General features: G+C 36.8%; 5 protein-coding genes and 1 pseudogene across 6 annotated transcripts; 4 read left to right on the forward strand and 2 right to left on the reverse strand.

Annotated features, from left to right (window-relative positions):
- The first annotated feature begins 144236 nt into the window (after positions 1-144236).
- Positions 144237-147637, forward strand: PRDM8 (PR/SET domain 8). The gene is made up of 3 exons (XM_063107249.1): positions 144237-144455; positions 145439-145670; positions 146040-147637. The coding sequence occupies exons 1-3, from the start codon at positions 144237-144239 to the stop codon at positions 147635-147637; spliced, it is 2049 nt and encodes a 682-aa protein (XP_062963319.1).
- Positions 147638-205487: 57850 nt separating this feature from the next.
- On the forward strand, positions 205488-224366 carry FGF5 (fibroblast growth factor 5). Its single transcript, XM_063108642.1, has 3 exons — positions 205488-205845; positions 213301-213404; positions 224019-224366. The coding sequence occupies exons 1-3, from the start codon at positions 205488-205490 to the stop codon at positions 224364-224366; spliced, it is 810 nt and encodes a 269-aa protein (XP_062964712.1).
- A 51331-nt stretch (positions 224367-275697) lies between these two features.
- On the forward strand, positions 275698-879520 carry CFAP299 (cilia and flagella associated protein 299). Its single transcript, XM_063107460.1, has 6 exons — positions 275698-275808; positions 290948-291078; positions 502939-503029; positions 780115-780257; positions 861404-861533; positions 879410-879520. The coding sequence occupies exons 1-6, from the start codon at positions 275698-275700 to the stop codon at positions 879518-879520; spliced, it is 717 nt and encodes a 238-aa protein (XP_062963530.1).
- On the reverse strand, positions 476082-479710 carry LOC134386321 (small ribosomal subunit protein uS5-like; annotated as a pseudogene).
- A 69260-nt stretch (positions 879521-948780) lies between the features above and the next one.
- On the forward strand, positions 948781-971233 carry BMP3 (bone morphogenetic protein 3). The gene is made up of 3 exons (XM_063107227.1): positions 948781-949111; positions 963709-964619; positions 971042-971233. The coding sequence occupies exons 1-3, from the start codon at positions 948781-948783 to the stop codon at positions 971231-971233; spliced, it is 1434 nt and encodes a 477-aa protein (XP_062963297.1).
- A 35748-nt stretch (positions 971234-1006981) lies between these two features.
- On the reverse strand, positions 1006982-1093887 carry PRKG2 (protein kinase cGMP-dependent 2). Of its 2 annotated transcripts, none has more exons than XM_063108361.1 (18): positions 1093427-1093887; positions 1077462-1077628; positions 1073324-1073437; positions 1071774-1071879; positions 1068197-1068260; positions 1060952-1061029; positions 1059268-1059362; positions 1056170-1056238; positions 1052202-1052300; positions 1050528-1050594; positions 1048442-1048578; positions 1046446-1046535; positions 1044169-1044310; positions 1026906-1027069; positions 1023355-1023477; positions 1022472-1022534; positions 1009443-1009509; positions 1006982-1007077 (listed from the first exon to the last, which is right to left on the reverse strand). In XM_063108361.1, exons 1-18 carry the CDS (start codon positions 1093885-1093887, stop codon positions 1006982-1006984), a joined length of 2202 nt encoding a protein of 733 aa, XP_062964431.1. The 2 variants fall into 2 exon arrangements, with proteins under 2 accessions (XP_062964431.1, XP_062964430.1); XM_063108360.1 differs by having other exon boundaries at positions 1050441-1050594.
- Positions 1093888-1153433: the final 59546 nt, after the last annotated feature.

Here is a 1153433-nt window from a genome sequence, read left to right on the forward strand (position 1 = left end):
CTACCCCCACTACCACAAACACACATGCTTTTTCTGAAGTTCTTTTTTAGGAAACCTACTTTGCAGCTTCATCTCACCAAGCCAAGAAAAGGAAGGGGGTGGGGGTGGAGGACCTCTTTAGGAGTGGAAAATTGTACTTCGAAATATTTCATCCCACTGTCATTCACCTCAAGCTCCAGCTCTCAAGAATTCCATCTTGGGGCAAGTAGGCTGTCCTTGCAGATTGTGTGCAGGGGCTGAAGTTTCCATGCAAATTCTCTGCTTACTCATTCTGCAGTCTCTTCCACCTCTCTTGCCCCCACCAACACCTGTGACCTCAGCCCTCCCTTTGTCAAAACTGGCTTTTAGAGCTTGCAATCTCACTAATATACCAGTGATTGACCTCCTTTTCATTAAAAAAAAAAAAATCAATGCTTTATGATAAAAGTTCCTCGCATTTTGCCTTTTACCATCTCCTATTTGTTGCCATTTGTGTTTAACTTTTTATTTACATTTTCTTACAACCAGATATGTCAGCTCTTTGATGATAGAAACCAGTCACTTTAACAAAGATGTATTGTGCTAGGCACTGTTCCAGGAGTTACAGTTAATGCACAGAACAAGATGACAAGCCCCTGCTTTTATAAAACTTGGAGTCTGGTTGAGGAGAAAAAGATAGACAGAAAATAAAGAAATAAACACTTAAACAAGAAAAATGTTCATATTGAAAGGTGGCTTGCGGAGATTTATAATATGGTGATATGATAGAGAATGACTGACTAGGTGACTAACCAAAAGGACCCAGCCATTCTAAGAGCTAGGAGAGGAAACATTCTAAGCTACCACAATGGTCCCTTGAAAAGGCACATTCAAGAAACAGAAAGAAAAGCGTTGTGGCTTGAGCTTTGTGGGTAACATGATGTAAGAGAGATAGGCAGAAGCCAGATTGTGTAATACTTTATAAACTGTGTGACAGGATTACATTAGAGGAGTTTAAGCCCAGGGGTGGGATGGGAGATAAAATGATATGATCAATGTTTTTCAAAGATCATTATGGCTGCTATGAGACAATGAATTTGGAGGTAGCAAGAATGATATCAAGGAGAGCAGTTAGGACACTGTTGCAGTATCAAGGCAAGATAAAATAGTGTCTTGTATCATCATTCCTATAGCAGCTGAACTGAGAGATATATATGGATGAAAACTTCAGTCGTTATAGGCATACACCCAGCTTGAAAATATTTGCATTACAAATGTCAAGGACTGAAATGGAGGATGGCTAGCATCCCTTCTAACTCTTTGAAAACTGTCTGCTTGGAGACGGAAATTCTACCAACATCCACTGGATCCACCATTTCTTTACTAATGGGATGGGGAAGGTACTGATAGGCCAAAGGGATGATTAGATGGAAGATAACTTTCACTTCTGTTGGAAAGAAACATAAATCCCCTTCATCATTTTCCCATAATTGAGCACTAGAAGAAAGTCCAAGAGTGAGCCTAGGCTATGTTGTAAGCATCCTAATTCTGTCCTTTCACTCAGTTCTTCTTTCCTGACTACAAGGCCAGCAGAGGAGATTGACATACTAAAGCATATCACCATTCTTTTGTTTATTTTTTGGTCTGGGTAATGAATTCAGCCCAGTCCTAGAGCTTTTTGCATTTTATTCACTTGCTCATATGAGATCTAATGCAAAGCAGAAAATGGCCTCCTCTAGCATGGACCAATAATTTACCAAATCACTTTCATCTAATAAAAGTTCATGGGAAGATCATTAATTACTAGGGCAACCAACTGTCCTAATTTGCTACAGACTGAGGGGACTTGCAGTGCTAAAACTGAAACAGTCCCTGGGATAGTCCCCGGCAAACAAGACTGTTGGTCACCCTTTCCCCAGGCAGTCAGGAGGGAAGTTGAAAGCAAGAACAGACTTGGAAATCTCTCCAAGCCATGAAGGAGTGGTAGCAACAGCTAGACTTTCCCTTCTCCACCAGTGAGAGGACTCTGAGCATTGTGTCAGCTGGATACTGGTAAGGTTTCAAACTGACTTTTGTATCATGACAGTCATGAAGGGACCATGTTTAAGTTTTCCTTTTAAATCAAGAATGGAAGAGCAAATGCAGGTTTTTAAGAAAAGAAAGAGAAAGAAACTTTAGACCGAATTATTTAGACAAGTAAATCTAAAATATTTCTCTTCTATCGAATAATTTGATTTCCACTGAAATATTTTGCTTCACAATCTGTACATGCCTCCATTCTTTAAAATTATTCTTTATATCAAAGCAAATTTCTAACACAATGTTAGAATGTACCATCTTATACACAAAAAACTAATACAAAAACATTTTAAACTCAGTTTAATGTGCTTAGAATAGTTTGAGATTGCTCCTGATTAAGTCTTCACTAGGCCCCCTATCGTTGTTCATTTTTTCTACCTCCAGAGCTCCTATGGACTTCATGTTAAATTTTATTTCACTATTTACTTACTGATTTTTATTTCTTTGTGGGGTTTTCTCATGTGTTTTTTATATATCTTCTTACTGATTTTTGTTTAACAAGTGTTTACTGATACCTACTATGTATGTATCTGGTAATGGTCTAAGGACAAATGTTAGACTCCCTGCTCTCAAGCAGTTTCTGTTTCCAATCTCCTATCACTAATTTATTTCAATCTCCCCCTTCCCCAACAACAAACAAAAAAGGAAAACTAATAGCAGCAATAAACATAAGAAAATAAAATTAATGTGGGGTTTTTTATGTGTAAAAAGTTGTATAATCTATATTACTTACAAGTAGACATCTTTGGTGTCTGCAATGACAGACGTGACTCTACTGGAAGTCAAGTACCACACTGCAAGTGATTCATATTCATATCACATGGGAAGTGACTCATTCCATGGTGTCCACAGTGATTCAGAGGGAGCAAATAAACCTTTGTACCTATAAGTGATAAATCTTATTTCAACTTTTGTCAGGTATAATCATTCAAAAACTGGATTTCCCCAACGTCTGAACTAGTTCCTGAGAGTGAATAAATGATTTTGGAAAGCACAATTCCTTCTAAATTAATAAGTCTAAGTTTGACAACAGGGAATGTCAACCAGTATCAGAGAATGATTACCAACATCTGCATTTGGGACTTGAGACTTTGAGATTTGCATGCAGGATCTATATGGGGTATGCTCCCAGGAGCAAAGCCTGTGAGGAAGGAGAGAGACAGGAATAGCCAGAGGGAAAGTTGAACCATGATGCAATTGCACAGGAGGCAGCCTCAGGCAACCCCAAGGGCAGCTGTGGAGTTGGAAAGGCCTTTCATAGTTGTCCTGAGTTGAGTGAGGCAAGAGGCCAGGGTTTTGTGTCCTCTTATGGAGCAGTCATTAAATGTGGGCTGCTCCATTACAGGGTGCATAACCTTGGGCAAAACAGCTTCCTTTGGTTCAGGGCAATTTTGAGGAGGGACTAAGCAAACTCTTGGCTGTGGGAGAGTGAGTGTCTCAGTCCTGAAGGAGGAATCTAGGTGATGTAACTACAGCATCCACCACCACAGCATCCAGAGCATCCACAAAGAGCAAAGATACCTGACGGCTAGCTTGATGGAAGTCCTAGCTGGTGTGCAGTGTTGGGCCTTCACAGACCAGCTCAGGCTTGGATTGGCATCCCGGAATGATAAAGCTGTGTAACTGCTTCCATTCTTTCATGCTCTCTATTGTAGTTCTGTTGCAGGTCAGTTTCTCAATTCTCAGTGGAATTACTCTAACAGATTTCTGTCTTCCCACACCTTCTACACACCTCAATGTGATTAACTTTTTGAAATGTAAAAGTGATTCTATTCATCACCTACCTAATTACTGCCAATGAAATATCATTTCTAACAATTCAAGACCCTCCGCAAAGGCATCATAATTTAACTCTGTATCCTCACCTCTAACAAGTCTTGCTTCCTCATGTCTTCTATTTCCAGAGAAACCATGATAGTCTATTTCCCACATATGCACAATTATACCTTTGGGTCTAATCTCATTTTGCACCCCCACTTCTCTAACACCATATTTCAGGTGTCAAATGCTATCTTGTCTTTCTCTTTCCTTCTATTCCCTTACTGAACAATTCTGGCCCAAAGCTAGGAGGTAGGCCAAGAAAATGTGTGTCAGGGTGGAAAGGAGCTATAGCAGTCCAGAACAGGGTGTCAGAGGCTGAGAAGAGTGGGGAGACTATACTCATGGTGCAGGGAGGGAAAGCCCAGTATTGGGTATGGGGCCCGAGAAGGGTGCGGAAGGTGTCCACATGAGAAGGCGGTAACCCAGCAGGAGGACTCAAAGAATGATCCAGGTGAGGTTACCTAGCGGGGGAGGGTGGGTGCACTGAAGCTTCTGAGCCTTAGTGAGATGAGGAGGACTTCTGTACAAGACTGAGGCCCATTTTGTAGTACTTAGAGGTGGAACATGGACTTCCATGCAGGAGTTCATCCCACTGCAGGGTGTCAGAGTATGAGCAGGGAGAGAAGCAAGTCCACACTGGAAGACAAGCTGTCTCAGACTGTCAGACCATGAGGGAGGTAAGCAGGGGACGGGGCAACAGAGTGTAGGCTACATGTGTCCAAGTGTTTTGAAGAGAAATTCTTTGCAGGGGAGACAGTCCAGTGTGGGGTGTATGAACCAAAGCAGGGTAAGGAGAGCTTCAGAACAGGGAGAAGTAGGTCATGGGAGTGAGTGACACTCAGCATAGGGTGTCATAGCCCAGGTGGGTAGAAAGTGCTCAGGCAGTATGGTAGCCAAGCACAGTATCAGAGCCTTGGAGGTGGTGAAAAGGCTTCCACATGGAGAAGGAGGTTTGGGAAGCCTGATGTAGCATGTAGGGATTCAAGCAAGTGAGGAGGTAGGTAGGAGGGTGGTAGGAGGAGGTGGCTCAGCACCAGTGTCAGAGCCTCAGTAGGGTGCAGGGTGGTGGAAATGTCAGAACTCAGGCAGGATGAGGGAATCCTTGTTGAGGAGAGGGTAACAGTGGTGATGAGAAATTGATTCATTCAGGGAGTGTCTTAGTTCATTTGGGATGCTATAACAAAATACCGTAAATTGGGTAGCTCATAAACAACAGAAATTTATTTCCCTGCAAGTCCTAGATCAAGGCACCAGCAAATTTGGTATCTGGGGACATAGATGTCTTTTTGCTGTGTCTTCGCATGGCAGAGGGACAAGGCAGCATTCAGGGGCCACCCTTATAAGCTAATCACCTCCCCACCCTCAAATGCCATGATGTTGGGGGTTAGGTTTCAACATGTGAATATTGGCGGTATACAAACTTCCAAATCGTAGTAGGTGGATTGATCTGTTAAGGCAAAATATCAGAGAAGGAAGCTACAGATAAGGAAATAGAAAGAGCTAGAATGAATCCTGTGATGCTTGCTTGCAATTGGAGATATTAGCATGAATTCATATGTATAACAACAGATATATATGTAAGTATATATACATAGACATAGTACTTCTCCCTTATCCTGGAGATACATTCCAAGATCCCCAGTGTATTCCTGTAACTGTGGATAGTACTGAATTCTATATATACTATGCTTTTTCCTGCACATACATACCTATAATAAAGTTTAATTTATAAGTTAGACACCATAAGAGATTAACAGCAATAGCTAATGATAAAAAAGTCAGATTGAAGAGGCTTCCATCAGACAAATCAAGGATAATTTGACCATCAAAATGAAACAATCCAATTAGAAAATGAACAAAAGATATGAACATATGTTTTACCAAAGAGGATTTTCAAGGTGACATGATTTAGCAAACAAACACATGAAAGACTTTCAACATCATTAGCCATTAAGAAAATGCAAATTAAGAACACAATGAGATATTACTATACATCCATGAGAATGGATAAAAATAGTAATAAGAGCAAATGCTGGTGAGGATGTAGAGAAACTGGATATCTTATACATTGTTGGTGGGAATACAAAGTGGTACAGTCACACTGGAAAATAGTTTGGTAGTTCCTTTTAAAACTAAAAACACACTCACCATATGATTCAGCAACTGCATTAGTGGATATTGTAAAGAAATGAAATGAAAACTTACGTTCACACAAAACCTGTAAACAATGTTCATAACAGCTTTATTTGTAATACCTGCAAACTGAAAACAATCCAATGCCCTTTGGTGAATGTCTTAGTCCATTTGTGCTGCTATAACAAAATACTTGAATGGGTAATTTACAAAGAACATAACACTTTATTTCTCATAGTTTTGGAAGCTGGGAAGTCCAAGCTCAAGGCACCTACAGATTTGGAGTCTGGTGAGGGAACCCTGCTTCAAAAAGGTACCTCTTGCTTTATCCCCACATGACAAAAGACAGAAAAGCAAAAAAAAAAAAAGGCCAAACTCACTCTCTCAAACCCTTTCATAAGGGCACTGATCCCATCCATGAGGACAGACTGCTCATGACCTAATAAACTCCTGAAGGCCCCACCTCTTAATACCATCACATTAGGGTTTGAATTCCAACATACAACTTTTAGAGGGACACATACATTCAAACCATAGCAGTGGGTAATGGTTAAACAAACTGCTATATCCATACTATATATTATTACTCAACAATAGAAATGAACAAGTTATTTTTTTTAATGGATGGAGTTTTTATTATTTATTTATTGAATCATAATTGATTATACATATTTTGGGGGTTCAGTGTTGACCTATGTCAATCAAATCAATATTACTAGCATATATATTATTATGAATCATACTTATTCTTTATGACCCTTATCCAATCTCTCCCCATCCCCCTCTCCTTCCTCCTCCCACCTCTGATAACCCTAGATTTCTTTTCTCCTGAAAGAGTAACGGTTATTCTGTTGATTTGTTGCCTAGATGATCTGTCCAGTGCTGAGAGACGTGTGTTCAGGTCCCCCACTATTGTCGTAGAGTAGATGCTTCTTCTATCACTCTGGAATGGGCTTTGTGGAGAGAGACATCCTCTTCTTTTCTCTGGTCTCCACTGGTGACTCTAATTGTGTCAATGCACTCGAGTGGCTGGTGGGTCATCTGCATGGTGGCTGTGGTGTCTAGCTGCTCTTGTGGCAGCCGTGGCTGTGGTGGGCCACCCACGAGGAAGTGGTGTTTTTGGCATGCTCCTTGCCTCAGGACCCTGAAATGAACAAATTATTGATATGTACAACAACTTGAATCCCTCTCAGAGGAAGTATGCTGAATAGAAAAATCAATCTTACAAGCTGTACTATTCCATTTTTGTGTTGCTATAACAGAATAACTGAAACTGGATAATTTATAAAGAACAGAGGTTTATTTGGCTTATGATTCTGGCACAGCTGCATCTTGTGCAGGCCTCAGGCTGCTTCTACCCATGGCAGAGGTGGAAAGTGGCAGGCAGCCAGCAGGTACAAGCAGATCACATCGCGGGAGGAAGCAAGAGACAGAGAAAGGGGAGGTCCCAGCATCTTTTAAATAGAGTGAGATCTCACTCACTACCTTCCTCCGCCACCCCACCCAGGGAGAGCATTAATCAATTCATGAGGGATCTGTCCCCATGACTCAAACAGCTCCCAACAGTGCCACACTGGGGATCAGATTTCCACATCAACTTTGGGGGGGACAAAACGTCCAAACTCTATCAAAAGGTTACTTCCTTTATTATTCCATTTATATAACACTTTTGAAATTACAAAATTATAGAAATTGAGATCAGATTAGTGACTGCCAGTGGTTTGGGATTGCATGAAAGTGGGTATGGATGTGGTTATAAAGGGGTAATTCAGGGAGTCTAGTGCTAATGAAACAGTTTTGAATCTTGATTATTGTTGACTCTATGAATATACACAAGTTATAAAATTTCAGAGAACTATACACACATGTAAAATCAGTGAAATTTGAATGAGCTTTATAGATTGTACCAATATCAATTTCCTGTTTTTGATATTGTGCTATAGTTATGTGAGATATTACCATTGGGGGAAACTTGGTGAAAGATATATAGGAACTCGCTGTACTTTATATTTTTTGCAATTTCCTATAAATCTGAAATTAATTTAAATTTAAAAATTTTTAAAAATAAGTGATGATGGAAAGATTATAACCTATTGGGTAAAATAGGAAACCGTGAGTCCTTACTGATATAAATAAATATATGAATATATTCAAAGTTTGCTAAGAAACAGAATATTACATAACTGACCCCCACAAAATATTTATACATAACAAAGAAAAAAGTAATAACTTCACATTGAGTAACCCTTTCAGACACTAATTTAAACAAGTTATCAAAGTTAGCATCACCAGTAATGGCACAAAACTAGATCAAGTTCTATTTGATTGGATGCAATGAAAAGAATATGAGTTCACTTCAGTAATATTCCTGCCATAGATGTATGAAAAGCCATCATGCATACCCAAATTGATAAACATTCTACAAAATAACTGGTCTGTATTCTTCAAATGCATCAAGGAAAGACTGAAAAACTGTTGCATATTAAAGAAGTCTAAAAAGACATGGCAACTACATGTAATACATGATTTTGGACTGGAAGGTTTTTCTCTAGAGACTTAATTGGGACAATTGGAAAAATATTGGGGTTATGTAGGAGAATAGCCTTCTTTGAGAGGAAATAATACTGAAGTACTTGGATATGACGGGTCATCATGTCAACAACTCACTCTCTAAAATGTTACAGGAAAAGCATTTTTTTGTACTTTGCTTGCAACTTTTCTGTAAATTTAAGATTATTTCAAAATTTGTATAGGAGTAGAAACTAAGGAGCCATGATAAAATGTAATGTGGTATCCTGAATTTGATCCTGGAACAGAAAAAGGCTATTAGTGGGAAGATTAGTAAAATTGTAATAAAGTGGTTTTGTTAATAGTATTAACTAATACTAATACTATAAGTATTAATAGCATTGTAACAATGTTAATTTCTTAGTTTTGACAAATGTGCCATAGTTATGTCATAAGTTAATAACAAAAGGTTATACAGGAACTCTCTATTGCATATTTGAAAGTCCTTTAAAACTACAATTATTTCTAAATAACAAGTCTTTCTTAAATTTAAATACTATTCATGCTTCAAGTTCTACTCAATATAGTCAAAATTCTGTTTACCCCCTAGGCCTATATCATATGATCTTCCTTTGTAAAACTTTTCCAACTCACCATTACTGTTGGTCAGTTTATTTCTTCTTCAACACCCCCAGTTTCAGCAATAACAGTTTTTGTTTCTTTTGTATTATTTTTGGATATTTATGTCAATCCCTTACTAATTTCTTAAGAATAAGAACTGTGATTCACTGTAAGGATACACTAGAGGCTTTAATGAACATTTGCTGAGTTGTGTTATTATGGAAGGCTGGAATACTTTTTGAGTATTCTAATTCTACCGAAGATTCTGAAGAGGTCAAAATTCTTCATTAAACCTTATCTAACTGTTTCAGTTCACACTGGTCTCTCTCCTTTATATTTCAATGTATCTTACAGTTATTCCTCTTATAAGTCTTTGATGCATCTCAACACAACTGGATTCATAATCCAGTTTTCAAATTCGAATCATTTTTCTGCTCATAAACATCCCAATAGAGGGAGAGGCAGGTATCAAAGAAAATAGAAAACAAATGTTAACTGAAATGGTAGATACCATGCGTAAACTCGTTCAACACTGATCCAACCCCCTCTAGCATGCTTTTCTGCATGCCAGAGAAAGCTTAAAAATGGACATTTCCTAGACTTACCTACAGGTATGTTAGCCCTGTTTTAAAATCCTCCCATATATACTCATGCCAGACTTTGAATCAGAACCAAGGTACATGAGGAGAGAGGTAGGGTATGGAGTGTGTTTTTTTGTTTGTTTGTTTGTTTGTTGTGTTTTGTTCCACTTTTTTCTGGCTCAATTCATGGCAGAGTGGGCAGCTCCCTTGCAGCCCAGTGCTACAGTGTAATTTGGGAAATCTCCTTCTTCACCAATGCAAATGACTTCAGAGTTATTTGTCTCTTTTGATACATTCTTTTCATTTAAACTAGCTAGAATAGATTTTGTTTTCAAAGACATTGACAAATTCTAACCTTCTATACTCTCTATGAACCTTAAGGTAGTCATTTTTCTGGCATTTATAATTATGATAAATAATTCTAAATGGATAAAAAGAGATAAGCAATTGTGAATTTTAATATTATCCATTGTGAGGCAAGGCCAGCAGCGAGCATGCCTGGGGTCCCAGGCAGGAGCTAAAGGCAGCACATCCCATGGGACCACGGTGAAAACACCACTACCATGCAGATGGCCTAGCACAGCCTCCGCCACAGCCATGGCTGCTGCAAAATCATCTTGCCACCACAGTAGTAGCAACAGCCACCACGCAGGTGGCCTGGCAGATATTCAACTGCATTGATATAAGGAAAGTCATCAGTGGAGACTGGAAAAAGAAAGCTCTTTCCTCAAAGCCCGCTGCAGAAAATAGAAGAAGCAAGTTATCTATCAGATGACCATATATCACTCGAAATAAGAAAATCCAAAAAAAATGTAGCACAACCAAGAGAATATAGCAATTCTCAAATACCAGACCTTATAGAGTGGGAAAACCCTTGAAATGATTGAAAAGGAATTCTGAGCAACAATCTTAAGGAAACTCAGTGAGATACAAGAAGACTGAGGTAGACTACGTAATGAAATGAGAAAAAAAAAATCTAGGATATGAAGGAGGAAATTTATAAAGAGATTAATACCTTAAAAAAGAATGTAGCAGAACTCATGCAACTGAAAGACTCATTCAATAAAATAAAAAACACAAATGAGAGCTTAAGCAGCAGGCTAGAACAAGCCAAAGAAAGAAATTTTAGATCTTGACGACTGTCTTTTCAAAAAAATCCCAGATGGACAAAAAAAGGAAAAAAAGAATTTTTAAAAATGAAGAAAATCTAAGAGAGCTAGCAGAGAACCTTAAGCAAACAAACATCTGAGTCAAGGGGAGGAGAAAGGGAGAAGGCATGGAAAACCCATTCAATGAAATAATAATGGAAAATTTCCCAGGTATAGGGAGAGACACAGAATTTCAGATACAGGAGACTCAAGGATCCCCAAACAAAGTCTACCCAAAAAGATCCTGTCTAAGAATATTATAGTGAAACTGACAAAGCCCAAAGACAAAGAGAGAATCTTAAAAGCAGCAGGAGAAAAGCATCAAGTCACCTATACTAGATCCCCTAACAGCAGATCAACAGAAACTCTTGACAGAAACTTCTTGAGAAAAACTCTACTGGCCACAAGAAAATGGGATGATATGTTCAAAATGCTAAAAGAAAAAAACTGCCAGCCAAAAATACTATACTCAGCAAGGCTATCCTTCAGAAATGAGGGAGAAATAGTGTATTTTCCAGACAAACAAAAACTGTAGGATTTCACCACCACACAACCAGCCCTGTAAGAAATCCTCAAGGGAGTCCTACACCTTGAACCTGAAAAATGATAATTGCTATCATCAATGCACAAGAAAGAATAAAATCCACTGATAGAACCAAAATGCAAATGAGAAAGAAAAAGAAACTAAATCTTAACCATCACAAAAAAAATAAAACAAACAAAGACAAACAAAAAAGGGGAAGAAAGGAAAAAAAGATGATTAAAACATGCAAGTAAAAATCAATACAATGCCAGGAAGAAGATGCTATCTTTCAATAACAACCCTAAATGTAAATGGATTAAACTCCCCACTCAAAAGACACAGACTAACTGATTGGATTTAAAAGCTAGACCCAACTGTATGCTGACCTCCAGAGACTCACCTCACCAGTAAAGACACACACAGACTAATAGTGAAGGGATGGAAAAGGATATACCATGCAAATGGAATCCAAAATGAACAGGCATAGCTATTCTTATATCAGATAAAATAGACTTTAAACCAAAAACCTTAAAAAGTGACAAAGAAGGCCACTATATGATGATAAAGGGATCTATCTAGCAAGAAGACATAATAACCATCAATATACGTGCACCGAACACTGGAACACCCAGATACGTAAACCAAATACTATTAGACCTAAAGAAAGAAATAGACCCCAATATGATATTAGTAGAGGACCTGAACACCCATCTGTCAGCAATGGACAGACCATCTAGGCAACAAATCAACAGAGAAACACAGGATTTAAACTATACTTTAGACCCACTAGCAGATATTTGCAGAACATTTCATCCAACAACTACGGACTATACATTCATCTCATCAGGACATGGAACATTCTCCAGGATAGACCATGTGTTAGGTCAGAAATCAAGACTCAACAAATTTTTAAAAATTGAAATCATTTCAAGTATCTTTTCAGACTGCAATGGACTGAGACTATAAATCAATAACAAGCAAAACTCAGGAAACTATACAAACACATAGAAATGAAACAAAATGCTCCTGAATGAAATATAGGCTCAAGAAGAAATTAAACAGGCAATTCTTGAAACAAATGAAAATAAAGGCACATCATACCAAAACCTGTGGGATACTGCAAAAGTAATAATAAGAGGGAAGTTTACTGCAACAAAAGCTTATATCAAAGAATAGAAAAATTGCAAGTAAACAACCTAATGCTATGCCTCAAAGAACTAAAAAAACAAGAACAATCCAAAGACAAACTTAGTAGATGGAAAGAAATTAAGATCAGAGCAGAACTGAAAGAAAGAGAGAGAGAGGGAAGGAGGGAGGGAGGGAGGGAGGGAGGGAGAGAGAGAGAGAGAGAGAGAGAGAGAGAGAGAAAGAAAATGAGAAAACCCAAATAAAATTAGAAATGAAAAAGGAGACATTACAACTGATACCACAGAAATACAAAAAATAATTAGAGACTATTATAAACAACTGTACATCAACAAACTTGAAAACCTTGAGGAAATGGATAAATTTTTGAACACAGAATACCAAGACTGAATGAAGTAGAAAACCTGAACAGACCAATAACAATCAACAAGATTGAAGCAGTAATCAGCAGTCTCCCAATAAAGAAAAGTCCAGGACTGGATGGCTTTACTGCTGAATTCCACCAGACCTTTAAAGAGAAATTAATGCCAATTTTCTTCAAATTATTCCAAAAAATTAAAACAGAGGCCATTCTCCCAAATTCATTGTAAGAGGCCAGCATCACCTTGATACCCAAATCAGACAAAGATACAATAAAAAAAGAAAATTCTCAGGAAAATGTGAGTGATGAACATAGGTGCAAAAATCCTCAACAAAATATTAGCAACGAGAATACAGCAATACATCAAAAAATTATACACCATGATCAAGTGGGATGCATCCCAGGGATGTAAAGATGGTTTAACATAATGCAAGTCAATAAATGTGATATACCACATCAACAAAATCAAGAACAAAAACCATATGATTATCTCAATAGACTCAGAAAAAGCATTTGATAAAATTTAGCATCACTTCATGATAAAGACTCAGAAAATCAGGTACAGAAGGAAAGTATCTCAACACAATAAAAACCGTACATGACAAATCCACTGCCAACATCATCCTGAATGGGGGAAAGCTGAAAGCTTTTCCCTTAAGAACAGGAACAAGACAAGGATGCCCACTCTCACCACTCCTATTTAACATAGTATTGGAAGGACTAGCCAGAGCAATCAGGCAAAAGAAAGAAGTAAAGGGAATTCAGATTGGAAAAGACAAAGTCAAACTGTCCCTGTTTGCAGGTGACATGATCTTATATATGGAAAAACCTAAAGATTCTACCAGAAAATTCTTAGAGCTGATAAACAATTTCTATAAAATTGCAGAATACAAAATCAACATGCAAAAATCAGTAGTTTTTTTTTTATACTTCAACAATGAACTAGCAGAAAAAGAAATCAAGAAAGCAAACCCATTTGCAATAGTCACCAACAAAATAAAATACCTAGGAATCAATTTCATCATAAAGGTGACAGATCTCTACAATAAAATCCACAAATCTATGCTGAAAGAAATTAAACAGGACATACGATGCTCTTGGATGGGAAGAACATTGTGAAAATGTCCATACTACTCAAAGCAATCTACAGATTCAACACCATCCCTATCAAAATACCAATGGCATTCTTCACAGAAATAGACAAACAATCCTAACATTCATATGGAACAACAAAAGACCTTGATAGCCAAAGCAATACTGAGCAAAACAAACAAACAAACAAACAACAACAAAAAAACCAGAACAACAACAACATAAAAAACAAAATCTGGAGGCATAACATTTCCTGTCTTCAAATTATACTCCATAGCTATAGTAACCAAAACAGCATGATACTGGCATAAAAACACTCAGACCAATGGAATAGAACAGAGAACCCGGAAATCAGGCCACATACTTGCAGCCAACTGAAATCTGAAAAGGGAAACAGTAGCATACATTGGGGAAAGGACTGCCTCTTCAATAAATGGTGCTGGGAAAACTGGACATCTATATGAAGAAGAATGAAACTAGACCTATACTTCTCACCATATACCAAAATCAACTCTAAATGGATCAAAGACATATATAAGACCCCAAACTACAAAGCTACTAAAAGAAAACACAGGTGAAATACTTCAGGATTTCATGACTGGGCAAAGATTTTATGCATATGACCCCCAAAGCACAGGAAACAAAAGGAAAAATAAACAAATGGGATGATATCAAACTAAAAAGCTTCTGTGCAGCAAAAGGAAGAGTTATCAGAGAGAAAAGACAACCTACAGAGTGGGAGAAAATATTCTCAAACTATGCATCTGACAATGGATTAATATCCAGAATATACCAGGAACTCAAACAACTTAACAGTAAAAAAAACAATTAACTCAATTAGAAAATGGGCAAATGAGCTGAATAGGCATTTCTCAAAGGAAGATATACAAATGGCCAACAGACACATGAAAAATGCTCAACATCACTAAGCATCAGGGAAATGCAAATCAAAACCACATTGAGATATCATCTCACCCCAGTTAGATTGGCCAGTATCAAAAAGACAGAGAATAAGAAATGCTGGCTAGGAGAGGGAGAAAGGGGAACTCTCCTACACTGTTGGTGGTACTGTAAATTAGTGCAGCCATTATGGAAAATGGTATGGAGTTTCCTCAAACAACTACAGATAGAACTGTCATACTGTCCAGCAATCCCACTGCTGAGTAGATACCCAAAGGAATGAAATCATCATGTTGAAGAGATGCCTGCACTCCCATGTTTATCATAGCTCTATTCACAATAGCTAAGCATTTGATCCAACATAAATGTTGATGGCCAGACAACTGGATAAGGAAAATGTGATACACACACACACACACACACACACACAATGGAATACTACTCTGCCATAAAAAGGTATGAAATTCTGCCATTCTCAGCAACATGGATGAGCTTAGAGAAAATTATGTTAAGTGAAATAAACCAGGCACAGAAAGAGAAATATCACACATCCTCATTCATAAGGGGGAGCTGGAAAAAAAAAAAGAAAAAAGAAAGAAAGAAAGATACAACAATTGCGATAATTCCTTGAACTCTCACAAGGAGAGAACAGATCTGAGGACACCAAAAGTGGGAAAGTGGGAGGGAGAGGGGGGTTAGGGAGAAATTCGTAAAGGGCCACAAAAAATGTTTACATTATGTAATGATAAAATTGTAAAAAATGATAAAATAAAATTAAAATTAAAAAAATAAAAATAAAAAATGAAATTATCCATTGCATTTGTTTGATATTATTCCTCTTTTTGGTAAACTCATATGTCTGTGGGGAAGAAGCAAAATTTGATTTTAAAAGAGGAAGGATAACAACTGGGAGAGTGTATTGCTGACAACACCAAGGTCAAGGGTTCAGGTTCCCCTACTGGCCAGCCACTGAACACACACACACACACACACACACACACACACACACACACACACACACACACACACACACACAAAAGGATGAGGAGGAAATCCAATATATTTAATATACTTCTTTGAGAATTTTGCAAGACAAGTAACAATCTTTCCAGCTGTCTAAACATGTAACATAAAAGTAGGGATTTTAAATAACAAAATTTAAAGAATGAGATTGATATGGATAGAAACAGACAGCTTAGAAGAAAGATGGAACAAGTTACAGCTAGGAATGATTAAAATAGCAAAGGATATAAGTAATCTTCCAATCTGCCATTCCCAGGTTAAGCAAACAAGTTACATATTAATACCTAGTCTAAGAGGTTACAATAGAGAATAATTTACAAGAATTTAAAATATAATAGTGATATTTATTTTATTACATGTCATGACAATAATATAAAACTTGGAAAAATAATAATAGAAACAAATTTGGATAAAAACTTATAGTTTTCAAGGTGCTTCTATACACACTGTCTTTTTGACAAACACATTTCCAGTTTTCAACGAGATGTTTTTGGTGCTGGGTACATTAAAAATTTACAGTGTTTAATACTAATTTCTCCTATACCATCACCTTTCTTAAAAAACACAAATAAAAAAGACTGGGTTATCTTACCTAATGCATTTAGTTTGGGGAATTCAGGGTTGGCTATGCTCATTCCCTTGCCTGCAATCTGCAGTGGGAGCAGAGCACACTGTAACCATGTTTCCACCATTAAAAGAAAAGAAAAGAAAAAAGCTCTCTTCTAGGCTGAGTACTAATTTAAAGACTTTGTAGGCAACAAGAAAGAGATAAAAACTTTTTGCTTATTTCTAACTTGTTTATATAATATTTTTAACAGTCACAGTGTTTCTGCTCCAAGATATTTAAGCTTTGGCTATTTAACTCCTTTTTTAAAATTAAAGAAAAAATGTTTGAAATGTAATTTTGCTTTTTGAAGTGACTACCATAAGTACTACAATTAAAAAGACTTTTCATACTTTGGAGGCCTTGTGTTTCTCATGGAAACCACTTGATTAGTGCATATCCAACTCTATTTTAACAGCACATATGGCGCATAGATTATCTATCCCAGTTTTCTGGGGTAGTTCTCTGCAAGGAGCAGTAGGAAAATTGTCAATCCCCAAATGGCCAATGGCTTTCATATGTAGCAAGTTTAGCTAGCAAAAATACTAACAAAAGTTCACAAATACTGGACTACAAGTGCCTGAGGATATTTTTAAAAGATTATTAAATCAGAGGTTTGTTTTTGACCCTGATCTTTATACAGAGTTAACACTTCATCAAATAAAGGGAGTTTAATCTGAAAAAAAAATTCTTACAAATTGAAAAAATTTATTAATCAAATAATCTTTTAATGCCCACCGTCTTCAAAGTAGACATACTTTTCAGAATATACAAAGTCTATTAAAGAGATACCTTAGTTATATATTCTGGTTATTGAGCTAAGATACATAACAAACAACTGTAATACCAAGATTAAAATGATATGATACAGCACAATAAAAGTTCCGAAGAGGGAGAGATTACTTATATTTAAAGAGATCAGTTCAGGGTTTATGAGGGACACATAATTTAATCTGCATTTTGAAGGATGGATAATGCTTTTAAGATTTGTACAAATGAAGGGGAGAGAAACTCCATAGAAATAAAAAGCATAACCACTTCTATCTGAGGTTGGGGTGGTGAAAGCATGGCATCATTAATTGGGATGGTAGAAGGGAAAGCATATTTTTAAAAAGGGCACAATACTTTGACTATTTTCTTACTTGTTTCATAGTATTACTTGCCTTGTAATATTCCCTATATCATAGCCTTAGAATTATTGTTTTAGTCATTTATTTTATTATGCTTTCTCAGTATATCCTCATCATACTCTTAACAAGCAGAATGACACATACTACCTTAAAGTGTCAAGGCACTTCTTGCAGAAAATGTGCTCAGAGAAACAGCAGTCTCCCTATATCTCACTCCAGCCCCCATCCAAGGGAACAGAAGCATAGAGTAGTGAATGTAGAGTACCTAATGGGCACAGAAACAATTTTAGTGGAGCCCTGGGTGTCAGAAGGGATGGAGTAGAACACAAAGTTTCCAGAACTGGGTAAAGCCCAAGCCTCTGGCTTTAGGTCAGTCCTGCCTACCACCTACTTTTGCAAATGGGGTTTTACTGGACACAGCTATGCCCATTAGTATATGTATCATCTGTGGCTACTTTCATGCTACCATAACAGAGTTGAATAGGTGAGTCAGAGACCATATCGCACACAAGCCTAAAATATTTGCTATTGAGCCTTTAATAAAAAAGTTTGCCAAATTCTGCCTTAGGTAAAAACCTTTTAGTATATGAACATTTTTGTATAGACAAAAGAGAGACAGTAGTAAAATTTAAACATCAGAGGGGTTTGAACAGAGCTATCCTTTCAGAAGGATAATCAGGTTGCTGTGGCAAGACAATTAGAGAGGAGACAAGGAAGAGCTCAGAGCACTTAAAACTATTTTCAAAGTAGATAAAATTTAGTATTATTTTATTGCTTTTTAGCTTGTGTTCAATAAAATATGAAATCCCATATTGATTTGAAACTGTAAATTTAAAGTAAAATCAGAAGAATGACACTTTTAAGCATAGAAAGGCAAGGGGATTTCTATGCCTTGGAGAAATAGCTGTACTCTAGAGGTACACTATGCCTGGCATAAAGTTGGAGACTGGGCAGTTGTGCATGAGATGAGACTGTGGGTAGGAAGGCTGAGAGGAAACAACACATTGTTGGAAATTTCACTGTTGGAGCAGTGCTCCAGAAGGTTGTGACAGTAAATAGTGAACCTTCCATTTCTAAACCAAAGTTTTCAATTCAATCCACAGGTTTTACCCCCAAGGAAGAAATGAACCTGGTTTTAGTATTAAATACCAGTGTGAACTAGGTAAACTAAAGAAAACATATTCTTAAACTACAAAGTGTCTCATGGAAACTAAGAAGAGAACCATCAAGGCACTTGCAGATGGGACTAAAGTCTAATCTGGAAAGTCCTGGTCAAGATTTCAAATCCCTGAGAAAGAAGATTCATTGTATTGATCTTATTTGGATCAGCTCTCCATCCTTGATTTCAGCTTAAGTTCAAAGGCATGATCACATCACCAAAATATGGCAGACAGGGCCCCGCCCCTGGCAGTGAGAGGACATTTCCTAGAGATGAGAGGCTAGGAGGATACTTCAAAAGGTGTCCTCAATAAGAAGTGTAGCCTCTCTTTTATAAACAGAGCCATTAGGGGAGCAAGAGTCACTTTACAAAAATTCTACTTACAGCCAAGTTCTTTGGGACACCTCAGTTCCATAGAATACAATGTGTGTGTTGTTGATACTGATCATATTCCCATCTCCTCTCTGTCCAAAAGATTTTTCTCTCACATTCAGCTCAGTTAGGCAAAGAAGAGACTGAAAAATGACTTTTATAATTCAAAAATATTATAGTGAACATTTTGATTGATAATCTTACAAACTATTAAAGAGAAATGAAATGCTGTGCATGGCTCAACCAACAAGCTTCTGTTTTTGAAATTCTGACCTTGACAAATTTGCATTTAAAGGTGCTCATTAATGATTTCTCTTCTGTGACATAAATACTGAATATAAACCAAGGGAGCAGGCACAAACATTAACATGTAAAAGATATTGCAGATAACTCAGTGCACCTTGAGGTGATTAGTTTAAAACTCATTGAATTTTTGGTCTTTGAATTAATGCCTTTTTTTGTTCATACATGATATAGAACAAGAAAAATCATTTGGCAGTCAAGAAAAATAAGCAAACTGAGTTGATATCTTCACCATGCATCATTTCCTTGACACTTCTCTCAAAAAGGTTTTCCACCCTGAATTGACAGTCAAAACAGAGGGACTTCACATAGAATTTTAAACTGCATTCGTGTTAGATGTTATCACTACACATATTAAACTCATGAGATCAAACAAATAATTTCTCTTTTCCCTGATGCAGATTTAAGATGTGTATCATCCTTTTTAACTAGTAATTTTTCTTACAAGAGTCACTTGTAGGAGATAAAGTGCATTGACATTCTTCATACATTACTATATGCTGGGATTTAAACTGAAAGCTAGCTCCACAGGGAAACAAGGCAAAAATAGTATTTTCAAGTCTCCTTGTTATGCCTTAATAAGAAATCTAACAGTGCAGACTAAAAATGTATGTGTGAGTATGAAATAAATTTCTGAAGAAATATGACAAAATATTTGCAATCACCCTCTTACTAAAAGCTATGAGTTGTTCCATTCGCAGCAAATGAGGGGAATAGACCCTGCGATGTGTCTACATTTAATATTCTTCATCCTAATTATTCAGGAAAAAGTTTTGGGGGTTTTTTTGTTTGTTTTTTTGTTTTTTTTGTTTTTTGTTTTTTTGGTATCTCTCCTCTCCCTCTCTGTCCCCCCTCTTCCTAACTTTGCAGATTTATTGATAACAGATTTATACACATGTGCCTCTAAAACAGTCTGTGAGCACGTTTGTGCAGATTCATCAACTCCCCTGCATCAGCCTTAGGACCTGTCTCAGGAAAATAAAGCCCTTTCCCTTTCCCTGTGCCTTGAATTTTTTGTATCCTCTTTAGATTAAACATTTCTTCAGCCTTCCTCTCTCTAGGGCTCTGTGTTTATTTAAATGATGTCATCTGATTCTCAAAATCCCTTTCTGAAAAAAGGTATTTTTTTTTTTTTTCTGTATGAGAAAACTGAGTCCCAGAGAATCAAATGACTTGCACAAGACTTAGCTAGTGCATTGCAGAGCAGGGATTTAAGTGCAAGTCTTTTAATTCCACTCTGTCTTCCTCGGCCCTTGCTGATTAGGATCTTCCCAGGCTGGTTGTCACATCCCTCCCTAATAGAGAGCACAGCTTCTAGCAGATGACCCTCTCTACTCAGCTCTCTGCTTCTAGAATCTGTTCCTTCCTGACCTATTCCTACCTCATCCTTTATAAATCACCTCTCCATTAAATTATCCAGTGTGAATATTTTCCCACTGTTTCCTGCTGGGAACCTGATTGGTATAGCCCACCCCAGAACAACAATATTCAGCTTTCTCTGTTAACTACCAATCCCACTTTGTACTTCTTCCATGTTCCTTCTCAACTCCTCTCTCCCTTGCTCCTATTAAAATACCCATTCCTACATTTCTTGCTCTAGACAACAAGCTCTTCAAGATTTTCTCATAAAGAGAAAACAATCTGACTAAAAACTATATTCACACTAATAAATGCATGACATAAATATTTAACATATTACCTTTCCTTTTACCCCATCCCTAAACTAACCAACAGTATTTGCATATTTGTCTTAATCTCAAAGAGGAAATATCTAATGGCAGAATGCCAGGCATCTGTTGCAGGTGACTTAAGGTCAGATATTTTTGACTGTGTGGGCTCAAAGGTCTATAGTTAAGAGGAAGGAGTGTTGGCTATGGCTTAATTTCAAACCTCCTCTTATAGCACTTAACTCTCTCCCTACTTTAAATCTTATTGGTGATAAAAGCATGTAATAGATACGTATGGATAGGTAATATATTTATATTAAACAAGAGTAAACGGGCATGCTTTAGATAGAGAACTCCAAGAGGGCAGCACTTTCTACACAGAATGCTGAGGTATGGTCTCCAGCTCTAAGCACATGGAAGTTTGCCTAATAAAATCTTCAATAAGATACTATAGTCAAATATTTTTCAAAAACGTGTTCTTTGTTACTCAATATATTTATTTTCTTCCTATTTAATATAGATGAAGTCTTATGTATACTTCAACTAAACAAAATAGGAATTTAAAAAATATAACCATATGAAAAACTTCCCATGGGCTTTTTTTTTTTTAATAGACACATTAGAGAATTGAAGACTGGATTGTCTGTACATTATCAAATAATAACCCAAATAAAAATATGCTTCCAGACATGTACAGATGGCTGTTTTATATTCATTGAAACTTAAGAAATGAAGAAATATGGCTGGCCTTTAGGTTTCCTGGATGAAGTCTATTACAGGATGATTTAGCATCTGAGGATTCAGAGGATGTATAACAAGTGTTATCACCAAAATCATGTTGGATAAAGTCTTCAGCCGAGCAGAAGTAAGAAAGCAGCCTGGGGCCTTGGGAACCTTCTGTCTGGCCTGTGGCACCGTTATCTGCCACAGTATCTAGTCTGTACAGAAACCTTATTTTAATTTCACTTGGGATCCATATGTTTCTGCTGACCTTTCCTTGCAAAGATGACTTTTTTCCCACATTTTGCTATTTTCTTCTTTCTAAGCATGTGGATTTTTAAAAATTCTTTTGGTTTTGTTGAAGTGACATTTCACTAGCTAAGACAAACAAAGCTTCTAACATAAGGATAGTGATTAAAAGAGTTTGATAGTCTTAAATGTACACACAATAACATAAAGAATATCACAGACTGTGCATTCTATATTCTGACACTAGTACCTATGCTTCTAATGCCGTATTTGTTTAATCCAATAGATTAACCATCTTTAGCTTCATTCTTATCAAAATGAAATCAAGTTCATTTTAGTCAATTATTGGAGTTTTTTAATACACTTAGAAGAATATTAGAAAACCATATGGATACATTACTCATTTTTAATCCCTGCAGAAACTGAGTTTTCAGGTTTTCATTTAAAATATGTAATACTTATAAAGAAGGCATGTGTGGAAAGTGATTTGATATGAAAAAGCTTTCATCTAGCCAAATGTATTAAAATATAGCTGAAGAATAAGTGTCAGCAGATGGTCTGCATGAAGTCAAAGAACACACTTCTCTCAGTGCAGTCTCTGCAACACTCAGGGCTAAAGGTCCCTTAACCAGTTGACATGAGCATTCTGGTTGGTTGGCAATATAGCCTTAGAGTGTGTTAGGGGACATCATGGTCCATAATTTAATGATATTGGCCATTAAGTTCATCTCATGATGATCTTACCAATTTTAATTTAATTTTTCTAGAAACTTTTTTTTTGCAGGGAGAGAATGTGCAAATCAGGTGACATCAGTACTTCAGTTTATCTGGCAGTTATACTTCTCAATGAAAAGTAACAAAAAATTCTCATACTGAGTTATGAAAATATCTACCTATGACCGAATTATTGTCCTTGTCCTGCTTCCATAGCAATGACAATGCTTAGGCAACTTCTACAATTTCTTTTTCTTTTTTACCACTCTTCCCCATTTCTTACCTTCTATCAAAATCAACTGTAAAGTGCTATCCATCTTAAAATGGTCAATTATAAAAATCAAGTGAAAGGATATAAGTGAAAGTCCTTTTATTAAATATAACAACCATGTAATTCTACAATTGTAAGTAGTACCTAACCAAGGTTTTGCATGTTGTAGAAACTCAACAAATCCTTTGGATTTATTTATATGACACTTTATTCTACAAAGGAGTTAAGGTAAGTCAGCAAAGAATTATTTAGTAATTTTATCTCTCTTTTTCTTTCTCACTGGAATTGGCATTATTTATTTTAATCTGTTTCTTTTCACTTAAGCATAAAGAACAAATGTAACTGTCCCTTGGGAGTTTTACTCTGCTTACCCCTCAATTATCTCCCCTTCTATTAATATACCATGTGTGTGTGCTCAAAGCCAAATATTTATTCCTCTCCTTAATCTGAGTTGGGTTTTCTTCCCATTTTTAAAAGTATTTTCATAATAATACTAGTTAAGCTTTATTGAGTACTATTCTAAGTACTTAAATACATTATCTCATTTAATATTCAAAATAATCCTAGGATGTAGATATTATTTACTGGGTGCTTTAATAAAATACTGTGTGTTTGATTCTACTTTTTCATTTACCAAGGAAAGAACAGAAATTCAGAAAATTTATGCAACATGACCGAGGTCACAAAGATTACAGGTGGAGAAGCTGAACTTTGAACCTATATATGTTTGACTCCATGGTGCTGTAACTAATCACCCTTATTTTCAGATTTTTTAATAAAGTAACACATGTTTATTATTTTTCGTCTCCACTCCTAAACGTTGATAGGAGGAGGAAAATGGATAAACCCATTTTTAAACACTTTAGCAACATCTTCTGCTTAAATTCCTCCTTATAACACTGTCAATTCCATGCTCCTGCTTTTAGCCTCACCCTGCATTCTCACCTTCAGAAGCCCCTGGAGCTTTCCATTTGTGAGCATTTCTAGCACTCAGCAGTTTTAATTAGCTTATTGGTATGGTAGGCTTAGGTTTCGGCTTTCCTAGATTTGCTAAGTCAGTTATAATTCACCCATCTGCTTGACAGCTTCCAAAATTATCAGTTGTTCCCAAAATGTACTGGAATGTTAAATGAGTAATTGAGAGGTGAGGTCTTATACTTTGAATTAGTAAACCAGATCAACTGATCAGTACACACTTGCTCACAGTGTTCTGAGTATGCTGGCCCTCTGCAAAACTATTTAGGGAATGAGAATGTTGGTGGAGAGAGGAAATTACAGATTATCCAATTTCCACTTGTCTATATTTAAATATCTTTATGTAAACATCACTTGTAAGAGCTACTCTACCATCACGGTTATTTCACATAGAATTTTAGTTTGTCTTCTCGCAAACAATCTCTCTCCCTAGACCAAATATGCTTCTTGTCAGTATATCCCCAGTGCCAGGCATGCGGCCATAATTGGGGCTCAGTAGATGTTTACTGGATGAATGAACACAAAGTTCTATCCCTCTGTTAGAGGTTTAGCTCAGTTCAGCAAGAAAGATTTAGGGTGTATTGTCACTATTGTTTCCAAATGGAGATATGTTGCATCAATATAGGCAGCATGATTGTAAAGATCAGCAGTGAAATCCTCATGAGAAACCTCTTTGTACTTCCTTATTCATAAGAAACACTAAACATGAATCTTTCTTAATATATTCTACATAATTTCTACTTTGGAGAGTGTCTTCGTCTGTTTGGGGTGCTCTAAGAGAATATCATAGACCGATCAGCTTGTAAACAAGAGAAATTTATTTCTTACAGTTTGGGAGGCGGAGAAATCCAAGAACAAGGATTACTAGCAGATTCGGTGTCTGGTGAGAACCCATTTTCTGATTCATAAGTGGCCGTCTTCTTGCTGTGTCCTTACCTGGTGGAAGGAGTGAGGGTGCTTTGTGGGGTCTCTTTTATAAAAGCACTATCCCATTCATGATGGTTCATAACTTAATCACCCAAATGCCCCACCTCCAAATACCATCACCTTGGGGGTTAGGATTTTAACCAGTGAATTTTAAGGGACACAAGCATTCAGTCTAAGCAGATAAAATCTGGAAATTCAAGACAAGAGAAAAAAATATGTGTATATGTTTTATATTTGAATCTTATCCTCAAACTTAGATATTCAAGAATTTAAATTATTTGCATATTTTGCTCTAACTCTACAAAATTTCTACTGGGTTTGAAAGTCCCTACAATGATAAAATAATTTTAGTCAATCCTGTAAACTCCTGAATTCCCTTTTCTAGGATGCATCTACAATTAGAGGGAATTCTTCAGCAACAAGATGTGTACATATGGGGAAGGAGTAGAGAAAGGATAGGTAGAATCCGGTCTTCAGTGTCATCTGTCCAGATGGCATGTGCCAATCAGCTTCAGTCTGCAAGAGGGTGGGAAGTGAAGGATGAATTTAGAAAGAAAGATGTTGGAAACAGAAAGTGCCAAGAAAACTTGATGAATATCTCAAAAATATCCCACCTTTTCTACCTGAAATCCCATATTCCAGTTTTTATCACATCTTTACTCAAACTTCTTCCTTTTTTGTGTGTGTTATTCCACAAGCTCTCTGCACCCCTTCCCACATTCCCCAGGGGCTTATTTCACCTGGCCTACACTATTTGTTTCTGTCCCACAGTTGTCCTGCTGTCAATAGGGTGGGATGACCAGGCTGAGTCAAATTATCTGGATCATGTCATTCCTGGCAGGAAGAGAGAGTTACAACAGCAACAAGCGTTGATCCTTTCTCACATTCTGGACACTCCCAGGAATCATGTGGGGACGACTTATAGAAATTTGGCTCTCTGCTTCATTCATCTGGCAGCCAAGACCCATAAACTACATCTGGTTTCCAGCAACAGCAGTGGTAACATCAATATCAAAACTGGTTTAGTCCAGTCTACAAGTGTAAAAATTTGCTTTTTATTTGCTTTGACAAGTGCTCTTGCAAGCAGTATTTCTGGAGACCACCTCCAACCATGATTTTTACTGAGAATTTAACTTTTAATGAATCAAGACAGTTATAACAACTGATATACAGTGAGCACTTTTCTAGGCTTAGGCTGAATATTTACATATTCATCTCTCTAAATCATCATTACAACCTCATCATCATTTTACATATAAAGAAATGAGATTATAGAGAGTAGTTAAATTACTTGCCTAAGGTCACATAACTTGAAAATACTAAGTTCAGAATTAACCAAGAATTATGCCAAACTCTGTACTCTTAGCCACTTCATATTCAGAAAAATAAATACCACTAGGAAAAAGAGAAATTTAGATTCATGTTAACTGTTCTGGATTAAAATAGTATTTATTTCTCAGTTAAAATACTAGCACAGGTATTTAATTAACACCAAAAAGTGTCCCAAAGAAAGCAATAGTGAAGAGATTCATTTTTTTTTTTTTTTGGACCGGTAAGGGGATCATAACGCCTGGCTTGGTGTTGTCCACACCACAATCAGCCAGGGAGTGCACCGGCCATCCCCATATAGGATCCGAACCTGCGGCCTCGGAGCTACCAGCACCGCACTCTCCCGAGTGAGCCACAGGGCCAGCCCAGAGATTCATTTTTTAACTTTAGAAACACATTCATAACCATCATAACAGTGAAACCACTAACCATAGAACCAAAAAAAAAAAAAAAAGAAAGAAAGAAAGAAAGAGCCTATCTCATTCCATTTCCACACTAACTCTTTTTTATAATTTTCTTCTCCTTGTACTTGGATATAAAATTCTATGGAAATGTGCATTTATTTATCCAAATGTTATGAAAAGACTTAGATAGCTGAACCAACACTAAACCAGGAATCAGAAACTACATTTAGTGCAAACACCATCACTGATGAGCTATGAGGAGAACTTAGTAGACACATTGCTTAATCTCTCGTAATTAAAAAAAAAAAAAAATCTGCAAAATAAGAGGGCCAGGCTGAACAAACTTGAATGTTCTTTCCAGCTTGAAAATTCCATTACTTGAATTATGTAGCTCAAATTACCAATACTGCTTTTCTGAACTAACAGGCTCAGAGGGAGATCTTGAAAAAGAAAAACATACCAGAAAATTAAAGGTGATTAAGAATCTATCATTACAAATCAAGCCCGAAATTTCACATTTCTAAAAGATAAGTAAACCTATTCCTTCTACTATTTATATTATATAAATGCAGTTGAAATTGCCCAATAATAGAATTTTTGTACCATAAGGGAACTTCTATCTTAAATACTTCTCTACTCCTTTGTCTTATTATTTGCTGCTTATTATTCTCTGTTTTCATCATAAACATAATTTACTCCAAGAAGTTTTCCCTGACTTGCCCTGGGGAAAAATAAACACTTCCCATGCACCCTAGCATTCTGTGCATTTCCTAGTAGAGACCTTTTAAACTTTATTGTAATTGTTTATGAATTGACTCTTCTTCCAATAATATCATAAGATCCAACTGAGAAAATGTCTGTTTTTCTCACCAACACCTACAACAGTTCCTGGTACATAATTTTTCAATAAATTTTAACTGAAATTTTCTGTAGTCAAATGTCCTTACTTTACGGACGAGAAACTGGGGCTCCTGGACACAAACACTAAATACCCAGTAAAGAGCTCTTTCTACCACACAACATTGCCTCTCAGATTTTGAAGAATGCATATATTTTCAGACTTTAAGTAGAGATAGACAGGATAATAATTATAAGATGCAAACATGACACAACATGTGAACTTAAAAACAATCATTCCCTAGATAAACGCAAGCAGAAAAAATTTTGAATTCCTGTCTTATTGTGAGGTATAGATACAATCAAAGAAGTTGCTGACACTTGCTCAGTTTTTAAATAAGATCACAACCATGACCAATTAAGGACCTAAAATGTTTACTCCCATGAAATGGTAAAAAGATGAGGAAAAACTCAGAGTTATCAGACTTAGAAGGAAAGAGAAAGTTTGAAATTTTTACTATCTAGTTAATAGATGGGCAAAATGATTTGCAAATACACACATGCATGACAGCACATCACATAAATGTAAGGGTCTTAAAAATATCCACATGTGTACATGTGCATCATGCAAAAATAATCTGTCTAAAGTCTAATGCTATAAAAGATTGATTGAGTCATCAGTACAGGATGACTATGAGTCCAACACTGTACACATGGTTTAATTTTCAAATCTGACTCTGACTATTAGACCATTTTGAGTCCTTAAGTTCCCAGAGTCCTCCACAGGCAAAATAAAAGAATCCAGTGATCTTGTGTACTGACACAGAGCCATCATCAGCTCATCTCAAAAACTGAAGGAAGCAGAATTCTGCAGTGGGAGTGAAAAGGGTAAGGAAGATGTCAAGAGAAAGGAGAATAAAAGAGAGCAGAAATGGGACCTCAGCAAAGGGGCTGTCAAACACAGCCTAATTCTCACCCATTGCCTTGCATGTCATGATTTTTGGAGCCACAGCAGCCACCAAGGGACAGTGAGGAAACAACATGAGAACAAAAGCCAATGTTCTAAGGATGGCAGACTGAAAAGGAAAAAGCCTTCTTAATATTATTTGAAGAGATTCTTATGATTCAATGTGGTTTACTAGAACAGAAGAATTCACTGAAAAGAAGTAATTTACAATTTGAAATAAAACTATGTAAAGTTCACTAAAAAGTTTAAGATAAGTACCTTACACAGATAACCCACTTACAAACTAGCATTCATCTATACATATAACTAACAACATACAATTGGCAACCACCAAATACTTCATAATTTGTATATTAATGAAAGTCAGAGTGGGGGGTAGGAACAAGAGAGATTTCTTGCATGTTTCCTTTTAGAATACTTTGTCTTTTCTTATTTGCAAATCATTAAGAAGTTGTCTCTAACGCCTTTGGAAGTAAAAATGAACATACATTTCCCCATGTAAACCATCCAATTATTTTTTCATAAAAATATATTCCACACTGTCCTGAAATGCACAAATCTCAAGGTCCCTAGAATATGTCACCAAAAGTCTGCATCAAAAGCAAAAGGTTGATATTAAGATTGAAAAATATACCTTCCACATTGGAGATTCCTCTTAATTATTTAGAATATTATCAAATATTTTATCTGTTGTGATTTAGATATTATTAATCAAACATACAATAATAAAAATAGGACACATATGCACTTTTGTAAGCAAAACAGTGCTTAGAAAATAAAGATGATAGTTTTTTTAATCAGATATTTTAAAGTATAAAATGTGTATGACTTTAAGATATGTTATAGCTTTGTAGCTGCCCAGAAAGCAATATGCCAAAGGGAAGTCCTCAGAAGCTGTCTCAAAAGCAATGTTTTCCTCTGACCTTCTCCTGCCTTCCTGTCTCTCAGCCTCATTTTTCCCTGAGGCAAGCCTTGGAAACTAGAATCCCTCTTTCTTGAAGCAAGTCATAGATATACCTTCATCTACCCACCTGCATTTCTATCTCGGAGCTATGTGTAAAGAAATTCTTTGACCTACCTTGTCTGATGGTTGGTCATAAGACCCCATTCCAAAAAGTGTCTTTCCCACACTCTGGAGGAATGAATGCGACACAGAGAGGCCAAGAATAATCTGAACAGACAGGTCTTGCTGGGTTTCCTCACTCAGACTATTAACATTAGACCATGCTTTTCTTGTCAAATAACATTTCTAGATGGCTATGCTTGCTTCACAGAACCTAAGCACAAATATAGACAATTGTCCTTATATCTTTGGGTTTTCTTCTGAAGGCTCCCATGTCACATAAAACTATGATAGAAGAAAATTTGTTTGGAGTGACAGGAGGAGGTAGCAGTGTTGCTCATGTACTTTGGAGAAGCCAAAACCTGGGCCAACCCCATGGGTCAGGTGTGCCAGTCAGCTTGCTACAGAGAGCTACAGAGCTACCAGGACCTGCAGCACCAGTGTACACACTTGACCAACTGCAGATTGGGCCAGGGCTGTGACCCTTTAAGGCAGGCCCCTATATTTCTGCTGGGCCTGGCTGCATTCTTGGAGGCTTGTTTCGGGCTCAACGGCTGAATCAGTGGCCCTCCACAGAGCTGCCAGGCCCTGCTCTACCAGTGTACACATCCTCCCAGACCAACAGCAGATTGGTTGCAGTGTTTCCCTCTCACAACAGGCCTCTACAGAGTTTCTGGGTTCTGTGGCATCCTTGAAGGCTTGCTCAGGCTCAACAGCACAACTAGTGGCCTTCTACAAAGCTGCCAGGATCTGCTGCACCAGTGTACACTTGCTTCCTGAGCTGCTGGGCCCACAGTCACAATAATTGTGGCCAATGTTACCCATCCCAACAAAAACCACCAAGGGCCCCACTGCATAGAACACAAAAGTACCCACAGACAACTCCAAAATTAAACACAGTAGAAGTTGCCCTAGGACTGCACTATTGTGCTCACCCAAAATCAAACCTAAAACACTCAACGGACTATAAATTTAGAACACTTCTACAGGAAAGAGTTTCTCTCTTCAAAAATTACACTGAAAATAAGAAGTGACTGCCCTACCAGATGTCCAGACATCAATGAAGAGGTGCAAGAAGCATGAAAAAAACAAGGAAACATGACACCCCAAAGGAAGACAATAATTCTCCAGTACTAGACCCCACACAACAAGAAATCAAGGAAACACCAGAAAAGGAATTAAACAATAATCTTAGGGAAACAGAACATGACACAAGAAAATATAGATGGAAATCACAATGAAGTTAAAAAACATAAAAACAGAAAATGAAGGAGCAATTCAATAAAGAGATAGATTTCTTTAAAAAGAACCAAGCAGAAATGAAATCCTGGAGCTGGAGAATTCATTCAGTGAAATAAAAAATACAACTAAGAACTTATGCAACAGGCTAGAGCTAATGGAAGAAAGAATTTCTGAACTTGACTATGGGCTTTTTGAATTAACATAGTTGGACCAATAAATAAATAAATAAATAAATAAACAAAAAATAAAAGAAAAAAATTTAAATAATAAATTTAAAAAAATAAAGAATGCCTATGCGAGCTATGGGACAACCTTAAGTGTACAAACATGAGTGTCCCAGAAGAGGAAGAAAAAGGAAAAGCCATCAAAAACCTATTCTATGAAATAATAACTGAAAACTTCCCAAGTATTCAGAAAGACACAATCTTCCAGGTGAAGGAGGCTCAAAGGTCCCAAAATGATTGAACCCAAAAATGTCCTCCTTGAGACACACTACAGTTAAATTGTCAAAAGTCAAAAACAAAGACAGAATACTAAAAACCACAAGAGAAAAGTGTCAAGTCACCTATAAGTGTATCCCCATCAGACTAACAGCAGACTTCTCAACAGAAATCATACAGGTGAGGAGAGAGTAGGATAATATGTTCAAAGTGATAAAAGAAGGAAAATTCCAGCCAAAAGTACTATACCCAGCAAAACTATCCTTTGGAAATGAAGGAGAAATAGTGTTTTTTTAGACAAACAAAAACTTCAGGAATTCACCACCACAAGGGCAGCCATGGAAAAATTCTCAAAGAAGTACTATATCTGTAATCAAAAGAGTGATAACTACCACTACAAACACATGAGAAAGAATAAAACCCACACATTAAAAAAAAGAAAGAAACTGTCTTATCACTACAAAAAACACGAAACGGCAAAGAATAAAACAATAAAAGGGGAAGAAAGGAGCAAAAGAAACATAAAACAACCATAAAAAACAAAGACAATGGCAGGAGTAAGGCAATATCTTTCAATAACAATCCTGAACATAAATGGATTAAATTCTCCACTTAAAAGATATAGATAGGCTGAACTGATTAAAAAACTAGACCCAACTGTATGCTGCCTGCAAGAAAATCACTTCACCATTAAAGACACACATAGAGTAATAGTGAAGGGATGGAAAATGATGGTCTATGCAAGTGGAAACCAAAAACAAGCAGGAACAGTTATATGTATATTAGATAAAATAGACTTTAAACCAAAAACTTTAAAAGATAAAGCAGGACATTATATAATGATAAAGGAATCAACTCAACAAGAGAATATAGCAATCATAAATATGTATGCACTCAACATCAGAGCACCCAGATATATAAGGGAATTATTAACAGATCTAAAGGGAGAGACAGACCCCAATACAATAATAGTTGTTGATTTCAACACCCCTCTGTCAGAACTGGACAGATCATCCAAGCAACATATTAGCAGAGAATCATTGGATTAAAACTGCACTATGTACCAAATGGACTTGACAGACATTTACATAATATTTCATCCAACTGCAGAATATACCTTCTTCTCATGAGTATATGGATCATTCTCCAGGACAGAGCACATGTTACCCCACAAATAAAGTCTCAACAAATTTTTTAAAAATTGAAACCATATGAAGTATCTTTGCAGACCACCATGGAATAGAACTATAAATCAACAAATGAAACTCTGGAAACTACAGATACATGGAAAGTAAATGACATGCTCCTGAATGACTAATGGGCTAAAGACAAAATAAAGCAGGAAATCAAAAAACTTCTTGAAACAAATGAAAATAGAAACACATTGTACCAAAATCTATGGGATACTGCAAAAGCAGTACTAAGAAGGAAATTTATTCCAATCAGTACTTACATCAAAAACGTTGAAAAAGTCTCAAAAAAGCAACCTAACGTTACACCTCAGGGAACTAGAAAAACAGGAACAATCCAACCCCAAAATTAGTAAATAAAAAGAAATAATAAAGATTAGAGCAGAACTAAATGAAATAGACACACACAAAAATGGTACAAAAGATTGATGAAATGAAAAGTTGTTTTTTTGAGAAGATAAACAAAAGTGACAAACCATTGGCTATGCTAACCAAAAAGAGAGAAGAGCCAATAAGAAAAAATCAGAAATGAAAAAGGAGACATTACAACTGATTCCACAGAAACACAAAGACTCATTATGAACAAATATATGTCAACAAATTTGAAAATCTAGAGAAAATGGATAAAATTCTGGACACATACAACCTACCAAGACTGAAATAAGAAGACATAGAAAGTCTGAAGAGACCAATAATGAGCAACGTGATTGATTCAATGATAAAAAGTCTCCTAACAAAGTAAAGCCCAGCACCAGACGGTTCCACTGCTGAATTCTACCAAACATTTCAATAAGATGTAATACCAGTCCTTCTCAATCTATTCCAAAAAATCAAAGAAGAGGTATTCTCCTAAACTCATTCTATGAGACCAGCATTACAATGATATCCAAACCAGACAAAGACACAACATAAAAAGAAATCTACAGGCCAATATCCTTGATAAACTTAGATGCAAAAATTCTCAACAAAGTACTAGCAACAGAATCCAAAAGCATATCAAAAAGATTATATACCATGATCAAGTGGGATTCATCCCAGGAATGCAAGGATGACTCAACTTGCACAAATCAATAAATGTAATACACCACATCAACCAAATGAAAGACAAAAAACATATGATCATTTCAATAGATGCAGAAGAAGCTTTTGTAAAATTCAATATCCCTTCATGATAAAAACTTTCAACAAAATAGGTTTAGAGGGAAGGTATCTCAATATAATAAAAACCATATATGACAAAACCACAGCTTACATCATTCTGAATGGGGAAAAGCTCAAAGCTTTTCCTTTAAGAACAGAAACAAGACAAGGATGCCCATTCTCACCACTGCTATGTAACGTAGTACTGGAAGTTCTAGCCAGAGCAATTAGGCAAAAGAAAGGAATAAAGGGCATCCAAATTGGAAAAGAGGAAGTCATATTGTTCCTATTTGCAGAAGACATGATCTTATATATAGAAAACTTGAGGACTAAACCAAAAAATTCTTAGAACTGATCAACAATTTCAGTAAAGTTGTGGGGCACAAAATTATTACACAAAAAACAGTAGTGTTTCTATATACAAACAATGAACTCGCAGAAAAAGAAATCAAGAAAGCAATCCTGTGTACAATAGCTACCAAAAAAGCAATAAAATACCTTGAAATAAATTTAACCAATGAGATATATGTTCTCTATAATGGAAACTACAAAACACTGATGAAATAAATTAAAGAGTACACACAAAAATTGGAAAGATATTCCATCCTCATGGATTGGTAGAATATTGTGAAAATGACCATACTACTCAAAGCAATCTACAGATTCAACACAGTCGCTATACCAATGACATTCTTTGCAGAAATAGAAAACACAGTCCTGCCATTCATATGGAGCAACAAGAGACCCTAAATAGCCAAAGCAATCCTGAGCAAAAAGAATAAAGCCAGAAGCATTACACTTCCAGACTTCAAATTATACTGCAAAGTGATAGTAACCAAAACATCATGGTACTGGCATAAAAACAGACACATGGACAAATGTAACAAAATAGAGAACCCAGAAATAAATCCATCTACTTACAGGCAACTGATCTTGGACAAAGGCGCCAAAAACATACTTTGGGGAAAGGACAGTTTATTCAATAAACAGTGCTGGGACAACTGGATATACGTGTGTACAAGAATAAAACTAGGCCCTTATCTCTCACAATATACAAAACCAACTCAAAGTGGATTAAAGACTTAAATGTAACAACTGAAACTACAAAAATGCCAGATGAAAACACAGAGGAAACACTCCAAGATGTAGAACTGGGTACAGATTTTATGAATAATACCCCAAAAGCACAGGCAACAGAACAAAAATGAATATATAGGATTTTATCAAAGTTAAAGTCTTCTGCACAGCAAAGGAAACAATCAACAGAGCAAAGAGAAAACTTGCAGAATGGGAATAAATATTTGCAAACTACACATCTGACAAGGGACTAATAATGAGAATATACAAAGAACTGAAGTAGCTCAATAGTCATAATAATAAAACACAATTTATAAAAGGACAAGAGAGCTGAATAAAGATTTTTCAAAAGAAGACATACAAAGGCCAACAAGTGTATGAAAAAATGCTCAACATTACTAATCATCAGGGAAATGCAAATCAATACCACACTGAGAAATCAGCTCCCTCCAGTTAGACTGGCTTTTATCAAAAAGACAGAAAGTGACAAGTGCTGGTGAGGATGCAGAGAAAGTGGAACCCTTACACATTGGAGGTGGGGTTGTAAATTAGAACATCCATTATGGAAAACACTATGGGGTTTCTCAAACAACTACCAATAGAACTACAATAAGATCCAAAAATCCCACTACTGGGTATGTAACCAAAGAAAAGGAAGTCATAATGTCAAAGGGATACCTGCATTCCCATGTTTCTCAAGAGCTCTATTCACAATAGCCAAAATATGGTACTGACCTAATTGTACATCAACAGATAATTAGATAACTGGAAGTGTGGTACATATCCACAATGGAATATTACTCAACCGTAAAAAAGAATGAAATTCTTCCATTCACAGCAGCATGGATGAAATTGGAGAAAATTATGTTAAATAAAATAAGGAGAGTCTAAGGCCTGGAGGGAAGTGCCCACACCCCAGCAGCTGCTGAGGTGAGCCAAGACCTGTGTAATACCAGGGCTCAGTTAGGCCCCTGCCAGAAGGGAAGTGGACACAGCCCAGCAGCCACTGAGGTGAGCTGAGGCCAGACCCTTGTGGCACCAGGGTCCAGTCTAAGGCCCTGGTGGGGGAAGGGAAGTGCACACGCACAGTAGATGGTGAGGTGAGCCGAGACCTGCACAGCAGCAGGGGTTCAGTCTACAGCTGTGGAAAGCTAGAACAGGAGCCAAGGTGGTGTGATATAGATACTGCCACACCTTCCGTCACCAAAAGGACAGTTCAACACCACAGTAGCAGACAGGGCCACCCTACAGGCAACCTGCCACTCACTTGACTACACTGATATAAGAAGAGTCACCAGTAGAACCTGCAAATAAAGGAAGAAATCTTTAACCTCATAGTCAACCCTGGAGTAATGGAAGAAGCAAGTCCTCTACCAAATGACCAAATATCAACAAAAAAATACTAGAACTACAAACAAACAAGAAGGTGTGGCACCACAAAAGAAATACAGTAATGCTTAAATTCCAGACCCCACAGAACAGGGAATCTTTGAAATGTCTGAAAAAGAATTCCAAGCAATGGTCTTAAGAAAGCTTGAAGAAATAAAAGAAGACTCAACTAGAGAACACAAGGAAACAAGAAAAAATATCCAAAATATGAAGGAGGAAATTTACAAAGAGATTAATACCTTAAAAAAGAAATAGCAGAACTCCTAGAAATGGAAGATTCACTCACTGAAATAAAAGACACAATAGATAGCTTAAGCAACAGGCTACAGCAAGCAGAAAAAAAAATTCAGATCTCAAAGATGGTCTTTTCGAAATAACCCAGACAGACAAAAAAAAAAAAAAAAAAAGGAAGGAAGAGTTCAAATAATGAGGAGAAACTAAGAGAGATAGCAGACAACCTCAAGCACTCTAACATTCAAATTCTGGGTATTCCAGAAGGGGAGGAGAAAGGAAAAAGTATTGAAAACCTATTCAAGGAAATAATAACAGAAAACTTCCCAGGGTAGGGAGTGACGCAGACCTTCAATGCAGGAAGCTCAAAGGTCTCCAAACAAATTCAATCCAAAAAGATCACCTCCAAGACACATTATAGTCAAATTTGCAAAGCTCAAAGACAAAGAGAGAATTCTAAAAGCAGCAAGAGAAAAGTATCAAGTCACCTATAAGCGAACCTCTATCAGACTAACAGCAGACTTCTCAACTGAAACCCTACAGGCCAGAAGAAAGTGGAATGATATATTCAAAACACAAAAAGAAAAAAATTGCCAGCCAAGAATTCTTTACCCAGAAAGACTCTCCTTCAGAAATGAGGGAGAAATAGTGTATTTCCCAAACAAACAAAAATTGTGGGAGTTCATCACCACATGACCAGCTCTGCAAAAAATTCTCAAGGGAGTCCTGTATCTGGAATCTGAATAATGAATGTCACTACCCTGGATATACAAGAAAGAGTATAAAAACCTGCTATTAAAACAAAAATGCTAGCTTGAAAGAGCAAGAAGCTAAATCATGCCACTTCAAATATCCAACTAACATTGAAGAAGAGAAATAAAAGGGGAAGTAAGGATCAAAGATACTTAAAACATCTAAACAAAAAGCAATTAAATGACAGGAATTAAACTGTATCTATCAATAACCACTCTAAATGTGAATGGATTAAACCCCCTATTCAAAAGGCACAGATTGACTGATTGTATTAAAAAGCTAGACCCAAGTATATAGGGTCTTCAAAAGACCCATCTCACAGATAGATACACACACAGACTAAAAGTGAAGGGATGGAAAAAGATATACCATGCAAATGGAAATAAAAAATGAACAGGAGTACCTATTCTTATATTGGATCAAATAGACTTTAAACCAAAGAACATAAAAAGAGAAAAGGAAGGCCTCTATATAATGACAAAAGAATCTATCCAGCTAGAAGACATAACAATCATAAATATATATACACCCAATACTGGTGCACCCAGGTATATAAAGCAAACACTCTTAGACATAAAGAAAGAAATAGGCCCTAATACATTAACAGTGGGTGACCTGAACACCACTCTCTCAATATGGGACAGATCTTCCAGGCAACAAATCAACAAAGAGACACAGGATTTAAACTACACTTTAGACCAACTGGACCTGGCAGATATATACAGAACATTTCACCCAGCAACTAAAGAACATACTTTCTTCTCTTCAGCACATGAAACATTCTCCAGGATAGATCATATATTAGGTTACAAATCTAGTCTTAGCAAATTTAAAAAATATTGAAATCATTCTAAGCATCTTTTCAGACCATAATGGACTAAAACTGAAAATCAATAACAAGCAAAATCCTGGAAACTATACAAATATATGGAAATTAAACAATAGGCTCCTGAATGACCTATGGGTCCAAAAAGAAATTAAACAGCATGGTACTGGCATAAAAAAGATAGTCAGACCAGTGGAGCAGAATAGAGAATCCAGAAGCCACCCCTCAGGCTTACAGCCATCTGATATTTGACAAAGGGAACAAAAAAATACATTGGGTAAAGACTGCCTCTTCAATAAATGCTGCTGGGAAACTTGGATATCCATATGGAAAAGGATGAAACTAGACATGCACCTCCCACCATATACTAAAATCAACTCAAAATGGATTAAAGACTTAAGTATAAGACCTGAAACTGTAAAATTACTGAGGGAAAATATAGGTGAAACACTTCAGGAACTAGGTCTGGACACAGATTTTACGAACATGAGCTCGAAAGCACAAGCAACAAAAGAAAAAATAAACAAATGGGATTACATCAAACTAAAAAGCTTCTGCACAGCAAAGGAAACAGTCAAAAGAGTGAAATCATAACCTACAGAGTGGGAGAAAATTTTTGCTAACTATGCATCTGACAAGGGATTAATATCCACAATATGCAAGGAACTCAAGCAATTAAACAGTAAAAATCCCAAATAACCCAATTAAAAAATGGGCAAAGGAACTGAACAGACATTTTTCAAAAGAAGACATACAAATGGCCAAGAGGTACATGAAAAAATTTTCAACATCACTAGCCATCAGGAAAATGCAAATCAAAATCACACTGAGATAGCATCTCACTCCAGTTAGACTGGCTATAATCAAGAAGAATGAGAATGACAAATGCTGGTGAGGAAGCAGAGAGAAGGGAACACGCCTACATTGTTGGTGGGACTGTACATTAGTACAACCACTATGGAAAACAGTATGGAGGTTTCCCAAACAACTACAGATAGATCCTCCACAGGATCCAGCAATCCCACTTCTGGGTATATATCCAGAGGAATGGAAATCATCATGTCGAAGAGCTACCTGCACTCCCATGTTCATCGCAGCTCTGTTCACAATAGCCAAGATACGGAACCAACCTAAATGTCCATTGATGTCAGATTGGATAATGAAACTATGGTATATATATACACCATGGAATACTACTCTGCCATAAAAAAGAATGAACTTCTCCCATTTGCAACAACATGGATGAGCTTGGATGAACTCATGTTGAGTGAAATAAGCAAAGCACAGAGGGATAACTACCATATGTACTCTCTCATAAGTGGGAGCTAAGAGATAAAGAAGAAAGGAAAGAAAGATCCCAGTTGTGCATTGGACTTGCAGAGGAGAGAACATACCTAGGGATACAAAGTGGAGTGGGGAAAAGGGGATGGGAGGGAGGTCGGGGATAATTGATGGGATAATTGGGTAGGGGACATGGAGTATAATCACAATTTGTGGTAATGGACATGCTGCCAGTATGGATCTGGCCATCACATTTTAGGCATGAGTGGTGACAATTTGTTTTGTACCCCACGAATACTCAAAACCAATTATATACATATATATATATAAAGGCAAGCACAGAAAGAGAAATACCTCATATTCTCATTCATATGTGGGAGCTAAAACAAGCAAACAAATAAACAAACAACAACAAAAATACAAATTAGTAATGATAAGTTGAACTGATCATTAGTAATTACTAAACTTATTAGTAATGTTGAGTTAAAAGGAGAGAGAAGAGCTGTGGTTACTAGAGGCAGGAAAAGGGGAGAGAGGAGGCAGGATACTGAGAGGCTCGTTAAAATTAGACCCCAAATTACAAGTAGATATAAAAAATAAATTCTACTGGTGTACAATCAATCCAGAAATCTATACTTAACATTGATTTACTACATGTTACCAAATGACTAGAAGAGAGGAGATCAAATGTGCACATCACAAAGTAATGATTAAGGTATACAAGAATGAATGTGCTAATTGCCCTAATTAGATCATCACGCATTGCATACATGCATTGAAATAGAACTCTGTACCCCATAAAAATGTATAATCAAGTTTCAATAAAAATTAATTTAAAAAAATTATTATGCCTTTTCTTCAAATTAATGTTTATCAGGTGATTTTTCAAAGAACATTCATGGGGTCAAAGGGGATGTCTTACTTTGGCCCCTACAGTTTTCATGCTATGAGCAGGGTACCAAAGTTGCCTTGCTCTTCTGGCAGCTGTAGCTGAGGAAGACCAGAGCTTGAAAACCAGCAAAACAGCAAACTTTTCTTACCTGTCATACTCCCGCTTTCTCTCTTTGTGGAATCTGGTTGAGCAGATGGTAAAAATTATTCACTGTTTGCCTCTTTTTCCCAAATTTTTGAATAGGAAAAAGAGGATTTATATGACTAATCTCAGGTGTAGTGACTCTGGTATTTGTTTTTCCTTTGTCTTTGTCTTTTCGTGTTATTTTGTCATAAAGAGGGGTACCATAGAGTAGAACACAGGTCTAGAACAGGTCCCATAAGACTGTTCGAACCTGCAGACTAGTAAGCTTTCTGTTTATTATCAGATCAGCATCTATTTAGAAAAATTTTGTGTGGGTCCCTGAAACAAAAACTGGATAAGGTTCCTCTCTCATCTTGTTTTCATGTTCTGGAGCATTCTCTCCTGGCCTGCACCATCTGTGGGGTATGAATGCTGGCTCATGTCTAGTGGCCAGTTTGATTTAACTGGAAAACCTGAGCACACTCTTTGTTCCAAATGTACCAAACTCCCAGGGGAGACTTTCTCAACCTTGTTGACTTGTTTGTGCTGGGAGACTGTTCCAATGTCACCTCTCCAGGGTACCAGATTAGCAGGTCTGTGACTGGAGGCACTTCACATTTTCTGGGGGACCAAAGACTTTGTCTTAACTCCCTGTGGCAACAGGAGTCTTTTTGCTTATCACTGTAAGTGAATTTTGGGTGATCTTGGGGGTTTCCTCTTTTATGCCCTCTTTAAGCCTGAAAACTAACTCCTGGTTGGGCGAGTTGCTATTGCAACTGGGGGCACCATGGGAGGATCCAGAATTGTCTATGGCCAATGCTTCCTTTGAATTTGCTATTTTCAAAAAAGAAATTTTTAGATATCTTTTGTCTTACACAGCTGTCTTATAGGTATTCCTTGACAAGATAAAAAAGAAAACAAAAACCACAAAAATTAGATTTAAAACAGTTAAAGTTCTTTCAATCCATGACAAGACTCCTTTAAGTCCAAACAAAAATATTTGTAAAAAATAATTTAAATTATTTGAATGATCGATCTTTTCAGGTACATATTTGTAATTCTTCCACCCCTACAGACAGCCTTTGCTTTCTTTAAGCTGTCATTGGGGACGGTCTGGAAATTGGTGGGAAGGACACATTTTTGCTCTCTCTTTGGAGACTTTAGTCTCGTAAGTGCTTATTTGTTCAGATCTTGAGTCACTTCTTCAGATACACTTTTTACTTAAATTTTTGGTTTATATTCAAAGTGTGTTAGAAACTGTGTTGTTGTTCTGTTTGCCTCCTAAATTAACTGAATAGGTCCATTTGCAATTAGCATACTGCCTGCTGCCGGCTCTCATGGCATTGCCTTTAAGAGTGGCCCTAAATGAGAGTTTCTTTGCACCTCTTTATTTTTGTTTGAGTATATTTTATTTTAGGCCTCTATTTCATTCTGTAGATTTTTGCTTCCCCCTAAAGAAACTATTTAGTTGGCTAAAACCCTTTTTCTTGAACCTCTATTCTCTTGTTGGTGTTTTCGACAGACTCTTGAGTCCTCATGAGAAGCGCAGCCATTGAGAAGTGAGTCCTCATGAGATGTGCACCAAACAGGTGCACCAATGACCTATTTTGGGGTCTGCTGCCTTCCTCTCAGAGCCCCAAGAGTTGAATGGCTCTGGCCCTATTTGTCAAATGCCTCAGCCCTTAGCTCAAAAACCCAGTTAAGGGACAGAAACTAGATTGAAAGCAGCTACCTAACTAGATGATCTTCGAAATATGACTTCCTGGCATTGAAGTGGTTATTTTGAACAGACTTCTGAATTTTCTTTTAGCTCATCTATGTGTCTCTTTGTAAAACCCTATGATGAAATTCTATGATTTTATTTTATCTTGGCATCCATTTTTAAAAATCTTTCTCTGTGTCTCCTCTGACACACCCAAACTCCTTCTTGGAAAAGCCTGCATTCTTTTTCTGTGCTTTGAGATGTAAATTTGCTATCTTGGTTTCTCTAAAATTCTGTGAGGGCTTCTGCCACATAGGCTTTAACTTGTTTCATTTAGAGACATGATTTAAATCCAACTGTCCTTTTTAGTGAGTTTTATATTATATCTTTATCTGTTCCTGTGTTTTTTATGTATGTATATGTAAGCTGTACGTTGTGTCTGTTTGTCTATATATGTGTTTGCATATTGTCTACATGGTACCAAATTGGCTTATAAATAATGTGCACTCACAAGTAAATAAGCATGAGTGCTTTTCAAGTTCATGTGACTTTAATTTTTGGCAAATAAAGCTAGTTTTTAAAATTGTTAGTAAAATACATATGTTTTCAGAATTCAATTTAGACATTTTTGCCTAGGTCTGTCTATTGGTCATACAGACAAACTGTCTCTGATAGGTGTTTTAGGTTATAAAATTTTTATTTCTGTGATATTTTTAATACTTGCTTAATCTGTCCATGGGCCAAAAGCTGCAAGGACAGGCTGCTGGACTTCCTTGGGCTTGCACACATCTTGTTAGCTTGCCTTTGGTTCTGAGACTCTGAATTCTGGGATCTAGACAGGTGGCCATTGTGAGGCCTGGGGATATATGTGGCCATAGCACATAGGCCACCAGTGGCAATAACACATAGGCCACCAGTGGCAATGCAAAGCCAAGCCCAGTATGATCTCCTCCCTATCTCAGCTCTGCCTCCTGGCCATGCTAGTAGGGGCGATATCCTTTAGACATTATCTTTGTAGCCTCTGTTCTGTCTTGGGATCTGCATGGCCATCTTGGTTGCCATGTAGGTACTTGAGATACAGGATGGCTAGGGGAAGGATACCTAAGAGCCGATAAAGATTTAGCTCGGTTTTGGTTTTTTCAAAAGAAAAATAATAACTTAAATAAATAGCTTTATTCAATTATAATTGTTAAAATTAAATAAATTTGAAAATTGCCAATAGGATAAATGTTTATAAGTAAACTTGCTATCACTTCAAAAGTTATTTTCAATACTTTAAATCTAAAAGTTATGCTATATTAAATTAAGGGATAGGTAACCATAAATGTCTCAGTAATTTCTAAGCTAAAATACTGAAATTAGTTATCATACATAAGTTTAAGTTTATATACTTTGATGTTTTGTTTGTATGCACTATTTTAAAAAGCTAAATATATTTAGATCTGTTAAAAAATTGAAAACATGTCTCTTCAAAAATTGGGAAATGATTTTCATCCGCAAATATTGATATAAAACAGTTCAAAATTGCTTGCATCCTCGATTTTTCACTGGGAATTAGGGTCACTAAGAGTTAAAATTATAATTGTAATATGCTAACATTATAGTTGTATATATGTAATTAAAACTGCTAGGTATAAAAAAATACAATTCTATATACAAATTTTAAAAAGTAGTAGGTCCACAAACATCAGTATAAAATTTATGTAAGAGACAGTCATACAACATTTTTAGTTCAATATTTAGTTTATTTCACTAAAAAAAATTTTTTTTACATTTAAAAGTAGGATTTTTTTTTGATAAAAGATTAAACAAAGACATGAGGATGTACTTTTTGTTTTTAAAATTGTCTAGTTTAAAAGGTATTAATTTAAAGGTTATTTCAAGTTAAAAAATGTTAGAGACAAAACCAAATAAATATATTTTAAAAATTGTAAGAGGTTATACAAAGTTTATAAAAATTTTGTCTTATGCTGTCAAAAATGACTAAAATGGAATAGATTGTTTAAGGTTTTGTTAAAATTGGCTTTAGTATTAATAGCATACTGGTATAAAAGTAGTATTTAGTTTTCTCTTTTAAACAAGATTTTCATGTACTATTGATAAAATTAGTAAAAAATGCGTGTTCACCTTTCGAGTAAACTACACAAAACAAAAGAATGAAGAGAGAGAGTGAGAAACAGATTCTGCGTCTGTATTAGGTCTTTTAGTTACTTAAGGAGACTGAGCTAAAGATTTAAACTTCCTTTCAAAAATATGTAACTTCATATTTATATGTTGTTAATACATGCTCCAAAATTTTATGAAATTCCTAAAATTCTGATATGTCTGGGTATATGTCATCAGTCATAATTATGACTATTATGCAAATTTTTGTAGGCCATAGATATAACCAAATTTCCATGTCAATTGTGTCTTGATCATTCGCAGTAAATTGCTTTATTTTGGTGTTTTTCTTTCTGAAAACTCTTTGCAAATCTTAAATTGTCATGTCTTCAAGAGGTTCCTGAAAAGAAGAAAAAGACTCTTAACAGGTATTTTGCAATTCATACCACTGCTGATAACTTTGAGATTATTTAATTGGACTGTATATAAAAAAAAACAAAAACCTCTCCAGAACTGAAAAAAACAGACTTACTGGACTTATATAATGACTAACCAAACATCAAGAAGAACAAGAATTAATTACATGGGAATGAACTAAAGAAGGATTAAAACAATTTTTTTGACTTTTTGTTTAAAACACTGCTGATTCTTTTATGTTTCCCCCCCAATTTTAAGAACATTTTTGTTCTTTTGGGGCTATATATAGCTTTACAACAACTTGGTAAAAGATATTTTTGTGAGCAAAATTGAAACACTTTTCTCTCTATCCTCCAGGATTTTGAAACAATTCATGAGTACTCTAATTTTATGGCAAAATAGTTATTTGCATGAGTTCAATAAGATCTGTTCTTGTAACAGGACACAATTGGAAACACTGGTTGTTTCACCAAGGCTTTGATTAGAATGTCATATTTTCAGATATGACCAAACTGCTTTAAGGAATTATGGTTGACTTTTATGGAGAAATAAAAAGCCCCTTGAAAAGACTGGTCTTATGCCTTGCTTACACAATTACAGGGTTCCCTGCCTTGTGGTAAGTAAAGAATGTTCCTTACTGACACGTTTAAGAACCAAGATATTTTGGGGAACTCCAGAAAAGAGGAATTCACATAATTTGTACAGGCAACAGTTTGAGAGTGAGTAAAATCCTTGGCTTGGCTTCCTAAGCCTTGAGAGGCTTTTAAGAGTCTAATCTGAGATTCTTTATAAAGTCCCAGCAAAGCCAATTTAAAAAGAGCCTATATGATAAACCACTCTTCTTGCTGTACTTTATGCAATTAATTCAGCCAGAGACTAAACTTATTTTGCAAATGAGTTTGTCTTGTTGTAAACATCTTTGGTAAAAATGGGAAACGAGAGAGAAAATTATGTTTCAGAAAACAAACAAACAAACAAACAAACAAACAAAACTATAGTACACCCATTATTAGATTCTAGCCCTGTCCATCCTTTTTGAATTTTTTATTACCTGGACTGAATCCTGAATTTTTAATTCCTTCAATATCTGGCTGCAGCTCTCCAGACTAATGTTTTAACTTAAACGTAAACAACTTTTGTGCCTGTTACTTTATGGTCGATTCAGAAAATTCACTGAGACACCTCATACAAACTACAAACAAGAAAAATCTGTCAGATTGCCGCCGTCTGCTTTTGCTCCAACCGAAGATACTTCAAGCCCGACATCTAAAATCTTCTTGACTGAGTGCCCTCTGGACTCAAAAACTGAGTGTATAGTTTATTCTAACCATTAACATTTGTTCTCTTTTGTTTCCATAGAAACACTTCTTACTAAATACCTGACTGCTCTCATGATATAGAGGCCTGACTTTATGGAAGCCCATCTGTGACAGCACTGCCTAAAATGAGACACAGGTTTTAAATGTTTAACTGGGCTGGCCTTTCATGGAGCTGAGAGACTGATTCAATGCTTATGAAACAATTTACCACCCCAATTTCTGATTTCCAGTTTCTGGATTGTGAAACTTCTTGGAGAAGTTTCAGAGCTAAGAATGTTGGGCCTGGAAAGTGATACCTTAAAGTGAAGGCCTCAGATGCAGCCTCAAAAGCAATGTTTTTCTCTGACCACTGGCTCTTCTATCTTTCAGCCTCATTCACCCCTCAGACAAGTCTAGAAATTAGAATCCCTCTTCCCCAAGGCAGGACACAGATATTCTCTAATCTTCCCCTCTGCCCTCTGTCTTGGAGCTGGCCATAAAGAAATTCTCTGACCTACCTTGTCTGATTGTAGGTCATAGGACCCCCATTCCAGACAGGGCTCTGCTCCATACACTGGAGGAACAAATGCTACACGGAGAGGCCAAGAACCTGAACAGACAGGCCTTGCTGAGTTTCCCCACTGAGTCTGTTAGCATTAGGCCACACTTGTCTTGTCCAATCACATTTCTACGTGGCTGTGCCTGCTTCACAGAACCTAAGCATAAATATGAACAATTTTCCCTGCATTTTTAGGTCTTCATTCTGAAGGCCACCGGGTTATGTAAAACTATGATATAATAAAATTTGTTACATCTTTTCTTCAAATTGATCTGTGTTTATCAGGTGATTTTTCAAAGAATCTTCAGGGTATTGAAGGGGATGTCTTCCTTTGCCCCTTATAGTTTCAAAAATGTAAAATGGAACATCAAAACTGGAAAGATCCTTTAAATCATTTTAAGAAAAAGGAAATTAGCAGAATTAAGTGACAAAAAGCAAACAAACTCCTCAACCAATGCTTCTGTAAAAGACTTTTTAAACCTTTAATAACTAAAGGAGAAGTGGCAGGTGGGGGGGGGTGCTAATCACTTCTTAGGGCCGTGCTATTCCACCTCACCTCATTTAACTTTCTATATCAGTCTCAAGCCTTGAGTGGATTCTCTCTCCAAACTCTCCCTCTCTGTCTGCTTTGCCTACCGCACAGCTCAGTTGCTGGGCTGGATGTATTTTTCTTTTTTTTATAGTTTAGAAAAATATGCCAAATGAAAATAGTGCTTCCATTTCATTGCCATTTTATACAATTCCCAAGTTCCAAGATTTTCCTCTAAACTTTACTTAAAAAAAGAGAAAACCTTAGAATAACAAGTGATCACTCCTTCACCAGGAGTAGAGATCGAAAGAAGTAATAACCCAAGGGAGAAAAAATGATAAAAAACAACTGCTTATAGTGGTGTTTGGAGAAAATTACGTAAATATTTATGCAAAGACAGCTTTGCAGAAAACATCGAGCTGTATCAGAACTGCTCGTGCCAGTGTGCACAGGCAGCCTCACAGTTGGATCAACAGCCTGAAAAGCAGATGTGCCAATTTCCTGTATTTGATTATGATGATTCCTAATTATACCAAAGCTGTGGCAATGTCCTTCCCTAGAATGACTCTTAATTTTGTTTTGCTAAACCACACACACAACCTGTTTTGGACATGTAATTCATTGTCACGTTAAGTCTATGAAATACTCATTTGTTTGCTTAATAGTTCTGAGGACAATGACTCACATGGATGCTGTTTTCTTTTTTAATTTGGTATTCTCAAGCACACAGGGGAAAAACGAAAGAAAATATGCACAGTGATACACTCATGCTGTTTAACATCAGTGAGGTGTAAGCTTTCCCACTAAATTAAAAGAATCAAAAGAATACAAATTAGAAGAATACTGTTAAATGGTGGTTGTTGAAAGGCCAGTTCTCTTGTTTTACTTGTGTTTACATTTACAACACATTATCAGCAAGAAACTCAGGACCATGTATCATTAGGCAGGGACTGGTAAACCATAGAAAACTGGTAAAACCCATATCAGATCTCAAAATTAACAAATAGCTGAGATCTTAATTGTATGATAGTTGGAGGGGGAAAAGCAAAACATGACCGATTTTATAGAGTCATTGAACTTTCCGTCTAAGCTACACACCTGAAGGAGCATTTGCTCCTTGAGACAAGTACTATTATTATCCTTATTAAGAGATATAAAAATGAATACAAAGAGGTTAAATTGCATGTTCGAAATAAGCAGTAGAAACAGGACTTAAACTCCAACCTGTACATAGTTGAACAATTATTTAAGTGTCTATTTATTAACTAGGCTTGATCCTTATGCAAAATAGTGACAGAGGTAACCCTTGAGTTTGACCCCCTCCCATCTCAAACTTATAAAAACTTATAAATGTGTCTTTCTTCCTTTTGGGATCCCCATGGGTTCCTGCTGCTCTCTGTACCAATTTAGGCCCCTCTGTCTTAGGGAGTGACCCATGCTCTAGATCTTTCTCTCCAGTCTTCTCCCCAACCCTACCTACTCTGCCTCTTCACAAGCCTAATCCAGATGCCCTCATAATGAAAAACTCTGAGGACTTGATTATGACTTGCACTACAATGTAACCTTGATGAAGGGAGCACCTTTGCCTGTTTTCTTCATTCCTACATTTCCAGCAGAACCTCAAATGTAGGCCTATACACATTTGCTAATGAATTTAGTTGTAGCCCATCCTTAAATTCACAAAGCAACTGCTTACCTTAATTTGGGTTCTCTGAAAGCTGAGCCTGAGACAAGGAATTAGACTGAGGTAGATTATATGGAAGATGATCTCTGAAAGCAGAAATGAGGGAGCATGAGGAGGAAAAACAACCAATATAAGGTGTTACAATCAAGGTTGCTGTTGCGGGCGATAAGAGCTCAACTCCCCCAGAACTTCTTAGCAGTGTACAGAACACATCACAGAAGTGTCCGCCTGAAGAACAGGAAGCTAATACATTTATCTGTGGGTTCCATTGATGGAGGGCCTCCCTGGAGGTGTTCATATCCCTACACTTCCAGGAAACACAAGCAGGTTCCCATAGCTTTGTAGAAGGCCCTAAGGAAGAGAGTAGAAAGCCACAGGATAGTGGGTGATATCAACATGAGATGAGTGTGAGCTTACATGGAACTAAACATGGTAGCAGCAGTTAAAATTAAAGGTTGGCAGAGAGGATGTGACACATAGAAACAAAGGCATCTCTTCCACCAACACTAAAGAAAATCAACAGACATTAGTGTTATGATTCTTCCAGTTACTGAACCTAGAAGAATTTCTAGAATTCTGAAATTCAGGAAGATCACTGAATTAATCAAATGTCTCAAGCATGTAACTTCTCTTTCCACAAATTCAACAAAGTGGAATGGCACCAAAAATCAATTTAAACTTATAGAAATGCTACAGCTTAATTATAGGATTCTTAAACCATATGCTCAGATGAAAAAGAGAATGAACTCTTTTTCCAGGGTATAAACTTCCACCTGAAGACTGAATCAGAAATTTAGGAATAATTAAGATGTTAACTCTAACTTAGTATTTTGTGAGCATGCAATCAACTATAGCTTTTTATGAAGCACAGAGTGTGTGTGACATTTTGATACTATAGGAACAAGTCAGTAAGTATTACTCAAGCTGAATCTGTAGACTGGAATTCTCAAAGTCTGATGACATTTTACTGGAGATTCACAGGTTTGAAGTGTGTATATATATATTCTAGAAATAGTTAATATAAATAAGTAAATTCTGGATAATCATGGTGACCTCTTTCTGATACAGAGTGCCCAGGACATAGAATTTTCTTTCGTATCTGTATTAGTCAGACTTGTCCAGAGAAACAGAATCAGTAGGATATATATTTATAGATATAGATATAGATATAGAAATAGATATAGATAGATAGATATAGATATAGATACAGATACAGATACAGATATAGATAGATAGATAGATAGATATATACGAGGAGAATTATTATGGGAATTGGCTCATGTAATTACAGAGTTTAAGAAGTCCCACAATATGCTGTCTGCAAGCTGGAGAAGGAGGAAAACTGGTTATGTAATTTAGACCAAGTCCAAAGACGTGAGAACTAGAAGAGCCAATGGTGTAAGTCCTAGAGTATAAAAGTTGGAGAATCAGGAACTTCAATGTCTGATAGCGAGAGAGGAAACATAGTCCAGCTCAAGAAAACATAGAGTGAATCCACCCTTCCTCTGCCTATTTGTTCTGCTGAGGCCCAACAGATTGGATGATGCCCACCCACACTGGTGAGGGCAGATCTTCTTTACTCAGTCTACTGATTCAAATCTCTGGCAAACACACCCTCACAGGAACACCCAGAAGTAATGTTTGAAAAGTAATCTGGGCATCACCAAACCCAGTCAAGTGGACACATAAAATTAGCCATCGCAATATTTAAAACTGACTTTGTGCAAATTCTATTATGATAAATATAAGACTAACAAGAAGATAGGAGACCTTAATATTTTTGACAAGTGAAAATCATGTTACGTCATGGAATGCTCTAAAGAGTTTGTGGTGTTTGAAACAGAGAAAAGTGATGAATATAGTTGAGTCATCCCAAATACACTGTAGTATAAGCACTGTGATTTCCAAAACACCTGCTTCACAGAAATCTGTATGAAAGAGTAAGACTTAGAGAAACAACATCATCTATTATGTTAAATTAATGTTATTAGTTTTCCAATTTTGTTCATATTTGATGGGCAAATTTGCTTTTCAAAATGTAAGACTATAAGTAGAGAATTTATTCTCAGCATTTTTGTTTTAATTAGTTAAGAATCATTATAGTAAAATAATTTAATTCATCCCTCATCGTCCATAAAACATTTTTCCTTTAAAAGGAGACCCCATATTACTCAAATCTGTGAGAGGTTTACTTAGGCTCTAATATGCACCTCAAATATAGGCCTGTACATACTGTAGGCTCAGTACATATTTCTTAGATGAACATGGTCCTACCAGCTTTTAAGAAAAACAAAAAGGCTTCAAATATATTTGCATTGTTTAAGTAACTATTACATATGAAAATATTATATATAAAATTTATAGATGCTGCAGAAATTATGAGGTGAATGAGTCAAAGTACCTGCTATAAGGAAAACTACACCTAGCTGGAAAAGTAAATCACTTGCTGTCATACTAACAGTGAATGCATTATACTTGCTACGTAAAAGATGAGAGAATAACCTAAAAGAAGGAGACAATACTATGAACTTGGTTGTAAAATGTGGCTTCATAAACAAGATGAAATTTGGACTAGACCTAGAAGGATGAAAAAAATGATGATTTGGAAGACAGAGAAGAACTTTCCAGGCAGAAGAATGCTGGCACAGAAATAAGAAAGTGGAACTGCTGGAGTGCAGAAGACCAAAGTCACATAGGGACCTAAAACCTCATAGGTCCTAAAAGATTTTAAAAGGACACAGATTTTCTCTTGGCATGCATATCTCTGAGTTCCCTCATTTCCCATGATTATTTGACATCTTGAACCTTGGCAATGATGCAAGATGACATTATTCACATAAATGTAAAGTTGTTTTCCAGCCTGCCTGAAGCTGCAGACTTGCAATGAGGCCCATACTATCTAACAGGACCCTGAGATAAGGACAGGAGCAGAAACCAGAGAGGGTCTTGGAGAGGCTTGGCACCTAAGACCTTGCATGAAGCCCTCATGACTCACATTAACCTCCCTCCTAATTTTCATTTCCCTTGTTCCATTTCCACCAACCCCTCTTAAAAAAACCCATAGTAAATCCAAGTCTTTGAGATGGATTTAGTCTGGAGAAATGAGTTACCCAACATCTCTCCTCAGGCCACTGGTATTCCGGGATAAAATCTGATTTCCATTTTCGCCAACATTTGACTTTTCAGTTGTTTATTTTTGAAAGGGGGCAGGCAGCTGGACCTGTGTGTTCAGTATCAGAAGTGCATGTGTGAATTACTAAATAAATTTTTTTCATAAAATGAAAGTATATTTTGAGAAATAATGGAATATAAGATTAGAAAGGTAGATAGAAATCATATTTAAGAAAATTGTGAATACCAACACTAGAATTTAAATTTTAAGTTCTGGACAATAAACAGTCATTGAAAATGTAGAGAAGGTAGTGGAGTGAGGGTAAAAGCATTTCTTCCAGAACATTGGAACAATGTCAGTGATGACTGAGGAGAAAATGAGCCTTTCAGAGTTCAGCTTCAAATTATTCCAATCCCTGACTCAATTAAAGGCACAGAAGAATGCCCCTAAATTTGAGAAACAAATGAAAATCCTAGAGAAAGATATTCTCTTTCAGACCTCAAATTATTTCTATAATGTTTCATATACAATGTCAGAAGTGTCATCCAAATTAAAGAGGAATAAGAGGAGACAAAACAACAACTTGATCAAAACCAAGAAAAATGTGAGAAAATAAAAAGAGAGCCACAGAATGCCAACAGTAACTTTAATATAGCTATGTTTGATAAGTTAAAAGAAACAAAAGTATTTTGACCGAGAACTAAAATTTAATTTTAAACAAAGTAGATTTTAGAAGGAAAAAATACAAAAATCAAAATTAAGAACTCAGTGGAGGGGTTTAGAGCAGATTACGTAAGGTGAAAAGAAAATTAATGAACTGAAATTTGGCTCAGAAGAAAAGATTCAGACAAAGTATAGAGCAATAAAAGGACAGAATATTTTCTCTACAAAATATTCCTCTATTTTGAGAGAAACATGTTAAAGACATAGAAGATCCACTGAAAAATAAGATATGTATAATTGGAGAACAAGAAGGAGAGAAGAGAGAGAATTGGGAAGCACAAACAGAAATGATGGAAACCAGAAAACCATAGGATAGCTCCAAACTACTGAAAGAAAATGATTTCCCACTTGGAATTTGATACTAAGGAAAAATATCTTCCAGAGGCTAAGGAGAAATGAAATTATTTTAAGACAAATGCAAACAGAGAATTTGTTGATTTTAAACTTACACTGAAGGAAATTCTAAAGGATATTCTTCAAGCTAGAGGAATATCCCAAACAGAAACTAATAGATGCAAGAAGGAATTAAGAATATAAAATGATAAATATGTGGATAATCCTAAATAAATATTAACTGTTTAAACAATAATAATGTTAAATAAAGTTTAAAATTTACCAATAATTAAAATAGATGGCAACAACACCATAAAAACCATGAGGGGGATAAATGAAGTTAAGGTGTTCTAAAGTCTTTGTATATCCAAAAAAAGAAAAGAGTACTAACGTACATTATTTTGGTAATTTAAAAATTCACACTTTAATCTCCAGGATAACCACCAAAAGAATAATAAAATGATGCATGACTTCTAAGATAATAGAGAAGAAAATATCGAAACAATTAATCCAAAGAACAAAATAAGAGAGATAAAAAAGAAAAAATAGGCCAGTTGGTATAAAAAGAAATCACATAGCAATATGGCAGACTTAAACACAAATTTATCAGTAATGCCTTAAGTATGAATGGCTTTGTTGGGAAAATATAAGGAAAATGGTCAGGGACCTTCAGATGTTTGGGGTCTTGCCGAGCATCTGAGGTGCGTATGCACATGAGCACGAGTGTTCCTTGTTATTTGTCTAATGTGATTGCACATGTGCATTCAGGGTTTTTTTGTTTTTTGGTTTTTTTTGGATTATGGACTTGAGTAAAAAGGACTAATGGCACAGATGTGCAAAGCTAATAGAGGACGCTCCGGGAAGCCATATTAGGTAGACTGCTCCTAGTTCTTAATAAAGCCTATTGTTTCTTCACCCATGGCTCCAAGGACCTTTGCCTACTACCTAGCTCATAGACCTGCATGTGAAGGGTTTGTGACCCAGTCTGGACAATGGGCTCAAGGGGTCTGTAATACCTAACCCTAGCTCTACAATTGGCGTAGCTGGCAGCAGGATTCTGAGTAGGTACGGGAGCCAAAAGTCCCTTGGGAGAAGGAGGAAATGTGACTACTCTTGAATATGTTGTGCCCTATGGCCACTTTCCTGTTGACCAGGATAGGATCTGGTTGCTGCTCACTATACTGCAAGCCAGCATAGACCAGGCCTGGAGAATGATTGTAGATTATTGAGAACTGAACAAAGTAGTGCCTCCTTTGCATGCAGCTGTGCCTTCAGTTCACGACTTGATGGATCAGCTGAAGACTCATCTGGGAACTTACCATTATGTATTGGACCTTGCAAATTCGTTTTCCTCTATTCCAATCTTGGCTGGTAGCCAAGATCAGTTTGCCTTCACCTGGGAAGGGAGGCAGTGGACCTTTCAAGTATTGCCCCAAGGTTATCTGCATAGCCTAATCATTGGTCATGGTTTAGTGGCTGGGGACCTAGACAAGTGGACTAGGCCCAGCACGGTTACAATGTTTCCCTACATTGATGACATGTTACTAACCTCTGATTCTCTTGCAGATTTAACCCAGGCAGCTCCAATGCTGTTAAGTCATTTGGAACAATGTGGGTGGGCCGTGAACACAGTCAAAGTGCAAGGACCTGGGCTGTCAGTCAAATTCCTGGGAGTGGTCTGGTCGGGTAAGACAAGAGTCATCCCAGAGGCTATTATAGATAAGATACAGGCATTCCCTAGACCCACACCTGTAGCTCAGCTACAGACATATTTGGGACTTCTGGGGTATTGGAGAGCTTTTATATCCCATATTGCCCAAATGGCAAGACCACTGTATACATTAACAAAGAAAGCAGCCCCCTGGGATTGGACTGACAAAGTAGAACAGGCTTACTGGGCTACAAAAAGGGCAATACAGCAAGTAAAGTCTTTATAAGTGGCTGATCCCACTTGTAAGCCTTTCGAATTAGATGTACATGTAACCCAAGAAGGGTTAGGATGGGGTTTGTGGCAGAGACAAGATCGATTCCAAACACGTGTAGGATTCTAGTTTCAGCTCTGGAAGGGTGCTGAAGTGCATTATTCTTTAACAGACAAATAGTTAGCCGCTGTGTATTCTGCCTTGATGGCCACTGAAGCTATCACTGAAACTGCCAAAGTCCTAGTAAGGATGACATACCCCATAATAGGTTGGCTGTACACAAGGGCAACCAATTCTAAAATGGATGTAGCTCAGATTCCCACTTTGTCTAAATGGGGAGCATATATAGAACAAAGAAGCACTGTGTCAATGAGTCCTCTGTCCAAAGAGTTGCAAACTGTGTTAGGCCCAGTAGAGGTTGTGGAGGAAACTGTGGCACAACCCTTACCCATGGAGATGGAGGCTACACCTTTCCATGAGGGACAGGGACCTATCACAGAACAAGCTTGGTATACAGATGGCTCTAGCATGAGACCCTCAGCATCATGGAAAGCTGTTGCTGTCCAGCCCTTAATAGATACCATGTGGTATGAAAATGGCACAGGGCAAAGGAGTCAATGGGCTGAATTCAGAGAAGTATGGACGGTGATAAAATAAATCAGCCTGGGCCATTAACCATCTGTACTGACAGCTGGGCTCTGTTCAAAGGTTTAACCCTTTGGATCTCTACTCAGAAGTATCAACAGTGGATGGTAGGACACCAGCCTCTGTGGGGACAAGCCATGTGGCAAGAGTTATGGGAATTGGGACATGAGAAAGAAGTAACTCTTTTCCATGTCACAGGACACTTTCCCTTAGCCAGTCCAGGAAATGATGAGGCTGATTCAGCCTTGGCTAAGGTAAGATGGCTGCAGAGAGCTCCAGCTACTGATGTAGCCCAGTGGTTACATCGACGAATGCAGTATGCTGGCAGCTAAACCATGTGGATGGAAGCTCAAAGATGGGCCTTGCCTATAAAATGGGAAGATGTAGTGAACGCCTGTCGTGCTTGTCCAGTGTGTGCTCAAGAAAGTCCACACCCCCGGTCGGTGCCCCATACAGATGGGCAAATAACTTGAGGAAGGGTGCCCCTGACTCGATGGCAAGTGGACTTCGTCAGACCACTGCCAAGGTCAGAGAATTTCAGATACGTCCTCACCACTGTTGATATGGCTACTGGTCTTCTGTTTGTATGGCCTTGTAAGGCTCCAGACCAGGTAAACACTGTGAAGGCACTGAATAGCCTTACAGCTATGTATGATCGGCCTGTGGTTATAGACAGTGATAATGGAAACCACTTTACTGGACATGGGGTTCAGAGGTGGGCCTCTCAGTTGTCTATTCAATGGAAGTTACATGTGCCATATCATCCCCAGGCAGCAGGAATGATTGAATGGTACAATGGTCTTTTAAAAAAGGGACTAAGGCTATCTGCCCAACCCCCATTCTTGAAGGGGTGAACATGGTAGTTATGGCTGACAGTCAGGATTCTAAATGAGAGACTCCGCAATGGCAGGTCCTTTCCAGTGGAAGCTCTGTTGCATAGGGCTGCAGCACCTATATAACTGCAAGTCACTACTAAAGATAAGCTTTTGAAGCCAGGATATGGCAAGAATGGAAATATTCTCTTACTGGCTCCAACCTGTTTACAACAGGGACAGACAGTACAGTGGGAATGGCTTTGGAGAATAGAAGCCCCGCATATATGCTGGGTAGGCTTAATAGGGCCTTGGGGGAAAGGATTAGAAGAAGACTTGCAAGTGTCACCCTGGGTGACAAGTACCTGGCCTCCTCGGGTAAAGGTAACATGGACTGGAGCAGATAAGTGCTCTGTTCCAAAGGGCACATTTGTATTATCATTATGGCCAATTATGAGTTCCCCTATACTGTTACATATAGAACCTACAGATCCAACAGTGTTAGCAGATAATATATGGTGTCATAAACCAGGTAAGACACCTATTCCTGCAACCATCCTTTCTCAGGATGGCAAACTGGCATGTATCTTGACAGAGGGGTGAGAACTGCTCCTATTGGTACCAATAACCCTTCTGTCTTTTTGCCCATAGTATTCTGGCTGCAGGCACTGCACCTGAGTCGCGTGATCAATGTGTTGGCCTACTGAATATGCATTGAACTTCCCATCAATATGACTACAGGATTCCCATGGAAAATTACACCAACGATGACTACTAACCAGACATGAGTGGCTAATAGTTGAAAGGACGAGCCTTGAACAGACAGTAGGTTATATGAATGTAAGGGTCATGTATCCTGGCTAAGAGAATATCACAGAAGACTCTGAGCATGTAGATTATAAGGTGAAGGACCCTGAAGGGGTGGATTGTTGGGAAAATATAAGGAAAATGGTCAGCGACCCTCGGATGTTCAGAGTCTTGCCGAGCATCTGAGCTGGCTATGCACATGCACATGGTGTTCCTTGTTATTGTCTAATGTGATTGTGCATGTGCATCTGGTTTTCTTTCTTTCTTTTTTTTCTCCCAGATTATGGACTTGAGTAAAAAGGACTAATGGTGCAGATGTGCAAAGCTTCTTCATGTTAGGTTGACTGCTCCTAGCTCTGAATAAAGCCTATTATTTCTTCACCCATGGTTCCAAGGATCTTTTCCTATTACCTAACTCATAGACCTGCGTGTGAAGGTTTTGTGACCCAGTCTGGACAACGGGCTCGAGGGGTCTGTGAACCCTAGCCCTAGCTCTCCAGGCTTGTATTTTCTAATTAAAAGACAAAGATTATTATAATGGAATTTTTTTTTAAAAAAGCCCTCAACAACTTGCCTCTGACAAAAGACACAAGCAAATATAAGGATAGAGATAAAATTGAAAGGAGAAGGATAAAAAATGGTATATATTCCAAATACAAACCAAAAGAAAGCTGGTACGGCTACATTCATATCAACCCAAGTAGATTTTAATGTAAAAAAACAGCACTAAGTCTCAAAAAAACATTTCATAATGATTAAAAAAAAGAAAAGAAAAAAAGCTTAATTCACCAGGAAAATACAATTTTAAACATGAAAAGCAAAAATTGAGAGAACTGAAAGAAGGAATAAATAAATCTACAATTATAATGGCATATTATAAAATACCTCTCTCAGAAACTGATAGAATAAGCTAGCAGATGATGAATAAAGATATGGAAGATTTATCTACATGGTTTACAAATATAATCTAATCGTCGTGTAGCAGACACTGCATCCAGCAATTATAAACTACACGTTCTTTTCAGATGCCCAGAAAAAAATCAACAAAAATTGAACACATGTTGGGCTACAAAAAGACATTGTGTACAATGTTTTTTGTCCACAATGGAAAAAGCTAAAAACCTATAATAAAAAAAGATTACTGAAAAATTTTCCATGTGTTTGAAAATTAATAAATATACCGCTTAAATGATCAACGGGTCAAAGAAAAAAATTACTTCTTAAAATCAGAATTTTTTTTTTCTCGTGGCTGGCTAGTATGGGGATCTGAACCATTGACATCAGTATTATAACACCACGCTCGAACCAATTGAGTTAACCGACCAGCTCAGAAAATATTTTAAAATGAATATTAGTGAAAATACTGCTTGTCAAAATTGTGAGATGTAGCAAAAGCTGTTTATGACCTTAAATGAATATTCAAAAGAAAACAAAGTTGAGATTCAATGATCTAAGCATTCATCTCAATAAAGAAAAAGAATATCCCAAAGAAAATAGGAAAAAAAGGGGGGAAACAGTGTAAAATTAATGAAATAGCAAACAAACATACCATAATGAGGATTATCCAAGACAAAAGTTGGTTCTTTAAAAATAAGGCACAGATTTGGCTGACAGCAAAATTCGAAAATTGGGTACAAATGTTTTATCTTTAAGTGACCCATAATGCTGATAAAAACAAAGATCCCTATTCACGTTTTTAATCTTGAAAGCTGGTCCTCTTGCTTTGGGTCCAACCTTCTTCAGTCTGTCTCTCCATTTCATTGCTGTCAGTGTGATCATTTGAAATTCCTCAGTGATCCACATGGCCTGAGCATGGCTTAGGAAGCCCTGAACAGTGTGGTACTTACCAATCCAGTATCGTTTCCTACTATCCTCCACCCTGCACTTTATACCTTAGAAATAACTACTAGTAGCTCCTCAAACACACTCATGCTCCTTTTCACTTGCGATTCCATCTGATATTAACGGGGAATTAACGATTTCTCCATTTTTTCATTTGGCCAATTTGTAGCTCCTTCAAGAATATATTCAAGTATTCCCCCCTTTTCAGGCCTTTTCTGATGTCTCATCCACACAGAATTAAATGCTCCTTCCTTTGTGTTCCCACCTCTCCTTATTCACACTTCAATAATAATACTCATTCTACCATTTTACAATTATTTAAACTTTGGTTCCCGCAAGTATATGTGAGCAGCCTCAAATTTTAAAACTTTATTTTTAGTTCTTTAATAAATGTGAACACACAAATAAGCAAAAAAAAAAAAAAAAAAAAAAAAAAAATTAAGATTGATTTGAAGACTAAAATTGATATAAAATATAAGAATCTGCTTGTTAATAAAACAAACATACTTGTAAGTATCTCTGCCAGATTTAGCATTTTAATATACTTTTATTATTTCAAGTTAGGAAGTGTCATAGGTTGAGGCTGGTAAAAGAATTTCTTACAAAAGAGAGACCTCTGCCCTCTTATGTGATCTGTCACAGGATTCACAATCCTTTTGCTATTACTACTATGTAAGCAGTTTTTATTTTTTTTAATTAGAGGCCATTACTTAATGACCCATCTGCCAGTGCTATTTTTTAAAATCAATTTATCACTTTCTTTCATCATGTTTGATCTAATGTCCACCATCCACAGCTTATCAAAGCACTCAAGTAAACTTGACCAGAGTTTTCCATTATTTACTAAGTGGCAACCATGTTGTCATGCTAGGTTCTGAGGACATAACTCCACAGAGAAGTATTCTTCAAATTACTTAAAGTCTAGTGTGAAGGTGCCATGGCACAATCCACACCAATTACTAGATCATGTATCAACAGGACTTGCTTGGGTTTTGGGGGGATAGTCTTGACTTCAGTTAGTCTCTCCTATTTCCCCCATAAGTACAAAACTAGGTGTTAGACTATGTCTTTCTTCTTTTATCTTTTTTTTTTTTTTTTTTTTTTTTTTGTGACCGGTAAGGGGATCGTAACCCTTGGCTTGGTGTCGCCCACACTGCGCTCAGCCAGTGAACGCACCAGCCATCCCTATATAGGATCCGAACCCGCAGCCTCGGCACTACCAAGCACCGCTGCGCTCCCAGTGCTGCACTCTCCCGAGTGAGCCATGGGGTCGGCCCTTTTTATCTTATTTTTAAAAGTACATACAGTTCTTATCTATCTGTCACCTGTATATCCTTCCCCAAATGTTCTTCCCAAGAAGTTAAGAGATAATGAAAATAAACACAAAATCTTTTCAACAAAAAGTGCTTAAACAGCTGGACATCCACATTAAAAGAAAAGGAATCCAGACATAGACCCTATACCCTTCACAAAAACTAACTCAGAATGGATCACAGACTTAAATGCAAAACACAAAACTATGAAACTCCTAGAAGATAAATAGGAGAAAATCTAGATGACCCTAGGTTGGGCAATGACTTTTTAGATACAACACCAAACGCATGATCCATGAAAGAAAGAACTGAAAAGTTGGACTTCATTAAAATAAAAGATACCTTTTCTGCAAAAGACACTGATTGGCAAGAGTATGAAAAGAAAAATCACATACTGGGACTTGCAAAAGGCATAACTGATAAAAGACTGTTATTAAAAATATGTGAAGAACTCTTAAATGTCAATAATAAGAAAACAATCCAATTAAAAAATGGGACAAAGACCTTAAAAGACACCTCACCAAAGAAGATATACAGTTGACAACTAAGCATTTGGACAGATGTGCCACGTTATATATCATCAGAGAAATGCAAATGAAAGCAATGAGATACCACTACGTATCTATTAGAATGGCCAAAGTCCAGAATACTAATGCCACCAAATGCTGTCAAGGACGTAGAGCAATAAGAACTCTATTCCATGGCTGGTGGGAAGGCAAAATATTACAGACACTTCGGAAAACAGTTTGGCAGTTTCTTACAAAACTAAACATACTCTTACCATGTAATCCACCAAACATGCTCCTTAGTATTTTTCCAAAGGAGTTGAAAACATATGCCCACACAAAAACCTGTATGCAGATATTTATACTCGCTTTGTTCATAATTGTCAAAGCATGGAAGCAACCAAGATGTCCTTCAGTAGGGAAATGGAGGAATAAATTGTGGTACATCCAGACAGAAGAACACTACTCAACACTCAAAAAGAACTGAAGTATCAAGTCATGAAAAGAATTGGAGGAAACTTAAGTGCATATGACTAGGTGAAAAAAAATTCCAACTGTACGACATTCTGGAAAAGGAAAAACTATCAATGGTTGCCAGGGGTCAGGAGGGAGGGGGGATGAAAAGGAGGAACACAGAGGATTTGTAGGGCAGTAAAAGTACTTTGCAAGATCTTGTAATGATGGATATAAGTCATTATAAATTTGTCCAAACCCATAGAATATACACCGCCAAGAGTTTTCTGTGAACCTAAAACCGCTCTAAAAAAATTATCTTTTAAAAATTTAATGAATTATTTAAATGTAATACAAAAGGGTAAAATTTTAAACTAAATTTAACTACAGACAGCTGAGTTAAATTTTTTTAGAAACAAGGAATAAAAAAAAATGGATGAAAAATCTGTAGCAATAATAATACATTTTCAAATGATTTGTAAATAAAATGAAGTATTGTAGAATTACTTCATTGGGAAAATTTGTTTCCAAGTCTTTTAGACATGGACAAAATAAAGACATACAACCTGTTAGAAGAATGATGATAAGGTACTTAGAAAAAGCCTGTTCCCAAAATATGTATTTAATTAGTTCACCTTTCCCCATCCTCACAGCTTCTAACCTGGAACAAGCCATCACTGTCTCTCACCTGGAAATTGAAATAGCTTCCTATCTGGTTTCTCTCTCTCCACTCTTGGTAGTCTTTAATACCCATTTTACACAGTGGCTAGATTGATTTTGTAAAACTACAAACCTGATAATGTCAGTCCCCTGCCTAAAACTCTCCAATAGATTCCTACTGGACTTAAGATGAAACCCAGATCTTTAGCACACTGGCCCCTGTCAACATTCGCAGCCATATCTTGGACGACTCTCCTCTCATGTTTTACGATGCAAGCATATTGTCCTTTTTCCCACTCTTTCCTTCCTGGATGTCTTTGAACATGCTACCACTTCCTCCTTGCATGCTCTTCCCCTCACCTGGGTAATTCTCAAACATTGCTTTCTCAAGGTAAACTTCCATGGGCTCTTCCTCCACAAATTTAGATAAAGTCTGTTGCAGGTTGGGTTCTCTGGGGACCAGAAGTTGAGAAGCAGTTAGGAGAGCAAATGTTTTTGGAGACAGCAACACCAGTGCAGTGAAGCTGAGGAAGCAGGACTGGGCAAGGGCAACCTTTAGACTGTGATGCTGACTTGACAGGATTCTGCCAGCTCAGCCAAGAGAACTGGAGTAGAGGCTGCCCATTAGAAAGATCTCACACTGGATAGCGATGGCTAGGTCCTTGTACCACTGCCTTTGTTAGTTACTGACTGGAGTCCCCCTCTCCTAAGCTGAAGCTAACTAGTATGAAGCTAAAAGCTAAAGACTATGACCTAGCCACCTGCCTTGCATCTGGGCAGCACATTCTTTCTTGAAGAGAGATCTGAGCAGCTCATCTCCATGTCCAGCACAGCATCCCCCTCTCTTCTCAAAGCACCCCTTACCTTTCCTTCATTTCTCTACAGTTTGAAACTCTTTCTTGTGTGCACTTCTCTGTTCAATTGCCACCCTCTCTACCAGATGGCTAACTCTGTGAAAGCAGAGGTTATGCTTGTTTAGTTGTCCATTATGTACCCAGGACCTAGCACAATAGCTGGCACATTGCAAGAATGCAAATGTTCGGTGGATGAATGAAAGAATGCTGCTGACACTTGAGGATAACTTCTCTTGCGAGCATTTGTAACAGGGATCCTGAATGGTCAACAGATGCAAACCACTCCACATGACCCAAGGCCTGGCAAGGATTCAGAGGATTCTGCTGTCCTTGCCAGGGGTATTGCTCTTTCAACTGAAAGGCCTTAGTCTAAATTTTGAAGCTGAATCACAGACTCTTCTTCTCTGATCCATCTTGTTTCTACATCCAGCTAAGTATAACATGTCGCCTTTGGCCTCTAATCCGCTGGGCCTTTGGGAATCTAAAGTCCTTTTATCTTTGGCACTAGATAAAGCCATGGAGAGCTAACTTGGGTAGAAGTCGTGGTGATGCCATAAGCACATCCACTAATAGCTACTGTTTCCTGCCCCCCTAAATCCAGATTTTTTCTTTCTCTAGGTCTTGAAGCTGTTGTGTTTCTTAACATCTCTTCTCTACAAAAAGTCCTTCAGTATTCTGTCATGTTATGCTGAGTCATGTTGCCCACTTTCCAACTGAGCAGTCCTCCTGATTGTTAACTCATAGTCCTCATTCAGGCATTTATACCACGTGTTCATGGGGCAGGCGGGAGGGGAAACCAACCATTAAGGCTGTCAAGATATTACAAATTTTAGGATCCCACTGTTGAAATTTTAACATAGCTAATTCCCATACTACCTCCTAAACTAGACTTGACCTTGTGATTCTCAATAACAATTTTTGGGAGAGGTACAGTTCAGTTAGACTGCAATTATTAGGTGGCAAGTAAAAGTTTGGAGATCCCAAAAGATGATCAATTTAATCATTACAAGGTTTTTTTCAATACCCTTGGTAAGGTGGTTGTGGAAAAGGATCTCTGGTCCTGAGTTCAGACCTCAGCTCTTCCATATACTGGCTGCATAATGTTTGACAAGGTGCTTGACTTCTTCGTGCCTACATCCTCATGCATGAATACATCAAATAAAAGTAGCCACCTGTAAGGCATTTTTGAGGATTTAATAAGGTACTATATGCAAGTTTCCTGACAAAATTCCCACACAGAAGAAACACTCTAGAAATGTTATTATCAATTATTGTGATTTTTAATTTTTTTTAGTAATAGAAAAAATTGAGTAAGACATTTTTAATGTGCTGCAACATGATGTTTTTACAATATACAGCCATTCTGATACATTTGGACAATATTGCGACTTTTTCTTCTGTTCAGCTGTCACTATTTGTCATCTTCCCTTCTCTTTCTTTCTTATCACTCTCTCTCATTCTTTCTTATCACTCTCTCTCTCATTCTTTCTCAGATCTCTTCTATGAGCAGGAAAAAAAAGATTCTTATCTACTCATGCCTTCACTAAGCAACTAGTCATTTGTTGATAATGAGAGGCAATATTGCAATGTGGTTGAGCTCTAGAGCCTGGTGACCTGTTTATTACTGGCTCTGTCATACCCTTGCTGTGTGTTCTTGGGCAAGATACTTCTCAGTTTTCTTATATGAAAAATTAGATAATATTAGTGTTTGCTTTGTGAGATTATTATGAAGATAAAATAATTCATATAAAGTGCCTGGTGCATAACATGCTCTGGATGAATATTAACTATTTCTTATAGCTTATTTTTATTTTAAAATAGGTATGAGAGTTACTAATAAAAAAACTTCATGAATGAACGAGAGAGCTATTTGGGAGCAGATAGACTCTACTTGTTATGCCCAAATCAAACTTCCAAGGTACTATGTCAGTGGGAAATCTTATTTTAACAACTTTTCCAATGGCCAACTGTCTTTTACTAAACTTTTCCTTCTCTCATGGGAGATTTTTTCCTGGATTGCCTGTCAGCGAGTCACTTCCTACTCCCAGTCTTGTTCACATTTTAAACCTCCAGTGGTTAGTGAATCACCTCTATATCCTCCCTTGCCATTTGCTTCTCTGCCCAATTCTCCTGGAGAAACAAAACGGGAGAAAAAAGACAATTTGGCAGCAGAACAGGGATACCCATGGAAACTCAATGCCTTAAACAATTTTGGATGACGTCTCAACTCAGATGTTGGTAAAAATATCTCCCCCCTCACATCTCTCAATGTTAGAACCCACAATTCTAACCTGTTCTTTTCTTCAAAGTTTCTAATCAAAACCTTGGGTACAAACACTTAATGTTTGTTTGGTGATGCATCTTCTACATTGAGACTACTTTTGAAAGTGTAACCTTAGACAGGAGAGGCAGAGTGAAGAGAAGGGAATCGAGGAAGAGAAGGGGAGGATGAAAAGCAAAAAGGAAGAAAAAGGATGGTGATGGTATAGTTTATGAGAAAGAGAATTCAGGGAGACTAACGGAAAGAAAAAGAAAACAAAAAATAAAGACTAAAGAAAGTGAATATAATTAGCCCAGTGATTAAGAGTACTGGTTGTGGAGCTAGATTGACTCTATTCACATTACAACTTTACCACTCATTAGCTGTGTAACCTAGATCAAAGTGATTAGTCTCTAGGTGACTCAGGTTCCTCATCTTTAAAATGGGGATAATAGTAGTACTTACCTCACAGCATTGTTGCAATCAGTGAGATAACACATGCAAAGCATTGTGAACGATGGCTGGAATATAGTAAGCGTTCAATAAGTGTAGCTGTGGAATATTTATTTTTATAATTAGGGTCATCACAGTAATTGCTGCATTTCTTAAATTAACAGTATTTACAGTTTCTCACAATTCCTGAATATCTACGAATCCAATAATTAGAAAACTCTTACTAGAGATACCCAATATATTTGTCAGTGATATTGCATGTTACTATTTCACTAAGAAAGTGCTAAAGAAAATTCAACAAAACAAGTTTTTTAACAACTTGTACAAATGTGCTGCAAACACCCGGAAAAAAACCTAACTGCATTATGTACTGAATTTAGTATATCTATTTTAGAATATCTAGGCACCATCCTAGAGTCAGGACCTTCTGTTATCAAATGCTAGGGTCTTGGAGAAGACTCAAAAGCCCCTGCATTAAATGTTTCTACACGATGGTTAGGAGGAGTTTCAAGATGGCGGCGGCTGCGGCGGCTGGCGCGGAGTAGCTGAGGTGGAAAAGGTGGCCACTGGGCCTCAGGCAGCCGGGAAACTTGTGGACCTTCCTCTGGCCATCTCTTAAGGGAGGACTGCTGCTGCTGGCCGGTCGTAGGGGCTCAACGCCACTTTGCCCCCGGCAGGAGAGGCTGCCTCATTTACAGGCAACAGCTTTGAAGTGTGGAGCAGGAAAAGAACTGATTCTTAGCTGCAAAAGTGAGTCTTGAAACAGGGAACACGGCGCCAGGGCTGCTGTGGATGCAGCCAGGTTCCCGGAGGCTGGGGCCGCGCTGAAGGCGGCCAGCTGCCCTATTCAGGATTCGAGGTTTCAGGCCGGCATTAAAGAAGATTCCTGGGAGCGCCCGAGCGGCGCCGCGACTGAACAGCACGAGGCGGCAGCGCCGAGAACACGGAAGGCAACAAACCAGAGACAGAGCGAGCGCCCGACCTGGCACAGCACTGTGAGTGATCCCTGGCACAGCTCTGTTCGGGGGGTGGATGCCCACGCGGCTCCCGCCTGCACCACCAGGCCACTCATTGCCACGGTGCTGCCTCCATTTTCCCAGGTGCGGGCAGCTCCGCCCTGCTCGGCCATCACTGAGCCCATTTGCTTGGCCTGGCGCGGGGCTTTCCGGACCCTGCGGGCCGACCTCCTCTCCCACTCCCTCCGCGGTTCTCTGGCAGGGCTGGGGGTGTGGGGCGTCCTGACCAGTTTTGGGAGGGCTAGGAAGTACGGGCGGGCGGACTGTCACTCCACCACACCCTGGACTCCGGCCCCGGTAAACTTCCTGTTACTGGGAGGCAGATACCATCTCTGCGACCACCAGTTTGGAAAAAAGCCTAACGAATTTCTGGTTGGGAATAGTGTGGTAGGAGAGTTCCCAGGTCCGCTTGAACCTGCCGGAGAGCAGGCTGCAGGCGGGCACTAGACTCGGTTTATACCGGGGGGATACAAAGGTGAACAAGACCCGAGAAAGATCTACACAGTGCTACAAAGGCACCCAGAGAGACCGGTCGTCTGTGCCTAGCAGAAACCTGGTAGACTTCCTGGGCGAGGCGGTGCTGAGCAGGGTCTTGAAGGCCCAGCTGATAGACGAGGGGTGCAGAAGACACGCCCCAGCCCAGCACAGTGTGCACAGAGGGGGGAGACGTGCGGCCAGGGAGGCGGAGACTCGACAGAAACCACACACCCTGTGGGGTCGCCACTGCACGATCTAACAGCCTGGGCCAGAGCACACGGAACGGGGAGAAGTACTGTACAGAAAGTGAAAGCTCAACAGAGATCACACACCCTGTGGTACGTGATCCACCAGCCCAGCAGAGTACAAGCTGACTAGAAAGGTGGATCCCCGGAGAAGCCCAAGACCCGAGGCAACCACACACACAAGACACTAGAGGCCAACTGAGCAGTCACGGAGGGAGCCATACCAAATTGGCAACCACAGCAACATCCTAGTTAGTCATTAGTCTTAAACCGGTGGACTGTGAAACCCCCTGCCACAATGAATAAACACCAAAAAAAAGACACCAGAAATACAAAAAATCAAGAAAGTACACCACCAAAAGTTAATAAATCTCATACTCTAGATCCTATAGAACAAGAAGACCTTGAAATAACTGACAAGGAATTTCGAGTGATAATTCTAAGGAAACTGAATGAGATACAAGAAAACTCAGCTAGACATCATGATGAAATGAGGAAAAGTATACAGGATCTGAAAGAGGAAATATACAAGGAAATCAATGTCCTGAAAAAAAATGTAGCAGAACTTGCTGAACTGAAGAAGTTATTCAGCTAAATAAAAAACACAACGGAGAGTTTAACCAGCAGGCTTGTCGAAGTTGAAGAGAGAACCTCTGAACTTGAAGATGGGCTGTTTGAAATAACACACGCAGACAAAAAGAAAGAAAAAAGAATCAAGGACATGGAAGAAAATCTGAGAGAGATATCAGACAACCTCAAGCGCTCAAATATCCGAGTCATGGGTATTCCAGAAGGGGAGGAAAATGGAGATTCCATTGAAAACATATTCAACAAAATAGTGGCAGAAAACTTCCCAGGTATAGGAAAAATCACAGATCTTCAGATCCAGGAAGCTCAACGATCTCCAAACGTATTCAACCCAAAAAGGCCTTCTCCAAGACATGTCATAGTCAAATTGGCAAAACTCAGAGACAAAGAGAGAATCTTAAAAGCTGCAAGAGAGAAGCGTCAAATCACCTATAAGGGAGCCCCAATCAGGTTAACATCAGACTTTTCATCACAAACCCTAAAAGCTAGAAAGGAATGGGATGATATTTTCAAAATACTAAAAGACAAAGATTGCCAGCCAAGAATACTCTACCCTGCAAGGCTATCCTTCCGAAATGAGGGGCAAATAGTATATTTCTCAGACAAACAAAAACTGCGGGAGTTCACTACCACAAGACCACCCTTACAAGAAATCCTCAAGGGAGTACTGGGTTTGGTTCCTGAAAAATAACTACCACTGCCATAAAAACCTAAGAAAAATCTAAACCCGCTAGTACAATAAAAATGGCATTCGTGAAGAGAAAACAAGCTAACAAAAACACTATCTACAACCTAAGGAACCAACAAACAAAGAAACCAAACAGTAAATCAGAAAGCAAGGAACAAAAGACACCTAAGACAACCAAACAACCAATAAAATGCTAGGAATAAATCAACACCTTTCAATAACAACTCTTAATGTTAAAGGCTTAAATTCCCCAATTAAAAGACACAGACTGGCTGACTGGATCAAAAAGCAGGACCCAACTATATGCTGCCTACAAGAGACCCACCTCACCCATAAAGATTCACACAGACTAAGAGTGAAAGGATGGAAAAAGATTTACCATGCAAACAGAAAAGAAAAACGAGCTGGAGTGGCTATTCTTATATCTGACAAAATAGACTTTAAACTAAAAACCATAAAAAGAGACAATGAGGGACACTACTTAATGATAAAAGGACTGATCCATCAAGAAGACATAACAATCATAAATATGTACGCACCCAATGTTGGAGCAGCCAGATTTATAAAACAAACTATTAGACCTAAAGAAGGAAATAGACACTAATACCATAATAGCAGGGGACCTGAACACTCCACTGTCAATATTAGACAGATCATCTAGGCAAAGAATCAGTAGAGAAACACAAGATCTAAACAAGACTCTAGACCAATTGGAATTGGCAGATATCTACAGAACATTCCACCCAACAACCTCAGAATATTCATTCTTCTCAGCAGCACATGGATCATTCTCCAGGATAGATCACATATTAGGTCACAAATCAAGTCTCAATAAATTCAAAAAAATTGGAATTATCCCATGTATCTTCTCAGACCACAATGGATTAAAACTAGAAATTAATAACAAACGAAACTCTGGAAACTATACAAACACATGGAAATTAAACAGCATTCTACTTAATGACATATGGGTCCAAGAAGAAATCAAGCAGGAAATCAAAAAGTTTATTGAAACTAATGAAAACAATGATACATCATACCAAAACCTGTGGGATACTGCAAAAGCAGTATTGAGGGGAAAATTTATTGCATTAAATGCTCACTTCAGAAGAATGGAAAGATGGCAAGTGAACAACCTAACACTTCACCTTAAAGAACTAGAAAAACAAGAACAATCCAATCCTAAAGTTAGCAGACGGAAAGAAATCATTAAGATCAGAGCAGAACTGAATGAAATTGAAAACCAAAAAACAATTCAAAAGATCAACGAATCAAAAAGTTGGTTTTTTGAAAAGATAAATAAAATTGACAAACCATTAGCATGGCTAACAAAAAAAAGAAGAGAGAAGACTCAAATAACAAAAATTAGAAATGAAAAAGGCGATATTACAACTGATTCATCTGAAATACAAAGAATCATTCAAGACTACTATAAACAACTATACGCCAACAAATTTGAAAATCTGGAGGAAATGGATAAATTTCTGGACACACACAAGCTCCCAAAACTGAACCGTGAAGACGTAGAAAATTTGAACAGACCAATAACAATAAAGGAGATTGAAGCTGTTATCAGAAGGCTCCCAACAAAGAAAAGCCCAGGACCAGATGGATTCATAGCAGAATTTTACCAAACATTCAAAGAGGAATTGACACCGATTCTTTACAAACTATTCCAAAAGATTGAAACGGACGCAAATCTCCCAAACTCATTCTATGAAGCAAACATCATCCTGATACCAAAACCAGGTAAAGATATAACCAAAAAAGAAAACTACAGGCCGATATCCTTGATGAATATAGATGCAAAAATCCTCACTAAAATACTAGCAAACAGAATACAGCAACACATACGTAAAATTATTCATCACGATCAAGTGGGATTCATCCCAGGGATGCAAGGTTGGTTCAACATACGCAAATCAATAAATGTGATACACCATACTAATAAACTCAAACACAAGGACCATATGATCATCTCTATAGATGCTGAAAAAGCATTTGATAAAGTTCAGCACTCATTCATGACAAAGACCCTCTATAAGTTAGGTATAGAGGGAAAGTATCTCAACATAATTAAAGCCATATATGACAAACCCACTGCCAATATCATCCTGAATGGGGAAAAGCTGAAAGCTTTTCCTTTAAGAACAGGCACTAGACAAGGATGCCCACTCTCACCACTCTTATTCAACATAGTGTTGGAAGTACTAGCCAGAGCAATCAGAGAAGAGAAGGAAATAAAGGGCATCCAGATTGGAAAAGATGAAGTCAAACTGTCCCTGTTTGCAGATGACATGATCCTATATATCGAACAGCCTAAAACCTCTACAAAAAAACTCTTGGAATTGATAAATGATTTCAGCACAGTAGCAGGATACAAAATCAACACACAAAAATCAGTAGCATTTCTTTTCTCCAATAGTGAACATGCAGAAGGAGAAATCAAGAAAGCCTGCCCATTTACAATAGCCACCAAAAAAATAAAATACTTAGGAATTGAGTTAACCAAGGAGGTGAAAAATCTCTATAATGAGAACTACAAACCACTGCTGAGAGAAATTAGAGAGGATACAAGAAGATGGAAAGATATTCCATGCTCTGGGATTGGAAGAATCAACATAGTGAAAATGTCCATACTACCCAAAGTGATATACAAATTCAATGCAATCCCCATCAAAATTCCAAAGACATTTTTCTCAGAAATGGAAAAAACTATTCAGACATTTATATGGAACAATAAAAGACCACGAATAGCCAAAGCAATGCTGAGCAAAAAAAATAAAGCTGGAGGCATAACACTACCTGACTTTAAGCTATACTACAAAGCTATAATAACCAAAACAGTATGGTACTGGCATAAAAACAGACACACTGACCAATGGAATAGAATAGAGAATCCAGAAATCAACCCACACACTTACTGCCATCTGATCTTTGACAAAGGCACCAAGCCTATTCACTGGGGAAGGGACTGCCTCTTCAGCAAGTGGTGCTGGGATAACTGGATATCGATATGCAGGAGAATGAAACTAGATCCATACCTCTCACCGTATACTAAAATCAACTCAAAATGGATTAAGGATTTAAATATACACCCTGAGACAATAAAACTTCTTAAAGAAAACATAGGGGAAACACTTCAGGAAATAGGACTGGGCACAGACTTCATGAATACGACCCCAAAAGCACGGGCAACCAAAGGAAAAATAAACAAATGGGATTATATCAAACTAAAAAGCTTCTGCACAGCAAAAGAAACAATTAAAAGAGTTAAAAGACAACCAACAGAGTGGGAGAAAATATTTGCAAAATATACATCTGACAAAGGATTAATATCCAGAATATATAAGGAACTCAAACAACTTTACAAGAAGAAAACAAGCAACCCAATTAAAAAATGGGCAAAAGAGCTAAGTAGGCATTTCTCTAAGGAAGATATACAAATGGCCAACAGACATATGAAAAAATGCTCAACATCACTCAGCATCCGGGAAATGCAAATCAAAACCACATTGAGATACCATCTAACCCCAGTTAGGATGGCTAAAATCCAAAAGACTATGAACGATAAATGCTGGCGAGGCTGCGGAGAAAAAGGAACTCTCATACATTGTTGGTGGGATTGCAAAATGGTGCAGCCTCTATGGAAAATGGTATGGAGGTTCCTTAAACAATTGCACATAGATCTACCATACGACCCAGCTATCCCACTGTTGGGAATATACCCAGAGGAATGGAAATCATCAAGTCGAAGGTATACCTGTTCCCCAATGTTCATCGCAGCACTCTTTACAATAGCCAAGAGTTGGAACCAGCCCAAATGCCCATCATCAGATGAGTGGATACGGAAAATGTGGTACATCTACACAATGGAATACTACTCAGCTATAAAAACGAATGAAATACTGCCATTTGCAACAACATGGATGGACCTCGAGAGAATTATATTAAGTGAAACAAGTCAGGCACAGAAAGAGAAATACCACATGTTCTCACTTATTGGAGGGAGCTAAAAATTAATATATAAATTCACACACACATACACACATACACACACAAACCGGGGGGGGGGGGGAAGAAGATATAACAACCACAATTATTTGAAGTTGATACAACAAACAAACAGAAAGGACATGGTTGGGGGGGAGAGGGGGAGGGAGAAGGGAGGGAGGTTTTGGTGATGGGGAGCATTAATCAGCTACAATGTATATCGACAAAATAAAATTAAAAAAAAAAAAAATGTTTCTACACATTTCACAGGGAGCTGACACCAAATCCCAGCATATGTGTAAAACTGTCTCATATACCTGAAAGTAAACAAAGTGGATAACTAGTTCTGTCTATTGAACCAACATAAAAGTTCTGATCAAAAAGATCTTCTCATCAGATATTCACATACTCAAGTTTACCACATCCCGTAATGTGTTGACATGTTTACCATGATTTGCTAAGAGGCAGGAGAAACTTTTTTCCACTTAACAGGAAGCTTCCGCAATCAGGCTCCTGAAGGGTTTCAGCATTTCAAGCAGGTGAGTGACAAATGTGATCACAATCAACAGGAAATGGAAGCTAGATCTTCTGCATCTTCTCCTACCCACCCCTCCCCTATAAAATATCTCACATTAAACTGCCAAAATGATGAACTTCCGAAAACACTCACAACCCAGTGACACTCATATATTCAATCTGTTATTAACAACTAGTCAGACACCTAATATCGCCTTGCTTTGTGTGACTTGAAGACTGAAAAACCTGAGTGCTTTCCTTTACTCACCATCTGATACTGTCATTTTATAATAGTTGGGGAAGAAAAGCAGAATTTATCCCAGTGAAATGGAAGACAATGTGTGTGTATCACATTGTAGAAAAGAAAATGAACTGCATTTTAGAGACCTTGGTTTTGACAATAACCATAGATTTGCCACATAAAAAGTAAAAACAATGGTCTTTTACATGCAAGTAGTACTTTCCAGTAACCTTTCACACATGCTAGGCTTAAAATTTTCTCAATGACCTTCAGGACACTTAACCTCTAAGATTAACCTCTATGAAATATCCTACGGCCAACCTTCCTGATCCTGAGAATAAGAAATCTAAAATCTTGAGGAACAAATATTTATGGCCAAATAATCTTCTTCAAGCCTCGTAATTGTGTCACATTTGTTATTGTGTTTTTATTTTCCTTATCTCTTTATAAGGGGTATGAAGCTCTCAAGCAATTAAAGTCAGCTTTCCTAAAATGTAATTTTTTTTTGTTTTTCTATAAATGGTTTTCACTTAGCTCTCAAATTTGTTCTAATGGAAAACATAATCTTGTTAATTCAAGATGGCTCAGTCAATTCCAGATATACCTCAATCTCTTTTGGTTTAAAAATCTATAATTTTGTTCTTTTCCCTTTTCCCCACTCCCCAAGGACGATCTAAATTCTGGGAGGCTCACTGTGTGTCTCCAGGTTCAGGCCAGGAACATCTATGAAGTATGACATCCTCAGTCCACACTGGCCAATGCTGAGTGTTTTGTTCACTCAAGACTTGGATACCATTTGTGCCTTGATGCCTGTCCTGACTTGGAAGCCATATCCTGTCAGCCTGCAGTCATCAGTACATAAACCACCAGCTCCCTTTGGGATTACTGGCCTACATTTAGCTTTTGGCACTAGGGTGCATGGGGCTCTAAGAGGCTGTCTTAGACCGATTATCAGACACCTCCTTCAGCCATGGTCTGTCTGCCACTCAAGTATGATGTTGGACTTGGGACTTCTCTATACTATGCAGTCTGGAGGCTGCACCCTGTGGAGCTCCACTGTGGTCTCATCTGCTCTGGACAACTACACACTTAACCTGGCTTTCTTTTGTCCTCCCTCTGAGCTTTAGTCTTCATAGAATGAAGGTGCCTTTCTGGCACCTACTAAAGCTTCCTTAGGGCCTTCTTAGATTTTTCTCTTCCCACCAGCTGGTCAGACTCTCACCCTCTTTAAGTGACCAGAAAAAGACCCTGATTCTACAGTTTTGCATTTTTGTATTTTTGCCCACTGTATAATTCACAAAACAAATTGCATATGTTGCATCCTCTTTCTGTTCAAAACCCACCTTTTAAAATTTCAAGAAAAAACATATTGTCTCTCAAAAAGGTTCATGAAAATCAACAATCAACAGTACCAATTTTTGGACTACTTAACCATTTCTGATGTAGATGAATGACAGACCACTTAGTCTACTCTTAAAATCAGTAGTATGTAATATGATTAGGCACTTGATCTCAAGAGCCAGAATGCTCAGATTCAAGTCCCAGTGTAAATACTTACTAGCTACCTGATGTTACCTACATCAACATCTCTGTCTAGTCTCTTCATCTGGAAAAATGGGCATAATGAAGGTTCTAGTCTCAAAGAGTTGTTGTAATTAAATAAATTAAGTACTCAGTATAGTGTCTGGCATGTACACGTTGCTCAGGACTGTATCTGGCATGTAGTACACATAGTAAGCAGTTATTTTTACTATCAAAATCATTAAAATTATTATTACTTAGGAGGTAAAGAGTCAAGAATTTGATTTAGGTCCTGCTCTTGTGTTTCTCGTCTTAGGGCAATAATCTACAGCTCACATAGGAAAATATTTAAACATATCCTGCTATAAAGAATGAAATCTAGTAACTTTCTAACACTTAGATTATACTGAACATAAACCAAGTTGTTGTGATAGCTAAGCTGAACCCAGTAACAGAGAGCAGGCCACACCCTTTTCAAGTGTATCTAGATTTAGATTCAGTGAATCTAAAAAAAATTCATCTCAAAATTGGATCTACTTTGTGAGACCTTTCGTGATCAGCACCCTGTGCCTTCCCATAGATTCCCAATACACCTCCACCAACAGTCCCAAGTAAAACTAAATGTGATCTCTCTCCTTTGAAGTCTCACAACTCTCCTTCTGTCTCTAACGTGGTAATTATTTTACTGAGTATTATTGCATTGTTGTGATTTTTATACTTGTGTACTCTCCCCACCTAGATTATTTACCCCAATTCATTTATCTTCCCAACAGTGTCCACTGTAATGCTTTGTACTAAGGAGATTACAAGTAAGTACTATTGAATTAAGCTTAGAAACCATCTCTGAGATGTAGCTAAGTTGTTCAGGAAAAGATTGTAAGAAACACTGAACACGATAATTGCAATGAAGTGCAGTGGTTAAAACAGCATGGACTGTGAGTATAACTACGACAGGTTTAAATCCTAGCTCTGCCATGCTGTGATGTGCAAAAGTCTGAAAGTATTTTCCTCTTAAGGTGAAGACATTTAAATTATGTGATGGGGTACTTGTGAAGATTAAAGAAATGTTCAAAGTGCTCAGCACAGTATTTGCCACATGGTAACCACCAATAAATAGCAGGCATTAAGCCTGGGAAGGTGATGCAAAAAACTTTGTATGCACCTTAAAGTTCTGGCTAAATGAGTAATTCTGGTTGAAATTATTTGATTAGAAGGTTAGAGGCTGTGGTAGGCTGAAAAATGACCCACCAAGATATCTACATCCTAATCCCCAGTACCTGTGACTGGTACCTTATGTGTCAAAAGGGACTTTGTTGTTGATTTGCCTTTCACGGATTTGTCACCCCCTTATCCTGGGTGACAGAACCACAAAGGATTACTCAAAACCCATCTCTTCTGAGCAGTGAGAAGCCCCAAAGCGGTTAATCTCCCAGAACCCTCAAGAGAGAGGCATTCCTTTCATTTGGGAAATTAACCACAAATTGGGGTTCTCTTCCCACATTTATTCTCCAGACCAGGAAGTTACAGGAAGAGAATGTAGGTGGGGTTATAATTTAACAATATAGGCCAGTAACATTCAGTAAAACAAGCAAAGTGACATTCTGTAATATAATTTGCAAGAAGTTAAGTGATCCACCAACAAAATCTTGATCTTAGTAAACATTCCTTCTGCCTACAAGATCCCAGTATCTTTACATATCAATCAGTAACTTGTCTGTCTTTGAACCAGCAACCTTGCTGTGTTACAATTTTTTATCTTACAACAGAGACTATAGCCAGGGGAAAATTTCCTGTCCTTTGCAAGGTCAACATTTTATATGTACTTTTAAGAATATAGACTAAACCTGAAACTACAAGAAACTAGGCCTTGTCAAATATACTCATTTTATAGTACAATCCACACTTTGTAGATGCTATTAAGGTAAGGATCTTGACTAGAGCGCATCAGACTTATCACACTTTGTAGATGCTATTAAGGTAAGGATCTTGACTAGAGCGCATCAGCCTTATAACCCCATGGTCACAGGTTTGTCCTGTCCTGTAGTACCAGCCAGCAACCAAAAAAAAAAAAAAAAAAAAAAATGATACAGTTTTTGAGATAAGAGACTATCCTGGATTATATGGGTAGATCTAAAGTAATCACAGGGGTCCTCATAAGAAGGAGGCAGGAGATCAAGGAGATGATAGGAGATGTGAACACAGAAGCAACAAGTTATAGTGACCATGAGTCAGGTCATGCAGGCAGCCATTAGAAACTGAAAAAGGCAAGGAAATGAATTCTCCCTTCAGAGCCATGGGGAGGAACCTGCCCTACCAACACCTCAACTTTAGCCCCAGAAGACTCATTTTGTACTTCTGACCTCCAGAACTGTAAGATAATAAATACGTGCTGTTTTAAACCACTAAATTTATAGTAATTTGTCACCTTAGCAGTGATAAAATTAATACAGCTTCTATGAAACAAAAATCAAGGTACTAGTATTCTGAAAAACAATTCAGTAATTTGTTATAAAGTTAAACACGCATTTACTACATGACGAAGAAATTCCATTCCTAGATATATACCCAAGAGAAGTGAAAACATGGAGTCTTGCATGTAAATATGCATGGTAGCTTTATTCATAATAATCCAAAACTGGTAACAACTGACATCTACCTATAGGTGAACGAATAAACATATTACAATATATTTATGTGATGGGATACTACTACACAGTAATTAAAAGAAACTACTGATACAATAACATGGATGAATATGTAAAATATTATGCTGGTTGAAGTAAAAAAAATGTACATACTATATCGTTCCATTTTTATATGTCCTAGGCAAGGTGAAATTAATCTATAGTGATGAAAATCAGATAAGTGGTTTCCTAAGGGTACGGTTGTAAAGGAACATAAGGTGGGGTGAAGGAAATATTTTACATTTTGATTGTACTGGTGGATATGAGGGTGAATAAATGTCAGAAAACTCACAAATTGTTCTTGCAAACCAATGCTATATTCAAGAACTTAAAAATGTTGAGGATGTTAGTCTAGACTGGAGCCTTAAACCCATATAGATTCCAAATGTTTCCACCTGATTTCCAGAAAACAACACTGAAAAATGCATGAACAAATATTTATTTTACAAATTACAAGTGGCATACTAAAAAGCTTAATATGCTATTGAAATTATATAAAACATAAAAGAGTTGCTATTTTTAAAATTATTCTTTTTGGAGAGAATAGAACTGAGGCTTTAGAGGTGGGAAAGGGAGTAGGTAGTGAGAAACTAGTTAAGGGCCATAAAGATTGATTATGTTTTGTAAAAATGAGTATACTAATTATCCTGATTTGATCACCACATATTGTACACATGTATTGCTATTCGATTCTGCACCCCACAAATATATATAATCAATAAAAAATAAAATAAATAAAAATATTTTTTAAAAAGTATTCATTTTGGGAGGAGATGTTTGAGAAAGCAGTATGTTTTAGATTGAAGTGAGTAAAATTATTCTCCGTGTAGATTTTTTAAAAATCAAATATCAGTAATTTTGTATGATTTGACCTAATGAAAAGTTGATTTTTCAATTAGCTGCACTTCATAGCCAAGTATTAAAACATAACTAAGATACTCACTCTTTTCTTACAAAGGAAAAAAAATATATCTTTGAGTGAATATCTTCTTCCAATGAACACTTAAAAAATTAGAATAGAATGATTGCTATTGTTTTATTCTGTCAATTGAATTCCAAAGATAGTATATATTTTTAAAAGTATTTTTACATACAAAATGCTGTCGGTTTAAAACACTCTGAATATATTTACATTCCAAATCAGTGTCACTTTCATCATATGTTACCATAGTAGAATGTTTCTTCTGTAGTGAATTTTAAAAAAGAGCAAAAACGGTATTCTTAAGCAAGCAGACTTTGACAAGCTGCTCTGCAAAGCATAAGTGCAGAAGTTTTTGACTAATTCAGGTGTCTATAATTATCTAAAAAGCAATCTAGGTATAACCAATTTCAATCCAGTTCAGGTCATTCTTTCAAGTCTTCATGCCTCTAGTTAATGATTAAAATACATATCTTGGTATGTTTGGAAACTACATCCTATGAGTGAGTTGGGGTAATAGAGATAAGATAAGAACCTATTGTGAAAATAAAATAAGCAGGTCAAAGCATATATCTGTGCTATTGGTGGTAGCAATCATAAGTGACCTGAGGAGAAGAGAGTTCTTGGAGAAACCTGTAACACTTATTTCTTTTTTCTTGCTTTTTCTCTCAATTGGGTTAAAAATAAAGGAACTTAAGTGGACTATTTCATTCCTTTTGGAAGTATACATAGTGAAAGCATAGTCTTAGAATTCTTTTTTTTTTTTTTTTTTTGGCTAGAATGGACTTATGTAAATTTGAATTCAGAGAAAGTTAGAAGTTGTGTGTGTGTGTGTGTGTGTGTGTGTGTGTGTATATATATATATATATATATAAAAGAATACAGAGTGATTTACCTTAAGATGAGATATTTGCAGCCTAGAAAAAGTGCCTAACAAATTCTGCATTTTATTATAGAATAATACCTGGACAGTTGAAAATAAAGCAAAGAGAGATATTTACTTCCACCAGAAAATGTATTTTTCCCCTGGATATTTAGGAAGTATTCAAAACACATTCTCTTCCATTCTTAAAATCAGAAAGTAGAATATATATAAATGTCATTAATATTTCAGTCTTAAAATTTTTTCTGAAAAGATGCTCTCCCTTTGGGGGCTGTAGAAAGTATTTCATAGAATTTTCAACGTGTTTCTTTTCAAAGCAACCAATTTCTTTCTCTTACCAAATCACTCCCCTTTCTACTTGTTCCCAAGATCTAATTGTCCCTCCCTTCCAAGTAAATTCAAACTTTCAAATCCAGTAAAATTGCAAATTAACAAAGGACTCGATTCTAAAGTGTGTTTTTCATTTTTGCTAGTATGGCTAAGTCCACATATAATCCAGTGACTGAAAATAACTGTGCGAGTAGAGAAACATATTTTATATGCTTTCTTTCTGAGATGAAAATAAAACCCTCTTGTTTGTTTCTCCTGAAACAATCACACTTTTAACCTTCTGTTTGTCAGATGGTGGAAGTGAATATCCACTTAACACGAATGTGGTACCTGGGTAGGATAGTATAAGTCTTAACAAAAAGAAAAATAGGAATGTTCCTTCTGTAGGACTTTTTTTAAGTAGGCTTTTTATTTTCTCCTCATTTGTCTGACTCTGAAGCAGTGAATACTGATTATAACAGACACATTGGTGCACCCAACTTCAGTCCGTTTTATCCATCTGGGTAGAGAAAGTTTGACAGGCGTGCGTGGGTGTGGATGTGTGTTGTGAGAATGTATAAGCAGGAACACAGGCTTGAGAGAGCGAGAAAGTGAGAGTGAGAAAATGGACTGTGAAAATTTAAGTCTACCCCAAATCCTGATTAACAAGTCTGTTATTTAATCTTCATTTATCTTAACTCATTTTGTAGTCAGGGCACACGGGCGTCATCTTTTTCAAGAAAGTGTTCTCTGACTAGAAATGCAGAACCAATAGAAATGAGCACTTTTATCTGAAATGCTTCCCTAGCCCCTGTCTTTGGATGTCTGTCAGTAAATGTGGATACAAATGGGAAGGTCTTGAGTATAATAACTAAAGCAAAATGTAGGAGGTAAAATGGTCACACCGGGAATGGAGACGGATAAACCGAGACCTGCAAGATTCCTATTCAGTGCATTGCCTGTAGGCTGTGATTCTTACCCTAAACTGCACCTACTTTCATCAATTTTGCCTCATTATTTTCCCTCCTAAACTCCCACTGTTGGTTCTGTTTTGGTTTTGCCCCTTGACTTATCTTTCATCTTCTACTTCTTTTATTTTCTCTAACTTCTCACCTTTTTCTTAAATTCCTATTATCATTTATGTCAGCTACACAACTTCTCTTATTTTTTTGCGTATTTTAAGATTTTTTTCCCTCCATAAATGTGCATTTCTTAAAATCTTATGATTAATGTGTGATTAAATTCTTTTAGTGAAGTAGATTATCTTGTGGGTCCTCCTTATTTTAATTTACTTCTCATTTAGAGGAAGTGCATGGAGCTAATTAGCCTCTAAAGATGTTCACAGAGAGGAAAATGGCCTGTGTTAACCGATGACCCAGAGTAGTGATAGCAGTAACTAGGATATATAGGTAATTTTTACAAAATCCTTCTCATTAGTATTCTTTAATTTTCACAAGTAATCATTATTATAGTCCCATTTTCTGAAGAAAGAACCAAGACTTAGAAAAGTTAAGCCTTTTGCTCAAGATCACAGAGTCAACAAATGGAAGAACAGGACATAATCCCAGGCCCTCTGATTGCAAATATTATTTTTTTAACATACAGCTCTGGGCAGAAAAGAACAGGCTTACCGTATACACAAGTTGGACTAAAGGGTATTCCTGTGAAATATAAGCTTCAATTTAATGTCTTTACTTTGGAAAGTTTATGTAAGTTATGTTTCATTCATATCAGCTCTCCCTTAGATTAGATGCTGGCTGGCCTGTAGGCCAAATCAGGCCTGGTGCCTGATTTTTTAAATAAAGTTTTATTGGAACAAATAGCCACACCTATTTGTTTATGTATTGTCTCTGGCTGCTTTCACACTATGATGGTAGAGTTGAGTAGCTGCAACAGGGACCATATGGTACAGAAAACCTAAAATATTTATTATTTGAATCCTTTCAAAATATATTTGCTGACCCCTACCTGAGATGATTTTTCACTACTGTTCATCCCTAAAAATTCAGTAGACAAGTGATAAAAGATTATAACTAGCAAAGTATAATTTTCTTAGAAGTGCACTATGCATGACTGCCAAATCAACCATCCTAAGATTATTTTGAATAACATCAAGGGCCAGTCACACTATAGTTGATGGATTCTAACTTGGGGCACTCCAAACTAGTTATTGAAAATCGATAGTACTGAAACAGTTAGGTTGTAGTCCAGTTATTTTAAACACATAAACTCAAATCATAAAGACATTCCTGAGTTTCCAAGTTGTTTTCCTCAAGGATTTTGCTGATATTGGCTAGTCTCCACTAGAATGAGATTTAATTGAGTTGCTCAAGAAAGAAAAATATTGAGAAATGTTTCTGTGTTTTATAGAGATTAAATCTGTTGGATGTTCACTGTCTTGTCTCAATAGTAACTAAACAATATGATGTGACAGATGTTTGAGAAACTCATGTACTAATTATATAACTCCATTTTTAACTTCTCAGCTCATGAAATTAGTGGTCCTGAGGAGCTCCTTGTTTTTTCCTATCTCTGATGGACACCAAATGATAGGTAATAAGAATGCATATATATTTTCATTCACTGATATCCAGCTTAAAAAGCTACAAATAAATCTACAAACATTATTTCCCCTTAAAAAACAGTTTAAGTGCATACTACAACAGTTTATTAAATTCTTTTTGGAAATTCTACTTTTATCAAGGACCCTTTCTCCAGGAAATGAGTTTCATGAATCCATTCCATGTTGAATCCATCAATTAAAAATTTCTTTGATTTGGTCTTTGTTTTGCCTCTTTTAAGAGAATTACCTAGTTTTTACATACAAAACAAAATCTTTAATGATTTTAAAGGTTTGGGCTCTATTCCTCTCAAACTCTGCCATTCCATATTGAGATTTAAATCTTTTTCATCTACACTTATGTGGCAGAGTTGTCATTCTTGGTTGTTTCATATGTTTTACCCTTTAGTGCTTTCTTTTTCATTATATTCTTGAATACAGTTATCGAAACTGTAAATAACAGGTACATCTGTACCACAATTTTCTGTAAGAGGATATTGTGTTTTATTTTGATTTTTCTTCCTTTCTGGTGATTGTCAGAATTTGATCAACTTTTAATGGATTCATCATTGTCCTGGTAGAAGAGTCCACAGTGATCCCTAAATTGCAATGAACAGCTCCAAACCTATTGCTCTGCAGGTATGGTTTGAGTTATTTTCTTTCTAAATACATAAGTTCATTATCCTATCCTTTTCCTCTCTGATGTTAATATATGTCCACTGCCACACCTTCATGAGATCTTCCTGCAGTTTATCCTTATCAGCATGACATTTCATTAACCAAAAGAGCTTAGGGTCATTGGCAAACTTGGGAATTTCATTGTGAACACTTTTTTTTTCCATGTAGTTTATAAAGATGTTAGTAAGATCAGCCTCTGAACCAATCCCTGATAAAGAAATGATTGAGTAGATCACTAAAATAAAATAATTTATGATGAAGAATTAAACCTTACATTTGTTATTTCAGTGCATAACACTGTTTTGAATCAATGTGATTTAGAAAATGGATGAATTAAATCAATTAATGAAGCAGATGAAGCGGTAGTTAAAGAGACCCTTAACACAGTAAGACCTTTTAGGAAACTGCTACCTTTCTTAACAAACGGTGAAGAAAGGAAAATCTTCCCAGTGGGAATCTGAGATTCCTCTTGAAGATTCCTTTACTGAAAAAACACTACCAGGATGGACCATGTGGGTGCTATTGTCCTGTAACACTAAGGGCCAACCTTGAGCAACAAATCTTTTACTTAATATCCATGAATATGATACAGAATAGACTAGAATATTTCAGCAAAGTTTTTTTTTTTTAATGCTGGAGGATAACAAAAGAAAAATATGCACAGAAAGAAATCTGAACTTAGAGAATCTGTCCTATAAATTACGACATTTTTTTTTTCCTGAAGCTTAAGTTGCTCATCCCATCCAGACCCTGGCTGGCCTCCAAGAAAGAGGTTCTCTTAGGCATCACCACTCAGTACCATAAGCTTTCACATTCCCTTTCCTCCCCGGGGACTGCCCTCAAAGATAGTGTAATGTAGAAGAAATCTTGACTGAAGCAATGAAGAGATAGATAGATACATACATACAACATAGATACATAGATAGATACATATATACATAGATAAGTAGAGGCACAGGTATAGCTGAATATGAAGATATAGATACATGGATATATCTGACAACTCTGGAATTTGGAAGAATTCTCAGCAATTTAATTTGTTGGAGTGAGTAGGACTGAAGCCATGTCGAACCTAATACCTGCTGTGCAGCAGCAGGGGCAGAGTGGGGCAGCAGTCAAAATAGGACAGGTTTTTTTTTTTTCTCTCCACTCTTTCTTCTCACCTCTGACTTTCATATCTTGCTTGCTAAACATGAAAACAAGGCTGAGAAGCTATTCAGTACTTTGCAAACCTAATAGTTCTTTCTTTGAGACTTGTAGAGTTTTGAGAAGTGATCAAGGCCAAATGTCTGCAAGCTAACCTCTGGCACCAGCCAAGCCAGCCGGAGCTCTGCAAAGTGAAACTACGCAAAAGACTTTGTAGAAGAGTCGATTCTACTCCAGAACAAATCAAAATCTTGCAGGGTCCTGAGATAACAGCAAAGATGAGAGCAGAAACCAGACGAGGCCTTGGTGAGATCTTGTACCTGACTCATAGACAAGGACTCCTCACAGCTCACATGCCCTCCTTCCTGCTTTTCATTTCCCACGTTCCATTCCCTCAACCCCCTCTTTAAAAACCCCTCAGTAAACCTGAGTCTGTGAGATGGCCTCGGCCTGGCCATTCTCTTTCAGGTTTACAGGAGAGATGGGCTAGCTTAACATCTCTCCTCAGGTCACCAGTATTCCTGAATAAAAGTTGACTTCCATTTTCACCAACACTTGACTTTTGAATGGTTTGCTTTTGTCCAGGAGCAGGCAGCCCAACCTGTGAGTTTGGTATCAATTTTAGGGAGGCTCAGCCAGGAGCTGAGTGTGCCCCACAACAAGTTCATGAAAAAGCAAGTAATTGATTAGCCATACCAGGTCATCAGTTGTGGCACTTATTGATGGGATGAATCTAGCAAATGGTCATTGTCTTTTGAATATTTTCTGGATCATACTTCAAGCAGTTGCTTTTATTTATTTATTTATTTTGTAAAAAGATGACCGGTAAGGGGATCTTAACCTTGACTTGGTGTTGTCAGCACCACGTTCTCCCAAGTGAGCTAACCAGCCATCCCTATATAGGGATCCGAACCTGTGGCCTTGGTGTTACTAGCACTGCACTCTCCCGAGTGAGCCATGGGCCAGCTCGAAGCAGTTGCTTTCTGAGCCCTTTGCCACATCCCCTTAGTTCACCCTGGGTTTTGGCTGTGGCTGTGGTGGGCAGATCCTGTGCAAGCTGTAAGCAGCCTCACCTCTTACAAGCCCCTGCTGTATCACACCACCCCGCCTTTCTGCTTCCAAAAGGGGCAGTTGAGAAGTTGGGGGGATTCAACTCCCCCAAGAGCAACCCTCCATAGTTGAAAATTGTCAGTAGACAAATGACCTGTCCTCCTGTCCCCCTGTCCTCCCAGTCTCCTGGTCCTTTGGGATAATTCTGAGTGTATTCTACATGGCTCCTTGGAAGATCTTCAGTAGGACTGAGCTCCAGTTGCACATACCTCAATAACACACCATTTGTAGACTTTCCATCCTTCGCTGTCAGTCTCTCCTCATTTTTAACCAGAACACCCCTCCCCCTCACTACCACCAAATAAACTAATGTAACCCCAAATTCTTGTCTCAGGCTCTGCTTTAAGGGAACCCAAACTAGCACAGTACCTGTATATCAGATTTAACAACACACTTGTCATTGAGCAGTCCATCTTACTACTTGAAAAAAATGGCAAAAAGTATTGTAATATTTGGCAATGGTAACCATGAGCAGCATAAATGATATGAATAAATAAAAGAAAACCAACTTTTGCTCATTAAGAATGACTTTGTCTGCATATCATTGGAAACGCCTTCCAGAGTAACTCTGTGGTTTTATTTCACTCACAGGATTATTTATTAGATCTGTGGGAGGGAACTACAAGCCAGTTGGGGGGGGGGGCAAAGCAAAAAAAAGAGAGAGCAATTTTGTGAGGAACTGAAATTACAGAAGAATGACAAAAAGTACGTCATGGTTCTACCAAAATTGCGAAAATAAGTGCCTGATGTGGCAATAAACACAAATCTAATCGTAAATGGGAAAGTTGTGGAAGAGGAACTACATTCATGACAAGAAGTTACATAACATTACAATAGTGAGTAATTATATTCAAAAAGGAAAAGTGTCAGATTACAAATTACACTCCTGTTATTTGAAGGGAGATCAGTGCTGGGTTGGAAATCATAAGTCATAACTCTCCTTTTGTAACCTCACTTTGGTCTAATTAAGAGGAAAACAGAGGAATTAAACAGACAGAAGTTAAAATATCACCTTTATTGCTTAGACTGGCTTCCAGGCCAGGGGCTTTCCTCATGCTTACTCATTCAGTCACAGGGAACAACAGACAACCACAAGCGTCCCTGAGTGGAGCACTGGCCCCTATAAAACTGATGGCAGGAGGAGCCAAACTGCATGTGTGTTTTCTTTTTCTTTTTAAAATTTTTTCTTTTTTATTTATTAAGAATATTCATGAGATACAAAACTAATTGTCACCCCTCCTGCCCATAATGTGAGGGTCAGATTCATGCTGGGGGCATACCCATTACCAGAAATTACTTTTGTACCCCATGTTCCCAGCCAATTATCCCACAACCTCCCTCCCCCTATCCCCCCCTCCCCACTCCACTTTGTAGCCCTAGGAATATTCCCTCCCTCTGTAAGACCACGGCACTACTGTGGTCTTTCCTTCCTTCCTTCCTTCCTTTCTCTTTTAGCTCCCACATATGAGTGAGCAAATGTTGTATTTAATCGTCTGTACTTTGCTTATTTCACTCAACAAAAGTTTCTCCAGGTTCATCCATGTTGTTGCAAATGGGAGTATTTCATTCTTTTTTATGGCACAGTATTATTCCACAGCATATACACACACACACACACACACACACACACACACACACACACACACACACACACACACACACACACACATATATACACACACACACATATATATACATACACAGTTTCCTTATCCAATCGTCCATCGATGGACATTTAGGTTGATTCCATATCTTGGCTACTGTAAACAGAGCTGCGATGAACTAGGAGTGCAGTTAGCTCTTCGACATGATGATTTCCGTTCCTCTGGATATATACCCAGAAGAGAGATTGCTGGATCATATGGAAGATTTACCTGTAGTTGTTTGAGAAACCTCCATACTCCATGCAGCTAGATCCCCCAAAAAATGGGAGATGAGAGGACTAAAGTACACCCACCTAGTTTCTTCCTCCAAACTCAACTATCGAATAAGTTACTCTTTCCTCTCTAGGAGAGGAGGAAGAGGATGGGCAGAGGCCGTGAATGTAACACTTGTAAAATAGCCTGCATGGGGAATGAGACTCAAACGTAGGAAAAAAGCAAGCTGTCTATCCCCAACAGATTGGGCAGAGAAGTTCTGTGGATCTCTCATTATCTGAAATATCACACAATCTCCTAACTCCTACCATTTCCTACTTGTTTTTGTGAGGAATAGAAAGTATTTGTGTTAAAGTGGATTTGAACACGACATGGGGGAGATTACAAAGTAGGTATAGACCACTATTATCTACCTGAAAAACACTCAAGAATAAGTTATTCTGCATTATTTCACTTGAAATAGCATTTCTTGCACACAGAGAAGCCCAGAAGTGCATGGACTCCTAAGGGCAATCTCTGACTAATAGGAGAGAGTCCCTGGATAAAAGCCTTGGCTTCCTATCCTCTGGAAGGAAAAGTATGAGTTCTTTCTGCATGATTCTGCAGAAGATCTGCAGTGAGGTTGGGCTTCAGTCACCCATGGCAATAACCAGTTCAATAGTACACCCAATATCCAAGAAACTTATCTTTAAGTTTTGACCAATAGTTAATATCATCTAGTTTCAATAATTACTACTAAAAGATAATTTTGGTGTCCTCACCACGCACACAAACACACAAAGGGTACTATATGTGTGATGAATGTATTCATTAATTTGACTGGAGTAATCATTACACATGTATACATATACCAAATCATCACATTGTACAAATTGAAGATATTTAATTTTTATCTCAATAAAGCTGTAAAAAATAAATAAAAAAAGATAATTCTAGTGTTATCTTAGAATCTGGGTTACTATTAGGAAATGAAAGTGTAACACTGAAAGTTATTAGCAGTCATTCTTATGTATAATGCTGGAAGAAAGTCATAGGACACATGGACAGTTCAGAGGCCTTTAAAATTTTAGAAGGCCTTCAGAGTTAATAGCCAGTGTTGATAGATTCTCTAACGTCCAAGGAGCTAAAGTGTATCAAGAAGAATATCTCTAATGTCAAATTTATTTACCTAAACATATAATAGTCCTTCAAGCATTAAAATGAACATTCCTGTAAACACCACACTGGACTTACACAATTAATAAATCAACATTTCCCCAAGCATTTAAACACTGACTACAAACTTATTTATTCAAATTATTCTAAAATAAAATTAAATCACAAATCCACTACATCATGCCATCTTAACGCTCTAATGCTTTAAACTCCTTAAGAAATAGAAAAATAACACATGCACAAAATAACAATAATTTGAATTTATTATTCCACTTCCACTGAAAAGAGTTAAATTTGTCTGGAATTTAAAATTTACTTATTTACATTTTTTTCATTAGCTCTCTTCTTATCCTATTTCCTATTTTTATTCTTATGTATGGGTTACAGAGAGTTTAGCAGTCATATCTTTCTATAAGAAATCTTAACAGGCAAAAATGAAAAAGAGTTCTAGCTCTAGCCTAGGTAGCAAATTCTGGATTGTTTGCCAATAGGTTTCTGATTGAGACATGGGAAAAGGATACACCTAAACTTCATTTCTCTGACATTATTATTACTGGTGTACTACTTACAATTGCTGCATAACAAATTTCTCTGAAACTTGGCTTAAAATAAAACTATTCATTATCTCACAGTTTCTGTGGGTCAGGAATCTGGACACAGCTTAGCTTGGTCCTATGCCTCAGGATCTCTCACAGATCTACAATCGAATTTCCCTCCAGGGATGCAGTCACCACAGGGCTCACTTGAGCCCAGTTGGTAGAATCCAGTTCCTCCTGGGCTGTAAAATAGAGAATCTCAGTTCTTCACTGGCTGTTGGCTAGAGGCCACCCTTGAACCCTTACCACATGGGCTTCTCCACAGGGCAGCTCACAACATGGCAGCTGGCTTCATTAGAGCAAGCAAGGCAATAAAGTCAGAAAGAGAGAGTGAAGGATGGAAGTTACAGACTTTTCATAACCTAATCTTAGGAAATAATATCTCATCACTTTTACTATATTTTACTCATTAGGCGTTAGAGACTAGATCTGGTCCTCACTCAAGGGAAGGGGATTTCATAAGGATGTTTGTGTGTCTGTTTAATTCGTTTGTTTGTTTTTGGTGGCTGGCTGGTACAGGGATCAAACCCTGGACCTTGGTGTTATCAACACCATGCTCTAACCAGCTGAGTTAATCGCCAGCCCTGTACACAAGGATGTGAACACTAGGAAGTAAGGATCATCTTAGAAGACTGTCTACAATTGGAAATGTATTGATATTTTGTTTGTATCTCATTATAATTAGTAGAGCCATCTAGAAGTTTCATCTTTTAGGAGATAAAGAGTAAATTATGCGGAGGTAAATCTTCTTTCTAAGACACTTGGCTAATCTGTTATCTGAGTATATGTAGTTGAACCCTCTTTCTACTTGGTTATTGTATATGACCAGTGGTACTGATTATGGGTAATCACTGATACTGATTAATTTTTTTTTATCTCTTTGTTTATCCCTACTTTTTCAGGAACCATTTCTTTTACTCACTGTTCTCTGTATTACTCTTCTCTGTTTACCCAGAGATAAACAAATATAGATATAATTTGAAAAATCATGCTTAATTTAAGGAGCAAAACTTTTCTCTACTTATTAAAATAATTTAAAAAAAAATAATCTTATTCTGGTACATTCTCTTCCTTCTTTGTTTTCAAACTTTTCACTCTTACAACTTTTTCTTTTTGATGTGACATTATGAATTCATAGGCTTTCACATATTCGATTTATGTCAATTAATAATTATTATTGTGTTGTGATGCTCAAATTTTTGCATCTTAAACAGTGCATTCTCCATTAGATAGCTTTTTCATCTTTTCAGTCTTTACCCACTTCCATTCTTAAAAACATCTTTTCTCTTTGGCAAAAACTGTATGTTTCAGACCTGTTTTTTCAAATCCTAACTTTTGTCTGCTTCAAGACATTGAAACATCTACCCTCTAAGGAGTCATGATTCGCTTCAGTGGAAAATAGTATCAGAAGAAGAATCTGGGCATTAGGGGTACACACATTTGTGCTATAGGGGAGCACTACATCACAGAATACACACATTTGTGTTGTAGGGGAGTAATGATAATTGTTAAATTCTAAAGAAGGATACAGAAAATGTTTCTCTTTTTAGGGTCAAGTTACAAATTGATTTTCCAAATTTAACATTATGTTTTTTTATCCTGCTTTTCTTTAAAACAAGATTTTGTAGCACTAACAGTTTCTACTATATGAAAGGTAACCAGGTGAGTAAATGCCACCATTCGTCATTCATAGTTTCCTAAAGAGGAAATGAAGAGCTTCCTGCTTCCTGTCCAAGCAACTCATGCCAACAGAATTGTAAAATTCACGTCAGGTCAATAAACATTATTGAGCAATCCTTATGTGCACCCTCTCTTTTTTTCAAAATGTTGTGCATTTGTGTGATTTAGCAGCTTTTCAGTGATCTACTGCACAAAGGCTGTGCACCTTGCTGTGGTGTGAATGTCCTCCCAAGCTCATGTTGAAACTTAACCCCCAGTATGGTGGTGGAAGGCGGGACCTTTAAGATGTGATTGGATTGCAAGGTCCGTGACTTTCTGAGTGGATTATCTATTCATGGAGTAATGGGTTGATGGTTTAATGGGTGGTCATGGATGTGGTTCTTATGGCTTTATAAGGAGAGCAGTGAGAAGGTTAGCCCTGTCTTGCTCATGCCATTTCTCACCATATGACACCCTGCATCACTGTAGAGTCGCCACCAAGAAGGCCCTCACCAGATGTGCTGCCTACATCTTGGATTTCCCAGCCTCAAATGGTAAGAAATAAATTTCATTTCATTATAAATTACCCACTTTCAGGTATTCTGTTATAAGCAACAGAAATGGACTAATATACACCCTAAACCCTTGTCTGTTTAGAATTGCTTTTGAGTGAAGAGAAAAAAGTCTATATGGAACTTCTCCAACCCCATCAATCATTGTTGGGGTTGAGGAAGCACATCCACCATCTACAACTCTTCTCCTAAATACAAATATTCTCACTTCTATAATTTCTACCATTTCCTCTACCAATTGCCATTTCACAAAAGTAACTATACTACCTGTTTATTGTTATCGGTTACTATCCTGGCTGATATGAGAAGTATGTCGGGAGAAGCACCTCTTGGAGCCTACATCCCTCATGGTAATCACAAATGGAAAATTATAGAAACCTCAGCTAGACAAAGGCACAGTAACTAAGGGCTCAGATCCCTCAGGGTGAAGGTTTAGGATACTTGAGTAAGCAACCTAGACAAGCAGAACTACTGGCCACTGGAGAGGAGAAACTAGAATGTGTAATAGAGGAAGGAACAATTCAGTTCAGTTACAACCTCAGCATCAACTGCAGAAGTGGATCTTTCACTTTTCCCATTAACCTTCTTGCATTAAATGGTTTATTTGGGGTTTTAGTATTGTTGTGTTTTTTTGAAGCTGTGACCAGCCACAAATTTGAAGAATCAGTGACAGAACAGTAAACTCACCATGGACCATGAGTGTATTTGAGTGGTGCCGGGAGTAGACTGTAGCAGACACTGCTAATGCCCCAGCTATATTTCCTTAGCCCTTACCATCTGTTCATACCAGCCTGATTTCCAGCTGCAGCAGCTTTATCTCTTTGCCTGATGGCTTTCTCTGGCCACCGAAGCCTGCTCTGCCTCCACATAGGGCACATAGGGAGTTTTAAAAACTGAATGCTCTACAAGATCAACCCTTAACCCATGACTGGTGGATATGGTATATAAACTCCCCATCTCCCTCCCACCTTGGGGCTTATGTTCTACTCTGGTTCATCCCAGTTTCATGAGTTGCTTGGTAATGCACTCTTTATTGGCTCTCTTCCTTTCCTGATCTCACTTCTCCACTCCTCTACCAGTGTTTTCAAAGATCATCTCCCAGATAAGCTATTTGCATTCAAATGTTTGTTTCTGGGGAGGAATGCATATTAAGATACACACATAAGCAGAAAGGGAAGTAAAAAGTTTCTTTTCTTTCTCATTTAGGGTTCTGACAGATCATTCCCTAAGTTGCCCACTGTCAACAAAGAATATATAATTGGAGACTACAATCTGTCATGTGCCCATTAGGCACACAGAAAAGGGCAAGAATTGCACCCTCTGAGTCTTCCTTTTGTGAGGTTCATAAAAGATTTAAATATTCTCATGTGAAATAAATGAGTTGAGAGCCACAAGTTCTGCTAGGTGGAACGAAAAAAGAGATAGCATCATTGTTGAGGCTGCTGAGGACTCACAATTCCACCAAGACTTGAGGTGGAGCCAGTTCTGTAAAGTAGAGGTTCACTGTGCCCTGGCCAGGTCAAGAGACCTGATCACAAGTTTTACCAGATTCAGACTTCTGTAGGTGATTCCAGAAGGATGCCTAGTGATTATGAGAGACAATGAACATTGCGCAGAAGCCAGAGAGAACCTAAAGTTCCATACAGATCAATCCTCACTTCTCCCATGACCATGAGGACACATAAGTCCCCTTTAATCTAGATGCCATTTTTCAAGCAGGATAGAAGGAATCCTCATAGAAAGCTGAACTTTGAAATGTCTGAATAGCTCTATCAAATGAGACTGTTTTAAACCAGAAGAGACTGAGATAATTTCTACTGGCAAGTTTAAATTCTGGCACTGTACAATCCACACTATCCAGCAAAGGGGGCTCAAGAGGAAGTTTTCTTATGTAAATGTCTCCCCCACTATATACAGATTTAATGTCTTCAAAGAATAACTGAATCCACACTTCCCCTCACTTCTTAAGGGAAGAATGCTTCTGATATCTATTTTTTTTTTTTTAAACACAGCCCAAGAGTACATCAAGAATTATACTATGGTACTTCAAAAGGTTTATGGAAAAATGAAATTAAAAGATTATAGGAATCTTTCCATGAACTTTTGAGGACTCCTTGTATGTATACAACTACACTTTCCAGAGATGTAGAGAATGAGCAAGGCAAGTGCATCAGCACAGCAAGCTGCATAGATATTAGAGTCCCTGGCATGCAGTAAGCGCTGACCTGAGACCAGGAAAGAGGTGGGGCTACAGGCTAGAGGATTCCAGACCCCGGGTGACCCAAAAGCAGTCAGCAGGCCAAAAAGCAAATAACAACCATCCCTGTCCCTTCTCTCTGGAAACCACTTCTTCTATATTTGTCCTATGTCTTCTTTTAGCAATTCAGCCACTCTGAACCAAAACGCTATTAAGAGATTCCCACATAAAGGGAGTCTCTAGATACCTTGGATCTGAAAAAGTTTATTCAGAGGTAAAAAGCACTTGGATATTGAAATCATAAAAAACAAAACAAAAAACCCAACTATGAAATGGGTTCCAACACAGAAACCAGAAAAAGAAGTTAACTTGCCCACATAACTGTTATCCTGAGCTTCAAATCCATGTCAGTGTTAAACAAGATACCTTAAATCACAACTCTACAGAGTACTTTGCAAAGTGCTATATAAACAAGGGCACTGTTATTGGAAATCTAAAACAGAAAAGACAATACCACATATAAAATTTCCTTTACAGACTCAACCTGATAATTAGGATGGGGAAAGGAAAAAGAGAGGATAAGGCCTTCCATATGGCTGGGAAGTAGAGGAAAAGTTGGTGATGAGGGAATCAGGAGTATCACTAAACCCTCTGTTGAGGAAAGTAGCAAAGTAAAGTAATTAAAGCCCAGCTGTGATACCAGATGGGCTTGAATTTTAATCCTAGCTCCGCCACCTGCTACCTGTGCGAACTTGAGCAACTTATTTTACCTTTCTGAGAATTAACTAAATGTTGTACAGATTAACAGATCATATAAAGTTTCAGGAACATCATAGAAGCCCCATAATTATTAATCTTCTTACCCCATTCAAACCCACTTCCCACATCTGGGAGAAGGAGGAGTGGAACCTAAGGTAAACAAGACTAAATATACAGAAACAAAGGTAGAGGTCCAGGGAAAAGTGCAGAAAAGAGAATGAAAGGCAAAACACTTTGCAGAAGGCTCCATGATTTTCTAGCATGTGTCTTCTGATAAATGACAATAAACTTTTATGTCTAGTCTGAGCAACTAAGTATTTACATCATTATGACACCTACTAGGTCCTATTTAGCCTCCTCAAAATCCTCTGGAGTCCTTCTCAGATCATGTGCAAACTGGGAAATCTGCTAAAAGATTATTTCCAGGCCTCTTGCCTGGAGTTTCTGATTCAAAATATCCTACTTCATTTTCACAAAAGAGGCTAATATTATGAGATAGCAGGTTTCTCTCCTAATTTCTCGCCCCATTACTAAATTTTTTTGTTGATCTTCTCCTATTCAGTCTGAAGCAGCATTACTTCAGGACAAAATAACAAGAACAAGAACCTAATTATTAGTTTTCAACAGACTTTTAAATTCTACAGAGCCCAGAGCTTTGAAAGGGAGTAAAAAGGCTTATTTTGAACATCAAAACCAAAGATTAAGTACAAGCAATAGATGTTGGGAAGAGCCAGATAATCTCCATTCTCCACCTACCCCCAGCCCTGAAAATAGATGAAGCTTGCCCAAGAAGAGGAAATGGAGACTTGCAGAGGGAGAATAGAATTCTGTGTGAAGGTGGAATTCCTGGCCAGCAAACATCAAGAATCCTGACGACAGTCTAAACACCTGATGACATAGAACCACCAAAACATAACTCTGGAACTTAGATACAACCTCAAGAAGTGGAGGAAGAGTAGAATTCTGAATCCGAATAAATTTAAACCGACAATGACAGAATAATCGATCAATTTCTGGGTTTAACTGAATGTCAGATTAATTTGTCTGCCATCGATTGGGATCAGTGGCTCTAGTCAGAAATTAAATTCAATTACAGTATATTGCAACTTTAAAAGTTATACTTTTTCCACATATTTTGGAAATCGTACTACGTACTACAGCTAAAAAGCTGCCTAGGTACTTCTGCTGCAGGTGGCCAGCAGGCCACACTCTCAGAAATACCATGAACTCTACTGAATAGTTCTAGATCCTCCTTAGTGCAGACCTTAAGCTCTCCTGTAAAATAAGGATATATGTATGGTACATACTCCATAGGATTAAGGTAAAGATTTAATGAGATAGTGCATGTCACTTGGCACATAGTAAGTTATCAATAACTGTTACTTGCTATTAGCAGGGAAATATTTCTTATCCTTTCCTGATGTTTTCTTACATATTGAGAGATCTTAATTAGTGTAACTGCTGGCATCTTTTACACAACTTTACCCTATCTACTCCAGGAAGTGAAATGACTCATATGATTGGTAAATTTTAGAAGAATAAATGGGAGTTGTCTACTCAGCTCCTTCCTACTTCCTCCTGGAAAACTACTGCCATGGGCCTTCACTGGTAGTATCCATTACTCTTCCAGAGACAGACTCGGTCCCTGTTTTGAGGCTTCCCTGGTCTAGCATTATCTGTGCTCACACAATTCTACCCACTCTTTGTTCAGGTAGCCAGCTTATTTAGCCCTCCTACCATTCAACTTACCTTCTCTAGGCAACAAAGCCATTATTTTGGCCTAAACTTACCATTAATTTTTTTATCAGGTATTAGTTTGTTAAAAAATTAGGTAGTTAAGAAGACTGCTATTTAGTTAATTTCTGAAGAATTCCCATCAGTTACTTTAGATGACATAAAATAATATCTATAAAATTTACAAAAAAATCATGATTTTTATATACTCTTTGACCCAGAAATTTTGTAGAAAGAAATATTTAAAGTATAGAAATTATGTGTGCACAATATTTTTATAATATTTATACATAACTATTTTCATGATTGGAAAGTTATTAATATCTAGAAATAGGCAACTACTTAAATTATGGTACATCCATAAAAGGGAACACTACGCAGACATTAAAAATAATATTGTTACTTTTAAAAAATATTTTAAAAATAACTTTAAATTCTGACCAGGTGAAATAACACAGACCAGATTTACCCTCCCACTCAAGCAATTAAAAACATTGATATAATATATGAAGAAAACTTCAGACATAGGACAATAGGCAGAGCAAAAGTGTGATCCTTGAAAGATGAGAAACAAATAATTTGAGGCCTACATTTTCACTTACGTTTATACCAGCTTACTGCTTGGAGACAGTTTCCACTCCATAGGACAGGAAGGAAGAATCCCAACAGAGACCAGTTAGTATTACTGAATCGAGGAAACAGAGATTGGAGTTCAAGGCAGTTATAATTTGCATGGCAGAGCTCTTATGAAATAGAGGAAGCTCTAAAGAGGGACAGCTCCATAGATCTGCAGATGGAACCCACTGAGTCTTTGGTTGATGTAGTGGATTGAATTATGTCCCCCAAAACTCCCTGAAGCTTGAGTTGTGTCCCCCAAGTTTTATGTATTAGGAACTTAGCCCTCACTGTGACTGTTAAGAGGGTGGTAAATCCTATTACGGTAATTGTAAGGTGGGGCCTTGAAGAGGGATTGGGTTGTAGTATCATGCAGTAGTGAATGGATTAAAAATGGTGGTCGGGGCGTGGTTCTGAGGGCTTTAAAAGAAGAGGAGAGTCTGTCTTTCTCTCTCTCTCTCTCTGCTCTCTCTGCTTTCACCATCTTGCAATGTGAGACCTCTGGGTGACAGTTGCCACCACCAGATGGACTTTGGACTTCCCAGCTGCAGAAACTGTAAGCAATAAATTTCATTTTCTTATAAATTACCCAGTTCCAAGTATTTTGTTATAAGCACCACAAATGGACTAATACAGCTGACTATCGGTCTGCACATGCGTAAGAGAAAATTATGTAAGGCCAGGAAATAAAATCACCAAAGAGAAACAGTCGAAACAGTTCTGGATCTCACAAGTCTGGGAATAGTTTATCTTCCCATCAGGCAAAGTGTAATGATCTCATAATACATGGTTATCAGATGGAATTCCCAGAAGCATATAACCTTAGTGGTGAGACTAATTAGTCTTAGACTAAAGGGTTCTTCATACCTACAAACAAAGATAAAAACCATCAAAGGATCCAACTGATTAATTGTGTACCTGGACAAAATTTAGCATTACTTAAAAGAATAAATCAAAATCCATAAACCAACAACATAAATTCACAATGTCTGGCATATAATCAAAAATTACAAGGCATACACATAAAATATAAAATATATTTAGAGGCAATATATAGGAAATATATATATTTTTATATATAAATATAAATGTATATAATATATATTTTGCCCCCCCCCGAGGGGACATCTAGCAATGTCTGGATATAATTTTGATTGTCACAACTGGGTGGGATTGGGGGGTTGGTGGGGAGTGCTATTGGCATCTAGTGGATAAAGGCCACAAATACTGCTGAACACCTTTCAATGCACAGAATAGCTTCCCACAACAAGAATTATTCAGCCCAAAATGTTGATAGCATTGAGATTGTGAAATACTGAGCTAAAGTAATTTAATGAATAGAAGGTAGTCTTTTGACATATACTGCTGTAACAACTGAATATTTTTATACAAAAAAAAAATCTTAACCTATGTGTCTTACTATATAATTAACTTGAAATGGATAATAGACTGAAAAATGAGTTAAAACTACAAAACTTCTAGAAAAAAACATGGAAAAAATATTTGTGAGTTTGGTTAGGCACATTTATTAGATATAACACAAAAAGGACAAACAAAAATGATAAATTAAGCATCAATATTAAAATACTTTATAGAAATGATATTTCTTTGGATGTTATTCTGTGAATGTGAGGTTTAGAGTTTCTTCAGCCACATTCTCTTCCTGAGAATGAAGTGATCTAAAACTGAAAAAATATCACAGAAAAATTGAACAAGAGATATTGTATCATGTGTTACCTCTAAATTTCCTATTATGTAAACAAATAAATTTGTTGATGGTTTAAGTCAGTTCATGATGTGTTTTCTGTTGCCTGCAACCAAAATCTTTCTAACTGACAGATATAAATGAAAATGTTAGCAGTATTTCTCTATGGGTAATAAGATAACTAACAGGTTCTAATTTTCTTTTTGTTTTTTAATGATGCACATGTTCTACAACAATGAAAACAATAATGGTAATAGTTGACATTTTGAATTTTTACCATGAGCAATGCACATTTCAATATCTCATTTTAGTTGCCTCAACAACCCTATGACATAAATGTCATCATATTGCCCATTTTATAGATGAAGAAACCAGGCATTAGTGAATAATTTGATTGAGGTTAAGAACAATTTGTCCAAGTAGATAATAAAAGTAGAATTTAATCCCAGACAATCCGACTCCAGATCCTGTTCTCATAATCATAATGCTATGCACTAAATGTGAATTCTCTCATAATAAAAATATATGATTTGAAAAATTTTGAGTACATGTTAGCAAGATTAAGAAATTCTTATAAAATGAACAAACTAAACATTAGTTTCAAGTATTAGCATTTCTGATCAAGCCAGTATCAATAGTCAGCTATGCATTTTCTGGATTAGTATGCTTTACTTACAATGAGTAATCACTGAATGGAACTTTCAGACATTGTCAGATGTTTCTTGCCCAGGTCCTTACCAAGTCTTGTGGAACGTACTTTGTCTCTGCTATTTAGTTGTTTTTTTTTCTTTTAACATTTGCTTCTAAGTGCAATTCAAAAAGTTGGTGCTGAGCTTTTTTGCTTCCTCTTGCCATGCAATCTGCTTGTACCCACTGGCTGTCTGCCACTTTCTGCCATGAATAGAAGCAGCCTGAGGTCCACACCAGATGCAGCTGTCCCAGTATCACGATGCAGCAGCAGCGGCCGCAGACTGAGGAGACCTACCTGCAAGGGGAGCGGCGCGGTGGACCAGGAAATTCCATTCTCCCTGATGAAGATCTGGCTTCCTTTCATTTGGGTTTACTTGGTCCAGAACATCCACTAGCCTCAATCAAGAATGACCAATTCACAACTGTTAAGAAACAATGACAGAAGACTAGAGATCTGCGCTGGAACAGGCAGGAAATGCACACCACGGGACCTTACTTCAGGTTGCTCCTCTCTCTGTAGAGACTTTAGAGCTTCTAGCCACACACACCCCAGAAAAAGCAGGCAGGGCAGGACTTCCAGTCCAGGCCAATCCCCACTGCCAGGAGAGACTTAAGCCCGACATGCTGGAGAAGACAGGCAGGGCTGGATCTCTGGCCCAGGCCAACCCCTGCCACCAGGAGAGTCTTAAAAGCCTCAGGGCTCTCACACCCCACACCTGCCATCCCAGAGAAGGCAGGTGGGGTGAGACTTCCAGCCCAGGCCAGTCCCTGCCACCAGGAGAGACTTAAGAGGCTTAGGGCTCTCACACCACAAGCCAGCCATCCCAGAGAAAGCAGGCAGAATGAGACTTCTGCCTGTGAGGAATATCTTAACAGGCGTGGGGCCCCCACACCCCAAGCCAGCTGTCCCAGAAGAGTCAGGCACAGTGGGAACCCCAGCCAGGCTAGTTCCTGGTGACCAGAAGTGGCAGTCCTTTCAGGACCCAAGCCAGACATCAGGGTGAAACGAGTGGACTGTGATATCCCTGGCCACAATGACAAAACAACAAAGGAAAGACACCAGAAATATAAAAATCAAGAAAGCACATCACCACCAAAGGAAAATAATAACTCTCAAGCACTAGATCCTATGGAACAGGAAGTCTTTGAAATGACAGACAAGGAATTTAGAGTAACAAATCTAAGGAAACTAAATGAAATACAAGAAAACTCAGACAACACAATGAAATGAGAAAAAAATATACAGGATCTGAAAGAAGAAATGTACAAAGAAATCAAAGCCTTGAAAAAGAATGTAGCTGAGCTTGTGGAGCTGAAGGATTCATTCAATAAAATAAAAAAACACAGCAGAGAGTTTAATAAGCAGACTGGAACAAGCAGAAGAGAGAATTTCTGACCTTGAAGATAGGCTGTTTGAATTAACACAGTCAGACCAGAAAAAAGAAAAAAGAATCAAAAAAATTGAAGAAAATCTAAGAGAGACTACAGACAACTTTAAGCACTCAAATATCCAAATCATGGGTATTCGAGAAGGGGAGGAAAAAGGAAATGGCATTGAAAACATATTCAATGAAATAATAGCAGAAAACTTCCCAGGTATAAGGAAAGTCATAGATCTACAGATTTAGGAAGCCCAAAGATCCCCAAACATGATCAACCCAAAAATATCCTCTCCAAGACATGTGATAATCAAACTGGCAAAACTCAAAGACAAAGAGAGAATCTTAAAAGCTGCAAGAGAGAAGTGGCAAGTCATCTGCAGGCGTGCCCCTATCAGGATAATATCAGACTTTTCATTAGAAACCCTAAATGCCAGAAAAGAATGGAATGATATATTCAAAACACTAAGGGACAAAAATTGCCAGCCAAGAATGCTTTACCCAGCAAGGCTATCCTTCCAAAATGAAGGACAAATACTATATCTCTTAGACAAACAAAAACTGTGGTAGTTCACTCACACACAACCAGCCATACAAGAAATTCTCAAGGAACTACCAGGTTTGATACCACAAAAACAGCCAATACTGCCATGAAAATGCAAGAAAGAACAATACCTACCAGCAAAATAAAAATGCTAACAAAAGAGAAAAAAAAGTTTATCTATCACCCCAAGAAACCAACAAATACAGAAGACAAACAGAAAATTAGAAAGAAAGGAACAAACGATACTTAAGACATCTAAACAAAAATCAGTAAAATGCTAGGTATAAGTCAACACCTTTCACTAAGAACTCTAAATGTAAAGGGATTATATTCCCTATTCAAAAGACACAGATTGACTGACTGGATTAAAAGGATGGACCCAACAATAAGCTGTCTTCAGGAGACTCACTTGACCTGTAAAGACATACATCAACTAAGAGTGAAAGTTTGGATAAAGATATATCATGCAAATAGAAATGAAAAATGAGCTGGAGTAGCTTTTCTTCTATCAGATAAAATAGACTTTAAAGCAAAAAACCATAAAAAGAGATAAAGAAGGCCACTATATAATGATCTATCCATCAAGAAGACATAATAATCATAAATATATGGGCACCCAAGTCGGAACAGCCAGATTTACAAAGCAAACACTATTAGATCTAAAGAAAAAGATAGACACTAACACCATAATAGTGGGGGACCTGAACACCATTCTCTCCATTGGACAGATCACCTAGGCAAAAAATCAATAGAGAAACACAAGATCTAAACAATACTTTAGACCAATTGGACTTGGCAGATATCTACAGAACATTCCATCCAATAACCTCAGAATATTCGTTTTTCTCATCAGCACATGGAACATTCTCCAGGACAGACTACATGATAAGTCACAAAGCAAGTCTTAACAAATTCAAAAAAATTGGAATTATTCCATGTATTTTTTCTGATCACAATGGATTAGAATTAGAAATCAATAATAAATGAAACTCTGGAAACTACACAAACACATGGAAAGTATACAACCTTCTACTTAATGATGCATGGGTCCAAGAAGAAATTAAATAGGAAATCAAAAAAATTTCTTGAAACTAATGAAAATAATGACACATCATACCAAAATCTGTGGGACACTGCAAAAGCAGTATTAAGTGGGAAATTTATCACATTAAATACTTACTTCAGAAGAATGGAAAGATGGCATATAAACAACCTAACACTTCGCCTTAAAGATCTAGAAAAACAACAACAATCCAAACTTAAAGTTAGTAGATGGAAAGAAATAATTAAGATTGGAGCAGAATTAAATGAGATAGAAACCCCCAAAACAATACAAAAGATCAATGAAACAAAAAGTTGGTTTTTTGAAAAGATAACAAGATAGCAAGATTAACTAAAAAGAGAGAAGACCCAAATAACAAAAATTAGAAATGAAAAAGGTTGATATTACAACTGACACCTCAGAAATACAAGGAATGACTAGAGACTACTATAAACAACTATATGCCAACAAATTTGAAAATCTGGAGGAAATGGATAAATTTCTGGATGCATACAAATTACCAAAACTGAGTGAAGATACAGAAAATCTGAACAGACCAATAGCAATAAAAGAGATTGAAGCTGTTACCAGAAGGCTCCCAACAAAGAAAAGCCCAGGACCAGATGGGTTCACTGCAGAGTTCTACCAAACCTTTAAAGAGGAACTGATACCAATTCTCTATGGCAAACATCACCCTGATACCAAAAATAGACAAAGATGCATCAAAAATAGAAAACTACAGGCCAATATTCTTGATGAATATAGATGCAAAACTCTTCAATAAAATACTAGCTAACAGAATACAGCAACACATACAAAAGATTATACACCACGATCAAGTGGGATTCATCCCAGGGATGTAAGATTGATTCAACATACACAAATCCATAAATGTGATATACCACATCAAGAAAAGAAAAACAAAAACCATATGATCATCTCTACAGACACTGAAAAAGCATTCGACAAAGTTCAACATTCTTTCATGATAAAGATTCTCTACAAGTTAGGCATAGATGGAAAGTATCTCAACATAATTAAAGCCATATATGATAATCCCACTGCCTATATCATCCTGAATGGGGAAAAGCTGAAAGCTTTTCCCTTAAAAACAGTAACTAGACAAGGATGCCCACTCTCACCACTCCTACTCAACATAGTGTTGGAAGTACTAGCCAGAGCAATCAGAGAAGAGAAGGAAATAAAGGGCATCCAGATTGGAAAGGATGAAGTCAAGCTGTCCCTTTCTGCAGATGATATGATCCTATATCTTGAACAGCCTAAAGCCTCTATAAAAAAACTCCTAGAGTTGGTAAATGATTTCAGCAAAGTTACAGGATACAAAATCAACACATGAAAATCAGTAGCATTTCTATAGTCTAACAGTGAACAGGCAGAAAAAGAAATCAAGAAAGCCAGCCCATTTACAATAGCCACCAAAAAAATAAAATACTTAGGAATAAAGCTGACCAAGGATGTGAAAAATCTCTACAAAGAGAGCTGCAAACCACTGTTGAGAGAAGTTAAAGAGGACACAAGAAGATAGAAAGATATCCCTTGCTCTTGGACTGGAAGAATTAACATTGTGAAAATGTCAATATTATCCAAAGTGATCTACAGATTCAATGCAATCCCCATCAAAAGTACAATAACATTTTTCTCAGAAATGGAAAAAGCTAACAAGACATTTATATGGAACAACAAAAGACTATGCATAGCCAAAGCAATCCTGAGCAAAAAAAATAAAGCTGGAGGCATAACAATACCTGACTTTAAACTATATTACAAAGCTATAATAACCAAAACAGCATGGTACTGGCATAAAAATAGACACATGTATCAATAGAATAGAATAGAGAACCCAGAAATCAATCCATATGCCTACAGCCATCTGATCTTTGACAAAGGTAGCAAATCTACATACTGGGGAAGAGATTGCCTTTTCAAGAAGTGGTGCTGGGAAAATTGGATACTCATGTAGGAGAATGAAACTAGACCCATACTTTTCACCATATACCAAAATCAACTAAGAATGGGTTAAAGAATTAAATGTACATCCTTAAAACAATAAAACTCCTTAAAGAAAACATCGGGGAAACACTCCAGGAAGTAGGAGTGGGTACAGACTTCATGAATAGGACCCAAAAAAGCACAGGCAACTATAGGAAAAATAAACAAATGGGATTTTATGAAACTAAAAAGCTTCTGCACAGCAAAAGAAACAATCAACAGAGTTAAAAGACAAACAACAGAGTGGGAGAAAATATATGCAAAACATATATCTGACAAAGGATGAATATCCAGAATATATAAGGATCTCAAACAACTTTACAGCAAAAACCCAAATAACCCAATTTAAAAATGGGCAAAGGAGCTGAATAGGCATTTCTCAAAGGAAGATATACAAATGGCCAACAGGCACATGAAAAAATGCTCAACTTCACTCAGCATCCAGGAAATGCAAATCAAGACCCCTTTGAGATACCATCTCATTTCAGTAAGGATGGCTAACATCCAAGAGACTGAGAATGATATATGCTGGGGAGGTTGTGGAGAAAAAGGAACTCTCATCCACTGTTGGTGGGCTACAAAATGGTGCAACCTTTATGGAAAATGGTATGGAGGTTCCTAAACAATTACAGATAGATCTACCATATGACCCAGCTATTCTACTGTTGGGAATATACACAGAGGAATGGAAATCATCATACCAAAGGGATACCTGTATTCCAATGTTTATTACAGCTCTATTTATAATAGCCAAGAGTTGGAACCAGACCAAATATCCATCATCTGATGACTGGATAAGGAAACTGTGGTATATCTACATAGTGGAATACTACTCCACTATAAAAAAAGAATGAAATACTACCATTCACAACAACATGGATGGATTTAAAGAAAATTATGTTAAATGAAACAAGTCAGGCACAGAAAGAGAAATACCACATGTTCTCACTTATTTGTGGGAGGTAAAAATAAATAAATAAATAAATAAACACACAAACAAATCAAGGGTGTTGGGGGGGTGGGGACAGAAAAACCACAAAAATTCTTTGAACTGTTTAAGTCAAGTGAACAGATATGATGGGGGGGGTGGATAGGGAAGGGGCTGGAGAGGAACAGGTAAAGGGGCATGAAAATTAACTACAATATATATTGAGAAGTAACATAAAATTTTAAAATGGTATTAGAAATTTTAAAATAAAAATATACAATAATTTTATAATGTGTATTTTGACTGTATCAGTTTAAAAGCATTTTGATTATTGTGCAGTATTAAATATCATTTTATTGAAAAAAAAGTTGGTGTTGATCTATAAAAGCTTTTAATTGAAGCTTTTTATTTTTCAAAACCAACTTCTTTCTTTTTAAAACTCAGACTCAGAAGTGAACCAAAGAATATTTAGTGTCAGCCATGAAATTTCCTGAGGATATTTTACTGAGTTGGAAAGCTTGAGCTAAGAGTTTGCCCCTTATGAACACATCTCATAAATATGGCTCATTGCCTTGTATTAGTTAAGACAGTGGAAGCTTCTCTAACAGATAAACCTAACATCTCAATGGACTAACACAAATTAAATTTATTTTCAACTCACATGAAGAATAATCAGGGCAGACAGGACTTTCTATGTGCAATCTATCAGGGACCAGATGGGCAGGATCTCTGCAATCTTCCACCTATGCCTTCATAGACTTTCCTCAATCATGACACCCAGACAGTAAGCCAGTGAAGAGAAAGAGCAGAAGATAATATGGGATAATTTTATGGTCTAGAAAACTTCTATGCATTGTCCATTGGGCAAAAACTCAGTCACATAGGCCCACTTTGATAACGAGAGAACGGCAAATGATAGCCTATGGATGGACAGCCTCTTCTCAGCAACAATTCTACACCATGGAAAGTGTATTAGTCAAGGCCAAGTCATAGAAACGAAACTCATGCCAGATTATCCGATAGAGAGAATTTAATACAGGTAATTAATTATTCACAAAGGAGTTAGAAAAGATGAAAGAAAAGGTAAAGATGAGGCAACTCTGAAATTAACAACCACATGTAAGGGCCACCACTTTTGAAGCCCTGAAGCTGAAGGAACGAACCAAGGAGGCAGTGTTACTGGTGCCCAGGAGTTAGAGCCACCTGTAAATGCTGAAGTCATATTTGATCTACTCAGCAGATGCTGGAGTCCTGGGAGAGACCATAAGTCCTGGTGATACCACCCATAGAAAATAGAGAGAGGAGGAAATATCTTGCCTTTTCCTTCTTGGAAACTTTTATGCCCTGCCTACAGCCTGTGCCTCCCCTTAGTCAAGCTTAGCCAGAAATCAGTTGGCAAGGAATTCTCCCCACTGCATTACAGATCAGAACAGTGGAAGGGCAAATAGGCAAATAATCAGCACTAAAGAGAAACTGGAACTTTAGTGAACAGCTAGCCATCTTGGCCACACTCCTTATATGAGATTAATGAAATAGATAATAATTATGTGAACCTTAGTAAATATAGACTCTTTCCTGCCACAACAGGAAAAAGATAGTTCAGTTGAGTATTCATATAATGAGTTATACCCGAATACGATAAATGAATGAATGGTCCTTTTCTAAGTCTAACAAATGCAGGAGTGAATTTGCCACCTTCAAGACCCCTCACTTGCATGAGCCCCTTCCAAAGACCTGGAAGGGGCATTAAAAATACATTCATATGGTTATATATTTTTGTTAAAATTGTGAAGAAGATATTTTAAGTGCAATTGATTAAGTCTTCTGCATCTTTCCACTTCAAACCTTCTGTGAAACCTTACTGGTTGATATTGTCCATGGTGTTTAGGGGATCTCACTAGGAAAGTTGAGTAAGGATAGATTTAGTTTATCTTTAGTGAGATTTATTCATATCCACAATCACTTCCATGTTTAGTTAAGTTATTATTAGCCATACAATTGTAGGAATGTCTTCCAGTAATACCATCTTTCTTTCAATGTGCTGACTTACCCAGGGTTGCGACATGAAAGCACAGAACCAGAATTTGTAGCATGAAATGATAATGTCTTGTGGTATTTGGAACCACAAGAAAGAAGACAGCAGAAAAAAAAGTTCAAAATGTATTGAGCAAGAAGCTAATCTGTGGAGAACTCTACTAAATGTCAGATATGTAAAATTGTAAGAAGAGGATTCAGTTCTCATCAATAATCAAAATGGAAATTATCCCCGTTCAGAAATATATTTAATGATGCAACTTATACAACTATAAACCATCATATCTCTTTTTTTTCTTTTTAATGAAATTGTACTTCATAAAATCTGTAAGAATTCATGTACTTGAAGGGCAAAAATCTCTAGCAGTACTACGAATAGCAAGTATGACTATATGAAATCATAAATGATATTCCATGCATCTAACTTGTCAATAATAAAAAATAAACTTCAATTAGATATGCTAAAAAGCATATTTTTTGTCATAAGAGAGGCGATCAAAGTGTATGCAACAAAAAAGGAAGAAGATATTACAGAAATTTCAGCCATTGATTAAAAAATCATGTTATTTATATTTTTCTGGATTTTGTGATGTTTGTTAACTTTTAAAATTTTTTAGTTTTTGCAATGTCTTTTCTCCTTCTAAATAAATATTCACTATTGTACCTAATTTTCTATGCATCATTTTGCATTCTTGTTTTTTTTTTTTGAAGTTTAAGAAATAAAAATTTAATTTTCATGCAAATGTTATTGATAAAATGTGACAACTTATTAAAATCATTGTCATTTTTTTAATCAGGTGTCAGTCAAGACACTAAAGTTTTGTACTATTTAGGTCTTACAGGGTTATTAAATTTTAAAACCGGTAGTGTGTTCCCAAGCTAAAATAAAGAAAGAAGGAATGAATAAAAGGAAGAAAGTAAAATCACAATAATACATTAAACTTACAAAAAGAAAAAAGAGAACAAAACTGTGGTTATTAGAACTGGGAAAGAGGAAGAGGGAGGGGGGCTAGTGAGAAATTAGTTAAGGTCACAAAGATTGATTACATTTTATAAACATAAGTATTAATAATAATTCATAACTATCCTGATTTGATCACCACATGTTGTACACATGTATTGATATTCAATTCTGTACCCCACAAATATATATAACCAATGATGTTTCAATAAAAAACTGTCAAAAAATTCTATTCCAAAAAACCCATGATTTTATAAAAAATTGTCAATATATTTTTTCAATGCTTAAATTTAAATAGCTTAAGATACAAGTTTTCACTCAGTGACTCTACTCCCATTAAGTTTCTACTGGCGTTACAAGAACAATGTATTCTTATTCTTAAAGAAGTTCTCAAAAATTCTATAAGCTCAGGTCCCACAAAACCTGGATCCTCCCCAAACACAAATTTTAGGGTCTACTTAAATAATGTCTTATTGTGTACCATTGAAATGTGAAGCACACTTAGGGGATAATTAAATTTATTAATGTAGCATGCTGTATGCTTCCTTCCAACAGAATAGTTCTGAATTATCGATGAGATCATTGACGAGAAAGCATTCTGAGAAGCAATAAGTGCTATACCAATGCAAACTATTATCTTTATTATCCCCTTAAATACAAGCATCTGGAGCTCTCAACATTTGTTTGATAACTATGTAGTGATCTTCCACTAAGTGCACAGCACTCCTGGGGCTTTGAAATACATCCAATACTTGCCTTCAGGGAGTTCACAGTCTCCGGAATAAGAATACCATGCTGAACACATAAGGGATAAACCCTATGTCAGTGAATTTCCAGCTCTTTTTTATTACAACGCACATTTTAGAGTAGAGATTATGGTCCAATGCATGCACACGTACACGTTCATAGACACACTAGAACAAAGGTTTTCCAAAAAACACTACTGATGTTTACTACACGTTATACTCGCTGGTAGTTTTCTATTCTATTCTACTTCATTTTGTAAAATGCTATTCACAGCCCTCTAAATTGATTTCATAACCTCCTAGTGGATCAAAACCTACCATTTGAAAAATACTGTTGTATGTGATTATTTTGTCCTATAGGGTGTGGATTTAAAAATCCATGAATATAATCTGAAGTTAAATCTCCATTAAATCTAATAAAATTTGAACTCTATTGGATGAAAAAAAAAAAAGACATTGAAATCCTAACAGACCCCTTCTGCCAATTATTCATATATATTTTATAAGATCAAACACATCAGCTGTCCTTCTTTATACATACATATATGTGTGTGAGAGTACACACACACACATATGCTCTCACATGCCTTTACTCCCTGTATCTTCTACATATTAAATTTGATTGCTTTTCAACAGTGACAACTGCAGTAAAAGCTCCCTGCAGGGAATCACAGGAGTCTGAGTGAAGGGGTTATTTTAGTGGTTCTTCACCATCTGAAAACTGTATTGAGCCTCAAGAGCTTTCTGACAGGGCTTGGCAAGCTTTGGATTATAGTGAAGATTGTTTATTCTTTTGGCAAATTTGTCATAAAGGTGGTTCTTTTCTAAAGTATATTGTGTGTGTATATGTGTGCACACGCACACACATATATATATATTTATAAATGTTTTATAGAATGTATAGATATAGACAGATGTATAGAAATATTTTCTTAAGTCTTTACTGGCAACATTTGTACTTGAGTTTTTATGTGCATGCCATTACAGTGATAAATAATAATTTACTTAGAAAATGCATCATGTTGATGGAATAATGTTGGGATCCTACCTCCTCACCATAGAACTTATCTATACTTAAAATTTACATTCCAAGGGCCGGCCCGTGGCTCACCTGGGAGAGTGTGGTGCTGATAGCACCAAGGCCACAGGTTCGGATCCCTATATAGGGATGGCCGGTTAGCTCACTTGGGAGAGCGTGGTGCTGACGACACCAAGTCAAAGGTTAAGATCCCTCTACCGGTCATCTTTTAAAAAAGAAAAATTACCCTCCATTATGAACTCTACATGTCTGATAAGAAAATGATCGACAAGAATAGGTACAGTCATAGTGAAAAAAGAAAATATGTTTAAAATACAAGAATATTAATAACTTTCTATTCAAGTTGATGAACAAAAGGTTTACTCAATTTTTCTCTTTGCATCTGAGGGAGAAATGATACCGCATCCTTCTTCACTGACCGGAATTCACCAGCAGATTCACTCCCTTTGGCCTTTTCAAGAATGGGCAATATCAGGCTGTAGAGGACATGACCCAGACACTTAGAGGCTTCCAAGAAATGTGCCTGGTAATTCCCAAAATCATGCACAGTAGTTTGGGATAAAGTTAGTTGCTCTTAAATCCCTACTGGTTTAACCATGCTATAATGCCATGTAGACTAGCTACAGAAATATTTAGAGAGATAGGGATTGAGGGATGAAGAAATAAGGAACTAGGCAAAGTCCAGAATTACAGATATATGACTACCTGTTGTTACTTGGAAGTGTGCCCACTTTTTGCTTTTAAGCCAATTTATCTTTGTACCTACTAGCTGACTGAGCACAAGAATTGAAACCCCCAATGTTTTTATTGTTCTTCAAATTAGTAATAAAATTTAGTAACTGCATTTCCCAGTCTCTAAAATGTCTACTTTTTTAGGTCATCTCCCAATTTCATCTTTGTTGTAGTCCATTCTTTCCACAAATCACAATTTTTATATTCTGATCTTTCCAATATGACTCTTTCAGGCATTCTAAACCTGCTAAATGCTGTTCCCTCTGACTGTAATGTCTTCCCTCCCTTTCCAAACTGACAGGCTCCTGTTCATCTCTCAGTATCAAGCTTAGATCATTCTCCTTCTGTGAACCCTTTTCTGACCAAAGTAGGGTGAGTCACTCTTTCATGCTGTGACTAAAATGAGTCTTGCACAGTATTTTGGTCTTTCTCTTCTTCCTCTTCCATTAAACTATAAGCTTCTTGAGAGTTGAAACTGTGTCACATTTATATTCTATCATCAGTGCCTCTCATAGAAGCTGGTTCTGAGATATTGAATTGATTAATTGATTTATTGACCCATTGATTAATGTGTCCGTCCTGGATTCTCTACTGAAAAAGCCCTGCTTTTTTTCTAAAGCACTTTCCACTGTCTTTTCTGAATTTTTCAAAATGTATTTATTAGAAGTTTACAGGAGTATTTTATACTTCTTTTGAAATCTGTCTTCTTTACCTAAGATTTAATCAAGCATCATGACCTAGTGTCACTGAGAGTTGTTGTCATCCGTGGTGGATGACACCACTCTCTGGAGTATGTCTGCATTATTTTGGTTCCTCCTAATGATCAGAGACAAGCTATTTTGAAAGCTTTTGTCACTACTATTACTTCTTTTCCTTACCTAAGGGCTTCTCTAGTAGAGCAAATAATCTAAGGAGACCTGTGTCAATAATAAAATCAGTACAGCAATTTATTACTGCTTTTGCCAAATTTGGAGATATTTCCTCTCTAAGCCAGACAACTCTATCTGAAGATAAAAAATTGTAATTGTTAATGGTCTCAGAGTTGACATGGTTTCTTCGTAATTGGGAACCAATGATAGAGTGATTGTTCATTCCTAATTGCTGATTTTGTACAGTTTTGTTCAATCTACCATATCTAGAAGAGAGAAAGTGTTCTTACATGTATTATGTTTTATTATGTTTTCCAGGCAGCATTTGGAACTATTTTACTTGTGGTGAAACTCAATTACTACTTCACTTTGTCTTGCTTGGAATTCAGAGACAAGTTTGTTTTTCTTTCTTTTTTTTTTCCCCTCTGTTTTATATGTGGATCTAAATATATCACAATACTAATGAAATATAATCCTGAAAAAGATGGGCTTTTATAAAGGGTTGCTATTCATTTTTTTCTTTCAATTCCATGACAGAAATTTACAGAAATCAGCTCAACAAACTTGGGCCTCCTTCTTTAAAGAAATTAGTCAGAATTTATCAGTCTTATCTGTACCACGGGGGAAAAAAATTATTATTACATGGTAGCAATCCAGAGATCTCGGGCTCCATCTGGGAATTTTTCCATAGGGTCCCTTATAGTGTGCCTTCATCTACTTTTCCTGTACAAAGACCAAGCCTTCAAGTGTGCCAGAGAATCAATCCTTCCAGACAATTTTTGCTTATATATAAGAGGGTTATCCCACAGCACCAGCGACTTGACAATAAGACTACAGGGTGGGCAATTTTAATAGGAAGTTCCATTACATTATACTAGAGCTCCCTGATTCTTAATCTTATCTTTTTCTTTGGAATAGCTCTTAGTACCTTCTTCCTAAGTATCCATTTTCTCCTCCCAACCTTCTGTTAATGAGTTTAACATCTGTTCATCTTTATATCTCAGATCTCAGACTAAAGCTGGACATAGTTTGCTGACCCTGCAGACCTTTTTCCCATTTCCCTTCTTGATGCCCCTGATTACCAGTGCTGCTGCCATAGAGAATTACTAGGTTCAATATTAGATAAGGAATATTTTAATAATGTTAGCAAGAAATGAATGTTTGGGCCGAGTCAGTGGCAGTAAAAATGAAAAGTTCACATTGAGAAACATTTCAGAGTTACAATCAAAATAATCTGGTCACCAGATGGGGCAATGTAAAGGGAAGAAGCAGAAATGGAAATCACGCTGATGTTCTAGTTACTAGTTTAATGCAGTAACTTGAAAAAAAAAGAATATGATCGTGATATAATGGGGACTACATTAAAACAGCTAAGGAGAAACAATGAATTTTCTTATATTAGATCATGTTTGATATATAAAAATGGCAATTTTATTTGATTTGATCTAAAAAAATTAAATTCAGAAGGAGTCATTGTTATTTACGACTACCTCATTGGCACATTCACAATTTTTCATTTCTAATATTCCTGCTAGGTTTTTCTTTGTACAGAAAGATACTGAGTGGTAAGTAGTACAAGCCTCCTTAGGTCTCTAAACTACCAGAAAATCTACAGATGCTTTCTTTTTAATAATAATAATGCTAGATAAGTGCACTTTCACAAGCTTATAGCATATTATCCTCACAGTAATATCCACAGGGAAGATATTATCCTCATCATACATTTGGAAACAAGCTCAAAGAGGTTAAACAGATTGTCTGATGACAAGTGGAAAATAATGACCTCTAAGTACTCTAGCTGTTCTCTCCACTTTGTGTGAACTGCCCATCTATGAAGAAGAAAGGAGGAGCTTAGTATATTTCCCAACAGCTATGTCCAAAGTAGCAGAGAAAACAAAACAAGACAAGGCCAACTTTTATTCCTTAAATTGTGATTATCGAAAAATTGTGATTATTATACTTGGTTTGAATGCTTGTAGCAGCTTAAAAATTATTAAAATTATCATTATTTCCCTTTTTCAAAGTAAGTATATTCTCGAATCACCTCTCACATTACATCCTATAGAACTTCAGTGTTGGGAAGACCACTGGACAGCATTACAGTAAAGAAACTTATTTTGTTCTTCTGCCCAAATTTGCCTTTCCTGGTGTTATCTGCTTTCGCCTCATGACTGTGTGTTGTCTAGAGAACATGCCCAGAGCATTTTCTTTGTTTCACAGAAAAGGCCTGCAAAGGCTTTAGATTTTAATTTGAAAAATAAATGCCCGTGAAAAAGGGTAAATATATTCCCCTAGGCCTCTTTCATTAATATGAGCTTCATGAAATACAGAGTTCAGTAGTGGGTTCAAGGTTAAAGGCTGAAGATCACACGAACTTGGAAAAGCTTTAAAAAATAAGAGAGGAAAATGTGGTTTATTAGTTACACTAGTTACAGAATGAACAGCATATTGTATGTGCTGTGTTAGAGGTATGTTATGAATAACAAAAGCCCTGGAGCATTTACATATTTGTTTTCAGCAATCCTGGCAGTTGGATTTCACCATTCTATGCCTCTTTGCCAGAATCACTAAACACTGGTACATATGGCATCTGAAGTACCATATGCCATAGAAAATGTTAGCTGATGCCTATACTTCTATATTATATTTTTATTTCAGATTTTTGCAGTTTGAACAAAGAATAGTAGAAAAAACAAAATATTGGACAAGCAGTAAACAGTAAAGTGAAAAAAATGCTTTCAGAGAAAGCAAATAAAAGAAACGAATCTACCATGAGTTAACATGGCTATATGGTAATGAATCAGATATGGGAAGTAATTGTTTTGCATGAACAAATTTACATAGCTAGCCTTTCATTCTATTATTTTGGAGCTAAAGGCTGCAACATGAAGAGTGAAGGTTGAAATATTTTTCTTACCTTATTCTTTCTGACATTTCTTTCTAGAATCATAGTCTCCATTTGTTCAAGTTAATTGGCATCAAGGGTACAGTCAGAGACATCTAAAATCCAGGTTAAAACAGAAAAATTCAAATATCAAGAATTATTTTTACAATATGTATTCAGGTTTTTAAACAAGATTTTCAGTTACCGTCTAGGTTTTTTGTTTTTGTTCTTAGACACAGAAAGACTCTAAAATTAAAATCAACATATTTGAATAGCTAGCTTTCTCAAAACAGGAAAACAAACAAAAATGCCGACGCCAATTTCTTACCAATAAGAAAAACATCAAAGTAACTGGATAGCTCTGGTATGTAACAGATAAATGATAGAACTTTTGGAAGGACTTAGTGACTATATTAATTCAAGAAAAAAACTGCTTATTCATGATTTTCAACAGTTTACTTTTTTTAATAGTCCTAAAATTTGAACACAAACTTCTTAGCCTGAATTTTAATAACACCTGAAATAGGCAAGTAATCTGAAATTGTGGAAACTGATAAGATGTTAGAATACCTGATTCAGTGGCTGAATGAATGAGTCTAATGAAGTAAGGAGTGAGGGGAAAAAATGTTAATGTAGAAGAATATAAGTTGTAATATATCAGCATAAAATCATCTAACAATATTAATAGTTTTAGAGTACATTTGCATAGTGCTTTATAGCTTAAAAAATATTTTCCCATTCTTTCTTATACAAAATAAACAATTTCGCAAGTTGGATATTAGTGCTTTCCCGTTTCATATTGAGAGAACCAGGTCAGAAAGGTTGCCCTCTTGTCTTTATGTCCTAACTACATGCCAGAATTACAGCACATTGTAGAACTAATCCCACTATGAGCTGGGAGATTAAAAACAAGATACATCTTTTTAGAGGAATTGTATATTGTCTAATAAGATGCAAAATTATATGTAATGTAGAATCTTAAGCTTTTCCCAATTGTTTTCTCTTCATATGGGCTTTGAAGAGTCTGTATGAATTTAGGGGGATGCATTTTCCATGTCAGTGATTCCAGAGCCAAGAATCTCAAGCTCCTGAATTTACACAAAGAAACCAAATGTATATGAGGCCTCTTCTATAATGCTAGGGTAATCTTCCCTTGACAGAGCTCTAAATCTAAAAAAACTAACAGGGTAGAGGTATTTGTTTCCTAGGGCTGCCATATAATAACTCACCACAGACTTTGTGACTTAAACCAACAGAAATGAGTTATCTTGTAGTCCTGAACACCAGAAGCCCAAAATAAAGGTGTCACTCTGTCCAAAGTTTCTAGAAGAAAGTTTTTCCTTTCCTCTTCTCTGATAGTTACAGGTATTCCTTGGCTTGCAGCTACAAAACTCCACTCTCTGCCTTTATCTTCCCATGGCCTTCTCCTCACCTCCTATGTGTTGCTCTTCTGTGTGTCTCTTATAAGGACACTTGTCATTAGATTTGGCATCCATTTAGTTAATCCAGGATGATCTCATTTTGAGATCCTTAACTAAATTGCATCAGCAAATACTCTTTTTCTAAATAAGGTCACATTCTTATGTTCTGGGGATTAGGATGTGAACATACCTTTCAGGCATGGCACCATTCAACCCACTATAATACAATCTCTGGCCCCTGAAATTCACAGCTGTCCTACATGTAAAACGGATTCACACCATCCCCAAATCCCCCAAAGTCTCAGCCCATCACAGCATCAACTCTAACTACAAGGTCTCATCCAAATATCATCAGCTCAGAAGTCCCAATTTCATCATCTAAATCAGGAATGAGTTAGACTCCAGGAATGATCTAACCTGGGACAAAACTGTTCTCCATCTGTGAACATGTAAAACAAGAAAACAGATTATCTGCTTTTAAAGTGCAACGGTGAGACAAGCAGAGCCAGTAGATATAGACAGAACGGACATTTCCATTCCAAAAGGGACAAATTGAAAGGAATAATAGGATCACCAGTTCCAACTAAGTTTGAAATATACAGGGAAATTTTTCGTTAGGTTTTGAGGCCTGTGAATAATGCTCTGTGTCTTGATGCTATGCCGTCTGAGACTGTGGCAGCTCCCTAGGCTCTTCTCCCCACTTGCAGTGGCTCTTGGATTCATTACCCCACCCCCCCTTTTGTTTTCCTGAAGGGTGACAAATGTTTGTAGTTGCAATTTCCTGTCTGTGTAATTTTGGAAGCCCAACATCTTCCCCTCATTTTGTTCTTTCTCTATTTCTTTCAGTCCAAGCTAGCAATGTTCCTGCTGATATAACATCCTCAAAAACCTTGTGGGTCTCCTGTGTATGTCACAAGGATCCATGACATTAGACAAGAGAGTCCTCTACGCATCTTTCCTGAATAATCCCATCTCTATTTCTGTATTCTGCTAAGATGATTGAATGAATATATTACTCACATGCCTAATTGCCTCAGCAAAACTTTATCCAGCCATACTCTTGGACTTCTCCCCAAAGCACACTTTCCTGACAGTGAATCTCCTCATTTTAGCATGCTTTACAATCTGGATAGGCCAAGAACCTCTCAAATCATCAAGTGATGATTTCTTTTTGCTTAATAGTTTGTTCTTTTATTGCCTTCCTACTGCATTTTACTAAATAAAAAACAAACAAACAAACAAAAAAAACAGGCTATACCTTCAATGCATTACTCGAAAATCTCTTCAGCTATGTATCCAATTTCATCACTTACAATTTCTTCTTTTCCCACAACTGTAGAACACAAGTCAGCTAAGTTTTCTGCCACTGTATAACAATTCTTCAGTTATGTATAAAATACCTTCAGTTTCCAATAGCATGTTCCTTCTGAGTCCTTACCAGAATTGCCTTTAACATTCCTATTTCTACCCACAGTTTCTTCAAGGCAATCTAGGCTTTTCTTGTCATGTGCTCAGATTTCTTCTAGCCTCTATCCATTACCCAATTGTTATATAAACCAGCCAGAGATGGTCTCTGCATTTTGGTCCCTAGGTTGTTTACTTCTTTACTGCAGGCTAAGACCCATTAACTCAAAAGCCTGCCAGCACTAAAGTCATCCAATTGTTTCAAACATACCCCAAACAAGCAGATTTTTAGTCATTTAGAACCTGCCTGCTTTGCACTCCACAAAATTGCACACAACATGTGCTATCCATAGATAAGATAAACTCCAGATACATAAAGATCCCCAAACTACTGCTGCTTTCTGGAACCCTCTGACCTAGAGAATACTCACTGGGCTGCTAATTGACATCATCTGGACACATAAGTTTCCTCTTCTAAGCCCTCTCCCCAAGGAGTTTACTTGTCCTTCTCCCTTTCTGAGTAGTGACCCCCAAACCATAGCCTCTGGACAGTCTGTCTCATGCTGTGAGAAACTTCCCTTAGTATGCAAATCTGTCAAAGCATTGTCCTAATAAAGCCTGTGTCTGCTACTGCCACCTTATGGTCATGTCTTTTTTTTTGATCAGCTCCTCAATACCTCAGACCCCTCCCTACAAGTGGTAATGAGGATGGGATAGCCACTTTCATATTTTTAGGTATTTGTTATAGCAGCACTCACTATAAAGTATTACAGTTTTGTCTTTTTGAGAGTGTCATATAAATAAAAACAGCACGTAATTTTTTTACATTTTCTTTTTCAGAAAGGCTTTTTTAAAACTATGAATTCAATTTTTTAGTAGTTACAGAATTGTTCAGGATATCTATAATTTGTGGTTTTCAAAAAATTTGAATTTCATCTAATTTGTCAGATCTGTCAAATTTTTTATAGTATTAACATAGTATCCTTTTAATGTCTGTAAAGTCTATAGTGATATCTCCTCTTTCATGTTTGATATTTGAAATTTGTGTTTTCTCTCTCTTTTCCTTGTAAGTCTCACTGGAGATTTGTCAATTTTATGAATCTTTTTAGAGAATCAGCTTGCGTTTTATTTATTTTGTGTGTGTGTTTCTGATTTTATTTGATTTCTATTCTTACTTCATTACTTCTTTTCTTTTGCTTCTTCGGGGTTTATTTTTTTCTTCTTTTTTTAGTTTAAAGAAAAAGCTTAGATTTTTGATTTGAGATCTTTCTTCTTTTCTAATATAAGTATCTAATGTAAATTTCCATCTAAGCAGTGCCTTGATGGCATCCAAAATTTTGTTACATTTTTTACATTTTTCTTCATTTCAAAACATTTTCCAATTTGTCTTGCGATTTCCTCTTTGATACATTGGCTATTTAGATGTGTGTTGTCTGAATATCAAGTGTCTGGATATTTTTCTGTTAACTTTGGTATTTGTTTCTTATTTAATATTCATTATGGTCAGAGAACGTACTTCGTATTCCAATTATTTTAAATTTGTTAGCTTTGTTTTATGTTTCAGGATATGATGTATCTTGGCAAGTGTTCCATTTGCGTGTTTGAAGAATGTATATTCTGCTGTTGTTTGGTGGAGTGTTTATAAATGATGATTAAATCCAGTTTGATGGTGATGCTCCGTTCTATATCGGTGTTGATTTTCTGTCTACTAGTTCTATTACTGAAAGAGAAGTATTTGAGCCACCAATTATAACTGCATAGCAATCTATTTCTCCATTTACTTCTGTCAGTTTTTGATTTGTGTAATTTACAGCATTGTTACTGGGTGTTATTCAATTTAAAATGGTTATATATTATTGATAATTTGATATATTATATATTGATAATTTTTTGTCTTTGTATACTGATCCTTTTTATCCCCAGTGGTTTTGTTTATTTGTTTCTATAAAGTACGTGTTTGCTATTAATAAAGCCACTACAACTATCTGTTGATTAATGTTTTCAGGTATCCATTTTTATCTTTCTACTATTCCATTATATCTAAAATTTCTGTTTTGTAGACAGCATAGTTTTGATTTGTGGTGGTTTTTTGCGTGGTATTTTGGGGTTTTTTTTTCTTTCTTTTTCTTCGTTAATTCATTCTGACCCTCTCTGTCTTTTCCACTGGTGTGTTTAGGACATTTGCATTTAATGTAATTATTAATATATTTGCATTTAGAGCTACCATTTTATTATTTGTTTTGTGGTTCAGTGTATCTGATTTTTACTGTTCTGCTTTCCCTTTTCTAGCTTATTTGGGGTTATTTAAAAGTCTTTGAGTATCATGGATCATATGGTAACTTTGTGCTTAACTTTTTGAAAAACTGCCACATCCTTGCCAACACTTGTTATTCTCCATCTTTTTTATTATAACTATCCTAGTATGTGTGAAGTAGTGTGGTTTTGATTTGCATTTCCCTAATGACTATAATGTTAAGTATCTTTTCATGTGCCTATTGGCCATTTTTTATCTTTAGAAAAATGTCCATTCAAATCCTTTGCTCATTCTTTAATTGGGTTGTCTCTTTATTATTGAGTAGTAGGAATTCTTTCTAAATTCTACATACAAGAGGCTTATCAAATATATGATTTGCAAATTCCTGATGTATTTTTTTCTTTTGTTCCTCATGACTTTAGTTTTATATCATAGAACTTTTTACAAAATCCAAAGTCATGAAGATTTTACCTCTAAGTTTCCTTCTAAGAATGTTACAGTGTTTATGTCTTTGATTTTTGTGTATGGTGTGAGGTAAGGGTCCAACTTCATTCTTTAGCTTGTGGCAATCCAGTTGTCTTAGCACCATTTGTGGGGAAGACTATTCTTTCCTCATTGAATGGTCTGAACACTCTTGGAGAAAAATAGTTGACCACAGATGTTTGAGTTCCTTTCTGGACTCTTAATGCTATTGCATTGCATTATGGCCTGAATTGTGTCCTGCCCCCTAAATCTATATGTTGAAGCCCTAATCTCCAATATGACTGTATTTAGAGTTAGGGCCTCCAAGGAAGTAATTAAGGTTAAATGAGGTAATTGTGATGAGACCCTAATCCAATAGGCCTGGTGTCCTTATAAGAAGAGGAAGAGATACCAGGAGTACATGCATGTACAGAAAAGGACATGTGAGGACACAGTAAGAAGGTGGCCACCTCTAAGCAGGAAGAGAGTCTGTACCAGAAACTATTCCTGATGGCACCTTGATCTTGCACTCCCAGCTTCATAAATGTGAGAAAGTAAATTTCTGTTACTTAAACCACCACCAAGTCCATGATATTCTATTAAAGTATCCAGAGCAGACTAATAGCATTAATGTATGTCTATCTTGTGCCAGTAACACTCTTTGTTGATTATAATCACCTTGTAGTAAGTTCTGAAATCAGGAGGTATGAGCCCTTATAATTATTTTTTTCAGGTTTATTTTTAGTATTTTAGGTTACTTGCAATTTCACATGAATTTTACAATCAGCTGTCAATTTCTACAAAGTAGTAAGCCGGAATTCTGACATTGATGATATTGAATCTGTAGATCAGATGGGGGTGTATTGCCAACTTAACAATGTTAAGTCTTACAATCTATGAACATGAAATGTTTTGCTATTTATTTAGTTTTTTGTGATTTCTTTCAACAATATTTTATAGTTTGCTGAGTATAAATTTTGTACTTCTTTTATTATTTTTCTTAAGTATTTTATTCTTTTTGATGCTATTATGAATGGAATTGTTTTCTCAATTCATTTTCAGATTGTTTATTCCAAGTTTATAGAAATAAATTTATTCTTGCTTAATGATTTTTTTATCCTGCAAATTGTTAAGTTTAGTTATTAGTTATAGTAGTATTTCAGGGGCTTCCTTAAATTTTTATACCTACAAAATCATGTCTTCTGCAAATATAAATAGTTTAGCTTCTTTCTTTCCAATCTGGACGCCTTTTTTTTTTTTTTTTTTTTTTTTTCTATTTTTTTGCCTCATGTCTCTAGCTAGAATCTCCAGTACAACATTGAATAGAAGTGGCAAGAGAAGACATACTTGCCCTGTTTCTAATCTTAGGGGTAAAGCATCCAGTCTTTTATCATTAAGTATGATGTTATGTCTTTTTGTAGATATCCTTTATAAAAATGAGGAAGCTTCCTTCTATCCCCAGTTTGTTGAGTGTTTTTGTCATGAAAAGATGTTGGCTTTGTCAAGTGTTGTTTATGTATCTATTGAGATGACCATGTCATATATGTTTTATTCTATTGATATGATGGCTTACCTTAATTGATTTTAAACCAATCCAACATTCCTGGGATAAAATCCACTTCATCATAGTGTATAATTCTTTTTATGTTCTGAATTTCTTTTGCTAATCTTTTGTTGAGGATTTTCACGTTTATATTAATAAGCAATACTAGTCTACTTTTCTTGTGATGCTTTTATCTGGTTTGGGTATCAGGGTAAAACTGGCCTTCTAAGATGAGTCAGAAATTATTCCCTGTTCTTCTATTCTTTGAAAGAGTTTGTGAAGAATTGGTATTAACTCTTTTATGAATGGTTGGTAGAATTCAGTAAGAAAGCCATCTGCACCTGAGCTTTTCTTCATGGATAATTTCTATTTTTCCCATTTTTAATTAACAAATAAAAATTGTATATATTTATGATGGAAAATGATGTTTTGATACATGTATACATTGTGGAATGGCTAGATCAAGCTAATCAACATATCCATTACCTCACAGAATTATAATTTTTTGGTAGTTTCCTGATTATTGACTCAGTCTGTTCACCTGTTATAGGTTTATTTAGATTGTTTCTTCTTTAGTCAGTTTTGGTAATTTGTGTCTTTTGAGGAATATGTCCATTTTATCTAAATTATCTAATGGTATACAATCATTCATAGTATTCTTTTATAATTCTTTTCCTTTCTGAAAGGTGAATAGTAATATCCCCTCTTTCATTTCTGTTTCTAGTAATTTGAGACTTCTTTCTCTTTTTTTCTCAGTCAAACTAGCTAAATGTTTGCCAATTTTGTTGATCTTTGTGAAAGTCAGTTTTTATTTTATTAATTTTTATGGTTTTTTTATTCTCTCTTTCATATGTTCTTCTCAAATCCTTATTTCCTTTCTTCTGCTTGTTTTTTGCTTAGTTGACTTTTTTTTCAGTGTCTTAGGTCTAAGATTAGGTTATTGATCTGAGATCTTTCTTCTCTCTTAATATAGGCATTTCTTGCTATGCATTTCCCTGTAAGCACTGTATAGCTGCAATCCATAAGTTTTGGTATGTTATAGCTTCATTTTCATTCACCACAATTTTATAATTTCCTTTGTAATTTCTTCTTTGGCCCATTGGCTATTTAGGATTATGTTGTTTAAGTTCCATATATTTTTGAGTTTCCTAAATTTTTCCTGTTATTTTCTAATTTTTTTCCATGTGATTGGAGAGCATTCTTTGTATTATTTCTATCCTTTTCAACTTAATGTTTTATGAACTGGCATTTAGTCTATCCTGGAGAATGTTGCATGTACACTTGAAAAGAATGTGTATTCTATTGTTGTTGAGTGGAGTGTTCTATAGATGTCTGTTAGGTCTAGTTGGTTTATAGTATTGTTCAAATCTTCCATTTCCTTATTGGTCTTCTGCTTAGTTGTTCTGTCCATTATTTAAATTGAGATATTGAAGTATCCAACTATTATTGTTGAATTGTCTTTTTCTCCTTTCATTTCTCTCAGTTTTTGCTTCATGTATTTTGGTGCTCCATTATTAGGTATATATATATATATTATATATATATATTATTATATATTATATATCTATTATCTATTATATAATATATATTATTATATATCTATTATCTATTATTAGGTATATATATATATGTTTACCATTTTTATATCTTCCTGAAGAATTGACCCATTTATCATTATAAAATTCCCTTCTTTATCTCTATAACATTTTCTGTTTTAACACTATTTTGTCTGACATTTGCATAGCCACTCCAGCTTTCTCATGGTTACTGTTTGCTTAATATTCTTTCCATTCTTCTAGTTTCAATCTATTTGTGTCTTTAAATTTAAAGTGTTTCTTCTGCAGACAGCATATAGTTAGATCATTTTTTTTTTTTATTGAATCTGACAGTCTCTGCTTTTTCACGTAATTGTTTAATTCACTCTCACAGGTTTCTGTTGCCTGATTTCTACACAACATATGGGTCATACTTTCCTACTCCTATGCATGCTGTAATTTTTTGTTGTAAACTGGACATTTTAGATAATATATTGTAGCAACTCTCAACTTGTTCCCCTCCTCTTCCCCAGGATTGTTATTATTATTTTCTTATTTATTTGTTTAGTGACTGCTGGGTTATTTTAGTGAAGTCTATTTTCCCCCTTCCAACCTCTTACTCCTCCCTCTTTCCCCAACACACACACAGTGTTAAGCTTCTTATGCTCTCTGACCAGGGAGGCACACCTTTGGGTTTATTCGATAGTCACCCAGGAATGACAGTGGTACTGGTAAAACTCTCTTCCCTTCCCTGACTACACCAGCTCTTAAACTCTACTAATTTTTGGCCTATTGTTCTACTGTTTTCAATGCTGCTCTGAAGCATAAATTCCTCCACAACTAATCCAAACATATTGTGGCTCTTTGGATGAAATCATTTCTGAGATCAGTGTTTAATATTTGTATTAACCCCAGGAGGGCTCCTCCCAGCTATTTCAGTCTCTGCTTCTCTCCTACAAACATGCTGGCTTACAGTCTAAGTTGTATCTTCATCAGATCCCCAAATCTCTTCCCAGTTGCCTCTCACAACAAACTCTACTGTTCTTTAGCATGCCTTTAGGTTCAAACTTCTCTACCTTCACTTTTTTTTTTTTTTTTTTTTGTCGTTTTTTCGTGACCGGCACGTGAGTGCTCCGGTCAGTCCTATATAGGATCCGAACCCGCGGCGGGAGCGTCGCCGCGCTCCCAGCGCAGCACTCTACCAAGTGCGCCACGTACCTTCACTTTTAAATGAAATTTCTTTGGGAAGAAATTAGCAACTGTCCGCCTTTGTGGCCTGGTTCTCCCTCCAGGCAAAATTTCTGAGAGCTCTGGTGCTGGTGGTGGAAACAATGATAAGCTTCTCTCTGACTGATATCTCTGTTCTGGAAAGTGAGTGCTTGGTAGATGGGTGAGAGTGTTTACAGACGGGCAGCAGCCTGCACTCCTCTCAGCTTCCCTGTCAGGGTGTGGAAGCTTCAGAAGGTCCAAGGGAATTTTTTCAGGGCCCCAGTATTCTTAATGCACCACACCCAATATAAAACCTCCATTCTACAAGTAAATGTTGGGTAGAATAAGGAAACTTTCACCTCCCGACTGTACTCACTTGAGTCTTAGCTTTAGCAACAGGCAGCTCGAGGAAGAATGAGAAAAGCTGAAGTCTTGCTCCTATTGCAAAGAAAGCCCTCCAGCTGAGGCCTGGGGGACAGAGAGTGCCTGTTCTTGGCTATAGCAGTCTGGAGTGGAATCTCTTCCTCCTTGAGGAAGGGAACTGGTTCAAATACTACAGACTCAACTTTCTTTCCAAATTTTCATAGATTTCCTTGAATAGGTATTTCTTCATTTGCTTTTTGCCCTTAGGACCATTGCCAGAGGATTTAAATGGTTGTTTCTTAATATATAATTTTTACCAGTTTCACTGGGGAGTGAGTACACAGAGCTACCCACACTGTCATTCCAGAATTCAATCTAGAATCTACCAAACAATATTTTTTAGTTGTATAGGGCACTTTCAGAAGGACTCATCTTTGCTTTTCACTCTTAATTTTCAATTTTTCTATGGTTAAAATGTTTCTCTCCATTAAAAGTGACTGCCAACTTTACACTGTATCACTCTTTTCCAAATTTTAAACTCTTAGTTTCTAGGAGATTCAGCAATGATTTTTGCGTGTACATGTGTACTAAAGTCTAGAGTGATTATTCAAGACTCTGATATTGGTGATAATTTTTATCTAACATTTCAGGGAAGACAACATGTTTCTCTAACACTGTCCTCTTTCATCATTTTGTCTATGAGTTAGTTCAGGTTCAGGAGGAAAGGATGGAGATGGCAAAGTTGGAAAGAGAAAAATTCTTCCACCTGAAGTCCACACAGACTCTAAACTTAAGGGAAGCCATTAGTAGGATTTCTATTGCTGTGGGATCGATCCGTTATGAGGTAGTCACCTTTTGCTGAAGTCTAGCTAGCTTCCTTGAAAACAACAGTCAGCAAGTGACTAACCAGGCATATTGTAAGACTGGTCCTGAGACAGGAAACCACAAAATGAGAGACCTGGGGATGTCCAGAGGAAGTGAATAAGGATGTACTCTCAAATTCCAGGTCTTGGCTTGCAAAGACTTCCAAGACTTCTGAAAATCTCATGAGTGCTAGTAGAAAAATCTTTCAGCCAAAGGGCTCTGAGAGATGCTTCTTAAAAACTTGGATGCAAAAGTCTACAAAGCCCTTTAAGTTTTTAGTTCCAGTTGGAATTGTGCATCAAAAACATGTTTACAGGTAGGATTCTCAGAGAATTTTATTTGTAAATAATAATAGTAGTGTGCTGGTTGTACTCCATTTGTCTCCCTGAGATCCATTCTCCATTCTTCTCTGCCTGGCTCTGTATGCCCAGAAGCTGACCCATGCAGATTCATTACCATGCTCTAGCACCTTCCTGGCTACTTTCCAGTTGGCTTTGGCCAATGAAAGACATTGGATGGTGTGAGACAAGAAAGGTTGGAGTGCATGTTTCCTACTTCCTCCTTGCTGTACCACTGCCTCTTTAGCAGTAGCTGTGTTTCTATGGCTTTCACTGGGCCCCTCCTTCCAGGTTGCAGTCCTTACTGGACTCTAGAAACACTAAATCCTCTCCTAAGAGCTTCTTGCTGTACTAGTTTCTGTGTGCCTCATCAGCTCATTCATTCTTATAACCCTGCCCACATCTTTGTAAGTAGTCTCTTAATATAATCCTTTGGGCTGATTTTGTTTCCTGCTGGATCTCTGAGAATTACCATATTTTAAAATCTTCTACGTGTGTCATAATCGCTAAGCCTCACAATAACCCTACAAGGCATTAACCTTAACTCATTTTACACATGAGGAAAAATGACTTAGGAAAGTAAAATCCTAAAGTCACACACCTAATAAGACACAGAATTGGGATTCAAACTCCAGTCCTTCTGACAACAAGAGCCCTTTTCTTTGTTTTATTCAAATTTATAAAAAAGTTTAATTTATACTTTTCTTGCAAGCACTAATGATATTTAAATATGTCAGATTTTATGTCAGCTGTCTCATGAATATATTGATTAAGTCCAAGCCCTTATTTTGAAATAGAATTTGATAAAATTTGCAAATTGCTAAATTCAAGTACAGTATTTCATTAGTGACTGTAATGAAAACAGAAGACTTTTATTTAAAACAGTAATAAAACTTGATAATCTGTTCTTGCTTGGTGCTACCATCAACTCTTCTTTGTCCTTCAGTTTTTTGGTAGACACCCCTTGGTTGCAACCCAACAACCATTCCCAATTTCCTTATCCTTATCTTTTTATGCCTTAAAGGCTAGTTTTCCCAGACTCCTTTGTAGGTATCTATGACCAGATGACCCAGGTCTTGTTAACAAAAAGTGAAAGTATTTCCTTCACTGATAAAGGAAAACAACTGCAGCTCTTTGCCCCTGTCGCCTTCTTCATGCTTACAGCAAGGGTGTTATGCCTGAAATTATAGCAGTTATTTTGTAACCATGAGCCAACATACCCAAGGTAGCTAAATTTAGCAAATAAATACATAGAATGCCAGTTAAATTTGAATTTTAGATAAGCCATGAATAAATATGTAGTATAGGTAAGTCCCAAACATTTTAAAATATATACTTATACCAAAAAGAGTATTATAATTTTATGGATAATACACACATATATATGAACATGTACACATACATAAAAAGAGCTATTAGATTAGACTCAAATTAAACACTGTGTTCCACAAATTCTTAAAACCCTGAGTTTTGACATTGTTGGTGTTTTATTAAATATTGAATGGATAAAAAGCATATTTATAAAGTGTATGTATGGCATAAAGAAAAGCAATACACTAAACACCTAGTTAACCACCACTAGCCTAAGAAAAAGAACAACCTCAGAGGCTTTCCTTTGTTCATCTTTATCCCCTTCGAAAGGCTAGAAATTGAAACAAGACCTTTGCCTTTTAAGTGCAGTAAAGATAGCCTGACACCCTACCTCCCTCACTACCGCCCCCCGAAAAATCACAAAGCTAAGAGAATGATGCAAAATTTAAAAAGGAAAGTGCTCTTGATCTTGGTCATCAGAAAGCTATGTCAAAGGCAGAGAAGTTGATCTTTTCTGAGATAGTTTGGCTTCTAGATAAACAGGGGGTACAAATGGCAAACCATAAAGTGAAGGAAGTCTTACATTTAGAGGTGTGGAGTTTGGGTCTTTTTGTGCTTTTTAGAGAAGCAGCCTCAACTTCCAGGTTTCTGAAGGGACTTCCCTGCCCCTCCTTCAGCTCAGCCCTAGGAAGGCAGACCCCTGCCCAAGCTTCCCTCCTGAGATCCTGCATATGCTCTCTTGCTAAGTGACTCTTCGCGCCGTTATCTCCTCACGGGATACATCTGTTGGATGCCTCGCATCCTCAGCTCCACTTTCATCTCTTCGAATCTCAGCACATTGTTTCCTGCAGTCCTGGTGCCAGAGTGGAAGGGAGCCATCCCGCCCGGCCGCGCTCTGGGATTGGCAGCGAATGAATGATTGGCAGCGGGTATCTCTGTCAGGGCTTTGGCATGCTGCAGAGTAGAAGCCCCGTGCTAATGAATGCCATCTACACCTACCAGATGTGCCACTGGGTGACATGCCAGATCTTTTACATAATGCCATTCTGCCGGACACGAGACAGCTTGGAGTGGGGGGGCGGAGTGGGGGGGTGGGGTGGGGGGGGAGGTCTTTTAATGCCTTGGGTTGGGAGTGGGTGTCTTTCCTTTTATTAGTTTTATTTTTAACTGAGACCACCCGCCACCACCCATACGGTTATTCAACCCCCTTCCACCGGGCTAAAACCTCTGGCTGAAGGCGTCTGTCTTCGAGAGAGCGCCCACGCTGGAGAGCTCGAGGTCCCAGAACATCGCACACTCATCACCTCTTCTCCCCTTCCTTGGGTTTGCTCCCGCCCCCATCCCGACGCCGGGAAGGGAAATGGTTTTCAGTGTTAGAGAAATAAAAACACTGAAAGGCTCTGACGTGAAAGGCGGGAAGGGGAGAACCATCCCCCCTTCTCTTCTTCCCTACGCTGAAAGTGCGGTCGAGCTTCCCACACCCCATCCCTTTGGCAGCCTTTCTCGCTCTTTCCTCTTCCACCGTCCACCGGAAACTGGAGAGTATTTGTCCCCAAGGGTGATATCCTGTCAGCGCTTGTCCCACGTGCTGGCTGAAGTAGTTGTCTTAGGGTGGGGGTGTCCAAAACTCCATGCCGTTAGGAGAGAAATGTTTCCTGGAGTGGGATGGACAATGTGGGAGGAGAGGGAAATGAGAACACCACTTTTGACGGGCAGCGGGGGTGTAAGCATTAGGGCCGTTTTGGTTCCCCTCTCCCATCTCTCCACCCCCACTGGGAGCATGGGAGGCGGGGAAGGGGAGACGACTGCTGCCAGGCTGCTCCCGCCATGCTGGTCCCCTGCTTTCCCCCTAAACCTGCCCGTCGGGGCTGCTCCGGAATCTGAGGCACCGGAGAGAAGCAGGCCTGTGCTCCTCCTCCCCAGGGGCCACAGCCCGACACACCCCCTCCCACGCCGCACACGCAGGAGTCGGCCGCCCGCGCCGCTCCCCGGCGCAGACCCCTGCCCCTCGCCCACCGGGGGCTGAGCGGCCGGGCCCTTCCCTGGCACCCCCACCCCCGCCCGCCGCCGAGGCTCCAGATGGCGGCGCCTCGCGCTCGGCTCGCGGCCCCCAGACGCCGCCCGGCAGCAGCCGGCGGTCGCTCCCTCCCTCCCAGCTGCTACGGCAGAGACCGGGGCCGTTTTGCGAGGCGGGCGGGCTCCTCGGCAGGTTCCGGTTGGGGCGCGAGCGCGGCCGCGGGAGGCGCCAGGCCGCCGAAGGGCCTGCAGGAGCCGCGCTTGCGGGACAGCAGCCCTGCAGCCCGCAGGTAAGAAAGCTACGGGGAGTACGCAAGGAGGGCAGGGGACAGCTGACCGCCCCGGGACCACCGCCCCTCTCTCCCCTGACCTTCCTCCCTTCGGCCCCCTCATTCTGAGTGCGGCTGGCGGAGCAGTCACTGCACCAGAGCACCCGCGGGACAGCGGGGAGCGGCCGCGCAGCTGCCAGGAGGGGGCGCTCGGCACCCCCGGAGCCGGGGCTGGAGGGCGGGCTCTCCTTCTGGGCGTCCCGGCCCAGCCCAGGGGAAGGCTGTCTCCGCCGGAAAGGTGCCCCCTTCTGCCGGAGAGCGGTAATGCCCACCGCCGGCTGCGACCTCCCTTGCTATGCTTCTCTCTTCTCACTACCCTCCTGACTCTCGTTTCTTATTTTGCTTCCCTTTTTTTCTTCCCTTACCGGGTTCCCTTCTTTTCCTCACCTCTCCCCTTGCGTCCTGGAACTTTCCCCTTCTTCTCTTATCCTTTCACCAGCTCGGGGAGGGTTTGTGTGCCCGCTGGGAGGTGGTATGGAGGGGATGTGTTTCACGCTCGGGCTCTGGCTCCTCTCCACAGGTGCCTCCGGGATGCCCGCGAAAGCATCCCTGAGCATGGCAGCGGGCGGGGTTGGGGACATTCTCTTCCTGGGACGGGGGACAGCGACTGTTTGATTTAGGGGTGAGTGATGTGTTTGGGAGCAGCTCTTCCCCGGAAGGCGGAGCTCGGGATTCCCCTTGCTGGATCGATTCATGAAGTTCAGTGGCTTGGTACCGAGCCCCTTCCTCCCACTGAAAAGTCAGTACACTCGAGACTATCCTCCCTTTACACCCCCCCCCCCCAAAGACCTAAAGTCAGCCTCCGGGGACAGTCCTCGCTGTTTTCCTCTGAAACAGTTGCTCTGGGGGTGGGAAAGGGAAGGGAAGGGGCACTGAAAGGCCGCGGTGCCTCGCATCTCCGCTCCCGTCTGACGTCCCCTCTAATCCCCAGTATTCTGGCGCTTGCCCACAGTGTTCTCAGACCCTCCGCACGCCCCTGCGCCGCGGCCATCGGGCTTTAGACCCCGAGAGCACGTTTCGTAAGCTCCGGCACAAATCCCCTCGGAAACATTAATCACAAGGACCAGCGAATGCAAAATGTGTGCCCGTGCTGTGTCTGCCTTTTAATCCCGAACATAATTCTGGAAAGCAGCATCAGACAAGGGCTCTATTAATCCCTTACACGAGCAAATGCGATCTCTGACCTACTAGACTGGTTTTCCTGCAATTTCACGAAAGAGCTAGCTTCGCTAGAGGAATGTGCAAGGACAGAAGGGAAACAGTGAGAGGAGGCCGGCGGCGCATTAGCGCAATAATGGGGTGCACATCAATCAAGAGGCGCTCCTGATGCGGAGTGGACGCACTGACCAGAAGCCCGGAAATCAGGGGCTGCGGCGGCGCATGGGGGGCGCTGTGGGGGGGAGGGCGAGCTGGGCCGCGGGCGCCGGCTCTTCCGTAGGCTTGGAACCCAAGCGACCTAATTTGAGGACTGTCCCCTTGCGTTGGCGCTAGCGTAGGCGGGGGGTCCCACTCTCAACATGGATGAGTCAGAGGTTGACCGCCTGGGGCCTGTTCCTCGCACTTGAGATTTCACAATCTTGTTCAATTCATCATGTTTCCCTTCTCCCATTTTATTGAAAACCGTCTTCAAGTTCCCTCATAATCGTAATTTGCGCCATTGCCTTTTATCTTTGATTAATTAGGAAGCTGAAAATGATAATGGAGGGTCGGGCCAATAAATTAGCTTTGGGAACAGACGGACGTCCGGGGCTGCGGCGTGGGTGGGCACTGCCCACAGAGGCTGGCGCGGGCGCCGCCCGCGGAGCAGGAAGGGGTTAAGGAGAAGCGCGCGGGGCCGGCGCAGGGAGATCTCCGCGCTGAAGTGAGCCAGCGGGCTCGGAGTGCACAGACTCCTGCGATAGTTAGCTTTTCCTGTCTGAGTCTAGGAGAGAGAAGGGAGGACTAGGGTAAGGCGAGGGCGGCACCCCTGTTTCTTCCATAGAGGTCTCCGTATTAGCGGGTAAACAGGTGGAAAATCTGGACCTTACTGAGGTCCGGGTCTACTCCTCCCGGAGCTGGGAACTTAGATTTACTTTTGCATTCTTTCCTCCCCCTTCTCTCCACTCGCCTACTGGTTTGAAGGAGGGAGGGAGGAAAGAAGAAAAAGAGAGAGATGGGGAGAGGGACAGATTGGGAGCTTCTGTTAAGATCACGTCAGTAACTCCCTGGCCAAGGAGGGAAGCTTCTAAGCCGAGTCTCTCCCTGCTCTGGCAGCGGGGCCGGGCGGCTGTGGGGCTTCTCTTTTCTCCCTCCATGAAATCGATCACGCCTCCAGACGGCTGAAGGAGAGCACTTTGCCACTCTTCACAGCTTCTCCCCGGCCTCTTTAGCTTTCAATTGAAAACCAATTAAAGGTTTCTATAAATCTGTTAGCGCCCCTTTTATCTGGGGACCCCTGATGCATGCGATATTGCCCTTTAGATGCCTCTTCCGTGTTTTGTTTTACAATTGTTGTATCAATATAATGCAGCCTTTCTTCTCCTGTCTCTATAGATACAGATACACAAGGAAAACCAAAGCTATTCAGGCTCCTCATTTGTCCAGCAGCCTAACAGTGGTGCCCTTTCTCTGCTGCTGCTTTCCCTGCTTCGGGAGCAGCAGTTATGGTAGAAGCAGATGGCTACTGATTGGGGGAGCTTTGTGGCTCTAATACTGAATACTTTATGGAAAAGGACTTTATCATGCTTCGTTGGGCAGAGGAACAAGGGGATGAGATTTATGACCAGGAAAAATAAATCTTTTTCCAAGTTGTGGCTCCTTTTCACCAGTGTCTCCTTTGCCCCAGGGGTTGAACACTGAGAAACTGGTTTTATTTTATTCTCCAGTCTGCTGACAGCACTTTTTAGTCGGAGTCTGAGGGGAGAGAAGACTAAGAGCCAGAAGTTTGTGAAATACCCAGTTTATTGTTGCTGCATCAGTGTTATCTGCCCTCAGTAAAAAAGCAGAAGGGTATGTCTCGAATGATGTTCGGGGCCATGTTTTCCTGGATGTCCTGTTAGTTGCTGGGTAAAACATCAACATTCATTATCCTATTATCTATTAAAAACAAAAAAGGGATGTTAAATGCTCCCTTTGGAAAAGTCAGGGGGATGTTGATATTGAAAGAGACTGAGGAGAGGGAAATGATGAGGCGTGTGGTGATGCAGGTATGCTGCTGTGCATCCCTGCTTGAAAGGGTCTGAGCTGTGACAATAGACGGTCAAGGGATGTCTGTGAATGTAAGGTTCTGGACTTTGGATTGAATTTTCAAGCTTTGGGGAATATAAAGAGTCTGACCCTCTACTGGAGGCCTAATTTACCCCAAGATAGGTCCCCATCTTTTCTTTTTTCTCACTCTCACTTAAGTTTTACTTATCTTAAGTATGCTCTGTGTCTGCTGCTAGGATATGCATATGAAGGGGGGTGCACTCCATATGCTCCATATGAAGGGGGTGCACTTCCCTGCTCCTCCTGCCCTAAGAATCTGTTCTCCTAGAGCAGTGCCACCCCCGTCCCTGAGATATTCTTCTCCCAGGGACCTAACATAAAGTCTTCCCAAAAGGCTTCCAGCGTATAGAGGCCCACATGCCTACTGACAGCCTGGCACCAAGAGATGGCAGCCAATCCCAACTCTGGGTTTCCCTTCCCACTTCAGACAGATTTCTTGTTTCCCTGATTTTTGAAATGCCATTTCTGAGTCAAGAAACATTTGTTGAGCATCTTCCATTTTTCAAGACCCTTTTCCCTGCCTTTCCAATTCTTTTATCTTGTCCCTAGAAACTGAAGAGGAAAGGCCAGAAGGACAGGCGTTCAGCTTCCTGAAGTGTCAACTAACTTTCTGCCACAAGCTACTTTGTCTCAACTCTCAGAGCACTACCACCCCAACATGCACCTTTACATCTTGTTTTTCTCTAAAGAGGAGAAAAAGTGTAGTAGGAGAGCTAAGATTAAAAGTTATATTTACCCAATATCTCAAAGTGGCAGGCACTGAGATGCTTTAAATTACTGATTAACTTTTGGTTTCTTCCTATGTGCTAGGCTGAATGCTCCGCCAGCTTCATCGCACTTAATTATTATGACAACCCTTTGAGCTAAGTATTATTATCATCTCTATTTCAAAGATCCCCTTTTTCACAGGAAACAAGCACAGAGATGCTAACTAACCCAAGCCAGTGGCCCAGCTGGGATCTGAACCCAGGCTTGCCCTTGCAATATTCATAGCCACTCTACGAGATGTTGTTTTTACTATTTTACAAACGCAGAAACTAAAGTTCAGAGAGGTTAAGTGCTTTGCTCAAAGACACACAGCGGACCCGAGTTCAAACCTAAGTGTTTCGAGATTTTAACCACTGCATCTTGGATCCGTCAGAAGGAAGAGCAACTGGAGTCCACACCTGGCTGTTACGGTCCCTAGACCGGGCTACAAGTTTCACCGAGCGTGGGACGGTGGGCGCAGAGCCAAGGCCAGGCGCCCGCTCAGGGTGCGCCTGCGCGGAAACATTGTGGGGGGTCGGAGGAGGAAGAGGCTCCACCGGCGTTTCGGTCCGACCCGGGCTCGTGGGCTGTGCGGCCCACAGTGCTCCGCGCGCAGTCCTCGTGCCGTGGGTGGGGCCTGAGGGAGGGAACCGAGAGAGCTCTACGTGCTTGAGGCTGCTGTGCAGACAGTGTGGCTGCAGCCTCCGGCGCCACCTGACCGTCCCGTCACACTCCCTGGGAAGGGCGTGTAGGGGAGGACCGGGGCCGCCCCCCCGGCGGTCAGGGCCCGTCCGCTTCGCCGCGCGCGCCCTCTCGGAGGCCCTGAGTACTGGTCGGCGCGGGCGGCCCGGACCCCAGGTTTCTCTGCCCACCTTCATCCACGGGGTCGCCCTGCATTAGCCCTCGCCACTCTGCCTTCCCCGCATTCCTCATGAGGCGCCTCTACCAGCCTAAAGATGGATTCCTGGCTGGCGGGGGTGGGGGGATACAAACCCAATCTCAGTTTAGCAGCCAGGCCTCCCGTAGTAAACCTGTCGCTCTTCCATTATACTGGGCGGAGGGGAGACGGGGAATTACTGCCTGTGGTTGGAACTTTTGGCTCCTTCAGCGGCAGCGGGGGTTCCTGAACACATTCCTCCTTCCTACTTTGTCCTCCAGTACCTCCTTCCGGTCACTCTAGAAACACGAAGGAGTCCTAAGCCTCACCGAATCACTTGGAAAGCTGGTGCACAATGCAGTCCCCCAATGTCCTAATGAGGAAATGTTAGTAACAATAGGTAGCACTGAAATGGGTATTTACTGTGTACCAGGCGTTGTTCCATGTGCTTGCTAAGTATCAACTCAGACCTGACGATAACTTTACGAAAAGAGTTCCCTTATTGCCTCCAGTTCACAGATGAAGGCCTGAAGCACAGTCTCGTTAAACTACCTGTAGGGGGCCGGATTCAAACCGTCTAGGTCCCCTGTGGAGTCGTGGGCTTGTCTGAGCCTGAGTTGTCGGTCCTTCTTCTTGGGTCAGGTCTCCAGTTCTAACTAAGGAGAATGTTCGTTGATGAAAGCATGGAGACCTCTCTGGAATGTCCAAGACTGGAATGAAACTAGCTCCGGCTCTTGGAAGTAATCCCTTACCATCTGCTCAGCAACTGGCTTTCCAAAGTGCGCCCGCCCTCATTCCCTCGGAGTCCTCAGCGCGATCCGGGAGGCAGCTCTCGCCAGCGTTAGTCAACTGGAGGAAACCCAAGGCTGAGCTAGGTCACCCGCAGCCCGGCTAGGAAGACACGGGGCACAGGCCGTGCTCGGGGGAAGGTGGAGGGTTGTGGTGGCGAAAGGAGCGTTACTGTTCCCGCAAGTCCCGCCCGTGGCACTCCTTTCCGTGAGGATCGCCTGACAGAAGGCGAGTGTTGACACTAATTCTAAAGAGGCAATAGGCGGCTAGAGAAGAGACGTGGGAGACGTGGCGAGCCCCTGGTAAACTGCGCTTTGTCCCATTTTCGCCCAGGAAGCGTCTGGAGCGCATCGAGAGCGCTGCGTAGCCATCTCCTGCCTCATGTTCACGGTTTGCACTTGCTGCTTCTATGAGGGCGACCTTTACATAAGGGCGCTGATGGTGGCATGTCTTGTTTTGCCCGGCTAGCGTCCCGTGTCAGGGCTCTGCACTCTTTGGTGAATCAACTCACACGTAGTGGGAGCGATGTCTGCCCTCCTTGGGTCTCTCACAGAGAACTCTGTTTTGCTCTCATTGAATCCCCTCATTTGGCCTTCTCTGCGCTCTTAGCTAAGCCTTTTACTGAGATATGCGCACGGGAGAAGCCAGGAATGAGCAATTGTCCAAGTCTAGCAGACACTTCGGGGCCTTGCCTTCTCGCCAAAACTTTGGGATCAAACTCAGCAGCTAATTCAGTCCTTCAGGTGAGAAAAGGAACCCGCTGCACTCTCAGTGCATTGGCTGCCTCCAGGATATGCTCACAAGTTCAGGGGAACCCCACTTGCCTTAAACCTTAACTTCCTAGAACCTCAGGTAAAGTGACTCTAGAATATAGATAATGCTTGTGTGTGCTGATCACACACACGAGGTATTAGACAGTAAAATTATACTCAGAAAATACATTCTTTATAAAGCTTCTCCACCACCAGCTGCTCTCCTATATGACTGCACAAACTATTTTCTCAAAATCATTTTACATGAAAACATGCAACAAGGAGTGCTGGCTACTTTATGGACATGCAGCCAAAGAAACTGACAGTCCTGAAATTTATTTTTTTAAATTGCTGCCCTTGAGAACATTTACTCCACCTTTAGCACACAAACACAGGACCATGTTTGAGCAGGTATGAAGTTGTTCAGACTTCAGTTGAATTCTAGGCCTAGGAAATCTCAACATCCAGGTCATTATATATAATATATTTATTCTTAGAAGTTTATGAATGATTTATCTGGCAATTCTAGATATTCATTTTAGAAATATGGGTTTTCCTTAAAACTTTAGAGGAGGTTATGAATGATATGTTGGTTTTTTATTACATTACCAGAGACTACCAAATCAGTCCGGGAAGTAGCTTTTCATTCAGCAAGTTCAAGAGAACTTGTCTATTATTTCCTTCATTTAATAATGTATATCCAGTATTGTTTTTAGTAGTCATGATGTTACTATTGTTTGTGACAAGCTGATCTTTGAATTCTTTAGGATACCACTTTTCCAAGTATTAGCATTGAAAAAAGACTTCACTGGTAGTTATTAAGCACTTTTGAAAATCTATTGAAAACTATAGGCTTTCCATATAATGTTTAAGGACACATTCTCCATTGTTCCTAAATTAATACCCTGGATTAAATCATGAAGCGCCTGTGATTAACTTGAATTGAAATCAAGAAAGATGGTTTTCATTCAAATAGTTCAATTGGCAATATGAGCAGGGGAGCAGTTTATCTGGTCCCTAAGTCCATCCCTCCTTCCTGTCTTTCTTTCTTTTTTTATTCTTTTTTCCCCCCTCTCCTTTTCTTAGAGAAAATCTGATGTCTGTCTTTTCTCAGGCCTCAGGAAAGTATACCATGGGTGGATTCCAAGCTAGAAAGTCCTGGACAGGATTCTGCCTAGATCCCTTTCCCAGGAGAGCATTGCTTTCTGCTGTTCAGCCCCCAGGAGCCCAACTTCTCACAGTCTAAGTCCATACCTCAGAAGTCTAGCTGGTATCAGGTGCCAGGGAATCTTATCTGCCCAGGATGTGTACACTGTGTGTCAATCAATGCCTCCCTGTTTAACTCAGGTATTACATACGACCTAAAACAGAGAGGAAAGGGGGTGGGACTTGGTTACTAAATCTTGAGATAATGTCTCTCTCCTGGCTGTGTGTGAAGAAGTGTAATGTAGAGCCTCTTAATTTGATGACATTCCGAAGGCCTGGAGTCAGTCTTCTGAAAATCTCATTTGAGACTTCTAGGCACCCATTTGTGACTGCTGGGCACCCTCTGGTCCCCAGTCTGCCTGGAAAGCCTGGCCCAGAGGGTGAGAAGTCTTTGCATGGCTGACTATAATCTGCTATGTTTCCTTCCTTCACCCCAACACCCCTCCCCCACCATACTGAGATATGTTCAAGGGCTGTGGTGTCTGAGTCTGAGAGGAACTTCGGAGCAGGGAGATTTGACAGAAAACCAGGCTGTTCCTGTCCAGATCTTTAGACATTTATCTGGCAAAGGGTATAAAGTCTGGGGTATCCAAAAGTCAGGATACTGGATTTAGATTTGGTTCACAGGACACACTCACACAGGTGAGCATGAGCCATTGACTTCAGATCCATGCTAGTTGCCCCCAATATCACTTCAGTTTGCTAATCTTGCTAGAAGTCATACTCGGAGCCATTAAACGAGATGACTACAACCCAGATCCAGGAGATGAAATGGCTAACACAAAGCTCTCAAAGACTATCCAGCTCCCAGATGAACTCCAACAGAAGTATAAGTGGAACTTGGGATCCCTCAGAAAGAAAGTTTTAAACTTCAGGAAGATAATCACAATGATAATGATAATGATGATAGTAGTAGTAGTAGTAGTAGTAGTAGTAGTAGTAGTAGTAGCAGCAGCAGCATTAAAAACAGTACAATTTATTGAGAAAGAGGAAAAGCCAAAGAGAAAACTGTTAGTCAAGAGTAATAATCCCTACACTAAGAAGCCTTAAGTCCCTCCTGACAGGCTACAAAATTATCTACTCACGAGTCTCTGGCCTGGGAAACATGCTCACTTACCACTCAATGAACCAACTACTTAGGGTAAGAACAGACCCAAACTGAGCTTGCCATGTATATTTATAGAAAACAAAGTGCCACCCATCTCTGTATATCTTCATCCAGCTCAGCAAATATGCCTCTTCTTGACTCACCAAGATGAAAAACTTAAATTCATTTAAATAAATTATTGGATTAAGATAACCTCCCTGTCTCTCTTTTAAACCCCACCAAGCATTATTCTTCTGATAAAGGCAAAGCGGTAGGAAATGAGTTAATCCTCTGAACAACATTTTTGGCACAAAACTGATGCTTTCCCCTACCCACTAACCCATCACTTCTGTTTCTCTTTCATGTAAAAGTAGTCAGTCAAATTTATTGCTTAGAAAGTTCCTTATTCTAGATGGTGAGGCTAGGTAATGCAATACTGCTCCTTGAAGTACCATTCGCTGCCTCCTCCAATCCTCGCAGTCCCTTCCAGAGGCCTCCCTGTGGGAAGTTAATAAGCTTAGGAAAGAGTCGCCACTGCCTGCTTTGTTGGCCTCCTCTTGTTTCCAGCGTGTTTTTCCTTTCACCATGAATTGCCATACTCTTTTGACAACCAAGCCTTTGCTGGTGTAGTGCTTTGAAAATAGGTCTAGAGGGGGATAAACCAGGACCTATAAAGACATAGAAAAACTGTGTTTTCGTTCTTATAGGGTAATAATCTTTGAGTGATTCTTAGAGACGTCACCTACCTCCTATCACAGAAATTTAGATATTTTGGATCTCATCTCTCCACCCTGGGAGGAGAAGGGCACTGCCATTCTAATACTCTCTAAGAATCAGATTTCCCTTTTTACTCTTTCTCCACCCTATCACTTAGGTCATAAAAAGCACCACGTCAGGAATCATTCATCAACCTCTCTCCAGCCATCTCTTCCAAAACAGCACTGCAGTTGTCTACACGTGTATTTTTACCATGACTGCAAGGAGCCTTGCTGAAGTGAAGCATGGTGAGCATACCCACTCTTCGTTGTCATTTTTCTAATTGTTTAGTTGGAAATAAAATCTCAGAGAAAGAGCTCCAAATATATGCATAAACCCATTGTTCCGTGTGAATTACATAAGACTATTGATTGAGGTACATTTTTATAGTACTGTCTGAGGCTGAATAAATGCCTCCACCCTTCATTTAGTATCAGTGAATTCCAGTAACTAATAATACAGAGTGATTTTGAAGTAGTTTATGCACCATTTTAGCCTGTAAATTTCTAGAGAAATACAAATAATTTATAGGTTTTCTTTATCTCCCATTAATGATTGTCATTTAGACCATTCATATTACCAAGCAAAATGTGTACAACTTAAAATACTGGAATTTCAAGTTACTCTTACTCATACTTGTTTTATTGTTATGTCGGTTACTTAATCCATAAGAAAAAGAGTTGTTTGGATTAATGAAATGTAAGAAATTCTTTTATTTAGGGATCTTTGCCTGAAAGCAGAGGGAAAATCTAATTAGAGGGCAAATAAAACATCTGATGGCCAGATTCCCAATAAATCTCTCACATCTCTGACGTAAAGAATTGTAGCTATTTTTTATCTTAAGATTTGGAAGGTAAAGCTTCCATCCCCAACTTAAGTACCAGAAACATTATTTCGTACAAACAAGTCAAGGTTAGAGTACCTCAAAGGAGACACAGCCTAAGTGTTTTCTGTATTTAAGAAGAGAAAGGCCATGCACAAGAAAAATGCCTTCCACTTAGAGTTTGTTTTCTAAATGCATACATTCTGGAGTGGATGCTTTTATATTTACAATATGTAAAGGGATTTTTTTAAGTGACTTGCATGGCTAAATGACTTTCCTGGGAAAGACAAACTTCCTATTCCCTAAACAACAGCAAAAGAAGGCACTAAGGATTATTCTGTTCAACAGCTTAATGGAATTAAATTCCAGAACACCATACTCCCCCCTCCCCAGTGCACACAATTATGTGTACCAGGCTGTAGTTTCTAAGGGACCACAACTCTCTTACAGCTACTTCTCTATCTTAAGTTGCTGTTGCTTATATATGTGCCTTTCCTGTCCTTAGTTTTCCTTCTGTTTTCTTCTCTAAATTCACTTAAGTATATGTGGTCACTGTTTTTCAACCCTGAGGTTTATTTTCAGATGTTTGAGATAATTCTTTCGAAATTTCTAATTCCTCCACCCTTCCTTTAAAGAAGTGGCTAGGGAAAATGCTTTCCTTGGTGTGCATGCCTCTCTGTGTGTGTGTGTGTGTGTGTTTATGTGTGTGTGTGTGTGTGTGTGAGAGAGAGAGAGAGAGAGAGAGAGAGAGAGAGACAGAGAGAGAGAGAGAGACAGAGAGAGAGAGAGACAGAGAAATGAATCTGGTATTAAATGGAGCAGCCAGTCATAAGACAATTGGTGGCTAAATACAGCTGCAAATTCTTATATATGAATGTGTGACACATGAGAGGACTCATTGCACTGACCCTTGGCTATTAGGAGTCATCCTTAGCCAAACCTTAATTTAAAACCACACATAGTTTCATAAGAGAAGTGACATCCTAAGATGAAAGAAAAATGCAGTTCAAGAAGCTTCCTTTGAAAAGTAGTAGTGAACCTGGAAATTAGGGGAGAATTTCTCCCTTTTTCCCAACATATGAGTCTTTCACAGCACTTCCTTCCTGAGTCCCAGCTTTAATCCTAGTCAGTGGCTCTGTGTGATAGGAAGGAATCAGAACTTGCGTGGGGTGCTGACCTGAGAAGGGAAGGGAGGGGGGTCGGGGGGGGAGGCAGAGAGAGAGAGAGAGAGAGCACCAAAGAGAATCCACTTAGAGAGAAATTACCCGCCCTTCTTTATTTCTCCTTACAAACACTTTCCCAGGCCTCCCTGGACTATAGGCAACCGCAAAGAAAGGCGTTCAGTGCTTCCCTGCCCCACTGGGTTTAGAGAGGTTTTAGAGCTTTAAGAGGATCAAACCAACACGGTAACCTGCTCTTTGCCAATCCCCAATATACTCACCTTATTTCAACAGCGGGAAAAAAACGAGTTTTTCTCTTCCTCAAGTCGTGGTTCTGCCTCGTCCACTTTAGTCGGCTACACAATCCGATTAATCCTAAAGCTGACAGATTGCCCACTTCAATGTAGTTGCGATGTGGGTGGGGCTGAGGGAGTTAAGGGAACGTCTACACCACTCAAAGACCTTTCTTTCCTTAGGAGTAGAGAGCTGGACAGCGAAAAAGAACCAGCGAAATTGTGTTGCGGCCCCTGCTGAAGGAGTCAACTTTCAGGCTGTGAAAAGACCTCAAGGCACTGGCATCAGCTGCTGCACCGAAGGGGCGAGCCAGCGCCTCTAAGTGGCTTAGCGCGCAAACGAGGCTCCTGAGACGGCCTCGCCAACTCCATCACTGCTCCACCACCGGCTGGCCGTGAGAAGCTCCCCGGAGCCCATCTCGGTAATAATTTCTACTTTGAATCACCCTTCCCCCCACCCTGAGGTCTTAGAGTACCGGCTGCCCGCATTATGCGGTTCCCCCACCCCTCCCCCCGGACTACGGAGATCGTCCCATGCGGAGGATGAAGGAGCAGGAGGAACAGCTTGAGTCCAGTAACCAGGGCTCTTTCCACCACCACCACCCCCAGCCCAGGAACCCGTGTCCTGGGACCCCATAGGTCCCCTTCCGAGGTCTGCTGGCGTGCCTACTCTATCCCCTTACCCCATCTCCTGGGCCACGGGAAGGCTGAGCCAAGTTCTCACCCAAGCGCATCCTCTCTGAATTTTGCACGGAAGGATTTGGTAGTGTGAGCGCTGCTGAAGAGAGCTGGCGGCTGTTCATCACCCCCGGGCAAAGAGCTGCGCAAATCAGTGGCGGCTCAATGGCCAGAGAATCCCTCAGGGCTAATCCGCATCCCTCTCCCCTCACACAACTCAGACTCTGGGGAAATACGCGCGGCGTCCGCGCGCGGGGTGTCCAGTTCTCCGTCCTAGGTTCTCCAAGTGCTTAACGAAACGAGAGTAGGCCCTCTCCGGTCCTTTGGTACCTTCCTTTCCGATCCCGAAACTGATTTTCCCCTCCTAGAAGTCCCACAGGGCCCAAGCGTTAGGAGGCGGGCCGGGCCGCTCTCAGAGAGGCGGCACCACTCCGGAAAGGCGCTGAGGATGTGCGGGCGCGGCAGGCCAGGGAGAAGGCTGAAAGGCAGGCGGCGCCGCGGGGAGCGCCCAGCCCAGCAAAGAGTTAAAGGGAGGGGACGTGGGCTGTCACGCGTCATTGGGCAGATTATGTGCAGCAAACAAAAAGTGTGTGTCTGCGTGCCAGTCAGTCACTGCATCGGGTCCATCTGTACAACTCTCTCCGTTTCTCTCTCTCTCTCCGTTTCTCTCTCTCTCTCTCTCTCTCCGTTTCTCTCTCTCTCTCTCTCCGTTTCTCTCTCTCTCTCTCTCTCCGTTTCTCTCTCTCTCTCTCTCTCCGTTTCTCTCTCTCTCCGTTTCTCTCTCTCTCTCTCTCTCTCTCTCTCTCTCACTCTCTGCTCATCTGTCTCTACCCATCTTTACATCTCTTTCCTCTCTTTAGGCAGAGCCTGCAAACAGCTACACCAACACCTCTTGACATGGAAATACACTGCCACTGATACAATAGGCAAAAAGAAACACTCAATTGCATCTTCCCAGTTCCAGGTGGCCTTATTTGGGCGACTCAATCGTGACCTTATTCTTGGTAAGTCTATTTGCATTGATATGGGAGGGGGATGGGAGGAAGGCAGGTTTGGGGGGAAGCGTGGAAAATTTTGTCTTCATCTCCTCATTATCCATTAGAGAGGAGAAAATAATTGTTGGGGGGATCTGCACTGCCAATAAGATCATACAAAGGGAGGAGCGGGAGAGGAACACTTTGCCAGAGAAGCTGGGGACCAGGGAGCGCGCGGCCGCCAGACAATGCCTGCCTAGAGGGGAGGGCGAGCGGCCGGCAGCCGGCAGCAGCGACGGGCTTTCAGCGAGCTCCGTCGGCTCTGGGGAGGATCCCCCGGGCAGATGAGAACCCGGGCCTAGAGCAAGACGCAGAGCAGTGAAAGGCTGGGTGGCAAAGACGACCGCGCACGGGCAGGCGAGCCCGGGCTCTTGCCCGGCGGTTATTGTGACCGGCTTGAGGCTCGTGGCGGCCGCCGCGGCGACGCAGACCGCTATTAGCGCGGCGTAGCGAGGACCTTTTCACCGTATTGTTAGGTAGAACTGCATTTTAATGACTGCGTCCCTGCTGTTGTTGCCCGAAGTGACGGGGCGACCTCCCGGCACAATGAAACGCTTGTGTGAAAGAGACTTTTAAAAGGAAGAGAAAAATTGGGCATAAAACACTGAATTGGAAGAAATTGAAAAGAGGAGAATAGGATTCCCTTGAAAAGGAGATGAGTGGTTCTGGGTTTTTGTTTTTTTGGTTTTTTTGTTTGTTTGTTTTTTGTTTTGTTTTGTTTTAAAATGTATCTTAATTTGCAATTGGAAATGATAAAGACTACTGTGGGAGATAAAAATGCCTAGGGATAGATAGTATAGCATAATAAAGTTTCTACTTTATGGATATTTTTCCTTATTTCTGCTGTCTGGCAGTTACAGCCCAACACTTGACATTTGGGGGATCCAGGAGAATGAATGAAAAAAAGAGGCTGACCAAAGTTTCAGGCTGTTGGCCATAAAGAAAAAAAAAGAAAAGAAAAAAAGAAAGAAAGAAAAAGAAAAAGCATTACCTTATAATCAAATTTGTAAGATTAATTGGCTAGTAGACGTTAAGATAAAAATGGATGTTGCTAATATTATTCCATGATGAACAGCTTTGCAGAAAAGAATTAGTTCTACTTTTCCCTGCTACTTAAATTACACAAAACATACATTTACTGACAGTGGTAACATTACTAGGGAAAAACCAACTTGGATAAGTTTTTTCATCAGTTAGAAAGAGTAAATAATATAGCTAGTTCAAAGCTTGTTTAAAATTTTAAATACCTGTTTTGTTTTCTCAAACGATGTCATGTAGGGGGTGTCCAGTGGCAGAGGAAGGGAACAGTCCCTTTATGACAGCTTAATAGAGATCCCTCCATTGGGGCATTACTTTCTAAATTGCTGTGGATTAAACAGCTGGAGGGCCCACTGAGGACTACTCAAGCAGGGCTGCCCCCTCTTGCTCAAACAGGGTCATATATAGGGGAGCGAGAATTCATCAGTCATTACACTTGGTATTTCAGACAGGGGACACTTCAGGCTTGCCCTGTACCTGTTCACTACATAAGCCACATGCAACTCAATCCACCCCCTTGTATAACAAGGTAACTGGGATGCACCTTCATCCATAAATAAGCATGTCGAGAAAAAAAATAATTACCTCTGCTTGCTGCTTTTAATTAAAGCCTCAGAGGGACAGTGTTGGATTATGGTAATGAGCATACATACATCCCTTCTTGTAGGCTGCAGAGAAAGGTTAGCTGACACGGAATTAGTGGCCCTGACACTCCACTTGAAATCCATTCGCCATGCTCCACTGTCTCCGCCTGCTCACTAACGCTACTCCCCTCTTTGGAAGGAAAAAAAAAAAAAAAAAAAAATCAGCTCCCAGGCACCCAGTTCAATACAGAGCAGGAGAAGCGCTTTCTCCCAAGGGTTAGAAGTTTCTTATAGAAAAGTCTGATTTTTTAAAAAATATGGCATTATTGTCTTCCCACCTTCACCCCAAAAGCCTACCCCATCCAAAACCAAGGTAATCCAAAGTAATGTAATCTTTCCTAGCCCTTTCTTTTCTTTCACCCAGTCAGCTCCCACTATTCCTATTATTATTTTCTTTTAGGGAAAAAAAAAAAAAGTACTTCTTTCTTAGTTGGCATCTTTAAAATACACCAGTCTGCTTTATTTTTGAAATAAGAGCTATGTAAAAATCAGGCAAGTTCAAGAACAGTCTGTCCAGTAGTTGAAATGTTCTGCCTGGGTTCACAGCAGTAAAGGCAGTAATGTAACTTGCTTCCTTGTCCTGTGTGTCTGTCTCCAGTGATGGAAGATTCGGGCATCCAGCGAGGCATCTGGGATGGAGATGCCAAGGCTGTCCAACAATGTCTGACAGATATTTTTACCAGTGTTTACACCACCTGTGACATTCCTGAGAATGCTATATTTGGTCCCTGTGTCCTGAGCCATACTTCCCTGTATGACAGCATAGCTTTCATAGCTCTCAAGTCTACTGACAAGAGAACAGTACCTTACATCTTCCGGGTAAGTTTTGGCTGGTGCTGTGTAGGCATATGAGGGTAATATCCTGTTGAAAATGGACTAAGAATCATTCTAATGACAAGTGAAGACAGGTTTTGAATATAGAAAATGCAATAAATCAAACAATCCTGTTTTGCACACCAAAAATTAGAAAAGGAAAATTAAACTCAAATTATTGTCAACTGGTTTTCCTGAATAAATGACAAAATTTGATTTGGAATGCCAGAAATGTCAAAATCAGTGCCTCAGTTCTGGATTATCCTAGTGATGAATATGACTTCCTAAACTCTTTGGGAGATTTCACTGGGGCTGAGACTATTTGCATACTAAGTTCTCTCTGTAAGTACTTTGACAAGTACTGGGTACATTTGCCTTCCAACCTAGGAGGCATCCTTATCCCCTAAATATTAGTTTGTTTGGTAACATCAGCTAGTGCCCAGAGTTTGTATTTAAACAAACATGCTGATGATTTTGACAGTAAAACATTAAATCCATATGTTTGAGTTTGGAGATAAAAGGCTTCTCACTTGCTATTCTTTCTTCACCAAGAAAAGCTATTAATTGTGTAAGCCAAAGTTAGGAAGATGGGTTCCACAGAATAGTTTCTGAGATCTAAGCTTGCTTTTTACTTCCGAAATAAACAAAATTCCCTATATTTTTATAATGTGGGATAATTTAGAAGTAAATTCCCAAGGGGTTAAAACTAATTTAATCTGTAAGAAGAAATTTCCTCATTTGGTGTTCAACCATTATATTAAAACGATGACTTAAATAATGTCTGATTGATGTAAAATTTCAAAGGATGGTTATCTTGCCTGCTGTTTACAAACATGAGGCTGCGTCCCAACTTGGATCAAGTTTTTGGAAGCTTGATTTCAGATAACTCTTTGGAAAAGACTAACATAGAGGAAATGGTCCTGGTTCCTCTGGTTCACTCTCTCACATAGATCTCCCTCTCCCCTTCCTTCTTCTATTTTAAACTATAGGTAGACACCTCAGCGGCAAATGGCTCCTCAGAAGGTCTCATGTGGCTTCGGTTGGTCCAATCAGCCAGAGATAAAGAAGAGCAGAACCTCGAAGCCTATATCAAAAACGGACAGCTCTTTTACCGCTCTCTCCGCAGGATCGCCAAAGACGAGGAGTTACTAGTTTGGTACGGGAAAGAACTGACTGAGTTACTCTTGCTCTGCCCCTCTAGATCCCACAACAAAATGAATGGTAGGTTGGCTCGCGACCTGCGTGTGGGCCCTTCACTAGCTGGGAAGGGATGCAGAGAGTGGCGGGGGCTCACCCGGCGCCTTGGCGCGCCTTTCTTCCTTTTGGGTGCCTCATAGGAAGCTTCTGAGATGTAGTTGGAATGAAGCTGGGACAGATAGGTGAGGATAAATCAGTGGGCACTTGTCTTTATTACTGTATTCCCTCCAAATCAGGAGGGAAAGTTAGATCAGGTGGAACAATATATTCTTTTCTCGGGCACTCAGGCCCTGAGAATTTGTGAAGGGGATGGTGGCAAACCGGCCTGGGGCGATGCTGAGTAATCATGTGGTGTGTGTGCGTGTGTGTGTATGGTGTTTGCTCACTAAGCAGGGTCGTCCCCTTACACATGCCTGGAATGCAGCCAGCGTTTCCAGTTTGAGTTCCCCTATGTGGCGCATCTGCGTTTCCGCTGCCCCAAGAGACTTCACAGCGCTGATCTCAGTCCCCAAGACGAGCAAGGCGGCGGCGTGGGCACCAAAGACCACGGGGGCGGCGGCGGCAAAGACCAGCAGCCGCAGCAGCAGCAGCATCAGGAGGTGCCCTTGGGCCTGGGCCCCAAGTTCTGCAAAGCCGGCCCCATCCACCACTACCCGGCCGCCTCCCCCGAGAGCAACAACCCACCCGTCGCCGCCGGCGGCAGCAGCGCGAAGCCATCCACGGACTTTCACAACCTGGCCCGCGAGCTGGAAAACTCCCGGGGAGGCAGCAGCTGTTCCCCAGCCCAGAGCCTCAGCAGCGGCGGCGGCCACCAGGAGGCGGAACTGAGTCCCGAAGGCATCGCCACCGGCGGCGGCAGAGGGAAGAGGAAATTCCCGGAGGAGGCGGCGGAGGGCGGCGGCGGCCCAGGGCTGCTGGGGGGCCGAGGCCGCTTCGCTGAGCGGCCCCTGCCGGCCTCCAAGGAGGATCTGGTGTGCACGCCGCAGCAGTACCGCGCCTCGGGCAGCTACTACAGCCTGGAAGAGAACGGCCGCCTCTTCGCGCCGCCCAGCCCCGAGACTGGAGAGGCGAAGCGCAGCGCCTTCGTGGAGGTGAAGAAGGCGGCCCGCGCGGCCGGCCTGCAGGAGGAAGCGACTGCCGACGGCGGGGGCGCCGCCACCGAGGACCAGGATGCGGGCGGCGGCGGCTCCTCCACGCCCGCGGCTGCCTCGCCCGCGGGAGCCGACAAACTGCTGGCCCCGCGGCCCGGCGGCGGCCCGCTGCCCGGCCGGCTGGAGAGTGGCAGCCCCGCGCGGGGCAGCGCCTTCACCTCGGTGCCGCAGCTGGGCGGCGCGGGCGGCAACGGCGCAGCGGGCGGCGCGGGCGCGGCGACGGCGGGCGGCGCGGGCGGTGGTCAGGGTGCCGCGTCGGACGAGCGGAAAAGCGCCTTCTCACAGCCGGCGCGCTCCTTCTCACAGCTGTCCCCGCTGGTGCTGGGCCAGAAGCTCGGCGCGCTCGAGCCCTGCCACCCCGGCGACGGCGTGGGTCCCAACAGACTCTACCCCGCCGCGGCCGACCCTCTGGCCGTGAAGCTCCAGGGGACCGCGGACTTGAACGGGGGTTGCGGGGCCCTGCCCAGCGGCGGCAGCGGCCTGCCCAAGCAGAGCCCCTTCCTCTACGCCACCGCCTTCTGGCCCAAGAGCTCGGCGGCGGCCGCAGCGGCGGCGGCGGCCGCGGGGCCCCTGCAGCTGCAGCTGCCATCGGCGCTCACGCTGCTGCCGCCCTCCTTCACCTCGCTGTGTCTGCCGGCGCAGAACTGGTGCGCCAAGTGCAACGCCTCCTTCCGCATGACCTCCGACCTCGTGTACCACATGAGGTCGCATCACAAAAAGGAGTATGCAATGGAGCCCTTGGTGAAGCGACGGCGGGAGGAGAAACTCAAGTGCCCCATTTGCAACGAGTCCTTCAGGGAGCGCCACCACCTCTCCAGGCACATGACCTCGCATAATTGACGCTGAAAGGACCCCGGCTTTCCACGCTCGCGCACGCACAGTCAAGCCACCTGCAGGAACAAACACTCGAGGACATCCCCCACCAGTTTGCGCACTGCAATACTGCACCCAGAAATACATACGCACTCACCCACAAAATTAAACACACACACACACACACACACACACACACACACACACGCACGCACGCACACACGAGACAGGATGGTGGATTTTTGATTGGGCGGGTTGTTTGAGGGGGTTTTCTTTTGAATGCACGCATTTTCACTTTCCCAAAAACAAAGGTACATTTTTAAAAATGTCATATATTGCAACATATTGATGCATTTGTCATACGTTTCTACTTAAATTATTAAGCACTTAAGGTTTAGACATAATAATTAAATGTAAGGGCAAAATTTATTTTAGATATAAAGTAAATGAGGAGGGTGAGATGCTTTCTGCATTTCTTGAGGACAGTTTGTGTTCTTACAAAAATAAACAAAACGAATAAAAAGGGGAGTCTTCATTCAATTTAAGATTCCAGGGGGAAGTGCATGTATCATGAAATGATTATGGACTTCAATGAAGAATGTCATCAATTATGTAAATATGTATTTCCTTTTAATACAAAGTGTAATTTTGTGCCAGTGAAATGGAGTCTGAATAGTTATGTGTTTCTTTTATCCCTGGAAAGATTTATTAAACTTTATAGTTTATCTGGGTATGTTGGATGCTTTGACAATAAATGACTATTTTCTTCAAAGCAACTATTTGGAAAGTTTTTAATTTTTGTGTGTGTGGTGTGTGTGGCTAAGGGCTATACATTGAGTAGATACCATTTATGTTCATTGAATCTCTGAAAAGAAGGGAAGAAATAGCAGAAGAGAAAAATGATAAAGCTTGTCCCATTTGCAATCAGCCAATTTTGAGCCTAAAAGTGAGAAAATGTTTTGATTGTCACTTGGAAAATCTTTAACTGAAAAGTGTTGTTGTGTTGTTGTTTTGATCAAAGACAAATCATTCAGAAAAAGATGCTGGCCATGCAGCTAACCTGTCACTAGGATGCTAGCAGTCTTTTCAGCAGCAGGATAAATTAGCACCTTTACAAAAGGCCAGACACAAGTAACTTTCAGGCCTGGATCTGGGAGACCAGATGAAAGCCCATTTTAGGTTCTACTAGTGATGCCTACACTACATGGAAGAGTATCCTGTATTCTAGAACCCTGTAGCATTCTGTCATTACCTATTAAGAGACCCTGCAGAGAGTTTCTCTAGATACCAGGGTGAAATGTCTGTGGTTTGAAGGTAGTCTATGTACTGCAGGGCGTTGCTTTTCTTCTAACGGCTTCGACAGCTACACAGCCTCTGGACAAAACTAGTCCTGAAACATTATAATACAGAAAAACCTGACATCTTTCCTCCTCTCTCCAACATTCCCTTAATGAAAAGTCCCTCTGTACTCTTCATCTGCTGACAACAGTTCTTAGTTAAATGTACTATACATGTGTAGGTGTATGTCGTATGCCCAGCAACCATTAGGCATAAAAGGAAATGCTGATCCTTTAGGTCTTAGGGTAGTATGCACTTAATCTGTGGGCATCTCCATAGTCACTCTGTAAATGCTCTTGAAACATTTCCTACACTAGTTTAGCTGTCATTGGTAGTTTTCTACTTTTTCTCCTCTTTCCTTCACATTCTGCCAGTCCTCCCTATTTCTCAAGGAGGACACTTGTGACAGGTCTGAAATGGGAAACTTACACAAGGTCTCATTACAGGATTTTCAGTCGCTTTCCCTAAAAGGATTTTAAAGTCTTCATTATCTTAAGACTACTACAAAATAAGTTATAATTAGAGCAAGGAGAAGTAAAGACTCGGTGTAAGGGAAGTGTGACCCAGGTTGGTGAAAAAACAAGTTGTCTTCCTTATGATCATCCAAATGCTTTTTCATGCTACATTTCTTTGAGGCCTGCTCTCAGTTTTCTTAGGCAATAGTTGGATGATATTATACTCTCTTCCCCAACAAAGTGTGGTGAGAATAAGAGTCCAAAATTCCAGTCCTGCCTCAGCTATTCATGACAAATATGACCCTACATTATTGTTGACATCATTTGATTTACCTGCAGCTTGGTTTTCTCATCTGCAAAATTATTGAGGCAGGTTCTACTATTTGGCAGGTTCTACTATTTTAAAATTACTTCTAGCACTGGGGAGTTTTTTTTTTTTTTTTTTTTCTTCTTCTGATGAGTTGATGAGGCTCCAATTGAAGTTAAAGGAGGCTTTCTACAGAAAGCCCAAGATTGGTTGTGAAGAAAATTTGGTGGCAAGAAGTGAGGAAGCTATTTGGGGGCAAATGGGAGATGCATCTCTACAGATTCTTAAAGCACAATATCTGACAGGCAGACTAAATTGTTCACACCTGAGATGCTAGTGGATCTCTGGAGCAAAAATCTCTGGAAAACAATCAAACAAACAAACTCTTACAGGTTGTCCTGGGGCCTAACTTTCAAAAAACAAACAAAAACCCAAAAGCTTGAATGCCCTTTTGCTCCCTACAGCATCCTTCTGGAATCTCCTTTTTACTAATGCAGCTTCATTATCTGTCGGGGATTCAGACATGGGTAAACTAAGGTTTAGGAAAAGGTGAACAAACATTGCTTTTTGAGAAGGGCTTCCTTATAGTCTGGAATCATATCTTCTGGGGGATGCATGTATACACTCTGCAAGCCTCCCCTGTGTTTTCTTTTGTATGGTCATTAACTTAATCACACGATCAGGAAGAAAGCCGAGCCCTGGCTGAGCTACTGCCCAGGTGATCCAGGTAGGTGTGTTCGTGGCAGACAGTTTAGGGATGGGTACTATGCTGAGCAATCTGCCTACAAGACCGTTTTGGCGAGAAGCAGTAGGGGACGGATGCCCAAAGCTAATTTTGCCCTCGGCCAAGGCAAACTCAGAAATGTCTTATTTTAATGCTGCATCTGCAAGCTTTCAGATGTATTGTAACCCTCTCCTGTGTCTGAACCTTCTCAGAGGTGAGTTTCTAGGATTCCATAATAACGCCCATCTGCTGAGCTAGCTGAGGTCGCCTGCTGTGGCCATGGCGTAAACGTCAGCTGCCAAGGAAACAAGGTCACAGGGCCATGCAGGTATCAAGCCAAACTGGTCTGATGAAGTCCGGGCAGGTGGCCCGAACTTCAAGTGCCGGAACCACAGGTCCTAAAGGCCGGATAAAAGGATAGCCAACCGGTTGCCGCACCCGCTTTTGTGGTGTTCCAAGCAGTGGAAGAATGCCTTGATTGAAACGGCGCCTAGGGCCTGCTCTCGGATTGGTCTCTGAATCCTCCTCATTTTTCTCTTTTCTTCTCCAGGGCGGGGGTGGGTGGGTGCTTGTATTTCCCAGGCAGTGCTTGCGGGGTACAGCCTACTCCCCATAGGCCTGCGGGAACCAGAGGGCCCGAGAGGGACGCGGACACTTCTCTGCGCGAGTCGCAGGCGCTGGAGAGCCGAGACCGAAATCGGCCTCTTCCCCGGGGAAGTTCTCAAGGTCCCGGCGGCCCACTCCTGCGCTCTGCGGCCCTCCGATGTCCAGAGCTCGGCGTGCTGCAGCACAGGCGCGCGGCCGCCGTCGCGCGCCCGGGTTCCGCACCGCTGGCCCTCCGAACCGCGCTGCCTGTTCTCCATCAATTTTCCCTCCCCTGCCCAGCAAGCGCGATCCAGGACCGGAAAACCTTGAGCACCCAGGACCGGTCACGCCCAGAACCAGTGACATACAGAAAAGAGGCCGGCAAGTGCCGTCCTCTCCTCGCCCCTGTCGACCCCATTCCTAGGGCCAAAGTCCCAGAGCGGCCTCGGGGGTCTGGCGCTTCCCGTTCCTCCCTCCACCCGCAGTCGGCCAGCACTCCCCTCCGCCGGCCCGGGGCGGTGCAGCCTGGTCAGGTGGAGGAGACGGTGCGGCCGCTTCCAGCTCCGGGGTCCGGAGCAGAGATGAGGTCGGCTCGCGGCGCAACGCGGGCGCACGGAGCGCGAGCAAGCGGCCGCCGGGAGTTGTTAGGTTTTTTTTTTTCTTTCCTCTCCCTTTGCCCAGTCCCAAGTTCTGGAATCAATTTGGCTTGTTCTATGATATCTCTCCTCTTCCCTTCCCTCAACTCCTCCTCACCTCCACACACTTTTCTGCCTCTTAAGCACTTCTGGAGCTCTTCGTTCCTTCCCGCAGTTGTATGAATTAAGTGTCCTTGGTGACTCTCCGCCATCCAGGCAGCAAAACTCCCACAGTGGCCGCACGAGCCCAGCGGGCGACTGCACTGTAAGTTCACTGGGCACTGAGGGCTCCGCCAGCACCCAGGGATTGGAGGAGGTGATGGGCAAGTGCCAATCCCCCCCCCCCCCACACACACACCCCGTCCCCTCCTGCACAGTTTCTCCTAGTTTGGAAATTTCATTGTCTTCCTTTGAAGGTGAAAAACGACCTTCAGGGGGTGTAGAAAATTTGACCTGCCCAACACCTGAACTGGGAGTGGGTTGTGAAACTGGGACACGTCCTTTTCCTCCTCCAAATGCATTTTAGTTGACAGGAGGGCCGTGAGGCCCATAATATTGAGGCAGAAACATATGCCTTAGACTGGTGTACCTGAATGAATGCCTTCTGGTTTTGTGATCCGGCTGAGCAAGGAGCAGGGGAGTTCTTTGCCTCTCTGCCTCACAGATCATATGCTTAAGGCAAGTTCTGCTTTTCCGACTATAGATCTGGGATTTAGAAGTTTTTAGAAACATGTCTATTACCCAAAACTAGTGGATGCAGAAACTGAAGAAAAGCTTAAAAAAAAAAAAAAAAAAAAACTTAAAAAAAAATTTCTAGAGTTAGAGGTCTGGTATAGTGGTCCTATCTGAATAGCCAACATGGTTATATTAATTATTGTTTACTTATCCCTTTTCAAGTTGTACGTGTGTGTGCTGGAATATATATCTATGCATGTTAGCACACATGTGCATATATATGCACACATATTTACATATACAAACATATGCATATATATGCACACATATTTCCACATACAAACATACCCAGTATACACATTTTAATACATGCACACACACACACAGGCACATAACTGACAGGCATTATTCTAAGTACTTTTCATGTGTTGACTTGCTTTACTTGTCACAACCTACCCAAGAGGAGGGCTACTAAGGATTCCACTCTGCCATGTTTTAGCATTGGTGATTAGTATGGCTGTCATGCTAAAACAGAAAAATGAGAATATAATACAGTGTAATGGAGAAAGTAGTGCTTTTTAAGTCAGGGGACCTGCTCCAAATTTTGTGGCTTTTCTGTCTATCTGTTTCCTTTATTTGAACATAAGAATAATACCACCTGTGTGATTATCACATAGTAATGTCTTGAAAAGCAAATAAAGTCAGGCATATAGAAGTTTTTATAGTATTGTATATGATTGCCTTTTCTGTTGTTGAAAGAGATATGCTATTAGCCTCAACTTATTTTCCTCAGGTGGCCAAGATACTCTAACCCCTCTACAAGAAATCGTTTTCGGCCTTGACTTCCTTTAACAATCTTTGCTGTTTTTTAACCAGAGATGAGAGTAATAGCTGGTAGGATTTTGTGGATGTTTATGTAACTACTCAGGATTTTTCTTTGTGTCTGAAATTTACAGGAGAGTCACTGAAAAAAATATCTGAGCTATAAAAGCCTATAGGTCTACTCATGTATATGTAATTTTAATTGGCTTGCTGTAATAATCCTAAATTACAAGTACAGTATTTCCAGTACTTAAAAATTTTATACCAGCATAATGCCAAGTATGAAAAAGGCTATAAGAAGAGTCCTACCTGGAATATGCCATGCTGTAGAAAGGATGGTCAAAATGCAGAAGAGTAGCCCATTTCTATTCCTGGTCACTGTGTGACAAATGGCACCTTGCTTAGAAAGCTATGCTGTGCCCAGTGCTTAATGAAGACAATACTGCTTTTGCAGATGATGGTGGTCAATGATTGATACTCGTCCATCAGTTGATATTATCAAAAGAGACCTCTTACTCCAGCTCAAGTTTTTTAGTGTTTTTAAATGGACCTTGAGCTATGATGCATTATTTTATCACAAATAACTCTATTACTCCGTTAAAATGGAGATTTGAAGAATACATACAACATCTTTCCCTCTTTCCCAAATTCTGCAGGGAATAAATTCTTGGGGAGAAATAAGATCCTTTGTAAAACAAAACAAAATAAAAGAAAACAACAACAACAAAAAGGGTGAGAGATTTGGAAGAAAAAAATTATGTGATGTGATAAAAGTAACTATTAGTTCTTTGTCCCTTTACTTCTCTTCCCAGAAATGTCTAGCCACAAATTCCAAATTCCTTCTGTCCCTTTTTTATGTGTTCTCTGGACAAAAGCATGACTGTGATCTTCAGGGGAGAAATCCAGAAATCAGTCCCAGCCTTGACCATGATCCTTGTACACACCTGCTTCCGGGGCTGAAAGGTGAACAAATGTACCATGACTTCACTTTTCTCTGAGGATTCATCTTGGTGGGTGTGTGTGGTGTTACACCACTGCTTGTGCCACTAAAAGTAGCTTTTTGTGTGTTTTGTTACTTTTTTTTGTGAAGTGTGAAACTTTTTTTATTTAAAAAGCATTTGATGACTTCTTTTCTCCCAATCAAATTAATTAAGTTCTGTTGTCCCCTCTGGCAAGATTTCATTGGATCTTTGAGAAAGACAAACATAGCCAAACAGCGACACCCAGCCCAGAAATTGATGCAAATCATGTAATTAGAAAAATCTTAGTATCCATACTGTTCATTCCTTCTCTAGGCTCAGGGGTCCAGCATAAGAGACAAATGAGGGTGAAAGGAAGAAAACGAAGGGAATATTAATGCAGGGATCCTCCTAGAAAGATAAAAGTCATGTTTAGGGAGAAGTAAATTAACTTTTCCATTAAAGTGCTTTCAGAAACAGTGCAAGTTCAACTACTTGCTTTAGCAAGGCCGGGTAGAGATAAATGGTGAATGTCATGAAACTTATCTCAGTTTCATTTAATCTGCCTCTGAATTCCATTTAGAACCTCCCGTCTTGTCTTCAGTTGCCTCCTACCTTTAGGCTTTCTTAGATCTCCCTTAATCCTTTTCCCTCCAGCAAATAGGTGGTATTCAAAATTTCCACCTGCGTAAATTAACAGCAAGAAACATGATTTGAATTTACATTAACGTGTTTTCTCCCCCATTTGCTTTTGGGGGGCTTAATTTCTAATTTTGGAACAGTTTAAGTAAAGATGAAGCAATGGTATGCAGAGGTACTTGTCCACCCAGGGTGATAATGCCTAAAACTGCTTCCAAATCAGAGGTATTTAATTTTGAAGCAGCATTTGAAAGTGTTTATTAAGCCTCCAAACATGCCTAAACTTAAAACCAGGGAGATATTTAAAAAACCTAGCTTTCAAAAATCTAATTCCATGCATAGTAAAGATAATAACATGGTAAAACAAGTCTCATCAAGTTACATGATTGCCAACAACTCACATCTGAATTTCTTAAATCCTTTAAGTATTCAAAATGCATTTATTTATAACAACTCAGAAATAGAAACTTGGGATTTCAGATAGATATAGATAGATTCATCTTACAAATTTCTCTCTTCTCTGGGATGGGGACTTTCCTTTGAGCACATTTTAGGAGAGATATTTGAAGCTTAATATGTACAGTTTCTGAGTACCTGTCATATTAGCTCTCCTCAGGGACTCAGGAACAAGGCTAACTAGAAAATCAGGTAAAGATGCTATAAAGAGGTGATCTCTGATAATGACTTCACAGTCTCATTGGCTCAGTAAGGAAAAGACTCAAAAAGAAGATAATTTCCCTTAGATTCCCATTCTCAGAAATTTTCATTATAAATGATAAATATTAACAGCTCACAAGAAAAAGTAATAATACCTTTTGGACATTATAGAGGTTTTAGAGGAAGAAATCTCTCTACATCATATAGATAGCTTTTAAACCTGTAGCTTCCCATAGGCACTGTCAGAGATTTGATGAATTTTATGTGTGGGCCTAGAATTTTACATTTTCAGCAGTAATCCTCAGATGTTTCTAGGGATAATTCTTGATCTACATTTTGAGAAAAACTGAGAAGAGGTTAGAACCAGCCCTATAAAGACTTAAATCAAAATGTAGGAGTTCATCAGTCTAGAAAACTGTGTTACTGCAATATTGAAGGTAAATTAGATTTATTTCTTATAAATATAGCTTTTTTTTTTTAACGTTTCAGTGATGTTCTATCTTTGCTTCAGAGTGCTTTTTCACATTTTCTCTTCCTTTCCCACTCAAGTCTTAGTCACTATTATGAACAAAAAAATTGTAAATGCAGGAGGAAACTCCTGTTTAAGAAAACAGTTAATGGCATTCTGTGCACTTTGGGGGAAAAATACAAATAAATAAAAATACATAAAAACATTAGAGCTAAATCTTTATGAAAAAAATTTAAGTATTCATATATCATCACCTTCTGAGGAGGGTTTTTTTTTTTCTTTTTTTTTTTGGACTTTAACACATTTAGTTTTCAAAAGTTGTCTGACAACTTGACCAACATACACCAAGCTCTCAAGACACTGCTTTCCCCCACTAGCCATGTTTTTTGAATGGATAATAGAAGCAGAATTGAAAATCTCTTGAACTACCAGTTTGCTCTCAGCTCCAGCCCACCAATCAACCACTGCGGCTTCTCTGCCAGCCGTTGCCTGCACAGAGGCTTCCACTTTCTGATGGTAAGTGATTCTAAGCCTCTATGGATTCAGAAGCCGCTGACTCTTGCTGCAGAAGCTACTGGTGCCAGGGAAACAGCCTCCTCCATTCACTTCCTATCACTTAATTTATCGTTCACTGCAGTCTCCCTCCAGCCGGGACTCAGGCCTGAGTCTGAGGAGGCAGGCAAGAAGAGCCTGGCAGCACCAGATATAAAACAGTATTCACAGTCAACCATCAATTCTGATGTTGCCCATTATCCCTGAACACAATCTGGGCTTCTAGAAGGCATCTTTATGTAAACATAGCTCTGACAATCCTGCCTTACTAGGCTTGTGGATATGTATGTCATGACACGTCTGAACAAAAGGTTAGGTGCAATCTAATACTGGGGCCATTAGCAACAAGATTATTTTAAAGTTCACCTAGTTCTTTATAAGCACAGAGAATCCTGGTAAAAAATTAGATTAGATGTCAGGAGATCTAACACCTAATCTCCTTCTGACTCAACTGTTCCCTAACTGTGTGACCTTGGATAATCTAACTTTTCTAAGCTTCAGTCTTCTCACCTGTACGATGAGAGAGTTATATGAGATCAGAGCTTCCCAGACTTTAGGGTTCATAATAATTACTAGGGAACATGATGAATAGGTTCGGCTCTATCTATGGAGATTCAGAATGAGGACGGCAGTGGCCAGGTATTGGGGTTTGCATATTAATAAACCCTCTGGGTAATTCCCTAACCACCTTTGAGAAATATTTGTCTATATCAGTAGTTTTCCATTGTGGTCTCGTATTAGAAACATCTGGAAAGTTAAAAAAATAAAAAGTGCTCATGACTGGTCCTATTCCAAATTAATTCATCACAATAGGTGGGTGTGGAGTACAGGCATTGGTGTGTTTCAAAAGTTCTTTTGTGTAGCAATGCTTGAGAATCAGTGGACTAAAAACTCTTCTTAGCTCTTGAACTCCAAATTTCAATCCAGAGTTCTTGATTCTGTAACACAATGCCTCCATTTATAAATATGAGGTGTGCTATGCATGCATATTCCTAGTTGTTATGGGCTGAATCATGTGTTCTCTTCCACCAATTCACATGTTGAAGTCTTAACCCAGTACCTCAGAATGTGACTATGTTTGAAGATAGGGCCCTTAAAGGGCTGACTGAGGTAAAATGAGGTCATTGGGGTGGGTTCTAATCCAGTATAACTGATGTACTTATAAGAATAGGAGATTTGAACAATATAACACAGAAAGAGTGGTGACTATGTGAGGATACAGAGAGAAGGTGGCCATCTGTGAGACAAGGAGAGAGGCCTCTGGAGAAACCAAACCTGCCAGCACCTTGGTCTTGGACATCTAGTCTACAGAATCATGAGAAAATATATTTCTTACAATACTAAGCCACATAGTCTGTGGTATCTTGTTATGGCAGCCCTAACAAACTAACACACTGTTTGAATATTTTACTGAAACCTATCTGACTTTAAAGAAAATAGTGTTCATCTTAGTTCAGAAACAACATATCTCCAAGTATGGACACAAATAAACAAACAAAAAAAGCCTTAACTGTACAATGATAAGGAATGCAATTTAATGGGCTTTTTTTTCTTCCCAAAATTCATGATTGATATAGGCTACGGAAATAAGTAATGCATTTTAAAATACTGTAATCTAATCTTGAGGATGTTGTTTTAAGTAACAGGACTAGAAAGAGCAGGACTAAGAAAATTTTCTTCACTTTTTGCTATTAATAATGAGTTACAAATCGTATTTCAATTGAAATAACAGATCACTACCAAATTTTAATGTGATCATGTAAGATTAACGTAAATAGTAATTATGAGCATATGTGAAGCAGAATTATTATTTTAATTTTCGATGGGGCGTTTCATAAGGACAACACTGTACCCTCTCCTTGTACATCTCTAATGTCCCATGTCTCTTTCTTAAGTTTTCCTTAATCTTTATTTTCAGTTGGGTCTACCCTGGAAAAAACATTTAGACTGTAAAGAAAAAGATATATTGCCACCTAGTGGAAAACAGGCAGAATCATCTGATTATAATTCAAGATTTTTTTTTTTAACCACAAAATGGATAGTACAAGAAACGTTCTAAATGTTTTTGATCATGAATAATTATGCTTTGTTAATTAAAGGCTGTCTTTCATGTTTAGCTGATACATCACTTTTAACTTTTGAGTCATATATTTTTATTTTTATTTAGCAATCACTTAAATGCATATGCTACTGCTGTATGGTGAGGATAAAGCTGGACATAGTTTTCTCAAAAACATTTAGCTAAAATGATAAAAAAAAATACAGGTAAATATAAAAATATTTACCACCCTCAAAAGGTCAGTAGTAGCCAATGTAAATATAGCTGACTGAATTTGGGCAAGTCACCTCTCTGGACCTGTTTCCTCACCTGAAAAAATGGTGTTGGACTACATGATTTATAGTATATTTGCAATTCTAATATGATCAGATTATATATTTTTAATGAACACTTTTATATATTAAACTCAGGATCTTTTTAATAATTAGATGAGTGTGAAAACTTAGCTTAGGAAGTAGAGTTGGTGAGTTAATAGGGTGTGTATCTTTGGAATAACATTTCAGCATAGAACTAAAAGAAGCTTATTAATGGGAAGGAAGTTCCTATCTATTTATTTGGTTGCCAGGTTCCCAGAGGGTTTTTTTTTCCATAAGAGTAAGGTGACCTGGCTAATTTTAACTTCAGCAATTGCATTCTATCCAGCTAAGTTATCCTTGCAACTTCTATTTGAACATAGCATCCTTTATTGTTTCCTGTCCTCAACTTTTAGGAAGTTGTTATTAACTAACTAACTGTTGCTGACCTTTAACAAGTATGGAAGATAATATTAACTCTGTGGTAATTCTGTAAGAGCCTTTGTTACTATAGACCAAGAAAGAAAAGGGAAGTTTAAAGATACTTCCTTTTAGTAGCCCTTGGTATGTTCCAAGAATGTCACAATCCTTAATTAGTTAACCATACTACGTGCATGTCCTCTGAAAAGGTTCTATTTCAGATGATGTAACACAGGGAGCTTAAGTTATCAAATTGTTTTGGCTCAATTTGTTGGACACAGCTTCCTTCAGTACAGCATTAAGATAGACGTTTCAGTGAAAGGCTTCCCTTTCAAATAGAATGGGCTTAATGTGAAAATCTCAGCAAGTCTATAGGAAATAAGGACGTATATAGGTGTCATAAAATACTACGGATAGATAGTTTTCTATAATCACTCAACTTTTAAATAATTAGTTGTGAGAAGCTGCATATTACATGGGCATTCATAAAATAGGGGACTTAGAAAAGATTGATATCAAACTTCTGTTTGAACCTTTGTCCAGAGACAAGACACACAAGAAGGCTGATTATTATATTTCTAGTAACTTCTTTTACATCTCCCTTCTTCTATCCCATCTCCAGGAAAAAGACCAGAAAGGAAAAGGAAAAGAGAGAAAACTGGTTAATTTTTCAGATTACTTTTATTCTGAAAAATGTCTGGGAATATTGTTTCTGATAGCTGAGGAGAACAGAGAAAATACCCAGGATTTCATTTTTTTTTTTCCTAAAAACTATTTTTGTGTGTTCTCTTTTGTAACAATTGATTTTTAGATGCATTTTGTAGTAGTCGATGCCGTTTTACCTATTCTCTTTTTGAACAAGCAAAACAGCAGGAAAGTATAGTTATAAGTTCCAAATATGAAGCTGAAACCATCTGCCTTCTCAGTATATATAATTGCTTCTTCCTTATTGCATTTTTTGTACAAACAATTTAGTAACCAGGATCATCTAGTTTCAGAGGTAAAAATTTCAGTTTGTAATGTGAGTACATTCTACTAGCTTATATGGTTGCTTCACATCACTTTCATTATCAATATCACCAGCCTATAGTATATATTTTCTAATTCCTCAGTTGGGTAAGTAGCTTCAGCAATAATATATGGGAGAAGGGTACTACATTCTTGAAACAATGGTTGTATGTGACAAGGACAAATTAAAGGTCATGACATATGTCATTAGGGAAACAATTTCTATGGGTTTGAAAAAAACTCTCAGATTGATTTATGTCTTAAATTTTAACATATTTTGATGTATTTGTTCCTTTGAACACATACATCTGTCAACTGATTATCATTATTATTTTCCTTAAGATAGCATTTCTTCCCTGAATTATAGTGAAGCAGTTCTAAATAACGTGCCTAATAATGAGACGATACCCTACCTAGTAACTTACAGTTAAAATATTTCATTTCGGTCAGAGAAAGTATCCTAAGTGCAGACTCACAGAATGGGTATTTTAAAAGATAACTTTATTCTGACTGTGTTATTATTATTACTTTTTATTACCCAAATGCACACTCATTTGCTACACATTCCAGGGAAGCTGAGTGTAGAAATGTAGAGATCTTTGTCATAATGAATGAGAAGAGATTTCTGAAGTCATACATGTTAAATTCCAGGCATTTTCTATGGCTCTTAATAGAAAGAAGTTGTAGTATAATTAAGTACTTTGGAAATGCTGCTGCTACATTCAGAGAGTGTTAAGAAGGAAAAATGTCTGAGAAGTACAGGCAAACTGCAAATGGTTCCTTCTGTTAAAATATCAGACTGCTTAGCTATAAAATGTTTTATTAACTCTCCATCTTATTGTACATATTTATACATATGCATGATGATAAGCTTATTAATATTCAACCAAACATCATTTGGCAAGCAGCCTAGAATATTCTAGTGTTCTAAGAGTCTAACAAATGCCTCAGAGATTCAAAGTCTTTGTTTATTTTTCAATACCTCAAAGCATAAGAATTCTTTGTACTCTTGTTGCATTCTAAAAGGTATGTTGACAGCTACAAGAGTTGCCTAAATGCTTTCTATACCTACCTTAAAGGTAGAGCCTTCGTTTGAGAATTATGTCTGATATCTTTAATTCCTTTGTGTACTTGAGTGGATGTATTTGGCTTCTAGGTAGTGTGAGAAAAGTCACAAGTTTTTGTTTTGTTTTGTTTTGTTTTTGCCTTTTTTTCTTTCTAGTACATTGGTAGGACAGAACTTAAATCAGGGTTTAGAATTATTGGTTAAGCAGCTAATAAGAATGATCGTTGAGATATTGAGATTCCCGATAACTTAAGGAGTGACCATTGCCCTTCCTTGACCTTCTAGGCTGTGTTGGGAGGTCAAGCAAAAACAGATATTGGAGATTTTGGTGCTACCACTCAGTGGTTGTGTTCTGTTACAATGTGTCCTATTGGCAAGTCACCTTACTTTTCTGAACCTCAGTTTTCTCCCCTATAAACTGGAATATTGAAAATGATATAGGGTTTAGTAAAGACTGGAAATAAAGTATGGAAGTCCAAGTCATATAGTAGGCACTAGACACATAAAAATTACTGTTTTCATAGTCCTCCTTTGTAGGTGTTTATAAAGTTTCCACTATATTGTGGTTCAATTTCAGGGCTATAAAGACTCTCCTTCCTTTTGCATTTCCTGTGCCCTTTCTGTATAAGGAAGAGGATGTCTTTGGGAAACTATGAAAGGAGATTTCCAGCAATACAGACTGCTCCTTTTCTTGAGAAAGGTTAATGGGAAATTAACTAAGACAAATAAAGTCAGGGTCTGAACTACGACTCCTCTAATCCTCAGATTCCTTATCTTCTCTAAACATCTTGCATAAAAATTCATTCCCCCAGACTCATTTGGAAGCTCCACACTCCTGCACTCTGGAGCTCCCTTCCCTGGTGGTCTGGTGTACCCAGGAATGCTGGCCTTTAGGGCACACCGCCAGACCTGTTTGCTCACTCAGGCTTGGAGTGAACGGCATGGGAGGTCCTGATAAGCTGGCTACTCACTTAAGGGTGTAAGATGCATTCTGAACATTTGTATACACTGGTGAGACAAGTTGTCAAATGGTCACTAAGGAGACTTTATTCTAAAGAAATAAAAACATGAATTTCATTACCATATTATCCTTTTAAAGCCCTAAGAATGATTGTATATAGAATATTTTCAGATATCTATGTGACTTTGTGAAATAATTAACCAGTCCCTTAAAGTAGCCCTTCAGATATCCTCTTTTCTAAATTACCTGTGTGCTAGAAGAATCTGACTAAAGTAGCTATTCGTAATGAGGAAAAACTCGTGGTTTTGTAGTTTCCATTTGAAAAGATAGTCTAGTAAAAAGGAAAAACAAAACAAAAGAAAAAAACTCCACCACAGAAGACAGGGTAAAATTCAATCCTTGTTTAATTCAGTCTCAGCCTGAATGAAGTTTGAAGTGTATATAAAAAGTAAATGAAAAAAATACTAACACACACCCCTGTTCCATGTTCATACTTCTCTGAATAGGAGTAGGATTGAACCAACAGAGGTTTTCAAGTTACTGAAGTCTCATCAGTCCTATGCAATATCACATCAGTTGGGGAAGATCTATAAAATTTTGCTTCTAAAAATCCCCTAACCTCAAGATGATTACTGATTTGACAATTTTCCTAGACAAGAAAGAGTAAAATGATTATTATGTGTATATGCTCTTTGGAACTTACACAGAATTTCTGTTTACATGGAAACATAGTTTCTGTATTCATTTCCCTTTTTATTCAATAAATTTCATCTTAATTTTCTTTATTCTCCGGAAAGCTGGCTATCCTTTATGTGTGTGTGTGTGTGTGTGTGTGTGTGTGTGTGTGTGTGTGTGTGTGTGTGTGTGTGTGTGTGTGTGTGTGTGTGTGTATTCTATGGTGCTTTTTAAGATAAATCACATCTTTAACTTGGTGCAGATCTCTTCTTTTACTGTTTGTTTACCCTACCATTAATCGACACCTTGTTTTCAACGTATACTTTTTAAATGAATTTCCTTCAATATCCTGGAGTCAGGAAACAACTGGTGCTGGCTTATGTCACTTGATCAACAGAGGGTCTGGGCTGTTGCAGAGGATTGGCCTCATGTTAGAATTCAAGAAACCAGCATGTGCTGTTTGGTCAGTCTTGGAAAGGTGTACCACAGACAAGCTACGTGGGAGGGAAAGAAATGGAACAATCAGGCCCAGAAATGCATGTGCCAATGAGATCCCATCACTCATTTCTCACGAGTCTAAATTCTGTTTGCTGCAAGCTGATCAGAAATGCATTTTTGACTGAAAAACGCCAAGCTGTGTATAAAAGGTATTTTTTAGTGTTTACCTTATTTTAAACAGATTAAATCAGGAGAATTTGTGAAATCCTTTTGAGTTAATGATTTAAAAAATTTGAGAACAGTCAAAATAAATGCATTATGTTACTGTGTTTTAAAATATGTTATCCAGATTCTATACCCTCAACAAGTTATATTTATAATAAAAAGATTTATTTTTTCCAAAATAAAAAGAGCCAACTTTATGAGTGAAGCTAAGAGCCCACTAGAGGTCACTTTTTCAACTTACTTCCCTTAATAACTGAAAAATTCAGCCTTGATTCCTGTCATTAAATCTTGTGCCCAATGTTAGAAGTCTTGTTTCCTCCCAGAAAAATATTTGCTTTCGTTTTTTGATGGCTGGCCAGAATGGGAATCAGAACCCTTGACCTTGGTATTATAACACCACGCTCTAACTAACTGAGCTAACAAGCCAGCCCCTGTTTGCTATTTTCAAGCCTTTTTTTTTTTTTTTCTAAAATCTTTCTGATACTGCTCCTAAGAAGTCTCAGTTATATCTTGGAGTCATAAATTTTTATTTTTCAAGCATACTTTTTATTGTGACCTTCTTGGGTACCTAATTAAGTCTATATTATTTTTGATTCCTTAAATGTCACTATTTGAACACTAGCAACGTGTGTCTATTATTTCCTAAAGTTTTAACAGACTTGCAGGGCTCCATTAGTGTGAAAGAACCAGAGGATGGACAGCCTTCTTAAGACTTAGAAGCATCCATTCAATTTCTCTGCTTCTTGCTACAAATACCAGTTCTGCTGAAAAATGTCCAGCATCAACACTTGTTGAGTTGAATGTCTGAAATTCATCATTCTTGATTTAATTTCCCTAGTGACCCATTAGAGCTATGTTTGAACCACTGTTAAAAAAAGCAATGACTCTAAAATGTGAATGCCTGTTGTACTTTCTCTAACTAAAGGTCATTTTATCATTTTTCCCCTTGCTCTTGAGGTTTTGACTAGCATGAAGATGTTCACAAGCTGCTATTACGTTGTCAGTTTCACTACTTGTCCATAAAAAGCAGCGTTACAAACATAGTCTTGTGTATTTTCTTTTAGGCCATTTGGTATAACGTTACAATTTCCTGGCTTTTCAAATGCTCACTATATCTCTTCTATATCCATAACTGTATTTATTTTTAAACATTTTGTCAGCTATTTTTTAACTCAGCCCAAATTGGCAGTTTTTAAACTGAGAATAGTATATCTCACTTCTTTATGAAACGAAGGTAATAGCAGAAAAATTAGAGACCTATCATTCATCTACCACTCACCTATCTAAATATCCTGTAGCAGAGGCCACTTTAACATAATTTCTACCATTTTTGGAGAGAAAATATTTAATATCTGAAAAAAATAAGAGAGTTAAAACATCAGGTGTGCTTTAAATAATTGTACATATAAAGCCTATTTTTAACAGTATTATTTATTAAAATTATTTTCATGCATGAATACTTTCTCCATGGAAAATATTGAAATATTACAGTTAGGCTGCAGCCTCCCTTGTCTATTAGCCTTAAACTGCAAACCTTCCCAAAGGTAACTCCTCTCGTGTATTGTTCCAAATCTTGTGATAAGCATTTACATTTAAACATGTGTACACCTAGAATATATACCATAGTATTTGGTCATTTTGCGGATACATGTTTTAAATAAGTGTTATGTATCACTGAACAAAGTCTTCTATCTATGTCTTTGAATTTTATTCAACAATAGATGTTGGAGATGTTTACATGTTGGTTCCTATAAAACCCTTTCATTCTTTTGAACTGCATATAGTATCTATGAGAACGGATGTACCCATACTTTAATTACCCATTTTCCTAATGAAGAACACTTTGTTCATTTCTATTTTTCCCTCTTGCAAACAATGTGGCTGTGCATATCCTTCTATACATGATCAGGCATTCCTTTACAATACATATTGTGATATAATTGCTAGATCATAGGGAAAAAGCAATTTACATTTTAACAGATACCCCCAGATAGCTCTCCCAAGTGGCTGCACCAAGGTCTTCTCAACTAACAGTGCTTGAAGGACACCAGGTTTCCCACACTTGCCGGCATTCAGTATCAAACTTTAAACTTTTGTCATTTCTATGGTATCTCATATTTGAAATTTTATTTTCCCAGTTATTAGTACCATTTCGGTTAATTATCTTTTCATACATTTATTGGGTATTTGCATTTCTTCTGAAAATTGCTTATTCATATATTTGCTCATTTTTTCTATTGCATCATTTGCTTTTTTCTTACTAATCTTTGTTTTAACATATTTTGAATATCAAGTACTTATTTTTAAATATATTTTGCAAATATATTCCACAAATATATTTTCCAGTTTATCTCTTGATTTTTAACTTTGTTTATGATTTCTCTGATATAAAGAAGTTTTTATTTTGATGCTGTCAAATATATCAATTTTTTCTTGTATGATTTTTGTTTTGATGTCTTGCTAAAAAAGAGCATCTCTGCCCTCAAAAGAAATATACATCTTATATTTTCTTCTAATTCTCTTGTAGTTTTATTGTTATTATTGTGTCTTCAGATTTTCTGAGGATTAGTTTCATGTGTTAGTATGAATCTAATCTTTTTTCCCCAAATGGATAACAAATATTTCTGATGCCATTTGATGAACCGTTCATATTTTTTACTGATTTAAAATTCTACTTTTATTATAATGTAAATTTCCTTATGCTCACAGGGTCATTTCTGGGCATTTTACTACTAATTTGTTATTATTATTATTATTACTATCGTCATTCATGTATTCCTGTGTAACACCACATCTAAAAGTTAGTACATCTTTTGGTAACTAGTATATCAAACTCTTTCTTCTGAACTTTTGTCAAAATTATCTTTGCTATTCTTGCTCGTTTACTTTTTTATACTAATTTTATATTCAGCTTGTTAAGTTTAATGAAAAAATCTATTGAAAGTGAGAATTCACTGAATTCACATATTATAATCCAGGGGAGAAATGGCATATCGAATCTTCTCACCAATAAATATCATGTTTCTCTGAATTTACATGTCATATATGTTCTTCAGTTAACATGTTTTTCTAATAGAGTGGACTCATAAAGTTTGTTTACATTCATGCTACAGTTTTTGTTATTGTAAATGGAATCTTTTATCTTTTTTCCACTTCTGGTGATTGCTGGTGTAAAGGAAAGCTACAGATTAAATACCGATCTTGTATATATCCACCTGAACAGATTAATTCTAATTATTAATTCCAATAGTTTGTCAGATGATATTCTTGGGTGGTTTTTATGTTGGCCATTATATCATCATCAAATTATGACAGTTTTGTTTCTTTCTTCCCGAGATATTAGGAAGTAATATCTTCTTCCTAAGATAAACTCTTATTTGTTTTCCTGATTTATTGTATAAATTAGGACCTTAAAAATGTTGAATAAAGGAGTATTGGGCACCTATGTCTTTTATTGACTTTAATGGGAAAAATTTTAATATTTCATAATTATGATTTTGCTGAAGTTTTTTGACGACCACCCTTTATTTAGCCAGAGAACGCTGTATTAATTTTTAATTTGCACATAATAATGAAATGTCATTCTTGGCAAATGGAATAATTGCTATTTTGAAAATGTTGAGCTATAATGGATTATTTTGTTGCCCAGTACTTCAAATAAATCTTGTACAATATGAGTTAGTCTATTAGACATCTAACGTGAGTGAAGCTGGGGCTAACCTTAGAAAAATATTCAGGGATAGCTGAAAGAGCTGACCTTTAGATCCTCTCTTAATGGGAATTCTTTTTTCTAAGGCTGCTTGTCAGTGAAATTTGTTGAAAGATATAAAGAAATACCACTACTGTTAATTAAAATACCAAATAAAACACACTTAAAAGCGACATAATACTTTGTCTAATTTTTTCTGAGAACACTAATGCTTAAGATTTACCAACTAATAGGTAGTCCAATATTGATCTTGATGTTGCTGTAATGAATAATTCTAACCAATGACGACATAGGGAGTGTGTAATTTATTCAACAAACATTTAAAGAATGCATATTTTGTGCCAAGCATAGAAAATCAATATTGGAAGTTGGAGGAAAATTATGCCTCTGAAAAGAGAAGGAATTGATTTAATTGTCATTCCCATATTCCAGGAGAAATAGACATTTGTTAAATCCAGTTCTCACATTTTACATGCCAGCACATACACAACCAAACATGGTAGGCAAAAGGATACACAACCATGCTGACTGATCTCACTTTGACTTCAGGACCATTAATCTCCTGTGGCCTAAGTGCTGCCCAGCAATCCTGTATGTGTCTGTGGTTCATGCATATGAACATTGTCTTAGGTAAACTACCTGCCTCTGTGGTCAAATAAACAGTCCTGTAGCTGTTTCTTTTGGTGAACTATCCATACATCTATCTTTTTTCATTTTTTATTTTTGTCTCTATTTTTATAGCAGTTTCAGTTTTACAAAGAAATTGAGCAGAAAGTACAGATCATTCCCATACCCTCCCCACACATATACACAGTTTCACCTATTATTGACGTGTTACATTAGTGTGGTACATTCGTTACAGTTATAAATCAGTATTGACATATTATTAACTTATTTCCACATTAGGGATTCCTCTTTGTGTTGTACAGTTCTATGAGTTTTGCCAAATGCATAATGTCATGTTTTCACCATTATAATATAAAGAATAGTTTTGCTGCCCTGAAAATCCTCTGTGTTTCAACTATTCATTCCTCCCTCCTTCACTCCCTCCCTCTTCCCCTGAAACTTTGGCAACCACTGATTACTTTTTTCCGCTACCTCAAATGTTCATCATTTCTTTGTATTGGAACCATTCAAGATCCTCTCTTCCAGCTAATTTAAACTATGCAATATATGCATCAGTCTTAGTACACACTCTCTAGATATGTCCTGGGCCTCATTGCTACTGAACTTGTCCTATTGCTCTCTCATCATCAAAATTTCTCTCACTCCTGGACTGTTCTCCTCAGCAAAGAAAAATGTCATGATATCTCCCTTCAAAAGTAAAAATTAAAAAACACTTTTCCTTGGTCCCTATTCCCGTTTAAACACTGCCCCATATCTGCTCTCTTTTACAACAAAACTCCTTGAAATGCCGGTCTTTATTCACTCCGTCTCCTCACATGCTTTCTTGACTCCATTCCATAAGGCTTTCTTCCACACCACTTCCCTGACACAGCTCTTGGCAAGGACTCTAATGAACACCACATTGCAAAATCCAATGGTTATTTCTCAGTTTTTAATTAACTTAAGCTACTGACACTATTTATACTTCTTCATAAAACTTTTTCTTTCTGTTTTTCAATTTATTTTTAGTGACAGATAATTTTTAAAAGTCTGTTTCTGCGACATAAATGAACAAATTCACAAGGCATTAAAACCTTCTTGCTATTTTCTTAGGTCAAATTGTGAGCAGGACATGGGTGCCCATCATGAGTGGCTCTTGAAAGGTCTTTTCCCATATATGAATTGTGTTTCCTCTTCTGTTCAAGAAAGAATCCCTCATGAAACATTTTTTTAAAATTTGTCTTCTGGAACACTGCTCTCTGAGTATGTCCTTAAATTCACTGGTTGTAACCTTTTATCTTCTTTTGTTGTCTTCTTTTTATCTCCCTGAACTCTCTGCAGTATTCCAGGGCTCCACCTTTGGACCACATTTTTCTTTATCTCCATTTACTCTTCTAGTCCCATGTTTTAAAACATCATCCACAGGCTGATAACTCCCAAATGGATAAATCCAGCCTGGATTTCTTTCCTCAAGTCCACACATGAATATATCCAACTCTTATTTGACATCTCATTTGGTTGTCTAATAGATAACAAAAATTTAACATGATCCAAACATAATTCTTAATTTGTAGCCCTTGTGTCCAAGCTTACTTTACTAGTAGTTTTCCTTATCAAAATAAATATAAATTCTATTCTCAAAATTTCTTATGCTATAAACTTTAGAGTTACCCTTGATTCTTCTATTTCTCTCCCACTCCATGTGCAATCCATCAATAAATCCTGTTGGTTCTATATCAAAAATATATCAGAATATGATCTGTCTCTCATCATCTTTGCCATTACCAACTTGTCTGGTCCGTGCCATGATGACCTCAAGCCTGCATTATTATAATAAACTTTCTGATGTTTCTCTCTGCTGCCACCCTTCTCAGCAAATGGTCCAAACTGAAATGATTGTCTCCGCAGAGCAGAAAGAAAGAGATTGGTGGTGCAGCTGAGGCAATGCGTTTTCAGGTTACAGTTGCATAAAGAAGTTCTAAGTAACGGCCAGAATAGAAGGTAGAGTAAGATGTTATGAGGTGGTACAAAAAAACCGTGTATAAAAAGAAATTTTTCCCAGTTAACTATGTGATAATCTCAAGGTGCAGGAAAGGCAAACTGATTCTACCCCCTTATTTTTACTAGTTTTCAAAATAATGTGTTGTTCCCTAGCATCGTTTAAAGATGATTGACCAAGAAGTGTCAGTGTGTGTGTGTGTGTGTGTGTGTGTGTGTGTGTGTGTGTGTGCTTTTTTTGAAGTCTCATAATGAACTGATAATATAAGCATGTTATATAGGTTTACATTCATTGTGTGTGTAATTCTTATTGATGAGAAATTGCTGTTTAAGTTTTGCCAATAATTACATCCTCAAGTTGGCTTCTGAATCTTTGATAGTCTTTGAAATCTTCCTTGTACTCTGATTTAAGAAGATAGCAGGATTTCTGCTCCAGACCTACAATCAGCCTTGTTTTTAAGGAGTGCTAGTTCTTCTAATAAGAAATGGCATTTAGAGATTACTTTTTGGATACTAGGGATGAATATATTTTGAAGACAGATGCAACAGTCTTTCCTGATAAGTTGCATGTGGAACATGAACAAAAAGGAGTGTAATAAAAGATAGCTTCAAAGGTTTTGGTTTGTTTAACTGGAAAGTTGAAGCTGCCATCAAGTGAGATGGGAAGGTTTACAGGTCAAGCAGGTCTGGGGAGTAAAGCTAAAGCTAAGATTTGAACATGCCAAATTTGTAATTCTATTAAAAACTCAAATGTGGATATGAAATTGTATGTAGGAGCCTGAATTGGATTCATGTGCATAAATAGTATTTGGAACCATGAGAATTGTTGAACTCATCAACAAAGAAAATGTAATTAGAGAAAAGAAGAGGACCAACTGAGCCCCAAAGACAGTTCTTACCCCAAAATTAAGAGGTCGGTGAAAGGAGCTAAAACCAGAAAAGATGAGAAGTAGTGTCCAGTGACTTAGGAAGCAAAGCAGTGTGGTATCCTGGAAGACAAGTGAAGAAGGCGTTTCCATGTGGAGGTCATGATCAATGTGTTAAGAGCTGCTGAAAAGATGAGAATGATCAGGCTTAGGAATTGTTCTGTACCTTTAGCAACTTGACATCATTAGTGATCTGAAGAGAAATTTCAGTGTTGTGTTGAAAATGCAAGTAGAATTGAATTGAGTACAAGCTATATATGCATACATGCTTCCAGCTCTGTATTCTTTCATTTATCTATGCCTGGGCCAGTACCACATGGTCTTAATTACTATAACTTGATACTAAATTTTGCTATCTAGTAGAGCTAATTCCTCTTCACTCTTCTGAAGTGTCTTGACTATTCTTGGTCCTTTACTCAACCATAGACATTTATATAAAAAATCCAAAAGGCCACAGATAACTTACTAGAATTTATAAGAGAGTTTAGCAAAATGGCTAGATTTCAGAACGATATGTAGAAAGTCAATAGTATTCCTACAAGCTTATACCAGTGACAAAAAGCTAGAAAATCTAATTAACTAAAAGACACTTTATAAGAATCCAAGTGAATATCAAATATCTGAAAACAAAAAAATTTGTGGAAGACCTCTAAAAGAAAAATTATAAAATTTTACTGAGAAATATGAGAAAACCTAAAGAAATGAAGAAATATAGCAAGTTATCAGATAGGAAGATTTGCTGTTATGAAGAAGTCAATTCTTCTCACTGTGTTATACTATAATTAATGAAGGAGAGAAAAGGACTGCGGTAGAGCCTCAAAGAACATTTATCCTTGGAAGGGGGAAAAAGCAGAGAGGTCAAAAAAGAAATCTTAAAAGATGCTGAGTTTTCTATAAGACTGTCATGTGAGAGTACATCTATAAGACTGTCATGTGAGAGTACATTGGCAAACAAGGCTGAAGAGCATTTCCAGAAGGATTGAATAGCCAATGTAACCTGATAATACCAATGCTGGATTAAAAAAAAAAAAAAAAGTTCAAATTTGGCAATTAGAAAGTCATCATATAATCGCTGAGTTTTGAGAGGAGAGTTGCCAAGAAAGAAGAAGTGAATGGGTATCAGGGAAGCAGAGACAGTAGATTCAGAATATGAAAGCAAGGAGAGGCAAAAGAGATGTTACCTCCAGGAGATAAAATAGTTAATAATAAGGAGAAAAAATAGTCAATATAATGAAATTATTTATTTCTTGATGGGGAGATTTTAGCCTAAATACAAACAGAGAGCAAGAACATAGCAGAGTAAGAGAGACTATTTGGTAATCAAAGGAAATAGTACAATTGGATGTTTATCCAAGTTTATTTTTCTGAAAACTGTCAGAAAATACCAAATTCACTTTATTCTATAAACCAATGAAATACAGAAACTTTATAGTTCCTAGTAGTCTCATAATGTCAAATGTGACTGTAAGCTTTGCAATTTTGTTGATTTTTCATGACATTATTTTGCGTTGAAATGTTCCTTCCAGAGTTTACAAATCTCTTCCTCACATATCTCATTCAAACCTCAGAACAACACGGTGAGGTAGTCTGGTTAAGTAGCATTGCTCTAAATTACAAACGATGAAACCAAAAATATTTTTCTTTAATAGTTTTAAAAAATTAACTGTGATAAAGTAGCAATAAACTAAGGCTGTTTGATTTAGCTATAAATAATTATTGCATGGTCAGTGTTCACAGTTGTGTTGCTGTGGACACAGGAATGGAAGAGTCAAAGGATCTGTATGCACCGTACCACTTAATCATTGCTAATTTGGCTCACCTAATATTCTGAATGTCAACTAGCCAGGATTGGGCCACAGGATATATAACTGAGGTAGGAATGAGCAAGCAGAAACAATTTTCAGACTGTAATACAGAAAGCATAAAACTTAGAAGTCTGTTCCTGACTTGATTTGAGAATTTAGGAAAGCAGGTCCCTCTTTCGTTTTCCTACTGGATCCTCCTTCATTTTCCTACTGGACCATGAATGAAGAAATTATGAATGTTTTTTAAAATGGAGCTTTAATTTTTTCAGTTATATCTTACATTGATTATAGGATTGAAAGGCTAGAAGGAGACCCAATTAACCATTGTTCTAAAGAAACTAACTTAGGAAATTAGTATAATTAGTTTGGGCTGGTTTAGAAAGAACAGATTTTAGAAATAACATAAATGAAAGAATTATAGGATTAGAGAACTTTAATTTTAGAAAAGAGTAACAACACAATCATGATATTTTAATATCATTTAATGTGTTCAAAATGATCATAGCTGTTATTCTAATTAACTCTAAGTTTTAAAACATTTTCTAAGGTAACATGAATACACACCCAAAATGAGTATTGTAAAATATCCAAAAACATATACAGATTTTACATTTTCTTTTGACTCTAATTTTTATGTATTTTCATTTCAATTGTTATTCAAAACATTAAAAATTATATAATTGTATTACAGATGCAGTTAATATTCCCTAGTCCTTTGATTACAATTTATCACCTAAGAAGTCTAACGATCATGAGTTTCCTACTTCGTGTTACTTGCACACTTAACTTTTGAACTTTTTTATTTCCTGTAATTTCATTCAGTCTATCCAAAAATCTTTTTTTTTTTCTATTACAGTAGAAAAGAGTATGGTCCATATATGTGTGTGTGTGTGTGTGTGTGTGTGTGTGTGTGTGTGTGTGTGTGTGTGTGTGTGTGTGTGTGTGTGTGTGTGTGTGTGTGTAATTTTTTTCTTCCCGGGAGGGTATTCTAATGATTTAACATAGTGTTAACAGTGATTGTTTAAAGTAAGTGAGATTATGTATACTTTAACACTTCTTTTTTACTTGTCTATATTGTCTGATTTTTCTGTAGTGAGCAGTGGTGCTTTATAATAAGAAAAAGCAATAAAAGAAACTTTATTTAAAAAAAGAAAAAGAAAAAGAATATGGTCTTTGCTGGCACCCAAACCTAGATTTTAAATCCTACCACTTTACTAACAGTGTGGCTGCAGAAAATTTACTTAACCTCTGAGCCTCATTTTCTTATTCTTAAAATGACAATTTTATCATGCATTTCATGGGCTTGTTGTGAGATACTAGAGGAATAATATGAAAAGTGCCTAGCACTCAGCAGGTGTTTATTACTCGATATTGTTTTCTATTCTCTGATTATTTTTTCCTTGATCTTCTACTTGAGGTTTTTATTCAGAGAACTGGTCCTGCAAAAAGTGAAGCAGTTCATCTCTTGCAGCTGTAATTCTTTCCCCTTTCAGGTATCAAGAGCCCATTTTCTCAAATAATCCCCAAATCTGTACAGAGTTCTGTAATTTCTCCATTTGCACATGCTTAACATGAATTTAATTACAGATTTCTTTAAGCTTGAAGTGGATTTACAGATAGACAATCTAGCCCACTTTAGTTGAGAAAATTAAGGGCCTGAAAACGTAAGTAATTTCCCCAAATACACGTGGTAACAGTGCTGGGACACAATCCCTCCTTTAAAATCAAGTCCATTGCTCTCTGTATTACACCTCTTTAAGTATTTTAAGCTTCCTTGTAATTGTTGAATGGCAACTTTGTGTTATCTGAACAGAATTTGAGTAAGTGGAAGGGGGTTTTTGGTTACAATTGGGAGGTGGGGCAGACAGGTCTGACTACATAATTTGCAGAGCCCGTTTCAAAATGAAAGTGAATCCTCTTGTTAAAAAAGCAGAAAAAGTGCTATTAAGGGACCCAAGTATGAAGGTTTTTCATTTCTTCTTCTCTCTCTCAACTTACACTGTTTTCCATTAGCTATTTAATGTTGTTCTAAGTAAAAATTTTAAACTGCTAGCACAAATTTTACTGTTTATCTTCATATTACGCAATGACAGTTTTGGATGTAAATGTTAAGAACACTTAACTCATATGCAGAATCACCAAAATTACAGTTATCTGAAAGTATTTTGTTTTTTCCAGAACAATGGAAATCAGCACAAAAACTAACTTAATTGTTTTTCTGTTTTCTTCAAAGCCACGCATTCTACCAATACCTTCTACTTTTGGCTTACTGAAAAGAAGAAAGGAAAGAAAAAGTAATTGTGGATTGTCCTATCTTTCCCTTTCCTTCTATGTCATTATTTTTGGCATAAGTGGTTGGCTGATACAGAAAAGTAGCACAACACCATTGCCTTTTTTTCCTGTATTCAAAGCAAGTTCTAGTTCAGACTGACGGCCTCCCAGGACTGTCGTCAAGTTCCCCTCACTTCTTCCCCTACTCAGCCTGAGATGTAACAAACTGATCTTGTACTGGCTTTGAGTCTCACTGAACTCCCACATATTGTGGGTCCACTGGATTCTACGCTCATGGGGCATCACAAATACATGAATGGGGCCACAGAGAACAGTGGTAGACATTCGTAGTGAGCATATCTCCTCTGCTCACTCATATGCTCCATTGTCCCATTAGACTTCACTTTCAAAACATAATTTTGAAGATAAAATTATTTCAAGATGACAACAACAGAGCATTAAACTAAGCATGGGGTCTCTCGGAGCCTAGGACCCTGTGCAACTGCTCGGGTCATGTGTTCGTGAAACTGACCCTACCTCAAATGTTTCTGAAATCACACAGTCAGGCACAAGCCTGGCTAGCCTATGCAGTAAGCAAAACCTGCTCTGCTTTATGTCACCTCTTCTTCCCTCATTCTTTCAAGGATCTATTTTTTATCCAGAAACTCTTCCTTTTCTCCTTACATTCATCGCTACAGTGTTTTCACTGCTTACTGATCTTTTACTTTATTTTATATGTTGTCTTAATTTAATTTATCTTTACATTGTCATTCACCAGTCATCTAAGTTATCTGAAACATGTCTCTTTACCAAACTTCCCCATCTTTTCAAAATCATTTATTATTAACATTGCACATTATAACGAAACTATTGTTTGTCTATTTTTTCTTATTCTTTCTTAATATGCAGTTGAAGACATAATGGATTTTTCTCATGATGAAACATGATTTCCAGATGGCACAGTGGAAAACGTTTGAGAGGGAAGAAGGAAAAAAATGGTTAGATGGCGGAAATATGCATAGTTATGTGGCGATCAGAGGCTTCTTATGGTAATGCAGTAAACTGGAACATAGTTTATGATGACATTAGTCCTAATGGTCTCTTGAAACAGTGTCTTTAAAACATTTTGTTTTAAGCAATACATTATATGTGGCTTTCAATACACACTTTCAATATGGAATACTTAAGTTAACTATGTGTGATACATTTAATGTATTCTGTTTTCTTTTTCTCATCTGAACTATTCCTTTAAAAATTTTATAACTTACTAATTTGACTTCACAACCCACTAATAGACCATGTTTAGCTGGTTGAAAAATGCTATCTTAAACAGATTGTGTAGAGGTAAGGTTGTATATGGTTGGGGAGAGCAGCTTTTTCTTAAACACTTTTCTGTAGTGGAGAACTAAGTACAACTTTCTTATAATGGATATGAATTTCCAAATTCATAGGTGCAAGAAATTTAACTTTTATAATTTTATGTAACAATTGAGTTTATTTCTCTGAGTCCTTATTTTGTCATATTGGCAAAATATTGGTGAGCCATTTTTGGGCTTTCCATTCTTCTCTCTATGTTTGGAACAAGGTTGAGATAACCTAGGGGATGTTGATTATTAGCCATTTGTTAATATAGGTTGCCACTGAAATGACCATTGTTCCCCTGAAATATCTCTTCACAATTACTAAACCTCTGCTATGTGTATATTGTATCTGTAGCATAAATCCACCAGACACTTTTCTCCAAGGTGTTCTTCCTCCCCGACAGTGCTACCTGAGCCTCACAACCCCAGGATATACCTCTTTTCAAATATCTGCTTCCAACATCGGGTGTTGTTCTTTTAGTTTGTGAATGGGAAAGGCCTACTTCTACCCTTGAGTCTCTAAGACACTGCTGATACCTGAGAATCCCGTTGTCTCTTCATCTTTATCCACAAACCCTCTAAGTTCTCCTAAGTGTTTGGGTTTCTAGTACCCCAAAATATTGTATGTTGTTTCTGTTTCTACCCAACCATATAGTTCCTCTAACTCAGAGTCAGCCACTTGCTTGAATGGAGATCAGAGAAAGAGGAAATACAGAGCTAAAGAAATTTAGTTAACAGCTCAAACAATTATACAGCCATAACAAGAAGCTATTTGTGACTATTTCTAATAGTGAGACACTTCCAACAAGGATCGTATTTTAAAAATTGTAAATATACTTTTCTCCTTCATCTTTCTGAGAACTTATACTAAGTTTGCCCAAAATATTCAACTGCCTGAGAAGGAAAAGTGATTGTAAGGATTTGATAGAAAACATGAAGACAGAGAATGAAGTAATATTTGGCTTCTAACATGCAAAAATAGAATTAGGTAGCAGAACTAATTAAGATCAGCTTTGCAAACCAGTCTGTTGTCTTGATAGAGCAGAGTTTCTCATCTTCAGCACTGTTGACAATTTTGAAGGAATAATTCTGTGCCATGGGGGACTGTCCGTGCATTGCAGGATGTTCAGCAGTATCTTTGGCTTCTGCCTAGTAACACCCCTCCCCAAATTATGACAACCGAAAATGTTTCCAGATGCTGCCAAATATCTCACAGAGAACAAAATCACCCCTAGTGTAGAATCATAGTGATAGATGATTTAATAATTTTAAAAAGACTTTATTTAGTATATTAAACCAGGTCTGAAGGACATGTTTGATAGAATCTCCCATTGGATGGAGAAAGTACTTATTTCATATAGAACAGCTAAGCCACATAAAAAAGATACAGTCTGAATAGAGGGGGAAATGTGATAGGCAAAAAGTAAGCAACGAAACTTCCTCACTTTCTTTATAGCACTAAAAATATTCTCCTACTTTTGGTCTAATTACTATCCCCTGGAAATAAATTTAATTATTTATTTAATTGCTATTCCATTTAATAGCTCTTCAGCTATTTGAAGAAAGTTATTATATCCTTCTAGTTCTTAATCTTTTTGAGTTAATCATCCCCAATTACATGCTGGTGGATTTTTGTGTGTGTGTGAACCACTTTTATGCCAGCTCTAGAGAATAAAGTATAAGGTGTCTTTGTCTCTGTGAATCAAAGCAAAAATGTACACCCTCAAGTCTTCTTTGGGTACTCCATAGGCATGCTTCTTCAGACACTGATAATATCCACAGGTATTGGAGAGAACAGAAGAAAAATTCTGTTTCTTCTGTGGTGTATAATTATCTTATACATGATTAGCTTCACACCAAAAGCAGTGCAGTCCCTTCTAATATGAATTTTGGCAGTGGCAAGCCGGGACCCACTAGAATGACTCATAACACTCAAGAAGTACGAGAATCCTGGAACTGCCTGGGTGAGATTGCCAATCTTCAGCCCAAGCTCTGATATTAACCGGTGGTGTGACTCTTGCTCAGTGACCACAACATCTGAAGTTTCTTCTTTTTAATGATAATTGTATCTTTTTATGTTTATCCTTAAGCTGTAACATGATGACTACTACTACAGGGAAGGATCAGGAGAAGTAATGATTAAAGAATTCCCAGTAGCATTTACAAGAAATTACCAAAGAAGGGAAGAATAGAGAGAATTGTTGAAAAAGGAGTTAACAGCCACAGAGAAGAGGGTGGGAGGTTATGGAGTTGGAAAGGAGGTTGGGTTGCAGAGGTGGGAGAAGTAGAGGACAAGCAACAGCAGGAAAGTAACCGAAAAGTATGGGATATGAACATGCCTTCTCCTCCTGCTTTTTGGGATCTGAGGACTCCCACTCAGACACACCAACCAGAAGGAAGGAGCAGGGAGGGGAGGGTCTGGAAGGACCTGTGAGTAGAGAAACTGAACACCTGAGAAAGGAAAAGGAAGGAAAGTGAAACCACAGAGAGAGGAAGTATGGCTGTTAAAAGGTATTCCAAGTATTGGTGTGTCGCAGCTAAAGTCATGGAAAGTTAGCAGAAGGAAAAGAAATCTGAATTTAAAATAGGAATTGGTCATTGGAATACAATTTAAAGAAGGCAGCCTGCAATGAGACCTTTGTTAAAATGTACTTAAGACAGATAACTAAGAGGCTCTATCAAGTTATTTTAAATATAATTATAAGACATATTTATAATTATATATTACATAATTATAAATATTATACATTATATAAAAATAATTCCCAGGAGAGTTAAGCAGAATAAGACTGTGTTGAGGGTTCCACTAACTCTGCTTCTGTGTAAACAGGGAATGTTGATTCACTTGACCAGAAGTTAAAGTTGAATGGTTCTCTAAATTCTACTTGGATGTTGCCATAGTAAGAAAGAATATTTTGCAGCAATTATCATTTCAAGAACGAATATACATAATTTGTGTTTGGGAGAAGACAACATATGAAACATTTTCAAGAAAATTGGGGGCTTGGTCTTGGTTTTATGATATTTTTGTGCCCATGTTTTGTAACAATAAAATACTGAGTACTGCTTAACATCAGAAGGTTCTACAATAGGCCTGGGTCTTATTACTCAGTTCCCTCTTACTACGCTACATTCTACATTTGACCTAGGAAACAACACAGGGAAAGTTAAAAATGTACTGGAATAATTTATTTTAAAGTTGCAGTCTTCCCTTGGTATCATGGGGGATTGGTTCCAGGACCCCCCATGGATATCAAAATGCCTTACATAACCTAGGCGTATCCTCCTGGATACTTTAAATCATCTCTAGATTACTTATAATCCCTAGTACAATGTAAATGCTATGTAAACAGTTGTTATACTGTATTTTTAAATTTTGTATTATTTTTATTGTTGTATTGTTATTTTTTGGTCCAAATACTTTCCATCCACTATTGATTGAATCTGCAAATATAGAATCTATGTATACAGAGGACTCGACTGTACTCGATTGTGGTTGTAGACTGTGACTGACTGCAGTGGGCTGCCAGCCGAACTGGCTGTAACAAACCTAGAATGACTATTTTATTTGTGTACCACAAAGGCCTGATATTTTTCTGCATCTTCTTGCTCTGACTTAATCTTCACTGTCCCCTGATGACCTTGCTTCTCCTACAGTTTTCCCAACTCACAGCTGTTTTTCTCATGCTCCTTCTACCATTTAGGCCAGAAGTGGACCAAGTGTTCTTCCAGACCATTGCTACTCATTCCTTTTTAAAACCCCCAGTTTTGGAGCTCATGCCATCAGATTATACCTCTTGCTACCCTCCTTATGGAAGACATCTACAGATGCCGAGATCTCCTTATTTCTTGAAGATGTTATCTCCTGGTTCTCTCTCTCTCTCATTATTTCTGTCTTTCTCTTAGTAATTATTTCCATATCTGTATTTTATATCCTTCATCACTTTTGCTTCTCAGTTCCTTGATCTCCTTTCCTCTAATGATCTTGTTCTTTACCCACAGCCATAGTCATAGTGCCTCAACCACTCTGACTGGTTTTACTTTATAACCACTACCTCCCTAGATTATTTTCCTTCTCACTTTCCTAGATACTGTTCCTCTCTTCTCCAGTCTCCAATGCATGTTTCCCCCTTCTTACTCTCAGATGAAACAGAATCAATCAGAAATGATTCCATACACTCCCATTATAACATCTTCAAGATTATCTATATCCATGACATTTACTCTGCCTTTCCTTCTGTTACAGTAGATGAACTGTCTGTACTTTTACCTAAAACCAAGTCCTGCACAAATTATTCTAAACCAGGAGTGATTTTGTCCCTCAGGGGCATTTGACAAAGTCTAGAGATATTTTTGGTTGTCACAACTCAACTTTGCGGAGAAGGTGCTTCTCATATCTGGTAGGTAGAGGCCAGGATAATGTAAAACATCCTACAATATACAGGAGATCCCCCACAGCAAAGAATTATCTGACCCAGGATGTCAGCAGAGCCCAGATTGAGAAACACTGTCCTATGCTAATGCACTGAATCTGCATTCCCCCCAGCATTTCCCCCTCTCTTCACATCATCAAGTTTTTCTTTTTACCTGATCATTCCTTTCTTCATACAAACATACTGTCATACTGTCAATATCTCCTATTTTTAAAAACTTTTTTCTCAATCCCATGTTCTCTCTAGTCACCTCCCCATTTCTCTGATCTCCTTAAACAACAAAATGCATGAATGAGTGAGAGTTTTCTGCTTTACATATCTCCAAATCTTTTCTAGCTCTCTCTTGAGCCCATTGCAATCAAGCTTTGCTTCTCACTGTACACAATAATAGTGTATTAGGTTGTCAAATTTAATGGTCAATTTTTAGTTCTCATCTGACTTTACAGTTAATTATCATTTGACATGATTAATCACTTCCTGTTTCTTGAAATAATTTCTTCTTTTAGTTTTTGGCCACCTCTCCCAATTTATCTCTTACCTCCCTGGCTAGGATTTATCCAGTCTCTCTTTTTTTCATGTTATTCATAGCATAGCTTCGATGTCATTAGATCTCTCTTCTAACTGCACTAGTTTCCTGGGTGACTTCACCTAGTATCATGGTTTTAAACGTCATCTATATGCTGGTGGCTTCTGAATTTATATCTTTAGAACCAAATTCTCCTGACCTCCAGATTTTTATAATCAACACCTATTTAACATCCTCACATGGTTACCTAACAGATAACCAAAACAATTCCCAATTTTCTTCTCAAAAACTACTCTTCCAGCAGTCTTTTCTATCTAAGTTAATGGCATACCCATTCTGCCAGGTTTCCTAGTTCAAAAAACTTGGTATCATTTTTGGTTTCTTCTGTTTCCCTTGTACTCCACACATTTTGTCCATCAGCTACTTCTGTTGCTCCATCTTCAAAATGTATCCAACATCCAACTCCTTCAATTCTCTGCAATGCAAGTACATTAGTCCAAGCCACATCATCTTAGGACTGGATTAGTTCAATAATCTCCTAATAAAATTTCCAGTTTTGGGTCCCTTATGGTATATCCTCCACCCAACACCAGAGTGATTCTTCTGAAAATGAAGTCAGATGAGGTAATTTCGCTCAGAACCCTTCAATGGTTTCTTTTACCTCTTACAATAAAATTCACAGTCCTTGCCATCATCTATAAAGTCACACATGAGGAGCACTCCCCTGCCCTTTGACCTCTTCTCCTACCACTCACATTCCCTCTCACTTTTTATTTCAATCATATTGGCCTTGTTGTTCTTCCTGGATTGCACTGAGCATGTTTTTTTCCAGAGTGTTCTTCCTCTCCTTAACTACACAGACTGTTTCCTCACTTTTAATGTCTCTGTCCAATGGCAACTTGTCAAAAAGGCTGCCCTTGAACACGCTTTGTAAAATAGCAACATTTCCTCCTCCAACCTGATACCTTCATCCTGCTTACTATGTATAATATTTTATTTTTTTTAGTGTTTTATTTATTTATCATTTGCCTTCCTCTATTGGAATGAAAGTTTCATAAAAGTCTTGGTTGTTTTGTTATTGTTTATTATTATATCTCCAGCACCCAAAATATCACCTGGTGCAAAGTAAACACTAAAGAAAACATTTTTAATGAATAAAAAAATTTCGTCATTACTACAAGTTGACTTTTTTTAAACCATCACCTTTAAAATTATTATTAAGTGTATCAGAAAACATAATATATTGTAAGGTACTGAAACTAAGCCCTGCTTTGCAACTTAGCTCTCCCCTGAGCAGGATTGACACTTTTGGAATACTATCCTCCTAGAGGACTACTTTCTTGTGTGAGACAATTTGTAAAAGTAAACATAATAAAATATTGATGGAATTCTATCACACTGAATTAAAATGTCTTCACACCGTATTGTTACATAGTATCAAGGCAGTATCCAAAACCAGCATAGCAGCAGTCCTCAGTGACTCACTATTTTATAGAAATGTTATGCAGCAATCTGGCATCAGTAAATATTTACTTAACTGAATCATAGGAGAGAAGTATTTTACTACCATCTATGGTTAACCATCTTGATATATGGTCTTAGCACGGCTATAGAGAAGCTAGAATTGGGGCTCTAAAATTATGTTCAATCTCTGATTCCCAGTCTAAGAAACTCTGGGTTCCTAGAGTATTTGGGGATGCCTAAGAGCTCCTCTCAGATTATAGTTCTTTGAGTGGAAGAAAAGGAAAGCATCAACAATAAATGAAAAGTAAAATATTACTAAGGTTCATTTCTCTTTGTTTTCCTCTCTCCACGGTGGCTGCAGTGTATCCTCTGCCTTCTGGTGTGTGAGCTCTGGGTGACTCTCAGGTCTGCTGGAGTACCACAGGCTTCCCTGTCATCATGGTGTGATCCTCCCAAGCCAGTTTGGGGCTGCAGACCGCCACTTCCACTCTCATCATGTTCCGTTTGTGCTTGTTCAGGGGGTACCTGTCATCCTGCTATGACAGTCTGTTCTGCCCTGCTCCTCTATCCTCATGCCACCATCTCTGCAATTTCTCTGCTATCAGTAGTTCCTGAACTCTGGTTACTGACAGCTTGCCAACAGCACACTCTGTGCCCTTGTCATCTCTAGCCTATCACACCTGCTGCTGCCACCTGTTCCGGTACCTTGCCAACATCTCCCCTACTGCCTTCAGTGCTGGCCATGGTCCTTCAGGAGAAGGAAGGACTTTTTTCTAATCAGTAGCTGCTGCTGGACAGTGACACAACTAAACAGTGACATCTGGGAAATATCAAGTCATCTGTCCTTGAGATGGTGTGCTTCTCTCATTGTTGCCAAGATATTTAACCACCAAATCCCGGGGTCTGTGGTGTTTACTGCTCTAAGAATACTTTCTTTTCCTGGCTTTCTAAGAACTGTGACCTCTACCAAAATAAATTCTAACTGTTAGTTAAAACTACTCCTTTAAGTCTTGTTTTTAATGTCTTCTCCTTTGATTCTCAGATCAAAATTTAGTTATGGGGGAGAAAGGGAAGGCTATGCAAAAGTGGTTAAAGTTTATTTACAACATCACTGACATTAGCTTGGATCATAGAAATAAGTCTAAAACAAAGAGCCTTATTATGTTTTCAAGTAGATCTGAATTCAGCATTTAGATTTTAAGGTGAATATTAAGTTGGTAAATAATCTGTAAAAGATAACTAATTAGGATATTGGTAACTATACCACATACTCTGGATGAATCATATGTTCATAATATTCCATTTTTCCAAAGTGCCAATGGGAAGACAAGGGGTGAGAGAAAGAGAGAGAAGAAGGGAAAGAGAGAGAAAATAAGAGGAAAATATATTTGGGATTAATACACATCTTAATTTATATCAATATAAATTAGAGAAAGATTGTTTTTAAAATGTATATCTATAGAATAATAGATTAATAAATATTCAAAGATAAATGAAAAGATATGCATGTGCTATGTAAACAATAAATTATGCCAATAAGAGGATTATTTTTAGGAAGGCTATTTCCAAAGCCAGCTTACAGAAACAATAAACTGACCTCGTAAAAAGGCAGTCTATTCTGTTTATTAGTAGCTATAATTGCTAGAAAAATTACACCAAACCAAAAGCTACTTTCATTTATAGCAGTTCTGTGCTCTCAATGACACAAAATAGTCTAATCCTATTTGTAGAGCCCTTTAAATAATTGAAGACAACTTTACAAAAATGTAAATTTCAGAATAGCTTAGTTTCTGTAGGACTAGGGAGTCAAGAGTTTTATGCATTGCTCGAGGGGTCTGTGGAAAGCTACCCAAGTTTTTCAAAAGTAATCTGGCAATTTTTCAGTGAAATACAAGATACACATAAGCTTTGACCCAGCTATCCCAGTTTTGGGAATCTGTGTCACAGAAATAAAATCATTGGTACATTAGAATGTTTATTAATGCATTGTAAGTAAATGTTTAACAAAATTGGAAACAATTTGAATAACTATAAAATAATATATATTTATCATACATTATCCTATGGAACATAAAGCAAATATTTAAGTAAGGGAATTAGGTATATATGAATTGAGATAGTCAAAAGGGTATTTTTGTTTGTGTGAGGAAAGTACAACCACATTTATTAAAACTAACATTTCTTAAAACTAATAAAAACCAGCCCAAATACATACATGGAGATAAGTGTCTGTAAGAGCATAGAAAAAGGCATGGTAGAACATGCTACACACTGTAAACATTGAGTAAGTTTTTAAAAATATACATCTTTTTTTGTTTGAATAAGTTTTCATTTCTTTTAAAATTAAATTATCTAATACCTAAAAACGTGAAACATTTTTAAAAGTAAAGTTCAATCTATGCTGTTTTACAACTGTGCACGAAATTGTAGTTGCTTCTAGGATTTCTTCTGGTTTGGAAATTGTGTGCTCATTTTCCCAGTTACAGTGACAAACTTATGTCCAAGGGATGCTTGATTTTCATACATCAGTCCTTAGGGATCCTGTTAATAGTTAACAAAGTTATGGTAATAAGATCTTTGTCATTTTTGAAGTACACATTTTTACATTTTAGTTGAAATTAGAAATGCATCCAAGTAAATGTTGTCAAAAAGTTACAACACCAAAAACAAGCTATAGTCTCCTCAATTCTTCTATTTTCTATACTAAACATCTCCAGATTTTTCAACCAAATGATAGTATTCTCAGATCTTTTACACCATGTTTTATATCATTTTCTGGTTCTATTTTAAGACGTTATTCTGCTTTGGAGACACTTATTTATACCTTTCTTAAAGTATTCCAATATTGCAATTGACTTTTAAAAGGTTTATCTAAATAGAGAGTTACACAGAAATTGTAGCAAATGTATACACAAATGTTGTATTTGTGAATACTTTAACACAAACTACCTTGGGTTCTCTATTACCTACCTTTTATTTGAGCAACTTATATTTTTCAGCTTAATGAAGAACTTTACCAATATCTATTTTCAATTTGATTATGTTCACCTTGTTAAAATAAAAAAAAAGAAACTGTATTGTATATACTGTATGGTTACAACTATGTGAAAAATACACCTACTTGTTAAAATAAATAAAAAAGAAAATAAACAGACCAAAATTATGTACTGTGAGTATGGTTAGATGTTAGAATCAGAGGTAATTTGCTTTTGGTACTTTTCTTATTTTCTTTAATGGTATTTAAATTAAAAGTCACACTATTTTTAATAAAAATACTTTTAATACAAAACCTTCATCTTCTTTATTTTCAAGTTGTTGATTCTTTAGACTTAATAAGTATGCTTTAATAATTATGGTTAACTATTCTTTCAAGCTCTGGGTCATCCAGAAATGTTGTAAGTATGGCATTGTGCAATTAATAAAGCAATTGCTGCAATGTTGAGTGGTGTAGAGCCAAGCGCAGAGACGTATTTTTTTTCATATCCTGGCTACAGACATATTATGAAAAGCTTTGATAAATATCTTGTTGCACTCAAGATAAGTTTTATCCAACAGAATCTCTACAAATACGGTCCTAGGCATCTGTATTAGAATTCCTGGGTGTTACCCAAAGTCACCTTTTTTTCAAGGAGTGTATTATCTCCAGAGGAAAACATACAATAAATACATGATTACCAGACAGTGTGACAGTGTGAGAGACAGTGGAGTGGCACAACTAGGAAGAGGACTAGAAAATGTTTCTGGAGAAAAAGATAAATGTTAGGAATCTTGAAAGATGAGACAGAATAATGAGGCAAAAGGGATTGAGAAAGGTGTTGTAGGCAAAGAGACAGTCAATGCAAAGTTAAAGAGATGAGAGAGAATGTGACCGGGATTTCATGAAAGTAAAATTAGTTTATTATGAATGAAGCAATGAGATTGGAGAGGTAAATGAGCAAGGACCAGTTCATGAAGGGCTTTTTATTCTACATCTATGAGAAGTGTTGGACTACATTCTGAAGGCTATGGGGAATCATTGAAAGACTTTAAGTAGAGAAATGACATGATCAGATTTGTAGTTTGGTCTCCCTGACAGCATTGTGGCAAATGAACTGGATGTGAACAAACTGGAAGTGGGAGAATAATTTGGAGCAATTAGGTTGAATGGAGAAACAATAAGTCTGTAGCAGCAGGAAGGGAGAGGGGCTATGGAGCTATTACAAGGGTAGAAGGATCATACGGTAGTTCTGTCTTTAATTTTTTGAGAAACCTCCACACTGTTTCCCATAGTTGTTGCACCCTTTTACAATCCAGCAATCACAATTCTGTGTCATATTGCATACCCATGTTCATAGTGGTACTCTTCCCAACAGCCAAGAGGTGGAAGCAATCCAAATGGCCATTGATGGATGAAGGGATAAATGAAATATGGTATATACACATACAGTGGACTATTATTAAATTTTAGATAGGAAGAAAATCTTGTTACCTGCATGGCTGCTTTTCTACCTCAGTGCTTTCTCCAGGATGCAGCCTGGAAGTGGGATGAAGAGAAATTAGTGATCAGTTGCTCCAACTTCCACATCCTTCTGTGAGACAATTTTGAGGCAGATTCTGCAGGGTGTCCAGTATGTTCCCAGTGGGTCTGAACCCCAGTCGCTGATGTTGGTAACCAGTTCTATAATGCACCTGCCCCCTTTTCTGCCTTTTTTTCACATTTGTGATTTTATTCTTTTCTGATTCTTAGGATCATCTTTTAAATAAACTATTTATACCCAATCCTTGTCTCAGGTTCTGATTAAAGCCGAGACAAAGACATTGAGTGATATTTAGGACATGTAAAGTGTTAGGAGTCTTTGGGAGATTTAGTTGAAGATGTTCATTAGAAAGTTAGAGATTAGTGTCACCTGAAAAGTAACAGTCTTTTCCATTGTCTTGATCCATTCTGTTTTTGATCTTTGTTGTCCCTATTGAGTTTCTGGCCATAGGGGCATAATTCTTTCTCAATCTAATTGCTCTGAGTAATAGTATGTTTCCTAGCTTCTCTGCACCTTATTTCATCAAATGCAAAATAGTGTCTTTTAAATAGAATGTGAAAGAACCAAGTGAATGATATTTTGACCTGACTGATCTTGTGAGTCTGAGGGAAGTTTACCCTTGTAACAAAGAGGTGGGTTTTCTTTTCTTTCTTTTTAAAAAAATACCTCCAGGAACCTACTCAATCCATGTGTCATATCTTATTTGATGCACTGTGTCAGAAATGTGGTTGAAATCTGGAGAAATCCTGGATCTTTGGCAATTGTCCAAAGGCTTAAAAAAAAAAAAAAATCCTTGCAGAAATAAAAGCTGTCTGTATCCTGGGAGAGGTAAAATTGTTCTGCTTGAATCAAAAGTGTTGCCTCAAAGAGAACAAAAATAAAAAGTTTGGAAGATGAAATGATGATTAATATACTCTTGTAAGTCAAAGTACTCCTCCTTTTTTTGTGGCAAGGGAAGTTGTGATCATATTTCCTAATACTAATCCTTCTGCAAGCACAATGATCCCCATCTCCTGGGATATCATTTTCCCCCTATACTTTGTTTCTCCCAACTTTATACCTACTGTATTGTCTTTTTTAGAAAGAACTTCTTTCCATAAATTTTATCTTCTTTATAAAGTTTAGAAGACTTACTAATTTAACTTAAGTTTAAAGAGGATCATTGGAAACTGACATTTAAAAGATGTTAATTTAAGGATTTTCACAAAAAAGCACAACTTTAAATAAAACATATAAAATAAGCTAGATTATCCAATGGTGCTGAAAAAGATCAGAAATATCTTAATTATTCTCCTAAGTTTATATATGAGAAAATGAGGGTTCATGCAGTTTAAGTGATATGTCCAATGCCACATACCAATAATCAGCATTCACCAGAATTAAAACATGCTCTTTCTGTCATTTCATGCAGTTTTAGTGAAATAAGCTGTAATATACTCAACAAAGCCTGAGATTGACTAGACATAAGTGACTTTTTCTTTATGATTCTATGTCTATGGCATCTGTCTAATTTTTAAAAGTACCTTAGTGATCATCTAATCTAAATTGCTTTTACAGATTTTACCTTTTACTGATGAGAAGAGATTGACACATGGAGAAGATAAGTAACTTGCCCAGCCACATGGTTAGTAATGGCAGTGCCACAAGCAGAACTGATTAATTCATCCATTTTTTTGTTTCTGCAATAATGAGTGCATTCTCTGTTACAAGCATCGTGCTAGGTAATGGGGATTCTATTCAATAGGGACCAAAATAGACAGCTTCCCCATTCTCATGAAGTTCATGGTAGGCCAAGGCTGGGCTTTTATATATCTGATGATAATGTAAACAAGAGAACTTTGGAACATTTAATTGTAAAGTAGCAAGAATTTCTAGTTTATAGAACCTTGAGTGCTGCTGTGGCCTATTCTCCTAGCCTAAAAGAATAAATGGTGATGGACTTATGGTTTTTTGGCTCCTTTTAGCTGGTTGTTTTTTTTTAAAGGACTGACTAAATCAATACACTTTGCACACACTAACATGAGGAACTAGGAAGAAGTGAGCAGCCATGTACTTTCCCTTGTAAACTCTCATGGTGCATACCTTTTACTCTATTTGTTTGCTGGTTCTATAGTGATAGAATTTGGATGTGTTGTACCCCCAAAACTCATGCGGAAATCTGATCCCCAATGTGGCAGTGCTGGAAGCTGTTTGAGTCATGGGGGCAGATCCCTCATGAATGGATTAAATGCTCTCTCTGGAGGGTGGGGGTTCTGAGTAAGATCTTGCTTTATTAGTTCCCATGAGAGCTGGTTGTCTAAAAGACCCTGGCACCTACCCTCTTTTTCTTTCTCTTTCTTCCTCTTGCCATGTGATCTGCTTGTACCCACCGGCTGCCTGCTGCTTTCTGCCATGAGTTGAAGCAGCCTGAGGCCTGTGCCAGATGCAGCTGTCCCAGAATTGTAAGCCAAATAAACCTCTGTTCTTTATAAATTACCCAGTCTCAGGTATTTCTCTTATAGCAGCACAAATGGACTAATACATACAGTAAAGCAGAGTGCAAGAAACCTTTGCCAGTGTCTGGCTTGCCTTTCTTGCCAGTTTTCAAACTTAGACAAACCTAGCTTAGAGCTTATTGTGTGGTGAAAGCTGCTGTACTCAAAAGTGTAGCTAACTTTAGAGTCTGAGCCCAGGGGAGTGAGACTGGAGGCAGGTCTTGTGTCATTCATTGGTTGGGAAATAAGTTCATACAAAACAGTTTCCACATTTAACATCATTTATGGACTTTATAAATCACACTGCCAATTTTCACTTGTATACACTGACCCTTCGCACAGCTTTTATCTAATCATTAGAAGAGGGCTGGGTAGTGTAATTTAGAATTTGATGAAAAAAATAGGTTTATTTTAACACAATGCCTGGAAAAAAAGTGTTGAAACAAATGCTCTTTTTTAGAGAGACTAGCAAGAACAATCACATACTCAACTCCGTTTTTAGCTTAGACAGCGTGGGAGACAGACAGTAGACAAATTATCCAATAACAAGCTATGTAGACAAAAAGCTACATAGATACAATTGTGGTAAGTGAAGATACTTTTAAAAGAATGAGATACTTTGAAAACACATCATGAGAAGACATAATCTAGATTTGGGGTAAAGGATGAATCAGGGAAGGCTCTTGTGAGAAAATAGTTTTTAAGTAGAAATATTAGAAAAATTAAAAAAAATGAAGAAATTAGTCATGGAAAATTGTGGGAAGTGGAGATTTCATTTCAGAAGTTCATTTCAGAGGGTACACAAGTATCCTTCCACTAACATTTTCACCCATTCTTCATGTTTTCCATTTGGAGGACTGAGTCACGTACACTTTGCCCTTTAAATGGCATTGCTTATTTCTTAGGGCCAATTAAAAGCAAATTAAGATCTTGATTGTGGTGATGGTTACATGACTAAGCGTTTGTCAAAACTCCTATCAGTACACCCAAAAGAATGAGTTTTACTGCACATAAATTTAAAAATAAATAAAATCAAAATAAAACAAAATATAAGGATATTTCAAAAGGTTCATGGAAAAACAGAATTAAAGAGAGTACGAATCTTTCTGAAGACCCCTTGTACAAATGAAGTATAGCATTGCCTACTGTCGACCAGTTGCTCTTTTAGCTTCATGTTGAAAAGTGACAAGTGACATGTAAGCATGCTCTTGATTATGTGTGCTTCCTGGAAACAATAATTTTCCCTTTGGGAATGGAATGTTTGCTCTTGTTTTTATTTGTCTGATTGTTTTACATTTCTAACACCAGAAGAAATCTTTAATATGACTTTAATATGTAGACAGGCTACAGAAATCCCTAGAAGAAAAATATGTTTTGTAACATGCTGATTTGACAAATGGAGTGTCATTTTAAGGCTTTATTCTAGCACTACATGGCAGGTGACTTTATTATCTAGAAGAGATATGGCTACACTCACTGATAGAACACATAATACAAGTGCATGAGAGTCATCATGCAGTAATGGGAACACATAAGATCATTATTTCATAGCCTGAAAAACTTGTGTACCTTTGTTAAATTGGAGGCCTGTCATTTCTCTTCATGTCATCTGATGACATTACATAATGCCATTATTAATGACAAAGGAAACCCCTTGTGATTTTTAGGACTCAGGTTAAATAGCATTTTTTTTATAAACTTTCACTGGATCAAAGAAATCTGACTTAGAAAAAGAAAGTTTATTTAGATGCATTCAAATTCAAATTTCATCAAAATATAAATTCCCCTCTCCGCCTAAATGATTTCCTCCAAAATCTATGAGGAGGAAGAAGAGGAATTGCATTTTGGTGGTTAATGGTATTGAGGCTTACAATGTGCCAACAACTGACAGCACTGATTTGTTGATGTGCATTAGCTTCTTAATTTTCACAACAGTAATTAAAACAGTACTCTGAGGCAGAGGTTACTGCTGCTATCTCCATTTTATGAATGAGAAAATTAAGGCCCAGACAGGTTAAGAAACCTGCTCCAGTTTGCAGACCCAGAAAGTGTTCCAAGACTTGTGCTTGTCACAGAATTGCGTACTTTATGTTTCCAGGTGAGGTGTGCTGGTAGAGCAGAATAATGATGGATAGCTCACCCCAGCAGCCTCTAATGCTGATGTTTAGATGTATGCTGGTTTCTTCCTGTTGGATCCCTCAATTTTGTGTCCACTCACCTTAGGAGCTTACTACTTCCTGGTTCCCAGCATTTATACACACAGCAGCTTCCTATGATTACGTTGAAGAAGCCATAACCAGAGATGCCTGAGTTTTGCTTAGTTAATAATCCTTCTTTCAAAGGCAGTGTAGTAGGGGTGAGACAATTGCAAAGGAACAGTGTAAGAGTTTCCCTCTTCCTCATTAAAAAATAAAATGGTAATAACGATTCTTAATAATAATTTCAAATGTTAGTAACAAGCCACTGTTGTGATCTTTAACATTAAAATAGACAATTCCTTTATGATTCTTCTTTTCCTTAAAACACATTGGTCTTTAAAATTTTTAATCTCAGATGTGCTAAAAACTTTCACTAAAATGACTTGTTATATTAAACATACAGTCCTGTTGCTTATCTTTCTTCAAACAAATAAAGCACATTACAGACAAAACAATGCAGTTAAGAGACCCTAACACACTTTTTAAAAACTTTAAAAATTAATCATACAGGAGGAAAACTGTTAAAGTTGATAAGTTTGTATTTCAGTTTTACTAATGGAGAAACAGATGAAAGTGGGTTAGTTTGTTCCAAGCAATCTTCTCTAGCAACTTAGCCACTGTGAGTTTATTCAGCTAACTCAGTTTGAAGGTATTTGTTTTATTTTAAGACACATAGCTTTAACCACCATGGTATGAAGGTGGCTGCTGCAAAGGTATTCAGACAGAAATCTGAAGCGAAATCCCTTTCTTTTAAGGAGTGGACAAGTTATTTCCACAGATCCACACATCATGAAAACTGCTGCACCTGCTGGAGGCCTCAGAATTAGAAAAGATGGCACACCAGTGATACTTGGTGCCTCTATATAGTTCTGGCAACAGAAAGGATTGATATTTGAAGAAGATAGTTGAAAATGCAGATGGGCTTCTTTACTTCAATTATCTTCCTTCCCTTTAGTGTTGTTCTTCAGAATGAGGCAGATGAATCTCATTCATTCTATAATCCACAAATGGTTACTGGATTGTCTTTCAGCTGCTCAAATACCTGTAGGGAATCATAATCCAATCTTGTGAAAAGCTACTAGACCAAGCTCTTCTTCCATGAATTATGACATACAAGGTTATTAGTTTCATTTGTTTTATTGTCTGCATTTCTCCAAGGCAAGATAAACTGATCAAAACACTTTAAAACACACATTAGACTTTTTTGGTATGTTAAAGTGCATTATTTTCACACATTTAATGTACAACTTATATTTGTATAATGATTACACATTCATAGTCACACCTGTGTTTTATTTTCTTCTCAAAACAAAGGACATCAGAACAGAAATTGTTGCCCCCATTTTTACAAAGAACAAAAGCCGGCCTCTGAAGTTTGACCAGGGCTACACAATTTGTGTGTGGGTATGTGTTTGTGTTTCTACGTGGGAGTGGGCCATGGAGTTAGAATTCAGTTTTTATTGGAAATCTTTTCTACCACTCCCTCTGCTGTCTTTACAAAAAGAACTAAGTTTTGAGGCACTGCAGGCTTCTATTCTGCTCTGTTGGAATTTAAGGAGATCTGGATGTACGAGGTTTTCTTTGTTTTGTTTTCATGTGGGTATACTACAAAGAACTGGCAACATTTCTCACACACAGTCCTCATCTTCTGGTTCCAGATCTCTCTGTCTGTGTGTTGCTGTTACTATAAAATTTATACCGGAAGTAAGGTTTAAAAGGCTAAGTGGTGTTTGGTATGTTTATGTAAGAACAGGAATGAACACCCTACTACTTCTTTCCTTCCCGAGTTTCTCTCACACTTCCCGAGTTACTCCACTTATGGAGTAGAGAGGAGTTGGTGGAGTTGTAAAGGAAACTTAACAAAAGCAGAGGAAAATAAAAGCAGCATCTCAAAAGCACTTTCACAAATTCAAAAGTTATAATGTAAAGTAAAATGTCTGAATTAGAATGCTGTTTCACCTTGCTCTACTCTGCCTGAGGACTCATAGAGTCTAAACTGAGATGCCTGAGAAGGGGATGTGTTGGCAATGAGCCTGAAATAATGTATCTCAAGCCAGGAAGCAGACTCTTAGTCATCAAGTTTATTTATTCATGCCACAAAAAAATTATTGGGTACCAACAATGTGTTAAGCATCATTCTAGATGTTTGGGAAATATTTGTGAACCGAAGAAAGATTCTTACCCTCACGGAGCTCACATGCTAGCAGGATGAAACAGACAATAAACTATAAATACAATATGGAAATACATCCAATAGTAGTTTAGAAGATAAGTTATAAGAGCATTACTCCTGGAACCAGACTGTCTGAGTTTCAACCTCAGCTCCACCACTTTTTAACTGTGTGACTTGGGTAAGTTACTTACCCTCTCTGTGCCTCATTTTCCTATGACCTATAAAACAGACAAGACAATAATGCCTATTCCCTCAGGTTGTTGTGAGCATTAGATGAATTAATACCTGGCCAGAATGTCTGGCTCATAGTAAGAGTACTGTAACTGTTTATTAAAATATAAGTGCTGTGGAAAAAAATTTAGAAGAAAAGCAACATGGATGTTAAGGAGTGTGTGGAGGGTTTAGTTTTATGTAGGGTGGTCAGGTGACATTTGAGAAGAAAACATGAGCAAAGATTTGAAGGAGAGAAAGAAGTTGGCCAGACAGACATATTGACGATGAGCACTCCCAGCAGAGGAAGTGGCCTTGTGATCGTTCAAAGATGAAAGTGTGGCTGCTGAGTTGGGAGAACCGCAAGGAAGCCAGCATGGCTTGACTGGAGTGAGCCCAGGGATCAGGCCAGGGCTGGACGGTCACTGGGAGGACATTAACTTTCATTCTGAGTAAAATGAGAAGTGATTGATGGCTTTAAGAAGATGAGTGGCACAAACTGACTTCTATCTTTAAAAAGATTACTTTGATTACTGCATTGAGAACAAATTGTAAGGGGCCAAGGCCAGAAGCAGGGAGACCAGTAATTGCTGTCAGCCATGTGAGAGGTAATGATGGTTGGTAATGATGGTTGCAGTGGAGATGAAAAGCATTTGGATTCTGGAGATATTTGAAAGATAAAGCCCAAAGGGGCTTCTGATGGATTGCAAATAGGTAGTGCAGAAAAGAGAATAACCAAGGATAAATCCAAAATTAAAATTCTCTTAATGATTTCTTCTGCTTGCTCTCCTTTCTTCCACAATTTTTTTCATTCACCTCCTTTTTCCATTTGTATGTAATGCCAAGAGAACCCCTCCTCCCACGAATAGGAAAAATCATACCATAAGGAAAAAGAGGGTGGTTTGATGAGAGACAGTGGGGCAGAAGAGAGAAGCAACATCCATCTGGAGGAAGAGTTCAGGCTGGCATCTCCTCCCACAGAATATCGTGGAGAATAGTTCCAACTGGAGAGAGATACAGATGGAGAGGGTCAGCTGCCCAGTCCTGGTAATACCTGGCTCTGTGGGTCATCTTTCACAGGATGAGGTTCAAGAAATTTCCCTGAGCCAGTATGGATTTCCATACATCTCGAGCATGTGGAATGCAAAGGACATCTAAAAATAAATATTGGTATTAAAATCCATCTTTGAAAAAATGTGAGATTTTTGTTTCCTCTCTTTCCCAAACCTTTTTTTGTTTGTTTGTTTGTTTCCATTTTGTGCTCTTTCTTTTCTGTGTGGAGATAAGCCATGTCTAAATACCTAGGCTGTCAAAGAAAGATTGACTACTTCAGGAATTGATACTAACTTTTCCAGTGATGTCTGTTAGATTGGATCTACCTATTTCAATAGATAGAACCAGCCCAATACCACAGATGCAATCAATATGTTCATTTTCAGAGGGAAATTATCACATAGAAAAAATTTCCTTTGTCCCATTTTTTGTGTCAATATTTCTTTGCTTCCTCTTCCTTTTCTTCTTACTTCCCCTCCCCCACTCTTATCAGTCAGGTATTCTATTTGCCCATAAAAGCCATTTAGAGTTGGATGTCTCAAAGTCCTCACATCCGTTAAACTGCAGTCTCCTTTAAAAAGGAATTTTCCTCACATCTGACCACATTCATCCACTCATTAACAGATGTTGAGGCCCCAGGCTACATTTCTCAGGAGTAGGCAGAGGAAGGGAAACGGATTCATTGATGTCTTCTGTCAGAAGTCAATAAGCTGTCATTGGCTCTCTTGGGCCCTAAGCTGGTGCTCCTTCCTTTTTTCTGACAATAGCAAAGGTTCCCAAGACCCCCATGACAGCCCCTACGTTAGCACTTAGTGGCTCCACTGACAGGTGTTTCTCTGTATAACCAGACAACAGGTGTTTGCCCAGTGCTGCCTGCCAAAAGCCAGGGATGCGGATCAGAAAACAAAGCCCATTTGCGAAAATGATTACTGTAATTAAGAGCTATGGTAATGCAGCTGATGAAAACACCTACGCACACATGCTCACACTCTCCCCAATCCTCAGTCCCCTTCATAGAGGAGATGACAGACAACAAATCACACAGCATTACAATAAATTTTTAAGTGCTAAAGTTCTCACTTCTTTTGGGGAGAAATATAAACAATTGTTAAATCATCTTTTGAAGCCATTCCTCATTAGAATCCTCATTTAGGATTTACATTATTGTGCATTTGGGGAAATTCAAGGAGGCAGTACATGTTAAAAGGAGATTCCCTAGGAGGAGCTTATGATTTACTTGCGACTATACATATACCCATAAGAAAAGTGAACTGGCTAAGCAATAATCAAATCACAATACATTTGGTGGTGACCCTCATTACAGAAATGACTTCCATTGTGTGCCCTTCAGGTTCCCAGCAGGAAACTGCCTCATTTACAACCAAGAAAAGTCTTGATTGTAATATGCTGTATGCTCCTCAACCCCTCCTTTAAGGATTATAAAAGAGCTTCAAGGATAGGACAGACAGCAGAGTGGTTTGCATAAGGTAAATATTGTTTTTTTTTTTTTTTTTAATTTGTGAACATGGACTAGGCACTCACTTTTCAGGAGCTAAGGTAGGATCCTCCCATTGTTCTGATCTGAGCCAACCACTGGAATGAAAAAACACATGGGCTGAGGGAATGGACACATCAGATACATCAGTAGTTGTCATGAACTTTATCAATATGATTTTTATGTTGTGTATATATGATCACAATATTAAAAAAAAATTAGGTGTTAGGTCTCTTCCATTTTTAATCTTATTTTGTATACTTGTGCACGGGAGCTGGGGTGTGGGCATGTGGAAAATTCAATTGTAGTTGTTACATACTGTGATCATCAGATGCTTTTATACTGTGATTACTGAGTGAAAAGTCCAAGATTTTTGAGTGAAAAAAATTGTAAGAAATGAAAAGAGTGATTTACAAATAATTCTTTTTCTAGAGGCTGAAATAAAGGAATGTTTTTCTTTTATTTATTTAACAGCTTTTGGTTAAGACAAAATTACTTTTTTGAGTTCCCAGAAAGTGCCTGATTTTAAAAAAAATATGCAAAGAATATTTTTCTAGGATGTGATGCCTAAATTTTTCCTAGAACAAGAAACCAAAACTGAAGTAAAACATGCACTTGCTAGTGTTGAAGACATCTCTCAAATTTTGAGCACTCCCCATCCCAACAGTTGCATCTCCAACTTTTGTTTTCTCTACCCTGTAACACTGAAGAAAAATAATCATTTTATTATAGAAAAAAATAAAACATAGTATGTGTATACTGGCTGTCAGTCTAAGTCTGAGAGGTCAGCTTTGATCAAATTACTTTCTGAACAAATGGCCTTTAAATGGGTTGGTGGGTAGATAGCACATGCATTGTGGTTTCAGCAGCTTCGTATCTGTTTCTTGCTGGTACCAGCCTTGGTCTCACTTCTGTTCTCTTCCCACCTTTTCCATTTGGCACAAGAAGGATATCCTAGAAGAGGACATTGTGCTTCCTTTCTCTCTATACTCTGTCGACCTTTTTCTTAAATAGGTGCCCATTTGCTTATGACCTATCTCTCTGGGTAACCAAACAGCCAGAATGCTAGACCTATTCTAATAGCAGCTACTCTAATTCATCTTTAAATTTTTTTTATTGAAACATATTGATCACACATATTTATGGGGTGCAGTTATATTTCAATACATGTATACAACCTGTGATGATCTATTGAGGGTAATTAGCATATTCATCATCACATAACTTAATCATTTCTTTGTGGTGTGTCCATTTGATCTCCTCTCTTCCAGTTGTTTGGTAACATGCAGTAAGTCCTTGTTAATTATAGATGTCTGGGTCAGCTGTACACCAGTAGGACTTGTTTTTCTATCCAGCTGTAATTCTGTGTCCATTTACCAGCCTCTCTCTATCACGCTCCCCAGTCCCATTTCCCACCTCTAGTAGCCACGGTTCTTCTCTCTCCTTTTAACAGTTTAACTTATTATTATTATTTATTTGTTTTATTTTGTATTGTTCTCCTTTTAGCTCCCACATATAAGCAAGAACATGCAATATTTCTCTTTCTGTGCCTGGTTTATTTCCCTAAAAGTTTTCTCCAAGCTCATCAGTGTTGCTGCAAATGGCAGAATTTCATTCTTTTTTATGGGTGAGTAGTATTCCATTGTGTATATATACCACATTTTCTTTATCCAATCTTCTGTTGATGAACATTTAGGTTGGTTCCATATCTTGGCTATTGTGAACAGAGTTGCGATAAACATGGTAGTGTAGGTATCTCTTTGGCATGATGATCTCTATTCCTTTGGGTATATACCTAGCAGTGAGATTGCTAGGTCATACGGCATTTCTATCTGTAGTTGTTTGAGAAACCTCCATACTGTTTTCCATAATGGCTGTACTTATTTCAATCCCACCAACAATGTATAAGTGTTCTTCTTTCATCAGCTTTTTAAATTTTTTTTGTCTTTTTGATAATAACCAGTTTAACTGAGGAGATATGATATCTCAGTGTGGTTTTGATTTGCATTTCCCTGATGATTAGTGATGTGGAGCATTTTTTTACATACGTGTTGGCAATTTGTATGTCTTCTTTTGAAAAATGTCTATTCAGCTCCCTTGTCCATTTTTTAATTAGGTGTTGTTTTTTTTTTACTATTGAGCTGTTCAAGTTCCTTGTATATTTTGCATATTAGCCCCTTGTGGGAACCATAGTTTGCAAATATGTTCTTCCATTTTGTAGTTTGTCTCTTAGCTTTGTTGATTGTTTCCTTTGCCATACAGAAGGTTGCAGTTTGGTAAAATCCCATTTGTTTATTTTCACTGTTGTTGCCTATGCTTTTGAGGACTTATTTATAAAATCTTTGCCTAGTCCTGTATCCTAGAGTGTTTTCCCCTCAAAGTTTTATAGTTTCAGGTCCTACATTTAAGTCCTTAATCCATTTTGAGTTGATTTTGTATATGGTGAGAGATAGGGATCTAGTTGCATTCTTCTGAACAGGGATATTCAGTTTTCCTAGTACCTTTTATTTGAACAGACTGTTTTCCCCAATGTATATTTTTAACACCTCTGTCAAAGATCAGTTGGCTCTAAGTATGCGGGTTTATTTCTGGGTTTTCTATCCTGTTCCATTGGTCTAAGTTTCTGTGTTTATGCCAGTACCATGCTGCTTTGTACTATAGCTTTGTAGTATAATTTGAAGTCAGGAAGTGTAATGCCTCCTGCTTTACTCTTTTTGCTCAGGATGGCTTTAGCTGTTCAGAGTTTTTTGTTGTTCAAAACGAATCTTAGGATTGTTTTTTTCTATTTCTGTGTAGAATTTCATTGGTATTTTGATAGGGATTGTGTTGAATCTGTAGATCTCTTTGTATAGTATGGAAATTTCAAAACATTAATTCTACCAATCCATGAGCATGGAATGTTTCTCCATTTTTTTTGTATCCTCTTTATTTTCTTTCATCAGTGTCTTATAGTTTTTAATTGTAGAGATCTTTCATCTCCTTGTTTAGATTTATTTTTAAGGTTTTTTTTTTTTGGTAGCTATTGTAAATGGGCTTGCTTTCTTGATTTCTTTTTCTGTTAGTTCATTGTTGGTGTATAGAAATACTACTGACTTTGTATATTGGTATTATATCCTGCAACTTTACGGAATTTGTTTTTCAGCTCTAAGAGATTTTTCATGGCATCTTTAGGTTTTTCTATATATAAGGCCATGTCATCTGCATATAGGAACAATTTGGCTTCCTCTTTTCCAATCTGGATTCCCTTTATTTCTTTCTCTTCCCTGATTGCTCTGGCTAGTACCTCCAATACTACGTTAAATAGGAGTGGTGAGAGTGAGCATCCTTGTTTTGTTCCTGTTCTTAGAGGAAAAGCTTTCAACTTTTTCCTGTATGGGATGATGCTGGGTTTTTTTGTTTGTTTGTTTGTTTGTTTTTCTTTTTTTCCTGTAGATGAGAAATGAGAAAGTCTCTGATACTCCAGCCAGCGCACTTCATAGGGAGAATTAGGACTGGAAGTACTGCAACTTGCCACGTATACTCAAAATGTCCTCTTTGACATCATGACATTACTAGATACAGACTGTGCAAGCAATCAGACCTATTAGAAAGGGCTGAGTGGGCTCTGTTTGGTAGGAGGGATGATGCCATAATCTTAAATTATAATTTTTGAACCCATGTGCAATCAGAACAGTTACTTCTTGCAACTGGATTTTGTGTGCTGAGATAACTGGGACCCTGTAGTGCTTTGAGACTCAGTGCATGAATGTACCAGAAGCTGAAACAAAAATAGTCACTAGGTTAGTTGCAAAACACAGGAATTGAGCTTTGTGAGAAAAAGTAACTGATTTCATTGAGTCAATTCAATTCACAAGAGACCTCTTTTTAGTAGCAAAGTCTGTTTTTCTTTCCAACTGCATAGATGTATAGACCAGTTGCTGGTAGCCATTTCCCAACAGCTCCATCCTCAGAGGGAAGTAGTGGTCCCAAGAGGAAGGGAAGAGGTCTAACCTCTTCCTGTGGAGTTTCTAGCTGCACTATCAGCACCCTGCATGTTTATTCTTCTGCCCCCTTAATCTTTGTTTCCTTCTCACACAGCCGGCCCTTCCCACTCTTCTCAGCCTGCTCAGTGCTCCTTTAGCCACAGGCCATTTGTTGCTACAGTTGCTGCCAACTTAGCTGGTAAGAAGCCAGGACTGGAGGAAACAGCGGGTTCTGGCAAGAGCGTGGACTGAGGCCCCAACCCAGTCAGCTCCTGACTCCTCCCATAACGCAACTGAGCTTCTGTCTTAGTCTGGGCTGCTATAATAAGAATACCATAGACTGGGTGGCTTAAGTAACAAACATATTTCTCACAGGTCTGGAGACAGGGAAGTCTGAGATTAGGGTGCCAGCATGGACGGACCTCTTCCATGTTTCCTCACTTGGGGGAAGAGACAGTGCTGAGAGGAAGCAAGCTCTCTCCTGTCTCTTCTTATAAGGGCACTAATCCCATCATGAAGACTCCACCCTCATGACCTAATTACCTCCTAAAGCCCCATCTCCAAATACCATCACATTGGAGATTCGAGTTTCATATGTATTTTGGGAGGCCACAAACATTTAGTCCATAGAAGGCTCCATTAAAAATTGTATGGGATTAGAGGCCACTGTGGGGTCACCAGGGACCTGGCTAGCAAAAAGCAGTACTGTTGTCTGGATATAGCCTCTGAATGTGTGGAAGGGAAGTAGGAATACAGAGGGAAGGCCACACAGTCTTTACGGAACAGGTTCGAAGTAGCTCTCCCAGGCAAACATTCTGCTTGGATCAAGCAAAGAAAACAAGCCTTTGTCTTCTAATTGTATGGCATAAAAAACTTCAGAAAGGCAAATCTCAGAGTGCTTGCACCTGCAGGAACAGAGGTTTGGCAGCGACTGAGGCTCTTGGACCAAAAGCCTGTGCAAGGCCCGCCTGTCACAGCAGCAGCCAGGTTTGCAGGTTGAAGAGCCTCCCAGGACTCTGGCCTGCGCTGCCCAGGGTGCTCACCCTATCACACTATCTACCTCTTGCTCCTCTCTCCATCCCAGCATGAGGCACTGTAGGATGCACAGGCCCTGGCCTTACCTTCAGAGCATTGCTCTCAGTGAGGCCTGGCCTCGATTTACTACCTGATGAAGTTTTCCCCTTGGGTGAAAATCCTGGGCACTAACTTCTATACTATTACCCTGACCTCTCTCTCCTTACACTTTTGAGCTCCAGCCTGAGGATACAGGTAATTGTGTCTTCCTTTGAATTGATTCTTGTCGCTAGTAACAGGATCTCAGCTGCAGCTACAAAAGAGGCAAGGGAAATCTACCAACTGGCTTTCCAGAGAACTAGAGGAGGCCTGGAACGAAAGCTCACGTGCTGGGAGAGAGGAAAGGTGAGCCTGAGGTGTGTGGTGGGGTCGGGGGGGGGGGGGGGGGGGGGGTCGGGCTACAGAATGTGAAGCCTAGGGGATGAGGAGCTTCGAAAGGTGGGCCCCAGGGGATGGAGGGAGGCTGTTTGCAGAAGACGGGAGCTGACTTCCGCCTAGATGACTGGTGGAATCTATAGTTTTCTGCCCCCTGTCAACTGGCGATGAGTGGAAACTAGTCTTCGAGGACCATTTGCTTTATCTCTACAGAGAGTCAGGCGCATGCACCTTCTACCCGGCCCCGCTTCCGGGGCTGGGCGAACGCGGGAATTAGGCGCTGCGCACGGGCTGTGGGAGTGTGTCTGCGCACGCCCTGGGGACCTTGACCAGGCCCCGCGGCTTGAAAGCGGATGGTGGGAACGTCCGCAGTAGGGGGTCTCTGGTGATTCGCTTTTCAGAAAATCGCCAGAGAAAATGTGGTACAGCCTTGAGTTCTCTTTTGGGTGGAGTTTAAGGGAGTAGAGCCCGGAGTAGCGAAGACAGTGAAATGAGATATTTTTCCGACCGCTGTGAGCACAGGCTCTCGGAGACCCGCCCCTCGGCGGGGTAGGCAGGACGCAGGCCGGGGCGGGCAGCAGCCCGGGAGCGTGGGGCGACCCGCTTCTGTCTTAGAGGAGCTGTGCGGGCTCAGCTCACGGGACAGGCGCAGTGTTGTGTTCTCAGTTTCCCTGTTCTGTTTTTGCAGTTTTTTTTCTTTTAAATGACCCTTATAAACGTGTTCAACCCTCTTGTCCTAAGTTTTAAAAGTTTAAGGGCATCCACCCTACTTTCTTACGCACACCGATGGGGATTCAGTTCTAAGCACGTGCGTGTGCGCGCATTTTTTCCCCTTAGTATGGAAGAGAGTTGAAGTCTGGTTTGCACAGTCAATCACTGCCTGCAACAGCTGGTTTCTTGTTTCCTCTTACTGAACCTGCGGCTCTTCCTAAACTCTCGAACCCCAGAAGAGTGGTGCATCTTGCCATCCTCCAGGATGAAGGAGACTAAAGCCCAAATAGGTGTCTTGGCCTTCCTGGGTAGTCCCTAGACAAGGATTTGATCTCCAAGTAGGTTTGTGCATGGGACCAGACAGATATAAGGGACGTCGTTTCAGTGCAGGTGGGCTTGAGAAACTGAAAGAAAGGAGAAAAGATTAGAGGCCGAATCTCAGCCTCAGAAACCGACCCCGGAGTCCAGGTTTGGAGATTCCCAGATCTGGAGAGGGAGCTAACAGTGCGTCTGGGCCAGGAGCCCCTCTCCTGCTCTTCCAGCAGACTGCTTGGAAGGAGGAGAGGAGCAACAAGCAACCGGATTTACTTTGGAAAATCTTTGTCATTTTAGGCGTGCACAGTAGGCTTTGTGACAGACAGGAATTTACTGGTAGCGTCCAGCAGCACCAACTGGCTTAAACCCTGACAGCTTTGTCACAGAACACAGGGCATTACCTGAAGAAGACACAGCACCCAGGTTCAGCATCCTACAATCATTCACCCCAGAAAGAGGTGACTTCAGTCAAGTGGACCATTCTGAGGGACTCTGTGACTGTTCTCCACATCCACTTTCAGGATTGCCTTGTAAGGATCTGCCTATCCACCCTAGTTAAGCCAGAATCACAGAGTTTAAGCTTAGAATAGCAGAAAGAGAAGGGTGGTTAGCACGGGGCAGTGTGTCAGGGGCATCGTGCCCCACGTTATGCACGTGTGTGTATGATGTGCTCTTTCTTACTCACAGAGGCTTCCCTAGGTTGTCCAGGTGATTTTCTATTTTACAGCTACGTGGATGTTACGTATTCTGGCCATGGAAGATTTCCGATCCTGAAAAAATGTACATGAGTTTATGTGCTTTTCATTATTGAGATAGGAAACCTTAAGCAGGTACTCAATAATGGATAAGGCCATATCTTAGCATCATCCTTGGTTTATGTGAATTGACCTTAAAGGTCAATATCACAGCCTTTTCATTAAAGTGACCAATGAATAATGAATCAGAGTTTAGTTTAAAGCTTCAAATATGTTTCAGGCAGAAATATTCCAAGAATGCAAGTCAGGTATATATCTCAGATAAATAACAGTCGGGGCATTGCGTACAGGGAAATTCTCCGTTCTCAGGTTTCCTGAGGTTGAAATCTAGAGCGCGTCATAAATCATTCACTGGGGTCGGTCCTTCAGTCAATGGCAGCTCTGAGTAAGCTGAAACAAGCCGTTAGCTAATCCTTCCTGCCAAAGGGATCCTGGGGCGAGAAGACAACTGGGCAGTCAGTCACGTGTGCTGGTGCCCAGTCCCAGCCCCTCTTGGCCGGTCGGAGCGCGGGTGTTCGTGCGCGCTCACCTTCGCAAACACAGAACGAGAGCTTCCCAGGAGGAAAAACAAATCCAACATGAGGTTCAGCGTGACTGGGAGTTTCCAACAGGAAAGCAGCCTGTCGTGGCATAATGGCTCAGGGTGGCTTTCTAAACTCTGAAAAAACCCATTTCAAGCTCTTTAATAAATCAATAACAACTACGAAAACAGCCTTTTCCCCTAGCCGAGCCACACCAAAGCCTTCCCAAGTTGGGCTACGACTCTCCGTTGGGTTCCCCGCCGAAAGCACTTGAAGCTGTGGGATCTGCTGGCTGGACGCGGTCCCCGAAGGATTCCTGGGGGAGGGGATGAGATAGCGGTAAAGGGAAGAGAACCTGGAAATCAGGCCCTGGATGAGCAAGAGTGCGTTGCTGGGACGCAAGTGTGCGGTAGAGGTAGGAGAGGACTAGAACCCATTTCCACGTTTCAATCCCCCTTTCCCGTCGCCGCCCCTGAAGGATTCAACTGCTCGCTCGGAGCTGAATTCCGCACGGCGTTGGCCCGAGTTTGGGGGGGGGGGGGGCGGTTGCCTGTGGCGCGTGAGAACTGCTAGGGTGCCTGGCCCTGGGGAGGGCGCACCCAGCGTCCGGGGTGCAGCGTCTCGCAGCCCGGCTCCTCCTCCCGCTCTCTCTCTCCCATCTCCTCCCTCCTTCACAGCCCCCGCCCCCGGGACCGCGAGGCTCCCACCCCGCACCGGCCAGTGAGTACACAAAGCGGCGGGTGAGGGGAAGCTTCGCAGGCGTGCACCGAGCAGTGAGATCACTGACGTTATAAATATCCCGGTGCCAGCGCCGAGATCCGCTCGAGTGGCCTCTCTCTCTCCTCCTTTCCCTCTGTCTTCCCCGAGGCTATGTCCACCTGGTGCGGCGAGGGGGGCAGCGCCAGAGGCACGCAGCCGCGCGGGGGCTACAGAGCCCAGAACCAGCTCTGCAAGATGCGCTTAGGACCCCCGCGGCTGGAAGAATGAGCTTGTCCTTCCTCCTCCTCTTCCTCAGCCACCTGATCCTCAGCGCCTGGGCTCACGGGGAGAAGCGCCTCGCACCCAAAGGGCAACCCGGACCCGCTGCCACTGATAGGACCCCCCCGAGAGGCTCCAGCAGCAGCCAGGTCAGCAATAGCACAACGTCTTCCTCTTCTTCTGCCTCCTCCTCTCCCTCAGCTTCTCTGGGCAGCCAAGGAAGCGGCTTGGAGCAGGGCAGTTTCCAGTGGAGCCCCTCGGGGCGCCGGACCGGCAGCCTCTACTGCAGAGTGGGCATCGGTTTCCATCTGCAGATCTACCCGGATGGCAAAGTCAATGGCTCCCACGAAGCCAATATGTTAAGTAAGTTGCTCGCTCTCCTACGAAATCCGTCCTAGGCCGTCGGCGGTAGATTCGGGAGGGACAGACAGCCTGTATTCCCTGGGCCACAGGCGCACCTTCCGGAGCCCCTGCCACTGGGACCCAGCTGGTCCTCGAAACAGCTGGGCTGGTTAGGCGGAGATGCGCACACGCGCACCCCTCTCGTGGGCATGAGGAATGGCGATTCCTGAGGTGTAGGGTTACCCAGGGGTTGGCCAGACAGGCACCTTGTTTCCACTTGGCCCTGGCCCCAAAGCTTCCAGCCATGCCTGGAGAAAAAAATAAAAATCTCTTTCCTTCTCCTTGTCCAATTTCTGTTTACCTTCTGCTCATGAACTAGGCTGACATCTTCATTAGCCGTCAAAGTGAATCCCTTTCTCTGTCCATAACTGAAGTTATTTTTTAGAAGAATCAAATCTCAAACACTTTCCCCTTTCCACCGCTACCATAAACCCCAAATTAATATTGTATATGTACATATACCTATATGTGTGTATATATGTATATTGTGCACATAGCTATGTATACATATACAAACATCATATACATATAGAATATACATGTATTTCTGGGAGGAGCCAGACATTTCTGCTTGGAAGAAGACAGTGATCTGGAAAACTGTGCACGTTTATAGAGGGAGACGTGATGAACATTGGTATTATTAACTCCAGAGCTGGGTTTAGCAACGTTTAATTTCTTGAGACAATCCCTTGTTTAAGCGTTTGTTCCCCAAGGACAGTTAGGGGAAATTCATTTTAGAAGAGACGCAGAGGAGTTTCAATTCCGTACAGGTGCAAATTGTGTAGGATTTTTTTAAAAAGCAAGTTCTCAATTTTCTCCCTCCCTGAGTTTTCTCTTTAGCGTGCTCTCTCTTCCTGCTTTCTCGCTCCTTTTCCCTTCCACCCATCTGCGTTTCCAGACCATCACAGCCGCTCCTCTGGTTCCTCTCACCTTTTCTGGGCAGCTGAGGGGAGAGATGACTTGGTGCTGTGTGCGGTCCTGGGGCGATCTCTGCGGGACTTTTCTTCAGTAGGGCCAGATCGCTCAATCAGCGAGGGTTAGTTACTCCACCAGGTAGAGCCACAGCGCAGGCCTCTGAGATGCCCTGAGAGAGCGGAAACGTGGCCAGAAGACAGCGGGGCGCATAGTCGCCGGCCCTCGAGCATCAGCCTGGTAGCTCCCAGGTCTACCTAACTTGCTCCGTTTCAGCCTAACGACCCCACGGGCCCTTTGGCTTCTGACACACGCTCCGGAGGAGCGTGGGCGCCACCGCCGTCTGACAGTCTGGCAGCTGCCTCCGGAGCCGGGCTGGAGGTGCGCACTTTGGTGAGGTGGTCGCCTGGCAAACCTCTTCCCGGGGGTTCAGGGGGCCTGGTGTGGAAGACCCGCTGGTTCGCGCTGGGAGAGGAGCAGGTCCACGGCCGCCCCCTGCGCCTGTCTTGCCGGCCGTGCGGCTTCAGCAGGCTGCGGCGCACGCGGCGAGGTGGTCGGGGCACCCAACGCAAGAGGGCCCTCCGCACAAACCCCGCAAGTCCCAGGACCTCCCGCAAGCTCCTTAGAGGAGCCTTTTCATGTTTTAGAGTTAATTTCACTCTTATCAAATAACTGCCCACCTTTGGGATAAAGGGCAAGGTCTTTTGGGGTGAAGGGAAATTTTCTAAGATTGCAGGAACACCAAGAGTTACATCTATTTAAAGTATTTCCAATTGTCCATATTTTGTCCCATCCAATTCTACTCCATCAAACATCAGGGCGTATTCCCCACTTCCAGCAATCTTTCCTTCTCGGTCTTACAGGAGACCTTTCTCTATTCTGTAAGCTTATCCAGAAAATCAGCACCAACAGACCATAACTTCTGTGTGCCCAAGGGAAGACCCCAAATTAGCAGGCCGTAGGTTGGAGCCCAGAGGGCTAAAGGAATGTGTCTGGGATGGTTTTTGGTGTTCTGGGAATATCTGAAAGGAAGGCTCACTTCCTAGGTATTCACCCTCTTCTCTGCAAAGACACCTTAAGAGACAAAGAGTTTTGCAGCATAGGCCTTGCTAGAGGGGAAGTGGTAGAAAAGCAAATGAAGGAAAGTGAGAACAGATCAAAAGAGAAAACATTCAGCTAAAGAGGACATTGACCACTCTCCCTTATTTCCAAGGTACATTTTATTTTAAAATCCACGTTGAAAGATAGCTACAAGAGAATGGAGACGTTTCCTAAACAGTGCCTAAATAAAACTTAATTTCACTAACTTCTAATTTATTCGTGTTTAGAGCAGCCCTTCAGTTTGGTCTCTGTGTCTTTTACATGACTTGCTTTTGTTCCCTTATTCATTCATGCACCCAATAGAGAATACCTCCCTCACTAAGTGTAATGTTTTGGTTACTTTGTGTTAGTTTATTTTTTCCCTTCCTTTTTTGACTTCCATAGATTTTTCTCACAGAGGAAACAATCATATTCAAATCATAGCGCTTTTCTGCTTTGTGATGTCTGGAGTGTTCAATACTACTTCATAAAATTTTGCTACTATTGATGGATGAAGAATTTATAGAATGACTTATGTTTAGTAGAATAATATGTAATTTGGAAATTTAAAATGGGTTTGTGCCTTTATGTCGCTGTGAAAAAGAAACAGTAGGCTATTTTCAGTCGTCATTTACTTGTTTGAAGGCAGCACTTGAAGGTTTCCTAACATTTATGTAAACTAAGGTGTTGTTCACAGGTTGTTGCTTAGAGTATATGGGGAAGCATTTGTCTATCACACAAGAGGGTTGAATCAAGGGCCATGGAGGATACATCAGTTCTATCTCACTGTCTACTTCTACTGTCTGTGAAATAGCAATAACAGAAAACTAATATTTTTTGTTACGAGCCTGCCACTTCAGAAAGCTTTCAGTTTCAAAACTTTGCCATGAAACTGCATTCTAACAGGTTCTTTAAAACCCAATAATAGTCTAATATTCGTTAGATAGAACAGACAAATATATTTTTCACAACTATTATTTGACATTAAATATTTTTGCAATTGTTAATATTTTTTAGTTTCACCATCAGACACTCCAGCCACAGATTTTGAAACATAATTTGTTTAGTTTAGATGCACCTATTAATATACTCTTAGCTTCTCTTATATAATAGTTATCCTAAGTTTTGAAGACAGGAAATGAAATCAAGCTCATTGCAAATAAACCCTTATTGTGAAGAAATACTGTGGACTGATGAAAAATGGACAAGACCAATGATAAGATTCAACTGTTGCATAGAAACAAAGGGTTTACTTAAATTTATATGCTTGCAAATTTAGTTTCAATATACTGCTTCTGTCTACTTATGTTGGGCCATTGAAGAATGGGAAATCAGGTAATTGTCAATTTCAGATGGAAAAGTTTAAGGCTATGGATACACAAGGCAGAAGTGTTCACATACAATGTGAAAATTTCAATCACATATTTTGACTAACAGAACCCTCAGTTTTACTAATTTAAAAAAAAAAAAAACTGAGTTCACTATCAATTTTGGTGTTATGTAAAGTCATTAGACAATCCCTCAAGCCTAGATATCTGTATCTACTCTGAAGAAAAACTCAAATGGAAAATTTCTGTCACTAATTTAATCAACAAAGACTGTTAAACTGTATATTTCAAGACTCACATTTGATAACTTGGCACAGCATGGCTGTTGCTGTGTGGATGCAAGTAGATAAACTTCAGTTTTAAAATATTTTTCTTTGGGGATTTTTAGATGGGTTGTTGAAAGCTTCTGAATACTTGTGGAACACTTGGAATATCTGTATTTTAATCACTAAGAAAAGGGAGAAAAAGGAGATGTTGATATCATTGTATCAACCACTATCAATAGGGCCCTTGTATACTAAAAAATCTGGAGAGGACTAAGTAAAAAATCTAGATATATGTTCTCTTACTGAAGTAACTTACTTCATAATGCATAACTATCCTTGTAAGTGGATTAAGCAGACTGTGTATAATCTGAGAGACATCAAGAAATTCTTGACTCCTTCAATTTAGATGCTAAGCTTGAAATTCCACCAAGAGAGAATAATTAATTTTGTTAAGCATTGCCCTCTTCTTTCAGTTCTCTTAAACATGAACATCTTAGGAAAGATAACACAGTCACCAGCACTTTACTGTGAATAAATTTATACTGACCCTCCTTCCCTTACTTCCCAAGCAGGAGGGGGCCACAATAGCAGAAGAGTAGTAAAACATGTGTCCATACATGTGTACACGTGTTTTAGTACACATGTTTTCCTGACAAGGCAAAAGAGAGGGAGTGAGAGGATCAAAGAAAATCCAATTTAGCAAAGTCATTGGCTATGATCTGTGAGACAAACTTGGCCTTCCACAGTTTTGCTTAAAGATATCATCTTGGCATCCATAAGGTTAATTGTAAGTTCCCATCAAATTTATTATCACTGACTTCTAATGATAAGGGTCAGGAAATTACTGAAATTAAAAAAAAATAGTGTTAGAGAAATGATTTTTGGAATTTTATAAATGTGTAGTTAATGCACATGGGTTTAAAATATTATGTGGAATTCTCTGATGAGTTACTGAGATTTGGCATAGTAAAATCCATAGGCCTGTGATTGAGGGTTCTGGGGGGGGAAGGCAGGGAGGTGAATTTTGAAGTTTGTAGAATCTGCTCCATTACTCTAGAAAACAAGACATTGTGAAATCACTGCTAACATTACTTTGAAAATTATGATCTTAACAGCATTCCCAATATTAAGCCATACTTACATTATAATGAAGAAGATCAATACCAAAGTTGCCTATGTGTAAAATATTTCTTTCATCTAATCTCATCTTTTCTCTCTCTTGCACTCTTCAAAATATTAATAGAATGATATATGTAAAAATGTATTTTTAAGCTTTCAATTAAATATAATTTTCTTAAAAGTATAAAATCCTTTCTTTCTCAGGCAATACAACATTTTTATGTTGAAACTTACAAGAGAAGAAACCATGCAGTATGTAATAAAATAATAACACTTCAACATATACTACTTCATCTTCCCATATTTAAAACTCATTTAAATGCAAATTGTACATAACATATGCACACATAATGTACACTGTGTTGAAATACAAGTTAAATGAATCAAATGGGTCTTTCTTAAATAATCGAACATGTTAGTTGTCAGAAACCAATAGTTCACTTTGGCAAAGCACTAATATTTCCATTAAACAAATATTTATGAAACCCTTTTATCTTGATGTCTTACAAGTTAACCTGCAAAACGCATATGCTTATGAGAATTTTATCTGTTACACTACCATTTTTTTTCATTAATGTACAATAGATTTCCATTTACACCCGGTATTTTTTCAGAGAATAGAATAAAACACCTCTAGCAATCTGGAACCATGAGTAAATTGGGGGAAACATACAACCAAGTCTCCTCTTCTACCAACTACATATTATCTCTTTTATGTCTATTATTCCACACATACACAATTTGTCATGTTCTCCCTTTCTTGTTTTTGAACACACATGCTTACACAATATTTAAAATCACATCCTCCATCTCCCAAGTATCTAAAATCATTAATGCTGTTCTCGATATCATTCTGTAATTCTGATAGAAGTATAATTTTGTATTCAGGTATTCTAGTCATGCTTTAGTAATAATATTGACATAGCATAGTTTATCTGTGTAGTATATTGAACTTTACAAATCATTCTGTGTGCTTTGCTACTATTTGATAAAACAATAATGCTTCTAAACCTTTGTTTGGGTGTATATCACCATCAAATAATTCTTATAGTAAAGTCTATTGTAAACAGCATTTTGAAAACATTTTGAAGGAAAAGGCTTATGGGACACCAGTTTCTTTAGCAGTTTCTTCCTAAAAGTAAAAGTAATTCATTTACTGAGAGTTTTTAGTCTTTTCCTTGTTTTCTTTATTTTTATTTTTTTGTTTTTGTTTTAAAGAAAACTTCATTAATGAATTAGTAGCTGCAGTTTCCCTGAGATGTGTTTTATTTATTCTGGGCTAAGAATATTTATAACAAAAAAATAGTTGTTCAGCTATCCCTTTTCCCCATGAATTTCTGATCAAGTATTTTTATGAAACAAAGTTGAATAAGCAGCCTGTTTGCTGCAATTGTAAATGTTAGCTTACATTGTGCAATGAAAGTGCTCTAAAAAGTTGCTCATATATATGTACTTATCCGTATTTATAATATACTTCTTTTTTTGTAAATTAAGTAATTTTATATGTACTTTTCTTGGGGGGGGAGATTGGTATTTTAAGGAAATCTGGTGAATTTCTCTATTCAGCAGTTCTATTGAGTATCCTAATTAGTATATATACTCAGAATATTATAGATTGGAATATTGAGATGTTCTTTTTTCCTCCCTTCTTCCCTCCCTTTCTTCCTTTCTGCTTCCTTCTTTCCTTCTTTTCTTCCTTCTTTTGTTTCTTTCTAGAACAGGTCCCTTTCTAGCTCTACTGAACTGTATTATTGTGGTTTTTTTTTTCAGTTTGATAATTTAGTCAAGTAACAAAAAACATTATGCTTTCCTCATGTTCATACAAAAAATATATGTGAGTTTATGATAAACAGGCAAGCTTTCCAATTATATGTGGACTATGAGTTTCATCTACTTAAAATACTCCGTGAACTGCGGCATGTGGTCCCCTTGATGCAGTGGATGTGGACTTTGAAATTATTGTGGGAGGGACATGGACTTAATGATAACTATGAAATACAAAATATAAACATTAAGACAATAAAGTATCTCATTAATTTTTTTTCAGGAAATGATTCAAAATGGAAGATGTCTAAAAGCATAATCCATTAAACACTTCATTGAGTCAATAATCCCAAGTTATGTATAATACTTTTTGTATCTTGTTATGTTTAGTTTTAAATAAGCCACACAATAAATGATTGAGTACAGTATATACTTATTTGTGCTCTTATAATTGTGGTGATTACAGAAGGATTTATTTTACATAAATGAGTACCATTTTCCAAGCTTTTGAAAGATTTATATAGTCTTGAGTACAGACTTTATGTGCTTTAATATTCAAAGTAGTGTATTATCTTTGATGGAAAAACAATGGATGAAAATTATTTTGAAAAACACTCAGAAAAAATATCTTTTCAATTCCTTCAGAATTAGAAATGATTTTACTGTCAAACATTGTTTACTAAAAGCAATTTATTTGTCAAAACAAATAAGAATTACTGATGAAGCAGAATCAAATTTTTAAAACTTGAAATTAATCATTTTAAATGTACACTTGAATACTAGCCTTTTGTAACATAGTGAATATCACAAAAAACAAAGATGTTAAATACTAAGTTCTTTTTTTAATTGCAGTAATAAAGAATGGAAAGAATCTATGCAGAAATTTAATTCTTCACAATGATATATAGAAGAGTCTGTGTTTTATTTTGGGATTTCTGTCATCCTAGGTGTTTTGGAAATATTTGCTGTGTCTCAGGGGATTGTAGGAATACGAGGAGTTTTCAGCAACAAATTTTTAGCGATGTCAAAAAAAGGAAAACTCCATGCAAGTGTAAGTAGAATTACTTTATATTTGTTAAAGGTGTTATAGAGATTTTACATTTGTAAAACAGAATGAAGTGATTTTCCAAATTGTTGATAGGTAAGACAATTTACTTAGAATTTAATTTTTTGGTAAGATTGTATGTACATTTAACAAAGAGAATTGTGTATGTTTTTGTAGGTAATCATTTAATTATTTTATTTACTTGGAAAGATATTATGGAGTCTACAAAAAGTTTTAAGGGTAAGTGTATTTGAAAATAGCATTCTCAAAGTGGTTGTCATCATTTATTTCTTAGAAGTGGCCCAAGTAAGGAGAAATATTATGGCAATAATATTTTACATGACAATTTAAATTTACATGTTTATGGTGATTATGTGTATTTAGTAGATGAAATTCTTATTTAATTTTATAAGCTATTCACAATGTCATGAATTGGGCCTAGGTAATTTAACATATTTTCATATTACCAAGTAGGGAAGGACGACATTAATAATGAGAAGACTTTGACCTTCCATAGAGAAATTTTATTTGACAAATTTGAGGAGCTTTCACATTAAAAATAATTACTTCTTAATACAAGGAAGACTAATTTTGCGCTCAATTTTTTTCAGACTGTTTACACATTTTGTAAGTTAATTCTTTGCTTTGTTATGCAAATGCTCATTACCTGTGAATTATTAAGGCATTTTAAAGATAGTGAAATATGTTTAGTAGTTTTCCCACTCACAAATTCTGTTTATTTGTGTTCGTATGTATGTACAGCACTTAAAAATGATTTATGCTTTTTCGGTGGTATACTAAGTTTCTTCACATTAAATCATTTAAAAAAGCAATTATTCTATAAAGTTTTTTTTTAAATCCTTAATCTCTTTAGTTCTTATGAAAAGAATAGTTGAAATATCATTTCTCCAATTTTCAAAGTATACAGGAGTTTTTAATCAAAAGCGCAAATAACTGAAACTTACTATTTGTGATCTTTACTTTATAAACCTTTAAAAAAATTCAGTGAGAATATCACTTGGTTCAATGTGTAAGACTTTCACAATTTTCCTTTCCTTTTTAACATCTAAAGGTGACTTGTTAATATCCTTTGGAGGAGACAGTAGAATTCAAGCAATTTCCATAGTTATTTGAGGATGAAATGAGATAATACATGTAAAATGTTTAGAACAGTATTTGGTATATTGTAAGTGCTCAGTAATAATCTAAATATATTATAAATATAATAAACTACTAAATTCTTATTTTATTAAGATAAACAGAAATCTTTGTTAAACTCTTCAATTACCCATTGCAAGAATTATAAAACAATCTGCCTGTTTCATTTTCTGAGCTGGTTATTGTACTCTAGCAAGCTATAATATACTATTCATAAAATAACTGCTCTTTGATTTTTTATTAAATAATAAATTATTTTTTAAAATAAATAATTTTAAGGAACAAAATTCTGCATCATCCTACAAAAGTAGAACATTTCATTTTATTAAAAATTGACTTAAAAATCTGCATACAGGATAGAAAACAATGATTAAACATATCTGAACAGAATAACTTTTCCTCATTCTACCTTAAGGTTGTAAACAATTGAAGCACCTTTGAAATCTAAGCTTCTTAATAATACACAATGCATATAAAGAAACTTTCTCTTATTGGTTTGTTTGTCTTCAGTGAAAAATCTTAGCTTTTTAAATATTCTGATTTATGCCCTAGTACACAGAAAAAAGAGACTAAACTTGGACCAGCTTAAGGATAATTGCCACAGAAAGCCAAGTATTACAAATGGATGCCAATTAGAAAGGTCAAGCTAAGAGGTTAGGATACATGATTCCTCTGTCAAATGCAAGTAACAAATTTCTAGAAATTTGACCCAAATGTCTAAGGAGGGCTGGTTGAAATAATGCAGATAATGCAAAAACAGCATCTGTTATTCTTTCTCATCTTGGCAGGCTAAAGTTATTTCATGGAATAATGACTTTTAAACAGTACAAAGCAAGTCTTGCTCTTGTCACTCACTGAAGCTCTTTGATTTAAAAGTCATTCTGATGACTTTGAGCTGAATTGTAGATAAAAAAAAAAAAAATTAAGCCCCACGATTATGTGGATTCTTTCTAAACCAATTGTCCAAGCCAGCTTTTTCTTATTTGAGCTTTTATTAGCACCTTTTTCTCTAGATGAAAACCTAATTAAATTATAAAGTGATTTATTTTGAAGAAGTTGAATTTAGAAATAGTATTAATCCTAGCAATTATCAGTTTTATGCCCGGCTGGTTTCTTTCCTCTTTTGTTTCTAGTTAGACATGTTGAAATATTGTTCTTGTAACTTTAAATATGATGATTTGATTTTGTTTGGATTTTTACAAAATTACATTATCATCAAAAAGTCTAAAAACTCTTATACTTTAAGGATGAGATATGTAATTTGTGAGTTGTTTTAAATTAATAATTGTGCAGAGGAATTTAAAGAGTACCATTATACCATTAGGGTTATATCTGCAAAGTAATATGAACTAAAAATGTAAAGAATTCATATAATTCTGGGGAAAGCAATCCCCCATTGCACTGAGAAATATCCGTGGATAATTGTAGATTTTTCAACTCAGTTTTTATGGTAACAATCAGAGTATTAAAAATTAGTTACTAGGCAGAGATAATGTACTTTCATAGTTCTTTGAAAGCTCTTTTACTCATATTATCTCATTAGATAATGAGGTGAGGAAAGAGTCTCAGAGATGTTAAATTATTTTCCTTAAGTTAAATAGTTAACAAGTGATTTGAACCAGAACTATATCCTCTTAAAATTTGCTTTCTCTCTTTCTCTTTAAATACTATAATGCTTGGTAGAGAAAAGCTTGAAAGAAGATTTGTTTAGTGCCAATTACATTGTTTTTACCTATTATTTTATAGAAATTAATGAACATGATTTAATAATATTTTCATTAATTATTACATGTAAAAAATGAATACTGTGGCATATCCTTAGAATATTTACAGCACTCTAATAGCTAAATAAACAGACACATTTAGATTTGTAGTTAAAATTGCTAATTTCCTCCTTTATTTTCTTTCTAGTTGCTTCTCTCTCTGTCTCTCTCTCCCTCTCTCTCTGATTCAAAGTAGTTTTTGGACTTTTTCCCCCATTTACTTGTGTCTTTAGTGCTTGATTTTAGAATCTAAAGAGGAGGGGATGTATCCATCAGAACTTTCAAAAGAGAAGAGAGATAGGTTCTGTTTACAGAAATCTTTTTTTTTTCTTTCTTTCTTTCTTTTATGTGACCAGTAAGGGGATCACAGCCCTTGGCTTGGTGTCGTCCGCACCGCACTCAGCCAGTGAGCACACTGGCCATCCCTATATAGGATCCGAACCCACAGCGGGAGCGCTGCTGCGCTCCCAGCGCCGCACTCTCCCAGTGAGCCATGGGGTCGGCCAAGAAATCTTTATTTAATAAATGTTTCATCATCAGTGGACACAGAGAGGGCAAACAAATGGCAGCACAGAGCAGTTAGATTTGGGTAGCATTGATGCCAAGTTCATCTTTGTGCTAAGATTGTTAATTCCATAAGAGATGTTTTATTTGAACTTCAACCATCTAAATGTGTGGAGCTTTCTGCATGCATTCAAGCCTCTAATCTACATGCAGCTCTCCTTAAAGTCTTTGCCAGTTTAAAAATACAGTGCAGCCAGATTTCTACCATGCAGCCTTTTTTAACATTCTGTACAAGGATGAAGGTGTATGGTTTTCTCCTGTCAAAATGTGTCAGGAATCAAGGAGAGCAGGAGACAATCGCTTCCCCAAGAATCATGAGGGTTAGACAGCCATCGCTGTGGCCTCCACTCTTTCTCTTGACCTTTCCCTGCTGAGGTACTTTCTGAGACTGAGTGCCCTTCTCTTTCTGTCTCTACCTCTCTGTCTCTTCATCTTTGCTCCTCTGGTGTGGTGACCTTATTGAAAGCCTCTTTCTGGATTCATCTAAGTTGGCCCAGAGCAGGAGCGAAAGGCCCTGAGTATGCTGGGGAAGAGTGCGGTTAGATTGCCCATGGCCGAATCTTCTCCATCGCTTGCTGACTGTGTCATTGTGCTCACTTTTCTATTCCTTGGTTTGATCGACTAAAAAAGGAGGAAAAATAAAGTAGCACTCTGCTGTAATACTGAAGTGTTTTAAAGAGATAATACATATAAAACAGAGTAGTGCTTCGAAAGTATTCAGCACTTAATGTTTATACATCTTCCTAAATTTGCTCTCCGGCAGCTGTTTGATGATCCTCAGCCTCCTTCTTTCTGATTTTGGGGTCAGGCAGCTGTGACCCTTCAGTTATGTAGACCAGCCCCCAATCCTATTTATCATTGACCTTTTTTCCTTGGGTCCAAACTTTTCGTGCATACAGTAGCCCCTTATGTACTGGGTTTTCCTTTGTCCAAGGAACTTAATTTAAAAGCAAAATTCTCAGGCTTAGGCTCTTAAAGAGTCAAGGATTTCCTATGGCCATGATCCTGTAATTTTTTTCTGAGCCTTATTGTCCGTTATTTCCTTTAAAAATGTAAATCTTGGAAAAGGTGGCTATCCTGTATTCTACAGTCTTTTCATAAAGTATGCGTGATAGCTTATTGTCCATTGGGGAAAAATACAGAAGCTTATTTTAAAGAACCAGAGAGAGGCATGTGGTGGAATTATTTTTGTTTCTCAGGGTTTTAGAGGATCATGTTTGGAAGGAAAGCTAATTGCACAGTTTACGAAACAGGCATGGAATGTGTGCTTGATCAGCCCTAAGCAAGGACGAGAACGTCCTCCTTTGCTGGTTTTGGAGGGTGCCAGCTGGCTTGCCTGGGATGAGAATCTGGACTGGACTTCCTGCGCTGGGGGCAGAGTGAAGAGGAGTCGGCAGCCCCTCGAGCTGGGCCTGTTTACTGAAAGGGGAAATGGAGGCTTGAGCAATACTTATCATCATTAAAAAATAGCTTATTAAGCACCCCACTCTGCCAGTCAAGACCATGAGCTATATCCAGGCATTTGAGTAGAAACTTCCCTTGCCCTCTAAGAGCTTTCAATTTACATAGTAAAGTTGAATGTAGGCCCCCAAATGGGTTTAGGCTCTGCCTTTGCAGCAAATGCCAGTTTTCCCTTAATTTTGCACTATGGATGCCTGGCGAAAGGGCCTATTTTATTGAGCAAATCTGAGTTTGGTGAACTGACTTGTTGCTTCAGAGATGCATTTGGGCCTACAGGGAGAGATAGTGTTACATTTCTCTGATCGTTTAGGGAGTGGAACTTGTTCATCAGTGTTTTAACGTGGAACAACTTTAAAGCAAGTAAGACTATATAAAAGCCTGTGAGACAGCCTTTGTTTGTATAGTGTTATAGAAAGAGCTTTAGTCTAGGAATCAGCAAATGAGATTTAAACCATAGGCCTATCCTGGTAATTGGTATATATGGGGCTTTAGATAAGTTATTTTCTCTACTTCTCTGACTAAAAAATTAGATAATAGTACCCTCAAAAGTAGTCATGGAATTATTGTGAGAATTGTATAATATATGAAAACCACCTGACATATAGTAGCCTTCAATAGCTCAGCTTTTCAGGGTTATTGCAGGCATCAGAAAGAAAGCTCCTATCTTATACCATGTTTCTCCTAGTGTGGTCCTTACCTAACCTGCATCAAAATCACACAGGATGCTGGTTAACAATACAAGTCTGGAGTCTCAATTGCTGGAGATGTGGCCTGGGGAATCTGCCTGTTGAGCTGGCTTCCTGAGTAATTTTAAGGCAATTCATGAAGTTAGGAGACAGCCTGTAGTTGGTATTCCTTAATAATTTACCTCATATTTCTTTGCTTGCTCAATATGAAGAACTGAGATATAGAATGGAGAAATGTCCAGCACCAAGTAGGATATGTGGCCATGCCCTGGAGATAGCATGGCAGGGCTAAAACTGACCCACATGGGGCTTATATGGTAAATAGTAAAAATGGCAGCCCTCTGGCTGCATACTACCCTACATCAGGGCACAATCATACAATATGGCCTAGGCTTAGGACACCTGTGCCAGGCAGCGCTATTGGTGGGAGCAGGAATGGGAACCAAGTAGCACTAAGAGAAGGTAGGAGACCCAAAAGGGATGCATGCAGCAAGGAAACGTTGCTTAGAGCACAATGTGGTCTATAATTGTTTACGTTACCATCCATAACATTTTAATGATTTAGTAATATTATAGTCTGTATTACTTTAATTTTCAGATTTGCTGCATTATTTCTTAATTTTATAAAGTTTCTCAGGAGAAAAAGGCAAATCAAAGAAAACAAAGTGAAATAAAGAATTAATATTGATTAAATAAAAGACTTCAAGGTGTACACCGGTATCACTCCAAATTTACTTCTGTCTCTATACCTCATATACTGCATATTTACTTCTGTAGTTGCACATAAAGAGAATTGGTATTTGCATAGCTGAGCTCATTCACTACAGGATCCTCAGTCATCGTAGAACATGATATTTACTAAGAAAAAAACTATGCTAAGAGACTTTAGAGTTTTTCAAACAAAATCATTCCAGAAAGAATTTTCTATTTGGTTTAATTGACCCTCTATTTAATTTCAATTTGGCAGAATTAGTCTTTTCATGGAATGTTCTAGTTAACTAGTTTTGCTTCCTGTAAGCTGAACTCGACCTTCTTTTAAGCATCCATTGTTTAAAACGGATCCTTCTCTGTGGGAAGAGATGAGTAGAGAACCAAGACAGCGTCCTTCTAATGAAAAAGTCTGTGTTTCCCCATCTCTGAATAATTTAAATATTTGAGCAAAAATAGTTCAACTCATTTAAGTTTTATTCGTTTTGTCAATTAGGAGTACTCTCAACTATATAGAATTAGATGATTTAAACATTTCATTCAAATTTTGCAATTATGGCTGGTTGAATAGAACTTGTTTTTACGCTTGCAAGATCAAGGAGAAATTAAAGAGAAAAACACAAATAATTTAAGTCAACAAAGAACATCAGCGGGCCATGTCTGAATTGTTCTCCTCTGTAAAAGTGGCAACTATCATAATGCCTGGCATGTAATATGTAGTCAATAAACATCTGTTGGATAAATTAGTGAAAAAATGAATTTGAAACAAAGATAGGGATTTTTTACAAACATTTTAATGATTGCTTTTGTTGTAGTTACTGAAGGCAGGGCATTGAAATGATGAGGGTCTTTATTTCAATAGCTTATTTGAAATTTGATTCTCTTCTCTAGTTCACACCTGAACTGCAGAAAAAGTCTATACGTCAACTTTATGTTTTCTAGGGAAATAATGCAGTTCTCTTATTTAAAAAAGTATATATTTTATTAAAAGACTTCTCATAATTCAAAGGAAATTTTAAAAATGAAAACTTATTTAGGAAAACTTATTATCCCAAATTGTTTAATGTAAGTGTATATATTTATTTTAGCACCTGTAGCTAAGACCTATGCTGCTCAGTGACTCTGCTATAAAAAGTCTCCATACATGACGTTACCTACAGAGACGTACTTCTTAGGGTCACCACCCTGTCTGAGCAAGGCTGTGAATACTGACAGGAACAGTCGATCCTTCGTGAAGAAACTAGATCTCCTGATGAGAAAATTCACTGAAATGTTTGTTTCAAATGGTTCTATTTCATCATAGCTGGAAGAATTTTTCAGACAAAACATTAAGTTAGAAGTCAATTAAGAAAGCCAAAACAGTCTGATTGCCTTTACTCCTGTTTTAACGTAGGATTTGGAATGATTAAAGAGCTACATGTAGTGTGAGGGTCCTCAGCACTCTGGACATTTCTACCCTATGTGACAGTTAGATGACCCTTAAAAAATCCAGAGCCTGAAGAGCCCTCTCCTTAAAAGGCTCTTTTAAAAAACTTTTGAATATGAATCTTGAGAACGGGAGGCAGTTTTTAGATAGAATAATTTTAGGGAATTAGGTAGGTGGGTTTTCATTCATATGAAAGATCCTAAGATGGAATTGCTATAGGTTTTTCAATATGCTGTAGAGTGTGTGTGTGTGTGTGTTTGTGTATGTGTGTGTCCCTGGGAACACAGGTTTTTCAGCAACATCAATTAAAAAATGTCATGTTCTTTCTTTGTTTTCTTGGACACTATCAGGAAAAAAAAGATTAAATAATGCAGTACATTTAAAAAGCTTGCCTGTCAAAATTGAGTAAAGCAATCACTGCTATTTTTGTGAAACCGAGGTAGAAGTCAGGTCACGGTATAATGTATTATATATATATTTTTAAATGTATTATATATATCTTTAAATGCTATTCAACTACGTTTTTTAAAAAAATCCAAGGCAGAGTGAGTATACTCACTATCCTTTTTAATGAAATGCTCCACACCTTTCTAAAATGCTTATACTTTTATGGAGCCAGAAACATCCCAGATGGCTGTAGCATCTATATTAAAATAAAACTTTGGGATTATCTAATTAAATGGAAGAATGCTTTAAAGAGCTAATCAGCTGTAGACAAATCCACATTTAACTTGTAAGAAAGTCCTTTTAATTAAAAAATAGGAACAATAAATGTATGATCTTCTGAAGTGATGTCAGCATGGCACTCTTGGTCTAGACATAGGCTGGCAGGTTGTAAGTCAAGATGGAGAGGAATGGCAGGCACAGGTAGTGGTTCTTTAACATACCTGCCTCCAGCTCTCTCAAGATCAAATCCAGAGATTCACCAGTAGACTTGTGGAAGATCTAGATCTTTGAGGGTACCTCAAAAAGTTCATAGGAAAATACAATTAAAAGATAATATGAATCTTTCCATGAATTTTTTGAAGCACCCCTCTTAAAACTTCATAGCCCCCAAATAAAGAGCTTTATTGATCAAACTACACTTAAATGTAAATAACTCAGGTGAACTATTGTACATAGGATAAATATGCAGCTAGAAATGTTCTGATACTTGTTGTCTTCTGATATTGTCTGTACTTTGCACAAGTCCAAAACTCCGTGTGGACTTCAACAGTGGATCTATGTAGATTGTCTTGCAGTATTCAGACTTTCAAAGCAAGGAAAAAAGGCCTTTATTCCAGTATAGAACCTATTGGCCTGACAGAAATTTACAGCTTTTAGTGTTTTTTTTTTTTTTTTTTAATTTAAAATGGGATAAAATATTTGGTATTCCCAAGAATAGGAATTCTAGGCAAATGGTGCTCTCTGAAATTATGAAACCTGGTGGTCTGGACTAGTATAGGAATTCTCAGTTCTTTGAGCCTTATGAACTCTTTTGAGTGTGATGAAAGTGACAGATCCCTCCCCTGGAAAGATATTTTGATTCTCACAAGAGCCCTGTCTGTGGAAGGCTTGTGGATATAAAGCCTAAGGCTAAGAGCTCAACTGGCAGAACTGGTATCTGATCGCAGCAGTCCGACTCCACACTCATGCTCTCCCGCCATACTACACTCCTTCAAATTCCTCACCTTGGCAGACTGAGCCCTTTCAGAGCTGGTACTGGCCTACTTTGTCAGCTTCATCTCTTGTTACTTCCCCCATGCATCCTAAGTGGAAGTGACACTGAACTTCTTACAGGTATTCAAAAGTGTCATGCTGATCTTTGAACACACTGTTCCTGCTCCTTGAAAATCCTTTCTCATTTCTCCTGCCTCCCTAACGTCTAATTGTACTTGAAGACTCACCTCAAATATACCTTTCCTAGGAAGACTTTCTTCCCCCTTCCCCGCCACCCCAAACCTCTCAGATGCCCTTATTCTGTGCTGTTATCGTACCCTCTGCAAGCTGCTGCCGTATTTCCATTTATCAAGCTGCACTATGATGCATGTCTGCTGGTCTGCTTTTCCACTATTCTGAGAGCATTTCAAAGGCAGATATTTGGTGTGTGTGTGTGTGTGTGTTTGTGTGCGTGTGTGCGTGTGTGTGTGTAAGATCTGGCTGAAGTGTTGTTAGTGACTCCAATGACCTTTTTCTTCTTGGCATCCAATGTACTCTATCATATATCTATATTTTTTTTTCCTGAAGAATTTTAACACATGCAATATTAATAGGGCTATATGCTACCCTTCTCTCAGCAGTGTAAATCACACTGATAACATTGACACATGCATGCTTTCAAAGGAATAATTTGACTCCATTTCTCCAAACACAAACTCATGTTTTACCAGGCAGCTGTTTCTTAGTACTACAGTTCAATTTATTTTCTTGGTGACTTAGGAGGAAAAAAATCTTTTGTTAAAAGGAGGAAAAATTTATTTTGTTAAAAGACTTTTTAACTACAAATTTCAAAGTATTTAAAAAACAGTAGCAGTATTCAAGTGTACTAAGAGTTCTGGTTATCATTTTTATATTCACTGACATTATGTTACCAAGTACATAGTGAACAAAAATCAGTGATACAAAGATGAATAAAGTAGGAATATGGAAACAAAGGTGGTCATTTTTTATTTTTTATTTTTATTTTTTTTACACACACCAAAGGTGGTAATTTTAAAGCAACACTAAAGGAAGCAAATATAGCGTTATAAAAGAAAATGAAAAGAGCATAGGGAATCGATAGAATTCTTGGTTTTTCTTTTTGGTATAAGATTTCGTATTTTGCTACATGGTGAAAATATTACCACAACTTAAATTTTCTCTTTTTTCCCCGTAGGCAAAATTTACCGATGACTGCAAATTCAGGGAGCGATTTCAAGAAAACAGCTATAATACCTATGCCTCAGCAATACACAGAACTGAAAAAACAGGGCGAGAGTGGTATGTGGCCCTGAATAAAAGAGGGAAAGCTAAACGAGGGTGCAGCCCACGAGTTAAACCTCAGCACGTCTCTACCCACTTCCTACCAAGATTCAAGCAGTTGGAGCAGCCAGAACTATCCTTCACAGTTACTGTTCCTGAAAAGAAAAAGCCACCTAATCCTATCAAGCCAAAGGTTCCCCTTTCTGCACCTCGGAAAAGTCCCAATACAGTAAAATACAGACTCAAGTTTCGCTTTGGATAATATTTACCTTGGTCTTGTGAGAAACCATTCATTCCCCTCAGGAGTTTCTATAGAGGTCTTCAGGGTTCTGAAGAAAATTTTCGGATACAGCTTCAGTTATATGTACACTGGATTGAAGTCAGGTCACTTGTTTCAATTTGACTGAAACAAAAATGTTTTTTGATATGAATGGAACTGGAATTCTTTGTACCAATACAGGCAGTACAGTGCTTCAGTTCCATAAGACATAAAGCCTTTTGCTTTATGCTTAGGGGTTATTTAGAACTCTGTATTTTCAGAAAGTTACACAGCATGGACGATGTATTTTTCTGACTTTTACAGATCAATGTAAAAAAACATACATGACACATTTTATTTTTGATTTCCAAAGAATATTTTGATGCAGATAAAATATTTTATTAACTTTTGTGGGTTTTTTTTTAAGTACCTCTGCATTGAGCATATTTTCTTACTTTTACTATTTTAATTAATATGACACAAGCAATCATTTTAATGCTGTTTATGAATTATAAATGTGTTTATAGCCCATTTGTAACATGTGGATTTCTTTAACATTTTTCTTATTCACTGCACTTTTAAAAATTGTTTTGTCTTTAGCCATACCTCAGATAATAAAAGTTTAGTCCTACATTTTAAAATGTTTAAATTCTCTTCCACAGCAACAAAGGCTCACCTTGGATTTGTGTGTATGTGTGTGTAAATTTATGGCAGTATGTGGAATCCTACTCCTTTGGTGCCTGGGCTATAAAGGGTTAGAAGTAAGAAGAAAATATGAGGACTTTTTGATGGAATTAAAATTGAAGGTAAGGAAAAGAACTAGAGGTAAAAGTACACTGAGTTCGCAGCATTTGAGATCTAATTCTGTCTTGCTTTCATTTCTCTTTTTATCTACCCCCTGCCCTCATTCTTGAACAGCTGGAGGAATACATTTTATTCTGTCCGTCAAACATACACTATGAAATTGGAGTGCTTAAAAATACTTTCATGACCCTCTGCTATCACCACTGTATAGATCCATATGAAGCAACCCCTTGTAGGGAAAAGGTGAAGAACTGAAGGAGATGAATCCTTTAACAGTTATCCCTGTCAAGTTCCATTGTCAAAAATATTCTTATTACTCAGTCAAACACCCTTTGAACTTCCTGTCCTGAGGGCAGCCATTGCAGTGAATAGATCTGCTCTTTTGTAAGGAAACTTTCTGATGTTTATTTTAAAAAGCTAGCCTTGTGATATGAGAAACTTAATTTGGGAATCTGGTGAGTTGAAAATCGCACTTAATTCTCAACCCAAATACTGAATGCTGGACATAAATTATAGAAAATTTAACTTGATGAAATTTACAAAATTTATTTTCTTGGGTAATCATTTTTATAGATTTCTGTGAAATATGAATATTTATCTTATATTCAGAAATGTGGCAATAAAAAAGATATAGCTATAGCTAAAAGTATGTCTTTTATAGTAAGAGCAAAAGAGTTCATAAAAGGTTTGTGGTTTACATTTAAACATGTTTAAAGAATACTTACAAACTCTTTCTTAAAACATAGTATGATTTACTTTGGTGCACAAATGCAAAGTGGAAACTTATCAAAATTGAACTTACTACCACATTAGCAGATTCCTTTTTTTTAATGGGAACAAAATATAAAAATATATAATACACACAAAAAAACCCCATCCATCAACTAAAGCATCATGTGTATACTCTAGTATTTGTTCTAAAAGCAATAATCTGAGTAAACATTGTACTTAATGCATAACAAAAAACATAATGAAATGTTACAAAAATTTTAATTAATTTATACTTTAAAATACTGCTGGGTTAAATGAAACAGTGACATTTTGCAAACAAAGATATGTCAAACTCTTACCCACCAAGAATATCACCTTGTATACATAGTATAAAAGTACATCAAAAAGTTCATGGAAAAATTAAATTAAAAGGTAATACAAATCCTTCCATGAACTTCTTGAAGTCTTGTCATATAAAGCTGAAAATATTCCTCATTTATTCTAATTTATTTGTTAAGAATTTTGCAGTGTATATCAAGTTCTTAATATACATGAAAAATTTGAATTATAAAATAGGAGACTAGTAAACATGTTTCTAAATGGGCAAAGAAAAGATGATAATGATGGTTAACAACAAAATAAGTTAATGCATATATTGTATAGGCTAAATGCTGCTTGTAGTTTACATCAAATTAAAAAGTAATAGTTTATCTTATACTCCTAGTTTGATTTGATTGAAATATGAAAGCTAACATAAGATAGCTACCAAATATTATGAAAGTCGAGACTTGTTAATTTCAAAATTTAAAGCCACACTAGAATAGAAATTATTAATAACACTTATCTTTAGTTTACTGGCCATATGCAGTTATGCTTATTATTGCCCAGTGAATCATAAAGTTACCTGAATTAAAGAATTAAATGATCTCATGTGCAGAAAACATGTATAAATATAACTCTTTACCTATACTTACAACTTTCTAAGAGGGTTCTTTCTTATGAAGATTTTTATTATTTTTAAGTAACTAGACCCATCTTACATCAAGTAAAGTTGTTTGTTTATGATTCTGTTAATTGAAAAATGTTAATAAATTTTACATTAATACCTAGAAATCTAATTTGCCTAAAATATAGATGACACACATCTTCAGACTGACATTTTAGTTTTATTAATTGTATTATGTTTAATTTAAGATATTCATTATTTGAAACATCTATAGAGACAAATATAGGTTTCCAATAAAATATAATAATATTGTGGTTTTTACTTCACAAAGTTTACCATTACTTTTTTCTAAAGAAACTAATTTGAGAGTATGGTGTATATAAATTACCTTAGTTCTTTTAGCTGAGTCACAGTGGTCCAGCAGGTCAAAATTGTGTCACAATAATAAGGGATACTGATAAAAGTTATTTCCAAATTACAAATGTCTACATACACACACACATACATATATACACACATATACACACATATATGTGTATATATATCACTTATATATATATACACAGATATATATATTTATCATTTTTTACCTTTTTTAAAGGAGGCAGGGACTAAGTCATGACTCCTCACGTTTTAGATAACAAAATGAAAGTATTGCACTAACCAAAAACTTGAATTCTGGGACCATTTTTACAGTTGCAGCAAATTGCCTATAGGGCTAATTTTAAAAATAGAAACAGTATTGTACACATTGCTGCAATGGGAGGCAAACAAAAATAACTTGTTGAAGGAATTCTCCACCTCCGTTAAGATTTACTTCATTGCTGCATGTAAATTCTGATCATGTGAAATCTATTTTTAAGCCAAGTATCATTTTTAAAAGCTTTGAAAGAAAAAAACTTTAAGACAAATGAACATGCTGATTTAGTTTTCTTTTGGTAGTCAGTTCAATTGTACTGACCAGTTTTTGAAATAAGATTATTATATGATTAGGTATTAGCAGAGAAAAAGAGTTAACCTCCTTCGTCTTGCTCTTTGCCCTATTGGAAGGTCTCATGGGAGAGAAAGGACAAGAACCCAACCTGAGCCAAGTCAGCAGAGGCATTTTTACATGTAAGAATTACACACAATATTAAATCAGCCAATTGAGCTATAAATCATCAATCATTATTTAAGCAATTTTATGTGATAGAAATAATATTAGATTATAAATCAGGTGCTCTTATATACTTTTAGCTTATTAAATTGTTTTTTATGACTCTGCCATAGGTATTACATGTCACTCTCTAGCCCTTGTTCTGTGCTTCACCATTTGATCTCTAACATCATTTCCAGCTTTATTATCAATGATTGTATGAGTCTTCATTTTGTTTTTTTTGTTTGGCGGCTGGCTGGTATAAGGATCTGAACTTATGACTTTGGTGTGTATGAGTCTTAAAATGTTGAAAGTTCTATGAAGACCAAAAAAGGAACATGGTTTCTCCTTGAATGAAATTAAAAATTTATGTCCAGATGAAACTAGACAACCACATGAAATAACTGTCAATGAAGTAATAAACAGATATTTTTAAAAGCTCTTAGTTAAAAAACAAAACAAAACAAAACAAAACTAAGTGTGAGATTGGATCAAGAGATTTACAAAATGGGGATCAACCCTGGGTTTTACAGTTTACAAGGGTTGTAAAAAATTTGAATTAATGCAGAGGAATAGTCAAAGTAGTAACTTTGTTAATAATAAATAGTTCTAGGATGTTAATACAACATGTAATTTTTGAAGACCTCTTTTGTGATTAAAATTCCACATTATCCATTCAGCCCTCTAGAAATTCATGATGAGATAGAGCAATCTCTCCTTGACATCATCACTCCAAATAAGGAGAGCCCATGACCAAACTTTTTTATCACTGTCCTCTTACTTTCCCAGTCATTCAGGAAGTATTTTATGAGGTCCCACCTTGCTCTAAGATGATAGTAGTGATGTGCTTGAATGATGTGTCTGTCTGACTTAAACAGATTGTAGAGGCTATTGGATATTCTACTTATTCACAGAACTTAGGCTATAATTATATTTATAGGCCCCTGGCATATGTCAATTGCTCAGAAATGCTTTTAGGATGGGTATAGGTGCTGAATAAGATGTACTTGATGAAGAAGATGATGATTGGTAAGAGAATTCCATATTTGATATGAAATAGCTCCTACAATAAGAGTAAAAACACCCCCTACCCCTTCACTGTACTTGACTTCTTAATTTTGAGATCAAACTGAAAATATTTGCCACTTGCAAGCTGCATTTAAATATCAATACATTAGAAATCATAAGACACTTAGATTTCATTGGCAATCTTAAAAAATAGTTTACTATGTAAATCCTGATGGTTTTGTTATTTGTAGGCCAAACAATCAGTTCAGTGGGATGTCAGTAGGTATCAGTGGGAGAGTGAAGACATTTCTTTTTGGTAATTTATTTCTAAATGCATTTTTTTTCCCTTTCCTCAGATAAATTCTCTCACAGAAGACTGACTTTTTCTGTACCCTACAGAGAGATTAGTGAATGCATAATCACACAGTGACAGGTCCTGTTCCAATGTGTTTCTTATTAAATTCTCTGTCGTTCCCTCTGTGGGAAATGGGAAAATTTATCAGATTTTTATACAGAAAGGTGAATTTCCACTGAGGAAGCAACACAATGTCTTTTACTCTCCGGAGTGCAGTTATGGCTGTGCCTCCACAGCAGACCTTCGTTTTATAACAGGGTTCTCTTTGTTGGGTGTGTGCATTCTACAGCCTGTTTACATAACACAGGTTATATATTTACATTTTTTAAAGTTTGTTATTTGTCCTACATTTGTCTCAATAAAGGACCCTTGAGAGTAAGTGTACCTGTATATTAGAATATTAAATGTACAAGGAGAATATACAAAGACTTCTATACCAGTCACCATCTTAGTAAGGCATGTGAGTGAATGAGTTTAAATTTTGGAAACAAAAAGTAGCATAAAAGTAGTATGTTCTCAGTCAATTCTTGTTCTGCATAAAGGATATGTTACAAAGGGGTGAAAACATGTTTTCTGTTTAAGTAATGAAAGAATAACAGTCATCACAATGACTACTATAAATCCCCCTCCTAGGCCTGGAGTTCCTCTAAATTATGATTAGGAAGGAAAGTCATGCCCTCTAATGTTACAACATTAGTTGTATCACTGTGTAATAAAATTGGGTCAGCTCTGAGAAACAGTTTGTCTTTACCTTAGGAGTCATATTGCCTAGGATTCTCAGCGTTTGCTACCTAGCAAGCAAGAGACCAAATGAGAGAAGTACACACACATCCCCGCTTGCTGGTGCAAAGCACAGACCACAAGATCTCTCTACTAGTTGAGGCAGTTTAATGTTTAATGATGCAAAAGCAATTTGGTCTAGCAAAATTCCGAGGTCCAAAGGAGCCAACTCAAACTAAAAGAATAATGATTTCTTGATCACTAATAACTTATAGCAGAAACCACTAATAACTTTCTAATAAAAGCATTCAATGTTAATTTAGCCCCTTATAATATACCTGGTATTGTGCTGGGGTTCTGGGAATAGAATTAAACACAGCACCTGTTTTGAGGAAAACTTAGATTCTTGCTCATATTACCAGGAAAGTGAGTCACATCTTTTTGACTGTTATATCCAGTTCTCAGTAAGTTAAGAATGACACTTACTCTTGCCAAAGGAATTTAATATGTTAGGACATTGTTTACCACAATGGACCCAAAAGCTTAAGCTGTAGGTTACATTATATATTTTAGAAGTAATTCACAAGCTTCTTTGACACAACCTTTGAAAACATATAGTATGTTATTAATTGTTATTGACCTACAGGATGTTGTCAAAGATGCAAGATTTTTCTATGCTCATTTAAAATAATTAAGAATCCAATAGAGCATAGGAAAATGGTATGTAGGCTTTTCCAGGCAACCCTCAAATTCCATCTGTTATAATCAACATTGACCTTAAGCTGGAATTGGAAAATCAATGACCATATGACTTCAGGATAGTGCAGAAACTGGAAAAACTGACCTGTGTTTTCCCAGAGTCTAATTTATTTCTCAAGAGAAGGATGACCGCAGCATAGAAACAATTGTGTGAATTAAAAAATCAAGATGTAAATGTGGCCCTGAGTCCTGCTTAACAAAATTTTCAGCTCTTTTTCTACCTTGTTTGCTGGAAGCAAGAAAATTGTTAACAGCTTAGCACATTTTTTAATAAAACATCAGCTCCCACTGTTGGTCATAAACAAAGGATTATATATATATCAGACTCCCTTTGAGAACAGCTGCTGCTGTTTGGACTGCTAGAATTAGTGCAAACGAATCTCCCCCAGGACCTTTGAGAGGGTTGGTAAGTGTTGCTGTGTCTACCTTGGGTGTTACAGAGGCACCTTTGCAGTGGTTGCAGCCAGTGTTCCAGTAATGTTGGCCTGCAGTCAATAAATATATCATTTCTCTTTCCCCGAGGGTGTGCTAAGAGGACCACCCTGCAAGTGTCTGCATCTGTGGTCACAGCTTCACGCCGTGGGCGGAAAGGTGGGTGCGGAGCCAGAGGCAGGATGTGCAGACAGGATCCAATGTGGTTAAAATTTGGGATCACTAGTCTAGCTTTAGGGAATCTGGAGACTACTTCATGTCAACACTCATTCTGAGAGGAGAAGCATGTCCACTAGAGGATTATCACTAAGCATCAGTGTGACTCACTCAAGGGTTATTGGAAATAAGCATTCATAAGAGGTGAGGTTGCAGGTTAAGAGAGAAATAGAGGCCTCTTGTACTCTCACCAGGCAATGTAGAATGTTGTCCTCCCTTTAAGAAGGAGACTTTCAAAGTTTCCAAAAGGTTCCAAAAATTCCAAAAGGTACCCAAGTGAAAAAGGGCCCACATCTCCTTAAATCTTTAACACATGTCATGAGTCATGTATTGAAACAATAATACATTAAGTGAACATCTATTGAATTGAATGATTCAGGGATTGGTCAAGGGTGTAATTGCTTAATAAAGCGACTCAAAGGCCAGGGAAAATAGAGCCAGTTTTGTATCGCTTATGGAAATAGGAGGAAAATGAAAATGATGTCTCACATTGATTTGGGGTCCTAATGTCCAGCTTCCCTCTAAGCTAACGAGGTGAGCCTAGCTGTTGTAAATTGTAATTTGGATGGCTTTTTATTTCCTCTTTGTTTTCCATAGGTATTGGTTGAGACCCTACTATATGTCAGATGTGGTACTAAGTATTTGGTACAATAAGACATGGTTTCTTCCCGCAAGAAGCTTATGACCAAGATGGGAAGTTGGACAATTAAACAAATAAGCTCCACACATGCTAAGGTGGCTCAACCTGTACTACCTTACATTTCAATGGCCCTTTTTAGTTTTAGTTTAGTGCTTTAGGTTTCAGAATACATTTAGTTACCTTGTCTAATTTAGATATAAAGGAAGACCACCTAAAAGGAAATGAATAGCTTCTAAGGCATTGGCATTTAAACCTTGGATACTTTGGTGCTTGGTTTAGATTCACTCTTCAGTGCTGTAACACTCATCCCCCTGCTGCTGGAAATGCAACTGCTCATAGAAGTGCCCCTTGGCTTAGGGAACTTCCTTGACCAAGACCAAGGTTACACCCATTTCCAGGGGCACCCTGAGACCATGACTAGCTGATTCAGAAATACAGTGGCCTGGTCCCCTTGCTACAATTTTCAATAAATATGAAGGGCCATACCAGCTTCGATGTACCACTAGGATCAGCTGAGGCCTCAGTTGTAATCATATGGAAGATCACCTTCTCCCTCTACCCTGCCTTTTTCACTTCCTTACAGGTAGGACACAGATAAAATAAACACGAGTTAAATTTGAATTCCAGATAAACACCTAATAATTTTTAGTAAAAGTACATTCTAAATATTGTCTGAGCATCCTATATTTTTATTTGCTAAATCTGATCATGCTATCTGCAAGAATAACTCTCAAGAGCAGACTCCAGTATACCTTCCGTGTATTAAATACTCTTAGCCTCAGAGTGTTTCTGGCAACCCATTCTCTAGGAAAAGGTAGTATGGTCAGTAAACACAAGGGAATACCCTGGACTGCCTAATAAAACTGCAAGGAGGATTCAAAGAGGATCTAGAAGTGGATCCAAAGTGCGATCTTGAGGAATTAACTCCACTTCTGAAAACATTAGCTGTGAGTGTATGTTCTTATGTATTATACTAAAGCACATGGACTGCTTATCACCAACATTTATGAAAGTCTCTCAAAGAGTTGATCACTTCCTCCTTTGTGAAACACTTATTTTCTTGTTTTTCAAAGTGCCACATGCTCCTGGTCTTTCTGCTACTTCAGTGGCTGCTCCTTCCTTGTCTTTTTGGCTAGCCCCTCTTCTATCTGACCTCTAAACCTTGATGGACCAGTTGTTACTCCTTTTCTATTCTCTCTGTAAACTCACTCCCCACATGATCTCACTTCTGCTTTAAATGCCTTCTGTGTGCTGATAATTTCCAAGTTTAAATTCCCAGCCTCAACCTTTCCCAGAGCTCCAGGTTTACATAATCAACTGCCTACTCTATATTGCTACTTGGATGTCTAACAGGAATCTCAAACCTAGCATGTCCAAAACTCAACTCTTGTTCCTAAACCGGTTGAGCTTCCAAACTTCCACAGTTTAATAAACAACCTGATGATTTATTCAGTAACTCAAGCCAAAAAATCTAGGAATCATTCTTGTGCCTTCTCTTTCTCTCATAACCCTCATTCAATCTATCAGCAACTCATTTTGGCTAAATCCTCATAATAAATCCTGAGTCCTATCACTTCTCCCTATCTCTACTTGATACCTCATCTTTAGCTTCATCTATTGCTACAGCCTCCTCACTGGTTTCCTTTTTTCTCGCTCCTATAGATTTTACAGAGAAGTCAGAGTGAAGATTTTAAAACAGAAATACGTCACTTTCCTGTTCGGAACTCTTCAGTGGTTTCCCAGCCCACTAGAATGGGTCTGATCCTTTCTCTACTCTCCCGATAGATCTATTACTCTCTTCTACTTCAGCAACTCTGCTTTAACCACAACTGCCCAGAATGACTTTCCTCCAGTTATTCACCAACTCCACTCTTTCTCTCCTCAGAGAAGCCTTCCCCCAGTTACTCCATCTCATCCCCTCCTTATTTTCATCCACAGCATATTTTACATTAAATTATCCTGTATACTTTGTGTTTACTGGCTTTCCCAGGGGCATGTAAGTAGTCTGTCTCCCCCCAGTAGAATGTAAGCATCTTGAGGGAAGACACTTTGTTTGGCTTGTTCACTGCAATATCTCTGGTCCCCAGCAATGTGCCTGCCACAAGGCAGGCACCCAATATTCATTGACTGAATGAATGAGTACAGACAGTTCTTCCACAACACTTGTTTTGAAAACACTAATTTGTTCTAACTCAATTGATATATTAGGGAACAATTTGAGCATAATGTGAATTTTGTGTTGGCTTTTGTGCAAACATGACCAAAAACCAAGGCAAAGATAGAAATGTACACACGAAGACATAGGAAGTTATACTAAATTGCTACTGAGGCACTATCTATCTAAATTGAAACTTTAAAATAATACATAAAACTTACTCACTAGAGGTAAACATGTTGCTTGGTCAGCTGCTACATTAATTATAATTTAAGTCATTTGATCAAAAGCTCGCTAAAGTGGACGATCATGGTAATAGTCTTTATAAGAACTGACCTTAAGCTGTGCTTAAATATTTCAGTGACAAACCACACGTTTGGTAGTAAAGTACTCATTCAGAAAGCTTATGACTTTGTCTCTAAGAGGTTTTATAAGATTAATTTTCCACCTATCTTGAGTGGGAGAAATGAGAACTCTATTGTTATCAAAAACAATAACAAAATGATCAGACTGCTGAATTCTACAAAAGATGGTTTGTTTTGTCTTCAAAATACAGTTGGGGGCAAAGGAAAGGGCACTTGAAAAATGACATGCATATTTTTAGCAGAAGTTATGACCACTGTATGATTCAATATAAAATATGTCACATCTCCATAAAAGCTTCATACTTGCTATTGTGCTAATTGAACTATGTACTTGTGATGCATTCCCTATTCATGTAAAAGTGTGGGTAACAAATGATAGAAGTGAACAGTCATGGCAATTGGACACACTGGATATCTTTCTTCTATGAGCCTGAGTCAGTCTCCTCAGTGGATTACTAAACACATTCCAGAAATCTCATAAGTTACTACTGGTCTAAAAATGGATATAATTAAAGATGAGCAAACCTACCGCAGAGCTTGATGTAATATTTAGGCTAATTAACACAAACTATTTACAACAGACTTTATTCCACTTGTCTAAAGATTGAATATGTGTTACTACAAGTTCATAGACCTTACCATCACAAACACAACCACTTCTCCAACATATTCATACAAAGAAAGGAGAGATCTACATAGTAACAGGTCTAGAGGAGGTAGATTTGGTAACTATTGTTGTTAACTTTGACCAGAGTCAGCCTAAGATCTGGGAATCCTTTATAAATTCCATTATTTTAAGGATTTACCAGTAGATACCTCTGGGTTTACTACTACTGTGATTTGGAGCAATAACTTCCGATGCCTAAGTTGTTTTTATTGCTATGTTACCAGCTGCTTTCCATGGTGGGGGGAGAGCTGATTCATTCCTAAAATTCTTCTCTATTTCAGGTCTGACATGGTGTTATTAAATTCTAGAAAATAAGACTTCTTTTCTTGCTGTCTCCTAACTTGTTCTTAATTCAGACACTAACTTTCCATAGTAAGGCTTTCAATCTCTAAGAGGGTACTTCAAAACGTTTATGGAAATATTGAGTTAAAAGATAATACAAATCCTTCTATGAACTTTTTGAAGACCCATTGTATGTGGGCTTACTAAAGGACCTATGAAATAGGATAGGGCATCCCTAGATAATTTGTTCTACCTTTGTGTTCATGTTCAACCATTACTCCTTATATGCCAAGTACTGTGCTGAGTACTTTCACCTGCTCTCTCATATCCTCACAAGAACTGCATGTGTATGAGTAATTTCCCCTTTTTAGGTTGAAGAAACTGAGGCTGAGGGATTATATAAATCTCCCAGGATCATAAGGCAAAGCTGAATATCAAATCATTGATTTTTTCCTCTCTACTAATTCAATGCCAGAATAAAAGTTATTAAAGATTAAACTTAGTTTGTACAGTATATTCAAGCTTGTTATTCTATAATATATTACATAGTTCAAAAGTTTTCTTCCTCTATTGGGACAGCTTTGGGGATGATCTAGGTTTCAAAAAGAAGAGCAAATGTTCAGATGTAAATTTGGTTTGCTGAGCTTGAACATGGAAAGTGCATGCATTTGTGTACTGGTATACATGAGAGATACATGAGGCACCGAGAAATAATGTGACCAAATGAGAGATTGGTTATGCATGGCAGACATTGAGTTTGACCTGCTTTAGTCACTCTGTACTTCCAGAGGTGCCCACTGGTCTTTTGATATATTAAATTCTTTTTACTTGTCTATTCTGATCTCTGAAAAATAAAACAGAATTTTTCTTTCCATTGTTACACTTAGCGTTATACCTAGATGTGCTTTTATATCAGGGACTAAAATCACCTGTTCTTTTCTTTACTTTTTCATCAGAGAACCAAAAAACAAATTGCAGGAATTAATCATCACAAAACCCAGGACCCAAATCCTGTCTTTGAGATACCTTAGTCTCATTATAATTTGACCCAATTTTACTTTAGTAGTAGTTGAGAATATTTCCCTTTTTCTTAGCTGTCAAGATTCAGTTGATACATCACAGATCCCTAAAGCTATGTAGGGAACTCTCCCCTTAATTCCATCGGCTTCATTTCTAAGCATAGTCACTGCTGGGTTCAGTGAGAGTTCTGCTTGCTCTGAGCATGAGATCATGCCCTAAGTAATTACAGTGAGCGTGCAGTGAAAATATGTGGTGAATATAATGTCAGGAAATCATGCAAATTTTATTATCCTCAGTGAAGTGGTGGCTGGTGGAGAACTTGTCAGTATTTGCAACTTGAAGCCTCTAATTACCTTGATTTACTTGTAGTACCATTCATAACCTTGCTGCAGTGCTGTTCCTGACAGCACTTTTGCATTTTACAAGAAAGGAATAATGCCATGTAAATAATTTTAAAACAATAAATCATTTAGAGTGGCTTTAAACCAAAACCTAATGCAGTAGCTGGCTGAGTACTTGCTACACTTGACAGGTAGCTGGCATGCAGAATTCATCCATGTCTAAGAGATATTTACTTTTAAAATTTACAAATCCAAAACAGGCAGATTGAAGAAAAATGAGACCTAAACCTCCTCTATCCTGAGTAGTCCCTTTCACCTTTTTTGAGGTGAAAATAGGAAATAGGGAAATTCTATATAGGACGTTTCTGCTTCAAACACAGATTTGCTGAGTTATGCTAGGTAAATGACTAATTCAGTCTGATCCTCCAGGCAGCTCTGGCTGGCAGAGTGTTGGAAAGTACATCAACTTGCCTGGGGCGGCACCCCAACACCCATGCCCACCCCCGTCCACACAGGAGCTGGAGGGAAAAGACGAAAGGTTGAGAAGCAGGATGAGAGAACGGGGCTGCCACATAACCAGTTCTGGGAGGGCGAAGCTCCTTTCTCTCTGCTCATTTCTATTCACACAAGACAAAGCAGACAATGAAAAGCAAAAACCCGTCAAAAAAGCTTCTACTTAAGAAAAAAGGTAGGAAGATTTCCATTAGCCGGAGGGAGAGCCGGGGCTGCCAGCTGCTTTGAACAATTGCGTTCCTACTGGGTGCCAAGCGTGTGATTATCTCTTTTAATCCTCACAACAATTCTCTGAGGTAGGTATGATTATCTCCTTTCATAGATAAGGACAAAACCTGAGTTAAATTAAGTAATTTGCCTGAGATCACCAGCTAGGAAGTGACTAGTAGGATGGTCTAGATCTGACTCAGGCAGCACTCTCTCTCCATCCATTGCTTTGCTTTTCCCTTTCTCACAAACCTGATTTCTTTCTGAACTCTAGCTATAAAGTGACTTATTTTTGACATGTACGAGCATTCAAAACGGTGGAATCCCTGGGGTGAAAAGGATCCTGAAAGTCACTTAGTCAGGCTATGTCTAAAACATCCTCCCTCTACCTCCCAGGAAGGATGTCCCAGGTTATTGTGCCTGGACATGGCCACAACAGGGCAGGAGGCACACAAACAGAATGCCTGATACAGGTGATCGCTCTGTTTCTTCTTCGACATTACTACCACCCCCTTGGATTATTCTCCCCAAGTTTCCAGACACCCTGTTTCTCTTTTCAGGGGGGACCTCACCAGGTCTGTTAAAACTCCGAAATGGTTGTTCATTTTTTCCTTCTGAAATACCAACATTCAAATGTTTGTTTCCTTTGGTATGTGGTTCTCAAACTTCAGTCTGCATAAGAATCACCTGGAGGGCTTGCTGAAACACAGACTGCTGTGTTGTGGCTTAAAATTTTCTCACAATGTAATGCTTTAGCTCATAATAGTCATTCAGAAAATGCTAGTTCCTTTTTCATTCTAAATTCTTAATGATTCTTATATTTTCCTGATTTAACTTTATCCTGGTATTCCCTGGACTTTGGACTTCAGTTTCCATTTACCAGCAGCAGTTTCCTTGAATTAATGAACTCAGAAGGAGGAAAATCAGGGGAGGTTTTTACTCATTTGTTTGTACCACACGAAGAAGCAAAATGTAACATACTTGTGCTGACCCATGTCTCCATGGCATAAACAAGAGACACTGTAGTGTAACCACAGTTGAATTACATTTATGGACTAATAGTATTGTCTTTAGAAAATGACTCTGTTCAAACATATTTGAAATTCTTGAGCAGAGAAAAACTTATTCTTTAAGAACTAAAAGCAAATGGCAGAGTCCAGCCAGTAAAATCTACTAGAGATTTACTAATACTATTGAGAGGCTGATACATTTGCTACAGGTTAGGCACTGATGAAAAGCGAAATAGTTGGGGACTTGGGAGAGTTCGTTGTCAAAGAAAATATCATCACAGAGAAAGAAAACTTGTGGGCTTTTATCAACTGGCCAGAGTTCTCACAGTATGATCCCAGGGCCAGCAGCAACAGCATCACCTGGGATCTTGTTAAAAATGCAAATTCTCCGATCTCACCCCAAACCTATGAATCAGAAACTTTGGGCTTGGGGCCCAGAAATCTGTTTTAGCAAGTCTTCCAGGGGATTCTGATGAACAGCAAAGTGTAAGAACACTGTCTTACAGCAACTTTTCTAAGAAAAATAACAAAAAGGTTAGAAAGTGCATTGACCTAAGATTTTAGTTGTGACTTTGGTCTACCAGCCCCAGTAGAGTCTTTCCTGAGGACAACTAAAACTTGCAGAAGAGCAAGAAGAAAGTTCCCGGTGAAAGGTTTGGAATGAATTGGTAACGAGATGAGAAATCAAGCTAGAGGAGTTTATGGGCTCAGGCCGCGTGACAGAGGCACAGAGACAGACCCTAGCCTCCCCTCCACTCCAAGGGTTGGACTTATATTTCTTCGTGTGGTGAGTTGTGTTGTTCTGATTGGCCATAGCTTATGTTAATGAGGAGTTAAATGAAATATCTGATGGGAGTTATTGAGGCCTTATGTTAATTAGGTGATTTTTAGGTTTGTGATTATTGGTTCCCTTAGTATGGTAAAGTAGGGCTTCAAAGGGGACCCATGTCATGGAGTTCTGTTGCAGTTATGAGTTCCTCTGTCTTTTTATTTTACAGGGAAGTCCCATAGGGTGGAACTGCCATTTTGAGTATCTTTGGGTAGCGTCATCTTAAGTAGTCCTTCCAGAATCTACTACCAGGTAGCTTTCCTCTGGAGAGTGGTGATTCTCATCCCTGACTGCACATTAGAATAACTTGGGGGCACTTTAAAAAAATATATCGTTCCGATATGTTTTTACAATAATAACAATAATAATAATAATAATAATAATAATAATAATAATAATAATAATACCATTCCAGGACACCTTCTAGTGATTCTCATTTCACTGTCCTAAAGCAGTGCCCCAGGCTTTCACAGTTTTAAGAGTTCCTCAGCTGACTCTACTATGGTGGCCTGGGTTGCGAATCACTGTTGGGAGACTTGAGTCTTGAAACATCACAAAACTACCATGAGAGAAAGTTAGTAATATTTTCTTAAAGCCCATCCAGTATTTAATTTAATTTAATTTAATTTAATTTAATATAATACTGGATGACAACAGCTAGTATAGCTGAGTTATCAGAGCTCCTGTCACACTGAGAAGACTCTGATTCAGACTGTAAGGTCACTGTCATTGTTCACAGTATGACCTGTTATGCAGCCTTTATAGGGCTGTTGGGCCCATGTATAAGTAGAGACATCCACCCTTAAACCAGGCCCATTGCCTCTTTGGCAATGATTCTCTGTGTAAGGGGAATATAGTAAAGTTCATGGAAAGAATTTTGGCTTCAGAGTGAGAAAATCTGCATTGAGCACCTGTTTTGTCATTAATAAGCTCCACCATTGGGTCAAATAAATGCTCTGCACCTGTTTCATTATCTCTACAGATGCTTTTTGACTCAGGCCTGATAAACCTATCAAAAGTTGAAAATACCTTAAGTTAAAAATGCATTTAATATATCTAAAGCACCAAACATCATAGCTTAGCCTACTCTACCTTATGTGTGCTCAGAACATCTACATTAGCCTACAGTTGGGCAAAATCATCTAACATAAAGCTTACTTTATAATGAAGTGTTGAATATATCATACAATTTATTGAATACTGTACTGAAAATGAAAAACTTATTGTGTAGGTACTCGACATATGGTTTCTGCTGAATGCATCTCACTTTCTCACCATTGTAAAGCTGAAAAATTAAGTCGAGAATTGTCTGTACATTAAGCCTCTCCCCACCTGTGAAATAAAATCTTTGCTCGTAGTTTCTTTTGTTTCATGCAAAGTGGCTATTTGTACACTTATATATTATCAAGAGACCATGTAGTCCACTTCATTACAGATCTCGATCCCTGAGTCCTATTCCTTTGACTTTTTTTATTTATTAAAGTTTTCACTTTTCAGTAAATAAGACTGATTCTTTAAAGGAAATGCAGAAATTGCCAGAATTATGTTCACACTGTGAACTGAGAGGATCCACTTTATCTCTTCCAACTGTAAAATCACAAAAGCCACTTGGAACAACCCACTAAATTACCTATAAAATCAGGTTTTCATGAGAGAAATGAAGTTGTCCACAGAAAGTAAGAAGCTTCTCAGGCTGCATTTTTAAAAACTATTGTTATATGTGCTTACATTTAATTACATGATTGCTTTTTATTATGAAGCCAGCTTATGTGCTAAAACTGAGAAGGGCTTGGCTGCAGCACATTCCTTTTCTCTCATAAATGCTGCTTCAGATAGTATAAGATTCTGAAAGGTACCATATGAAGCGTATCACATAATTATTACGCTCCATTCATCATGGTTTGTTTTAACTGCTGGGTTTGGAAACCATGCAAGGATCAGATTCTAAATGGAGTACTTAGGAAGGAGACAGATACCGTCTCTATCTTTATTACTCCTGTGCTTACTTTTATGTTTAATGTTGTAAATATCTCTTCTGCTGTAGTATAAAAGATATTTTTCCCCATCTCTCTCTCCCTCCTTTTTCCTCTTTCTTTCTCACTCTAATGTACCTCTAACTATTAAGCCAGAAGAGCTCATTTAAGAGTTTCATGTAAACTTCTATTTTTGTTGAAGCACAGGCTAATCAATAAATGTCAATTTCCATTAATGTGATTTTGACAAACTTTGATATGCACATGTATGTGTATAGATATTTGCAGCCTCCTTAGCAAAACTATTTCCTTCTCTTTAATGAAAACATGGTCTTGGAGGCCGTGACATGTCCCAGTACTAGAGGGTGAACTACAAAGTACTGGACTCGGGAAATGAGACCTCCACTAGATAAAAATGCACAGTACCGTACCTTCTAATTAGCATGAAAGATTAACTGATGTTATCAGGGAAGACAGAAATCTATTTGCTGGCTTTCAACGAAAATTCTTTACATATTGGCAGATGGGACTGAAAAATTGTATTGTGATTCAGTAAGCAGAGCCTACAGTATACCTCTCATTTGGATCTATAGCTTGTGAAGAACATTTTTTTATAACAGCCTCTTGAAACCACATAGTAAAACATACTGAACTTAGAAACATAGCTTTCAATTATTGTACCACCAAGAGTTAAACCAAGATTTTTAAAAATAGCAAAACATTCAATCATATTGCTCTCAAAATAAATTTAAAGTGTTTCATTAATATCAATAATAGGCATTATCAATGAATATGTTATAAATGAGGAATTTATAGTATATTCCTAGTAGGTCTCAATTATAATGAAAATAGGAGCATAGTACATATAAATTATTGGTTAATATTTCAGGTAAGTAGGCAAAGAACAGAAATGGAACTCAAAATCTGTCTGAGAACTTACAATGTGCCAAGCACTGTGCTAAATTTTTCTACATGCATTTTCTCATTTAGCTCTCTACAACATCTCAAGCTAGGTACTTCTACTACTCCCAGCTTACAAATAAGACAACAGGTTTAGGAGGGATTGAGTGATTTCCCCAGTATGACATAGCCACAGAAGGATCTTGAAGATCCAAGATCCGAATCCATATCATCCTGGTTAATAGCTAAGTCTCTGTAGTTAATTCTTGATTGATTTTCCTACCTCTTTACTAATATGAATGCTCCAGTGCTTCACTGAGATGAAATCAACAGTATTTTAATACCGTTTATGGGGGCATGTTCGGATAAGTCACTTGTAAATAAGCATTCTTGTGGTTTGCTTTATTATGAATTAACGATAACTTCAGCTATCAACTCTGCCAAATTTTAATAGACATTTGATAACTATTTTTATAACAGTCAAAGCTTGATCTTAAAAAAATATGTGAGTGGGTAATGAAACACAACCAACCAGGCTGCAAGACTAATTGCTTAAACCTTCCCTGAGATCACATATACTTTCTTTATAGAAGTACATCATGCAAGCTATCTAAGAACAGAGCTGAAAGTGTATTACTGATTAATATATTCCTTCTGGTGACAGATTTTATTATTACGCTAAGTTAAGTATCTCTCTCTATCTCTCTCTGTCTCTCAGTTTCTCTTTCTTTGTCAGTGTCTCTCTCTCCTAACTTCCAGATAAAACTCCTTAAAAGGAAAAATATTTTCAGGAGAAACTTTATGGCCATACTACTTGTAGCATGCCCTGGGTTCTGGAGGCCACAGCCTTGGATCAAGAGGTTGCTCCTGAACTCAGTCCTCTCTGTGGTAAAACACTAACCCATCAGCTGAACTACTTAGAGAGTGCCTCAAAAACATAATTCTTTTTTTTTTTTTTTTTTTTTTGGAAGCTGGCCAGTATGGGAATCTGAACTCTTAACCTTGGTATTACAAGGCTGTGCTCTGACCAACTTAGCTATTTGGCCAGGCCCTCAAAAACATAATTCTAATGAACACATCAAATATAGATGATAGATGGATTCTTCTGGACAGAAACAGAGACATGTTGAAACTTCATAGTGTTCCAGAATCTGTTATATAATTCTTAACTAATTATTATTATTTTGTTGTCAGATGCTGATAGTTTTTTTTTTTTTTTTTAATTTTTATTTTTTAACTTTTTAAATTCAATGTGTTGCAAAGTGACTACAGGAGCAGTTTTCTATGGAGAGGAGAAAAGTAGCTATAGGTGGCAAGTATTACATTTTATGTGGAGGATATGTACATTAAGAATTTAATTGGCCATTTGTAGAGAGATGTTCTATTTTATTTATATTGCTACAAACTTACTGTCACAGTGATGTGCCAATGCTCTTCTGTACCTTTGATTGCCATGTAAATCATTTTATAAAGAAAATTGTCTTATTTTACTGAATCAAAGACTACTGATCCTGCAATAGGTTAGGTAATAGAATCCTTTCAGAATAAAAAATAACATCTTTATTTTAGCAGAGAAGTCATGGTTTCATTATGCGGAAGTAAAGTAGTTAAAAAGGAAACAACTTCGCAAGCAATTTATATTATAGAGCAGAAAACAAAGAAGAGAAAGGAATGTTTTATCACAGAGAATTGCATATTAGTAAAAACTAGGTTTTCACCAAGACAAAAAATCCAGATAACTAAGTTCTTACATCTGGATAGAGTACATTCAACTGTTTCATTTAAGGCTAAAGCATTGTAAATGATCATTTTAAAAAGCATTATTAAGAAGTAAAATTATCTCTCTTTGAGATGACATAGTTGTGTGTATAGAAAATCCTAAGGAATCCACTAGAAAACTACTATGACTAATGAACAACTTTAGCAAGGTTGTGGCATACGAGATCAATATATTAAAATCAATTATATTTCTATGCTTTTGCAATGAACAATCTGAAAATAATTTCATTCATAGTAACAGCAAAAAAGAATAAAATGCTTAGGAAAAAACTTAACAAAAGAAGTGGAAAATGAATACTTTGAAAACTACAAAATATTGTTGAAAGAAACTAGAGACCTAAGTACACAGAAATGCATCCTGTGTTCATGGATTGAAAGACTTAATGTTGTTAAGATGGCAATATTCCTAAATTGATTTATAGATTCAACACGAGTCCTATCAGAATCTCAGCTGGTTTCTTTGTAGAAACTGATCCTAAAATGCATATGAAAACTCAAAGGACCCCGAATAGCCAAAGCAATTTTTAAAAAGAACAAAGTTGGAGGACTTGTACTTCTCAATTTTAAAACTTACCACAAGCAATAGTAATCAAGACAATATAGTATTGGCATAAGAAATATGCCAGTATTCCAGAAATAAACCCATGTGCCTATGATCAATTGATTTTTCAATAAGAGTGTTAAGACCATTCAATAAGGAAAGAAGAGTCTTTTCAATAGTGATGGAATAACCACAAAGCCACACAGAAGAGAATAAAGTTGGACCCTACCTCATACTTCACATGAAAATTAACTCAAAATGTATCAAAGAATTAAATATAAAAGCTAAAACTGTAAAACTCTTAGAAGAAAACAAAAGGATAAATCTTCATAACCTTGGATTTGGCAATGGTTTCTTAGATAAATTACCAAAAGCATGAGCACAAAAGAAAAAGGAGATTAACTGAAATTTATTGAAATTAAAAACTGTTGTGCTTCAAAGGATACTATCAAAAGAATTAAAAGACAATCCTCAGAACAACAGAAATTATTCGCAAATCATATATCTGTTAAGGAGATTGTATCTGGAGTATAGAAAAAAACTTCTACAATTCAGTAATAAAGAGACAAATAATCTCATTTAAAAAATGGGGAAAGAATATGAAGAGACCTTTCTCCAAAGAAGATGTACAAATGGCCAATGGGTACATGAAAAGATGTTTAATGTTTTTAATCACCAGGAAAAACAAATCAAAACCACCTAGGGTGGCTATAATCAAAAAGTCAGATAATAACGAGTGTTGACAAGGGTGTGATGAAATTGCAAGTCTCTCATACAAGAGTACTTCAAAAAGTTCATGGAAAAATAGAATTAAAAGATAGTACAAATCTTTTTGAAGTACCCTTGTATACTGCTGGTGGGAATGTAAAACAGTGCAACTACTTTGGAAAGCAGTGTGGTGGTTCCTCAAAAAATTAAACATGGAGCTACCATTTGACAAAGTAATTCCACTCCTAGGTATGTACCCAAGAGAAATGAAAACACAAATCCACATAAAAGCTTGTGCACCTGTGTTCATGGCAGCATTGTTCATAATAGCCAAGGGATTGAAACAACCCCCATCAATCAGCTGATGAATAGATAAACAAAATGTGGTATGTGTATATATATATATATATATATATATGTAATGAAATACTATTAAACCAAAAAGAAGTATGAAGTACTGATATATGCTACAACATGGATGAGTCTTAAAAATATTTTGCTAAAAGAAGGAATTCAGTCACACAAAACACAAAATATGTAATTCTATTTATATAAAATGTTCAGAATAGGCAAATCTACAAAGACATAAAGTAGATTAGTGGTTGCCTATGGCTGGGAATGGGAGTCTGGGTGTGTTGGGGGTGGTAACTAAAGAGTATAGGATTTCTTTGGGAGATGATAAAATGTTCTAAAACTAATTATGTTGATTGGCTGTGCAACTCTGTGAATATACTAACATCCATTGAATTATATACTCTAAACTTGTGAATTGTATGTATGTATGTGAATGATATTTTAATAAAGCTGTTACCAAGAAAAGTTATTTCTGAAGCAAGTTACATTCTTTTAATATTAAGTATCCAGCCCTTTCAACATGGGTTTTCCATGTATACCTGTGCAAAATAAGGTATAATTTTAGACTGTTTTTTGATGAGAACTTTATTTGATCTGGATTAAGAAATGTCCAATACGCTTCCAAAATATAGATTAATTTAAACTTAGTTTGTCTCTTATTAGCATTGTGAAGTTAACAGTTGAAAAGATCAAGGGATGTGAAATAGGAGAATAAATTCTTTAGCCTTTTTTCTGTTTAAAACAGGTGCACCCTATGCTGTAAAACAGTTGGTGCAATCCTTATATTCATTTTTTATTGTTGTATCTCAGTAGAAAATGCTATTTTCAGAAAGTATTGTCTTGCCAATGAGTTATACATTTTCAACCTATCATTCTTGTTCAGCTATGAAAATAATCATAGGACATTGCACCAGAATACCAAAGAGCTGGCACAAGGACCAGTCCTGTTTGCCTCCTGTCTCTCTTTTGCCTGTGAGCCTTTCTACTTAATAAATCTGAAAAATGTATTAGTCACAGTGGTTTTGGATTCTGCTTTCCTAAAGCTCGGTTCTAAGTGAGCTGTTGCACTTCTGAACTAAAATTTCCCTGCTCTTTGCCATCTTTCACCCTGTGCTTTTCCAGACCTAAAATGTCAAAGTATCAAGCAGATGGAATTACAGTTGGAACACTGGTTTAGTTGAGAATGACTCCATGCTTTTAGCAGATCTGTAGTTGTACAATTTAAACAACAACAGCAAAAACCAAAACAATGGACGATTAATAAAAGATTCATTGAATCCAGTTCTCTGCCTCAGTTAACTACTATATTTAGAGAAAATATTTGGTGCTGTAAAATAAAATCAGCACAGGCCATTTGCTGGGCTACTTAAGCAGTTATAGGAGGCCAGATTTTTGTTTAGTAATTCTTTAGAGACAGGGGTTTTAGAAACACTTGGATATACTTCAATATCTTTTTTTTTTTTTTTTTTTTTTTTTTGATGCTTATGGGCTAAAGAGGCTAAAACACTTTCTGTTGCTTATAACAACATACGTGAAACTGGATAATTTATAAAGAAATACAACTTATTTCTTACAGTTTTGGATGCTAGGAAATCCAAGGTGGAGGGGTGCATCTGGTGAGGGCCTCCTTCTCGGTGGGTGCTCTCGGCAGAGTCCCAAGGTGGTGCAAAGTATCACATGGAGAGGGCAGAGAAGAGTGCTTGCTAATATGCTCACTTGCTCTCCTTATAAAGCCACCAGTCCATACCCGTGATGACCCATTTAACCATTACCCCATTACTCCATGAATGGATGAATACATTCATGAGGGCACAGTCCTCACAATCCAATCACCTTTTAAAGGCCCCACCTTTCAACACTGCCACATTGGGAAGCTCCCACATGAGCTTTGGAGGGGACAAACATTTAGACTATAGCACACTTCCTCTGACCCCTTTTAGGCAGAAGAAAAGTATGACTTCCTGTTTTCCAGGGTCTTGTGCCCAAGGAGCATCAGGCTAGGACATGTTGTTATGCCCCAAGAGAATTGACCCTATAGTTCCCTTAACAAGAGGTGAACAGAGATACATTTCTGTGATTTCTTTTTGCTTTTGTTTTTACGTCCTCCGTTCCCTTCACATATTGAACTGTGGATCTACATGACCAGAATCATGTCTTAAAGCATTGCTTGCTGAATATGGATAGGAAAAATGTGAGAATGAGTAATGGAAAAACAATTGACCAGGAATCAGGAATTCTTCTGGCTTCTATTATTGGCTCTGACACTGCCTCGTGCCTTGTATAATATTTCCTTCATTCAACAAATATTTTTAAGCATATACCATGTGCAAGTTACTGTCTAGATGTCTAACCTCTCATTGGATCTCAGTTTCCTCATCTGCAAAATGAAACATGAAATTCAAGCTCTAAACATGATTATTCTGCTATGATTCAGAGAGCAGAGGTTAACACATTTGACTATACCTTTCTTCAAAAGAAACCAGAATTTTCACTCATATTTGCCCACTTTTTTTTTTTTTTTTTAAAGATGACTGGTAAGGGGCTCTTAACCCTTGACTTGGTGTTGTCAGCACCACGCTCTCCCAAGTGAGCAAACCGGCCATCCCTATATGGGATCCGAACCCATGGCCTTGGTGTTATTAGCACCACTCTCCTCCAAGTGAGCCATGGGCTGGCCCCTTGCACACTTTTTAGTACTATCTTTTCTCACTCACTGAGGTGTCCCTTATTTTTCTAAGCAGTGTTAAGAAATTCTTGTTAATGTCTAAAACTAAATTGGAAATCATTTTAAATAAAAATTGTGTTTGTGTGTGTACAGAACATTACAGCAAGGACACCAGTTGAGATACAACATTGGGCAATTTATGATATGGTGTCACAATTCTAAAATGGCTGGAAATTCCTTCTAATCTGGATATAGAGGAGGTTAAGGTATTTCCCTATTCTTGGAAGACTGTTAGATTTGATTTCATAGGCTCTTCTATTTTTATTTTTTTCAAGAAAAAAATGACCAAACGCACAGGAAGCAATGTAGTTGCAGCTCAGTAAGTCACTCGCAAATGTTCTCAGCTGTAGATAAAGACTTATGATGGGACATGGGCCATTTTATAAACTGCCCTTCGGTGCTGGTTGTGGATGTTTCAGCTCTGCTCAAAGTCAATATACTTCCTCTTTGTGGGGGATCGAGAGGAAGAGTAGCCCTGACCCTTTTTTTAGCATTTTTAAGTGTACCTCATCTTCCTGCCCTGCCCCTCCCAATTTAAGGAGTTCAAGTTGCCAAAAGGACAAGACCACCTGGACCCAGATCCTTCTAGAGTAGGCTTCGAGTACCCAGGATCCCAGAATTCCCTGTCAACAGGACCTGTCCCCACTGCAGGTATATGGATTCTGCCTGAGAGGTTATCAGAATGGAGTTGGCCTCAGATTAAACCCTGGGGCTGGTATGTCCACGTGTGTGTGCACCATAAATGACGGGAGAAGAGAGAGTGGTCTCCAGGCATGCAAATATTGGAGCTGACCTGGGAGTAGGTATTAACTATTCTTTATGAAACATCCTCCTATCATGTATGTTCCATGATTGCTCTGCAAGAAGCAAGCACACATGTCCAGAACAATTTAACTGCTAGCCCCAGGCAAAATGATAAAGTTGGTCAAGATCGCCCTTTGTTCTCCTCCACCCCTCCTTTGAGCACCCCTCAGTCTTGTTGGAGATTTCTTCCCAACACATCAATCAGACCATATTCCCATGTTCACCCCAGTTGCTCTTAATCCACAATCACAACATGTTACCTCACATGGACCAGGCTCTTTCCTTTGATTCTTTTCTTCTCTCCCTGTCCCAAAGCAATACAGATAGGTCTGTATTTGTTCCAGGAAGTATTGTGCTATTGTAAATAGCTTAATTAATTAATTAGATGTATCTTTGATGACCCATTTACTAATTCATGTGTTCTTTCTTCCAGGCAACAAAAGGCTTACTCTTGTTAAAATCCAGCCTTGCTCAGAAGACATTTATAAGAAAAAAAAAATCCACAGTGAAACAAGAACTCAGAATGTCCTAGGTTTTAGAGAGCAGAATTATCTGGTGAGGCTCAGTCTTGATACTGCCCCTTGCATGCCTGCTTAGATTTTTTTTAGTTAGGTTACAGTTACCATCACTTCTGTTAGCATCATCCCTGTGTGTGTACAATCTCTTCCCCTTAGTGAGTAGGCTTTTTAAAACATTTTTTTTCTTTCTAAATAGTAAAGAAGGATAGAAGGGAAATAAACCGATTACAAGAAACACAAAAACCTTCTTTACCAAGCACTGTCTATTATGCTATCACACAATGGTTGAAACCTTAAGAAACCTTGAGTTTTCAGTGATCATGTAAGAAAACAATTATCTCAATAAGAAAAGGTGGGAGTGGGGAGTAGAAGGATTCAGATTCAAAACAACAAAGTTATTTTAAGGAGCAACGCTAATGATCCTTGGCTGGAATTTCAGGTAGACTGCCAGAGAGTTTTTGGCTGCCAGGTGTCCTTTAAATCACACCGTATTATGGTCTTCACCTGTGGGTAAAGCTGATCTTGCAGGGCACCATTGGCAGACAGAAGAGAAGCGGTGATTGGAGCTTGCTTTCAGGCTGGGGAGAGTCAGGAGCGCCACCCACAGGAGCTTGAGATAAATGCATTATTCAGAGGAAGGTAAAAGCAATATAGACAGAAGAAAAACACATCCTGAAGCCAGACTCAACAGTCAAAGTCATAACTGGGGAAGTAGGGTAGAATATGGGGCAGAACAGCAAAGTTAGACTGTAAATAGAAAAAAGACCAACTTCATCATTAATAGAAGGGTCAGAAAGTTGTTGGAATGCAGTGTATAGATAGGTCAATTGGTTCTGGGTCAAGCTCCTGAACAGTGATTGGAAGCCGGCTGCTATCTGATATCTCGGGTGCAGACCTCAAGGATTGAAGAGCAACAGGACTCAAAAGAAAAAGCAGAGGACTTGGTATCTTTTATGTACCTCATTTCTTTCAATTAACTTTTCTGTTTAACCATGACTTGAAGGAAGCTGTAGTTTTTTGTCACAGTCCTTCAATAGAGAAAGTAAGATACAAAGGGGTTGTAGCATTTGATTACAGTTCCCAGTGTAAGAACTAGAATTGGACCTTGATTTTCCAAAACCTAAACCAGCACAGCATATTTGTTAAATGTTGGTTTCTCAAGAAAATTATCTTAAATACTTTTTTTTCTTGACCTAACCAAAAGGATTAATTACTTTTTATTTCTGTTTGTATTCAAAGATCTAAAAATTACATTCGCCTAAAAAGCCATTCATTAAAATTGATTAACATGTGGAGGAACAAATTAGTTATGCAATCATGTATATTTTAATGGTCAATAAATTATATAGGCCTATAATAGAAAGCATGCAAATATTTCATAAAAATAGTATAATTCTTCACTCTTGAATAGTTATGCAAGTCAAACTTACAGAAATCAGTAGGATTTTAATTTTATATTTTAATTACTTATTATGTTTTTAGTCTGATTTATTTATTTTTTTCAATTTATTTTGTTTTTTTTGGCAGTTGGCTGGTATGGGGATCCAGACCCTTGACCTTGGTGTTACAAGGCTGTGCTCTAACCAGTTGAGCTAACTGGACAGCCCTTAGTCTGTTTTAAATTAACAATTAGATTTCCACCTGTGTATCAATAATTATTTGGAAACTTTAAGTGATTTAGGCTAATTAGAATGATTGCCAGTAGTCCCGTTGTTCTTCATGGCTTCCACTATAATAATACTTCAAGGTGATGACTGGATCTTTAATTGAAGTAAGGGACAACTAAGTCAAGATGATGGAGTAGATGGTCCACAGCATCACTCTCTCCCATAAATCAACCAAATTTACAACTATAAAAATGTAACATCAGCCAAGCTGGGACAGCTGGAGCTCAGGGGAAGAGGAGGAGAGACCTACGGAGTTCATGAAGGTGGGAGAAACTATGATGAGAGAAAGAAAAAGCTGCTCTGAGCATTTCAGACCATGGCTGCTTTAAGGCTGGAGCTGCTGAGCGCATGGAGCAGGAGCTGGCAGAAGCTGCAGCTATGCCCTTCAGATGGAGTTACATGGAGGCAGCAGGGGAGAAGAGAGCCTTGGTGGCCCCCAGGACAGCAAGACTGCTAATAGGTTTCCCATGGACCCATGCAGGAGTGAGGAGTGAGAAAAGCTGAAAAAAAGGAGCCACTCAGAGGCCGGTGAGTCATCACAAGGGACCAGGGCAGGGCCCATCCCATGGGAAGTGTTTGGAGCACTGGTGGTGGGGGAGATGGGCCCACCAGGAGAACAGTGGGACACAGCAAGGACAGCTGATCTTCCCCCCAGTCAGTGCAGGACCACTAAGAGGAGACTGGTCAGGAATGCAGAATTGCATGGGGTGCAGTTTGATGAAAAAACACAGGCCAAGATGAGAGATTCTACAGAACATAGATCCCCAGGTCTCTGGAGAGCCAGAAATACCTATAAGGTCAACCATGAAACTCTGAGCTGCACAAAAAGCCTTCCCTAGGGAAACAGCAGCAAAGCAGCAATTTAGCTCAACCACACAGCTCAAGTACTGGTTCCCACAGAAAGTTACCCCATGTTAGAAGCAAAGGACAAAAAATTAATTCAGGCCCAGGCATACCACCAGCACTTTGGGGCCTGCCTGGGAACTGGAGGCTTGGATCTGGGGACTGGACCCCACTCCCACTTCCAGGCAAAATGCACCAGTGCCTCGGGGCCAGCCTGGGGACCTGAAGCATGGAGAAAGGGACTGGACCCCACTCTCACAACCAGGCATCCCATGCCATCATCTTGGGGCCTGCCCAGGGACCCGAGGCAGGGAGAAGGGGACCGAACCTCTCTCCCACAACCAGGCACACTGAGCCAGCGCTTCAGGGCCCACCTGGGGAACCGAGGCATGGAAAAGGGGAATGGACCTCTCTCCCACAACCAGGCACAACATGCCAGAACCTTGGGGCCTGCCCAGGGACCCAGGGCATGGAGAAGGGGACCGGACCTGTCTCCCACAACCAGGCACACCATGCCAGTGCCTCAGGCTATGCCCAGGGAACTGAGGCATGGAGGAGGGATCTGTACCTCTCTCCCACAACCAGGTACACCAAGCCAGTGCCTCAGGTCCCACCCAGTGACCTGAGGGATGGAGCCAGGGACTGGACCCTCCTCCCACAGCAGGCACAAAATGCCAGCACCTCGAGGCCCAGCTGGGTACCTGAGGCATGGAGAAGGGGACCGGACCCTCCTCCCGCAACCAGGCACATGGCACCAGTGCCTTGGGGCCTGCCCAGAGACCTGGGGCATAGAGAAGGGGACCAGACCGCCCTCCCTCAAACAGGCACACTGCACCAGCACCTCAGGGCCTGCCCAGGGACCCAGGACATGGAGAAGGGGACTGGACCCCTCTCCCACAACTAGGCACATGGCACCAGCACCTTCGGGCCTGCCCAGGGACCAGAGGCATGGAGAAGGGGACCAAACATACCCAACAACCAGGCATACCACCAGTGACCAGGAGCATACCAAAAACAGCACCTCCACGTGGGTGGCCAACCACAGCCACCACAGTAACCGTGGCTGCTGCAAAAGTGGCTAGACACCACAACCACCACGCAGATGGTCTGCCAACCACTGGAGTGCATTCAAACAAGAAGAGTCACCAGTAGAGACAAAAAGAAGAGGATGTCTCTTTCCACAAAACCCATTTCAGAGTGACAGAAGAAGCATCTGCTGTATGATAATATTGGGGGACCTGGTCACATCTCTCAGCATTGGACAGATCATCTAGGTAACAAGTTAACAGAGTAACCATTATTCTTTCAGAAGGAGAGAAGAAACGTAGAGCAATTAGAGGGGGAAGGGAGAGGGAATGGGGTTAGGGGAGAGATTGGACAAGGGGCATAAAGAATAATTATGATTTGTAACAATGTATATGCTAGTAATATTGATTTAATCAACATATCTCAATGTTCAACCCCCAAAATATGTATAATCAATTTTGATTCAATAAATAAAATAAATTTTTTAAAAAAGAAGTAAGAGACAATGTTTTTAAACTACATTAAAAAATCAGGAGCTGACTCAATACTACATGTATACTCTTTCTGGAATATGTTATCTACTGGGAAACATTATGAAAGAACATGGAGTATAACTGTTTTATTTTGAGTGGAGAGCTCTAAAAGAACTCTGCGATCAATTTTTATTATCAGCCCTTTACAAAAACCCTCAAAGTCTACTAATTGGATCATAAAACTAAACAATAAAAGGAAAGAGGAAAAAATTAAGAAGCATGGTGCATTATACATGGTATCATAAATGGAGGCCTAATTTATGATTATTAATGCATTTAGTTATTGATAAGCATGCATGCAGATTCGTATTTTGAAGGTTTGGTCTTAATTTTGTCACAGACTCACTGACAGTCATTTCAATTGTGTTGCTGCCATCACCTCCTTCTGTCTATGTTCTATCATGGAAATCAGGGACACTAACACTGATGTGTCCTGGGAGAGAATCACTTTCAAAGAAATTTGAAATTCTGAGAACAGCAAAAATTTTTTAAAATGTGGGCTAGTAACTATATATTGGAATATTCATATGACAGTAAATGTTTTGAATAAATATGGAAAAGGGGAAGTTTTAGGAGAAAGGTAAAAAGAATCACAAAATAAAAATGTTAATGAGATCTTGGCAGAGAAGGAAACAACTGGGCATCTTGCAATAGGGTCACCCAAGTACAAATTTGTGTTATGTCCATTAAAATGCATTTACATTTAAAGTACTTACTGTTAAAACACAGCAGTAGCCAGAAATATCCACTCTTGTTTATTTAAATCAATATTTTTGTGTTTGTTTGGCTAATGTCAACCATATCATTTTGGCAAATCATAATAGTATCTATTTTTAAATCATTGAATTTTTATTCATAAATATGCTCTAAGATATCAATATGTGCAGTGTTCAGATTATTTGGCTAGTATGAGCTTTAGTCATGTCTGACCTTTCCTAAAATTAATATCCATCTTGTCTGTTTTACATTTGAAAATTAAACTGCTAATGGTAAATATTTTTTTTCCATAATGACTACAGTTAATGGCCTTCTAAGTTAATATTTGAAGGACCTCCTCTGTCTTTATATGTAACATATTTGCTTCAAGTTAGCCACTTCAATTCCATTGCCACGTTGTTTCTTAGAAATCATACCATATTGCTGAAAATTTTAATTCCACTTACTGCGTGACTCACTGGCCATCTGGGCATATATTCTGGAGGGATAACTTAATAAAGCCATCCCTGACAGCCAGAGTGTAGAAAATAGTCCTGTTTTCTAAGTCTGAGTACATGGAGGAGAGAGTATCTTCTTGTACTATCTTCTAGGGCCCTCCACCTGAAACTGAGACTTCACAGGAGGGAGAAAAAACCAGCTGCAGCCCCACTGAAAAAGAGCTCCCTACACCCTCATAAAGTACGCTATCTGCTTCTGTAGAATTGCTTGCTTAACCTAGGTAACTCCATTTTGCCCCCTGTCTGATCTGCAGACTACCCCGCTTCTGCATGAGAACCTGCTGACCTTCCCACAGAAACAAAAAACAATTGTGTAGAAACAGGAGCCATACACAGTGAATTATCACATGGGAACAGGAACCACACACAATGAAAACTTGTATGCTTGACTGCTCCAACGGCTCATTCTTGGCTTCTGTGACCTAGCCCACTAGCTTGCTTTGTGCACCTGGACAAACCCGTGTGTCAACGGGATGTAGTTTCTGTCCTTAAAAACCCCTCAAGACCAAGGCCCGAGGCTGTTCTTCCTTGCTTGAACCTTGGGAGACGGACGCTGGCCAGCTGGAGTGAATAAACTGCCCTTTTCTGCACAAGTGGCATGTAAGTGCATTTCTTGTGGGAGGGTGCCTCACAACACCACTAGCCGAAACAAATGATAAAAGTTGTTTTAGTCACTGCTCAGAGGCTCCTACTTACATGCTAAAATCCATCTAAGCAATTTTTACAGGTAATCTTGTTCAAAAATGTTCTTCCTGTTTATTACTAGTGTTTTCATTTTCTATTTCTTTCACTTAGCTATGAGTAAAGCAGTCCTTTCTGAACCTGTTAATATTAGATCTTGGGAGGTAATTCATTCTCTCTTCTAGTCATCCATATCTTCCTCTATTTCAAGGTATATGTGATGTGCCCTTATACATCTGAACAATGGCCCTTGAACTGTATCCTTGAATTTATTTTTATATCTCTGTAGTAATGCATTATATGTGAGTGTGCATGTTTATGTGTGTGAGTCCTGTGATACGGCAGCCTATGGTCTGTTCATGTCAAATCCTTGAGAAGTTTGGAAAAATTAGAAAATAAGTGAGGCAAATGGGGAAAAAAGCTAGAGTAATAAGAAAGAACTATGAAGTTAAATTTCAGCTATGGATTCACAGATGACATGGGACTTCATGTTCATTATGTTAATGTGCTGCATTCTGATGAGATGGGACATAGTCTCTACAGACGCATGATGCTTGGAGAGTGCTTGGGAGCAGAAGTGATAATGAGCCACTCAAGATCTTGTATCAGGATGACCAATCACAATAGAAAGCACTTTCAGAATATAGCTAACCTGGGATCCTTTCTAACTACTTCCTACAGTTTTCTTGAGGGACTGAGTAATTTCATATGGGTTTCAGTGGACTCAATGAAATCTATTAGAAATGAATGTATGTGTGGTTGGTGTTTAGTTTCAACCACACTCTCTTTGATTTTAACTTCCTTTGGGCAGCCTTTTAAAAAATATCAAACAATTTTGTAAACTTTCTTGTTTTATAATTTTGTAATTATTATAATTAAATATAAAATTATAAAAACTATAATTTTATAAAACTTAACATTCTTTTTAGCATTTAATCCTTACTGAGCACCTAGTAGATTCCAGGCACTGTTATTGATGCTGAGAATATAGTAATGAGAATGGAGCAGACAATATCTTTACTACATAGAATCTATATTCTGATAAATAACTATAAAAATATGTAAGTGATTAGTACTGTGCAGAGAACTAAATAATGAGATGTGATGGTGACTTGGTTATTTGGACTGGGAGCTTAGTATACGTCCTAAAATGTATTTAACAATTTGCTGTCAGAATTACAAAAAGGAGCTAGCTTTGCAAAGATTAGGGCAAGGAGGGAGGGGTGTCATTCTTGGCCAAGGGAACATGACTGAACATAATAGATTCTGGGAACAGAAAGAAAACCAATATGGTCATTGAATAGTGGGGGACTGAGGAAGAGTGAATTAAGAGATAAGACCAGAGAAACAGGCAGGGTGAGATGTAGAGCTTCACAAACCAAGTGAAGGATTTTGTATTTTATTCTAATTGCAGTGGAAATCATTGAGGATTTTAAGCAAGTGAGTGATGTGATCTATTGTGCATTTTTAATTGAAATATTCTGGCTACCGTGCAGAGTCTGGATTAAGGGAGGAAGCAAAAACAGAAAGTAGAGAGGACATTTAGGAGGCTTTGTGGTTGTCCAGGTGAAATATGATGCTGGCTCGCATTAGAATGAAAGTAGTAGAGATGGCAATAAGGGAATGGATTAGAAATGATTGTTTTTTTGGCAGTTGAGACAGCTACACTTGCTGATGAATTAAATGTGAAGCATGGGACAAAGGCAGGATCAAGTTAACTCCTAGATTCTTGGCTTGAGCAATAGGGAGGATGGTGTTGCACTTTGTGTAAATGGGGGAGGACAGGGGGTGGTACAGAAATCAATCTGTCTGGCCATGGTAACTCGGAGATGCCTAGTACATATTTGTAGTGGATTGACTTATGTCCCCACAAAACTCATTGAAGCTTGAATTGTATCCCCCAAGTTTTATGTATTAGAAACTCAGCCCCCACTGTGACTGTTAACAGGGTGGAAACTCCTATTATGGTAATTGTAAGGTGGGGCCTTGAAGATGTGATTGGGTTGTAGGACCATGCAGTAATGAATGGATTAAAAATGGTGGTCAGGGGCGTGGTTCCGAAGGCTTTAAAAGAAGAGGAGAGAGTTTCAAGATGGCAGTGGCTGCGGCGGTTGGCACGGAGTAGCTGAGGTGGAAAAGACGGCCACTGGGCCTCAGGCAGCCGGGAAACTTGTGGACCTTCCTCTTGCCATCTCTTAAGGGAGGACCGCAGCTGCTGGCTAGTCGTGGGGGGTGACCGCCACTTTGCCCCCGGCAGGAGAGGCTGCCTCATTTACAGGCAACAGCTTTGAAGTGTGGAGCAGGAAAAGAACTGTTTCTTAGCTGCAAAAGTGAGTCTCGAAACAGGGAACACGGTGCCAGGGCTGCTGTGGATGCAGACAGGATCCCGGAGGCCGGGGCCGCGCTGAAGGCGGCCAGCTGCCCTATTCAGGATTAGAGGTTTCAGGCCAACATTAAAGAAGATTCCTGGGAACGCCCGAGCTGCGCCGCGACTGAACAGCCCGAGGCGGCAGCGGCCGAGAACAGGGAAGGTGACAAACCAGAGACAGAGAGTGAACACCCGACCTGGCACAACCCTGTGAGTGACCCCTGGCCCAGCTCTGTTCGGGGTGATTACGCCCACCAGGCTCCCTCCTGCACCACCAGGCCACTCACCGCCCGGGGCTGCCTCCATTTTCCCAGGTGCTGGCAGCTCCACCCGGCTCGGCCATCACTGAGCCTTCCCACTTGCTTGGCCCTGCGTGGGGTTTTCTGGAGCCTGCGGACCAGCCTCCCCTCCCACTCCCTCTGCGGTTCTCTGGCAGGGCTGGTGGCGGGGGGAGTCCCCGGCCAGTGTCAGGAGGGCAAGGAAGTACGGGCGGGCCGACTGTCACTCCACCACACCCTGGACTCCAGCCCCCAGTAAACTTCCTGTTACTGGGAGGCAGATACCATCTCTGCAGCCACCAGTTCAGAAAAAAGCCTAACCAATTTCTGGTTGGGAATAGTGTGGTAGGAGAGTTCCCAGGTCCACTTGAACCTGCCGGAGAGCAGGCTGCAAGTGGGCGCTAGATTCAGTCTATGCCGGGGGATACAAAGGTGAACAAGCCCCAAGAAAGATCTACACAGTGCTACAAAGGCACCCAGAGAGACTGGTCATCTGTGCCTACCAGAAACCTGGTAGACTTCCTGGGGGAGGTGGTGCCGAGCAGGGTCTTGAAGTCCCAGCTGATAGAAGAGGGGCGCAGAAGACACGCCCCAGCCCAGCACAGTGCGCACAGAGTGGGGAGACGTGCGACCTGGGAGGCGGAGACTCGACAGAAACCACACACCCTGTGGGGTCACCACTGCACGATCCAACAGCCTGGGCCAGAGCACAGGGAACAGGGAGAAGTCCTGCACAGGAAGTGAAAGCTCGACAGAGATCACACACCCTGTGGTACATGATCCAGCAGCCCAGCAGAGTCCAAGCTGACCAGAAAGGTGGCTCCCCGGAGAAGCCCAAGACCCAAGGCAACCACACACACAAGGCACTAGAGGCCAACTGAGAAGTCACGGAGGGAGCCATACGAAATTGGCAACCACAGCAACATCATAGTTAGTCATTAGTCTCAAACCGGTGGTCTGTAAAACCCCCTGCCACAATGAATAAACACCAAAAAAAAGATACCAGAAATACAAAAAATCAAGAAAGTACACCACCAGAAGTTAATAAATTTCAAACTCTAGATCCTATAGAACAAGAAGCCACTGAAATAACTGATAAGGAATTTCAAGTGATAATTCTAAGGAAACTGAATGAGATACAAGAAAACTCAGCTAGACATCATGAAGAAATGAGGAAAAGTATACAGGATCTGAAAGAGGAAATGTACAAGGAAATCAATGTCCTGAAAAAAAATGTTGCTGAACTGAAGAAGTTATTCAGCGAAATAAAAAACACAACGGAGAGTTTAACCAGCCGGCTTGTCGAAGTTGAAGAGAGAACCTCTGAACTTGAAGATGGGCTGTTTGAAATAACACAAGCAGACAAAAAGAAAGAAAAAAGAATCAAGGACATTGAAGAAAATCTGAGAGAGATATCAGACAACCTCATGCGCTCAAATATCCGAGTCATGGGTATTCCAGAAGGGGAGGAAAATGGAGATTCCATTGAAAACATATTCAACAAAATAGTGGCAGAAAACTTCCCAGGTATAGGAAAAATCACAGATCTTCAGATCCAGGAAGCTCAACAATCTCCAAACATATTCAACCCAAAAAGGCCTTCTCCAAGACATGTCATAGTCAAATTGGCAAAACTCAGAGACAAAGAGAGAATCTTAAAAGCTGCAAGAGAGAAGCATCAAATCACCTATAAGGGAGCCCCAATCAGGCTAACATCAGACTTCTCATCACAAACCCTAAAAGCTAGAAAGGAATGGGATGATATTTTCAAAATATTAAAAGACAAAGATTGCCAGCCAAGAATACTCTACCCTGCAAGGCTATCCTTCCGAAATGAAGGGCAAATAGTATATTTCTCAGACAAACAAAAACTGCAGGAGTTCATTACCACACGACCACCCTTACAAGAAATTCTCAAGGGAGTATGGGGTTTGGTTCCTGAAAAATAACTACCACTGCCATAAAAACCCAAGAAAAATCAATACCCACTAGTATAATAAAAATGGCATCCATGAAGAGAAAACAAGCAAACAAAAACACTATCTACAACCTAAGGAACCAACAGACACAGAAACCAAACAGTAAATCAGAAAGCAAGGAACAAAAGACACGTAAGACAGCCAAACAACCAATAAAATGCTAGGAATAAATCAACACCTTTCAATAACAACTCTTAATGTAAAAGGCTTAAATTCCCCAATCAAAAGCCACAGACTGGCTGACTGGATCAAAAAGGAGGACCCAACTATATGCTGCCTACAAGAGACCCACCTCACCCATAAAGATTCACAGAACTACAAACCACTGCTGAGAGAAATTAGAGAGGATACAAGAAGATGGAAAGATATCCCATGCTCTTGGATTGGAAGAATCAACATAGTGAAAATGTCCATACTACCCAAAGGGATATACAAATTCAATGCAATCCCCATCAAAATTCCAAAGACATTTTTCTCAGAAATGGAAAAAACTATCCAGACATTTATATGGAACAATAAAAGACCACGCATAGCCAAAGCAATGCTGAGCAAAAAAAATAAAGCTGGAGGCATAACACTACCTGACTTTAAGCTATACTACAAAGCTATAATAACCAAAACAGTATGGTACTGGCATAAAAACAGACACACTGACCAATGGAATAGAATAGAGAATCCAGAAATCAACCCACACACTTACTTCCATCTCATATTTGACAAAGGCACCAAGCCTATTCACTGGGGAAGGGACTGCCTCTTCAGCAAATGGTGCTGGGATAACTGGATATCCATATGCAGGAGAATGAAACTAAATCCATACCTCTCACCGTATACTAAAATCAACTCAAAATGGATTAAGGATTTAAATATACACCCTGAAACAATAAAACTTCTTAAAGAAAACATAGGAGAAACACTTCAGGAAATAGGACTGGGCACAGACTTCATGAATATGACCCCAAAAGCATGGGCAACCAAAGGAAAAATAAACAAATGGGATTATATCAAACTAAAAAGCTTCTGCACAGCAAAAGAAACAATTAACAGAGTTAAAAGACAACCAACAGAGTGGGAGAAAATATTTGCAAAATATACATCTGACAAAGGATTAATATCCAGAATAGATAAGGAACTCAAACAACTTTACAAGAAGAAAACAAGCAACCCAATTAAAAAATGGGCAAAAGAGCTAAGTAGGCATTTCTCTAAGGAAGATATACAAATAGCCAACAGACATATGAAAAAATGCTCAACATCACTTAGCATCCGGGAAATGCAAATCAAAAGCACACTGAGATACCATCTAACCCCAGTTAGGATGGCTAAAATCCAAAAGACTCTGAACGATAAATGCTGGCGAGGTTGCGGAGAAAAAGGAACTCTCATACATTGTTGTTGGGACTGCAAAATGGTGCAGCCTCTATGGAAAATGGTATGGAGGTTCCTCAAACAATTGCAGATAGATCTACCATACGACCCAGCTATCCCACTGTTGGGAATATACCCAGAGGAATGGAAATCATCAAGTCGAAGGTATACCTGTTCCCCAATGTTCATCGCAGCACTCTTTACAATAGCCAAGAGTTGGAACCAGCCCAAATGTCCATCATCGGATGAGTGGATATGGAATCCGTGGTACATCTACGCAATGGAATACTACTCAGCTATAAAAACGAATGAAATACTGCCATTTGCAACAACATGGATGGACCTTGAGAGAATTATATTAAGTGAAACAAGTCAAGCACAGAAAGAGAAATGCCACATGTTCTCACTTATTGGTGGGAGCTAAAAATTAATATATAAATTCACACACACACACACAAACCCGGGGGGGGGGGTAAGAAGATATAACAACCACAACTACTTGAAGTTGATACAAGAAGCAAACAGAAAGGACATTATTGGGGGGGGGAGGGAGAAGGGAGGGAGGTTTTGGTGATGGGGAGCAATAATCAGCCACAATGTATATTGACAAAATAAAACTTTTTTAAAAAAAAAAAGAAGAGGAGAGTCTGTCTTTCTCTCTGCTCTCTTTCTGCTTCTACCATCTTGCGATGTGAGACCCCTGGGTCACTGTCACCATCACCAGATGGACTGTGGGCTTCCCAGCCTCAGAAACTATAAGCAATAAATTTAATTTTCTTTATAAATTACCCAGTTCCACGTATTCTGTTAGAGCAACACAAAACAGACTAATACAATATCAAAGTAGAAATTTCAATGGGCAGTTAGATGTAGTCTGGAGTTTTGAGGAGAGATCATGGCTAGAACATACAGTTGAGAATCTCTGACACAGAAGGTTTATTTAAAGCTATGGGATTGGATGAGATAAACCAAGGAAAGCATATAAATTAGAGGAGATAGGGACCCAGGATTAAACTCGGACATATCCAAACATGCAGAGGTTTAACCAAGGTGGCGGAATTAATAAAGTATACTAAGAAGGAATGGGGGGTGTAGTATGAGTGTGGTTTTAGGAAGCTGAGAAAAGAAAGTATTTTATGAATAACAGACCAGTCAGATGCCACTGAAAGGTTAAGTACTTTAAAACAGAGCCAGATCCCTTAGATTTAACAGCAAGGAAGTAATTGGTCACCTTGAATGCATCAGTCTTAGTCAAGAGGTGGGGAAAAAATTTGACTAAAGAAAGCTTAGGAGAGTATAGGGAGGTGAGGAAGTGGTAATGACAATTATAGAATATTCTTTCAAGAATTGTTTTTTTAAGGCAAGAAGACAACAGTACATGTAACAAGTATGTGGGGTTGAAGGAGTTTGCTTCTTGTAAAGATATGAGAACCTAGAACATGTACACATGCTGTTTAGGAGGATACATAGAGTGGGAGAAATGGATGGAGCCAGGGAGAAAGTGACTGACTACACGATGACATCCTTGAGAAGGTGAGAGGAGATGGTACACAGAGGATTGGAGGACATGGCTTGCATTTGACAGGAACAGTGCCTCCAGCATAACAAGAGAGAAGGCAGGGGTCGTGGGCACAGGTGCAGTAAATTGGTACATAATTTGCTGGGAGGACTGCTTGTATGTATGTCTCATTTAAGTGCGAGGGGCAAGATTATTAACTAGGAGCAAGCGTAGATAAGGATGTATTGAGTGGGTAGTAGAAAGGGTGCATTGGGAGGGGGAGGAAAAGCAACAATTTTGAATATGAAATAAGACATGAAGTAGGCATTTTTTTTTTTAAGTAAGAGGTCAAACACACTAAGACAGTATGCTAGGGTTGCCAAGTATATTGCAGTTTTTGGTCATCAAGCAATTTAGTAAAATTCTGTGCTTTCTTCCAGCAAAATGCATGATAGAACAATTCTACTCTTTCCCTCTCTTCTTAGAGATTTCTTTTAGGTTAAACCCAAACACTTAGTGAAAGTGTGAATTAGAATATTATCACAGAATTCTGAAGCTAGATGTGATCTTAGAGACCATCCAGTCCTAACTCATTTTATTCCAAAAGACAAATTTTTTTTTTCTGTTGATTTCTTAAAATACATCATTCTTGCATTCTTGCTATTAATCTGTTCTTCACACATAGAATCATTTTTGGGGCTCATATAGATTTGACTCTGTATACTGTAAATATTTTTATTATAGCTCCTGTAAATTTTTATTTTTCTCATTTATTTACAAATTTGTTTCCTCAAATCTGCTTAGTTTATCTCTTTCTTTTCCTTCATTTAACCATCTACCAGTTTGGGCCCTCCTTCTACCATCCCCAGATTATATTCTCCTTGAAAATATAAAGGACCAAGTATTATTTTTCATTGCATTCTCAGGGCCTAGCACAGTGCCTGACTGAGGTTACATTAAATGATTGTTGAAATGAATGAGCTTTACTTTTCCTTCAGTAAGTGAGAGTCAGTAGGAAAGATGGATCAAAACTTTTTAATTGTGATGAATTCATTTGTAGTCAAAGAATGATTGATAAGCCGAAGTAGAGCTGAGTATAGTGAGTTGAATTAGCTCTTAATGGAATTGGCACCACATCCTTTAATGCTTCTTTTAGAAAGTCTAGTAATTTTTCCCCCATTACGTATTGGCTTACTTGTGACTGGGGTTGTATAGTACCATGGCTGCAAAAATTTTTGAGCATTTGATGAGCTCTGACATTATACTCAGAGGCAAGAAAGAAGATGTTGGTTTAGGATAGATCAAGCCTCTCCTCTTTGGAATTTTATAGAGGTCACTGCGTGTTTTAGAGGGGCTGAATATATTCCCCAGAGAGGCACTCTGTTTCCCCCTCATCTCTGGGGTTTTAAAGATGTCACTTTTTATATTCTCTTGAAATTTCATCTGGATTTCTTATTTATCCTCAAGTCAATGCCTCATTATTTGAGTTTATTATGTACCAGCAAGATTTCATTAAAAACCAACCACATCATTGTATTTCTTATTTTGAGTGGGCAGAAATTTGATCTGAAATAAAAATCTTGTGATTCTTGCTTGAGGGAAAAAAGTGTGTATTGAACTTGAAATCAGTCTCTCATCTGTCAAATTCTTTCCCCAAAGATTTCTTGAACCCATCTCCCTGCAGCTACTTTCAAATTCAGACTCATCTTCCCTTCTGTCCTCTGACCTAAGAAGTTTTCCTACCTCCACTCTAGTCATTTACTGCTGTCAGGGTTCTTTTAAACTACACTTCAGATGATCACTTCTTTTCAAACACCACCTTAGGTTCTCTTTTGCTAGGAGAGCATGGTTAAAACTTCTTAAATGGTCACACCGCAGCATGCCATGCTCCTCCTCTCTTGCACATATCCTGAACTATAATCAAATTTATCTGATCACTCTTCTCTGAACATATCTTTTGTTTTCTCACCTTGAAACTTTAGCACATGTGAATCTTTCACATGGACATTTACTCAGAGCTCCAGCTCCCCACCTCAGTACTTCAAATTCAGCACAAAGGTCATGCCATCCTTTAAACTTTCCTTGATTCCCTTCAGTTGTAAATGATTTTTCACTCCTCTGAATTTTCATAGTGCTTCAAGAATACCCTTTGTCTTGTGTTATTATTACACTGGTATTGTTACGTACCTTTCCTGGTACCTGGTATTGTTTAGCACCTTTAGGTGCTAAAATTTAGGGTATTTATATTCTTCACATGGAGTGTAGTACTTTTACCTAGTACTTTCTAAAATGAAAAGCACACAGGAGAACTGTTTTATTCAGCAAATACTTTTGAGGAACCACTATGTTTCAGACACCACGTCAGATGCTGGGAATATTATGGTGAAGAGGGTTATATTAGTCCATTTTTGTTGCTAATAACAAAATACTTGGAACTGGGTAATTGACAAGAAAATGAAATTTATTGCTTACAGTTTCTGAGTCCGAGAATTCCAAAGTCCATCTGATGGTGGTGACAGTGACCCAGGGGTCTCACATTGCAAGATGGTGGAAGCAGAGAGAGAGAGACAGACTCTTCTATCTCTCTCTATCTCTTTTTTTTTTTTTAAAGATGACTGGTAAGGAGGATCTTAACCCTTGACTTGGTGTTACCAGCACCACGCTCTCCCAAGTGAGCCATGGGCCAGCCCCCTCCTCTTCTTTTAAAGCCCTCAGAACCATGCCTCTGACCACCATTTTTAATCCACTCACCACTGCATGGTCCTACAATCTGATCACCTCTTCAAGGCCCCACCTTTCAATTATCATAATAGGATTTTCCAGCCTCTTAACAGTCATAGTAGGGGCTAAGTTTCTAACACATAAAACTTGTGGGGCACAATCCAAGATACAATGAGTTTTGGGGGAACATACTTCAATCCACTATATTCTGCCCCTGGCCCCCCAAAACTCATGTCTTTTCACATGCAAATACATCCATCTCATCCCTAAAGTCTTAACTTGTTTCAACTCAAAAGTCTAAAGTTCAAAGTCCCATCTGTGAAATCAACACACATTATCTACTTCCAAGACACAATGGTCAGACAAACATAGGGTATATATTGCCATTCCAAAAAGGAGAAATAGGCCAAAAGAAAAGAGAAACAGGTCCCAAACAAGTCTGAAACCCAGCGGGGCAGGCATTAAAACTCAAAGCTGATGAATCAGGTACCTTGACTCCATGTCTGATGTCCTCTGCATGCTAGTGTGGGGGTTGGGTCCCTAAGTCCTCATGCAACTCCACTCCTATGGCTTTCCTGGTCTCCAGCCACACTTCAGCTCTCCCAGGCTGCAGTTCTACTCTGGTAGCTCCACAGGTCTGGGGTCTCCATGGCAGTCCCATTCTCATGTCTCCACTAGGTGTAGAGCTAAAGGGGTTTCTCTGCTGCAACTTTGACCCCATGCTTCCTCTCATAATTGCTCTAGTGAAGGCTCTATGTGGTGACTCCACCCCATGACAGATCTCTTCCTGGGTCCCCAGGCTTTTCCATACATCTTTTGAAATCACTGGTGGAGGCTCCCAAGACTTCCCAGCTCTGGCATTCTGTAAGCCTATAGACCTAACACCACATGGATGCCACCAAGACTTCTGGCTTGTATTTCCCAAAGCTGCAGGTCCAGCCACACCTAGGGCCAATTTAGCCACAGCTGGAGCAGCCAAAGCAGCTGGGGTGCTGGTGGGGGGAGCAGCTTCTCGAGGTGGCTCTGGGCAGTGAGCCCATGGAGGGTGACTTGGGCCTGTTCTCCAAGACAATTCTGTCTTCCTAACTCTTCCCTGAAATGGAAGAGTTGCTTCCAGAGCCTTCTGTAATGCCTGCAGGGCCTTTTCCCTCTTCTCTTGATAATCCCATTCTTTTGTAGTACTATTGACTTTTTCTTCTAAAAATACTCTCTGCTTCTCTACCACATGGCCAGGCTGCAAATTTTCCAAATCTTTCTCTGCTTCCCTTTTAAATTCTGGCCTTATGTTATGCCTTTGCTGCCATAACTCAGTGTAGGCTCTTGCAAGCAGCCATGCAGCTCCCTGAATGTTTTGCTGCTTAGAAATTTCCTTCACCAAATACTCTGGTTCACAATTCCTAAGTTCCAAATTCCACAAAGTCCTAGAGCATGGACACAACACAGCCAAGTTTCTTCCAGTTAATAGCAAGGGTGATCTTTGCTCTGTTTTCTGAAAAACTCCTTCTTATCTGAGACCTCCTTAGAATGGTCTTAACAATCCATATGTCTATCAACATTCTGCTCACCACCATTTAAACAGTCTCTAAAACTTCCCCTGGTTTTCTTGTCTTCTAAACTTTCACTAACATCAAGGCTTTTTTTAGCCTGTTCATCCAAATTCCTCCAGCCTCTCCTCAACACCCAGTTCCAAAGCCACTTCCACATTTTCAAGTATTTGTGATAAGCAACACCCCACTCCTGGTACCAATTTTCTGTATTAGTCCATTTTTGTTGCTTATAACAAAATACTTGGAACTTGGTAATTTATAAAGAAAAATGAAATTCGTTGCTTATAGTTTCTGAGGCTGGGAAGTCCAAAGTCCATCTGGTGATGGTGACAGCAACCCAGTGTCTCATATTGCAAGATGGTGGAAGGAGAGAGAGAGAGAGAGAGAGAGAGAGAGAGAGACTGAGACTATTCTCTTCTTTTAAAGCCCTCAGAACCACGCCCCTGACCACCATTTTTAATCCACTCACTACTGTTACACTTATCTCTGTGGAACGGAGATGCAAAAGGATTACTCAAAGAAACATCAATGCATTGAGAAGCCCAGAGGGTCTGTATCCCACAGAAAATGTGAACAGCCCCCATTCAAAGTTAGCTTCTGTTTTTTCTTGTAAAGACAAGGAAGTTTCATAAGAAAATTCAGTTGATTAAATCATTACGAAGGACACAAGGGCATGGGCAGTTTTACCAAAGTTATCTAAATTTTAGCTTAAGCAATGGAAACTGGTGACATCAGTAAACTTAACAATGTGATAGTCCAAAGTACAATTAGTGAAAAGCTAAGTTGGTCAAACTGGCTCATAATCTAAAGTATAACCTCTCCCTAAGCACAAGTTACATTCTTATGATAAAATCTAAGTACAATTATCTCCAAACTTTCTCCCCACAGACAGCTTGCCCCTAGCAAATATATTTTTTCACATCTTTTCCTTCAGCAATTCTTAAAATCTCTTAACAGTATCAGTATGACAACCACCTGTTAGCTCTAAAATCATTAAAGTATACAATTCCATACCTAAGCAGTGATTAGAGTTGATTACATGGGCTTTTGCCCCAATATGTATTTACCTAAAAAACCCTATTCTAAAAATCAAGTGAGAATCAACATTACATCATTTAATTAGAATTGATTAAATGGGCTTTTGCCCTCTATCTGTAGACTTTGGTCTCTTATCTGAGGGCTTTTGCCCTATATGTATTTACGTAAAAGCGCTATTCTAAAATCAAATGAGAATCAAGATTTCTGACCTACCACACACTACTGCATGGTCCTACAATACAATCACCCCTTCAATGACCCACCTTTCAATTACCATAGTAGGATTTTCCATCCTCTTAACAGTCATAGTAGGTGCTAAGTTTCTAATACATAAAACTTGTGGGACGCATTTCAAGATTCAATGAGTTTTGGGGGAGCATAATTCAATCCACTACAAGGGTTGACATAGTGTTTGCCTTTATGTGCATAGATTCTAAAAAAGCCTATATTCATTTAGCACCTACTTTATTATTAAAGCAAGATATTCACAGCAAATGGTAGGTGTGATTAGAAGGTGCTCTTGGAATTTATAAGAGAAGCCTAATTACTATATCTCTATCTTTATCTCTATACCTATACTTATGTGTATATTTATAATAGGGAACTAATGAGTAAATTGAAAAAGTGAGTACTGTGAAAGAGTGTTCTAGGCACAGGGAACAGCATGTTTGAGTCCTACTAGCAAAGAGATGGTGCTCCTTTGAAAACTGAAAGTAGTCAGTCTGGCATGGTTAGAACATCTGACATGGGAGGTAGAAGGTACCAGAAGAGGGTCAGAATGTGGAAGGTCTTGTAAGCCAGGTTAAAAAACAAAACAAAATAAAACTATTTTATCCTAAGGGCAATAGGAAGCCAATGAAGGTTTTTAAGAGGGGCATGATTAAATCACATTAGTGTTTTTAAACAATCTCTCTGACTACATTTTGAATAGTAGAATGGAGAGAGGGCCAGAGGGATATAAGGGAACCAGAAAAGATGCTATTCTTAGAGTTTAGGTGTCAGACTTTGGCTTAGGCATGGAAGCAATGTCAATGAGGTTGAAAGAAATTGAAGCCTTCAAGGGATGTACTTGGGAGACTAAAATAACAGGCCTTACATTTCATGGGGTGAGAGTGGCAAGGGTGGACATATCCTCCCGACATCTTCCATGAGCCACTGAGAGGGGAGGAGGCTGTATATTGAGAGAGGGAACACCGGGGAAGAGCAAGTTTAGGAAGGAGGGGAAAAGGAAAATTTCAACTTTATACATTTTATGCATCCAATTGTCTGCTAGGCAGTTGGATATGTGGTCCAACCACATAGGATATAGACATATGCACATATGCATAGGATATATCCATTTGCATAGGATATAGACCTGGGAACCATATGCATGTAGGACGGTAAGCAAAGCAATGGATGTGGATTAGGTCTCTAAGTAACAAGAGTGTAGAGGCAGAAAAGTGCCTAGAAGAGAACCTCGAGACTCTCCTAGTTTATTTGAAGCTTACCAGTGGTCTTCCATTCAAGTACTAACCAGGACTGACCCTGTTTAGCTTCTGAGATCAGATGAGATGCATTTAAGATGGTAAGGCCATAGACTCTCCTATTTGAAAAAGCCAGGTCAGGAGAAAAGGAGCAAAAAAGAAAACTTAGAAGAAACAGATAATGGGAAACCAACCAATCATCCAACCAACTTCATCGCAAAGTATTGTGATGGAAGATAAGGGAGAGAATTTTGACAAAAAGAGAGTGGTCACAGGGTCAAATGCTGCTGAGAGTCAAGTAGTATGAGAAGAGAAAAAAATGTCTATTTGGCCATAATGGCTAAGAGGTCATAACTGACTTGGTGCAAATAGTTTTAGTGGAACAGTGTGTAAAACCAGATAAGAACATGTTGGGCAGAAAATGGAAAGTAAGAAAATAGAGATAGTACTAGACGACTCTTCCAAGAAGCTTTGCTGTGAAGAGCAGAAAGGTCTATAGCTGAAGTTATGGAATTGAGGGAGACTTGTTCTGGGGTTCATTTGCTTATTTTGAAAAATGGGAAAGAAGCTAGGGGAGAGAGAGAGAAGAAGAAGAGAAGAGAAAAGAGGGAAGAATTAATGATATAGGGGAGAGGTGATACTCTCTGATAACTTACTTCCTTTAGGAGTATGAGTTAAGTTTATCTGTTTTGAGACAGTAGGATGTAAGATTAAAGAGAGAGGAAAAAAATAAGAAAAGCCATTGTAGAAAATAAGAGTGAGTTGAAGGAAAAAAAAACATAGTAAGATTGTGGATCATTGCTGAGCACCCACTTGAAACTGGCAGTTCTGAATTAATTCTGAGTGGCCACTCAGGGGGAGTGGTGTTTTAGGGTACAGCCTGATTTTCATGTAGGCAGAGAGGCTGAGTGAATTTTCAGTGAGGTTGTTAGTAATATCATATAGACCATTGAGAGCCCAACTTTTTCTCTGTTCCACAGAGGTGTTCATCATCTATCCCATAGCACAGTAGTAGTTTTCAATCTTTATCACCTGCTGACACCTGTCAACCCCACTCCTGGGAGCAATTCCATTTTATACAATAGTCCCCCCTTATCTGAGGAGGATATGTTCCAAGCCCTCTAGTAGATGCCTAAAACTGTGGATAGAACCAAACCCCATTGCCCTTAATCTGAACAAGTTTCTATCTTCCACCCACAAGTTTAATGCATTTTTCCATCTTAACTAAGCACTGTAGCCATTACCTTTGCAGTCTGAGATGCAACAGCAAAACTAGCACAACTTTCTTTATCCTTCTTCACAATTTTATGAATAGAAGATTTGTTCTTCCCATAGATCCTGTAACTTCAGCATATGATTTTTTTAAAAATTTACTTATTATGTCTAGAACTTTCACCTTTTCACTTGAGGGAAGCACTTTATGGCTTCTCTTTGGCATATGCAAATTTTCAGCATTACTACTCTTATACTTTGGGGCCATCATTCAGTACAATTGGGGTTACTTGAACACAAGCACTACTATACTGCAACAATCTAATAACCCAGATGGCTTCTAAGTGACTAATGGGAGGGGAGCATCTATAGCATGCAGACCTTGGATAAAGGGATGATTCACGTCCTAGGCAAAACAGAGTGGGATGGTACGAGATTTCATCAAGCTACTTAGAACTGGGAGCAATTTAAAACATGAATTTTCCATTTCTGGAATTTTTTATTTAATATTTTTAGACTGCAGTTGACTTAGCGTAACTGAAATCATGGACAAATAAAGCATACATAAGGGGTACTACTGTACTTGTCTTTTTCTCTTCTGAACTCTTCCTTTCACACCATCAGATTGACAAGGAAAGAGAAAGCTTATGAATTATGACACATGAGCATATTGTGTCTCTTTGACAGAGAAACAGTGGAACCAGAACTCCAGCACTTTAGAATAACTGAGACTGTGTGGAAATCCAGTGATTTCATCTCAAGAAGTAGCTTAAGTAAATTCAGTGCTATCATTATTATTATGAGGTTTAAAAGAGCTCTCCTCAGCTGACAATTAAGCGATAGCCCTTGTCTGCAATCACAGACACATCAGTTGGGCAACATCAGACCCAAATCTCTTATCTTATTAAAATGAGCATATGTTTTTCTTTTCTACAATATAGTAATGTATTAAGTTCATCTTAGTAGAGCCTCAGGTTCTTACTCAGAGTGTTTAGCATCTTATTAACATAGTAGGCAAGGCATTCCCCTTCCTATCATGCCAGCATACCAAAGTATGTTCTCTATTCACTTCCCCAAGTGTCATGGTACAGTCATGCATCACTTCACAGTGGGATACATTCTGAGAAATGCGTTGTTAGGCAATTTTGTCATTGTACGAACGCCATGGAGTGTACTTACACAATACTAGATGATATTAGCCTATTGCTTCTAGGCTACAAACCTGTGCAGCATGTTACTATACTGAATACTGTAGGCAATTGTGGTAAGTACTTGTGTATGTAAACATATCTAAACGTAGAAAAACTGCAGTAAAAAAATCATAAAAAATAAAAATTGGTACACCTGTGAAGGCCCCTTATCATGAATGGAGTTTGCAGGACTGGAAGTTACTCTAGGTGAGTCAGTGAGTGCAGAGTTTGAAAGAAATTCTTTTATATACTTCTACAAGGTTGATACAATACTGAAGCCTGTTTAGTTCAAAGAGATACTTATGCTTGGTTTTGTATATGGCCTTCATTTTTACATTGTGATATATTTTACTCAATAATTAAGCTAAATATGGATTTTTTTCTTCCTTTTTTTTTTTTGTTATTCTTACAGATATTTCTTCTCTCTGACATCTTGGAGTTTTGTTGTGAATATACATAATCCTTGCTTGTTCTTTTGCAAAGAATGGAATTTATGGAATTGGTGCTAAATTCCAGGTTTTAAACTTTGAAAGACTTGCTGAAGCTCATTAGTTTTTTTGTTGCCACCCTCTCATGTAATTTTTCAGAGGTTCTGAACTTAAAATAAAAATTTAGAAAAAGGCAATTGAGTTAGGCTTTCTATAATTCCAGCCTTCCTCTGAGGAACAAGGCTAAATTTATGCATTTTATTTTTTTTCTTTTAATATTAAGAGAAGCTGATTCGTTGAAAGTCATCTTCAATGTTTTGAATTGGACATCACCAGACTAACTGACTGAAAACATTTTCATGATTGTTTAAATTTAGATATCTTAGAAATTACTTCATCAAAGAGCTGTTCACCAAAGGTAAATTTAATGAGGTTTCCCTGAAAATGCACAATCACAATGGATCATAACAGACCAATATACAGGCAAACAATGACCTCACATTTTATTAACTTATAGGTCTTTGTAATCAAAATGCTATATTTTAATGAACCCAAATATTCTCTAGATGTTTTACTGTTTCTTGAAAGTGATGAAATCTTGATGTAGAAGGACTTCAAAACAAATGTAATACACTTGAGCACTCTGGAGACTTGATCAGTATTCAGTAGTGCAGTCAGCATATGAAGCCATTTTTATTGTTTCCCTGTCTTGGTCAAGGACATGAGTGCTACCTTTTGCAAACTCTTCAACCTAGCATTCAAGAGTTTTCCTACCAGTTTTCCTCCTCTATCTAGTCAGCTTCCTTTGCTCTCCTTACTGGGTCTCTTGCTATTGTCAGATCAATTCACTGCTTTCTTCTATGCAAAGCGCGATCTTTCTTGCCTCCATATCTTGGAACATATCATCCCTTTTGCCCCTTTTATTTACGTTAATCCATGCTTCCTATCACAAGTTGACATATCTTTTCTTTTTCCTAATAAACAAATAAACAACTTTAATAATTACTCCCTGTGGCTCTTCAAATCCTCATGTCTGCTTTTTCTTTGTGTGAAATCAAGAGTAATAAGTTATGTAGTTATTTTTCTATCTTTGGAAATTTGGCCAAGGCATTTAAATTCATTCTGTCTCTAAAATGAGAATAGTACTGATGCTACTTTTCTAGTGAGTTTGTTCTCATGATTAAATGAGATGATGCATGTATTTAGAACAGGGCTGGCACATAATAAGGTCTCACTAAATATTATTATTGTACTAAAACAAATACTTGTAAATGTTGTACATTAAGTGACTGAATCTTTTCTAAGCCTTTCCCTTTGCTCAATTCACCCAGAATAATGCCTCTTTCAGAAGGGACTTATAGTGCTCTCTAGTTGACAGAGAATACTGAGACCTATGTCCCCTGTTAGTTAGAATGTTTTGTCATATGGGTTTCTTCTCCTTTCTTTGGCTATTTGAATTTCCATATCTTTTTAGATATTATATGATGCCAAATTGTCAATGGTTGTTAATTTTAATATAAATACTAATTAATGAGGTAATTCATTTTCTGGCACTTAGGACAGTGGTTGTCATGCAGGGAGCACTCAGTAAAAGTTGTTACTATTATTATTACTTTTGTTGTGGTTATGAGTGTCTAGGGTTTCTTTCTCCTAATTTTTTCTGTTCTCCCAAATTTGGTAATTACATCACATTTAAAAGCAAGGTCCAAACTGCCTTTTTAAACATTTCAGAATAGACTCATTCAATAAAAAATAAGTCAGTAATATCCTAGAGATAATTGTCTACGTCACTTAAAATTTGCACAATTTGTGACATCCTAATTTTTAAGATGAACTTTTAAAATGAAAAGTTAACTAAAACTAAAGTATCTTACCAGATGTTTTCATTAATTTTTTTAAACATACCCGTGGAAATTTTCTAAATCAATTCAATAAGTACTTAGAGAACAACCACCACAGGCTTAGCATTGTACTATGTATTAATTCCCAAGGATGGTTTGTAAAATATTAAAATCTAAAAATGGGTTCTCAAAAGTTTTGCCTGCTTCTGTGTTGAATTACTTTAAGTCCATCTTCTAAAAATGCAAAAGTTTGTTCTAAAGGAAAAGAAAACCCTTTAGTAAAAACCTTTTCTCAATTTCCACAGATATTTTACACTCTTAAAAGAGCAGCTTCAACAAAGCAGTTTTTCACTGTGTACTTACTGAAATTTAAATAGTAAAAAAAATTTAAAAAATTTTAAAAAAAATTAAAAAAGCAAGAACTTGGGGGTCAAAAGAGGTCTTCAAAGATATTTTCATCGAGTTTCTTTCCTTTGAGAAATTCATAATGTGTTCTTTATACCAAAACATTAGCAATCATTTGCCTTCAAGTTATAACTCTAAAAATAATATAACAAAATTATTAGTGTATTTTGGTATTGCCCTTGGTCCATGACCATTTTCATAGTCTTCTGTTTTGAGATACTCTTCTTTCAAAATACCTAGATATTTTTGTCCGGCATAACACTGTTTTAGAATAAGATTGGGAACACTCATCCATAATTTTTGTCTAAACATCCCGGCAGTGTCATAATTTTTAACTTTGGAATGCAGTTTGCATCTCTCCCGTTGCTCCACATTTCATCAAGATATCAGTAAGTTGAGGGGTATCGGACCCCAACTTGGAGCAGGTAATTTGAGACAATGTTCCCAGGAATTAAGCGAAGGCCTGAAACGCAGTAACAACACCTGGGGGCGGGTTTAAACGTCCAAAGCTCCACACCAGCCCCCAACGGATTGGAAAGAACGAAGTGGGTGGAGCCTCCTGATCCGGCCCCCGTGCTTCCGTCGTTAGGGACGCTTCGGCCAAGGCAACCGCAATGAATCAGGAAGAGAGGCTGACGGCCGTGGACAACATAGTCACTCAGTTCAACACCTATGAAGATTTCCTCGACTCGCAGATCACTACCATGGACTTGTACTACCTGGAGGTAAGGGCGGCGGCGCGGCAGAGTGGCCACCGCCTTCATGTCCCTCGGTTCCTCTAAAAGCCCCCGCGTCGTGGGGCGGTCGCCCCTGCAGGTGGAGCGGGCAGATGTCGAGCTCCGCGGTTTCCGGACATCGGCACCAAAACAGCTGGGGAGGTGAATTGGCGCGCTGCCTCCGTCCCGACAGAATTTGGGCCCCTCGTGTCACCCAGCGCAGAGCACGTGCGCGGACGCTCACATTCTGGGGAGTCTTGCATTTTTGAACCTCGGGCTCATCTGCCTCTTCCCAGCCCACGCCCCTTCCAAAGTCGTTCTCTGAGAGGAAGGAGGCCTGCTGAGAATCCTGGGGTGGGCTGTCACAGGACAGATACACTTTTCTCTTTCCTTTACCAATTTCTGTTAAAGAACAGAAGACAGTATCTGTCCAGGGCTAGTGGCCACACTGTCTTAGTATATTTGGTGTTAACATTGGGCATTTGAGTCCATAAACTTCCACCTCACACTCATTGATTCAGAAAGCCCTTTAATTACAGGTCACATTATAGGTAGTTGTGCAGGCGTGTTCCTGACTCAAGTTTATTGAGTTAATGATCACAACTAATGTTGATAGTAAAAATACAAAAAAGAAAAAAAAATAGAAAAGAAAAAGGCACTTGAAATCAGACCTAACGTGTTGCGGTCTTTTGCCCAGCAACTATTCCCCCTTTCCACCCCCCCCCACCCCCGCCCCACTGGGGTGGAAGGGGCGGGAAGTTCTTGTCCTGAAAACCCTGATAGGCAGGAAAATAACAGGCTCCCGGTCCTGAGATTCTGGCAGGTGGACGGTGCAGCCCTAAAGCCCCGGTATATTCCCAGCCAGACTCCCCGGACCAGGCCGACTCAATGCACTGACCTGTAGATTCTGCTGTCCTAGAAGTCTCAGCCTCGCTTCCGGACGCAGAATTGTCACCTCCCTATTTAGGCCAAAGAGAACAAGCGCCACTACGTGGCGCCAAACCACATCCTTGGCTGGAAGAGATTCGTATCTTGCAGCCAACTCCTCATACTTCTAATCTGCAACTGCGTAACTGCATTTTACTGGATTGAAACTTTTGGATTTCAAAGATCGGGTTAGAGCGGGGTTTTCCTTAAATGTGGATTACTGGTTTGAAAACTGTTTACCCTTCATAACAGATTCATGTGCTAGATATGAAAATAATTTTAAGGGAACAGAAACATCTAATTCTAGTCCTATCTCTGCCACAAACAACTTGTGTGACATTGGAAAAGTAATTTGATTTTTCTGTAGTTATTTGTTAAAAAGTAAATGTAGGTGGTATTTCCAATATAGCACCTAGCTTCAAAAACAAGCTTTTAATATTTTATACAGAAAATATACTTAAAGTCATGAAAGTCAGTTTTATGCTGTGCATCTAAGACATTGAAACAAAGGGGGAAAAATAATGCTGCCAAACGATGTTTACATCCAAATTTCTGAATTTTTAAATAAAAAGTGAAATACAGACAAAACGTCTTGCTAGAATAAAATCATCTTTGTAGCACATGTGGACCATTGTCAATTTTAAGCTTTCTATTATTAAGAAAGGTTTCAATTTTTTTAAGGCATGTTTTTTCATGTGTGTAAGGAACTACAAACATTTATATTGAGTATGGGTGAGAAGTTAATACTTTGTGTTTCATCAATGAGAACTTTTAACGATCTCAAAAATGGAAGGTGGTGACTATATTTGGGGCTGTGGTAAAGAAATGTACTTTTACATTGGCATTGGTTAGGCTTATTCTTATTTTACTTTCATAAAAAATAAAATGATTTAGTTGAATAATGATAATAAGGCAAGCATATGTATTATTGGTTTGATTAATGACAACTTTTAAAGTGTCTTTTGCTATGGAGACATATATTCTCAAATATTTTCTGTGGATGCATGTTAATCGCCCACTTGGTCACACAGAAAGGAGTAGACTCTTCAGAATTCTTCCAGCAGTATGGCAAGCATGTTTCATAGCTCTATCAGGCTACGCGAGGTGATCTTTTCTCTCTTTCTTACTCGTCATCAGTAATTGACGTTGATTTGAATGGAGTAAATTTTTTTAACATTTTATTTGATTTTTGAAATTAAGAAATTGTATATGTTTATAATGTACAACATGATGTTCCCAAATATCTATACATAGTGGGAGGGCTAAATTCAGCTAATTAACATATTTATTACCTCACATAATTGTCCTTTTTGTGATGAGAACACTTAAAATCAACTGAGCATTTTTCAAGAATACAACGTATTGTTATCAACTATAGTCACAATGTCACAATGTTGTACAATAGATATCTTGAACTTATCCTAAAGTTGTGAGATTTGGGTTCTAACCCTATAATATTGTGTTTTTAATTAATTTGAAATTCCATTTTGTCACTTGTAAATGACGGGGCTAGACTATATTACATTCTTTATATCTGTAAAATTTTATGAGCCAACTATGCTTCCATCTGTCCCTGCACGCATCCATGTATTCACCACCTTCGTAGTTAATAATCCTTCCCCAAGAGCCTGCAGTAGTAGACACTGCCTTAACTGCTTGGAGGCTAAGTAAGAATCTATTCCAGACTTGACTTCGGTAGCTTAACTTTAGTATAGTGCTTACAGTCCAGTCTAAGTTTCATTTATTCAGCAATCATTTTACAAGTATTTACTATTTTTATTTATTATGTAGTATTTTATTATGTAGTATTTTTTTTCTGCCAAAAGTTTTCAATTCCATAAGAAATTAGTACCAATGATCCACATACAAAATGGTTATATTTTCTGTACTAGATCCATTCTCACCTTTCTCTATCCTTAAATGTGCCCCTGGAAATTGACCTTGGTGGTAATTAATCAGGTCCCTTCAGCTTTGGGTTGGTTCCAGCCAATAGGAAACACTAGCAGGAGATCAGAGGACTGGAAGGTAATGGTTAGAGGATTTGTTCCCTCTCATCTCTCTATTGGCTGTGGTTTGGAAGTGCCTGCATTTCTTAAGTTTGGCCAAATTCTCTTTCCATCAGCTGCCAAACTCTTTTCAGAGTCTGGGAACACTCCCTACTCTAGGAATTGCTTTCTCCCCCATTTCCTTTTACTCCTTTCCCCCCATTTTACATTTCCTGTTGCTAGCCTGAGTATTCTTCATCATCCCATGTTGGTTTCCATTACTCTGCCTCTATCTTTGTAAATAGTGCTTTCATACATTTTAGTCATCCCCTTTGAGTTGGCCAACTATTTGCTGCCATCCCCCTGATCTGTATATAATCATTTAACATCTCAGACCATCATAAGTACACAAATAGTGTATGAATAAAATAACCACAATACTTATGCAATACTTGATTAGTAAGAAAGAAAAGTAGGGAAAAAATTGAAGACCCACACTAGTTAATTAGTTGATGAGCTAGATAGGGGTAAGGCAGTTTGGGAAGATAAAGGAAGCTCTTCATTCCATATCTGCTATGCTTTGCTTGTTTTACTTGATAGCTGTAAAACATTAAAATAAATTTATGACAGTATCAGCAATTTGATTTATTTACACATTATTTGTTCTGGGAGTTAGTATCAGCTAACCTAATTAAGCCAATTCCCTAAATCAATATACAAATAGTTGAAGAGTTTTGGCCAAATTATTACACTATGATTTTCCAGTTTCTTTCTTGGTAATTCTTCCATTTAAATAATCATAGTCCCTTCATTCCAGTGACTGCCTATGACCACTGGAGAAATAAACGTCATAACTAAATTGATTTTCTCAGTTAAGGGATCAAGGGAAGTTAGAATTATTTAAAATTTCCTAATGGATCCCAATCATGGCTAAATTATTTACAGAGATATGCAACATGGAGTTTTACTTAGAGCACTATCTTTCCATTATTTAGAAAATAGAAATAAATAAATGATACAAATTAAACCTTTTGAATATAACTATTAAAAGAAAAACTTTAGGCAAATTCAATTTAACAAAGTTTAATTTGAGCAAAAAAGAAAAAAATTTTTTAAAACTATTCACAAATTGAGCAGCCCCTAGTCTGAACAGATTCAGAGGAGCTGTGCCCGAAAATGCATGGTTAGTCAGATTTATAGACAGAAAAAGGGAAGTGACAATACAGAAAAAAGAAGTGAGGTACAGAACAGTTGACTGCCTGCAAATGGCTGAGATTCAGCTATCATCACAGGAGCACACTTCTAGGTTAGATTTTCAGTTTGCCCATGTGCTTATGTGCCAAGTTAGGTTGTGGTTCCTATGCAAGAGCTTGAGAGTGAGTATGGAGGCTTTCTCAGGCCAGAACTTTTTAGCTTGATTTAACAACTCCCTCCTTTTGGTCAGCCTCTCAGTTTTGAGAGGCTGACCAAAACTGGGCATTGACACCACTCTCTGTCACCAGTGCAAATGACTTATTTGGTCTCAGTGTGGAATTCATGAGTTTTCCTTAGTCTTGTATGGAGTTCACCAGTCATCTCTGGTCTGAGTACGGAGTTCAGCAGTCTCTGTATCACACCAGTTGACTAGTTCTCATGTTATTGCTGGTCTATTCGAAGTGAGACCATTCAATGCATGATGGATGGCTGTACACACACATTTATGATTTGAAAGAATACAGGGCACCAGGCAGACTATGATGACTATCAAAAAGATAATATCAAAAGATCAAAGTGTTCTCTTAAAGCAAGAGTTCTTATGAAATGGACTGAACCAAAACAGATAAGTCAGGCAATATAGGCAATTTAACAGTATTTGAGTTTAATCGGTCATAGTCCTTGTTTGAGGTATGGTAGGAATTAAGGATCATAATTTGCTGTAAAGTGGTCTGACTTAAAGAAGCATTCATTTTTCTTGTTAGTTTAGTAACCCAAGTCATAATAACCTGGAGACCTGCTAGAAGAAATATAAAGATTAGAAAACCATGGAAAACCCAAGCTTACCATCCACTATTTTGGATGCCTCCAATCCAACTGTTAGTTGTTCCCATAAACACATCATGTGTTCCTTGTTCTTGAGAAATTTCCATAATGTATTTGGGGGCAGAGTCTAAGGAAATACCAGTATCAGCTATCTTTTAAATTAAGATTTCTGTGGTAACAAAATCAGGGGAGAGATAGGTACAACATTCAGTTTTGTCCAATATCAAACATAAGCCCCCAGCTTGGGCAAAAAGGGGTCTAAAGCTGCCTTATGTTCCATTTAAATGTTTTTGTTGAGTACCTGTGTTATCATCCACCATTCAAAGAGTGGCTTCTACTCGTCTGAAACCCAGGGAGTCTGATTGGCTACAAAATCCAAGATTTTTTTCAAAATTTATGGATTAACTTTAAATTCCATACAACTGGCACCCCACTACCCCCAAGAGTGAGCCCCCAGGAATCCCACTGGAATTTTTCCTCAGCAGAAAATAGCATATTGTCATCTATTTCAAGGCTGGTGTTAATTAATGTCCTTGATTGTTTTGGCCTCTGATGATAGGAGCTATTATGAGAACTTTCAGGTGATGCTGTTTGAAAGGCAGGAGTGAGCCAGGAGACATAGCAAGATCCAAACCAGCTTGAAGACAGTACAGAATAAGGAAATTCTCCACAGACCTAATATAGTCCTCAGCAGTGGGACAGGAAGGATACCTAGTTGCACTAGAGCAAGGGTCAGTTAAATCTGTTCACCCATAATGTTTTATAGGTCCTGAAGAGCGTCCAGTGGGAAATTTACTTTCCTGTGGAAAAAAGGAAAGAATTAGGACAGGAGGACATAAGAGTAAGGAAACAAGGCATAATACTTTCATAATGGCAGGGAAATCTTGATCCATGTTCTTGGGAAAGCTGTCCACTTCTATGAGCCATCTGCTTCAGAAGAGAAATTTTCCAGGTCAGCTTTACCTTAAAGTCTCCAACAGGGGTACAGTTCCAAGGTCTGGAGCGGCCCTTTGAGTTGCAGTCTCGGGCCCAAGACTTAAGATCCCAAAGTTTTGCTGCAGTATGGGTGGCAAGGACAGTCTTTCTCTGAAGTCCTTTCTAGAAGATCCAATCTCCAAGTTTTAGATCATGAAGGTTTTTGATTGTACTCAGTGGATCATAAACAGCTTCTTCTCCCTGGTAAAAATGCACTTTGGCGTAATGCATTAAAGCCTTGCAACATTTAGTCATGTTAGATACATGAGGAGATACACGAGGTTTCATTATTAGGGGTATAAGCCTTCCAGTGAATATTTCATAAGGGGTCAACTTATGTTTTCTACTGGAAGTAGATCTGATTGTCATCAATCTACAATACCTTTGACCAAGGCAATTCAGTTTATTAAGTTAGCTTTGCCTACCTTATGTAACTGTTTTATAACCTGTCTGGTGAAACAAGTATCTCTATCACTGGAGATTTTCTCCAGGAATGTCCAACGTGAGAAACACATTTTTTAATAACCTTTTTTTAGTTACTATTATAGCATTGGCCTTCCTGCATGGGGAAGCTTCTATACAATCAGAAATCATGCACTGAAAATAGCAAGTGAATGAAATCCCTCTATAAATGTTTAAATGACTCATCAGGTTGCAGAAATGTACCTGAAGTTTTTTGATTGTCTTCTCAGAATTATGGGTTTGACAAACCAAATATTGGCCATAAACCATTTGACCAGTTTTATAACAGTCACCACGTAAATTTATTTTTTCATAATTTGGATCATTTTATCTTTTTTATGATGAGTCATGGAGGACAGAGCTTTAATAATAAAGCTTTAAGGACTCAGGAAGGACCAGGTGGCCGTCCAGGCTCTCCATGAGTCCATGCTCAATAATGGATTTATATGCATATTTTTTTAAATGCCAATTTTGTTTTTTCCAATTCAGTTGCATCACATTGTTCTTAAATAGGTTATCATAGGTAATTTGACTTGGATTATAGAATTCATTCCAATTGCATATCCTAACAATTGCAGTACAGGCTATCTTAGCATGATAATTTGCCAAAGTATTCCCTTTGTATTTAATTAATTCTTGTCTTGCTTGATGTTGGTTAGCAGTTTTATAAACCAGTTTTTTTCTTTTTTTAATTAGAATTCACATAATTCTTACCTGGTGCAATAATACGATCTAAGATTACCCGAAACCTGTGTTTGTCAGAGTCCTTTTCATCATTTTCATGAACCTCCTTGAAGACACAACACTTTAGGATTATAATTGTTTGTAAAGAGCTTTAAGCGAAAGCATCAGAATTAAGCAATTAACTGAGCACAACAAAACTTAAAATGGTCATGACTAAAGATGTAATTGATAAGAAAATTTGGTTATCTCTTTGGCTTATGATAATTTAACATAATAGTGACTGATAACATAATTATGACTGATAACATACCAAGACATATTAGAACTTTAGGAATTTTATTCAATTTTGGGACATATATTAATAACATATGTATACAAAAATAACTCCAGCAAAAAAAGATTAAACATTGTTTTTGTTTTTTTTTTGTCAATGCTTCCTGTGTAACTTAACACATCAAATAAGCCTGTGTATTATCTCTCTTTTGAATGTTTTAGGGAACAAAAGGTCAAAAAGACTTAATATTGATTTTTAAATTTGGTTTTGGGAAGCCTGTCAAATATGTCAAAAGTTTAAAACACTTGATAAGTGTTTTAGGATCACAGGTCCCTGTAAAATAATAATCATTCATTTAGCCAAAGTAAGATTTTGAAAAGCGAAATCCTTTACTCTGTGAAAGAGAGGAGACTCACTTATCCAAATAATCAAAGACATAACAAATATTACATGAGGCTGGAAAACAAAATTCTAGTTTTGTATTAATGTACTTTTGATATTAATGCTTAGTTTTTAGAAAAAAAAATAATTTTTTAACAGATCCAAATATATTTGGCTTTTTAATATCACATGTAAACAAAATGTCAGAGTATATACACTTAAATTATGTATAATAATAAATGTCTTAGTATTTTAATTTACTTAGAAATGACTAGACATCTATGGTTACCTATTACTTAATTTAACATAACACAACATCAAGATTTTAAACTACTGAAAATAATTTTTGAAACTACAACTTTATTTATACGTGTTAAACCCATTCACATTTGTCTAATTTACTCATACCAAGCAAAACCTTTATTAATCAGTATTGACTAAGGCCTTTGGGATACCAGACATAGGTCCCATTTCCCTAGCCATCTGGGGTCCCAAGTACCCAAGTGGTATCCAGGGCGGCCATGAGGAGCCCAAGAGCAGCTTTGAAGATAATGTCTAAAGGATGATGTCCCTCCCAGCATGGCCAGGAGGCAGAGCTGGGACAGGGAGGATGAGACCATATTAGATTTTGTCCTGCAGCTGGTAACCCATGTGCTGTGGACACATGTCCTCAGAATTCAGAGGCTTAGAACCAAAAACAAACTAAAAGCAAAACATGTAAAAGGCTTTGGAGGAGGCCCAGCATCCAGTTCTCTCACAGCTTTTAGTTCACAAACGGACTAAGTATCAAACTTAACACAACGGCAACATTCTGACCTTAAAATATCAGAGACAGTGTAAATTTGCTTTGACAAATAGACAAACATAGGCAAAAATATCTAAATTAAATTCTGCAAACATTTCTGTTTTATTTTACCAACAATTTTTTAAAAACGAGTCATGTGAACTTGAAAAGCATTTAGGCTTATTGTGAGTGCACATTATTTATAAGCTAATTTGGTACCATGTAGACAATACACAAATACATGTATAGACAAACATGTAGACATGACATAAAGCCCACACATGTATACATGCACACATTACAAAACAAAACAAAACACAGAAACAAAGATCTTATAGTTTTCATTTAAAATTTTAGTAATGAGACAGATAAAATATAAAACTCACTAGTTTAAAAAGGACAGTTGGATTAAGTCGTGCTTCTGAAGCAAGTTAAAGCTTATCTGCCCCACATGGCCTCACCAAGTTCTAGAGAAGGAAAGTAGCAAGTTTACATCTCAAAGCACAGAGAAAGAACGTAAGTTTGCCCAAATTGTTTGGGTTCCTCAGAGGAGACAAGTGAAAGATTAAAAAAATGGACACCAAGGTGAAATAAAATCATAGAATTCACCATATGCTTTTAGGAGGAGATACATAGATGTGCCTAAAAGAAGATTTAGAAATCTGGTCAAAATTACCAGTTGATGCCAGAAAACTGTATTTGGAGACCTATTTAGTTCAACAGGTGGTCTTTTTAATTAGCTTCTGTTTCTTAGCTAAAATTACTGAGTCCAGGGCAGAATGAACGAATAGGGCAGAGAAAACATTCCCTGTGCCTGGACTTGGTACAGATAGCTCTGAAAAAGTAGCAAGACTACTTTACCTGAGGGCCTATTTTTAAACAAATATTTTATACAGTTATTTGGCTTCCCATCCCCCACCTGGGCAAGATAGCAACTGAGCCAAAAGTTTAGCAGATTCAATTTTTCTTATCAATTAGTTGCCTAAGCCTTTTATTTGCCTTTGGTAGAGTCTTTTAAAAGAAGCAATCAAAGTTTTGAAATCTTTATAAACTTTTTCACATCAGTAGGTGTCCCTGGATAAGCCTAATTTGGGAGCGCTCAATTTTAAGTGCACTATTGTTCATTTGGAACATTCGATCATAGTTTTAAATGATCTTTATAAAGATTTTTCTATGTTTGAATGAATTGCTACTTTTGGGGCCTACAACATACAGATGTAAATGTATGCATAAGCGGAAGATGGGATACTTAATTCTTTAGAAATTTGGGGTCTCATTTTACCGTAAATCTTGGCTTTAGGTCTAAGATCTCCTTGATCACCTCAGTCAAAAAAAAAAAAAAAAAAAGTCCGTACCTAAGCATGCAAAAGAAAGAAGTGACGAGGATAGAGCACAAAATTCCTGCGAACTTCTGAAAGCTGGAGTTCACTCCCCACAGTAATCGCCACTTGATTCAATCTGATCCTGGACCCAGTCCAGTTTCTACCTGTCTGACCCAGCCAGACATCTGAGGCCTCTAACTCAATCCAATCCAGTTAATTATCAGATCAAATCCTATCCTGGACCCAGTCAAGTTTCCGTCTCAACTTCAGGGTGTAGAGTGAGACAAGTATGGGGATTAAAAGAAAATTTGGAAGAACAACCATGACTTAGCATGGTTACGGAAGTGGTGCTCACAAAGGACAATGAAAAGGGAGGTCTGAAAAGTAGGAGAAAATCAAGAATAGGATGACTCAGAAGCCAAGAGCAACTCCAACAAAACCAAAAATGAGCAACATTTACCCAAAAATAGTGAGAGTTATTCCTGTGAATCCTAACATAAAAGAAGATGGGGACAAACAGCAACACCTGGAAGGTGTCAGCATTCATGTAGGAGAAAAGCAGAACAAAACAATGGGGCATCTAAAGGATCAGAATGAAGAAAGCTGGACATTTTATATATACATAAATGAGTCAATCAACATGTCATAATAAACATTTAGTCTATGCACCTCATAACAGATCCTCAAAATACATGAAGTAAAACTGATAACAATTGAAAGAAATAGAAAAACCCACAATTACAACTAGAAGTATCAGCATTCCTTTTTTCAATAATTAATAGAACCAGAAGATAGAAAATCTATAAAGATATAAAACGTTTAAAGAACACTAGCAACCAACTTGATCTAGTTGACATTTACAGAATAGTCCACACAACAACAGAATAGATATGCTTATCAAATGCACATGGACATTCATAAAGAGCTACCATATGCTGGGTCATAAAACAAATTTCAATATGTTTAAAATATTGAAATTATACAGAAATGTATTTTCTGATCATAACAGAATTAAAAATAGAAATCAATTATAGAAATATACCTGGAAAATTACCAAATACTTGAAAATTAAACAACATAGGTCTACAATAACTCATGGTCAAGGAAGAAATTAGAAGGAAAATTAGAAAATATTTTAATTTATATAAAAATGAAACCAAAGCATATCAAAATTTGTTGGTTACACCTAAAGGAGTCTATAGAGTGAACTTTATAGATTTAAAAGCTTGTATTGGAAAAGAAGAAAGGTCTAAAAATTAATCTTAGCTTCCACCTTAAGAAGCTAGACAGAAAGGAAAAAATTAAGTCCAAGTAAGTAGGTGGAAGGAAATAATAAAGATAAGAGCAGAAATCAATGAAGTAGAAAATAGGAAAATAATGGAGAAGATCAATGACAGCAAAAGTATACAAATATGCAGAATTTCAAATCAGTAGAGAAAGGAAACAGTATTCAACATTTACAGTAGTCCCCCTTTATCCAGTTTCACCGTCTGTGGGGTGTCAACCTTGATCCAAGAACATTAAATGAAAAATTCCAGAAACAGACAATAAATTTTAAATTGTGTGCTGTTCTGAATAGTGTGATGAATTCTTGTGCTGTCCTGTGTCTTCCTGTTGGGGACGTGAATTATCCCTTTGTTCAGCGTGTCTACACTGCAGATGCTATCCACCCGTTAGTCACTTTGTAGCCATCTTGGTCGTCAGATTGACTATCATGGTATCACAGTGCTTGTGTTCAAGTAACCCTTATTTTACCTAATAATGTCCCCAAAATGCACGAGTAGTGATGCTGGTGTATTGTTATAATTGTTCTATTTTATTATTAGTTATCATTGTTAATGCATTAATGTCTTACTGTGCCTGATTTATAAATTAAACTTTATCATAGTTGTATATGTTCAGGAAAGAAACATAGTTTATATGTATATATATATATGTGTGTATATATATGTGTATATATATGTATAGGGTTCGGTATCATCCACAGTTACAGGCATTCACTGGTGTCTTGTAACACAGTCCCCAGGGGACTAAGGGGGAGATTACTGTAATGTTGTCACAACTGTCTATTTTGGAATTAAAAAACTTATTGAAAAAGTGAAAGTATTTCTCTTTCCAATACCAGATACCAAAATATATTTCAAACATTCTTAGATATAAAAATAAGGCTATATAGAATTACAGGAAAACAATGACCTAGGAAAAATGTTTGCAGATATTTTGCAGACATTTAATAAACATTTAATACACATACAAAGTTGTTACAAATTGGTAATAAATGAGCAAAGGATTCATTTAACAATTTAAAATAGACAATACAAAAAGAAGAAATGCAATGGCTGATAAAGGTGTGAACAGATGGTAAACCTGAAAGCAATGCAAATCAAATAAGGATTTTGTATCAGTTTCATTGTCAGAGGAAGGCGGTGAGCTAAAGGCACAATAGTGAACTATGTATAATACCTGTCCTCACAGAGTGTGTGGAATATGTAATCACTAAAATTTTGTTGTATGTATACTAACTGTAAAGGTGTTCAAGATGCATTATTAAATGTCAGAGAAGTCGGCCATGAGCGACTGCACAGCATGATTCTAACTTAGTTCAAAGAAATCCAACACACCCAAACATATGCCAAGAGCAAGGATTGAAAGGCTGTACTCCAAGACGTCAGTGATTTTCTCTGAGTGGTAAGGTTATGAGTGATATATGATATGGGTGATATGTTTGTCTTATGTCTCTAAGTTTTCCACAACAATCACATATTACTTTTGTAAAGAGGAAAAGATAGACTGAAAGTAGTAGCACCCATTTAGTTGTGAGGTGAGTGGCCAGAAACCAGCTTTCTGTCATAGATTTCACATTTCTGAATCCAAGGGCACGAAATGAAGAAAGGATGTACAACTTTTTTTAAGCTAACTTGCAAGTGGACTACTGATTTTACTTTACAATTTAAGTCTATCTCCCTTATAGTTGGTGGAAAATTCTTCTGGATTCTGGCGATGGTGGAGCTATCAAGTCTTAGTGTTTGGCATTAAGTGAGACTTTGTCCATTTTGTGTTCCTTAAAGACATTATTTTGGAGGTCTGGAAAAAAGTTGTTAGAATATGCAAGGCAAGATTGCATTTTAAGCAACATTCCCCAAGAAAGGCTCAGATTCCTGGGATAAGCTTGAGTATTATCCTTCCTTTGGGCTAGTAGTTGTGCCCTTACCTAGGATGTTTCCAGAGACACAAGAAATACGTTGTCTGGGCCAGCCACCAAGCCCAGGGTTGCGATCCCCTTACCGGCAAAAAAAAAAAAAAAAAAGAAAAAGAAAAAGAAGTACGTTGTCATGGTGGAGAGATGACTTGTGAGTCTACCAGTTAGGACATGATAATGGTAGACGAGGCAACCACTATAGACTTTCTGTTTGTTTCTCGATAGATCATGCCATCTGTTGCGATATAGATTAGTGTTGGTGAGCACAGGAATATCCAGATGATTTTGTGTAACCCAGGTAAGGCACACAAGAATGCAAAATCCACTGTGTATAAAATAATACAGCAACTTTTTAATGGTCTTTATTATTATATAAAATCCTATGCTGACCACAAGGAATTTACATTTGTATAGAAGAGTCCCACAGTCTTGCTGAGCTGAGAGTCCTTTCTATAAACTCATTTTTAGTAATATATTTAAGAAAAGTCATACTCAAATGACCTCACTTTTGTAACTCAAACTCCAAATCTGCATTGCATTTCCTATTAAAGATTTTTTTCTGCAAAGACATTTGTGTTTATTTTTAATTGACATGTAATTGATTATACATATTTATGGGGTACAGAGTTGAGTTGAGTATCAATACCTGTGTACGATGTGTGATGATCAAATCAGGATAATTAGCATATTCATTACAAAATATAATCAGTTCTCTGTGTTGAGGACATTTGTTCTCCTCTCTCCTAGCAACCTGATAATATGCAGTAAATTAATGGCTCAGCTATAGATGACTAGCTCGATTGTACATCAATAAAACTTATTTTTCCTAACTAGCTGTTCCGTGTCCAAAAAAAAAAAAAAAAAAAGCCACAAAAACCTATTAAAGATTAATTCCACTAGGTGGAGACATTTGCTCAATTTTGTGGTTCATGCTAACAAGCATAGGAATAAACTCTAAGCAGAGGAACATCTCAGAAACGAGGCCAATAGACTTGGGCCTTCCAAGGCCTGTGCTTTGCATTGTAATAGCTTGGCAAATGTATACACATTGCTACACGTTCAGTGTTTGCTTTTGATGCTTAGTAAAGGAAGGTAGTAGCTTTCTAGTGTTTCACTAGTTTTATAGTGTCTAAATTTTTTGGTTTTGTTCGAATAGTTATAACTTTTAGATTGCCACCATGAGTTGAATAGATTATGAACAAGCCATCTTAAGTTTTCTTATTTAACTGATAGACAGTTCTTGCATTCAGCAGTGATATACTAATTAAGGGTCTATAACAATAAAATATATGCAGTTTTCACTATATTCCAGATATTTTATACTTAGTTAAGATGATAATGACCATTTTTAATATATAAATATTTTTATGTAATAGTTTATACTAGTAACTTCGTGTAAAATGATACTTCTTCAAATCATGGGCAAATATATTCATTTTTGCGTATACCATGCAAGTGACAAAAATGTATGAGACAAATCTTAAAGGAACTGAAATATACATGAAATAGTGTCAGGATTATTTTTTAAGTTTAAAACTTTTTGTGGTTATCTTCTTGGGTTTCTACTTTTCTATTTTTATTGGTACCAACATTATATGGAAACAATATCTTTTTAGTGAAGTAGGAAATTCATCTGCTCTGCTTTATTTTGTATTTGAAGTTATAATTTTCTGTGTCAACAGTTAATTGACTTCAAGGAACTAAGTCTCTGAAATGTTTAACTTCTGAAAGCAGCATAATTCTCTTTTTGTGCCCTTGGTTTCTAAAAAGGCTTTCTTGTGTGAGCACTATTGTCTCTAATTTTCTCTTGCTTTAAAGATCCTCTATTAATTATCCACAGCTGTTCTCGTAAGTTTATTAAAAACACACAGACTTTTGTCCTCAGCCCCTTAGAGAAAATTTAGTGGTTGACTTTATTCTTTTTCTCATCTTATGGCTATGGGAAAGGGAAGACCAAATCAGATGTGTATAAATATATTGTTAAAATGAATTCTAGTTTTTTTTTTTATAGCTAATAGATCTTGTCTCATTTAAAAATACATTTCATTTGTCATTTAAAACAATTGTTTTGTATACATTGGAGAAAATCAGATGTCTCATTCATCAGCGTTATCTACCAAATTATTTTCTCTTTAGGATGAAAGCCTGGCCCGCCAGTTGGTGGAGCTAGGCTACCGAGGGATTGGAGAGATAGTGAAAAGGGAAGATTTTGAAGCAAGGAAGGCAGCTATTGAGACTGTAAGGCTGGCTGAAAGAACTCAGAAAAAGTAAGTGTCCATGTTCCAAATCCAGATTTTATATTATATTCTAAAATCTCTGGAAAACTAATTTTGTTGGCATCATTGTAGTTTAGGAACATTGGCTGGAGCAGGTAAAACTTGGAATATCCTAAGCATGTGTTCTGCAGATTAGGCAGGGGTGGACCTGTCATGTGCTTCCAGTAAAGCCACATGCAACTTTAAGCTACTAATTGAAGAAATACAAATACCAAAATATGGCCATCATACCAATAAAGTCCTCTTACAAAGTAACTCAGTGTTATTGGTTTCATGTAGTTACATACTAAAAATATGAGTGACGTTTGCCTTAAAATTCCTTGTACTTTTGAGGCCTGTAAATCTTTGGCATCACTTATTTTCTCACATTTTTCTAAACATTGATTCATTCAACTCTATTAACAATCACTGGCTTTTGTTAATGTGACTAATATATGGTTATATAAAATATGAATCTAATAAAATATATTAAAACATATAATAAAAGAGATGTATTCCTAAAATTTACTGCATTTAACTGGTGAGACAATTTCAAAAAACCTTGGCAAAGCAATCATCTCTTTAATTTTTAAAAATGAATCATTAAGTTATAAATGTTGGAGAGGATTTACTTAGAAATCACTATATTATTCTCAGATAACATCTTTAAAAATACCCAGTAATTATGAGTAGAAATTTCCCACGTACTCATTATAAAAAATAACATTTGGTGGAATATGTTGGTCCTGGGAATATGCAATTTTCAGTGACTGTTCTAATGGTTATTGTGTTTTAGAACCATAGAATATTGAAACTTATCATACTGATATTTGGGGATATATAATGGCAGCAATATTTTCTGTTGATGCCATAATACATTACCACAAAGTTAGTGGCTTAAAACAACACAGATTTATTTATTCATAGTGCTGTACATACAGTGTGGCCCAGCTGGGTTCTCTGCGGTTTATCGCAAGGTTGAAATCCTGGTGTTGGCTGGACTGGACTGAGTTTTTGTCTGGAGGCTGTGAGAATGAATCCACTTACACACTCATCTGGGTTGTTAGCCAAATTCAGTTCCTTGATTGTAGGACTGAGGTCCCCATTTTCTCATTGGCTGTTATTTGGCGGCTGGTCTTTGCTCGCATTCCTTTTTATGCTTTCCATGTACTTCCCTCCCCCCCACCCTGACAGTGAGTCGAGAACCTCTCACCTGGCAGATCTCTCCAACTTCCCCTTATGTAGCGCCTCTCCTGACTCAAGCCAGGAAATGTTCTCTCCTTCATTGGGCTCATGTGAGTACATTGGGCCCATCTAGATAATCCAGGATAATCTTCCTATTTTGAGGTCTGTAACCTTCATTGCATCTGCAGTGTCCCTTTTGGCATGTACTGTCACATATTCACAGGTTTTTAGGATTAGGGAATGAACATCCTTGGGTTGGCATCCTGCTTACCGCAGGTAATTTATATAAAACTTCAATAACTTATTGAACATAGTCAATCTCTACTTCTAGTCTAAAAAAATTGAAATGATGTAAATGGTATATGTACAATGTAATGTATATTTTATAAAATGTCAGGGAGAGTCTTGTCTTTCTGTGAGAATCAGTAAATATCTATCAGTTGGGAGCAGAAGTGGAAATATTTATGTAAGATTTTACAAAAAAATGTATGTATGTTCGTATGTGGTTTTTTTTTTTTTGCAATGCTGAAATTAAATTTATTTTTGATTATACCTCTTTATGGGGTGTAATATGTGATTTTAAAAGAGATATAACCTATTTTATATTAAGAGGAGTTGGTCATGTTTAAAGTATAAGTTGCATCTGTGTCACATGTCCATTTTGTGTTTAAGGATCAAAGCAGGTCCTTTCCTCTGTGCAATAGTCTGTTTAACTGGCCAGACCTGGAAGTCATCAGGCTACTTAAGTGTCAGTTATGGGAGGCTAATCCCCACCCAGAGCTGCTAGGATTGGAAGGCCCTTTCATCTGCAGATATTATTTGGTTGCCTTTGTAACGGGATGGGTCCCATATGTTGTCTCTTGCCCCATGTGGAAGTCACTTTGCTCCCTTCTCTGCCAGGTCCTTTTTAGTGTTGTTGACAGCAGGGCTAGCAGAGAGTTTCCTAGAGCCAAATATGTCCTGTGCCTATATTTGCTAGATGATCACTTCAACAATATGCATCAACATCTGATTCCCTGCCTAGTGGTACCAACTCAGAGACATTTGATTCTACTACTGGATTATCTTACATTAAGTTCTCTAATGTGCAGGAGAGCAACTCCAAGAAGATCCTAATCCTCTGGTCTAGCCAATCGTAGAACACCCATTTCAAGAAGTGCTGGTGTCTAGAAGTATGTTTCTTACAACATCTTCATAGGGAAAAAGAGTATGGAGGGATGAAAGTTAAAGATACTGGCAGGGGATTTTTTGATGAGGGAGGGTCACAGAAATGGGCAAAAAGTGAAAAAACTATTTTAGGGCTTTGATTCAATGTCACAAATATTCATTGACAACCATACTGCATTAGGCACTGTGCAAGATTCTGGGGAGACAAAAGAGCACAAAACTTAGTCCCTGTCCTGTAGGAGTTTGAGGGCTAGATAAATGACAGAAGTTCATATTAGTGGGAATGGAAAGTGTAAAACAGTTTGGTAGTTCTTCAAAAAGTTAAACATAGAGTTACCACATGATCCAGCAATTCTACTTCTAAATATATTTACAAGGGAATTGAAAAAGTAGGTCCACTTAAAAACTCATACACAAAAGTTCTTATCAGAATTATTAGTTTTTATTGGTTATGAATATTCATGAGATAAAAATAACCAAATGCCTATCAACTGATTACCTCTCCAGGTTTCAGTGATGTGACCCAAACCTCATTCATAAGATGACTGAAGTCCTAGTAATTTTACTCTTCTCAGGCTAGAGTTGATGCATTTGTCATTCTCATTTAAAATTTGATAAGAGAATATGAAGGGGTGCCTATGTGGGTCACCTGTTTGCCACATATTCCTCTTTATCTCCATTCTATAACAGCAGCCCTATTTTTCCTGCTAGTCAGCATCAATTACTCTTCACAAGATCATGTCCTCTCTTCTTGCCTGCTGCTCCGTAGCCACAAGAAGGCTTAAGGCCCTGGGTGGCAGGACAGCTCAGTGGGACACTTGCTGTTTTCCCTGGTGACAGTGTCCTAGCAGATGGCACCTCAACCTTGAATAATATTCTGGCTAAGCTTGAGACTCAGCCGTGCCTTCAGGTGACCATTCCAATACTTTAGGCTGACAACTTCTGGATGGAGCACTATGTGATATGACCAGAGGATCCCATGGTCATAAGCCTACTGCGTTTTAGCTATCAAGTGGATCCCTGGTTGGGATGCTACATTGTACTGTATTTCATGCTTGTGGATCAGGCATTCCATGAGCTCCCAGATAGTTGAGCTGGCTAAGGCCAAGCAGGAAAAATGGCAAACTCATGTCTGGAATAGGTTCGTATTCCTGTGAGAATAAACTGCTGACCCTTCTGGGACAAAAAGGGCCCAATGTGATCAACTTGCCAACAAGAGTCCAGTTGTTCTCTTTGAGGAATAGTGCCATACCAGGTGTTCAGCACTGGCCTGTTTTGCTAGCAGATTGGACATTGAGAGGTAGAAATAGCAAGATTGGCCTTGGTAAGTAGAAATCTATGCTGTTGAGTCCTTGTATGTCCTTTGTCCCTTCTATTTTGTTCATGCGTCCATCAAGCCAGCACTGAGCTGAGCACTGAATAAGGCTGGCTGACATCAACTGAGTCCTTTTGTCTATTTGGTGGCTTGCACGTTATTTTTGGTGGGTACTATAAAAATCTTCATACTTTGTACTCATTCCCAGATGCCATTTCTAATTTCCAATCTTCCCAACTTTTTTCTTCCCAGTTTCCTGAGTCTGTTCTAATCTTTGGGCCATTTCTTTTTTTTTATTCTTCCACACAAAGTGAATTATCAGGTGTGCCAATTGAAGTTTTGCTCATTGGGAAGATTTTCCTTCTCACTGTGGTTCATGTCCATCCCTGAGTATTATGAGTTGAATTGTGTCCCTCCCAAAAGATATGTTGAAGTCCTAACCCCTAATACCTCAGAATGTGACATTATTTAGGAAAAGGGTCATTGCAGATATAATTAAAGATGAGGTCAGATTGAAGTAGAGTGGGCCTCTAATCCAATATGACTGATATCCTTATAAGACAGCCATGTGAAGACAGACACACAGGAAAAATGCCAATTGTCAATGAAGGATTCCAGTGATGCATCTACAAGCCAACGAATGCAAAGATTGCCAGCAAATCATCTGAAGCTAGAAGAGGCAAGGAAAAATTCCCCTACAGATTTCAGAGGAAGCATGGCCCTACTGATATACCTTGATTTTGGTCTTCTAGCCTCCAAACCTATGAGGCAATGAATTCATGTGGTTTTAAGCTATCTAGCTTATGATAATTTGCCACAGCAGTTGTAGGAAACCGATATACTTAGTAAGTCTGTATAGCGTCTGGAAAAATGTATGAAGTGGCAGGTCCCACATCTTTGTAGGGTTTATCTGCCCTCCTCTGGAGTGCATGTGTTTTCTAAAAGCCATGTGCTGTCCATCTCTTGTTGATCCTCTCCAATCAGTGCAATGTCCCTGTCCAGCCAGCCCAGATTCCATAATGACAGAGGACAGGAGAGTTACTATAGCCCTCAGGCAAAACCGTGAGTGGATATTATTGTCAGTTTCACATGAATTCAAACTGATTTTGACCTCATTTTCTAATTGGAAAAGAAAAGAACTTATTCAAATCAAAAGCTACCTGGCATCTACCTGAAACCACGGCAATCTTTTTCAGCAAGTAACACTGCTGCTGTGATGAGGCCTACTACTTGGATGAGCTTGTGGTAGTCTACAGTCATCCTCCAGGATTCAATATAGGGTTTGTGCCAAGTCTGACAATCTGAATTAAACGTTTGGATCAATGACTTCTGAGTGAATCCATGAAAACAGTCAACCTATTGAAACTAACCCTTGGCCAGAACTCCATTTGTCCCCAGATACTTTCACTCTAACTGTCGGGCCACAATGGTGCGTTAGATCTCCAGATACCAATCTCAACTTGTACCCTGAATACAATACTCTATTAACTGACTGAGTATTGCCTTTTCCTTAGTGTATGCTCATTTGAGTAAATGCCCATAGGTCCCTTTGGGGGAGAACAGATGGGATTGTTGCAATGTATACTTGCTATGGTTTTGTAGGTCCATTCCTCTGGGACACGGTCACTTATTCAGTCAGCAAATTCCTGGTTTGAAAACTGGATCAGATACAGATATCAGACAGTGCATTTGCCTTTTTATTGGGATAGCTTTCCTCAGCCTCAGATAGTCCTGTTTGATTTCTTGCTATGATACAAATTAAGTAGTACATTTTTGGATGGCTCATCTATTTTGCCCCAAGAAATACCATGTTTTATAAACCATCTCTATAACCTTCTGCAGTGCCCTTAGTTGTCACGGTGACATCATTGGTCCTTATGATAATTACAAATCACTGGCTTCTTATGGCAAGCTCCACCACTTAGCTTCTATTGCATTGAGGTACTATTATTCCATTGCTCTCAACTAGCCAAGATCTGTGACAGGCTCTTCTGCATTCAGCCTTGGCTAGCATTGGAGAGCCACCACTGAGCTTCTTAATGATTCTGGCACGACTCTGACCTGCACATTTTTGATGGCCTTAGTGACTGAGTATCCTCTAGGTCCTTCTGTGGACCATCGTCTTCTGGTGGGTGTTCTGGTCTCATGTAATATGTCCTTTCAATACCGCTATTTTTGTGAACCTTTTCATCCCTTCCTCAAGGTTTTCTCTCTGTAATTTAGGCATTTCACCTGCAGTCAGTTCAGGCCATTGCTTGTTCCAAGTTTCTTAGAGCCACCTTAGCAGTGAGTTTGCACCTTCTTCTGGGGTCAATACCAGAATGCTCTGCCCTGTGTTCTGAGAGGGTGCCCCAAGTCAATAAACTCCAACTTATTTAGTTTTTATTTCTCTGGTCTAGAATCCTCAGAATCTAGTCCCATGAGTATTCCTCTAGTCTTGCTGATGTGTGCTGTCTAGATCTAGCAGGTCTTTTGGGATAATGTCTCTTCCTTCCATTTTTAGACCTGACTTGTCCCAGGCTGTGACCATTTTATAGGCCTGGTGGCAAGAAGTAGAAGTATAAGGAAATGGAGACATCTCCTTAGGTGGACACTTGTCTTGTGGGAAAAAGACCCTGTATTTTCTTCTTGCATTGCTGATGTTGGTGGTGGGGGTTTGCTAGCTCTTATTGAAGAGGGGTAGGCCACCTCTTCAGCTTCAGAAGATTCAGAGTCTGGGGGAAGTTAACATTTTCAAGAACATCTACTCAAGTTGTCCCTATCCCATTGTCAGGATCCCAGATTTTTCTAGTCAGAGCTCTGATTTTGATGTAACAAACCTGCTCCTGCTGAGCATTTGACTGTCTTTGGGTTTAAGCCACTGTGAATATCGAATTCTGTGCTTGATCTTCATCTTATTCTGCTTGCCCACTTTATGAGACGAGGGCTTCTTTGTAAGCTGGCAAAGACACTTGTGGCGTGAGGTATTTTGTTACAATTTTGGTTAATTGCCCTTACTTAGTTTTGTGTTATTAACCCATAGGGAATCAATGCAAATTAGTGACAACTATTTAATTCCATTGTGTTTATATTTATTACTCCTCCATACATTTTGAATGCTGGCATCATCCTATTGGCTAGGGCATTCCCCTTCAGTGGCATAACTTCCCAGGTTACCACATGTGAATGTTTTAACAATTGGACTATCACCTTATGTTAGGGCCATCTACCTCTGGGGATGTAGTCCTCTCATTACTAAAGAGCTCGTGGTGAGTGATCCAGTCGCCAAACTCCATCTGGCCATTTCAGGCTACTTCAGATGCAATCTGTCACAGACTGGCCTCTCTGGGAAGCATGTGTGGAAATGGAGTTAAGAATTCAAAAGGTCAACTGGGAAGTAATAAACATAAAAGGGAAAAGGTGGAGGCAGGATTGGACACGGGGAGCTGTCAATCCTTAATGGCCACCTGGCACATTCTCTACCAGGCCCATGGAGGGGCCGCAAAGCAAAGACTAACTGTTAAAAGAGTCCCATGTTTGGTGGAAATGGTTAGGTCCTTGCACAATTGCCTTGCTCAGTGATTTGTGGAGGCCACCCTGAAGACGACATTACATTGGCTCAACTGCTGAGGCAAGAAAGAATTAACAACTCCATTGGTCAGCTGACCTTACTGCACCTAGATGGGCAGTAAGTCCTTTATTTTTTATAATTCCTTTTTGAAAATCATATTTATTAATGTTTTTAAAGTGCTTAATTCAATGAGTTCTGACAAATATATAGAGAGTGTGACCCCCACAACAATCAGGATAAGAACATTTCCATCACCTCAGAAAGTTTCCTCATGTCCCTTTGCATTCAGTGCCCAGCCCCAAATAACTGATAACTGTCCCTGTAGTTTTGTCTTTTCTAGGATGCTGTGTAAATGAAATTACAAAGTATGTTGTCTTTTGTCACTTTGTCAGTAATCATAAGGCTTTTGAGTCTTCTACGTGTGGTTGCACTCATGAGGAGTCTGCTTTTATTTATTGTTGAGTAATATTCCATTTTATGGATAGATAACAATTTGTGTATCCATCCATCCATTCTCTAGTTGATGGATAATTGGGTTGATTCTAGTTTTTGACTTTTCTGAATAAACCTGCTATAAACGTTTATGAATACGTCTTTGCAAGGACATATATTTCTATATTTCTTAGATATATACCCATGAATGAGATTGCTGATTTATATAGCAGCTGCTTGTTTAACTTTATAAGAAACTGTTAAATTGTTTGCCGAAGTGCCTATATCTTTTTGCTTTCCCATCAGCAATGTATGAGAGTTCTTTCTGGTTGTTCTACTTCTTTGAGAACACATGGTATTGTTTTTAAAATTTTTAAATTTTTAGCCAGTATGGTAGGTGTAGTGGTATCTGATTCTAGTTTTAACATGTAGTTCACTAATGACTTATGATACTGAGCGTCTTCTCATGTTCTTATTTTACATCCATATCTCTTCATTGGTGAAGTGTTTTATTAATTTGAAGTATTCTTTATATATTCTGGTTGCAAGTTCTCTGTCAGATATAGGTTTTGCAAATGTTTTCTCCCCATCTGTGCCTTTTCTTTTTATTTTCTTAACAGTATCTTTGAAGAGCAGAAGACTTAAATTTTGATGAAGCTCAATTTATCAAATTTTCTTTAGCATTTATGGTTTTGTGTTTGTGTGTGAGGGGACTTCAAAAAGTTCAGAGGAAACTGGGATTAAAAATTAAAAATAAAAAATGTAAACTTATTTTTCAACATACACTCTGTCAAATTCAAGATAGTTTTATAAGTGATGATACCAGCCACTTAGTTCATCCCTAAAGAACTGAGAGTCCTGGGAATTTAACCATATCAATGCAGTCTTTTTACATTATTAACTGGAAAAAAAAAAGGGGTATTTTTAAAAGATTTTTTTTAAGATTAGGAAACAAAAAACTCAGAATGAGCAAAATCAGGACTGTGAGGTGGATGTCTAATGATTTCTCACTGGAACTTTCACAAAATTGACCTTGTTTGATGACAGAAATGAGCAAGAGCATTGTTGTGGTGGAAAAGGACTCTCTGGTGAGGCTTTTCTTTGGTTAACTTTCTCAAAACACTCTCATAATAAGCAGATGTTATCATTCCTTGGCCCTCCAGAAAGTCAGCAAGCAAAATTGCTTGAGCATCCCCAAAATCTGTTGCCACGAGTTTTGCTCCTGACCAGTCCACTTTTGCATTGACCGTATCACTTCTACCTCTTGGTAGCCATTGTTTTGATTGTGCTTCATCTTCAGGATTGCTATTGGTAAAGCCATGTTTTATTTCCTGTTACAATTCTGCAAAGAAATCCTTCAGGATTTTGATTCCACCTGTTTGAAATTTCCATTCAAAGTTCTGCTGTTGTCTTCAGCTGATCTGGGTGCAACTGTTTTGGCTCCCATGGAGTGGAAAGTTTGTTCAACTTTGACTTTTTAGTCAGAATTGTGTAAGCTTATCTAAGTCTATGGTATTGGCTATTGTTTCTGCTGTTAATAGTTGGTACTCTTCAATTAGGGCATGAACAAGATTAAACTTTTCCTCACAAATTGATGTGGATAGCCTGTCACTGTGGACCTCATCTTCAACATCATCTTGTCCCTTCTTAAAATGAATTATCCATTTGTAAACTGCTGATTTCTTTGGGGCATTGTCCCCGTAAACTTTTCATAACACATCAATGATTTCACCATTCTCCCACCCAAGCTTCACCATAAATTTGATGTTCATTCTTTAATTTTAGCAGAAATCCTGTTGCTCCAATTGGGGCTCTTTTCAAGATGGTGTCTTATCCTTAGTGCCTCAAACTAGATCTTGATCAGACATGTTATAACAAGGTAGGTCAAGTTTATTTTGGTGTAACAAATTTTTTGAAGTCCATGCATAGATTTTTTTATGGTACATATTTTTCCATGAACTTTCTCAAGACCCCTCATACTTGCATGTATGTCTATCTAGGAATTATTTGACTATTCCAAGGTCACAAATATCTTTCTTATATTTGATAACCTTTAGAGTTTAATGTCTTATATTTAAGTCTGTAATTCCTTTTGAGTTAATTTTTGTGTATTTTGTGAGGTAAGAGTCAGGGTTCTTTTTATTTATTTATTTATTTATTTGGATTTCCAAGAGTTCCAGCACTATTTGTTGAAAATGCTATCCTTTCTCCATTTAATTTTGTAGATATCTTAGTTGAAAACCCATTCAACATATTTTTTCTGTGGACACTCTATTCTATTCCGCTGATTTACATGTCTATCTTTATGCCAACACCACATTGCCTTTAGGTTTTAAAATCAGATAATATGAATCCCCAGACTTTGTTCTTCTCTTTAGAAATTTTTTTGAATTTTAGGTTTCTTTTCCATAGAAAGTTTGGAATTGCCTTGTTCATTTCTGAAAATAAGCCTGTTGGAATTTTGCAAGAATCTGTGTATCAATTTAGGGAGAATTACATTTTAACATATTGAATCTTCTGATCTATGAACACTACATATCTCTCCATTTATTTAGGTCTTTTTTATTTTTCTCAACAGTGTTTTGTAGTTTTCAGTATAATTTCTTCCAAATATTTTGTTATATCTGTTGCTAAGGAAATCATCTTTTTTCATGCTGATGTAAATGGTATTTTTTAAAATGTCAATTTCTCATTGATTATTGATAGTATATAAAAACAAAATGGATTTTTCTGTTAACCTTGCATCATGTATCTTAAATTTATTATGTCTTCTGGCTTTGGTTGGGGGGAGGGTGTAATTTTGTATGTAGAACAACATAAATGAAAACTTTTATTTCTCTATTTTCAATCTGTATACTTTTATTATTATTTATTTTTTACTCCTTAATGCACTGCATAGGACCTTCAGGATAATGTTTAATAGAAGTGGAGAGAGAGGATGGCTTTACTATTTTCTCAATATTAAAGAGAGCTTTCTTTCATTACAAAGTATGATGTTAGTGCTAGGCTTTTGTTTTGTAGGTACTCTTTATTACATTGAGGAGGTCCCTTTTTACTCTTAGTTTGCTAAGAGTTTCTACTTTTTTATCAGGAATAGATGTTAAATTTTGTCAAATCATATTTATGTTTATTGAAATAATGATGGTGTTTCACTTTTAGTCTGTTGTGAATTACATTGATTGATTTTCGAAGGTTGAACTAACTTGCATAACTGGGATGAATCCAACTTGCTCATGTTGTGTTTATGTTGTTGGATTCAATTTGCTAACATTTTGTTGAGAATTTTTGCATCCATTTTTATGAAGCATGTTTGTCTTCAGTCTTCTTTTCTTGTAAAAATTTTTTTTTTCTTTCTGGTTTCGTATCAGGGTAATTCTGGCTTCAAAATGATTTGGGAAGTTTTACCTGCTCTCCACTTTCTGGAAATGTTTGTGTAGAGTTGATATTATTTCTTCATTAATTGTACAGTAGAGTTCACCAATGAAGCCTTCTACCCCTGGAGTTTGCTTTGTGAGAAGGCCAGTGACTACAAAATCAATTTTTAAAATAGATAATAGGGAAATTTGGTTTCTTTCTTTCTTTCTGGACAAGCTTTTGTAGTTTGTATCTTTTAAAGGATTTGTTCATTTCACCTAATCACATAAATAGGCCTAAAGTCATTAATAATATTTTATTATCATTTTAATACAAGTAGAATCTGAAGTCATATTTTCTCTTTCATTCCTGATATCAGTAGGTTATTCTTAATCTTTATCAATTTTATTGTTCTTTTCAAAGCACTAGCTTTAGGGCATGAATGATTTTCTCTAGCATTTTTTTGTTTCTATTTCATTGATTTATGCTCTTGTTTTTATTATTTCTTTTCAGTTGCATTGGGTTTAATTTTTTTTTCTCTAGTACCTTAATGCAGAATTTTAGTTTATTGAGTTTAAGCCTTTCTTCTTTTGCAATATAAATTTTTAATGCTATATATTTTCTCCTAAGCACTGTTTTACCTGAATTTCACAAATTTTTATATTTGATGTTTGCTTTTATTTTCTTTTTGATGTTAGTTTTCATTTTCAATTCAAAAGATTTCTAAATTTTCTTTATAACTCTTGAAGTGTGTTGTTTGACTTCCAAATTTTAGAACATCTTTCAAAATATCTTTCCTATATTGATTTCTAATTAAATTCTGGAAGGAGAATGTATTATGTATGATTTGATGGCTTTAAAATTTATTATGATTTATTTTATGGCCCAGAATATGATCTGTCTTGGCGAATATTACAGGTACAGTTGCTTGATGGTGTCGTTCAGGCCCTCTGTATCCTTACTGATTTTCTGTCTACTTGTTCTGGCAATTACTTAGTGATAAATGTTGTTATCTTTAAGTGTAGTTATGTATTTGTTTCTCTTTTTACTTTTTTTTTGACTTATGCTTTTTGATGCTCTGATGTTAGATGCATATGCTTCATAATTTTTACTTTTTCTTGAAACGAAATTGACTCCTATATTATTATTTAATATCTTTACTCCTGGAAATATTTCTTTTTCTTAAATTTATTTTTTCTGATGTTTACATAGCCACTTAAGCTTTTTTTTAAATAGTATTTGCATGGTATATTGTTTCCATCCTTTTACTTTTAAGTTACCTATACTTATATATTTAAGATGAATTTTTAATAGACAGCATATATTTGAATCTTGCATTTTAAAAATTCAATCTGGCATTCATTGCCTTTAATTGATGTATTTGGACCATCTATCTACTAGCATATTTTTGCAACTATAAATATGATTTGATTTAAATCTACCACCTTGCTAGCTGTTTTCTGTTTGTCCAATCTGGTCTTTGTTCCCTTCCTTTGACATTTATTACTTTATAACCTGTCATTTGTCTTCCAGACTTGCTGATGTCTGTTATCTTGGCTGTATCTTCCTCCTTCTTTTCACTAACTTGGATCTCTCCCAAAAGATAGTCTTTGGTTTTTGCACCTCTTAATTCTACTACCTTCACATTTCACTCACTTTTATGTCTTCAGTTAACCTGTGTTAGATCTGTAAGCTTGACTGCTCTACTGGGCTTTTAGCTGCATATCTGTTTTTTGTTGTTAAATCGTCAAGCCAATAACAAAATACTTGAAAATAGCTCTTTTGCTGAATCCTAAATCCTATACAAAAATACCATTTTTGCGCTGGTAATACCATTTTTTGACCCTACAGATTTTATATTTTAGAACATCTTCAAAATCTACTGATGAGCAATTCTAAATAGCAATTAACAATGGACTTTTGGTGACTTTTGTTTATACTTGCTCTTACATTTCTACAGTTTTTGTCTTTTATTTGTCTTGTATCTTGCTAATTCAGTCTTTCTTTAGATTGACTTGGTTTATTGTAATGTCTGACTCACCTGGTTGCTCAATCTCAACTTTATTCACACTTCATGATTTGCTGCCAAGTCATGCTTTTGGGATATAGCTTTCAAAATATCTGCTTCCTCTTCTCCCTCCCTCCTTCCTTTTTCTTCCTTCTATCTATGAACTGTCTATAATCTGCATTCCTACAAAAGAATTTGAGGTGGATTACAATGAAAATGTGTATGTCTTATGTCAATAAGATTTTAAAAGGTGGAGAGAAAGAAAAGTAAAAGTTGAAGAAATGAAATGAAGCTGAGGTTGAGGTCAGTGTGCAAAATGTATGCCAGATGTGGCCAGACAATTCAAAGAAGAAAATATTACATTACATCATTCATATTGTCCACCCAGAACAACAAAACCATTGAGCAGAAGCAGCATAAATGTTTCTGTTTGTAAGATCTAAGATTAATTGTTTTTCTAAGGAGACACATAATGAGAACCTAGTATGACAGAGTGAATCATATCCCTATCAACATTTTATAATAGTAATAATACCCAAGTTTACATAGAAAAGTAACTCTTTCTTGCCCTATAGGATCAATAGTATATGCTGTAACTTGCAATTGTGATAGTCTTGACACCTATCACAATAGTCCTGAACAAAGTCTTTGTTACTGTTTAAAAGAATCTTAACTTCTACTTAATGACCCTATCAAGTTACCTAATTTTATCTATCAAAATTTATCTTTTATTAAGTGACTCTGTCAAGCAATTGTCTTAAATTAATATTAGTTACCAGCGATTTGTGCTTTTGTTCACCCAAATTTTTCTATCTGTTTTTCCTGGTTCTCTTTCCCTCATTAAAATTCAAGAACACATCGATTCTCAAGAATTGATATTCTCTTATGCTGTTTTAAATGTCCATGTTAGAAGATTTTAGCAAAGTTTCTATAATACACTTATAGTTAGTTAGAGGCCTTAAGAGACTGGAATCTGCTTGACTTTGACTTTTATTCAAAGTTTCTTATCTAGCTAGGACTCTTATTCTTCCTCCCAGGATTATTTTCTTTTTTACATCTTCTCTTATCCATTCCTTAAATCTCTCCTTCCCCCTCAAACACACACAAACACATCAAACGTACACATCTGTTCTACTACCTTATTACTCATTTTCTACTAATCAAAGAATCAGGACTCTTAACTCTTAGAATGTTGAGGATGCCTACTAGAGATAGGAACATATATTTCTATTTTTCTGGTTAGCACTATGCTGAGAATTAAAAATGAAATTATTCAGTAGTTTCTACATTACTCATAAGTTTTTAGAATAATTTATGTTGATATTACAAAGCCAATCTTGACTTTATGAAGAGTCTGGCATTAAATTAGTAATGTTTCATTTGTGTTTTCTGAATGAAACTGTCAAGTTATATTATTGGTGCCACAGAACTCATTTTGTCTGCGTTGTTAACTACTGTGATCTCCTAGATACTGGGGTAAGCTTGAAAGAAATGTGCTGGCTGTGGTACTCACTTCAAGAGATAAGGGGAAAAACACCTATCCTAGTGATCAATCAGGAAAACCAGTGTTATGCACGACTTAGGAGGTGTGGCTGGAGGGAGGGAATGAAATTGTTCAGAAAAATTAGTGCATAAGCCTATAACTTTTAAGGCTTTATTTTATTTGTTTCAGGAGGTAATGTTGATGTCAGGCCCCCCACACCCTTTTTAATTGAAGGACCTCAGGAACATAGAGTTGAGTCAGTGCACCCTGCTTTACATACCACTATCACCATGAGTCCCTGCTAGGCTCTTGCTTAGTTAAATTTAATTTTTAAAATGTTTTCCTTCTTTATCCCCCGTTTTCTTATTTATTTAATGCCCAATGAAAGGTTGTCTGTATTTATTGTATACAACATAATGTTTTGGTACACGTATACAGGTGGAATGATTAAATCAAACTAATTGACGTGTCCATCACCTCACATTCCTACTTTTTTGTGCTGAAAACATTTAAAATCCACTTTTTAGCATTTGATGAGTATATAGTACATTATTGTTAACTATAGTCACCATGCTGTACAGTAGATTTCCAGAATATACTCCTCCTGTCTGACTGAAACTTTGTACCTTTTAACCAACATCTCCCCCTTCTCCACTCCACTCCAGCTCCTGGCAACCATTTTTATTCCCCGTTTTCAACTACATCTCTCTTCTACCACACATGACTGCTCTAGAATGTTTATTTCCTTTCTTTCATACATTTATTTAAATGTACGCTTTTCTATAAAAATTGTGGTCAAATTTTTACAGAAATGTGAATTGTACTATGTATTCTATATTTCTTATAATTTGTCAGTAGTTTTTTGGGGGGGTGAGGTTTCAATGGAGGTAGTCATGTCATTTGTAAACAATGATGTTTCTGTATCCTCTCTTTCAATTATTTTATTTTTTTATTTTTATTTTTTATCAATTATTATCTCAACACTGTTATGATATTTAATGAATATTGAATAAAACATTAAATATAATTTTACTTTCAAACAAAAAACAAGGCAAATGCCCAGTTGTAACCAATCAAGCTGTTTCTGTATGTTAGTTCCTTTTTCTTGCCTATGAATATTGCCTGCCCACATTGCTGACTGGAGCTCTCTGAACCTTTACTGGTTTGGGGTGCTGCCTAATTCATGAATTATTTCTGTGCTCAAATATGCTTTGCTAAATTTCATTAGTCTAAAGCTTTTCTTTTAACATTCCTAATTACTCTCCATGATATGGGGGGCTTGCCAGAGTAGACTCCAGACATACTGGGGACTGGATTGCTTAGAAGGATGTCTTCCCCTGTCCTGAGATAGTTCCTCAGTACTCGTCTTAGTGGTTTGGCATGACTTGCTTGCATCTCACATGCAGCTCCAGTTTCCAAAATCTCTCATCCTGCTGAGATACTCTCTCTATGTGGACCATGTGTACAGTGGCAGAGCTCACAGGGTGACTGGGGACCATGGATCTCTGCCTGAGCAAAGGCTTCTCAGGTCCTGCCTTGGGTGACTTTCCGTAGGTGTTCTGCTGCCTGTGCTGTCAAGGAGACTCCAACTGTGCCTGTGGCTTTCCTTGTGTAACCTGTCACTGTCCCAGTAATAGCCATGCCATGCTGAAGTAAATGGCCATGCATGAGTTTTCTCTGCATAGGATATTCATTTCCTTATATAGATTCCCTAAAGGGGAGTTATTTTATTAGAATGCAGAAACCATTCAAGGTTCTTGATTAAAAGACTGCCTAATTGCTTCTTATAAGGCTTGTTTAATTTCTGATCTCAGCAGTGTCTGGAAGCCCTGAATCAGCTTTTAGGTGAACAACAATCCAACTACAACAACAGCAAGACTCGCTCATTCAGTGGGAAGAAAGCAGCACGTCCTTTACACCTCCAAGCCTTTCTGGGTTGGGTGTGAGCATTTTCTGTGCTACCACACTGGGGTACTTTTTAAAATTATTTTTTATTTTACTTCTCAAAATACATTGTCGTTGATTTTCATGCCCCTTTACCTGTTCCTCTCCACCCCTTCCCTGCCCGCCCCCCCAATCATATCTGTTCACTTGCCTTAAATAGTTCAAAGAATTTGTGTGGTTATTTTGTCTTCTTCCCCCACCCCCTCTTGATTTGATCGTGTGTTTATTTATTTATTTATTTATAGCTCCCACAAATAAGTGAGAACATGTGGTATTTCTCTTTCTGTGCCTAACTTGTTTCACTTAATATAATTTTCTCTAAGTCCATCCATGTTGTTGTGAATGGTAGTATTTCATTCTCTTTTATAGCAGAATAGTACTCCATTGTATTGATAGACCACAGTTTCCTTATCCAGTCATCAGATGAAGGACATTTGGGCTGGATCCAACTCTTGACTATTGTAAATAGAGCTGCAATAAACATTGGAGTACAGGTATCCCTCCTGCATGATGATTTCTATTCCTCTGGGTATGTTCCCAGTGGTGGAATAGCTGGGTCATATGGTGCATCTATCTGGAATTGTCTGAGGAACCTCCATACCATTTTCCATAAAGGCTGCACCATTTTGCAGCCCCACCAACAGTGTATGAGAGTTCCTTTTTCTCTACAACCTCTCCAGCACTTATAATTCTCAGTCTTTTGGATGTTAGCCATCCTAACTGGAGTGAGATAGTATCTCAAAGTGGTCTTGATTTGCATTTCCCGGATGCTGAGTGATGTTGAGCATTTTTTTCATGTGTCGGCCATTTGTATACCTTCCTTTGAGAAATGCCTGTTCAGCTCCTTTGCCCATTTTTTTTAATTGGGTTATTTGTTTTTTTGCTGTAAAGTTGTTTGAGTTCCTTGTATATTCTGGATATTAATCCTGTCAGATGTATGGTTTGCAAATATTTTCTCCCACTCAGTTGTCATTTTACTCTGTTGATTGTTTCTTTTGCTGTGCAGAAGCTTTTTAGTTTGATAAAATCCTGCTTATTTTTGCTATAGTTGCCTGTGATTTTTGGGTCCTATTCATGAAGTCTGTATCCACTCCTACTTCCTGGAGTGTTTCCCCTATGTTTTCTTTAAGGAGTTTTATTGTTTCAGGATGCATATTTAATTCTTTAATCCATTTTGAGTTAATTTTGGTATATGTTGAAAGGTACGGGTCTAGTTTCATTCTCATACATATGAATATCCAGTTCTCCCAGCACCATTTGCTAAAGAGGCAGTCTCTTCCCCAGTGCATGGTCTTGGTCCCTTTGTCAAAGATCAGATGGCTGTAGGCATATGGATTGATTTCTGGGTTCTCTATTCTATTCCATTGTTCCATGTGTCTATTTTTATGCCTGTACCATGCTGTTTTGGTTACTATAACTTTGTAACATAAAGTCAGGTAGTATTATGCCTCCAGCTTTGTTTTTTTTACTCAGGATTGCTTTGGCTATGCATGGTCTTTTGTTGTTCCATATAAATGTCTGGATAGCTTTTTCCATCTCAGAGAAAAATGTCATTGGAATTCTGATGGGGATTGCATTGAATCTGTAGATCACTTTGGGTAATATGGACATTTTCACAATGTTAATTCTTCCAATCCAAGAGCAAAAGATATCTTTCCATCTTCTTGTGTCCTCTTTAATTTCTCTCAACAGTGGTTTGTACTTCTCTTTCCAGAGATTTTTCACATCTTTTGTCAGCTTTATTCCTAAGTATTTTATATTTTTGGTGGCTGTTATAAATGGGCTAGCTTTCCAGATTTCTTTTTCTGCATGTTCACTGTTGGAGTACAGAAATGCTACTGAATTTTGTGTGTTAATTTTGTATCCTGCAACTTTGCTGAAATCATTTATCAACTCTAGGAGTTTTTTTTATAGAGGCTGTAGGGTGTTCAATATATAGGATCATATCATCTGCAAAAAGGGACAGCTTGACTTCATCCTTTCCAATCTGGATGACCTTTATTTCCTTCTCTTCTCTGATTGCTCTGGCTAGTACTTCCAATACTATGGTGAATAGGAGTGGTGAGAGTGAGCATCCTTGTCTAGTTCCTGTTTTTAAGGGAAAACCTTTTAGCTTTTCTCCATTAAGGATTATATTGGCAGTGAGCTTATTGTATATGGCTTTAATTATATTGAGATACTTTCTGTCTATGCCTATCTTGCAGAGAGTCTTTATCATGAAAGGATGTTGAATTTTGTGAAGTGCTTTTTCAGCATCAATAGCGATGATCATGTGGTTTTTTGTCTTTGCTTTTATTAACATGGTGTATCATATTTATTGATTGGCATATGTAGAACCAATCTTGCATCCCTGGGATGAATCCCACTTGATCATGGTGTATAATTTTCTATATGTGTTGCTGTATTCTGTTAGCTAGTATTTTATTGAGGATTTTTGCATCTATAATCATCAAGGATATTGGCCTGTAGTTTTCTGTTTTTGATGCATCTTGGTCTGGTTTTGGTATCAGGGTTATGTTTGCCTCATAGAATGAATTTGGGAGAATGGCCTCTGTTTCAATCTTTTGGAACAGTTTGTAGAGAATGGATATCAGTTCCTCTCTGCAGGTTTGGTAGAACTCTGCAGTGAATCCCTGGGCTTTTCTTTGTTGGGAGCCTTCTGATAACAGCTTCAATATCTTGTTATTGTTATTGGTCTGTTCAGATTTTCTATATCTTCTTGGCTCAATTTTGTATGCATCCAGAAATTTATCCATTTCCTCCAGATTTTCAAATTCATTGGCATATAGTTGTTTATAGTAGTCTCTAATGGTTCCTTGTATTTTGAAGGTGTCAGTTGTAATATCCCCTTTTTCATTTCTAATTTTTATTTGGGTCTTCTCCCTTCTTTTCTTAGTTAATCTTGCTCAAGTTTTGTCAATTTTATTCATCTTTTCAAAAAACCAACTTTTTGTTTCATTGATCTTTTGTATTGATTTTTGAGTTTCTATTTCATTTAGTTATGCTCTGATCTTAATTATTTCTTTCCATCTACTAACTTTAGGTTTGGATTTTTCTTGTTTTTCTAGATTTTTAAGGTGAAGTGTTAGGTTGTTTATTTGCCATCTTTCCATTCATCTGAAATAAACATTTAATGTGATAAGTTTCCCCCTTAATACTGCTTTTGCAGTATCCCACAGGTTTTGGTATGATATGACATTATTTTCATTAGTTTCAAGAAATTTTCTGGTTTCCTGTTTAATTTCCTCTTGGACCCACATGTCACTAAGTAGAATATTGTTTAATTCCATGTGTTTGTATGGTTTTCTGAATTTGGTTTATTATTGATTTCTAATTTTAATCCATTGTGATCAGAAAAAATACATAGAATAATTCCAATACTTTTGAATTTGTTGAGACTTGCTTTGTGACCTAACATGTGATCTGGGAGAATGTTCCATGTGCTGATGAGAAGAATGAATATTCTGAGGCTGTTGGATGGAATGTTCTGCAGATATCTGCCAAGTCTAGTTGGTCTAAAGTATTGTTTAGATCGTGGGTTTCTCTGTTGATTTTTTGCCTAGATGATCTGTCCGATGATGAGAGTGGGGTGTTCAGGTCCCCCACTGTTATCGTGTTAGTATCTATCTCTTTCTTTAGATCTAATAGTGTTTGCTTTGTAAATCTGGCTGCTCTGACATTGGGTGTGTGTATATTTATGATTGTTATGTCTTCTTGATGGATAGATCCTTTTATCATCATATAGTGGCCTTCTTTATCTCTTTTTATGGTTTTTGCTTTAAAGTGTATTTTACCTGATATAAGAGTAGCTACTCCAGCTTGTTTTTTTATTTCTATTTGCATGATATATATTTTTCCATCCTTTCACTCTTAGTTGATGTATGTCTTTACAGGTCAAGTGAGTCTCTTGAAGACAGCACATTGTTGGGTCCATCTTTTTCATCCAGTCAGTCAGTCTGTGTCTTTTGAATGGGGAATTTAATCCCTTTACATTTAGAGTTGTTATTGAAAGATGTTGATTTACTCCTAGCATTGTTTTGATTGTTGTTTAGATGTCTTCAGTGACTTTTGTTCCTTTCTTTCTAATTTTCTGTTTGTCTTCTGTATTTGTTGGTTTCTTTGGTGATAGATAAACTATTTTTTTTCTCTTTTGTTAGCATTTTTGTTTTGCTGATAGACATTGTTCTTTCTTGAGTATTCATGGCAGTGATGGTTGTTTTTGTGATATCAAACCCAGTACTTCCTTGAGAATTTCTTTTAGGGCTTGTCTTGTGGTAATGAACTCCCACAGTTTTTGTTTGTTTGAGAAATATACTGTTTGTCCTTCATTTCGGAAGAATAGCCTTGCTGGGTAAAGTATTCTTGGTTGGAAGTTTTTGTCCTTTAGGGTTTTGAATATATCATCCTGCTTTTTTCTGGGTTTTAGGGTTTCTGATGAAAAGTCTGATGTTAGTCTGATTGGGGCTCCCTTACAGGTGACTTGCCACTTCTCTCTTGCAGCTTTTAAGATTCTTTGTTGTTGAGTTTTGTCAGTTTGGTTATCACGTCTTGGAGAGGACATTTTGGGGTTGAGTATGTCTGGGGATCTTCAGCTTTTTGAATCTGGAGATCTGTGACTTTCCATATACATGGGAAGTTGTCTGCTATTATTTCATTGAATATGTTTTCAATGCCATTTCCTTTTTCCTCCCCTTCTGGAATACCCATGATTTGGATTTTTGAGCACTTATGGTTGTCAGTTGTCTCTCTTAGATTTTCTTCAATTTTTTTTATTCTTTTTTCTTTTCTCTTTTCTGACTTTGATAATTCAAACAGCCTGTCTTCAAGGTCAGAAATTCTCTCTTCTGCTTGCTCAAGTGTGCTGGTTAAACTCTCCAGTGTGTTTTTTATTTCATTGAATGGATCCTTCAGCTCCGCAAGCTCAGCTACATTCTTTTTCAAGGCATTGATTTCTTTGTACACTTCTACTTTCAGATCTTGTATATTTTTTCTTATTTTATTGTGTTGTCTAACTGAGTTTTCTTGTATCTCATTTAGTTTCCTTAGAATAATTACTTTAATATCCTTGTCTGTGATTTCAAAGACTTCCTGTTGTATAGGATCTAGTGCTTGAGAGTTATTGTTTTCCTTTGGTGCAATGTACTTTCTTGATTTTTCATATTAATGGTATCTTTCCTTTGGTGTTTTGTCATTGTGGCCAGGGGTATCTCAGTCCACTCATTTCACCCTTATGTCTGGCTTGGATCCTGAAGGGACTGCCACTTCTGGCAGCAGGAACTAGCCTGGACTGGAAGTCCCATCCCACCTGCCTTCTCCAGATCAGCTGGCTGGGGGTTTGGGGGCTCCGAGCCTCTTAATTCATTCCTGGAGGCAGGGACCAGCCTGGGCCAGGACTTACTCCCTGCCTGCCTTCTCTGACTTGACTGGCTTGGGCTGTGGGAGTCCCTAGCTGTTAAGTCACTTCTGGAGGGAGGGACTGGCCTGGGCCAGAAGACCCGCCCCATCTGCTTTCTCTGGCTGGGCTGGCTAGGGGTGTGTGGGCCCATGAGCCTCTTAAGTTTCTCCCGGCTGCAGGACTGGCCTGGGCTGGAAGTCCCACCCCACCTGCCTTCTCTGGTCTGGCATGCTTGGGGAATGTGGGCCCAGAAACTCTAAAGTCTCTCTACGCAATGGGGAGCAACCTGAACTGGGGTCCCATGGTGCATGGCTCCCATCCACTCCAGCGCTGATTTTGGGTCCCCGGTCACTGCTCCTCAATAGCTGCAAATTGGTTACTCTGTGGGAGAGAGCAACACCAGGAACCGACTACTCCATCATCTTGACCAGACCCCTTCTTCAATTATTTTACCTTGATTTCTTTTTCTTATTTTATTGTTCTTGTAAGGCACTGCAGTACATGGGTAAGTGTAAGTGTTAATAGTGGATTTTCTGGTGCTTTTCTTGATTTGAAAGGGATAGTGTCTGCTATTTCCTTGTTTACAGTGATATTTGGTGGTTTATGTGTTGTGTGTGTGTGTGTGTGTGTGTGTGTGTGTGTGTGTGTGTGTGTGAGAGAGAGAGAGAGAGAGTTTAACATGGAAATTTTCTTTCCAAATGCAGTTTACTGAGATAGATAATCATGTAGTTTTTTATCCTTTAGTCTATTAAATGTTGAGACATTTAAAGAATTTCTAATACTAAATCCTTTTTGTATTCCTGGGATAAGCTCAACCTGGTCTTTTTTATTATCCTTATTATTCACTGTTGGATTCAGTTAGATAATAATTTATCTAGATTGTCTTTTGGATTTTCTACCAAATATTATCTGCCCATCATTCCTACCTAGAATCACAATAACAAACAACTCTCTATTCTTCTAATCATCCTCTTACCCCACCTTACTCCATCTCTGTGATTAAATCAGACTTTCATAAGCCCCATTTTAAGCATCTAAGGATTTATTAGAACACACTCAATTATCATAGATCTGATCCCATACCCAGAGAACTAAAAGTCAAACAATCCTCAGTTGTGTCCAAATCAGTAGTTCAGACAAGAGACCTATACTTAAAGTGACCAAAGACTAGAGCGGAAATTGAATGGTATCTGAGGAATGAAGGATAAATGGAATGTATTTTGGTTTTAGCTGTGTCAGGATACCAGGGATAAATAGAATGATAAGACTTTAGCAAACAAATATTTATTTGAGGACAAAGGCTTAATTCTGCTATTGAGAAAACAAGATCCACTGACTGACAACTAACTCTGATACCACATTGGCTGAGTTAGAGACATTTTTACTTTATGCCTCCATTGCTTAATTGATAATAAAAATAACCAATCTTATTGAGTACATTCTAACATTCAGATCCTTAGTACTAAAATCCTTATATAAGTATTTACTTATTTAATTTTTAAAACCTATTTTGTGGATGATGAATTTGAGGCACAGAGAAGTTAAGAAACATGTCTAAAGTCCTTCAACTAGTACATAGTGGAGCTGAGATTTAAGTCCAGGGATGGTGGCTCCAGAGCCTACAGTGGTTTATTCCAGTGCAAAAATTGATTACAGAAGGTATTTTTTCCAGCTTTATTGAGGTATAATTGATAAATAAAAATTGTACATATTTACTGTGTACAGTGTGATGTTTTGATGTACATATACATTGTGAAATGATTACCACAATCAAGCTAATTAACATATCTACTATCTCAGATAGTTACCATTTTTTTTTCTTTTGGGAACATTTAAGATCTATAGATGCTACTAGGCTTATGATGAAGTATGTCCCAATAAACCCATCATAAAGTTGAAGTGGTTGCAAATGACAGGATTTTCTTCTTTTTTAAGGATGAATAATATTCCAATGTGTGTGTGTGTGTATATGCGTGTGTTTGTGGGTATTATATTTTCTTTATGCATTCATCCATCAATGGACGCTTAAGTTGATTCATATCTTGGCTCTTGTGAATAATGTTAAAATGAATATAGGAGTGCTGACATCTTTTCAACATACTGATTTTATTTCCTTTGGCTGTGTACTGAGAAGTGGGATTGCTGGGTCATATAGTGGTTCTATTTTAATTTTTTGAGGAATCTCCATACTGTTTTTCATAATAGCTGTAGTAAGTTACATCCCTACCAACAGTGCATAAAAGTTCCCTTTTCTCTACATCCTCACGAACAGTTGATGTCTTGTCTTTTTGATAATAGCCACTCTAACAGGTGTGAGGTGATATCTCATTGTGATTTTGATTTGCATTTTCTTGTTGATTGGTGATGTTGAGCACATTTTCATATACCTGTTGGCTATTTGTATGTCTTCTTTTGAGAAATGCCTGTTCACGTTCTTTGACCATTTTCTAATTGGATTATTTGTTTTCTTGCTATTGAGTTGAGTTCCTTATGTTTTTTGGATATTAATCCCTTACTTGGTGTGTGGTTTCCAAATGTTTTCTCCATTCTATAGGTTATCTCTTCACTCTGTTAGTTGTTTCCTTTGCTGTGCCTATGCTTTTTAGTTTGATGACATTTCATTTACCTATTTTTGCTTTTGTTGCCAGTGCTTTGGGGGTCATGTTCATAAAATCATTGCCCAGACCAACATCAAGAAGCATTTTTACCTATGTTTTCTTCTAGTAGTTTTAAAGTTTCAGGTATTTAATCCAGTTTGAGTTGATTTTTGTATTTAGGGTACAATAAGGGCCCAATTTTGTTCTTTCACATGTAGATATTCAGTTTCCCCAAAACCATTTATTGAAGAGAATATCCTTTTCCCATTGTGTGTTCCTAGCAACTTTGTTGAATATCAATTGGACATAAATATGGATTTATTTCTGGTCTGTCTATTCTGGTTCATTGGTTTATATGGCTGTTTTCATGCCAGTACCATGCTATTTCAATTGCTAAAGTTTTGTAGTGTATTTTGAAATTTGTTAATGTGATGACTTAAGTTCTGTTCCTTTTGTTCAAGATTGCTTTGGCTATTTTAGGTCTTTTGTAGTTCCATATGAATTTTAGGATTTTTTTCTATTTCTGTGAAAAATGCCATTGGAATTTTGAAAGAGATTTCATTGAATTTATAAATTGTGTGGAGTGGTATGCACATTTTTGACCATATTAATTTCCAGTCCATGAACATGGGATATCTTTCCATTTATTTGTGTCTTCTTCAATTTTTTAATCATTGTTTTATAGTTTTCAGTGTATAGTTATTTTACCTCCTTGGTTAAATTTAGTCCTAAGTTTTTTGTATTTTTTAAGCTGTTATAAGTGGAATTATTTTCTTAATTTCTTTTTTTAGATAGTGCGTTGTTGTATACAAATGCAATTGATTTGTGTATGCTAATTTTGTATCCTGAAAATTTACTGAATTCTTTTACTAGTTTCTAACAGTTATTTTGTGGAGCTTTTAGGGTTTTCTATATATAACATAATGTTGTCTGCAAACAGAGGCAATTTTACTTCTTCCTTCCTGATTTGAATGCCTTTTACTTTTTATACTTGCCTAAGTGCTTTGGTTATGGATTTCAGTACTATATTGAATGGAATTGGCAAGAGTGGGCATCCCTTTCTTGCTTCTGATCTTAGAGAAAAGCTTTTTGCAATTGAGTATGATTTTAGCTGTGAGCTTATCTGATATATGGCCTTTATTATTTGAGGTGTATTTCTTTTATACCTAATTTGGTGAAAGTTTTTATCATGAAAGAATTTTAAAACATTTTCCAAGGGTCATATCTTAAGGGAGAATCTTGCAGTTTATGTTTAATGAGTCTTAACTTGATTATTAAAGTTATTAGATAAAAGATCTGATAAAAAGAAGTAAGATGATTTAAATAAACCTCTGGCAGGCAGCTTCTTGCTATTTTTACCAATTTGGATAAAGTTTTAAAACTAAATTCAAGACATCAAAGTGCTCAATTTTTAAGTCATTGAATTAATCATTTACAATTATGTTAATAAATATTGCTTACAACCTAATGATTCTTTTAACTCCTGGTTACTGTATTCATTATAATAAGTTAGCATAAAAACTGATATATAAAGTGGCTGGCCAGTTAGCTCAGCTGGTTAGAGTGCAGTGTTGATAACATCAACATCAAGGGTTTGGATCCCTGTACCAGCCAGCTGCACCCCATCTACCCCGCAAAATTGATATATGATTGAGCCTGGAGAACCTAAAAAAATGATAATGGTCTATACACACACAAACACACACACACACAAAATCTCTTTTTTTTACTTCTTTCCCTCTCCCTCTCTCTTTAAATGTTTAGAGCCACTATGGAGGGAAAATAAGTAAATAGAGCAATAGATATTTTCCACAAAGCTACATATCACTTTCAAGTTTGTCAGCATTCTCAATTATTAATTTGCTTAAGTGATACAAAATAATTTATCTTGTTTGTTTGTTCTTGTTATTATTTTTATTTAGGGAGAAAATTCTTTACAATACAGCTATATATTTGGTGTAAGAGAAAGGTGGTAAAAACCCACTACAATGGTCTTTTGCTCCATTTAGTTAGAGATGTTCATTTCCAGTACTCAGTGAATAATATGGAGAGGGTTTCAGGAGATGGGTAAACAGGATTTCTTCCAGTTTTTCATGAGTTAGTTCAGTAAACCATAACATCAAACACCTCTGTTTGTCTCAAATATATTTTTGTAAACATTCACTGAAAAATAATATATGTGTAATATATATATATATTTGATACTTATAACATTCAGTTATTGAGTTCTATAAACTTATACAGTTAATTTAGTTAGCATCAGTATTACTATTAAGGATGAAAAATATGCAATGAATTCTTTCTATTGTACATCAACCTGATAGTAAAATTATTCTAGTCAAGATGATTATGTGTTCTACTTAGTAGGATTCCTTTTTGTTATTTAAATGTTGAGACTATTTCCATATGTGAACTAATTTCTTGACTTGATATAACATTCTGAAAATCATGTATTTTCTGTTAAGCCCATTTTTTGTGTGTGTGTGTCTCTGAGGCTAAAAGAATGTATGACACATCCTTGAAATGAAATGGCATTATAGACATACCAGAAATACTTTTAAAATTAAAATTTAATTTCTATGCTTGTTGGATTAACTTTTACCAACTTGCAATGTTATGACTTGTTAAAATTTGTACTTTATATATTGCCTTTCTCTTTTATGACTATATGTTGATATACACGTAATTAGATATATAAACTTTATGAGAGTGAATAACTTGACAGTAGACTGAACTGAGTGTATTTTGTGTATTTGGTGTGTGATGTAGTGCTAATCAATAGTAATATATTATAACTATCATTTGCTGATATGTGCTAGGCACTGGAGAGCACTTTACATGCTTTAACTTGTTTATTGCTCACAGCCATCTTGGTGGATGTAAGTACTATTATCTCACTTCACAGATGAGGAAACTGAGTATAGACAATTTATATCCAAATTTATACGAACAGGAAGAGATAGAAGCAGGATGAAAACTCAAGCAGTCTGGTGTCAGATCCTGGATTCTTAACAACTATACTCTCTTGCTTCATATAATAAATTGTGGCATTAAAGGCTATATCTTCAGAATGTAGCCTCTTCCTTAGACATTATTACATGTATTCTTAATGATATAAGTTGTATGACTAAACCAGTATTAGGGTAAAATTATAAGCACCAAGTACTGCTTGATAATATTGGCTTTGGAAAGGACATTGTGCAATACTCATACAGTTTTATGTTTATCAGAATCCAAGAATCCCATTTAACTCATTCTAAATAGCAGATTGTGCAATGTAGCTTTTGATAACTAAACATTCATGTCCTTAATGTATTTACTTTAACACAAAATTAAGCCAGTTTTGAAAAATGTGCAGGTGCATTTGGGTAGCTTTTCTCTTTAAGTAGTTAAGTTTGTAACATTAGCAAAAATGTTTTTGCACTTGGATTTAGACAGCAATAAACTTTCTCAGCCTAACAGTAAATTGGGGCTCCAATTTAGTACTTTTTTGTATATTTTTAAAATATTTTAATTCTAAGTAGTCTTGGAAATGCCCACAACAATAAATAAATAAAATTGGTTTACATAGGTGCTACAAAACATTTTTTAAACAGAGATTGTTGTTCTTTGTCACAAGTTAATAATCTTCAAGCAAAGGGGCTAGAGTCTAGGAAATAATTTGTTTGTGGATTCTAGGGCTGTTATCCATAGATTTTAAATGATTCTGCTGTTTTGAATCTTTTCCCTCTCTTTTGTGTTTGGTACTAACTGATAGCTCTGATTTTATTCCCCTGTGAGCATGAAGCTTGTTCCTGGCATGAACTCTTTGCACTAGCTTTCCTTTCTTCTTGGAACACTCTTCTGCCTGATGGATCATTGTATGGCTAGCTCCTTCTTGTCATTCTGATCCTAGTGCATGTGTCACCTCTCAATAGAGGTCTCCCCAGACTGTCTATCTAAAGTAGCCACCTAGTCACATGCTACAACATTGCTTGATTTTATTTTTTTCTGAGATCTTGTTACCCAGTATACTTTTGTTTGTACTGATTGATTGCTATATGCAATGTCTTTCTCCTCAATTATAGGTAAGTGACATATGAGCAGGAACTGGTATCTTTTCTCCTTGTTCACCACTGTCTCATCAGAGTCAATCACAGTGCTTGATAAACATTAGGTTGTCAACTACTAGCTCAATATATGACTGATTCAAGACTTGAGTGCCAGTTGCTGTTTGTATTATAAACGAGGTAGCAGTAAGATGATTTGTCATTCAATTTGCAACACTAATGTTTATCCAACATTGACAATGGAGTCCTAGTACCCACGGCTTAGCCTGCATTAAGTGATTTAATTCATGCAGTTTGAACTGACATTATTTTTTAAAAAATCACATTAAAAACCTAAACCAACATATATCTGTTTAAAACTTACTTACTTCTATTGCGTAATTATGTGCTTAAGTAAATTGCTCCTGAGAGTGCTCAGTTGATGGTTATGTTGCAATTATATATAATATATAAAATTACATAAATATGTATATATATAATATAGGTTTTTTTTATTTGTGGCAAAATACACACAACATATAACATAAAATTTACCCTTTAATCATTTTAAAGTGTACATTTCAGTAGTGTTAAGTATATTCATAGTGTTGTGCAAACAATCTCCATAACGTTTTCATCCTGCAAAACTGAAACTCTATACCCATTAAACAAGTCCCCATTTGCCTGTTTCCCAGCTCCTGGTAACCTCTATTCTACTTTCTGTTTTCATAAATTTTACTACTGTAGGTGCCTCAAATAAGTGGAATCATACAACACAGTTGGCCGTCTATATTTCTGAGTTCTGCATCTGTGGCTTCAGCCAACACGGATAAACAATGTTCAGAAAAACAAAACAATAAAAAATAATACAGATTTGAAAAATACAGTATAACAACTATACACACAGCATTTACATTGTATTAGGTATTAAAAGTAGGCCAGAGATGATTTAAAGTATGTAGGAGAATGTGCGCAGGTTATATGCAAATACTACACCATTTTATATGAGACCTGAGCATCTTCAGATGTTGGTATCCACAGTAGTACTGAAACCAGTTCCCCATGGATACATTGGGACAACTGTATTGTCTTTTTGTGACTGGCTTATTTCAGCTAGCATTTCTCAAGGTTCATCCATATATAAAATATATCCTTCCCTTTTAAGGTTGAATATTTCATTTTATGTATAATATTATGTTTTGTTTATCCATTCATTGAAATGTATAATCTACTTCATCTCAAAATGTATTTTGTGTATACGATAATTATGTTCTCTTATTTTGTAATTTAGAGATTAATAAGGGAAAAGAATAAAAATACATTCAGTATATTCTTGCATTTTCACATTTAGAATGGGCTACTTATTAAAACTGTCATATTAGTATATATGCTAATATATGTATGTATATGTATGTATATAGTAGTACATTAGTATATACTTCTGGAAACATCTTAGTAGCACTGTTTCAAATATGCCGATGAGCATTCACTTTGTACAAGAAAATGAATAAAATCCTGATATTTATTATAAAATTCACTAGACAATACATTTTATAATTTTCCAAAAAGCATATTATTTTTCTTTATTTTAGAGTCCCTTTACAGCTTCTGAAAAAGTATTAATTATATTTCTGATAGAGTTACAAGATATAGCTCTAGCAGTAGCTATTAATGATATTAATTCACATAGTTTTATTATTAGCTCATCAAAAACTATGGCATTTTGGGCGATATATTTGATTATACCAGCTCCTCAGGATATACCATGGCATATCTGAAACAAACAAACAAACAAACAAAAAACCCCAAAACAAAAACTAATGTCCCACACAAGACCCAAGAGGACTGATTTTTGATAGACATAAGAATGTTAGAATATCGATTCAGGGTATGGTCAGCAGGCAGGTTATTTCATGGACCTTGTACATCTGTTTTGAAATGTCAAAAGTCCTAGTTCAACAAACCCTTAAGCCTCAGGTAGAGATATGTGGTGTTGGTGTTTTTGTTTTAAGTTTTGCATTTCCCAGCAGGAAATTCATACCTACATTCATACCTTATCCATTCCTAATACAAACTGAATGTTAGATATCATTCACACTCATCAGGTGAAGAAAAACTGATCAAAGTCCAATACTAATGAAATCCTTTGCAATATTACTATGCACTTGTTGATTATCTATTCTGTTAAAGGTATGAATAAGCATTTCTTATGATTCCCACAAAAACCTTGAAAGGTAAATATGCTTATCTCCACTGTATACATGTTGATAACGAGACACAGAGAAGTTATACAACTTACTCAAACAGTTAGTTAGTGGCAGAGGTCTGTATGTTTCCAAAATCTGTGCAATACCACAAAAACACAGTTTTATAGAGGAAAACATAAACAACAATGGCAAAATTTTATATTACTCTAAGTTAGTATTCTTAAAATCAGAGTGACTTTGCTATACTGCCTAGTAATGGGGCAATGAGGGTTCATCAACTGGTGTATCATCAGTTTATGAAATGCTAGAGAATAACTAAAAATTGTCAGTATGTGGACAATATCAGTGAATGGAAATGCAGGTTTAAAGAGCCAAACAGAACCCAAAATAATAAAAACATACAGAGTACAGCCCTAACTTCTCCAACCTGAAGTGTATCATTTGTTTATTGTCATGAATATTCTGCATTGAAACCCACCCCAAAACTTTGTGGCTTAAAACCACCACCATGTATTCAACTCACAAATATATGGATTGGGTGGGCTCAGTCCTGCTGCTATGGAACTGGTACAGATGAGCAGATGATCTGGACTGGGCTTGTTCCTGAGTCTGTGGTCAGTTGGCTGGGGCTGTCTGGTCTGGGATGGACTTGGCTGAGATGACTCAATCTGCTCCATGTGATCTCCTAACTTCCAGCCTGCTAGCCTGCGCATGTTCTTCTGGCAGGGATTGAAGGAAGAGAGGTTTGAGCTTAGAATTGGTATACTGTCATTTCTATATGATTCTGTTCACCAAAGTGGGTCACAAGACCAGCCCAGATTCAGTGCGTGAAGAAATAGACTCCACCTCTTTGTGAGGGAAGTTAGAAAAGTATACCCGAAAGGGAGATACAGGGAGGGATATATAGCATGCTTTTGTAATGATTGGGGCCATTTTCACAATTACAAATTTCCCAACATCCTGAATTCCGTGTTTATCATGTTCTTGCTTTCATTTTTATTTAATTGTATTCTATCTATATGTGTTTCTAAGAAGTATATTTTAAATTTCAGTTGTTTTGACTCTACAAAGAGATGATATTGCTAGATGTCTTCTTTTGGGGCTTACCTTTTGCTGTGGGTTGAATGTGTTGGAAACTTGACTGGACTGTAACAGTGTTAAGAGGGTGGGAGATCTGATTATGATATTTGAAAGTTGGAGCCTTTAATAAGTGATTGGATCTGGAGGACCATGCCCACATGCATGGATTAATCCATTTCATGGAGTAATGGGTTAATGGTATAATGAATTATCATGGTCATAGACTGGTAGCTTTATAAGGAGAGCACGTGAAAGCTCTCTTGTCATTCTCGCCATTTGATACCCTGTGTTGCAACCAAGAAAAAGGCCGTTACCAGATTTATTCCCAGGAACTTGTACTTTCCAGCCTTCAAAAGTGTAAGAAATAAATTCTATTTCTTTAAAAATTAATTTTGTTATAAGCAACAGAAAATGGACTAATACACATTTTTACATAATATTTTATTACTAAGAATTATTCATATTTTTGTGTGCTGCTACAGTTTGTTTTTGCTTGCTGTATAACATTCTGTTGATTGTATCACCACAAAGTCTTACATGTTCTTGTTGATGGGGATTTGGGTTGTTTATAGATTTTGCTATGGTGAACAGAATTGCTATGAATATGTCTCCTAATACAACTAAGCAAGAGTTTTTCTTGGGCATGTGCTATACTAGAATATGTGAATATTTAACTTTACTTCCAAAGTAGCTAAACCAATTTGTCTTCCCACTACCAATAAATAATCTTTTGGTCCTTCATCCTGTCTAATACTTGTCAGTATTTTATTTTTGCTGAACTATTTTAAAAGTAGTTTATCATTGTGGTCTCCATTTACGTTCCTAATCACTAAAGTTATTAAATTGAAAATCTCTTCATATGTTTATTGGCCATTTGTCCTTTTTCGTGAAAAGCCTGTTCATATCTTCTGTCCATTGTTTTTTAACTGGGTTATTTGTGCTTTTCTTATTTATTTGTAGGAATAGTTTGTTTATACTTGTTCAAATTATATATACTTTGAGTAGCTTCTCCCAGTTGGTAATTTGTCTTTTCACATTATTTTGGGGTCAGGATCTGAAATTAACTTGGGCATGTGGTTATTGGGAGTCCAGAGTATGTTACACATTTGCACTTGCATGTGCGTAGAGCAGAGATTCAGACTGCCTTCTCCTCACATGTCCTAATTGTCTACTGCCATGTGAGCAAATGGTTAAGAATGGGATACACCCAAAAAAGGCTCTGAAGAAATGGGAGAAATTAGAAGAAAATTCCTTATTTTTTAAAAAATTGTATTTCTAAAGTGAAAACATACTCTTGCTTCAAGTATGTTTTCTTCAAATCACTTTTAACACTTTTTATATCTTTCAGTTTTAGCATTCCTAATTATAATGGATTTTTTTGTTTGTTTTGTTTTTTTGGCAGCTGGCCTGTATGAGGATCAGAGCCCTTGACCTTAGTGTTGTAAGGCTGTGCTCTAACCAACTGAGCTAACCAGTCAGCCCCAGTTTTGGCATTTCTAAACAATAAACTGGTTAGGTGATATCTTGAAAAATATAAATGATTGATAAATATGTGTTAGGGAACTGTATAATTCTGGCTTAGCATGTTTATAAAAGGAGAATTTATACATAGGTATTTTCATAAAGGTGAACAGAAAGAGAAGAAACCATGAGAAATTTCAACTGGTTTCAAATATTGTTATTTATAACAGTTCAAAATAAAATATTGGAGTTATTGGTAACTCTAACTCTCAGAAATGTATCGCTGGATAAATACATGCAGGCATTTAAACCAATGCAGCTGTCAGAAAATGTATGTTTGTGTGTATTATTATAAAGTAGAGTGTAATTGAAAATTGCAAAACTCAAACCATATTTAAAATATACCAGGACTTATCATCTTCACAAATTTATTGATAAATTGTTGTATAAATTTTAGCCTTTAGTTGTTTTGTTGATGCTACTGTTTGTTTATAAGATACTCCTACAGAGTTTGTTAGATTATGTCATTCTCGAATCAGAGGAAAAATGGAAATGAAAATTTCTACATATGAATCACGAAGAAAGTATTTCTAAAATACCATCAAGATGTAAATGTCGATGGTTATTTCATGGATTGCATAAATTCTGGTTTTGTTTTTGTAGTTTTTCCATTTTAGCTTTTATAGAAGGTAGAAAAATGTTCTAAAGCAGTGCAATTCTGAATTTGGTCTTTATTGATAGGAATTATTTGAAGCACCTGAAATCTGATAAGAGCCTTGGAGAAAGGTACCACAAGATGATAGCATACATGATTACAAAGCAAAGAGGCTTAGAAAGAGCAATATGTTTTTGGAAAAAAGGGCAAGCACACCACTTGGAATGTTTTATCAAGAGAGGGATGCAGAAGTGAAAAGTAATCCTTCTGCTTTATTTGGCATTATGACTGTGTTCGATTTTGGTCTTTGCATTTGGCAAAGAATATGGAGCTGCTGGAGAAGGTCCAGCAAAGATCAGCAAAAGTGATGTAAGGGATGGGGGCTAGCTCCTAAGAGAGAGTGCAGGGGGATCAGGCCTGTTTAACTTGGAGAAGGGAAGACTAAGGGGTGATTTAACTGTCTTCAAGTATTTGAAAGGTTATTATATGGAAGATGCAGAACAGATGTTCTTTACTTTCACTGGAGAACAAATAAAAGGAAATACTTTTAAATTGTAGCAAGAGAAAGTTTCAGTTGGTCATAAAGATGTACATAAGTATAAAGAAGGGATTAAACACTGAAACAGGTAACCAAGGAGTATTGGAAAGTTCAATCCTTAGAGATCTTTAAAACTAAGAATAGACAGTCCTCTCTGTTGGATGATTTGTGTTCTCCCACCTCAGTGCACAGAGTTACCCTCTCTCTTCTTTTGAAACTCTTCCAACTCTGAGTTTTCTATGCGTGTTTCAACAGCATTCTGTGCATGTTGTTTTCACCCTCACAGAGTTACCTGGAAGACAGTCAGTTAGGAGCATTTATCCAAGGATAAAAGCTAGAATTTGGCAGAGATGGTGATGAAAGGGCTAGCTGGTGTTTCTGTGAGTATCTTGATTCTCCTCCTAACTCCACAAGTATTAGTGATTGGACAAGGGAGGAGAGAGTGTTTCTTACCTGTCCATTTGTAGAATGGTAGTATATGTGGCCTTTTTCTCTGAATTTTTTGGATCTTAAATGATAATTCAGGAAATTATAACAGCTACTGTTATATTGAAGATTATTGCATTCAGTTACCTCACTTAATCACAGGGAGGTGGTATGTTTCTCCTTTCACAGATAAAGAAACTGAAACAGAGAAATTTAGTCATTAGCTTAAGGTCCTTCACCAAGTAAATGCAGAATTCAAACCTTGGCCTACTTGTCTCTGTTCTTCTATTCTAGGGAGAAGTTGTACACATTTAGAAGAATACTCCATTGATACTGGTAGCTTTTGTTAATATTAAGAATTAGCATGAACTTCAAAAAGTAATAATCTGCATTACGAGAACATAAAGAAATATGTGTTGAATTCATGAGGACCAATACTTAGATTTGGGGTAAAATTCAGTGAGGTTTTATGACATGTCATAATTAAGTTGTCCCTCTCAACCAAAACAATAGTTTAAATCAACGTACAGATTTTATTTTATTTTTTTTACTTATTTAACACTAAGCATAAAAGCTTTACAATTCAAATAAGTATATGTTTATTATAAGCTACTACTAAATGAATGTTTTTAATGACACATTTTGGGATATGAAATTAAGCAAGAAAAGCCCCTTTAATTAAGTACCTTATAGTTCAGAGAGAGGAGTAACACATTCAACTAAATATATTGCTTGAAGCAGAATGTGCTAGCTGGTGTAAGAGAAGCATAAACAACATATTCCAGAAGCACAGAGGAGGGAGAGATTCATTTTCATTTGGCAAATATGGTGCCATGGGTCTTGCCCCAGGGAGAGGGAGCTAAGGGATCTGTGTTAAGTAAGATAACCCTGGGATGTGTGGGCATAGACAGTGTGCTGTATGGGAAACAGGGACATTCTTTGCAGCAGTTTTTGTTCATTGAAGATTCTGAGGGCCACAGTGACTTGTAGATATGTGTTTCAATTATTGCTGGATTATGAATATCAGGACTGGGCACCTTGGTATACACATATCTATTCATCTATCTGTCTGTTAATCCTTCGAGTAAATCCCTGGTTATAAAGTAACCTCAGTTCATTGGGATGGTAATTATCTTCCTTCATGGGTATACATTTTTTAGCCTCAAGAAGATTTAGAATGTAGTGTGTTTTAGACTCAAAATTATAGTATTAACATTTGTGTGTTAAGGAAGACTTTGTTCACATTTAGCACAAAGATACTTCAAAAAGTTCATGGAAAAATGGAATTAAAGGATAATACAAATTATTAGATAAAGAGCTTTTTGAAGTAACCTCATATTTACAAGACAGTAAATTTACTATGCTCATATTTACATATTTACTATGCTTAAAATGAGTAAGGGATTTTGGCCTTTTGGAATAGCAGCCTAGTAACTTCAAATTAAAATGTGCAATTGAGTAATCGGTTTAACCTTGTGATTTTAAGTATAAATATTTCTAAAATTACAGTGTATTGGAACATTCAAGAGAATTTAAGACCTTAAGATCTATTGGCATAATTTAAAAGCACAGGGAAGAACGTAGTTTGAATCCAAATAATCTTGTTTGTATTTCAAAGCCACCTGTTTGATGACCACAACAAAATGGGTGAAAGTTTAATTGGAGTGGTTTTGAGAGAGGATGGGAGGAATGGAATTGCAGAAGCATAGTCCTAGACATTGGTGTCATTTACTTGGGTGTTGATTGTGATGCTGGTCATGGCTTTGGAGCCTTGCTGTTAGATGATTGTGCAAGCAGCCAGGTTTCCAGTAGAAACCAGACTGGGAAGAGATAAGACTGCATGTGAGCTCACCTATGACACCTTTCAGGGTGGGACCCGGGAGCTGGAGATATTTGCAGCTGTGGAGACAACTAACACCTGCAAATGTAGCTTATTACCTTTAATGAAACCCTATTTGCACCTACAGGCTTTAGAGCTAAAACTTACTCTGTGTGAGTAAAAAAAAATAGAAAAGAAAATATGCGACAGTGAAGTTACCACGAAATTGGAGGAATTGTGGAGAGTGGATGTCTTAGTGATTCCAGATGAAAGGAATAGAGATCTGTTCTACAGCTGGGTCTCATGAGGCACCAGAACCCAGGAACTGAAAGCCGGAATGAAGTTGACTTTCTCTGTTCCTCCAGAAGTTCATGATCATTCATTTCTGCCTTTGTCTGCATGTCTGTGTCATTCTTTTCTCTTTAATTTCAAACCTGCTTCTCTACCTCTCCATGTTTGTGCCATAAAATGACTATTGCAGTTTATGTCTTTCTGTCCAAACACTTAACATCTGATAAAGGTCACAAGTCATAATCTCAAATTTCTAGAAGAAAAAAAATGTGATCAACCCAGATCCAGTCACTTCTGATTAAGAGGGCTGGGTCATCTGACCCATTTTCCTCTCAACAGGCATGAATTTCTTCTCTGAAAGGGAGATTCAAGTTATCTTCTTGGAGTGGGACATGAGGGGCATTCAAGAAATGAAGGGGCATTTCTGGTGTAGTGGGACAGTGGGACATGTTTGGAAAATGTAACTAGAAAAAGAATATTGTTCCAGATCAATTATTTAAACTTTTTTTTCAGGATATCAGAGGATTTTTACATAGTTCTAAAGTAGTTGTTCATCAACTTTAAGGAATAAAACGAAGCACAGTAATTAGGTCAATGACTTTCAAAACTTCTTCTTTTGTTCCTTCAGCAGAGTGTATTTGCAAAAGAAGTTGCACATGCAACTCCACAAGATAAAATAGATGCTAGTGGATGCTGTGGCTAAAGCATTGTTAAGGGGCGTGGAACCCTCCCTGCCCATCCTCTGAAGGATACATACTGTATCCTAACAGTCTCAATCTTCTACTTCTGTTCCTAACCCCCTTCGCACCTGCAGCATCCACATGAAACCACTCTTGAGTTACCTTAGGGGAATTTCATCTAGGCATATTTATCCAATTATATGTACTCTTCATTTTGGCACATGTATTTTATATGAAAAGTTTCATATGTGTTTGTGTTAAATACCACAAAGGGTGGGACTGTGTCTTTGGGGTCATCATTGTGACCTTACCGACCCAAACAACTGCCTGGAACATAGGGGTGAGGAAGCAATAGTTGTATTGATAAATATGGTTAAACGAATACAATTACATAGATAGGAATCATGTCACAATTTAAAAAGATTCTCCTACCAAAAGTCTAATAATTGTTCAATAAATATTTGCTGAGTTAAGTCAATTTAAAAATGAAAATATAACCTCTATCATTAATACCACTTGGTAATATTACATTTTTGGCTGTGACAACATATCGAATGAAAATTTGGCAGTCTTTGTGGATTAGCTCATGTGCGGTTCAGGCCTAAGAAATGACTTAAGAACTCAGAAGGTGCTGCTAATTTTCTATGTTTCTGGGTTTTATCCTCCAAATAAATCTATATTGCAAAGGAGGTGAATGAAAAAAATACTCTGGTAAACATTTGCCACTTACATAAAAATCACTGCTTCTTTTACAGTAGAGTAATTGCATATGATTCTATTTCAGCATATTGAATCTGAGTGAAATAAATTTTTTTTTTCTTTTGTCTTTTTCGTGACCGGCACTCAGCCAGTGAGTGCACCGGCCATTCCTATATAGGATACGAACCCGCGGCGGGAGCGCTGCCGCGCTCCCAGCGCCGCACTCTCCCGAGTGCGCCACAGGCTCGGCCCATGAAATAAATTTTTGAATTTTGTTTTTCATGTATTTTTAATCTGGTTACTAAAATAGTTTATATAAAAATTGTTAATGTATACATGAGAAATACTCTTTTACTTTGAAACATATACATTGTGAAAAGTTAGTATATATATTTATGCTACAGACGTTAGTTCCAGTTACTATGATTTAATCAATAGATATAAATTCAAAACTCAGAAATAGGAATTTATAAAATAATTTTGAGTAAAAATGAACTAAAATTTTTCAGTCCACCTTTACAGATTTCTGAGGATGCACTATATTATAGGGAATATTTTTCTACTGAAAAGAGTTGTAGCAGGAGAGGTTGCTCCTTAAATCTTAGGAAAATAGTGAAAAGCTATTGCTGGGAGATTACAGTAGGTTGAAATTGACTGCTTTGTTTTGCTTGGTTTTCACTGAGATCATTACAGAGCTATATTGAACAGAATCTTAGAGCATGTTGGGTATCATGTCCTATGGACAGGATTAAGGCAGATTTAATTTCTGATGAAATATACAGTAAGAAATAAAATAGGGGGCCAGCCCCGTGGCTCACTCAGGAGAGTGCGGCATTGGTAGCGCTGAGGCTGCGGGTCGGGATCCTATATAGGGATGGCCGGTGCGCTCACTGGCTGAGTGTGGTGCAGACCACACCGTGCCGAGGGTTGCGATCCCCTTACCAGTCAGAAAAATATTTTAAAAAATAAAAAATAAATTCAAAAAAAAGAAAATAGGAGAAATTACTCTTATGGCATTTTGAAAGCATCCTTTCCTGGATGAGTTGCCAAAAGCAAGTACAAATTGTCATCAGTATAAATGCTAGAAGACTAGTTGATGCCCAGACTTTTGCAATCCTGACACCTCAGAGTTATTAAAATTAGGGTTTTATGGGAAACACCTTGATTGTGGGATGTCTTTATAATGGTTTGCTTGATTTTGCCATTTCAAATTGTGCTTTTGTTAAATAACAAACTTATGACTCCATGTTCTGATCCTAATTTACCTCATACATATTTTAGATTATTTTCATTTTTACTTTATTTCATTTAATTGCTGTTAGGTTTTGACAAAGGGCCTACTGTCCTTTACTTGAAGGTTTATAATTTAGTATATGTAGCTGAAAATGTGCTAAGAACAGATATAGCTAATAATACAGAATCTCGCCATAAGTGTGAACAGCAGGACAACTTATTTGTCTGATAATGTAAATCTACATTTCTAACCATCAGAAATAAAAGAAATATAGCAAGTTTTTCTATGACATTTCAAGATCTTTTCATAAACTTCATCCTACCAATTATTGATTTGAGTAAAATGAGGACACCTCTCAAAAAGATGCTATTATAATGAGCAAACCAGATAATAGGTATTTTATAAATTGCATGATTGTATTATAACTATTGACTTAAAGATTAATTTACAATGATGTCCCAGTGTATAACTGTTGGAAACCCAGGGATTTGATAAGGCCAGTAACATCAACGTTCTGAAAAGAAATGCACTGGGGCAGGAAACCTACCAGGAAATCCAGCAGCTCACCCACAGTGAAATAGTACCATCTGGACTTGAGATCAAACATGAATACTCTAGTGCTCTTTCCTCCAAGTGCTTACTACTTGTGTTTTCAGTTTTCATTTTCATGATAATCAGCCATTTTTACTGTGACAGAAGGATTATCCCTGGGACAATTGTTTCACAACTGGGTGTCAATTTGAAATACAATCATATTTCCTACTCCATCACATTTAAGAGTGTTTCCAGTGCTTCCCACCCCAGATGCAGGGAGATGCATTGTGCTTTGGGGAGATTTTGACAGCTAGTGGTTAATGGGCCCCATCATTCTGTAGCTCCCAACACCCATCTCTGCCCTTCAATTTAATATCCTGTTCTGTTCTCACTAAAACACCCCTCTTGTTTTGCTTCTGTCTAGCTCCAAACCCTTCAACAGTTTCCCATCATCTATTGTTCCAGCCCACTTTTTCCATCTATTTCCCTGAGATTTCCCTTCATAGTTGCTTTCACTGAAACAAACTGCTACCTGTGACTCTCAAAGGCCTTGGGCTGTCCTGCTTCTTGGCCTTTCCATGCTCCTGTGTTTGTTCAGCTATGGAATAACCACATACCAGGGCCTACTCAGTGCCAGGCACTGCTGTGTTCTTTCCGCCAAGAGTGACCTCTTCCAGTCTCCTCATATATAAGCCTGTTCGTTATTCATAGCCCAGATGAAACACTTCAGGAAGCCCGCCTTGACATACCCTAATAGCCCCACTCTCCTCTTCTTCTGCTATCTCATGACATATTGTTATATTTTTCTCATGACACATCACACTTTGTTTTGCATTATCTTTACTTATGTAAGGCTTTTAGTGCCTCTATTTGGTTATATTTTCCTTGAGGACACAGACAAACATAGTCTCTTTGCCTCCCCCATGATCCCTAGCATGGTATCTTGCATGTTCTCATAAGCATTTGTGGAATAAATAACTAAAATTAGATTTAAAACCAGTTACAAAAGACTGATTTCTCCATTGAGAAATTAAGAAACCAATATATTTACTTTGTGATGTTTTGTGGTCTTGGTACAGAAGCTTTCTAAATAATGAGCATTTACTTATTATTTATATTCCTATGAATTTTTATTTCCCTGTGGCTTTCCCTTATTTAAAATGTTTAGATAAGAAGAAGTAGGGGGAAAAAAAGAGAAAATAATTAAATGTAGACAAAATCAGTTTTTGAACCTGGGTTCCCTTTGGAAGCAGGACTCCATGAATGGACTTTAGGAGGTCTGGGAACTCCATGAGATTATGGTCATGCACTGCATAATGACATTTTGGTCAATGACAGACCTCATATAATACAGACCACATACAGTGTGGTGGTTCCATAAGATTATAATGGAGCTGAAAAATACCTATTGCCTAGTGACATCATAGCCATTGCAACGTCTAGAATAATACATTACTTACATGTTTGTGGTGATGCTGGTATAAACAAACCTATGCAAAATATGTTGAAGAGGAGAGTCCTGCTTACCCATGGGGTGACTCTCCCCAAAGTAGTTCAGATCTTTAAGATAGAAAGCCAAGAATTTGATGCATTAGATCTGACCCCAAGTGAAAGAGTTTTCTACTTCAGAATTCCTGCATTTTTAAATGATTAAATAGCAAAATGATAGTGACAGATAGCTAACACTCATTGAGAGGTTACTGAGTGCCAAACACAATCTCTACCTGTAATTTAATTGTCATAACTTTGTGAGAATGGTATTATTCTAATCCCCATTTAACAGATGAAGAAAGTGAGGCACAGAGAGACTTAGTAACATAATTAGAGGGCCCATGCAACTAGTGGCCAGTGTAGATAATAGGAAAATTCATCGCTGTTCCCTTTCATGACACACTTACGCATAATGACGAAATTGCCTAATGATGCATTTCTCAGAACATATCCCCATTGTTAGGCGACATGTGAGTGTATATGCAAATTTTGTGGGTGAGTCAGTAGTTTTTTATCCAATTCTCGAAGAGATCTTCTACAGAAAAACAAAACCAAATAAAACCACACTGTTCTAATTCTTCTTCCTCATCCATTAATTTTATCCTTACATTTCAAAGAATGTCACTATACACGAAAGGCTTTATAGAAATTAAATTCTATTTGTACATTAAAGTTAGAGATGAATATGGTTGTCAGCAAAACTCCATGCCATAGAAGTAGTCATTTAACACAGTATGTCAGAGACATACTAGAATGTTAGTATTATTAAGACTTTATAAGACTTAGACAAGTAACTGTAAAGGTTTCTTTTTTTTTTCTTTTTTTTCCATCTTAATGGGATAAAGTACAAAAATGTGAAGTCAAAAGTCCTATGAGCTGAGGGACAGTTATGAAAGAGCTTGTGATTTGTTCCCTAAATATTAAAAGAGAGTGAAAAAAAGCTACCTTGCTTAAAGCTGGCCAAGTCTTGGGGAAACACAGAAGGCAATGACTCTGGATGTGATGCTGTCATTGCACTGATAACACTGAGGACCGAGTATATACTCACAGTAAATATACTGTGCTTATATACTCAAAGTTAAGTAAGATATAGTCTCTGCCTTCAGGCAGCTAACATCTAACCTCGTAATCATGTAAATAAAGTAAAATAAACTATTAGCAGATGATCATTATCTTTGTTTGGTTTACATGTACAGTACAAGTATCTAGGCAGAAAAAAAAAATAGATTCTCTGCATCAAAACCTATATAAGATAGGCTTCATATTCATTTCTATAAAATCCAAACTGCAGTCTAAGAACAATGGAAATTTGTGCACGCGCCAAGGTTTAGAAACCTTTAGAAATATGCACATTCTTACCTACCTGCCCTTTTTAAAAACGTTATTTCGAGAAGTATTCTAGATGACTAAAAAATTAATCAAAATTAATAATAGAGAAATCATGGTATAAATGGATTATTGGTGATCCCTGAAATGAGTAAAATGTGTAGGTTTGCCAGATGTAGCAGTTAAAAATGTAGGATGTCCAGCTAAATTTTGTTGCCAAAAGCCCTTTCCTCCAAATTTTTTAAGTCCCCCTCTGGTTCCTGGGGTCAGAATTAGCTGAGATTGGTGTTGGGTTCCAGACCAAGATCTGAACACTCACTCACCTTGGGGGAGGGCATTAAACCATTCACGACGAAACTGTCCCCATGACTCAAACAACTCCCACTGAGCCGCATCTCCCAACACCGCCACATTGAGGACCAAATTTCAACTGAAGTTTTGGTACATAGCAGCCCACTTTTGTCTTTCTCTTGCCCTCTCTTTGCCCTTATGCCACAGGATAACACAGCCAGAAGCCCCTTGCCAGATGCTGGCCCCCAGTCTTGGACTTCCCAGCCTCCAGAACTGTGAGCCAATATATTCTGTTCATTATAAATTACCCAGTCTCAGATATTGTCTTATAGCAGCACAAAATGGACAAAGACAGCTATGGACACATATAGGGATGATAGAACTATGGGAAGAAATGTCCTCATTTCCTTTGTATGGAACTAAACAAAATCAAACCAGTTGGGAATTTCCACTTTTGTTTTAACAGTCACAATTAAAGGTTTAAAAGGTTTTTGAAAAGTTTCAAAGTAAACTAAATTCTATAACAAAGTCCATATAGAAAATGACATTAAATTAAGTGGCTAAAATATATTAGCAAGAAGACAGAATTATATGGTATAAAGGAATTTTATTTTAAGTTGTAAAAAAAAAAATTAATTTTAATAGAAATTGCCATGTGTGATAATAGTATTGTGTGTGTGTGCATGCACATGTTTCTTAAGCCCAGATCTGTTAGAGATAAATATGAAATGATAAGATGTGTGGATTGCCTTTAAAATACTTGAGGGGTGGGGCAGAATGCTAGATTATGGATAAAAAAGATTAACAAAATATTGATAATTGTGGAACCTGAGTGATGGGTGCTTGGGGAACTCAATATACTATTCTCTTTGTTAAATTTGTAAATTAAAGAAAAAGATTCAAACAAGTCAATTGACATAGAATAATATCAGGTGTGGGGAAGACACTCTACAAGTCTTCACTGAATCAATATGCCTTTCCTTCCTTTCTCCTTTGAGTTCTCATAGCACTCCATATTACTCTGGAGAGCTTGTGTATAGTACGCTTTCTAATAGTAACCGGATTGTAAGTGCTACTTAATATTTCTATTTCTAAGTTACTTTTTTTAACCTCTTGCAAATCCTACCCCATAATCTCTCACATCTTTTTTTCACACTGTATACCCAGCACAGTGTCTTTCATGTTGTTTGGCCTAAAGGTTTCTTCAGACATAGGGAACTGTAACTTAACCTGATGTGCAAACACACTGTAACCAACTTTGTAACGAGCAGCCAAGTCTCAGGCAATTACAGGCAGCCCACTGTTCTGTATCTCACTTCTACTTTCTGTATGCCACTTTCCTTTTTTTGTCTATAAACCTTAGCAGCAGCCCCAGAGTCGTTCTGAATCTTTTCTGGTCCTTGCAGCTGCCTGATTTGCAAATTATTCTTTGCTCAGTTAAACTCTATTAAATTTAATTTGTCTAAGGATTGTCTTTTAACAATGTAATAGGCTCTCAATAAATATTTGTTGAATGAATAACAGGATTAATGCATACCTGCAGAATTGAAAGTGATAACTGCATAATAAATGACATGGAACAAACTCTCAGCTCTTGCTCCTGGTAACTATTGCTTCATTGGAGGATAATAAAAATATTTTTACCTTATCTAACACATTTATTACCACGCATACATTTTTGAGGACACAGGTAACTTTGGGAATACCATTGTTAGGTCAAGAATTATTCTCACCTCTTCTTTTTTCTTGAGGAAGGACTGATTCAGGCTTTTGTAAGGGTAACGTTTAGTGTTATTTTCTTGTTCTGTTATCTGTACCTAGGTCTTTTCACTTAGAATCTTTGTAAATGCAGGTATATAAATATATATATTTTTCAATTAAAGAAAAACTTGTCCTTAGAAAGCCTCTGAACAGTTGTACTCTGCACCTGTAGTAATAAAATTTGAGAGAGATAATGTACTGAATTTTAATCACATGTTGCCTCGTTACATATTCACTATTTAAAACATTTTCTTTATTGTGAAGTTCTTAGTCAAAGGGTGGTGTTGCCAATTAAGCCTCTGAATGGCTCAGGGAGTGATTTTACACTGGGGAATGATTATAGTCTTGTGTAAAAATAGCAGTCTCTTAGGTTAAAGTGAAAAAGGCTAGCACAGAAGCTTGATGAAATGCTTAAAAGGTGCATGTGTATGTATTTAAATTTGTGGATGAAGTTGTTCTTTTGTCTAAAAACACAAAGAAAAGGAATTTAGTTAATAGCTTTGTATATTAAAATTCTGATCATCAGTATATTTAATAAAATTGATCACCAAAGATAGCTTAACAGAGTTCTTAGAGCTTTTAGCTTTTTTTCTTTTTTGTCACTCAAAAATGATAGTCTGACATTTGGCATGTTGGCTGTTTCTACATTTTTTTATCTGAACATATTTAATGCTTATTTAATATAAATTATTTAATTTTTTAAAGGAAATTTTGAAAGGAAAAGATGTTATATTTATTAGCATTTACTTTTACTGTATATGTTAATATGATCTTTACATTGTATTTTGCTATATTTCCTGCAAGGCTCTGGATATAGTCTTTGTACTGCGATATGGAGTTCTCTAGCAATTTCTAAAATGAATGAAGATGAAAAAGTATCTGCTGTTCTTCATCCTCAGAAGAAAAAATGAATCTAAAAGCTAGAATGTAGAGAATTTAGGTTACACATAACATTAGAATTTTCAGATTAAGCATAGCATGGCTTGGGATTTCCCAAACTTGCCTGTTCATAGATCCTACTGGGAAGGTGCCTTGCTAAAATTTATTCTTGGGTCCCCCCACCCTACTGAATCAGAATCTCCAGGGGGAGGGACCTAGGACTCTGTGTGTTTAACAAACACTCCAGGTGATTCTTATGCTCAAGCAAATTTGACAAACATTGGGTAGTGGTTAAGAGCAGGTGTTTTGGACTAGAATATCTGAGTTAGAATCTTGATTTCACCACTTAAGAGGGTACTGTGGGGAAAAGTATCAACAGCTGTAAGCCTCAGCTTTCTCGTATATAAAATGGGGGCAATGGTAATATCTACTAAGAGGGTTGCTGTCCGATTAAATGAGATGATAAACTACGTCAAGTATTTTGCACAATAAATGTTAGCTATTAGTGGTAGTGTAAGATTTAGTACCTATTCAAATAAGTTTTCTCAAAGAAATCATATCCATGAACTAATTTAAACATGTTGTATATTATTTAATGTGGAAATTAAACGGGCCAATATGCTTTCAGTTCTGTGAAGCTAATTCGGTCAAGGAGTTTGTGGAGTCAAAAGTTACACATGTGTTTACAACTGCATGGGGTGGGGGGCGGGAGCAGGGCCAGTTCCCCTAACCCCTGCATTGTTCAAGGGTCAGCTGTATTTCATTTTACTTTGAGCAACCTTAAGTTCTACTGTATTTTTAACTTCACTGTTCACAGGTTCATTGCTAGTATGAGAAATTGATTTTTGTATGTTTATCTTGTATCCTGTGATCTTGCTGAACTAACATATTAGTTCTACAAGTTCTTCTGTAGATTCCTTGAAGTTTTCTTCATAGACAGTCATGCCATCTGTAAATAGAGATGGTTTATTTCCTCCTTTCTGACTGGTATGCTTTTTACTTCTTTTTTGTGCCTTATTACTCTAGCTAGAACCTCCATCACTAGGTTGAATAAGAGTGGTAAGAGCAGATGTCTTTGCTTTGTTCCCGATCTTAGGAGGCAAGCACTGAGTCTTCCATCACTAAAGATAATGTTTGCTGTAGATTTTTGTAGATGCTCTTTATGAAGGAAGTTCTGCTGTATTCCTATTTTTCTGAGAGTTTATATCATGAATGGGTGTTAAATTTTGTCAGGTATTTTTTAGCGTCAATCAAAATGATCATGTAATTTTTCTTCTGTAGTCTGTTATTATGGTGGATTATTTGATTGGCTTTTGAATATTGATTTAGCCTTGCATCCCTGGGATAAACCCCCACTTGATCATGGTATGTAAGTCTATAAATGTTGTTGTACTCTATTTCTCACTATTTTTTTAAAGGATATTTACATTTATGAAGAATATTGGCCTGTAGTTTTCTTTTTTGTATTGTCTTTGTCTGGTTTAGTGTCAGGGTAATACTAGTTTCAAAAAATAAATTAGGCCATGTTTGAACTCTTCTATTCTCTGGTAGAGATTGTATAAAATTGGTTTTAATTCTTTATATGTATGGGAATATGCTCCAGTGAAACCATCTGGGCCTATACATTTTATTTTTGGGTTTTGAAATTATGAATTCGATATTCTCAATGATTATAAGGTAATTCAAATGATCTATTTCATATTGGCAATTTGTGAAGATTTCTGTTTTTTAAGAAATTGGTCCATTTTATCTAAATTGTCAAATTTTCATATGTAGAGTTGTTCATAGTATCCCTTTGTTATCCATTCAATGTATGTAGGGTCTGCAGTGATGTCCCCTTTGTCATTCCTGACATTTCCATTTTGTGCCTCCCCCCCCTTTGACAGTCTTTCTAGAGGCTCGCCAAATTTATTCTTTTTTAAAAAAACAGCTTTTGGTTTCACTGTTTTTCTCTATTTGTCTGTTTTCAGTGTCATTGATTTCTGCTCTTTATTTTTCCCATCCATCTACTTGCTTAGAGTTTATTTTGTTCTTCTTTTTCTAGGTTCTTGAGGAGGGAGCTTAAATTATTAAGAATTTTCCTTTTTATACCTGCATTCATTGCATGTTATAAATTTCTCTTTCAGCACTGTTAATGGCCTTTCACAAACTGATGTGCTATACTTTCATTTTCATTAAGTTCAATTTATTTTTTAATTTCCCTGATACTCCTTCTTTTACCCAAAGTGTGCCATTTAGTTCCTAAGTGTTTGTAGATTTCCCATTATCTTTCTAGTTTAGTTTACTTTTTCTTCAGCTTTATTAAGGTATAATTGACAACTAAAAACTACATGCATTTATGGTGTATTTTTGATTCATGTATATATTGTGAAATGATTAAATCAAGCAAATTAACATGTCCATCACCTCACATACTTGTTTTCTTGTGGTGAGAACATTTAAGACTACTCCTGTAGTGATTTTTAAGTACATAATACATTATTATTATCTATAGTCACCATTCTGTATAATAGATCTTTTTCTCATTGATTTCTAGTTTAATTCCCTTGTTTTAATTAATCAATCAATTAATTAATTAATTAATTTATTTATTTATTATGATATGTACATGTGGGGTACAACACTGATTTTCAGTAATTGTGTAGAATGTGTGGTGGTTAGATCAGTACAGTGAGCTTATTCATCACTACAATACGTAACCATTCTCTGTGTCCATTGAACAATTCCTCATTAGCCCCCCTCCCGCTCCCCCCCTTTTTCCACCTCTAGTTTTCTAAAAGTTCAACATATTACTGTAATTGTTGTTTCTTTCTTTCTCTGTGTCTCTCTTTATTATTCATTTGTTTATTTATGGATTCAGCTCCTGGTTACGAGTAAGAATATGCAGTATTTCTCTTTCTGTACATAGGTTGTTTCACTTAGAATAATTTTCTCCAGGCAAATCCACATTGCTGCAAATGGTAGAATTTCATTCTTTCTTATGACTGAGTCGTATTCCATTGTGTATATATACCACAATTTCCTTACCCAGCCATCCATCTATGGACATTTAGGTTGTTTCCATCACCTAGCTATTGTAAATAGAGCTGCAATAAACATGGGAGTGCAGGTATCCTTTCGACCTGATGATTTCCAGTCCTCTGGATATATCCCCAGTAGTGGGATTGCTGGATCATATACAAGTTCTATCTGTAGTTGTCTAAGGAACCTACATACTGTTCTCCATAATGGCTGTACTAACTTACAGTCCCACCAACAGTACAAGAATGTACCTCTTTCTACATATCCTTGCTAGTATTTGTTATTTTCTGTCTTTTTTATAATAGCCAGTCTGATTGGGGTGAGGTGATATCTCAAAGTAGTTTCGATTTTCATTTCCCTGATGATTAGTAATGTTGAGCATTTTTTCATATACCTGTTGGCCATTTGTATGTCTTCCTTTGAGAAATGTCTATTCAACTCTTTAGCCCATTCTTTAATTGGATTATTTGGTTTTTTGCTGTAACATTGTCTGAGCTCTTTGTATATCTGGATATTAATCCCTTGTTGGATGTGTAATTTGCAAATATTTTTTTTCCCATTAAGAACACACTGCATATGATTTCAATTTTTTTACATTGGTTGAGGTTGATTTTATGGCTCAGAATATGGTCTATCTTGGTACATGCTTCTTGCTACATGTTTTGATGGACATTTTAAGTTGGTTCCATCACCTACCTGTTGTAAATAGAGCTGTAATAAACATGGGCTTCTTTCAGAATACCTTTAATAAATAGGTATTCTGCTGTAGGGTGGAATGTTCTGTAAATGTTGAGATTCTGTTAGCTAATGGTTTTAAGTTCTATATCCTTAGTGATTTTTCTGTTCAGTTGTCCTATCAAGTGTTGATAGAGGGGTGCTAAAGTCTTCAAATATATTTTTGGATTTATTTTTCCTTTCAGTTCCAGAAGTATGGAGTTCACATATTTTGCAGCTCTGTTGCTTGGCAATATTCACTTAGGATTGCTATGTCTTCTCAGTCAGTTGGCCCTTTATCACTGGATAATGTCTCTTTCTGTCTCTGGTAATTTTGTTTGCTCTGACGCCTATTTTATCTGATATTAATATAGCCTCCTCTTTTTTTCTTTTGACTAATGTTTGCATGATACAGGTTGAGTATTCTTCATCCAAAATGCTTGGGACCAGAGTGTTTTGGGTTTCAGATTTTGTTTTTCAAATTTTGGAATATTTGCAGCATAATTAATGGTTCAGCATTCCAAATGTGAAAATCTGGAATTCACAATGCTCCAATAATTTTCTTTGAGCATCATGATAGCACTCAAAAAGTTTTAGATTTTGGAGCATTTTGACAATCCTGATGTGGAATTTTAGGATTTGGGATGCTGAGCTTGTACATCTTTTTCCATCCTTTTATTTCCAGCCTGCCTGGATTGGTTTATATGAAATGAGTTTCTTATAGACATCACATAGTTGGTTCATGGTGTTTAATTGATTCTGCCAATCTCTGTATTTCGAGTGGAATTTTTAGACCATTTACCTATTATGTATATACTGATAAGTATATACAAATCTGCTCAGATATTTGATATTACTTTTATACTTATATCTAGGTTTCTTTCAAGAGGAATAAAATGTATATCTAATTCAGATTTATTTCCATTCAAATTTGAGTATCATTAAGTAATTGTAGCTCTTACCACACTCATCATAAGTAAAATAATTTCCAACAGGTAACAGATGTTTGAGGAAAGGAGACTTCATGGTTTCTTAGGGTTTAAAACTGCCATTTTATTTTTGTTGTCTGTTTTCTATTTTATTTTTGTTTTCTTTTCCTGTCTTCCTGTGGATTTCTTGAACATTTTTTAGAATTACATTTTAATTTATCTATATTGTTTTTGAATGTATTTTCTTGCATAGGCTTTTTTAGTGGTTGCTCTAGTATTAATTATATATACGTAATTTATCACAATTTACTGATGTAATCATTTTTCCAACTCAAAGTATAGAAACCTTACAACTCTTTTTATCCCTTTACTATTCTTTGTTTATAATATATTGTCTTAAGTATTTCCTTTACATGTACTTATAGTCACATGAGACAATGTTACAACTTTTGCTTCAACCGTCAAGTATCTAACAGCTGTTTTACCTCTCCTTTGTGTCATTTTGGCTTAACTACCATTCGACTGCCCCATTTATTTTTTATAAAATGTAAGTCATAGGTAAAGAGCTATAAATGGGGTAACACCAATGCCACTTAGGTGAACTCATGATCTATAAAATAGTTACCATCCTCAGAAGGGCTGGGTAAAGGAGTAGGGTCAAGTTCATTGGAGCAGAGCAATACTCTTCCTGTCATTTTTTTTTTTTTAAAAAATAGTTTCTTTCTCATTTTCCTTGGATTATGAGCTGGAAGAATGTTGGCATTCTTATTCAAAGAAGTACAGAATGTGTTCCAAAAACAATACGACATTTTAAAAAATAGTTTCTGTTTTTTGTTATCTGTATTCTTGCTTCAGGGATGCTGCTAATACACATAATGTTGGGGAAATATCTCCATTGGGATAAGAATTGTAGAGATGTGTGCATTTCTCAGGGCTGTTGCAGCCCCACGATATGTAGGTTGGATTTTCTACATTCACCTCTCAGCAGAGCCCATTTCTGATGAGCTCAAACTGCCTCACAATTACTTATGACCCTGTCCTGCCCCACTGAACTCTTGCAGGTAATTCAGAGATAACACTTTTTGTGTATGAATATGAAAAATTATGTTTTGTTCTGGAGAAATTGTTTAACAAATATGCTCAGATATTTGATATTACTTTTATACTTATATCTAGGTTTCTTTCAAGAGAAATGAAATGTATATTAAATTCAGATTTATTTCCATTCAAAATTGAGTATCAATTAAGTAATTGTAGCTCTTACCACACTCATAATAAGTAAAATAATTTCCAACAGGAAACAGATGTTTGAGGAAAGGAGACTTCATGGTCAAAGAAGTTGAGGAAATCCTACATAATCTATCCCGTTTTTGTGTATTTATATGGTATCAACTCTGCAAAGTTGTGTAGTAAAGAAACACCTGCTTAACTTTGTTTAATCTACCACTTTTTAAGCTTGTATAACCATATAATTCCTTTCCTCCAATGTATTTTATTTGTATGTCACCAATTAACAACTCTTAGCCTAATAAGACCTATTAAAACCAATTTTAGTTTGGGAAATGTAAATTTAAAGTAATTTATTTGGTGCCTACTATGTATGGGATATTACTACTATGCACTGATGTAATGTTTTCTGCCTTTTAAAGGTAATAACAAAACACTAACTTTACTGTTCATCTCCTGTGGAAAAGAGTCTTCTTAATCTACATTTCATGGACCTTTCTGGTTTCAATGAATGGCATGAGTAGTCCCAAAATTGTATGTGGCATTTTGTGTAAGATGTGTGCATTTCTGTAGAAAGGGGTCATTGTTTTAAAGTTAGATCCTCAGAGAGTTATTTGACCCCTAAAAGATTAAGACCCACTCCTCTGTAGGAGATAATTGCCTCTGTTGATATTGTGCTTCCTTTCCTAAATCTAGAAGCTACTTTAAACAGCAATTTAAGTATTTAAACAAGATGGAAAAATATATTGTAATATATTAGTGAAGGCATGTAGGACATTTTACTTTTAATTCTACTACATATAACACTTAGAATTTGTATAAAATGTCAGAGGAAGCCATATTTTTTTTTACTTTTAGCTATTTAGTAGATATATAAACTTCATTTTTCTTTATTGCTTCAGAGATTCCTGATGTGTCTATTTTTTAATCTATTCATATTAATTCACAAATGGTTAAATAGCTACCATTTGCCACATGTTAGGTACTGTGAATAAAAAGAACCATCAGCTGCTTTTTAAGGAATAGCTCTTAACTTGAACTTTTTTATTTCTCAGGTGATAATTGGTAAAGTTAGTATACTAGACATCAAGCCTCTGCAGAAACCAATAAAAATTACAGAACTCGAAGGGATGAGTTTTTGTCAGTTTGTTGAGTGGTCCTGCACGTTCCACCTGTTGTTACCTCTGGCATCTCTTCCAATGCTATTCCTTGGCTCTATATTTTAGTTCCTCTCATTAATGACTGTCCTTTGTTTCTAGTTTACTTCTTAATTCTATAAAGTTTCTACATTTATTCTACTACTACCCCTGTCCATCCAATATCTTCATGTAAAAATTATATTCTAAACTGAAAATAGGCAGGGGCTATATTTTTATCTGTATTCTATACTGGTCACAGGGTGTAATTTTAATAGTTTAGCCTGGCAATGGGGAATGATTGGGGGTGCAGAATCTGCATCCTTGACCTTAGTAGCATCATGTTTTAGCCAGCCAAATTAATTACTCTAGGAAAATAACACACAAACATAATACCATATGAAGAAAATTTTTCCTTGGGAGAAAAATGAACTTATTAGAGTAAAAATATTTCAGCAGAAATAACACTGCATTCTTTTAAAGTGAAATCATGAATAGAGGTAAACTAATATTTCTAGAATTATTGACACTCTGTACACAATGTGTGTGTTTTTCTTGGCCTTAAATATTTTTTTCCACTAAATCAGATTCATTCCATTTGGCAAGATTTTCAGAAAGAGCATGAGGTTATTTGTGGGATGAATATTTGACAAGTTCACACAATGTACAGTTCAGAGTTCAAAGTTGAAATCACAATACTGTTTTGCTTGACAAGCGCTGTCTGGCAAATTGCCTGGGAAAATTCTGGTAGTTTTCCATGCATTCCACCCTATATTCAACTGATATTATAAAATCAGTCATCAGCTGGAACTAACTAGTTGCTCTAGAGTTATTTGTCTGAATAAGATGACTCTTTATTAGCCTTGTTGAAACAATAAGGGCACATTTAATTGAAAGACTCAAATATTCTTTTGACTAAAAACTGGAGAGAAAATACACAAGTTATACTTGTATCCTTGAGAATATGAAATATCTTAGATAATTATATTATTGGTAAGATATAGTTATGGAAATACTTTATATATCTCAGAATAAAATATAATTAGAAACTTCCCAGAAATGTTTCTGTTTTAACTTCATTTAATGATATGTTTCTGTTGCATTCTTACTGTGTCATCCACATTTCTCACTTGTTAATTTATTTTAGTGGCTATGGTGCTGAAATTTTGTGTCATTTTGAACTACGAACTCAGCTTTATGGAAATCTTATACAGCATTTGGGTAGTATACATTCAGATTGGTTATTATATCATGAGTCTAAAATTTGATTTTGAAAACGTGTGCAAGGCTTAGGTAAAATAAATCGATGCTAAAGAGGGGGTTAGAAATGTACATTTTATTTTATTTTATAATATAGAAATGGATTATGATGAACTCTTGAAAACAAAAATGTTCTTAACTGATTTAGAAAATTCAAAACTGTCATGAGAGAAGAGATGCAGAAAAGAAATAAAGTAAGGAAAGAAACTTAGAGAATAATGAGAAATGAGTTTTGAGCTTGATTTCAATCTCCCATAACGAAGTCTGTCAAAGAAAGTGAATGATAGTTACATATTTAACAAGTTACAATAAAGATTATTATACCTTAAAAGAATTATGTAAAGTTAATGTTTGATTAAAGTATTTACATCAATGATGCTTTTGTAGACTGCTTAATAGTCTTTTATTTATTTATTTTTTGATTCCTTAAATTTGCAAACCTTTATCTAGACTGACCAAAAATAAAAAAAAAAGAGAGAGAGAGAGAGAGAGAAGACAGAAATTCTAAAATCAGAAATAAAGCAGGGTCATGGAAGAGCAACTTTTTCTTCTATTACACTGCAGTGGGCTTGTAGAAGAGAGGCATCCTATTCTTTTTTCCATCTCTGCTGGTGACTCTCCTTGTGTCACTGCAGTCGAGTGTCTGGGGGGCCACCTACACAGGAGCTGTAGCTACTGCTGTGGTGTCCAGCCACTTTTGCAGCAGCCATGGCTGTGGCAGTGGCTGTGGAGGGCCACCCACAAGGAAGTGGTATTTTCCGCATGCTCCTTGCCTGTTTCTAGGCGGGAGATACTTGGCTCCTGTCTAGGACCCCAGGAGTAATTTGTTTCTTTCCTGCTTCCAGGCAGAGGTGGCAACCCTTGGATGTCTCCCTTTTACTTCCTGTGATACTGTGCTACATTCACAGAAAAGTTTTTGTTCTCTGAGCCAGTACATTGGAAGCATGATGAGGACATGAACATTTTCTGAATACCAAGGCCTAGTGCAGTACCTGGTTTACAAAAAGAACACAATAAGTATGTTTTGAATAAATGAATGTCCAAATCTCACTTATAAATATACATAGGAATATCTAAAAGAAAATAAAAATGGAAACTGTTTTATGATGATAAAATATTGGCAGTGAGCACTTAGTTCTTCCTTTCATTAGTTTTATCTATGCTATTCCTAAAAGAAAGTCTCTGTAGTTTTTGGCACAAGGTTTCTGGATCTAATAAAACTTAAACCCTATTTTTTATAATTTCTATGCATGGTAACGGGAGTCTTGAGGTGGAGAGAAGGGAGTAAGTGTGCTTAGTTTGCCATCTTTCCCAGAAGATCTTTAACAATGTTTATTTTTAATAAAAAATATTTCTCACCTTCTCATTTTATATTCCTGATAGAGCACTAAATCACTTTTTCCACTGTCAAAGAACAAAGATTGACTCTTATCGAGGAGAGTTTTAAAAATATCTGTTCTTGGTGTTGTGTGCCAGGACTCAAGCAGTTGTTTTCCGAGACCCATTGTCCTTAATTTATTCTGTTTATCTGTTCCCAAATATGCAAAACCGTGGAGGAAAAAAAAAAAAAAAAAAACTCAAAAGGCTAAAGCTGTGTGATTTATCCTAAGGTGATATATCTTGGAAACCATGGATGTGTCGTGTACCTGAGTAATCTTAATATATGTTTATAGATGAGTCATATCTCTTAATGCATGAACAGTCTTCTAAATAATACATCCCAGTGCTATGTATTCCTGAAAATGATCTGTGGTGATAGTTTAATTCTGCTTCTAGGAATGGAAAGATAGAAATGAGAAACATTTTTGGAAAAATGAAAAGAATACTTGACTTTAAAAAAAAAAAAAGGTAATGTTCCAACTTCGGCTTTTCTAAGTTTCTCAAAACTATAAATGAATTATTCTTCTAATAAAAGCACAAATGACTTTGGTTGTAAACAAATAGTTCACTTATCATTGATTTCAATTACTTGAAAAAAAAATTCCAATTTTAAGTAAATAATTACATGTCACAATTTCATGATACGTGTAGATTTTTTACTAAAATCTTAACTATGGAGTATTTGGTTACCATTTCAGTATAATATAAAAGTTATGTAAATAAACAACAATTAATTCATTTGCCCTTGGAATAACTTTCTCATTCAAGTAAGTAAAAAAGAAGATACCCAATTTTTGTAGTTTATTTGAAATTATAAAATCAAAATTATTAAAACTTTTAATTTGGAAAAGTATTATCTTCTGTACAATCATTGAGAATTTTGTTGAAAATTTATTGATTATTATATTCATAACCTTTGTAAGATGTACCCAGTACTCCATACTCCTTTATTATGAGACAATTCATTATAGTTTTTATTAAATCTCTTTGGTGTCTAACACATATATAATCTAATAGCAAGTGCTCAGTAAATATCTGTTAATCGGTTAGTTCATCAACAACTATTTATCAAATGCCTACTAAGTATAAGGCATTTAATGCAAAGTGTAAACTGTAAATTTACATTAGTTTATACTAAAATTTTTATTTTGGATGTTATACCTTGCGAAATATTCTGTAAATATCTTTAGAGCAGCAGTTGTTCTTAAAATAACGCTCTAATCAATTTAATTTTTGTTGTTACAAATGCTGGTTTACAATACACCAACATGTTAGATCCAAATAAATAAGTCACTTGTTTTAAATTTGTAACAAAAATTAGTTTTTGTTCCCTGATATTCGTTCTCCCCTTCTCCCACAATGAAAGGACTCTTGTTTTGTAACGGAACATGTGGCTACAGAGTAAAGACTATATTTTCCAAGATCCCTTGGAGGCTATTTGTGCAGCTTCCAGACATGTCCTTGAAGGAAAGGTTGCCTGTTCTCTTCACCTTTTCCTCATCCTGCTACTTTGAAAAGTATTTGTAGTGATGAATTTGTCTTAGAGATGACAGAGAGAGCCTTATTTCCCCTTAAGATCCCTAGACTACCACCTCCAGACTATAATGAGAAAGGACCAAACCTCTGTTTTCTTTAGGTACTATATTTGAATCTCTGTTACACATTCTAAACCTACATCCTAACTAAGACAGAATTTGGTCCCAGAAGTGGGTGTATAAAGAGGTATAACCTAGATATTATGGCATATTATGTTTAGCAGTTGGGAGGCAGAAAGAAGAGACACAGAAATTGGAGACTGAAAACTTGATTGATCCTTAAGGATGCTAAGGTGAGACATTGGTATAATTGTAGCTTGTGATACCTTAGGAGGCAAACCACATGTTGAGACCATAACATCAGGGGAAATCATAGGAAAGTGGCAGAATCCTGATATGTGTTGATTGCTTCTTGCTCTTCTAACAAGGTCCTATGACATAGATGAACTCAGGCTAGAGTTAACCAGTATGTAAGCAGAGATGGAAAGGAATGCAGGCCTGCTAAGAAAGGTTCTTTGTGCTGGGTTAGCAAAATAATTTCACCGAGAGTCCTATAATTTGAGGCCTTTGAGGGTTGAAAAAGTCAACTCCTTCTATACTCCAAACCAAAGCAATTGTAACTGGTGGCTTCAAAGCCACTACCTTAATAGGAAATAAGCTCAATGCTCTGCCAGATTTGGGAGCCAGACCAGAGGCAAAATCAAGTTAAAGGTATTGCTTTCCCACCTAAACAAAATGGTTCAGATAGCCTGGATGTAGCTTCCATCCAGAGAGGGGTGAGGAAAGCACTCAGTAGAATAAGGAAAAGACAAGCATCTTTAGGCTTAAAAATGACATTCAGATTAGATCTTTGGCTATATTTTCTAACATATGGAACTAATCCAAAACAAATTGCCTGGAAGCTTACTGAGTTTTTGAGGGAATTATATGTATAAAGAACAACAACATGGCCTGTAAAGCCTATAATTGTTCGACCTCTAAGGAAATCCCTGGTCTGCCAAACCTGGACCAGCATGAGGCAGGCTATGAAAACACTGCAGTCTCCAAGAAGAGTAATCTCTGTAATGCCTACTTGACTCATGGCAAAGGAGGACAAAGGATAGGAAAGCACCTTTCAGAGGATAGAACCAAGGGATTTGGAGGAAAATGGACATTTCCTCAAAGCAAAATCAGGGACTTCCAGATGGGTCTAACCAAGGGACAAATATTCCCTGAGTCAAGGGAATATTTGTAATTCCTACCATGTGGGATGTGCTTATTGCCATGACCCAGTGACTGCTATGTGTTTCACAATTCTGCTTTGTGCATAAGGGGTAGTTTAGATGGCTATATCCAATTTCTTCATGATCCTTGAGTACTGAGTGTTCTTGAGATGGCTAAACTTATATGTTAGTTTATGGGTTGCCAAACCTTGAGGCTCCATATCAATCCTTAATGGAAAGGGCTGCACATCACTAGAGATGAGGGACTTTTAAGTGGGTGCAATAATTGATGGGGCTTTGGGGGCCTCTCCCTTGTGGAGGTGATGAATATGTTCTATGTGAGGAGAGAGGTTGTGCATGGATATTTAGGTGACCACATGGAGAGACTATGACAAAAAAAATGTCATTTACACTCAAATTTTCATTCTCTCATTCTTTCACAATGATAAAACTCCTGAGCTATATACTGGACTGCCAAAAGTAAAGTTTTCTTACCTCCCTTTAACTTTTGTGTGGCCACATGACTTAGGCCAGTAGGATGTGGGAAAACTTGGTGCAAAAGCTGGGATATCTTTAAAAGGAAAGTGAGTCACATTTTTGCCACTCTTTTTCCATCCTTTTGTTGTGAATCATAGGGAAGGTATTGCACTATCTTGGGATGAGAGGTAAGGATGATTGGGAGGGAAGTAACTTTGTGTAGCAAAGCCACCAACCATACTAGCCTGTATTGGCTTTCTCTGGAATGTGGCATAAGGGATGAATAAACATTTATCACACGGAAAGTGTTGATATTTTGGGTTTTGTGTCAGTTATTGCTGCACAACATACTATTAAAATCTCAGTGGCATACAAAAATAAGCATTTATTTCTTACTCATAATTTTGTGGGTTGCTTGGGACAACTCTGTTTCATTTTCAAGTAGTTTCATGTTCAAGTAGTCTAATAAGTTCTGATCCATATTTCTCTCGTTTTTCTCTTGGAATAATAGGACTAGCCAGAGTGTGTATATTGCTTGTAGCTAAGAGTTATGATAGCCAAATAAAGGACTGTGAACTAGCCTGTATAAAAATTGTGCAACTGAACATCATCAAGGTGAAAGAGAAGTTGAAGTGTTGTTTCTTAGGTGTTATTTAATATTGTATTGAATGGAAGTGAATGGCTATACCATTGCTAGGGCTGGAGTATAGACACAAAGTTCGGTCATTTTGCCATCTATCGCTCTAGAACTGTAAAAAGTCTGAGATTTTACCCTGCTTATACACTGATACATTATCCTGCCATAATTTAACAGATGCTAGCAGGAGACCAAGACTCCTGGGTTAGAGATGAAGAACAATTTATTATTCACAGAAATAGCAGCAGCCAGAGTATCAGCATCTTTTCCACCTGTTCTCTGACTCTCAGTTCCTGTAAGGGAACACAATGAGGGCGAGTTGATACCTGTACACTCAGTGGGTTGCATTACAAGAGAAGAGCCCTGAGAGATAGCCACATTGTTGTTGTTGTTGTTGTTTTTATAATGGATGGTAGGCATGCCTGCCTTTTGCCCCAAAGGTGAGATGCCATCTCCATCCTCCAATATTGTAAGCAAGCCTGCCTTTTATTCCAGAAGTAGATACTGTATCTTCCAAGGCTTTTCCCTATATAGACATCCTTGAAAAGATATTCTGGAACGAAAGACAGTATCTTTCCTAGTCACATGTATAGAAATGCAAGAGATCCATAGAGAATTGTTTCCCAAAGTCATTAGACATTCTCATCTTTATCCTAATGGGTACTCTTGTCTGTGTATCTAATTAGGCCTCTCTGCAGCTTACAGCTTTATTGTCATTTTCCCCTGTTGTGGCTTCACTTACATCATTTCTTCTGGGTTTTCTTCTTACTTTCTTGACCTTTTGTTCATTCTTTCCTTGACTCGTCAAGTATATTTTGAGCACTTAGTATGCTCCAGGTAGTCTTGTAGGCACTGAGAAGTAAACAAAATGGGAATAGCATCTTTGCTCTCATGAAGCTTGCAGTCTAGTTGGGAAGTTGAGTAATAAGATAAATAAATGAAATAATAAGTAATATGTTAGATTGAGGAAGCTGGATAATAAACAAGATAAATAAGTGAAATAATATGTAATATGTTAGATGGTGGCAAGTGCAAAGAAAAGCAGTAGAATAGGGAAATTGGGGCGGGTTGCAATTTGAAACCAATGACCTCATTGATAAGTTAACATTTGAATAAAAACCTGAAGAAAGTAAGCAAGCCATGAGGCTGTCACAGGCAGGGTGGGTAGAAGAGGTCTAGGAAAAACCAACTGGATATGCAAAGGCCTTGAGCTTGGAGTGGGCCTGTAGTATCTGAGAGGAAATAGTGAGGCTGCTCTTTCTTATCTGCTTTATGTCCAGCTTCCAAAGGTCATTCCAACTCTGAGGACATAAGTTTACTTTTTTCTCTTATAAATTTATAATTTTGCGTGTGTGAGTGTGTTTATATACTTCATCCATTTATAAAGATTAAGGTAGAGAGTTTTCCAAAAGGTAATCTAGTTTTTCTAAGACAATTTATGGAGTCATCTTTTTTTCTCCATTGATTTGAAATGTTACTTTTTTCATATAATAAATTTCCGTCTAAATTAGATTTCATTTTTGATTCTCTTCTTTTCCATTCATCTTTTTGTCTTTTTGTGCATGTGGTTATTTTTTAACCAATTAACAAGCTGATTGAATTATAACGACTTCTCTTTCTAGAAATTTCTAGACTTTTCTCCTTATTTTTCCAATTGAAATATACAATCCTTATGTCCAGTTTCAACATCTTCTAGGTATTTTAATTTATATTGCACAAGATAGATAGACAGAATTGGCAAGTGTATTCAGTCATCCCATAAAAGAATGTGATTTGTATGTTTATTTAAATATTATTCCTTCAATAGGTATTAAAAGTACAATAATGTCTTGGATCCCCACATTGGCCAGCTGCCCCCCCCCCCGAAAAGGAAGAGTAAAGTACACTAATATCTTTTTAATTATTGGGTTTGTACTTAGGCCTTTTTTCTTTTCAAATGCTATTCTAAGTGGACTTACTTTCTCTTTTATAATTTCTCAACACTGTTTAGATAAGCTACCTATTTTTTTATATTAATTTTGTAATTTACTACTCTATAAGATGGTTTTTCCATTTATTCTTTTTGGTTGTCTTAGTAAAGACCGATACTAATTGTGATTATTTAAAATTTGTCTTCTCCCTTCCAATATTTACATCACTTATTTTTTTCTATTGTCTACTTTTGTTTTTATTAGTACAATGACAACAATGATAAATTATAGTGATGATCATGGGAATCTTTACCTTTTTCCTTACTCTAAAGAGAATGCATTTAGTGTATCATCATTAAGCATAACTGAAACTATTTATTTTGAGTCATATGTATTTTTATCAGGTTAAGCAAACATCTACTTCTGTACTAAGAAATTTAAAAACAAAAGATGAATTTTGTTAAACATACTAATTAGTATCTATTGAGATCATATGATTTACTTTAACAGTTAATATGATATATGATTTATTACACTAATAAAGTTTTCATTACTGAGTCACCATTATATTCCAAAGATGTGTGTGTGTGTGTGTGTGTGTGTGTGTGTGTGTCTATGCATAGTGTTAAGTTGGACTCTTTCAAAACTTTCAGGTCTTTTATTTTTCCACTGTGCTCTGGAAGTTTTAAATGGTATTGCTCCTTTTGATGTCTATGTTGCAGGGTGGAGTTACCAGGAGGAAGACTTTGAGATGGAGATGAACATGCTGGACATGTATTAGGGAGTGCATCACTTGAGAGCAATGCTGTGGAAGGGAGGGGAAGAAAGCAGGATTTAGCAGAGGGAGAAGTGGAGGTGTTGTGCAGATTAATGAAGGCCTCAGCCAAACCCTGATGGAGCTCTGATGTCGTCCATAGTTGTGTATTTCTGTGGGGGGGAGAAGGGGGAGGGAGTTGAGTATGAGGAGAGGAGTCGGCGGACGTGGTAGCACTCTTTACTCCTGTATAAACCAGTCCTTGGATGTAGCCGTCCAATGCAGAAAGGGAGCAAGACTTTGTACAATACAATACTCTTTAACCCAAGGAAATCCCCAAAAGAGGCTGACGGGTGAGAATTGTCTGCCAATGGCAGTCCCAGAAAATGTTGAAATAAGACTTTAATTTCTATAAGGAGGAGCTGGTTGGCACATGACAGTGTGCACCACACCTAATTCTTGACTTTCTTTATAAATGTTCCCTCTACCTAAGTAATCTTGTCCTCTTTTCAGTGTCATTTATGTATTATTTGGCCTCCAAACCATTTTTTCCAGTTTAGACCCTTCTCTTGAGTTCTAGATTCAAAGATACAACTGTCCTCTCACCACTTCTTTCTGGATTACCTTTAGGCATCTCGAATATCACATTATAAGACTGAACTGATTTTCTTCCTCCCAATCTTTGCTAACAATTCTATTGCTTTTCTCAGCTGGCAACATTACAATCTATTCAGCCACTCAAGCTAGAAATACGGAGAAAATCTTAGACCAATGATTCTTAACCTGGAAATATAATCAGAGATTCTTAGGCAATGGTCAAGTCTTCAAAATGTATTTTTTGTAGTATTTTATGTGTGAATTTTTATGGACTGTGGCTATTCAGATTTTCAAGGGGTTTTGTGATCCAAAACAAGATTAAGTACTGTGGTTCAGAAATTATTTCTCTTACATAGCCTGCAGATAGAATCAACCGGTAGTGATATTTTCTTATAAATAACTCCACCCCCTCCTTTAATTAGACACTTACTCTTTCTTATGTGGGTTAGTCACCATAGTTTTATTAACAGTCTGCTTGCTTTCAGTTTTGGTGTCATCCTTCTACTCCATCCTCTTTCCCCCTTTTCTACTCAGTTTTCTATACTCTTGCCATTTTAATCTTTTTATAGTGCAAATCATACCAAGACATTCCCTTAATTTAGTGATACCACTAGCTTATAGGGATAAGTTCTAGCTCCTTAGCATGGCATATGAGGTTCTCTGATCTAATGTTTATGGATCTATGCAGCCTCACCTGCTGCCTCTCACTCATATTTTAGGTACCAGCAACACTGTATTCTGCAGAGTGGATCTATATATCTAGCATGTGTCTTGTAGCTTTGTCAATGCTATTGTCTGTGCTGAGATTGCCCCACTTTGTGGTAATCTTGAAGACTTTACTTTCCCCAATCAAATTAAATGGTTTTTCTTCTAGGTGACCTCTTCATTCACCTTTAGTGCCTCTTTTATGGCACTCTGTGGTATGTGACAGTAGCTGAGCTGTCTGGTGGCAAAAGTGCTAGAAAAATCTTAGGAGTTATGCTGTATTGTTGATTACTGAATCAATATTATAGCATTTAAGAATGTCTAGTTCCTTCTTTTTATCTAATCACAGACTCTAATCATAATTCTATTCATATAATAATAAGTTCAAGAAGTTTATAATAGCCCAAATATGAAACCAACCTAAATGTCCATTGATGTAGGACTGGATAAGGAAAATGTGGTATATAAACACAATGGAATGTTACCCAACCATAAAAAAGAATGAAATTCTGCTATTCAGAGAAACATGGATGAACTTGAGAAAATTATGTTAAGTGAAATAAGCCAGGCACGGAAAGAGAAATACCACATGTCCTCAATTATAAGTGGGAGCTAAAAAATAAGAAAAAAAGAATGAAAGAAAAAAAAAAGAGAGACCACATAAAAACATTGAACTTTTAGAAGGAGAGAAAAGACCTATAGTTACTAGAGGTGGGGGAGGGGAAAGGGGGTTAGGGAGTAATTGGGTAAGGGACACAAAGAATAATTATGATTTGTAATAATGAACATGCTAATAATATTGAATTGATCACATACTGTACACAAATATTGACAGTCAACTCTGTACTCCATAAATATGTATAATCAAAAATAAATATTTAAAAATATATATATATACCATAAATTATTCAAATTCTTATTCTCTGTATCGGCCAATTATGTTGATTTCACTTGTTCATTGTCATAAAACTGAGATGAACACTCATGTAAATATTTTACACTTTTTAAAAAGTTTTCTGAAGGTGTTATTAAATTAATGATATGGTTGGTTTTAATGCTATTTAATATGATACTATTTAGTGGTAAATATGCATTTGTATCTTCTTATAATATAAACAAGACATTGAACATTTAAGATATTTTCTTTTCCATAAGTGCTTAGAAAAATTCTTTACCCTTCACTTACTAGGAGATCTATATCCTGGGTCTGAAAACTGGTGCAATTACCATTAGCTAAGGCTGAGAACACAGTGGGTTTTCTGCTGTGTTTGGGTGTTAGCAACACTGAACATAAAAGAGATACAGACATCTCTGGACCCAATTTCAGCAGGTAACATACACTATTTTCAGCTTCAAGTAATTTTTAGGCTTCAAATGGCAGGGTTTTAAAAAAAATACTCTAATAAAATTATGACACATTCAACATAAAAACTTACCAGACATACTTCCAAATGAGAGTGTGTGGTGCTCTAGGGGATGAGGCAGTTATAGCTTTTGGGACAGAAACATATCCCAAATGATCATCTATCTATTTCCCCTTGAGCAGGACTAAATTAAAAGCATCAAAGTAGTTTACATACTTCTTGAAGAGTTAGGTCAAGACACAAAGTTTCACACCGTCCTCTGGTACACTCCACAAATTATACCAAATCCTTTTGCAGATGGTCTTATCCCAATAGGGTGAAGATGTATCACCTGCATTTCTGTATTTCATTTTGATTTTTAGGCAAAATTTGGATGATGGCATGGAGAACTTACCCATCACTTTTCTACCTCTGTCTAATTATTATTTGAATCACAGTGTTTGTCAATGAAGTTTTTGTTTTGTGGGTACAAGTGAAATGTGGATACAAGTAAAATCTTAAGTTTTTCTTAAGATTTATTTTGCTCTAAGTTTTCATATTGAAACTGGCTTATTTGTAATTTCATTATTAATAATCATCTACTATTATTTTAAAATAAAACAGAATTATTTTGTTAATTATCTTGATCTTCATTCTAGCTTTTCCTAAGTGGCTATTCATATTAACAATTAGCCAAGTCTGATTCTTGATAGAATTTTATAATTTTTTTATTTTTGTGGTTTAAAAAGTTTATTTCTGAAAACATAACTCAGCGTAATTTAAGAATTTTATTAAAGGGGATTATATTGCCTTAATTCAGGAAATTAATTTTTAAAAACATTTTAAATTATTATTGTAAGTAATGTTTATATTTTCTGAATTTTCCAGAATTAGAATGAAATTGAATAAAATAACATCAATATTTTCTATTTTGCTAACCATATGCTTAAGTTTTGAATTTTCAATGCATCTTGCTTATCATTTCAAAAAATGCCAAAACCTAAAAGACACTTTTAACGAATTTTCTGAAGCTAGAAAGGCCCATAATCTCGAGTACTTTATATTTAGTTTGATATGTATAGATATTCATTTTCTCACCAGGATGTACAATTTCTTAAAGCTAGAAAGTTATCTGATTTACAAGGTGAAATATCCTGTCACTAATTGAGCAACATAATGGGAAATAACTCAAATTGCTTTTTTTTGTTGTTGTTGTTGTTTCCCAATAATTTTTCTTTCTGCCTAAATGGCTTATTTTTCTTGAAAATATGTATAATAAAGCAGTGGAGCCAAGTAAACTATGTTGGCACAAAATTTAAAAATACATTATTTTGATATTACTTACTATGTTAAATTCAAGAAAGTACATGCAAAATTAAGGACTAAAGCCAGGGAGCAAAAGGAAAGACACTTGACATAACTGCAAACTGCTAATTTCACCAGCCTATACTTGTGTAAAAACTTATCAATACTGTATTTGAGACCAAAGAAGGAATGAGAAGACAATAGCTCTCCTTTTCCAAAAATACTATTAGTAAATGCATTAACATTGATGCCAAATGTAGAAGGACAACATGAATACATAAGATTGGTACATCAAAAACTTTTCATTGAATATGAATGATTCCACAGAAGTAGTAACTACACTCACTTAATATCACACTGCTTAGCATCTCTGAAGAGGAATGGGCGGAAAAATATTATTTGTTCCAAAGAAGCTCCAAATTGAACTACTGGGAATAAAACATTTAAGGTAGTGAAAGAATACTTGAAACAAAATACTAGGGAAACACTGAATATCTTTGTGTGCTGATGGTTATGTTAAGTTGTAGCAAAGTGTACAAGATTTACATGGAGTTCTTTTTAAACCCTGGAATTCAGAAATACATTATTTCTTAACAACAGAGATGTTTGTATACATCAATATTTGCCCATAGATCTATCCATCTTAAAAGTTGTTATAAAAATTGTGAGTATAACAAAAATCCAAGCTGTTAAAATACTAAGTTAGGCAAGAGTTTATAAAGTAATTTATTAATAGTGTGTGTGTGTGTGTGTGTGTGTGTGTGTGTGTGTGAGAGAGAGAGAGAGAGAGAGAGAGAGAGAGAGAGAGAGAGTCTAGTTTCTTTCTTTGCACGTTTTTTAAGTGGATTGTTATTGACTTTCAAAATAGCACACTTGACTGTTTTTTTCAGCTTCTGAAGAGCTTCATTAAAATATACTAAGATGTACTTATGGAGTAGTAGAAAAGTAAGGTTAAAAGTGGTTCACCAGTGATTTTTTAGCCATTGTAACATTTGAATCCTGAATAAGATGAGAAAAGCAACATTTGTATAGATTCAAGGAAAATCTTTAACAATTTCAAGTACTTGAAGGTTCAAAATCAGCATTACCACCAGAATGTTCACTGTTACAGTTGTCACAGAAAAAAGAAAACTTTAAAGACTTATTGCACCCTTTAAAAAAAAATTTAAACAAGTAGAATTATTTGAATTCTGATAATTCCGTAAGAATGCCATTTCCAATAATTAAAATACGAGTGAAAATATTCATTTGTTATCACTTACTTGTTTGGACAAAATTTATCATTGATATTACTATGACAAACTTAAGGATATCATCATTAAAAAGTCTTGGTAATGATTTGTGTATAGCCATTTTAAACATAAAACCATGTATTGTCCAGAAAGGAAATCTCATTTCTCATTAAAAGTTTAAAAAAAAAAATTTTTGTAAAGTCTCATTTGTATTCAATATTTAAAATCTTCCCTAATATTTTGGATTTTATCCATATTATACTTATAAAATAAAAAGACAATGCAATATATGTTTTATCAAGCCCCACATAGGTGCTCCCAAATTCACTTTTGTGAAAAATTTTATTTTTTATGTGTCATTAAAAAAGAGTTGTGAGCCACTTATTTATCAGGGAAAATAGTAAATCAATAGCTGATGAGATTATAAGGGCTGAAAAAGCATCAACTTTAAAAATAGGCAGTGAAGAAGGTAGTAGTTAGAAAGATTGAATTAAGTGAGTTGGATCATTTTTGTCAGAATAAAAAACAAATGCAGTAAGTCTAAAATAGAATAAAGAAGGTAACTTTCTGGTGGGAAATTTAAAAAGCTTTGTCAATTTTTACGTAGTTTTCTAGTAATTAAGAAACACACTGAAAGTGTTTTTATGATGGACTGAGCAGCTGGAAGGGAGGCAGTGTCTCAATACTGCACCCACCTCACCAGCTAGCTTTCATCCAGCCCAGAATCACGCTTGGGTAATATCTCTTGAGTGAATAGGGGTCGTATTAATTTGCTAGGGCTGCCATAACAAAATACTACAGATTGGGTGACTTAAGCAACAGAAATTTATTTTCTCACAGTTCTGGAGGCTGGAAGTCCAAGATGTTGGCAGATTTGGTTTCTTCTAAAGCCTTTCTTGTTGGCTCAGAGATGGCTTCCTTCTCTGTCCACACATGGTCTTTCCTCTGTGCAGATGCATCCCTTGTGTCTGTGTGTGTGTCCAAATTTCCTCTCGTTGTCAGTACACCAGCCAGATTGTATTAAGGCTCACGCATATGAGCTAATTTAATATTAGTTACTTCTTTAAAGGTTCTGCCTCCCAATACAGTCACATTCTGCAGTTAGGCCTTCAACATATGAATTTTGGGAGGACACAATTCAGCCCATAATAGAGGTCTATCAGTGCAACTGAGTACATTAGAAGAACTCAAAAAACTTTTTTGAGTTTATATTTTTCAGTGTAGAAATGATTTTCACATTATTTAGTACTGATCAATAAAACATGGTTCTGTCTAGTACAAAATTAATGTGGTATTATCTACTGAAAATAACTACACTCATTGAAATCAAATTAGGGCTTTTAATGCTTGATTTAAAGTATGCTTTCAATCTCTTGATAACATAATATTCGTTTCCTTTCCTTTTTTGACTGTGTTTTACACAATTAAAAGAAAGTTCCAGTCATAGGTGGCTTAGATTAAATCACCTTCACCCACTACTCAAAACAAACTATGCTGTTAGCAAGATGGATGTTAATTTAATATTTGACTACATTGATCTGATAATTATCCAGTGAAAGACTAGATCCTATCAATTATAAAGTCTAAGCCTGTTACCTGGAAAATTGTTCCTGGGAAACTGATTTTCACTAGGTCCTGCAGTAACACTCAGAAACGTGCTAGTGGTGTTACCCGTTAACTTGCGCCTAGAGGCAGGTAGACATATAACACAAGTTCAGAACAGTTGATGGGGATAGAAAGTATAAATTCACCAATAGAAATACAAAGGTAATTTCTAGAACGTCTTAGTAAATATCATGCCAAAGAGACATTATCCTGATAGTGGATGTTTTATGGGTCTTGATGCAGAAGACTTGCCCTCGGCCTGGGAGTGCTGCCACATCATGATTGTTGTATGTGGTATGCTGTATGTTGCCCCCTGAATCCTTTCCTTACATGACAGGAACACGTAGCCTTTGCCTGGCTCTGTGGGTGTCTTTCAGTCAATTACATCATCCTGTTGGGGCCAACAGGCCCTCAGCTATTCATTTCATTCCCTACTTGTTCCTCTTGATACCCACCCAACAGAATAAATTACAGGGCATGAGAATCCAAATTAGTTTTTTCTGGCTACTGCCATTTCTGGGAAAGAGAAGAGTATTCCTTTCAGAATTTCATCTGAGAATTTATTGTTCTGTTAGGTTTGTAAAGACCGTGAGTATCCTGTATGAACTAGCTAACTTATGTTAACTTACTGCTTTTTCAGCAAAGACTATTGTAAAATACATATGATAGTTGGTTTATTTTAAGTGATAGAAATTTAATGTCTTTTGGAGCTAAAGCCACTATTGTTAATATTGTTAACATTCAAAGGGCCTTCAAACCAAGTTGAATGAGAACAATGTGGTACAACAATAACTTTGAAAAATAATGTAATTAAATTTTTATATTTTACATGATTACTTGTTAAGCAGTAGAAATTGTGGGGTAGATTATGAGATTTGTTTGAAAGGATATAACATTTCCCCAAATGAAAACATCTGTCCACATGGTGTTTTCCATTAGTCATCTTTAGAGATGTTAATTTAACTTAAAACAATTCACACTACTCTGTTGATGATTAATTTTAAAATGATGTTTGCATTATTAGTTGAAGTCAGAGACACCATGAGAAATGGGAGTAAAAACAGCTGGTCATGATGATGCATTTAGTACTTTGAATGTTTACATTAAAGCAGCTCCTGGTGTTTGCATAGGGATTGAGAGCAGAGTAGAAACCAAAATTGGCACAAGTTATTAACATGCTTGACTTGGAGAGTCAATGTAAACCCTGAGTAAATCTCACAGAAACTGCAATCTTATCAAGTTTCAAGTGATTGGCATAACAGGCACTCACCCATTTTTCTACAAGGCTATAGAGTAAGCAGTGAGAATGCAATCCCTGTTCTTTATTTATACTTAAGGAAAGGTTTTAAAATCATAAAAACTATTAGAAGAGATCATGTTTTGTCCACTGAACCTTGCATATCACAAACATTCTTGTTTTTACGAGGCAGAAAAACTAGGTAGAGAACAGTTTTCTCTGAGTATTCAGGCAGAGACATTTAAACTCCTTGGAGAATACTCAAACTAAGAAATGAGTTCTCACTTATCCCTTTCATTCATTTTTTCTCAAATTTTAGTGTGCATGTATCCTGTCCTATAAATCCTAATTCAATTAGTCAGTAATGTGGCCCAGTTATTTAAATTTTTAACAAGCTTCCAAATGCTTTAACTAAACAATAATTTTAAAGTTTTTTCATATGCCGATACCTCAAATGATCTCTTTAAAATAGTCCTGCAAACCTTATATTCATTTCTATATTACTAGCTATTTTCCTAGCATTTAGCTTTATATCTGGTTTAAAGGTCAGAAAAGATTCAAGATGGCACACTGATCGCATGGCGTTATATCCTTTATCATCTCAGACCCCTCAGTTAAAGAGATTAAAAAATATAAACATATCATGATGAAAATGAAGGGAGGTGATCATTTAGCAGTTGGAAATTTTTAACAATTTCTGGCAGTCAGAAAGCAGTTTGGAGAGAGGTATTGGAAGAAGCAGGATAGAAGGGCCAGGGCCTGGGAGGGAGTTGATCTTCCCTGCTGAACCCTGAAGAGGCTCCAGACTCAGGAATGACAGGTCTGATGAGGAGCAGGAGTGAAAAGTGAGCTGAACAACAAAGTCATTAGAAATGTACAGATGGAAAGTCACAATAATCAGATGCTTCACACGGTGGATAGGATATCTACCAGTGAGCATGAACCCACTTAGGCAGAATATTGGAGTGTTCTTCTCTTCAGAAAAAGTGATTTGTCTGTATTGAACATGGATAGCTGGTACTGGAGTTGGTGCCAAGAGCAAAGACTTGGCATTGTGGGATATAGGCTTCCTCAACCATAAGGACCAGCTCACCACCAAAAACTCCCTCCAGCACCCATGCACACATGCCCAAGTAATTAGGCTTCCATTGCCTTATTTCTAAATATGAAAGGATACTAAGGTTTAACAGACATTTGAGGAAGCTTGAAACATAAGGAATAAAACAACTAAGAACATATATGTACACACAGGCACAAATAACATTATATGGGGATTTATGACACTTATTCAAATTATATGGGGATTTTAGTGAACTTCCCCCACCCCTGCTCCCACACACTTGTATTTACACTTTATTCAGTATTCTTAAAAACAAAGGGCGCAATGCTGTGCAAAAGTAACACTTGCAGAACAAGAATGAGTGCTTGTAAAGATAAAAAGAGATACGTACAATAAAAAATTTCAGAACGAGGACCAGCAAAGTTGCAGGTAATTCCTAGAGAGTAGGAAAAAAGATACTAATTAGTGACCTATTCATTCTGAAGCATGTATCCCAAGGGACTAAGCATCTCCTTGAAATACTTTAAAATTTTTAAGTTAATATTTTCAGATATAAACTTTGGCAGTTACCAGTATATAATATTCAATTATACACATCAATGAATTATGCTTTATCCATTGATCATCTGGTATTGATTGAGCATCTACTCTACATCCATCATTACTCTAAACACCAAGTAATACAGTAGAGAACAAAACATACAAAAATCCCTGTATCCAGCTTATGTTTTAGTTGGGGAAGATAGACAAGTTCTTTGGAGAAAAAGCACAAAAAGGAGATATGGTGGGGGTGGGGGTGGGGTTGTAGCCTTAAAAAAAAAAAAAAAAGATGATCAAGCGAGGCCTTATTTAGAAGACATTTGAGCAAAAACCTGAAGGAACTGAATCAGCAAGCCCAGAGGGTGGTTAGGAAAAGGTACTTTCATGCAGAGGGAGAAGCAGGAGAAAACAGCCGGAGGCAGCAGCAGACACAGCGTGCTTGTGACAGCAGGGAGGCCAGGGTGGCTGGAGTGGAGTGACTAAAAGCAAATGAGGCCAGAGAAATAAAGAAGGTGGGGCAGATTTATGTCAAGCCACACGTAGCTTCTGCTTTTGAGATATGAAGCCATTGGAGGGCTTTGCTCAGAGGAGTGACAAGATCTGATATGAAAGGTTCCTCTGTGACTATAATAAGATTTTTTGTTGTGGGAATAAGAATGAAGGCAGGGATAGCAGCTAGAGGCTATCATCATAAACCAAGCAAGAGACAATACCACTTGAACCAGGATGATGGCAGTGGAGGTGCTGAGGAATGTTTGGGTTCTGGATATATTTCGAAGATACAGCAAATAGAATTTTTCGACGGTTGGTCCTAAGGTGTGAGGAAGAGAAAGACTCAAGGGTGACAAAGTGTTTTGTCTGAGCATCTGAAAGGATGAAATAGCCATTCAACTAGGTAGAGAAGACTGTGAGAGGAGGACATATGGAAGGTTGGAATCTGGAGTTTGTGTTTCAGATGTATCAAGTTTGAGATGCCGTGTAGAAATGTAATTGGAGATAGGCCAGTTGGATAGCCAAGTTGGACTTCAGTGGAGAGGTTTGGATAGAGATTTATTTGTGAGTGGGGCAAGTATAGTGGTGTTTAAAATCATGTGAGTGGGTAAGATAGAAAAGAGCTCCAAGGGATGAGCCCTGCAACACTCTAACATACAGAAGTTTGGGTGATGAGGAAGAAATAACCAGCAGAGACAGAGAAGGTTTAGCTAGACGGACCAAAGGAAGCATGGTGTTCTGGATACCAAGAGAGGAAAATATTTTGAGTAGAGGAGGGGATCAATTATTCCAAATGCCTTTTTTACTTTTTTTTTTTTTTTTTTCAATGCACATGTTTTTATCTGCAAATGGATACTGGTAATGTTTTTATAATTTAAAGAGGCTATGAGAGCACATAAAATTGGAAGAGTTATACCGCACAAGTAGTTTGCATTATACCAAAATGTAGTCACTTCAAATACAACTTTGACTTGAGCAAATTAGAAATAAATTATTCAGTTAGCCACTAAATTGAAAGGCAAGGGTCACAATACTTGGGTCATTAATACCTGTAATAATCTATCGTGTAGGAAATTGAGTAACTGTCTTTCTTATGAGCCTGTGTCCTAATAGCATCTCTAAATCCTGAAATCACTGTCAGGGCATTTTGGAAAGTTGTATTAGGTAATATCCCTAGTTTAGGGGAGAGAGTCAAAGAAGCTGCCATGTTTGTGGTATGTGGGAACATACTCTCACACTTTCACATTTGTGCCAAGTGCAGTGATAGATGTTTTATTCACCAAATCTCTTTGACTTGGATGAATTGGCAGAGTAGCAGGAAATATATTTTTATTTTAATGTATTCTTTGAGTACCTAGAGTGCTATTAATACTGAATTTATCATAAATATTATCAATATGTGCATAAATAATTTGTACAAATATTTATTGGTGTTTTTCCTATATCCCACCATACCCTGATCTCTTAAGCAGGCAGTTATGTCCTTTGCATTTCCTCACCTCATTTACTTTTCTAGGGCTCCTACTTGGAGTCCTGAGGGGAGGGAGAGTCCAACTTTTGAAGGTAAGAAGAGATACAGAACAGACTTTCTTCCTGCCTCAGTAGAATGGAAGTTGTCAGATCTTCTGTGTAGCGAGGGATCGTCCCCACTCCAGAGCAGTACCCTGCAGGCTCAGGGAGCCTGGGGAGTCCCAGCTGCACCACAGATTCTGTGCCTGGGAAGTGGCACAGAGGCAGCCCTCAGCATCCAGGGCCCACATGAGATGGGCAACAAATGCCATTCTCCTGTGACTTTCAGTAGGCACTGGAACAATTGCATGTGCCAAAGTTCTATTTGGTACCCTCATACCTCTCATTCTTGTCATCGATTCCTAAGATACAGCTCAAAACCCAGGGTTTTGTAGTCATGTTTCTCTCTTGAGCTAACACTGTTTTGCCAGTTATTCCCTGCCCTGTGAATCATTTTCAGATGTCCTCCAGGCCTGCACTAACCACGTTCTACTGTTAACACTCATTATTCATAGAATACTCCATGCACCTCCTTCCCCTAGCTGAAACTAGGTCCCCCTCTGCTGAGGGCATGATTTTTCTGGCAGCTGTCTACAAGGGAGTATTCATTTATCCCATTTCCCACAGAGCTTGTAGCTCCCTGTTGTTTTTCTGAACTATTACTCCTGCATCTTACAGTAAAATCTCTCATTCTTTGAGACTTATTTCTGACACTGATTTCTATCTGTCTGTGGCATTTTAATTCATTCTTTCTGTTTGTCAAAGAGTTTGGCACCTAGGTCACAATGTAACTAGTCACTCCAGAAGTGCTGTATCCTTCACTGCTACTTCCTGGGGCCCACGCAGCTCTTAGACCTTCCATACTTCAGTAACATACTGATGGCTACATCTTGGACCCTCTCATTGCCAGGATTCTTCTCTCTTTGGACTCTCGAATTCTACTACTCTAACTTCTGGTCACTATCTCCAATACTTCTAGCTTTTTCACCCCTACTCTCCAACCTTATTCTCCAGTCTCTTAACTATTTATACTTCAAATCTCTCTTTATCCTTCTAGCTTAACTTCATGTTCTATTATTATTTAAATCTTCATTTGTCTGTGCCACTTCTCCCTCTCTTTCTTTCTTCATCTTTCTCCTTCCTCCACTCCTTTCCTTTTTTTGCATTTGTGTATTCATCCATTTATTCATTGATTCAGTTTGTTTGTCTAACCTAACTTCTTGAAACCCCCTTGTGTCAGAATCTGGCTAGCTGATTTTTTTCTTTCTTCCCGGCACACAGTTGGGCATGCAGTTAGGTTGTGGCATGTGTCTAAAGTCTGGCCAATGTGCTGCGAAAAGAAGAGATGTGTGCCATTGACCTCTGGCATGACCCTCCACCGTTTTCCCCCATCTGCTGGCTGAATGATAACACCCAAGATGTTCTTTTCTCATTTCCTTCAATAATTATTTTAGTCTTTAACATAATCAACTTCATTTGGGTATATGAATTTGCACCCTATGTCATAGAATTAGAAAAGACCTTGAAGTATAAACTTCCTCAAATTCCTGTTCCTTCCCCTCTATCTTCAAACATGTCTATGTTCATCATGACCATGGGCAGTGACCATGCTAATTTAATCTATCCTTGAATCCCCACAATATAGCACAGTACATGGAACATAGTAGGTGTTCAAAACAAGTTTCTTGAATGAGAAAAATAAATGCTTCTTTTCTTTTGTATTTTCAACATCTTCCTCTCTACTGATATTCTTCCCTCAGTGTATAAATTCAGTCAATTCTCTCTCTATTAAAAACAAATTAAGTAAATCTTTTTTCAACCTTTAAAGTATCCTGGCTCCTGCTCTATTTCTTTTTTCTTCATGAGTAACAGTTCTGAGAGAGCAGTTTATGGGTATTCTATCCCTCAACCCACTGTAGCTAGACTTCTGTCTCCATTGCCCCACTAAGCTGTTCTTGCTAAGGTCAGGAAAGACTTTGTAGTTCTTAAAAAGCTAAATCAACACTCTTCATGTCTTCCTCTGCTGAATTTCACACTGTTGTCACTCCCCTATCCCACCCCCAACCCTACATGTTTCTGTGATACATGGGTTTGATTTTCACATCTCTCTACCCCTGCCCCACCCCCATCAATTTGTCTGTTAGTTGCTGGTAGTACTCATTTGCTCTCTTCTCTCTTTATAGACTCTAAGTGATCTCCTCACTAACAGCTCTAATCTCTGCCTAGTTTTGGATCCTTTTACCCAGCCATTCACTGGATGTCTCCTACTGGATGATCCATCAATGCTTCAAACTCGGCAGTCCCCAAGTGCACTCATCAGCCTATTACCCAGCAAGACTTCTTCCTCTTCCTAAGTTTCCCTCTCAATAAATGACAAAGTCCTAATAACAGCAGATATGGGAAATTTTAGGGGATTTTAAAAATATATACTACTCAGTCCGGAGAATGAGTAGTGGGGCAGGAGAATGCATAGTGGGGGCAGGAGAAGTTGACCCCTTAGGACAACAGAGTGGGACCAGGTGAATACCTGAGTGAAAACGGAAGTAGAATAGCAACTATGAACATCAGGCTGTTTTGAAGTTGTAGATCTTTAAAAAGAAATTGCATATTCCCCCCCAAACAGTGAGTGGGACAGGAACAAACTTCAAAACCTATTTTTTGGCAACACTAAGTCTGAAAAAAATGATTAAAAAATGTTTAAAGTCTTTTTAACACAAGGCTTATTATAACTATTATAAAACAAAGGAAAATAAACATAAGCTTAAACAGTCAGAAGAAAAGCAAAATTTTGAAAATCACCTATAGCAAATGGCTTTTAAAAATGCTGTTACGGGAATGAGTCAATTAGGAATGAATGCTGCAAAATTATATGAAGTAAGAACATAAGATATCACCAAAGGAACGTCTCTGAAGAATTTTATGAACCAAAATAAAGTGATTAAATATAAATATTCAGTTTAAATAATCCTTTGTCCTTTCAGTTCTTCATACATTATGTGTATTAGTCTTCCTGAGCTGCCATAACAGAAATACCACAGTATGGGTTACTTAAACAACCGAAATTTATGATTTTACAGTTTTGGTGGCTGGAAGTCCAAGATCAAGGTGCAGTCAGAGTTAGTTTCTAGTGAGACCTTTCCTGGCTTGTAGATAGTGGCCTTCTTGTTGTGTCCTCATGGGGCCTCTTCTTTTCTAATAATGACACCAGTTCTATCAGATTAGGGCCCTACCCTTATTTAACCATAATTGCTCCTGAGAGGCCCTGTCTCCAAATATAGTCACACTGGGGTTTAGGACTTCAACATATGAATTTTGGGGGCAACAACTCAGCCCATAACATTATACTAAACAGAGTAGAGTTTTACTGAAGTGATGTTTTGCTAACTAGGTAATATTATTACTCATGCATAGACTCACGTGCACAAACATTAAACCTCTGCCAATTGGACCTGGTCTTCATTATCCACAAATGTCTGCAACATTTCATTTTTAAAGTTAAAACTGATTTTAAATTAGAGATGCATAAAAGTATCTATATTCAGCCAGAATTATGTTATTTTTGGCTGCATTTAACTAAATAACAAGAAAACTAATTTTGACTTTAGTCTGTAAAATAAAAAATAAAAAAAAATTGCACACTGCTGTCAAGAACTTCCATGCCAAGTTTAAGCCTGGAACAAGTGTTACGACCAAATTATAACTCCCTAAAAAAATGTGGAAGGTTGCTAAATCCTTAACATCACTGTACTGCCAATTGCTTGTTGTAATATTTACTTGCATTACTAGTACTAAAGCTAAAGGAAACAATGCAGCTGCATGATTCGACATGCATGAAATTATGTGCTATATTTTCTATGCATTTTACTCTTTTGAGTATTTGCTAAGGAAATGGATGATTTTTACCTGGAAGTGAAAAAGGGTGACATTCGTTGGCCATTCAAAACATTGCAAGGCTGTTACACATAGTGCGTGATGCAGAACTTTAAAAACAATGAGAGTCTTTCAATTTTCCAATATTTAAAACTTTGCTCCTAACATTTCAGAATTTTACAGATGGAGTATATGGTCCAGTACTCCAAACTTCAAAGGCTTAGAAAATAAACTGCAAACTAGCAAATTTTTTTTTGCTTTACTTCCATTATTTTTCTAACCTTTCCTTTTAAGCACACTCTTTCTTGCATTTGCAGATAAAGTTAGTATGAAAATAATTCATTTTTAATAAATTCTAAATGTGTTAAGCTTTCTGTGAGTTGGACCAAAGACATGCAAACTGAAAAGTTCAGAAATGTTATAGCTTCTTCTACCTTGTCATAATATTTTGACATCTTTTAGTGAGTTTCATATTTTAAAAGTACCTGGAATATTACTGATTAATAAAAAAACAAGGATCCTAGGAACTGCAGAGAATACGTTTATATCTTTTACTTTTTCAATTATTTAATTTTCTACTCTGGCAGGATAAAACTGACAGGCATTTTTTCCTCTTCTATGATGAGCATAATCCTTTTATTAAGAATGGTATTAAAATGATAAATCATTTTATAATTCCAGTTAAAATTATCTTCCCATGGCTAAGTTTTTTTAAGGTATTGATCAAATTTTATTTGCAATTAACAAAAGAATAAAAGTTATTTCTTGGATGTAAAACTAAATGATCCAAATTATTTTGTTAAATCACTGTTCTTTCCATTGTCTGTATTGGACATTATTTTCCAGCAGATGAAAGTCAAGAAAAGAGAGAAATAGTATTTGACATTTCTACCTTACATGATAGATATCCTAATTTGGATAACCTAAAGCTAAAAAACCCATAAGTAAAAAAATCAAAGAAAAACATCTAACCAGAGATATAGACAAAGCTGGTTGGGGGAGGGCCATGGAAACATGACTACTTCATTGAGGAGTCATCATTCCCTGAGGTTTGGCACATCAGACAAGAAGTAGTAGAGGGTTGTGGAGGCAAAGATTCCGAAATGCTCCACAGTCCCAAAACACCCCACAGATCCCAGGAGCAACCTGCAGTTATATATGGGGAGAGAGGTCAGGGAACCAACTTCTCCAACTTTCTGTGTCCTTCACTGTTTCTCCATCTCTTGCACAGTCTAAAAACTGTTGCTATATTATAAGGAAATTGAAATAAATACTTGCTCCCCCACCAACTACTGCTCCCTCTCTATGACTAGGGAGAGTGAAGAGAAGGAAAACCAATAGAAGAAATAGTATGTCATAAAATAAAAAACAAAATAAAACCAGCCAAACACACAAACATAAGGAACCATAGTCTTCCAACATGTTTGAAGCTTTTCTTTAATGTTTTAACCCTCTTGTAGGCTGTTCTTTCCTTGAACATAACATGAGCCTGATTTCCTAAAGAAAACAAAACAGGAACACCCAAGGAGTAAATAGTTCTTATGATCAACTTTCACAGATCTGGGGACTGCAGCCAGGTAGACCCAGGCTGTATTTCACACACACATGGATATAACTCATCTTTCATTCAGCAGCCATGATTTCTGGGAAGAAACATATTCTCTCAGAAGACCAGAGGAGGGCTGCGATTTCTAGCTTCTGAGGTTCTGGGTTGACATTTTTTCATGTAAGTGAGGATACCTGAAAATAATTCAGGGTCCCTTAGAAAACAAAATTATTTTCTGGTCATTTAAAATGCATATGAGTTAATAATTGAGAAATAAAAAAGTTTTTATGTAATGTCACCCCAGACCTGAATGGCATAAAGTACAAGTTAGTGAAAGTGAGCCAAAGCGCCGGGTACTGATCAAGCTTTATTAAAGGAGAAGAATCTGCCAGGCTTCCCTCAAAATGGAGGACAGCACCAGGTGTGGGGGTCATAGGGTGCCAAGGGCTGGCTGATACCATCAAGGAGGGGCATTATGCTAATGCTGAAGCTATGGGACCAGGGTGGAGAACTGTGCCCTTGAAGAAACAAAAGGGTTTCTGTTTTGCAGAAGTCACAAGGCTTCTTGTAAAGGGAAGTGGGTAGTAGTTTGGTGCTGGAGTGAAAGACAAGGCCAGTGGCTATTTTGTGCTTATTGTGTGCACAATGGCGCCCGTCAAGTCCAAGATCCATCAGTTAGAAACCCTTTTTGAGCCTAATTTATCCAAATTAGGATACATAAGATCTTTCTAGAACCTTTCTGTGAAAAGAAATAACTATAAGTCATGGAAATAACACCTTAAATATTCATTGTTACTTTTTTAAAACAAAAGAAACAAAGTATTTTAAGGTTCTAAAAATTCCATTTGAATTGCTTATGAATGTTTGAAGAAAGTACATGAAGTTTTCTCTCAAGATTTTTTTTTAACAAATATCGATAACTAAAGCAGGTACAAAGTATCTAGGGTCATATTTCAAAATACTTAGCCTGAGGGCTTAGTTTTGAAGTACAGTCTTTTTCGGACTGTCTACTGGCCCAAGAACTATGGTGCATGGTTATGGGGGCCTTAAACTCCTGGGGGTATTGCTTTCCTCCTCGTTCCCTTGAAGCTGACTGTGGTAGAGAGGCTTCTCCTCACTAGCCCAGGCTTTTGCTGTCTTGCATCACCTGAGGCCCTTGCACCACCTTATGTAACAATCAGAGCAGCTAGAGATAGATGTTAGCAGCAGAAGTTAGAAAAACTGCATGCCAGGGTTTGGAAACTTGAACGAAGGTAATATCATTCTCATCAATTACAGAGAAGAGATGGCTCTTGATTTTATGTAGCAGGATTTGAGTCAACATTTTAGCTGGAGGCTGTGGAGAAGGCTATAGCATTATTGTCTTGAAGCTGCGTTTTAATAGAAAGCACATTTCTTTCTCTTGGGTTGTGTTTTCATTTAAGGTGGGATTGGGGTTGCATTGTGTGGGAGCTAGCATTTACAAGCTTGCAAGTCAATTGGGCAGTCTCTTCCCAGATCTGCCATCTGTTGGCAGCTTGAAATTGGCTATGGTGAAAGTATTTACACCACTGATAATGGCAAATGCTATCAATCAGTGTCCCCCCCCCCCCCCCACTCCCCAACCAGGTGTGAGTACTGTATACTGATGGTGATTGGAGCCAGCAGCAAAAGCTGTTCTAAGCCAATACCATAATGGCACTACTCTCTTAACCACTTCCTAAAATGTAAAACTTTCTGTTATTTTTCTCCTTCAGTCTTCCTCATTTTGCTATTTCTTCTCCAGACTGATTCACCCTCCCTCTTTCCAACTTTCCCCAGTCTACCTTTATCGTAAGCGCATCTGCCTTCTGAGCCTTCTGAATCTTTTCCCAGATAGAGTTCCCCAATTCCTTGTCTTGTTTCAAGCAGGCTTCTTAGGCCACATCTTCACCTGGCTCCCTCTTGTTCTACGTGCAGGAGAGTATTTTCCTTTTATGTGCCCTTCAACTCTGGAACACATAACACAGACTAAATAATGTAGATGTTAATGTTAACTGATATGAGATAGATGTGGATGAAAGTCAATTTAAAGAAAGAAAAATTTAATCCCACATAGGCATAATGGCTTTATATGTAATCCAGATTTTTCATTCATGAAATAAGATTGAATAAAGGAAATACACCAACACTGTAATGTCTTTCAATAGAAGAAGTCAGGGAGAAGCAGTTAGCATTGGTTCCTTTGTAAGCTTTAAAAAACTCATTAGCAAATGTGGTTTAGGAAGGAATAATATTTCTAGGTATCACCTGGCTTTCTATTATTTTTCCCAGTGACTAGACCTACATTAGGATCTACATTGCCAAATAAATTTAGATGACTGAGGGAAAAAAGCAATCAGTAAAAATACTAAGTGTAGTATATATTTAGAAACTTTAAAATTCTGTGCTGGTGAGTTTCAAAATGTGGTTCCCGACCAGCAGCATCATCACTACCTGGGAACTTGTTAAAAATATAAATTCTTGGTCTACACCTCAGATCTACTGGATCAGAAATACTGATGGAGGGGCCGTGTGATCTGTGTTTTCACAGGTCCTCCAGGTGTCTCTGATGCCTGCTCACCATTGAGAACCACTGTTCTGGGCTTTGGCCATGGAGTTGACTGTCAGTTGGCAGAGTTTTTATCTGAAAGAGAACATGGGATTTGGAGTAACAAGATGTGCATGAGCAATTAGTATTTACTATTTATGTGACCTTGTGGGGGGGGTGTACACTGGGAAGCTGCTACTGCTGCTGGAGGCTGTTGCTGCCCATGCCCCTGGGATGCCACGAGAGGTTGCTGCTACTGCTGCTGTAAGCTGCTGCTGCTACTGCTGAGGACTGAGCTCGTGTTGTCTGCCAATGGCTCCTGGGATCTTTCCCAATTACCTAGTGTGGACCTGCATGTGAGGGGTCTGGTGACCCAGCCTGGCATGTGAGTGGTCTGTGACCCAGCCTGGCATGTGAGGGGTTTGTGACCCAGTCTGCACAATGGGCTTGAAGGGTCTGAGCCCTAGCCCTGACAATACAAATGGAACTTAGTATAACTAAAATAATGAAATGTTTTGGCTTTAGTTATGAAATGCATAGCTTTACAGTTCTGTAGTGAGTTCAACTATGTCCCCCCAAAACTCACTAGAGCTTAAATTGAGTTCCCCAAGATTTATGTATTAGAAACATGGCCCCCACTGTGACTGTTAAGAAGGTGGGAAATCCTATTATGGTAACTGAAAGGTGGGGCCTTGAAGAGGGGATTGGATTGTAGGACCATGCAGTAGTAAATGAATTAAAAATGGTGGACAGGGCCGTGGTTCAGAGGGTTTTAGAAGAAGGGAGAGAAGAGTTTGTCTCTTTCTCTTGCTCTTTCTGCTTCCACCATCTTGCAGTGTGAGACCTCTGGGTCACTGTCACCACCATCAGATGTGTTCCTTAGACTTAGAACTTCCCAGCCTCAGAAACTGTAAGCAATAAATATAGTGTTTTGGTTTTTTTTTATAAATCACCCAGTTTCAAGTATTTTGTTATAAGCAACAGGAATGGACTAATACAAGCCCATAGTAACAAGCTCCTTCGTACTTTTTGTCTTAGTAAAAAAAATGAGGAAGAAGAAAAGCTATGAGTATCATTTGACTTAGCAAAAGAACTTTGCTTAAGAATACTAGGAAAGTCTTTTCACTGAAGGAGTGTCTCTCTGTCTTCTCTGTGGTCATTAGCTTTCTCAGTCTCTCCCTCTCCTCTGCATAATGAAAAATGCTCCTCTAGTACCACACTATTGAAAAGAACACTAGCCAGAATTCAGAAAAACCAAGAACAAGTCTCTGCCAACTTGGATATGTTACTAAATGTCTTATGTTCAGTTCCTTCTCTCTTGAATGGATTGTGAAGACCAAATAAGACAGTGTATGTTAAAATCCTTGATAAACAGCAAAGCTCTAGTTAAGTTTAAGCTGATTTATACAAAAGTTTGGTCACGTAGATACTGTTTGTTGAATAAATGAATAAATAATGAATTCTCAGTCTATCTTCTCTCTTTCTAATGCCATGTATGACTGTGAGTACTGACTTCCAAAATACAGTTTAGAGCAATATTTGAATAAATAAAATTTATTTTGTCATTAAGAACATGATATTCATTTATGCAGATATCACTTTAAGTGGAAATATGTTACTTTTAAATACCTTATGAGGGCCGGCCCGTGGCTCACTTGGGAGAGTGTGGTACTGATAACACCAAGGCCACGGGTTGAGACCCCTATATAGGGATGGCCAGTTGGCTCACTTCAGAGAGTGTGGTGCTCACAACACCAAGTCAAGGGTTAAGATCCCCTTACCAGTCATCTTTTTAGAAAAAATAAAATAAAAATACCTTATGAAAATGTAATTGTTATATGTATCATTACTGAATCACTTGATACCATTTAATGGTCCATACTTGTTTTATTTTCTTCAACTTCAATTGGCGATATGACAGTTGTCTCGATTTCAAGATTATTATGTCAACTCAATTTTTCACTTATCTGTTGACTCATGAGTGATAGCATTGCATGTTATTAATGAAATCCTAGGATGCATTTTGACATTTTAACCCAGTATGCCAGGCTGGGTCACCAGATTCTTCACATGCCAGGCTGGGTCATTGGGAAAGATCCCAGGAGCCATGGGCAGATGACATGAGCTCAGTTCACAGCAGTAGCAGCAGAAGCAACAGCAGTCGCAGTGGCCTCTTGGGGCATCCCGGGGGCACTGGCAGCAACAGCCTGCAGCAGCAGTAGTGACCTCCCTGTGGCCCCTCCACCCAGGGGCATCTTGGGGGCAGGGGGCACTGTGGATCAGAGCCACTCATCCTTTATACTTAAGTACATAACCCAGGACACCTGGGCACACATGTACAATTACATTAGAAAATAACCAAGGGACACCTGGGCGCATGTGCATATTTACATCAAATGCTCAGCAAGATTCTGAACATCTGAGGTGCCCTGACCATTTTGCTATATTTTCCTAACAAGTAAGGAGAGATTTTAGTATAGAAATGAATTACAAATATGTTTATTTGCATTTTATAGTCAATTATACAATCAAGCAGTTTGGAAATTATATCAAACTAAGTTAAGTTCTAAATGAAATAAAATGATACTCATAACAAAATGGTAATAATGACAGTAATAGTTATTTTGCACTATTACCAAACATTGTACTAAGTACTTTCTTTGTATTACATCATTTAATTCACAAAATAGACTCCTGCAGGAAGATATCACCATTATCTCTGTTTTACAAAGGAAGACTTGGGGCTTGAGAGTTTACATAATTTGCTAAAGCCTCATAGTAATTGGTCTTTCAGCTAAAATATGAACCCAGGCTATCTGCCTTTGGAACCTGTGTTTATAACCATTGACTACCCTAAAGGTTACTGTACATCAATTGTAACACTGTTCCTGATAACAGACAGATATACATCAGAAAACTAAATCCCCTCAAAAAAAAAAAAAAAAAAACCCCAAACCCAAATGACTACCTAAAAAGCAAAACCCTAAAAATGAAAACAAACTACCCCCAAAATGTTATTGATAAATTTATTGATAATGTATGGCATATTCCTTGTATCTTAAGACTTAAAATAGCACTGCTATGCCATTTAACAGACTTTGGCAGGAAAAATCCTCTGGTGGCATTCATTCCATGCACTATAAAAAGAATCCTTGCTAAATGCCAGCAAACGAGGTGTCAATAACTTCAGACTACTTTGCTCAGTAGGGAAAGACTCAGTGGGTAGGTTAAAAAAAGATCTGCTTTTAAATCTCTTCGTTTTTCAATATAGAGCAATGATATGAGGTTCAGGTGTGCCTCATGACCCATTTAAGTTGAGGGTGTTTTAACATGTGAAATAAGATGTATTAATTTTACCAAAAGGATGTATTTTCAAAATTTTGCAGTCAGACGCCTCAGCATGACAGCCAGTGTTTCTGTAGCTGCTGGATGTGAGAGCCCGTGCTGCTTCCCACACACCTGTGTTTACACGGGGGCCCTGGCAGCACATGAGCCGCAGCCAGCCTCCATCACAGCTTTCCCTTGCTTTCAGCCATGCAGGCCACGCTGCCCCTGCACTTTCACTAGCTAGCCCTGTTAAAGGGTTGATTTAGGAGCCCTGAGCTGGGGATTCAATCGAAATCAGTTTGTTGAATCTCACTCATTTTAGAATGTTATGCAGACATTTCCTTAAATCTTAAACTGGAATTGATGATGTCTTGTAAATACCATTGAACTTTTAAAAAGGTGCAGGAGAGGGAGTTGTTTTCATGTCACTTTTTGCTTTCATATGGACTTAAGATATTTTCCCTCTCATTTGCATCTCTTGGAAAATAGGGATCACGGGCTTAAAATGAGTTACTTAGTGAAGTAGATAGCAAGGAGGGGAGGGAAGTGATGGTTTTTTGAGGCTTCTTAGGTTTCAGGTACAATATATTAAAGCAAAAGAACTTTACAATATAACACATTTGCACTGATATTTAAAGTTTTTGAACACTTTAAGGAAAATTTGCATAATTAATCTTTTTTTTTTTCTAAAATCTATCCTACTGTTTTCAGAACCTGATGAGTGAATAATGGATTGTGTTAACCTTTCAATTTGTTAGGAAATAGTGGGTGCTGTGGCTTATAGTCAAGTACAGTGAGTGTGGATGAAGTTAATTGGTGCTCAATTTGTTGATTCATGAAAAAGCTATTATAAACTATTTAGTACTGGCTTTGTGACAGATACATTAGTGAAGAAGATAATAGCTCCTGTCCTCAAGGAGCTTAAAATTTATTAGGGGTTAGAGACAAGCAAATAGACCATTATAATATGATATATATAGGACGAAGGCAGCATGCCCCGAGAGCCCAAAGGAGAGACCCCTAGCCCTGGCATACGGGGCCAGGAAGTCCTGCACAGGGGGAGATACAGCCACGCTGAGGCCTGAAGGGTAAGAGCCAGCCAGGTAAGGATAAGGGTAAAGAATATTCTAGGCAGAAGGCAGAGCATGTGTGAATTTCCAAAGCCAATAACATATTTCTGTAAGACAAACTGAGTAAAATGAGTCCAAGGGCTAGCCTAGTATCATTAATCCTTCCCAAGTGGTGCTAAAGTTTAATATTAACTTTTATAGTTTTTGATACATTTAAATGGTCCCATTCTTTAAAAACAATCTAGTGTGTAACTTTTTTAAGGAGGTGAACTATCCCTCACAGTATCTCCTTTATTTACAGATTCTATGCCCTTTTGGAGTAAAACAGGAAGAGTACAGACTATTCAAAAAATTAGAAATTTTGCTCTAGTTAACAAAATACAAAAAAGAGGCTGATTATAAACTATGTTAAAATTAAATATATTTTTTCTCTTTTAAAATTTCTGCTATTAAAAACTTTTACTACCAAATAATTGTTTTTACTATTTAAAATATATTTTGATTACTTAAAATTATGATTTTAAAATTGAAATTGAAATCAATTTTTTTTGCTAGTTATGACTGCATCTCAAGATCCTCTAGTTTCACATTATCAACATTCTCATTAAGTAAAGGAACATTTGAATAATAAGAATAAGAATAATATGTTTATTTGGACACTGAACACACATTTTATCTGGTAAATATGATTTTGTATATATTTTTAACTTATTGAATTATCAATCTTTTCAAAGAGTTGAGATGTAAAATTACTGATATGGCAAATATTATTCTTTATTTTAAAAATGGAAATAATGTGATTGTAATTAGAAACTGGCTTTTCTGCCTGAAAATTTCCTGGGTGGGACAATAAATTTAAAATCAGGTGCTCAACACCTAAAGGCTGATAAGGTACTAAATAATGACCACAATTACCTGTCAAAAACAAATCATCTAAGATCAATTCAGTTTTCTTCTTTGGCATAGCATGGGACCGGGAATACTAATGTTCAAATTTGGCTTTAAAACTACTTTCTGCATTTCACCATCCATCCATATCTTATGATAACTATTTAAATATATATGATTTTATAGTGTATAATAGGATGCGGTATATGGGTCAGATTAGAAATATTTTGCAGGATGCAAAGAAGAATCAAACTGAGTTGTGTGAGTTGTAGAAATTTAGTATTTACAGTGGTAAAAAGGAATGAAAATGTGAAGAATATATATTCTAGGTTCACGGAGATATAGGGATAAGAAAGGTAGACATGGCGCCTGTGTTCATGGGACTTATATTCTAGTGAGAAAGGCAGATAATAAGTAGGCAGATAATTCAATATGCACTCTCAAGTGGTAATTGGTACTATGAAGACAGTAAAGCAGAATAGCAGAATATGGTGACCTGGTGGCTTGAGGTGGTGGAGTTTATTTTATACAGTGTTTTCAGGGAAAGCCTAAGCAGAGGCTTGACGGCTGAGAAAGAGCAAGCTCTCCAAAGATGCAGAGGAGACAATGGCTTTGAAGGGGAACCAGGCTGGCATGTTTGGGGAGAAATGAAAAGGCCTGGCTGGCTGGGCCAGAGGGAGAGAGGAGTAGGGGCTGGATGGAATTGGGACTTAAAGGCCAAGAAAGGACTTTGGGAAGTACTTAGCTTAGTGTTTAAACAGGGTGGTAGATGTGAACACATTTTGCATTTAAAAAAATCACTCTGGTTGTTGTGTGAAGTGCAGATTATAGGGAGAAATAGAAGTGGGCTGACCAGTGAAGGGGCGCTGTAGTGGCCCAGGCAAGACATCACAGCAGGTGGCTCAGGGAGGTGGTAGAAGAAGTGGTATTTGATAGATTAGAAATAATTTTTGGAAACAAGAGTGGCAGGACATACTGATGGATTAGATATTCAGAGTGAAAGAAAGAGGAATCAACTGAGACACCAAGTTATTTTTGACCTAAGCAACTGGGTAAATTGTGTTGCTGTTAACTGAGACAGGGAGAAGAGGAAAACAGGGGTGGGCCATACTGGGGGCTTGGAATGAGGGGAATAAGAATATCTTAGGGACATGATAAAATTGTGGTACCTTCTGTTAAGTCAACTGTTGAGATGAGAGTTTGGAACTCTTCTGTTAAGTCAACTGTTGAGATGAGAGTTTGGAACTCAAGATGAATCGGGGCTAGAAATAGGTAAACATTGTCAATGAATATTTGGTGTTTAAAGCTATAGGACTAATTGAGAACCCCTAGGGAAATAAGTTGAAGTAAAGAGGGTCAAGGACAGAGCCCTAGAACACTCCAAAACTTAGAGATCAGAAGAGGAGGAGTGCCTAGCAAAGAGAATCAGAGTTAATGAGGCAGAGTGAAAGCCAGGAGAATGTGATATCCCAGAGGCCAGTAAAGAAAGATGTTGCTAAAAACTCTGAGTAGTTTTCAGAGAGGCCAAACAGTCTATTTTTTTAATGAATTATGTAAAACAAGACCCACGTGGTGCTCTAATAATGCTGTCTCTCCTGCAACCTCTATAACATCATTGGCAAGAGTAAAGGAGGAGTTCTTGAATTCTCCAAGCTCCTGGAAAAATCTCCCTTACCCCTACCCTATTCCTTCTTCTGCCTTAACACTCACAGCCTCACCACCACTATCCACTTGGTTGGAAGGAAAACATTTCCACTTCCAACTTGGGTGGGGGTGGGCAGGTGGAGGCCTGCAAATTAACTGACAATAAACAAATTAACAGGAGAAAAGACAAGGTTTATTTATGAATGCACAGGGAACAACAGGAGTACTCAGTAATGAGTAACTCAGTAGTCAAAGATAAAAGGTTTATGTACCAGATTTACAGGGGTGGGGGAGGTTTAGGGCTTCAGTGGGAAGGTATGGAAGTTTCAGTCTGGGAGCGGGCAGTCTATGTCCACGCAGCTGACTCAGCAGGAAGCTCCTTGGAGACGAGTTAATGGCAGCTGTGTTTTCTGGAGACTCTGCTTTGGTCAGATAAGGGAAGTTCAGATAAGATTTATTTCTGCCTCTACTTTACCTCAAATGTTTACAGTGTAAAATAAACTTTATACCAACTTTAGGGATCCCAGTGGGTCCCCACAATAGCATCAGAATTAATTTCATTGTGTTCTTTGCCATTGTTGGTGTCAGTTATACCAAAACTCAGGATTTCCAGAATTCCTTATCCCCTGGAATTTCATTCCATTTCTCATCTTTTCTGACTGTACCTCCCATCTCTTTCCAATTTCTGGATCCTCTCCACAGTGCTCTTTGGACCTCTTTTTTGGTCGCTTCCTTCACTATCAGCCGGCTGTCTCCAAAGGGAACAACTTCTCCCCAGCAGCCCTCTCAAGTGGTGATAGGTTTTACACCTTTATATCCCAGTGCCTGCTTTTTTTCAGACAATTTTTCTGTCTTCCCGAACCTCCCAGGTGTGAAAATCATGTATTTACTCTATACCAACAACATCCTCTGCTTCTTGATATCTAGGCTCCTGAATCTCTGTCACTCTTTATCTCTATTCCTGTCATAACTCCTGGTGATTCGATATTCGTGAAGATAAACCCTCCATGTGGCCCTGGAGAAAATCCTGTAAAAGTAATGGGTCTTACTTTGAATTCATGACCACTAACCTGTGTGGACCCTTAGTGCTCCTGCAGTCCTACTGCATTTCCCTCGTGCACTTATCTACTCTCTCAATGTCCAGAACAGACCACTGTAGAGGTTTTCAAGCATTATTGTTCATTTACTTCCTAAAAGAATTTTGAACAACTACATACTCCCTCATATATTACTTAAATTTATATCTAATATTTTTCACCATCATTTAAATTGTTAATAAAGGATGTCACACCAGGTTATTATATGCCACCTTTTAAAAGGTATCCAATGTAAACTAAATGTCCACTATTTTTCACTTAAAAACATAGACAAGCTATTCTACAACGATTAAAAATGTTTGTCACTCATGTTTCTTTTGGACTCTATTTCCATTATATTTACCCCCACAGAATTTGATCTTATTCTAATGTAAATATTTTGATAGCTTTTTATTACCCTTTTAATACTTATCTGTAATAAAACAGCATAAAAATTAAAATTTTAAAATTATTTTTTCTGTGAGCATACACGTCTAGCAGTTACAACAGTTAATTATCATTACAATTTTTAATAAACAATTGATCAAATAAATCTGTTACATATTTTGAAAAATATTAAGCCTTAACATTTTTTAAATTACCAAGAATTCAAAGTCAAAAAAGTCCTGACATCATTTTTCAGTTCCAATAAATATGCATATCCAGTGAAACCATTTTATTTATGAATGCAATTATAGTTGGGTCTGAGTTGATGCTATGTCACTTCTCACTGTGTGACAGAGATGCAAAGATTACTCAGAGCCCAAATATTAAGAGCAATGAGAAGCCCGAAGGGACTGCACTGAGAAAACTCCCTCAAGAAGGGAGAAACAAGGTTCAGCCCCAAGTCAGTATTTGCTTCAGCTTTTATTGTAAAGACAAGGAAAAACAAGAGAAAAAACAATTGTTTATCGAAGGAATGAAAAGAAATTGGCTATGGGCATTCTCTGGAAAACATCTTAAGAAACAAAGGAAAGGGAGTGAAGCTGGATAAGAAATGATTTTTTGTTCTTATCTAACCTAGCGGAACACCCTTGAAGATCTTTGTTCTGCTAAGGGCTTTTGCCCTTTGAACAATCTCTGTTCTGCCTCAAATCTCTTGTCTGCACTAAGGGCTTTTGCCCTTTGTAAGTTCCCAGGTCTTTCTCAATCTTAACATTCCTATGCTCCTCCACAATACTATAGCTTTCCATGTTCCTTAGATGAAAGTTGTCTTAAGAAAAAATGAAATTTAAAATAGTTTGCTTTGAAAGACATTGTTGTAATGAAGTGCCCTGGCAAAAAAGCCATATTTGCCAGTGGGCTGAGGGGAGGTAGGAGCAGTGTTGATATGGTAGGTTCACATAAATTTCAAGGAATGCCATCTTAACAAAGGCATGTAAAACAATATTAGACAAGTCTAAGTGTTGAAAGTGACTCCTGACTCATAGGGTATGCTACATTAAACTGATATGCCTAGTGTTGAGTATTACAATTCAAGATGATTGTAGATATGTAGATATTTTTGAAAAAGTAGAGTTCTAGAAGAATAATCAGATGGGTATAAATTGTGACTGATAAGAAAAAAAATAGTCTAACAAAGTGAAAACTAGAGATGATATAGCAATTTTACAATGCCAAGCAGAGTATCTTAGTGATACTCTAGTGATTTACTGCATTGAGTTGAATGACAAAAGTTGAGGTTAAAATTGCTGTTTTACCACGGTCTTTATTAAAAAAAAAAAAAAAGAGAGAGAGAGAGAGAGACAAAAGGGGCTTAAAATGCAAAAAATATGGATTTGAAGATTTTGAAAACAAATTATTTAAGAATTAGAAATGTATAAAAAGCCAACTTCTAGGTATCTTCTCCATCTCGAGGTTTTTATATTTTCTGCATGAGGTTAATAGCCTTTATGGAATATAAAGATTTCATAGTCAAGTAATTTTGAGAAACGCTGGTAAAAGAAAATCAAACATATGTCTTTATTGTGATATACTAACATGCATTAGAAAAGCAGATAAAATACTTTCATATTGGGAAAAAACACCAAATTAGACTTCAAATGAATGTTTCTGTCATTAATTTGTCTTCAACTGTTAGGTAAGATTAGGCCACATTTCTGGTCACAAGTGCATACATTTGTGACAGACTGATAAAGTAATGAATTACTTGTTTGAAAACTGGTCTATTTTGAATAATAGAGAACATGGTAAAAGTCCATTAATTAAATAAATTCAAAGTAGATATTTTAATTTTAAATAATCATGTAGAACACTTATTGCAATATTAGGCAGAGCTATATATCACTTTAGTCTAATAAACTTGTTTAGTTCAATAAAGTTAGTCTAAATCTTGGAATTTTAGATAGAAAAAAATCTTTACATTGGTACTAAATGACTTAAGTGGACACCTGGAACATTAACACATTTTGGGAAGCCTTAAGAGACCTAGTGACAAAAAGCTCACAGCCTATTACCATAAAGCTAAAACATATGTTCTGATTTACACAAGCCAAATATCTGCTAATGGTCGTATCCAGGGTGGGGATTTTTGGTTTTTTTTTTTTTTTTAATGGTTATACACAGCTGTAGCAATTTAATGTGGACCTGGGCAATACCGAATTAATATATTCCTTTTCTTATATACCATGGCATTTTCCTAAAAAACAAATTGATGCAAAATTTTTAACTGTGTTCTTTCTTCAAAAATTACCCTTATGGATGTTTTCTTATGAATTATGTAGTACTTCAATGATTTTATATAAAAGTGTCTAAATGGAAATTGTGAAGATGCTGCTGGTTGTTTACTGTGCTAAAAGGTAAACTGAGACACAATAAAATCTTAAAAGAGTTTATTTGAGCAAACAGTGATTTATGAATCAAGCAGCTCCAAACTAGAAGTTGTTCAGGAGCTCCACTGAGGGTACACAAACAGAAGGCTTCCATTGGACAAACACGGAAGTAAAGCAGAGAAAATATTTGGTTACAGTTACAGTTGCCTTATTTGGTCTTTCCTGTTGGAAAGTTCCTAGTTGTACACCTAAGTTAGTTGTCTGCTTTTGATTGTTTGAGCTTTAGTTCTTTTTTTTCTCTAATACAAGCATTTATAAGAAATGGCCCAAGTTAAGTTTCACTTACCTTTGCGATTTAAGCAAGGTCAAGGTTATTTTTAAGGCCTTACTGGTTTTGTCTGCTCAGGGCTTTTTTTTTTTTTTTTTTGAGGCCTAGTCTCCATTTTAACTTACTTTAACAGTTGGATAAATTGTTTCAGAAGATTACATTTTCAGAATACTATACTTCCATCAAAATGGACTTCCAATTATAGTATATGTTGAAAAACACCTGAAGTTCTGTTACTGGGTTTGTTCTGATCAACTCAATCTACAGAGTTTGCAATATAAAATACACTTGCCCTGACAATATTGAAAAAAAAAATCTTTCTATATTAATTTAGCTTATAAATCACCCAAACAAGGGCCGGCCCGTGGCTCACTCGGGAGAGTGCGGTGCTGATAACACCAAGGCCCCGGGTTCGGATCCCATATACGGGTGGCCGGTTCACTCACTGGGTGAGCGTGGTGCTGACCACACCAAGTCAAGGGTTAAGATCCCCTTACCGGTCATCTTTAAAAAAAAAAAAAAAAAAAGTCACCCAAACAAGTAAGTGCTATTGTTAAAGGTCAACTGATGTCCGAAAAGGTGTTCATTATTTTTGGAAAAGTTTCAAAAAGCCCAACAGACATATTTTTTGACCATTGGTCTCTTTAAGCCATTTTAGCAGAAATGGCATGTTCTAAGACAATGAAATTGTCATGTGTGGCAGCTGGGAACGTGCAGTCATAGATACCTCTATGAAGAGGCAATACTTTGTTTAAAAAACAAAACAAACCTTAGTATCAATAGAGGCAGACAACAGAAGTTCTATGGATTTCAAGTCTGACTTGCAAAGACAAATAGTCTAAATAAGGATGAAAATGAGGATAGATGCTGTTAAGTTCATAGCTGGTTGTTTCTGGAATATTTCCATATGCCACAAAAACTAATGTACTAAAATTATCGACCACCACTAATAAAATGCCCCTAAACTCATAGCAAATAATATTTTAAGATCTATTTATATTAGTGAGCTATTGTTTTTAAAATTAACAAAATTAAAACTCATTGCCAAATATTGTTCTCACTTAAAGGCATATTTTTAAACTCTGTTGAAAAAGTAAATTCATCTATTTTACTGGCTTTTCAAAGCACAGATGAAGTAATTTTGTTAATGTGACATTTTTTTTTTCTTGAGAGAATTTGGATTACTAACTGTAACCACTAAATGCTGGTAAAATTTTAAAACTGGTAGGGAGCTTGGAGACCTAGTCTTTATTTCTTTATTTTACAGATTAAGGAAACCATGCATGACCTCAAGGTTTAAAAGTGACTTGTTTAAAAATTACATGCTAATTAGTGTTAGAGGTGGGGCTAAAATACAGATGTGTCCGTACTTCTAAACCTGAAAATAGAAAATATATTTGCATTGTTATATATTTATCGTTGCTAGTTAGCATATGATGATAGCAGTCCTGCCACGCATTTTCTTCCCATTTATTCTGTCCATCTAAAACTTTTCCAGTATGAGCCTGGTTTATATTTAGCACCTCGTACATGGATAATACTCAACAGCAAACATTTAATTTAGAAAGCCCATTCCAAGAGATGAAGAGAATATTTTTGTGTTCTGATGTATATAGTATATGAAAATACAGTAGTACAATTGTTTTGAGTGATTATAAGAGAAAGGTTGGCTATCTAAAACTGAATAGTAGTAAAAGAAGTAGAGGAGTCAGAAAACTTTGTAAAATGGTTCTGGGACTGCACAGGTGGCAACTCTATCTGGGAATATAAAATTTAAGGAAAGATTTTATTATGCTTGAAATTCCTTTACCAGACGTGTATATTAGATCAATAAGAAAGAACACATTAAACTCTTTGCAGTGATATCAATACTGGCTCTAACTGCCTCTTTTCCCCCCCTCTGATCATGAACAGGCATTAGAGGATAAAAAGAGATTCAGAGTGAAATACCATTAACTGTCACTTTTGTCTATCATTTAATGATAACATCATCACCCATAAAGTGTTACTTTTGGAAAGATTAAAATATGGTTGAAGATTATAATTCTCCTAAGAAATCTCTTAAGTCATCCAAGAAGTGAGAAAATTTTAGCACATAAACTTAATAAAATATCTTGGCATGCAAGCTATAGTGACATATGCATTTTAGAATTTGTTCAAGTTACGACAATAAAGAACAAAGCAGCAGAGAACAGATGAAGGAAAACAGCCTTTTCCAGAAGAGGCAGCAATACTGTATGCTCAGTAATCTAACAATAGCTAGCACTGAAGGACTCAGTATACAAAGTCAGGCACTGTGCTCACCCTTCTTACCTACTTTACCTTTATCTTCACAGCAATCCTGTGAAATCTCATTATTCCCATGTCTCGGATAAGGAAAGCAATGCCCCAATAATTTCAAAATATGCTTCAACAGCCTTTAAATGCTGAAACTAAAATTTGAATCGGTTATCTTGCTGAACATTAGGTCTCAGTAAATGATAATGTTACCTCAACTTTTGTCTTATACATATATTTAGTAGTCTATACATAAATTCCAAAGAGGCTTCAAAGAGAACTAAGGTGTGGTAGGCAGAAGAGTGCCCCACCGAAGATGCTCATGTTCTAATCCCTGGAAGCTGTGAATAGATTACCTTACACGGCAAAGGGAAAATAAGGTTGTAGATGGAAGTAAGATTGCTAATCAGCTGACCTTAAAGTAGAGCTATTATCCTGGATTATGCAGGTGGGCCCAGCATAATCACAAAGGTCCTTAAAAATGGAGGAGGGAGGCAGAAGAGGTCAGGGTGATGTGATGTGAGAAAAATTTGACCCACAATTGTTGGCTTTGAATATTGAAGGGAGTCATATGCCAAGGAATGCTGGTGACTTCTGGAAGATGGGAAAGGCAAGGATTCTCCCCTAGAGTCCTAACGTACAGAACTTGTCGGGTCTGCCGCCACCCGACCCAAACAGCCCTAGCCTCATTCCTTTTGGTGGGCGAGCGAATGGCCCGGATTCCTCTTTCCCTCATGTCCCCTTTGGAAGGAGACGGGGGAAGAGAGCCATGAAGAGAGGTGAGCACACCGCCGGCCCCAACCAGCCCGGTTAAAAGGACACTCAGATGCGGCAGGGGTTATGTCGAGCAGTTCCATTTATTACCACACAAGCACTTGCTTTTAAAGTCAAATGGGGAAGGGAGGTTTTTTACATAATCCTATCAGCCTAAAGGTCAAGGGCATGCATCCTGTCTCAATGCCTAGCTATTGCAATCATGCAGTGTTCACAAGCGCAGAAGCATGTATTTGGCCAATAAGGGCTAAGGCAAGGTTCCCGCAGACACCCCCACCCTACTTCCTCCTGGCAATGTCTTAGGCTGCCACATTAATGGCACCACTTGTAATGTCACTTAAGGTGGCGTTAGTTTTTAAGGCCCAACAATTCCCCCTTTTTGTTTTAATAAGGCAGCTGGAGGTGGCTAATCTTCCCAGCCTCGCCTCCATTCCCTCTGGTGGCTGTGCCTGTCTTAGGTTGTTTCCCTCTGGAAATCTTACCCGTCATTGACTATCCAGCCAAGCGGGGGCAGGCAGAGCCTTAGAGATTGGCGTTGATTTCTTGAAGGGCCATATTGACCCAAGGGCTGTCAGGGCTTTCATTATTGGCCTCCTCCTCTACCACCTGGGTGAGCATTACGAGATAAGTGGTGTTGCGCCTTATAAGGGACACAACCTGGCAAATGGCGTAAGGCCCCAAGATGATTAAGACAAGGAAAATGGCTAGGGGGCCTGCCAGGGAGGACAGCAGGGTGGTGAGCCATGGGGAACTTGAAAGCCAGCTTTGGAATGAATTACTATTGGCTTCTCGCTCTTTTTTTGCTTTTCTAATCCTTCTCTAAGCTTAGCTAGGGAATCTTTGACCAGTCCAGAGTGGTCGGCCTAGAAGCAGCACTCTTCTTTGAGGGCAGCGCATAATCCCCCTTGCTGTACTAGTCCGCGTCGATTCTGTAAAACAACTTCAGAAAGTGATGTTATCGATTATTTTAAAATGTAATACAGACACCTCCAAGCGGCCAAGATCTATGTCCACTGCCTCCCTAAGGGAAGCTACCTGTTGATGTGCCAAGGCTATTCCGGCGGTCCTGGTACCTGATCCAATAACTCCCAAAAGGGAGCTGATGGCCACCGCAGCTGCCCCTTCGGCCTACCTGTTTCGGGTCCGCTTATTTCAAGTTTTGTGGGGGTGAGATTTGCCACAGTGCTGCAAAAGGGTCTGTTGGCACCTATGCAGGAACCTTTGCCAAGGACCCACGGGAAGGTGATCCCGGGGTTGGTGGCATTGGGCAATGCTACTGCTTGATTTATCTCTGCCTGCACATGGCACTCTTCTTTAAAGAAGGCACAGAACTTGATAAACAAGTTGGGGGGAGGACAGCCTTACAGAGCATTTTCCAATCTTGGGTTGTGCAGGGTTGGTGCGCTAAGCCCTGGTGGATGGTTTCTGCCCATAAGGAATTGGGCCCATCCTCTGCTACAGCCTTTTTCAGCTCTTTAAGGTCATGAGCTTCCCAAGGGTACCAAGCAGTAGGCCTATTTCCACTGGGGGCTTTGTCAAATTTGGACCTACAGTCCTTTTTCCAATGTAATCCTTTTTTACATCGGGGGCAAGGTGTGATAGGGGTTTTTTTGCCTTTAGCCTTGGGACATTGGCTTTTAAAATGACCTTGTGTTCTGCAACCAAAACATTGTCCCTTGATGGGTGGGGAAGTATTGTTTCCTGAGGGGATCAGGGCGGTAAACGCCTTGAAGACTTTGGTTAAGTTTTGTGTCTGAGCCTGCAAGGCTGAGGATAAAGTCCTGGCCTCGGCAACAGCCTTTTTTAGTTCTTTTACAACGTTGACTGGATAGGCCTGAGGGGCCGCTTCCCCCCACGGGCTGTGGACGGCTGGGGGTTCCCAGCGAGCCATGACAGGAAAAGCCTGCGGCTCTGCCGGGGCTGTTTTTATTTATTTTTATTTATTTATTTATTTATTTTTTAAAGATGACCGGTAAGGGGATCTTAACCCTTGACTTGGTGTTGTTAGCACCACGCTCAGCCAGTGAGCGAACCGGCCATCTGTATATGGGATCCGAACCCGGGGCCTTGGTGTTATCAGCACCGCACTCTCCCGAGTGAGCCACGGGCCGGCCCCATGCCGGGGCTGTTTTTAAAGGGGGGCTAGCCTCCTCCACTTCTTCAGGTGCCGCTTTCTCTCCTTTGGCTAAACTTTGGCGGGGTGACAGGGTAGGGGCATAGGTATCACTCAATGGCTCAGGGCCTTGCATTGGCAGCTTTGTTTCCTTTTTTCTCTCCTCATCAAACTGTGCCCAATCCCTTTCTGCCCCTTCCTGATGCTCGGGACGGAAGCAAAGCTTTAGGGCAGAGATGGTTGGGTAGAACCCTAAGGGGGGGTCTAGCCCGTTACTAATCTCATTCTTTCTGGCCAGGGTCTGAACCCGGTCCCAAGTCTCATACGAGAACAAGTTGGACGAAGGTGCCCAAGGGGCTACCTGCACCACATGACGCCAGGCATTGGTGGCCGTGGAGTCAGATATTTCTAGGCCTCTGCTTTTTAACATGTACTTTAGAGCCTTGCAAGCTGTCTCATCACTCTTTCCATACACGCCTCCCATGTTGCCCCGTGGGGAAGGGACAAAGGGAGCAACAGGGCAGAGAAGTGCAGGGACTTCCCCCTGTTATGGTACTCACCCTGACACGCAGGCGGATTACTTCATGGCGACTACCGCCGTTGCGAGGGCCACTCTGCTGGTTGATCACCCATCAACCTTCTTTCAGGACCGAGCAGCCAGGGGCCTCACTCGCTCGCCTTTCACCCACGAGTTTTAAAAAATGCCTCACACGGGGCACCACTCTGTTGGGTCCACCGCTGGCTGACCCGAACAGCCCTAGCCTCGTTCTTTGGTGGGTGAGCAAATGGCCCGTATTCCTCTTTCCGTCCTGTCCCCTTTGGAAGGAGACAGGGGAAGAGAGCCGTGAAGAGAGGTGAGCACAGCCGCCGGCCCCAAATAGCCCGGTTAAAGGACACTCAGACGTGGCGGGGCTTCTGTCGAGCAGTTCCATTTATTATCACACAAGCACTTGCTTTTCCTATCAGCTTAAAGGTCAAGGGCATGCATCTTTTCTCAGTGCCTAGCTATTGCAACCATGCAGTGTTCATGAGCGCAGAAGCACGTATTTGGCCAATAAGGGCTAAGGCAAGTTTCCCGTACACACCCCCACCCTACTTCCTTCCAGCGCCGTCTTAGGCTGCCACATTAATATGCCCTTGTGGGCCCATAATGGCACCACTTGTAATGTCACTTAAGGTGGCGTTAGTTTTTAAGGCCCGACAAGAACTGTGAGATAATAAATTTATGCTTTACACCACTAAGTTTGTGGTAATTTATCATGTTAGCATTAAAAATCTAATACCTCAGATGTAATTTTAGCATTTTCTAACTACATTTTAGAAGAATTGCATTGATGATGTCTTATTTTTTATTCTTATAATTGGAATATGGATAAAAATATTAAATCTTTTTATCATTCTCAATTTTGTCATCTTTATTATATACCAAATTTATCCATGTTGGAAAAATAGAATAGTTTGGTCAGGGACCTCACTTCGGATCCAGTTGGGTGTGGTTCAGCATTCTTTGTAAGCAAATTGTGTGTGTGTGTGTGTGTGTGTGTGTGTGTGTGTGTGTGTGTGTGTGCGTGCGCATGTGTGTGTGGAGTTAGTGCGCATGCGCACTAGTGTATCTTTTTAGTTTTGGTGCTATTCTTGTGTTCTTCAGTGAGAGAAGAGGGAGAGAGAGAGAGAGAGAGAATGAGTGAAGCAGGTGGGCGGGCGTCAGTCTCAGGCATCCGCCTGGTGTAGCCATGCTTTCCAATCTATGGCTCCAAGGACCTTTTGGCCAGTTACCTAGCTCATAGACCTGCGTGAAGGGTTCTGGTGACCCAGCTTGGTGTGTGTGGGATCTGGGGACCCAGCCTGGCATATGAAGGGTTTATGACCTAGGCTGTGAATGGGCTTGAGGGGTCTTGGAGCTCCAGACCCAGCCCTAGCTCAACAATCGGCCCAATTGGCAGGATTACCGGCAGGTACAAGAGCCCGACAACTGGTGTGGTTGCCTAGCTTTACAATCCATAATCTTTTATAATGTATGTTTAAAGCAAGACTAAATTATAGGTTATAACCAGATGAAGTATGAGGTCTATTTTATTTTATATTTTTAAGTCTGAGTGAAAATATTGAAAAATCTTAAGGAACTGTTTCTAATAGCCAAATCTAAGGTGTACATGTTACATGGTGAAAATATTTTAAAAGTTGGGTTCTTAAAACTCCCCCCCCCAAGGTATGTGTTTGTTGTTGTTGTTAATTATTTATGTAAACTTTGGATCTCCTGTGAAATTTTTCTTTTCTTTTCTTTCTTTTTTTCTTTAGCACTTAATACTTGAATGTTCAAATTGCTATTTTATTCACTTGTTGTAACATTTGACTTTTTGGCAATAGTATTGAAAGCATTAGGTTTTATAACAGTCTCAAAAGTTTCCATTAAAATTTAAAGCACATATTTGAATTAATTATTAATGTTGACCATAGAGAAAGTATTATTCAAATATGGAAGAAGTATTAAAATAGTAGAGTGATTTCTTTTTAAAGTAATAAATGACTTGCTTCATTTATTAGAATGGAGGGAAAGCTTCCCTTCCACCCTCTCTGAAGGTTCTAATCTGCTAAGTGAACTGATAATAGGCAGGTTAGAGAAAAAGCATACATATGTAAGATCTGTGCACTGTGCACAAACCCCACACGTCGGGATGGTTCACCTCACAAAGACCATGAGACAGAGACCGATGCAATCAAGCAAGAGGAGTTTATTTCCAGCATGCTGGGGTCACTCAGCATTCAAGACAAAAGCAACCCTGAGCCTTTTAACACAAGAGCTTTTTATACAGTTTTTTAGACAGGCTTTCACAATAGGATGAGTTATTTACTGTTTACAGGTTATCAGAGGTGATCTTTGGATTTATTGGTGGGCTTTAGTGAGCTGGTACCCTGATAAGGAACAATGCACTTCCCAATCGTTTATCTTCCAGGTGGCTTTTAGATAAGGAACTGGTCAGTCAGTTCCTGGAACCGGGTGGTGTTTTACTCCCTTCCTGGAATTTAATGTGTCTGGGCCTGCCTTACTTAAAATGACATTAGTTCTGTTTTCTCGTTTTTAGCAAGTATTAAATACAGAAGCAAATTAAGCATGTTAAAGTTATATTTTTTTTACACATATTTATTAAGGTGCATAAGCACAGGAGCCATATAAAATATAAGACTCAAAGAAGGTCCACATGGTTGAGATTTAAATAACTTCTTCATAGGGGAGAGGGAGATAGGGTAGTAAATGATTGTCAGAGGAATGAATGAGCCTAAACAGCAGACAGTAGTTTGTAAATGATTCTCTTATGAACCAAGTGGCAAGGTGGGAAGGTGAGGGGTGGTTGTGTTATTATGCAGGTAATGTCTCCTGTCTCTCAAGTAATCTCTCAGCTTCCCTCCTCAGTAGAATAGATAAGTCTGTCTGGGCATGGTGGTTACCTTTAGTGGGTTTTTTGTTTTTGTTTTTGTTTCTGATGGTTAATCTTTGCTGGTTATTTGATGTGATGAGATTCCTAGGGAGGAAGTCTTAAGACCATTGAAATTTTTTTGGAAGAAGTTTTCCTCACTTAGATAAAAGAACTTCTTGAGAGAGCACCTCCCTGTGCTTGGAATGGTAGGAGAAACAAGAGAAGATTAGGAAGTCCTTGGTTCTGAAGCAGTTTTCTAAGTCCTTCTCATTTCTTTTAATCAAAGAAATGCTCATTATGCCAAAGCACCATACTTTGGGGTATAGTTCTCTGAGCCACAGCACTTTCAACTTGTATGTGTTTGTTTACCTTATTCTTTTCCTTTTTTCCCCCTAAAGAGTCAGTGAAATAGACAGTGAGGCAATTATACCCATTTAATGTATTTATGGGAAGTTAGTATGGAATAATTCTTGATTAATCAATATTATATTGAGAGCACTTTTAATATATTTTCTGGCTTTCAAATTAGCATATAATTTTTATTTTATGTTATAAATGAAAGAAAGCATATTCTTGAAGTTGTTCAGAACATTTTCCTGATGATATAAAAAATACTTAAGGATTATTTTTCCAATGGACTTGTGTAACCTGGAGGTCAGCAATTTAGAAATAGAGACTTTACATTTCTGTATTAACTTCAATCAAAGAAAAAGAAATGTGCTTAATGACCTATTGCTGTATTTTATCCATCCTTTGAGGAGACTATTCTTTCCTCTTTAACAAAATTTGTCTGCTAAATGTTGTTAATTTCAGTTTCTCTGTGACTGTAATCCCCCAATACAATGAATAATTAAAGAGATCATATATAAAATATTGACTATTACTAAAAACATCTAAATCATATCCACTAAAGATATCCAATAAGATGTATTACTTTGTTAATAAATACATTTTTTAAATGTTAGTTAAGGTTAGCACATATATCTGAATGGATATAAATGAAGTGAATGCTGATGGCAGAAATTGTTGAAAGTACAGAGGTAAAAGCTGAAATTTTTTTCTTGTAAAAAAATTTTACTTCCTCTGTCAAATATACTTATGTAACAAATTTTATTTTAAATTTTCTGTTACAAATGCAATTTTAGTATAGAAAAACTTAAGAAGAAAAATAAGGGCAAATTCCAGCATCTACTAATGTAGTCACTGTAAGTGTTCCTGCTTTTTTTTTTTTTTTAATTTCATATATTTTTAGATAGCTGTGATAGAGGAAAAGAAACACTTATCTTGTGTCTCCTGTGCAAACTGTATTTCAGGGTAGAAATGACCCCAGGTTATGAGAGAACATTCTTTATAGAAAAATCCCAGCTAAAAAATATAGAAGGCATTAGCAAATTGTATTGTGCAGTTTCATTGAATAATTGAATGTCATTAGCATCAGTGAATGCTAAAACAATTAAGAGATTGATAAGGAAATTTATAATGGAGGACCAGGCTGACATCACCAAGGCTTAGCATCACAAAATGGAAAGAGATAGGCATTATGGGTCTCCTCATATGCTGCTGCATGTATTTCACAGCACCACCTATGAAGTATTCTTGCTAAGAAGTTGTACCTGACCCTAATAGAGCCTTGAGTTCTAACTAAAGTGTACATGATATATAGGAAATAAGAGAATAAATTGAACTATAAAACAGGAAGCAATCAGAAAAACTCGGAATGTGGGGTATTCTCAGGACAAACAACCCAGTTCCTCCAAGTCAATGGCATGGATGGGTGGAACGGTGGGGGGTGAGTGGGAAGGGGCTTTTGCTTGATTAAAAGAGAATTAAAAAATAACTGTATGGGCTTTGTTATAATTCCAACTTTAATAAACCAACTGTAAAAAGACATTTTTGAAGATAATTAGGAGACAATTTGAATATGAACTTGATATTAAAAGAGATTAATGGAATTTTGTTAGGTATGGTAACTGTAATTATGTAACAAAATGTCTTTTTTGTGATATCTATAGAAATATTTAAGGAAAAAAATGACATGATTTAAGAGATTTTCTTCAAAGTAATAGCCAAAAAAAGTAGGGGTTGGGGGCAGGAAAGAAAAGGGATAGGAGCAGCAAATATGGCAAAATGTTGAACAAATTTTTTAGTCTTTATTCTAATACATATATTACTACATCAAAATTATGCATTTACAAATAATGTAGGAAAGGCACTTTTAGTTTCATTCCTTATAAAGCAGTTTTGCTCTCTGCTGCAATACTCTAAATGTAATTTTCATGATGAAGAATTGTAGCCCGTATGTTATTTGAAGTAGTCACTACGTTTTAACTTAATCATATTAGTGACTATTAAGTTCTGTTTCCTTGGTCTTACATAATATTTAGGTGCTTAGAATCCAGAAGCAATTAGTGGGAATGGGGGCAATGTGTGAGGCTTCCCCTCCAGAAAGGCACTGAATGCCTCTCCTTGTTTTCCAGAGGAGGTCTCAAATGCCATTGGCTTCCACTCTCAGGGCTGCCTAGGAAGGGACCAAATTCTAGCTGTGTTGTCTGAATTCTGCTTCTGAGATGCAAATTCCAAAAAAGCAGAGCTTCTCCTTCAGCCCTTGTTCAACAAATCAGGATATAGGGAAGTTCCTGTCCAGGTTTGACTGTTGAGGGAAGAAGTCTTAGTTCTAATGCTGTGTTTTAGGACCTTTAGGAGCTGTAGTTTGACTTGTCTTTGGTTGCCAAAAATGAAAGTTATAGCTTCAGCATTCTTTTCTTAGAGAAAGGGATTGATTTGATTGATCTGTAAGGATACAGTGCAATAAGGAAACAAAATGTATCTCCTCTCACTCTGCCAGGGATTTTATGCTTCTCTGCAGACAAGTGTCCCAGGCAATAGTCACTCTGCCTCTTTGTGAACATAGCCCACCTGAAGGTTGACCATGTCTGGGCTGCCAAGAAGCATACCTACAGACCAATGCCTCTGCTTCGGTAGCTTTGTTTGTGAGTCTGTTTCTATAGCCTCTTGCAGGGAATTGAATGGCCTCCCAAAGTCATTAAAGCTCAATTCTCACTGTAACTATTGAGGGTGAGTCCTATTACAGTTGAAAGGTGGGGCCTTGAAGAGGTGATTAGATTGTGAAGAACATGCCAGAGTGAATGGATTGATCTCTTTGATGTTGTAGTGGTGGTTGTGGGCATGGTTCTGAGGGCTTTAAAAAGACAGCATGTGAGAAGTCTCTCTTTCTCTGCTCCCTCCATCTCGCAATGTGATACCCTGTGTCACTGAAGCTACCACCAAGGAAGGCCTTTACCAGATTTGTTCCCTGGATTTTGGAATTCCCAGCCTCAGAAACCTCAAGTTTTGTTTACATGCAAATCACTCATTCCAGGTATTTGTTATAAGCAAAAGAAATGGACTAATACAGAAAATTGGTACCAGAGAACTGGGGTGTTGCTTATAACATATTTTAAAATGTGGAAGCAACTTTGGAACTCAGTGTTGAGGAGAGGCTGGAAGAATTTGAAAGAGCAGGGTAGAAAAAGCCTAGCTGCTTTTGGGAGTTTAAAAAACAAGAAAATCAGGAAGGTTTGGGGTGATTTAGAGACTCGTTAAATGGTGTTGGCCAGAATGCTTATGGAAATATGGACTGTAAAGATCATTCTAAGGAGATCTCAGATAGAAATAAAGAGTTTATTAGAAATGGGGACAAAGATCACCTTTGCTATGAACTGGCAAGGAACTTGACTATGTTCTGTTCATGCCCAAAAGTTTTATGGAATGAGAACTTCAAGGTGCTGACCCAGGGTTATTTGGCAGAAGAAGTTTCTAAGCAGCAAAGCATGAAGGAAGTTGCATAGCTACTTGGAAGAGCCTATGTTGAGCTATGGCAGAAAAGGCCTGAGGTAAAGCCAGAATTTATAATTCAAAAGAAAGCAGAGGGAAAAAACTGTAACATTTTCAGCCTGGCCATGAAAGCAGGGTGCAGCCTAGCGACCATTTGCTAAGGAGATGAGTACAGAAGAAAGGGATTGTCAAGAGAGGGGAAAAAGACCTTGAAGGCATTTCAGAGATCTTTAAGGCTGCCTCTTCCTTTATAGGCTCAGAGGCCTATGGACACAGAAAGGTCTTGGGCAACAGACCTGAAGCACCTTACATGGGCTCACTGCCCAGGGCCACCTTGGGAAGCTGCTTCTAGCACCAGCACCCTGGCTGCTTTGGCTGCTCCAGCTGTGCCTACATTGGCCGCATGTGTGTCTGGACCCACAGCTTTGGAAAATACAAGCTGGAAGCCTTGGTGGCGTTCATGCAGTACTAAGTCTGCAGTCTTGCAGAATGCTAGAGCTATGAAGGCTTGGGAGCCTCCACCTCCATTTCAAAAGATGTATGGAAAAGTCTGGGGGCCTAGGAAGAGATCTGTCACAGGTATGGAGTTGCCACAAACAACCTTCATTAGAGCAATGCTGAGCAGAAAAATGGGGTAGGAGTTGCAGCAGAGAAACCCCATCAGCACCATGCCTAGTAGAACTGTGAGAGCAGGACCATCATGGAGACCCCAGACCTGTGGAGTTACCAGCATGCAATATCAGCCTGTGAGAGCTAAAGCATCACCTGAGACCAGAAAAGTCAATAGGAGCGGAGCTGCCCAATGACTTGGGGACTCAATTCCCACACCAGTGTGCAGAATACATGAAGCATGGAGTCAAGGTACATGATTCACCAGCTTTGAGATTTGATGCCTGCCCTGCTGGGTTTTGGACTTGTTTGGGACCTGTTACACTTTTCTTTTGGCTCATTTCTCCCTTTTTGAATGGGAATATTTATCCTATGCTTGTCCCACCATTGTATCTTGGCAGTAGATAGCTTTTCTTGATTTAACAGATGAGACTTTGGGCTTTGAACCTTTTGAGTTGAAGTAAGTTAAGACTTTGGGAATGGAATGAATGTTTTTATCTGTGAAAAGGACAAAAACTTTTGGGGTCCAGAATGCAGTGAATTGAATGGCCCCTCAAAGTTATTAAAGCTTAATCTCCACTGTAACTGGAGGGAGGGGAAATACTATTATGATAATTGAAAGATGGAGCTTTGAAGAGGTGAATATATTGTGAGGACCATACCATAGTGAATGGATTAATGTATTTGACGGTATAATGGCAGTTATGGTTGTGGTTCTGAGGGCTCTAAAAGGACAGCATGTGAGAGTCTCTGCTTCCGCCATCTCGCAGTGTGATATCCTGTGTCACTGAAGCCATCACCAAGGAAGGCCTTCACCAGATGTGTTCCCTAGACTTTGGATTTCCCAGACTTAGAAACTGTAAGCAATAAATTTTACTTATAAATTACCCAGTTCTGGGTATTTCGTTATAAGCAACAAAAATGGACTAATACACCTCTGTAGGGGCAGCATTGATCCATAGGTCCATTAAAAACCCACCTGCATTTAGGCCATTGGTCAGCATTGGCTGGGTCCCTCATTAGCTGGATGTGGGTTTTTGCACAGTGTTCCAGGTGAAAATGAGATAAGATATTAGGCATGCACACAGGTGGGGCCCAAAATGGGAGGAAGCTTTCTGCTAGGAGCAAGCCAGTTTCTCAGAGTGGTGCTTGCATTCAGTGTCTAGTTTCACAACCTCTCTAACTCCTATGGACTGCTGTGAATTTAGTTGAAATCAAGTTCTATATATTATGTTTAAAATACCTTAACAGTGAAATAAAACTAATTAAAATGGATCCAACCCCTTCTTTAACCTTTTCAGATACCTGCAATAAAATAACTTAGCTGTCTAAGTTTGGCTGTTAAAGCAAAAGTACTCACAGTGTCTTATAAAGCCTTACCCAAACTGGCTTCTCATCAACTTTCTGACTTACCTTTTACCAGTCTCCCAATCACTTCACTGTAGCCACACCGACCTTGAACTGGCCAGGCAAGCTCCCACCTCACGGTCTTTGGTCTTCCTGATCCTGTTGCCTGAAATACTTTTCCTCTGGATCATACCCTTCCTCATGGATTTTACTCTTATCTGCTTTGCATCTTTGCTCTGATACCACTTTCCCAGCAAGGCTAATGACCATCTGCCCCTTCTGCAGTACTCTGTAGAATAGTTATTACCTTATGACTTAACATATATTTACTTGCTTATGTGCTCATGGTCTATCTTTACACTGGAATAGAAGCTCCTTAAAGACAGTACTTTTAGTCTAATATTTTTCCCTATTGATTTTCAAGTGCCTGGAACACTGCCTGGGTTATAGTAATATGTACTAAATGAATAAGTGAAACAATGTTGAAATGTTCTCCATCTTTATCCTGTTAATTTTATTTATTCAAGTCTTACTTCATACTTTATCTCCTTCAAGAAGGCTTCCTCTTCTCTCCTGCCCTTGCAATGAATGAATTAGCTGCACTTCTGAGCTGCATTCCTTGCATTCTATATTGATCCATATTTTTCTGTCTCATCATCTGCCTGTTCTTATATGTGTCTTCTTGGAGGGCAAAGACCAAGTTTCTACCACTGCACTTTCAGTACGTTCATCATAATAGGTATTCAAATTAATATTTATTGAATAAATGAATAAAATATATATTCCCTATTGGGATTCTACGAGAATCACAGAAAAAATACTTGTCATCTATCCAATATTTTCTTGAGGATTATCTGTATTGTGATGTAAGATTTGTCTGTTTTCAAATTTCTTCTTAAATGAGTAGTTTATGACCCCTCTTTTTCATAGCAGTATGCTAGGTCCCTTTGAATTAAATTAAAAAATATATATTGCTAGCAATCTTGACAACTTATTATCAATTAATTACTCAATGTTTATAGTAATATTCTCATTACTGTTTGACAAGTTTTCAAACTATAATTTCTGTATATCAGGGAATTAAGTGTTGACTTCCCATTATCAGATTGAAATCCTAGATATAATCCAAGTTCAATGTCTTGAATAACATTTATTGGTGTTATGATCTGTATTTTCATATCTTCTCTTTGGAGGAAAGGGGTAAAGTAAGTTGCTTTAGATGAATCGAACTTATTATAATACATATCCTCAAATGCCGTCTGACTTAATGTTGAAGTTAGGTGTAATGATGAAAACCAAATTCTGACTATATTTATGGCTAAGAAGTTTTTAAAAAAGTAAGAATTAAATTTCATTTTTTTTCTGAAACTATATGCAACAGTATATCATTTTTACACAGTTCAGTTGTTTCACACTTTTGGACATTTTGAAGTCTCATAATGTCTTCTAATAGACCCTCACACGTTGCATAAATCTATTGAAATATAGATGTTCTAAAATAGGGATGTCAGCCATGCTTTGTCAGCACTAAATGTATCATTCAGAGATTACACTTTTAATAAATTATCAAGATTTTAAGACCAATGAAACCACATGAGTATTTGGGAAACATTTTAGAAGGTCTCTGATAGAGTGTGGGTATGTTGTCCTCCCAAAGCTCAGGTCAAAATCTGATCCCCAATGTGTCAGTGCTGAGAGCTGTTTGGGTCACAGGCAGTGGATCCCTCATGAATGGATTAATACCCTCCAGGGGTGGGGGGTGGCGGTGGCTAGTGAATGAGTTCAACCTCTATTAGTTCCCACGAGAGTTGGTCATTTTTCAAAGGAACCTGGCACCTCCCCTCTCTTTCCTCTCTTTCTCTTGCTTCCTCTTGCCATATGATCTTGCACTTGCCTGCTGCCTGCTGCTTTCAGCCATGAGTAGAAGCATCTTGAGGCCTGCACCAGATGCAGCCGTCCCAGAATCATGAGCCAAATAAACCTCTGTTCTTTATAAATTACCCAATTTCAGGTATTCTATTATAGCGACACAAAAATATGTCTAATTTCATTTACTTAAGAAGGAATAAAAGTTTATAATGTAAGGAAAACTTTCATAAAACTATTAAAATAAACTTGCTGTTTCAATGTTTACCGTCACTTTGGCTATTTGAAACAATGTGTACAAATAGAGCTATCATTTCTTGATAATGTTTGGTATAAGAAATGTCATTTCATACTTTTATTCTAAGCATACAATACACATGAAAAAATTGACATAAAAGTAATTGTCTTAAGAATCATTAATGTATGTGTTATATCAACTTGAGGAGTAATTTCAGGGTGTACAATATTTTTATTAAAAATGTGCATAAGTGTGTTCATATGTTGATAGAACTGTCCACAAACTTATATGAAATAATTTGTAGTGGATATTATTTTAAAGTATAGTCTTCTTTTCTTTCCAAGATTTCTTTGCAGTCATTGGCCTATCTGCTATTTAATAAACTAGGACAGTCTTTGTTCATTACACCAGAGAAGGGAGGACTCAGGAGAATTCTGAGGAAAAAGGAAAAACAAGAGATGATTTGCTTTGGGAGGGCATAGTGGTGGGGATGGGGAGGAACTGATGGAGTCTTGACTCAGTCTGGAGATCCGTGAGGCAGGAGCCAAGCACTCGGACCAGTTGCATCCCAGGTAAGAAGCAACAGAAACCCCAGACAGGATTTTAAGACCCAGAGTAGAAAATATCTAGAGCTTACCACATGGAAGGGCCCAGGATCTATAGCAGAAATAGCTACATAACATCTCTAAGCAGACTGTCCTGAGGCCGGCTCATAGACTTCTCCATTGTCCAGCATGTTCCAGTGACTGAATAAATTCTCAGGCACCCAGGAGGGTCATCAAAACAGTTACTGGACCAGGACCCTATAGATGAGAATTAGGTTTGACAGAACTATAACCTCAGCAGATTGATTTCCACGAACAAGAACAGATGATTCAGAGGGTGCAAGCAAGGCCAGATGACACTAGGGAATACCCCTAACCCTATGCTTCAACATTATATAAGAGCCTTGGCACTTAGACCTTGGAGGCACTTAGACTTGATCCTGAGCAAAAATAGTTAAAGTTTGACTTTAGAAGTTAAATAGTTACAGTAAAATAAAAAGTTTTCTTGCACAACTGAATTTGCAAGTAGAACTCTTTTCTCAATATATTGAAAATTTTAGCTTACTTGTGTCCTTGACTCAACAGATAGCCATGAACACATGAGAGCTAATAATTGCTTATTTACCTACATTCCAGGGGCCATTCGGTTGGCATATGGTAGCACTTTGTGAGGCTCTCCTTAGCAAAAGTAATTTCTACAGGGACTCTAGAAATGAAACTGCTCTGACTTTGGGGACATTTGAGATGTATACAAGAGGAGAATCCAGATACTCTCTATCATATGTACAAAATCACCATGAGTACATAAGTTTTCATCGGTTGTGACAAGACAAAATGCATGCGCACAGATTTTCAGGCTTCCAGACCCAACACTGAGTAATTTCCAAGCTCATTGCCTCCTCCCCTCAATGTTTATAGGTTTGATCTGGAACACAGCTCTCCAGACACCAGAATGGGCCAATGACAGGCTGCCAACAGAGCAATATGGGACATGGCTGAGAGCACTTTTTAGATTCAGAACCACAGACTTCCAGAGCTGAAGTGTAGCTCTAGAAATTTAGCCTTTCCTGAATCTAAAAGATAACTTCCTGGCCAAAAATGTTTCCATGCTGATTTTGGTGACTAATGAAGAGGATGAGGGAATGAGATGTTTAAACCACAGAATATAGTGTTGTTGGGCAAAAACACCTAAGTATGGCTGGTATAAATTAAATACAGAATTTGAACATACACTCCAAATATGTAAAATTATTTGATTTTAGTTTTAAACACCTTATAAAAAGTAATAGCATGGCACTTTGCATCTTATTAGTGTATAGCATGGTAAAATTATATTGTCAAATCTCTAATTTATTTGGAAGTATTTTAGAACAAGCTTGAGTGCAAGGGTGGAATTAAATGTTTTTATTGACATGTATGTTTTCTACATACAAAGGAAACAAACTTTTAAGATGTATTTGTTTTTATATGAAGTGGTCCTAAAGTGAAAGCCACATAAATACCAAAATCGTTTTTTATCCTCATGCGAATGTGGCATATAGTCAAGAATATATTGTCATGTGTACTCATAGTAATTTTCCTTACTTAGGTCAAATCTTGACCTCTGAGTGTGAATATTGAAACTCTGTATTGTGCTCTTATAAAGTTGCTTATTTCTGAAACATAGTAACTAGCAACAGAATTTATCAGATCATAAAGACCATTATTCATTAGGAATATCTGAGTATAATTATTTCTCATATATAGTATAACTATATAGAATAGACATATACAGATCTTCTTAACTAATCAGCAAAAGGAAATGGCCATACGTTTAGAGGACAGAACATTTTGCTTCATTGAGATGAGTGATGAGACATCTCAATTGCCTAGAAAACACCATAGATTTACCACAGAACTGATTCACAGACCATCCTCTGCCCTGCTGCCAGAAATTTCTATTTAACATACAGATTGGGGCTTATAATTCATCTCCTTCAAAGTCCTGTTGGTTCATCATTGCTCACAGGTTCCTCACCATCAGAGTGAGTTGGCTTCACAGGGGAGCTGCCTGTTGCAATTGCAAAGACCTACCCTTGGAAGGGCCCCATGCTTGCTTTAATGCTCTGTTACCATTTTGAAATGCTTAATAACTTTGAGCAAAGTGCCTCACATTTTCATTTTGCACTGAATCCCCAAAATTATGTGGAAAGCCTTCTATGGCTTCTGCAGATAGAATTTGTTCTTTTCTCCTTTTTGTTCTTATACTTTTTTTTATACCTGTCTGATGTATGACAGCAAATTATGCCACAAGTTAACTATAGCCTACCCTCTTTATCAGACAGTTGTAATGGATGCTGTTGGCACCCATCCTGATCTCTTTTATCAGCCAGTTCACCTATCTCCTAGTTGCTATGAGTGCTAGCTGCTCATGGCTTTCAGATGGTCTTCTCCAGAGAATTGTGCTGTTACAGAGATACCAACTGCTGATCCTTTGCCTTAGGATGGGACCATTCTGTGGTGCCATTAATGTTCCAGAGCACCTCATGGTCTCCCTTGAGATCAGATTGAAATAGACTATAATTGAACCCACATTCTTGTCTTGCTTCATCCTCTGACCTGTCCTGCTCCTCTCACTGCTTTTCCCCTTTGATCATTCCCTCAACAGTATGTAAGTACCTGAATCCCTGTCCCAGGCTTTCCTTCTAGGTACTCCTGTGTAAGCCAATCATGAATTAGCACAAAGACCGTATCTTACTCGTTTCTGTATCTCCACCACTGCTATGGTCTCCCCCTACCCCCCAAATTCGTATGTTGAAATCTTAACCCCAAAGGAGGTTAGGCCTTTGGAAAGCCATGAGGTGAGAGCCCCCATGAATGGGACTAGTGTCCTTATAAAAGAGCCTCCAGAAAGACCCTTGGCCTTTCCACCATGTGAGGCTACAGTGAAAAGACAGCATCTATGAACCAGAAAGTAGGTCCTTATCAAACACAGAATCTACCGGTGCCTTGATCTTTGATTTTCCAGCCTCCAGAACTGTGAGAAATAAATTTATGTTGTTTATAAGCTACCCAGTTTATAGCATTTTGTTGCAGCAGCCCAGAGTAAGACAACCACCCTACACAATTATTGATATATTGTAGGTGTCCCATAATGTATGAATGAAAGATTTTGGGGTGATGTATTTAGGTAGTAAATTTCTTTCAATTTAGTATTGTGCAAGATGTAACTGTGGAAAGGATAAGTTTTGCTTCATTACTCTTGTTTCATAGATAGGTACTTTACTCTAGTTTCCTAGTCTGGTCTTTCTAGGCAGAGCCTCAGCTCTGGACTATCCCTGTCCTCACACTTTATTTTATTTTTTATTAGCATATTCATTATTACAAATCATGGTTTTTCTTTATGCCCTTATTTCTCTAAATGCTTGATTTTTAATCACTTTCTTTGGAAAGGTTTTGAATTCACCGAGTATTAGAGATGAGAGGAGCCTTAGAGAGTATCCAGAAAAGATATGATACAATAAAAAAAATCTTGGAGACTCAGGAAACAAGAAGAAATAATAGAAAGATTAGAAATATAAATATATATAAAGTACTATCCTTTTCCTAATGAGTTTTATAAATCATATTTTGATAACTACAACAAAATTATAACAGTATCTGATACACAAGACAGTGACACTTAAGTCCCTTTGCCTTCTTTGCTTTTAAGTGGGAGTGAGATTTCCATACTTAACTAGGAGTGCTAAAAATGTTGATACCAGTAGATTATTACAAGCTACATATGTATATCGCGATACTCAGAGCAATATTATAAATACTATACAAAGAGCTACACTCAAAAACACTATAAATCAAGATGGAATTTTAAAAAATGTTCAAGTAAGCCATAGAAAGCAAACAAAGGGAAACAGGAAGAATGAGATACAGAGGAAACATACAAAAATTTTTAAAAAGGCAGAAGTAAGTTCCAAAATATTAGTAATCACCTCAGGGATACCAATCAAAATATACCAATCAAAAAACAGAGATTGGCAGAGTGGGTAAATAACCATAACCCAATGATACGCTCTTCGAAAGAAACTTAACTCCAAATTTAACGAAGTAGGTAGGTTGAAAGTTAAAGAGTGGAATAAGGTATACATGAAAACAATTTAAAAAGAGTGACTGTATTAATATCTGATTAAGTAGACACCAGGGCAGGAAAATTGCTAAAAGCAAAGAGGAACTTTGTAATAAAAGGATCAATCTATTAGGAAGACGTATTCATCCTACATGTGTATGCACTAAATAAGATAGCCATGAAATGCAAGAAACAAATACTGGTAGAGATGAAAGAAGAAATAGACAACACTAATTTTACACACTCTCTTTCAGGAAATAAATGAGATGGGAATGCTCCCCAACTTACTCTATGAGGCCAGTGTTACCCTGACACCAAAATCAGACAAAGATAGTACAAATAGAGAAGGCTACAGACTAATCTTTCTCATTACTTTGGGTATGAAATTCCTTCACAAAATTTTGGCAAACTGAATTTAACAATGTATAAAAAAATATATACACCATGATCAAGTAGGATTTATTCCAGTTATGTAAGGCTTGTTCAATATTCAAAATCTTTCAGTATAGTCTACCATATCAACAAGATGAGGAAGAAAAACCGTATGATCATATCAATTGACACAGAAAAAGCGTTCAACAAAATTCAACACCCATTATAAAAATCCTCAGTAAGTTAGGAATAGAGGAGAATCATCTTAACTTGATAGAGAACATGTACAAAATAACTGCAGCTAGTATCATACTTACTAGGGGAAACAATGCTTTTCTCCTAGGCAGGGATATCCACTTTTATTACTAATTTAACATCATTCTACAAGTTCTAGTCACTGCAAAAAGGCAATCAAAAGAAATAAAAGTAATTCTGATTGGATAGGAAGATATAGAACCATCTGTATCTACATATGACATGACAATCTACATAGAAAACCTCAAGAAATCTACCAAAAAACTTCTCAAACTAATAAGTGAGTTCAGCAAGTTTGCAGGATACACTGCCACACACAGAAATAATTGCATTTCTATATTCTAACATTAGGTATTTGAAAATAGAAATTTAAGTGCAATACCACTTATTATTACCCCAAAAGAAACAAGAAAATATTCAGGTATACACCTAACAAAGCATGCTAATAATCTATATACTGGAAAATTTTTAAAAATTGTAATGAAAGAAATCAAAGAAGATCTAATTAAATGTAAAGGCACCACTGTGTTTGTGGATTAGAAGCTCAACATAATGAAGATGTCTATTTTTTCTGAATGATCTGTAGAATCTGTTTAATGAAATTTTCATCAAGATAATATTAAGGTTTTTTGTAGATATAGAAAAGCCAATTCTAAAATTTGTATGTAAGGCACAAGCCCTAGAATTGCTACAAAAATCTTGGCAAAGAAAAAGTGGGAAGCATTACTCTCCACAATATTAAGATTCACAAAATAGATATACTAATGAAGACAGTGTTTTGACAGTGTATTGATAGAGGGATGCATCGATCAGTGCAATAGAATAGAGAACCCAGAAACAGACCAACACAAATATGCTAAACTGATTTTTGATGGAAGTGCAAAAACAATTCAGTGGTTGGAAGGATAGCCATTTCAACAAATGGTGCCAGAGCAATTGGCAGTCCATAAGCCAAAAAACCTAGCCCCCCCAACCTCAACTTTAACCTTACACAAAAATAAATTAGAAATGAATCATAGAATTAAATGTAAAATGTAAAAATATAACACTTTTAGAAAAACAATTGGAGAACATTTTTAGGATCTAGGGCTAGTCAAAAGTTCTTAGATATGACACAACAGAGCATGATTTATGAGTATAAAAAGGAAACTGGATAAATTGTACTTCATCAAAATAAACTTTTCTATGTGAAGAGGATGAAAAGAGCTACCAACTGGGGGAAAATGCAAACCACATATTCAACAAAAGCTAGAGTCTACAGAATGTATAAAGAACACTCAAAACTGAACAGTAAAAACACTAATGAAAAAGAAAGAAAAAAGAATCCTTGGGATGTTAAAATCACATCAATATATACCTTTTCTAAATAGGAATGTTATGCAAGATATTGCACGTATGATTTGATAATAAACGTGTGGAAACAAGAGCTGCATTAATTGAGGCTTGTGAAGTGAACAGTGCTCCAGCTACTTATCCATCATAGCATGTGCAGTGTCAGATACAGAACTTTGCATTAGTTGGATCACTGGCTGCTGGCCTCCTGACCTGCTTTGTGTTGCCTTAGAAAAATGAGCATTCAAGAATTCTGATGAATAACTGATAATTTTCCATCCTCAGGCTCGTCTTCAGCTAGCTAGTGAGGATGAATTTTGTATTTCCCTAAGAAGAAACTTATTCAACTCTTATAGGAATTTTTATTAGTAACAACCTAGTTTTTAATGTTCTTATTTTTTGGAGAAGCGATATAATGTGGTGATTAAGAACATGGATGCTTAAGTTGTATCATCAGGGTTCATATCCCAGTGCTTTCACTTATCTGTAACCTTGGGCAATCCACTAAACCTTTTTGTGCCTCTCTGTAACTATACTAAAAGTACCTACCTACCTCATGGAGTAATTGTAAAGATGAACTGAGTTAGTGAATATGAAAAGATGAGAATGAACACGCATGGGAAGCATTACAGAGATGTTGGTGATTGCTACTATTAACATGAAGTACAGGAGATGCATGCAGCATCTGACTTTTTGAGTGTAACACAGCTATATTCAATGCTGATTTGTATATGAAATTTTCTGGAATATAGAAAATGACTACATATCTATTTTTAAATTTGCTTTTTCTTTATTTTTAATTGACACATATTGATTGTGCATATTTATGGGGTACAGATACCTATCTTAATTTAGCTAATCTTTCCCTGTTAAGAAGTAAAATAATGATTTAACATAACTAAAATATTAAAGTATTCAAAACTTCTTTTTCATATTTTTCTGCTGAAGTGGATGTGGCTGATATTTTAATGCCTATTATAAGTTAATATTTATGAACAATGAAGGTGATGGCCATGGATGTGATAATGAAGTTTGCAGTAAACAGCACTTAGGGTATTTACTAATGTTATTAAAGACCTAGGATTTTATTAAAGACCAGAATCTTCAAATGAACCATGTTGTGGCATTTCTTGAAGCTGCTGACCCCAGGCCTATCACATGACTTAAAGGTTGACCAAAGAGAGTCTTTATATCTTTTAATGATATGTCCAATAACTGTAGTCAAACCAAGCATAAAATGACAGGTCCTCTTCTCTTTAAAGTTCTATTAACTCAGGAATTGCCTTAACACTAATTTCTCATAATCATTGTATAAATCACCACACTAAGTCTAAGATTTCATATGAAATGCTAAGAGATTTAGAGAGACCTGGAAATAGATTTTTTAAAATTCTTGAGTTTTGGAAATTATTGATCAATTTTTATAAGATATATATATTTTTTTTTCTTTGAGAAGAATTGGTCCCCCTCTTAAGTGTTTTCACAGACTGGGATAACTCAAATCAAGTTGCATGACTCCAACTTTCAAGTTTCATTTGTGTGAAATCAGATAAAAATGAACGTGAAGTACAACCTTAGAGGAGGGAAACAATAAAATGTCAATTCTATTTATTTTACCTTGGTAGTGATGGCAGGCACACATTTTACACAATATGTGCTCTAGTACTTTTGGAGTGTTATTTATGTATCCACACTTTATGTATATATATGTGTATATATACATATATATGTATGTATGTATATGTATAAAGAAACAGTCACATCTTTTCCCATCAGTCATCTACCTGATTGATTACCTAGACACTCCCTAGGTTGAAGAAAGTACAAGGTGACAAAATATGCTATGCTTGGAAGAGTATCCTGCAAAAGAAAAAGTGCACCCAACCTTTACAGAATAACTCGTGGAGAAACATACTTGTAAAGCACATGTGGAAAACAGCTCTAAGTGGTTGTACTTAGTATAAGGATTTATATTTTGGACCCAACTGAGGATATGGGCTTCAGGGCTTCTGGCAAATACACTACATAATAGGTGTCATTTTTCTAATAGGACAACTAGAGCCATTTAGTGGTGAGGCAGTATAGGAAAGGAGTCACATGTGAAGCTCAGGAAGTCACACAGCCTGGGTAGAAATCCCAGCTCTACAATTTAGCAGCGGTGGGGCCTTAAGTAAATTGATGAAATTCTCATTGCCTCTGTATTCTCATCTGAAACATGGGGATAATAATAACTACCTGATAGAGTTGTTATAAGGATTAACTGAATTATTATACTTAGAATAATGCCTGGTACTTAGCAACCACTCAAATGCTCACTAATTTAATTATATTATTTGATAATTTAGTAATAAACTCTTTATACAGAATTCAAGAAAAAAATTTGATCTCTACTTTGGAGTAATTAGTGTAAAAATGTTTCAGGATCCTTGCCCTTTGGTACCTGTTTTCTATATTTATTACATTATTTATAAGTAGGAAATTTGAAATATTTTGTAATCCATGCAATTTTTAGATGTAGTCACGTTTGGCTACTTCAGTGAGAATGTACATTAATAAAAATACCTTTGTAAAAATCCAATTTATCTCATTATGTTTCTTATAAATGTATCTTGGAAGACTGAAAAATTGTAGACAGGAACCAGATACTATGAAACAGTAACATATAACTTCAGAGTTGTTGCACAAGAACAGATTTTCTAAAGTAAATACAATCACAGATATCTAGCTGTCTAGAACTACTGTAATGGCAAAAGACATGATGTAGAAAGCACAGAAGGAAGGCCAAGTTCACAATCTAACACATTTCTAATATTTAAATCTTTGTCAAAATCTAGCTTGTGAAACTAAAATGTAATATTGGTTGGTTTGTACCGGATGTCTTAATTTTAAAAGTTGAATGCTTAAGTAAAGTAAAATAACGTAATTGAAATTTTATTAGATTCAGTCAGGGAGCATTTGAAGTTATAGTTTACAAAGTACAAATTTGAAAATTGAAGACTTAAATACTAACAGGTGGTAAATATCTGCCGGCCCCTACCTTTCCCACTGGCCCTACCACCAGCCCCAATAGTCACACATATAGGCTATCATAACCATCAAGAGCCCAGATGCCAAGGCCAGACTCTGCCCATTCAAATCCCAGCTCATCTACTTGCTGACTGTGTGACTTTGACTTTGGATAATTTATTTACCCTCTCTGTGCCTCAGTTTCCTCATGTGTGACACAGATTGTCGGGTCCGCCGCCAGCCAACCTGAACAGCCCTAGCCTCGTTCCTTTTGGTGGGTGAGCAAATGGCCTGGATTCCTCTTTCCCTCCAGTCCCCTTTGGAAGGAGACAGGGGAAGAGAGCCATGAAGAGAGGTGAGCACAGCCGCTGGCCCCAACCAGCCCGGTTTAAAGGACACTCAGACGCAGCGGGGGTTCTGTCGAGCAGTTCCGTTTATTATCACACAAGCACTTGCTTTTAAAGGCAAATAGGGAAGGGAGGTTTTTACATCCTCCAATCAGCTTAAAGGTTATGAGAGCATGCATCCTGTCTCAATGCCTAGCTATTGCAACCATGCAGTGTTCACGAGCGCAGAAGCATGTATTTGGCCAATTAGGGCTAAGGCAATGTTCCCGCAGACACCCCCACCCTACTTCCTCCTGGCGCCGTCTTAGGCTGCCACATTAATACGCCCTTGTGGGCCCATAATGGCGCCACTTGTAATGTCACTTAAGGTGGCATTAGTTTTTAAGGCCTGACAATTCCCCCTTTTTGTTTTAATAAGGCAGCTGGAGGCGGCTAACCTTCCCAGCCTCGCCTCCATTCCCTCTGGTGGCTGTGCCTGTCTTAGGCTGTTTCCCTCTGGAAATCTTACCCATCATTGACTATCCAGCCAAGCGGGGGCAGGCAGAGCCTTAGAGATTGGCGTTGATTTCTTGAAGGGCCATATTGACCCAAGGGCTGTCAGGGCTTTTATGGGCCACCTCCTCTACCACCTGGGTGAGCATTACGAGATAAGTGGTGTTGCGCCTTATAAGGGACACAACCTGGCAAATGGCATAAGGCCCCAAGATGATTAAGACAAGGAAAATGGCTAGGGGGCCCGCCAGGGAGGACAGCAGGGTGGCGAGCCATGGGGAACTTGAAAGCCAGCTTTGGAATGAATTACTATTGGCTTCTCGCTCTTTTTTTGCTTTTCTAATCCTTCTCTAAGCTTAGCTAGGGAATCTTTGACCACTCCAGAGTGGTCGGCCTAGAAGCAGCACTCTTCTTTGAGGGCAGCGCATAATCCCCCTTGCTGTACTAGTCCACGTCGATTCTGTAAAACAACTTCAGAAAGTGATGTTAGCAATTTTTTTTAAATGTGATACAGACACCGCCAAGTGGCCAAGATCTATGTCCACTGCCTCCCTAAGGGAAGCTACCTGTTGATGTGCCAAGGCTATTCCGGCAGTCCTGGTACCCGCTCCAATAACTGCCAAGCCTATTTCCACTGCGGGCTTTGTCAAATTTGGACCTACGGTCCTTTTTCCAATGTAATCCTTTTCTGCATTGGGGGTGGTGCGCTAAGCCCTGGAGAATGGTTTCTGCCCATGGGGAATTGGGCCCATCCTCTGTGACAGCCTTTTTCAGCTCTTTACACATGATGCCAGGCATTGGTGGCCATGGAGTCAGATATTTCTAGGCCTCTGCTTTTTAACATGTACTTTAGAGCCTTGCAGGCTGTCTCGTCACTCTTTCCATACACGCCTCCCATGTTGCCCCGTGAGGAAGGGACAAAGGAAGCAACAGGGCAGAGAAGTGCAGGGACTTCCCCCTGTTATGGTACTCACCCTGACACACAGGCGGATTGCTTCACGGTGACTACCGCAGTTACGGGGGCCACTCCGCTAGTTGATCACCCTTCGTCGACCTTCTTTCAGGACGGAGCAGCTGGGGGCCTCACTTGCTCGCCTTTCACCCACGAGTTTTAAAAAACTTCTCACACAGGGCACCACTCTGTCAGGTATGCCACTGGCCGACCCATACAGCCCTAGCCTCGTTCCTTTTGGTGGGCAAGCGAATGGCCCGGATTCCTCTTTCCCTCCTGTCCCCTTTGGAAGGATACAGCGGAAGAGAGCCATGAAGAGAGGTGAGCACACCACCGGCCCCAACCAGCCCTGTTAAAAGGACACTCAGACGCGGCAGGGGTTCTGTCGAGCAGTTCCGTTTATTATCCCACAAGCACTTGCTTTTAAAGGCAAATGGGGAAGGGAGGTTTTTACATCTTCCAATCAGCTTAAAGGTTAGGAGAGCATGCATCCTGTCTCAATGCCTAGCTATTGCAATCACGCAGTGTTCACGAGCACAGAAGCACGTATTTGGCCAATAAGGGCTAAGGCAAGGTTCCTGCAGACACCCCCACCCTACTTCCTCCTGGCGCTGTGGTAGGCTGCCACATTAATACGCCCTTGTGGGCCCATAATGGCACCACTTGTAATGTCACCTAAGGTGGTGTTAGTTTTTAAGGCCCTACAACAGATTATGCTAGGAACTTCATAGAGTTTATTTGTGAATTAAAGTTTTCCACACACCCACACCCACACACACACATTAAATGCACCTCTGAAGAATCTCCACATCCTTATATCTGGTTTCTCCTAGTCTGTTGTTACTCTTGCCTCCTTTCTCTATGGATAGGAGGTGAGGAAAGGGACTTTTCAGTAACATCCTCACTCCACCTTTACTAGGTAAACACCTGTAGGATCCTTGTCTATTGTGGGTACCAAAGGAAACACAAAGATGGGTGGGGAGGGTGAATTTAACAAAAAGGATTTTTAATTTTGGGTTTTGCAAGCCAGAAATGAGCCTCTTCTCACAACCCATACCAAGCTCCCTGCATGGGTGGAGATTACAACTTTTAAGAATCTAGCTGTGGGAACTTATACATATTTAACTGGGGCTGAGTTATTTCTACCCATATTCAAGTGGGGATGAGCTTGCATGTGCAGTGGGGTGTCATGTATGTTGCATGTGACTCGTGTTCTCTTTGGGGTGGAGATTTAATCATTAAAATGAAGGAGGGGTTGCCCTTGTGTTGTCAGAAGGTGAAATTTTGGGCAAAGTTGGGATTGGTGTGCAAACTCCTCGGTTGTTATCCCAGAGTGGCTTTTTCGCCCAATCAGAATTGTTTAATGAAGGGGAGGAGAGGAGAAAAAGTGATTAGGGAGAGAAAAGAATGAAGGGGTAGCTCTTAATCAAAACAGGAGTGGTAGTTGGTGGCTCTCACCTTCACTGGCATGGAATTAATGATGAAGTTGTTGAGATTAGCTTTTCATACTATCCCACCTCCCTTTCTCTTGTCTCTTTCCCAGCACTTGATACACTACTTTCAGTCAATCCCATGAGCATAATGCCTTTAAGCTGCCTCTACTGGTTATCTAAAGCCCTTCTCTCTAATGCTTTCCTTGTGTCTACCCTACCACAAAGTGTTAAAGTAATAACTTCTTACCCTCTTGCCCCCTCCTACACTTCCCATCAATTCCAAACTTCTTCTTCTTAAGTGATCAGCATGTAACTCCCCCCTGCCCCGCCCCGGCAATAAAACAAATACACACTGAAGTGTGACTGACAAGTAGCTTTACCTTGGACTCCCTTCGTTTGATTAAACAAAACTGTGCCCCTTCACTGGAGTAATGAAAACTGAAATTGTGCATATTGACTTGTAATAGTGGGTATGAATAACTGGACAGGTGATGACACCTCCTTGGAGTGAGGAAGAATATAAAGAATAGGGGTAGTCTCAGTGCTAACATTTGGTGTCATTTAAAGATACAGAAGACAATCTAGAGACTAACGTAGACAAACATCAGTGGTACTTACTTAGAGTCACTGTCTCTCACTTACTTATTCACTGTTTATTTCCTTAACAACTCCTAAGCCACTATCTAAAATAATCTCATGTATTGGAGTAATGTTTTGAGAAGGGAGGACATGAAAACAGCTGTGTGGGTGTTGTTTACCCACTGTATTTCCAGGGCCTGTCATAGGCAAGGTGCTCAATAAATGCATGGAGAGTACAAGAAATAGGAAAGGGCCTATTTCATTTTGACTTCTTTTTGGCTCAGTTGCTTCAGCAGTGGTGTTTTTTTGTTTTTTTTTTTTTTCTTTTTAAATGTTTAATTTTGGAGAATTTTAAATGAGACTCAATAATAAATAAAGAAGTTGTCAAAACGTCCTCAAACACAGCTTCTGCATTCCCAGCACTACTAAAATAGACATGTGCACCAATTGCAGCTCTAGTATTCCTGGGCCAAGAGGGAGCCTGAAGGGCATGCAGAAATGATGCCAGCACAGCTCTACCTCCTAGCAAAGCCAGAACACTGCAAATATGTTTTATCCAGCTTTCCTCTCCCAGAGGTGTTGTCATTGGCCTTCTCTGGCACAGCCAGGCCTAAGAAACACACAGCTCCTTTGAAGAGTACTCAGGACATGACCTCACAACAAGAGCTATTTTAGGGGGAAGTAGTTGGACTGTAATATTTAAATAAATAATTTTGAGCAGGTGTTGTAATGTTTCCTTCTGATAAGCACCTTTAATCAATTCTCAACTAATATTATAAGTAACTCCTTATTATCCAGCTGCAGAGAAATTACATCAGCGCTCTTGTGCAAAGGCATCTCTGGATGTCAAGAACAAAAAAGTTGGGTAAAATGTATTAGATGATTAAGTGATGATAATGAGGAAAACAATGCTTTGTGCTTCCCTCTACAAGATTAACTTCAATTACATAGTCCCATATTTGGTGTTTTTGTGATTTCTCTCTCTTTGTTTCTCTGTATCTCTATCTCTGCAGAAATGATTAATGATAATGATTAAAGTAAATTATGTAATAACATGTTATTAAAGTAATTTGGTTCAAAGCTTAAAATTAATAATAGATCAAGAATATTTCCAATTACAGCCTAAAGTGAATTCAAATTTTAACTTTGCTGAATTTCCTTTTAAAGAAAAATACATGGAAAAGTTATACATTCTCAGGTCCCCTGAATTTAAAGAGACCATATGCATGTGGCTTTGTCTGGTTAGTCCCAGTTTCTCAGTTGCCCCAGTGTGACAATTTATAATACTCTCTTTTACTCTCAGAAATGTTGTGCTTTGGTTGATAAAGCATGTGCATATTCTACCTAATATATGGAATTTGCAGGTGAAGTGCTGTTATAACCTAAAAGTTTCTGGAATACTTTAGGCTGCAGCTGGGAACAAGAAGTAGTGGTAAAAATTGTGTCCATTCGGAGCAAGTGTCAGTTTTTCTGGTTAATCATTCTTATTGGTTTGATTTATGATGCATTCCTCCAAGTATTTTGCAGTCTATGTTCTTTAAAGAAAAACAAGAAGTTTTCTAGCACATTTTATACAAAGGATAGAGTAAAACACAAGTCCACTTTTTTTCTATCATGTTTCATTCCTGTCAACATTTTAATCTGTGCAGTATTCAAGAATCTGGGTTATTCAGTACAGGAAAGATTTTTTGGATGCTGTTCTTTTGTTAAATAATTTCATTCCCAAGTAAACTTTGGGCATCTGAAATGGTCTCCTAAATGCAGCAGAATGTCTGCTGTTTAGTAAGGACCTAGTAGATATGTGTTAAATGAGTGAATGTATATCAAGGACAAAAGGTTTGCTTAACTTTAAATAAACTAATTTGAATGTTATAATTTAATAGTCCTTTTCCCCAGTCATCCGTACTACAATGAGAATAATAAAATTCTTACTCAAGAAATCTCCCATCACTATTATCCACATTTATTGGGTTAAATAAAACATGAAAGAAGAATTAATTGAATCACACCATGTAAGATAATAAGTGAGAAACCTTAACCTACACGTGTTTAAATATGAAGGAAGAAAAGAGACAATATGGAAGGGAGAGTACTGTGAGATAACTGAACTTCTTGAACTGGTGAATGGTGTTCCAGTGACTTTCTGCTCTAGAATTACTGTTGCAACCCTATCAATAAACATTCTGAAGTCTCTCAAAAATGTCCTGTCCATGTATGTTACAAATTCTTTTTGTGGTCAGAGAGATGGCATGTGATTTCAGCCTAACATCAATTCAAAATATATACCATATTCAGAGGAGGAGAAATTGGAACAACAGTAGGCCACGAACTTCTCAGATGGTAATTCAAAACCAAAGTTTGAGAATTGCACTTTTAAGGGATGGGCTTTGCTCTTTGGTCATGTTATTAAACTTTCAGGAATTTAATAACACTTAAGCCAATTCTATTATTTAACTAAGAGGTAGCCAATAATTACAATAAACTTTGTGTCCATAATAGCATGATGGGAAAAGAGAAGGCCCAAAATAGAGTGGGTCACAGTTTTAAGTCTTCAATTCTTCAAGTCAGTAGGAAGAGAATTATTGCCATAAATATAGGCTGATTCAGGAGAATTACCAACAGGTGACTGGCAGGTTATTACCAAATTAAAGTGATTATTTAAAGCCCGCTAGTCCCTTGAAGCTTCAATTGATCACATCAAAGACCTAAGCTTTATAGCTTCTTGTTATTACTAACCACATCTCTGTATGTCTGGTTATTCTTACTCTATGTTTTTCACTCTCTTCTGTTGGTTTTACCTACCTCTTTGAATAGTTTCAAGTTGTTAAGAAAGAGTATCATTTTATCTTCCTTTTGGGGAAAATATCTAATGGAAATAAAAGGATGGCTTTAAAGTTAAATAACTATGTATTGAAATTGCTGGAATAAATTTTAAAAATAGCAGTTTAACAACTCAGATTATTGTACTAAAGACTAATTTGTCATACTTATAAATTTAATTTGATGAGAACAGTTTTCTTAATACAAAGTTCACAAAATATTAATAAGCCACCTCACCCCACCTTGGACTATGTCTATTCTAATAGAAAGGAACAAATTCCTGGAACACAGTCTTTTTTGCTTAAATGTCTTTTGATGTAACACTTAAACATGAAAAACCACGTTAAGAAATTTTAGCATTTTTATTCTACAGAGAAATAAAAATTATCTAAGCTTCTTTGCTTTAGAACCATTTGTTTTATCCTTCGTTTTGTTGACGTGGTGTATGACATTTATTGACTAGCATATGTTGACCATCCTTGCATCCCTGGGATGAATCCCACTTGATCATGGTGTATAATTTTTTGAAGTGTTGCTGTATTCTCATTGCTAATATTTTGTTGAGGATTTTTGCATCTATGTTCATCAAGGATATTGGCTTGTAATTTTCTTTTTTTGTTGTATCTTTATCTGGTTTTGGTATCAGAGTGATGCTGGCCTCATAGAACAAATTTGTGAGAATGGATTCTGTTATCAATTTTTTGGAAAAGTTTGAAGAGAAGTAATATTAATTCTTCTTAAAGGTTTGACACAATTCAGCTGTAAAGCCATCCGGTCCTGGGATTTTTTTGTTGGAAGATTGCTAATTACTGCTTCAATCTCATTGCTTGTTATTGGTCTCTTCAGGTTCTCTGTGTCTTCTTGCTTCAGTCTTGGTAGTTTGTATGTGTCCAGGAATTTATCCATTTCCTCCAGGTTTTCATATTCATTGGCGTACAGTTGTTTATAATAATCTCTAATGATTTTTTGTATTTCTGTGTTATCAGTTGTAATGTCTCCCTTTTCATTTCTGATTTTTATTTGAGACTTCTCTTTTTTTTAACCTAGCTAAAAACCATATGATTATCTCAATAGATGCAGAAAAAGCATTCAACAAAATTCAACATCCCTTCATGATAAAGACTCACAGCAAATTAAGTATAGAAGGAAATTATCTCAACACAATAAAAGCCATTTACAACAAACCAAATCACCAACATCATCTTGAATGGGTAAAAGCTGAAAGCTTTTTCCTTAAGAACAGGAATGAGACAAGGATGCCCACTCTCACCACTGCTATTTAACATAATATTGGATGTACCAGTCAGAGCAATCAGGCAAGAAAAAGAAATAAAGGGCATCCAGAATGGAAAGAACAAAGTCAAACTGTCCTTGTTTGCAGATGACATGATCTTATATATAGAAACATCTGTAGAATCTACCAAAAAAACTCTTAGAGATGATTAACAATTGCAGTAACATTACAGGATACAACATCAACACCCATAAATCAGTAGTGTTTTTATACTCCACTAATGAACTAGCAGAAAATGAAATCAAGAAAGCAAGTCCATTTAAAACAGTTGCCAAAAAAAATAAAATACCTAGGAATCAATTTAACCAAGGAGGTGAAAGATCTCTACATGAGAACTACAAAACACTACTGAAAGAAATTAAAGAGGACACAAAAAGGTGGAAAGACATGCATACTCTTGTGGGAAGAATTAATTTCATGAAAATGTTCATTCTACCCAAAGCAATCTACAGATTCAATGCAATCCCCATCAAAAGACCAATGACATTCTTCACAGAAATAGAAAAAGCAATTCTAACATTCACATGGAACAACAGAATACCCTGAATAGCCAAAGCAATGCTGAGCAAAAAATAAAATAAAGCTGAAGGCATAACACTACCCAACTTCAAACTATATTACAAAGCTGTTGTAACCAAAACTGCATGTTACTGGCATTAAAAACAGACACTCAGATCAATGCAACAGAATAGAAAGCCTGGGAATCAACCACATACTTATAGCCAACTGATATTTGACAAAGGCAACAAGAACATACATTGGGGAAAAGACTGCCTCTTCAATAAATGGTGCTCGGAAAACTGGACATCCATATGCAGAATGAAACTGGAACTGTGCCTCTCACCATATACCATAATCAACTCAAAATGGATTAAAGACTTAAATATAAGACCCAAAACCATAAAATTACTAAAGGAAAACATAGGGGAAACACTCCAGGAAGTAGGACTGGGCAAAAACTTTATGAATAAGGCCCCAAAAGTGCAAACAATAAAAGAAAAAAATAAATGGGATTATATCAAAATAAAAAGCTTCTGCATAACAAAGTAAACAGTTAACAGAGTGGAAAGACAACCTACAGAATGGGAGAAAATATTTGCAAACTCTACAACTGAGAGAGGATTAATATCCAGACTGTACAAAGAATTCAAACAACTCTACAGTAAAAAAACCCAAATAATACAATTAAAAAATGGGCAAAGGAGATGAATAGATATTTTTCTAAGGAAGACATACAAATGGCCAACAGGTGTGTGAAAAAATGCTCAGCATCACTAGTCAGCGAAATGCAAATAAAAACCACATTGAGATATCACCTTCCCCAGTTAGATTGGCCATTATTAAAAAGACCAAGAATAACAAATGCTGGTGAGGATGCAGGGAAAGGGGAACTCTTCTACACTGTTGGTGGGATTGTAACTTAGCACAGTCAGTATGGAGGTTCCTCAAACAATTACAGATAGAACTACCATAAGATCCAGCAATCCCACTACTGGGTATATATCCAAAGGAATAGAAATCATTATGTCGAAGGGATACTTGCACTCATTTGTTCATTGCAGCTCTATTTACAATAGCCAAAATATGGAACCAACCTAAGTGTCCATCGATGAATGACTGGATAAGGAAAATGTGGGATACATACACAATGAAATACTACTCAACCATGAAAAAGAATTAAATTCTGCCATTTGCAGCAACATGGATGAGTCTGGAGAAAATTAAGTGAAATAAGCCAGAGAAGGGATGAGAAATACTGCATGTTCTCACTGTAACTGGGTACTAAGAAGGAAGGAAGGAAGGAAGGAAGGAAGGAAGGAAGGAAGGAAGGAAGGAAGGAAGGAAGGAAGGAAGAGAGACAGAGAGATGAGAGAGATGGGAGAGAGAGAGAGAGAGAGAGAAAAGAAAGAAAAGACCACAACAATACTTTGAGCTTTCAGAAGAAGAGAGCAGACCTAAAGATACTAGAGATGTAGTAGGGGATAGAGGGGGTTTGGGGAGGGATAAATTGGGTAAAGGGAATAAAGAAAAAATAAAAAAGGCTGAATAACTAGACTTAGGTTGTTAATAACCAGGAGGAAAAAAAATTGTTTTAATTTTAACATCCAAAGAAATATTTTAAAACCAGCCATCAATTGTTGCTATGTGCTTTCCCATTGAACAGAATTTCTTGAGGTGTGCAAGTGATGGCTTGAGGAAATATTTAGAAACATATTTGCACATAGAAGCTATTAAAACATGAAATTATATTAAAAGCTGAGATTGTGTTGAAATAAACATTCTTGTTGCAGCAAAGATCAATATTATTATTCAAGTTGTCTGTCTTGATTGATCTAATTCCCATGATAATTGCTATACTCTCCCATTTCACTTTGTATCTATAGGTACACTCTTTATCTTAAAAAAAAGTGGTGAAAACTTAGCAGCATTTGGAATACTCTGTTTAAGTCTTTGAAAAGTTTACATATTTCTGTATTGTTTTTTTGATCAGAATGCTTATGTTTAGTTCATGTATCAACAATTAAGACACAAAACATTAAATTTATTTTCACTGAACTTTCTTCTTGGAGTTCAAAGATAATGTCACAAGTAGTTAGGAAAACAAGTTGTGATAACATAAATTATGTAAATAATTCCTATGCCTAATGGAGTTTTAGAAGCCAATAAAAGTGACTTACTTTTTCAGGGGTAAGTGGACCTAATTCTAAATCATTTATTTTTATGCTCCCACATGTATCCATTTATCTGTTCATTTAACAATATTTTAGAAATCTTGTATGTGTAAGGCTCTGGGATGTGGTTGGAGGACAAAAAGAGAATTTAATAGAAAGCTTGTGATGAAGGTTAAATGTGAATGGCAGATCTTTTTCATGATCATCATGCAAGATAGCAGATAAAGTAAGAAGTACGTGCATTACTATTAGGAGAACAAGATATCTAAACAGGAAAGAGGAAATTTGGTCATGTCTGACCTTCAAGAGAGTAGTTGCCATCTTGAAGCTTGTGAAGAGCGCTGGTTACGAGGTTGGAAAGGCAGTATGAAGAAGTTCTTTTAGTAAGTGTAGTCTACTTTTTCAAGAAGCACACCTCTCAGCGCATAGTTAGCTTATTACCAGAGTAACTCACCAGAATTCACATTCACGAAGGCAACAACTGTGTTTATTTTTCTACAACTCTATTTTCAGCACCTAGTTCAGGGCCTTGATAGAATAAGGGTTCAGTAAACATGTATTGAATGATGAGTGGATTTACATAAGGACAGATGAGCTTTCATTGGGTTAAGCAATAACAAGTTCATTTGTAACCCTGGTGATATAAGGTTTTTTAGAGAAATATCTTATTTCACAAATTGTTCAGGAGTAAATGAAAGATGTCTAAATATAAGCCAGAGTGCAGCACCACTTTCTAAATTTGATTGTGGAGTAGAAAACAAAGGAATAGGAAATTACTTAGAACTAATAACGTAGTCAACTAATAAACTAAACTAATTTAGTTAACTAATAAGCTAAAATAATAAGGCACTGGTTTTAGTAAGAATATCGGTTACTTTAGATCAGAAAGATTGGAGTATGTAGAGATGTTGGTCTGAAGCCTCCGAAACAGAAAGAATATAATTAAAAGAGCTAGGCCCATGAGAGTCTGCCAGAAGTATGATCCAGACCATAGGAAGAGTAATTACCTTTATCTGGGAGGTCAGACTTCTCCCTCTGTAACAGAGAAGATTGAAAGCATGTATGTGGATGGAGCTAGTTTTCAGATCAGAAAATTGAGGGAATTTTATTGGCTTAATTTTTGTTGTGTTATTTCAAACAGCCCATCTTCAAGTTCAGAGGTTCTCTCTTCAACTTCGACAAGCCTGCTGGTTAAACTCTCCGTTGTGTTTTTTATTTCGCTGAATAACTTCTTCAGTTCAGCAAGTTCTGCTACATGTTTTTTCAGGACATTGATTTCCTTGTATATTTCCTCTTTCAGATCCTGTATACTTTTCCTCATTTCATCATGATGTCTAGCTGAGTTTTCTTGTATCTCATTCAGTTTCCTTAGAATTATCACTCGAAATTCCTTGTCAGTTATTTCAAGGGCTTCTTGTTCTATAGGATCTAGAGTATGAGATTTATTAACTTTTGGTGGTGTACTTTCTTGATTTTTTGTATTTCTGGTGTCTTTTTTTTGGTGTTTATTCATTGTGGCAGGGGGTTTCACAGTCCACCGGTTTGAGACTAATGACTAACTAGGATGTTGCTGTGGTTGCCAATTTGGTATGGCTCCCGCCGTGACTGCTCAGTTGGCCTCTAGTGTCTTGTGTGTGTGGTTGCCTCGGGTCTTGGGCTTCTCCGGGGATCCACCTTTCTGGTCAGCTTGGACTCTGCTGGGCTGGTGGATCACGTACCACAGGGTTTGTGATCTCTGTTGAGCTTTCACTTTCTGTACAGGACTTCTCCCCGTTCCGTGTGCTCTGGCCCAGGTTGTTAGATCGTGCAGTGGCGACCCCACCGGGTGTGTGGTTTCTGTCGAGTCTCCGCCTCCCTGGCCGCACGTCTCCCCCCTCTGTGCACACTGTGCTGGGCTGGGGTGTGTCTTCTGCACCCCTCGTCTATCAGCTGGGCCTTCAAGACCCTGCTCAGCACCGCCTCGCCCAGGAAGTCTACCAGGTTTCTGCTAGGCACAGACGACCGGTCTCTCTGGGTGCCTTTGTAGCACTGTGTAGATCTTTGCAATGTTAATGTTATTTTATATTTGCTGTGGTTTAAATGTGTCCCCCAAATTTCATGAATTGAAAACTTAATCTCCAAATTTATATTTTGATTGGAGGTGGGGCTTTGGGAGATATTTAGGATTAGATAAGGTCATCAGGTGGGCCCCCATGATGGGACTGGTGGCTTTATAAGAGAGACCTGAGCTGACATGAATGCTGTTGCCCTCTCACCATGTGATGCCCTCCCTCATGCCCTCACTAAATGCTGGCACTATGCTCTTGGACTTCTCAGCCTTTAGAACTGTAAGAAATAAGAAATAAATTTATTTTCTTTATAAATTACCCAATTTCAGGACCTCTATTATAGCAACAGAAAACAAAGACAATATTAAAAAAGGGATGTAGTCATAGCTTTGAGTTAAGCATAGATATTTTGAAATGGCTGCTGTGGGGAATGGAAAGAGAGAGTTCACTAGTGAGACCTAGAATATTCCTAGACAGCAGTGGGTGAGCTGCCGATGTTGGAGGCCAAAGATCTGTTGTGGCACTGATCAGCACTACTTATTTTCTCTGGCAGGATTTAGCTGCCCTGCTTTAAAAGGTTTAAATCATTGAGGGTATGTTTCAGGTACAAGCAAGGGAGTTGAGGACATTGTAAAGTACTAACTGATGGATTGCACTATGGAGTTGAATATAAGAGGAAATACAGTAGAGACATGAGAAGACTGTTTAATGGGAAGAAAATAGAAGCATTAAGTAGGTATTTCACTGAAATTTAAGAGCAGGTTCAAGGGGGAAATCTGAGTGATGGAACTAGGGTACTGGACAGCTGTTCTTGTTTGAGTTTAAGGGTTTGGGAGTCGACCAGTTTTAGCTGATGACAAGGTCAAGGGTCTGGACATGAGAGTTGATTGGTAAAGTAGAGAAGTCAGAGTCACTGAAGATGAGGAGGTAGAGGATCTGAGAGATTAAAATTGTCCATATGGACTTTATAGACATCCAGGATGATATTAGCAATTGGTGTACAGGAAATGATGCTAAGAGCAAAAGTGTTCAGTAAATGTGGGGGAATGATTAAGAGATTGGCAGATAAATAAGGGAGAATAGGGTGGAAAGCTGGAGTGCTACATAAACCTTTAAAGATTAAGGAATTTCATGGAATTCTACAGGCATAAAGATCTGGAGGCATCACTGAGGACTTAGAACAATGATAACCACTCATCCTGACTCCAACATAAACAATATGAGAAAATGAGTAGATTCCACTTGTGAGTTCTGTATGGGAGAACCAGCTTTGAATTAAGGCAAGGACATACAAAAAATATTCAGTGAATGTGTTCAAAATGCAGTTCCGTTTATTTTTCATGAAATTGGAATATTTGAGTACACGGTTTTAAGAGGGAGGAAAGTCTGATGAGAGGAATTAGAAAACAGCATGGAGATATGAATTCAAGAGAGAGAAAATGACTGAAGAAACTTACACATTGGGTCATGACCAGGGAAAGATGACGGGGCTGTGTGAGGCACGGTGGCTTTGCATGGCCATCAAGTTTTCCTGCCTGGTGACTGGGAATATGAGGCCCTCAGGTTGCTCAGAATTAGTCACCTATGGCCTGGATTGGCATTTAAGCCAGGACTTGAAGAAGTAAGACCTTGCTTAGAGAAGAAGCATAGGAGGATATAACAGGCAGAAGGGAGAGCATGCACTAAGACGTGCAAGTAATGTGCTTGGCAGGGCTGGCCAGTTAGCTCAGTTGATTTAGAGCAAGGTGTTGATAACACCAAGGTCAAGGGCTCAGATCCCTCTGTACAGGCCAGCTGCCAAAAAACAAAGCAAAACAAAACAAAACTGTTTGACAATTGAAGGGAATATTGAAAAGTTGTGTGGATAGAGCAACAGGATATGTGGACTGCAGTATTAGATAAGGCTTGACTGTAGAGAAGTCTAAACTTTTGTTGATGCTAGTGATCAAATATAAAACAATTTGTTTTCTTCATCTTTGTAACTCTACTGCCTAGCACAGTTACTAGCACATAGAAAGCACTCAGTGTTCATTAAACAAATACAAATTGCAGTAACTTGAAGCTTTGCAGAATAATTAACATGTCTGAATTGGAATTCAAAAATATGACAACAGACTGGAATGAACCAAGAACAATGAGATACAATTTAATATAGAGACCGGTATACAATCTTAGACTTAGGTTCAAGACACCAGTCACCTAAGTGAAGAATGGAGGGGGTGGTTGGGTAGGGAGCCAAGCTTAAGCAGTTCAGAGCTAGAAAATGTAGGGATTTTAATTGACCATAGCCAAATATGTATCAACACTGTCATGTAACTGTCCTCAAAGCTTGGGCACATAAATGTATGTCACATACTGTAAGTTACAAGAACAAAGCGGGTTAGAGCCTCGAGTCTATCTATACAAGTTAGTCCACAACTGGAGCCTCATTTTGAGTTCTGAGCAAATGATTTTATGATTAGTGTGGTGTCAGAATTATAGTTAGTAAGTGTAGGGATGGGCTATGACAGAGAATGCTACAGTAGAAAGGCTTTCTACACCTTCCCTGCCTCCCCCATCTGCACTCTAGGCAGATCCTAATTTGGGGTCTCATTGGAGAGCCTGCAAAAGATACTTGAAGACCGTGAAATAAGCAGATGACAACTTTTAAAGTTCTGTCTTAGTTTTCTACTTGTTTTTTATTCATTTAAAAACTGTTTTGAGTACCTAATATATTAAATTGTTTCACTGTGTAGCACAACCAGACAGAAATAAGACTAGCTAAAACAGAATTGAGGGACGGGCATTCGTGAACTCCTTTAATCTCCTCTGAGTACCAAAATATTGACTGTACCAGCTAGATGGGGTATATCCAGTAACAGTATCTTAGAGCTCACTGAGTCCTGTTCTCTATCAGCATTCTTTCTGTGATAACCTCCTCTGACATAATAGGGAGGGTTTACTTTACCTTCATTCCTGGAAAAATCTACTTCTTGTTTAAGATTCTTTTTTTTCTTAAAGTCCCCTTTCTCATAGAAGTGTCAAGTTTTCCCCAGGTATCCTCATTAACCATTCCCCACAATCAGTAACTTACCTGTAATACAGCTTCACCAAGTCATGCCTCAATAGCATGTTAAGTTCACAAGGTACTGAGGTCAGCCTTGTATGTGAGAAGATGGGACCTTGATTATCTATCTCTGTTCAGGCATAATTGGGGAGGCAAGAATAAGCTCCCCAAATCACACATACTTAAAAAAAATGTAGCTTAAAAGATAGAAGAATTGAAGACAAGTTCCTAAAAATTTAAACTATAGCTATATTTATGCACATTTAATAAGACTTTCTGCTGGCTTTTTAAAATGATAAATTACTGATATTCTAACTTATTCCACAAATGATTTAAGGCAATTTATAGCAAGCAAATATAAATTAGAAGAAAAGCAAGGGATAAACTATAGTGATCAACTGAGCTGGAAGCATGGCTCCCATGACAATGCACACCACAGGTGCTATACACATGAAGAAGGGCCACAATTTGCATTTTAGCAATCAATGTAAAAAGGAACTATGTAAGCAGAGGAAAAAAATAAAGAAAACTTTTTGCCATTTAAAGCAAAGACACCAAATATGAAGATGAAAGAAAATTGTAGGATCACTTGAAAGCCTACATATTAGCATTGTAAAAGTTAGATATTAAGAATTGGAATGATGAGATTTTCGGTTCATATTGTGATATTAAACTGACAAAAAACAGTCTCTCATATATGTTGTTCTATGTAAAACATTTCCCAAATGGTATTGGATTAGGCACGATATTTCCCTAGGCATGATAAAAGGGTAATGTTATTCTCACTCTTATATGGCTATCACAATATTGATGTTCACTTGAATAATTTACTATTTGATTTAAATGGCAGTGGTTTTTGTTATATGAAACTAATGTTTTTATACTTTGAATTAATTTTATGACATACAGTCTTAGGCTATGACAAAAGTTAGAGAATGGATGTAATTTTTAAAATTTTGGTAAAAAACATGTACATGAAACTATCTGTTAACAAGGCTTTAAGTGAGCAGCACAGCATTGCTAACTACATGCACATTACTGTACAGCAAAGCTCTAAAACTTTTTCATCTTGTACAACAAAAACTCTCTACCCACTGAACAGCAACTAGCCATTTCCTCCTCCTCTCAGGCCCTGACAACCACCATTCTCCTTTTTGCTCTGATGAGTTTGACTGCTTTACATACCTCAGATAGTGCAATCATGCAGTATTGCCCTTCTGTGACTGGCTTATTTTACTTAGCATAATGTCCACAAGGGTCATGTTGTAGCATATAGCAGGATCCCCTTTTTAAAGGCTGAATGATATTCCACAGTATGTATGAGGATGATATAATTTGGATATGTTTGCACCCCCCCCCCCAAGCTCACGCCAAAATTTGATCCCCAATGTGGCAGTGTTGGGAGATGTTTGGATCATGGGGGCAAATCCCTCATGAATACAATAATGCTTGGGGGCGGGAGGCAGTGAGTGAGCTCTCACAGGAATGGATTAGTTTCTGTAAGAGCTGGTTGTTTAAAGGACCTTGGCACCTTCCCTCTCTCTCTTGCTTCCTCACTTGCCATGTGATCTCCTTGCACCCACTGACTGCCCTGCCACCTTCTGATATGAGTAGAAGCAGCCTGAGGCCTGTGTCAGAGGCAGCTGGGCCAGAATCATGAGCCACATTAACCTCTTTATAAATTACCCAGTTTCAGGTATTCTGTTATGACAACACAAAAACTGACTAATATGGAAAAGTTTTCAAAAAGTTCATGGAAAGAGTCATATTATTTTTTAATTTCAATTTCAACAAATTTTCTGAATTACCATCATACATATCAAGTTTTCTTTATCCATTCATCCATCAATGGACACTTAGTTTGTTTCTACTTCTTGTCTGTTGTGAATAATGCTGCTAACAATGTTACTGAACCCATGTCTGGCTGCTTGCAACCCAAAGAGCCAATGACTCAAGAGGCAAGTGTTGCTGAAAAGGAAAGGTATCTTTATTCAAGAAGCTGGTGATCCTGAGATGGTGGACTAATGTCCCAAAGACTATCTCACCTTCTCAAGCTAACCAAGGGTTTTTATGGGATAAGAAGTGGGAAATAAAAAGCAGGAGCAGGAAGGGGCTGCACATAAGGGGCCAGTTGCAAAATCTCCAAGCGTGACAGTCAGCTGTACTCCGATGTCATCTATGGTGCCAAAGCTCTATCAAGTTTCTCTTCCTGTCCTTGATGTTATCTTAGGGTCCTGTAAGTTTTTGATTGACTTTGGGGTGGAGTCAGCATAGCTTCAGTGACATCTTCCTTGGTTTCTCAGAGTCTGGATAGTACATGCCTCATAGCAAGTTTGTAACTCCAGGTTGTCTGGAAAACACTGTACTATGTAAATAATGTCATCCTGCCCCGTAATCAAGGTTCAGAATATCAAAAATACTCATGGGAAAAGAGGGAACTCAGAGCAATGCCTGATAAGTCAGCCTTTATGCTTATCTTATATTCTGCTAGACAAGCATACTTCTATTTCTGGGGATTCGGCCAGCAAGTTTGCCTTGCAGACTTTCTCCAAGGCTGGGGCCTATTCCAGCCCAAAGGGAAAAGGATCAATATGATCAATATGGGAGCTCCTGCTGATACAAGAACATGGGGTTGCAAATACCTCTCCCAGATCTTGTTTTCATATTTTTTGGAGAAATACCTAGAAGTGGAAAGGATGAATCATAGTGTAGTTTTATTTTTAATTTTTTGAGGAAACTCCACACTGTTTTCCTTAGTGGCTGCACCATTTTACGTTCCCACCAACAGTGCCTAAGAGTTCTAAGTTTTCCACTAACACTATTTTCTGTTTTTATTTTTCATTGTTAATTTGTTTTTGTATTTATTTTTATAATGGCAATCCTAACAGGTGTTAGGTAACATTTCATGTGGTTTTGATTTGCATTTCCCTGTTCATTAGTGATGTTGAGCATATTTCCATTTACCTGTTGGACATTTATATGTCTCTTTTAGAGAAGTGTCTCTTTACTCCTTTGCCCATTTTTAAATCAGGTTATTTGTTTTTGCTAGTAAGTTGTAATTATTTCTTATATATTTTGGATATTAACCCCTCACCAGTTACACTGTACGGTTGTCAAATATTTTCTCCTATTTCTGTAGGCTGCCCTTTCATGGCTGCACAGAAGCTTTTTAGTTTGAAGTAGTCTCACTTATCTATGATTGATTTTTTTTTTTTGCCTGTTCTTTTGGTGTCATATTCAAGAAATCATTGCTAAAAGAAGCTTTTCCCTTATGTTTCGTCTAGGAGATTTATAGTTTCAGATCTTATGTTTAAGTCTTTAATCCATCTTGAGATATTTTTGTGTATGATGTAAGATAAGGGTTCAGTTTCATTCTTTCACATGTGAAAATTCAGTTTTCCCAGCTCCATTTGTTTAAGAGACTGTCCTTTCCCAATTGTGTAGTCTTGGCACTCTTGTCACAGATCACTTGACAGTATATCTGTGGGTTTATTTCTTCGGTCTCTATTCTGTTCCTTTGGTGTATATGGTCTGTCTTTATGCAAATGCCGTAATATTTTGACTACTATAGCTTTGTAATAGGTTTGAAGTCAGGAAGCATGACACCTCCAGCTTTGTTCTTTCTTAATGTTGTTTAGGCTACTGAGTTTTTTTTATGGTTCTGTATGAATTTTAGGATTGCTTTTTCTATTCCTGCAAAAATATGCAATTGACATTTTGATAGGGATTGCATTGAATATGTAGATCTCATTGGATAGTATGGGCATTTTAACAATATTAAATGTACCAGTCATGAGTACAGGATGTCTTTCCACTGATTGTTCTTTTCTTTAATTTTTTTCAACCGTGTTTTGTAGTTTTTAGTGTACAGGTTTTTTGCCTCCTTGGTTGTTTATTCCTAAGTATTTTATTCTTTCTGATGCTTTGTAAATGAGTTTGTTTTTTTCTTAGTTTTTTAGGGTTGTTCATTGTTAATGTTTATAAGCACAACTGATTTTTGTATGTTGATTGTGTATCCTGTAATTTCTGCTATACTCACTTTTATTAGTTCTAACAGTTTTTTTTTTTTTTTTTCCGTGACCGGCACTCAGCCAGTGAGTGCACCGGTCATTCCTATATAGGATCCGAACCCGCGACGGGAGCATCCCCGCGCTCCTAGCGCAGCACGCTACCGAGTGCGCCACAGGCTCGGCCCTAACAGTTTTTTTTTTTTTTTATGGAATCCTTAGGGTTTTATACTTATAAGATCATGTCATCTACAAACAGAGATAATTTTACTTCTTTCTTTTCTATTTGAATGTATTTTATTATTTTCTTTTCCTTTCCTTCTTCCTCATTCTTTATTTTCATTATTATTTTTGCCTAATTGCTCTAGCTAGGACTTCTAGTACTATGTTGATAGAAGTGGCCAGAGTGGGAATCCTTGCTTAGTCCCCAACCTTAGAAGAGAAGCTTTCAGTTTTTAAAAAAAAAATATTTAATTTATTGAATCCAAATTAATTACACATATTTTGGGGGTTCAACATTGAGATATGTTGATGAAATCAGGATTACTAGCATATATATTGTTACAAATCATAATTATTCTTTATGCCCCTTGTCCAATCTCTCCCCTTCCCCCCTCAGTTTTTAATTCTTGAGTATGACATTAGCTGTGGGCTTTTCATATACGGCCTTTGTTATGTTGAGGAAATTTCCTTCTATTTCTGGTTTGTTGGGTTTTTAATCATGAAAGGGTGATGATTTTTGTCAAATGCTTATTTTTTTTGCATCTATTGAGATTGAGATTGATTTGTGTATGTTGAACCATCTTTGAATTCCAGGAATGAATCTCACTTGGTCATGATATGTGATCTTTTTAATGTACTATTAAATTTGATTTGCTAGTATTTTGTTGAGAATTTTTATATCTCTATTAATCAGAGATATTGGCTTGTAGTTGTCTTGTTTCGTAGTTTCTTTGTCTGGTTTTGATATCATAGTAATGCTGATCTAATAAAATGATTTTGGAAGTGTTCCCTCCTCTTTATGTTTTAAAAAAGTTTGAGAAGGATTTGGATTAATTTTTACTTAAATGTTTGGTAGAATTCTTCAGTGAAGCCATCTGTTCCAGAGCTTTTCTTTGGGAGGTTTGTGATTAACAACTCAACCTTTTATCTCATTGAAGTAAAAATAAGAAGCCAAAGTCTTTGTCCACACCCCTAATTCATTCCTTGGAGGAAACAATTGAAAGTACTAGATGGTTATCATTTCAGATATTTGATTTTGATAGAAAATGCATATAGTAGTTGTATATATGTACACATAAATATGCATTTTTACATAATAAATGGGATAATATAAAGTACTATGACTTCTTTTTTTCATTTAGCAATAATTTTTGAATATCATTCCACATTGCTAGGTATAAATTTACGTCATTACTTTTAAGATATGAATTCCCTATAATTTATTTAATGAAGTTTCTATTAGTGGACATTTAGATTATTCCCAATTATTCACCTTTATCAAAATGCTGCAGTGAATTCCCTAATATTAATGTCTTTGTTCTCTTATATTACTATATCTGTATGGTAAATTTTGAGAAATAGATTACTGAACTAAACTGTATATTTTAAATTTTAATAGATATTTCCAAATAGTTCTCCAAAACAGTTTTACCACTACATTCTCACCAATACGATATGAGATTTGCTGTACCATACCATCACAGATTATAAAACTTCCTTGTTATCTTTTTGAATACCCAGATGAGAAATGATATCTCACTGTATTTTTACCTATACTTAGTTAATTTTGAGTGAGGTTGAGTGTCTTTTCACACAGTTATTCATGACAAAAAAATATTGATTTATCATTTTTGAATTAGTGCAAGCCTTAAGACCATTATGATTTTACCCATAGGAGAGTTTTTTTTCTATTTCTCCTTGGAAGATCATACTCTAGCACCATCTAAGACATGAAAGAGAAGTGACGTGTAGATTTCTATTTAGGAACAGAATAAATATTTTGGATTCATATTTGACTAGCAAATCTAAGAGAATTGATTTGAATTTCTACAACCATGAACATTATGGTAAATTGAACATAAATTTACTAATGATGAAATGTTATATTGTGTTCATTATTGAGTGAATGATTTTTATTACCCAGGTGTGATACTTCATTTTATGTATCAATTTGATTGGGCAAAGGAATGCCTAGACAACCGGTAAAACATTATTTCTGGATGTGTCTATGAGAGTGTTTTCAGAAAAGATTAGCATTTGAAGCAGTGGACCTAGTAAAGAAGATTGCCCTCACCAATGTGGGTGAGCATTATTCAATCCGTTGAGCCCAAATAGAACAATAGATGAGGAATGGCGAATTTGCTCTCTCTGCTTGGACTGGAACATTCATGTTCTCCTACCCTCAGACATCAGCATCCTGGTTCTTGGGCCTTTGGTCTTGGACTGGAACTACACTAACGGCTTTCTTAGGCCAATAGCTTGCAAATAGCAGATAGTGGAATTTCTTTGCCTCCATAATTGTGTGATTCAGCCCCTCTTAATAAATCTCTTTCTATATATCTATATACCCTACTGGTTCTGTCTCTGGAGAATTCTCACTCAGATACCAGGCATGCTAGTTATGGATTGAAATCAACTTGGGTGATTATACTAATCCATAGGTAATCTGAAAACATGGTAATAGGAATTAAATCATGCACCATGAGTTTAACAATAGCCAAGGCTCTGGGTTAACCCTGGAACACTAACTGCTCTTGAAACCAAATAGTGGATGAGTTAATCAAAAGAAAGTACAGTCGAGAGGGAAAATACCTACGACAGACTCTGGAAGTGCTCAAACTTTATGAGATACAGAACTCTCTTTCCTGCCTTTCTTTCAACTCTGTGTTTGTTTGCCTTTGCAGGTTAATCTTTCTCTACCCAGCCATGAGATGTTGACCTTCCTTTAGGATCAATTCTAGGTCCTCTTATCTTTGCACTTTATGCTTTTTGCTAGATAGTCTAACCAATGGCCATGGACTCATACATAGCCTATATAAAAATTCATAGGTTTATATAACTAGTCTGTAGTTTCTTAACCTTAGCACTACTGGCATTTTGTTTTTGAGAGGAGGAATGGAGTCAGTCCTGTGCCATTATAGGATGTTTAGCAGAATCCTTGGCTCCTCCCCACTAGATGCTAGTAGTAACCCCCAGATATAACAATGAAAAATGTCTATAGACATTAACAAATGTTCCTTGAGGGGCAAAATCACCACCAATCTAGTATAAGCTTCTCTTATGCTCCAGATCCATATATAAAACTGCCTAATTGACATCTCTTGGGTTTCTCAAGGAACTTCAAATTCAACGTGACCAAAGTAAAACTCACTGTGTCTAGACCTGGGTCTTTGCCATTGCTTGCTCACTCACTGAAAAGCACTACACCTTCTGGTTATGCAAGCCAGAAAGTTAGATATTGTCTCCCTTACTCTAGATGGATTAGATCTCTATTGACATGTAACTAATCACCACATTTAACAGTTTGAAGCAACAAACATTATGCCACAGTTTCTTTTTTTTTAAATTTCATTTATTTTATTTTATTTTATTTTGTCAATATACAATGTGGTTGATTATTGTGGCCCATTACCGAAACCTCCCGCCCTCCTCCCTCTCCCCTCTCCCACCCAACAATGTCCTTTCTGTTTGCTTGTCGTATCAACTTCAAGGAATTGTAATTGTTGTGTCTTCTTCCCCGCCCCCCCCCCGGGTTTTGTGTGTGTGTGTCTGTGTGTGTGTGTGTGTGTGTGTGTGAATTTACTTATTTATTTTTAGCTCCCACCAATAAGTGAGAACATGTGGTATTTCTCTTTCTGTGCCTGACTCGTTTCACTTAATATAATTCTCTCTAGGTCAATCCATGTCGTTACAAATGGCAATATTTCATTCTTTTTTTATAGCTGAGTAGTATTCCATTGTGTAGATATACCATATTTTCCATATCCACTCATCCGATGATGGACATTTCGGCTGGTTCCAACTCTTGGCTATTGTAAAGAGTGCTGTGATGAACATTGGGGAACAGGTATACCTTTGACTTGATGATTTCCATTCCTCTGGGTATATTCCCAGCAGTAGGATAGCTGGGTCATATGGTAGATCTATCTGCAATTGATTGAGGAACCACCATACCATTTTCCATAGAGGCTGCACCATTTTGCATTCCCACCAACAATGTATGAGAGTTCCTTTTTCTCCGCAACGTTGCCAGCATTTATCGTTCAGAGTCTTTTGGATTTTAGCCATCCTCACTTGGGTGAGATGGTATCTCAGTGTGGTTTTGATATACATTTCCCGAATGCTGAGTGATGTTGAGCATATTTTCATGTGTCTGTTGGCCATTTGTATATCTTCCTTAGAGAAATGCCTACTTAGCTCTTTTGCCCATTTTTTAATTGGGTTGCTTGTTCTTTCTTGTAAAGTTGTTTGAGTTCCTTGTATATTCTGGATATTAATCCTTTGTCAGATGTATATTTTGCAAATATTTTCTCCCACTCTGTTGGTTGTCTTTTAACTCTGTTAATTGTTTCTTTTGCTGTGCAGAAGCTCTTTAGTTTGATATAATCCCATTTGTTTATTTTTCTTTTGGTTGCCCATGCTTTGGGGGTCATATTCATGAAGTCTGTGTCCAGTCCTACTTCCTGAAGTGTTTCTCCTAAGTTTTCTTTAAGAAATTTTATTGTTTCAGGGTGTATGTTTAATTATTTAATCCATTTTGAGTTGAATTTAGTATATGGTGAAAGGTATGGGTCTAGTTTCATTCTCCTGCATATTGATATCCAGTTCTCCCAGCACCATTTACTAAAGAGGCAGTCTCTTCCCCAGTGTATAGGCTTGGTGCCTTTGTCGAAGATCAGATGGCTGTAGGTGTGTGGGTTGATTTCTGTATTCTCTATTCTATTCCATTGATCAGTGTGTCTTTTTTTATGCCAGTACCATACTGTTTTGGTTATTATAGCTTTGTAGTATAGTTTAAAGTCAGGTAGTGTTATGCCTCCAGCTTTATTTTTTTTTTTGCTCAGCGTTGCTTTGGCTATGTGCGGTCTTTTGTTAGTCCATATAAATGTCTGGATAGTTCTTTCCATTTCTGAGAATAATGTCGTTGGAACTTTGATGGGGATTGCATTGAATTTGTATATCACTTTAGGTAGTATGGACATTTTCACTATGTTGATTCTTCTGATCCAAAAGCATGGGATATCTTTCCATCTTCTTGTATCCTCTCTAATTTCTCTCAGCAGTGGTTTGTAGTTCTTTTTATAGAGATTTTTCACGTCCTTGGTTAACTCAATACCTTAATATTTGATTTTTTTGGTGGCTATTGTAAATGGGCAAGCTTTGTTGATTTCCCTTTCTGTGTGTTCACTATTGGAGAATAGAAATGCTACTGATTGTGTGTTGATTTGTATCCTGCTACTGTGCTAAAATCATTTATCAACTCTAAGAGTTTTTTTGTAGAGGCTTTAGGCTTCGATATATAGGATGATGTCATCTGCAAAAAGGGACAGTTTGAATTCATCTTTTCCAATCTGGATGTCCTTTATTTCCTTCACTTCTCTGATTGCTTGGGCTAGTACTTCCAACACTATGTTGAATAGGGGTGGTGAGAGTGGGCATCCTTGTCTAGTTCCTGTTCTTAAAGGAAAAGCTTTCAGCTTTTCCCAATTCAGGATGATATTGGCAGTGGGTTTATCATATATGGCTTTAATTATGTTGTCTATACCTAATTTATAGAGGGTCTTTGTCATGAATGAATGTTGAATTTTATCAAATGCTTTTTCAACATCTATAGAGAGGATCATATGGTCCTTGTGTTTGATTTTATTAATATGGTGTATAACATTTATTGATTTGCATATGTTGAACCAACCTTGCATCCCTGGGATGAATCCCACTTGATTGTGGTGAATAATTTTGTGTATGTGTTGCTGTATTCTGTTTGCTAGTATTTTAGTGAGGATTTTTGCATCTATATTCATCAAGGATATCAGCCTGTAGTTTTCTTTTTTGGTTATATCTTTACCTGGTTTTGGTATCAGGATGATGTTTGCTTCATAGAATGAGTTTGGGAGATTTGCGTCTGTTTCAATCTTTTGGAATAGTTTGTAAAGAATCGGTGTCAATTCCTCTTTGAATGTTTGGTAAAATTCTGCTGTGAATCCATCTGATCCTGGGCTTTTCTTTGTTGGGAGTCTTCTGATAACAGCTTCAATCTCCTTTATTGTTAATGGTCTGTTCAAATTTTCTGCGTCTTCATGGTTCAGGTTTGGGAGCTTCTGTGTGTCCAGAAATTTATCCATTTCCTCCAGATTTTCAAATTTGTTAGCATATAGTTGTTTATAGTAGTCTCAGATGATTCCTTGTATTTCAGATGAATCAGTTGTAATATCGCCTTTTTCATTTCTAATTTTTGTTATTTGAATCTTTTCTCTTATTTTTGTTAGCCATGGTAATGGTTTGTGAATTTTATTTATCTTTTCAAAAAACCAACTTTTTGATTCATTGATCTTTTGTATTGTTTTGGGTTTTTATTTCATTGAGTTCTGCTCTGATCTTAATGATTTCTTTCCATCTGCTAACTTTAGGTTTGGATTGTTCTTGTTTTTCTAGTTCTTTAAGGTGATGTGTTAGGTTGTTCACTTGCCATCTTTCCATTCTTCTGAGGCGAGCATTTAATGCAATAAATTTCCCCCTTAGTACTGCTTTTGTCGTATCCCACAGGTTTTGGTATGATATATCATTATTTTCATTAGTTTCAATAATTTTTGATTTCCTGCTTGATTCTCCTTGGACCCATATGTCATTAAATAGAATGCTGTTTGATTTCCATGTGTTTGTATAGTTCCCAGAATTTCATTTGTTATTGATTTCTAATTTTAATCCATTTTGGTCTGAGAAAATACATGGGATAATTCCAATTTTGTTGAATTCATTGAGACTTGATTTGTGATCTAATATGTGATCTATCCTGGAGAATGATCCATGTGCTGATGAGAAGAATGAATATTCTGAGGTTGTAGGACAGAATGTTCTGTAGATATATGCCAATTCCAATTGGTCTAGAGTATTGTTTAGATCTTGTGTTTCTCTACTGATTCTTTGCCTAGATGATCTGTCCAATATTGACAGTGGGGTGTTCAGGTCCCCTGCTATTATGGTATTAGTGTCTATTTCCTTCTTTAGGTCTAATAGAGTTTGTTTTATAAATCTGGCTGCTCCAACATTGGGTGCGTACATATTTATGATTGTTATGTCTTCTTGATGGATCAGTCCATTTATCGTTATGTAGTGTCCCTCATTGTCTCTTTTTATGGTTTTTAGTTTAAAGTCTGTTTTGTCAGATATATGAATAGCTACTCCAGCTTGTTTTTCTTTTCTGTTTGCATGGTAAATCTTTTTCCATCCTTTCACTCTTAGTCTATGTGAGTCTTTATGGGTGAGGTGGGTCTCTTGTAGGCAGCATACAGTTGGGTCCTCCTTTTTAATCCAGTCAGTCAGTCTGTGTCTTTTGATTGGGGAATTTAAGCCTTTTACATTAAAGAGTTGTTATTGAAAAGTGTTGATTTATTCCTAGCATTTTATTGATTATTGTTTGGTTGTCTTAGGTGTCTTTTGTTCCTTGCTTTCTGATTTGCTGTTTGTTTTCTGTATTTGTTGGTTCCTTGGGTTGTAGATAGCCTTTTTGTTTGTTTGTTTTCTCTTCATGAATGCCATTTTTATTATACTAGTGGGTTTTGATTTTTCTTGTGTTTTTATGGCAGTAGTAGTTATTTTTCAGGAACCAAACCCAGTACTCCCTTGAGAATTTCTTGTAAGGGTGGTCGTGTGGTAGTGAACTCCCACAGTTATGGTTTGTCTGAGAAATATACTATTTGCCCTTCATTTCGGAAGGATAGCCTTGCAGGGTAGAGTATTCTTGGCTGGCAATCTTTGTCTTTTAGTATTGTGAATATATCATCCCATTCCCTTCTGGCTTTTACAGTTTGTGATGAAAAGTCTGATGTTAGTCTGATTGGAGCTCCCTTATAGGTGATTTGATGCTTCTCTCTTGCAGATTTTAAGATTCTGTCTTTGTCTTTGAGTTTTGCCAATTTGACTATAACATATCTTGGAGAACACCTTTTTGGGTTGAATACGTTTGGAGATCTTTGAGCTTCCTGGATCTGAAGATCTGTGATTTTTCCTATACCTGGGAAATTTTCTGCCACTATTATATTGAATATGTTTTCAATGCAATCTCCTTTTTCTTCCCCTTCTGTAATACCCATGACTTGGATATTTGAGCGCTTAAGGTTGTCTGATATCTCTCTCAGATTTTCTTCAATGCCTTTGATTCTTTTTTTCTGTTTTTTTTTTTTTTTTTGTCTGCTTGTTTTATTTCAAACAGCCCATCTTTAAGTTCAGAGGTTCTCTCTTCAACTTCCACAAGTCTGCTGGTTAAACTCTCCATTGTGTTTTTTATTTTGCTGAATAAATTCTTCAGTTTGGCAAGTTCTGCTACATTTTTTTTCAGCGCATTGATTTCCTTGTACATTTCTTCTTTCAGGTCCTCTATACTTTTCCTCATTTCATCATGATGTCTAGCTGAGTTTTCTTGTATCTCATTCAGTTTCCTTAGAATTATCACTAGAAATTCCTTGTCAGTCAATTCAAGGGCTTCTTGTTCTATAGGATCTACAGCTTGAGAGTTATTATCCTTTGGTGGTCTACTTTCTTGATTTTTCTTATTTCTGGTATCTTTTCTTTGATGTTTATTCATTTTGGCAGGGGTTTCACAGTCCACAGGTTTGACACTATTGTCTGACTAAGATGTTGCTGGCATTGCCAATTTGGTATGGCTACCTTGGTGACTGCTCAGTTGGCCACTAGTGCCTTGCGTGTGGTGCTTCAGGTCTTGGGCCTCTCCAGAGAGCCACCTCTCTGGTCAGCTTGGACTCAGCTGGGCTGCTGGGTCTTGGGGCGGTATCACAGGGTGTGTGGTCTCTGCTGAGCTTCCACCTCCCATGCTGGATGTCTCCCTGTTCTGCATGAACTGGGCTGGGCTGCTGGGATGCATGGAGGCACCGCAGAGCATGTGGTCTCTGCGGAGCTTCCCCTTCCCCTGCTGGATGTCTCCCTGCTCCGTGTGCATTGGGCTGGGCTTGGGTTGGAGCCGGGTGGCAGCGGTGAAGCCTACCTGCTGCTGGATCACATGGTGAATTATGCCACAGTTTCTTTGGGTCAGGATTCTGGACACAGCTCAAGTGGCTCTTCTGCTGAGGGTCTTACAAGGCTGCAGTTAAGGTGATGACAGGGCTTTATTCTCTTCTGCAGGATTAACTGGGGTAGAATCTACTTCAAGCTCATTTTGGTAAAGTTCATTTCCTTTATGACAGGTTGCTGGCTTTTTGCTGGCTTTCTACTAGAGACTGTCTTCAGATCCTAGGGTTGCCCACAGTCCCCTGCCATGCAGCCCTCTCCATTAGCAGTTCACAATACAGCATTTGCTTCTTTAAGACCAGCAAAAGAATCTCTCTCTCTCCAGTTTGCTAAGGCAGTTTTATATGATACAATCTATCAAGGAAGCAAAATTCATTGCCTTTGCCATATTCTATTGATTAGAAACAAGTCACATGTTTTACCTGCACTTAGGAAAAAGGGATTTTAAAAGGCCGTGTCTCACTAGGGGTCATCTTAGGGTATGTCTGACACCATGGAAAACCAATACCAACAGGACCCATGAATTTTATCTTATCGTGTTTATTCATGTCCATCACCTTCTTTCTGTTTCTTCCTCAACTTTTATCATGAAACTATTCCAACGTATCATCATTGCTTACCTGAACTGTTGCAGTATCTTCTTTAATGAGTATGCCTGTATCTACTCTGGCCATTTTTCACCCTACAGCCAGAGTGATGTCATTGAAATGAAAATATGGTTATGCCTCCCTCTTGCTTAAAACTGTTAGAAAGCTTTTTAAAAGCTCTTAGGAATGTGTTAAAACTCCTTATCAAAGCTTCCAAGGCCACTGAATAATCTAGTCATTTCCTACCTAGATACTAGTTTCCCCCCTCACGGCTCCCCGCCACTGTTTCTGCTCGAGCTGTTTTGGTTTCTTTCATTATCCTTGCTTCCTCCTGCCACAGGGTCTCTGTATGTATGCTTTCCCTCTCTTTACATAGAAAGATCTCACCCCTCAACTTCATCAGTTTACTTCTTCAGAGAACTTTTCTGATGTTTCTGGATACAGGCTGAGCATTCCTAATCTGAAAATCCAAAATCAGAAATGCTCCAGAATCTGAAAATTGGAGTGTCTACCTGACACCACAAGTGGAAGATTCCACAACTGACCTCATGTGACAGGCTGCAGTCAAAATGCAGGTGCACAACACATAGTTTATGCAGCATCCCCAGGGAAAAAATGACCTCCTCACCCCCTTCAGATGTAATGTATCATTTCCTAAAAACATAAGATACAGTGTACAGTAACCTTTTAATCAAAACAGACCATTGTAGATGGAGACTGAAAGCCTGCTGTTGCTTGTGGTTGCTGTTGTCTGACAGCTGCTACAGGTGTTCTGGTGATGCTGCTGTGCTGCTTAGTTATCTTGGACACATTATTTTTTTCACTGTATTAATGGTATGTCATATTTTTTATGTTTAAGTACTTATGTGTGAATACATCTAAGAAATGATCATAAATTAAGATTCAGGAATGATGGTGATGCCAGACAACCACAGACTGTCCACATGGGTGGCTGAGACAGTGACACCTTTGCTTTCTGATGGTTCAGTGTACACAAGCTTTGTTAATGCACAAAATTATTAAATATATTGTATAAACATGCCTTCAGCCTATGTGTGTGAAGAGTATATGAAGCATAAGTAAATTTCGTGTTCAGATCTGGGTCCCATCCTAAGATATCTCCTTATGTATATGCAAATATTCCAAAATTTGAAAAATTCCTAAGTTATAAATACTTCTGGTCCCAAGCATTTCATATAATAGATACTCAACCAGTATAAGTTCTCATTATTCCACATTCCTCTTCTTAGAATTTATAGTAGTTCCAATTTCTCTCTCCTTAACTAGACAATAAGCTTTGTGAAAGCAAGGACATGGTGTCTGGTTTAGCCTTAGCATGAAGCACTATGCCTGGTACATAATAGTCATTTAATTATTATTATTATTATTTTTATTTTAGTACATGAGTGATTGATCAGAGAGTTAATTCAGGAAATTGGTAGTCATGTAGTAGATATGGATACTTTGATTTTTAATAGCAACTGATCTAAAGTCAAAACACTATTATGCACTTTTTACCATTATGTACATACCTCACAGTTTCTATGGCTCAGGAGTCCAGGCACTGCTTAGCTGGGTCCTCTGTTCTGGGTCTCACAAGTCTGCAATAAAATACTAAGAAAATTTCAACTAAGGTGAATCTCAGCAATTTTGATTAAGAAGTAGAGAAAATGTATTCATTTGGAAAGTAGTTTGAAAGACAACATTTTCGCATGAAAAGCAGAAAATTCATTAAGTAAAAAAAGAGCAGAAGTTCAAAGTGAAAAATAATTCTCTATTCCTTTAGGGCTTCAAATCTTTCTACTACCCAGTTAATAAAAAAATCTTTTATGCAAATTTTACTAATACATACTAAATCAAAATCATAAATCTCTGGAGACTAGTGACATAGTTTCTACTATTTATGCTAATACATATTTATTAAAGAGAAAATTTAAATTAAAATATCTAAATAGGTCATCTTCAATGTCATTTTTTTCTTAGCAATTAAAGGAACAAATGTCCCTTGAGGGACAAAATCACCACCAATCTAGCATAAGGCTTCTCTTATACTCCAGACCCATATATAACTGCCTAATTGACATCTCCTCTTAGGTTTCTCAAGGAACTTCAAACTCAACATGATCAAAGTAAAACTCATTGCGGAACTCCCACCTCTAGACCTGGGTCTTTGCCATTGCTTGCTCACTCACTGAAATGCACTACACCTTCTAGCTATGTGAGCCAGAAAGTTAGGTATCATCTCCCTTATTCTAGGTGGATTAGATCTCTACTGACATGTAACCAATCACCACATTTAACAGTTTGAGGCAACAGACATTTATTATGCCGCAGTTTCTTTGGGTCAGGATTCTGGACACAGCTCAGGTGGCTCTCCTACTGAGGGTCTCTCAAGGCTGCACTTAAGGTGATGGCAGTGCTTTTTTTTTTTTTTTTAACTAGTATAGATTTTGTCCATATCTGTACAAACCTACATGTGCAAATTTACAGCATTAAAATCAAATGAAAAATTTCCATTACTTAATTGGCACTTTTGGTACTGTGTTATTTTGGTATGTAAGGCATATGCTGTGATTCTAATTGCAACTAACCAATAAACATAAAGAAAATGATATATATGCATAGCAGAATGGATTCACTTAGCTCTTCTATCACATGTCCTTTTAGTTCCCAGTCTAGCACTAAACACATTCCAAGAGCCTAATATCCAGTTCTTGAATAAACATATATTTAAGGCTTTTGTTTTAGGATGCTAAAACTAATTAGGCAACAAATATATTTTTATCTCCTCCTAGAGTGTAATGTATGAGAACAAGACACCAGCTGTGTGATCTTGGGCCAATTACTGAAATTTTTCAAGCTGTATTTTCCTCATCCAGTACCTATCTTGGCCATTATTGTGAGGATAAAATGAGATAATACACACAAGTGCTTCCTAGAATGCCTTGTTCATGCTAAGCATATTCAGGAAATGTTACCAATTGTTATTTACTCTTCATGTAAACTTATCATCATATTTTATAAATGAGCTCCTCAGTGCCTCGACCTGCTTGCTTGTCATGAAATCCCTAGTAACTTGCTAGGAAGAACTTTAAATATTACAGTAACATTTGTCTCTGTAAAAAAGGAATTATCCTACCTAGATTGGAAGCAGTTTTCATAACAAATTAGAGTAGGAGGAGACAGGAGGGTGTTATAAGAATTTATCTGTGACCCCTTTCCATTTACTACATCTTTCTTCATGATATTTGCCTACATATGTGTTGTTAATGAAGAAACAAGAGAAGGAGATAATAGGGCCTTATTAATCTTCCTAAAATACCACTTTCATCACGTAACACTCTTTTCAAAAGTCCTTAATGACTTTCTGTTGTTTACAGGACAGTATGCAAACCCAGAATCAGAGTGAAGGCCCTTCTGTAATCAGGTCTTCCCCACACATTTCAGCCAAATAATTCCTGTTCCCTTCACACACATTGCCCCAGCAGGAGTGGTCTGCTCCCCATTTCACTGACACTGCATGACACTTTTCACCTCTGTACTTTCTTTCATGTCTTTCTCCTTGCTTGGTGTGATCCCTCTGTTTTGGAACTTATTAGGCCTTTATGGCTATTCTTATAATTGCTCTTGTCAACATTTTCTGTAGGATTGAAAAGAAGAGATACTCTATGATGTTTTTACATAAAGAAGAGAATTGATTGGAGAAATACACTTAAATAGGCCTAACTACCTCAGACCTTGAAAAAGGGAATGACATCTATAATGTCTGCATCAGGCTTGCAAGTGGCAGTTAGTAGATATCACCTCTCACTTATTCCTTTTTGGTCCTGTTCCTGATTCAGAGCCTGTCCGTAATTTGGATTGGTGTACTTCGGCTGGATAATCCTGGGATCTGTCTCAATCTGTAGGTTGTTAAGATTATTGGTTTCTAGTGTAGTTGTAATTCTCCACTTTGTTGTGTCTTAATCTCATAAATTAATTGGATAAGCTGGATTAGAAGGGGTTAGTTTTCATCTTCCACTGGAAGCTCTCTCATCTTTGTGTTTGGTTCCAATCCTTAGAATTCCTCTAGCCCTTTTTCTGAGCCCATTAGATTCTCTCTCCTATACCTGCAAACTCATTCTGTTTACTGGATCTTTCCCTGCACCATGCTCATGCCTCTTTGTTTAAAATGAAAAAGGCAAAGTCCTTTCCTGTGTCTTTCTTGAGTCCTTCCTTCATAGTCATGGTTCATGGAGCATTCTGTGTTTACTGTTCTAGTGCCTCACCATGTGGTAAATATCATAGAGAGATGTTAAATCCTCCTTTAGATATCAAGGCACTAATTCTCCAGCTGCTAAGAGGGTATTGGCTGCTGAACCCTCACAGTTGAGTTCTTCTCCAGGAATTGCCCTTGCTGAAGGAAGCTGACTAGCTTAAGATTAATTCTTACATCCCAACCCCACTACCCACACCCCAGGGGCAGCTCACATTCAATGAACAGTTGATGTCAGGATATAGATGTTTGGCCTCCTTGTTTCAAATTGGACAACTCTGAAGAACTATACCAGCTGCTGTGGGTTAAATGTGTCTCCCAAATGTTCATGTATTAGAAACTCAACCTTCCTTGTAATAGTGATAAGAGGGTGGGAAATCCTATTACAGTAATTGAAAGGTGAGGCCTTTGAGAGGTGATTGGATCCTGAGAACTGTGCCCACATGAATGGATTAATTCATTGATGGTTTAATGGGTGGTCAGGGCATGGTTCTGATGCTCTTATAAGGAGTAGTGAGCAGATTAGCACTCTTGCTCAGCCCGTTCTCACTGTGTGACACCTTATCACTAGGGGACCCTGTGGAAAATTCTCACTAAGAAGGTTTTCACCAGATGTGCCCCCTGTACTGTGGACTTCCCAGCCTCCAAACTGTAAGGAATATATATATATATTTTTTACTTACCCAGTGTTAGGTACTCTGCTGTGAGCAGCAAAAAGGGGCTAATACACCAGCTCTGTGACAGCCCTGTTGCATCCACATTGCTATGGTCTGAATGTGTCTCCCAAAGTTCATGTGTTGGAAACTTAATCCCCAATGCAACACTGTTGAGAATTGGGACTTTTAAGAGGTAATTAGGCCATTAGGTCTCTGCCCTCATGAATGGATTAATGCCATTAATTCAGGAGTGGGTTCCATATAAAGGATGACTTCAGCCCCTTCCCTCTCTCTCTTACCTATATGACACCTTCCACCATGCTATGATGTAGCAAGGAGGCCCTCACCAGCTGTCCTCTCCACCTTACACTTCCCAGCCTCCACAATCATGAACCAATAACTTTGTTTATTATAAATGATCCAGCCTGTGGTATTCTGTTATAGCAGCATAAAACAGACTGAAGTTATATTATAGTTCAAGTTTTCCCTTTGCTCAATCCTGCTTTGCTTATTGCTTTACAGGTGTTACTAAGAGCACTTCCCAATAAATCTTTTGCGCATAAATCTCAGAAGCTCAAAGTCTAATTCTTAGAGAATTCAACCTATTATTCTTGAAAACATTCCTTTATCCTAGGGGGAAAAATCTCTCTTGTTTTCTGCTAACAATTATTAAATTTTGCTCTCCCTGCCACTTCACTCCCTTACACTCTATACTAGAGCCATATCCAGTTACCTGCACTTACACAAACATGGAATACTTTCCACACTTTCCACTCCCTGTCTTTGAACCTGCTCTTTTTTTCCCTTTGAAATGCCATATCTTCCCATGTTGTGAGGAAGTTCTCATTACTTTCAAGACCTAGTTCACAAATCATTACCAACTTATGTTTCCAAACATGTGCATTCATACCTCCTCTTATACAACACTGTATTTTTTAAAATCACAGTGTACCACATCATATGATAATTGTTCATTTACATTCCTGCCTTCTTCACTAGACTGTGTTCATTGGTCATAAGGGCTGTAATTTATCTACACTGACATTCTCAACTCTTAGAATAGTATCTGGAATGTAATAGATATCTAATGTTTGTTGAATGAGTGAATGAATAAATGTTATGGCAGAGGGGACTGAGAGGAGGGAATAGAATTAAGGGATATCTAGGTACTAAATTTGAGAAGGCTTCATAAATGCGAGAGAGTGAGGGAGAGAGAGGAACTATCTACCAGGAACACTTGTGTGATGGTCAGGTAGAGATGTCTAGAAAAATCACAGAAATATAAGACTAAAATTTGTAAGAGAAAGGTGGAACCCAGACATATAGATTTTGGAGACTTTTATGTATTAGTGCTTTTCTCCTGTGATTGCCTGGCACTTAAATGATAGAGTTTGTCCTCCTTTTGGAAATATTTACCCTCATGGCTTTACTTATTATAGCTAAGGACCACCAAACCTATATTTCTATTTCAGATATTTTCATACACATGTATCCAATTGCCAGTTGGATATCTTCACTTGAATTCATTAAAATATATTTATTGAGTACCTATTTTGTGCCAGGAACTTTTCTAAGCGATAGGAATAGTGATCAAAGTAGACAATTTTTTCATGAATTTTATATTCCATAGGGAGATATAAGCAATCTACAAATAAATAAATGCATAATAAAATTTCAGGCAGTGATAAGTGTTATAAAGAAAATAAGTATGATTAAATGGCTAGAAAAGGACAGGGTGATATTCTAGATAGGTTTATCAGGGAAGATCTCCCTGATAAAGTGACAGTGAGTGCAGGAGCAAGCTATGCAGATACCCAGTGTCAAGGTGTTTCAAGCAGCAGGAAGAGCATGTACAGAGCCCAGAGATGGGAACGTGTGTGGCCTGTCTGAGGAATGGCAAGAAGAGTAAAGAGGCATAAAGATGTAATCAGAGTCAGTAGACAGGGTAGGGGGTGTAAGTTTGGAGGCCATACTAAAAATTTTGGATTTTATTCTGTGTGAGATAAGTGATCATTGGAGGGCTTTGAGCCAAGCAGTGACACAATCTGACTTCAGTTTTAAAGGATTGTTCTGGCTGCTACAGTGAAAATTAATTGTAAAGGGAAAAGGGAGAAAGCAAGGAGGCCAATTAGGAGAGTGGTTCAATAATCCCAGAGAGTGACGGTGTGTTGACTTGGACTAGTATAAAAGCAGAGAAAATGATGAGAAGTGGTCAGGTTGTATTCTGGACATATTTTGAAATTAGAGCCAATAGGCTTTGCTCATGGATAGGCTGAGAACAGACAAGGATTGTTCCTGGGTTTTGGCCTTGAATATTCTATAGTCACCTCAAAGTCAATATATCCTAAACTAATGCTATCCTCTCCAGATTTCACTCTTCCTCCAGCACTTAAATTTCAGTGAATGGCATCGCCGTTTGCCTGGAGTCCCAAGAAAGAGGCCAGTATTCCTCCCTTATTCTTACAATGTTTTCCCTTTCTGAGGCTACCCAGACAGTTCTTAAGTCCTGTCAATTTTCCACCTCAATGATCCCAAATGCATTCACTTCTATTCACTGCATTCACTGTCTTATTTCAGGCCACTGAGCTATCTTGCCTGAATTATTCCTACAGCTTCTTTACTTGCCTTCAGAATTTCTTCATTTCAATCCATTCTCCCAAGTAATCTTCCCAAAACTCAATGAAACATTTCCATGCCTTCTAAATACTTTGTCATCTGGCAGTGGTTTGCCTTCCTTCTCTCTTGCTGTATTCCTCAAGCTTCAGACAGTCACTTGTACCTCTGCCAGCCAGCACCATGTGTTCTATGTCCAGTCCTTTCCATGTGCTGTTTCTTCTACCCCATAGGCTCTCTTCCAATCTTTTCCTGGCAATAAATATGACTCATCTTTCAGGTCTTGGTTTAGTTATGCAAACAGCTTCTCTAGTTCATTTTTAGAATACACTGCATCATGTAAGACAGATTATGTCTGTATATTCTAAACATTAACTAGCATAGTATGGATTTTCAAAAAAGCACTCAGTGCTATTGTATGTATGTGTTATATTATTTTCTCTCAATTTATGCTAATAGTTTAACTCATTTATAGTAGAGTTGGCTGTCTGGATCTCGCTAATGCTGTTTAGAGTGCTGAAATAGCGTCCTCCGGCTACCATGATACACATTTTTTTATCCCAAGCTTTAGTAGAGAATTATTTTAAAGAGCTAATCTGGAATTAATGTGTTTGTTTATTTTTTTTCTTTTCTGTGTGCATAGAAAGAGGCGAGGGACTACTTGCTCATCTCCACTTGCTAACTCACTATTAGCTACAGTGCATTGTTTTGTGCAAAGTCACTTGCAAGGACATCATAGTAGGGGGAGGGGAGCACAGCGTTGGCCTCTCTATGAACGGCAGGTAATAGAGCACACCTGTGGGCCTGAGGGAAGGAAATTGAATTACGCACAAATTAACTGAATTAAGAGATAGCAGAGCTCCCTTTTTCTAATATGGTACAAAATTTCAAACCACTTAATCTCTTATTTTGAAAACAGTATTTGAAGACAATGAAGGAACAATAAATGTAATCTAAGGGAAGAAATTGTAAAAACTACCAAGTTGAAAAATTTTTTTACAGGCTATAAATACTAATGTTTAAAATGCATGTGAGTTAGCAAAGCTGGCCACACGTTCACTAATAGGGTGAAAATATTTCTATAAACTCCACAAGGGATTTGAACTTCCAGATGTTTGCTTTGGAATGAGATTGCAATGACATCATGAAAATATTTGAAAGTATATCTGGAAGTGTAATCATAGTGTTTCAAAATTTGAAATGCAAAGAGTAGCAAAAATATACTATTATGTTAATATTTGAGATTTCTTTCAGAAATATTGCATATTTTATTTGTAAGATACAGATACTTTGTGAAGTAGTCTAGTGAAATGATCCTAAGTTTCTTTAAAATAATATGGGTATCCTCCTATCAAGACGATATTTTCTGGACAATATCATTTGTAGAAATCTTATGTGAAAAAAGAAAGTCATTTAATTATGCCATAGATCATTTTCTGTTTCTCAACTATAAAGCTTTTCCTTTTTTCATTTAAATAATGATGTCCATTAAGCCATTCAACAAATAATATCTCCTGTGTGCCAGACAATGGTCCAGGCACAAGGCTTCCCCAGTTAACAAAATAAAGTCCCTGCTTTTGTGGAGGTTCCTCTGTGGAGGGGAGAGAGAAAAAACACAGGTAACAGATCAGTATATTGTATGTTAGATGATGATAAATGCAACGGAAAACAGAAAAGGTGGGATAAAGAATGTGAGAGAAGTGGGGGCTGTGCTGTCATTTTTTCAGTGTCAGCAGGAAAATCCACACCAATATGATGACAGTTAGGAAGAGATGAAAGGGAAGGGAAGAACAAAGCTGAACAGTTCCCAGGGAGAGAGCACTTTAGGTAGAGTGAAAGCGTGTGCAAAGGCCCTAAGGTGGACATGTGCTGCAAGGAGGAGCTGGAGTGGATGAGTGACACTGGGTCGGAAATGGGACCTGAGAACTGTGGTGGGGGGTTGATGGTGGTAGAGACCATGGGCCTTGTATGACAATATACAAACTTGAGGTTTTGTATTGTAAAAGACTGTAATCTTTTAGATGTTTTTAAGTAAAGGCAAAAATGATTTATGTTTTAAAAGTATGGCTGGCTGTTGTGTTGAGAGGCAAAGGAGGAAGTGGGAGACCAGTTAAAAGATTAGTTTTACAATCTAGCCAAGAGATGCGGATGGCTTGGACCATGATGGTAGGAGGGTGGAAATAGCAAGAAGTGGCCACATGCCAGATATTTTTAAAAGTAGCTCTCAAAAAATTTCCGTTGTATTGGCTGTGAAATGTGAGTGAAAGGAAGAAATCATGCATTATTTTAAAATTTTTGCTTGTGTTCTTCTGACATTTGTACGTATAATCCTTTATACATTTTTGTTTTAAGTATAGAGCATAATATTAAATGTTTGATGAAGTGTGAAACAAAGTGCTTGTTAATTTCGCTAGTTTTCAATATTTTAACTTGTGGCTCAAAGATCTGTTTTCAACTGTCACTCCACAGTACCATGTACCACCTGCAGCTGATATAATTTTCCAATTTTCCAATCATCTTTTAAAATCTGCAGAGAGGGCTGGCAAGTTAGCTTACTCAGTAGGGCGTGGTGCAAGGTCAAAAGTTCAGATCCCTGTACCAGCCAGCAGCTAAAACAAAAATAAATAAAAATAAAATAAAATAAAATCTACAGAGAAAAACCAGGAAGTCTATCCTAGATTGTGAGAAGCAACTGACAGTGACCTACTCAATATCCATCTCCCTTATTCCTTAAGAATAGATTGACGATTTGGTTCAAGATGGTGATGCTCCCAACTAAAAATGCCTTCCCAGCCTTCCTTGTAAGTAAATGTGGCCATGTGACCCATATCTGGCTGACAAGATGTGAGAGAAATGCACTGGTGAGGCTCTAGGAAAGATGTTTTAAGAGACATGAATGACATGATGCTTCTCCCTATTGCCTCTTCCCCTTTTTCCTACTTAGACTTGAGCCATGGAGAAGCAGAATCCATCTTAAAATCTCAAGTGGGTATTTAATGTCTTGGAGATCTGGCTATTGGGAATATCTTATCACAGCTCAGTACTTTTCCTATTTTTTTAAGTAAGAAAAATTAGCATAAGGAAGAATGCAGTACTTTTCTAGATAGTGTACTGCTAAGTGTTGGGAAAAGATTGTCAGATGGTAACAGGATATTAAAAATGGAAATTACTCAATTACGAACTTTTCATCTTTTTAAAAAGTTTCTTTGGTTCTAGCATGTTCTAGCAATACTTATCTTGCTTTGTTCTCTTCTCTGTAAGTGTCAGGTAGAGTTAAAATTGTCTCCTGCTATTCCTTAATCATTATGTGGCCTTCAGCCAGTTGGCTAATCCAGCTAGGCCTCAGTTTCCTCCTTTGTAACATAAGATTAGTAGTTATTTTCTTATTAATTTGTGAGGATTAAATGATATAAGTAAATTATATAAATCTCATGAAAATCCTGTAGCCTATGCCTGGTACATGGTAAGAGCCAATTTATATGCTAACTGCTATTATTGTTTTTATTATTTCCACTGATGTTCATAGATCTATGTGTTATTTATTAGAATAACACAGTGTGATGTTTTGCTAATAAAGTTTGAGTTGCACACATTGTTTATAAAAGCAAAAAGAAAACTACACAGAACTAGAGGTGACCATAGATCTGATATAGCTCCATTGAGGGTGGCTGACAAGAGTACAAAGGACCTCCCAGAAGGAGAAAACTTGGGGATAACTAAGAACCTTTCCTTACCTTTTTGTTCTCATTACTTTAATGTCACTAGGCCAAGCATCTCAATGCTAACAAATATCTTAATAACTTATTGTACTTTTGTTGTGTCTATTTCCCATCTGACAGCATCTAAAGCTTATGTATACTTTGCCTTTTGAACTCCTTGAAAGTATTGTCTCCATTTGAAAAGCTTTTCACTTGCTTTACTGTAATATGAGTTGAGCAATCTCACGTGCATGCCTGTAGACCTGGATTTAAGAACTCATTAGAAATATTAAATCCAGAGACAAGCACAGGTGCAGGACTTCTGGCTTCAAGTTCATTTGCATAACAGTAGCTGGGTAATTGAAGCTGTCAGTGGTTACCTGGTTAAACACAAAAGATAAAAACACTGTATTCAAGCATGTTTCCCTAAATCTGTCTACCTTTCACTCTTTAAAAGGTTGAATGAATGTTGTCAACGTTTATTAGTATACACAGGTGTGGAATTCTAGGATTTCTGTTTATAAATTCTCTTAATGGAATGTCCCAGTCTCTTCTTTAAACCTTATTTTTGGCTCCTCTATATAGAAAGGAAGTTTTTGCCACTAAATCTTTTTTTCTTTTCAGTGTGGGTACCTTTTGCGATTTTAATTAGAGAAGAGCCAAAACAAAGCTATTTGATTTCCTGCCTCAGGGAAACTTTAAAAGAGAATTGGTGAAAATTCTGTGGACTAAATATCTAAGATCCAGTTATTTCCCACAGACTTTTAATATTTAAAACAAACAAAAAAAATCAAGAAGCCCTGTACCAACAATTTAGCAACACATATCAGAAAACTTTTAATGCAAATGAATTCCACATCACATGTACACATGCTCCAAGGATGTTCATCACAGAGGTGTTTATAACACAAAATACCTGGATACCTGGGAAGCTTTCTACAGTAAATGTAGAACTTACATATAGCTGAATCGTTGTCCTTTAAAGTGGTATTGTAAAAAACCACTTCTGTGACCTGGGACTATGTTCTGGACTTAAGTGAGAAATAAAAACAACAAATAGTTTGCAGAATATTATGTACAAATAATGGGAACAAATGTAATTATTGCTTGGCTCTAATACTGTGCTCAGAAGAATTATCACCCAAATGCTATGATCATTGGAATAGAAGACCATGATTAAGTATTGATATCTGCCGTTAATAAACGAAAGCATACCAATATCCTGAATGTTATATATTTAAAAATCTTGCAAAAAAACAGTAGAAGTGATTATTCCTGGGATATGGGATTAAAGGAGATTTTATTTTTTAAATTTTTGTTTATCTTCGATTTTCAAACCTTTGAGAAAATAAACTTATGTTATTTTTATAACGTTGAAAAAGACTAATAAAATATTTTTAACAATATTTCCTTAAAAATATAAATTATCTACAAATTAGACAGAAAACTCATTTTACAAAGAAATTAACCAAAGTTTTCCTAGTATATTTTTTAAAGCTTTAGAAAGCTCAGATAATTTTTATCACATTTCTCTACGGAGCTATTCCATCTTATCTAGCTTTTGGTAATTTATTCTGGCTTGGACTTAGTAGTTACATGTACTTAGGTACAATGCACATCTAATCTTGATAATTGGAAACAGAAAATTAGATTTTGATGATTTTCTCAGAGCTTAACAAATTTACTTTTGTTCTATTTATCTACAGAAATGAGACAATCTAGTGTAGCAATCAGTTGGACGTAAAAAATAAGATTTTTAATTTTATATTTTTAAGTCTAGAATACAGACATTTTCTTCTTGTTTTAGAAAGTAAACCATAGGCTCATGTGACACTAGAAATGCTACTAAAATAAGGTATTTTCTTTTATTAACACACTTATAGGACAAAGATATTATAAGAGGCACACTGAAAAATTTATGAATGGCATCCTCCAATTTACAAAAAGTAAGAGAATTTCCTTATTTATCAGCATTTTTAATTGAACGTAGACCCCCCCTTCTTTTAATGTAAGAATAATTGAAACCATTGGTCAAAAGGAATAATTGAAGGTGAATTTATAAAACTATCAAGGAGTCTTTAAGATTCTAGATTCATCAGTGTTTTATTGATTTCTGAACAATAAAAATAATATGGATTAAAAGAGAACTGTCATCCCACCCATGTGCCTGTCCTGGGCACAATGATGTAATATAACTACATGACAGAGAGGAGAGACTCACAGTTTAGCCAATTTTTGCGTGTGCCTATTTCATTAAGACAAATCATCTTCAACCTGGGTAGGGCAAAGCACTCATTAAAATATAAAAAGGTAAGACTGAAACTGATTCCCATTTGTCAGCCTCAACATCTTACATGTTAGGATGTTGAGCAGAACGATCATTTTGTTTTTAGAGCCCTTTTATTTACAGAGCCGTTTCTAAGAATGGGAAAAATACCAGAGACCTGAAAGGGTACACTTCCTCAGTTTTCTAAATGGGAAAAACTTAAATTTCAGAGCCTCTGGACCAAGGAACTTCATGTCAATCACTCATCATGTTTCAAAATTGACAAATAAACAGATGATTGGTAAACATTTAGCAAAGGAGAGACATTAACACTAGAAGAGAATTTTGAGTCTCAGAAACAGGAAGCTCAACAAACTCTTCTTTCGTTTGTGATGAATTTACTATCTTGGTAATCATTCATCTACTCTGTGCTTTAACTAAGTTTGACTGAAAAATGAAAGTGCCTTGGGCAATTAATTAAAAATAACTTTAAGGATTGTTAGGATCAATGTGTGTCAATAGCATGATGTAAGTGCTTGGAAGTGTAGAGCAAAAGTGATCCTGCCATAGTACTCTCTCTCAACCACCTTGAGAGTATAGAGCCTGAAATGTAAGAACTGTATTTTGTAGAAAATATTTGCAAATTGGAGTGCATTCAGAGGAGGATCATCAAGTGTGAGGTCTCTAAAACTACTGTGTGTTTTGAAGGTGTCAAGGAACCAGTAATATTTACCATAAAGAGGTGAGGACTAAGGAGGTCCCATAATAGCTATCCTCAAATAGTTGAAGATGTGCCTGATGTTAAGACATAATTGTGGGGTTAAGGAAAACAGAAATAGAAGCATTAGGTGGTAGCTACAGGGAGAAATATTTCAACCCAGTGTAAGACATCATTTCTAATAATTAGAACTGCTCAATAGTGGAATAAAGTGCCTTTAGAAATTCTTTGCCATTGAAAATATTTCAGCGAAATCTGAATTACTGCCTTTTAAGGATGTCATAAATGGATTTCTACACTGGGTAGAAACCCTTAGATTCTCTGATTTTATTATATTGTGATTTTGCTGAACATAAACAAATTTGCATAATTATTCCACCAGGCAACTCTGAATTATGATATATATGTATCATTTAAAAGCAATCTTAAGCAAAAAGAACAAAGCTGAAGGCATCACACTATCTGACTTCAAAATCTACTACAAAGCTATAGTAATTACAAAGTATAATAATGGCATAAAAACAGACACAGAGACCAATGAAATAAAACCGAGAGCCCAGAAATTAATCCACATATTTGCAGTCAATTGATTTTCAACAAAGGTGCCAAGAACACAAAATGGGGAAAGGGTAGTAGCAATAAATGGCACTGGAATAATTGGATGTCCACATGCAGAAGAATGAAATTGGACCCTCATCTCATACTGTGTACAAAAATCAACTCAAAATGTGTTAAATACTTAAATATGAGACCTAAAATTATAAAACTACTGAAGAAAACATAGGAGAAAAGCTTCTTAATGTTATTCTGGGCAATGATTTTTTGGTTATAAACTTAAAAGCATAGGCAGAAAAAGCAAAGGAGACAAATAGGATTGCATCAAACAAAATCTTCTGCACAGCAAACAAACAAACAAACAAACAAAAAAACCCAAAAAACAACAAAAAACGAATAGGGTAAGATGGAAGAAAATACTTCAAACCATAAATCTGATAAGAGGTTAATATCCAAAATATATAAAGAACTCAAATAATTCAATAGCAAAGAAAGAAATAACCCAAATGAGGTTCATTTTTAAAAAAATGAGCAAAGGACTTGAATAGAGATTTTCAAAGGATGACATAAAAATGGCTGAAAGGTATGTGAAAAAAAAAAAATATCATTAATCATCAGGGAAATGCAAATTAAAACCTCAATGAGATATCACTTCACACCTGTTGGAATGGCTATTATCAAAAAGAGAAGGATAACAAGTGGTGGCGAGGATGCAGAGAAAAAGGATCCTTCATATACTATTGGTGAGAATATGAATAGGGACAGCTAGTATGGAAAACAGTATGAGGTTCCTTAAAAAAAAAAAAATGAAAATAGAACTACCATATGATCTAGGAATTCCACTTCTGGGTATATATGCAAAGGAACTGATACCAATGTGTCAATGAGACATCTGCACCCTAATGTGAATTGTAGCATCATTCACAATAGTGAATATATGGGATCAACCTAAGTGTCCATCAATGGATGAATAGATTAAGAAAATGTGATATACAATGGGATACTATCTGACCTTAAAAAAGAATGAAATCAACCTAAAAGTCATTAGGCCAGACACAGCAAGATAAATACTGCATGATCTCACTTATATGTGGAATCTAAAAATTAGAACTCATAGAAGCAGAGAGTAGAAGGGTGCTTGCCAGGGGCAGGGGTGGAGGGGACAGGGAGATGTTGGATAAAAGTTTCAAAGTTTCAGTTAGAATAAATTCTGGAGATCTATTGTACAACATGTTAACAATAATTAATAATAATGTATACTTGAAAATTGCTAAGAGAATAGATCCTAAATGTTCTCTCCAAAAAGAAAAAAAAAGTATATGATATGATGGATATATTAACTTGATTGATTTAAAAGGGTGTTACTTCTTCCACAAATCTTATATAAAGTTACTTTTAAAGATGTATAAACAATAAAGTGAACATTTCTTCTCTGTGAATCCTTAATAGTTTTTAGTCAGCTTCCCAGCTCTAGAGGTATCTTCAGGCTCAAGGACCAATTTAAAGGCTATATTGGTGGTTTCTCCAAGGAAGTATGCTAAATTGGAATTTGTCTACAACTTCTCCCACTAAATTTAGTTGATTGAAAAACTTTCCACTAATAAAATTTTCTCATTTACCTAGTAGATGTATTGGTCCTTTTTCATATTTGCGGATATGCAACATTTGGCATACCTGCCCTGTATTTCAATAGTTTCTCAGGTTATATGCCTTGGCCTCCTGTTCTAAAATTTGTATCTGGAACAGAGCTGAGGGCAGCCCCCTCCACCCAAAAGCAAGAAAGAGAGGATGCCTGGGGTCCTTCAGGAAGAGCTGAGGGCAGCCCACCCTTACCCACCTGAAAGCAAGCAAGAGAGCATACCAAAAACACCACTTCCATGTGGGTGGACCACTGCAGCCACTGCCACAGCCATGGCTAATGCAAAAGCAGCTCAATGCCAAAGCAGCCACAGCTACTGTGCAGACAGCCTACCAGACACTTGAATGCACAGATAGAAGAAGAGTCACCAGTGGAGACCAGAAAAAGAAGAGTATGTCTCTCTCCTCAAAGCCCACTGCTGAGTAACAGGAGAAGCAACTGTTCTACCAGATGACCAGACATCAATGTAGAGATACTAGAAATATGAAAACCCAAGAAAATATGACACCACCAAAAGAATACAGTAATTCTCAAATACCAGACTCTATAGAGCAAGAAATCTTTGAAATGACTGAAAAGGAATTCTGAGAAACAATCTTAAGGAAACTCTCTGAGATACGAGAAGATTCAGTTAGACAACATAATGAAATAAGAAAAAAAGGATATGAAGGAGGAAATTTACAATGAAATTAATACCTTAAAAATGTAGCAGAACTCATGGAAAGATTCACTCAGTTAAATAAAAAACACAACCAAGGGCTTTAGCAGCAGGCTAGAACAAGCAGAAGAAGGAATTTCTGATCTTGAAGGTAGTCTTTTCATTGAAATAACCCAGGCAGACAAAAGAAAGGGAAAAGGAATTTTTAAAAAATGAAGTAAATCTAAGAGAGCTAGCAGACAACCTTAAGTACACAAACATTTGAATCGTGGATGTTCCAGAACGGGAGAAGAAAAGAAAAGGCACGGAAAACTTCTTCAATGAAACAATAACAGAAAACTTCCCAGGTATAGGGAAAGACCTGGACCTTCTGATCCAAGAGGCTCAAAAATCCCCCAAAATATTCAACCCCAAAAGATCCTCTCCAAGACACATTACTGTCAAACTGGAAAAGCTCAAAGGCAAAGACAGAATCTTAAAAGAAGGAAGAGGAAAGTGCCAAGTCACCTTTAAGGGAACCCCTATCAGACTAACCACAGACTTCTAAACAGAATCTCTACAGGCCAGGAGAATAGGGGATGATATATTCGAAATACTAAAAGAAAAAAACTGCCAGCCAAGAATACTATACCCAGCAAGCCTGTCCTTCAGAAATGAGGGAAATACAGTGTGTTTTCCAGACAGACAAAAACTATGGGAGTTCACCACCACTCAACCATCCCTACTAGATATCCTCAAGGAACTCCTGCATCTGGAATCTGAAAAACAATAATCTCTACCACAAATACACAAGAAAAAACAAAACCCACTAACAGAACAAAAATGCAAACATGAAAGAAACTAAATCTTACCACCACGAAAAACCGTAATGACAGTGTAATGATGCGCCTGCTTTATTTCTGATTTTAGTGATTTTAGTCTTCTCTCTTATTTTCTTGGTCAGTCTAGATAAAGGTTTGAAAATATTCTTGATCTTTTTAAAGAATCAACTTTTGGTTTAGTTGATTTTTTTCTATTGTTTTTCAATTCCTTCATATATAACTGTTGTGATCTTTGTTATTTCTACTTGTATTTGCTTTTGGTTAGTTTGCTCTTTTTTTATTTTCTTAAGGTAGAAGTTTACATTACTGATTTGAAATTTTTCTTATTTTTAATATAGATGTTCACAAGTGTAAATTTTCCTCTAAGCACCACATCAGCTCTGCATCCTATAAATTTTGATATGTTGTGCTTTGATTTTTGCTTTAAAGTACTCTCTAATTTGTGATTTTTCTTTTTATTCATTGTTTATTTTGCAGAGTGTTGTTTAATTTCCACACATTTGTGAATTTTATAAATTTCCTTCTGTTATTGTTATCAGAATATTTTCTATGATCTTGGTCTTCTTAAACAGGTTAAGATTGTTTTGTAGCAAAAAATAAAACAAATAAAATTTGTACCTTGGATTTTGTTTTAAGTCAGGTATGGCAAAGTAATAAACATGGAGACAACAGCCTTTGAAGGAGGAATTCACTCCTTACATTTCTGAAGAGAAGGGTGCACATGATGCTATGCAGGGCCACATGGGGAAAGCACCAAGTAAGGAGGCAGAAGCAGGAGTGAAGCGAAAGCATGGCCCGGAGTCTTTATTGTTTTTTCCATGGAAAGTCAGGGCAGGGGAGAGTAAACAGCTTAGAATTGGCTGTTTGATGATGGTGGGCTTTGGGCTATGTGGATAGTTTATAGCTGCCCTGAGTAATTTAGGGCAGGCGTGGGGAGAATACTGGCTTGGTGTGTGAGAGTTCAATACAGGTGGTGGTTAGAAGGTATGGAGTTGGAATTGGTTGGGGGGGGTTGTTGTATGATTTTCACACTCCTGAGAAAGCTGGATCACAGGGGAGATATAAATAACTTTGGCTATTAGTTTGGCTGTCTGATTAATGGATTGAAAATGGACAAATATAGAATCTACATCTTCCAAAAGTAAAAGACAAAGATCATTCTCCCAACCTCTCTTACTGCGGCTTGACTAAACAGAACATTTTCAGAAAATTTAGAATTGTAGGGTTCTGAGGTGAATAAAGCAATCACATAGGGGCAGTTGTTTTGGTGAGCATAGCATCTATTACTGGGGCCAAAAGCAGAGTATCTTCCAAAATCTAGTTTTAGTATTTTTGTTATAAGCTGTGGAGTCTGTAAAAGCTGCCATGTCTTGGCCAAGAGCAGAGGCAATAATTCAGTGTGATTGAGCATTGTTCTGAAACTTCTGAGTCTGACTTTCTGGACTTCTTGGAAGTTTTGCAAGTTCCTTAAGACCTTTCAATAAATTCCATTTATACTTAGCCCAGGCAGAGTAGATTCTGTTATTTGCAATTAAGAACACTGAGATATGCAGTGAGTTCCTAGGAGTCAATTTTTTCCCGAATTTTATTTTAATAAACAGAGGACATAGACCCAAATAGTTGAAAATATTTTTAACTATTCTAATTAAGTTTGAATATAAACAAAATGTTCCTGATTTGAGATATAAACTGCTACTGTATTGTATGATGAAACAGGAGAAATTGTAAGCAGGTTAACTCAGTACGTAATATGTTACAAGACTATATAGCTCTAGTACCCCCCAAAAGTACAGAAAATAGCAGTAGGCAAATTAACTTGTAAACTAAAATTTTAAATGTATAGTATTATGACTATTTTGATGCCAAAAGAAAATTTATAGGAAAATGACTGTTTATAATGAGCAGCTTTAGCTAGAATCCAAAACAAAGTCTGTGTGTACACAGAGGAAATCCAGAGTTGGTAATGTTACATCAGGGTATCCAGCACATCCCTACACATGGACAATTAAAAACCAGCTAAAAACCTCTCATTCAAACAAGGATGAAGTGTGTATTTTCTCCAAATGGAGGTTTTATTTCCGTGATTTAAAGTAAATATTGTATACTTTGAGATGCCAAAATAATGAAGAATTCTTAATTTGCTACAAATGGCACCAAGCAGTTTTTTCTTATGCTGTATAATAAACCTTTGTAGTGATTAGCAGGGAACTATCTCACAAACTCAACTTCTGCAAAACTATCATCTGTTCCTTTAACGGGGATCTTTATTCTTGATAATTATCAGAGCTTTTAAACACATAGAAGGATCAGAGAAGCAGATGATTCAGTTCTTGCTCTGATCTCTGTGTCTTAGTCAAATTAAAACCTTGCTACGAAAGAGAAATTTGCTTCCCCTAGAAGCAATTTAGTAATATATTTTGCTTTTCCCAGGAAACATAATGGAGATACTATTTTATGTGATTTAGACATATGAACAGAAAATAAATGTTTCATTCAACAGTAAAGATAATTGTGAGAAATACTATTCATGCAGTTTTTTTTAATGTTTCTTAGACATTGCAAAAATATAATTTCTTGTTTATGTATATTCCATATAAACATGGTTAAGTTTATTTGAACTGTTTGTTTCCATGTTGCTTCATTGTGGTTGGTAATTCTGACCGTTATATGGATTAAACATTTTTTCAAAGAAACAGATGGGCTACTTCAATCAAAGTTGTAAATGTGTTAAAGATACACACACATACCCACATGTGTTTGTCTTCTTAGCATTATATGTTAGTTAAGAGAACTTTAGAATATTTTTGGTGTATTATTATATACCATTTTCTTTAGGCTTATTTGTCAGTCAGTGTATGTCATAGCATTTATCAAACTCTCTCTCTCTCTCAATTATCTGTTTAATGTTCTTTCTTCCCCCATTGCATTTATAACTCTTTAAGGGCAGGACGTATATATTATGACACTTCTACCTCTAGTTTTTGTTGTTGTTGTAGTTTGTTTTTTAAAAAAATTTAACATTTATTTGTACATATTTATGGGGTACAGTATGTTGTTTCAATACATGCATATACTAAATATTGATTCACTTAAGGTAGATAGCATAGCTTTGTATCCGTTAACCTACCACTTCCCCTCTCCACCTCTCTCCTTCCTTCCCAGCCTCTGGTAACCATTATTCTACTCTCTACTTCTATGAGAAACACTTTTTTTCAAGATACTACATACGAGTGAGATCATGTGGTATTTGTCTTTCTGTGCATGGCTTCCCCAACATGATAGTCTCCAGTTCCATCCATGTTGCTGCAAATGACAGTATTTCATATTTTTTTAAATAGCTGAATAGTATTTCACAGTGTGTGTATGCTGCATTTTTTTTTTTATCCATTCATCCACTGGTGGGCATTTAGGTTGATTCCATCTCTTGGCTATTGTGAATAGTGTTACAATGAACATGGGAGTGAAAGTATCTCTTTGACATACTGATTCCATTTCCTTTGGATATATACCCAGTAGTGAGATTGCTGGATCATAAGACAGTTCAATTTTTAGTTCTCTGAGGAAACTTCATACTGTTTTCTACAATGGCTGTACCAATTTACATTCCCAACAACAATGTAGGAAAGTTCTTTTTTCTCCACATCCTCACCAGTATTTATTATTTTCTGTCTTGTTGATAATAATCATTTTAACTAGAGTAAGATAATATCACTGTGGTTTTTGTTTGCATTTCCCTGATGATTAGTGAGGTTGAGCATTTTTTTTGTGTCAGTTGACTATTTGTATGGCTTCTTGTAAGAAATGCATGTTCAGGCCCATTTTTAAATTGGTTTATTTGTGTTTTTGTTGTTTTCTTTATTTTATTTTTTAAAAAATATTGAGTTGTTTGACTTCCTTTCTGAATATTAGCTCCTTGTTTGATATGTGGTTTACAAATACTTTCTCACATTCTGTAGGTTCTCTCTTCACTTTGTTGATTTTGTGCAGAAGCTCTTCAATTTGATGTAGTCCCATTTGTCTATTTTTGCTTTAGTTGCCTGTGCTTTTGTAATCTTGTTCAAAAAAGTGCTGTCCACTCCCATTTTTATTACACTTCCCCATTCATAGTTTTGGGTCTTAAATTTAAGTCTTTGATTCATTCTGAGTTGATTTTTGTGGGTGAGAGATAGGGGCCTAGTTTCAATCTTCTGCCTGCAGATATCCAATTTTCCCAGGAGTATTTGTTGAATAGGCTGTCCTTTCCCCAGTGTTTATCTCAGGTATTTTTATTGAAAAATCAGTTGGCTATAGATGCGTGGGTTTATTTCTGGACTCTCTAATCTGTTCCATTGGTCTGTGTGTCTGTTTTTATGCCAGTACCATGTTGTTTTGATTACTATGGCTTTATAATATATTTTGAAGGCAGGTGGTGTGATGCCTCCAACTTTGTTGTTTTTAAGATTGCTTTGGCTATGCAGAGTCTTTTGTGGTTTTATACAGATTTTAAGTTTTTTAAAAAAAATTTCTGTGAAGAATGGCATTGGTATTTTGATAGGGGGTTTGTACTGAGATATTTGCTGAGAGCTTTATCATGGCTCCACTGAATGCTATGTGTTTCTTTTTTCTTGCTGCTTTCAGTATTCTTTCTTTGTCTTTCATTTTTGATAATTTGATTATAATGTGCCTTGGGGTATTTCTCTTTGGATTGAGTTTGATTGGTGACCTCTGATCTTTTCCGTATCTGGATGCTGTCATCTTTCTCCATGCTTAGGAACCTTTCAGCCATTATTTTCTTAAATATTCTTTCTAGGTCTCTTCCTTTTTTGTCTCCTTCAGCTACACCAATTACATGGTGGTCCTTTCACTTGAAGTCTTCCCATAATTGCTGACAATTTTGTTTAATTTTTTCTTCTGCTTTTTTCTTTTTCCTCCTATGATTGGATAATTTCAAATGTTCTGTCTTCAAGTTCACTGATTCTTTCCTCTGCTTAAATCTGCTATTGGAGGTTTCTATTGAGTTTTTCAGCTCAGATGATATATTCATTATTTCTCAAATTTCTACTTTTTTTTAATTGATTCTATTTCTTTGTCAAGTTTCTTGTTCTGCTCCTGTATTGTTTTCCAGATATCATTTAATTTGCTATCTGTATTTTCTTGTGCCTTCCTTAACATCTTTAGGAAGATTATGCTGAATTTGGTGTGAGACATTTTATAAATTCTCTGTTTTCTCGGGCCATTCCTGGCACTTTCTTTGTTTCCTTTGGTGATATCACATTTCTCTGTTCTTTCTCAATCTTTGTGTTTTTACATTGCTGCCAAGGCATTTGAGAAGACTGTTACCTCTTCCAGGGTTTATAGATGTTCCTTGGTGGTGTTAGACCTTTCCTTCTCAATGTCAGAACTTTGTCTCTAGTCTGTGGTTGTTGTTGTTGTTGTTGTTTTTCTGTTGCCTGGTAGATTAATAGCAACCACCATCACTTAATAACTGAACTGGAACTAATTTTCTGTCCTGTGGTTAACTTCTGGATTGGAGGAAACTTCCCACAAGGATCAGAAATTGAATTTTGTACCTGAGCAAAATTGCTGCCCTACTATCTTTTCTCAGATTGGTAAAACTTTTTGTGTGGACTAGATTTTAAATGTCAGCCTCTTTTGTTTATTTATTTACTTTTAAACTTCTGTGTCTTGTGGCATCACCACAGATGCCACTGGACTTTGTAAAAATTCTAGTCCAGGACTAAGTCTTTCCTACAAACTGTGCCCCTTATAGTTCTATTGCACTGACTGGTCTCAACTCCGTGGCACCCAGGCTGATCAAAAGACAGATAAGCTGCCTACAGTGCTTTCTGATGCACCATGGTGGATCACCTCCCCACTCCAGCACTTCAAACATTTCCGATGGGCAGGCTCTGCATGAGTCCCCTGCAAAGACTTATAAACCTTTGTGTGATTTATTCCTCCTGTCAGCTGTGGCCCCTTCCTCCAATGCAGGTGCAGGAGAAACTTGCAAGCAGCTTTGCTGACCTGGGAAATGGAATGGTGCACTCCAAAGCCATTTTGTTTATTATTATTATTATTATTATTATTATTATTATTGTTGTTGTTATTGTTATTATTATTGTTATTATTATTATTATTTTACCAGTGGTCACAGCACCCTTTGCTTCTACAGAGTCCAAGCAGCTTCATGCAAAGGATGCTGCAGCAGCTTTGCTGTTTTTAGGTAGATGCTCCATGTGCTAGTACCTGCTCATTGAGCAGCTGGGACTTGTTCTGACTGGGGTAATCCCTCCTCTTGTTCACCACAGTTTTCCATGCCTTCATGGACACAGTGGGTTCCTCCTCCTCTTCCCCCAAATTCTAGTAATTACAGGATGGCAGTTTTTGTGTTTTAATAGTTTCAGTTGTTTTGTTGTGGGAAGGGAGAGACGCCAAGATAGTCTATTTTGTCACCTTGATGACATCATAATCTCTACGTTTAGTTTTTACCAGAGTAACTGATTCAGTAGTTACTTCATATAATAAATTATTCAGTTCACAAACACTTATTGAAGTACTCTGCTACTTATTGGGTGTGCAGAGTTAAGCAAAATTGATAAGATTTTTGCTTTCTCTAGATTCAGCTTAGTGAGGACAATAGACATTTAACAATTAAACACAAAACTAAATGCTATAAGGGCTATAAAGAAAAAGGAAAGATCTGTGTGAATTTATGGGAAACCAAAAATAAGGTGAAACGAATTCCAAGTTCTTTGCCTATTATCGTTGTACTAGCCACTACTAAGCCATTGCCAAGGATGGAGAAGGGTATTAAGGACAGCAGTCATATTCATAAGAAAAATTTTAAAACCCTACTGTAAAACATCAGAACATGTAAAAATATCTGTCTACATAACTAATTCTGGAAACTCTAAGGTATAAGAAGCTCAGGTTCTATGAATGCAATTTTTTTTTTCTTACCCAGAGAGGCTCTGTCATCTCCTATTTCTCCCTGTGTGAGTTTGTGTGAATTAGGACTCTGATCAGGATAGGATAATTTGCTTAACTCACTCTTTGTCTAGCACTACAATCTTCTGTAATAAAACTGTAGTTTTTATCTGCTATATTGCCAAGTGCTTTGTCTTTCACTTCAACTGTACAGTGATACACTATGTCACCTAAGTTAGAATGAAGGTTAGTGAAGGTCCTTGAGGATATGACATTAAAGCAGGAACTACAGAGAAGCAAGAATTATGGAGGAAAAAAATCTATCATATTTCATTTTCAGCAAACAGCTTAACGGGAAAACCTGAGGTGGAGAAAGTGTCATGTGTTTCAAGAACTATGCATGGTCAGTGTAGTCAGAGAGTAATGAGAAGCGTGGCAAGAAAAGACTTGCAAAATCATTTAGGACAGGTTTGTAGTTTTTATATTTTATTCTGAAAAGTATGGGAAATAATCTATTAAAGATGTTTAATCAAGAAAGCAACACACAGCCACATCTTTAGAGTACTCTGGCTTCAATGAAGAAAATTAATTGGAGAGTAAAATTGGAAATACCAGCTGAGAGGCTATTGTAATGTTTAACACAAATGATGATGATGGTTTGGATTTAGGATAGTGGCAAAACAGAGGAAATTAAATGTATTCTAGATATATTATAAGAGAAAGACTTAGTAGAAGTTGGTGAAGACTGAGTGAAGTAGACAATGTTAATTAAACTTTTGAGATGTTTATGACAGTGTTATCAAAGACGTATTCTATAGTATACTTGTTACACATATGTTAACAGATGTTCTGTAAAATTAAAATAGTGATTCTGTCATCAAATAAATTTTAGAAACACTGGGTTTAGGCAAAGTTAAAAAATTTCTTTTCTATAAGACTTCAGTACCCTTAATATGCTACTGTGCATTGTGGATTTTCATCAGGGTAACTATGGAAACTTTTTGTTTTTGATGAAGTTCTTGTAGGCTCAGCCTTTTAATGAACTTAATATGTAAGTTGCTGCTTAAAAAGAGTAAATGAGCTCTCATAGAAAAGTATTTTATTGTTCATATATTTTTTAAAAAATTATTAGTATTTATTTTTTACATCCTAAGATATTGTTGCAGAGCAGTTGCAGAGGAGAGGGTAAGGGAAAGGGGGACGGAAATAGGGTGGGAGGAGGAAGGAGGGTGTCATGGTTGAGGCCTGGGGCACCCCCTCATTCTGGCAGGGGAGCCAAGGGGGCTTCCAGCAGCAGTTCTGTTGTTGCTTGGCTGGTTGTAGATGTCAGGGGTGTGGCTGAAGCCCTCAGTTTCCCACTGCCCCGGCTCAGAAGCCCAGGGTGTTTCCAGTGGCGAATCAGTGGTCATCACTGGGCTGGTTGCAGATGTTGGAGAGTGTGGCTAAGGCTCTCTGCTCCCCACTGCCCCACCTCAGGAGCCCAGGGCACTTCTGGCAGTGGCTTGTCGGTTATCTCTGGGATGGTTGCAGACGTCAGGGGGCCATGGTTGAGGCCTTCAGCTCTCCACTGGTGGTGGCCTGGTGGTGATTGCTGGGCTGGGTTCAGGCATTGGTGGGGCATGGCTGAGGCCTGCGGCCCTCCCTGGCTTGGGAGCTTAGGGGACTTCAAGTTTTATAGGTGTTCTTTGGTGGTGTTAGACCTTTACTACTTAATATCAAAATTTGTCTCTGATCTGTGGGTGTTTTGTGTTTTCTTTCAGTTCTGTGTTGGATTATTTGCTGTTCCCAGCACTTAAACTGCACTGGAACTAATTTGTTGTCCTTTGGTTACTTCTAAAATGGAGGAACTTCCTATGGGAACCAGCACTTGAGCCCTGTGGTTGAGCTAAATTGCTGCTTTGCTGCTGATTCCCTGGGGAAGGGTTTTTGTACAGCTCAGGTTTTAATTGTTGACCTTGTAAGCACTTCTGGGTCTCATGAGTTCTGGTACACCTGGGTTATGTGGAAAGTCTGGTCTGGGCCTTAGTGTTTTCAGCAAATTGGACCCCCTGCAGTTCTATATTCCTGACCAGTCTATGCTGAGCAGGCCTGTGCTGACTGGAGGGAAGATCAGCTGTCCATGCTGCTCCCCAATGATCCCCTGATGGCCAGTCTCTTCCATTCCCCACACTCCAAACACTTCCCATGCTATAGGCCATACACTGGTCCCTTGTGATGACTCACTAGCCTCTGAATGGCTCCTTCTTTTACAGTTGTTGTGGCTTCTCACTCCTATGTGGGTCCTCAGGAACCCTGTTAGTTGTTTTGCTGGCCTGGGGCAACCAAGGCCCTCTTTTCGCCTGCCACCTGCAAGCAACTTCATACGAAGTGCACAGCTGTGGCTTTTACCAGCTCTTGCTCCATGTTCTCAGCAGGGACAGCCTTAAAGTGGCTGGGGCTTGAAATGGTGGGAATGGTCCTTTCTTTCTCTCATCATGGCTTCTCCCACCTTCATGCACTCCGTAGGTCTCTCCTCTTCCCCTGAGCTCTAGCGGCCCCAACTTGGCTGTTGTTGTTTTTTAATAGTTGTAAATTGGTTGATTTGTGGGAAAGAGTGATGCTGGGAACCATCTATTCTGCCATCTTGACTGGAAGATGATATTTAATATGGATGATTCATATTAAGTATTGTATTTGAATGAATTTTTTTAGTTAATCGTGAGTATTTGTCTTATGAATTGAGCGAAAGTTTTGAAAAAACATTGAACACAATATTTTTGATAAGTATATTAATCAGGACAAGGTTTATTTACACAGTATAAAGACTCACTCTGCTTTCTGAAAGGTAAAAGGAAAATATGAAAATGTTCCCACAGAAATTATTCTTTGTTAAGTTTTTCCTCTGTTCATTCGAACTCCTTAAATGTTACCAGGTAATTAAATAACGTTAACTTTTATATTATGTGTAATTTGTTTATGAAATGCCATTATATTTTATAATTACTCCATATGACTATAGGGTTTAAAAAATGTAGCTACTTATAGTGTCACACAGTACAGTTCTAATCCACCCATCACTATATAGTATATTTATCTATTCAGTGATCATTTATTGAGCTCAAACCTGTACTAGGTATGTGTGGTGTATAAAATTATAAATAAGACATGGTAATTATGTTATATGTAGTCAATATTAATATTTGTTTACTGATGTTAAGTGCAGTTTGCCCTTTAATATTTTGATTGAATCAGCTGAATCCTTTTGTGTGTGTTTTTAAAATTCTTTATCTTATTAAAAAAGTAGAAATAGAAAATACATCCTAATCCTAATAAATCATCTATGTGTTGTTAATATTTAAGTGAAAACAAAACATTTTAAATACTCTATACAACCTCATGCATGATGATTGTGTTTATATTAAGCTGAATCATCTATAGAGAAAAAGATTTAAGGATTTTCAAATGAGTATAAGGAACAATTCTGAGAAATCAAATAAAAGCTGCTATGCACTTACTCATGAAATTGAGTATTTATGTTAAGTACTATTAATCAGAATTTCCAGATGTATAAACCTGTTGAATTTAAAAGATGTCATGGTATCATGTGTATGGACTTTTATGCCTTTAAATCAAATAGATATGTGAAGGTAGTTTTTTCCAATACGATAACTATGTGGTGTAAATAAATGCAAAGCTCTTAAACTACAAATCATGTTTGAATCAGCTGAATCCTGAGTCACCAGACCCAACTTCTCAGTTTCTCTTTCCTACATTTAAATACACCTTTATCTGCATATGTTTGGCTGATCTGATATAGGCAAATTATACATTTTGTAGACAAGTCTCAACTTAATACTCCAGTATTTTTAGATCTTTAGTTGGGTAGTATCATCTCCTTGTTTAAGTCACTTAAATATAGATTCTGCTTTATTATTTACTATTATGTGTTATATTATTTACCATTATATCATATTGAAAATGATGTTAAGAGTTTCACCTGATTCTTTTGTAATCTGCCACTGTCCTTATCCTAATGTTAACATTGTCCCCAACTTAACTTCTTGTGTAATTCAGAGAGCAGCTATGCATATAAATTAGAATTTTTTTACATTTTAAAGGTATAACTCTACACACACACACACATACAAACATACACTTATAAATATGAAATATGGACAAAAATTACCTCTTCTTATAAACTGAACTATGCTATAAACACGTAAGGAAAACCTTTCAATTATATTTTTTCCCCTTTTCTGGAAGTGGTAGGTTTTACAAACTTAGCAGAAAGCTGGTAAAGAAACTTTAAAAATATATATTGTTAATGCTGGACAAGTGACATGGGTCATGCTGGTAGCTCTGTTAACTGTTTGAAAATATTCGTGCCAATATTTAGTCAGGTGTGGACTTCCAATGTAAGCCAAAACCCTGATAACCATGGAAACTGTTCACCTGAAGTATATGAGCAACAATAATATTTTTTTTAAATCACTTACTCTGTGGAGTTTCAAATATCATATAGTATGTGTAACTTTCAATTACTTGTTCTTTTTATTAAACAATAAAATATGCATTATTAAGGTTCTTACAAAGGCATTTCCTGTACATTAGATTATGTATGTAGCAATCAAATTTTTATGGTAGATTTTTCTGCTGACAGCCTGCCCATGATGTAAAAATGACTAACAGCCTAACCTTTAAAAAATGACTTCCTAATCTAATTATTTCTTGTAAAGGATAGCACATTTAAAGAGTTCTTCAATTTAGAAATGATAGAAAGATAGAGTATATGTAAATAAAGTGCATTTATTCTGATATATACTGATAAAATACATTATTTCTAATTCATATATATTCTAAATCCAGATATCAGCTAACTCTACTATAAATAGTACCATGTATAATAGTACCATGGTACTATAAACAAATACTGTTTTTTTTTTTCTTGGGATGGGTTTTAGTTTTATATATGGAAATGTATGTGTATAATTTCTCCAGTATTAAAGCTACGATTTCTTTACATGACTAATACTTGAATTTCATGTATAAAAGCTTTCCATGTGAGTAATATATTTACCAATGTTTTTAAAGGAGCTGAAGCCATTAATTTACTTAAGATAAAAATATTCTGTGCCTTTCAAAGAAGTATTTGGAAACAAATAGTCAAAGAACAGAATCTAGTTTATTTTTTCTATTGGGGCAACATAACAGATAAATACTGCCTGGGACACCAATTAATAAAGGTTATTAAAATATCACTGGTTTAAATGGGAACTATGGTGCTAATTAACTCAGGTTATCATACACAATTGCTTATGAATTTGGGAAAATGTAAACAGATCCTGCTTTTGCTGAAGTAGAGAGTGCCCCCAAATAGAAATGAAAAAGGAAAATGTCCTTTCCCTGGCCTTGACCATTAAATGTTTTCATGGCACAAATGTAATTGTGCCACTAACCCTGAGCCAGCCAGGTGAAATCCTCAACTGGAATAGAAGGAGCCATAATGCTTTTTATTGGAAATTGAGTGATTTATTTTATTGTTTAGAATGTAAAGTCTTCTACTATGTCTCCTAAGTTTTTGTTTGGCTCAGAATATTACAAAGAAAACTGTAGAGAGGAAAAGGAATATGGAAATAGGGAAATATTTTGCTAACATGAAATCTGACTTTACAAAGATTGAAGTGCATTTTGAACAAGAGTTTATTACTACATCCAGTAGTTTTATTCTTAAAGTAAATGCATAGCTAATTACAGATGATAAGCAAATTGATGAAATGGAAGATAAATTAAAATATGACTTTTTATTTTTCATTCATTGCATGTGAAAATGATTAATTTGGGACATAAAGAAAAAGGTTCATTATTAAAAATACTATTCCTCTTGACAGGAGGGATGCCATGGGCACAGTGTATGAACATGAGAGCACGTAGGATAGGAGATATTGCTGCCATCTGTGGAAAATACAATCTAGCACAGTATTTGATAAATCTTTTTAAACGATTGGTTTACAAGGACACTTTATGAGTAGCCTGCTTGGTATGCCGACATATCTCATCAATCTGAGGATAGAGTGAGACATGCAGATAAAAGAGACCCAAAATTTAAATGTCAAAGTTTATAACCCAAAACTTTATTGTACATCTGACACTCCTTTTTCTGTTTTGATCAGATAATGGTAAGGATACTGATAGTAAAAATAGTTTTATTTACTAAGCACCTTCTATCTGTCAGGCAAAGTGCTATGAGCTTTGCATGAATTGTTTTAAGGCTCAAAACAATCCTGTTGTATTATGTACTGTTATTATTAATGCTATTTTTAAATTCTCTGTTCATTCTGGGTTGCCAAGAATGGCTGAAAGGTAGCAATCATAGACATTTTCATCAATGTTGTATTTATCCAGCATTCTTTACTTGTTTCTTTCACTTGGATATGAGGTCTATCGGAGTGAGTTCACCTTTTATATAGTTCTATCTGAGAGATAGTGTTATAAAGAAAAAAAAAATGTTGGATTTCCATTATTATAACATGAGGAGTGCTAACAGAATATAGGAAAAGTTGGAAATAAAAAAATCATTTGTTAAATGAAGAATAAACTTAAAGGAATATAGGTGTGAATAAATTCCACATGCAGTGCTTTAGGAGGAATAGAATATGAAAAGGAGAAAAAATTTAAAATTACACAGAATGAAGAGTTAAAAAGGATTTGAGAGGAAGTACCAGACATAATTCACAATATATAAAAGGATATAAGTCATGGATAACGTATATATACAGTAAGAGTTCCTGGAGAAGGATAACAAAGGCAACAAAATTAGATCAATACTAAGCATTGTACTTAAGGAAACTTTTCTGAAATAGAAGACTTGAAATTACACACTAGAATGGCAAACTGCTTTTCCAGGAAAAAACATAGGAAAGCCAACAACAAGACATGGTCTAGGAAGATGGAATTTAAGGAAAAAAAAAAATCCTCAGGGAATATAGGCAAAAAGGCCAAGACTTATAAGGAAAAGAAACTCAGAATGTTATCCAGTTTTTCAATGTTCTATGCCAGCGGACAAATGCTACTCCTAAATGGAGTAACATTTCAGAGACTCAAGGAAATAAAATATGAGCCAAATATTTTATATCTAGCCAAACTAAACTTCATATATTAAGGCTGCAAATAAACTATTATGGCATGCAAGAACTTAGGGAATATTGTTTGCATCAGCACGTCCTGAGGAATTAACTAGGAAATAAGCTTCAAAGAACAAAAATGACCTGTAAGACATTAATGAAAGGACTCATGGTGAACATTAAATATATATTTCTCTGTAAAACTAAGATTAATGACATATAAGGGAGACTGTATAATATAAAATGGCATATGCCCTTACAATGCATAGTAGCTATCAAACATAAGGGAAAGTATATGTAAATAGAATAAGTTCACTAATTGAATATAGATGTTAACTAGAAGTAAAAGCATTATTTCAGATTAGATATTTAGGGATAGGAAAAAGGGGGGAAAGAGATACTGCCTGCTAATTTCAATATTTTTCATAGTAGGAAGAATGAATGTTAGCTAAAAGGGAAGGAAGACAAGATTTTCATATAAAGTTATTCATATAAAGGTAATAATCCGAACAAAACACAAATCTTTTTAAATGCCAGAGAATATAGAAAGAAAGAGACATAACAAAGTAGACTTAATTGTGAAAAACTGTGTGTGTGTATATGCTGCAATATGAACCCATATGAAATATATATATATATATTATATAAATTGATAGGACAAAAACTAAGGCCAAATTTAACAATCACATCAATTTATGTAAATGAATTTAATTCACCTATAAAAACAAAATAAACCGTATTTTATGCAAAGACACACCTAAAACAAAGAAATACAGAAATGTAAAAAATAAAGGAACACAAGTATTCTAGACAAATGCAAAAAAGTTACAATTTTGCTATCTGATAAGTTAATATTCAAATAAAAATATAGAACAACTATGAGGGATAAATTATAATGCTTAAAGCTATACTCCACAATTGTAGAAATAAGTGAGAAAATACAGCTCTATGAAAATAAATTTGTAAACATTACACGAAATAGGTGAATTTTCTAGAAGAACACAACAATCCAAAATTGACCATAGTAAAGATGAAGTGTCTAAATAGATGAATTTAGACAAAGATAGAGTAGGTGATGCACAGTATGACAGGTTTTTTTAAAGTTCAATTTGGCAACCATAATCATGAAACACTTGATTTTAATCTAATACAGTCATCCCTTGGTATCCAAGGTGGGGAGGCGGGAGGGCGTTGGTTCCAGGACCCCAGAGAATACCAGAATCTGCGGATGCTCAAGTCCCTTATACAAAATGGTATAGTATTTGCATATAACTATGCATATCCTCCCATATAGTTTAAATAATCTATAGATTACTTATAACACCTAATACAATATGCATGCTGTGTAAATAGTTTTAATACTGTATTTTTTGTGGGTTTTTTAAATTATTATTTAAAATTTTTTTTCCAAATATTTTTCATCCATGATTGGCTGAATCTGTGGATGTGGGACTTGTGGATAGGGTGGTCCAACTGTACTGCATTTTAGCTATATAGAAAATTCAGGACTGGAGATATGGCAAATAGAGCATCTTCCTTCCTCTCTTGGAAAGGTCTAGCAACTACTCAAATGCACAGCATCTACAGGAGCCAGAATACATGTGTCTCACCATGACACAGACAAGCTGCAATTCCACTTTCACATCAATCTTCTATATGATTCTAGACAAAGCCTACATTTCAATTTAAAGCTCCCTGAGTCCAGTGCAATCCCACACAACAGATAGAGCAGACACCAAATTCCATATCTATGTCAATTCTGCAGTTCCAAAGAAAACAGTGCTGTGAGAATGGACTAGAGGTCATAATCCTAAGTAGGCCCCAATCAGCACAGGCCCGAGGTTAACTCTTGATTCAGAGTAAAGAGCACCACCAAACAAGAACTCCAGGCAGAGATGGCTTCAGAGGAATTTCACCAAACTTTCTAATATCAGATGCTCCCAGATGCCACTTAGACTACTTCAGAGCATTGAAAGAGAAGGAAAACTTCCAAATTCATTTTATGAAGTGTGTAAATATAGATCCACAAACCTTACAAAGATTATACCTACTGACCTCAGTTATGAATATGATACAGAAATCTTAGTAAAATCTAGCATTGCATTAAAAAATAATATATCATGATTAAGTGTGATTTATTCTAAGAGTACAAGGGTGATTCAATAGAAGATAGGAAACAACACAGTTCATCATATAAATAGTGCCAAAGAGAAAAATCATAAACATTTCTATTTTGGTCATTTATTGCTGCAAATCAAAGAAGCTTAAAACTCAGTGGTTGATAATATTACTCACTTATTTGCTCATGATTCAGCATTTAGCACAGGTCTTGGTGGAGACAGTTTGTCTCTACTCTGTGTGGTATCTGTCCGGACTGGCATATACGAGATGGCTTCTTTGGTCATGTGTCTCCTCAGCTTGATGCCTAGAACAGCTAAGGGCTGGTCAAACATCTCTGTCTTTTTATGTGGGCATTCCATATAGCTAGCTTGAATAACATGACAGGTTCAGGGTAGTTGGACTTCTTCCATAGTGACTGTCTTCCCCAAAGTGCAAAAATGGAAGCTTTCAGAACTTTTTAATGTCACTTCTGCCACATTATATGGGTGAAAGAGAGGGGAAGTAAAAAGTACCTCTTGATGGGAGAATTCAAAGCTCATATTACAAAAAAACATATGGGATAGGACATGTTGAAACAATCTTTAGAAACATTTATAAACTTAAAGTAATTCTGGTAGAATGATCATCAGTTTTTAATTTTTCTTTTCGAAAAATTTAATTATAAAATTTATTTAGAAAAAGCAAGTTTTATGACAAGGGTAACATAGGGGATTATACAGAGAACACCATGCAGCAAAAGTTTCTAATAGTAGTCATTATGTATCTTTCTCCCCAAAGTCCCTCACCTAAACTACTCTTCTTCCATAAAGTCCCTTCCCCTGTTCTAACACTCTGCTGCTCTGAGCACTGAAGACCTCACCCTTCCTGAAGAATGCCAGTCCCTACCACCTTGTACAGTGATTGAGAAATACAGTATGGGCTCTGGCTTTGACTGCTTTTCTCTGGTGAAGAGTTGCCCCCTGGAATTCCATCGTATCAAATTTTCCACCTCCTTAATACTATCTTTCAAAAATTAGAGAAGCAGTGAGCTTCTGGTCAAGACAGCAGAATAGGGAGTTGCCAGCATCACTTTCTCCCACAAATCAACCAATTTACAACTATTAAAAAGCAACAACAGCCAAGCTGGGGCCACTAGAGCTCAGGGAAAGAGGAGGAGAGACCTATGGAGTGAATGAAATCAGGAAAAGCCACAATGAGAGAAAGAAAGAACCACTCTGTTTCAAGCCCTGGCACTTCAAGGCTGGCCCTGGTGAACACATGGAGCGGGAGCTGGCAAAGACCACAGCTGTGCCCTTCATATGCAGTTACTTGGAGGCTGTAGGGGGAAAGAAGTCCTTGGTAGCCCCCAAGCCATCAAGACTACTTACTAATAGGGTTCCCGTGGACCCCCATAGTAAGGAGCCACAATAACTGACAAAAAATGAGTCACTCAAGAGGCCCGTGAGTCGTCACAAGGGACTGGTCCCATGGGAAGTATTAGGAATGCAGGTGGTGGGGGAGACAGGCCCACCGGGAGAATGCTGGGGCACACAAGGACAGCTGCTCTGCCCTCCAATCAGCACAGGCCCAATCTGTGTAGACTGGTCAGGAATAGAGAACTGCAGGGGTGTAGTTTGCTGAAAAGACTCAGGCCCAGACCAGAGTTTCCATACAACCCAGGTGTATCGGATCTCATGAGACCTGGAAGTACCTATAAAGTCAACAATTAAAACCTGAGCTGCACAAAAACCCTTCCCCAGGGAATCAGCAGCAAAGCAACAATTTGGTTTAACCACAGAGCTCAAGTAAGGATCCCCACAGGAGGTTTCCCCATTTTAGACATAAGCAAAGGACAACCTTAGTTCCAGTGCAGAGTTTAAATGGTAGGAGCAGCAAATAATCCAACACAGAACTGAAAGAAAAAACAAAAATACTCACAGACCAGAGACAAATTTTGATATTAACTACTAAAAGTCTCACATCACCAAAGAGCACCTTTAAAACCTAGCAGGACTGGGCCGACCCCGTGGCTCACTCGGGAAATTGTGGCGCTGGGACCGTGTGCTGTGCGGCAGGTTCGGATCCTATATAGGGATGGCTGGTTCGCTCCCTGGCTGAGCACCGTGCGGATGACACCAAGCCAAGGGTTACGATCCCCTTACCAGTCACAAACAAACAAACAAACAAACAAACAAAAAACCTAACAGGACCAGAAGTCCCCTGGGCTACCAGTCAGGGAGAGCGAAGGGCTGAGGGCCTTGGCCACGGCCCCTGACAGCCACACCAGCCCAGCAGAGACATCTGAGCTGCCCAAGGAGGGTCCTGGGCTCCCCAGCTGGGGCAGTGGGAGGCAAGGGCTTTAGCCACATCCCCTGACGTCTGCACCCAGCCCAGCAATGAACAAGCCACCGCTGGAAGCTCCCTTGTCTCCTCTGCAGGGATGAGGTGGGTGCCACAGGCCTCAGCCCTGCCCCTCCTCCTCCCTCCTTCTTCCTTTTCCCACCCTATTTCCTTCCCTCTTCCCTTCTCCCCTTCTACCTTACTGCTCCATAATAACATCATTGAATGCAAAAAATATATATATTAACAGACAAAAAAAATTATAGAAGTACACATAGAGACCAGACATATATAGCATAAGGATGCTGAGCCTTGAAACCTTCAGCTTTTTTTTTTCTTTTTTTAATGTGCTTAATTTTATTTTTCTTGTATAAAAACCTCATGTTGTAGCCATGGCTGGAGCCTGGGTCCTCAGCACAGAGACTCTGGTGTGGGTCTTTACAAGATGATCAGTGAATTCCTGATGGGGAGACTTGGTGAACAGGTCTCCTTCCAGAGGTCAGGGGTCAGATAGCTGTAGGTCTTGGAGATGGCATCAATGGTGGCCTTGGCAAAATTGCCCAGGGTGGCTGTGCAGCCCTTGGATGAGGTGGAGCAGTTGTCAGTATGAGCCACCGGCAGCAGCTGCTTGGGCACAGGGGCTGAGACAATGCCAGGGCTTCTAGGGGCAGGGATGAGGTGCACCAGCACAGAGCCACAGCAGCCAATCAGCTTGCAAGGGACAGTGTGGGACTTGCCCATCTTCCCCCAGTAGCCTCTTCGCATCAGGACGATGGAGAGCTTGGCCTGGATGATGGCCCTTCACATGGCAGTGGCTACCTCCTTGGAGCACTTAACACCCAGGCCGATATGGCTCTTGTAGTCCCCAATGGTGACAATTGCCTTGAACCTGGTCTGTTGGCCAGCACGAGTCTGTGTCTGCACTGGCATTTCCTTCAAAACCTCATCCTTGAGGGATGCCACCAGGAAAAAGTCAGTGATCTCAGACTCCTTGATGGCCAGGGAGAAGAGACAGATCTCCTCCAGGGACTTGATCTTCATGTCCTTGACCAAGCGGCCCAGCTTGGTGACGGGGATCCACTCCTTGCCCTGGCCTTGCCTCCGCGAGCTCCATGGCCCCAGCCCCCCCGATGCTGCTGCCAAAGCCCCCACGAGAGCCATCCCGGCCTCCCGGTCCAGGGACCCGGGCCGTCTGGCCCTCCTGCTGCACCGCCCTCATCCTCCGTTGGGTGTTCTGTCACAGAAGGAACACCTTCAGCTTTTTAAAGACTCGTTTGCTCGAGGTGCTGTGAATGTTTTATGGGGTAATTAAGACTGATTCCTGTAGATAGAGAGGAGTCTGGTGGCAGGCACAGCAAACAGGAGATTACTTTCCTTACTTTCTACTTTTCCATTGGCTTTCACTGTATAAATGTAACCAGAAACTCAGGACGTACATTCTAAATCAAGATCAAAGATGCACTTTTCTCCCAGAAGAGAGTAAGAGTAAGGTTACATTTTGATGTTTTTAGGATAAATTCAAACACATTCTGCGACGTTTATTTCCTCTCTAAGCAACCTTTTCTCCCACAAATTGTGAGAACATCTTAACCTACCATATTTAAGAATTAACTAGAGAAACTTGCCAGATTTATAAAAAACAAGGAGTTCAGAGACACTTTCTCACACAGAAGCCAACCCATTTTGTCCCTTCAAAGAAATGCAAAAGTTTTCATTCCAAAGGGAGTAGAATTGGACTGATTTAAGACACCACAGATCTTGGGACTCTCACTTGGGTTTTCTCAAAACAGAAAATGAAAAGAAACAGCTGCCACTGTACATGTTAGCACGTGTCTTTCTTCTGTGTGCTTCTGACAGTTGAAGTTTTTCCCAGAGATGCTGATAGCTTTACAGTACGTTTGATAATTTAAAAACTTTCACATAGAAAAGGACGCGGAAAGTGCTGCCATTTTTCTTCCCAACGGAAATTCGATTCTCATTCTTTCTCACCGACAAATGAATCTCATTTCTCAAGTAATCTTCTCCTCTTCTGAAAGTTATTAGAATATAAATTGATGACCTCTTGGAAATCACAGTGTATAGTGTAAAAGTTCCGAAACCATAAATCTTTCTCAATGCAATCCTGACTGACCTGACTCCTAAGAAACATTGTTTCAATTAAATTAAAAGAAAATGAGAAGTCACCAAGAATAGCTTATAAAAGAGACAAGATATTCAAAAAACAGATATAAGATTTAGCATCATCGATTTTTTTTTCCCTTCTTAGATCTTTAAAAAATAATGTCTCAGGGATTAAAGGTAGATTGTCCTGTTGAATTGATGTTTAAATGAAAGAACTTGAACTTGTTCACTGGTTGCTTTTTTCTTTCTATACAATTTTGTTTTAAAAGTACTATTTCAGTATGTTTATATATATCAGTAAATATGTTTTTGTGTGTAAATATGCAGAGATAAAGTCTAGGAAAAGGAAGCAGGATAAAATAATGTAGTCTAAAATTTTCTTCAATTTTTTTGCAACTGTGAAATGTAACATTATATATTATAGTATTTAAAAAGTTTGTGTTACAACAATCACAATTCCTTGAACTTGTTAAGACAAGTGAACAGATATGATGTACTGGTGGGGAGGGAGGGGAGAGACAGAGGGGAGAAAAGAGGAACTGGTAAAGGGACATGAAAATCTACTACAATGTATATTGAGAAGTTAAAATTTAAAAAAAGTTTGTGTTATATTCTAATGCAGTATAAACAAAGTTCATTCAAATGTAATGTGCATTATTATTACATCAATAAAAGTCTCAATTTTAAAACATAATTGTTTTGTCTTAATCATAAATTCATTGCTAATCCAACAAACAACTTCAGAACTTTTGAGAGAAAGATGTTTGGTTAAAAAAGAAAAAAAACCCCACAAACCACTATAATAAAAGAACGTGTGTTTCTAAAAAGCTAAAGAAAAAATGAGTATGTGTTATTTTGATCAATTAATATTACACAAGCACACTGGAATCAGAAGTATTTGCATACTTATAATTAGTCTATATTTTTGATAATCTAAAAGCCATTGAATTTTGTTTTTTCCTTTTTTTTTTGGCAGCTGGCCAGTACAGTGATCTGAACCCATGACCTTGGTGTTATTAGCACCATGCTATCCCAAGTGAGCTAACTGGCCGGCCCCTTTTCATTTATTACATTGAAGTTACATTGAAACTAATAAATAAAAATTTAAACTTAGAATTGAATCATTTGTGATTTGAGCTTAGTGAATTAGAAAATAACAAAATAATAATAAATTATATATTTGCTTTGCTCTCCTCTGTAATGCGTGAATACCAGAATGGTATAAGATTAATCCCAGAAAAGTCATAGCAAAAATTTTGTAAATTTAATCAATTTTTTATTCACTTCCAAGGAAACTAAAAGGAAAGCCAGCAACAACAAAAACATCCAAAATGGAAGTTGTTGAGGGATAATATTTAGAGGCTTTTTAGCATTTGTTATAGTAATCATTATTTTTCCTCTTTAAATAGTGAATATAAAGAAAAATAACAAATAAATAAAAAGTAAATAGTGAATATGGTAGATTGTGTTAATTTATGATTGATATTCTAATATATATTATAGTAATAACTAAAACAACTAATGCTTATTGAGACTTTACTGCAGATTATGTGGGAGTACAAGGTACTCAGTTTTCTTGGTTTCCTGTGCGGAGGAAGAAGGAAAGATGGAAAGAAGGAAATGATTTACAGGGGACACGATTTTTTGAGCCTAGTCTAGAGGTTTGTCAAGAGGGTGGGGAAGGATCTTCTGGACTAAGGGTTCAGGGCTATCAAAGTCATGGGGAACTGTACCATGGCTGTCATGTAGAGACTGGTGAATCAGGAGATAAGGTTCTGGCCCTAGGGGCTGATCTCCGTTTATTACATCTTCAGCAAGGAAAGTGGAAGGCGGGAGGAGATGGAGACCAGGCCATGAATTTGTTAGTGGCCACGTTCCTCTACTCATGACCACAGTACCTATCAGGTCTGATAGTACCACTCTTTCCTCTTGCCTCTCCAGGCATGGGCGTGCTAAGCTCTTCCTACTATGGCTAATTCGTGTGTATTTTCACTGTCCCCGTGAACTCCCTTAAACTTGCTGATGTCTCTCTTTATTATTTTCTCTTCCCTTAAGCCCTTTAAGTATTTAATTCATTTTCTGCTGGGACGCTGGCTGATAAAGTAAACTACCAGATATGGACAATGAGGAATAAAGTCTCCGGATTCAATATATACTGTCTTGTATCTTCAGGCAGATGGTGTGCAGTTAACTGTTTATATTGGGAAAGTGTTCTAATAGATTTCTTTAAAAATATTCTACAATATAAAGTTGTTTGGAAAATGTTTGAATTAATCCATTTTTTTCTTTTGATATTATAACCTTCAAGAAGAGAGGAAAAGTTTTTCAGAACTTTCAACTTGGTCTCAGGTTTAGGAGAAATCTGGTAATTCATAAGAAAGGTGAACTGACTGATGAGAAACTTAAAATCTGCATGTCAAATAAAAGAGAACTGATAAGTGGGAATTAAAATGACTGATGAGTAATAATGCAAGGGTTTAACTAAATTACTTATGCAAAATAATATTCAAATTCGATTTTATTCTATATATAGTCAACAAGTAACAAAAAAATAAAAATATCCTTTCACATAACATTAATTTCATATTGCTAGACATAAATCTATTAAAATATATGTAAGACATTAAGAAAAAACACTATAAATCCATATTAAGAGACCTCCAAAAAAATAAGTGATGAGATCTTCATTTTCTTGTTTATAAGCTACAATATTATAAAGATGTTATTCTCTATGAATTAGAAATTCAAATAAAAATCCCTACAGGTTTTTTAAAATAGAAATTGACAAGTGGATTAAAAAAATTCTATGGAAATGCAAGAAGAACTGAAACCTTTTAAAGAAAGGAAGATAAGATGCCTCTCTCAGACATCAGATTTATTTTAAATGCTCAGTAATTGAGTGTAATATTGACAAGGAGATAGATAAGTAGAAACTGTAATAAAATGGAGAAGCCAGAAACATCTATGAATGATAGATCATATGTATAGATACTTGATACATGATAAAAGTGGCATTGCAGGTTCTCTTCAATAAAATTTAAAAACAGAGCATAACCTCAGAGAGGAGAAAGATGTGTTTAAGTTAAACTGGAAAAAAGTCAATAACAATAAAAGAAAATTTTGATATACTGACATACACTCAAATTAAGATCTTCCAACCATTAAAAAGTACCAAAAGAGAGCAAAAATACAAGCTACATGTAGGTTAATATACTTACAGTACATATAATAAAAACCAAATATCAAGAATATTTGAAGAACCCCACAAATTAATAAAAAATAAATAACTCAATAGTAAAGTGAAGGAAAGACTGGAATGGACATTTTGCATGAGAGGAAATTCATATGGCCAAATATCATATACAAGTAATCAGGGAAATGCAAATTAAAAGCACTGTGACATAGTACAAACACACTGGTTTCCTTAATATTAGAAAATTCTTAAATACCATATTTTGAAAATGATGTGAAGCAAGAGGAACTTTCATTGGTGGTGGGATTGTAAATTGATTCAACCATTTTGCAAACAAGTTGGCATTATTTTGTAAAATTGGATTTACAAATACCCTGTAACATAGCTATTCTATTGCTAGCTATAGATCTTAGAGGAATTTATACTTAGGTACATGTACAGAAAATTCTAACAGCATGTTTATAATAGACCCAAACAAGAAACTATTCCGAAGTCCATAATAACAAAACAAATAGTTGCATATTCACACAAAAGAATACAATGAGAATGAAGTACAGCTACATGTACCAACATATATGGAAAATAAAAAATACAAATGAAAGAAGCAATATATTACAAATTCATATTTTGTGATTTCATTTTATAAAAAATTCATTATTTATTTATTTATTAATTTTTTTTTTGTAAATATTTTTTTTTTAAATTTTATTTTGTCGATATACATTGTGGTTGATTATTGTTGCCCCTTACCAAAACCTCCCTCCCTCCTCCCTCTCCTCCCTCCTCCCCAACAATGTCCTTTCTGTTTGCTTGTCATATCAACTCCAAGTAATTGTGGTTGTTATATCTTCTCCCCCCCCCCGTTTTTTTTTTCTGTGTGTGTGTGTATGTGTGTGTGAATTTATATATTAATTTTTAGCTCCCACCAATAAGTGAGAACATGTGGTATTTCTCTTTCTGTGCCTGACTTGTTTCACTTAATATAATTCTCTCAAGGTCCATCCATGTTGTTGCAAATGGCAGTATTTCATTCGTTTTTATTGCTGAGTAGTATTCCATTGTGTAGATGTACCACATTTTCCGTATCCACTCATCTGATGATGGACATTTGGGCTGGTTCCAACTCTTGGCTATTGTAAAGAGTGATGCGATGAACATTGGGGAACAGGTATACCTTCGACTTGATGATTTCCATTCCTCTGGGTATATTCCCAACAGTGGGATAGCTGGGTCGTATGGTAGATCTATCTGCAATTGTTTGAGGAACCACCATACCATTTTCCATAGAGGCTGCACCATTTTGCAGTCCCACCAACAATGTATGAGAGTTTTTTTTTCTCCGCAACCTCGCCAGCATTTATCGTTCAGAGTCTTTTGGATTTTAGCCATCCTAACTGGGGTTAGATGGTATCTCAATGTGGTTTTGATTTGCATTTCCTGGATGCTGAGTGATGTTGAGCATTTTTTCATATGTCTGTTGGCCATTTGTATATCTTCCTTAGAGAAATGCCTACTTAGCTCTTTTGCCCATTTTTTAATTGGGTTACTTGTTTTCTTCTTGTAAAGTTGTTTGAGGTCCTTATGTATTCTGGATATTAATCCTTTGTCAGATGTATATTTTGCAAACATTTTCTCCCACTCTGTTGGTTGTCTTTTAACTCTGTTAATTGTTTCTTTTGCTGTGCAGAAGCTTTTTAGTTTGATATAATCCCATTTGTTTGTTTTTCCTTTGGTTGCCTGTGCTTTTGGGGTCGTATTCATGAAGTCTGTGTCCAGTCCTATTTCCTGAAGTGTTTCTCCTATGTTTTCTTTAAGAAGTTTAATTGTTTCAGGGTGTATATTTAAATCCTTAATCCATTTTGAGTTGATTTTAGTATATGGTGAGAGGTATGGATCTAGTTTCATTCTCCTGCATATGGATATCCAGTTTTCCCAGCACCATTTGCTGAAGAGGCAATCCCTTCCCCAGTGAATAGGCTTGGTGCCTTTGTCAAAGATCAGATGGCAGTAAGTGTGTGGGTTGATTTCTGGATTCTCTATTCTATTCTATTGATCAGTGTGTCTGTTTTTATGCCAGTACCTTATAAAAAATTCAAAAGCGGACAAAATTAAAGTATAGTATTTAGGGGTATATACTTAAGTGATAAAAGGGAATGGTGACTGTAAAAGTTGAAGACTGAAATAAAGAAAAAGCACAAGAGTGACTATCATAAAAGTAAGAAGGTGGTTACCTCTGGCAGAGGAGGTGGGGAGATGGGGTTGTGAGCAGGGAGGAGTGAGCAAAAATTTCTAGGATGTAGTCATTGTTCTTTTTCTCGGTCTAGGGGATGAGTTACAGGGGTTGGCTTTGTAATAATTTATTAGACTCTGCATGTAAGGATTATGCAGTTTCTATAAATGCTTGTCGTACTCTACACTTTTAAAAGTTAAAATCATCTTATATTGAGTATATTATTTTAGCATAAATTTATATTCACGATAAGGAAGAGGAAGTTTTTCTTCATGATTTTTGAGGCACATCTCCATGGTCTATTTCATTTAGGTCTTTTTGTGATTATTGGGCTTAAAATTGTTCACACCTTGCTAAAAAGAGCTGGAGAAGAACAAATAGCTGATTTCAGTAACTTAATCCTACATATTTCAGGAGGTGGAAGACATGCTAATCTACCCCACATGATGAAGGAAAACTTGAAGAAGTTCCAAGTTGTACCAAAGAGGTGGTAAGACAAAGAAGACACAATATGGCGAGAAAATAAATAAAATGTAGAAAATGAGTCCTGAAATGTGAAAGCACATGCTGTGGACTGAAGTGTGTTTCCCAAAATTCATATGTTGAATCCCCTAACCTCCAATGTGATGGTATTTAGAGATGGTGCCTTTGGGAATTAATTAGGTTTAGATGAGACCATGGGGGTGGGGCCCTCATGATAGGATTAATGCCCTTAAAAAAGAAGAGACACCAGAGAGCTTGTTCTTGGTTTCTGTGAGAACAAAGGAAGAAGGCATCTGAAAACCAAGAGAGAGCCCTCACCAGAAATTTTTCATCCTGAAACACTGATCTCTGACTTCCAGCCTCCAGAACGGTGATAAGATAAGTTTCTGTTGTTTATACCACCCAGTGTGTGGGTATTTTGTTATGGCAGCCCAGACTGACATATACAGAGCAAATGCATAATAATGCATTGAGAGAAGGAATGTGAAGATTTATAAGCACAAGAGATAAGCATGAAGCATTTTGTGTGAGGAAAAGTGGAATTTTCCTCTCCTAATATATGTAAAGAACAAAGCAAAAAGGTATCATGTTTTCTTGGAGAAAATATACAAAAAGATTATCTGTTTCTGACTGAGCAACAGGTGCCATACATCAAAATACAGCAAAAACACATCTCCCATATTTAATTCTCAAACAAAATATCTAAAAATCTACACACTGTAGTAAATAAAATTATGTTTTATTGTTTGCAAATAATTTTTCATTTTTGCTTCAAAAATCAAATTTAAATTATTTGAGACCATACAAATATAAATATGTGCAAATAGTTCTGTCATTAAATTTATCTATGGAAATAAAGCACAGTATTTCTGAAAACTACTTTTTCATAGATAATTTTGCTTATTTCTTAAGTATATAATAGCATAGATTTTTTTATAGTGCACCTTTGTCTACTATTTTTAACTTTTCATTAATTTTTTCAAAACCAAGTATGCGAAACATTTTAAATAATTAAAGCACATAGAAATTGAATTACATATTCAAGTAAGTGCTAATGAGTTGAATGTAAATTCTAGAAATGTAAAATGTAGACTATGTCGTAGTTAATTGGCTTTAAAAGAAATGAAATGTACCTCTGAACAGTGCAGTTGATCAGAATTCCCATCTAGACTGGGATGTTGACTATGGCTGATTAGCTTTCTGTAGAGGTCTCAAGACCAGGGGATGCAAACTCCCAAGGTAACATCCAGACCCCCATACACCCCAGCTAATTTAAGTTTTTTCTTCCCAGTGAATTTTCAGTATTTTCATAAAAATACTGTGATATAAATATGGTGCTGTGATATATTGTAAGGCATCAATATAGTAAAATAAAGATGTAGAATCAGTGAGATCTAGAGTAAAAGCTCAATAGCAGTTACTTATAATCAAGTTATTTAACTTCATTAAATCTCTCTTCATCTCTAAAACGGAAATAAACGCATCCCTTTTTAGGGCTTGATTTGAGGATAATTGAAAGTTTTTACAAAATGCCTAGCATTTTGTCTTGGACAAGAATAGAGTCCAACAGCTAAAAAGTACTGCTATTAATATAGATTCAATCCCAGTTTTGATTTAGTGATTATTCAGAAACTGCTTATTAGAACACGTCTTAGTGATCGAATCTTGCTTATTAAACACTCCCAATTATCCATTTAAAATCTTATGATCATTAATAAGTATTATATATTTACTAAAAGAGTCTATCTTTAAAATAAGTGAACTCTTAGAACAGAAAAATGTTTACTAGAGGTGGAAAAGGGGGAAAGGGAAGAGATCAGGAAGAAATTGGGTAACAGACACGAAAAGTTATGTTATGTAATGATGTTAATAATCCTGATTTGATCATCACATATTGTATACAGATACTGATTGTCAACTCTGTATTCCACAAACATGTATAATCAATTACGTTTCAATTAAAAAAAATAAGAATAACTATTACGAAAATAACTCTTCAAAATAAACTTATGGAGAGGCCTGAGAGTCACTGGGCAAACACGCCCCAAGTCAGCCGTGCCAGAAAAGGCAGGCGCTGCAGAACCCCCCATCCCAGGCCAGTGCTCACTGCCCAGAGAGGCCTGAGAGCCGCCAGGCCCACATACCCCAAGTTAGCTGTGCTGGAAGAGGCAGGCGCCATGGGACTCCTAGCCCAGAACAGTCCCCACTGCCCAGAGAGGCCCGAGAGCTGACGGGCCCACACATACAGAGTCAGCTGCACTGGAAAAAGCAGGTGACATGGGACCCCCAGCCCAGTGCAGTCCCTGCTACACAGAGGGGCCTGAGAGCCACCAGGCCTATACGCCCTGAGCCAGCCTTGCCAGAACAGGCAGACACTGCAGGAGCCCCATCCCAGGCTAGTTCCTGCTGCCCGGAATTGGCAGTCCCTTGAGGATCCAGGCCAGACATCAGGGTGGAATGAGTGGACCATGATATCCCCTATCACAATGACTAAACACCAAAGGAAAGATACCAGAAATATGAAAAATCAAAAAGTACATCACCACCAAAGGAAAATAGTAACTCTCAAGCTCTGGATCCTGTAGAACAGGAAATCCTTGAAATGACTGACAAGGAATTTAGAGCAACAATTCTTTTTTTTTTTTTTTTTTTAAATTTTAATTTGTCGATATAGATTGTGATTGATTATTGTTTCCCCATCACCCAAACCTCCCCCCTCCCCCCTCCCCCCTCCCCCCTCCCCCCCAACAATGTCCTTTCTGTTTGCTTGTCATATCAACTTCAAGTAATTGTGGTTGTTATATCTTCCTCACCCCCCCGTTTTTTTGTGTGTGTGTCTGTGTGTGTGTGTGTGTGTGTGTGTGTGTGTGTGAATTTATATATTAATTTTTAGCTCCCACCAATAAGTGAGAACATGTGGTATTTCTCTTTCTGTGCCTGACTCGTTTCACTTAATATAATTCTCTCAAGGTCCATCCATGTTGTTGCAAATGGCAGTATTTCATTCGTTTTTATTGCTGAGTAGTATTCCATTGTGTAGGTGTACCACATTTTCCGTATCCACTTATCTGATGATGGACATTTGGGCTGGTTCCAACTCTTGGCTATTGTAAAGAGTGCTGCGATGAACACTGAGGAACAGGTAGACCTTCGACTTGATGATTTCCATTCCTCTGGGTATATTCCCAACAGTGGGATAGCTGGGTCGTATGGTAGATCTATCTGCAATTGATTGAGGAACCACCATACCATTTTCCATAGAGGCTGCACCATTTTGCAGTCCCACTGACAATATATGAGAGTTCCTTTTTCTCTGCAACATCACCAGCATTTATCGTTCAGAGTCTTTTGGATTTTAGCCATCCTCACTGGGGTGAGATGGTATCTCAGTGTGGTTTTGGTTTGCATTTCCCGGATGCTGAGTGATTTGGAGCATTTTTTCATATGTCTGTTGGCCATTTGTATATCTTCCTTAGAGAAATGCCTACTTAGCTCTTTTGCCCATTTTTTAATTGGGTTGCTTGTTTTTTTCTTGTAAAGTTGTTTGAGTTCCTTATGTATTCTGGATATTAATCCTTTGTCAGATGTATATTTTGCAAATATTTTCTCCCACTCTGTTGGTTGTCTTTTAACTCTGTTAATTGTTTCTTTTGCTGTGCGGAAGCTTTTTAGTTTGATATAATCCCATTTGTTTATTTTTCCTTTGGTTGCCCATGCTTTTGGGGTCGTATTCATGAAGTCTGTGTCCAGTCCTATTTCCTGAAGTGTTTCTCCTATGTTTTCTTTAAGAAGTTTTATTGTTTCAGGGTGTATATTTAAATCCTTAATCCATTTTGAGTTGATTTTAGTATATGGTGAGAGGTATGGATCTAGTTTCTTTCTCCTGCATATGGATATCCAGTTATCCCAGCACCATTTGCTGAAGAGGCAATCCCTTCCCCAGTGAATAGGCTTGGTGCCTTTGTCAAAGATCAGATGGCAGTAAGTGTGTGGGTTGTTTTCTGGATTCTCTATTCTATTCCATTGATCAGTGTGTCTGTTTTTATGCCAGTACCATACTGTTTTGGTTATTATAGCTTTGTAGTATAGCTTAAAGTCAGGTAGTGTTATGCTTCCAGCTTTATTTTTTTGGCTCAGCATTGCTTTAGCTATGCATGGTCTTTTATTATTCCATATAAATGTCTGGATAGTTCTTTCCATTTCTGAGAAAAATGTCTTTGGGGATTGCATTGAATTTGTATATCACTTTGGGTAGTATGGACATTTTCACTATGTTGATTCTTCCAGTCCAAGAGCATGGGATATCTTTCCATCTTCTTGTATCCTCTCTAATTTCTCTCAGCAGTGGTTTGTAGTTCTCATTATAAAGATTTTTCACCTCCTTGGTTAACTCAATTCCTAAGTATTTTATTTTTTTGGTGGCTATTGTAAGTGGGCAGGCTTTCTTGATTTCTCGTTTTGCATGTTCACTATTGGAGAAAAGAAATGCTACTGAATTTTGTGTGTTGATTTTGTATCCTGCTACTGTGCTGAAATCATTTATCAATTCCAAGAGTTTTTTTGTAGAGGTTTTAGGCTGTTCGATATATGGGATCATGTCATCTGCAAACAGGGACAGTTCGACTTCATCTTTTCCAATCTGGATGCCCTTTATTTCCTTCTCTTCTCTGATTGCTCTGGCTAGTACTTCCAACACTATGTGGAATAGGAGTGGTGAGAGTGGGCATCCTTGTCTAGTTCCTGTTCTTAAAGGAAAAGCTTTCAGCTTTTCCCGATTCAGGATGATATTGGCAGTGGGATTGTCAAATATGGCTTTAATTATGTTGAGATACTTTCCCTCTATACCTAACTTATAGAGGGTCTTTGTCATGAATGAGTGCTGAACTTTATCAAATGCTTTTTCAGCATCTATAGAGATGATCATATGGTCCTTGTGTTTGAGTTTATTAATATGGTGTATCACATTTATTGATTTGCGTATGTTGAACCAACCTTGCATCCCTGGGATGAATCCCACTTGATCGTGGTGAATAATTTTATGCATGTGTTGCTGTATTCTGTTTGGTAGTATTTTAGTGAGGATTTTTGCAGCTATATTCATCAAAGATATCAGCCTGTAGTTTTCTTTTTTGGTTATATCTTTACCTGGTTTTGGTATCAGGATGATGTTTGCTTCATAGAATGAGTTTGGGAGATTTGCGTCCGTTTCAATCTTTTGGAATAGTGTGTAAACAATTGGTGTCAATTCCTCTTTGAACGTTTGGTAAAATTCTGCTGTGAATCCATCTGGTCCTGGGCTTTTCTTTGTTGGGAGCCTTCTGATAACAGCTTCAATCTCCTTTATTGTTATTGGTCTGTTCAAATTTTCTACGTCTTCATGGTTCAGTTTTGGGAGCTTGTGTGTGTCCAGAAATTTATCCAATTCCTCCAGATTTTCAAAATTGTTGGCGTATAGTTGTTTATAGTAGTCTCGAATGATTCCTTGTATTTCAGATGAATCAGTTGTAATATCACCTTTTTCATTTCTAATTTTTGTTATTTGAGTCTTCTCTCTTCTTTTTTTTTGTTAGCCATGCTAATGGTTTGTCAATTTTATTTATCTTTTCAAAAAACCAACTTTTTGATTCATTGATCTTTTGAATTGTTTTTTTGGTTTCAATTTCATTCAGATCTGCTCTGATCTTAATGATTTCTTTCCATCTGCTAACTTTAGGTTTGGATTGTTCTTGTTTTTCTAGTTCTTTAAGGTGAAGTGTTAGGTTGTTCACTTGCCATCTTTCCATTCTTCTGAGGTGAGCATTTCATGCAATAAATTTCCCCCTTAATACTCCTTTTGCAGTATCCCACAGGTTTTGGTATGAGGTGTCATTATTTTCATTAGTTTCAAGAAATTTTTTGATTTCCTGCTTGATTTCTTCTTGGACCCATATGTCATTAAGTAGAATGCTGTTTAATTTCCATGTGTTTGTATAGTTTCCAGAGTTTCATTTGTTATTGATTTCTAATTTTAATCCATTTTGGTCCGAGTAAATACATGGGATAATTCCAATTTTTTTGAATTCGTTGAGACTTGATTTGTGATCTAATATGTGATCTATCCTGGAGAATGATCCATGTGCTGATGAGAAGAATGAATATTCTGAGGTTGTAGGATGGAATGTTCTGTAGATATCTGCCAATTCCAATTGGTCTAGAGTATTGTTTAGATCTTGTGTTTCTCTACTGATTCTTTGCTTAGATGATCTGTCTAATATTGACAGTGGGGTGTTCAGGTCCCCTGCTATTATGGTATTAGTGTCTATTTCCTTCTTTAGGTCTAATAGAGTTTGTTTTATAAATCTGGCTGCTCCAACATTGGGTGCATACATATTTATGATTGTTATGTCTTCTTGATGGATCAGTCCTTTTATCGTTAAGTAGTGTCCCTCATTGTCTCTTTTTATGGTTTTTAGTGTAAAGTGTATTTTGTCAGATATAAGAATAGCTACTCCAGCTCGTTATTCTTTTCTGGTTCCATGATAAATCTTTTTCCGTCCTTTCACTCTTAGTCTATGTGAATCTTTATGGGTGAGGTGGGTCTCTTGTAGGCAGCATATAGTTGGGTCCTCCTTCTTAATCCAGTCAGCCAGTCTGTGTCTTTTGATTGAGGAATTTAAGCCTTTTACATTAAGAGTTGTTATTGAAAGGTGTTGATTTATTCCTAGCATTTAATTGGTTGTTTGGTTGTCTTAGGTGTCTTTTGTTCCTTGCTTTCTAATTTACTGTTTGTTTTCTGTGTTTGTTGGTTCCTTAGGTTGTAGATAGCGTTTTTGTTTGTTTGTTTTCTCTTCATGAATGCCATTTTTATTATACTAGCGGGTTTTGATTTTTCTTGGGTTTTTATGGCAGTGGTAGTTATTTTTCAGGAACCAAACCCAGTACTCCCTTGAGGATTTCTTGTAAGGGTGGTCGTGTGGTAGTGAACTCCCGCAGTTTTTGTTTGTCTGAGAAATATACTATTTGCCCTTCATTTCGGAAGGATAGCCTTGCAGGGTAGAGTATTCTTGGCTGGCAATCTTTGTCTTTTAGTATTTTGAATATATCATCCCATTCCTTTCTAGCTTTTAGGGTTTGTGATGAAAAGTCTGATGTTAGCCTGATTGAGGCTCCCTTATACGTGATTTGATGCTTCTCTCTTGCAGCTTTTAAGATTCTCTCTTTGTCTCTGAGTTTTGCCAATTTGACTATAACATGTCTTGGAGAAGGCCTTTATGGGTTGAATACGTTTGGAGATCATTAGGCTTCCTGGATCTGAAGATCTGTGATTTTTCCTATACCTGGGAAGTTTTCTGTCACTATTTTGTTGAATATGTTTTCAATGCAATCTCCGTTTTCCTCCCCTTCTGGAATACCCATGACTCGAATATTTGAGCGCTTAAGGTTGTCTGATATCTCTCTCCGATTTCTTCAATGTCTTTGATTCTTTTTTCTTTCTTTTTGTCTGCTTGTGTTATTTCAAACAGCCCATCTTCAAGTTCAGAGGTTCTCTCTTCTGCTTCGACAAGCCTGCTGGTTAAACTCTCCATTGTGTTTTTTATTTCGCTGAATAACTTCTTCAGTTCAGCAAGTTCTGCTACATTTTTTTTCAGGACATTGATTTCCTTGTACATTTCCTCTTTCAGGTCCTGTATACTTTTCCTCATTTCATCATGATGTCTAGCTGAGTCTTCTTGTATCTCATTCAGTTTCCTTAGAATTATCACTCGAAATTCCTTGTCAGTCATTTCAAGGTCTTCTTGTTTTATAGGATCTAGAGTTTGAGATTTATTTACTTTTGGTGCTGTACTTTCTTGATTTTTTGTATTTCTAGTATCTTTCTTTTGATGTTTATTCATTGTGGCAGGGGGTTTCACAGTCCACCGGTTTGGGACTATTGTCTAACTAAGATGTTGCTGCGGTTGCCAATTTGGTATGGCTACCTCCGTGACTGCTCAGTTGGCCTCTAATGCCTCGTGTTTATGGTTGCCTCGGGTCTTGGGCCTCTCCGGGGAGCCACCTCTCTGGTCAGCTTGGACTCTGCTGGGCTGCTGGATCACATACCACAGGGTGTTTGATCTCTGCTGAGCTTTCACTTCCCGTGCAGGACTTCTCCCTGTTTCATGTGCTCTGGCCCGGGCTGTTGGATCATGCAGTGGAAACCCCACAGAGTGTGTGGTTTCTGTCGAGTCTCCGCCTCCCTGGCTGGACGTCTCCCCACTCTGTGCACACTGGGCTGGGCTGGGACGTGTCTTCTGCAACCCTCATCTATCAGCTGGGCCTTCAAGACCGTGCTCTGCACTGCCTCGCCCAGGAAGTCTACCAGGTTTCTGCTAGGCATAGACGACCGGTCGCTCTGGGTGCCTTTGTAGCACTGTGTAGATCTTTCTCAGGACTTATCACCTTCCTCCTGGTATCCCGGTTATTTGTGTACTTGTCTTATCTCCCACACAAGAGCGTGAGCTCCTCGGGGGAGGAGCCCGCAGCACACTGTTCACCTTTGTATCCTCCCGGCACCAACTGAGTCTGGTGCCTGCCTGCCATCAGCTCTCTGGCAGGTTCAAGTGGACTTGGGAACTCTCCTACCACACTATTCCTAACCAGAAATTGGTTAGGCGTTTTTCCGAACTGGTGGCCACAGAGATGGTATCTGCCTCCCAGTAACAGGAAGTTTACCATGGGCCAGAGTCCAGGGTGTGGTGGAGTGACAGTCGGCCCCGCCCATACTTCCTTGCCCTCCCGACGCTGGCCGGGGATGCCCCATGCCACCAGCCCCGCCAGAGAACCGCAGAGGGTGTGGGAGGGGAGGCCAGCCCAGAGGCTCCGGGAAGCCCCGCACTAGGGAAAGCAGGTGGGAAGGCTCAGTGAGGAGCTGAGCCAGGTAAGGAGGACAGGCTTGGCTGAGCCCTGCTGGAGCTGCCACACCTGAGAAAATGGAGGCAGCCCCAGGGCGGTGAGTGGCCCGGTGATGCAGGCGGAAGCCGGGTGGGCGTCAGCCCCCCGTGCAGGGCCGGGTCAGGGGTCACTCACAGGGCTGTGCCAGGTCGTGCGCACACTCTCTGCCTCTGGTTTGTCACCTTCCCCGTCCTCGGTTCCCGCTGCCTCAGGCTGCTCTTAGAGCAACAATTCTAAGGAAACTAAATGAGATACAAGAAAACTCAGTTAGACAACACAATGAAATGAGAAAAAAATATACATGATCTGAAAGAAGAAATGTACAAAGAAATCAACACCCTGAAAAAGAATGTAGCAGATCTTGTGGAGCTGAAAAATTCATTCAATGAAATAAAAAACACCACAGAGAGTCTAACCAGCAGGCTAGAACAAGCACAATAGAAAATTTCTGACCTTGAAGACAGGTTGTTTGAATTAACACAGGCAGACCAGAAAAAAGAAAAAAGAATTTAAAAAACTGAAGAAAATCTAAGAGAGATAACAGTCAACCTTAAGCACTCAAATATCCAAATCATGGGCATTCCAGAAGGGGAGGAAAAGGAAATAGCATTGAATACATATTCAACAAAATAATAGCAGAAAATTTCCCAGGTATAGGAAAAGTCACAGATCTTCTGATTCAGGAGGACTAAAGATCCCCAAACATATTCAACCCAAAAAGGTCCTTTACAAGAAGTGTGATAGTCAAACTGGCAAAACTCAAAGACAAAGAGATAATCTTAAAAGGAGCAAGAGAGAATCAGCAACTCACTCATGAGGAAGCCCCAATCAGACTAACATCAGACTTTTCATAAGAAATCCTAAAAGCCTGAGAAGAATGGGATGATATATTCAAAATACTAGAGGACAAAAATTGCTAGCCAGGAATACTTTACCAAACAATGCTATCCTTCCAAAATGAAGTACAAATAGTATATTTCTCAGACAAACAAAAACTATGGGAGTTCACAACCATATGACCAGCCTTACAAGAATTTCTCAAGGGAGTACTGGGTTTGGTACTACCTGAAAAACAACCATCATTACCATGAATACTCAAGAAAGAACAAAACTTACCAGTAAAACAAAAATGCTAACAATAAAGAGAAAAAATAGTTTATCTCCCACCTGAAGAAATGAACAAATTCAGGAGACAAACAGAAAATTAGAAAGAATGGAACAAAAGGTACGGAAGACATCTAAACAAAAATCAATAAAATGCTAGGAGTATATCAACACCTTTCAATAAAAGCTCTAAATGTAAAGAGATTAAATTTCCCATTCAAAAGACACAAAGTGACTGACTGGATTACAAAGATGGACCCAACAATATGCTGCCTTTGAGAGACTCACCTCACCTTTAAAGACTCATATAAACTAAGAGTGAAAGGGTGGAAAAAGATATACCCTGCAAATAGAAATGAAAAACGAGCTGGAGTAGCTATTCTTATATCAGATAAAAAAGACTTTATACCAAAAACCATAGAAAGAGGTAAAGATGGCCACTACATAATGATAAAATGATCTATCCATCAAGAAGACATACCAATCATAAATATATCCACACCCAATGTCAGAGCAGCCAGATTTATAAAGCAAACACTATTAGATTTAAAGAATGAGATAGACACTAACACCATAATAATGGGGGACCTGAGCACTCCACTCTCAACATTGGAAAGATTATCTAGGGAAAAAAATCAATAAAAAAACACAAGATTTTAAAAACACTTTAGACCAATTGGACTGGGCAGATATCTACAGAACATTCCATCCAACAGCCTAAGAACATTCATTCTTCTCATCAGCACAAGGAACATTCTTCAGGATAGACCACATGTTAGGTTACAAAGCAAATCTCAACAAATCCAAAAAAAAAAAAAAAAAGGAATAATTGCATGTATTTTTTCTGATGACAATGGATTAAAATTAGAAATTAATAACAAGCAAAACTCTGGAAACTATACAAACACATGGAAATTAAACATTCTACTTAATGACATTTGAGTCAAAGAAGAAATTAAACAGGAAATCAAAAAATTTCTTGAAACTAATGAAAATAATGACACATCATAGCAAAACCTGTGGGATACTGCAAAAGCAGTACTAAGGGAGAAATTTATTCCATTAAATGATTATTACTTCAGAAGAATGGAAAGATGACAAATAAACAACCTAACACTTCACCTTAAAGATCTAGAAAAACAAGAACAACCCATACCCAAAGTTAGTGGGTGGAGAGTAATAATTAAGATCTGAGCAGAACTAAATGAAATAGAAACCAAAAAAAAAAAACAATACAAAAGATCAATGCAACAAAAAGTTGGTTTTTTGAAAAGATAAGTAATATTGACAAACCTTTAGCAAGACTAACTACCAAGACAGAAGACCCAAATAACAAAAATTAGAAATGAAAAAGGTGATATTACAACTGACACCTCAGAAATACAAGGAATCATTAGAGACTACTATAAACAACTATATGCCAACAAATTTAAAAATCTGGAAGAAATGGAAAAATTTCTGGACACATACAAGCTACCAAAACAGAGCCAAGAAAATAGACAAAATCTGAGCAGACCAATAACAATAAAAGAGATTGAAGCTGTTACCAGAAGGCTCCCAACAAACAAAAGCACAGGACTGGACAGGTTCACTGCAGAGTTCTACCAAACCTTCAAAGAGGAATTGATACCAATTCTCTACAAACTATTCCAAGAGATTGAAACAGAGGGCATTCTCCCAAACTCATTCTATGAGGCAAACATCACCCTGATACCAAAACTAAACAAAGATACATATCAAAAATAGAAAACTACTGGCTAATGTCCTTGATGAATATAGATGTAAAAATCCTCAATAAAATACTAGCTAACAGAATACAGCAACACAGACACAAAATTATGCACCACGATCAAGTGGGATTCATCCCAGGAATGCAAGGTTGGTTCAACATATGCAAATCAATAAATGTGATACACCACATCAATCAAAGAAAAGACAAAAACCACATGATCATCTCTATAGATGCTGAAAAAGCATTTGACAAAATTCAACATTCATTCATGATAAAGACTCTCTACAAGTTAGGTATAGATGGAGAGTATCCCAACCCAATTAAGCTATATATGATAACCCCACTGCCAATATCATCCCAAATGGGGAAAAGCTGAAAGAATAGAAACTAGACAAGGATTCCAACCCTCACCATTCCTATTCAACATAGTGTTGGAAGTACTAGCCAGAGAAATCAGAGAACAGAAAGAAATAAAGGGCATCCAGATTGGAAAAGATGAAGTCAAACTGTCCCTGTTTGTGGATGATAAGGTCCGATATATTGAACAGCCTAAAACCTCTACAAAAAAAACTCTTAGAGCTGATAAATGATTTCAGCAAAGTTGCAGGATACAAAATCAACATGCAAAAATCAGTAGCATTTCTGTACTCCAACAGTGAACATGCAGAAAAAGACATCAAGAAGGCTAGCCCATTTACAATAACCACCAAAAAAATAAAATACTTAGGAATAAAATTAACCAACGATGTGAAAAATCTCTACAATGAGAGCTACAAACCACTATTGAGAGAAATTAAAGAGAGAAGAAATGGGAGGGAAGAAGAGGGAAAGGTATCCCATGCTCTTGGATCAGAAGAATTTACAATATGAAAATGTCCTTATTACCCAAAGTCATCTAGAGATTCAATGTATTCCCCATCAACATTCCAATGACATTTGTCTCAAAAATGGAAAATACTATCTAGACATTTATATGAAATAACAAAAGACCACACATAGCCAAAGCAATCCTGAGCAAATAATAAAAAAATAAAATAAATAAAAAGTGCTGGAGGCATAACACTACCTGACTTTAAACTATATTACAAAGCTATAATAACCAAAACAGCATGATACAAGCATAAAAGAGACACATGGATCAATGGAATAGAATAGAGAACCCAGAAATTAACCCATACACTTATAGCCATCAGATCTTTGACAAAGGCACAAAGTCTACACACTGGAGAAGAGACTGCCTCTTCAGCAAATGGTGCTGGGAAAACTGGATATTAATATGTAGGAGAATGAAACTAGACCTGTACCTCTCACCATATACCAAAATCAACTCAAAATGGATTAAAGAATTAAATACACATCCTGAAACAATAAAACTCCTTAAGGAAAACATAGGAGCAACACTCCAGAAAGTAGGAGTGGGTGCATACTTCATGAATATGACCCCAAAAGCACAGGCAACTAAAGGAAAAATAAACAAATGGAATTATTTTAAACTAAAAATCTTCTGCACAGCAAAAGAAACAATCAACAGAGTGAAAAGACAACCAACAGAATGAGAGAAAATATTTGCAAAATATACATCTGACAAAGGATTAATATCAAGAATATACAAGGAACTCAAACAACTTTATGGCAAAAAAACAAATAACCCAATTAAAAAATGGGCAATGGAGCTGGAAGTAATTTCTCAAAGGAAGATATGCAAATGGCCAACAGACACATGAAAAAATGCCCAACATCACTCAGCAAATCAAAACCACTTTGATATACCATCTCACTCCAGTCATGATGGCTAATATCCAAAAGACTGAAACTGATAAGTGCTGGAGAGGTTGTGGAGAAAAAGGAACTCTCATACACTGTTGGTGGGACTCAAAATGGTGCAGCCTTTATGGAAAATTGTATGGGTGTTCCTCAAACAATTACAGATAGATCTACCATATGACCCAGCTATTCCACTGCTGGGAATATACCCAGAGGAATGGAAATCATCTTGCCAAAAGGATACCGGCACTCCAGTGTTTATTGCAGCACTCTTTACAATAGCCAAGAGCTGGAACCAACCCAAATGTCCATCATCAGATGAGTAGATAAGGAAAATGTGGTATATCTGTACAATGGAATATTATTCTACTATAAAAAAGAATGAAATACTGCCATTCGCAACAACATGGATGGATTTAGAGAAAATTTTGTTAAGTGAAACAAGTCAGGCACAAAAAGAGAAATACTACATGTTCTCAATTGTGGGAGCTAAAAATAAATAAATAAACACGAACAAATAAGGGGTGTGGGGGGGAAGAAGGTACAGCAATTACAATTCCTTGAACTTGTTAAGACAAGTGAACAGATATGATGTGGGAGGGGAGGGGAGAGAGGGAAGGGGAAAGAGGAACAGGTGAAGGGTCTCGAAAATCAACTATAATGTATATTGAGAAGTTAAAATAAAAAAATAATAGATTTCTACTTTAACAGTTTCTGAATTTTTTCTCTTTTTTAATCTGTTCTTTCTCTTTGATTGTTAATCTAATAACATGAATGTGTGTGATACAATACACGAACAATGTACTTACACTGTAAAACCAGTAGCCTAATTTTTGAGGATTAAAAATATGCTTACCGTCATTCATGTAGGATTATATAAATACCTTTAGTTAATGATTAAACAGTTGGTAAAAATTAACTCATCCATATAACTTTTACCCCATACTGAAAGTGCAGTGGAGTGTAAACAACAAAGATGGAGTATTTGCCTTTATAAAACTTATAACTTTAAGATTTGTAACAGACCTACTCCACTTCTTGAGGAAGTGACTCTTTTTGTAATATTTATTTAAGCAAGGTTTCTCAGGTCACTGACTCTTAAATAAACCTAGTTAAATAAGAGTAGTGCACGTTAAAGATTTAAGAATTCCTTACCACACACTCTGCATTAACTTTTTCTTTTCCAGTATTTCCTCTTGCTGAGAAGTTTCAGGTTCTCAGCTGCAGGATGGTAATAAAAATGTTAAGTTTTTTTCTCTCCTGCAAATGGCATAGGGGCCATAGACTCTTTTTCTCTCTGTTTCCAATTTATATAATAAAAATACTTGTATCTTCCTCATAGAGTTTGTAGGAAATGATTTAAGTCTGTGTAAAATTAGAATAATGGTTAAAAAATGAACAGTATAGTTCAAGGTGTATTGTCAGTATAATAGTACATTTCTTAACTGATTGTAAATTAATGATTGGTGGTTGGTGATACAGTATAGTCACTTTAAATGACAAGTTTTACATCTGAGAGGGGGCTTAGAAATTATTTAGCCCATCATGAAACACAGGTTAAAAGAATGTGATGACTCGGAGTAATCAGTTGGTAGTTGGCTGGGATTTAAAGATTGAAGTCCTATCTCTTATTTCAATTTAATTTCCATTACCTCATGTTTCCATTTAAAAGACTAATCCTCTGATGGTTTAAAAAAGAATTTATTTTCATTATGTAAATAAAACAGTCTCCCGGGAAATCCTTAGACTATTACATATAAGGCTAAAGTCCAATTTCATCACCAAGCCAATCACACAACACCTTTTTCAGAAGGGTAAGCAAATTTCATATGGGATATTATTTGTTTGGGTTAGGTTAAGAATAATAGAAAACCCCAATATTACAGTGGCTGAAACAAAATATAAATTCTTTTCAATCTCATATTCAAGAAGTTCAGATGGTGCTTCAAGGTCAGGGACCCTATTCCTTTCTCTTATTGCTCCATAATAGTGGCCTCCAATTTAAATCCAAGATGGCAGCTGGAGTTATGTTCACTATATTGCTTTCTACCTATAGGGAAAAAGGATGCCCCTCCCCTCTGTAAGTCCACTTCCTAGAAGTTGCACATCATTTTCACTAGGATCCCATTGTGTAAATTTAGTCACATGAACATAACTTTCTTCAGAGAAGCTAAGAAATGTCATTATTCCAGGCAGCTGGAATGTCCTGGTAAAAACTGAGTCTTTCATTTTTATGGAACAAAGGAGAACAGTGTCTGCCATAGTAAGTATCCAGGTGCAGCAAGAATTCAACTGCCTATTACTCCATTTTTCTGTCCATCCCAGACATCTGCTGAAAACCTCAGCCATTAGCAAGAAAGCCCGGGTTGGCAGAATATTAGGAATTTCTTCCCTATTAGTGAAAGGTACCTAGAAATCTATTCTTCTGGTATTTCGTGTCTTATATACCTGGAAATAATTTTCATCTTTTTTGGCACTCTCATAAACATCCATTCCCAGGAACAAGAATAACAACAGAAATAAAACAGTAAGTTGCAAAATATGTAATAAAATGAACAACTTACCTTATGATACCATATATATTTTTATGAGTACACAGATATATACACATAAACTGTAGAAAATAACCTTGAAAGCATACATGCAAAACTGATAATTTGTGTTGTGGGACAGGTTGGTAATCAACCCGTAATATTCTACAGATTTACAGCAAAACAAGGTATGTTTGGGAGTGGTAGGAGTGGGAAGTAGACTTACTATGTGGAAACCTTTAGAAACTCTGGAGTACCTTAACTGAATAGCCATTTCATCAATTACAGGTTTTGGTTGTGACCAATAGAATCCAATTCTGATGAACTAAATCAAAAAAGAGAATTTATTGGAAGAATGCCATTTATCATAGATTCAAAGACAAAGTTGAATAAGGCTATGTAGTAGGAGTTAACAACAGTCACTTCAACTCTAGCTGCTTTTCATTGTTGCGTGTCTCTCTGTTTAGGATTTGCATTCTCATGAGATGAAATGACATTGCTAAAGCTTGAGACATATTCATTAATTGAGATTTGGGAGGTAAAAGTTGTGGTAAGAGGGTACCTGATTCTACCAAGGCATAGAGTATGGTAGGGGCATTGCCCAAATAAAAATCAGGGTTCTGTTACCAATAAAAAGGGAGGAGTGTTGAAAAAGCCAAAACAATAGGCATATACAACTATCACAGAAGACCAGATACCAAAGTTTATTTCATCCCTTCAACTATAATTTTTAAGATGGTTTGTGGGTATGCTGAGGAAGGTTCTGTTTTTTTTCCAAAAGGATCTTTACTTAATTATTTTGCAATGAACTACATTGTTTAACACATTTTCTGTATTTTTACAATTCACTCAAATTGTTTTCTTTGCTGCTCTTATTTACTGAATTTTCCACTCTCAACCTTTGGTTATGCTATAGGAAGCCATAGAAGCACGGGCTGTTGTTCACAAGTATTTGCTACAATTCCCTGTGCAGGATTACACTTTTCTACCCCCATTGATTTCAGGCTTACTTTGGCCAAGAAAACATGAGTGGAAGTGAAATGTGTTAGTTTCAAGCAGACGTTCCAAGAACCAGTGTGTGGCATGTTCAATTTTTTCTCAATGCGATAATGAAAGATGTTTCAGACAGAGGCTGTTTCATAACTTGATCTTTCCAAGGTGAAGAGCCACAGAAACCTGCTATTGATGCATGATATTATTTAGAAATAATCCCTTATAATTGTAAGCCACTGAGATTTGGGCCATTCTTTATTATAGCATAACCTAACCAGTCCTGACTAATGCACATGTAAAACTAATTCTCTTTCAAACTTCACAGAGAATTTCTGACAGATTGTGATTTTAAAACAGAACATAAGCAGGAAATTTGGTGGGAATTGACCAAGTGATTGGAAACTTATCCTGCGAGCAGAAGAGAAATAATACATGTTTTCTGAGCAAGCAACTGACAAAATGAATTTGATATTTTAGAGATTTAATGTTAGGGTAGTGCTTAGGATATATTGTAATATGAAAGACCCACTTTTGTACAGAACAATGGGTTTAAAAATTTCTCAAATATCTGATTCTAACCATTGGTACTAATTAGCAGTTGTTTTCTCTGTATATTTAGATGTTGGATTATTAATTGATATTCGTACTGCAAGCCAAGAAGCATAAAGCTAGAAAAACAAAAGCAGATAAGTTATGGTCAATTTAAAGGTCTGTACTGGTAGAGTTAAACATTTCCCAGATCTATCTTTTTTCTTCCTATCTTTATCACCACTGCTTTAAATCAGATCTTCCTCGACTCTTGCTAAAGCTTTGAAATAGACCCCTAATTAATCCCTCCAGTGTTGCTCTCCTCCAGGCTACATTTCTCAAAGCTGCTGAATATTCTTTCTAAAACACAGATTTGACCATCTTATTTCCTTGCATATAACCCTTGTGGTTCAACACCTTCTGGAAGACAAGTTCCAAGCTCCTTAAGTAGCATACAAGGCCTTCCCTGAGAGGCCTCATGGCCTATTGGTTATGAGTTCCAGGACCAGACTATCTGGGTTTGAATCCAGGTTCTGCTGCTACTAGCTGTGTGGTCTTACCAAATATTTACAACAGTATGTCTATAAAAATGCTAACTCTTATTCACTTTCTGACTGCTTTGCAGTTTTCCATTTGTATTGTTTCATTCCTTTGTAGTTACTGATGACCCTCGACTTCTTCCATCCCCCAAGCTGGCTACTACTCTCTCATCTTTTAACACTTGGTTTATTAATAATTATTTTTAAATTTAAGTGACTTTTCCTTAAATAGGAGCGTATTTATCCCATGAGCTCCTTTAATATTCTGTCCATATCTCCACTAATACAGTTATCACACGGTATGCCATTATGTTTATGTAACTGTTTACCTCTATGAGACCATGGCAACTTGAGAGCAGGAACTATGTCTTAGTCGTCATTGTGCCCTGGTACAGTCTGGTACATAGTGAACACATAATGAAAAAGTTTGTCGAATATATAGGCAGTTGCCATATGAAGAAAGGATTATTATTTCACAAATCATTCTTGCACTCATTCTTTGTTATTTGGTTCAAGGTTGCTTGAGTGAGATCTTTTTGATAAATTTCCTTTAAAATGTATTTGCAGAGAAAGTTATTTCTCTCTTGAATTCTTAATGCTTCCTCTCATCTGACAAAGATAACTCAACCTAGTTTTCGTTCTTGATTTCATTATCTCCACTTATAGAGCTAAAATTAATGTTCTATTCCAGTATCTGTTTTGGCTTAGGCACCTAGTATTTTAATTTCCTTAAATTAATAAATAAACTGTACTTAAATTATAAGTGATTTAAAATTTTTGTGGGAAGTGAGGCATATGAATATGTTGACTTTTCTTGCTATAATAAAAAGAATAAAATGGGCATATAAATAAAATTAATTGTATCTGGCATGAGTATTAATATGTATATGTAAATTATTTATTGACTTAATTCCAATTATTTGTAAATAAAGATTCTATAACTATATGAAACTAAATTGTAGAATGTAGTAGATTATAATGATTGTATATGGTTTTCATGTTATAAGGAAATTGTCACTTGGAATAAAGAAGCATGGTTTTTGGCTCCAGAGGGTTTTAAACATATTTATTGTCTAATACATTATAACCAAAGACCTGCTTTTTACAGGACACTAACAAGTGCTGGTAAAGATCTGAAAGATAATTTTCTGAAGGCCCTGGCCGTGAGAGAGGAAGACAATCGCAATGGCGAAGTGAGTGTAAGTGCTTTTCACCAACAGCTTAAAATGTACACACTGAAGGCACAGTCAATAATATAACCTTTAATATATTCCTTTAAAAGTAATTCATGAGGGATAAAATGTAGCTTTTGATCATTTATTTGTTATGGAAATATATGTAGATTTTTAAAAAATTTCCGTTGACATATGCAGAAATAGCCAAACGGTGATAAAAATTAGTATTCTAAACATCTACTGCAGAGAAAATGCCTGTAGTTGGCAGATTGGTTGTCATCTCCAACTTTGTTCTAGTCTTAGGTTGAAACCTCCTGCTTCTTTTCAGCCTGACCTCCTATTACCTTTCCCCAAGTTCCTTCACCCACCAACCTGCAAGCTTTGTCCCCTGCCTACCTGATTTAATGTGATTCCTAGGAGATAATTCTATAGTCTTCCTTATAGTCCTACCGTGGGGGATAAGATATTATGTTCCTTCCACATAATAGGAAGGCATGATTTTGAGTCATCCAAGGAAAACATGCTTTTGCTTTATTAAAATGTGTGCTAGATCAAATATGTAAAGATCACTAATATTATTTGTAATAAAGATTTACTTTCATGCTTTATTAACATAATATTAGTGATAACAGCCTTTGTAGCATTAAAATCTTCCAAATCAAATTTAATAAAACAGACAAATACTCATACTGAGATTGTAGTAAGTGACTGACTTACAGAAAAATAATCAGAAGTAGTGTGATGAAAAATTTAGAACAGGAAAGTATATGTATAAGGAGACCTATTTTACCAATGTTTTCTCAATAAAGAAATTGGAATTTTCTTCACTATTAGGTCTACTGAAAATTTCACTTGCAGACAAAACCTTCAGTGTACTTCAGAGACAAAAATAAGTTAGATAATTGAATTAAATCAGACTTGAAATAGGGGAAACTTTCTTGGAAGAAGAAGGCTAAGAGAGATTTTTAAAAGGTGAGGGTGGAAATAAGGGGACTGTTAAATGCAAAAAGAGTAGCCCACACCCCTCTACCAAAACAGCTCTCACTGAAGTAACCAATAACATTTATCTAGCCAAAAATAATGGCAAATTTTTTATCATCTGTTGTGGGTTAAATTATGTCCCTACAAAAGAAATGCTGAGGTCTTAATTCCGGTATCTGTTAATGTGACTTTATTTGGAAATAGGGTCTTTGTAGATGTAATAAAATGAAATTATATTCAATTAGTGTGGGCCCTTATCCAATATGACTGGTGTCTTTATAAGTGGAGAAAACAGAGACACAGACACAAAAACACAGGGAGAACATCATGTGATAACAGACGCAGAGATTAGAGTGAGGCATCTACAAACCAAGAACGCCAAGGATTACCAGCAACACAGAAGCTAAGAGCAAGGGATGGAGCAGATTCTTCCCCAGATCCTTCAGAGAGAGCATGATTCTGCTGACACCTGGGTTTCAAATGTCTGGCCTCCAGAAGTGTGAGAGAATATATTATGGAATAGGTTGAGAAAGGAAAAAGGGGGATTATTGAAAATAAAGAAAAACAACTGTTTTTGAGGATTTTCAGAGTGAAGTATAGCATAGACATTGAGTGACATTTGTATGAAGGCTGGAGTCAAGGGAGGTTTGTTTTAGGATGGGTACTATTAACCCATGTTCTATGTTAGTGGGAATTATCCAGTAGAGGATGGTGTTGATGGTATGAAATATAAAGAGAATAATTGCTGCAGAGAAGTCCCTAAGAGGACTTCTTTTGGGGAGATGAGATCCAAAACACCAGGAAAAAGTTTGCCTTTGATAGGGGCAGAAGCTATGTTTCGCTGTAACAGGAGGGAAGATGGATTGTACAGGCACTTCTGTCAGGTAGGGTGGTGAATTTGGGTTTGGGAAGATGAGATAGCTCTGCTTTGAGTGTGTCTATTTTCTTTGCATTGTTGCTTCAAACAATCTTTATTACTTAATTACAAACTTTTTTGTACAAAAGGTCCTAAATTTAACTTTTATTGAGTATGCTAAATATGTAAAGTTTAATGTTGGGTGGGTGGCCTCTGATTTGGAAACTAGAATCTTGGTAAATTCACTGACTCTGAAAAAAACTTATGGTTATTTATTTGGGTCTTTGAATTTGTAGTATTATTATAATGGGTAGAATAAATACCATTGCAGCAAGGGTAGAAGTTAAGGCTCATTTTTCCTATATCCATGTCTATTCTTAAAGCAGACTCCAAATGGTTTTATAGCAAACTATTTACACAAAAATGTAACATTATCTTAGATAGATCTAATTATTACTATCATAAGCTTATCAGAAGCTTACTTAAAAGCCGTTTATTAAATGAATAGGCATTTTTAAAAGTAGTTCTATAAAATATACAATATTCATGAGATTTGAATCTATTTTAATTCACTGTCAGCAAAAATTATATGTGAGTTTTATGAGGTCTACAGCTGCATATGCTGAATAGTCTTAACTCTCCAAGGGAAATGACTATTTCCTAAGCATTAATGTTTTTCTGTGTAATGTGTGGGTGCAAAATAAATGCAGAACTTCATCCCAGAGGGACATTTGCTACTCTTTTTGTTTCTTCTTATTGAAAGTATATACTAGAAAAAATTGTTACATAGTTTTAGAGCTGACATAGTTGGTCTGAATGGCCTCATATGGTTTGAAGTACTAATTTCATACCACTTTTCTGGGGTAATTTTCTTTAAATGTAGCTAAGAAATTAGAAGATTAGATTTGCTTTCTAATACTCACAATTTTTAATTTTATTTTTAACTTTGGTGATTCCAGATTTCAAATGCTATATAGTGCAATTGATTCTTGTTCTAGGTGTCCTGTTTCTCCCTCTATCCAACCAATTGAAAAATTGATTTATTAGTTTTTTCCATTTAGGCCTTGAATTCATTCTGCTATGGATTTGGAGCTCTGGAAAACAGCATTCCTCTCTATCTCCTGTCCCCATGGGCCCTCCACCCCAATACTTTTAATGCTTAAGCTGGAGTATTATTTGCTTAGTGAATGCATTCAGATCATTCCTACAAACATACTGCTTTGACGTGTGATTGCAGGGCTATGCCTTGGAAGGAAATGGGGTTTTAGGAAAATTAAAACTTTATATAACTGCTACACAAAGAATAAAAATTCTTGAAAATTATACTTTCTTTAATAGTTCTAATGGTTCAGTGGATCAGATGCTGTTGGCATAGTTATTATTGAAATAAATCCTTTTTTAAAGAAGTTTGTATTAAGCCAGAGGCAATCTGATTTAATTCAACAATCAATATAATTTCGTGAATGACTTACAATTTTCTATATGTGAGTGTGTCTATTATGTATATGTATGTGTATAAATACACACACACGCATATACAAGCACATATAAACACACACACATTTATTTCTTTACATCTTCTCCAAAACACTCTTGTTGTAAATTACTATGGTGTTCCGTACGTTTAGTTTAGATAAAACATTGAGCTTTATATGCAGCACATGTACAAAAATGTTGCAATAGAATGGTAGAATTACAGAAAATGCTTGAATAAAGATATACATTTCATGTATATGATAGAAACTAAGGAAAATTTTAGAGGTCAAAATGTGATGATTATATGAAGAAAAGATGAGGTAGAAATTAGAGTAAAAGGCAAGATGGACTATTCTGAGACAATAATTTCCAATTTCTTTCTACACTACTTTGAGGTATTTACATAGTTGATCTGTTTTCCCATCTATCTTGGTGTCTATGACATAATTATCTTATAGTTTTCTAACTTCCATTTGACTTTTGATCTCAATGTCTTTCTTAGGCTAATCATCTTATACCTGCAGTTGATCTGCGTCTGTTCCACTATACACATTTTCCCTTAGTGAATCATTCAAATCCAGGAGCTCACTGACTAGTGGCTTGGGATACAATGGATAGCAAGTGCCTATGGAGCTTAGAGTTACTTGGGGAGGAAAGTGAAAAATCAAGTAAGCATACAGATAAAAGCAAAATTCTGTGACAGGTGCTATGAAGGAAAAACACAAAAAGCTCTGATTGTGTATAAGTGAGTAGGGGAATGATACAATCAGATCTTCAGAGAGAAAACATCAGTATGACTTTAGTATAGGGAATAAATTATGGAGAGGATAAAGCAGATGCCAGTAGATACCTTACAAGTTCAGATAAATGAAGACGAGATGGTAGCTTGGATCAGGAAGATTATATAGAGGGAAGATGAAGAGAACTTATTTGAGAGCTATTCAGGAAATAAACTCGGCTGGATGTGGTGACAGGATATGGCTAAGGAGGGCACTGGAGGTTAAGGGAATGGCCATCACAGATGGATAAATGGTGTTGCCACTCTTTAAGTTATGGGGCACTAAAAGATCAGAAATGGAGCGTGGAGATCATGGTTCTTTTGCTGTTGTTGTTTTAACATATTGAGTTTAAATTGTCTTTAATAAAAGAAGATGTTCAGATGTTAGGTAGGTAGCTGGAGAAAAAGACCTCCTGAACACTACTCCAGTGTTTATCTCCACACTGCTATACCTCAGATACTTACATTTAATCTGTCAATAAGCTAATTTTCTTTTCCTCTTCTGCTTTTCATATCTGACATCCAGTTGGTCAATTCTACCTTGTAAATATCTCTACAATAATGTGTGGGAGGAGGCAAGGAAGCCAAAGCCATGAGCAACAGCCAGGTCTAACTCTGTTGCTGTGCTGTGTAGCACGGATAATGCTCTGAAGATGACGGGTATCCTTGAAAAATTTTAGGCAAATGGTTAATGTGACCAGACATGCATTTTAAGTCTGGATTAAAAAATGACAGAATGAGTGGTGAGAAAAACGTGGATTTGAGTGATAGTTCGAAGATAAATCTGCAAACAGTATATGCTTTATTTTGATGTAGGGAATGTGACATGAAAGTGAGTGGCTGATGTTTAGAGCAAAAACATGCAATCACATTTTGGATGGGGTTGCATAGGTCTGCAGGTGAGACCCCAGCAAGTTAAAAGTGGCACATGCAGACGGAATAATACCAGAAGCAAGGCTGTGTGAAGGCACCCACATTTTTGAGACCAAAGTCAAGTTCTCCAGAAAAGATATTCAGTATTTTGGGAAAGCATAAATAACTCAGAAAATGTTCAACCACGGAAAAGTTAGAGACAAATACAGAATGTTTGACCCAGATTGTAAGAGAAATCTTTTCTTCTTTTCGGCTTTTTCCCTGAGAGAAAATTGTGGAGGACTGTTCACATGTTTCTATTTGGAGAATTTAATGGAGAGTGAGCAGCAATGATAATTTTAATAATGGGGAGAGAAGTATGATCCTGGATTTAGAAGGGCTAATATATTTAAGTCGTTAAAAAAATAGTAGTTGGAGGTAAACAGTAACTAGACTCGAGTTCTAGATTCACAGCTTACCCAATGTTATAGATCACAAAAGGACTATACCATGTTTTCTAATCCACAATGTCCTGTTCTAAAATGTAAGGATTAAAAGGGTACCCTCATCTGAATACTTACTATTAAAAAGAAAATATAAACACTTGGCACACTGCCTGATACATGAAAAGTATTGAATAAACAATAAGGTTTTTGCAGTAAATGAGAGTTATAATTGCTAAAGCTATAATTGCCAATAAAATAGATGTAAGAAATATGCAATACTTCAGCTGATAGTTTTCAGGGAAGCGTTGAATAGGTTTAAATTTCTCTTTAGAAAAGACGGTTGAAAGAGTTCTTTCAGACAATTAGTAGCTTACATATTTTATTAAGGGTCTAAATGTTGGTTATTGGTAAGATATTCTCGTGATCAGAATATTTTTTTAAAAAATACCCTGTGGAATTTTTTTTTTTTTTTTTTTTTTTTTTTTGTCGTATTCGTGACCGGCACTCAGCCAAAGAGTGCACCGGCCATTCCTATATAGGATCCGAACCCGCGGCGGGAGCATCGCCGCGCTCCCAGCGCCGCACTCACCCGAGTGTGCCACGGGCTCGGCCCCTCTGTGGAATATTTTTGATGTTATAGGAAATCACAGTCCATTTTATTAATTTTTCACTCTTTACAAACCACTTTGCTATTTGCCATAAACAAAAATGTATAAGACATGGGCCCTCAAAGTGTTTCTAATGTAAAAGGATTATGTAATTCTTTTAAGTGGCTAAGTAGTATTATTTTTCAAATGATAGTAAACTAAGAATACTAGATTTGTTGAATGGAAAAAACAAAAATAAAATATTCCCTTCCTAATTGAAGACTCACGAGAATAGTAATGAAAAGTCACATGCTGTTCCGAGTAGGGAAAGTAGGACCCGTTGACACTTATTTTCCCACTGAGTGTTGACTATGTAAACAGTTACATGGCTGACTAGTTTTGGCTTTGAAATATGCATTATTGAAGCTGGTATAAAAACACTGCTTACAGCTGTTCCTTCAGAGTCATTCAAAGAAACCACTGTACCTGCGTCAGGAAAACCTATGAATTAGGCAGTTCCTAACATACCCATTTCCTGTGTTGAAATGTCTGTGAAACATAAGATTGCGTTGTGTACAACCAGTAACATTGTGCTGACATGACCTTTTCCCTCCTTGCTATTTTCCAACTTCTATAAAATGTTCCCTTTCGAGTAAATGAACGTATTATACAGATGTTTATTTCCTTTTTAATGGAATCCATGTTTGTTCACTAATAAACCCTTATGGAAATTATATGACTCATACAATCTTACCTTCATTTTAAACAAATTACATCAATGTTTGGAAAATAAAATGCATATCAACTTCCATTTTACTAGAAAAAGTATAGTTGAACAGATCTTTAATTTTTTTATTTCCTGGATAAAAATATGACACAGAGACAGTGAGAAGTGCAGGAAAGAGCAGAGGTATGGAGTCATATTATCTGAGTTTGATTCTTAGATTTCTCACTTATAACAAACTAACCAGACGTTCCTCAACTCTACACAGCCTGTGTTTCCCCACTCACAATATGGGGATAATAATTTTCATACTGCTATTTCTAGAATAAATTAAATAGTGTGTAAAGCACACATAAGCTTAACACTCAGTAGGTGCTTAATAGATTATAAATACTATGTGTTGTGTTAGATCGGGTTTCCGAGAAGAGCCTCGAATGTAGGTTCTAATGCAAGTGGTTTATTGAGAAAGTTCTCTCTTGTGAAGCCTGCAAGGGCATGAGGGAAACATGATACTTCAGAGGAGGAAGCCAGGCAGAGATGTGACTAGTGACATGACAGTCTGATCACACAGACAGCTCTGGAGTATGAGTTGTGTCACAGAATTTATTCAGCCTTGAGGCAAGGGGGATGTGCTTGTATACCCTACCCTTTCGCCTTCTTCCTCTCTCCATTAATTAATCATCAGCTGCCACAGAGGTGGGAGGTGGAGGGAACTAAGTGGCTCCTGTCAGCTAGAGGCAGTCCTTCTGAAGAGGGTGCAGGTGGGAACCATTAGCTATTAACACCTGCAGGGTCTGGAGCTGGGGGCACCTGCCTGGGAAAGAGGATCTAGGGAGGGCGCCACCAACATCCACTGTAGTGCTCTGGTACTGCAGATACAAAAGCTTAGTTTTACCCTTTTTGGCAAAAATAAAATAAGAATGCCACTATTTCAATAATCTAATCTTATAAAGGGAAAACACATTTTTAAGACATTTAAATTTATCAGTCATTTTATATGAAAGTTTAATGGCACCTTCAGTGTTCCATTTCCAACATGAGACATAGTTATTTGAATCAAAATAAAATGTGAAAGAGTCCTCATTTACGAATAATCAGAAGTCTAGGCTATTATGACTGTTGGGTCATAAATTTCACATATATAAGAAGCTTTCCTATGTAAATCTCATAAGAAGTAGTACATATCCCCATATATAATAGGTGCTGGGTTTTTGGACTGACAGAATCAAGATAGTGAATCTACTAAGGAGTGAGCATCCAGCTTTGTGTCTGACCAGTGCCTGTTCAAAGGACATGTGTTTATGACTACTTATAGGCTCTATCTCATTTAGTGTGGCTACCCCTTTAGTTAATTGCAGATAGATTACTCTGCTTGGTTATTGAATGCTACCCTAGTTTTATCTGGAATGTTGACTAACATATGTATACCTATCATATTACCTTACTAAAATCCAAATATTCTGAATGCTAAAACAATTCTAAGTCCAAAATTTTCAGATAAAAGATGATGAACCTGTATACATATTATAAATACATGAAGTATTAATTCTGGTAAAAAGAGTTGCTAAAGAAAATAAAACAAAACAAATTTTGATGGTTTAATATAATAAAAATGTATTACTCTCTCGCTTTATGATCAGTTGCTTGTCCATGTTAATTAAACCCACAGTACGGCTTTTTGCATTTCATGCACTCATTCGGGGCCCTAGATTGATAGACAAGCCCTGTTATCTTCATTATATAGCTTCTGAAAATGCTCTGGGTGTTGAGAGTTGGCTCAGTGAAGAGTCCCTCTCTTTGCCCCTCTAAACAAATCTAAGAAACAACAAGTAAAAATAAATAAATGAAAAAGGCATACCATGTAAGTCTAAAAAAAGAATGTTAATACATCAATATTAATTTGAGTCAAAAGGAAAGTAAGGCAAAAGACATTCATGGAGATAAATATGAACAATATGTAATTATAAGAGAAACAATTCATCAAGAAGATTTACAATGATGAAATTGTATGTACCAAATAATAGTCTTGAAATACATAAAGCACAATTTTGCAGACTTGCAGGCACAATTAAACAAATCCGCAGTTATAGTAGGAAATTTTAACATAACTTTTACAAACTGTAGATTAAGCAGTAAAACACAGTGCAAGGGGTCTTCAAAAAGTTTATGGAAATGTGAATAGTAAAAACAATATGCATGGATTATAAAAAAAAATTGCTCCAAAATAAACTTGTACTAACTTGTTATAACATGTCTGAACAGGATCTAGTTTGAGGCACTAAGAAGGATATGATATCAGTTTGAAAAGGGTCCCTATCAGAGCAACAAGAATTCTGCTAAAATTGAAGAAGCTTGAATGGAAGAATGGTGACATTGATGCTTTACAAAAAGATTATGGGGACAATGCCCCAAAGAAATTAGAAGTTTATAAATGGATAATTCTTTTTAAGGAAGGATGAGACAATGTTGAAGATGAGGCCTGCAGCAGCAGACTGTCCACATCAGTAATTAGCCAAAGGTTTAGCAGAAAAAAAGCCAGGGACAGCTTCACCATGGAGTCCTTCTCCATGACAATGGTCCTGCTCATTTCTCTCATTGGAGAAGGGCAATTCTGCAAGAGTTTTACAGGGAATCATTAGGCATCCACCTTCTAGTCCTGATTTGGCTCCTTCTGACCTCTTTGTTTCCTAATCTTAAAAAGTCTTTAAAGGGTACCCATTTTGTTCAGCTAATGATGTAAAAACAACTGCAATGACATGGTTAAATTCCCAGGAAACTTAGTCCTTTAGGGATGGACTAAATGGCTGATATTATTGCTTACAAAAGTGTCTTGAACTTGCTGGAGCTTATGTTGAGAAAAAACATTTATATTTTTTATTTTTATGTTTTAATTCCATTTTTCCATGAACTTTTTGAAGTGTCTTCATATATATACTTTTCAAGTACACCTATATTATTTACAAAACTGTTTGATTAGAAAGGAAATCTGAGTAGATATTAAAGGAATTATATACATGCACATTTTTCTGACCATAATGCAATTAAATTAGAAACAAACAATTCAAAGGATAAAAAATGTAATTATTCACTGTCTAAAGAATAAATAACAAAAGTTACAAAATACTTTGCATTAAATGACAATGAAAGTACTGTGTATTAGTATTTACAGGGCATAGCTAGTGTTAGAGAAAAAATTCATGGCCTTAAGTGTATTAATTTAAATAACAATAACAACAAAAACCATAAAAAACTAAATAAATTAGTTAAGCATTTAGTTGTAAAAGCTAGATAAAGGTTAACAAAATAAACCTAAAGAGATTGGAAGGTTAAACAGTTCAAAGATGAGAAATTAACAAAATGAAAATCAAGGAAATAAGATTGACAGTATTAAAAAAGTCACATCTTTAAAAAATGAATATAATGATAAATACTGGCAAAAATGATCAAGAAAAACTTGAAACGCACACATACAATTTTAAAATGAAAATAAATGACATGAATATAGAGTAGATACTTAGAACTATTTTTAAAGGAATATTACAAACACATTTGTCAATATATTAAAAAATTAGATGTTATAGACAAATATTTAGAGAAATACAAATTGCAAAAATGGGTATTGAAACAAATAGGAAAACTCTAAACCAACAACGATTAAATAAAATGTACCAAAACAACAGTCTCCTTTATTCTGTTAAAGACCACCTTGCTAGAATACAGTAGGCCCCAAGATTTTATAGAAGATTTTCTTTTCCAATATTGTAAAGAACAGATAATGTTTGTCTTACACAAACTGGAGGGGGGGGGGGAGGGGGAGAAAAATGAGAGATCTACTTGTTTTCTTAACTTTATATAAATTTGATACCAATTAGACAAAGACAATAGAAGAAAAGGAAATTATAGGCAATTCAACACGATTAAAGTCATAGATACAGAATGCAAAATAAATTATTTTTAGTGTACTAAAGAAGTTATACATTGTGATGAATTAGAGTCTATTCCAATAGTGCAGAATCAACGTAAACTATCTGTTAAGGAGATAGCTCAAATTGATAGAGATAAATTCATATGATTATCTTGGTAGACAGGAAAATATTAAATAAATATCAACAATCATTCATGATAAACATTTTCAGCAAACTAGAAATACAGTGGGACCTTTCTTAACCTTAACAGAGAAATTCTAATGAAAGAAATAGTGCAGACCTTGCTTAAACCAGATGGAGATGCTGATGGAAGGACATGGGCAGATTATGGAGAGATCACCTGCTTGTATATCTATAGTTAAACTTACAAGGTTTCTGGAGAACCCATAAACAACTGTATTTTCTTTTTCTTGGATACCTCTTGTTAGCCTAGTCAGAGGCAGAATGTGTAACTAGCTGTCAGCCTGTAAGTATACACCAAAAGAAGTGAGACAAAGCCTACAGTTTTTCTTTCCTTTTGTGCATTCATCTTTGCCTTTGTTCCTTGAGTCAATCTAAGAAATGCCCATATCACTATTTTTATTCAATATTGGATTCACTAGAGCAGTAAGACAAAGCACAGAAAGGACATAAAAGGATTAGAAATAAATATATACAAACTCTTCTTATATATGGACATATACTCATCAATATTATAAAGCTAAGAAAACCTGCAGGTAATCTTTAAGATTTAGTGAGAGCAAGTTTTCTAGATATAAGTAAACAAAAATAAGTAATACAAGTAGAAAATGTAGTAAAATATTATGTTTAATACACTAACAATAGCCATAGGATAGAAATATGAAACAAAAGATATCTAAGACCTTTATGGAGAAAATTATGAAAAATGATTAAAGGACATAAAAAATAACCTGGATAAATAGAGATACTGTGTTCATAGTTGGGAACACTAGATTCAAAATCATCTATCAATCTACAGATTTAATGTAACTCTAATTTTCACTGAAAATAATCTAATGCTAAAATTTATATAGAAGAGTTGAGAACCAATTATAGTTCATTAAGGCAGTTTTAAAAATAATGGTGGTAAGAGTGATTAAAATTTCAGCAACAGCTAACATGTATTAAAAGCTTACCAAGTACCATGCATTTGTCATAAGTGCTTTATATTCTTTAACTATTAATCTTTACTACATCTGTGAAATAGGTATCATTTTTATACCCATTTTATAGCTGACGATTCTGAGGCAAAAAGAGGTTAAATATCTTGTCCAGATTTACATAACTAGTTAATAAGTGAACTAAATTCAAGTACAAATAGTCTGGCTCTAGAGTCTGGTTTTTAACCACAATGCAAATGTACAAAATTGCCCTTCAGAGAACGAGACTTATCATGAAAACATATTACTTATGACAGTGGGCACAAAAGTAACCCCCCCCCAAAAAAGGGTTGATGATGTTAATACAATAGTAGTATGTCACTAGCTTGTATTGTATGCCAGTAGCTGTTCTAAGAGTGCTATATGCTAACTCAATTACCTGTGATTTATGTCTTCATTTATAGCAGACAAAATGAGCTACAGGGAGTTTAACTATTTTGCCCAGTTAATGGTAAAACCAGTGTTTAAACTCAAGCAAGCTGGGTTCAAAGTCTGGGATCTTAACCATTGAGCCCTCAACAAGAGCTACTCATATGGAAAACAGAAATATATAATTTACAGGTGATTAGAGAACTAAATGAGAAAAATAAACTTTACAGAAAAATATATGAGAATATCTTTATGCCCTCTGGAAAGAATTTCTTAAATAAATGCAAAAACTACAAACCATTAAGATATTATAAGTTTGATTCCATTAACACTAAAAATGCTTATTTGTCCAAAGATATTTAACAATGTTAAACTAAGATAAGCCACATATATATGCAGTGCATAAAACTGACAAAGCATTTGTATCATGAATTTATACAGATTTCTTACAAGTAAAATATAAAAGACCTTCTAGTCAAAAAGCTTATAGATTACAAGCAGGCAATTCAGGGACGAAGAAGCCAAATAGGTCAATAAATAGAAAAATATGCTCAACTGTACTAGTAATCAGAGAAATGAAAATTAAAAAGTGTTATATTTCGCTCCCACAATATTGACAAAAATTAAAAAGTGTATTCATTCAAAATGCAAATGAGGTGTGAAGTAACAAACCACGTTCAGTGATGGCAGGAGAGTACATTGTTAGGCACACTTCAGAAAGCAATTTGACAATATCTAGTAAAGAGAAAAATGTATGTAATCTTCAAACTAGTAGATAAACATCTGAGAGAACTTCTCAGTCATACACACAGAGATAATTGCAAGAATGGTCATTGTAGCATTGCTTATAATAGCAGAATAACCTAAATATTCATAAACCTAAGAACAGGTTGTGGTCCCTTCATACAATGGAATATTAGACAGTAATTAATGTGAAAAAACTAGAGAGATTCTTTATATCAACATGGGATCATCTTAAAAACATCATGTTAAGTTAAAAGAAAAAAGCATGTTCAGAATATGTGCAAAATAACCCTCAGCCCCTGACAAACTTTGTTCCTTTCTATGTCTGAGTTGTCTTATCTGTAAATGGAATAATAACTGTATCAAGTTAGTAGAATGGGTATGACGATTAAATGAACTAACGCAGGTAAAGTGCTTAGATCACTATTTGGAACACGGTAAATGCTGAATAACTATTATTAAGGTTATTTAAAATATTTATGTAAAAGTTTAAAACCTACAAAATAAATTGATACTTTTTATGGATGCACTCATGTTCTTATTGTACAAAAACTACATGGGGATAATACACACTAAATTTAGGAAAGTTGGTTACATTGTGTAAGGTAGTAGAAGGTTTGGAAAGGGAAGGAGGGAGAATAGAATTGAAGAACAGACTTTTATGTACTGTTTTATTTCTTTAAGTTTATGTTGTCAGTATGGGAGAATGTTAAGATCTGAGTCAGCTGTTTAGCTGGATGTTGGCTACATGAGTATTAGTTATGCTAGTTATGTTAAAAATATTTTTAATATTGATCTCTTGATTTTATTTATGTTTGAAATATTTCATAGTCATAAACGGAGTCAAGAAACATAGATTGTCATACTTATAGAAAAATTTTAAATGAGCAATTACTGGTGAATTTATTATGTTTAGTAAAATGTAAAGAAATAAAAAATGCAGCAAGAGGTCGAACCTTGTAGGGGCAGCTCACAACAAGTCTTTTTCTTTGGAACTGGAACTCAGATCCAGGACAGGTTCATCTGGATGACCAGTTCATGGTGGGCCAATAAGATTTTCTCTATTGGGAAGTGACAGTAAAAATGGAGAGACACAGAGCCAAAGAGTCACTGAAGCTAACTCCTTTAAAAAAATGGTTGTGGATTCCTGTCTTCAATATTCAATATGACCTTTGAATCTGAGAGATACTGCAGGTTCCATTCCAAAACCCCTCCATTTTGCTTAAATTAGAGTCCAATTCTCGGCTTATGGCTAAGGGAATCTTAACTATAACCTTAAAATTAGTAAAGTTTATCTCTACCACAAAGAGGATAATCATTTACAGAATCCTTTTGTGGGAACAGATTGTTACTGGTTCCATCCAGAGGAAACCTCCAAAAGCACTGGTAAATTTTAGTCTATGGATTCCTGCTCTGTGTTCATGTAAGGAAGCTACTCAATTCTATGTAGTTTATTTTCACACATCAATTCAAAAATTAATTAAGAACTATTGAAAAATTGCTGCAAATTTTTGGAGTTATGCAATGCAAAATGGGGTGGGTCTAGTAAAATATAAAATTACTGAATGCGTTGATTGCAGTATTTTACATATGGGATTTTACTTTTAAAACTTTTATGTTAATGAGATTATAAAAGCCACTTCTCTACATAACTGAAGATGCCTTTACAGATTGTTTTGCATTTGGACATGTGTAATGAGAGTAAAATATATCCATGAAACTATTTGACCCTTGGTACAACATAATAATAATATTTCTTTCTTCAAATTCATAAATTGTAAGGAAAAACTTCTGGCTGCCTAATGTTAACAAGCACAATGGAGTTCATATTGTGAATGATACAAAACAAGCAGTAGGTAAAGAAAAAAGTTCCATATATAACATATATTATTAGAAATATATGTATTAAATGGCTATTCTATCAATAAATAGTTTCACCTTCAAAAATTGAGGGCCTCATAAGAAAGATTCTAGTGAAAGTCAGCTGTTAAGAAAGATGTTGAGTGTACTGTAATAAATAACAGCTAACTTTCAGAGTAATAAAAGGCATACAACAACAATTACTCTCTAAAATTTATAAAAATTATTGCTCAGTCTAATTTGCAAAACGTGATGGTAAATTTGGCAGGAAAAAACTGAAGTTGTAATATGTAACAGTTCTAAATTCAGGTTTGTACTATTAGGAGAAAATTACATTGCACTATATTCAAAAGATTTTTTTCTTTTGATTTTCCAGTTGAATATAATATAATCCTTTAAAAGGCTGGTGTGTGCACTGTCAGCATGGTTTGGATCACAAACAGAAATTTAACCATCATGTTGATTTCTCTTAACTCCAGTATGTGGTGAATTAATTAAGTGCTCTTGACAACCTAGCTTTTGAAGCAGTATTATGCTTATTTAGATGCTATAGCTGAAAAGGGAACACAGTTGAGTCTTCCCACTCCTCCCTCCACCCCGCCCCTGATCCCAGATGAAGGATGGTTATTACAGCTGGGTCTTCACAGGATTGTGGGCCTTTAGATGAGAAAAATAGTGCATATGTTGGCAGGTGTTTTTCTTTGGAACAATTCCAGATAGTTGACCATTGCTGGTTTCTGTACTCATCCTGGGTAAAGAGGTTAAAGGTGAAGGTCTAGATCAAACCAATGTCTTCATCACAGTCAAGACAGCAAGAATTCCTGCTTGAGTTGGCATGGGGGCTTTTTATACATTTATACTCTGCTTTGGTTCTTGAGAAGTGGGGAAAATGTCTCAGAAGGGTCAGTTTATGTGTCATTCTTTTTTTAGAAATCTCTACTCTCTTCATGTTTGGCCAATAGAGGGCCTTTGTAATGTCAACAGTTACAGTTATAATTAAGGTAGTTGTTTTTATTGAATGCTCACTTTGTGTTAGCACTTATAATTTGTCAAATTTATTGGCATAAAGTTTTTCATAGTATTCCATTATCATTTTAATGTCTATGGGATCTATAGTGATATCCACACTGTCATTCCTGGTATTTGTAGCTTTGTGTCTTCTCTTTTTCCTGAGCAGTCTAGTTAGAGGTTTATCAATTTTATTGATTTGCTCAAAGAACCAGCTGCTGGCTTTATTGATTTTGTTTATTGATTTTGTGTTTATTTTATTAATGTCTGCTGTTTTGTTGTTGTTGTTCTGCTTACTTCGCATTGAATTTGCTCTTCTTTTTCGAGTTTCTTAGATGAAAGTTTAGGTTATTAGACATTTCCCTTTAAGCACTGCTTTTGCTCTATCAGATGTTTTTATATTTCATGTTTTCATTTTCATGCAGTTCAAATTACTTTCTAATTTTTCTTTTGACTTCCTTGTAACCCATGAATTATCTAAAATTTATTTAGTTTCTAAATATTTGGATATTTTCCAGCTTCTAGGATTGCCTTATCTTCTCTGATATTGTTCAGTCTTTTAATTTTAACTATCCATTCTTATTCTTCCTTTACTTTCATGATATTATCATTTACAAGTGACTTTTTAGGACTTGGCTGAACAGACGTCATTGTTCCCTTTATTCTCTAGATCACACATTATGTTAGGAGCATTATGTGAGTAATCTTACTTTGTATGTTATTTTCATTTTTCTATCACTTACCTATTTGTCCTTTTGCATTAGTATTGTGCTCTTATGTGATCTCTGAGGAAACTAGAGTTCTTGTTTTGTTCGTTTTTAAATTTTCTTCGGTTCTCTGAATTCTGTCTTCCAGGGTAAATTTTTCTTTTTGCATATATTTGTGTTTATTATGTTTCAAAAATTTTCTCAATAAAAAGTCCAGGGATTCCTAGTTATTCATTCATGTTTATAAAAAAGGCAACATAAAAACTGACTATAAGCTCTGTATACCTAGTTAGGGCCAACTAGTTAGTTGTCACTGATAGGCTTGGCACGAATCTGTGAATGATCAGGGAGCTTGCTATTAGCAGAGGCCATCTTAAATAAGAAAGGTCTTGTTTTTTGGCACCACATATCAAGCTACCTACTCTAATAATCCCTAGCAACTTTGTTCAGTTCCAGTCCTTTGCCTGAGTGTTTTAGGGGCAAGACTGTCTGGCTATTGATAATTCTGTTTATGTGGGTAGAGTATATTTTTAATTAACCTCTTGTTTAAATCCCATTTTACACCCCTGGCCTCCTATTTCACTGGAATTCCTGAGTTCTGAGCTTTCTCTGGGCTCTGCTGATAAAATTGGTCTCCTTCTTGGATGCAGCCTTCTTGCTCCTCCCTCCCTCCTTCTTTTCTCCTCCATAAAGTAAGCTCAACTATACCTGCTTCCATTTCATTAATAATGTCCAAAATTGGCTTGCCCAAAATTTCATATGTATCTGTCCTTGGCAATAGATGCTACTGGATAGAGTAGTACTAAGGTGACTTGTTGCTCTAAATGCTTTGTACCTTACTAGATTGGGGTAAAGAGTAATCTAATAAAATATCCCAGTTATTTGAGAACTAATATGCTGGAATGAATATAAAATTTATCAAGGTACTGTTGTTTGGGAGTTTCTGTGGACCTAAAAGATGAAGGTATCTCTGAAGGAATGAGACATACCACTTTGACATCTATAATTAGCTATAAAATATTTAAGTTATCTAGCAAGGGAAAATGTGCACATATTTTCTTGCATTTTCTGAGGTGGTGAAGTTCTCCAATATTCCTGGAAAAATATTGGGGAAGGTGGGACATCCAGTTTCAAAATACTTTCTTTTTGGGGGGAAGTGCTATGGAATACATAGCACTCCACATCTGATCCTTGATGAGGGCCCCCATCATACCTGCAGGTCTTTGTGAGACACGTGAATGATGCACAATTAAGACAATGAAATTTCTCACTTTATATTATCTTTTTGGAGTCGAGACAGAGAGAAGGATTGTGGAGGGAGGGGGAAGAAGGGGAGGAAAGTAGGAAAGGAGAGAAGGACAGATACATGATTGACACCAATTTTATCATGAACCATAGCATCTTAGAAATGAAGGAGGCAGAGCTGATCTTGTTCAGCCTTTTTCATTATGGGAATGCTCTTTCTAACTCCTTTGACAAATAGATGGTTTTACAGCCTCTGCTTAAATAGTTTAAATATTTCCATTGATAGAAAGCTCATTTCTTTGTAGGTTGTTATTTCCATTTCAACGAGTTCTAATAATTAGAGTAATGGGCAAAATCTGCCTTCTTTCATTATTTTTTTTTAAATTAATTTTTTTGCTGGCCTATGTAGGGATTGAATCCCAGACCTTGTTATTATCAGCACCATGCTCTAACCAACTGAGCTAACCAGCCCCTAAAATCTGCCTGCTTTAGTTGCTGGTCTTCTGGAGCAGTATAAGATAATGCTACTGCTCCATTTTGATTTTTGAAGATAGCTTTCACTTTTTCTTTTGAATTTTCTGGAACTGTTTAGTTAAAATTTTAAATTCCTTCAGTCATTATTTAAGCTTTCATCATTCTGATTAATTTTTCTTGGCACTCCCTAATTCCCAATGCCCTTTAAAAAACTTCTTTTTAAAATCAAAGTATAGCAGACATATGAAAGTACACAGCTCATTATTGTGCAGTTTCATAAATTACCACAAAATGAACAAACCATTTGATCACCATCCAGAATAAAAAAATGAGCATTACTGATACCAAATAACCCCTTGTGTGTGCCCATTTGGTCACGACTCTCCTACTCTCCAAAATAATCACTACTGTAATCTGATTTCTAACACTGTCTGGCAGTTTTGTCATTTTTTAAATGTTATATAAATGGATCCATATTTTTTGCCTTCTTTCACTCAATATTTTGTTTTTGAGAAACTATCCATGTTGTTCTGTGTAGTTGTAATGTATATGACTTTATTTCTGTGGTTTTCTATTATATGATAACACAATTTTTCTGTTTTTCTATTTATGGACTGTGAATTATTTGTAATTTTTGGCCCCTATGAACAATGGTGCTGTGATTATTCTTGTGCATGTCTTTGTGTGCAAATATATATGGGTTTTTATTGGGTATATACCTACAATGAAATTGTTAGGTCATAAGGTATATGTGTGTTCAGCTTTATTTGGTAGATAATGCCAAAGACCTTCCAAAGTGATTGAGCCAATTTACATTCCCAGCAACTGTGCATGAGTCACAATCTTGTTAACATTTGGTATTTTAATTTCTGACTTTAGATATGCTAATAAATGAGTGGTGTTATATCACTGTCATTTAAATTTGCATTTCTCTGATTATTGATTAGGTCTTTCATATGTTTATTAGTCATTTGGATATTCTCTTCTGAGAAGTGTCCAAGTTTTTTGTCCATTTTTCTGCTATATCATTTGCCTTTTTCTTAACGATTTAAGGCAATTTCTATATATTCTGGACAAAAATTCTTTGCAGATTATATATACTGTGAATATCTTCTATGCTGTAGCTTGCCTTTTTGCTTTCTTAGTGAAAGTTTTTAATTTTAATGTGGTCCGATTTATTAATCTTTTCCTTTATGGCCACAGCATTTTCTATCCTGTTTAAGGTATCTTTCCTATCCAAAGTCACAAATATATACTCCTATATTATCTTCTAGAAGTTATATTGTTTTATTCTTTACATTTAGATGGATATTTTACCTGTAATTACTGTTTGTGTATGGTGTGAAGTAGAGATCAGGTTACATTGAGAAACTTATTGCATATCGTAGCAAAGATTTCAAGTTGATGTAAAATCTAGACATCAAAGTAGAGGTTTGGGTTGAATTTTAAATTTTGGGAATTTTCAATGTACAAATGCTACTTAAAGCTCTGAGATTGGATGCTATACTAAAGTAATGAGCATAGATTGAGAAGAAGCTGAGGACAGAGCCCAGGGGCACTCTAATATGTGACTTCAAACTAGACTTGGTACTGTGCTGTATTCTGATGAACAGTACAATATATAATTACAGAGTACAGTGTGCTATAAATTCCTGTAATCTGGACACTAATTTTAGTAGTGTTTCCCTTGATTGCCTCGACTGATTAAATTAATTTATGCCACAGTCAAGTCATAATATAAACTTGAATGTTATGGTAAACCAGAAAGTAAGATTTTAAAATATGAATTGTTATTAAGCCATGTTCTTCATTCTGAACTAACAGAATTGATTAATTTGAATATAAAAACAGCACTTCACATTTTTTTCTTGAACATTTTACAGCATTTTTATGTTATTCAGTTCATTTGTCCTAGCCTATCAGGATAGTCTGTAATTCTAAATAATCAACCCAGCATGTTATCTATTTCTCCTTCAACCATGCATTCAACATTGGATTGCTGTCATATATAGGGCTGGTAATGACAGATAAGAACACTTAGTCTTACAGAAGTTAAGCCATGCACTTAGTGACTCAGTAGCTCTAGAAAATAAATTTCCTTATCTCCAGTTCTATTATTTATTTATTTATTTTTACTAGCCCACAAAGCATGACTTCAAAACTCCAGAAGTCTTGAATTTAAGGACCTATATTAACAGTAAGTACAGATTCAAAACTGTCTTAGACGTACCTCATGATTACGTTGTTATGAATTTTGTATAAAATGAGGTTCTAGGGTCAGCCCTGTGGCTCACTCGGGTGAGTGCGGCGCTGGTAGCACTGAGGCTGTGAGTTCGGATCCTATATAGGGATGGCTGGTGCACTCACTGGCTGAGCGCAGTGCGGGCGACACCAAGCCAAGGGTTGCGATCCCCTTACCAGTCAAAAAAAAAAAAAAAAAAATGAGGTCCTATTGCTCCTGATCTTGCAGGCTACTGCTGCTACACTCCCAGGAAATCTTTAAGGTCTGAAATTTGTGTTTGGATTATAAGGTGTCATTTATTCCTTTAACATTTACAGTAGTGCTTTTATAAGGCATGTGATCAAATCATAATGTGTGCCGTTAGCAATGAAACAATGAAGGCGTTGATTATCAGTAGGAAACGTGGATGTTAAACACTTGAAATTGGAATACAAAACATAACAAAAAGCTAAAGTTTACCATATCTCAAAGGAAAAAATTAGTAAGCCATGAATAATAAACAGACAAAATATTTTTAAAAGGTAGGGTGTCTGAGAATCTCTGAGATCAGTTTAGCGTATATGATCCACACTTCTATATATAGCAGATTACCAAAACTCAGACTGACTTCGGCCACTGTATGAAGGCAGTATTTTTGGAAGAATGAGCTGTACTGAAACAGTTTCTACAATATATTAGGCACAAATATGCTTTCCTTCCATGCTGGGCATGTGGAACTTTTCCCACCTGTTTATTTTTCCTTAAACAAACATATTATGTGATATAACTAGTCCAAAGAAAATTTTCTCTTCCTCTACATGAATGAACTCCCCTCTTGCCCTTTTGCTAAATCCCGGAGTTCTGATGTAGTCAAGATCTTATATTACATCCATGTCACTTTTTTGAATCATTTCCATGGAATAGTGCTTTGAATTACTTTCAAGCATTTAATTGGCTTCTGTTTAAGTCAGTTTTCTCCTTTGACAGTGTAAATTTATTTTCCAAATGCAAATGTATTATAATACAAACTGGACTTTCTGTCTGTGCTGTTGTGAGATTTTTAACAAAAAACAAGGGCTTTTATAGCTGAAAGAAGTGGCAAAATGAAAAATGTTTCATCAGGTTTGTACTGTATCTCTCATAATTATTGCATACTGTGGTTGTTTATTTTCTTTTCAACATTGGAAAAAGCCAGATTTTTTTTTTCCCCATGGGAATAGGTAGCTCCTAAGGAAATGGTTCCAGGTGTCCAAAACACAAGGAAGAAAGTTTCTGATAATGGATTTAGACTTATTCTGTGGTAAAGATAGTAGGCTCTGGAGTCACAGTTTTAGAACTCTGATACTTAATAGTTTGGAGCACTTCGGCAAAATTATATGCCCTTTCTATGCCTCAGTTTCCTCATTGGTAGAATGAGGGTGACAATGGTGTTCACTCGTTGGATTAAGGAATATTTTAAATGAGAGAGAACAGATGATGTGTTTGTACTCATTAAATGCTTAACAAATACTAGTTATTACTAAGATTTATACATGGGATCATTATATAAAGTAGCAATTTACCCAAATGGTTAAAGGGAAGAATCACTAAGAAAAAACTTAAACATTTCTATTGCTTTTAGTTTACAGCTGATGAAATTGAGACTCAAAGAGGTGACAGCTTATTATATCCACGTTAATTATCTAAGAAGATAAATAGAAGTTAATCTTCTAATCTCACTATTTTATCATATGGCATTATGTAAAGTAAAAAATTTATGGTACTATAAATTATTTTTGCCCACATTTTGAGTTTTTCTGATTTGTATACTTCTAAAATTTTTCATCTGGCAAATTTTCCATTACTACGCATATCATGTTTCATGTATCTTGAAGTGTAAATCGTATGAGTAAATAAACAATAAATGCTGTTGCACTTTGAGGACATTATTTACATATGACTTCTCTGTACCCCACTTAAATTTAGAACCAATTGACAGAATATCCCTAAGTCAGTTAGAATGAGAAAATGATAGTGATTCTCAAACAGATGAATCTATACTGTAAGGATGGCTGAGGGTGAAAACATGGACTTGCCTTTGCTTTCCTTTTGCCTTTTCTAGACTTTGGAACAGCCAGCCTGAGGGTAAGTTTGCTGTGCAGAGTGGACATTTACCTAGGATCACCATACCACTTCCCACTCCAGCTTTTGTTTGATGAGCTCCAGCCAGATGAGAGAAGCATGGACCCCTTACCCATTCATTTCCATGCAGAGGAGTAAGGGAGAGAACAATGCAATTTAAAACACAAATCAGCAGGTTCCAAGTAACTGTAAATGAGGAGAATGCAGAGATGAAACCGTAGATGCCTGCTTCTTCTTCTTTTTTTTTTTTTTTTGTCTTTTTTCGTGACTGGCACTCAGCCAGTGAGTGAGTGCACCGGCCATTCCTATACAGGATCCGAACCCGCAGCGGGAGCGTCACCGCGCTCCCAGCGCCGCACTCTCCCGAGTGTGCCACGGGCTCGGCCCAATGCCTGCTTCTTAAAGTTAGACTACTTGGCCGGAATGCTTGCAATCCACGACAGTTGTACAAGATTATCCTAGAGGCTCTTGCCTAAGAAATAACATAACAAAGTTAATTAAAATGTGAGAACATAGAAAGGAAGAGTCCAAAGTATCAATGGTGGACATTGATGTCATTTTTTCCAAAGTTCAAGAGAACAAGTTGAAAAATTGTTAAAACTGGGCCGAGCCAGTGGCGCACTCGGGAGAGTGCGGCACTGGGAGTGCAGCGACGCTCCCAGTGCGGGTTCGGATCCTATATAGGACTGGCCGGTGCACTCACTGGCTGAGTGCCGGTCATGAAAAAGACAAAAAAAAAAAAGAAAGAAAAATTGTTAAAACTACTAAGAAAATTCTATAAAGAGACCAAATACTAGATCTTTGCCTTATACTAAAGGAGAATTCCAGCATAATAATTTAAATATGTAAATTAATCAACTATTAGATTTAGAGAAACAAATCAGTGGCCCTAGTGGCTAATCTCCTTTCCTCCCTTGGCTGCTTAGCAGAGAGCTGGCTCAGCAGGTCTCAATTAGTTTAAGAGAAGCACAGCCATGGGGACCCACAGGCTCCCAGTTTCTAACATGGCCATCCTCTGAGAAGGATCCCTGTTACAGATTACATAGATTTTCCCTGCCCCTTGGCCTTAAGAGTATGTGGGGCATTCCTGACTCAAGGCCCCTCTCCACTGCAACATTGGCTTTGTGCACAAAGACCTGAGCAGTGGGTGATGAGAGGTGAGTGATGGGGACGGGGTGTGCTCCATGGCTTCTCTGCTTATTTGTTTTCCCCTGATAACCCCGAAGTTATATCTGCACTGTGTGGTGCCAGTGGTGTGTGCCCATGATCTCTATACTCACAAAAGTTTAAGCAAATATTCATATCCTTTTAGGATAAAGAAGATCTCTAAGCATAACACCAAAGCCAAAAAATGCAAAGGCAAGGAATTACAGATTCAACTAAATAAGACTTTGGTATGTTAAATGGTCCTAAAAGCAAAATGAGGATCAAAAGGCCACATGTAGAAATTGTGTTAGCATGTCTTATATGTCAATTTTAAAAAGACATATATCACTTAATGGAAAAATAGGCAGAGGAATGCATGGGCATAAATAATATCCAAATGTCCAGTGATCAGTTTATAAATACATAATGCAAAATTTGTAAATTAAAACAATAATTAGATACATCTTTTGCTTCTCAAATTGGGCATATACAATAGCTGTCATTGAGTGTTGAGTCAGGTGATCACATGACCACATTACACTATTAGTAGGAGCATTTTGGCCTTGTTTTTTAATGCTGAAAAAAATTGATAGCGACCTAAATTCTAACAGCAAAGGATTGCTCAAGTAGCACGGCATTCATCTATGCAATGAAACGTTATACAGCTATTGAGGTTTCATAAAAATACCTAATGGCTTAAAAATGTTGTCAATATGTATTCAAGAATAAAAACTCTATCTCTCTTGTATTAGTCTGTTTCTGTTGCTTATAACAGGATACCTGAAACTGGGTAATTTATAAAGAAATAAAAGTTATTTCTTACATTTTGGAGGCTGGAAATTCCACGTCCAGGGGCTCATCTGGTGAGGGCCTCCTTGGTGGTGGCTATACAGTGACACAGGGCACATGGTGGATGGCTGAGCAAGAGAGAGCTAACCTCCTCACTTGCTCTCCTTTTAAAGCCATCAGAACCATGCTCACCCATTAAATCACCAATGTATTAATCCATTCATGAGTGTACAGTCCTCACAAACAAACCACCTCTTAAAGGCCCCATCTTTTAATTACAATAGGATTTCCTACCCTCTTAACACTGTTACAGTGTAGATTAAGTTTCCAATACGTGAACCTTGGGGGACACATTTAACCCATAGCACTTGTTATCCAGGAAGGAAGACAATCTCTAGTATTATCTCTAGGTAGTGGAATTATGGGGTCTTAATGTATTTTTCTGCATTTCTTTTTTTCCCCCCAAAATTTAACACAACATGTTACTTTGTGTAGTCACAAAAATAAAACGTTAACTTAAGAAAGGCATACATGTGTGAAATTACATATTGGATTAAAATTTAGAGATTTTAAACCCAGGGTTTTTACTTTTGAAACCATTATCCTCATCCTTACCACACTTATTTCCTTCAAGAGTTTGCCCTAGGGAAGGGACGTCCAAAATCCAAAGACAAATTTAAAGCCTCGTAACAGAAACATAGTCTTAAAACAGCTTATATTTCAAAAGCTGGGTTTGGGGGGGAGGAAGTATCTTTTGAGTGTCAAAGGCTAAAAGCTGGAGGGATTTAGGACATGTGTGAAAAATAATAAGGTGGGGGAAATGCAAGCTGATGCACTTTTTTCTGCCTGGTAATATAACAAAAGTTTAGCCAGCTGTACGTAAGAGAATCGGAAGTGTATTTGACTAGAACTTAGACACTGGTGGGTCCCTGGGAAACGGCCCAGTGTCCCACTCTCTAGGCACGTTTTGACACATGGTAGCAAGCCAAGACAACTGAAACTCAAGACATGTTGTAGGAAATCCTGGTGCATAGGGATCTTTACTTAGCTTCCAAAGTGTGGCCGGGGTTGTAAGCCCCAAAGAAATGCTCTGTGTCCAGCATGGTGCCTGGGAAGGTGGCTTGAAGGCAGACTCACAAAGTCAATGTCACCTTGGTAGGTGTAAAGAAGTCTTGCATTCCTAACTTGGAGGATACAATAAACTGGACAAGATGGAAACTGGAAAGCAAAGTGGGACATCTATGTTAAAAGGTAAATGCGGGGACAACAATAAAAATTGTACAAAAGCGTGAATTGCACATCACATCAGAAAGGCAGGACAGACAGATGCCAATGACCTTGGATTAGAAACTTGTCCCCAGAGGCCAGTGTGATACCAGAAGGAAAAAATTTAACCCTAGGAGGTTGAAAAGGGAAATGGAGATGAGGAGACTTCTGGACTGATCAAATATTTTCTTCAAAGAAAGTATGTTTAAGCCAGAAAAAAAAACTGAGTTTATTTTGCATTGGCAAGATCACATGTTTTGTCAACGATTAAAATGGGGGTTCACAAGGTAAGTTCAGTTATAGAAAGAAATTTTAAAAGCTACATTTTTCATGCCTGAGTTATGTAAAATGCATATCTCGATTAAAAGAGAAATGGTTATTTGTAATTCTGTTTGAGGTCACGTTGAAATAATTTATTCATATTTTAGAAAATGGGATTTAGATGGTTTTCATTGAAGAGATACTTCTGTGCAGATATATTTTCTTTTGAACAACATGTACTTTTCAACCAAATGCTTAATAAGCATGTCTATATTTTCCAAAGGTAAAAGGTGGCCTAAAGGGAGGAGAAGAAAAATACCAAAATGATTTTCCTAAAATGTTTTCGTAATATTCATTCCTCCTTAAACATAAAAAAAATTACACTAATACATCTTACTCTAAATACAGACTGGAAAACTAAAAAACTAGATTATATAGCCAAGAGGAAATGACATTATGAAATGCTCTAACTGACTTTACTCCATCACCTTTTAAATAAAAGAAACAGAAACAAATGACAGGAATGTGTTTTCAAGAATGAGTTTTTGCTTGTGACATTTCATTATGGCTATAAGTATGTCCTGCAAATAAAATTAAAAGAGGACATTTATTTGTTTTCATAAGAATGAAATAGTTTGTATGTCACCTATTAAATACCATTGTCGTGCCAGCATTTTTTCTTTTCTTTAAATCTTTCTATTTAGAAATAATTTTAAGCTATTGAAGAGACATAAGCATAATGCAAAGAAAACCTCTATATCCCTCACCCAGATTCATTTATTCTTAGCTATCATTTTTAATGACACTTAAATAATTTTTAATACATTAAGTACTTTAACAAAAGCTAGTACTGTGTTGTTTTGTGTGTGTTTATAAACAGCATCCCTGTCTCCCACAGTTTTGGGGGAAGCTCCTAACTATTCTAGCTAATGAATAAACAAAATAAATAAGTAAATAATAAATAAACAAATGAACCATAAGCAAACAACTCTGAATAACAAGTAAAATTTTTAAAGTAAAATCTGCATTATCCAACCTCACTGTCCCTCTCTGTGACTAACAGTATCTTGTAAATCTTTCAAGAAATATTCTAAGTATGCACCGAGTTGCTATAGCTGCAACAATAAGTGTATAGTTACAGATATAGAAATATAAATACATTTGTAGCTTGAATTATAGATTTAAATTTAGAAATCCTTTTTTCATATTTTACCTAGTGGGATTATGCTCCACACACTCCTCTGCAGCTTGCTCTTTTCATGTAAGAATTTCCCTGAATTAGCCTGTGATATTAGTTTATATAGATCTGCCTCAGTCTTTCTGAAGGCTGTGTAGTATTTCAGCATATCGATGTGCTATAATATTTTAATCCATACCCCAAATGATAAGCATTTAATTTTCTTTCTTTTTTTTAATTGCTGTTAGAAAATTGACACACTAAGATTTGCTGTGTTGCTGTGTGTTTCCTTCTCTTTCATGAGATTTTTCTATAAAATAGTTTTTTAGTAGGTAAGGGGTGGTTAATGAGAAATAAAAGGCCACAAAAAATGATTACAATGTGTAAGTTTGAATATACTAATTATCCTGATTTGAGCATCACATATTATACACAGGTATTGATATTCAATGCTATACCCCACAGATATGTACAATCTATTATGTTTCAATAAAAAAATGAACAAACTGTGATAATTATTAAATTATTATGATAATCATTGGAATTTCTTGTTTCTGGTGCATTCAGTAAATGTTTGAAGGAGGAAAAAAGGGAGGTAGGAAGAAACGAAAGAAATCAGGTAGGCTAGTTTTGGGTGGACAGAGGTTTATTCACAAAAGTAAAAGAACGGGGACCTTCCAGCCGAGATTGTGATTTTCTGTGCTTACCAATTTTCTATTGTGAACTTTTTTTGTCTTCCAGAGGCCAGCTTAAATATTACTTCCTCAGGAAGTATATAACAACTAGAATATCACTTTTATTGTATGGTTCCGTGGTACTCTCAGCTTCTTCACCACACTCGAATTTTTTGCCTTTGTTTCTTTAGACAAGAAACAAGAAACACTATAAAAATAGAGACCTCGCCTGTCTTGTTAATGTATTCTCTACTTCGTAAGGCTATCTAGATGCTCCTCATTTATTAAAAGCAAAAAAGCTGGGGGAGAGAAAGAGTGACAGATGTAGAGACCTACAGAGACAGAGAGAGTAAGTGGGGAAGGGAAGAAGGAATGGAGAAGGGAGGAAAGAGGGAAACAAGAAGGTCGATGTTGTCAGAAGTTAGAGCTGTAAACATTGGAGAAATAGACAAGACAAGGAAAAAAATCAGAAAACATTGAAAGATAAGAATTTCAGTATTTTCTGACTTTGGAAATCAGGTAAACATTGTGTCATTTTCCAGAAAATCAAAGGAGTTGATGATGATAGCTCAGCCTCCGGCTGTTGGGTGAGAGCTATGAACATTGGAAGGGCATGGGTCCGGAATAAGAAGGATTTTTTTGAGGGCTTATTTTGTAATTTAAGTTGTGCAAAGAGAACTGGGAAATATGTCACTGTAAAGGCGAAGCCTGCTTTCTATTCCCTAATGCTGTGGGAATAGAAATTTAATTATGGTCATGAATCTTTCATAGTGGGGTCAGGTTGGAAATTGCATTGAACTAGGAGCCCGTGTAATGTAACAATGTGAAGGTTATATGAGGCAGTTTTGCTTATTTTCATTTTAGATTAGAATGTAACATAGTGAAGACATTTACAAAGCGTTTCCTAGCTAAAAATCTTTTTATTTCTACTACATTAGAATTGTGTATACATGTATGTGTGTGCGTATACATAATATATACACATACATACACATATATAAGTATAACGTATGGAGATATTCACATTAAAGATATGTGCTATGTTAACTTTTATACAATTCACATGTGTTGTCAAGCCTAAATAATTAGGAAATAGGTTATTCATTTTATAAGCTGCTTGCTGCTTCTGTCTCACAATCTCCTTTTTGGTCCATGTGTCTCTTGTTTTCACCAATATTTGAAAGTGAGTTCATGAAAGAAAAGTAAAATTCAAATAATTAATAAAAGTGTGCATTTTTTTTGTTTGTTTTACTTATCAATAGTCTCACACCTATCACTATGCCTGACTGCTAACTGATTCCAATAGTACCAGAGGGTGGGACTGAAATTATGCTTTGTATGGGAAGATTTGTTAACATATGGAATATCCCTTACTTGGATTTCCTCTCTTAATTTATTGAGGCTAAATCAGCAGGAAGCTGATACTCATACCTTGAAGAAGCCACTGGCAGAAAGTACTGCTCATGGAAAAGTTTCCTTTACAACTTAGGAAAACATTTTGGCTTCATCCTACATGTATATGCGTAACTCCAAGGTCTATTGCTACTGTTTTCCGAATTGCTCACTGGCTTGGTGAATGGAAGTTACTAGTAGCGCTTTTATTGCTGTGTACAGATGTTGATATTTTCCATGATTTTCTTAGAGTAAATGGAGGGCTTTCATATTGAAAAAAACTCATTTTGAATTTAAAAAAAGAACTTAGATTTCCACTTTTAAAAGATTTATACAACCCCTACATTTTTATTCTTATTTCTTAAAGTTTGTTTAAAGAACCTGTCCTCCTTGGCATTGATAGAAAGCAGATGTTACCAATGAGATGAAGCCAGAAGAGTTAATGAGTAGCAATAGAGAGTTAGAAACAGAATAATCATGCCGAGGGTCAGAAATGGGTTAGAATCTTTGTGTAAAACTGGGTAAAGCTTGTAGCGGGTGTGCATGTGTGTGTGTGGGTGCGCGCACAGAAAGAGGATGCGAGAATGATGAAAAGGATTTGAAGAGAAGCAAATGGATGAAAATGTTTTATGATAAAATCTAATTCTAAAAATGTCTTGGAATTACCTACGTTTAAATCTATTTTAATTCAGTATTTGAGGTTCACATAGTGTAACTGTTATCAAGGCTTACAACACCATACAAACGGAATATATGGTTGAATTCCTTCAAAAAGTTCCCAAGGTTTTTAGTATACATATATTTGCTATTTGCACACCTTACTGTGTCCAGAAACATAAGGAGTTTTTCGTTTTTTTGTTTTTTTTCTAATTTACATTATGTTAAGTAATGTGGCTTTGTAAATAAATAGGACTCTTGCCTTGTGTGTAATTATTGACATTAGCAAAACTTTACAGTGAAATCTGAATAATATTAACGGTTATTAGAGAGCTTTTTTCTGTGCTATTATTTGGCTATGTTATGAAATCTTGATAACTATATCAACACTGTTCATGTAAATATTTCCAAGGTCAAGAAACTATCTGGTGAGAGAAGGAAATTGTTTAAGGGGGATATCCTGTAAGCCCAAATGTCCATCATCAGATGAGTGGATATGGAAAATGTGGTACATCTACACAATGGAATACTGCTCAGCTATAAAAACGAATGAAATACTGCCATTTGCAACAACATGGATGGACCTTGAGAGAATTATATTAAGTGAAACAAGTCAGGCACAGAAAGAGAAATACCACATGTTCTCACTTATTGGTGGGAGCTAAAAATTAATATATAAATTCACACACACACACACACACACACAAAAAAAAAAACCTGGGGAGGGGAAGAAGATATAACAACCACAATTACTTGAAGTTGATACAACAAGCAAACAGAAAGGACATTGTTGGGGGGGAGGGGGGGAGGGAGAAGGGAGGGAGGTTTTGGTGATGGGGAGCAATAATCAGCCACAATGTATATCGACAAAATAAAACTTAAAAATAAAAAAAAAACAAGTTATAAGAATGAAAAAAAAAAAAAAAGAAAGAAATGTTTTAGGTCTGGGCCGGCCCGTGGCTCACTCGGGAGAGTGCGGTGCTGATAACACCAAGGCCCCGGGTTCGGATCCCATATAGGTAGGGATGGCCGGTTAGCTCACTGGCTGAGCGTGGTGCTGACAACACCAAGCCAAGGGTGAAGATCCCCTTACCAGTCATCTTTTTTAAAAAAAAATAAAAAAGAAAGAAATGTTTTAGGTTTGAGGTTATAGGGTTTATTTACTATAGCATGAAGATTATTTAGATCTTTTTTTGTGTGTGTTGGATTATATCAACAGAATCTTTCTTTAATATCATATGAGTTTTAAGCAATACAGAGTAATAAGTGCTAATGTTATTTTTATTTTTTGTTCATTTTTATAATGGGCCAAAGTAATAATGGAATATATGATGATTTTTTTCATGTCATATTTAATGTTTACAACTTTTTGTATTTTATGTTTATATGACACTTGTGGGATTTTTTATAATTGCTATTTTATATGCAATTGTATGTTTTGGTAGCTTTCCAGGGATATCTAGCCTGTCTATATATTTGCATGTTTGTATGCTACATCCCATAAATTTTTGTGTTCATATCTCTATGCCTATTAATGGATTTTGTCTGGTAAAATAATTTTTTCTTGAATAGTCTGTCAATGACCTTCAAAATGATAGAGTGAAAAGAAGCCCAAAATTCTAAACTGCTTGAACAAACCAAATATACTTCAATTGTTTTATTCTTCTCCAAATCATATCTGGGAACCATTTTTCCCATGGGAAGTTTCTTAAGACTTTACAAAAGGCTGAAAAATGTTCATTGCTGTCTATAGATTTTCAGACAATGTACATACTTATTTTATCTTTATACCTTATGAAGTAGTTCTAAGTAATTTATTAATTGAAGAGATTCTTATTTTCCTTTGTATCTCCTCTTTCTGATCACATTAACAACTTCTCTAATTTATTGTATTTTTATTTTTTTTACTTGTACATATTGTGGTGTCATTTCAGTACATGCATATACTGCACAATGATTCACTTAGGGCCAATGGTGTAGTTTTGTACCACTTCTTCATAGTTTAGTCCACCACTTCTCAAATTTAACAGAAGCTCTAATAAAAATAAATGACACCAGTAAGGTGTGGAGGAAAATGAGAGTCTGCTTTCTCTTCATAGAAGGCATTACACTAATTTCACAAGAGTGAATATCACTGAACTCACCAGCACCCCCACTTCTAACCCTACCCCTACCTCTTCAGGACTTAGTACTGAAGTGGTGAAAAGATTCACATTTAAGGAAAAGAGAGCATGCAAATTTAGTGCCTATAGAGAAATAGCTGCCACTTCATGTTTTTATCTCCCATTCTGTCTTGTGCCTTTCCCATAACACCATCACATTCTTTCTCAACTCGTAGTAATTGACATGTATATCTTCTCTTTTTTACATTTTGGGTGGGTGGGGGGTAAAGAAGACATTTACTTCAGTAATTATAAAATCTCAGAAATTTATTAATTATTCATTCTAATGAGTGAAGGCTTGAGTTGGGTGCCTGAAAATTACATTTTAAAAAGTCAAATTCGATTTGCATATCCAGGACAGTTTCTTAGCCCAGAACTTTGAAAATAATAGTTCAGAATAGATGTTGGTTTGATCAATATAACTTACAGAACTTTTAAGTTTCTGTCAGAATGGACCTAAAGCTAAAAAGTCCTTTGGGACCTTATTTTCGATACTATGAGATCAACGAAAGCTCCTTTCTAAATGCAAACCTATTGTTCATATTCAATGATAATAATAAAAGCTTTTTATATCCAGATCACTATCTCAAATCTTGTTATTATCCCAGAAACTTGCTGGCAGGAGGGTTTCATCAGTCATGGTTAAATTGCTTTGGGTGGCCTGTACCATTATGTCATTATCAGTTGGGGGATGAGCTGGTGACACTGTAGTTTCACTAAATTGTTCTATCAGCTCTCCAGAAGTAAATGCAAATAAACAGGTTCCAAATCCCTTCAGAGCACACTGTAAATCTTTGTAACTTCATGGCCAAATGGTAAACCGCAGGACCACAGGACTCAATTCCCTTGAGACAGTCCTGTTATTCCTGTCAGACTTTTCTTCCCTCATTCATCACCTGGGAGCTTTCATCTCCTTTTAAAGACATGGCCTTTCTAGTAGGGGTGAAATTACACCTGTCAGTAATAAACGTTCCTGGTGCTCTCTATCATTCTGTCATTTCACAAAAGAAATTAAAAGGAAACGTAGCCTATTCCATATTAAGTTAATGACACTTTTTTCTTCTTTTGTTATAATACTTTTAAATACTTTCCAGTTATGTAGTTGTTAAGCAAAGTTTTAAAATATTCACTTTTAAATACTTTTCAGTTATGTAATTGTTAAGTAAATTTTTAAAATATTTAAATCAGGGACATACAGAACACTGAGTAAAGTAGTTTCCAAGAGAGCTATATGTTATATTTCAATAATTGCATTAAACTTATTTGACAGAAAGATTTAACTGTATACACAATCCACAACAGCAATCTAAATGTGCCCCTTAACACACTTGTTCTGTTTATTTTTTCTACGTTACACTCTGATAAGTTTGTGGTTTCCCATAGCACCATACAGCAGGTGCACCTGTGCACCACCATTTTATTTACATAGAGAACAAAGTTAATGTTTTATCAAATCCAGGCCCCACCTGGGTTGGGACATTAGTAGGAAGCAGGGTTCAAATTAAAATTGCGACTTGCTTTTAGCCTGATATTTGAACTCCAAGGAGGAAACCCTCTTGAGTTCTCTTGAAAGTTTCGAGGACTTCGTCTCTTAACTCCTCATTTACTGAAGGATAAAAAGGGAGGTGGAAGACTGATAGATTACCTGTACATTTTGCCACTCACCATGGCAGGTCATGATTTAAGAAATGAGAGTAACTGCCCACATCGTACACTGTCCCAGGCAGAGGATTCTTAAAAACAAGTGTATTTGGCTTGACGTACCTGAGTGTGAGGGCAAATGTTTTGGGCAATGTCCTAGAACTGAAGTGGATAAATGAATGTTGTGTGAACTTTACAAATCACTGACGATGGTCATACTCTAAAGCTTTTTTGTTGTTGTTGTTTGTTTGTTTCTATCTCAAAGAGAAAGTAAGTACCAAATGTTTTTAATTAATGATACAGCTAAGAATATATGAAAACAATTACCCACCCACAATTATTAGCAAAACATTATGTTTTATTTTTTCCAGAACTCAAAGGAAGTATATAATTCCTCTATCTCTATACTCTCTCTCTTACTTTTGGTCTTCCCTTTTCTTCGTTCTTTTAAGGAGAAAAATAGCATAGTAAACTGAAAACAGAAACTAACGCAGTGAGAAAGAAAGATTAACTAAAGAATTTAATTTCGAAAGCACAATGCTGATTTAATTTCTCTGGAAATGATTATAAGTACTAACATTAGAGTTTGATAAAAAAAAAAAAAACCTACAGTATCTATTTAAAGCCTAATCACCTAGTATCCTTATTTATAGAAACCCATCCATTTATGGGACTGAAAATGAATTACTATTATGTAATATTGTGTTTTGTGAAATCTCTATCTCTATATAAATAATTTGAGAAACTGAATTAACCTTATTTGTATACCCAAATTATCCTTATATTAAAACTTTTTCTGTGGCTTAATTTAAAGTGTTTCAATAATACTTCTACTTAAATAGAAGTGGAACTTAACACTCTCAACTGTCAGAATTAAGTACAAATATGCCTTTGAAATCCCAAACCCTAATATTGTGGCCTTGGGCTCTCACTTCGAGTCTTCTTCCATTTAGCACATGGTTCTTAACAAACTTGATTATCAGTTTTATTCACCTTCAAAAAGTAAGAAGCATCAAACTGAAAGAATCAAGTACAACAGTGAGAAGGGAAAGACAAACAGCCTACGAGAGACAGGAAAAGTCACAGTAATGCTCCGGACATGTTATTAGGATCTCTCACATGCATTAGCACAGTTGAGTCCCCACAGCCCTACATGAGGTATATGACTTTTTTCCCAGAGAAGTAAGCTAAGGCACAGGGAGCAGTGTAGTTTCCCCAAGGCCAGAGAGTGGCAGAATTGGGATAAACTCAAGGTATTTTGTTTTAACTCAGTTGTGAATATTTACAGAAGTCACTATACCAGTTTAAATGTTGTCTAGTATATTCTGTTGGAGCAAGAAGTGGAGAATTCATTTTAGAAATATTCCATAGAAATGTTAACATGTACAGAGCTTTGGCATCACATCTTTTGTGGAACCTCACATTTTCTAAGGATAATTAATATATTATTTTACTTTTTGTTATCATTACTAGAATCATTTAACTCTAAAACTGATGTAGCATTTATTGTATCTCAAATAAATTTGAAGGATTAATTCAACTTAATTCATTGTAGCAAAAATTACATTATATCTTTTGTTATCTCTCCAAAACTAGGTCACATACATAATCCAATCAAAACAAATAGAAACCCTTGTTCCTCTGCCACTCCATCTCCTCCTCCAAAATTTCAGCTGAATTTTATGTTTTACTGATATGCATATTTGACACTTAGCAATGTTTTACAAAATGCATTCCATCCATCACCTGCATCAGAATCACCTGTGTTGCTTTTGTAGAAAGGTGACCACTGAATTAGGTCATCTGGATTTGGGGCTAAAGCTCATTAAAGCTTGAGACCCATTGACTTTCAGTTTAGCATTGTTTTCCTTAGCACTTTAAGGCGGTGCTGCTCTGCAACTGACTGCATTTCACAACCCACCTATACCTGCAAAGACCAAAGTACTGTTGACTGAAGCAAAAATGATGGTGAAAACAGACATGTCCCTTCAGTTTATAATCCTGATCACTTTTGACTGTGTTCTTCCCTGTACCTTTGCCACAGAAAAGCATGTGGGCACACATTTGATTCATCCTGTGTAGTTTATTTTATGTATTGCTATTGCTTCCCAGTTAGTATGCAGTTGGGTTTTGTTATTTGAAACTATAGTTTGGGAGCAGCCCCCATCTGTTAAGGACATGTATAATTTTGTATTCCATTTTCTCTTTCTGTATATGTAACACATCATCTATTTGCAAGTTAAATTTACTTCAACAGAATGTCCATGTCAGTTTGCACGGAAATTATATGCTATTTTTTCTATCTTAATGGAAAGACTTTTGGTTAAAATTAACTGCTACTTAGAATATTTTAAGTCTTCAAGGAGTGATTTAAAACAAATAGAAAATGTGTTCATGACAAAGTGTCCTACGGGGTGCTTTTGTGTGACTAATAATAACCCGATCCCATATCTCGATATTTAATAGAGATGACAGACAGTCCTTGCCAGTGGTGAGGCACTGACTCTAAATTAAGGCACTTCTATTGAAAGGAGACCTTGACCCAACAGACATCACAGATACTGTAATTATAGAAGACGGCTCTGATTTGATGTGGGTAATGGGAAGAATGGAGACCGGGTATTCTGCTGGAGTAGCATGTGTTATGTGTGTATTTAGAAGCCTGCAGCCTTCTAAAAGGATGGGAGGTAAAGTTAATATAGTTTGGTTGACAGAGAAATTAGAAGACTTAGGACAATGCTTTTTCTTTTCTTTCATTTTTTCTTCTAACTTGAAAGATTAAATACTGATAATTGCTGGCAATGTGGCTCTTTCTGAATATGGTTACAAGTCTTGAACCATTTATTAAAAAATTCATGAAAACATTGCTTACACATGGTGTTAGTGTTGTTTGAAGTTGAAAGGTTTTGAAATGGGTCTGATCAAAAGAGAGAAACACGATTTATTGTCAGCATGTGGAAGACACCTTTGGTTGCACATATACCAAAACACTGTGAATCAGTATATTTAATTATAGCCCCAGGTTTCACATTTAATCATTGATATACTTAAATGTTTATCAGCTAATTATATTTAAAATATGATTTTATATTATGTATTTCCTCAGTGGTAAGGAATATTAAACTTCATTCATATTTTAGTAATATACTTTACTTGAAAAAAATACTGTTTCTTGGGCCGAACCCATGGCGCACTTGGGAGAGTGCAGCGCTGGGAGCGCGGTGACGCTCCCGCTGCGGGTTAGGATCCTATATAGGAATGGCCGGTGCACTCCCTGGCTGAGTGCCGGTCACGAAAAAGACAAAAAAAAAAAAAAAGAAAAAGAAAAAATAAAAGAAAAAAATACTGTTTCTTACCCTCTATGAAGCAAATAAATTTTAGCTAATACTGAGAACCAAAGCTGCTAATATTGACTAATCTGAGCAAATTAGTTTACCAAACTTTGGGGACTCTGATTTGAGTTTAGGAGACTACAAACAATCAGAGCACAGAATTTAGAAATCACCGACTATCTACTGTTCAAACATTGTTCATTGGCGAGGTAAACAGTGATAAGGACAAGTGCAAAGTAAATAACAATGTGTTTAGCTAAAACAATGTGTTTTTCTAATATTTCTATCTATTTATAACAAAGTATTATGAGTTATTGGAAGTCAAACTTATTTGCTAAGTAAAGATTTAAGAATATTTTAATACCTCACTGCAATGTGTCTACTTTGCATTAGAAAGCTGATGTCACTGATTCAATCTAAGGTAGGCATGTATCTTGCACCTTCTAGCAAGAATAGTTTATAAGCAATTTATGTCTTCCCCGTTTCACTCAGCACCCTCTGCAAGACCTTGAGGAGAACTTAAGGCACTTCTATTGAAAGAAACCATGTTATTGCTTATGGCCATAGAGTAGAGTGGGTTTCTGGGCCCTCAATGCCTGCTTCAAAGTATAGTACCTTGTGAGCCACCCTCAACTCTATTCCTTCAGCTGTCAATGAGTGGGTAATTGGCTTTAATTTTTCACTTCTTAGTTACTAATCCTGTCTAGAAAAGAGAAGCTATTTTCTCTCACCGGTAATATAACCAGATGTCTAAGAATTGACTTCACCTAAAATAACAAATATTACATTGTATTGTTTTATATCCTATTTCCATGTGAGTTTTTGCTTGTGTGTCTTCCCAAATAAACTGTAAAGTTTTATTTGTGTATTTCCGGTGCCTAGGACTGGAGCCAAGCCAAAGAGGCCCTTCTTTATGACCTTAGGCCTACTGTCTGCCCCCAAACATACAGAGTAGATCACAGTCGAAGCTGAACTCATTAGTTGTGAATGCTAACAAGGCATATAATAGAAGGAATTGTAAGGGCTATCAAGTTATACACACACACACACAATTTTTAATACATAATATATAGATATATACATAAATATATATAATATCCCTGAGCTGAATAGACCATGGAGAGCATCTAGTCTTAACTTTATTTTACAAAAGAAAAACCACAAGCTAAGTGAAGAAAAGTGACTTTCCCGTGGTCCTGATGCAAGTTAACAGCTAAGTTGAGGCAGCCAGGACTCCTGACACCTGGGCTACGCTCGTCCCAATTCACTACACACTTTCCTGTGGGCCGTAGAAAATTTGTGTTTAGGTTAATATTCATGACACTTCTCAGATTTGTGTCAGGCACTGACAGTTCCAGCATATCAGCCGGATCAAAGATGCAAATACTTAACTGAGCAAGTGCATACATTTCTAATGAGAAATGAGCAGAAAATAGAACATGTTTATAGAAGTATAATTAGATATGCTCACTTATTTTCCAAATTATAAATACTAAATATTTAATAAATTGACAGTGCTAGCAAAGACTCTGGTATGCATTGCTACTAGAAATATTCCTTGACACAACATTTTTGAAAAGTTATCTATCCCTATGCAAACTAAAATGCACATAGCCTTTGATCAGCATTTTCCCCTCTTGAAACTATCTATAAAGATAGAATTGTAAAAAAATATGGGTGAGGATATTAAACCACTGTTTATAGTAGCCAAAAAGAAAATAAAGAAAACTTAGGTAGTCCATCATTGATAGAACGGTATTTATAAAAATAACAGAATTGTGAATATCAATAAGGCCCTTGAGGACATACAGATTGAGGTTAGTACTGAATGGTAGGGTTTGGGAGTGTCTCTGTCTTTTAGTGGCTATGTGATCTCTACGAAACATGTCATCTTTACGTGATGTTGCTTAAAAAATAAAAAATAGAGGTAATATGACATCTGTATATTTCATATTTATTATTTAGTTGATCTTTTATTACCCATCACTTTTTTAAGTCATTCGGAAATCAGTTTGAGTGGTTAAATATTTTTAGATGGTAATCGATTGTTCTGTCTGTACATGTGAAAATACAAACAAGATATGAAAAGAATTACCTCTACAGCATTAAAATCCAGCTAAAAACAGTTTACTCCCAAAGTAAATATTTGGGAAAGATTACCACTCTTAAGTTCAAGCTTTATTCTGATGTGTTAGGAATGAGTCACAAATCAAACTCATTTAATCGAAATGCCACAAGGTGGCAGTGGCCTGTTCAAGGTAGAGTCATGGAGGGCACTAAAGGACCACCTCTTTAGAGTTGACATTCCATTTCCTTCTTATGTTTTTGATAATTAATCTTCCTGCTTATGACACAGAGAATTTTCTGAATACATTCAGTGTTGAAAAACATTTAATGACTCATTTTCATGACCTTTATTATTCTATTTAATGCTAAAATAAGTAAAGAAGAAACCAATAAGGGAAGAAAACATATTTATTTTATATTATGTGCCACCATAAACTAGATGCCTTATGTTTATTATGTATATAGAATAGTTAAATATTCAGAAGATATTTAATAATCCTAAAGGACTGAATGCAGTAGTGTATTTTTCATCATCTCCAATTGCAGTGTAGTCAACAAAGAGGTATTTACCAAGCATCTATTAAAACTCTTATTCTCCAGGGTATTAACAATGGCTGTGACAGTTGATTTGATTTGCCTGCTTAAAATATCTATCCACACATATATTTTATATATGGACATATATTTTATTATGTCTAATATAATGTTTTTGTATTATCTCTTTCTTCATCGCAATGGGGGAAGGTAGGATTGAGAGAATTTGTCACACTGCTGTTTAACTGTTCATTTTCCACTGTGAAAATGACTAATCTTTAAAATTATTATTTTCCAATTTCCATAGAAACATACTGATAGCTAATGAAAAATACCATCAACAATCAGAAGCATTGTGAGAATAAGATGACATAGAGTTGTGGAAGCAATTTTTAAATATGCGATAAAATGCAAGGCATAATTTTGTCATTGTTATTTTAATTAGATTGAATGCTAATCTTTTCATGAGTTAACATGTATGGAAAATGTTGTAAAAAAATCTGCCCATCAGTGCGCACTTGATTCAACATCTGCATGCAGAGTATGGTAGTCAAGGCTGTGTAGCGAGTTTATAGACACAAGAATCTTCACAGTTTAACGTATGTCACTACCCTTGCTTGTTGGTGCACTAAGAGCTGTAATACAACCTGTAACTCCATTTATTGGTGGAAAATCAGTTAATGACTCTAGAGATGAAGAAGGACAATTTGTTGAAAAGAGGGTGGCCATGGAGGTGACAGGGATAGCATGGTGATGAAGGAGATGTTGTTCTGCTCTCAGGGATAGCAGATGAAGATTTCTATAAAGGCTCTGTGATTGAGAGCTGCTGTGACTTGCTCCGAAGATGAACAACAGTTTTGAAATGAGTTTAACAAATTTCTCATTTGTATTTTGGACTTTCTGTTTGCTCTACAATTGGGTGAACTTAAACTATATTGCTGCTGTTTTAGGGTGATGGCTTGATTCCTGATGCCATCCTGATAAATTCAGTTTATTCTCCTTATTCCTGTCATCGTTCTCATCACTTGATTTAATTAGTTCTTTTAGGTCATCTTTAATCGACTTTACACTGACTGACTGGCAATCTCTCCTGCCTCTTTTGTTTACTTAAATCTGTTGCCTGCAGGAAGTCAGTAGAGAGCTGGCTTTGTAATAAGGCAGATCTGGGTTCAAATTCTGTCTTAGTCACTCTTTAGATAGCAATTTCACATCTATAAACATGTACAAACATTGCTGTTAGGATACCTTAGGAAAAACCTTAGTAGAAACCATAATGTTGAATATTATTTTTCTATTAATTGTCTATTCATTTTTAGTTTATTTCAGGGCAAAGAAAAAACATAAATCTATTTTTTTTTACTAGGAAATAGCTTTGATAACCACCGTTTTAATCAATCTACAGTACAACGATTGTTGGTTATCATAATCCTGACTCTAAACACATTCCAAGTTACACAATTCTTTACAAAATTTTTAAAAATTCAGCAAATTAAGTGATGCAATATGTTGAAATTTTGAGAATATTTTAATCAATTATTGAAGTATTAGATTTGTTAATATATATCATAAGAAAACATACTGCATTGAAACTATATGTCCCTCTATCTAGAGATTCATTTTTCTTTTAAGTGCTTGCTTATAGAGGTATCTTTCATAGTTTCCTCAAAACTCACAACTAATAAAATAGTTTCCTTGGTATACTATTTGAAAATATCCATTGCTTTTACATTTTGGAAACTGAGGAATTGTTCTATAATTTGTTTTTTCTCCTTCAAGAGAATCTTAATTTATTTTTGGATAAACTTGGATAAACTTGTCAGAATTTGAAATAGTCCAGGGAACTGGAAAATGAATTTCTTTAAGAGCATGTGACTTATTTCATAGAAGGAAAGATATAATGATGAAATATTTAGCATAGATATTTAATTATTTAGTACATGGGATTTAAATGATTTATTCATAAAATTAATCATCCATTTATTATTCTGTAATATATCAACCATATTGGCATGATATTTTTACAAGTACTTAAATGAAATTCTTTGATTAATGGCAGATTTTCCATGAAACAAATGCCAAGAATGGGCAGATTTGTAAATTATGTTTTCATACCCAAGCTTACTTAAGAGTTACATTAACATATTACTTTAGCACCAGTTGTTTTAGAAATTAATTAGGTTTCAAATGAGAATAGACCCTCACCAATTCCCACTAATGACAGGAAGATGCCATTTAGACTGTTAAAATATTAAAATTAGGAAGCACAAAAGAAATATGACCAATTTCAGGGCGTCTTTTCCTTTATGCTTCTTGATATATTGCTAGTAGCTGTGACACTTAAGAATATATCATTCATGTTGAGAAAGAGGAGGTACTTCATTTTACCTCTTGTAATACTCAAGCACTGATGTAATTCTCTATGAGCATATTGTTTTCAAGCTAGTCAGTTTATATACTTTTTTTGAAATATTTTTTCTTATTAATCCATATCATCATGAATTATGATTGTTTTAACCATGTTAAAAATTGTAAAAGCATTTGGGAAAATAACAGTTATTTAGAACCTTTTTGTATAATTTCATGTTGTTGTTCATTTTATTGATTTGTGCTATTGGTTGGAAAGTTTGTGTTCCCCCGAAATGTAGGTGTTGAAATCCTGACCCCCATGATGATGGTATTAGGTGGTGGGGACTTTGGGGTCATTAGGCCATAAGGGTGAAGTCCTCAAGAATGGACTAGAGCCCTTGTAAAAGGAACTCCAGAGAGCTGCCTTGCCCCTTCCAACTTGGAAGAGGACCTTCACTACAATCTGACTATGCTGTCACCTGGTCCTGGGCTTCCCAACCTCCAGAACTGTGAGAAATAAATTTTTATTGTTTATAAGTTACCTAGTTTATGGTATGTTATTATAGCAGACCAAACGGACTAAGACAATTTGTGATAAAATCATGTTCTTGTATCAAAACTGTTTGTAAAATAATGTGTTTTCCTTTTCACAAAAGCCAAATGTGTCATAAGTTAGTATTAAAAATTTATTCATTTCCCCTTTTCTTCATATTAGTTAATCAGCCCACTTATTCAATGAATAGATATTTATTCAGCATCTGTAATGTGCCACGCAAGTTCTAGTTGCTGTTGATGAAAGTTTGGACAGTACTGAGAAGTCACTTAACATCATGGAAATCACTGCTCTATGGGAGAGACTGAAAATAAGTAAAAAAAATATATATTAAAGTAATTATAACTACAATGCTGTGAAGGAAACAAAAATCAAGAAGAATGGTATGTGTAAAGCAGACTAATATTGTATGAGAATACATATACTTGTTACTTCTCATACATACAATGAGAAGGAAATCATCTTTTGATGATGAGATGCAGTGCCTTTTCTCAAACTTCTTTGCATGTATTCAACTCTTAAGGAAATAGAACTAAGAGAAAATGTAAATAGAAATTAATATATTTTGCTGAGAACACTGATAGAATCTCTTAAGCCATTTATCTGACTTGTGAAAAAAAAAAGAAAAAGAAAAAGAAGAGAGAAAAAAGTTTGAAAATTATCTTCTATATGGATAGTACAATTTTAATAAGCACAATCCATATCTTGTTGAAAATTCACAATATGACAAATGGAAAATGTTATGCGAGTGACATTTATTTGATATCACAATTAAGACATAAAATTTTACTGATAGGACAAATATTAAACATAATTTTACCTCTTTAAATTCCTTTTTCAAAAAATGTTTTAATGTCTGTCTTAACACTATCATTTTTTCTTAAAATGGACAAACATATAAATCATATACATTATGTTAGAAGCCTCTTCTTTTCTCCTTAACATGTGAAAATGACTACTTAACTTTTTAAATTGAAGTTTAAAAATTACCAGCACTGGACCTGCATTACAAGAAGTGCTGGAGGGAGTTCTTCACAATGTGAAAGAAGACAACACGAAGGAGAGGGAAGGAAACATTTGAAGATACATAACTCCTTACTAAAGTAAGTTCACAGACAACCTCAGAACACCACAGTGTTGTAAGGGTGATGAATAAACCATTTATATCCTTAGTATGAGGATTAAAGGACAAACCTAACAAGACATTGACAAATACAACAACCATATAAGAGGCAGGCAATTTCAAATACGTAACTTGAAACAGTAAAATGTCAAAAAGTGTGTGGGGGGAGGAATGTTGCCAAAGCATCAGCTGAATTTGTTGTTTTCTTTTTGGTTACATATCAAAATTGTTATTAGTCTAAAATAATCCAGTATAACTATAATATGTATTTTGTAAGCCTCATGGTAACCATAACACAAAAACTTATGAGACACACTAAAAATACATAGTGAGAAATCAAAATACACTGCTAGAGAAAACCACTCAATCACAAAGGAAGACAGTAAGATTAAGGGGAAAAAAAGGAAAAAAACATCAACAAAACAACCAGAAAAATGTAACAAAATAGCAGTAACAAGTTTCTGTATATCGATAATAACTCTAAATGTAAATGGATTAAATGCTCTAATTAAAAGACACAAATGGCTCAATGGATTATAAAACAAGAGCTAACCATATGTTGCCTATAAGAAATTCACTTCACCTATAAAGACACACAGCATCTGAAAGTGAAGGGATGGAAAAAGATATTTCATGCAAATAGAAATGAAAAACGAGCAGGAGTAGCTATAATTATATCAGATAAAATAGACTTCAAACCAAGGAAAGTAAAAATAGATAAGAAAGATCATTATATAATGATAAAGGGATCAATTCAACAAGAAGATATAACAATTCTAAATATATATGCTCCCAACTCTGTAACGCCCATTTATATGAAGCAATTACTATTAAACATAATGGGAGGAGTAGACTCCACTACAGTAATAATAGTTGGGGACTTTAACACCCCACTTTCAGCACAGATTATCCAGACAGAAAATTAACCTGGATACATCAGAATTAATAGGCCAACCTTGATCTAATGGACAGAAAGACAAATACCACATGATCTCACTCTGTGGAATCTAAAAAAAAAAAGTGGTTCTCATAGAAGTAGAGCACAGATAATGGTTACCAGAGGCCAGGAGGGGAGGGGAGTGGGTAGGAGGAGAAGAGGTGGACTAACAGGTACAAAACTGTGCTATCTACTTTAAGTGAATCATTGTACAGTATATGCATGTATTAAAACAACAAACTATACCCCACAAAAATAAGTATAAATAAAATCGAGAAAAAAAATAAAAATTACCATGGTAATTTTAATAGATATTATGACTTTCTTTAATTTTTAATTATGAGACATTTTACTAAGGAAAGACATTGTGTTATCATGTTGTCTTTTAAGATTTTTATATCTGGCAATTTTTAACTATGCTGATTATATACTTTGCTCAGAGACCAAATTTGTATAATGCCAATTATATTGATACATAAGAAGCAGTGTTCCCTGAAAATAATTAGTCTTAACTACAAGCTTTTCTCTTCACGATTATTATTTTTTCCTTTAAACATTTTTAATGATGTAGAGAACAGAGTGAAAACCATGGAAGTGTTAAAATAAAAACTGAATGTAAACTCTTGCTCACAAAAACTCTTGAGAGCATAGCATAGTGGTTAAGAATATGTATGCTAGAGCCAGAGCAAGTTCAATTTAAATCAGCTCTGCTGCCAACTTCTTGGGTAAGTTACTTAATCTCTTTGGTCTTCACTTTCCTCGTGTGTAAAATGGAAAGGGAATATTTACCTTAGAGTGACACACACACACACACACACACACACACGCGCACACACACACACACACACATATCCTATTGGTTCTGTCTCTCTGGATAACTCCAATACACACACTTACACACTTTTCAAAAGAAAGCAATAAAAATAAAATATTTTGCAAATGAGAATTTTAAGATTAAAAAAACTATTTACAAGTTTTAACATTTAGCTTCTTAGCATTTGTTCATGAATAGTCAAAGGGCATGCTCAAGTGGCTATAAAAGTATTAGAGTTTGATAATATTTCCCTAGACCAAACCCCTTCAAATTATGAATGAGAAAGCTCAGATAGGTTGAGACATGCCCAAAGTGACATAGTTGGTGAAAAATGTTGTTCTAAATCAACATATCTTATCTTCCTATATTTGTGATTTATCCAATAGAAATTACAGAAAGAAAGAGAGCAGGAGCTGGCAAACTATTGCCCATGGGCCACATCCAGCCTGCTGTTCATGTAGATAAGATTTTATTGGAGCACAGCAGTGCTCATTCATTTACATATTGTCTATGGCTGCTTTTGCGCTAGATGGCAAAGTTAACTAATTGTAACAGAAACTGTATGGCCCACAAAACCTAAAATATTTACTGGTCCATAATAAAGTTTTCCCACCCCTGGTATCGAAAATTAAGGTATAAGTGTATATTAGAAAATAGAAAATTTGAAATTTTTACAAAAGTATTGTTGAATGTACATATCAAAAATAGTTTGGAACTCCACTCTGAATCTCTAAACAAAAATAAGGGCTATGGTCATTCATGGATGCTACAAAGAATGGTTCTATCATAAATGAGTTTTGTTTGCTTTCTAAAGATTGGGAATCTAAGATCCATTGTACTGTGTTTAATAGAGGTAGACTGTTGGTATAGAAGTCCTATAAAAGAGGTATGTATAATATTCCCTAAATTGTATTCCAATAAAATAGAGGAAAAAATGAGAAAAAATGCCATTTTCAGCAACATGTAATAGATATAATGTACAGTAAAAAGATGTGATAGACATGCATTTTTTTCCTTGTGAAACACCTTTACTTTGGAAAGAAATGGTTGTCAATGCCTGTGTATTTCCTTGACAAATTATCCCATGCTTTACAATGGCAGCATTTGTTTTTGGTCTGTGGACCTAAGACATTCACTATCGATGGGACCTTTTTTAGTACAGGTAATAATAAGGTGGTCAGTCATGCAATCAAAAGATCAGGTTTAAAGTTAAAATTAAAGAGAAATTCCCAGCACTATAACATTTCATTTTATGGAAAGCTCCCTACTGCCCAGGCTCGTTTACTTGTCATAGGTTCACAAATGAGAATACAAGGTTGACATGAAAGATATAAACAAGTAATGTAGTCTCAATCCAAGAAACGAAGCTAACAGTAACACTAGAACAAGCCAATTAGATGACTTAAAAGAATAGCAAAAAGAATAATTAACAAAAGCATATAACCTCTATCACATCCTTTAGAAAATAACACGTTCAAGCAGTAGTTCACTTAGAGGTCATGGTGCCTTACTTCCACATCTCCACTGGAAACACCACATTTAAAGTCAGTACAATCTGTGTATTTCTTTTGTCACACAAAGTTGACTATTCTAAAATATTTAATTTAAAATATCATGGTTGATTTCTAGCAATAAGAAAAATTCTTTTTTGATTAAGTTTCTACTCGTACTTAGCATTTAAATGGAAAGAAAGTTGATAGCTGGAGGGAGTTTTGAAGAGTTCAGAGTTCAAGGAACTCCACCTCTCCAAATCCCCTTTTATTGACAGATGAGCAAATTGAGGTTCCGGGGGCCTCATTGCCAGAGTTATACAGTGAGTAGGAGCATGACTGGTAGACCAGAAATAGCACAGACCACCCTGTTTTTCCTACCTGAAGAACTTTCATTCAATTCCATGTTTGGGTGTGGAAGGGAGTTGACTTACGCTGAAGGGCTTCAATTTGGGAGCATTTCCTTCAACATTTAAAGATTATGATACATTTTATTGACATGTGCATTTATGATACCGTAATCCTTGAAGCTTAGCCATCCTTCTTGGGACTAGTTTTAGGTCCCCAGATGAGAATGACATGATAGATACAGATAGGTAAGGTAGCTATATTTCAAAGAAAAGGAACTAGAGATTTCCCAATTCAGAAACAGTAGGATAAGCCTATTGGATGAGTCTGAGTCTTAGATCATGCTTCCCTGAGAATGAAGGGACAAGGTTACAGTTCATTTTCATTGACTGGATCAAGTTCCTGACCAGAGTTTCTGGATCAACAAAACTATCACATTTCCTGATGGAAAAATCTATTGTTCCCTTTCAGTTCCTCTTAAATTTGAAATCCAGCAATGATACCAAGAATGGCCTACTGCAGGTGTATGCAGCTGTTCTTATATTCACTGAGTATTTTAGAGCACTCATTATGTATCATCTTGCCTGCTTGGGCTGCCATAAGAAAAGATAGTGCCATAGACTGGGTGTCTTTAGCAACAGATATTTATTTTCTCACAGTTCTAGAAGCTGGAAATAGAGCAGGGTGTCAGCATGGTAGAATTCTCTTGAGGGCTCTCTTCCTGTCTTTCAGACCACCGCCTTCTAACTGTGATCTCACATGGTAGAGAGAGTGGAAGAGCAAACTCAGTGGTGTCTCTTGTTATAAGGGCATTAATTGCATCATGTGGACCCCACCCTCATGACCTCACTTAGATCTAATTGCCTCCCCAAATCCTCATTTTCAAATACTATCACATTGGGAGTTAGGGCTGCAACATATGAATTTTTAATTCATTTCATAGTCCAAATGCTACACCAGGCACCTAAGGGTACAGGAATTAGTAAAACACAATTCTTCCAGCAGGAAAGACACATTTAAGAACAAAGAATCACAAGGCAATATGAGGTGTGCCATTAATGAGTAAAATACACATGCTCTAAGGAACTTAGAGAGCTGTAGGGTCTGTTCTTTATCTCACAGAGGAGATGAAATTTAGGTAAACCCAGGAGGACATGGAGGTGTTTTGGGTGTGAAGAAGACATAAGTAAAAAATTATAAAAAGTCACAGCTGGGCCAGCTATGTAATTTGTGAAGAGCTCAGTACACAATGGAAATGGAGGGACTGTCCTAAAAGTATTGAGAATTTTAAGACAGTGACAGTGAAGCATTAAGCCAAGTGTGAGCAAAAGGACAAATATTATATGATTCCACTTATACAGAGTACATAGAATAGTTAATTCATAGAAGAGGAAAGTAGAATAGTGGTTACCAGTGGCTGGGGGAGGGGAAAATGGGGAGTTATTGTTTAATGGGTTTGAAGTTTCAGTTTGGGAAGATGAAAAAGTTATTGAAATGAATGATGGTGATAGTTGCACAACAATATGAATATGGTTAATTCCACTGAATTGTACACTTAAAATGGTTAAAGTGGCAAATTTTATTTTATATATGTCTTACCACAGTAAAAAAAAAAAAAAATTAAGCCAAGTGTGGGTCCCTTATGAGTTCAGGTTGCTGTGCGACTGCCCAGGAGTTATGTCTATATAGCAGGCTTTGATTTGCAGCATGCTTGGAAAATGGTAACTCCTTAGATCAGACTAAAATACGGGAGGCATATATATGGGTGTATCAGGACTGGCAGGAGACGAGAACTGGAATAGTAGCCCGAGACCAGGTTGTTTTAGCAGATAGCATTGCTTGCTTACCCAACCAGATTTACCCTTCTTTCCTTTTAATAAGCCACTTCCTTTGTTCTGGTATACATCTCTCAGGCAAAGTAACCCTATCTCAAGCTCAGAGATTAATACTGATTAGCCTATGAAAACAGAGCAATACTCAGAGTATTCCTATTGCCAGTGGTTGGTTTAGCAGCAGCTCTTTATTTCTCTTCATGTATTTTCTCCATAGATTGATGGAAAATGCATATAATCATGTTTCAAGATTAGTCCTGGGAATTTCACAATTTCCCCAAAGTGAACTCCAGTAGTGACACTAGATATCACCAGTACTATTCATTGTATTTGTTTAAATGTAGTCCAGTTTGTCTGTATGCATACTTTCTGTTGAATTATTGTTTTCCTCTTGTGTGCACATTGCTTATATTCTGTGTCTCAGAGGGTTATTCAAGATTAATCAGTGCCCCCCCACCGTGTATAGAAAGTGACAACCTCTGTAGTTTATCATTAGAGAACATCATCAATTACTTTGCTTTGCAAAATCCAGATGAAAATCTTTTACATTTCAATGCAAGTATTAAAGTAATATGCAAACAAATATGCTATGTCTATTAATTAAATTTGGGTAATTGTGTCATCATAGAAATAAAATTTTAATATTTGCTGAATATTACATTAGATGAATTACATGAATTTGAATAATCTTATTATACAGGCTAGTATATAGCAACACTTTGACTCATCAAGGCATGTTTTTACAACTGAATATTTATATCTATGCAGGTATAACATCACATATCTATATTTCAATAGTCATTTCTGTAAAATTAATATGTTCATTGTCACATATTTAACTACATAAATTAAATAGTGCTATGGATTGAATTATGTCCCCCCAAGGCTCAATGTATTAGAAACTTAATCCCCACTGTGACCATGTTAAAAGAGAGAGAAATCCTACTGTGGTAATTAAAAGGTGGGGCCTTGAAGAGGTGATTACATTGTGAGGAGCATGCCCTAGTGAAAGAATTAATTCATTGATGATTTAATAGTGGTCAAAGACATGTTTCTTTTTTTTTTTTTAAAGATTATTTATTTTTGTGCATGTATGTTTTATTTTTTTAATTGATTTTTTTTATTATTAGCATGTTCATTTTTGTAATTGTGATATTTCTTTATGCCCTTTACCTGACCTACCACTTCCCAACCCTCCTCCTCCCTTGCCTGCCCCCAATCTCTAGTAACATCAGGTTTGTTCTCTCCTTCTGGAAGTTCAACTGATGGCTTTAAAAGGAGAGTGAGTGAGAAATGCTCTCTCTTGCTTCTGCCTTTTCTTGCAATGTGATACCCTGTCCCGCGCTACCGTCTCGCCAGCAAGAACGACGCGGCACACAAAGGATCCTTCTGCAGATCAGCTTTAATGCATCTTGAGAGGGAGAGCATAAGCTTGCCAAAAATGGAGACCCCGAGCGAGGGAACCCGCGCCCTTTATATAGAGACTGCTCCTCGCCTAGGACGTGCTCCTACCTTATTGGTGGCTGCCTAATCGGCCCAGGCGTGTTACCGAGCAGCCCTGCCCTCCACCGGAAATCAGCGCCATCTTGTAATGGCGATTTCGGGCAGCTCCTCACATCTCCCCCTTTTTTATCATTTAAAGCGGCTGGTACAAGCTCGGCGGTCGCGGACAAATTAGCCAGCGTTCCTGTCCTAGGTCGTCCCTCCACAGACTTTGACCTTACCCGTCATAGGTTGACCCTATCGCCACCGGGTACCATGTCTTAGGTTGGTTCAAGTCTGGGGGAAGTTGCCCGTCTCTGGACACACTGGAGCCTGTTGTTACACATAGACCTGTTTGAGCAAGGGCGAACTCCTCTGAACAAGCTTCAGGGAGGCCAGCCAACAGGAAGGGGGAAGGGGAGTCAGAGCAGGCTAATCCTTAAGCATGGACAGCCAAACGTCAGGGTTGGCCCCCTGTTCCAGGGCTAGAAATGCCTGGGCGATGACTACCCTGTCTCTCTGGGTCTGGGCTTTTAATCTGCAGACCAACCATAGTAGGAGCACAGTTCCCCCACATAAGAACATGCCAACCCCAATCACTCCTGCCCACTCCTTGAAGTGGGACACGGCCGTTTTAATCCATGAGGACAGTCCGGCTGCGAAGGAGACATCCACTCTTGTTGAATTCACGGACACAATGGCCATGCGCAGCTGGTTTATCAGGTTGTCAAATTCTCTCGTCCAACCTGTTGAAAGATGCTGGGATAATTGTTTAGACAAATTTGCAGCTTTGGTATACTTTTTATTATTGGATACTGGTGACACATAACCCTGAATATTTCCATTGACACCCCAATTGAGCAATTTGCCATAAAACGTCTATTTGTTCCTGCACAAGATCCACCCGCTGGTTAACCACCATTAATCCTCCCTTCAGCTGAGCGTTTAGCGCAGTCTGATCAGGGTCCCCAAAGATGCGCCCCGCTGCTTCTGTCATTCGAGCCACAAAATCTGAGAATGGTTCCTGAGGTCCCTGAATGATCTTAGTAAGTTGCCCAGAAGCTTCCCCTTTTTTGGGGAGTGCCTTCCAAGCCTTAATGGCAGTGCTAGAAACTTGAACATAAGCACCCCATGGGAAAGCCGTCTGATCAGCGGCAAATGGGCCCTGGCCTGTTAACATATCAAAGGTCCAATCTCGCTGCTTGGGGGTCAGTGCAGCAGCGTTTGCCCTGGCTTGAGCTTGTGCAGCCTCATGCCATAGCGCCTTCCATTCCATGTATTGACCCATGGTAGGGAGCGCTGCCTTAGCCAACATTTGCCAGTCAGCGGGTGTCATAGCCACACCAGCAAACCTTTCTAGCATTACTAGAGTAAAATTGGCATTTACACCATATTTTCTAACCGCCTCTGCTAGATCCTTAATTTGGGTGTACTCGACGGGGGCATGAACTCTCCCTCCGCCCTCAACCTCAAAAACTGGGAAGGCAGCTTGAACCTTTTTCCTCACTTTATCAGAGAGGAATGAGAAGGGATTAGAAGACTGCACGTAAGGAGGAGGCGCCGAAGGCGCAGGCCGTGCGGGGGCCACTGGGGGCGGCCGTTTTTTCCACTCACCGAGTGGTCTCCGCCGCCTGTCGGGATGATATCTCTCTTCCTCATACCTGGCCGCTTCTTCCTCTAAATCGGACTCCTCGCTAGGGCTGAGGGAGTCAGAGTCGGGTTCATCTAGATTTAAGTCCTCCAACTCTTGTTCTACGGCCCTCAGCTCTCCCATAGGGTAGAAGCCTCCTTTTTTCCCTTCCAACTTTTGTCTGGGTTTTGAAATCCCTCCTTTACCGGCAGATGTGCCGGGAGTGTCACTTTGTTGTTTTAGAATCTCTCCCTCGTCCGTAGACTTACCGGGAGGGCCCTTTTTCTTATGGGAGACGTCTCTCCTCCTGCGGGTACCCATCCTCTCACTCCGTTCAGTTTCTGACATGCTGTCTTGGACCTCCTCTAATGTATTTTGCCCTACTATCACTACCGGTTTACAGCCCTCATCTTCTAAGCAATTTTTAATAAACTTCCAAATGGTCTTGGTGCCCTGACGGAGGTCTCCCTCCGCGTACTTGCGGTCAAGGTCTTTGCCCAATTTGTTCCAAGAACTCAAGGTTAGGGAGCCGGAACAGGCATACCATGGCGCCACACGATCTACCTCTTTCACAAAATTTCTGAGTACACGGCCCCCTACTTTGATCTCACGTTGTCTCAGCACAGCCTCTAACGCGGTAACCATAGACTGCGTAGAACCCATAACGCGCCCTGCTTTAGGAGGCGCTGTGAGACACACCGCACCCTTATGTACGAGAGGCTCACACGGGTCTCAGGTGCAGCTGCTTATCTACGTCAGTCTGACCACACCAAGGGATGAGTCTAAAACCTTGTAATCTAACCGAATTCACCCCAGACCAAGAACAGACACACCTCTCTGAACTTACCCTCCTGCAGTTCTGAATCCTCCCTGTCACCAGGGGGTCTCCGAAGGTGCTGACGATGTCACAAGTTTCCCGGGTTTCGGCACCAAATGTCCCGCGCTACCGTCTCGCCAGCAAGAACGACGCGGCACACAAAGGATCCTTCTGCAGATAAGCTTTAATGCCTCTTGAGAGGAAGAGCATAAGCTTGCTAAGGAATGGAGACCCCGAGCGAGGGGAGCCGCGCCCCTTATATAGAGACAGTCCCTCGCCTAGGACGTGTTCCCATCTGATTGGTGGCTGCCCAATCGGCCCAGCTGACGCCACAGGTGGGGCGGAGACTAGAGGTGGGGAAATTCCCAGCACATGCGCTCTAGACTTGTTTTTGCCGATTGTCAGTGTCGGCCGGCACCATCTTGTAATGGCGATTACGGTGTGACGTGGGCAGCTCCCCACAATACCCTGCATCACTGAAGTTACCACCAAAGAAGGCTTTCACCAGACGTGTTCGCCGGACTTTGGACTTCCCAGCCTCTGAAATTTGGTAACAAATTATCCTGTTTCAGGTATTTATGTTATAAGCAACAGAAACGGACTGATACAAACGGTTTTTATTTTAAATCCCAGTTCAAAATAGTATTTAGCTGGAAATTGCACTACATTTTGGCCTATTTATCAACTTAGATTAATAACTTTTAAAATTGAGCATATACTATGCACAGGGTATGTGTTAGGTGCTGTATAGAATTTAATCAGGGGAAGAAATCTACCTACAGTTTACATTTCATACAAGAGTACAAATGATAGCAATAAAATCTAGAGGGCATTATATGGATATGATCAAAAAAGCATTATATGGCCACAAAGTGGGGGGTAGTCACATATCACTGAGCTGAACAAGGATGCTTTCTGGAAAAAGGTGGCATATGAGATAGCCAAATGGGATAGGGAGAATCTGCTTAAGGAGAAATTAAGCAAAATAGGATTCAACAAATACTTAATGAATGGGTCATTCTGGGTTGAGAGGAACCTGTAAAATCAGTGACATTGCTGGGTGAATGCATGTACCTACTTCAGGAAAAAGGAATGGTTCAGTTTTGTGGGTATTTAGGGGTAACTATATGAAGCTAATCTGTGGGAGGGCAGATACTACATTTAGTAGGGTTTTGAAGGCCAGTCTGAGAAGTTTGTATTAAATCTATTTCTTTTAAGGAGTTAATCACATTTATAAACTGCAAAATACCACACTCAATCTTCTGTGTCAGGGAGATTAATCTGTTAACAGTGTGAAGAATAATTTGAATTATAGAAGGATAAAGGCCAAAGGATCTGGTCAGAGGGGGTATGGTAAACATAAAACCTCATAAGACTTGTCAGCTGACTAAATATAAACTTAGGTATGCTTCTGAATATCCTTGCTGGTCAAGAAAATGAATGGTGGTTTTATTAATTAAAGTAGTAAGGTCAGGAGAAAAGTTGGTTTGTAAGTCAATATAATTAATTCTGGTTAGAAATTTCACAAATTAATAGGAACTTATGAGGTCCATATTTCCAGAATTACCAGTATCTACCTTGACAATTCAGTGAAAAGTCAAGTTTGTCAGCATACTGTAGATTTACTCCATGGTCTACTGCATTTCAGATTCTACTCTAAGTGCTTGGAATATTAAGCACTTAACAAAAGTTAGCTGTTAAAACAGACAAAAATGAAAACAAAAATAAAAACTCTCTCTTCATGGAACTTACATTTTAGTTGTGATGGGGGATTAAGAGGAAGACAGAGAAACAAAAAATTATTAGATTTGGCAAGATGGAAGTCCTTGATGACTTTGTAAAGAACTGTTTTCACAGCGATAGTGATAGCCTGATCAGAGTGGGATCAAGAAAAAGGTGAAGAAGATGGAGTGCATATAGAGACCTCTAACACTTGTTAGAGAAGTTTGCTGTGAAGGAGAACAGAGAAATGGGCTAGTGGTTCAAAAGGAAAGAGGAATTGCAGGGTTGTCTGTGTTGAAGTGAGTGAAATTGCAGAATGTTTGTATATTGATGGGAAAATCCACTACAAAAAAAATAATGATGATGAAATAAGTATAGGAAAGAATTTCTATGGTAATGTCTTTGAGTAGGGGAGAGAAAATGATATCTAGCATACAAGTTGGAGGGCTTGACTTTGGACAGGAAGATGGATGGTTCATCTTGTACGGTAAGAGGAAGCCATGTTTATGGGTCCAGATGTGGGGATTGGTAGATTTCATTGTTGGAAAATATGGAAATTCTGTTCTTACTGCTTTGGTGCCCCTTCATTGCAGAGAAATAAGAATCAAGGATATTAGCTGAGAACGAGTATTTTTTGTGTGTGTGAATTCCATCAATAGTTAGAAGCATCTTATTTTATAATAGACATAAAAGCAAAACATCTTTAGAATAATTTCATGTTAAAATGTAATAATCTCTTTTGGCAAATATTTGCAACATTAGACAGTACAGGATGCTTTACTATTTGTATGAGGTATTGATTTCTGCATTATGTGAATTCTAGGATAAAAGCTTAAATACCTCTACTGTCCATCAGTAGGGAGGTAGTTGAATGCATCATGGTATATCCACACTAGAGAATATAATGTACGTATTAGAAAATACATTTAAGTTAGATCTATATCTATTATACTTGAGGGATTTACAATATGTCTTTGTCAAGTGAGAAAAGCCAGCTACAGAGTAATGTGTTTATTGTGATCCTCAATTTTATAAAAACAGGCAAAACATGTGCCTTGTGCATATTTTTGTATATCATATTATTACTATGAAAAACAATATAGAAAGATACAAACTAGGCTATTAGTATTGATTATTTTGGGGGGGAGAATGAAAGGGTGATAGAGGGATTAATAGCTTTATTTTTATAGATCTCTTCACTGTTTTCCTGGTGATAATAAATACACATTAATTTTTATAACCTGAAAACTAAAGAGCAAATAGGTCTGGAGGCTCTGTGAATCACTGCATGTCATGTTTTGGCAATGTACCCAATACTATAACTGAGACTTAACAATCCCATTTAGTGGTTCTTTTGGAAAAAAAGAAAGTAATCTGTATTGATGTTTGACTTTTCATACTATGCTATTTGCTTCTTCCTAAATCCCTGCAGAATTACAGATAAATTGGTAATCAGGGTGGAGACAATAATAAGTATGTGTCTAAGTATACTACGAAGGCTAATTCAGATGAGCAGAACATTTAGAGAATCTCAACTCCTGTTCCTTGAGTAGATTTTACGCCTTATTTGGAAGAATTTTATGCCATAAATTATAGCTACTGCCTCTGTAACCAACCTATGTGTGACTGTGGGCCCATTGCCTAACCTCACAGGGAGATATTTCTCAGGTTTCAATGTGAAACGAATTAACTTTAAAATGCCTAATTCATAGCAAAAATGTGAGAGGAAAAAAGGATGTTAGATGCAGGTTGTTTTCCATGTTTACTCTTACTGATCTTTCAGCAGCATTTGTCACTTCTAATCACACCTTTGTTTGTAAGACTTTATTAACTTAGTTTCTGTGATGTGACACCCTCTCTCAGAAATCTTACTCACACGCTCTCTTCCAGCCCAGACTTCCTCCCAGAGTTTGAGAGTACCTACTTTACAGGTCCTCTTCTATAGATCAAAACACTTCAACTCCAACAATTCTCAAACTAAATTCCCAATCTTTATCCTCATCGTTCTTCAATGTTCACCATCTCAGTGAATGGTAGTACAATTCATCCGGTTGTGGAAGTATGAAATCTAGTCTTAGAAGCCCCCTCTCCCTCATCCCCCATGCTCAGTCCACCACTAGGTCCCATTGATTTTACTTCTATCTCCACTGCCACAACTCAGCCTCCTAACTGCTCTACCCACCTTCTCTTCTGCACCCATCCCCCACAGTCCATTCTTTGGAATGTAGTCAGATTAGTCTTGACACTACTTTGCTTTAAATTTGTGAATGATTTCTCATTGTTCTTAAGATGATATGACCAGTAAGGGGCTCTATGATCTGTCTGTACAGTCTAGCTCTCTGTGTTCTAACTACATCAATCTTCATCTAGTATGTTTTTTTACAAAGGTCCCTCTCGTTCTTTGGCTTTTGCACATACAATTTTGGGGATGTTTCATCCCCATATTCTTGAGGTGGTTAACTCCTACTCAACTTAAGATCTCAGTTCAAGCATGATTTTCTCAGAAAAGCCTTCCTGAACCTTCCAGGCTATGCAAATTTCTACTATTTTAAGTTCTCTTTGCACCATATATCTCCCCTTCTCAGTTACTCTCATAAATAAAAGTTGACATTTGTTTGTATGATGAATGTCTCTTTTTTCTAGCAGAATTCTCAACTGCTTTATACTCCTGGTGTCTAAAGCCAAATATTTTTAAGGTTCTCAATAAGTATGTGTTAAATAAGTGAATGAATGGATGAACTTTTGTAAAAATTCAAAAGTCTACCAATGTTCTTTTTAAAAATTTATTATTTTATAGTATTTATATTGCAAGAGTAAGACTAATAAATATCTAAACAATGAGATCTGTTAAATAGTGTAAACAGGAATGGATGTTTTGACCTTCCCTGCTTGGGATGAAATATTGCTATATATTGGTACATATACTTGTCAGTTTCCTCTTAATTCGTGGTTTGTTTTCTATTTACCTGAAAATTTATTGCCAGATTATCATTCATTTTTTTACTTTAATTTATGTATTTTCAAAAGTTATTTTTATGTGCCATTGCATAAGTACCACTTTATGTCTATTTCAAGAAATTGTTACTTTAAAACATTAACCAATTGTTTTTGAATAGCAATACAAAAACATAATATGAAATTCAAAATTGTGCACCAAAAATTAAGTTTCTTGTCTCTTGCTTGAAGGAGATACACCCAGTAACTCTCTTAAAAGACGATTGCTATTATAAGATACTTGTTAATAATTATAAAAATTGTTACAAGCATACTTTCTTAGTTTGGGACTCTATAACAATGCTATAAACTGGGTGGCTTAAATGATGAAAATTTATTTCTCTCAGTTCTGCAGGGTATAAGTCTGTGGTCAGGGCACCAAGATAGTCTGGGTTTTGGTGAGGGACCTCTTCCTGGTTTTCAAATTGCTAGATATTTGGTGTGACTCCACATGGCAGAGAGAGAAAGGGCTAGCTCTCTTCCTCTCCTTCTCAGGACACTGTATTAGTCTATTTTGTGTTGCTATAATAGAATACCTGAGACTGGGTAATTTAATAAGAACAGAAGTTTATTTGGCCTACGATTCTGGAACAGCTGTAATTTGGTGCAGGCCTCAAGGCAGAAAGCAGCAGGTACCCAGTGGGTACAAGTAGATCACGTGGTGAGAGGAAGCAAGAGAGAGAGAGGGGAGTTGCCAGGGTCTTTTAAACAACCAGCTCTCATGAGAACTAACAGAGTGAGAACTCACTACGTCCACCCACCAGGGAGAGCATTAATCCATTCATGAGGGATCTGCCCCCATGACTCAAACATCTTCCAACACTGCCATATTGGGGATCAGATTTCCACACTCTCTCTGGGAGAACAATACATCCAAACTCCATCAGACACTAATCCCATCTGGAGGGCTTCATTCTCATTACCTAATTACCTCCCAAAGTCCCCACATCCAAATACTATCACATTAAGGCTTCAACATACGAATTTGGGGGACACAAACAGTTAGTCCATAGCATATACAAAACACACACATGCGTGCATGTAAACAAATGAATTCTTTTTGAACCCAAATAATGCTTTTCACATTACAGAAAATATTCCATATTTTTACCTATTGAGTAGCCTCATTTATTTTCATGGTTGCTTAATAATCAATTATACAGATGTACCATCACTTATTCAATCATCTTCTGGGGCTGACATGAATTTTCTTATACATATGTCATTTTGTACATGTGTGAGTATTTATCTTTGGACACATTTCTACTGGAGGAATTGCTATAACAGAAGGTTTTTGCATATTTTAAATATTGCTCTCTATTAAAAAAATTCTCTCCAGAGATTGTACTGATTTTTCTACACTAGCACCAACATTGTGATAGTCCCTATTTTCCCTCACCCTTATCAATCCAAAGGGTTTACCAACTTTTGAATCTTTACCAATCTGATAATAGAAAACTATCATCTCTTATGATATTTTAAAAGACTTTCTATAGAAGTATAACACATACAGAAAAGCATGCATAATTGTAATCAGCATCCAAATGAGAAAACATAGCACTACCAGCATTTCCAGGAACCTCCTTTGTGCTCCATTCACCTGCCCTCCTTGCCCACCAAAGGTAAATACCAGCCTGACTTTTACCAGCATAGAGGAATTGTACTTGTCTCATAACTTATGTAAAGGGAACCATAAAGTGTGTACTCTTTTATATCTGTTTTTTTCTCAACATTATACTGTAAGATTTATCAATATTATTGCATGTAGTTGTAGATTACCCATTCTCATTTCTGTGTAGTATTCCATTGTGTAAATATGTCTCATTTTGTTTATTCATTTCACCCCTGTTGGACACTGAGTAAAAATTAGCCTTGAGTTGTTAAGAATACTTTGCTGTAAACATCTAATGTATGTCTTTTGATGAGCATATAAAGCATTTGTTTTGGGTGTATATCTAGGAGTAAAATAGTATTTTCATGAATTTTATTTATTTAATAAATTTTACATACTCTAATGAAAATTTGGGAGAGGGCATGTTAAAGGTACAGTAATACTGTTTTAACCAAGAGGATTGCATGTAATTTAACAGTTTCTTTTCTTAAATTATCTTTAAAAGAAATGAATATGCATGAAAAAGGAACAGTAGATATATTATTATTGATTCCTTTTCATGAGATAGAAATGTTTCTTCCATCAATAAGCATATGACAGTGATCAATATTTTTACACTGAATATTATTAACTAATGAATTTGTGTAAATGACTTAGAAAATATATTAATGACTAAACCAAATATAAGTGCAAATACTTTAAAACTCATTGCCGGTTTCCGATTCTGTTTTAAAGAACTGATTTTAGTTATTTTAATATTTACCTACTATTCAATTTTTGAAAATGCTTATAGAATATCATGAAATGTGTTTTGTTTGTTACATTTTCCAGTGTAAAGGTATCTTTGCTCTGTATTTTCACAAATTGTAATTTATTAAGATATTCAGGGGCAAAACATTTTAAACAATCCACAGAATTAGTGCTGATTCAATGCTGATCAAATTCTCTTTCTGTGTGAGTTTTTTGCGTTTCATGTTAGGAGTAGAGGATATAGTTCACAGCTGGCACATCAAACATTGTAAATATTGAAGAATGTTATGCTCAAACGTTGGGGATCCTCCCTCCCCCTTTTTGACAGAGTTTTGATAATGGGATGGAGAGAGAGTAAAGAGTGGAGAAATTGATATTAATTAGAAGCCATTTTTTGATGACTTTAGGTCTAGAAGGGGTGTATAATAACCTCTATATATAATAAACAGGAATAAAAGCCAGCTGAAATAGCAACAGGTCATTTAACACATTATATTGATCCTATGTGTATACCCTTTTTTCATCTGAATCTTGCATGGAGTTATAGAGTTGCAGTGAGGATTATGGGTTTTTAAGTTATACAGCTCCCAGCTCTGTCTACATAGCTCTTTTAAGCCTTAGTTTTTACTTTTTTAAAATGGAAGATACAATATTGTCTACCTCTTGGGAATGGTGAGAGAATCAAGGAGAGTGTATATCTGTGAATATTATAGAATATATCTATATTCACAGATTTATATATAAATGTACAGACACGTATATGTATACCTATCTCCCTGGGTCATTTTTTTTCATATATATGCACTATATACGTGTGTGTGTGTATGTATATATGTATATATCTCTCTAGGACAGTTGACTGGCACAGTCAGTGCTCAAGAAAAGTTAGTTGTAATTATTTGTTATTATCATTATCATTTCTTCATCTTTGATCCAGTTTGATTTTGCCTAAGTTTCTTTACAGACTATTAGTTTCCTATTGCTGCTGTAACAATTTGCCACAAGCCCAGTGGTTTAAAACAACACAAATTCATTATCTTACAATTCTGGAGGTGAGAAGTCTGAAATGGGTCTCACTGGGATAGAATCAAGCTGTTGGCAGGGCTGCATTCCTTCTGGAGGCTCTAGAGGAGAATATTTTTCCTTGCCATTTTCAGCCCCTCCAGGCTACCTGCATTCCTTGACTTGTGACTACCCTAGCAATGTTGGGCTGTATCTTTCCCATGCTACCGTCTCTCTTGTTCCCCCTCTTCTGCCTCTCCTTTTCATTTATAAGAACCCTTATGATTACATGGGGCCCAGTGGGATAATTCAGGATAATCTTCCCATCTCAAGGTCAGCTAATTAGCAAACTTAATTCCATCTGCAACCTTCATTTCCCCTTGCCATGTAAACTTAAATATTTGTAAATTCCCAGAATTAGGATGTGGACATCTTTGGGGGCCATTACTTTGTCTAACACACAAGTTCACCTTAGAAAATTATAAATTTCACACACACACACACACACACACACACACACACACACACACACACACACACACACACACACACACACACACACACCCCAGAGGAAAGTTGGGGTTTCAAGTGTTTATTAGGTAATGGGACAGAGAGAACATGAGTGCAACTACGATAAGGGTGGGAATCAGGGATGTTCCTTCCTCTTATGTGTTCTTAGGTGTTCCAAAAAAGTCACACTTGCAAGATGAGCTCATATGATTTGGAAACACAGTAGACTAAGAGGATAAAGTAAATTGCTTACTGAAGATAATTAATGACTGGACTCTTATGTCCAGTCTGCTTGTATCATTGAATCCTGGTGCTGAGCATGCTCAGTGTGGCCACAGCTATGCAGATGGGAAGCAGGCTATAGCAGAGTGTTCCTGGACATTGGCCTAATCCAGCCTTGAATAAGTGCCCTTTCTTGGGCAAGTGACAATGAAAAATTATCTTCCACTTCTCAAATGCTATGATTTTTATGTTCAGGACAATCCAAGAACCATAATATCAGGGCAAACTTCCCTGTATCTCATAGATGTAGTCTGACTTTTCTTTTGCCATGAAGGGATGGATGAAATAGCATTATTCAAATAGGCGATGCTGTGAATGTCAAGAAGAGGGGTTTGTCTTTATAGAATGCAAATAACAGCCTAGATTTAGGGCTGATTTAAAATAAGTAATACTATATTCAGAAGCTGAAGTAATTTATTTTTATTGCTTAGATTACCCCTCATAGCAATCAGCTAGGAGAATAACTGCAGAACTTAGGATGTTTGAGTTATGTGGCATCTAACAGGGTATGAAATAACTAGGAAAAAAAGAAAGAGCTAGCAGCACTCTAGGTAGTTGAAATGAGTTTCTGTGGCTTGGATTATATTTCAGGTTGGGAAGAGATGTTTGGTTTCTGTTATATTATGCTCTTTCTCTTAGAATGTTTCCAAGGTCTTTATGACTTGGAAAGTCAAGGGCCAGTTGTGCCTCTTCTCAAAAAAATAGCAAGCAAAATTGGGAAAGTACTTGGTAGAAATATCCGCAAAAAGTTTTTGTTTAGAAATTGTGCTTATACTACGACTGAAATTTTCTCAGTTTGAAATACAGCATAACCTTGAGACATGTGGTTCTCACCACTCTTTAGCTTTTAGGGCTTAGTTTTTAACACACCAGTCACCGACAAGGCAGCATCTTTTCCTAACTGTGGTAGTATCTTTGAAGCATGAGTTAATGAAAATGGACAATTTTAACTGCCAGACCACCACAGTACCTCCTGTGTCTGTAATCTTGCTTTGAGCTGAGGCAAATGCATGTGTTCTACATCTGTATTAGAGAGTTTAGCCTTGACATTCCTTCATCCCATGCAATATTTGTTAAATAAAAGAAAAAGAAAGGGGCAGGCAGGCTTCACCCAGATGTGATATTTAGTCAGCCTGGAAATTCTTTCACCATGACTTTACTATCACCAAACAGAGCCCACCAGTGCTGGCCTTCTGTATCCAATTTAAATTGATGATTGCTGTTGACGTATTATCCTAATTTCTAATCAGTGAATTACCATAGGTCTACCGTGCAGAACAAGAGTACTACAACTTATTCCAATAGAAGCTTTATTCTGTTTCATGTTTACAAATTCTACATTTAATTAATTCTGTTGTGTGAGCCACTTTAATTTTCATCTTTAAAAGGTTAGAAAAAAACAATCCAAATCATTTTTAAAGTTTATAAGAAAAAGAGGTGTGTCACAATTTTATCATATTCATTTCTGAAAGACAATGCACAAGGATTCTTTGATTAGTACTCACTGTTTTCTCTCAATCCTAGATGCCAGATAACATGGGAAAGCTTGATGTTGTCTTTGTGCTTTCCACCTTCCCTCTTCTTCCTTCTCTCCTTTTTCCTTCTCCTTCCAAGCAATAAATGATATTTAGTTGTGAAGAATGGTTTAATAATTGATTCATTTTTATAATATATTTTCCAGTCTGACAACAAGGTTTTGAAGTATATAGAGTTAAAAAAAAAAGATTTGAAACTAGTTTTAAACTAGGTTTTTCAATTTTTTCAATATATATACACTCATGTGTGTGTGTGTGTGTGTGCGTGTGTGTGTATTTCTAAAACACTGAAAAATAAGGTGTAGAACATAGTTTATTGTTCAAGTATATGGGAAATTCTCTCAAAGTAGCATTTATCATATAATAAATATTAGTGCTTCTATGCAAGACACTGGACTGAATGCATGAGAATAGAGAGAAAAGGGATTCAAACTATGAGCTAGTGAATGCTGGGATTTTGCAGGGGCTCTACAAATATTTCCTAAAATATAATTCTAAGAGCACTAAAAATGTGTTGTAAGACCCTTTGTGCCTGCCAATTTGTTAATTCACAAAGAGAGGTATATTTGTTTTCAGAATAGACCATGAAATAAACTTTCTCTTTCAATCACTGTGCATATGGCTAATTTTTAAATATATTTTTTAATCAAATGGAAGACTATGTTTGCCCTGGTCGTGCTTTACACAAACTCAGTCTGTGCATGTCTCCTTATGTAAAATGATGGAAATGAAAAATAATTTTATCCACATTTAGAACCATAGAATCCAAAGTTGCAAAATGCTCATAAAGTATAATACATCCAGCTGTACATGCATACAATTTATAAATATACATTTTTGTGTAAATATGCATATTTGTCTATAAACATGTGGATTTGTATGTAAATAGATAAATAGATAAATATAAATATATATAGATGTAGAGATATAAATGTAGATAACCAATTTTTTTTTGGAAACTGACGTTCTAGAGTACAAGTTCTGTAAAGGAATGGATTTTTTTTTAGCATTATACTTCCAGCACCTAGCAGTTTGTTGCATGTTTTTGGAGTCAGTAAATACTTATTAAATGGTTCATGGATAACTCCAGTGCACTGGCAGAGAGCTCAATCCGACTTATCCATTTGGTGCATGCTTTTATCACTGTATTCAGTTGAATAATATCAAGAAATGTTTTAATAGCAAGGAGTAAGATGATATCCCAGACAGACCTAACAGGTATTTTACATTTTCTCTGCATTTTAGATTTAGAATAGGGAGTCCAAATATTGTTAAGTAATTTGTACAATAGAAACTCTCTAAATCTACATTTAGAGACTCACTGGATTGTGGAGTGATACATTTTCTTGGAAACCCCCTGACTGATGCCCACTGTAGGATGGACGCTCACACTCATTGGGGTACCTGGTGGCTGTCCATGCCGTCCTGCACCCTGTCTTTGTGTTGGATGCTAATCAAGAGCTTTTTATATTTGTTTCCAAACTTGTTTATAATAATTATTCTTGTTATTTACTACTAAACTTTATATTTAATAGCTTACGTAATTGAATCAAATGAAATATGAGAGCCAAAAGAAATGGTGTTTCAAAGAAGAGTAAGTTAAATGTTTTGGAAAGTTTTGGTTAAAATTGTCATTAAATTAAGTGTGGGAAAACAATGGTAAATTACTGTAAAGAGAATAATAAAATTTTAGATGATTTTCATGAGCAAGTCACTTCTAAAGTATCTAAGTGCCTGCTATGCTTTAAAGAAATCGATGGTCTACTTGAATTTATAGATGATGCATTGGAGTGTAGTTTGTGTAGGATTCTAAGAAACTCTGGGGAGCAGCCACATGAATAGAAAAGGCCTTGTTCATAGTTTAAAAATGGTGACTACATGGACATTGTCATGTTTTACATAAAACACTAAGTTGGTATCCTTTTCATAATGCATCCTGTCCTTAACTGGTCTTTTGACAAATTGACTAATCACAGTGCAATTGTGTCAGATGAAGAAGACTTCTTTTATAATTCAACTCTCAAAGTTCCTTTTGATTCACCTCCATGCTTCTGGGGCAATGTAATTGAAAAATTTTGAGACTGAAAGACAAGGTATTAAAAATCTATTACCATGAGCAACTTTTGTATGAGTATTGATTCTCTTGCTATTGTAAAACCTAAAGAAAATTCAGACATAAGTGACATAGAAAGCCAAAAGTTACTCAGATCCCCTAATTTCAAATGTCTCTCAAAACAGCATCATTGCTTTCACTGATTACAAAATAAGTAAAAATTATAAATGCAAACCTAATCAAGAAATTCTAAAGCATACTTTTATATCAGGGATCTTTGTAAGCTTTCATTTGTGAAGCACTTTATTTTTTTATTAAAAAAAAATGTTTCAAATGCTCTATTTTAGAGTGTAAAAAAATGATGAAGACTGCCTGTTTGGGCTGTAAAGAAACAACACTTAAGGCAGCATCACATTGACACAAAGGAGTTAATGGATGGTGAGCCTACTTCCCACTGAGGAGATTCAGGGATACTTCACCTAGAAAATGTAATTTAAACTGCACTGCACCTTAAAAAGCAAGTAGTTTTCTGGAAGATAGCTGGAAGAAAAGGAAATAGCAGAGGGAAGAGACTGAACAAAGGGTGACTCAAGGAGAGCAGGAAGTATTATGAGAGAGGGAGCTGCCTGAAGGCCAAGCAAGGCATTGGAACTTTTGAGTTGAACTTTTTAAGGCACTGACGGTGCTTGAGTCCAGAAATAACAGCAGTGATTAACTTATAGAATATCTGTTAAGATGTGTATCAAGTGTTATGGGAGAACCTGTGGAATAATGACTAAATCTGCCTATTGGGAAGCGTCTTTGTGCATGAGATGACACTTCATCTTTATCAGAAGGATAAACATTTGAGGACTACTTACAAGGATTTGTTGGAAGCAGGAAGAGACTAGAGGCAGAGACACCAATACTGAAATCATAAAATGCAAAATAATTTATAAACTTAAACAGTTTACTTTCATTTCCAGACAATTTAGGTTGATTTTTAAAAATACTCTCTAAATCAGTGGAATTTAAATTAAGAAATTTTCATTTCCTTCTACTTTATTAGTTCCATTCCCTTCTTTTCAGAAATTCTATTAAGATGGTATCTTGGAAGTGTTTGACTAATTTAAAGTGAAAAATTAATAAACTTATAGATTAAACATTGAATCATTCCTAAATAAAATGAAAAGCAAAATAAAAATGTGATTTTATTGTGTAGAAAAATAAAATGTTTGCTCAAATTGTATTAGTATTAAAAGGCCACTAAAATTGAATTTTTAAATATCTTCAAAAGATTCTGAATTGTTGTCATATGTTTCAGTTTCATGTACATGTAAGAAAAATGTCTTCTTTAGGCATTAGGGAATTTCCTCCATAAATCACTGAAGAATATGTTCTTTTTAAAATAGACTTTCAGTTTTACACATGATTAATAGGAAAAAAGTATAGTTTTATCATTTTTTTTCAGTGCTGTACTGGCTTTCCGTTGGGAGGTTAGCTTACTTGTAAATAAGCAAAATAATGATGAAATAGTTTCATAGCACAGAAATGCGTTATATAATACATACAGTATATGAAAATATCAATAATAGATATATATACAATCATTTAAAAATAAGGAAAGTCAATATTTCCAAGGATTTTCAGAAATCAAACATTCATGTATTCAGAGCTATAATTTATGTCTATTAGGATGCTTATTTTTAAAATAATAACTTTAAATTAATACTAATGAAAAAAAAGTTTGAAATATAAATGAAACAAAAAAATATTTTATATCTTACTATCCAAAAAGTACTTTGTAGGATATATCTTTTATATGATGAACTATATACTTTTTTTTAACCATATTTTATAAAAATTGTGTTGATATGTCTTTTTTTCTTCAGTGTTTTATTTGGCTTACCTCTTTAGCATCTTCGAATATTCTAAATCATTTTTCAGGAACATGATCTTAATGACTTACACAGATGTTATCATGTTCATATATCACATTTTATTTAGTCAATCATCTGTAGTTGGCATTTATACTGTTTATATTGTCTGTAATGTAACCATGGGGGTGAAGTGCCTGATACCTAAATATTTATGCCCATCTCTTAGAAGTACAGTACAGGGATATAGGCAGAAAGCATCTTAAGGCTTTTGATTCATTGTGTGAAATAGCTCTATAATTCATGTGCTGCCTTCTCTGAACCCTTCCGTCCTGGTTAGTATCTTCATCTTGTTCTTGTTTTTGTCACTTTTTTTTGATTGATTATGCATATTCATGGGGCACAAAGCTGACTGTCACCACCTGTGTCCAAGATGTGATGATCAGATCAATATTATCAGTATGTCTATTTCCACAAATTGCCATTATTTCCTCTATCCCCCACCCAACCCCTCCCTGACCTTCTTCTCCCTCTACCTCTTCACCCCCAGCAACCCTAGGTATGTTCTCTCCCTCTGCAAGTCCAAAGTACCACTGTGGTCTTTCTTTCCTTCTTTCTCTCTTAGCTCCCACTTGTGAGTGAGGACATGTGGTATTTTTCCCTCTGTGTCTGACTTATTTCGCTTAATGTAATTTTCTCCAAGCTCATCCATGCTATTGGGAATGGCAGAGTTTCATTCTTTTTTATGGCTGACTAGTATTCCATTGTGTATATATACCACATTTTCCTTATCTGGTCATCTGTCTGTCGACAGACATTTAGGTTGGTTCCATATTTTGGCTATTGTAAATAGAGCTGCAAAGAACATGGGAATGCAGGTATCTCTTCGACATGATGACTTCCATTCCTTTGGGTATATACCTATTATTTCTAGTTTTCTGCTTAAAAGATCATTTTTTTGATATTAAACATTTTTTCACATTTATTCGTTATTTTTATATTTTGTAAATGTATATTAATGTACTTTTCTGTGAATTTATACAGGTGTCTTTTGTCATTTAGGTTTTGTCATTTGCTTTGATATTTTGTTTACGGCATTTTTGAAATTCATATATTTATAATCTGATGAGTCAAATCTAAGAATCTCACTTCCCTGGCTAGGCTGTTAGGTATACACACATGTGATTGTTTGCTTGTGGAGGGTGTGTATATATGTTTGTGTGGGGTGGGGTATGTGTATCTGTTTGTGGGAGAGGGACTGTAGTAAAATGGCACAGAAGAGAGAAAAGCACAGAGGTAAATTCTGAAATTTTAATTCATTATATATTATTCATTTTCATTGAGGGCAAAATCAAAGAGCCTATTTGAACCGTCCACATGTTTATGAATTTGAGGATTCACTTAAGTGGCAAGGGTAAGGCCTTGAAGATGTCACAGAGCTAATGAATTTTCCCCAAAAGGAAAATACAACTTTTGCAATCAGAAACCAGGACTTACTCTATTCAAAAATCAATGTATTTGGGTGGTTTTGAAAATACAGAAGAGAGAATTCCCAGAGCAATGAAAAGCTACATTTATGCTAGAAGATAAAAATCAGTACAATGATTAAGTCTCTCAAAACACTCAAGATAAATTAGGCTGTGACTGTTACAGCAAAATTTATCTGAACAGAACTAAAGCTGACTACATGGGTGCCAATAAATGTTTCCCATTAGAAGTGACACTGTACATTTTAGATGATGAAATATTGTTAGTAGATGTAGAACTTCAATGCTGCTAGAAATATTTCACCAAGTGGATGGTCTGCATGAGAAGAAATTTCACCAAGTATAAAAATTTTATGAACAATATTTCGTTTAAAATATATTCATGAATTTGGCAAAACTATAGAGAAAAACAAGAAATATAAAACAATTTTCAGTATAATAGTTACCTCTGGGACTGAGGTGAGTAATCAGTTAGGGTAAATGGAGGACAATAACAATACTGGGAATATTTAAGTTGGTGGTAGTTGCACAGTGTTTTTAAAATATTATTCCTTATATCTTATATGTACTCATTATGCATAGGTTTTGTTTGAATAAGATGAACATTTTCGTAATTAATTTTGAGAATCACAAAAATATTTACAATCAATACAATAAAGTCAATCCATACTGAGCGTGTGTGTGAACTGGGCACTTCCCACAAGTCCTGGCTCCCCTTCCTCCTCGTGTTCCCACACTGTGTTGACCTCCCTTTCTTGTGTCTTTGTTCTGCCTCTGATGCTCCCGCACTTCTTTCTGGTGGTTGGCTTCCCTTATTTTGCTATCCAGAGTGTTCTCTACAGAAATACCTACCAAAAGCATACAAATAAGCTTGAGCTTCCAAACATGACTCACCTCCAATGCAGAATTGACTTACCTGTGCCTTATTGCTGCAGTCTCAGATTCATGCCCCCAAAATATCCACATGGAGAATCATTGAGCCTATTAAGCCAATCTATAAAAGTTGTTAGTAAAAAAGTAGACCTTCTTCTCTCTCGTGTCTCATGTCAATGGCTTTCAGAGACAATGCCCCTGCCTTTGCTGTCTACTTAAAACTGTGAAATGGTGTTGAATTTCCATCCCAAATCTCTTTCCTCAGCTTCATACTTCTATATTCAGCTGCATGCACTCTTGTATATCAAACATATATCAGACTGAATGCATAATTCCTCCCATTTATCCCAAACCTCCTCTTCCTGTCCCATGTCTTGATGAGTGGCAGGGCTGCTACCCAGTGGTGCAGGTAAGACACATAGGAGACATTGTAAAGCCATCTCCTCCTCACCTCTCCATTTGTAGTGATGCTACCTTTGTCTTGTTTCCTTTTCTCCATCCCTCTCTTTGCTGTAGTTTAGGGTCTCATTTTTATTCAGCTGCATTATGTATGTAGTTAAAAACTGAAAATAGCAAATGGCCTCCTTATTGATCTATAATGTTGCTTATTCAAATTTATTTTCTATGCAGAGCAAACATTGTAGCATACTAATCTATCGATGCCATCCTCCTGTTCAAAAATCACAGTGCAACCACAGGAAAAATAAACAAAGGGGATTATATCAAACTAAAAAGCTTCTGCACAGCTAAAGAAACAATTAGTAGAGCAAAAAGACAACCAACAGAGTGGGAGAAAATATTTGCAAAATATACATCTGACAAAGGATTAATATCCAGAATATACAAGGAACTCAAACAACCTAACAGCAAAAAAACAAGTAACCCAATTAAAAAATGGGCAAAGAAATTGAATAAGCATTTCTCAAAGGAAGATATACAAATGACCAACAGACACATGAAAAAATGCTCACCATCACTCAGCATTCAGGAAATGCAAATAAAAACCACTTTTTTTCAGTCTCACTCCAGTTAGGTTGGCTAATATACAAAAGACAGAATGACAAATGCTGGTGAGGATGCAGAGAAAAAGGAACTCTGATACACTGTTGGTGGGACTGTAAAATGGTGCAGCTTTTATGGGAAATAGTATGGAGGCTCCTCAAACAATTACAGATAGATCTACCGTATGACCCAGATATTCCGCTGCTGAGTATATACCCAGAGGAATGGAAATCATCATGTCAAAGGGATACCTGTATTCCCATGTTTATTGCAGCACTATTTACAATAGCCAAGAGTTGGAATCAGCCTAAATGCCCGTTGTTGGATGACTGGATAAGGAAACTGTGGTTCATCTACCCAATGGAGCACTACTCTCCTATTAAAAAAAAAAAAAAAAAAAAGGAAATTCTTCTATTCACGGCAACATAGATGGACTTAGAGAAAATTATATTAAGTGAAATAAGCCAGGCACAGAAAGAGAAAAACCGCATGTTCTCATTATTTGTGGGAGCTAATAAAAATAAATACACAAACAAATAAACGGGCGTGGGAGAAGAAGACACAACAATCACAACAATTCCTCAAACTTTTTAAGACAAGTCAACAGATATGATGTTGAAGGGGGGTTGGGGGGAGAGAGTGCGGAAAGGGAGGAATTGCTGAAGGGACACAAAAATCACCTACATTGTATATTGATAAATTAAAAATTTTTTTTAAAAATCACAGTGTCACCTCATTGTCCACATCAGTGATTTCCAAAGCACATGCCTCAGAGGGTAGACAGGAGGAGCAAGTGGAGTGCATGAAGAAAATACTAGCACTTCTATTTGTATTTGTTTTGATTGTAACTCAATTACATAATGCTTTATATAGTATAAGAATGAGTATTCATGATGGTATCAAGAAGGAATTCATTTTTATATTAAAATGGGTTTAAAGCATACAATGAACTTTTAAATGATTTTCACTAAAATTATTAAACTCTAATATTGAAAAAATTTCGTAGTTTAAAATATTATTCTTGGTAAATTACACAACAGTATACTATATTTTTCTTGCTGGACTTTTCATATAAATGTTTTATAAAATTATTCACTGCCATCAAGTCTGTGTCCTGTGTGTTCACCATCTGTAATGTGTGTTTATATATATGTAGGTAGGTGTGAACATCATGTTAATTAAGGAGAATTTATATTTTCAAAAGTTATTTATTTATTTTATTTTATTTTTTTTGGAAAACTGATACTGTCTTTATTTAAAATTTTGATATTTTGTTTATCACCAATTTTTTTGCATTAATTTCTTTTGATTTTTTTATTTTGTATTTTTTATTTTATTTTATTTTATTTTATTTTTTATTTATTTATTTTTTTAATTTTATTTTGTCGATATACATTGTGGCTGATTATTGTGGCCCATCACTGAAACCTCCCTCCCTCCTCCCTCTCCTCCCACCTCCCCAACAATGTCCTTTCTGTTTGCTTGTCGTATCAACTTCAAGGAATTGTAGTCGTTATATCTTCTTCCCCCCCCCCGTTTTTTTTGTGTGTGTGTTTGTGTGATTTTATTTATTTATTTTTAGCTCCCACCAATAAGTGAGAACATGTGGTATTTCTCTTTCTGTGCCTGACTCGTTTCACTTAATATAATTCTCTCAAGGTCCATCCGTGTTGTTGCAAATGGTTAACTGACACACAAGAATTGTACATATTTATGGGATACAGTGTGATGTTTCAATACATGTGTGCAATGTATAATAATCAAATTAGGGTAATTGGCATATCCATCACCTCAGATATTTATCATTTCTTCCTGGTGAGAACATTTAAATTCCTCTCTTCTTGTTATCTTGAAATATATAATGTATTATTGTTAACTCTAATCACCTATTGTGTATTGGAACACTAGGACTATTCCTGCTATCTTACTGTAACTTTGTACTGTATAAATATGGTGGGCATGGACTGATGCATAAAATTGATTTTATTTCAGATGCTCACCCTTTGTAGTTACTACATTTGAGTTATGCATTTTGCTTCCAATTATTGTTAGACTGTTTAAAAACTTCATGACACTAGAGTAACAGGGAATGATGGCTATCTTCTGAAAGCTGATTAATTAGATCTACACTATCAATACATTATTGCAATCATGTTTTTAAAATATTTGTTTATCTTTTTAATTGCCTGTGTTAAAGATAGAGGAAGTGCATTTAGTTATTTATAATGTACACAGGATAAAGGCACAGGGATTTTTACTGAGATAGACAGCAGGTATTTAGGAGGTATTTATTGCTCAGTGCAGACTGCTTATGAAATTTCCATAAACTCTGTGGTGCTCCAATGTCCAGTTAGTTTTTCTCAGGACTTGTTACACTCTATAATAAATAAGGTGTTTATGGTGCTTAGACTCTATCCCTTTTTTCAGTCTCTAGGTAACTCTATGTTTTAGGTTTGATTAATCTGTTGTGAAATTTTCGGACATAAATGAATGATTATTTGAAGACAAAATGTTAAAAATAAGCACACAACTATAAGCATGTCCACAGATACACCTCCTATATTGCACTGGTTTATTCATTTGTGAAATTCTATATCCATTACTTTATTATTTTTAAAGCATAATAGGTATTTCTATTTATTTAAGTAAGAAGAATTCTTAGGCTTCCATTTTCTAATCCCTTTAGTCAGACCCCCAAAAGGGAATGTTTTTATAAAAGACATTAAAGGTGAATTTTAGAGTGATGCCAGTTAATTAACAATATTTAATTTATTGCCTTCATTTAAAAATAAATAAAGTTTGTATAGTGTACAGAATTAATGAAAGACAGTCAAGGTTTTCAATGAGACTGATTTACTAGAATAGGTGTTATCCATTAAATTATTGGTTGTGTATTTATCATTTCTAGTAATCTAACTTTTTGCTAAACAGTCTCTCTAGTATGATGAATAGAAAGAAAGGATTTACTATGATGTGAAGGTAACATTGGAAAATACGAAGATGAGCTATCTTCCATTGGTGCCAGATACAATGCTACTGAAATATTGATTTTTAAACGCAAATATTCTGGAGTCATGTCAGGAAATATATTTCATGTGTCTTAAACTCGAACCTATAGGAGCTAGATAGGATACTGGGTAGACAGAATTGGTATGGTAAATGCGTCCTGCAGCTGTGTTGGCTTCGCAAATGCATTGCATATGGTTTTCTTGAAGAGCAAATAAAAAAGCAATCCCATCATCTTCCAAGGGTATGGAAATATAATTTTTTTCCTTTTAATAATGGTCCAGATATGATTCTCATTTTTGTTTCTTAAAGTGTTTGAAACAATGAGTAGACACTTTAACTTGAAGACACAGCTGTTCAGATCATTGGGCACAAAAGAAGCCAAACAATATTCTCAAAGTGAAATTGCAATTGTAATTATGAGAATGTTAGCTACTGGAATCATAAACATAGGGCCCCAAGAGGAAATTGGAAAGTTGCCAGTTTTATTTTATAAAACCATTCACATACATCACAAAGAAACTTCCACGGCCACCCTTCTCCTGTTATTGGCATGCAAACCATCTCCCTGCTCTCTCTTTGAAGAGCTTCTCTTGCTTCTTCTAATTGGAGGTGGAAGTCAGGTGGTGGAAGTCGCTTTAATGATTTCCTCTCATCTGCCCATAATGAACAGCTGCACTAAATTCCTCCACATCATTTTGAATATGCATAGACTAATGCTCAGCTCAGATGAAAAGAAAAATGTAAATTTATCTTCTTGGTTATATCTAAGTGTTTGCACTGAACATTATTAAGGCATTTTTAAAATTAATGCAAAACAAATTATTATTGCAGTTATATAGTAAATAAGAAGAACTATTATTGTGATGGGACCTTTGAGACATATTTTAAGTTATTTCCTATATATTTTGGAAATTCCTAGCAACCTCTGGCAAAAGCTAGAGAAAATTTTATTTTTCAAAGTTTCTAAAAAAAAAAATGCTATTTAGTCTCTCTTATGGTTTTTAATTATTCATTTTTTTATTAATAACACAAAATTATTAATTCTATTTTTGACTGTTGATAGTCATTATACATTTTCCTCTTTATTAGGACAATACTAAAACTTTGTAACTTCTCATTAGTTTTATTAGTTTTCACTCTTTTAACTCAGTTATTGTGTGTCTAGTATACGTGTCCTATTTTTTATTTTTTTAAGGAATTTTTTGAAACTTTTTAATTTACTGAAATTTTTAGCTCTCTAAATGTATCTTATTATTGCCTCAATTTCCTCTTTAATTGTAACTTATCATTTACAATATAACTTTCAGATTTTTCCGTAAAACACCTCTAACCAAAAAGAAAAATATGGGCTATCATTTGCATTTGGGGTCAGCAACTACTGTTGAAAGTAGGATTAAAAACATGTACCTTTAATCTATGGTTATAGTGTTTATTCGTGTGAATTCTAAATGGCAGAGGATTCTTTGGAAGGAAAGTGAATATTTAAAGTACAAAAATTGTTTTGATACCTGTTATGAATTTTGAAGTAGCAAATGATTTCGGAGTATTATCAATGTCTTTAAAAGTCACCTGATCTATAAATTAACTAATATAATAGTTGCCTTAATTCTTTTTCTGTACCTTTATAATTCCATGTTCATACATATTTAATACATTTTATTGTAATTTTCTGATTACTTGTATGTTTCTTAGACTTATGAGACATTTGGGGTAAGAATTCTCTGCTGTGGTTAAATCTGTTGTTTGCTACCAAAATTTATATTGATTGGATTCCTTTTAATAGAATTTGACAGTATTAGTCATTTTTGCCTTTTTCAAACTTTCACTGCTACTTCTATACCTGGTACTTCTCTTCTCCATAGCAGTGTTCTGTGTCCCTGCTAGCCCCTTGAATACATCTCAAAGTCTTACTCGGGTTTTTATATATTCCATTCTCACTAAGCTTACTCTACCTCTTCCCCCCAACCCTGCGCCTGTGTTTTTGACTCATGCTCAAGGCTCTCAGATCTCTGTATTCATTTCAGCTCTCTCCCCTCAACTTCAAAATTCTTATCATCAAGTGCTACTGGAAATCTTCATTGGGTTCAGATAATGTAAACTCAGCTTGTTCAGAACAGAACTAAATTTTCATTCGCCCATCCCAACCTGATCCCAGCCCTATATTTCTCCAGCACTATTTGAAAAAGAGAGAAACATAAACATCATCCCATCAACACTGCCTTCCTTCTTATCTCCCACAATATCCATAAAGGCTTATCAAATTTAGATTTTCAATGCCTATAGCAGATTGTCACATTCAACATTGATTTTAATTCCCTTTGATCTTGCTTTCCTGTATTATAGAAGTTAGAAAATGATAAAACTATGTATTTCCAGACTCTCCTGTAATTAGGTTTCTTCATGCAGCCTACATCCCACCAAATAGAAAAAGGCTTAGCAAGAGCTAAGCCAAAAGCAGCAGAAGTCACACTCATCGAGGATAATATCTCTGTCAAGCCCTGATGGTGGAACCATATGATGTTTCTGGGCAGCTGGAGCAGAGTCCCTGGCATCATAGGTTTCAAAGGATGAAGAATGATTGAACATTTCTCCTGAATGAGTTGCTGCTACCTAAGTTTGTTCAAGCTACAGAGCATGCAAACTTGATACTTTTGTCTTCCTAAGGATTCTTTGAACTTCTTAGGACCGTTCAGCTTAAACTACCTAGAATAGATTTTGTTGTTTTCAACTGAAAACCCTGATGAATACAGTATGCCTTAAATTCATTCAATTTCCCCCATCACATGCATCACTGCCTTTGTTCAGCCATTCCTCGTCCCCTTAAGAACAGACTCTCTGCCTGCATTATTTTTTACTGTAAGAGGGTACTTCAAAAAGTTTGGGGGAAAATAGAATTAGAAACAATAAGAATCTTTCCAAGAACTTTTTGAAGTACCCTCCTATCTCCTACTTTTAGGTTGGGGCCTAAGAACTTTTTTAAGAATATTTACTCAGTTGTATGCAGCAACATTCAGTTATGATTGTCTACTTTCATAGGATAATTAATAGATGTATGTGTCTACATGAAAATATCATTTTTCCATAACTAAAGCTTGAGATTTCACATTTTTCATGGATGTAACTAAATGATTTCTCAGACACTGGTTTATTCTTCTCCCAAATCATATCCTTATACAAACTATAAGAAGTAGCATTGACGAGCAGTATAAAAACAAATCTATATTTTTCCATAAAAATCTAGTGCATATTTAGGAGAAAAGATATTCATCGTTTTTTTTACTTCAATCTTCCCACTTTTTTCATTGTTGTTCTTAAACAAAATGCCTTGAGTTCCCTAATGGCTGATGATGTTGAAAATCTTTTCATGTGCTTCTGAAATGATGATAACATGTTAACTTTTATAAATTTGTCATATATGCTAAAAATATATGTAATGTGGCTCAAATAATTCCTCAGAAAAGAACTAGCCTTATATTCAAGTCCTTACAAATTAATTCTCTCATGTTATAGAATGCACTCAATTTCATACCTTGAACTTAATAATGTTGTTGGGGGAAAACACTATTAATGTAAAATATCCTTAGACAATATTAATTCATAGAGGTCAACTGTAATTCATTTTAAAAGTTTAATTAACAAAACTTAAAACAAATTTGGTCATTATACCTGGGTACGTGCTTTCACAATTGCATGCGTTGTATTAGTGTAAATAAGATTATTAAAATCATTCATAAGTGGTTTCATTATGGAGATTGTGAAGAGCACGTGGGTCTAGGTACTACATTATACCCAAGTTTCAGAAAGTGGCATGTCACAAATGGAAGAGGAGAAGGTGTGTGTATTAGTCCGTTTTTGTGTTGCTTATAACAAAATACCTGAAACTGGGTAATTTATAAAGAAAAGAGGTTTATTTGGCTCATGATTCTGGGACAGCTGCATCTGGCGCAGGCCTCAGGGGCCTTCTACTCATGGCAGAAAGTGGCAGGGAGCCGGTGGGTACAAGCGGATCACATGGCCAGAGGAAGCAAGAGAGAGAGAGGAGGTGCCAGGGTCTTTTAAACAACCAGCTGTCGTGGGAACTAATAAAGTGAGAACTCACTCAAAACCCCATCCGCCAGGAAGAGCATTAATCCATTCATGAGGGATCCGCCCCCATGACCGAAACAATTCCCAACACTGCCACAGTGAGTGTCAGATTTCTACCTGAGTTCTGGGAGGACACACTTCCAAACTCTATCATTATGTTCTAGAAAACTGGTAGATGACCCAAAAATGACTTTAGTGATGGCTCAGAAATGAAGTCATGACTGAGATAGTTTCATTAAAACTATCTCAAGAAATGTGAGTAGGAAAAAACTCTCAATATTTCTAATTATAATACATTAGTTTAAATACCAAGACTGTAAACACATATGGATAAGAATATTAACAAAACGTTAAGTATGTGTATTTGAATTTCATTCATTCTGTTGTTGATAACTAGTTGGCCACTCATTATCCTATTTGTCCTTATTAGTAGCACTCTCATTTTAATTGAGGCAGCACTGTGCCCTCCTAAAAATACTTTTCATATTCATTTGCAAACAGCGGTGGCCTGATGACCATGTTGTAATCAACAAGATATAAGAAGTAAGAAATCAGCTAGGAATTTCTGGAGAACACTTTGGTTTCTTGGTATAGACATAACTTCTTCCTCCTTCCTGCCTCCTCTTTCTTCCCACCTGAAATTAGCCTCAGTGAATTGAAGCAGCCATCTGTAACCACAAAAATGAAAATCAAAAGCTAAGGACAGTGGAAATGAAAGAGAAGTTAGAAGAAGGCTAAGTTCTTGATGACATTCTTGAGAATTTGTACTAGCCTCGACTGAAGACCATTGGGTTTTATAAAATAACATAATTTTCCTGTCTGTTTAAGGTACTCTAAGTTTTTGTTCATTGCAGCTGAACCCTTTCCCAATGGATATAAAATATTTTCAAGTTGGTTAAGTTTTTTTTTTTTTTTTTTTTGGGGGGGGGGATCTTTTTAACAATGAAATGAAAGACTGCCTTTAATTTGGGGGAGGCTTTATTTATTTATTTATTTACAATGTAGTTGATTTTCATGACCCTTTACCAATTCCTCTTTCTCCTCTTCCTCTCCCCACCACCCCCATCAACATCGTATCTTTCACTTGTCTTAAGTTCAAGGAATTGTGATCGTTGTGTCTTCTTCCCCACCTGCCCCCCCCACCTGTTTGCTTGTATATTGATTGATTTTTAGCTCCCACAAATAAGTCAGAACATGTGGTATTTCTCTTTCTGTGCCTGATTTATTTCATTTCATATAATTTTTTCTAAGTCCATCCATGATGCTGCAAATGGTTATTTCATTCTTTTTTATAGCAGAGTAGTATTCCACTGTGTTGATATACAACGTTTTCCTTATCCACTCATCTGATGATGAACATTTGGGGTGGTTCCAACTCTTGGCTCTTGTAATTAGTGCTGCAATAAACACTGGAGTACAGGTATCCCTTCAACGTGATGATTTCCATTCCTCTCCTTTCTGGAAAATGGTATGGAGATTCCTCGAACAATTACAGATAGATCTACCATATGACCCAGCTATTCCACTACTGGTAATATATCCTGGGGGAAGCTTTATACTAGGTTACATACAGTACTTCTAATTACTTTAGTCCAGCAATCAAGGCTGTCCATAGTCAGCTCTTCTAACTTTATTTTTTTCCTCCTTCCATTACTCTGTACTACAGACAAACCAAACTGCTTTTGTGATTTATACCTAAACCATCATTTCCTGTGGTCATGCCTTTACTAATCAATTTTCTCACATGTGGTGTCCCAGCGCCACTCCTACAAACACAATCTTGTTGTTCCTAGACCACTCCAATTCTTTTTTTTCTCTTATTTTTTCATTTTTTCCTTTTAAAAATACTTTTTTGCTTTTTCTTTTTTCTTCTTTCTTTTTAAAATTAATTTATTAAAAAATTTTTCTAGACCACTCAAATTCCACCTCCTCTATGAGGAATTATCTGGCTGTAAATAATCTCTTTCTTCTCTTAACTATAATAATCTAGTTTTTTAAAAAAAATGCTTATTACTTCTCATCATTTTATACCTTGGAAATTATTTATTTGCATGAGGATTTTTTTCTGTTATACTATCAAGTAACTTACTTTAAGAAACAGTTTGTATTTTTCTTTGTATTCCTACAGCTCTTAGCATGATCTTTTGGACTTTGAATATTTAAATATTTTGAATGTGTTAATTTTGATTAAAGTTAATTGAGATCTGAATGTAATTATCAATGAATTTTTTATTGGGTAAAATATACATGACATAAAATAGGCCATTTTAACCATTTTAAGTGCACAGTTTAGTTGCGTTAAGTGCATTCATATTGTTCTGTAACTGTCACTGTCATTCATGTTCAGAACTTTTTCATCTTTCTGAACTGAAACTCTATACCCATTAAACAGTAACTTTTCATTCCCCACTAACTCGCCCTGCCCCAGGGAACCATCATTTTACTTTCTGTCTCTATGAATTTGACTACTTTAGGTACCTCATGTAACTGAAATTATACGTAATATTTGTCCTTTTGTGACTGTCTTATTTCACTTAATATCCTCAAGGTTCATTCATGTAACATGTCAGAATTTCATTCCTTTTAAAGGCTTAATAATATTCCATTATGTGTATATACCGCATTTTTTTTATCCATTCATCAGTCAATGGACACTTGAGTTGGTTTTTTCCACCTTTTGGTTATTGTGAATGTGATGCTATGAACGTGGGTGTACAAATATCTGTTTGAGTTTCTGTTTTCAATTATTTTAGGTGTATACCCAGAAGGAGAATTGCTGAATCATATGATTCTATTTTTGAGGTTTTGAGAAATTACCATACTGTTTTTCACAGTAGCAGCACTATTTTACAGTCCCATAAACAATATATGAGGGTTGTAATTTCTTCACATCCTCACCAATACTTATTTTCTGGTTGATTAGTGTTGTTGAGTACTTTTTCATGTGCTTATTGAACATCTATATATCTTCTTTAGAGAAATGTCTATTCAAGTCCTTTGCCCACTTTTTAATTGGGTTGTTTGTTTTTTTGTTGTTGAGTTGTAGGAATTTGTTCATATATTCTGGATATTAATTATCCATGTGTTTATTATCAAGGTGATTAATTTGCAAATATTTTCTGTCTTCCTTGAATTGCCATTTCACTCTGTTGATAATGTCCTTTGCACAGATATTTGTAATTTTGATAAAGTCCAATTTATCTATCTTTTTGTTGTTGCCTGTGCTTTCAGTATCATATCTAAGAAATCGTTACCAAATCTAATATCTTGAAGCTTTTTCTTTTATTTTCTTCTACAATCTTTCTAGTTTTAGGTCTTTTGTTTAAGTCTTTGACCCGTTTTGAGTTCATTTCTGTTTATGATTTAAGCTAAGGGTCTAACTACATTCTTTTGCACTTGGATATCCAGTTTTCTGAACAATATTGTTAGAAAGACTGTCCTTTGCCTTATTGAATGCTTTTGGAACACTTGTTAAAAATTATTTGATCATATAAGCAAGGGTTTATTTCTGGGCTTTCTATTACATTCTATTTGTCTGTATGCCTGTCATTATGCGAGTACCAAACTGTTTTGATTAGTGGGGCTTTGTAGTAAGTTTTGAAATGGGGAGGTATAAGAACTTTAATTTTGTTCTTCTTTTAAATATTGTTTTTGCTATTTGGGATCCCTTGAGTTATTGACCACGTTTTTTGTTTCCTTCTTGCTCAGCCACAAAAAGGCCATAAGAATAAAAGGAATTAGTAAGTCAACACTTTTTTAAATTAGCACAGGAGAATACTGCATATTTTTATATTAATAATACCCAAGCCATTAAAATACAAAGAAAGACAGTATTGTGTAATGGAAACAACCTTGAAATAGTAGTAGAGAATTTGGGAAACTCTAGTTCTAACCTCTACTTAGCTATGTGGTCATCAGCAAACTATTTAATTGTCCTGGGACTCAGTTTCCTCATTCTTATACTACGGGTATTGAAATGAAGTATCTCTAAGATAGGTCCCAACTCTAACATTTTATTAAAAAATATAAGATTTGGCAACTTAGCCTAATAGTGTTTGAATCTTTTTTCCTACATACTCCTAACAAATGCTATGATTTTGAAAAATAGCCCTATTTCTATTGAATGTGTATTATATGTATCCCTTCCTGTGGCAGAGGAAATCTCACTTGTGAATTCTGTATATGCATGTGTTTGTTAATGTTCCTTCCATCAGGAGATTGATGAGGTGGAAGTTTAACAAAGGATGAAAGACAAGTTGTACCCAGATGTGCAGAGCGAAGGAGTGAGTCAGGTAAACAAGAGAAATCACCAGGAGTTGTGCCAAAGGCAAAAAATTGTGAGAGGGTGATGAAGGAAAGGAAGTAGAAAGCCTGTGGAACTGGAAGTTTGGGCCTGGAATGTTGGAATCTTGAGCAGCAGAGGACATTTCTACTTAGGCATCAGAACCAGAATTAGGGCTACCTACTTCTTTAGTTGCTCAGTGGCCTAGAGATACAGAGACAGAGAGAAAGGCAGAAATATTTCTGAAGTGTTGAAAGGGAAAGGAAAAGCATAAGTATAGGATGAAATTAGAAAACAAATGTAATGTAGCATAGGATTACCCAAAAGTAACTTAACAGATGGCAAAATGTGTGAAGTACATGATGTGATCCTGACCAGTGACTACCAAATATTCCATGAAGTCTTCTAGACCCGTGAATGCTTTGTGTGAGAAACATTTCAGCATGTGGAAACTGAAAAAAAGGTTACTTTTCATGCCTACATTCATATAGCATAAGGCAAAGGCAGTCCTTGAGAATTCAAGAACCTAGAAAATAGCCCACCAGAAATTTCTAGAACTTTGGAGCAGACCTTGGAAATTTACAACATCAGGAACTGGTGGAAAAGAGATACAAGGTGATATTCAGATGTATATGAAAGGGAAAAAGGAGCAACTGGCTTATTGAGCAGGCAGAATTCAGCACAATATATGTAAAAGTTTGATTTTATTTTTCTCCAACAAGTGCTTTCAAATTTCTTCTGTGAGATCTGCCTTCTCTTTCTCTGGACAGTATCACAGGCATAATTTCTAAGTTCTTCACACATAGAAATAGTTTCATGGTAACTCAAATTTATTTTCAGCCTTTAAAAGTCCACTGCATTCTAAATCAAATCTTCAGTCTAATGTGCAATTATTAGATAAGCCCTCACTTTACATTTGGAGGAGTGATTTCTGATCAGTTTTTGGTTAATCTTTTTATTATTTTGAACCTGTCTTCTCCTGCATCTTGTTCCTTATGTTGGGGAAAGAGAAGAGAGATCAAGGAAAGAGGAAGGAATAGTCTTATGTAATTAATAATATTGTATTCATCGTCAGTTTCTACCAATTACTTGGTTATAAATGGTATCCGAAAAATGGTCTCCCTCATGGAGTGTGCCAGTGGACTCTTTGGAGGACCTCTCCCAGCCCAAACATGGTAATGCCCACTTCATAGCATCCTGCTCCAAGTGATAAAATCTCTGGTTAAATTTTTTGCTGCATCTTTTTTAGCTTCTTTCTCTAGCTATACTCATATACAACCTACCAGACATAAAGGTAAAAATCACGGACCACTGACCAACTCTATGACACTGGGAAAGGTACTAAACATCTGAACCTCACATTTGTAAATTTGGAATTGTACCTCCCACTTAGATACAATAATTTAAGATGTATAAGGTGCTTAGAATAGTGCCTGGCACATAGTATGTAATATTACCTGTTGTTTTTGGAGTTGGGTTTCTCCTGTGCCAATAAGCAGTCCCCTTGCATAGCTAAGAGGAAGGGAAAGTCTTTAAACCTTCCACCAAAATTGATGTGTTCTTATCCTGCCAAATGGAAAAGTAAAATTTGCCCCACTATTGACCACTTTCTTCTAGCTGTACCTACATGTACCACTACAGGTAGCTCCCCGTTCCAAGGAAATATCAAGAGACAAAGCTCTCTGTACTCCTCCAAATTTCCCTCAATATGTCTTTATAATAACTCTTAGTAGGCTGGAGAATAGAGAGAATTTGATAGAAGAAGGAAGAACTTGTTCGCCTTCTCAGTAAATTTTATTTACTCTTTAGACAGTGAGACCACTTTTCAACTGTTATCTTCAGTGTCAAGTCTTTCACCTAATTCTGGGACAACAGGTATAAAATTTTATTTAGCATTCTATTTAGTGGAGAAAATTTCAGAAGGGACATGATAGAAAAAGGAGGAAGCCATTTTAATTCTTGTGTGGTAACAACTACTCAATTGACTGTCCCTCTGTTCTGTTACAAGCATCTGGTTGATTCTTGAAGGTTTATTTTTCATTCTAAGATTATACATCTCATTAGTGGGCTTAAAAATGCTTATTTTTCTTATATTCCATTCAATTAATTTGTTCTGTTTGGGGGCATTGTTGGAAGGCAGGAATGAAAGGAAATGCACATTGTTTCTTAGACATTTTCCCATAACATTCTAACAGCCATCACAGAAATTTTTTAAGGATGCTCTAATTTAAAAGTGGTTTTTAAATATGCTGTTATGAAAGATTCAGAAACACGAAGATTCTATGTTAATTTAAAACACAGCATTTTTAAAGTGGAAGCATTATCTGTCTGAAAAAGGCAATTCAAATTGTTAATGTTCTTTGTTTATTCCAAATATAGCTTGGAATATTAAATATACTCCATCTATAGAGCAGACTTATTCTCTCTAACTTCCTGATTTTCTTCTTGCCCATCTGCAAGGAAAATGAGGGAAAGTGAGCACTGTCACTTTTAAAGTGAAATAATCCTCAAGGTCCTTAAAATATTCTCAAATTTCTCAGCAGCACTTTTATTTTATTTTATTATACTTTGATTTATGAGCTTAATAATTGATTATCTCGACTTGTCTTGAAAGCGCAGTGGTTTTGATTTCCTCATACTAACATCTTTTTTGTGTGTTTGGTGGGTAAAAAATGTAGATAGAGTTATAAATAACTGCATGGTGTGATGATTTTTTGGAGAACTGAACAGATAATCCAGGTTGATAGGTTCAGTCCTTTGTTTTATGATTTCAGTTCTTGGTAAAAGCAATATGCATGAGACAAACAAGAATCAGCCTTATCAGATGTCAGCAGTTTAAAAGATATCACTTTTAATTTCAAATAAAAATGAGAAATTGTTAAGGGAGAACATTGTGCTATAGAAGGGGTTAGCAGAAAAGGAATTATCAGGAAAGCTCAGTTATAAAAAACTGCTACTTTCTAGTTTTCCCAAGACTGGAAAGAAATTAGCAGTTAATGAATATCTAATGAAGGCCTAAAGTGCAAGATTTTGCATAAAATAAATTCTTAATCAAGAGCAGTATTACTAATATTAAGATTATCAAAATATGGAACCAATTCAATCTCTTGTCAATAAAATATCTAGTATGAGCTTTAACCATTTGTGTAAATCATTTTAATTGTCTATCTTAGAGATAATAAAAGTTTAAATTGCTTTATAAATATATATTCTCTTACCTATTTCTTGTTTCTTTGGGTTTAAAATGAAGACTTATTGTGAAGACATATAAAGTATTGGCAAAGATCTTTTTAGTTCTTTCTCTGTTTGAATTGTTTAATTAAGATGATAAACACCCATTGTTAATAACAATAACTGGTACTTACTGAGCATTTCCTATGAGCCAGACTTGTGCTAAGAGCTTTGCCCATTTTATCTCTGGAATCCTCCCAACAACCCTATGATTTAGCTATTGTTATCATCCCCCTTTTACAGATGAGAAAACTGAAGCACAGGGACTTCAAATAACATGCAGATAGCGAGGAAGCTAGGTACTCTCATTTCAAAGTCCACGTTTCCACTGTCAAAGTGGTGCCTATTTTTTTCTGAAAGGATACTTAATATTACCAATGTTCTATATTCTTAACAATAGTACAGTATTAATGATTAGAAAAGTGTATCCTATTGAATTGCACATGGTATTTGTCATGCTCTGTTTTGATAGTTTGTCATGGAGTCACAATGAAATATTTGGTAGATTTCACTTATCTCCTACAAGGTATATTAGTAAAGAGAGTAGCTAAAATTTACCAAGCCCTTATTAAATTTTAAACACCGTACATTCTGTATTCATATATTCTTTGTAATAAACTTACCATTACCTTTATCACTTAGATGAGAGAACAGAGACTTAGAAATTGAAGTCCCTTTCCCAAAGGTCACATTTTCTCTACATTTAGTAGCCTAGATCTTCCCACCCTTTATTTTAAGACCAAAAGCAACATTTTATACGTATCCCTCTTAGATTTTATTTTTCATGTTTCACCCTATTATTCTGATCCATTGAGATCATTCCAGTCTCATTTCTGTCATTTTTCATACTGAAACTTCCTCCTAGCCATCCTGTACCTCCCATGTCGTCATCCTGATTGTTGATAAGAATGTTGAACAGATTTGGTGCCAAGCACAGAGCCCTGAGGTCCTTTTGCCAGAAATCTCCTATGCTATATCAATTCATCATTCAAAATTCTAGGAGGGATGATGATTTATAGGTTGTGAATTACCTCTCATTCAGCCCATTTTTCTTCATCAGGTTCCCAGACATTGTCAAATTCTTTCTCTCTCTCTCTCCTGTAACACCTCTGTTTCAAAGATAGTATGAGAATGAATTTGCTGTTCCATAAACTGATGTATAGTGATGGTGGTAGGAAGGGGAAGGCCCTGCCAAACACAATGTAAATGTGAAGCCTCTATAAATTCTTACTTACAGATTCACAAGGCTGCAAAATATCTCAAAAGGTCCCCCAATGCATTCTCCTATATACAGACAAGTTAAAAATTTTATTCAATTCTTAAATCTCCTTAGGTCCTTATGCTTCTTGGTAACAAAATTAGTGTCTGATATTTAAATTTTCATAGTCAGAAGTCCTGCAAAATTTCCACTTGGTTATTCATCTAATATTTTCTTATTCTGTCATTTCCAAGGGTTGTTTATTAGGGGAGACCAACATCTATTTTATAACATAAAACTTACAGGTATACCTGAAAAGTCTCTACCTTCTTTCACTAACCTATTATGGGTCTATCAACATAGAATTTAATGAAATATCTCTTGAACATATTTATATTTTTAGCTTAACTTTTAATGAATTCCATGTGTTTACTACTTAACTGCTTAAAGTAAGTATTTTGGAACCTTTTCATAATGTTAGTTTTAGAAAATAGGAATAGCAACTGCCTTGGCAACTAGTAACATTATATCATGTTTTAACTGTGTATGGTTTTTGCATTTCTGAAGATATAATTTAATTTGAAATATAACAGAATTTACAAGATATTTATTGAGCAAATAGTATTCTCACAGTGCCTTATCCATAGCAGATGCTCAATAAATATTTGTTTAAAGTGCTTGTGTATGGGCCGAGCCCGTGGTGCACTCGGGAGAGTGCAGCGCTGGGAAAGTGCTTGTGTATTATTATGGAAATTTAGTGCATTTCCTTTTCTGTGTTATCAGACTTCCTTTTCTGAGTTTCAAGGAGTGCACATTAGTTCTAGTACCTTAATATTTGATAGATAAGTCCATTTTTATAAATTTCAGGATTTGATAGTAGACTTCAATCTACCTATTTTTAAATTCAGTTTCTAAACTGAAGTCCTAATTGTCTCAAATATAGTCTTATATGAGACCTACATCTGTTCTTGCTTATTGTAGTTTTCCATTTCTGAATCTTTGTCAAATTGGTTAGATCCTTTCTGTTCTACAACTGATTAATCAGGATGTAAGCTTCCAAGTGTTCTTGACCTCTGTTCCTTGTTTGGGGGCATCATAAGACATTTTTTGTATGTTTGTTTTCATTTCTGTTCTGAGATATATATTTTAAAAATCTTTTTACCTTTTACATGCCAGTTTAATTTGTTAGAATCAGGGAGTCATTATATTATCTAAACTAGACTTCTGTTCCAAGTGAAATCCATTTTCTTTACACAAAGGGTAAGGTTTAGCCAATATTTGCCAGAAATGCTAGTCTTTTACAATCACTGCTGCCCTTTTCTTTTTCTGAGTATATAAAAGTACATCTTTCTCTATTATGTACTCTATTATGTTTGTTCACACAGTCTCAAAACTCTGTTTCTCTGTCTATTCAGCCTAGATGCTTCAGACATATGTGTGTATTATGTTTGTTCCAATTTAAAGGCTAGAAAATTTTTTTAAAGTTAGAAATGATAAATAGTAAAGTTCACATAAATAGTAAAATAATATTGATGTATATTATCTTGTGTAATTAAACATAATTTAAAATATATTAGAAAATCATTTACAATTTGGATCTGGATATTGCTTTATGAAAGCAACAAACAAGAACCTTATTAAATACCAGAATTACTTTATACAACACTTTGATCCTTTAAGAAATTTCAGATAAAAGAGACTCTTGGTCTGGCCCCACACATTCACCTAACATTTCTCTAGAGTTTTCATCACTTATTCTAGGAAGCTCTTGTTCAGCGAATAAATTTTCAGACTGTTATTAAATTTGGGTTACTAGTTTCTCAGATTTGGTTTGAGATCTCTGAGGGAAAAAATCCACGTCTTCAACATTAGCTACCCAATGCATAATGTCTGCTTTCAAAACCATGAGCAGGGAAATGTGACCCTGTGCTTGGGAATTGAAATCTTGCCAATTGCACTGAAGTGTTACATTCATTATGTCATACCACACACATCTGATAAGGGAAGACATAATGCTGTTGGTTAGGTTTTTGTGTGTGAGAACTCTATAGGTCAAGTAAAGAGCTGTTTTTCATTTAATAACCGAGCTATGCAGGTGCTAATTTGGACCATATGCAGGACGATACAGAAATGTTACTGCACAGTGGAATAGTAGTGTGTGTGTGAGTTGGTATTAAGGGGAATTTTTTGATTAATTAAGGTGCCTATGCTCTGGTTAATTTAAACCACAGAATTCAATTGACATAACTCTGTAAAAAATAAAGCTCACAGAAAACTGTCATAATGCTGAATTTTTTCCTGTTCCTTATCTTCGCACACCCTGACTTTTTGAAGCTCCCCATGGACCAGTTCATTTGAGAGAAACATATTGGACACTGGGAAAGGCCAAATTAGAACTAAGGCAGCAATTGACTCCCTCATTAAATATGCCTGCCATGGGATCTACATAGTGTATCTGGCACAAGCAATACTGAATGATTCAGGTTCTTAATATTCTTCATCTTTTTGTGGGAACTAAGTTAGAAAAAGGACCCCAGAGGTAACATGCTAAGAACCATTTTCACAACTTAATTGCAGATTTGTACTAACCAGTCAAGTATAGCCTACATGCTGAAGTTTAAAAATCCATGGAAACTTTGATTAAAATTTTGTTTTAATGCTATTAGAATCAATCCCTAAGCAAACTTGTCACCCTATCTAGTGAAATACACATTTCTCAATGTTCTGCTCTCTAGTTACTCATATGCGTCTCTAGTTTTTTGTACTTTCCTTTTGAGACTATGTTATAAAAATGCTTTTATTTGTGTTGCAAATATTAATCTCTGACTTAAAAAATCATGAGAACTAAAAAATTCTTTAGTTTATTGTAATCATACAAATGTATGTGAAGAAAATATTTTAGAACCCTGTTGGACACAGAAAGGCTGCCCCAGCTCTCACTATTTTGTGTGTTTTACTGCTAATGAGCAACTGTGGGGCTCATGGTTTAGTGGCAGCACATGAATGCAACTCCTAATTCCAAAGAGCAAGAAGATTTGGGTAGAATATAATTATTAATCATATCTTTGGGACTTAACCAGGGGGACAGCCTTTCTCAAGCTCAGATTTCACTGTGATGTGAAGCATCTGCCCAGCAAAATGAAAATATGAACAGATTCCCTCCAAAGATGTGTGTAAAACCTGTCTCCAACTGACAGTGCAGTGATTTGGAGACCATGTACACGGTGTAACATTTCTGTTTTTTTCTTTGCACTTTCAACTGAAAGTGAAAACACCTGAGTGAAGCTCCTGTCCCTATATTCTTATAGTTTTCTAATTGGACTTACTCCCTGTCATACACCCGTATATATCTATCTTATAAATACCCATGAAATGTACTTTGCAAAAGTTACCCTTCTCCTTAGAAAACACTTTTGCCTCTAAAACAAAACCTGAGCCCCCAGCTGCACAATTAATTCATTCCACCCTCTGGTGCAAGCCACCAGTCAACTTTTCCTCCTTCTCTTCAGTGTGAGTCTCCATTCACGTCTGTCCCATCACCAGACTTCGGACACTATTACATCAACTCTCCCCTAACCTGAGTTAACCCAGTTCCATTTCCCTGGAATGTGCTCCTCCCTTCTGTCTGTTTATTAAAGTCCCATATTTCACATTCCCATGTCAAACCCCAGCTCTACCACCCATGATCTCCTCAGCCTCCGAACTCTTGGTTATTTACTGTAGAATTTCAGAATCGCATAAAAGGAGCTTCGAAAATGATCTGTCTTAATATCTTCATTTTATAAGAAAGCTGAGACTCATGGAAGATAAAATTGCTATCTTGCTATTGCAGGAAGTTTTTAAGACACGCACAGTGGGGGATTTACACCGAGGTAGCACATTACTATTGTAAAATATTTGAGATTAGGGTTTGGTTCTTATATCTATCACCTAGTAAGCATGTAATAGGTGCTTTGTAAATAAGTTAATGATTGCATCCTGATCAGATTGACATGATAGAATCTGGTGACCATTTTTATTCATTTGAAGGCTATCCAAAACAGAGCATTAGCTTCTATCTAATGTAAAATTCATTCATTTAACTCAGTAGATTACTTCCCTCATGGCTGCCATAAAAAACTAAATTTAGTTGTTGAGATAATTCCTATTATTTCTCTATTGTTTATATATAAAAATTATAAAAACCTTCTAATGAAGAATTATTATGGATAAAATTGCCGGTATCCTAAAAACTTTGGTGTTTCTGGCTCACCACTTAATAATAGTTGAGTTCTAAAAGTCACACATGCAGGACATTCTTTGAAATCTTCTTTGTTTGATCACTGCTGAACAACACGCAAAGCTTTCTATTTTTTCACCTGAATAAATAGTGCCCTGCATTTCACCCTGTGAGGTCAATACATATGTCTCACAAGACAGGCGTTCTTCAGCTCTTTTCCTGCCAATTCTAATGAAAAGGAAAAAGCTCAGCACCCGTACTACCTGACTGAGAGTGGAGGAGTCGATGTTTTTTATTCTTATTTTGGAGAGCCAGGTGCTGGTCACCAGTAATTTATACACAGAAATGTTTTTTTTTCGGTAAGAAAAAACAGGGTATATCTTATGTATTCTGTGCTCAACTTGGATTACCAATGTAGTTTTAAAGCAAATACCATGCCAAATGCTCTGGACTTTTAAACTTCATTGTAATATATAATAACAAGTGTTTGGAAGAGTTGCTAATGACTGTATAGTGTTTGTGAATTCAATTATTATTTTCCAGAATAAAATGGCATTTAGTTGATATCTTGAAATCTAACTTGGCAATAGCTCTCTTTCAAATGTTCCAGTTTTCAGTAGAAATCATTGTATTTAATTATCTTTATTTTCTTTTATTTATAATAGACACATAATTGTACATCTTGTACAGTATTATGTTTCAATGCATGTATACAGTGTTTAATGATCAAATAAGGGTAATTAACATATCTATTACTTTAAACAATTATTTATCCATGATGATAACATTTAAAATCCTCTCTTGTAGCTATCTTGAAATTTACATTACACTGTTATTAACTGTTGTCACCCTACTGTGCAATAGACACTAGAATTTATTCTTCCTCTCTGACTGTAACTTTTTAGGCCCCATTGACCATCTCTCCATCTCCTCATCTCCTCCTCCCCCCTTCCCTCCCCATCTTCTGGTAACCGCTATTCTACTCTCTACTTCTGTGAGATCAACTTTTTAAAATTCTGCTTGTGAATTAGAGCATGTAGTGTTTTCTTTCTGTGCCTGACTTATTTCACTTAACACAACGTCCTCCAGATTCATCCATGTTGCCCCAAATGACAGGATTTCATTCTACTTTACAGCTGAGTAGTATTCCATTGTGGGGGGGGGGGGTGTATATTCACCACATTTTCTTTATACGTTTATCTGTAGATGGACACTTAGGTTGATTACAATAGCCATATCTGGGCTGTCGAAAACAGTGCTGCAATAAACATGGAGTGCAGATATCTCTTCAACTGGTGCCCATCTTAATCCCAAAAGACACAATCCCAAATGCCATAATCCTGAATGTTAAAATCCCAAAAGATCAAAATTCTTAGTCTGAAATCCCCAAAATCACAGTCCCAAAAGATTAAAAACCCAAAAATATAATTCTGGAAAAATTAATTTTAAGAACTTTTTAGAAGACACTTATTTACATTTTTAAAAGGGAATTTGAGAAACATATAAAAACAGACAGAACACTTCATAGGCCACTTCACACAATAACATAGGCCATAATATTCTACATAGTTTTGTATGCATAAACACTCACATATGCTAACAACAGCTTGCATGGGTTTAACAGTAATGAGCAGACAACCCTTATTCATAAAGAAATAGGTTAAAAAGCAAAATGAGTAAACGGTTATCACTGTGGTTGGTAATTGTATGCACCCAGCTTTATCACTGTGGTCATCAGAAATACCATGACAGGCAACCTAATTCTTTTGATGAGATCTATCAAAAACTGCAGTGCGTCACCACCACATATGTAGTTGCCCAAAGAGCAGAGATATGGGGAGATTTTATCTTTCACAAATGCCTGTGTACAAAAAAAAGACATCTCTTCATTTATTGAGGATGTTGCAAATTTCAGCAGAAGAAAAAAGTCTGTCTCAGCTTACAGAGATAGACAAATTTGCCTTCTTTATTTCTTCTCTCTGGGCCCCTGGTCGACTGGTTGGTGCCCACCAAAATTAAAGGTAGATCTTTCCCACCTCACCTGCTCAGACTCACACACTAATCTCCTCTGGAAGACACTCTCACAGACACACCCAAAATAATGCTTTACTAGTTTTCTAGGTATTCCTTAATCCAATTAAATTAACACCTAGAACTAAGTCCGCAAGGCCACCCCTTGTCAACTTGGCACCTATATGAATCTCCTAAAGCCATATTTCCAAATAAAGTCAATAACAAGATAATAGTCCCACCCAACATGATCAACCATCCTGTGTACAACCAAAAACACATTAATCCCTTCGTCAGGTTTTAATCTTTTAGGATTGTGATTTTCAGGATTTTAAATCTTAGGGATTTTAGACTTTAGGGATTTAAATCTTTGGGGATTTCAACATTTGGGATTATGGCATTCGGGATTGTGTCTTTTGGTATTGTGGTCCAAACACATCTTTAATTTGATACTTTGAAAAAAATTACTATGATTACATTGTACAGAACAAATGCATTATAAATCTGAGAGTTCAAAAGAGAAAGCTTCATTTGCGTAGTTTAGATGAGTCTCTATAAACTGATTTTTTGTTAGATGCAGAGACCGGAGTTTTTGGGCTAAACTTAGTCCAGCAGTGACCAGATAATTACAATTTGCTAACAAACTCTCTATACTATGTAGTATTTAAGACTGGGTCATGGTAGCATCAGTAAAGCAAAGTATGTATGAAAGCCATGATAAGGCAAATGTGCAGATGGTTTCTGTGTTTGGGCACAGGATGGTATTTCTATACCAAGTCTATACCTCACCATTCATTTAAGGAAAGATTTGATATGTTGTTAATTAATAGCCAGTGTGGACTGTTTTTGATAATTGTGGACACATTAGAAAATTGATTCCATTAGCGTTTCTTCCAAGTAAAGTTTAGTGATTATCTGCAGACTGCTTGAGCCTTCCTGTTTCATTTTGGTTTTTGCCACCTAGATTATTTATACTTATCTTACTACAGGGACAGCTTCCTGACATAACTCTGTGTGATCCCCAGTTACCATCCTCAGCAGATACCTTTACCACCCAGATGGAGCAAAGCTGTGTTTTATTCATCTATATGCTCTTTTTTTAGGACAAGAATGTGGCCCAAGTGGATGTGGGCATCTGTATAAATATTATTCCCCACTACCTTATCTGCAAATGACTCCTTTTGAGTAGCGAGAATTCACTGCATTTCATCAGAAATCAACCAGTGCAGATCCCATATGATTTACTATAGTAGAAAAAAGGGTATATATTATCTTTATCATTTTAGGTGCTACAAAAACTTGGGTGTAAATAAACAAAAGCCTCACATATGTAGAATTTTAAAAAGAGGAAAAGAAGAATTTAATCTACTATGACTTTAATATACTAATATCAAACAAGTCATTTGTTCAGAGGATACATAGGAAGAGAAAAAGTTATATTTATGAAGAATTGTTTGGTCTTTTGGCACAGTGTGAGAGGTAAACATCCTGTCAAAAGTGACAGATGGCAATCAAATACCAAGATAAGAGACAGAATAATAAATAAAGCAGCAAAAGATCTGTAAAAGTGCAGAGAGTCAAAGAACTTTATCACCTGGTCTCTGTAGTGATCCTTTCACTAATAATTACTGTCTTCTGTGTTCTAGACATGAAGGACAGAGAACCGCGAATGAAGCAGACACTGAAGATATAGAGCAGTGAATAACGTAGGCACATCTCTTCTCACATAACTTCCATTCTATCCGGGGAGACAAACACAGAAATAAAAAAGAACCTGAATAATTTGATGTGATAAATTCAAAAGGAAATCAAAACAGGGTGTGTGATAAAGAGGGGCACCTGTCAGAGGTGGTTATGGAAGTCTTCTCCGAAGTGTTGACACTTGAGGCCAGGTCTGGATGGCTAGGGGAGCAATGTCAAGAGCTGATACAAATGCTCTAGGCAGAAGGAGCAGTAAGTGAGGAGACCTTGAGGTGCAAATGAGCTTCATGTGTGTGAAAAATACCAAGAAGTCCACTGTGCTCGGACCATAGTGAGCACTGAGGAGTAGTATGAGATGAAGTGTGGGATGTAGCTCGGGGCCGATAATCTACTCATATGATCTTTATGCACAGATAAGTAATTTGGATTGTCATCACTGAAAAAGACGAAGTGAAGTTCAGTACACTTGAGACATATAAAACTCTAATATCTTTATAGATATTTTAATGAAAGCAGTTACATTTTTAAAAATGAACTTTCCTTAAAGGAGTTACTTCTAGTTATCAGAAAAATGATCTATGTGAAATAACTCAGAATTGGAGTCAAATGAGGTCTTGAAGAGGATGAATTCCTTTGTAGGATAGGCTGAGTTTTGGAGATAATCTTAGAAGCAAACATGTTTGCACAATCATTGCTTTTGGTGTCTTTTTAATCCCTATTACTCTTAGAATAGAACCTTATTGCCTCACCTTTCCCAGTCTACTCAAACAGGTACCAGAGCCTAATACCCTCATCTCCAAAAAAACAAGCAAATGAAGAATGAAGTGAGAATCAAGTAGTTTTTGACATTTTGGACTTGGTGTCCTGGACCTACAAAATTGAGGCTGAGCCTTAGCAGGTGATGGTACTGGGGACAACTCCCCAGGGTGGATCATGGCCATCTCTTAGTTTTGTTGAATAGTAGCTTTGGACCATGGTGAGAAGTAAGGGTAATCACACCGATTAGATTTATCACAATGGATCCAGTCAAGAGCAAAATTTATGGCTGCTACCATCCAGCTTTCACTTTGGCCCTAATGGCATAAGGCAGTATATCCCTAGATGTGTCAAAGCAAAATGACACCCAAGATAATTTGAGATGGTATGGGGACAAACTATTTATTTTGATAGATATGTATTAATTTTAATGCGTGTTATGACAAAAATAAGTAACTAACAAACCAAATCAAGGATTTCATAGATATCTGTGTTCTGGAGAAGTCCAGGACAATCTATTTAAACTGAAATGGTACCTGATATAACAAAAAGTTGTCAGTGTCATAGTTGATTGATGGAATATTGAGGAATACTAGCACTGATCTAACACACATAAATTGAAATTCTGGCTCTAGAACGTCTTAGCTGTGTGACTCTGGTAAATCATTTTAATCTTTGAGGGACCATTTCTTATAAAATGGGGCATATAATATAAATTTCATCATTGTATTGTGAGAATCAAATGAGATAATTTACATAAAGACACTAACATAGTGTTTGTCCTGTAGTAAGTACCTCAAATTAATAGCTGCCACCACTATTTTCTATCACAGTGGGATCCTTGAGGACAAGAATTGTGTCTTTTGCACCATTGTATCCCCCAAATCTAGCTCAGTGCCTAGCAGTCAATGGATGTTTTTAAATGAATAAAAGAATGGATGAATAAACGAATGAGTCTGCTGTATTTGAATGTCTTAATAAGTTAGGTTGATTTTACTTTTTTCTCCATATTTATCCAAACCATTGTAGTAAATATTTTTATGTGCCTGCTGTGTACTAAGTACTGTTTTAGGTTAGATGATCCTTGCCTTCAAAGACTTCACAACATGTGCTACAAAATATTTCCAACACAAATAAGGGTGAGTAAAGTGTAAGTGGGTCAAGTGTCTTTGGAAAATTACCAGGTGTTTAATATTTCTGCTGTAATTTGAGTTTTCTCAATCCCCATAAGCTTATTGATACCAAAGAAGTCACTTAATAGTAACATTCAAATTCTGCTGCTTCCTCCTCCTTTATAGCAAGTGTCTTAGGCTCCCAGACTCCTCTAATTGATAAACACCATGACAACCTAGTTATGTCTGAGATTAGTCAAGTATTGTCTCAAACGTGTTTATAAAAAACGTTGCTCCAAGCACGTTCTGCACTTGCTTTATTAGGCATGGCGGACTCCTCTGCTGGGCTGTGGGTGCCTGTCAACATCTTACTCTGCACTACTTCATCTCTGCTCCCACAGATACCATGTTATCCACTGCTGCTTTTCCAGACTCCACAAGTCCCCATCAGCTGCCACATTTCTTCCAGCTGCAGAAAGCACAATTGCTATTCCACCAGGCAGTACCAGAGACACCTTGAATCCTCACAGTATCAAAGGTGGGAAACAATCTGTGGCAAAATGGGCAAGTGAAAGGTGACTTTCTCTGCTGGTTTACACTTTGAGAGTCCTGAGAAATACTATTAGCTACTATTTTACAGTTTCTTCATTGTTACAGGTAGTCAAGTTCAAGAGAACATTTGAAGGGATGGTCAATGAGCTATATTTGAAATAGCTTTGATAATTTGGGCTTTTTGTTAGTAGGTTAAGTTCATTTGTTGTACTGTTGAAGAACTCACTGGCTCCTCAAATTCAGCATTTGTAAAATTTAACTCAATATGTTATCTTGACCCCAGACTCGTATCCCAGATTTTGGCCAGTTCTTGATTTTTTCTTTTTCTTTTTCTTTTTTTTTTTTTTTTTTGGGGGGGGGGGTCCTAGGTCTGAATTCTCTCAGAAAGTTCTGAAGTACTCTACTCAAGGAACTCTGCTAGGTTATCACACATGTCTGAACCTCAGCCCTGAACGCAACCTAGACTCAGTTTGGGATCCGAATTCTCCTGAAACATTATATGTGGGGAGAAAAGTGACAAGAGTTGGCTTTGAATAGGTAGGCAATGTCTGTATTGTGAAGCTTAAGTTTCCATACCAAAATTCATTAAGAACCATTGAAGCAGGGAAATAACTCATCAGAATTTAATATTAGATAGATCCTTTTGGCAGGACTAGGGAAGAATGATTTAATAAAACACTAGAAGCAAAGATTGTTGCAATCATATAGGTGAGAAAATGTGAATTTGAAGAAATCTATTTGGTAGGTAATAGGAGTTAAAATGAACAGAATTTGGTACTAACCCAATAAAGAAAATGAAGGAAGGTGAGAAGTTAAAGGCGACTTCTACCTTTCTAGCTACCAAGTTGAACTCAATATAGCAAAGTGGTTAAATGTGTAAGCTCCAAAGGCAGAATGTCTAGCTTTACTACTTATTAACTATGTGACTTTTGGCTACGTTACTTAGGCTTCATCAAATAATAATAATAGTAACTACTTCATGGGATTTTTGTGAACATTGTTAATATTTGTAAATAAACATTCAATAAGTTTTCATTATCAGAATGCTTATTATTTTATTATCAATGGGATGGTGGTGGTGCCACTAACCAGAATAGGCAATAGAAAAGGAAAAGCAAGTCAGAAAGCAAAGGTAGGGGCCGACCCCATGGCTCACTCGGGAGAGTGCGGCGCTGGGAGCGCAGCGGCGCTCAGGCCATGGGTTCGGATCCTATATAGGGATGGCCGGTGCGTTCACTGGCTGAGCGCGGTGTGGGCGACACCAAGCCGAGGGTTGTGATCCCTTTAACCAGTCTTAAAAAAAAAAAAAAAAAAAAAGAAAGCAAAGGTAGTTTTTAATTTTAGATTTACTGAGTCTGAGGTGCCAGTTCTATATCCAGTTAGCAGTGTACAGCAAGAAGATGTGTCTGGAGCTCTAGTGAGATTCTGGTTGATGAAAGTGAGTGTTTAAGATTGCCCTCTAAAAAAAAGTACATGCTAGGGCAGGAGTACTCAGCAGAAACCAGTAAAATCAGGAATAAATGAATTGAGAATGGTGACAGAATGCTGGGCCTATTTTTTTTTTTTTTTGAAGAAATTGTAGATAAGAAGACAAATAGGTATGGCAATAGCCAGAAAGAGAAAGAAATTTTTAAATTTATTTTTTCATTTTTATTTAAACATAATTGATCATGCATATTTTGGGGGTACAGAGTTAAGTATCGATACCTGTGTACAACATGCAATGTTCAAGTCAGGATGATTAGCATATTCATCATTACAAAATGTAATATTTTATTTGTATTGAGGATATTTCATCTCATGTTTTTTACACATTTGATAATATGCAGTAAATAATTGTTAATTATAGGTGCCTAGCTTGACTGTGTATCAATAAAACTTATTTTTCCTAACTAGCTGTTTTGTGTCTGTTACCCCATTCTTGGTATCCCCCCTCACCCTCCTCTTTCCTGGCTCTAGAAACCAGTTTCGTTCTCTGCTTCTGAAAGCTCAATATATTATGATTCTTTCTTCCTACCTTTCTTTCTATCTTTCTTTTTTATTTATTTTATTTTTTAGCTCTCACTTATCAGTGAGGACATGTGGCATTTCTCTTTCTGTACCTGGCTTATTTCACTTAACATAATTTTCTCCAAGTTCATCCATGTTGCTGCAAATGACAGAATTTCATTCTTTTTTATGGCTTAGTAGTGGTATTCCATTTTATATATATATAACACACACACACACACACACACACACACACACACACACACCACATTTTCCATCCAGTCATCCATCAATGGACATCTAGTTTGGTTCCAACTCTTAGCTACTGTAAATAGACCTGAGATTAACATGTGAGTGCAGGTATCCCTTGAATATGATGATTTTCATTCCTTTGGTTATTTACCCAGCAGTGGTATTGCTGGATCATATGGCAGTTCTATCAATAGTTGTTTGTGGCAACTCCGTACTGTTTTCCATAATGGCAGCACTAATTTGCAGTCCCACCAACAATGTAGAAGGGTTCCCCTTCTCTGCATCCTCACCAGCATTTGTTGTTCTGTCTCTCTGATAACAGCCAGTCTAACTGTGGTGAGATGATATCTCAGTCTAGTTTTGATTTGTATTTCTCTAATGATTAGTGGTGTTGAACATTTTTTTTTATGTATCTGTTGGCCATTTGTATGTCCTCTTTTGAGAAATTCCTATTTATCTCCTTTGCCCATTTTTTTTTTATCAGTTTATTTTTTTACTATTAAGTTGTTTGAGTTCCTTCATATTCTGAATATAAATCCCTTGTCAGATGCATAGTTTACAAATATTTTCTCCCATTCTGTAGGTGGTCTTTTTACTCTGTTAATTATTTCTTTTGCTGTGTAGAAGCTTTTTAGTTTGATATAATCCCATTTGTTTATTTTTTCTTTTGTTGCTTGTGATTTTGTGGTCTTATTCATAAAGTCTTTGCCTAGTCCTACATTCTGAAAAGTTTCCACTATGTTTTCTTCTAGGATTTTTAATAGTTTTAGGTCTCATATTTAAGTCTTTAATCCACTTTGAGTTGATTCGGTATATGGCAAGAGGTAAGGGTCTAGTTTCATTCTTTTACTCATGGATATCCAGTTTTTCCTTAACCATTTATTAAAGAGACTGTCCTTTCCCCAATGTATGTTATTGGCACCTTTGTTGAAGATCAGTTGACTGTAAATATGTGGACTGATTTCTGGGTTCTGTATTCTGTTCCATTGGTCCATGTGTCTGTATTTATGCCAGTATCATGCTGTTTTTGTTACTATAGCTTTGTAGTATAATTTGAAGTCAGGTGGTATAATGCCTCTGGCTTTATTTTTTTTCTCAGGACCACTTTGGCTATTCAGGGTCTTTTGTTGTTCCATATGAATGTTAGAGTTGATTTTTCTATGTCTGTGAAAAATGTCATTGGTATTTTGTTGGGGATTGCACTGAATCTGTAGATCACTTTAGGTAGTAAGGACATTTTTGCAACATTAATTCTTCCAGTCCATGAACCCAGAGTGAGTGTCTTTCCATCTTTTTGTGTCCTCTTTAACTTCTTTCATCAGTGTTTTGTAATTCTCATTGTAGAGGTCTTTTACTTCCTTGGTTAAATTAATTCCTAGGTATTTTTTTCCTAGCTATTGTAAATGTGCTTGCTTTCTTGATTTCTTTTTCTACTAGTTCATTGTTGGTATATAAAAACACTACTGACTTTTGTATATTGATTTTGTATCCTGAAACTTTACTGAATTTGTTCATCAGTTCTAATAGTTTTTTGGTGGGGTCTTTAAGTATTTCTATGTGTGGGATCATGTCATCTCCAAACACAGACAGTTTGACTTCATCTTTTCCAGTTTGGATGCTGTTTATTTCTTTCTCTTGCCTCATTGCTCTGGCTAGTACTTCCAATACTATGTTAAATAGGAGTGGTCAGAGTGGACATCCTTGTCTTGTTCCTGTTCTTCAAAGAAAAACTTTCAGGTTTTTTTCTATTCAGGGTGGTGATGGTGGTGGGTTTGTTATGGATAGCTTTTATTGTGTTGAGATACTTTCCTTCTATACTTAATTTGTTGACAGTCTTTACCATGAAAGGATGTCGAATTTTGTTAAATGTGTTTTCTGCATCTATTGACATGATCATATGTTCTTTGTCCTTGATTTTGTTGATGTATTTTATCACAATTATTGACTTACATTTGTTGAACCATCCTTGCATCCCTAGGCTGAATCCCACTTGATCATGATGTTTAATCTTTCTGATGTGCTGTTGAATTCTGTTTGCTAATATTTTGTTGAGAATTTTTGTACCCGTGTCAACCAAGGATATTGGCATGTAGTTTTCTTTTTTTGTTATGTCTTTTTCTGATTTTATTATCAGGATGATGTTGGCCTCACAGAAAGAGATTGGGAAAATGGCCAAATGGCCTCTGTTTTGATTTTCTGGAATAGTTTGAAAAGGTTTTTTTTTTTTTTTTTTCTCATCAAACTTTTCTTTCTATTTTTAAATAAAAATGGGATAGATTTGATATTTATAGATTGAGTTTATACAAAGCCAGAAGAGGGCAAGGCAAGAAAAATAACAATAGTAATAATAAAAACTAAAAATTTTTAATGATTTACTAATAGAAAGACATATTTATTTTGTGTCAGCCACTGTTCTAAGCACTTACAGTCATTATCTCCCTGGAGCCTCAGAACCAAGCAAGATGGGTAACAGATGAGGAAGCATGGGGTGTGAGAGGCAGAACTGCAGTGTGTGGCCTTGAGCCCAGAACTGTCTGGCATCAAAGTGTGTGCCTTTAAACACTGCACTATTTTGCCTTCCATACTTGGAATAAAAGGGGTAATGAATACTGATCCTTAAAACATTAGTAGGGAATAGAATTTAGAACACCAATGGAAAAATCAAGAGCATCAAATAGTTGAGGATATGTTTTAAGAATCTTTGGGTTGGGCTAGAAGGGAAGATATTAAGTGAGTAAGAAAAAACATTTCTCATAGCACTGCTCTAGTAAAAATAAAAATGACATTATTTGTATTAAAAATGTCTGAATTTACATATTTGATTGTCAAACACCTATTATCAAACAAATTTAATTAAGTTACTGCTTTAAAAAAATACCTAAATGTGTGAATTCTCTTGAGAAAGTGCTAAGACTCCTTTGGTAAGGAGGATTCAAAAGTGATATTTAAAAGTAGTAATCCTAGATGTGAGTTCAGTTATCTACATTGAATTTAGGCAGGAAATACAAAGAGATTTACTGGTATCTCTATTCTTTTTTCCACAGAAGTCTGAGTGTGTTTAATGGGTAATTGTTAACAGAAACCTTCTTCTTACAGCAGTGTTGGTGGGCTTTACAATCCCTTGCGCTTATCTTTTTTTTCCCCATTGCTTTTAGCTATGCTCTATTTTCTTGAGAAAAAAAAAAAAAAAAGCCTATTGATTCATACCAGGCTTATAAAACAGAATGTGTGCTTCTACTTTTTATAGGCAAATGAAATAGAATGATTATAAACAATGAACTTGCCAACGTGATACTGCTAATCAGCTTGTTTAAACAAACCCAAACCACGTGCCAAATACCTGCCATCTTGTGAAGGAACAGTTTATGTGCTTTGTATGTGGCCAGATTTTATTCCCCCGAGATTTGATGCTATGAGGCTGGAATTCAATTTGTATGTGGTTAGGAATGATAGTAAGTCCTAGACATGCTGCCAGAACATATCTTTCCAAACAGGTGGGAAAATGAGGTGGGGTGGAAAAACTTTACAATGATGCTGAAGAGATGCATAAATAGATTTATTTGTATAATATCATTTCAAAAATCTTGGCCTTTTCCAATTACTTAATTAAGTCACAAGATTAGGAATTTCTCATTAACTACTTTGTACTTTCCTTTGCTTAACACAATATAGAGGACATATTTCAGTGTTTGTAAATACTCTACTTTTCATAAACTCTTTTTATATGTATTTCATGAATTCATACTTGGTTTATTCATCTTTTTTCCTGCTGCTAAAAAGACATTTATCACTTAAAGAATCTTATGGCACAGAAAGTTTCTCTTGGAAATGCTGAAGAAATAAATTATTTCTCTGTTTTTATATATAGCACCGAGCTGTTTTTTAAGTGGAAAAGAGATAAATACCTTACCAAATGTCTGAAATGTTGGCATCAGTGCAGGCTAATCTTATGTCTGTGGTGGAGATTAGGTCATTTTAGAAAATTGCACTCAGATAAGACTATACAACTCTTTTTATTTATCCCTTTTAAAGTTATTGCTCTTTGGATAAACTCTGAAATTTTATTGAATATTTTTTCCTGGCCATCTCGCCTCACCACATCTAAGTAAAAGAACGTATCCTTAAGAATATTTTACATTTTATATTTTAAAAAGTAAGAATATGGGGGTCTCAAATAAGTTTGCTTATATTAAGCATTTTATCCTAGCTAATTTCTTGCCAAGTTTAGAATATTGTATCATGTAATAAATAATTCTCATCAGAAAAACTCAAAACTTTTCCAATCGAGTCTGTATTCTGATTCATGGAGTATTTCTGTAGTAGTCTTGGAAAAGGTGACATAGTGGAAGAAAAAATGCTTAACTTTCTGGAAAGATATCATGGAAATAAACTGTGCTAATGCCATCTTTCATAGTCAGCTCAACCTAGCTCTACATATGCTCAGTTGTCTCTTTCCTACATGGTATATTTCACCTTCCATGACCCTGTCTTGACTTAGTGAGACTGGAGGAGAATCTCCACCTGCTCCTTAACATAACATGGCATATGTCTACTTAATAAAGAAGTTAACTCATCACTTTGCTTGTTAAATGTTAACCCCAGTTAACATTTATAGCTTTCTTGTTCACTAAACTGAAATCTTTCGGACCAGCAGATTGTCTTTTCTTGGTCCTGGATCTGCTGACTAGGTCTCTGTAATTAACACTCTATTACCACAGATGAAACGTCAGTATCTGAAAGGGCTACAAAAAGAACAATCTAGCTTGCTCTGTACATCTCTTTAAAGACAATGAAATTCTAATAACCCTTATATTACTGGAATAGCAATTTTAATCAGCATGTCTTTAGTCCTCTGCAGAATAACATATTTCTTGTGACCAAGAATGAAAATATTAAGAAATAAGGCTGGGCTTAAATTAAACTCTGGCAAAGTAAGACTAGAAGCAAAATTGAAATATCTATAAAAATTGTAGACATATCTAAATAGGTATAGATAAGTACAGTACACATATCTATACCTATATTCTCTCCTTCTCCTCAGGTCTCTGACATCTGTGGGGAGACTATAGTTCTCTATTACGGCCCATTTGTCTCTCTGTAGTCCCTAGTCCATAACTAATCTTGGCCCTTCCCTACAATACAGAACAATAATCTAGTGTCTTGAAAGACATAATGCAAAGTTGTTTATCTGCTATTGGAAGTAAGGGGGAACATATAGGTGAACATAAAGATAAGTGAACATTGAAGACTTTGAGAGAACTTGTGTATGATGACCTGCAGCATCTCAGTAATATTAATTGCTGAAAATGAGAATGCAGGGTTGGAGATGTACACTTGAAAGGATTAGAAAAGTTCTGGAAGAACTAGCATAGGAAATAAGATAGGTCATCAGCTGAATTTAAGGAATGCAAAGTTAAATTGAAAACTTACTTGAAATTAGATGCATATAGACATGATGCAAATTGTACTTAAGGAATCTTATATTTTGTTCATTTCTAGGAATAAGATGAGATGCTGTACAGTTACATTTTATGGTTAAGTTCATGATAGATATAGCAGACAATGGGCATAATTATATGTCAGTGTTATTATTGGCAAAAGATTAAACATTCCTGAAATTGTAGCAGCAGCATTCCTTTCTTCAAGCCTTTAATTGTAAAATTGGTTGCCAAAACAATCTAATGTAATACCAGCTCTAACTGTTCTAGATAGAACTATATCTTCAGAGGTAGCAAGCACTTCTGGAGGTTTCAGTCCATTCTAATTCATTCTGCTTTGTAAAATGTCTATACATGGTTTCGCATTATGGCAGTTTGTCAGTTAAAAAGAACTAAGCCTACAGGATTAAATGGTCATTTTTACCATTGTAGACGTGTTAATAGAAATTGGGTAAAGCTCACCCAGTTTTTGTATCTGTAGAAGAGCTTTACTACAGGCTCAAGTAGAAACGGGTGATGACAGTGAAGGCAGGAATAGTGCACACATTGGAGGGACAAGACTGCTAGCAGTTTTGTCTTGGAAAGAAGAGAGAAAACACACCCTCCTCTTTGCCTATGTCCCCAATTACATTAAACAGTGAAATAGTAAATGCTGAAATAAATTGACCCCACTATTTATAATTGCTTAAACAACTAGAAGTTTATTTATTGCTCACAAAACACTCCAAGCAATTCCAGATTAGTGGAAAGTAGGGGATATTCTGTTCCACTTAGTCATTCAGGAACTCAAGTTAATGGAATCTCTACCGTCTTTATCACATGGCTTCCAGGGTTGTACACTGTCTCCTTCCAATGAAAAAATGAGAAAGATCTTGGAAGCTGGCTTGTGGGAAGTTTGATGGGCCAGCCTGAAAGTGTTGTACATTGCTTAAGCTAATGCTCCATTAACCAGAGTCCTGTCACATGGCCAAATCTACTTGTAAGGGAAATTTGGAATGTAATCTAGTCGTGTACCCGGGAAGAGAAAAAGTAGTTTGCAACAACTCTGTTCCATAATTGGTAGCATACTAACTTTTGAGTAAGAGATGTGGCAACAGCAACAATAATTGATCTACTAGGAATAGCTATCTCCTATCTAACCAATTTCCACCTAATGGTTGGCAACATTTGACTGGGTGACTGGTTGCCTTCTAGCTGGTTCTTGTTTGAAGATATTTTTTAAATTAAAAAATCAGCAACTAACGTAATTATTCAACACTCAGAGACTGTTCAATATAATTAAAATTTACCTACTCAATGCCATCACTATAAATGACCCTTATGATGATGATAAGGCAGAAAGTTTTATCCCCACTATGATTGGCAATAGTAAAAATAATAAGTGCATTTGGACTAGGGAGCATGAAGATATTGATTTTTTAAGGTGGTGGAATTTTGCATGTGTGTTTTTTCTTTTTTTAAAACATTTCTGCTCTTGCTGCAATATTGTTTATGCAGTAAATAAAAACTCTTGCTTTCTAAATGATGAGCATAAGCTTCTTGAATGTGTTTAAGTACATGTATTAAGGTATGGTAATGTATATATATGTATATGTAAATGTATATATGTTAAGGTATGGTAACATTATCTATAAATGGCTGCTATGGAATGTTCAAAATTCATATCATACTTCCTTTATAATCCTAATTTAATTTCTAATGCAGGATCTCATAAGCAAGCATACCCAGATGCACTGTTTAAAAAATTGTCATCATTATTGGCCTTTGTTAGTCTGTGCTATGTCTTAAGCAACTGTTTATACATATAGCAACTGTTTTGTTTATTTTTTCTCATATTTGAGAGTTGAGTTTATGTGAACATATTTTAACACATTGAAAATTTTAATTAAAACAAATGAGGATATTCCAACCCCTGTACTGTCTAAAGAATAAATTAAAAATTATTCATATTAAGTCCTGACCTTACCAGTTTGCATAAGCTTTGAAGTTTTAAAGAATAAATGTTTTGCCAAAGGAAATATTTTGAGGGGAAAACAAGAATTTAAATTAGATATTAGATTTTAAAATTGATATGTTCCCTACTAATACATTCCTAATATAAAAACATGCAAATTCCTAATAAACGTAAATATGAATACATGAAATTTTACCCTGAATGATTATAAGGAGAAAGTTATAAAAATTTTGTAGATACATTAGTTTCTTACTGAGAGACATATGTTGTGTGTATATATGTGTAATATATATGTGTGCATTTGTGCATGTGTATTGTGTGTGTTTAGTGTACACATAAGACTGAGCTTCTCAGTTTCATTTGTCCTACTACCAATTTGTCAGAGTGATATTTGCTGAGTAGGTTTATGCCAGTTTTGACATTTCTGTATATAACTAGATACATATACCGTGTCCTCTGTTTTCATGTATAAACATGAAACATTGATTTGGTCATTTATAATACTTACCAAAAAAATCTCTATCTTAAGGAAGTCACTCTTGGACTTTACTATACGCAAGAATTAACTGGGTAGTTTATTAAAAGTTCAGATTCCTAACAAAATAAAACTGGAGAGACGCACGAATATGCATTTGTAATAAGCACACACCCCCTAAGGTGCTTGATCCATGGATCACATATCAAGGAATGCAGCCTCAAGAAGCACATGAAGGAATACTTCTGTGTTGAACTCTTATCATGTTACGTGAAGGCTTAAGAAAAATGACGTTTCTGAAATTAATATTCTGTGCTGTTTCAGATTCATATTTTATCTGAATTCTATAGTATCACATAAAGACTCCAGTCAATAACCCAGGCCTGTTTTTCTTTAAGCATGAAACATCTAAGCTTTAGAACAGGAGCTGGCAAATTATGGCCTGTGGGCCAAATCTGACCTGCTGCCTATTTTTGTAAGGTCCGTGAGCAAAGAATAGTTTTTACATTTTGAGTGGCTGAAAAAAATTTAAAGAATATTTCATGACATGTGAAAATTATATTTAAATTTTAGTGTCCATAAACAAAGTTTTATTAGAACTCAGCCATGCTCATCTGTTTATATATTATCTAAGTGTTATATATTATCATATGTACATATTATATTACAATGATGAAGCTAAGAAGCCACCACAGATTCTATATGTGACGGTCTTATCACTTCTCATTGCTGCTCAGTGCACTAATAATCACAGTGACACAATTATAATTCCGTAGCTTTTCAAATGCCACACATATAGTCAAAACACACCATGGGCATCATGTTTATTATGCAGTGACATTACAGTCATGCTAAAATAAGACATCATATGTCAACATTAATATCAACAACTAAGCACTCATCACTACATTTCTAACTCATAAGCAATAGTCAAAAAATTAGAAAATTTAAAATGGAATATCTGATCATAGCAGAATATCTTCATAAAAGTAAAAAATGAAAATGAGGACACAACCAAAGTTTCCGAGTTTCTCAAGGAAGAAAAGCCACTGCTGATTTGAGTTAATCGAATTGTGTTTGATTGAAGCAGCTGAAGAAATTTGTCCAGAAAAAAATAGGCTTGTTTAAGACTATTAGCCTTTTTGTGAAAACAGTTGCTCAAAGAATTGAAGATGATTTAGAGTAACATCAATAGTCGATTTAAAAACAAGGCAAGTGATTTAGAGTGGTTTCTGTGGCTCTTGATCAGCCAACAGATGTTACCAATACTGCTGAGTTGTTTATTTGAGGAGTAAATCACTAGTGTTAAGTGACTGAAGAATTATTCCTACAGTCTTCTTGGAACAACTAAAGGCAAAATATTTTTTTTTAAATTTGAATAAACACTAATTCAGTACAACCTGAAGTGGAACCAGCTAAGATGTTAAAATTGATGGTGTCAAAAATATGTATAGAGCAGAGAAAAGATTAATTGTATAAATTTACAAAGGTTGTGAAAATGAAAAAGTGCTTAAGGTGTTATTTATTCCTAGTAATTTTGCAGCAAATATTCCAATCTATTGTGTATTAGTAGACCAGTAATGTCAATGATGAACTTCATTCACTCTTGTGACCTTAACCATCCTTAGTTCCATGAATTTTTGTTGGAAATAGAAACAAAATATGCTGAGTTGCCCTACCATATAGCAGCTCTATGGGTTAACAGTGGTCAAGTTTTATTATACATTTTTTTAACTCAGGGCTGAGATTGAAATTTTTCTAAACATGAATAATATCTCTCAAAAATTATTTTTAAATATTGAATTATTTTGGAAATCAGCTCTACTTCAGACTTGATAATGTTTCTTAATGGGTTCAACTTAAACTTATATACAAAACAGTATTTATATGTGAAATGTTTACTGCAATAAAGTCATTTTAACAAAAGCTTACATTGTTTGAGTCAAATATATTATTTTTCTATATCTGTGTAACAAATTACCACAAACATTGCAGCTAAAATAACACTCATGTATTAGTTCACAGTTCTGTATGCTGAAATCAAGTTGTTAGTCAGGCTGAGTCCTCATTTGGAGGCTTTGGGGGAAAACCCACTTTCAAGTTCATTCTTGTTAGCAGAATTCAATTTCTTTCAGTTTTAGGACAAATGACATATTTTCTTTGATGGCTATTAGCAAAAGGCTACTTGCAGTATCTAAAGGTTGTCCACGTTTCTTCCACATGGCCTTCTTCAACTTCAAGCCAGCAACAGTGTATCAAATCCTTCTCATGATTAGAATCTCTGATTTCTATCATCTCTAACTTCTAGACCAAAATTAAAAGGCCTAATTTTGGTAAGGCCTAATAATTGGAAGTAAAATCCATACTATTCACAGTCCCAGATATTACACAGTATGTGTACAACAGAGGCTGGGGACCTCATGAATCATTTTATAATTCGCCTATCACAAACAGATATCAGTGCACTTCCTGTATTATCAAAGATAAAATGAAAAAAAGGTCTCCAGTTCCATACAGATTTACAGTGGATATATTTTCTAAACTCAAACTAGTGTCTTCAGGCCTTAATGAAAGTACAAAGGAAATTTCCATGCTTAAAAATACATTAAACTGTACAGTTGAGAAGCTGCCATATAACCTTCAATTGGGAATGATTAATCTACAATGTAATTACATGCTAAAAGGAAAATATCAAGAGAAGAATATAATAGAATTCTGTAAGAATTTTACATGCCTTCCAAGCAATGAATATGCTCAATTACAGTCATATTCTTCTGGATTCATATGTGTTTGGCAATATCTAACTGTGTGAAAGAACATTTTCAAATATGAAACACATAAAATTTCATTTCAGATCATAATTAACAGATGAATATTTGAAATTCATTTTAATGACAGAAAATAATATATTTAAACCCCAACAAAGCAAAGTATTATTTTAAAAACAAAGAATTCCATTCTTGTTATTAGTAAACCTGTCTTACAAAAAATTGAACTCTATTGTTATTATTATTTGAACTCTTGTTATATAATTACCTGTATAATAACCTCAATTTGGCCTCTTGACCCACAAAATCTAAATTATTTATTATCTGCTCCTTTACAGGACAACTTTGCTACCCCCTCCACTCATCCACCTCCCACTTTAGATTCATGAAATTTGATGTATATCTTGGTACTTCTTTCTGTGCGATGTCATACATAGGGCTGGCTGCAGAGCATCCTCATGAAGGACATCTATGACTTCCCTCTCTTTGCCACTCTCTTTTGACCATTGCTTGTCTATACATCTTTATCTCTCAGGTTAATTAAGCTTAAATTACAAATTTTGTGTCCTGGAAATTTCAGCACACATAGAATTTTATATTAATCCATTTTCATTTTAATGTTCTTTACATTATTTGATAGTTGACTTAGAAGCTATATAATTGTATGTGTATATACATATATAAGCCAAAAGTGGACCTGTAGGAGTGAAATAGGGAGTTTATTAATGAGATTTTCCATTAATAAACTCTTTTTCTCCTATTTTCAAGATGTTGGAGTTGAAAATGAAACTTGTAGAGTACATGTATTATAGTTCTGTGTTATTACTGAAATTAGCAGACTAATCTCTCCCCTAAGAAAGATTCAACATCACAATATCAAGGTACAGCTAGGTATCCTTCCATAAAATAAGCTGCCTTTTGTGTATTTCTATTTCTGACCACCATTTTGGTAAGGGTACACTTCATGATTTCCTCAGATGATATTATTCACATACATGATTTCAATAACTAACACTGAAGATTTCATATCTATTCTTAAGAAGTTCTAAAGGCTCAAGTTTCACATTCGAAACTCACATGGACAGGACTGTCAAACTTAACATATCCAAACTGAACTCATGTCTTCATTGTCTCCCAAAATAAAGCAAAACCAGTAAAAGGACCCAGCTCTTCTCCATGAATTTTCTATTTTGGTATGGCTTCTTCATCCTTCCTACATTCTCAACTCCTCCATTTCTTTCCATCAATTAATTAAATAAATATCAATTCAATAAATACATTCCAGGCACTGTGTTAATCATGGTGGAAAGACAGGGTGAACAAGAAAGGTTTGGTTCCTACTCTCATGAACTACATTCTAGCTTGGGAGGCAGACAAAAAATATAACAAAATTAAGTAAAATTTTAAAAAATATGTAAAATGTTTATAATTTGTGGTTAATACTATTCTTTCATTCATTCAAAATACTTACTTAGTTCCTTTCTCTGAACCAGGCACTGTCCTAGATACTGTAGATATAACAGTGAAAAAAATAAGCAAAAATCCTTTTCCTCCTGGAACATACATTCTAGTGGGAAGAAACAAGCAAGGAATTGAAAAAGAGTAAGTAATCAGGGTCTTCATTATATTAAATGCATAGGGAATCCTTTCTTATGATGAATACAGAAGCTGGCACCTAAATTAAGAGAAGAGCTATTCATGCAAAGAATAGAAGGAAGAGTCTTCCAATTAAGGGGAACAGTGTGTGCAAATATCCCGAGGCAGGGCTTATTTTGTTTACTGCAGTATCCCCAGCACCTACTAAATATTTGTTAAATTTGTTTTTGTGACTCATAGCATAGGTTGTAAGGAAAAGGGTGTCACAAGATGAGAGGAAAAAAGGAAGGAAGTTATGTTTACTCTAGGTGTAAAGATAAGCCTTTAAGTAAGGGATGATATAATAGATTTATGCTTTGAGAAGATCATTCACCACATCATTTCCACCTACCACCACCCCATGTGCTCGTGCCTTCACTCAGCAGTCTAGACAAACTACTCTTATTTCCGAAATACTCCATGCTCCATCAGCCTTCCATGACTGCACGTACATGTATATGTTCTCTCTACCTAAAAGATTGCTACATCTCCTTTCTTCCTGGAATTTTTCCCCTATATTTTTTAAGACTCCTCCATTATTTACTATTCTATGAAACCTTTCCTGCCTCTCCTAACAGATTTAGTTGCTCCTTCTCCCATCGTTTTCTTATAGCTTTGGTACTACTCTATTGTGTTCTATTCCACCTTACATGTTTGCATTTGTCTCCAATAACTTGAACATAAACCTTCTAATGTTTATATACCCTGCTTCTTCCACTGTGCCTGGCACATAGTAGGTTTTCAGAAAACATTAACTGAGTAAAGAAAACCATATAAAAATTTATTCCCTGATATCAAATTTAGTTATTACTTTTTCATAATAACCATGATTTCTGAAAAACTCTCTGATGGATTTACAGAAATTAATCACATTCGCTGCTTGAAGCAGGATAGTTTGGATAAGTGTATTTTGCTAGAATAAGAAAAACAATTAAGAGTTTAGGTCCCAATTACTAATTTCAATTCAGATTACTTTCAAAAACTGCTAGATCAGTCCTGCAGTTGTGCTGTAAGTGAAGAAGTATTTCATTAAAGTCAATGACTGGAGGCAGTAGATACATGATCTATTTATTTTAAAGTGAAAACATTAGAAAATGAGTGATATTCAATTAAATTCTATTAAACTGAGAGTTCTAAGAATTAAGTTCTTGTGAGTTTCTTTTGATATCTATCTTATCTATATATAAATTGGTTCCTATCTTTATCTCTAAGACACTTGCTTTTTTCTAGCACCTGATTCAGTGTCACTGAAAAGTAGAAGGAACTCAACAAATGTTAGATATTTAAAGGAAAAGGAGAATGAATTTTTCTTCCTCAGATATTTTAATAGCAAGCTAACACATTTTTTTCTTCACCTACGAGCTATATGTAAGTAACTTCGACATTCATGTCAATGACAGTCTGAATGTTCCAATCTCACAATTTCTTGTCCTGCTCAGCTCTTATAAGTTTCCCTATGGTAGTTACCCACTTGCAAGGCTGTTCCTGATGTCAGTCAGAACTGCTTCATCTGCAGTATCATCAAACTTGTAAAACAACAAGCTCATGTATTTCAACCTCCCCACATTTTCAGACATTAATTATGGTTGCCCTTGCCATAGCAACCTCCAGTTTTTTCTCCCTACTGTATCATGTTTTCAACCTAATTCTTATCTAACTTGTTTTCTTCATTTATCCACAATGATTAGTCAGCCATCTTAGCAGTCCACCCTACTAGCACACCACATGTGCTTCGCCTTATACTTCTATCTCCATAGTCTTTATAATCACTAATAATCTATGTTCATCACTTTGACATTTAGATCACCTCTACTTTAGACCATGTCCTAATTATCATTAGCTATGACTTTTAAAATTCTCTCTCTTCTAGAGCATACACAAACTCACCATTACTATACCTCAGTACATCACTTTACCTAGTATTTATTTATTTCATAAAGCTCCCTAATTCCCATTTTTCTGATCCTTGGCATCTAGGCATAAAAAACAAATTCTAGACTCCCATGTGTTTCATTCAATTTTATTTCTGCCTCTTACGTGGGCAGTAATCTCATCACTCATATTTCCACCTTTGAATATTTTAAAACTTCAATGAGTGATTCATACATGTGGATAAATTAAGATTACCTGTTTAGCAAATGCAAAATTAGTTAAATATGCATTCTATTCTAGTTCGAGAAAGTAACATTGTACACGTAGCCATTTGCCACAGCAACTCTAGCTGTGATGAATAAGATTAAGTGGTCTGCGAGGCAGAAAAATTTGGGAATCTGATGAGAGATTTTCTGAAGATGCAGGCAACACAAAGCAGGAACTTTCCATTATCGTGCATGAGGGAGAGGCAATTTAAGCGCTAGACTTTTGGTTCTATGTCAGGAGATCTGGAGCCAGTATCAGTAGCAATCAGGAATATGGCAACTTGATGCATACTATATTCAGGTTGCAGCTGCTCACCAGCAAACCAACTCTTGGCATGTTTTTCAGTTAAGTTCCTTCATTTGTTGTGATGTTCGTATTTTGACCATTTGAGGGATACACAAGGTTATCCTGTTAAATTTCAATCAGTTCTCCCTTTTAACCTGGCTAGAAAGAAAGGACTGATCAATATATTCTTTATGCTTTATGTTCTTACATTTTTGTTTCTTTGCAAACTACCTAGATAAGAGTCCAATCCTAGTAAGAAACAGACACATTCTTTGTCCTTGTGGTCTTGATGTAAATGTATTCCAGGTCCATTCTGCTTTACTGAATGTAAGACAAACTGAGTCTAACATTCCACATGATGTCTGGCATTTTCACTGTTAGATTCAATGTACTGTTTACAGTTTTAACTATACTTTTCAGAGGCAAATTCAATTGGGAAAGACTATGGCTTGGTATTTTTTTTATAAGGTATGCTAGGATTCTATTTTCAACTAGTATTAAAATATTTATGAAAAAAATGCCTTTAATGTTAATATTTTTAACATACTAAAAGTATGTACATACGGACCTGTCCAAACAACTTTCTTTCAATGGAGAGAGTCACTTGGGCAATTTTCAAAGTTTTATACTGTAAGCTCTCTCTGCTTGTGACTACTCACACACAAAAACAATGCACATAATAATGTAGTTAAAAACAAATAAAATTTAGACTGATACATCATGAAAAAAAAAATGCCCTTGAATTTCAACTTTTGGTTATCAGTAAGCAAAAGCACAACCAAGACATTAAAATAGATGACTCCAAGCATTATTTACAACTCTATTTACAAATGTAAAGGGTAACATATTTAAATATTAATACAGGGATTAATATAGGTATGGTTAGTTTGCTATTTAATTTGTAGAATATCAGCTTTAAAACTAAAAGTTACACAAATGTCAGATCTGTTTTTACTATTTCAAATACTATGGCTAGTAACACTTTTTTCAATAGTCGGAAAAAGTGTGCTAAACCAAAATGAGCCCAATAAATGTTAAAACTAAGACAAATATATTCCTATAACCAAATTATTTTATATTTACATATTAGTCAGTAGCTCGAAAAACCCATTTTTCTTTTCAGAATTTAGCTGTTTTATTCTTCCACATGTTTTGCATTTGTTAAAGGATGTGGCTCCTTTGAAAGACATTTTGGCTTACATCCTTTCTGTTGTATGAGTAAATGAAAGCAAATGAGGCTGTTGTAAAGTATAAAGACAAAAGAAAGTTTTGCCAAGGTTGCAAACGAGTATAAGCCTGTAATACATATAAATAATCTGGATTAAATATCAAGGTTGTCAGAAGCACTGTTACATAGTGCTGCTCTTCTCTTGATATAAATCAGTCTTCTACGATTAAGAACCTTTATGGAACAAGTTTCCTCCAAGTTTGAATTGCTTCTTCAACCTGAATGGATCAGTGCTTCACCTACTCCCTAGCAGTTCAGATGCTGGACAGTCTGAATCAGCAAAGGCCCATGGGACTCTGTCATCCATAAGCTAGATAAAAAGTAACACAAACACAGACCAGGTCCTTGGGGTCACTAGGGCACAGGGTGGAACAGACTGGTTAAGCGAGAAGTTTGTTTTGTTGGGTCAACACTTAGTCCAGTGATCCAGATTTCACTCCTGTTGCTAGCAGTGTGCAAAAATCTGGGTCCCTTGTTTCCACATTGTAGAGCAAAGACATATCTGAGGAAGAAAGGAGATAAAAACAAAACTTGTATTATGTTAAAAGAATTCCCAATTTCAAGAGATGTAGAATGTAACTGGGCTCTGGAGCCAGTCCCAAGACTTAGAGCTGTGAGAACTTAGGCAAGCTGCTCAATGCCTGTGTGCCTCAATTTCCTCATCTGTTAAGTGGGAATAATACTAGCACCAATCTTCTCTAATATAGGAATGAAATGCAATACAAATTAATGACCATTAGCTACCTATCAAATTGACCTAAATGCACTGGAGAAATTGATGTCAGAAAATGAGAATGATAAATCAAGATTGAATTTAAAAAGACAGTGATGATAATAGAGTAGCTAACAGAAAGCTGATGGGATTAGAAATTGGGGTTTAGAGAGGGGAAGAAAGGTCTGTAACCAGCTGTCTCTAGGCTTGAAAAATCAGAAATGACAGCTAGGAGATCATTTTATCTGAGCCTTGTTATTTAAGGCCCAAAGTGGAGGTATGTGAAAGTATTTGTTTTCTCATTGGCCAGGATAGCTGAGGAAAATAGGTTCAACTTGGTCCAAAGGAAAGCAACATGCAGAAACAAACAAACAAACAAAAAAAGACATTAGATTTCTTAGGGATTCTAGAAAGAGATAAACTTGAGAATGAAAGGAGGAAGCTCAAGGAAACATACTACAGAAGCAAATTCTGATTTCAACTCTGCCACTAACCTGCTGGATAACTGTCTCTTGCCTGGGACAAATTTGAGTAGCTAAAGTGAGATTTTTTTGTCTGTGGTATTTAAATGATTCTGAGTCCAGAAGCCTTAAAGGAGAGCATACAGTCCCCAATTCAACTAGGGTTCCCCCACTCTACCCCCGTCTCCTTCGCCCACTCACTTGCTTTTCCCCAACAGCATTTGAGTTTGAGACCTCTCTACCTCTTGCCTTCTTTTTCCACTCTAAAATTCTATCAGTCTGTATGCATAATGATAGAATGAACCATAATACTGGCTAATTATCTTTGGCTCCTATTATGTCCCTGTGCCTTCACAAGCATATCTCTAATCATCAGAACATTCTGACAGGGTGGATAATATTATGTTTATCTTACAGATGAGGAAACTGGGGTATGTTAAGTGATTTTTTCTAAGGTCATATATCTTGTGAGTAGCAGGGCCGGGGTCCTAATTCCCACGTAACTGGAACCAAGGCTGAAGGTCTCCCCATTATACCATGTGACCTTACACTATCATTTACTGTTGCTATTTTCTTTTTTAAATTATGGATGTAAAGGGGGAAATATTTAGTCATCAGGGAAATCTCATTTAGAGTGCCATACGAGGGTACTTTTAAAAGCTCATGGAAAGATTTGTATTATCTCTTAATTCTATTTTTCCAAGAACTTTTTAAAGTACCCTCATATTTTCTAATTATGCTGGAAAAACGAGTTGGTACCTTTCATCAGTATGAGGCTACATCAAGATTAGACCTAGTGAGCTTAAGATATACTTTACCCAAACATTGTAGAGCAGAAGTTCTGTGAATTGATTTTGCTCTTTTAAAACAGATTAAAATGTGCAGTTGGAGTTATCATTGCATGTTTATAATCACATCCTTTGCTTGCGTTTCTAAAATGGGACAGCCTTCATGGTTAAATTCTAATGTTAGTAATGAGGAGGCAATAGTTACTTAGTTCAAAATGTATTACCAAGCACATGTTTCTTCTCAAAAGTTTAATTAAGCCAAGTTTCCAGTGGGTTTACTCATGCGGAGGCAGTAGCTATGAGGTAAAGTTCGTGAAGGCTAATGGTACAAGTCCCTAGCAACATGCAACATTATGTATTTAAGGCATTTGATTACTTCCCAACCGCCGTGCTGTCCTCAGAACCATTCCTTCCCAACATCTACTCCTCAAGTACTATCTGAATTATGACTGTTTAGCACACTGAGGCGGAAAAAAAGTGTGCTACTGTTAATATTACAAAGCCAGTACATCTGGGATAAAGTAGATTAGCTTCCTTTTACCTCAAGTATCAACAAAAACTTCAGATAAGTACTAATTCCAGAATCTAGGTTATATGTGATCACAAGAAGCATGACGAAGACGGTGGCAAACTTCACGTGTTAGCTACTAGCTTGAGCTTGTAGTACTGACTGGATGAGAGATCTTGTTTTGACTTGAGCAAATTAAATGTGTAAGTCAAAAATAGTGACTAATTGTATGAACCGTACTTAACAACTTTCAATTATTTTCTTCAGTAAAATGAATAAACTCTGAACTTTCAAATTAACAACCAGATAGATTGTAATGGGTCCAAAGTCTTTAAAAAAATCAGATATAGAAATGATTTAGTATGATTTGTTCTTCCATAATAACTGGATTAATTCAACTAATTAGCGAAGGGTGTGTCCTAAAATGATCTGTTGACTTTTAGATTTAACAACAGTTGTGCTACAAGTTCTGCCATATTTATATACATAAAAACTATTTTTTACGATCTGACCAGTATTGCACCTCAGACCTGCAAATGGAAATTTTTTGTGCCTCCATTTCCTTATCTCTCTGTAGCGGGGTGCACTTTCAGAGCCCTATCAAAGGGGTATCCTTTTATCCATTAGTTTTTTGAGAGCCCACAGTTTGCCGAGCAGTGTGCTGGGTGCTGGGGGACAGTCATGAGCCAATCACTGAGTTGGGGGTCTAGGAGAGAGTGTAAGAACTGACTATTCAAGGGTATGTAGGCATTAGCTCAATAGACGGGGGATGAGAGGGCATTCTGGCAGAGCCGAGAGATGTGAGTGAAGGCAAGGACACTGTGTAAAGGACTGTTAAGCAGATTGGTGTTAATGCATCATAAAGTAAAAAGAAGGGGAAAGAGAAGAGGCTGGAGAGTTGGGCAAAAGCTTGGTTGCAAGGACCCTGTTAGCCAGATTGAGTCCCTGCAGGTGCCATGGAAGAGTTGCAGTCTAGAGAATTGCACATCCAGCAGTGCAATAGGTAGCTATGTGCAGTTTTGAAAACTATCAGACTTGAATTTACAGCAAAAGGCCAGGTGACAGACAATGGTCTGCACTAAGCTGTTCTTCTATTGTATTCCATAGAAAATAAATTGTTTATTATGTGGGACAAATTTGAAGATATCAGAAGAATCCCCACAAAGGCATCACCAGCAGCAACAAGGGTTATATCAATGGCACCATCAGTAGCAACCAGAATTTAAGGAGCACTACACGCCCACCAGGCTTTCTGCCAAGCATTTTCCATGCTCCAGCGCAATCCCTACTACAACTTTGTGAGGCAGGTACTCTTATTATCCCCATGTTTAGAGAAAGTCACACAACTAAGCAATGGATGACCTAACACCCGAAGCCAGATCTGTTTTAGACCTATGGCTTTAACTGTTACGCTATGCAACCACACTTACTTAATTTATAACATTAAGTTCATGTAAAATAATAAAGTAATGGCCTTCAGAATAAGAATTAAATAGATACTTCTCCTAAAAGAAACAAAATGAATGCACTTGTGACTCCTTTTGACTTTGCTTCACAGAGGCATTTGACTTCCTAGTTAATAGTCATTTTGATGGGTGCTCGAACTCCCAAGAAGGAGGCTTGGAAATAGAAATAAGCCACAAAAGTAGATCCTATTAAACTTGTGAAGTAGTAGAATATATCTTCAGCACTTCTTGCCTCTTTATCCATATTTCTTGTTGAATTTTATCCTCCTTCCTAGATTATCTGTAATCTAATGCTGTCTCCCTTACATCGTGGGGCAAAAGTTATCAGAGAAACTGATTTGAAAAGCAGTGTTTGTCAATGCATATTTCTCCTAGAGCACTTTTTTTTTATATACGGATATAGGGAGCAAAGAGGTAAAGAGAGAGAAGCTTCCAAAGTGCTTGGGAAGGCTTGCCTCCTAAAAGGACTAACCCTAATTTTTAAATAGTCATCCAGTATGATGAATTTAAATACTCAAATCACATTGTAAATAGTTTTTATTCGGATTCCATCCTTCCAAGCAAACTTCTGATAATTTGACTTTCTTTCTGGTTGGACTGCCTGGGGAGAATGCTCTGGATAAAGGATGAAATGCGCAGATACAGGATCAGTTGTAGATCTCAATGTTAATCCTTAAAATATCACCTAGTTTTATCCATTATATTTCTATGAACTCTGGTTAATGTGAATCAATTCCTGGGACACAAATCCACTTCCAGAATGCTCACAAATAAAACTTCTAAGTTTGAAACACTGAGGATACACCTGAAGTCATGGTGAATCCATCAAGGAAAATGCTCTCCTTTGACAATGTTTGGCAGTAATCCAGTTTGTTTTCTTACCTTATACCTTTACCTTGCTACATGCTCCTTTTCTTTGGAAAGTCGACAAGACTTGTTTAGAAAGTAAATTGTGAGCATCCACGACTTGGAAGAGAGATAGTGTTATGAGAAAGCAGACTCTCATTACCTCCAGACCATACCATGTAGGAAAATTGTGCCAGTTCTGGAAATCTATTAACCATACTTTCGACATTTACTATTTCATACATTATTCCAAGGAAAAATATCAATTCTGACAGATGACAATTTCTCACATTTGCATTTAATCGAAGAGTTTATTTTAAAGCTGCACAGAGTTCTTACTGCATTCCAAAGGGCTGACTCTTGGCAAATTTAGCAGTACTGATAGTCTTACTAAAACCTCATAATTTTCCAGGTAGTTCCCTGTCTTACCCAATAAATCTCAGTTTCTCTTCTCAAAAGTTACTAGACTTCCTGGGCAGTGTACCAAGTTGGGCAGATGTTTTGAAGATGTTCTGATCAATCCAAATTAGGAAATAGGTGTTTGAAGTTCACTGTATAAACATAATAGTCTTGAAATTTGGCTGTGTGATTTAGGTGGAACACAGTAAGGAAACACAAAGCATTTTGCTGCCTCTATATGACCCAACCTTACTTAAGAGGGGGAAAAATGACAAGTTGGCTTACCTCAGATATTTTGATCTCCCTGCAAATCCTGGCAATGCAGCAGTCTGTTTGCTGCTGATAATAACAGATCAAGCAATACTTTCCACAAAAAGGTTTGCTTTGTGTTTTGTGATGGCATAAATTATTTTTCTTGTTTCTGATGTGGCAATAGCAAACTTTTTAATTTCCTGAGGGTTGTCATAAATATTACACTTCTGAAAGACCAAAATGAGTCTACAGTTTGTGTTGTCAAAGAAATATATTCCATTGCTCATCAGTTTAGTTAAATTATGGTATGCTCTTTTCAGAAATAGAAAATTTGTTTTTAAAAAACAAATAAAAACTGGTTTTAAATGTATAAAACGCACATTTTTCTAAATGCATGTTTCCCTTAAATATTGCCTATGTGGGAGTAAAGCATAACTCTTTGTAACATTGCTATTGGCAACTTGATAGAATTCAATGATTTTAAGAAGGTCTGAGTTTTTAATTCACATTTTATTGATGGTAGTTTCAAACTAAGGGTTGCGATGCTACTAAGTGTAATGTTGTGTGTAAAAGTCAGGTTCACTATTGTTTCTATCAAACCTTCTTGATTTTGCACCCATTTTAACGGCAACCATGACACAGGAAACTTTCAGTGTAAGAAGTTAGTTTTCTGGGAAACTAATTTGGTTTTCATTATGTCTGAATCTGCAAATAATCCTCTAAATTTATTAGGATAACATTAATATGACTGAAAGAATGCAGGGGTAGTTACCTAAAGGTTATAAACCCCCAAATGAAAATAAAGACAAGAAAAGGCTTGCTCAGTAAGATAGGAACAGGGTAAGAAAATACAGATAACTGTGCTAATGATCCCTGTAAAACTTTGAAATGCTGCATTAATGCAGTGTGACTTCCATGTGAGTGTCTTATTTACTCTTCCCAATAACCTCATGAGAATATAGGCACATTTTATTTTCACTTGGCAGATGGCAAAAATGAGGCTTAGAAAACTTAATAATCTAATGCCTAACAACAAGTGAATGTCAATAGGGATAACACTGACTCCTAACATATGCTATAAGAAGGTCAATTTGGGCTTCACTTGTGTTCACTGATGATGCAGTCAGACCTGCTTGCACCTGTGCAAAAACACCTGGAACACAATCAGATTGCTGTGCCCTACCTCAAAACATTCACCCTCAACATGCAAGCTTACATCCTTTATGTGCATTCTGATTCTTCTACTGGCAAGCTAGATGAGTTCGCACCAGTTTTGGTATCTTTTGTATCCCGTTTCCTTATTTATAATAAAAGTGAGTATCTGCCCCCAAATGTTTGTGCCATTGAGTGAAATTCCATCATAAAGTATCTAGCTCTTAGCCTGGTACACAGCTAGTTCTCCACAAACTATTTAGTGTAATCTGAATATGTACACATTCAATGTACATGTACAGCTTAGAGACTTCTAGCTGGTTCCAAAGCATTGCCAATCCAGAAGGTCTCTGAGGGTCTATGGAAATTGTTAAAGGTAGAGAGGTGCCTTGGAGTTACAAATAATATTTTCCCACTCTATCCAAAACCTCCGGAGGAATATATTTGCATGTTCTCTGGAACCTACTTCAGACCATGATTCTAGAGCTGTCTCTGGCCCTAAATTTAAATCTGCACATCTATTAGGGAATTTATTTATTTATCCATTTATTTATTCAATATTTATTGAGTATGCAACATTGTGGCAAACAAACTTCCCAGTGCTAGAGCTACAGAAATAAATAAGACAGATACATCACCTTTTTTTTTTTATAGAGTTTGCAATATGTTGGGGAGAAATAGAACCAAAAAATAACTATGAAAAAATTTGATGAATACTGTGATAGTGGAAGTCAGGGTGGGAGCATAAGAACACTTATAGGAGTATCTAAACTAGCCTGAAGGGGATGGCCTCACTTTGGAAGTAAGAATATTTGAGCATAAAACTGAATGATGGATTGAGTTAAGCTGTTTTTAAACAAGAGAAGAGAACCAGAATGCCTGGCAATGATTTTCTCCTGTGTAGTTCCAGCTTCTCCCATGACATTTGAGATATACAAAATCATATTTGAATGCTTTGTTGTGACCACTGTGGGTTACTGGAAATAAACTCAGGTCAGCAGAAATCACATATGACTACTACTCTTTCTTTCCAACTACTGATAGACAAAACATCTGCAGCCCTGCATTCCTTCAAATGTATGATAGAAAGGCCTTTAAGTTATTTATTTCTCAGCATGATTGTTTAAAATGTTAAATTTCTATCTTTATGTACGAATGAATTAATAATCATGAAAACAGGAATTGCCATATATCCAATGACTGCTATGTGTCATGAAAATTCTGTAAATTCATTAGTTCTAATATTATCAACAACCCAATGAGGTTGATATTTTATCACTATTTTGTACAAGTAAAAACTGAGATGAAATTAGTCTAATTTACCTTTTATCCTCTTAATGATAAAGTTATACTGTACGAGATATACAAGTGCATGCTAGCTGAAACATTTGACTTTCCCCATTTCACAAACAAACCTTTTCATTATTAGTCACTGTAGTTTTATGACCATTTTTAGTTTTTACAATATAATTGTATATTAACTTTCTGGTATCTATTATTTTTCTCTGGCTTCTCCAGTAATTTTACACTTGGTCATAGTAATGTCCTACTAATTGTTGGAGCCAGGGTCTCTGTGGTTCAGAGAAAGGTAAGAAAGAACAGGGAGAAGTGAAGACAATACACATTCTTGTTATTAGTGATCATCAGTACAGTTGTTCTGGGTAGCTCTCCAAGGATTTTGAGTAACACTATATGACATTTGTAAGTCTTTGGAACATTGTATTTTAAAACATGGAGACAAAAACATGGGGGATTCTAGCAAAACCCAGTGGGGGGCTAAAAAACACCGAAGATTACCATGCTTCCTCTGGACAGGGACCAAGTCTTCAAACTTGTATCTCTAGTATCCAGTTACTATGTTCAATAACTTTCTGCTGAATTGAAGAATATACAAATGGAAGGGAAAGGATCTCTTTGATACAGAGTGTGCTTAGCAACATTATTTTCATAGATGCAAACATATGGGAGTCATGTCTCTGTATATAGTATTTTGGAACAGTTGTCAGTAGTAAACAACTAATGTTAGGGGGAGTTCAGGGAGTTTGATGAAAGTAAAAAGGAGATTTGAAAAGCATTAAAGATGAAGACAAAAGACCAGTAATACTTGAAAATATACTTCTCAAAAATTGATTATATTTTATATCACAAATAAAACATCAGTAAATTCCATGAAATAAAAATATTACAAAACCATAATTTCAAAGCATATCCCTGATAAAAGACTTGCATCCAGAATATGTACATGTGTGTATATATACATTTATGTATATATATTTATATATGTGTTTGTGTATACATATATACGTAACTCAAAACTCAATGATTATCAAACACAAAATTCAGTAATAAAAGTAGGCAAAAGATTGGAACAGACACTTTACCAAAGAAGACATATGGATGTCAAATAAACACTTGCAAAGATGCTCAACATCACTAGTCATTAAAAAAATGTAAATGAAAATGACAGTGAGATACCACCTCACACCTATTGTCTAAAATAAACAAGACTGACCATACTACCTGTTGGCAAGGATGTGGAGGAACTAAGACTCTCAGACACTGCTAGTGGGAACGTCAAATGGTACAAGCATTTTGGAGAATTTTTTTGACAGTTTCTCATAAGGTTAAACATACAGCTACCATATTACCTAGCCACTCTACTCCTAGTTACCCAAGAGAAATCAAAACATATGCCCATACAAAGACTTGTACATGAAAGATTATTGGAGCATTATTCATAACAGCCCCGAACTGGAAAGAACCCAACATTCCATCAACAGACTAAGGATAGAAAGGTAGTGGAATACCACTTAGCAAAAAAAAAGAATGAACTGCTGATAGATATTGCAACATGGATGAATCTCAAAATGATTCTGCTGAGTGAAATAAGCCAGGTAGAAGAGCCCATAGATGATTCCACTCGGACAAAAGTTTTGAAAATTCAAACTAATCTATAGTGAAAGAAATCAGATCTGTGGTTGTTTCAGGATGAGGAGTTGGCGAGAGATGGGAAGGAAGATATTACAAATGGAATGAGAAAGTTTTTGTGGGTAATGGAGGTATTCATTATCTTTATTGTTGTGATGATTTTATGGGTATATACACAGGTAGAACTTAAGCTGTACACTTTAAATATGTGCAAATTTTATTGTATGTCAATTATACCTGTTAAAAATATAACAATAAAATTAAATACCAAGAGGGAAAAAAACTGTATAAAAAATAACAATAAATCAAAGAAAGCTCAGGGGAGGAATTATTAGATATAAAGTAGAGACCAATGAGGTAGACAACAGAATGTTTTATCACTGGACATTATTTAGAATTGTTGGCTCATGATTATAAAGATTATTTTTAGTGGGCTTTATTATTTTTTAATTCCCTGCACACAATGCATCTCTTTATTGCCTGCACCCAGGGAAAACAACTCCCGCTGCCCTACCCTTGATACTTTTCTACCCCCAATTACATTCTGAATATTTACTATTGAATATTTATTTCTGCTTTTATTTTTCTAATTCTTAAAAGTTTTGCCTTGTTCTCTAGATGTTCCTTTTTTCTATCATGGGTAAACTACTTTTTTGTAACTCTTCGAGGTTATTAATTTTATATTTTTGGGAGGGAGAGTTATTTTTCTTTCTTCATTGGCTGTATTTCCTCTGAGTTCTATTTCTGTCTGGCTTTTTCTTCATTTTTGTTTTATGCTAGACACTTCCCTCAAATGTCTGGAGATACATGTTTCTTTGCTTACATTTAAGATAAAGCACTAAAAAGCAGACTGGAAGTTCCTGTGGCTGACTGTTTCCAAAGGTGGGTCTTACCATGGGGGTACTGAGTGGAGAAGCATCTAAATAATTAGGGTACCTACTCCCAAAAGTCAGATTCTTTCTCTTCAGAGGTCAGTTTTACCAGCCTGAACTCCTCTAATCTTCTGCCCATAATAGGTATGCAAAGGGGGCAGGTATAGACCTCTCTGCAAGCCTGGGGGCTAATAGAAAAAGGGGCTGGGGTCTTCTTATTCAGACCTTCCAGTTTGTAGACTCACTTCATGATCCTGTTTTCTATATGACTTCTGATCCTATATGCTTGACTGATAGCTGGGTTCCAAAGGCCCTGCGTACTTCGACTTCTTTAAACTTTCACAGTGGTAGGGCAGGAAGAGATACTTCACTGCTTCCAAAGCTGGGAAGGAAGTGGAAGGTAGTCGGGACTGGTTCTCAAACAGACTTCCACATAGTTCACCTGATCTTAGCCCCACTCCCTGGCACCTGCATGCACTCAGTGCCTCTGATTTCCTTTCCCTTCTGCAGAGAACACTTGGACTTCAGTTCTTTCTGCTCTATTAATTAGTGTTTAACAATATGTTTTACATCTTCTACAATTTCACGAATTTCTCTCTTCTTCACGCAATTCCTCCCTTGTGAGGAAAGAGAGTTTATGCCATTTTTAATCTTTTACTGTTATTTCATTAGACTTTCTAGAGGTAGTAGACGCAAATGATGTGTTCAATCTATCATATTTAACCAGAAGCTTGGACTCTTTCTCTATGATGCAATTAAAATAATAACACAATTTACATATTAAAGCTGCTGGTAACTTTCAAGTATTTGAGGTTTTTTTTTTTCTTTTTCTTTTCCTATTTCCCTTTTTAAAAAATTTCTTTATTTGGTTGTCACTAATATTTGGTAAATTTAACCTGTGTTAGAAGAGAAAAGAAAAGATATCTTTAAAAGCCTCCAAATACATTTATTTTACACTTTTTTAAAATATACCTAAATTAAAAATAAAACAAATATATTTTTACAACTTGTGTTTGAAGTTGAAAAAATAACCATCAAGTAATGAGAATGAAAATGACAGAAAAAACCAAATTGTATCAAAAAGATATGAACCTTTTTTCCCACACTTTACTGATGCTGAAATGTGTTCTGAGCTATCTTTCTTTGTAATGCTTTTGGCATTTCACATACATAGCTGACCAACACTAGCGTATGTTCTTTCCCTGATTTTCCATTTCTTCACTAACTTAAACATTGTGGGGACTGGATGTCTAACCAGTGGTGGAATAAAGTAGTTGGCTTGGAATTGCTTTAAATTAAATCTGATATTTCAAAGATACAAGTCATGTTTTTACAGTATTACCACAACACCCATGAGGTATTATATAATGGACTGAATACAGGTATGTGTTTATCAATTGGTTTTTTCTCATCTAGGAACAATTTTCATGCTTACTTTTGTTTTTCTTTCAGTTCACTAATTTAGTTTAGAAAAAAATTTAAGTTTTTCTCTTTGCATCCCACGGTGACCCCTCCCCCCCCACCATCCTTCCAGCAAAAAGTAAAGTAAAAAATAAATAAAAATATATCATCATGGGTTGCACAATGTCCCATTTGTCCCAAGACAACATTTAAATATTCTAGGAAAAATATTTCCTTTCATTATGAAAGAACATCTATATATCCTTTCTAGAAAAAACATTTTTATTTCAGCTTACTAGTAAAATATGACATAGCCTAGAATTCCAAGTCATTTAACAAAGGTATCTATAAGTTGCTATTTTCCTCTGGAACATTTTATTTACCACTCTCCTGCTACAATATTTTAAAATAGCTAGAATACTTTATAAAATCATTTAATTATCCTGTACTTCATATTACTCTTACAAAAGTATAAAGAGTATAGAAAATAAATTGTGTTGATTTACATGCTATAATCACATGTTGTCACTGTAAGGGCAACAAATGGCTGAAAAACCATGTAAGGGTGGGTACAAGTAATGGATTCTTGAGCCAGACTAGCTGAATTCAAATCTTGATTTCACCACTTATTGTTTTATGGAGCCATGGCCCTTACGTTCATCCTTTTTAAAAGAGGGCTAATAATGTTACTACATAGGAATGTTAAGTACAGAAAGGTAACACACATAGAAAGCATAATATATTGTCAGTTACCTGGTAAGAACTCAATAAATGGTATCTATTAATTGTTATCATTATCATAGCCTCCTATTATAACTATTATTATTACTAAAGGAGCTCATTTTGTTTCCCAATACATTCTATTGTTAAATTTAGGACAGAAACCCTTAGTCTGGATTTCTGACCCTGGACTTCCAGTGACAAGCAAAATATTTTCCAGAAAAGAGTCTAGAAAGCAAATATGAACTATTTGGTCAAATATGTATGGAATATGTATGGAAAATATGTATGAAATATGTATGGAAAACATACAATGGAATACTACTCAGCCATAAAAAAGAATGAAATTCTGCCATTTGCAGCAACATGGATGAGCCTGGAGAAAATGATATTAAGGGAAACAACCCAGGCACAGAGAGAGAAATACCACATGTCTTCACTCATAAGTGGGAGCTGAATTAAATAATAAACAAATAAACAATACAGAAAGAGAGAGAAAGAAACAATAATCATAATAACACATTGAACTTTTAGAAGGAGAGAATAGAACTGTGGTCACTAAAAGTGGAAAGGGGAAGGAGAGGGGGAGAGGGAGAGGCTTAATGAGAAATTAATGAAAAATTTATTCATGGACACAAAGATGATTATGTATTGTAATGATGAATAAGCAACTATCCTGATTTGACCATCACATATAGTACACAACTACTGAAAGTCAACTTTGTACCCACAAATATGTATAATCAATTATGCTTCAATAAAAAAGGAAATTCTTCATATTATTATGAATCTATAGCAATATTAGTATTTGTAAATAGAATATTACCAGTGTATAGAATATTTACAAATGTATTAATTTATTAAAATTAACAAATTCAAATTTATTTGTAATTTTAATTTTGTTATCAAAGAAAAGCACAGTTCAATTAAACATTAAATGAATAACAAAAATATAACTTGTAGGTCTGAATCCTCAAGCCTGAGGGATTTTCCTCCAAAACGTTACACTTTAAAAGTTAATAATAATAAAAATTTTCCAGCCGAGTTTGGAAAGAAACTATCCTTAATACTTCCATTGTCAAAGCTCAGTAAGTAATTTTCCAACTGATATGATTTGTTGCACAATGGTAACATTTTTTTCCTATCCTTTTATGTTTCAAAACCTATAGAATATTCTTTTTTTTTTCTAATCGTTGACCTTTGTTCTTTAAATTCAAGTCCACAGAACTTTGGTTTAACACTTCACATTTTCCAAAGACAAAGTAGTAAAGGCTAAAAATACTGAGGAAAAACAAAAAAGAGTAGACTGAAGAAATATTACTATGGATTCTATCTTATTTCTTAAAAAAAAAAAAATTTTCCAGTAGCACAATTTTAGTTCTTTTATTATTTTCTTTTGACCTTGGATTTATGAAACTATTCAGAGCCATAATCTCTGTGTACTTTTTCCTATTATCATTTCTTTCAAAATTATATTTTGTTCTGTATTCTCTGTTGATCTTACCACAAAACCAGGAGCCTGGGAACTAACCTAAACCCTTTCTTCCTCCATATACTCTGTATTCAATTAATCACCAAGTCCCATGCACTTTGCCTTTTAAAAAACTCTCAATTCTATTCTCTCTCCATCTTACCCACCTCTATTTTAGTTCCTGCACTAATCCCAAAAGTGAGGTCTTGAAGGAATGGTTATACTTGCTAAATGCTCCTCCAACCTACTCTCTCTCCACATTGCTGTCAATACGGTATCTATAAAATGTAACCCCCTTCAGATGTCACATGTTGCCCAACAGCATAATTCTAAGCTCCTCTGCGTAAAAGACAAAAACCCATCTTCCCTGGTTTGTGCCTTCCTGTCCAGTGTTTTCAACTAATGGTATTATCAGTTTTTGAAGGATGTAATGCCTGAAAGCTTCCCACAATCTGCATACAACAAAAAAGAAGGCAACTCCTTTCTCCTGTGATCAGGTAAAGTGAGTTCAGTTAACCAAAAAACACGTTTCTTAGAAGAAAAGAGAATGTTGCGGTTTGCTGTTGTTGACTTATCTCCCTTCAATGGTGAGGCTGAGTTTACAAAAAAAAAAAAAATATATATATATATATATATATATAGTATGTATATATATATTGTATATATAAATGTATATATACAATATATATATATATAGATGCATCTTGTGTTTTTACCCCAAGGAATGTCTGCTGCTCTGGGTGTTGCCATGAAGCTTTCATAAATTCCCACCAGTTTGCTCATATAGACTGAGCAATAGTTGAGGTCTCTAGCTTACATCATTCCCAGCATAGCCATCTTTTGGTTGTTGATTCCTCAGCCTCAGCAATGCCACCTTAACCCATTCCTTGAAGTAAATTCACGTATGTTTGCAGTAGGCAGCCTCTTAGATGGCTCCCAATGACTCTCACCTCCTAATATTCATGCACTTATGTAATCCTCTCCCTTGAGCTGGCTGGACTTCTAACAAGTAGAATACAGAAGCAATAATCGTATGTCTCTATTGATAGTGGGTCATAAAAAGACTGTGGCTTGCTTCTTGGGCACTCTCTCTTAGATCACTCACTCTGGATGAAGCAAGCTGCCATGTTGGGAGCAGCCTTGGGAACAGGCCCATTCCAGTGAGCTAGGAAGTCAATCCTTCAGTACCAGCCTTGTAGCCCTGACCAATGGCTACAACCTAATGAGAGATCTTGAGTCAGAGGCACCCAGTTAAGCTGGGCTCAGATTCTTGACTCACAGAAACTGTGAGCTAACCAATGTTTGTTGTGTTAAACTGATACATTTTGAGGTAATTGGGGGAAATAGTTTATTAATACATTGTTCTTCCCAACCATCGAGATTGCTTGCAATGCATTGGCTGCCATTAGCTTAATTATACAGCTAAAATATTGAAATGCTTAGAAATTCCCATACACACTGTATGGTTTCATTCCTTCCTGCCTTTGCATATACCTTTCTTCTTCCTGTTCCGCCCTTCATCTCTGCTTGTTCTCTGATGTCTTCTCTGAGAAGACCTCTGTATTACTTCTGTGCTTTGCACCTATTGCTATTTTTGTGATCTCATATTACGTTGTAATAATTGGAAAGATACAATGACTCACAAACATAAAACCTAATTCTATGTGTCTGTTTTCTCTGAGTGTAGGTTTAAAGATGACACCTACTTTTCCTCTGGGAAAATATTAAGGAAAACCTTTGTGAGAGCAGCCAATGCCTGGTTTATTATATTGTTCTAACTTCTGAAAACTTTGAAGTGCCAAATCATATTACATATTAAAACTGGTACAAAGTGGTTGCACATTGCTGAAATAAATGTTAACTTAGAATATGTAGGTAAACAAAAACAGGCACGGTAAGATCACCAGATCTTCTGCATTTTAAAAATGGCCCATGGCAATTTTTCCTTGAAATTCCCACTGACAATAAAAAGGAAGGCATTCATGCTGAAATGCACAATAATTGCTTGTAAAAGAACCTTCAAATTACAAGGAGTCAAGCATTCTGACCATTACCAAGCTTTAATGGGTGCAGGTGCAGTTGTTTTTTAACATGTTTTTCTTTTTGCTTAATCCCCTTATCACTGGCTGTTACTAGTGCGATTCCATCTGCTCAACTTCATAGTCTCACTCATTTAGCACTGCCATGACAAGCTCTGTTTGCCAATGGAAAGAAAAAAAAATTGATTTCATTGCAATCAAATAGTGAATGATTTTGTATTTTTAAGTTCATTGGCCTAAAACTATGGAAGTCTTTAGGCCAAGTTGATTTTCATTAACTATTCATGCATTTTTCAAATAATGTCACAATTATTACCTGTTCATTTTTTAGGTATTGAATTCTAGAAAACATCTGACTTCTTTTTTTATTCTTATCAACCATCAACATGACTCTTTGCTGATTTATTTTTATAACTTATAATTTTTAAGTTATCAGTTTGTCATGTGTTTGTTATAATACAAGCCTTAATAGCCTCATTACTAAAAGCTTTCATTAAAGTTTATCCTTATTATAGGCTATTTCTCCTTAAAAATGCCGTGCAAAGATTTCTCTCCATTAAAAAACAATGTTGTATATTTTGAGTGTAGACACTTTAAGCAAGGAAAAAGACCAATCTGACTGGAAATGTTCCAGAAAGAGTGGAATATTTGAAGGAAATGATTCAGTTTCATGGTTTTTCCCCATAAATCTTGCTGTTTACTTGGAGAAAAGCCATGGATACTCTGGGAATTTGCTGTAAGAATCACACACCTTGAACTAAGAGTTTCTGTTTGCTATTCCCAGATGCATAGAACCACTATTCCTCCATTACACATTAACCTTAGTTCCTCGGCTATTTAATAATTAAGAAATTATCTTCATTTTTGACTGGAAACACAGAAGGTAGTGCTGTCACACACAGGGTTAGAAAATGTTATCTGAGTTTACATCTACTTAGGAAAGAAATAGCAAGTGGAGAGAAATCTTTTTGAACACTGTAATCATTAATTCTTACTGCTCCAATTCAACTTTTTTTACATTAAATTAATGATTTATTTAGATTATTTGAGGCTGTGTCTATAGTGAATATACAAATCATCAGGAGTTAAACAGGCTTTTATTCTTTAAAGTGCCTTTTCGAGGGGCGGGGGTGTAGGGGAGTTGGGGGTTAAAACCCAAAGAAGCAAATTTAGCAAGGTAGAGTTAGAGAGTTCAGATATTCATTCCATTACAATAAAAAAGCACTTTTGTTATTGCTGTTACAGTCATTTTTAAAATTGTTTTTTCTGTTTGCACTAGTATGTTTTAAATAAGGACAAAGATACCTTGAGCAAAAGAAAGACACGATGTTCTTTTCAACTATTTTCAGAAAACTTATGATTTTTGAAGAAGACATAAGTGGAAATAGCTGAGATTTAATTTCTCTATAGGAGTAAAACGATAAATTGTATAATGTCCACAAAGCATCTTGGTCTCCACAAGTAGCCACATAGATCCGCTACAGGGAAGCCTGCAGCCTACTTTCCTCTCAACTTCTGTCAGCTTTTCCCAATTTCTTGGATAATTTATCCTCTTCACACTCTATATCTGACTCAGCAATCCCACTGCTGGGTATACACCCAAAGGAATGGAAATCATCATGTCAAAGGGACACCTGCACTCCCATGTTTATCACAGCTCTATTTACAATAGCCAAGAGTTGGGACCAACCTAAATGTCCGTCATTGGATGAGTGGATAAGGAAAATGTGGTATGTTTACACAGTGGAATACTACTCTTCCATAAAAAAGAATGAAATAATGCCATTCAGAGCAACATGGATGAGCTTAGAGAAAAATCATGTTAAGTGAAATAAGCCAGGCACAGAAAGAGAAATATACCAAATGTCCTCCTCACTTACACGTGGGAGCTAATAAATAAATAAATAAGTAAATAAATAAATAAATAAACAAATAATAAACAAGAGAGATACCAAAAAATATATAAACAACTATAAAAAAAATTTTTTTGTCATGAAGATTAATACAGTACAGATAGAAACACTTATCAGATTTATTTTTCACCCCTCTTGCTCGAATCCTATTTGTCTAACCTGCAGGGAAGGGAAAAATGCCATCAAAGCCATGTGCAAATGGCCACAAGAACAGAACTGCTCAAACCCTGACACTACCATCCCCTGTGGATCTCCCATAGCCTTTTGATGGCACTGGGGGTAAAGGGCAAAGAGGGATGGAAGCATTTTGGTTAAAAGGTTTTTACTGATGATGGAGTTCAAAGAAGGTAAGGTAGCTTTAGGTTTTGGATCTCATTTTGGCTGATGCTGAATTTAAACTTCAAACAATATTTTCTCCTGAATGTTACTTAGATGTACAATTCAACTTTTAGAAGCAGAGAAACAATTGTCCCTAGTGGTCCTCATCTTTCTCTTTTCCTGACAAACTCCTCTTCTAATTTCAAGATCAATCAGACTTCTCCAAGAAAGTATCTCTGCACACCCTTTCCTAGGTGCTCATGCTGAGTACTTATCACATTTCATTGTTATTTTCTATTTTTCTGTATCCCTCTAGAGTTTGAGCTCATTTCTCTATGTATTCCTTGTGATGGGAAAAAGTCTGCTGTATAATGGACCTTCAAAAAATGTTATTTAGGCAAGGAAGCAAGAAGGAAGAACTTCAATATAAATTTTTTATCATATGCTGAGGGCCCTGAAAATTAATTTACCACTGCTTTCCAACTCTTGATGAATCATAAGCCTTATTAATGTGCTTGGTATGGATTACTATTTTTTAAAAAATCAGGAATATACATGTATATTACTAAGTCACTATTCATTGTGCCCACACTGACAATGTAACTATAGTTGCTTATCATCTGTATGTGGCTATAAATTTGCATCAATAATATAGTAAATTCTGCTTATAATAATTTTGAGGTCTACATATATCTATCAGCCTGAATTAAAACTGAAAAGCTATGAATAGGTACTGGATACAACTTAAAACTTGTAAAATAAAGCAAATAAACTTAATGAACTACTAAATTACTCTTTGAATTTATGACAGTTTTAATGAACACCTTATATTGTCTGAGCTTAAGACAGGGTGTTAAACAGGGAGTAAACAAAGAAGTATCTAGATGGCATTCTTACAGAGAAAATAATATATTACATAATGAAAGCTTTTACATTTATTTATTTTTTTGCCTATTTATTATTCAATCAAAAAGTAATTATTGAGTTTCTAATAAATGCCAGGTACCATTCTAGTATTAGGCTAGAGCAGGATGTAAAACAAATTCCCTGCCCTATGGAAGTTACATTCTAGTGGTGCAAGTAGATTATAAACAGATCTATCACATATTGATGATAAATAGGCACCTAGATGAACAGATAGAAAGAATGATGTCAGCATTTGATAAGTGCCGTGAAGAAAATTTGAAGGGTCAGAAAACGGGTGGACTATTTTGGTAGGTGATAATTGGAGAACTCTTTATGGGGGTGATGATAAGAAAAAGCTGGACATGTTTTCTACAAATGAGATAGTTTTAAAGATTATATGACTTTAGATAAGAGTGAGATGTGGAAGAGCAGCTTTGGATATCCAGGAAAGCTAGAAAAATCTCAAAAATGTAATGTTGGTCTTCATTCAATTTGACATGTCGACAGCCTCAATGTCCTGTCCTCATTACAACACAAATATGTCTCAGAAGCAGAGGCAATGTTACATCTTACAGGAAATGCAACTCACTTTGGCAATTCAATTGTCTTTATACTTCATGCAAGAAAAGTTGATTCAGATGTATGCGTGGACAGTACTATTTATTAAAAAAAGATTATGGGAAAAAGTTTCTCTAGAAAGTGTCATTTCAGTTGGCTTGGTTGCTAAAACTTTTGTAGTTGACTCGACATGATTTTGTAGCTTGTTGTTAAATTTAATATTTATCTTACATGTCACTGAAAGTTATATGAGCATATATAAGTGTACTTATATATGTGGAAAAATAGAACTAAAAGATAATATAAACCTTTCCATGAACTTTTTTGAAGACTCCTTGTACACTTGTATATACACACAATTCATTTAAGTCATATAAGAATATACTTTATGTACAGAGAGTTTCAGGCTTCTTTTCAAGCATTATTTTGTTAATTCCTGTTAAAGTATTAAGATTTTTTTTTTAGGTAGATTGACAAATAATCAGTTAATAGCAAAAAGTAGAGTATTACTTTCATTTCTAGAAAGAAGTCAAGTTTGTCATCAGGTTTCTTTCCTAAGTTCAGGTAGCTGGTAGAGTTCTCAGGCAAGATAGAATTTTGTTCTTTTCACCAGCAGATGAGTTGGATTTGAGAGGACATGTTGCTATTAAAACTAAATCAAATGGTTTCACTCCTATTTCATGAGATTTTAATTAAGGCACACAAGGAAATAGTAAATATTAGTATTTGAAAGCATATGTCTAGATAGATGAAAGAACTCTCATTTCTTCCCTATAGAGGAAATCTAAATCCTTGCCCAGAGTATCATTTTTGAATTAGAAATAACCATGAAATATGCATTTAAATTCATGAATGCACTTGACTTCAGTGAGCTAATATATTGTTGTGTGTGGTCATAAATGAGGCTTCATTCCTCATTAACAATGCTCACTTTTGGTATGTAATTCCTTACATTTCTTTTACTAACCCCATAAGCTGGCATGTAGAGATGGTAAAGTATCAATCTCAGATGAACACAGAAACATTCAGGAGAAATATTTGTAGAACTATGACTTAAAGTTCCTCATCTCTAAAATTAAGGAAGACACAAAAAGATGGAAAGACATTCCATGCTCTTGGATTGGAAGAATCAACACTGGGAAAATGTCCATACTTCCCAAAATGATTTACAGATTCAATGCAATCCTCATCAAAATACCAATGACATTCTTCATGGAAACAGAAAAAATAATCCTAACATTCATATGGAACAATAAAAGACCCTGAATAGCCAAAGCAATCTTGAGCAAAAATAAATAAAGCCAGAGGCATAACACTACCTGACTTCAAATTATACTACAAAGCTATAGTAACCAAAACAGTATGGTACTGGCATAAAAATAGACACTTGGAACAATGGAACAGAATAGAGAACCTGGAAACCAACCCACAGACTTACAGCTAAGTGATCTTCAAAAAAGGCACCAAGAACATACATTGGAGAAAAGACTGCCTCTTCAATAAGTGATGCTAGGAAAATTGGACAGCCATATGCAGAAGAATGGAACTAGACCTGCACATCTCACCATATACCAAAATTGACTCAAAATGGATTAGAAATTAAGTATAAAACCTGAAACTATAAAACTACTAATGGAAAACATAAGGGAAACACTTCAGGAAGTAGGACAATGCAAAGTATAAAAAAATAAAAATCCAAAAGCCTAACCACCACCAACAACAAGATAAATATAGGGGATTATATCAAGCTAAAAAGCTTCTGCACAGCAAAGGAAAGAGTGAACAGAGGGAAATGACAACCTACAGACTGAGAGAAAATATTTGCAAACTATACATTTGGCAGGGGATTAATATCCAGAATATACAAGTATCTCAAACAACTGTACACTAAAAAAAAAACTAATTTAAAAATGGGCAAAGAAGTTAAATAGACATTTTTTGAAGGAAGACATACAAATGGCCAATAGATACTTTAAAAAATGTTCAACATCACTAATCATCAGGAAAATGAAAATTAAAACCACATTGAGATATCATCTCACCCCAGTTAGACTGGCTATAATCAAAAGCTACTTTAGGTAACAGTATGGAGGTTTGTCAAACTACAGATAGACCTATCATATGATCCAGCAATCCCACTTCTAGGTATATACCCAAAGGAATGGAAATCATCATGTTGAAGGGATACATGCACTCCCATGTGCATTGTAGCTTTATTTACAATAGCCAAGATATGGAAACAAACTAAATGTCCATCAACAGATGACTGGATAAGGAAAATGTGGTATTTATACAGTATGGAACACTACTCAGCCATGAAAAAGAATGAAATTCTGCCATTCGCAGCAACATGGATGAGCTTGGAGAAAATTATGTAAAGTGAAATAATCAAGGCACAGAAGGAAAAATACCATATGTCCTCACTCATAAGTGGCAGCTAAGAGAGAAAGAAGGAGAGAAAGACCACAGTGGTGCGTTGGACTTGCAGAGGGATAGAACATACCTAGGGTTGCCAGGGATTGGGGGGGTTGGGGGGGAGGAAGGTCTGGGACAGCTTGGATGGGGGACACAGGGAATAATTGCACTTTGTGTTAATGGGCACACTGATAGTGTTGATCTGATAATCACATCTTAGACACAGGTGGTAACAGTCATTCATATTTGTGGTTCATGAATACAAATAATCAATAAAAAGAAAAAAAAGTCATCATCTTTATAAGAGAAGCTACCTACAACTTGTTGCTAGATGGTAACCAAAAACTAATAAAATAGAGGAAGGAAAGTTTTAAACATCAGAGCCTAACTCATTCTTCAGATAAAATCATATTTATATATCCTATTTTCCGTACATATACATTATCACATTATACATACACACACTGCACAAATAGGTTTATCTGATCTTGTGGTTAGCTTCTGACCTCTGATAAAATGAGATACATGTTTGATGATGGCCATTAATATATGAGGATCAATTATTACAAATATAAAATAATATTGAATTGAATCTTTAGTCTGCAATATATAATGGTGGTTTTCACAAACTAGTTTCTTTCTTACTGTAAGTAGGGAGCTTAAAGAGAATACTATTCAGCTGCTCAGTGGTATTTGAGAATGAGTAGAATTGAAATCTATAAAACAAGACTTAATTTGGCACGTGTCAGAAGCCATAAAAGCAAATGCATCTAAACCTCTTTCATGCCTACATGTATAACACAAGTGGTCTTTTTCATCAATTACAGTAAATATGATTATTGCCAGATTGTAAATATGAACCCACTGTTCCAGGGAAATTTAGTTCAATCTGTTTTCAACTCTTTACAGATGTGAGTTTTCCACAAAGATAATATCTTTGTACTTTTCTATAAACTGTAGATTAGGTTGTTCATTTATATCTTAAAGGCATATGATAACATTACTTGTGTAGTTCAAGTTAAAAGGATGGAATGTTCATGATTTTCTATTTAAAAAAAGGAAGAGAAAAGGGTAGGAAAATAAGATGGCAGTTGCTCCACAATAGAAACTTGTCTCATTTTAAAGACAGCAATATAAAGACTTTAACAAATAGGATGTTACTGCCTTTCTATTTCCTGGATGTCCTAGGAAGACTCTAAGAACAGTGTGCCTTCTTCTCAGGTCCTGGTGATGGTTCCCCACTGTGCACAGCATCTTGGTTTGTGGCTGTCCTCCAAACCTGACCAGCCAACTCAGATGTTACTATGATTTCCAAGGAGAAATGGGGGTATAAATGGTGAATAATAGATGGATAGACACTCATCTCCACTTTTGAAAAACTTAAAGTCGGTGTTTTACTAATGTGGGTCAGCTGTGAAATATTACATGTGAAAGGTCACCAGATTCTCTGTATGTAAACACCTACTCTCCCTTACCGTTTATGATTTTCATCTTTTTCTTTTTAAAGATTGTTCACTCTATTAATTTCTATTAATATACAAGATTTACCCAGCATATACACTATTCTTTAGGAGTCATTTATATAGCTGATAGGAGATATATTAATTTGTTAAGAATTTGACCACCTCATGTAATAAATGATGTCTGAAATTTCTCCTCAGCTTGACAAAATTCCATGACTAAAAAGAATTCAAATCATCTTAAGTGCAGATCACTTTATCTAAAAAATGTTGAGTCCCCACTGCTTAGAGAGACCCAAGAGCCTCTGGGCCCACATGCCGCAAGTCAGCCATGCTGGAACAGACAGGTGCCATGGGACTCCCAGCCCAGGCCAGTCCCCACTGCCCAGAGAGGCCTGAGACTGCTGTGCACACAAATCCCAAGTCAGCCATGCCAGAATAGGCAGGCATCACAGGACCCCCAGCACAGGCCATTCCCTGCCACCCAGAGATGGCTGAGAGCCACTGGGCCATCATGCCCTGAGTCAGCCATGCCAGAACAGGCAGTAGCCACAGGGCCACCAGCCCAGGCTAGTCTCCACTGTCCAGAATTGACAGTCCCTTCAGGATCCAGGCCAGATATCAGGGTGGAACAAGTGGACCATGATAGCCCCTGACACAATAACTAAACACCAAAGGAAAGATACCAGAAATATGAAAAATCAAGAAAGTACATCACCACAAAAGGAAAATAATAATTCTCAAACTCTAGATCCTATAGAATAGGAAGTCCTTGAAATGACTGACAAGGAATTTAGAGCAACAATTCTAAGGAAACTGAATGAGTTACAAGAAAACTCAGGTAGAAAGCACAATGACATGAGAAGAAATACACAGGACCTGAAAGAAGAAATGTATAAAAGAAATCAATGCCCTGAAAAATAATGTAACAGAGCTTCTGGAGCTGAAGGATTCATTCAACGAAATAAAAAACCCAACAGAGAATCTAACCAGAAGACAAGAACAAGCAAAAGAGAGAATTTCTGATCTTGAAGACAGGCTATTTGAATTAACAAAGGCATACCAGAAAAAAGAAAAAAGAATTTAAAAAATTGAAGAAAATCTAAGAGAGATAACAGACAGCCTTAAGCACTAAAATATCCAACTCATGGGTATACCAGAAGGGGAGGAAAAAGGAAATGGCATTGAAAACATATTCAATGAAATAATAGCAGAAAACTACCCAGGTATAGGAAAAGTCACAGATCTTCAGATTCAGGAGGCTCAAAGATCTCCAAACATATTCAACCCGAAAAGGTCCTCTCCAAGACATGTTATAGTCAAACTGGCAAAACACAAAGACAAAGAGAGAATCTTAAAAGCTGTGAGAGAGAAGCGGCAAGTCACCTATAAGGGCACCCCAATCAGACTAATATCAGACTTTTCATCAGAAACCATAAAAGGCAGAAAATAATGGGATGATATATTCAAAATACTAAAGGACGAAAATTGCCAGCCAAGAATACTTTACCCAGCAAAGCTATCCTTCCAAAATGAAGGACAAATAGTATATTTCTCAGACAAAAACTGTGGGAGTTCACTACCACACAACGAGGCTTACAAGAAATTCTCAAGGAGGTACTTTATTTGATACATAAAAAACACTGATCACTGCCATGAATACTCAAGAAAGAACAAAACCTACCAGTCAAACAAAAATGTTATCAATAAAGAGAAAAAATAGTTTATCTCCCAACTGAAGAAACCAACAAACACAGAAGACAAACAGAAAATCAGAAAGGAAGGAACAAAAGATACTTAAGACAGGTAAACAAAAATCAATAAAATGATAGGAGTAAATCAACATCTTTCAATAATAACTCTAAATGTAAAAGGATTAAATTCCCTACTCAAAAGACACCAACTGACTGGATTTAAAAGACGGACCCAACAATATGCTGCCTTCAAGAGACTCACCTCACCTATAAAGACACACATAGACTAAAAGTGAAAGGATGGAAAAAGATATACCATGCAAACAAAAATGAAAAACTAGCTGGAGTAGCTATTCTTATATCAGATAAAAAAGACTTTAAACAAAAAAAAAAAACCATAAAAAGAGATAAAGAAGTCCACTATATAAGGATAAAAGGATCTATCCATCAGTAAGACATAACAATCATAAATATATATGCATACAACATCAGAGCAGCCAGATTTATAAAGCAAACCCTACTAGATCTAAAGAATGAGATAGACACTAACACCATAATAACAGGGGACCTGAACACACCACTCTCAAAATTTGAGAGATCATCTAGGCAAAAAAATCAAGAGAGAAACACAAGATCTAAACAAAACTTTAGACCAATTGAGCTGGGCAGATATCAACAGAACATTCCATCCAACAACTTCAGAATATTCATTCTTCTCATCAGCACATGGAACATTCTCCAGAATAGACAACATGTTAGGTCACAAATCAAGTCTCAACAAATTCAAAATAATTGTATTTTTTCTGATCACAATGGATTAAAATTAGAAACCAATAACAAACAAAACTCTGGAAACTATACAAACACATGGAAATCAAACAGCATTCTACTTAATGACGTATGGGTCCAAGAAGAAATTAAACAGGAAATCAAAAAATTTCATGAAACTAATGAAAATAATGACACATCATACCAAAACCTGTGGGATACTGCAACAGCAGTACTAAGGGGGAAATTTATCATATTAAATGCTTACTTCAGAAGAATGGAAAGATGGCAAATAAACAACCTAACACTTTACCTTAAAGATCTAGAAAAACAAGAACAATCCATGCACAAAGTTAGTGGACGGAAAGCAATAATAAGATCTGAGCAGAACTAAATGAAATAGAAACCCAAAAAACAATACAAAAGATTAATGCAACAAAAAGTTGGTTTTTTGAAAAGATAAGTAATATTGACAAACCTTTAGCAAGACTAACTACCAAGAGAGAAGACCCAAATAACAAAAATTAGAAATGAGAAAGGTGATATTACAACTGACACCTCAGAAATACAAGGAATCATTAGAGACTACTATAAACAACTATATGCCAACAAATTTAAAAATCTGGAGGAACTGGAAAAATTTCTGGACACATACAAGCTACCGAAACTGAGCCAAAATGACAGAGAAAATCTGAACAGACCAATAACAATAAAAGAAATTGAAGCTATTACCAGAAGGCTCCCAACAAACAAAAGCACAGGACTGGATGGGTTCACTGCAGAGTTCTACCAAACCTTCAAAGAGGAATTGATGATAATTCTCTACAAACTTTCCAAAAGATTGAAACAGAGGGCATTCTCCCAAACTCATTCTGTGAGGCAAACATCACCCTGATACCAAAACCAGACAAAGATACATCAAAAATAGAAAACTACAGGCCAATATCCTTGATGAATATTGATGCAAAAATCCTCAATAAAATACTAGCTAACAGAATACAGCAACACATATACAAAATTATCCACTGTGATCAAGTGGGATTCATCCCAGGGATGCAAGGTTGGTTCAACATATGCAAATCAATAAATGTGATACACCACATCAATAAAAGACAAAAACCATATGATTGTCTCTATAGATGCTGAAAAAGCATTTGACAGAATTCAACATTCATTCATGATAAAGACTTTCTACAAGTTTGATATAGATGGAAAGTATTTCAACACAATCGAAGCCATATATGATAAGCCCACTGATAATATCATCTAGTTCCTTAAGAACAGGAACTAGACAAGGATGCCCACTCTCACCACTCCTATTCAACATAGCGTTGGAAGTATTAGCCAAAGCAATCAGAGAAGAGAAGGAAATAAAGGGTATCTAGACTGGAAAAGTGAAGTCAAAATGTCCCTGTTTGTGGATGATATGATCCTATATATTGAACAGCCTAAAGACTCTACAAAAAAACTCTTAGAGTTGATAAATGATTTCAGCAAAGTTGTAGGATACAAAATCAACACACAAAAATCAGTAGCATTTCAATACTCCAACAGTGAACATGCAGAAAAAGAGATCAAGAAAGCTAGCCCATTTACAACAGCCACAAAAAAATAAAATAATTAGGAATAAATTTAACCAAGTGAAAAATCTCTATGAAGAGAAATATAAGCCACTGCTGAGGGAACTTAAAGAGGACACAAGAAGATGGAAAGATAACCTATGCTCTGGATTGGAAGAATTAACATTGTGAAAATGTCCATATTACCCAAAGTCATCTACAGATACAATGCAATCCCCATCAAAGTTCCAATGACATTTTTCTCCAAAATGGAAAAAACTATGCAAACATATATATGGAATACCAAAAGACTATGCATATTCAAAGCAATCCTGAGCAAAGAAAATAAAGTTGGAGGCATAACAGTGCCTGACTTTAAACTATACTACAAAACTATAATAACCAAAACAGCATGGTACTGGCATAAAAACAAACAAATGGATCAATGGAATAGAATAGAGAACCCAGAAATCAACTCACAGACTAATAGCCATCTGATCTTTGACAAAGGCACCAAGGCTACACACTGGGGAAGAGACTGACTCTTCATCAAATGGTGGTGGGAAAACTGGATATCCATATCTAGGAGAATGAAACTAGACCAGTACCTCTACCTCTCACTATATACCATAATCAACTCAAAATAAATTAATATATTAAATTTACATCCTGAAACAATAAAATTCCTTAAAGAAAACATAGGGGAAACACTCCAGGAAGTAGGAGTGAGTACAGACTTCATGAATTTGAAACACAGGGAAATAAAGGAAAAATAAACAAATGGGATTATATCAAACTAAGAAACTTCTTCATGGCTAAAGAAATAATCAACAGAATGAAAAGACAACCAACAGAGTGGGAGAAAACATTTGCAAAATATACATCTGACAAAGGATTCATATCCAGAATATACAAGGAAATGAAGCAACTTTACAACAAAAAACAAGTAACCCAATTAAAAAACGGGCAATGGAGCTGAATAGGCATTTCTCAAAGGAAGATATATGGATGGGTAACAGACACATGAAAAAATTCTCAGCATCATTCAGCATTTGGGAAATGAAAATCAAAAGCACTTTGAGATACCTTCTCACTCCAGTTAGGATGGCTAATATCCAAAAGGCTGAGAATGATAAATGCTGACAAAGTTGTGGAGAAAAAGGAGCCCTCCTACAATGTTGATGGGATTGCAAAATGGTGCAACCTTTATGGAAAATGGTTTGGAGGTTTCTCAAGCAATTACAGATAGATCTACCATATGACCCAGCTATTATCCTGCTTGGAATATACCCAGAATAATGAAATCATCAAGCTGAAGAGATACCTGTACTCCCATGTTTACTACAGCACTATTTACAATAAGGGTTGGAACCAGCCCGAATGTCCATCATCAGATGAGTGGATAAGGAAACTGTCGTACATCTACACAATGGAATATTACTCTCCTATAAAAAAGAATGAAATACCACCATTCACAACAACATGGATGAACTTAGAAAATTATATTAAGTGAAATGAGTCAGGCACAGAAAGAAATACCACATGTACTCACTTATTTGTGGGAAGCTAAAAATAAATAAATAAACAAACAAACAAACAAACAACACATTGGGAAGGAAGAAGACACAACAATCACCACAATTCCTTGAACTTGTTATGGCAAGTGAATAGGTATGATGTAGTGGGGTGGGAGGAGGAAAGAGAGGGAGGGAGAAAAGAGGAACAGGTAAAGAGGCATGAAAATCAACTACAACGTATATTGAGAATTTAAATTTTAAAAAATAAAAATAAATTATAAGATAAAAAATATGTTATGCAATGTGGTACTCTATTGGGTTGGAAGGGTGGGTTATTTGCCTTATTCAACAGAAATTGGAAAAGTTCATGGAAAAATGGAACTAAAATATATGCAAATCTTTTTATGAATTTTTTGAAGATCCTTCATACATGACAGTGAATATTCCCTGAGGGATAAGAAAACATTTCTGATAGATGAATAACAGCATTCAGAAATGAGGCTCATATTCCCAAAGAGAAGTTTCCAGTACAGTGTTTGTTTCAACCAAGACAAAGCCAACATAACTTGTTTGGTTCAAAAATTCAAAAGGACAGATCAAAAATGACTTTGAAATTAAGATCATCATTGTATTAAGTGTCTAAACCAACTCCACAATGTAGGCAGGCAGTAGGTCACAGGGTTGACATGAGCTAGAGGCAGAGACAGAGCAAATCTTCAGAAAGAGTGGCGGTACCTCACTGTGTTGTAACATGTCAGTACTCATGCTGGGTGATTCATCTAGATGCTATGTGCTTTAGCCCATCTTTCAGTGACATATCAAAGGGATGTTTCTAATGTACTCTACATGCCCTCTGAAAGTTTTCAGATGGTTACAGATGGTAAAAAAAAAAAAAAATTGATGCTGCATACTCAGATATGATGGTGTTTGAACAGAATAACAATATATTTTGAGAGCTTACATATGTGAAGATCTTTCAATGATCTTGATATCATTATCTCATTTCATCCTGACATCAGTTCTGTGAGTTACGCGTTGTTATCCCCACTTTACACATAAAGAAACAGACTAAGACTAGTTAATATGCTTGTAAAAGGTCATGCCTTGATGGTAAGTATGAAACTAATGGCATATGTTGTGTAAAAATAATATTACTAAAATGGCCAACAAATCCAAACAGATTATGAACCAAACCTTAGTGTAAGTTGCAGTTTGGAACACTGCACATGTATGTGATGCACCAAATAAAATTCAATAAAATACAAATTGTGATGCATTTTTGCTAAGTCTTCACCAAAAATATTGTATTCTGTCTGAGAATTGTGTTTGTGTCTCATTTAGTAAAAACGATTTGAGAGTAGCATTTTTTTTTTTTTTTTTTTTTTTTTTTTTACTTTTTTAGTAAACTTTTTTATTTTAGAATAGGTTTAGATTTACAGAAAACTTGTAAGGATAATACAGAGAGTTCTCATATACCATACACCCAGTTTACACTATTATTAACATCTTACATTAGTATGATACATATGTCAGTGTTAATGAACCAATATTGGCTCATTATTATTAACTAAAGTGCATCATTTATTCATATTTCCTAAGTTTTTACTGAAATCCCTTTTTCTCTTTCAGGATCTATCCAGGATACCTCATTATATTTAGTCATCCTGCCTTCCGAGGCTCCTCTTGGCTGTCACGGTTTCTCAGAATTTCCTTGGTTGTGAAGATCTTGACAGTTTTGAGGGGTACTGGTCAGGGCATTACTGAGTTGAGATTTGTCTGGTGTGTTTCTTGAGATAAGAAATCTCCCAATGAATTTAATTTCTATCCCAATTTTCTAGTCTTCTGGCTATCAGTCCTTTTTGGGTTCAGGTGATCATGGTGTAAAGACCTCAGGGTACAAGCAGTTTAGGACCTGGGGCTTTAACTGCATGTAAAGAACTGGGACTATCATGGGAGACAGAAGCGACCTAAGCTTGAGTCTTGGTTCAACAACATATTAAATTTTTGGACTTGGGCAAATAAGTTAATCTCTTAGAGCCAGCTGACTAAGTAAAGAGCCCCTTTCATTTTAGAGCATGTTATAAGTTTCTGATATAGTTCCTTGACATAGTAAGTTATTAATAAGTAGTAGTTTTAAAAAATATTATTAAATACTATATGTAAAGAATTCAGCACAGAGTAGGCCTTAATAAAAATCTGTTAAAATGAATGATTTGAGAAGTAAGTCCAGTTAAGTTATGAAAATATTTAATTGGGGATATATGTTATTCTAAGTGAAGTAACATTTTTGCGTATGGTTTCACAAGAGTGGCACCATGTCTCTTTCTCCGTGTAAATCTATACAATTTTTAGAGTACTGTCTCCTATTTTGTCGTTTATTTAACTTAGAGGTTGGTATCAATCAGGTTGATATGACTTCCTTCAGTAGTAGATGGGTTAGCTCTTTAGTGGCTGATCACCCTTGAGCAACTGTTGGTTAAAATTGCATTCATATTCAAACAGTAGTTAATTCTATAGTAAAAATATTCTCATACTGGAACAGATAGCTGTTTTCACAGACTTCTATTCAAGCACATAGTGCAAATAGCAAGAGATACAATGTAGTCTCATTTGTAATGTGTTTTTTAGTTAGCCTGTGAAGAACATCTTAAGCCCGTTTAAAGCTTGTGTGTACAAAATAGGCCATTAGAACAATAAACTAAAAACTAGTAAATGGTGTTCAGAATATGACAAGCTAGATAAGATTGAGTGATCATGATAATGAGGACTGGCTTTTGTGTCTATTGCTTTAAAGAAACCAGAATAGGTTCAATGGAAATTGGGCTCTGAGCCCAAGAAGAATTAGGCAGGGAGCCTGAAGGAAATTTAATGCTCTCTGCTTCTTTCTGCTTTCTGTTTAATTTGGTTTTGGAAGAAGTCTCTATTTATGAGACAATTTAAAGTTTATCTGAAGCAGGTGGATGTTGGTTTTAAATCTACTGAGATGGAGAAAGAGAGAAAGATATAGGAAAAAGGAAAGAATACCACTGGTAAAGTCAGGCCAGCTGTAGAAATCCTTGCAGACAAAATTTTATCTCCTATAATATGATGGGGATTTATAACTTTTGCCTGGGTGACTGGATATTGACTTGTCTTTCTTTCATGGTTTAGTTAATGTGTCCTGCATTGTTATAATAGAATTGTAATAATCTCAAAAAAGAACTCGGATAGTTTGATTTACTAGGTAACATTTCCATTGAAACTGATTACGTATATTTATAAAATATATATAAAGAGTACATTTCATTTTGCTTTAAACCCAATTGTATTTTTTAAGGACATGAGTATAAAGACTAGGCTAATGATCTACAAATTCAAATGAGAATAAATATTTTTGGGGGGAGGAAAAAAATAACTAATTAATGCATCTAATAAGAATAAAAATTTATTTGCCCAAGCAATATATAGAAGTTGTTTATACATGGAAATTATGTATTGGACATACATCTGTTGGTCGAATATAGTGTATCCAAGTCAAATCAGTTCTAGTCAACATGTGTTGGTGATGATTCAGAATCAAAGCTTGCTGATTTCTCAAAGCTTAATCAGCAAACTTTGAGAAATCAGCAACCTGCTTGGGAAGTATCCCCCCCTTGCTCCAGGCCCATAAAACGTGGAGGTTTCTAGCCTGAAACTATACTTGGCATCTGATTCTTACTTCAGGACCATATAATGAAGATCACTCACTCATTCCCTTTAAATAAGACATCTCGATGGACTAATGACTAATCAGCCCATGATCACACATAACTGTGCTGTCATGCATTAGGTATCTTTTAATTTTTACGGGAGGAAAGCGCCATGACTCAGCATGGCCTAGAAAGGCCTCAATGCAGTCAAGTCCACCGTCGCTGGACTTTAAAGTCAATGTTTTTCATCTACATACCAACCATAAGGTGCTAATTCATTCATGTTCACGGGACATAACACATGTACACATGCATGCTCTTGCACAGACCATGATTAAGTCCAAAAACCCATCCTACCCCGCTTCCCCAGTCTCAGTGGACCATGGATATATGTCTCCTCCTGCCAAACCCCCAAAACAAGAGATACACCCACCACTAGTTGGAGATACCCACAATAATACCCCAACCCAACTATAAACTCACCCAGAGACAAGCTCCCGCCCAACTCCCAGGTAAATTGACTTTACTTTGTCCAAAATTTCACTAAAATTCAAGCCTGACAAGCCAGAGCACAACCCTATCTCTCACTAGGGTCTCTAAATTTTGCCCAGAACTTACATAGCACTTTAACACAACAAGTTTTGACCGAGGGAGATTCCTCTAAATCTGCTTCTCTCAATTTAATTATAAATTCATCCAGAAGCAAGTTTCAGCCCAACCCCTAAGTAAAGCAACCTTACTTTTATCCAAAATCTTGTCCAAATCTGGTCTTAGTGGTCTGAAACACAACCTTTTTTCGTACTAAGGTTTCCAAATTTTACCCCAATACTTACATAGCACCTAAATGCAAAAAATTTTGGCATGCAAGGAAGCAGCAGATACGTTAATGTAGCTTAAATTACCAATGTAAGGTACTGAAAATACCTAGATGAGTTCTTAAAACTCCATAAATACACAGATTTGGTCCTGGCCCTTTTATTAGTTGTTAGCAGGATTACACTTGCAAGTATCCACACCCCAGTGAGAATACCCTCTAGAATACTAATAATCAAAAAGAGCAGGCATTAAGCACACTAACCAAATAGCTCATGACACCTTGCTCCACCACACCCCCACAGGACACAGCAGTGATAAGAATTAAGCAATAAATGAAAGTTTGACTGAGCCACTGTAAACCAGGATTGGTAAATTCTGTGCCAGCCACCATGGTTTTACGATTAATCCAAACAACGGCCAGTGAAAAGCATGTTTAAGAACATAAACAACAAATAAAGTTAAACCATGTCCAAGCCATAAAAAGCCATGGCCCAGTACAAAATGAGCTATGAAAGTCACTTTACAACAACCTGAATACACGATAGCTGAGACCCAACCTGGGATTAGATACCCCACTATGCTCAGTCATAAACCCAAGCAGCCAGTCAAACAAAGCTGCTCACCAGAGTACTACCAGCAAAAGCTCACAACTCAAAGGACTTGGTGGTGCTTTAGATCCCTCTAGAGGAATCTGTTCTGTAATCGATAAACCCCAATACACATCACCATCTCTTGCCAACTCAGCCTGTATACCGCCATCTTCAGCAAACCTTTTTAAGTCACAAAAGTAAGCATAAGTATTTACATAAAAATGTTAGGTTAAGGTGTAGCCTATGAGATGGGAAGAAATGGGATTTTCTAGCCTAGAACAACTTACTCATGACAACCCTCATGAAAACTAAGAGCCAAAGGAAGATTTAGCAATAAATTTAAAAAAGAGAGCTTAATAGAAAAAGGCGATGAAGCATGCCCACACCACCCGTCACCCTCCTCCAATATTACTAAAAATAAAATTTCTACCAAAATAACTGCCAACAAACTTAGAGCACATAAGTAATAACAAGGTAAGTGTGCTAGAAAGTGTACTTGGATGCACCAAATTGTAGCTTAATTCAAAGCATCTGGCCTACACACAGAAGATTTCACATCAACTGACCACTTTGAACCAACCCTAGCCCAAACAACCCAAACAGGAAAAAATAGCTTAACCTTAAACTAAGCCATTTAATCACTTCTAAAATTATAGGAGATAGATATTATCTATAGGCGCGATAGAAACAGTACCATAAGGGAAAGATGAAAGAACAAGTTTCAGCACCAAACAGCAAAGCTTCCCCTTTGTACCTTTTGTATAATGGATAAACTAGAATGCATCTATTGGTCAGACATAGTGTATTGTCTTAAATGCCCCTTAAGATTTTACTAAACAAAGTATTAGAAAATCTCAGATATAGAAGGAACTTTAAAATTTAACCTACACAGAGAATATTATTAAGAATTTGAGATTTGGGGTTTCAAGATGGCGGCGGCTGCGGCGGCTGGCGCGGAGTAGCTGAGGTGGAAAAGGTGGCCACTGGACCTCAGGCAGCCGGGAAACTTATGGACCTTCCTCTGGCCATCTCTTAAGGGAGGACTGCTGCTGCTGGCCGGTCGTGGGGGCTCAACGCCACTTTGCCCCCGGCAGGAGAGGCTGCCTCATTTACAGGCAACAGCTTTGAAGAGTGGAGCAGGAAAAGAACTGATTCTTAGCTGCAAAAGCGAGTCTTGAAACAGGGAACACGGCGCCAGGGCTGCTGTGGATGCAGCCAGGATCCCGGAGGCTGGGGCCGCACTGAAGGCGGCCAGCTGCCCTATACAGGATTCGAGGTTTCAGGCCGGCATTAAAGAAGATTCCTGGGAGCGCCCGAGCGGCGCCGCGACTGAACAGCCCGAGGCGGCAGCGCCGAGAACACGGAAGGCAACAAACCAGAGACAGAGCGAGCGCCCGACCTGGCACAGCACTGTGAGTGATCCCTGGCACAGCTCTGTTCGGGGGGTGAATGACCACGCGGCTTCCGACTGCACCACCAGGCCACTCACTGCCCCCGGTGCTGCCTCCATTTTCCCAGGTGCGGGCAGCTCCGCCCTGCTCGGCCATCACTGAGCCCATTTGCTTGGCCTGGCGCGGGGCTTTCCGGACCCTGCGGGCCGACCTCCTCTCCCACTCCCTCCACGGTTCTCTGGCAGGACTGGGGGTGTGGGGCATCCCGACCAGTTTTGGGAGGGCTAGGAAGTACGGGCGGGCCGACTGTCACTCCACCACACCCTGGACTCCGGCCCCGGTAAACTTCCTGTTACTGGGAGGCAGATACCATCTCTGCGACCACCAGTTTGGAAAAAAGCCTAACGAATTTCTGGTTGGGAATAGTGCGGTAGGAGAGTTCCCAGGTCCGCTTGAACCTGCCGGAGAGCAGGCTGCAGGCGGGCACTAGACTCGGTTTATACCAGGGGGATACAAAGGTGAACAAGACCCGAGAAAGATCTACACAGTGCTACAAAGGCACCCAGAGAGACCGGTCGTCTGTGCCTAGCAGAAACCTGGTAGACTTCCTGGGCGAGGCGGTGCTGAGCAGGGTCTTGAAGGCCCAGCTGATAGACGAGGGGTGCAGAAGACACGCCCCAGCCCAGCACAGTGTGCACAGAGGGGGGAGACGTGCGGCCAGGGAGGCGGAGTCTCGACAGAAACCACACACCCGGTGGGGTCGCCACTGCACGATCTAACAGCCTGGGCCAGAGCACACGGAACGGGGAGAAGTCCTGTACAGAAAGTGAAAGCTCAACAGAGATCACACACCCTGTGGTACGTGATCCACCAGCCCAGCAGAGTACAAGCTGACCAGAAAGGTGGATCCCCGGAGAAGCCCAAGACCCGAGGCAACCACACACACAAGACACTAGAGGCCAACTGAGCAGTCACGGTGGGAGCCATACCAAATTGGCAACCACAGCAACATCTTATTAGTCATTAGTCTTAAACCGGTGGACTGTGAAACCCCCTGCAACAATGAATAAACACCAAAAAAAAGACACCAGAAATACAAAAAATCAAGAAATTACACCACCAAAAGTTAATAAATCTCATACTCTAGATCCTATAGAACAAGAAGCCCTTGAAATAACTGACAAGGAATTTCGAGTGATAATTCTAAGGAAACTGAATGAGATACAAGAAAACTCAGCTAGACATCATGATGAAATGAGGAAAAGTATACAGGATCTGAAAGAGGAATTATACAAGGAAATCAATGTCCTGAAAAAAAATGTAGCAGAACTTGCTGAACTGAAGAAGTTATTCAGCGAAATAAAAAACACAACGGAGAGTTTAACCAGCAGGCTTGTCGAAGTTGAAGAGAGAACCTCTGAACTTGAAGATGGGCTGTTTGAAATAACACAAGCAGACAAAAAGAAAGAAAAAAGAATCAAGGACATGGAAGAAAATCTGAGAGAGATATCAGACAACCTCAAGCGCTCAAATATCCGAGTCATGGGTATTCCAGAAGGGGAGGAAAATGGAGATTCCATTGAAAACATATTCAACAAAATAGTGGCAGAAAACTTCCCAGGTATAGGAAAAATCACAGATCTTCAGATCCAGGAAGCTCAACGATCTCCAAATGTATTCAACCCAAAAAGGCCTTCTCCAAGACATGTCATAGTCAAATTGGCAAAACTCAGAGACAAAGAGAGAATCTTAAAAGCTGCAAGAGAGAAGCGTCAAATCACCTATAAGGGAGCCCCAATCAGGTTAACATCAGACTTTTCATCACAAACCCTAAAAGCTAGAAAGGAATGGGATGATATTTTCAAAATACTAAAAGACAAAGATTGCCAGCCAAGAATACTCTACCCTGCAAGGCTATCCTTCCGAAATGAGGGGCAAATAGTATATTTCACAGACAAACAAAAACTGCGGGAGTTCACTACCACAAGACCACCCTTACAAGAAATCCTCAAGGGAGTACTGGGTTTGGTTCCTGAAAAATAACTAACACTGCCATAAAAACCTAAGAAAAATCTAAACCCGCTAGTACAATAAAAATGGCATTCATGATGAGAAAACAAGCTAACAATAACACTATCTACAACCTAAGGAACCAACAAACAAAGAAACCAAACAGTAAATCAGAAAGCAAGGAACAAAAGACACCTAAGACAACCAAACAACCAATAAAATGCTAGGAATAAATCAACATCTTTCAATAACAACTCTTAATGTTAAAGGCTTAAATTCCCCAATTAAAAGACACAGACTGGCTGACTGGATCAAAAAGCAGGACCCAACTATATGCTGCCTACAAGAAACCCACCTCACCCATAAAGATTCACACAGACTAAGAGTGAAAGGATGGAAAAAGATTTACCATGCAAACAGAAAAGAAAAACGAGCTGGAGTGGCTATTCTTATATCTGACAAAATAGACTTTAAACTAAAAACCATAAAAAGAGACAATGAGGGACACTACTTAATGATAAAAGGACTGATCCATCAAGAAGACATAACAATCATAAATATGTACGCACCCAATGTTGGAGCAGCCAGATTTATAAAACAAACTCTATTAGACCTAAAGAAGGAAATAGACACTAATACCATAATAGCAGGGGACCTGAACACTCCACTGTCAATATTAGACAGATCATCTAGGCAAAGAATCAGTAGAGAAACACAAGATCTAAACAAGACTCTAGACCAATTGGAATTGGCAGATATCTACAGAACATTCCACCCAACAACCTCAGAATATTCATTCTTCTCATCAGCACATGGATCATTCTCCAGGATAGATCACATATTAGGTCACAAATCAAGTCTCAGTAAATTCAAAAAAATTGGAATTATCCCATGTATCTTCTCAGACCACAATGGATTAAAACTAGAAATTAATAACAAACAAAACTCTGGAAACTATACAAACACATGGAAATTAAACAGCATTCTACTTAATGACATATGGGTCCAAGAAGAAATCAAGCAGGAAATCAAAAAGTTTATTGAAACTAATGAAAACAATGATACATCATACCAAAACCTGTGGGATACTGCAAAAGCAGTATTGAGGGGAAAATTTATTGCATTAAATGCTCACTTCAGAAGAATAGAAAGATGGCAAGTGAACAACCTAACACTTCACCTTAAAGAACTAGAAAAACAAGAACAATCCAAACCTAAAGTTAGCAGACGGAAAGAAATCATTAAGATCAGAGCAGAACTGAATGAAATTGAAAACCAAAAAACAATTCAAAAGATCAACGAATCAAAAAGTTGGTTTTTTGAAAAGATAAATAAAATTGACAAACCATTAGCATGGCTAACAAAAAAAAGAAGAGAGAAGACTCAAATAACAAAAATTAGAAATGAAAAAGGCGATATTACAACTGATTCATCTGAAATACAAGGAATCATTCGAGACTACTATAAACAACTGTACGCCAACAAATTTGAAAATCTGGAGGAAATGGATAAATTTCTGGACACACACAAGCTCCCAAAACTGAACCGTGAAGACGTAGAAAATCTGAACAGACCAATAACAATAAAGGAGATTGAAGCTGTTATCAGAAGGCTCCCAACAAAGAAAAGCCCAGGACCAGATGGATTCACAGCAGAATTTTACCAAACATTCAAAGAGGAATTGACACCGATTCTTTACAAACTATTCCAAAAGATTGAAACGGACGCAAATCTCCCAAACTCATTCTATGAAGCAAACATCATCCTGATACCAAAACCAGGTAAAGATATAACCAAAAAAGAAAACTACAGGCCGATATCCTTGATGAATATAGATGCAAAAATCCTCACTAAAATACTAGCAAACAGAATACAGCAACACATACGAAAAATTATTCATCACGATCAAGTGGGATTCATCCCAGGGATGCAAGGTTGGTTCAACATACGTAAATCAATAAATGTGATACACCATATTAATAAACTCAAACACAAGGACCATATGATCATCTCTATAGATGCTGAAAAAGCATTTGATAAAGTTCAGCACTCATTCATGACAAAGACCCTCTATAAGTTAGGTATAGAGGGAAAGTATCTCAACATAATTAAAGCCATATATGCCAAACCCACTGCCAATATCATCCTGAATGGGGAAAAGCTGAAAGCTTTTCCTTTAAGAACAGGCACTAGACAAGGATGCCCACTCTCACCACTCCTATTCAACATAGTGTTGGAAGTACTAGCCAGAGCAATCAGAGAAGAGAAGGAAATAAAGGGCATCCAGATTGGAAAAGATGAAGTCAAACTGTCCCTGTTTGCAGATGACATGATCCTATATATCGAACAGCCTAAAACCTCTACAAAAAAACTCTTGGAATTGATAAATGATTTCAGCACAGTAGCAGGATACAAAATCAACACACAAAAATCAGTAGCATTTCTTTTCTCCAATAGTGAACATGCAGAAGGAGAAATCAAGAAAGCCTGCCCATTTACAATAGCCACCAAAAAAATAAAATACTTAGGAATTGAGTTAACCAAGGAGGTGAAAAATCTCTATAATGAGAACTACAAACCACTGCTGAGAGAAATTAGAGAGGATACAAGAAGATGGAAAGATATTCCATGCTCTTGGATTGGAAGAATCAACATAGTGAAAATGTCCATACTACCCAAAGTGATATACAAATTCAATGCAATCCCCATCAAAATTCCAAAGACATTTTTCTCAGAAATGGAAAAAACTATTCAGACATTTATATGGAACAATAAAAGACCACGAATAGCCAAAGCAATGCTCAGCAAAAAAAATAAAGCTGGAGGCATAACACTACCTGACTTTAAGCTATACTACAAAGCTATAATAACCAAAACAGTATGGTACTGGCATAAAAACAGACACACTGACCAATGGAATAGAATAGAGAATCCAGAAATCAACCCACACACTTACTGCCATCTGATCTTTGACAAAGGCACCAAACCTATTCACTGGGGAAGGGACTGCCTCTTCAGCAAGTGGTGCTGGGATAACTGGATATCGATATGCAGGAGAATGAAACTAGATCCATACCTCTCACCGTATACTAAAATCAACTCAAAATGGATTAAGGATTTAAATATACACCCTGAGACAATAAAACTTCTTAAAGAAAACATAGGGGAAACACTTCAGGAAATTGGACTGGGCACAGACTTCATGAATACGACCCCAAAAGCACGGGCAACCAAAGGAAAAATAAACAAATGGGATTATATCAAACTAAAAAGCTTCTGCACAGCAAAAGAAACAATTAAAAGAGTTAAAAGACAACCAACAGAGTGGGAGAAAATATTTGCAAAATATACATCTGACAAAGGATTAATATCCAGAATATATAAGGAACTCAAACAACTTTACAAGAAGAAAACAAGCAACCCAATTAAAAAATGGGCAAAAGAGCTAAGTAGGCATTTCTCTAAGGAAGATATCCAAATGGCCAACAGACATATGAAAAAATGCTCAACATCACTCAGCATCCGGGAAATGCAAATCAAAACCACATTGAGATACCATCTAACCCCACTTAGGATGGCTAAAATCCAAAAGACTATGAACGATAAATGCTGGCGAGGCTGCGGAGAAAAAGGAACTCTCATACATTGTTGGTGGGACTGCAAAATGGTGCAGCCTCTATGGAAAATGGTATGGAGGTTCCTTAAACAATTGCAAATAGATCTACCATACGACCCAGCCATCCCACTGTTGGGAATATACCCAGAGGAATGGAAATCATCAAGTCGAAGGTATACCTGTTCCCCAATGTTCATCGCAGCACTCTTTACAATAGCCAAGAGTTGGAACCAGCCCAAATGCCCATCATCAGATGAGTGGATACGGAAAATGTGGTACATCTACACAATGGAATACTACTCAGCTATAAAAACGAATGAAATACTGCCATTTGCAACAACATGGATGGACCTTGAGAGAATTATATTAAGTGAAACAAGTCAGGCACAGAAAGAGAAATACCACATGTTCTCACTTATTGGAGGGAGCTAAAAATTAATATATAAATTCACACACACACATACACACATACACACACAAACCGGGGGGGGGGGAAGAAGATATAACAACCACAATTATTTGAAGTTGATACAACAAACAAACAGAAAGGACATTGTTGGGGGGGAGGGGGGGAGGGAGAAGGGAGGGAGGTTTTGGTGATGGGGAGCATTAATCAGCTACAATGTATATCGACAAAATAAAATTTAAAAAAAAAAAAAAAAAAAAAAAAAAAAAAAAAGAATTTGATAAACAAACTTCTCCCATTGACTCTTCAATTTTTCAGTAAATGTAAATACTAGCTTGATAGTCCTTTTATTTTTACCGAATTTATTGAAATTTTATTTTAGGCAAAAGGGCACACAATGATTATATCAATGTCAGACACGAAAGTCTAAGATGGGCTCAAAGGTAAAGTGATAAAATCAATTGGCAGAGATATCTCAATGCAACAATTATTGAAATTTATGAATAGAGCATAAGTATATAATGCAAAAAATAAGTCCCTTCCAGCACCAGGGACTGGGGTTGCCATTTTCGAATGGAAGCAATCCTACAAATAGAATAAAGAGGAAACCAAAAATAACAAATAAGATGTGCAATTAATACAGTGAATAATCGAATGATGCTGGGGTGATGCTTCTTTTATCTGGATGAGTTGACTATTTGATTAACGTGTAAAGAGTGAAATCTGGCACATTAGGAATATTACTATTAAGTACACAATAAATATTTGTAACGATAAAAAGCATTTTAACCAGGATCCTGGGTTCTAACTAGGTTTGCTGCTTACAATCTATTTTATTTTGAACAAACTATTTTAACGTGTGGACCATCTATGAGTTAAAATTGTTTATAAGTAATACTGTTGTGCAGATTAATAGAATCTAGTGTAAGCTGCAAATGAAAATACTTAAAACACAGTAAAATGCCAAGAAAAGCAATATTATTAATATCTGTTAGGGTGTGCTCTTCCTAAGTTAGTAAATTTCAACTCCTTCTTAAAAGTGAACATATTTCTAGAATATGTAATTATGGAAGTATGGACTTACTTGGTATTCTCCCTGTTTACTGCTTTGTAAGAGCAAAACACCAATCAAATTAATATATTTTGAGGCTTTCAGTATAGCTAGTATTCCTAAATACCTTTTGCAAATGTGGAGGGTTGGGGGGAGGGGAGAGACCCAAATGAATACTTACACAAAGAAAGATAAATATTCTTGAATCCAAATTTATTTGGGTTGGGGGGTGTGACAGGGGTGGAACATATGGAACTGGAAAGCCTCAACAAAATGAATCACTGAGCAAACAAATAGCAGCCTGATATTTAGAACCCAGCTAGCTTCCAGATGAGTCCATTTTCTGTTTCCACTCCAATGCCATGACGTCAGCATATCTGTGGACAACATCCCATGCATCCAGCTTTGTTTCCCTAAATGAGTATTCACATATGCATTGCTAAGGAAATAGCTCTAAATGGAGTCTATGATTTTACTACTAATCAAATTTACTTTGACAAGGAGTAGTCACTTAATAAAAAAAAGAGAGTGCTGAAACTGTTGACACTTAACCACACGCTGTGGTATGTCTTCACTGCTCTGCAGTTGTTAGCTGAGGGCTTTTTATCTTCACATTGGATTTATCAGTGGTTTAAGAGAGCCGTCCTTTAGTACTCAGCAGCTAGTAGGTGGTACACATTTATCACATTGATGGAATAATAAAGATTTATCACATTGAATGAAATCACTGGCATTTAGCTGACTATTATTTTTGGATTTCTAAAATAATCTCCCAAGCAAAGGCTATGACTATGGTATTCTTTCTCTTTTTTTTTTTTTTTTTCTTCCACATTTTCTTGATATATTCTTTATTATGACACTCTCCAGATTTCCACAGGCTGTAGGCCAGCAGTTTGTCTTGGGATAGAAACAGGCAGCTGTTGGCCAACCAGTGATGATTTTGTTTCTCAAGTGTGTGTTGCTTAACAGATGCCTGTTTTACTCTGACACAAATTTTACCTCAAAATTATTTCTGATTTTGATGGGGAGAGGTCCTTCATTTGAGTGAGTTTGATGTGATACGTATGAGAGATGACATAGTTCTTATAAAATATGACTTGAAACTGGGAAGAAATTTGTGAGAAAAAGCTTAGGATGAAGAAGAGATAAACAAATACCAGGCATTTGAGGTTTTTCCATTTATGGTTGTTATAAACAATACAGCTATGAGCCTTCTTTTATTATGAACTTGTGCATATATTACTATAGGAAATATAACCAGAGGTAGAATTGCTGGGCCATAGGTTGTTGTTAGCTTTGCATTTAGTAGAAAATATTAATAGTTCTACATAGTAATTTTAACAGCTTTGAATCCCACCAGAAGTATGTGTGATTTCCAGTTGCTCAGTCACCTCACCAGAACTTGAGATCGCTCGTCTCTTTCTTAGTCACTCTGGTGAATTTGTAGAGGTACCACATTGTGGTATTAACGTGCGTTCTCCTGATTTCTGAAGGGATTAAACATTTTTTTTTTTTTCATATGTTACTGGCCACTTGGATATCTCTTTTGTTGTGTTTAAGCGATTGCCCAATTTTTTACTGGATTGTCTTTTGCTTACTGATTTGTAATGTTCTTCACGTAGTTTGTATTTGAGCCCTCTGTCAGTTATATGCATTGCAAAGACCATCTCTCACTCTATAGCTTGCCTTTACATTTCTTTAATGGTTTTTTATTGAACAATAAGAAGCAATATAAGCGTAGTCCAATTTGTAAATCTTTTCTCTTTTGAGAATGGTAAGATTCTGAAAACAATTTTGACTTCCTTTTCCCTGAAGTTCTTGTGGGCAGCTATGGACAGTTATAAGAATAATCTTGACTTTGGTTTCCTTATTTATTTATTTATTTATTTATTGGCACTATTTACATTCTCATCTTCTGTAACGTCTTGGTAGTGTTACACATAGTTGACTAGATACTACTTATTCAATTAGTATTGTCTTTGTCTTCCCTGCCATAGCTAGAATTTACTGATTTTTTTTTTTTTTTCTGCTTCTCAGCCTCTTTGGCCAAATTCTATGATATCTGACTGAAATGATGAAATTCATAGAGTTCCCTCTCTCTTAGACGTTCATCTTTTCTCACTGCTTATTCCCTCAGGTGTTCTTCCCACATTCATGTCTTTTGCTATCATAACATGATATTTATTTGCTGATGACTTACACATCATTCAGATGAAACATATTTTCTGAATTCCTGACTTATTATAGACCAGAATGTCTAGTAATATCTCTACCTGGATGTCTTATAAGCACCTGGAATTGAACATGTCCAAAAATGAACTCATGAATTTTCTACAACTCTCCAGTGTTTTCTATCCGAGTAAATTTTACCACCGTATGTCCTCTAGTCCAAGTTCTAGAAAATCATCCTTTATTCCCACCCTTTCCTTATCATCCCTTATTTATTGTTACCTAATCCTGCTTTTGTACTTCTTAAATATTTCTCTTGTGCAAGCCACCATCAAGTGATAGATAGATTGCACCAATAGCCCTCAAATTATTCCTCTTACATTTACCCGCCAGCTCTAATAATTTCTTCATGTTAAAGAATTATCTATTTAGCATGGAAATATTAACTTGTCACTCCCTTGCTCAAATACCTTCAATGATTTCCCATACCTGTAGGGTAATAAAAAAAAATCCCTAATCTCTTATAGTGGCTTAAATAATCAAGCATAATTTAGTTCTTGCAGACTTCTTCAGCTTTTTCTTTTTCATTCTTCTAGATGAACATCTGTCTTACCTACTAGATTGTAAACTCCATGAGAACATGCTGTTTGTTTGTTTGTTTGTTTGTTTTCTTTTTTGGCACTTAGTAGTGGTTCAATATATTTTTATTGACTAGGTAGAATGTATCATGGTATTCTTTTCCACTTGCCTATTTACACCAAATTATTGCCTCTTTGATTTTAGATGTTTACCTCCAATGTTGTTTAGGAATTCACTTAAATTTATTTTAACTACAGTCTTTATTCATTGTGTCCTTAAGGGGATCTTGTCTTGTCAATATTCCTCCAAAATTTTTGCCACTATTTTCTTATAGGCCTGGGACTGGTTTTGCCCTCTCTTAAAGAGGTGTTCTGATCATTTGCCTAGGTGTTCAGCCTGTGTATTCTTTGTTTCACTGTGAAATGAGCAGGGTATTTCTTTTCTTTTGGCAAAAAATTTGGGGTCCAGTATTAAAAGTAACCTGTCCACCTACAGTAAAACAGTACGAATACCATAGTACTTCCTATCTAACTACTCTCTAAACATCTTTCTTTGTAGAAAATGATATTCTACCTTCACTATTTTACAGAAAATATTTATGCAGGCATGTATGTTTATTGCATAAATTGTTAAAGAGAAAGACTATATTCATCTATTTGTTTTAAAACATTTATTGAATAGTTAGAAAATCATGAATAATAATGCTTCATACTGTTTAACACCTGGGAGGCTGTACTGAATATCAGGTATAAAGCTTTGGAATCTACAGCCTGAATTTGAATTTTCATTGCACCACAAAATAGCTGGTCAAGCTACTTGACCCCTCTTTGTCTTGGTTTCCTTGTGCATAAAAGAAGAATAAAACATTTCATCTTATAGGATTATTGTGAAGATTAAAAAAGAAAGCACTAATTATGGTATCTGGCACTTGGGAAATTAACAAATCTTAGCAATTACAAAGTAACACTTAGGGAGATAAATCTTTCATTTGAAATTATTACTTGCACTTTAATATATTTATATATTAAATATACTTTATATATTTTAAAATATGACACATGCCAATAACTTATTTTTTCTAATGTATAACTTAAATACTGTATAAATAGATTATACAAATAAATGATAAATCATGCTAATTGTTTGGAATGGTATTATGATGAACAGTCTCTCTACTACCCCTGTTGAATTACCTTTTGGTTTACATGTAGAATAATGCTATTATCAAGATCGTTACATGCATAGCAACAATGAAATCTATGAGTGAGTCATAAATCTTTTATAATAGGAATCCCTCTGTGGCTTTATGGTCTTGGAATCCAGCCATAATTTTTCAGCACCAGTAAAAGTGTATACCTGTTTATCAGATAAGAAAACACAGTGGTCATAATCGTATATACATATTTTTTTCATTGTCTTATGGACTTGGAACCATTAGTGTTATTTACAGGACAAGCTCTGTGTTTGATTTAAGTCATGTTGAAAGCTGCAGCTCATCTGTGAGTTACCTTGGCATTATGGTGGTTTGACCACATAGTGAAGACATCAGAAACAAAATGTGCTTTGGATTATGTGAGCTCTGCTTAAACCATTCTTTAAGTGAGACAAAATCATAAAGCATGTTGCAAGTTAATACCATGTTCGGAGTTTCAGGAGTTGTTGTGTCTTTTACTTGTCAACTTAACAGAGCTGAGAGGTGAGGAGGGAGGAAAAATAACTTGTGAGGATTCCCAGGCAGCATGATACATTTTCAAACATAAAGTCTATCATGTAGCAAGTCTTTAGTGCAGCAGAAATTGAAGTGAGGGGCTTTGCCCAAATAGAATTGTTTTTCCAATCTCATCTTTTAAAATTTATTAATTGAAAGTTTCAGCTTAATATTTATTACTTTCATTTTTTCTAAAGTATTTCCATTATTTTCTCCACTCTGCATTCTCTAAATATCAGAGTTGCTAGTCACAAATTTATATTCATTAAAAAGTTTATTGAGAGATAAATAGGAACTGTGAGAAACAAGAAGAAGAAGAGGAAAGGGAGAAAGAGTAAGAAGAAGAAAAAAAGAGGATGAGGAAGTGATCCCTGCCCTCCAAAGTCTGAGATATTTCCATGTACAACTATCTCTAGCTCAAAACAGTGTGCTACGTACTGTACTGGTTTGCTAGTGCTGCCATAGCAAAAAGTACAACAGAGTGGGTGGCTTTAAGTGTCAGAAATTTATTTTCTCTCAATTTTGGAGGCTAAAGTCCAAGATTAGGGTATCAACAGGGTTTGTTTCTTCTAAAGCTTCTCTCTGTGTCCTGTAGATGACCGTCTTCCTCTGGTGTCTTCACATTGTTTTCCCTCTGTTGTGTCTGTATCTTAATCTCCACTTCATGCACAGACTCCTGTCATATTGGATTGGGGTCACCTATACAACCTCATTTTATATTAATTACCTCTTCAAAGTGCCTTACCTCCAAATATAATCACATTCTGAAGTACTGAGTGTTAGGACTTCAACCTACACTTTTTTTGGGGGGGGGACATAATTCAGCTCATAAAATGTACTCTAATAGAAATTTGTACAAATTAAATACAAAAAAGAGTGGAACAATCAATTCTAGCCATAGAAACTTGGGAGAGATTCATGGTAGAGGGAATATATACTCTTAAGTTTATATAAATGTTATCACATGATGATAGGCTGAAATTTAGGTCTTTGGACAATTTACATCAACATTTAATGTATTGAATATGATAATGTCATTTGTATGGGTAGGATTAATTTTTCAAGAAGCAATCTAAGTATAATGCCCTTAGCTGCTATTCATGCAGGAGTAGTATTGAAACATGCCAGGTTCTCTGCATTAACATTCAATTCAAAGAAATATTTTGTATTAAAGATTGTTTTACTTATAAGCATATACATGAGAAGTTTCCCCAAATTGTTTCCAAATATATGTGCCCTAATACATTTCCATATAGTTTTACCTCTTTGCTTTCACTCTGGAATAAGAACTTGAAATCCAAGCGTTAGATAGGTTTAATTTAAAATGAAAAAACAAAACAAAATAATATTTTTATTAAACTTTCGAAATTAAGTTGTAAACTGGGAAGTGAAAAATTATAATGATGTGCAGATATTCTAATTTAAATTGTCTCATTATTGTTAACTATTAAAACTTCTTTAAAAAAGGAATGCTGCTATATTCTTATAAAACATAGATTGGTTTAAGTTCATCCTACATTCGTATTCTCTGCAACTGTGTCAATACTAGCAAATAAAGCATTCTATTTGCAAAATAATTATGGGTTTTTTATATATTAATTTAACATGTTTCTGTAAAATTGAATACCAAGAACAATTTCAAGAAATGCATCTGTCATTAAGGGAGATAAAAGCCTTTTAAAACACTATAAATTAAAAACAAAAATTGATAGATAAAATCTAGTATGCTTTTTAAATAATAGAAGACAGTAATGTCATATAGAACCTTTGATTAAGGGCATGAAGTATTTGCTGATTTATATTGGTGATGATAAAGTTAAAGATTAGGAAAAGAATGTTAATGGTGATGAAGTTATAATTTCATTAAGCAAAATAATTAAGTAGCTGGAAATCGGTGTCTCTTTATCTCTTCTGGTCCAGAGGAACCAGGCAGCTCTAAACATTCTCAAAAACCTAATATCTCTAGTACCTGGACCTCCAATATCTATATTTCCCTTTATATCTAAATGTATTACCTATCTCTCAATTCTGTTATGCTACCGCAATTGTAATTCTTAGCCCCGCTGAAATGGTCATATCATTAGGAAGAAACTTTTAAGACTGATACTAAGGTTAATTTTAGACAAAATGGCACGCTAACAAGACAAGTTATGTCTAAATCACACCATTGCCTAAAATTGGTCTCTTATCTCACAGAGTTTATATGTGCATCCAGCTCGTTATTTTGATTTAAATAATTAGTTAAATTATTTTGAGGTGGGATCCAATCACGTGGTCATTTATTAAATGATTCTATTTATATAATTTTAGAATATGTATATATTTTTTAATTTGAAATCTTTGTAACATACATTAGAAAGCAGATGATCCATGGATAACTTTGACTATGCTATAGCTTTTATGGTAGTTAAATATATGGCTGTTATTTTTTTTTAATTTATTAAATATTCTTTTAAATATAGAAGAGTACAAAAACCACAAGTTCACAACTCAAGATATTATCACAATGTGAGCACATGTACATGAATACTACCAAGGCCAAGAAATAAAACACTCCAGCAACCCAGGAGCTCTCCTTTCACCTCTCTCATTACTACATTATTCCTGTTCCTAAAGCAAACCAATATCCTGACTTCTAACTCATAGATTAGTTTTTTGAGGGGCATTGAACTTTATATAAATAACCATATAGTATGTATTCTTTTGTGTTTGGCTTATTTGGCTCAAAATTATTATTGTGGGATTCATTCATGTTGTTGCGGTAGCAGCAATTTGCTCATTTTTGTATTTGAAAATGTTTCAGGTTGATTTCCCCAGAAGTAAAACCCAAGACAATTGTGTTAAAGTAATTTTATAATTTCTAATAAAATCCCAGGGGGAAGAAAAATGGTAAAGGAGTATGTAAGTGGGATCAAGAAGGTTAGAGGCCTCGCAACATAAAGCAAAGTTCCCAGGACGAATTCTTGCCCAACCTCTCAGGGGAGCTCTGGGCAGGGTGTAGCTTGCACTTCAGAGGGGTCTGGATCAGGGATAGAGGAGCTGGGAAACTTATACCCGTACACCTGTCGCTCATTGGTTAAGGATTGCCCATAGAGTAAATTTCCAGGCCTTTTTGGATCTCTGGGTACCAGGTAAATTAGATTCCAAAAATCTAAAGAGAGCCTTTTGATAAAAATGTAGGTGTTTGCTGTTGAAAACTAAAGTACACCCAAGAAGATAGCACAGGGATCCTGGGGGATATGAGTGGAGCACTGAAAATCTTTTACCAATAGTATCTTGTATATGCCATCTTTTATTTTTCCATCATATCGTTGACAGGCATTTCGGTTGGTTTCCAGCTTTGGGCTATTATGACTAATGCTGCTATGAGCATTCTTTGACTTGTCTGTCACATACATTTCTATAGGAAATATACTTGGCAGTGGAATTGCTAGGTCATACTTTGTTGTTAGCTTCTCATTTAGTAGAAAATAATAACAGTTCCTCCTAGTAGTTTTAAGTTTGTACTTGCACCAGGAGTGTGTGAGACTTCCAGTTGCTCCATATTGTCATCAAAATTTGAGATTGCCAAACTCTTTTTTTAGCCATAGTGGTGAATTTGCCGAGAAACCAATTGTGGTATTAGTTTGCATTTCCCTGATTTCTGATGGGGTTGAACATTTTTTCATGTGTTTTTGACTATTTACATGTCCGTTTTTTTGAAGTTGAGTTTAAGTGATTGATGGATTTTTTATTAGATTGCCTTTTTCTTGTTGATTTGCAAGAGTTGGTTATATAGTTTAGATTTGAGCTTCTATCAGATACATTGTGCAGTAGGCTTAATAATGGCCCCTAAATATATCAGGTCTCCCTAAACATACCCTTTAAATGCACCTGTAAATGTTTCTTTAAATGGTAAATATTTTGCAGATATGATTAAATTAAGAATCTTTAGATGGAGAGATTATTTTGGATTATCCAAGTGAGCTGTAAATGCAATCACATGCATCATTTTGAGGGAAGCAGATGAAGATTTGGCAGACACAAGAGATAAAGTGATAAGGAATTAGAGCTTGAATTGATGCAGCCATCAGAAGCTGGAAAAAGCGAGGAACACATTCTCCCCTAGGGCCTGCTGACGCTTTGATTTCAGCCCAGTGATACTGATTTCAGACTTGGCATTTAGTACTGTAAAGGTATACATATCTTGTTTTAATTCACCAGGTTTGTGGTAATCAGTTACAGAAGCCTTAGGAAACTAATGTGCATGGGCTGCAAATATTATCTCTACTATATAGCTTGCGTTTTCATTCTCTTGATGTCGTCTTGATGAACAGAATCTCCCAGCATGAATGTAGCCAGGTTTGTCACTCTTTCCCTATGGTTAGTGCTTTTTCCTGCCATGTATAAGAAATGTTTCCCTGTCCTAAGGCCATGAAGATGTTGTCCCATGTTATCTTGTTTTATCTTTCAAATTTATGTCTATTAACCACACAGAATGGATTTGTGTATATAATATGAGGTAGGAAGGTCAAGTTTAAATTTTTCCTGTGTGTGGATATTCTTCTGATTTAGGACGATTTATTAAAGCAATGTCCTTTCTGCTCTGCACTTCAGAGACATTTTTGTTGTTAATGAGATGACTATATATTGCAGATCTGTCACCGTCTCCTCTGTCACACTGGTCTGTTGTCTGTCCTTGCACAAACACACCTGTCTGAATTCACTTAGGCTTATAATAAGTCTTGATATATAGCAAAGTTTTCTATCTTGTTGTTCTTCAAGATTGTCTTGGCTTTTGACCGTTGCAGATTCGTAACTGTGTTAGAATCAATTTGTAAATTTTCACAAAAAAAAGTCTAAATGGTTTTATTTGAATTTTATGGATTCTGTAGAACAATTCGCAGAGAATGGGTGCCTGTAAAAACAAAAAAAATAAAAAAAGAAGACTCTTTCAATTCATGAATATAGTACTTCCTTCCATTTGTTAAAAACTTAATTTCTCAAGACAATGTCTCAAAGTTATCATTCAATTTGTTTCTGATATTTGATATTGTTATTATGAATGATAATATGAAATGTTATTTTCTTAATGCTTTGTAGATGGTAAATAGAAATACAGATTGATTTTTAAAATCTTGACTTCCTGTCAAGCCAAATATCTAAATTTATTTATTTTTTAAAAAAATTTCCTTTTGCATATTCTGTTTGTACACAATTACATCACATAGAAATAAACTATCATTTCTTCTTTCCAAAACTCATAGATGGCCTTTTTTGCTTGCTTGCTTTCCTTCTTACTTTTCTTTCTCTTTTCTTCTTTCATTGATGAGGCTCTCCACTGCAGTTTGAATAGAAGCACTGATATTAGACATTCATATCTTTTTCCTGATATCAGAAAGAAAGATTGTAATGTTTTATCATTGACTATGAGATTTGTTCAGAATTTTTTGGTTTCTCTTTATCATTAGAAATTATTTATTATATTATTTATTTATTAGAATTTGATAGTTCTCTTTATCAGATTAAGAATATTCCCTTCTGGGCCGACCCCATGACTCACTCAGGCGAGTGCGGCACGGGGAGCGCAGCAGCGCTCCTGCGGCGGGTTCAGATCCTATATAGGGATGGCCGGTGCGCTCACTGGCTGAGCACAGTGCGGACAACACCAAGCCAAGGGTTGCATTCCCCTTACCAGTCACAAAAAAAAAAAAAAAAAAAGGAATATTCCCTTCTAATTCTACTAAAGTTTTTTTTTTATCACAAATTCACATATGTTTTGTTATGGATGTTATTTGAGATGATCATTCTCTTTTTCATCCTTTATTTAGTTGTTGCATTTTTCTACGTATACTTGCTGTAATTTTTGATTTATTAAGGATTAAATTGGTCATCATACTAAGTGCTTTGTGTTTACCCCACATGTCATATCCTATGTTCCTTTTTCCTTTATTGGTCATCTTCTTTGTATTTTATATTATTTAATCTCTCTCTCTTTTACTTATCCATTCTTTTACTCTTCTTTTCACAGTTACCAAAGATAATATATACATTCTTACAATAATTAGATTTTTAACCCCTTATCAATCAAAGCTAATTACAACATGACTTATATGTATATTGTAATATATAATATTGAAATATAATTTACATGCAATAAAATGCACCTACTTTAGATGCATACTTTGATGAAATATATATTCCTTTATAAAATATATAACAATCAGGTTATAGAATATTTTCATCACCCCAAAAGTTTCTTTGTGCCACTTCCTAGTCAATTCTGGCCCCCAGTCAGACAAACACTAATCTGCTTTCTGTTACTTTTTTCTAGATTTTATAAACAAGAGATAATACAATATATACTCTTCATCTGGCTTCTTTTGCTTATAATCATGTTTTTCACAATCATCCATTTCATTATGGTTATCAGGAATTTGTTCATCTTTATTGCTAAGAAGTACTCCTTTGAATGGATGTAATCCTATTTGCCCATTCACAATGTTGAAGGACGTTCATGCAGTTTCCCAACTTCTGCAATTATGAATAAGCTGTGACATCACGGACAATTCTTTGATTGGAAATATGTAAATACCTTAGAATAGAATTGCCAGGTTATACAGTGAAAGTATATTTAGCTTCTTATTTTTTTATTTTCATATTTTTATTTTTTATTTATTTATGTTTTTTTGTCTTTGTTGTGACTGGTAACGGGATCAACCCTTGGCTTGGTGTCGCCCGCACCGCGCTCAGCCAGTGAGCGCACCGGCCATCCCTATATAGGATCCGAACCGGCGGCGGGAGCGTCGCTGCGCTCCCAAGCACTGCACTCTCCCGAGTGCGCCATGGGGTCGGCCCATATTTAGCTTTTTAAAAACTGAGAAACTATTTTCCAAAGTGAGTTTACCATTTTACATAATCAGCAGGGAAAGTTTCATTACTCCACCAGTATTGCTGTTTTCAATATTTTTGATTTTAGCCATTCTAATTAGTGTTTGAGTATCTCATTGTGCTTTTGATTTTCATTTCCGTGATGACTAGTAAACTTGAGCATCTTTTCATGTACTTGTTGGTCATTCACATGTCATCTTTTGTGAAGTATGTGTTCAAATCTTTTGTCTATTTTAAAGTTTTTTATTTCTTATTATTAAGTTGTGAGAGTTCTTTATCTATTCTGGATATGTTGTCCTTTGTCAGGCATATATTGTAAATATTCTCCCTCATTTTTATTTTCTTAAGAAAATATCAAACCATAAATCTGTGACATCTTTTCACTCTTTTTTCAATGTCTTAGTGAGCAGAAATTAAAATTTTTGATGAATCCAATTGACTATTTTTTTCTTTTATGGGTCATGCTTTTGGTGTTGCATTTAAGAAATATTTGCCTAACCCAGTAACAAAAGCTTACTGTGGGTGGGGAGAGGGGAATTCTTGATTGTATGATTAAGCCTTAGTCTTAGGCAAGTGTAAGAAAAATGAAACAAATAGTCAGGCTCCCTCAGCTGTTCGGACTCTGGCCGAGCATGACCTAGCCTGTTTGATGTCAATACATTAATTGCACACGTGTGCCCAGGTGTTCCTTGGCTCTCTATTGTCTAATGTAGATACATTAATTGCGCTTGTGCACCCAGGTGTTCCTTGGTTAGCTGACTCACACCCAGGTGTCCCTAGGTTATCTGACAAGTATAAAGGACAAAAGGCTCTGATCCACAGGGCCCCCAGGGAGGCCACCAGGGATCCACTGAGGCTGCTGGAGGCTGCTGCAGGCTGAGGAGGCTGGGTGGTGGCTGAGCTCATGTCTGAATGAAGCATGTCAACCTTGCCAATGGCTCCCAGGATGTTTCCAATCACCTAGCTCGCAACCGGCCTGTGAAGGGTCTGTGACCCAGCCTGCACAGAATGGGTTGGAGGGGTTTGTGACCCAGCCCAACAGCAAGCATTTTGTCAATGGATATTGACACAGGGCCACCTCAGTGACCTTTCCCCAGACCCAGATTTAGGTCCAGGTCAAACATGTGTTCTTCCTCCTTCTCCAGGGGCACAGTGGGTGTTTTTTAGTTCCCTTCTCTTCCCCCCATTGTGATGAGTTTTATGATGTCCCAAAGGGTGATAGTATTTGTTGTGCTTACCTCACCATTTTGAGGTTTTGTCTGTTTTTGTTTGTTTGTTTATTCCATAGGGAAAATGGAGGCAAGGATCCAGGCAGGGTTTGTGCCTTTTCTGCAGTGGTTGCTCTTCAACTTTGACAGGCCTACACTTTATAGAAGGCTATCTCATGACTCTCATTGGTTTCTTTTGCAAGAAGATCCTGAAAGCTGGTGTAAATTTCCCTTGTGTCTGTGGTATGCTATTACACACCCAGCCTTCCGCACTTTGCTGAATTCTTCTTCCAGGTGTTCATTTGTTATCTGCTCCAGTTGAACAAGTGGTCGTGCTCTGCCCATCTTTGGAGATACCTGTCTTTCCTTACAGTTCATATTAGTTGGTTTGTGACTTTAACTCTCCACTGAGGTCAAGAAAAGTTGTGTGTTTGGAGATTGTTCAAGGTGTTATTGTTGTAAGGGTGGTAACAATGCTATCTTCAGCTTTCAGCTTTCTACCTCCTATCTGGAAACAGATATTTATTTTAAAGTCATTAATTGTCAAGATGCAACAAGCGATCTTAGGCCTAGAGATCTAGAGTTTAGTAGAAGAGCTATATGGGGTTTTTCTAGGTCAATAGTAATCAAATGTGATAGAGTTGAGTCTATAATAGTCCGAGGAGGAAAGAGGTATATAAATGGGCAGTGGTGTCATTTCATCTGATTATTTTATAGAAAGAATCTAAATGTAACATTATTTGGTCCGCTATTTGAGATACATGAGTAGAACCAAGAGGCATTAGGCTAAATGTGAAATTGGCCCCTATGGAGTCAGATCTAACTAAAGAAAAGAAACAACAAAATAAAAATCAAGAGTGAAAGATGTTAAACTCTTTGTTAAGATGTTAAAATTTAATATGTCTGTCCATTTCATTTGATTGATTTTGAAACCAATATTCAATGTTTCCTCAATTCTAAATTATGACAAAGTATTTTGAGAATGAAATTAGAGGACCATAAATCACATAGAACAAATGCTTAGACAATTCTACCGTTCAACTATTAGGTTTACCCTTTACCCTTCAGGTTGCTAAGGGCATAATGAAAATGGCAGTTGAACTGGATGGGGAGTGGAAATCCAATATAATCCAATTAATGGTAAATTCTAGATGGGTCTTTGTCACTGCTTGTAAAGCTCAACTGCTCCCTTTCTGAGCTGTAATTCTTGTGCCATGAGCAGTGCAGTTTTCATTAGGACTCTGTGGCCAGTAGAAACATCAGCTTAATTCATTTTACTAACAAGAACTTTTATACTTTTACGTGAATAAATAAAAATGGCTCGAGCTCAAACAGTCCTGTTCCTTTCATTTGGTGCTTTTGGTAACAAATGGTTAGTCTCAGTTTTAGGGCAGCCCTACTATCCTGCCCACAGTCTCTCTCACAGGAAATATCTGAGAGCTATAATGTGTGGACTCTGCTTTCTCCACATTCAAGTTACCTGCGATGGTGAGCATGAAAGAAAAAGTGCCATGTAATCGGCTGGACCCCTCATTTTCCATCAAAATTTAATCTTTTCAAAATCAATATGCTTCTGTTTTGCATTTTTTGGTCATTTTAATATAGAAAATAGTGATGTCTATCTTGAATCAATTGTAACAGATTCCAACAGTAAGATTAAACAGTATGATAAATTAATCTCTATGATTTTGTTAATTTTATTTTAAATTTTCTGCACCTTAAGTCTTTCCATTTTTTTTCTATGAGGAAAGTGTGATTCAGATATTTGATTTTGCCTTTGCACAGTGTCACTGCCTCTATTTATCTTTATACTTCATGTTCTCGAAGTATGAAAATTTATTTAAGATGATTATTTTTTCATATCTGACCGCTATCAATGAGCTTGAAATTATTGTTCAACAACTGAAATCAGTTGGCTGGTTCTTCAGTGCCCTACATCAGAGGTTGGCAAACTATGGCCTTGTATTACTCCGTTTCTGTTGCTAATAACAGAATACCTGAAATTGGGTAATTTATAAAGAAATAAAATTTATTTCTTAAAGTTTGGAGACTGGGAAAGCGACAGTCCAGGGGGCACATCTGGTGAGGGTCTTCTGTGTTACATCACTCTACAGAGTCCCGTGGCACTCACAGTGTCACATGGCAAGAAAAATGGGCTGAGCAAGAGAGAGCTAACCTTCTCACTCGCTCTTCTTATAAAGCCATCAGAACCATACTCATTACTCCATCACTGGATCAATCCATTCAGGAGAGCACACAGTCTAATGACCTCTTAAAGGTCCCACATTTCAAATTCCATAATCAGATTTGCCACTCTCTTAGCACTGTTACAATGGGGATCAAGCTTCAATGAGTTTGGGGGGAACATTCATTTATTTATTTATTTTTTCCGTGACCGGCACTCAGCCAGTGAGTGCACCAGTCATTCCTATATAGGATCCGGTCGCCGCGCTCCTAGCGCAGCACGCTACCGAGTGCGCCACGGGCTCGGCCCCCTTGGGGGGAACATTCAACCCACAGCAGACCCAAAGCTAAATCCAGACCACAAGCTAAGAATGGTTTTAATATTTTTGTGTTTTTGTTTGAACCACAAGAATGATTTCTACATTTTTTTAATGGTTGAAAAAAACAAAAGAAGAATAATATTTCATTATCCATGAAAATTATCTGACATTCAAATTTCAATGTCCATAAATAAGGTTTTATTGGAACACAACCACACTAATTTGTTTGAGTTATTCATGGATCCTTTCATGCTATACTGGCAAAGATGAGCAGTTGCCACAGAACTATATGGTCCATAAAGCCTGAGATATTTATTATCTGTCCATTTCCAAAAAATTTGCTGACCTCTGCCATATATAAAACATCTAGATAGATCAAGATCAGGAATATTTCAAAGGGAAAATATTGTGCCAAACTGGAGATAATGGAAAGGGGTGGATATTGTCATTATTGTCACAGAATGTTTGACTTCCTAAAATATATTGGATATTTTAAAAATAATGTATTTGATGTTTGTTAATTACATTCAGGTAATATTGATACCGCCCCAAGAATGCACAGACTGTGGTTTGGATTTTAACCATATCATGTGAAGAATAATTTTTAAATATTGGGAATGATTACTTCAACCACACATAGAAGTCAGCATTATTTTTAAAAACACAATCCATGAAAGTTTGATTTTTCTGGTGTTCTGGTAGGTCAGGTTTTAGAGTTTCTCTTTATTATTTTGCATAAGAAAAATTGGAAGGAAAATGTTAAAAAGAGAACAAAATCACAATTAGCAATAAAATGTGAGATATTTGATAACTATTGAAGATTCAATTGTTTAAAATTTCTTATTAGCCAAAGGTATGTTTAATATTCAAAGTTAAGTAAAAAAGTAATTTTTAAATTATTTTTCTCATGGCTATGAGCAATTTAATTTATGATCAATGAGGATGCAATGTCTCAGTGATATCTCAGTAGATTTTTTTATTTATATTTATTTATTTAAAGCATTTACTGATAGCTTACTTACTTATACCTAGCTTATATTCTTTCATAGTCTTTCTAGACAATGTTTCTGTCCTGAAGGCTCTACAGTTTCTCACCAGAGCTAAGATTCCATTAGTCAGTTTGCCAGTCTAGTATTAGATATTAGCAAGTTATTCTGGGAATTATTTCATTGTTAAACATTAGGTCTAATGTTTTCACAAAGTAAGCTCTTTCATTTAATCAGTCCCAGTTGAATTATATTGATATTTCCTCATAGATCTATGTTCCATGACATATTCTTAATATAACTATAGAGAAGAATAAGGATTGTTTAAATGACATCAGTTTGTAAACCTAGATAATACCAATACAAATATATCAACATTTTCCTTCCTAAAGTGTTTATTAATTTAATGGCAAAAATGCGTTTCTGTCATGTAAAGATGATATATTTTCTAAGCTAGTAAAACAGAGTATTATACAACAAAGATGATCATAAAGCAGAGGTAAACTTTCTTAAATATGGGTAAAATCAGGGCAAATTATATTGACCAAAAAAAATTTATCTATTAAAATAGAATAAAGGTAGTATTGATTTTTTTTTTTTTTTTTTTGTAGTATCCTAGGTGGTTATCCTTAAGATTAACTCTGGAAAAGAAATAGTGAGTCTCACTCAAATTATTCTGAAATACATATATATGCATATGTATATTTATATTTTTATATTTATATTTAAAAAATTAGTCATGACCACAAAAAAGACATAGAGCTTGATTTGTGTGATATGTACAACTAAAATTTCCTATTTTTTTGAGCATGGTTCAAATCACTTTAATACAGTAAATATTTTTTAATGTCTCTTATGTGCCAGACACTGTGTTTTAGGCTCTGAAGGGGATGCAACGTTGACCAAGCTATGCACCTGGTCCTCAAGGTACTCACAATCCAACTGTGATATAGAATGTATACAACAACTACATGGCCAAATGCGAATTATGTAAAGTTATGGGAAAACACACTAAAGGTAGTAGTTTGAGGTCTGATTAAAGGGAAAACCTTGAATGCCATGGTTATAGTTTGAACTATGTTCTGTACTTATTAAAAACTTTTGAGCAGGGGACAATTGTGATTATTATGTTTAAAAATCATTGAAGAAAAAATGTGAACAAAGTAGTGTTTTGTTTTATTTCTTTGTTTTATGGTTTTATTTTCTCCTTCAAATCTCTTATCTCTGTTAAGAAATGGGGACAAAAGGTCAAATTAACAATATTGACTTGTACATAATGGCAATTTTGACACCATCATAATTTCATTTCTTTGTAGAATTATTTTGTTGTTTTTAGAGTATAGGACAGATTGCCCAGTAAACACAGCAGACTGAAAATTGATGTCAATTTAGAGAGATTTAACAAAAATAAAAATATTGACGATCTTAGATAACTTTTACACTGAATTTATTTAGTAATGTAATTCATTCCCAGACAAATTTCCCATTACTTTATTCACCTAATATGGACCTAAATTTCCTTAAGATTTTTTTTTAAACCTGAAGATCCAATCACAGCAATTTTTTATATGGTATTATGTTATGGAGAGGTTTATCCACAGTGGCAGCCTTTCCACAAATCTAGGAAATACGTTCAAGGCCAGAGAAAAATCTATATTTAGCTTACCCTGATTTGGTCAATTTTATGCTTTTAATAAACCTTTATAAAGATAGGCTATCTTTTTAAATTTCCAAATTGGTTCAATTTTTTTTTTCTGCAATGAAAATCTAATAGGAAATTACTAACCTTAATTTTGAATTTTAGCATTTTAACTTCATTTAAAACTTAAACAATGTGTGAAAGAGAGAAATGGTGGTTATTACTACCTGTACAAGTCAGGGTTTGATCAGAAATGCAGAGCTACTATGAGAATTATGGAATAATGGATTCATTATAGGAATAAGACCTTAGATAATTGTGGAAGAAGCTGGGAAGTTAGGGGGCTGGAAGGAAGAAGAGCCAGACATAGAGAGTAATTTCAAATTAGGACCCAGCACCATTTCTGCATCTTTTTCCAACGATGACATTTAAAGCTTTATGGTGACTGCTTGATTTCCAATTTCCAAACCTTATGCATATTTTTCTTATACCTAACTTTAACCAGAAACTGTACAGGGAAGGGAATTTTGAGAAGCATAGTTTCAGTGTAGCCAAGTTGACACAGTGCAAAACTACCAGACTATTTTTTTTAAATAACATGTATACGTTCATTTATTTCACAATTATTTAAGAACTTACTCTATGCCAGGCTCCTTAGTGATTGGTGAAGATACAATTCTAAATAAGAATGTACCTTTTCCTCAAAGTTCAAATTTTTCAGGAACAAAAATATAAGAAGCAATTAAAGTGTAAAGAAAAGTACAGGTGAAAGTGAGAGAGCATAGCCGAGGTTCTTCCAACGGAGTTCATGAGGGAAGCCTTCCCAAGCAATGAGACTTCTAAGCTGATACCTGATGGATGGGTATAAGTGATAGGTGGGGGAGGAAAACTGGGGAAAGCAAGTTACCTGTAAATGCCCCAGACAGAGACATCGTGTGTTGGGAGAACTGAAAAAATTTAGTATAACTAGAACATTGAGTCCTGAGGAGAATGGGTAACCTTGGATGAGCAAATTACTACTTATTTTGTAAATTGCTCTAAATATATATTTTTTTCTGCTCCCATGTTCATTTTGGTGACAAATTAGTCATTCAAGAAGGATAGTCATTTTAGAAATTTCTCTGATCCTGGAGTGTGTTTTAATTGGTATTATTGTCTCAAAGCAGATGCTTTAGAAATAATTAAATCTGATAGAAACTGCATTTTATTTTTTAAAATCTCTATTTAAATTTGTCTAAAAGTATAATATAAGCAAGAACATGTGTTTAACCAAAAATTTTTTCTACGTATCCTCCCAGTAACAAGTCCTTTACTTCTGGGTGGTAACCATTGTGGTATTTGTTTTTATACAAAGGAAAATATAGGAGAATTCTCTTGTAAACTAAAACACAATGGAATTTTGCTTGGAATTAGACTAGTAAGGAAACCACAATCATGCATTATTTCCTGTGATTACTATTAGCATGGCTAATCCCTAGGTACAATGTTATGCTGCACTATTTGAAACTAAAAAACTGATGTATTTGTTTGGAAGGGGAAAGGAAGAATGCTTCACCTTAGACTCAAATACCCAAGCTATAAAAATTAAATGTATATGCAATAAAGTAGATGACTGCAAAATGTATACAGAAAAAAAGCAAAAGCATCCCTCTGTCTATAATAAACTCTATCAAAGAAAAATTTTAATTATAGCAATAATAAATATAAAACAAACAAGTAAATAATAACTAGACAAAAACATTCAACAAGAATAGGCAATTTCTAAATAATGAAATAAGCTCCAATCAAATTTTTCATGGGAGTTTAAACATGGGATTTTAATATTTGTTTTAAGTAATATCTAGGTTGCCTAATAAAATATTAAGAGCGTATAAGAGGGTCTTGTACAGTAAAATAAACTATAAATCTACAAATACCAAATCAATATGATTCTGGTACAGAAATAGACAAGCAGATTAATGGAGATGAATAGAAAACACAGGACAGACTTCAGTGCTTGAGTACTTGTGTGCACAATTATGTGTGTTTGGGATTCAAAAATAATGATGGTATAATTTTTAATAATTGGTAAATTATTGACGGATTAATTATATTCATGGTGCTGAATTCGAACATGGTATAAAATATAATGAGAGATTCATATATTACCTTTTATACAATATTGACAACTTCTGGTTAAGTTTTAAAAATTGAAAGCATACATTTCCTTTACTACAAGTTGCTGGACTTAGATAACATGGGAAACTTTCCACATGTACTTAGAAATGCCAGGGGGAGGAAATATAACAACTGAAAAACTGATCTTATGGATAAAATCACAAGAAAGAAAGACAGCCAAAATAAATAACATACTTCACATTTTGCTTGGAACAGTCCTGTTGTCAAGTGTAATTGGACTTCCAAAAATGTCTTGATTTGGATAACTCCAGTAATTGTAAACAGGAACTAGAAGCTCATGAACTAGTAATGCACCTGGTTCTAGTATAGGAGGTGGAATGTGGTGGAAATAAAGCTTGTAATTTTGATCTCAGTAATTTAGAGCACAAGCTTGATGTTCATCTGGGAACAGGAGATGAGATCTAGATTCCACCTGAGGAGGAGAGCTGGGATCCTTGAAGTCTCTGCCATGGCAAATGATATACTGCTAGATCCCCTTTCGAAAATAAAAGAATTATTGCCACAGTTGTTGGGAGTGTGACTGGCAGACAAACCTTTCCTGTCGGCATCCTGTGGGAATTGTTTCAGCTAAAGAGTTTTCTGACCAAACTTGTGCCCCTTTCCCAGGGCAAACAGCATCCAATGACTGATTGGCACAGGGGTATAAAGGCCCTACCCTCAATCCTCAATGGAAAACAACTATAAGGGGCCATACCAGCTCCAGAGCTGTACATATGGTCAGCTGAGGCCTTTGATGTTACTGCATCACTGCTCAACTTCTCCCTCTACCCAATCCTATTTCTTTTCTTTTCCTTTCATAAGCGTTAATCCCAAGACTGCTCCCTAACAAATGGCCTGATCACTAAACTCTTTGCCAGTCTCTTTTCCAGAGAACCCAATCTGTAACATGTTCTCTTGGTAAAAGAGTAGGTTAAACATAATCTTCCTAATGGTATAGGATTAAATTAAGGAAGACTATCTTTTCCACAGTCCTGGGTAGAAGGGGAAAAGTCTATATGAGAAATTTAAATGCTAGATGTGGGCCTTGCACACATTAGTGTCCAAATTTACTTTATCGATGTGTTCAAGGAAGCCTCATGCTGAAAAATTATCATGAAATTGGTTCTCCGAGATGATACTTTACTTAACTGAAATAAAAAGGAATGCTAAACCTCTTTCAAGAGGGAGGTCATTACACATCCAGGCTGCAAGTGCTTCCCACAAGCAGAAAGAAATAGAGCTGCTAAAGATGAGTTTACAATAAAATTTTACAAAACATATCAAGAAAACTCACCATGAATGAATAGGCAGACTTAAAATTACTAAAGTATCAAAGTTTCAGGAACCTAAGATAATTTGAGAATTTAAAATTAATATTTTAAATGAATAGATAGAAAAATAAAAAGAATTGCATCCTTAGAATGAGAAACTATAGAAAGCAAATTCTAAAAGAACTAATTGAACTTCTAAAATAAATTTTAAAACATTGTAATTAAAGGGAAAAAAATCTCAAAACAAACTGAAAAGAAAATGAATAATTGGGAATATAGGTTTGATGAAATTACCCAGAATGCAGTGCAGAGAATATAAAACTTGGAAATTATGAAAGAGGTCATGACACACAGATGATAAAATACGATGGTACAGCACACATCTACTATAAGCTCCCAGAAGGAGAGGAAAGAGAGAATGACAGAGGCAATACTTGAAAAAAGAACAGCTAAACCTTTTCTGAATAGATAAAAGTCATGAATCTTAAGACAAAATGCATAACAAGTTAACTGTAGGATAAATAAAAGATAAACCATTAATAAGACACAATATTTTCCTGGAGGAAAAAACCCAGATCAACTATGAACTTAAAATGTCAGAAATAATCTAAAATGCTAACAACAGTAGAGTTCAAGGACAATGAGAAATTAGCTTCAAATTTCAAAGGGACCATAGATGTTACACTAGAATTCTAGACTCAGCTAACCTAACCTGTTGTTCAAGCATAAGATTCTACTTACCGAGATGGGAAAACAAGGGTACTGCAAAAAGTTCATGGAAAGATTCATATTATTTTTTAATTTTATTTTTCTGAAGTACCCTTGTGATTTTCTTGTTTCTAAGTGTTGAAGATAATTGAATTTTATCCTCTCTACATAGATATAATAAGAAATCATTGGCAATGGCCAAAGACTAATTTTATATTATTTATGAGATCTTTGTGGCTATACAACACTTCAACAAAATTTTTATATAGTCCTAAGACACACGTATGCACGCACACATTTAGACTGGAGAGCTCTCTTACAGATAATGAGTTTGAGTCTCTGAAAGGCTTTTTGATTTCTCCAGGCCATTGACTCCAGTTCCTTTGCTCTCTTTACTGTACAACAGCAAATTAAAACCAACAAATCAATCAACCAAAATAGATAGATAGATAGATAGATAGATAGATAGATAGATAGATAGATAGATAGATAGATAGATAGATAGGTAGGTAGGTAGATAGATAAATAAACTAGCATGAATGTTGGGTTTCTACAAGTGCCAGATAACATGCTAGAAATAACCTTTGTGTTTGGGGTCTTAGTGAAATTTTGTCTAATCTCACCGAACTTTGCTTTGCAAATTGCTGTGAAGCCATTGCCTCATTCTTATGTAATTCTTAGATTTAATAATCTTAAGCAGAGTATCAGTTTGCTAAAATGAAGAGTGTTGTATGTGTATGCATGGGTTGAAAGAGTAAATGTCAGTTTTAAGCAGATATAAATCATGTTGAATTTTTGTAAGACCTGAGATAATATACTAAAGCCAATAGCTGATTTAGTATTGTTTTCAGTATTCAACTATATCCTTTTTATGACTCATTATTTTAATTCTTGCTCTGTTATTGGATGACTTTCATTCTTTCGAGAAACTTAAGTTGAATTTTTTACTTATTTATTAAACACAACTTTCCTTTATCAAAATAGGCTATAATTGTCTCACTAATTAATTACCATATTCTGTCATTGGTCTGTATACATCTTTGTCAAGGAAATTAATATTAGTGTTGATATTTTTAAAACCAATGCTGGAATTCCTAGTAAAACACAATATTTCTGGTTGTACACAATTTGTTTTCCTTGGATATAGAAACATATTTGTGCTTCGGTTTGGCAAGGGAGAGGATCCTAATAAGTAAGGTCCAGAGTACCATCAACCTTATTGACACCCATTTCCTTCCCTTCAGGAAAGATGAATCATCTGTAAATAAACATTAATAATAACACTTAAGATTCTGAACATAGCTTTTGAAAAGCAGAGAGGGTTTCACAGATGTTACCAATAAGTTGCATGATATATCTGAGAACTAGGATGGCATCAACTAATTAATAATAATTTGTCTTTACTAGTTTAAGTATAAATGGCTTACCCTAAAGTCAAGGAGATAGAGATTGTTCAGCAGCACCAGGTGTATTCATACATTTCTTTTGCTTATAACAAAATACTTGGAACTGGGTGATTTGTAAGAAAACAAAATTTATTCTTACAGTTTCAGAGGCTGGGAGGTCCAAAGTCTAGGGAATATAGCTTGTGAAGGCCTTGGTGGTGGCAACAGTGACCCAGGGGTCTCACATGGCAGAAAATAGAAGAGCAGAGAGAGTTTAACCTCTCATCTTCTAAAGCCCTCAGAACCATGCCCCTGACCACCATTATTAATCCATTCACTACAGCATGGTCCTACCATGCAATCACCTCTCCAAGGCCCCACCTTTCAATTACCATAATAGGATTTTCCAACCTCCTAACAGTCACAGTGGGGACTCAGTTTCTAATACATAAAACTTTGGGACACAATTCAACATTCAGGGAGTTTTGGGGGACATAATCCAATCGACTACACCAGGAAAAAAATCAGTGGAAATATGAAAATTCAAATCCATCAAGTAGATATTATATTTATATAAACTTAGCAAAACATTTGATTTTTAACTGAACTTTAAACTTTCTGGTTGCTCCGTCCTGTATGAAGACTAGGATAAAATTAGTAGCAGTGTTAAAAGTAAATTCATATTTAAAACATAAAAATAAATTTATTATTAAACATGGCTATTCTATGTTAATTTGCCTAAGGAAGTTCAATTTTTAACCATTACAAATATACATAAAATCATTTTTTTTCATGGAAAATTGAAAGTGTTGCCTCAACTGAATAGAATTCCCTCCTGGTGATTCAATTCAATACATATTAATTTTCTACTCTGTACCACGCACTTTGTTAGATTCTGGGGTCAAAGATCCAAGGCATAAATCCTAAGAGGGATAAAACTGACTTAAAACAGTCTTCAGTTTCAGGAGAATACAAGCACACAAACAACCAGATACAGGGTAGGATGAAGTGCACCTTAGACAGAACAGTGCGTGCTATGGTGGCCCGCTCAGAGGATAGACTGATGAATGCTGCCTAAGGATGCAAGTGAAACTCTATGCGGAGGGAGAGATTTGAATTTGATCTGTGAGGCACAGCAATGCTTTTCCAAGTTGGAGACCAGCAGGGGAGCAGAAGAGATTAGATTACCCTAGCTTAAATCTTTAAGAGATGCCAATATAACCAGCTGAAAGAAAAATTTAAGGTTTTTATAATTTTCTTAGAAATAATATATACATTTTGTTAAGTTCTTATTAGGTGCCTGACATTTTGCTTTGTACTTAATAAGAATTATTTTATTTAATACACTACGGTATGACATAGGTATTATTATTCTGTTTTACTGGTGCATAAACAGATTTACCAAGTCAGTTACAAAACTTTTACTAAAGGTGACATGGCTTACCAGAGGCTACATTAGCTTTATATTGCTTTATAACAAAGTACCATAAACTTAGTGGCTTAAAACAACTCCCATTTATCATCTCACAGTTATGTAGGTCAGAAGTCTAGGTACATGTTAGCTCAGTCCTCTGCTCAGGGTCTTACCAGGTTAAAATCAAGGTGTTGACCAGGACTGCAATTTTTATCCGAGGCTTGAGGTCCTCTTCCAAGTTTATTCGTTGGCATGATTCACTTCCTTGTGGCTGTGACTAAGGTCCCTTTCTTCTTCCTAGCTATTGGCTGAGGATCATTCCATTAGCAACTAGAAGCTTCCCACTGTTTCTTGCCATCTGATCCCACAGGCATTTCACAATGCGGATATTTGCTTTTTTCCAGATCCCTCCACAGACTACTATGATGGGATTTCATACAATGTAAAGTAATTGCTAAGTGGTAATCCTATCAACATTTTGCATAAAACTTAACCTAAAAATGAGTGACTATCCTATCATATTCATAGATTCGGGTTATATAAGGCATGTATACCGGAAATTTTGGAGGCCCTCTCAGAAGTCTGCCCATCCTAATGCAAAATACACTCACTCTCCTCCCAAGGTCTCCAAAAGTCCATCCCATTACAGCATCAACTGTAGTCCAAAATCTCATCATCTAAATCAGGTGCAGATGAGATTCCTTATATACAATTTATATATGCAGCTCCTGGGGCACAATCCTTTCCATTTGTGGATCTGTAAAAATAGAGACAAATTACCTACCTACAACACTCCCAATATAAAATGATGGGACAGGCATAGGACAACAGCTATAACCTTCTGCTTCACAGAAGAGAAAATGGAAGGTAAAAAGGAGTCACTAATCAAAAGCAGTTTTGTAATCCATCTGGGTGAATGGGAGTTTCTTGATCAGTTTGTAATGCCTGGGAATAAGTCTATATGGCTCTCAGTTCTGCCCTCCAGTTTCTTGGTTCTATCCTCTGAGTCATCTTTCCTTTTTACAAAAAGGAACACACATTTGTACCTGAGCAGTTTTTTTAACCTGTTTCCTGCCAGTAGAATTTTTGGAGTACCACAGTCTCCTTTCGTCTGTACTTTCTCTGTCCCTTTCCAGTCAAGCTTGGAGTGTTTCTGCTGAAATAATTTTTTATGGACTTTGTGGGCCTTCTGTGAATTTCCATGGCATTCACTCCATGACACAAAAGTCACATCCACAAATATTTTTGAGATAACCCCTTCTTTATTTTTGGTTCTTTTTCCTAGAGGCCCTCTGGTTTGACGGAGAAGATTTGTGAGGCAACTCTTAATCTCTTGCAATAGCCTTTATGTGACTAAATACTCTATTTACTTTAAGCAGCAGGAAGAACCCAGGCAACATCTTCAGCACTTTGCTTGGAAATCTCCTCAACTGTATATCCAAGGTTATTGATTAAAAGCTCTGCTTTCCACATTACTGCAGGAGACAATTTTGCTATGCATTCTGTCATTACATAACATGGGTCCCTCTTTCTATTTTTAAGAACAATTAAGGTATATATAAAAACTAATATTTCTGGACTTCCAAACCTCTTCTTCAAATGTGTGTATCTTTCACAGTTTTTTTATCTGATAATATAAATATATACAATTATACGTATACATATTTAAAGTTTACTTTGCTTTTTTTCTTTCAAAAATACATTTCTTTGGAATCCAGGTGTCGGCCAGCTGCTTCCTCATTGAGAAGATCAACTAAGGAAATATTTGCTTCCAATCTTTGCCGAATTTTGTTCTTTTGGTTATAGGAGTAGGGTCCCTGTTGTCTTGCTATCCGTACATTGGGGACCACTCTCAGCTCTTGGAGGCTGCTTTCAGGTTTTTGCTACATGGCCCCTCCATAGACCCTCTCAGATTTCCAAACTTTCTGACTTCAGGCATTTCTGTCACTTTTTAAGGGATTAGCTAAGTACATCAGACCCATCTGGGTGTTCTACCTTTTGATTAACTCAAAGTCAACTGATTAATAACCAATATGGGAATTCCATTCTATTATATTCTTAGGTTCTGTCCACATCCAAGGGGTGGGGGGAGATTATAAGCCTCTTCTCTTGATATTATTCTATGCTACTGTCTCCTAGTTAGTTTGAAGCATATTTCTTAATATAATACGTTAAAACCAGCATAGATGTACATGTTTTTTCAAAGTGTCAGGCACAAGACAAATTTATTTACCTACAACCAATCCATATTTACTCAGAAATATAGATATCTGGTACAGAAAAACTTTGCATATACTCAAATAAACGTTAATTACAGTACTAAATGATACAGTTAGTGTAACTAAATTTTTTCTTCCATGTAATCAATTCAGTTGAATAAAATCATTATACATTGTCAATGAAAATTAGTCTGGCATTTTTCTGAGCATTTTCTCCACTTACATTGTTAATTGGAAGTCTATTCAACTAGTATTAAGTGGTAAAGTACTACTGACTTAAAGAGCATAGGCTTTTCCCAACCCCTTAAGTAACTGTAAGCATCTAAGTCTGATACAGTGGCCCCATGTTGTTTGGGACCCATACACCTTCTGTGTGTTGCTCAGACACCTTAAAAACCTGTCTTCTGTTATGTGCTTTAAGGTGGCTTCTCCAGTCCCTGCCAGAATTCTAGCTAACATGGACAGGGGAAGGACAGAGAGGGCATGGACATTTCTATTAAAAAGAATGACTAGACGTTGCTACCATTGCTTCCTCTCATAGAGCCTACTCAAATGTTCATTCCTAGCTACAAAGCAGCCTAAAGTTTTAGTTTTTGCTGAGCAACGGCAAACCCAGCTAAAATTTTTTTTTTTTTTAAAGGGAACATGGAGGTCAGAAGACCGCTACACTGACTGCCACTGTGTTTTGTAATTGCTTTCCCAAGTGGTGTTGGCCAGTACTTCAGGTTATTATGAATAGTTTTGACCTGTCATTTCTGGCCGATCAGAGGCAGGCAAATAATTGTACAGGAGAAGTATCACATAGTATATGAAAATCTAAAGTTTTATTGGCTTGTGGCTGAAAAACACCTTTAAGGTTCCAGCCAAATAAACAGATAGTAAAGATCAGTAGTTAAAAAGAGACTAGTGGATATCCTTTGCTTTACAGAGGGCATGATAAACATCAATGCAGCCTGGAGAAAAGTGACAAAAATGTGGTAAGAATTGCCAGAGAAAGGTGTGGTACATACAAATGATCATTTCATGGGATATGAAGAAAAGGACATGTGACTGACCATTTAGGACGTTGGAACATAATTGTGTGGGACCTGAGTAGAAGTAATTTCATTTAGGTATAATTCAGTTGGTCATCTCATTTCAGGGAAATCATCTTAATGTACTAAATGGAATAGTGAAGCTATGTAAATCATTAAACTAAAATATCATATATAATTAGATTAACATTTGTCTATCATAATTTAGGAAAACACGTTTTTCTGACAGACACTGTTTTCTTTATTGATGTCTTTGTATGACTTTAATAGTGTAACCATAGAATTAGCAAAGTCCTGAGAGATATGAGGAATGTAATCAGATATTTAAATATTCATAAGAATTGTGGCCTGATTATACTCTGAGTATATGAAACAAATTCAGAATAGAATGAAGCAGGGACTAGTTTAGATGAGTCCTAGTAAGTGGTAAAGTGTCCAGGGTGTGAAGCTATTGACTGAAACCAGACAGAAGGTAATCTCTGCTGACGTTTCTTGAGTTGAGATGACTGGTGCTATTATCCATCCCTGGTTGATGTAGTCACTAGAAAAAGTGGCCCAATGTTTCCTGTAGTGGCAAGGAAAAACCTCATCTGATATCTGCAGTCCATTTTTAATCTTTTACTCTGCAGAGATGGTAATTCCAATTTTCTTTTTTCCTTGCTGGGTAATTTTCCTTTAAACCCTGGAAGTATTAGAATTGTAAATATGGATAATAAAATGTCAATTATCATTATAGCCTTACTATGATTTTGTTAAATCTAGAAATGGAGGTTGTATGTAATAATTTGGCCAATCAGTTTTATTTAATATTTAAAATATTTTAATAAGGGAATTGGGGATATTAGAGTATTTAGCAAGTTAGTATTTGATTGTCATTAAATGTACACTTGAGTAATTTTTTAGTACTTAATGATTTTTAGGTTGAAAGTCATAAAATAATTTTTATGTTATTAAAAAGTCTTACGTTTCACTGTATTTTGGAATTTGATATTTGGAGTTACTAAAGTTACTTAAGTTCTCTAGCAAATTGCTAACTTGGAGTACTTGAATTCAAAGAAAGTTAATATATTGAATTTACACATGAGATGTAGTTGAAAGTGTTTGAAAGAATTTAAGTTCGTTAATGGTAAAAATTAACAAATTTCAATTTGTTTATGTAAAGCTGATTACAAATTAATCAAAAGCTCCCTGTTGAAAGAGATTATTAAAATTTACCTAATTTATAAAAAGAATAATGAAAATATAACTTAAAAGCTTAAGTTTGTGAATTTGTGACTTCATTAAATTAATATTAATTTGAAGAATCAAAAAGGCTACGAATAATTTTTTCCAGACACTAAGTTACCCTAAGGGTCATCACAATTTTACACAGACAAATAACGTTTTTAGGGAAAGTATAATGATATTTTTTATTGTTAAAAGCAAAAATAATATCAATTTAAACAAAACAAAGGCACATATAAAAACCAATCTTTCTAAACTTCCAAACAACCCCCTCCAGTGGTGTGTATCCATTTGCACATTTTTCTCTGCTAATATAAATATATGCATATATATGTATACATAGTTTATTTTCTCTTTTCTTTTAAAAACACATATTTTTGGACAAAGATCTTAAATAACTAATTCACAAAAGAATTAGAATGGCCAACAAATATGTAAAAAACACTCAAGGTCACCTCCAATTAAATAAGTGCACATCAAGATAACTACATAATTTTCATGTGTCAATTTGGCAATTGTTTAATAGACACTGTTGGTAAAATTAGTGAAGTAAAATGAGCACTCACTTATATGCCACTGAAAACTGGCAGAATCTCCGGCAGATACTTTGGCAATATGTGTTTATAGCTTATAATATCCACAATCTTTGATCTAGTGATCCTGTTTTTAAGTATTTATGGACATAGACATTCATCACAGCTATACTTACAAAAAAAAAATTGGAATAAATTAAATGTCCAAAGAAGGGACTCATTAAAAAACAGTGACTACATTTGGTGAATACAGCCATTAAAAACTATTTTCAAAGAGTAATGGCATAGGATACACTTACTGCAAAATTAAGATATAAACCTATGTATATATAACATATATATATATATAAACCTACATAAACATACTTATAATTAAAATAAATGTCTAACAGAGGTTTTTTGTAAGATATAAAAGGAGATAAAATGTTTTATAACATATTGCAATATCTCAGCATGGTAGAATTACCAACTCAAATATTTTTTCTTATGTTTTTTTATATCCAGGTTTTCTTCAATGAGCTTGCGTTACCTTAACAATCATAACAATCATAAACAATAAATAATTTAAAATTTAATAATAAAAATAATGAATATTTAATTTGATGTATTTACTCATTGTATTTACTAGCTCATGACTAGTTCTCTTCCATGTGTAATGCACCATATTCATTTTCTTGCTGATTGGATCTGTTTAAATCAATGTATTTTTAGATGATATAGTTAATCAGTTTGGGGAGTAAACTGAGAGCACACTTTTCAAATTCCAACCAAGTATTCATTGCTCTAGACTACTCTGAAAAATAAGAAGTAATTTAAAAATTAACTAAAAGAAGCACCAGAACACTAAACATGAAAAAAAAAAAAAAAATCAGTGCAAGTATGTTTGTTCAAAGGCATAAAATCTTGGGCTTGTGAGAACTTTAGAGAATATTTTTGAAAAACTGGCCATCCAAATAAAACATATTTGTCTGGGATGCAGGTTTATAAACAAAATGGTTGTATGAAGTGAGAAAGGCATGAGTCTTTGTTTGCTTCGATATTATTTTTAACACATTGAAATATTCCAGCAAGTGATTTGAATTGCAGTTTGGGAACCAACTGAGTCAACAAAATAAATACGACAATTTGATGCCATTTGAGGATATTGGCATTTTATAAAAGAAATTGTCTTGTAGAGCAGATGATGGTTCTGGCTCAGGTTGCATCTCTTTTTCCCATTTCCCCCTGGGTCTAGATTGTTGTCTTCAGTTTCAAAACACCCTCTTGCCAACTCTAACACCATAGCAATAATTAACACCATGGATGAAATGCTTCAAGGTAATAGAGGCTTTTACAACTGTTTAGGATACAAGGAAATACTTGTACAGGTAATCAAGAGTGAGAACATACAAATATATTATGTTAATTTGGCAGTTTTCGTAATTATTTTTGAACCATCGCCGTTCATCAACCCTTGCTTCCATTTTCTCTACAGCGTCACTCCACAGTTGTTTCCCAGCCTGTCCTTGAATGTTTCTAGCACCAGAGAACTCTCAGTCTTTTAGGGTTCTAACTTGGGGTCAAAGATTTCATAGGAGTACCTAAATGAGTTTCAGGGATTAACTAACACCCTGAAATTATATGTACATTTTTGCATATGTAGGTTAAGGTCCGTATGTTAATCAGAATCTCAAAAGTGTCTGTGACTTCAGAAGAATTAAGAATCACTGCAAAGGTAGCTGATTCCATTTTCAAACAGCTCAAATAATTGAAGAATTAGACACAAAATGTATTACAATAACGATTTCTAAGTCTCTATTCCAAACACCACTCTGGGATGACACAGAATAGGTCTAGTAACTCGACCTGATTATAACCCTCTAAGTAGAACAAGTCATTCCCCATACTCTCCTGAAATCTCCCCCACTCTAAACAGCCCCATTTTCTTAAGCTTTTCTTTTCTGATGACTGGTCGCCCCACCATCATGTCCACTCTTTTATACACACTCCAGTTTGATCATGTATTGCTTCTTGAAGGTTGGTTCCCAGATGGTAATTTTCAGGTATAATCAAAATCACACGCACCAAAGAGGACTAATCCTTCCCCTACTCTGCACACTCACATTGATACAGAAACATTTACTTTTTGGAGGGAGTCATAACAAATATCGTTCTCTTTGAAAGTCAAATAAGTTTGTTTACATGTTTAGATGCAATATTTGCTACAATTCCATAAAGGACACTGAAATCGTGTATCACCCATTCCCACCCCATCCCTGAGCCTCCTGGATCTATTGTTTTCTGTCACTAGGACATCTGGTTGTTGGCCCTCGCCCTCTGTCGAAGCACTCACCTGCTTGCTTTTGATTTTGCATTCAGGCTAGGCTGGGCTCCCTGTTTGATTACTTCGGTGCTGATCTTACTAACTGTCCCAAATTCCTCAGCCTGGCCTACAGAGAAACACAAGTCATTTAGATGTAAAACACTGAAGTTTGAAGCCTAGTTCCATTACATATTGCTTGTATAATTGTGGACAGCTCAGATAAGATCTCCAAGGAGGAGGGGGAATTATCTTGAAATGCATATTAATCAAATGCAATGTTGGAAACTTGCTTACATAGTGATTTCAATAAACTGACTGGAAAAAGACATTTATAAAACAATTGGGGAATTTAGGTGTGATAATCCTATTTTGAATATGTTGTTTCCTTAAAAGCGGCCTTAACTCTTAAAGACATATACTAAAATGGTAATATAATATTTATGATTTCTTTCCATATAATTCAGTGGAAGTAGGGCCACAAGGATAGATGAGACAATGTTTGCTGTGTTGATAATTTTTGATGCTGCTTGATGGATACAGAAAATTTGTTATACTATAATATCTACATTTATGTTTTAGAGCCAAAATATGATTAAAAGCTAAAATTTTAAAAGGAGAAAAAACTTACATTTAGCTATTTGAGTGGAACCAAATTAGCTGACATTTTAATTTTTAAAAAGGCATATCTGTGGAATTACTTTATTACCCCTTAGTCCCAGGTATTCCTTCAGAGACACAAAAAAGTCAAAATTTAACAATCCTAGCTTCCAAAGTTTCAATCTCCTTATAGGGGTTCAGGACTATTTCTTCAAATTTTCTTTTTCTTTCAATTTATGCTGTAGAAACTGGTTCAAGACTTTCTAGCTCAAATGCAAACAGATATTTAGAAACTGCCTGTGCTTCTTACACCAGTCTGGTGAGGAGCAAGTCTACTCTATGCCTTTGCTATCCCTTAGAACCCCTTTGTGTGAATTAGAAAAAAGTCTGGCTACCTCTGGTGGAGGCAACTTATTTTGGGTCTGGGCTTCAGCCTTTGTTGATCCTTTAGCTGGGTGCTACTGTGCAGTGAGCAGATTGAACAAGTTTTTGTGACAGCCTTCGGATTACTGAATCTTTTCTTTGTTTTCCAGGCTCCACTGCCAGTTAAACTGATTTTTTTTCCTAAAAAATTACTGATTTACTGTGCTCTCTTCACAGACACTGCTGTTACAAACTACTTTTAAGCCCTTAATAGATGACTCTTCTTTCCATGTCACCTAAACCAGTGCACTGCAGCACAGCCATCTCTTCCACAGATTTGTAATGGAATAAAGAACAACCCACATCTTTTTTAAATTAAACTTTTTATTTTGAGATAATTGTTGATTCACATGAAGTTGCAGGAAATAATACTCTACACAGTTTTCCCCAGTGCTAACACCTTGCCAAACTATAGCATAGTATCACAACCAGTATATTGACATTGATACAATCCATCAATCTTATTAGATTTCTTAATTTTACTTGTACTTATTTGTATATTTAGTTCTATGCAATTTTATCACATGTATAGGTTAACCCACACATTTTTACTTGTATGATTTTGTATAGACACTATGTGTTAACTGATCCGTTAATACCTCTATTCAATATGTTATTTAGTTCTGCCACAGAAAAGCTAATTGTGTAGCTCTAAGTTCAGGTCACAACCTGGCCAGTCCCTAACTAGCTATACATTCCTACTTTGCTCATGTGGTATGAAGATTACATGAGACCAGGCAAGTTGACTCTTTAGCACAGTGTTGGAGAGATAATAGCGAGAGATTTTTGCTGCTTTTTCACCTCGCATCTACCATTTCTTCCCCATTTCACCACAGGTAGTTCCAGACCATGTCACCACTTGCCTCTGAATTCCTACAAGAAAATAAATTCAGACATTCAGACACTGTTCATATATAAGGGTACTTCAAAAAGTTAATGGAAAAATGGATTAAAAGATAATGCGAATCTTCCCATGAACTTTTTGAAGACCCCTGTTATATACTGTGACAGACTGTGGCTTTTTCACCTTCCTCAAGCCTCTGGCAGCCCTGCCTCTACTCTCCATCCTCCAGGGACACGGATTCTTCTTCTTATGGACTGGGCACACCACTTCCTAAATCTGCACCTTGTCTCTTTCCTACTCAGCACTGTAGTGTCTTTTCAGTCTTTGGCTATCTGGTCTTATTTATTTATTTACTTATTTGTGTATAAAGGAGTAGAACTTTTCTTAGAAGAAAGCATATGCAAAAGTCAAGTATGTCAAGGTACTGGAGAAAAAACATTCTCCAGAATTCCATTGACTCAGAGCCCACCATTGGAACAGAGCTTGAAAACACCTCTGCTTGTATTTACTTCACGTTTCTAACATTATTTCTTACAACTTGTCCCACTCCTCTGGACCCTCCTCTCCTACTGCCCATATTCCTAACTTTATTGCCACGATGGTTCCTCTTTTTTGCTTTGATTTATACTTTTCATTTATAACTGGAATGGTCTCCTTCCTCCCCTCCACATCTGCAAATACTATTCGTTCTTCAAAGAAACACCAAAAGGTTTTCTAAGAAACTGCCTCCTTCCCTCACTCCATCCCCATCCTTATTTTCCTCACCAGCATCTCTTTAGCTGCTATTGCCTGCACCACTCATTTTGCATGTAATAATGATATGTTACTTGTCTCGGGATTTATCATTGCTGATGGTGCCATTGTGAGCTTTTGAAAGGCATTGCCACTTTCTCAGAATCCTATCTTTATCACTACAAAATCTTCAACAAACTATTTCTTTGTATTCCCATTGCAATTAACACAGCATGCTACATATTCAGTCCACCCAGCTGTTTTTGTTGAATGCATAACTGAAATGTTTACAACATCACAGCATAAACTATAGAAATCATATGATGCACTCAGTATTTAAGGGGAACATATTTAAATTTCAGGTTGCCTGAGAAGCAAGTGAATTGTCCTTATAAGTATCATAGTTCTTTTAGTACCAATAATCCTTTTATATCTATTGCTTTAATCAGAAACTTTAGTTATAAAAATCTTTGTCTTTGTCCACATACACAGAGTTATTGCTAATGACATGCTAATAGAAATTTAGTAGTTGAGACTGTATGCCTATACAACTGAATCTGTAAAACATATACAAAAAAAAAAAACCCTAAGCCTGCCAGACACTATGCAGTGACTAGATAGACATAGGCAGTGTTTACAGTAGAAATTGATATATAGTTCGTACAAAAGAATCTGAAGAAGAATGGGTGATAAGTTGATGCTGTGGATTGAATGTCCCCCCAAAACTCACTGAAGCCTGACCCACATTGTGACAGTGTTAAGAGGGTGGTGAATATGATTATGGTATTTGAAAGGTGGGGCCGTTTAGAGGTGAATGGATCATGAAGACTGCGGCCTCGGGAATGGATTGATCTGTTCATGAAGTAATGGGTTAATGGTTTAATGGGTTATCAGGGAGTGGTTCTGATGGCTTTATAAGAAGAGCAAGTGAGCCCGTTAACTCTTTCTTGCTCATACCCTTCTTGCCATGTGATACCCTGCATTCCATGGGACTCTGTAGAGAGTTTTCGCCAAGAAGAAGTCCCTCACTGATGTGCCTTCTGGACTTCCCAGCCTCCAAAATTGTAATAAATAAATTTCATTTCTTTATAAATTACCCAGTTTCAGGTATTCTGTTATAAACAACAGAAAATGGACTAATACAGTTGTTTTTTCCTAAATATTTTATGCCTATGAATTAAATCCAAAACTTCTGTATTTTCATGCTTATGCTAATTCTCTGTGACAATCTTCTGCCATAAGAAATTTATACAAAATGTACATTACATAATTATCATATACATAAGTATATGTTTTTTATATTAAATAATATTATCATATCACATTTTTATACGTTATCAGATTCAAGAATCCCTGGTATAAGATATTAGGGAAGGTAAGAGAAAAATTCAGATGACTTCTATTCAAATATCTTCTACTGTTGGTGAATAAAGAATCTTGTTTTGAGAGAAAAGTTACACCATTTTTTTGTTTGTTTCAGGAAAAGAAATATAAAGGGAATTTTTTCTTTATCATCAAAACTACTTTACTAATATTATTGATCTTTGAGAACTTAACAGAGTGATTATAATAATTACTCACAATTTTAAAGGGGAACTTCAAAAGGGCCTGAGATACTAGTAAATTTTAAATAAGGAGGTATATGTGATACTCTAAAACAGTAAAATATTCTGAGTCTAAATCTTCAAGGTGATCATAGTATCTCCCCTGCCAGGTAAGTACACATCTGACAAAGGATTAATATCCAGAATATACAAGGAACTCAAACAACTTTAGAACAAAAACACAAATAACCCAGTTAAAAAATGGGCAAAGGAGCTAAACAGACATTTCCCAAAGGAAGATATACGAATGGCCAACAGACACATGAAAAAGTGCTCAATATATCACTCAGCATCCAGGAAATGCAAATTGAAACCACACTGAGATACCATCTCACCCCAGTTAGGATAGCTAACATCCAAAAGACTGAAAACGATAAGTGCTGGAGAGGTTGTGCAGAAAAAGGAAGTCTTATCCACTGTTGGTGAGGCTGCAAAATGGTGCTGCCTTTATGGAAAATGATATGGAGTTTCCTCAAACAATTACAGATAGATCTACCATATGACCCAGTGATCCCACTTCTGGGAATATACCCAGAAGAATGGAAATCATCATGCCGAAGGGACACCTGTACTCCAATGTTTATTGCAGCTCTATATACAATAGCCAAGAGCTGGAATCAGCCGAAATGTCCATCATCTGATGAGTGGATAAGGAAACTGTGGTATATCTACACAATGGAATACTACTCTGCTATAAAAAAGAACGAAATACTACCATTTGCAACAACATGGATGGACTTAGAGAAAATTATATTAAGTGAAACAAGTCAGGCACAGAAAGAGAAATACCACCTGTTCTCACTTATTGGTGGGAGCTAAAAATTAATAAATAAACAAACACACAAACAAATAAAGAGTAGGGGGATGAAGACAGAATAACCACAAAAAATTCCTTGAACTATTTAAGCCAAGTGCAAAGATACGAAGTGTGGGGAGGAGGGGGGGAGAGGTATGGGTAAAGGGGAATGAAAATCAAGTACAATGTATTTTGAGAAGTAAAATAAAATAAAATAAAATTTTAAAAATAGAAATTAAATAAATAAATAAATAAATAAATAAATAAATCTTCAAAGAATGGATTTCCTAAAGAGCAGGAAGGATTGCCATCAAAACTTGCCTGTCACAGCCCTTGTTCTAGTTTGCTGAGAATTAGACCAATTTCAAGTGGTGAGGGAAAAAAGTTTTAGTGTCATTGTTCATCCAATAAATACAAGGGAAGGTTTTGCTAACAAGGTTGTGCATTGGTTTTCTATGGCCAGCCCATTTGACGTATTTTATCTGATTCAAGGTTTAGCTTTCATAGTTGAAGTAGATTGGATAATTGAAGAAATGGACCAGATTATACAGGACAGATGTATAATTTAGGATAGAGGGAGCAGAAGATATGTAGTATCTGAATAACCCAAATTGCCAAGCCACAATAAAATAATAAATCATAAGATCCCTTAGGCAATATAATAATGTGGTGCAGCACATGGCTCTGGCTTCTGGCTCTTTCAGTTACAGCTGTGCACTTTCAGGCAAGCCACCCAAGCTCTATGTTCATCATCCTCCGTGTGGAATGTGATAATAGTGTCATCTACTTCATATAATTGTTATCAGACATCTATTATTTTTGCTCAGCTTCCATTCACCCTTCTTGTAATCACATGATCATTTTTCTTCTGATAGGCATCCCTCCTCCACTTTTAGCCTATGTCATAAGAAGCAGCATGTCATTTAATTCAGCCACTTATAGAATCTCATTTCCCTGGGTCTGTGATTGGTTCAGAGACATGGACGCTGTTCAGTCGAAGCAAAAGTGAGGCATTTTCTTTCCCACTGGACTGGAGCCTAGCAGATGTAGGGATGAAGCTACTAGAAGCTATTTTGCTGAGAAGAACTTGAGAACTAAATCAGAGGAGAGCGAAGTGCAAGAATAGGGAGAGACCAGGGGTCTACGGCTTAAGTTCCTGAATTTTGCAGTTTGTGAAACAAGCTCTATACTTTTAATTACTTGAAACAATAAATTTTATTTTTTATTATTTTGAGTTCATGTTAAGCCAGTTTCAATTGGGTCTTCTAACACTTGTAATGGAAAGAATGCTAACTATATGAGGTTTAAATGAAACATCTATATCCCATTTCTATGTGTATTTGTGTGTGTGTGTGTGTGTGTGTGTGTGTGTGTGTGTGTGTGTGTGTGTATGTCTATCTTATTTCAATTCATAAAACACACTGATGCTCAGGAATATAACACTTTTTGTGTATTCATTATATTCTAGATACTATCCTATTGGCTTCACATCATTGTCTCACTTAATTCTCACAACCTGATCAGGCAGAGTAAATTAGTTATCTGTAGTTGCATAACAAATTATACCAAAGCTTACATATATTATTCTATAATTCTGTAAGTAAGGAACTTAGGAACAGCTTATTTGTGCGCTTCTGACTCATGGTCTCTCATGATGTATTAAAATGTCATTTAGGGCAGCACATAGACATCTGAAGGCTTGACTGGGATTGGAATGCCCACTTTCAAGATGGAAGAGTAAGTGACCAATAGGGCAAGACAGAAGCTTCAATATCTTTCATGACTAAGCTTCAATATCTTCTATGACTGTGTAAATAGGATATTTACAAGTCAGCTCTATTCAGCACAGGAGGGGACTAGACAAGGACGTGACTAGCAGCAGGCAAGGACCATTGGGGGGCATTTTGAAGGCTGACTACCCTGCAAGTACCACACAGCTACTTCATTTTATAAGTGAGCAAATTAAAGCTTAAATATTTAAGCGATTTGTCCAAGGTGCATAGCTACTAAGTGGTGGAACAATATTTGGGACCCAGGCAATCTTGTTGTAGAACGTGCTCTTAACCATAATGCAATGATTTTTAGTTAACTGTCTCAGTAGAAGTTACCCATTGTTACTTAATTATAATGTATTCAGCAACTCATTTTCCTTTATAAATGGATGTAAAACTAGAATATACAGATTATTTACTGTTTTTCTATATCATTTTAATTTTAAATATATATTTGTTTTAAAACCATAACAAATGTTAGCTAAGCTAAAAGCAATATATCCTTGCGAAAGACTTTTCAAAGAGCTTACACAAATATTATAGCATTTGGACTAACATCCATGGGGGCTTCATTGGCGAAACCCAATCAAAAGCCAGACCTCTTTGTTTTCTTGTAGGACTTTTATGGTTTCAGGCCTTACATTTAGGTATTTTATCCATTTTGAGTAGATTTTTGTGTATGGTATAAGATAGGTGTCCAATTTTATTCTTTTGCATGTGGAAATCCAGTTTTCCCAGCACCACTTATGAAAAGACTATGGTATGCTTTCATGGATATCTATATATGGCATCCTACTTCCTGCCCTTACCAATGGTATTCCATTCACCACTGTCCTTGAGCTAAGGTGTTTTCCTTCCCATCAAGTCTATAATGCTTCTTGCAGAGCATCTGTAGGATTCATCATGGAAATGGCCAAAATTTAAATCCACAGTGTAATCACTACTGGCAACTTTCTGCTGGGCTCATACATTAAATATCCCCAACATTTATTTAGTAGAAATGTGAAAATTTGCAATTATGGGCTCTTGTGTATACAAATTAATTTAACAATGAAATAGCAATATTCTATAGATAGTACGAATCATTAAGCTTACGTGGAGGGCAAGAGGTCAGGATAGAAGTTGTGCTCTATGAGGCATAGTTGTGTAACTGCTTATTGAAGCCATATGAATAGATATTTTCCCGAGTGATTACTTAATATTTTCCATGGAGTATATATATATTTTTTTAATTAAAAGAGTCTGTAATTGGTTTCATTAATATAGGAAAGCCTTGCTTGAAGAGACAGTTAAAGTAATTCAGGGCAGTAAAATATTTTTGAGGTACCCTTCTTGAGTCTGGCAATAAAACTCAATGTTCAGGGCCAAGCAGAATAGAAAAATGAAGAAAAAAATCCTTATAAGGTTTTTTTTTTCCTTTTTAATGTCAGAAAAGACCTCGACATATTTTCTAGAAATCTTGCAATTTAGACTCGCTATTGTCTTTGGCTCTGATTTAACCAGTAAAGTAGTTACCCTGAATTTTAAGACATTTGTGATAGACATGTGGCTAGTGAAATAGACCCTCCGTTAAGTGAGTTTTAGTTTCTGCAGGAGGAATTATAGTACTTCAGGCTGTTTCCATCCTATTGTTTTAAAGGGATAACCTTAGTGCAATTAAGTCATAGTGTGGGGTGGAAAGAAAGTGGGGAAGGAGATATTAAAACCAATGAAAACACTGCTTACCAAATTACTTTGGCTATTTGATGTAGATACAACCGATTAAAAACTAGTGATTTGTAACACTATGTATACATATAGTCCAGGAGGGTTTGACTTTCAGATTAATGAAGCTGTAAAGATAAATAGCCACCTACATACTTTCCTACTTTTCAAATATGAAATACTTTAAAAATTGAAGTCTAATTATGGACTATAGTCCTCCTGTGAACATTAATAAAAGTTTGACCAAACCTAAATTATGCTTTCCACAACCTTTTTAAAGTGAGATGGAAAAAAAAAAAAAAAAAAACCTTCACCAATTATAGTAACAGTGCTATGTAGGAGGTTTGCAAATACATGATACATTTTGACAGCTGTTTTTTTACTGGAATCCTATCAAGACAATCACTAAAACATTTTGGAATACTTAAAATGAGAGAATGCTAAATCTGAAACTGTGCCTCAGCCACTGAAGGCCCCCGTGTTCAAAAGTGCTTTTCGGTTGCTACAGTGCTACCAATTCTTGAAATCAGACACATTCTGTGACCCAGATTTCCCAGTGATTAATGCAAAATATTTTAAATGTAATCCCTTACTGTTCAAAATGTTTATGCCACTTGTACAAAGAAATTTGTGCTTCCGAGATATGTGATCAATAAAATGGAGAAATAAGATATTCAGAGATTGTGCCTATAAAATGAATTGGATGATTAGAAAGTAATACTCACAGACTTGTAAGTAAAAGAATGCTATCACGACACAGGAAGGAATAAATGGAAGTGCACAGTGCTGCTCCTTGACCCTGTCATTGTCAAGAGTAGCTTAGATAATGTCCTATCTCCACATGTAGTTAATATCAATTTCCCTTTGGTTTGGTGGTGGTGGTGTGTGAGTGTGTGTGTATGTGTGTACATGCGTGCATATGAGTGTGTTATTTAGAATGAAGTTGACCTGAATTTTAGTTAAAATCACCTTTCCCATCCTTCCACTCCTCCTCTTCCTCTCTTCACTCCAATCCAGTCATCTTTGGTTACATTTGTTACAGCCCAGCTGCGTCCCAGAGCTTCTAAGAAGGACCTGAGTCTAAGGCATTTGATTCTGTTATTCTCTTCCGGTATTCTCTTCTTAGGTAGCAAAGTATCTTCCTCACACTACCTAAGAGCATCCTAAGGACAATCAAGTGAACCATAATTAGTAAGACTTATGTGGCTAATAGGAAACCCAAGTTTTGCAGAAACATCAAGTCTGGGCCCTTTTCATAGTAGGTCCCTGTAGTTATTTGTTAGAGCCCCGATGCCAAGTGCTATATGAAACAAGGCCTAAAATATTTAAAACATATACATAGAGTTTGGTCCCTGTCTAATTCCCTTATCTAATGATCTATTACCACTTCCTGACTCTGACCTCCACTTTCTAGGAATATCAAACACATGGGGTTCTTCCTTCTCTGCTTTTGTTAAAGTTATCCCTTCTGCCTGAAAAAATATATATATAAATTCTCCCAGACACAGCTCAAGTGTCAGTTCCTCCAGATCTCCCAAAGAGATCTTCTCCCAGATCTCCAGGATGAGTTATGTGTTTCTTCCCTCCAATTCCTGTCTCTTCCAGCTACTGGTTCTCAAACTTCATTGTGCACCATAATCACCTGGGGAGCTTTTTAAAATACCGATTCTGGGACTCTCTTACTGAGTTTCTGACTCAGTAGGTCTGGAATAGAGCTTGAGGTTTTGCATTTCCCGCAAGTTTCTAGGGAATCCTGATGCTGTTAATATAGGGAATAGTGAGAATAGTTGTTTTAGATTTTAATTAAATGTAGTAAGACAGTGTAGGGTTTCCCCAATTCAATTGTGAACACATTGAAGCAAAGGACTTGGGTTTTATCTGTTTTTATACGTACTTTCAGTACCTGAGCACAAAGCCTGACACTCAGTAAGCAATCAGTGCTGAAAAATACATTAAATATTTTGACATATACATCAAATATATACTCATTTTTGATGTTATTCTCTCTATGAATTGTGTGTGTGTGTGTGTAATGATGAGCTCATTGGCTAGTACATCTTAAGTACTTAATAAGTGCCACCTTGTTAGAATTATAAATAAGATTATTTGAAATGTCTCTTCTGTTTGGCAACTATATTAAGGGCACAGTTTATACTGATCAGCTTCTATGGGCGGATGGGCAAAAGAAGTAGAAGGAAGAGAAAAGCCATTATATAGAGAGGACAAGAGGATACATAATTGACCTCTGAAACATAATTTTCTGTGGTAACTGGAAAGTCTTTATTTATTAAAAGTGGTTTAAGGTCAGACAATATGTTCTTGGATTTTCAAAGCTTTGGTTTTCATTGGAATTGGTAAGCCTTTAAACTAAGTGTGGTTGACTCAACATAAATATCTAATACTTTCTTCATATCCTATATCTGCTCCCATTGGCACATGGCCAACTCATGTAAGAATTGCTGAAATACAGTTAGTTCTTGAAAAATGATTAACAGATAGGGTGATGTTATTTTTCCATCTGGTAATTATACATATGGGCGAACTAAAAGAGTGAGGGATTTTGGTTATAAAAGTCTTGAATTCTGGTCAATACAGGTGAATAGCTACTATCTGTATAAAAATACACAGTTAGCTCTGTTCTGACCAGTGTTGGACAGGAAATGAAGTGCTTGAGATTCTCAGGTCTTTAAGATGTCATTGAGACTATTTTTACCACCACAATCCTGAAAACCGGGCATGCCTTTGTAAACATCTTACTCTTACGTTGCAGTGACTTAAGCACCAAGAAGAAACTGACTTCTTAGTATATTTGGGTGGGGTTTGGGGGGAGAGCTGCATGAACTTTTAGCAAGGACTGTTAATTTCAATTAGAGTTAACCCATCTTACTTTAGATCACTTCATTAACTCGGGCAAAAGTTAATGCTGGTACAAAGTTACCTGATATAGAATTACTAGAAGATGATTTTGTTAATATTCTGGTAAGTTATTTTGTCCTAAATATCTGTTTAGATTAGATACTCAGTTACTTTCACCATCTATGAATGAAAAATCAAACATTATTAGCATGTACTATATTTCAAGATTTTGACATACATTTACTCTTCACATGGCTTTTTTTTATCACTGCTTTAGAGATCAGCATACAGAAATAGAGATTAACAGAGATTTGCCCAAGAATATAGCTCTAAAAAAGCATATTTGGGATCAATTCCTAACCACAAATCTAGAGTTGACTACATTTCAGCTAACTCCTTTTATCAAGCATGAAAATCTATTAGTTTCTAATACTTTAAAGCTGCACTAACACTTTCTGTATACTAAGCATCTTGTTTTGCTGGTATTGACCACTTTCCTAAGAGTTCATTCATATTTAAAAAACAAAAACGTGCCTTCCACCCTTACATACTCAGCCTAAAATGAGCAAATAAATGTAAGCATTACTATATCTACTAGTATTTTCTTTCCTTAGTAAGAATTAGCAGGGAACTTGCTCAGGATTATCCAACAAATAAGTCAGAGTCTATCTCACTGTAATCTTGCCCCTGAAGTCCAATGTTTTTGTCTTTCCATGAGAATTTCTTCCATAGTTCTTTTGTGCATAAAATAAGATCAATTGTTATCATTTTTATTTAAGCATTATCATAATTTACTATTTAAGGTTTGAAAACCACCAGGTTCCATTTTAAATGCATAGGTTTTCATGAAATATGAATTTACCTGTGACAAAAGCATGTACACCTTCATGTTGTTTAGTTTACAATACCACTCGAAGTTTTATAGTCACTGTACATCACATGCAAATTTCACAAACTCTGAAAGGTCTGGCCTTTGGGAAGAGATTAGGTCATGAGGGTAGTGCGATTATGAATAGGGTTAGTGCCCTTAGGAGAAGAGACCACAGAAGTAGCTAGCTATTTCTCTTTCCATCATATGAAGATATAACAAGAAGTCTTTAGTCTTTAACCAGCTAGAAAGCCCTCACCAAAACCTTTCCATGTTGGCATCCTGGTCTTGTATTTCCAGCCTCGAAAACTATGAAAAATAAATTTGTTGTTTATAAGCCATCCAGTCTGTGGTATTTTATCATAGCATACTGAACTAAGTCAAACCACAGTCCACAGAATACTTATGATGTACTGATGAGATTTATTTGCTAGAGGTACATGACTATTACATGTGAACAAAGAACAATTACTTAATGATGAGACTAGAAATATTTCACCCAAAATCCTAAATAGCATACATGGTTCTCATGTTAGAATTCTGATGGGGACACTTATTTTTGAATATGCATTAAACTGTAAACTATAAAACTGAGCCTTTGAGATTTTCCAATTATATAACACCAAACGTACATTTCCTTCCCCTCTCATCCCCCAAAAACTTAAGTTATTTTTTTATCTTTTCATTACTAATTAATTTAACCAAACTACTCTTTATTTTTATTTTTTATTTTATTTTTAATTTATCAATATACGATGTGGTTGATTTTTGCATCCCTTTATCAATTCTTCCTCTTCTCCCCTCCGTTTGTTTGTATATTTATTTATTTATTTATTTATTTATTTATTTTTAGCTCCCACAAATAAATGAGAACATGTATTTCTCTTTCTGTGCCTGACTTACTTCACTTAATATCACTTAATTAATTTTCTCTAAGTCCATCCATGCTGTTGCGAATGGTAGTACGAATGGTAGTATTTCATTCTTTTTTACAGCAGAGTAGAATTCCATTGTATAGATATACCACAGTTTCCTTATCCACTCATCTGATGATGGACATTTGGGCTGGTGCCACCTCTTGGCTATTGTAAATAGTGCTGCAATAAACATGGGAGAACAGGTATCCCTTCAACATGATGATTTCCATTCCTCTGGGTATATACTCAGCAGTGGAATATCTGGGTCATATGGTAGATCTATCTGTAATTGAGGAACCTCCATACCATAAAGGTTGCACCATTTTACAGTCCCACCAACAGTGTGTGAGGGCTCCTTTTTCTCCGCAACCTCACCATCATTTATCATTCTCAGTCTTTTGGATGTTAGCCATCCTAACCAGAGTGAGATGTTATCTCAGTGTGATTTTGGTTTGCATTTCCCAAATGCTGAGTGATGTTGAGCATTTTCTCATGTGTCTGTTGGCCATTTGTATATCTTCCTTTGAGAAATGCCTATTCAGCTCCTTTGCCCATTTTTTAATTGGGTTACTTGTTGTTTTGCTGTAAAGTTGTTTGAGTTCCTTGTATATTCTAGATCATAATCCTTTATCAGATGTATATTCAATGACTCAATCTTCACTGTCTTCAAAGAAACATGAACATTGTTTTAAGTTTAATGTTCTGACAAGTTGCAGATTTGATTATTCTGGAGAAAGAAAATGTGTTACTTAACAAATCTTTTGTTTCATAAAAAATAAAAGATAAAATTTCCCTTTTATGGACATGAGTTTCAGGGGAAAAAATATTTAACTCTGTGGTCTTTAAAGTCAGACTGACTGGATTTGAATCCTAGCTCTGTCACTTCTTGGCTAGGTGAACTTGGGCAAATATTTAACCTCCTTGACTTTCAGTCCAGGGTATTTCAGTGGAAATAATGATACCTTCTTTTTAGAGTAGTAGGGAGGATTAAATGTGATAATACTTGTAAAGTATCTAGTATCATTCTTGCACAGAGTAGGCTCTTAATAAATATATACTAGCAATTACAGCAATTGCTGAGATACAGCACATTACAGGGAATTAATTATTTTGATAATAGGATACAAGTAAATTCTTCATGCACACCAGAAAACCTAACACTGAAATGCAAGAATGAGCATGTCATTGGTGAAGAGGGAGTAAAAGTACCATGCTCTTTACTACGCCTTTATAAACCCCTAACTATGTACAAGCTGATTAGAAAGACCATGAATCTGGGAATAAAGGCCAATGAGTGTATTTTTCCAGGACTTAAGCTGAATTATTACCTACAAAATGGTCAATATAAAATGTGGAATCTCATTGAAAATGGAAATTGAGAACATATTCTCTCACAGAAAACATATTGAAAAATACATGTTTGAAGTGCAAAAATCTTAGCTATTCACATGTGTTTCCAGAAGCATGAAGAATGACACTGATGAGCATGATGATCAAAAACATAAACAACTTCAGCAATTAGCCACTAAACGAAATAGACACAAAATCAGTTGAAATGCATAAGCTGACGTCATAATAAATTTCATCTGAAAATTTACATAGTGTTATCACATGCTATATAAGATTTTGTGTATGTAGCTTGAAATGGTTATCAGATAATAATTTTCCAATATGATAGTACTAAATACATGTAAATATTAAAACTAAAATTAAAATAAACTTTAATTAAAAATCTAGCTCCTCTGTAGCACTGAGTTGGGCCTTTAATAACATTAAAAAAAAAAAAGACTATGATCTCTATTCCACACTATTGATTTAATGAAGCCTTTGCAGGAGTCAGGTAGAACTTTGAAGTAAATTATGTCTGTGTTAATTTGGTCTCATAAATATGTTGTTTTCGGACTGAGTTGCAGTAGGATTTATTACACTTTTTGATTAAACTCTTAAACATGAGTGATAGACTAGATAAATGAGTACAAAAACATACCTCCCAGAGATAGTAAAAAAATTAAGCAAACTTTGGAGAAGGTAGAAATGTATTAGAATGAAAATATTGAGTAAAATCATAGTGTTGATATTTGATTCTGTCATTACAGTGATTCTACATTCTAAGCTTGCTTCATTTAAATGTTATTTTGCAATGGTTGTGGGTTTGAGATAGTATTGATAAATAGTCAAAGTTCTTAAGTAAATCATACCTGAAATTTCATTTCTTTATATCCCTGAGTCAACAAAGCCTGTGCCAGGAAATGTTTGTTCAGGTAGGTTTTCTGCATTTATTCCTTCCACAACCCAGTTTGTGTAGGCAAATCTGAATTTTGCAGGATCTTGGTCATCTAAAGTGATGTGTGTATTTTTAGCTGTGTATCAAAGGAAAATTCTGAACATGGTCCCTCCATAATGTTTACGTAAAGGTAGGGATTTAATAATGTTCAATTTGTTTATTTTATTACTATGTAATCGAAGAACATCAACATCTTCTTCAATACCAAACACAATTATTTTGAGCTTCAATAAATCATTTCCATAATGTTTATTTTATTACTATGTAATTGAGGAACATCTACATCTTCTTCAACACCAAACACAATTATTTTGAGCTTCAATAAATCATTTTCATAATGCTAAATAACTAAATTTTGAAACTATATTTTGATAACTTTCTACCTGCAATGGGATATCCAAATCCCCAAGAAAGCATTATGAAATGGGATTTATGAATGATGCAAATATAATAATGTATTTATTGTTATCAATAAAGTGGGTATCTTTGTCATGTTACTCTAAAAATTTTAGTGAAATCTTCTATGAAGTAAAATTTAAGTGAAGGGAAAAATGCATTGTCAACCAATGGTTGACAAGAAATGGTAGGAAAATGGTTGACAGGCTTTTCATTAAATCCACATATGTAAGAGGGGATAAAGGCTGTATTTGAAAGTATTTGTTCCAAATTGGTTTTATGAATTACTAAATCAGAATTTCTTGCTCTTCTGACTGATGGTTAGCAGAAGAAATCATAACAGGTGAATCAGTTATATTTTGCTTCCTGCCTATGGATTGTTTGCAGATTCTTCTCAAGTTCCATACAGTTACAGCATCAACCTGAAAGAAGGACAAAGGAGAACATGAGGTGCCTCTAGCTTTCTCAAAGATGGGTTAAGTAAAATCTCAAACCCATTTTGCCCAAAGTACTCTGCTTTCTCACATACAAGTGGCTGTAAAGTTCAATAGAAACACAATCCTTATGTTGTTGATTCACCTTCAATTAATTCAGCACAAACAGTGTTTTGCAAGCACTTTTTGATGTCAGGGAAACATGTTGTTTTGTTTCTATAGAGCCGTTTTTGGTTGAAGCAGGAAGTCACAAATTAGAATAAAGAATAAAACACTATATTTTTTAAAACGTAATTTAAACCTTCAGAATGAATTAGTCTAAAAATTGTCTAAATATGATTGTTTTATTCATTATTTTAATTAAGATATTTGAAAACATTCTTATCTCAAACACTTGACTTACTTTACAAAAGAAAGACTTGATGCAGAGATTGCAGAAATGGAAAGAGGGAGTAACAACTAATTTTGAACATATTTTGAAAGCAGTCAGAAAGAGGTTATAACTACTTAGAGATATCCACTTTGTAGCCTGGCTCTACTCAGAATGTGTTTTTAGAAGTGGATGATTTTATGCTCATTCTATCATATTTCATTTAGAAGAATAATAGAATTACGGGTTGCCTAACACATGCGTGTAACATGGTTTCATTGTTAGCTGTTGTGATGTCGGTTCATTAGCAGTCATCTGTGAGCACATTAGATATTCCCTCTACCATCTTGAAAATTCCCAGATGCACTCCACTCTTTCTGCCATCAGAAACAGTCTTTGACATTTGAAATCTCCAGTGCATAGAAGAAATTCTGAGAAAATTATCAATACTTGAAATGAGTCCCACCGTGCCTTCTTTTTATTTCTCTCCATCTCTATCAAAAAGCATGACTTGAAGAGATAATATTGTCTTTCACTTGGCCTTTCTGTAGTGTAATCACTTAGTGTACATTTAATTATAATGAATCTCATAAATTAGAAAAATTGCATAGTTTAAAAAACACAATACATAAGAAGAATATATAAGAAGTTGCCTTTCTATTTTATGGCTCTTGCATTATTAATTTATATAAATTTCAGTAACTCTTTTATACTGAAATCTCTCATTAACCTTACTTGAGAAACTAGAAATATCTGTCCTTTATTGACAAAAATTTAAATGGCAAGGAGGCTGATGTAAAGGATGTATTTTTAAAAGGAGTGTATAATGGTATGCAATAGAATAAATAGGAATTCATCTCAACCTCTTGTATTATCTGCATATCAGAATTTAAATAAATTTCTCAAATTCGCATTTGTAATTAGTGATGGGAACATAATTAATTCAAAGCAAATCTGTTTGATTCCAGATTTTATTTATGATCTTTTATTCCACAAACACTTATTAAATTTATCTAGATATTGTGTGAGAACTCACAGTCTGTATGGGAGATGTGTGTACCAATGAGTACAATATGGTACAATAAGAGAAATCATTAACATGCATATAGATATGGGAACATCATCAATAAAGAAGGATCAATGCTGCCTGGATAGTTCAGAGAAGATCTCACGAAGAAAACCACTGAAAAACATATTGAAATATTATTAGGATTTGCCAAAGAAATTAAGAATTTGAAAGTATTTCCACCAAAGAGATTAAGGTATTTAGAAGCCTGAATGTGTACAAGAACTTCACAGCCTAGATCACAGGGTACATACCAAGTTGGATCACAGACTGAACCGCAGACTCATTCAAAGCCTGTCTAAAAGATTGGAGAGGAAGGTAAAAGCTAGAGCAAGGGGATATTTACATTAATTCTATGGATCAGCTCTGTACAGAAGAAATGTGACACCAGTTACATGTGAAATTGTAAATTTTCTAGTAGCTATATCACAAAAGAAAAAAAAAACAAAATAAATTTTAATATTTAATACACAGAATATAACACATTGCATTTACATATAATATATAAAATATATTTAACTTAGCATCTGTAACATTTTATCCTTTTTGTAATTTTTTTTTTTAAGTTTTATTTTGTCGATATACATTGTGGCTGATTATTGCTCCCCATCACCAAAACCTCCCTCCCTTCTCCCTCCCCCCCTCCCCCACAACAATGTCCTTTCGGTTTGCTTGTCGTATCAACTTCAAGTAGTTGTGGTTGTTATATCTTCTTCCCCCCACCCGGTTTTTTTTTTTTTTTTTTTTTTTTTTTTTTTTTGTGTGTGTGTGTGTGTGTGTGTGTGTGTGTGTGAATTTATATATTAATTTTTAGCTCCCACCAATAAGTGAGAACATGTGGTATTTCTCTTTCTGTGCCTGACTTGTTTCACTTAATATAATTCTCTCAAGGTCCATCCATGTTGTTGCAAATGGCAGTATTTCATTCGTTTTTATAGCTGAGTAGTATTCCATTGTGTAGATGTACCACATTTTCCGTATCCACTCATCTGATGATGGACATTTGGGCTGGTTCCAACTCTTGGCTATTGTAAAGAGTGCTGCGATGAACATTGGGGAACAGGTATACCTTCGACTTGATGATTTCCATTGCTCTGGGTATATTCCCAACAGTGGGATAGCTGGGTCGTATGGTAGATCTCTCTGCAATTGTTTGAGGAACCTCCATACCATTTTCCATAGAGGCTGCACCATTTTGCAGTCCCACCAACAATGTATGAGAGTTCCTTTTTCTCCGCAACCTCGCCAGCATTTATCGTTCAGAGTCTTTTGGATTTTAGCCATCCTAACTGGGGTTAGATGGTATCTCAATGTGGTTTTGATTTGCATTTCCCGGATGCTGAGTGATGTGGAGCATTTTTTCATGTCTGTTGGCCATTTGTATATCTTCCTTAGAGAAATGCCTACTTAGCTCTTTTGCCCATTTTTTAATTGGGTTGCTTGTTTTCTTCTTGTAAAGTTGTTTGAGTTCCTTATATATTCTGGATATTAATCCTTTGTCAGATGTATATTTTGCAAATATTTTCTCCCACTCTGTTGGTTGTCTTTTAACTCTTTTAATTGTTTCTTTTGCTGTGCAGAAGCTTTTTAGTTTGATATAATCCCATTTGTTTATTTTTCCTTTGGTTGCCCGTGCTTTGGGGGTCGTATTCATGAAGTCTGTGCCCAGTCCTATTTCCTGAAGTGTTTCTCCTATGTTTTCTTTAAGAAGTTTTATTGTTTCAGGGTGTATATTTAAATCCTTAATCCATTTTGAGTTGATTTTAGTATACGGTGAGAGGTATGGATCTAGTTTCATTCTCCTGCATATGGATATCCAGTTATCCCAGCACCATTTGCTGAAGAGGCAGTCCCTTCCCCAGTGAATAGGCTTGGTGCCTTTGTCAAAGATCAGATGGCAGTAAGTGTGTGGGTTGATTTCTGGATTCTCTATTCTATTCCATTGGTCAGTGTGTCTGTTTTTATGCCAGTACCATACTGTTTTGGTTATTATAGCTTTGTAGTATAGCTTAAAGTCAGGTAGTGTTATGCCTCCAGCTTTATTTTTTTTTTGCTCAGCATTGCTTTGGCTATGCGTGGTCTTTTATTGTTCCATATAAATGTCTGGATAGTTTTTTCCATTTCTGAGAAAAATGTCTTTGGAATTTTGATGGGGATTGCATTGAATTTGTATATCACTTTGGGTAGTATGGACATTTTCACTATGTTGATTCTTCCAATCCAAGAGCATGGGATATCTTTCCATCTTCTTGTATTCTCTCTAATTTCTCTCAGCAGTGGTTTGTAGTTCTCATTATAGAGATTTTTCACCTCCTTGGTTAACTCAATTCCTAAGTATTTTATTTTTTTGGTGGCTATTGTAAATGGGCAGGCTTTCTTGATTTCTTGTTCTGCATGTTCACTATTGGAGAACTCCCTCCGTGGTTCCTTTTTGTAATTTTTTTATTGTGGTAATATGCATGTAACATAAAATTTACCACCTTAATCATTTTTAATACAGTTCAGTGGTATCTTACTTCATCTCCTTGTGCTACTATAACAAAATGCAAAGACCGGGTAACTTATAAAGAACAAAAGTGGGTATCTTACAGTTCTGGAAGCTGGAACATCCCAGATCAAGGCACCAGTATTACCGAATACCCTCTGGTGAGGGCCTTCTTGCTGTGTCCTTCCACGGCAGAAGAGCAAAAGAGCAAAAGGGCCAACTTTGTGTGAAGCCTCTTATGTAAAGGCTTTAACCCCATTCATGAGGGTTCCTCCTTCATGACCTAATTACCTCCTAAATGCTCCACCTCTTAACACTATTGTATTGGAGATTAAGTTTCAACATTAATTTGCAGGGGACACATTCATACCACAGCAAGTCATATTAAATACATTCATAATGTTGTACAACCATCACCACTATCCATCTTCATAACACATTCAATTTTCTAAAAGTAAAATTCAGTACCCATTTGTATTGGTTCGTTTTGTGTTGCTATAACAGAATACTTGAAAGTGGGTGATTTATAAAGAAAATGAAATTTATTGCATACAGGTTCTGAGGCTGGGAAGTTCAATGTCCATCTAGTGATGGTGACAGTGACCCAGAGGTCTCACATTGCTAGATGGTGGAAGCAGAGAGAGCAGAGAGAGAGAAAGGCAGACTCTCCTATTCTTTTAAAGCCCTAAGAACCACGCCCCTGACCACCATTTTTAATCCATTAGCACTACTGCATGGTCCTATGATCCAATCACCTCTTAAAAGCTCCACCTTTCAATTACCATAATAGGATTTCCCACCCTCTTAAAAGTCACAGTGGAGGCTAAGTTTCTAATACATAAAACATGGGGATACACTTTAAGCTTCATTGAGTTTTGGGGGGACATAATTCAATCCACTACATTCCACCCCTGGCCCCCCAAAACTCATGTCCTTTTCACAGGCAAATACATTCATTTCATCCCCAAAGTCTTAACTTGTTTTAACTCAAAAGTCCAAAGTTAAATGTCCCATATGTGAAATCAATATAAGTTATCTACTTCTAAGATACAATGGTGGGACAAACAGGATACATATTCACATTCCAAAAGGAAGAAACAGGCCAAAAGAAAGGTGTAACAGGTCCCAAACAAGTCCAAAACCCAGAAGGGCAGGCATTAAATCTCAATGCTAGCAAATCATGCACCTTGACTCCATGTTCAACCTCCTATGCAAGCTGGTTGGGGGGGTCCCCAAGTCCTTGGGCAGCTCCGCTCCTGTGGCTTTCCTGATCTCAGGCCGCACTTCAGTTCTCCTAGGCTGGTGTTCCACTCTGGTAGCTCCACAGGTCTGGAGTCTCTATGGCAGTCCCTCTCTCACATCTCCACTAGGCATGGCACTGATGGGGTTTCTCTGCTGCAACTCTGACCCCAAATTTCCATTCAACATTGCCCTAGTGAAGATTCTATGCAGTGACTTTGCCCCTGTGATAGATCTTTTCCTGGGCTCCCAGACTTTTCTATTCATCCTCTGAAATCAGGGTGGAGGCTCCCAAGCCTCCATAGCTCTAGCATTCTGCAAGCCTGCAGAGCTAACACCACATGGATGCTGCCAAGGCTTCCAGGTTATATTTTCCAAAGTTGCACGTCCAGCCACACCTGGGGCCAATTTACCCACAGCTTGAGTAGCCAAAGCAGCTGGGGTGCTGGTGCTGGAAGCAGCTTCCCGAGGTGGCCCTGAGCAGTGAGCCAGTGGAAGGCTCCTCAAGCCTATTCCCCAAGACCATTTTGTCTCCCTAGGCCTTTGGGCCTGAAATGGAACGGTTGGCGCCAGAGGCTTCTGCAGTGCCTTCAGGGCCTTTTTCTCCTTCTCTTGATGATACCTTTCTTTTGTACTAATCTTCTTAGCACCATTGAAATTTTCTTCTGAAAATGATCTCTGCTTCTCTACCACATGGCCAGGCTGCAAATTTTCTAAATTTGTACACTATGCATCCCTTGTAAATTCTGGCTTTATATTATGCATTTGCCTCCTTAACTCATTGTAGGCTGTTGCAAGTAGTCATGCAGCTTCCTTAATGCTTTGCTGCTTGGAAATTTCTTCTGCCAAACATTCTGGTTCACAACTTTTAAGTCCCACCTTCCACAAAGTCCTAGAGCATGGACATAATGCAGCCAAGTTCCTTGCTATGGTATAGCAAGGGTGATCTTTTGTCCGATTTCTGATAAGTTCCTCATTTCTATCTGATACTTCATCATCTGCATGGCCCTTACTGTCCAAGTTTCTATCAACATTCTGTTCACAACCATTTAACCCTTTAACTCTCAAATGTTCCAAACTTTCTCTCATCTTTTTGTCTTCTTCTAATCCCTCCAAACTCCTCCAACCTCTCCTTAATACCCAGTTCCAAAGCCATTTCCACATTTTCAAGTATCTGTTACAAGTAACAGCCTGCTCCTGGTACTAATTTTCTGTATTAGTCCATCTTGTGTTGCTATAACAGAATACTTGAAACTGAGTGATTTATAAAGAAAATGAAATTCATTGCTTACCGTTTCTAAGGCTGAGAAGTTCAATGTCCATCTGGTGATGGTGAAAGTGATGCAAGGGTCTCACATTGCAAGATGGTGGAAGCAAAGAGAGTAGACAGAGAGAAAGACAGACTCTCCTCTTCTAAAGCCCTCAGAACCATGCCCCTGACCACCATTTTTAATCCATTCACTACTGCATGGTCATACAATCCTATCATCTGTTAAAAGCTCCACCTTTCAATTACCATAATAGGATTTCCCATCCTCTTAACAGTCACAGTGGGGGCTAAGTTTCTAATACATAAAACATGGGGGATACAATTTAAGCTTCATTGAGTTTTGGGGGGACATAATTAAATCCACTACACTGTTAAACAACACTTTCCAAATCTTTACATTTTGCCCCTGAAAACCACCATTTTACTGTCTCTATGATTTTCACTACTCTAAGTACCTCTTATAAGTGGAATTATACAGCATATTTTTCTTTTTGTGACTGGCTTATTTCACATAGCATAATGTCCTCATCATGTTGTAGCATATGTTAGAATCTTCCTTTTTAAGGTTAAATAATATTCAATTGTAGGTATGCTATGGGTTAAATGTGTCCTGCAAAAGTTCATGTATTGGAAACTTGACCCCCATTGTAACAGTGTTAACAGAGTGGGCAATCTAATTATGTATTTGAGAGGTGGAGCCCTTAAGAGGTGATTAGGTTGTGAGGACTGTGTGCTTGTAAATAGGTGGACCCATTCATGGAGTAATGGGCATGGCTCTGATGGCTTTAAAAGGAGAGCAAGTGAGAAATGTAGTAGTCTTGCTCAGCTCTTTCTCACCATGTGATATCCTGAGTTGCTGTAAACAGTCACCCCTGCAGGAGAAGGTCCTCAGCAGATGTGCCCCTTGGACTGTGACCTTCACAGTCTCCAAACTGTAAGAAATAAATTTAATTTCTTTATAGATTACCTAGTCTCTGTAATTCTGTAATAAGCAAGAGAAACAGATTAATACAATATAGATAGCACATTTTGCTTATCCACTCATCCTTCAGTGAAAACTTGGGTTGCTTCCACATTTCAGCTATTGTGAAAAATGCCGCTATCAATGTAAAAGTACAAATATCTCTTCAAGACCCTGTTTTCAATATATAATGTCCTTCTTTGTCTCATAAACTTTTTTGACTTAAAGTCTATTTTTTCTAATATTAACATAAGCTACTCAGCTCTCTTTTGGTTGCTAATTGCAAGAAATACCTCTTTTCATCTTTTCATTCTTGATCTCTTTGTGTCTTTGGATCTGAAATGAGTGTCTTATACACAGCATTAATTAAATCATGTGTTTTTATCTGGTCGCTAATCTGTCTTTCGATTAGAGAGTTTAATTCATTTACATTTAACATAATTAATGATAAGGAGGGACTTCTATTATTTTGCTATTTGTTTTCTATATGCCTTTTATCTTTTATGTCCCTCATTTCCGGCATTACAGTCTTTTGTGTTTAGTTGATTTTTTGTAGCAAAATGTTTAAATTCCTGTTTTTTTCCTTTAGTGTATATATTTTTTTAATTTAATTTTTTTATCAATATACAATGTGGTTGATTATTGTGGCCCATTACTGAAACCTCTCTCCCCCTCCCGCTCCCACCTCCCTCCCAACAACCCCGAATCTGTTCGCTTGTCATAACGACTTCAAGGAATTGTGATTGTTGTGTATTCTTCCCTGACCCCCAGTTTATTTGCATATTTATTTACTTATTTTTAGCTCCCACAAATAAGTGAGAACATGTGATATTTCTCTTTCTGTTCCTGACTCATTTCACTTAATATAATTTTCTCTCTGTCCATCCATGTTGTTGCAAATGGCAGTATTTCATTCTTTTTTATAACAGAGTAGTATTCCATCATGTAGATATACCACATTTTCCATATCCACTCATACGATGATGGACATTTGGGCTGGTTCCAACTCTTAGATATAGTAAAGAGTGCTGCAATGAATACTGGAGAACAAGTGTATCTTCAGCTTGATGATTTCCATTCCTCTGGGTATGATAGCTGGCTCATATGGTAGATCTATCTGCAATTGTTTGAGGAACTTCCATACCATTTTCCATAGAAGCTACACCAACAGTCCCACCAACAGTGTATAAGAGTTCTTTTTCTCTGCAACCTCGCCGGAATTTATCATTCACAGTCTTTTGGATATTAGCCATCATAACCGGAGTGAGATGGTATCTCAATGTAGTACTGATTTGCATTTCCCGAATGCTGAGTGATGTTAAGCATTTTTTCATGTGTCTGCTGGCAATTCATATATCTTCTGTGAGAAATGACTATTTAGCTCCTTTGCCCATTTTTTAATTGGTTTACTTGTTTTTTGTTGTAAAGTTGTTTCACTTCCTTATATATTCTGAATATGAATCCTTTGTCAGATGTATATTTTGCAAATGTTTTCTCCCACTCTGTTGGTTGTCTTTTAACTCTGTTAATTATTTATTTTGCTGTGCAGAAGGTTTTTAGTTTGATATAATCTGATTTGTTTATTTTCCCTTTGGTTGCCTGTGATTTGGGGGTCATATTCATGTTGTCTGTGCCCAGTCCCACTTTGTGGAGTATTTCTCCTATGTTTTCTTTAAGAAATTTTATTGTTTCAGGGTGTATATTTCATTCTTTAATCCATTTTGAGTTGATTTTGGTATATGGTGAGAGACATGGGTCTAGTTTTATTCTACTACATATGGATATCCAGTTATCCCAGCACCATTTGCTGAAGAGGCAGTCTCTTCCCCAGTGCATAGTCTTGGTCCATTTGTCAAAGATCAGATGGCTGTAGGTGTATGGGTTGATTTCTGGATTCTCTATTCTATTCCATTGATCAGTGTGTCTTTTTTTATGCCAGTCCCATGCTGTTTTGGTTATTATAGCTTTGTAGTATAAAGTTGGGTAGTGTTATGCCTCCAGCATTATTTTTTTTTCCCTCGGGATTGCTTTGGCTATGAGTGGTCTTTTGTTATTCCGTATAAATGTCTGGATAGTTTTTTCCATTTCTGAGAAAAATCTCATTGGAATTTTGATGGGGATTGCATTGAATTTGTATATCACTTTGGGAAATATGGACATTTTCACAATGTTGATTCTTCCAACCCAAGAGCAAGGGATACCTTTCCATCTTCTTGTGTGCTATTTAATTTCTTTCAACAGTGGTTTGTAGTTCTCATTGCAGAGATTTTTCAGATCCTAGCTTAACTTTATTTCTAACTATTTTATTTTTTTGGAAGCTATTATAAATAGGCTTGCTTTCTTGATTTCTTTTTCTGCATGTTCACTGTTGGAGTACAGAAATGCTGCTGATTGTTGTGTGTTGATTTTGTGTCCTGCAACTTTGCTGAAATCACGTATCAACTCTAAAGAGGCGTTAGGCTGTTTGATATATAGGATCATGTCATCTGCAAACAGGGACAGTTTAACTTCATCTTTTCCAATCTGAGTGCCTTTTATTTCCTTCTCTTCTCTGATTGCTCTGGCTAGTACTTCCAACAATATGTTGAATAGGAGTGGTGGGAGGGTACATCCTTGTCTAATTCCTGTTCTTTAGGGAAAAGCTTTTAGCTTTTACCCATTCAGGATGATATTGGCAGTGGGTTTATCATATATGGCTTTAATTTTGTTGAGATACTTTCTATCTATACCTAACTTGTAGAGAGTCTTTATCATGAATGAGTGTTGAATTTTGTCAAATGCTTTTTCAGCATCTATAGAGAGGATCATATGGTTCTTGTGTTTGATTTTATTGATATGGTGTATCACATTTATTGATTTATATATGTTCAACCAACCTTGCATCCTGGGATGAATCCTGCTTGATCATGGTGTATAATTTTGTTTATGTGTTGCTGTATTCTTTTAGCTAGAATTTTATTGAGGATTTTTGCATCTATATTAACCAAGGATATTGGCCTACAGTTTTCTTTTTTTGTTGTATCTTTACCTGGTTTTGGTATCAGGGTGATGTTTGCTTCATAGAATGAGTTCAGGAGAATTGCCTCTGTTTCAATCTTTTGGAATAGTTTGTAGAGAACTGGTGTCAATTCCTCTTTGAATGTTTGGTAGAATTCTGCTGTGAACCGATCTGGTCCTGGGCTTTTCTTTGTTGGGAGCCTTCTGATAACAGCTTCAATCTCTTTTATTGTTATTGGTCTGTTCAGATTTTCTACATCATATTGGCTTAGTTTTGGTAGTTTGTGTTTGTCCGGAAATTTATCCATTTCCTCCAGATTTTCAAATTTGTTGGTATATAGTTGTTTATAGTAGTCACTAATAATTCCTTTTATTTCAGACGTATCAGTTTTAATATCAACTTTTTCATTTCTAATTTTTGTTATTTGGGTCTTTTCTCTTCTTTTTTTAGTTAGCTGTGCTAATGGTTTGTCAATTTTATTAATCTTTTCAAAAAACCACCTTTCAATTCATTGATCTTTTGTATCATTTGTTGGGTTTCAGTTTCATTAAGTTCTGCTCTGATCTTAATGATTTCTTTCCATCTGCCAATGTTGGGTTTTGATTGTTCTTGTTTTTCTAGTTTTTTAAGGTGAAGTATTAGGTTGTTTACTTGCCATCTTTCTATTCTTCTGAAGAAGCTTTTAATGTGATAAATTTCCCCCTTAGTACTGCTTTTGCAGTATCCTACAGGTATTGGTATGATGTGTCATTGTTTTATTAGTTTCAATACATTTTTTGTTTTCCTGTTTGATTTCTTCTTGAACCCATATGTCATTAAGTAGAATGTGGTTTAATTTCCATGTGTTTGTATAGTTTCCAGAATTTCATTTGTAATTGATTTTTAATTTTAATCCATTGTGATCTGAAAAAATACATGGGATAATTCCAATTTTTTCTGAATTTGTTGAGACTTGATTTGTGACCTAACATGTGATCTATCCTGGAGAATGATCCATGTGCTGATGAGAAGAATGAATATTCTGAAGTTCTGATGGAATGTTCTGTAGATATCTGCCAAGTCTAGTTGGTCTAGTGTGTTGTTTAGATCTTGTGTTTCTCTGCTGATTGTTTGCCTAGATGATCTTTCCAATATTGGTAGTAGGGTGTTCAGGTCCTCTTCGATTATGGTATTAGTGTCTATCTCCTTCTTTTGGTCTAGTAGAGTTTGCTTTATAAATCTGGCTGTTCTGACTTTGGGTGTGTATATATTTATGATTGTTATGTTTTCTTGATGGATGAATCTTTTTATCATTATATATTGGCCTTCTTTATCTCTTTTTATGGTTTTTAGTTTAAAGTTAATTTTATCTGATATAAGAATAGCTACTCCAGCTCGTTTTTTGTTTCTATTTGCATGGTATATATTTTTCCACCCTTTCACTCAGTCTATGTGTGTCTTTATATGTGAGGTGAGTCTCTTGAAGGCAGCATGTAGTTGGGTCCTCCTTTTTTATCCAGTCAGTCAGTCTGTGTCTTTTGAGTCAGGAATTTAATCCTTTTACATTAAGAGTTATTATTGAAATGTGTTGATTTAGTCCTAGCATTTTATTGATTTTTGTTTGGATGTCTTACATATCTTTTGTTCCATTCTTTCTGATTTTCTGTTTGCATTCTGTATTTTTTGGTTTCTTGGGATGGCAGATAAACTTTTTTTTCTCTTTATTGTTAGCATTTTTATTTCACTAGTGGGTTTTGTTTTTTCTTGAGTGTTTATGGCAGTGGTGGTTTTTTTTCAGGTACCAAACCCAGTACTCCCTTGTGAATTTCTTGTAAGGCTGGCCATATGGTAGTGAACTCTTGCAGTTTTTGTTTGTCTGAGAAATTTACTATTTGCCCTTCATTTCAGAAGGATAGCCTTGCAGGGTAAATTATTCTTGGCTGGCAATTTCTGTCTTTTAGTATTTTGAATATATCATCCCACTCCTTTCTGGCTTTTAGGGTTTGTGATGAAAAGTCTGATGTTAGTCTGATTGGGGCTCCCTTAAAGGTGACTTGACACTTCTCCCACAGTTTTTAAGATTCTCTCTTTGTCTTTGAGTTTTGCCAATTTGACCAGAACATGTCTTGGAGAGGACCTTTTTGGGTTGAATATGTTTAGGGATCTTTGGGCCTCCTGAATCTGAAGATCTGTGTATTTCCTTACATTTGGGAAGTTTTCTGCCATTATTTCATTGAATATGTTTTCAATGCCATTTCTTTTTTCCTCCCCTCTGGAATACCCATTATTTGAATATTTGAGCACTTAAGGTTATATGTTATGTCTCTTAGATTTTCTTCAATTTTTTTCTTTTTTGTCTGCCTCTGTTATTTCAAGCAGCCCACCTTCAAGATCAGTAACTCTCTTCTTATTCTAGTCTGCTGTTTAAACTCTCCATTTTGTTTTTTATTTCATTGAATGAATTCTTCAGCTCCACAAGTTCTGCTACATTCTTTTTCAAGGCATTGATTTCTTTTTACATTTTTTCTTTCAGGTCCTGTATACTTTTTCTCACTTCATTGTGTTGTCTGAGTTTTCTTGTGCCTCATTTACTTTCCTTAAAATTGTTGCCCTAAATTCCTTGTTAGTCATTTCAAGGACTTCCTGTTCTATAGGATCTAGAGCCTGAGAGATATTATCACCCTTTGGTAGTGGTGTAATTTCTTGATTTTTCATATTTCTAGTATCTTTCCTGTGGTGTTTAGTCATTTTGGCAGGGGCTCTCACAGTCCACTTGTTCCACCCTATTGTCTGGCTAGGATCCTGTGGGGACTGCCAATTTGGCACAGCTGCCTCAGTGCCTATGGGTGAGAGGCTCAGGCCTCTCTGAGCTGCAGGGACTGGCCTGGGCTGGGAGTCCTGTGGCAGTGTCTACCTGCTCTGGGGTAGGTGTCTCGGGGCCCTTTGGGCTCGTATGCTGTCGGACTTCTCTGGGTGGTGCACACTGGCCTGGACTGGGAGTTCCGCGGAAGTGCCTACCTGCTCTGGCACAGGTGCCTCTAAGCCACATTTTCTTTATCCATTTATCTCTTGATGGACACTTAGATTGATTCCATATCTTGGTTATTGTGAATAATACTACCAGGAACATGAGAGTGCAAATATCTCTCTAACATACTGATTTTATTTCCTTTCAATACAGACTAAGTGGGATTAATGGATCTTATTATAGTTATATTGTTAATTTCTTGAGGAAATACCATTTTCTATAATGGCTATACTAATCTGCATTCCCACCAACAGTGTACAAGGGCTCCCTTTTCACCAAATCCTTTCTAACACTTGCTGTTTTTTATTTTTTTAATAATAGCCAATTTAACTGGAGTGAAATGATATCTCATTGTGATTTTATTTGCATTTCCCCGATAATTAGTAATGTTGAGCATTTTTTCATATACTCGTTTGCCATTTGTATATCTTCTTTTGAGAAATATCTATTCAGGTCCTTGGCCCATTATTTAATCAGATTATTTGTCTTGCTATTGAGTTGTTTATGTTTCTTATATATTTGGGATATTAGCTCCTTAAAATAGATGGGTGATTTACAATTATTTTCTCCCACTCCATAGATTGTCTCTTAACTCTGTTGATTGTTTTCTTTGCTGTGCAGATTTTTTGTTTGATGCAATCCCATTTGCCTATTTTTTTTTTTTCCTTTTGTTGCCTGGGCTTTTGGGTTCATATACAAAAAATTACTCCCCAAACCAATATCAAGAAGATTTTTACCTATGTTTTCTTTTAGTGGTTTACAGTTTCAATTCTTAAGTTTAAGCCTTTAATCCATTTTGTGTTGATTTTTGTATTTGGAGTGAAATAAGGGAACAATTTCCTTCTTCATGTAGACATCCAGTCTTCCCAGCACCATTAATTGAAGAGACTGTACTTTCCCCATTGTGTGTTCTTGGCATCTTTGTTGAAGATCAATTGACTAAAAAATATGTGGATTTATTTCTGGGCTCTCTATTCTCTTTCATTAGTCAGTATGTCAGAAAAATTTTGCTATTGTTTTAGACTTGTGTATTTTATATTTGATTCTGTGCAACATAGTATACAGGTTAAGAACACAGACTCTGGAATCATACTTCTTTGGTATGAATCCTGTCTCTATCTGTTATCAGGAGTTTTGGGGCAAATTACTTAACCTCACTGCACTTTCTTTTTGCTTCTATAAAATAAGAATGATAATAGCTTACCTTCCCCATAAAGTTGTTAATAAAAATAAAGCACTTAGAACAGTGCTTGGCATACTATAAAATTATATGCATGTTAAAACAGAAAGGACATTGTTGGGGGGGAGGGAGGAAAGGGAGGAGGGAGGGAGGTTTTGGTAAGGGGCAACAATAATCAACCACAATGTATATCGACAAAATAAAAGTTAAAATAAATAAATAAATACATACGTACATACATACATACATACATACATACATAAATAAATAGAACAAACACACACACACACAAAAATTATATGCATGTTAGCTCTAACTTTAATCACTTGAAGATTGATCATGTATGTTTAAATTATTAAATTATAAGGTAAAAACACTGTAATAAAAATATGTTTTTAAAAATATTCAAAATATTGAATTAACTAGAGCACCTACAACCAGTCTAGGTAAATGAGAATTTGCTTATCTGTTTTTTACTTTCAAATCTAATAGTGGACTCATAAGCAATTTTAGGGAAATGCCTCTAAGATGATATTGTAAGCCATTTTCTGAGTATAATAGAAGTACACATGTTGTCAGTATATTAGCAAATATGATAGAACTTAAGAGAATTTACTTTATTCTTATCTATATAGTTACATTGACTTCTGTTGTGGATTGTGAAATTTTCATGCAGGTGATACATAAATTTAACCATTTAACCATTATTTCTTCCATTCTCCTCCACTCTAGATATTATTTCTACTAATTTATTTTTCTTTTACATGTTCCTAATCTTCCTTTATTTACAACTCCAAACAATAATGGTGTTTTAGAAGTTCTATTAAATTACAAATGATCTTCACAAATTGAAAATAGTCAAAATGATAGGACATGCGATGATAAAGAAATGACAGCTATCGTGTTAGAGGGTTTACTGTATCATCACTTAATCTTTGCACTAATCTCATTATTACTTTTTCCATTTTATGAGTAAAAAAACTTAGGCACAGAGAAGCTAAACCATCTGTTATCTTCAATGAAATTTTCATTTTGAGAACTCAAGCATAAGCCAGGATGCAATATTAAGGCTGTATATGTTAAAGAAATTTTGAGAATGGAGTCTGTCATAGATGACACTGAGGTATAAAAATCACATTTACAAATTTTCACTGTATTTTTTGTAACTCAGACTTATCTGAGTAAAATTTTTGTCCCCACAATTTTTGAAAGAAAAGAAGCACACAAACTTCAGAGGAAAGTAAATAAACATGGTCTTTCAAAAGAATTATATGCTTCATGAAAGCAGGGTATACATCTCTTTTATGCATGAAATAAATGATTTTAAATTAAAGCAAAAATGCATTTAGCAGATTAAGTAGCAATTAATTCTTGAACACCTACTCAGAGCATAGTAGTATACTAGAAACCCAGTATACTAGAAACAAAGAAATATAATACTAATCTCTGCACTCAAGGATCTTATACTGTGGCAGAATTATAGTAGTTATAACATAAAATAATAATAAATTAGGTAAATATAAGAAATTAGATAGATATAAGGAATCCTATGTCTTAAAAGACAGAATGATAAAGTACTCAGTAGCAACTGAGATTAAAGACTCAGTTCTTTCTATGTGTTCTTAAAAATAAGATAAATATTTATATTGATTGATTTCATGATTGAAAATGAGAGATTTATTGAATATGTTTTATGTTACCTCATTGATGAGCATACTACATATGTTATCATTTAACACTGAGTCCTACTAAAGAGATTAATATGTAATTACCCACAGTCTACCTCTGTTTACAATTTTAGAAAGAGACACTTTCCTTGCTTTCTAAATTCATGTCAATCCATTGGATATTTAATGAGGACCTACAATGTGACAGGTCCTGTTCTAGGATCTGGAGTTGTAAAAGTGTGCTCAAGAAATTTGACTGCCAAATACAGAACTATACACACACACACATATTTATATACAGAATATATTTACATATACATATATAATGTACATAATATTATACATATATAAAATGTGAAATACCTGTAATTTAAGGAATTTGCAAAGAGAGATTCATTCAGCAAATATTTATTGAACTTCTATCATGAGCCAGTCACTTTCCTAGAGATACATGGCAGCCTTTCCAAAGGTATTGAAGTAGACAGGGTTCCTCAGTTCATACTCAACACCCCTTTCCTCTTAAACAGTGAGAAACTGAGGAAATCTAAATCAGATGGTAGAAAGTCCCAGGATATATCTAGGATATATTTTGTTAACTTTTAACCACCTGAAGATGTTAGTCTTTTTGTTAATAATTGTATACCCGATTATATTAAGTGTGCTTTGAAAATGGGAAAATTACTCTGGGTCTCGTTCACGGGGTGTCAGGAACGTCAACTGAAGCATGGGGATTTGTGTACGTAAAGTTGTGCCAAGTTCTGCTTCTCTTAGAAGAAAATTATCTACCTGAAACACCAAGGTTCTGCACTTTAAAGAAATGATTTTTTTTTCTTTAGATGTGTAAACATACTCAGGAAAAACAAGTAGTTGTAGTGAAGGTGATAAATAAATATAATATAGGTTGGCACTCCATTCTGCCTACAAATAAAGCCAAATATTTTAAATAAAAACTTTTAAATGAAACATATGATGTATGTTGTAAATGTAAAACCATTTTTGTGAATCACAATGTAGGGATACATCATGATTGGGGGAGTTACTTTAGTTTAGACTCAAAATTAATCTGTACATCTGCCAGCTATGAAATAGTTAACAGATATTGTACTATGCAATACCGTACGTATTTTAGATTGGACTTCTTTAGAGAAAAATTAGGAACTGTTAAAAACATTTAATGCTTAAAAAAAATCAATGACTTAAATACAATACATAAAATGTTTCAATTTTTAATAAATAGGCCTTAGTAGAAAATACACTCTTAAAAACTGACTTTTAGTAAAGGTCCTGGCAACTTTCAACCCTAGATCATAGCACAACTTACTGAAAAGATGCTGTTCTTTTGCTCTAATTGACTTAAAGAAGGGCTTTCATGTTGAATAAACATGATAAAGAGCAGTCACACAAAAGAAATTCTTATAGCAGTTTACTGCATTTCCCTGCCTGATGACATTTTTCAGACATTTCAAAACATACATGCTAGGAAACCTCAATTCATTAATAATGTATCTTGTAGGTTAAATAAGAACAACCGATTTCAAGATGTGTCATAATGAAAGGGCAAGGTCAGAGAGGAAGTAAGAGGACATCATTGTTTGAATCACCTTTTTTCTAAAATTCTTAAAGTAACTCTGTATGCAAATGTCACAAACAGGGAAAACCAAGAAGAGAAACTGCCATATTCTGTGAGCAATTTAAACACTATTAGTGAGGAGAAAAGAAAGCAAAGGAGAAATAAGCTTTTTATTTTGTGATATAGAACTTTAAAAAAAAGTTATCATAAGTTAAAGAATTTGTATGTAAATCTTCAAAAGTTCATGAAATTGCATTTTGATGTTTTCTATTTTGATACCAAAACACTGAAATATTGAGTTAAACCAATAAATTTGTCTATTAAAAATTTCTAAGATGCATATGTATACCATTATGACAAAAACATATCTCTTCAGAGTTCTTTTGGTTACTAATCAGAATTCTATCTGAAGAAGCAATTCATAAATCATAACATGCTGCTACCCCGGACAACCTCTGTGAGAATATTTGCATGCAAAAGGTGAAAGCATTAGTTTAACCAGAAACACCAAACATAGTGATGTCATGTCGATCTGTATTTTAAGTTATTTCCCTCCAGAATAGCACCATAATTTCACAAAGAAATGTTGAACTTAATTCTAAATTCAAATGTGTGTCCCAAAATGCTCTAAAATATAATTTTAATTCCGAAATCCTGGGAATTTATTGAATTTTTTGAAGTAGAGGTCTTTGATTACAGAATATGTTACATGGTCAGCCAGAATGCCTTTGCATGGAGTATATAGTGACCTTTTCTGTCTTTCCATAAAATAAGCATTTCAAAAGCTTCTAACCTGCCACTCCATGTGCTGCACATGTTAAACATTAACTAATGTAATTTTTCAAGCATCTCTTACATGTGACACATTTAGGAGTAAATGCTTCTGAGGGTCTTGGTTCTGAGAGCCACAATTATAGGTTAGAGCCCATTCTCCCTTTTTATTTGTGGTTTAGTTTTAATGTGGTCACGGTACATAGTCACATGATTTACAATCAGATGGACTAACCACTGACTTATGCCTCATATAAGCATTATAAATTCATATGCATACCTTCCAGATGCAAGGAAAATGCACAGACATTTTCATAATGGATTATTCAGACCATTCTGAGTGGAGAGAAACCAACACAAAGCAAAGACAGCTTTTACATATGGCATCCATAGCCGTAACATTATTTTATGAAAAGTGCTCAGATGAAGCAAAGATGTCCTTGACAAAGAAAAAAAAATTCCAACAAACTATTTATAGCTGGAGCTGTCAAATTTCGGGTAAACCTTTTGCCTCTAACCACATTTGCTGCAGAATTCTTCTGGCTAATTGCAGGCTACTCCTGCTTTGCATGGAGACATCTGCACTGAGGCACACCCTATAATTATACGGGAAGGGATCACTCATGATTTTGTTGATAGTGTATTATAGCTAAATCCTTTGGGTGGAAACAGGAGAATAGCATTGTTTCTATCTAGGGAACAAAAAATGAAACTTTTAACCAGTAAAATTGTCCACAGAATAAACCATGCAAGTGTTTTATGATAATATTTCATACTTTTTCTTAACTTTTGAGAAACCCTTTAAATTCTATGAAAGAAAGAGATGTGGAGAAAAGGATCTCTGCACAGCCAGGATTATTCCTTCCAGCACATGTTTGAAATGAATCATAATTGCCACCGCCCTCATGCAGGCTCTTATCACCTCTTGACTATTTTCTGCAAAGGCTTCTCAGTGCAAAAGCCTCCTAACAGACTGCATCAAGATCTTCATTCTTCTGTGTATCCTGAACACTAATCTTCCCAACTTGCTGTTTTCATTATGTTATACATCCTCTCAAAAACTTCAATGACTCCCATCCTTTATTTGAACATAGACCCCATTACCTGGCTTTCACGAACTTCCAAAGCTGTCCCCACCTTCTCTTCTAGCTGTATCAATTCCTATAGTGCTATATCAGTACAGTGTTTGGAATTCCCTTGGCCTCCTGAATTCAGATTGTTCTGATTGGAGGTCCAGCAGCATCACTTACCAGATAAATGAATGGGGGATGGTGGTCAGAGTTAAGTGGTTTAACAACTCTGAGGCTCAGTATTTCCACTTATAAAGTGAGCCTAATAACAGTACCCACATTTTAGGGTTTGGATGAAATTTTAACATGTTAATAACACACATAAAATACATGTAAAACACCTATAACAGTGCCTGGCACATGAGTGAGCCCTCAAACATTAGTAGCTATTTTATTGTTTCTGTCATTTCCTGGAGGGCACACACCAGGAATCCTCTGGATGAATCAATATACACACAATACAGTATACACAAGTACACTTAGTACTTGTGTGTATTGTGTATAACAAGCCATGTTTTAATTTTATTTTTAGAATTTTCATATTTTTTAGACTGATCTTGCTAATAACTCTTCACATTTGCTAATGTTACCTACCCAGGCTTTGAAGGAATTTAATCAGCCCCTCTGCCTAGCTGAGCATCATTCCACCCATCTGCTGATAGTGGGCTGAATAGTGCTCCCCCCACCCCACCCCCACACACAAATGTCATGTCCACGCTCAAACTCAAAATGTTAGTTTATTTGGAAGTAGTGTCTTTGCACATGTAATTAGTTAAGTATCTTGAGATGAAATTATTCTGGGTTTACAGTGGGCCCTAAATTCATCAAATGTTGCCTTTCCAAGAAGAGGAAAGAACTCAGAGAGACTCAGAGAAGAAAGCAATGTGAAAATGGAGGTAGAGACTGGAGGGATGCATCTACAAGCCAAGGAACAGCAAGGATTGCCAGCAACCACCAGAATCTAGGAGAAAAGCATGGGACAGTTTATCCTTTAGATCCTCCAGAAGGAACCAGCTCTGCCCATGTCTCTATTTTGGCAACCAGAACTGTGAGACAATAAGTTTCTGTTATTTCAAACCACTCAGTTTGTGGTAATTTTTTATGGCAGCCTCAGGAAACTAATATGTGAGTGTCATTCTATCCATCTTTCAAAATGCAGTTCAGTTCCCCCCACGTGGTGAAACCTTCACTGATTAAATCACTCCAGCCTGATAAACAGGTGCTGCCTGTTCTGAACCTACCCTGAAACATGTCGGATGCTCCACTGATTCAGTTCTTCTTATCCTGTTGCCTTTGCACATGTGTGTGTCTTGTCTCTACAGCAGGGATATAAATTTTGTAAGGATGAAAACTAAACCCATAATTTTTATACTTCTAACAGTAACTTCAATACTTTAGGTTATGATAAATGCTAATTAATTCATGCAAATCATCCTGAACTTTATGAATAATGTGGTTCTCGACATTTATAGGACAATCTGCCATGAAAACAATTCACTTAAATTGCAATAATCTTATACTAAGGTATTCCTGATATACAGAATGTATACTTAAAATGATAACACCTTTTCAGTGATGTCATGGTATATTGATACCTAGAAGCATATGTACCTAATATCCATTGCAAAAATATATTTCCAAAAAAAGTACGTATTATATTTACTATGTGGCCATCCTAGTGTAGCTATTCTTCGGAACATGATATAGTTGTATAAATTTTGATCAGCTACAGTAATAATTTGCTTCCCATATTCATTTTTTGTTCATTAGATGAAAACATTTACATGTTTGAAAACATATAACTTGAATTTGCCATCTAGTTAATATGATGGATGGTGACTGTTTCACTGAGTTGTTAATAATTAGTGCTTTAAGGACCACAGTGAGGGCCATGGGTTTGCTCTCCTTATGGCCTGATTAGTTTTGGTCTGTTTTGCATCTATGGATTGTCCCCTTTACCATAGCTGACTCTTAAATTTGTGGTCATTCAGAGAAGTGACCAACCAACACTAGGTCAGTTTGTCTGCTTCGTGTTCAAGGGGCAGTGAGTTGAGAAGCTGCATTGCTGGAAAGATGGTTGTAAAGGACTTCAAAGATTGAAGATAACGCCTCTGACACTTAAGACATGGGAGGTCAATCTTCATGTAAACTGAAGGCCCAGAGCCAGAGATAGACAAAAAAAAAAAAGCACAGAGGGAGAAATTTGGAAAGAGAATTGAACAAATGTGGAATAAAATAGGACTATTAGGGGAGATAATAAATATGCAAAAATGCAATTTATGAAGAGATACAAGCTTAAGGAAGGATTTTGAATAAATGGAAGCTAAAAAACAAAAGGGTCACGTGAAAGGGGGTTGTAGTAGCAGCCACATAGTTCCAACAGTGGAGATGAAGTCATTTTTAATGAGACACAGTGTAATACAATTATAGATTCTAAAATTCAAAAACTTAAGGTTTTAAAAATGGTAAATAGTGTGTGTCTATGTACCCAGTAAGATAAATTGACCAATGAGTCAGCTGGAATGAACTATCTTCCAATCTTCTTGAATTTTAATCACCTCTTATGTGCCAGAGCTTCTCTCCCAAACATAGTACCTGCTTCCCATGAGACTGCAGGTGTGGGTGGACACACTGGCACTATTACAGTTAGGGTGACAAGTGTTTCAACAAAAGTTTGTATATAGAGGATAAATATTACACATAAGAGAGTCCCCTCCCTTATCCTGGGATTGAGTAAGAAAAGCTGCCTAGATGGGATGACGCTTAAGAATGAAGGAGGCACTAAAAAGTGGTGGAAGCACTTAAATTTGTCATTAAAAGTAGCTTTCATTTATTCCATTTATTTATTCTGTTTAATCTTCGTGTAAACTAAAGGCCCAGAACCAGAAAAGGATGAAAATGAGAGCAGTAAGTATTTATTGAACCATCCACTACTTTTAAGGCACTATGGAGGGCTTGAAAACCTTTTGAGCCTTATAGTCTATGTGGACCTTGCAGTCTAGTGCAGACAACCTATGTGGTCAAATTTGCATCACTAGTTTTATTTTTTTCCAGCTGATAAAAACTTTTGCTTAGGAAAGATAGAGCATTCATATTAAAAATGTAATAGCTACAGAGGAAATACTTTAGTTGATCATAATTTACATAAACAAATTTCAAATCACTTTATCCTAAAGCCTGGCTAACATATGGCTGAAATTGCTAAACTACTTACTACAAAGCATGTTGGTTTCATATTTCATGTTTGAGTCTAATCACATCACTAATATGGGCATACTTATTATAGTCAATGGCCATCTCTCTAAGACATTATTGAAATTTCATATGAAGTGTTATTTTCCATCATAGTGTTCTATTAATCAACTTTTAGAAAATGCTAAATTAGAGGAGAAAAAATGTGTTGCTTCAAAACTTGAAAATATTTTAATTGGACACTGTAATGTAAGAATAATTTGAAATTCTATCTTTGATATTAGTCCATTTCTGTTGCGTATAACAAAATACACAGAACTGTGTAATTTATAATAAAATGATATTTAGTGCTCACAATTTCAGAGGCTAGGAAGTCCAAGTCCAGGGAACACATCTGGTGAAGGCTTTCTTTGGTGGTGACTTCAGTGACGGCAGGGTATCACATTGTGTAAATGGCATAGCAGAGAGAGAGAGACTCACCTCCTCATTCACCCTCCTTTTAAAAGGACAATTTTTAATCCATGCAGTACTTCACTACAGCAGGGTCCTATAATCTAATAACCTCTTCAAGGCCCCACCTTTCAATTACCATAATAGGATTTCCCACCCTTGATAGTTACATTGGGGATTTAAACTTCAATCAGGTTGTTGAGGTGGAGAGCATCCAATCTACAGCACATTTTAAGACAGAGTGTCCAGCAGACATATCAAATGCTTTTTCTGCCTGTATGCACAAATAATGCACATGTAAAAATCTGAGTACTTAATGAAAATACCCTTATTAGCACAGAGAATATATATCAAAGTTTAGAATGTCATTATACGTATAAAAATATATTATCTTGGGTCTTTAGCATGATAAATTTAGAGACAATATTCTATCACTCAACAGCTAGATTTATGAAAAGCAAATTTCTAAGAACAAAGGATTTTTTCCTGAGTTTAGAAGTTTACTCTTAAAACTGTATTAAATTCTTCAAAGAATTTTTGTAAAAATCAAGAAGAGTTTTTACAGGATATTAAACAATGGGGCAAAGTAATTTTCTGTATACATTTACAGAAAAGATATCTCTTTCTGTTCATCCTAAGATTGTTGGGAAAATTCAAAATTCAAAATTTAATTCTTTCAGTAGCCTTTTTTGACTTTAAAATAGTACCTGCTTATTGCATCAACCTTACTGTTAATCAACTGCTCATACCCTCACTTCTGTAACCATGCTTGCTTATCACAATAGTTACTGCACTAGCCACATGAATTCTGAGAAAATGAAACTTTAAAAACCCAGAAGAGTCCGCCTATATAAACCCTGTAAGACCTAAACTCAGGGCTCAGGTCTTAGAGTGCTAGCTCATCTGGGCCCTCCAGCTTAATAAAATAAATACCTGACTCTCCAACCCTCTGAGTGCCGACTGCTTCTCTGTTGAGTCCTTTCTGCAACAATATACTTATTGGAGGTAGGTATTTTGTTCAACTAGTAAGCCTTATGGGCTTGTGAATAAAAATTCTGTAAAACCAATGGCTCATTAACTATATCTGTACCAAATAACACAGAAATTTCATGAATGAAGGCTTTGATTCAATTTCACACAGAATTCAGATATCGGGGAAAGAGAATATATTTGTAAGTACCCATAAAAGGTATTATAAGATAAACAAATGAAAATAACACCATCAAACCATTGCCAGAGGTATAAGGCCAAATCTCAATGCAGTAAAAAAAATTTGGTATAATTTCTTACCCTAAAAAGGAAAAATTAACTCAGCAAATTCTGAAGGAGCATTTAAAAAGTCCTTAGCTTATTGTGAATTCAGTTTGACCAGTTTTTCAAATTTATTATCATTGCTAAATACAGATAGGCTGCATTTAATCTTTTTTCTCTTTCCTAATTAAAAAATTATATTTTAAAAAGCTAGTGTCCCTTACTCTGCATATTTCAACCTGCTGTGATTGCTTATATGCTTGCTAACTCTCAAAAGTACTGGGAAGTTTTATTTAACATAATAATTTTTCTTTTTATGTCTTCTGTCATTGCTCTTTCCCAAAACTCTAAGAAGTAGAACACTACTTCTTAAAGCTCTGGAAAGTGTGTTTAAACAGTTTGAACTCTGTTATACTTCATCATTTCCCTCAAACAAGTGAGTTAATTATGTCCTTTCCTTTTTAAATGTTTGTTGAGACATTCACACCTGTTGCTTAGCAACCCTCCAAACTTGTTAAAAGCACGTGCCCATTATTTTTGCTTTGGAAGTATACTTGATGTTGGCACTTGGTATCAAACACAGATGGACATGAGTGTCATCATGTCATTAGTAAGCCCATATGGCATTTTTCCATGTTTATAGTGGAGTTTGAAGGCCTTTGGATAGTTTCAATGAAAAGGGAATACTTAAGCCAGAACATGTATTCTATAGAAAAATATGCAAGAAATCAACTCCCCAGTGAGTTTAGTGTTCATATGATTCTTTTTTTCTTAGACTGTAATTTGGGAGTAATTTTAATGTCTCTGACTAATTTGCACTCTGAGTACAAGATTTAAAATATTTCCTTGGAGTATTTAACAAAATTAGTTATTTTTACTTGTTTTCAGATATTAATTTAAAGTAAAGTTTTTTTAAAAATCTTGATTTCTTTTTTTTTAATTAATATTTTTTTTACGTTCTAGGATGTTGTTGTTGAGCAGTTGGGAGGGAGGGGGAGAGGGGAAAGGGGAAGGAAATGGGATGGAAGGAGGAGGAAGGAGGAGGGGTGGGATTGAGGCCTGAGCACTCACCTTATTCCCACAGGGGAGACCAGGGGGCTTCCAGTGGTGGCTTGGTCATTGCTGGGCTGGGTGCAGATGTCATGGTGGTGTGGCAAAAGCTCTCACCCCCGACTCCCCAGCTCAGGAACCTTGCTGTGGCTTGATTGTTGTTGCGGGGCTGATTGCACATGTCGGGGAGCATGGCCAAGGCTCAAGGGCCCCCGCCATCCTGGCTCGGAAGAGCCTAGGGCACTTCCTGTGGCAGCTCGGTGATTGTCACTGAGCTGGTTGTGTGCATTGGGGGGTGTGGTCAAGGCCTCAGGCCCCCACCCTCTAGACTAGTTGCAGGTGTCAGGGGGCATGGCTGAGGCCCCTGGCCCCTTCCCCTTTCTGCTTAGTAGCCCAAAGGACTTCCAGACTTTCTAAGTGTTATAGACAGATATTCTTTGGTGAAATGAGAGCTCTACTAGTTCGTATCAAACTTTGTCTCTGGCTGTGGGTACTCTGTTTTTTCTTTCAGTTCTGTGTTGGATTATTTTCTGTTCCCACCACTCGAACTCTGCAATGTAACTAATCTGTTGTCCTTTGCTTGCTTCTAAAAATGGGGCAACTTCCTCTGGGGACCAGTACTTGAGCTCTGTGGTTAAGCTAAATTGTTGCTTTGCTGCTGGTTCCCTAGGGAAGGCTTTTTTGTGCATCTCAGGTTTTAATGGTTGACCTTATAGGTACCTGAGGCTCTTGTGAGATCTGGTACACCTGGGTTGTTTAGAAACTGATCTGCGTCTGAGTCTTTTCATCAAACTGCACCCCTATATTCCTGCAAACTGCAGTTCTATATTCCTCACCAGTCTCCTCTGAGTGGTCATATGCTGATTGGAGGGCAGATCACCTGTCCTTGCTGTGCCCCAGTGTTCCCCGGTGGGCCTGTCTCCCCCACCACCTGTGCTGCAAATACTTCCATGGGACCAGCCGTGCACCAGTCCCTTGCGATGACTCACCGGCCTCTGAGTGGCTCCGTTTTTTCAGTTGTTGTGGCTCCTCGCTCCTATGTGGGTGCACGAGAACCCTATTAGTGGTCTTGCTGGCATGGGGGCCACCAAGGCCTTCTTCTTCTCTGCCACCTCCCAGCAACTGCATCCGAAGGACACAGCTGTGGCTTTTGCCAGCTCCTGCTCCGTGCTCTCAGCAGCCTCAGCCTGGAAGCAGCCAGAATTTGAAACAGTCAGAACACTGTTTTCTTTCTCTTATTGTGGCTTCTCCGGCCTTCACGCACTCCATAGGTCTCTTCTCCTCTTTGCCTGAGCTCTAGCGGTGCCACCTTAGCTGTTGTTGCTTTTTTATAGTTGTAAATTGGTTGATTTGTGGGAGAGAGTGAGGCTGGGGAACATCTATTCTGCTATCTTGACCAGAAGTCCTGATTTCCTTTCTTGACAAATTAAACAGTTCAGCTGAAAGGAATTCCCAAAGGAATACTGACAATAGAAAAATAAGCACAGCAAAGACTGAGTACCTCTTATCTCCATAAGAATGATCAAGGCAGAAAAAATAATTAAGAAACAAAATTTGCTCCCAAGATAGTGTCTTCATTGAAAATTCTGACCTAGATATCAGGTCAGTGCCTGAAAGGATGTAACATCCAGAAGATAGGCCACCTGTACATCTCCAATGTATACACATTCGTTACACACACATACACGGCAACACAAATTGGCCAATGGAATCATCCCCTATATTCACCAAAGGCAAATTTGTTATCAAGTACAAATATGAACAAATAAACCAAACTTGCTGAACATTCGAAGAAAAACCATAGCCAAAGAGAAGTACCAAAGTCAAAAAACAGAAGAACGAGTAACCAAAAAGAGTTAATAGCAAAAAACAGAGAAAAACTTTAAAATTGACATTTAATATACCTAGAGTGGAGAAGATATTGCATCTATAAAACAAAGTCAGGCTACTATGAAAAAGAAACAGAAGTTCACAAAATTAAAAATATGATGTGGCAAATGCTACATATTTACTCTCTCACTCAACTCTGTTACAACTCCTTTGTACCATACCCTATTTGCATGCCAGAGAATGGAAAGTCTGTATTTCTTAAACTTCTCTACTGCTTGGGTTTTGTGTGGGACCCAGCTAGTTTCTTCAAAGGAGATTCAGTGTGTGAAGTTTGGAAGGCAGAAGTGAACTTGCTGAGGTGAAGGCCACATTTTAGCTGCTTTTGCTATGTCAAGGAGCAATTTGGCTTTTCTGTGGCAGCTCTAGCAGAAGTCCAAGTTTCTGTTCTCTGGCTTCATGGGCATTCCAAAATAACATGTGACATTTGTTTACTGGTACATGCCAGGGCTGAGGCAGCATGGTCTTGTAGCCAGCAAAGAATGTAACGGCACCTTATCCCTGAATTGTGGCTTAGGCATTTGGACCTAGAGCCAACAATAGTGGTGGCAGATTCTTTACAGTGGCAGAAGTAGCAACCCCCGGCATGTCCAGTTTTATCATGTTGCTCTGGAGTTGACTCTAGACTTTCAACTACAGCCTGCTCCTCCCAACCTTCAGATGATTTTGTAAACGTCCAATTTCATCTATTAATTCTTTTGCTTGCTTTTTGCTTAAACAAGTCAGAGTGCAACTGAACCCTAATTGATATGTGTGGTCATCTAAATAAGATAACTTCACATATGTGAATAAAAGAGCAAACCAGATACATTTGAAGATTGAATTAAGGAGCTTATTTCAGTTATTAAAGTAATCTCTAAAAGTAGCAGAGAAAGAACCTGGAAAAGAAAAGCCGAAGCATAGAAGATAAATGTACAAGTACTACCATCTGTCCAATAGGAGATCCAGAGGACAGAACTGGAAAAATGAAGGGAAAGAAAGAAATAAAAGAAAATAAATTCCCCAAATTGAAAGCTGAATAAAAATATGTATTTATCTTTCATATATCTATATTTGTATCTACCTATATATACCTATTCTTCAAGACAAAATTCTAAAACCTTACTTAAAAAGTAGATGATATATAAAAAATAGTTATAAAATTGTCAGCAGAATTCTCAGCAGCAGCATTGGCTATCAGAAGACAATGGGGAAACTACCTTCTATGTTTCAAGAAGAACAATTTTGAACCTAGAATTCTAGACTCAGCCAAACTAACAGTCAAATTTGAAGCAAAAGAGACACTTTTCAGAGTCAAGTTTCAGAAAGTCACTAACTACAGACCTTTCTATTGTAATTACTTACATTTACTATAACAAAAAGGTTGTGCACCAATAGTATGAAATAAACTTGAGAGGGACACTGAATACAGTACACAGAGGTGACACTAGACAGTACTTATGCTTGTAATCAAGTGGCACTGAGTGATGAGGAATTAGTTTAAAAATTATTAAGGTGGCAGGAAAAATAAGGTAGTAAACGTACTGCTAATAAAAATGAATATTAATTAACCAAATTTATCTATAAAATACACACTATATCAATCAATTTGTTGTAAGTATGCTGTCGAGCCCTGAAATTTTCTCTAAGTCAAACATAAAAATGAAATAAAGCAAATAGCAGAACAATACATAAATTATGACCACAATTTACTCATATGTTTAAATACTATATATATGCACCTATGTATAAATGTGAATGCATAGGTAAAGGGCTAGAAATGTATACCCCCAATTTTTAACAATATTTTCCTCTAGCATAGGAATTGAATTACAGTTGGGAATGGGGATAGAAAACTGCAGTGAATAATTTTTTGCAATAAAATATTTTTAAAATACTTGTGATATTAAAAATAAGAAAGGTTTTGCTACTTTCCAAAGATGATTTTATCAATAAAAATACCTTGAACTCAGAAAATTATTGCATATGTAATTATATAACTCCTATTTGAGAAACAATTTCTACAAAGGAACTTGTAAAGTCAGTGAATTAATAGAGTACATCAAAAGTTGAGAATAAGATTAAAAAACAGAAGACACCCTCTTTGGAATAAAAATTTACATAAGATATATGCAAAATTTTCCCTAAAGCAATTTACCCTGGCAGATAATTTGTGAATGGTTGTAGATGAAATTCTTCCACATCTAGAACCAGCACGTAAACTGTAACAAAGATAAAATAAAATATAGAATTTACATTAAGTCTGGGAAAATGTTTAAGAAAATAGTATTCATTAGTGTTTCTTTAGCACTAAAAAACCAAAAACAACAAAAACAACAACAAAAAATCATGCTAATATAGAAAATGATGTAATGGAACTCTCTCTGTTTGAAAGCAGTATCTTTTAATACCATCACTATTTTTCCTGATGCAATACAAACCACAGAAACTTCTGGTATCAATTTTGTTTTACAAGGAGATTTTTCCAACTTAGTAGAGAATGTGCTGGTCAGTCAAGATAGATATTTTTTGTCCTCGTGTCAGCTGTATTTCACATGGAAATTAATAAACTGGAGTTTTGATATGCATATCACTTGCTTATGAATTGGTAATGTGAATCCTTTTCCTTTGTTTTCATCATTAAGGAAGAAATTGATACATTTGAGAATCAGACTGTGAACTCTTTATGATCTTGTCCAGATGCCATGTAATTCTCAACTGGAAACCATCAGTAGAGTGGATGCTGTGCTGCTCCACCCCATTCCCCTTCAGATCAGAGCAACTCACTCCCCCGACTTCCAGCAGCTGAATCCCTCCCCAGGAATTGCTTTCAACCAAAAGAAGCTGTTTGTTCCAGGTTAGGTCCTATCCATGGGAACAGCCTGTATCCAATGACTGGCTCCTGTTGGAAGAAAGGGGATAAAAAGGCCCCCCCTCTTTGCCTCAATTAAGACATCAGTGAAGACCATCCCAGCTCCAGAGCTCCCTAGAGGATTAGTTGAGGCATCAGTTGCAACTGCATTGTAGTTCAGCTTCTCCCTCTGCCTAGTCCTGCTTCCTTCACCCTCCAGAAGTACTGATCCCTAGAGAACACCCCCCAGAAATCTCCTCCATGCATATATTCATCTAGAACCAGATTACTGGGGAATCCTACCTAAGACCATCAGTCTTTCTAACCCATCTTCTGTTCAGTCACGTTGAGTTTACTTTTCTTCAGTTTTCTTCCTTTATATGCCTTCTTTTTATTTAAAAGTAACTTTTTTACAAAAGTAGTAAATGTTTATAATAAAATATTTAAAAGTGCAGCAAAAAAGCATAAATTTTTTTATGCATAAGTACATAAACATGGCTACTATTAACATTTTCCATAAGTAATTATTTTATTACAAAAAATCATTTAATAAAAATGCTTCATAATCTGTATTTTACCTTAATAAAATGTGGATGCTTTCAGTCCTATTATACATTCTTTATATCCCTTTGAACTGCTGCATAATATTTCAATGAAGGAATGCCTTATACATTTACTTATGGAGTTTTGGTTGATTGAAAAATTCAGCTATTAAAATGGTTCTCCAGAAAATATCCCTGTGCATACATGTTAGTGCAGATTCATAATAATTTCCTTAGGATACGTTTCTTGGTGTAGAATTCCTGGAGCAAAGGACATGAACAAATTTAAGGTTCTACTTAATTTTCCTCCAGAAAGATTGTACTAATTTGCTGACCGTGTTTGGAAGGTATCTTTTATTGTATCAATCTAAGTCATGAAAATATACCTTTTTTGTAAGTTAAATTTTTCATAAGAAGTAAGATTGAGAATTTTTTAAGCTTACTGAGTATTTGTAAATTTTCTTTGATGAGCTACATGTTCACTTGCTGGCTCATTTTTTCTGTTGAGTTAGGTGTAGTTTTCTTATTAAAGAGTTCTTTATATTAAGAATATAATTCATAGTATATTACTATAAGAACAGATAAATAACAATATATTTGATATGGAAAAATCAATATACTATAAGTTCTATAAATATATATGATAAATTAAAATTAATTGGTTTTACAATATTAAGAATATATTAAAATTACAATACAAAGGTAACTACCTTCATGTGGTCTTCCAGATCCCAAAATACAAGTTATATTCTCTTAATATTGTCTTATATCATTGTGCAATTTTTCTTTACAGATCTTATTACAGATATTCTTTTATGTGGATATTTATTTTATAAAGTAAAAATGTGTTTAATTTTATTAGACTGGAAGCTTCATGAGAGCAAAGGCCATCAATGATTTGAACTCAAGGCAAATTTGACACATAGTATGCACGTAGAATTATTTCTTGTTCAAAAGCATTTTTGTATAAAGGTTCAAAATATTTTTTTGCAAACTTTCCTTTGCCTCTGAATTTTATCTATGTTTTAAAATCAAAGTTAAAAAGAAACTATTTATGGTGGAATATATTTCGCTTTATGGCTTTGTTGGCATGCTCAGTATGTCCACCACCAACCCAGCTTTCTTCTAATGCCATTATTTTCTTCCATTGCTTTCAGGGTTTTCTTTTTCATATTTTAGTCATCTCTCATCTACATACAATCTATTTCAGTTTTAGAAGGTACTTATTTTTGTTTGGTTCCAAATAGTTTGAGAATTTTTTCCAAGAGATTTTATTGAATAAACTTCCCTTTCACCCTTCTTTGAAACACTACTTTTTGTGTTCCAAATTATTTTATATGTTCTTGTGTCTATTTTATGATGTTTGGTTCTGTTGTTCTATCTGACATCCTTACTATTAAAAGAGCAAAGTTATTGTCCCTTTATAATATTCTTTATACGTAGCCATTTGTGCCTTATTATTCTTCTTTTTAACACATTATTAGAGAGTCTTACATTCTTTCAAGGAAATATAAGGAATTGGTTTATGAAATCCTCTTCACGCCCCCCTCCCCCAAAGAAATCTAGATGTATAATAATTTGCTAAAATTGGGAGAAGCAGATCAAAGAGCACTATCAAAACAGAGATTTGGAATGTCTCAATAACAGTTTAACATAAGGCACTAAAAATAGTGAGTTTTTACATTAAAATGTCACCTATGGCCATGGAGACATACTATTTACCTCAAAATGATTTTAGAATCCTCCAGTATGAACAGAATCAGAAACACCTAAATTACTGAAGCACACTGAAGGGCAAGGTAAGCTGAGAATTTCTCTCTCACACGGAGTGGCCTGTGAGGGAAAAGAAAATACAATACCTTAACTTCACATTTTTATAAGCTGTGTTCAAAAAGTGTGCACATGTAACTTCAGAGATAGATGACTACTTAGAAAGATTGATGGACAGGTGCAATGTAAGGAGAACTGAAGGAATGTGATTTTCTTTGATTTAGGTACATTAGGAAGTTATTGTACATGAAATTGATTTAATGTATGGCAAGAGAAGGCTGAAGGGGATAATTTTTGATAACATTAATCAATCCTCAGTTAGAAGTAGTAGCTATGTAGCATTTATAAGAGCTTCAAACAGGGATGATATACTTTGTCAGAAGCAACAAGGAATTCTGAGAGTAAAAACAAACTATATCTACCAGCTTCAAAAGAGTCATGGGAGGTTTTTAGAACAGCTTGAGGACAAAAGTACTCATTAAAGGCAAAGCTCAGTCAGGTGAGTGCAGGTGACTGAGAACTTCTGGTTAGGAGTGTTGAGAATGTCATTTGTAATTTAAAGAAGAGATAAAATCAACTGATGGGTTTTGGAGACAGTTGAGTGAATGGAATCAGACAAAAGTGATACTAATGAACTAACCATGTCCACAAGAAATAAGTTTTCAGGTTAAATAAACCAGAGAAGTGGTCAAAATTGATTTCTAAAAATAAATAAATAAATTCACACACACACACACACACACACACACACACACACACACACACACACACACACACACAAAACGGGGCAGGGGGGAGAAGACATAACAACTACAATTCCTTGAAGTTGATAAGACAAGCAAACAGAAAGGACATTGTTGGGTGGGAGGGAGGAGAAGAAGGAGGGAGGGAGGTTTCAGTAATGGGCCACAATAATCAACCACATTGTATATCGACAAAATAAAATTTTAAAAAAATAAAATAAAATAAAAAATAAAAATAAAATATAAAAAAATTGATTTCTAGACAAGTAAAAGGGAAAAAATTAGCAAACTGATGTGGAGGAAGAAATTGTATAATTTAAGGCTACAATAATGATCTCTACGAACACTGATTTAATCACGTGTTTTCTATTCCCCTAAACTGAAAAGATCTATGGGGAACGTCCCAATTCATAAACTCAGCCCGTGGCGCACTCGGGAGAGTGCGGCGCTGGGAGCTCAGCGACGCTCCCACCGCGGGTTCGGATCCTATATAGGAATGGCCGGTGCGCTCACTGGCTGAGTACCGGTCACGAAAAAGACAAAAAATTAAAAAAAAAAAAAAAAAATACTTAAAAAAAAAAAAAAAAAAAAAAAAAAGCTTTCAGCTTCACTAAGTACTGTGAAAGTCCTATTATAAAACTGACAAAAACAAATACAACGATGTTGTCAGTGTCATGATCCTACCCTTTTAGTGATCTTTCAAAAGGCTCCATTATCAAAGTCTCAGGAGTAGTTTTCATAAGATTAATTCCAAAATTTCTATCCAAAGTTCTTGAGAACCATCTGAATATTTTTGGAAAACTGAGAGCTGGTTTTTTTTTCCCCCTCTCTTTTTTGTTTTTTGTTGTTTTTGTTTTTGGCCTTCAGAGAGTCTGAGAAGTGTAAAGAGAATTACAGATGAAAGTGACTCTATAAGAGCAACCAAAAGAAATATTAGTAATATAAGATAGCTTGACACAAATATCCTTTCTTTAACTTTTAAACATGCCTGTAATACCATGTGGATTTACATATTAGTAAATTTACATTTTAAGAATTATAGAGAGGGATATGATCACTATAACATCTTGTACCTTAACACTATAATGATTTATGGTGATATATTAAATTATTTATTCTCATGTCTCTCCACTTAGACTAAATACCAGGTCTTTATGCATCCATTCATTCATTCATTCATTCAACAAATATTCATTGAATTTCTGCTATATGAAGGACTGTTCCAGATACAGGGGATACAAGAGAGAAAAATGAAACAACAAAAATCTCTGCCCTTAGGAAACTTAAAGAAGATGAGACAAAAGCTAGAGATTACTGAGAACAGAATCAGATGGGGAGTAAAGGAGGGAGAGATATAACAGAGAAATATGCAACTGCAATTTCTAGAACAGGCTGTTGGGAAAATATTAAAAAGCGGTCAGGGCCCCTCAGATGTTCAGAATGCTTCGTGTAATCTTGTGAGCACCTGGGGTAAATATGCACACGTGCACCCAGGTGTTCCTTGTTTGCGTCTAATGTAATTGCGCATGTGCAGTTCCGCCCAGTCCGCCATCTTCTGTTTGGAAGTTGCAGACACTGGGGCGATTTCTACACTGCTCCTCAAGTCCTGGGGTTGGATTCTGCGTCCCTGAAGGTGTTTTGGATTGTGGACTTGAGTATAAAGGACTAATGCCTCTGATATGCGGTGCTTCTAGACACGCTCTGGGAAGCCACTAGGGCAGCTGCTCCTAGCTCTGAATAAAGCCTATTATTTCTTCATCCACAGTTCCCAGGATCTTTTCCTATTACTTAGCTCGTAGACCTGTGTGTGGAAGGTTTGTGACCCAGTCTGGACAACAGGCTCCAGGGGTCTGTGAGCCCTAGCCCTGGCTTTACACAGGCGGTTGGGACAGATTCTCTCATGTTTGAGAAACAGCAAGAAGGCCAGGGTTGCTGAGGCAGAGTGAGGGCAGGGATGGGGTAGGACATGGGGTAGGGTGGGAGCAGGGAGCCAGACGAGTGATTTCAGGCTTCAGAGGTGATTGTAGCAGTTCAAAGCAGAGGAGTGATGGAATCTGACTCCTGTGTTAAAAGGATCTCTCTGGTTGCTGCAGGTCAGTGTGGTGGGTGGACAGACGGGGCTGGAAGGACAAAGTCATTGTGTCCGCATTGCCTCGCCTGGAACATTGCCCAGCATACATGAGTGGTTCGATGAATGCTCACTGAGTGAATAAACGAATGAAGAAGTTTAATGACTGATTTCAGGTTTTGAAAATATACTAAATGGGAACTTAAATTGTATAAGCTGTCATTTTGGATGATATAGTTCATTATGCAAACGGAAATTTTTTAAGCACTGACGACTAGTTAAGGTTCACAGACTAATAATGCCGAATCACTTTTAACTTTACCAGATCCCTTTAAGTGCAGTAAACAGGGCTCAGAATGTTATCAGAGTATGGCAAATAATAATTCTATTGTTAATAAAAATAAGAATCATAAAAATGTCTAAAATTTATTAATAAAACAGTAGATGACAAACATGATCACAGAACTGATTTATAAAACAATTGTGCTAACTTCTGTAAATTAGCAATTCCTTCAGCAGAAATTGTTTTTGAATATTGTAATTAAGATAGTAAACTTGATATACTCTTTACTATGAGTGAGCCTAATAATGACGAGCCAGTGCTCGTCTGTATTAATAAGTGGTGTTTAGAAATTCATCACGGAGCAATCTTGATAAGAAAACTTCATTCTCATTCTTGGGTCTCTAAAAATGTAAGCTGGAGAAAAAGGTTCCAAATTGTAAAAGGTATTTATTTCTTTTTATTCAACTGCGAGTAACAGACTTGAAAAACAAAATAGTTCAGAATCATGCGAATGACTCCTAAATCCTTAATAGTAACCTCCCACCTCCCTCATTTTTGGAAAACAAGTTATACAAACGAGCTTCTGAAGAAGAAAAATGCTTCAGAACCAAGCAGAAGATGTGCTCTTCGGGTAGAAGTGGAGATGAAAAAGCGGCACACCTGCCTCCAGCTGGGCCCCTTCACAGATCTCACACATGTGAAGTCTCCTCCAAGGCAAACAAGTAGCAATTTTAAAGTAGCACCTAAAGAGGAACTTGGGCAGAGTTTGCCAGCAAAACCCCAGACCCTAAAAGCTCCTGCCGCACAAGCTTTATTTTCATTTCCTTGACCCATTTGCAAAGAGTCGTTACTGATGGCCGGCTTGGCCTCCCTGTACACAGCACACGAATAATAAACAGAGGCCAGCTGACACCCCGAGACACCTGCAGAACACTCACAGTGCAGGATTGTTCATCCAAGGGGAAACGTTTGGACTGGGGGAGGACGGGTCGCCGTCCATTGGCTCACTACACACTTGCGCACTCACACACGCACACCCAGACACACACACCTGAAAGAAGTTTACCAAGGACCCTCCTGAGGGCTTGCTGGACTGCCAAGAGAGTTAATAGAAAAGAACCGCTGACTGTGGGAGCAGTGTGTGAAAAGGCCTCTGTATACAGTTATCCCCTTGTATACCAAGCACTTGGACTTGCTGAAATTAATTTTGCAAAAGTTTGGTAGAAACTGCATGCAAGCCTTTGTGCAAAGACTTTTAAGTCATTGAGCTTATTATTCCAGTTTCTCAGGATCCAACTTCTTATTTATTCATAAATTACATATTTGCCAATGAAAATACTTTGTTGAAGGTCTGATCAAGCAGGTGCATTCAAGTAACCTGAAAAGCCTTCACTAACATTTGAAAACTTTTCAGAACTGGGTTTCTTGGAATTGACAACAAAGGTCTTGTTTTATTCCATGAATTTGAGTTTAAAATATTTTTTCAAAATAATTCAGAAAATATTATTTAAGTTACTAGTGAATCAGTGGGAATATATATTTCACCGTGTTATGAAAGTAATTTATTTCATATATGTTCAAATACAATATTTAACATCTTTAAGGAATCTTTTCAGTTTTTTTCAATGTTTTTGATTAATGCTTATTTATGATAGGAGAAATAAAGGAAAGTTGATTTTATAAGTGTGCAGTTTCAAAGACCTAAGATTAAATTCAGTTATAATATATTTGAACTGGATAAGAACTATAAGAGAGCACAAGCATAGAAAAATATTAAACCCAAAGATGTAAGGTGACATAGCCCAGGGCCACATAAACTAGATTTCAAGCCTCTAATACAATGTGCTCTTTCTAGAATATCATACAGCCCAATTTGTCAATGATACAGTAATCTTCTGTAAGTAAAATGAGGAACTGACCTATAATGGGTACTAGCTCTAAAATTATGGTTTAGAGATGCTAGCATATTGAAATCTTTTGTTTATGTCTTTTTTTCTCATTAGCAAGGTGCATCTTTCTGATGGTCTTTAAAATTGCTTACATCAAATTTTAAGAATAGTCCAACCATTCCTGGACAAGAGAGAACACACCAGCTGCAATTTAAGCAGCAGTGCAGCTGTAAAAAGTATGTGAGAGAGACCTGAAGATGGAGAAAAGCCAGTTTTCCTTAAAGTATTCCACCTGGACCTACTTAGCACCTCCTCATTTGCCCTAACCTAAACACATGTCCTTAGCCTCCTCAGGGACAGGAATGGAACCTGGTGAGAGCAAAAGACTGAGGACTTAGTCCGTATTGGCAAGTTTATTCCAGGGCTCTTCTGTCCACCCCCCCCACCCCACCCCCCACCCCCGCTCCCTGGCTTGGCCCTTCACCTGCCTCCCTCTTTGCTCCAACAGACAATTGAATCTCAGGGCCAGTAGTTATGCTACATATTGATAAATCAGAAACTACAACACTTCCGCTATATCATATTCTTATTGTTTTTACGAAAGAAATCCAAAGGAAATACTGAAGACCTTCTTTCATGACATGTAACCAGAATAGTAAATAACTGGGCATGTGCAATGCTTTTGTAGGGTACATTTGTTAGACTATTAAGAAAAAATTTTTATTTTTGTATTCTTTGGTATACTTGTTCTTGAGGACACCACTGTGCTACGTATAGCAGCTGAAATACAGATATTAAAGTTTTTTCAGGAGCACTTTCAGGAACTTCATTATGGCTTCATTCATTCATTCAACAAATACTAAACACTATAGCTTACACTGACTAAATCTATCTTGTGACAGGTACTGGGCTGAGTACTCTGCATAGATTATATCATGTAAGCATTTTAACAATGCATGAAGTGCTATCATTATTCCCCTTTTCTAGATAAGGAAACTAAGGTTCAGAGAGGTTAAGTAACTTGCCCAAGGTTACCCAGCTAGGAAGTTGTAAAATTTGTATTTGAATAGGGCATCTTGCAAAAGTGTTAATGATAGAATCTAGGTACCAGCTGTATGAGAGTTCACCATAATTCTTTATACTTTTCTTCATGTTTTTAAATTTTCATAATAAAATGTCAGGAGGAAAACCACTTTTATTTTTATTCACATGAAACTTTTATTGATACAGCACATTGTCACTCATTTGATATCCATTTAGAGCAACACTGTAAACACTAATGCACAATATAGTCACTAAGAGGATTTTAGGAGATTGTTGGAGTAGCAAGCGTGTGGAATCTGTCTTCCCACCTAGACAACAAGTGAACTAACAGAATCTGTCCTGATATAGCTACCTTGGAACTTCGGGGTCTACTGAAGACTCACGACTTTCAGGGGACATCTTGCCAGTAAATTACAGTTGATTTCAGTCAATTTTAGCTCTTAGCTCATCAGTGGCTACTCATCTTCTAACACCCAGCCACATGGCAGACAGCCATGCATGTGTTCAAGGAGCAGCTTGCACACAATTTGCAGGAGCTGGAGTGGACAAAAAGGACACTGTCCTGCAAGCTGTGATCACTGACTGCTGCCACTGATCACAGAGATACAGAGGTGGGCAGCCATTGTTGCACACATCCTATACTGTTGCAAGCCCCTCCCCCTCTGGATAAAGCTACTTGCATGGACTTAAAGGACCACTGCCTTCCCCTCACCCATTACTTTTCTATTTCCTCTTCTTGGAGTGAGACATTAAAAACTAGAATATTCAAAAAGCAACTGCACATATATGGGAGTCACTGGGCATAACCAGGGAAAGGTGCAAACTCAGAAAAGATGTAAGAAGAACTTAAAGTTACATTTCTGGCTAATCCTCAACATGGAGACAGACTAAAACCAAAAAAGGGGAGGGGGACAAGGAGGGGCACACAGTACAAAAAAAGCAGAAAAACCCTGGGGAAGAGGGAGAATTTTATTTCCAGATTTACCAAATCATTCAATTCTGATGTTCAGTTTTCACCAAAAATGCCATAGGATGTATAAAGAAACAGTACAGCCCATTCAAAGGGGGTGTGCAGGGGACCCTCCAGAAAACAACCAGATGGCAGATCTACTGGATAAATACTTTAAAATGACTATCTTAAAGATGCTCATAGAACTAAAGGAAGTCATGGAGAATGTCAAAAATAAATGACTTATGCACAAAATGTATATATTTAGAAATAGAAAACCTAAAAGTAAACTAAAAGAACTTCTGGAGCTGAAAAACACAATGAATGAAATGCAAAATTCAGCAAAGGGATTAAAAGAAAAAATTGAACAGGCAGAAGAATAAATCAGCAAACTTAAAGATAGGACAATGAAAATCATAGAGTCTGAGAAAAAGAAAGAAAAAGATTGAAGAAAAGTGAGCAGAGCCTAAGGGCCCCAGGGTACACCATCAAGCAAACCAATGTATGCATTTTGGGAGGATCAAGGAAAGGAGAGCAAGAGAAAGGCAGAATATCTGAAGAAATAATGGCCAAAAACTTCCCAAGTTTGATGGAAGACACTAATGTAAACATCCAAGAGGCTCGACAGACTCTAAAGAGGATAAACATAGAGACCAATACTGAGACACATTGTAATCAAACTGTCACTGGCCAGTGAAAAATAGTTACATGGGCAATTATCCAAGCTAGTATTATTGTAAAAACAGTTTGTAACTCCACCTTCTATTTTCTATGCTAATGAGAGTAATACATTATTTTTAAAACAACTGTTAGTCTAAAAGCTCGTATTATTGTAACTTTGGTTTGTAACTTTATATTTGGTTTACTACATAAGAAAGCAATGCATTGTAAAAATAATTATTGGTTTATGTTTTTGAGCACACAGTGTATAAAGATGTAATTTTATGACATCAATAATGAAAGAATTAAGGATGGAATTATATGGAAGTAGATTTTTTGTATGTTATTGAAGTTCAGCTGGTATAAATTCAACATAGAGTGTTAAAACTTGGGTGTTAAATGTAATCTCCATAGTAACCACAAACAGAATAGTTATAGAATATACACAAAAAGAAAGGAAGCAGGAATTAAAACATTTCACTACAAAAAAACCCCCCAAAAAAACCAAACAAACAGAAACCCCTGCTAAACACAAGAGAAGACAGTAATGCAGTAAATGAGGGACAAAAATGTTATAACACATACAGAAAATAAATAGTAAAATGACAGAAATTTCTCCTTGTCAGTGATTACTTTAAATGTAAATAGACAAAATGGTCCAATCAAGACAGAGATTGTTATAATAATAAAAAAAGACTTTAAATCAAAAAAGATTATGAGAGAACGAAAGGACATTATTTATTAATAAAAAGGTTTAATATAGCAAGAAGATGTAACATTTATAAATATTTACATACATAATAACACAACACCAAAATATGAGGCAAAACTTGACAAAATTGAAGGAAGAAATAGACAGTTCTACAGTAATAATTGGAGACTTTAATGCTTTACTGTCAGTAAGTGATAGGACAACCAGACAGAAGATAAGTAACAATAAGTCAGCTAAATCTAACAGACTTATCCAACAACAATAGAATACACATTTTTCCCAAGTACACGTGGGACATTCTCCAGGGTATATTGGGCCACAAATTAAGTCTCAATATATTTAAAAAGATAGATAGCAAACAAAATGTTTCTTTCAACCACAATGGGATCAAGTTAGAAAGCAAGAATAAAAGAAAAATTGGAAAATTCCTCACAAATGTGTGGAAATTAAACAACACACTTTTAAACAACCAATGAATCAAAGAACAAATCTAAAGCGAAATTAGAAGATACTTACACAAATAAAATGAAAACACGACTGTAGTGGACTGAATTATGTTCCCCCAAAACTCATTGAAGCTTGAATTGTGTCCCCCAAGTTTTATATATTAGAAACTTAGCCCCCACTGTGACTGTTAAGAGGGTGGGAGATTCTATTATGCTAATTGAAAGGTGGAGCCTTGAAGAGGAGAGTGGATTGTAGGACCATGCAGTAGTGAATGGATTAAAAATGGTGGTCAGGGGCATGGTTCTGAGGGCTTTAAAAGAAGAGGAGAGCCTGTATTTCTCTCTCTCTGCTCTCTCTCTGCTTCCACCATCTTGCAATGTGAGACCCCTGGGTCGCTGTTGCCACCACCAGATGGACTTTGGACTTTCCAGACTCGGAAACTGTAAGCAATAAATTGCATTTTTCTTTATATATTACCCAGTTGCAGGTATTTTGTTATAAGCAACAAAAATGGACTAATACAACAACATACCAAAACTTACACAACACAGCAAAAGCAATGCTAAGAGAAAGATTTTGAGTAAATTATAGAAAATTTGTAATGTAAATGCATACCATAAAAAAGAAACAAAGATCTCAAACCAACAATGTAACATTACAGCTTCGGGAATTATAAAAAAAAAAGAGACTAAACCCAGAGCTAACAGAAAGAAGGAAAAAAAGATTAGAGCAGAAATAAATGAAACAGAGAATAGAAAAACAATAGAAAAAAAAAACCCAATGAAATCAAAAGTTGGTTCTTTGAAAAGATCAACAAAAGTAACAAACTTTTAGCTAGACTGACTAAGAAAAACAAAAAAGAGATGTCTCAAATTACTAAAATCAGAAATGAAAGTGGGGACATTACTACCAATTTTACAGAAATAAAAAAGATTATAAGAGAGTACCATGAATAATTGTAAGCCAACAAATTGGATAATCTAGGTGAAATGAACTAAAGCTATTTCAAACACAAAACCTACATAAACCAAATCATGAAGAAACAGAAAATTCATATGACCTATAACTAGTAAAGAGATTGAATCATAACCAAAAACCTTGCAAAAGAAAATTTATATGGAATATCAAGGGACCTTTAGTAGCCAAAACAATTTTGAAAAAGTAACAAAGTTGGAAGACTCTCTGATTTCAAAACTTACTACAGAGCTATAGATATCAAAACAGCGTGATACTGACATAGAGACAAACATATAGAGACTAATGGAATGGAATAAAGAGCCCATAAATAAACTCTAACTTATATAATAAAAAAAATAGACAAATTGGACTTCACGAAAATTTAAAACTTTTGTTCATCAAAGGAGACATCAGAATGTAAAAAGCAACCTACAGAATTGGAGAAAATATTTGAAAACCATGTATCTGATAAGGAATTAATATCCAGAATATATAGTGAATTTCTAAAGCTCAATAACAATGACAAAAATCCCAGTTCAAAAATGGACAAAGGACTTCAATAAACATTTCTCCAAAGAAGATATATGAATATACAATAAACACATGGAAAAATCCTCGATATCACTGATCATTAGGAAAATGCAAATCAAAACCATAATGAGATACCAAGTCTCACCCATTAGGATGGTTACTTTCTTTTATAAGAAAACAGAAAATAGCAAGTGCTGGTGAGGATGTGAAGAAATCAGAACATTTGTGCACTGTTGGTGGGTATGTAAACTGGTAAAGCCACTGTGGAAAACATTATGGTGCTTCCTAAAAAAAAATTAAAAATAGAATTACCATATGATCCAGCAATTTCCATTTCTGGGTATATAAGCAAAATAATGGAAATCAAGGTCTTGAGAGGATATTTATACACCCATCACAATAGCTAAAACATGGAAGTAACTTATGTCCATCTATAGAGGAACTGATAAGCAAAATGTGGTTTATGCATACAATGGAATATCTTTCAGCCCTAAAAAGGAGGGAATTATGACATATGCTACAACATGGATGACTCCTGAGGACATTATGCTATGTGAAATAAACCAGTCAGAACAAAGAAAAATATACTGTATGATATCACTCATATGAGGTACCTACGATAGTCAAAATCATAGAAACAGAAAGTAGAATGGTGGTTTCCAGGAACTTGGGGGAGGAGAAAATGGGGAGTTATTGTTTAATGAGTATAGCGTTTCAGTTTCACAAGATGAAAAGAGTTCTGGAAATGGATGGTTGGTGAAGGTTGCACAACAATACAAATGTACACACCTGTGAACTGTGCACTAAAAAATGGATAAGAAGGTAACTTCTAAGTTACAGTACTTTACAATAAAAAATTGAAAAACAAATGCAAGCACTAAAGTACATAGTCATACAGCTATTTCAGAATATATTTATTTTATTTATATAGATTGTTGCTAAACTAAAAAAAAAAGTTACAGAATGTCCAGTTGTCAAAAAATGCATTTGAAAATCATCCAGATCCCCAGATCCCAGCATGAAACACACTAAAAGGATAAAAAGTCATCATAAAATATGATGTGAATTATGATAAGGGGACAGGATGCTTTGCAAGTCCATAGAAACATATTTAGGCTTAGTCACAGGAAAGGACAATCTTCCAGAGGAAGTGCAGAATGAGCAGATTTGGCCAGTTGAAGATGAAGAGAGGTGGATATGTTTAGGCAGAAGAACAAGAACCAAGAGAATCTAGCACGTTCTACAAATGAATGATGAGAGCTTAAAGTGTGGAGCAGAATTGTAGCAAAAGACCAGACTCTAGGCTTGGGCAGGGACCATAGTAAAGAGGGCCTTGTAAACCATGTTAGGAACTTCAGACTTTATATCAACGGCAGAAGTCAGATATTGAAACAGTTGCATAGGGAATTGGCATGTTAGATCACTTTGAAAGCAGCTAGAAGAAGTAAGCCTGAAAACAAGGAACTCAGTTAAATGTAGTAATCCAGGCAGGCAAGAGCTGATATGGACTGACAACATCAGTGACAACAAGAATGGATACAAGTGGGCAGTACTCAAGCTATTTAACAAGAGCAAGAGTCAGAAAATGCTGACTACCTATAGGAAGAGCAAGGAGTTGAGAATGGACATAATAGCTGACTTATATAAAAAGCTCATCAAGGTCCAGGGATTGCAGTAAGCACTTTACATGTGTCATTTAATTCCCACAGTAATCTACGAGGTATTTACTATTTTAGAAATGTTGGCTAACATGTCCTGTGTTGAATGGCAGAAGTGGGGCTGTAATGTACGACTGTTCATTCCCAAACCTGTGTTCATAACCACTCTCTGGACAGTCTCTTCCCAAATTGGGGAAATGGTATGGCCACTTACTGAAGAAAAATGGGACAGGAGTTGTAAAGGAAAGGGGTAAGGATAATACAAATAGTTTTTAAAATATTTTAGTGGAAATGGATGTTACGTATAATTTCTCTGTTTTATGGTATAAGTATCAAAAATTTTACCATCTCTCTTGAGCTAAATAGATCAATGAACTAAAAGTATTTAATAATAAGCAGCAAATGGAAGTTAATTCTATTTAGCAGTGTTTCTCAGCCTAGCTGCAAATCAGAATCACCTGTAGGATTTGTAAAATGTATGCATGTCTGGACTTCACTTCATATGGTACATATGTCGAGAGGCATCTGTATTTTTCTTAAACTTCGCAGAGATGCCATTGCTGTGAACCACCGTTATACACAGGCTATTGCAGTGTTTCCCAAAATGGGAGGGCAGAACTGCTGCGGTTAGTTAAAAATTCCAGGAGTGCTTATTAAAATGGAGATTCCAGGCCCATGCCTATGCTTCTAAATCAGAATCTCTAGGAGCAAGATTCAGAAATTGCATTTTAACTTGCAAGTGAGTTCCACACAATAAATTCTGACAACTATCAGCATATGTTAGTTACCTGTATTCATATCATAATGACATTTTAATGAAAGCTATGCTATGAATCTTCCAAATGTGCAACACTGATACTATCCATTGAGGACATGCTATTTTAGCCTATAAGAATTTTCCTTTCTTTCTTGTTAACTGTTTTAAAACATAATACTTCATTTTTCATCATTCCTGAGTTAGTTGCTGTCATGTGAAAGAGAGAACATGAATCCTTGAATGATGTTCCAGACAATTTTGCCATGTAAGAACTATACTATGCCATTCTTAGTAAATCTAGGCCAAGGCACGTTTACAGGAGCTCTTTTACAAATAAGGCTTTCATAGAAAACATGTCAGATTTGTTTTTCTGTGGCAGAACAACAAGCATAATATGAAGGGATTTTTACTCCTTTGATGCTCCAAAATATTTATTATTTAAAGCTCAAGGACTTTAAGACTTCCCTGGAGCTGACCTCCCATGTGTCTATTAGTTAGGGCTCTCATGTACAGCAATCCAGGACATGCACTGCACACCTCCAGGGGGTAGCATTCATGTTGTGGTCTATGATATGTAATGTGGCGCCATTGCTCAGAGGCAGTAATTATATCCCAAGGAGGGTTTTCAATTCTAAATTAAGTCTTTAACTGTTTCCTTTTATATTGCATTGGAAAACATTTCCAGTACTTGAAATGCTACATGTAAAGTTGTTGACTAAAAGCACATTGATAAATAAAAGAAAAGCAAGACATGTTTTAGCCAAAGATAACATCATTTATAATTTGGTTCAGGAAAAAAATGATAAAAACTGTAGCAGCTGGTCACAAGAAAACAGTTCATATAATTTTCAAAAAATATTAAATTTTAATGTAAATATAAAACTTCTGATTTTTCCTTAATTTAGGTTAAATTTTAAATGTAAAGATTTTAGTTTGTTTTTAATCTTGACTGTTTAAGTAGATGTTAAGTAGATGATTTTTAGTTTCCAGAGCAATAACATTTGTTGTCACAAAAGCTGAGGTTCCACTTAGAGAATGTGTTTTCTATTACAGAAATATCTGTTGTGATAAAAGAATTATTGGTTAAGTAAATATTTTTATCAAACAGAAATTTCATTATTTAAAAAAAAATGCCACTTTACATTTACATTGGAAACAAGAAAATAATATTTCTTAAATGTTTCAAGGAATTCGCAATAATTTTTACCATTTGAAGATACCCAATTTTAAAAATTCCTAATTCTTAAAAAAATCAAGTGTTTCTCTTTTATTTTTGACTTGTTTTGCTTTTTTAATCTTCTAGATCCAAATATTAGAAAAGAGTCTAAATGTGAAATATTCATAATTGGAAGAGAGTATTACATTTTAACAATCGTGAGTTTATATTTTCTTAACTGCCTATTTTAACAATATTTTACTCAATTAGCATGTAATTATGCAAAACATATTTTGCAGTATTTACTGAACAGAGTAACTAAAAGTAGGTCAAGTATTTTAGAAATTTAAAGGCACAATTTATAAACCCATAAACCTATTTTATGTAATACTATCATTTTAATTTCAGAATGTTGTAATGAGGATGATTATATTAATGTTTTTGAACCCCAAATGTGTTGAATGTTGATAGTTCAAATCAACAGTTGCTTATTTGGAAACTAAGAGCCCATGAGGACCAATAACGCTCATCTTGCCCTTTCCAGTCATGTGCTTTATTGTTACTTTGTAAACAGGGTGTGGGGGAGAAATGTCATATACTGGGCCTGTTACCTACCACACAAGGGAGGAGCAGGTGCTTGAATGAAATGAGGAAGGGAAGGAGAAGAGGCAAAACATAAGTGAGAGCTGGCTGGTGAGCTCAGTTGGTTACAGTGTGGTGCTCACAACACCAGGGTCCAGGATTCAATCCCTGTACCGGCCAGCTAAAAAAAGAAACAAAAAAACACATAAATGGGACCATTTTATTAATGCTCGGAAGCTCTAATAGGCTTAGTAAGGAAATATATGACATTATTGATTAAAATTATATTTGGGGATTTTTCTCTCCATTTCACACAACCATTCTGATTCCACCCACAATAGTTATGCTTGGTTATTAGAGACATGAGTATTTTAAAGCAAATAGAATCTCAAATGCAAGTCTACAGCAGAACCTAACCTTCAGGGAAAACTGTCTACCAGAGTATTCTAACAAAGGAAAAAGCTTCTTTTATAGGTGCAAAATAGTATTTGGTCTTTTTAGTATTGATGTTACTCCCACAATGATACAGAAGAGAACTCCATTTTAGTCTTCTCAGTGAAATCCAGGAATAAATCTTTGGCCCAGAGTAATGTCGGAAATGGATGCCGGCAGAGACCATTCCAAAGCAGTGGTACATGATGGTAGATGGAAGTGATACGTTCACCAAAAGAGAGGAGTGAAAGGGTCCGTTCAGACAGAGAATAGTTGCTAACTGTATGTGTATATGAGGAAGTAGAATGCTCAGTTTGGGGGGTGTTTTGTTTTGTTTTGTCTTTGCTTTTCCTCAAAGTGGATGTGTGTTCATTCACATTACATGGCACTTAGTAAGTATGTACTGAGCAGGTGAACTGGTGAGCATTTCAAGTGAGCTGGAGGATCCCTGAGGAAGCAGTGAGTGTGGGCCAGGTGTGCAAGGAAAGCTGTAGTCTCCTCATCTGTGAAGCGCCTCCCTACCTCCTGGGTCATTGTGAGCATTACTCAAAAACCACAAAGCTCTTTAGGGAGTGGCTGGCACAGAATAAACCCCTGATAGTTCCTAGTATCATTATGCTATTACCAATAGCACAACATCTAGTACTTAACGTGAGGCCGTAGCATTTTGACAGCTCTGAATTCTATGACTAAAAACTCTGAATTTTATCACCAAAAGAATTTGCACCAAAAGTGTCCAATCTGATTATATCATTTTCCTGCCAACCAATTCAGTGGTTTTCTTGGACTAGTTTCTATTTAGAAATGGTATGACAGAGAAAGGAACACAAATATCATTTAGAATATAGATGTAACAATTTTATGCCCATTACATTGGACTAACAAGTTATTAATAATCTTGGTAGTTGATTGACAGAGCAGTCCTTACCACATTTCATATACAGCAGGAGCTGAACCTCGTGGAGCATCTGGGATGAGCCTGGTGTTCGTCATCAGTACTTGGATGAAGGAGAGATAGACACCTCTGGACAATGGGCAGCCATCTATAAAAGAATAATTTCATAGATTTCCAGGACATACTGACTCCAAATACCTCTGCCATTCTTGTCTTGTTCTGGAAGTTTGTTCATTAGAATTAAAAATCTTTGTTTCTTTCTCTTACAAGCTTCATCCCTTTAAAATAAAAAAAATTTTGTTAAAGTCTAATATTCTGCCTTCCCACTTACTCTTTACTTACCTTAACTGCCAGTCACCCCATCCAGTTATTTGCCAAGTTCTGACGATGTCACCTTCAGATATTCCTTGAGAAGTACTTCCCGAATTTTAATGTGTGCATGGATCACCTGGGGATCTTGTTAAAATACAGATTCTATTTCAGTAGGTCTGGGCTTAGACACATTTGATAAACTAACACAACTTAGTACAGCACCCAGATCCAAAAAAACAAACAAACAAACAAACAAACAGATTATTACCAGCACTCCAGAAATCAGCCGGAGTGGGCCAAATGGTGGTCCCCGAAGTAATCAGGTTTGGAACCTGTGAATGTTACCTTAAATTGTAAAGTTTTTGTAAACGTAATTATATTTGGGGTCTTGAAATGAAGAGATTGTCCTGGATTATGCAGGTAGGCCCTACATGCCAGGACAAGTATCCTAATGAGAGGCAGAGGGAGGTGTTTAACCTCCAACCTGCCAACACCTGGACCTGGAACTTCCAGCCTCCAGAATTGTGAGAATAAATTTCTGTTGCTTTAAGCCACCAAGTCTATGGTAATTTTTATGGGAACATTAGAAAATGAATACACCAGCCTTAATTCCTTTTTAAATAAAATACCCCTCATCCTTCAGTGCAGTTAAGACTTATATCCTTTTCTGAGAATACTTTTTAGGAAGCCTGGATGATTTGACTGCAAACTCTTTTGTGTGATAGCTTTATATTACTGTATGACATCACTTGCTCATTTTCCTCCTTTTACTTTTTAATTTTAGATACTCTTACATATTTCACATTGAAAAATTTCTGTATCTCAATTACTGAGCCTATTTGCTTAATTCATTAACTACTGCAATTCTTAAATTGGATCAGCACTCTGGCACTGAGCCTACATATAACTAGTTATAGCATTTGATTCTTCTAAATAATTCCTGGTTGTAACTAATACTTGAATAACTCTAATATACAAGTAATGTAAGTAGTCTAAATTTCTTACTGTAATGTTTTCTATGTTACTTACAACAAATTACCACAAAGTTAGAAGCTTAAAACAATATCATTTATTTCCTTACAGTTTTGTAGGTCAGAAATCTGGCATGGATCTTAGCAAGCTCAAATTAAAGTGTCAGCATGGCTGAGTTCCTTTCTACAGGCCCCTGGAGGGAATCAGTTTTCTTTCCTTTACTAGCTTCTGGAGGTTGCCCATATTCCTTGGCTCATGGCCCCTTTCCTCTGTGCTCAAAGCCAATAACATTGCCTCTATCTGGCCCTCTTCAGCGGTCACATCTCCCTCCCTGATCACAACTGGGAAAGGTTTTCCTCTTTTAGGAATCTTGATTATATTGGGCTGACCTAGATAACCCAGGATAATATCTCCATCTCAGTGTCGGTAAGCACATCTTCAAAATCCCTTTTGACAAGTAAGGTGACATATTCACAGGTTGCAGAAATTAGAATGTGAACATCTTTGAGAAGCCATGGTTCTGCCTCCTACACTTTCTAGTTCTACAACCTATTTCAATGATCTAGGTTTTAATGTTTTATATTATTCTTAAAAAACAAACAGCTTTTTAATATTAACTGCTTTTATTCTCTCAAGTCACTCACTTGAAAAAAAGTTCTCACTTAAAGCATTACTCTCCCAAACATTTTAGCTTAGTATATAATGCTGTTAAATGCAATTCTAGGCCTTAAACATTTCAGGAGTCATGACTGTTAGGATAGTTTTCATACTGCAATTATTTTTCCTAAATTAGGGATATATAATAATTTTTAATAACACTATTTAAAAATATATTGCTTAGTAACTTGTTAGATGATCTCTTTTGAAGTGAATGATAAAAATTGCCTTTAGCAAGCTGAGATGGAGAGATTGGTTTTGCCAGCACTTATCAAAAAGAAAAAGGCTAAACTTAGGGGTCACAAATATTTTACCTATAATTCTTGTTATAGTTCTTTAAATTCTGGTGTCACCAAGTTATTGATTCATTACATTATTTTGACATGCTGTCTGGATGCGTGGCCTAAACATTACAGAAAATTAGTGACTCTCAACTGCTGATTTTTTAAGTATGTGGACACTTCTACATGTCTCAAATCCATAAATTCATCTAAACTCATTTGCATTCCTTTTCCAATGAGTCTGTCCTGATCATCTTAGCCCACGGTGCTATGGTTCTTCTTCCAAAGACTTAAAGTACTTATTAAATATATTGTTCATTTGGTGCATATGAGTTGCCTTAAATTGTTCATTGCCTTTTATATAGGTAAACACTTTCTTCCAAATGAATTGTGAGCTGCTTGGTGGCAGCTGACATGCATTACGTTTCTTCATATTCCTTCTGTGCTTATTGCACTATCCTGCCCAGTGCAGGTAATTGTATTTGTTGATGGATCAGCAGTATCATGTCCTCATCCTCATCCTTCCTATCATTGGTAAACATTTACTGAGAAAACAAAAATTCATCGTCTAGAACAGCGAAGAGTATCCTTGGAAATGCTTAACACATTTTTCTCATATCATACGTGGAAAAGAAAATACTGTCTGTTGTACTGGTGAATTCATGGGCCATGTGTGAGCTGTGTGATCTAATGGAAATTTCAAAAAACTGAGAAAGTCGAGAGATGTGCCTCCAACTCCCTGAATCGGAGCAGCCTCACTGTAGGCAAGCCATGTCGTCTCGGCCATTGCACTGTTTCTTCATTTGTCAAATGGCCACTACAGCAATTTCTTCCCTACATACCCCACTGGCCTGTACTGTGGCTAAAATGAGAAAATAGAATATAATTCACTTTAAAAAGGTAAATTCCTTATAAAGAACAGATTATTGTTTGTGGTCATCTTAAAACCACATTCTCTGATAAAAATTCCCAAGAGGATAAACGGTTTTTTAAAAAATTCTCTGTCGAATTATCATTTTAAAAATCCCCCTGAATGTGTTTCAAGGTAAGACAAGCCCATGCTCTGCTTTGCAGAGTGACACTAGAGCAGCCTGTTTGCCTTCTTCACTTCTGAGACCTTGCAGACCCTAGGAAACATCCAAGAAATGACCAGAGTCCCAGCAAGGGAAACCAGGCCACCTTGAAGGTGAATATACCTGAATTGTTCTTGTTGTCCACACTCTACAGATGACAAAACTGACTTACAGGATGGTCATGAGTTGCAAATGAGATAAGTTTTGTAAAAACCCATATGCAAAGGCTTATTGATTTTGGTAGCTTAACTCAGGAAAATTGAAAAAGTTTATCTATTACTCTATTTGCTTTGTTGATATTAATAAGAAATAATTTTTTATAAAAAAATGATGAATTTGACATTTTAGATTTAGTGATTCACATTCAAAGTAATGTTACCCATAGTCAAAATATTTAACTTGAACTAGATCATTATATCGTGTTCTAATTTTCATTAGTAAATCATAGCATTAACTACTTCTATGGCAACATCTATCAAAAATGCTTACCATGTTGATAGACATGACTAAAATTATTAAACAAATCGCACAGGCAGAAAGGACATAGATGACTTGTTATTTTAAACAAACATCAATGAAAAGTAGACAATTTGCTGTTGTCTCTGAAAGATAAAAGCTACTGGGTTGTTTTGGCTTAATGATCATGATTAAGAACAAAAGTATTTTGCATGGGCAGATAACAAAGAAAAACACACGTTTATTATTATTTTCTAATCTTGAGATCACAACTCTGTAATTGCACATTGCCCTTAAACCACATCTTGAATGTTTTGGATTTCAGAGACTTTAGGATTAAGGGCAGTTCTTTTTATCTGATGCTTATTCTCCGAGTTTGTTTTGATTTTTTTTTTCTAGTATGATACATAAGAGTTTTGAGTTGTTTAAAGATCTTTCTGGATTTATGAACAAAGGAAGGAGAGGATTAAGATGATCTTATTTTTATTTAATATTTATTAAGCCCACAATTTATTCCAGGATTTTTGGAAAACACCAAACTAGGATAGCCTCAAAACAATTGGCTTTACCTCTTAGCTTTTTAGAAGAAACATTCAACTGTGTCATCAATGCTGCCACCCTCCTTTTGTAGATGAGGAAAATAAGCTGTGAAGAGCATTGAGTTATGTCTGGTCACGTAGCTGGCTAATGGCAGAACTGAGAATAGACCTTGATGTTTTCACTCCCTGCAGTCCAGACTCTTTCCACTATACCAAACTGCTACTCATGACAGCTAAATGTTTCCAAGAAGGATAAATATGTAATTATGTACTAGAATTCATGAACGTTGAGGGCAGAAATTACGTCTGTTCACCTATGTGCCTAGCACACAGTAACACTAAACACTTTATAAATATGTGTTGAATAATTGAAATAGTGACCAGAGCTCATTTCACTGTATCATGTGGCGTAATGAATCAATGCATCATCTTTGACTGAGGTGAGCATTGTAACTGAGAGCCTAGCTATTAAATTAGCCTAGACTTTGTGGCCTTGCTGGCAATAAGACCACAAACTCCTCCTATCTAGGAGGAAATAACAACCTTTAGAGCATTGGTCTTGAAAATCCTAATGTTCAAAGTGGCCATACAAAGGTCCCTGTGCAAATATCATTTTACAACCTTTCAATTCCACGTTCCAACACGACCTCTGACTGTATTGTTATGCTGCCCAGGTAGGCAGTTAAGTCCAAACAGGCTCAGGAATTTCTGTCACAATAGGGTCCTTTAATAATATTTTTAGACACCAAATAAATAATTGAAAAATTACCAAATTGCTATAGGCAATGTAAGTTATATTTAAGGTGGCATTAAGATATTTTTTATCCAAAACTGGGATCCCCAGACAACAAAAACCTGTATAATAACAACCTTCCCCAGCAGAGCCATCAGACAGTAACTCGGGCAAGTGGGTGCTCTCTTTTGAAATGAAGCTCTTTTTCCAATAACCAAAGTAGACCCATGGTTGAGCTAAACTAAACCACATGAAAGGTGCCTTTTTGCTTGTGCTAGATATTGTCCAGTGTGACCAAAGACACTCAAAATAAAAAGAGAGACATTTTTGTTTCCTTTACACTCAAGCCCTTTTCTAAATCTTTCTTTACTAGTCTAATGATAAGAAAGTCTTGGCAGGAAAAGCAAGCCAGATATCTTTCTAAGGCCAAGAGGATACTATCTAATACATTCACCTCAATCTTTCTCAGTCTGTGAGCAAGGAAAAGAGAATGAAGGCCCCTGGCACCTCTGCTAGGTGCATAACCTGAAACTTGACTCATCATTTCCATTCTTGTTGCCTACTTGGCCTACAGAATTTGGTCCTTACCTAATCTCCAAATTTATCTCATGCCAAACCTTCCCCACCCCCTTCTCTACTCTCATTACAATCAACCACATTGACTTTCTGTTTTTTTAACAGGCCAGGCTATTTCCTGTCTCAGGGCTTTTGTACTTGCTGTCACCTCTGCCTGGACTGCTCTTTCCTCACAGCTTTCTATGGCTGTTTTATTACTCAAGTTTCAATTAAATATCTCTGATTCAACTATCCTGTCTGCTGGGTTACTTTCAATTAGTATCAACTTCATTGTTTTCACAGTGCAATATCTCTACCTACAATTATCTGTTTACATATTTATAATCCTTCTCCACTGAAAAGCAAGCTATTGAGAACAGGGACCTTGTGTTATTCACCGTGTATCATCAGTGTCTAGAACAGTGACTTGCCCATGGATTCTAAATTAATATTCCTTAAATGTGAAAATGAATGAATGACCTGAAATATTCTTTGAGTGTAGACTGGCTTCATGTGCTAACCATATTTCTCTAAACTTCATTCAACACTGAATAACAATGTTTCAGACTTTGCTACCTTTACAGCAGTTAGGTTTTAGACAACACCTTTAACTCACCACATGATCACCCTGCATTTCACCCTGCATTCCAGGTAATACTGCACAGTCTTCCCTTGTTCACTTGCTCAGTGATTACTGTGTGGGGCACCATCACCTTTCTTTTTGGGGAGGGAGAGGGAAGTGTGTGCTACTTACTCAACCCTTAGAAAGACCATAGAGTTTCCACCAGAGGTATTCATTTCCAGGCAATGTCATTTGGAGACATCTGGTCCCAGAAAACACAAAGACTTCTCTAAATTCTTTGAGTTTCTCCCATGCCCTTTAAGCAGTTTCAAATTGCAACTGTTTTTTCACATTGCTTTATTCATACGTTAATTATGTGTTTTATTACCATGTTATTCCTCCTAACCGTATTCTTTTCCATTCTCAGTTGCATTTTCTATGCACCTCAATACAACCTTTCTCCCCCAAAGAACTTAAACAAGAAAATAAAGCAATCAACATGAATTTCTATCAAGTCTAATTTTCTTAATTCATTTGACCATTCATTCATTCATTCAATATTTATTGAGGACCTAACATGTACCATACACTGTTCAAATCCTAGGAATATATTAGTGAACAGAATAAAGTCCCTGGCCTCAGATAGCATATATTCTAATAGGTATTGGCAGCAATGAACAAATTAAAAATACAATTATTATATGTATTGTATGTACTATAAACATATAATATATAATTATTCAGATGTACAATATATCTAATTGGTCCTTTATTCTATGGCTTAAGATTCTATTTTGCTATAAAGTAGACATGATATATATAAATACTTGTATTCTTAAATCATGATTTACTCAATACCTTGTGGTTTATTCAGTAATGGTTGAAGTCAACATACTGCTGTGTTTTCATATAAACACTGAAAAGCTATCATACAGAAGAGTTCAGCATGACCTGTCATTTTTCATTTGAGAGTTTTCTTGTAAAATATGGATTAACATTGAATAAGCAATATGCTCCCTACCTCTCAAGAACATAAAGTTTACCCTAATGTGCCTTATCCCTCATCCCCAAATAAATACATGTTATTTGGAAATTCAAATGTGTTGGCATCATTTTAAAGATCTTTTTCCTAAACCTAACCATTTTAAAGGTCTACCTAAAGTTTTAAGAAGAGAGTTACTTCCTTTGATCTTTAACCTAATTACATGACAAGGGCTTAAAAGTTTATTCCAACAACTAAAGTAAGGAGCTTGATAGTTTGTCTATAAGTTAAAGAAAAAGAAGTCACCCTGAACCTCAAATGGAAGCTCCAAATGGTGAAGTAGTGAAAGTGAAATAAGAATTTCAGTAATTCCTTTAGATCACAAATAATCTTATATAGAAGGGGAAGTGTGAGTTTTTATAACTCTACTATGTTTCTAATCTATATGCGGGATTGAGAACATCTTCCCAGAGAATGTGCTCATTGCCAAAGCAACAATTTAGAACTCGTTTCAAGACATGCATACTGGAATGCAAGCTAGTATACTGAAGGGAGCAAAGACTGGAGTACTAAACCTTCATTCAAAGCTCCAGCTCAGCCACTTACTAGGTATGGATCCTTGAGCAAAATATTTAATGTTTTCTCATATGATTAAAAAATGGAAATAGGAGTACCTAATTTATCTTATCAGAAGTGCAAGGAAAGCCTGTCACATAGAGAATTATCAATATATTGTGACTTATTTATTTATTATTAAGAAGTTATTACTTCCAACTATCAAGCATGTACATTACTCATGCCCATTTTGTGGTTCACATGGAAAGACCATAGAAGAAAGATATTTTTTCTTCTGTCTTCTTTTGTTCATTTGTTCATTTAATTAATGAACATTATTTCATGCCTTCTCAGTGCTGAGTGTGATGCTTGACTGAGAAGGTACAAGGAAAATGATAGCATCCCTAATCACAAGCATCTCAAAATATAATAGGGGGACAAAGCAGCCAAGAGGTGAATAAGAAACCATGTCAGAGTTTTGGGAAAGAGCTAAGAAATGGGTTCTGTAGGGACCCTGCATAGGGAAAGGGAGATTGGTCCATAAAATCCTCCAAGATGAGTTTCAAATGATAAGAAAAAATGACCAGATGGTAAAGGAGAGGAAGCTTGTTCCATATTTCCAGATGGAGAATTTGTCTCTCTTCTTTACTAGACTGTGAACTCCATGAGGTCAGGGTTTAATTTCGCTCAATATTTTATCTCCAGCACCTAGGACAGTATTCAATACACAATGGTCTCTCACTAAGTATACTTAAATGAGCCCCTCTAAAGCATAGTACATATGATCTACTCTATATTAAAAGATATAGATGCCTTTATTAAAAGATATGGATGGTTTATTAAACTCAGAATTATATGAAGAAAATGAAAATATTTTTGAGGTTGACAGAATCCAATCCATAGTGAGAACTATAAATAATTTACTATGTACTTGTATTCAATGAATTATAAAGCCTATGTAGTGGGTTCAGATATCAATTTATAGTTTCTCCTCACTAAGGAAGTGTTTTTAATTCATAATTAGTATTGTTCATTGATGAGGCTCTACTCCAGCTTGGCATATCCTCTTTTGTTTGTCTCTGGATGTGTTTATCCCACTGGTATGATCATATTCTTTCAGACTGCCTTATTTCTGATTTTTTTTAGTCTTTGATACAAACCAATACACTCTGCAAAGTGCTGAATGCCTTTCTGCTGGCTACTGAGAATGCCTGTTCAATGTTGCTGTCCTGTTTCACTTTCTATTAGGACTCAAGTTTGTCATTTATTCTCATTAGCAACTGTATTCCCTCTGTGAGATTGATGTTCCACCAGTGTTGATGGTGAAAAAGAAATAAAAATCCCTTTGGTCAGAAGAATTGCCTTGATCTTGGAGTCTGAACTAAAACAGAATCTCCCTTCCTGCCTGCCATTCCATGAGCATAGCCTAATAGCAAGATCACGGGCTTCATAGCCAGATGCTTGGGTACAAATCCCAGAGTTACCACCAACTACTCCTAGTACCTTTGTTTTGCTGCTTCAGATCCCTTTCCTCCTTCTCCACCCTACTCTCTATTCAGGGAGATTGTTTCTATGGCAGTACATGCATGATATCAGGGATCTGGCCTCAGTGGCATTTGGCCAGTATGAAGCTCCAGCAGGAAGGCATTTGTTCCCTTGGCCCTCCTTCTGTGGGATCACCTGTGGCTATCTGTGTCCCTTAACATAAGGTCTCTGCTCTTCTCCAGGATACTCACAATCTATAAAACTCTCTCTGTCCTTTTTGGGTTCTGATCAACTCCCTGTCCTACGTGTGGGGTTGAGAGAAGGCTAGTGGTAGGGATGGTATCAGTTTCATTATTAGTAGCCCTAGGTTCATGCAATATTCCTTGTGGTAATGCTTTATGCCATCCATTAGTCCCTATGTAAACAAGTATGCAACTGTTTGCTGCTGGAATCCTGACTGACACTCTAATCAAGTAATCTTCGGCCAGTTACTTTCATCAGGATTCAGGGTTAATTTATCTGTAAAACAGTATTAATAATAGTACCCACATTAGGGGGCTTGGGTTAGGGCTAAATGAGAGAAAATTCTGACACACAGTAAACCTCAATAAACATAAGCTTTTAGTGCTACTATTACTCTGCTGAATGATAACACTTTCTGTGAAGCATAACTAAATAAACAACACCCTGGAAGATTATCTTGTCGGCCTTTGTTTGATCACCTCAATCCTGAAACTGTGTTGGTTACACACCTGCCATGAAACAGGGACTAGGACAGATATTAAGGATACAAAGTTAAAGGTACACTCTCCAGAATGCAAGAACTTCTAAAACCATGATGCAAAGTAGTAAGTACAAAACCAGAAATATTGGAGGTGGGGGGAAGCTGTTATGGGAGCTATGGGAGCTTAGGTGAAAAGCAGAGGAAATTCCCAAGATGGTGGTAAAAACTATTCCCCAAAATGACAGCTAATTTTGTGGGAATCCTAGAAAAAAATCAAGTATAGGTAAAAGAGACAGTGAACTCTTGAACATATCTCCAAGAAAATTAAAGCTGATAGAGTAGGTACAGCTACATGGATGGACTAGAGGACATTATGTTAAGTGAAATAAGCCAGGCAAAGAAAGATAAATACTGCATGAGATCACTCAAATATGGAATCTAAAAATCTTTTCTCATAGAAGTAGAGAGTAGAATAGAGGTTATCAGAGGTTGGTGGGGTGGGGGACAGGAGGCAAGGATGAGAGACTGGGCAATGGGTTTCAAAGCCACAGTTAGATGGGAAGAATAAGTTTCGGTGTTCAATCACAAAGTAGGATGACTAGAATTAAGAATATTGTGTTGTGTATTCTAAAATAGCTATAAGAGAGGTTTTTGAATGTTCTCATCACATAAAAAAATGATAAATATTTAAGATGATGAATATGCTAGTTACCCTGATTTGATCATTACACAATATATACATGTATTGAAATATCATGTTTTGTCCCATAAATATATGCAATTAAAAACAAAGTTTAAATATTTTTTTAACAACTGACAAATTAGAAATGCATTGAGAAGATAGTTATAGTTCTGCTGAAAATTTTGGAGTAGATAGATAATAGGCACATAAAAAATTGAGGGGGGTAGTTCCAGTTAATATGGCAGAATAGACAGTCCCCAGCATCATTCTCTCCCAGAAATCAACCAATTTACAACTATAAAAATGTAACAATAGCCAAGCTGGGGCTGCTGGAGCTCAGGGGAAGAGGAGGAGAGACCTACAGAGTTCATGAAGGGGGAGAAGCCACGATGAGAGAAAGAAAAAACTGCTCAGAGCATTTTGGGCCACAGCTGCTTTAAGGCTGGAACTGCTGAGCACATGGAGCAGGAGCTGGCAAAAGCCGCAGCTTTGCCCTTTGGATACAGTTGCTTGGAGGTGTCAGGAGAGAAGAGGGCCTTGGTGGCCCCCAGGACAGGAAGACCACTAATAGGGTTCCTGTGGACCCACACAGGCGCAAGGAGCCAGAACAGCTGAAAAAGGGGAGCCATTCAGAGGCCAGTGAGTCATTGCAAGGGAAAGGCGCAGGGCTCGTCCCATGGGAAGTGTTTGGAGCATAGACAGTGGGGGAGATGGGCGCACCAGGAGAAGACTGAGACACAGCAAGGACAGCTGATCCACCCCCCAATCAGCACAGGACCACTCAGAGAAGACTGGTCGGGAATGCAGAATTGCACGGGGTGCAGTTTGATGAAAAGATTCAGGGCCAGATCAGAGTTTCTACACAACCCATGTGTACCAGGTCTCTGGAGAGCTGGAAGTACCTATACGGTCAACCATTAAACCCTGAGCTGCACAAAAAGTCTATCCTAGAGACAGCAGTAAAGCAGCAATTTAGCTCAACCACACAGCTCAAGTACTGGTTCCCACAGAAAGTTCACCGTTTTAGAAGTAAACAAAGGACAAAAAATTAGTTCTGGCCCAGGCACACCACAAGCACTTCGGGGTCCACCAGGGGACCTGAGACTCCCACATCCAGGCATAACACCAGCACCTCAGGGCCTGCCCAGTGACCAGGGGCATGGAGCCGGGGACTGGAAACCCCGCCCACAACCACACACACTGTCAGCACCTAGGCACCCGCCAAGGAACCTGAGGCTTGGAGCCAGGGACCGGACCCCACTCCCACATCTAGGTATACCACCAGAGCCACAGGGCCCATCTGGTGACCAGGGGCGTGGAGCCAGGGACCAGAACCCCCGCACACTGCCAGCACCTCAGGGCCCAGCCTGGTGACCCAGGGCTTGGAGCCAGAGAACAGACCCCCTGCCCACAATGAGGAACACTGCCAGTGCCAAGGAGCATGCCAAAAATATCACCTCCATGTGGGTGGCCCACCACAGCCACCACATTAACCATGGCTGTCACAAAAGTGGCTAGATGTCACGACCACCACGCAGATGGTCCACCAGCTACTGGAGTGCATTGACACAAGGAGAGTCACCAGCAGAGACCAAAGAGGATGTTGCTCTCCACAAAGCCCATTCCAGAATGACAGGAGAAGGATCTGCTCTATGATAATATTGGGGGACCTGAACACACCTTTCAGCATTGGACAGATCATCTAGGCAACAAATCAACAGAGTAACCATTACTCTTTCGGAAGCAGAGAAGAAATCTAAGGTTATCAGTGGTGGGAGGGGGAAGGGAAAGGGGGATAGGGAGGGATTGGACAAGGGGCATAAATAATAAGTATGATTTGTAACAATATGCATACTAGTAATATTGATTTGATCAACATATGTCAACATTGAATCCCAAAAATATGTATAATCAATTATGATTCAATAAAAATTTTAAAAAAAACTGAGGGGGTAAAATAAGATAAGCCAAGGTGATTAATCTTACAGAAAACAAAAACTTTCAAATATAAGAAATTTAATCATAGATGGGAGAATAAATACTTTGACCTCTCTGATTCTATAGCTCTGCTGTGTCTAATGTTTATATAGTATTAAAATTATAAACACTAAATAATCATTTGATCTAAAGTTATGGCATAGCTCTATTGGGGAAATGGTGGGAGGAAAAGTTTAGGAATGGTTTGAGAGAAAAAAAGAGACAGGTAATAGAAATCACCATTTTCCACAACAGAAGCAAAAAGAATAAAATTAAGAAATATTAGTGTTAATATGTTATTTAGAAACAGCTAAATGAGTTAAATGAAGTTCTTTGCAGGAACAGATATCAAAATTAGGGAAGAAAAAAAACCCATAATACCATATTTCTTGATAAGTTTTGAGGTAGTATATGAGTTTTAGAAATTATGTGAATGCATTATTGAATAAATAAATGTAAAATTAAACGTTAATGTCCTGCATCTAAGGGATTATATAAAAGAGAGAAATGAGGATGGTCCTGGGATGGTAATTTGGCATAAGATTATGGACAATTATGATACCGAAGAACTCTAAGTAGCCAATAAAACAAGAAGAAACATGTTCAGATTTCCATTTTAGAGAGAAAATTCTGGGATAATTTTGAAGATGGCTGGAGTGAGGAATATATGGTATCCCAGAAAGTAGTTATGATAGTTCCGCAGAGAAATAATGAGGTTTGAAATAAGGTATTAGCAATGGTCATAGAAGGCAAAGATATGGTTTAAGATATGTCTTAAATGTAGAATCAACAGACTTTGGTGATTGATTCGATGTGAGAAGTAAAAGAGAAATTAAAGTTAGTACAGAACCTTTTATGTTTTGGTTGATGGTGAAGCTATTTGTTGTTGTATGAAATATAATTAAGAGCAAATTTATGTAATGATAATATACTTTTCCAAACCAAGATGCCTGGATTACATCCAGGGAGAATGATGTAGTAGAAAGTACCACATAAAATTTAGAAGTTAAGGGAGAACTTCAAGGCTTATACATGCTTTGAAAGTTGCTGGTATATATGTAGTAGTTGAAGATGTTGCCCAGGAAAATAGTATATGGCCAATCTAAGAAACATCTATATTTAAAGACGAGCCAGTAATAGAGTTTTTAAAACATTCATTAACTCGCTTATTAATTCAATACTTCCTTTAACAATTATTTATTAAGCATCTAGTTTAAGTGAGGCTGTAACAAGTTCTTTGGGAAAGTTTCATAAAAGTTTTCCTGTGGTTCTAAAAAAATTCTTTCCTTTAAACCTTTTAAAATTTTGGAGTGCTTATAGAGGCAAGGAAGAGAGGCATATAAAGATTTTATTATTTCACCATTATGCCAGTTTACATTTATGAAAATTTAGGAAAAATACATGATTGGAATGAAGGGAGTAGAAAAAGTCAGAAAGAATGATTGCGCATGTAGGGTCTGAATGGTGTAGAAGACGGTCTGGGTATCTGGGGTAACCCTGTTCCATGAATTGACCCACAGAGAGTAGATTAACAGTGGCTCAGAATATGCTCAGTCAAAGCATCAGAAAAAAAAAATACTGAAAAAATCAAGCAAACTATAGGGACAAGTAGAATATCTGCACTATGAAAACGTGAGATGGGTTGAGAACGTCTGCAAGGATATTCAAACTTCATTGTCTATTTCAGCTGATCTCTCATTTTGATTTGTAATGATCTCATGGATCTTGGCTGTCCAGTACATTCTTATGCTGGTTACAGTAATCTCAGTGTGGGAATACAGATGAATTACTATCATTAAAACCTAACTATATGATTTTTCAGGAAGGTTTGGCTGGAATTTATTACAGAACTGAACTTGCCATTGTGTTGGGCTCTATGAGGATGGATTTGGGTTTCTGCTTGGCGAGTATGAGAATATCTTAGAAGGTGTTAGATAAGAGCCTGATTTTGTATATTCAGACCTACCTAGAAAACTGACTCTTTAAATATTAAACCTTTTTGTGCTGTACGTTTAGACTTCCTTCCTGCCTTCTGGCGGCAGGGGGGGGTGGTGGCAGAGGGAAGAAGACACAACAATTACAGTTCCTTGAAGTTGATAGGACAAGTGAACAGATATGAGGTTGTTGGGAGGGAGGGGGGAGAGGGAGGAGGGAGGGAGGTTTCGGTAATGGGCCACACTAATCAACCACATTGTATATTGACAAAATAAAATTAAATTTAAAAAAAAAGAAAAAAAGAAACTCTGGGTGTGGGGCTCAACAATCTACAAGCCCTTCAGGTGATTCTTATATACACTGAACTTAGAGAACCACTCAATTAAATGAAGTAAAGAAATCTGAGGAAGAGAGAAAAGTAGGAATAAAATAAGATAAACCAAACAGAGAAGTTTGAACATAAAAATTACCCTCATGGCAAACCCGAAATTTGGTTCTGCTTTCCAAGAGAATAAGCAAAGAAGGAAGCATGATCAGTCTATGTGATTCCCTCGACACCATGTTCTCCTCAAGCTACATCCTCATTTCTCTGTTGCTCTTAGCAGAGAGATTTCTCAAGGGCTATCTAAATAAGATCTTTTTATTTTCTTATTTCCCAATTTACTCTTCACCCTGTCACAGTTGCCCTTGTCATCTACTGAAAATGCTCTTGATGATATCACTAACATAAAGTTGTCTTTACCTCATCTTGCCAAAACTTCAGCAACGTGAAACACAATTGGCTATTCCCTTGCTTTTGATTGACGCACGCTGGGAACACCAGTCGCTTAGGAAATAGTTAGTCAGCAGCTAGTATGTGCCAGGCACTGTGCAGAGCATTGTTGATAGAATATAGAACCAACTAAACAAAGTCTCTACTTTTATGGCCTTTATTATCCAAGGAGGAAAATAGGCAATTTCAAAGTAAAACATAAGAAAATAAATACCAGATAGATCTAACTGTTATGAAGAAAAATAAAATAGAGCAAAGAGACAGAGCCAAAAATGTGTGTGCTATTTTAGTTAGAGTGAGTGGTCAAAGAAGACTTCCAGTGAAGCAAAATTTTAGCAGAAATCTATAAGAGGTGAGAGACCAAGCTTTTAAATGGCAGAGACCACCAGAGGCGGGAAAGGGGGATTAGCAAGAAATTGGCAAAGGACCATAAAAAATGATTCTATTGTAAAATGATGAATATACTAATTATCCTGAGTTGAGCATCATATATTGCACATGGGTATATTCAGTGATGTATCCCACAAATATATACAATCAATCATGTTTCAATAAAAATAAACAAATGAATGAATGGGAAAGATCATTTTGGGCAGAGAAAATATTACACAAAAGAGCCCTAGGCCGAAACAATTTGACCAGAAGTACAGAATGGCTGGAGTGGAGTGAGTTACAGGGAAAATAGTAGGAATTGAGATTGGAAGGATATACAAGGATCAGACCATATATGCTGAAGAAAGAGGCATCAGAACTTGTCAACAGATTGGAATGAATGTGAGATATGATAGACAGTAGGAATCAAGTAGAATGCTGTTTTTTGGCCTGAGCAATTAGGTAAGTGGTGTTGCCTATTACTTAGAGGGGACCATGTTTGGGCAAGGTGGTAAGACAGGAAACAAAGAGTTTTATGACAGACATTTTCAGCTTTAGATTCCTATGAGACCTCTAAGAAGAGAGAAAAATTATATACATAAATCTGAAGTTCATAAAAGAGTAAAAACTGATACTTAAATCCATGGAACTGGATAAGATTAACTGCTAAGTGGGTGTAGATAGAGAAAAGATGAGGACCGAGCCTTGGAGAGCTCCAAAATTTAGAGGTCAGAAAGAAGAGAAGGAGCCCAAAAAAAGTGATTAGTGAAGCAGAAGAAAATCTTGAGAATATGTGGTGTCACTGAAGCCAGGAGAAGAAAACACTGCACAAAAGAGAAGTGAACAGTTAGGTCAAATGCTGCTGGAAGTTACAGGAAAATAAAAAATAAGAGTTGGCCATCAGACTGAGAAAGATGGAATAGTTAGTGTAAAAGACAGAGCTATTTTAGCAGAATGCTCCAGGAAAAAGACTGATTGTAATGGCTAAAAAAAATATTGAGAATTCTGCTGTAAAGAGAAGCAGAAATTTGGGACAGAAACTAGCTATTTCTCTTTCCTTCCTCACCACCCCCTTGGCAGCTGGCCAGTATAAGATCAAACCCTGTTTTTTTCCAGAGAGTAGATAGTACAGCATGTTTATAGATCAATAGTAATGGCCTTACAAAAGTAAAAAAAAAAAAAATCAATGATTTGAGAGTAACGAGAGTAGAAATGTAGTCAGGTGCACAAAAGGAGAGGCTGGCCTTGGATAGAAGCCTGGATATTCCAACCCTTATAACAGGATGGGAGAAAGAACACAGATCCAGATGCAGGCTGATACGTAGATTTGATGGGAGGAAGACGGAGTGGTTCTATTCTGATTGCTTCTATTTTCAGAGAGAAAATAATTGAGTGTGAGAAACAGTGTTGTTGAAAGTTTGATGAGAGAGGAGAAGATATGAAAAAAACTGAGAGTGTGGGGAGAGAGGAAAAACATACTATAGACAACTATTATGCAAGGGCTATGTGTCCACTTGAGCTTATGGTCATTCATTTTTAGTGAAACCAGTCATCACAGTTTTCTTTTCTAGCCAAACTCAGCTGTTGCTTTGCAAAAACAGAATACTAGGAAGGTTGGGTTGAAACGGTGTTGGAATTTTTTCATAATATAACAGAAGGAAGTGTACAAAGAATTTGAAGGGCTATGCACGTGAACAATGATGCTGCTGCACTGTGGAATCTAAGCAAGGTAAAGAGGAGAGTGGGAAAATAAAGAGGATAATTAACAGTAAAATGTGATGGTGGGTAAGTGTCTCTGAAGAGCTGAAAGGATTGTTGGATTGAAGCTTTTAGAAGATGTGAGCTAGAAAGATAAGAGATAGAGGCCAGAAGGTCGTTGTTTGAAGACAAGATTTTGGAATTGTGTAGTTAAAGAAAGAGTAGATACTCACTGTGGAAAATTTTGAAAATACAAAAAATATCACTGTATGGTAAATTATGTATACTATACATGGGTGTATTTTTGAAGTTATTCTCCACTGATCTGTCCATCTATCACTATATCAATGATATGAGATTTAATTATTGTAGCTTTATTATATCGAATAGTGCAAGTTCTGTTTATTTCTCCTTTTCAACATTATTTTAGATGTTCTTAACCATTTATTCTTTAAGGTAAAATTTTAAATAATCAAAGATACCCTGTTGATATTTTGCTTAGAATTTCAAAATATTTGTTTTATAATAACTTTTCTTCAGCAATGTAGTCTCTTCATTTAATGTTTTATATTATTTTAGAAAAGTTTTTTTTACAAAAAGTATTTGGAAAAATGTTACAATTTTAATAAAAAAGCACTATGTAAATAAAGACTGTGCATGACAGCTAATGGGTTATTAATAGGGTAAAGCGAAGCTATTAATTTTGTATAGATATTTTGCATTGGATCAATTTATTAAGCTGTCTTAGAAGTTTTTCAGTTCACTGTCTTGAGCTTTCTAAGTAAATTATCAGTTTATATACAAATGTGATAATTCTATTTTCTCCTTTTTAGTACTTAAGGCTTGTACTTTTTTTTTTTTTTTTCATATTAATTTCATTCTTTAAAACTGCCAGAACAGTTTGGATACTAAATGTGAGACCAGATATTCTTAAATGATTCCTAACCTTACTAGTAATGCAAAACAAAGCCATTTCAAATATGGACATGTTTTCTAAGCTGGGAGAGAAAAAACTAAAGTCAGTGATTACCCCTTAGAAATCAAATCCCCAACTGTTGAAAAATGAACAAGCCAGCTACATGCAGAACTTTTAGGTTCTTTATGGTGCACAATTCTCCGCCTCATCTGGGATAAAGATCCCAGAAGTCACTCCGCCCTGTCTCTTGAATCTGGGCTGGCCTGCAAACTGCTTTGGCCAACAGGATGTGGAAATAAAAGTGTGCTCGTTCTGAGCCTAAGTCTCCAGCAGGAAAGACAAAGAACTTTCTTAAACATAACACTGAGAATTGGGCAAACAATGAAAATACACTCATATGTGTTTAAATGTAATTGAATAAGAGAATATAGAATTTAAAAATAATTATCAGCATAAAAATTTCAGAAAGTAATAAGTTTCAGAGGAATTTATAATGACCTTTTGAAATGTTGGAAAACGGTTGTTGGTCCCTACAAAACTTACACTCCACTTGCAAAATAATTTCTCTTCTAAAACAGAAGATTCCCTAAAACTATGATTCATAAGAGCAGTCCAGAGTTTTAAAATCCTAGCAGATAAAAATTCCTTCGTTTGTCTCTACCAGAGATCACACTGATGGTCTCAGAGGGGTAGCACCACAACCTAGCTCGGCTTGACAGCTCTCATTTCCCTGAAATGGATGTTTCAGTTTTAGCACAAAAACATACTGCTTAGTATGCTTTTTGTTTGTTTTCAGTGACTTTGGCTTTACTGTTGATAAAGTTCCTTTTCAATGTATCAGGTTTATGTCTCCTCATTACTATTTGGCAAGAATCAGGCAACGCATGTACTCAACTTATAACAAGTTTATAAATTTGTATTTTAATCCACTTCTGGGAAAAGACAAGCAGCCAAAGATTCAAATGATATATTAATGGTCTAAATTTTACTTTAATTCATCTTTTTCCAACCCATGAGAAGTAATGAGGACCTAAGTATTCCATAAGTTTTTTCAACTAACATTGGTTCACTTTTGAGGTCACAGACTATCTCGGTAAAATCTGAGATTCCATATGCTCCTCGGTGTCTGAGTCCCCACTTCAATATCAATAGTAAATGTATCTTGATATTTCTCAATTGCTTGTTCTTGTGGATTTTGTTTTGTTTTAATCATTAAACAAAAACTGGTGTTTTCCGCTTAGGTTGCTAGTAAATGTGGATCAGTATTCATGGCTTCAAACGAATATCAATTGGTTTACTTAATACTCTTGTTGGTTATACATTGACTTGTTTGGGAGAGGATTAAAGGGTTTTATCTAAGAAAAATGTGCATTTTGGAAGCTTTTCTTTTATAAACATAACATCATCATTTAAAAGAGCCCTTTAAAATATAAAGTATAGTTTTTATGTGTCTCTTGGGAAGTTAACTGTGATAAAAAAAATGGTATTAGAATGAAAAAGACCGTATATTGTATGATTTCACTTATATGAAAAATTCAGAAAAGGCAGTCAATAGAGACTGAAAGTAGATTAGTGATTGCCTAAAGCTGTGGGTGGGAACAGAGATGACTGCAAATGGTCATAAGGGATCACTTTGAAATGATGAAAATATTCTAAAACTGGGATGTGCTGCGCAACTCTGAAAATTTACTAAAAATCATTGAAATATACACTTAAAATTCAGGGTGAATTTTATGTTACGTAAACTATACCTCAATAAAGCTATCATTTAAAAGAACAAAAATAAATGTTATTAGGGAAACCAAAGCAATTATTTATAACATTTTTTTAAAATTTTATTTTGTCGACATACATTGTAGCTGATTATTGCTCCCCATCACCAAAACCTCCCTCCCTTCTCCCTCCCCCCTCCCCCCCAACAATGTCCTTTCTGTTTGCTTGTCGTATCAACTTCAAATAATTGTGGTTGTTATATCTTCTTCCCCCCCCAGTTTTTTTTTTTTTTTTTTTTTGTGTGTGTGTGTGTGTGTGTGTGTGTGAATTTATATATTAATTTTTAGCTCCCACCAATAAGTGAGAACATGTGGTATTTCTCTTTCTGTGCCTGACTTGTTTCACTTAATATAATTCTCTCAAGGTCCATCCATGTTGTTGCAAATGGCAGTATTTCATTCGTTTTTATAGCTGAGTAGTATTCCATTGTGTAGATGTACCACATTTTCCGTATCCACTCATCTGATGATGGGCATTTGGGCTGGTTCCAACTCTTGGCTATTGTAAAGAGTGCTGCGATGAACATTGGGGAACAGGTATACCTTCGACTTGATGATTTCCATTCCTCTGGGTATATTCCCAACAGTGGGATGGCTGGGTCGTATGGTAGATCTATTTGCAATTGTTTAAGGAACCTCCATACCATTTTCCACAGAGGCTGCACCATTTTGCAGTCCCACCAACAATGTATGAGAGTTCCTTTTTCTCCGCAACCTCGCCAGCATTTATCGTTCATAGTCTTTTGGATTTTAGCCATCCTAACTGGGGTTAGATGGTATTATTTATAACATTTTAAACATTTATTCCTGAAACGATAGAAGGCTTCAGATAAAAAAGCTTTCAGTTACTGAAATATGTCACACTCAGGCTGAAATAAACCTAATTCTTCAAGGAGCTCTCTTGACCTATTCTGCTCACTCTGCATGCCAGAGTCAGGGCTTTTTGTCAATTGTATCTATTCTGTATGTATATAATTAATACCTGGAAAGACTGCTTCAATTTTAACTTCAAAATACATTCAAAGTTTTAGCTGAAAATGACTAAACTTAACAAAGAAATTGAACCATGTGCTGCAACCTAAACATAGCTATACACGCCTAGGCAATTGTCTTTGGATATGATTATTCCATTTCCTTATCCCTAAGGAATGAAAAAACTCTTAACATAGTATAAGTGCAATGGCAGCAATATTAGTAAAAGATTTGAAAGCAATAGATACTGCTTGTTGAGGGTTTACCATGTGCCAGGCTTGTGAGGTGCTTAGCAAAGATAGTCACATTTAATTCGCACACCAACCTAGGTGTTATTATGCCTATTTTATAACAGAGGAAACTTACTGTTAACAAGTGTATAACTCACCAGCGTCACACAGTAAGTATGTGGCAGCGCCAGCATTTGAATCCAGGTCTGTCTGTCCATGGTGCAGTAGATAAGAACTTGGGCATAGTGGGAAGCCGACCTAGGCGGGAGTGTGGGTGCTCCACTTTTTAGCTACATTTCCTTGGACAGTTACTCAAACTCTCAATGCTTTGAGCTTCCACAGTTATAAAATGAGGATAATAATGTTTTCTAACCATTACAAAATTTTTGAGAGAATTAAATAAAAAGTACATGCAAAGCTCTTAATACTTTGCTCAGAACATAGTGGCTTCGTAAGAAATGGTAGCAATTATTATTTATAGTAGGGGTACTTACTATTCACTTTGGAGGGAAATATGTAAATTTAATTGAGAGCGTTAGTTAACTTCATTCTAATTCTTAGACAATCCACAAAATAAAAAATAAATGAGTCTAAGATTTCAACCACCCTTCAAGTTCCTTACAACTACCTAGTTCTGCTTCTGCCCCACTATTATCACCTTACTATCACCACTTCTGTCCCTATGCCCCCATACTGTTCCTTTATAATGACATATTTCTAAAGTTAAATGTTGAGTTACAATTTCCTGACAATTTATCAGCAATTTCCACACAACAATAGTTCTAATCAAATTTTCGAAACAATTTCATGAAACATTTTGTTTGTTAGAAGATACTTTATCTTAGCAAACACTTTTTATTTCACTATGAAGTCTTTTAAAATATACTTTCACTTACATGTAGTCATACTTGGAAAGACATGAACAAAGAATTTTTATTTGCTCTGTACAGATTTGTGTGAAAACAGCTCCATATGCTTATCCTTACTAGATTTTGAATTATGGAAATTTCTCATTGTATCTTTGGTACCTACAATGGTGCCTAATATGTAGTGGGTGCTCAATGATATTTGTGAAGGAATTAATATGAATGAGAAATACATTAAAGAATACAACTTGCTATATAAGTTTGAATAGTGGAGTTAATTTTGTAAGGAGATATTTTGACTTACATGTTAATGAAAAAAAGGGACCCCTTTGATATCTCTGTAACAGAAAAGACAAAAGAGTTCAAGTGGGAAAAGGATGCAGTGGTTAGGACACAGGAACCTGGGTTTGAGTCTCAGTTTTGCCACGTACTAACTGTGAGACCTAGGGCGAGGTACTCAGCCTTTCTGTTTCTCAGTTTCCTTATCTGAAACATGGTGTTGAGAATAAAGTATTAGGATTAGAGGGAAAGTAAATGAATCAATATATTTCGAACCTTAGGAAGAACTCTATAAGAATTGCTTATCAATATTATTATGTAAAACTACTGTAAATGCACATCAAGACATGCTTAGTTAGCTTTTTATTAGTTTCTTCAGCTGTCAGGAGAAAATAATAGTACCTACCTGATAGAATCATTGTGAGCATGAAATGCAAAGCCCTTGGAATAGGGCTTGGCATGTATAACACTCAATTACTGTAGCTTTTATTATCATGTACAACTTGCTCAAATGACTTACTTATTTACCCTCTCCATTGTCTTCTGTGCACAGTCGGTGATCTTTATTCGTGACAAAAATTCTCATGGACAGGAGGTGTCAGGATACATTGACTATGCCCACAGGCTAAAGTCTGAAGATTTCGAAGCCTACTTTAATGGGAAAAAAAGACTTCTTCCAAGGCCCACAGATATGAGGTAAATTGTACACAATTTTCACACCTGTAGAGTCAGGGATGAAGGATTTTTTTATTTTATGTTCTACATTGTTCCTAGAATGCTAATGTATATATAGTGGAAATGTGATAAGACTGATTATGATTAACAAACAAATAAAAGTTAAATTGGAGAATGCACATAGATACAATTTTTTTCTTTAATAGCCAAAGGAAGACAACTTTCTAGAGATAAGAAAATTCCCTGCAACATTCCTTTCAAATAACAAGTGGAACCTACAAATTACTAACCTCACTAGGCTCTTACACCACTTGGGAGTCTGTCTGCCTAGAAGCCTCAAGAGCAATCCATCTAGACGTTTCTGCTCCCACTTTTCTTTGGTCACCAGCCAAGGTGCAGGCTTCTGACCAGCCCACCCTCATTTACCCTCTTCACTGTCCTATTCTGAGATTCCTTCACACTCATCATTCTTTTTATATTACCCCCCTACCCTTTTCTCTGGAACCCTCATCCCATCACCTAGGATCTACTCTACACTGCCAATCTACTCACAAATTGATCCTTCTTACCTCCTTCTGGATAGACTCAAGCTAAAACTACATATTCCACTATCTCTCACTTACCGTAGAACCCAGAAGTGGTAGCAGCATTCTGCTTTAACTCTCAACTACTGTATTCAGATCATTATTTGACTCCTGTAACAATTTTCTCCTCCTCTGAGACCCCTGCCATGCTCTATCTTTTTGTTGTTATCTAAAGACTTCTTAACCCATTACTTTAATGGACTTACCACTTTAGTATCCAGCCTAGATGCATAGCACATCATTTAAGTTCTCTCTTGCAATAATCCCTACTGTCCATGTCTTCCTGTTATTTGATTCTGTCTGTCCTGCTAACTTCTGAAAGTAGATTGATGCAGACATCTTCTTCACTGCACCTGTAGCTAGACCCCTGGATACTGCTGAGGAAATTTTACAAAGGTATGGATGGCTGCTACTAATAATTTATGGTCTGCAAACTTAACTGGTCTCAAAACTTATGTTCAAAATTAAACTCATTTTACTCCCTGAAACTGCTTTTGCTTTCTATCCTGTATCTTGGCAAATGGCACCACCCTTGAAACCAAAGTCAAAATCCGGATGTTATTCCCAGACCTCTTATTTGTCATCCCCATTCTTATAACTAATAATTTATTAAAAACACTAGACAGTATTACCTTAACAGCTTTATTTATATTAAAGGAAATATAAGATATCTCATTTCACCTGCAAACACTTCAGTATGGATCTTTATCCGATAACATTTTTTTTAAAAATTCATGACATTATTATACCTAACAAAGTAAATCCTTAATGTCATCTGATACCTAGTTAGTCCTTATTTATATTTTATTGACTGTCTCAAATTTATTTTTTTACAGTTGGTTTTACCAATCAAAATCCAAATAAGATTGTGTTCTCTTGAGCCTCTTTTATTTCATATCAGTTCCCCTCCTCCTTTTTACCATCTATGCTATTGATGTTGGAGAAACTAGGTCATTTGTACTGAAATTTTTCTGAATTTGACTGATCACTTTCACGCTGTTGTTTGTTATACCCTACCTATAACTCCCTATTTCCTGTAAACTGATTTTATTAAATGCAGTTTCAATTATTTTTCTAATTAAGAATTTTTAATATGTGATGATCTGTACTTTCTATTGCCCCAATTTTGTTTATTTTTTATTTGTCTATTTATTTGTTTGTTTGTTTTTATTAGCTCCCACGTATAAGTGAGAACATGTGGTATTTCTCTTTCTGTGCCTGGCTCATTTCACTTAACATGATTTTTCTCTAAGTTTTTCCATATTGCTGTGAATGGCAGTATTTCATTGCTTTTATAGCAGAGTAGTATTCCATTATGTAAATATACCACATTTTCCTTATCCACTCATTCAATGATGGGCATTTAGGCTGGTTCCAACTCCTGGATATTGTAAATACAATTGCAATAAACATGTGAGTATAGGTGTCCCTTTGACATGACGATTTCCATTCCTTTGGTTATATGCCCAGCAGTGGGATTGCTGGATCATATGGCAGTTCCATCTGTAGTTGTTTGAGGAACCTCCATACTGTTTTCCATCATGGCTGCACCATTTTACACCCCCACCAACAGTGTAGGAGGGTTGCCCTTTCTCTCCATCCTCGCCAGCATTTGTTATTCCTAGTCTTGATAATAGCCAGCCTAACTGGGGTGAGATGGTATCTCAATGTGGTTTTGATTTGCATTTCCCTGATGCTGAGTGATGTTGAGCATTTTTTCATGTGTCTGTTGGCCATTCTTATATCTTCCTTTGAGAAATGCCTGTTCAGCTCCTTTGCCCATTTTTTTATTGTGTTACTTGTTTTTTTACTGTTAAGTTGTTTGAGTTCCTTGTATACTCTGGATATTAATCCTTTATCAGATGCATACTTTACAAATATTTTCTCCCATTCTGTTGGTTATCATTTTGGTCTGTTAATTGTTTCTTTTGCCATGCTGGAGCTTTTATGTTTGATATAATTCCATTTGTTAATTTTTCCTTTTGTTTTGGGGGTTGTATTCATAAAGTCTATACCTAGTCCTATTCCTGAAGTGTTTCCCCTATGTTTTCTTTTAGGAGTTTTATAATTTCAGGACGTATATTTAATTATTTAATCCATTTTGAGTTGATTTTGATATATGGTGAGAGGTATGGGTCTAATTTCATTCTTCTACATATGGATGTCCAATTTTCCCAGCACCATTTATCGAAGATGCAGCCTTTTCCCCGGTGTATGTTCTTGGTGCCTTTGTTGAAGATCAAATGGCTGTAGGTGTTTGAGCTGATTTCTGGGTTCTCATTCTGTTCCATTGGTCCATGTGTTTCATTTTATGCCAGTACCATGCTGTTTTTATTGCTATAGCTATGTAGTATAATTTGAAGTCAGGTAGTGTTATGCCTCCAGCTTTATTTTTTATTTTTATTTTTTTTTTGCTCAGAATTGCTTTGGCTACTCAGGGTCTTTTGTTGTTCCACATGAATGTTAGGATTGTTTTTTTCCATTTCTATGAAGAATGTCATTGGTATTTTGATGGTGATTGTGTTGACTCTTTAGATCATTTTGGACGGTATGGACATTTTTCACAATGTTAATTCTTCCAATCCAAGAGCATACAATATCTTTCCACTTTCTTGTTTCTTCTTTAATTTCTCTCAACAGTGATTTCTGGTTCTCATCATAGAGATCTTTCACATCCTCGGTTAACTTTATTCCTAGGTATTTTATTTTTTTTGGTGAGTATTGTAAATCAGCTAGCTTTCTTGATTTCTCTTTCTGTTACTTCATGGTTGGAGTATAAAAATGCTACTGATTGTTGTGTGTTGATTTTGTATCCTGCAACATTGTTGAAATTGTTTGTCAACTCTAAGAGTTTTTTTGTAGAGTCCTTAGCTTTCTCCATGTATAGGATCATGTCATCTACAAAAAGGAACAATTTGACTTTGTCTTTTCCAATTTGGATGTGCTTTATTTCTTTCCCTTCCCTGATTGCTATGGCTAGTACTTCCAATACTGTGTTGAATAGGAGTGGCAATAGTGGGCATCTTTGTCTCATTCCCGTGCTGAGAGTCTTTATCATGAAGTAATGTGGAATTTTGTCAAATGCTTTTTTAGTGTCCACTGACATAATTATATGGTTTTTGTCTTTTATTTTGTTGATGTGGTGTATCACATCTATTGACTTCAATATGTTAAACCATCCTTGCATCCCTGGGATGAATCCCACTTGGTTATGGCATATAATTTTTTTGATGTGTCACTGTATTCTCATTGCTAATATTTTATTGAAGATTTTTGCATCTATATTCATCAAAGATATTTGCCTGTTATTTTCTTTTTTTGTTATATCTTTGTCTGGTTTTCGTATCAGGGTGATGTTTGCCTCACAGAATGAGTTTGGGAATATGGCCTCTGTATCAATTTTTTTGAAATAGTTTGAAGAGAATTTGTATTAATTCTTTAAAGATGACTGTGAAGCCATCCAGTCCTGGGCTTTTCTTTGTTGGGAGACTGCTGATTACAGCTTCAATCTCTTTGACTGTTATTGTTCTATTCAGGTTTTCTACTTCTTCTTGGTTCAGTATTAGTAGTTTGTTTGTGTCCAGAAATTTGTCCATTTCTTCCAGATTTTCAAATTTGTTGGAGTATGATTGTTTATAATAGTCTCTAATGATTCTTTGTATATCAGTGGTATTGGTTATAATGTCTCCTTTTTCATTTCTAACTTTTGTTTTTTGTGTCTTCTCTCTTCTTTTTTTAGTTAATTTAGCTAATGGCTTGTCTATTTTGTTTATCTTCTCAAAACAACTTTTTGTTTCCTTGAGCTTTCGTATTATTTGGGGGGTTTTTATTTCACCTACTTTTGCTCTGAGCTTAAATATTTCTTTTTGTCTACTAACTTTGCTGTTGGATTGTTCTTGTTTTTCTAGTTCTTGGAGATGAAGCATGGTTGTTTATTTGCTATCTTTCTATTTGTCTGATGTAAGCATTTATTGCAATAAACTTCATTCTTGGTACTGCTTTTGCAATATCCCACAGGTTTTGGTATTATGTGTCATTATTTTCATTAGTATCAGTAAATTTTTTGACTTCCTGTTTAATTTCTTCTTGGACCCATATATCATTCAGTAGAATTTTGTTTATTTTCCATGTATTTGTATAGTTCCCAGAGTTTCATTTGTTATTGATTTCTAGTTTTAATTGATTGTGGTCTGAGATAATATGTGAAATAAATTTTTCAAATTTGTTGAGACTTGGTTTGTGACCTAACATGTGGTCTATCTGGAGAATGTTTCATGTGCTGATGAAAAGAATGAATATTCTGAGGTGGTTGGATGAAACATTCTGTAGATATCTGCCAAGTCCAACTGGTCTAAATTGTTGTTTAGATCTTGTGTTCTCTGTTGATTTTTAGCCTAGATGACCTGTCCAATGTTGAGAGAGAGGTGTTCAGGTCCCCTACTATTATGGTATTTGTGTCTGTCTCTTTCTTTAGGTCTAACAGTGTTTGCTTTATATATCTGGCTGCTGCAATGTCGAGTGTATATATATTTATGATTGTTACGTTTGCTTGCTGGATAGATCCCTTTATCGTTATATAGCAATCTTCTTTGTCTCTTTTTATGGTTTTTGGTTTAAAGTATATTTTATCCAACATAAGAATATCTACTCCTGCTCTTTTTTCATTTCTATTTGCATAGTGTATCTTTTTCCAACCTTTCACTCTTAGTCTGTGTGTGTCTTTACAGGTGAGGTGAGTCTCTTGAAGACAGCATATTGTTGGGTCTGTCTTTTTAATACAGTCAGTCTATGTCTTTTGAGTGGGGAATTTAATTCTTTTACATTGAGTTATTATTGAAAGGTGTTAATTTACTCCTGGCATTTTATTAATTTTTGTTTGGATATTTTAAATATCTTTTGTTCCTTTCTTTTAGTTTTACTGTTGTCTTCTGTGTTTATTGGTTTCTTGAGGTGATTAGGATAAGTTCTTTTCTCTTTATCATTTGAATTTTTGTTTTACTGGTGGGTTTGTTTCTTGTGTATTCATGGTAGCTATGGTTGTTTTCAGGTGCCAGGTGTAGTACTTCCTTGAGGATTTCTTGTAGGGCTGGTCATGTGGTGGTGAACTCCCACAGTTTTTGTTTGGGAAATATACTATTTGTCATTCATTTCTGAAGGATTCCCTTGCTGTGTATAGTTTTCTTGGCTGGCAATTTTTGTATTTTCATATTTTGAATATATCGTCCCATTCTCTTCTGGCCTTTATTGTTTCTGATGAAAAGTCTATTGTTAGTCTGAGAGGGGCTCCCTTATAGGTGACTTGACTCTCTTCTCTAACAGCTTTTAAAATCCTCTCTTCATTTTGAGCTTTGCCTATTTGACTATAATATGTCTTGGAGAGGACCTTTTTGGTTGAATCTGTTTGGGGACTTTGAGCCTCCTGGATCTGAAGGTCTGTATCTCTCCCAATACCTGGGAAGTTTTCCTCTATTATTTTGTTAAATATGTTCTCAATGCCTTTTCCTTTTTCCTCCCCTTCTGGATCACCCATGATTTGGATATTTGTGTGCTTAAGGTTGTCTGCTATCTCTCTTTGATTTTCTTCATATTTTTAAGTCTTTTTTTTTCTGTTCTTTTGTCCACCTGCGTTATTTTGAGAAGGCTATCTTCAAGATCAGAAATTCTCTCTTCTGCTTATTCTATTCTGCTGTTTAAGCTCTCTGTTTTTTTGTTTGTTTGTTTGTTTCATTGAATGAATCCTTTAGCTCCACAAGCTCTGCTACATTATTTTTTAGGGCATTAATTTCTTTTTACATTTCCTCCTTCATGTCCTGAATACTCTTTCTCATTTCATTGTGTCATCTAACTGAGTCTTATATCTCATTGATTTTCCTTAGTATTGTTGCTTGAAATTCCTTTTTAATCATTTCAAGATCTTCCTGTTCTATAGAATCTGGGATTTGAGAATTATTGTATTCCTTTGGTGGTGTCATATTTTCTTGGTTTTTCATATTTCTAGTATCTCTCCATTCATGTTCAGTCATCTGGTAGAGCAGTTGCTATTTTCTAGTATTCTGGAGTGGGATTTGTGGAGAGGGAGTTCTTCTTGTAGATGTCTTTTATGTTGATGGCTGAATGGGGTGTTTTAGTATCAGTTCCAGGTAGATGCAGTCATGTAGTCTCCATGTAGATACTTTTGCTGAATTCAGTGTTGGAGTTGTGTGAGAGTGCCTCTGTGACCTAGTCCCTGGGACACTTAGTAGTTCTTTGCTGAGTTTGATGACACTATATTGGTTCATCAGGACATGAGCAAGCTCTTGAATTTTGGGGGGTAGTGCCTTGTAGACTTGTCACTCCTGGGTTATGATAGGTGTTCTTGGGTGGGACTGTTAGCACCATGGCTAGCTCCTCCTGACCCTGATGGTTACACTGGGGTATTAATAGTGTTCTTCGATTTGAATGGGTGACTTTGGGTAGGTTTTCTCTTTTTTCTTTCCTCTTTCCCTGGGCTCTGCTGGTGACTCTCCTTCTGTCTATGGCAATGAGTGGTCAGCAGGTCACCTATGAGGTAGTGATGGCTGCTGGTGTGGCAGCAAGCCATCCTTGTGTCAGAAGTTGCTGTGGTGGTGGCTGTCATGGCCCACTCATTCCACACTAGTGTCTGCAGCAGTGGCAGGGAGTCTTGCTGACATCTCAGCTGTCTGTTTCTCCAGCAGGGCCTCAGCTGTGATGGGTCGGGCTCTCAGGGGCAGGGCCATTTACCAGAATCCCGTGCAGCTGCCTGTTGCTCTGGTGGGGCTTCAGAGGCAGGTGGGTCAGACCCTCAAGGGTGGGCCCCCCTTAAGTCCTGGCTACCTGTCACCTGGCAGGGCCTCAGCAGCAGCTGGGTAAGGCTCTCAGGGTCTACTGCCCTAATATTAGATCTCCTGAACTTGATCAGTAGATTCAGGTGGTACCACTCTAATCACTTCATTATAAGATTTCTCATCAAGTTTCACCCAATGTTTTTAGCATCGATTAATAATGTCTATCTATATTTTAACTAAGGGCTGCATAATGGTGATTTTCTAATTCTATAAATGATCCTACATTTTTTAGCTAGAATTCTTTCGTAGAGACTAACTTTTCCTTACCACTTAACTGGTTGCCCTAAAATATAACTTATGCAAAAAAAAAAAAAAAAAAGTAGGTGTTTGTTTTCCTTAATTCATGAAAAAAATGCAAAGTCAGAAGCACAAGACAGTATACAGATAATGTCAAGTTGTTTTTTGAAAAAATGGTTATATCAATTTGAGATGGTTATATCAATTTGTGCTATATAAGTGATCTGGTTGAACCTCATTCTCACCAACACAAGATATTAACAAACTTTTTTTTTCCCCACTGTGGTGAATTATAAATGATCTCTCATTGTGGTTTTAATTTTCATTTTCGTGATTACTAATCAAGTTGGGCATTTTTTATTGGCTGCTGAAATATATTTTCTGTGAAATACCTTTTAAGACTCTCCCATTTTTTTAATCGGGTTATTCTTCCTTTCCTTTAAGATTGTAGGAATTCTTTTTATTTATTTTGGATATTTATTAATCATTTGCCTATTATATGTATTAAAAATATCATTTTCAATGGTGTAATTCTTCTTTCATTTCCTTTATGTTAACTTTGATGGTCACAAATTAGAAGTTTTGATAGTAAGATTAATGCATTTTAATCTTTTCCTCTGCAGTTTGCACTTTTTGTATTTTGTTTAAAAAATCCCTACCTTTCTGGTGGTCATGAAAGTATTATCTTATAGTGTTATAGTTCTGTTTTTTATTTTATATCATTAACCTACCCAGAATTAATACCTTATATGATGGTTAGGTAGTTGTAACTAAAGGTAAAAATTCCTTTGGTAAATGTAGTTTCATCCTCGGTTTGATTCAGAACTAAAGCAAAGATTTTAAAATTGAAGATTTCATAAGATCTCTTTCAATTTACTTACCTTTTGGTGTGCTATTTTATTCTGTGTAGAGAGAGACATTATGTCTTGCATTTTTACTGGGGAAAATATAAATGTAAACAGACAGCTGCAACAATTATGAAAGGCAGCATTGGAAAGGGCTCCCAGAACTTGATCATCTTGTCAGTTCACATTCCATCTTGACCATGTCTTTAAGATTCAAACTTTCTTCTCAACATACTTGTGAATAACTCATAAACAGATAGCACATTACAGTCTACCAAATTTCTTTGTGTTTCTCTACAACATCTTCATGGTATAGGTATGTTAAGCATTCTTTGTATCATCTGAGAGAGGAGAAAAGAAAGAATTCACTTGTAAAAGTACATGAGTGAGACAATGACGAGTGAGAACAAGTTATTTGGCATTCAAATTCACTGCTTACCTCCAAAACACTATTCTAAGTTTAAGCTTTCATTTCTCGAAAATGTGGAATTCTTGAGTCTGCCCCACATATACTTGCTTACATTTCCTTGTTTATATATTTATTGAACAAAGCTCCAAGATCTGCCTGTACAGCTCTACCCATCCCTCAGATAGGATGATCAGAAGGAAATGAAAAATTTCTCTTTGTGTTTCTTTTTGGAGATGCCATGTAATATTCATACCCTCGACCAAAGAATGCCCTTAAATACTAAAACTTTGAAACGTATTATTGTCAAATTTCCCTTGCAGTTCTATTGTCTGTTTTATTAAAATGTTTAACGTTCCAAACCCCTGAAGTTAGAATTACAAGCACTTATCCTGTGCTTAAGTGTATCCTTATGAAAGCATTCTGGTAACATATTGGCAGGTTCTCAAGTTTAAAAAAGGAAAAAAAAGAAAAAAAGAGTAAATGACTACAGTTTTTTCTGTGGACGATATAAAAAATATTTCCTATTTTTAAAGTTATTAATGTTGTTCCAAATTTGAATATGCTAATTAATAATTGGAATATCAGTTTAGTCTCTTCAATAGAAACTTGCTGAATTTGAAAGAAAGGGGATGCATCAGCATTGGCATTTTGCCATGATCCTCAAAATTTCTGTATGCATATTTGTCTTCATCCATTTCTGCTGCTATAACAAAATACCACAGACTAGGTAATTTATAAATAATAGGAATTAATTTCTAATGGTTTTGAAGGCTTGGAAGTCCAAGATCAAGGCATCAGCCAGATTGGTGTCTAGTGAGGGCTGCTCTCTCTTCCAAGATGGTGCCTGTTGCTGCATTCTCTGGAGGGGAGGAATGCTGTATCCCCACATGGCTGAAGGCACTGGAGGGCAGAAAAGGACCTAATCTGGTTCCTTCCAGCCCTTTAATAAAGCACTAATTCATTCATGAGAATGGAGCCATCATAACTTAATCACTTCCCCAAAGGTCCCACATCTTAATATCAACAACACAATGGGGATTTAAGTTTTAAAATGAATTTTGGAGGGACACATTCAAACCATACTTAAAAAACATGCTCTAGACCTGTGCTTTCCAGTCAGGTAGCTACAACCCATATATGGGTATCAGGCACTTGAAATGTGGTTAATCTCGAATAACATACACACATGATTTTGAAGACATCATAAAAAATATAAACTATCTTATTAATAAATTCACATCAAATGTTAAAATAATATGTTGGGTATGTTGGGTTAAACAAGATACGTTATTAAAATTGTTTTAACCACTTTCTTTTATTTTATTTTTTTTAATTTGATCACTAGAAAATTCAAAATTACATACATGGCTCACATTTCTGGATCATATTATATCTCACATGAACAGCACTGTCTGGTCTCCTTATCCCCAGCCCAGAGGCTCAATCCCACCCAGTCTTTAAGTTGAGTACTGATCTTAGATAGGCATGATGTATGAAGCCTTAAACCAAAGAGTACCAGTTAGTCATTTGTGCTAGATCTGGCTGCAGAATATTTTATTTGGCCTACACAATGTATTTAAAAATTTTATCAAAGTTCTAGAAGCAGTAAATTTTATATAAAATATTTTGGATTTGTAGATTCTTTTAAAAATTTATGAAGTCTGTCCACACTAAGCTTACATACCCTCATCCCAACTATCATCTAGAATTAAATTGCAGCTGCTCTCTGAGATGGCTGTATTTTAACCAGATTAATGCAGACTTGACTACTCACACATATGAGCATCTGCACCATCACCCCTGAGTCTCTTATGAATAGTACCTGTCAGATTTTTCCAGACATTTGAGTTTGTGACTTCTGGTTTAAATTACTGGTTTAAATTCTAGAAGTCATATGTGCCATTAGGCCAGTCATGATCTACTTTGCTTAACCACTGTGGATGGGTTTAATTTCAGCCCTTGGTCTCTCTCGGGTTGTTCCATACCACTGTGGTTAACAAGGCTGGATCGAGTCAAAGTCTGATCTGATTGTGATGATGAAAAAAATTAACTGAGCACTTACTGTGCACAAAGCATTGTGCTAAATAATTTATATATGTCATTTCACTTACTGTTTATAAAAACCTTATGGTTTAGGGATCTTTTTTATATTTTAATATTTGATGAACCTGCATCATAGAAGTATCGATTGGTTTAACCAAAGTTACACACAGACACATACATACACACAAGTAGAAATTCAGGGTCAAATAGAGATCAAATGCCTTGATTTTTTTTAATCAATACATTATTCATGTTAGGACTTTGTCGTGTAATCATGTCATTTTCCCCATTGGTCTCATATCCATATCCCAGTCTTTGTCGGGTCATATATTTTTTTTGCAGATGTGTGTCTCACTTGACAAGACCTAATTTAGGCTTGTTTTTCAGAACTTTAAGCAATCCTGCTGTCCACAGTTAAGACTGGGGAATTTCAGCCATCCTGTACCCGCCCTTGCCACTTCCTCCTTTCATTGAGCCTGGCAGAAAACAGCCCTTTGTACTTCACCAGGCTTTCATTTTCAGTCGCTGTGAGTAAGAATTACAGTGTACCACGGCTTTTTGTGTGGAAGAGCTCTGAACAGAACTAAAAGTGGCCCATAATTGTGGCTTCAGCCTAAAAGTCTTCAGGGAAAATTTGGCCATGACTTGTTGAACTTCTGTTATGTCCCAGGATACTTTTAGAATCTATTCATGTCCTCTGAGCTGTGGTTTACATAATTTTTATAATATATACTTGGAATTCTTTTACAGATAAATTTAATTTTCCAATACTTAAATAATTTTAGCTTCTCTTTACGCCAAGGTAAACATTAAGTACTATCTCTCATGGAAAACCCAAGGGTAGAGAAGAGAGATCCCAAAAGTTATATAAAGGTGGGCCTCTTTCTGCCTATTTATAAAACCCAAATATACTAGGACTAATAGTTCCCACCGAATCCTTACTGAGATATCTGTCCGCATCATCCAATTGTAGAATTTTACCCAGGTCCTGCTTGGGCTGTTGCTTTAAAAATAAAAAAGTCAGAATCCCAGAACAATTATCTGGTATTCTCTTTAATTGTCTAAAATGCGCTTCCTTGAAAATTATGTCTTGGGGTAAACCTTAAGTGAATAATTAGAGATCTGACACAACCTTTGGTTTATTGACAACACTGACTGTGGTTAAGACAAAATTACTCTTTACACAAGATTTTTTCCAACTTTTAAAAAATTTTGGTAAAATATTCAGAACATAAGTTTTACCATTTTAACTGTTTTTAAGTGTATAGTTCAGTGGCATTAAATACATTCAAATTTGTGCTCAACTTTTCCAACTTTTTATTATAAAAATTTTTTAAGTTTTGGAAAAGTTCAAAGAACAGTTCAGTGAAGACAAATATACTCACAAACTAGATTCAACAATTGTTAACATTTTCCAAATTTCCTTAATTCTCTTTAATATTTTGGGGTGCTTGTGTGGTGTGTGATGAGTGGGTATGTCTGTGTATGTACCATTTGAAAGTAACTTACAGATTTCACCCCTAAATATTTTACCATGGATCTCTTAAGGATAAGAACGTAACATCACCATTGCCCTATGTCTTAGTCCATTTCTGTTTCCTCTAACAAAATACTAGAACTGGATAATTCATAAAGAAGATGAAATTTATTACTTACAGTTTCAGAGGCTGGGAAGTCCAAAGTCCAGGGAACAAATCTGGCAAGGGTCTTGGTGGTGGTGGTAATGACCCAGGGGTCTCACATGGCAGAAAATGGGGGAGCAGAGAGAGACCAACCTGTCACATGCTCTTCTTTTAAAGCCCTCAGAACCATGCCCATGACCACCATTTTTAATCATTCACTAAACATGTTCCTACAATCTAATCACCTCTTCAAGGCCCCACCTTTCAAATACCATAATAGGATTTCCCACCCTCAACAGTTGGAATTAAGCTTCTAATATATGAACCTTGGAGACACAATTCAATCAATCCACAGCACCCTACATAAAAAAATTAATAATTATTTCCCATTATCACCTAATATCCAGTTCATATTCAGACTTTCTTAATTTTCTCCAAAATGTGCTTTATAGCTAGTTTTGTGAACCATCATGCAATCAATGTATAAAAATTGCTTATGTCGCTCACCTATCTTTTACTTAATACAGCTTCCCTCTACAACACACTTCACAATCAGATTTTTTTTTTTTTTTTTTTTTTGGTCATGGCATTGACTTTTTAAAGAGATAAGACCAGTTGTCTTTTAGGTTATTCCATAATCTGGACTTATCTGTTTCCTTGTGGTATCATTTGACTTGTTTCTCTTATCTCTATAGTTTCTCTAAACTGGGAGATAACATTAAAGGCTTAATTGTGTTCAGTGTAAATATATTTTAGACAAGAATTCTCCATTGATAAATAATTACATATTGCGTCATATCAGGAGGCACCTAATGTCAAGTTGTCCCATTATTAGTGATGCTCAATTGACCCATTGGTTAAACAAGAATTGCTAGATCTTTCCTCTAAAAAGGTATATTTTTCTTTTTTGGCAAAATTTTTATAGTAGCTAAACTAGTATAAACTAACATTTATGTATTTATATAAATATTTATTTCTGTATTTCTCCTTTAAAAGTGTACATTTTTAAAAGAAAGCATATTAATAGCAAATTAACCTTGCTACCCAGAATTATTTTCATTTCATTTTCTAAATTAGAAGAAAGGATGACATTTTTTATAACAGAATTTAAATGGAGTTAGTTATAGAGCCCGGCTAGTAGGATTGTAGACAACTTTTAGCGTATACACAAACCATGCACCAAAATTACATTTGTTTATGGTTTGGAACTCAGAGCCATTTTTCTGGAAATATTGTCCTATCAGAGATAGTTGGTTTCCCGGATCATTCCAAAACTTTCCAAACCAATTATTTCCATGGAAAAATTAATTTTGTTGAAGGAGCAAAAGAAATTTGAGAACATCAGATTAATGCCTCCACCTTTGTACAACTTCTCTCTACCAGCTATTATAATGACCATCTCATTTGGATTAAGAAAGAAAACAAGGATGCACCATAAGCATCATTCTTTAGATACTGTATCTGTAGTCACCACAGAATCAAAAAAGTGAGGTAAATAATGCTTCAGGGAACACATGTTGCCCTCTGGGATAGCAGGAAATATCAGTTCCTATTCTTGGAATACATGTAAGTCAGGTCAATTTATTCCAGGTAGATTTTGTTCAAAAGTCCAACTTTCATAACTTGAGGAACCCTCGAAATCTATTGATGATTGTGAATCTGGAAGTCTAGAAATGCTTGAGTGCAAATCCCACACATGAGGAGAGGATTAATTGACAAGCTTAAGGATGAAAGAGTAGGTATAACAGAAGTAGGACTAGATCCTAGGTCTCTTAATCCCTAGTCCAGACTGTTTTAACATTCAGCATGCTGTTTGTACATATGACTTGAGTCTCTTCATTTTGCTTTACTTCATTTTATTCTTAAAATAATAGTAGTTTTACCCAGGTGATAAGCAAAAACTAGTTCACTTTTTAAAATTAATGACTATCATTACATATCATCTATGACTTTTTCCCTTGACCATGGCTGAGTTAACATGCAAGGAAGAATGTAGAATAAAATCACTTGGACCAAATTCAAATCCACTTGTAATACTTCTTATTGAGAAATCCTGGAGGCGTTCTGGAATTGAACTTAGCAGATTTACTGATCTCTCCCAACCGTGATTTCTATTTCCTTCAGAAATTCTACTTACCGTATTAGAAAAAACATTTCAAACTTCAGGAGCCTAGATTATCATATAAGTAACATCAAGTTATATTAAGACACCTAAAGACAAGCAATTTTTCAGATTCAAGACAATCAAAACCTTCCAATATTAAATGAAAAATTCCCTCTCACTTTTCCTCGTATTTCATGTGTCTACCCACCTCTTCAAATACCTTATGCTTTAATTACAAAGAACTACTCACAGTTTCCCAGATAAATCATGCTCTGTCATGACCCTCTACCAGAAGTACATGTACCACATTCTTCACCCAGTAAACCATTCTTTATTTAAGTGTGGCATTCTTTTCAAAACTCTTCAATTTCCTGGACTGAGTTTATCAATGCAATTCCATATCATTTTTTCCACATCCTTTCCTTTATATCATTTATAACATGACATTATCATGTTTTCCTGTGAGCTCTTCAATACAAGAAAAACAATGGTTTTGTAGGTTCGGGGTGGGGGTGGTGACCAAACACTTGTGCTTCCTCTGTTCTCAGGGATGTAACTGGCAAAGAACTAACACAGAAAGCCTAATGAAGATTCATTCAATAGGTAATTACTGAACACCTTCAATGTACCAAGTTCTAGGCACTGAGGATACAGCAATTACCAAAGTAAAGGAAGCCTTTTCTCATGGAGTTTATATTCTAGTAATGGGAAACAGGAAATAAACGATAGCAAACATCTCTATCTATCCATCTATACATGTGTTTATGTGCTTATACATGAAAGTATATGTATATTTATTTATATTTCTATTTGATATTCAGCATCTATATATGCATATGAAAAACCAGGGGAAGATAAGTGCTATAGAGAAAAATAAAGCAGAGCAGGGACTATCCAGTTGCTATTTTAAACAGGGTGCATTAGTCCCTTTCTGTTGCTTATAACAAAATATTTGGAACTAAGTAATTTATAAAGAAAACAAAATTTATTGCTTACAGATTCTGAGACTGGGATGTCCAAAGTCCAGGGAAAACACCTGGTGAGAACCTTGGTGGTGGCAACAATGATGGCAGAGTATCACATTGTGAAAACGGTGGAGCGGAGGAAGAGCAGTGAGATACTCTCCTCTCTCTCCTTTTAAAGCCCTCAGAACCACACCCCTGGCCACCTTTTTTAATCCATTCACTACGGCATGGTCCTACAATCTAACCACCTCTTCAAGGCCCCACCTTTCAATTACCACAATAAGATATCTCACCCTCAACAGTTACAATGGGGATTAAGCTTCTAATATATGAAATTTGGGGGACACAATTTAATCAATCCACAGTATAGGGTGACCATGGAAGACTTCATTGCACTGATACGCTGGCAATTGCACAGAGATCTGAAGGAAGTGAGCCATTGAGAAACCAGGTAGAAGGGCTTTGTAGACAGAACACAAGGCAAGGCCCTGAGGCAGTCTGTGTGAGGAACAGCAAGGAGGCAAGGGTGGCTGCAGGGGAAGGCCAAGGGAAGCTTACTAGGTAATAAGATCAGAGAGGTACAAGAGCCAGATCATATGGAACCATACAAGTCTTTGTAAGGACTTAATTTTTATTCATAGTAAAATGGAAAGCCACTAGAGTGTTTTTAGCAGAGGAGTAATGTGATGTGAATTACTTCTTTACACAGTCATGCCGTCTACAAAATCGAGAGAAGATTATAAAGAGAGCTTAAATACAAGTAAGAAAAACTGGAGACTACTGGAATCAGTCTCAGCTTTCAGAATTGTAATCTAATAATTCTAGGCACTGGGTTTTCTGATATAAGTGGTCTAGATACATGGTTCTCAAATGAGCATGCATCAGAATCATCTGGAAGGCTTTTTAAAATCAGATTTATGAATCCTATTCCCGTAGTTTTTAATTTAGTAGGTTTGGGATAGGGTCCAAGAATTTGCACTACTAACAAGTTTCAAAGTGATGCTGATGCTGCTCGTCCAGGAATCATAGTTTGAGAAACACTGGACTAGGAGGTACTCTCCCTATCAATGCTAAACATCAGGGCTGCCTGGAGGAAGAGTTGGCTCTGCAGAGCTAACTCCAAGGACCTCTTTCTCAGCTTCCGGCAGGCCTGCAGTCCTATCTTATTAACCAGCTAACTTCTGAAGACAAAGTGCAAAAGGAAAAGGGCTCCAATGAGCTTTCAATGCATTGACCCTGGCCTTGGGAAAATATGGCTCAAAGTAAATCAGACTGCCACCTTTCGAATTACTTGTTCTCATCTTCAGTAAAAATGTGGGGGAATATGTTTCTCTTTATAACATGTCTTACTCATATTTGTACCCCTGGTGCCTACCTAAGGCCTGGCATGTGGTAGGAGCTTACTAAGAATATATGTAAGAATAAGTTGAATAAAACAAGTGATTTTTACAAAAAGAAAATTTTATTTAAAATTTTTAGTTTTTAAGAAAAGGCACATTTTAGCATTGTGGAATTCGAATAAAGGGAAAAAGTTGTACAGATGGGCCCTGACTTACTATTCCTCCACTTAAGATTTTCAGACTTTACAATAATGTGAAAGCAATACACATTCAGTAGAAACCATACTGAGTACCCATACAACCATTCAGTTTTTCCCTTTCAGTACAGTATTCAGTAAATTACATGACACTTTACTGTAAAATAGACTTTGTGTTAGCTGATTTTGCCCAACTGCAGGCTAATGTATGTCTTCTGAGCACATTTACAGTAGACTAGGCTAAGCTACAATGTCCAGTAAGTTAGGTGTATTATGTGCATTTTTGACTTTAATTACTTTCAACTTATGATGGTTTTATTGGGACATAATCCCATTATAAGTTGAAGAGTATCTGTATATTACTTTTTTTAAAATTGATATTTATTTTTCATAATCCTGGATATCTGGCAATAATTTTGAAATTGTCCTAGATATTAATACAAGTACTATAGCAATTTTTTCAAAGGATTATTATATTACTTTACAATATATTGCATATTATATTTATATTATTTTATTTCATTATATTTTAAGTCTGGATATTTGCCATTGATTGGCTAAATTTATTTTGGTGGTAGGAAAAAGTTTTCATTGATTTCAGACTGTTAGATGACATGAAAACCTATTTATAAATGTTCTCAAAATCAAATTTCATCTCATTACATGGAGTAATATCTAGAGAATAATTACAATTTTAGTATAATTGTGCTTTTATTGCTTTTATAAATATCAAAGTGTATAATATCTGACACGTACAGAGGCTCTGTTTCCTTTCAGTTTTACCATAAAAATAATTTGTGTTCATATTATCAAATTCTCACTTAATTCTAGTTTTTTACATGAAAGGATGGAGTTCATCACTACTAGAACCACCATATTAAAAATTCTCAAGGGAATTCTTTAATATGAAATGAAAGGATGCTAATTAGCAGCATGTAAACATACAAAATTATGCAACTCACTGTTAAAAATAAATACATAGCCTTATACAGAATAATGCTGTCCTGGTGGTGCATAAACCAATTTTTCTAGTATAAAAGTTAAAAGACAAAGGTATTGATAAAATCTATAACAAGTTTTTAAGTGAAACACAATATAAAAAGATGTAAATTGTGATGCCAATGATGTTAAAGCATGTGGGGGGAGAGAGAAGTAAAAGTGTAAAGTTTTTGTATGTGATCAAAGTAAAGTTCTTATTATCTTAAAATAGGCTGTTGTAACTATATGACATTTTATATCAGCCTCATGGTAATTTCAAATAAAAAACCTGTAGTATCTACTACAAAATGTGAAGAGAAGGAATCAAACCTAAAGAGAAGGAACCAAAGAATATCACTACAAAAATCATCAAATTAAAAAGAAAGACAGCACAAGAGGAAGAAAGAAACAATCAAAAAGCAACAAAATGACAATAAAAAGTTCTTACCTATCAATAATTACTGTAAATGTAAATGGATTAAATTCCCCATTCAAAAGAGTGGCTGAATGTATAAGAAAAACAATACTTAACTATATGCTGCCTACAAGAGACTCAATTTAGCTTGAAGGACACAAAGAGGCTAAATGTAAAAGGTTTGAAAAAAATATTCCATGAAAATGGCAATGAAAAGAGAGAAGACATATCTATTCTTATATCAGACAAAATAGACTTTAAGTAAAAAAAAAAAAAAAAAACAGAAAAAAAAACTGTCTCAAGAGACAAAGAAGATCATCATAAAATAATAAAGAGGTTGATTAATCAAGAGGATATAATTACCAGTGTATATGCATCTAACATCACAGCCCCTAAATAATATAAAGCAAATATCAACAAATTTGAAGAGAAAAATAGATAGCAATACATTAATATTAAGGAAAGTTAACACCTCATTAATCACAATTATTCAGACAGAAATTCAGTAATGAAACAGCAGCCTTGAACAACACTACAGATCAAATGGACATGACAGACATTCCATCCAACAGCAGCAGAAAACACATTCTTCTCAAGTGCACACAAAACATTCTCCAGGTAAGTCATATGTTAGTCCACAAAAATTTCTCAACAATTTTAATAAGACTGAAATCATGTCAGGTTTCTTTTCTAACCACAATAGTATGAAACTTAATGGAAAAAAATCAATAGGCGGAATACTGGAAAATCCACAAATATGTAGAAATTTAACAATATACTCCTGAACAACCAGTGGGTTGAAGGAGAAATCAAAAGGACAAACAAAAAATATCTTGAGACACATATAACTAGAAACACAACATACCAAAACTTATGGGATGTAGCATCTAAGAGGTAGGTGTATAGTGATAAACACATACATTCAAAATAATGATCTCAAATACACAACCTAAATTTATACCTCAAGGAACTAGAAAAACAAACAAACAAAACCCCAAACAAATTAAGTCCAAAAATTATCAGAAGGAAAAAACTAATCAGAGCAGAAATAAATTATATGGAGAATAGGAAAATAATAGAAAAGATCAATAAAACTAAGAGCTTTAAAAAAAATAGAATTGACAAATCTTTAGAAATAAAAACTAAGAAAAAAAACAGATGATCAAAAAAAGAGTAATAAATGACAGTAGAGACATTAAAAGTGATGCCACAGAGATATAAAGTATCATAAGAGAATGTGAATAATTATATACCAAGAAATTAAATAATGTAGAAGAAATGAACAAATTTCTAGAAATAAAGAACAAAACAAGACTAATCATGAAGAAGTAGAAAATCTGAATAGACCAACAACAAATAAGGATCTTATATCTGTAATCAAAATCTCCCAACAAAGAAAAATCCCAGGAACAAATGGCTTCATGGATGAATTATACCAAACATTTAAAGAAGAACTAATGACAATCTTTCTCAGATTTTCCAAAAACTGAAGAGGCAGGGACACTTCCAAACTCAGTTGGAAGTTTGAGGTCAGCAGCACCTTGATACAAAACCAGACAAAAACACTACAAGGAAAGAAAATCACTAGCCAATATCCTTGATGGATATGCATGCAAGTATCACCAACAAAACACTAGCAAACTGAATTGAACAGCACTTCTAAAGATCATGTCTCAAGATCAAGTGGGTTATATTTTTTTGATGCTCAGATGGTTCAACGCATGCAAATTAATAAATGTGATACACCACCTTCTAAGAAGGAAGAATAAAAATTATGTGATCATCTCAATAGATAAAGAATAATTACTTGACAAAATTTAACATCCTTTCATAATAAAAACTCAACAAATTAGGTACAAAAGAAATGTACCTCAGCATAATAAAGGCCATATATGACAAGTCCACAACTAACTCATACTCAATTGTGAAAAACTGAAAGCTTTTCCTCCAAGATCAGGAACAAGACAAAGAAGCCCACTCTCACCACTTTTATTCAAAATGGTACTGTATTTCTTAGCCAGACATATTAGGCAAGAAGATGAAATGAAAGGAATGAAAACTGAAAAGGAAGAAATACAATTGTCTCTTTTTGCAGATGGCGTGAGCTTAAAATATTAAAAAACCCTAAAGACTCCACCAAAAAAATGTTAGAACTAATAAATGAACTCAATTACGTAAAATTGCAGGTCAATTCAACAAAATCAACATTTAAAATATCACTTGCATTTATATACACTAACAACAAACTATCTGAAGAAGAAATTAAGGAAACAGCCCCATTCATAGTAACATAAAAACAAAATTACTTAGGAATAAATTTAACCAAAGACATGAAAGATTTATACATTGAAAACTATGAATCATTGATTTAACAAAAATTGTAGAAGATACAAATGAATGGAAAAATATCTCATGTTCATGGATTGAAATAATTAATATTGTTAAAATGTCCATACTACCGAAAGTGATCAACAGATTCAATGTAACCCCTATCATAATTTCAGTGATCTTTTTCAAAGAAATGGAAAAAATTCCTAAAATTCATATTGAACTACAAAAGACCTCAAATAGCCAATCTTGAACATAAGAAGCAAAGCTGGAGGCATCACCACACTGCCTGGTTTCAAAACATATTACAAAGCATTCATAGCCAAAACAGTATGGTACTGGCATAAAAACAGACACACAGATCAACAAAATGGAGTAGAGAGCCCCAAAATAGATCTACACATTTATGGTCAATTGATCTTGATAAAGGTCCCAAGAACACACAATACATGATGTTGGGAAAACCATATATGTACATGCCGAAGAAATAAATTGTACCCTTATCTTGCAACATAATCAAATATCTACTCAAAATAAATTAAAGACATAAACATAATACCTGAAACTATAAAAGTACTAAAAGAAAACACAGGCGAAAACTTGCTTATATTGCTCTGGGCAATGATTTTTCTGGATATGACCCCAAAAGCACAGGCAACAGAAGCAAAAAATAGACAAATAAGATTTCATCAAACTAAAAAGCTTATGCACAGCAAAGAAAACATTCAACAGAATGAAGCACAGTCTATAAGATGGAATAAAATATTTTAAAACCACATGTCTGATGAGTTAATATCTGACATCCAAACAATTCAGTAGCAAGAAAACAACCCAATTAAAAAGTGGTCAAAGGATCTGAATAGACAGTTCTCAAAAGAAGGCATACAAATAGCCTACATAAATAAAAAGATGTTCAACCTCACTAATCATCAGGGAGATGCAAATCAAAATCACAATATCACCTCACACCTGTTAGAATGGTTATAATCAAAAAGACAAAAGATAACAGATATTGGCAAGGATGTGAAAAAAAAAGAACCTTTGTACAATGTTGGAGGGAATGTAAATTGATACAGCCATATGGACGTTCCTTAAAAAATTAATAAACTAACTACCATGTGATCCAGCAATTCTACTTCTGTGTATATATCCAAAAGAAATAAAATCAGTATCTCAAAGAGATACCTGAACTCTTATGTTCATTGCAGGATTAGTCACAGTTGCCACGACAGGGAGGTATATATATGCATATAAAGTCATGTGTAACATAACTATGTTTCAGTCAATAATGGACCTCATATATGATGGTGGTCCTGTAAGATTACAATGGAGCTGAAAAATTTCTGTCCCCTAGTAATATCGTAGCTCTCATAACATTTGTAGCATAATGTATAATACCCATGTTCATGGTGATTCTGACTAGGAGCAATAGGCTATACTTTATAACCTAGGTATGTAGTAGGCTATATCATCTAGGTTTGTGTAAGTACACTATGATGTTCACACAGTGACAAAATCGCCTAATGATGCATTTCTCAGAACATGTCCCTGTTGTTAAGCAATCCATAACTGTACTTACAATGGACTATTATTTGACCTTAAAAAAGAAGGAACTCTTGTTATTTGCGACAACATAGATGAGTCTGGGGGAATAATGGTAAATGAAATAAGCCAGACACAGGAAGAAAAATACTGCATAATCTTACTTTATATGTGGATTCTAAAAATGTCAAACTTAGAATCAGAGATTAGAATGGTGGTTGCCAGGGTGCCAGGGGCAGGGAAATTGGGATATGTTGGTCAAAGTACACAAAGTTTCAGTTACGCAAGATAAATAAGTTCTGGAGACTTAACGGACAGCAAGGTGGACTACACATAGTAATACTGTATTGTACACTTGAAATTTGCTGAGACAGTAGATCTTAAGTGGTCTCACTGTAGTGGATTGAATTACGTTGCCCAAAACTCACTGAAACTTGAATTGTGTCCCTCAAGTTCTATGTATTAGAAACTTAGCCCTCACTGTGACTGTTAGGGTGGGAAATCTTATTACGGTACTTGAAAGGTGGAGCCTTGAAGAGGTGATTGGATTGTAGGACCCTGCAGTAGTGAATGGATTAAAAACGGTGGTCAGGGGCATGGTTCTGAGGGCTTTAAAAGAAGAAGATAGTCTCTCTTCTCTCTCTCTCTCTCTGCTTCCACCGTCTTGCAATGCGAGACCCTTGGGTCACTGTCACCACCACCAGATGGACTTTGGACTTCCCAGCCTCAGAAACTATAAGCAATAAATTTCATTTTCTTTATAAATTACCCATTTTCAAGTATTTTGTTATAGGAAATCGAAACAGACTAATACACTCACCACCCATGAAAAAGCATTAACTATGTGAGGCGATGGATATGTTAATTATCTTGGCTGTAGTAATCATTGCACAATGTAGACATATATCAAAACATCATGTTGTACACCTTAAATATATACAGTTTTTATTTGTCAATTATACATCAATAAAACAGAAAAAAAAAGAATTACTGCTTTTGTTCTTCAACTCGTATTGGTTTAAACCACTTTAAAGGCATTTGGGTGAACTACTCTGTACAAGTTGGTTACTCAACCTTTAGCAGATAAGAACAAAATTAGAAACTTTCTCAATTTGCTGAAAAGGTCAGTTTTCTTTGTTTTAAATATATCCATTTATGTTTTTTAGTTTTGTTTTGTTTTGTTTTTACAAATCTAAGCTTTGTCTTCACTCGTTTTCAGTGAATATATATGATTTGAAGGATGAGCTAGATAATGTCTGTTGTTTTTTCTACATTCAAGTTTCCTTGAATACTCCCCCAGAAAAATGTGTAGCAGTGATAACTGTCCCAAAGAGATTTTAGTCTCTTCTTCTGTGAAGGCTTTATAGAGCTAGCCCATAGTTTACATTTGTCTAAAGATGAAAATGAGCTATTTAGCTCATCTGGGAAGCAGCTGTGCAGAACTGTGGAAGGCGGTGGTAAGGAAAAACCACTATTAGGTAAACAAAGCAACAGAGAGATGGTGAAAAGGGTAAAGGAATAAGAAATTAGAATTCATTCAAACAAAATTCACTGGGATGAATGAGGAAGAAGGTCTTTTCCTGCCAACTCAGTAAATGTTTAATCTAGAAAAGCATGCTTTCACATCTGGCTTGTGTTTAATATTGTAAATATTTCCTCTTTCATATTTTATTTTATTTCTGATGTAAATTTCAGTTTATTAACAAAACTAAGATAAAAATCAGAGGAGAGATGGTATTTAATATTACAAAGTTAAATATTTCAACTAAAATATTCAAAATACAAAATATCATGTGCTCTCCTACATTTGCTTACTAAATTCTCTGATAAAAACTAAAAACATTGGAAATAATATGTGTTTATATTGTTTAAGTTGTCTAATATATGAAATAGTATTTTTAAAATTCTCAAAATTACCAAGGGAGTAGTTATTTTGGGATCAATGCAATATGGCATGATTTTCAAAATGAGTATAATTCATTTTTTAAAAAATTAAAGGAAAAATGACTCATTTATGTTTATTTGTTTGAGGACAGTATTGTAATGTTTGTATGCAGGAATGAACTAGTTCCAAATTGAATTATTCCTCTGTTTTATGAGGAATTGCTCTAAGAGAGCTCTCTACTCTTCACATCAGCCACACAAATTAACATGTGGCTTCCTTCGGCTTCCTGGCCCTTCTTTCCAGGGTTTAAAAAAGTCAGATCATGTGTACACCAAGTAAGTCCACAAAAAGAAGATAAATAAAATAAATTGGAAATCTACCTGCCTGTGAAGAAAAATAAGTGAAATTGTGTGATAATTTTTCATTGCTTCTGTATGCATGTAATAATAAAGATAATAACTTACATTTTTTAGTTTATAGCACATTTTCACAAGCAGTATGTAATTTTAATGTTCCTTTACCAATAGATTTTATTTCACCTAGTAATTATAACACAATGACTCAAAATAATAAAATGTAATCTATTATTCCAGAAATGCTCTAATAAAGTATCTGCAAAGTATTACAGAAACACAAATTAAGGTATAATTAATTAACCATTGTGGGATGAACACAAAAAAATAATTCAGTTTGTCCTTGAAAAATGATTAGGAATCTTCCCAATAGGAAAGTGGAGAGCAGGGAATTTCAAATATGAGCAGAAACATGAAAAGAGCATGGTAAATTTTAGAAACAGTGAGTAGCTGGTACCCATGCAGCAATCTCAACCCCCCCAGATATATTCTAGAACCAAGCTGAAATATAATATAATATTTTTTTATACACATAAAAAAAGAGCAAGGTGAGTCAACAGAAATTCTTTAGAGGGTATTCTAGAAATTTTTTTGAAATCATTCCATGAAAGATTAAATGTTTCTAATATTTAAGTTATGAAATTCGGTAATTGTATATTAGAATCTACCATGAGCTAGGCTGTGCCTGGCATTGGGAACTCAACAATTGACAGAAAAAGGTTAATCTCTCTTGGAGTGTTTATATTCTGGTAGATAAGATAGACAAAAAAATTATTAGATGTACTGGTCAGGGTCCTTAATAGCAGGAAACAGAGTCTACTGAAGCTGGTTTAAGGACAAAGGGATTTAATAAGTTTATAAATAATTCACAGAATCACTGTGAGGACTGAAGAAACAGATTCTAGATTGAGCTTTCATAATAACCCTGAATGCCACACTGAAGAGCTGAGCTAGCAACGAACCTGCAGCTTCCACAACCATCAGGAAACTACATAATCGGGAAGCTTCCACCACTATGGACAGCTCCAGAAACATGTTTCTGCAACAATCAGGAGCCACAGTACCAGGAATCTTCTGCCACACCCGAGAGCTCTAGAAATGTGCATTTTCTGCCATAATCTGCTTGAGCAAAATTGTTCCTTATGCCCGTATGTCTCTCCCAACAAAACTTAATTCCCAATTAGTTTCCCTGTGAGAGCTTCTGATTGGTGAAAACTAAATCACATGGGAACCAGCTATAAGATTACCTTAGGAAAGTAGATTTTTAGCTTTCCCACCAGTGCAATACAAGATGTCCAGGAAGGGATTAGAATGGCTTTTGAGCAAAACAATCCATGGTTTTTGACAAAAGTGATGAGTAAATTGAATGATTTACAACTTTTAGTAAGTTATTTCAAGAAAATAAGAAACCAAGACTGAGGATAAGCAGGCAGGAGCAAATCTAGACAATATGATTAAGGACAGCCTGTCTGAAGAGGTAAAATTTTGGCTGATACCTAAAAGATGGGAAGGGCTTGCTAACTTTCCATGCAAAGAATGAGAAGATGATTTTAGGTAAAGATATCGTACAGACTCTAGTAAACAGCAAGCTCTCTGGAGCCAAACTCGTTTCACCTGTCTTACATTTACTTGCTTGGTGATCTTAGGTAAGTTACTCAAACTATCTCATTTATACTTGTTTATAAAATGAGAATAACAATAATAACATCTATATAGAAAAGTACTCTGAAGATTATATGAGATTATATATGTAAAGTACTTAGAACAGTGACTGGCATGTAGCATGTGCACTAAAAACAAATTACATTATCATTAACTTTCCCAGCATGTTAAGTTTGAATTTTCTATGAAATATGTCTAGAGATGAGAGGTCTGGCAATATCAACTCAAAAGTATTCAAAAGAAAGTTAGTGCTTAAATCTTTGGGAATGAATATGACTAACTAAGACTGGGAAGAGATAATGTAAGAAGAGCAAATTTCAGATGTTGAGAAGAAGAGTAAAACCCAGAAAACTAAACTGAGAAGGAAGGTATGGTAGCATAAAAGGAAAAGAACACAATTGTGTCATGAAATTCAAGAGAGAAAACATATTTAAAGAATGAAGAAGTGGTCACCTGTTGATTAAGATGAGCCTTTAAAAATATCCATTGTATGTGGAAACAGAAAACATTGGTGACCTTTATAAGAACAGTTTTAGTCAAGTAGTAGTGGTATTGGTTCAGGGCAAACCCCTATCCTAGAGGGTTTAATGATGACTTGGAGGTGGAGGAGGAATACCATGAGTAGAAAACTCTAGGTTTGACAAGAAAAGAAATTAAAGTGGAAGAAATTGTGTGTGTGTGTGTGTGTGTGTGTGTGTGTGTGTGTGTGTGTGTGTGTGTGTGTGTGGTGTGGGAGTAGATGTGAACAAAAGTCCACTATGGCAGAGATATGGAAACTAAGAAAGAGGTTTACAGGATAGGAGATATAAGAGCAAAAAGAAATTGGAAAGGCATTCATATTTCATCCTGTGGCATTCTACATCAACTCTTTTATGTTTTCTATTGTTCTCTTATATGTTCTGTAACTACACAATGAATATAATAGAGATAATATTAAGATAGCAATGCCTTTGTCTGGTTGTATATCTTATATTTAAGGAACTTGGAAAAAATCAGACATGCCAACATGTGTTAAAGCAAAGAGTTTATCAAGATTAAGAAATGATTTATCAGTTTGGTTTCTCAGTAACTGGATTAATATCTGTCCTCTGAATAAATCTGCCTCTAGGATGACTGTTCTGATCACTCACAGGTAAAATATGTTTAATAAGACAATTTAGGAGTGGTTGCTTCTTTCAGATAAAAGAATGGAAAAGTCCTGGAGGGAAAAGGCTAGAAGCAATAGGAAGCTAAGTTTGATAATTCAACTTTATATGGCAATGTCCTATGGAAAAAATACAATTCAGTAGGATACAATAAATAGTTATTTTAAATCCAAAAATAATTTTAAAAAAAATAAAGAGCCTGGGCTTTGGAATTAATCAACTCTTATTTCTAATTCCGGCTTGATCATCTTGGGCAAGTTCTTCGATTTCTATCACCCTTGGTTTCTACATCTTATAAAAGTAGATAATAATATCTGCCTCAGCTTGTTATTGAGGATCAATTTGGTACTGTATGTAAAGTACCTAGCATGAAAACTAATTCATAGTAGAAGTTTAATATATTGTCATTATAAATCATTTTAATAAGAATGATTATCAATGAGTTATGAAGTTGGTCAAAAAAGGGGGGGATAAAAAGAATTTATGAAAGCAAGTTGAAATGTAAACTTTTTAATACCATCTATAGCCTGAAAATATATATATTAAATACTTTGAGAAAAATATATGAAATACTAAGATAATTTTGGTCCTAAAACTGGAAAATGGACAACTGTGGAGCGTACAGCACAACTCACCACCATAGTAAGCAACCATGCAAAAATTAGAGGGCTAGGTTGCCTGTTGAGGCAGAACTCTACCTCAGGACATATAGAAAAGTGGACATGGGATGTGTGGGTGAAAATGAAACACACCTAGCACAGTACAAACCATAATTTCAGTTATAGAATCTATTCTTGTAGCATCTGATTAGAACATGTGTGTGCATACCCAGGCACACACATTACATTAAGCAGTGTTAATTTTTGAAATTCAGGATCTGCTGGAAACATCTTTTCCTTTGAGCAAATCATCCAAGAAGCAGTATAATGATGCAATGGGTATTACCAGATACGCTTGTTAGACATTTGGGTCCTTCTGAGGGTTAAAAAAAAAAAAAAAAAAAAAAAGAGCAGGTCATTTGCTATCATGTCATTCAAAGTAGCAAACTTTTTTTAGAAATATTTTTGGATTCACTTTGTGAATTCTAAAATGCTTCATGACCCTCAGGTACTGACATGGGTTTGTAACAGCCTGTTTTATCTGCTTGGAACATTAAAACCAGTTGAAATTGGGTCACTATGCTAATTTTTCATCTTTTTTCACTGTCCAGAGTAACAGATTTCCAGACTAAGGATTTAATAGTTATTAACATTTTAGCCTCTTGGCCCAATCATTGCCAGCTGTTGGTCCAACTTCCTCATTTCTTTCAGATATGGATATCTAGTTCAGTTTGCATATGACCACAGGCTTATTAAGCCTAAAATTTCCAAAGAGAACTCTTAGTTAAATCTTCTTTTAAAGTTTTAGAATAGTTTTCATTTTTCCTTCTCAAGGATTGCCAGCTGCATTCTTCCCCTTCCTCCTAAGTCGGCCGGCTAACTCCTGGCTTAAGCTAAAGGTTGTTTTCTTCTACCCATTCTCTGGTCCCTCTATTTCTAAAATTATATGTGAGTGTGTATGTATAGTCCTTCTGAAAAACAGTTCAATGTTCAAGAGCAGCACTTTTCAACAGTAAAATTGTGATATTTTCCATCTGAGTCAGGTGCTTCCCTTTTTCTTATTGAAGAATGCCCTGAAATTATATCCCTTCTTCTTCTCACAGAATGTTTTTCCTAAGGTAGGAGAAGCATCAGAACATGATCAAGAGCTCTTTCTATTTCTCTGGGTTCAGGATGAGAATGTTTGTCCCAACCGTCCATAGTAAATTTGTGGCAGAGGATGGTTCCTCTTCCTTCCTTCCTTCCTTCCTTCCTTCCTTCCTTTTAAAATCTAATTTAGGGACTTTCTAGTTGGGACTATAGTATATCATCAATCTTTGGTAAAGAAGGGATGGTTGGTTTGCTAACCATATATATCATATGTTGACAACATAACATCATTTCCCAGAAATGCAGACTTTTTAAGGTAATTTTTGAAAAAGTTGATAATGCCTTTCCACCTCTAGTTTGATTTTATAACTTCAAATCAGAGAAATTATTTTTACAGAGTAAAATAGTATACATGGGACAATATTACTGCTTTGATGAATTATTATATCCATATATATGTAGTATATACATATTATAAATATCCTTCAATGAATATCTATTCTGCTGCAAATAAATTAAGATTATTTAAATATTTTACCATAATTTCTTATAAAGTGTTACAATATAACCAGGTCCTTATAATATTCTAGATTCTTAGAAATCTTCAATCAAAGGTGAGTCTTTTAAATGAATTTAGCAAAGACAAAGTGAGTAAACCTAAATCTTTGGTGAGATGATACTGGAAGCTTCCCAACCTTTTTGGATAGAGGAGACTCTGGAACGTTACAAGGTATCTTTCGTTTTGATGATTGCTGCCACACTCGGTGCCCTGACCTCAGCAGTCATATCACATCTGCCTGCAGATGAGTCAGGGATAAGAGGCTCTCAGTGTTGTCTGTGCCTATATCATTTGTCTGCATGAGCCCCACAATAAATTTTTCCTATTGGCCCAACAAAGAGTCTAAAATTCCAGAGAAATTGGGGAATGGAAAAAGGAAATATTTATCTTTATTTCTTATCCAGAAGAGCACATTTCTAGTTTTTTTCTCAGTTACACAGAAAAAAAATTGAAATCAAATCTGAAGAAATTTTTCATAAGAAATCGTTTTTATTATAATACTATTTTGTTCTGAGTATAAAGATAATTAACCTTTATTAAAGACAATAAAGTATACAAAAGTATAAAGAAAATTAAAATCACTTATAATTTTAAAACCCTGAGATATTACTATTATTATTTTGATTTCTTCTAGTATTCCTTTATGCGTGGAGATATGTAATTAGCAATATCAAAATTAATACCAATATAGGTACAAATACTGATACAGATAAATACATAAATGCTAATATAGCTTTTTTTTCAAAATTTGTATCATGCTATCAGACAAAATTCTTTTAATTGCTATAAGAAAATCTTTCAAACATATATCTGAGAGGTAGCTATCAGTCAATTCAATGAAACCCTTTAAATATTTAGGTTAAGTGTAACATACATAGTAATATAACACACAGTCATTGGTCTCAAGAAACTTTTATTATTTTCTTCATTTATATAGGCATTCATAGAAAAATTAAAGTTAAATCCAAACTTGATCAGGAGCATAGAGAAAGGTTTTCTAAACTGCCCCAAGACATACACATTTAGTAGAAAACCTATCATTGTTTATTTTAAGATATACTTCAAAGAGATATGGTCATTTTGAAATACTTTTTATAATGTTCTTGTGTGCTTTCAACCCTATTTAGAGCAACAAATATGAGATGCAATTAGCTGATTATCTATGGATTTAAAATAGTATTGAAGGTTTCCCTGTCGCAAGTGTATTGCATTTGTAAACGTTACATTCATTGGTCTCTGCCAGGAATGATGTTCAGTGTTGTTGAGATTAATCCTCACATTGGCCCTATCGGAGGGATGAACATTTTCAGTCTGAGGAACACTGGAGGCAAGCAATGCTTCTCAAAAAATGGTTTCAGAGTCAAGTCAGTTTGGGAATAGTTTCAGCTCTTCTTAGAAACTTGGAGTGCATATTAGAAACTTAATGAGTGACGCCAGCCTCTCTCCACCGCGAGGTCCTGGTCAGATTAGCAGGTGGGATCTTTAGCTTGGGTGCTATGAGGAACTCTTTTTAAGAAGGCCTAAGCTGGATAATTTCACCTTTCTGTCTCATACCCTGGTGAAAAATGATACTCTTTCTTCCTTCGTTTTCCTTGAAGGACTTTTCCTTGGGGTTTGACTTTCCTCACAGTTAGTGTGGTAAGATCTGGAGAGACTGATATCAGAGTTAGGGCCTGAAAAAGCGGGGGAGAAGGAAGCTGTTCAGCATGTTTTTATAGGCCTTACATCAATGTGCTCCAAGAAAAGCCATCCTGCGTGTTTCCCCACAGTTCAGTTGGAGTAACTACATTGATTGGGACTCGGGGCAAACATCTAATAATAAAAAGCGTGCATGCTTGCATCTTGGTCAGAAGGATTGAACCTTTTGATGTCCAGTGAAACTGGTATTGCTACTCAGGGACCCCCAAGATGTGTGTCATAAGCAGCAAACACAAGTGTCCTAAGACTTTGTCATAGGCAAGAAAAAGCATGTGCTTAATATGAGAAAAAAAGTATTGTGCTTTGGAAGATGAATAAAAGGTGATTTTGCACTATAATAAGCTTATGTTCAAATATCTAGCTTTACGATATTTAAAAGTATGTGTGAGATATTAATAAAATTTTATGTGAGAAAAAAGCTTGTAATAAAAACAATCCAAATTTCATAAGTTAAAATATAATTTTTTTGTGATACACTAATCCACTCCTTATACTTTTTATATTAAAGGTCCCCATTTTTTGAGTTTGGGAAACACTGGAAAAGCTTAATTACAATAAGAGAATGCTTTTTAGTTGCAGTTAAAAAAAATTACGCTCTACTTGACTGCCAACTTTAACCATTTCAACCATTTGATTGTTTCTGTGTGTCAAGTTGATGGTCAGTACATTTCAACCTAGTTCATTCCATGAAAAAAAAAGCCAGGAAAAAAAAAAAGCAAGAAAACAGCTATTAGACTAAACTTATTAGTGAGTGTGACTGTTAGCACGGAATTGCCATCTAATTTTTGCTCCTGAACAGAGACTGCAGGAATGATTTCCATTGTTCCTTCTAATTATTCAAGTATTTTACAGCCAGAAAATATGTCTTTTGAAAAATGGCTAGAATTCCAAAGATTTGTGTTTGCACAGCAATAATATTCTCAGTGCTGAAAGAAAATCTCCTGACAATGTTTTACCATGAATCTCTCTCACCTAGAATGGTGTGAAAAAAGCATTGTGTCCTCCAAGAGAAACCTGCCAGAAAGCTTAAGGGACTCCTTCACATTACCCTGCTGCAATGGAGGAATGTTCTATTCCTTCCCTCTGGCTTGCCATGCACAGTTTCCCTGTGGCAAAGGGCTCATCCCTGCAATTTTTCATCATGCTTTTTATGTGTGATTAAAAGGCAAATGAAAGTAATTTCAAACTTTGCTCAGGGAGCCTAAAATGTCTTGTTCATTGGCGTCTGAATTTTTCAACTCTCATAAATGCTTCTGCTGTTCTCCCAATGGTCCAAAATATTCACTAAGTTAGTGTGTAGTGAACTGTGGTGTTTCAGTTGACACTACATCTGTATACAATGACAACTTCACTTCACGTAGTGCATAAATCCTGTGGGTTACATTTATCAAACCTGTGAAAGTAGCCACAAAATCAAAGTCTATAACGCCTCATTTATTTTGCTGATAGGATGTCCCATAGAGTTTAAATTTTAAAAACTTTTTTTTTTTACTTCAGTTTTTGTTCTCCCCCTTCCTTGTTTAGTATTTTGAGAGTATAGATTTAGCAAGACATTCCTACCTGCTTAAATAACAAAGTCTGGAAAAAACTAGTGGAGAAGTGGTCCAAGGTAAAGTTGTTCACAGGCCAGAATTTTTTTCTTCTATGCTCCGCTCTGGTGATGCACCTGCCCTTACACATTAGTATCACCAGAGAGAAAACATTTCCTTCAGTGCTGCTGCTCATTACATCTCCAGACCAAAATGTTCTTTGGAAGTAAGTGTGTAAGCCAAATTGCTTTGTTGGTGTTGGTGTACCACACCTCAGATAATATCGGTACTGTTGTTTGATTGTCGATAGATGTAAATATTTGCTAAAGGAGATTGCAAGACTGTTAATGTTATCTTTAGGTGCTGATGCTCATTTCTCTCACCACCACTTTACTTTTGTGCTTTACCTACACGAAAAACATAACTCTGGATTAAATCCAAATGTATGGAAATACATTTTAAACATACACATATTTGCATGTGTGTGTGCGTGCACACATAGACACACACATTCTGCCTTAGTTCTGCCTGATTTGAACCCTAAAGAGTTACATGTATACCTCAAATGCTAGTGCTGAGATTATTTCTTCAAACCTCTGAAAAGCCTCTAGCATAGTGGAAGCTTTATGCTATACAAAATACATTCACAATTTTGTTAATTCTCACAATTATCCTGAAGTTTACAACTGCAAAACCTGTAACCACTTACTTAGAACAAACGTCTGTAGTGGTGATTGTGAATTTAAAGTCAGATCTCACTTACCGATCACTTTTAATTTTTTCACTACTTGACTGCAGTCATCACCAGACTTCAGAAGGTTCCTGGGTGATTCATCATTGCAGTAAAAAGGGGTTCAGTCTTTTCTCGAAGAGTTTATCTGGAGATGTGTTAAAAGATTTAGTTTCAGGCTTTAACACTAGATTAAAATTTGTAATTTAATTGTAATAATAATTTTAATAATAAATTTATAATTAACTATTCTGAACAGATATGAAAAATCAATCTATTATATAATGGACTAGTGATTTCAAAGTAATACATACCAATAATATATAATTTTAGAGTCCCAGGAAACATTTAAACTATAATTTTGTTATGCAATGTATGCCTTGTAGTTCTAAGTTTTTTATTCTGAGTTTTTTTCATTATGCCTTGCCTTCCTTAAACTTCAAAGGCAATAAGAATTTACTGTAACTTTTGAATTCTTATGCTCTTTTGCAATTTGAAATATTTTAATATTTCAAAATCATAAATAAAATCTGTTATTTTAAAAGGAACAAATGGACAATGTAAAATTTGGAAAACACTATTCTTTAGACTCTATTCAATTTCAGTATTTCTCTGAAACAGTTTGCAAAAAAAGTTTTTTTAAATGGTTGAATTTAGTTAAATAATTGGATCTTTTGAAAACCATCAATGGAATTCAAACAGCCTGTTATTAATTGACCAACCACATTTTTATAACAATTGCTTGAATTAATTCATCCAAATCAGTTTAAAAGAAGTTTTACATCAAATATACAAGTAAATGTGTTGATTAAAAAAGAATGAGAATCAAAAAACTTTCCAATTCAATTTTATTACTAACACAGAGTACTGATAGATTTGGAGCCGGGTATCTATTCCAAATAGCAGATTTTGTTTTTTTTACTATGTATTTGTATGCTAAAAGGAAATTTAAATTGATTGCATTCATCATCTAAATTGATGTCAGGCTTAGGTTGTTGGGAAAAAATCTGGCTGCAATAAGATTCTGGTCAACTCCATAAATCTCATGATGACTTTCATGTCATACTGAAGTAGATCACACTGACCTCTAAAACCATACCACATACCAGAGAAAGGAAGTCAGATTGCTTCTTTCAGGATCAGCACAATGTTGAAAGAAGTACTTCTTGAAGGGAAAAATTATTTACAAAAAGGGAAGAGGTACTTGTTTTACATTCAAAAAACCTGTGTCCATTTACTTGGTCTTTTCTGATACCATGCAAAAATGATTTAGTCTTTGACTTCATAGCAAACTTAGAACTCAGTTTCAAAAGCAAATTTTGTCTGATATTACCCCAAAGAAAAAATATATATCCTACATTTCTTTATTTGAGAAATGCTAACCTCAGGGCAGTAAGCCAAGATTATTTAATAGCTTCCTTTTTTGAAAGAAAATAGTAAGCATTTGATACCCTAAATGAATTGTTTGATTTATTGGGAAGGTTGAGTATTCTGCAGGCTTTTCAATCAATCTCTCAAAGAAAAACTAGCAAAATAATTGTCACATGCTAGTGCCTAACAGAAAGCTAAGAGCAGCGAAAAGTGCAGAGGAAATGTAAGATGTGGTGCTTCTTCAAGATCTTTACTTCCACCAGCAAAATTAACACAGGCTGCAGTTAGAGAAGATTAGGCATCAATTATCACTGCTCCCCTGCCTACCACACATTACACCAGGAGGATGGACGAGGGGTCGATAGGGAGCCCCAGTGAGGAAGGTTCATCCCTAGATCCACTCAGCCTAAGACGACCCCGGAGAACACTGTGTCACCATATCAATCAGAGTCATCATTGGAAGAGCCAGTTGGTATGGCTGAGCAATGATGGCAAATGCCCTTGGAGGAGATAGGCTCAGCCACCCCCAGACCACTGCCTCCCCCATTGCGTGGGGCCTGTGGCGTGGCGAGGTGCAGTGTTATAGACCTGAGCAGGGCTGCAATAGGAACATAGGCAGGCAGGAGTTGACACACCTGCCCATGCATATGGTCAAGTCCAAGGGTCAACAGTAACCCAGATTCTTGAACCCGCACACCTGGGCCTGACATAAGTCAGAATCTCCCATTTTCCACCTCACCCCCATTCAGGCAATACAAATTCACATGATTCTATGAAAGAAATACTTGCACCAGCCAGTGGAAGCAATACACTCACCAGGCCACCCTCCTGGAGCATGGGCCTAGTCACAGGGTCCAGGAAGAACCCAGAGGCCTGAGTTCTGAAGCTCCTTGAATCTTCTGGTGGACCCCTCAGGCAGAAGTGAGGCGTAGAGGGTAAGGGAATATCCCAAAGGAGAGAAAGAGGGACCAGGAATAACAGATGTCTTGGTCTAGTCTGATTCCCCACACAAACAGCACTGCCTACCCCAGGCGGTCCCCCCCGCCACTACATACCACTGTCATGGTACTTAGAAATGTTTTAGAAAGGCACCCCCAAAACGTGGGGGCTCCTGAGATGTGAGCCTTGCCTCCCTGGGTCTAAGGACAGTACAGTCAGAAGAAAGGAGCTGGAGCTAATCTTTGGAAGATAGTAAGAATCCAGATTTTTTTTTAAAAAAAGAGGATTTGATGGTTAGTAAAAGGGAAACATTAGGAGGCAGAAAAGGAAAGATCCCAAGTGAGAAAGAAAGAAAGAAATATATTACATGTGAAAAGCAGGGAAGGAACTAGCCAGTCAGTACTTGAGGGTGAGCTGAGGACTTGTGGTTGATACTCTGCAATGTCTCGTGTATTTTGGGTTCCAACTTCTATTTAATATGCCTTAATGTACTATGGAGTCTGGAAAGGTAAAAAGCACATTGTTCAGACTCCATTGCAGCTAGGATTCTGGCTGAGAAATAGTTTCCCTGTTTCAATTTGGAAGTGTGTTTAGAGAGAGAGAGGCAGGCGGTAAGCATCCAGTTTGGTGGCGTGGACTGTGGCATTGCAGGGACAGTTTCTTAGTTGAGCAGGAGGCTACCCAGCATTGACAGAGGTGGAGTAGTTCTGAAACCCATAGTTACACAAGGGGTTTCTCTAATTCGACATGCGATTTCTTTTTTCTTTTTCTTTTTAAAATCAGTTTATTTTGAGGTAGAATCTACATACAATAAAACTTCCCAATTTTAAAGTGTACAATTCATGACTTTTAGCAAGTGTATATAGTCGTGTACATACGACCACAGATAAGATATAGAATGTTTTTGTCACACCTAAAATATACCTTTTGCCCCTTTGCAGTCAATCCTCAACCCCCACTCAGGCCCCATTGTTCTACTTTTTAGTACCATAGCATGGCTTTTTTTTTTTTTTTAATTTCATGTAAATGGAATTAAACAGTACATAGTCTTTTAGGTACAGCTTCTTTTATGTAGATTAATGATTTTGAGACTTATCTATGCTGTTCCATGTATCAGTAGTCTGTTCCTTTCTATTGCTGAGTAGCATCCCATTGTACACACATGCTACAATCTGTTTATTCATTTGCCAGTTGATGGACATTTGAATTCTCCACAGTCTGTGGCTAATATGAATAAAGTGCTATGAACAAACGGGTCTTTGTGTGGACATAAGTTTCTTTTTTCTTTGATAAATACCTATCAGTTAGAATTACCAGATATGGTAAGCTCATGTTTAACATTGTAAGAAACTGCCAAACGGTTTTCTGAAGGTGGTGTTAACACTTTTTATTCCCATCAGCATTGTATGAGTTCCCGTTACTACACGTCCTTGCCAACATTGGTATTACAGTCTTTTTAATTTTAGCTATTCTAGTGTGCATATGTAGTGTCAGATTTCTCAACCTCAGCATTACTGACATTATGGGCCAGACAATTTTTTTTTTTTGTCCTGTGCATTGTAAGATATTCAGCAGCATCCCTGTCCTCTGCCTGATAGATGCCAGTAGCAACCCTTCAGTTATAAACCAAAGCTGTCTCCAGACATTGCCAGAAGTCCCCAGGAGGCAAATACCGTCTCCCCTATTGAGAACCACTAATATAGTGCTATATCATCGTGGGTTTAATTTACATTTCTCTAATGATGAATGACAATAAGCATCTTTGCCTTAATTTATGTAAAGGGCCCTTCAGGTTATCTGTTTTGTCAATTGACCTTTGACAGTTTGTCTCTTTCAGGAAACTAGTCAGTTTTATCTAAATGGTCACATCTATTAACATAAAGTTTGTTCATAATGTTTCCTTTTACTATCTGTAGGATATGTAGTGATGTGCCTTGTTTAATTTCTTTTATAAATAATTTGTGTCTACTCTGTTTTTTTTCTTGACCAACCTAGCTGGAGGTTTATCAGTTTTACTGATCTTTTCAAAGAACAAGGTTTTCATTTCATAGATTTTCTCTATTGTTTTTCCATCCTTAATATTTTTGATTTCTACTTTTTATTTTTCTTTTTTCTTAGATTATTGATTTGTGGCCCCTTTCTCTAACATGAGCATTTATTGCTATAATTTTCTTCTAAGAGCTGCTTTGACTTCATCCTACAAATTTTTATATATTTGTTTTCATTTTATTTATTTTAAATATTTTCTAAATGCCTTTGTGATTTTTGCTGTGACCCATGGGTTATTTCAAAGTTTTTGAAAATTTCTCTCAATTATTTTTCTTTGTAAATGTTTTTATTTCATCTTCCTTCCTTTTGAAAGATATTTTCACTAGGTATAGAATTCTAGGTTGACAGGGTTTTTTTTCTTTAAGTACTTTAAAGACGTCACTCCATTTCTCTAGTTTATGTAGTACTTGATGAGATATCTTCTATCATTCTTACCCTTTCTTTCTCTGCCCATAAATGCAACTTTTTCTCTGATTTTTAAGACTTTTATGAGTTTCCACAATTTGGTGTATTTTACACAGTTTTTAAAGTATTGGTGCCTTGGTGTATTTTTCTTAATATTTGTTCTATTTGGGTTTCATTGAGCTTCTTACAGCTGTGGGTTTATAGTTTTCGTTAAATTTGAAAAATTTTAGGCCTTTATTTTTTCAAGTATTTTTTGAACCCTCACTCTCCCATGCCCCCGGATCCTCTCTCTCTCTTTTTCTCTCCCATCTCCTTCTAGGACTCTAATTGTGCATATGTTGACTCACTGAGCCTGTTAATTTTTGTTGTTGTTATTGTTTCTATTACTATGTCTTTAAAGTTTGTTAATATTTTTTTCTTCCTTTTGCAATCTCTGATCTGCTATTACTCCCATAAAATGTATTTTTATTTTAGGTATTATATTTTTTCTCTCTAAAATTTTATTTGGGTTATTTTCATATCTTCTATTATGGCAATAAATGCTTGTATTAGAAAATACACCAAGGCACCAATACACTAAAAATTGTAGAAAATACAACAAATTGTGGGAAATCAGTTTTCCTTTTACCATGTACATTTTTAGCATATTTATAAAATACATGCTAGCTATTTTACATTTGGCTAGTAATTCCATCATTGTCATTTCTGAGTCTATTTTCATTAACTGATATTTTCTTCCAGTTATGGATTATATGTTCCTCCTCCTTTGTGTGGTATATTTATTGGATGTTGGACATTGGGGATTTTATGTTGTTGGGTGCAAGATATTTCTGTATTCCTTTAAATAATGTTGTGCTTTGTCCTGAAATGTAATTAAGTTATTAGGAATCAGATCCTTCTGACACTTGTTTATAAGCTATGTTAGGGCAGGGCTAGAGCAGCCTCAAGACTAGGCCTAGTGACTTTGCCCAATAACCTATGTATTATGAGGTCTCTGTACTCTGGCTGGTGGAAGACTTTAACTATTTCCAGTTCTGTGCGAGTTCTGGTAATTCTTCCTTTGATACTTTCAATAAGTTCCTTGTTTCTTCAATTTAGCCATAGCAGGTTCCATAAAATTGTAAATGAAAGGGGAATAATAGTTGGCAGGATTATATAAGTACAAGATATAAATTATAAAAGACATTGAAAGTCAAGCCAAACGGCTAAATTACAATTTGATTCAATAGTAAAGACAGAACTATCCATTCTTGCGAAGGGAAGTGATACAATACATAGGGAATAAAATCTGGGGTGAATTAATATGTTCCATGCATTCAAGAAAAAACAGTCTAAACACAGGAAAGCTAGTTAGGATGTTGATAATGTAATCTAGGAGTTACCTAATAGGAATACGCATGGAGCAGTAGCAAGAGAAAAAAATGGTCAATATCAGCAACATTTGGAAGGAAGAAACTTTTTGGAAGGAAAAGTATTATGACAAACTGGATAGAATGATCTTAGGAATGGAAAGGGAAGAGTCAAAGATGACTCTAAGATTAATCTTTCTAGCCAGGGTGATACTAAAAACAATGGAAAAGGAAAAACAGCTTCAGAGGGGAGATGATGAGTAAGTTTTGGATTTGTGTTTTATGATGAGGACAGCACATCCAAGTAACAATGTCCTGGAGACCACTGAAAGATAACATACAGTTTCGCAAGTAATAGATCTGGGCAGGGTACATAAAGCTGGAAAAAAAGACATGGTCAATATGGAAGAGTTTAGTTGCTTTTCAAATGTATTGCTGTTCAAAATTCTATCCTCATGTCAATCTTACTTTAGTAAAAGAAAAACTAAAAATAGTGTTTTTCTGTTTTATATTTTGAATGCCTTTTGGTTTCAAGATTTGAAAAGGAATTAGAAATATCATGATAATGCAAGAAGAGCTATCCTTCTGTGTAATTACACACACAAGTGTTGGAAGCCTCACACAAAATGTTGTGTTTGAGGAAACTCCAGCCCATATTCTTTACCAGAATGTTGGCTAACCTTCAGATAAACAAGCCTCCAAATAGTTCAATAGTCACCACCAGCAGTTGCCAGGCTAATGCTTTCATTTCCTTTCCATGGCACAATTCCCAAAGAATCTGAGCTTTTTGCCTTTTGAGGAAAGATTTTATACAGCAGAAATAGTCTTTACAAACACAACTGATTATTATTTTGCTCATTTCATGATACAGACAACTGCCAGGGTACATCTCACAACTGTCTATTCTCTACGGTTTCCTAGGGTAGCAATGCTGCTTTTCTAAATGAATCATTATTATTATTTTATTTGTTTTTTGGGGAGAGGGGAAGCTGGCTGGTATGGGGATCCAAACCCGTGACCTTGGTGCTATAGAGCTGTGCTCTAACCAACTGAGCCAACCGGCCAACCTAATTTAATCATTAGACAAAGACATAAATTATAACATTTTAGGAGAAGTTAGAAATCACTTACTCCGTTTGCTTTACCACAGTATGGGGAAATTACTGGTAAGAGATGATATAGCTACCTGTCTACATTAATGGCACAGTTATAACTGGAATTAAGCTTCTCAATGTTCTACTCAGTGCTACTTGCTATACCATTAGTTCTACTCCTTTGTGAACATTTTTAAAATCCTCTTAAGATAGGAAAATGACAATCAAGCATGATTTCTTTGATTTATTTGTCTTCAACGTCAGTATGTTATGTTGTCCTGGCTTTCTACTACACTCATAAAGCAGCTGGTTAACACTAGGTAATCTCCATTTGGCCTAGAATGATTCAGTTTATTTCACACCACATCTAAAACAAGCATTTTGCCTTTATCTTTTTTGTCACTACACACCTTGATTTTAATTAAGAGATAAACTTCTAGTTTCCATGGCTATGAATAATAACAATGTGAATTTTCTCCCACTTTACAGTGGTAAGAAAAGTCAACAACAAATACATTCTGATTTGTGGCTAATAATATCTAGCTTAGCCTCGTAGACTCCGACTCACAAATGATTTTTATTCCATAAATTTGCAAGCTGGCTATTAGACATTTATCATATTTTCCCAACAATATTATATGTGGCAGTTGGGTTGATTTTATAATACTATTACTTCTATGAGATGAATGTGTGTGTATAAACTTTTAACGGCAATCTGATAACTATCCTTTGTTTATAATATTGGTGTTAAGTAAAAAAAGTTTTACAAGTTCTAATATTTGCTGGTAATAATATTCCTTCCTGAATATTATTCTTACCCCTACCCAGGCACAGATTGCACAATAGTGGCTCTGGTAGAGGAAGACCAGGGGAGGGGAGGGAAGAGAGGCTGATTGAATCTTACAGTGGTATTGGGGCTGCTTCTATAGCAGCTGCTACGTCAGGGAAAACTCTGTGTTTGGTCAAGTGGTTTTTGAGAATAAACGTTCTATTTACAGGATTCATCTGTGAGGAAGCTAAGTGAAAATAAAAGATTTATAGACTGTGGTGGTGGCTGTGATGTCCAGCAACAGCAAGACCCCTTTGTCCATGAGGGTAAAGGGAGAGTCCCCCAGAACAGTGTGTGTAACTATCGACTGTAAGTTGTATGGGCAAAAGCCAAGGACTGTCTGTAGTTTCCACAATTTGGCACTGAACCCACAACCCTGAGGGCCTGAATTTATTTTCTCCTTACTATTTCAGTAAATACACACTTAGTTCCCCTAAATACTAGTTCTAAACTGTGCTACAAGTTGAGCAAATTACAAAACAGAATATTCCTGTTTAGAATGGTTTCCAGATCCCACAATTCAGGTTATAATCTAATGTATTATATCAGTATTTTAAGTTCCATGTGCTTTAATAACCATGTTGAATTACCATGCAAACCTCTAATTCAACTTATTGGACAAATGTGGTACATCAAGTTCAAGAATTTAGCCTCTGGTCACAATCATGTCTAAGGCAGAAGTGCAGTCATCTGCATATTATAATTCAAGTGGAATTTTCTATTATAGTTTCAGGCTAATGCAATGTTTTCCATTTTCAGCTATTAGTATGAGATCCTTAGGTAAAGTTGAATTATCCATTACTTAAACAGTTCCTTTATTTTCCAAACTGCATAAGAAACTGTTTTTCTTCTGATTCCATGACTCACAAATTCAATATGTTCAGATCATTCTGTTATGAGGTGAACATCATTTTCTATTCTTTCAGTCCAAATTTATCTGGTTCACGTAGAATCAGAACATTGGGTCCATTCAAGTAAAATTTATTAAGTGTCTGTTAATTCCAGGCCTATGTTAGGTACTACTATTACAAAGATCACCATGCAGATAGAATCAAAGGGAGCTGTAGTTTTTACTACATGAACCAAAGTCTCGCAGGTGTCAAATGTTGGATACATACCCGAGATCACTTGCACAGTCGGAGTTTCAGTGTGTTCCCAATATATATGGGCTTGTTTGGATTCCCTATCCAGTTCCTCAATACAGGCCACAAACATAACTTCTTATAATTCACTAAGAATTATCTGACCTGGTTTTAAAATCCTTAGTAAAAATTTGGACTTGCAAAACCTCCTTCATGCAAAATACTACGCTTATATTCCACATCCCACGAAAGAATCTTCCATCAGAGTTACTACTACCCTTATATGAGTATGTCCCGTTTCAGACTTATGGAGCAAGATGAATCATGCTAGTAAGAACTCCTTGCTGAGCAATAGTCATAATGAGAATTAGTCAATATTCCTCAGACTAATATGGAGCTGGACTACCAGATTCTCACTTTGAATTTGACACCCATCTTTCCTTCACTGAATTCAAGATAAGTATTTCCTAACTGAACCAAACTGAACCAAACTGAACCAAAGCTGAGCAAAGCAATGGCAGTGGGGTAATGTGGGACATGTGACAGAGCATAGTGTTAGCATACCTCATCTGCTTCCACATACCGCAGAAGGGGCAGAGATTCATGACTGAACTCTTCACTGGATGTCTGCCATGGGTTCTCCTTAGATTTTCAGAGGTTATGCCACATGGATGCTCTTTCATCCTCTCATTCTAGCCCCTTTTCCTACTTGTATTTCCTTCATGTATCTTCCTTTCAGCTCTTTTACGTGTGCTATCCCTGAAGCAGCCTATCTTAAGACATGCCACCTTTCACTACAAAATCAGAAAGCCTTAATCTCTAGTTCCTTCTTGTTGCTTACACATAATGTAAGTGTAATGAATGTCTTTGACTTCCTTCTGCAGCAGGATGGGGTAAGTGCTATTCTACTACCTTTTGGGGAACATATGGGGGTTTTGGAAAGGAAGAGTTGAGAAGTGGTTAAGGGAAGGGTGAAGATTTCTATTCTGGGCTGTGGATTATTTTAATAGCAGTTGAAATTAAACCAAATTTACCACTGAAAATATTATTTTCCTATTGAGGGTTACTCAATTTATAAAAAATACCATATGAAAAACACACATTTCTTCTACTAACCTGACTTTTATTCTATTCTTTATGAACTAAGAACCATTTTCTTTTTTGCTGAAGGCACATCTGTCCCTTTCTAGTCTAACTTTCCATGAGTTTCCCCACGTTAATTGACAAAACCAAGCACCAAGTGCAATTCTCATGTTATTAATCCCCGAGAGGTTTGGGGAAAACAGTTCAGTATATCCTCCCACACATTGTTTGTTACTTTATTTTCTAAATTTTTATCATGATCCTACTATGTCTTGGGCATAATATTAAGTGATTTGATAAGAGGTAAATGAGACAATTCCTTCCCCTAAAGGAGCACATTGTTTTGTAGAAAGTCAGACCCGGACAATTATAAAACGATTTGGAAATGCAATGGTATAGATATGCCCGAGGTGTTTTCCAAGTACAGAGGAGAACATAGAAGGAATTAGGGTGGGGGAAAAAGGCAAATCTTTCTAAAGGAGGTGCTGACAGAGCTAATTCTTAAAGAATGCATAGACATTTCCAAGCATGGAAAATGGGAAAATGGCATTTAGACAGTAGGGACAACATGAACAAGGGCATAAGATGGAAAAACAGCATGCTATATGAAAGAGAAACTATTAGCAGCTCAGGGTTGCTACAGCATGAACCTCAGACTGGGAGCGATAAGACATGAAGGGCCATGTAAACCAAACTAAGAAAGTTGGAATTTATGCTATAGGTGATGGTGAGTCATTGAAAGGGATTTACAGAGGAGGAACATGGTTAAATCTGTGTGCGAGAAACACGCCCGGAGGCTGTATGGAAGATGGATTGAATAGATATGAGACAGGAGGCAAGGAGACAAACAAGCTGCTGCTGAGAGCCTCGTTAGGGCAGTGGTGGAGACGAGGTGATAAGGAGCCCCAGATAAGACATATTACAGAGGGAAACTGGCGGGACTTGGTGAGTGAATGGAAATGGGACATGAGGAGAGGCAAGAGTCAAGCACAACTCCAAGTCTAAAACATGAGTATCTCAATAAACAGAGGTGCCAACAAATGCAAGACAGAAAATTCAGGGTGACAGTAGCTCAGGGGAAAGATAAAGGACTAAAAAAAAAAGAAAGATAAAGGACTCAGTTCTGGACATGTTGAATTTAAAGTGCCCGTGGAATATCTGGAATATGGTAGATAGATATTTAAGGATGGATCTCTGAGATGTCTGGGCAGAGAAAGTGGATGTGGAATTTATTAGAATATAAGTTATTAATGAAAACAATGACAAGATGAAGTTATCCAAGGAGGTCATTTTTTCTACCATCAGCACTGATATTGTTCCTTTCACAGGATGGCATCTTTGTTTACTGTTTTTGCAGAATGACTCTTATTATTTTGAATATATGTGAATTATACATATTTTTTGAGACATGCAGTTGAAAGATATGCTTAAACTTTTACTTGCAAATCAAAATATATGAAGGTAAGAAAACAGGTACAACTTTTTGATGATTTTAAGACTAAAATTTTGAGGGATGGTTTTGAGCATTTTTCTTAAAAGTAGAACAATAGCTTACTGTTTACAGATGGATTCCAAGTCAATTTTTACAGTCCCAGATGAAAACCTCAAGGATACTCTGTTTCTCAAAATCATCCCCAGTTTATACTCCTAGATTTTTATATAATCTTACAAAAATATCATGTTCAGACAGACACTTAGAGCCAACGATAAAAAAGGGGGTGGGGAGTATTGTTTTTTCTACTTGATATATACTATAATGAAAGGGTTTTTTTCCTCCAGTTAAAAATAAGCACTTTCTTTTTTTTTATGTAAGTAATGCATACTCATTGTAGAAAATATGATAACTATAGAAGAGTATAAAGTATAAATGAGAAAATTGAAATCACTCCTAAGCTCCCAACTAAAAGTGTTAAAGTGTTAACTTCTCATGAAGATGATGGAATAGACTGTACCCAGTGTCACCCTCTCCCACAATCAACCAATTTACAACTATTAAAAAGCAATGACTGCCAAGCTGGAGCCACTAGAGCTCAGGGGAAGAGGAGAAAAGATCTACAGAGTTCATGAAGGGAAGAGAAGCCACGATGTGAGAAAGAAAGGACCACTTCAACCATTTTGAGCCCCAACCACTTCTAGTCTAGCCCTGGTGAACACACAGAGCAAGAGTTGGCAAAAGCCACTGCTGTGCCCTGCAAATGAAATTGTTTGGAGGCTGTACGGGAGGAGAGGGCCTTGGTGGCCCCCAGGCCAGCAAGACTACTAAAAAGTTTCCTGTGGACCCACATAGGAATGAGGGGCCACAGGCAACAGAAAAAAGGAGCCACTCAGAGGCTGGTCAATCATCAAAAGGGACCAGCTCATGGTCTGTCCCATGGGAAGTGTTTGGAGTTGGGGAGGTGGGGGAGACTGGCCCACCAGGGGAACACTGGGGCATAGAATGGACAGCTGATTTGCCTTCCAGTCAGCACAGGCCCAATGGAGACTCAGTGGAGACTGGTCAAGAATACAGAACTGCAGGGGGTGCAGTTTGCCAAAAAGACTCAGACCCAGTCCAGAGTTTCCACACAACCCAAGTGTACCAGATCTTACAAGACCGGGAAGTACTTAAAGGTCAACAATTAAAATCTGAGCTGCACAAAAAGCCTTCCCCGGAGAATCAGCAACAAAGCAACAATTTAGCTCAACCACAGGGCTCAAGTGCTGGTTCCCACAGGAAGTTCCCCCATTTTAGAAGTAAGTGAAAGACAATAAATTAACTCCAGTGCAGAGTTTAAGTGCTAGGGGTAGCTAATAATCCAACACAGAACTGAAAGAAAGCAAAAAACCTACAGTTCAGAGGCAAATTTCTGATATTAACTAATAAAGGTCTAACACCATCAAAGAACACCTATAAAATCTAGAAGGACCAGAAGCCCCCCAGGTTCCCAAGCCAGGATGGTGGGGGGCCAAAGGCCTCAGCCACCATCTCCTTGGCATCCTCATCCAGCCCAGTGACAAACACCAGGCTGCCACCCGAAGCACTCTAGGCTCCCCTGCTGGAATGAGGGGAGTGCGATGGGCCTTGACCATGCCCCCCTCCCTCCTTGGTCTTCCTCCCACCCTATTCGTCTCCATTTTCTTCTCTCCCTCCCCCACCCCCAACTGCTCAACAACATCCTCTTAGAATGTAAAAATAATGATAATATTAATAATAAAAATATTAAAGTGTTATAAATGTCAAAATGTTATAAATGTAAATATAAACATTTTAAAATATTATAAATATAAATATTGTGTGTAGATACATATCTGTATTTATATATATGAGAAAGCGGCAGGAGATCAGCTGCTGGGCCTGATTGTGTTCACTAGGTCAGTGACTATAGGTCAAATGTGTGCTGTATAATCAGCTACATGGCCTGCTACTTGTTAAACCAAGGCAAGAACTGCAAAATGTTTACATTTAGATAATCTGCTTTAGGGAAAAATTTCTAGCTCAAGGAAGGCTTCCTTCATGGTTGCTATGGGCTTCGCCATCAAAGGGTTTCATCGGCTAGCACAGCAGTTCACCTACAGCCATTCAGGGGAGGGGTTGCTGATACTCTCAAGCCTCACCCCAGTTTATGGAGCTGGAGTTGAATCCAACTGAGTTCCAAGCTGTGAACGTGTCCGTACACCTACCACTATCCCTTCCGCTACAACTTTTCACTTTTGTCTTTCACTATAGTCTCTCCGTGTATGAATAAAATGGCATATAGAGTATATATGCCACTGTAAATGCCAGTAGGCCAAGATTCCAGTACTTATTTGCCCATTTTTACTGTGATGTTACTATAATGAAGAAACTTTCTAAAACATGATAGTGACAAGTTGGCAAGTAGCCAACTGTACTTGGAGGTATGTACATGAATATATTTATTTGCTATCTTACTATAGGTACACAACTCTGCATCTTATATCGTAACTCTGCATCTCATTGTATTATAAGCACCTAATCTTCTTTCTGAAAATTAGTTATGAATATCACTGCCCCTATGGTGGTATATAGTTAGCCAATTTTCAACTATCAAACATTATTTCAAAACCATTTTAGAGCTCCCTAAGGTTCTCTGTCCTCCATTGGTTGAAGCAGCAGGATTCCTGGCAAATATGGACCTCATTTGGATCCCAAGTTATGCAAATCATCCATTAAAAAGAAATTTATGAGACAACTGAGGAAATCTGAATGCTAACTTCATGCTTGATGATATTGAGAAATTACTGTAATTTTAAGGTACGATAATAAAAGTGTAGTTGGATTTTTTGAAAGAGTCATCTTTTAAAGAAATCCGTACTTCAGTTTTTTCAGATGAAATGATGTGATGTCTAGGATTTGCTTTAAAGTAGTCTCACTGGGGAGAGATGAAACTAATGGGCCATTTGTGAACAATTGTTGAAGCTAGATGAAATGTTCCACAAGGGGAAGAGAGGGTAACCTGAGTCTCTAAATAAACATGCTAGACAAACATTTTGTGAAGTTTTTGTTCACCTTTACCCAAGGAAGTGCCCTCTGATATTTTCTATTCTATTCCACAGCATTTTATATTTTGATTCTGGCTATGGCCTACTAAATTGATCTTGCAATTCAAAAAAGGGCCACAATATCTGCTATGTAAAAAGGACTACTGTCTCCAGGTTCTACCTCCTGTTCTCCCTTTTTTGCTACTAACTCTTCATTGCTACTGCTTGTTGCAGACCAGTTGAAGCCAGAATTTGGCCTCTAGATTATCTAGAATGGGAGTTTGGACCTCTAAGGCTAATTCCAAACCATCACTATTATAAATAATCCTCTGATGAGTCTTTATGTACATCTATCTTTGTAATTTCCAGAAGTGGAATTATTGGATCAAGTGATATAAATACTTATGAAACTTGTTATGCACACTGCCAAGTTGCTTTCCAAAAATGTATAATAACTTTACTCCCACAAGCTATCAATGAGAATGCTTATCTCACAGCACTGCAGCTAGTAGGGAGGATTATGCTTTTACTGTTCATAATTTTAAAAGACAAATTATTTCATTTTATTCAAATTTCTTTAATTATTGGCAAAGCTTATGTTCATTTCGATGATTTGTTGGCTATTCTTTTATTTTCTGATATCTATCTAATCTTATCTTCTCCCAATGTTTAAAGTTGGGGTCATTGACAAATTTTAAATTACTTTATAGAAAACTTTATATTTTAAGGATATTTATGGCACATATTTTCCCTATTTTTTGGCTTTTATTTTTATTTGACTTCTCTTGACATAAAAATATTTTAAATTGTTATAAAATTAAATTGATCTTTTTTCCCGTAGGATTTCTTCCATTGCTTTTAAGCTTAGAGTTTCCCTCAGTATGTGCCAATTAAGTAAACAGTAGCCTACATATCCTCCCTTTCAATTCCTGTCAAGGTATTATAATATTTATAATGCATTCTTTCTTAATCCTCTTCTTCTGTCTTTCCTAAACAAAATATTGCTGGTTTGCCTTTTTAGGTTTTGTCATCATTATCAAGTTCTAACATATGTCAAAAGTATATCTTACCAGCTTTTAAGAGTAAAATGATAGACTTTTAAATGCAATGTGTTTTGCCCAACTATAACAATCTCTGCTACCCAACTTCTAGTGGGGTGTCTAATACTTTTGTCACTCTGACAAGAGAGTTATGCTTTGTACAAGTAAAATAGGTTGCTGACTATATGATTTGGTTGTAGGAGAGTCAGGAAACTTCCTCACCTTCCACTCAAAAATATCTCCTCTTAAACGTGACATAGCATACACACCCACAATTATAGATATGCATGATATCAGCACATGAAAGAAGACAGATTATTTCGTACTAACATGTAAGTCTCTAGTAATATTCTGACCCTAAGCTTTTAGTGAGGCAGGAGAAGACTAAAGGTTAAAAGTGAAAGTAGAGAAAAGAGCAAAAGAGGAGCTGATGCTGATGATGGATATCAAGACACACTACTCATGGCAGTCTCATGGTAGTGGTGGAAAAATTGATTTATAATTGTAATAATAGTGGTGAACATTTATTGGAATGGCCAAGCCAGTGCTGCATTAATCTGTAAGAGAGAACAGTCAAATAAGGCTATCCTTATGAGGCTCACAAGCCAGTTGAGAAGACAGAATAGCAAATTAGTTATTACAAGAGAGAACTTCAGCTTCTATACTAGCGTATCCTTTCAGCCCAGAGATTGGAATGTAAATTAGGCTGGCTGACGGTTGTGGGTGTTGTGTGATATGAAATTTGAAGGATGAGTAGGACTCAGCTAGATGGAAAAATTAAAAATGTGTAGAGGACACTCCAGGCAAAGAAAACAGTATGCCCACAGGTAGTATGCCACAGTATGGTAGTAGGCCAGTAGGCCACAGGCACTGGCTGAGCCTGGAAAGGCACATACAAACAAATGCACATAATGGAAAAATATTAAGAGAAATATGGGGTTTGGAGTGCATGGGTTGACTAGAGAGATAGCTTTCAGGTTTTGAGGAGTTTATGTGCTAAGCTACAGAGTGCATCCAGAAAGCCATTGGTGTTAGAAAAGTATTTTAGGCATGGATATAATATCTGATGTGATCTTTTTAAAGATAATTGTGATTGCAAGGGAATTATGGATGAGAGGAGATGCAAACCAAAGGTGGTGGGGGCTGGGAGAGACTGACTGCGAAGCCATTGTATTAATTCAGGTAAGAATTGTTGTGCAATGCAGCACTCGGAGAGAAGTAGGTAGACATGGGAGAGATTAAGGAGACTGATCTATAAGACTTGAAAAGAGACAGGATGCAGGGTGCAGGAAAGGGAAAAGCCCAGGATGACCCACATTTCTAGCTTGGAACTGGGTGGATAGTGGTATCACTTACTGATGACTCATATTCATCAAATTGTAACTCATAAACATGATAAGACATTGCTTCTTCCTGTTTTACTATGAAAATGACAAAGGAGGGAGAAGAATCCATCACAAAGGAAAAGATTGAGTAACATTGTGGTTCATTGGAAGGTGTTCTGATATAGGAATTTATGCAACAAGTACAGGCAATAAATATAAAATGTTGAGCCCTTTATTACTTGAGTGAAGAAGGCCTTCATGAGGAGCTATGTCAGATGAGAAAAACTAGCTGGATGAGCCGCTCTAATTCTTTCCACTGAATGTTTTCCCTCCTTGATTCTTAGAACCATCATCATGATGGGTCCCAGCAAATCGCTGCTCCCATTTTGACTATGGTGCAGAAGGAACCAGCATGTATTTCCTTGGTTTAGCTCTCTATAGTTTAGATAGACATTTTTTAAAGATAGTTTTCATGTCATGTACAGAAATACAAAACTGTCCAGTGAAAAGTCAAAGGCTATGAAGCTTTTAGCTTCTCTTTTTGCCTAAGGTTGTTTTTCTTACTATGTGGATTCTTATTGCTTTAGCTTGTGTTGTTTCAGTGTTGTTTTTGTTATTTGTCCCTGATTACATTATAATTATAACTTATATTCCTGATTCCCCAATCTTGAGTACAAAATGAGGTCACATTCCTTTCAATAATGAAAATAAATTCTGAGCCTCCAGTTCATCCCAGCATCCCAACTGTCCTAAAATGTTTATTTTCTCTTCAACATGCTCCCTTAATGTAACTCTAAAGCCCCTACTATGCCTAGCATATTAGTTTTCTATTGCTAAGTAACAAATTACCACAAATTTAGAGGCTTAAAATAACACCCATTTATCATGTTACAGTTCTGTAGGTTGACGTCCAGCATGGTGTGGCTTGTTCTCAGTTCAGGGTCTCACAAGGCTGAAATCAAGGTATTGGAAGACCTCCATTCCTTCCTAGATGCTTTGGGGGAAAATCTGCTCCCAAGCTCATTTAGATTGTTGGCAGAATTTAGTTCCTTCTGGCTCTAGGACTGAAGTCCCTGTGGCCCTTCCCTCTAAAAGCCAGTAACAATGAGTGTTAAATCTCTCTCATGCTTTGACTTTCTCTGACTTCTCCTGCCCTCCTCTTCTGCTTTTAAGACTCAATTGATTACATTGTGCCCCCCTGGATAATACAGGAAAATCATCCTATATTATAGTCAAACAACTAACAAACTTGTTTACATGTGTGAAGTCCCTTTTGCCAAGGAAGGTACCATATTTGTGGATGCAATGCCAGGGGGTAAGGATCATGGGAGATATTTTGATAAATGATTTCAGTAAGGTTGCAGGATATAAAACCTACACACAGAAATCAGTAGTGTTTTTATACTCCAATAATGAACTATCAGAAAAAGAAATCAAGAAAGCTAGCCCATTTTAAATAGTCACCAAAAAAATAAAATACCTAGGAATCAATTTAATCAAGGAGGTGAAAGATCTCTACAAGACCTACAAATCATTGCTGAGAGAAATTAGAGGACACAAAAAGATGGAAAGACATTCCATGCTCTTAAATTGGAAGAATTAACATTATGAAAATGTCCACACCACCCAAAGAGATCTACATATTTATTGCAATCCCTGTCAAATATTCTTCACAGAAATTTAAAAAAAAAAAATCCTAACGTTCATACGGAACAACAAAACTCATGAATAGCCAAAGCAGTCTTGAGCAAAAAAAAAAAAAAAAAAAATCTACAAGCATAACACTACCTGACTTCAAACCATACTACAAAGCTATAGCAACCAAATTAGCATGGTACTGGCATAAAAGCAGACACTCAGACCAATTGAACAGTATGGAGAACACAGAAATCAACCCACACACTTACAGCTGACTTATCTTTGACAAAGGCAACAAGAACATACATCAGGGAAAAGACTGCTTCTTCAATAAATGGTGCTGGGGAAACTGGACATCCATATGTAGAAGAATGAAACTAGATCCATACCTCTCCCCATATGCCAAAATCAACTTAAAATGGATTTAAGACTTAAATATAAGACCTGAAACTATAAAACTCCTAAAATAAAGCATAAACATAGGGGAAACAGTTCAGGAAGTAGGACTGGGCAAAAACTTTATGAATAAGACCCCAAAACACAGGCAACAAAAGAAAAAATTAAGAAGAATTAAATTCTGACATTTACAGCAACATGGATGATCTTGGAGAAAATTATGTTAAGTGAAATAAGCCAGATACAGAAAGAGAAATATCACATGTCCTCATTCATAAGTGGGAACTAAGAAAAATAAACAAATAAATTAGAAAGAAAGAAAAAATCAACAATCACAATAATTCATTGAACCTTCAAAAAGAAAGAAAAGAACTGAGGCCACCAGAAGAGGAAAAGAGGGAGGGCAAGGTAGGGCTAGCAAGAAATTGGTAAAGGACCACAAAAAGTGATTACATTGCATAATGTTGAATGTACTAATTATCCTGATTTGAGCATCACGTATTACACACAGGTATTGATATTCAACTCTGTTGAATATATATAATAACTCACAGATATGTACAATCAATTGTGTCTCAATTTTTAAAAATTGATAAAATTTTTAAAAAATGAAAACGTTCCATTAAAAATAAAAAGATATTTTAAATTCTGCCTACCATGTCTGCCAAGCACTACTATCAAAACTTGGTTATTACCACTAACATGGGGATCTCTCTCCAGGTACAGCAGCAGAGAAGGAACTCTCTCTCTTGCAGTGTTACACTCCTTCATTATAGCTCCAAGCTGCCTAAACCTCAGTTCATAGTACTAGTTTATATTATTATGAGTCTTTAAGTGCATGTCTCTTTCAGTTTTCACAAATTCAGAGCCATTTTACCTCTAGGCTCAACTATAGTGTCTGAGCCTAGAGGAATGGCCACTTTCCCTCACGACATACCTGTACCTAGTTTTTTCTGCCTGGTCTCCCATGGATTCCAGAGGAATCCCAAGACCCACCATGGTTTCCTCTCCCATTATAATGATTTCTTTTCTTAAAAGTCCTTATCTTGTCACACAATCGTGATTGGAAAACTATAGCTCTAGCAAAGCTAGAATTTATCAACATATAAAGGAAAAGTATCATGATTACAGTGCAGAATTTGTGACTATTCATAGAAAGATCAACAAGCCTGAAGAGCATCCATCTCAATATTCACAGTGTAAGAACGAGGGATGAGGTTGCTGGTGCAGTAGTTAGAAATATTTTTATATTTATAAAATTTGAGCTGCCAAGACCTTTTAGTATAAAGAGAATATGTTAAGTCAAAGAATATTTGTATAAGACCTGAAACTGTAAAATTACTAAGGGAAAATATAGGTGAAACACTTCAGCAATTAGGTCTGGGCACAGACTTTATGAACATGAGCCCAAAAGCATAAGCAGCAAAAGAAAAAAAATAAACAAATGGGACTATATCAAACTAAAAAGTTTCTGCACAGCAAAGGAAACAATCAATAGAGTAAAAATACAACCTACAGAGTGGGAGAAAATTTTTGCTAACTATGCATCCAACAAGGGATTAATATCCAGAATATACATAGAACTCAAGCAATTATATAATAAAAAAAACAAATGACCCAATTAAAAAATGGAGGGCCGACCCCATGGCTCACTTGGGAGAGTGCGGCGCTGTGAGCGCAGCAGCGCTCCCGCCGCGGGTTCGGATCCTATATAGGGATGGCCAGTTCGCTCACTGGCTGAGCATGGTCACAAAAAAAATAAAAAATTAAATTAAATTAAATTAAATTTAAAAAATGGACAAAGGAGCTGAACAGGCATTTTTCAAAGGAAGACATACAAATGGCCAACAGATACGTGAAAAAATGCTCAACATCGCTAGTCATTGGGGAAATGCAAATTAAAACCACACTGAGATACCAGCTCACTCCAGTTAGGCTGGCTATAATCAAAAAGACGGTGAATAACAAATGCTGGGGGGGGGGGGGGGGGAGGCCATGGAGAGAAGGGAACATTCTTGCAGTGTTGGTGGGACTGTAAATTACTACAACCACTATGGAAAACAGTACAGAGGTTTCTCAAACAACTACAGATAGATCTTCCGTATGATCCAGCAATCCCACTTCTGGGTATATACCCAGAGGAATGAAATCATGTTGAAGAGCTACCTGCACTCCCATGTTCATTGCAGCTCTGTTTACAATAGCCAAGATATGGAACCAACCTAAATGTCCATCAATGGATGATTGGATAAGGAAACTGTGTATATATACACAATGGAATACTACTCTGCCATAAAAAAAAATGAAATACTCCTATTTGCAACAGCATGGATGAACCTGGAGAAACTTATGTTGAGTGAAATAAGCAAAGCACAGAGGGATAAATACCACATGTGCTCACTCATATGTGGGAGCTAAGAGAGAAAGGAAGGAAGGACAGAGCACAGTAGTGAGGTGGTCTTACAGAGGGAGGAGACATTCCTAGGGCTACAAAGCAGAGTGGGGGGCAGAGGGGGAGGGGGAGGGAGGCTGGGGGATAATTGGGTGGGGACAAGGGGTACAAAAGTAATTTCTGGTAATGGGTATGTCCCCAGTATGAACCTGGCCCTCACAGCATGGGCATGAGGAGTGACAATTAGGTTTGTATCTCATGAATATTCTTAATAAATATATTTTTTAAAGAATTTCAATATTTTTAAAGAACAGAATTTTAATCTTATAATTCCAACAGAAGCAGCAATGATTACTTATCTGTAAAATCTCCCTAGCATAAGATAAATACACACTAGCCCGTAAGAGAACAGTTACCAATAACAGGCACCACACTTTAGTCCTCATTTTCTTATTCCTTTCCTGCATTTGATGATAGGGAGCTCCCCATTGTATTTTCAAACTTCTATTCCCTTTGGTTCCATGGTACTCTCCTTCATAAAACTCCTCCAATGTTTCCAGTCTCTGTCTCTTCCTAGGATCTTACATATACCCTAAATGTTGATGTTCTATGGGGTAGTAGTCTCAGTCCTCTATTCTTCTCATGGCCACCAAATCAATAGAGTGAAAGGCTAGGGGTGCTTAAGGAAAATTTCCCTTCATAGAAACTGAAGGCAGAGAAAGGTGTTTCCTTCTACCATTCCTCAGTGGTAGGACCTCTATCTATCCAGTCTCTCAAGCTGGGAACCTAAGAGTGATCTGCAACACTTGTCACTAATGACTTCTGTAATTGCTATCCTCTATATATCACCTAAAAGTATCTCTTTTTCTCCACTTCATAACCTAAAACTTTTCTAAAATTCTAGCCCAGATTAATAAAGCAGATTCTAAACTGGTCCCCTGACATCTGGCCCTCTCTGCTCCTAGCACTTTCAACCCCTTCTCCACCCACTGCCAGGATGGTACATTCAAACTGCATATTTGGCTTAATAACCCTCAGATGTCCCCACTGCCTGCAATATAAAGATCACGTTGTTTGTTGTGGTAAACAAGGGCTTCTTGACCTGTTCTCTGGGTTTATCTCCAGTCTCATTTCTTACACACCTGCTTGTACTTTGTGTTCCATTGATTTTGAATTACTGGCCACTTCATCCCCAGCATTCTCCATTCAGTTTCTCAACAACATACATTCTCCATGCTGTTTTATCTAGTTGAAAGGCTATTTTTCCTTCCCCAAACCCGTCCTCTTCCCTGGCTAAGTCCTGTTACTCACTTAAGATTTAACTCTAGCATTACTCCCTCTAGGAAACTATTCTTAAGTCCTTCTCTTCCCTCAGGCTGGGTAAAGTTTCCCTCCTCTGTCTTCCCATAGAATTCCAGGCATACTTGTATTGCTTATTGATTTTCTCCTATTAGACAGTGAACTCATAAGGCAGGGACTGTATCTTATTCCTCATTCTATCCCAGACATTGTGCCTAAAATGTAGTATATTGTCTCCATTAATATTAAGTGAAAAAAGAAAAAAAAATGAATGAAAGAATGTGATTTCACAGGCACTTCTCTCAGCTTCTTTCCTTGCTCTAAGCCATGTGGCCTCTGGACATGTTTTCCTCTTGGCCTGCAGGAAAATTTGCACAAAAGAACTACCTTGAAATTAGAAAATCTCCAAAGAGCCTTGTTTACTTAAATGTTTCACTTATTAGAAGTTCTTAAGATGGCCTGGTTGAGTGGTAGGAGGGACAGGAGACAGTATCTGATATGGGTAGCACCCCAACTAATTTAGACAATTGACAAAATTGTCTTGAATAATGTCATGTATTTGGAGACGTTCTGGACCAGATCACCAGTTCTGCCCATCTCAGAGCATGCTGTGTCCCAATCAGGCAATAACCCTGGTACTCGCACAAGCAATTTTTCCTACAAAAGCCTACTCATTTAACTCCATAACATGCCAATGATCAGTGCAAGGCGAGAGGAGGTAGTGGAACACAAAGAGACTGTGGAGGGAAGCTTTATGTCAATCACCACCCGGGTTTAGCCAGGAAATCTATGTTGAATTTTAACACACCCATTCCCAGCCACACAACTGGCCTGGTGAACCCAAGCAAAGCTCAGAGGTTTCCAGTCCTCCTTTAGCATTAAATGTGGTAAATTTGGCCCAGTTCTCAAGTGGAGTAACCCGGTTCTCTTCCTGAGATGAAACAAGTCTTTCTTTGTGGCTGCTTTTTCATCTGTGAAGGGACAATTGGCTCAAACAGTCCCCTCTTTGGAGTTTATTCCTTGCCTTCCTCTCCCTCTGTTTTACTCTCAGATGCTCAGGAGAGAATTTTACTGCCTCCCTTGGATAGCAGGACTTTTGGCCCAGCCTGAGAAACCTGACATACAGTAATAATTGGCAAAAATCAGCAAAGAAAAAAATCATCTTAAGGTCATAGATCAAATGCTGATTTTGCTATATAATACCTAGAACATTCTGCAGCTTCATCTTGCTCTTCTGAAAATAATAGTAATAAATACTGATACATATGTGCATACATATTTTGTCTACCTCATTTAGTAAACAAGAGTATAAAAGTGAGAGCTTGTTGTAAATTGTTAAGCAGTACATCAATGCAAAAGAACATTAGTAGTTGTTGTAATAATATCAGAAAGAGAATGAGATACCCACACCCAAACCTGTCCCACCCCCTCAGGGGAGAGTGTCCCTATTCAGCCATTTTTTCACAAATGGTCACATAGCCCAATTGCTATAGGACTAGCTAGTGGCATTCTTGCCCTGATTTACAACTAGGAAATAATCCAAGATGTTTCCAGTACTTACTCTGATTGCAAAATCAGAAAGAGCTTTGTGTAATTCATAAATCTATCTCTGTGGCACTACCATGGGAAAGTCTGGTAATGAGTATGTCTGTTATTATCACCCACCCCTTCCCCAGTGCTCGGGGCTAGCAATGAAGCATTCCAGATATGCCACCAGAGGGCTAGGGTCCCCAGTGAGGAGGTCAGCTTATAGTTTAGGTATGTGCAAACTGTTATGGAATCCTTCATTAGAATCTCTGTCTATAAGGAGGGTTCCTCTAAAATAGAAGCTCCTTGGTGGTGACCTAAGAAATCTACCCATTGGGTTACATTATTCTTCATCCGTGAGGCCCTATTACAATTAGTTAAGTGTCTCAGATATTATCATCCATTCTCCTCTCCCTTAGTGTCTTCCGCAACCAATCCATCTACTTGACACTTCATTTTAGGTTGAGAGCACATGACATGGTGAATGAGCCAGACCAGTACCCATCTGTCATATTACCCAAGTGAGAATGCTGAGCAATAGCCAGCTGGCAATGAACTCTCTCTTCTGTCCATCCGTCTTAAAGTGATCACAGAGTCAGGCCTACCAGCTCTCCTTGCTTCCTTCACTTTGAGCCCACTGGGGCCCCAAAAGGAAGACACATCCAGTTGAAGTTTCAGCATTTTGGTAGGAGACAATTAAGAGCCACACGTCACACTTAATTCTCAAACCACAGCAATTTATCTTCTGCTTCGTCTCCCAGAATTCTACTAAAAATTTCAGAATGGTTAACAGTGACGTATGGACATTTTTCAGTTCTTATCTAATCTAACTTCTACTATCCTTTCTATCTAAATGTATGGCCCTGCTGCTTTCCATCAGAAAAATCTCATTAGAAATATATTTTACAAAGAAAAGTATTCTTTTTTGACTCCTATGGTCCAGAAATACATTACACAAATTTCTATTGTATCATTTTTGTATTATATTTATAATCTTTTGTTCAAATTTGTGACACCTGATAGGCTGTGAGTTTCTTGAAGGTAAGAACTGTTTTCTTTCATCGTTATACACCAGAGATCATTCCTGGCACAGAATAGATGCTCAAAATTATGTCAAATTGAAATAAATGATCCTTCTGACTATCTGTCACTAGGACTTTTAATGTCCTGAATTATTTTTCTGTTAGTTCCAATGGGTTTTTCAACAGTTATCTATATTTTCCCAACTGGAAAATGCATTTATTAAATAGCTGATTGAATTTAGAGATACAATATATAGACCTGAATAGGAGCCAAGTTAACTAATATATAAAAATGGTAACCTCTAAATTTCATATTCTTACCAACCAAAATAACTATCAAACATATATTTTTACATAGAATATAATATTTCATAAAATTACTTTATTATAGAATGTTTTACTGCTCTGATATTATTTGAAAAATAGAAAAAAGAACAGGAATATTTATTATTCTAGATTAAATTTCATGTCTCTGTACCGCAAATGTAATTCTATGTAATATAATTTTTCCACAGAAATAAAAGAAAATGAAAAGGATAAACCATAAGAAAACATGTTTTAGCATTGTTTAAACATCTCCACCATATTTCTGGCAAGTCTGTGGCAAAACTTTGGAAGCATTTTACACAAACATTGGATGAATCAATTCTAAATCAGCAGTGTTTAAATGGTTTGTAGGTGTGGAGACCACACATCTCAGTTTGCCTGGGACAGTCCAGGCTTACTCTTGTTGCCTTGCCACAAATTATTAGTAGCAGCCCCTTTTCAAAACGGTCCTAATTTGGATAATAAAATTATAACATAATCCTACTTACAGGCTGTCTACACAGAGATTTTAAAAAGAAGAGAAAAATATTTGACATTGACATGTCACCATTATTGATATAAAATCTCCTGACTTTCCCCCTTTTTAAAAAATTGTATATATTTAAAGTGTACAACTGTGAAATACATGTGTACATTTTGAAATAATCACCACAACCAAGCTAATTAACATATCCATTGTTGGGCGTCTCTGGCGGCCGCACGGGACTCCAACAAGTTTTTCCTTTCCCTAGAGGGTTGGGGCCAAAGAAGTTGCCCTTTTGTCCCCCTCCCAGGATGCGGGGCGAAAAGAGATTCCAAGAGATGGGTAAGCATGCCGCTGCTCTCCCAGATAGGGAACAAACACACACATGCAGTGGGGGTTCTGTCAGGCAGTTCCGTTTATTGTAACACAAAAGATCATATTTATATGCTCAGCAGGCAGGGATTTCCAAGCTTAGGCCAATCCTTGAAAAGGTCAAATGTGCACGTGCCTTGCCTCTCTATACTTAGCCCTCCCCCTTAACTTCCCTTGGGCACCACCTTTTATCCTTTTAGGCCATCTGTTGTTTTTGCTTAGAAAAAGGGCACGGTCCCATAGTTCCCCCTTTTTGTTTCAATAGAAGCCTTGTGTGGTTATGTCTGTCTTAGGTTGTCCCCCCCATGGGGGATCTTACCCATCATTGACTATCCATCCAAGCTAAGGCCAAACAGGAGATTACACCTTAGTGTTAATTTTTTTGAAGGGCCAAATTGACCCAAGGGTCTTGGGGGTGTTGTTTATTAGCTACCTTTTCCACCACCTGGATGAACATGGTGAGGGACCCTAGGTTGCACTTATAAGGGCCGTTAGCTGACCCCACATGCATGGAGGGCTTGTTAAGGCGGATATTAGAGTGGTGAGCCAAGGGGAAGTTCTAAACCAGCCTTCAAACCAGCCAGAATTGGCCTCCCTTTCCCTCCTACATTTTTCTAATCCTTCTCTTAATTTAGCTAAAGAATCTGTAACAACGCCGGAATGGTCTGCGTAAAAACAACATTCTTCTTTGAGGGCTGCACATAACCCTCCTTGTTGCAGAAACAGCAAGTCCAAGCCCCTTCTGTTCGTGTTTGGTTAGCCGGAGTGTGTGGAGAAGAGGATGGACTTGCTTCACCAATCATGGAGAAGACCCCTAGCAGAAGATAAGCTTGCTTCATTCTGGACTTTCCTGGAAAACATAACAAAGGTTTTCCTCAGGGTCGTTATCGCCCTGGGCAGTGGGTGAAACTTGAGATTTCTGGCTGGCACCCACATAGGGTTGGGCTCATTGAAAGGAAAAATACATCCAAACCCTCTGCCCATAGTGAAGAGCAGGTCAGGGCCTCTCCATTGTCCTGAAAGGGGATCTTTCCATTGCACCTGAACGGCAGGATGTGGGGATTGGGTTGACCAGCGTTTTTGGAAAGCAGTTACTGGCTCCTGTTTTGGAAAATTTAAAATATTTAAGGTAAATAATGCCATTCCTAACTGTTAGTGGGGGCTAATAATTCCCCCTTTTTGTTTTAAAAATTGGTTCTTTAGATTCTGATGGTGATTTTCTATTATGGCTTGTCCCTGAGGATTGTAAGGGATGCCAGTGGAGTGGCGTATGTCCCAAGTGGATAAAAAATCTTGGAATTCTCCAAATGCTGGAAAATAAGTGACATCAGTTTGCCATAAAACATTAGATTTGAGCCCCCTAGGGTTTACACTGGGGGGTTGTAAAGGCAGTACCTGTAAATACGGGATACAAGATTTACAGGTATGAACTATTCTTTTTAACTGTGAAACTGGGATTTGTGGGAATCGGGCTTCAAGCCCTCTCCAGTTAACATGAGTTAAGGCATGAAAGTCAGATGCACACTGTGTGGTGTAAACATTGGTGCCTGTGGTAGATATCTTGTCTGCCAGGGCATTTCCTGAAGAAAGGAACCTGGGCAGCCCTTGGTGCCCCCTTCACATAAATAGGTTGGTTGGTTTCTTACCGGACCTGTATCATTAGTGGTGTGACAGGGTTGTTGTCCAGTCGGATATGAGAATTGAGCTTGGAGCATTCTCCATTTTCCTGAAACCTTTTTATGACAAAAACAGGCATGTTCTAAGGGCTGACAGAGGGTCGAATGTGTCCCAACCTAAGTTGTTCTTGGATAATATCTCTTAAATCCTGAAGTTTGTGAGAAGGGAGTGGCCACTGCTCCACCCATATTGGAGGTCCGCCTCTCCATTTAATCCGGGGGACCAGGGGAGCAGTGGCCTCTAGAATTGGGGGTGAATCCTGATTCTGGGGAGGGGTTGTTGAGCTCGCATTTTGTCAAAAATGGGATCCCCCTGTAGTTAGGGTGACAGCGGATGTTGAACTGTTGTTGGTATTCTTCCTTATCTAAAAGCTCATCATAAAAGCCCTTATGATCGGTGGTGATGTAAGTATCTGCCTGGCCAAGGACGTCTTGTCCTAAAAGATTAGCATTAAGTCCAGAAGCAATGAGGGGCTTCACCTCCCCAGTGGTGCCATCTGCATCTCTCCATTTTCACCATCCTTTTGTTTCAAAAGATGGTGTTTCACCTCCTACCCCAAGGATTTGAGGCCCAGGGACAATGTCCCAGCTACGAGGCACTTCCTCTTGATGGAGGACAGTTCGATCTGCCCCTGTATCAATTAAGCATCGGAACCTTTTACCCTCGATGGTGATGTCCATTTTGGCCTCACTCCGGGGACTATAGGGTCTGTCCAATTAGCCCTGGGCCCTTTTGGCTGGTTACTTTCATGACCCCCCTTGGGGTGACGGGGCTAGGGGTTGCCCCTGGCTTAGTTTAAAGGATTGCCATCTTTGTCAAATTTGGACCTACAATCCTTTTTCCAATATAATCCATTTTACATCAGGGGCAAGGTGTGGTAGGGGGTTTTTTGCCTTTAGCCTTGGGACATTGGCTTTGAAAGTGACCTTGTCTTCCGCAACCAAAACATTGTCCCTTGAAGAGTGGGGAAGTATTGTTTCCCGAGGAGATCAGGACGGTAAACACCTTGAAGCCTTCAGTTAAGTTTTGTGTCTGAGCCTGCAAGGCTGTGGATAAAGTCCTGGCTTGAAAATGTTGACTCCCTACCTCCTTGGAAGCAATAACCCACTTTTCCATGGGTCGGTCCCTTAAGTCTGCACAAGCCAACTTATGATCAGTGGTCATTCCATCCCATACAAGCATCTTAACAAACTGATCTCTGAGTGGGCCGGGGGGGAATTTTCTTTGTATATTTTGCTCTACCCTAACAATAAAGAAAAGGAGGTCTTCATTGGGCCTCTGGGTTATTGCAGCAATTGGGGGCTCCATTGGGGCCCTCTGAGGCTTTGCCCAGGAAGCTAAGGCGGCAGCCCTAACTTGGTCTTGGTAAGGAGGTGGGATTGCCGCCTGTTGGATTCCTGTTCTATATTGATCTGCAGTTCCAGACAACATGCCAAAGGTAACTGGGATGACAGGATTGGCTGCTTGATTCCTTTCCGCTTGGGCATGGCACGCCTCCTTATAAAAGGCACAGAACTTAATAAACAAATTTGGGGGGAGGACTGCCTTACATAACATCTTCCAGTCCTGAGTGGTGCAGGGCTGATGGGCTAGTCACTGAATTGTAGTTTCTGCCCATGGAGAATTAGGGCCATCCTTGGCAACAGCCTTTTTTAGTTCTTTTAAATCCTGGGCTTCCCAAGGATACCAAGAGGCTGGTCTGTTGCCCCCCAGATTAACATTAACAGGGTAGGCTTGAAATGAAGGTTTTAGTTGATCTGTGGGATTTCCCCATGTATCTTCAAGTGGTTCAGGTTTACTGAAAAGAGGAGCTGAAACCAGGAAGGCTTGGGGTTGTTCGGAAAAAGGCGGGGGTGGGCTTTCAAATTTAGCTCAATTGGTATTTTGGAACAGAGTCTTATGACCCTGCTTTTCTTCTTCCTTATCACCAAAAGGGGAAAGGTCGGGATAGAGGTTAGCACAAGGGGCCTGTCGGCCATTGGTTCGGGCTGTTGATAACGCTTTTCACTAATTGTATTGTCCCGTGCTCGCTCCTCAGCAAAAGCTGTCCAAATGCACTCTGTACGTGGGGAGTCTGAGTAGTCTTTAGTGCTAGGCTTAAAACATAGTTTAAGGGCGGATACAGTGGGATAAAAGCCTAAGGGTGGCTCGACTCCCTGGTGGACTTCCCTCTTCTGAGCCAGGGCCTGAATACAGTCCCAGGTATCATATGAGAACAAATCAGCTGAGAGCGCCCAAGGTGCTATAGATAGAACAGCCGCCCACGTTGTGGCAGCAGTAGCGTCTGAAAGCTCTAGCCCCCAACTTTTTAACAAATACCTTAGAGCCTTAAGGGCTGGATCGCTGGGTTTCTCTTGAAAATTCCCCATGGACAAACACTAAAAAGGAGAAGACAGAGAAAGAAATGAAAGTAAAAGGAAAGTTATGACCTTGAGGCCGTTGGTACTCACTCTGATAGCAGATTTCTCTTGAACGTTGTCCTTCTTTCTGAGGCTCCGCACTGTAGGTCAGGGCCTCTTCATCATCTGTCTTTCAAGATCGTGTGGTGTTTTTTGGCCATCCCCGTGGAAAGGAAAAGGTGAAAGTGGTATGAGGCGCCGTCTTCACATGGGGCACCAGCTGTTGGGCATCTCCGGGGGCCACACAGGACCCCAACAGATTTTTCCTGTCCCTAGAGGGTTGGGGCCAAAGGGGTTGCCCTTTTCTCCCCACCAGGACGTGGGGTGAAAAAAGATTCCAAGAGATGGGTGAGCATGCCGCTGCCCTCCCAAATAGGGAACAAACACACACATGCAGTGGGGGTTCTGTCAGGCAGTTCCGTTTATTGTAACACAAAAGATCATATTTATATGCTTAGCAGGCGGGGATTTCCAAGCTTAGGCCAATCCTTGAAAAGGTCAAATGTGCACGTGCCTTGCCTCTCTATGCTTAGCCCTTGCCCTTAACTTCCCTTGGGCGCCACCTTTTATCCTTTTAGGCCATCTGTTGTTTTTGCTTAGAAAAAGGGCACGGTCCCATAATCCATCACCTCATACCCTTACCTCTTTCTTTCCTTCCTTACTTACTTTTCATGGTGAGAACACTTAATATCTACAGTACAGTATCGTTATTGTTAGGTATGCTGTTCAGTTTATCGTATTTTGTTGAAGAATTTTATGCCCATGTTTTTAAGGAATATTGGGCTGTGATTTCTTTTCTCGTAGGGTCCTTGTCTGGCTTTGGTAACAGGATAAAGTAGGCCTCATAAAATGAATTTAAAAGTGTTTTCTCTTGTTCAGTCTTTTGGAAGAGTCAAGATAGTTTGGCATTAATTCTTTTTTAAATATTTGGAAGAATTCACCAGTGAAGCCATCTGTTCCCGGGCTTTTCTTTGAGATATTTTTAATTACTGATTCAATTTTCTTACCCATTATTAGTCTGCTTAGATTTTCTATTTCTTCATGATTCAGCATTGGTAGATTGTATATTTCTAGAAATTTATCCATTTCTTCTGGGATAGCCAATCTGTTGGTATGTAATTTTTTATAGTAGTTTCTCACCATCCTGTGTAGTTCTGTGGTGTCATCAAAATGTTTCCTCTTACATTTATAATTATATTGATTTGAGTCTTTTCTCTTTTTTTCTTAGTCCAACTAAAGGTTTGTCAATTTTGTTTATCTTTTCAAAAAACCAATTCTTATTTTCATCGATCTTTTCTGCTGTTTTTCTAATCTCCATTCTATTTATTTCTGCCCTGATCTTTATTATCTCCTTCCTTCTTCTAACTCTGGGCTTCATTTGTTATTTTTCTAGCCCATTGAGGTATAAATTTCAGCTGTTTAGTTAAGATCTTCTTTCTGAATAAAGGTATTTATCACAAAAATTTTTCTTTTGCAACTGCTTTTGCTGCCTCCCATAAGTTTTGGTATATCATGTTTCCATTTTCATTTCTCTCAAGATATTTTTAAATTTCTCTTTTGTTTTTTCTTTGACCATGAAAAAGTGAAGGAACAGAAAAAGATATTCCATGTGAATGGTAACCAAAAGAGAACAGGAGTAACTATTCTTATATCAGACAAGATAGACTTTATATCAAGACTTTATAACCTGTTATATCAAGATGATATAACAATTATAAATATATATGCACCCAATAGTTGTTTAATTTCCACATAGTTGTGAATTTTCCAGTTTTCCTTTTGTTATTAACTTCGAGTTTTATACCATTGTGGTCATAAACTATACTTGATATTATTACGTTGCAGATGAATATGTTTAGGCTTGTTTTGTGCCCTAACGTATGATCTATTCTGGAGAATGCTCCATGTGTGCTTGAGAAGAATTCTGCTGCTATTGGTTGAAATGTTCTATATATATATATATATATATATATATATATATATATATATATATATACACACATATATATATATATATATATATATCTGTTGGGTATATTTGGTCTATAGTGCTCTTCAAGTCCACTTATTTTTATTGATTTTTTTTTCTGACTGGTAAGGGGATCGCAACCCTCGCCATGCTGTGGTCCACACCCACACTCAGCCAGTGAGCACACCGGCCATCCCTATATAGGATCCGAACCCATGGCCTTGGGTGCTACAAGTGCCACACTCTCCCGAGTGAGCCACGGAGCTGGCCCTTTTTTAGTGATTTTTAATCTGAGGATTTATCCAATACTGTAAGTGGGTATTCAAGTCACCTTTTACATTGCTGTCTATATCTCCCTTCAGTTCTGTTAATATTTGCTTTATACACTTAAGTGCTCAACTATTGGGTGCATATATATTTATAATTGTTATATCACATTGATGAATTGACCCTTAATCATTCTGTGATTACCTTTGTTATCTCTTGTGACAGTTTTTTACTTAAAGTCTATTTTGTCTGATATAAAAATAGTCACTCCTGTTCTCTTTTGGTTACAATTTACATGGAATATCTTTTTCTGTTCATTCACTTTCATCCTATGTGTGTACTCAATGCTAAAGTAAGTTTCTTGTGGGCAGCATAAAGTTGGATCTTGTTTTCTTAAATCCATTCTACTACTGTATGTATTTTGATTGAAAATTTAATCAATTTACATTTGAAGTATTTACTGATGGGTAAAAACTTTCTATTCACATTTTGTTAATTGTTTTCTAGCGCTTTCATAGTTCCTTTGTTCTTTATCTTTGACCATTTTTCTTTGAGATTTGGTGATTATTTTGTTATGTAATACTTGATTACTCTCTCTTTCTCCTTGTGTATCTTCTATAAGTGTTTCTTTGTGATTATCATGAGGCTTACATAAAACATCTTGTATTTATAATAGACTATTTTAAACTTATAAGAACTTAACTTTGGTCACATACAAACTCTACACTTTTACTTCTCTCTCTTCCCATTTTATGTTATTGATGTCATTATTTACATATTTTTATAATGTGTATCCATTAACAAATATTGCAGCTAGAGTTATTTTTAATACTTTTGTCTTTTAACTTTAAAACTAGTGTTAAAAGTGATTTTTACAGTATTAGAGTAGTCTGCACTAGAGTATAAATTTGCCTTTATTGGTAAATTTTACACTTTCATGTTTTCATATTGCTACTTAGTGTCCTTTGGTTTAATCTTGAAGGACTCCCTTTATCATTTCTTGTAAGGCAGGTCTAGTGGTGAGGAACTCACTGAACTTTTGTTTGTCTGAGAAAGTCTTTATCCTGCTTTCATTTCTGGTGGACAGCTTTGCTGAGTAAAGTATTTTTGCTTGCCAGTTTTTTATTTTTCTCTTTTAGCATTTTGAATATATCATGACACTCTATCCAGTCCTATAATATTCTACTGAGAAATACATTGATAGTGTTATAATGGGGTAAGTGGTGTTTTTGTATGTGATGAGTTGTTTTTTCTTCCAACTTACAAAATTCTCTCTTTGTATTTGACTTTAACAATTTTATTTTAATGTGTCTTGGTAAAGATCAAGTGATATTCAGCCTATTAAGGATTCTCTGTGCATCATGGATCTGGATATTTATTTTCATTTCAGATCCAGGAAGTTTTATTTAATTATTTCTTTAAATAAACTCTCTTGCCCCTTTCTCTTTCTCTGCTCCTTCTAGAACTCTGATAATACACATATTGTTTTATTTGATGGTGTTCCACAGGTCACATGGGTTTTCGTCACTCCCTTTCATTCTTTTCTTTCTTTTCAGTCCTCTGACTGGATAATTTCAAATGATCTGTCTTTCAGTTCACTGACACTTTTTCTGCTTGACTGAGTCAGCTGTCATAACTCTCTATCAAATTAACAATTCAGTAATTGTAGTCCTCAGCTCCAACATTTCTGTTTGGTTCTTTTATTTATGGTTTCTTTATCTGTGTTAAATTTCTCATTTTTTTCATGCATTATTTTTCTGATTTTATTTAATTGCAAATCTGTGCTCTCTTATTGCTCATTGAGCTTCTTTAAGATGATCATTTTGAATTCATTGTCAGGCAACTTGTAGATCTCCATTTCTTTGGGATCAGTCACTTGAGCTTTGTTTTGTTTCTTCAGTGATGTTATATTTCCTTGATTCTTTATGTTTCTTGAAGTTTTGAGTTGCTATTTTTGCATTTAAATAAGTAGTTCCATTTTCCAGTCTTTACTGTCTGGCATCAGGAAAGATCTTCACCAGTCATCCCAACCATAAATTTTGAGGGTCGCTCAGCCCTTTTCTATGGGTGTGCCCACCCACTCCTTCTCTTACCTCTTGTGGGAACATCTTAGGATTGTGTGCCTTCTCTCAGTCCTGCAAAGTCAAGCCAGGTGCTGAGAGTCTCCCATTTATTTTCCCCATGGCAGTGCCCTGAAGTGTTCAAGGTTGTGTGACTTTTCCCAATCCTTCAGATTTGAGCTGGCTGCTAATATCCGTGTCCTGTCCATGGGGGTTGCTTGCACCCTTTGCAGAGGCTTCCATGTGCCATTTCAGGAGGGCATGTGGAATTCTGAGGGTGTACATCAGCCAGTTGGAGTATACTGTAGGTGAGGTTTTTTCAAGGGATTCATGGATTTACTGGTGGATTCCATGAGCCAGTTATTAGGATATGCCTCTGATTTTTGAGATGTACAAAGTGGTTGCTGTGACTCTTCCACTCCATTTTCCTGCTTCTAGCTCCCCCCCACCCACAAGTCTATTTATTTAACCTTGCTAATCTCCTTAGTGATGTGGGAAGGGCAAGGTCATGGTGGGCCTCAGATGCAGCATACAATAAGGCTGGGGAAGCTAGGCTGTCAGCTCTCACTTTTAGCCATGGGAGAAATCATGGGCTAAAGGAGTCTCCCTTGGCACTGGGCTCTTCTACTCAGGGGACAGGTAATGTGGACAAAGTAAAACTGTACTTACCTTCTTAAATGTGTTTATTCTCAGAATTATTTACTTAAACAGGGTGTTAGAATCTCTCCACTGGATTCCCAAGTTTCCACAGAGGTATGCCATCTGTGGATAATTGTTAAAATTGATATTTCTGAGGGGGTGTGAGTGTTGGTGTCGGGTCCGCCGCCGACCAAACCGAACAGCCCTTAGCCTCGTTCCTTTCAGTGGGAGAGCGAACGGCCCAGGATTCCTCTTTCCCTCCTGTCCCCTTTGGAAAGAGACGGGGGAAGAGAGCCATGAAGAGAGGTGAGCACACTGCCAGCCCCCCAAAAACAGCCCAGTTAAAGGACACTCAGATGCGGCGGGGGTTCTGTCGAGCAGTTCCATTTATTATCACACAAAGCACTTGCTTTTATGGGCAGATAGGGAGGGGAGGTTTTAACATAATCCAATCAGCTTAAAGGTCAAGGGCATGCATCCTGTCTCAATACTTAGCTATTGCAACCACGCAGTGTTCACGAGCACAGAAGCATGTATTTGGCCAATAAGGGCTAAGGCAAGGTGCCCGCAGACACCCCCACCCTACTTCCTCCTGGCACCGTCTTAGGCTGCCACATTAATACGCCCTTGTGGGCCTATAATGGTGCCACTTGCAATGTCACTTAAGGTGGCGTTAGTTTTTAAGGCCCGACAGGTTGGAATCTCTTGTTTCACCATCTTGCCGATATCACTATGGCCTTTTCACTTTTCAGCCAGATCTTTTTATTTCACAAACAGCTAGCTTTGGGGGCTTTAGTTTATTTCAGTTTTCACATACTTTTTAAAAAATATGAATGTATCTCTGTACTAAAAATTATATCTTGTAAATATTCTTTTTTTTTCTTTTTCTCTCAAATGCATTGTTTTACCTTTTAAAAATATGCAAGTCTTAAGTATTATAAATGCCTATTTATTCAACTGCATAAAACCCAGAAAGATTCCATTATTAATGAAGATTTAATAAACAAAAATTCCTTTCTAATAATTATAAGCTGTGGATAAAATCATGGGAAAAATCTCTTAGACAATGAAAAGCTTTAATTTCAGTGATGTGCTCACTATATTGTCAAATTTCAGAATCATGTGGTAGTGATTTTATTTTCTATGTTTTATATACTGGAGACTGGAGTTGTTAAAATCATTATTTTTGTTCTATTTTCACCCCTAAAATCTTAACTTACCTTTAAATTTGTTTTTTGGTGCAGTTTTTTCCCCTAAATCTTTGATAATATTCTCTATTTTTTTATTTTATAATTTCCATTAATATATCCTTTCATCCCATTTGAAAAAAGATATGGAGCAAAATTAGGACCAAAAGAGAGTATTCTGAAGACAGAGGCTTTGGGATTTACTCTGCCTGGTGGCCTAAAGCTTTGCTGCTCTGTGATGTCATCAAAATATCTTCTCTGGTATAAGGAGTTATTATGTATAATAGGTGACAAACAGGTCATTGTTTCCAAGAACATACATGAAGTCCTCTTACCACTTAATGAACAGACTTTTTACACATTTTGCTTTATTATGCCAACTTACTGTAGAAGTGTGTATAAGTACACTCGTACCCCTCCACTGAAAAGCCCAATTTTTAGGTGGTTTATTATGGGAGCAAAAGGAAAATTGTTATTTGATTCCAAAAACCTTTATTATTTCACATAAATTGTCTCCTAAGTTCCTCTGTCTGTTATAGATACAACACGCTTGAAATTTTTTTTTTACAAATATTTTCAAGATGTGAACATTGAAACAAATCAAAATATGTGTAAAAACTTATTGAATCAGCGAAGGCTTTTACAATCATAGAATAATAAAATTGTAAAAATCCTTGGTAAAGTAATGTTAACTCTGAACTTTAGACAAGAGAACATTGAAATCATTGCATTAGGTTTAGATTTCCTAAGTCCCAAATAAATGTTCTAGATGATTCTCTTAATTTCCTTTTAAAATAATATAACTTGCTACTTTTTTATTTTAATTCTGTAATAACTGAAAATACTAACAGTATAATCAAATGGATAGTAAATAACAGTGATATAGAAGGCATATATTGATATAGGGATTATAGCAATAATAAATGGGTTTGGAGGGTAGAGAAGAAAAAAATGTTTTTTGATATGTTGAGGCTGAGGAGTCCGTGGTTCATCCTGGTAACTACAATTGAGTGGGTAATAAGGAGCACAGCTCAGGTGAGAACTGAGATGGAGCAGGGGGTGGGGTAAGCTGGCATAGGGAACATGGGTTTAATTGTAATGTATTTGGAGGAAAATGTGACAGCTCGGAGAGAATCTGGATTTGAGAAGTGTATTAGTCCATTTCTTTTGCTTATAACAGAATACCTGAAACTGGATAATAAATAAATAGAATTTATTTCTTACAGTTTTGGAGGCTGGGAAGTCCAAAGTCCAGAGAACACATCTGGTGAGGGCTTTCTTGTGGATGGTGACTTTCTCCAGAGACACAGGATATCACATGGCGAACAGCTGAGCAAGAGAGCTAACTTCCTCACTTGCTGTCCTTTTAAAGCCATCAGAACCATGACCGTTACCACCCATGAATCCATCAATAGATTAATCCATTCACTTTCACAAGGGTGCAGAATCACAATTTAATCACCTCTTAAAGGCCACACTTTTCAATTACCATAATAGGATTTTCCACCTTCTTAACACTGTTATAATGTAGATTAAGTTTCCAATACATGAGCCTTTGGGGACACATTTGACCCATAGCAGGTAGTTTTTTTAAATCTTCTCTTTACTCTTCTCTTTCTTCCCCCTTTTTATTCCTTTTGTTTCACCTAGTTTCTCTTTCTTTCTTCCTCCTCTTTAGTTAGTTGAAATCATTTGTATGTTTGTTAGTTCTGGGAGAAAACTTATAGTGATGTAAATGATTATATAAGAGAAAATTTGGATAATTATTTGAAGTAACTAAAGAGGCAATAATAGATAAAATTTAGAACACGTATTGAGGTGATTTTTATCTTAGAAAAAAAGAGGGGAAACGTCTCTGAGTTGAATGGAAGAAGGTAGGGTATATTGTCAATATAAACAAGTTTGTTGGTAATAGGATAGAATGTGAGCCATATTTCCATTTAAAGTCCTTTATTTTCTTAATGAAGTAAAAGCTAAGACCATTTTCTGGGAGTAAGGAGACAAGTGGAGGAATGGAAAACATGAACAATGTAATGAGTGATAGAGAAAGATTACTGGAAGGGCCGGCCAGTGACTCACTCGGGAGAGTGTGGTGCTGATAACACCAAGGCCACGGGTTCGGATCCCTATGTAGGGATGACAGGTTCACTCACTGGCTGAGTGTGGTGCTGACAACACCAAGTCAAGGTTAAGATCCCCTTACCGGTCACCTTTAAAAAAAAAAAAAGAGAGAGAGAGAGAAAGATTACTGGAGACATATAAAAAATTATTCTGCTGTGTCTAAAACTCAGCTGAAGTCAAAGATTAGGAATTTAGTATTACATTAATGGTATAGTTGTGTTTTTTCCAGCAAAAGTTGTCAGAGACCACATGGAAATATGGAGAGTGCAAACATTCTAATCTATTTACAGCTGGTCTTTTTCTCTTTTTTAAAGTTTTATTATTATTAGCATATTCATTATTGCAAATCATGATTTTTCTTTATTCCCTTTATCCGACCTATCACTTCCCAGACCCCTCCCTCCCTCCCCCCATCTCTAGTATCCTTAAGTTTGTTCTCTCATTCTGAAAGTTCAACATATTAATGTCAACAGATCCAGAAAGTTGAGGGTATTGGCAAGTGTTTTGTGAATCACGAATATGTAAAGACATAAATACGTGGTTATAAATTAGGAGAAAAAGGATGAGCCAAAGAGCCCAAGGCCTCAATAAGGTCAAAACAGTAGGGAAGGTGAACTTACAAAGCATACTAATTACTTTGCCACTTAAAAATAATAAAGGATAGCAGATTTAAAAAGCATTTGCTTTAGATTCTACAGTCTATGTTTGAGACTCTGTTCTAGTACTTACTAGATATTTGAACTTGAAAAATGTAATTTTTCCATCTCAGCTTCAGTTCCTTCATCTATACAATAGAAATGGTAATAAATAATATACAATGCTGTTATTAAAATCAAGTTGTATTAGTCTACATACATAAAGAAATATCATAGTGCCATTGTGTATTTGATATATCCACTCATATAATTTTTTATGGCAAAGCTTTTTACAGCTTCTGCCTCTTTAGGGTCCTGCTTTCTATTCTTTTTCCTCTTTACACTAGGAGGAAACATACTTAAAATCAACCCACCTTAGTAAAAACAAACACCGTCCCTTAATTTTCTATATCCCTCTCAAGCACTATCCTAGTTTTCCTGTTTCACAAGTAAGTTCTTAAAGGAAAAATTTTTATTCAGTAATCTTTTCTCATCTTTCTTTCCATTCTCTGTAACCTGGGTGTTGCTCCCATCACTTCACTGTAACTACTCTCTAATATCCTTCCAAATGCCAATTTTTTCATACTTTACCTAATTTATGAAGCACTTGTCACCATTGTCTTTCTTAAAGTGCTCTTTGTTGATATATCCCCCTCTCTTCAATTTTTTCAGCAAAATAATTCTCTCCTGGTTCTTTCCGATGTTTCAGATCACCACTTTCTATTCTCCTTTCTTGATTCCTCTTCATTCCTTGTAAAGTTGGTATTCCCAAATGTTGCCCTTGTCTGCCTGTTCTTCACCCACGTCAGCCACCCCTTTGAATTTAAGTATCACTGATCCTTCCGATCTATTATTTCATTATAGGAAACTCTCTAAAGCTTCAGAAATTAATCCATTGTATATTTGTTCAATTAATATACATTCAGCATCTGCAATGTGTCATGCATGAGCTAAGAGGAGATGTTGAAAATAGGACAGTAAACAGTACAAACCAAGATTCTTGCTTTCATTTTCTTGGATGCTTCACAGGATTTCCAAGTTCAACATGTCCCAAACTAAACTACCTCACACCTTCTGCAATCTGTTTCTTCTCTAATATTTTATATGAAATTAGTAAATAATTTCAACTACTCAGGAATCCAAACCAGAAATGTGAGAGTAATCCTGGACTCTTCTCTTGTCATTCCATCCTACTTGTTAGTATCTTCTCAAATCTAGTCCCTCATTTTCACCTATATGAATAAGGGGTCTTCAAAAAGTTCATGGAAAAATGTATATTATCTTTCAATTCCATTTCCATGAACTTGTTGAAGTATCCTTGAAAGGATTGCCTGGGGTACTTCAACTTTTGCTATGTCTCAAAATAATTCCCCACAATGCTTCCAAATGTCTTTCTAAAATATATTTGTATCAAACTACTCCGTTGCTAAATCCTATTATAATGGCTCCATATCTTCTAGGAATACATCTATGCACTTCTCCACTTTATGTAAGGTCCTCTCTGATCTTTTTACCCTCTAGCATCATCTTTCCTAACCTCCAGTGCTTTCCATGAGCCAATTAAACTGAACAACTCACATTTTCATGATTGCACCATGATGTCTTATGTGTCTATGCCTTTTCATGTGGTTTTCCTTTCCTTAAAATGCCCTTTCACCCTCTTATCAACATGATTTATGATTTATCAAAACTTACCATAATAAGCCTCACTTTCACTGCAAAGTCTTTCTAGCCCCTGCCTTTGGGCCTTAACAATAGTTGCTATCTTACCTTTTCTAAATTGATCATTCATGCTATAAATATGTCTTCTCTCATTTGATGCTGAGCAAGACTCTACCTGATTTATTTTTCACTCTTCCCCATCTATTCATAATTTATGTTTCACTTTGTTTAATTTGACACTAGACCCTAAAGTAAACAAGGAGTGAGATACTAGAAGTCTGAAATTTAACTGTAGGTATAAAAGTTTTCCTAAAATATTATACTGAACTACAAAGCAGATAAGGGTCTAACTTCTTCAAAAAATGCAGATTGCTCAGTCTCAAACTACTATGTCCTAATCAATTGAAGGCTTAATTAAATTTTGACTTGACCCCGAGAGAGTGATAAATAAATGCACACAGATGGGTATTGAGATGGTATGGCTGTGTAGTCAGTAATAAGGTGGTCATCCAGATGATTCAGAATGTATTTATATTAGATGCTCAGAGACAGTTTACACTCCCAGGAATTTTTCTAACTGAATCTAAGTTAAAGAAACACCATGCTAGACCACTGTATCCCCCAAACAGATTTTGTTTTATAGAGATTCATACTTACAGGACCTCAGAGAAATATACTGGATGTTACATGTTTGTTTAATTGAAAATTTAATTAATCCAAAAACCTGGGGATCATTCCTGATTTCTGCATCTCCTTTATCTTCAGCATCCAATCATTTACTCTCTTATCCCCCTCCACCCAAAATAATTCAACAAATATGATATCAAATCCCTAAAATGGTAGCAATTATTATCTCTTGTACCAGATTTTATAAAAATAAGTCAACCTAATTTGCTGACTAGACAAAAGTGACACTTAAGCTGTAGAGAAAGGAATAAAACAAAGGATTTTTTTTAAAGGCTTTTCTTTAAAATTAAAATTGTTACAAAAATTCATCAAATAAAAAATCAAAAATATTTTTTAAATTACTCAGTAAATTTAATACCTTACTCCTATTCTTCATCTTAAGCTCTTACTTTTTAACTATAATAATTAATTTTTTCTAGTTTACTAATGAATTCAATCAGATATGAAAATTTTAGGAGACTCATGTTGGAAATAAGGACACCATATTATGACTATCAGCAGTACCATCATTATTATTGATTCAATAATTTAGTATTTAGGAAAACAGAGAATCATGTGGGGGAAAAAAATTTTGGAACTAATGAGAAATTTTTCCTAGAACAGCAATATAAGAAACAAATGTTTATATAAAAGAAAAAATAATATATTTCTTAAATAACAGAGGTTACCCTCTAGAAAATATAATAAATATCCCATTCATGATAATAATCAATAGTGTAGAATACCTAAGAATAATCTGAAAAAAATTTAATTCTTCAAATTAATTAATTCATTTAACTAATGTGTGAGGATTATTTGCTAGGTACTGTTCTAGGCACTGAAGTAATAGGTTTAATATTTTGACAACAAAAATTCAAATGATTGGGGGGATTATAAAATTAATCTAAAATTCATCAGAATAAAATTAGCAGATAAGACTAAATACATTTTTATTTTTTGAAGAATAAGATTCTCATTATGTAAATTTTGATCTGCCAAATATTAAATATTCTGCAAAACTAGAATAAATCTATTTAGCACTGGTATAAACATGAACGGAATAGAACAAAAAATCTGGAAACATATACTTTCATTTTTTTAAAATAGTGTATAATAAAAGAAGCATCACAAATCATTGTATGTAGGAGGAATTAGTTGACAAACAGGGCTGTAACAATTAGTTACCACATTTACGTTGTAGCCCTAGAGCCTGTATGTGTAATTTTCTTCTTCCTTTTTCAAACAACCTAAATATCACTTACACCAGTATCTTCTTAGTGAGTCAACTATTTTGTCTTCATGTTTCACAAAACTCCAAATATCTATAACCCATGGCTTCCAAGTTTGTCATTTCTTGTCCAGCTGGTTGGATGGAGAAAAGAAAATGGAAGTTTTTAAGAACTCAGGCTAGAAGTGGCAAATACTGCTTCTGCCTATATTCCATTGGCTACATTTCTATTACTTGGCTACACTGCAAGGGAGACTTGAGTTGTAGTCTGGAGGTCTACCCACGAATAAGTTGAAGACTTGTGCTTTGGTGAGCAATTGGTGTTATCTGCTGCAGAGCTTCAGGTAGCCACCACCAACAGTATGTGGGAGAAGGAAGAGCATATGTGTTTGGCAGAGCAGGCTCTGGAGTTAAGCTCTAATGTTAGGATCCAAGTGATGCTCTTTCCCTGTCAGTTTTTCACATATAAAATGAATAATTTCATGCCAACTTCATGGGGTTGGTGATAAGAATAATGAGGTAATACGTTCATTAGACTCACAACAGTACCTAGAACATGGTAATTATTAAATAATTGTTAATTATTTTATTTAATATTAGTAATTATTAGCTATTAGAATTGCACATGAAATGAAGCCCGTGTCCTATCCCTGCTTAGGAGAATAAAAGTTTTGACAAACAGCCGAAATTTCTTCCTCAAAAGTACCACATGCTATACAAATTAACTTTTTTATATCAAGAGTATTTATGTAAAATCTGCCTGGACTTCAATAAAGCATTTAATTTGAGGTATGAGCAACAAGATGGGAATGTGTGATATAAACCATACCACTCTAAGCATAGCTATGACTCAAGCATTTGCTGGGATTATCCATATCTGTATATCTCATAAATAATTGTTTAAAGAAGCATAAAATTGAAAATCACACCCATGTTCCCCACTCCAATTTAGCAATCTCTAAGTGAACAGTCAGTAAGACAGAGGTCAAATTATCTTCTTTATTATGGATTAAACAGAACTGGACAACCCAGCTTAGAGGCACAGACAGATTGGTTCAAATACAGTCACCACCACTGAATTGAATTTATCTCCAGTATTACAGCCTCTTCCCCTGAAATCACTCACTCTATTAGGGGCTGAGCCTGCTATGGTAAACTTCAGTTAAGAAGGCGAGCTAAAGTAAGGACCTAAAGCCATAAATGTTCAACACCTTTTATCAATACACCAATCAGATAGTGGTTCTTGCCGTCTTAGGGCAGACTGACTAAACAGACAGAGATGGTTGAAAAAACACTTTTCCTTACTCTGTGCCTGAAAAAGGGCATACATTCCTATGTCTTGGCCATAGAAAGAGTAGTAGGGAAAGAGAGAGAATAGTCCTCTCTAGAAAAAGTGGTAGGGGAAGTGAAAGAATATGCCCCCCTCCCAGGGACATAAGTATCTGTGTAACCAGTCCTTTTTGAGTATTGACAAATTTGAGGGTAAACATATTAGATTTTCAGGTAATAATACTAAAGTGTTAAAAAAGAAAAAAACAATATAATTCAGAGTGAGTTTAATCAATGAAATCTACTCTTTTTTCCCTAAAAAATTTTATTTATTTTTGATTATACATATTTATGGAATACAGAGTTGATTGTCCATATTTGTGTACAGTATGTGATGATCAAATCAGTATTATTAGTATGTTTATCATTACAAATCATAATTATTCTTTGTATCTCTTACCCAATTACTCCCTAACCCCTCTCCACCATCCCCTTTCCCACCTGTAGTAATTATAGGTCTGTTCTCTCCTTCTGAAAGTTCAAAATTTTATTGTGTTCTTTCTTTTCTTTTCTTTTCTTTTCCTTCCTTCCTTCCTTCCTTCTTTCTTTCCTCCCACTTGTGAAGAACACGTGGGCTTTCTTTCTTTCTTTCTTTCTTTTTCTTTCTTTCTTTCTTTCTTTCTTTCTTTCTTTCTTTCTTTCTTTCTTTCTTTCTTTCTTTCTTTCTTTCTTTCTTTCTTCTTTCTTTCCTCCCACATATGAAGGACATGTGGTATTTCTCTTTCTGTGCCTAGCTTATATCACTTAACATAATTTTCTCCAAGCTCATCTATGTTGCTGCAAGTAGCAGAATTTCATTCTTTTTTACGGCTGAGTAGTATTCCACTGGGTATATATACCACATTTTCCTTATCTGGTCATCCATTGATGGACATTCAGATTGGTTACATATCTTGGGTATTGTAAATAGAGCTGTGATAAACATGGGAGTGCAGATGTCCCTTTGACATGATGTTTTCCATTCTTTTGGCTCTATACCCAGAAGTGGGATTGCTGGGTCATATGGTAGTTCTATCTGTAGTTGTTTGAGAAACTTCTATACTGTTTTCCATAATGGCTGTACTAACTTGCAGTCCCACCAACAGTGTAAAAGAGTTCCCATTTCTCCATATCCTTGTCAGCATTTGTTATTCTCAGTCTTTTTGATAATGGCCAGTCTAACTGGGGTGAGTTGATAACTCAGTGTGGTTTTGATTTGTATTTCCCTGATGATTAGTGATGCTGAGCATTTTTTCATGTACCTGCTGCTCATCTGTATGTCTTCCTTTGAAAAATGTCTATTCAGCTACAAAACTTTGCTGAAAGAAATTAAAGAGGACATAAAAAGATGGAAAGATATTCCTTGTTCATGGGTTTGAAGAATTAATGTTGTGAAAATGTACATACTACCCAAAGTGATCTACAGATTCAATGCAATCTCTATCAAAATACCAATGACATTCTTCACAGAAATAGAAAAAAAATCCTAAAATTCATATGAAACAGCAAAAGACCCCAAGTAGCCAAAGCAATCCTGAGCAAAAAAAAAAAAAAAAAAAGCTGGAGGCATTTCACTACTTGACTTCAAGCTATACAACAAAGTTATAGTAACCAAAACAGCATGGTACTGGTATAAAAACAAACACATGGACCAATGGAACAGAATAGAGAAACCAGAAATCAACTCTAGGTATTTACAGCCAACTGATCTTTAACAAAGGCACCAAGAATATACATTGGGGAAAGGACAGCCTCTTCAGTAAATGGTGCTGTGAAAACTGGATATCCACGTGAAGAAGAATGAAACTAGAACCATACCTTTTGTCTTATACCAAAATTAACTCATAATGGATTAAAGACTTAATTATAAGACCTGAAACTATAGATCTCCTAGAAGAAAACATAGGGGAAACACTTCAGGACATAGGACTGGGCAAAGACTTTATGAATAAGGCCCCCAAAAGCACAAGCAACAAAAGAAAAAATAAACAAGTGGGATTATATCAAAATAAAAAGCTTCTCACAGCAAAGGAAACAATCAACATTAAAAAGACAACCTACAGAATGGGAGAAAATATTTGCAAACTATACATCTTACAAGGGATTAATATCCAGAATATACAAGCAACTCAAACAACTTCACTGTAAAAAAAGGAAATAATCCAATTTAAAAATGGGCAAAGAAAATCCACTCTTTCAAAATGAGGAAGGGAAGTGATAGAGGGCAAAACAACCAAGAAATAAGATCAGGAACATGGGTAAAATATAAATATTAAAATATTTGAGAGACAGACTGGTCTATAAGCCATATATGAGTTATCCTTGTGACTGCCATTTTAAAAGAAAACATAATATTTGAAATGTGTTAACAGGAATAGGAAATGTAAAAATAAGCATACTGAGCATTCTTCCAATTCATATGGCAGTGTTATATTCAGTTTTGACAAGTAGGTATAAAAACAAGACATAGAAGATTTTAAAAAGATAAAATGCTAGAAGGCAATGTTGAATAACAGAAAGAGCCCACTTGTGCACATATCTGTGTTGAAATATCAGTCCTATGATGTATTACTTGCAGGATCTTAATCATGCATGCTAGCTGACTTCCTCTAGTCTCCTCGCCTTGTCTGTGAAATGAGAGCAACTTCACATGGGTATTGTGATAGAATACATCATATCATATCTGGCCTGTGGTAATGACCCAAATGGAGTTTTCTAACTCCCTGGCAAGCATATTATTGAAAAATAGAGACTAAAAGAAATGAATTAATTTGACATTGTTTTAAATGAAAAGAGGTGATTTAGCTTGCCCTCCTTTCCAGTAAACAATCTCTTAACACTCTGAAGAGTGCGATTAAACAAACCACCTTAAATTGCATCAATTTTTTCCTTAACTTCCTGGGAATATGATATTGGGCCAGGCCTTAGGTCTCAGAGTGTCCAAACCAGGAAATCATGCAAAATTGTGATAAATATGTATCTAAATCTTTTGAGAGTAACTCAGTCTAATCTGTAAGAATTTTAATCTCAGATGTGTTCTAAATGGTTGTACAAGCTGCCCCATCCACTCATCTTGAGAGTGAACTACCTCAAATATTTTTTGAAATGTATCTGTCAATTCAATGCTTTATACATCATAATTCCTAATATTATTTATTTTTATAGCTTTTACAACTGGGACAGTCATGTTGCTGTTTGTAATTCAAGTCCCAATTATCAAGTGATTGCTGATAATCCAGAAGGCTTACTTTTCAAATACAGAAGAGACAGGAAAATTCTCAATGTGGACCCAAAGGTAATACTGCTTTTATACCTATATATCTCTTTAAATTTTATTATATTTCTGTTGTTATTCAAAAATCTATTAAATATTTGATAACCTTAAGTTTTTTTAATTTAGAAATAAAAAACATTTTTTAAACTTAAAGCATGTACTACCTTTAAAACAAACTCCAAAGCTTTATAAATTATCAGAAATTAATAAGGGAGAGTTCAAGGGGTGTTTAAACAGAATTCATAAGTGGGAATTCTTCCCCCATGCAGGCAGCAGAATTGGATCAGGTAGCCAGTGGGCAGTGCATTTGTTTACCTTGATCCTGAAGATGTCCAGTCAGTTTTTGATCTTAGTGGGGAAGTAAGTCATTTAAGGAAGGGAGACTTTCACCTCATATTTGTACTCAGAATTCTAATATCTCCCTGTATACGTGGCTGATACTGAAAACAGTACAGCTCTTGATATATTACTAAGTGTTAATATAGAAACACACTTTATTTAAATATTTTAAAGGCATGTTCCATGAATTTTGAATTTGTTCAAGGACAAATATTTATATCTTACGTATTTGCAAAGACTGCATTTGTATCATTACATTTTATTATGACTTGTCATATTCCTTGGGATGCAAGTTGAAATTTTGCTTAAAGTTATTATGTGCTTGGGTTGTTGGGGTGTTTTTTGGTTTTGCTTTTGTTTTTTGTTTTGTTTTGTTTTGTTTTTTTTAATTTTATTTTGTCGATATACATTGTGGCTGATTATTACTCCCCATCACCAAAACCTCCCTCCCTTCTCCCTCCCCCCCTCCCCCCCAACAATGTCCTTTCTGTTTGCTTGTCATATCAACTTCAAGTAATTGTGGTTGTTATATCTTCTTCCCCCCCCCCCCCGGGTTTTGTTTTGTTTTGTTTTGTTTTGTTTTGTGTGTGTGTGTGTGTGTGTGTGTGTGTGAATTTATATATTAATTTTTAGCTCCCACCAATAAGTGAGAACATGTGGTTTTCTCTTTCTGTGCCTGACTTGTTTCACTTAATATAATTCTCTCAAGGTCCATCCATGTTGTTGCAAATGGCAGTATTTCATTGATTTTTATAGCTGAGTAGTATTCCATTGTGTAGATGTACCACGTTTTCCGTATCCACTCATCTGATGATGGACATTTGAGCTGGTTCCAACTCTTGGCTATTGTAAAGAGTGCTGCAATGAACATTGGGGAACAGGTATACCTTCGACTTGATGATTTCCATTCCTCTGGGTATATTCCCAATAGTGGGATAGCTGGGTCGTATGGTAGATCTCTCTGCAATTGTTTGAGGAACCTCCATACCATTTTCCATAGAGGCTGCACCATTTTGCAGTCCCACCAACAATGTATGAGAGTTCCTTTTTCTCCGCAACCTCGCCAGCATTTATCGTTCAGAGTCTTTTGGATTTTAGCTTTTGAAAAATATGTTATTCACATGACAGCATCAATATCAAATCCAAAGGCAAGAAAAATATTTCTTCACAGTGAAAGAAGAATTGTTTGGTACACAGGGGATATAGGCAAGTATAGACCAAAGGAAAAGGGGAGTCAGGATCAAAAATCTTTTCCAAAAGTTTTTAGAAATTTAAAATAAAACAATCTTTGTTTCATATTCACTTAGTACAGTTCCTTGCACATAAAAAGTGCTCAATAACTATGTGTTCAAAGAATGAATGAATGAAAATCTGTCACTAGAAATACCCTATTGCCTGCAATTAAATTCAGCTTCAAATATTGTAAATCCTGAGACAGTGATTGAAAAAGAATAGAAACTTCTTTCTCTCTCGTATCTGAGTCTATATAGTGGTAGTCCAAGGTTGTAATGGCAACTCTACAGTCATCTGGGCCAGGATATCCCTCATCCAAACGAGCCAAAATAGATCTCCAGCCAAAACAACCACATTCCAGACAGAATGCATGTCGGTGGATATGCCCCTGCTGCCTTTTGTGAAGTTTCCCAAAAGCTGCATCACAAATGTTTACTTATGTTCCACTGCAAGAGCTTAGTCATATAGCCATGTCCTCCTACATGGAAGGCTGAGAAATGTAACTTTTATTCAGGTGGCCATGCACCCAGCTAAAAACAGTGGTTCTAAGACAGGGAGAAAAGAGGTTTGGGTAGACAACTAGCAGCTTCTGAAACAATGAGGTTCTAGATCAGAAAATCTTTAGGGCCATATTTATTATAAATCTATGAATACCAGAGAAGTTTCTCAATATACCTTCTCTCTAGTAGTACCACTTTACTTATGGGTATCAAAATGTAATCAGTTCAGGCAAAGTGCAGAACACTTAATAAATAGTATGCACAGAGTCTCTTCCTTTTAGAAGGCTAAACAATACACATAAGATTTAAAGTTATTAATACTTTATTAAGATGGGTAAAGCCAATTTTCAAATCAGGTTTGAATTACATCATACTTAAACTGTTTTAGGGCTCTATTTTAACTAATGGCATACTTCAAGAATGTGTGTTATGAATTGTAGTTTTGGGGAATCATTACTGAATGCAAATTTTTACTTGAACATGGTTCAGATAACTTTAACTAAAACTCTTACTCTCACTTCCAAGGTAATCAATCATGAAATTTCAAAGATGTAATCAACAATAAATGAAATATAACATTTTACTCTTTTTTTTCTGGGAGATTTGATCATAATTTATGATGAATTTGAAGGAAAGGTTTTTCTAAATCTTGGAGAAAAAACAAGAATTTAATTAATAAATTATAAGTAAAGAATTACTAGGTGAGACACCTGATGATATTTGGAGGCTTATATTTCTTATAATTTTATTTTAATTGTATCTTTTTAAAGATAAAAATTAATAGTAAATTTACTGGAAAGAATTGTTGGTCTCAGACTCAGTAAACAAAATTAGTTGGCTGCATGGCCTTGATGTTTTCACTTAGCCTCCCTACGTTTTAATGTTCACAACTGGAAGAGGAGGGGTTTTTTTTGTTTGTTTGTTTGTTTTACTTTTTTCTGATCTCTAGAGTGCCTCTAAAGCAACAGGCCCAACTTTTAGAAAGTCTGCCTCAACTGGGTCCAGAATTACATATTTTAATAAGTGGCCGATGTGATTTTGCAACTGATTGCCCATGAACCGCAGTTTGAGAAAACCTCCTCCATAAAAAGACAATACAGTACTGTAATCTCAAGAGATCTGGCACTCTGTTTTCATACATAAGTAGGATAACACATATATTTCAATTTTCATGACTAGGTATAAAATTAGCATGTATGTCTCCTACATAATTTCCTAACCTACCTTCAAAGATCCATGATCTTTGCATCCAACCATACATTTCTTATAGACCTACAGCAGAATCAAGAAATAAGTTAAAATTTCTATTTCTAATAAATACAAGTGCATAATGATGAGAATTAATTCAACTCTCTTTTTCTTTTTTATCTCTTTTTTTCTTCAAGTACTGTCTTTGAAATACTTTATGCTTAAAATTAAAGAGGTCATGATAAATAAAAGGTGGAAACAGTGATAAACAGGATGTGTCTTCTTTGTACAAGCAGACAAAGACTCATTAATTCTGAAGTGTGGTTCCCATGAAATGCAGTTGTTTGTGAATGGTAACTGTGGAAAAAAGAAAACTGTGCAGGTCTTAGAACAAAAATATGAGTTCATTGGTTAAGAAATTCCAAATGCAATAAGAGTTTGGTTGCATTGAAAACAGGACCACTGGCTTTAACTTTCCTGCAGCTGTATAACATCTGGAACAAATAATGCAAGTTTCTATTTTTGAGTGAAGAATGCTTGTCTGAGTGATTCACACCCTCCAAAATGTTTCCAGTGTGTTATCTTTAGCAGGATTGAGTGGAAGCACTTTGCACTCACTTCCCTGCGTTACAGGGACAAATAAGAAAAATAGGCATTTTTCTTTTACTTTTAGGAAACATTAACCATGGGTGAGTTTACTTGGAGTCTGAATGTGATATAGGTGGTCTTATTAGCATAATCCACTAATAAGGCAAGAGAAAGAAAGAGTGTATAGAATAGTCAAAACAGGAAAAATCTTCATTAGTGACACCAGCTTTTCTCCCCTTCCACCTTCCATTCAATAAATGGCAACAGCCTGTGAGACCCATAACTTGGAAAAATGCCTGGTTAATAAGTATTCAATAAATATTCATAGAAAAATGGATTGAATTGATGATTTCATCCAAAAGCAAACAATAATAATAATAATAATAATGATGATGATAATAATAATGATAATAATAATAATACCCTAATGAAAAATTGAGGATTATATTATGTCACTGATATTTGACATAGCAGTGATGGCAAGAAGCAGCGGCACAGCCACCTCACTTTATATTGATCCAAATAAGTCAGAAAAAAAGTTGTAGAACTTTATTATTGGAAACAGGTTTTGCAAAGATTTTGCAGAAATCTTTATTTTGGTCTATGTTTTCAAATCTTGTACAGTTCCAGGAATACGTAATTTAAACTATCTCAAATTAAAAGTATTGAATTAGAACATGTTTTTGATTTACGAGCAGGCTCAAACAGGTTAAATGACTTGCTCACAGTCACACAGTTCATTGTTAGTGGAATCTAGCAGTGAAGCTTAAACTTAAATATTATGAGACACATGAAGGTGGTAAAGATGAGCAAGACTTCAACCCTTGCCCTTTCAGTACTTACAGTTTTTTGCAGCGAATAGGCATGTAAAACACATAACTGCAGTATAAGGCAGAGAAAGTTTTTGAGAGATATCACTTCACCCCAAACATCAGGGAAAAAAAATAAAGGTTGGCTGCTGCTGAATGAATGTAGGGAAAGGGTGAGCTGGATAGACGTCAGTAGGTTCGTCACCTTTCGTTCTTCCCTCCTTTCCCCTAGTCCACAGCGCTGGGCACCATGAGGTACACGAAGTGAATCTGAAAGGTGGGTTTCTTGCCCTAAAAAGCTTACAGGTTAATTGATGAGTGGGTGGAGAAATATATGCACAGAAATGACAAGTCAGAGAGTAACCTGGGAGGACAGAAAATGCTCTGTGAGAATTCAGAGGAGGCAGAATTTACTTTAGTCCTAAGGTTTTCAAAAACAAGTTAATGAAAGAGATAGCCCCTGAAATGGGTTTTAAAGGGTGGGTGTGGTGAGGATGTGAAGACAGGAGGGGAAGGGGTGTTCTGATAGGAAGGACCATCATATCCAAAGTCATGGAAGCACAGAGCATGGGGCTGCCTGGGGAAGGAGAGGACCTTCTTTTGTCTAGAGAGTGGTTCTCAGCACAGATCAGATATTGGAATCACCCAGAATGTTTGAGAAAAATGATGCCTGGCCCCACCCCCAAAGATTCTACTTTAATTGGTCTGGGCTGAAGTCCTGGGCATCTGTACCTTTCAAAAATTACCCACATGATTCTAATGTACAACCAGGATTGAGACCAAGATGCAGGAAGGAGAGTAATGGCAGAGAAGTTTTGAGAAAATAATTGGACTCCAACTGTAGAGGCTAAATCCAAAGAGTTTTTGCCACTCTACAGTTCAATGAGAATCATCGATGTCATAATGTCATAATGACTGAGAATCAAAATTTTTAAGTATGAAAATGCATAAGCCATTTTGAAAGGAAGTGATGTTATTTTTCTGTTGGCTAAACTTCATTAGCGCACTGTTAGAATACAAAAGAAAATTAATTGTATAAAAAATACAAAATTCTATAGGGTAGGATCTCCTTTTTATTACTTTGTTTAGTGTCCACTAGAGTGCATCTTAAATATGGTTGCATGATAAGTGGCTGAAAACCAAAACCAAAAAAAAAAAACTTGTTAAAAGATTTCAGAGATCCATGGTTTCTATTAGATGTAGGACGTTGGTGAAACAAAGGACACTGGTATAGAATAAACCTTCCTGGATCCATTGTGAGTGTCACAGAGCTTGGGAGGCATGTGCACTATAGATTGGGAATAGATTTAGCAGGATGTATTTCTTTTTTCTTTACATATCAATACCCCTGACTGTACAACAGGAGCCCAGACTCCTCTTTTTGAAAACTGTTTACAATTGTTCACACATAACAATGAGCTATTTTAGAATGCAAACTGTTATCACAAGAGGTCTTTATCAACATTCAGCACACCATGGCTTGATTAGGAGCAAGTCCTTCCAACTCAATAGAGCATTTCCTCTTTCTCTCTCCTTCTCACACCCACCAATCAGGAGAATCTCAGGCTCCACCCCCGGATATTTAAACTGAATACTTCGTGGTGAGGCCCAGGAATCTACATTTTTACAGGTCTCCCAAGGTGACTCTGAAGATTAACTGGATTTGATATCCACTGCTTTTCATAGTAAAATATTTAATTAGCTGTTGCTTCACCTTACTGTATGTACATAAAGTAATCAAACTTCATTCCCTTAAAACAGGTTTTAAGTCAACAGTCTTAATTTTAAGTAGTGTAAATTACACGTTCCTGTGACTGCACAAACAGCCTAGAAAGTACAAACCATATACCAAAGCCTTCTGGATAACCTCCACAGAAATACAAATGCACTAGATGCTTTCGCTGATAAACTGCTATTTTTACTTACTTATTTGGATCATTATAGGGGGTGGAGAGGTGGGGGTGATATCCATTCGTGCTATCACTGCCTCATCAAGAATCACTTTGTGGGGCCAAGTTCGTGGCACACTAGGGAGAGTGCAGCGCTGGGAGCGCAGCGACACTCCCGCCGCGGTTCGGATCCTATATAGGAATGGCCGGGGCACTCACTGGCAGAGTGCCAGTCACGAAAAAGACAAAAACAAAAAAAAAGAATCACTTTGTGAAGTAGGTTTGTCCAGAGGCTCAGATGAAGTAATATATGTGACAGAAGCTTGCAAAGCATGAACTGAAATGTACAGCAGGAATCCTTTCTAGCCATTGTACCATTGTGTCATCAGTTAGCACCATGCCTGCACATGGTAGGTACTCAGTAAACATCCGTGGAATGAATAAATTGAATATTAAATATTTGCTAAAGAAATGAATAGTAGGGCCAAAAATAATCCTGGAAACTTTTGAGGTTAACTTTAAAATATTTTAGGATCTTAGGCACTAGAAACATATGTAGAGCTAAAACTATTTTTAGCTGAAAACTACTGAAGTAATTGACTCTGGTGTTTTTCTGTCCTTGGTAGGTGAATTAACTCTTGGGATTCTTTGCTGAACTTTGGGGAGCTGGCCCAGGTGTCCAGGGCAATGTAAATAATAAAATAATTGCTACTTTCATTCATCTGCACTTGTTAAGTGCAGATGAATGAAAGTAGCAATTATTTTATTATTTTAAAAAATAAAGGTATAGTCATTATTGTACATTATGCAGGTGCTAAAAACAAATATCAAATTCTACTTTCTTTCTGTATGTACAAAAGAGTACCTAGGTAAACAGGTTTAAAGTTAAAAATAAATCCAACCAATAAAAACACCTGTTTTGGGTTTTGCTTTTTTTTTTTTTAATTTAGAGGAAGATTCCAGCAGCACCTTCTTACGGCTCCTTTCTCCTCTGTTCTGTTCCTCTCAAGCAATCCCCACTCAAGCACTTACTACTATTAGTAGGAAAGGTGTTAATTGCCTCCTTAATGCTGCCTCTGCCTCTGAGTTCACTGACTGCTCTTAATTCCCCTTGCCACCCGGACCTTAAAATCCGACAGGCTTGAAATTGCTCTTCTTAAGAAGGAAGCCTGTAACATTCCTAAATCCTTTCCACAGATGGTTCGAATTTAATCTCTCGGAGCTCCGCCCTCCAATGAAGGTCCTCAACTTTACAATCTGTCTTCTTACAGGGGCCAGGTATATTTGCTTTTAAACTAAACAGAATAAGTTTAAGCAAGTCTATGTTTTCTTCAAAGGCTCCAAGAATGTTCCCTCAAACTCCACTGCAAAGCTGAATTAATATGGGGCCAGTGGGACAGGGGACATTTACTGAATCACCAACACCACTTTTTTGGTCCCTGGACTTTCCTTTGAGGCCTCTTGTAAACGTTGCTTTTTAACTGTGGCACAGTCATAGTTAAGTAATGCTGAGGCTTTGCCAACCTTCTGGTTTTGCTGCCCAAATTACTGACTGTTTAGTTGATTATAGCCCTAAAACACCCACATACTAAGTAGCTTTTAAACATTTTCTCCCCTGGGCAATCACCTGGCATATCTGAACTGAAAGTCCACCACATATAAATTAAGTATTTATTCAACTAACTACTGCTAAAATCAATGGCCTTGAGGAATACATTAAAAATTACATAACAGAGCTTGACTTTTATGAATTAAAACTCCTAAAACTTAAATGCCATGCCCTTCTCTTGACCTGGAAAACTGATTTTAATTTTATATGCAGTATTTATGGAACAACCCCTAGAGATAAACACATTGTTGTTAAGTGTCCAATGCATGAACTCATATATGAAGTATAGCACAAGAAAAGTGATTTGGAGGAAAGAAAAAAATTAAGTATATAATTCATAATTATTTTATATATAGACACACACACACATATATATAAATGTTTAGTAATTATATTAAGAGTATTATAAGATATAACCCTCTATTCAAGTTGAATATCTGCAGTAAAAAGAAAGGTGCATATCCCAATAAAACATACATGACAAAGAAATATTACTATTTTAAGCTTCGAATTACAAGGACAACCTAACCAAACATGGTGTCAAAGGTAGGAGGGACCAATGTGGCCTAGGGAAGTGAGGATGGAGAGATCTGAAGAAGAAAGCTTTAGCCCCAATTCATGGTCACTTTTTCACACAATTTATTACCACAAGTCAAGGAGTATGGGAAACAGTGGGAAGTTAGTTTCCTGGATGGGTGAAATGATTAAGAACAAAGTAATTGTTTCCTCCATGATCTCAAAGAAACAGGCAGCAGAAAACACTCAAGGCAGGCACGGCACCACTGCAGGTGCAAGACCACAGTTAAGGGATTTTCTCTAATTCAGAGAGAGAGCATGGTTTCTTCTGGGTCTGACAACAGTTGAACAAGTAATCACCTCCCAAGACTCCTCCTCAACCCTTCAGCATTTCAGCAAATGCTTAGAATTCCTGAGACACTGAAATCCCAAGAGTGAGAGATGTTGAAGTTTATTAGAATATGGAGCACAATAGCACAAATAGTGATCAAAGCCTTTAGGAAGGGAGAAAAATCTCATGTTGACAACTTTGAAGTGGTTATTGCTGCCTGGATTATCTTCAGCATAAACATTAGTGGCTTTGGCTATGTACTTTGCCTCAGATCGCTGAAGGAAGAGTAAAAATGCATAATCAAACAAACAAAAAATGGCAGCCCCAACTTGATAGCCTGGAAAACTACCTGATAAGCACATAAGGTTGCTCCACATGATAGGCTCTTAACCTTTTGGGAAACACAACTTACTTTAAAATTCTGATAAGTTTTATGGACTTATCATGAAATTTTTTTTAAAAAGTACACATGGCCATACACAGAGTAGTATAATAGTGTTTGAGGATATTCAAAGATCTGCCTAAGTCCCTTAATAAATCACACTTGAGAATTGTAGACTTGAGGACTTCCCAGTACGCCTGGGAGCAGTTGAAAGGGGCTGGAAGAACTAAGGACAAGTTGGAAGGAGTCAGAGAACGGCCACCAGGGCTTAGGCAGGGAAAAGCTATTTTAGAGGAGCAATATTTAAAATGAGTTGTTGTTACAGGAGTCTTATCGGCTTTGTGATTAGGAAAAATTACTTAACCCCTTTGATCACTTATCCACTTCCGTTTTCTCATCTGTGAAAATCTGTAAAAATGACCATTTTACACTAGGTTGTCATGATGATTAAACGAGAGAATATGTTTAATATGCCTGCTGCTGGGTGGTTGTAGGTCTAGTACATTGACACAGGGAGAATCACCAGCAGAGACCAAAGAAAAGAAGAGGATGTCTCTCTCCACAAAGCCCATTCCAGAGTGACAGAAGAAGCATCTGCTCTACGATAATAGTGGGGGTCCTGAACACACATCTCTCAGCACTGGGCAGATCATCTAGGCAACAAATCAACAGAGTAACCATTACTCTTTCAGAAGGAGAGAAGAAATCTGGGGTTATCAGAAGTGGGAGCAGGGAGAGAGGGAGGATGGGGAGAGATTGGATAAGGGACATAAAGAATAAGTATGATTCATAATAATATATATGCTAATAATATTGATTTGATCAACATAAGTCAACGTTGAACTACAAAAATATGTATAATCAATTATGATTCAATAAAAAAATACATAAATAATTTTTTTAAATGCCAGCCTCTGAGTGAGTGCTCACTGAATGATATTGCTTCCTGGTGGTATATTTCCTTAGAAACCACGAAGGTTCCAAAAGGACAATAATTTTTCACTGCAAGAGTTAAAAACTGGAAATAATCTCTGTGTCCATGAGTGAGCAACGGTTGAATAAATTATGATGCATAGACACAAGGAAATAGTATGTTGCAGTTTAAAAAGGTAAAGCTGTATTTACTGATGTTTGACATATTAGTGTGGATCGATGTTCAAGAAACTATCCAATGAAAAAAGAAAATTGTAAAAACAATGTAAATAATATTATATTCCATGAATTAGTCATAATTTATATAAGAATTTCTCATTTACGAACATTTAGGTTAGTTTCTGTTTTCCTTGCAGTTTAACTAACTCTTTACAACCAAGTTTCTAATTTTTTTCCCCCTTAGGACATATTTCTAAAATGAAAATTGCTTGGTGAAAACATATTAACACTTTAGAGAGATCTTGTCAAATTTCTTTGCACTTAAACCATACTAATTTACAATTATACCTGAACTGTTTAAGAATTCCCATTCTCTGAGCCCTATTTGTTTTGCATACGTTTTAACTTTGTTAATTTTACAGTTCAAATTCATTTGGGATCATTTTAATTTGCATTTTTTATTATTGGAAATGAAAATTTTTATATGCATGTTAGTATATTGTATTTCTTCTATAATTGTTATGCCTTCTACCCACTTTCCCATGAGATTTTAGTTAGATTTTTAAATTAATTTTTAAGTATTCTATGTATAAAATATAGAAAACCTTTGTCTATTGTATTTTTTAGTGACATACTGCAATTTAGATATCTTTTAACATTTATAATGTTTTCTGGCATGCAAAGTTTTAAATTTTTATATAGTCCAAACTATATTAAAAAAACTTTCCTTTTCTGATTTCTTCTATTGTTTCTGTGTTTAAAAAGATTCCCCATACGGGGCCAGCCCCGTGGCTCACTCGGGAGAGTGCGGTGCTGGTAGTGCCGAGGCCACGGGTTCAGATCCTATATAGGGACGGCCGGTGCGCTCACTGGCTGAGCGTGGTGCAGACCACACCATGCCAAGGGTTGCGATCCCCTTACCGGTCAAAAAAAAAAAGATTCCCCATACGAAGACTGAGAAAATATTTACCTATATTTTCTTCTAAATTTGTTTAATTTCCTTTATGCATTTAAATCTGTAATTCTTCTGAGATTCGGGGGAGTATGTTTGGAGTCTTTTCATTTTGTTCTATCAATCATTATTTTTCAGTAATTTACTACTGTTGGTCTTTTCCCAATATCTTGTTTTACTCATATTTTAAACTTGGCTTGTAGTCGCTTCTCTCCTGGGACGTAGTAATGTCTTTAGGCAGAAGTCTTTTAGCAGCTCCTTACAGAGATGTGAATTGGAAGTGAGAGCTTTCTAAGTGCTGAATTTTCTCAACCGGCTACATTATTTGTTGCTATTGTATATGTGTTTTTAGCACTCTTGTTATCTATTGTTAAGGAACAATTTTTAAAAGAAGATAGAATCATCATTTTCAGGTAGATATAAAATGAATATTTGTCAAATATTTTTAACATTAATTAATAAGAGACCAGTAAGGAGTTACAACTGCTTCAAAAGAGAATTCAAAGAGCAGAGATTTATAAAGGGAATAAGAAATTCTGAAATGAAATGACTAATAAATGCAAAACAGGCCTGTCAAAATCTATGAATTCCATTTAACACAACTACTTTGCATTTCTGCAAACAATTATTTTTTGAATTATCAGGTTTCTACAATTTACAGAGTTGTAATGTAGACAAAGGATGAGAAAAACCTAGATGAGTAGTCAAGATACCCAACTGTTTGATTTTTAGCATATTTCAAAGTTTCTCACAATTTTCCCTGGCAGTCTCCTCCCCTCTTTTTATCATTAATAATTTTTTTTTCTTTTTTTGACCGGTAAGAGGATCACAACCCTTGGCACAGTGTGGTCAGCACCACACTCAGCCAGTTGAGCGCACCGGCCATCCTTATATAGGATCCAAACCCACAGCCTCGGCGCTACCAGCGCCGCACTCTCCCAAGTGAGCCACGAGGCCAGCCCTATCATTAATAATTTTAAAGAAAGATTATTCTTTATCATAAAATAAGGCTGTTCTTATTAGGTTTGCCTGGTTGTGGATATAGGTGCAGCAAAAGTGTTATTTTACCATGTAAGGCACCTTAAGTTTGTAAACTCCAAGGCCATAAAATTTTGAACAAATACTAAATTAAATTATGCCTGAAAATTTTTATAAAGAATTTCAAATTGGGCTTTGAAGACACCATTTATTATTTGTTGTCCTGAGGCTAGGAAACCAAGCCCAAGAAATTCTCTTTACCAGATTTCACCTGCAATATCTATAAGTTTGCATAAATTCCTCTCTTCTCAAGGTCCCCCAAAATATCCTAAGATTTCTTATATATAATATATAATATTCTTGGACCCTGGAAGCCGAGAAAAAGGCCAGTTTGCCTGGAAGGACTTTGTAGGCATTATCGTCAATACCATGGCACCAGTTTTTGTGAGAAGAAAAATCTTTATTGTGAGGTCGACCAGCAAGGAGACAGGAGGCAGTGCTCTCAAACCTGTTTCCCTGAATCAGGTGCTGAACAGGTTTTTAAAGGATCAGTAGGGAACAGGGCCTGAGATTGGCTGGCTCCGGTTCAGGCCATATGATGCAGGTAAGGGCTGATTGGCTGGGCCTGAATCCAGTCCTTTCATCCCATAGGTGGAAGATTTTCAGGTTCCTGTAATGCCTAAGGCCATCTGAAGTGCAAGGTCCATGTCTCTGCACATGTTCATGTTACATTCTGCAAGACAACTTGTAAAACAACTTAAAATAGAGAAATAGAGTTATTTTCAGCTTGTTTAACTAGTTTCTTCCTGATTAAATGAGCATTATTTTCAAATGGGAAATTCCAGGCAAGCCCTCGGTTTTACAATTTGTATAATTATATCCTAGTAAAAGCATGACAGCTTCTTATTGAACTTATGCAAATTATTAAATGCCCATGAAAAGTAACGCTAATTAATAAGAATTTCTAAATCCTAGAGGAATAAGTAAGAATCAGATATTAATTAAAAATGTTTCATTTCAGATTATAAAAGCAGAGTCTACTAAATTTCTGTGGGTTACAGACTGCTTAAGAAGGAGAAAGGGTGTTCTTATATATCTGAGAAAAGAACATTAGAACAACTTCAGCAATATTTCAGACAAATAGCCACAAGAAAATTTCTCTCATTAATTCATTCAGTCCTATTACATTTCACTCCTGCTCCACTGGATTTTGCATTAACCATTATATGCAGCCCTCTGCTCTGGCCTAAATTGGTTCTTGGAAATCCTGACTCAGTCCATTCATAGTGCAGTCTATAAGTTGTCTAACTGATGTCAACTCAGCTTTGAAGTGTCAATAATTTAAGTACCTGGTACAGTCCTTTTTCACAAGATTATGAGACTGTTCTTGTTGAAGACTTATATTCTGGCTTGTAACCTATAAAATAGACTTCAAGGAAGCATCAGGAGCAAAACAGTACTATCTGTAGATAACAGGGACTTAAAATTACTGGTTGATTTATTGCTAATAATTCTCAAACAGTATGATGAGCGCTCGTAATAGAATAATGCAATACACAAGAAAATTTAGTTATTTCTGTGGTATGCAAAACAAAGATAGTTAAGCCACTACAAGAAAAAATTAGACAAAACATCTTTAAGAATAATGATTAAACTTACTTTAAAATAAGTCTGTGAAGGGAATATCTGATTCAAAAAACGAAAGAAAATAATCTCGTAGAGGAAAAAAATCTCATAGAAGAAAAAAATCTTGAGATATGAAATAAAATATTCCTGAGGCATAACTGTTAATACCAAGAAAATCAAGTAAAGAAATTTAACATTTGCATTGAGGCCTAAACATTTGCATTTTTAAACAATAGCTGAAATTATGACTGATAACATTACACTATTGTTGTGTAATATCATCAGGCAAAGCACTGCTAGAACTCTGATAAATATAGGAAAACCTGATAGAAATATTCCTAAGGGTTGCAATCAGTGTTTTCCCTGAGGGTAAAAACATATGAGACAGCATGACAAAACACCAGCGACTTCTCATAAAGCATACACAATTTCTGAAATATTTTTCTTAATAATATATCTATACAAATTTACCTCAGAAAGTCTGAGCATCTCTTCTTATTTGACAGCTCTTCCCATGGAATTCTACCAAAAAAAGAAAAAAAAGGAAGGCAAACTAGTTAGTTTTAGTACCTCTTTTCAAAGGTAAAAAAATCAATCTTTATGATTTTTTTCCAGGGACTATCTGGGAAATCTCAAAGATAATTTTAAGTGTAAAGATATCCTGAAAGTTTTATTTAATTTTTTCTATACTTAAGATCCAATATAGAATGGCAAGAATCAGAAAAAAATTGTGAGAGGACATTTGGACACTTGATTAAGATAAGATCAGGATACTACATAAATAATACTAAGTTAACTATTTAGGTAAACATTTAAAACAATAAAATATTTAAAAATAAACATAGAAATTAACATGGTTGTAAAGAACCTTAGTCCTTTATAAGAGAAGAATCTTTGTTCTCTGCTTTGTTTTATTTTTTTCTTCTTCTTAAATAATCAAGGATAGAACAATTATTCTTCTAAGACACAGAATCTTTGCTATTTAGGCAAATTACTCAGAAGGTTAAAGAAAAAGTCTTTCATAGAGCAGGCAAAAGAATTAATCAGTAAGCCAAGAAAGCAAGCCCATTAAGATTGGGCAAATTCTACCAGAATTGTAGCACATTTCACAGCTTCTTTTCAGATTCAAGCACTATAATCCAAGGCGGGTGAAATTTATGTACAAAATTTGCCCTTCATTTTGCTTTTTTCAAATCACAACAATTCTTAGGGGATCCTTGAGCACAAAACAATTCTTATTTTAATACTAAGATGTTGCTTCTGTTTTACTTCAGTATATTCATCGTTGTGGTTAAATGAATCAGTAAGAAAGTATTTAAAATTTTTTCAATTTTAACTTCCGATATGATAAATATTGATAGTTATAACCTCATTTTCTTAAAATTTTTTATTTATTTAAGAACTTATTTATATATGAACTCTCTATAGGCCAATCAGAACAGAGTTTCTTTTATATAGGAAAATTTTAAACCTAATTTATTACCCTCCAGAGATAGGAAAATAATATGCACTCATACAAAAAAGAGATAAAGGTCTTTCTAAATTATAAGCACATAGACACACAGACATATAAACAGCTTATAATTTCAAATCTAAACATGAGCCACAGATCAAAAGTAGACACAAAATATCACCAGCTCATATATAAAAGAACTGTTCTCTTTCCTGTAGGGCAGAAGGTTCTTAATTTGAGCTCAAAATAGACAACTAGACAAATAATGAAAATAAAATACTAAAAAAATACCCACACAGATTCTCTGCCATCTCTCACCCAACAGAGAATAAATCTCTGTAATTCATTAATCCATTTACAGGGATCATAAATTTTAGGACATAAAACAAAATTCTGAATCACTACTGTCACCAGGGGGAATAATTTGCCAATTGTAAAAGTTCCAAAGACAAAAACAAAGCACAAAAATAGTAACAAGGAAAATATGGAGAGAAACAGAGGATCGGTAAAGCTACAGTTCTATTGCTACTGCGGATTTACCTCTAGGAGCCTGGGTTTAAGCCACCCGGAAGTACAACACTCTTCCAGCAAGAAGGTTATTCAGCCATCAGAAGAATCCACTGGGCATACGCAGTAGAACTTCCAAAATGTTTACAAGATAATTTTTCTAAAAAGGATATAAAATGAAGGTGCCACAGACTTCATTTAATTAATTAATTGTAGAAGGAACCAGTGAGAAACTACAACCAGTCCAAAATAGAATTCAATCAGCAGAGCATAAAGTTGTATAGGGAACAAGTAAAATTGACATAAAATGGATGCAAAACTGGTCCCTACAGAGGGCAATGGTTAATTGCATTCCACTGGGCACAATTAATTTAAATCTTTTTAGACGAGAATTTTTTTTGCATTATTATTATTTTTTTAAATTTTATTTTGTCGATATACATTGTGGCTGATTATAGCTCCCCATCACCAAAACCTCCCTCCCTTCTCCCTCCCCCCTCCCCCCAACAATGTCCTTTCTGTTTGCTTGTCATATCAACTTCAAGTAATTGTGGTTGTTATATCTTCTTCCCCCCCCCTCAGTTTTGTGTGTGTGTGCGTGTGTGTGTGTGTGTGTGTGTGTGTGTGTGTGTGTGTGTGTGTGTGTGTGTGTGAATTTATATATTAATTTTTAGCTCCCACCAATAAGTGAGAACATGTGGTATTTCTCTTTCTGTGCCTGACTTGTTTCACTTAATATAATTCTCTCAAGGTCCATCCATGTTGTTGCAAATGGCAGTATTTCATTCGTTTTTATAGCTGAGTAGTATTCCATTGTGTAGATATACTCTGGTTTCTCTTCAGATCGTATAAATCTTTCGCCTTTTTTTTTGCATTATTATCAGTTTTCTACAACTTAGTTGTAAAATAACACAAAAACAATGAAAATCAGAAATAACTTGGATGGAGGAGCCAGTCAGGACACCCACTTTTTTTGTTTTGCCCATTTCAAAAACAACAATTTTCCTGACTCTATTTTTAAAAGATTGGTCTAAAATACTCTTTCTCAATTAGCATAAAAAAATTAATTGGGGAAAAGACAATATCAAAATTTCTCTCTATCCTCAGTTCTAAACTTCTCATCATCTCTTCCTAGAATAGAAAAAAGAGTAAGAACATCATTCTTTTGTACATCATAGATACAAAAGGCCTGAGACTAATATTTTCAAATTGTCAATATTGTGTAACTCTTTTAGAATCCTATTTTCCCCCCCTCTGTTTGAGAATTAGCTTCATCCAAACTTCTCTCTTCTCTCCTTATCCATACAACGGTAGCAAATATTTGTTCCTGTAGGAGCTCCTTAGGAGCCTATCAGTATGATAAAATATCCTGAGTAAAGGTAAAAGGACCAAATCTTTTAAAAAGATTATCATTTGAAGGAGTGGGGAAAAGCAGATCAAATAGTGTTTAAACTGATAAAAAAGAAACTTTTCATGAAACCCACCATGGACAGGTACTTCCACTCATCTGAAACAATACTAAATTTGAGATATTTTTATTTGACAAACTTGAAATCAAGATAGAATTCTTTTTAAATTATACCTTGAAATCACATGTGTTTGTAAAACCCTTCACTAGGATTCTGCAGAGTTAGTGATTCACTGGGTTCCAGCGTAGACAAGCATGAGCCTGGGACACTGCTTTGATTCTAAGTATTTTCGGCAATATCATGACCCAGGGACCTCAAAGCTCCTAACTGGAATCATCACCTCTACTGAGAAGAAGAATCTAGGAGGAAAAACATGTAAATGTGTCCATGGAAACAGCCTTTTTAGTTCTGTTTTCTACAATATTTCAAAAAGAAAATTTATTTAATTCTGATAATTTGCATTGATTTGACTAACAATTCAATTTATGTATTTTAGGCTCAACCAGGTGAGAACTCTACTAGAACCCTTATCCAGACAGAACTCTACATACAAGCTGTCATCTTTGACCACATTTCCAGAAGAAAGACTAAAATAGCAACATGTTAGATGGTTTCCTAATTGTTTGCTAAATTTAAATGAATTCTGTATCCAGAAGCAAATTAGAATAATAAATGAGTTTTGTAGGTGGAAGGCAAATTAGAATAATAAAAGTTAATAAAGAAATTAGAAAGAAAATGATAATCTTGACTGTCTTTTTATTGTACAGGTAGCCTCTTAATCTGATGTGAGGTTTTTCTCTTTTTTTCCAAACATTGAAGCTGATTGCAACAGTTTATGGGAGAGAATCTTGTTGCTACTTCGAAGATACAGTAATTGGTGTCATATTTTATAGCTCAAATTTTCCAAAACAGGAATGTTCTGTGTCCTACTATTGCTAAATCTAGTGGACCAAACATTATGGCATGTGGCACTGCTATCTCCTAAAATCATTGAATATTGGTAAAGGGCCCCAAATTGAAAGACAGGCATAAGGAAATATAAATACAAGTTTTTCATTTTTTGTTTTTATTGTTAATGAAACATAGTTGATTGTACATATCCGTAGGGTAAAGAGTTGAATATCAATACCTCTGTGCAATATCTGATGCTCAAATCAGGATAGTTCGTATATACAACAATATACAATGTAATCGATTTTGTGGTCCTCCCCCAAATTTTCCCTTTCCCCTTTTCTTTTCCCTCTTTCCCACCTCTGGAAGCCTCAGTTATGTTCTCTCATTTTGAAAGTTCAATGTATTGTGATTGCTGTATCTTTCTTTTTTTTATTTTTATTTTTATTTTTTTAACTTATGAATGAAGACATGTGGTATTCTCTTTCTGTGCCTGGCTTATTTCACTTAATATAATTTTCTCTAAGTTCATGCAGGTTGCTGCAAATGTCAGTATTTCATTCTTTTTTATGGCAGAGTAGTATTCCATTGTGTGAATATACCATATTTTCCTTATTCAGTTGTTCAAAGTAAACATTTCAGTTGGGTCCAACTCTTGGCTTTTGTAAATAGAACTGTGATAAACATGGGAGTGCAGTTATCCCTTCCATATGATGATTCCCATTCCTTTGGGTATGGAAATTACTGGATCAGATGGCAGTTCTATGTGTAATTGTTTGATATTTTCTCCCATTCTGTAGGTTGTCTTTTCACTCTGTTAATTGTTTCTTTTGTTGTACACAAGCTTTTTTAGTTTAATATAATCCCATATTTATTTTTCCTTTTGTTCACTGTGCTTTGGGGTCTTATTCATAAAGTTTTTGCCCAGTCCTACTTCCTGAAGTGTTTCCACTATGTTTATATTTTCTTTTAGATGTTTTGTACTTTCAGTTCTTATATTAAAGTCTTTAATCCATTTTGAGTTGATTATGTTTATAGGGCAAGAGGTACGGGTCTAGTTTTATTTTCTACATATGGATGTCCAGTTTTCCCACCATTTCTTGAAGAAGCAAAGACTTTTCCCCAATGTATGTTCTTGTTGCCTTTGTCAAAGATAAGTTGGCTGTAAGTATGTGGGTTGATATCTGTATTCTCCATGCTGTTCATTTGGTCCTAGTACCTGTTTTTATGCCAGTACCTTGCTGTTTTGGTTACTATAGCTTTGTAGTATAATTTGAAGTTGGGTAGTGTTATGCTTCTGGGTTTTTTTTTGGCTCAAGATTTCTTCAGCTATTCATAGTCTTTTGTTGTTCCACATAACTGTTAGGATTGTTTTTCCTACTTCTGTGAAGACAGAAGTTTAGTATTTTGATGGGCATTACATTGAATTGCAAATCTCTGGGTAGTATGGACATTTTCACAATGTTAATTCTTCCAACTCAAGAGCATGAAATGTCTTTCCATTTTTTTGTGTCCTCTTTAATTTATTTCTACAGTGATTTGTAGTGCTTGTTGTAGCGATCTTTCACTTTCTTTGTTAAATTGATTCCTAGATATTTAGTTTTTTTGGTGACTACTGAAAATGGGCTAGCTTTCTTTATTTCTTTTTCTGCTAGTTTGTTGTTGGAATATAAAAACACTACTGATTTTTGCATGTTGATTTTGTATCCTGCAACTTTACTGAAATTGTTTATCAACTCTAAGAGATTTTTTGTAGAGTCTTTAGTCTTTTCTTTATATAGAATCATGTCATGTATAAGCAGGGACAATTTGACTTTGTCTTTTCCAATCTGGATGCCCTTTATTTCTTTCTCTTGCCTGATTGCTCTGGCTAGTACTTCCATATTGTTTAATTTCCATGTGTTCATATAGTTTCCAGAGTTTCACTTGTTACTGATTTCTAGTTTTAATCCATTGTGGTCTGAAAAGATACTTGAAATGATTTTAAGTTTTTAAAAATTTGTTGAGACCTGATTAACAATCTAATATGTGGTCTATCCTGGAGAATGGTCCATGTGCTGATGAGAAGAATGTATATTCTGTGGTTGTTGGATGAAATATTCTGTAGATATCTGCCAAATCTAATTGGTCTAAAGTGTGGTTTAAATTCTGTTTCTCTGTTGATATGTTGCTTAGATGATCTGTCAATGTTGGGAGAGGCATGATCAGGTCCCCAGCTATTATTGTATTTGGGATTATATCTTTCCTTAGGTCTGATAGTGTTTGCTTTATATATCTGGGTGCTCTGATATTGGGTGCACATATATATTTATGATTGTTATATCTTTTTTCTGGACAGAGCCCTTTATCATTATATAGTGGACTTCTTTGTCTTTCTTTATAGTGTTGTTTAAAGTCTATTTTATCCAATATAAGAATAGCTGCTCCTCCTCATTTCCATTTGCATGGTATATCTTTTTCCATCCCTTCATTCTTAGTCTGTGTGTGTCTTTATAGGTGAGGTGAGACCTGTATACAGCATATAATTGGGTCTACCTTTTTAATTCAATCCATCAGTCTGTGCCTTTTGAGTTGGGAATTCAATCCATTTTATTTTTAGGGTTCTTACTGAAAGGAGTTATCTTACTCCTGGCATTTTACTGATTTTCATTTGGGTGTTTTGAATATCTTTTTTCTCTTTCTTTCCCTTTTATTGTTTGTCTTTAGTGTTTGTTGGTTTTTGGAGGTGGTGAGATAGTTTCTCTTTCTTATTTGCATTTTTTTCTACCAGTGGGTTCCATTCTTCCTTGTGTATTCATGGTAGTGACTATCATTTTTTGGATTCCTGATGCAGGACTCCCTTCAAGATTTCTTGCAGAGCTGGTCATGTGGTGATGAACTCCCATAGTTTTGGTTTGTCTGGGAAATACACAGTTTCTCCCTTATCTCTGAAGGGTAGCCTTACTGGGTATGGTATTCTTGGCTGGGAGTTTTTGCCTTTTAGTATTTTGAATATATCATCCCATTCTCTTCTAGCCTGTAGAGTTTCTGTTGAGAAGTCTGCTGTTATTCTGATGGGGATTCCCTTACACAAGTGACTTGACACTTTTTTCTTGCTATTTTTAGGCTTCTTTCTTTGCCTTTGAGTCTTGCCAGTTTGACTACAATGTGTCTCAGAAAGGATCTTTTTGGATTGAATCTGTTTGGGGATCTTTGAGCCTCCTGATTCTGTATGTTCAAGTCTCTCCCTGTACCTGGGAGGTTTTCCACTATTATTTCATTGAATATGTTCTCAATGCCTTTTCCTTTCTCTTTCCCTTCAGGAACACACATGATTTGGATGTTTGTACACTTAAGGTTGTCTGCTATCTCTTTCAGATTTTCTTCATTTTTTAAAAATTCATTTTTCTTTCTTTCTTTTTCTTTTTTTCTTTTTTCTTTTTTTTTTTTTTGTCTGCTTGAGTTATTTCAAGAAGGCCATCTTCAAGATCAGAAATTCCCTCTTCTGCTTGTTCTAGCCAGCAGCTTACGTTCTCAGTCGTGCTTTTTATTTTGTTGAATGACTCCTTCAGTTCCAAGAGTTCTGCTACATTCTTTTTTAAAGTATTAATCTCTTTGTAAATGTCCTTCTTCATATTCTGCATAGTTTTTCTCAATTCATTGTGTCATCTAACTGCATCTTCTTGTATCTCGTTCAGTTTCCTTAAGATTTTTATTCTAAATTCCTTTTCAGTCATTTCAAGGGGTTTCTGCTCTATACGGTATGGTACTTGAAACTTATTGTATTACTTTGGTGGACTCATATTTTCTTCTTCTTCTTCTTCTTCTTCTTCTTCTTCTTCTTCTTCTTCTTCTTCTTCTTCTTCTTCTTCTTCTTCTTCTTCTTCTTCTTCTTCTTTTCTTCTTCTTCTTCTTCTGTCTTCTTCATTTCTAGTATCTCTACATTGATGTCTGGTTGTCTGGTAAAGCCGCAGCTGCTTCTATTATTCTCCTTCCCTGGACTCTACTGGTGACCCTCCTTGTGTCAGTTCAGTCAAGTGGCAAGTGGTCTGTCTGCACAGTGGCATTGGCTTCTGTAGCTCCTGCTGTGGTAGCAGGCTACCCTTGTGGCAGTGGAGACAGTGGCTTTGGGTGCTCTCTGCATGGCAGCAGTGGCTCCAGCAGCTGTAGGCTGCTTGCACAATGATGGTGACTGCCTGGCAGTACCAGTGGTGGCAGTGACTGCAACAGTGACAGTTGTAGCAGCTGCCCACTTGGCTGTGGTGTCTGCCACAATGGCCCATCCAGCTACATTGCCTGCAGCAGCAGTGGAATTATCTTGCAGCAGCAGCAACTGCTGCCTCTCTGGCATTTGTTGTGTCTGTGGCAACAGTGGGGTTACCTCATGGTAATGGCAGCAATGCCAGCAGCTGCAACTGCCTCCCTTGTGTCTACACTGTCTGCACCAGCAGCAGGGTTAAGTCATGGTGGTGGAAGCAGCAGTAGTGGTTGTAGCTGCCTCTCTTGCATCTGCAGAGTCTGTAGCTACAGCAACAGGCCCCCCACAGGACTGCTGCTCTGTGGGGAGCTGCTTTGCAATGGGCAGTGATGCTGGAACCAGACAATGGTTCCAGCAACTGTGGCAGCAGTGACAGTGGGCCCATTTCTCTCTTCTTCTTCAAGAAGAACATGCCTTGGGCACTTCTAGTCTGCCATCTTCCTTGAAATCCTCCCAAGGTTTTCAATGTACTAAACGAGTAAATAAAATCTATAACACCTAGAAGATAACATATAAAATGAATCAAAGTGTTGAATATGTTTATGTGCCTGGACTATATGAATCCAATGACACTGTAGCTGAGAAAATAAAATCTACAGGAAACCAGAAGATTTTAGAGAAATGAAGACTTCATAAGAGAGATAAGCGTATTTTCTTATGTGCCTTGCAGGTGGCTTTTAAAAAGAAAATATATTATTCAGAGGCCACTTATTATTTAAATTTAATATTTGGCTTTTCCTCTGCTCCTTCCCATTCATTTCTTCTCCCTTTCTAAATAATCTAGTACTAAGGTAATTCAGGGCCAAGCCTGTGGCACACTCGGGAGAGTGCGGCGCTGGGAGCACAGCGACGCTCCCACCGCGGGTTCAGATCCTATATAGGAATGGCCGGTGTGCTCACTGGCTGAGTGCCGGTCACGAAAAAGACAAAAAATAAAAAAAAAAACTAAGGTAATTCAGTGGGGCCAACCACGGTGGGAGTCTGCTCAATGTGTGAGGGTGTAAGAGCTCAGAGCAGAGCCTCAGAGTTCAAAAGGGGTGAGAAGGGTGTATTCGTGGACAGATGGCAGCCTGGCACAAGGTGTCAGATCCCAGACAGGGTAAGTAAAGGGGTGTTAAATTGGAATTGAATGTATCAGTGTGATCTCACAGTTTTCCATATATACAGTACATACAACAGATGCCAAATACATGTGTGTGGGGGCATGCATATTACTTTATCTACTGAAAGGACCTAGGAACAGCAACAACCCAATATCAGTGAGCACTTAGGACTCAAGTCTTAGATTCTCAATGCCATTTTTTACCAAAAGGAAGCAGGGATCCTTAGAAAAATGATGGACTTCAGGGCTGAGGCAGGAAAAATACAAAAGCCTGGAACAACATTTTGTGCCAGAAAAAAAAAGAAGTTGTCAAAAAATTAAGGGGATTTATCAAAAGTTCACAGAATCTGGCTCAAAGGAGTTCCCACTAGTCAAATCTGGGACCATTTGGGCATCAAAATAAATAATAATAACAGGAATAAAATAGGAAACCGTGAGTTCATACTGACCTACAGACATGACTAGACTGAAAGTTTGATGAGGAGGAGGATATTACATAGCATCTCTCCACAAAATAGTTATTAATTACAGAAGGAACAATGGAATGGCTGGCAGACACTACTTCCACAAGTGATCAAAGAGAATATCACCAGTAATGAGGCAAACTGAGTTTGTGCCCTACCGAATAAGAATAATATTCGTGTCTGAATCGATTAGTCAAATGTCACATTTTAAATTGGAATAGCAAGGCTTGTCTGATGCAACAGAAGATAATCACTTTTGTAATGGTCCTGCCAAAGTTGAAAACCTGAATCTAATAAAAAGAAAACTCAGACAAACCCAAATCCAGGGACATTAAACAAAATATCCGGCCTGCAGTCTTCAAGTGTCAAGATCATGAAAGCGAAGATAAGACTGAGGAACCATCCCAGACTGAAGGAGGACAGAGAGACGTGACAACCAAATATGACACGGGATTCTGAGTTGGATTCTTAGCCTAAACGGGGAATTTGGGGACAATTGGTGAAAACCGAATGGATTCTGAAGATTAGATGGTAATAACATGAAAATGTGGATGTTCCAATTTTGATGATTATATTGTGGTTATATAACAGAATGTCCTTGATTGTAGAAAAATACACCGAACCATTTGAGTGTCAAGGGGGATCATGTCAGCAGATTATTTATAAATAATTCAGGAAGAAAAAGGACTTGGTGCTATACTTGCAACTTTTTTGTAAGCCTGAGATTGTTTTGTAATAAAATAAATATTTGATTTATTATACTTATAAATTCAAAACACTAGATTATTATAATTACAATGTACAAATTTTATTATCCTATCTATAGATTTGACCAAATTTTGACAGTCACTTTTATGGGCCCATCTGTAGTTTAACTAAATTCCTTTAAACATTTTAAATTTCATTCATAAACTTTATTATATTAAATTTTCTTAGGATTTCAAATTTTTAACTAACGAATAAGCTTTTCCATACATTTAGATGATTATTATAAATCTAATAAATTAAACATAAATATAGTGATTCTCATGTTCTCTCAAATGTTCCAATATGGTTTACAAATTTACAAAATTTCAATTTAAAATCATGTCTGAAACAGTTATTCAAAAATCACATTTTAAACTGGAATAGCAAGGCTTATATGTTAGATATTCTTCTAATATGCCATCTTCTCTTAAATGTAACTATTTAAAATATTTTTAAATATAGCTATTTTAAATACGTAATATGTTTACAAATTATTCCTACATTTAATCCCAAGGTTTAAAACACTAAAAAATTCAGCTATAACATCACAAGTAATTTTTATGTTAGCTTCTGAACTGAATTTATTGATAGTAAATAAAGATCGGAGATTTGAGTTGGGTTATGGGATATATTAGTTTGCAAGGGCTGCCATCACAAAATGCCAGACTGGGTGCCTTAAACAACAGAAATATCTTTTCTCACAGTTCTCGAGGCTGTAAGTCAACTGTAAAGTTGTCAGTAGTTGTGATTTTTGCTGAGACCTCTCCTTGCTCTCAGATGGCTGCCTTCTTGCTGTGTCCTTGCATGGTCTTTCGTCTGTGCACACATCCCTGGTGACTCTCTGGGTACCCAAATTTCCTCTTCTTGTGAGAATACCAGTCAGATTGGATTAGGGTCCACTCAATAACACCATTTTAGTTTAATTACCTCATTTAAGGTCCTGTCTCCTTTATATGAATGTATGGGTTTCAACGTGAATTTGGGGAGACACAATTCAGCCCATAACAGGGGATGTGGACTACAAACATCCAGGGCATTTTCTCATGTTTAGACCCTCACAGCCAACACTAGGCCAAATCTAGACTTCAGAGAACTCCAGTATCATTCCTTTCAAATTGGAGTTGTCTTGCTGTCCAAATGTCTTAGATTCAAATTTCATATTATCTAATTTTATTATCTGATTTGAGTTTGCAGTATCCACTCATATTGACTAATATTCCATGAATCCAGGCGTGGTCTCATTCTATTTCTGAATTGTCTTTATATTCTTTCTATTGGCAGGGCCTCAACTCCTATAAATATTTACATGACATATGATTGCATTGAGCATGTCTCTCTAATCTTGCCTTGCCCTGTCTTCATAGTTCTAAGGTCTCACTAATAAAACTTTTGGTACTTAGAAATTCCCTTTGTATGATTAGAAGCCCATTAAAGTGACTTCCACCCAATAAAGACGAGGGAACAATTAGAGAACTGTTATGCATAAATCAAGGGTAATTTTAACCTGAAGCTAATGGTTGAATGCAGGGCCAAGGAATGGGGATATATGAAATGTACGTGGGAATCAGCAAAAAGAACAGTGGGCCATAGAGACAGGACCAAAGAACAGGCTGGCCAACTGAAGGGAAATGAAACAAGAAGTTGGGCAATGCAATAGAGAGTAAAGAGCATTAAGAACCAGACTATTTGGCAAGGTGAAGTCGGTAATTGGCCAAATCACTTTATCTCTCCAGACTGGCTCCTGAAGGTCTCTTCAAAGTCCAAAACACCTAGGATTTCTCCTTGCTATTTTTCTTTTCTTTTTTTCTTTTCTTTTTTTTTTTTCTTGTTTTTGTGACCGGTAAGGGGATCGCAACCCTTGGCTTGGTGTCATACGCACTCAGCCAGTGAGCGCACCTATACTCTCCCGAGTGAGCCACAGGTCGGTCATGTTTTTCTAATCTACCTATTTATAGACTCCCTCAGCAGAAGAGAATGACCTTGAAAGTTAAGTGCAATTTTCTCCAAGAGATAGTTTAGGTATATTGTTTAGGACTCTGGATGCAAGTGACAGAAATCCAATTTAAAACTTTATTATAAAAACACAAGGGTGTCTCCTGGAACTAAAAGAAAGGAATATGTCTATCTCAAAAATATTCATAATCAAAGACTTGAACACTATCAGAATCCCTTCTCTATTTCATTACTGAGTTCCTCTCTGTGCATCATTATTTTTTTTCTTTCTATAAAACAGCCTCTGGATTTCTCAGACTTTGTCTTATGGTACAAAATATGGTCTCAATAGTTCTAGAATCTCACATTTTCTCTCTCCTCCCCCTTTTTCCTTCCTCTATCCCTTCCATCTCTCGCCCTCCCTTCCCCCTCCTTTTCCCAAGTCCAGAATCCCAGAGGAGGGACACTTGATTCAGCTTTAATTAGGAGCCTAGTGCCCAGGAAAATTTAAAATCTAAAGTCGTCAGGTAGTGCAGAATTATATTCTGCATGATAATAGCAACTATGATCACCTGTGGATGAATGAGAATCTCTAGCAAAGAGGGTAAATCTGTGATAAAACAATCCATCCAGTTCAATGGAGTAGGGAGGTAATGCAGCAAAAAAGTCTGGGGTACTCAGGTAGCACTGGAGCAGCAGTTCATTCTTCCTCTTTTCACTGGTGGTGACAACAGAAGGAAGAGCAGCAGTGGCAGTGTGACTGATGAGCCTTCTCTTTTTGTTTCATGTTTTATAATACAGCTTACTAAGATTAGCAATTATGTAGTAAACACTACCTGGTACATGACTAGCCTTTCAATATTCTTGTACCTTACAGAATATGATTTACAAGAATAGACATTAACCATTAATTATTTTAATATCAAGGAAATTAAAAGCATATATCTACTCATGTATTCATGGAGGAACTATTGTGAGCTAGATACTCTTCTAGGGCACAATAATGAGTAACTGCTTTCCTCAATAACTTCACCAGCTTGGAGTAAAAAGGATCTAAGGAATTTTATGTTTTTATTGTTGATGGCTGTTGCTGCTGGTATTGTGAATGGATTTCCCCTTCATTACAGCTACCAATAGGTTGTTGTAGATACTACATGAATGCAATTGAATTTGAATTTGAATATTTATATTGTACCTGTTCTTATTATTAAAACATCTATCTGAAGGATTCCAGTTGATATCCTAAGATTTTTAGCCATTCTAATAGGTATGTCGTGGTATCGCATTGCTGTTTTAATTTTCAATTTCCTAAGGACGTGATTTTGAGCCTATTTCCTATCTGTATATCTTCCTTGGTGAGGTATCTGTTCTTCTACCAACTTTTTAATTGGGTTGTTTATTGTTAAGTTTGAAGAGTTTCTTTGTATATGTTGAATGTGAGTCCTTTATCAAACATGTATTTTACAAATATTTTTCCCAGTCTGTAGCTTGTCTTTTCATTCTCTTAAGCATATAGTTTTTAAATGCTATTTTTAAGTTTTGTTTTTTTTTAAATCAATGTAAAGTTTGCTTTTTCCTTATTCCAGAAAAGTTTTATGTGAAGTTTGGATTATCTAGTTTTTTAAAGTTTGACATAACTGTCAAAAGTAAAACTTATGGCTCCAAAGACTTTCAGAAGAAAAAATTATGGTTATTTTTTGTTTGAGAAAATTAATGTTTTCTATTCCTGAGCCAACTTTGAGTATTGAATTTTTCTCAGAAAAATAATCCAGTTCACTGAAATTTTCTAATGTATTAGTATAGCATGGTACATAACGGCTTTTGTAATACATTTCCTCCATACTTTTTGTGATATATAATTACTATTCTTAAAATTTGTGTTGTATCTTCTGTCATAATTTGTTTATAAGAGATTTGGTTTTAAAGGCTTACCATTTTATTGTTTAGTTGATTCTGATTGTTTTTCTACTAATTTTGTTTCTATTTTTCTTCATCACATCTTTCTTAATGCCTTTTTTTGTGTGTTTTGTTGTTTTTTCCAAAACTCCTTAAATTGTGATTAGTCATTTATTTATTTATTTGCTTGCTTATTTATTTATTTATTGGTGATTGTCTTGTACAGGGATCTGAACCTTAAACCGTGGTGTTATAATACTGTGCTCTAACCAACTGAGCTAACCAGCCAGCCCTAGTCATTTATTTTTATGTCCCTTTCTTACTCTAAATTAAACGAATTAATACAAAATCTTTTCATCTGAGTATAGCTTTGGCCACATTCAACAAATTTTTAGATTTAACGTTCCCATTTTTCTTACTTTATAAAAACTCCGTTCTTGTAGATTAGTATTTACCTTTAGCCTAAGATTTTTGTTGATTTTTTTTTTAATTTTAAAGTAATCCTAATTATTTTAATCTAGGCTTGTGAGCATGATTTCTAGTTTTATTGCATTGTGGTCAAAGAACCGGCCTTGACACTTTGTACTTTTGAGATTTTTATTGACTTTTTTTGTAACTATGCTTGATTCTATTTTTAAAGTGCTTTAATGTTACCATGGGTCCTTTTTATACTATGAAACCCCTATTCTTAAATTCTAATTTTATAAAGTATTTTCTATTCTTTTTAATTCCAAATTTACATTTGCATTCTCATGTCAATTCAAATGGAGTTGAAACAAAAAAAAATGAAAGTGAAGTCCCCATTACCACAGGCCAGAAAAAGGGGGAGGGAAGTGAGGTTTCAGGGCACACAATTGAAGGAGACACTCAGTCTCAGGTGCTCCCTCAGATTTGTACCCTACGTGCCTCCCACACCTCCCCTAAATTTGGTTTTGCTTCCTCGTACTCTTTCCACTCCAGAAAAGACACCACTCTGAGGAGTTTCTTGTCTTTCTTTCCAGACAACACTCAGTGAGTGTATGTGTATGTGTGAAGAGCAATTTTATGTTTTTGTTTTTGTTTTTAAATACCTGGCATCATTGCTACAGGCTATTCCTCACTGCTCCAAACTTGGAATGAGAAAGATCCACTTACTTCAACAAGTATTTATTGAGTCTTGACCCAATAAACATGAACATATTTCACTCTTCCTACAAACTGCATGCATTCTGATGTATGAAATACTGTAATGTTTTTAACCAGCCTGGCATTAATTATGTTTCAGTATTTGTTGCCACAAAGTATACTTTGGTTAATACTTTTTTCAAGTATTTTTGTGCAATGAAATGTATATATGTGGGAGAAATTCCAGAACATAATACTGCTGGGTCAAATGGTAGGTGTGTTTAAATGTTGACAGAAATTGCCAAATTGCTATCCCCAAAACTTGTGCCAGTTCATAATCCTGCAGTGTATATTTAGGTGTATCTTTGCCCATATCAGTAATGGGTCTCATCGATCTTTTCATTATCTGCTTGTCTAATAGATAAGCTTTTGTATTCCATTGTTGTTTTAAGTTGCATTTCTTTAATTGTAAGTGAATTTTAGCATATTTTCATATATGTATTGAACACCTTTATACCTTTTTGGATTTTTGCCTGTTTCTTATTTTGGTGCCATTTATTTTCTAATTGAGTTGGGGAAGTTTGAGATTTGCTAAAGAAATTATTTTTTCTTAAATATGAGATGCAAATATTTTTCTCAGTTGACTTATTGTTTAATTTTCTATGGTAACTCTTGTTGTGCAAAAGGGTTTAATTTTTAAGTAGTCAAGTTTAATTATGCTTTTAACAGCTTTATGTTTCATGGCAGAAAGACTTCCCCACTTCAAAATGATAACTTTTAAAATTTTCTTCTGGTACTTTTGTTGTATTTTTAGACGTATATTTTTGTTCATTTGTGATTTATTTAGATATAAGAAAAGATGCAGGAATTTAATATTTTTTCTCAAATATCTATTAATTTGACCCAATATCATTTTTCAGAATAATCTTTTCTTCATTATTTGAAATACCGTGTTTATCATAATAAATCCCCACATTAGTTTATTTATAGTATCTGTATATTATACATTGCTAGGTCATCACCAAATGTTTTAAATTCTTTTTTCTTACAATACCTTTTAATATCTTTTTGGGCAAATTCGTGTTCATTGCATTTTGCTTCTTGGTTTTTCTTTTTCAAGTTCACACAATAATTTTTTTACATTTCCTTTAATATCATTTTTTAAATTCCAAAAGAGTGTATGAGGATTAAATAGGCAATCGATGTAAGCATTTAGAATAATACCTGCCACATAGTAAATATTCAATAAATTTTGGCTTCTTAAATAAATTAGTTCTCAAATGAAGTAAAATCTATCTAGACATCGTGTGTGCTACCAGAAAGATAGTGAAATTTCCATTGACCCCACTTAACTTCACTTGGATATTGTTTGAATACTCTACTCATATTTGTTCTTCGACCACTGAAAAATACATATAATTGTCCTTAGAAATAATTTACAAAGTGCAGCTCTCCTGGGCTGGCATAGGACTTTCTCCCATGTCCATGATGCCAAACACCAATGGATATCATGAAAATTATTATTCCCACCAAGCACTTTTACCAAGATCCTTCCTGTCTCTGTCCCAGGGTAATGTGCATCCCAGGGTACATGTACCACTACAAGGACCCCCTCCTCTTCTTTGCAATTATTTGAAGAGGAGTGGTAGAATAGTGGTACCCATGTCAGAGAGCAGTGCTTTTTAAATTGTAGTCCTTAGAGCACTAAGGTTATGTTTAAGAGCCTTAGGGCCACCACAAAGGGTGATGCGAGGCAGAGTTGGTAGAGCTCCAAGACTTCTCAGCATTTTTAGCAAGAACATCTCTCCTTTATATTTCAAAAAATACTTCATTTGGATAAATGATAAAGACGAGGGGTGGGGGAAAGAGAGCAAGGCATTAGAAAGACTTCTGTCCAGCTCTCTGGTTACTATGGACCAGGGTTTCTCAACATCAGCACTATTGACATTTTGGGCTGGATAAATCTTTGTTGCAGGGAGGGATGTCCTGCTCATTGTAGGATGTTCAGCAACATCCCTGGCCTCTAGCTAGTAGCAAACCCTCCACAATTGTGACAGCAGCAAATGTCTGCAGACATTGACAAAAATCCCTTGGTTGGGAAAATTGTCACCAGCTGAGAACCATGGGTATAGATCATGCTTTCATGCAGTGAGGCTGTACTAGAGAATGCATGAAGCACCTCAGTTTGGCAAGTTTGCTTCCAATAGCAAAACAAATCAAGTTTCTCAATCCACTTCATCAGTCTTTCATTAGTAGAGGTTTTCCTTCAGAATCTGTTAGATTTAGTGTTTTAGTGTCTATAGTGTTAGAAAAGGCTGCATGTAGACTTCCTAGTGTGATAGCACTTATTGCCAGCCTCCTTAAAGACTTTAAATTGTAAGGTTCAGGCTAAGTAATAAAGAATTTCATTATTAATTAATGATGACCAGCAACTGAACAAAAACAACCAAGCACTTTCTCATTGGTGGATTTCAGTGTCCACAGTCTATCAAAACTTGCAGGAGTATTGGATGACTGCTGGCTGGGAAGAAATAATGCAAAAAAAAATGCACTTACTATGCAAGTTATAACCACATATGAAAAGTTAAAAATTAGTGAAGTTGTAAACCTAACTTTTCATTTTTAATTTGGCAATTATTTTGAAAAAGTCAGTATTTCTTTTAAATTAACACTGCAAGAAGTATTAACTGTTATAACAGTGAGTGATTCCAGTGAAGTACAGAGAAAGTAGCTAAGAAAGCTGAGAACTCAAAAAATTAAGGATACATTAAGAGGGAAGGAGAGACTCAAACAAATGAAAACCTTCAAGAGGCCCTTGGAAATATAAGTGATAAAACCTATGCTTTTGAACTCCTGCGCCTAAAGGTGCATATACCAAATTCTTCTGCAACTGTTATTCCTGACTATAAATCTGCCCAGCCATAGCTATAACACAAAGTATTATACAAAGTATGATACAAGGGTACTATAAGACTTCATTCTGCACTTCATAAATGCCAACACATCCCAAAAGTCTTCACCAGCCTAAGACTTAGAAGGCCTAAGTTCACCAGATTTTTTCACCCCTGCAATTTATTTTAATAACTTCTGTAACTGCTCTGGGCCCTCATTCTATTAGGTGTGCAACTCTAACATGACATAATCTGTCACCAAACACGGTTTAGAATATTGTACAGGGATCTCTCAGTCATTTTGGGTTTAGGACTCTTTGCAAGCACTCCTCCAATTGTCTCCCAGTGACATTCAGCATGTAACCAATAGCATTTAAAAGCCTGCATCTGAAACTGTCACATATCAAGAAGTGCCTAGCTGAATGAATGTTCACAACTTAAGCAGAGACATTGTTCATATGAGTATTCATTTATTTATTCATTTAACAAATACTTATTAAGCATGTACTATGTGCCAGGCAAGACCTGGGACTGGTGTAGTAAAGATCATAGACAATGTCCCTGACTTTGAATCCCTTCCAGTGAGGAATACCGACAACAGATAACCAACCAACCGAGAATAGCATTATCCTATACAATACTTTAAACTGTGCTTCTAAGAAGAAAGAAATAATAATAATAATAATAATAATTAATAATAATAATAATAATCTGAACTTTCAGAAGGAGAGAGAGCAGAACTATGGTTACTAGAGGGGAAAAGGGGGTGGGGGCGGGGGATAGTGAGAGGTTAGTTAAGGGACACATAACAGCCAGATAGGCTAATAAGTTCTATGGGTATACAGTCAAGCTAGGCAGTAATAATTAACAATAATTTACTGTATGTTATCAAATGGCTAGAAGAGAAGAGATGGAATGTCATCATCACATAGAAATGAATAACTTTTGTAATGAAGAATATGCTGAATACCCTGATTTGATCATCACACATTATATACATGTATTGACATTTAACTCTGTGCCCCACAGATATATATATGTATAATCAATACATTTCAATAAAATAAGTTGTGCTTCTAAGATTGAGAGACAACTATAGTATAACGTAAAGAACAGTGATTTTAGACTCAAGAGATCTGCATTTATTCGCCAGATTATTCATTGTTTTTCTTTTTCTTCCCCCATTTTAGCTAAATTATTTTGAGTAAATCACAATTTTCTGAGCCTCAGTTTCCCCACATGAAAAATAAGGACAATAATATCCATTTTGGTTAGAATTAATGGACATAATACCTGAAACAATCCCTGGCAATAAAATATTGAAAAGAGAGAAAAATATAAGATTAATGTTATCTTCAAACAGTACATTCTTTTTCTAGCATTAACATGTCTTCTAATTGTCCTTTTGATGGTTACTGTACAATTCAAAAGCATCCAGTTGTGCAGAATTCTTCCTATTGCCCAATATAAAACATATCCTGATGTTCTATCAACTTCAGTAAAATATCAGCAGGCAATGGCAGAATAACAGGCAAAGGGCCAGGAAAGAGGTGGTCAAGCCCCCAAATTAAATACAGATGATCCTATCTCAACTGTTAGCATTTTTGAGAAGCAAACCTTAATACTCTGATTTAGACTGACATAACAACCTTTGATATTTTAAAATGTTTCTTTGAAATAAATGTAACTACTTTTTTAAAGAAGCTAAATAAATTTACTAAACACAATGAAATTTAAGGGAGAAATATTAAATATCAAGTCATTTTATTATATTCCAGTATGAAAGCTGAAAACATAAAATAATTATGTATTATAAATTAGAACTAGATATGGAGCTACCAATTTTGCTCCATTAAATGTATTAACTTGACAAGATGTGATCTGTTTTTCTTCCTATAATAAACATTATAAAAATATATTGGATGTTTAATTTCTTAGTGAACATTATAAAAATATGCAGGATGTTGATAAATTACAGAGTCATCAGGGATATATGTAGTCCCCTGACACAGGCGCCTATATATCTTTGCTATAATATTTCTGTGCCTCAACCTGTCTCCTAAGATTCACATGCTTGTTTCCAACTGCCTATTGAACTTTTCTGCCTGAATAATTCACTAGTACATCAATCTCAACAAATTAAAAATGAATTCACTTTTTCTTTCCAAACTTTATCCTTCTCCTGACATTTCTATTCCTATTGACATCACATCCTACAATAGCCAGGAACTTGCACTTAGTTTCAGAGTCTGTGTACGAGCTCTCCAAACTAGCATCGACCCCTTCTTTGTCTCTTGTATCAATCTCTTCTTTACATCTTCACTGCCACCACCCTAGTTCAACTCTATTCTGTCCCTTTCCTAGACCAGATCAAAGTCACATAACTGGTTACTCAAGACAAATCTCCTCCTAATTTCAATTCATCTACATTGTGCAGGGCAGAATAATGGCCTCCAAAGATGTCCATGTCCTAATCCCCAGGACCTGTGAATATGTCATTTCACATGGCAAAAGGGGACTTTACTGATGTGATTGAGGTTAAGCACTTTAAAATGAGGAGATTATCATGGATTATTGAGGTGGACCCAATATAATCATAAGTACTTAAAATTGGAGGACCTTTCTTCATGTGATCAGACAGAAATATAACTAAATTAAAAAAGTAAGAACGGTGTAACGTTGCTGGATTTGATGATGGTGGAAGGGGCTGCGGAACAAGCATGGCAGGCAGCCGCTAGAAGCTGGCAAGGAAAGGAGGAGGACACAGATTCTCCCCCACAGCCTTCAGAAAGCAGGGCAGCCCTGCTGACACTTTTGATTTTACTCCAGTGGTACTTGCATTAGACTTCTGACCTACAAAACTATCAGATAATAAATTTGTGTTGTTTTAAGTCACTGTATTTGTGTTAATATGTTACATCAGCAATAGAAAATTAATGCTCATGTACTGCTAGGTTAATCAGTTTAAGAATGTATGTGATCATCCCTACTCCCTTCTTCCAACTCAGGACTCTTTGCAGCAACCCCTTTGCCTACCAAGTATAATTCAAATGACTCAATCTTACGTACATGGATTTTATAAATTTATTGCAGACATCTCCCACTATTTTCCTTCATCATTATACACCATAAGCCATTCCCCGAATCAGTCCCTCACCTTCCCACCACTGTGCCCTTACACATGTTTTGTCCGGAATGTTCTTCTCCTCATCTTTGTTTACTGAAATTCTAGCTGTCCTTCCAGCTTGAAATCCACTACCACTTTTTCCAAGTGGCTTTCTCCAATTTCTCTAACTGGAAATGAATCATTTTGCTCTAATGTGCCTTCTTGATCATTGTTTATGTAGCGCAATTTTATCTCCTCCTACTTTCTTTATGCAGAAATATTGCTTTGCCCTCATTAAATCCATAATCTTTACAAGAACAAGAATCCTGACTTTCATCTTTGAATTCCTAAGGCACCGAGTTCAGGTCATTGCACTGAATAAAGCTCAAGAGTTTTTTGTTTGTTTGTTTTGGTCTTTTATGACATTTCTTACTGACCAATTTAAAGAAGACCTGGAATGACATATCTAAACTTCTTTAAGTGGGACACTTTAGACTTTTAGACATTATTTTTATTGAATTATCTTTATGGTACTAAATATCATAATATGGTCTTAGAAGGCAGTCACAATGAAAATCTTCTGATACCATTATCAGCTGGGCATCTCTATAACATCCAATTCCGTAAACATTTTAGATAGTCTTTAGACCATGAAGAATCGTGTAGTTCAATTTCCCTTTGGTTGATGTGGTTCTTTAAAGGTGTTTCAATGTTTCTTCCTCCATTTTCTGCTTTGATTATTTTTCCATATTTTGAAAATGACAATTTTGTTTTCTCTAAACAATGTCATCTCTGAGCCCCAGGCAGAGGACAGAGTGAGACCAATGTGCCAAACACATGGTGGACAAGGGACTGATTTTCCAAGAAATGATAACCACATGAAAGTTCTCAGTGACCTCCTGGGTTTGGAGACTTTTTTGCCAAAGCAAATGTAAATTATATCAGCTGAACAGGGAATTACATAACAAGAAAAAAGATAAGGAAACTGGCTTAATATTTTTAGAAAAGAGAATCTCCTTCCTGGCATGCAAAATATCTTCAATATTCCTACAGAATATTGACACCACTTCTAAAATGGCACTGCTGAAAAATGGTGCTTCTATGAAAAAGAAAATCACTGTTATTGGAACTTACAAAATATAAGGACATAAAAGGAGTGATAACTAAATTCTATTGAGACCATTTATTAAATATGTACTCTGCTGGGCACTAGAATAGGAACTGGGGATATCAACACTAATAATATAAGGCCTTGCTCTCAAGAAGCTTAAGCACAAAGACAGTTCATAGTTGCTTAATTCGCCAAGGGGCTAACAGGCTTTCAATGATTTATTTTCAGTGATTTAACTTTTGGTAAATTTACCTGCCTCTGAGAACTTCTAAGAATTTCTGAAAATTAAGAATATGATAGTAGTAACACAAAAATTATTTTAATTAATGGGGGTCAATAATGTGACAGAGTTTTCACAAGATTATTTGATAGTGTAACGAAGAAGCATCTAGAAGGCTTTCTGGATGAGGTGATTCCTAAGGTAAGTCCTGAAGAATGAGAAGGAAATATGTAGCTAAGGATGGGGCATGTGTAATAAAAGAAGAATCGTAGAGAGAACAGGACGTGGTGGGGAACTCTGAGTAGATTAGGCCTGCTGTAATGAAACGTCTGAGGAAGGACGTGAACGGGAAACCACAGGGAAGGAGAGGTGAGCAAGGACTAGATCATGAAGCGTCCCATGCACACTGCCCATGCACTGGGGTTTTGTTTTAACAAACCGAGGAAAACTAAACAGAAAACGTTGACATAGCGATAGGATTTAGTTCAGACAAAATGGAATAAAGAACGTTTTAATTTTTAGATTAGATTACATGAGGGTGGAAAGAGAAAAAAAAGGGCTATGATTAGATTGCTCAGCATAATGAATAAGTTGGACTGGAGAGATGAGAGGCTGGGGGTTCACTTAGAAGGTAATGCAATAATTCATGCAAAAAATCACAAGGCAGTGACAGAGGCTTAGAAAGAAGTAAACAAATGTGAGAAATGTTTTGGAAGTAGAATTAATGTGATTTAGAGACCAATTGTCTATGGGGAAGGAAGAAATTGCAGATGACCTAGTGATCTCTATCCTGGGAGACTGAGCAAGTGATGATAGCATTAAACGGTATTGAACCTAGTGAAAGCAGAACACAGTTAATTGTGGAGAGGGGGGGAAAGCTTGGTTTTCATTATGTTGATTGTACATATTAGCCCAGCATCTTCATGGAATTGCTTAAGTTTATGTAAGAGCTAAAAGCTAATAATTTAGTATAATGTTGCATTTGAATTGTTTTCAAGAATTTTGCTCAATTTTTTCATTAATAAATGAAACAAGATGCATAAAAGAGGCTTTTGTACCACCCTTTGGAGTAGTTTCTATTTATTTTTACTTGGCAAAAAAAAAATGCATGTATATATGTAGTAATATTTGCTAAATATCTACTAAATGCAGGCACTGGTTTGAGGATTTTTGCATATTATGTCCTCCATTACTCACAAAATTTGAAGAAAATGATGCTCAGGAAAGTTTAGGTAACTAAGATGTCTATACCCTAAACCTTAACTTTGTAAATTACTGCCTGTCCATGCCCAAGGCCAAAGACTAGCAACTGTTCTTCATTTCTAAGCACAATGGTAGGACATATATAGAAGAATACTTTATAGTTTGAGGCCCTCAGCTTTGTATGTCTTTAGTAAAGTGGTAATCCATTTGGTCTTGTGGTGTTATAGGTTGAGACTGTAATATATTATTTGGACACCGGATGGCAATACTCTAAATAGGCTACTATCTATTTCCTTAGGTCAAAGACAATCTTACATAGGGTTTTCAAAACAAACTTCATTTCTGAAATCCTACTTGGTAGCTGGCTCTCTGAGCCTTGTATCATGTTTTTGCCAAAACAAAAGGCAATTTGGCTGAACTTGCCAGTCCATCTATCCAAACACTTGGAGGCCAAGGCTAAATTCAGTTTTCTTAAAGTGAAATTAAGAATCTGAACACATTCAAATAATCTGTGTCCCAGTGGAAAATGTGAGTATCAATAATTCTGCAGCATCCACATCTGATAAACATACTCTGACCTGGATGTGGTCTGTGTGGAAATATGTTTCATTGTCCTAAACTGGAGAATCTGTGGAATCTTTATTATATGGATCTGTTTGGGGCAGCCTAACACCAAATTAGGAATTTAATGGAGAAATAAATGAGGATAACAGAGTCAGCTGGCTGGAATTTGGTATTAAGAGAGAAAGAAAAGAGAGAAAGGAATCATTATCTGATTTACCTATGCATATGAAAAAGCTAAGGCTTCCTTCCCATATGCAAAAGAAGAAATATATAGTTGGGCATATTTTGGTGTTTTTTGTTTCTTTGTTTCTTTGCTTTGTTTTGTTTTGTTTTGTTTTGTATTGTTTTTGAGAGATTTAAGGATGTGCCTTGCAGCTAGACTTGTCCAATTCCAGAAAGTAATACAACAGGCCCCTCAGAACTTACATGGGCTAACCTCTAGGAAAAGCTCCTCACTTCCTCAAACTTTTTGGAGATAGACTTCTACAATATGTTGGAAATCAAAGCTAGTGAATAAATCACTCAAGCCAGCCATGTGCCATAAAAGCAAAGATCTTGGCCATTTCCCTGGGCAGTGTCTCAAAATGGCAATCAGGAAAAATAATATTAGGAAGTGCATTCAACCAAAAGAGTCTAGTGAATTTCAGATCTGGGGACGGCTGTCAGAACTAAACCAGCTTCATATGCAGATGTGTGCTCAAGCCAGAGGGACTTATTCTCATCTAAAACAGCTTGCTCTGCTGAACTCTTCTGTCATTCTCTTTATACTAGAAGTGATATTTTGAAATGCAGGAGGGAAAATTATACCCCCAAACAAATAAAAAGTACCAGCAGCAAAATCTTGTTCCCCACGGGAGAAGTATATGTGTACACCATTGAAGTGTCATCTTTTGCTTTACAATATGATTTCTACATGAGTTTAACTGAGATTGCAGAAAATCACAGAAGATTCAGAAATATTAGATCAAAATCATCTCACAAATTTAAAAAAAAATCAAAAGAACAGAAATATTTTATTGTACTTCAATCACTCTCATTTCTAAAACAGGGTGATATTGTTGATAGTTTTGTCGCCTATGAGTGGCTGATTGTCAGCTTCATGGTATACATCGACATAACAGCACTAGCTGATGAAAAAGATTATATCTGGAAGTAATAGAGTATGCACTTGTTTGAGCAATAAGGAAAATAAATCATTTCTATAACTGTATTATATCCCCATTCTCATTTTTCTAGATGCAATTTCTGAGGAGCTTGAATAGCATATGATTTCTAGTTTGCTTTTATACTTACAGTGAGGCAGCAAAGAGAATATTCAGGCAGGTGGTTGTGGAGGAATGTTCACAGAGGTTCTTATCTTAAAATCCAGTGGCACCTAAACATTTGGTGCAATATTAGACATAACTAGGAATGTCTTTTAAAACTGCATATTCTCGAGCTACATCCTAGCTCAAATAAATCAGCATCTCTAGGCAGTGGCACATTCATATGCTACTGTTAGAAACTGTGAGATAGCCCAGGTATGGGTGACATGGCTCAGCAGGTGGCACTTTGTGGTGGGCTCTTCTCAAGATGGCTCAGGCCTGGCCACCATCCTAAATGTCCCTTGCTCTTCAGGAAATGACATACTTTATTTCCCTGCCAACAAGTGGAAGAGCAGCTTACCCAACTACAGCCTGCTTTCTCCACCCTGTCGACATCCCACTTGCAGAATTTTCCAGGTGGGAAGAAATCACTAATACCCATTACCACATACACTCCCAACCTCTGGAGAACATACACTGAGATCATACCTGATGCTTTGGTAAAGTCCCATGGCTACACTTGACCCCATAATTCTTCAGCCCTGTTAACATTCAGTATATGCCCACCCAATCTCTCTAAGTTTTCCTTATCTCAGAGACCCTCATTTGGCTTGGGAAGAAACATCTCTCTGGGATGAGAGAAGTCAAACACTTTCTACTCCTACAAATTTCTCTAGAAAAGTGGTCTTTCTAAATCGTAATTTTTTCCTCTATATGCTAGAGATGAGTCCCCGCCATTTAAAAGACTAGTTTGTCCACGTAGAAAGAGGAGATAAATTTGGTAATTCTCTTTAGAATATGGGAATATTTACCTCTTGTTGCTTTCAGCTTTCATCAACATGCAGAAAGAATCCCTTTTAACATCCTGTTCCACAGATTTTTAAACTCAATGAGCTGACTGCAATAATAAAGATATGTAATTGTTTCTCCCTACTCCCTGCTAAACTGATTCCGGGGGCCTGTTCTCTCTCCCACACCAACCCCCACCTAGGACTCCATGAGGAGAAATTCATCCCATAGCTTATCTGTTCTACGCTCAGTCAAAAACAATCTCAACTAGCTTTTACCAACACAGTTAAATATTAAACGTGTTTACTATTCAGGGATTTTTCTACCTGGTTGTTATAGTTTTGGTAGCTTGATATTGGACATGGTGGGACTATTAATACCATGAAAATTGGCAAAAACTGAAAACCACAGGTTTCATTTTGGTGGGGATAGGGGAAACTCAGTTTACTATCACCAGTCAAGAGTAATAATAATGAATTTAATTTAAAACTACTTTCTCCTCAAGGTTTGTACACTGTACTGTAAGTATGACTGTTACATATATAAGATGTTGATTAAAAAAATAAAAAAGTTTTAATAACTCCCCCTACCCCTAACTCCAAGACTATGGCTAGTGTGAGGCCTGGAAGCCTAGAATGAAAGAGAAGAACAGGACGAGCTTCTTCCAGATTCTCCGTTATCTCTCTTATAGTACTCCTGTCCTGCTTAGCAGCTGCATTTCTAGATCTTTCTAGAGCTGGACTTCAGAAGAGCAGAGATTAGGGAGAAAGGACACAGCTTTAGGTGACTGGTGCAGTTGTAAAACAGCCTTGGTTCCCCCTGACTGTGGCTGATGCACAATCACTGTGCCCTTTCTTCTGTGGGTCTCTTTTGAGGTCAGAGTTCTCAGACTGGGGACTCCAACTGATGGTCCCTAGCTGTTCCTCTGGCTGATGGCTTTAGGTCATTCCCTCAACTTTTGGACTCAGAAGGTCCAGCCCTCTGCTGTTACATGGCTCCTCCAGACAGTCGCCTAAATGAGATCCCTTTTTAAATGATCCTGGGTAGGCTCCCTCCCATGTCACCCACAATTGCCCTCTTCCCCGATCCTCTCCCTCAGAAAATAGGCCCTTGCAGTCTTCCATCTGCTGTGTCCCTCAGAGCTCTCTTGCCCTTGACTTTGCAGACATGAGTCAGCTACTGGTCCTTGTGCCCTCCAAACTACAAACCACACAGGTCAAGATCTCTAAATAGTGCTCCTGTAACATCTTTCCCCACTCGGGCTAATGTAGACAAGAAGAATCCCTCAAGTCCCCCTCACTGGAGAAAGAAGTCCATAGAGCAAATAAAACACCTCTCTAAGAGATGTCATTCTCCCCAAGTTTCTTTTCACAAGTACCTTGTGATAGGTAGCAGGCCAGTGGGACCATACAAGCTTTCTGGCTTCTGAGCACTGCATAGAGAGACAGTTTAATATCTTGCTTTATGATGTGGGACATAGTTGGTAACTGCTGTATTACTCTAAGCTTTTGGTGCCTTGGCAGAAATTCTGAGATAACAAGAAAAATTATATTTAACATCTTATTATATATGAATATGTATTTACAAGTATGTTTGAATTTATATATTAAATATTTTGACCAATACATATATACACAAACTCTGGAGAAAAGAATTTGGAGGATATATGTGCTTTTTTACTTTATAGTTTTCCGTAGTATGTAGTTTATTTTTATAGTATGGATGTATTATCATATTTTGTATTTGTTAAAGTGATGTCTCTGGTGCTCATTCAGGTATGAGAACCCCTAACCTCTCAGAATACATTATTTTGTTCAAGGAATTTGTTGCAATTTGTAATAATTCTATTATTTTTGTGTATCTTTACTATCTATCTCACTCTCTAGACTATAATATCCTAGGGCTGTTTATATATGTCACTAGGGTATCCCTAGGATTAAGCACTTAGTAGGTGTTCTTTGTTGAAGCAAAACTAACAAAAAAACAGGAGTAATAGAAGTGGTCACCCATAGGACATGGGTATGGCATAGATGGAAATTAAAACAACACTTTTAAATGTGTATTTGTTTATATTGGGTTTTTGAACAATGTAAATGCATTACAATGTTTGAAAACAAGAATTTTTAATAAATAATAAAGAGAAAACTGAAACACAGGTAATAAATTAACTTCTATGACTTAGTACTGGTATATATACAAGTATATATTATTGTGTGAACTTTTGTATGTTTAAATATTTCATAAGTTGAAATATTTTTTAAAAAGATAAAAATAAAAGTAGCACATGATATAATAGTTTAAAGAATCTTGCTATGGAGTCAGAACAACAACAGATCAGTTCTACCTCTGTCACACCAGGGACTTTGGGTAAGTGATGTCCTCATTTGTAAAATGAAGATAGTGTTTATATAATCCTTGAAAAATTATGAAATAATATGTGTTAAAGTGCCTTGTAAAAAGGAACATGATGCAAACATTAATTTTTTTTCTTCTCATTTCAAAGTCTTAAATTTTAGGATGATACTTTGTTCTTCTTTATTTACATTCCAACTATTAGCTCAGTACCTGACTATCAGACTGCTATCTTCATTTCCTAAGTATAAACCAAGATTTTTCAAAGTTGGCAATACAGAAAAACTTCATGCTGGGAGAAGTGACTGGGCATTGCAGCCTTGACTATTGTACCCCTGAGATTCATCCTCCTTATGGGGAAATGGCTGTTAATTATAGCTGCTATGACTTCAGCAGCCTCAAGGGACATGGCTCTCCCCTTACCCATGTGGCCTTAGTAGGCACCCATGATTTCCCTTGACTGCTCTTAGCCTGGTTGGGAATAAGCCAACGCATTAACCAGACTTTACTAAATGCCTGGAGATAGCAAAACGAACATAAGAAGGGATGGGGGACAGTAGGGAGGGGCAGGAGGGGGGAAGAAAAGGAAAAATAAAGCAAGAACAAATTTGATTCATTAGACCAAATATAAATCTTATTCATAAGACATTGCTTTCTCTTCAAAAGTCCCAGAGCCTATCTCAGCTTAGCAATTGTCTACCTCTATGTAGAGGGCTCAATATCAGCACAATCAGATGCCCATAGAAAGACATTTTAACAAATCAAAAGCCATTGTCAAAAAATAGGACACACACACACACACACACACACACATCCAGCTGTACTTCAATTCAAACTTAATATAATTTAAGGACATTCGTAAAGTAGGAACATTTCTGGACTATTCAGCACGTAGAGTAGGATTAGTGTCTCAGAATCTCAGAAATTTTAAAGGGATTCTAAGCTTTAGAAAAACAAAATGTCTTCTTGTTTGGGTTTGATGTTCATAACATAGTCCATATTACACAATTTAGTCAAAAGATTAACACAGAATTAATTGAATAGTTGCATTTTATGATTTTCTATGGTCTAAAACAACATGCCCGTTTTCCAGCTTAATGAGATTTAAATAGTAGAGAGAGGGAGAAGCCCTTAAAGAAATTTTCCTCTTTTTTTTTTAAATTTAATTTTATTTTGTCAGTATACAATGTGGTTGATTATTGCGGCCAATTACCAAAACCTCCCTCCCTCCTCAAAGAATTTTTCTAGGGTTCTATAAAGTTCAAATATTTCTTATAAGGTATAGCATAAAACTCAATTAAAGAAGTTGTTTTTGTCTCCAAGGAGACATTTTTTTCTTCCCTATTTTCTTGTTTAATTAACTAATATTGTAATAGAGGTGGCCTTAAAACTCAAGGAGTGAAACAAGATAGAAAAGATGCATAAAGACTCTTGAGATATAAATGACCTCAGCACAGATCAAAAAACATTAGAGCCATTATTATTACAGGAGAATAAAACAGGGGCTTCCAAATTAAATTAGTGAAGAAGAAATAAACTTTCCAGCACCAAACAGATTCAGTACTATGAAATAAACCCACCTTCCAATATGAGTATACCATGAATCATATTCAATTATGTAATTTGAAAACTCCACCATAAACTAATTAGTGGCCATTCAGAAACAATCCAAAATTCAGCAAAGAGGAATCTTGTCCTCTCTATTCATTAAAACAGTTCAATCTGCATTACATTTTTGAATGATGTAAATATTTCATCAGTCGAAATGGCAGCTCCTTAAGGATTCAACCATTTTTAAATCCACTTTCAAGCAAACCTTCCAGCTTCCAGATTCCTTGCCCATAGAATAGATGTGGGAAAAAATTTAGTGAGATCCAAGCAGTCTGAGATATTACAGTATAACCTACTTATTTATTAATGTGTTCAAAACATATCTAGTGAGTATAAATTACATACCAAGCTCAATGGTATGAAAGATATCACCACCTCTATGGGGCCTATTAAATAACAGGGGAAATGATTAAACAGGTAATCGTATAATGTGATAAATATTGTAATTGGAGAGGTACAGTGTTCTATGGAAGCACAGGGCAGAAGCAGCTACACGTGTTGTGGGGTCTGTGGGTCTAGGAGGGAGGGGGCTACAAAGAAGTAATCTTAAAAATGATGTGTGCCTCTTTCTTCCCCCTGCCGCCCTCCATTTTCCCCACTGTTTTTCTCTTTTCCCCTTTTCTTATCTTATTCCAAATATCTATCTTTTTTTCTTATCCCAACCTGCCTAGTATTAGTTCCTTTGCTATTTCTGTAGTTAAAATCACCAAAAGACTTGAGCAGTAGTCCTCTTTATAGCTAAAACTCAATTTATATCCACATTCAGTTTTCTAAAACCACACAGAAACCTATTGCCTTGTGGAGTAAGTATTGAACCTGTAGTCAGAAGACCTACCTTCAAATCTTGATTTTGCTGAGTAATAATAGTTGTGTTGCTGATGACAAATAGCTTCTCATCCTCCTCATCTTCATAATGAACCACCCTTACAGGGATATTGCATAGAGAAGTGTAAGTAAAATGGTATATCAAATTCAGAGTTAGTCAGACAAAAGAAAATATTATCATCAAAGGAACAAATCAAACAAAAACATGTCTAATTTGACTCAAATGGGAAGTGTTTTAAGAGACTTTGTTTTGAAATACATAAAAAGTTATACTGTGATTGTACCATCTCCAAAATGAATGAATTGCAGAGTTGAAATAGATGGTACTATATTGTGTAGGAGTTCATTTTGTTTTAAATGAGTTTTATTAAAGAAATGTAAGTATCTGAACATGGCCGATAGGGTTTACCATGTGAATCCTGGAAGCAGGTTGACTGATTTAAATGTAGCTTAGGGAAGCTATTCTAAGCATGGAATGGACTTATTTAATAGTTCAAAATACTCAAGTATTTATATCACTTATAAGTATCCACATTTTAATTTTTGTTTAACAGCTAAACACTACTGAGCATTCTACACTTTACTTTCCATCATCTACAACTACAGTGTCCTGAAAGAAACCTAACAGTGCAAAGGAAAAATAATATAATGAGTGAATGACCGTGGCCTCCTGCATTTACAATACACCTTCATCCAGGACCTCAAGTGACATAATCCATTCTTGCCTAGTAGTATTTCCGGCCAGTGAGTCACATTCTAGCAGAAAATTTTGGAAGAGTATATATATATATATTTTGTTTGTTTGTTTGTTTTTTGTGACCGGTAAGGGGATCAACCCTTGGCTTGGTGTCGCACCGCACCGTGCTCAGCCAGGGAGAGCACCGGCCATTTCTATTTAGGATCCGAACCCGCGGCAGGAGTGCTGCTGCGCTCCCAAGCGCCGCACTCTCCCGAGTGCGCCACGGGGCCGGCCCGGAAGAGTATATTTTAAACTATAAATATTTTTGTATTTTTTTTATTTACTTATTTTTTTATTTTAATTTATCAATACACAATGTAGTTGGTTTTCATGTCCCTTTACCAATTTACGAAGGAAATTTATTTATTTATTTATTATTATTATTATTTTTTTTGGTTCTTTTTTTTTCATTAAACAGTATTTCTTGGACATCTTTTTATATCAATACATACAGAATCATCTTTCTTTTTTTTTTTTCAGCATCCGGGAAATGCAAATCAAAACCACACTGAGATACCATCTAACCCCAGTTAGGATGGCTAAAATCCAAAAGACTCTGAACGATAAATGCTGGCGAGGCTGCGGAGAAAAAGGAACTCTCCTACATTGTTGGTGGGACTGCAAAATGGTGCAGCCTCTATGGAAAATGGTATGGAGGTTCCTCAAACAATTGCAGATAGATCTACCATACGACCCAGCTATCCCACTGTTGGGAATATACCCAGAGGAATGGAAATCATCAAGTCGAAGGTATACCTGTTCCCCAATGTTCATCGCAGCACTCTTTACAATAGCCAAGAGTTGGAACCAGCCCAAATGCCCATCATCAGATGAGTGGATACGGAAAATGTGGTACATCTACACAATGGAATACTACTCAGCTATAAAAACGAATGAAATACTGCCATTTGCAACAACATGGATGGACCTTGAGAGAATTATATTAAGTGAAACAAGTCAGGCACAGAAAGAGAAATACCACATGTTCTCACTTATTGGTGGGAGCTAAAAATTAATATATAAATTCACACACACACACACACACACACACACAACCGGGGGGGGGGGGGGAGAAGATATAACAACCACAATTACTTGAAGTTGATAAGACAAGCAAACAGAAGGGACATTATTGGGGGGAGGGGGGAGGGAGAAGGGAGGGAGGTTTTGGTGATGGGGAGCAATAATCAGCCACAATGTATATTGACAAAATAAAATAAAATTAATTAATTAATTAATTTAAAAAAATATTTTTGTATTTTATAAAATGATCTTGTCTACTTTATTTTTTCATAAGATCCGTTTATATTTCCCTTTCTTTGAGCAAGGCAATATTCAATTCAAGGCATTTCAGGGAAACTGTCTACTTCTATTTTGGTTATTGACCGATTCTGTCACTCTTTGAACAAGTATTTATTGAGGAATTGGTATATGCCAGATTACCTTTCAAGGGTTATTTTATTTAATCTTTTTGACAACACAGTCAGGTACGTACTACCTCCATTTTAAGTGTAAAGACACTTGGCTAGAGACAAACCAAGTAAAATTTTATCAAAAGCATTCATAGGCTTCTCATAATCCATGTCTTCATGGAATTAATTTGCTCATCTAAGCACACTGGGCAATAAATGTCAAAACCTGTTTTGAACAGTTTTTCAATGACACTCCCTTCACTGTGGAAAGGTGCTTTGGAGTCACTGTGTCATGACTGAGGATTCTCAATTAGATTAACACATCGTATTGCCAATGCTGTGTTAGAACCTGGGAGAAAGAACAGGAGTCAGCTCACTCATGGCTAGAGGATTAGCCACCTAGTGGTGAGGTTTAGCAAAAGTTTTTGGAGTCTATTGTCTGTTTAACTTTCTTCAAATTGCACTTCTCTTAGCTAGATAGGGGGTCACAGTCTTGCTCAGCCACTTCCAATGATCAGGACAGACAGACTTTCATGGTGAGAAGTTATTTTAGGCAGAGCTCTGGGAATGACAAGAAACCTCTTTGACTCCCCCTTCTTTGGAAAAAGGGCAAAACTGCATCCCCCAGTCAAATGCTGCTGCCTTTTGGGAGAGGCATAATGCTCTGCGTTCAACAAAACCATGCAGCACAACCTGCAGAAACATTGCAAAGAAGAATAGACCGAATTAGGATTTGGGGGTGATGAATTTATGAATTCTCTGGCCTTTTCTTTCTCTGGCTTTCAAAAGGAGCATTTTGAAAATATTTTTAAACTTATAAAATGGAAATTTTGGTATTTCTCATCAAATGACAAATATAAAGTGTTTTGGAACTATCAGAGAAACGCTGTTTTCTAGATACTTCAGTTTGCCAAAAATTCTGAAGTTGAAGTCTGAAGAAGTATGAGACTTTAATTAAATGACCAGGCAAGAAGTTTATCATTTCTAACTCTTGAGTAGGTATATATTTTTTTCATTATCTATTACAATAAGATTCTGCCACTGAAACATTCATAATATTGAGATTTAGGGCTGAGGTGAGATTTTGTTTTGAAGTGGGAATACATTGTGTCACTCATTCTCAGATAAAGTGCACACAGTCGAGAGCTCCATGACTCTCTGTGAGACAGATGGGAACTCCTGATGCATACCAGGCGACCGTCCTTCAGCAAAGAAAACAAAAACCCAGGTGCAGAATGTATTGGAACAGTGCAGATGGGCCTTCAAGGGTGCCACTGTTTACAGGAAAAAGGAACAGAGCTCTCATCGTTGAGTGACCACTCTTCCTAGGGATCCATTTCCCCCAGCTGGTCTCAAGCAGAATATCCCCAAAGGCTCAAGCAGCAGCTGTCAATGACCTCTGCCCCTTCAAAGGGAGAGAGTGGGTGGCCGCTTTCACCCTGTCAAGATGTGCTAATTACTTGAATGCTGAGAATCAGAGCCTACAAACTACAATGGTATTTCTATAGCCTGTCCACCTCCCACACGTCTTTCTCCTCTTGTCCTTAAATCTTTTTAATGTGCAACAGTTTACATCTGTTTCTATACAAATCTCTGGCATCTTTTCTATCCAGTTGTATGTTATCAGGTCCCAGTTATGTCTGAGATATAATAATATTTTGGGAATTGAAATTCAACTACAGGGAGAGGGACTTGCAAGGAGAGGAGGTTCCTCTTGACATCTACTCTATGCCAGGGGCATGTCCACCATTTACAGATATGACTTCATCTGATCAACATAATATCCCTTAGAAAAGACCATTGTTATTCACAGTTGGCAGACAGGGAAAGTGAGGGTAAGGGAGGCTGATACTCTTTATGACTCTCTAATCCCTTCTCTCCCAACTCGTCTTTTACACTGCCTAATTAATCTTCCTAAAATGCACCTCTGATTATTTCATACTCCTTCTCTTGTCTAGTAAATGAAGTACAAACTCGTCTGTCGGCCTTTTAAGATATAGTCTCAGCCTGGCCTTCCAACCGTATCTCAAATGCCTCACAGACACAAATCTCTTGAGCTATATCTCAGGTTTCTGCCCTTCTTTGTGCAATAAAGTTTTCTCTGACTCACCTATCTTACCCTTTATTCTTGTCCTTCTCACAGGGCTACCCTACCATATATCAGCCCAAAGATCATCTTCCTTATGAAACGTTTTTCCACCTTTAATACGTGTTAAACTCACTATAATTCTTATAGTAAATGTGTACTCTTAACCACAGTTTATTAAAGACGATGTTGGACTATCTATACTCACAGTCAAACAGGCATCAAAATTCAGTATAATAATTATCTCCATGGGACACTGTATTAGGCGTCATGTAATGAGAATTTATGAAAAGATAGAATTTCTTTTCTAAGCAGCGTTGAGAGTGAGAGAAACAGAGAGAAGAGAATCAAGTCAGATAAAACACCATAAAGTAAGTATAGAGATCATAATATGAAATTGACTTTCCAAGTAAAAATTTATTGCCATTCTGTTTTATCTAGAAGTTTGGAGATCAATGGTTTTCAAATGCATATATTTTATAGGAATGGCCAGAGTGAAGGAATATAAATACTGCATCCCTGCCATTGACGAAGTCCTATTTACGTTCTCATTTTGTACATAAGCAGAGATATACTGATAAATGTTTAACAATAGGCTCTCTGGAAAAAATAATCCCTGACTTGTACTCTTTACCAATTTCTGTAGTATAAATATTTTCACTACTATTAATTCATTTCCAAGCTATTACTGTGTCATCTCTGATCATGGAGTTAGAAGAGATGTGTGCACCTTGCTCTTGCAAGTGGTTACAACACCCCTCGAGCACACTTCTCTAAAAGCCAGTTATTATCTCTATTAAGCAGATTAGGAAAGTGAGAGTCAGAGTCAGAGAGGTTTTATAACTTGTGAAAGATCACACAATAGATAGATACGTGAAAGAGATATCATCTTGGTCTGATATGTAAGATTATAAATTCCACGCTTTTCTGCTAGAGCACACTATCTGCACTGCATCAAGAAGTTACTGAATTAAGGAAATTGAACATAGACACTTCTCAAACCCCTGTCGCTCCTACCAGGAGTAAAGAAACAGAACAAAAGGGAATAGTCACATGGTGGACAGGTCTTTGTAAAAGAATTCAACAGGAAAGAAATATCGAGTAGCGTATACTGAAGTCTCAGAATCATAAAGAGGAAGATGAACAGGAATTGAGTCTTTGCCTTTGCTCATGGTCTTACCTCTATTTACCCAAGTCTCTCACTTTCATAGAAAGCCACTAGTTTTTTTGGACCTCAACCTTGCCACACAAGGAATTTTTTCTTGTAGTCTGTATTTTTTCCTTTCTCCCTCCCTCTTTCTCTTCTTTCTTTTCTTTCTTTCTTTTATCCTTCTTCCTTCCCTTCTTCCTTGTTTTTTTTTTCTTTCTGCTAATGCTATTTTATTGTTGTTCTTTAGTTATCAAGGGCCTGAAATAATGCATGTCCTGTTTCCCAATGTTTTCTCATCAAATGTAATTCATCCTACATTGTCAGGAAAATAATATTCTCTAATAGGATACAAAAAAAAAAAGAGGTCACACAGTGAGGATCTGTTAATGGAGTGCACAGAAGTGTGTTGTGGGGGTCAGATAGATTTACTCTGAGGCATATGAAACACTCCCATTAAAAGTTTGAAGTGCAAAATTAATTTCTGGGGTACAAGCTGAATTTTGTTTCTTCTCAGTATGCATGAACCAGTGTAAATTTTACGCATGTAACTCTCAGATTCCAATATCTTACAGAAGAAAAAGAATAAGTACTGCAAGAAATGGATAAAGTACACTTCCTTTTATTTCCATAATGAACTTGCCTGATACACAGTTTAACACTGAAATTAATTTCTAATTTAGCCCTTACAATAAAACTGACAATTCTGTGATATTTGACATCATGTATCAAATGAACTATAAAACTCATGGCAAAAGAGCCCTTCCAGTTAAATCAAATGAGGCTTTTAAAAAGTCACATACTCAAGAGTCACTTAGCAGCTGTTAATTTTTTTGTCTAAAGTATGCCCAAGGGGGAACTGGCCCTTTCTCCCACCCACAGCACCCTCTTCACATGCCCCATTTGTCAAGCCATTTGTCAGCACACAGCAGTATCCAAAGCACCTGGACTCTGTCAGTTTCTCATCTGGAAAGCAGAGCAAAGCTGTCTAAAGTCACTGGCACTTGCACAGCCATCTCCTTACAATGAACAGAGCCCAGCCTACATGAAACCTGCCACTCCTGAACCGCGCTCCTAGTACAGAGAGTTCTGAGTAGCTGTGACATCTCTATTGAGAGCACTGTTAAAAAGAAAAATAAAGGAGTAACAGAAGAAACAAGAAACAGGAGGGAGACCTGGCTCAAAGTGCCTCAGTTTCTTCATCTTTATCTTAGACAGGACCTGGGCCACATGATTTTTAGGTCGTTTGCAGCTCAAATCTCTCTAACATAAATAAAAGCATCACCAGACTGTGGTTTACTTTTTTAACTACATAGATAAGATTCAGGAATTCAACAAGTGAAAGTATTTTGACTTTTGGGTCATTTGCCCTAAACAGAAAAAAAGTGTAATGTACCTGTGTGTGTTCTGGAATTTTGCTTGATCATCTTAGAAATTCTAAAACAAAGGATACATTAAAAAAAGATCTCAAAAAGGGATGCTACATGTTTATGCAGCAGAAAAGGGACCTGACATCCATTTAACACCCACTGTGGGTTAGATGTTTCAAGTTAATGCCCAGAAAAGGCATTGTCTCTGAAGGCTGCAGCATCTCAGTGGAGTCACATCTATGCTCTAGTCCTGAGTATTCACAGTTCTCAGTATTTTAATAGGTGCCTCATTTCTCTTAGAGATAAACAGGCTCAGAGAGCTTGCCTTACATTGATTAAATAATAACTGCCACACAAGGACTGTGTTAGGCACTTTCCTTAAATGTGTCTTTGAATACTCACCTCAGTGTCATTACTCCCATCTTATGAGATGGGAAAACTGAAGTTCAGAAATGTTGAATAACTCATCCAAAATTATACAGATTTTAGGAAAAGGTAGAGCTTAGTTTCAAACCTTGGTCCTTCTAATTACAAAGCTACTTTCCCCCAATATTCCCATGCAAAATGTTGTCCAAAGACCACCTACATCAGAACCATTTGGGGTGCCTGAACACCAAGCCAGACCTTCCAAATCAACATGTGTGTGTGTGTTTGGGGGGGAAGAGGGAGCAGGTATCTAGATCTTCAAAAAAAAAATTCTCAAGTGATTGTTTAAATTCAAATCTGAGAAGATTTACACAATACTATATTGCCTTTCTGCGTAAAACTCACAAGAATCTGAAATGAACCCAAAATGCATTTAAAGAATTATAACAAGAAATACCGATACCAAGAACACTGGAATACTCTGGTTCAATAGCCAGTCTTATCTCTCCACAGCACATAAGAAACTAAGCTTTTCTCAGAAGGAGACCTGGAGAATAAGCATGCAGTAAGTACAAAGGGGGTTGGATTCATTCAAGATTCACGTCATTGTATCTGTCTCTACAATGGGATTAAATCTGACAAAAAAAAAAAACAAACAAACAACAGTTTGCACAGTGTCTTTTACATCAACCAGGTCTAACTTTGCACTCACAAATTCTTGCTCTTTTTCTCCTCTAGCTCACCCCAATCCCCCATTGATACACTTTGAATCAGACACAGGGTACAATAACATCAACTAGGTTATGGCTCTTGTTTTTAGCTTCCGAAGAAACAAACAGCTTAGATACCTTGATTAGAGTGGGGCCCTTTCTTGATGACCTCCATTACTTGCATACTAACAAAATATTTTTTCAGCAGAGAATAGTTTTATAGGTAATATAAATAGCAAGCACTTTATACACCAAGTGCCAGATACTGTTCTAAGAGTTTGACGTGTGTTACCTTACTTAATGTTCACAGCTGCCCTATGAAGGAACTCCTGTTGATTGTCCTCATTTTACAGATGAAGAAACTGAGGCACAAAGAGGTTAAGAACATTTCTGAAGGTCAAACAGCTCTAAGAGACAGAGCTGGGATTTAAACACATGCAGCTGAGCCCCGATCTGTGCTCTTATTTATCCTCCTATATTGCTTATAAGAAATTTTATATGCTTGTTTTTGCTAGTTTTATTCTTTAATGGGGACAAACTTATCTCTACATTCAGGTGGCATTTTACAGAAAGATTGTGAATCAATCAATTAAAGATACAACTGACTCAGCATTATATTTGTCACACACACAGCAGAATGACCTAGAAAAACCAAGTTATCTTTACAGCATCCCCTTGTCATATTTCCATAAGCCTAGTACCCACCCCTATTCAGAGATTATTTTTAAATTGCATAATGCAAATTCTAAATATAGATGTCACTGGGAATATTAAATCAACTGGGTAAAACAGTGGGAAATGAGTATATCACTTCTCTCCTCTGTTTACCTCATTCTATTTGATGTTCATCTGGATTTTTTCACTGATAAATTATTTCAGAATCACCAGAACTTGTTAATTTAGACTTCCTATTTTATAATACTACACTTCCCGAATTGCTGCTGATGCTAAAGATCACTTCCAAGCAAGCTAAACTAACTTACACATTTTAAAAATTGTTTCACTGTTGTCTTTATTTGTTTTTTAATTGACAAATAAAAACTGTATATATTTATGGCATACAATATGATGCTAAATTAATTTATACTTTTTAAATTTATTTTTTAAATATTCCGTTGAAGGTCCATGACATCAGAAGGAGAGGGTCTGCAAGAATGATAGCAGGCCAGACACAAGCTATGTTTCTGTGTTTCTCCTCTGTTGTGTGAAGACCCAACATACAGCAGCCTGAAATTTCAACACTGTTTAGTCACCAATATTGCTGCTGGGTCTCTGTTGGATAGAAACAGGGTGATTTGAATTTTCCAAAGAAGTGATTTAGGAAGATGTAATCTCTGCTGGAGTTTGGAACTGGACAATGTTTCTTCTTGAAATGTTTGCTTTATTTTTATAAACAAATTAAAGGTGCAAGAATTTCTCTCTTCCCCCCGTCCCCTTCCCATTGCTTTGATTATATGTTTGGTTGCTAAATAGCAACCCAGTCTACAATATTTTACATTAAGAAAAACACCAGCAACTTATCCCAAATAAACAGGCAAAATATACTATAATGTTGTGTCAAGCCTGGATTAAAATTAATTATAAATGATACAAAGACCATTTTAGACTTCTTGCTCCACCAGGTAAGCCAAGCATTCAATTAATTCATATATTACTAGGAGACCAAATATTACAATCAAGCCAAGAAACGATTAAATGATTCGGTTGTAGGTGAATGACTAGCTGAATGCCAATAGCCCTTGGAAAAGAAAAGCAATTAGTCATTCATTCTAGAGGAGTATTTTAGTCCATTCAGGCTGCTATAACAAAATACCTTAGACTGGGTAATTGATAAGTAATAGAAATTTATTCCTAACTGTTCTAGAGGCCAAGTAGTCCAAGATCAAGATGCCAGCAGATTCCAGGTTCGGCATCTGTTGAGGGCTCACTCTGCTCCATAGATAGCGCCTTGTTGCTGACTCCTCACAAAGGGAAAGGGGCAGGGGAGCTCACTTCAACCTCTTTTATAGGGGCACTAATCCAATTTATGAGGCTGGAGTCCTCATAACTTAGTTACTTCCCCATAAGCCCCACCTCTTCTTACTATTACATGGAGGACTAAGTTTCAACATATGAATTTCGGAGCAGGCCGGCCCATAGCTCACTCAGGAGAGTGCAGTGCTGATAACACCAAGGCCATGGGTTCAGATCCTATATAGGGATGGCTGGTTAGCTCACTGGCTGAGCGTGGTGCAGACAACACCAAGCCAAGGGTTGAGATCCCCTTACTGGTGACCTTTAAAAGATAAAAAAAAAAATTAATTTTGGAGGGACACAAATATTCAGACCATAGCAAGGAGGAATATCAAATCTGCATTTAATACATAAGGCCTATGGTTAACACCTTGAAGAGCATGTGCACAATATCTTCCAAGAGTTTCCAGAGCCACTTTGATTTCAACCGTCCTGCCTTGTTCAACAAGAAATTATTGAGTGGTTTCTATGTGTCATACAGAGAGTATCGGTATTTGTTAAACTATATGCCCTAAGTTTTTGTTTGGAACATATGATCGGAATAGACTTTTATGTTCTCTACCATCAATAAGCTTTTTGAGGGTGACCTTTCAAAATGTATCTGATGGAAGTTGAGATTGAAGGAATCAATTTCAAGAGTCTATGTTTCTGAAACCAGATTGTTTCAATCTTATTAGTTGTGTGAACTAGAGAATGTCATTTAATCCCACTGAGACTTTGTCTCCCCATTTGCAAATGGATAACAGTACCTGCTCCGTTGGGTTGTTGAGATAATTTTAAAAGATAATAAGCACCTCTCTCACTTCTCACCTGAAGCCTCCAGTGACCTAAAGGCCCTGAAAGCAGGACTTGGGGCATCTTCAGCACCCAGTATAGTGCCAGGCGTAGGTGGGCCTGTAAGTACCCGCTGAATGAGAAAGGAACCCAGATATCCAGGAGTTGGACCGTGGGGAAAAATCAACACCCAAACTCTTGTTATTCACGTATTTAAGAGGAGAGAATAGACATCTTCAATTTACTTTGAAATATATCACAAAATAGGATGGATTGATGGGCAGACAAAGCAATGTATAGATGGACAGATAAGTGAGAAAACAACTATAACAAAATGTTAACGGTAGAATCTAGGCAGTAAGTACACAGGAGTTCACTACAAAATTCTCATAATTTTTCAATCAATTTGGAAAATTTCACAATAAAAATAAGTAAAAATAAATAAGATAATAAATGCAAACTTCTTAGAATAGTCCTTAGCACATACTAAGTTTCCAATAAAAGTTAACTCTTATCATTTTATCTAAACTATTAATCAATTTAATCGACCATTGGATGAAGCCTGTACAGAGATATTGCCATTTTACCTCAAAGATGGCTCTGTACAGTAAAAAGGATATTCAATTTGTCCTTGAGCCATGAATTTGTTGATAGAAGTTAACCCATTCCTAGTAGATTGTTTTCCCTTTTACCTTGCTTTTCATTTATAATAAATAACTATTCTATTGTTGCCTAGCATGTTTACAACGTGAGAAAATATTTTCATCAGTGTCTTAGGTAGTGCCAATGTTTTATTACCTTAATAATTCACTGTAAGAAAATACTTCAGAATGGTAAGATCACATCTTCCTCATTATCTGTTTCCATACATATTCAAATAAACAGAATTACCAAATTATTTCAACTATTACATCAATTTGCTACCCATTTTTATTTTCGTTTGTTTATTATTAAACATTGACACATTATCTTAAAATCGGATATCTTATTTTTGATGTCTAATAAAAGATTGGAGAATGAAATGTTTGCATGGGTTTTTTTTTAAAAAAAAAAACTTGGGATAGAAAATCCTTACACATGACTCCTGTTTTTCCCCCAATAGACAGCTTAAAAAGAGGAATAATATGGAAAAGTATGCGAGCAGGAGAAACAAGTCATTAATTCCTAAAACAAACAAGTCATTAATTCTTTAAAAAGCAAAGGTTACAGTAAGTAGTTACAAAGACCCTAACTGATTCTTGCAGAATCAAGAATCTCATGAGCCCACTATGGGAAGGAGAGATGACATACCATGTGAGAATTAACAGTGTAGTGCTGAAGAAGAGTCAATTCATTAAGGAAGAGGAAAATAAAGGTTTATTAAGATGTCTGTAGAATAACTTTAAACCACACCATTTAATACAAGCACAGCCCCATCATACAATCAATGCTAAGCCTCACTCATGGTAGGAATTCAAGAAATGTTAGCTGAATGAATGAATAAATGAATGAACTTCATCCTGGACTACAAGAGGATTAAAAATGCAGAATATTTTGTGTTATGTGGGTTTTTGGTTTGTTTTTTGGGAGAATGGCAATCAATTTACCTCTCTGAACCTGAATTTCTTCTTTAGGAAAATTGAAATAATAATATTATAATTTAATAATTCTTCCTACTCCAAAGGATTATTGTGGCTTGCAAATCAGAGTAAACTGAATTTAAGTGATATTCAAAATGTTATTTTTATTTCACTTCCTTAAAATAAGTAAAAAGTCATTGGTATGTTTCCACAGATTTTCTACCTCTCAAACTACCTGTATGTATCTAGAAATGTGGGGATGAGGTTAAGGGTAGAATGGAAAGGGGAAATGAGCATTGGTATACAGAAAGAAATCAGAGAGTCTTCAGTCGTTTTTCTCTGGGATGGTTCAGAGGCATTTCTGGCGAAGGTGTGAAGTGAGTGAGAGGAATCATTATTATTTCCTTCTGAAAGTCAAGCACTGGATGGTTTATATAAAACAAGGTGTGGTGAGTCCTCAAGGAAAAAGGTGAGATAGCAGCTACAATCATAAGTTAAGAACAGCCATCACAAGTTCAAAGTGTGAAAAGCACAAGTAGTCAAGCATGCTATTTTAAGCCTCACTTGTACTCATAGCCAGCAATGTGTGAGAAATGCAGTGCCCTTCTGAAAACAGTGTTGGGGAGGCGAGGGGGTGTGAGGAACAGAACAAAAAGGGGAGCCAGAATTTCCTATGTTAAAAATTAATTACATGTGGGTGGTATTTTTTAAACATAGCCAGGAGTTGCTATTGAAACTCAAATGTGTGTTTACTGCCATGAGGGATATGTTGTTAAAGAAAAAAAAAAGAATGAATGAATGAAAGAAAGAAATAGACAATACCCAGAGCTGGAAATTTCCCCCTGGGCCAAGGGCAGATGTTGGGCAAAAGTACAAGCACACAGCAATGACAGGAAGAAGGGAGGAGAGACAAGGAAGAAAAGGCCAGCCTGGACATCCTTAGAGAGTTGATTAAAAAGTCACAGCTGAGCCCAGGCTTTGTCATAATCCAAAAAAGAATTCTCAGGATTTAATGGGTAGAGTGGTCAACTAGTGAGGATTGAATCTTCCCAATAGAAGCAAAAATGGTAAAACTGACCTATGCTGCCTCAACAATGTAAAAAGAAACTGTACATGGTGAGATAAGGACCAGATATTCCCTCCCCATGTGGTAAATGTTGGCTTGGAAATAAAGCAGCCTTAGAGAACCCAAATACAGAGCAGAATAGCAGTATCACTAGAGATCAATAGAGAAGAGAAAAGACTGAACTGAAGTAATATTTACTGGAGAAATTACCCACTGACTAACGGTAGAAGAGAAAACTGAAGACTGACTAGCAATGTGTCTGGAATAAATGGGAAAAACCCAAATAATCACATCTCTACTGTTTTATCACTTCCCTACCTTAAAGGCATCCTGGAATATGAATAAAAACAACAGCTGGATAGGCTTATAGACTTAGACACAATCAACCATCAATGAACCATTGTTATTTCTGGACAGTTTAATATATAAAGGCAAGATGCCAAGGAAACTTAAATATGTATAGGTTGGATGGGAAGCAGAGCTAGAATTAAATGCATTACTTCATGTCTCCTCTAGAAGCATTGTACCTTTGTGACTCTGTACAGTTAATATGAAGTATCATAGAACTGTATTTCATTTAAAGGTGAAATCCAAGTCAAATCAAATTTAAAGATCAGTTTTCTTAATTGATTTCTTCAACCAAAAATTATGTCTAAGTGATTAGCCAGATCATAGAAATGTGAGTGTTCATGGGTCTCCTTAAATGCTCATGCCCTGAATTGCCCACGTCTTTTACCCTTCATGAGATGAACAAGGAACCGCTAAATGTGTTTTTCTCATAAGAAAGGCAGAGTCAACTTATACTGCAAAAAGATTAATGCATCATCTGTGTGCAAAATGGACAGATGGGAGCGAGGATAAAGAATTTGAAGGTTGGTAAACTGTTTCATGAGGTTGCTGCATTAACACCGGTATGAGGACGAAGAAATGTGAATTAAATCAGTGCCAACGAAAATATAAAAAAAGGGATCAGATCTTTGCCAAAACTGGCAAAAGTTGGAAACAATTAGAGAAAAGGATAAAAGAGGAAGGACAGAGTGTGAAATGACAAGTTTTTAGTTTAAAAGGTCCACATGATAGATAATAATTTCCTAATATAAATGACCTACATCATTCTAAGAACCACAGAAAACCAAGAAATCAGTAAGTTCATTAAGTTTTCCTGAAATCGGTGGTAACTGATAAGACATGTCAGAATGCTCACAGCTTTCCAGGCACTGGGGTCAAGAGTGGCTTAGACTTCAGTGTTACTTATCTTAAATTCATCAGTAAGATCCTTAGTGTTAACATATGCTGCATTAGAGCCGGCAGTTTGTTTTACGGTGGGTGGAGGCACCCTTCATCTCACTGAAAAAAGATAAGTGTTGGAGGAAGAAAAACACATTTGAGAATGACCCCTTATTTATTCTTAAGGACATGGATACACATCCTTTCACAGATCACAACAAATTCTTGTCGGAACACAATGGGTCTCAAGTATCCCAAATTTAAGGCTAGAGGATACAGAATAAGAATAAAGTATGAAGAACATTGAATCAGAAAGAACATTTTTTCCCCTAATCCTTCTCTGTCTCTTACTAGCTATGTGACATGGATAAGAAAGGCAGCATGCTGTAGTTCAACACACACACTAAACTGCCATCTCGGGTAACTTTCACTCATGGATTCATTCATTCATTCAATATGCTTTCCTTGGATGTTTTTTGTGCTAGGTACCATTCGTGACCCAGTGGGGAACACAGAGAAGATAACATTAAGTAATAGTAGTATGTTGAGAATGCTACCAGGGAAGATAGGAAAGCTCCTCTTCGCTATGGAAACTTCAGGAAGGAAGTAAAATTTGAACTCAGTCTCCACCGTTAAGCAGGAGTTTGCCACATGAATCCACTAAGGACGATTTTCCTAATAGAAAGAACTGACTAGTCATCACCACACGGAGACCCATTGGTTTGATATTTAAATCTTATATTTTGAAACCAATCTTGCAAATTTTAAACTCGAAAGTATTTCTTTCCAGAGAATAATACATATTATTTTGAGAAGAGCTTAAGAGAGTGGAGGATATAGAGAAATTAACCCCTTTTGGGGAAAAATTAAGAAATTTTATGAAAGCTTAAAAGAGTTGACCAGGATTCATATTCTCGCATTGACATATGAATAACAGACCGAGGACATTTTAAAACAGCGACTTAGGGCCGACCCCGCGGCTCACTCCGCTGAGTGCGGTGCTGGGAGCACCAAGGCCGCGGGTTCGGATCCTACATGGGGATGGCCCAGTGCGCTCACTGGCTGAGCGCGGTGTGGGCGACACCAAGCCAAGGGTTACGATCCCCTTACCGGTCGCAAAAAAAAAAAAAAAAAAAAAACCAGTGACTTATAAATTCAAGATTTTTCCAAAGCATATGAGTTCTTACCGGTTTTTCAAGGTTTCATTTTTGTTTGTGCTACTGAAAAAGGTTTAATGATCTTAATTTTTAAAAACACACAACTAAAGAACTCTATTGAACAGTATGAGTGTTTAGAAGATTACCGATATTTATTTTATCAATGTTCATTCTTATGATTAGGAGAATTAGAACAATAAGAGTTTGTCTTTTGAAATTATAATTACTTGATTCTATTCTTTAATTCCATTTATCTAAGGATGATTATTCACAGTGGATCTAATAAGAAACAGTTTTTACTATATATCCTCCAACTCTAACATTCCAAAAATGTTTTCTGTGATTTCTTTGAGATATGGATTATAACATGTACTTTAAATGTACCTTTTAGAAATGATGTATTGGTACAACTTAGTTATATTTGCACTAAATGATCACTAAACACAGTAGACGTGAAAGAGAAAAATAACGTAACTACAATTTGCTGAGTTTCTACTTGAATGCTAAGCACATTGCATTATCTTATTTAATCCATATAATACTCTTGTAAACTAGTCAATTGTCCTTATTCACAGTAGTTACATTCTGTAAAGCCACTGTGAATCCTGAATCAATGAACACTAAATCCTTTGCTCATCAGAGTAATAAAGGATTAGATTCCTGGGAGCCTCTGGCCACAATATTTTCATCGGCTAATCAATATATAAACTTGTTTGATATGTGTTTATCTGATATAGTTGATTTGTTAGCATTTAATTCATGGCCAACAGCACTATAACTCATGAAGTTTACCTAACACACATATTTTCTCCATAAGGTACATCACAGATATCGTGTGCTTAAAAACACTAGAAAGCACTTCAGCACTACACTTGAGGACCGTTTGAAACAGCAAAATCACCATCAAAAAGCTCACAAATGCAAAAAGCATGGCACTTAATAGACTGTGCAGAGGACAGCTGTTGATAGTTTGGGAGCTGAAAGAAGAAGGCAGAATTCACCTTGTTTAACCTCAGCTGGAAACGTGCACATTGGCAACACATTTTTCACCACTCTGTGAGTGTCCATGAATGACTGCAAAAAAATACTATCCCAGCATTGATTTGGTGAATACAAATAAATTTACAAGTAGGTAAATTTGCAAATATGAAATCTGTAAAAAATGAGTATTGTAACAGTAGTTATTATTACTACTATTTAATAGGGAAATACAGACATGGAGAGTTTATCTAATTCTTCCAAGGACATCCAGCCAGGAATTAACTGGCTCAATAATTATTCAAACTTAGCCTCATGTGAGGACTTTAACCTTAACTTTTTCCAAATAGTGTGATAGAAGGATTAGGGAAGTAGGGTTTGGAACATGAGTGGCTGGGTTCAAATGCTAATTCTACTATTTACTAGCTGTTTGACCTTGGAATATCAGTTAACTCCTCCAAGCCTTATTATCTTACTGGTAAAATGGGGACAATAACAATCACCACATAATTTAGCGATTATGGGGACTTAATAAATACTGCTCGTAAAGTGACTAGCACAGTTCTTAGCATATGAAAGTGCTTAGTGAATGTTAACTATTAAACTCTCTATTATCTTCTCTGTAGCCACCATAAGTTGAATGCCAACTGAATCAGATACCAAGCCAGGAATATAGTATTTTATGCATTCCTTCCAACAACCTAGCGACAAGAGTTAAAACACATTTTACAGAGAAGGGGGTAATCAGGAAGATGTTAATGAAAAAGTACAAATTTTCACTTATGCAAGATGAATAAATAAGTCCTAGAGATCTATACAGCGGAGAGTATACAGTTAACAATATTCTACTGCACACAGTACATAAAAAATTCTTAGGAAGGTAGGTTTTAAGTTAAATGTTCTTATCGAAAAAAGGGAGGTAGGAAATTTCTAGAGGTGATGATTAAGTACAGAGCATTTTACGTGCTGATAACTTCTCAGGAATATACTTATCTTTAAATACATCAAGACGTCTGCATCAAATATGTATAGCTTTTCTGTTTGTCAGTCATACCTCAATTTTAAAAAAAAGGACTTGATGATAGATTAGAATGGCATGGGTCAATACTAGCTTTAGCTTTCCCTCAAACAGAATCTATACATTATGATTCATATTTACTTATGTGTAAGTTTGCTTTGTGAGTACATAATATAAATATTTAACAATTTGGGAAATAAAAATATTGAAAGAGTTAAAAAAAAACCACACATTTTATGGATAAGTAAATTGAGGCTCAAAAAAAGTTTAATAACTTACCCAAGTTCTCTAAGCAGTTAGTAGAAAAATCAAGATTTTAAACCAACTCTTTGACTCCAACAAGGGATGTTCTTAACCACCATCCCCCTCCATCCCAACTGCCTCTTTGGTTAATCATTGTAGGGCATTTAAGGATAATTATTTAACAAGGATTACATGCATAAGGATTACACCATAGCATAAAATGCAACCCTCCTTCCACCTGCTTTGTGCTTTTATATATAATTTCAGATGAACTGGAAATACTTCAACTGAAAATACAACTATTTTAGCATCCTGAAGTATCATTTATAGTTTTATGTCAAAATTTATAAATAAGGCTCATCTTCATATTTTGTGTTCTGAAAGTACACCATTAATATTCATATTGTTTTCTCAGATTTCTCTTTGAAATATTTTATTTCCATTGCTTTCTCAAGATTGCAATGTTGTAGACATCAAAATTTTCAGGAGACTTAAAGAAAGGTGACTGTGATAGTTAATTTTATGTCTCCACTGGGCTAGGCTATAGTGCCCAATGGTTCCATTAAATGGTCCCACTAGTCCAGATGTTGCTGTGAAGGTATTAGTGGATATGATTAACATTTACAATCAGTTGACTTTAAGTAGCAGATTACCCTTCGTAATGTGGGTGGACCTCATCCAATCAGTTGAAGCAAAGCAAAAGACTGAGGTTTCCTGAGGAAGAAGGAATTCTCTATGAAGACTGCAGTGTAAAAATCCTTCCCGAGTTTTCATCCTGCCAGCCTGCCCTACAGATCTCAGATGTGCCAGCCCCTGCAGTCACATGAGCCAAATGCTTAAAGGAAATCTCTTGATAGATATATAGATTGATAGATAAGATAGGTCAATTGATAGATGGATAGATAGATGATAGATCAATCTGGAGAGAAATAGATATCTATATCTATCTATCTATGTGTGCATGTGCATGTGTTTATGTCCTATTGGTTCTGTTTCTCTGGAGAACCCTGACTAATACAGTGACCAAATATCCTGGTATCAAAGTTGTGTGGGAAGAGGACATTTCAGTGCTAAGACCAGGCTAGTCCTGAGAAAACCAGGACAAGTTGATCAGACTATATTAAGGTGGTTCTTTCCTGCAGCACATTGCCTAGTAAGAAGGAACATAAATGTTCCATGAATTTTCAGGATTCTTCCAACTATTTGTGGCACAAGTTATCCAGCCAATCACAAGTTAAATGAAATTAACTTAGCACTGCACTAGGTTGTGTGTGCATGCGTGCACCAATGATGTGCAAGCATCTTAACCACCTAGTTCTAGAACCTTTGCCTCACCCAAACGGAATCTATACCCATTAAACATTTGCTTTCTCCAACTCCTATTAAACACTAATCTGCTTTCTGTTTTTATAGATTTACCTATTCTGGATATTTCATATAAATGAAATTATACAATATGTGTCCTTTCTGTTCAAGGAGAAACTTGGACACAAATGTTTATAGCAGCTCTATTTATAATAGCCAAAACATTGAAACAACCCAAATGTCCATCAATAGATGAATGGATAAACAAAATGTGGTATATCCATACAAGGAATCATATTTGACAATGAAAAGTAATAAGCACTGATACATGCTGCAACATGGATGAACACTGAAAACATCATGCTAAGTATAATAGGTTTCATAAAGGAGTACACAAAACAAGAATTAAAATGAAAAGAAAAAATTTTAAGATATTCTTTAAAATTTTCATAAAGATAAATTTTGCAGAGATCCTTTCTTAACCATGCTGTTTCCCTATAATAGTGGTATCCTGCATGTACCAATCTTTGCAGAAACCAGTTAGCAACCCTCTTCCACTTCTGAGGAAGCTTAAGAGATTTAAGAGAATGGCTCTACTAATTTAATCCTCCAAATATCCTAATAATATTATGTACAAATGGGTGTGTGTGTGTGTGTGTGTGTGTGTGTGTGTGTGTAATATATAGAGGAACTAAGGCTTAAGGAGGTTCAGTTACCCAATATCACAATAAGACAGAGGCAAAGCTGTGGCTCTGCTCTGACACCTAAGCCCATTCTCTTATATATAAAACGTACATTAAACCATAAACAGTTATTTTTATAAATCAGAGGAGTTAAATTCAAACTTAAGTACACTTAAGTATGGAATCTAAATCAAAGGATAAACATAATCAGGTGAGCTCAGACAGGAAGATCATAGTGTTAAGCATGTAGTGTATATCTAATGATGTACCACATTGAATTAAAAGGTTGTCTGAAGGAATTGAGTTTTGAGTCAGACTTTGAAGACTCATGGAACACATATTAGGGGAGAGAATGAGAAAAAATGCTTTGGGGTTTACGTCACTTACATCATGCATTCAACAACTATTTATTTAACAGTTAACTATGCAAAAGATACTTTTCATAGTACTGACACTGTAACTGTCCTCGGGGTAATAGGGTTTACATTAGAGGGTAGGCCATTAGTGGCAGATAACTAGATGTATTGAGTTTATGGGAAAACAAAAATGAAAATGAAGATGATGAAGTGAATTGATAGGAGCCCTTGAATTCTGGACTGAGGAGTTCAAATATTAAGTACGTTAGGCCCTGGAGAGTCACTATAGATTCCTGAACAAGTATGAAGTGAAAGGCCATCCTTGGCTACTCTAGTCCTGTTTTTATGTGTGGAAAGAGACAAGGGATACCAACAAGTTGTAAAATAAATCAGTATGAATATAAATGTGTCCAGTCATTGAAGATTAGGATAATAGTAATAACCTGTAGAAATGAAAAAGAAGGCCTTCCCACTTTTTCACAGCATTTAAAAAAAAAAAAATCCCTACCCAGACTGACTTTGAGCCAGGATTAGCTATATATTCGGCTATTACTCTCAGATAAGAAATACCATAAAACACCTGTGTTTGGTAATAAACGTCAACAACATCTCCTTTATATCAGGACTTTATATTCATGAGTATTTAGTAGGACTTTACTATGGCGTAGTAAATAGATATGCAAATAGGTCCAACTCTCTGCAGAACTAGAGATAAGTACTTCCACAAAATAATACTATTACGATGCTACTTATATCACATTTACAATCCTATTATAAACCCAATAATAACACTTTGTTCTTATGAACTGCTTCACACTGAAAACCTCAAATGTTTTATAGGCCATAAATTCTCCCAACACCCTTCATAAGATAAAGAATAATTAATCTCCGCAATTAACAGGAAAACCAGAAACTAGCAAAGCTGAAGGACTTGCCCAAGGCCACTGAGGTAAGACAGAGTCCACTTGTTCTGGAGTCTTAGGCAGGGCTGATCCTGGACAAAGTAGCAAGGTAAGCAATACTTTATACTGTTTCTCTTTCCCCTTTCTTTTTGTACCAACTTTTGGCAACTCTCCTAAGTTTCCCTTAAGTTGTTAACTGATACCAGTTGATAATGCTCAAGGTGTTAGCCTTCCCAGGTATATCTACGTTTTATTAGGGTACTCTTGAAGGCAGGCTGAATGTCAAGAACCTAAGAAAGGAGCTCTTTGAATTGCTGATGGGAAGATTTCTCCTTCTCACAATTACTATCCACTATCCAAGGGCCATTCATTCCTGCACTCTGCCACCCTCGAGACCATTCCCAGAGAGAAACCTCCTCTCCTACTATATCAACCAGTACATTGAGGTTTTGCTTTAAGGATAGAACTGGAAACAAAAGAAATCACATTTGTGCCCCAAACTACCTGACATCAGGATAGGTCTTGTTCTGTCTGGTCCATCACTGTATTAGGAGGCAGAATCCCTGAAAACATATTGTAGCTCCATTCTTAGTGCCAAATATTGTTAATAAGTGAATTGTTTCCTGACGTTTGCTAGGAATACAATCCAAACACTATGGGATTTTTTTCATCTCTCAGGACAGACATTCTCTATAGAATTTCCAAGGAGATCAACAATATTTAAAATCTTTTCCTACATGAGAGGGGGAAAATGGGACAGTGTGAAACCACCAGGAAAATGACTGGTTGCCCACTGCCCTTCATTGGGACTTGTATCTGATTTCCTGGATTAATTGCAAATAGCCATTTGTTTATTTATTTTTTCTTTTGTTGCTTGTGCTTTTGGGGTCTTATTCATAGTCTTTGCCCAGTCCTACTTACTGGAGTGTTTCCCTTATGTTTTCTTTTACTAATTTTATGGTTTCAAGTCTTATATTTAAGTCTTTAATCCATTTTGAGTTGATTTTGTTACATGGTGAGAGGTGCAGGTACAGTTTCATTCTTCTGCATATGGATGTCCAATTTTCCCAGCAGCATTTATTGAAGAGGTCATCTTTTCCCCATATTCTTGGTGCCTTTGTCAAATATCAGTTGGCTGTAAGTGTGTGGGTTGATTCCTGGGTTTTTAATTCTGTTCCATTTATCTGAGTATCTGTTTTTATACCAGTGCCATGCTGTCTGGTTACAATAGCTTTGTAATATAATTTGAAGTAAGGAAGTGTTATGCCTCCAGCTTTATTTAATTATTTTTTTCTCAGGATTACTTTGGCTATTTGGGGTCTTTTGTTGTTCCATATGAAGGTTAGGATCGCTCCTTCTATTTCTGTGAAGAATGTCATTGGCATTTTGATGGGGATTACATTGAATCTGTAGGATGTTTTGGGTAGAATGGACATTTTCATGATGCTAATTCTTCTAATCCAAGAGCATGGTTATGTCTTTCCACCTTTTTGTGTCCTCTAATTTCTTTCAATAATGTTTCATAATTCTCATTGTAGAGATTTTTCACCTCCTTGGCTAAATTGATTCCTAGGTATTTTATTTTTTTTGGCAACTATTGTAAATGGGCTTGCTTTCCTGATTTATTTTTCTTCTAGTTTGTTATTGGAGTATAAAAATGCTACAGATTTTTGGGTGTTGATTTTGTATCCTGCAACATTCCTGAAATTGTTAGTTAGCTCTCTCTAAGAATTTTTTGGTAGAGTCTTTAGGTTTTTCTATATATAAGATCATGTCATCTGCAGACAGAGATAGTTTAACTTCATCCTTTCCAATCTGGATGCTCTTTATTTCTTTCTCTTGATTGCTCTGGCTAGTACTTCCAGTACTATCTTAAATAGGAGTGGTGAGAGTGGACATCCTTGTTTTGTTCCTGTTCTTAAGGATAATATTGGTGATTGGTTTGTTTTATATGGCTTTTTTTGTGCTGATATATTTTCTTTCTATACCTAATTTGTTGAGAGTCTTTATCATGAAGCAATGTTGAATTTTGTTGAATATTTTTTCTGCATCTATTGAGATAATCATATAGTTTTTGTCCTTGATTTTGTTGATGTGGTATATCACATTTATTGACTTGCATAGGTTGAACCATCCTTGAATCCCTGAGATGAATCCCACTTGATCGTGGTATATAAATAAGCAAATGGGATTATATCAAACTAAAAAGCTTCTACACAGCAAAAGAAATAATCAACAGAGGAGAAAGACAACCTATGGAATGGGAGAAAACATTTGCAAACTCTACATCTGACAAGGAATTAATATCCAGAATATATTAGGAACTCAAACAACTGCACAGTAAAAAAACAAAAACAAAAACAAAAACAAATAATCCAATCAAAAAATGGGCAAAGGAGATGAATAGAAATTTTTCAGAGGAAGGCATACAAATGGCCAACAGGTACATGAAAAAATGCTCAGCATCACTAATCATCAGGGAAATGCAAATCAAAACCACACTGAGACTCCAGTCTCACTCCATTTAGACTGGCCATTATTGAAAAGACCATTAATGACAAATGCAGGCGAGGATGTGGGGAAAGAGGAACTCTTCTATACTGTTGGTGGAACTATAAATTAGCACAGACATTATGGAAAACACTATGGAGGTTTCTCAAACAACTATAGATACAAACTAGCATATGATCCAACAATCCCACTATCGAGTATATATCCAAAGGAATGGAAATCATCATGTCAAAGGGATATCTGCACCCCCATGTTCATCACAGCTCTATTTCCAATAGCCAAAATGTGGAACCAACCTAAATGTCCATCGACAAACAACTGGATAAGGAAACTGTGGTATATATACCTAATGGAATACTACTCAGCTACAAGAAAGAATGAAATTCAAGACTTCTGGTCAAGATGGCAGAATAGACGATCCCCAGCATCACTCTCTCCCACAAACCAACTAATTTACAACTATAAAAAAGCAACGACAGCCAAGCTGGGGCCTCTAGAGTTCGGGGGAAGAGGAAGAGAGACCTGCGGAGTGCATGAAGGCCAGAGAAGCCATAATGAGTGAAAGAAAAAACCACTCCAACCATTTCAAGCCCTGGCCACTTCCAGGCTGGAGTGGCTGAGCATACAAAGCAGGAGCTGGCAAAAGCTGCAGCTGTGCCCTGTGGGTGAAGTTGCATGGAGCTAGCAGGGGAGAAGGGGGCCTTGGTGGTCCCCAGGCCAGCAAGACCACTAATAGTATTCTGTGTACCCACATAGGAGCAAGGAGCCACAACAACTGAAAAAATGGAGCCACTCAGAGGCTGGTGAGTCATCACAAGGGACCAGCATACAGCCCATCCCATGGGAAGTGTTTGCAGCATGGGCAGTGGGGGAGATGGGCCCACTGGGAGAACACTGGGACACATCAAGGACAGCTGATCTGCTCCCCAATCAGTGTAGGACCACTCAGAGGAGACTGGTCAGGAATATAGAACCGCATGGGGTGCAGTATGATGAAAAGACTCCGGCCCAGACCAGTTTCTCTACACAACCCAGGTGCATTGGATTCCATGAAACCTGGAAGTCCTATAAAGTCAACCATTAAAATCCGAGCTGCACAAAAAGCCTTCCCCAGGAATCAACAGCAAAGCAGCAATTTAGCTCAACCACAGAGCTCAAGCACCGGCCCCCACAGGAAGTTCCCCCACTTTAGAAGTAAGCAAAGGACAGCAACTTAGTTTTACTGCATAGTTTAAGTGGTGGGAACAGCAAATAATCCAATACAGAGCTGAAAGAAAAAACAGAGCACCCACAACCAGCGACAAAGTTTGATATTAACTAGTAAAGGTCTAATTTCACCAAAGAACACCTATCACACCTAGAAGGACCAGAAGTCCCCTGGGCTACCAAGCCAGAAAGGGAGGACAACCAGGCATACTGCCAATGCCACAGAGTCCACCTGGGGTCCTGAGGCATGGGGCTGAGGACCGGACCCTCCTCTCACAACTAGGCACACTGCCATTGCCACCACCATCTAGGTAAGGAGTATGCCAAAAACACCACCTCCATGTGGGTGGCCCACCACAGCCATCACAATAACCACAGCTGCCAAGAAAGTGGCTAGACATGTCAACCACCACACAGATGGTCCACCAGCCACTGGAGTGCATTGACACAAGGAGAGTCACTACTAGAGACCAAAGAAAAGAAGAGGATGTCTCTTTCGACAAAGCCCATTCTAGACTGACAGAAGAAGCATCTGTTCTACGATAATACTGGGGGACCTAAACACACCTCTCAGCATTGGACAGATCATCTAGGCAACAAGTCAACAGAGTAACCATTACTCTTTCAGAAGGAAAAAAGAAATCTAGAAATCTAGGGTAATTAGAGGGGATGAGGAGAGCTTGGACAAGGGGTATAAAGACTAAGCACAATTTGTACCAATATATATGCTAGTAATATTGATTTGATCAACATATGTCAATGTGGAATGCCAAAAATATGTAAAAAAAAAGATTTAAAAAAAATTTTTTTTAAATGAATGAAATTCTGCCATTTGCAGTAATATGGATGGGCCTGGAGAAAATTATCTTAAGTGAAGTAAGTAGGCACAGAAAAATACCATATGTTCTCACTCATAACTGGGTGCTAAGAAAGAAGGAAAGATAGAAAGATGAAAGAAAATAAAGAAAACACTACAATAATACATTAAACTTTCAGAAGGAGAGAACAAAGCTAAGGATATTAGAGATGGGGGTGAGCGATGGAGGGGGGTTGGGGAGTGATAGGTTGGGTGGAGGGCATGGAGAAAGATCGCGATTTGTAATGATGAATATGCTAATAATAATAATAATAATTTAAATTTCAAATAGCCAGTCTATTACATATAATTCAAGAGAAAGGTGGGAACTAGGAAATCAGAGGCTGAGACTTGCTGTAGGATCACTTGCATATCTTTTATGACATGAATCATTTGAACAATTTGAAGAAAGGGGTCACACATATGAAGAAGAGCTGAATCTGGAGAGAAAAATATTGAAAACGTTTCTTTTTTTTTTTAACCAATCATTTCATCACTGAAAGAGTAGTGCTGCCTTTCTCCTAAAAAGTAAACAAATTTCTGCTATCAGCATGAAGTTCCTCTGCACCTGCTCAACAAAGGCCTAGACTATAGCCAGGTTTTTAAAAAAAGGAGGGTGGGAGGAAAGCCTCTCTACTTTTCATCTTTCTGCCATTTTAAGTGGCAGAATTGTCACTGATTGTGCTTCTATATTTCTTCTTTCAGCCACTCTTCTGAAAGGTATTTGCTGAATACCTACTGTAGGCAAAGAGCTCTCTAGGAGCTATGCATGATTCTTGTCCTTGAGACGCTGCATTCTAAATAGAGATACCAATGTACTCAAATGCCCATTTCATATTATCATTTAACTTCTAATACGTTTAAATATCAAATCATAATGGTCTAGAGTCATCCAGCAAGGCTTCATGAAACTAATAAAATGTGAAGTTCGCTGATGTGGAGATTAACATTTTGGTTTTGGTTGTATGTCATATTACCAGGAAATATGCTCTAGAGTGCTATATGGCAAGAACAGCTGCCACAAGACAGCAAAGAGTTTCCTTGAGGGTATTCCTTGTCAGTGCTCAGAATTCAAATATATACACCGAACTAGCTGCAAAATAATCACAAATCTCTTTTTAATTATTTGCACTTTCTTTGGTATTTGTAATTCAGTAAAAATGTGTTACATACTTAGTATAGACATGAAATTACAAAAATGGAAAAGCAGCAGCCCTTCGTCTTGCCGAATTTAGGATCTGTCAGCTTCCATTCCATTTTAATTTCTGTCCAGTCAAATCCAACTCAGTTTTCCCAGCACTGTTTAGACACTCCTGCTCTGTTTACAGCTCAGCAATAGCTACAATATGGATACTTGAAGTATTTATATAGAGTTTATGCAATCGCTCTTCATTGCGCAGTAAAAGAACTGGTTTTCAGGGCCTGGCTCCTTGCCAGAGTTATCTTGATCTTAATTTTATAAGGCAAGAATTTAACCCCAGAGTTCAAAAATTGAAAAACAGGGTGGAGGAGTTGTTTGTAGGTGATCATTTGTGGTCAAAGAAAGCTGTTTGCCTGTTTGCTTTTCCGTGGGCAGATATCCAGGGGCAGTTTAAAATGACTTCCCTCAAGGAAGAAACGCCAGAAAAACACCTGGAAACCCTGAAGCAAAAGTAAAGAATAAAATTAGTCCCCTGTGGTGATATTTATCATTTCTACACCCCCATCTGTTCATATTTTTAAAGCATTCATCACCATACCTAAGCAACTTTAATTGATCCTGTTATGGTTTTACATGGGTCATCTGAGCAGCTACACCTGGAAATTTAAAGGTGAAAAGGCAGAGGCTTACAACCATGCTAATGAATGGATCTCTGAGTTGCTGAGGTGACAAATGAGATCACCTCCCTCAAGTGCCATTCACCTCCAAATATTGGAGGGTCAGTAACCTCTTCAGTCCACAATCCCATTGCTAAGCATCTCCTGGACTGCATTTAAGTGCAGGGTTGGTGAGAAGGAAGAGGAACAAGAGAAGGAAGAATTAAAAATGTTAAAGAAGGTAAAGACAGAAGACAGCCTCAGAGCAGGAGTGTATTTCAGCATTGCCAGCTAATCCTTACCTATGAAGGTTCAGAGGCATGACCATTTGGGAGAAAATAACTATAGAAAAATGAATGGAAATGTTCATTGAATTGTGTAGAGCACAAGTGTCCAGCACAAAATAATTTCTTAAGTGTTATGCTTTTAGAAACTTAATTCAGGAGACAATCACCAAAGAGGTAAAGTGGAAAAAGAGAGATAGGATCTAAAAAGAAAAAAATTTTGAAAGTAACAACTTTTCCCAAAAGACAAGAATCAGAGTGAATGAACTGCTGTGTACAGAAATGGCTGATAAGACCAAGAGAGAGAAATTTGCTGGTAAAAAAAAGGCCAATACGAATTTAAACACAAATTACAGAGAAAGGATGCCACCTGAACTCCCTGCAGGAAGAAACTGATTAGGACAGCGGGTAGAGTGCCATCCCACCCTGGCAGCGTCTGTAAACTGCATGTGGGAAGCAGTACAAACAGCACCTGAGCAGACTCTCCAGCTATCAAATCGCAAGTAATACGTTAACGCCCAATGGAAGGCAAACCTTCAAGGTGGGCTCACAAAATTTCTCATGCTGTGATTCATGCATGACTCGAAACATTCTGTCAAGAGAAAAATCATCAATTGTTATAAGTAAAATCTTTTCTTTTGCAGGGAGAGGGGAGGTGTAATGGTTAATTCCCATAGCACCATTATCAGTAAAACTTTTGAGTAAAACTGGAATTAAATAATACAAAGAAAAATGTGACCAGGTATATTAATTAGTTACAAAACTTTATTGTGCATATATAATTTCTTTATTTTTAATAGAAAAACTCAAAATACTGTATGACGATAAAGACATAATGAGCACACATAATATGAGTATTCTATTCCCTGGGCATAGAAAAAAGAAGACTGGGAAGACATATCCCAACATGCTAACTGTGCTTTTTGGGGGGTCCTGTTACTATGGCTAATGCAAAAATACAAAAAACAAAGTTTCTACTCTCAAGGATCTGATTAATTCTTATATTTTATTATTTGTTTAGTCATGTCTAGTTTTCACGTCATTAAAAATTTAAGGAATGTCTTAGTTGAAAAGCAGTTAAAATAGATTTAGAAAAAAAGAGAAAATAAGCAAAGATTAAACTCAAATTATTTTGTGCTATAGTAATATGAACATGTATTTCTTATTCTATTATATTTATACAGGAAAACAAATGTGTTTGGCAGGAGATATTTGATGTAACGCCCCTTCAGCTTATCAATATTCAATTGGATTCAGCTCAGCAAATATTTGGTAAGCAGGCGATGATATATAAGGAAATTTGGGGAAGACAGTGAGGGTAAAAGTTGAATAACAATCCCTGCCTTCAGGTTCTTGCATATAAAAGGAAGTAAATTAATATAATGACACTTCCACCTCTCCCAACGTCTAGTTTTCTTGTCTGATTTTCCTATTTAGGACAAAGAACAGGACCAAGCCTTTGGGTAAAACCCTTTGAGCGACTGATTATTTTCAAAGTGGGAGATCTTCAGTCACTGGACAGTGAGTAGCAAGCTGTCCTCTCCAATTGTTGTTCCTGTTATCTGGAACACTTTTCTTCTAGACCTTCCTATATCTGTCTTTCACATCATTCGGGTCTCAGTTCTAGTGCTGTGTCCTCGAAGAGGCCTTTCTTGACCACCTCAACATCCTACAATACAACTCCCCACCGATACCCAACCGCCATCCGCACACACACCGTTCTTGATCCTATTACTTTGTTTTATTATCTTCATGCTACTTCTGTGAAATTCTTTTATTTGTTTGTTTCAGTTTATTGTCTATTTCTCTTGTAATATAAACTCAGTAAAGGTAGAATTTCATAAATCTTTTGTACGACTATATCCCCAGCTCAAGAATAATGTGTGGCTCATAATGTACACCTATGAATATATATGAACAAATGAGAAAGGAAACATCCACCTCTCCCTCTCAGAGTCTTACTGTCCTGACCCTAGACTTTTTTTAAAAAGACAAGCATTCACTGTGTTCCCAGCTGCATCTCCAGCAACTAGAAGAATGTCTGGTACATAGTGGATGTTCAGTAAAAAACTGTTACTGAAAACAATGGTAGGACAGGAGCCAGGGGAAAAAAAGACCCCAAAATCAGAAAATCAGAAGCAAAACTCTCGTAGAAAATAGATCAGGTAGTTGTATGTTGATCTCTGTGTGTTTATTTCCATGAGACTTTAGTCAACTGTTGTTTGCAAGTTCCAGGCTAGTGTCAACTCTGTGACAAAAACTAAGGCTGAGCTACGTGTTCATGCTTAGGCCAGAATAAGTGAAAAAGGAGTAGCAGAATCCCTCAGTGCAGTGCTATAGAAATAGGAATCAGAGACCGATGGAGCTGACGGAAGATTTCTGGGGAAGAAGAGTCAGATGAGAGGTCCAGCCACTCTCTCTCCAGGTGGTGGTTCTCCCATAACTGCCAGCCCTGCAGGAGCTGGGGTTTACTTTATTAGAGAAACAGTCATTCTTTATAAAAGTAAACAAAAGCAGCATATAACCAAATTGCTTAAGTGCTATAAAAGAAGTACTAAATGTTGTGAAGATGTAAAGGATTAAGAGCTCACAACCCATTGACTGACTAGGAATCACTTCATGGAAAAGGTGGCCTTTTCATCTAGGTCTTGAGGAGGACAAGCCAGGCAAAGAAAAATAACAAGTGAAACAAAGTGGAAAAGAACAATCGAGTGTAACTGGAGCATAGGAGATGTGGGAAAGAGGACAGATACACCAGAAAAATAGCCTGAGGACAAATAGTGGAAGGCTATGAGTACCAACTGAGGTTTAGTTTAGTTTTGTTTTTAATTTAATTGGTAAAGAGCAGCTACTTGTTGCTTTTTGAAAAAGTTTGTAAAGATAATAGACTATGTTTTAGGAGCATAAATCTAGTGGTGGTATTTACATAGTTACTGTGGTAGGCAGGGTCCTAAAATGACTCCCAGTGACCCCTGATCTTGTATGATCTACTCCATCTTGACTAGGGGAAAAAGCTATGGGTATGATGGGATATCCCTTAGGTGATTAGCTTATGTTATATAGCAAAGTTGACTTTAAGAAAGGGGATTTATTCTTGGTGGTCCTTACCTCAGGCAAACTCTTTAAAAGGATGGAGGCCCTTTCTGGAGAAAGAGAGTAGAAGAATGTTATTCAACATGCAAGAGATGCTTCATTGTTGGTTTGAAGTTGAAGGGGAATGCATGGAAGAAGTAGCAGGTGGCTTCTGGTAGCTGATAACAAGCCCTGCCTAACACCCAGCAGAAGAGAAGAACTCAGGCCTACACCTATAAAAATTTGCCAAAACCTAAATGAGCTCGAAAGAGGGTTTCTACCCAGAGCCTTCAGATAAGAACATCTCCTAGCAAACGCCTTGAATGTGAAACCCTGAGAGAGAACCCAACTGAGCCCACCTGGACTTCTGACCTATAGGACTGTGAGATAACAAATGGTGTTGTTTTAAGCCTCTATGTTGTAGTAATTTATTATGCAGCAATAGAAATCAAATATAGTTGAATTGGGAAGGACCTAGAAGTGATCTAGGAGAGTATAAAACTTAGTCTAGATTAAAAAAAAAAAAAAAAAACAACTAGTAACTAAAAGAAAGATGTTGTAGTAAAAATAAAGAGGACAGATGGATAAAAGGGAGAGACCTTCAAAAAGTTCATGGAAGGATCCATATTACCTTTTAATTCACTTTTTCCACAAACTTTTTGAAGTACCCTTGTGACAAAGAAATAGCCTGTATGCGACTTAGCAATAGATTCAGTATGATGGTCATAAAGAAGGAGAAGGTAAATATGACTTGGAAACTGCATGGCTGAAAGGATAATGGTGCCATTCATAAAAGTTTGTAAACCAAGATATGATTGAGATGGATGATCAGTTTCACTTTAAAAGTACTGAATTTATTATGACAGCAGGATATCCACAAGTTTATCAAAAATGGGGGACTGAAATTCTGTAGAGAAGTTAACATTAGGAATATCATTTGAAGAGTTCTAAAGTGAGTTCACTGAGGAATTAAGGGGAGAGAAAGATTGGTATGAAGTTGGAAGAGGGTCCCAGAAGAAAGGTCTCTCCCACCTCTATGTAGACAATATTCTTTCTCTGCCTGGCGTATCCTATCTGAAATACTCCTGGAAAACCATCTACTCAACTTTTATGACTCAGTTCAAGTATCGTCTCATCCAAGCAGCACCCCCTGCCTCACTTAGTCAGACAAGATTATCTTAAGGTTTCTTGAGTTAATTAATAAAATGTTTCTATCTTCCCAGTAGACTAAGTTTTCAGAGGACAAGGACCATTTTATTTCATCTTTGAATTCTGAACACTAAATTAATTAACAAGAACACTACAGATACTAAATATTTATTGTGTGAATGAAAAAAAAAGCTGGGAGTAATAAAAAAAATAGGAAGAAACCAGAACCCCACAACTGCTAATACAGACTTAACATGAATATTCAATAATAGCTGTTCATGGGAAGTTTTAAAAACATAAATGTGTGTAATGCTCCAGAATGCTAATAAAGACATGCATTATAAACATATACACATACACACACACATAGAATTCTGAAGTCAAAAGTAGAGCTCAACTCAGTAGAATTCACTAAAATTGTAAATTTGTGTTTGCTGTTGTTTTCATTTACAAATATGCCTTTCTTTAACTCTCCTTATGTCTAGGAAAAGAGACTGGTAAGTGTCCTCTGGTACAGTAGTTATCTGTAACAGTTACACTAACCCTCTAATGTAAAATAGGAAGATCATGTTACTTGTTATTGGTCTGTTTAGAGTTTCTATTTCTCCATAATTCCATCAGGTAAATTGCGTGTATCCAGGAATTTATCCATTTCTTCTAGTTTTTCCAATTTGTTAGTGTATAATTGTTCTTAAGAGTCTCTAATGATTCTTTGTAATTCTGTGGTGTCAGTTGTAAGGATTCCTTTTTCATCTCTGATTTTATTTGAGTCTTCTCTCTTTTTTTCAGAGTTAGTCCAGATAAATTTTATTTATCTTTTCAAAACACCAACTCTTCAATTTTGTTGATCATTTGCATTATTTTTTAAGTCTCTATTTCATTTATTTCTGCTCTGATCTTTACTTTCTTTCTAGTAATTTATTTTGGGTTTGGTTTGTCCTTGTTTTTATAGTTCCTTAACGCAATTGAATCACTAATAAAAAGTCTTTCACAAAAGAAAAATCGAAGACCAGATACATTCACTGATGAATTCTACCAAACATTTAAAGGACTAAAACCAAGTGTTCTCAAATCATCCCAAAAAATTAAAGGAGAGGGAATTCTTCCAACCTCATTCTATGAGGCCAGCATTACCCTAACACCAAAACCAAATAAGAACACAACAAAAAAAGAAAACCCAAATCCCTGATGAATATAGATGCAAAAACCTTCAACAAAATACTAACAAACTGAATTCAACAGCACATCAAAAAGATTATTTACTATGATCAAGTGGGATTATACAGAGATACAAGGTTGATTTAACATATGCAAATTAATAAACATGATACATCATATTAACAGAATAAAAGACAGAAAACATATGATCATCTCAAAAGATGCAAAAAAAGCATTTGATAAAATTTCTCATCCATTCAAGAAAAATCTCTCAACAAATTAGATATAGAAGGAAGGTATCCCAACATGATAGCCATATACAACAGACCTACAGCTGACATACTAAATGGTAAAAACCTGAAAGCTTTCTCTGTAAGATCTGGAACAAGACAAGGATGCCCACTTTCACCACTTTTATTCAACATAGTACTGGAAGTTCTAGCCAGAGCAATCAGGCAAGGGACAGAAATAAAAGGCCTCCAAATTGGAAAAGAGGAAGTCAAATTATCCCTGTTTGTAGATAACATGATCTTATACATTGAAAATTCCAAAGACTCCATCAAAAAACTAGTAAAACTAATAAACAAATTTGGTGACATTGCAGGATACAATATCAACATACAAAAATCAGTAGCATTTTTATACTACTTTTATAAGAAACCCAAACAAGTCAACAACCAATAGCCAGTTATCTGAAAAAGAAATCAAGAAAACAAACCCTTTTACAACAGCTCCCCCCAAAAATAAAATAGCTAGTAATAAATTTAACCAAGAAGGTAAAAGAGCTCCACAATGAAAACTATAAAACACTTATGAAATAAATTGAAGATACTCACACAAGAAAAGGAAAGTTATCTCAAGTTCATGGATTAGAAGAATCAATATTGTTAAAATGTCCATACTAATCAAAGCAATCTATAGATTCAATGTAGTCCCTATCAAAATACCAATGACATTCTTCACAGAAATAAAATTTGTATGGAACTACAAAAGTCCCCAAAAAGCCAAAGCAATCTTGAACAAAAAGAAGAAAGCTGTTGGTATTATACTATCTGACTTCAAAACATACTATAAAGTTATGGTAACCAAAACAGCATGGTACTGACATAAAAAAGACACATAGACCAATGAAACACAACATAGCACCCAAAAGTTAAATGAAACATCTACAGCCAACTGATTTTTGATAAAGGTTCCAAGTACGCACAATGGGGAAAAACAGCCTCTTTAACAAATGGTACTGGAAAAACTGGACATTCACATGCAAGAGAATGAAACTAGACCCTTAACTCTTACCATATACAAAAATGAACTCAAAATGGATTAAAGACTTAAATGTAAGACCTGAAACTATGAAACTACTAGAAGAAAACATAGAGGAAAAGTTACATGACATTGATATAGGCAAGGACTTTTTGAATAAAATCTCAAAAGCATGGGCAACAAAAACAAATACAGACAAAAGAGATTACATCAAACTAAAAAACTTCAACACAGCAAAAGAAACAATCAACAGAGCAAAGAGACAACCTACAGAGTGGGAAAATATATTTGAAAACTTTACACCTGATATAGGGTTAATATTCAAAACATATAAGAAACCCAAACAAGTCAACAACAACAAAAAATAACCTAATTTAAAAATCGGCAAAATGCCTGAAGAGACATTTCTCAAAAGAAGACAAATGGCCAACAGATATGTAAAACCATCATATATGCTCAATCTCATTACTCATCAGGGAAATGCAAATCAAAGCTACAATAAGATATCACTTCACTCCAGTCAGAATAGCTACTATCAAAAAATCAGAAGATAGTAAGTGTTGAAAAGGATGTGGAGAAAAGGGAACACTTATGTACTGCTGTTGGGAATGTAAATTGGTATAGTTATGAAAAACAGTATAGAGATTCCTCAAAAAATTAAAAATAGAACTACCATATGATACAGCAACCCCCCTACTGGTTATATATCTAAAGGAAATAAAATCAGTATGTCGAAGAGATGTCTGCACTCCTGTGTTTATTGCAGCACTATTTACAATAGTGAAACAGATGAATGGATAAAGAAAATGTGATAAATATACACAATGGTATACTGTTCATCCATAGAAAAGAATGAAATCCTATCAAAATGAAACTGGAGGACATTATGTTAAGTGAAGTAAGTCAGGCACAGAAAGACAAATCCCACATGGTCTCACTCATACGTGGAATCTAAAAAGTTGTTCTCATAGAAGTAGAGAGTTGAATAGTAGTTACCAAAGGATGGAGAGTATAGGGTGGTGGGAAATGACAAGAGATTGACCAAGGGCACAAAGCTACAGTTAGATAAGAGGAATAAGTTTGGGTATTCTATTGCATAGCAAGATGACTACAGTTAACAATAATGTGTATTTTTTTCTTTTTTTATTTTTCTGGTTGTCCAACATTTTTTTAATAATTACACTTTAAAAATCAATAATAATTCCTTCATATAATCAAATGTTTAAAATTCTCCAATTCTCTCCCCCTCCCCCTTTCTTTTTTACAATTAATTTGTTTACATCAGGATCCAAACAAGTTCTGCTTGTTGCTTTGGTTGCTATGTCAGCTGTTTCCCAAATTTCTTTTTATCTTTAGGTTCCCCCTTCATCTATTTTTTTCTCCTTTACCCCCTAAAGTGTTCCAGGGTCTGGATTCGCTGGCTCCAACAAAGTAATGTCATTTAAAATGTTCCACTGTCTCCTGCATTCCCTGATGATTGGTTGCTGGATCCTCAGGCTTGGTCTCACTCAGATTAGATTTGGCTTCAGAGGTGTGTGTTCTTACTGCAGGAGGCTCATTATGTCTGATCATCTCTCTATGATTTTAGCAGACATTGATGATCCCTTGCTAGATCCGTTATTTCAATAGGTGTTTGCAAAACACCTATTTTATTTCCTCTTTATTTACTAGCTGTGTTACTTCAATAGACATAAATATTCCCTCCTCGGCTATTTATGGTTACCCTGAGGAACAATTCACGTACGAAAGACAGGATAATGTGCTTGACTCTTCCATTTTACTTACTAGTTTTAGGAAAATGAATTATTTACCTATCATCTTCCAAAGAGACTCAGTTTGTTTGCTTTTGTTTCATTGTAACTATGGTTTTTTGTGGTGGTAAGATTTAGTTTATTTCCCTTTACTATTTGCATTTTTGTTCTACCAGTGGATTGTGTTCTTTCTTGTATATTCATGGTAGTGATTATCATTTTTTTGATTCCTGATGCAGGACTCCCTTGAAGATTTCTTGCAGACTTGGTCGTGTGGTGGTGAACTCCCAGTTTTTGTTTGTCTGGAAAATGCACCATTTCTCCCTCATTTCTGAAGGATAGCCTTGCTTGGTATAGTATTCTTGGCTGGAAGTCCTTTTCTTTTCATATTTCGAGTATATCATCCCATTTTCTTCTATCCTGTAGACTTTCTGTTGAGATGTCTGCTATTAGTCTAATAGGTGACTTGACACTTTTTTCTTTCTTCTTTTAAAAGTCTCTCTTTGTCTGACTTTTTCCAGTTTGATTATAATGTGTCTTGGAGAAGATCTTTGTGGGTTAAATCTGTTTGGGGATCTTTGACCCTCTTGGACCTGAAGGCCCATGTCTCTCCCTATACCTGGGAAGTTTTTCATTATTATTTCATGGAATAGGTTTTCCATGCCTTTTCCTTTCTCCTCTCCTTCTGGAACACTCGTTGTTCAAACATTTGTAAACTTAAGGTTGTCTGCTAGTTTTCTTAGATAGTCTTCATTTCCTTTTAATTCTTCCCTTTTTTTTTTTTTTTGTCCACCTCAGTTATTTGGAGAAGACTATCTTTAAGATCAGGAATTCTTTCTGCTTGTTCTAGCCTGATGCTTAAGCTCTCAGTTGTGTTTTTTATTTCATTGAGTGAGTCTTTCAGTTCCTCAAGTTCTGCTACATTCGTTTTTTAAGGTATTCATCTCTTTGTAAATTTCCTCCTTCAAATCCTGGATTTTTTTCTCATTTCATTGCATATCTAATTGAGTCTTCTTGTATCATAGTGAGTTTCATTAAGGTTGTTGCTCAGAATTCCTTTTCAGCCATTTCAAGGGTTTCCTGCTGTATAGGGTCTGGTATTTGAGAATTACTGTATTCTTTTGGTGGTGTCATATTTTCCTGGATTTTCATATTTCTACTATCTCTACATGGATATCTGGTCATCTGGTAGGGCAGTTGCTTCTTCTATTACTCTGGTGTGGGCTTTGAAGAGAGAGATGTCCTTTTCTGGTCTCTGCTGGTGAGACCAGAGAGACCAGAGAGACCAGCCTTTTCTGGTCTCTGCTGGTGACTCCTTGAGTCAATGCAGTTGAGTGTCTGGCAGGCTGCCTGCATGGTAGCTGTTGCTACTGCTGAGGTGGTGAGCCACTTTTGTGGTGGCTGTGGCTTTGGCAGTTGTTGTGATGGGCAACCCTCCCGGAAGTGGTGTTTTTGGCATGCTCCTTGCCTGCTTCCAGATGGGAGATGCTGCCCTCGGCTCCTGCCTAGGACCCCAGGCATGCTCCTTGCCTCACAATAACTTATATTTCAAAATAGCTAGAAGAAAGATTATTGAATGTTCTCATCACAAAGAAATGTTCAAGGTGGTGGATATGCTAATTATCTTGATTTGATCATTACACAATGAAAACACATATAAAAACATCATATTGTACCCCATAAATATAAACAATTATTGTGTCAGTCATAGGTAAAATAAACAATAAAAATGTGTTTAAAAATAAAAACATGTTATTAAAAATAATAAAAATAAAAGTATGTCATAAACACTTGTTTATAGAGTTCATTGTTTGGTAACAGTTCGATTCACTATAATAAATATTCTCACAATGTAAAAAATAAATAAATAAAATAGGAAAGTTCTATTTTTAAAAGTTAAAACAACTTTTAATTAATCTGACACAATGGAGAGATAAGATAGAAGACACTTTTACCACCAATATATTTAGCTCTAAAATTCCTCTTTCTGAAAAGTTATGAATCCATCAGGAAAGCCAGATATTCAGCCAAGTTATGAATCTATTATTAATTCTTTTTGGAAGGAGGCATCTAAAGATGCCAGCATTCTGCAACAATTTAATCCAATCAGATCTGGGATTCTGTAGCCTTTGACAAAAGAAACACTGTGCTACTGTCTTGAAGTATCACAAAATGGCATCTCCACGTGTTCTGACCAGGGAAATGTTTATTTCCAATTCAATGTGTTATTTATCCAATTTGTCAGGAGTTCACTCAGAGGATGTGGTATGGGTCCTTTATTTGCCATTGCTGAACATGCTGCCGCTATTTTCATCCATTTCATCCATTGCTCCATCTTCCTGGGTGTTTGTTTATAGCAAATTAGCCATGTTAGTTCAAGGATTTGGCTCCTAAAAGTGTTCTCCAGTTTGTTGACTTCCATATCCAGACTCTATTCCAGTTTTGCCATTACAGCTGAGAGTCTCTGATAGGTAGGGACTATTCTACCTGCTTACTATCCCCTTGTTACTTTCTTTATTCTGAATTTAGTGGCTGGTCACTAAAATATAAAGCTAGGTATGGCTTTACCTCTGCTTTAGACAAAACCAGATAAGCTGTTCTCTTAGGTCTCAGCTGACTTCTTAAGCATTTGCTGTGTGCAAGGCACTATGCCAGTCTCTTGGCATGAACTAGCAATTATTCTTTACAACAATCATGTGAAATAGAAACTATCATTTTATACTTATGGCTCAAATGAGAAAATGGAGGCACAGAGAACGGCAGGTACAAACAGCTAGGAAGAGGTGAATGTAAGTATTGAAGACATACAGTTGTCTCCAGCACCCACCACACGGCTTCCTAAAAAAGAAGAGTTATGTCAAGTACAGAGTGGCAAAAGTTGCAGTAGAAATATGCACTACAGCTGAAGGGAGGGAAGTCTCAAGGACGGTTTCAAAGGGGAAGAGGATGAACTTTTGTCAGTGAGATCTGGGGCTGGGGAAGACCCAGGACTATATATTTAAAGGTCAGATGTGACCACCAAAATGACAAGAGTAAAGAAGAATTTTCTTCTTAATTTGGCATTCTCCCAGGGCAGAGTATGAACATGTGAGGAACGCTAGAATCAGGCCTAGAAAGAGAAGGAACCTCAGGGAACTGAGAGAGAACAGAAAGGAGAGGGAAAACAACCAAGATTCACAGGGAAAAATCAAAGAGAATGAGAGTTTCCAGGGCCTATTGAATTTTGCAATTAGGTCTTCATTATTAATCACAAAAGCTATTATGTTCTTTATGCCAGGCAAAGATCACACACGTGATCTCATTTAATCCTCACAACCATTCTTGAACTATGTGTTATTATCTGCAGAACAGTTCCCGAGGTGGCTAAGGGCAAAATCCAAACCACAGTGGGTTGAGAAGTGCCTGACTGGGGAGAATGTAGTCTGCATTTGGGATAAATTTGGGATAAAAAGGGATTGAGCCTTTACTAAAAGCTAGTCAGTGTGCCAGTCACTTTAGCACTGCTTTCTAATGTCATCCAAATAAAACTCTAAAAGGAATGTGTTGTTATTCACCATCAAAGAAGAAACTGAGATTTGGAGACTCAATGTGACCCCCGAGCCTATTTTCTTTTTAATAAGTCCCAAATGCCCCACCGAAGAAACAGATAGTTGCAATAGATATTAACTGAGGGTTTCAATGCACCTGGCCAGGAACGGTGCTAAGAACATTTACAGGCATTATACATCGAAACTTCACTTTACATGTTAGTTTCATTATTCATAATGTGGTGATCCTGGGCCTGAGCCCAGAAGTCAGACTCCCTGAGACTGGAGCTCAGCTCTGCCACCTTCTATGTGTCCTTTTGCCTCAGTTTCCTTGTTGTGGAATGGGGGCTTTGTTGTGAAAATTCTGTGACGATAATACATGTGAAACCTAAAGAAAAATGAGTGCCTAGGACATAAGTGTGGGGTAAAATGTTAACTAGTAGCTTAACCTCCATTTTACAGCCAAGAAAAGAAAGAATTAGGAAGGACAAGAGAACTAGAAACTCTAAGAGAATGCCCTGGACTCCCGTGTCTTCCTGAAGCTCTGTGTTTCACCATCAGTGCACCATCCTGCACAGAAACCTCCCCAGGGGCCGTAGCGGGTGGTGATGGGGTTGTGGTGTGTTTGCTTGTTTATTTACTTGTTTTTAATATGGGATTGACTTGCACATATTTTTTCCCCCTGGGGGGAGATGAAGACGCGGGAAAGAGGGAAGCTGTCATGGGCGAGGTCTCAGGAAGGCAGGAAGCGATGGCAACCGGGCACAGGTGTGGGGATCCGCAGCCGTGGTCAGGAAAGGCCCAGGGAAGGAAGCGAGGACGGTGTTCACATAGAGATTTTGTTTGGAGTCAGAAGAGAAAAAAGCCAGGAAGAAGCTCTTCTATTTTCCTTTGCCCACTTGTTATCCAGGATATAGCCACTGTTCTTGAAGAGATTAAAAATAATAATAATACCCCGTCTTTCCTACTCTTTCTTTCTTCCTCGATCTTCCTCTCCTTTCCCCCTCCTCTCAGCCACTCCGACCCCTACTTCCTCTTCTCTCCCTCCCCCTGCTGGTTCGCTGGTTACTTCCCCCCTCGCTTCTCTCCCTGCTATTGCCGGGTAAGAGCTGCCTACCAGGGCGAGGGTGAGGGCGAGATTGGCTGCGGACTGTACAGATCAGCCAGGGAACGCGCTCGCGCTCTCTCGCGCTCTCTCTCTCTCTCTCTCTCTCTCTCTCTCTCTCTCTCTCTCTCTCTCTCTCTCTCTCTCTCTCTCTCTCTCTCTCTCTCACACACACACACACACACACACACACACGCACACACACACACCCCTCTGACACACACACACACACACAGACACACACGCACTCAAACAAAACTCGGACCGGCCGCTCCACGGCTCCTCCAATCCCTGGAGGAGCGAGCGCCTCCAGACCGCTGCGCGCACCCCCGATCGGGCACGGCGCCCAACCCAGCGCTAGTCTTCGTCCCCAGCGCGGCCGCTTCGGCCGGGTGTTCCCGAAAATAAAGCGGGGAGGGAGGGTAGAGACAGATCCTGAAAACACCCGGGCCACACACGCCGCGATCTACTGCTCTTTCTCAGCGTCCAAGTGGAGACGGCGCCTGCAGCGCTCTGCGCCTGTGGGGTCCGCGCAGCTGCCGGGGAAGAGCCCACCTGTCGGTCCACGGTCGGCCAGCGCAGGAAGCGGGGCTTGCTACCGTCCTGTTACGGCAGCGTCCGGGGCTCCGAGCGCCCTCGCCCCAGCTGGTTAGGAGTGCGGGCCCCTCGCACCTTCGCAGTGTCCCCCTGCCACTCAGGGAGCGGACGCGTCGCACCGGGACTTCGCCATGGCTGGGGCGCGCAGGCTGCTGCTGCTGCTCTATCTGTGGCTGAGCTGCTTCTGCGTGAGTCTGGCGCAGGGAGAAAGATTGAAGCAGCATTTCCCTGAGCTCCGCCAAGCTGTAACAGGCGGCCGCACGGCAGGTGGCCTGGGTCCGGAGCTGCAGCCGCACGACAAGGTGTCGGAGCACATGCTGCGGCTCTATGACAGATACAGCGGCGGCGGCAAGGTCCAGGCGGCGCGGACGCCAGGCTCCCGGGAGCAGGGCTCGCAGCCAGCGCGTCCCCAGCCCCTCCGCGAAGGCAACACGGTTCGCAGCTTTCGAGCCGGAGCGGCAGGTGAGTGCCCGAGGTGAGACCCCCGTCCCGCGGCCCCGCCCCAGCTTCCTCCCAGGACCCCCACAGCTTCCTTGTCTGTCCCCTATTCGGTGGTGCTACCCAGGGACCTTTCCCCACTCTCCGCAGCCGCTCTCCGGGCCACTCCGTCCTATCACACCGCGCATTTCACCAGCAGCGTCCCGGGTAAGCCCAGTTTTAGAGTCCAAAGTGAGAGAGAAGTGGAGAGAAGGGCGCAGAGCAGTGGAGGGGGTCAGCTGGAAGAGCTGCGTAGACGGGCGACACCCAACGCTCAGCGGAGCCCTCTGCCCTGGATGCCTGGAGCACTTCTGGGGTACCTTACACTGGTGATTCCTAAAACGGTCAGCGGAAATTCCCTTGGGCTGGGCTTTAGCGATGTTTACCAAGAGGCAGATACCATTTTATGCCAACAACAGGGCCCTGGAGAGAAGTCACACTTGAACTAGTCGTCTTCCTCTCGCTCTTTAGTCGCTTCTCCAGATCTTGCGCCCCCTCTTAACCCGCGCCCTGTGTATTTGACACTTTCTACTTGATAGTCCCTTGGTGGCAACCACACAAACAAAACCAGGTGCTTGGGTGTTTCGATTATTTAAAACCCATCTGGGCAAATAGGGGTTGTACCATTCACCCTGGGAGGAGTTCGGGGAGAGCGGGGAGGGAGCAGCCGTGGATGTAAACATCTCTTGGAATCAGCCGATGAAAATCTGCTCATCCCATTTTCAACACAGATCACTGCGGACTGAAATTCATGGCTTTACAGGGGTTCTCCTAGCCCCTGTGGTGAAGCAAACAACTTACGCTAACAGCCTTCCTCCTCTGTGCTAACAGCTTCAGGGAAAGTTTCCTGGACACTAACTGTGTTTATATGCTTTGAGGATGCACCAGGCTTTTTTCTTCACTACATTCATGATAAAGGGAAATGTAACTGCAAAGCTTGTCTTCAGTGAACCAGTGAAAAATAGCCAAAGGTCTTCAAGGAAGGAGGCCATGCCTCAATACTCTATCAATTCTGTCAGAATCACTAGAAAGAAATCTTCCCAAACTTTGATATGTAAGACTCCTAGGAGGGGGAAAAAAAAAAAAGGAAAACTAAAGCATCCATCAAGGAAAGCCCTAGGTTGACACTGTAAATACACTCTAGAGCTCATAGGCATGATGACATTTACAATAAATGTGAATTATGCTTTCTAATGCAGCAGTCTTTAGTTAGAGTCTGAGCTGAACCAGATTTCACTTTCTTCTTAAAACCATGAGCATGATCTGTAAGAAGCTGGCCTTCCGCTAAGGGAACAGAAACCTGCTCTGCGTTATCCACAGCATCCCAGCCACTTGAGGAGGCCGTCCTGACAGCTGGCCACACCAGTGAATTCTCTGTTTACTTTAGTGCAACTCTGAGGGCAGAGCTCAATGAAGGAGCAGTGTAGGAGTAGCAAGGATTGGAAGGAAGTTGGGTGGGCAAGGCAGGTGGCAATAATGAAGATGTTCAGGTCACTCTTACCTTGATATTCATTTTCTTGGTTATTTTCCTAGAGAATAGCTAAGGCACCTAAGGGATAAACAGTATTTTTTTGTATCAACATGTTTTATTTCTTAGTATAAACCACAAGGTTTGGAGGTAGAATTTGAGTTTGTGTTATTCACACATAGTGTGTAGCTTTTTGTTTGTTCTAGGCTGAGAGAACCATGACTCAAGTACCATGTACTTTTTGGCTTCAGCTCATTCCACGCACTATGATTTCAGAATGTCCCTTATCAGCCTTACTAAAGTCTTATACCATCAAATGATAAACTCTGATACGGAGGCCAGACGTTCCTTTGAAATGATGAATTGCAGCTTGAAGCATATATACAAGGCTGTGTGCCCTGATAAGAAAAGTAATCCCTTTAGCATCCTAGAGACTGTCTTAATGACTTATTCATCAAATGTAGACACTGGTTTTTGTGAAAGCTTGAGTGTCATGTTACCTCACTGGAGACTCCCAGAAAGGTGGTTCGTGTTGGACCACTTCCAAGAGTGTTTAGTTACTAACACACTAAAAAGACCTTATTATAAGGCAGTTCTGGCTCTAATAAGGAAGGTACTAAGGTTTTCATGGGTGTCCCTCTTGCTTCATTCATATCAGCATTTCCATAACACCCTTCACCTTGTGACATATGTTCTGATGTAAGTGAAAGATGCTGTCTGCATTAATAAATTTGATATGTTTTTCCAGTTCAAGGAGTTTAAGGTTTACAACATATGGACTTCTCTATACCAAAGATGTTACAGACTTTATTTTATATTTTATTTTATTTATTTATTTTGGCAGCTGGCTGATATGGGAAATGTTACAGATTTTAATAGAAGGTCAGGTGGTGTGCTGTATATATGGGTGGCTGCTGATCCAGCAGACTTTCTGAGTGCTTATTCAGGCTGAGTTATAGCAGCTATTTGCTACTTGGAACATACCTGATTAAAATTATTTATTGTTCTAAACCTAGAATATCTTTGGTTGAAATTTAGCTGCTGTGGTCTCCCTCTGATTACTTTCTACTTAAACCATTACTTGATGGTGGGTGGCATCTATCCTAAATACACTTTTGCTAACCCCTTTTCTCCTCCCTCAATGCTATGCAGTTGGTATGCCAAAACCATAAGTTTGGAGCACTTATAAGTTTTTTAGTGATGTGTAAGGGTTTACATAAAGATAGGTTTTATCTTTCTCTTTGTAAAAGGTAATTTACCAAATTATTGATGAAAGAGAAGTTCAGCCTTATAAAAACACACCATGTTGAAGGAAGACAGAAGGATGTGAAATCAGCTTTTATTTTAATCTTGGTTCAAGTTGTCCTTGGGTACTATGTGATAAGAGAAAAATATTTTACATAAGGTTTTCTCCTGTCTTGATCTTTTAAGACAGATGATTTATGTTAATTACTTTCTCATCATTCCCATAGTCGCTTAATCTTATTTTTTCTTAATCGTAAATGTAACCTGTTCAGGAAAACCGATTAAAACACGTCTTCTTATTAGGAAACTATCACTACTTATGACATACAACTACAATTGATTACATTTCAGTGATTATGTGTCACTTTTTTTAAAAAATCACACATATTTCATAGATAAAAGAAAATTGAGGAAATCCAGACCCATAAGTGAATATTTTCTTTCAAAGAGGAAATGGCGATTCTTTCCTACTATGACCAAAAAAAAAAAGAAAAAGCTGAAAAATAAAAAGTTATCATTTTGACATGTTTCTGAAGTTCAAGGCTAAAATATAAGGGTTTGGGAAAGATGGTATATAATTAAAGGCTGAGTGATTGCTCTAACAGGAGCCATTCCTGTAAAATACATGGACCAGTGAGAAAGCTCATGTTTAATGGGTTTGATAGAAAGGGACTATAATAACTTTATTAAAACATACTTACCTTGAAATACCTGATACCTAGAAACTAGGCTTGAAATTAAAGAGCACTTGATGTTTTTATTTAAAGGACAATAGTATATCTGCCGAGGAGGGGCAGTATGTGCAGCTGCTTTGAATTATACACGACTTTGAATACATGATAGCCTTTAATGAAGTTTTTACTGTAATACGCAAGACAGCATTACAATCTCTGACATTTAAAAATCCGTAGTACTATGAATTCTTGATTATCCATGCTAATAGAAAAAAGAAAAAGAATGAAAATAAAAAATAATTTAAATTTAGCTCTGTAGTATTGGTAGACATACTCAAAAGAACCAAAAGACCATGGGGGTCAATTAAAAAATCCCCTAAGCAGATAATTCACTCAAAGAACATTTGTACATTTAAATATATATACATTATTAAGAATGAATTAAGAGGTTTACATTTTAGCTCAACAGTGGAAGTACATAAGTACTTGATTGATGATTTCAGAATTTTCTAAAAATTAAATAGGAAGATGAATGTCAATTCTGCTTTTAAGCATATTTGCATAGAATTTTGTATTTGGGAAAGGCATCGAAGAAAACAAGTCCAACTTCTTTCTTTAATGGGGCCAGAAATCGGCATCATGATGTATTCGCCAGATGAGTTTCAGATATACTGAGCTCATCTCAAACTCTATTATTTCTAATAGCCTGATCTAATTTTTGAGGAGAAAATTTTGCAAGAAGAGGTCTTTGGAAGTTGTTAACCAGTGTTACATAAAATTGAGTTCCATGGTCAAATAAATTGGGAAGAAGTCATCAGTTTTCTTTGCTGTGGGACCTTTCAGGGCCTTTAAATGTAACTAGCCCCCTTAAGAGAGGAACAGTTTCTCCTAGAGAGAACATTTTAAAGAACTGTGGTTTTCAGATGCCTAGCTGGGGAAACACTGTTTCTAAGCCTTCCTAATTTAGCAGGAAAGAGGATATGCAATATTCAGAGTGAATACCACAACCCTCTCCTTCCTCATTTCCCATTTAGTACCTATTTCAGGATGTTTACTTATATTATTACCTTTTGGACTTGGGTCCAATTGGCATCGTACCATCTTCCTACTTTTATGTTATAAACTTCGCTGAATATAATTTTAGAGTTTCTGTTATTAATTATCATTTTCTCTGTTTCTTTATGAGTTCTCCTTTATAGTTCTTCTTCTATAAGACTAACATTTATTATTTCATATCAGGCACTACGTTTTAAAAAGAAAAGCTCCTTTATTTGAGGAAAGATTCACTATGGATCATAATATCACTTTGTTAATGTTTTATTACCATTAATGTCTTGATGAAAGATACATTTACTCAAGATGTCTATGAAATCCCTCATATAATCCCCAATATTTGTTGTACTTAATAGATATAATAAAAATCATACCTATCAAAAACTCATGAAAATTATTAAGCAACTTGGCATATATTTTCTATTGGCTAGTCAGGGTTTTTGTGCTACAATATCAGAACTTGTCTCCCCAAATTTTGATGGTTTTTCCATCTGTTAAATTTGTGTATCCTAGTAATTAGTGCCTCAATAACTTTGTTTTGGTGGCAGTAATGGGAAGAAGTTTGGCATCACAAATAGTCTCAGCTTGAGCTTTCCTATGTCAAGTTTCAATTGAATGAATTTTTATAATTATGTTGTAATCCATGATAAGTCCATGAAAATAGAATTTTTAATGGAAATTTTGACATAGTATTAATCAAGTGACAAAAGTATGCCAGGATATTACCTACTATGGACAGTAGTAAATGATAGCGATGTAACCGAAGAGTCTTCATATATAGAATGTATTTAGCAACCAATAAAATTGCTAGTCTAGTTACATGTTAGTAGTGGTTGTGTCTTAGCATATTGGCATACATAGGAGTAGTCCTGAGAACACACATTTTCAGGGATAATATTTTTAAAGGCATAGATTTCTCTTTATTTAAGACATCAGCAAGTATGTTATATAGTCAAATGACTATGGTGTGTTCATCGACTCCTTCAGTAATTTACCTTCCCTTAAGATCTATCTTCTCATGGCAACATAACCCTGGTAAATGCAGTATGTTGACTGGATTTGGGCAGAGAATAAATAAAAATGTTCAGACAAAATGATCCACTGCATTACCCTCTTCAGTTAGTTCTTACTTTAACTAAGTAAGGCACTCTTAAATATTCCATTTATAAAAATAGTGAAATCCTGTCATTTGCAGCAACATCACAAAAGAGCCTGTAGGACATTATGTTAAGTGAAATGTCAGGCACAGAAGGATAAATACCACATGTTCTCACTCATGTGGAAGCTAAAAAAGTTGATCTCATAGAAGCAGAGAGTAGAAATGTGGTTTACTAGAAGCTGGGAAGGGGGGCAGAGGGTGGGCTAGGAAGAAGTTACTTAAAAGATTTAAAGTTACAGTTAGATAGGGGGAATAAGTTATAGAAACTATAGGAGAACTATAGGAGACTATAGAAACTATAGGAGAACATAACTATAGAAACTATAGGAGAACATAACACTATAGGAGAACTATAGTAAACAATAATTCATTGTATTTTTTTAAATAGTTAAAGGAGAGAATTTTGAATATAATCAACAAAGAAATAATAAAGATTTAAGGTGAGAGATATGCTAACTACCCTGATTTGATCATTACATATTTTATGCATGTATTAAAATATCATACTGTATCCCTTAAATATGTACAATTATGTGTGAATTAAAAAATTAATTAGTTAAAAATATTCCTTTTATAAAATAGTTACATCCAATACTTTTAGAAATGCAAGGGTTTTTGCCCAGTTATGCAGTTAGAACAACTGAGGTCCAACATACTTTTTTTTTCAAAGAAACGTTTAATTTAATTGTATGGAATTAATCTAAAGACTGAATTGAGTTTATTCCTGCACTTATGTGTGGGTTAAGATGGATGGTTGTCAAGTAGAGAAAAGATTGCTAGAGTTTGATTTTTTCTATTACCTAAGGCTGAGAATTAAGAGATGTAAATTCTAATTTTGGCTGAACCGCTATTTAGTAAAGTCATCTAATATTGCTATTCTCGGTTTCTTCATCTATCAAATGGATTAAATCATACCTCCTGTGTCTGTGTCACAGAAAAATGGTGACACTCAACTGAGAAAGTGAAGATGCATTAAAAGTTTAGAAGCCCTGTATAAATGAGCTATTCTTAATACTCTTAATAGTTTAATAGATGAGATTGTCTCCCTCTAGCTTCCCACAAAGCCTTAAGTGTATCTCAAATTTTGATAATATGTATTTGTTTGTAGCATGAGGGATGTTTGGGTAATAACGTAAACATGAAGAGATGGTAGTCCTCTTGTAATACAATCTACTTACTATATCCTAGACCTACATTCACCAAGTTACTCTTTCTATCCTGACCCTGGTGGCTGAGTGGATCAGGCTTGCACTTTTGCATAGAAATTTTTTGAAGTTAGTTGTTCTCAAAGGATGGTCCTTGGATTAGCAGCACCAACATCCCCAGAACCTTGTTAGAAATTCTCCAGCCCACCGCACACGTTCTGAATCAAACTCTGGGGGTGGGGTTCAGAAATCTGTGTTTTAACAGGCCATCCAGGTGATTCTGATCCATATTTGAGAAACACTGCTCTAAGCTCATGTCCCTAAAGTTTTGAGTATTTTATATCGTAACCAGCACCTGAAATCCAGGGTTTATTAAAGTGCTATTCCTGATCTCATTTGGCCCTTTGAGTGAGCCTCTCCATGGCTTTATTAACTTATATAATGGTAAGCTTCTTTTGCTTTGGAAGGTATATTACTATCTTTATGACAATTTCTGCCCTGGAGAAGGCTTTAAAGTATGTTAATCAAGACTGATTACCCTTCTCTCACAGCTGCAGAGAGTTTGTGACGTAATAGATTTGTTAGGAAGTTGTCTTGAATGGGGACCTACAAAGCAAGTCTCTTGACAGCAGGAGTCTCATTTCATCCTATATTCCAAAGACCTGGCATAGTTTGCCATATAGTTTGCATTCAGGAAAAATACTGCACTTGAGTTGAATTAGATGTTCAATAGACAAGAAGAGATAGTAGAAGAGCTATCAGCCAGGCAAAGTATCGTTTAGGAGCAAACTTGCCTTGAAAGACTTTCCCATGGGGCACTTTACCATTTATATATTAAATGGCAATATTATTCTACGTCATATACAACAGTTATAATAATACTTTCTAATGAACTGAAGGGAAACACCATCTAGTACTTATATCCAAGAAGGGCTTTGGCTGACTTTGGGGACATGAACCTACACGAAAGTTTTTTTCACTTTGGTATTAAGTAGGAAACACTTTTGAAACTGGTAAGTTTACACAGTTTTTCATTCAACAATCTAACACATATTTTTCAGGATATAAATGCTCCAGACTGTGTGAAGTACTAGGAATCCAAAGATTTATATGACATAGGTCTGCCCTCCAAGAGCTCACAGTCTAGGAATGCCCTTGAGTGGAGGCTAAGAGTAGATAAACTGATTAATTAACATTTTTGCTATTCTAGAAAAACATACATTATATCATCTTTGGCCATGTTTTCACTTTGGACATAGAGAATGGTTGTTTTGAGATCTCATACAACTCAGTCATTCAACTGGGACTCTGCAAGAAAAAATTCTATGACTTTGTGTTCTGTTTAGAAACTCTTCATCTTGCCTGTGCCTGAAAGTTGAAGGCAGCATAGAGAAACTGCTGTCTTGACTAAGTAATCAGCAGCAAATAGTGACTACAGGTGTATGTGACCCTGTCCTAGGCACCCCTGGCATTTCTAGCAGCTGTATTTTGTTTGGAGAAAGAAGGGTTGGGGCAGGGGGGGTTGTTCTTAGTTACATATTTCCTGTATGACTGAAATGTTTTCTCTGCTTCCTAGGGATTTAACTAATCATCAAGATTTAATTTAGTCTATTTGTTTTAAAATCAGACTTTATATAGAAAGCTTTCCATTGTGTGTTCTAATTCCCTTTGAAAACGTTCTGTGTGGGCCAGCACAAAGGTGAAATTCCCCTTACCACTCCCTGGATCTTGCCACGGCTACTCCTGGAGCTTTTCTTTCATAGAAGTATCTACTGAGTACTGCTTAAGGGTCAAGCCTATGTTAGGGGCCGAAGACTCTGAAATAACGCAGGACCTTGTCTTTAAAGAGTTTGTGGTCTTCAGAAGGAGCCAACAGTATAATGAAAATGGTAATAGAGGCAGGGTCCTAACCAAGGGAATGGGTTGTCAGGACAAGCTTGTCTACAGGGGTGGTGCCTCACCTTTGCCTTAAAACACAAATCTGGATTATCATGAGAAAAAGCATGAGTAAAGGCATCTCAGAGAGAAGCAGCAGCAGATGCGGTCTCAACAAGTGTGGAAGAGATAACTTCCTCAGAAACTCACCTGACTTCTAAACCCTTTTCAATTTGCAGATATTACTACTCTAGAAAATTCAAAATATGTGATTATAACGCCAATGCCAAATGCTAACTAAACTGCAGTAGATATATTCCCAGCAAGGAAAATCCAGGCTTGTTCTAGTGCCCGCCAACAGTAAAAGAGCACCACCTATTGGTAGCTATATTTTGGTATCAGAAATATTTCTTTCGGAAGAGCTAGAAACAAAGCCTGTTGTAGTTAAACTGCAAGGGATCTGAGAAGTTCTCTGGTTCACATTTCACACCCTACCCTACCATAAAGGAATCCTCCTGTAATAGTCTTGACTTGTGACCAGTTTTTTCCAGTACCGCAGATAGGTCTCAACTAAGTCAGAGTTAGAAAGTCATAACTTATATTGGCCTGGATTCAGCACCACTAAATTACTACCTTTAGGACTTTATTCTCATCTTTGACACTGGAAAGAAAAACTCTGATCTCTCTGAAGTCCTCAAGTACCTGAAAATAATTCTCACATCATTGCTAAATCTTTTTTTTCTTCCACCAGGCCATGTACTCTTATTTATTCAACTAAAACTTAAAGAGATAGTTTCTAGACCTCTTAGCATCTTGGTTACTTTCCTATTTGCTCTCTCCTGTATCAATAAACTAGTAAAATGAGAACACCCAGAATGAGGCATGCAACTGTAGTTATATGTAGATTGGTATAGCATACAGTGAATATTTCCGAGTACCCAATACTATCCACAGCCTAAAAATGCATAAGCTATTTTTTGTAGTCTGATAAAACCCACTCTTGTGTTTTATATTATTATTTTATCAACTTGTTCTCATTAATCAGAAAGTATACCTCAAGTTTGATTCAATAATTCCAAATAGATAAGTATTTGAATATTTCAGAAGAATAGAAAAAGTGAACACTAAAGCATGTTTTATTCACTGATATTTTAACATAGATATTTATGTGCATAATAAATCTGTACTACAACTCACAGGGAGGAGAGAAACCTAACGCAAAACTCCTGTTCTTAAGTATGGGAAGATACTCGTTTGAAAAGTTAAATTAATATAAAATATAAAAAATAAAAGAACATGAAAGTAATTGAGTAGATATTACTATCATGTATTTCTAAATGCAGTAAGATATTTATCTCATTCTTATTTATTCCTCTATACTCATTTGCTCAGCTCCATACAACTTTCTTATACTGTTTTTTGTCCATTGTAAATGCTCAGTAAATATTGTTGGGTTGCTTTGTGGGGAAGAGCATTGACTTATACACAAATTAAATGCTTGAAGATCAAGCACTTAGTTAACTTAAAATAAATATGGATTAGAGAAGCCAAAGAGTGCTCTGTGGAATGGTTGACACTTCAAGCTTATGCCTAAAAAAAATAATAATAATAATACAAGAGAGAGATTATCTAAAATAGGCAGATTCAACCTGGGTGGAAATAACAAAAGCAAAAACACTAGGTACCAGGTACTGGGTATAGCATAACACCTTCAGTTAGCAACTAAATGGAAGCTGTCCATTCCTTTTCTGAACTTGAGTGGCTAAACACTTGTTAGGACTTCAAATAACTAGGTTAATCTGGAGCATTTTTATTATTTCTGTTCAAAAATTGGCAATATTCTTTATGCAAAAGCTTCTAAATATACAGCATTGCATAATGCTAGAACACGTTCCTTCCATTCCTCCTCAACATTCCCTTCTCCCTTTATCTTTAAAAGTCTGGTTTAAAGTCACCACTTCACTGTATGTCCCTCTGCCCCTACCTGGGCAAAGTTAATTGTTCATTCTTTTGCTCCAAGATCATATTTAACATCTTGGACAGCTGCTATCATGATCATGGCATAGCTACCTGAATATTGCTCATGCATCCTTTTCCCCATCACAGTGTCAACAGGAGTGTCTATTCGTGAAGCCCTGTGATTCAGCCCAGGGTCCAGCACCTAGTAGGTGTTCAATTAATATTTGTTACCGTAAAACGTTTGTTTGCTTTGGCCTCTGTTCTTTGCTGGTTGTAGTATGTTTATGTGTGTAATACACAAATAACTCAATTGAAGCTATGTATATAATGTCTGTTATAAGGCAGTGATGCTAAACTTTCCATTTCGCTCTATTTTAGAACAGTTTGTTGGTCTTAGACTTTTCATTGCAGATTGAAACGATTATCTATAGCTAGAGGAAAAGTTAAAAAGTAATCACCAAAATTATCTTCATCTAATATGTTCTTCATAAAGAAAGAATGTTACATTTTGAGAAGGGAATCTTTTGCCTAATTTACTATTTCATTGCACACTCATATTTAGAAAAATCCTAATTCTCTACTGCATTTGGAAAAAAATGCCTTTTTTTTTCCTGTTGGAATATATGACTACAAAACTAGTGGTTGTTCTAGATCACCACTGCACGATAGAAATTTAATGCAAACCACAAATGTGAGCCACATATATAATTTAAAAATTTCAGTAGCCACATTAAAAATGTGAAAGGCAACAGGTGAAATTAATTTTAATAAAATATCACATTGAACCCAATATATCAAATATTATCATTTTAACACATATTCAGTATAAAATATATTAACGTGAAATTTGCATTCAGTTTTGTATTAAGTCTTCAAAATTCTGTATGTATTTATACTTCCAGCACATCTCAATTTGAATTTAAGTGGCTAGGCGTTGTCATACTGGACACTACAGTTACGGTTAGTTAACCTTTGAGTTAACTAACCTTTCCTATGTGCTTTACCTGCATTCTTTCAATTAATCCTCACAACAATAATGCAATTGATATTACTGGGCCCATTTTACAGATGAGCAAACTGAGATTTAAAGAGTTTAGGTTATTTTCCTGAGGACCACTACTGGATGTAGTGGAACTGGGACTGGGCCATAGGCTTTGACTTCAAAATAATGCACTGAATTAAAATGAAAGCAATCAGAAGAGGCAGTAGGACAGATTCAGAGACTTTTCTGAGGTGTTGCTTATTAGACTTTTCTGAGGTAGGCTACTTAACAGCAGGTCATAAGGTGACTGAAAACATGTTTTAAAGAAGGAACCATCTTGAAGCAAAATGTGGGGAAAAGGGGCAGAACTAGTTTACCCATTAAGATGCTGCCACCCATATACCACGGAGTTCATTTATTCCCTGCCAGAATGTTTGTTTGGCAAACATTTGATTGCCACATACTTAGAACAGAGTGACTTCTCTTCCTTGCATTTTAAATTTCCATCTGCTACATGAAGTTTGGGTAAAAGTGTATGCTATGATGACTGGTGTGAATTAAGGCTAGAGTCTCAGAACAACCCTGATGCCATGGCTTTGTTATAAAAGTCTGTAAAATATTATGCTGGTGTCATGGATTATACAAATGTGCACAAATGGAAGTTTCCTCCTTTTCCTTCACACAATGTTAAAAATGAGTAAAATATGTTTTCCATCACACTTCCCTTGTGCTTGGGGACTCAATGAACTCATTTTAAGTTTCCACATCTTTATAAAAATGTTTTGTTTTGACTGAAACATGTTTTTGATCAAGAACATAATTTCACGATTGCGTGTGTGTTTCTGAAACAAATATGTATATGGAACAAGTGCATGGAGAGGGCTTAGGCTCTGGTGACCCATGCCAGGATTGGAGATCTCACCTCAGTTTTACTGATAACCTCCTAGATGATCTTAAGAGAAGTAGCCAACTTCTGCCTTGCTAATCCATCTCCTGTTCTCTTACTCTCAGTCCTGGATTTGGAGAATTGGAAATACAATTGAACCATTTCAATCACTTTTGTTGAGCTATAACTTTTAATACATGTAATGTCAGAAACTTCAGACAAGCCCCACAACAGCATTATTTTTTGGACATCTTTGAATCTGTGGCTCATTTTTTTCAGATATATTTTGCGATTATTGAGATATATTGTTCTGCTTACCCAACCCTTACTCTACATCTTACACTTTTTAAGGCAGGTAGAAGAAGATATAATCCCCATAATACTGTTAATATCAGAACTAAAAACAATAATAATTTATATTTAAGAAATACCTACTAGACCCTTTATGAACGGCGTGGCACACATCTCATTTAATTCTTATGGCATGTGAGGTAGGTAATATTTCATTTTATGAAGGGAACATTAGCTTGCACAGAGCTATGGAGTTAATAAGTAGATGGGCCAGTACTTGAATCAAGGCAAGTCTAATTCTAAACCCTATGCTTATGACCAGTAGGCTATACATGCTTCAGACAAGAAGCTGCTATAATACTTTAAAATTTTTATAGGGAATAGGTTTCAGTAGTTTCCCGCTCTCAGCTCTCATCCCATTAAGTTAACTACTGTGTTAGAATTTTCACACATTTATGGTGCTTCAGTGAAGTGCAAATTAGTAAAAAATGGCTTTAATCTTTTTCTGGCTTTTAAAATAACTCCTGTTTACTCTCCTTTTTTTCCTTTCCAGGAACTCTCAAAAACAAGAGACTACATAATTTTGTTGTTTTCTTTTTTCTTTTCCTTTTTTTAATTGAAGTTAAAGTCATCACATAACATAAAATGAGCTATTTTGAAGTAAACTATACAGTGGTAATTAACACTGTCACAATGCTGTGCAACCACAAAGTCTATCTCATTCCAAAGTATTTCCTCCATTCCAGAGTAAAATCCTGTAACCATTGAGGATTTTTCCTCAGTTCCCCCTGCCTCTAGTTGCTGGTAAACACCAATCTGTAACTATCTCTATGTATTTAACTATTCTGGATATTCCATATAAATGGAATCAAACAATATGTGACTTTTTGTGTCTGGCTTCCACTAAGCATAATGTTTTCAAGGTTCATCCACACCGTAGCATGTATCAGTACTTCCTTTCTTTTCATGGCAGAATAATATTCCATTGTATAGGTATACCACAATTTCTTTATCCACTCTTCCACTGATGGTCATTTGAACAGTTTCTACTTTTTGGCTATTGTGAATAGTGTTGTTATTAATGTGTGCTTACTCAAGTACCAGTTTTTAATTCTTTGGGATATATCCTTAGGAGTGCAATTGCTGGATGATATGGTAATTTCATGTTTAGCTTTTTAAAGAACTGCCAAACTGGTTTCCGTAGCAGCTGAACTATTTTACATTCCCTCCAGTGATGCAAGATGGTTCCACTTTCTCCACATCCTCACTTTCTTTTGTTTTTTGTTAGAGCCATCCTAATGTGTGTCAAGTAGTACTTCATTGTGGTTTTAATTTGTTTCCCTAATGAGTAATGATGTTCAGCACCTTTCTATGTGTTTGTTGGCCATTTGTATACCTTCTTTGAAAAAAATATCTATTCAAGTACTTTACCCATTTTTCATTGATTTGTTTCCCTGTTTGTTGTTGAGTTGTAACTATTACTTATATATTGTGAAAACTAGATTTATCAGGTATATAATTTGCAAATATTTCCACTTTCTTGATAATGTCCTTTGATGCACAAAAGTTTTTTAATTTTAGTGAAGTCCAGTTTATTTTTTTAATTTATCTATTTTTTTGATGTATCTATTTTTTTTTCTTTTGTTGCTTGCACTTTTGGTGTTATGTCTAAGAATTCATGGCCAAATCCAAGGTCATGAAGATTTGCCCCTATGTTTTGTTCTAATAATTTTATGGTTTTAGCTCTTATGTTTAGGTCACTGTTTCATTTTGAGTTAATTTTTGTATATGGTGTGAGGTAGGGGTCTTGATTATTTTAGTTTACTCTCTCTTTTTCCTTCCTAGGAACCCTAGCAAGCAAGGGACTGCATATTTTTAATGTGACTTCTCTAACCAAGTCTGAAAATATTTTGTCTGCCACACTGTACTTCTATATTGGAGAGCTAGTGAACATCAGCCTGAGTTGTTTAATGTCCCGAGGATGCTCACATCATACTCAGAGGAAACACATTCAGATAGACCTCTCTGCATGGACCCTCAAATCCAGCAGAAACCAAAGTCAACTCCTGGGTCATCTGTCAGTAGATGTAACCAAACCCAATCGAGACATCACATCCTGGCTATCTAAAGACATCACTCAACTCTTAAGGAAGGCCAAGGAAAATGAGGAGTTCCTCATAGGATTTAACATTACCTCCAAAGGACACCAGCTGCCAAAGAGGATGTTACCTTTTCTGGAACCTTATATCTTGGTATATGCCAATGATGCTGCCATTTCTGAGCCAGAAAGTGTGGTATCTAGCTTACAGGGACACCGGAATTTCCCCACTGGAGCTGTGCCCAAACTGGATAGCCACATCAGAGCTGCTCTTTCTGTTGAACGGAGGAAGAAGCGCTCTACTGGGGTCTTGCTGCCTCTGCAGAACAATGAGCTTCCTGGGGCAGAATATCAGTATAAGGAGGATGGGGTATGGGAGGAGAGAAAGCCTTACAAGACCCTTCAGACTCAGTCCCCTGAGAAAAGTAAGAGCAAAAAGAAACAGAGAAAGGGACCTCACCAGAAGAGCCAGACGCTCCAGTTTGATGAACAGACCCTGAAGAAGGCAAGAAGAAAGCAATGGATTGAACCTCGGAATTGTGCTAGAAGATATCTTAAAGTAGACTTTGCGGATATTGGCTGGAGTGAATGGATTATCTCCCCCAAGTCCTTTGATGCTTATTATTGCTCCGGAGCATGCCAATTCCCCATGCCAAAGGTAGCCATTGTTCTTTGTCCTGTACTTACTTCCTATTTCCATAGGGTGGAAACACACGCTAAGTTGAGTATGTGTCTTCATTTACAAAATCCATCTGGATCCATATTTACTACATTCTCAAGTATAATAGGTAATATGGGTATGCTTGATTTTTCTTTAATGGTTGTTAAATAACATGAAGTCAGAATTGGTATGAAGAAGGATATGAGGAAAAAATGTTGTGTAAAATATGCTTTTTGTGTTGCTTCCAAACATGGCACATATTCAGCTGTGTGGTCATGTGTGAGTCTGCACCAGCCCACAATAAGCAAGCCCCAGATGGGAGAAGGCTGATCTTTGAGGGGGTATTCAGGGAATGAATGAATGTCATGGGAACAAAGGGAAGGGTTAATGGGATTGACGCCCTGATGCAGAACATTTTTTGATAAATAGTCTCTTGTGAGATGAGTTGTCCCCACGGAAGTCAGGATCAGGGTTGGGCCAGGTAAACTGGCCTTGTAAAATCCACCAGATGCTTATTTCATTTGCTTCCCTGCTAAACATCAAAAAGAAAGGCAAGAAAGGATACAATGGCCTGTAAACTTCTTCCAAGTCCCATTTCAATCTGTCAGAGCTTACCTGTGTCTGTTCCAAAATCAGTAGGGACTATACTTTATCATGTCAGTACTCAGTGTCCTGACAGATACATCTTTCAGAAGTGTCTCCAACCCCACCTCTATCTTGCACAGCAAGTCCAAGTGGCTGCTCTCTTTGAATTTAGAGTGGAAATAGTACACTCTATAGTAACATAGAGTGGTACCCTCGGCCTTCAGTTAAACTTATTGCTGCACTTCCATTCTTGGCTTGTAACAGTTTGAATCTATTATGCAATAAAAAGCAGCTCAAAGAACAGAATTCAGAGGAAGAAGGGAGTTTTTTTGCCAAAGTTGAAGTGAATCAATTTTTGCTATCGTATAATAATGGACAGAAAAAATTTGCCTCCAAGAGTGACCAATTTCTGCTTACAGGTCTTTAAAATAGCATTTTCGTGTTCTCATCTTGTGATCATTGGTATGCCAAGAGTAAGTAACACACACATAACAGCAAAGGCCCAACTGCCTGAAGCCAGGGCAGCCTCAGGGCCAGAAACTTGATTGAAATATTTATTTCATTTTCTTAGTAGAATGCCTCAGAAAGATGAGCTTTCTATGTTTTCTAAGACCTTGTCTTTCCCAAGGATTTTGGATGATTTTATGTTTTGTAAACCCAAACACAAAGTAAGGATGATGTATATCTATAATTATATAAACAACCTCACCTTGTTTAATAGTTACAAAGAGCATTTCCCTGATCAAACTCATTCAGCTGAGATAACACTTAAAAACACATACCCAACAAAGATGACAAATGTAACAAGCAGTGATGAATCTTTATCTGACACTGTGGCTTGCCTTGTGGCATTGTGAGGCAAGAATGGATTCAAAATCTGTCTTTAAACCCAGGATGACTGATTTTAGGTGGGTCCCAGACTCTTCCAAATAATCCCCCTCATTCTCATAAACTGTACTTTCTTCTGCGTAGCCTGGGGAAGGAGTTTTTCTCTTCCCTCCTGACTCCAACTGTCAGGACCCAGCAGGTCATGATAATGTGGACATAGTTGGTTTGCTTTTCAACCCCAGCTCTGGAGAACTGGCTTGGTCTTCATCCCTCCACAAGCACTCCCTACTTGTCCCCCTCACCTGTTGGTTCTACTTGCTTTTACTGTTTGAAAGCTTGCTGATGCTTGAAAGAGCTTCACCGTGGTTCTCAGTGATCTAAAGAATAATAATTTTAAAACTAATTAGGGATAATTTAACAATAGCAGAGATAAATTTGAGGAGAGAAGTATGTTAGTGTAGCAGAATAATTAAATGTACATTCTTGGTCATAGCAGAGCTTCTTAAACTCAATATGCCTGCAAATTGCCAGCAATCTTTTTAATACGTAGGTTCTGATCCAGTGGACATGTGAGCAAAGCCTAAGATTCTGCATATCTAACAAGCTCCTAGGTGATACTGATGCTGCTGATCCACAAATTGCACTTTGAGTAGCAAAATCGAGAGTCAAATCCTTTTGGCTTCGGTCTTGGTTCCACCACTTACCAGCTATGGTTCTTTGGAGAAATTACTCAAACTGTCTACCTATTAATTTTATCATCTTTGAAATGTGTAAAATAGTATATAATAAAATTAATAGTACCTACATAATAAAAATAGTGGAAAAATGAGATAGTAGAGCACATTGCACATAGTAGGTACTCAATAAATGTTTGCTATTGATATTATTATTAGTGGTCATTGCTGAGAATGAGGAGAATAGAAAATTAAATGTAGGAGGCTGAAGAAAGACTACACAGGGACAGGGATCAAGAGAATAAAAGTTGTAAGGCAAGAAAAAGTTTTCTAAATGTTTCTAGTCCCTTTTCAAACATCACAAAATAGGATTCTCCTTGTAAGTTCGACAACTGATGAGCTCTTCCAGCGGGGGTTTCTTTGGAGAGTAATAGAATCAGGAGAGCATCAGTTGCAGCAACTGAACTCATAATATTTGTCAGAACTTGGAATAGCATCAGAACTCCAGAGAGACATAACAGGGATAAGCGTGGAGTTTTCTCTCTGAGCTTGGGATTTCCTTTTGCCAAGTTGAGAGTGGAAGTTTGGCTGTTACACAGAGTTCTCAATCTCTCATCACTTTGTGTGGATCTGCTTGAATTTTAAAGCTTTCTAGTGGTTTCCTTTAAGACTTCCAGGCTTTGTATCTTTCAAGTGGCACAGTAACCAAAAGGATGGGAAACATGAGGCAATATGAAGTTGCTACATCAGGGTTAATTAATGAACATCACTGTTATCAGCACAATGTCCAATATGACAACCAGAGTGAACCATTTAGATAAAAATAGAGTCCAAGCAACAGAGGAAAATAAAGGTCTCTGACCATATCAGTACAACACATGCGGAATAACTGAGACGCCAAAGAACTTTCAGACTTTAAATATACATTTTGCCCCAGAGAAAAGTTCTCCCAGACCAGACTCCTCTGTTGACCCTCCTTTCATTCGGCCTCCTGAGCGAAAGCCTGCTCTATGTGGCGGGACTGTTTGTCTGCAAAAGTCGACAACCTGTTCTGTAATTCAGAACAGCTGTGTTCTGCCTTTCCCAAATTCCAGGCTTTGCCCTTTCACTGATTCCAATTAGATAGTTTCTGGGCTATCACACCCATGTGGGCTGGACTAGGAGAGCGTGGAGCAAAACCCTATGGCCCGGGTCAGGAATGAAGGCTCTTAGCTGATGACATACTCTCCCCTGCTAATGCATTTGTAATCAAATTCAACTCGAGGACATCATACACAGCTTGGCAGGTGCAGGCCCGACCACTATAGATTTCATTCACAGACACGGCAGTTTGAATTTTTCTGATTTCCAGCTCCTACAGCCAATCTGCTCTCTGAGGGAGAGACTCTTGGAATTCTGCCAAACGATGAAAAATACCCAGATAGCTAGAGCTGAGTTCTCTTCCTTTGCCTCCCCTCACCACCTTAGCAGAGATGGAAAACAGAAATTTCAGAAGAAAATGATTGAGCCATTGTTGTTGATAGAGATCCAAAAGAACCAACAAGGATTAAAGGAATAAAGTTATTTTTGTAAGAAATTGTATAAAAGCTCGGGGTAGCAAAAATACAGAATTAGATGGAAAGATCTAAGCACTTTGAACCAAGTATCCCATATAAAGAAAAAATTCGTATTTAATGAGTTCAAAATGATACACCCTCAATTTCCTGAATTTTCCAACTCTAATCTCTGGTTGTGAAGGTGAAATCTAAAAAAATTCCAAATCTTGATGTACTGAGTTACCTAAGCAAAAATTTACCTAAACTGATGTTGAAGTTATGTTTCATCCTCTTAAAAAGAGAGACTGGTGAGGGGAATAGCACAGATTTGCATTTGTGATTGATATATTTCTTAAGCTCAGTAAAGAGAGTCATGAGAAACATGATCTGAACTCAAAAACAAACAAAAATTATGGACTGGCAATATGCTTCACACCAGCAAATCACTGCATGGATCTTTTGTGCATGACATAACTATTTCTGTAATGGCAGCTTGATCAGAGGATTCCTTAGTGAGGAAAAAAAGGGGAAACTCCCTAGTAATGTGAGAGGTTCTTCGTAAGACACACCAACCCAGAATCAAGGGCTTGTGCCTGAATTCCGGTGAGCCCACTAGAGACTACTCATATACTCATAGTTTCTGCATCTATCATTTCTGAGTTGGAGCTTAAAAAAAATTTAAAAGGACAGGAATTTTCCTAGGAAACACCCATGAATATTTTCCATATCGACACCAGGTCATTTGCACAGAACCTTTTATTTTTGTCGATGGGAATTATTTCCACAGAAATAGGTAAAATGGAGAATATGCTATTTCTTATATTTTATTCATTTAACAAGAATTTATTCTGTGCCTAGAGTGTACACTGTTGTAGGTACTGAGGAATAGCAACGCACAGCAGTATTTATTGCCCCAGACCTCATCTAATTAAGTAGATCCACTTCATATAAAATTTAAATATGACAGGAGTCATTAAACATTAAAATAACAGAATAATGTCAGAAAATCCATGTTAAAAAGAAATCCTTTGGGGCCTTATGACAAGCAGTTTGGATGATTGAGTCTTAAAAGTAACTTTAAATCAATAGAGACAAGGATGGCTGCAAAAAGTTTTCTTTAGAAATTACCCGTACTGGTGAAATAACCAGCAATGGCTATTGACCTCGATTTTACAAGATCAATTGCAGTTTGTGTATGTTACACATATTTTATTGATGATTTAGGGCATACAATATGCAAACTAGAACTGCATGGACTTCCTTTCCTTAAGGAGAGAATACCCTGAATTACAATTAATTAAAACTAACTAATTGAAAGTTAACTATTCTTTTTAAAATATATTTAAAGTCTCTAGGAAGAAAGAGTAAAAACAATTGCTTGTCATAGACTAATTTTTTAATGATTTATACCTATTCACAATAAAGGTGAAGTTTAATGTAAGGATAATTTTTTTTTTCATTGAAATTGAAAGATGGGATGAGACAAATCAGACTTGCCCTTTCTCTTCCAAAAAAGAATTCTTTTTTTTTTTTACAGTATGTAATGCTTTCTATATTATTTTCTTCTCCCTTGGCTTGCATGTACCTTTAACCTTTTAGCTTGTTCCAGTTTCCCATGCTGGGAGTTTTAGGACTTTGAAATTGAAATATGAATTCGCTGGGGCAGGGTTGCATCTGAGACATGAGGCACAAGGCTTAAAATCCTAAAATTAAAAATTCGGAGTTTTGATCTAAATCCTACTTGGTCTCTGGCAAACTAGTTTCACCTGCCTAAAAGAGATATTGGGGAGAACTGATGTTGAAAAGTATTGCATCTCCTATGAAGTTCATCTCACCACTCTAGCAATACCTAACATTCTGGGCTTGCAAAAGTGACTGTCCCTTCAATGCTTTTAGGTAGAGCAGAGTTGTATGGGGACCTCTAAATAAAACCACGTTTCACATAGATGTTAATGGTCTCATTTCTCATTTTCTCAGGTAAGAGTTTTACCCAGGCTTCTTTGGTCAAACTTCTGGCATCCATGGGATTGGGATAGGCCCCTAGGATATTCCAACAGGACACGGCCCATTCTTAGACCACACGCTACTGTTTGTCTAAACCCATGGAGCAACAGTGACCTCCAGTGGCCAATAGTGTGGTCCTCTTAACCCCAGTTTCCGCTTCTAAGGAAAGCTGAATACATAGTAAAATAGTGACCATCCAATTCATCCTCTTGTCAGCCATTAAATAAACAAATCAGTGCCCCTCTGTCTTAGTTTTATTTTAACAACAATGCATAAATATCACCGTAGCAGCGGCAGTAATGTGTCTCTGTTAAATAGGATACTTGTTAGAGTTCTTTATAATTAATACAGGGTCAAGAACAAACCATTTTTATGCAATCCTGTTATCGAAAACATCCTAGAATGTATTGATTCCATATTTTGGGACTGAGATGTTTAAAATTAAACAATTCTTTTTGAGAGAACTGGGTTCAAATCCTTACTCTACCACTTACTAGTTATTTGACCTTAGACATATCATTTAAGCTTTTTGAGTCTTTGTAAAATGTAAGAAATGATAGTTTTGCTGTAAGGATTAGGGATACTACATGCCTGGAATGTAGCAGGCACTTAATAAACAATGACCATTGTGGTGATGGTGCTATAAGAGATTGGGCTGAATATATAACAATGCCAGAGCTTTATTAAGCTGTTGAAACAAATTCATTCTGTAAGCATTTTATTTGATGAGGAGTGAGTACTGGAAAAGCAGTTCCATCTAACGTATGTGTCCTTCTCTCATTTCTTTTTCTAGTCTTTGAAGCCATCAAATCATGCTACCATCCAGAGTATAGTGAGAGCTGTTGGGGTTGTTCCTGGGATTCCTGAGCCTTGCTGTGTACCAGAAAAGATGTCCTCACTCAGTATCTTGTTCTTTGATGAAAATAAGAATGTAGTGCTTAAAGTCTATCCTAACATGACAGTAGAGTCTTGTGCTTGCAGATAACCTGGCAAAGAACTCATCTGAATGCTTACTTCAGTCATTAGTTTATTTTTATGGACTTTTTTTTTTTCTTTTTTTTTTTTTGCACTGCCAATGCATTTTGTTCCAAAAGATTGTTTTATAGTCAAAAGAGAAATAGACTGAAGATTTCCACCAAGGAAAACTGGACTGTATTTGTTTTTGAATGTAACTAAAAGCAAGATTTTAGTAAATATGGACATCGATTTCTTTTTTTTTTTAATCACTCAAGAAAAATTATCACTCAAACTTTTTTTAGAACTGCTAGAGAACACACATTTATTTTTGTAATGGGCTTTGAAAGTAGATTGGGAAAACAGCAATAGCTTATCATTTATCTCTACTCATCTAATGACTAAAGGGAATATTTAGAGAGTCATTTCGTATTTTGAAGTAGGCTTATTGCCTTAGATTTCTGAGCAACTGAGCAAGTGCTAAATAATCCAGTCAAGTTTGATGTTTATCTTAAAAGTCTTTGAGACTCTTGTTTATCCTTGTTTTTCCTTCACAAGTCATCATGAGAGTTGAGCAGAGCGTGTGCTGGGTGCTAGTGTATACGTATGCGTGTTCACGTGCCGGGTGCCTTTGCCCTTTGTAGGAAGGTTTGCTTTATATGGTTTTATAATTCAGTCTACGTACGATTCTTTGGGTTTTTTAAAATTTCATGTTCTAGCAAGCACTATTCATTTATGACAACTTTAGCAAAAATAATAGAATGAAACAAGAGCATGCACAGAGAGTTACCACTTGATCCAGCCATTAAATTGGAAATACAGTTGTTTTCATTTCACTACCTCCCAGAAAAGGCAATCAGCAATCCAGTTTTTGAAGACACAGATGCAATTCCTCTCTGTACTTCTTTTTCACACATACTTGCAATTATTCTTCTAGAATAAATTCAGATTCCTTCCTAAAACCATTAACTCTTTAGTTCTCTTGATATGCTTCTGCTTCCTATGAAATTATCAATAGGTGTTGAGGATCAAAAACTAATGGAATATTGGAGATCTCTTTAAATGACCAATTTAATCACAGTCACATATTGAATATCATCCTTCAGCCACATTCAGGTCCAGGCATTTTTTACATAGATCAAGGCTTTTGGCTCAATCATGGAATATACACTGTAGTAAAACTCACTGCAAATTATCCACAAGGAAAGGGAACTAAACACAGATACTTTGTTTTTTTCAATTTTCATGTCATAAATATCTCCTCCTATACTTTTGTTCTTAAGAATTGTTTCAAAATCTTCCCCTTACTGTATTTACTTGTGTGACGGACATGTTTTCAGGTCATGGGTTGTTATTGATGTTATTTCTGTGGTTAATCCTTAGCTTAGTTCGGTCTCACCTGATAATTAGAAACAACTAAGCCATTTCAGATGCTCTGCAGTACCAGAAGACATGGAGCTCTCGTCTGTCTTTGCCTGTAGCTATCTATGGTGGTTCGGTCATTTAATAAATATTTATTGAGCATCTATTTTTTTTAAAGGCACTCTGTTAGCTGTATTTCTTTAGTGTCCTCACTGGTAAAATGAACAGGCTGACCACTTGAGCTGAAAGGCACTTGTGGCACTGAAACGTTGGGTTTATAATACTAGCTATTTCATAGATATATTCGTTGAAGGGATAATAGTGATAGATATAAAAATACTGTAAGTATTTCTGTTCATAAACCAAATGCAAGAACGTTCTACACTTCAGTGTTTGTAAATGAGTATGGCATTCTCTGTAGTTTGAGTGGTATGTTACTGGAAAGCCATTAAAAGGATATTACCATGAAAAGAAGCTCTGTGACACTTTTGGTGTACACAAAGGTTGAGGTGGGTGCGTGTTAACCCTGAATGAGACACACCAGTTCTAAAAAATGAATTAAGTTCTGGTGCCTAAGTTACCATGGTTTCTTCTAGTTCATTTTTTTTGTTCTGGTGGCATAAAGTTAAAGATTCAAAGTGAGATGGGGGATGAAATTATGTTTTAATAAATTTTCTCAAAAATTTGAAAGTGAATTATATGATAGAAGTTGGCCAGGGTGTGTCCACCATATCCTGGTCATACTGTCTTTCAATAAAGAAAACTTTTTCACTGGTAGCTTTGATAAAAGTCTCAATTTAGTTTTTTCTAGAGATGTATCACCCAAAACCTCTCAGAATTCCCAGTATCACTTGTCAGGCTTCTTCTTTCCAGATGTATGTTACCTTTCTTAATTTGAAGCAATACCTAATTATTACAGATTAAATCCTACAATGGCCAAAAACCTTCTAGATAATAAAAATTTCCAAGTACCAATTAACATTTATTTTAAATAGCAATTGATGTGATAAAATTACAACACAATGAAAGAGCTTGAATAGTTTCTTACCAATGAAAATAGTTGTTTTACCAGTAGTTATTTCTGGGTGACCTTGTAGCTATCATTTAACTACTAAATTGAGGACATATTATTGTTTAAATGGGAAAAGTTTTATTCCCAAAGAATAAAGGAAGATTACTTTTCAGTAGTGGGGGTTAAAGTAAATGGATTAATATTTTAATTAACAGAAATTCATTTAAAATAGGAAATCGAGTGTCTATTTCACAATTTGTTAGGTACTAGTTTCTGTATAGTCACTACATAGATTTTTTAGAAATCTCCTGATACTAAATTGGCACTGATGAGAAGAGAAATTACATTCATAAATGCCATTTCCTAAGTCTCTCTCTCTCTGTCTTTCTCTCTTTCTCTCACCAACCACCTGTCTACCCCCATTTCCAGGTGTGGGACACACACACACACACACACACACACACACACACAAGATAATAATTTAAAGAAAGGATTTTTTTTTCAATAACTGTTCTCTTGAATTCAAATTAAGGGACTGCCAATGTCAATATAGTATTTTTAAAGTACTTTGTTGTAACCTGTATAAATAATATACAATTTACACGATTTGGGGTCATATATCTTAAACAGCAAGATTGGATTCCTCAGATCTCAGGGTTATAATTTTTCAGATAAAGTTTGACATTCACCTAGCTATATATTAACTGATGACCATGTATTCATTAAGATAAGATTTTTACCTTAATATTTTTTAATAAAACTCTTATTGTCCATTTAATGTCTTCATAGGCCATCATATGTAATACTATCATCAGTCTGACTCATAAAATTTTTTTATGTAATTGCATTATTCTCCTTAGTCTTTCTGCTTTCACTTTTCTCTGTGCTAACAGCTAACTAATGTCTGGACATTGACTTTTTGTTGAATCAAGGTTGGGTTAGAGAATAGCTATGGACACCTGATGTGTAAGACTAAATAAGAGATTAAATAAGAAATCTTGGGTAAGTCTGACTTCTCTGTATAGTTATTTTTCCCCTGAGAATTGTATTTTAATGTAGTTTATCAGTGATAAAATGATCCCCTTTTTCTGAAAACCAAGCCTTCCCTTCAGCTTTCCACCAGTTTCTGTAAGTGTTTTAGTTGAGCATGTAATGCTTGTACAGTCAATGGCAGTTTTTAAAATATATATATATTATATATGTATATGGAAAAACTTTAAAGATGCTTTTAATTTATTTAATGACTGTTGCCTTTCTATAATGGTAATAATTTTCATCCTTAGATGGTGAGAAAAACTTCTTTTTACTATAGTTGTTAGAAGCAAAATGAAATTGGGTTCTTTAGTCAAATCCACTTAAAGGACATATCGCAGTGAAACTGTGAAGGGCACTTCACTACTGATGTATTAAGCTTTGCTGAATTTGTTATTATTTTCCTTTAATAATGAAGAGCTTTTCATTATACGGTATGGAAATAAAAATTGCTTAATTGAACTTTTTCCCATTCGTTTCTACTTTGGGGGAAAGACTGTATTTTCAAAACGGTTTCAGTTGTGCTGCATTTGAAAAGAGGTAATAAAGCTCGGTACAGAGGTGAACATCTTCAAACAGTATCATAAATAGAGCATCGTAACCTACGATTAACATTGTGGAAAAATATTGAAATACACACTCATAAGGGGAAATATCTTATACCTTCCAAACTGGAGAAACTCAACTTAAATTGTTTCATATTTTCTTTTCTTTTTTAATCACAAACTCCACATTTCGTACTTGGAGATTTTCCTTTCTGGACGTCTGACTCACTATTTTGACAATAACTTTATTTCATCAGTCATTATTGCCGTGTCCTGTCCATTTTAGAATGATAAGGGTCTAAATTTAATTAATCTGATTATTAAGATGTATTTGGCCTTTTTTGTATTGGTTATAGCTTTCTCTTTAAGAAAAAAAATGACCTTAGGCTAAGAAATAAAATACGCTTTCATATTATTTTCACTCTTTTAATCTATCTCTGTTAGACCATGATGTTCAATTAAAAACCATAGCATTTCGAAACTATAAGGCACTGTTAGAGATCATCTTGAGCAAGTTCCTTAACCTCCTCGTGCCTTATTTATCTCACCTATAAATCAGAGCAATAAACTTCCTGTCTCATAGGATTGTTACAAGATTTAAAAAGATAATGCACGTAAGTGACTTATCCAAGTGACAGGAAACAATAAAAATTTAGTGTATTAATCCATTTTCTGTTGCTTATAACAGAATACCTGAACTGGGTAATTTATAAAGAAATGATATTCATTTCTTACAGTTTTGGAGGCTGGAAAGTCCAAGGTCCAGTGGGCATCTCTGGTGAAGTACCTCCTGGTGGGGACTCTCTACAGAGTCCTGTGGCAATGCGGGGTATCATGTGGCAAGAACTGAGCAAGAGCACATTTCCACATGTTTTTTTCTTCTCCTTATAAAGCCCCCAGTCTACTCCCTTATAACCCATTAAACCATTAACCTCTTAATCCATGGATGGATTAATCCATCCATAAGGGCATAGTCCTCAAAATCCAATCGTCTTTTAAAGGCCTCACCTTTCAAATACCATACTGGGGATTAAGTTTCAATGTGAGCTTTGGAGAGGACAAACATTCAAACCATAGAATTTAGTCAAATCTATTATTATTATTGTCATTATTATTATTACTATTACTCTTATCTAATCCAATCTCACCATTTTCCAAGTGAGGAAATGTAGATATCTACCCCTCTTGCCCCCCTTTAGAAACTGGCCCCCACCAACATGTGTTCCTTGACACATGACGAAAGTGGGCATCTGACAGAAGCTGGATTAATGTTGGTAAACCTGGGAGGTTATTTAGCAGTAAGACTGGTAATGAGAGCTATAACTGTTTTTTACCAGGCAGGTGGAAAAATTTTAAAAGCCAGTAGTTGCAGAGGGGGAGAAGAATGAATTGGGCAAAGATGCAGCACCAGGCCTTGTTGAGTCAGAAGAGTAGCTGCCTTATTCCCTGATGACATTCCAGTTTCTGTACCTGTCTCTTATAAACTGCACTTCCTGTCCTTTGATTGCTCGAGCTATCCCTGAAAACTCAACCAATTACCCACTCTTACTTAAGCTGATATGAGCTGATGTCTGTAACTTACAACCATCTCACAGGACTAACTGCTGGAAAAATTGGTATTAGAACTTTGTAACGTTACAGAGAGAGCTTGGTCTTGGAGGTCAAAAAGTCTTGACTTTGAATCCTGGCTCTGCCAGTTAATTCCAGAGTGATGTGGGCCTTTGAGGCATGTTGATAGGATTATCATACCATCAGAGCGGTCAGTTCTGTGACTAATGAATACTTCCCAAAAAGTCGCTGTTGTAATAAGTTGCCTCAGTTCTCATGCCAGAGGATTGCCTTGATGTACCCCTTGGGGTTGGTCTTTGTAGGTATTAGACAATACGGTGGGGGTTAAGGCTGAGAATAGGAACTTTGAATACAGATCCACATCATCCTAGAAGTTATTTAGTATGCAAAGGATTGTTCATATTGAGATGTGCTTGGTGACGTGAAGCTTCAATGTCTAAATTGTCCACAGTGTCAGGACTGAAAGTTAGCTCTATGTAACTATTAATAAGTGAACATCAACCAGTAAAAAGAAAAACATAAAATGGGAAAAAGCACAATGCTATGGGGTTCTATATTTAGACACACAAAATTTAAGAATCTGTGAGCCTTTACTTCATGTTCTTTTGTTCACAAAAATGGATTTTCTCATGGTACGATTTTTTAAGTTTAATTTTGGTTGTAATACTTGTTTTTTCAATTGCATTTGGTGCAGTCCCTGATTCTAGCCCTGGCAATGCTGGGCTCTGGGTTTGTGCACTTTGCTAAGTTCCTTCACCTCCAGGAAGTTCTAATTTTCTCTCGGGTGGTCCTTAAAATCCTTTATTTCTCTAGTATACTAGATTCAATGATCCAAACATCCGTATTATATCACAACTCATAGCACTTCTGTCCTGACCATATCCTAGGAAAAAAACAACAACAAAAGTCATGATGAAACGGAAAGTGGGAAGAATATGAAAATGGACCAGGGAACGGACCACCCTTCCCTCAATTTAGAAGGCAATTGGAGGTTCCATCTCAGCTCTATCCCATGTTGGGATATGTGAGACTCTTCTTCCTTTCATACCTGTCTTTAATTTAAAGGATTCCTCCTCTTGTTTTAATAGTAAAAACAGTTATTTAAAGACTAGATTAATCTTTTATTAAGTAGAAAGATAGTATCATATTGTATGGGGGTTAGGAGCTCAGTCTTGGAGCCAGACCATTTGCATCAGAATCCCAACTCTGTCACTTACCAGTAGTGTGACCTTAGGCAAGTTATTAAGCCTCTCTGTGTTTCCACGTCCTCGTGTATAAAATGAGAACAAAACACAGAACCTACCTTACGGTGTTGTGAGGATTACTTGAGTTATTGCACATGAAACACTTATAAAGGTTCATTGCACAAAGTAAATGTTCTATAAAATTTGCTTTCTCATTTAAGTGCATTTCATACATTTCCATGAGTGAGTCCTCATTTGACCCTGAGAAGCAGTGGTGGGTGTCATCCTCATTTTACTAATCAAGGAGAATAGTTGACTTCCCCTAGGTCAAAAGCACGCTAGTGTCAGGACTGGGGTTCACTCAGTGGTAGACTGGTCCTCAGTGTCCTATCCTTTTTTCATTTTGCCTCACATTCTTCTACTTTAAAAAAGCCATCAGAGTAGTTATACCCATCTTTTCTCAGACTTCTAAGAAGCTTTGGGGAAATAGACAGAGGCATCAGATAGGGTGCAAAAAATAAATCTTAATAATGGCAATGTTTGATTCGTGTTTGGATCTGAGGATTTTCTCCCTGAGTTGAACTTCCCTGCCCAATTTCAGGCCAACCCCAGGTGGTATAGAGACTATCCCATGGAGCCAACTGCTTGGAAGATGGAAAAATGTGTGTTTTGAATAAAGAAGTTCTGAAAAAGGGAAAGTCAAAGAGGGGCTCTCCTGTGTACTCTCAGTTCCCACTTCTTAACAATATCAATCAGGTAAGTTTCTTCCCTTAAAAAGAAACAATTGGGACAGAAGCAGAAAATGTTTCTCCAATACTGTTTGTCCCCAGAGAGTGCAAGGGACTGCAAAGGAGCTCCTGTTCCCTGTCTGGGGAGACAAGAAGTGGATGTTATTGAAAGTCTTTCTCGGGCCGAGCCCGTGGCGCACTCGGGAGAGTGCAGCGCTGGGAGCGCAGCGACGCTCCCGCCGCGGGTTCGGATCCTATATAGGAATGGCCGGTGCACTCACTGGCTGAGTGCTGGTCACAAAAAAGACAAAAAAAAAAAAAATCGTTTGTCCACAACAGACCCCTACTTCCCACCATATAAAAAAAAATAAAAAAATAAAAAATAAAAGAAAGTCTTTCTCTTACTGCCTGCAATGTGCCTTCCTTCATTTCATCCCATGAATCTTGCACAGCCTGAAAGAACAAGAGCACAAGTGACTGGAACCTTCAACCTTAATATGGCCTCACTGGGTAACGTGGACTGATGAATGAATAGCCAAGTTCCAGCCCCACCAAAAGAAACACTGCTCCTCCTCCCATGAGAGCCTCAAGAGGGGGAAGAAAGAAAGTCTCCCGCTACAGGATACCTTAGCCAGTGGGGTAGAAGTTGAACACCCTTTATGAAAAGGTGAGGAATAGGGTAATAGGGAATCCTCTAACAAATATTACAATATGACCTGGCTCCTATTACTTTTTAGATTAAAATGAACATGTACTATGAGCCTAAAAGGAGCAAGCATTATATACAGTAATTGTTCAGGTAGCTGTTGGGATTTTTTTTTTTCTTTTGGTAAGTATCCCCTTGCTGTTTACTAGCCTACTTTCTCCAGGCCTATCAGAAGATGTGGCAAGAAAATTCATCTTTGGATGGCCTCAAGTCGAAGGCCAAGTTGTCTGAGCATTTGAGCTACAGCCTGTAAAAAAAAAGTCTATTCTGCAAGACAGTTAGAGGCTGTTGATAATTAACAAGGTCAGAATGTGAAGCATTACTTCCCCCCCTGACCCCTGCTCAATGTTGTCAATTTTACTCGGTGGCAGCTTGGTTTTCATTTTGTCCTCATTTCCTTTTGGGGAATTGAAACACTGACCCGATAGCCATAAAAAATCCAGTCCTAGGAAAAGTTAAATCCAAGAGTAGCAGGCGTTTTCTGCCCCCACATACCCTTCATCCCAGCCCCATGCCAATCAATCTCTCTCTCTCTCTCTCTCTCTCTCTCTCTCTCCCCCCCCCTCTCTCTCACACACACACACACACACACACACACACACACACACACACACACACACACACACACACACACACACACACACACACACAGGACCAGATCGGGGGAGAAAGAGAGGAGAGAGGGGAGAGATGGAGGTGGGGGTGTGGAGAGAGATGGCTCATTCCACCAGAACATCACTGAAGCAGGGAGGCAGGTATGGTTATGATTCCACCACTTGGTCTAAATACCAGCCAACTACATTTTCAGACTCAGCACAGAGGCAAACTATTCTCAGGTTGCCGTCAAAACCAACCCCCACCTCATGAGGGCTCAGGTCAGATGTGAATGCAGTAGTCCAGAGGTGAGGCAGTTATGTGCAAGAACCATGTGACCAAGCTTTCCCTAAATTCACTTATTTAAGAGAAACATTTTGGTGTTTATAGGACTTTCAGCCCTGCTATTTGGAGATTTTCTATGACTATAAAGCTGACAAATATAGACACACAAACATACATGGGCTTTTTAAAATGAGCCCAGCATATGTAATTTCATTAAATCATCTTATTTGCTAGAAATGGAAGAAATTAACAACACAATATCAAAATTTTGCCAGTTGAAAGAGTCACATAGACAAATGCTGAATGGAAGCTGGAGCCCATATTCTGGTGTCAATAGCATGAATTGGGAAACTTGGAGCTGTTAGTAATCTTTGGAGGATTTAATAGTGCCGACGTAGATGGCGTGTCAGGCTCTGGGGTTTGCATCAAGAGATAACTGGGCCCTTTGGAGCTGTGCTTTCTACTTCCTTTGATTTGAAGCTCACCTTCTAACACTTCTAAGGGATAGCAACATATTACGAAGGGAGGTTTCAGGTTTGCTAGGCTGAGATGAGAACATTTTGAAGCTACAGTTGCCTCTAATAGCATCAGTAGTTCCCAATTCCTTTTGCAGGGTGTTGTAGAGGTTGTTTTTAAATTCTATTCCACTCCAACTAGTTAGAGAACTAAAATCTAGAATTCATCAGATACTTCTGTCTAATAGCAGGCAGATTTCTCTACTGCATTCTATTTTGAACTGCATATTAAGACACATAAGAAAATGACTTCATGTTTTGAGAACAAGAGAGAAATTACCTAAACATTAATATATTAATATAAATAAAAATGTCATGATATCTAAATATCTAATAAAAAGTCTTTTAAAATCTTGGATTTGTTATTATTCTCTCTCTTGCAGCTTTCCAAAATAAAATTTGAATTTGAGAGAAGGCTCAAAATCCTCTAATGTGGTTATCAAGCACATATAGATGATGAGCTACAAACCTAAAGTGGGACACAAAGTAAAAATAAAATAAGTGGAAAATTCAATGATTGAATCTATCCATTGAACATTTACTGCTTGAAAGATTTTTTTTCAGTTTGTTGAATTTATGGAAAAATGACAGAGCCAAATCCTTGACTTTTATAACTGATTATTTTGACTGTAAAGCTTCTTACTGAAAAATAATGAAATTGTTTGTTTTGAACCCCTGGGGATTTGAAGAGTGTTACTATGACCACCATCAGAGACAAGAGGTCCTGAATAGTAATCTATTCATTAATGTGCATAAACAGTAGTGGCTGAAAGTAGTGACTGAAAGTGGAACAACTTTAGATAAGTTGTTCTTAAGTAGTCTGAATGACAGACAGCTTGAATTTTAGTTTTGGCCTAGCATCTGATAATGTTAACCACTCAGAAAAATTCCCTCAGTGGACAAAAGAGAGAGATTGAATCTAAGGCTGCACTAATATCATAGCCACTTGCCACATGTGGCTATTTAACCTTGATTAATGACAATTGAATAAAATTAAAAATTCAGCTCCTCAGTCCAACTAACCACATTCTAAGTGTTCAGTAGCCACATGTGACTAATGGCTACTTTTACTGGATTGCATAGATATAAAACCTTTCCATAATCACAGAATTACCCTGGACAGCAGTGATCTGATGGGTAAACAGGAAGTAGTTTCATTTGACTTTTCAGAAAAAAATAATGTCTGTTATGTGTCCCTCATCTGAACAGAGCACACTATCAGATAGAGAGATCGTGGCCAATACATAAGCTCTGAAAAGCAATAAAAGACTTGGTGTTCTCACGGCTGACTAAAAATTGAAAAACTATTACAAATTTATAACCCATACTTCTTCGAGATTGTATGTTAATCACTCTCTGAAGTATAAGCTGCCTCAGGCCATTTCTCCTGGCTCTGGTCCAGTTTTTACTCAACTGCAGTTTATAATACGAATGTTAATTACCATTCAAACACAGCTGTGCTACTTATTCAAGCATTACGTGATGAAGAAAGCTCCTAACACATCCTCCCTTTGATTCTAAACAACTTATTATGATGACATTATATATGACCAGTTATTCATAACTGAGTCATTCAGGCCCACTTTTGTAAGAAACTGGTCTTTTACCCTTTCCAAACATTTAGAATACAAAGGGTCTTCAAAAAGTTCATGGTAGGATTCATATATATTTTAATAGCATTTTTCTGTGAACTTTTTGAAGTACCCTTGTATGTGTAGGTAGATAGATAGATGGATAGATAGATAGATATAATGAATTAAACAATATCAAACTATTTCACCCTGTTTTTTATCGGCAGTTATTTCAATTCCTTGACAATAACTCAATTCAACAATTCTACTACAAGTGAATGACTTAACAAATCAATGACATTAGTTATAACCATGTAAAATGTTGTAGAAGAAAATCACAATATTATCTAGCAGCATGATTAAAATTATTTATATATTTATATCTTATAAAAAGGTGAAGAGTTCTCCCAAATTTCTCATCAGCTCACCTTCCTTTGAGATAGATGGCTATCAAAATAAGAAATAAGCATTTAAAAATAAAGCCAGAAAGGTTGCTATTTTCAAAGCTATAATAGAAAGCTGTGCATACAAACTAGACAAAGGCTCTCCAGCTGCTTTTTCATTTGATGTTGGGTGTTTGCCTGGAAAAGCTGCAATTTTTAGAGGGGACGTCTTCTTTCTTCATAGCCCAGACAATACACTTGCTTTCATTTTTCAGAAGGACATGTGTCCTTCTAAAACTTTTTTTTTTTTTTTAGCTTTCCAAAGTACAATAGTCTCTGTCAACTGACTGGAAGTGCTGATGTTTCTGGCATTTAGAATGAGATTCAGAGATCATGCGCATGAAATGTATCTTAGTTATGTTTTTAAAAATGTGTAGGTTGCTCTAGGATTTTTTTTCTCAATATCCTATCTACAGAGATAAATGGATAAATGAAAATAAGTACTGAATCATTTGTTCTTGCTTGCAACCCAATTTTGAGTAAAAACTTAATAACTGAAGAAAGATTTTTGAAATGGAAGCATGAGCAGTAAGTAACCAAGAAGATGAGAAAATAATTACGTGTAGATACGTAAAGTGTTAAGGTTGTCCAAAGTCTTTCTCATTGAATGCAGGAGGAGGTCTCTTCATTCTGTTACCTCTTTTTCATGTGTAGTGTGTATGTGTGCACACACGCATGCACACACATACACACACACACACACATAAAACGTTTCTCCAAATATCCCACCCCCCTCGACAAATCTACATTAAACTCCCTCCAGCCTCCCTGATGCACCTGCATTCTGATTTTCTGGCTAGGAAAGAGAGAGTGGAAACTTTTGGAAGCTATCAAACTCCTCTTAAATCAGCCAGGTAAATGAGTTACACATGGCTTTTAGTGTTCACAGGCACTTCCAAATAATACGGTGAGGAACAAATTCAATCCCAGTAATGCATGGAAACACACCAACAGCCCATAGTTTATTCCTGCATTGTGAATCTTGTGGTTGTGAAAACACTTTGAACACCATAAAATACTATACAACTTTAGTTATTATTGGTTTCTATGCATTGCATCTATCAATTCACTCTCAATTCCCAGTAATTCAAATCTAATAAATATTCCTGGTTTTCTAATTGTGAATAAGAATGTTAATGGTACTCTCTTATTTTACAGGTGTTACGTGCATGATAGAAACAAAAATCATAAACTTCTAAGACCTTAGAGTAACCTTAGTTATGAATAATATTAATAATCATATCTTTCTGTTATTCAGCAATAGACAATACTAACTTATTTTCACAACATCTAGTTTAATCTTTACAGCAGCAGAACCTGAGACTTGGAGAAGCTAAGTAATGTTTTCAAGATCAAACAGTTAATAAAAGTTATATTCGAACTCTGATTCTTCTGAAACCAAAGCTAATAGCATGGCCACTCTGATTTACAAACTTACTCTCTTAATAATGCTGTGGCTTATTCTGATGACTGACGTGCATGATGCCATATTCTGAGATAGTATTATTATTCCCACTCTGTAGATATTGAAAATGAGGCCCAAAGACAAGTGAATTTTATAAATTTATATAGCAAATTACAAAGCTCTTCCCATTTATTATTTTTATTATTTATTTCATTATTATTTTTTATTATCATTTTAATTTATTCATTCCACAAATATTTATTGAGCTCTGTGCTGGGCATTCAATAAGGGTCGGTAATATTTGCATAAACAAGTCAATCTTGGTTCTGGTTCTCAAAAGGCTCACCGTCTAGAAATTGAGCAAGCAAAACAGTGACATAACAGGATGCTGAGACAGCCAGTGACATAACAGGATGCTGAGACAGCCAGGGGGTGTCCTACAATTCCCAGTACATCACAGGGTGAGCAACCATCAGCAACCTCTATTCTTGTTGTTGCTTCAGGTTGACCATCAGATTATAATTATCCAACTGCTAGAAAACTGGGCTCACTGCCAGGAAACACCCAGAAAGTTTAGGGGCTATATCCTGGCATCTGAGACTAATAGTTCTAGGGTATTTGGTCATCAATTCACTAAACATTTATTGAACATGTGCAATATGCTAGGCACGAGGGTTGTAAAGTCACATAACATACCATGAGGACCCTCTCATGCAAATAAATAATAGTAATGCAACATAAGTGCATCAAAGAAATGTGTTCAAGGAAACATCAGATTCTCCCAACCCATGTTCCCCAAGGAAATCATCTAGATTCAGTACTGGTAATAAAGCACCAACTATTGTAAACGTACAATTCAAGAAAATCAAAGTAAGACTCATAACCAGAATGGCCATCCATCTCAATTTGCCCAGGCTAGTTCCAGATTACACTTTGCCTCGATATAACTAAAGCACCTCCCTTTCACTGTCAAAAGTGATCTAGTGTGTTTAATAAATTATATGGTCACCCCATTTATGACTAATGGAGGTTAATACCTGCTTCCTTTGCTTTGATATACCAGGAATAGCTTCATTTTCATGTCTGGGACACTGAGTATGCATTGGGTGCAACACTTATGCCACCTCACCCTTCACAAGAATTAAATGCAATGGTAATGTCCTGGCTCTGCAGATGAAGAATTGAACTTTTAGAGAATTCAGTTACTTGCCCAAGGATCACATAAATACAAAATGGTAATGCTAGAACTCAAGTGCAAGTCTGTCTAGCCCCACTGTAGCAGCAGATGGAGTAATTTTGACAATGATATTAAGGACTAGAGAAGACTATCCTCAGAGAAGCTGAGGACAACATGCTACTTGCTCAGGCGGGAGACAATCTTGACCTGGACTTAAATGTAGAGATAGGCGGTCTATTGATGGGTCTAATGATGCCATTGAGCCCTCCCCTTATCTAGGCTTAGCTATCACTGACCATTTCTCCAGCTCTCACACCCTGATTCTGACCACAGCAGCACATGCACCAGGCCTCAGGGGGCTGACTGCAGCAGAGGGGATGTGTCCTGGCCCTGTAAGATCTCTTTGTCGGCATACTCCCTTCAGAGAGGGTTTTTGTGTCTTTGCGAGTTTCTTTTTTACCTCCTTCCATATGGAGACTTAATATAGCCTAAGGGATATAAAAAGAGAATTTTTCACTAGTGAAATGGAACTTTTATAGTCTGTGAAAAGAGGCATCTCTTTTGTTGGTCCCTTTATTTACCTCTGCAGTACTATAAACCGAAGCAGGAAATTATACTTTCAGATTAGGAAACATTGTGGATGATGTAGTTAGAGATTTTCATGGGAATTTTTCCCAGTTGCTTAGGCTCTCCTATCCTCAATAAAAATTGCCTGATTGGTTTATCTGCTAATGAGAGTAATTTGCCATAATTGTAGGAAATATAAACAACAGAAAAAAGTATAAGAAGAAAGTGATAATTGCCTGTAATTTCAGCACCAAGAGATAACCACTAGTAATGTTTTAATTTATATCCTCCTGGATATTTTTCCATGCTAATTCACAAGGACAGTTTCCTAATATAATAAAATTGTGGCATACTGTACGTATTCTTTTTAAGCTATTTTCTCCTTAACATATAAATATTTTTATGTTATAAACATAGATCCATACAAATATTCTTTAGTATGTGGCTACTCCCAATTATTTAACCAGTCCCAAATAGTAAGATATTTAGGGTTAGTTGGTTATTTTTTGCTGTTTCTTTTGTTATTATACAAAACACTACAATGAAGATTACTACAGACAGTTCTGTGTAGTTGTTCATCCAGTTGTTTCTTTTTGATTCACTCCTAAAAATCTAACCTTTTGCATTTTTATCCAGAACTCCAAGCTTTTCTCCAGATGAATTACCACGATACACTCCCTTCATAAGTGTCTAAAAGCCCATTTTCTCCCTGGCTTATCCAATACTAATGATTATCAAACTTTTAAAATTTGGCTGCTCTAACCAGAATTTTAAATTTTATTGTTATTAAAAACAATTAAATTTAATAATTTAATAGTAATTAAAATTAATTTAATTAATCAAAAAATTAATTTATCTAATTGCGAGTAAGCTTAAATGCATTTGTTACATATTTTGGGATATCTGCAGTTCTTTTTTTCTGAAAGTGGCCAGTTCATAACCTTTGCCCATTTAGTCACTAAGGAGTTTTCTTTCTTTTTTTTTTTTTTTATTCATTTGTAAGAATTTTTTAGACATTAACAAGTCATCATCAGTCTTTCGTTAATCATGGGTTTTATTTTATTAATTAAACTCAAAACATTTATATGTGTACATATTTATATGTGCGTACACACACAGAGAATAGGTATAGACATGATACAGCCATGGATAGACAAGTAGACACACATTCGGATCAATATTCATGACACCTCCTCGTTCCTGCACCTACAAGTAATTATCTAACCCTCAGCCTTTGATATGTAACTCTCTTGTGACCTTCTGCAAGGGAATTTAGCATTTTCCATATTTGGGATATTTACATTAAAATATTACCTCCTCTCTTGAACTTGAAAACCCCTGAGCCCCACAAAGAACCCAGCCTATTGCCTGGAAGGTTTTAAATAAATGAGTGGAGGAAAGCTTTGTTGCTCACCCTCTTGTCTTAGATATGAGGAAAGTGTCCCACAGAGATTTAGTCTCAGGGACCCGCCGAAGGCCACATAGCAGAGACAATTCTCCTGATACACGCCGTGCTCTTTCCACTTTCCTCCCTTGTTTCAAATAATAATGAAATACACCACGACAGCCTCCTGCTTGGAAAAGGGAGGTGGCACAGCATCTGATTCAGAGGACCTAGAGGCTCTGTGTTTTGTTTTTGGTCGCCCTCGGATCCTCTGACAGCAGCAGCAGCCACGTCAAGAACAGTTACCAGTCTAATTGCTTTGGTTTAACGTCTTTAAGCAGCTAGAGCCCAGTTCCTTATTATGACCACTAGAGGGAGTCCAGCTATTAGCCTGAAGAGACAAGACGGGGGCTTCATCCTAGCTTGTGTGTGGACCCTGTGACCCGCAGATTAACCAGAATGTGACCCCCCCCCTACTGTGTAGAAAGAGTTCTTAGTCAGCCCTTTCTTTCAATAGGTACAATTCCAGACATGGTTGAACATCATAGAGTTTGTCTTTCTCTTTGTTCTGAACTAATTATCCATTTCTGAGGCTCTTCAATGAAAGTTTAAAGTTGCATTTAGATGTTCATAGAATATTTCTCTCTCTCTTTCTTCCTCTCTCTCCTTTACCTTGTTTTTAAAGAGAAAGAATATTCTGTGCGTTTCCTGTTTTCGGTCAGATATTTCTGCCCAAAAAGCATTATAAGCATTACATTTAATGGTGAGGGATGTTCCTACACCGAAATAGAAAAGATTAAGAAATAATTTCACTTTTTAATTTAATCTAAACTATTAAAGGCCAAATTGATCTAGGATTCTAGAATGGAATTCCTCTTGATCTTCTGTTTAATTAAAATTTCTTCAGGAAATGAGATTCAGGAGTGTTTTTGTCACATTATTGCTCAGTCAGTTTTCACAGAGGACATAGCAAATTTAGCAATTGCTATCCTTTTCTATGCATTGAACATGTTTTAAATTTGCACAGTTCATAATAAACCCATCAGATCTAGAACTATCTGGCTGAAGACAGGGATGAACAGAATATACTTTCTCTTTAAAAACCATAAAGATAAAGGAGAGAGAGAGATTCTATGAACATCTAAATGCAACTTCAAAACTCCACTGAAGGGCCTCACAAGTGGATAATTAATTCACAACAAAGAGAAAGGCAAACCCATGCAAACCTGTCAAACATAAACATGAGACGTGCTGAAAGTAAAACAGAGAGAACAAGGAAGAGCAATTATAACCCTAAGCACTCATGCTTTTTAAAATTCCAGACCATTCTGCTTTACTTGTACAAAAATGAATTGCCTAAGCTTCACCAGGAGGCTCACCAACGGTCAGGTTAACCTAACCCTCATTTAGAAACAGAAAAAAAAAAAATCTAATAGATTTATACTGATATGTCTAAATATAGTCCTCCCCTAGACAGCTCAAGTTCATAACAAATGTTGCAGGGCTCCACTGAATCAACCTTCACATCAGCTCACTTGAGAATGATGGAGACATTTAAAAGACAGGCGTGGGAAAATAACCAACCATTTAAGGGGTTAGTAGTAGAGCCTCATCAGTGTGACCTGCAAAACAGTAAGCTCACAGGTTAAAACAAAAGTTCCTGGTATATTTTTGAAGCATTTAAAAAAAAAAGGGAAAAAAATGCTATCCATTCCTATAAGTTTCCTTTTAACAAACACAAAAATGTTTCAGGTAGAAAAATAATCTAATACCTTTATTTTCCCTCTCCCTAATTCCCTGATAAATACTAAAACTCTCAGGCAAAAGTGTATGGTGACAGATTGGGTCTTGAAGCTTGAAGTGAAGTTTAAAACACTGCGTAATAGTTAATGGACTCATGTAAAAGTCTAAACTAACATATACTGAATTTGCTATAAATTAGGTGTTTCCAGACAATTTATCTACATCTATTAGATGCATAAAAATGGAATTTTGCATATCCGTGCACACTTGAGCTGATGTGCTTTTCTATTTAATATGCTAATTTGAACATGTTAGGGTCTATGTTAGGTTATTGGTCTGATTTTTAAAAAAGCAGTCAAATCCTAAAAAAAGAGAGTGTTTAAGAAATCAACAGATACAAGCCATACTCTAAATTCTGTGGTCTTTGTGTAAGAAAACAAAATCTACTTATTTATAAGTGTTTAATGGAAACACACAAACAAAAGAAATTTAAATTTAATTCAATATATGAATATCATAGAAATAAAGCACTATATTGGATTAGGTAAACAGAAGATGAAAGCTCTAATGAAGTTTTGCTAACAGTGGGCAGGTTATTTAACTCTTCTGGGTTCAGTTACCTCATCTGCAATTCAAGTACTTATCCATTCATTCATTCATCCAAGAAATATTTGTTGAGTGCTCATGCAGTTTGGATGTATTGTCCTGCCAGAACTCATGTGGAAATCTGATTCGCCAGTGTGGCAGTATTGAAAGCTAGGTGACAATTTTAATAATCCAGGGAAAAACTAATGATTTCACAAATACAAGATAGTTATACCGTTCTTGTTTTTAAAGGTTTTGACTATTCTTTTGCATATACTATTCCAGATCAATTTTAGTAACAATCTGTCCAGTACATTTTTAAGATATCTAGCTTCTTTTACAAAGATACTTTTCCAGAATGGATCTTAAATTTTATCTTTTTAAATGACCTATCAATATGATTACGCATTTTTCCATTAATCCATTTATCTTATAAATTACATGAATACTTTTCCAAATAGTCTGGAGCTAAACTTTACCTGGTTATGGTGAAAAAATCTTGAAATATAGTTTGGATCTGACTTGCCAATATTTTATTTAGAACTTTAAATCTATTTTTATAAATAAAACTGGAGCACCTTTTTTGGTTATATTCTATAGCTGGATATAAAGGTTGCACTAGGTGTAGAGAATGAATTAGGAAATACTTTTTCTTTCTCTGTACAGGAAGAGTTTAAGTATCATAGGAATTGCCTGAACCCTGTTAATTTATCTGGGCTAGCTGCCTTGTGGGGACAGATACATACCATTTCACTCTGTTCAATTCAGATATTCTACCTCTACATGAATTGATATTTAGGGATTTACATGTTCTCGAAAATTATACCTTTAATCTACATCTGTAATTTGTTTTCCCATTTAAATTAATCCAAATCGATAGTTATTTCTTTTCTTATTCCTAGTATTATTTTATTATTTATTTATATTTTCTCTCTTTCCTCTTTCATCAGTCTTACTTTTTTTTCCATCACGATGACCTTTATTTTTAAAAAAACTTTTGTCTGTAGCAGGATTTAAGTATTTAAGTTTTATTTCTTTCATTATGTTTTAATCAAAAAAATATTTTTGTCTAATTTCCTTGGATTTACTTTTTTTCTAGACTCTTGAGATAATGTGTATTTGACTTATTTTCAATTCTTCTAGTGTTTTAATAAGAGCATGCAAGAATAGCCATTTTCCTCTGAGTTCTATTTGACTAAATTCCATGGGTTTTTGAAATGTATTGCTCGTGTTCTTGTTAATTTCTACCATGAAATTTTATGTTGTAAAGTCATCTTTAAAATTCAGATAATTTTTTTAAAAATTATCAAATTTCCTACTGAATAACTGTTTGAAGACCATCCTATTATTGGATCTAGTTTTATTGCTTTCTGTACTTGGCTCTTTTTTTCCAATCTACTTTTGAACATAGTTAGTTAGTGCTTCTTTGATTAATCTAAAGGTCCTTTACCCAAAATTTAATTTTTAACACTAAATTTACTTTTTTAACATAAAACTTTAATTTGGATGAAGTACTTTTAAGCAAAATAAATTTAGACAAAATGATTTTCTCTCATTTAACTTGTGTTTTGGAAAAAATACTCTGACAGATGTACAAATGGTAACTGATGGAAATCTGGGCTGGAGGGAAGAAGAAAAATTCTAAATAGCTAAATAATCAAAGCAAGAAATGGTGTTAGCCTTGACAGAGATACTCGCTGGTATAGGAGGTGCCGATGAAGAAGTTAAGTTTTGATCTGAACTTGTGGTAAGTAAAAAAATCCAGGTGGATACGTTCAGAGACCTGTTGTCCTGAAACTCAGCAGTAAAGTCCGGTCTGGAGGTCCAGACATAGGAGTTACAGTTATACCAGGTAATGTTAAAAATAAAGTAGGAGGTGGAGTCATTTGTAAGGAGTGATGGGCCAGAGGAGTATAGAAGAGTGGTGAAGGTTTTATTGATAGAGCAGTTGTGAAGAATGGAGAGACAGAGACAGAGAGAGAGAGAGAGAGAGAGAGAGAGAGAGAAAACGGCAGTGTCCAGAGGAGTCTAAAGAGTATTGAATCTGGTGTTTGAAAACCTAGCTAGATTTGGAGTTTGAATTTGTGTTGGCAATAATTTGCATAATTGTTTGTTTTTCTGGTGTACGTAGCCACCCAGGTGTGAGATTGGAGGATATAATTGCATTGTTACAAGTCTAGGACTCTGCTATGTTGCTGCAGAAGAAAATTAAAGTGATAAATGTGTTAAATGGCAAGAGAATGAGTTTAAGTGAAGAATCATTAACTTAGCAGAAGAAAGTGAAATCAGCAGAGGGCTGATAGACGCAAAGGGGTAAAAAGGATAGAAATAGTAAAATTAGAGAAATGAAATAACTGGAACACAGGATTTTCTCTGAACTCCATCTGTTTAAAAGATTTAAAAGTCAACTGCACAATGAACACTCCATTTGGGTTTTACAGCAGCCGAAACACATCTATGACTGAATCTTCTTCTTTCTCCCCAAATCTGCTCCTCCTCCTATTCCATATATTAGGGAATTGTACCTAATGCCCACAGTGGCCCAAGTCAGAATTCTGTGAGTCATTGCTGGATTTCCCTTCACCCTCTTGTCCTATATCCAGTCAATCTTCAAGTTCTAATAATGTGATATAATACTGCACTTCCAGAATCTTTTCATTTAGCCTCCATCTTCATAATCATCTGTGTTGCCCTGTTTTCCACAATAGCCATGGACTGAGGAGAGGGAAATCTAAAACTCGTTAAGTGAGTCCCGACACTAGCACACTCTTCTTCAATGAACTTGCCCCGTGTTCATAGCTGTCTTCTTATATAGGCTAGTTGGCCTGTACAGATCATGAGGTCGAGTTTGACACCTCTTTGGCCCTTCCATAGAGAAGTGAGAAGAGAAGCAGGTTTTAGGGGATGAGAGATGAGAAACTGTGTTTTAGACATGTTTAGCAGCAAGTACAAAAACTTCTAATATAGTAGAAGTTGAAAATATGAATGCTGAGAGTTTGATTGAAGAGTAGTAGTGGGGATAAACTTTAACTTGGAAGTAAAAGAAAAGAATGAAAAATGAATAAAATCTGGCAAGTGATAGAGGAAGGTGTGAGTAAGGTAGTGACCCAATATTTAGTAAACCTATCAGAACTTACTCTTATAAATGAGTGTCATGCTCCCTACCTAAAGTAATATCCTTGGGAGGCTGCATACTTATTCTAAAAATTTTGTCATCCCCTCGGTTTGTAAGAAAGTATATTTCTTCTTTTGAAAGCAGCACATTATTTGAACCAAAATGGCATTTCTTATTTTTCCTACATATCTATATTCTCAGACTTGGCCTATATGGATTTCTGATTTGTTTCCATGTATCTTTAGGTTACCTTTTCCTTTTTTAGAGATGTTGAAGTAAAGGAAGAATTGGAACATTACATGATTCTTCAGGTAACTTCCCTGAGTAGCTAATACTCCCTTAAATATCAAAAACAATCTTGTTCATTTATTTTCACACTTGTACACCATGAATAACAGCTATAGAAGCAAAAAAATCTATCAATAACCCCTATGTGAAAACAGAAGATAAATTTGATGGCCCAGTTCTGCAGGGGATAACCAGATTTGTGTTTGAAAAGGTTCAGAAAAGTTAACCAAGGAGGGCTTTGAGAGCTGCATTGGATTCTTTGGATTAGGCCCACTTCATACAAGGGAGGTATTGTGGACTCCTGTGAAAGAAGGATATGTTGTAACTAGTAACTGAAGAAAACTGTTAGAGCAGCTACATAAAAGAGCTTGTATCCCTTATATATTTTGAATATTTACCACTTATCAGGTATGTATTAATTTGTTTTCTGTTACTTATAACACAATACCTGGAACTGGGTAATTTATAAGGAAACAGAATTTATTTCTGACAGTTTTGGAGGCTGGGGAGTCCAAGGTCCAGGGTTGCATCTGGTAAAGGACTTCTTCTTGGTGGAGACTCTCTGCCGAGTCCAAAGGCAATGCAGGGTATCACATGGCAAGGGGTGACTAAGAGCTCATGCTAATGTGCTTCTTTCCCTCCTTATAGAGCCATGAATGCCACTCCTGTGAAATCCATTTATCCTTTACCCCATTAATCCATTAATCCATGAATAAATTAATCCATTCAAGAGAACATAACCCTCATGATCAAATCACTTTCCAAAGGCCCTACCTTTCAAGACCGCCACATTGGGGATCAAGCTTTCACATGAGCTTTGGAGAGACAGACATTCAGACCATAGAAAGGTATATGGTTTGCAAATATTTTCTTCCATTCCATAGGTTGCCTTTTCACTCTGTTAATTGATTCTTTGCTGTGCAGAACCTTTTCAGTCTTCTGTAATCTCACTTTTTATTTTTGCTTTCATTGCCTGTGCTTTGGTGTCATGTCTAAGAAATCACTGCCAAGATCAATGTCGTAAATATTTTCCCCGTGTTTTCTTCTAGGAGATTTATGGCTTCGGGTGTTATGTTTAAGTATTTAATCCATTTTGGGTTGATTTTTGTGTGGAGCGTAAGATAAGGGTTTGATCTCATTCTTTTGCTTGTGGATATTCAGTTTTCCCATTTATTGAAAAGACTCTTTCCCCATTGTGCATTCTTGGCACCCCTGTCAAATGTCAGTTGACCACTTTACGCATGGGTTTATTTCCAGGCTCTCTATTCTGTCCCTTTGGTCAATATGTCTCATTTTTCTTTTTGTTTTGGTTTTTCTTGGTCAAAAGAAAAACCATACTGTTTTAATTATGGTAGCTTTGTAATATATTTTGAAACCAGGAAGTGTGATGCCTGCAGCTTGGTTTTTCTCAAGATTGCTTTGGCTATTTGATGTCTTTTATAGTTCCACATGAATTTTAGGATTTTTTAATTCTAATTTCTATTAAAAATGCCATTGGGGTTTTGATAGGGACTGCATTGAACTTATAGATCACTTTGGGGTAGTATGTACATTTTAACAATAGTAAGTCTTCCAATCCATAAACATGGGATGTCTTTCCCTTTATTTGTGTCTCCTTCAATTTCTTTCATCAACCTTTCATACTTTTAAGTGTATAAGTCTTTCACCTCCTTGGTTAAGTTTATTTCTAAACGCTACATTCTTTTTGATGCTATTGTCAATGGGATTGTTCTCTTAAATTCCTTTTTGGATAGTTTGTAGTTAACATATAGAAACACAACTGATTTTTATATATTGATTTTGCATTCTGAAACTTTACTAAATTAGTTTATTAATTCTAACAGTTTTTTTCTGGGTTTTGTTTTGTTTTGTTTTGTTTTGTGGTTGTGTGTGTGTGGTGTCTTTAAGGTTATCTAAATATAAGATCATGCCATCTGCAAACAGAGACAATTTTACTTCTTCCTTTTCAATTTGAAAGAGTTTTTTTTTCTGTTGCCTAATTACTCTGGATAGGATTTCCAAAACTGTGTTGAAGAGCTGTGGTGAAACTGAGCACCCTTACCTTGCTCCTGATCTTAGTGGAGAAGTTTTCAGTTTTTCACCTCTGAATATGATGTGAGCTTTGGGCTTGTCATATGTGGCCTTTATTATGTTGAGGTAAATTCCTTCTACATCAAGTTTTTTGAGTTTTTATACTAAAAGGATGTTGAATTTTATCAAATGTTTTTTATGCATCTATTGAGATAATCATGTGATTTTTATCCTTCATTCTGTTAAAGGGGTGTACCACACTAATTGATTTGGATATGTTGAGCTATCCTTGTATCCCAGTAATAAATCCCACTTGATCATGGTGTAGAATACTTTTAATGTGTTGCTCAATTTGGTTTGCTACACTTTGTTGAGAATTTTTGCATCTATGTCCATCAGGTATATTGGCTTATAGTTATCTTTTCTTGTGGTGCCTTTGTCTGGCTTTGGTATCGGGGTAATTCTGAACTCATAAAATGAGCTTGGAAGTGTTTCCTCTTCTTCAGGTTTTTTTTGGAAGAGTTTTAATGGATTGGTGTTAATTCTTCTTTAAATGTTTGGTAGAGTCCCCTACATAGCCATTTGGTCCTGAGCTTTCCTTTGTTGAGAAGCTTTGATTACTGACATCCTTACTCATTATTCTGTTCAGATTTTCTATTTCTTCACATTCAGTCTTGGTAAGTCATATGATTCTAGAAATTTATTTATTTATTCTAGGTTTTCCAATTTGTTGGCATATAGTTGCTCACAGTAGTCTCTTGTGGTCCTTTTTATTTCTCTGGCATGAGTTGTAATGTTTGCTCCTTCAATTCTGATTTTATTTGAGTCCTACAACTCAGAAGGAAAAAACCAAATAACCCTATAAAAAATAGGCAAAGAACTTCAGTAGATATTTCTCAAAAGGACACATACAAATAGCCAACAGGTATATAAAAAGAAGCTTAATATTACTAATCATCAGGGGAATCTGAATCAAAACCACAATGAGATACCACCTCACACCTGTTAGAATAACCATTATCCAAAAAAGATAAGTGTTGGCAAGGCTGTGGAGAAATTTGAACCCCTGTACACTGTTGGTGGAAATGTAAGATGGTGTTGCTGTTTTGGAAAACAGTATGGAGATTCCTCAAACAACTGAAAATAGAACTACTATATGATCCAGCAATCCCCATTCTGCATATGCTCATATATCAGAAAAAATTAAAATCAGAATCTCAAAGAGATATTTGCATTCCTATGATCATTGCAGCATTATTCACAAGAGCTAAGCTACAGAAACAATCTAAAAGTCCATCAACAAATGGATTTTTTTAAATGTGATATATACACATGCACACACACACACATACACACAATGGAATGTTATTCAGCCTTATAAAAGAAGAAAATATTGCCAATATGCCAGCATGGATGAACCTGGAAGACATTATGCTAAATCAAATAAGCCAGTCACAGAAGGACAAATACCCTATGATTCCACTCATGTGAGGTGTCTAAAATAGTCCAACTGATAGAAACAAAGAGTAGAATAGTGGTTGCTGGTAGCTGGGGTAACAGGGAAGAGGGGAATTGCTGTTTAATGAATATGAAATTTCAGTTATGCAGGATGAATAAATTCTCTAGAGCTGCTTTACAACTATATGCACTTAAAAACCTAAGAGGATAGATCTCATGTTAAATGTTCTTACCACAATTTAAAAAATAGAAATCTTGCTCATTACCAAAATGTTCATCTCAGAAATTTTGGATAATTTAGAAAAATATAATGAAAGGTGTCCACCTTCATTCTGTAACCTATCATTCCCCCACTCACAGATCAACTTTCATTTTTCTGTTATTTTCCGTTGGTCTTCTCTCTTTTTTGTACACAAATTGATTTAAAACATTTGGGGCAACCCCAAAGTTTTAACTTTCTTTTCTTCTTTTTACTATTATGCAATGATTCTTTTTGTATGACATCCAAGTATTCCTTTATAATATTAAAAGTGTACTGAACCGAGGCCAAGTCATTAACATGTAGTACAAAATCACAGAGCCTTGGGAAACAGATATAACCAAGAAATTCTTTGTAGTATTTTATTACAGTTGCTCTATGGATTATCATATGTATAGGTGCTCAAAAATATTTGTTGAATGAATATTGAATTTCAATGTAAAAAAATAAAATAGGCTAAAGGACAAAATAAATAGAGATGGTATCCGCAACTCTGTTTTGTTCCAAAGAAAGCATAAAAGGTAGCAGCAGTTGAACTTGGCATAAAGAAAGAGAAAAGACTAAATTTAAAACACTTCCCCCTAGTCATACTCCACCATCTAAAGCCTTTACATTAGTTGCACATAATAAGCATACTTTGACTGACACCATGGTACAATGTATACTTGAGAATGTTTTTGACCATAGCTGTTATTCCCGGTTTAAGTTAGTGCATGAAAGGCAAGGTCTTTTGTTTTACATAGTTTTGACCCAGAAAATACACCATACAATGAAAATTTAAAATTCTTTTTTTCCTTCTCATAAATGGTCATAGTAATGGTAATGAGGTTACCCATTCTAAGTATCAACAATGAATATAATGCACACAGTAGGTCCTTTAAAAATGTTAGTTAGAAACTGCAGAAACAATAACTTCGGAACACTGAGGCAAAAATTTCAAGTGAGATAACATAAAGTACTTAGCACACTGCCTATCATGCATGTGTTTAGAATGTGAATCCTCTTCCTTTTTTTTTCTTTAACCTTGTACAGTTGTAATCACCAATATCCAGCAAGTCTACTTGAAAAATAACTGAGATCAGAGTCTGCAAACTGCTATAAGAAGAAAAAGTAGTTTACATACATATATATACACACACTTACAAAAATACATACACATATATATATGCGCACATATATATTTGTATACATATACTCACCTAGAACCTTGAAAGCCCCAGGAACCATCCTTGCTGGTTTCCTCTTTCTCTAACTTTCACATCCAGTCCTGTCCCCTTTCTCCAAACACAGCCCCAATCGACCTCTGCTCCTTGTCCATGACCAGCTTGACATTCTAGTCTGAACCAACCCCCATCAGTCTTCCACCGAATTAAGTAATTCCACTGGCTGCTAACTGGTCTGCTTGCTTCCTTTATCCCTGATCCATGCCCCATCATAACACAATAAGAGAGTAATCATTCAAAAACATAGATCAAGTCCCTTCTCTGCTCCATAAGAAAATAAAATAAAATGGCTTTGTATTCTATTTGGGATAATAAACAAACTTTTACTGTGGCCTAGGAGACTCTCAAAATCAGGACCTCTCTACCTCTCTGAGCTCATTATTCTAGAAACTTACAAGCCTTCTTTCTGTTTCTTAAACACGCCAAATTCATTAATACCCTACAGCTTTTGCATTTGATTTCTCTGCCAGGAACACTTTTTCCTAGACTGTCTCAAGCCTGTTTCCTTTTCACCATTCGGGTCTCAGCTCAAGTGTCACCTACTAGGGAAGGCATTTCCTTACCACTTATTCAAAGCTGTTCTCACCTTTCTTCAGACACACTCTATTCCACAATCCTGTTTAATTATATTGATAGTATTTATCACTGTGATCAAAGTTTCTGACTTACTTATTTTTGCAAAGGGGAAATCATTCTATTTTAAAATTATTAATGTGATTTTGTTTTTGCTTCCTGAGAATAAATCTTGGTTCTTTTCTAGAATTATCCATCTGCTGATTCAGATTAGTTCCAGTAGGATTGCACTGAGAAAGTCTTAGGTAACGTTAATCTTTTGAAATTCAAAGGCCAAGCTTTGGTCCTGAGAAAGGATTATCAAAATTCCTGTATCTCCTCCTTTAGCTCGTAAAGGATCAGGCTTTGTGCAAGGGACCAGAGAGTTTTATGTATGGAGGGAAATCCAGACAGAGAAGAAAGAGGAGAAAGCCTGCACTTTTTTACCCTCAGGGAACTGTGAAAAGAAAAAGGCAGGAGAAGCCCCTCTTTCCTGTGTTTGGGACTCATCACAGGATACCCTGGAGCAAACTTCAGCATAGTAACCTTGGCGGCACAGCATAACTGGGCAGTATGAGGCCCTGAGTTATGGTTATCATGAATCCCTTGGCTTCTGCATTGTGAAAACAGAACCTGTAACTCTCTGGGGGTCTGCCTAGGATGCTGATCGGAGGGGCTTACCTTAGTAGGAAGCAGGTAAGCAGTTCTCGGCTAGAGTTAAAAGGACCCCAGTCAAGCCCCAAAGGTCTCTATTGCCAGGTAACCAAGGGGGATCTGAGTCATTGAGGGAGCCTTGGGCCCTATCCCAGCCCAGAGAAAACAAATGATGAGTTTCTCCAGCCCTAGACTTTGGCCGTGGACATCAGCCAAACAGCGGGCAAGTAGACATCTTGCCTTAGAACTTTGATACTTCCTCCATCCTGGTATATAATTAGAAGAGATGTTAAATGCAAACCTGAGCACTTTTGTCTGAGAGGGACTGAAAATTTCATAGAGCAATGGTTCCCGTACTTTGTGGTTTGTCAGAACCACCTGAGTCATTAATAAAGCCCACAGAGGTTCAGACTTCTTGAAGTGGGATGGAGCCTGGGCCTTGAGATGGGTATCACCTTCCCCACCAAAATTTGAGAACCACTTTCCCTAGAGGGATTGTTTATTCGATTGGATTGACTTTAAACTGGGTAAGACTTTTAATCCTCCCCTCCCCCCCTAACTAGGGGGTGGAAGCTCACAGATGAGCTAAGCTATAGACACTATTTTTAATTTTTCTATCCGTACATTTTATGTATAGAAAAAATGTTGTGATATCCTTCATTTGTTTAACGATTTACTGTCATCCTCTCGCAATTAGAATATATTCTTTATGATGGAAGCATGTGTTGTTCAATGCTGAACACCAGGGCCTGGAATTGTGCCTGGTACAGAGTAGTCACACAAATATTAGAGGAGGGAATCAATCAGTTAATTAGTTAGCAAATTAATTAATTAATGCATATACATTTAGCAGAGAGATAAGCCTCTCTCTTAGATGAGATGGTGTCAGGAGATACTCTGCCTGGGGGTGAGGAAGAAGTTGGAGGAACAAGGCGTAGGAAGTCTGGTACAAGCAGAACTAAACATTTTTTTAAAACAGCCAAAAATATCTAAAGAAGTAAATTGTCTGCTGCTACCAACTGGAAGTTTTAATTTTCATCCTTATGTTTGGAAATACACTCAGCAATGGGAGATAAGGAACAAAGAGAAGTCTGCAAAGTTTGAATCAAAGATTCAAATAAAGGCACTTAATGCTGTAGAGGCCTGAGAAAGGTTATGTCCACCTTCTGCCTATAAACTGGTTTGATGTAGAGAAATTTGTGGTAGATGTTCAACAGTCCTTTTCTAATTTTTTTTCAATGTCATTTCGATATGTAGTCTACCTCTCTGGTGTAAATTTCTATTTTAAAGTAAGTTTTGTTTGTAATTATAAAATATAAGGTCCATGTATAAAACTGAAGAGAACAGAGACAGAAAAAAAGTCATGATCACACTACCTGCAGATTCTTTGTTAACACAGTTGTCTTAACAAATACAACTATATATTAGAGCTATGATTTTTGTGCCTCTGCTATATCCTCAGCACCTAGAACAATGCCTGGAACATAAGTGCCCAATTAATAATTGTTGAGTGAATCAATTCTGACATGTACTAAATATTTTTTGTCATATTTATTATCCATTTGAATAAGAGGTTCCCCTTACTCCTTTTGACCCTATGGGTCCTCGAAAAGAAAAAATATATTTTTAAAAATGTTTATTGCCTTTATTTATTTATTTTTTTTTTACTTTGTTTAGCTTTGACTCATGGATCTAATTTTTAGATATTTCTAGGCACACCTTAATATTTTGACTATCCTTCCTAAATGTAAAAACTGAACACAAGACATTAAAAGAGGCTGACCAAACAGAATATAGAAGAGGGCAGTATTCCAGATCCTGCATTTTATGACCTATTTAGCAATCTGAGGATCTTCTTGAATTTTACATAGCAGGAGTGGGTAAGTGGCTCATAGCCTGTGCTCAGGTGTGGCATCTAGCTTTCTTCCACCTACCTAGAGAGTGGCCCCGTCTCTGCTACTTGGGTTCCTGGATCGGTGAGTGCTAGTGTTCTTCCTTCATCACCTCATAGTTTCTTCTGCTCTTTTTCCCCTCAGTGCATGCCTATTCATTTTTTCCTCACAAAGGAAGTTTATACTCATCCAAACAAATTTCATGTTACCTTTCATTGCAGCATTTTTAATTTAGCAACGAACAATTAAGTAAAACAAAATTCGTGATTTTATGTCTTTCAAAATTGAAAATGCTCCAGCTCTAATTTAGTTTAGAGCTTGTCTATAAATCACCTGAGTCAGATTGTTATCGCTGCTTTCATCTGAGTCACATGGCCCATGCCCTGAATACATTTTGTTAAATATTGGGTAGAAAAGGAGAAAGCAAATCTCATTACTTAAAAATTCAAACTAAATAAATTACGTAATCATATATTATATATTTTACTAGTTTTAAAACTGATAGACTTTGTACTGTGTCAATTTAGTTATGCCAGAAATATGTTTCCTGAATTTTCTTCTCAGTATAGTTCTGAGAAAAGCCTTTCCACAAGAGAAATGTGCATACGATCTGAAAGGCAGGTGTGAGAAGCAACTAAATTTGTGCTCTGGAGGTCAGGAGAAAAGCGAGCTCTGCTGCAGCTCATACACTTTGTTGCTGATCTGCTGGCTCACCTTCTTGGTATAAAGCAGCAGCCAAGCCTATGTCTCCTTCAGCATCTTCACATCCTAAGGCAAGTATATGTGAGAGGTGCCAGCTGGTCCTGCAGTTTACCTGTATGACCAAGGTTGGCAACCATGAAAGTCAGATGCAGGTTCCAGTTTGTCCTCATGGGTTTTGGTTTGTTACAACAAATTCCATTTTTTCCTCAAGGAATCAAATTTGTTCTCTTGTGTCCACTTTGTTCTTGCTGCCCCCACTTTATGTCATCTTTCCTTCCCAACTTAGCAGTTGAAAAAACCTGACACAGAAATTTGTGTTTCTGTAGGTCAGGAATTTGGGAGTAGTTTATCTGGTTCATGTACTTGTAATCAGAGTATTAGCTCGGGCTGCAGTCTCATCTGAAGACTCACCTGGGGGGAGGATCTGCTTGCAAATTTAATTAGGTAGTTGCTGGCAGGATTTGTTTCATTACAGGTTGTCAGACTGAGGGTCTCGTTTCCCCATGGGCTGTTGGCCAGAGACTCCCTCAGTTATTTTCCACATGGGCTTTTCCGTAGAGAAGCTCACATTGTGACAGCTGGCTTCCATCAGAATAAGCAGATGAGAGAGTAAGAGACAGTGAGCAGAACAGGAGCAGAGTGACTTTGTAATCTAATCTCAGAAGTGACATCCCATTGATTTTTTTATATTCTGTTTGTTAGAAGGAAATCACTCAAGAGGAGAGGATTGTAAAAGGGCATGAATACTATAAGCAGGGAGAATTGGAAGTCATCTCTGAAGCTGCCTACCACACCCTTTCAAACAGATCTTTGAAGTATCATAAGTATGTGTGATGCTCTTTTAAAAAATTGAACTTCTAAGAATCTTAAGAGAATTTTCTCACAGCATCTTTATAGAAAAGATTTATAACTGTGGCTTTCATCTAATGAAGAGGATTATGAATTCATACACATGAAATTCACAAAGTTTTTAAAGGAAATGTATCAGCTTGGAATAAAGAGACAGATACAGCCAAACCAAAAAGAGGAATTTCTCCCATCAAACTTTTACAGGCAGGAAAGTGACTAATAAGTCTACTCGGTTACCAATACCAGCTATATCTTATGGAAAAGAAAGGATGGCTCAGAAGACAGAACTGAGATGGTGGAGCCCAAGAGCTAAGGAGAACAACTCACAGGAAGTAGGACCGAGCCCTAAGCAGAGAAATGGTAACATATGTCAGCGCAAGTTTTAGATTCACTATAGATGAATGACTGCTTGTGTCTCCGATTTTTCTCCCTTTCCTAAAGCAAATATCTGTTGTGGTTCTCCTTTGCTTGTTTCACCATTCAGTGTTGTGAATGTTGGGGCAGATGACTTGTTTACTTATTTCACAGGCTTTCAGACCTAAAAGAATGTATCCAAGGAATTACAGCTAAGGTGCATCATCCATACCCAAATGGGATTTAGATGACAAGAACCTGAATCCTGAATATGAGCCTACTGATATTTGGGGGAAGGCTCTTGGGAGGGAATGAATTTGTTTTGCATATGGAAATAACATAAGTAATATGTGGCCAGAAAGGGGATTATGGCAGTTCTAAAACTTGCTTGCAAATTCTCTAAAACAGTCTTCATTAAGAAGTTGAGGCTATGTTTCCTCCTCTCAAATCTGAGTGGCCTTGTGTTTCCACCAATAGAGCGTGGCAGAAGTGATGTATGTGACCTCTAAGACTAATTCATAATGGATAGTATAGCTCCTGCCTTGTTGGCTAGAATACTCGCTCTTGGAGACCTCTGCTGCCATGAAAGGATCTTGACTAGTTCAAGAATGTCATGATGTGAGGAATCCAAGGCATGGAGATGGCATGTGTAGGCAACCTGGTCCATAGTCCTAGTTTGTGAGTAGTCCCAGCTTCCGCACCAGGTGTGTGAGTGGACAAGATTTCAGGTAATTCTAGCCCCAGCCACTGAATCACTCTGAGTCTCTGAGTCTTTCCACATCATTCCCCAGATACTGTGGTCCAGAGACAAGCCATCCTTGCCATGTGTTGTCTGAATTCCTGACCCATAGAATCTAGGAGAATAACAAAATGATTTTTCTAAGTGACTGCATTTTGGGGTACTTGTTATACTGTCATGGTAACTAGGACTAAGCTTTGCAAAACTATCACAGATACATTGTGAATGAAATGCATATTTGAGGCTAATTTTTAGCTTTGAGGTCAGTCAACAGTGTGTTTATAATTTTAGAATCTTTTGTGCAAATACTCCTAGTACAATGCCTGACAATAAAGAACAAGGATTTATTATTATGCCAAAAGAAATATATGTATATATTTATTTTCAAACAATTATTATCAATGACCTATTCATAATAACATTCTGGCCCAATGTTTCAAAGCTTTAAATGTACATCTCCAGCTTGCAGATGAATAAAGATGTGATTTATTATTCAAGATCATACAAATCTGGGCAGGGCTGGAAATCAAACCCTGATCTTTTTTGACTATAAATCTCTTATTTTTCACTGCTACATTCTTCTCCCTTCAGACATTTTAATACTTAGAGAAAAGATTAAAAAACTACAATTATGAAAAGTTGGCTCCACATGGTAGAAGCTCAAGAATTAAAAACTCACTTTACATCCTAGGAAAGAGAGATTAGGAATGATTAAATGACTAGGAATATGATGGGATTATATTTATGAGGATAATTTTCTGTATTTCCTTGTGTGTATGGGTGTGTGTGTGCATGTATGTATCTCCTTAATTCATAAAAATTAAAATATAGGTTAGCTTAATAAAGCACTTCATTTTGGTGAGGGTGAACCCTTCATCCAATACACTGAAGTTTGATGAACCATCTTTACTTTGTGATTTAAAAGAAAAAGAAAAGAGAGATACTGGATTTAATTCGTACAATGCTACATACAGGTAACAATGATACATAAGGTTCAGGACTAAATGGTAATTAAGGCCCTTTTGACTTTAAAAAAGATAGTAACAGTAGCTTCCAAATATGCAGCATTGATTATTTCACAGATACCAGGCAAAGGACTCTCTACATATCTTGATCCCTGAAACAAGCCTCTAAAGTACTACTTTGCCATGGCTTTTCTACAGGTGAGAAAGCTAGTACTCAAAAAAGGTAAGTCATTTTCCTAAGGTCACCCAGCTAGGAAATAGTGGAGTTGGGATGATATGATGGTTCAATCTCTTATTTCTACATCTTTATAAAGAAAACACAACAAAATCACATGTGGGGATTACATATTGATATGGCCAATCACAGGCAAAATAAACCTATAGTACTCTAAGTTGTTTTTTATTTCTGTATATGTAGGGTTTGTTTGTGTTTTTCAATTACAACTATACTTGCCCTTTGAGAATATCATTGCTATTATAACTGTACAGTTCTAACATCCACCCAGTACATAAATTTCCTACCATTATAGGTTGGTAATTTAAAAATATATACATGGAAAAACATATAGTACAAACCAACCAAATGCAAATAAAAATCTTTTAAAAATCTTAGAAATTCTTTAAGCAGGTTATGTCAATCCTATTAAAAATGGTTCTTCTATATACAATACATAATCTTTAAAAATACTACTCCAGGAAACAAAAACTCTTTGGTTCAGCAAAAGGATTCTAAATGTGGAAATTCAATTTATTAAGGATGCACTTTCTTGGGTTGTCACATTTCTCTAGTTTAATTCTTCAGGAAGTATATAGCAGACTTCTCAGAATGATGAAATTATGGGTGGAAACTGGGTAGAGGTTGCTTTTCACATAGAATATTATCATATGAAAATATAACCAGAAGCTTGAATAATGGCAGAACATAGATGTTATTTTTATGCTGCCAGATTAAAAAGATACAGAGAAAGCTCTGCTTCCCATTCACTCTGGAGGGAGGGGAAGGAAGTGACCATGGTCAATACATGTAAACATTCACTAGCAAAGTTCTTAGGTACTAGGGTCCAATACTATTGAAACTATCTTTATTATTTGAAAGACTGCAAGGAGACAGGAGGAGGTCAGACGCTGGATGTTCCCTTTACTTCTAAAATCCTATCACTTCCCCCCTAGTTTGCCTGCCTTAACAATCAAAAATTATAAACACATCCATGACTCAAATGTCTTTAAAAAGAGCTATTAACTCAGCAGTGATTATAGTGCATCAACTTTTGCCAACAGAATTTGCATTAAAAATTAACTGTGGTTATTCTACACTCTTTTGGTTTATTAATAGCAACAATCACAGAATTGGCTAAAATATCTCTGAGTTTCAAAGTCAGAAACCTTACCAATTAGAATTTATTCTCTTTTGTATTAAATGGGGGGATAAAAAGCCTTCATAATTTTATTCCAGCTTATTTTCTACTTGGGTTGTGAAAACACTTTAGTATATAAGATAAAATCTTTCCAAAGGCTCCTCATTTAACCACACGTTAAAACCACCTTTAACAAGGTTTTTGAAAAGTCTCTGAGGTATCACAGCTGATCACAGAATAAAGAAAAATAGTTTTTTGCTTTATTTTTTCTCAGTTCCCCAACAGAGAATAATTACCTGGTTGGATTAATTGACTCATTTACTTTAGGAAGAAGTACTGAATAATACTCAAACTTGCCTTCCCCCAGACTAGTATCAGAAGCCTATTAGCATATTTCTAGACTAAGTGACCATGAAAGTGAAGAGCTTCTGCTGAGTTCCATGATTTTTGCAAACCACCATTTAAAAATGCCATAATGCTTAAATGGAGTTGTTGCAAGTTGGGGAAAAATTCCACAATTCAGCCTTGTCCTTCCTTCTATTTGCATGACTTAGTTGTTCAAGGGCAAGACCCTTTTTAAACCTTATTAGAAATCAAAGGAGAAGAGTATGCTTGGGATGGAGCCATAGACTACAAAGAAAACTAAGCCTCTTCAACAAAAATGGTTCTGATTGTGGACAGGGGAATGGCATAGCCCTCAACATTTAAGAAAAGCAAAGAATGGAATACAAGAATAATTCACAGCATCTAAATGAGACATTATAATTCAAAACCACATCTGCAGCACTCTCCTCCACCTTCTGTGCAGGAATTTCTTTTCCCTAATGGTCTTCCAAAAGATATCATAGTACTCGAAAGAGAGAAATAATCAGTGTTGGATTACTGAGCCTCACAGTCGTCTTCCATAGCATATAGGCAGTACCATATTTTCTTCTGTCAGAAGTCTTTATCCCAGCCTGACAGCTCATCCGGAGGTATTCCCTTTTCAGGAGGATACTTGTCAAAGTAGCTGTGATCTATGGGTCCGCTAAGCTAATGTAGAAAGAATTAAAACAAAGGTGAGGATAATGTTGACTAAACCTGTTATTACATACGAGCACTGATTTTATATCTGAACGCTGATTTCATACTGCCACTACCTGTAAGTTACATAAAAGGAAAAGATGACCAATTATTATTCTAGAGTCACAGTCTGAGCCTCATGAGATCTCCCCTTTAGAACCAAATGGATTTGGTCACTGGATTACATTCAATAGGAGCTACCTTGCATGAAGAGTTATTTCCTAAAGAAAAGGTGACAGAAATTATGTCTACTTTTTCTAAATTGAAAAATATTTAAAAAGCAAATATTAGAAGACCAAAATTTGCCATAGTCCTTCTTCTTTGTAAAAGTTTCTCAGCAATCTTGAATATTTACATGGTTAATATAATTATGTTATAATATAATTTTATATTGATCCATATAAAATTTACCAGAATACTAAATGAAGAGACAATTCAAAGTATTAGTGACCCTTTTGAAGGAGTGAAATGACTCTGGTATTAAATTATTTTGCAGATCAGGTTTTCTAATTCTTTTCTTTCAAACAAATTTAAGTAGTACCTAATTGAATTATCAGCTGACAGATTATTAAAAATACTATTTATGATAATCATAATGTGTTGAAGGGCAGATCAATCAGAAAGAGCTCAAACTGCCATTGCCATAAAACCTTCCATTCTCACTTATTTATGTGAACAGAACTCTTAACTCTTATATCTATATAATGACCGTCTTAAAAAGGAATAGAATTGATGCTGAATCTGATTCCATGTTTTGAATAAATAATATTTATCCATAAGTACATAAAATAATTTTTCTCAAAAAAACTTATTGAATAATTACCTTTAGAAATTTGCAACATATTTATGCCACTTGACACTGAACGCTATAAAAATGTAATTATAACTGAATCCAGAAGAAGCATTTGTGTTACTACAAAAATTTCTGTTACAGAAATTTTTAAAACCGTGTAACTAAAATTTAAAGATGCTTAAAGAATGATCAAGAAAGACTGTCAAGCATCAAAATATTTTCCATTAGGATAAAATTTTAAAGCGAAAATGAAATGGATATATAGGGAGAAAAAAGTGATATAATATTTCCATCTGTATTTTTTAAATGGCCTATGGGTATCAAATCTCAATGGTATTTAGATTACAGTAGGTATATTTAAAGGAATTAAGTAACAGTATTGTTAATTTTAAAATGTCAATAGTTATAACATACCTGAAATTACATTCTCCACAACCATTTAAACTTTAATTAAACAATTCAGGTGTGAATACAAATGTGTAAGAGGAGACATAGACCTTCACAACTCTTTTAGAGGGAACACTGGCATAAAGTTGGTAGGGTATTGACCTAGATCATTCCCGAGTCATTCTTCCCCCCACATTAGCTGATGTTCTGCTTCCTCTAGAGCTACGCTGTCCAATCAGGTAAGAAACACTAGCAACACGTGGTGACCGAGCACTTGAAATGTGGCTCATCCGAATAGAGACGTGCTCTAAGAGAAAATTCACTTGGGATTTTTACAATTGAGTATGAAAAAATAAATGTAGCATATCTCATTAATACATTGATTACACATTAAAATAATAATACAGATTATTATATACAGCTGACTTTCTCAGAATGAGAAATTATTGCTAATCCAAAATCTGAAACATTCCAAAATCCTTAACTATTTGAGTACAGACATGATGCCACAGTGGAAAATTCCACACCTTTGCTTCTGATGGTTCACTGTACACTAACTTTGTGGCACACGCAAAATTATTAAAAAATATTGTATAAAATTACCTTTAGGCTATGTATATAAGGTATATTTAAAAAGATAAATGAATTTTGTGTTTAGACTTGGGTCACATCCTTAAAATACCTCATTATGTACATGCAAATATTCCAGAATCCAAAACACTTCTGGTTCCAAGCATTTCGGATAAGGGGTACTCAACCTGTATTTTGGATATACTATGATAAACAGCTAAAATTAATTTTGCCAATTTCTTTATACTTTTTTAATGTGGTTACTAAAAATTTTTAAATTACATATATGGTTCACATTATATTTCTAGAGTCATCTGTCAGCCTGACCAATGCTGAGTACTTTGGGACATAGGTGGCACTGACATGTAATTGGTTCCTGACAGGTGAGCCAAAGCCTGTTAAATAGGAAATACTACTCACCCCCTACAGTCACAATTACTATGACATTTTCACTTAATTGAAAAAAAACTTTTAAAAAATCACCTAAGATCAGTTACACACACACAAAAATTGCCCCCGAAATCTGCTTACAAAAATAAATCCCTGAAAAAAAAAAACAAGAGAGTAATATAGGAAATGCCATACCTCTCTCCGTAAAGGTGATGGAAGGTTCCGTGCTTTCAGTCCCTCCCAATTAAAACCATTTAGCCACCTGAGAAATGAGGAACGTAGAGCAGAATATTACTTGTCTGCTAAAACTATTAACATGTCAAGTTATCTGTCGACCCATTTTGTTGCCTGTTCCCTGCCTACAACAGTGCAGCTGCAAGTGGCCAGAGGAAAACACACAACAGTGCTGGCTGTCTGGTCTCACATTAAACCCATGCCCACTAATCTCAAGTGGGCACTTAATGCTGCCCAGCAATCATTCCAGATTTCTCTGTCATAACCCCTTAGACTCATAATTCATACTTTTTCCTCTCTCTCCAGACTTCCAAAACCTCCTGCTATCCTCACTCCCATATGATGAGCAAAACAGAGAACATCCACCATCTCCCACCAACATATCCGCCCACCTAAACATCTATGTGTTGCCTTCTCTCCTCTACCATGAATTAACTGCCTTTGCTTCTAGCTGAGGTCAATTCCTCTTCTGAATACTTGATCCTGTCAACTCTTCTCTATTCAAAGATATACTCCTACAATTCTCCTCTCTCTTGAATCTTTAGTGTCTTCCCTGCTGAAGCATTCCCATCAATATTTTTTTTAATTTTAACATTTACATGTACATATTTATGGGGTACAGTGTGTTGTTTCAATACATGCATATACTGCACAATGATTCACTTAGTGTAGATAGCATAATTTTGTACCTGTTAGTCCACGACTTCTCCTTCCCCCACTCTGTCCCCTCCTGGCCTCCGGTACTCACTATTCTACTCCCTACTTCTATGAAAACCACTTTTTTTTCTCTATTCCACATATGAGTGAGATCATGTGGCATTTGTCCTTCTGTGTTTGACTTACTGAATGTGATGGTTTCCAGTTCTATCCATGTTGCTGCAAATGACAGAATATCATTTGTTTTATCACTGAATACTATTCTATTGTGTATAATACCAGTTTTTTTAATCCATTCATCCACTGATGGGCATTTAGGTTGATTCCAGCTCCTCTGTATTGTGAATAGTGTTGTGATAAACATGGGAGTGCAGGTGTATTTCTGATGTATTGATTTCATTTCCTTTGGGTATATAACCTGTAGTGGAATTGCTGGATCATAAGGTAGTTCTATTTTTAGTTCTCTGAGGAACCTCCATACAATTTTCCACAATGGCTATACCAATTTACATTCCCACAGATAATGTAGGTACTTTTCTCTGCATCATCACCAGCATTTGTTATTTTCTGTCTTGCTAACCATAGCCATTCTAATGGGGTGAAATGAAATCTTACTGTGGTTTAAATTTGCATTTCCCTGATGAATAGTGATTTTGAGCAATTTTCCATGTGCGTGTTAGCCATTTGTATGTCTTCTTTCAAGAAATGTCTGTTCAGATTCTTTGCCCACTTTTGAACTCGGGTTTTTTTGTTTTGTTTTGTTTTGTTTTTACTGTTGAGTTGTTTCAGTTCCTTGTATATTCTGCATATTAGCCCTGTGCCTGACACGTGGTTTACAAACACTTTCTCCCATTCTGTATATTGTTTTTTCACGTTGTTGATAGAGTTCCAGATGTTATGCAGAAGGTTTTCAGTTTGATGTAGTTCCATTTGTGTATTTTTGTTTTAGTTGTCTGTGTCCTTGTAGTCTCACTCAAAAAAGTGCTGCCCACTCCTATTCCGTGTATTATTTCCCTGTTTTCTTCTAGTAATTTTAAAGATTGGGGTCTTAAATTTAGGTCTTTGATCCATTTTGAGTTGATTTTTGTGTATGGTGAGAGATAGGCATCTAGTTTCAATTTTGTGTATGTGGCTAGCCAGTTTTCCCAGCACTATTTATTGAAGAGGCCGTCCTTTCCCCATTGTATATTCTTGGCACCTCTGCCAAAAATCAGTTGGCTGTAAATGCATGGGTTTATTCCTGGGCTCTCTATTCTGTTCCATTGGTCTATTTGTCTATTTTTATGCCAGGACCATGTGCTTTGGGTTACCATAGCTTTATATTTTGAAGTCAGGAAGTGTGGTGCCTCCAACTTTGTTCTAGATTGCTTTAGCTATACGGGGTCTTTTGTGATTCTATAGAAATTCTAAGATAATTTTTTCTATTTCTGTGAAGAATGTAATAGATATTTTGTTAGGGATTGCATTGAATGTACAGATTGCTTTGGGTAATATGGATATTTTGATGATGTTAATTCTTCCAACCCAAGAATATGAGATACCTTTCTATTTATGTGTGTCCTCTTCAATTTTTTCACCAGTGTTTTATAGTTATTATTGTAGAGGTCTTTCACCTCCTTGGTCAAATTTACTCCTAGGTATTTCATTTTTGATAGCTATTGTGAGTGGGATTACTTTCTTGGTTTCTTCTTCAGCTACTTCATAACTGGAGTAAATAGGAAATACTTCATAAATAGGTAAGCTATTGTGCATGTTGATATTGTATTCTGCTACCGTACTAATTTATTTATTTGTTCTAGTAGTTTTTAGGTGGAGACTTTAGGGTTTTCTATGTATATGATCACATCATCTAAAAATAGGAATAGTATGACTTCCTCCTTTCCAATTTAAATGCCCTTTATTGCTTTCTCTTGCCTTATTGTGCTGGGTAGAACTTCTAGTACTGTGTTGAATAAGAGTGGGGAAAGTGGGCATCCTTATTTTGTTCCAGATCTTAGAGGAAAAGCCTCCAATTTTTGCCATTTGGTATGATATTAACTATGGATTTGTCATATATGGTCTTTATAGTATTGAGGTACATTCCTTCTATACCTAATTTGTTGAGTGTTTTTATCATGAAGGGGTGTTGGATTTTATAAATGCTTTTTCTTCGTCTGTTGAAGGTATCATATGTTTTTTTCCTTCATTCTGTTGATGTGGTGTATCATATTTATTTGATTTGTGTATGTTGAACCATCCTTGCATCCCTGGGATGAATCCTACTTGATCATGGTTAGTGATCTTTTTAATGTGTTGTTGGATTCTGTTTGTTAGTATTTTACTGAGGATCTTTGCATCTGTATTCATTAGGGATATAGATCTGTAGTTTTCTTTTTTGTTGTGACTTTTTCCAGTTTGGGCATAAGGTTAATGTTGGTCTTGTAGAATGAGTTTGGAAATATTACCTCCTCTTCAATTTTTTGGAAGTTTGAGAAGAATTGATATCAGTTTTTTCATTATATATTTGGTAGAATTAGGCAGTGAAGCTATCTGGTCCTGGGTTTTCTTTTGCTTCTTTTCATTACTGCTTCAATCTCATTACTTATTATTGGTCTCTTTAGATTTTCTAGTTCTACATAATTCGCCTTTGGTAAGCTGTATGCATCCAGGAATTTATCCATTTCTCCTAGGTTTTCCAGTTTGTTTGCATATAGTTGTTTGTAGTAGTCTCTTATGATCCTTTGTATTTCTGTGGTATCATTTGTGATATCTCCTTTTTCATTTCTGATTTTATTTATTTGAGTCTTCTCTTTTTTCTTAGTCCAGCTAAAGGTTTATTGATTTTATTTTTTCAAAAAACTAATTCTTTGTTTTCAAAAAACTAACCTTTTGTACTGTTTTTTTTTTATCTCTAATTTATTTCTGCTCTGATCTTTGTTATTTCTCTCCTTCTACTGATTTTGGATTTAGTTTTTTCTTGTTTTTCCAGCTCTTTGAGATGTAATGTTAGGTTATTTATTTGAACTCTTTCTTCTTTTTTGATGTAGGCATTTATTGCTATAAACTTCCCTCTTAGAACTGCTTTTGCTGTATCCTATAGGTTTTAGTATGCTGTGTTTTCATTTTCATTTGTCTCCAGAAATCTTTTAATTTCCTTTTTGATTTCTTCTTTGACTCATGTGTCATTTAGATCATGTTGTTTAATTTCCACGTATTTGTATGGTTTCTAGTGTCTCTTTTATTGTTGATTTCTAGTTTTATTCCATTGTGGTCACACAAGGTAGCTGATATGATTTCAATTTTTAAAATTTGTTGAGACTTGTTTAATGACCTAACATATGGTCTGTTCTAGAGAATGCTTCATGTGCTGCTGAGAAGAATGTGTATTCTGCAACTGTTGGATGAAATGTTCTATATACATCTATTAAGTCCAATTGGCCTAGTGTAGAGATTAATTCTGATGTTTCTTGGTTAATTTTCTGTCTGGATAATCTGTCCTTTGCTGGAAGTGGGATGTTAAAGTTCCCAACTATTATTGGATTGGAGTCTATTTTTCACATTAGGTCTTATAGTAATTGCTTTATATAACTGAGTGCTCCAGAGTTGGGTGCATGTATATTTAAAATTGTTATATCCTCTTGTTGAATTGATCCCATTATCATTATATAATGACCTTCCTTATATATTTTTTTTAACGTTCCTTGTCTTATATATTTTTTTTAACGTTCCTTGTCTTGAAATACATTTTATCTGATATAAGTATAGCTATTCCTGCTCTTTTTTGGTTTCCATTTGCATGAAATATCTTTTTCCATCCTTTCACTTTCAGACAATGTCTGTCTTTACAGGTGAAGTGAGTTTCTTGTAGGCAGCACATTGTTGGTTCTTGCTTTAGAATCCATTGAGCTACTCTGTGTCTTTTCATTGGTGCATTTAATCCATTTACATTTAGAGTTATTATTGATGTATAGGGACTTGTTACTCCCATTTTCTTCCTTTTTTTTATGATTGCTTTGTTAATCCTTTCTTCCTTTTTTCCAATCTTATGTTCTTCTTTGTGATTGAGTGGTTTTCTCTAGCAGTGCATTTTGATTTCTTGCTATTTATTTTTAGTATATTTCTTATAAGTTTTTGTGTTATGATTACTATGAGGCTTAGAAAAAACATACTATAGTTATAACAGATTATTTTAGACTAATAACAGCTTAACTTTGATATCTAAAAATAAAAAATAAAAAACCAAAGCCAATTCTATGCTTTGGCATCATTTCCCTGCCCCTGCCACTTTTTAATAACTTGTTGTTTCAAGTTACATCTTTTAATATTGCCTATCTCTAATATCATTGCTGTATATGATAGTATCTGGTTAGGTTTGTCCTTTAGTCTTCATATTAAGGATGTAAGTAGTTTATTCACCACCCTTTAGACACTGGAGTATTCTGAGATTGTCTGTGAACTTAATTTACTAATGTGTTATGCACCTTCAAATGTTTTCTTGCTATTCTTTAGCATCATCTTCTTTACAACTGAAGAACTCCCTTTAGCATTTCTTTTCATGCAGGTCTAGTGTTGATGAATTTCCTTAGCTTTTGTTTGTCTGGGAAAGACTTTATTTCTCCTTCATATTTGAAGGTTAGTTTTGCTGGACAGAGAATTCTTGGCTGACAGTCTTTTTCCTTCATCACCCTAAATATGTCACCCCATTTTCTTCTGGTCTGTAGGGTTTCCACTGAGAAATCCTCTGAGACAATTGGGGCTTCATTGAATGTTTTATGTTTTATTTTGTTTTTTTCTCTTGCTGCTTTCAGTATTCTTTCTTTGTCTTTAGTTTCTGATAATTTGATTATGATGTGCCTTGGGATGTTCCTCCTTGGATTGACTGTGACTAATGACCTCTCACCTTCCTGTCCGTAAATGCTGTCATCTTTTTCCATAATTGGGAAATTTTCAGCCACTATTTTCTTGAATATGCCCTCTATATCTCTTCCTTTTTCCTCTCCTTCAGGTATGCCAATTATGTGGAGGTTATTTTGCATGAGGGAGTCCCATATTTGCTGTATTTCTGTTTCATTTTTTTCTTATTCTTTTTTCTTTTTGTTCCTCTAGTTTGATAATTTCAGATGTTTTTATCTTTGAGCTCACTGATTCTTTCCTCTGTTTGGTTAAGTCTGCTGTTGGAGCTTTCTTTTGAGTTTTCAGTTCAAATAATTATTCTTTATTTCTAGAATTTCTTTTTTTAATTGATTCTATTCCTTTGTCAAGTTTCTTACTCTGTTCCCGGATTGTTTTCCATATATCATTTAGTTTTCTGTCTGTATTTTCTTGTGATTCTTTGAACATCTTTAAGAGGGTTATTCCGAATTCTCTGTCAGACATTTCATAAATCCTCTGTTCCTCTAGGTCCATTGCCAGTTCTTCATTTGTTTCCTTTGTTGGTGTCATATTTCTCTGTTCTGTCTTGATTTTTGTGTCTTACATTGATTCCTGGGCATTTGAGGAGACTGCTACCTCTTCTAGGTTTTCTAAGTGTTCTTTGGTGGTGTTAGACCTTTACTGGTTAATATCAGAGCTTTGTCTCTGGTCTGTGGTTCTAGTTAATCCCCAAATTGGGGGAAGTTCCTCAGGGATTGTGCTAAATTGCTGCTTTGCTGCTGATTCTCTGGGGAAGACTTTTGTGAGAACTGGATTTTAATTGTTGGCCTTTAATGACTTCTGGGTTTCGTGAAGTCAGAAACACCTGGGCTGTGTGGAAATTCTGGCTTGGGACTAAGTCTTTCCAACAAACTGTACCCTTGTGGTTCTATCACCCTGATAAGTTTCCACTGAGTGGACCTGTGCTGATTGAAATAGCTGCCCACTCTGTACCCCAGTGTTCTCCTGGTGGGCCAGCCTTCCTCCCACACTCCGAACACTTCCCATAGGGCAGGCCATGTGCAGGTCCCTCGTGGTGACTCACCAATCTCTGGGTGGCTTCTTTGGTCAGCTGTGGCACTTGGTCCTATGTGGGAACATGGGAACCCGGTAAGTGGTCTCACTGGCCTGGGGACTGGTAGGGTGAGCTCCAAGGCCCTCGTCTCCCCTGCAGATTACGGGCAACTTCATGCAAAAGGCTCAGCTGCATCTTTTGTTGGTTCCTGTTCTGTGTTGCTGCAGGGCCAGACCTGAAGCAGCCAGGGCTTGAAATGTTCGGAGCAGTTTCTTCTTCCTCTCGCCATGGCTTTTCACACCTTCATGAACTCTGCAGGTCTCTCCTCCTCTTCCCCTGAGCTCCAGCGGTCCCAGGTTGGCAGTCTTTGCTTTTTAATAGTTGTAAATTGATTGATTATGGGGGAGAGTGACACTGGAGACCATCTATTCTCCCATCTTGATGATCTCACCTCAATTCCCATCAATTTTATTTCTTCTAGCACCTTCCCTCTACCTGAGTTCTCTTCCAACTCTCGCTCCATTTCTCTCCTTTCCATTGGAGGAGAACTCTTTGAATGGGTTATTTAATCACTGCATCCACTCATTTCTTTCTGCCCACACTGAAATCAGGTTTCACTTCCTCTACTCCACTGAATCAAATCAATTCTCAGTTCTCATCTTACTTGACCAATTACTAGTGTGTGCTCACTTAATTTGGCTTCCAGAACACACTGTTGTCCAGGCTTTCTTCCTCTCTTCTTAAGTGTTTTTTCCTCATTTTCCACTGCTATTTCCTTATGAACTGGTGTGTTCCAGGGTGTGGTCTTAGACCTCTTCTCTTTTCAACTATTCTCACTTCCTAAGTAATCTCAGTCAGTCCTGGGGCTTTAAATAGCATTTACATACTGATCACTCTCAAATTTCTATTTACAACCAAGACCTCCCCATTGGCTTAACAGGCTACCATCTATAATGGCTATTCATCATCCTCCAACTGGATGTCTAATAGGCATCTAGTATACATCAGGTCCAAATTAGAGATCCAAATTTTCTACACCAAACTTGACTCAGCCCTTCAAGCTGCTCAAACCAAAGACACAAGAGTTATTCTTTCTCCCATATCCAACCTCAATCCATAAGCACATCCTGTCAGTGCTACCTTCAAAATATATCTGTATTCAGAATCTGACCAATGCTCAACACCTTCACTCTACCAGCATGGGCCAAGCCCTGCTTTTGTCCTTGAGAAACAACCCAGCAGTAAGAGCAATCATTCAAAATGTAAGTCAAGTCCTATCAGCCTTTATTCAAAACTTCCCAATGTTTTCCATTTCACTCAGTGTAAAAGTCATTACCACATCTTTACTATAACCTACAAGGCCTTACAAATACACCGTTCCCACCACCACCCATCCACTTCCTTACCACTATCCTACTTTTCCCTTTTTTGTCCCTTGTTCATTTACCTCCTCACTGTTCTTCCAGTAAGCTAAAGATGCTCCCACTTCAAGTCCTTTGCACTCAAGGCTCTATTATTCTTTGCCCAAATTTTCACATGATTCATTCCCTCAGCACCTTCAGGCCTTTTCTCAAAGGTAGTCTTTTCAGTGAGACCTTTTTTAGCCATCCAGTCTGAAATTGCAGCTCCTTTCCCCCACTTCTATATAAACACATCTTATTCTCCTTTCCTGCTTTTTCTCCTTAGCACTTACCACTATCTAATACACTACTTGACTTAGTTATTGTGTTTATTTTCTCTCTCCCCCACTAGAACACAAGCTTCATGATGGCAAGGATTTTCATCTATTTCCTCTCCTTTGGTGTCAACACTAGGGGCATTGCTTGATACAGAACAGGGGCTCAATAAATATTTGTGGAATGATTGAACAGCACTGCAAGAGAGCATGCTTACACAGGAGCTCATAATCTGTGAAAATATGGGATTAAGCTGTCAGCCAGATGAAGTTCTTTCATTTATAGCTTCTGTATCATTATTCTAAAAGGGCTGATATAGTCTTTAGCATACATCAAGCTTGGTGGGCTAGAAATATAACACCAGAAGTCTGAAGGCCTCACTCCTCTTGAACACAATCTACTCTCTCAGCATCTTATAAAAGACATGGAACAATACTGTTCTCTTCTACTGAAACACTGAGGTCAGCTCAGCCCGCTAACAAATATTTATGAGAAGTCAACTTGGTTTCTGGCCCTGAAAAAGACAAAGAACCTGCTTTTAAGATGTTTTTATCTTGGTCAAAGTTGACAAACAAACAAAAGGTAAACAATACAAATACTTAAATTAATTTCAGATAGTAGTAAGTATGAGGAACATAAAACAGTATAAAGTGGTAGATGATGGCTGGAATGAGAAGTTGGGAGGAGCTGCTTTAGTTAGGGCAATATTTGAAGAAGTGATATTTGAATTGTTAAATAAAATTATAGGAGGCCACTGTTTTGGACTAAGCTCCTAGACTAGGCCTGAGCAGACCATACTAAAAATCAAAATGCAGTCACCCCTGCTAAATTTCCAGTCACCAAAGTAAAACTAAGTAATTATGTGACCTTCACAGAAATCAGAAGGCAGATATACAACCAATTTTAAATCATCAATAGGTACGACAATGAAGTTCCCTCTGTTTTAATCTTTAAACAAAAAAGATAGCCTGAAGTAATCTGATGTTAACTAATCAGTTATTTTCCTATTTTTGGATCCCCCTATCCCCACCTAATAAGGAAGGTAACTTTGAAATAACCAGTCCATTCTTTTGTTATTTCTGCTTTCTTCAGCCCCTTTTTCTGTCTATAAAGTCAACCCCTTTTGCTCAGCTCATTGAAACACTTATTCTATTTTATGGAATAATATGTTGCCAGATTCTAGAATCGCAATCAAAGCAATTGAGCTCTTCAACTGAATTTGTTGTAATTTTGCTCTTTGACAGAATTAACGCCAGAATGAAGAAAAGGGGAAAGCCATGAGATCTGTGGCAGGGGTGCCTCCTAGATGGAAGGAAGTGGTAGGTGTGTGGTGAATGCAGATGAAACTAGAAAAAAAATAGAGAGAGAGAGAGACAGAGAGAGAGAGAGACCAAGAAATAGCCAGAGGCCAGATCATAAAGGGCTTTGTAGAGCACAGTAAGGGATCAGGATTTTTATGTGTGGTGGGAAGCCATTAGAAAGTTCTAAGGAAATGATGTAATATAGTTTTCAAAGGGTAATTCTGGCCGCTACACGGTGAATGACCACAGGCGGCCAGGATAGGCAGGTGGTGATGGGTGGGGGGTGGAAGGCTGGAGACTTTCAGTGGACTGTCACACTGCTGTGTCTGTGGGCATACCAGAAGTTATGCTCTTCCATCTTTCTCAGTCTCTTCTCACCCCTGGGGTTGGTTTTGGTTCAATTCTTGACTAGATTTCCTATTCCAAGTCTAAGCTTAGCAACAGAAAAGAAACTGAAAACAAAGAGGACAAGCTCTAGTACATCCCACTTCAGATGTCATTCTTAACCTAAAGTGCCACAGTGGGACAGCTGCTGGAACTCTCGTCAAAGAGTGAGAGTCAGACAGCACCCCAGCTCTTCTGCCCTTGCTGTGAAGCCACGGGAGCCCTTGATCCACCCAGGACTTCTTCCCACAGACTGAGGCTCCATTTTCAGAAATTTCTAGGTACACAGTTCTGTGGATTCTTTTCTTTTGCCACCAAATATGGCAATGATTCCTTTTAACATATTTTACAATGTTCTCTACCCAGAAGGTATCCATAAATATTAATAAAAATTATAACTGTTACTCTACTGAATCAAAGAGCCTATGAGCTTCTTGCAGAATTCTTGTTACAATTTGACTTATGGCAATATTTACTTAACGTGAATGACTATTCACTTAACACTTGGCCTTTTGACATTAACCACATTTTAAGCAATGCAAGTGCCAGTATGCACTCGTGTGTGAAAAATATTCACCAAAAAAATATTAGCAGCAACAGCACATAAATTCCTTCTTCGTTTTTAGAAGACCTGTTGAAGCTATTCTTGAAAGTAATTTCGGAGACTAGAAATATTAAAGGTCATGTTAAAATACTTGAAACAAATTATTCCTCTTCCTTTAGGAAAAATTTAACTGTACCCTACAAAGATATTAGCCTAATATCCTTTCCTTAAGATAGTGTTGAGAGACTAGTGCCTACTTTATAAGTTAGCTCGTAAATAGGGGAGAAAGGAGCTCTGTAATTATTTTTAGGAAAGATGATTAAAACAGAATGGACAAATCCATATAACAATGTCATGTTTAATTGTATTATTTTTTAAAACAAAATTAAATACTTTCCTAAGAAAAATAAATAAAAGTTTTACTCTAGAGGAGAGTGAGAAATCTGATGGAAAACTTTAGAAAGATTTTTTTTCTTTTAATTCTAAGAATATACTGGGTGGAGAAGCTATAAACCTTAGAGACTTGTAGAAGGTTTTAAAACACTCCTATTTGGAAGCAGACAAATGGAGATCTATTATTTGACTCTACAGTTACACATGGCAGACAATTCTGCCTATTAAGAACAGGCAAATTAATCCTTACAGGGAAGGAAATTCAAAATTCTTTTTTACCATGTTGAGGTGAGAAAATCCTTTAGCAGCAATTTGCACAAGCGTCCAATGACAATTTGACATCTACATTTAAGTGAGCCTCGTGTAAATAAGGAGAGTATAAGATAAAGTTGGACACTGTTAGCAAACATATCACTTCTATTTCCCAACCGCCACAGAGAAAAGGCAAGCATGAAGACTGTTCTTTAATGAGAGAAAAAGGGAAATATGTATTGGAAGAATAACTTTAATTGACAGGAACCTGTTTCCTCAATAGAAATGATGTGTTTATATGTCATTTTATAATGAGAAAAGAAATTGTGAAAACAGCATATAGTACAGAAATAAGATAAATTAGAATCTAAGACAAATAATGAGCCTTACAACTGAAGGCAATCCAGAGGATGACAATGAACATTAAAATACTACAAGCATTTTGATGTCTATAAAGTCCACAGATGTGTCTGTCTGTCTATATCCCTTGCTCCTATTTCCCCTCCCCGCCCTTTCTTCCTAATACACCCTGAGGCAGAGCTCGATACAAATTTATAGTGTTGAATAAGTGGCTTTATTTCAAGTAAATTCATGAATACCCAGAGCAGGGCTGGCAGCTTGGAGATTTTTTTTTTTTTGAAGCTGTGCCACTACTGTTAAGGAAAATGAATAGTGTTTCTATTCGGCAGCAGCATCTCTCCCTTCATTTTCACACTGTGTTGATGTGTTCCTAATTCTTCAGCGAAAATATCCACAGAGGAATGAAATATCAAGAGGTATTTTCATTTGTAAAAGTGAACATATCAGTGTATTCTAAGGTTTTCAATAATGAAATCATAGAATTCATTTTTTGTACTATCAATGTGTTCTTTTAAGGGTTTTATATCTGTAAATCATAAGCAAAAAAATGAAAACATCTCAAAGATTACAGAACTTAGCCAAGCACTGATTTAAGAAGCAAAAAATCTTGAACTACTACATTTGAATATCTAACCAAATCAGAGAGGATGTTTTATGGAGGTATCAATGGCTCTGAAGGCCAGCTTTAGAAATTCACAGGACTGAGAACAGAACTGAGGTTATCAGAGGTGGGAAAGGGCGTAAAGGAAGAATTGATAAAGGGCCATGAAAAATAATAACATTGTATAATATTGAACATACTATTATTCTGATTCAAGCATCACATATTGTGCATAGGTATTGATATGCAACTCTGTACCCCATAACATGGAGACATGTGCAATCATTTTAATTAAAAAAAAAATTCACAGAACTGGAAAGGTGTGTGTGTTAGGTTACTGCATAAGGATGAAACATTGTTTGAGGTTCTGTGGAAATCAGTGTACTTTACCCTAACAGTAAAATTCAACATGAAGCTTCAGAATTTGGAGAGATATTCAAAGGAAAATTATATTTAAAATAAATATACACTATTAATTAAAACTTAAATAGAATACTATTTATCAGTTGATTGAGCGGTCTGACCCATTTTCTTGAATATTGACAATGACTATATCCTACAGTATCTATAAACTAAATGACAAGATTAGAATTTAATTCCTTTACAGAATCCAAGGAGATATTTAAAAATAATAATAAAATAGCAGTGGATAAATACCTAAGTTGCTATGACTTGAAGATGTGATATTGTAATGTGTTTCATAACTTCATCTATTCTTGATATGAATTTCCAGCATTAGAGAAATCATTTTGAGATTGATTATTGTAACCACATCTAGTAAAACATATATAAACAACAAAGCACCAAAAAGAAAAACTTGGAAGTCTACCAAGAAACCCTTGTGGCCTGCTAAGAAGAGCTGTCAAGATTACCACATTATTCTACAAATTTTTATATTTTTCTGGGTAAATATGTACCTGTGTTTCTTAATGTCATTTATTCCATTCTTCAGATTTCCCAGCCTTTCTGTTGGGTTTTGCCTAAAATGATAATTATTTAAAGGCAGTTTATAATAATTATACTTGAGTAAATTTAAAATTAAAATGTAGCATTTATTTCTTCATACATTTATTCATTCATCAAATAACAGTCATAGAGTTTGTTCTGTAGACTCCCTGCAGGAGTCACAATTGAATTAAAGTTACACACACACACACACACACACACACACACACACACACACACACACACACACACTAGCGCTTTAAAAAAAAGCTATTAATAAATGCTGAAAAGAGCTGAATGGCATTATCTTACAAACTCTAAGAAAACCAGGGAAAGCTTTAGAGAATGTTACACCTAAGCTGAAAGTTTAGAAGCATGTAGGAATTCCTATTGGCAACCCACAGCTAGGTTTTACATTCTAAATTTACCAAATTTTAATGCTTTTTTTAAAAGTTCAAATGTGAAAAAAACAAAACAAAACAAAAAAAAGCAGCCAAATTAAGTTTAAACAAAGAAATCTAGTAGTCTTCTATTTTCCTATAAATAATTTTTAATAGTAAGTAGAAATGTGTGGTAATTCAAAATAAGAGCAGAGGAGTACTTTTTTAAAAACAAATATTGAAAGAGGACATATAACCACACTTTATCAAAATAACGAGACTGTAAATTAATTATTCTTTTTTTTAACCTGAGGTCTGTGGTTCTATTTTGTTCTATAACAGACAAAAATGATTCCCAAAGGTAACCTGAGAAATTTAGATCACTTTCTAAACTGTAAGTAAAAATGTATAGAAATGGAAACTGGAAGCTTTTACACATTCTCCAAGACAAGGGATTACTAATTGTCATTCTCACCTGCAAAGCCTGCGAATCAAATCCTCAGGCCGTCTCGTGATCTTCCTAGGAAAATCCATCTTTTCTATTCCTTTGAGAATCAAGTTATAGGTCATCATTTGGTCAATCCCAGAAAAGGGTGGGCTAGAAAAAATTCCAAAATAGGACACACTAGGACCAGAGTCTGAGATACATTTAGAACTAATTTTCTTTCTTCCTTTCTTTCTTCTTTCCTTATTCCTTCCCTTCTTTTTTTTCCTTCTCTCCCTCCCCCTTGCATTAGTTGTTTTATAACAAATCTGGACATATGCTAGAAAATCATTTCATTATGTTCATATCACTTAACAAATGACACACACATGCACACACACAGGTAATTTGTCAGGTTGTGACAATCACTAAAAAGAAAGATAAAAGAGGGAACAGAGAGTAACAGAGAGAAGGTGTTATTTTTTTAGACAGAGTGGATAGGAAAAGCTATTTTATAGCAGCCAGAGTAAACTTTTTTGATGTGTGGACAATAAACTATGATAGTGGTAGTGAGGGAGATGAAGGCCTGGTAGCCTGACCTAGGGCAGTAATGTTGAAAATGGTGAGGTGTGGTTGGTTTCTAGATCTATTTAAATGGTGCAATGGACTGAACGTTTGTGTCCCTTCCAAATTCACATGTTGAAACCCCAACCTCAATGTGATAGTATTTGGAGGTGGGGCCTGTGAGAGGTAATTAGGTCATGAGGGGATTGGACTAGTGTCCTTTTCAGAAGAGGCCTAAGAGCTAGCTGGATGTCTTTCCACCATGTGAGGATACAACCAGAAGTCAGCAGTCTGCCACTCAGAAGAGGGCTCTCATCAGAACCCTACCATGCTGGCACTCTGATCTGGGAATTCCAACCTCCAGAACTGTGAGAAATAAATGATTACTGTTTAAATCACCCAGTTTATGATATTTTGTTATAGCAGCCCAAGCTAAGACTGAGGTAAAGCCAAGAGGATTTGCTAATGGGGTGAATGTGTCCTGTGAGAGAGAGAAAGGACTTAAGAATGATGCTAAAGTGTGTTGGCCTAGGGAACAATAGAAAAGAGCTATCATTTACTAAGAGAAGAAAGACTGGGGTGGAGGTAAAAGTGCAGAGCAGGTTATTGGGAAGGGAATCATGAGTTATGTTTTGAACATCCAAATGGAGATGCCAGGCAGGCAGCTGGATTTACAACTGTGGCATTCAGGGAAGAGGTTAGGGCTGGAGGTATGATCTGGGGAGTTGTCAGACATATTTACAGCTGTGGGAGACATGATGACATCACCCAGGAGTGAGTGGATAGAAAAGAGGCCAGGGACTATAGTGGCCCAATGTTGAGAGGTCAGGAAAATGAGAAAAATCCAGCACTGCAGACAGCGAAGGAGCCACCAGTGCAGGAAAAGGAGACGGTCCTAGAAGCCAAGTGAAGAGAGTATTTCAAAGAAAGTATTGCTAAGATAAGGAAAAAAGGATTGAATTTAGATAACATTTTAACACATATGTTTTGCTTTTAAAAACACTTTTGTTAGGCCATTTAATTTTTGAGAATTAAAGATGACTTTCATGAAATACTCTGCTGTATCTCAGTCATGCTTGAGACCTTTTGATACTGAGAGTTCCCACCCCTGGTAATAAACCTGAGACAAAGTCAGTGACCAACTTGTCAATAATCTATGTTTCACTTGTAAAGAATATAAGGTGGGAAACAAAAACCATTTCTATGATATTTCAACTTATTTAAATATTGACAACTACATTGTTTTGTTTTTTGTTTTGTTCTTTAGTTTTTTTCCCATTTTCATTCACCTCCTGACACTCTAGAGCTCATGGCATTTAAAATTAACTTTTCTCATGTCCTACCCTGGAAACATTTATGAAAACAACTTCCCAACTTCTTTATGACAGCTCAAGTCCACCTTAGCAATTCCAATTTTGGGGGCTTTTCCCCCTTCTTTATTCCCTCACTTTATTTTCCTACTCCTTGTAAAAATTTATTACAACTGATAAGGACTGAGATGTGTATTCTCTAGTTACCTACAGGAACCATCACGTACGTCTTAGAAATGTAGCTGACAAATTTCCCAGGAATGAGGAAACGAATTCTTGAAATAGAATTCCTTGTTCCCAAGACTTTAAACAATTTTTCCCTCTGAATGACTGTCTGGAAATTTTTTTCTTTCCTCCTTCCTTCAGAATCTTAACTAATGAATATTTGAAAGTGATTATAGATAATATAAAATGATCTTTCATACTGTTTGCTCAATGCATGTAGACAAAGATATAGAATATAATCACAGGTAATCACTGAAGACTGTAAACTAAAAAATTCAAGAAAATTCTATGAAACTCTCCTTTTTGTCAAGTATGTGTTGAGACTTGTATCCCCAACAATGGACTCATTCCATTATTTCTTAAACCATTCTACATGTGAATCCTCTCTGAAATTAACACTGAGAATATCTGGTCATAAAGGATTCTAAGGATGACCAAATCAGTTAATGAGAAAGGGAGGTAGATAACCAGGAAGAAAACTGATCTGAATCCCGTGTATGTCCATGCCTTATATCATAAAACCACACATATATATATATATATAGCACACATATGTATGAAAAGTGTGTCACATTTACAGGCAGAAGACCTAGGATCAAATTACTGATCTTATGCAGGTAGCTCTGTCACCTGGTTTTCTAGTCTATAAAATCAAAATCATAAAATAATAATAGTAAAAATTGATACCATAAAATAATCATAATAAAAATTCCTGTCTTATCTTCCACACAAGTTTGTGAAAACTAAACCAGATAATACATATCTCAGTGCTCTGTAAACTGTCAAGGGCTTTCCAAATGTGAGGTAATATTACATATTGTCTGTGGGTGTGTCTGCATGCACACTTGTGTGTATGTGTGTACATGCGTCTAAATATTTGGAATCCTGGATTCATTAATATGGTTCTTCAATCTCTTTGGGAATGATAATTCAACTTTAACTGCTAAAACTCTGTTGTATCTGGTCTCTGTTCATTAGCACCTCTAGAAAAAAGTTGACAAGGGGATTAAAATTTAAATCCAACAATGTGGCTTTCTCTTAAGATTTCTGGTTATTAATATGTCAAGAAGATGAAAAAACATGGCTAAATTTAGTTTAATTGATCAACAGATTTAACTGAACCAGGATTGCTATTTTCTCAATTACAAAAAAAGAGGAAATAAGAAGATAGCCCACAACTTTCATTCCTTCTTTTATTCTCATGTTAGATTATCAAAACCTTCATATGCTTAATATGTAATCTATAGTAATAGGTCTTGCCATTTTAGGTAAACCATAGCAATGCTACACTCCTTTACCTCACCTTCTTAAATCTTTTCTCTGTGTCATAAACTAGCAAGCTCACTGTATGTGAAATGATGTAAAGAGGAAAAGACATCATACCTAATCACAAATACTTCCAAAATGTAAACTCTTAAATTATATATATACATATTTATCATTAGTACATTATTTTTGCACTTCTCTAAAGAAGAGGCTGAACAAAAATTGGAAGGTACATACTTGCCCGTTAGGAGCTCATACACTAGGATTCCCAGTGACCAAAAATCCACACTGAAGTCATGTCCTTTGTTGAGAATGACTTCAGGAGCTACATACTCTGGAGTCCCACAGAATGTCCATGTTTTCTGTCCAGATCCTATTTTCTTAGCAAATCCAAAGTCAACCTGGAAAAGAATGCCAAAGAAATTTTCAGAGACCATATAACTTATGCTCCTCTTTAAGTTTCTTTCTAATTCCCCAAATCTTCTACGTCCCCAACCTTCCCTTCATGCTACACACACACACACACACACACACACACACACACACACACACACACACACACACACACACACTCTCTCTCTCTCTCTCTCTCTCTCTCTCATATTCCTTTGCAACTTTCTAGGTCCACAACCTCATGAGGGAGAGAGAAATGGCTTAGCAAGGGGAAGCCATACATAACAAGAGATTTGAAGCTCAGAGAAGGACTAAAACAAATTTCAATTCAATCGTGGTAATCATTGGGAAGAGTAGCAAAGGGGAAAGTGATGGACCCCTGTGCACTTACAGGTCCCTCATATAAGTAAAAATAATGACAAAATTGAGAGTTTGAAAAAGGTACTACTGCTAAGAAGAAGGGGGGCTTAACACTCTGCAGACTTTAAAAGCCATTATACACAATGTCTGCACCCCATACATTTCGGTAGTCCAAAGCAAAGCCAGCATCATCTCATCCCAGCTTTGAGCTCTGTACACTTTCAGTCTCTCTCGGGGAGATAGTGATGGATAGCACCTGCACTGGCTTATTTATTCTGAAAATACACCTTGAGCATTCAGTAAAGGTCAGACTTTGTGCTAGACCTATAGATACAGAGCCGACTATGAGAAGCGAAACTTATGCATATATGATTGATATTATATCATGTCAGACATGATATAATAGAACAAAGTATGAACTCAGAGAACCAAAAAACCTACACTTCCAGAACATTAGGGACATATGATTGGGGAGGATGTTATCAAGAGGTGACATCCGAGCTTGGCCCTAACTGAGGACTAGAAGCTCTTCCAGGAAAATGAATCACTGCCAACCTCCTCTGTCCTCTTCCACTTCTCTGAGACTTTACTCAAGGAACTCTGTGCAAAGAATAGACAGGAAAGAAGGCTGGAGCTAAAGAAACCCCCCTCACTGAATCGAGGCAGTGTATATGACTGAAATCCTGCCCTGCACAACAAACCGTTGGTTTCCTTCCACAGGGGTTTTTAGCATGTACTTTTAACTCCAATATATACAGATATTATTTTAAGAAAACTGCTCTCTATTTTAATAGCTTTATTATACATGGACTCTCTCAATAATACAGCAATAATCTCGGCTAAAACACTAAAAAAACAAGGTTAGCATACCAAAATAAGCTCTCACCTAAAAAAGTGTGAGTCAGTGAATATAAAATCCAGCTCCCATTTATTTATTCGAATATTAATATTTAAAATCTTTATTTTACCTTAAATAAGTCTCTTAGAAATTTATCTTTCAGTGATACTTTCTAGAATTTAACACATAACAGCCAGGATTTCCTTATTGGAACAAAGGAATTTAAACAACCTAATTTGAAGTGTTTTCTTCAAATTTACTTTTACTGTTTTCTTTCATCCACACAAAATGACTCACAAAGATTACATCTAAGAGATGGCTGGGGATGCTATGAAATTAAAATTTGTAACCAGCTGAGATCAGCACATCTACTTACTCCACAGAGAAAGAACCAATATGAAAACCATAGCTAATTTTATAAAGACTGGAATTTGAGGCAAGAAAGCAATGCTTATAAGTGCATTTGTATGCATACATATATGGAAATATTATATTCTGTAGGTTTATAACAACCTTTCAACTCATTTTTTTAGTTGCACTTAAGTTTTCCTTGTAAGTGTAACCGGAAGTTCATTAGCTATTTCGGAGAGTTTTTCTAGCTCTGATGTGATATATTTTAAATTGTTGGTTTTCTTTTAGTACTATTTACATATTGGACCAAAGAGATGTCAATATTATCAATTTTAGGATTTATCAAAACTTATCACTTTCTTTATCTCATTTAATCGTATCAACTTTGGTCTAATCCATTTGGTCACAGAAAACTGACACTCAGACCTATCCAAAGTCATGTGCCTAATACAAAAGACCCCAGATCTTCAAGTTCTGTGTACTTTCTATAAAAATCACACTACCTCTGCCTTGTACCACACCATGGATGCCACCCAAAACCCTCAGTCTTTTTTTTTTACCCCAGCCCCTCCAAGCAATGAAAAGATAAGTTCTTCCATTCATTCATTCAGTGAATATTCCCTGAATACCACTATGTACCAAAAGCCTGTCTAAGGAGGTAGCACTGGAGCAGATCTGAGTGGAAATCTGAGGGAAGCAAAAAAGAGAGCTCTGTAAAAATCTGAGCAAGAGTGACTCTGCCAAAAGGAAGAGCTAGTTCAATGGCCTGAGATGGGAATAGGCGTGGTAACTTCAAGGACTGGCAAGAAGGGCAGTGTGACAGTTCCACATGCGTGAGGTGGAGAGAGACAGGAAGTGAGGACAGATTATGGAGTGGTTGGCAAACCACAGAAAGAACTTCAGATTTTTTTCTGAGAAGTCATTGTAGGATTAAGAGAAGGGGTGTAGCATAGCCCAACTTACGTTTTAAAGTAATCATTCTAGGAAACAATGAATCCTTTCACCCACCTCAATTCTACTAGCAAAACTGGGCTTTCAAGAAGAATCTCTGGAGAAGTTGTTCACAGGTTTTCCCTTGACTCTATTAAATTCTTATTATTAAACATGGCTTACATTACGCTAAAAGTTTAAAAACATTGTCTCCAAAGATTTTAATAAGCTAGAAGGTTTTAAAATTATTCTAAATCCTCAGTGATGATTGCATCATTCAGAAAGAGAAAAATTAGCATTGCGGCTTGCTGGAGTTGGTGTCCAGTAAGTCTGAGCTTTTTCCCAGAAGTTCCTCTCTAGGTCAGTAAACTTGTCAGATTTTGGTTCTCTCGGTCACATAAAAATGGACACAAAATGACCAGTCTAATTAACCCAGATGATTCATGGAGACATAACTTTCCATAAAAATATTTATGTGGCATTTTTAGGGCACTTACTCTACCCAAGTCTAGACAAGGGTAAAATGGAATCTGTTTGTCTCGTCCGCCAACAACCAAAGTTGATTTAATGTCTTTTTGATACTAATGTCCATCCACTAAAAGAAACAATGAATGGTTTCCATTGTGCCATTGAGAGTGAGAGAGGCTAAGGCATGGGCACGTGAGTCTTCCATAACAACGACCCATTCTTCATGGAGACGTGGTGAGTCAGCTGAAGTACTTAAAGTATTTACTAGAAGGTGAGCAAGATGAAGGGAAGATTTGTATGCACAAGGACAAACTGGAAAAATCCTTTGAGGCTTATCTCATGTGCTACCACCTCTTTGAAGTCGTCCTTGAATTACAGAACCAATTCCTTTTTCCTACGAGATTCTTTAACACTGTTTATATTCTACAACTATATCCCTCATGGCAGGCAGCACGGTCTAATCGAGTGAATTAGTCTAGCTCCTGGAGAAGAGGCATTATATTCTATTCATTTCGTACCCCTAGACACAGCAGATGTTCAAGCATGTCTGATGAAAAAACCTGAATGAAGAGAAAACTGTTAATATCAGTTTCAATAGGATATATTCAGGTCTAGGAAGGTCATGGATACTTATATGAGGTGACATTTGGACAAGATTTCAAAGGAAACCTCATTATAGATAAATTGATGAGGAAGTAGAAGGTATTTAACGGAGCAGCAGCAGCATATGTTAAGCACATTGGTGGGAAAAGCTTAAGTACATTGTACTTAAGTATAGTTATAAGTAATAATGGTTTGGCAACAAAAATATGGTTGGAGCTGACAATTCTTTTTATTTTTCAAGTTATATAAAATAATGACATATAAAATAATGTGACATATATGCAAGTTATAAAGCATGAGAATAAAAACACCCCTGTACCCATCACCAGTTAAATAACCAGAACAAAGCCAATACAGAAGCCCTCTGTGCTCCTCCCAAGTGTCCTCCTGCCCATTGCCAAGAGGTCACCATTACCCTGACTTTTGCACTTATCATTTGCTTGCATTCATTTCTAATTTTACCACATATCTAATATCCCTAAATACTATACAGTTTACATATTTAAAAATTTTAGATAAATCTTATATCTATTCTTGGGCAAACTGCCTTTTTTCATTCAAAATTATATTTGTGAATTTAATCCTTACTGAAGTCCATTTATTTTCACCGATGTATCATAACACCATTTAATTAACACACTATGACTTTGTCTATCATGATGCTGATGGACATTTGTGTTATTTCCAATTGTGTGCTACTACAAAAATGTTTCCATTAACATCATTTTCCATGTTATCTAGTGGATATGTATAACAGAGTAGAGGGGCTGGCTGGTTAGCTCAGTTGGTTAGAACGCAGTATTTTAAAACCAAGGCAAGGGTTTGGATTCCCATACCACCCAGCTGCTAAAAGAAATAGAGAGAGAGAGAGGTAGAATTGCTGGGTCAAAGATGTGGTATCTTCAGCTTTACTAGATATTGCCAAATTATTTTCCAAAGGGATTGTGCTATACTCTCTCTCCCTTCACCAGCAGTGTATAGGAGTTGTTATTACTGTACATCCTCTATCATTTAGTAATATAAACTTTTAATTTTTTGTCATCCATGTAAAATTAGTAATTAGTTTGAGCTATAACTTTATTATTAGTTCTCATATCTGAGAAAGCAATTTCCTCCCACCCTGTTCTTCTTACTTGTCTTCAGAAATGGCTTGGCTATTCTGGGCCCTTGGTTATTCTACATCAATTTTAAAATCGGCTTGCCAATCATCATGAAAAGCTCTGCTGAAATTTTCACTGGAAGTGTAATAAATCTGTAGATTAATTGGTAAATATTGATATATTTAGGATGTTGAGTCTTCTTATTCTTAAACAGTGCATCTTTCTGAGTTTGTTAGGGTAATGCTAGCTGCTGCAACAAACATATCCTAGAAGGTTTAAAAGCATAAACTGTTCACTAATTACTTCTTCCTTACATAATGGATTTTCCTTTAAGCTATGATTGAAAGACTCAGGCTCTTTCCATCTTAGGAATCTGCCAACTTCAAATTGGCTATGTTCACTGGCAACAAGCTAGAAGGAGTGCAGAGATCAGTTATGCAAAACTTTTATATGCCAGGTCTGATAGTGGCGTACATGGCTTTGGCTAACATTTCGCCGGCTAGAACCATACCACATACAACTACCCAGAAAGAAAGCTGAGATATGTTATCTAGCTCTGTACCCAGAAGAAGAATGAGACACATCACCTATTAATTTAGGTCTTTTGAACATCTTTCTATAAATTTTTATGAGTTTCTCAATAAAACTCTTATACATTTTTGTTAGATTTAGTCCTAAATACATTATATTTTTGTGTTTTCTGTAAATGGCATTTTTATTCCTATTTATCAACTGTTTATGATACTTAAAAACACACAGTTCTTGTAATCGTACATCCTGCCACCATACTAAACTCTCGACTTAATTCTAATCATTTGTTGTTACATTCTGGATTTCTATAAAGTTAACAATATCATCTGGTACGTTTTGTTCTTTACTTTCCAATCTGTCTTTTAATTTTATTTTTATCTTACTGCATTGGATAGGACCTCCAGTAAAATACTGAATAGAAGTTCTTGTACTACTGACTTTTAAGAGAACCCTTCTAATGTTTCACCATTACGTACAGTCTTTGCTCCAAATTTTTGTCAGGCATCTTTTTTTTTTTAAAATATCACCTGAAATTTTTATTTTATTGTTTAAAAATTGAAACATAATTAATTACAGATATTTGTACAGAGTTGATTATCAGTATTTATGTATAATATGTGATGAGCAAATCAGGACAGCTGGCATCTTTAACTGGATTAATAAAATTTATTACTCTTCCTAGCCTGCTAAGAGATTTTATCATAAATGAAAATAGAAATGTATAAAAATTTTCTTTGTTTCTATTGAGGTGATTATGTAACCGTTTTTCTCTTTTAATCTGTTAGGGTAGTGATTTATTTTAATAGAAATTTTAAAAATTTCTTTAAGACTTTTTTTTTTTTTTTTTAGAGCAGTTTTAGGTTTACAGCAAAATCGAGAGCAAAGTACAGAGATTTCCAGGGCCGAACACATGGCTCACTCGGGAGAGTGTGGCACTGGGAGCGCCGAGGCCGCTGGTTCAGATCCTATATAGGGATGGCCGGTGCACTCACTGGCTGATCCGCGGTGCGGACGACACCAAGCCAAGGGTTACGATCCCCTTACCGGTCACAAAAAAAAAAAAAAAAATTTTTTGAGGCCGAGCCTGTGGCGCACTCAGGAGAGTGCGGTGCTGGGAGAGCGGTGACGCTCCCACCGCGGGTTCGGATCCTATATAGGAATGGCTGGTGCACTCACTGGCTGAGTGCCGGTCACGAAAAAGACAAAAAAAAAAAGTACAGAGATTTCCCATATACTTCTTGCCCCCACATATGCATAGCCACCCCCATTATCAACATCCCTCACCAGCGTGATACATTTGTTACAACTGAGGAACCTATGTTGACACATCAATATCACCTAAAGTCCATACTTTACATTAAGGTTTACTCTTGATATTGTATATTCTATGGGTTTGGACAAATGTATAATGGCAGGTATCTATCATCATCGTATCATACAAAGTATTTTCACTATTGGAGTCATACAGTATATAGCCTTTTCAGATTGATTTCTTTCACTTGGCAGTATGCATTTAGAGTCCTGCCATGTCTTTTCACGGTTTGATAGCTCATTTCTTTTTAGGACTGAATAATATTTCCTTGACTGGATGTACCACAGTTTATCCATTCACCTACTGAAGGACATTTTTGTTGCTTCCAAGTTTTGGTGATTATGAATAAAGCTGCTACAAGCATCTGTATGCAGGTATTTGTGTAATAAGTTTGTAACTCCTTTGGCTAATACCAAGGACTGTAATGGCTGAATAGTATGGTAAGAGTATGTTTAGTTTTGTATGAAACCATCAAATTATCTTCCAAAGTGGCTATACCATTTTGCATTCCCACCAGCAATGAATAAGTTTCTGTTGTTTTATATCCTCACAAGCATCTGGTGTTGTTGGTGTTCCAGATTTGTTTGAATTTGCAATCCCTTAATGACATATGATATGATGTTGACCATCTTTTTTTTTTTTTTTTTTTTTTTTTGCCAGCTATATATATATCTTCTGTAGTGAAGTGTCTGCTCAAGACTTTAGCACATTTGTTAACAGGTTGTTCATTTTCTTATAGTTGAGTTTTGAATATTCTTTGCTTATTTTGCAGTTATCTTTCTGTTATTGATTTCTACTTTAATTCCATGTGTTCTGAGAGCAGACATATTTCTATAATTTTAAATTTGTTAAGATGTTTTTTATAGCCCAGAATGTGATCTGTCTCAGTAAATGTTACATGTGAGCTTGAAAAGACTGTTTATTCTTCTGTTGGTAGTAGTCTTTAGATTTAGTAGTCAATAGATGTCAATTGTATCCAGTTGATTGATGGTACTGTGAGTTCAATTATGTCCTTACTGATTTTCTGCCTGCTTGGATCTATTTCTGTTAGAGGGATATTGAAGTCTTCAATTATGACAGTAGATTCAGCTACTTCTCCTTGCAGTTCTATCAGTTTTGCCTCATGTATTCTGACACTGTTGTTAGGTGCGCCCAAATTAAGACTTGTTATTTCTTACTGCAGAATTGAATACTTTCTCATTATATAATGCCCTGCTTTATCCCTAATAACTTTTGTTGCTTTGAAGTCTGCTCTCACTAAAATTAATATAGGTACTACTGCTTTCTTTTGATTAATGTTAGCATGGTATATTTTTCTCTATCCATTTATCTTTACATGTGTCTTTATATGTAAAGTGGGTTTTTTGTAGATGACATATAGTTTGGTCTTTTTTTTAATCTACTCTAACAAATCTCTGTCTTTTAATTGGTGCATTTACCCCATTGATGTTCAAAGTGGTTATTTATACAGTTGGATTATTACCTACCATATTTATTATGGTTTCTATCTGTTTCCCTGGTTCTTTGTTTCTATTTTTATCTTCCACTCTTTTTCTACCTTTTGTGGTTTTAATTGGCCATTTTATATGATTCTATTTTTTCTTCTTTCTTAGCATACCAATTATACTTTTATTTAAAACTTTTTTAGTGGTTGTCCTAGATTAGGCAATATACACTTACAACTAATCCACGTTTACTTCCAAATAACACTATACCACTTCATGGGTAGCGTATCATATAATAACAAAATAACCCTAACCCTTCCTCCCATCCTTTGTACCACTGTTGTTATTAATTTCACTTACATATAAGTATACCTAAGCGTGTATATACATACATATAAGCAAATATGATCAAATACAATGTTGCTATTATTATTTTAAACAAACTATTATCTTTTAGACCCATTAAGAATAAGAAAAATAAAAGTTTTTATTTTACCTTCACTTATTTCTTCTTTGATGCTCCTCCTTTTTTCATGTAGATACAAGTTCCTGAACTATATTATTTTCTTTCTCCATAAGAACTTTTAACATTTCTTTCAAGTCTGGCCTACTGGCAACTAGTTCCCTCTATTTGCTTGTTTCTGATAAAGTCTTCATTTCTTCTTCACTTATGAAGAATAATTTTGCAAGGTACAGAATTCTAGGTTGATAGCTTTTCTCTCTCAACACTTTAGATATTTCATTCTACTCTCTTCTTGCTTGAATGGTTTCCAAGAAGAAATCAAATGTAATTCTTATCTTTGTTCCTCTATAGGTAAAATGTTTTTGTTCCTCTTGCTTCTCTTAGGATTTTTTTTAAATCTTTTAATTTCATGTCATTTATACTGCTTGGTGTTCTATGCAATTCCTGGATCTGTGGTTTACTGTCTGATATTACAATTTGGGGTAATTCACAGTTGTTATTTCTTCAAATATTGCTCTGTTCCTTTCTCTCATTCTTCTCCTCCTGGTATTCCCATAATGCATATTTACATCTTTTGTAGTTGTCCCACAGTTCATGGATATTTTGTTCTTTTTTTTTTTTTTTTTTTTACAGTCTTTGTTCTCTTTGCTTTTCACATTTTGGAGGTTTCTATTGATATTTCCTCAAACTCAGAGGTTCTTTCCTCAGTTGTGTTCATTCTACTATTAAGCCCATCATAGGCATTCATTTCTGTTAGAGTTTTCAGTGTTTATTTTTTTAATCTCTAGCATTTCTTTTTGTTTTATGCCTTAAGATTTACATCTCTCTGCTTACATTGACATCTGTTCTTGCCTACTGCCTGATTTATCCACTAGAGCCCTTTGCATATTAATCATAATTGTTTTAAATTCCCCTGATAATTCCAACATTCCTGACATGTCTGGTTCTGATGCTTGCTCTCTTTCTTCAAGTTGTGTTTTTTCCCTTTTAGTATGCCTTGTAATTTTATCTCAATAGTCAGACATGATGTACTAGGTAAAAGGAACTGCTATAAATAAGCCTTTATTAAAGTGGTGGTAATGTGTACAGGGAGGGGAAGCATTATATAATCCTATGATAAGGTCTCAGTCTTTTAATGAATCTTTGCCTCTGGATTAAGAACTTCACAAGTGTTTCTCAGTCTTTTTCCTCTCCCCTTGGGTGGGGCAGGATGGCTCGAGTGGACTGAAATTAGGTATTTGCCTTCCCCCACGGTCACTTAGGCTCTGATAATACTCTAGCAGACTAGGCTCTAGATAACTAGTTTCTCTTGAAGTCAGACCCTGTAAAGAAGAACAGAATGTTCTGTTGTATTTCAAAATGGTCCCTTTTCTCCTTCCCTGCCAGAAGCACAAGAAAATTTTTCTATGATATTTTCTATGAGCTCCAGGAGGTGAAACTCACAAAAGTTTGGAGCCCCCTATGATTGGGTACCCCTTGAGTTTTTAACTCTCAGAGTTGTCTGCATTGAGCCTCCTGCAATTCATCAATTACATTTTCCTATCCTGCACTGGTTCTTATGAAGGTTTCCACTTATGAACCTCTGTTCAGTAATCTGTGACTCCATGTATTCTCATGTCTCTCTAAAGCAGTTTACCCTTTGTACTCACTCCTCTTACAGATCCATGAAGTTGACTTTAAGTCTGTTTGCTGTTTTTACTTGTTAGGATGAAGTGGTAACATCCAAGCTCCTTATATGCAGAACCAGAAAACTGAAGGCTTCTTTTGGTAGAATTTTTAATGTTAAACTGTGCTTGAATTCCTGAGATATATTCAACCTTGTTATGATGTTTTGTTATAATTTATATTCATTGCAGTAGTCAGTTTGCTAATATTCTGCTTATAATTTTTGCACTAAATTCATGAGTAAGATTGAACATTAATTTGCCTTTTTTAGAAATTTTCTTTGGAGAATCAAGTTTACATTAGCCTAAGAGAATAAGATGGGAATTATCTTTGACTGTTTTCTAAAAGAATTTGCATAAGATTAAAAGTGGTAAATTCAGAAGTAAAACAGAAGTAAATTCTCTGGGTCTGGTTATTTCTTTGTGGAAAGATTTTTAATTACTAATTTCTCAAAGCTATAAAATTATTCAGATTTTCTGTTTCTTCTTTGATTGGCTTGGTTAGGTATTTTGTAGACTTTTCCATGTCATCTCAGATTTCACACCTTGTGGTACAGAGTTGACCAAGTATCTTCTAATACATGTAAATCTCTTCCTTAACTGCAATCATGTTCATTCATCATAGTATTAATCTATACCTTCTCTCTTTTGCTTTTGATCAGTATTTCTACACATCTGTTAATTCTATTAGTCTTTTCAAAAACCTAACTTTTGGCTGTGTCTATCCTTTTTTATTTTATATTTTATTAATTCATGCTCCTAACTTTATTTTTTGTTGTTGTTGTCCTTTCCTTGTTTTTTGTTTGTTTGCTTTTCTCTTTTTCCATCTTCTTAAGTTGGATGCTTAGCTCATTAATTTTTAAACCTGTCTTACTTTCTAGTTGAAACATTTAAGACTGTAAATATTACTCTAGCTATCACTTTACAACTAAAGTTGTGAAACCCACACATTGATATATAGTATAGTCTTTATTGTGCAGCTCTTTTTAATATTCATTAAAATTTCTTCTTCACTGACCCTTGAGTTATTTTGATGTATCCTTAAAATGCTAATGAGATGAGTTATGATTTTTGATAGTGTTTTCTTCCTTTTTTATTTTGTTATTGTTACTTTAAATACATTGAGATCAATGAACAAAACTGTAAGTTCCTGTTTTGAGAGTGAGGAAGGAGCTACCTCATTGGGTTTTCATACATTCTTGTATGCTAAACAATATGCTAAGTCCTGCAGTAAACACTTTAGCATAATCTGCCTTGATGGGGCTATCAGTATAGAGAGGCAGATAGATCATAAAGAATCAGGCAACAATACCAACATTTAATGTGTTTTATATCATATTGTCTTATATAATACTCAATATTGGTAAGATTAAGTTACTCTGTTACCACATTCTGTGCTAAAGCATCTAGGCAGACTGAATTTTTGCTGAGACTTATTACTTGCATGAGTTAATAGCACAATCATATAGAATGTTTATTGTGAGTGACAGATGAGATTTCTTGGATTAGAACCACGATTTCTGAGCAACCCCAAGATTAGCTATTATACAAATTCTGATTGGTTGAGAACAAGGTGGTTTTTTCCTTTAAACTCTTTAAGTACTATTCTACGTCTTAATATTATTCTTGTTCCTTTCATTCTAACCAGAAAAGGGATCTTAACCATTATTGCCTTTATCGGCTCTCCTTGGCCTGGAAAGTAGAGAAAGACTTAGGAAATTATTGCATGTAGGTGGTAAAAACTCTTTATCTTTGTTTGAAAATGTTCTTTATTTCACCCTTCTTGAAAGATAGTTTCCCTGGACTTGTAATTCAAGTTTGTCAGTTATTTTCTCTCAGAACCTTTCAGATGTTATTCTACTGCATCCTGGCTCTATTGTTGCCATTGAGATGTCAACTTTAAGGCTAATATTTATTCCTTTACATGTAAACTGTCTTTTCTCTTGGATAGCTTTTAAGACTTTCTCTTTGGTTTTGTTCTGTACTTTCACTGCTGCAATAGCTGACATCCAAGTGAGCCACAATGATCCACTTCTACTGGTATTCAGAGGTATACCCTCCCAGAATAAATCAAGGCTGGGCTTATGTGACCAACAGAGTACAGTGAAAGCACTGGTATGTGACTTCTGAGAGTAGGTTTTAAAAGCATTGCAGCTTTTCCTCAGTCTCTTGGATGACTCACTCTGAGGAAAGCCAGCTGCCATGTCATGAGGACATTCAACCAGTCCCATGAAGAGACCCATGTAGAGAAGAATTAAGGCCCCCATCTAATAGCCAGCATCAACTTGCCAGCATATGAATGAGTCACCTTGGATTTGGATCTTCTAAGCCCAGTGGATTCACAAGTCTCCAGGGGACAGTGGCCTCAGCCAGTATCTGACCAAAACTTCATGAGAGACCTCAAGACAGAACCACTCAGCTGAATCACTTCCAAACTCCTGACCACAGAAACTGAGATCCTAAATGACTGTTGTTGGTTTAAGCCATTGAGTTTTGAAGTGATTTGTTATGCAAAACTAGGAGCTAAAACAAATACAATTTGTCCCAGTGTGGATTTATTAGGGTTTCTTCACCTGATTATTGGTGTCTTTTATAATTTCTGGAAAATTCTCAGTCATTACTGCTTTAAATATTGCTTTTCCCTCATTTTCTATATTATTTTTTGTCTGGGACTCTAATTAAACATTTTTAAAACTTCTCACTCTGTTGTCCAAGTCTCTTCATTTCTCTTTCTTACTTTTCCATCCTTTTATGTCTCTCTGCTGCATACTATGTAAATAATTTAAGTTTATCTTTCAGTTCACTGATTTTCTCTGCCAATCATCTGCTATTTAACTTTTCCATTACATTGCTCAAATTGATAAACAATTTATAAGCAATAAAATGCACAGATTTTTGATGTACAGTTCATTGAATTTTGATGCAGATATACTCACATAACCATGGCCACCATATAGCCAAGATATGGTTGTTCTCCTTATCTCAGAAAATTCCCTTGTTGTGGAATGAACTCAGCAAGAAAGGCTCCAGATGTGTGGAAGGTCGGAGAGTCAGAAGGTTTATTATGCAGGGGCCCCAGGGATTCGTTTCAGGTGGGGGGAGGACACACCAGGACTTACGTCCTGAGAATCCTGGGACCCACGCATAATAAACCTTCTAACTCTCCTACCATCCTAGTGTCTGGAGCATTTCTTGCTGAATTCGTTCCACAACACCCTCAGGCTCCTTTCCAATCAAATACCCCTCCCAGAGGCAAATATTGTGTTGATGTCTATCATCTGTTTTGATAAATGCAATCATACAGAAGCTGCTTTTCTGTGTGTAGCTTCTTTTGCTCAACACAGTTCTAAAATTTCATTCATGTTGCTGCCTACAGTAATTCATTCCCTTTATTGCTGAGAAGCATTCGATTGCTGAATGTACTACAATATGAATATACAATCAACTGGTGATAGGTATTTCAGCTGTTTCTGGATTTATTAAGAACATTTGTGCCCAAGATTTTTGAAGACATGATTTCAGTTTCCCTGGATAAATATAAAGGAGTAGAATTTCTTGTCATGGAATAAGTATATGTTTGACTGTCTGAGAAACTAACTGTTCTTCCAAATGGCTATATAATCTCTGTTTAAATGTGGATCTCACCCAGTATGGTTCCCTTTTCCCAAGACTTGAATATCTACTTTTTGTTGCTCTCCAGTGCCTTCACACATGTTTATACATATAATTAATCTCATCAAGAGGATAGTCCAATGCAAGCTACTCCACCATTAATGAAAACTTTCATTGCGTATTTCATTTTTATTATTATATTCTTAATTTCTTTTAATAGATGCTTTGTTATTTTTCTAAATCTGTTAGATTGTTTTTGAGATTCTATGTTCCTTACTTTTGATACCTCTCTTATTTTTAAAACACATTAGATGTATCTATTTTACATTCTGTAGCTGATTACTCCAGTATATGACGCACTTATGTCTCTGCTTCTGCTCTTTTTGTTCCTTGCTCTTTTTGCTTCTGGCTGATGGTAGCTCTTTTCCTCAAACATTTTTTTTATTTTATTTTTTAAAGTGTGAGCTCATCTTTCCTGGGACTTCCTCTCCAGAAGTTCCTTGTGTCCTGAGTTGAGAGTATCTTCTTCAGAGAGAATGCACATTGATTCTTGGAAAACTTGGGCATGAAAGGGACTTTAGCCAGAAAACTGTCATCTTTGGAATAACTAAGACCAAGCAGAAAATTTCAGTTAGCCATTAACTTAGGAACTGATAATCATCAATTCCTTGAGGTTAGCAGAGGAATCGAGAAACTGACCCTTATGGCTGAAACCGACTGGGGATGAAATCATTCCCCAAAAGGATTCTTCTCAAAAGTTTATTTCTGTTTATCTCTCATTACACCCTTTTATGTTGATTTACTTTAGCCCATTGCACATTTAAAATTAAGAATTGAAACTAAGTTTTCTTGTTTTTTTCTTACCTTTCCTAATCAACTTCAAACAAAGGAATTCCAAGAGAAAGGCAAAGCACCCTAGCTGATTATTAACTCACCTTCTTGCTTAAAGGAAAATTGCATCCACATTAGTTACAGGAACGAGAGTCAGGTATTTTTATGTGCCGGTGATGCTTGACTGAGGTTATTTTCTTTGAGCTCTGCCTAGGAGATAAGGACTCCAACCTCAAGATAACACCAAGGGTTTGAAGCTGACCAACTGCAGACTCCATGACGCCAAAGCACCCAGTTCATCACAGGACCCTGACATCTGACTCAGACCCTCTGCTGATCCTGTGACCAGGCTCCCCCTTTTCCCACAGGATGAAACCCTTACCTCACCATCCCTCCTCTTCCCCTTTATAAACCCCAGAACAGGCATCAGAAGGCAGGATGATTTTAGCCTGATCATCCCCCAGGTGCTGGTTATCTGAGTAAAGCTTCCAGTCCTTGCACCAGTTTTTGGACTTTTGGGTCATTTGTTTAGTGTGAGAGGGCAAGCCAAGACTGTCGCCAGTAACAGGTATGCTACCAACATGAATGCAATTTCACTTAAATACTTGCTTGGATTTTTCCATCCTTGAAGACTGGGCACCCAACCACCTATAAGACCAACCGTGGCCAAGAATTCTTATAGGAGACTTTTTTTTGTTCCTCTACCAAGAGCCAGTAATGAGAAAAGCATGTTTCCTTGCATGTACTCTGTCTTTATAAATCGTTGTGGGTTTTTTTTTTCTTTTGTTTTCTATTTCTCTGAGAGTTTAATTTGTGTGATTCCTGGCTCTGTGCCTGTGCAATGTTCTCTGATTCAATTTCCCACACTCCCCAGATCCTAAGATTGGTTTCTTGTTCCCAGCAGGCACAGTTACTAAAATCAAACCTCTAAGCCACGTAGGACTGCTGGGTACACACAAGATGGCAGCTTCAATGTTTGATTTCCACCGTACACTACTGTTCAATCTTGGTTCCCAGCCCCAGAGGGATTCCCAGGGTGTAGTATAAACTAGACATGCATTTACAACACTGCTTTTCATGTTTCATCCAGTATTTTTAGACATAGCAAGAGGATTTCAGGATATCCAAGTTAATATATAGCTAGGAATAGAAATATCTAACATTTACATTTAAATTTCTAAAGCCTTTAGTTAATACTTTGCATGTAGCTGGTTGGCAAATGAATTAGAAGGATAGATAACAATGGCTAACAGGAGTTTTTTATTGACTTCTATGCCTATAAATACTGAATACTGAATATGCTTCCTGATATTTTAAAAACAGTTATGAGAAGGAAGGGATGAATCTAACATATAGCCTGCATCCTTCATGATGGTTTTTCTTCTAGAATATTCCAAAGAGTTTCCTTAAAGATCTGTAGGAAGCATAGCCAATGAAGAAATTGTAAAGAAGAGGAGTGACTGAAGCCTTGTACTGGTACCTCACCAGTTCTCAAAGCTGTCTTTCATGGGTAAAATGACGCTTGAATGCATCAGAATGTTTCTTGGAAGTTAGCCAAATATCACATGAAACGGCTTTTGTTTTATTCCCATGATGAAGAGAGATCTCTTAGCAATTACATATAATAAACTTAATTCCTAAGGCTAAATTACAGAACTATAATATGTAGATGATAAAGCCTATCTTACAGATTGTTAAATAGATTAATTGTAAAAGGTTTAGCAGAGTAGCTTTATACATAGTAATTGCTCATTAAATGGTAGCTATTATTATTTCCTTATATAAAAATTCTGAAGTAAGAAGCTTTCAATATCTTTATAAATGTCCAGATTAGAGGTGATCTAATGTCTTTGAAGTACTATCTAAATGGACTCAGGAAAATTCAGCATGGGTTCCCTACCCTGGTAGAGTTCCCTCCTGAAGTCTAGAGCACCATGGTTTCTCCTGAGTTATAACTATTCAGTTCTATTATAATTTCTCACTGAAATCAGCTTACATGACTGGTAGCATTTTTTTCTTTAGTGTGACATGCAAGGGAGTTCATGCTAAGCATTAGTAGATTACAAAGATGGATAGCAAGGAAAACCTTTGTCCTCAAGAAGCCTGTAGTTCAGTGTTGTGATTTTCAACTCTGAATGTACAGTACACAATCACCTGGAAAGATTTGCAAACAACTACCAGCATTTTCATGGTTATCTTTTCTCCATATATAGACCATGACAATCTTGGAGCAGGAGACATACTATCTCCTTTCCTTATCCCTTATAGCCAGTCCCTATATGTAGCCAGAATTAAATAAAACCTAGTTAAAATTATTGAAAAAAAAAAAAAAACTAATAAAACCCAGTTTTAAAGGCATTCTATTATGTGTATCTTCAGTAGGAGTGACAAATAAGTCTGAACATTAAATTTCTAGGCCAAAAAGAATGTACTCATACCACTGCTCCCTGTACTAAGTGTGCTGATTTCAAAGGCCATGCCCCTCCCACAAAATGGAAATAACAGCTGTACCAAAATTGAAAAGAAAATTGCAATTATAACACAACTTTAATTTTGGAAATATGTCACATCATACTGTAAGTGAGAGAATGTGTCTTACCAATTTAAGGTAACCCTCAGCATCTAAAATTAAGTTTTCTGGCTTCAGGTCTCTGTAGATAATACCTAGTCGATGCAGGTAGTCAAATGCTTCTGTCACACAAGCAACACAGAATTTAGAGGTGGGTTCATCAAAGCTGCCTCTGCAATGAAATCATTTCCTCTCTTAATCCTCGGGATACACATCTTTGGTGCTGTTCTAGGTGTCAATTATTGTATTGGTAAAACAACATGATATAAATGTTTTACAGGACATCAACACCAAAATATATTCTATACTGCCAATGAATGAGGCTGCTTGTTCATCATAAAATCATTCGGGGGCATACTTGATGCAAACAAGAACTACTTCACTAAAATTTAAATATCTACATCCAAACAATTGTTTCTAGTAATCACATACAAGGGTACTTCAAAAAATTCATGGGAAGATTTGTATTATCTTCCTATTGTATTTTTCCATGAATTTGTGAAGTAACCTCATATAAACATATAACATAGAAAAATAAGAAAACAAAGATTTTTTTTGACATCGATGACAAACTCTGGAAAAAATGCAACTACTTCAGTGGAGAGCTGGAACCAGACATCTGTAATTTATTGCTTGACTAAAAAAATGACTCAAGTAATCATTTCCATTTCCTGTTTACATAGGATATAACAGTATATACCCATTCAGGGAGAAACGGGGCCATAACTCTTTCCTGTTTGGTGCCCCTTGACCATTTATTAGAGGTGCCCTGTGTCAGCAATGTGTGTAGCTTTACACACTGAACTTTTTAGGTGTGGTGGTGATTTGTCAGGGTGTAATAGAAGGGGGTGGCTTTGGAAGGAGAGAAACTAGGTTTTACTTTAACTGTTCTGAGCCTCAGGATCCATACCTGTAAAATGGGTTTGCTACTTACTTAATAGAGTTATTTTTAGGATTAAGCACAGTGCCCAACAGGTAATAGAAACTCCCTCTTCTAAATAGATCTAGATTTTCTAAAAAGATTTGCCAGTTGAAGCAAAAGATGGAAGGGGCTAATGCTTGCAGGCAACATGAAATTCTCACCTTCCAGGTTCTCCGCGACACTACGTTCCTAACAATCCGTGCATCTTCTGCTCAGATGCTCAGTGGTCACTCTTGCCTAGATCAGTGATTCTCAACCATGAATGCACATTAGAAACGCCTGAAGAGCATTTAAAAAATCATTTACTGGATCCTATCCCAGATGAAATGAATCGTAACCTCTGGAGTTAGGGCCCAGCATTTTTACTTTGTAAAAACTCCCCATGTGATTGTAATGTGCAGCCAGGGTTGAGAAACTCTGGCCCCAGTAAGACTGTCTACATGTCTGGCCTGGCATTAACCACACAATCTAGTGCCAACCCATTTCTAATACCTTCCCATTTCCTCTTCTGCTGCATTGTCTTCTACTCGAACTCTTCTGTTCCTCACCCACTAAGAGACCTAATATCCCAACTTTCCTGCTTTGTCCTACACCAGTTTCCCCGCCTCTCTGCCTTTCCAAACTTTTGTCATCTTTAGAATTTAGTTCAAATGCTTCCTCTATCATCACGTTTTTTCTCTCTCTCCCCTCCAAGCCTACTATCTACAACACTAATTTGTCATTTAATTACAAATTGCCAACTTCTTTGTCATTATTTACTTTTCACATAAAATAAAATATTTTTTTAAATTGCATTTATTATCTCCCCAAATAAACTCTAAACTTGTTGGATGAAAAGCTTATACTTCTTACTCTCTTGGTTAGAAAAGTCTCCATTGTTGAGAAAATGTCCACTCTGGAACCTTTTACATAGGTGATGCTCAGAAAAATCTGTAGTTTTAATTGTGTGGAAACCACCCCTTTTGTGAAATTGAATATCTGCAGACATCTTACTCTGCTTTTCAGTGAGGGCTTAAACATTCCTCAGTACTCCTTTTTTTTTTATCACCTTGCTAGAGATTTGGAATCAGAAACATCTGGCTTTATATCTTGACTCTGGCTGGTACTAGCCATGTAACCTTGGATAGTTCACACTCTCTCTAAGCCTGGCATTCTTTATTACCTAAAATAGAGATGACAATGGCTACCTGACAGGGTGCATATGACCCTAATTGTAATGTTAACTAAGACAAGATTACAATTACTACTTTATTTTATCAAGTGATGTTTTCTTATAATTATTTCCTAATGATTTCCTTCATGACTCTTTAAATGGTTACAAATATAACATCCTCTAAAACAGATGTGAGCAGACAAAGCTATTGTTTATAACTCTTTTTCATTACCTGTCCCTTAATATACTCCATAGCTCCCCACCTAAGCAGGCTTCCAGAAGCATGTATACATACTTATTGTCCTTGAAAGTACGATATAATCTGTAAAAAAAGATAAAAACATGGTTATTATAAGAAAACTAGTTTAAAAACCTCTTTAAAGTTGTTAAAAGTTATCATCATAACATTTTGAAGTATGACCCTCATCTTCATACAAATATCCTACAGCTACACTGGGTTTCTCCTCAAATCCTCTTTGATCTTTCCTACGGCCCTGCTTTTGCTCACTTGCATCCCTTTACTTAGACTGCCCTCCCTCTACCCACAGACTGAACTTCTTAATCTCAGTTTCACTGTAAAAGTGTTATCCATTTTTCAAGGCCATCTTCTTCATAAAGCAGCTCATTGTCCGTCTATCAAATGTGGCCTCTCCTTCCTCCAATAAGCCACAGGCTTCTGCATAACCTTTGAGATGTGCATTGCATAACAGTTATACATGCCCATGTCATATGTCCCCTAGCTGGTTAATTGATGTTGGATTCCCCTGGAAATACACTCTGAGACAAGATTTGCAAGCAGTTTAGTGGGGAATGCACTTGAGAACAACATCTGTACAGGAGGAAGAAAGCAGATTTGGGCATAGTTGGCCTATGATCTAGTTTCAACAAGAGCTCCAGCTTCAAGGGGCTCTGCAGTCGTTGAATGCAGGGTGTCCCTCGAGAGAGAGTACCATCTTGGGCAAAGTGTTTCTCTTTGCCTAAAAACAGTGCCCAGAGAGGGACTGAGCTACACTCCCAGAACACACCCAAAAACTGGGGGAATGGGTGCACAGTCCTGGAGTGGGATGTGGGCAGGGCACTCACTGTATTTGAACATGGGATCAAAGCAGTTTCTGGGTCTAAATCATCAAGAGACTCTCTTTTCTCCCTAGTACTGTGTCCAGGCTAAAGCAGACAGAAGAGTAACCATATCCTAATCCACATTCTGAAGCTGCTTATCATAGTTTGTTAACAAAATATTAATTTTAAAAGGGCATTCTGGGAACATAATTAATATAAAGATAATAACATGACTATTACCAGCATTGCCTGTGTTCAGACTTGTTTTTTAATCTTGAAATTGGTAAAGGGCCACAAAAAAATGATTACAATGTATAAGGTTGAATACACTAATTATCCTGATTTGTACATCACATATTGCACACAGGTATTGATAGTCAATGCTGTATCCCACAGATATGTACAATCAACTATGTTTCACTAAAAACAAAACAAAACAAAACAAAAACAGTTCTGAGAATATGGATAGGTAGAAAAATTCTTTCAAGGCATTTGATCAAAAAGTATAAATTCTCTCCATTATAGGGACACTTTACATTATCCCCAAGTCACTAAAACTACATTCTGGGGCCTTAAAACATATATAAAAACAGAAACTGGCTTACACCTCTAATCCATAAATTCATAAATAAAGAGAGCTATGACCTAGAATAATTTATATTTCTCCTGCAAATTCTGGTGATAGCTACGAAAAGAAAAAAAAAGAAAGAATAGCTATTAAGAGATAGATCTTTTGCAATGAAGACACTGCTAGGACCAGGGTATGTTCCCCCTTGGCAGCCCACAGATGCCCAAATGCCTTTTCCTGCAGAAAATCGACATCAGTACACCCCTTGAGGAATTCCTTATAATTCTTATAATTCTTACTTCCTGTTCCCAAATTCTGCATTAGGTATGGATAAAGTAATCAATTCAAATTATTCTCCAACTATCTTTCATTCACACAGACACACACACGCACACATACACACTTTTGTAAGGTTTACTCAAAAATACCAACAACTGGAAAACTTCTGATCCCAGATCTCAAACTTCGAACATTTTAAGTACTGTTGCTGTGAGTGGGATGGAAAATTCAGAGACCTCCTCTCTTCTTTCCATCCCCCTGCAGAGACATCCAAAAGGAGAGCCTAAAAGTCACGAGTCCCACAGGCCAAACGCTCACTTACTTCACAATGAATGGAGAACACAGCTCTTCCAGGATCCGCTTTTCTGAGTAGACATGCTCCTGTTGCTTAGTGTCAACTATGTGTTTCTTCCTTATACATTTCATAGCAAAAGCAACATTCTCATTTTTTACTTTAACCTATGTAAGAAATAGAAAGATCCCTCAGAATTAATGTACTAGAAAAGATTTGCAATATCTATATAAACATGTTAATTAATGAGAGTTAAAATGGTTTCACATTTAAATAGTATGTAGGTTTTTAACCACTTATCCCTCTGAGAACTGAGTTCCATTCAGGTGGACACATCTCCCATTTATCATGATTTCCAAAACAGCTCATATATCTGGGACATGGTTCTAAAATGGTTGTATTGAAAAAAGAAAAAAAAATTCTGGTTAGAATATTTAATGTTTAGAAATCTATTCAGATTTGATTGTGTAACATGGAAAACTTTGACCAGAATTGCCAAAAATTGTTCTGTCTTAATAATCGCTTCTTTGATTTTCAAAGCAAAACATATTAAGTCAAGCTCTATTTATCTGCACTATCCAATAGGTAGCCAATGATCACGCAAGATCATTTAAATTGAAATTAATTAAAATTAAAAATTCAGTTTCTCTGTTCCATTAGCCACATTTCAAAAGCTCAATAGCCACACCTAGCTAGTGGCTACCATCTTGGACAGTGCAGATACAGGGCATTTCCATCAGCACAGAAAATTCTGTCAGAGAATATTGCTCTACATACATGATCAGAATTTTCCCTCAAAAGGAAACAAAGATGTTTAAATAGGTATTTTTTCTAATATGTTTAAAACTCTATAAGCAGACTATACTTGGCAAGTAACTAGATTGTGCAGAGATGGCTGCTCCTCATATTTTGCTCGCATTTGCCATTAATGCTGCTCATGACTTTTAAATCAGTGGTGGAATTACCACTTCAATAATTATTATTTAGGACAACAGATGTCAGCATTGTTAATTCAATCTTTTTGCCATGATCTCTGGTAAAAAAAAAAAAAAAATGCCACTGCAGACAGATATTACCCTTATCCCTCCATATGGCATAAGAAACATTACAAACACTCTTTGCCCTGATAAGAAACCATTTTATCCCCAGAGCATCCTGGCAACATTTCAGATCTGCTTGTACCCGGGCCCATACAGTAGACGGAAGTGTCAGTATAGTTCCTCGAGGTTCATGTACAATGAATCATTAAAAATCTGATGGGAAAAAAAGGGCTTGGTAATTGCTGAGGGTTCAGAGCCAACTGTACCCAGTAAGGTCACAGAGCCCTTTTGTATAGTTTCCTCAGAACACTTGATCTTACAGTACCACTTCTGCTGCGACTTGGAAGCTGATTATAAAGCTCAGAGAAGTGGGGATGGGGAAGATAAAATTGAAATCAGGCTGTAAGTTCCCAGCTGTCCTGATCAACGCTATAGAAGGCTGCTCTCAAACACCCCCTTGCATTCATCTTCTTTTTTTTTTTTTTTGCTGATAGAGAATCTTGAGCAACCCAAGAATAGGATAATGTGAAAGCCAAATAAAGACATGGTTGTGGAGTTGCTTAAGGACCATAAGTATAACACTAAAGATTTCATTTCTGTAGCATTTCTGCTAGACACATTCTTCTTTTCTTTAGTGTATAGTTAGTGTGTTGTGAATATACATACGTATACACAGATTTTGCTGTTAGTAAATACATTTTCTTATGTTTCCTTTGGAAAATACTTACTTGGTACATTCACCAATAATTGCCATCAAGAAAAAAATTGGCAAAAGATGTGATGTAAGAATTTTGAAATAGCTAAGTTACTTACTAGCACAGACCTGCTACTATACAATATAGAGTGAAAAGTTTGTTTTCTCAATTTCAGTTCAGAGCAACATTTAAGATAGCAATATCAATTCATATATTCCTCCAAGATTTGCTGGAATATAAAACAAAAAAAAGTCAAAAGGCTTCTCTCAGATGCTTGAAACGTAAACCCCTTACAAGTTCAACTCTTCCGAACCCACCAACGCCCAGTGTTGCAATAATCTCAAGGTTCTGGAATGGGGATGATGAGGAAAATCTGGCCACCTTCTCCTTCAGCTGAATCATCTCCAGAGAGAGTGCTTTGGAGAGCTTCCAGTTAGACATGGACCGCCTGTACGAGAGAAGCGAAACTTTATACACACTCCCTTAGTCGAGCAGGCATCATGCCATACATGAATTCCACTCTTACAACAGTCTTAATCCTGCCTGTAACTACTGCCTATAGTTGCCACAAAGGCTATCTCAACTTTCATAGGATCAGATCCAGGCACATCTGGGGAGAAAAACAATAGATTATACAGACATAAAACTCACACAAACACACATACATACACATGCAAAATAAGAAATAAATAAGTGTCAAATTGAATCAATGAGGGATAAAATGTGAATTGTAAATTTTGTGGTATTTAAAATAGAACTCAATAAAGCTATTAAAAAACAATGAAAACTAACAAACAACAACAAAAAAAAACAACCAACAAAAGGAGTTAATGAAAGGGAATAAAACCAGAGAGAATGCTACACTGAGAATCATTGCCATGTTTTGCTATTTTTGTCAGATCTTAAAGCTTTCTATGGCTTACCCAGAATAATTGCTTTGTGAAACATGAAAAGTGCATTTCTTTATGTCTCAGTATTGTTGTTAGAAAACACCTGTTTTTTTCTCTTTTAATTAAGGTTTACTGCTTTGGGGGTATATATTCATGAATTGTTACCACAATGCCTTCATAAAAATTGCAAATGCATTCCCTGCAAAAAAACCTTATAAGGTACTAATTGAATATTCTTTTTTTTTTTTGACCTGTAAGGGGATCGCAACCCTCGGCTTGGTGTGGTCTGCACCATGCTCAGCCAGTGAGCGCACCGACCATCCCTATCCAGGATCCAAACCCGCGGCCTTGGCGCCACCAGCACCGCACTCTCCCAAGTGAGCCACAGGGCTGGCCCCTAATTGAATATTCTAATTTAACTCAAACAGTTTTCTATAAATTTTGGCTATACAACTTCAGTAGTACTATCTGGTGAACATATGTTTAAGAATTTGCTCTAAAAAATGTTTTAGCAAATAATTTTTAAAAATTTTTTATTTAACAAAGTAGAGTTTTCTATTAAATAAATTTTAAAAATCATCATTATTACTATATGTAGAGTCCCACCCAACCCCCTCATCCACACACACATCCCAGGGCAATAGCTTCCTTGTATTTTAAAATATTCTAACTATAAACCTGTAATCACCTATGAATGTTCTTTTGAGCTAAGTCACCAATATAAAGAATATCCTTCTTAAGGCTCCTATCAGGAAATTTCCCCCTAACATTCATACTCATCACTTAAAATAAAAGACCTAACTACTTACAGACTTAAATAACATCCACTCTAGTAGTGTCTTCCTTGTGAAAGAACAATTTTAAAAAATGGGGAAGAAGACACAACAATCACAATTCCTTGAACTTAAGACAAGTGAACAGATATGATGTTGATGGGCGGGAGGGGGGAGAAGAAAGAGGGAGGCAGGAACTGGTAAAGGGACTCGAAAATCAACTACATTGTATACTGACAAAATAAAAATAAAAATAAATAAAATAAAAAGAACCCAGAATTTTCTAGTGAAGACACATTAAAAGTTAGCACATAGTGAATCATATCCCTCTGCCCCTTCTCTGTCAGTGGCCGGAAGTCACATCCAGTTTGGGTAAATGCTCCTTCACTTACTTCGCATGTCTTTTTTCATCATCACGGTTCAGGTTCGCCACATACCCTTCAAGGTATTTTTGAAGTTCTTCAAATGTCCCGACAGTTTGGTTGAATGTTCTAAACAAATCAAATCAAATAAAATGCTCTGTGCTGATAGTTACCAAGGCAATTTGACATTCTTCTTAAGCTCACAGACCATTTGTATGGTTATTTATGACTTTGCAAATTATTTTTCAATAATATATAAAATATTAAATTTGCTATAATATGTAGTATAGTTATTTGAAGCTGTATAATTGATCTTTTGAGTTTATGAAAGCAAAGGGGGCTGTCAGAGAAAAGAAAACACTGCAGTTTTTTGTCTTGCTTTTTTTTTTTTTTTTGCCTTGTTTTTGTTTTGTTTTGTGTTGTTTTGTTTAAGGAGAAAGGGAAAAGGAAACAGTCCACATGATCTGTTTACTGAATCAACACTTTACAGTGGGTTACAGATTCTTCTAGTTCTGCTTAATTAAATTAAGCTATTGATTAAAAAAATCAAAGATAAATCTCTTGGTCTCTCTTCTTTTGTCTCTAGACAATTCTCCCCATTTCACATTCCTTCATAATTAAATTGAAAATTTTTACCTTAACATCGTAACTCTCTCTCTGAGGCTTAGCCAACATCTTCTCTTGACCTCTCTCACCCCTCACAGATCATAGGCTGGTTGCATGCCTGATGTAATCTCTGATGTTCCCAGTCTGTTGTCTCTGGGAATTCTTACATATTCCACTGACCATGAGAGAAAATAATCCCCTTCCTCACCAGTGAAAGGATCATTTTCTTGGTTATCCTTCCAATGTTTCCCTACTAATCACCTAGGTAACATTTTAGGCACCTGGTACATAGTAGAATGAAAATTTACCTCAAAATACCTAAAACTAGTAAGCCAGAGCCAGCTCAAAACTGTACTGTCACCACTTACTGCCTCTACCCACATTTAATTGACAACCAATCTGTATTTACCTACTAAACACATATTACATACTGTGCTGGGTATTTCCCTCCAGATCTACTCTTTTCTACCCTGTTCTGTGAACTGTCCTGTATTGACTGGGAGTAGTGAGACATAAAACAGTTTTGCCATGGATTTTCTAATTTCCAATAGTAGAAAATTTCAATTAAAAAGAAAATATTTCTTGTACTTTGTTTCGTTTTTATATATTTTATACTTCACCATTATTTTGCTTGCTATTAAACTAATTGAAGTTTGTTGTAAACAAATCTTATTTTTTTAATGTAGGTGACACCGGTGCTACAGGCTCCTAGAGGTTCTCTGTTAACTAATCTTAAAGTCAAGTTTAAAGAGTTACAACATTCTAGCTGTAACTTCCAAACAGATTCAGATGTTATATTCCTTCAGATGTTAAGCCTGAGGAGTAACTAATTAACTCCCTTGAGATTTGTCCCAACAATCAAACAATGATGCACATGTCACAAATAACACTTCCCATTTGTTTAGAGCTCTTGCCAAAACAATTATTTCTCATCTTATCGCATTTAAAAATAGGAAATATAGCTCAAACTTTAACTCTCCTTCTTGCACTGTTTTCATTCTAAGCATCTGATAAAATCCTGAATTAGGAAAGAAGACATAAAAAGCCATAGGTTTTCCATCTCTATATCTCAGTGCAAGGGTGGTGCCCTTTATTTTGCCACCATCTGGTGAGAACTTCCCATATGCCAAGGACTATGTCAGAAGCTGGCACTGCAGCAGCTGTGAACAGGTTACACGTCTCTGTATTCATGAAGCTTACAGAAGAGTGGGAAGACAGGTGTGAAACCAAACAACCAAAGTGTAAATAATAATATGGTAAGGGTAGGTAGGGTGCTATAGGAGCATTATCATGGGATCTTAATCTAGTCTATAAATAATAGCTAGGATGATCATATAATTTATCATTCAAACCGGAATACTTTTCAGAGTGAACTAAGGTGCCAATAATAAATATGTTGGGATAATCCAAACTGTCCCAGGAAATCCAGGATCAACTTAGTCATACCTGATATTCAACGTCTCTCACCCATAGAATAAATTTATATAACTTTTATGTCTCATTGTCCCTAACACAATACTTAACATATTATATACTCTCAACTATACACATGTAAATTACACATTTTAAAATTGTAAACTTCCAAATAATTTGTAAAATATATAAAATCATTGCAACCCTTTCAAGGATTATGAATACATGAGATATTACATAAACATTTGGTGTATGTGATAACAATGAAGAAAAAGGAAAAGAGTACTTCCTTTCTGTCCTATTTTTAGTCCTAGCATTTCGGAGCAATTTGTAAGATTTCACCACATAGCTAATGCTATTCAGTGCATGCATATATTTTTTAAGGAATTCATATGCAAAATAATGAATTATTGGGACAATATTGTACCAATTATTTTCCAATTCAGAGTTGGCATCCAAAGATTAACTTTACCTGAACACACTTTGCAGTTTTCTAGCCCTTTGCCTTTGCTTTTGAGTTTTACTTCACCAGGGGTGACTTCTACATTTCCTCTTTGCCTAGAAAAATCCTACTAATTCTTTAAGCCCCATTCTTACACTTAAAAAATAAAATAATGCCTTGGCCACTTCAATGCATAGTGATTGCTTCTCTCTCTAACCATGTGCTGTGGGAACCAAATAGAAGGGTAGAAAGAATGCTGAAATGAGGCAGGATGTGAGTGCCATCACAGAGGGCACTGTTGGGGCAATTTTTTAACCTATCCAGGACTCACTTTTCATATCTGTAAGTGAGAGAATGGAAATAACTCTAAACGACATTAAATATTGTTATTAACTTTTCAGGCATGTTAACATTATTTGTGGTTGCACATTACAAATAATACTTTGCTTTTAGAGATGCTACAAAAATTTACAGATGAAATAATTTTATGTTTGCAATTTCCTTGAAAGTAGTGTGGAGATGGCAGGAAGTGGTGAAGGGGTATAGATCAGGCATGAATTGATCATTGTTGAACTTGCATTATGGGGGGTTCATAACACCACTCTATTTTTTAATATGTTTGGAATTTTCCACAATAAAAAGATTTTTAAATGCTCTAAGGTTTTTCCAGCTCTACATCTCTATGATTCAATAAATGTTATATTCAATCAGCAGTCAACTACATATGCTCCCTTGTGATATCTCTTGTCATTTTATTATTTTTTGTTAATATGAGGGTACTTCAAAAAATTCATGGAAAATGAAATTAAGAGCTAATATGCAACTTTCCATGAACTTTTTGAAGTACCCTGTATTTCATATGAGTATACTCCATTTCTTTGACTATACTATGACTTTTCTTAGACAATGGCCTAGCTTTGGCATATTTGGATTTTCTTTACTGATAGATAACCAATAAATACTTAACTGATTAATGAGAGATCCAAGGGGTCAGATTCAAATATGATTTGAAGTGTGTGAAAGCTAGAAAATGAGACTTATTTTGAAAAATACTCTAAGACATTTAGAGATTAATATTGATACACATCACTTATAAACTACTGCAAATGTTAAATTAAAACTTCTCTGTAAATATATATGTTTGAAAGAGTTTTTTGACTGGGCATTTGACTAAGGGCATTTTAGAAATAAATTATGAAATTATTCACTACATAGTGTAGAAAAAAACCATAAGAGCACTAATATGCTTTATTTCTCTGGAAGACACAGATTTAAATCAGTCTATTACTGATATTTATATCCAAACTTTGCAGACAAAATATTTAGCCTGCCAGCATCTGCCACTGCCACAGACAAATTCAAATCGGAAGGCCCAGTTCCTTCCCATGAATTTTAATAGAATGTACTCGCAGCTGAGGATTGGCCAGCATTTCCAAGTGGTGATGAATGAGAAAACAGATCAGTGCTAGGAGTAAAAGAAGGCCAAGTCTTCAAAGGTGGCATTAGCCTGCCTTCTTAATAACATCAGTATACTCACTCTCGATCTATAACCAGGCATGCAACATCATTTTCCTCAGCAATAATGTTAGCTGATCTGACATCATCACTGCAGACAAAAACATGAAAGTCAATTTTCACTACAGTTAGAAATTACATATCCATTTTCATTAGAGAATTACTACTTTGTACGAAAGTACAACCATCACTTAAACCTTCTAAAGGCTATGCTTTTCTTTACATCATAAATTATGCTCAACCCCTTCCCAAAAAACAGATCTGAAATATGTCCCAATAAAGGTTATGTGCACAAGGAATTCAGAGGAGAAGATAATTGCACTGGGAACATAGAAGAATCAGGGGCTACAATTGTGTATGGAATCTCACTCTGAGCTTTCTGACAGCCAAAATAAAATAGCTTTCCCCTGATCAAAGGAGAATTACTAATTAACAAGGAGGCAAGACAGAAATAGACTGATCAGAGACTTTTACTGAGAAAACAGACAAGCAATTAACATATGATCACCAATCAAGAATAAAATCCAAAGAAAGTGTTTTCAGTGCCATATCACCCAATTAATTTAACAAATACTAAAATATTTTCATTTCATAGAGTGTAGAATGTATATTTTCCATGAAAATCTCTAACATCAGAGCATGCCTTACAATTGGTGATGAGTCCTAGTGTAATCAGCAGCACTGTCTTTCCCTCTTAGGGGTACCTAGCATAGTGGTACATCTTACAATTGATATCTTGGATATGATGAATTATTGTATATGATCTGATGATGGTAAATTTACCTAATAAATTACCAATGGGTTGAGTATCAGGTAAAGTATTTCTTTAGAGACCTTTCCTTATATTTTCCTTATATAGTTTCCTCCCGCTGTTGAACTAAATCTCAGAGTCCATATGACTCTAAGATTCATTTAAGCAACCTAGGAGTAGCAAACAAACTGTGGAGTGGTAAACATTTGGACTGCTCTAGGCAGCTTCATCAAAAATGGCAACACACAAAGAATAGTTCCTTCATCTTCATTTTCCCTGAGTGGTGGGTCAGGGAAAACTTTGGCAGTTCATCTTTACCATTTTGAAGAAGTCCCCTATTTACCTATCTGACATCCTGAGACCTTCTGACATAACTCAGGGCTCCTCTCAAGTTTACAGGGTTCTTGCTAGAAGATATAGGTGAAAACACTTCAGCTTCATGAACTTTTGAGTCAAGAGCAGAATAGTTTCTGCTTAACTTGTATGTGTGTAGTAGAGGTCGAGATAGAGATAAAGATGACAGAGACAGAGCCAGATAGATCTAGACATAGACATGATCTTGGACTGTGGGCCAATTATTTGATTTGTGAGTTTAGAGAAAGGGAATAGACACAGCATTCCTTTCACATGACTGAGAACATTCCCTGCAAACACTTTTACAAATATTAGATGTTTATAAATACACTTATGCTTCTTTCATAGTAACTTTGTTAAGTGCCATGGATTTTTTTTTCACATAAAATTCTGAAAGCTCTCTGGGGCCCACTTAATGTCAAGTCATGGAAATATGCAGAATATAAAGAATATTGAATCACAGTGGCCCTAAAAAGTGATAGCATAAAAATGCACAAAATGTAAAACTATTTGTCTCCAACTTTCCTTCCCATTGATTTTAGCTTTATGCTTTCAACTGCTTCTGGAAGTTGCATATCTATATTAAACATAAATTCCCAGGTTTCTTAAGGTAAAACACTATAATTTGCTAGCTGCAACATACAGCATAAATTATTTAAGGTCCAGCAAAACCAGATAAAATATTTCCTTTCAAGAGCTATTTTGACTCTATGTTATATTTATAAAGTTCTGTGCACTTTCAAGCTTTAGTTGTTTTGCTTGGAAGTATGAGAAAAATAATTTGTTAATGTTAAGAACAAATACATCAAAATCTTGGATAATGATATTAACTTATTATATTGCATGAATGTATTCATAGTCTATGACAATTAAACAAACAAACAAAAAGAATGATAATTTCCCTATTATTGAAACAAGTTCATTACCAGCTAGAAAATGGAAAGGAAAAATTCAGTCTTTAAATTCCATGTTTAAATTATTTACTTAATAGCTATACCTTAATTTTTAAAGTTTTATTAGTTGGTTTTCTTTTTAAAAAATAGGGCCTTATGATTTTTAAATAATCAAATTTGTCTTCAGGACATTTCTGAATACTTTTTCTTCATTCTGTACTTATCTGACATGCAAATCAGCAGAACTGGGGCTTCATAGGCAAAAGTTAAGAAGATAAATGAACAGAAATACTACTACTTTTCTATTAGCATAATTTGAAATAAAGCATTTAGTCATAATATAAATTCTAAGTGACTTCTTAAATAAATCCAAGCATTCATTTAAAGATATATATAACCAAAAAAATGTGTTTCCCTAAACTTTAACCTGATATTTTATAAATTCATTTATATTTAGGAAAATGTACTTCTTCAGACTTGAGGTTTTACAAGTTCCAGGAAGTGCAAAGTATCCCCTGAGCCATTTGATTAGCCTTTAAAAATGTTTCTTCCATAAATTAGATCAGCAGTAAATACACTCATACCTTAAAAGATGGAAGGTTCAGGTAGAAATTTCAAATACACTATTTTGAATTGTCTCTAAAACTTGTAAAATGAGCTGATAAAAATCCTTAAGAAAATACTACTTTTGAAATGATGATTTAAAAGTATCCAAAATATGTAAAGTCATCACTTGATCATTTTTTGAAAGGGTAAAAACTACACAGGGCCATATTTCAAACCTTGAAAATATAATAACTTGCTCTTAAAGGAAAATTATAATTTTCTCATGTTTAATCTTTTTCTCTTTTTTAAACTAAAAATTCTAATAGAACACCAATTTTATTCTCACTAGTAAACTTAAGACTTTCCAATTATTTCTTGTGCAAAATTAGTGTACTTATTTCCTGCATAACAATGAAGTTTTTTTAAAAGTCAGTTTAAAGTTTTTGTTTTATTCCTAGATATTTGCTGCTATTAATTCGGTAGCTCAACTTGACAACTCTACTCTAAATGAGGAGTTTCACATTAAAACAGTCAAAGCATTTAATTTAAGTATGGTATGTAAATTCATGGAGTCACCTGATAAGAGCTTTTTCTCCAAAGTATTCTCCTTTCTGCAGTGTTTTTATCAACTGGGGTTGATCATGGCCCTCCGTACTCTGCGTGACTTTTACCTAAACAATGTTGAACAATTAAAAAGAGAGAGCAAAAAAGAAAGAGAAGAATCTGAACACATATTCGTTCAACCAAACCCTCCACACCTATATAAACTTGATGAACAAGAGACAAGACCTTGCTTTAATTTTGCACTAGTTAGGATAATTAACTACTCTCAGCTCATTTTGATGGATGTGGTTTAACACAATCAAATGACTCTAACCTCTGTAAGAAGAAAATTCTCCATTCAAACCCTACCTCCCAAATTTTTATGTGAATCCAGTGATTTCTTCATAGGCATCCTCAAAGCAAATAATAATGGTCCTATGAGAACTTTCATTATTTCAAAAAGCCTAACAGAGTTGACAAATTAATCCAGAATAAGGTTGACTATCAGCAGTTCTGAGTCTGTGTCCACAGATTGATTGGATGAATCCTGTGTACCCCCCTAAAACTAAATACAAAATGTAGATTGGAGAAGGGTCCACAACTTTCACGAGCACCTCAAAGTGATCCTTGGCCTAGGAAGGTTTAAGAACCCCCAGAGCAGAGCCAAACAAAAACTTCAATATTCCCCATTTGTGGCTAAAATTATTACAATTCAACATGGTTACAAGTGTTGCTTCATGCTAATTAGAAATTCTGGTTAGCATTTATGTATGTCACAATGAGTTAAAATTTTTTAAATAATAATAAATGCAACTTGTTTATTAGCCAGAATTCTTTCAAAAAACAAGGTCCAGTTTGAGCAGAAATGATAAGAAGTGGTTCTGAATGTTAAAGAATTTCAGAAGTTTGAAACTATTTTGTTCACGTTTTTCCTTCTCTGGGGGCCCAGTTCAAAGTTCAACCACAAATCAGTTTACAAAGGGCAGTGACTGTATCTCTGATGATAAACTCATCAGAAGAGAGAACATATGTAAAAATCCAACAGTTTATAGACACACGTGCTCAAAAATTGACACTTTCCTTCAATGTTTCAAAAATACTTTTTATCTCTAAGGAACATTGTTAAGAGTCTACATAGGAACAACTGGCAACATGTTATCCATTCACATCAGGGAAAAGAAAAAGACCTACTGTATATATTAGTATAAATTTTCCATCATCATCTAAACCAACTTGGGCTGTGTACGAATTGAAGTTCTGAACCATATTGGTTCTATAGCATGATGCCTGACCTTTGCTGTCCTCGATTGCTGAATTCATTTGCCTCCACCTGCTGCTTGTCATACCTGTTGCATGGGAAAATGTTGCAGTACTGATTTTGGACCTTTGGGCTGGATGAGAATCAAATACTCATAGTTAGCAGGAACCCTAGAAATAATCCAGCCATCTCACACATAATTAAATTAGGTCCAAAGAAAGTCAAGTGACCTGCATGAAATCCTAAGAAGTTACTACCTCAGCTAGAACCCAACACAAGTCTCCTGTGGCCCCCACCCCAAACCCAGTGCTCAGACAGAACCCCATGGGACACTTCTGGCAGAAGCTCTTTTATCTGTTCAACGACTTATGCTGCAATGCAAAGCATTGTTGCATTTATGGCAAACTGATTTAAAATAATTTTTCCATTCACTTTAAGTAAGTTTTAGTTAATATTTACCTTTCCTTTTGCCAAAATGAAAAAGGTACTTCCTTCCTCACCCTCTCTAATGATGTAATCTCCTTTGTCATAGTATTCCTATTGGGATAAGAGAGAAAAAAAAATGTTAGTTCAAGTGAAGATGGACAACTCAACTGAAAGGAAATATGAGAACTCCCTGTATCTTTGAAATGAGTGTTCCCCACCTGTTTCTTTTATTTTTTGCTTACAGTTAACTGTAAGCTTCTTTTATATTGCAGTCATAAACCGTGGAAAAGTAAGGAGACTATTGCTTTATTATCTGCACTTATGTTTTTTCTTTCACAAAGACAATTCACCTGGAATACTGAATTTCAAGCATGGAGATGAAAGACATGAGGAGAAATGAGAGCCAGGTTATCGTCACTGATATACAGGCAGGCTTTCACCTACATAATCTAAATATAAATACTGTTTAGTGATCAGCAACAGTCTGAAAAGTAGGTCCAGAGTTTAGGAAAAAAACAAATGGTTACATAATAACTTGAAAATATTATCCACAGTGGATATTAGAAATATTGGCCTCGATTTCTAATTCCTTGAAGAGCAACTGCTTAGAAAATTCTACTTATGCACTAAGTGGTTTTGTCATATGTATTATTTCCGAAGATTTATCATCATAAAAGATCGACATTAAATTTTTTTACATGTAAATTCTGTTCTTTAATGTCGGTTTTTCCTCATGATATCTCAAATTATCACTTATTTCTTTTTATGTGTTAATGTCTGTTTCTCTTGTATGTGTTTGCGTGATCAGAGAATAGTTGGGCAGGGAAAAGTAATTTATCCACCTGTCAAATGAAAAGAGCAATTCAGAGCCTTAGAAAACAAAAGATAGATCAAACTGTCTGCCCCTACTTTGCTTTAATTGGATTGTCTCAAAGACATAGAACTAAAATGGATCTCTTAATTATTTATACAAACAAAAATAGCTGTGTTTAATTTTTTAAAAAGGCATAATTAACAACATAATAGCTCTTTCTTGTTTTTCTTTTAGACTTGAAAATAAATTCCAGACTAAACTACTTTTGTGTCTGTTGTTTCTCAATACCTTCCTCGTTATTTACTCTTAAAACCTATTTACATTTATGAAATAAATATTACTCCTAATACTAACAATCATACCTTTTATATGCATAGTACTATGTACATTTTATAAGACATTTCAAAACCTCATGGAAGGAAGTCTCACAGTACAGGAAGGGGAAAAAATACTCTGAAGCCAAATACATCTAGATTCAAATTCTATTTCTGCACTAAATTTTACTTTTATCAATTCATAAAATTTTAAAAAGAACATTTACCTTGAAAGATTTTTAAAAGTGCATTAGTTTTCTATTGCTGCTGTAACAAATAACTACAAACTTAGTGGCTTGGAACAACATCATTTTATTGTTATATCACAGTTTCTGTGGCTGAGAAAGTCCAGGCATGGGGTTGCTGAACTAGGCTTCTCTGCTTCGAGTCTCTCAAGACTGAACTCTAGGTATCAATAGGGCTGTATTCTTTTCTGGGGGTTCAGGGGAAAATCCACTTTCAAGATCATTCAGGTTGTTGGCAGAATTCAGCTTTAGGAAAAGGACCCCACTTCCTTGCTTGTTGTCAGTGGGGGCTTCCCCTTAGCTCCTAGAGGCTTCTCCCCAGTTCTTATACAGAGCCCCCTACATTTCAGAACCAGCAATGACACATCAAATTCTTACTATCGGAGTCTCTCTGGTTTCTACTTCTGCTACCTTTCTCTCAACCCCGCCAGAGAAAACTCTCTGCTTTTCAGGGCTCATGTAGCTGTATTCAGCACATCTAACCAATCCAGGATTATCTCTCTATTTTAAGGTCACAAACCTTAATTACATCTGCAAAGTGCCTTTTACCATGTAATGCAACCCATGAGCATACTCCAGGGATTAGTCCTGCACATTTTGGGAGACAATTCTGCCTACCATAGTAAGCAAATTAAAGACAATGCTTTCTGAAGCACTAAGAGCATCTGAAACAGTGAATACTCAATTAATGATTGCCATGTTAAGGAGAAGGATGATAACAGTTTGTCAGCTATTACATATTCTAGACCTCTGTTTTCCTTTCTGTAAAAGATTATATTACCTACCACACCTAGTGTTGTTTCAAGAACTAGGTAAGACAGAGTATCTAAAGTACCCAGTGGAACATTTGGTACCCACCAGGCACCCGATGACTGTTAATTTCTGTGAAAGAGGCTGCCAGCCGGTCATCCGAGTCTTTCACAGAATATATGGCTGTCCAGGCAAATTGTACATCACAGCCTCCCTGCTGCAGCCATGTGATTAACTTCTATCTAACAGAATTTTAGATAGAAGCAAAAGTAATGGGTGCTCCTTTCAGGCCAAACCCATGAACTCTTTCACACAAATGTCTTCATGCTTTTCCCCAATTGCATTGTCATGGCCCAGAAGGACCCTGAAAACCACATGTTGAGAATGACAGTAGCCATCAACTTGGGTCCCTGAATGATGGTGTGGAGTCGACAGGGACCATGCTCCCCGGACTGTTGTGTGAACAAGAGACAAACTTCTATATTACTTGAACAAAGATATTTTGAGTCTCTTTGCATCACAGTTTGCTTACTCCAATTCTTCACTTTTTCTCATTTTAGCTTTATCATAAACCTCCTCTATATACATGCTTAATTTTACAGCGAACGTGACTGTGACCCTTAGGAGGTGACCACCATCCTGCAGTCCAGGTGTCTTCATTATGTAACTAATGTTCACTTCTCTTTACTAAAACTGCTGGACTCATGTTAGATGCTCCTCTTCCCAGACAGTCTGCTCTTCAGGCTCTCTGGTTCCCACCTCAATCTCAGTCCCCACTACCCACATGGAGCAGAAGGAACATGGAGAATTTATGACATGCTGTTAGGCTGTTCTTCAATTACTATAAAGCCTTTGATGTGTGTAGATATGAGGCTTTAATTCCTATCAAACAGATAAGTTTGAAGGGGGAAAGCTTGAAAGAGGGCACTGAGAAAGAGCTTTGTTTTTTTCTTAAGGACAACCTTTCCTAATCGTTTTTCTCAGGGATGATTCTTTGTCATCCAAAACCATGGGAGGAAGATAAATAATACCTCCCAGTGTGTTGACAGTAACTTCATAGATCAGAAAAGGCTGTGGAAATAGGTCAGACCAAAAATATATAGTGGTAAGTACTGGCTGTGATGCTAGACTGCCCGATGTTTGTCAACTGGGAAGTGCAGCCAGTAGAGCCAGGGTGGTCACCAAGCCCAAAAAGAGAAACGCAAACAGTGTGGTTATTGTCCTCATGGCTGAATTGCAAAGGGGTCCTTTAGAGGAGCAAGAAGCCATAGACCCTCTCCTGTAGAGCAATGATTGTCAAGCATTTTTTACAGTAAGAAATACATTTCTTAAATACACCCCATACACACACAAGTGCATGCACACATACAGACATTTAAATAAAACTGAAACATATTTTTGAAAACAATACTTATACTTTCTACTCTGACTTTAAAAAAAAAAAATGTTCCTATAAGTTGGTTTCATTACCTAGTAATGAGCTGTGACCCACAGTCTGAAAAAAATGTTTTAAAAGACGAAATCTAAAAGTCTTGCGAGTACTTACTTAGTGTACGACAAGGGAAAATAAGGATATCAATTTCAGGGTAGACTGAGAGGTAGAGATCAGAAGAAAACCATATAAACAGACAGCGACAGCTACAGATGAAAGACTGTTTTTTCACTGTTAAGAAAATGCTAATTCTGTGGTAATCTAGCAAAATGCCTGAGTACCTGTGAATAGGATATATAAAACCAGAAGAAAATTCCAAGGTGATGGAGGACAAAGACAAAGAAGCAAGCCCATGACTTCCTTAGACTCTTTGGTTTTCAACTAGAAATCTTCATCACAAAGAAATATTGATGATATGCAACCAGATGTGTGACACACACACACACACACACACACACACACACACACACACACACACCTCTGTGCATCATGTGACTGTACCCAATTTGTTGTTTAAAGACTGTTTACAGTCATGTGGGTTGTTGCCAGTTATTTTCCAAGTACAATAGTTAAAATTTTCCTTAGAAATTTTAAAGCAAACACACTTGGATCAGGTGGACCCTATCACCATTCAGTCATAATTTAGTACCTGATTGGTTATTTCCAAGGATCCAGATCCTACAAAATGAAAACCAACAGAAATTATTCCTATTTGGGTGGGCCATCTATATAGAATTCTGTAACACTAACCTTGAAAGAGCTCATGGAGAGGTGGCCCACTACCCCCTTATTTTGTAAATGAGGAGACACAAATGGCCACCACAATTAATTGATAGTTGGTAGTGATAGAGGCAGGACCACAAACCCTAATCTCCAGACTTTGGACTAATGAACTTTCTATCTGGCTGCCCCACCTTTAACTCTCTGGTCTATAAACTGTGGCAAAATCCACTATTATCTCAACTTTCTTATGGTTCTCTGAATGTAATCATTAAAATGAGAAAAAACCTCTGGCTTATGTATTAGTAGGAACTACAAGAAAGAAAGACTAGACTTTTAAAAAATGATTAAAAATGGAAAATTCCTGAATGGAGAGGCAAAGTGTAGCAAACTCTGAAAGTATGTATTCCATTCATAACTAAACCAGTGCCTCTCAAAATCTAATGAGCATGAGAATTCCATAGGTAAATTGTTAAACTGTGGATTTGGGGGCCCCTACCCAAGCAATTTTGTAAGTGTGGGGTGGTACATTGAAATGTGTCTTTTAACTGGCAGCACAGGTGATCTGAAAACTGACAAGGACATGCCACACTTCTCTGCCCCACCCCCACTACACCTCTAGTTTTGTGAAAGATGGCAGGTCACAGTGCAGAACAGAAGGTTATTAGGTCAAATACTGCAGCTCTGTAACAAAGAATTAGGTGACTTTACGATTAGTCAGTCACAATGTTTGTAGTTCAGGACAACAGAGTCAAATCCCACACTTCCTGGATTGATCACAGTGTGTGGCAAACGCCTTTCGTTCCTGCCTTCCGAACTGCACAACTGCCAGGCGCACAAGTCACATTATCATTTTCATTATCATTAATCATTCTATTCTGAATCTCTATCATGCTTTATGATTTTCATTAGTTAACTCTTAAAGCACACCAGAGAATATGTGGGTATTATTCCCAATCTCATTTTCCCATTAGAACATGAGAAGAGGCTTAAAGGCAAGGGCTGCCTCTAGAGCTGAATGTTCTGGGTAATTTAAGCAAAAGCAAGAAATGCTATTGAAGCACTGCACAGTCAGGGCCATTTGGTCTAGGAGGTCAACAGAGTTAGTCTTAAAAACATCACATCAATGACTGGGTGATGGAAAATTCTGATTGCCCCTTCTCCACTCAAGTTCCCCCATCAGCACCAATTCACGCACAATTCCCGAATCAACTCCTAAACAGCATGACAGATTCAACCTGTTTTTCTCAAAGATTATGGAGCCAGTTTGTGGGAAAGTTGGTCCTAGAACTCAGTGGGTGCTTTGTCATAACTCCAATGCATCAGCGAACCAGCTGTTGTCAGGACCACGCTGCTGGGTCATTAGCCCAGGCTTTGCCTGTAAGCTACATTCTTTTCTTAGAGCTAAACAGATCCCTTACTCCTTTGTGAATCACTTTCGCACTTGAGAATTTTTACACATTACAGAGACACACTGTTTGCCAGGTATAAATAAAAAGCCCTTTATAAACCGTGCTGCTGTCTGCAAATGCTGAGATGTGGTAAAGCTTTTCCAGGGTGATTTTAAAAATAAGACTTTGAAACTCAAATTATGTGTTAATTAATACTGGATTTGAGCCCTCCTCTATATATTCTGTAGCTGTTGCCTGTGGCTGCTATCAATGTGTCTAATTTACCACTTATTTTTAATGATACTAAATTTTCATATTTGCTGTCAGCATAGAATTCCCCTCTGTTGAATCTACCCTATTAGTTTTGCATTAAAAACAGATTTCCTTGGTTAACAGAAAAATATAGAACCTCTCCAGATTTAAAAAAAAAACCTAAGAAATTAGGATGAATTATTAATTTGTAACATCTGTGATTGGGTTATGTTACACTAGGAAAATCCCAAGAGATGCAGTGTAAGCAGTCTTCTTGAAAATGACTTCATATCTGAATCCCCTGGGGATACAAAGCCAGGCACTGTTTCCTCATGGCCTGTCCTTGATAAACTGCTGAATGGGTTCCATGAATTGTAAATGAAAACATTACTGGTGTCACTTACACTTAAGGATAAAATAGTCCCTGCTCCCTTCTCAACAGATATTAGTTTACATTGTATACTGTGATTGACAGAGGCATGAATCTGCCAACAATCAGTCTTGGGGGGGGGGGGGTATTCCTCCCACTGAGAACAGCTTTATAAAAGCTTAGAGTCCACATGTGAGTCCTTTACTATTCCCCACCTCCTTTAAATTCCATAAAAGCCATTTAGGTCTCAATGAAATTGACCACCCTCCCCCCAAAGTTAGGTTATTTGCTTTGAATTTTAATCTCTGAAATCTGAAGAGGTTTTCATAAAATGCATATCATTAGAATCCAAGGTATATGTCATAAAAGCATTATTCACAAAAAGACTAGTCTTGGACTATAACCAACCATCTGGGTGATGCCTAAAATGGGTTTTTGAACCCATTCCAATATGTTGTTTTCCCCTAGATGTTAAAATAGGTAAAGCGCTCCTTAAGCACAGTTTTGAAAAACGTATTTTCGTTGCCTAAAATGTTAATATAGAGTGTTTCATAGTCTGATTCAGAGGCTTGTCACCAAAAGCACCAACATACCCTTTCTCTGCTCTATTTCCTAATTATGCATCACTGACTCCTTTATACTATGAAAACTGTGTAAGGGATTGTGATGTTAACTATTGAAAATCAAATGTTTCTTGAGTAAGGCAGATTCGTTTTATAAAATATACTAAAAAGATTAAAATATGTAAATCAAATTTCACTTTACACATGCAAATCCAATTTCCTTTTATACATTTCAAGAGTCTTAACCCTTCCCAGCCCCTTAATTCAGGATGAATTGGCCTAAAGTTTTTCACAATAGAAAAAAGCTCCTGTCTCTGCAGACTAGGGATCTACCATCTTTTCCTTTTTATTTGTTTACAGTGCCAATAACATGACTAAATTCTAAAATCTTCTAATGAAATCTATATTTTACTTCAAAATTTCTTACCACTTCCAAGCAGTCAATGATCTTGGTTAATTTATCTTCAGGTAAATTCTTCAGCAAGGATACACTTCAAAATTAAAAAGAAACATCTATTTAATTATCTCCTTGAATTAGCTACAAATGCATACATATGTAGATTCTAAAATCTTTACACACATTTTTAAGAAATATAATGCACTTTAATTTTTCCATAGTAAACCTCCAAACAACTGAACACATAAATAACTGAATTTCATACACATTGGAAATCCCAGATATGTATAATCACAGATGTTTATCATAGGCAAATAAATGAAAATAGTATGATACCATAAAGGGAAAAAAATCACATTGTGTCTATCAGGGGAAAAAAATTTTGCATTTCTGGTTGACTTTCAAAGTGAATAATATCCAGAAATGTGTTCCTCTCCACGTCTCAGTCTCTCTTCTATTGGCTTGGGTGAGGAGCTCTGCTTCCAGTGGAGGATCACATTTTTGGCTAAATCCTCATAATTGAGTAAAGACTGAATCCCAGAGGAATGTGGGAATAATCTTTGTTCATTAGTCATAGTGTATTATCATTTAAAGTTAATTATAGCCAGAGTCATGTAATAGGAACATTTTTACAGATAATAGTAATCTAGAAAGAATGAAATAGAATACTGGAAACTATTTTTAAAAATCAGAAATTTCATTCAGTATGACTAAACAATCAAAATGATTAAATTGTTCTCTTAAAGAAATTTCTCTTCTACTTTACTTATTTTTATTCAGGACTATTGATTTCTATGAAATAAACACTTTTTTCTTACCATCTAAAATTTGACACGCCTAAAGAAAAACCAATGCTACTCCAAAAATATGCTTTTGGATCTGATTTCTGAAAAGGCCCAGAGCTCCAGGCTGACTCTTGCACACATGCACTGGGAGGCACGTGGCCAGGAGACATGTAGAAGAATGTCTGCATCAGAGTCATTTGCAAAACACTGGAACATGACCCAGTGAGAAAACAGATAAACACACTGTGGCAGATTCAGGCAATGAAACTCTACAATAGGAGAAATGACTCAACTAATCAACATAATGAATCTTAGGAAAAAATATTGAGAAAAAATTGAGTTGCAAAAATAACATTATTTTTCATAAAGTTCAAAATAGGCTAAATGAAGCTATAGGCAAAACTATAAAGAATACCAAGGGGATGATGACTAAACTTCAGAATGCAGACTACTCCCAAGGTGAAGGAGAGAGGGAGGCTGGAAATAACCTGGCAGGGCCCATGAGAACTTCAACAACATTGCTAACTTGCTATTCCTTAGGTTGGGCAATAGTTCCCCGGATGTTCATGTTGTTACTCTCTTTTATAACTTACATAAGTACTGCATATCTTATACAATATATCACATACTTCATAATAAAAAATGTAAATGGAAAAAAAGAGCTAGTGTATATTCTGAAACAAGAGAAATGTATTTCCCTAATACATCTCCTTATTGACAAAATAATAAAAGGTAATCAGAATTCATCATTGCTTAGCACGTACCCATCATGAAAGCATTACTTCTGGTCCAAATTGGGATCCATAATGTAAGTGAAAATTTTCTCCTTTAAACCTATTACCTTTGGACATTGGTGGGGAAAGAGATATGGGGAAAAGTATTTTGTCTGTCTCCCTTCTAAGGCAGGGATCAGGTTCACCACTGAATCTACAATGTTTAATGTCTAGTAATAAGTATTTTGGAATGAATGCAAGGGAAAAAAAAGAGGGAGTAAGGGAGGGAGGGAGAGGAAGGAAGGAAGGAAGGAAGGAAGGAAGGAAGGAAGGAAGGAAGGAAGGAAGGAAGGAAGGAAGGAAGGAAGGAAGGAAGGAAGGAAGGAAGGAAGATGTACTAGTAGATTATCTGAGCTCCTTGCACTAAGACAGAATATACTAGACTCCAAGGGAATAAATTGCTATGTAGTGATTCAGGTTTTATCTCAGACATTCAGACATAACCCATGGACACTGATTTATTTAGGTATCCCTTTTTGGCCCTTGCATAAGTTTGGCTTATTAGCTTTAAATGCTGACCTGGTTGCTCAGTTGTTGGATTTTGAGATCATGTATTCTATTAGTCCATTTCTGTTGCTTATGAGAGAATACCTGAAACTGGGTAATTTATAAACAAATGAAAATTATTTCTTACAGGTTAGGAGGCTGGGAGGTCCATGGTCCAGGGGGCACAACTGGCGAGAGCATTCTTCTGGGTGGGAACTCTCTACAGGGTTCCATGGTAATGAGGGTATCACATGATGAGGATGGCAAGAACTCAAGAGGGAACCTTCTCACTTGTTCTGCTTAATAAGGGGTGTGGACCCATGGCAACCCATTAAATCATCAACCCATTACCCCATAAATGGATTAATTCATACATGAGGGCACAGTCCTCACAATCCAGTCACCTCTCAAGGGCCCCACCTTTCAGTGGGGATCAAGTTTCCAATACATGAACTTTTGGGGGACACATTTGACCCAAAGCACCTATATTCAGGTAGACCACACAATATGATGGCTAAGGCATTAGCTGGCATATAGGTAAGGCACCTGTTTGTAATTATTGCAGCTTTCTGCCAGGAGTCATTATCATCTCTGGGAGGGCAAATTAGTAAGATTCTATATAAGAAACCTTAACATCTGCAATGTTCTACAGACTAACAACATGTTCGTTCAATGTTTACTGAGCCCTTACTATATTCGAGGCACTTTAAAGCCCTAAAACCCTTGGATTGGCAGTTTGTCATGCAAGATAAAATCACTATACTTGAGAGTTTATTTCTAGAAATCACATGATAAATTATTATTGCCAGTTATCATAAGTAACATTTCAGTACAGTAGGTATTGCAGCTTCAGAGACTGTCAAAACTCCCACAAAAGATACAGAAATAGTTTCAATAAGGAACTTATACTCTCAAAAATATGTTTAATGTGTGACTGCTTTTTCAGTTAGATAGACATTTGTTTGTCTATAACCTGACGCATCCAAGTTGTTGTTAAGGTACTGAACAGTTCACAAAATGAGTATGTTCCAAGCATCCATATCAGCATGACAAGTACAGTAACATTTTGGCAAGTTAATTTGTTACAAGTAATAGTAATTTGAAAGGTGATGTGACTATGCAAGTAAAAAATGAATGTCTTTGGTAAAGTAAAATAGCAAAATAAATAATTTTAGTATTATTCTAAGCAAAGCATTATTAGAAAGATTATCATTTGCTATCTACTTTCAAATTTCAAATGTCTTTCAAAACCAACCGAGCAACCCAGGTGAATATTTTAGGATTTTTTGTGCAGTTTTCTACATTATATCCATCAGTACAAGGGAAAAAAAAAAATAGCAGGAGAAATAAATCAGTGCACAAGGCTAATAGGAATTAAATATAATTTTTGATATACTTGTATCGTGGTATTTACTGAAAGGAAATATTTTTGTTCCTTTGGTTTAATCATGAGAAAAATGCTTAAGTGAGAAAAGCTCTTGTAACACAATTATTCTAGAAAACCAAATGACCACAATATGGCCACCCCACCATCTGCACTTTCCCCCAGTATGTTATTCTTACCTTCTGAGGAAGTTTCTGTACTCTTCATCTCTAGCTTGGGCTGTCCTCCTCATTATATTCTGGAATACCTCTCTATCTAATGCCCAAGTTTTAACATTGGTAATAGCTTTAGAAAAATCAAGAAAACAATAAAACATTTTCACACCACATTAAAAACATTCCAAAATGTAAATCAATGAATTTACTATATGTTCTCACAGAATAATATTTCTTGGAAAATGTATTATTTAAATATGCAAATGGAAAGAAGCAGAAAAATAAATACTGAGTAATTTTATAAATCATTTTGGCTTTGAGCTACACGGTGATTTGGAAGTGGGAGTGGGTATCAAAAGATATTTTTCTAATTATGTTTCCATTAGGATGATGTTCAAATTAGTTTGCAGTTCCCAAGTATGCACTACATCGTCAGGATGTACTTCAGATTCATGCTGTGATAAGGAGAAAGCCAGCCAACCTGGAGCTAATCTGGAAAGTGAAGAATTCACAAACAGATAATTGAAAATTAATGATTGCTGAGGGTGTATGTGTGTGTTTTTTTATGTCTTTTTATGTTATTTAGACATTGTTGCTAAAGGGAGCTAACACAATTTAAGGATCTCTATGGTTACTTTCATAAAATATGTATGCAAATAATTTTTATGAGATTATGAAACAAAGTTTTTAAAACACTGTTTTTTATAGGAAAGACATCAAAAGCAAGCATAGAATCTACAAAGTGCAGCAGAAGTAGGAGCTCTATAAACATCTAGATGAAACTGTGGTTGTAACATTTTTTTTTTTAAATGAATAATGAGAACCAACAAAATAGATCAAATCCCAAAGGTCTGGTTTATCTAACCTTAGAGTAGATAAGAATCATCTCAATATTCTCTTTAAAAATACAAATCTCTGTGCCCCATTGCCAGAGATTTTGATTTGGGTTTGAAGCAGAGCCCCAGAATCTGCATTTTATCAAGATTAAATTCCTCAGCACAGCTAATACACATATCCCAGTCCCTACCACTGAGAAACACCACATCCAAATGATTCAGAAGAAAATTCAGGATTACTATGAATAAAGTCAATTAAAAAAGGAATCTTTAGGAGAAGCAACTAAACTACTCCCAAAAATCATTCATAAAACTCTCATCACTCTAATTCATATCCTTTTTGATATGTGTATATTTCCGTTGGTTTATTTAATTTTTTGGTTTATAATATAGGCAGAAACTCATGGAAACGAGAAAACAAACATTCTGGATGAGCCTAAGGCAGAGGCCTATGTAGTAAAACATGAAATGGCAATTGCAGCAAGCAAATATTGCAATCATTCAGCTTGAAGTTATTTTCACATTTTACATAAAAGTATCTGATGGAAAAGTTCTCAACTTGAATTAGTTAGACAACCACTTCAATATAAATCCTTTCATAGGCACAGCATGTCTATTAATAAGGGCATATGGGGCAAAAGGAGAGACAAACTCTGGATCAAGATGCAATCATGACTCATCTAGATTATCTTTAACACTGTGTAACAATTCAAGACTGAGCATTTCATCTCCTGTTACCTTTCACAGAGGCAGTCCTCGTACAGTTGTATAAAATGGCTAGTTCCCCAAATGTGGTCCACATAGGAATGCATGATAGCAATTTCTCCCCTTGGAACACTTCTAGACGGCCCTCTATCAAGTGGAATTTAAGAAAAACACAAAATAATCAAAATCCGCCTGGATTTCATAAATTTAAAAAAAAATCAGAAAGTACACAAAACATACAGATAAGATATCTTATGACTCTCATTATAACACAGTGGTTAAAAACTAGCTCTGTTACTTACTATTAGCTGGATTGCCTTGAGAAAGCTACCCAACCTGCCTAAAGTTCCTCAATGATAATGAAGATAATAATAATTATAATTATTATATTATATTAAAATTATTATTATTTCATATAGTTATTGTGAGAAATAAGTCAATAAGCACTGCAGTAAACATGGGAGTACAGGTATCCCTTCGACATCATGATTTCCATTCCTCTGGGTATATTCCCAGCAGTGGAATAGCTGGGTCATATGGTAGATCTATCTGTAATTGTTTGAGGAATCTCCATACCATTTTCCATAAAGACTGCACCATTTTGCAGTCCCACCAACAGTGTATGAGGGTTCCTTGTTCTCTGCAACCTCACCAGCATTTATCATTCTCCATCTTTTGGATATTAGCCATCCTAACTGGAGTGAGATGTTATATCAAGTGGTTTTGACTTGCATTTCCCAAATGCTAAGTGATGTTGAACATTTTCTCATGTGTCTGTTGGCCATTTGTATATCTTCCTTTGAGAAATGCCTATTCAGTTCCTTTGCCCATTTTTAAATTGGGTTATTTGGTTTATTGCTGTAAAGTTGTTTGAGTTCCTTGTATATTCTGGATATTAATCCTCTGTCAGATTTATATTTTGCAAATATTTTCTGCCACTCTGTTGGTTGTTTTTTCACTCTGTTAATTGTTTCTTTTACTGGGCCGAAGCTTTTTAGTTTGATATAATCCCATTTGTTTATTTTTCCTTTGGTTGCCTGTGCTTTTGGGGTCAAGAGTTGGAACCAGCCTAAATGCCCATCATCGGATGAGTGGATAAGAAAAAAGTGGTATATCTACACAATGGAATACTACTCTGCTATAAAAAAGAATGAAATACTACCATTCACAGCAACATGGATGGACTTAAAGGATATTATATTAAGTGAAACAAGTCAGGCACAGAAAGAGAAATACCACATGTTCTCACTTATTTGTGGGAGCTATAAATAAATAAATAAATATACAAACAAACAGTGGGGGTGGGGAAGAAGACCCAACAACCACAACAATTCCTTGAACTTCTTAAGACAAGTGAACAGACATGATGCTGATGGGGGGTAGAGGGTGGGGGGAAATAGGAACTGGTAAAGGGACACGAAAATTGACTATACCGTATACTGATAAGTTAAAATAAAAAAATATAAATAAATAAATAAATAAATAAGTTAAGATAAGGAGGGAACTATGAACAATGGCTAGCATGTAGTCAAAGCTATGTAACTACTAGCTATTGTTAATATCATTATCATCGTTACAAAGCTCTTTTCCTGAAGCAGTGGATGGCAAGCATTTTGTTTAAAATTCATTCTTCCCTGTGAAAAATGTAGTATATGAAGCCATTTCTTTTTTGCTAGGATCCCAATAATCACTGTGTGTCTTGAAAACACAGTACAGTTGCTTACAATGACAGAAGAACAACTTGCCATAACTGATAAGATCACTGGCCCTGGAGTCAGACTGCCTGGCTCTGATTCTGGCACTCCTAGATATTGGCTGTGTGACCCTGAGCAAGTTACTTCATGGTACCTCAGTTGTTATCTAACCTCTCCTTCACTGAAATGTAATACATATTAATTATCAATGGAAATTATTCAAAAGATAGCTTGGCACTTATCTCTACCTAGGCAAAGACTGGAGGAAGGAAGAGGCAGAACTTCAAGCACTTTTCTTTCTCACTATTCTTTTGCCTGGCAACTCTCTTCTGCTTTCCCTCCAAACAAGTGCAAACAAAACCTTATCTAACTGAAATCACAAGCAAAAAAGATCTAAATTAGATTTTCACAGGAAGAAAAATGGTGGGGTAATGTCTCTTTTCCTTGAAGAATTAATTTTTCCTTTTCCTAATTCACCACTAAGTAGCTCGAGGTCATCTCTGTCCATCCCTTCATTTGACAGATCTGATCTGAGCACCTACGTTGTGCCAGGAACTATCCCAGATGTCAGAGCAATAGAGAAAACAAAAGAGAAAGATATTTATTCTGATAGAATTTATATTCTAGTAAGAAAAAAACAACGCTGTCTTGGCTCCAAATCCTATTTCATTAGATAAGCAATTTAATAATTTCTCATTATAGCTAAATTCTATTCTATCAAAGCCACTTAGTGGTACTGTCCAGTTGGCATCATGAATCTTAATGTATTTCAAGGTTTTTTTGTAATCAGTTATGGCTCATGGGACTTGAGTAATGCTGAAGGACTACATGGAATATCAAAATTTTAAGCTAAATATGCTTTTCCTATTTTTCTATTGATGCTATATTTTATAAGCGGAGATTTTTAATTATCAAATTAATTTGCTCAACCAGATAATTAAACCAGGCAATTCAGTCCTTAGATGACACCATAATTAATTCAAATAAGAAACCACGCAATTGTCATTTCCATTTATGCTATAGCCCTAATCTCCATAGCTGTATTGATGCTGCTTTTTGTTCAACCTCTTTTCTCCCCAAGCCTTTCATCAGAACTACTGAGAATGAACAAGATGGGCTGACATGAGTTTCTTATCCTCTTCTAGCAGGTTCCATAAATATTAGTTGACTTTATGACCTGCCTTTTCTTGCCAGAATGTTCTAGTGTTACTTAAGTAGAAGTGAAATGGCTAAAAGTTCCAAGAGGGAAAAATTGCTCTGAATCACCTGTCCCTAAAAACTGAAGGCTGGCTAAATCAAGACTTCAATTTACTTCTTGAGTAGAATAATTACTTGGGAAGGACTGTATAATTTTAAAAGTGCCTACAAAGATGTATATGGCAAATAATACACAAATAATTACAAAACTGGCATGCTTAAAAGAATCAAAGTATATGAAAACAATCTTTTATACACTATAAATAGAATAATATGTTTATTAATTTGTTTAGATAGGCAACTTCTGCCTCACACCTAAGGAACCAAAGAATCAAGAACAAAAACATTGCTTAGATGACCAGGAACTACAATGCCAAACAGAAGGCCACAGCCTATCACAGGTTACCACTGCATCTGGGTAAGTCAGTTTAACGTTTATCCCTAAAACTCAGAAAGTTGAGATAATTCAGAATTTGACAATGTGTTCATAACCTTAATCCCTGTTCAGATAATTCCTTTCTCGTATATCTAAAAAAAAAAAAAAAAAAAAATTAGGGGTAATAGCCATTATAAGATTTGAGAAATAAATCATTTGCCTTTCTAACCATTATAAACTTCCTAACATGTAAGCATGTTCAAGTGAGCACAGAGGAAGGAAACAATTTAAATGACTCTAAAAACACCAGTTTTAATTGTAAGACATTCCGTTTGATTTGTCTCTTGGTTAAATGTACCTAAATTATTTTTTGAAATCATTTGCATATAACCAATATATTTTCTAGAAATGCAAAAATAATTGTTTTTTATTCCTGGTACAATTATTTTAAAATGTCAACATAAACAACATTATTTTGAATGGAAACATTCTTTCAAGTGATTGGCATTGTGTTTAAAAGTATGGATTCTTAAATCAGATTGTCAAAATTTGCATTTTACCTCCACCACCCATGAGCTGTGTGGCCTTAGATAAATTACTTAATCTCTCTGGGACATTGTCCACATTAGTAACATGGAGATAACAGTGCTTGCCTTACTGGGTTGGTGAAAAGATGAAATGAGATCTCTCTACTAAGTACTCAATAGGATGCCTGATATATACAAATCATTTAGTAAATATTAAGTATTATCATCATTATGATTGGATCAACAATGTTGCTATTTCATGAGCTCAATCTGTTACACTTTCTACAAATAGAGCAGCCGATTTTGTGTTTTCATAAATGTTTCATAAGAGAATAGGCAAAATATTTGTTATAACTGGAAAAATCTGTGGAACCCACCTGCCAGCACAAAGATATGGTTTCCTGGTTCTCCTTGCTTAATAATGTAACTCCCTTGCTGGTAGTTTCTCCCATACATGCATTCCACCATGTCTTTGATCTGCTGAGGATCCAGTCTCTTCAGAAACTGATTTTTATTAAGGGCATCTGTAATAAGTTTCTTCTCACTGGTATAATGGAAAAGAGATGTTAGTTACAATTAATAACAATCGTATTTTGCTATTTAGATTGACTTCAGACTCTTGATTTTACTATCTACATACTTAAAACTGTCTGGTAAGGACAAATTATTTTCTAGCCCCACTGTTATAACACCATACCTTACCTGTAAAACTTCTGAAAATATTTTTGAATAGTTCTCTGGTAGTCATTATTATACCAATGTGATTATCATTCCTCATTGCTATCACCACAAATGCAGCCTCTCTCAAGATCCCTAGATATACTACTAATGGACACATGATTTTTAGATGGAAAGCAGATCTGGTGGATAGGAAGAAGTGATACTCAAGGGACTATGATGTAGTATTTATTCACTGATTATGCATATGTGGTACCAGTTATTTTACATCTTTTAATCCTCACCAATATACTGTGAGATGATTACTATTCCTATTTATGAAGAAGTAGACTAAGAGAGAAAAAGCAATTTATTTCTCATAGGATTTAAATCTAAGTCGGTGAGTCTGAAGTCTGTGCTCTTATATCCCATCCCATTGCCTCTTCTGAGAAGGAAAGTCAGCTCCTTTGGTGCTCATTAGGTTTGATCAGACATGGAGGGCGATGGCGGTAGTGTGCATTTGCCTAAGTTTTACTCTAGGTATTTCTAGTCTAGACAGAACCTACGTGTCCAATCTCACAGCCTATTCATTCCCCTGATCCAAGTTCCACTTGATAATCCCAGAACACGCTGATTTCTTTTGGAAAAGAAGTAGCTCCAAATAGTTACCCAATCTTCATTACCATAAACTTCAAAGGTTTTAATTAACATACTTTATATGCAGATGTCATACAAATATTGAGCTGGAAGAAAAGATGCTTTGGGGCAAAGTCAGAATCTTTGCACAATATATTTACTCTCACTCAGAAACTCAGAATGGTTTTCAAAATAGCCTTTTTTAAAATTTTTCATTCAAACTCTCTCTCAACACTAGCTTTCTTGTTTGAAAACTGGTGGTCTTTTTCTGTACAAGAAGTTCTCAAACACAAAGTATGGCTTCACAGAATTAGATATTTCCTTCATGACTCCATCCATCAGATAATTAGGCTACATGAAAGAAACAGAATGAAGTCTCATCTATGGAAATTCATCCTTCCCTCCATCCGTCACTCCATCTTCCTCAGAGCCATCCAAACTTTCAGTACCTTGATAACTTCCTTCCCTCCTCATCTAATCTACCACCAAATCTTGTCAATTCTCTTTATAAAATATCACTGACATCCATTTTATTTTCCATTTGCAAGGATGTCAGCAGAATTCAAGAACAAATCTTAGGTCCAGACAACTTTAATAGCTTCTTTTCTGGGATTTCAGCTTCTAGCCTCTTTCCCCTACAGTCTATCATGTATCATATAATAAGATTAATCTTGCTAAGAAAGTTGATTTCATCCTGATCTCATTCTTCCTTTATCCACTATAACCAACAATTCACTCAATAAATATATACTGAGAACATAGCTTTACTAGGTTATCATCTTGGTGCAGGTGGAAGAACTGTGAACAATATCAAAAAAGCCCCAGCTTTCACAAACATTTCATGCTAGTGTAATACTCCAGTCAGTATTTCCCCAGTGCCCACTAATGCTAATCCTAACTATCCCCCCCCACCAAAAAAGTATCTTTTCTGATGACAACCAGTATAAAACTAGAAAACAATAACAGGAAGAATTAAAGCCACAATAAGATATCACAACATACCGAAAAGAATGGCCAAATGAAAAAGACTGACAATGGCAAATGCTACTGAACGTGTGGAGGAAGTTAACACATGTACATTGCTGGTGGGAATATATACTTGTTCAACCACTTTGTAAAACGGTTTGGCAATCTGTATTAAATTTTAACTTAATTATAACGAATTACCCAGCAATTTTACTCCTAGGTTTATGCCCATCATAAATCATACATATATGTACCAAAACACATTAGCAAAAATATTCATGGCAGCATTATTCATGATTGCTAAACACCAGAATCAATCAAATACCCATCAATAGTAGAATTAGTAAATTTGTGTATAGTCATACAATAAATACTATATAGCAATGCCCACATATCCCAGCTTTCCAAAGTACATTTCCAGAAACACTGTTTCTTTATATGCAAAAATGTGCTGAGTTTAATTAAGCAATTTTGTAAATTCACAAAAGCACACTTTAAACATTCAAAGAAGTATGTTAATAACCAAATCTATTTAAATCAGTGTTTCTCAAACTTCAATGTCTTTTTTCTTTTTCTTTTTCTTTTTCTTTTTGGCTTAACTTCTGTTAATATTCCATGGAAATATGAGAATACACTTTTGCACATAGAAGAAAATCAATATCCCACAGTCTAATATTCAGCCTTTCCTACAACACAGTTCCAGTTTATCCACCAAATACTCACTGCCTAAAACAAATCCTTTATTACTAATAAGCTGGTAACTTCACTGTCTCCTGTGCCTTCCAGATTTACCTTAAGGCTTGGAACATGTTTTGTCCTCTATTAAGCTTGGTTTCTTCTCCCTTCAACCTATCTAAATTTGATACATACAACAAGAAACCCCTCAGATCTGGAATGCATTCTGTCACTGATGCAATCCTTTCATTCTTCTCTGAACTCCTAGACTACTTGTATTCAAGTACATTCTATTAGACAAATTTTATCAAGCACTTACTTAGGATACAAAAGTTAATTAAATACTGGTATGTACAATAGCATAAATTAATTTCATTATATGAACAAAAGAATCCAAAGTCTATAGAGTACACACTCTGTAATTCCATTAAAATAAACTTCAAAAGTAGGCAAAAAGGTAATCTATGATAGTAGGGCAGATAGTAGTTACCTTTGAGGTGGCTAATGGGTGGAGATTAGAAGGGGGCAATAAGGGGTTTCTGAGGTGCTAGTAATGTTCTATTTCCTGATCTGTTTGGTGGTTACATAGATGTGTTCACTTTGCTATTTGTGTACTTCAATAGAAAATTCATTTGAAAAAACATGTATAGCTTGGACTCAGAAAATCGTAGGTTCAAGTCCCAGCTCTGCTACTTCCTAGCTTCATGATCTGGACAAGTTACTTAACCTTTCTGAATCTCAGATTTCTTATCTGTAAATACAGCATAGTAATCATACCTACTTCATAGGGATATTATGCACATTAGCTCAGATAATGTGCTTAACAAACACTTTAAAAAGTAGCAGGAGTAGTTGGCAATGGTAGTAATCATAGCATGTTTTTCTGGGAGACAGAGTGGATATAAAAGTTCAGGGCAACAAAGAGGCACTGGCAAGACCCTCTGCTCAGGTCAAAGTTCTTCCAATGGGGCTGGATCTCAAATTCAAACCCATATGATACAGCATCAATAATTCTTTTGTAATCCTTTTATACCCCCAACTAACACAGTCAACATTACTTGAAGCAATAATTCTCATCCTCTAAGTTGCTACAGGAAGTTTAATTTGGCAAAGTTCACCAACAGTTCTTGTTGTACTAGGCTCCCAATCTTCCTTCTCTGGTCTTGGACATTAGAGGCCTGTGTTCTCTTGTTTGTTTTTGTCAGGTTAAAGCATTATCTCACAACCTTCTTTGCATAAGGCTCAGTGCAAAGCCGGGGCCAGTGGGTTTCACCTTCATTCTTATCATGAGTGTAGGGGCTGCTGCAATTTATAAGGCATTTCACAGCTTAATTAGATATACAAATAGAAAGCATATGGTAAAGCATATTTTTTAAGGACAGATCTGGAACTGCAATGCCAGAATTTGATTCTAAGCTCTGCCACTTACAACAATGGAACCTTGGGCAAGTCACTTAACCTCTAAGTTTCCTAGGCTGTAAAACAATAATAAACACAGTCCATGGGTCATAAGATGTCTGTGAAAATTAAATTACTTAACAATATAAAGCACTAAGGACAGCGCCTAGCACATAAAATATATAACAAAAGGGTTAGCTATTTCCTATAGCAAACTGTCAAGTTACCAGCAACTTAAAAACTAAGTTAGAGCAGGTCTAAAGACTCTACATGTACTTAAAACTTGCTTTATTTATTTAGGGAGACCACTTCAAAATGCTGGTAAAACTCTTGACAATCTAGACCCTCTGCCTGTCCAGCCTCACTGTGCTCAGGGTACTCCAGACCCACTGAACTACTTGTAGGTCCCCAAATGTGCCCGTGCACTTTGTCTCCCTGCAGTGTATTCCTCCTTCAAAACCCAGCTCAAGATTTTCTCTTCTATGGATGTTTTCCTAATCCCAAGTAAAGAATGCTCCCTCCTTCCTTTGTACACCTATCTCTTAGAATACTAATCATTTGAGACTGAAATAAATTTTAATTTCCCCACACAGACTCTAATTTTTGAGGGTGTGACTATGCTTTCTGCGTCTTCTTAACACCTGACATCTGGAAGTGTATCTGGCACATATGAGGAACTCAACAAAATTAAGAAAGTTAATAGACATTCAAATTCTTTCTCCCAGTTCAAAAATTATGGGTGTGGAGACACAAGTGGAAGTGGAAAGTGTCAGTCACCTAATAAACAAGGCACAAGTAATAATCAGGATAAATATCCTTTTATTTCCTCCCCAACCCCTGGAAAGTTTTTTTGAGTGATAAACCAAAAGAAATAAAAACACTAGTAAATGCACAAGTTTATAATTATGAGAAAGATGATCTCATTCCATGCGTTATCAGAAAATGAGCATGACTTATTTCCTGTCAATTCTCTTACCTATTGACCATATAATTAAGCATGGTTGTAATTTAATCATGCTTGCTGTCACTTCATGCTCACAACAAACATGTCTCTCTTTCTCAACTGTGTGCGGATGATCCTATTCCCATGAGCACCAAAGAACAGAGTTTAATAATGAAATATTGAAAATAACCAAAACTTACAAGGAAGTTAATCTGACACACTCAATGATACACACAATCATCATTGTGCTGCATGGTAATTAGGTACGAATGGTAAATAGCTCCCTTAAATGTCTGTAATTAGCATTGCTCTTAGATGTCAAACTGAATATTTCAGGAGTCAGCTACAGGGAAGCCTGTTATAACAACGGTTCTCAGTGGTGGCTGCACCTTAGTTAGAATCATTGGGGAGCTTTTAGAAATCCATATACCCCGGGGGTCTCACCCCAGACCAATTTAATCAGACTCCCTCAGGCGTCAAGAAGCCAGCCATCAGTATTTTTTAATACTCCCCAGGTGATTACAATGTGCACTCAAGATTAAGAATTGCAGTTGTAAACAAGAAAAGGTAAGGGAGTTTCAAGTTGTCCTTACCCTACATATTTCCACAGCACTGGGAACATGCCTCTTTTGAAGGCTCATCAAGCAATTAATCAATTAAGTGATTAACAATTATTGATTATCAATAATCAATTAATGTTCATCACAAGACTTTACATAGCTTATTCTCTTCCAATATAACAAATAAAGAAAAGAGAAACTCCTTCCTCTCCTCTCTCTCCTCCCAGCACCCTGTCTGCAACCTGAAACATGGCCGGCACTTAGGAATACGCTGCCAAGTCAGCCCCAGCATTCTGGACTCTTTTTTTAATTGTGGTAAAATATCCATAACATAAAATGTTCCATCTTAATCATTTCTAAGTGTACGGTTCAGTAGCGTTAAGTATATTCCCATTGTTTTGCAACCATCGTCACCATTCATCTCCAGAACTTTTTCAACTCCCTCCTGCCCCGGGCAACCTCCAGTCTCCTTCATGTCCCTACGAATTTGACTATTCTAGGTATCTCATAGAAGTGGAATCACACAATATTTGTCCTTTTGTGCCTGGCTTATTCCACTTAACATAATGTCTTGAAGATTCTTTCACATTGTAGCAAATGTCAGAACTTCTTTTACAAGGCTGAATAATATCCCATTGTATGTATATATTTGCTGTGGATTGAATGTTCCCCCTAAACTCATTGAGGCTTAAATTGTGTCCCCTAAAGTTCCAGGTATTGGAAACTTGGACCCTACTGTGACAGTGTTGAGAGGGTGGGAAATCCCATTATGATCATTGAAAGGTTGGGCCTCGAACAGGTGATTAGATTGTAGGACCATGCAGTAGTGAAAGGATTAATAATGGTGGTCAGGGGTGTGGTTCTGAGCGCTTTGAAAAGAGAGCACACAAGGAGATCTCTCTCTCTGCTCCACCATTTCTGCCATGTGAGACTCCTGGGTCACTGCCACCACCACCAAGACCCTTACCAGATGTGTTCCCTGGACTTTGGGCTTCCCAGCCTCCAAAACTGTAAGCAATAAATTTCATTTTCTTACAAATTACCCAGTTCCATATATTTTGTTACAAGCAATAGAAACAAACTAATAAAATAGTGTACTTTGATGGACATTGGGTTGTTTCTACCTTTTGGCTACTGTGAATAATGCTGCTATGAACATGGGTGTACAAGACTCTGGACTTTTTATGTATGGCTTTACATACCCAGCATAGTCACCATCCTTCACCACGGAATCTCACACCAGACACGCAAGAGGGCCTGGTGAGTAGGGATAGAAACTGTGACTTGCTCCTTATCAACAAAATACAGCAGTGATGATGGGAGGGGCATCCCCATGTTAGACAAGCCTTCATCTTAGCCAACTGAAAAGAGATTCACCAGCTGGCCTTGAAGAGGTAAGCTGCTGTGGTGTGAGAGGGCCTGTGGGGGGAACACATGGCAGAAAACTCTGAGTAGTCTCTGGGAGCTGAGAGCAGCCCTCAGCTGACCACCAGCAAGAAAACGGGGACCTTAGTCCTACAACCACAAGGAACTGAATTCTGCCAACAATCACGTAAGCTGGAAGACGACTTCTTCCTCTAGAAAGCTCTAGAAAAAAACACAGCCAGATGAACCCTTGACTGCAGCCTGTGAGACTTTGAGCAGATGATTTACATAAGCCCTGCCTAGACCCCTGACCCATGGAAGCTCTGAGATAGCAAACATGTGTTGTTTAAGCTGCTAAGTTTGTGGTGATTTATTATGTAGTTATGGAAACCAAATACACTTAGGTTTCCCTGAGTTTCTATTTCCAAGAAATTTCAAGTAGAATCTTGTTCAGCTCTCTTTTTATTTCCTCTTTCCTCATCTCTTCTGGAGAGAGAGGATTGGAAGCTCCAAATCTTTCTTTCCTTCATATTTCCCAGAGCTTCATCTGTAAGCCCCCAAAAGACTATCAAAACTGCTGCTTGAAATTTACCAATACAAATTGATTTGGCATAACAAACAAAGAACCCCAGAGAGATTACATGGATGATCACTTACACTTTAGAATAAACTATATATAAAATATCCAATGGCCATTCCGGGTTATAGATCTCAAAAAAAAAAAAAAAAAAACCACAAAAACTGCCAAACTAGACTGCCCTGAAACAGTCTAACAAATACTCCTAAGGAGAGTCAGCATGAAGGGGATACAAATTATTTTAAGGTGAGACTGAGAAGAAAAGCAACAGTTTTAGCTAAAGGATAAATATAAGAAACATATCTTTCACAAAGAAGGTACTTCCAAAGAATCTAAAAATGGAAGTTTCCACCTTGCCTTCAGATCTTTTCCCCTTCTTGAGAATTATATTGCAGTTTAAACTCTAGAAAAAGCCAGGCGAAAGGAGCCGAGCTGCTCAGGCTTACAGAAAGAAAAGAGAGGCTCCCTGGAAACCGACTGTACAGCTTGTTAGGAGGCAAAGGCCAGTGGTGATGCTTCCCTCTTATCCAACAAGCAAGGAGAAGAAAGGCCACTGTCTTCTCAACCATTCTTTGGTCTTTCGTGGGTATCTAGCAAGGAAATGGGTAGTGCCCAGAACAGCATGTAATGTTTTCAAGAAAAAAAAAGAGCTAGAAAAGAGCAGCCCATTTCAGAGGACACTTAAAGATGCAAGTGAGGACAGCGGGGAGCTCATGCCCAGGCCTTTGAGAGGCTGGTTCTGAGTCAGCACTGCTCAGTTCACCTGGAATAACTAAGCAGCAGATCCACCAACTTTTATAAGTATCCTATAAATTAAGAAGATATCAAGCAAAATAAAATGAGGATAGGTTTCAGAGTTGCCCCGATTAAGTGGCAACTGTCTTAACATCTAGGGAAGGTTACAAAAGCTTTCTTTGGGCACTACTAGCCATGACCAGGAACTAGTTATTTCTGCTTGCTAAGTCTTAGATAATAATACTTATCCTAGAGGTTTGTTTTGAAAATAAGTGAAATAACTATACATAGGTCATATCAGTGTGCCTGGCCTATAACAAGAACACAAAATTAGTACTTGTAGCCACAGACTAGTTGGATACTGAGAATGGGGAAAGATGAGGAAGGAACAAAATAAAAGTATCAGTGGAAAAATGGGGTAAGGGAGACAGAAAGAAATACAAAAAAGAAAAGGAAAGCAAAAGTGGAAGAAAACAAGATTAAAGAATGAGCTTCACTGATTCAATATTCAATAACTATTTGTTGAATTGAATGTGTTCATCTGAAGGATGAACGGGAACCTCGGATGTTATAACTGCGAGCCAAGGCTATTGAGTCAACTGTTGCTGTGGTTTTTGTGTAGAATAAAAATAGCATAGTGCCTCTTAGGACTGTAGCCCATGAGGCGAGGGTAGGCTCCTCCGAATCAGCATGGTGCTTACAATGAGCACTTATATTTTTGACTATTCAAAACAATATGTCCTCAAATTCTAAGTGTTTTCTGAGGCTTATTTAAACATTTTTCCTAACACCTAGCAACTGACAGACTGGAAGTTTCGAGGATAAAGTGAGAAGGTGAAAAGAGCATATATAAACAAAGCAGGTTATTTGAGAGGTTGAGAGAAGGCCGAGATGAGAAGCAGAGCCCAGAGCCCTTTGACTCCTAAGACAAGAAAGGGCAAATGCAAGAAAGGAGAGGGGCTGGGTACCAGGACTCAGAAATGCTGCCAAAGTTTATTAAACTTCACCTAGATGTGAAGGCAGCCACCACTTAATTCTAGCCAGGTTCTTAAACTTCATGATCCTTACCTCTCCCTTTGTTGAAGCTTAACAGCGCCCCCACCCCACCCCACCCCTCAAGAAAAGCCCCAGCCAGGATGCACAACCCCAGGGGGAGCCATCTGAATTGCAGGTTACACGGTCTGTAAATGCTGCGGACACTGTGGTAGAGAATACATATTTGACATTGGGCAGGCTCAAATTGGAAACCTGCTTCGATAAAGGAATGAATGCTATGAATGCTACAACACTGAGCCAAAATTTCACCTTGGTAAAACCAAAAAGTAACTCCCCCACCATTAGGCCAGTCTAAAGCCTCCATGAGATAATGAATGCACGGGAAACACCAGCCTTCTAATAGTTCACTGATAACTTAGTTTTCTCATCCCATCCCTGAGTAGCTAGTTCTTACCTTGGTGTCTACACGAACATTATTGCTACAAAATATAACCTTTCATTTTCAAACACACTGACAACTTTGCCAAGACACATCACCCAGCTGCTTTCACCCACAGCTTCTGGTTATCAGATCACCACACAACTGGACTTGTTTTCTTTTTCTATGTCTTACAGATGGAGCTTCATTTTTTGCTTTTTCTGAAGACTTAGGTTAAGACTATCGTATTTATAATCATAGGCACCAATTTTTTTAACTGTCCAACTGATAAGAGTTTGTACACACGCTCTTAAAAATATTTAATTTTCTGTGTAAAATCTATGTATAGAACTTCTCATATGGCAACATGTAAGTCATGGAAAGAAAAACAGTGGGTTCCCCAACCAGCAAAAATTTCCCTCTACTGCAATCTGATAGCAGAGCAGCACTTTCTGGAAGCATAAGTTTCAAGGAGAAATAACAATAGCATGAAATTGTTTCTAATCATAGCATTTTAAAAATTGTTATTTCTGACTATATATTTAATATTTTTACAAGTCTTCCCAAGTAAAATGTCAAATGTCTGCCTCTAATTTTCATCTTGGAAAAATCCTATATAGGAGTGGTGAAAGAAGATGCTAGATAGCAGGTTTTCTGGTTTTGAATCCTGGTTCTAATATTAAAAGTTATATAACCTTAGGCAAGTTACATAAATCCGCATGCCTCAGCTTTCTCATATATAAAATGGGCATGATAATAATATGTATCTTATAGATTTGTTGTGAGGATTAAATGATTCAGTATTTGGAAAACAATCAGAATGGTGGCTGACACATAATTAGTGATATGTAAATATTAAATTTTTTCCATAGAAACATTTCTGTTCAATAAAGGAAACACATTTTTAGAATGCACATTCGAATGCTCAGCACAGCTGTAGAAAAGAAGCACAAATAATAACAAACATACCCTTCCTCATTACTTTTCCACATCTTATTTAAATGTGTGACTCACTAGCATTTTCCACTTTTACCTATTCTGCTCCTGGGATGGGAGTGACAAATAAAACTAATTGTTCTTCCTAAAGCTGGAGTCAACATCTGAAGTCATATGGCAAATCTTTGTTTTATCTTTCCTTTTCATGAAAGAACAATAGTTTCAAATGATAGTTTAAGCGTTCTTAGTAAAAGGCACTCATACCAGCAACTTGCCAGATGTCTCTGATTAATGTGCCTATGTTCCACCAGACACTCAGCGTGAGCTTGTAATTTTGCTCTGCCAGTGCTGAAGTTAAACAATGTCTCCATAAACAGAAAACTTAATTTGAGTAAAAGGTCTGACCTCTAGATGCATGGTTGTCTTGGTGCTCAAGGTAAATCAGACACGGACAGAAATGTGATCTGAGCTCTCCCCTGCCCTCCTTTGCCACTGACATTCAGTTCTCAGCCTTGAGAAACACTGTGCTCATTCGGGAAGCCATATACAACCCTTCATATACACCACAGTTGGAGTCATCAGATGGATCAAAATCATCCTCCGTATCTTTTTCTCACAAGCCTGAGCTCGGAGGATCCAGCCTTTGGGAAACACTGATGCAGTGAGCAGGCTCTGCCCATCTCCACATGAAAGCAGCCAGGAAGCACCATTGTTCTTACTACCTGTCAATGAGATATGACATAATAAGATAGACTGGTGCCCAAACTGGTCTGACTTGAGGCCTTTCATCTTTGTGGCTAGTTGAGAGAACACTAGAGAGCAGGACTGCAGAGGGAAAGAACTGGCCAAGAGTCTTGGATTCCAGAATTATCTCTGCCATCCACCCTGGCATATTCTGTAAGTCCCCTGCACCTGTTCCCTCACTTCTCCTGTAACAAGAGTACCATGAAACAATCTTTAAGTTTCTTCTAGCTCTAAAGTCTTCTGATGTTCACCATATCAAATTTAAATCGGAGATCACAGTATTTGATATACTCTCATACTCTGACTCATCATGTGATTTATAATACATTAGTCAAACTGGGTGCCTGCCATAGAAAGAGGCTTTGTACCCACATAACTGTATGCTTTTGAAGACCTAAAATGGTCAGTACACACAAAGCCAAGTCACTACAAAGGGCTATGATATACTGCAGGTTCAGTGCAGCTTAACAGTGATTCCACATTGTGCCCACCTCAATCTGACAGGCACATTCTCATTTTCCGTAGCTTTGTCCTAAAACTGAACACAGGTCTTACTTTGTCTATAAATTGGCTATCCAATTTTAAAGTTAATTAAAACTAAAAACCCAGTTCCTTAGTGACATGAGCAACATTTCAAGTGCTCAATAGCCATATTTGGCTATTGGCTACCATATTGGACAGAATGAATTACAGAACATTTCCATCACTGCAGAAAGTTCTACTGGACAGCACTGAATTATTCTAGAAACTTAGCTTAAAAAGAAGACTCTTGAATTTTGCAAGAGACAAATTTCCAGAGTTTCCACTGCCATTAGAGAGTCACTATAAGTTCCTCCAAATAAAGCAGGGAGGTGCAACTATACAGTTTAAGTTACCCCTTCAGACCCTAAAAATAAACTTGATGGGTTCAGGACAAGAAATCTGGCAAGAGCTGAGGCTGCCTGGCAGCTGATGAGGCGTCCTCATCACTCACAACACATTGAGCCTGGGGGCTCAGCAAGATCACAGACTGACACGTTGTGGGTTACAGAGTTTCTCATGAATTACTGAAACTGAATCCTCAAATTAGGAATCTATCATTCCATCATATTTTATTCTCTGGTTCCATGTTCTATTTAATTTTTCAGTTTAGAACCACAAGGCTCTGGAAAAGCAGATGAGGATTAGTAGGGCATGGATGATCTAATTTGGTCTTTTTAGGACCAATTATAAAGAAATCAATTAGCCCATTTTTTTATCCTGACCTCAACACAGACTTGTATCCACTTCGCTTGGCTTTATGGTGAGGCAAATTCTCAATAACTCTTATTCAGGAGATATCATGTCCTTCCTGTGTCCCACTCACTACAGACAGATGAAAAGTGTGGTTTGGCCCAGAAATTGACTATATATAACTACTGATCTTCTTTGCCTCGTTATAACAGAGCTAATGAAGAAATTCAAAGGTATATGCTTATCTCAGATTGTTCAGCACCAGGAGAATGGTATTTTGCCTCAAGATGAGTATAAGTCTTTGAACAAAGTGATTGACATAATCTTGGTTCAAGAGGAGAAACCTGGTGGCATAAGGAGGGAGAAGATCAAAGAGGATGAATTGCTATTAAATTCTCTTACACATTGTTCTGCATATAAAAATACATTGCTATTTGAAAAGATTTTTATGGGTTAATACTATATGAAGGTACTTCAAAAATTTTATGGAAGGAGAGCATGCCCAAGGGCCTAGGCAGGATCTGAGGGCAGCTGCTCCCTCTGCCTGGAAGCAGGCAAGCAGCAGAGCATGCCCAGAGGCATAGGCAGGAGCTGAGGGCAGTTGCCCCTTCCACCCAGAAGCAGGCAAGCAGCAGAGAATACCTGGGGGCCTAGGCAGGAGCTGAGGGCAGGATCCCCCACCCAAAAGCATACAAGGAGCACAAAGAAACACCACTTCTACACAGGTGGCCCCCCACAGCCACCACAATGGCCACAGCTGCCAAAAAAAGTGACTCAATGCCACACCAGTAGCCACCGGTGAACAAATAAAGGAAAAAAAATTTTTTAAATGAAGAAAATCTAAGAGAGCTAGCAGACAACCTTAAGCACAGAAACATTTGAATCATAGGTGTTCCAAAAGGGGAGGAGAAAAGAAAAGGCATGGAAAACCAATTCAATGAAGTAATAATAGAAAACTTCCCAGGTATAGCGAAAGACACGGACATTCAGATCCAGGAAACTCAAAGATCCCCAAACAGATTCAACCCAAAAAGATCCTCTCCAAGACACATTATAGTCAAACTGGCAAAGCTCAAAGACAAAGAAAGAATCTTAAAAGAAGCAAGATAAAAGCATCAAGTCACCTGCAAAGGAGTCTCTATAAGACTAACAGGAGTCTTCTCAACAGACACTTTACAGGCCAGGAGAAAATGGGATGATATATTCAAAATACTAAAAGAAAAAAAAAAACCTGCCAGCCAGGAATACTATACTCCTCAAGGCTATCCTCCAGAAATGAGGGAGAAATAGTGTATTTTCCAGACAGACAAAAACTGCAGGACTTCACTACCACATGACCAGCCCTGCAAGAAATCTTCAAGGCAGTCCTGCATCAGGAAACCAAAAAATGACAATCACTTATCTGACCAGCTACTGTTCAAGCTTTCTGTTTTTTTCATAATTTAGTCTTGGTAGGTGGCATGTTTCTAGGAATTTATTCATTTCATCTAGATGATCTAATTTGTTGACCAACAATTATTCATAGTATTCTCTTATAAATGTTTTGATTTCTGGAAATTTGGTTGTAATGACTCCTCTTGCATTTCTTATTTTATTTATTGAGTCTTCTCTCTTTTTCTTAGTCCATCTAGGTAAAGGTTTGTCAATTTTGTGGATCTTGTCAAAGTACCAACTTTTGGTTTCATCAATTTTTTCTTTTTTTTCCTATTCTCTGTTTCTTTAATCTATGCTCTAAATTTTATTATTTACCTCCTTTGCTAGGTCTGGGTTTAGTTTGCTCTTCATTTTCTACTTTCTTAAGGTGCAAAGGTAATTGTTGATTTGACATCTTTCTTTTTTATTAATGTATGCATTTATGTTAAATATATTTCCCTTTTAACTACAACAACAACAGAAAAACCTTCATGGAAGGATTCACATTATCTTTTCATTCTATTTTTCCATGAACTTTTTGAAGTAACCTTGTATAAAATTTACAAACACATATAATATACATAGTAATATAATGCACTATATATTATTATATATTAATATGTCTCTGACAATCAAAAGAGAATATATAAAAACAAGTATAAATTTGTAACATTTATAATTTCTGAATTCATACCATTAAAAATAATTTATTGCTTTTGAAAGAGAATAGATAGGACCTTTCTAAACCAATTAATAATAAAATTTTGGCTTAATAAAACTCTCCTGAAGTCTAATATTAATCAGATTTCTTTCAGCCACAGAATGTTATGATTAATAATCCAGCATGACTAGCTTCCTTAACAAATATTTATTGATCATTCACTATGTGTCAAATTCTGTAAACAAATTGATGAATTAAACCTTTCTTTATAATTCTGTTGTCAAAATTAATCATTTGTTTATGTTGGACATTTTATCTTGATTTATATTACTTGTGTCTGTGAATAAACTAACATTTGTTTTAATTTTACAGATCTTGCATTTTGCAACAGAGATCCAGGCTCAGCCAAGACATTCTCAAGGCAAAGTACCTAATTTCAATTAATAAATACTTACTCACTTAAAAATAATGCAGAAAAGAGACCCTAACTCATGATGTTTCTCATCAATATTTCCCAGTCAGGAAAATCAAACTTCAGCCAGAAATGGAATGTGCGCGCGTGCGCACACACACACACACACAAGAATGTGATGGTGAATATTCATACGTTCTTTTGAAAATCATAATTTTAAAAAGTAATTCTATCTTTTAATCATTCCCTCTTCCTGAAATGCTTTCTGCCTAGTCTACACCCCTTTTTATACTTCAGGTTTCAGTTATGGTCACCTCTTCAGCCACAGTTTCATGACAAGTTCACTTCTGTTGATTCCTTGTCCTCTTTCCCCATCACCCTAGACACCACCACTATACTGTTGGCTTCCTTCATATCATTTATCCCAATTAATCATTATGCATTGCTTACTTCCTTCTGTGTATAGTGTTTATTTCCCCCATGAGAAAGGCTCTGTGTCTATTCACTGATACATACTTAGCATCTACCACAGTGGCTGGCAGACAGTAGTACTCAACATAGATTGTGAAATAAATGAATAAATTCATCGTCCTTTGAGGCTCCAGCCGGTTCCTTTCTCATGACACCTGCAGACCAACTGTTAAGAAGTGGTTTTTTCTATACATATTCATAATTCCTTGTGATTTGTGTACATTTTTAAGTCTACTTCTCCAGAAAGAGAAGAAATACTGCTTCTTAATACTACCTCTTCATTTCCCTAGTGTTTTCAGGATAGTGGAAATGATTTTTCAGTAAACTCAGCTCCTCAGTTTTATATATATATATATTAGACATATATATAATTTCACATCAAAGCCCAGGTAAAGTATAATTCTTGCTTTAAAGAAAACTTCCGTTTAATGGGAGAGCCTTCTGAGAAACCCTCTATCCTAAAATCTGATAGGGTTAATATGCTCTTTAAGGAGGTTTAATAAATATCACTCTACAATTTCATAATATTAAGGCCATCTGAGTTAAAAGGATGTGGGGACTCCTTACCTGGAGTCCTTTCTGACTCTTGCCTTCTCAAAGGAAAATTCAGGGGGTTTGTTGAGGTCATAGGTTCGGGTGGTTGGTTCAGCAGACACCCCAGCCTTGGCTCCTCTCCTGCTGTGGAGAGAGACCAATCCCGAGGTCCTCCGGTGGACCTCAAGAGGCACTTTATCTGGAGAGGACTGAAGTGGACTCCCCCCCTGCATATGCACCACATCCTGAAGCTTGTTCAGCTGGATGCACTTGTTCTGCAGCTCCTCCGTGAGCTCAGCAATGGCCACAGTCTGCTTTGACAGCTGTTCCCGCAGCTCCTTCAGATGGTACTCGCGCTCCTGGATCTCAGCATCCTTCCTCCTCAGCTCTCTCTCCAGCTCTGTCACTTTGCTCCGCAGGGCATCAATGGTGAGGTTCCCAGAGTAGCCATCTGGATGTTTGGAATGTTTGGGTTTCACGGAACCATTTCCCATTTTGCTCAGGGACCTGAGAAAGGGCATAGAATTGGGAATTACCAAGTGGTGTTTCATTTTTCAACAGCCCGCATCATCCATGTCATCCCAATTTGATTCACAAATAGAAATACAGCAGTCATTCTCATTTGACAAACAATAAATTTCCCCATGCTTCCAGAAGAAAAGTTATGGATTGATCTCCTTTGACCCTCCATAAAGAGGAATCGGCATGTGGTTGGTTCCTTCTTCCTCATCCCTTTGCAAGTACAAGTATCACACCTAAGCATCTTGTACAAATGGCCTGGGTTACCTGCTGTTTCTTTGGTCATTCTTTCCAGACAGCTGTCAAAAGCATCACAACAAAACTGCAATTTGGATGTCAGCATGGCAAAGATAAAACATAAACAAGCAACTACTACAACAGAAGCATGGAAATGTCACAACTCTCACAGCTCCCTGTGTGGCTACACTAAGAAACCTTCCCTTGATTAGAAAATAGCACATCCGCATTCCTCGGTAGGTGGAGGCAGAGTTGGTTCTGCTTTATTAGCACTTTTCTCCTGCCATTCGTCACTATTAAGTCTTGCATTTCTGATAATGCTCATTGCCAAAAATTTCTGGATTGTGGTTACTAAAAGGAAACAGAGGAATAAGGATTCTTCTACATCTTTTACTTTATGTCCTAAAGCTGAGTTGTCCAAAAACTGATGTCCTGTGGTGCAGGGCTCTATTCTTTTCCTATTAAGAATATCCTCAATGTAGGCCCCAAAGTAATCACTAATCCAGTGAGTCTCAGGATGTGATATGCAGATCAGGCATCAGGAGGAATTATTTTAGTTGATTCAGAAACATTTGAGTTCTATAGCTATGTATTCATTTTAATGTTTACTAGAAATATAAATAATTAGTACCAAAAAGTTGTGATTTCATTGATATTGTTGCTTCAAAGAAGGCCAAATTAGGTATGTGGGCTTACTGAGGCAATTCACTGAAAACAAAAATAAATTATCTGTGGGTAATAAGCGCATATGAGTAAAATTCAAATAAGTCACATTTGGGAAATACTGCTTTGATTCCTTATCCTAAGGTTTAAGGCTTTTCAGGCTACCTATTTAAACTTCATACTTCTTGACAGCTGTACTCCAGGAGCACGTAACACTTGTAAACTAAGCTTGAATTACTTTCGATTATCTAAAATCAGAACAGAGACATGAAACTTTGAAGTTCTATACCCCGCACATTCTTGCCCCTCTCTCCCTCTAAATTTCAAACTTAGATAGAAATGAAATGGTTACTTGTTTCACTAGCTCTACCAGAATAATTGTGACTGCTACAACAACAAAGGCATAGATGTAAAGATTTAACACAGCCTCTATGCTTCAAACGTATGCAGCCAAATAGCCAATGCAGGCTGTCTAAGATGAAAATCAATGTGCAGTATTTATAATAGTAATTTTTGCAACACCCAGATTTCCCTCATAGAATTCAGGTTCAAAGTAATCATCACTAAACATTAGCCTCCTGAGAATTGCCTTACTATGTTGCAGAGAGGAGGCAGGTTTAACCTTTAAGTTTCTGTTGACTTGGCAGCATTGACTATTCTTATATATTAAGAATATACAAGAAGGTTGAGAAGACTAGAATTCAAAGAAGAGGCACTAGACGTGTTTGTATCCTGAATAAGGAATTCAGAAGATGTTAGATTAGGACCTGAGAATAAACTTGAAAGAGATTCTTAATTACAGGCATGAGAAAGGTGCTCCCGAAGGTATCTTAAATTAATGTGTGCACAAGTTTTTCACATGCAGTAATGAGCCATCTTCTAGCTAGGATTTTTGGTTCATGGACAAGCATTCTTAGATAAAGAGGGGAAGGTAGGAGTAGGATGACAGAAAGAAAAGGAATTGCCTTATAAAGAACAAAAGCAAGTGCAAAAACCTTTAAATCCAATATTAACTAACAACTCATTCTTTATTCAGGGAACAATTGTTTACCAAGACTTATCTAAGTGTCATGTACTATATCAGAAGCATATCCCTTTATGGACTTGTAGTCAATTTTGACACAGAAAACAGTTCTAGCATTCTAAACACAAAAAGGCTTAGAATCATTTTTGCTCTTTGTACGGTATTCAAAAAATTCTGTACCAATCCAATACTTTTACAAATCTGAAGCACAATTAGGTAGAGAGTGTTAAATTCTCACAAAACACCAACTATTCTCTGGTTTTAATGAAGTCAGTTGGAATCTGTATAAATCTTTCAAGGTCTATAGGCAGCATGTGATGTAATGATTTAGAATGCCAAAGAGAGGTGAAATGAGAGTAACTAATTCATCTTTCAAATCACTAATTTAAAATATGTAAGTGTGTTAGTCCATTTCTGTTGCCTATAATGAAATACCTGGAACTGGGTGATTTATAAAGAAAATGAAATTTATTGCTTACAGTTTCTGAGGCTTGGAAATCCACAGTCCAAGGAACACATCTGGTGGTGGCAACAGTGACCCCTCACATAGCAAGTTGGTGGAAGCAGAGAGAGCAGAGAGAGAGAGAGAGAGCAAGAGGACAACTTCCTCATTCACTCTCCTTTCAAAGCCCTCCAAACCATGCCCCTAACCACCATTTTTAAGCCATTTACTACAGCAGGGTCCTACAATCTAATCACCTCTTCAAGGCTTCACCTTTCAATTACCGTAATAGGATTTCCCACCCTCCACAGTTACAGTGGGGATTTAAGCTTCAATGAGGTTGGGCGGGGGCATCCAGTCTACAGCAGTAAGTTACTAAATGGCTCAATACTGGTCTGATTTCTTAGTTAGTTCATCCATTTAAATTCTGTTGTCTCTAAAGCCAAGGCTTCAAGTCTCTGGCTTCATAAAACCTAATTAGCTTCACTCTGTTTCCTGTATCAGTTGCTAAGATAAGCTACTTCTCAAGTATGTATTGCTAGCCACAAGGAGAACTGAACCACAGGATGCTGCTCCATCAATGTAGCAACTATAGGCTGTTAAAATCATTCTTATATTTAGAAGGCAGCATGTGATATAATAAGAAATGAGTTTGGAGATAAAGATCAGAATTTAACATGAACAATGGAATCAGACCAATCAGTATTAGAAAATAATCTGCCCTTTCCCAACTTTCTGTAAATTACTTAGAATCTCTGATTCAGTTTTCATATCTACAAAATGGATATGCTTATTTCCATCTCATAAGGTTATTATGAAGATTATGTTTATAAGTACCCTGTGCAATGCCTGGCATGTAGTAGGCACCCAGTAAATAAGTAGCTCTTATTATATTATGGGACTAGAGACAGGCACTTAATGTCTTGGTGTGAGGAATACCCAGAGGCGATCATTGTTGGGTGGGACAGAAGTCTAGTAAACTAGACGTCTTCCAGACAAGAGGACTTCAAAGATGCAAATTATTCCCTTGAGGTGGAGGAAATCTTATTCTGCTGAATAATATCTTTCATTGAGAAAAGAAGTCATTCTGGAACAAGCATCTTGGGAAACAAGTCCCACCAAAAGGTTGAAATGAAAAAGCATTATGAATGACAGAGAGCCAGTTCCAGGACAACAAGGACTCCTTGAGCTTTGTAATTCCCTCATGTAGCCCCTATTTATTTTCACACATTGCAGTGAAATCCTTAAACCAAAAAAAAAAAAAAAAAAAAACCACCTAATTATTTCTCAAGGCAGAAAAAAACATGGTTCACTGGGAGGTAATACTCTTCTGCAGCCAGGAATGGGAGAGAAGAACATAGGGAGTAGCGGCATTTCACAAGAGGGGAGAAAAACTCTATAATATTATACATTATTTTTATGTTAGTTTAACCAAAATTTAGGAAATGCTATCCTCCAAGAGGTAACTAGAAGAGGTAACTACAAGAAAAGCAAAAGTGACTGTGAAGGCTCTTCCAGGCAGATTAACCGCTAGCAGTCAATGTGGAAGGAATTAGGCTTTGTTGCATGTTTTTTCTCCAGCCCTAAAGAATTTTGAAACCAAAATCTTCGCTGTGACTTAGGTAATATCTGTTTCTCTCTCTACCCATCTGGATTCTAATATAAATATATGCACACCCTTATTTACATATATATATATGTATAGCTACATGTATATCTGTAAATATGGGAGATGGTAATAGTGCTGGTTAAGGTTATAGAGCCAGAGTCTCAGTCCAAGCACTTTCACTTATGTTTATATGCCCTCATATAAACAGGCAAGATACTGGGCAATAATAGAAGAGAGAGATAAACACAAAGATAGATAGACAGACAGACAGATAAATTAATGTTGCATATCATTTAGAGTTGTTTGAGGTTACATGAAGTAAACAATGAAAAAAAGTTAGCACAGTGCTTGGCACATAGTATTTGTTTAATGAATATTAAGTATTACTATTACAGTTAACATTATTTACCCAATGAAACAACTTATCTTAGTAAAAAACTTATTGATCAAAAACCATGTTCTAAACCAACACAATATTATAGGAGAACAAAGTCAGAAAACAGACATCCAACTTCAAGACTTACTATAAAGCTACAATGACCAAGACAGTGGTTCTAGTGAAAGAATAGACAAATCAATGGCACAAAATAGAGATCCCAGAAAACTCACAATATAGTCAACTGATCTTTGACAAAGGAGCAAATGCAAAGCAGTGGAGAAAGGACAGTCTTTTTACCAAATTGTACTGAAACAACTAGACATCCAAATGTTTAAAAAACAAAAAACCTCTAAACACAGACTTTACACCTTTTATAAAAATTAGCTCTTCCAGGCTGGAACAATAAATGTTGCTGTGCAGTTAAAAAAGAAAAAAAAAATAGGTCAAAATAGATCATAGACCTAAATGTAAGACCTAAACAGTAAAACTCCTAGAAGACAACTAGGAGAAAAATTAGGTGGTCTTGGGTTTGGTGGTGACATTTTAGATAGACCAAAAGCATTATTCATGAAAGGAAAAATTGTTAATTTGATCTTCATTAAAATTAAAAACTTCTGTTCTGCAAAAGAAGAGGTAAGAGAATGAAACAAGCCACAGACTGGGAGAAAGTATATGCAAAAAAACAAATCTAATAAACGAGGAATTCTTAACACTCAACAATAAGAAAACAAACAAGCCAGCTGAAAAATAGGCAAAAGATCTGAGTAGATACTTTACCAAAAATGATACACAGATGGAAACATATAAAAAGATACTCAGTTGACATCATATGTCATTATGGAATCTCAAATTAAGGCAATAATGAGATACCACTACACATCTATTAGAATGGCTGCAATCCAAAACACTGACAACACCAAATGCTGACAAGGATATGGAGCAACAGGAACTCTCATCCCTTGCTGATGGGGATGCAAAATGATATAGCTATTTTGAAAGACAATTTGGCAGTTTCTTACAAAGCTAAATATACTCTTATTATACAATCCAGCAATCATGCTTCTTGGTATTTACCCAACTGATAAGAAACCTATGTCCTCAATAAAACCTGCACACAAATGTTTATAGCAGCTTTATTCATGATTGCCAAAACTTGGAAGCAACCAACATATCCTTCAATGGGTGAATGGATAAACAAACAGTAATATGTCCATATACTGGAATAGTGTTCAATAGTGAAAAGTAATATCAACAAATGAGAAGACATGGAGGAACTTTAAATACATAACTAAGTGAAATAAGCCAATCTGAAAACCCTGCATACCGTATAATTTCAACTATATGGCATTCTGGAAAAAACAAACTTTGGAGACAGACAGTAAAAAGATCAGTGGTTGCCAGGAGCTCAAAGAAAAGAAAGGAGGAATTAATAAGTGGAAAACAAGTAACTTTTAGGGCAGGGAAATTATTTGTATGACATTGTAATGGTAGATACATGTCATTACATACTTATCAAAACCCATGGAATGTACAACACAAGAAATTAACCCTAATGTAAACTATGAGCTTTAATAATATTGTAACAATACTGACTTGTCAATTTCAACAAAAGTACCACACTGATGCAAAATGTTAAGAATAGGAGAAACTGGTGGGAGGGAGATATATGGGAACTCTATGTACTTTTCACCTACTTTTTCTGTAAACCTAGAACTGTTTTAAAATGAAAAGTTCACTAATTTTTAAAAAAAGGAACATGTACTAAGAAATGAATGCAAGAAGCTTGATAGTGCGTTCGGGGAACAGGCTGAGATGCATGATGGGTAGAAGGAGAGTGATGATTAATGAAGCTGAAAAAGTGAGATACTGGAGTAAGATACTAAAAAGTTTGTTATGCCACATTATCATACCTGAAATTTAAGGTAGGCCAAGTTTTTTTCCAGTTATATGGTCAGATTTGTCCTTTAGAAAAATAATGTTTTTGGAAATAAATATGGAATGGAGTGAAAAGAGCTTAGAAAAAGGAAGCCAAAATAAAAGCCTACTGCATCAATCCAAGTAAGGGGTGGTAAGTACAGGATTGGGCCATCCCAGAGTCCCACACCTGTTCTAATGACTTGAACTTAGAAAACATGGACTATTCTCCATGGTAGCAAGGAGAGAAGACCGTTCTCTTAGGGGATTTGGTAAAAGGTATGGCTATAAGTAATTCTGCAATTTCCTTCCCTTCAATAAATCATAAAAAGCAGAACAGATTCTTTTTTAAGATATGGGCAATTTATCTTGACATCAGAGCAGTGAATTATCCAGGCTTTTATAGATAATATTCTAGGTTTATATGAAACTTACGCATTTGGTGTTACCATTAGTTTGTCTCACCATAGTTCTTTCAAGAGAATAATTAACCATTGTTGAACATATAAATCCCTGCTTCCTCTCCCTGAAGCAAACCACAGAGTTGACCTTGTGAGAAACAGCTCAGTTCTACATCAATGTCACAACTAAAAGCATCTGTTCATTTGACCTTATAACTACTGACTTGAGGCTATTTTGAATCCACTGCTTGTTTTCTCTGTCCACAGCATCTTGATTTGGAGAGTAATTTTCTACCAACAGGTGACCATAAGAGCTTATTGTACCAAAGTTTCAGCTACTTCAGAGGCTCTCTTTGAAGTGACCCTCTCCCTGCGAGAATGTTCAGTGAATTTTATGAATGCCATATATCCTATATTTTGACTTCCAAATTCAGTAGCATTTCATTCAGCTATTTTTGGGTGCTACATTGACAGACAAACAGGCAAACACACAGAAATGCAGATCTGTAGATATAGATCAGGAGATTACAGCCAGTGGAATTTGAGTGGTGGTAAGAAGACAAAGAATAAAGATTTGGAAGTTTACATTGTGGCAACTGGGTAAGACATGACGTCATCTAAAATGAGGAGCAGATTTGAGGGATGTGACACTGAGTTTAATTTTGGACATGCTTATTTTGAGTGACATGGGAAAACTTTAAGATAGAGAAGTTCAGTAAGCAGTAAGAAATGAGGGATTAGAAAATCAAAAGGAAGAGGAAGCTGAAAATATTTAGCAGTTATTGATACATTAATAACCGAAGCTGGAAGCCGAAGCTAAAGAAAAAGATCCAAGTGTCCAGGAGACTGGCAATCAGGGGAGGAAGAGTATCTAGGTCTACATGAGGTTGGAAAGAAAAGTAGGGCTATGGTAAGAAGAAGCTATTGCTTTAGTTAAAGGGAGAAGATGTGGAGGAATTAAAAGAAGAGGATGGGCAGGAGGAACACAGCAGGATAGAGTCTAATGTAGTAATTAAATGGATATGCACATGAGAAGAATAAAAATAATTTCAAATGTTTTGATTTTGGAAGGGTTGGAGGAAGGTAGTACTATTCACTCTTCATTTATTCATTCACAAATGACACATAGAGCACCATCTATAGGCTAGGCACTGGCGTCAGAAAAATTAGCATGTTTTATGGAGACAGTAATGAGTCTAGATTGATATAATGAGTTTGACACGCCTGTGAATCATCAAGGTGGAAATGTCTAGCAGGCTGAAGCAAAGAAGAGGAGTCAAGGTAAGAGACCACTCCACAGCAGTGAGACTTGAAGTCCTATTAGTAGATGAGATCACTAAAGTAAAAAAGAAGGGAATGCCTGTACTGTTATGTATGAACATACAGGTAATAGCCGTGCATGTTATCTGTGAGACAGGAAAAAGAGGAGAAGCAAATAACAAGGAAGGAGAAGGAATAGTTGTACAAATAAGAGATCTAGGAGAAGTATCACAAAGGCCATAAAGATAAGATTTTCAAGAGGTGAGCAGGTTGCAGCTCACATCTCACAGACACGTCAAAGCAAATGAGATCAAAGGGAAAAGCACTAAATTTAGCCTTTCACGGAAGAGTCGGGATAGAAACCCAATGACAAGGGATTGTAGAAAGAGCTGACACTGAGTAGGGACTTCAAGATGGTATCATGGTTTATGCAAAGGAGTTTTAGAATAGTGGGAACTTGCAAGTATTTGTAAGCCGGGAATAATGAACCACTGAAGATAGAGAAAATGAAAACAGAGGAAAAGAGGGGATAATTGATAGGAAAATAGTCTAGAGGAAGCAAGGCAATCTGGGATAACAGGATTTGGGCAACACATGCCTCCACGGTGAAGTGAATTCTGTTCAGCCTTACTTGTAATGATTTCAGAGGACCGCAATTAAGTACTTCATGTAAAAGAGAAGGATCCTTGGGCATCATCTTTTTATGCCGCTTATTCTTAGTTATACAGTATTCCAGTGGCGAGGATAGCCTCTCATTCTTCAAAAGAATTCTCCACATATTAGCTCATACCCTCCCTTGCAGAACTAAACAGGAATACTGGCAACAGCTACTATATGTTATGTGGGATGACCGCCTTCTCCTTGAGTGAAATAGAAATTTGCAAAGATGGGGGACAACAGTTTCTAAGGAACTGTACGGTCGGGGGGCAGGTGTATGTTGCTCTCTTCTTTTACTTAAAACAAACAAAAAAACAGCCCCCGGGAACTTTGGGAACGGGTTGAAGATGAGGAAGGCAAGGCGTTCGCCTGAGCATCACCCTTCCTCCCTATTTTCTGCCCGCGTTGTTGTCTCTACTCTCAGCTCCAGCCTCCTCTGCTGTGCATTGCACCCTAGTTCTCCTCACACTTAAACCCGTCTCTTCTTCTCTCATCCCCAAAGTGACTGATGTCTTGTTTTTCTTTGTTTGCTCGTGTTTCTTCATCGCCAGGAAATACAGAAATGTGGAAGCTCCTCACGGTGCCGAGAGTGACACCGGACACCCACACAAGTTTACAAGGACTCCTAAAAGTCCTTGCCCGAGTACTCTTGTCCTAGCAGCCATCGAGAGCCCTGCGAAGCGAAGCCAAGCCAGGAGCGCACGCCCTGACAGCACCCCAAGCCCCCCGCCCCGAGCACCGCCTGCGCTGCTGCTGGGGGCTGATGCCTAGAGAACCCTACGGACTCCCCCCCGCGCCCCGGGGCTGAGCTCTGACCCCTTCCCACCCCAGCCGAGCTTCTTACAAAACGGGTAGACTTCCTCGCCTCCGGGCGCTCTGCAACGCTGCCACACCAAGCGAACGCAGCGCGTGCACACGTCCCCACGCAAACCGCACAAGCCAGAGACCCGGGGAGTGTGGGACAGAGGCGCACGCCGTGCACCGCACGCGCAGCAGGCACACGCGCTCCCCGCCTCCCTGGCGCTCCGCGCCCACCCCCGGCGCGAACCTCACCAGCCAGCCGGGTAACTTTCCAGGTGCGCAGCTCGTCACCTCGGCGCGGCCGCCCCTGCGTCTCGGCGTCCTCTCCCACGCCGCCCTCGCCAGCCGCCTGCGGCACGCGAGCCGGGCGCAGGGCAGCTCTGCGAGCCCCGGGGAGTGCGCGCGGTGCGCAGCGCGGGCCCGGGGCTGCGGGCGCCGCCGCTTGGGGTACGTGCGAGCCGGGGGCGCGGGCGAGCGCGCTGCGGGCAGGAGCTGCGGCGGCGTCGGTGCAGCCGCCTCGCTCCTCCGCGGGGGCCGGTGCAGAGGAGGCGCGCGGGGAGGGCGGGCGGGAGGGAGGGAGGAGAGGAGGGCGGGGGTCAGCCGGGGCTACCGGGTGGAAGCGCCGGGAGCCGGCTTCCCTAAAGCTGGGGTCACCCGCGCGCGCACCCACACCAGCCCGAACCTTTAGTCCCGAGACAAGCCAGCGGCGACAGCCGCAGTCTGCACCTTATACCCATCCCACACCCTCCGGTGAGGCAACTTAAGTAGGGCGATAACATCGTGGTTGTAAGCATTTTTTTTTTTTCATGTTATTATTATTTCTATTTCAAGTGTGTGGGACGAGGGGAGAGAGGAAAGTTCAGGGAGGTGTTCATCTTTTCCTTCCCCTCCCTCTCCCCATCCCTCCAGTCTGTTTTCACTGCAGGCTCTCACCACCTCGCCTTCCCTCCCAGAGCGCAAACAGGCGCACGCATCCTGGACACGCTCCCCCTGTCACACCGATGCCCTTCTACAAGGCATGTGACCCCGGAGCAGCAGCTTGGCAACCCGCTCTCCCCGGACTCTATAGTCATAACTTGCACCTACTTGGCCAATTCGCGTGATGCTGGGGACAGCGGACAAGCCTAGTTTCAAGGGACAGAGATTATACCTCCGGAATCTGTAGGTCTTTGGGCAGGGAACTTTCTTAATCCTCCAAGCAGGTAATGCTCTCCTGTCGCCTTTTGAGTACTTTTTTTTTTTCCCCCCTGCGGTGTGCATTATGGTTTTCTAAATATATGCATACACCGCATTATTTGCTGTGCTCTGAATTTGCTGTCCTCTGGAGTTGTGCGATCCCCGTGTGGCTTTTTCCCTTTCCTCCTGCCCCCAGAGGAATTTCACTGGCAAATCCACCAAGCACAAGGGCAGTTTCTGTGCTGGGGAATGGCAAGTACAGTGAGGGTCTATTCCTCACTGTGCAGCTAGAGAATGTTAGAACCCAACTCTCCTGGGTTTTAAACCACATGGTGGCAGTGGGGCTCATGTAACATCAGTATACACTATTACATACATAAACTTATAGAGAAGTGAGACCTATGTAAAATGTGTTGAATGGAGCCATTAAGTTTAAGAGGCGGAAGAATATAGTCTTGTTTGTTTTTGTGCTAACTCGAGAAAAAAATAAGCAAAAGTACAAAGTCCTTTTTCCTGAACTTATACTAGAATCTGTACATTTTATGCGGACCTCCAAAAAAGCCTAACTAAAGGAGATGACGGGGGTGAGGAAGAATTTCACAAGAAATGGGAGAATAATTAAGTCATTGTTAAGTCACTGTAATAATGGACTTTTAAGTTAATGACTGGATTTTTAATGATTTAATGATTTAGGAGAAAATGTACTTTCTTACCATTCATTGAGGTAAAAGCTTGAAAGCCACTGATGTAGTACAGGCTGCTGACTATGGTCACCCAACTAGTCAGAATTTGAGAGGGAACCTAGGCTCCCACTCGGCAATCCTGTACTCTGCCAACTCCACCCTGCTGAGGGAGAAGGAGGAAGAGGAGAAAAATGACCATTTTTGAACCCTTTATTCAGTCTTTCAACAAATGTGATTTCAGCAACTCCTATGTCTCAGGCCCAGTGCTAAAAACTGGGAATTCAATGGTGAACAAATTTAACTCGCGATCTCTGCCAATTTAGAGTCTACAATCCACTAGGGGAAACACATTAAACAAATAAACACAGAAATAACTATATATGTGATAAATACTATGAAGGAAAATATGAGAGAAAAAATTTAGGGTCACAGTTTCGATGTGGGAGGCTGCAATTAATAATTAACCCAATTTAAAATGTCTTAAATGATAAGGAAATTTATTGTTTCCTATGGCAAGAAGTCCCAAGGTCAGGAGGCAAATCGGGGATGTTAGAGAAGTCCCTGGACTGTTCTCCATTATTCCCCCGCCATCCTCCGATACCAGCTTTGTCCCTAGGGCTGCCCGACCCATGATAGTCCCAGGATGGCTGGAGCAGCTCCAGTTATTACAGACAATCCTGACAGTGCCCAAAGGTAGCGGAGAGTGTCTCTTTTCAAGAGTGGGGAAATCTTTCTCAGAAGCTTCCATGAGACTTCTTTCCACCTGCCATTAGTCAAAACTGAGTCCCATGCCTACCCCTAAATGATGGGTATGGAGGAGGAATTATCGTCATTGGCTTAGGCTCTTCAGGATGTGCCCCTGAACTCTTCAAAATTGCATTCTTTGAGGGATGTATACCTGAACAGAAGGGAGAAGGGGCAATGGATGTTGCGTAGGCAATCTAGAGTCTGTTACAGGGGCTCAGGGATGACTTCTCTGAAAAAACTCCATTTAAACTTAAGACGAGTAAGAGTCATTCAAGGAATAAGGAGGAGTCCGCTGAGGTAGAAGGGCTCACAAGTGTGAAGTCTGACTCTGCGCCACATGTTAAAGACACGCGTGTAATTTCTCATTTTCTCCATCGACCTGAGGAGCTAAGTGAACCAGAGGAAGCAACCACAAAGAGTTAAATAACTTGGTCAAGTTCTCAGAGCCAATAAGTTGTCAATCTATATAAATCCAGAGCCTAAAATCTTTATCTCTTCTGCCTCTGCAGTGATTGTGAGAAGTCAAAACCCACTGGCCTTTCTCCACTATTGCCTGAGAAACATAGCCCCGCTCTGAGATCCCTCTGCAATGCTTCTCTGGGCCCACCGGCAGTGCAGGACATGTGTTCCTGAGTAATCCTTCCACTGGGTGTGTCTCTGCTCCGCTGAGCATCCTGGCCTCTTCTAAGCACTGTCACCAGAGCACTGGGGTTCTCATGATGTCAAAGCTCAGAGGTAGCCTGTGGGGACAGGGAGGAAGAAAGCCTGTCTTTTCTTTGATTTACACACAGTTGGGGAAGTCCTCAAGCAGCCCATGTCTTACAGAAAGCTCTCCATTTTGCCTACTTTTTCTTGCACAGACCTGTATCAGAGGGGCTGAGCTGGGGACAGATGTCAGTAATGCTTCTATGCTGAATTTAGACTCCCCCGCCCCTACATGGTTAAATTCTGGCTTAGGCTCATCCAACCTGGATCTTACCATCTTGGGATAGATCTCCACACTGGAGGCTCTATAGTTGTCCTTGCACACAGACTTCTGTCAGGCCACCCCAAGAGGTCAGCCTTGTGCTTAGCTCAAGCTAAGCTCTCTTCATGTGTCAGCAGAAGTTCTCCTGGGGACACAAGAGGGTCAAAACCACCATCCTGGCAGTTCACACTCCGTTCTCTCACCATCTCTGATTTTGCCCCCTTCCCTCCTTTTTCTTTAACTTGTCTTCAGGTTTGCTCATCCTACCACATTGATCCTATGAGTGGCCATTTCACTTGCTAAGGCTAGAATCTTAGGTCACTGTGCCTTCTCTCAGATTGGCTTTGTCAGACCCTAACCCAGGAAAAATACCATCTGCTTCCGGTGCTTCTCTGATTCCAGCATAATTCAATATGGTTATGAAACTGCATATGTAATCCTTATATATCAGAACATAGCTCAGGTTTCTTCATTATTTAAAAAACAATAAAAAAATTGCACTCTTTGATCTACTGTCTCAATTTTCTTTAAAAAAAAAAAAAAAGTTTACCAAGACACTAGAGACTTGAAAGAGAACCCTATATGCGCTGTCTTGACTTGCTTTGTGGGAGCTCATTATTAATCTCATACAAACTTCCAGGCCAGCACTGGAAGCATCATTCTCCATTCCGCCCCTCTTTCCAAGGGGACAGTGGCCTCTCATTTGCCAAATCCCTCCCCACTGATTTCTGGTGGGGAGGAAAGTGAGCTCCATGGACATCAACTCCAGCACATTCGGACAATTTCCCAGCCCCTCCAGGAAGCAGCCACGGCCTCCATGTGCACGACCTGGCTCTTGCCCATGCTGTCTCTGAATGTCCTCCCTCCTCTACCCACACCCCCACCCCATCTGAATTTTCCCACTATTCTAACCTTAGCCCCTCTCTCCCTCTCCCCCCTCCCCGTCTCTCCCTCTCTCTCTTTCCATAGCTTCAATCATCACTTCTAGGTGTCTGCCTTTTCTTCAGAGCTCCCTCAGTACTGAACTTTATCTCAGCCCTTCTCATAGTATTTATCACTTCCTATTGTGTGTTATTGTTCCCTGGCTACATTTCTTATTTCCACAGCCAGACTGTGAGCACCTGGAGGGCGTGGTTCACATCTGATTTGTCTTTGCTGTACCTCTCTCAGCAACCACAGCACGTCCATCCTAGAGTTAATAGAGAGTCATGACTTCTTATCCAGAAGAATTATATTTTTGAAATTCTATAGAAAGAATTTGAAGTATTTTCTTGATTTCTCTTCTGGAATAAATATAATTGTTTGGACTAATGATATTTACTTTAGAAATTAATAATCTGTTTAATTAACAATCAAGTAATAGTAAATTTTACTATAATGGACCAAAATATAAATAAATTTAATTTTCTGGTTTTATCTGCATTGGCTTTCTCAAATAGCGATTTTTTTTTTTTCCTAGTTATGGGTGCTCAATAAATAATGTAGCCAGTGTACACTAACTATGCACCAGGCTCACAGTGTTTGGCATCCCAAAGTGAACGTGGACCACCCATCCAACACTTTGACCTTTCCACTCCTCAATCTTCCCATGTCCAACATCCTTCATCTCACTCAGCATCAGCCATCCACTCCCACAGCTATGCCTGCAATCTCCATTAAAATCACTGATTCTGATGGTAGTGTATGTGCACCCCAGATCACTTTGGCCCTGTCTGCCCCCAAGGCTTCAGCCCTATGCTTTGCTTCTCAGCCAGAATGGCCCCAGCAATGGCTTATGCTGTCTCCATGGTTGTAAAGCCCTGGCTAACATTGTCACCGACCTGGGCTTCCCTTGGATTAAGGGCCAGACCAGCTTGGTCTCCATAACACCCACTGTAGAGGGAGCCTCAGTAGCTCCAGCCCCCTGAGCTAACCTGACTGAACCCACAGAAGTGCTGGCTTTCCTGGCTGCTGCCTGGAAGGGCCCAAAACACAACCCAGAAGTACAGTGGAATTAATACCCTGTGGAGCTGACTTTGACCACTGAGAGACAGGAGCCAGGAAGAAGACAACAGATAAATTGTTCACCCTTCCTGCCCACCCAGGAGCTGTTCAAAGATGCCATGGTTCTCTACTTCTGGCTGCTCTAGCATGACTCAGCAATCAGCTTTGTTTTCTGGAGAAGCTGTAGACAGACTGGTAATGCACCACCTTGAATCTGCTTTTTCTCCTCTCTTTCATTTCCCTTTTTCACTCACTCCTGCTTCCCTAGGATGACACCCAGAGAAAAATATTAGCATGTGAGCTTTGCTGCAGGCTCTGTTTTCCAGAGAGCCCAGGCTAAGATAAGATATCATACCCTATGACCACAACCTACCATCCTTTTCTTGCTCTTTGCGTGTTGCTGACCTTACAGTGACCTCTAGTTCCTTGATCCTCTATTTACTTCCTCTCTGTCTTTCCTCTACTATTACACAGTTTAGAATGCAGTGCATTATTTCACATTCTTGGAATAGCCCGACTTTATATCTTAATGACAGCAGGATGAATCCCTCATCCTGGAGAAAGCCTGCTTCTCACTTTCTCTTTCTTGTAGTTAGACAATAAGTGCTAGTAGAACAAGGTAGAAATAGGCCCTGTTCTCAAAGCTTAAATTCACAGTCAGTGGTAGAAGATTAGACTGGTAACACTATTCTAGAGAGACATGTGGTAGGATTTACTCAAATTAAGAATACAATTGTTCCCCCTTGTCCATGTTTATATATTCTGCGGTTTCAGTTACCAATGGTTAACTACAGTCTGAAAATATTAAATGGAAAATTCCAGAAATAAAAAATTCCTAAGTTTTAAATTGCACCCTATTCTGAGTAGTGTGATGAAATCTTGCACTGACCAGCTCTGTACCACCCCAGACACGAGTCATCCTTTGTCCAGCATGGTGTATCCATGCTGCATATGCCACCAACCCCTTAGTCATCAACATCCTCTGCTCCTGACATCCAGCCATCAACATCGTCGTGGGTCAAGGAAGCAGGATCACCTGAATGAGAAGGTTCTCCTTCTTATGTGTCATCAGAAGTTGTAGTAGCCTAACATATTGTCACATGCCTGTGTCATTCCCCTCACTTCATCCTATCATGCGGGCATTTTATCATCTCACATCATTACAAGAAGCACAAGCATGAGTAGAGTAGAAGAAGATATCTTGAGAGAGAGGAGAACACACTCATAACTTTTATTACAGTATATTGTTATAATTGTTCTATTTTATTATTAGTTATTGTTAATCTCTTACTGTGCCTAATTTATAAATTAAACTTTATGATAGGTATGAATGTATATAAAAAACAGTATATATAGGATTCAGTACTATTCACAGTTTCAGACACCCATTGGGGGTCTTGGAATGTATCCCCCGGGGACAAGGGGAGACCACTATATGTACAGCCCATTGGCAATTCTACTTCTGAGTATACTATACAGGGGTACTTCAAAAAGTATGTAAAAAAAATAGAATTAAAACAGAATATGAATCTTTCCATGAACTTTTTGAAGTGCCTTCTTATATCCCTGAGAAATTCTCCCATAGGTCCCTAAGGGGACATGTACAGTACAAGAAGTTTATTGCAACTTTTTGTTGTTATGATTAGGGTCTGGACGGCATGCGGATATCCGTCTCAGAGAGGATGGATATGTAAATTATTGGTGTATATGGACCATAAAATATTACACAACACTTAGAAACAACAGATTAGATGTTTACAAAGCAAGATAATACACCTTAAAAATATAGTATCAAGCAATCTGCAATGGTTCAACACCTGTGGTTAGTCCTTAGGTGTTCATACAATTGCTAATGAATCATAATCAATAAGGCAAACATTATGCATCCCATTGCAAGAGGCAGTGCAAACATAATAGATAATTTTCTTTGGCTTTCTCTGCAGCAGAGACAAGAAGGAACAGCAAAAAAATACATATATATTCTTATATATATAGTATCAAGCAGAAAATGGAAGAAATGTAATGAGATATACATATGTACACATTTACCCTTTGCATAAATTCAAAATAATATGTACAAAATACAACAATACTCATTTTGCAAAAACACATGCAAATAAAAGGATATGTTATAAGCATATTAGAATGTCTACCTCTGCGGGAGAAGGGGAGTGGGAGTGGAGTATTTGAATAAAGGGAATAGTAGGGAGAAAGAAGACAGACTCTGGGGGAGGAGAGACAGAAAATTAAAAAATACAGAAATAAGAGAAACATGTTCTAATATTGACAAGTGTTGTAAATACTATAAAACAGAATGAGGTAGGTTGGGTGTGGAAGGCTACTTCTGAGAGGTGGTCCTCAGAAGACCTCTCTGAAGAGGTAGCATCTGAGCGAAGCCCACCACAGAATGATCTAGAGGAAGAGCACGTGGGTGAGGCCAAGGGAACAGCAAGTGCAATGGCCAGGAGGCCAGAAGGGGCTGGGTGAGCTTTGGGCAGAAAGAAGGCTATTGTGGCTGGAACGTGTGAACGTGGAGGAATGCACCACAGGATAGGTCAGGGAGGGTAAGCTCGCACCACATTACCTAGGACCCTGCAGGCAATGGCAAAACTTTGGGTTTTATACTACTATAAGTTACTGATATCAATCTCATTGGGATAGTGGAAACTCCCTGGTAATCCTGCTGAACTCACTTGGACAGCTCTCTTTCTCGATACTGTAAGAAAAATGGTAAACCTTTTTCTCTTTCTTCAAACTTTCGTCTCACCATCCTCACCATGGTAGTTGGCCTCACTGACTCTTCACAGAGAGGATAATAATAATCATTGTTATGGGCTGAATTGTGTCCTCTCAAAAAATTTAAATGTTGCAGTTCTAACTCCCAGTACTTCAGAATGTGACCTTATTTTGGGGTCATTGTAGATGTAATTAATTACTATGCAGTCATTAAGGTGGGCCCTAATCCAACATGACTTGTGTCTTTAAAAAAGAAGAAATTTAAACACAGAGACAGACAGGCATAGAGTAAGGATGATGTGAACAAGGTCATCTACAAGCCAAGGAGAGAGGTCTGGACCAGATCCTTTCCTTACAGCCCTCAGAAGAAATCAACACTGCTGACACTTTGATTTTGGACTTCTAAACCAGAACTGAGAGACAGTGAATTTCTGTTGTTAAACCACCCAGTTTGTGGCATTTTGTTACAGCAGCCCTAGCAAACTAATACAGTAATAACAACAACGAGTTGAGCCTATACAATGCATGTGAGCATTGCACTTGACACGTGTTAATGCAATTAATCCTCAAGAAGACCCTATGAGATACTATTATTATATTATAACAATTTTTTAAATAAGGAAGCTGAGGCACAGAGAAATTAGGGACAACTCATCAGTAAGGAACTACCTCAGTGTCCCCACAGCAAATCTAGAAATGCACCTGCACCAGGATGCTTCCTCTCCCCCTCACTTCCTGTTAGGATGATGGGTCCGTCATCTTGTCTAACTTCAGTGCATCCACCTGTGCTCTTGATCTCTTCCTGACCCACTTTTTAAAGAACCTTTGGTTTCTTAGCCACCTGCTTCTAATTCTGAACCTTTGGGCTTCCTGTTCTTACTGGCTCTTCCCATCATCACGTATACATGATTAAGTTTCTCCCACCTTAAGGGCTTCTTTCATTATCTCTTATGCTTCTCCTCCCCACATTCCCCAACATTGACATTCACTGTCTTCATTTCCTCTGTCATGCCTTTGACCTTCAGTGTTTCTGTTTCCTAGTGCTGCTGTAACAAAGCACCACAAATTTGGTGGCTTGAAGCAATACAAACTTCTTTTCTTACAGTTCATGAGATCAGAACTCTGAAATGGGTCTTGCTGGGCTAACATCAAGCTGTCATCAGAGGTGGTTTCCTCCTGGAGGCTTTAGGGCATTGCCTTGCCTTTCCAGCTCCTAATGCTGTCCATATTCCTTGGTCTGTGGCCCCTTTCTCCATCCTCAAAGCCAGCAGCTTAGCATCTTCAAAGCTCTCTCTGGCTCTGACTCTCTGGCCTTTCTCTTTCACGTCTAAGGATCCTTGTGATTACAGACATCCCACCCAGATAATCCAGGATGAAGCTCTCATCTCAAGAACCTAATCACACCTGTGTAGTCCTTTTTTTGCCATGTAAGGTAACAGAACAGGTTCTGGGGATTAGGACATAGACATTTTGGGGGAACTGTTACTTTGCCTACCACACACAGTAATCTGGCTTCCCCACCAGTCTGCCAAAAATACTTCCCTGAACTTGCCAATGACCTCCGTATTTCCATTTTCATTAGAAATATGTCTGTCTGTCTTGATCTCTCAGCAGTACTGAATGCAATTACCTCACTTCTCATAGGAGTGGCCTCGGTGATCACATATTCCCCAGAGTCTTTCTTCTCCTTCACTGGCTGTTGCTTCTCAGGCTCCCTTGCCAACGACTGTGTCTGAGCCATAAATATCGACAGTCCTTTCAAAACTGAGCAAGATTCTTTCCTCTCTGTGGGTGACTGTCCTCTTAAAAGTAATGCCCCCTTTCAGCTCTGCGGTAAAGAAAGAAAAGCCTAGAAGCATCCTCGTTTCAATCACCATCTACATACCAGTGACTCCCAAATCTGTTTCCAGTCCCGACTTCTGTGATTTAGAACAGATTAGTTGGCTGCCTGTTCAAAATTTCTCCACTCAGCAACTAAGATGCACGCCCCTCAATATCAACACGTCCAAAAGCAAAGGAATGTCTTTTCCCTGAGAACTAACTCTTCCTCCAGTGTCTCTTCTACAAAAATGCTGTCATCCAATTAGGTTTCTCAATCTGAAATTCAGGAAGTCATCTTTGTCTCCCTCTCTCCCTCACCGTCCATAGAGAATCCTCCACAAAGTCCTGGCATATCTGCCCTGTGCATCTCTGTAATATTCTTCTGGGTCTCTCCAGCACCCTTGTCAATGTCATCTCTTGCCTGGTCTGCTGGAAGAGTCTCCTTGCCATCTCCCTGTCACCACTCCTGTTTCCACCCCAACCTCCAGCCCATTCTCTACACTGGGCTGGAGGTTGGGATGGAAACAGGAGTGGTGATCTTTTTAGAAACCACAGTGTCTTGGTCACTCACCTGTTCCAAGTCCATTAATCTAAAAGTCATATAGCCAGAGTGCTTAGGGCCACAGGTTATCAAGGACCTGTAGAATTGTATGAGATCTGGGGGAAAAAAAAAAAAAACATTGCCAATATTACTACAAAAAAGAAAATTACAAAATTGAAATTACAGAATGCTTAATTAAATATCTACAAAACAAAGTCATATGCCACCTAGCAATTCAAGTGTATGTGTGTGTAATTTTACATATATACACACTAGCTTGCTTCCCATTGTTAAAGCCTGGGGAGCCTTTGCCTGCATCACAACTCTTACCAAGCAGTTTTATAATGATACATTTATGTAGCTATTTTAAGATTAAACTATAAACTCCTATGCAGCCCAGACAATCTCTTTTTCATGATAACCACTCAGTGAAGATTAATGAATAAAAGAATAATGTTAAAAACCTGCTCCAGTATAACTTCCAGCCAGAATGCAACATAGCTCTGGAATGCCGGGAGTAATTCCATCCCACAGCACAAATTTGTGTACAATAACCAGAGATAGATTAGCAGCTTTGGCACCCAGATGCCATGTGTCCCAACAAATAGAAATAGCATGTTGCAACAGCTCTATATAGGGCAGCCCTAACTATAAATTTAAAAAGAGCATCCATGCCTATCAAGCAATAACTAGAGTAGCATAAGCTGTTTATTAATAATGATTGGTTTTTGCTTGTTGGCTTGTTTTATTTGTTGTTTATGTTGTTGTTATACACTAATTTATATTAGCAGCAGTGACAACTTTACCTCCAAAGTAATAGAAGATAAATGAAAATAATTTTAGTGTTATTATTTTTTTTCACTTGGATCTTCTAGATTAGAGTATTATGTCATGTATGTATGGGCTACTATTTGCCCATCCTAGCATTTAAACAGCAGAAACCTGGCTTGAAGTCTATTGCATTTATCTTTTCGTATAACCATTCTAGAGGAACTAAATCCATTAGGACTTCATTGGAAATATAAAGTTGTCTCATTTCCCAAACCCAGTCTGTCTGTAACTGATTCTTCCTCCCAGAAAGTCCTCCAGACACCAAAGGTTTCATTTAATCAGTCAGCAATATTTCCCTTAAATAAGGGTAATTGAGAATCCTGTTTAGTTTTAGTCCTTCATTGGGTCAAATTGTTTTTCAGATTTTGATCAGTCTGTGTAAACAGTGTACCACTAAGTGAGCTCATTTGTCGCCATAATGCCAAGCAGAACATCTGCTCAAAGACAGCAAATAATAAATCATCTCCAGGCCTGTATCTAGCCAGCATATTGCATGAGGAAACCTCTAAAATAAAACTACATTGTCTTCTCTCTTAGCACATTGTTAGATCCCACTATTTATTTTCATTTCGTGACCTTGCTGATGGGAATAACTGCAGATTAACCTAAGCTACATGATGCTCTCCTCTTTTTCTGACTATTTTATTTGTTATTGATTTTGCGACTTATACATCTAGCTTCCCTTTGGAGACCCTAATTGGGCGTAAATTCCCAATTTAATTGTCCACCATGATCCATTTAAAACAGGTTCCTATGTTAGTGAAGTATAATAAAAAATGTTATGTATTGTTTGTCCTGGTCTCTAGTTATTTCATTTTGCAAGAGCTAAGGTTTAGTGACTACCAGAGGCCAGCCACAGGATACACAACAGCTTCTAGGTTGTGTGTTTACAAACATTCACAAAGTGCACCTAACACATAATGGGTAATCAATAAACATTACTCTAATGGTTGTACAAATGTTGCTAGGCTACTTAGCTGTAAGACCGGAGGTGAACACCACTTTTTTTTTCAATCTAACAAAAGTGAAAATGGTTGTGAATCAACTTTTTAATTAAAGATTAGAAATTCTGCAACTGTGATTTAGAGTTATTTTATTTTTCCCGTTACCGAGTGGCTCCTTTATCGAGAGAGCATTTCAGAAACTACATAATTAGCACACCCTTCAGTAGCTGATTATAATGACTTTCCCTTGAGAAGATTTTGTGTAGGAGTTGAGGTCCTGTGGTGCTAAAATAAGTACTCTCTTAGTGATCTGCAGTGGGGAGAATGGACACCAGAGTTTGACCTCACGCAAAAGATTAAATATCCAATACTAGCGGCAGATTCCTGGGGAAGCATTAGAGCTGCTCTTGTGGAAAGAGTAAACTCAGAGGAATAAAGAAGGGAAGAGGGCGGATGCCCTAAGCTATGTAAGTGAATCACCTCTGCCTCTGTGCTCAACCTGCACAGCAGGGAGAACGAAATATTTTTTTGGTAGTGGGTTTTGAAACTTCTTGTGAGTCCATGTTTGTCTAATTCAGTGGTTCCCACATTTTTGGTTTCCAAAGACTTTTACAGTCTTAAAATTATTGAGGACCCCAACATGCTTTTGTTTATGTGGGTTATATCTATCAATATTTATCCTATTCAAAATTAAAGCTGAGATATTTTTATAAATATTTATTCATTTTAAAATAACTACTATAAAACATTATATATTAACATAAATGACATCATTTTATGAAAAATAACTATTTTCAAAAGAATAGTGAATAGGGAAGAAAAGCATTGTTTTTGCAAATCTCTTTAATGTTTGGCTTTATAGAAGACAGCTGGATTTCCATACTGATGTCCACATGTAGCCTGTTGTTATATCGTATAGTATCTTGGAAACACCACTGAATGGGAATGAAAACGGCAAATAAGGTCTCAATATTGTCATAATAGTCATTCTGATCTGTGATCTCCTGACACAGTCTTGGGGACTCTCAAGTGTCTCCATACCACACTTGGAGAACCACTTCTCTAATTTATAAGCCGCATATTACTTCACACGTCATGAATGTTCCAAAGGCAACTACCATCCTGGCTGTCTTTGAGATTCAGCCAGTGGCCCAGTTAGCTTCTACAAGCTCAGGCTTCCAAAATTTACCAAAAAAAAAAAAAAGAGGAATTACTCAGCCGTGGGATGCTTTCTCAATTCCCAAGTGTAAGTGAATGAATAAATAAATGAATGAAATAATAAAAAATATTTTAATTTTCTTGATCTTGAAATTAGATTATAATATCGATCACAAAGCTGAATTCAATCTGCATTTAACAGAGATTAGACAAATGTTTGGGCCTTTGTATAATTTTATCACTTGCTCCCAGATCTGGTAAAATACAAAGGGGAAACTGCCACATGTTGGGCTTCTAGTGTACTGATTATTCCTTCAAGTATTTATTCATTGATCAAATCATTCTTTCAACCAACAGACTTTTATTCAACTCTGGGAAGTAGAAATTTAAAAGGCAAGGTCTCTGTTTTCTAGAAGTTCACAGTCAAATAGAAAATGCTATAATTCTATAATCTGTGTGTCTCAGTCCATTTTCTGTTGGTATAACTGAATACCCAAGACTGGGTAATTTATAAAGAAAAGAAATTTATTTCTTACAGCTCTGGAGTCTGGCAAATCCATGACTGAGGGATCGGCAACTGGTGAGGGCCTTCTTGCTGTGTCATAACATGGCAGAAGGCATCATGTGGAGAAAGGGCAAGAGCATGCATGTCAGCTCAGGTTTCTCTCCCTTTTCTTATAAAGCCACCAGTCCCATCATGGGGTCCCATCCTGATGACCTCATCTCATCCTAATTACCTCCCAAAGGCCCCACCTCTAGTTAACATATGAATTTGGAAATTAAGTTTCCCACACATGAAACTTGGGGGACACATTCAAACCATAGCACTGTGCATGCTTTTATTCAGCATACACTAATCCATTCAACAAATATTTATTAGGCGTCTACTATGTACCACTACTGAACCAGATACAAAGAAGAAATATTTCTTGTCTTTTAGAACTTAACCTAGTTGGTCTACAAGCCTAAATAAGCAACTAAAATAAAATATACTAATTCACATTAAACATAAGTGCAAAGCTCTATAGGAACTTAGAGTAGAAAACAAGTGTTTGGCTACGGGGGTTAAGAAAGATTTTTGGCTTGGGAAAAGGCCAAGAAAACAGTTAGGATCATTAATTCTGTGGTCTGAAAGATGAAGATGCAGGTTCCAATGCCACCTCCTCCTCTTTCTATCCTCTCTAAGCCTAAATCACAGGATTGTGAATGCAAAACATGATCCTGTCTATGTAGTACCCAGCACAGTGTTGGCTATCATAATTAGAGAAACTATGGTGTTCTTTAGGTAGATATGAATAGGGCACACATTCTAGGTGATGAAAACCACACATGTAAAATCAAGGATTTTTGAAAGAGCAAATCCAGGAATCAAATGAGATAAAGTAAACTTAATAAAGTCTGTATAGTAAAATACAGTGAGGTCCTTATCGAGGTAAGGTCAGAATTTCATCTCTTGTTCAAATATCACTCCCTGTGATACCTACAGAGAAAAAATAAGGCGGTCTTTGATAGAGTAAATCACAATGCTGAACAAAAAGACAACAGGGAGTGAGTTTCTGAGTATAAGACTAGATAGCATTTTATAGTCTTTATCCAACAGTGAGTCTGCATAGAAAGGGGCTTTCCAATGAGCTGGAGGCACATATATGATTCAGAGATACCTGAGCACTCACTGTAATTTCTCCCCTGGGGGGAAGCTGTTGCTCTGCCAACATTGAACTTGGACCAAGAACTAGAAGAGTACATTTGTAAACATTCTCTTGAACAGAAGGCCATAGGTTATAAATATTCCAGGGATAGTGCTGTAAACTTACACATAAAAGTTCAGTGGTGTGCTTTTTCCAAATCTGAGGTAACCCTGTGATCCAAGAATAGTGCTACCAGAGTGTCTGCCCCACTGCAAAGGCTGGAGACTGAGAGAAGATAGGCTATGTGGCCACTTTGCATCCCATGAAATATGGTTAGTTTGCCAGTGCTTCTATAACAAAGTACCACAACTGGTTGCTTAAAACAGCAGATATATATTGTCTCACAGTTCTGGAAGCTAGAAGTCTGAAATCAGAACGTCAGCAGTTCCATACTCCCTCTAAAACCTGTAGCGTAGGATCATTCCTTGCCCTTCCTAGGTTTGGTGGTAGCCTTCCATCTTTGGCATTCCTTAGCTTGTAGCTATAGCACTCTAATCTCTGTCTCTGTCATCAAATAGCATCATCCTTATGTGACTATGTCCAAATTTCCCCTCTTTGTAAGGACACCAGCCATATTGAATTAGGTAGGGTCCATTCTAATGAACTCACCTTGAATTGATTACATCTGCAAATACCCATTTCCAAATAACATCACATTCACAAGTACCAGGGGTTGGGGCTTCAACATATCTTTTGGGGAAACACAATGCAACCCATAGAAGTATCTTCAGAAAATTAATTTTGCAATTGAATCTAACAGTGTGTGTGTGGTGGTGGTGGTGGGAGTGGGATAAATGTGCTCTTTCCACCTGTCCAAAACCTACCTGAAATAATTCAGAATCACAAAACCAAGATATCAGAGTGCTTACGAATCACACTATATAAAGTCAATTGAGGTATCATTTATGAAGTGAGGAGTAATTTGTTGTGTCTTGAAAATAGGTTTGGGACAAATTATAAAAAACCAAGGTTTTTGTATTGACATTGCTCAGTAACCAAGTGATATTATCAAACTTGCGTGATAGAAACATTGCTCTGGCAATAGTCTAAATAACAAATGGTCCAGGGAAAAGATTAGAGGCAGAAATAGCAATTATGGAACAACTGCAAGAGTCTGGAGAAAAAGTCTGGCTCGGGAGGGCTGAGGATATTTGTGTACATGGCATTGGGCTGGTAAGCTGGGTCAAAGAGTGACCATAGAGAGGAGAGAAGGGGAACGATTGGAGAACATGCCAAGTGACCTATTGGATGTGACAAGGAAGAAAGATGGAGGAATCGCTATTGACTCTGAGGTGATGAGCTTGGTCGAGTGGGTGGGACGTGACACCATTAATTGAGACAGAAAGTACAGGGAAAAATGCAGATTTTGTAAGGGGTGAAGAGAAGAACAATATACAATGGCGCTTCAAAAAATTTGTGGAAAAATATAACTCAAAGATAATGCGAATCTTTCCTCAAATTTTTTGAAGTGCCCCTGTATAAGATTTTAAACAGGGATCACAAATGCATGAGTTTTATTAAAACATCAGTGAAAACCTGCCTTTGCAGGGGAGTTACATGAGTATGCTGTGCTGCAGTGTTCTCTACTCAAAAGGCCTGCAGTCACCTCACACTCAAAATGTCCCAAAGGCCTGATTTTTCCCCTTTACTTCTAACTTGTTCCACTTCCCTGCAACCAGTCCTATATTTCCTACCCTGGTGAGTAGCACCACCATCTGCCTGTCTCCTCAGCAAAGCCATAAACCTGGAATCTTCCTCAATGACTCCTTCTCTTCAAACCCTCATATCTAGTCTTCAAGTCTTGTCCATTCTGTCTGGTAAATCTCAAACCTACCCAGTCTCTCCACTTCCATGGCCTCACTTTACTTAAGGTCCTAGTCTCCTCTCATCTGCCACCTTGCCATATAGGATCTCACCAAGTCAATCTGCCAATGTACTTGACCTCACTCCAACATTACAGCTAAACAGCTCTTTGCACAATGCAAATCTGATTATTTTGTTTGCATGCTAAGACCTTTCCCTGCTTCTGTCCCACTGTGTGCCAGAAAGTCCTAACTCCATAACATGGCCTACAAACCCTATATGTTTTTGCTCCTGCTTATCCCTAGGCTTTATCTCCTACACTGCCATCTTCTCAGTACCTTCCAGAACATTTAAGAATTTGGGAACTTTACAATCTCTCAGTATCCCTTGCATCTCCTTTGCATGGTGTTTCCTCACTCTGGGCTGTCCTTCCCCACCAGCTCCTCTGAAATCACCTCCCCTTGAATGCTTCCCCTGACTGTTCTGTGCACAAGAAACCCTTTCCATTTCTCTCCTACTTATGTATTGAGATATTTCCCCTGTTACATTCATAACACTATTGTCATTTTTGATGCAGCTGACTCCCCAAGTCACCTGCATGCTCCTTGAGGGCAGGAACTGTATAAATTTCCTTCCACAAGCAGCTAATTAGCTAATTTTCCTCATGCACTGTGTTTTTGCTCAAGATACAAAGATGTATGGGTTCCTCATCTCAAGTTATGTAACCTGTGCACCCATGAAGTGGAAAATTCTAATACTGAAAAGGAACTTACAGCCTAATAGGAGTTTCATAGAAAATGAAAATATAGAAAGAAAAAAATAAATTAGTATGGTCAAAACTGAATTATCACAGGTATGGTCAGAATTTTAATGCATTTGTTCTGGTAATGGGTATGCCCCCAGTACAAATCTGGCCCCCACATCATGGGCAGGAGGGGGGACAATCAGCTTTGTATCTCATGAATATTTGTAATAAATAAATTAATTAATTTTTTTAAAGACTTTTTAAAAAAAATTTATTCCTCAAAATGACTTTTAAAAGTTGTGTGTCATACTGGTCTCACATTTTATGATCCATAACTTTGGGTGTTTACAGAACAGATTTTCATATATATACTTATATTTCATTTTCAAGACAAGAAGGGCATTTTAAAAAAAAAAGAATTTTAATGCGTTTGGTTAAAAGCCTCTGCAAGACATACAGACGAGAGTAGCTACAGTATTATCTTTAAAGCAAACCATTCAGATCAAAACAGAACAAAGTGACAGTGAATTTCCAAATATAAAAATTATGACATTTTCAGTTCTTTCCAAGAAGTCAGTAGACCAATACACTGCCTTTGATATTTTATTTGCACCAACTAAAGTAATTCTCACCTCTGCTTTTCTCCAGTCAAAATAGAGGCATGGTATAAAAATAAATGAATTTTTTTAAAAAGTAGAGTAGGTAAGCTATTCATTTTATACTCAGGATTGACCTCCAGAAACACCAGACCTCACTTCTAACTGATGGAAAACTTTCCTCCACTGCCATCAACACCTGTAATCCAACCACACTCACTTCTCACCTGGGCTCCTGCAGCTGTGTCCTAACTCAACTGCCCTACTCTTCTCTTGCTCTCTAACATCCTGTTATACCTCCTGCTTTGTCTGTAAATTAAGGTCCGGTCACAATTTAGCTTGCAGATAACTGCATGACCTGCCCAGGCTGTTGCACCCAGGGCTGGGATGCAGCCTACTTTCAGCCTAAAACACTCCAAACACTTTCCCTTTTCAGGGACTGCATTTAGACAGACTCAGTGTAGGCTCAGGATCTTAAGATAGCAAAATAATTTGATATTTGAAATTTCAAAAGTAAAAGCATTAATTTACTCATGGTGGGAAAAACTTGAATCTTGTGGAACTCGCCTACACCTATTCGGTGGTTTAGCACTGTTTTAATTTTGAATTACTTAGGGATGCATATGTTGCTGGGGGGAAGGGAGAGCGATGACCTTTTCAAGGAACCTAAGGCTTCTTTAGATCTTAATTCAGTCCTGCTTTCACAATGTGAATGAAGTCTTGTCTCTTTAACCCTCCACTTACCACTCTCACCTTAAATAAAACGTACCTAGTGAAGCTTTCCTTTGCCTTCCTACTCTATGTCATGCCTGGCCATTAAAATCCCACACTTGCCCTCTATTCCTCCAGTCCAGGGCCCTGGTCTGAGCCACCATCACCCGTTTCTTCGACTACTGCAACAACTGTAAAATTGGTCTCACCATTTCTATTTCTTACCCTCTTAATCCATTCTCCACACAACAGCAAACTTCTTATAATAGGCCATGTCACTTTCCACTTAAAATCCTTCCGTGGCTTTCCACTTCATTAGAATAAAACCCAAACATGTTCTGGCCCCGTTCCTCCTGGCTCACGACCCTCCAACCCCACTGGTCACTAGTCTTCAGTTACAATTCCTGCTCCATATATCAAGATCTCTCACCCCTCATGGCTTTGTACTTCCTGTTCCCTCTGCCTGGAAATTGTCTACCTCTTCTTAAAATGACAGCTTCTTTAGCTTTAGGTCTCAGCTTAAATATCACCTTCTCTACAAGGACTTATCAGATTACAGCCTCTAAAGAAGGCCCCACTTATCCATGTGTTTGTTTGCTTATTTTCCTCTAGCACTTATCACAAGTTATAACAATTATAAGTCTTTGTTTACTTTTAATTAATTAACACATTGCTCTTTTGCTCTGTCTCTCATACTAGAATAATGAAAGAGATGTGTCTGACTCATTTATCTCGACATTCCTAATGCCTGGCACATTAACTGGCTCATCATAAGCCACTCAATACTTGCTCATTGAATAAGTAATCTTTCATGGCACACTTTATGTTATAGTCATAGGAACTTTACAATTTTAATTATATTTTTATGTGTGCTCTTATTGATTTAATATTTTCCTCTTTTCTAAAGTTCTATAAGAGCAGGAATTAGGTCCTTCTTATTCACTGCTATATTGCTGAGATCCTGCAAATGATAAGTCCCTTAACATATATTTATTCAAATGAGTGAATGAATTAATAAATCAATGGAAATAAATAAATAGGTAAATCAGTGGAAAACAACTTATATAGTAATATCAAAGGTTCTGGACAGTCCATTGTGTTAAAGTGAAGCAGGCAAACTCTGCTTTCAATTATTTGAACATGGGAAAGGCATGATTTACCATCACACCTTTATTTGTTTAATTCAACCCATAAAAATTAATATATAAAAACCAGCCTGTCAGACTGAGATCTTACTTTCTTTTCTTAAATCAGTAATTCAGTCTCATATGTTAGCATCTACTTGAAGCACACTATTTATTTATAGGGACAGAATACAGATAAGATCATCTATGATGTTCAACAACCTTGTCCTTGTTATTTGGATATTGGCCTCAGTATAATTTTGATAGAAGGTTCCCTTTGAGAGGTTTCCAGAATTGACATCGGAGCATAATCTAGTCCCACACTTCTGATCTTTGGAAGAGTTTTAGCACTATAATGTCAAAGACCATTGTGGTTGATGGCAAAAATGGCCACAATACCCTATATCTCTTCCCTCCAAGAGTTGGAATCTATCTTCCCACCTGTTGAGTCTGTGCTGGGCCTGGGACTTGTTTTCATCAATAGAGCAGGGCAAGAGTGATGTTATGCCAGTTCTAAGTCTCACAAGGCCTTGCAGCTTCTGCTCTTGCTGTCTTGGAAATCTGCATCTGCCATGTGAATGAGCTTGGCTAGCCAGCTTGATGAAAGACCACATGGAGAGAGGCCCCAGTTCTTTCAAAATCCCAGCTTAAACCATCATAATTAGCCAGGCTTGCCAACTCCCCAGCTGCCTGCAGATACATGGGAGTTCAGCTGTATTTGTTTGTGAGGGCTGCTGTAACAAAGACTGTAACACTACAGAGTGGCTTAAACCACAGAAACTTCTTCTCTCACAGTTTTGGAGTATAGAGGTCTGAGATCAAGGTGTCAGCAGCGCTGGTTCTTTTTGAGGGCTGTGAGGGAAGGATCTGCTCCAGTCCTCTCCCTTCGGCTTATAGACAGCTGTCTTCAGGTTCACATGGCATTCTCTCCATATCTTCAAATTAACTTACTATCTTCCTCTGTACATGTCTGTAGCCACATTTCCTCTTCTTATAAGGACACCAGTCACATTGGATTAGGGCCCACCCTAATGACTTTATTCTAACATAATCACTTCTGTAAAAACCTTGTCTCTAAATACCATAACAATCTGAGGTACTGGGGGTTAGGATTTCAACATGAAAATTTGGGGGGCACACAATTCAGACCATAACACCAAGCAGAACCAGCAAAGACAAGAACTGCCCAGCTGAGCCCAGCCCAAATTTCTGACCTACAAAATTGAGGGCCAAAAACATGGCTGTTGTTTTAAGTTATTAAGTTTTAAGGTAGGTTGTTACACAGCAAGTTTAAGTGATATAGCCATATTTAATTGAATTTCAGTATGTTTACTACTTGGCTTTAAGACTGTAGACTTTCCAGATATTATTAAGTGAGTTACAAGAGCCATGCTGTTTAGATGGAAAACTTTGAGATCACCATTCCCTGAAAACATACTTAGTCTCTCTAGCACTCCAAGGATAAGCTAGACATGATTTATGACAACTATTTTAATTTTTTCTCAGGTTGTCCTTTGAGAAGTCCAATAGCAGTGATCATACTATCACCTCAGACTTAAAGTTAATACTTTTCATTCAATATTTCTGCCAAAGGTATGTTCTTCAAACTATTTTCCTGTCCAAGTTTAACATTACCTGTTTTCTAAAAAAATTGAAATCAAGCACACCTCATAGGACCCTCACATAGACAGAAACCATGGTTTATTTCTTTTTATGTGTAATGTTGCATCTCTAAATACCAATGTTTTTACCAGAATAAACTTAGTCCTGTGAAGTTAAATTTTATGCAGGTCAGAAGTGTTGCTCCAACTGAGTAAATATTGAAATGAGCAATTCTACTTTTTAACAGAAAGTGTTAAATGTGTTTGGTCATCAAATTTGACTTCGTGTTCCAAAGGGTATCCAAGTGTTTTTGGCAATATCTCAAAGCTCTTATAAATCTCCCAGCCAACAGTCGCTTTGATGGGCAATTTCTTCACCTGGCAGGAAGTGTTTCTAGTTAATTCACCTTTACTAAGGGTGCCATACTTTTTCAATTTTTCCTACATATCGAAGCACAGACAGACTTGCAACCAAAAATTGTTTTACAATGACCTACCTGGTTAGGTAGCCTCATTGCTCTTATGTTGGGAAACTGATGATTCATGTTTCTAATTCTAACTGACTTAATCTCATTCAAAAGCCTACCCTACATATTACATATCTTATTATCCAACTTCATGAAGAGTTTTGCAAGTATCTGTGAAAAATGCTGAGAATTAAGATGTTTTCTGCTTTAAGGAGGATTACTCCTACCCTAAAATACGATTTAGAGCAAAGTCAATGTTATACAGTTTCATTTTTCCTTTGAAAATATTTTTTGCAAAAATTCAGTTTCTTTGGGATTCTCTGCCAAAAATCATGGACAATTCTACTCTCAAAAGTGTCACTGTACCCACCCCACCATCACCACCACCACCTCCACCATGTCTGCCTCCACCTCCACCTCCACCTCCACCATCACCACAGTTGCCCACTGTATTAAGGGCCTGTTAACTGTTTGCTTCAAAATGTTGACATTTTCCCCTTGTGGTTGTCTGGGGAGATGGACAGGTCCTGACACCACTTGATCTTCCACTGCTTTCCTTTTTGTGTTGGCTTTAGATGGGTTTCTGCCATTTCCCATGTTCTAGGAAGCCTGCTGCTTTTATTTGACTCCAATTCTGTTAATTAATATACAAAGTTTATCTGGTTTGTAGATATAAATTAAGCCCTAGATAATTTCATCTCAGTTTGCAAATTGGCCATATCAGATAAGACCTTTAACCTCAACATTAGGTTGTCCAGAAATTCTTTTGCGCATAGACCTCTAATAGCCTGTAGCTGGAGAAAGTTGGTTTGGCTTATAATCATCACTTCTTTGGCTCAGAGCCTTTTTCTCTGTTTCATCTCTGGTAGTGTAATAACATCTCTACGGTTTTCTTTTTTAATCTTCGTTTTATCTTTGAAAGTTGGAGAGTATGAGAATGCTCTGGTTTTGCTTTGCAAATGCTCTAGCTCCCTCAGGGGTCTCTTTCATAATCTCATTTCTTTGATCTTGCCAGAACCAGCAAGGAAATACTGTACCTTGTTGTAGTCTTTTCTGAGCAGAAAATCTATGTACAAGACCATCTTAGACAATTAAACAGTTTTCCCAAAAAACTTCCAAAATTGAAGAGAAATTGATGTTTATATGCTTGCGAAAAAAATCACCATTGGAATCCCCCTTCTCAAGTCTTTCAGCAGCTTCCCCTTTCCCCTGTTCAGGAAATATTCTCTGCTCAACAAATTTTCCACACGTCTGGAGGTAATCTTTCTCTGTCCAGGAATATCAGTTTGGGTTTTGTTTTGTTTTGTTTATTAATATTAATTATTTATTTAATTGAAGCATAACTGATTACACATATTTTGGGGATACAGTGTTTACTATCAGTATTTATGTACAATATGTGATGATCAGATAAATATTATTAGCACACTCGTTATTACAAATCATAACTATTATTTGTGTCCCTTACCCAATTTCTCCCTAACCTTCCTCCCCCTCCCCCTTTCCCACCTCTAGTAACCAGGGGTCTGTTCTCTTCTTCTGAAAGTTCAATGTTTTATTGTAGTCTTTCTCTCTCTCTCTCTCTCTCTCTCTCATTCTTTCTTTCTTAAAACAAACAAAAATAAGTAAAAGGTGTGTCCAATAACAACAGCCATAATTTTTTCTTTACATTCTCCTGTTTCTCAATTTTGAAAAATAGCCTTCTGAGTTTGTGATCACTTTGAACATTAATCCAAACAAATTATTTTGGTGGTTTGAATGATAAACCTAAATCATCTCAGCTAAACTAATCAGCACTGAGATGGTTGGAATAATATTAAGGTAGATTTTTGTCATTTTTGTAATCTTTTGTCATAAGGCCACCCTTTGGTACATCACATACCACTTGTAACTGCCTTTATTATTAGATATGTAAAGATCACAAAGTATTCGAATTTCCTAAAAATCTTATTGGGCATCAGATATTCTGAGAAAATCAGGTGAATTGGTGGTTTGAGGGTTTTTAGAAACAGGATATGAACGTGCTTGGGTGACTGGAAAGCATTGTAATAGAAGCAAAAATGGAAGGAATCGATTTTTATTGGGCATTTACTCTAAGGGAAAATTTTACATAACAATGTCTTTATTCCTTACAATAATCCTTTAGGTAAGTATTATATCTCAATTTTATAAGTGAGAAAACTAGGGAAGACTTAGAGACATTAAGCTGCCTGCCTAGGGTCCCACTCTGCCCTTGCTGGTGTGCTGGAGCCAGGATTGTGACCAGGTCCCCCCGAGACTGTGCTTATTCCTTTCATTCATACAGCTTTCCAAGGCGTGGGAGCAAAGAGAAGAAGGGAGGAGATAGAATTTATTCATCATAGTCACATTTCCTACATAATTTATTTTCCATGTGTACTAGGAGTTTAGGAAAATGATGTGTCTGTTGTGTAAGACAGCATCTTGTGAATGCGGAGACACCGAATGTATGTCTTCTGTGTCTGTAACTGATGACTGAAAAGAATGACATCAATACTGAAGCATATTACTTCGGATTGGGTAATACAGATCATGTACTGTGTGGCTATGTTTTCATATCCTCAGACCATCAGGGACACAGGGTAGTGGTTAAGAACATGAGCCTGTAGAGCCAGACAGGATATGTCAGGTCCTTGTTTTTCCTCTCACAAGCTGTGTAACTCTGAGCAAGTTGCATAGCCTCTTTGTTCTACAGTTTCCTCATCTGTAAAATGAGGAGATTTTTAAAAATACTTTACCTTATTGGGTTGAAAGGATTAAATAAGCAATGCATAGACATTTTTTTAAAGCAGTGTCTGGCCTACAGTAAGCACTTAAAGCATACTTCCTCTTATTAACTTTCGCTCAAAGCTCAAAAGTTCTCTAAGTCTCTATCACAAATGTTAGCCATCAGACCGATAGTGGTATCATTAGATTGTCTTAGAAGTTCCCAAAATATCTCATAGCATTCTTGGGAGCATAATCCATATCATGATTAGCTAGTAGAAAGCCAGTATAGAAGAGTGGTTAAGACTGCAGACCATCAAGCCATCTGTTCTAAAAGACCAGTGTCTGAATCCCAATTCTTCCGCCTCCTAGAAATACAACCAGGATCTCCCAGCTGAGCATTGCTCCATATCTGTAAAATGGGAGAAGGGTAACTATCTCACAGGATTGCAATGGGGATTAATAAAATCATGCTTTGAAGAGTATCTAGAGGCTCTCGACAAATTATTCATATGTATTCATCATATCAGTTCAATACTTTTAAGCCCAGAATAGGAATTCATTTTTCCAATATCTTTTGAGTTTACCTATTGTAAATCTTATATTGATAACATCTTAAATTTGCCTGGTGTGTCACAGCTTACTCAGTGTTTCACATCCATTATCTCATTTAATCCATAAAATAACTTTGTGAGACTGGTGTCGTTACCCTTAGGTTGCAGAGAAAGGCAGAGAGATTTACCCAAGCTCACAAACTTGATAAATAATGGAGCTAGAACTTAGTCCAGATCTTATGAATAATGGCTTCTATAGCAGTTTTTTGTGTCTGCCTACTTCCTGCTGAATGTTCTTAGGAGAATTATTTGTGGATACATAGGACAGGAATCGTACATGCCCCTACCACATATGTTACACTGACCAGAGTGATGAAAAAAAAAAAAAAGTCTTTTCTAAAAGTAAGCAAATAATTTCAAAGTAGAGAAAAGGAGAAAGAAATATGATGCTTCATCTTTTGCAAATATTTTTTATTTTTGGTTCTCAAGTCAGTAAGAGTCACATGACAAGTCAGTTTACAGAGTTCTCATTGAGATTTGTGAACCCAAAAATGGCAGGCAGGAAAATAAACTAACTAGGCAGACAACCGAACTATTTATATTTTATGTTTTCATGTTTTTAAATACTCTGTTTCCATACACACACAAGTATAAACACCGATAAACCATTTTAAAACCCAACAGAAATATTAATTTATGAAGAAAACATATTTGATAGGGATATGAAGATAATTACTATAATTATTTTTTATTTTATTTTATTATTATTTTTTTTTTTCCCTAATCCACTGTCAATAACTTATTTCTGTGGTATAAGCTGACATTTACTTTCTTACCTTTTTTAAACTTCTGGGTTTCGGCTGAAATTTAGTTTCCAGGAAATTTCTCCCCATTTGGGGTCACTGTGTACCACAGACTCAAATTCCTCCCAAGTCCCTTGCCCATGTACACAATCATACAACTCTCTGACTGTTTGGGTTGGTTTAGTGGACAGTGCCCATGTGACAAAATTATATCCCTCTGAAAGGAACTGGAATGAGAGAGAACAGATATTACCCACTCATGGACGGGATTTAACTTAGGAAACCACGGACGCCAGCTGGCCATGATCACAAGCTTTGCCTGCCTGCAGGCTCTCATTTTTGTGTCGTGGTCTCTTGTATCCGTCACGCTACTTTTTCAAGAGTGCTGAGATATAGAAAATATAAAACCGAATCCTTTTACTCAGGAAGACAGCCCAGCTGTGTTTCACATTGAGAAGTTTAAACAGAGAGGTATAAGATCAGGATATTATAATAATCGCTTCTTGAGGGAGGGTAAAAAAAGAATTACAGGTCAAATAAGCCCCAAAAGGCTGAAGAAATGAAATTGTTAATCAAGCTGTCCTGGGATTTGCTCTGGTTAATGAAACTAACAGGATAGAGCACATTTTTTTTTCATATTTCTACCCCTAATGACACATTTAAATGCTTGAATGATATATTTAAATGCCCAATATCACACATGCCTTCTACCACACTGAAATGGCCACTGTAACTTAGTGACTCAGGACTTCCTGTTATCCACTGTGACTGTTTTGTGAGCGTGTTTATCACCTACGCAGATGCATCGCACGGCCTTCAGCGAGCTTGGACCAAAAGTGAACTGCAAAAAAGAAGGCTGCAAAAAAGCCTTCACCATGCAAACTAACAGGTTCCAAAAAAAGGAACAAAAATCCTGAGAGAAGGCATTCATGACAGTAAAAATTATGGTTGGTGAAACTTGGCTGAATAAGCTGAGGAATTCATCTTTCTAAAAAGATTTGCCTCGTGTATTAGGGTTAAGTTCAGCCCTGAAAGGACCTATTTGAAATAATGTTGTTATTGCGTCTGGCTGAGGACACAGTACCCCAAATTAACTACAAACAAATGCCATTTTTAGTCTTTCAACATTTGGTTAAATCAAGGCTTTGCATCCTTTGAAGTACAATTCTTTATAATTAACGATATAGTCCATAAGCATTGGAATGCTTGTGTTCTGATTAAGTAAATTTTCTGACTAGATAAAATGTTATCCACAATTGATTTTTATCTTAATGCTTATTTATTAAGAATTATGCTAATATGTGAGACTAGTTTTCTGCTTTAGAAATCATAGTATACTGAACATAGCTTAATTACTTCCATTTTGTTTCTTTCATTTCTCTATCCCCACTGAATCTTTGCCCACAGTCTACCCAACATGACTATGGAACCCATTAGCCTGATTTGGCCTCAGTCTACCTCCTATCTTTTTCTAGCTCTTTATATAGGTTTATAAAAGATATATAAAATATATATAACTTTATAAATATATATATAGCTTTATAAATATATATAAAACTGGGTCTTTATATACAATTGGGGCTAACTGGGAGGAAGTTGATAAGATTGGGTAGGAAATTTTAAATGATAGTTAGGAAATTTAAACTCTGTTGAATCAGAATTAAAGATTCAAGCCTGGATCTGAGAGAGTAGGCATAACGAGTGATGAAGAAATGGCTGAAGAAGGAACAAATGATGGAAAAATGGTTAAAGAAGGTGCCAAAGGAAAAGGGAGTCCAGAAGTCCAAATAAGAGACAAGGCCTTCAGCTAGAGGCACAAAGAAACTTAGCATAGGACCAGGTATAAAGACAATATAAGATTGCAAACATGGGTTCTGCCGATTTATATATATTTTCAGGGTGGGTCCTTAAAATACCATGTTCCTGTTGAACAATAGCTATTTTTTTAAATACTGCAATCAATGGATCAGTGATTCCAATGCTTTTAATAATTTTTTCAGTCTGTATTCCAGCTGTCTATCTTGGTTATGTCCCTACTAAATTATTTCTTCCTTCACATTTCTGTGTTTTTATTGATACTATCCTCAGTTTAGATACAATGCCACGCAATAGAACATTTTTTATTGATGGACATGTTCTATGTCTGCACAGTCCAGTATGTAAACCACTAACCACATGGGCTAGAGGCTAATATATTGGACAGCACAGGTCAAGAATCTCCTTCCCTATTTTCAAATCTGTTGAAATTGGAATTCTACTATTTTCCTTTAGATGTCCAGCACTGTAGTGGACACAGTCAGTGTTCCACTAGAGCTTCTCAGATCCCTTTTACTGCTTCTGGGTGCCTCTCCCTGGCTTTTCAGCCTTTGCTTCTAACAACCTATAACAGACTCTCTTCAGAGGACTGCCCTGAATCTAGGAACCATTGTACAATCAGGGACAGAGCTCAGAGGGCTGGGAGGGTATATATTAACCTCTCCCTACCCCAACCCTCTTCCCACCCTAACCCTGGGGCAGCCCTTAGCTCCTGACCAACTGGTGAGGGAATATGAAAACCCAGCTCTCTTCCCTTTGGCTCAAGCCAACTCTGAGATAGAACTCAAACTCTAGGGTTCCCCTGCAGTATCGGGCTGAAGCTACTGTGTGCAGGGCTTTGCCTGAAATCTCATCCTTTGCTTGCCTTCTTCCTTTCTCTGTCCTGATTCACGCATCTCCTAACTAGCATATCCCAGGATCAATTCCTCAATAAACCACTTTCACATGAATCCTCATATCAGCGTCTATGTCTAAGATAAATTTAAAATGCTGATTCCTCCGTGAAGCTTTGGGGACCCCAGTCCCCAATCAAAATTAATCTCTAATTCCTTTAAGTTGTTATAGCACTTTATTTATCTCTCTATTATAGCACCAATTAAATATTAGCTAATTATATTCACGATTGGGTTTCTATGTACTGCATTGTGTCCCCCTAAAATTCATATGTTTGACACACAATGTGATTATATTTGGAGATATTGCCTTTCAGGAGGTAATTAAGACTAAATGAGGTTATAAGGGTGGGCCCCTGATCTGGTAAGACTAGTATCTGTACAAGCGGAGGAACAGACACCAGCTCGCTCTCTCTGTATATATATATAAGCACAGAGAAAAGGCCATGTGAGGACATAGGAAGAAGGCAGCTATCTACAAGCCAGAAAGAGGCCCCACCAGAAACTGAATCTGCCAGCACCTTGATCTGGGACTTCCAGCCTTCAGAACTGTGAGAAATGAATTTCTGATGTTTAAGTCATGTTTAAGTCTGTGATATTTTATTATGGCAGTCTGGGCAGAACAATATAGCCCCCAACTAGAATGTGAGCTCTTAGTGAATAAAGATCATGTCATATTCATCCTCATATCCTCTTGCTCAATGTTTTTTATGTTATAGATTCTACAAAGTATTTTTGAATTTATTTGAATGTAAAGGTAGACATGAATTTTTTAATAAAAATATTTCATCATTTAAAGGTAGTACTGTAGAAAAGAGTTTGCTGCCATAAGGTATTTATCTATTGTACTGAAGATTCATTTCATATTCAGTGATGACAGCTAGCAGTTCTTTAAATTAAAGAGCTTAATGGCTCATATACTAAATTGACAACAACAATGATAATACTTTCTGATTTTTATGAGTTCTTGCAACTTCAGAATCTTTAGAAGTTCAACCAGGGATAATTCAGATGTATCACTGAGCTGAATCAGTGAAGTACATGCCATAGAGAGAAAAAGCCATAACCTTTTTCAGTCCTCTGTTTATCATAAGTTAGTAAAACATGGACCAAATTGACTATCGTGTAGCTCTTGAGAAATAAATAATTGAAGGCACTCAAAAAATACTCATCAGATGAATGAATAAGTAAAGCTTAAGGGCAAGGAAAAAATCAATTCACAAAATAATACATATTTTTTAAAAGTTGTATATGTACATAGGAAATAAAAAATAGAAAAAAATTATACAAGAATCTTACAAATGGATGGCTTTGAATGATATGATTTGGGATGATTTCTATTTCCTTCTTCATGCTTTGTTAAATTTTTCATATTTCCTACAGTGAATGTGCACCAAAAAAATCTTAAGTGTCTAGCAGAATCCACATCTTCCCAGCTCTGTCTACTCCAAAAATCAGCAACAATAATCAAACAAAAACTTAGGTGTATGTGCAAGGGAATAAAAGTGAAAATAACGGGGTTATTTTGCTCATTGATATATCATTTGTAATTCAATCAATTACAGAGTAATCTGCTTCTGAAATCTTGAGCTTATGGTTAGGCAAACCAAGGCAATGACTTGTTATGATCAAGATGTAACCAAATACAAACCACGTGGAGCCAATCTGATTGGATAATTTGATTCTTTCCTTACATCCTCTCACAAAGCCCATGTCCTTATGACAAAATGCACTACTATGAACATTTGGGTAGCAATTCAAATGCATCACTGTTAGTTTGTTTGATTATTATAAACTTACAAATTAATTTTTCCAAAAGAACTGAACTGACTACAAGGTACTTGATTATATTATGTAATTATTTTTAAAAGGAACTAAAATTATTAAACAGGAAATAAATCACTCAGAACATCTCTACTGAACAAAGTGCTCAGATTTTTAAAGAAAATATGCTAACTTCTCTCCCTTTGGACTTCACCTATGGCAATACAATTTTAAAAAATAAGAAACCTGCCCTGAACTTCATTAGATGGAGAGAGATGATCTATACGGCTCAGAGTTTTTAGGTAAGCTTAATATTAGACTCCTGTCGAAAGAAAACGTTTTGATAAGTACAGAGCAGTATTTCTTTTTAAAATGTGTTCGTCTTTATTTCCACGTAGTATACACGTGATAGCACTGAGAAATCGGTAGGGCAGCTGTTATTATCCTTAATTCACTAAGATAGAATCTGAAGACACAACTCAGTCCTCTTGAAGCCACGCTGCATTTTGAGCACAGCTCTCCTGACCTTGTATTCCAAGTGCATTCCAGCAGGTGTGGGCTTAAACACCTGAAGACGGTCTGCACGTTAAAAGCTGAGAGGAAATAATATTCCTCTACTACCTTGGGAAACTGTGGAATGTGCTGTTCTCCTGAGAACTTCCCCAGAGTGCTTGGCAGAAAAGCTCCACTCTGACAGCAGAAAGGGGGCCACATGGCACACTGCACACTGCCGCCCTACTCACTCTTGCACCAACCATACATCTGGGTGGTCTTCGGGGGAAGCCCTCAGAGGAGTACTGATTAGTACCAGAATGGCTGCGCCACCCACACCATTCCTGGTGTCAGATCCCAGCCAGCTAAAGCATATTCGCTATCCTAAAATAATAAAAACAAATTAATGGAATTGCCTCAAGGGAAATCAAGTTCCACTTATAGGCCTAGTGGCAGAAACAGCTGTTAAAATTCATTAAATTGGAAGCTTCGGTAGTAGCTTCTTACGGATGTTTTTCAAAGTCTTTGGGCCACTACTATAAAACATAGTTAAACATTATTCATCCAAGAGTGTTTTTGTGGGAGGGCATGGAGTGCATTTTGAAATCTGCATAGTTTGTAAGATTGTGGCTGGACCATTTGCAAAGTTTATATTTCAGTAAGCTTTGACAGACGAGCCCTTGTAGTTTTAAAATTTAAGAAGGGGAGATCAATAGCTGCATTAAAAACCCATAAAGCCTTTCCACTGAGGATTCAAAACCCCTAAATTTTTCTACTGAGTATCGTTTTCCTTATCAAAGAATCTTCTAGAAGATGTTTATAGATTTTTATAAGTCTGACTATAAATTCTATAATAAAACTCTTAGCTAATGACAGGAGCAATTTAAAACTTATTTTTACTTTAAAAAAAGTTTGAGTTGTTTACATACATTTTTTCCCCAAGGATATTTTTATGCTATCAAAAGGATTGTACTTGTTACATATGTGAACTATTTCGGGAAGAATTCCTGTCACGTTAATGTGTTTAACAAGAAAAGAAATGAGCTTAGCTGCTCTCTGTGCTTCAAATTCTTCATCTTAAAAAAGAGAGAGTTTGGGTGAGATGATGTCTGAGGGCATCTTTGGCTTTTGAGTTCTAGAAACTAAAATTCCAGCTACTCACTCTCTGCATGTAGACCGAGTTATTGCATTCATTCAGCAAGAATTTGAAAATACTGACACTGCAAAACAGTGTTCATAAGTGTATGGGCAGAGGTGGTTTGATTATAAATAACAGAACTCAGCTCTGGCTAACTACGAGTAAGAGGGAAATCATTGTGAGATCATGGTGGGGCTCACAGACTCAAAGGGAAACCTACAGAAGCAGAAGCCTGAAAGGACAGGAACCAGGGCCATTTTGGAATCTAAGTGGCCATTCTTCAGGACACCTCACTGGGAACGATTGGCTCCAACCATTTTTCTTCTGCTCTTTAGCCAGCAAGCTCAAGAGTCAAAGCCTGGGGGAGAGAGTTTACTGCCTATGTGGTGGATTGATGTTCCATATCCATTCTGTCTTTGTCAGGGTCCCTTCACTCATTGCAAAGCCTAGACAGCTAAAAACTATATTCCTCCGTCTCCCTTACAGCCAGTGTTCCAGAAAGTAGTTCATATTCAGCTACTCACATGCATTTGTGTGAGATAAGAAAGGCAGACATGAGGTAGAGGCCACATTTGTACTGCTTGTGCAATTTCTGATGCAGAGCATGGATGTCAAGGTGTTTGATTTTTCTGCAACAACTTTTACTGAGGTACCAATATTCAGCCTCTAGCTTCATGTGTGTTGAAAGGCATGGCATGGGTCATCCATTTTGTTGGTGCAGTCCTAACAGGCATCTCATGGCTCTAGAGCCAACTATTTGGGCCATGGTTTCTAATTCTCCAGTAACAGCTAAGGTGGCATATTCTTGGAGACAAACAGTTGCAGTAGTAACCAGAAGTTGGCATCTAGTTGTTCCTAGTTCCGCAGCTCCCCAATGGCAACCATTTTTGCAAACTGGCCTTGTTCTGCAAATAATTCCTAGAGACCCAGTTCTCTGTAAGAAATCCTCTTCTGTTTAAATAGGTAGAGAGAATTCCAGTTGGCCATCATGGCTCATATGCCCACTGCTTGACTAGAGGAAGGCTAGACATGTTGATTGTCAGCCCCATCAAGATTGCATGCACAATAGAAGAGGTATAATTTCTCCACAAGAAAATAAGGTGCCCTTATCAAAAAAAAAAAAAGAAGGGATGGGTTGCAGGTGGCAGAAAATAACAAACCACCATCCTGTAAATGAATACGAATATAATTAATCAACATCATTTCCAGAGTGTCTTGTGGACCCATGACACAAACCAAAGTTTTCTGATGTACTGAAATGTTACGATGCATTATTGAAGCTTAACTACCCCAAAGGAAGGAGTCAGAGAAGTCTTCATAAAATGATATCTGATCTAGGTCTTAAGGCTCAAGTAAATATGAAGGGATTTCTAGGCAGAGGGAAATTAATGACTTGATTTGTATTCTGTGCGTGTGTGTGTGCATGCATGCGCACTCAAGCACATATGCTAATTATTTAAATAAAGATTGAGGAATCAAATAGTAAAGAGGAAAGTTTCATTTTGAGCTTTTCTCTTACTTACAGCTATGAATTTCATAATTAGAAGGAAACCCTAAAAAGACGATGCAAATAATCACCACTCAGGTTAGCTAGGAGAAGATTCCAAGAGCTCAACCTCTATTTCCAAGCCCTACCCTAAGGATACATAGAAGCAGGCAGCTGCCTATCTCTGTCCTTTTAATTGCCCTGTGCATCCTGACCTCCTTAAGTAGAAATTGGAATTCCCAAACACATTCCAAATGATAACGTTATTATCCATGAACTCCCATATCACACCTGACAGGTTTTATGACTTCCCAACTTTCTTCCTTAGGCTGAGTTTTCCTCTCATAGTTGTAAAGCTAGAGCTTACAGACCCCTTGAGTCTGTTGCACAGATTGGGTTACAAACCCTCCACACGCAGGTCTGTGAGCTAGGTAATAGAAAAAAATGTTCTGAGAGCCGTAGGTATAGAAAAATGAATGGGTTTTATTCAGATCTAGGAAGAACTATCCTAGTGGCTTCTCTGAGAGTTCTGAGCAGCACTGTGGATCAGAGCTGTTAGTCTTTTATACTTAAAACCCTGGACACCTGGGTGCCCACACACAACTTACATTAAGTAGTAACAAGGAACACCTGAGGATATTTACAGCAAATGCTCTGAACATCCGAGGGGCCCTGACATTTTCCTATTTTTCCCAACAATCCACCCCTCGGGGTCCCTCGCCATATAATCTATGCGTTCAGAATCTTCCGCGATGTGCCCTTAGCAAGGATAAGTGACCCTTACATTCATACAACCTATCATCTGTCCAATATGCCTTAAGGCTTGTCCTGTAGTTTTGTTCTTTCAATTATTAGCCGCACACGTCCAGTTAGTAGCCATCATTGGTATGAAGTTCAATGTATATTCAATAAGCCAACACATCGGTCACGTGAACGTATGTCTATATCCAGTTGACTGTGGTGCCGGCAGCCAGAACACTATGGGCGAAAAGACAGAAGGGTTTTTGGTGCCAATAGGGGGAGTTCTCGCCCCTCTGGTAAGATACATGCTAGTTTGCCATCCTGGGAAAGGATGGTTGCAGGAATAGGTATCTTACCTGGTTTATGACACCATACATTATCTGCTAGTACTGTTGGATCTGTAGGTTCTATATGTAACAGTATAGGGGGACTCATAATTGGCCATAATGATAATACAAATGTGCCCTTTGGAATAGAGTGATTATCTGTTCCAGGCCATGTTACCTTTACTCGAGGAGGCCAAGTACTTGTCACCCAAGGTGAAATTTGCAAGTCTTCTTCTAATCCTTTCCCCCAAGGCCCTATTAGGCCTACCCAGCATATATGGGGGGCTTCTATTTTCCAAAGCCATTCCCACTGTACTGTCTGTCCCTGTTGTAAACAGGTTGGGGCTGGTAAGAGAATATTTCCATTCTTGCCATATCCTGGCTTCAAAAGCTTATCTTTAGTAGTGATTTGCAGCTGTATAAGTGCTGCAGCCATATGCAACAGAGCTTCCACTGGAGAGGGCCTGACCTTGCGGAATCCTATGGAATTCCTTGTGGAATTCATTTAGAATCCTGACTGTCAGCCATAATCACCGTGTCCACCCCTTCAGGGATGGGGGTTGGGCAGATTGCCTTAGCCCCTTTTTTAAAAGACCACTGTATCGCTCAACCATCCCTGCTGCCTGGGGATGATATGGCACATGTAACTTGCACTGAATAGACAACTGGGAAGCCCACTTCTGAGCCTCATATCCCGTAAAGTGGGTTCCGTTGTCACTGTCTATGACTATAGGTCGGCCATACATGGCCATAAGGCTATTCAATGCCTTCACAGTGTTTACCTGGTCTGGGGCCTTACAAGGCCATGCAAACAGAAGATCAGTAGCTGTATCAACAGCAGTGAAGATGTATCTGAAATTCTCTGACCTTGGCAGTGGTCCAACAAAGTCCACTTGTCATCAAGTCAGGTGCACCCTTCCTTGAGTTATTTGCCCATCTATATGGGGTACCTGCCTGGGATGTGGACTCTCTTGAGCACATACTGGACAAGCATGATAGGCATTTACTACATCTTCCCATTTTATAGGCAGGGCCCATCTTTGAGCCACCATCCACATGGCTTTACTGCCAGCATGCTGCATTCGTTGATGTAAACACTGGGCTACATCAGTAGCTGGGGCTCTCTCCAGCCATCTTACCTTAGCCAAGGCATCAGCTTCATTTACTTGGACTGGCTAGGGGAAAATGTCCTGGGACATGAAAAAGGGTTACTTCTTTCTCATGCCCCAATTCCCATAATTCTTGCCACATGGCTTGTCCCCACAGGGGTTGGTGGCCTACCATCCACTGTTGATACTTCCAAGTAGAAATCCAAAGGGTTAAACTTTTGTACACAGCCCAGCTGTCAATACAGATGGTTAATGGCCCAGGCTCATTTTTTATTACCATCCAAACAGCTCTCAATTCTGCCCGTTGACTGCTTTGCTCTGTGCCATTTTCATACCACATGGTATCTGTTGAGGGCTGGACAGCAAGAGCTGTCCACGATGCTGAGGGTCCCATGCTAGAGCCATCTGTATACCAAGCTTGTTCTGTGATAGGTCTCTGTCCCTCATGGAAGGGTGTAGCCTCCACCTCCATGGCTAGGCGTTGTCTCAAAGTTTCCTCCACAATCTCTACTGGGCCTAGCACAGCTTGCAACTCTTTGGACAGAGGACTCGTTGACACAGTGCTCCTTTGTTCTATATATGCTCCCCATTTAGACCGAGTGGGAGTCTGAGCGAAACCTGTTTTAGGGTTGGTTGCCCACGTGTGCAACCAAACTAGTATGGGATATGTTGTCCATACTAGGACTTTGGCAGTTCCTGTGATAGCTTCGGGGGCCATCAAGGCAGAATATACAGCTGCTAGCTGTTTTTCTATTAGAGAATAGCATACTTCAGCAACTTTACAGAGCTGGGACCAGAATCCTACAGGTGTTTGGAATCGGTCTTGTCTCTGCCACTAACCCCATCCTAACCCCTCTTGGGTGATATTTACGTTTAACTCAAAAGGTTTAGTGGGATCAGCCACTTGTAAAGCCTGTACTTGCTGTATTGCCCTTTTTGTAGCTCAGTAAGCCTGTTCTACTTCCTCAGTCCAATCCCATGGGGGCTCCTTTCTTTGTTAATGCATACAGTGGGTGTGCCATTTGGGCCATATGGGGAACAAAAGCTCTCCAATACCCCAGAAGTCCCAAATATGTCTGTAGCTGAGCTACAGTTGTGGGTCAAGGGTATGCCTATATCTTATCTACAATAGCTTCTGGGATGACCCTCATCTTACCCGATCAGAACATTCCTAAGAATCTGACTGACAGCCCAGGTCCTTGTACTTTGGCTGTGTTCACAGCCCACCCACATTGTTCCAAATGGCTTAGCGGTGTTGGAGCTGCCTGGGTTAAATCTGCAAGAGAATCAGAGGTTAACAACACATCAATGTAGTGAAACATCGTAACCGTGCTGGGCTTTGTCCACTTGGCTAGATCCCCAGCCACTAAACCATGACAAATGGTTGGGCTATGCAGATAACCTTGGGGCAGTACTTGAAAGGTCCACTGTCTCCCTTCCCAGTTGAAGGCAAACTATCTTGGCTATCAGCCGAGATTGGAATAGAGAAGAAAGCATTTGCAAGGTCCAATACATAATGATAAGTTCCCAGCTGAGTCGTCAGCTGATCCATCAAGTCATGAACCGAAGGCACAGCTGCAGGCAAAGGAGGCACTACTTTGTTTAGTTCTCAATAGTCTACAGTCATTCTCCAGGTACCATCAGGTTTTTTCACTGGCCATACCGGAGCATTAAATGGACTATGAACTGGAAGAATAATGCCAACTTTTTCTAATTCCAATATAGTGGCACCTATCTCTGCATGTCCTCCTGGTAGGCGATACTGCTTTACATTAACTACATGTCTTGGCTGTGGGTCATGTTTAGCATATCCCCTGTAACACAGGTTTTATTGTCCGTATTCATAGCCAAAACTCTCCAACTGTTGTTTTCAGGTGCAAGCCATAAAGTACATCCATACCCAAATGTACTTAGCTACTGGGGATATATACACAGTATACACATGAGGGGGCAATCATCCTATGCTTAATGGTAGTGACACAGCTTTGCCTTCAATATTATGTCCTCCATATCCATCTATATGAACTGTGGCCCCTGGAAACTTATCTGGATTGCCATATATCAGGCTACATTGTACACCTGTATCTACCAATGCCAAAACACGCGGCACATTATTCCTTGACCAGTGTATTGCCAATTCAGTGTGAGGCCTCCGGTCCTCGTCTGCCCTCAAAAGATGAATACCTTGGCCTGCTCCCTAATCAAACTGGAACATTTCATCTGCCTCTTCAGAAGCAATCAAAAAATCCTTTAAGTCCACTGAGCGCACTTTGCTACCCGTTTCTGGACGTTTAGTGAAACGCTGTTCAGGGTGCAATTGCTGCCACAAGGCAAACAGGACTGCATTTGGCTGCCAATCAATTTTCTTGCTATCAACCCCTGCTGCAAGCAAGTCAAGCCACATCTGCTTACAGCTAGTCTTGCCTGGTCCCCTCAGGATAAGATCCTGATCATTTCTTAGGGGTTCGGTCTTAGCCACCTTCCGGACCCCTTTTGCTTGCCTTTTCTCCTCTACTTCACCCAGGCTGGCTATCATGGTCATTACCTCATGTATAGGATGACCAATGTATGGGGCCAGTATGGCCATCAGTGACCCAAAGGATGTTGACAGGGCATTTTGCGGCACTATGTCTCTCATGCTGCGTATAAAATTTTCATCATCTGGGCCACAGGTGTTCACATTAAACATGGACTGCCTCACCCCCAGCTCTCGAATTATTTGAACCAAGTCAGTATGTTTGCCATTTACTCACAGTCTTGGGCAGTTCTCCAGCATTTGCCCACATGGTTTGGGCAGCTGCACTCACCCATTCCATTAAGGAGTGATTACCTGGCCCTTGTGCATATCTGCAGCTATTCTGCAGCCACTGCCTCAGGGATGGGTGCATGGTAACAGAAGCCAATGTTTCCATTTCCTCAACAGAGCACACCACACTATCCACCCCTAGGTCCCATAACCGCAGCAGCCAGGCAGCTAGGGGCTCCCCCTGTTTCTGCCTGAACTGTCTCCCTAAATCAACTAATTCAACCTGGGTATATGGGACATAGGTAGTGAGTTTAGTTACCTGTGGATCACCCACCCGCCAGTTGTCCGCCTGGTCCTATAGGCTGCTCGTGTTTGTTTCTGGTGCACAACAGGTCATGCCTGGAGACACAAAGTCTCCTCCAACTCACCACTGGGTTTGTCGTTCTTTCGGGTGTGAGAGGCAGGGGTGCCCAGTTGCAGCACGTCATCCTCCAGACAGATTATCCGTGCTTCCAACAGCTCTGCTTTCTTCTTTATATCTCAATCAGTTTGTATCATAGTGAGCAGTAGCCAGGCTCCGGTCAGCAGAAAAGTGGCCACCGGGCACCATATGCTCAAGGATAGACATATTTCCTCCCCTCCCAAGGGGCTCTCCAAGGCCACATTGCTTCATGGAGTGCCTGGTCTATGCTGACTTGTAGCATAGCAAGCAGTAACCAGATCCTGGTCAACAGGAAAGTGGCCAGAGGGCACAACATATTCAGGAATAGCCATATTTCCTCCCTCTCCAAGGGGCTTTTGGCTCCTGTACCTGCTCAAATGTCCTGCCAACTATGCCAATTGTAAAGCTAGGGCTGACAGACCCCTTAGTTCTGTTGCACAGATTGGGTTACAAACCCTCCACACACAGGTCTGTGAGCTAGGTAATAGAAAAAAAAAGTTCTGAGAGCCGTAGGTATAGAAAAATGAATGGGTTTTATTCAGATCTAGGAGCAACTATCCTAGGGGCCTCTCTGAGAGTTCTGACAAGCCCTGTGGATCAGAGCTATTAGTCTTTTATACTTAAGTCCACAACCCTGGACACCTGGGTGCCCACACGCAATTTACATTAAGTAGTAACAAGGAACACCTGAGGATATTTACAGCAAATGCTCTGCAAGGTTCTGAACATCCTGAGGGGCCCTGACATTTTCCTATTTTTCCCAACAATAGTCATGGTCACTAGCTCATGGATTGGCCCCTGGAGACATAAGCTTTGGGCTTCCAGTTACTCCTGGTTTCCCAAGGGAAACTAGACCCCTATCATTTCCTTCTCAACTCCAGCTAAGGCTGAAGTTTTATTTCTATTCTGATCTGTGACTCTGCTGTTTTTCTCCCTCAGCCTTTTCACACGCTGAGTTCAACTTTTACCTGCACTGGAAATGCTGCTGAGACGATGTTGTCACAATGATGCTTTGACCCAAACTCACACAGTGTGTTTTATGTGCCACCTGGTAGCACCATCAAGAGCAGGAAGGGAAGGAAGACTAAAACTAATTGAATTTCCATTGTGTGTCAGGCATGCGTCTAAGACCTTTCCCATGTGTTATTCATTCCATAGAATTTACACAGTGGTTTGCATCCTGGAGCCAATCGTCAGTCGGTCTGCGTCAGCACTTCCCTGGGGCTGGCTGCAGTTGCACCCAGCTTAATTAAGTACCTCCCTCCCAGCAGTGCCCTCACTCCCCCTCATCCTGCCTTGTAATCGAGGTGGCCCTCCAAACCATCTCCTCTGCCCTTGCTTTCACCATTGCCATGCTCAGAACACCCCCTCCAGTCCTCTTTCCCTGTTCCTGTTTTTGTTTTCCTGTTTCCATTCTTTCTACAGTGAAGCTCTGATCCCAAGCCCCAAATTCAACCCGGTTCTAAATGAAATGTATCTATCCCCTCAGATGTCAACGCTGACCTCACAGAATGAAAGAACTTGTGATAGGAAACAAATTTCTAACATTCCAACCATTTTTCTAAAACCATGTGCACCTGTTTTGAATCAGTGGTATATTTGATGTGAATATGATTCTCCCGACAGGATAAAAATGAGTAGATGTTACTTCTCACACAGTTTCTCAGAGCTTTTCTTCTCTTCTTGACCTTCCACATTTTCTTTCCAAGTGGTGAGAGGAATGCTAAAGGGTAAGGCTTTAAAATATGACAGAGTACTCCTCAGAAGAATAGGGAGTAAATATAAAATGAAAGAACAGTGATGGAAGCAGCCCTGAGGAGACCTCTGTGAGCTGCTGAAAAAAGAGAGGAGTCTTGATTTCTCTACACACAAGCTCTCACATGCGCACCCCACACATAAAATCACCATTTACTCTCTTGGTGTAGCATTTACAAGTCTAATGTGTAACATTGCATTCGTCTTTTCACACATTGAATTCCCAGGCATAAAATCTGTAAAAAAAAAAAAAAAAAAAAATTGATTTTTGCAACATTATTCCTGATATTAGGTGCTGGATGAAACCCTGCCTTGCTGAACAGCTATGTGCTGGCTGAGAAAGAAGGTGTTAATTTCCTAAAAGAAGTGTGAGAAGCTGGGTGCAGTCACCTCTCCAGGCCTTAAGGTGTTAGTACAGGCATCTCTACTCTCCCTCCTCCTTCCTCTCAACACCACAAGAAGAGAAAGGGAGCTAGAAAGAGTTCATCTTTTAGGAGAATACAGAGTTTTATTAATAAAAAGAAAGAATTTCCTGCCTGAAGCTCCCCCTACTGGAAAGAGGGGACTTTAACTCCCTGAATCCAGGAGAGAGCAGCCCCACAAGAATTCTGCTAAGTTTAGGGTGACTGCAGGAAGCAGAGATTGATGTTTCATTCCTTGGTTACATATGTATTTAGGAAGTGGGCTGGCGCATTTGCCCAGTGCTAGTCAAGCGAGGAATATGGGGACACTGGGAAGGGCGGTGTGGTGGGGAGGCCAAGTGGACAGAGCCAGGAGCAGTTTCTGTTCCCGTCCACGGAGCCTGGCCCCTGAAAGGTTAGAGATGATGGATCCATAGGGCCTGCAGTCTTGTTGGGAAGCACAAAAGCGTGGGCACAAAGAGAACTTAGTAGAGATGTGCTGAGTGATGCCACCAGCTGTATATCAGAATGTGGTAAGAATGAAGATATTTTAGTTTTTACATATCATTACATATTGGACTATTAAATAATAAAACATGTATGTGCTTCATAAACATTTCTCTGAACTAGTTTCAAGAAAGGGCTTTAAAACTGATTTGAGTAATGACAACTAAGTGGAACCAGACTGTCATTTTTGGGGGGCTGGAAATACAAACATTGTATTTTTTATTGAAACATAATTGATTATACGAATTTGTCGGGTACAGAGTTGACTATCATCACTTGTGTAAAATATGTGATTATCAAGTCAGGATAATTAACCTATTCATCATTACAACATGTAATCATTCTTTGTGTCCATTAACCAATTTCTCACTGACCTTCCTCCCCCTCCCCCTTTTCCACCTCTAGTAACCACAAGTGTCATTTTTCATAGTGGTAATTTTGAAAACAAATATATGTAGATTTACCTATTTGGTTGTAAAAGAATTTCTCTCAGTACTTTTTAGTCTCAATTTACATGGACTGTTGTATAACTGAAGTAGCTGTAATATTCTCACCAATCATGACGTCTTCCAATGGTGGAGTCTCAAAATGATTAACTTTTACCTTCCTACTCTCCATTTGGTGACTATAGGTAGCAGTGTGTTGATGAATGTTTAACAACAGGGGCTCCTGGGAGGAAAAACACACTTTCTTTGTAAAGTTTGCCAATTTCTGTGGTGTACATACTGCCACCATGGCTAATTTCAAGCTACCGGTGTGACACCACTAAATGTGGAGTGAGGAAATGTGACATTGAGATCTACTCAATCTTCACCATGGGTTCACGTAAAATTGCTCTTGGACTATTACTTTATATTTTGTGCTATATGTCCTTCCTCAAACAATTCCAAATAGTGCAGAAAAAACAAATATAGTCTCCAAGTACAAGCAAGAATGATAATGAAAAGAAATATGGAAAATGAAAAATGTCTGCTTCTTTCAGAGAACCCTTGAAAGTAGCTAATTGTGCATAGCATGGTAGGTAACAGTCACATTTTTAAGAAGACAAAGCAATAGGCCCACCAGTTTTAGATTCTTGCCATAAGCATCCCTATTGTAGCATTTCTTAAATCATAGGCTTTTGGGGTGGGCTAGCTGACTGTGGTTTATACCTAGTTAGCATATCTAGCTAGTATGAGGTACTCACGAAAACTGTCCTCCTTTGTACTAGGAGTTGGCTAACAGCTGTGACAAGGAGACATAGTTCTTTACACCTCTGTGAAGGAGAGAAGACCAGAATCAAACAGTTGGTAGATTACGACCCAGCTATCCTACTACTGGGTATATACGCAAAGGAAATGAAATCAATGTATCAAAAAGACACCTGCACTCCCATGTTCATCACCGCATTATTCACAATAGACAGGAGATGGGATCAATTTGTCAACAGAAGAATGGATTTAAAAAACCTGTGGTTATATACACAATGGAATACTACTCATCTACTAAAAAAAATGATACCCTATCATTTGCAGCAACATGGAGGGAACTGGACACCGTTATGCTAAGTGAAGCAAGTCAGGCACAAAAAGACAAATACTGCATTATATCACTCATATGTGAAATCTAAAAAAAAGTGGTTTTCATAGAAGTAGAGGGTAGAATAATGGTTCCCAAAGGTGGGGGGTGGGGAGGGAGGAGAAGTGGTGGACTAATGGGTACAAAACTATGCTATCTCTCCTAAGTCAATCACTGTGCAGCATATGCATGTATTGAAACAACACACTGTACTCCACAAAAATGTACTGGTAAATATCAAAATATTTTGAATAAAAATAAAAAGTTGATACAGTTCTTTTTCTAAAAAAGAAGATGTTGTGTCCCCTAAGCTGATAGAAAGGTATACTAGTGGCAAGCCACAGAAGCCTGGAGATTCTTTACAGCAGTGTTTCCAAAATAAGATTTCTACTGGGGACTCTGAAGTTATGTTGTGCACACATTCAGAACCTCAGCTGTAGCCCAAGTGGATATGAAAATGACTATGGCCCAACTAAGGAATGCTCTCAGAGAATGAAATAAAAAGAATATGACTAGCACTGCTCTTTCTTAGAAGAAAACACCAAAGAGTCATAGTGTTTTCAGTCAAAAATAAAAACAAAAAAGAATTAACAGCATGACCTCAACTTCACATCTATATTAACAATTCAATAAGAGCAATTTTGCAGTCATCTGTGAGTAGATGATTCTATCACTGGCCCAATTCAATTATATGTTGAACTAAGGCCAAGTCAATTGGGAAAAAAAAGTATAGCAAAGAGTTTCTGAATTTTTATACAGAACCTTTATAGCAGACTCACTTTGATCTTGGTGTGCTACATTTACACACTCCAGTTATGCCCATATAAAGTTCAGTAAGCAGCATGAGGTCAATCCAATTAAATGGCAACATGAAGATCTTATTTCACTCCCTGGTCCCTCCCTGGCTAACTCCAATCAGCCCATTTTATAATGACTAGAACCTTAGTGTGGGGCTGAAATGTAAAGGTCTTATATTTAAGGTCTTAAAGATCTTCAACTGTTTCCCTGCTATATTAAATAGAGGAAGAGTCTGTTATAATGATTTAATTTAAACCCATTCTAGGTATACGTAATATAATATAGCTCCTCATCACCAAAGGGATAGCTCGGTACCACATTTACTCATATTTTTTCACTTGTCACAATTCATTGTCCTCTTCGTCATAGAAAGATAGATGGATAGTCAGATAGATATAGAGAGGATCAAGGTATGCTAAGCTGCCCAGGGGAATCTACCCATATTTAAGGAATTTCTCCAGTCATCCAGAGTTGGAAGCAATCCCTGCAATATGTCAGAAACTTGTCAACCCAGTACTGCACAGATTGACAAAGAAGCAAACCTAACCAAGAAGGCTAACCCTTCTGAGATGTCAGCAGGCAGAACATGACTTCAAAGCTTAAAGCCCAATTCTGAACATGTTGAGAGTCGTACCTATCTCAGAAGTCACTTCTTGCTTGAGCTTTTCCAACAGCATTCCCTGTGAACTACTGAACAGGAAATGGCCAGCCAGGGACTCCAATAGTAAAGTGACATTAATCTTGGCATGGCTTTATGGAACTGGCCCCATTTAGGAAACAAATGACCACCAGACACTCAAGGAACTTTCATAATTATAAGCTAAAGTAGGGCAGCCACAAGCAGTATGGGGCAAGAGGACTATTTTAAGGATTCCCTGAAGCACAGCTTCAAATGATGAGGCCCAGCTCTGTCACATTAGCCTGATGGGGCTGTGCTTTTAAAGACCTTAGGCCAACTCAGGCAACTCAGAACAAGCAGAAGGCTCGGATTCTGCAAATAGCAGTGGCAACCACATTTCCAAGAACAAAACGAGCCCTTTCAGCCATATTTATTCGAACTATCAGTCTCTGTCACTGTCATCTTGGAACTGAAAAGCCCATGCCTGTGGGTGATCTGACCTGAATAGAGAAATTCATTTGGAGTAATTTGCCCCTGTAACATATGTAGCAGGCAATGAGTCAATATACAAAGAACAGTTACAGATTTTTAGTTCTACAGTAGTCAGTGAATCTATGAAAAAACAAGTTCAACATAAGTAGTGTCAAAGACATAAAAGTTATACCATTAATGAGATATCAATTTCCAGCAATTCAAAGACTTTTTAATGATAATATCCAGTGTTAGGAAGATGGCAAGAAAACAGAGACTCACAAACGTTTACTTACTCATTAAATATTTACTGAACATATACCACATACCAGGCACTATTCCAGATGCCAGGGATATAGTAATGATCAAATATTGCACAATCTTTGTCTTCATGGAGCCTACATTCTACAAGAGAAGAGAAATTAATAAATTTTAATTATTTGTTAAAATAATTTCAGACAGTAATAATCCCATAGAAAGTAAAATAAGGTAATTGGGTAAACCGTGACAGGAAAGTCTATTTTAGACAAGTTGGGGAAGGCCTCTCAGAGGAGATAATATCTGAGTCATGATGGCAGTATGAGAGCAACTCTACCTCTAAAAACATATGTTAGGAAAACAATATGTCTAAAAAATACTTTATCATGAATATGTTAATTGCACTCTATTTTTTGATTGCCAGAAACTGGAAACATAAAATGCACTACAGCTTTCTGCTTGCACTTGGTGTCTCTTGGATCACTCGCTCTGGAGGAAGCCAGCTGCCATGTTGTGAGCAGTCCTGTGGAGAGGCCCATGTGGCAAGGATCTGAGGCCTCCAGCTAACAGCCACATGAATAAGCTTGGAAGGGATTCTGTAGCCACAGGTAAGCCTTCAGATGACTGCAGTGTTGGCTAAAATGTGACTGTAACCTTATAAGAGAACATAAACCAGAAATATCCTGTGAAGTGACCCCCAAGTTCCTAAGCCACAAAAAACCTGTAAGATCATAGATGTTGGTTTAAAGATGCTAAATTTTCAGAGCAATTGGTTGTATTTTTAGGGCAATTGGTTATGCAGCAATAGCCAATTAACATACCTGGACAGAAGAATACTTTCAGAAATTTGAATTTAAGTGTTTTTAAATTTGGAAAAGACCCTCCAGTTTGCCATGGACTCAATTGCTGCTGAGTATTTTATACTCACATCAGACTTTCATTCAGTTCATGAAATCATTTGAGCTGACAGCCTCTATAACACTTTCACCAGATATTCAATGAAAGCTGTATATTTTAAAGAATTGGCCCAAGCCAAATGCTTTTGTAACTAAAGCCAAAAAAAAAAGAGGTTTTGAGATCAAAAATGTTTGAGAAAAACCCACTGTAGCTAACTCGCACTTGAAGACTCATACTGCATGTTGACATTTTAAAGGCTATAGGATGTCCTTCAGGAAAGAATTCTGTTTAACTTTCTTTTACTGTAGTATTTCCAAAATTTTGTCAATTACCTTTCCTTCCTTATTTTTATTCTTAATTGCATAATAGCTATTATCATACTATGGAACACTTCAAAAAATGCTGTTCCAATTGGTAAAGCTACTAAAATTATGATGTTTGCAATATCATCCATGTTAGACTAAGAGAGAGATGAATTGGAGTCTTGGCTCTATTGGACATGTGAATGAATAGCTATAGCCCTGCCTGGCCTGGTATCTTAGAAATTTGCCTTGCCTGATTTTTTTTTAGAATCCATTGCCAAACACAGGTGTAAAGAGGAGTCATTCTTTAAGCATTAAATTGCTACATAATTTTAAATTCTTGCCTAGCTTCCCTCCACTAGTTGACACCTATATCAGGAATGCATGACTATTTAGATGTTAGCTTTAAGAAGACAAACCTGAAAACTCAAAATCAAATACGAGAAAAGAATGAATATAAGCCTAAGGTTGTTATTATTGGTTACTTGGATATTGGTAAAATAGTTCTTCCCCCAGGAATAAAAATTATAGCAAACTTAAGGACAGTTTCCTCAAAGCTTTGATCTGGTGGAGATGTCTAAGAATTATCAAAAGGACTAAAAATCTCTAATAAACATGAACCTTTCTATTTTTAAATACATCTCACCTATGAGGACAGGGGAACATACTGGCCACAATTTGGAGCCATGCCACACTAGAAAGCCATTCCTTATAATTTGGCCTGTCACGAGGGTTGACAGCAATTGAAAAGAGAAAACTGGAGGAAGCAGGGCCTGAAAATCCCACTGGTACAGGGCTGGAACCTGGTGACAGGGAGGTTCTGATCCAATTGTAAATCCTGTAATGCAATGTAGTGAGGCAGCAAGAATTCATTATCACAAGAGTGCCATGACCTACAAGTGGAAATCCAGCCCAGTAGCTGGTGTTTGAAGCAGTGCAGTTTAGTACCTTGCTGCTGAAAGTGTGGTCCCTGGCCTAGCAGCATCAGCGTCTCCCAGGTGCTTGTTAGTATACAGAATTTCAGGCCCTTTGTAGATGCTATTAGCTGACCTATAAAATACGTAATAGTAGTAATTCATAAAGATGCACGAAACTGGGGACTATCTAAACATACCTGTACACACACACACACAAACACACACACACACACACACACACACACACACACACACACAAATAGGACTTCTTAATGGTAGTTGCAGAAGGTATTATCCCATAAGTGATGTTAAACAATTGCTTTTCAAAATGAGAAAATAGGATCCTAACTACCCAGTACTATGTGATAAAAAACTTGGAAACTTAATGGGTTAAAACAACGATCATTTAATATGACTCATAATTTCTGAGTGTCAATTATGTGGAACAGGCTTGGCTGGTTGCTCTGTCTTAGAGACTCTCCTCTGGCTGCAGTCAGATAGTGTCTGGAACTGGAATCATCTGCAGTCCTGCTCATCACACATCTGGAGCCAGGATCCTCCAGTCCCTCTCTCTATGTCTACGTGGTCTCTCCATACAGGCTTTCCAGCATGAAGTCTTCAGGGTACCCAGACTTCTCATGTGGAAGAAAAGATGGTCATCTAACTCTATAAGAAATAAAAGTGATATTTTGGCCTTCTCTTTTCTCTTTTATTTCTCTATTTGTCTGGGAACCAGGCAGGAAGTAGAGGTGCTATTTACTAGGGCCCATTGTGGGCGCAGCGCTTCAGAGTGACTTTCCTCTCACTCATGGAGAATATTCTCGCTTCTTGCTTGGGGTCCTACTGCACCCACACCCTTATCCCCCAGCCCCTTCAGGATCTCAGTCTGGCCACTTTACTCCCCCATTCCCCACTATGGGACTCAAAAGCAACTCTGTGGCCTCTGTCATGTCCTTGGCCATCTGCTCATCTCCTGCTAGCACTCTGAATCCACAGCATCACACAGGGCTAAGAGATCTCTTCCTTGCCTAGGACTCCAAAAGGGAAGTCACGTGTGGATCTGGAGTCCTCTGGAAAGTCGTCCCAGGGGAGGTGAGGTGAAAGAGTACAAGAGGGAGTGGCGGGAGCTTAAATATAATGAGGAGAGCCTTATTGCTGATGTTGAGAAAGTGATAGTGGTCTGGATAGAAGATCAAACCAGCCATAACATACACAACAAATTTTCAGTGTGGACAAACCAGCCTTATATGGGAAGGAGGTGCCATCTAGGACTTTCATAGCTAGAGAGGAGAAGTCAATGCCTGGCTTCAGAGTTTCATAGGACAGGCTGACTCTTATTAGGGGCTAATACAGCTGGAGACTTGAAGTTGAAGCCAAAGTTCATTTATCATTCCAAAAATCCTAAAGCCATTAAGAATTATGCTGAAACTATTCAGCCTGTGCTCTACAAATGGAAAAACAAGGCCCAAATGACAGCACATTTGTTTACAGCATGGTTTACTGACTATTTTAAGCCCAATGTTGAGACCAACTCCTCAGAAAAAAAGATACCTTTCAAAATATTACTGCTCACTGACAATGCATCTGGGCACCCAAGAGCTCTGACAGAGATGTACATGGAGATTCATGTTGTTTTCATGCCTACTAACATAACATTCATTCTGCAGCCCAAGGGTCAAGGAGTAATTTCAGCTTTCAAGTCTTATTATTTAAAAAATACATTTCTCATAACTGACATAGATAGTGATGCCTCTGATAGATTTGAGCAAAGTTAACTAAAAAGCTTCAGGAAAGAATTCAACATTCTAGATGTCATTAAGAACATTTGTGCTTTGTGGAAGGTCATCAAAAAATCAACATAAACAGGAGTTTGGAAGAAGTTGATTCCAACTCTCCTGGATAACTTTGAAGGGTTCAAGACTTCAGTAGAGGAAGTAACTGCAGATATGATGGAAACAGCAAGAGAACTAGAATTAGAAGTGGAGCCTGAAGATGCAACTGAATTGCTGCAGTCTCATGATGAAACTTTAACAGATAAAGAGTTGCTTCTTATGGTTGAGCAAAGAAGGTGGTTTCTTGAGATGGAATCTACTCCTGAAGATGTTGTGAACATTGTTGAAAGGACAACAAAGGATTTAGAATATTACATCAATGTAGCTGATAAAGCAGGGTTTAAGAGGGTTGACTCCAATTTTTAAAGAAGTTCTCCTGTTTGTGAAATGCTATCAAACAGCATCACATGCTAGAGAGAATTCTTTCATGAAAGAAAGAGTCAATCAATGTGGCAAACTTCACTG

Source organism: Cynocephalus volans, chromosome 9 (genome assembly GCF_027409185.1).
Source record: "Cynocephalus volans isolate mCynVol1 chromosome 9, mCynVol1.pri, whole genome shotgun sequence".
Taxonomy (NCBI): domain Eukaryota; kingdom Metazoa; phylum Chordata; class Mammalia; order Dermoptera; family Cynocephalidae; genus Cynocephalus; species Cynocephalus volans.

Coding starts and splice junctions, on each gene's coding strand:
- CFAP299 (XM_063107460.1), top strand. CDS start 275,698: ATGAATCAGGAAGAGAGGCTGACGGCCGTGGACAACATAGTCACTCAG. Junction 291,079..502,938: donor GCTGAAAGAACTCAGAAAAA/GTAAGTGTCCAT, acceptor TGCTTTTTACAG/GACACTAACAAGTGCTGGTA. Junction 861,534..879,409: donor TTCTCAATGTGGACCCAAAG/GTAATACTGCTT, acceptor TATGTATTTTAG/GCTCAACCAGGTGAGAACTC.
- PRKG2 (XM_063108360.1), bottom strand. CDS start 1,093,887: ATGGGAAATGGTTCCGTGAAACCCAAACATTCCAAACATCCAGATGGC. Junction 1,059,363..1,060,951: donor TCATTTTGGCAAAAGGAAAG/GTAAATATTAAC, acceptor AACATTGTTTAG/GTAAAAGTCACGCAGAGTAC. Junction 1,046,536..1,048,441: donor TGTTCTCCATTCATTGTGAA/GTAAGTGAGCGT, acceptor CTTTTTTTACAG/ATTATATCGTACTTTCAAGG.
- FGF5 (XM_063108642.1), top strand. CDS start 205,488: ATGAGCTTGTCCTTCCTCCTCCTCTTCCTCAGCCACCTGATCCTCAGC. Junction 205,846..213,300: donor CCACGAAGCCAATATGTTAA/GTAAGTTGCTCG, acceptor CTGTCATCCTAG/GTGTTTTGGAAATATTTGCT. Junction 213,405..224,018: donor AAGGAAAACTCCATGCAAGT/GTAAGTAGAATT, acceptor TTTTCCCCGTAG/GCAAAATTTACCGATGACTG.
- PRDM8 (XM_063107249.1), top strand. CDS start 144,237: ATGGAAGATTCGGGCATCCAGCGAGGCATCTGGGATGGAGATGCCAAG. Junction 144,456..145,438: donor CAGTACCTTACATCTTCCGG/GTAAGTTTTGGC, acceptor TTTAAACTATAG/GTAGACACCTCAGCGGCAAA. Junction 145,671..146,039: donor ATCCCACAACAAAATGAATG/GTAGGTTGGCTC, acceptor CTCACTAAGCAG/GGTCGTCCCCTTACACATGC.
- BMP3 (XM_063107227.1), top strand. CDS start 948,781: ATGGCTGGGGCGCGCAGGCTGCTGCTGCTGCTCTATCTGTGGCTGAGC. Junction 949,112..963,708: donor CTTTCGAGCCGGAGCGGCAG/GTGAGTGCCCGA, acceptor TTTCCTTCCTAG/GAACCCTAGCAAGCAAGGGA. Junction 964,620..971,041: donor GCCAATTCCCCATGCCAAAG/GTAGCCATTGTT, acceptor TTCTTTTTCTAG/TCTTTGAAGCCATCAAATCA.